At 39.7% G+C, this 1118573-nt stretch overlaps 14 protein-coding genes and 3 long non-coding RNA genes across 57 annotated transcripts; 8 read left to right on the forward strand and 9 right to left on the reverse strand.

The window, feature by feature from the left end:
• The first annotated feature begins 7315 nt into the window (after window positions 1-7315).
• On the forward strand, window positions 7316-584434 carry LOC122883490 (receptor-type tyrosine-protein phosphatase gamma-like). 4 transcript variants are annotated; one of them, XM_044212251.1, is made up of 28 exons: window positions 7337-8594; window positions 141860-141967; window positions 355755-355937; window positions 373251-373399; window positions 414422-414517; window positions 456860-456926; window positions 477967-478124; window positions 497100-497292; window positions 510289-510473; window positions 523804-523912; window positions 524423-524487; window positions 525547-526312; window positions 534010-534163; window positions 539699-539790; window positions 542850-542941; window positions 546210-546306; window positions 550879-550961; window positions 551194-551328; window positions 563926-564101; window positions 568647-568785; window positions 570225-570371; window positions 572665-572758; window positions 573662-573729; window positions 574927-575055; window positions 576954-577100; window positions 578273-578415; window positions 581436-581565; window positions 582290-584434. In XM_044212251.1, exons 1-28 carry the CDS (start codon window positions 8501-8503, stop codon window positions 582437-582439), a joined length of 4149 nt encoding a protein of 1382 aa, XP_044068186.1. In that variant the 5' UTR covers window positions 7337-8500; the 3' UTR covers window positions 582440-584434. The 4 variants fall into 4 exon arrangements, with proteins under 4 accessions (XP_044068208.1, XP_044068199.1, XP_044068186.1 ...); XM_044212257.1 differs by having other exon boundaries at window positions 524423-524472; XM_044212273.1 differs by lacking the exons at window positions 581436-581565; window positions 582290-584434 and adding an exon at window positions 579060-580767 and having other exon boundaries at window positions 7316-8594.
• On the reverse strand, window positions 394643-395887 carry LOC122883509. Its single transcript, XR_006379651.1, has 4 exons — window positions 395826-395887; window positions 395506-395532; window positions 395296-395390; window positions 394643-394982 (listed from the first exon to the last, which is right to left on the reverse strand). It is a non-coding gene; the product is annotated as an uncharacterized LOC122883509 (long non-coding RNA).
• Window positions 584435-626571: 42137 nt separating the features above from the next.
• Window positions 626572-631995, reverse strand: fezf2 (FEZ family zinc finger 2). Of its 2 annotated transcripts, XM_044212303.1 has the most exons (6): window positions 631854-631995; window positions 631398-631521; window positions 630166-631047; window positions 629766-629900; window positions 629525-629657; window positions 626572-627392 (listed from the first exon to the last, which is right to left on the reverse strand). In XM_044212303.1, the coding sequence occupies exons 3-6, from the start codon at window positions 630931-630933 to the stop codon at window positions 627142-627144; spliced, it is 1287 nt and encodes a 428-aa protein (XP_044068238.1). In that variant the 5' UTR covers window positions 630934-631047; window positions 631398-631521; window positions 631854-631995; the 3' UTR covers window positions 626572-627141. The 2 variants fall into 2 exon arrangements, with proteins under 2 accessions (XP_044068238.1, XP_044068230.1); XM_044212295.1 differs by lacking the exon at window positions 631854-631995 and having other exon boundaries at window positions 631398-631593.
• Window positions 631996-657590: 25595 nt separating this feature from the next.
• LOC122883524 (calcium-dependent secretion activator 1) lies at window positions 657591-873815 on the reverse strand. 25 transcript variants are annotated; one of them, XM_044212353.1, is made up of 33 exons: window positions 873015-873815; window positions 831534-831647; window positions 829318-829650; window positions 799251-799331; window positions 798676-798912; window positions 794883-795004; window positions 786672-786783; window positions 786438-786577; window positions 783140-783206; window positions 765512-765620; window positions 764259-764471; window positions 763516-763527; window positions 753103-753239; window positions 750006-750193; window positions 748812-748982; window positions 744606-744707; window positions 744453-744516; window positions 744027-744150; window positions 737983-738015; window positions 734810-734916; window positions 732545-732553; window positions 727537-727693; window positions 721638-721779; window positions 717103-717258; window positions 711399-711546; window positions 710996-711010; window positions 706274-706348; window positions 705453-705536; window positions 704540-704572; window positions 701962-702069; window positions 668979-669245; window positions 660996-661100; window positions 657591-660551 (listed from the first exon to the last, which is right to left on the reverse strand). In XM_044212353.1, the coding sequence occupies exons 1-33, from the start codon at window positions 873363-873365 to the stop codon at window positions 660378-660380; spliced, it is 4290 nt and encodes a 1429-aa protein (XP_044068288.1). In that variant the 5' UTR covers window positions 873366-873815; the 3' UTR covers window positions 657591-660377. The 25 variants fall into 25 exon arrangements, with proteins under 25 accessions (XP_044068288.1, XP_044068250.1, XP_044068297.1 ...); XM_044212315.1 differs by lacking the exon at window positions 737983-738015 and adding an exon at window positions 738888-738956; XM_044212362.1 differs by lacking the exon at window positions 737983-738015 and having other exon boundaries at window positions 873015-873790.
• On the forward strand, window positions 873785-877483 carry LOC122883603. The gene is made up of 2 exons (XR_006379669.1): window positions 873785-873917; window positions 876413-877483. It is a non-coding gene; the product is annotated as an uncharacterized LOC122883603 (long non-coding RNA).
• Window positions 877484-887203: 9720 nt separating this feature from the next.
• On the forward strand, window positions 887204-916147 carry nampt2 (nicotinamide phosphoribosyltransferase 2). The gene is made up of 11 exons (XM_044212558.1): window positions 887204-887558; window positions 894337-894472; window positions 894902-895005; window positions 895090-895218; window positions 896346-896504; window positions 899267-899397; window positions 899638-899863; window positions 901893-902012; window positions 903716-903856; window positions 904572-904697; window positions 911485-916147. Exons 1-11 carry the CDS (start codon window positions 887511-887513, stop codon window positions 911641-911643), a joined length of 1479 nt encoding a protein of 492 aa, XP_044068493.1. The 5' UTR covers window positions 887204-887510; the 3' UTR covers window positions 911644-916147.
• A 4817-nt stretch (window positions 916148-920964) lies between these two features.
• ldlrad2 (low density lipoprotein receptor class A domain containing 2) lies at window positions 920965-931617 on the forward strand. 2 transcript variants are annotated; one of them, XM_044212582.1, is made up of 5 exons: window positions 920965-921371; window positions 924390-924875; window positions 926638-926787; window positions 927023-927160; window positions 927942-931617. In XM_044212582.1, exons 1-5 carry the CDS (start codon window positions 921275-921277, stop codon window positions 928244-928246), a joined length of 1176 nt encoding a protein of 391 aa, XP_044068517.1. In that variant the 5' UTR covers window positions 920965-921274; the 3' UTR covers window positions 928247-931617. The 2 variants fall into 2 exon arrangements, with proteins under 2 accessions (XP_044068517.1, XP_044068506.1); XM_044212571.1 differs by having other exon boundaries at window positions 920968-921371; window positions 927020-927160.
• A 2458-nt stretch (window positions 931618-934075) lies between these two features.
• Window positions 934076-936178, reverse strand: g0s2 (G0/G1 switch 2). Its single transcript, XM_044212596.1, has 2 exons — window positions 936083-936178; window positions 934076-935554 (listed from the first exon to the last, which is right to left on the reverse strand). The coding sequence occupies exons 1-2, from the start codon at window positions 936128-936130 to the stop codon at window positions 935141-935143; spliced, it is 462 nt and encodes a 153-aa protein (XP_044068531.1). The 5' UTR covers window positions 936131-936178; the 3' UTR covers window positions 934076-935140.
• A 13361-nt stretch (window positions 936179-949539) lies between these two features.
• lamb3 (laminin subunit beta 3) lies at window positions 949540-970307 on the forward strand. Of its 3 annotated transcripts, none has more exons than XM_044212609.1 (23): window positions 949540-949647; window positions 949746-949794; window positions 951425-951579; window positions 958258-958372; window positions 958773-958846; window positions 959092-959283; window positions 959670-959733; window positions 959823-960013; window positions 961183-961303; window positions 961961-962149; window positions 962349-962504; window positions 962933-963126; window positions 964069-964165; window positions 964508-964871; window positions 965113-965264; window positions 965470-965681; window positions 966492-966698; window positions 966879-967023; window positions 967186-967393; window positions 968016-968157; window positions 968266-968442; window positions 968755-968917; window positions 969505-970307. In XM_044212609.1, the coding sequence occupies exons 2-23, from the start codon at window positions 949770-949772 to the stop codon at window positions 969642-969644; spliced, it is 3483 nt and encodes a 1160-aa protein (XP_044068544.1). In that variant the 5' UTR covers window positions 949540-949647; window positions 949746-949769; the 3' UTR covers window positions 969645-970307. The 3 variants fall into 3 exon arrangements, with proteins under 3 accessions (XP_044068544.1, XP_044068551.1, XP_044068558.1); XM_044212616.1 differs by having other exon boundaries at window positions 949549-949647; window positions 949739-949794; XM_044212623.1 differs by lacking the exons at window positions 949540-949647; window positions 949746-949794; window positions 951425-951579 and adding an exon at window positions 954996-955016.
• On the reverse strand, window positions 955025-959162 carry LOC122883701. Its single transcript, XR_006379696.1, has 3 exons — window positions 959038-959162; window positions 958737-958867; window positions 955025-958339 (listed from the first exon to the last, which is right to left on the reverse strand). It is a non-coding gene; the product is annotated as an uncharacterized LOC122883701 (long non-coding RNA).
• A 72-nt stretch (window positions 970308-970379) lies between the features above and the next one.
• Window positions 970380-990688, reverse strand: LOC122883686 (calcium/calmodulin-dependent protein kinase type 1D-like). Of its 2 annotated transcripts, XM_044212732.1 has the most exons (13): window positions 990471-990688; window positions 987410-987521; window positions 982552-982677; window positions 980749-980823; window positions 980159-980297; window positions 978707-978830; window positions 975831-975906; window positions 975241-975353; window positions 973873-973951; window positions 973684-973771; window positions 972567-972919; window positions 971358-971451; window positions 971187-971257 (listed from the first exon to the last, which is right to left on the reverse strand). In XM_044212732.1, the coding sequence occupies exons 2-12, from the start codon at window positions 987493-987495 to the stop codon at window positions 971388-971390; spliced, it is 1323 nt and encodes a 440-aa protein (XP_044068667.1). In that variant the 5' UTR covers window positions 987496-987521; window positions 990471-990688; the 3' UTR covers window positions 971187-971257; window positions 971358-971387. The 2 variants fall into 2 exon arrangements, with proteins under 2 accessions (XP_044068658.1, XP_044068667.1); XM_044212723.1 differs by having other exon boundaries at window positions 970380-971451; window positions 990471-990684.
• A 1601-nt stretch (window positions 990689-992289) lies between these two features.
• usp48 (ubiquitin specific peptidase 48) lies at window positions 992290-1012383 on the forward strand. 5 transcript variants are annotated; one of them, XM_044212653.1, is made up of 28 exons: window positions 992290-992361; window positions 992944-993081; window positions 993622-993742; window positions 993935-994076; window positions 994871-994998; window positions 995511-995635; window positions 996893-997001; window positions 998704-998837; window positions 999088-999173; window positions 999588-999767; window positions 1000077-1000214; window positions 1000463-1000612; window positions 1001091-1001291; window positions 1002903-1003014; window positions 1003796-1003938; window positions 1006142-1006216; window positions 1006355-1006479; window positions 1007059-1007181; window positions 1007545-1007606; window positions 1007898-1008008; window positions 1008507-1008637; window positions 1009088-1009194; window positions 1009337-1009444; window positions 1010161-1010343; window positions 1010641-1010766; window positions 1010903-1010951; window positions 1011050-1011076; window positions 1011642-1012383. In XM_044212653.1, exons 2-28 carry the CDS (start codon window positions 992948-992950, stop codon window positions 1011662-1011664), a joined length of 3153 nt encoding a protein of 1050 aa, XP_044068588.1. In that variant the 5' UTR covers window positions 992290-992361; window positions 992944-992947; the 3' UTR covers window positions 1011665-1012383. The 5 variants fall into 5 exon arrangements, 4 of the variants coding, with proteins under 4 accessions (XP_044068588.1, XP_044068602.1, XP_044068571.1 ...); XM_044212636.1 differs by having other exon boundaries at window positions 992291-992446; XM_044212643.1 differs by having other exon boundaries at window positions 992312-992778.
• Window positions 1012384-1013520: 1137 nt separating this feature from the next.
• zbtb40 (zinc finger and BTB domain containing 40) lies at window positions 1013521-1038402 on the forward strand. Of its 3 annotated transcripts, none has more exons than XM_044212679.1 (12): window positions 1013521-1013811; window positions 1014609-1014800; window positions 1016238-1016662; window positions 1016754-1016947; window positions 1018538-1018751; window positions 1022444-1022842; window positions 1026216-1026422; window positions 1027359-1027523; window positions 1030375-1030589; window positions 1030721-1030877; window positions 1035050-1035288; window positions 1036798-1038402. In XM_044212679.1, the coding sequence occupies exons 1-12, from the start codon at window positions 1013609-1013611 to the stop codon at window positions 1037011-1037013; spliced, it is 2826 nt and encodes a 941-aa protein (XP_044068614.1). In that variant the 5' UTR covers window positions 1013521-1013608; the 3' UTR covers window positions 1037014-1038402. The 3 variants fall into 3 exon arrangements, with proteins under 3 accessions (XP_044068614.1, XP_044068624.1, XP_044068633.1); XM_044212689.1 differs by lacking the exon at window positions 1013521-1013811 and adding an exon at window positions 1013828-1014452; XM_044212698.1 differs by lacking the exon at window positions 1013521-1013811 and adding an exon at window positions 1016048-1016109 and having other exon boundaries at window positions 1014666-1014800.
• On the reverse strand, window positions 1038393-1047285 carry LOC122883690 (probable transmembrane reductase CYB561D1). 2 transcript variants are annotated; one of them, XM_044212755.1, is made up of 3 exons: window positions 1045842-1047285; window positions 1044868-1044905; window positions 1038393-1042609 (listed from the first exon to the last, which is right to left on the reverse strand). In XM_044212755.1, the coding sequence occupies exons 1-3, from the start codon at window positions 1045996-1045998 to the stop codon at window positions 1042208-1042210; spliced, it is 597 nt and encodes a 198-aa protein (XP_044068690.1). In that variant the 5' UTR covers window positions 1045999-1047285; the 3' UTR covers window positions 1038393-1042207. The 2 variants fall into 2 exon arrangements, with proteins under 2 accessions (XP_044068690.1, XP_044068680.1); XM_044212745.1 differs by having other exon boundaries at window positions 1038393-1042714.
• A 131-nt stretch (window positions 1047286-1047416) lies between these two features.
• atxn7l2a (ataxin 7-like 2a) lies at window positions 1047417-1074608 on the reverse strand. Its single transcript, XM_044212711.1, is given in 12 exon segments — window positions 1047417-1047782; window positions 1052536-1053287; window positions 1053290-1053489; window positions 1058238-1058359; window positions 1060028-1060208; window positions 1062576-1062787; window positions 1063530-1063580; window positions 1069802-1069884; window positions 1070813-1071069; window positions 1072125-1072464; window positions 1073341-1073409; window positions 1074453-1074608. Coding segments are annotated over 12 exon segments (2415 nt in total). The 5' UTR covers window positions 1074583-1074608; the 3' UTR covers window positions 1047417-1047764.
• A 7861-nt stretch (window positions 1074609-1082469) lies between these two features.
• Window positions 1082470-1101116, reverse strand: sypl2a (synaptophysin-like 2a). Its single transcript, XM_044212772.1, has 6 exons — window positions 1100896-1101116; window positions 1100605-1100679; window positions 1091135-1091256; window positions 1089461-1089659; window positions 1086356-1086529; window positions 1082470-1084616 (listed from the first exon to the last, which is right to left on the reverse strand). The coding sequence occupies exons 1-6, from the start codon at window positions 1100908-1100910 to the stop codon at window positions 1084491-1084493; spliced, it is 711 nt and encodes a 236-aa protein (XP_044068707.1). The 5' UTR covers window positions 1100911-1101116; the 3' UTR covers window positions 1082470-1084490.
• Window positions 1101117-1102294: 1178 nt separating this feature from the next.
• zc3h11a (zinc finger CCCH-type containing 11A) lies at window positions 1102295-1112581 on the forward strand. 2 transcript variants are annotated; one of them, XM_044212785.1, is made up of 17 exons: window positions 1102295-1102386; window positions 1104019-1104090; window positions 1105010-1105151; window positions 1105266-1105385; window positions 1105589-1105712; window positions 1105830-1106012; window positions 1106116-1106181; window positions 1106303-1106476; window positions 1107180-1107257; window positions 1107364-1107462; window positions 1107690-1107752; window positions 1107852-1108391; window positions 1108575-1108648; window positions 1108741-1109311; window positions 1109687-1109859; window positions 1110375-1110571; window positions 1111201-1112581. In XM_044212785.1, exons 3-17 carry the CDS (start codon window positions 1105098-1105100, stop codon window positions 1111418-1111420), a joined length of 2736 nt encoding a protein of 911 aa, XP_044068720.1. In that variant the 5' UTR covers window positions 1102295-1102386; window positions 1104019-1104090; window positions 1105010-1105097; the 3' UTR covers window positions 1111421-1112581. The 2 variants fall into 2 exon arrangements, with proteins under 2 accessions (XP_044068720.1, XP_044068730.1); XM_044212795.1 differs by having other exon boundaries at window positions 1102295-1104090; window positions 1108578-1108648.
• The last annotated feature ends 5992 nt before the right edge of the window (window positions 1112582-1118573 follow it).

Below are 1118573 nucleotides of genomic sequence, written 5' to 3' on the forward strand. Positions count from 1 at the left end.
CCTTATATACTGTTCATATTCTATACCTTCACAGTATGGTCTGGGTCAGTTTTGACCAAGCCCAAGAATCCCCTCATAACAAGTGTCTATACCAAATTTTTAACCACATATCAATTTAGAATGTATAAATAGCCTATTTGACATTAACAAATGGGTGATTAATCCTTAATTAATGTTTCAGAGAGCAGAGAGAGTGTATTTTTTAGATTTTACTCCACTCGTTTATGGAGAAAAAACATCTACTATCACACAATATCATGTCCTAATTTACCTAAGACATGACAACATAATGACAATAATGATTTACATATATTTTATTGAAAGTGAATATGACAAGAACATTCTGGAACTGTGGGGTTTATTATACAACCATTTATAACCATTACAACTATCAAACACTGTCCTCACTGCTATATCCTAAAAAATACTCAATACTACTAATTCTAACTATTAGCTATTAATTCAACATTAACATTTAACCAACAAACAAAACAAAAAAAAATATTGCTAATGTGATCATGTTGTCCTCCTAAGTCTTGCTGCCATAACCTCAGTCACTGAAATGGCAGCTCAGGTACCTTTATAGTCTTATGACCCCCCAACCCCTCATTTGATCTCAGTTGGTTAGATGGTAATTGATTGTTTTTAATTTGTTGGGGGTTTTTTTGTTTAATTTTGAGGTTATTTTGTAACATTGTAGGTGCTTGTGCTTGTGCTTGCAGGTGCAGATCTTGCGACAGTGTCAAGGCACCCCCTGACCTCTGTAACAGTATCAAGGTCCCCCTTGAACTCTGCCACTACTGTCCCATAAAAAAATATACACATACATGGCATGTGCAGTTTGACAAGATTCCCTAAAACCATGATTTTCCTTGATTTCCACACTGGTGGATCTAAAATCTATTTCTTTAGATACGGAATGGCATTTAAGGTGTTTTTACTGCTGTCAAATGTCACATCCAGAAACATTCTAGAAACACTGTCCCTTTTATTCTAGATAATCCACAGACCTCATTGTGAACTGTTTTCATTATTCTACCAAGAATTAATTCTTATGAAAACAGTTGACAGGGTGGTAATCTGTTATAGCTTCCAGCGCACAGTTAGAGGATTGGTGCTGGGCTTATCTGCCATTGTTCCTGTAATATGGGACTAATTGGGCCAACAGCAATGTTCCTGTGTCTACTGGTGGACTCTCTGCTGCTCAGCGAGTGTGTCTAACAATTCAGGTTCATCATCAGTCCAGGCCATTCTGCCAGCTGGGTGCACATGCACCCAGTGCAAAGGTACTTACTGGATCAGTTGTTCAAAAGCTGTTCACCGCAAGGAGGTTCTCTGCAGTCAGCTTGTACTCCACAACTTTCACCATCCAGACACATGCTTCTGGTGGGGGTATTGGAGCTGTTTCACTGTAAGAGCAGAGAGAAAACCAGACCTGTGGCCTACATAAGCAGAAAGTTTTTTAGTGTTACATTATTCTGCTGTGGAACTTGAATGTCTCATGACAAGGCAGGGAGACTTAAAGGCAGTTTAAAGAGATGTCAATAATGGGCAGCTCAAGACTAAGAATCTACAGCTATGCTAGCAGCTCTGTCAGGCTGTACTTAGGCACAGTGGTGCTTCAAGCTAAACGCTAACATCAGCATGCATGCTAACATGCAGATGATAAGCATATAAAAGTGTGTACCAAATTTCATGGCAGTCCATCTTTTTGAGATATAGACATAAACCTCATGTTGGTGCTAGAGGAAAAGTCAGTAAGGATCACCAAAGTCAGTAAGATTCATCGTCTGGGGAGCTTGAATGTCTGTATTAAACTTCATGGCAATCCATCCTGTAGTTGTTGAGATATATCAGTTTGGGCCAAAGTAGTGGACCCACCAACCTACTGATATTGCCATCCCTAGAGCCATGATGCGTGTACAAATTGGTTTATCTTGCTGTCAAACCACATATCAAGTTTGGTTGTGTCACTCTCTTTTCACTGCAAAAACATTAACATGTATTGATGTTGATATTTCATTTCATTTTTATTACAATTTGAATTGCTTAGTAACATTGTTACCTTATTTTAATTATTAGTTGACAGAACTAGTATTTTTATTTTTTTTAATAAAACAGAAGTTGGATTAAACAAACACTATAACTTCTTAAATGGAGTTGACACAACTAGCTGGCCCTAAAGTTCAAAGCTCAAGAAGACCTTGCAGCTGATAGGCTTGTGTCTTGAGATTTCCCAGCTTCTACATTTTTCAGAATCAGAATCAGAAATACTTTATTGATCCCCGAAGGGAAACTCTTTGTTACAGCAGCTCGCCTTTACGTCAGTGCACACAGGAGAAAGTACTAGCAAAAAATATAATACAATACACTATAAAAACAGGTCAGAAAATAAATTAAGTACCAGGTGGGTATAAGTATAAGATAAAATAAGTGTGAGGTACCAAGTGGGTTTACCGGTTGATGATGATAATACAGTAAAATAATACAATGTAATAATATAAGTAATAAGTAGTGGTGCAAGTACTGTCGAGTTAAGTGTAGCTTATTGAGATTATTAAGATATTGCACAGCAGTAATGGAGGTAATAAACAGAATATTGCACAATTATTCAAGTATGGCAGAGATGTAATGATCAATGTCCAGTTTAGTGACCTAGGGTCATACAGACTAACCCTTAGAGTGAGGAGTTAAAGAGTTTGATGGCCACAGGCAGGAATGACTTCCTGTGGCGCTCTGTGGTGCTTTTTGGTGGGATGAGTCTTCCGCTGAAGGTGCTCCTTTGCTTGACCAGCACATCATGGAGTGGGTGGGAGACACTGTCCAAGATGGCATGTAGTTTGGCCAGCATCCTCCTCTCTGACACCACCGACAGAGAGTCCAGTTCCACCCCCACAATGTCACTGGCCTTACGGATCAGTTTGTTGAGTCTGTTGGCGTCCGCTACCTTCAACCTGCTGCCCCAGCATGCAACAGCATACAGGATAGCACTGGCCACCACAGACTCATAAAACATCTTCAGCATTGTCCGGCAGATGTTGAAGAACCTCAGCCTCCTCAGAAAATAGAGGCGGCTCTGGCCCTTCCTGTAAACAGCTTGCGTGTTCTTGGTCCTGTCCAGTTTATTGTCCATGTGTACTCCCAGGTACTTGTAATCCTCTATAATGTCCACACTGACCCCCTGGATGGAAACCGGGGTCACTGGTGCCTTGGCCCTCCGTAGATCCACAATCAGCTCCTTAGACTTTGTCGCATTGAGCTGCAGATGGTTCTGCTCACACCATGTGACAAAGTTACCCACCACAGCCCTGTACTCAGACTCTTCACCACCTCTGATACATCCCACCACAGCAGAGTCATCAGAAAACTTCTGAAGGTGGCAGGACTCTGTGTGGTAGCTGAAATCCGTGGTGTAGATGGTGAAGAGTAAGGGAGAGAGGACAGTCCCCTGAGGGGCCCCAGTGTTGCTGACCACGCTGTCCGACACAGAGTGCTGCAGGCGCACGTGCTGTGGTCTGCCAGTCAGGTAGTCCACAATCCAGGACACAAGGGGGGCATCCACCTGCATTGCTGCCAGCTTCTCACCCAGCAGGGCAGGCCGGATGGTGTTGAAAGCACTGGAGAAGTCAAAAAACATGATCCTCACCATGCTTGCCGGCTTGTCCAGGTGGGTGTGGATGCGGTTAAGCAGGAAGATGATGGCGTGCTCAACTCCCAGTCAGGGCTGGTAGGCGAACTGAAGGGGGTCCAGGAGGAGTCTGATCATGGGCCGCAGCTGTTCCAGCACTAGTCTCTCTAGGGTCTTCATTATGTGGGTGGTCAGTGCCACCGGTCTGTAGTCCTTGGAGTCACTGGGACGCGGCGTCTTCGGCACAGGAAGGAGGCAAGATGTCTTACAGTGCAAGTTACAGTTTACAGTGCAAGTAGTGGAGTAAAGAATTGTTACTGAAATTAGTTGTCTTTGCTATTTAATGGTTATGATACTGCTGTAATGTAATGACATTCTATGTGTTGACCTTTTACCCATGAAGTAAGACAATTTTGTCACATGTTTCAGTGGAATAAAAGTTACTTTGAGTGAATGTTTGTTGTTGCACGTTAACAATAGTTACATTCCAAACTTCAGTTGTCGCTGAATGGTTCTAAGTTACTGTTTTGAAATGACCTGCCATTTTGACGCCTTCAGAATTCTAATAAAAACATTTTGTAACTGGATTTTTGTAGGTACACCTAATTCTGTACGTATGTCATCCATCATAAATCTTATGTTTCTATTATTTTTCACCACAATTCAATGTTACAGGAAAGTCTTGTTTTATCAAGAATCGGCAGTACCCATGCAGAAGAGATGTTTTTTGAATACGTGTTGCTATGGCAGAGAGATACTCTGTTAATTAGAGAAAAACATTTGGGAAATCTGGTCCAGAGTTGCCTCTGGTGAGCATGATGTGATGGTGCTCACCAGCACCTACATGGCATAAAAAATATCTGTTATATCCTTTACCCTGCAGCTACAAGTGACTCCTACACACGCTCACTCAATGACAGACTGGACTTTGTGATTGGCAGCTGATAACAGCCATAGCCAGTAGTCTTGCGGGGCCTTGGAATTTGGCTCTGTTGTAATGCCCTGTTTTTCTGTCTCTGTTGATGAGTCATAATACAGAACTCCTTTGCCAGGCTACTGACAGGGACTAAGTCCCCAAACTGAGACCATAATACTCTACTTTAGCTTCTAGTTACTAGCTACTAGTTGTTTTAGATTTGATTACATATGAGAGTTTACTGCTTACCTTCAAAGGACCACAGCAGCATTTTAACATGATTGAGCTCCAAGTCTGCATCATCTCCTCCACTGTTGATGATCCTTGGTATTGTTTAGTCATTGTAAGTGTACAACCTTGGGCAGTATTTAAAAATAGACTAACAGTACAATGCGAGCTGCATGTCTGTTACTTCAATAGAAAATGTCAATAGATTCTGCTGTGAGTAAACCAACCCAGTGAGCAGCAGCAAGGTTGTCTGGATCTTATAGCAGGCTTTGTGTTGTATTCACTGCGCTGTTGTCATTTCTATATACTGTTTTGTAAAAGTCTAAAACACTGTGCAGACCACTCACAATGGACACTAGGATTCAGTTTTATTAAAACATAGATGAATCAGTGGATCTGCAGCTGGAGCCATGCAGAGATATTTTCATAGATGACACATTTCATAGATGATGATAAACATTCTAAAATTCTTAAATTCTCATATAAAATGTTAGAAACACATACACATACTGTATAACAACATCACAGTTTGTTCCAGCACTTAATTGAAGATGCTTACACTGACCAAGACTTTCTTATGGCTGCACCACTCCATCATATTGAAATTGTAGATGCTTAATATAAATTTTGTCAAAATCAAGTCAAGTGAAGTCAATTTTATTTATATAGCACAAATATCACAATATCACAAATCACAAATTTGCCTCAAGGGGCTTTACAATCTGTACAACATGCGATACCCTCTATCCTTAGACCCTCGATTCAGATACGAAAAACTCAAAAAATCTTTTAACGAGAAAAAATTTAAGAAACCTCAGGAAGAACAACAGAGGAGTGATCTCTCTCCCAGAACGGAGACATGCAATAGATGTCCAGCCTTAAATATTTGATATGTTTAGAAACTGGGAATATATACACACACACACAGATTATATATATATATATATATATATATATATATATATATATATATATATATATATATATATATATATATATATATATATATATATATATATATATATATATATATATATATATATATATATATATATATATATATATATATATATAGAGAGAGAGAGAGAGAGAGAGAGAGAGAGAGATCAGTTGCACAATTTAAAGATATAATTGCACAGGATAATACATAAAAAACAATTGATGACAGCTCTGAGGCACTGGGCAGCTGAGTCTCTGGGGCGCTGGGCAGTGGTGAGACATGACGTCGGCGGTAGCCACGCTTCCTTCTGTCTCCAAGACAGGAATGGGCTGAGGTACAGGTTGGATGCTAGCTGGCTGACTAGCAGGCCAGAGTGCAGGCTGATGGCTGGTTGGTGGAGGACTGAGGGCCTGGGGCTGAGGCTTGGGGGCACAGAGAAAGTCCATAATGAACCTGGTAACAGAGTCCCTCAGCCAAGGCCAAGAGGACAATTTCCCATGTGCCAGGGCGCAGATTGCGTCTCTATAATAGTCCCCGACCGCCTTCCTCCACATATCCCCAAGGCACTCTAGGTCACTAATTAGCTCAAAAGGTACTCTAACATGGTGTCCGCTGGGTCCATTTTTTGGTCAGATCGTTCTGTTACGTTTAAGTGTCAAGCAGGGAAACAGGGAGAGGACCCAAACGCAGAAGGCAGAGCAGGTTCAGCTCAAAAGTTTTTTTAATGAAAGTAATGTTTTAAATTGCTTTTCTCGGCTCAAGGAAAGTTTTACAAATATAAAACCTCCATGGATCAGAAATTCATAATAGAAAGAGTCATAATTGACCTTGTTTGCAGTTTGAGGTGTCTCTTTTATAATGGTGGCCTATGGGGAAAATGCTTTTTGGACCGCAGGGGAATTTTTCGTTGCAAGTGGCCACTGGAAAAAATTGTCTGCAAGGCTGAGCGGCGGCACAGTATCCACTTCTCATTATATATCCATGGCAGATCTCTGCCACGGCAGAAGTGTAGCAAACATCATGTGTAAAAAGACCAATTGGTGTCTTGTCTGTATTTCCAGCTCCTGGAGCAAAATACTTCTTTTTAGAGTTTTCATCCGTTAATGTCTATTTACGTATTTACAGATTTGTCTACACATTCACAGATCATATGCATTTACAGATTTGTCTATGCATTTACATATTTGTCTACACATTTCCAAATCTCATTACACTTGCAAATCTGAATATAGATTTTGAATTTTTTTTTACACATTTACAAATCTGATTACGCACACACAGAATCTGAATACACATTTGCAGATTCCTGTACACATTAAAAAATCTCAGTACACATTTAGTGACTATTTTACACATTTACAAATCTGATTATGTACACATGGATTGAGATACTGTTACAAAACTCTCCACTCACATTTGTAAATAGTTCTGCTACATTAATAGCCCCATATAACCTGCCATAAAGTGCAGCATTTAGTTAATATAAGAAACTTCCATATAAACACAGCTATGGAACCAGCTACTAATTTTCACTTTTTCAGCTCACCCTCTTTTGTGATTTTCCAAAGAAAAGCCTAATGTCACTGCTCCTTTTCATGGTTATTGTTATGAAATCAAACACAGGTAAAACAGCCAAAGCACGAATATTGGGGGTTGTGGCTAGATCAGATACTAGTTTTGTCGAGACTGCAAATTTGTCAGGAGAGTTTGAGAGACAGCTTGACACTTGCGTCAGCAGTTTACATGAATAAAACATAGAACAATGGCTGTGGGTGTTTTGATGCATTTCATACACCAACATAGAAAGAGGGGGTGAGATGGCCACAAAAGGGCCACCCCTTCTGGGCCACAAAAAGGTTTGTACCAGCCCTGCACCATCTAAACAGACTACATTTCATCATTTTTTCTTTTAACTTTGCTTGCCTTTACAGTGATAGAAAATCACAGCATTATTTAGGTTAAGTTATGTGGAGACTACTACACCTTGCATTGTGTTAAATGGTTGATTCAATAGGCCTAATAAATCCCTAATAGTCCTTCCAAACAGGGCCCCCTCTAGGACAAAATCCTCTGGAATGGTGAAGCCAGGGTGCTTTGTCTGATGTGGATCTATTTTGGGGTCATTAATATGAACTAAAAGCTCGAGGACCCCCTGGAGAGCACAGGTCTATTATTACCTATTATGGGACATGTGCATGCTATTATACTGAGCGACTGGGCGTTCTTTCGCCGGCGCTAGGATCCAGAGGAATAACCTCTCTCTTTCCTCTCTCTCTCCCCCTCTCTATCTCTCCCTCTCTCCCCTCAAGACTGTTTTAAAGTCTCTGCCAGACTTGGGCTAACACGCTACTTCCTGGATGGTCGGAGGAATGGAAAGCTTCCAGCGTCTCTCCACCACCAACACCGACTCTCCCCTCTCTGTGTGACCGACGAGCGTTGCCTCCCCCGCCGTAGCCGCAGGAGCGACGACGCGCTGTGTGGACCGTCGCTGCTAGTCTCTCTTAACCCGCTTCCCCCTGCTGCATATACACGCTCCTCCATAACCATTAGTATCCTAGTGTTATGCTAATATCCGAGAATATCGGGGGGATTTTGGGACGGAAATACTCTTTACTGCACCTCTAAGAAATTCTCCGCCTTCCACCTCCTGCGTGCCCAGTCTCCGTCTCCGCTGGTTCTCCGGTGCTGCTTTTTACGCAGCAAAGGCGTCGCTGGTTTGCCCGCAAAAGGGAGAAACTCAACAGTTGTTGCTGCTTATTGTTTGCATGTCGACGTTCATATTACTACCATGTGGAGGCCACTGCAATCGTGTTGTTGCTGCTGGTGGATTTTCTCTCTCGTTTTGTCAGCATTCATGCTCCTCTGGGCCGAGTGTCATCCTGGTAAGTTTCGTACCCTTACAAACACTAAAGGAATGTGGTTATCATTGTGGCATTGTCAGGACGCAACGCAGCTCTAATAGGCTGACAGAATAAAGTCAAATCACCTCATTAAATATAATGTAACTGGTCACTGGCTGGGAATATTTTGTGCCTTTTGGCTTGACACGCTTCCCCGGCACTGCACGTTGACTGGAAACAATCCTAGATGCAAAAGCAGTTCCTGAAATTATTTTTCTGCAGCTGAGTTACCTGTTTGAATCTCCTCACACTCATTTATCGTATTTTCCCCTGCTTTCTTCCCTCTGGTGAAACTCAGTCCTCCCTCTTTGGCTCTCCAATTCCACCTTCTTTTCTTTTTTTCTTTTTGACCCTTTTTAACAGATACAATGGGCAGGGATGGCATCAAAGGAGCAGTAGGCAGGGTAGGTTGGTAGTTGGGTCAGGAATATGGGTAGATAAAACGAGGCGCGTATGTCAAAGCCATTATCTCACTGACTTCACACACTCAGGCACACAACCCAAAAATTGCAGTTCAGGCTCAAATCTGTGCTGACAGGACAGCAGACCTCATGTCTGTGTTTGGGGTTGTCATGTAGACATGTCAGAGGGTATCCACAAATAATAAGATCTGCCTTTAGATACCCATATGGCTGTGTAACACTGACTACTTTGTGTTTGAATGGTGAAAAAACACTGTCCTAAATGCCTACTTTCTCTAATTGGGCTAATCTCCAGTTATTATATAATATAACTGAAGTATCTCCCACATTCATTTTGCAAAGGGAACACTCAATTATAGCTAAATTAAAGACCCCTGGGCCCTGGACCCCAGTTTGTGAGGTCCAAAGCGTCCAGCGTCAAAACCCTCAGGAGCCAACACCTGAAGAGGAACAACACCTTTTCTGTTGCTTTTACTCTCAGACTGTAAGGAGGAGAAATATGTTGTGTCAAATTGGAAAATAAATCCAACAAATCAAATTTGACCTTGACCAGAGTGTCCATACACTACATTTCTCCTGCTGTGGAAGATCCTAGAAATGTCTCTTAGACAATTTCACAGGCTGTCCAACCCCCTAGAGCTTTATGCATTAAATTCTGTTCATGTTCACCATAACCCATCCAGCCTTAAAAAAAGATTCATATTATATGCTTATGTGATGATATTATACAAAGGAACTCCATCTAGGAGCATCTTGGTCATCTGATATGAATCAATACTAGTACTGTAGAATTCGACAATATTCAATTGAGGTTGGATGATATGGACAAAATGTTTAATATCCCAATATTTCTGACCAAATACCTCTATATCTATATCAGAGGACATCTTAGGCATGAAAACTGGCGCTCAGAAGATATTTACGCAAAAGAAAAAAATAATTAAAAGAGAATGATGCATCTGTAATGTGGATGTAGAGAGGAATTGTTTCACTCAGCCGACAGAGCAGTCAGATGAGCTTAGAAATGTAATTCAGCATGTAAAAAAACTAAATAAATTTGAAATGGATCACTTTTGATAGTATATTGATATATTAACCAGCTCTGCTCTCAAATAGCTTTATAACAGTGGTGTGAACAAAACATACTTCAATAAGTCTTTTTTTATAGAAATCTGGGGAGTGCATTAACGACTCCACTGGATCCTCTATCACATTGTGGACTCTTATTGGCCCCCTAACCCCCAGTCAGACGAGCCACTCTAGTGTTAAAATTCACTGAGCTTGTGTTGGAGCCCTGTAGCTGTCTATAGAAAAGACATGTTATCACAGAGCCAGTTAGTTGGACAGTATTAGCCTACTTTTCACCTCGCCTAGATTAGCTCTTATATTTCTTATGAGTCATAAGAGATGTCATGAAACACACATACACACACACACACACAGAATGAAAGAGAGTCAGAGAGCAAACGATAATGCTGCCCTGTTGACCAATGAACACAGTCACTGTTTTAATAAATCCATACCAGTACTTTTAGGATTGATAGACTGGCATTCAATTTTGGAAATGGGGCTATTGTTAAACATTTAGGGTTTTTATGGCCCCTTCATCCCCTGTGTTTTCTATGTTGCATTCCATGTGATTACAAATCTGGAGAGAAATCAAGTCCAGTGAGCTGAGAAATAAAAGAAAGAGCTGCTGTGAGAGGTGGATGGTACTGATGGCTGGATGGAGGGATAGATAGAAAGATGAAAATAATAGGTTGAGAATTAATTTATTTGTAGTGGTCCATGAAAACATAACATTGTTACCGGCTTTGAGCAAGCCCAAGGTGGCTGGTTCAACATTGTTGAAAATTAAGCCTCTTGTTTTTCAAAGACCAAATTCAAGATGAATAAAATAAAATACATTAATACGTTTGAGTAAAGATGCAGTAGGTACTAATTACAGGCTCATTAGCAGGTAAAACGGACTGGTTTCACTTTATTGAAAGGGAACGTAACACATCCAACATATAAATGTGATACTTTATCAACTTTGTAAAACAGTTAAAAATATTAACGCTGTACAGATTGAAAAAAAAAATATATAAATCACTGCCTGCTATGAGAGGAAATGGGGGTGGGGGGATGGGGCTTCTTGCACAGCGAAATGACACATGTCAAAATTGGCTGCATGTCACTTTGTCTTTTTGAAAGACAACAAATCTATAGAAAAACCTAAAAACATCTTTTTGGGTTGGGGAAAAATCGATTTCAATGAAATATGAGCTACAGTATGAATAGGATAGACAGATATTAGTTGATAGACAGATATTCAGTTGCCAGTTTGTGATGCTTTAGCGACATGACAAATATCTAGGGAAGGGGGTATTGTCACCAAAGGGAAAATTCATGGCTCAGGACGTTGAACATTGATAATCTCTCTCTCTCTCTACTTGACCTTCTCTTTCACTCCTCTCTCTCCCCTCGGCTTGACTGCATGACTTGACTTGTCATGGTACCGGCTTCGAGCAAGCCCAAGGTGGCTGGTTCATGTTAATGGCTAGCAGATGATGTAGAAACAGAGATGAGTGTGCTTCTCTACTGCTGGATATCATCATCCGCAGGCTCTCAGTGCTGCTCTCCTTACCTACAGTCCGCTCCTCTTTTCTATTAATACAGCTCTTAGCCAGGAGATTGATTTGGAAAAGCATGGGGAAAGTCAGGATTGGCTTTCCATAAAAAAGTATGTCACCTGTAGGCCACATGCAAATGTGGATTGCTTTAGTGGCTGTTTATCAGCTAAAATTAAGTGGCATCCGAAGAATTCATTCTTAGCATTTCTGGTTTACTGGCCCTACCTTAATATCGAGTGAAGATGATAGTGGGATAGATGGGGTTTCTGTGAAAATACATCCATGCATCCAAATACATACATGTTTCTCATACATATTGATTCATTATGTAGTCTGGGACAAAAATTCATCTTTGCACTTGTGTCAGGAAATGAATTATGTTACACGTTTATTAAAAAAAATGAATCATTAAAGATAAATGGAATAGACATAACATCTTAAGATGGAATTTGTTGAATGTTGCATGATGTGTTTTTTCCAGTTCTGGTTCACTGAATGTATTTGGTATTAAAAACAGATAGGTGGTTATGATTGGATTCACATTTGTCTCTGATGATGTTGAAGCTCTTGTTCGGTAGTGTTAAAATACAGTATGTCTGTTAAACCACAGTTGTTATTTTCCTCATGCATGTTATTTCCTGCTTTTGTGATGAAGGTATGCACGTAGTCTTTTAAATAACATCCTATGATTTTAAGCATTTTGTTTTGTCCAGTTAATTTGACCAACATGAGTGAAATGTGGTAAAGATTCTCACTCCCTTTAAGATTTACATACCATACGCATTGAAAAAAGGCAAATAGAAGCCGCCTGAGAAAGACACCAGTGATTTATCTCGCTTCATGTATATTTGGTTTTGTATTTGCCTGCTGATTCATAAAGCATACAGCTCATCTTTGAAGCAGCTCCCTGTGATTTCCTCAACTGGGAGGTTATGATGCCTGCAATTACTGCCTTAGCTCCAATCGGCAGTGTTGAGAGCACATGGGCAAGCGCTTTATCGTCTGAGCTTTCGAAGAGTAGAGTGCATTGTTTACTCTGGAGTCCACCTGAAAAATGTCATATCTTGCTGCAGAGGAACACCCACAATGATTCAGCCAAGTGCCATTAGAAATACAGGAAGTTTATGCTGCGCTGTTGTGTCTGCTCAGGTGACCTGACTGCTGCCAACACGCCCCCAGTCACCTACATAATGGCCGGTTTGCAGCCCCACAAACATCTGTTTTTTTTCATCATCTTTTTTTGGGATGGAAAGCACTGAACATCACTGCAGGGCGTCCGCTAGCTGACACAGGGCATCACTTTTCCGTCATGCCCCTGTCACTGCACTACACTTCAGCCCTGGGTTAACCAAACACACAAGAGAGAGAGGGAGAAAGAAAGAAAAGGCAAAAGACAGAAGAGACAGGAAAAGAAAGAGATGTTTGGCCTTCAATCTGTCGCTTTCTGCTGCAAAAAAATGAATGAGCCCTGTCGCTCCTGGCTGGGAGGAAAAACAGAACAGTCATTGTAATCTCACAACAAGCGCCTGAGCTAGCACAGCTTTTCACCCCCCACAAACACACACACCCATCCTTCCATCTATCTCTGTCTCTTTCCTCGCCTATTTTTTTATTCACCCTCCTTTCCTCTGCTGTTAGAGCAGCATATGCGCATACACTGTTTCTTTCAAATCCAGGAACAAATGAGACAAGTGGGTTTGTTAACAATTCTAAGCAGGCCTCAATGTCACAAACCTTTTCTCTGAGCCTTTTTGTTGCAGCAATACGGGGGGAAGGTTGACATTTAGGGAAGGGAATGGATATGCTTCGTGGCCCTCGCTTGCTAACATTATCATCATCATCATCTCAGTGCTCACCAAGCTATTATCTGGCCTCCGCTGTGGCCAGAAAAACGCTTGCACGTCGGCTCATGGGTCACTTTATCAGTCACTGCGGGGCCTGTCAACGCCACCCCGGCTTTCCTAATAGATTGATTAAAAGATACCACATCATGTTTGTGCATGTGTGTGTATGTAAGATGCAGTGGGGGTGGGAGGAGTGGCGTCAGGCAGTTATTCATGTAGGATGCTGCTTAGGTATCTGTTGCTTTTTTCATTAGGAGGTAGCTGCTTGAGAGGGATCGGGAGTCAGATTAAAGGAGAAAAAAGAAAACATCCCTTCTGTTGTGTTATTGATTTTTTAGCAGGAAATGATGCTGTTTTATTGCACAAAGGGAGAAACTAAAGATAAATAGATCTGATAATGACAATAATAACAATAGTAATGATGATATTAAATGCAGAGGCGCTAATGATATCTCAAGAATACGATGAGTGGAGCTGAGTAGGGAGTATTGTTTTTCTTTTTTTGTTGTTTTTCGATCAGTGTTTCTGCTCAGCTGAGCATGCCTGTTAAGTTTTTAATCTGTTTCTCATCTGTTTTTTTCTTTGCACCTCTTAAGCTCGTGGCCCCACAGTGCAGCTTGAAAATGGAGAATACTGGGAAAGACAGAGCAGTCTGGCCTTCTCTTGCTGGGCCGCATTGCTCTCAGATTTAATGGGCTGCTGAAAATAAGGGGCGCTTCAACCACCACCAGGCTTTCACTTCTTTCTCATTCCTCTCCCTCTCCATAGTTCCACTTCATTGTTTTAATCAAGTCCACTACTGGATCATTTGGAGAAGAGGAGGGGGTGTCCCCCTATCATTTTCTGGAAGGTGCCTCCCGAATTTTAGCTCAGTCAGGCCTGTGAGAGCTGCTTTCCAACAGCATCATTGACCCCCCTACTCCCATGTCGCTCCACTTTTCTAACTCTGTTCATTCTGCTTTGCTAAGTCTTGTTTGCTTCTGGCAGGGTTTTGTGTTAGCTGCCACATGTTCTGCTTCCCCCTGCCATTATCACCATCATGCTTCTGATGCAAGCTTTTCATTTATACATCTGACTAATACTCTTGGAAAAAGCCTAGATCTAGCATCAAATATACTTTGACGCAGTCCCTTTCCACAATAGCTCCATTCACATTGTCTTTAATGAAAAACAGTTGTAGAACACACTACTCTGCTTGTGTGAACAATTTGTACCCATCAATGAGTTTAACATTTCTCTCAACTAGGCGACAAGGGGGCTGGGCATCAAACCTCAATGCTTTTTTGGTACCATACCAAAATGTGTTCATAACACTGAGTACTGTAAAACGCCAAGTACTGAATGCTGAAAACGAGAATGTCTGTGTACATTAGTGATCTTGTTTTACTTCTTTCAAAATTTTGTCTATATTTTAGTGAGGCAACGTTGAGAAATTTGGCTTTATTTGTTGAAACTTCGTAACGCATACATATTCAGCAGACATGGAGCAACATTAGCATTCCTTTGGAGTCGTGTTTCTGGCCACCAGAAGAGCCCAATATTCACTCTCCTTTTAGTTCTGTCTCAACACACTTCTGACAATATAGGTCTTTTTAGCTGCTAAATTCTCCACTATGTTAACCAGTTAGTCGCTAACTTTGTCTGTCTGTTTGATGTTGGGCAGGTAGTGTACAGTGGGTTTACCAGGGCTTTCTGACTGAAAACAGCTGTCTGCTACTGCTGGAAATGCTGTTTTTATTTTAAAAATTGTTTCTAATTCTCAGAGTAAACAGTATAGGTTTGGTATTGGTAGCAACACTCTAGTACTGTATTGGTACTTGTATAAAACATTTCAGGCATTACCCAGCTCTACAGGCAACAGCAACAGAGTAAAAGATTAGTTGAATGTACTTTTGGCAAAAAAGCCTGTGCACTTCTCTGTTTTTTGTCTATTCCCTCTTGGTAAACCAATAAATGCTGCAAGACACCCTGGCAGGCTGTGCTTGCATGCAGGCAGAAACACAACACAGAGAGGGGAAAAACAAAGAGAAAAGAGAAAGACATAGAGACAGCACGAGATGCTGATGAGAGTGGAGAGGTGTACACAGCCAAGCCCTTTTTTCTATTTTGCTAAGCGCGATGCCAGGGGAGCTTCTGTGTCACTGTGCAGGGCTGCTGAGTGTTAAAAGGAGCTTAGACTGACAGGCTTTCGGCCATCATGGAGGCTGATGAGCCTAACCAACGGCGACACTAAACAAACACTGGGAGGTGAGGGGAGAAGGAGATAATGTGGGAAAACAAACGGACACTACGAAAGCCAAAGAGAGAGTTCGCACTCCACCTGCCCCCTAGATTAAAACTTGTGACACCGCCAGTAGTTTTGGAAGCTGTGAAATGCAATTCGATGGGTTATTCCTGACAGAGAGGCGACTGACTGTTGCCAGGTGATGCTTCTTTTTGGCCACGGGCCCTCCTCCCACTCCTCCGACAGCTTGGCACATGTCAGGACTTTCAGACACTTGGTGATCTTTTGTCAGGCTCAATAGGTGGCCATTCACTCTGGAGCTGTGACAGCTCTCCGATACACCGGTGAAAGGTGTAGATGGGTGTTCCTGCCATTTCCCAGAACGCTTTCTCATTTTGAATGGTGAAATGTACTTCACTCTACTTCCATCAGTCATCCCTCCTGACAGTGAAATGGAAGCCGCTTTCTCCCTGAGGAAAGGCGAAATAAATGTCACCATCTTACTATGATATTTGGTGTGTCAGTTAGACAACAGTGCTGATGTTTTATTTTTCCTCCCTTTTTATACCTTCTTCCTGCCCTTCTTCTTTTCCCGTTCCCCTGTTTTTCATTTGTTCATTCTTTCTACTCTTGCTACTCTTCCAACAATTATTTTTTTCTCTTTTCCCGTTTCGCTTCTTTCCCTTTTTGTAATCTTTCCTTCCTTTTTTCTTTCACTCTTTCATCTTCTCTTACTTCCTCTCTTTCCTTTTTGGCCTTTTTTCTGTTCCTTGTTTCCCATTCATCCATTACTTTATTTTTTCAGTTGTTATATAGTCAATTTACTCTTTCTACTTTTCCCAAAATTTTTTACTTATTTCGTTGTCTTTCATTCTTCCCGTATTTCCGTATTTCTTTCTTCATCTTATCTCCTTCTATACTTTATTTCTGCTAATTTCTTTCTTCTCTTTTCTCCTTCTTTGGCCTTATTTCTTTCTCGTTATTTTCTTTCTTTCTGTCTGTCTTTCTTTCTTATGCATACAACAGTATTTGATTCTTGTTGCCAGCCCCTTGGGATTCTCCTCTTCTCTCTGGTCACATTAACATGCTTCTGTAACCATGGATTATTTTTCTGAACACAGCCCAAACTAATGGCCATAAAGTTAAATCCCATTTTTCACCAGAATGGTAAAATATGTGTGCATGCACACACACACACTTATTTTACAGTTGCTAAGTGGTCACAAAGTAACATTAGCATTAAAAGTCATTAATTAAGCAATGAAAATTAGGATTCAGGGAATCTCAAAGTCAAAGTGTTGAGGACACATAAGGACACCTTTTAAAATCTCCTCCTTGGCTGTTAATGAGAAAATAAATGAGATATCATTTTATAAAGGTAAACGTCCACCATTAGCTTAGACACAGAGACAGAGAGGAAACCAAACTCTGGATATTTACAGTCTGGATCTTATTTTTGTAGTTTTGGCTAACAATCCACGACATGATGTTATGGTATACAGGGGTTGGACCCAAAAGCACGACTAGGACAGTGGAAGTGAAGTAGTAGGTTCCGTTTATTTAGAGGAAAACACAATGAGGAACCAGGAGTGTGGAGGTAATGCTGGAAGCCGGTAGACTGGAGTCAGACAGCGGGCCGACACAAGGTTCAGGAGAACAGGCAGGCTGGGGCAGGAACAGCGGTCCGAGGCAAGGCAGGTGAGAGATGTGGTGAGGTCCTCCTGGAAAGCCGGTGGGCAACTTGGAGGCAGGTGCCACAAGCAAACCACTGTAATAAACAGACAATCTGGCGAAGAGTGGTGAGAAGAGCTGGGTAGATATACTGTCAGGTGTGATTGTGGATGGAGAACAGGTGAGCAGCAGTGGTTTGGTAGCAGGTGTGTCAGCTGCTGATTAGCAGTTGCTCGGAGGCTGCGCCCCACAGCATACACACACACATACACATAGGAGAAGAACCAACAGGGGACAGATAGACAGAAACACTAGGAGCTGACCATGACAGATGAACTCAATAGCAATAAAACACACTGTTGCTCAATTCGGTAGGCTTACACTCAGTGGCTAACAGTGCTACTTAATCCATACATCATCTTTTTATTTCCGAAACAGGTACAATAACCAGCACCAATAGTAAATATATGAAAACAAGTGTAACAATACACTGAGTGTCCTCATGTCCCCCATCCCTTCCCTGCACCCCTATACGCCCAAGTAAAAAAAAAAAAATATATAAATATATATAACACATATATATAATACTTAAGATACTTAAGTATATTTAATATGATAAAGAGAAACAAGGGTTTAAATCAAATTCCAAGACTGATTAAGTGAAGGAGTGCATCAAATTCCAAAAACTTTTCAACAGATCACATTGCCAGAACAGATGCATAAATGTTCCCTCTTTAGTTTTACATCTAGGACAGTTTGGTGAATTCATCTTTGGAAATTTTATGCATCTTTATAGGGAGTAAGATATAATTAAATCAATAAACAATTTTATTTGCATGTTTTTATGAAACAAATCTTTTGATTGTTTTTATACCCAAATTTGTCCATTTGCATATATGGATTGATGCTAAGTGTTTATTCAGATCAGGATTCTGATGGATAGGAGACAAGATGGAAATACAAGTGGTAATACCAAGTTTCTTAATACAGTCCTTCCAGGCTAAAAGTGTGTTAAAAACAGTAAAACACTGATCCATGGTTTTTATCTTATTGAAGTGTTTTATAAATATAAGAGAGTCCAAAGGCAAGGGATCGAGAAGGTTGGCTTCCATCTTGACCCACAGCAAGTCCAATCTCCCCAATGACCATGACACTAAATTTCATAATTAGGCTGAGCAGAAGTAATACTGGAGACTGGGGAGACCAAGACCCCCATGGGCTCTGGCTTCTTGATGAGGGTCAATAAACTAATCCTTTAATTGCTCCAAATAAATTTAGAAATGTGTTTGTCCAGATATTTAAAAAATGCTGCAGATAAATTACATGGTAACATTTGAAAAAGAAAATTAAATCTTGGAAGAACATTCATTCTTAAAACATTTATTATTCCTAACAGAGATAATGGTAGAGTATACCATTTATACATATCCATTTTGATCTCATCTGTGAGAGGGGTACAGTTCTTTGAACAGATTATCTAAATGTGGTGTAATGTTTATTTCCAAGTATTTAAAACCCCCTTGTGTCAAGTGAAAAGTGTTGGTGTCATATGTAAGAGGCAAGCATTAGATTTGTTAAAATTGATCTTATATCCTGAATATCTTCCAAATTGCTATATTGTGCTATATAAATATGATATAGAATTTTCTGGATCTATTATATATAGAATTATGTCATCTGCATATAGGGATGTTTTATTTTATTTCGTCATTAGTAATCTTCAATCCTTAAATGTTTGTATTGTCTCGTACACATGACGCCAATGGTTCGATCACCATTGCAAAAAGCAAAGGTGACAATGGACACCCCTGTTTTGTCCCTCTGGATAGAGAATGGAAGTCAAAGGAAGCACCATTACTGAGAACTGCTTCTTTAGGAATTATATAAATTGATTTGATTCATTCAATGAAATTAGAGTCCACATTAAATCTGTGTAAAATGAAGAAAATAAAATACCATTCAGCCCTGTCAAAAGCCTTCTCTGCATCTAAAGATAGAAATAGAGAAGGCCTTCAACAGGCGTCCAAATAATTTATTGCGTTCAAGAGTCTCCTTATATTGTTAGCAGAATATCTCCCTTTTATAAAGCCTGACTGGTCTGGGTTAAGTCTTTTTGCTCTTTCTCTTTTGGGGGTTATGTTATTATCTTTGAAACAAATTGCTTTGATAACCCTTTCTGCTTGCTCCTTCTGTAATTGATGGGCATGTAATTTACTTGATTTATTACCAAATTCATAATTCTTTTGTCTGATATGGTTCATTTTTTTGTGATTTCATTTTAAATGTTGAGATTTAGTTTAGCTCTGGATATAATTCCACAATCTTTTATCATGTGCATATATTTTGAGTGGATAAAAAAAAAATTATTTGAGAACATGAATTTTCATGAACATTTGAAAAGAAAGTATAATCTTTGACACCCTGGTTTAATTCACACCAAACGTCAGTTAGGCTACATGCTGCACATAACCCCTGAAGGACCTTTGAAGATTTAGAGCTGTGGTTCTTACTCTGATTAGATTGATCTAAAATAGAATTCAACGTTCTACTGAAATCTCCACCGATCAAAATCCTTTAGTTTTCACTGAAGAGCAGCATCATGTCTGACATGAATGTTGGTTCATCTGTATTGGGAGCATAAACATTTAGAAAGGTGATGAGTGTTCCATTGATAGAACCTGAAATCAAGACAAACCCACCATTTGGGTCTGTAACTGATTTTTCCAATTTTTGGGGTGGTTATATTATTCAAAATAGCTGTTCCTCTACTATGAGTTTTATATGAAGAAAAGTAAACCTGACCCACCAAGTCCCAAGTGTCTGAAAGATATGTTTCTTGTAAGAAGGCAACATCAATGTTGTCTTTTTTGAGAAAAGATTTTTTTTTTCCTTTTGATGGGATTTCACAAACCTTTAATATGCCACAAGTTTATTTTCATATCTGACATGGTGACACATTGGTGGAATTGCCTTTTAATGTGCACAGTGCCCCAAAAAAAGGTTGTAACTGCTTTTATTAAGAGACATAATAACAAAAAAAACAACCCACAGTTTGTCTACCCTGTTCATAGTAGGCCAGAGAAAAACAACAAGAAAAGAATAAAAGAAAATAAAGTCCTCCTTATGGTGCTTTCAACCTGGAGCTTCCATCCTTAGGGCTCCCAATTAAGTAGAAGGGCAAATATAATTTGAATTCTCCCCCAAAAACACAAGAGGGGGTGAGGGTAAATATATATATGGAGTTCCTAGTAGGCTTGTTATTTGACCTGAGCTCACATATACTATTTCGTCGCTAGTAACTATCAGAAGGAAATTTAGGAAATAATGACATAATAAAAGCAGAAAGAAAAAAAAGTAATTAAAATAAAGGAAGGCTAACGATGCCATGCCATCTTGATAGTAGCTTATGGTGGCTAATGTTAGCTGAAGTTTGAAAACTAGATAAATGTTAATGTGTAACTGACATTACAAAGATATTTCACTGACTTTGACTCCTCTCTACTTGTGTAAGTTGTGTAATTTTAAGCATTTACCATTATCTTATAATTTTCACTTGTGGTTACAGTAGCTTCTCTTCACTGAAAGTTACAAAGGCTCACTTTAAGTGCATACTAAATTGCTGTCAAGTTATAACTATGAATTGCTTTCATCTACCTGATGTTTACAGCCAACAGTTTGGTTAATAAAATTTGTTTTACTTCTGGTGAAATTGTTTAGACAACCTTGGTATACTTGTTGTGTAAAATGTTCTCATAACCAAAACCAACATTTTTTGTTTTGTTTTAATGATTGTAAGGGTATGTAGAAAGTTAGGTCTTTGTGTAGAAAGATAGAAAAAGCAGAATGTGTTTTTGCTTACTGTGTGCTTACTCTGGATGATCACCAAGCATTAATTCATAGGGCTTGTTCAGAACCATAGCTGGGAATGATCACACACATCAGCCTCTTCCCCCACGTATAGCACAGACCCCCTTCCCCTCCCCTGCAAGCTCTTCTGCCTCGCACTCCTTAAATTTATTTCTCCTTGCCCAATCTCACATAAGCAGCTCCAAATAAGTCAATGCCTGCACTCCATTCTCATGGCTGCCCATGATTTGTACCTTGATCAAATATTTACAAAGGGAGCACAAACCTTTTCAGATCCGTTTTTCATTTATTGTGTTGTGCATGGCTCCATAGAGCCTTAGCAAAAAACATAGGTTTTTGCTATAAATCTACATGGTTATAATGATCACAATCTGCTTTATTGGACAATATACAGATGATATAAATAGACACAGCTAAAAACAAGGACAACAAAGATGAACAAAGATAAGTAAAACTAGACCTACATAGAACATCATAGAACTATTATGTATATAAGTCATTATAAAAGTCATTGAAAAAAGAGGTTTATATATAAATATATATAAAAAACAACAATGACCAACAATGTACAGTGTCTATATACAAGTCAAGTGTTCTGTAGATAAAAAACAAATACAAGTTGTGCAAAGGAATAAATATAAAGTGGGTGGTTATGCATGTATACATGTCTATATACAGTATATACAGCGTGCAGGATTTATAGATGGATGATACATACAGTACATGTTAAAGCACACTGTATTTTAAACTGTAAATATATCATTTATAATTTGTAGGTGGATGTTTTAGTGTTACAGGATTATTGACTATGAATTACAGACTTTGAGGGAAAATAATAGCTCAAATCAGTTCCAGATTTATATATTTATTTAGGTATTTATTACTTTGAGTTTGATATTCAGAGATCCAGATGTATTTCTGGGGGGAGGGGGGTATTGGTCAATTAATCAGCTTTTTCCTGCTCCAAACTATTGTTGTTATATTGGCCTTTAAAAATCCACTATTGGTCGACCTCTAGTATGCAGACTCATCACTGTCCCGGATGAGGCAGATGACTGTTGTGTCGTCTGCAAACTTCAGGAGATTGGTCTCCTGAGGTGCAGTTGTTGGTGTAAAGGGACAAGAGCGGTGGGGAGAGCACACATCCCTGGAGGGTGCCAATGCTCATTGTCCAGGTGCTGGATGGGATTTTCCCCAGCCTCACCTACTGCCTCCTGTGTGTCAGGAAGTTTCCACTGACATGTGGGGGTTGGCACAGTGAGCTGGGTGAGTTTAGAGTGGAGGACTTCTGGGATGATGGTGTTAAATGCATATGTCCCTGGGGAATCAAGGTGTTGCAGGATGTAATGTAGTCCCATGTTGACTGCACCATCCATTGACCTGTTTGCCTGGTAGCCAAACTGCAGGGGCCCACCTGATGTACTTCAGGTGGGCCAACACCAGTCTGATCCCAAATATATATATATATATCAAGAGCTCTTAAACAGTACAATTTAATGATAGAGAACACACAGCAATGTCAATGTGTAGCAGACATATTGTACTTTAAACTCAGAATCAAGTAGGTGTACAAACAAGCATGGTAAAATGAAAAAAAGAATGATTAGGAAAAAAAACAAAAATCTGTGCTTTCAGCATGACAATCCCCTCAAGCAGCAGACATTGCATCGATAGAATTTAAATCAATTTGAGGAAAGCTGGTTTGCAAACATAAACACACATAAAAGCAATATAATAATACAGAACAGATTAGGCAAAGATAAATAAAATACAAAAAAAAAAAAAAAACATTAAAAGACACAAGAGTTGTCATCTCACAGAGATGTCAAAAAGTTTAGGTGCATTTATCAATCTATACACAGGGTAAACTGACCATGCCTTTGACCTGGGCTGTTCACAAGTATTAAGTTACTTATTTGGTAACACTGAAGAGTAACTGCACCCAGACAGATAACCTTGCTTGCGCTGCCAACTAATGTTGACCACATGCTCTTTCCACACCCCTGTGCGGCAGTGATGTAGCGTTGTACCACAGTGCAGTGCTACATGAGTGGTGGGAATTTTTCACTATTATATATAGTATAACAGCATATTTATATTTCTTCTGATTATATTTAGATTTCAACCCGCAACATACAGCGTAATTCTTCCCAATTTAGACTGCAATTATTTATACTTTACAGTGTACCAGATGTGAAGTTAGGGAATAATGGGGTAACAATGTGAAAACTTAAAAAATTATACTGTAGGTTAACTACTGGGTAGCTATTCTGACATTAAGGGGTACAATATCAAGGTTCAAGGTACATTTATATTTCATTCTACAACACAGGGCTGCACAATGAAATGAAAGTTGTAGCCCCCTTCATGCTACATACACAGAAAATATATACAAATATTTAATTTTTTAATTTAATAAAATAAATAAATATATAAATAAAAGCAATATATAGTTACTTATATACATGTATTATACAAAAGGCACTGGTATGGTAATGTGCAAAACCAGTATTACAGAAAGTTTCATGGTAATATTTATTATTTATTTATTATTACGGTAGAGTAATGAGGATGAGGTGGAGTTGAGGAGTCTCACAGCCCGAGGAAAGAAGTTGCTCTGTAGTCTGGTGGTACGACAGCGACTTCTGTATCACTTGCCAGATGGCAGCAGGGTGAACAGGCTGTGGCTGGGGTGGGTATTGTCTTTTAGTATAAAAGATTGTATAAAGTTAGTATAAAATTGTTTTTTAGTATGAAAGACAATAACAACAAACTTTAAAAAAATACCTCATCAGTTGAATGTATTTTATTCATGTGGCAAATTTCCACATAAAACTATTACATTAATATAGCCATATCTAATCATGTTTGTTTGATGTGATAATTACAATAGAAACAATTTGATTGCAATCACATTGAACCAATGTTATTTTCCTCAAAATCAAACATGGCTATATTACATTGAACTAGTGTAATTTTCCTGAAAGTCAAATTTAGCATAACATTGATCTGTTATGTTGATAGAATGTGAAAATGTGAATGTGAAAATTTCATAAAGTGTGAATGTTTATATTATGCTGACCCAATGTAATTTTCTGGTAGATCTAACATAACTATGTCACATTAATCTAATGTATTTTTCCTTGATTAAAATATACCAAAATTACATTGTTCAAATGCTTTTTTTTCTTTTGTCTGTATTACACTAATATAATATTGTGCTGATCTTAGTTGTTTTCATACATGTCTTTCACATTGTTGCATACCTTCACAAATATGCAGTCACACTATGTACACCAAATAAGTAATCAAATCAAATAGCCTTTGTATTTATTAATTTCATGAATTTAACAAAACTGCACAATGGTAAAAAAAAATTAAAAATTGTACACATGAGACAATGTATATATTAAACAGGAAACAGGGATGTGCTGCAGCTGTGTCACATTAAAAGCTAGCAGAGCTCTGTTAGCCACGTCATTGCAGAATACAAATTGGTCTACACAAAACAATCAGCTGATCACTTTTAAAAATGGCCGGGAGCAATGGAACAAGAATAATCAGCTACCATGAGCTGTTAGATTAAGAGCTGCAGGTGCAAGCGCTACTTTGCGTTTGTATGAACCAGCACAAATTCAACAGTTCATCAAGGCAAACAACACCTTTTACCAAGTCAAGGCCCCTTATGGTTTGGCAAAGATGTTAGGTGTTAATGGTTAGAAAATGTCAGACCCTATGTAAACTTTAACCACTCGCCTCGCAGCACACTACCATCAAAACTTGAGAACTAATTTTGCACTGGCAAATACAGTATAACATTATGGTCTTGACTGACAAAACTGATCAAGTATGGAGCACACAATATAAACTTGAAGGTGCTGATACATTGTACAGAACAGAGGCCCGCTCCAAATTTAGACAGTGGCAGTAGAGGAACACTTTGCTCACCTTCACACCTTACACACATCAAAATTGTACATATTTTGTTACAAGCCCACAGTCTGTGACTCATATTTAACACCTATCTGTAATTGAACAACTGGAACAATATATCAGCTGGTATAAGCTTAATGCAGCTATACTAGTGTCGATGTGTCGGCCACAAGTAACAACAAATGTTGAATCAGAAATGTAATTTTGAAGCTGTCTCCATGTAAAATGTAAAAACAAAAAAATAAAAATGTTAGTTACCAGAGCCATTAACAAATCTACTCACATCTTAAGCTTCAGACTTAGGACTTTGGTCTGACAGCCTCTGCCCATCCAGATTCAGCAACAGTTTTTGAAAGACCTCGAAGGCATTCGGCAGGCTGGATGGGTAGCTCAGATCCAGAGCATAAATGAGGCCCATGAGCATTGTGCAGGCACAGAGCACTACTCCTTCAATCACAATCACCACTTCTTTTGGTGATTGCTGTCTGCCCTCTGCCTGGACCACACAGATGCCCAGGACCCTCTCCTCTTTTGCTTTCACAGTCCTTGAAGTCACAGTGCACAAAAAAAAGAAAAATGTTTGTGTGTGTAATGGTCAAAAGAACAACAAAAACATCCCACTAAACATGCTACATTACAAACATAGAAGCATTGAGGGCTGGGGAAGAGTTATTATACTTTTATAGTTTTTCGTTAATAGTCCTAAATTTAGTCTAGTCTTGAATTAATTTCCAGAAAGATGAGTGTTACAGTACACCAGGATTAAAAAATTACCTAAAGCCCCAGAAATCTTAACCTTAAATATGCAAGACTAAAAATGCAACGAACAAAGTTATGGTAAATGGTAAATGGACTGTACTTATGTAGCGCCTTTGTAGTCTTTTCTGACTACTCAAAGCGCTTCAACTACATATCCATTCTCCCTATTCATACACTGACAGCAGGTGCCATCAATTCAAAGAAAGTAAATCACTCGCACACAGAAGGCACAGCCCTCAGGAGCAATTTGGGGTTCAGTGTCTTGCCCAAGGACACTTCGATATGTGGGCTGGGGGAAGCCGGGATCAAACTGCCAACCTACTGATTGGTGGACGACCTGCTCTACCACTAAGCCACAGTCGCCCTAGGCTAAAGTTTGAAAACATACAAACAACATCCGTAGTTAGTAAGAACTGGGCAGTCAATACTCAGCTAATGACTTTTTTTCAGTCAAAGAGTTCTTATTAAACAGATGCAGAAGCTCCGCAACTTCCATCCCCGGTGAAATGTTCCTCCATTAGTTAACGTTAACGTTAGCTTAACCTTGATGCTGGATTGCATGCTGGACCGCATCAAGGACACTAATGTTATTTAAGTTACAAAAATACACTAGTAAAATGTGAGGAGATGTGTGATGTCCATGACAGGGTCTCTGTGATGCTGATTCCCAGGAACGTAAAACATCAACAATCTGGCCTTTGGGAGGAACTTAAAGATAACTTATACTGTAAGTATTTTTTAACTTCCTGGTACCTATTCTAATATGAGCCTGACATTCCTTGAGAGCAGCACACAGGTCATAAACGAGCACAAGTCATTGATGTTTGCTGGTGAAGTGAGTGGCAGCTGAGACTGTCTTCCATGGAGCTGTTGTTAATGGATGCTATAGAGATGTTTTGTATAGAAAGAGATGTTTGCCTATGGTTTTGGCATTAGGCCTGCTCAGTTTTGGATACAAGTTGAAATTGTTTGAAGTTAGTGTACTGTTAGAAGAGATGAGCTGAGTTTGAATGTTATTAAATAATCCATAGCTTTGTGTAACATGTTTTAATTTTGATATTGTACAATGACTCTCATTAAAGTTCTTCACTGACTGTAGTGTCCATATCCTTAAGTGTTCATGGCAGTTATACTGTGACAAGACATAAAATATTTCATTTTCTACACTCCTGGTTTTAACTTTAGCTGTGTTTACTGTAGAAACCCAAAATAGCTTTTCTACTTACTGTCCTCCAACAACATTGAACACCACACTGTGCAACAACAGTGTCAATCCACATTAACCTGTACCACCTCAGGCTCCTGAAGTCACCTGTAAGTACAATGTTGTACCCCATAAGTAGGTCAACTTTACAACATACAAAGTAACACATAGGAATAAAGGCCTACAGTATGTTCCTGACAATGTTCTTTTCCTTGGACCTCTGTTTGTTTCAAAGTAAAAACACAAATGTACCCCGTAGTTATTCAGGAACTATGTAGTTTGCCTGTCCTATTTTTGTTATTGTTTGTACCCCTCCAGTATAGGTATGTAGTATATAGTAATTTTGAAATAAATCACAGCAGATATATAAAATGTGACTGAACTCATTACCCCATCTTCCCCCAAAACTTTTAGCTTTGTTGCTCATACTGATCATCGTGATGATGATCATACTGTATATCGTAATATTACAATAGGTACCCAGTAGTTAAACAACACCTACAGTATAATTATTTTTAGTTACCAGATTGTTACCACCTTATTCAATAACTTCACATCTTGTTCCCTTATTCCTACATATATGTATCGGTACACCATCAGTAAAATGACACTGTAAATTGGGAAGAATTACAATGTACGTTGCAGGCCGTAATCTAAAGCCTTATCAACTTTTGATTGAGCTTGACTAGCAGTTTTCCCCTGCTTCCAGCCTTTTCCCTAAGCTATGCTAAACGCATCCTGGATCTGTGTCCATGTTGGACACATCCATCCATCTTTTTATCCAACTCTGTCTAAGGTAAACAAAAAATCCCCAAGTATTATTACTTTTAAATGACATCACAATAACAATCCAATAATAAGTGAATATTCATACTTTTGCTTGTGTACAGTTGACTCATGACTGTTATGGCATTTTGTCATGATTAGAGATAGAGAGTTGATAGTGTGTGTTAACACTAGAACGGCCACGACGGTCATTTTGACCGTTTTGAAATTTATATGTGCAATAACTTTGTTGAATAAAAAAATACAATCTTGCTGGTACCTGACTTTTCCTAAAAGTATTTGTATTTTTATTTACAATAGGTATTATATAAATTAAACAAAAGGCAAAGAAAATATGATCATTTTTACCTATTTCGGCCATACGCGGTCATATTGACCGCAGTGACTTTCGCGCTATTCTATTGTTCTATTGTGCTGGCCCCACAGCACACACGGCCTTCTTGTGTGTGTTTGACGATGGGACTGCACTGTGGCTGAGGCACATCAGCATCGTGGTGACAGCTCATGACCTGACAATTTTGGCTAGCTGCGGATGTCAATTCAAAATCCATGCTGAACGGGGAAAAGAGGAGACGCGGAGCAAAGATCAGCTCGTGGGAGAAAGTGTGGAGCTGAAACTGGGGGAGCCATTCCTGGGGAAGGGAAGAAATATTACCAGATAATTTCTTCTCTTCTCTGAAACTAGCCACCGCCTTACAGGCCAAGAAGACCAGCCTGGTTGGCACCCTGGGGAAACTAAGCGTGAGTCGCCCCCCTCCGCAAAAGAGCAAGCGGAGCTGTTCAGCACATCAGTGTGCCATGTATAGATGCGACGTTCACCATCTACCAGGGAAAGCCGAGGAATAATGTATGTTTGCTGAGCTCCGTACACACAAGCGTGGGCATCACCGATGGGCTGAAGGCAAAGCGGGAGTCGGTGACACTGGTGTGAATATAGCGTATGCAGTAATTACGGTTTACTATATGCGATGATATGAATATTGATAAATGTATAATTAAAGTTTTTTAAATGTATATTTTGGTGTTATTTGTTTTTAAAAGATATCCTAACACAATAAATGCGTTAATCTCCCATTTGGGTAATTTATCATTAGAGATTATAGAGTTTGGAATCTAGCGGTCAGAATGTCCGCTTCCGGCAATTCTAGTAAGTTTGGAATTCTGGCACTTCTAGTGTTAAAGTGTGTAATACTCAGTGTCAAGTCAGGGGGGCTTTGCCTCAGGGGTATTTACGATCTGTACAGCATACGGCACCCTCTGTCCTTAGATCCTCAATTCCAAGGTGAAAAACTCCCCAAAAAAGCCCTTTTAATGGGGAAAAAAATGAAAGAAACCTCAGGAAAAGCAACAGGATGGACAAACATGCAATAGATGTGTGAACAAAATAGAGAATGTACAATCATGATGACAAAATTATAGATAGATTGTAAACATAAATGAAGAATATGGATCCAAGAGGACGTTGAGCAACTTCAGGTGTCATCAAACAGATACCTGGAAGAGGACAGACTATGCAAACACACAAGAGGCAGAACACCAAGCACACAGGTAGGAGAAGGAGAGAGAGAGACAAGAGGAAAGACTGAATCTCCTGGAGGACAAAGATCCAGATCCAAAACATCTGGCACTCACAGCCAGGGGAGAGAGAGCGATCCCAGGACGGCAGATGGTCCAGCACAGAGAAGCCTGAGTGAAAAGAGAGAACAAGGAGGAGAAACTAGGGAGAGAGAGAGAGATAGGAACACAGTGGTGCTTATAGGACACAAACAAACAGGGGGTTAGAGAGATGCAGCAGTTTTCAGAAAATTTACAGTATACTCGTCGGCAGGACAAGCATAGACCCTAAGTACTAGGCTTAATAGATTTATTAAGACTGAGACCAACCGGCTGGAAGAACACCAAGATTCTTGGCTGTCAGACTTTGAGAAATCACACAGTTGTTGAGACTTACTGTTATTTAATCAAACTGGTGTCTAGGTAGAGCAGGGCCAATGACCAGCATCTCAGTTTTATCAGAATTTGGGAGCAGGAAATTATGTAACATCCAATTTTTTCACAGCAGACAAGCAGACCTCTAATTTAATAATTTGGGAATAATCATTGCCTTTACAGGCACATACAGCTGAGTATCATCAGTGTAGCAGTGGAAATGAATTCCATGACTGCATCTTGGTGAAATATAAAGAGAGAAGAGCAAAGGGCAAAGAAGAGAGCCTGAGTACTTCAGGGCTCTGTTCTGAAAAGTTCTGATGTAATATTATTAAAGGAAACAGATAGGTAAGACTTTAACCACACAAGAACCAGGCCAGAGACGACAAATTGATCTTCCAGTCGGTGTAGGAGTATACAATGATCAATGGTATATAAAGCTGCACTGAGATGCAGTAATAGAAGTACTGAGGTGGAATCCGAATCAATTAATCGATCAAGATGTGGTTTCTTAAGTAGAGGTTTAACCGCACAAGTCTTTAAGCTAGTGGGGACAAAGCCAGTCGTAAGTGACAAATAAAAAATATTCAGCATTGTAGGTCCCAAAAATGGCCAGAGATCAAGGTAGGGGGTCAAGAAGGCAGGTGGTTGGTTTAGAAGCTAACACCAGCTCAGACAATGTCTTGAGAGATAGTCTCAAAATTTGTAAGAACTCAGACTAACTGGGAATCAGCGTAAGAATGTTGTACGACCGGTTCTGCAGAGGTAGCTGGAGATGAGGAAGTAATTTTGTATCTAATGTCATCTTATTTCCTACAGAAAAAGTTTTGCGGCTTTTGATTAAGAAAAAAAACGAAATCTCTTAAAAGAAATCTCAGATTGTGTTTGTTGTTACTGATTCAGCGAGAGCACACTTGTAATTCAATAGACTCTCATGCCGTGCATGGTAGAAAACTTCCAGTTTTGATTTACACCATTTACCTTCCAATCTCCTACAGGCTTTTAAGAGCATGTATTTCATCTGTAAACCAGTGTGTAGACCTCTTTGACCGTCTAGTTTTCGTAGAAAGAGGTGCAACTGAATCCAGGAGGGTAGAAAGGGCTGAGTTTAAGTCACTAGTACAATTTTCAACAGGCTCTGTCACTGTCGTGAAAGGAGCCAGGACCGCAGGCAATTTTTCACTAAGTGCAGTTAAAGTTGCCGGGCCAATATGGCGAGGAGTAAAAACCTTGGTGCCAGCATTACAAGGACAGGCTAGTGTCGCTTCAAATTTAATTAGAAAGTGGTCCGACACACTGGATGAGACAGAAGAAAAGTATCCATAACTGCCAAAAAGGCTTTATTTAGAGGGTCGATAGCCTTATTCAAGTTAATATTAAAATCACCAATAACTTTTCAGAGTATAAAAATGTCTGAGATAAAATCTCCAAATTCATCTAAAAATTGGGAGCAAGGGCCAGGTGGTCTATAGTACCACAAGGTGGAATCCATTTCCCTGGACAAAGCAATTTATAGTTGATGGAGATGGTTTTAATACTAGAGCCTCAAATTAATTCAATTTAATATCCCTTTTGGAGGTTAGGTTGAAAATAGACTTATAGATAAGGGTAACACCTCCAACTTGTTTAGTAGCCCGAGCAACATGGGCATTGGTATAGTCAGATGAGGAAGCTTCATTTAATGGTAGGAAAACATTTAGTTTCAGCCATGTTTCACATACACCAATCATATCCAGGCTATGCTCAACAATCAAATAATTTATCAGTAAGGCTTTGGTAGACAGTGATCTGATATTTATAAAACTAATTTTGAGGATCTCGTTGGGGCTACTGTTTTCATTAGTAGGCCAATGTGTAGAGCTAGAAGAAGATCACGTATTAATTGGAACAAGATGCCTTATATTATTATAATTGGAAAATGTTTGTGGCCCGCCCACGCCACAGTGTGGGGATACAATTGGGATTACCTTAGATATTTTGTTTTGTAGGACTTTATCAGGTGTTTTATGGGACACTTCACCACTGACAGTGGAAGGGATGATAATTAGATTTTTGTGATTCACACATGCTGAGGGGATGTATGGTATTTTTGCATCCTAACACTGAGGACAGAGAGGGCCTGGACTGGTTTCAATCTTGGATTTCCACTCCATTCCTCCAGTGCAGGCTGTGGGTATAAAGGCAAAGAAGAGAGAAAGCGAGAAAATCACTACATGCCAAGAAGTGTTGTGGCACACTGAGCGGAGAACAGTGCAGAGCCCTCGTCATTAAATTCTTGCAGTGGCGTTGTTTTTTCCACTTCAGTGCTTGGGAGATGCTGGCTTCCTCCTCAGATAGATAGGGACTTGGGGGGCCACCAAGACGTGAGCATAGCCCAATTTGTCTGAGTTCCATGGGAGGTAGTTTAAACAGTAATGCCCTCTCTTCTTTCTTAATCTCTAGTGATCTCTCCCTGTCTCTATCTTAAACCTCTGTTGTGCTTTAAGCTCATTTGTTCTTTGGTCTTCTGTCCTCTTCAAGCTATCTTATTTGACTTCGTGTTTTGTGTTTGTCTCTCAATCTCCAAGCCAATTCTCTCACTTGACCCCATGTGAGATAAGGCTGGTGGAGGATTTTACCACACTGCAACTCAGTTCACTTTCTTCTTTAAATTACTTTAGGTCCTTGTCTTGCCACAAATGAGCATGAAAACATGACAACGGAATCCCTGACAGGCATGCTATCATTTTCAAATCAAGGAAATCAGCTTCTTTTTTAAGTCCAGGGCTCAGTTTTATAGTGGTCCATGGGCTTTATGTCCCTAATTAGGTAAACTGTGTTAAATTCATTAGCTAATGTTGCTGTATGAAGTAGGACTTAAAAGCTGGAAATAGAGCAAAGGGTAAAAAATGTGCGAGTATATCAAAATAACATGAGTAGAAAATTGTTTCTTGTTGGGTTTGTGTTAACTGTGAGCATCCTTGCAAATAATTTAATAGTATCATGAAGTCAAACCACCTAAAATAGCTCAATCAATTGCCCTTAAAATTTGTTATATCACCCAACTCTACACTGAAACACAGAAAATTCCTCTTATCTCACTGTTGTTTTAAAACATCAGGAACATGGGGTGCTGTTGGGCCCCATTGAGCATTGTAACAAAATCAGAGAGTGTATCTTTAACTGATGTCTCCGGCATTCTACTGGCAACATCATCATCATGCTGGAAGAGTCTACAGCCACACTGTTCATTGTGAAGAAAAACAAATTGTTAGATGGATAAAAGCTGAGGTCCAAAGTTTGTTTTAGGTCCTGAGCAGTCGTGGTGTAGTAAATGCAAAAATTGGCTAGAGGGTGGTATCAGAGTAAAGTCTTTAGTAAGTGATATCAAAATGTTTGATAATGTTATGAACATGAGAGTGTTAAGAGATGTTTGTGGTAGATTTACAGAATAATAGATAGTTTTTGGGTGTAAGGTTGTTGGAAGCAGAAAGGACTACAGTATGTGTTATGTGAGATAAAAGTTATTACATTTTATCCAGTTGGGAATAATAATGTCTACCAAATTTCATGGCAATCAAACCAAAGGCTCAAGTCAAGACATTCCACTGAACCAAAAACCTCATGGTGGCGCTAAATGAAAAGTTAGGTGGGTGTCAAAGTCATTAGGATACATTATCTGGGAACCATGAATGTCTGTACAAAATGTTTGCCAAGCCATCAAGTAGATGTTGAGATATTTCACTGAATAATTGAAAGCTTTAACCTAAGAGTGGCACAAGATTAGAAGTCATTAGGGTTCTTCCTCTGTGGAACAGGAATATACATGTGTTGGATGGATTGCAATGAAATTTGATACAGTTGTTGAGATAATTCATTTGAACCAGACCAACCAACAAACCAACACACCTATCTTCACTGCCATCTAGCCACACTGCTAGCCTGGCTAATAAAAACTGGCTGTTCAACAATGAACTGAACATGCAACAATCCCTTTGCCAAAGAAATGGTCAAGTTTCTTGCAAAAATAACTGAGAGAAGAGTTGAGACTGTGACAAATGAGAAAGGCTCCTCCTGCAGAGCGAGCCAGACAGCTGCGGTGAGGTCAGACATGAACCCTGTCAGTTATGGTTGCACTAATGAACAACTTTAAATTTCTAATAGCAACTTTGACATTTCATATAATGCAGTCACATGCCAGTTATTAAGGACTTCTGTAATCACTTCCACCTGTCCTTCCCTCAGATACATATGGACAGAAACAGTAGACTCTGACAAGTAATCCAGCAATTTGTGGATAAAAAAATCATCTTTTAGTAGAGTTCAGGCTATAATTAACCAAAAATATTGCTTTGGGCAATTTGGACATATAGTGTGGTTTACTGGAACAAAGCAATTTGAGAAATTGTCAATGACTGCCGCCACTGAACAATCAGCTAAGATGATTCATTATACTGTTAAGTCAAATTGATTGGTTTGTGCAAGACAATTAAACCTTCAATCTGACTGCGATTAGATTCTTGCAGATAAACCATCTAATGCAACAGTCCAGTTATGTCTGAGCGGTTATAGACTAGTCCAGCTGAACTGTGAAAACAAACATATTAATGAATCGAGGAATGGAGGTTTCAGCAGGGCGGTATACAGCACAAACACTGTGGAGAGCAGTGTAGTGGACTCAATCCAGAGTCCCAAAAATGTAGATAATGAGATAGTTGTCAAACTTGTGACCTTATACAGTTGTATCCAGGACACCTATCACTTGACTGAATTCTGCAATGTGTTTCACAACTGGTTGGAGGGTATTATCCCTCCAACCAAAATCGGAAATTTTAAAATTGTATCCATAGTGGCTTTAAGCAACTGCAATTGATAGCACAGTCATTGATTCAGTCACTTATACAGTTCCAGTCTCCAGTCAGAATGTGAGAAAATCTGTTTCATATCATTGTAGATTTATTTATTTTTTTCCAGACTAACCTTAAAGAGATTACTTTGGGCTCTAGCCTGAGCTTGAGATGGGCATCTGTTGGTATTTTTGACACTGTAAAGGTTAAATGATTGATTGATTAAAATAATAAATAAATTATTAAGTTAATTGTTAAGTGGATGATGAATGGAAAGTTTACCTGGCTGTTGTTTCCATCACTCTCAGCAGGACTGAGGCTTGTCTTGCTCTCTGTGTGGACAAACCGCTCTGCTTCTGAAAAATCACTCCCGGTGGTGTATGAAGCTGCTTGGAGGACGAAACAAAACCGGGTCACAGACACACTTTGCCCGGTGGAATCCCAGCATTACATTTCCTAAGCAGGGCACTACTCTGCGTTTGGCTCCTCGTGCCAGATGTTCAACAGATGGGGTTCGCCCCAGGGTACATAGGTTTCCACTGTAGCTCGCTCAGCCCCAGTCACTCTTTTTTTCTGAGTGTAACTTTCTATCGTGCATTACCATCTATTTTGTGGTCTTCTCAAAAAAGATCCTTCTTTTTAACTGCCCCTCTCCATCTTCCCCTCCCCCATTTTTGTTGGGACTCTCCTGTGTTTTGAGACGTTTGCAGAAAATGGGAGTAAGTACAGAGAGGGACACAGGTTTTCAGTGCTGGATTGGGTGAAGCCTTCCCCCATTTCTCACTGCTAGACAAGCACCCGTGTTCCACCTGAAACGCCTTTGGATTTACGCTGCGAACTGGAGCCATCTTTCTTCCGTTAATCACCTCGGGGCTGGGTACTCTGGCTTGCCACATCCCCAGGCCAATGGATGACCCGCAGGGGAAATCGAATGGAAACCAGCCAAGCCTGACACTACTGAAGTACTTTCTAGGTACCACACTGAGAGAGAGAGAATATGACAGCAAAGTAATTCAGTGTGTGTGTACCAGAGGCCAGAAAACAGCTTTGCTGCAAATTTAATGCATGGTGTAATCTGTTCCTTTTCCAAAGCTAAATTCTCATCTGTTCCTGATATTTTTTAAGCTGGAATTTGTTGGTCAACATTTGTGAATCATTTGAATTTGGCTCTTACAGTATGTCTATGGAGCCAGGACAGTGACTTGAAAACAAAACTGGAATTGAAAAGGAAACATTGGCATTGAAACATTTGTATTGGAAAAAGTTGTATTGGCACTGGAACAAGTATTGGCACTGGAAAAAGTTTCACTGGAAAATAAAACAGACATTAAAATATATTTTATTTTTTTTTAAATTTTTTCAGTGTCTCTGGTTTTCATTTTCAACTTTCTGTCACTGTTTTGGCGTGGAGAGGAGGGGTCTGAGGGGAGGGCCAAGGAGAGCATTATTTACATATAATCTGCATACTAAGGAGAGCACGTCACTCTTCCTGAATCACCCGTGCTCTTGTCCACTCTGAAGCCTCTGGCATCACCCCAAATCTATGGCAATGGCTTCTACGAGTTCACCAGGAACTCTCAAACAGCAAGTAAGTCTGTTTATTTTTGCCGCTGTTTTCTCACATAGAGCTGGGTTAAAGTGAACTATTAACTGACGTTTGTCTGGCAGAGGTCTGCTGGAACAAGTGCTAACGTTAGCTGACAGCTAGCTAACATTAGGCTCTATGTAAACAAACAACAGCAGAGAAAAACAGACTAACTTGCAGTTTGGGAGTTCCAGGTGAACTCATGAAAGCTATTGCCGTAGGTGTGCGGTCATGTCAGAGGATTACTGTGGTTATGTTATGTCAAAGTTATCTCATTGCACTTTTCCTATAGAGCAGGTCTAGACCGTACTCTTTATAATATTATTTACAGAGACCCAACAAATTTCACCATGAGCAAGCACTTGGCGACAGTGGCAAGAAAAAACTTTCTTTTAACAGGCAGTAACCTTGGGCAGAACCAGATTCGATCAGGTTTTGAAAGTGTGGGGAGCACTATGCAAATTCCACCTAGAATTTTAAAATAGCAATAATGTAATGGTAGTGGTAATATTAATATTAATAAAGTAATAATAATAGGAATGATAGTCATAGGAATAATAATGACAATAATAGTAACAAAGCCAATAACAACAACTGTAGTAGAAGTTATTGAGCAGGAACACGAGGGCAGCAGGTGTCCCACAACCTCTGTCTCTGCAGCTCCGGAGGTAGAAATACCTGCTGAAAGTGACAGAAGGAGAGAGGAGAGAGACGAGAAAACACAAAACTACGGGAGAGAGAAGATGACGAGTTAGTAACATGCAGTAATGGGATAAAAATGCAACAGATGAAGAGGGAGAGGAGGAGAGAGGAAAGAGGTGCATCATGGGAAGTCTCCCGGCAGTCTAGGCCTGTTGCAGCATAACTAAGGGATGGTTCAGGACTCACCCAAGCCAGCCCTAAATATAAGCTTTTTAAAAGAGGAAAGGCTTAAGCGTACTCTTAAATGTGGAGATGGTGTCTGCCTCCCGAACCCAAATTGGGACCTGAATCCACAGGAGAGGAGCTTGATAACTGAAGGCTCTGGCTCCCATTCTACTTTTGGAGACTCTAGGAGCCACAAATAACTCTGCATTCTGGGAGCGCAATGTTCTAGTGGGGTAATGAGCTCTTTAAGTTACGATGGTGCCTGACCAGTGAGAGCTTTGTAGGTGAGGAGAAGGATTTTAAATTCTATTCTGGATTTTACAGGAAGCCAGTGCAGAGAAGCTTTTTTCCTAGTTCTTGTCAGTACACGTCTATTCATGTGACGTCGGTGCTTGGAGCGGCTGAAACTCATATTTCTCACATTTTATACCGTATTTTCTCATATGAGTAGTCAATAATAATAATGGCCAGGGGTGTGGTTGCTACGAACAAATCAAGGCCGGTCCCAAATACAAATAAACAACAAAAAACAAGGGTGGATAAACTCCTGGTGCCTGTTCGTGCATGCCAACTAAGCATAATGTACATTTCCATCACTTTCATTTCATAAATTCAACAATATAATTGTCGTACAAAGACAAAAACATACAAGTGCCACAAGATGGCAGCTGCTACATTTGAAACAGTATGGAAACTGTGCCAGTCACTGAATTTTCCACAAATTGGTCCTGCAAATGTTTCACAATAAAAGCCTTGTTAGCAAATGAAGGGATTCTATCCACTGAAATGCTAGAGGTCTTTTAGTTTTAAACAGATTAAGGAAGTGTTAACAGTTTGTTAACAGCAAACTTACATGGCAAACGGGAGTGGATCAGAAAACAAGGAGGCTTCATACTATATGAGGAAATATTCTTATCAAACAGAGGGAATTAGAAAGGCCAGGGCAATCTGTTAATCCCCTGTTACGACAAAATACCGTTTGGCTGAGACATTGACACATATACACCCACAGAGACTGAAATAGGACACTAACACTTTAGATTAGCAAAGTGTTGACAATAGCATGATTATATTGTTAAATTTATTAAAGTGATGGAAATGCAGTGGTGGAATGTAACTAAGTACATTTACTCAAGTACTGTACTTAAGTACAAATTTGAGGTACTTGTACTTGAGTATTTTCTTTTCATGCTACCCTCCACTACATTTCTGAGGGAAATGTTGTACTTTTTACTTCACTACATTTATCTGACAGCTTTAGTTAATAGTTACTTAGTGGTAGAGCAGTTCATCCACCAATCGGAAGGTCGGAGGTTCCATCCCGGCTTCCTACAACCCACATGTCGAAGTGTCCTTGGGCAAGACACTGAACCCCAAATTGCTCCCGTGGGCTGTGCCTTCGGTGTGTGAGTGTGTGAATGGTTAGTTACTTCTTTGAACTGATGAGCAGTTAGCACCTGCCATCAGTGTATGAATGTGTGTGAATGGGGTAAATGTGATATGTCGTGTGAAGCACTTTGAGTAGTCGGAAAGACTAGAAAGGCGCTATACAAGTACAGTCCATTTACATTTGTAAATTAAACTACACAACAGACAGAAAATGGATTGGCAACTATTTTGATAATCGTTTACACTTTTCATACAAAAACATGGTTCCAGCTTCTCAAATGTGAGGATTTGCTGTTTTTCCTTTTAATTATTTTGAATTTATTTTAAAAAAACAAACCAAACAATTAATTGATTAATCGAGAAAATAAAATAATAATAATAAAATAATCAGCACATTAATAATGAAAATAATAATTACTTGTCCTATACAAAACAGTTTGCTCCACCTCAACCTACAACAGTAAAATCCTGCTTTTACATTAATGCATGAGTTATAATAATCTAATGATGTAATATATAGTCACAGGGGGCATTTTCTGCATTGAGTAGACCTACTTTTATTTTTTAAACTTAAAAGTACATTTTCTTGATAATATTTACATACTTTTACTTAAGTAACATTTTCAATGCAGGACTTTTACTTGTAACAGAGTATTTTTATTAGTACTTTTGCTTAAGTAAAAGTACTAATGCCATTAGCAATCAAGTTACATTAATGTAGGTGCAATCTTTGTCCATCGTGAGTCTGACAGTATTATAGGAGTGCTGGAGTACTCTTTTAAAGATGTTGACTCGGAGTCCCTCCACAGTTAATATTGTATTTTAGTGGTGCATATTCAAAAAGTTGGAAAAGAAACTTGCATATGATTCATGTACTACAAACCAACTGACAATCACTGAACTTACGGCATTCAGAAGAAAGGGAGCCCTGGGGCCCTGAGGCAATTCCTTGCTTTGCCTGATAAGTTATCCAGCCTTAGTTCCACCCATCAGTTTGCCAATAATTCAAGAAAACCAGATACCCTGGAATCCAATCATGCAACAATGTAGAAGAATTATATGGTGATAATGCTGACATAAACAGCAAATCCAGTGTTTAGCCTGTTTTTATGTGTTGATGTTGCTGCATGTTTAGAGCCTGTAATGATGTCAGCAGAATCATTACAGGCCGTCTCTCCACTGCCAAGTGCTAATGAATAGTGTTTGGATGAGGAATTATCTGTTGAAGCCATTTGGGTTTGCTTCCACAGCGGAGCATTACCATTTATGTTTGTTTTTTTCAGCTTTCTGGTACTCCATACTTATTCATCATTTCAATGGGAGAAAGAGAGGGTATGTGCTCCTAACAGCCTGTTAGCATGTGGATTAGCTGTGATTCTAAAAGAGAAGTGGATATGAATATACACTGATGATTGTACAAGTAAGTAAAAAAGGGTTTAAGAACGTATAATTCAGTGTTATTGGTGATCAGGAAACCAGTGCCATTTTAACTTCCCACAACATCAGACAACCAGAGTGATGTTTGTCTGTGCTAGCTGAAGAAAACTCTGATGGGGGTGCCCCACTGGCTCAGTCCTGGTTTGAATCCTGCTTCTCTGTTTATGTGGAATTTCTCCTCCTGGCAAACTGGAAATTTTGAATTGCCCATGATAGCGTAAATGTATTTCTCTCTATGTATGTCCTACCTGTCCAAGGTGTACCCTACCTTCATCCCAATGCATCCTGGGAATTGATCTGTGTATGACCCCGTGACATTGATGGTGTGTTTTAGTAGTTCTTTGACATGATCTACTTCACTTCCCCTTGGAATTTTGGAATTTGTTGCACTGCAGTGTCATGAGAATCTTTGCTCACTGGCCCTTTCCCAAACTGGTCTCTCATTAGCAAAATATTATGTGAATAGTCAAAATAATATTTGAAGCTTTTGAAGATTCAAACAGAAATTTGTATGTCGTTTCCTCCATCCTCTTTCTCTGGCGCATGCTGTTTGGTTTAGGGATGGTGGAGTATGGTAAATCAACACTGGCGTAAACTGACATCATTATCATGCACTGCTTTGAAATTGCAGCTCATTAAATCATCAGTGTCAGAATGTTCATTTAATCAGTAACCTACTAACAGCCTGTAATCCAATTGACTGTACTGTGATTTACTAACTAAAGAGTGTCTTAGAGACACCTTTGAATAGGAGCAAGCAGATGGATGGAAAGGAGGAAAACCTTGTAGGAATGACCAAAAAATCTGGAATGACGGCATTAATCAGCATTAGGCTCATACTTCCTGAATTACTACTGCCACATACCACAATTGTAGTATGGTAGAAGGAGCACCTTCAAGACTCAGTATTTTGGTGCTTATACTAATTAACTTAAATTATATGTGATCCAAGAAAAGATTGTCTGTTTTTTTGACATGAGATGAACACAATATTACAGTGTCATTCTGGATGACTATTATCTGCAAACTTCAAAATACGTACATTCTGTAGAAATCTTACACAGACCCAACATGAGACTCAGTTGAGTACGGTCCTCCAATGTTGACCTATCAGGATGCACCATGACCCACAGAGTGAGGGTTGTGTAAGTAACTGTACTCTCTCTAGATATCAAGGAGTGGCAGGTGAATAGTGTCCTCAAGAACTGACCATGCAGTTCCAACTTCTGTTTGGCTTTCTCTCTAATGTGACTGAGGCTAACGCTAGCGCTAGCTATCTTGCTTAGTCAGCTAGGTGCATCTGTAATGGACGTTAACTGTGATATTAGTTGAGATGCTAATTTTGGCTAGTGAAAAACAGACTTAAAACAAAATGTACTTCCTGAACAGTCTCCTCCTTAGATTGTCTTTTAGTACAACCGAATGCTGAACAAAATATTTTTAGGCGAGCAAAATGTTTCAATTAACTTTCATGAACTGAAAACACACTGTGAAAGGGTTAAAGTTCTAAGATGAAAACACGGACAACACCCAAAAACAAGTTCACGGCTTTTTAAATGTACACAGTACATTGCACCATCCCACATGTCGAAGTGTCCTTGGGCAAGACACTGAACCCTAAATTGTTCCCGAAGGCTGTGCCTTCAATGTGTGAGTGTATGTGAATGATTAGTTACTTTGGACTGATGAGTAGTTAGCATGCCATCAGTGTATGAATGTGTGTGAATGGGGTGAAAGTGATATGTAGTGTGTGAAGCGCTTTGAGTGGTCGGAAGACTAGAAAAGTGCTATAGAAGTACAGTCCATTTACCATTTACAGGTCGCTGTGGTAGCGACCTGCCAATCACAAGGCCCTAAAGCATACCTTTTCTTTATCGTCTATTTTACTAAATGAACATCATGCTGTATTGAAGAAGACTTGAAACCAGTGGTTGAGACCATAAACTCATTAGTTCATTAGGAAAACGTTTACTGTGGTAATAAATCAAGTGAGAAGTAGGGCCATTTTCTCACAGACTTCTATACAGTCAGACTTCTTTTTGCAACCAGTGGAGTCGCCCCATGTTGGCCATTAGAAAGAATGCAGGTTTAAGGCACTAAACTTTTCAGATTTAACTTTTCCACATTTATGTAACTAAATGTGTAATCACTGATTTTGTTGAAGCTTCATTATATTCACTTCACTCACGGAAATAAATTAGTTTCCTCTTAGGAGAGACCTTTGTTGGAGCTGTAGTGCTTGTCACTGGGTTTAGTGTACTGATATGAAAGGGAAAATAGATTTGCATTCAAATTAGATAATATAATTAATTTGTAAAAGATAGATAGGGGTGTAGATTGGAAAACCTGTAGATATGTTTTGGAAAACCAATACATCAGTCACAAATAAGGCTGCATTAATTCAACCCAAAGTCTGTCTGAAATTTGTCAAACATCAGATAAAAAATTCTATATTCTCCTTCAGTTCAGTTTCAGTTTATTTACAAACAGTTAAAATGCAAGTACAATCATATAAGACATAGGCTAATGGGGAAATGTGAAATGGGACACCCTGATTAAACATACAGTGTATGTTTACTAACAAATCAAGATTTGAAAGAGTGCATGTATTGTACGGTAACATTTACAACCTACAAAACACCTAAGACTAACCAAATACCATAAGAAACTAAAAACAAAAAAAAAAAACACAAAAAAAAAACTAAACCTAAAAAACTACTAAATGGTCCCAAAACATTTATTTAATCAGTCTAAACATTGGTTAAATAGGTAAGATATAATAAATGGAGAAATATGGCAAATGGAAATAACAATACAATTTAAATGGATTTCAGAGCAGAGTAACTAGTTTAGAAGTCCCCAGCCATTTAGGGTATTCAAACTTTAATATATTTTAGTAGTAACTGCTACTTTAAGGTCTTTTTGAAGACAGACACAGATAATGATATTTGTGTACATTTAAGTTTACATTTTTTACCCTTTATAAGATGCTTTTTTCTAGTCTTATATGTGTGCGAGGGAAAGTAAATTGGAATAAGGTCACAAAGTCTGTCGTTGAGCATATATACAACATTATACAAGCTTCAGAAAACTGTAGCTGCAGAAACGATGGTCAGTGGGAACATTTACTTTAGACCATGTTACGGCGCATGTAACTTTCTTCTATAAAGTGGAAGAAAAGACCTCAGCTTGAAAAATAAGCCAACATATTTGGACAACTTTTTCGTCAGTTAATCAATATGGCCCTTAAAATTTAACAAGTAATCAATATGTACCCCCAGGAATTTGGTGGACTTCACTCTCTCATTAACCCGACTGATGATTTTGATACATGTTCAACATCATTTGGTTTTTTTATTGGAGTGAAATACAATGACGTTTGTCTTGGTTATATTTAAGGATAATTTATTGCATCTAAACCATGTATCTACCTTAATCAGTTCCTCATTTAGATTATGTTGCAGATCATTGAGATTTTTGTTAGATAAGAATACATTTGTATCATCAGTAAATAATACTTTATTTCCATGGTGGAAAACACAGTTAAACTAATACTATCGTTGCAGACAGCAGCCAAATAAGACAATATAGGTGTTCAGGATACTAAAGTTACAAACAGATGCAAGCATGAGTGGAGGATCACAATATAAATTATTTGTTGATCGATTGGAGCTCAATCATGATATAGTGCTCAAGGCACTATATCATGGATCAAGGCACTATATCATGGTATATTATCCTTTGAGACTGGCCAAACCCTAAACCAGTGTTTCACTAAGAAATTGATTATGGTTGCGCTACTGGTGACCACACCTTTACCCTGTACATTTGGATACACCTGACACTAGTTTTCATATTGGTACCAAAACTGAAAAATACCAAGCCCTATTATCAGAATTCTGAATATATTTCATCCTCCACTAACATAACTTGCATTTTAGTTTTGCCCTTCTCCTCACCCTCGCCCTCATGCCCTGTTTTGGGCTCTGCCCAGTGAAAAGAGCCTCTCAGGCGGTGTCACTCACAAGACAACTGCTGTGACATGATGTTGACAGGCGCCGGGTGTGCCAACCAAAAGCAAAATCAGATTACCATTAAAGCAGGGAGCCATGATTTAGCCAGCAACATCATTCCCATTAGCCGAAATTGGCACACACACTCACACACATTAAAAACACATCATTATCTCATCTAGATGGGGTTTTCTTACATCCTTTTTGGTAGCGCTGCCTGAGTTACACATTGAATCCGATATCCCTGTTGGAAGTGATACACAGTTTGTCCATTATTACACGTGTCAGGCTGGGGAAATCAATGCATAGCTCCACTCTACAGGGAAAATACCATTGCAGAAATATGTCCAATAGTGTTTCACAGTCATCATAAATTGCAAAACCTGCCTCATTTTTTAAATTTTAGTGTTTTAGTGTAGCTCATAAACTTAAAAAAAAAAAAATCTATGTGGTCTTTGTATTGTGTCTCCCTCAAGCCAAAACACTGTATATAACATGAAAAACAAAGGCTATAAGAACAAAGAAAACAAAAAAGCAACACAATCATAACAGGACATGGTTATAAAAATTTCGGATATAACAAAAAGGTATTGACACTGTCAAGTGAAAACATTGTATCTCCAGTTTTGGTGATTTCCATGCTTTCAAAAGGATTACATGCTCTTTCATTAGCTGCGACCATTTTCCAATCCTTTTATGTTGATAAAATCCTTTTAAAATAATTTGGATAATGTCAGAAATGCTGAAACAAGAATGTTTTTCATATTTCCTGAAAAGGTTGAGCTGTATTACACAAGAGCATATGCAACATAAACATGACATTTCATGAATATGTACAATATCTCATGTACAAAATGAGCATACTGTATCTCTACAGCTATAGCCTTCGGGCTGTGTTTTTGTTCTTTTTTTAAAAAGATTGTTTTTTGGGCTTTTGCCCTTCTTTGATAGGAACAGCTGAAGAGAGACAGGAAGTTGGGGGGGGGGGGCAATTGACCTGCAGCAAGACTCAGCCTTGTACATGGGTCGCATGCTCTACCAAGTGAGCTACTGGGGTGCCCCACTATGAAAACATTTTGAAAATTGTGCCTAAAGCAGCTTTATTCAGAAGCAGCACCTCTCTCTCTAAGACCCATTTCTTAACTACAGAGACACTGTGTCAAGATTGATCCTGTCAGAGATTCATCCTTTTCCACTCATCCTCCCAGTCACCAGCAGAAACATGCAAACTTGCATCTAATGTACTTCTCAGAGATATGTGAATACATTCATTGTGAAGTTCATTATTTAAATATGGACAGATAATGAACAGATGTAAATGGAATCTGAATTTGTGCTGTAATATGTATTATTATTATTGTTATTATTATTATTATTAGTTTGTTTGTTTCTGTGCTGACCTGTAACCTGATTGACACAATTTGCCCCAAACTCACACCCCTTTTTAACAGACATAACTCAGTCAAATCTAAACACAAAGATACTTCACACACATAGTGCTAGAATCTGCAGGACTCGCTCTTTTCAGTAATAGTGAAAAGAAATGCTTCTTTTAACTTATAATCTTGCCTCATAATTATTAGATTCAGACTTTTTCTTTAGTACCAAAGTAATCCAGTGATTGTTGTCTGTACATCCATGGTTATAGTGCAAACAGGCACTAGCAGCTAATGTAGCATGACTTGACTTTTGATGGTGATTTGATTCGCATTACACCCCTACTGCGTGAGCAACACACCACTGTACGTAAATAATGAAGACAATGGAACACAAGGAGAGATACAGCATAAATATGGTTTTCACATATTTCACTACATACAAAAACAATATTGCTGAATGAATTGTTACTGGCTGCTACTTTTTTTTTTAGGTACTGCCATGTTATTCCTGACAGTTGAATTTCCATTTCATGCATCTTATTTAGAGGATTAAGTGCCAGGATTTTGCTCCCATGTTGTGTTGTAAATACATGCAAACTGCAGGAGAAATTCCAAGGCTCAGATTTTAGGCATTGATAGACACGCTGCCTTTTTTTTTTACTGTTGCTAGGATGATGTGCTTCTTTTATTTCTATTTTTCTCTAATCCTGAGCTACCCCAGCGTAAGCCATCTGGAGCAGTCGACATGCTTATCAACTGAAATACACAAATGTCATCTTTAAGCTGAGTCTCTGTTGAAATGCCTATCCGTTCATCCGTGCAACACATAGGGCCGACTCTTCATTATTGGGGTTCATTTGAAATAGTGTTGGATTTGTGTGTGCCTCAGAGTGCATGTACTTTGCGCTCACATGTGCATCTGTGAAATCATCTATTTGATCTTAGACGGGCAGGATTTGAGCTCCTATCGCAAACAGGAGGTGGGCTATTGCAGCAAATCAAAGGCATGACGTTCTCCACACTCCAGACTCTGCTCAACCAGGGAGTGAGCCTGAATCTCCTTATCAGGTTGACCCAACCTCTGCTTGCCACTGCAGCCTGGTGCTACCGTGTCTTTGGAGGCACTTTGAAAGGGCCCTCTCTGATGTTGGACTGAAGCTAGTCTAAGCTGTTGATGATGGAGCTGACTGGTGACTGCTGATACTCGCTTTCCTTTGCATAAAAAAACCTTCACCTAAGAGAGAGTGAGAGTTAGTGTGATATCTAGACTTCACCCTGAAAACCTCCCACTCTTATACAGTGCAAAAGGCTATTTTTGAATTGACTCAGATTTTTCCTCTCCCACAATATTGCAATCCTAATTAGCAATTAAAAAGCAAAAACTTTGTCAGCAATTGTACAAGCAAAAGACCATTTTATCTAATTTATATCTATATCTTAGTAAAGATGGAAATTGTTTCAGCCCAGCTGAACATCATCTACTATAAGTTGCGCATCACACATTTCATTTCCTGATACTTTTTCCAGACATGTTGTACTATTAATGGTCTTTTCAAAAAGGCTCAGTATGTCATTAATTCAAAATATCAAGCAAAAACAGTTTTCCTCATAATCATGACTTTGATCTCATTTTCAGGCAAATTATTTTTTGTTGTGTTCATAAGACTGTTATTCTGAGAAAATATTTCTATATCTTGTTTAAGATACCAAGTGGCTTGTGATTACAAATGTCATATTGAACTTTTTACCTCTTCTTGCTCTTTTTTTTAATATAAATACTAGTAAAGAGCAATGCAGAAACATTCAGGTGACATTAGCAGGTGTCTCAGTTTTAACAGGTGGCGGTTGACATGAGAAAGATCACTGGGGGCAGATTATGGCCGCTGTACTTAACAAATGTTGATTCTGTGAGTAACAACAAAAGGCCAAAATGAAACTTCATATTGTAATCATATGAAGACAACAAATAAACATTTAAGTGTCGTAATGTACGATCTAGTCGAACCCACAGATGCAGAACACACTACAAGTCTTTTTACAATCAAATCACTCTTTATTTGAATGTCAGCAGAATTAGTGGGGAGGGATGTAGTTTTTCGGAGCAAAGCTTTCAGCGTCATGCTCTGTAACTCAGGGAAAGTAGCGATCCAGAGTGGAGACTGACGAGGCGAAGAGCTGGTGACTCGCGTTAGAGACCACGTGGATCTGGACAGGCAGACTGGTCCGTGAGGCGAGGAGCAGGTGGAGTTGGTGGTGGAGTGTGGAGACTGACTGACAGCAGTACCAAGAGCATGGAGCAGGTCAGATCCAAAGGGTCTGGCTTCGTGGTGGAGACAGGCAAGGTGGAGTGGCTGGAGAGGCAGGTAGGCAGGCTGACAAGAATCCAGACAGAGGCAGAAAAACTGCGATCACCGGCACAGGATAATCCTGAAACAGAGTAAAATAGGATTTAAAAAAACAACAAAAAAAAAACCAACAAGGTAACAAAACACACTAGCAAATGGTACTTAACTTGCAAGTCTTCAGCACCCTGGCATAGTGGTCATACAAGTGTACAGGGACAATCTGACATTGGTGTTGTGGGAGAGCCTGGTATTTAAGTTGTGGAGACTGATGGATGATTGGAGACAGGTGTGCCAGTGACCAGCAGCACGCGGGAAACCATGGAGCCAGACCAGGAGATATACACACACATACACATCCAAAGACGAGTCGGGGACATACAAGACACACCAGGAAAGCAGGGTACAACAGAGAACACAGGGCTGGGGAGGATGAGGTGGCTGACTACCACATTAAGCCTATATTAATAGTTCTAAATCAGGACTACCAGTATTTGGAAGTAGCTTAGGAAAAAATAAGGTGTAGAAAGGTAAGATCAGATACATTTAATCAAGATTTCATATTTTCTGCTGATCATCTCATTTTCAGGTTGTAGCTAGCCTGACACTAAACCAGTGTTCCTGCTTTCTCACCCAACAAAAGGTACATATGTAAAATTAATCTTACATGGATTAATAAATGTAGTTAATAGCAAATGTTAAAGTATAAACCTAATTCATTTGATAAGGTTTTCAAAAGGATTCAAGTTTGATTCAGATTTGATAAATTGAACCCCCAATCCTAGGTAGCAAGCAGCTCTAGCTCTAGCTCTAGTTCTAGTCAGCTCTTGTAATTTGCTAAATTCAAGCACATCCTGTAGTTTTTCCTCTCAAGTTGTATTGCTAATTTGATTGCACTGCTCACTCAAGTGTGTGTTGAAGTATGAAAAATAAGCTGTCAGCTAAATGTGATCACTTAGCTGAAGACATTTTTCAGGCTGCTTAAATCATTCAATCTTATTGGTTTAGTTTGTCCTTGATAAAAGCATGAATTAGATGATACATGAGGCAGAGTGAAAGGTCAGATATTTCACCATACTTACATACAGTCACATCTGCAGCGATGCTCTTCCTCGTCCAAAGATGTGAAGAAAAAAAACAAAACAATGACATTCAGCAGTAAGTGACGGGATGGAGGGTGGGGGGGCAAGCACAAAGAGGCTAAAGATAATGGATGTGAATTGGATTAAATGGGCTGGGTGGAGAACATTAGCAGTTAGGTCAGAGCTGCTATTGTGGTGTGAGTCACTCCCTCCACTTCTAATCTCTCTAATTAGGCCTCATCAGCGTTAGCCAGCACCTCCCCTACTCTCCTCCCCCCTCTCTTCACATCCAGATCCAAGGAGGATGGAGGGAGAATGGACAGCTCGAAAGTGGACAAAAGTTATGTGATTAGTCATTAGAGTTGAGTATGGAACCTCAATACTTTCTGAGTAAAGGTTGTGCAATAAATCCAATATATCAAATAATCAACATTATGAATCTCCCATGGACATTAACCCTCTGAATCTGATCTCATACACACACATACTAAGTGGAATTACCACAATTTGCTCTTTCCAGTAGTAGTGGATGTCTCTTATGACATTAGATTTTTTTTGTTTCTTTTTTGATGGTAATAAGGCTCAGAAAGTCCCATCAACATGGTTCTTATATCCCTGGAACACTGACACTGTTCATTCATATACAAATATTTATGGTGTGTTGAAAACCTGTGGACACACAGGCAAAAAAAAAACAGTACAGTACCATTGACATCTAACCACAAGTTCAACCAGCTGATCAGCCTACAGTCAAGACAGGAAGCCCATAATCTTTAACTGATTAGACTTTAATTAATTGGGACAAACAAATCAGACATTAGGGAAATGGAAATAATATATATAATATCATTATATTTAATCATGGCAAATGTGAAATCAAATTGATCATGATATATATTTTACATCCTACTGTTTATCCCTATTCAGAATATCAATTGAACTGTATCCATGTCACCATTAGTTTAGAAAACAGTACAGCTGCTTGTTCTGTTTTATGTTTTTGTGTGGGCAGTTTTTCTTAAGAAACAGCTGTAAGAATCAGTGGTAATTTAGAAAATTAGTACATGATTAAGTCATGCATTAAGTAAAATACCATACTTCTGGTTGTAGCTTTTCAAATCTGATAATTGCTGATTTTCTGTCTTTCATATTGTTTTTTGGACTAATCACACAAAGACCTCACTTTAGAAATTAATCATTCAAATTAATTAATTATTTTCAGAAAAGTAGACCTGCAAGTATATCCAGCCCTTGTAGAGTAGATTATTGTCCATTTACAGCTACGATTGAACAGCAAATTAACACAACTGAATACTGGGTTAGAGACTTTTAATAGCCTAAATTTGTTATGTTACATTATGCGTCAACACATTAATATTTATGGAACAAGTTTGGAAATTCTGACTCCAAACTTAGCAGAGCCATTTGTAATGTACTGTATGTATACATCTTGTATATAGTAAAGCAGTCAGTGGGGAATCTACAGATGAGGTGAAGAGAGGCAAGTGAAAGCATCAAGGTGTTTGTTGTTGGCTCTGTATATAAAGGCTGAGAGTGTGTTTAGGTTGACAAGCCTGGTGATGTCACTGCTGTCAGCCATACTTGTGTATGTGTGTGTTTGTGTGCATGTGTGAGGAATGCTAATGCAGATGCCTGTGATCCCATGTGAACCAAACAGGCAGTATTTATTATACAACTGCCAAGCAGCAAGTCTGAGCTTTGCTTACAGAGCAGGAACGACAGACAGAGAGATGGATGGATGGATAAAGAGTGAGGAAGACACTTTGTTGCTTGCGTGTGTGCAGTTAGGTTTACACAGTATGCAACTATTTGTATTAGCAAAATGTGTTTTTGGGGACATATGCTGTCTGGATTCTGTTTTTTCAACATATCAAACAGAACCTTTATATGAATCTGCAAAATGTTCACTGCCAGCATTTTTCAATCAAGTATGTATACATGTGGCAACTAAACTGTGAAGTATGGTTAAGTTAGTCAGCGTTACACTATGATTAAAATGATACACGGTACTATAGCTCCATGAACAAACACACACTGTGAACACAGACTGAACACACTGTAAGAGCTAAGAATGAAAACAAAAACAAAACATCACCATTCCTTTTAGCCATTAACCTTATAATCTTCCAATATTAGACCACAGTCCTAAAATCTTTATTTTCTCCTCTTAATATTATAAAACTCAGAAAATGAATTACTATTTATTTACAATCATGAATTACCACTTTTTAAACCTTTTTAACTTGATGACATTATCTGATAGAGTGCTACATATTTAACTTAAAATGAAATATTTAGTCACTATTTTAGCTAAAATTAACATAAAACATAGGAAATAGTCAGCTCAAAATTGCACACGAATTGCTTTTTTAATCTACTTCATTCAAGCATGCTTCACCTTATATCCTGCCGTTACAGCAAAACTACATTTCTTTAGACTAGCAAGCCAAGTTTAACCCAGGAATGTTAATTGCTTGTTGAGCAGGACATAATTGTGGTGCATTGGGCTAATATACCAATATATTGCTAGCTTACACACACTCACAAACAAAAAGTACAACATTTTCCTTCGTTTCAAAGACACACTTTTCTCGTGATGACAGTCTGGCATGCTATTGTGTATTTTTTTTCCCTTGACCGGCATTACTCCTTCAAAATAAAGCTCAAGCCTTTATAATATAACTAAATAATAACACAGCCTTAAGAAAATACTTGAAATGCATAAACATGAAAAACAACATATTATTTAAGTATGCTGGACCATACTAAAGGTCATTTACAATGCCTCCAGCAGAGTTCCACACACTGGAATCTATTGCTGCCTTCACATCATGTGGGATGTATGGTAGCATTGACAGTATAGAACTAAATCCATCCAATTTGGGTTTAATTACCTTGAATGATGGACTTTCATTTACTATGTCATCCATCTGTGTGTAAAGAAAAGTTGAGGTGGAGGAGATGAGAGCCAAAAAACGCAAAGTGGTTTCACCTTTGCTATGGCCAAGTCAATTATTTTCTATATCAGAACACCTTGTAATCCATTATCACTCTTATCCCATGGTGTTTGAATTGGAATTCATGTTTTAAAATTAGTTAGTTAGTTTTAATAATTGTTAGGTAACTTTAACCAGTCAGTTAAACTGGACTGAAGCATTAGTGTCATTGCTATGGTTATCTGAGGTTTAGGCACCCAAAGTACCTGAAACACCTATTTAGAACTGTGATAAAGCTATGCTTGAGGTGTCCTGATATGTCTACCAGCCAATTGTGAAATAAATGTGTATCGTCTCTCCATGTAGTATTATGATAAAATTCTCATGTTGATTTATTTGTATTCACAGTTCAAATGTCTCAATACATGATAAGTTCAATCTGTCACAGTATCATACATGAGAGAGCATGATTTTAGGATTTTTTTTGTAAGATATTCAATATTGATATCAAGATAAAGCTCAGTAATTATAGTATAAATAACTGACCTTGAGTTAATGCAGTGACACTAATAGACTTTCATACATGTATCTTGAGTTACTGTAATGGCACTATTAGACATCCACACATGGATTTTGAGTTACTGCAATAATACTGCACTAATAGACATCCAGGGGATGTATGTGTATGCAAAACATTTGAATTTAACTAAATTCAAAGGGCTTTATTGGCATGAAAGTTTCAAAAACAATGTTGCCAAAGCATCAAAATATAATTTTTCCAAATATTTGGAAAGCACTCAATAACAGTAATGTGAACATCAACACAACATTAAGATTTATATATAGAAATTATATATATACAGTATATCCTAAGCACGTATTTGTGTGTGTGTGTGTGTGTGTGTGTGTGTGTGTGTGTGTGTGTGTGTGTGTGCGTGTGTGTGTGCGTTCACACGCGCACACACACATACATACACACACACACACACACACAATAAGTGTCTAGGTCACTTATTGTCCCTTTGGTTGTGGCATGAAGTGCATCTCTGTCTCAGTCTCACCTGTCAAACAGTGACCACATATTCTGTTTTCTTTTGGTTGCCATGATTTATTGTGTCTTCCTTTTTTGATTGCCAATTTCTGGGCACTGAGCCTGTACTTTGTTAGGACCTGTCTCTGATTTCTATCTCTGACAGTAGAGAGATATTCTGCCAATTCATAATCTCTTTTTCCAGCCAGATAACATTTCTAATCTACTTTGGCTTTTAGTTTTTATCTTTCCAATGTTCCAAATAGGTTTCTTTACATTGTGTTCTAATTTGGTTTACTCTGATTATTGTTTGGAAAGCAGTGTTGTTGTTGTGTGTCTGAGAGGAGGCAGTTAGTCTCGGCACCAGCTGATATAGGGGACTCTTTTCTGGGCTCAGCTCTTGGGTTTGGGGGGCTTTGGAATGGAGGTGTCTAGGGGGCTGGATTTAAGGTGGTTAACAAATTTGTGCTCTCTTTTGAATGTTAACTTTCTGCGCCATTTGCAAATAAAGATTTGTTCACAAACCTCCCACCCACTGATATATGGATTTTAAGCTGTAGGAAGGACACTTGCAGAAATTTGGATTTTGATACATTAATGATTGATAAGTGAAATATGAATGATGGTAGTATAAACTAAAACAGGAACTAACTGAGCCAGAGTGGCAGCGTGCAGATCTGCAGCAGGATCTGACCTGCTGGAGCTGTATATTTGACAAGATGTTTTTATTTTTGCCAATAACAGATAGTGTCAGTGTGGGACAGAGTTAGAGCTTGTAGAACGGGTGAAATGGGATTTGGGGCCAGTGCCAGCTGATGATAAGCCAGTTCAAATGGATTGGTAATGGCTATTCATTGGGGTGGTGAGCAGCTCGGCTGCTTTGACACTAATATGAATGCAGATTGAAATGTGGCCGTGGGACTTTGGCTTGAGGTAATAGCATGAAGGAGTGTGTGTGTCTGTGTGCATTAGGAAATATGTGTTCTTGTAAGTACATGCATGTTGGGCTTCAGCTAATGAGGGGTTGCAAAGGCTGATACTGCCTCTGATGTGTTTGTTTTGCAGTTGCTGATAAACAACATTTTGCAGATTTTTCAAATGAATAATCGAACAGAATGGAAACATTAAATGAATAAAGGAGGAACTCTCCATCATAACAGCTGAACAACATGACCAGATGATGACCGCATTATATCAAAAATACAGTAAATATTGTAAAAAGTTATACATTTATTGTTTTTAATAATGATTACATGTGCAGTTTTAGTGTAGTAATGTATGTTTAATTATTCACCACATGGGTATTTTGATAAATTCAACTGCTTTTATTGTTTACAGCTTTCATCTCTAACCCTTCAAATGCCAGTTCAGCTGTTTTCATTTCAAGACAAGTCAAGTCAGAGTTTATTATAGCCCAATATCACAAAGCATGCCTAAAGGGCTGTACATATAATAAAAACAGCAATGAGAAACATTAGCAAAACACACAAAAAGGTAAAGAAATTAGATAAATACAATACATACAATAAAAATGAAAAAGTGAGCAGCGTTAGTAAAATATACAAAAATGTACAGATGTGAGACAACACATATGAAAACGTAAACACATACAGTACAGCATCTATGCGAACATAGATTGAGTATAAATTGGTCTTACTTGTTAACTGACATTTCAACTGCTTTAACTGGTTACTATTCAAAGAACATTTCAGTTGCTTTTATGGCTTAGACATCGATGGACATTTAAGCTGATGTCATCTCAACGGTTCAGCAGCTTTCAGTCTTTACTCTTCAACTGTTTAACTATTGCTTACATACATATGGACAACTCCACTGTCTACAGGGCTTTCAGCGATTTTAGCTTTCAGCTCTAACACTTTAACACCTTAACTCCTTAACGCATTCAACTGACACTTTTAACTTCAGTGCATCAAATTCAACTGACTCTCCAATTCCTTTAAAAGCTTAAACCTTAACTCCCTTACAATATTTCACATGCAAGTAAATATCATTTTAATACATTTAAAACCATTTATAGTCTTAATGATTACATTTTCTATTTTATTTGTAATAACATGTACATATCGTTAACCACAAAGTTATTTTGATAATGTATAGGTCACAGTAATTAAATAATATTTAAAGGACAATACCAGCAGTGTGCATGGTTGATATATATAATCTATATCTGGATGTTTGCAAATTGATTCTATATCTGTGAATATTCATATTTATGCATGCACACCCTGTGCCTGTAGGTGTAACCAAGCTAAATGTACAGTCTATAAACCCACAGTGTGAAAACACACTCCACCTTAGGATTCATCTGCTTGTTAACACCCTGAATTTATTTTCCATAGTTGAAGTGGCCTGAGGAAAACAGAGATGCAATGCTTCCTCATATGTCATCGCTTGACAAAATCTGGTTCAAGCTTCCCTCCCTCCCTGCAGTAGCATGAGAGTGGCTTCCAGAACATATTGATCCCAAAATAACATCAAAGAGGCCGGCTGACTGACTTAAGATGTGCTGGGAGGGGAAGGCAAAGGCTGAAGGAGTAAGAAGGGGAGGAGGAAACCAGATCCAGCTAGAGGGAGGATTGTACCTGGACAACAGAAAGGTGCCAGAGCTCGTACTTTTTGTTGTCAGTGTTTTGGATGTTACTGATAAGAGATTTGGGATGTTGTACTGCTGACTTTGAAATGTACCCAAAAGGTAGAAAGTCATCTTTCTTTTTTTGACTATTCAGCAGTATTAGGTTTTAGATGTTGGACTGATAGATTATTCGTGATCAGATTTTTCTTTTTATTATTATTTATTTATTTTTTTTTCATACTAAACTCAAATGTGGCCTAAAGAAGCATATGGGATTGCAACAGAAAGGTCAATGGTTTGATCCCCGAACCAACAGTTTAGTAATTTAGAGGGGCGGAGGGAACCTCACAGCCATGATTTTGGATACACTACAGGCCCAGGCCAAGAGTAATCCTTGCCCATCCACCACTTAGAGGGCTGACCATACTAACAGCAGCACATCTACTGCCAGCACTACAGCTGTACCTGTCAATACCTGAGACCCAAACAGGGCTGGAAAATCCAACAGCTACCACTGGCCTAACCATAACACCAGAGCCGACACCCCAGACTCCCCATCAGAAGAAAAACACTTCTGCAGTGTCAGTCAATGACAATCAGGTTCAGAAGATGATTGAGCAGTAATTTAGTAATTTAGGCATGGGCATAAAAGAATAGCTCTTTCCCCTCTTTTGTTTTTATTATTGAGGTACCCTCAAGCAAGGCACTTTGGCTATTCGGTGGCCTGACGGATCAGACTGTGGTTGAACAGGACATCTTATAGTTTGATTGTGGAGAAGGGCAGAGCAGTTAAAGAGAGTTCATGCTCAGCAAAGCTTTCCCGAACAAAGAACAGGATGACAATACCCTGTACCTGGCTGTGGCTTGGTGGTAGAGCAGGTTGTCCACCAATCAGAAGGATGGCAGTTTGATCCCAGCCCCAGCCCACATGTTGAAGTGTCCTTGGGCAAGACACTGAACCATAAATTGTGTGTGAGTGTGTATGAATGATTAGTGAGTGTGTATGAATGATTAGTTAGTTTCTTTGGACTGATGAGCAGTTAGCATCTGCCATCAGTGGGTGAATGTGATATGTAGTGTGAACAGAAGACTAGAAAGGTGCTATACAAGTACAGTCCATTTACCAATACCACAAGCTTTCCCTATCCATTACCAAGTAGTTTTATTTAACGAAACTTAACCAAATAAAAACTATAGAGGTAGCAGGTCAAAAACTGATTGTATAAATTGTTTTGGAATGGAATGAGAAACAACCATGATGTACCTTGAAAGGTACAATTAATGTGTCCTAAAATTGCAATGTGCTACTTTTCCCTCTGTTTGGAGTGTGCAGTTACATGGAACTCCCACTCTGAGCCTGGGCAGGTTCTAGACAGATGGAGACAGGCTACATAGATCAACCAGTTGGAGTCACTAGTTCTGCAACAAGGACATGATCCGTCACTGGCTTCTCACCTGTCAGCTTTGCCAGCTATGTTCAATGGGACTAAGTCAGAAACAAACACTGCCTGGGATGGTGATTTTCCCTGCACCATCCAGGCTGCTCAATCCATGTAGTAACTGTACTTTTAATTCAGATGTGATAACATAAGATACAAATTTATCCCTGAAACTATCAGAAATACTTTTTATCTTCATGGCGGATCAAAAGCTAGATAGTGCTCTCATGAGGGCCCCTTTTTGTGCCTCTGTGAAAAATTTACTTTTCAGAACAAAAATTTACTTATCCTGTGCTTCTAGTTTAGAGTGTGCATCATCATCCTCTGTTTGATTTAGCTTTCCATTCCCTGTGCTCATAACAATAATGTTGCATGTCATTCCTGTACTCAAGCATAATTTTATCGTTTTTCATCGCAGTAAAAAAATGACCGTTACAATCCTTAAAAATAACACTAAGAATATTGATTCTGGAATCAATATGATGATATAAAACCTCTAATATGTAACTGATTTGTAAATGAATCAATATTTCCCCTCATTCCTATTCTTGGGTTTGTAGGCCAAATTCCATACTTTTATTCTACTATTCCTCTCAATGTGTGAAACAGCTATGAATCATCAGAATGTTGACACATCAGGCAAGACTGTAGACTGCTGATATGATGATACAAAATGAGTATGGATTATAAACTTATGACAACAATGATAATAGTGAATAAAGCTATGAGCAGCAATGTACTGGTTTCCAAAGCATGGAGGGGGAAAAAAGCTGCACATCTCAAGGTCAAGAGACATCCCAAATGGCGGCCAAATTTCAATTGGTTTAAATTCCCTCATCAATACCAAATGGGTATAGGTAAGAAACAAAAAGTATGTGCCATTTACCACATGGTTGATTTAGTGAGAGTTAAGGTCATGTGATGCTAAAAATCTAAATTTAAATAAGATTGTAGACATTTAATCTATTGTTTTTCATTTCATGCATTTCTAACTCAGTATTAGACTGCAACACACAGACATTAGCTCATATTAAGAGTAGATGTAAGAAATCGTATTGAGCATCATGTACGGTGTACTGTGGAGATTAAGTTACAGCCACTACTATAAGAAGTGAACTTAAATGTGGAATATGCCTTTAGTTAGACAGCACTTAGGGGGCATATTGATCCAACATTGAAAAGCAAGTGGGAGAAGATGGGTGTCAGAGCCTGAAGAGGAGGAGAGGGAAGATAAATGAGAGAAGAAACGAGGGTCACCCACTGGAGGCAAAACAAAAAGCTAATCCGTGCCAGCACTGAACAACAATATTTACTGGATTTGCCTCATTACTCTGTTGTTTTTCTCTCTTACTAGTACAGCCCATTCTTGCTAAAATACTGCTACTACTGAGCTACTGAAACTGAGGAAAACACAATGTGATAGGGTCCTGAATTTGGCTATGCAAATTACAAACACTAAAGTTATAGGAGTAAAACATTGCCTTTGCCTCACAAGAAGTAGGGCAGATAATGGTGACATTTACTCCATTTGTTCAAAGCTTTGATTCAGATTGCCATGAAATTGTGCAAGGATATTAATAGTTCCCAGAGGATCATTCCTAATGATTTCGTGGGCTCCCTGACCCTCATGTTACAGTCATATTGAACAGTTAAAGATTTTAGTTGAAAAATGTCAAAATCAAGTGATAGATTGCTGTAACATTTATCCCCACAGGATGAACTCTTTCCTTTCTGGACACTCAATGAGCCTTTCTCAAGTGCCGTCCTCAGGCCAAAATGAGATTTGCCCAGAAGATATTTCATAATAGAAAGGGCAGATTGCCATGACATTTACTGAACACACCCAATATTCCCAGAGGATGAAACCATTTGATTTAAATGACCCTATAATCTTTCCTATAGCACCACCTTCAGGACAAAATTTACATATTTGATTACGTCAAGCCTGTAAGAATGTATATTATATTTAGTTTGTTCTGTCCAACACTTTAATATTGTGGGATTAATGCTAGCAGAACTTTATGCTTAAGTAAAAGTGGACAATTTCACATATATGTCTTTTATACATTTTGGACCATCGCAAAAAGACCGTCACATTTCTTATGATGTGTAAAGCATTTGAGTTTAAGTATTGCAAATGTAAGCCATGGAGATCGTTATTGTAAAAGTAGTACAATATTTTGTGCACAGTTGTTCAATTCTGAAATTGTCCATTTATTATTTGTTAAATTGGTCAAAGTATAATTTCAGGGAGCATTGTTTAAAAACTTTATAAAAAGTGACATTTGGAGACCTAAAAAAAACCCCTGAATTAACTGTACATCGTCATCTCTCTTGTCCTGTGGGTGGAGCGACTGATTTAGCAGTAATGCTGTTCATTTTTTCTTTCCACCATGTACCTCCACCACCATTTTATTTAACTCTGCTTCCTCACTCTCCGTCTCTGTGCTCCTTTCCTGTTCTTATCTTGTCAGGCTGCTATTATTCATCACAGCCGTCAACCTTGCCGTCACCTCCACCCCATCCATGAAATACACTTTGCCAGAAAATGATCCAGAATCAATAACTGAGACTGAATGAGAGTTTGTTTTCAAGCCATAACTCCTTTTAATAGCTTGTGGTGGGCTTTAGATTTGAGTAGCACTCCCTTTTCTTCCGCACCTTTCCCCTGGTCCCCAAAAAATATAAATCACTGATACATCCACTTAATGTGTGCTCTTTTGAATTCCCCGCCATCTCACTCGCTGGCACTGAGCTATAAATAAAGGCCTTAACGCTCATGGCCTCAAATGCTATGCAGGTGTTCTGCGTGTGGCAGGGCATTTTAGCTGAAAGGCAGCAGCAAGGGCTAATCAAAGATGGCGTGCTGAATGCAGACCACTGGCCTTTCCTCGCATGCTTATGAGTAATTGATCCGAGAGGTGGGGTGTGTGTCATTAGGGGGAAAGTGTATGGACGATTGTTTGCACCTTCTCCAGCTTTAGTTGTCTTATCACCTCATATACCTCATGCCGCGGTCAGCCAGCCAGCCAACTAGTAAATCAGTTTTCTGGTCAGAGGCTGTGCAGCAGTAATGGCTGTAGGACCCTCCCCCATGGCCAATGCAAAACCTAATAGGCCAATTAGTGTATGGGGATTGTTATTATGGCTGCATGAGATAGAGACCCTGGCAACATAATGAGATTTGTGTGTTTGTATGTGTGTGTTAGATTTGACTGATAAGAATTTTTAAAGGCCATACAGGTGATTCAGTACTGCAGCAGCAAAGACCCAGTGTCTCTAAATGTAAAAAAAAACAAAAAAAAAACAACGAAATAAAAATAAAATCTGGAGCTCAACCCCTCCAGCTCCATGGTTGTCTGACTCAGTGCATGCTGACAGAACCACCCTACGGTCAGCTGAAAGAAAATGGCGGAAATCCAAGCACTCTCCTTGCCTTACAATCTGTTCTCTCGTCTTTCTCCACCTCCTTATCTGCAACTAAAAGCTCTTTCTTTCAATCTAAAATTCAATCTTCCTTCTCCAACCCCCCAAAAAATCTTTTCTATCTTCTCTACTCTCCTTGATCCCCCCACTCCCTCCTCACTTCTACCAAGCGACTTTGTTACCACTTTTAAAAAAAGATAGATGATATACGGTCCTCATTTCCCCACCAATCAGCTGACACCACCTGTCCTATATCCACCTCTTTATCTCCTATTCTAACTTCCTTTTCACCCCTCGCTCCCAATGACAAACCTCCACCGCCCCACCCCCTGCCCTCTTGACCCTATCCCCTCTCACCTTCTTTAGTCTATTGCTCCTGACCACCTTCCTCTCCTCACCCACCTCATCAACACCTCTTTGACAACTGGTTGTTTCCCTAACACTTTAAAAGCAGCTAGAGTGAAAACTGTGGCCGTTAAGGCATAATGACCAGGAAGCAGCATTATATTAAAAATACAAATCTTTATTATTCAAAAAGCACAAGGAGACAGGTTGGTTGACATTCAGCAGCAAAGGGTACACACACCACCTGACCACAGCAGCCTTCCTCTACTCTGTCGCTCTGAGCTTGACATGGTGAACCAACAGATCCTGCTCTCCATTCTCCAAAAGCTGAGAGTCTCAGGCTCTGTAATCTTCCTGTTCACATCCTACCTCAAGCACCGTACTTACAGGGGAACTTGTAGAGAATCTGTGTCTGATCCTTGTAGCCTCACTACTGGGGTCCCTCAGGGTTCTGTTCTGGGCCCCCTCCTCTTTTCTCTTTACACAAGTAACTTGGCTATTATTCACTCACATGGCTTTTCATGGTTCAAGGTTAATTTATTTGTCATTTTACAACACAGGATTGTTTCTGGGTATTTTAATCACCCACTGCAAAGCCCTCATGTCCTGGGCCTGCACATCCCATGCCAGTTTGTAATGTTTCCAGTCAGGATGCTTTCTATTGCTCCTTTGTAAAAGTTAACTTGGCTTAGGAATTTTGCCTTAGGAAATACAGCCGTTTCTGAGCTTTCTTTACCAGGTTGGATATGTGTGATGACCATGACAGGTTCTCTGTGATGCTCTGTGATTCCCACAAACCTTAAACTGTTCACCTGCTCCACCTCAGCTCCACTGATGTAGACAGTGGTGTGTGTCTTTGCCTCCTTTTTCCTAAAATCAACAATCAGCTCCTTGGTTTTGCTGACGTTGATTAGTAGGTTGTTCTCTGTACACCACCTTGCAAGATTGTTAATTTCTGCACGATATGAAGTCTTATCATTGTTTGAAATCTAATCAATGATGGTAGTGTCATCCGCAAACATCAGAACAGAGTTCTCTCCATGTCGGGGGTTGCAGTCGTGGGTGTACAGTGTGAACAAGAGGGGCTGAGCATATAGCCCTCAGAGGCTCCAGTGTTCAGCACTAGAGTGGAAGAGGTGTGACCACCAATCCGAACTGACTGAGGTTTGTTTGTGAGAAAGTCCAATATCCATTTGCAGAGTGTAGTACTCAAGCCCAGAGTGCTAATTTTGCCAATCAGTTTCAAAGGGGTGACTGTGTTGAATTCTGAGCTGAAATCAACAAACCTCATTTTGATGTAGGTGTTGTTATTTTCCTAGGTGTGTGAGTGAGGTGACTAAGTGGAGGGCAGTGGGGATGGCATCCTCTGTGAATCTGTTGACTCTGAATGCAAACTGGTGAGGGTCCAGGCTGGCTAGGATGTTGTCTTTGAACCTATTTCTCAAAGTACTTCATCAGAATGGGGGTGAGTGCTAAAGGGCAGTAGTCATTTAGACTAAAGCTGCAGACTTTTTAGGTACATAGAAGATGATGGCTGTCTTGAAGCAGGTGGGAACACTCTCTTGTGACAGTGATATGTTGAAAATTACATCAACTAACTGGTAAGCACGTGTTCTTAGTACACAGCCAGGGATGTTATCAGGCACAGCAGGTTTACTCACATTCACTCTCAGCAGGGTTCTTTTCACATCCGCTGTGGATACTGACAGTGGTCAGTCGTCTGGAGGCTGACATCGAGAGTAGACTTGGCAGCTGACTCTTTGTTGAGGGGATCAAAGCAAGCATTAAAGGTGTTAAGCTGATCTGGCAACATGGCCTCACACATGATGGGGGCTCTCCTGCTTTTGTAGCTTGTGATGGTCTGGATAGCCTGCCACATGTCCTTGGTGTTGAGGTCTCCCTCCACTCTCTCCTGATGCCTCTGCTTTGCCTCCTTGATGCCAACTTTCAGTCTTGCTTTGGCAGTGCTGTATGCTTCCTTGCCACTTGACCAAAAGACTTGATTTTTTTGGCTCTGGATAGGGCCTTCACCTCTCCATTAATCAAGGCTTTCTGGCTGGGGAATGATTTTATTGTCTTTGTGATCACCACATCAACAACAGATTTGCTGATGTGTGATGTCTAATGATGAATATTCCTCAAGATTGATGTGGTTCTCTTGGGTGGTGGCATTCGTCTGTGCACTCAAAACCATCCTGTATAGCTGCTGTAGCTTCATCTGTCCAAACCCTAACTATTTTTCTGATGTTTGGTCTACTTGTCCAAAGTGGGGGCTGGGGAGAGTTATGTAGCTGCCAGGAATGTTCATGTAAACATGGTCCAATGTATTTTTTCTCTCGGTGGGGGTGTGGACATGCTGGTGGAGTTTAGGTAAAACAGTTCTGAGGTCTGATTGATTAAAATGACCAGCTACAATAAAAATACCATTTGGTTGTTTTATTACATGACTGCTGATGCCCTCATACAGTTCCTGTTGTGCATTTTTAAAAATTGCGGCTGGGGGGATGTAAACAACAGCAACAAAAACATTGGTAAATTCTCTGGGCAGATAATATGGTCGGCATCTTAACATAAAAAATTCGACATCTGGGGAATATTGTCCATCAACTTTCACTACGTTTGATCACCATGCATCATTGATGTAAACACAGAGTCCGCCTTCTCTCGGCTTACCGGAGTCTGCAGTCTGTTGATGTGGAACATGGTTCTCCCGTCGAGTCCAATAGTTTGATCTGGGATGTGTGGGAGCCAGGTCTATGTAAAGATGTGGGCACAACAGTCTCTGATTTCCTGTTGCCGGGTTAGCCTTATGTTGTCCATTTTATTTTCCTGTGGCTGGACATTAGCCAGGAGTAGACTTGGTAGTGGAGTAGCCTTAGGTCCAATCTGGGTTATCTTAGCTCTTATCTCAGCCCTCTTCTCCCTCTACCTGGAGTGGTCGCACCGCTTGCGGTGGCCTTTGGTCGGGCAGATCTGGCTGGGTGGTCAGAAGTGGGTAGTGATCGTCTCACGGTCTGCTGAGACCTACCACAGCTATGCAGATGACACTCAGATGACACAGCTATGCAGATGACAATCAAACTAATTCTTTTCCCTGGTCTGAAACCCAGGTGGCAGCATGAATCTCTGTTTGTCTGGCTGACATCTCTCAGTGGATGTCTGCCCACCACCAAAAGCTCAACCTCAAGAAGACTGAACTGCTCCTCCTTCCAGGTAAGGCTTCCCCCATCCACAGCCTCTCCATTACTATTGAGAACTTTGTGGTGTCCTCGGCTCTGACTGCAAGCAACCTGGGCGTGACACTGGATGACCAGCTGTCCTTCACTGCCAACATTGCTGTGAAAACCCACTCCAGTAGATTCATTCGCTACAGCATCAGCAGGATACGTCCATTCCTTACCCAGGAGCAGCAGCTCGGCCAGTCTCCCACACTGCACGGCAGCGGTGGATGACTGCCCACCATTGAGTCTGGTTCTGTTCAAGGCTTCTGCCTCTTAAAGGAAGTTTTTTCTCTTTCTGCTCTTTCACTTCCCCTTCAGATTTTTCCTGCCAGTCCGGGGATCGAACCGGTGGTCTTTCAATCACAATTGTGAATGACACCCTGCAAAATAATAATCCCTTAACTAATATAACTATTTGGTTATAACTTAATACTTTAAAATGTAAAAAAGACACTAAAAGGTCCTTTTGACTATTTTATGTATAAAAGTCTAACTGACGTAATAACATTTTAAGTATATTGATGTCACACTGCATCAGTTCCAGTAGTCATCTACAAGTACACCCGTTCCTCCTCCCCCAGGTTACACAGGCAGATCAGTTTCCTCAGGGCTGGAGTCAAATAAAGCTGTGAGCTATGTATCTTCTGCTACTACATTTCCATTTTCTGATAAACTGTAACTGTATTCTACTGCATTGGATTCACTTTCACTTGCTCACATGTAAAGTGTAACTACTTTTAGTTTCCTGTAAGTATATGGCTTAAACCCTAATGGGAAATTGGATTTTTATGCTGCTTTTGAGCAATGTAACAGTACAACAGTAATCTTACTTGTTTTAAGGATAATTTAAAGACATTTTTTTCATTTATTTAAAAGGAAAGAGTGGCAGACAAAAGAAAAAAGGAAAATCATGCCACAAATGCTGTAATTATACATCTGTGTCATGGTGTACAGCAGTCCCCCTGTAGATGCCTCTGGTGGAGGAACTGATTCATAGCTCAGCACTGTGTTTTACTTATATACAGTACACCACAGTAACTGTGAACAAAGAAAATTATGGTGGGAATATCCAACTGCTGAAAACTAACAAGGTGTTCTTGTTTACATTGTTTTGTTCACTTTGTGATCATGATAATACTGGTATAAATCCTAATGTGATAAATATCTTAACCATATTGTTGATGTATCTACAATGTGCTGCAGCAATTCAGTTCATGGCTGAAAGAGAAATATTTATTTTGGCTCTGCTGTGGAGGGCTCAGTTCCAGACAATAAAAGTGTTTAAGCAGTTTGATAACAGTAACCTACAGAGAATAAGAGAAGAGGCATCACGCTATAAAGGCCACATACACCATCATCTACGAACTAACGTTATCACAAGATGAGTCAGGATCTGACTCAGATTAGGTGACAATGATTGAGCAATAATATTATGGCATATTGCTACAGATTACTAAACCTGCTTCATGTTGTCTTCACTATCAACAATCTCCAATGGCATCAGAGGCTTGTAGGAAAAAACAAAACCTGTCCAACTTTAACCAATTCTAGGTCTCATGTGGTGTCTGGCTCAGCTATGGCTTAGACTACAATGTAGCAATGGAGCCTATGCAAGTAGCTCGGAGCACAGTTCCCTTACTGGAATCAAGCTGTTACAAATTGCATGTATCCTAGATGACTGGAAACCAGAATTTTACATTTTACTTTTACATTTGATACTTAATAACCTTTTACAACTAATCAAATATGAATACCTGATTTTCACTTGTAGTATTAGTGTTTTTTTCCATGGTGGTATTGCTACTTTGTGGTATTACTCCTTAAGGGATTTGAGTCCTTTTTCTACCACTGTCTGTAAATGTGGTATCTGATTACTGACCAGCCGCATGTAAAGTGGGATTTTAGAGAAGTCTAAGGGGTCGTTCAGATGTTGCATCTTTTGCGCACACAAATTCATTATTTTCAATGGCGATGCACGACAATGGCGCTCAAAACCGAAAGTGACTCCGTCGAGGCACACATTCATGGCGACGCACCAGTTATTTTTGGTGTGTCCACGGCGCATGGAAAAATCTCTACTTTTTCAAATGCAGCTAGCTCACCATGGATCATGTGACAAGAATTAACCAATCAGCTCCATAGGACTTTCTTCACCCTATACAATCTGTATAGGTCCAAAGTTGTTTCCATAATATACTGTTTGTTAATGTATGGCCAGCCAGCAGCAAGGATTTCTGGCACCATTTTAATTACAGTCCCACGGGTTCCCGCTGTCGACTCCCTCCTACCTCCTGCCGTCTGGTGCCACAGCGGAGCAGAAAAGGGAACTATTCCCAAGGAAATGCTGCTCTTGTCTCATCTGATCAGAACTGCAGCCATCTTCTCAAATCTCTTCCAGCCAAGGATACTTAACCCTTAAAGGCTTAAACACATGGAAATATATAACGGTGGGATTATCAGTAGATTATATGTGTGTGGGGTGTTTGTGTTGTTTATGTACTCCCCCATCTGCAGTTCTCAGCGCTAATTGCTGTGGTGTTTTTGCTCTGCACCTCCCTGAGATCATTGGTCAATCAAAAAGATCAGCAATTCCAAGAGAAATTCCGGTGATGAAGTTTCTGTATGGGAGTCTCTTTGTTCAGTCATGTAGACTGCTGCTTGTGCTAAATATTCAGCTCTTTTTATCACAGTAGAAAATTATTCATCCATTATCTATACCTGCTTATCCTGACAAGAGGCCTGTTTCTCAAAACCACTTCTTACATGCATATCACAAATAGTTGCAGCACCACGTTTCACAAATGACTGAATTGCAGATACATTTGTGAGACCTATAGAGCTCATGCATGGGTCAAGTATACCATTTGTTTTCATTAGTGAAATATGTCAAAATGAGCTAAATGAAATTACATTGTTGAAAATCACAGCTTACATGTTGCAAATTTGTTGAATGGGTTTCAGGTCACAGTGGGTTGGATCATTTCCCAGCATGCGCTGGGCAAGAGGCACAGAGGGCACACCCTGGACAGGTCACCAGTCTGTCACAGGGCTGACACATAGTATAGACAGACAACACATTCACACCTATGAGCAATTCAGAGTCTACAGTTTGTATGTCTTTAGACATAATATTAGAATTAAAAAAGGAACATACAATCAGGTTCTGTTCAGGTAGAAATAAAACCGCATTCACATCACACTGACATTTGTAAACAAGCCCAAGACGGTCAGTTAAATGTTACTGCTTGACAGTGAGGCCAGTCAAGTGGTGAGCTATGAGAATGGACAATAAGGGACGAACAACATATGTGTTTTATACACAGCAAATAAAAGCTAGAAAGATGATGAAAGATGACTGTAAATGACCATTTAATCCCCAATCACTGAAGTAGGCCGTCATCTTTATCTCCAACCATAGAGGGCAGTGTTGCCATAGAACTCCTGAGAAAGGCTTTCACAAGAAAGGACTTTATTATTGAACTTGTGCCAAATGTTACTTTGTTTGTTTTGGTTGACTAATAATTCTTGCTGCATACTTAATGTGGACATTGTATTTTTATTTGTTTTATTAAGGGTAAATATTTTACTTCACATGCTTTTATTTTGAAGTCTGGAAAAGGAAGTGCAGCAGTGTAGATTGGCGCACTTTTTACGTGAAGCGCCATTCTGATTTAACGTTACGAGAGAAAGGATAAACCCTTGGGTACTCACTGTACAAATGTTTGTTTAAAAAGGTTTCTTTCTATATCTTAGCTCCTGGCTGAAGGGCACAAGTTACCGTTTTAGTTTTATGTTGTGTGGAAAGACTTTGTTTTAGCTATATCATTCTTTAGCTAATGTTGTTATTGCCTCGTCAGTGTTTCTCTTGATTTGCACTCCAGATAGATTGTTTACAGTAAATCAGCACTTCATTTGGTAATTTTATATGATTAATTTACGTTTTTCTCTCTAAATTGAGATCGTCCGTTTTACCAGAATTAATTAATTGTTAACTCGGGTGTTTCATGTAACGTAGTTAACATTGCACTCTAAAAGGAGATTGTTGTAATTAAAACAATTCATATAGGTTATTACATTAGCCAGTTTGCTAAAATGTGATTTATTTACACATTATTTATGATGTAAGCCAATCAATTGCAAATGTGTATTAATTTATATATTTATGGATATTTGTATACAATTTGCAGGCAGATGTCTAATGATTGTTTGTTTTTATTCAGCTCTTACGGTGTTTTTGGAAATTAAATTCTTTATAAACATCAGTTTCTGAGAGTAAAATGCATCTGTTATGCCCAGAATGCTACAATGACATTAGTGTAGATGTTAAGGATAAGGGATATATAATACATGCATTACTGCAATGGTAAACATTTCATGGAAGGTGTAGTTTTTTTTCTCTCTTCTTTAAATGCTAACAAATGAACATTGTTTAACTATTAATATCATGAAGTGTTTATATGGAAGCCTATATTGGACTATATTCAAATGATAATGTAAACTTGAAAATGTAATTCCACAATAGCATTATTATTTTCCACATATGTATGTATTATTTATGTAAAAATTAAAATGCAATAATACAATTTTCATTTTCACATACTTGTATGGGCAATCTATGACTATATTAAAATGAAAGTGGAAAATCGGTTTGACATTTAATTTAAGTTGTAACCATGCTGTACATTTTCATGTTGACCCAAAAAGAGCATGGTGATATGTAAATGTTATTGCAATGGACTGGGGGCGCTGTTTTGCTAAGTGCATTTGAATATTGTCCACTCTATAGCAAGTTAAGTCTTTGAAAATGAAATGTCAAATGCAGTTTCCATTTTCAAACTGTTACAAAATTTCATTTTCATTTTGACTTAAATATTTCTTGCATAAATGGAAAATCAGGTAATATTGTTTATATTCCATTTTCAAATTTGAACTAACATTTGAATATTGTCCACTGTACAGCGGGTTGACAAATTAAATGTCAAACAGATTTTCAATTTTCATTATAATTGTCACAGAATGCCTATGCAAGTATGTGAAAATTAAAACTGGATTATTGCATTCTCATTCTCATTTTCAAGTTTACATTATCATTTGAATATAGTCCAGTATAGGCTTCCACAGTTTCAGATAGCAAGTGCTGTAGTAGATACTTCGATAATGAACACCAGGAACAAGTTTGACTTACACAAAGACTGATAAAAGAAACCCACAATGAGATATTGCACTGAGTTACAAAAGCTAGTAGAACAGAGGCTAGACCGTGTCAGGACTTCAGCTGTCTACGCAAGGGTGTGATAGAGGTCTTCCTGGGCCCAATCAGTTTGTAGTATCCCAGACCCGACAAGTGAACCAAGACGAGCCGGGTCCAAATTATATTCAGTCTTATCAAGTCGGATAGAGTCATGTTGTAATTGGTATTTTTATTGATATATATAATACTCATTAATAACTGAATGGAGAATTAAGACAATGTGTTTAACAATTAGTATTATATATATATATATATATATATATATATATATAAAAAAAACTTTGTCCTTCACCCTCCGCGGGTGGTCTCATCCTTGGAACTCGGGTCCTCTACCAGAGGCCTGGGAGCTTGAGGGTTCTGCGCAGTATCTTTGCTGTTCCTAGTACTGCACTTTTCTGGACTGAGATGTCTGGTGTTCTTCCAGGGATCTGCTGTAGCCACTCCTCCAGTTTGGGTTTCACTGCCCCGAGTTCTCCGATGACCACGGGCACCACTGTAGCCTTCACCTTCCAAGCCTTCTCCAGCTCTTCTCTGAGCCCTTGGTATTTCTCTAGTTTCTAATGTTCCTTTTTCCTGATGTTGCCATCACTTGGTATTGCCACGTCCACCACAACGGCTTTCCTCTGTTGTTTGTCCACCACCACGATGTCTGGTTGGTTCGCCATTACCATTCTGTCAGTCTGTATCTGGTAGTCCCACAGGATCTTGGCTCGGTCATTCTCTACCGCCTTTGGAGGTGTTTCCCACTTTGACCTTGGGGTTTCCAGTCCAGACTCCATGCAGATAGTCCTGTACACTATGCCAGCCACTTGGTTATGGCGTTCCATGTATGCTTTCCCTGCCAGCATCTTACACCCTGCAGTTATGTACTGGATTGTCTCAGGGGCCTCTTTGCACAGCTTACACCTTGGGTCTTGTCTGGTGTGGTAGATCTGTGCCTCTATTGCTCTGGTGCTCAGGGCCTGCTCCTGTGCAGCTATGATGAGTGCCTCTGTGCTGTCCTTCAGTCCGGCCCGCTCTAGCCATTGGTAGGAGGTAGGATTGGTAGGATTTCTTGATATCAGCCACTTCAGTTATGTTCCAGTGGTACATCCCATGTAGGGGTTTGTCCACCCATGATGGTCCCTCCTCCAGCACCTCTTCCTGTTCCCCATTGACTGAGACATTCACTGAGCACGTCATCTGTTGGGGCCTTATCTTTGATGTACTTGTGGATCTTGGATGTTTCATCCTGGATAGTGGCTCAAACACTCACTAGTCCACGGCCGCCTTCCTTACGGCTAGCGTACAGTCTCAGAGTGCTGGATTTGAGATGGAACCCTCCATGCATGGTGAGGAGCTTCCGTGTCTTAACGTCTGTGGTCTGTATCTCTTCCTTTGGCCACCTTATTATTCCTGCAGGGTATCTGATCACTGGCAGGGCGTAGCTGTTTATTGCCTGGGACTTGTTCGTGTCATTGAGCTGACTTCTTAGGACTTGCCTTACTCGTTGGAGGTATTTGGCAGTTGCTGTTTTCCTTGTTACCTCTTCGAGGTTGCCATTTGCCTGTGGTATTCCAAGGTACTATTGTTATTGTTATTGTTCCTTCTGGGAGTGAGACCCCTTCTGTGTGGACTACCTTCCCTCTCTTTGTCACCATTCGACTACACTTCTCAAGCCCGAATGACATCCCAATGTCAGTGTAGATCCTGGTGGTGTGGATCAGTGAGTCGATGTCCCGCTCGCTCTTAGCGTATAGCTTGATGTCATCCATGTAGAGGAGGTGACTGATAGTGGCCCCATTGCTGAGTCGGTATCCATAGCCAGTCTTGTTGATTATTTGGCTGAGGGGGTTCAGACCTATGCAGAACAGCAGTGGGGACAGAGCATATCCTTGGTATATGCCACATTTGATGGACACTTGTGCAAGTGGCTTGCCATTGGCCTCAAGGGTGGTTTTCCACAACCTCATCGAGTTTGCAATGAAGGCTCTTAGAGTCCTGTTGATGTTGTACATCTCCAAGCATTCAGTGATCCATGTGTGTGGCATTGAGTCATGCTTTCTTGTAATCAATCCAGGCAGTGCACAGGTTGGTGTGTCGGGTTCTGCAGTCTTGGGCGACTGTTCTGTCAACCAGGAGTTGGTGTTTGGCTCCTCTGGTTTGCCAATGCCCTTCTGTGCTTTGCTCATGTATTGATCCATGTGCCCACTTAGCCACGATGATGCATGACATGAGCTTCCATGTTGTGGAGAGACAGGTTATTGGCCGATAGTTGGATGGGACTGTACCCTTTGAGGGATCCTTCGGGATCCTTCGGGATCCTTCGGGATCAGGATTGTACGCCCTTCAGTGAGCCATTCAGGGTGCGTCCCATCCCTTAGCAGCTGGTTCATTTGTGCTGCTAGGCGCTGGTGGAGTGCAGTGAGCTTCTTTAGCCAGTAGGTGTGGCCCGGTGCTGTCCAGTTTTTCATACCTCAGACTCTTTCTTGGATGATGGTCATTGCTCAATGCGCCCCGAGGTGGAAATTTAATAATACTAGTTTATATTGGTTTTATTAAATTTATTAGTATTATTAAATTTCAATGTGATTTTAATAATGCAAGACAAAAAAAACAATACATATTTCTACTGATTAAGTAATAAAATAGAGATCTTTAAAAATAAATGAATAAAAAATAGAAGTAAAGTTTAAAAAAAGAGATGTGGCAGAGATGGTAAGTACAAGTATATTTATTTTTTCTGTCTATATATCTCTGTCCAAACCCAAGAGCTGAGCCCAGAAAAGAGTCCCCTATGTCAGTTGATGATGAGACTAAGTGCCCCCTCTCAGACTGTTATGGCGTTGGAAAGCAGGGAACAGGGAAAGGACCCAAACGCAGGCAGAGGAATCAGTACGATGACTTGAGTGGTTTATTGAGAGTTTACTGGCAGATACAGGAAGGCAGACGACAAACAGGTAGGCAGACATAAGTCCCAAAGGAAGACAGGACAGCGCCAACATAGCAACAGGGACAAACTGACAAAGAACAAAGAAGGACACAGACTTAAATACACTTAGGTGAGGGAGACAACGAGACACAGGTGAAACTGATCAAGACACAGGTGAAAACAATCAAAGCAAGACAAGAAGCAAGGAGACTATTTCAAAATAAAATGGGAAATAACAGAACACAAACCCGAAACCATGACACATACACACTCTGACCAGTCTCACAACAACACTGCTTTCCAAACACCAATCAGAGTAAACCAAATTATAATGCAAAGTGAAGAAACTTATTTGGAACACTGGAAAGAAGAAATTAAAAGCCAAAGTAGATCAGAATGTTATCTTGCCCTAAAAAGAGATTATGAATTGGCAGAATATCTCTCTACTGTCAGAGATAGAGGGCAAAGAAAGATCCTAACCAAGTACAGGCTCAATGACCACAAACTGGCAAGCGAAAAAGGAAGACACAAAAAATCCTGGCAACCAAAAGAAAACAGAATATGTGGTCACTGTTCGAGGTTGAGACAGAGATGCACTTCCTCCTACAATGTACAACATTCAATTCATTTACTTTAACAAGTTAAATTCTGTAATCTCGGATTTCAAAGAGCTAAATTACCTCTCAAAATTACAAATACTCCTAGGAGAAGGAGACTACATATCTTGATGCCCAATATGTATCAACATGCCAGACACACACACACACACACACACACACTCACACATTCATAAAAAATTACATAAACTTATGTAGTTTGCTTATGTAGTTTAAATTGTGTAACTGCCCTGAGGCTGGCTGGGGTTTGTGATTCATTTGTCATTTGCTGCTAGTGTTGATGTTCTTTCTTAGCTTTGGGTCTTTTTGGGTTGACCGCATTTGGATCAGGTCTAATTTTCCTCAGCTCTATTCTGACCGGGTTTGACTTTCTTCAGGTCCCTGTAAGATTGGGTCTCTTTTCCGAAAATCTATTTATGGGGTTCAGGTAGGTTTTTCATGGATCAGTTAGTTAGTTAGTAGAGTCCAGAATTTTGGTCCCTGTGAAGACCTCTAGTGGGAGTGTAACACTGTGATCTTTTAACACAAATTTGACAGCTTCACAGTCTACTATGTTTTTCATAATACACTCAGAAAAACATTATAGTGTCTCCTTTAGAGGGGGCATGTGATTGAGGAGTGTAGATCTGAGGCATTCACAAACCACATTTTTACTTCACAATGGGATAGTGGTACAGCAGGACTACTGATGGCCTAATTAACCATCTCCATAGCGACTACTCCTTTAGCCCAATGCCTCACTGTACCAACTACCAGCTTAGATGAAACACTGTGCCTTTACACCTTATTTGCACACACATTTTAACACTTTTTTTCTTTTTACAGTTACACATCTGAATGTGTAAAGGTACGAGCCTGGTGCTTGTTACATTTTTTTTTCCTTTGCCAGATAATTATCTGCTCTTCAGGTTCCCTCTGATTTTAAAAGGACTCAAGTGATTTCCAATTTATTCCTTTTGGTGAGGTTAGCATATTTGCAGTCCAGACTCTCACTTAAGTAACAGGATCTCTCATTTCCTTTGCTTGCCTCGTCTTCGCCTTGCTGTCAGCAAATACAGTACATAGAAAAAAGAAATTCTAAATAGCATTTAAGGAAAAATAAGGTCTGAGATCTTTATGAAAAATGCTCATACAAACAGACAAAACCAAGCAGTGGGGGTGGGGGTGGGGTGGGCATTATCTCGGAAGGGAAATGACTGAAGATTTTTATCACTTTGAGAGTGTGGGGGCATGGGGTAACTGGTTGTTTTTTTTGGTGATGGTGTTGGATTTGGGGCCATCTTGAAGGCATCTACAGTATACAGATCTGACACCTCCCATGCCTCCCATCCCAGTCCGAGGATAGCATAGAGTCATTGAAATAGTACAAGTGTGTCGACAATGCAGTTTCTACTCAAACATGCCAATGTAATTTGTGGGGTGAATGTGTGAAGTGACTAAATGCAGTTATCTGCATATATAAGCGGCCTAAATAAATCAGAATATTTGTTAGTTCAGAGGCAGCCAGCCTGTACAGACAACAAAGTGCTCAGATCTGCTTCCTTTTTTAAATGTGCATCATCGAATAATGTTGTGACCTATGGAGGACCGAAACTGCAAAAATACATAAATAAATAAATAAATGGCTCAATAAATACATTTATATTGCATTAAATGCATCAAAAATAATATTAAAATTTATTTAGGCATTAAATAATTTATAAAAATGTGACACAAATTGATATTTCTGTTTTAATTTGCTTCTGTATTTATTTGCTTTTGTATTAATTCCCATATTTATTTACTTTGCCATTTAATTTTCCATTTTATTTATTAATTTGTTCATTTATTTATTTATTCATTCATTCTTTAATTTATTCATTCCTTTATTTATTTCTTTATACATTTATGTATGCATTCTTTTCCCTTTGCATTTCCCCCCATTTATTTCCCCAAACTTATTTATTTTTGTCTTTTCTTTTTACATTTCGGTATGCATTTCTGCTTCATTATGCAAATGAGGGGGCTGTGTGTCATGGGCTTAACTTTTCACCTATTGGTTGATAGTGTATAGATCGACTATGCATGCCTTGCTGTGACATCAGAGGGAAGACCAGAAAATATTCCCTCCATAACATATGATCCAGTTTGATCAAAATCTGTGAAGAAAGTTATAAAAGTTACGTGCTTTTGTACAGTAAACAGTGAGGCCCAGTCCTCAGAAACACGTACATCGTTTTTCCAACCAAATTTTTGTCTTATTTGTGGTCTGATAAACAGTAAATTCATCATATTCAGTGCCCTATATCGCTATTTTCCAAGCTACTGTACTTTTGTCATATTTCGTGGGACCTATGTGAGCGCGGAGTAAGTTGGAAAAATGATAGATGCATGACAGAAGACAGAAATAAATAGAAATAAATAGTTTGGGGAAATAAATGGGGGAAAATGCAAAGGGAAAATAATACATATATAAATAAATACATAAAAAATAGATGAACAAAAAAAATAATGAATAAATAAATAAATACATTAATGAATATTTAAATAAATGAACAAATTAATAAATACAATTTAAAATTAAATGGCAAAGTAAATAAATATGGGAATTAATACAAACATAAATAAATACAGAAGCAAATTAAAACAGAAATATCAATTTGTGTCACATTTCATAAATTATTTAATGCCTAAATGAATTTTAATATTATTTTTGGTGCATAGTGGCAGCGGCTGCGCACTGCACTTTATCAGAGGTGGGGAAGTTAACCAGATGTGCATTTGCCAAAACAACCACTTAGTCCTCATCCTTGAAGTCTTTCCTCTTGTAAAACCGCAACATACTGTCTCAAACCATGATAAAGCATAAAGTTCACCTTTGTGTGACTTGTTGTTTTTAAGAATGACATCTTCTTAGCTTCTTCCTGGTGCACCAAGCTGGAGTCGATTTCCTGTCCATCCCACTGCAAGTACAGTTGGTGAGTACCACAGTTGTTGTGGGTGTTTTTTTCCCTGTTCTGCCACTAGGGCCATTAATAAGACCATTATAGATACACTCAAGAACAAACTTAGACAAGCCACTCAGGTGCGACTTATTCCTGTGTCACCAGGGATGATTTGACACTTATCTTCCAAAAAGTGGATAGGCAGGATCTGAAAATGTTTGTCAAAATCTGTCTTTCAAATAGTCTGTAATAATTTATCATAGATCTGTAATCTTATATTAAATCTACAGTATATCACACTGGTTTTCTTTGGGAAGCCAATTAACTGAACTGACTCTGTTACACCATTTTCATCAGGTTCCATACAAGTACCTGTACATGCCAGGGCTCAACACTACTTTAAAAGTAGTTACCAGGCTGGCAACCAGGCATCAGCTTTTGGTTGCCGAAACTGAAAATATGGTTGCCATTTTTAGTCACCTTATATTTTGAGTTTTATTACAGTAACCGAACAAAATTCTTTGTTTGTTTTATCTGATACTTTACAGAATTTGAATTTTAAGTGTAATCAGTGTCCACCCTTAATTCCTGTTTGTTTGTTTGTGATGTTGACAGGTTAGTCGAACTTCTCACTCCACAGTCAAACAACTTAATTTGCTTTGCCATTGTCTCTAAAACAGATGCCTGTGTGAGCGCGAGTAAACTTTGAGGTGCACATTTTGCTGTTTGCTGTCCCTATTTTTTTCCCACTAGGGATGGGAATTGATAGATTTTATTGATACCACTTCTGGAGGAGAGAGGAGAGAGGTGCATCATGGGAAGTCTCCCAGGAGGCTTTATCAAAGAGGAAAGTCTTAAGCCTAGTCTTAAATGTGGAGATGGTGTGTGCCTCCCGAACCTAAACCACGAGAGAGGAGCTTGATAACTGAAGGCTTTGGCTCCCATTCTAGGAAACACAAGTAACTATACTCGCTGGGAGTGCAATCTTCTAGTCGGGTAATAAAGTATTATGAGCTCTTTAAGATTCAATGGTGCCTGACCATTAAGAGCTTTGTCGGTGAGGAGAAGGATTTTAAACTCTATTCTGGATTTTACAGAAAATTTTGTACATCTAGGAGAAACGTACCATGCAGGCTAATTTTTAAAATTTTTGTAGGGGGCACTTTTGAGCCATTTTGCCACACCCATGCCCAAGATGTACATTTTTGCAAAGTTTCGTGAGTTTTTGAGCACCTTTAGCCCCTCATTTGGAAGAATAATAATAATTCTTTGAAATACAATAGGGTTCCAGCAGGGAGCTTTGCTGCTTGGACCCCTAATTAACATGATACACCCCCTCCTCTTCCACTGGAGCTGGATGATGGATTAAAGTGCAAGATTCAAACTAGGTCTGAGCACCACTCTTGTTCCATGAGATTCTATTGCAGTTTTTTCCCCTTATCAGACGTGTTGAATCAGTGATGGGTGCTCATGCTCCACAGATTTTCATTTCAAACAAATGCCACAGAGACTTATTTCACTGATTACTTTTACCTCCTCTCTGGTTGGAAGGTAATCAGTGAAATCAGCTGGTGTGACACATGGCTGTGTCACACATTGTTGCCTATCTCTGATCTAAATTATGTTTCACAGCCTTTTGAAACACTAAATCCTTTTGCTCTGTGTGAAAATGGATAAAAAAGGTTATTGATTATTGTCTTCTTTATATTTAAATGATATTCAAACATGCATATCAATCCAACTAGGGATTAACCAATCACATGTTCTCCCATGATGTAGATTATGTTACCAATTCTGGTACAGCACATAGGTGCATCACTAAATCCAAATTTGTTATGCCCATTTTTTTTTTAAATTAACTCTTCCAAATCTAGTTGGAACCAGGAAGTGTTAAAAGCTACATCTCTCTCCTCCTCTTTCCTTTGCTTTTTCCTCCCCCTTTCCTGCCATCTGTCCTCCTTCACTGACTATTGTCCTCCTTCCATCCCTCCCTCCATGCTCTGTCCTATTCCTCCCTGTGAGAGATCAGAGGGGATCTTTCACCCCACTGACCTCATTTCACAACACCAGGCCAAGAGGGAAACAAGTACAGCTTCACTCAGGTCAAATGGAAATGTAGTGAATGTGTGTATGTATGTGTGTGTGTGTGTGTGTGTGTGTGTGCGTGTGTGCGTGTGTGCGTGTGGGCGGGCGTGTGTGTTGTTACTACTTCAGATGTATCCAACGTCATTATAAAACACAAACAAGCTTCACATCCTGTCAAATATTATTTATTTATAATATTCATTTGATATCTACATGACCATTCACTTATCTCATGACTGACTGTTTAATTTGTCTGTTTGCCCCATCAACCTCATCCAACACCTTTGGTATGAACTGTAACACTGACTGTGAGCCAGGCCTTGTCACCCAACATCAGTGTTAAGCCTGGATTCCACCGGGCATGGCTGCATCGCGTCCCAGCAGCAACGTGGCCACCAGAGCTGATCGCGGCCAAATCATTGTACAGACCTGTACAATAAAGTGAAACCCATATCCCAACAAATTTGTAATAGATTATTTCACAAAATAACTGACAGACAATGAATAAGGGTCCCAGATGCTCAGAGGCCCCAGGGCAGTTGCCTGCTTTTCCCAGTTGTTAATAGTTAATAGAGTCTTGCAGGAGACAGACCTGACTGGCCTCATCAGCCCATTGCTGTTTTACATTATTGGCTACTATGGCTCATATTTGAAAAATCAGAGCTTCACTTAGTTACAGTAGGGGTGTCATGGCTGTACAACTGCACAGTGAAATCAATAGGGCTGGACTAGCTTCGCTCACACATACTACACACTCCACACCACTCCAATCAGAGTCGACTTGTTCTCCTTCATTACTCTCAGCCAGGCAGCTGCTTCTCTTCCTCTCTTTTCCATCATCTCATTTGTCTCTTGCTGTCTTTCTTCCTCACTCCCAGCTCTTTCTTATGTTTCATATGCATAATCTCTGCGAGTTGGCTCAATCTAGTGAAATTGAGTTTTGGTACTGCTGGTGGTGGAAGGTTTGCTGGAAGGAAGCTGTAATCAATACAGGGGAGCCATGGTACAATTATGGAAATCATGTGGCATTAAAAGGTGCAGTGCTGGGTAAATGTGGCTGATTGTTCAGCAAAAACCCTTTAAGTCATGTGACTTATTTACCTTGTTAGCCAATTTCTTACATCAGCATGTACACTTGTTTAATAACAGGTCAAGTTTTCATCAAATTATTGTATTTTCCTCACCTATTTAACAGTACAAACAAGGACTGAAAACAATTTGTTGATCGACAGAAAATGTATCAAGAACAATTTTGATAAATTGATTAATTATTATGGTCATTTATCAAGCAGAAATGACAAACAGCTCATTTTAGCTTTGAGGATCTCAGTTTTATATTGTTGTAAACTGAAGAGCTTTGGGTTTTGGACTGTTGATCAGACAAAAATAATCTGAAGACATCCACCCTTAAGATGGATAACCGACTGGGCAAAGTAGACAACTGCTCCAGGGCCCCAGACCCCAAAAACCCTAGCTTCACCCTGTGTCTGAGTTTATATTGTGCTTGTGTTATCTATAATCCTAAATTAATTTGTGTATGGGGATGGGTGTGGTTTCAAAAGGTGCCCAACAGCATATTTCTGCCTGGACAGATTAATCTGTCGATGATGCCAGCTTGGTCTCTGGGATCTTGTGATGGGCATTTTTCAATTTAGACTAAATGATTAATCAATTAATCAAAAAAGATAAAAAATAAATCAATATAGACAACAATTGTTAGTTGCAGCCTGAATTCAAATGCTGAAATAAGAAAAATCCTGTTGGCAGTGATGCCATGCGGCACTCACAAGCCATTCAAGGAATTGTTTTACCATGTTTTTGCTCTCCATATTATTCATTTAGTTATTTTCTTTTCCCAGCATTAATTGGGACACTGCAGACAGGTTGGCACTACATTTTTCCTCTGCTGACCAGCTGAGCTCAGAGCTCGCAGGCCCTCCAGGACTTGAGTGCTTGTTGGGATTTACACTGCTAAGAATGAGCAAACACTGATCCATGCATGTACACACAGAGAGCTCCAATCCCTACGCACACTCTACAAACTGTGGTCATAATGCACAGCACAAGGTAAATAACAAAAGGGAAGGAGATGATAGGAAAATAACCTGCTGCTGCTAGAAAATAACACTGAAATGATTATCTCATCCTGATAGTAAGTTTATGATACCAGTATCAGAAACTAGTATCAATCCATAGGGGTGTTGTGTGCATTGTAGCAGCAGCTTTGTAGCACTTAAAGGAGGTGATGATGTATGTACTGTGATACTGTGCACGAGTTATATCAGCCATAAAAGTGTGACAAATAGTTATTCCACCCTCCTGGGTTTTCATGGAGCTGTATATAGCTGCACAAACATCAGCCAAAACTATGGTAACACACACAGAAAGAAGTGAACAGACTTTCCTCCTTTTGACAAAACAAATCACAGGACTGAGTGTCTGGTTAGGCTGCACAGTATGCATCAGCACTCAGCTGCTTAAACTAAACTGCAGTAAAATGTGGACAATTACCCCTCACCCTGCTTTTAAATGATATACCAACTGTTGCAAATGCCGCTGTGTGTGTGTGTGTGTGTGTGTGTGTGTTGTGCATCTTTGTACCTCTTTGTACCTCTTTCCTTGTCAGATTCCCTTTTTTATTGTGTTTTTTTAACTTCAGACTGAGGACATTTAGCACGATGAGTTCATTCTGATCAGTCCTGGATTAATTTAAATTAAACTAAAATAATAATTATCACTTGCAGATGCACATTTTATATACATTTTTGATCATACTGTGTAATACTTAGTGCTGGTTAACTCAGGGCACATTACGATGTAGGCTGTTATCTATTAAAGTCTCATCAGGCCACAAACCATTTAACGGTTCTTTATGTAACTTTCAGAAAACCCTTGTTAATAATGACACTTTTGGCCATTAAGTGAACTGCAGTCAGCATCCTGTTGCTTGCGCTCGCACTCTGTAGGCATAACCGAACATCATCCTAGGCATCAGCCAAATGTGACATACACGAAACTGAACACTGATATGAACACTGAATGCTGGAAAATAAATTAGTCATATTTAGAATAACATTGCTATCTGTAATGTTCCTATATTTTATTTGGACCATTGGCTCCATGATACTAACTAGCTTGCCTATTGCAAATCACCCAATCAGCCAACACCACGAAGCAACCAACACCAGACCCACACTGCGCAGCCAAGCTAATACCTCATTTACCTCCCTTGCAAGGGGGGTGGTTATTTTTATAAGGAAAGGCTTTCTCTTCCAAGCAGAATAAGTTGAGAACGATAGAGGGCGCAGATATGTTTTAGACAGGGGGTACATTGGAGACTGCCTGGTTACTATGCTTAACATCTATGGACCAAACCAAGACCCTGTGAACCTCTTTCTCTTAAAAAAAAATAATAACATGGTTTAGACAATTGACATGTCTTCCCTCTGGCTGTTTGAAGAAACAATAGCTCTTAAGATTTTATGAAGTACAACTTTAAGTCCTTATATAATAACTATTACAAATTATATACTCGGGGTCTGGAATGTTAATTGAAAGACATTTTATGGCTCTTACAAATTATTGTAACTTAAAAAATGCAACCGATGTATTCTTTGCAGCCCTCAATATCTCCAAAACCATTGCACACTAGTCATTGGTTAAATACAACCAGAAATCCAGAAAAGTCGACTGATAGATATAATTCAACAAACAAACCACATCAATTCACAATCAGTGGTGTGTTTGCCCTAGACTTAAGTTATAATTGTCCAATTTCTTGCGTTAGAGATTCCAGACCAAAAAGAACCATATATTATTGTAAAGAGAGACTTTAAACATTTTGTTGAGCAGGCTTTTCTATCACAAGATTATGTCCTATTCCTGACCCTGAATTAGCCCTAAGTCATTTCACAGATGTGTTTAACTCTTTAGCAAATAAGCATACTCCCTTTAAGAAATGCAGAGGAAAAAAATAGATCTAATCCTTGGTTCTCACCTGAAACCTCAGAGATGTTAAGGGATGTAGCATGGGCAAAAGCACAAGGCTCAAAGTCTTCTATGGATTGGCAGATCTTGGCGGTTGAGAAACAAATGTGTCAGGGCAATTATAGCTTATCCTTTAACAAACATTTGACAAAGCTTTGTCTAATTTAAAGTCACATTTTTTGGCTATTCAAAAATTTTGTGCTCTTCACCAAAGATCCCAAAGAAAAATCCTATAAATTTTGCTATTAGTACAATAATTGGGGCTCAAATTAAAAAAGTCCCATGTTATGAGTACCTGGGTATCAGGTTAGATGAAAAATTAGCTTTTAAAACTCATGTTGAGGAACTGACTGAGAAGCTTAAATTTAAATTAGGTTTATTTTTAGAAATAAGCAGTGCCTCTCTTTTAGCAATAGGTTGCAGATTGTACTGGCAACATTTTTATCAGTGCTTGACTATGCAGATGTAATTCAAATGTATGCTGCTGCCCATACCCTCAAGCATCTTGATGCTGTGTACAGTTCTCATAAATTGCTTACAGGTGACAATTTTATAACCCATCATTGTATCCTCGACGAGAAGGTAGGGTGGTCATCACTTACCACTTTTTTTTATTTACACTGCCATCCTTAATAAGCTGCCAGTTTATTTATCATCACTTTTAATACTTAGTAATATGGGATACCGTACTCGTTCACAAGAATGCATTACCTTAGATATCCCATTTATGAATACGGACTTGGGAAAAACTCCATTCATCTTTTATGCTCCTCATAGGTGGAATAAGCTTCAGGACTCCCTTAAGTTAGACACATTTTTAACCTTACAACATTTTAAGCATCTGTTGAATGATGTTTTATATAATGAATGCTCCTGTTTTTCTTGATGAGTCTGCTTTGTCCCTGTGTAATATACTTGTTTTACTGTCTTTTTCTTTGTGTTTTATTTAGTAAGTCTTGTGTTTGTGTTGAATGTATGTTTTGTATAAGAATGTTGTTGTTTTTTGTATAACTTATTTTGATTATGTATTTGCAGGGCACCATTGTGAATGAAAGCTTTGCTCTCAGTTGGCTTTCCCCTGATTAAATAAAGGATATCTATCTATCTATCTATCTATCTATCTATCTATCTATCTATCTATCTATCTATCTATCTATCTATCTATCTATCTATCTATCTATCTATCTATCTATCTATCTATCTATCTATCTATCTATCTATCTATCTATCTATCTATCTATCTATCTATCTATCTATCTATCTATCTATCTACTTTGTCAGCTGTTGAGGACAACTTCTTGGTTGACATTAGTTGATATGTTGACAAAGACCTATGTGGGATGGTTATTGCTGGTCGACACACTACTGAGGTGCAAGAACACTAAAAATATCAAATATGGAGGAAGGAGGTCTCTGCACTCATGGGTCCAATGCAAGTATGCAATAACAAAGTTAAAGTTTCAGTAATTGGACTTCATCAGGACAAATGTTTGACATAAGGGAATCCTCAAGCTATTAATGACATTAAATAAAGTGCACCTGTGCTTTTTAATGACAGCACACATGGGAAAACACCGGAAACCCCACAGATACAATATATCACAAAACTCTAAAATATATAAATACAGTTTAAAAACAGTGTATCACCCCTGCTTCCATCCCTGTGTGTGCTTCTTCCTTTAGACTGAGTTTAGTGCTACCACATGCATCAGAGTGCCGATGGCGAGGTGTTGCTTCCTCCTGTGCTTCTCCTTTTAGCTGTTTGTAATGCTACAGAGCTGCCAGCTATACAGTACATACAAAAAGACTACTATTTTCACCCCAAGCTGCCACCATACTGTTCTGACACCACAATCACTGTCGAGGCCCAAGTCTAAAGGGAAGTCTGTTCAAAATTAAAGCTTACATAGCAAGGCTGTACATAAAATATAGAATATAGACTATAGAAAACCATGGCTATAGTGTTTAAGGGGATGGTTTCAATCCTCAAGTTTTGGTTTACTGCTCACTGTTATCTTACTGTTGACAGAAAATCAAAATTTGGTCAAATGGAAGAAGCCTGGAAGGAGGTTAGGAACATATATCTCTTTGAATGGCATTGGAAGTTTTCTGTAGAATTTGGAGGCCAAACACTTGCCGCCCACCACTGCAGACACTACAGCCAGTTTTCATGAGTCTGTTGCCCTTCTGTCCTAAACTTCAAACTAACCAAGTTGTCCAGGCTGTCGGTGGAAGAGAAGCAGCTGGTGACTCCATGTGTTTTTGAGGACACACATGGCGGCCTTCACCTAGTCTTCTCAGGCCAGCAGAGGGAGTTGGCAGAGACAAGGACTGTGGGAGTCATTGGGAATTAACAAATAAAGCAAATTTGGAGGAAAATGGGGAAATTAATCTCAACTAGTTTATTTTCTTTTTCTGCCCACTTGAGCTGAAATCCCATTGGCTGTTGCTGTGACTTCTATCCAGATTGACTCGCCCAGTGGTTCTCATACTGTTTTTGTTATGCCTCCCTTTGTGAGACAAAACAATCCATCTCCCCACCACACCCTTTGTAAACCGACAAACTTTATTCAACCGTTACCGTATTTTGGGTTTTAGTTCGTAGTTGACAGCCTAAACAATAGAACACTCATTAAATTCATGGCATTTGCTGTGAAGGCTTTGGGTTATAAAACCCTGATTAACTTTGCAAACAGTTTTTTGACACAAAAGAGAAGAGGCTCTCTCACTACACTGACAGCGAACTCAAGAGCAAGATAGAGTTCATGATATTTTGGACATGCTTTTTTATTTCCCTGTCAAAAATGTGCCTATCTTGAGAATCTTGATAGCCTTGCATCATAGCATTCTTGTTGGTTTATTGTTCCCACATTTTAGTTCCATTCCACATTTTTACTACAGGTTATATGCGCCCCCACTGCAATGGTTCTAGATATCCCCCATGAGGGTCCATCTCACAGTTTGAGTACCACTGGACGAGCCCCTTGTTGCCTCACCTAGCCAGCTAGCTAGCTAGATGTATACACGTAGATACAGCCGGCTTATGAGATGCGTCTCTAAAGCCGCCATCTTGCAGTGGGGTTCTGGCCAGTTCAAATATTAGAAAATGCCAGACTTTTGTGCTGCATTTGAATGTTCTAAGGAAAGAAATGCCAAAATCACAGGTGCAAAGTTATTTTACAATATTTTACTAACTGTTGAATTTGACATATCACAATAAGTAATCCTTATTTTAAACTAACATAAAGTTATGTGATAGTTTTCAATTGTGATTGAAAAAGAACATACTTAGAAACTAATTACGTTGGGTAAGTTTATCTCAAATATTACTATAGAAATATTACTGTTATTATCTACAGATAGATAGTAAGATAGTATTTTGGTGTGAAAAAACATTCTGTATCATGAATACATGTCTGACATTTGTTACAAACCCAACTGTTGGAAAAGCTGTAGAAAATTCAGCAAGTTATGATGATTTTAATTGTGTATAGACCTCCTGCCTTGATAGACTTACATGCATTAGGAGACGCGGCTTCCCCGTACCAGTATGGCAGCAACCTTGACTGTAAAGAACAGCAGCGGCCAATGCAGTATCTACGTATATATATCCATGCAGCTAGCCAAGACTGACTAGGAAATGCTCCGACAAATGCCATAATGTCTAGGGCTGGGTTGCACCTCTGTACTTTTTTGTATTGATGGAAATGTGTCTGTAGCACAGAGTACAGAACATTGTCAGGTAGTGAAAGTTGACATTGAGTGTCTGGTTGGATTCATAGTTGTGTTTACTTATTCTTGATTTAAATCAAAACTTTGCCCATTTTAGATAATTGTATTCAGAGCTCTTTTACTTATTCTTGTTCTTGTGCTTGTGTTTAGTCATTTGACAACTTTGCCTTTTTCTTTTGTTTCTCAAAGTAAGGATATTGAAAAAAGTATAATTTTGGTATCACTACTGAAACTCTAGTGCAGTATCATAACAGAACTAGTACTGCAAAATTCCAAACGATACCAAGCAAATAGGTGTTTTGTTTTTAAGTAAAGAGTAGGTGTCAGTGTGTCCTAACCTGGTATCACGGCAAAGCGTGTAATACACATGCCGGTCCACCATGGCAGTGTCCCATTTGTCACGTTTTCAACACGATCTCATTCCACGGTCAAGTGAGCAATAATAAATACTGTATATCCGATTAGACTATCAAAATAAAGCTTGCTGATAAACATTTCAGGTGACGGTCGCAGTTTGGTTAGGTTCAGGCACCACAACTACTTGGTTAGGTTTAGGAATAGATCATGGTTTGGGTTAAAACAACTACTTCCTTCCACTTTCGCATGATACTGGGCAAAATGTCCACATGACATTCAGGGGCATCAGCCACTGTCATCTTTGTCCCAAAGTGCCACTGAGTGAGGTTCTGAAGTCAAGAAATAATACAGTGCTTGTACTCTCACTTCTGTGTACACATATGTTATTTGTGTGTGTGTTGGTGTGCCGATGCTCTTCTGTGTCACACACTCCAACTAACAGCCTGTATAATTTCTCTTTTTCTTTGAAGCAAGCTCTCAGTTGTTTTTATTATGGAAGAAAAAGAGTCCCATAATTGGGATAGATATAAGATTATATTGTGTTTCAGAAGAGGCCTTTGATAACACTGATAGTAACTTGGCTTTTTTCGTCTTTGATTAGACATGAAAGCCCCATCGGCACAATGTGGCACAGCAGTGAGCTCAGGCTCACTCTGCTGTTTTAATGACCATTTGCTTTCCATTTGCATAATATGTGGCAGTAAATAGAAGCCTTTGCTTTAGATCAAAATAATATTCATGCATTTATGTATATCTATCACTGACTAGACAGAAATGAGCTGACATGAAAGCCAAATTAAAGTTTCATTACAATGCTTGTCAAATCTTTCTGAGAGTTTGTACCTTATCAAGGTTTGGCTTTGATTGAGTTGGTGGTCACATTGAAAGTAAATTGTGTTGTTCGTGTTTGGCTTTGACTCATATTGCCTTTTTAAATGTATCTGACCTTGTAAATCCACACAGGCTTTTGAAAATGACTGAATCTGAAGCTGAGGAACAGTTCCTGAAGATGAACGGGATAATCTCTTTTCAGACTGATGCAGGAAGAGGACTGTTTTGTTTCTGCCAATTCTCCTTTCTGTCTTTCCCACAAACCACTTTCCTCTCTCAGACTCAGAGTTTGTCATTGAGAATAAAGGGAATATGTAAATAATACTTTAAAACACACTGAGTTTTTGCCCTCCTTCCTGCAGCTAGAAATGACTGAGGTGAGGCTGTTGAACCTGAGAGAACATGGAGAAACTACAGCCAGGCTTGCTGTGATTTGTTTATGGCTTTGAGGGTGTCTGTCTATCTGTTTGTCTGAGCACCTTTTTATTTAGTACATTCGATTAACCACAGCATGCCCATTTAATACGAGGGTCTGTGATGGATAGACTTTATTATCAGTTGGGGAATCGGGAGTCAAGTTTGCAAACTATAACTGCTGCTGTGTTGGAGTGTTTGTTCTCTGGTTTGTCTCATGCTATGTTAGAATATGAGCTCTTGCGATTTTCTGTTTTTTCATTGTGATTCTTTTTTACGTCATAGTTTTTGCCTCCTATCGCCCATATATGTATGTATATGAGTGTGTAGTATGATTCACTGCCAATGTTCTTTATATTCTGGATTCTGCTTGAGTGTCAGTGTTTATCTATACATAGAAGAACTGCATCCTTTTCTATGTCATTCTCTTTAAGAGCTCAAAGATCTTCAAATCTGGCTGAGGAAAAAAATGAACCTATAGGGAGTGTATTTCGTAATTTGATTTCTGTATGATGTGGTTATGGAAATCTATCTGCTATGAACATAAGAGATATTATCATTGGAAGGAGAAAGTCTTGCTGATTCCAGCAGTATATGGACATTGGTTAATCTGTGAAAAAAAACGTTTTTCTAAGATGGAAGTCTCTCTAGAGAAGACATTTTAACTATCAGAGGGCTGGTAAAAACCACCATGGTAACCTATTTCAAATCATAGTTTACCTGTATTCTGTATTTATTTTTCAATTAAATAAATATTGTAGATTTTCTTTTGCCCTAGGCTATTTTCTCTATATTTGCTTGATAATCTCCCAAAAGTGTCTTTCTTGAATGTCGACAGGTGAAACTCTTAAAAGGTGTTATTATTTTTTAACTTGGTCTAACTGTAGCCAGTGCAGCCCTTGTTTTTGTCAACATAACTACTCCTCCTTGGCTCTACCTGAACTGCAGCTCACCTTAACACTAAATGGAGTAATTAGCCTGTGGAGACCACCTCCACCTCCACCAGGCTACAAATAGATCCTAACCCACAGAGAACGTCTGGCATCACACACTGGTGTAAGCCACAGGTAGACAGGCCTAATGAATGGAGCCTGTGTGTGTGTGTGTGTGTGTGTGTGTGTGTGTGTGGGGGAGAGACAAAGAGAGAAAAGTAGTGCTGGGAATGGAACTCTGAGTAGTGAGGTTCTGTCAAATAACTGTCAAATACTGAAAGTTGGAACTGAATTCTTGGCCTGACCATTAAGTTGCTTTATATGCATCAATTTATTCACTGGTGTGTTTTTACAGTCCGTAGTCATTTTTCACAAACAAACAATATACCAACTGTATAGATGTCCGTTGTGGCTAGCTACCAGTGTTCATACCGTTCACGTGTGCCTGTAGATGTGTGACAGCTCTGACATTGACTGATCTTAAAACTTCTTTCGGTTATTATCACATATCTTTTCTCTTTGTTCTTTTTTCCTCAGTCTGTGACGAGATCAACCAGCTAGGGGACATTACAGCAGAAATAAGTTGAGGGCCCCAGTTGAGCCCGTTAGTGTACACAAGTACCCATTAAGTACAATGCACAAAGTAGAACACACATGGCATTGTAAGTATATTTTAAACCCCAGAGACCCAACAGTACTCATATCTTGGAGTATTACCAGGCCACATGTTTGCCATGTGTCACTTAGTTTGTGGTAATTTGATTAAATGCAAATTAATTTGGAAATATGCACCATATAAGCGTTTTATGCAACTGTATTTTTGCCCCTCTACAAGAAAGGCAAATAAGTGGAATAAGTACGTTATTTAAAAAACACAATCACAAACAACAGTGATACTATCCCTAATAAATATAGTGGATGGGCAGATCTTGATATTTCATCATTTGAAATCATTTCAATCACTCCAGGAGAACAGGAGAGAGAGGGGCAGATAAATCAAAAGTGTTGGCAAGCATGGGATATTATTTATCAGAATCAGATCAATTATATTATATATAATATTAATTTATATTGTTTATAATAGATTATCATTGTAAGACGGTGTAGTCCCTCATTTATCCAGGAGTGTTTCATCGTAGAAAAGGTTTCAGTCGTAGTCATCTGGACACTGTTTTAAGTTTTAAGAGTTGGTTTGAAAGAGGAATCAAAGAAGCCATTTTGTGAAAAAAGAAAACCCCTCTTTAAACAGAAATGGTGGTCTGAGATTCAACTTGCCAACTGTTTACCACAGTGTATTAACACCATGGTCAAGCCAATCATATGCTAATCAGGTACTTAATAGTGATGAGGGAGGTGCAGCCAGAAAACAATAGGCCTGATTACTGGGCCATCATGGAAACAAAAGAAGGTCAGTTTCAGGTGAAACTTGGCAGGATAAACAGCAGACACTCAGGAAGACTCCTCCCTGAGGGCAGGGCTTAAGCAACACTGAGTAGCTTAAATTTCTGAGATCTCAGACCATGTTCACAATTGAGAATGACTTCCGGATGAGAGCCGAAACATCTTGATTCTGAAAACAGTGTCCAGATGACTACGACTGAAACCTTTTCTAAGATTATCTTTGTGTTTTTTTGCTAGATTCGCTCACGGCACATGGAAAAAATAGACCAGTGCATCACAGGGCTTTCGCATCCTGTGCGTCCCTGGCATTAAGGTTCCTATCAATTCAGCTGATATTATGCTTTTGTGATGCATATTCCTAAATCGTCCCAAATGACAGTGAACGTGGGACTTCTGGGGTTCTTGGGGGTCTGAGGCCCTGTGATGTTGCCCACTTTTCTCTCTTGGTAATCCAGCCTTGCCTACTGTGAATCGGCTTCACACCCATTGCAATTGCTTTGCCTCTACAATTGGCTTCATGTTCAGTCTGAACAAAACTTTGGACTTATAAACTTTTTTTCCTGATTTGAATCAGATTTTTTTATGTTATACTATTTTATTTAACACTATTGGGAGACCTTTAGGTTAATAAGTAAATACTAGCATTTCTACATATGTGTCTCAGGAATCTGCTGCTTGGCTTATGTGTTTATTGTGTGTCATTATCATTTTCAAAGCTATTTCCATTAACATTTTTATTAGATAACATTATACTTGTGATATTGCTTAATGTTGTCCTGCTTGGCTATTGTGTGCTAAATCTGGTTTTTCACAGCATTGCTGTCTTTAGTTGCTTCATTTGGCTTGGCTACAATAATTGGTGTTATTAGCCTGTTATGTTATTGCAACTGTGTTTTGCTGCTTCCTGTTGCTCTGCATGGCTTGCACATCTTGAGAATGCTGATTATGCTGTTACTATTGTCGCTATGGTATCTTACTGTCCTATGAATAAATTAGTTGAAGGGAAATTTAGGCATTTTTCAACCTGGACCCTATTTCCCCATGTTCTTGTGTGACAATGGGGACAACATTTTTTTAAATTTATCCAGTATTGAGCAAGAGCGCTGCAGCTGGCAGCCACGAATCATAGCTACAATGTAATCATTACAGGCAATTGCGCAGGTAAAATTATTGTATTTGTCAATGGAGTCTGGTGGCTTTGACAAGAGCGATATAATGGTGGTTTCTGGTTAAAGAAAAAGTATCTTACTCTTTAACAAAAAGGGCTGTCTCTGTAGGGTCCTTTCCATAATGTTGTCAAATACTTATAACATCTGAGCCTGTCAGTGGCAAAAACAAGCACTTTTAGTGGACGTACATGGCGTACTGGCGGCTGCCAGCTGCAGCACTGTCCCTCAATCCTGGACAAATTAAAAAAAATTGTTGTCCCCATTAGTCACTCAAAAATATGGGAAAATAGGGTCCAGGTTGAATAATACCGAACTTTCCCTTTAAGTAATTTTTTTTTACTCAGCAAAGTATCAGTACTGAACCTCAAGTATCAGACACAGCTGATTAACATTTTTAAATGATGCTCAACTTTATTGGGAAGTAGTGATTATATGTATGAGGGTAATGGATGTCTTGTGTTCTATTACAGCTTATCAAGTACACACATGTACAAACACTTATGTATGACACTGACCCTAAAAACTCAGCTCTAATTGGACAGTTTTGTGGGCCTGGTGACCTGTGTTCCTGTTGGGCGTCCAACTTCTATACAGCAATTCTAATAATAGCAAAACCAATAACAATGATAGCAATGCAAAGGCAACAACTACCACAATCACCACTACTGCTACTGAAGCCTAATTTTTTAAGCCTAATTTTCCCTAATAGCAGCTAAGATAACTGTGCAGATGAGTTTTGACCCAATGGCTCTCTGTACAAATGCATTGACCTGCTTTGGTCTGTTTGCAGCAGCTAACATCCAGTTGGAGATGTGAAAGGGCCTTCTGACTTTATATCTAGCCAATCAAACTTTCTCCTCTTCTCTTTGTTTGTCTGATCTCTCATGTGGCACCTGAGCTGGCCAGCCGACTACTCTAGAAGATTTACTTTTCATTGTAGCTGACCCCAGATTGGCTCTGTGTGGGCTGAAGGTTGGGGGTCAGAGGTCAGGAGGAGAGGGATTTGCTTTAACTACCCCTTTAGCTGCTTGTTTGTTGGCTTGTTGTTTGTCTCCTCCACTTGCTCCAAAGCTAAAGGCTTTCTGTGCCCTTGAAGTTCAACTCTTTTTTTCTCTCTGCTCTTGACTCGTTGCTGTTTTGCATAGCGAGATTGAAGAATGTGTGTATATGTACCTGTTTGTGTTTGTGTATATTTATATTTATGTGTTGCGTTGTTGGGTTGCAGTAACAGAAGCCCCAGAATCATGGATTTGTTATGAGTGTGTGTTTCCATCTTGTTAACCAGTCATAGTTGTTACAGTTTACACCTCTGTCAACACTCAAGCACACACACACACACACACACACACACACACACACACAGATAAACACACAAACTCCTGCATAAACACCACAACAAATATCTGGTCACATCGGCTGATTTATCGGCTCAATTAGTGTGAGCTGTGTGTGTGTGTGCGTGCGTGCATTCGAGCACAGGCATGAGAGTGTGAGACAGCAACCTGATGTGTTCATCAATCATGCTGTAACCAGTCTTTGTTTATTTGCATTTAGCAGACTCAAATGGAAGATGGGTTTTATGTACTTGGCAGTGTCACCGCAACCTCTCTCTCCCTCTCTCTTTCTCTCTCTCTCTCTCTCTCTCTCTCCATTTAACTTCTCCTTTTCTATCTATCTTTCTTCACTTTTTTCTCTCTCCCACTGGAAAACATTTTTCAATTTACTTAGCATTTTTTGCCTCTTGAGTAATCTTAATAGTTTACATTTTTCCTTGATATATAAAAATTCTGAAAAGGGTTATTGATTAGGCTAAATTTAATAATTAGTTTGACTTTTTGCTGTTTAGTTTTACTTTCCTGTTGTATAATATTACTGCACTTGTACTTGGTATAATGTAAATGCATTAAATGCATTGATTCTTTTCCACTTGGTATTAACATGTAATATCTATCTGGATATTTTATTAGGTTCAGGAAAAAACACATTAATGCAGGTGTAAATACTGCAGAACACATTGCAAACTGAATGCAATCTGATCACCCAGACTACATCTGGAGGCGGTCTGGCTCACACTGTGATCTGATCTCAAGTAAGTGTAAATGACATCTGTACAGCTTGGCCACATTCTGAAGAAAAAAATCTACCCAACATGTTGAAAGCCTCTTTCTGCTATCTGAAGCTGGCAGTCAAAAAGTTACATACGAGCCCTCCCTCTGCAAAGGAAAAATAATTAGAGCCCAGACGGCATCACTTCGAGACATCGAGACTGCATCACAAACGCTAGCAAAACTGAGATAACAAGAATGCTTATACTTGGAGCGGCTGAACCCCAAAATGCTCATGATGATCAGGACAGCACCTTGCATGGTAACTCACAGTGTGTGTGTGTGTGTATGTGTGTGAATGGAAGAATGAGAGGCAAATTGTAAAGCACTTTGGATGGAAGTGTTACATACAAATGCAGCCATTTATTAATTCCAGGTGTAAATGCAAAGGCTCATTATCAGATGTTATAAACCAGATAACGTATTCACATACGGGCGGCTGTGACTTCGGTGTGTGAGTGTCTGTGAATGATTAGGTTATTTCCTTGAACTGATGAGCAGTTAGCATCTGCCATCAGTGTATGAATGTGTGTGAATGGAGTGAATGTGATATGTAGTGTGTGAAGCGCTTTGAGTGGTCGTAAGACTAGAAAGCCAGTCAGTCAGTACAGTCCATTTACCATTCCTTTTACATAAAGATACAGATGTTGATACCAGTTGAAAATAGGGTCTTAGATTAACAAAGAAAAGGGTTAATACAATGTGCCATCATGTGTTCTTTTTTGGACGGCTTATACTATATGTACTGTATATAAAGCTTTAATTTGCTTAATTGGGCTGGAAATAAGATGTTTGTATGTGTTCTGTTTCATTCCTTGGTTTTTAAATTAGGTTTTTCAAACTCAGTTATGGTTATCATTAGAAAGGATTTAATTGGGCTTTCCTAAGTGATTCCAGAATTTGCCTTGTAGTTTACATAATAAAAAGCATTAAGGACCAATACAAATCACCACAAATATATTTGGAACCCAGCTTTTACAAACAAAATACATCCTGTTCAAATAAATGCAGTTATAAAGCAAATTGAGAAAAAAATAGGACAGCTATTCCCTCTTAAGTGTACAATTTGTTGATGTATTAATTCATCACACTGACCAAATGATAATATGTTGTCAGCTGTAAAAGAGGGCTTGGGATGGTTTTATCGATGTAAATGTGTGTATTGCAGAAAGCATTTCTCAGCACTAGTCAATAGACTGGAGCTGTTTTGAATATATCTGTCTTTCCGCCACTGCCTTTGTAAGTGCCACTATTAACCTTTCTCTCTCCTGACTGATGCTAATGGCTATTTACATTTGCTTCGGCAGCACTCCGACGAAACAGAGTTTGATTACATGTTTGGATGGAAGAAGAATTTCCCTTGGCGTACGCTGTCAGAACGCGGCGATAAACCTTAATAATCCCAGAGCCCGTTGGGAAAAATAAAACCAGTTCACTGCTAATGCCTCTCACTAGAATCATATTTATATCTCAAATCTGTTCTTTTGTTTCTTGTCTTTTCTTTTAGTGTCAAAGGGATGAGTGGATGAGGTTAAGTCTATGATTTACTCCCCAAGTCATTCATCCTGCGCTTATTGATTCCATCTCAAATTTAACTTTCAGATTGGCACAGACTCCATTAGAAAGTAATAACTGGCTGGGTCAATAAGTGGGAGCTGTACCAGTAATGTGAATGTAGGTTTATTGGAATGCCCCATTAAGCACTGGCAGGATTGTGGAACGAGGGTGGAGGGTTGAGGAGGGGTTGAACATCTATCATCCTGTCCCGTGTTCAGTCAACAGTGATGGGAACAGAATAGGGGACAAAGCATTCTTCCAGTAAATTCATCATCTCCTCATTTTTATCTCTCCTTTAACAGCAAGTCTCAAGGAGGAGAGGGGTCAGGGTGTATGCACGTCTATGTTTGTGTGTGTGTGTGTGTGTGTGTGTGTGTGTGTGTGTGTGTGTGTGTGTGGAGGGTACCTATAGTGAAATATGGCCATCCTGTCAGTCTGACCAAATCAGGAATGAGACATCATTCTCCTTTCTCCATGCACAGCAGACAGAAAGATTGAGATATGGCTGCTGATTGGTGTTTGGGAGTGAGCCATTTTTAAATGTATATAGATGAGGGGGTAAAAAATGCAAGGAGCTAAATGAAGATAGAAAATAGAGGTGAGCCCAATGGTAATCAAATGAAGCCAAAGTCAGCCTTTCATAAAATATTTGGCCTCCTCCTTCACAGCCATATTGGACTTTATGCAAATGATTGGAGTCTTTTGTTCAGTAATTGTTGTTTTGTCATGGTAGATTGCAGACCTGAGAAAAGCAGCCTGGGATGTAATTTCTCCCTCACATAAAAAAAAACTATTACTGATGGTAAATTAATACTTGAATGTTGAATAAGCAAGTACTTTGAGAAGGTTTTTGAAATTTGGTGAAATAGGCCAAGTTTGTTAATGCTAGACGAAAGGCCATTAGATAATTTAAATCTAAAGGGTTTCTCCTTTGGACAGCATAAATTTGCTACATAAATTATTTTGCAGTTGACTTTTACATTTAGACTTAAAGGTTGTTCTTGTGTACAAGTAGAATTTTCGGCTTGATTGTTGCGCTTCAGAAAAGGTCCAAAGGTTGTTTAACAAAAGAAAAAAAAACATTATACAGTAGATCAAGGTCCACTTACTAGCTTTTTCTGACCTTGTAACTGTTTTGTTTTTTTGGCTCAGTTTGCTTGCTGAGCAAACTCCATCCACAAATGAAGACCATGAAATGTGATTGAAAGCTTCATAAAAAGCTAGTACGTGGATCTTGACTTACAATTTTCTTTCAAAAAATCTACTACTATTTACGAGATCATGAATTAACTGTCATGCACGACTAAACAGGTAATTTGTCGTTTTCTTCCCAAACAGCCCATGGGAGTTTTTTTCTGGTCTGGCCACTATCAGAAGTTGTTGCTGTTTTCCGATATGCTGCCTGGTTTGGTTGACTTTAGGAAACTACAATTACTTGGTTAAGGTTAGGGAAAGATTATGGTCATTGTTAAAAGACACCAATGTTGACTGCAGAAAATGGGATGCAAATCCCAATCAGACACTTTGTATGTCCAAACATCCATCTCCTCCCTAAAGATACAGTCACAGTAGCATTCTGTTCAACGAAACTTCCCCACACTCAGCCCTGAAAAAGGATGCAATATCATGGTTCCATTGTGGGTAATAAGTATTGAGCAGAGCGATCTTGAACTGTTAACAGTTTGTAAGAGGGATGATAAGGTTTGTAGTCTGGTAGTGTGATATTGTACTAAACAGGGTGATGGCATACGTTATGTCATGGTTTACTGATTTCCAAACACAGAGTATCAGTGTATCTACTGACCCACAGTGCACATCTGCACAGTCAAAGTTGAACAAAGGTTAACTCTGACCTGCGAGTTGGCTGTAGGTTGCACCGAAACAGGAAATGTGCTTGAAACAAAGTCCTTTGGGCTTCAACTGAAGTGAATGGGTGATGGAGCGATGGAAGTGTTATGTAATGTCATGTAATGTAATGAGGCAGCTGTGGCTCAGGAAGTGGAGCGGATCGCCCACTGATCACAGATGGTTGATGGTTCAATCCCCACCTCCTCCTGTCCGCATGTTGAAGTGTCCTTGGGCAAGACACTGAACCCCAAATTGCTCCTGACGGTTAGCTCGCTGCCAATGGTGTGTGAGTATGTGAGCTTTCCACTGTATCACACAGTCTTCATGCCCAATTGTCATCGAATTGTATGAATGATCAAACTTCCATCATAGAGCACTTTCTCGTCCATGTTGCCTTAGAATTTGGAGAACAGCATTGGACCAAATGACCAAAGCTGTGGTTTTTCTGGGGAGGTCAGGGGGGTCACCAAACCATACCATATTAGTGAGATTTCATACTCTGTACCAAAGTGTAGGATGGACAGACATGTTTGCCTTGGGTGCATCAGTTGAAAATAGAACAAGGAATTAGGAGTAAAGCAACCCCACAGCAAGTGGTCAGGACAAAAATAGCCTCATAAGTCAGCCCATATGTTGCCAGTGACTGTGTGTATGTGACTTCTTTGGCCATTAATGTTAAATTCTTTTATTTGGTAGCTGGTGCCAACAAATGTTCTCAGGGGCTAAAGAGGTGACATTAAAGAGCTTAGTTTGAGTCCCGGAGACTGTAACATATAGAGAAATGAGAGCCAGTCTGCCATTGTAGAATTAGCGTGACCTTTTCTGTTCCCAGCAGGACCAAATGCTGGAAGAAAGCTTCATTTCAACTCCTCCTCAATGTGATCAGCAGACTTTCATGTGGTATAACTTACCCAATTATGAACCACACAGAGATGTAAATTTCAAAACTTTTCTAACAAACAAATTCATACAAAAAAGGTTTTTCTATATGAATTAGACATGCTTTTTGAGATTTGTGCCACAACTCCTCTTGTTATTGACAAGGTACAGCCCTTCTTTTTCCACTGAGGGCTTTCAATGTGATTAAAAGAGTTTGCCTCCCTTCCTCTCAGGGATATTAACATGTTATTTGGAATATTAAGTCATCACAGGGCTGTCTGTGTATCTGTGTAGTCACAATCGTGTGAACACAACACAAGATCAACCTGTGATAAAAATGCGCATTTCTTTATAGATTTGCATATAGACTGAATGAGGACCAATACTTTTTTTTTACTTTTATAACACCTGAATCCTTTACAATGCAAAAGTCATATACATTCAACCAGGAATAACTTCTTAATAATTGCATTAATTACCTTTGTCAATGAACTACTTTACTACTAATACTTTGTATAGTATATGCATTAGGCTCATACTATATATAGTATAGCCCACACAGAGCCATATATATTTTGTGTATTTTTTATCAACCTTTTTCCTGTACGTGTTGAATCTTGAGCTGCTGTAACAAGCAAATTGTTGGCCTTTCCAACAATGTATCTGGTTTAGCTCCAATATTTAAAATTAAGCTTTTTTGTTAAAAAAACAAAACAAAACAAAAAAAAACTTTATTTATTGATGGCCATAACATTGACCTATCATATTGCTTAATTATCTAGGACACTTGTATTTTTGTGTGGGAAATGTTGATTAATTGAAAGAAAACCTTAACATGGGAATTAACGGTGAGGAAAATACTTCAGTTCTCCAATAAGACTGATGCTCACAGTGGCTTATAGCACCGCGGTCAGGTTAATATTGGAGTGAATGGATGGCCGGAGCACTTCCTCTGAGCGTCTAAAATTGCTGCAGATGGTTTTACATTGGAGTTATTGGAAAACTATTGAAAGCCCGGTGCATCTCATACAGACTCTAAAGGGTACCTTGTGCATCTGTATGAAAAGCCAAGGGGCGTGACAAAATGTCGGTATTTGACGACCTGGGAATGAGAATGGTAAATGGACTGTACTTATACAGCGCCTTTGTAGTCTTTCTGACTAGTCAAAGTGCTGCAACTACATATCACATTCACCCCATTGCTCATCAAAGTAACTAATCATTTACACACATTCACACACCGAAGGCACATCCCTCGGGAGCAATTTGGGGTTCAGTGTCTTGCCCAAGGACACTTCGACATGTGGGCTGGGTGAAGCCGGGATCGAACTGCCGACCTTCCAATTGGTGTCGTGTGCTGTGTAGTGGTATGTGGACCCAACTGCAGCTGACCAGGAAGCGGTATGAGGGTGAAATAGCCAGATGGCTACAGTGTTTATTGAGGGTGATGTGGTTTACAGGCAAGTACAGGCAGACAGACAGGTAACAAACAGGCAACAAGAAAATGGGTTAGCAGCTGGCAGTGGTGGAAACAGGGAAGTGAGTCCAATGTGGCTAAACAGTCCAATAGGGAGCAGGCAAAGTTAAAAATCCAACCAAGGTCCACGGGAGACAAAGAATCCAAAACAGAACTCATGGTAAGAATGCCAGGGAACTGGGCACAGGAACCAGGTACAACAAAAAGTGCACCAAATGGCAACACACACAAATGTCAGGGCCACTCACAAGACAGACACAACACCAGACAGGTGTGGAAAGGTGATGGAAAGATGTTACGATTCTGAAACACTCTTACTATAGCTCAGTTTCCAAATCCATTAGCTACAAGTACTGTGGGCCACACAAAGTTCCAAAAATCACAAATTGGGTATTTAATGGTTTATTTTGAGATGGAAACATGAAACTGTCTACAGATTTTTACTTAAAGGAAACTAAGCTCAAAGAGAACTCACTTTGAGGTTCTAGGACTCAGAATACTGTTTTGACTTCAAAAAATGAAATGTTTCAATGTAGGGCTAAACAAACATTAAATTGTGCTAATTTGTCTTAAATTAATAAATTGTGGTCGCAATAGCTGGATTTGTTTAGTGAAATGTCAAAACAAGCTTAATTGTCAAATTTTTCCATATCGTATTTTCTCCACTTCAGTGTTTTCAGTGTTGGTGTTGTGGGGACAGTGGAATTTAAAGCTCCATCAGTTCTTCCTTCATGCAGACGTGTGTGTGTGTGTGTGATAGCTGCCGCTAATCAGTCTCTTCACTGCTCTGGCATTGAGTGTGAGGTGTTTAATTCTATCAGACAGGATTACATGAACACACAGCAGAGGAGCAGCTCACTTGGTGGGCTAACTGATCGGTGGGATTTCATCACTGACAAAACAGTTCTATCTTCAAACTGGAAACCCCAAACTCCAGTTGCTCATATCATGACAGGCGAGGCAGCTTTGATCTCATCTCCTTTTTTAAACTACAGTTTTCATCCATTACCTGAATTCAGTAAAGCCACTCTGTTATTCTGTGGAGCTACCTGTCTAGACTTTACCGAACAATGCCTTTCAGGCTGAATTGTTTCAGCGTTCAAAATGTAGTGAAAACTAACTAGTCCTACATTTGCTCACTTGTAACCATGATAACTTTGCCTCACTTAAATGACAGCCTCACTTTGTTTGACTTTTGACCTGTAGTTTGTTTGTATTGATGGGAGTAATTACATATTGTATATACCGGATAACCAATTTGTGGATCTGAAAATGTGCCTCAGGAATCTGAAAAATGCTACGACAACTATTATACACTCTTTACCTGGCGAACAAGAGTCTTTTCAGACAATTTGGGAAGTTATACGACTTATACTTGCTTGCTCATGGTGGGATTTGTTGGGTCTCTGTAAATAGTATAAAGAGTATGGTCTAGACCTGCTCTATAGTGCAATGAGAACTTCTGTTATGAATTGGCGCTATATAAATAAAATTGAATTAAATATTTCTACTCCTAGTGACAGAACATGAACAATGACATGAACAACATGATTAGTAATCCATCTTTGCTAGATATCTGTGCTTCTCAAAGGATGAACCCTCTCAATTTTGGACATGCTCTGAAGTTTCCTCTTGGTCACCTGCAGGCCAAAATGTGAACTTGGCACACAAGGTTTCTTATAACCTAACAGACAGATTGCTGTGAAATCTGCTGGGCATATTCATGTTTCCAAGAGGATGAGCCCGTTTGAGTTGAATGACTCATAAACCTTTCCTTTACCCCAACCCTAAGAACACATTTTCAAATCAAGTAAACATCTTAGAATAGCCAAATCACCACTATGCCACTAGCATGGCTTTGGGCTTTTATCTTGCTATTCCCTTAAGTAGGGCGGTTAGACTACAATTCTGAGGAAGAGACACTTTATCAGATATTGGGCCTGTGATTCACAAACTGTAGCACAGGATTGCTAGTGCTGGTTCACACACACACATTGTCCCACCTCCCAAGCCCATCCCTTGCCACCTCCACCCCTCATCTCCCTCCATAATTAGATTGGGCTGCTCCCAAGAGAAATACATTTGCCAGGTAGCTTTTTTTTATCTGTCGTTCCAAGGAGTGGCTCCAGCGATTCTAAGTCATTTATTAGCTGGATTCACCTCACCACTCCCACACCTTATCGCAAATTGCTGTGAGCAGGTTAACACTAAATGTCTAATCGACAGAATATTTATGCATTTCCACCAGTCAGTCAGTCTGGCTGTGAGGGGCTGCTGACTTGTCCAAGAGCCGTGTCATGGAGAGACGCATCGCCGGGGGGAAGAAAAGACAAATTTGTTTTTCATGCTACAGTGCCTTACTTGCCAAGGATGTCTCCCCTCCCAACATCAAATGTGTTTTCAAAGTGTCTTGGAAAGATATTTTGGATGGTCCAGAAAATCATTGGGGTTATTACTTGTATATTAATGGTAATTAGTTTGGGCCAGAAAAGCACACAAATCTTTACAGAGCATGTTTAAATCTGGTATTAATATTTATTTCCTCCCATATTTCACCTAAATAAAGGGTTTCTTTGTGTGGTGTGACAACTAGCCTGCAACTGATGATCAATAAGTTTCTTAGTAATAACTGGGGCTAAGTGCCTGCAATTGTGTGTATTAGGGCATCTGTGCCTAAGACCAACCAATAATAAGGTCCTCTTAATGTTTTAGGACAAGCAAATTCAATTCAATTTATATAGCGCCAATTCATAACAGAAGTTGTCTCATTGCACTTTTCCTATAGAGCAGGTCTAGACCGTACTCTTTATAATATTATTTACAGAGACCCAACAAATCCCACCACGAGCAAGCATTTGGTGACAGTGGCAAGAAAAAAACTTCCTTTAAGAGGCAGAAACCTTGGACAGGACCAGACTCAATGGTGGGCGGCCATCCGCCGCTGCCATGTTACGTTTTGAGTGAGAGTGAGAGAGGTTTAGAGAGAGAGAGAGAGGTTTTGGGGGAGGGAGGCACAATGCAAATACCACCTAGAATTTTTAAAATAGTAATAATGTAATTGTAGTGGTAACATTGATATTAATAAATTAAAAATAGGAATGACAGCTATAGGAATAATAATGACAGTATTAGTAACCAATAACAACAACTGTAGTAGCAGTTGTCGAGCAGGAACACGGGGGCAGCAAGTGGCCCACAACCAGAGATCAGTCTCTGCAGCTCCGGAGGCAGAAATACCTGCTGAAAGCGACAGAAGGAGAGAAACGAGATAGAGTGAGTAACATGCAGTAATAGGATAAAAATGCATACATAGGGAGAGAAGGAGAGAGGAAAGAGGTGCATCATGGGAAGTCTCCCGGCAGTCTAGGCCTATAGCAGCATAACTAAGGGATGGTTCAGGACTCACCCAAGCCAGCACTAACTATGAACTTTATCAAAGAGGAAAGTCTTAAACCTACTCTTAAATGTGGAGCTGGTGTCAGCCTCCTGAACCCAATCTGGGATCTGATTCCATGGGACAGGAGCTTGATAACTGAAGGCTCTGGCTCCCAATCTACTTTTGCAGACTCTAGGAACCAATAATAAGGTATTATGAGATCTTTAAGATATGATGGTGCCTGACCGTTAAGAGCTTTGTAGGTGAGGAGAATGATTTTAAATTCTATTCTGGATTTTACAGGGAGCCAGTGCAGAGAAGCTAATATTGGAGAAATATGATCTCTTGTCCTAGTTCTTGTCAGTACATGTGCTGCAGCATTCTGGATCAACTGGAGAGTCTCAAGGGACTTATTCGGGCAGCCCGATAATAAGGAATTGCAATAGTCCAACCTAGAAGTAACAAATGCATGTACTAGTTTTTCGGCATCATTTTGAGACAGGATGTGCCTGATTTTTGCAATGTTGCGTAGGTGAAAGAAGGCAGTCCTTGAAGTTTGAAGATTCCTTACAGTGGTGCTAGAGGCCAGGGCAATGCTATCTAGAGTAACTATATATTTAGATAATGTGTCTCAGAGGTGTTTGGGGCCAAGTACAATAACTTCAGTTTTATCAGAGCTTAAAATCAGAAAATTGCAGGTCATCCAGGTTTTTATGTCTTTAAGGCATGCTTGAAGTTTAGCTGACTGGTTAGTTTCATCTGGCTTGATCAATAGATATAATTTGGCATCATCCGCATGACAATGAAAGTTTATGGAGTGTTTCCTAATAATATTGCCTAGAGGAAGCATATATAAGGTGAATAGAATCGGTCTAAGAACCTTGTGGAACTCCGTAACTAACTTAACATGTACAAACTGAGATCGATCTGATAGATAGGATTTAAACCAGCTAAGTGTGGTTCCTGTAATGCCATTACATGTTCCAGTCTCTGTAATAGGATGTGATGGTCAATGGTTTTGAACACAGTACTAAGATCTAACAAGACAAGTACAGAGACAAGTCCATTGTCTGAAGCAATTAAAAGGTCATTTGTAATTTTCACCAGTGCTGTCTATGTGCTATGATGCACTCTAAATCCTGACTGAAAATCCTCAAATAAATTATTGTTATTTAGAAAGTCACACAACTGATTAGCGACTGCTTTCTCAAGGATCTTAGAAAGAAAGGGAAGGTTAGATTTAGGTCTATAGACCCCTGGATCAAGAGTGGGCTTTTTAAGAAGCGGTTTAATTACAGCAACTTTAAAGGATTGTGGTACATAGCCTGTTAATAAAGATAGATTGATCATATCCAGTAACAAAGTGCTAACTAAGGGTAAAACATCTTTAAGCAGCCTAGTTGGAATGGGGTCTAAGAGACAGGTTGATGGCTTAGATGAATTAATCGTTGAAGTTTGTTGAAGAAGGTCGATAGGAGCAAAACAGTCAAAATATATATCTATATATATATATTTATTATTGAAGAAACTCATAAAGTTGTTACTAATGAAGGCTATAGGAATACATGGTTCAATAGAGCTATGACTCTCTGTCAGCCTGGCTGCAATGCTGAAAAGAATCCTGGGTTGTTTTTATTTTCCTATATTAATGATTAGTGAGCTGCTCTGGCATTACGGAGGGCCTTCCTATATGTTTTAAGACTATGTTGCCAGACTAAACGAGATGCTTCCAGGTTGTTGGAATGCCATTTCCTTTCAAGTTTTAGTGATTTTTTTTTTTTTATGTCTACCCTGTTCAATGCAACTGCTTTTATGCAGAGATGGATTTTGCGGAGACTACACATCTTTTTTTCAGTACTAGTTATTTAGATTCACACTGGGACTCGGTCAGAACAACCAGCTAGTGTTTTGTTTTTGTTTTGTTTTCTGAAAGACACAAGAGTATTCAGGTTTCTGTTTGCATATTTTAGTTCAGATATTCACATGGTGTAAGTAGGGCTTGTGTTGTATTTATTCCTGAAATAAATATAAATACACAATCTGATCCTTTTTAAACTCAACACATGTTTTCCCCTGACATTGCCCTTAAAGTAAAAGCATTTGTCCACACCATATTATGCTATATATTCTGTTGTCTTCTGCTTCTTCCAACATGTAATTGAAATATGTAATACTAAGGACTTGGTTAGCTTGGAATTAGATTAGTTCATTTCAGTGGAATTGTACCAGTGGATTTGATAGCAGTATATTTGCACTTTGTGTATAAATTTTTGCTACTGACCAATTTGAAACTGTAATGACAGTGCTGACCATTGAGGGATGAGCCTATATAGGCTGTGTTGCACCATCCAATTGTCAACCCTTTCTCCTAAAAATCATGTTTATGCCCACTCGTAATTTGCACCAACAAATACGTTTTGACAGAAACGTAATGCCACCTGGATTACGTTTTTAATCATTTTTAAACATTTTGAACATTTTTAATGTTTTTATGAAACATATGTGCAAATGCGCAACATGTTCATACTGAACAAATCCCCAAAATCTTCACTGACAACTTATTTTCTTTGTTTTTCTACAATATCTGCTCATGGTTAGTAAAGCATGATTGACATTTTTATGGTTTTTAGGCAATCAAAAGCACTTGGTTAAGGCTGGGAAAAGATAGTCATCTTGGTTAAATACTGAAAAAGTCAACAGTGACAAGAGAGAGGACGTGTCCAGTCCTGTGCTTTGCACACCAACCATCTACCCCATCTTTCTTACAATTTAAGAACTAGTGATGCGTGAGTCATGAGTGAATCGTTCAAATCGAATGACTCTTTTTACTGACTTGGGTGTCACAAGTCCTCATTTCCAGTAACTCGTTAACTGACTCGCCCCTCGTGCCTGCTACTAGCTAGTGCAAACTGCGAAGATGAGGCGAGACCATGTGTTACTCACACTATTGTGCAACTCTTATATTAACTATATTTGTTGAAATGTATCAAGTTCAGAATCAGAATCAGCTTTATTGGCCAGGTATGTGTACACATACAAGGAATTTGATCCCATTTTTTTTGTTGCTCTCAATGTGCATACAGAAATTTGACATGACATGAATACAGCTAAAAATAAGGACAACAAGCTCAACGAGGTAAACAAACATTAAACTACTATGTGCATATAATTTTTTTAAGTACAAAAAAACAACTAACATATTTAACAGTAAGATAATTTATTGCAGTGGTGCAGAATGCAAATGGTGCTGAAATAAAAAGGATTAATGTAACAAGTTGCTTTATATACATGAGGTAAGGATCAAGGTGAAAAGTTGAAAAGTAGAAGTTGAAGAGGTAAACCAGTAAGATGTGAAGTTAGTGTCTGAGCTGTCTGCTGCTTTGCACAAGCCCTGGCTGGATTAATGCGTAAAAGTTAATTTGTGTTTGTGTATCTCAGAGAGCACTGGAGCATTCACACTCTGGTGGTAAAGCGTGTCTCTACTCACCTCCAAAAAGTGGTTTGATTGATCCTCTCTTTCATGCATCTCGCTTGCATTTACACCTTAAATTAATGCATTTTTATTTTCCACTGCCTGAATGCAGTCTGATTACCCAGGACACATGTTATTGTCAGGTGTAAAGAGGGTCAAAAACACACATTTGTGAACACACACAAACATATATACCCACAGCAATCAGCCAGCCAGCCTGTCAGCCATCTTTGCCAACATGGTGTTTGCTTTAAAAGCCTTGTCACCAGCAATTTGTTTTCCAGCCAGGGAACAGCAGCTTTGTCATTAGCCAGTAGCAGGTGACTAGGTCCATATCCAGAGATGTGGGGGACAGGGCTGGGGGGGAAGAGGAAGACCCCAGAGGGGGCATTAATCGAATTTCTCACTGTCCAGCACTCCAGCGCATCCCCACTATACGAGATTAGGCCCTGCAAACTCTCATTGCCTGCCAAAAACTCTGTTTATCAGCTCACTGAGGCCATTTCAAATACACCTCGAAAAGCCCCAGCATTGGCGGCAGCATCAGCGACAGCTTGGCATGATGCATCTTATCCATTGAGGTGTCTTAGTCTTGTCAGGAGGTGGGCACCCCAGGTCAGTCAAATCTCTATTTTTTACGCCTCCTTCCTCCACAGTCATATACTGTATGTCAGGGTCAGGTGGAGTCAAGGAAGTGAGAGAGGGGAGGGAGGGAGGTGAGAAACAAAGATGAGTGAAACAAGGATACTTGAAGGAAGAAAAACAGGTGGAGTCAAGACAAAGTGAGACAGAGCTTCACAGTGTCAATGAGGCATCACACCTGCTGATCTGCCAAATCCAATAGCAGGGCAATAAGCGGGAGAAACAAATGCTAAAGTTTAGCAGATAGTGGTCTTAGATTTGGTAGTCAGTGTCTCCCACCTCTGACAATGGATGGATGTTTCTGCATGTCTGTCCCAACTACCCCCACCACACCAGAGAACTCACTGTGAAACCTGAAACCTGGCTTAAATGGATTATTACAACATGGGGTAATTTTTGTATGTTTGTCCATTGTTTCTTTTGGTTGCATTTTTGTGAGTAATTTCTGGAAACACTGTGTCATCACTACAACAAAGTCCGAAAGGGCAGAAACACGAGCAGTCAGACGATCAACAACAGTTTAGATGCATTATCTCAGCCACTTTATTTGGAGTTGAAAATAATTTTATTGTTAGCTTTTGTTTTGTCTTTCTAATATGTCTAACCTTTTTGTTTCCAACCTGTCTAATAATCTGCTGGCTATCTTGACACATCAAACATTTTTTGTGATGGAATGAAGGCCAAAATACAAAAATAATACATAAGTTGCTATATATATATTATTGGGCAGAGAGGATCGGAGTGGACAAAGTCGTCTTGTCATTTGCGCTCTGATGTAGGATTTCCCAAACTCCTGTATTTTCAGCAGTCTTTTGTCTTGCTGCCTGCAGCCTTTTCTCAAACAAAGATTGTCTCCTTGTTATAGGCTAATAAACAACCACATATGTGCATAGCGAGTGTGTGGTTGAGTACAAGTAAGAGAGAGTGAGGAGTGAGAGAAAGAGAGCGAGCAGCAGAAAGTGATGGTGAATAGAGCAGAACAGAGGAAAAGGTTAGAAGTAAGTTGTTTAATGTATAGTGTAGGTTACAGTGTGTCAGTTAATAAATGCTGCAGCTTCTCAAATCCAAGAAATGTCTCGTTTGTTTCCCAACCGCTGGAAAAGTTAAGGGAGTTAGCCCCGAAGCCCCAGTAACAACCCCACCTACATTTTAAGAGTACTGTCTGCGGTGTAAACATAAAACTGATCTAGGGTCTAGGTACGTGTAGGTACAAGTTAGGTACGGGTTTCAAGGGTACTATACCGAAAGTGTTTGGTGGAAATGCAGCTATAGAAAAGCAAGAGGGCCTGTATTAGTATTGGTGTGTTGTTTCAGGTCCCAGTGAATGAAGTACCATCCAGGAAGGCCAGTTTGATGGAGCCATGACTTTGAAGGCTTATCAGACACCTAAACACTGCACAGCAGTTTTATGATAGTAAACTTTTTGTCACATTTTGTCACAACGAATATGAGGTAAACAGTAGAATGACCTCATTCATGTTACATTGTAATGTACTAGGAACATAACCTTGCGCAGTGTGATTCCAGATGACGTTGCAATGTGGCAAAAATTTAACCATTTTCAACTTTTTTGCCAGGCAAATATATATATATATATATATATATATATATATATATATATATATATATATATATATATATACATACACATATTTGTTGCTGGCCCCCACTCCATTGGGACCTCCACTGTGCCAACACTGTGGTCTTATTGCAATTAATTAAGGGTGCTACACTATTTCACACACAATATTGGTCTTAACATAGCGTTTGTGCTAAGCTAGAGGTCAAACACATCTTGGGCCTATTCCTATGTTCTTGACACAGAGAGATGCAATTGAACTTGATCTTTTTGTTTTGACCCAGAGTAAGACAGCAAATAAGCAATTCAGGTTTTCTTGACATTTAATTTTTTTTACTCATCATTGTGAACATGGTTTAATGTGTAATTATACCAAAATTTTACTATAAATTTTACTTTTAAAGATTTGAATTAGTGGCTCACAATGTCTGTTCCTGTTCTGTGCCATTTCTAGAACCCATGTTGGTCACTTTCAGTGAATGGGTTGATTATTTATTTATTTTAAATACTTTAATTTTTTAAAAACATTTGAGATATATCATTTCGATATAATCCATTAAAAACTGATTCTTTGATCCTGACCACATGGCACATTGAGATCTGTAATTGCAGGGGTCATGAGGTTTAGGGTCTAAAAAAGGGGGGGCCACAGGCCAGAAAAGAAAATGTTGAGAAATACTCAACTTTAACAGCTTAAATGGAACATAAAATGCCTTCAGCCTTTAAATACCCACTGGTTGAACCGTGCTGGACTGTTTTTACTCTCTAAAACAAAAAACAATCCTTAGTCCCTTATCTCAGCAGTTGAAATGCATAATGGGAAGGGCAGGAGATCGGGAAATCCAGGTGTGTGTATGTGTAGGATTAAAGGAAAACACTGCATGGAGCCTAATGTGGAGACTAGAAGCAATGATTCACTAATCCTGGGCTGTTAATGAACGGGTTTGTGTGCCTCTGGGCTCAAAGGTATATTGGTAGAGGAGGCTAGGTATTGAATCAGCTGACACGCAAGGTTAACTCTTTGGCGAGGGAGAGGAGAGAATTCACAATCACTCATCTGCTTGGCCTTCCTTATCTTCCACTCTGACACCAATATGTATTTGATTTTTCTTTGCCTCATTTTCTCTTTTTTCCTCTTGTGTTTTCAGCTCTAGGCACAGTTTTACGCAGCATTGCATTTTTTTTAGGCATTTAATAACCCAGTCAATTTGGACGTTCAGATAAGGGCAGTTCTGTTCTTCATCACATTTTATGATAATGCCTCTCTTTAGTGCTACATGGCTCCCGTCTTTCTCTTCGTCCAGCCTGACAATTCCTTTTGTTCAGCTGGGAAAAAGTAAGCCGCTTAACTTCATATTCAGTCCTACCCTTCAATTGAATGGGCGATAATTGCTGGGTGGAAGGTGTCTCGGCTTGATGCAATAGGTGTTAATCTGTTCACCATCCCAGATGATGCAAAGACAAAGTAATGTGTGTGGGGTTTGATGTATAGCTCTTTGTTCAATACTTCAATGCCAACAACACACACACACACACACACACACACACACACACACACACACACACACACACACAGGTTTGGCTTCAGTAACATGTTTTTATGTATATAATAATCTGATGCATTATACCAGTTACGTTGTTATATTTTACATTTACATTTTGTCCTGGAGCTGCGATAGATCTGCCTGCTTACCACCCTCTTAAAGTCACTTTTAGTTGCCAGTACTGAAGCGATTAGTTGATTAATCGATTAATTAACTGACAGAAAATTAACCAAACCAGTTATTAAGTTTATGGTGAGATGTGAAACAAATTGGTTGGAGGAAGAGCGTCATCACTCAACAATAGTGTGCCTGTGTGTTGCCAAAAATGCCAGAAGTGGCTTACAAACCAAAAGTTCCTATAATGGCAGACCTACCTCCAGCAGACTGATAGACCTGTTTCAGACTATACAAGTTACCCTTGTGGTCTACTGGAGTGGACTGTTTGGACCATTCTTACAATAGGTCTCAGAGATAGGTGATTATATTCAAATGTTTAAAGCAGTTATAATCAATATTTTTATAATAACAATGTATCAAATGACAATGTGACAATGTGAAAGGGGTTACTTGTAGTGCTACACCTACAGATAATTATAACCCCTTTGATTTACGGAGCTTCAGCTTGTTGTTTAGCTCTCCAGACCACACCACTTTACTTTATTGGCTCACTCTCGGAGCTCTTACAGTGTCGTTTTCAGTCGCAGCAACAATCAGCAGATAGACACAGTTAGCTACTAGCTGGTGAACATAATGCAGCATTTAGCAGATAAAGAGCCAGATATTTCCTTTAGGAGTTCGTAGAGATAAAAAGAGAGTAAATATTGGACTTATATTTGCCAAACAGCAGATGTGAATGACATGTTATGAATGAATGATATGATAATGTTTCTGCACTTCACTTCACACTGCACTTCATTCATTAAGTGAATAACTTGCATTCACTTTTATCAAGCATTTCCAGTGTCAAGGGTGCTGCTCTTTTCCTTCACAAGTGTATCTTAACTCAGTCACGGCTGTCTTTTAAATTCTTTTCCATACCTGGCTTTTACTATTTTGTTTTATTTATACATTCTATGTCCTTTATATAGTATATTATATATATGAGTGCTGAGCAACTGTATTTAAACCAATTAGAGACTTTATTTAGAAGTGCATAGCTGCTCTTCTGGCTGTCTCCTGACTGTTGTGCTCTTTAATAGATAGATTTTATCAATTCAATTCCATTTAATTTTGCCATCATCACTCCACTTGCAGCTTTTCTCATTGGTGGGAGAAAATCAAGACCTACAGCCCTAAATATAATACTTCTTTGCTATACAATCAGCTGCAGCGCTACGACCAAGCCAAAACAAACCAAAACAGCCTCGTAGATCAAGCGGGTGTCAAGCTGAGACATTACAAACACAAGTATAGGCTGCTCAGAGCAGATTGCCCTTTCAAAGGCATAATGATTAGATTTGAAAACCAGTTACACTTTTAACTCCCAATTAAGCCACATTTGTACTGAGTGCAAGGCTTAACCGAGTTGTTTGACTTAACAGTGTCTACCGAATGACTGCACAATAATGTTTGCCTAATTAAAGCAGCCACTTAACCACAGGAGCTCTGAAAAAATCACAACCACTACTCCTAATAGGGCACATTCACTAGTCTGAAAAGCCCAGGCTTTGTGTAACATCCGCTATATTGTCACTTTCTTGAATGCAGTGTGCATTAGCTCATGCAGCTTTTATGTGCCTAAACTGCTCCATTGAGAGATCTTTCTGAAGTAGAGACACCTGTCCAAGGCTGCAGAGTACAGCAGACATCAGACAATGGACACATGGTGCCATGGCTGTTTCTAACCGTTTCTGTGCCCGGGGCCAGACACCCACTGTCCCCCGGCCCCAACCCCCAAAACATAATGCACATTTGGCATTATGCTTCAGTTTAAATGCCAACTACCCAGGGCCATAGCTGGGTTGAGGACACTGAGGTCATGTTTGCAGTATTTTGTCTGGAAATTTGGGGCTTTTACCAACCTTCTTACATTCTAGAGTTACATTCTACATTAATATACTAGTTTTAGTGTCAATATACTTTTAGGCTGACAAAAAGTAAAAAAATCTGTCAGAGCTGTTAGGGGGGTGGGAGTGTCAGTGGTTGTGGTAACCTCAGGGGCAGGGATGCATTTTTTTAATATGAGATACATGTTTAAGCTAAAATGGGGGAATTGCTCTTTAACTTTGACTATCCCAACCATGGCTTTTTAAAATGAGACTTTCACAAAAACATGAAATAGCACTCATTTAAAACGTACATCAGACACCATTTTGGCATCTTTGGTGGTTCTCTGTGTGATCTTCGTTCGTCTACTCCTAAAAACCATCCTGTGTGCATACAATATCCACATGATGCATCAAAAAAGAGGGCAAAGCAGCGCTATGGGCTACATGAGCGTTAGGGTGCAGCCCTGACAACATGTCAGTGCGCCAAATGCATTGACATTTTGCACGGGCTGTTGCTGGACAATAAAAAGCCTGCAGGATGAGCATGTATCTGTGAATATTGAAATGTCACATCAGAACTCGGTGAGTTGGTATTAAGAGAAAAGGGCCATTTCAGAGAGAGCACAACAGAGCAGCAGGTGCCTTTTGTCTCCTCTCAGATTCTGCAAAGCGACATCTGTTATGGACTGTTTCATACGCAGTGACCTTCAAGCCTACTTAGAAAAGAGAAGGAAAGAGATAAAGAAGAATACATCTATCTCTCCTTCCTCGCCCCTCATCCTTGGTAAATGCACAAGATGGGCTTGGAGATTTTTTCCTTTCCCTTTTTCGTGGGAAGGCGATGCCAACAAATCACCCCTGCCATCCTACACCAATCCAATCAGCTGGAACATTATTAAAGATCACCCACAGTTCCCTGCTCTGAATACTTATGGGAAGGACTGGTGACCTATAGGTTAAGTTCAGCAGGCACGCGCTCTCCATCAGGCTTTCATTTAAGTTGCATCTGAAGCTAGAATCCTTTTCAGTGGCACTCAGTGGAGCATCATGTACAGAAAGCAGAGATGGGTGAAAAACATTTCACTGAATGCACACTACATCATTTACTGCCTGTATCACTGCTTTTAAACTGCAGTGTGGGCAAGTCCAACACTGCACTTTTGCTTTTAGATTTACTGAGACTCATATAATATGCAAGTCTGTAGACATTTGTATGATTAATTGACAGATTTGTATGTTTAGTATAGATGCTTGAACATTATGGCTGGGCCACACTGCTTATCTGATCAGCGCATGTGCGTTGCAGTGTTCATTTTGGCACCCATGTTTACAGATTAGAGCAGCCACTGCAGTGACACTTCATCTAGAGAAAAGAGGTCCCACCTATTTTTTCCGGTTTTCTCTTTAAAAATACAGTCTGTTCATAGTCCTATCGACATCATACCAGCAAAACATGTACCTTTCACTACAGTTTCAATGTCTATATCTATAGAATATTCCAAGGTGGAATTATATCTCCTCTTTTGTTCAATGTGTATATGGATGACCTATCGAAACAATTGAATGGGTGTAACAATGGCTGTCTTGATGGAAACTCTGTTATCAATCATCTTATGTATGCTGATGACCTGGTGATTTTTAGTCCATATACTGCTGGGCTGCAGCAATTACTGAAGGTGTGCTCACAGTACAGCAAAGACTATGACATGAAATTTAATGCCAAAAAGAGTAATGTCATGATAGTCAGAACTAGAAAGGACAGGAAATTAGTTTTTCCTGTGTTTCACTTGAGTGATCTTCCTCTCACGACATGCAAGGAATTAAAATACCTTGGCCATTTTCTCACTGATGATTTAACCAATGACAGAGATATTTATCAACAGTGTTGTAAACTTTTTGCTCAGGCTAATAAGTTGCTTCACAAGTTTAGTATGTGCTCTGTCAATGTAAAATGTTCATTATTTAGCGCTTTCTGCACATATATGTACATAGCTCATCTTTGGTGCAGCAGAAAAGTAGTATGCAGAGGCTTATAGTGGCTTACAATGATGCAAGGAGGTTGCTGCTTCAGGTTCCTAGATGGCATAGTGCCAATCAACCATTTGTGTTATGTGGTGTCCCTTCATGTGAGGCACTTCTGAGACATCTGTATGACAATTTTATGTGTCGCTTGGATGAGTCGGAGAACAGAATCATAGAGGCTTTAACCAGCCCTAGGAAGAGCTGCTCTCAGTACTCATCCAGGCTCAGAAAACATTGTCGAGACAGCCTACATATGAACTCTTTCTTAAATTGATGAACTGTTGTGGTTTTATCTTGTATATTAAAATTTTCTTGCTATGGACCCTCTCACCCTTTTGAGTCAGAAATAAAGTTTGAATTGAAAAAAAAATGTCACAGACATGAACTCACCTACACCTCCTGTATCAGTTTCAGATTAAAGCCCTCTGACGTTTCTGTGGACAGAATCCCTTCATGTGTTAACAAGGCTTTTATTGTATTAGAAAAACTCAATGTAAACCACATGTGTGCGAGCTGCAGCAGTTCAGCAATGCAGCCGCCATGCAGATAGTTTCGGAAGGTTTAAGACCCTTTTGATCAACGTAAACACAGTCCCCAGTTTTGTTCGACCCGCAGAAGAATGATCCCCATCTTCTGCTAACCACCTGATTTTCATTGCCTATCTTTAATCATACTTTAAAGTGAGACTTTGTAACTTCTAATAACTTCTAAATAACACATTATTCCTGTTACAAATAAAAAGTTGAATTCATACGCAATAAAATGAACTGATTTAAATTTTGAAATTTTAAATCATATGAAAAAAAGAGAACAAACTACAATGTTAAATAAAGACACATAAAATAAGAAATATATATACACAAAATGACACTAAATACGGTATCCCATATATCCCCCAACTATGAAGGATGTTAAATAAAATAAAACAAAATAATAGTCTTCCTCCTGTTACATGTTATAGGCACCTCTTTTATAAAATTCAAAAAATAATCCCAGACCTGGTAAAATTTCCCTTTGTTATCATTTAGGCTAGCTATCATCAACTCATACGAAGCATTATCCGTCATCCGTCAGTAAATTCTGGTTGAGTCTGACTCTTCCAGTGGCGAAGAATAATTCTAGTGACAGTGATGAAGCCTGTCAGTGCTAAACCAAACTGCTTTCCCACAGTCAGTGTAAGAAGGTACCTGTCTCTATGTTACATTTCCAACACAAGCTGTTCTGTATCAAGCCCATCTTATGAAGTTGTAGTGGTGTATAATAGTACCTGTGAATGATCTTATAGTGTGTAAATGTAACGCGGACATCCCGAATGGACCATCCTGTGTTTGTTACTATGTCTTTCCATGCATCTTCCTCAATGTTACAATTTAGATCTTTTTGCAGAATTTGTCTTAAATTTGCGTACTTCCCACACAGAGCATCTGCAACCATATTGTAAAGGACTGAGGCTGAGTGAGTAGATCTAGGTAACTCAAAAAATAATATGACTATATTTTCCCACTTGCCTGGTTTGATGCCTGTGACTCTGATGCTACTTCTTAACTGGAGGTACCTCCAAAAATCCCCCTTCTCTTTCAGTCCAAAATGTTCACTATTTTCTTGAAATGACCAACACACCCTATCTTTATACAGATACATATAATATATATACATATAATTCCACTTCCAGGATTTCCACAGACAAGGTTTCTTTCCTGTTTTAATAGATAGATTATTCCAAATAGAGGAGTACTCTTGTCTGTATTGGTATAACCCAAATAACTTTGCCCACACTTCTCTGGAGTGCTGCAAGATTGGATTACTCTCCCCACCGATCAGACCACTCACAGCATTCAGTGACAAGGTCTCAATTGGTTTGAATGGGGCTGTGATTTTCTTTTCTATTTGTGTCCATCCAAGGTGTGAACCATAGCTGGCCCAGTGTTAGCAGGCTAGCTTTGCCATGGAATGCGATATTATAAAGTTCTACATTGGGCAAGGCTAGGCCTCCTTTACCTCTTGGATCATAAACCTTTTGCATACTAATTCTAGTTTTTTTTTTTCCATTCCATAAACAGCCCTTAATTATCTGGTTATACTGTTTCTAAAATTCCTGTAGAAATTGTCATTGGTATTATCATTGATATGTAGTTAAAGTTAGGAGCAACTACCATTTTAATATATTTAATGGTAATTTTTCCCCAAAGGGTAAGACTGATTGATTTCCATTTATTTAGGTTATTCATTATTTTCTGAAGCAGTGGAGACATATTGAGTTGTATTATACTGTTGATGTCTGCACTCAGTCTTATACCAGAATACTTCATCCCTGATGGTATCCATTTGAAATGGAATGCACTAACTGCTGCTGGATGACCCACCTTGGGCACTGACATAACCTTAGACTTGCTCCAATTAATTTTATAGCCAGATAACTGTGAGAACTTTTCAATTGTGTCCAAAAGAATGGGGGATGACGAAGCTGAGTCTGAGGACAGCCAATGTCATCCGCATACAAAAATAACTAATGCTAAGATTAAAATTTTCTAAGCTTCTCAGTGCTTTCTCTTTTCTTTTTAGTAGAGTATGATATGATCTTCTCTCTTATAAACGCGTTAGATGCCTCCCAAACTGTACCTATCTTCTCTGTGTATCCGACAAGGATTACTCCTTTAAACCTCCCCACTCCTTCTCTGCTGAAATCCTACATTTTAAACTACATGTTGTAGTTTTGCCCTCCTTTTGTGACTAATTATTCTCCGCCAAATCACTCCGGCACTGCTTTTTTTGTAAGTTCCATGGCTTTGCGGTGATCCTCGAAACTCACCTGAATTGTGAAATCAAAAAGTGAATCACTGCAGGCTAGACCAGCGTGAATCGGACATCCATCTCATGGAGCTTCTTCCTGACATTGTAAAGATTTCATCTTGTCTCCACCACTTCCTTGGTCATGTCAGGAAAAAACGAAATATTGCTGCCCTGCCACTTTATTGCTCTCTTCTCCCGGTATCTCTTGCTCACCGCATTCAGCACTCGACCCCGCTCCAGATAGCTGTGAAAGCGCATGATAATAGGTCTTGGTGGGTTACCCTCATCGGGCATTGGTCCAAGAGAGTGATACACTTGCTGGAGCTCATTTTCAGCCAAGTGTATTCCCCAGGGTTTCAGAGATGATTAGTCTCACATATTACCGTGGTGCACCACTCTCCAGCTTCTCTTTAAAGCCAACCAGGCAAAGGTTGAGATGTCTGTCCCTGCTCTCTGCAGGTCTTCATGTTGTTTGGCTGTTGGTTTTAGCTCTTTGGATAGCCGCTCATTCTCCGTCTCCAGATCCTGATTCACGATTCAGTTTTCTTGTGCCTCTCATAAATGGCAGTGACATCGGTCTTCATTTTAGCCTGAGATGACTAAACTGATGAACTATCAGACTGCAGGTCCTTCAGGATACCACTAACTTGAGACATTTCCTGCATGGCCTTTTGGAGAGTTGCTCGAAGCTGCCATCTCTGTGGTTTAATCCCACAATTTTAAAAGTGGGCTAAGTTACTTACACAATGTTTCCCCCAAAATGCTTTCATTCATTACATTTTTCTTTTTCCATGTGCATTATAGTTTCTAAATCCGCCTTGACAAAACATCACCAAATGTAATGCTATCATTACATAACATGACAAGACATAGACTGTAAGAGTATAGTGGTTTATATTAAGGCCCTTCACAAAAAGACTTTTACAGAACTTTGCATACAAATAGGAACATACAGATACTGAAAAAAACCCTATAACATGTAGGCAGCAGATGGTTACACCCACTTGGCCACCCACTATGACCTTCACTGCATGAGAAAAACAATCACCAACTGTTATCACAGAGGAAGTTAGTACACTGAAAAAAAAACAAAAAACAAAAAACAAAAAAAAACCTGGGGGGAGGGGTCAGCTTCGACTGGGACAGGACACTGGAGGAGTGCATTAACAGCTTCTGTCTTGTGTCTCGCAGAGGTGTCAGCTTCGTGGCATTGTGTTTAGCCCCTTGGCAGCGTGACCTTGTCTCACTGAACAGTGGCTATTAATTAGCCAAGCATGTGTTTTGTGTGTGTGTGTGTGTGTGTGTGTGTGTGTGGAGGGGGGGTAATAGGTGGGTGGCTGGAGGGGAAGAGAGTGTGAGTGGCATCCGTTTGCAGCCAGCCTGCCTGCCTGGCTGGCTGTCTATATACAATCAATGAGCTGGAGGAAGGTGAGGAGGAAGGGCGCATGGTACTTTGGAGGTGAGACGCGTCTGCAAGGGCATTTTCCGTGACATTAAAGAGCTCTTGAGCGGTATGTTGTGGCCACGCTTCCTTTTTCTCCCCTATCCTCCTCACACAGCATTTTCTGCTTCATAGATGATGATGTGCCTTCCTCTGTGTGTCTTTCTCTGCCCTTGGCCGAGGCTCCAGAAAACATTAAGTCATGCTGGGCAGATTCCATGAGCGAGTGATTTCTCTCTGCTTTGCTCTGATCGACATCCAGCCAGCCACAAAAGCCTCCTCCTCCTCCTTCTCCTTGTTCTTTCACTCCCTCCTCACCCTCACTAAAAACTCTTCTTGCTTTCACCTTCCTTTCTCCTGCTTCATAATCCATAACCCCTTCTTCTTCTAGTTGTTTTAGTCTTACTGTTCCTCGGTTCATCCAAAACTTTAGTCCAGAACAAGATTTTGATCAAAAACTCATCATCAAAATCATTTAAATTTAATTTCAATTTATTTATTTATATAGTGCCAATTCATAACAGTAAATAATAATATTAATAACACTAATAATATTAATTGTAGTAGCGAGTGTCGAGCAGGAACATGGGAGCAGTAGGAGGCCCGCAATCATAGATCCAGATTCTGCAGCTCCGGAGGCAGAAATACCTGCTGAAAGCGACAGAAGGAGGGAGGAGAGAGACGAGAAAGCACAAAACTACGGGAGAAAGAAGATGTCGAGTTAGTAACATACATTAATGGGATAGGAATGCATACAGATGGAGAGGGAGAGGAGGAGAGAGGAAAGAGATGCATCATGGGAAGTCTCCTGGCAGTCTAGGCCTATAGCAGCATAACTAAGGGATGGTTCAGGACTCACCCAAGCCAGCCCTAACTAAAAGCTTTATCAAAGAGGAAAGTCTTACGCCTAGTGTTTCCAGAACTCAAATTGGGATCTGATACCACAGGAGTGGAGCTTGATAGCTGAAGGCTCTGGATCCATATTCTACTTTTGGAGACTCTTGGAACCACAAGTAACCCTGCATTCTAAGAACACAGTGTTCTAGTGTGGTAATAAGGTACTATGTGCTCTTTAACACTAGAATGGCCACGACGGTCATTTTGACCGTTTTGAAATTTATATGTGCAATAACTTTGTTGAATAAAAAAATACAATCTTGCTGTTACCTGACTTTTCCTAAAAGTATTTGTATTTTTATTTACAATAGGTTTTATATAAATTAAACAAAAGGCAAAGAAAATATGATCATTTTTACCTATTTCGGCCATACGCGGTCATATTGACCGCAATGACTTTCGCGCTATTCTATTGTTCTATTGTACTGGCCCCACAGCACACACAGCTCACGGCCTTCTTGTGTGTGTTTGACGATGGCATGCTGAAACACATCAGGGACTGCACTGTGGCTGAGGCACATCAGCACCATAGTGACAACTCATGACCTGACAATTTTGGCTAGCTGCGGATGTCAATTCAAAATCCATGCTGAACGGGGCTCCGTTTCTGGGAAAAGAGGAGACGCGGAGCAAAGATCAGCTCGTGGGAGAAAGTGTGGAGCTGAAACTGGGGGAGCCATTCCTGGGGAAGGGAAGAAATATTACCAGATAATTTCTTCTCTTCTCTGAAACTAGCCACCGCCTTACAGGCCAAGAAGACCAGCCTGGTTGGCACCCTGGGGAAAACTAAGCGTGAGTCGCCCCCCTCCGCAAAAGAGCAAGCGGAGCTGTTCAGCACATCAGTGTGCCATGTATAGATGCGACGTTCACCATCTACCAGGGAAAGCCGAGGAATAATGTATGTTTGCTGAGCTCTGTACACACAAGCGTGGGCATCACCGATGGGCTGAAGGCAAAGCGGGAGTCGGTGACACTGGTGTGAATATAGCGTATGCAATAATTACGGTTTACTATATGCGATGATATGAATATTGATAAATGTATAATTAAAGTTTTTTAAATGTATAGTTTGGTGTTATTTGTTTTTTAAAAGATATCCTAACACAATAAATGCGTTAATCTCCCATTTGGGTAATTTATCATTAGAGATTATAGAGTTTGGAATCTAGCGGTCAAAATGACCGCTTCCGGCAATTCTAGTAAGTTTGGAATTCTGGCACTTCTAGTGTTAAGATACGATGGTGCCTGACCATTAAGGGCTTTGTGAGGAGAAGGATTTTAAATTACATTCTGGATTTTACAGGGAGCCAGTGCAGAGAAGCTAATATTGGAGAAATATGATCTCTTTCCCTAGTTCTTGTCAGTACATGTGCCACAGCATTCTGGATCAACTGGAGAGTCTTAAGGAACGTATTCGGGCAGCCTGATAATAAGGAATTGCAATAATCCAGTCTAGAAGTAACAAATGCATGGACTAGTTTTTCTGCGTCATTATGAGACAGGATGTGCCTGATTTTTGCAATGTTATGCAAGTGAAAAAAGGCAGTCCTTAGTTAAAGGACAAGTCCTAATCAAAGATAATTACGAGGTTCCTTACAGTGGCGCTGGAGACCAGGGCAGTGCAATCTAGAGTAACTATATATTTAGATAATGTGTCTTGGAGGTGTTTGGGGCCAAATACAATAACTTCAGTTTTGTCAGAGTTTAACATAAAAAAATTACAGGTCATCCATGGCCTTAAGGCATGTTTGAAGTTTAGCTAATTGATTAGTTTCATCTGTCTTGATCGATAAATATAATTGGGTATCATTTGTATAACAATGAACGTTTATGGAGTGTTTTCTAATAATATTGCCTAGGGGAAGCATATATAAGGTGAATAGAATTGGTCCAAGCACAGAACTCTGTGACTAATTTGTAATTTTCACCAGTGCTGCCTCTATGCTATCATGCACTCTAAATCCTGACCAAAAATCCTCAAATAAACTGTTGTTATGTAGAAATTAACACAACTGATTGGCGACTGCTTTCTCAAGGATATTAGAGAAAAAGCGGAGGTTAGATATAGGTCTATAATTGACTAAAACCCCTGGATCAAGAGTGGGCTGTTTAAGAACAGGTTTAATTACAGCTACTTTAAAGGACTGTGGTACATAGCCTGTTAATAAAGACAGATTGATCATATCTAGTAAAGAAGTGCTAACTAAGAATAAAACTTATTTAAGCAGCCTAGTTGGGATGGGGTCTAAGAGACAGGTTGATGGCTTTGAAGAAGACATTGTTAAGGTTAGTTGAAGAAGGTCAATAGGAGAAAATCAGTCTAAATATATATCAGGTTTTACAGCTGTTTCTAAGGTTCCTATGTTTGAAGTTAAATTGGTACATTTGATTTCAATGAAATTAGAAATGGATATTCATGATCCACAGAAGATGATCCCTAATATGTTTGGTGACCCCCTTTCCCACTTGTTACAGAATCATTCTAAATTTCTTGTACCGTAAGAAATATCCAATTATTACAATGGGATTGAAATGAAACTGAACAAATTTTTGCTCCCCACAGAATTAACCTTTTTGCTTTTATTGACCTCTGTGTCCTTTTGTCTTGTGCCAAACTAAGAGGAAAGTTTACATTTGCATACATTACTAAAGAATAGAAAAACCTTCCATATGCATTTTTTGATGTTCACACTTTCTACAGAGACAAGCAGGTATTGGGAGGAATTTATTTATTTATTTTAATTTGTGTGCACGTAATTTGTGCTCTCAAATTAATTAATTAATGCCAAGGTACTGTAACTGAAGTTCTATGTTTTTGTGGCCACCTCAGTCAGTTAGGAATGAGCAGTGAATGTATTCTATTCATTTATTGTTCTTAAGTACAGCTATATTTGTAACTTTACTTGAGTATTTCCATTGTATGCTACTTTACACACTTTACTACACTACACTGTTCTTACAGCTATAATTACTAGTTACTTTGTCTATTACAATATTACACACAAAATGCACTGTATGATTAGATTCTAAAATATGATGCATAGTTATCAAGTAAAGTTTTGTAGCACTGTTAAAATCAGCTCCAACTCAACCAGCTACAACATCAAAATGATCAGCAATGACAATCATAGTACTTATGATTTTGATAGTTGTTGCTTGTAATACTTCTATACTTTTATTTAAGTAACATTCTGATTGCAGGACTTCTACTTGTAAGAAAGTATTTTCACATTGTTGTATTACTAATTTTACTTTCACATTTTCCGCAAGTTTCGCAGCCATTGTAGTTTCTCTTACATGCTTGGAAAGGGAGGGTGAGGTAAGCAGTATTCAAATGGTTGCAAACTGCAATTTCACAGCTAGATGCAAGTTAAGTAATATATCAGATATACTTCTGATTTTACCTGTTAAACAACACATTAAACATGTGATAAAATGTTAACATTATTGTTTGTTTAATGTTCTGTTTATTTCTAACCACACATTTTTAATTTGAGAGCATGAATTAAAGGTCCAGTGTTTAACATTCATATCATAGATTTTCTTGTACCGTAAGAAATATCCAATTATTACAATGGGATTGCAATGAAACTGAACAAAGTTTTGCTCCCCACAGAATTTACCTTTTTGCTTTTATTGACCTCCATGTCCTTTTGTCTTGTGCCAAACTAAGAGGAAAGTTTACATTTGTCAGTCCTGCATATTAAAATTGTTAGGTTCTTGCAGTCATTACATTTATTCTCTCAACCCTGCAATCAGATCACATATACCACTTTGTAGCCTAATGCAGGGTAAAATAAACAGTTACAGTAATAGTATATAATCTAAATGTATTACTTGAATTTAATTCAGATTTTGGACAGAGATACCTGGATATCTATAACTTTTATTTAACCTGGAGACTTTATTTAACCAGGAGAGGTTAAGTAATATATCAGATATACTTCAGATTTTACCTGTTAAACAACACATTAAATATGTGATAAAATGTTAACATTATTGTTTGTTTAATGTTCTGTTTATTTCTAACCACAATTTTTTAATTTGAAAGCATGAATTAAAGGTCCATTGTTTAACATTCATATCATATATCTACTTGTACCGTAAGAAATATCCAATTATTACAATGGGATTGAAATGAAGGAGGAACTACTGACAGAAATGGAATATGATATTATAAGTATGTTTTCAGTAGTGTACCTGAAAATAAGTAATATTGTTTTCATTACCTTAGAATAAGCCATTTTTATTTACATAGGGAGCGGATCCCCTTCCACTGAGGTCGCCATGTCACACTGCCATGTTTCTACAGTAGCCCAGAACAGACAAACACTGGCTCTAGGGTCCTTCACATTTTTTCGCAAGTTTTGCAGCCACCGTAGTATCTCCTACACGCTTGGAAGGGGGAGGGTGATGCGAGTGGTCAAATGGTTTCAAACTGCAATTTCACCGCTAGATGCCACTAATTCCTACACACTGGACCATGACTTAAGTCATGTGAGAGCCCAAAGGACTGAATTACTCATTTGTTTGTTTGTTTTTTTTGTTCTGTTTGTTTGTTTACCCCAGAGACTTACTGTGCTCTGTACTTCCCCATTGGGCTGGGCTTTCAATATAATCATCCTCTGACTTTCAGTGGAATCGTACTTTGGTTATACAGTATGATCATATCGTGTTATTGTTTTATAAAATTCTGTTGTCCAAGTGATGACTCGAACTGTAATCAAAAACATTGCAGTGAGGGAGCTGCTAGAGCTTTAGACTTTTAGTTTTGTTCCATTCCAGACCCTAGCCCTTACTCTCACCCCATCATCCCCACACCCTCACACATGGACACACACCCTCTCCTCTCAGTTTCCAGTGCCAGGGTATCTGGTCAGCCCCCAGCAGGCTGCAGGACGACCATTACCCCCCGCCCACCTCCCTGCCAGCCGGCTGTAGAACGACAGCTGCTACGATAAAGCAGCACACTAGAGTTAAGGCTAGCTTTGCATCAGTGTGTGTGTATGTGTTTGGTGGATGTCCTTCAGCACTAAGAGCATTGGAGGGAGATGTAAAGAATGCTAATGAAGTGAATCACCAAAGTAAGGACTGACTTGGCCAGCCCTGACATATATACACTGTGTCTGTTTGTGTGTGTGTGTGTGTGTGTGTGTGCTTTTCCATGCATTTGAACACCCTGATGTTTGCTTTCTCTGAAGTCAAGTGAAGAGAGAGCAAGTGAGAAGTGGGTTAGCCAAGGTTATGCACAGGAACATAGTGATGGGTTGTGTATTTTAATTGAGGATTGAGCAAACACTCTGCAATTCCCCTAAATGGCCCCCTGTGATGGATGAGTCCAAAATATACAAATCTCAAAATATACAAACCATAATACAAAAGGCAGCCTCCCCTGCTTTAGAGTTAGTACGAGGGATGACTAAAAAAACCCTGCCTGTGGACCTGAGAGTTCTTGCTGGTTTGTATGTAATGAACATGTGCAAGTTTTTTACAGTTATTTATTAGACACTGTCACTAAAGTATTTATTTATTATTATATTATTTATTTATGTAGCATACACCATGATTCCATTACAACAAAAATAAGGTTACTTCTTTATTGCATTAATTATGTTACTTTACACTATACGTCACAGAAATGAATCAGAAATGCAGCAATATGCTAGCCTGGGAACCAAACAAATCTGCGAGCTCATGTTTTATTTGCTCTGGCAGATGCGTCTGGCCCCCCTCCCATTCAGACAGATTTTCACCCGTCCCGGATCTGGTCGGGCCATTCACAACCGTTTATCTAATATGGGGCAGGTTTGATACGATGACTGTATAGAGGAGCGCAACCGTATTGGCTTTTGAGGAATTTTCATAAACAACCAAGATGGCTGCCGCTAATGTGGAACTGTTTCTGTTGAATCCGCTATCACATCAGTATTAAACAAACTGAATGGTATATTTTCTCTAAAAGAAGAACAAACACATGCACTTAAAATTTTTGTTGATAAGAAAGATGTGTTTGCCGTACTTCTGACAGGATTTGGTAAGTTTAATATACCAACTATGCTACATCACACATTTCGTTGCTCTGATTGGTTGTAGGTCTATCCAATTGTGTCCAGAGGCATTTTGGTCTGCGCCCATTGATAAAGCCCCTTAAAAATCGAGAGGTTCCATTAGTCTGGCAATGCCAGGCTACCAATATGTTTCAGTAGGCTTTTCCCCCATTTTTGCCTAGGGTAATTCCAAGTACACAAAATGAAATTAAAGTAATTCCAGTAATGCAATACAAAACTATACATTCACTATACATACATGTATACAGTAGGACAGCTACATATATAGAAATAAAACACTCCTAGTCCACCCAGTCTTCTGCATTTGTCCAGAAGTTCTCATCCACATCACACCTTATGTCTTCTCTTGCAATACACCTGGGAAAGAATCTTTTTGCATGCCTGATCCATCCCTGGCAATCTTCTGCAGATAGCATTCATTACGTCCAAGAGGGACATCTGCTCATGTGGCTGGTTGTCATAAACTTTCCACCTCCATGAGGAAAATAATTCCTCTGTGGGGTTGAGGAATGGAGAGTAAGGTGGAAAGAAAAGTGACACCATCCTGCAATGGGCTGTAAACCACCCTCTGACTGGAAGAGAATGGTGAAAAACCACATCGTTCCATAAAATTATTCTGCCTCACCTGCCCCCTTTCGTCACCTGACACGACAAACAAGTCTTTCATAGAGGTCATCAAGGAATGGAAATTGGCGCTTAGTGTCCCAATTAGGAGTTTATGCATTTTGAATTTTTTTAATTTCTTTTTAGTTCTGTTTTGACAATAGTATGTACACATGTGGTAAATTGACTGTAAATACACAGAGTTTTGGTGGTGGTTGAGTTTGAGTGAGAAAACTGTTTATGGAATTTGAAAGATGCGGTCATTGAATGCATTTTGGGTGAAAGCAATGAAAAGCGATCCACACTTTAGTTCACATTGACTTCTGTTGTGCTGACTGCGTGTGCATTTGTGCAGATGTGTGTTTACACTGTGTGTCAGAAGAATCTGTCCTCCAAAACTCACCACTATACACCTGCACAGGCAAGATTTCACATTTCAACAATATTGTTGTAAACTCAGCTGGAAAATATGATGTCTTAGCATTGAATATTTCACTCAGGCTGCGTCTGAAATCAGAACAGAAAAACCCTCTGTCATTCTGACTCAGGAGCATTCATGCATGTTTCCAACATGGTTACCCCCCTTGAAGTCACACCATCGCCTAAATTAGCTGTTTGTGCTGTGTTATATATCTGTAGCAGTTTATTAACAAGTGAAACCAGATACCAACTGTTCCTTTTTAATCCGTTGAATCAACTGAATCAGAGTCACTATCGAACTTTACTTTGATATGACTACTAGCCATGGTGGCTTGCAGTCACAGAACCGTAGCTGATAGAAATTTACAATACTTCAGGCTTGGAATTATGATTAGTAGACTGATGTGAATGGTTTTTAGCACTTTCCTGCTTATAATTACAGTCTGAACTACATAACATGAATATAGCAAAAGACATTATATTTGTCACTATTTAGTGAAGGGGTATAGGGAATTTTTTAGGGCACTAGAGTACATACATTTTACACTTAGAATGTATACACTCAAATTAAATGGTGGATTGTACCTAAGCGTCCAAAGTAAAAGTGCTCAGTATGCAGCAGAATGGCCTCTTTCAAAGTTATATTAAATGTTGGATTTATTTTTTGGTACATTTATGTGTAAGCAGTATTTTAACGTTGTAGCTGGTCAGATGGAGCTAATTTTATGACTAATTTTTTATGACTTTATATTCTCTTGGGTAGTTTAATTTATAACAATGCATCATCTTTTATCAACTGGTCAAATGTTATGTATGTAAAGTCTTAATCTACAAGTAACTGTAAAATGTAACAGATTAAAAAGGAGAGACTAGTGAATGAAGATAGTGTTTATTGAAACAGATGATGTGAGATGTGAGATGTTAATCTTGACAGTCTTTGGGCAGTTAGACTCCGTGGGGAGATTTAGGTAATGGAAGTGTCTACCCTGAGCAGCAGAATGAATCCCCCAAGGAAGGGGCAAAAGCCCTCTCTCCAAAAATATATAGCCTAATATTTCCCCCATAGAAAGTTTACTTACCAAGCAGGAGTGAAACAGGTCACGGTTAATCAAACGAGATGGCATAAACTGCTAAGAGATAAAGCATAATATGAACATGATAGAGAACATTTTAAGGTTACAATATTAGAATCAGCAGTGTATCAATATTAAATAGTTTGTTTGGGTTTTTTTTTTCAATGTATAGCTTTGGCCAGCAATGGCAATTGGATTGGAGCAGTGACCTTAATTGATGGGCATAGAAAACAGAAATTCAGCAATGAATGGAATTAGCCAGCAGTGACCTGAGAATTAGTAATTAGGAGTGCAGTAAAAGGAAGGTGAGACAACACAAAACCACCAACCACCAATGGCTTACCATAGCTGTTAAGGCCTTAGAGATCTTTGAGCTTCAATGATTGCAGTGGCATCAGGGGGCACATAGGCGGGATAAACAGAGGATGACCAGCGGCCAAGTTGTTGAAGGGAAGCTGTTGATAGACTTTGCATGGCTGCAGAGGTTGCAGCACCTTTTCTAAAAGAATGACCTAAATAATGCTTTGGGGGTATGTTACATCTCAGAAGCGTCTGCTCTAAATGATGGCTAAACCGAGATTTGGACATGGGATTATTATCAGGGGTTAGAAAGAGAGGGGCGCAAGGGTTGGAGACAGATCTGTTTTTTACAGATTTACAGTTATTTACACATGGATTTAAAAGGACGGAAATGAGAATCAGTGTGAGCAATGATAACAGCACAAGCACCTCCAGCTTTAGAGTGTTTGAGGAAAAGACTAATGAAATCTGGATGAAAAGTTAGATCCAAGAAGGTAACATATTTAGCTGGATTGAAAAAATTTGAAGAGGTGGTAAATTCACTGCTTCTTAAAAACCCATAAAAGGCTAATGGGAAGGAACAATCCAAGAGTGAGTCAGTGTAGGGAAAAAAACAACCATGTCTCAGGACTGAAAGCATTTTAAGCAAGATAGAAAGTGTAATGGGGAGTCTATTTCAATGTTAGGGGGGTAAACTTTGCAATTTGATGGCTGGATTGGAAAATAGGCTGGGGAAAGATGGATCATTTAGCATTGAACTGGATACCAGCAACTAGACCTCTTATATACTGTGTGCCGCACATCCATGCAATGACAAATAAATGCGCAAACACCATTGATTGTAATGGGTTTTAGTGGAAAATTTTCCTTTGTTAAGCAAAATCACAGGATTTCAGGGTAGATGCAGCTAGACCCTTTCTCATATAAAACGTGGCAGATTATAAATATGACTGGAGGGAAAGCTGATTTAATACAGGGCTAATGATTCTAGAGGGGGAATTGCTATGGGTGTTGGGCTGGCTTCTGGGCTCTACCTGGTAGTTGAAACGGGATAAAAAATCGGCAATGACATTGGTGTGATCTGTCAAGTTATTATGCTTTTACAGCCGAACGTGAGGCGCACTGCAAAATACATTTTGGATTCCCATTTTAAACCGAAAAGATGCCACTGTGAAGGATGTACGCACAACAGCATGAACGTACTGAAGGCAGAGAGAGAATCATATTTAAACTGATAGTAATAAGATGATAGGTTAACAATGAAGGGGTGTCGCTGTGCTGTTGGTTTAGATGAGACCAATATCAGTTGTTCCAGATGGAACAACTTTGAGATTTGAGAGCCCTGTATAATGAAAGCAGGAAATATGAATGAGCATGTGTGAGAGGAGTGAATGGCAGGATGGTATGAGAATGAACTACAACCTAACCATGCAGAAGTATAGTCTTCTTGACTGAACTTTCGCTAGAGCTTCATATCTCTGAAATGTACTGGAGTTGAAGAAGAAGCATTTTTGTTGTAAAGATCATTGATTTCTTTGTTCTATGAGCAGATAGCTTGAGGGAAAAAGTGTCAACTCTCTCTTTCTCTCTGCCTTTATAAGGGCATTTTCCTTTAATGTGGGTACAAGGGGAACACTCCATAGTGCATAGTGCTGGGCGACAGCCTTGACTTCACAGGGGGACTTGTAGTGGGAACAATAACCCCACAACATGTACACACAAACTATTCTCATTCCCAGGTCATCAAATACCTATGTTTGCTCACACCCCTTGGTGTGTCATACAGGCGCACAAGGTAAAGTCTGTGGACCCACCGCCCAGAACTATTTTCCTCACTGTTAATTCCCATGTTAAGGTTTTCTTTCAATGATATCCTCAACATTTCTCCACACAAAAACACAAAAGTGTCCTTGATAATTTAGCAATAAAATATGTTAATGTTACGGCTATCAGTTTAGATTATTTCTCCTTCGATTCTGATAAATAAAGTTTTTTGTTGTCAGTTTCGGATAATGGAGTGCTAGGCTACATTACCCATGATCCTTAGCCACCACTGCAAGAGGAATCCAGCTCATCATTAAATCTGAAGTCTGGTGGAAAATCTTTAAATTACTTCATAAAGTAGTTATTGTACAATGAGTTCACAGTCAAATAATCAGCCATATATAATGTGCCACATAGGTTTTTACATAGGCATTTAAAAAAAAATGACAATGACAATGACAATTACCAATATAAACCACCATGCTCTGAACACACACATTAAAAACACTAACAAAAAGGCAGTGCATGCTGGGAAATGTGGGCTGTCGTTATCGCTGCAATACTCTCAGCACCACACAGCATATGTAGTAAAGTGCTGTGTGCACAGCTGAGCAGACATTGTGGAGTCAAAGTGGTGTGTTCACGGTAAGTTGCTAACTTGTTGAAATACATTGCTGGAAAGTTAATAAACAATGAACCCATTATTTTCCCCTTTCAATATAACTCTAATATAACCCTGTCCCTGACAACCGTCACGTCACTCATGCTTATTACAACTGTTTGTTGTGTTAGCGCGGTAGCTAGCCAGCTACAGTTTGTCAGTCAGTAGCAGATTCAAAGGTAAGCATCAGTGCATCTCTTCATCATTCTGCAGCTCAGCAGACGGCAGTGCTGTGGTGGTTTGAGTCTGTTGAGTGTTGACTTCATGCTACGTTGTTACCTAGTTGGTGAGAAAGTAAATAAATAACATCAGGAGCCTGTTTTTTCACTGGATACGTTGAACATTTCCCCTGAATGTTTATAGCAGTGGCGTTGTTTCTCTCTTGACTCGGCAGCAGAGAACCATGAGTTAATGTTTGTGACCATTACATTAACAGCGAAATATTACTACAGATGACGTGTTTTGATAAGCAAAAAAAGTGTTTCTGATTGGAGTTCAATCCATTGAAATAATTCAGAATTAGAACCAAGCTGTAGTATGAATCTCAGAGCTTGATGGAGTAAGTTAGAGAATATGTCTGTGCAAGTTCTGTGCAATTATCCATCACAAATATCTCTATAAATGACAGGTATATATAGTGTTTATAGCTCTTGTTTTCTATTCTCTATTTCTATTTCATTTCTATTGTATGTGTATTTTTTATCTAATAACCTTGTTCCTGTACGTGTTGAATCTTGAGCTGCTTTAACAAGCAAATTTCCCCGGTGTGGGATCAATGAAATTTATCTTATTTGACGGCACCCCCAGTTGTTGAACTATTCTCACATGATAGCTGAAGTCAAGAGCTCTCTATAACAGTTGGTCACATGTCTGCAGCCTCTTTTGTTGCTGGATTAAAAGCCTTCAAACATGCACCAAGGTCAAGGTTCAAAGGTCAGTATCTCAAAGCAGGAGCCATGAAGAATCTTCATACTGACATATCTTACTCTCCAGGTTGCGGCCTTTCCAACGCTGTATCTGGTTTAGCTCCAATATATGTTTGTTTTTTCTTTGTTAGTGGAACTTGTGACTAAAATGAAACTTCACATTTTTCAATCACAGGCTATATTATGCCTTTTTTTTTTACAGAGATAGTGGCGTTGGGATCCACGTTACGGCCGACCGGCAGAAATTTGAAATGGAATGAAGCCCATTGGCGGCAGACAGCCCAAAACAGGAGTCAAACGTGTCAAGACCACCCACACTTTTCTCGCTAGAAACGCATAGAAACTATCTTAAAATACTGCATTTTCCACTGAGAATAAAATAAATGTCCACCATTTTGGTTTTCACAAAAGAAACTTGGCAGTCACGTGACATGGATGCAGGCCAATAGAAAAGAATAGGACAAAAAAACTTTCTCAGAATCGAAGAAGAAATCATTTAAACTGATGGCCTAACATTGACCTATCATAGGCCTATTATTGAATTATTATTGAATCAAGGACACTTTAATTTTTTGGGTGGAGAAATGTTGAGGATGTCATTGAAAGAAAACCTTATCATGGGAAATAACAATAAGGGAAAAACATCCGGGTGGCGGGTCCTCAGTTCTCCAATGGGACGCTCAGGTTAATACTGGAGTGAATGGACGGCCGGAGCAGTTCCTCTGAGCATCTAATATTGCCATGGATGGTTTTACATTGGAGTTAATTGAAATGCTGGTGGCACTAAAGGGTACCTTGTGCGTCTGCATGAGATGCCAAGGTGCGTGACAAAACATCAAAATTTGACGACTTGGGAATGAGAACGGGTTGGTACACTGCACTGGGATGCTGCACAGCTCAATGAGCCTCTGTGGTGGTGTAAGAGGAAGAGCGTTTTAATATGTCTGATGAAAGAAAATAAAACATGGGCACTGTGTGTGAGTGTGTGTGGTTGTGTGTGTGAATGCTTAGGCTGGGTATGGAACCTCATATATTTTTACTACTGACTGAATAGTTTCCATAACAGTGAGCATTAAAAAATGTCAGGTACTGAAAGTTGGCACTGAATGCTTGGTAACAAATCTTGTTAACTTGTTCTTTAATCAGAGATTCAAACGTTTGGTCACTTTATGCTGTATTGTATTTAACTAAATTGCTTGTTTCTGTCAAAACCATCAAACACTGGTGCATTTGAGAAATTTATCTTGTTGAAGATGTAGCCCCTGATTTTGTGATTGTGTCCAGTAGTGCCCCCTAATCCTCAACGTGTCCTACCAGCTCAGAGCTGATGTTTAGAGATTCAACTTTGAGGTTGTGTAGAGTTTCAAAACATCAACAGTAAAGTAATGTAAGACAAAAGTATAATTCTGATATTGGCACTGAACATTGTATGTTGCATTGGTTGAGGTATTGAAAACATTTCAAAGATAGTCAGCTCTATGTATACATGTGTGTTTCAATGACTGTTTAAAACACAAATTGCTGCAAACCTTGATCAGCCTCTGTATGGCATTTTAGCATGCAGGTATATATATTTCCATATAATGTTCTATATCTTCCTTTCTCTCTGTGCTGTGTGGTGATGCAGATGAGCTCTGACAGAGAGGGGGGCTAGTAACCATAGCAACGATGCTGCTGCTTCCCGTCACATTACCACAAGCTAACCCAACCATGGGTTAAACTGACAACTACAGATAGTTGACAAAAACATTCACATCACAAGGTCGACTCAGTAGCTGTTCTGGAGCTTTCAATTGTATCACGCAATCTTTCTCAGCAGATGGAGTTTCCCAGTTGTCAGGAAATGTACCTTTCCATTTTTTCTGGGAACCTTAAGGACTTCTCATTCATGTTAACTACAAATAATCTTAAAAATGTATGATCCATAATGCACTCCCAGTTTTCTTTCTTTACCTGTGTACCTTCACCTCATGTTCATTATTTTCTTATATCAGGACACCTGGTCATGAAATATCACTTACATAAATATGTTATTTTAATAAACTCTTGCTATAATCAAAATGTTTTACTTGTTTAAAAGAGAAAAGTTCAAAGTAGTTAAAATTAGTATTATCACATACTGCTGGAAAAAAAATATTGATTTTGCTGTTGTGAAGCATTATGGGTGGAATTGTCATTAGTATGTGGACACTAAGTTGGATTTTTGTCTACTCTGAAGCTCTGTCAGAGAGAATTCTGTGTTTTGGTTCGACAAAATAATGATGAAAACTTGTCCTTATCATAAGTAAGCTTTCTTCTTTTGACAACATAGACCCTGTAGTTAAAACATTCAAACATCCCTGTCATAACAGCAGTTCTGTCTTCCTCTAGTTCTCTTCTTTTTAGAGCTCAAAATTTAGTGAGACTGACACAGCAATGTGAAAATCCTGAAAACCAAACTTCCAGCACTCTCCTCAGTGCTTGTTCTGTTTCTTTTACCAGAGCTTATTCAGTCTTTGTGCGGAAGTATATCAGCTAAATGTCTATAATGTTAATATTTATACATACATACAGAACAGAACATTGTATTTTTGTGACGAAAATGTTCCCCTTGACACCATCACAGCTTCCCTCCCTCCCTCCCTTCCTCTTCTCCTATTCTTCCCCCTCAGCTTAACAGTAGGCCTCTGTTCATCTCTCCTCCTCTTATCCTCTGCTGCTGACTGGTTGCCATGCAGCGGGTTGTCCATCGGGTTGCTAGGAGAGGAGTGAAATTTTATCATTGGTCCTTAATTCCTCTCCTATTTATGCGCTCTCCTCACTCCATATTCTTTTTCTTCCAGCTTCTCCTTCACCCCTTCTCTGGCTCTCTTTAAGCCCATCGCTTTTATCCCCATCTTATCCTCCTCCTCCCGTTCTCATCTGTCATTCCTCTCCTTCCTCATCTCCTTCAGTGTCCTTCACCTCTGTTTTCAATCTGCCCGCCGTCTCTTTTCGCTGTCACTGACTTAAACATTGTTATTCTTGTGGTAGAAGCCCATAGGAGAGCCCCCTCCCTGAAATAGATTCAGTTTCAGTCTGTCTATTCGCCTTAATGGGGCATCAGCTCTGGATAAATAAAGCCTGTTAAATGGCCGGACACATCTGAACGACCACAACCAAGATGTGATGGAGATGGGAGGGGGGTTGGAGATTGGGGTGTGGGCTCCCCGGGGTACAGAGAGGAATAAAAACAGAGTAAGAAGACATGGGGAAGGAGAGAAGGAGGCAAAACACTGAAAATAAATCTCCAATCTCCAAGTCATTTTTGTCATCTATCTTTTTTTTTTTAACAAAATGAAAAATCTGCTTGTGGACCAATTTTCAAATGGTCAACAAAAGAAAATCTCACTTACCTCTAGTGGTATCTAGTCATGCAAATAACCTGTGTGTGCCTGGAGTTGAACTGAGCTGATATCTCATAATGTATATATTTAATATGAATTTTGTAATTCGGATGGCCACCCACCCTGAGTCTGGTTCTGTCTGAGGTTTCTGCCTCTTAAAAGAAGTTTTTCCTTGCCACTGTCACCAAGTGCTTGCTCATGGTGGGATTTGTTGGGTCTCTGTAAATAACAGAGTATGGTCTAGACCTGCTCTATAGGAAAAGTGCAGTGAGATAACTTCTGTTATGAATTGGTGCAACAATAAATAAAATTGAATTGAATTGAATCAAGCCCTTAATAATTTTCTAGAGATGATAAATATCTATTCATGCAAGGTGATTATTTTCTCTCTCAATGAAGTCTGCAAAGAGTCTGCCCCCCTATTAACGATTCGAGTGATCAGTTGAGAAGACCCTGAGTCGACTAGCATTTTGTCAGTCAATTCAAGAGCAACAGCACGGCAGACTGTAAACTTTACAAACCGAATCTTGTCTAAAAATGACTCAAAACCAATGGAAATGGAGGGCAGCGCGGGGCCAGACAGTGCAGGGCCCAGACAGCGTGGGGCCGGGTAGCGTAACTATTGGTTGTTAGCTGCTCAAATGCTCTCAGCTCTGGCGCTGACTCTAAGTGATACCAGCTATATAGGCTGATATAAGTGTGGGACGGCTGCTCTGCAGGTACACTGAGCTGACACTACCTGGGCAGGGGAGTGAATAATATATGTCTCATATGTGTAGGTTAGGCATATGAAAGAAAATACATCAGTAATAATGTGTTTATAAAAATGAAAAATATCTATAGAAAAAGAAAAGCATTAACCAATGAACCACAAGCATGTGACAAATGAATATACCGAAGACAATTATTGACAGTTTCTTAATGGACTTTGACACTATTACTGGTCTTTTCTGCCCATTTTCAGTCTAGAAAAACATGCCGATTGTTCTTGAAACATCAAATGCACGCTAAATTATCAACCAAAATCAGGTTATGAACAAATCTGAGGTGAGAAACAGGCCATGCAGTTTTAGAATCATACACTATTCTATCTTCTTCAGCTACAATTTGAAGGGGCAACAAATCATGTTTGCATGTAAATGTCAGATTGGTTTAGTGCATATGTGACCAGCCAGAAATTGATTCTCACTGGGTGTTTCCCAGACTTTGATTGATTGTTTCACTTTTTAAAAGATAACATAAGATAAAACTCTAATTTTTAGGACTTTATAACACACTAAACGACTTGCTAAGATGGAGAGTTTTTTACAGTCTGGGACTGCTGATGCTGCTGCAGAGCAATTCGGGGAAAGCTGTGGCCATCATGACATGATTGAAGGACAACGCACAAGGCTTTATAGAGGTCAGGTGATGGTGTGGGGGGGGGCATGTTACTGAAGGCAGAAGCGAAAGACAAATGGATGTAAAGCCACAGAGTGAAGGACAAGAAAGAGAAAGAGGGAAGGGAAAGAAGAAGATGTATTTGGCAAGGATGAAGGGGGTTAAGGCGGGGTCTGTGCATAATTACATTTTCTGTTCTGAGCAGTATTGGGAATCAATAATGTAATTCATAGAAAAGCCATAGAGCTGCCTCCCATTGGCATTCACAGACATGAGCCACACTTACATCCCAAAGAATTAAAACACGAAGAGGGGGGCGAGAGGAGGAGGAAGAGGAGGCGGGGGCAGGGGGTGGATGTGTCTGTCATTGAAATGAAGACTCACCCTTTGTTCATCCTGAGCCTTTAAATCTCCTCCACAATGCCTTGCAAAAAGCTGGAGACTTTGAGTTTCCATTACGACATGATTGACGATTTCAGGTTTGCCTGGTGTCCATATGGAGACAGCTTGGTCTGTCAAGTCAAGTCAGTTTTATTTATATCGCCCAATATCACAAATCATAAATTTTCCTCAAGGGGCTTTACAATCTGAAGGGAGAAGAGAGAGGAAAAGAAGAGCGCACACAGCTTGGAAACTTGTGTGCTTGTGGGACACAAATAAACAGAGTTAGAGAGATGCAGTGTTTTTCAGTATTCTCATCAGCAGGACAAACATGGACTATAAGTACTTTTTAACTCTGGGGACAGACAGGAGCCCTGTATTCTGAGAGCATGGGATGGAGTATAAGGAATATAGTTTAAGGTGATTAGACAGGTATGAATAGGCATGCCCATTTACAATTTTGTAAGTCATTAGAAGCACCTTAAAGTCCGAGTTGATATGGATAGATATGGATAGGGAGCCAATGAAGGGAAGCGGAATTGGTGTAATGTGGTCAAATTTTCTAGTTTTAGTTAAAATTCGAGATGCATCATTCTAAACCATTCCACCAACATCCAGTTTTTCACAGTACACAAGCAGGCATGACTGCATGTAATTTGGCCAAGAGGTGAAATATAAAGAGAAAAAAGGAGAGGGCCAAGAAAAGAGCCCTGAGGAACTCTAAATTTTACATAAAAAAATTTTGATGTAGTATTATGACAGGAAAAACACTGTGTTTTTTCAAATAGCTGAGACTTTAACCACACAAGAGCCAGGCCAGAGACGCCAAACTCAGTGGCGGCTCGTGGAAAATGTTCTAGGTAGGGCTGTGTCACATCCAATCAATTTCAGCAAACATCTCTGTATGATTTAATGCAAAAAAGTGAAGGTATCAAATAGGAATTCCTACTTTGCAATTAAATATTTAACAATTATTTTATTCGTAACAATAAATTAAGTAAGTAAGTAACACCTTGACAAACACAACTGTGACAAACTGCACATAGAACAAAAACACACAGGGGCTGAACATGAACAAATGTACACTACAAGTCAAAGTTTGACTACAACTTGTCTTGTCTGCTTGAATGGTTAGAAAATCAGTGCTCCTTACTTCCTCCAGAATGTAATCCTTTAGCACTGACAGCATGCAGACCAACAGCTTGTTTTGTACCATCTTTGACGCCTTTACAAACAGTAAGTTAGCTGTCTTAGGGGCTCCTCCAGCACACTGTCTAGGGAGGCAACAAAATACACCAATCCCCTGAAAATGCCAGGGTTGTCAAAGGAGTCAGTCTCATCATTCCCATGCAAGGCCAACTCAGAAGCCCCACAAAACACAATTATTTTGGATAAAATGTGCCTGTTTTCAGCCATCTCCTCATTGTGTTTCCTCACTGCGATCCTGTTGCCGCTGTCCAGCTGCGTAGCAGTGTTCACTCTGCCTAATGTGGCTAATGTTAGCTTGACAGAATTATCATATGTGCCCTGGTGTTCTCATGTTTCCTTACTTTCTCAGACAGGTGCATCATATCCCTCACTCCTGTAACTGTCCATGCTGAATCTGTCCCCATTGTTTTAAAAAGCAAGCACGGAAAGCATAATAAGGCATTAGCATGACTGCATCCAGCTAGCCAGGCCTTTCTGGTGTACCAGCCACAAGAGAAGCCTCGCATACACTGCTTCCCTTTTTTTCTAACCTGCTGTCTGATTGCGAGTTCATGTTGATCTGGGCGATAAAATAATCCCCCTTTTTGCATTAGATTTGAGAACGATGACTGGCTAAATTTTATGTCATACGTTCATATCTTTGGCTAAAGTGGTACACAGACCCGCCTCCTGTGGGCGATTTCTCCATCGCCCCAGAGCTGCTGAGACATGCAGACAGGCGGAGGGAACGTGTTGGAAAAGCATATATGTTGCTCAGATGATTTTCTATCATATTTTACACATATTACTGGGTGCACTCCATATTTCAAAAACACAAATATTGACAATTTGTTTAATTTATTATCATTATTGTAGAAAAGGTTTCAGTCGTAGTCATCTGGACACTGTTTTGCCTATGTACCGTTCTTTGCAGTTTTCCTCACTGCACTGAATGGAGTAGACAACATTGCTCTGTTTTTGTGTGGGTAACTTGTCCTTACTTGTCCCTGGTTTAAAGAAACCAGGCAACACTTTAAGACAGAAACTCGTTGCCTGGTTTCTTTAAACCAGGCAACACTTTAAGACAGAAACTCGTTCACCCTAAGGACAAGTTACCCACACAAAAACAGAGCAATGTTGTCTACTCCATTCAGTGCAGTGAGGAAAACTGCAAAGAACGGTACATAGGCGAAACCAAACAGCCACTTCACAAAAGACTTTATCAGCACAGACGACACGCTAACTCAGGATTACAGAGCGCCGTGCATTTGCATTTAAAAGCTACAAACCACACATTTGAAGACAGCGAGGTGAAGATTCTTAGTAGAGAGAAGAGTTGGTTTGAACGGGGTGTCAAGGAAGCCATTTTTGTGAAGAAAGAGAACCCCTCTTTGAACAGAAATGGTGGTCTGAGATTTAATCTGCCCAAAGTCTATCAGAGTGTATTATCACCTTGGTCACGCCTATCACATGCTAATCAGGCACTTAACAGTGATGAAGTAGATGCAGCCAGAGAACAATAGGCCTGATTACTGATCACTGGGCCTTCTTGAAACTATTAGGTCAGTTTCAGGTGAAACTAGCTATTAACAGATACTCAGGCAGATTCCCTCCTGAGGGCAGGGCTTATGTAACTCAGATTAGCTTAAATTTCCAGTTCCCGTCCAATTTTCTCACAATTGAGAATGACTTCCGGATGGGAGCCGAAACGTCTTGATTCTGAAAACAGTGTCCAGATGACTACGACTGAAACCTTTTCTACGATAGAACACTCCTGGACGAATGAGGGACTACACCGTCCTATTATCATTATTATTATTAGTAATGGGTTTTTTTGTGGCTCAAGGGGGGCAGCACCCTAGCGCCCTCTATTGGCCAGCTACCACTGGCCAAACTGATTTTCCAGTCGGTCTAGGAGTATAAAATGATCAATGGTGTCAAAAGTAATTTAGAAAGCATTGAGATCCAGTGATAGAAGCAGTGTGCAATCTGAATACATAGTAAGCAGAGAATAACTGACCACTTTAGTAAGTGCAATTTCAGTGGAGTGACAGAACTTGAAAACAGAACAAAAGGTTCAAGAGGTTACTGTTAAATATACAGACATACAAGGACACACATCCCGTGTGACACACTTGGCAGTTGTCCACTTTGATGGATAAAGTTAGTATGTGAATGTCCCTTTAACAGTGAATAACATTCAAATCCTGGTTTTATTGAACTTGGGTCTTGTCAGTTTTTTTTTTCCCTAATTCCGATGTTTTTTCTTCCAAACGTATTTGGAAGAGAAAACAAAGATGATTTTCATGTGCAATGAGGGATTATTAGAGACATTTCTGGTGCACTCACTTACAGTTTAACTGCAGTACTGGATAAACTTTTGGCATGTTTAATTCAGTTCAATTCAATTCAATTTTATTTATATAGCTCCAATTCATAACAGAAGTTATCTCATTGCACTTTTCCTACAGAGCATGTCTAGACAGTACTCTTTATAATATTAATTACAGAGATCCAACAAATCCCACCATGAGAAAGCATTTGGCGACAGTGGCAAGAAAAAACTTCCTTTAAGAGTCACAAACCTTTAGACAGAACCAGACTTAATGGTGGGCGGCCATCTGCCACTGCCGTGTTAGGTTTTGAGAGAGAGAGAGAGAGAGAGAGAGAGAGAGAGAGAGAGAGAGGTTTTGGGGGAGGGAGGCACAATGCAAATACCACCTAGAATTTTTAAAATAGTAATAATGTAATTGTAGTGATATTAATAAATTAAAAATAAGAATGACAGCTATAGGAATAATAATGACAGTAATAGTAACCAATAACAACAACTGTAGAAGCAGTTTGTTTTAAGGACTAAACTTGATAAAAACTCAGAATAAGGACCAGGAGCGCGGTGCACTATAACAAATAGAATTGGCTGTCGTGTTTTCCAGGTTGGGTGTGAAAGACTAAGAACAAGGCTTTCGAATGAGTTATACAGTAATTTAGTTTAGGTTTAGGGTTGATTAATAGGCTTGAGTCGAAGATGGCTGCAACTCCACCTCCTCGGCCAGTGCCTCGAGGAATGTGAGTATTAATATGACTGGGTGGAGTGGATTCATTTAGGCTAACGTATTCTTCATGACCCAGCCAGGTTTCAGTAAGACAAAATAAGTCAATATGATATTAAATCGTTCACCAGTACAGCTTTAGATGACAGAGATCTGATGTTTAAGAGTCCTCATTTAATTCTCCTATTTTGTTGTGCTTTTTCAGCGTTTTTGTTTAGGTTTTTATGTAGAACTCCTCTTCTGCTAACTTTAGATTTTATTAATTTAAGTGGTCGGGGGGCAGACACCGTCACTAAGGAGTTTTAGGTGTGTAACTGCTCTGGAAGCGCAGAGAAGCGTGTAGGACTGCAACTCTGCTTCCTGGTCTCAACTGTGAGTTGTCATGGTTTTGGTTCACTAATAAACTCGGCCAGATTTCTGGATATGAGAGCTGCTCCATCCAAAGTGGGATGAATGCTAATCTCTCCTACATTTACTCAAGTACTGTACTTAAGTGCAATGCTGTACTTTACTTGAGTATTTCCACTTTGTTACTTTATACTTCTATTCCACTAGATTTTGGTGGCAAATATTGTACAAGAAAATCTAATTGAATATAAATTAAAATAAATAGTGTGAACTTGCTTGATTATTCAGAATAATACCCAAAACCTCCTCAATGAAGTTAAATGTTAAAACAAAACAACACGTACTGTATTCTGGCTGAGGCTTGTAAGACATGTATTAAATGGAAAGTTAAAGGTGGCCTTCAGCAGGTCTAAAAGGTCTTTAAAAGTCCAAATCATAGAGCACAGTAGAGCCATTAGGAGAGAAGCTCTCAGAAATCCTGTCCTCCACTTTAAAGAAGCCAAGAGTTCCATCACTGCCTTTTCTTTAGTAGGAATGAAGAAGGTCTCTCAGCCCGAGAAGAGGTGATTTAAAGTTTCACACATGAAACTGGCAGAAGGATTCTTGATTTTTCCATTTGAACATTCTTCTCCCAAATGAAATGCATGAGAAATTAAATTCCAAGAAATGCTGTAATGTGTCTGACTGTGAGAAGGGATTTTATGTTTTGAAAAGGCATGAACCTTAAGATATTTACTAATATCTTACTGGTCTATGCACTAGCTAAGATTTTTATGTTTGATACCAATGAAAATATTTTTGAACTATTAGTGCCATGAGCAGCTTTTTATTTTGGAATATTTTAATATAAAAGGGACATGATGTGGTAGCATCCAGTCCCAGCTTTTATTGCATCAACTTGTTACCCAAATCAATTTGTTATCTTTCTACTAATCATAGTTCCCCAGGACAGGAATGGCCTGTACTGTAACTGCTTATCTTGATCATTCGCAGGCGGTCTGAAACAACAAAAGCAGAGATGCATTAAACCACAAAGAAAGAAATATGAGTATATGAGTAGAATGGTCAAAATGGACAGAGAGAATATTACAATAGTACACCACACCATTATGGCAGTGTTGATGTTGTGATATATTTTCAAGTTATACGTTTTTTATGAATATTTGTCTGAGGACATCCTCAGACCATGGCCAGATTAACCTGTTGGGGCCTCAGGGGAAAGATTTTCTGTTGGGCCCCTATTGACCCCCATTTCTACCCCCCACCCTTTGTGAATTAAGTATGTTCCCTTTGGCCTTCAAGTTCCCAGCTCACAGCAGACTGTACACGGCAGCTTCATTGTATGCCCAGAGACCCAGATAAGAACCAGCAATTCTGTGCTGGAATAAAATGAACTGGCCCCAGGTTTTCTGAATAATAAAGGTCTTGAGTCAGGATCAAAAAATAACTAAAATTCTGGACCTGCCTCCGCTGATATAGTACTTTAGTGGTGCAGAATCCCTTACAAATTTGCAATTAATCAAATTACAAAAACTGATTGGCATGCTGTGAACCTGGGACTTTTGGGGCCTCTAGAGGTCTGGGGTCTTGGGACCCTGTTGATAATCCAGGCTTACCTCAAACATCAGGTACAGTTTTCAGCATCATTCTTTATTCCAAAGGGCCTCAGGCCACAAGAAAAACGAATTTAATCGTCACACTCGCTAAATGGATGCTCTAATTAATACATAATGTGAAGACATTATGAAAACCCCATCTTTTTACGGCAGAGGATGTATCTAAATTTAGCTACTCAGAGAACTGTCTAAATTAGACACTGTTCAAGCCATATTTCATTGTTATTGCACTAGATATACTGTATCAGAACACTTCGAGCCCATTCTTTAGAATCACACAATATTTTGACCCTATATAATAAAGCCAGAGCAGCCAAAGCTGACATTTCTCTGTTTATTTCGTTCTGATGTTTTTGTCTCTACTCTCTATTATTTGTATGTATTTTTCTGATTCTGCAAAATCCTTTTGGTCTCACTTGTGATGCTGTTTTGCATGAGCAGGTGCTGAGGACTGAGGGTGTCCTTAAATGTTTTCTAGACAGTTAAGTTCCACATCGTAGATATTCTTTGCTGTTGACCTTTGTTCCACTGTGAATGTTATTATGAGGCAGCTTGCGTGGTAAGGCAGCTAAGGACACAGTTGGCTGTCATCCTGCCCAGCAGGTATCCAGGCAGGGCAGCAGAGTGCTGCGAAGCTCTGCTGCTGTTTATGCTAACCCACATGACCACATGTTCTCCTCCCTTGCAGCACTGACAGGAAGCCAGTCCCAAGCCCCTATCCTAGGCCTTCGCAAAGCCACACCACGGACACGACACCGGAGAGCCGCCACCGAGGAGACCTACTGGGCCTACTCAGGTCTGTGTACTTCTTTCTCTGTGAGAACCAGTCTTTCCAGTAAATTTGTGGTGAGCCTTCAATTGTTCAAGCAGGGGATCCACACGCCATGGGAACCTTGAAAAGCCTGAAACTTTTCAGTATTAGAAAAAAGCTGGAAAATTACAAGAAAAGTTACGTATCTGGAGAAATTATTCCATTTTCGTATTTGCCACAACACTGTCAGAAATACCAAAACAGCTAGCAGCTGAAAGGGCTGTGTTTAGCATCAGATTAGATGGTTAATGGGTAAAGTATTTCCACTGATTAGTGAATCTGTTTAGTAGTAACAAAAGACATAGTAGAGATGTGATGACAGGCCTCTTGAAAATGCCTGGCAACAGAACATTTTGTGGTTGTTTTTGTCCACATATTGTTAAGGGCAGAAAATCAAATAAATGACACTAGATGGCATGTATGGGATAATCTGTCTTTATGGTAAACCTGTCAAGGGGTTAAATTCTTGTAAATTCTCAAATTGTGGCCTTAATTTGCCCCAACTGCAGAGAAAATTAGGTGTCTATTTTAAATAGGCCTATATTAGAGACATTTGCTGTTAATGCAAACTTAACACTTCCTCCATGTTTACCTGTTGTCTTGATAAAGCACATTTCTACAGCACTAATTCAATTAGTACTACAACAAACATATCATACTCACCACTCTGCTGCTCTGCTCTTTCTCTTTTTAACACAAATACTGTTCCTACTAGTGTAGTTGCTTCTACTTTGCAGTTTTTTGGATCTCTGCTAGCGAAGCTACCGTCAGTGAAATTCATCACTTCCTGCATCACATTAAAAACCTTCCTACAGTTTAAAGTGCATCTTCTTGGAGGCTTTTAATGTGAAACATCTGCAGGAAGTGTAGTTTCATTGAAAGTAGCTTACTGTAACAGCAAACGACAGAACAGAAAAGTAAAAGTAATTGGAAGAAATTAGTGACCAGCCTTTATTGCATTGCCCCCAGCTATTATAAAAGACTCAGCCATTATTGAATACTGGATTTTGTTTTAGTATATACAGTAGGTTTAATGCTTCCTGATTTAGGTTTAGGGTTAGATGTTAGGTTCACAAGTACAGTAAGACAAAGTTGTGTGATTTAGAGCATGCTGTGTAAGTTTTAGAGTAAAATCAGTAATGTGCCACTCTCTTTTTCTTCATCTCTTAGCCGCTTTCCTCCTCATCTCTCCTTTGTGCTCCTTTTTTTATTTTACCAGTGCTTCAGAGGAGAAAAAAGCCACTTCCGCTGTCCCTTTAGAGCCTTTAGTTTTTCAGAGGGGCAGCATTAATCTTCACCATGCAAGTGACGCAAGCCCCGGGCCACAAATTATCTTTTAGTTTATTTATTTCAATATTTCTGCTGGCTCGTCTAACTCTCAGTGGTTTCCTGTCATGCCTGCAAGAGCGCAGGAGCTTGTGGATAAAAAACAGAGCTGGTGACAGTTTAACTTAGTGTTGCTGCTGCTGATACTAAAATCTACCGATGCTCTCCTGCTGTCCCCCCGCACATGTTTGATCGCAGCTCTTACATAAGATGCTGATGTAATGGTGGGCAGGATCCAGGCAAGAGAGGAAAACAATAGAGAGACAGCAGGCTGACATACTGGTGGATATTTTATTTTTATGTCATTGTAAGAGCCACAAAGAGTCGAAGTTACGGGAAAATTCTGTTTTTTTTCCAACGTGGGTCTTATTGGCCAGTATTATGTAAGGTTAGCACATTACTGTAGTCATCTCTGTCATTGTGGAGAGTGGACAAAAACATGCATGTTAAAAAAGTTTTACAACAGAATTCTCAATTCAACCTAAACTTAACAATGAAAAGCAGTTATTAAGAGGCAAACAATAAGTTTTGTTGACATGGACTGTTACCTTTGTCACTAATGCTTTGGTATTTTCTTAGGTTTCTAGAGTCATTTAACAGAAAGAGCAAAGTGAATTCAAATTAAGCGTCTTTTCGTTGTTACTAAAAACTAGTTCATGTATGATTATTAAATGAAAAGTCCTTTACATTGCTACACTCTCTTCCATTGCAGACAATTTTGAGTGATATCATATTTTCTGACACACACACACACACTCACTCTCTCTCTCTCTCCATCTTATTTGATGACTTCTCCAAAGTTTCCTAAACTTCCATCTCTCCTAATTAGCTTGTTCTAATCGCGTCCTCCAGAGGTCTGTCCAATCAAGACTGCAGCAGGCCCTTGCTGTTCTGCCCTCTGCCTGATCAGAATGGCAGATTAAAACCGGGCACAATGCTGACAAATCAAGTTATCTGGGGACGGCCCTATACCTCCAGAATGAGATACAGAGACAAAGAGACAGAAAAAGACAAATATTCACACAGTCACCCTGTGCATGTGCTTCACTATCACTACAGGCTCACAATTAAAATGTGATGTATGTGTGCCTTGTGTACCAAGGCAGTTTAGTTTTTCAGGGATATTATTATATGACAATTTGAGAAAATAAAAAACGTGTGAATATTTTGTAAAATGGCAGCATATGACATAAGAAAATTACCATGTTAAAAGGAGAATTGTGCTTTCATGTCATTGTTTTGGTAAATATGTCAGCTATGACTCCCTGAACATTTCAGGGAGAAACATCCAATCACTGAGCTTAAAAGTGATAAAACATTCAGCAGTTTAAATTAACTCACTTTTGGATTCTGGGTCAATTTTGCATGAATTCGTCAACTATGGCATGATGGGGGAATAATACTTCCATAACCAGTGGCACTTTCCATTTTGCATGTGTATTATCCCACAGTGCTACATGAAAAATATGGAACTAACCAAGCACCAATTACAATCATGCACTGTAGATGACCTAAATAGTGTCCAATACTGATTTTTTGACAACTGGCAACAAAGCACTGTGTTGTGTTCTACATAGAATTGACTGTAGAGAAAATAGCGAAGGACTTGATTGTACGTTAAAAAAAGATTTATCTTCTATAGGTCATTGTGAGCATTAAATACCAGAAACTCTAGGCTTGGCCTGTTGAGCAAATCTGGACAGTCAGTACCAAAAAGCTAATTACACAAATTGCTAATTCATATTCTGGTATATATAGTTTTCTCATATAGAAATTATAATACGAATGAAGATTAATTGGTGCACTATCTATACTGTCATTTACTAATTATTGATATGACGTTATGGTGCAATCAAATGACATTGTAATGAGATGAATCAAAGTTATTATTATGAGAATATAACTTCAATTATATTAACTGGAAGTCATTATGAGGCTGAGTCTCAAAGTTTAACTGCTCACGATAACTTCACAGGACCATAGAATTGTGATATATGTTCCCCATTCAACATAATTACAAGTGCTTTGCTTTTAAGAGGCTGTCTTTTGCAATGGGCTGACTGTAACACTTGGAGGTCAAATTGATTGGCTCTTCCTCCCTGGCTGCTGGACCACTGAAATACCAGAGTGCTTGTTTTGAGAGACTTTCTTTAATTTTTCCATTCACAATATGACCCACATGTTGGTATTAACTCCCTGCTCCCTGTCTTATACCACTGATACACACACACACACACACACATTTGACTGGAAATTAATTTTCTGACCTGCACAATGTCAAGGCTTCCTATCATCGGAAGAGGCTAACCTAATTTGTGTGCTCTTTGTCGAGACGTTTTACCATTCAACACTAGTCACCATCAGAGTGCTCTCAGGCCTTTGTGCTGCAGCCTTGAAGTGGGTGAATGAAGATGGAAATTGATGATATGTTGTACAGTCATTTTAATGAAGAGGGAAAGCAATTTTATTAGCCTGACAGTAAGTGGTGTTGTCTGTCTTTTTTTCACATCTGAAAATTTAAAGGCCGACAAAATAGAGTATTAAATCTGCAAATTGGAAAAGAAAGACCAAAGGAGTTTGTTCAATAATAACATGTTTTGAAGCACAAGTCAGTGTCTAAAATATTTGTGAGACTTGTCTTCTTGTCAAAGTATTTTTAGATACAAAAAATTATTTACGTACATATTTGAATATTCATAGGGCTCTGCATTTTTCTCAACCAATCAAAATCGTAGGCTTAAATTAATTCCATTTACAAACATTATATTAAATCAACAAACTTTAAACTACTATTTAATTTACATATACAGATCTTGGATTGTACCTTTAACAAAATTAAGATATGGCAGACTTCACTCTTTATTTTTCTTGCCAAAAAAGACCATTTAATGCCTAAATACCAACAATGAATGTATCCAACTAACAAGTATTTTGTGTGTATCTGATAGATCCTGTTCCGGCAGGATCTGGCACAAATTAAGCCCTGCATGAACCCCTGTGGTACAGTACCATAAGCCCATGTGGGCTGACTGTAAGAGCTTCTCCTGGCCTTTCGGTAGTCACTGCTTGTTAGTAACTTAATTTAAAAACAAAAACCTTTTTATCAGATCCTTCTAACAGATTTAGCAGATGTGTATGGAACTACACTGTAGACTGTAGTCTCAGTAATTAACTTGTGACAGTGATCTAAGGAATGGGTTCAACATGGGTTAATCCTGTGTTCAGTAAACCTGTGTCCATGTATAAAAGGGGTATATGGCAGGCAAGGGAAATTTCTCGAATACACACTCATTTAACAGCCTTTCAAGAGCTGTCCTAGCAGCAACAATCAGTAAATACCAACCTGTTCTCATTCCCAGGTCGTCAAATACCGACTTCTTGTCACGTCCCTTGGCATCTCATACAGACTCACAAGGTATCCTTTAGTGTCTTTATGAGATGCACCAGGCTTTCAATTAATTCCAATGTAAAACCATCCACAGCAATATTACACTGCTGTCGTGTCTAGATAGTAACGCTGGATTTGCGAAACTCTCACGAGATTTGTACATGTTGTTTCTTCATTGTGCGCGTTCTTAAACATAACCAAGTAGTTTTGTTGCCTAAACCTAAATCTCACGAGTTTCCGTAAATCCAGGGTTTCTATCTAGACAGGACCACTGCTCAGAGGAACTGCTCCGGCCGTCCATTCACTCCAATATTAACCTGACCGTGGTGCTGTAAGACGCTGTGATCATCAGTCCCATTATAGAACCAAGGATCTGCTGCCCCGAAGTATTTTCCTCACTGTTCCCATGTTAAGGTTTTCTTTCAATGATGTCCTTGATAATTCAGCAATACGATAGGTCAGTGTTACAGCTATCAGTTTAGATTATTTCTCCTTCGATTCTGAGAAATAAAGCTTTTTTGTCCTATTCTTTTCTATTGGCCTGTGTCCACATCACTTGACTGCCAAGTTTCTTTTGTGAAAACCAAAATGGTGGACATTTATTTTATTCTCAGTGGAAAATGCAGTATTTTAACATAGTTTAAATGTGTTTTGATAACATTTCTAGTGAGAAATGTGTGTTTTATTCTCATAATCTTCGTTCAGAGAATGTATATGATCCTTAGTTTTGTTAGATATTACAAAGATTCTCTCAGGTCTTGCACGAGGGAGATTCGCTTGTTACAGCAGCTCAAGATTCAACACGTACAGGAAAAAGGTTGATGGATACAAAATACACAAAAAATAGAAATGGAGAATAGAAAATATGAGCTATAAACACTATATACACCTGTCATTTATAAAGATATATGTGATGGCTAATTGCACAGAATACTTGCACAGATATTGTAATACACAGATGGTGTGTAGCACTATACTACTATGAGAGATACAGCAGGAGGTAGTTGCACAGTATAAATAAATTATAAATAATTGTACAGGAAATATTTTAAGTATAATTGAAATGATATATACATATACAGTGGGTACGGAAAGTATTCAGACCCCTTTAAATGTTTCACTCTTTGTTTCAGTGCAGCCATTTGCTGAAATCAAAAAAGTTTATTTTATTTCTCATTAATGTACACTCAGCACCCCATCTTGACAGAAAAAAACAGAAATGTAGAAAGTTTTGCAAATTTATTAAAAAAGAAAAACTGACCAAAATTTTGCTTTCCCTTGGTCCTTGCTCAGAATTCAGACTCATACTTATGTTCACTCACTCAAACTGCTAACAAACCAGATAAATTGAATCCGCTTCTGAATCGGTTGTACATTTTCATGTTACTGGTTCAACCATGGGTTCAGGGGCATGCATGGGTTCAGTGATTAATTAAGTAAATTACATTTGTTTGAATATATCTTTGTTTCTATAGAATGTATCTGGAGCTGCCTACATATTCTAGAAACTGTGTTTGCTGTTCAAATTGACATGACAAAGTCATGGCTAAACCAGGAATGCAAAAACAACATGCCAACTGTAACCAAGGCCTTATGACCTGTGGCTGAATTAGATCAAATAACTGCAGCCTGGTTCCTACATCTGGTGGAAAGCTGAAACCAGAAGAGTAGAGGCTGTCATAGCAGCAGATTAATGCCCATGGTTTTGGAATGACATGTTCAACTATCACAAATAGGTGTAATGTTTGGTTGTCTACATACTTTTGGGTGTGTAGTTGAAAGTATATGTCAATTATATCCATTGCCATTGTTTTCTATAGTCTGTCTACTAATCAATCAAACCAGCTATGAAATGCAGGAACAACAGTTCTGCCAAGATCTTCAACATATTCAGAGTACACATGTGGACAAGAAACCTGCTCTCAATCAACCTTGTTACATCTATACTGCTGCTGTCATCACATAAATGCCCACAGTATGCGTGTGCACACAGTCCTATGTTTGTGTGTGTGCATATTTATTAAATGAATGGCAGCAACCAATTTAGCTGTCCGTGTGAGGTGTGAGGTTTGATGTATTATACGAGTACTCTGTGTGATTGCGTCAGTGGCTGCATGTCTAATGCAGGATCAAACTGACTCACTCTCTGGGAAAAACGCATCGATTTGATGCCCTCACAGCCATCATAATATTTCTACACCTCTCAGGTAGTCCTTGAGTAGCCTTGGACACTATTGAGGACTCAGAGGATAATGTCCATCAAGTGAATATATCAAGTAAGCCAGCTCTGCAGTCATGAAGCACCTAAAAATAGGCCTGTCATTCTGCTGGAAGCACTAGTTGAGTCAGTTCATTTCAACAATACTGTAACAACCTCCTTTTGAACATCAAGTCATTGTCCACAGTAGTTTGCAGTTCCCTGCAAGGAGACACAAAGCTTTTTGGCACACTTTTAAATTTTGGAACCGCCTGAGTCTTGTCAGACCTATGTAGAATCATTACACTTCATTATATTGTCATCACATATGGTATGCAATCAGCAAGCAGTAGAAGATATTCAGCTGTATCGCTTTATATGGTGTGTTACTAATGTAGGAAATGTACGTGTTTGGGAAACAGCAGTAGTTTCAAGAATTCTCCACCATAATATGTAATTAAAGTTTAGCTCAGTTACAGAGTTAATCAGAATTATTAAGCGGAACTACTTTAACTATTCGTCCAGCGATATAATTTCAGTGTCCACACAACAAGCACTGATCAAAGTTTCTCTTGGTGATCAGTCAAAAGTGTCTACAACACACAAATTAGCTTTGGGAATTAACCTGAACTCAGGTAGCAAGAGGTAAAACAAGGAACGGATATGTAAAGTGACTGAATGTAAGTTATAGAAAACCAAGGCAACAGCTATGTATTCAAAACATTTATTACTAACTCTACTAACAAAGAAAGACACAACAATGTCTCAATACAATGCTAACTACACATACAATGACGCTACAGTGAAGGAATATATGGTTTGGTAACGCAGAGAAGGAATGAGACACCTTGCACCAGTAACAAAGAAAATCCACTGTTACATTCCAGTGAGGGTCTTTTATAGAGAAATTTTGGTAATGAAGTTCAAAGAAGCATCTGACCAATCAGTGGACGTACTGACCACTCAGGGCAGTGTCAAACTTCAACCCCACGTGGGATGCTGTCCACTAGAGGTCAGAGGCCAAGTGATTTTTACTTACTTACTTTACTTACTTTCAAGACAATTTCTGAAATAACCATACCTTGTTACTAAATAACTACTATGAATTAAGATCTGGTGTTGTGATGCCCATGGAAGGCCACCCCCTTTAAGCTGTCTGTTCTGATCAGAGATATCCTACACAAAAGACTGTGTTTTTGCCTTTCTAGTTCAGTCATGAATTCATCATATGAATTTGAATAGTACATAGTTTTATGTCATGTCTGTAAAAACAGATATATTTCAAACCAATGTCTTCTATTTCCTGCATCACCAACCTCACTTTGGGCCCCAAACCCAAGGCTGAGAAACTCTGACTTGCATGTAAATTTGCAGCCAATTCAGCATACTATATGAAGTAGATGGTGGTTTATGGGGCCATTATTGTAGCAAAACTGTGTGCATAATCAGATTTATAAATGTGTAAAAGAATATCTCAATGCGTACTGAGATTTGTGAATGTGTACAGGAAACTGCAAATGTGTATTCAGAATCTGTGTGTGCGTAATCAGATTTGTAAATGTGTAAAAAAGATCTGCAAATCTGTATTCAGACAAATCTGTAAATGTGTACATAGATATTAATGGCTGAAAAGTCTGTTGCTCCAAGAGGTGGAAATACAGCTATAAGTTACAACTCAGACGGGGCTCTCAGTTGACTGACAACTGAAACAACTGAAACAATGGAAACTTACCGCTGATCCTGGAGGATCAGCGGTAAGGGGGAATCTGTCGTGTCGCCAGCCTCTGTGGAGATGGGAACAGAAGGATGAAACGGTTTGAGTAGTGAGAAATGGAAGGTAGGGTGTATCCTATACTGTGCAGGTAATTGTAGCTTGTACATGACTGGATTTATTTGTTCTAGTATGGTAAAGGGACCAATGAATCTGGGACTTAGCTTTCTGCAAGGCAGGTACATCCTGATGTCGTGGGTGGATAGCCAGACCTTTTGGCCGGGTAGGTACTCAGGAGTGGTGGTTCTCCTACGGTTGCCTGCAGAGTGCTCTTCTGAGTTGACGGTGAGCCGCGTCCCAGACCCTCTCGCTCTCTCGGAACCAGTAGTCCACGGCGGGAACCTCCAAGGGCTCCCCAGACCATGGAAAGAGAGGGTCTGGTAACCGAGTACGCACTGGAAGGGAGTGAGTCCAGTAGTTGATTGACGTAGAGAGTTCTGGGCGTACTCGGCCCAGCCCAGGAACTGGTTCCAAGAGTCCTGATGGCCATGGCAGAAGGTACATGAAAAGCGCCCAATCTCCTGAATCTTCCACTCCGTCTGGCCGTTATTTTGGGGATGGTAACCAGAGGAGAGGCTGACGGTCACACCCAGGAGTGAGAAGAAGGCTTTCCATACCCGGGAGATGAATTGTGGACCTCTGTCGGAAACGATGTCCTCCGGGATTCCATAATGCCTGAAGACATGATTAAAGAGGCATTCAGCGGTCTCCATGGCCGTGGGTAGTCCTTGGAGTGGAATAAGACGACAAGATTTTGAGAACCGGTTCATGACCACGAAGATGCAGGTGTTGTTGTCAGATGGAGGGAGATCCGTGATGAAGTCTACTCCTAGGTGTGACCAGGGTCTGTTGGGCGTCGGAAGGGGAAATAGTTTGCCTGTGGGAAGATGACGTGGAGACTTAGACATGGCACATTCTTGACAACGTTGTACGTAGCTTCTCACATCCATAGCCATATTTGGCCACCAGAAGCGTTCTCGTAGCAGCGAGAGGGTTTCATTGGCCCCACGGTGACCAGTGCCCAGAGAGGTGTGAGAAGTGTGGACGAGTTTGTTGCGCTGGGTTCTAGGAACATACTGAAGACCAGGGGGACAGCCCGGCGGAGTGTTGGTGGAGGCATTGGAGGAGGGAACTGAATCCTCCGACCATTGAATGGGATTAATGAACACATGCTGGGGAAGAATGGGTTCTGGCTTTTCAGTGGTGACTTCGTGAGCGTGTAGACGGGATAACGCATCTGCTTTGGAGTTCTTGGAACCGGGACAATATGAGATATTGAATTGGAATCTTGTGAAAAACAGGGCCCAGCGTGCCTGCCGAGGATTGAGACGTTTGGCTTTCTTGAGATACTCTAGGTTTTTATGATCTGTCAACACTGTGAAGGGGTGCTGGGCGCCCTCCAGCCAATGCCTCCATTCCTCCAATGCCAACTTAACAGCCAGCAATTCTCGGTCGCCGATGTCGTAGTTTCTCTCCGCCGGGCTAAGCTTCCGGAAAAAGAAAGCACATGGGTGGAGTTTGGCCGGGGTTCCCTGCAGTTGTGACAGCACCGCTCCTACCCCAGTAGTAGAGGCATCCACCTCTACCGTAAAAGGTTTCTCGGGATCTGGATGGGGTAGGAGCGGTGCGCTGGTGAAGGTCCTTTTGAGGAGGTCGAAAGCTTCTTGTGCGGCTGGTGGCCAGGACAGAGACTTGGGCTTGTTGTGGAGAAGGCTTGTCAGGGGATGGACTATATGCTATAGTTTTGTATGAAGCGATGGTAGAAGTTAGCAAACCCCAGGAATCGTTGCAGTTCCTTAATTGTTGTAGGTGTGGGCCAACTCCGGATGGCCTCCGCTTTCCCCTCATCCATCCGGATGCCACTGCCACTGATGATATAGCCAAGGAACTGCACTGAGGACTGATGGAATTCACACTTTTCGGCCTTGAGGAAGAGGTGATAGTCTCTCAGGCGTTCTAGGACCTCCGCAACGTGTTGCCGATGGTCTGCCATGTTCTGGGAGTAAATCAGGATGTCATCAATGTACACGATCACAAATTTGTGAAGGAACTCCCGGAGCACCTCATGAATGAAGTCCTGGAAGACAGAGGGGGCGTTGGCCAGACCATAGGGCATCACAAGGTACTCATAGTGACCGGTGGGTGTTACGAAGGCTGTTTTCCATTCATTCCCCTCACGTATCTGAATAAGATTGTACGCACTGCGGAGGTCCAACTTGGTGTAGACAGTGGCACTGCAAAGTTGTTCCAGCGCAGCAGGGACGAGGGGAAGTGGATACCGGAACTTGACTGTGATCCGATTGAGTCCTCTGTAGTCCACACAGGGCCGCATGCCTCCGTCCTTTTTGGCCACGAAAAAGAAGCTGGAGGCTGCTGGTGAAGTGGATGGTCTGATATACCCTTGGGCTAGGGCCTCTTCAATATACTCCCCCATGGCTTTCTGTTCCGGAATGGATAGTGGGTAGATTTTTCCACGGGGCACTGGTTCACCCGGTATGAGGTCTATTGCGCAGTCCCATGGCCTGGTGCGGGGGTAACTGGGAGGCTCTCTTAGGGCAGAATACATCCTGGTAGGCGGCATAGCAAGGCAGAATTTCCACTGACTGCTTATCTCTTGGACTTTCAATGGACGTTGTGCAAACAGGGAGTCTCTGGGGGCCGGACGAAGATGGTCTTAGTCGACAAGGGAAACAGCCAGGAAAACAGGAATTACCCCATTTCAATACCTCACCTGTAGACCAGGATATGATGGGGTCATGTTGCTCTAACCAGGGTCGCCCTAAGATCACCTCTGCAGTCGAGCCCTCCAGAACCAGCAAGTGCTGTTGTTCCTCATGCAGTAGACCAACTCGGAGGGTAACAGGACCAGCCACTCTCTGAACGCCGCTGCGGTTGATTGATTTCCCGGTTATGGCGTGAATTTGGTAACTGGTTAGTGTGAATGAGGTCTTGATGCGGAGCTGGCGGCAGAGGGAGCCAGAGATGAAGTTGCCGGCTGACCCAGAGTCGATAAGGGCTTGTACTGGAAGGGACAGGTTAGGATTGACCAGGATTATTTCAGTTGCCAGGGGTTTACTACAAGGGATACTGGGAAGTATAGCACTCACCATAGGATGTGGTGATCTTACTGGGAAGGTAGCTCTATTATGTACGGATGTTCCACAGTACAAACACAACCCCTGGGTCAGCCGTCTCTGCCGCTCAGCCGGGGGTAGGAATCTAGCTGCATGCGTTCGTGTTCTGGTTCTGGAGAGCGGCGCCTCTCTGGCTGACGGATGGTATGTGTAGGCGGATACTGGTCCTGGTGTTCCAATAAACACGTCTGCATATGAGTGGCCATTCGAATGGCTAGTTGTATAAACCTCTCGAGGCCGATGGTATCCTCGTATGCAGCAAGATGCAATCTTACCCTGGGCTCCAATCCCTGACGGAAGGTGGTGATAAGGGATTGTTCGTTCCATCCACTGGCCGCCGCAAGGGTTCGGAACTCCAAGGCGTAGTCCTGGACTGAACGCTGATCTTGCTTGAGCTGATATAGTTTCTCGCCGGCAGAGGAGTCTCCGGCTGGCCTTCCGAAGTGATCCAGGAAGCTCTCCAGGGATTGGGTGACGGGTCCGTTTTGTGACCAGATGGATTCAGCCCACTGTGAGATCAAAGGCTACCTTAGAGGGTTCAGTGGGGTACAGGGAAGATTGCATCTCCAGGACCAAGGAACATTGCAGGATGAAACCATTGCAGTTCTCTGCCGAGCCAGAGAAGGGCGCTGGTTTGGCCATGGGACTGGTACAGGGCGGAACTGTTGGTGTGACCGGAGCGGAAGCGGAAGTGGCGGAGGTGGATGTGGTTGATGGCGGAGCGATGAGGCCACGGCGCAGGATGTCCACCAGCTCCTGGAATGGATCCGTGGCACTCATGCTGGATCTGGAGCGACACACACGGGAAACTGGAGATGGTTGGAACCGGGATCGGGGCTCTGGAGACGAGTAGGCGTTTTGCTGAGACGTAGATTAGTCCGTTGCATAGTGGAGGCAGGATAAAGAGTTCTGTCCTTAATCCAAACGAGACCGGACACTGACTGTGATGAGGGATTGTGTTTTATAGGGGAGTGGAGTGAATGATTAGGTGCAGGTGTGTGATAGGTGACAGGTGATGGGAATTAGTACTCGGGTGAGGGAGTGCGGTGTGTGTGTGGTGTAGTGGAGCCTTGCATGTCTGTGACAGTAGCATTTATCTTTTCATTATTATGAACAATTCTTCTGTAGAGACCAAAATCAACAATGATAGCTTTTGCCTCCATGCTATAGAACTCCGCTGTTAACTATTAAAATCAGATATACGAGCAATACGGGGCTCATATTGCTGCATTGGGTGATATATTTCTTCATTATGATTACCACCCAGAAGTTAATTTTTTGGTTGAACTAGATGAGTTGTGTAAGCAGGGAACTGTGTTGCTGAGTATGACATCTGCCCAACACATAGCTATTTTCCATAGATCGAAAATTCAGTCGCAGAGTTGTTTTGGAATAAACTACACTAACCAAGACTCCAGCCTCAGCAGTGGAATCAAGTTCCAACTTCAGCCACAATTGATCCAGAATCCAAAAGCAAAATGATTCAAATTGCTGTATTTATCAAGCAAGAACTACAAAGCTCAACCTTTTTGTTCTATATAACATTCGAAAGATTAGGACTTATCTGACTGAGTATGCAGCTCAACTCCTTGTACAGGTACTGGTCATGTCACAACTGAAACGGCTTTCTGGTAGTGCTGCCAGCATGCACAGTAAAACCTCTACAAATGGTCCAAAATGCAGCAGCACGTCTGGTCTTCAACCAGCCAAAGACAGCTCATGTCATTTCCCTTTTCATTACTTTCTACTGGCTCCTTTGGTATAGCTCAGGCCCCTTTACTACCATGTAGTTGTTACTATACTATAATTGTTTGGAGTCTCCCTCCTAATTAGGAGGCCACACAGACTACAGAAAGTAGAGAGGTACTGTAAAATGTTTCCAGTTTCCAGAGGCCTATATGGCTTACAGATGCAGCCGTCTAGAATTGCTGGCTGGTCCGTGACTGTGCCCATGCAGATCTGTAGCAGATACCTGCTGGGTCCCGGCTGGGTCCCTGTTGGGTCCTTGGCTGTAATGAGATCCCCCCTCGTTGACGTAGTGAACACATCCCCACCTCGTAGTTGCAATGCTTTATTTATCCACCAGGAGGAGCGATGATTATGGAAGCTGAAACGGTTTACTGCCATCAGACTGCTGTGACCATTTTACTTCTTGTTATTATCATACCATAAGGCCATGAAAATATAATGCTGAAGCGTTTTGTAAAACAGTGATATTTGTTTTTAGCTAACCTAAAATATAGGTTACTGTTCAAATTTAGACAGTGAGCAAGTGAGATGGCTCAAAGTGACATGCCTCTTGTTACTGATTATGCCTTCTATTCTGTGCCATGAAAGTGCCAAAAGATGCGTTGTTGAACAGAACTACATGAAAAAAGAAAGAAATAGGGGTGGAAAATGAATGATATACAGTGGGTGAAAAATATCTGTATGTGTGAAGGTGTGCGCTGCACTCATCTGTGCAGCTGACCTTATCGTTAACAAGGCATATAATTTATCGAGACATAGATTAGCCTACATGCCGGTACAGCATCACGCTGTGACAAACTGACAAAATGTTTTTTACACAATGAAAGAAATAACTTAATGTTTTACATTTGCCGAATTTACTAGAGGGGACAAGTAATTAAGAATTTGACAGTGTTTCAGAAAGTTCAAATCTTCACCTAACTTAACAAGTCATAAACCTCTGTAATTTTTTTATTGAGTGTGGGGACTTTCTCCACGGGCAACAACACAGTACATTGCGATTACTGTTTTACTGAATTTGTAAAATTTGACGCGAGAGGAGATTACAGCACATTTTTGACTATGATGTTGGCTGCTGGGGGCTGTCCTGTCCAGCCTCCACGGCATTCAGTTTTCATTTTATGTCACTGAGACAGTAGGTTTGAGTTGGTAGACACAGAAACTCTTAATTACTTGTTACTTTTTATTAAGTACAAGAAAAGAAAAACAGAATGAATAAAGTAGCAAACCGAACAGAATTAATTGCCCAGAGCTGCAAGCATTCAAGTACAATGGTGGCTGTACCAGCTCATAAAATCACAGCAATCTCTTTTACTCAAAGGCACAGGGGGGAAATGCTGCTTTAGCTATTGAATATTGGGAAATATATAAAAAGGAGATGGATAAAATATTGTAAAAAGCTATGGTTTTAGTGGTGCCTCATGGAAGGTCTTTAGCTGCTACAATAAAGCCTTTTAAGGCTTTTTCGTAAGATGAATACCTAGAATTTATTGAAAGTTAAGCTTTTCTGCCAACTCACTTCTTGTTCTCATACACTTAAAAACTCCATGCTCGTCAGTAGAGCACAGGGATCTTTTAAGTGTAGAGACATCATTTGTGACAGTAATGTTCCATAATGTACTCTTCAGTGTGTTTGCCTGCTTTGCGCCTCCAGGCATCTCCAGGATGTTATTTGCAAGATGTTATTTGACTTTTCAGCCTGTGTGAAGTATTTTGACTCACGTTGTTTTCCTTGATGGGAGACATAATTCAGCAGTGATGGGAACACCACGGTTGGAAATGAAGTGCAGAAATGTGTTTCGGATTGGAGGGAGAGGGATAGGAAATAAAAAATGTAGATGAAATGTGACAAAGGTCTGGAAAATAGGCTTCTATAAACAGAGATAAAACAAGGCAGCATATTAAGATGCGTGGTATGAGAAAAATAAATGGCATAGAGACCCCCCGTAGGTGTGAGGAGAGGAACAGTTTACTTAAGTGGATGCTGTGATCACACGAGTGACTAAGAGAATGATGAACAAATTTAACTGTTGACTTTTGAAGACATCATCATCCAAAAACTGTGTGTGGTGGTGGGGTGGTAAATAGTCATCATAAAATATTGTCCAGCAACAAGTTAGTTCAGCAAGAGAAGTGCAATTACATTTTATTTAATGATTTTCACTTGGATAACTTTACATTATCATATATTGGGAGTGAAATATAACTTAATCTTGTTGAGAACCGACTGCAGAGGTAACGTTACAAACGGCAAACACGTGTTCTGAAAAAATAACATTTGTATTGGTTAAACTATTTAGTAGCTGTCCTGGAGCTTTTGATCATATGACATAATTTTCAAAGTTTATTCTTGACCTTGGAAACAGCAAATATCATCGAGAACAAGTTTCATTGGGGAATCTGAACAATCTACAAGTGGGCAAACATATTAAAGTTATAAAATTCATCCCAAGCGACAGCAGTGCTGTCATAGAGTATTAGAAATATTGCATTGGAGTTATAGTAGATTTTAACAGAGAAGCAGACTGCAAACAGAGGCTCAAGTTAAGAAAAGCTTGAAAAGAAAGCTTGAATTGACACCAGTGTCCCGGGTCCATGTTCCATTTCATACTGTTAGCACTGTTATTGTGTGAACTTAACCATACATAATTTATTTGAGAACTTGTTAGGTAGGTAGGTTGTACCAGTTCAAAATACTGATCGCTTTTGTAGTTTAAATTACACCAAAAAACGAATGATTTTTATTAAGGTACTATTACATTTACCTTAAATACATTTTACATATTTGCATATGAATGTAATTTGGAGAGATATTGCAGTTCAACCCTTGTTGGTGACTCCAGCTCTGTCTGGTCTCTGCCACTATCACGTTCTGTGAAGCCCTGCTGCTCACCAGAACCCTTTGGATTTCACTTAATTTTCACTTCCTCGGTGGAGAAGAATTCCGGCCACAGACCTAATACTACTTACAAGTTCAGTTAGGCAAATTACCATGAATCTACATTGTCTAACTTCATGTGACCTTCATACCTCCTGTTTTGTGAGTTAGACATATACCATGGATGCATTTGTAGATAAACATCATCTCTATTGTTGATATAAATTACCTTCATTCTAACTTTATTCTTCTCTCTCTTGATCCCACCTGTCTCTTCTTTGTCTCCATTTGTGCTAATAAATTCGCTGGCAGCGGGCCAGAGTGAAGCATTAGGTGAGAACATGGGGAAGGAAGGCTGACAGGGGGTGAACACCAGTGAGACAATGTAAAAATGAGAATGAAAGGGGTGAAAAAATGTTGATGACAAGTGAGGATCTTTTAATTGATTGTTATTTGTTTAATTGTGACTGACTTTTAACTCTGACCTATTTCTGTCACAGAAATAGCTTACAGTCAAAAGTTTACTAACTCAGAAGTATGCTAAAAGACTTAGAAATGCCTTTATTACTGGTATATTACTGGCTTAGATTAGAATTCCCTTTTCACTGATTACAATAGAAAACCAAAGCAAACTCAAAATGTTCTGTCAAGGTTTTGAACTCTTAGATCACTGCTTGCAACACTCTACTGGCAACCTTTAACTTTTAGAATTGATTTTGTTTTAGAATTGAAGTTCTTGTCCTTCTTTACAAATATTTAAATGACTGAGCACCTTGTTATATCAAAGGTTAAGTTTTCATTTTAAGCTCCCCCACTACTCTTTTGAAAATGTTCCCATAAAAGCACTGGCAATCACAGAGTTTGCTGCTGTACTGTAACAGAACAGCCTCCATGCAACTGATGCTGACTTTCCATTTCTGCCATGTCACTGCAGTTTTTTTTTTTTTTTTTCTCGACTAACATCTTAGTCATTGTAGGCTAAAGTTGTATCACACTGAATAGCTGTTTAGGGCCCTCCAGCCAACAGGGACCCACAAATGAGAAAATGAGCTGTATATTTACAGCTGTAAATTGCACTATTCATTTTTTGTTAAGGACATCAGAAGGTCAGGGTAAATGGATGGGTCAAGAAAGTGTATGATTTGTAACCATGATCGCAATCATTCCTTAACCTTGACCAAGAACTCATTTTAACGATGATGATTGCTTAAACCTAACCATACCTGTTGCAGATCAGAAAACTGTCAAATTAATCATCTTTGTCACAGTTTTGGAAGTCACTGACAAACAGTGTTGTCCTGCTGATAGGAGTGTCAGATCAAAAAATGCTCAAATGGGTGGTTTTAGTGGGCAATGACAAATTATGTATTTGTAAGACGTGTTGTTAATGTCATGATTTAAGAATTTATTTAAGTATCTCATGTTTGTGGTGTTGCTATGCTATGCTTGAATGCTAAGCCTGACAGGGACAGAGTGAATATAAACTCAAAAGCAACAGATGACACCTTCTGTTTGACTTGATTTAAAGTCTCCACATGGTCTTTCTAACTCTGACATGTTGTTCTTTTGCCTTTGTTAGAAAATTAAATGCAGTGTTTGTGTGAGAGCACTATAAAGAAACCCACAGAGGAAGAAGGAGCAAAACTGAAAAAGAGACAAAATAAAATGATCTAATGAAGTTATCTTTTCATAGACAAATAAAGGAAACATAAATATATATAAACACGTGTGACGTGCACAACAAACCAAAGGGTCTGAAATTTCTCCAATAAGTCAAGATGAATTACTCTTAGAAATAACATAGTTTTAAAAACCTCCATTAGTACCTTCATGGATTATGGGTTCATTCATGGAGACTCTAGTAATTAAAGCATTTTCTTCTGCCTTGTGTGTGTGGCTTACAGGGTGTTAAACAGGTTGCTAACGTGAAAAGACCCATCACATTAATCCTACGTCCATTAAATGACCCCTCACTGATTACTGCAGTTGAAGTCAATTTGACAAGTAAAAGTAAAAGTACTTCTGTTACTCGTTTGGTAAAGTAAATTAATAAATCCAATTAAAGTGACTGCTACTTTCTTTTTTCTTTACATACCCTTAAAGTGAGAAATTAGAGATTTTGACACATAGGCAGTTTTTAATGGCAGGCCTGAATGTTTCATTATGTTAGAAGTATGGTGCTAAACTAATGTATTCTATGTAATCAATGTATTCTTCTCCCCCATTAATAACTCTTTTGAGTCACTTTAATAGGGATGAACATTAATTAAAGGGGACATAATGTAAATAGAACATGTGGTGATAGAGATGGTTAGATAAATATCCGTGCTGCATTTTCTTTTTCTATCACTGTCTTCCAGCTCTTGACTGTGTGTTGTGTGTGTGTGTATGTAGTTTAATAAGTATGCTGCAACGGCCTCCCTCCCTGTCTGCAGCTGTAATGGAATGACCTGGCACTGCTGACAGCACACTCCACTAAAATGGGGCCACATGCACATCTGCCTCTGTAGCCCTGCCACATAATTGTTCAATTTACTGTACAGCCAATATCCCTGTGCTGTAATTGAATATGACTTTGTCCTGTTTGAGTAATCTCTTTGTTTCATGACGCGACCCCTTACTGGAGAGAGAGAGAGAGAGAGAGAAAGAGACAGAGAGCGAAATAAAGAGATAGGTGAGTAAAAGGCATCTTGTGTAGATAAAGCATGTAGGTCACAATGAGCTGGGCTTCTGGCAATGAGATCTTTGCTGTTGACATCAACGCTCGGCTACACAACCATCAGAGTGAGAGAGAAAGACTATATAGAGAGGCCATTATAAAATGTTAATAGGTTCAATGGCTTTTGCTGAAAAACGCTGCCTTAAATTGTATCAAAAATGGGGTTTAATAATCTTAAAGATTAGCTTTAAAAGAAAATGGGACAAAGGGGGGAAAACAAATGGACAAAAACAATAAAAATAAAACACAAACAAAGCAACAAACAGCCATTTCTGTTGCTGACAGTAAAAGATTATTATCCATCCACTGTAATCAAATATGGACACACATCGAACATATCTGTCCTGTCTAACGGATCTCTTTGTTTTATGCAATGAACCCTTGCTGAAGAAAGAAAGATGAAGAGAGATTAAAAGAAAGAAAGAGAGGGAACAAATTCCTCCCCACAAACTGAAGTTAAATCATTTGGTCAAAAAATAGAAAGTTAAACACTAAACACAAATTAAAAACAACATAGAAATAACTAATCATCTCAACTTTAAAGCTGTATTAATTGATTTTTTTTGTCCACTTGAGGGCTGTAAACATAACATTGACATATTATCACCTTATAATGGTGATATAGGAAACGTGTTAGCAAACTGTTGCCTATTTACACATTTAGTCCAGACACAGAGCAACACTAACATTAGTTGTTAGGAGTTTGTAAGTGCCATATTCACTATCTACATATTTGTGTCTTTAATATAGATTTTAGTCTTGTCTTTCATTTAGTATTTTTCTCCTCTTTTCCCTCCTCTTCTTGTTCAGTTCTAGTTTTTTCTCTTTCTAAGAAGACACTGACCTTTGGGACAGCAAGAAAGACAGACAGGAGGGCAGAGGGAATTGGATTTCTCCCTCCTTGATTGCTCTGCACAATTTTCCCCTTTTTTTGTTTTGCTAGCCTCCTTCACACACACACACACACACACACACACACACACACACACACATTTTGATGAAGTAAATAAATAGCACTGTAATGCCCTGGGCTGTATTTAAAACAATTATGTAACTGCTGTCCATTGAAAAGTGAATTATTTCACACCTTTATTATTTCAGATAAACATTGTCAGAAATCATGCAATACAAAAATCATGTTCTTTTGTGTGTGACTTTTATGAACTTGTAAAATTAGACAAAAATCATGTGAGGAACTTGTATTTACCAGGTGTTTAGTGTTTTGGGGTCTGTGTTCAGTCTATGGTAAATATGTCACAACTTGGACCAATGAAAAAGCCACAGCATGTGTGTGTGTGTGTGTGTGTGTTTGCTGCACTTCCTCCTCAGTGTTTCTGACCAGTAAAAAGGTCAGCATTAATAAATCATTAGCACATTAATTTTCACACGTTAGTATAATTAGTGAGAACAAAAGAGGCCACTGATGTGAAGACTGGCAGCTTCTGCTAGTTCTCTATACTGCTGCGTCTTACACTGGCTGCGATTTGTTGAGAAAAGGAATCAGGAAGCGTGTTAGCAATACAGTTGCTTTTCAAAGCAACATGAGACAAGTTTGCGATTTCAAAGCTTTATTTACCCCTTTCTGCAGTGCCCCCTGGTGTGTGGACAACAGCGTTTTTACTTTGTTTACATGTGAAACAAGTTGCTCATTAACCAAAACCAAGGTCTATATCATACAAAAGCGGGTCTCATAATTAACAAATTGTAAGCCTCAAATATGTGAATGTATAAGTTTATAAGTGCTGTGTTGTTGTTCACTCTACAGTATACCATGGTATTTGTCATGGTATTGGATTTCTCCAGAATCGCATACCCCACCTTTAAAATAATAGAATAAATGTGCAATCCTACCGTAAATTGAAAGCCAAAAGTGTCCAAAAAATGATTCTGTGGCTATTTTACTCCTAGTTATCCAGTTTTCCGGCATGCACCGTCCCAAAACAGCAGCTGCACAAAAGTAGCCAATCACAATGCACATAGATAACTTGCTGCACTCTAACCTAAATTACTTGACAACTTTTTCATCCAATAGGGCTCATTGTCATTAAGCCTTACAACTATATATGGCATGCCTGATAGCTTGGTTTGTTTACTACCCTGGATGTGTGCGCAATGGTTACGCACAGTGAGAGTTGAGATATTAGTGATTTTGAGCAATTCCGCCGATAATGATAGTTTGCAAAACATCCGATCGGTGCTGATGAATCAGTCCACCTCTATTGTAAAGCACAGTTTAACCTTTTTGGAGAGGGTTTGTATTGGTTTGGCAAACAAAAGTACGCCTAGGTACCCTGCCTACTAATTGCCCTGTAAAACCTTGATACTGGTGGTGGTGGATGAGTTAGCCCTAGGTGAAACAGGAAATCACCACATGGGCTAGAGAGAGAGTGAGGTGGTCTTTGACCTGATTGAACTGTTGCTCAGCTCCATCGGTACAGGATTATATTTTGACCCCTCGTACATTCCTGTGGCTCGCGAGGAGGGTGCAATCAAGCCAGTCGGATGCTCAGCTAGCACACCCCCCTGCCCCAGTCCCCCCTACCTTCATCCCTACCAACAGCTGCACCTCCCTGCTGCAGGCTGAGGTGGATGGATTAGCTGAAAAGGCCAGTGTTTTTGAAACTGATTATGGTTTACTTAGAGCAAACAGCGTCTACTCCGGGACAATTCTTCCTCACTATGCACTGATAATATCCAGCCACCACACACAGCGATACTCTGTGTGTGTGTGTTGTACTTTATCTAATGCCTCCACACGCTGCGTGTGTACATGTCGGCCAGTACTGCTGTGTATTGGGAATGAGAGTCGTTCCCTCCCGTTTGTGAATTAATTTTCTATGAGCTGAGAGTCGGATTTGAACTTAATAGGGGCTTAGATGTACACTCCTTCTCCCAGTCTTTTTTTATTCCAAATCCGTACTGCCGCACATCAATCACAAACGTGTGTGTGACTGTGAACGCTCATTCCTCGCTCTTTTACTAATAGTACGCCAGGCTACGCCTTAGGCCTCCTTTCTCATCCATTAGAGTGTGTGTCTATGTGTACAAATGTGTGTGTTTGTGTGAGATGGTGGGCTGGGGCAGGACGTTCTGTCTCATTTATCTGCTGTTGATGTTGAGTGTGATTTCCTCGACTGAGGGGAAGTGACGCTCCTGCTTATTAATTATGCCTGAAATATTAAAAAGACTCCATCAAATATGCATTATTAATTCATTTGGACCAGATCATATCAAGATTTACAAGATTTGTCATACATCATCTGACAAGGTCGTGACAACATTGCAGTAGTGAGACGCAGGATGTTGTATCTCTGTAAACACAAGGTGCATGTGTGTTTGACAGAGAGTGAGAAATTGCTTCTGTGTGTGTGTGTGTGTAATACCGACTGCTATGCTTTTGATTCACTCTTGGCTGTATTTTGATTAGCAAATGTTTCATTTTGACCTTGAGGAAAATGCGTCTAAAATACTGTCGCCTAGCCTACTTGAGGATCCTTCAAATGATTTCCAAAACACATTATCTGATTTTGGGTAGCACGGCGGTGCAGTGGTTAGCACTAATGCCTCACAGCAATAAGGTTTGAAACCACCTTCCTGTGTGGAATTTTGCAGGTTCCCTCTGTGGCAGCGTGGGTTTCCTCCCACAGTTCAAAGACATGCAGGTTAGGTTAACTGGCCACTGTAAATTGCCTGTAGGTGTGAATGTGAGCATGAATGATTGACCGTCTCTATGTGTCAGCCATGTGATTGACTGGTCACCTGTCCAGGTTGTACCCCGCATCTCACCCAATGTCATCTGGGATCGCCCCCACTAATGAATGGGTGGATGATCTGATTTCAAGGTGTTAAAGGAATAGTTCGAAATATCTAATTTTCCATCTAACCTGAAGTGCGATGAGAAGATTGATATAACTTTCATCTCTGAGTGTCCAGTACAGAGATAGGTCCAGGTCGTGTTTAGTCTAGCTTAGCACAAAGACTGGAAGCGGAGGAGAAACTGCTAGTCTAGTTTGGTCAAAAGAGAAAAAATAGGCCTACACCTTACAAAAACTCAGTCAAACATTTTGACTGTCCCTACAATTTAAGATTTATTTTGAGTGCATTATCACACAAACGTGTCTCCACACACATTACAAAAGACAATGGCCTTAATGCAAGAACCACTTGTACGAATAGATTTGGTCTTATGTGGCACATATAAGTGATTTAAAAGAATTTGTGGCAGTCACCAATTTTTTCTTATTTAGAATTTTCTACGATTACGAGGTACAAATGAAATTCACAAGTAGTCCAGACGTCGTACCAGTCATGTACAGACAGTCTGCCTTTTGTCACAGGGGGAAAAACACTTGTTTGACTTAAGAGTCTGCATGAATTTGGAGTTTTCACACTTGAGAATAGAAGGAATAGAAGTACTAAGCAAATCAAAATATAATACATTATAATACAGGTAAGATAAATTAAGTACAAAATAATACAGGTAAGATAAATTAAGTATAAATACAAACAAGATATCACATCAGCTGCTTTATTCATGCTTCACAATTAGTGGCTCATTCATCAGTTATTTGGCTACCAGCTGATTAGTAACATCCAATCATATTCATACAGTTTTACACTGCAGCCTTTATAACCTGACACTTCTCACTACTAATCTGTTTCTCATTATTACGCTCCCTTCACCACCCCAACCTCATCCTTGTGCTAAGCTTTTAGTATTGTTGGCTTTGCGAAAATATAATGTTAATTTATGTTTGTTAACATAATTCCCAGCAGAATCCTTTAAAAGTACCTTCAAAGAGCATATCTTTTTCCACCAAATCTAACTAAATAACTATTTTCCGTAAATGGCCATCACTATTGTGTACGTGTTTGTGACTGAAACTGAAAACAATATCAAGATGTTTGTTCCATAAATGCCTTGAATTCAGTTATGTCAACATTCTCACAAATCTTATTCCATGCAATTACTAATGGCTTTGAGCTATATGTCAACTCCATACAGACCAGATACAGGTGTGGTCAGACCAAAATTTCAGTGATGAAGGGAATGAGAAGTATTTACTTCCCATCACTACTTGAATTATATTGAATATTGAATATTTTGTGCTAGTAACTATTAATCAGAAATAGGTCATCTCAGATAGAAGGCCAGTCCAAGCTTTTTTGATGATGATGATCTTAATACACAACCTAGTTCCTCCTGAGGCTTCACTGGCTATAGGTACAAACGGAAACACCTCGTCTTTCTCCTTGACGTGCTCAATGCTGTAGATTTTCTTAAAGCATACATGGTTTCAAGATACAGAAATTGATTGTGTCATCTTTATTACTGATACATTTGAGCTAATTTTGTCTGTTCATAAATAAGAAAAGCTTCTGGATCACTTCCATTGCACATGAATCCTGTAAAAATGGAAATTCACAGTATCAGAAACTTCATGATTTGCTTTGCTTAATTTTCTAAATTTGTAATCTTAATGAATGATTAATGAATAAATACAGTACAGCATATTGCTCTTTCATGATGTCACTGCTTCCTCCTCTGAAAGAAACCGATATGTAGCTAAATTAATTATTTTATAATGCACCTTATAACTGACAATAACTGTCACAACTTACTGTACAGTACAAGTGTAGTATGATTGGTAGTGTAGTAGTAGTACAAGTAGTACAAGTACAGTAGTAATTGGGTAATGTGTGTGTGTGTGTGTGTGTACGTGTGTGTGTCTGTGTGTACATGTGTGTATAGCATACACCTTAAAGTGAAGACAGCCATGCAGAGCATTCTCCATGTATGGTTATTTGTTAGGAGATATGCCAGAGATCACAAGAGGTCCTGCCAGAGTGAAACTACATTTTCCATACAGAGGATGAATGATCTAGTTGCAGAGCCACATAGTCACCATTGTTCATGCTCTACAAGGCCTTGATGACAGAGGACAGATTGCACTATATAGATGGAAATGGAAAATGTTCTTGTCCCCACAGAATAGTGGGGACAAGAACCTTGTCAGAACCTTAAGTTTTAGGGCTCACACAGACAAGAATAGAAATCCAGTGTTTTTATCACAAATCCATTTTGAAATATCTTACCTTCCCAAAGTTATTGTTGTAGATATACTGTAAAATGAGAATTGAATCTACAAATGCATGGCCTATTTCTCATCTCAAATTTATTCAGAAACTGATGATGGATAGCTTTTGGAGAAATCTAAGGTTTCCAGCTGCTGTTACTCCAAAGTAAAAATACTGCCCCGACATTCACTATATTTCAAAGTAAAGTTTTTTGTTTTGTTTTTTTGGAGAAAATTCAACCACATGCTCGCGACCCAAAAATGCACCAAAAGTATAATCAGACATGGCTGAAAATAGTCCCCTACAAACTGTCCGTCTTTGGGCAGTGGTGTGTATCCCCCAGCGAATAACAAAGCACAGGCTGTGAGGTCTGGCCTCTGTAAAAATGTAGCGAGCAGGTTACATCGCTGTCTCCGTCTCTCTCCTCTGCTCTCTGTCTGTGTCAGTGTTAAGTTTGGCAGCTATTTTAGATTTAGTCTTAGTCTTTAGATGAAAATGCTTACTAGTTTTAGTCACATTTTAGTCATTTTTATCAGAATCAGAAATACTTTATAGATCCCCGAGGGGAAACTCTTTTGTTACAGCAGCTCACTATCACGTCAGTGCACACAGAAATAGAAGTACTAAGCAAAAAATATTATACACTATAATACAGGTCAGAAAATATATTAGTACCAAGTGGGTATAAGTATAAAATAAGTGTGAAGTACAAAATGGGTTTACCGGATGATGATAATAATACGGCATAAAGTAATAGTGCATGAACTGTCAAGTTAAGTGTAGCTGTTAAGATTATAATGAAACGGAGGATATTGCACAGCAGTAATAGAGGTATGAATAAATATCAATATCAATAAATGTGGAATCCTTCTTAGTTGTCCTTCATAGTTTTAGTCTAGTTTTAGTCGACGACAACTCATAGAGTAATGAGTAATACAATCTATTTTCATGTGCTAATTTAAAATGCCGTAATTAATAAAAAAATTTCTTTTTGTGGTTTTGTGGTCACTTGACATTTTCATGTGCATTCAGTTTTACCTTTTCAGTTCAATTCGATTTTATTTATATAGTGCCAATTCATAACAGAAGTCTAATTGCACTTCAATATAATATCTATATCTATATCTATATATATATATATATATATATATATATATATACAGAGACCCAACAAACCCCACCATGAGCAAGTAATAGGACTAATAATAACAATTGTAGTAGCAGTTGTCGAGCAGGAACACAGGAGCAGCAGGTGGCCCACAACCACAGATCCAGTCTCAGCAGCTACGGAGGTAGAAAAACCTGCTGAAAGTGACAGAAGGAGAGAGGAGAGAGATGAGAAAACACAAAACTACAGGAGAGAGAAGATGTCGAGTTAGTAACATAAAAAATGGTGCAAATGTCATTTCAAATTACACAAACCAACATAAATACAAAATGTACATTTTAACAAACCTAATGCGCGCTTTTAAAACACGGCATCTCTTCCCTTCCAATCCTTCACACCTGCTTATGGACACGATGCCACCTCTGCCTTCGGCAGTCCACTACTGCAGCAGTTGAAGGTGCCTCTCACTATAAATTTAATTAATTAAATTCCTGGAAAGGAACTGCCATCTTGGATACTGGTTCTTTGTACACATTAGTTAATGAGCAACAACATCAGATGCCAAATTTTACCCGTGGACAGACATCACTTTATACCTGGCAAATGGGAAACTGGAGCACCCTCTTGGATGGACTGAGGGTGACTGAGATATGCCTGCCTGTTTCAAGTGATTGTTAATGTAATATTTAAGCAAGACCACAATCTTTGTTGTTAACACGCCATCGGTCTCGGAGGCTGTGTTCGGTCCAGTCCCGTGTTCAATGGGAAGCTGCTAAGCCCATTTCTGTTGCCTGCTCACCCGGCTCCAGTTCTGGTGCTCATTCCGCACCTGCTCCCCGGCAGCATCCCCCATTAGGTCCCCCGCCCTGAGCTGAAAACTTCCTCCTGCCAGTGGTCTAAAGCTCCTGTGCTAGCGTTGTAAACAAACAAGACTCCCCGAGTACTCTGAGCTTCCAGCCCAGACAGAGTCAACTAATAGGACTGCTAACTTAGCTAACTAGCTAATGATAGCTAGTACAGTACCACTAAGTGATTTCCTGTGTTACAAGAGAAAATGTCTGTGTTGCAACAATCCTCTGATACGTTTGTCTCAGTGACAAGGCGCAGCCACCAAATGCAGTTTGAGGTTTGTTTTTTTTCAGTGACTACCCGACTAATGAAAACTTGGTCGACTATTAGGGGGAGGCCCTAATAAATAGTCTATAATTTCTGAGAGTAAGGGCTGTTACATAAGAACTATCAAAATCTGAATCAGTTTCAACTCTGCCCTTATTCGTGTCAATGTGCAACCAATGAAATTACAGCTGTCTGCAATTGCAACCTGAAAGACCTTTAATGGCCGATGCCCAAGCCCTTCATGATGGTAAGGTTCTAACCCATCTTCTTCTCTTTTCAGAGTAATTGCCAGTTTCTTATTTTGTGTTAAACTGAAATTCATATTCCTCAAGGGTCTTTGCGAGGTTTGTGGTGTTTTTCAAGAACAGCAAGATTGTCAATAGGTAGTTCCTGTATTGTGTTGTGGAATGAACATTGCAATTTCTATAGAAGCTTTAGATTGTACATGTTTATTCTTTTAGGTTTCAGAGCAGGAGGAGCTTGTGATCATAGTGTGTGGAGAATTTCAGGCTTCAGACTCAGAATGAGCACTCTCTCTCCACCATCTGAGCCCTACTGGCCTGCACTAGATATCATTTATCCTCTGTCTCTGTGTCTGACATGACAGCCATGATGATGAGACAAGTGCCCCATCACTCATCGTTTAGTGCTATGGAAAAACCGAGGGCGTGTGTGCCTGAGCATGCGTGTGTGTGTGTGTGTGTGTTAGGGCAACCTGAATCAGGCTAAGGTCAATGATAGTTTGAAGCCGTGCTCTCCATCTCTTCCCCATTCTTTCCATCCAATTCCTTCTTCTGTCCACATCCTAATCTATTTGCTCTGTGTGTTTGTCTGTGTGTGTGTGTGTGTTGCCATGGCACCATCAAACCAACCCATTTCCCCTCTCTTTTCATTGCCACAGACACAAACATACACACACCGCAATCACCTTTTAATTCTCTTTGATGTATTACTCTGGCAGAAACCAATTTTAGTGGCCAGAATTGGACCCTAAATCACCAAATCACCTCCTTCCACCCATCCAGCCATCTATCAACCTGCTAAAGCTAAAAGAAAAAACACATCAATATATTAGCAATGTAAATAAATTAGTATATGCTGCAATGGCTAAGATAAATATTGTATCGACAGGGATTGAGGGATTTGTTTTAGCATTGATTGATGACAGATGTGTTGCTGCCAAAACATGAAGCTTTTTTTGCTGCCAGCTGGCTTTGAAGAGTGTGTGTGTGTGTGTGTGTTTGATAATGCATGCATATCTATGTACATCTTTTAAGATACTCATTTCTCCTTATGTGTGTGACTGGGTTTAGATTTTCTCAAAGGACTTTAGTACAACAGGGTCATCACATTTCCTTGATAAGCCCGGAAATCTGTAATTGTTTAATGCAGCTTTCCAGACCTCATGAAGTCCTAGAAAACTATAAACTAGAATGAAATGCTTTTAATATAAAAGTTTTAGGCAGTACAATCATGTTGATCTCATATGAGTTGTTTCAAACTGCCAAAATGCAGTTTTTGTCTTATGTACTGACATTGGCTGCCAACTGAAATCTCTCACATACATACATTCTCCTTTCACATGAAAATAAATTAATGTGAGAGTGAAAATATATTTATGTGAAAGGAGAATGTATGTATGTGAGAGGGCCAGAATGTATTATGGCTTGTATAGCCTCTCATATACAAAAGTAGCTATTACCGAATTCTGTGAGGGCCCAGTCTGCAAGTCCAGAGGGCGGACTTTTGGAGTCAGCCAAAGTATCTGTCTCTGCATTTCTTGAAATAAGAACAAAGACCTCCCTTCCCCCCATATCATACCACTGCCACACACAAACACACACAGGTATAACGCTTGGGTATTTATGTTCCTAATTACAGTTTGCTTGTTTCTAGGTTCAGATGTGTCCTGCTTCAGTGATTAGTGCTGACAACCACTGTTTGCTGAATAACTGGCTACTGTTTTATCTGGAAGGATTTGTTGTGGAGGTTTATTAGTGAAGAGTCCTTCAGCACAGATTAAACTAATTCAAAATAGATGTGTAAGTCAACATTTGAGAGTATGTAGGGAAAGATTCTAAGGAGCAAAATCAGTTTACGTGTAAAATCATGATTTTGGGAAATCATGAAAGTATTACTTTTTCGCCAGATTTAGAGCATTGGAGAGAATATGTGACAATAGGACACAGCCATATTTAGCTGTAATGCTTATATATTTTCACACTCAGTCTTTTCTACAAATGCGAAAACTATCTAGATTAACATGCTTATACACCTCCTTTTTTCCCTGCTTCAGTAATGGAGTCTGTGAGCTCTAGCGGGAGTGGCTGTGGCTTAGTGGTAGAGCGGGTCGTCCACCAATCGGAAGGTCGGCAGCTTGATCCCGGCTTCCCCCTGCCCACATGTCTTAGTGTCCTTGGGCAAGACACTGAACCCCAAATTGCTCCCGAGGTCTGTGCCTTCATTGAGTTCAATTTTATTTATTCATATAGCGCCAATTCATAACAGAAGTTATCTCATTGCACTTTTCCTACAGAGCAGGTCTAGAACGTACTCTTTATAATATTATTAGACCCAACAAATCCCACCATGAGCCAGCTTTTGGCGACAGTGGCATGAAAAACTTCTTTTAAGAGGCAGAAACCTTGGACAGAACCAGACTCAATGTTGGACGGCCATCCGCCGCTGCCGTGTTAGGTTTTGAGAGAGAGAGAGGTTTAGAGCGAGAGAGGTTTTGAGGGAGGGGGGTTTGGGGTCGGGGATAGGGAGCCACAATGCAAATACCACCTAGAATTTATTTTTTTAAATAGTAAAATTGTAATTGTAATATTAATATTAATAAATAAATTAATAATAATAGGAATGACAGCTATAGGAATAGCAATGACAGTATTAGTAACAGAGCCAATAACAACTGTAGTAGCAGTTGTCGAGCAGGCACCCTGGGGCAACAAGTAGCCCACAACCACAGATCCAGTCTCTGCAGCTCCGGAAGCAGAAATACCTGCTGAAAGCGACAGAAGCAGAGCAGCACAGAACTACAGGAGAGAGAAGATGTTGAGTTAGTAACATGCAGTAATGGGATAAAAATGCATACAGATAGAGAAGGAGAGAGGAAAGAGGTGCGTCATGGGAAGTCTCCCGGCAGTCTTGGCCTATAGCAGCATAACTAAGGGATGGTTCAGGGCTCACCCAAGCCACCCCTAACTATATGCTTTATCAAAGAGGAAAGTCTTAAGCCTACTCTTAAATGTGGAGACCGTGTCTGCCTTCCACAGGAGAGGAGCTTGATAACTGAAAGCTCTGGCTCCCATTCTACTTTTGGAGATTCTAGGAGCCACAAGTAACCCTGCATTCTGGGAGCGCAGTGTTCCAGTCGGATAATAAGGTATTATGAGATCTTTAAAATACGATGGTGCCTGACCATTAAGAGCTTTGTAGGTGAGGAGAAGGATTTTAAGTTCTATTCTGGATTTTACAGGGAGCCAGTGCAGAAAAGCTAATATTGTAGAAACATGATCTCTTTTCCTAGTTCTTGTCAGTACACATGCCGCAGCATTCTGGTTCAACTGGAGAGTCTTAAGGGACTTATTTGGGCAGCCTGATGATAAGGAATTGCAGTAGTCCAACATAGAAGTAACAAATGCATGCACTAATTTTTCAGCATCATTTTGAGACAGGATGTGCCTGATTTTTGCAATGTTGTGTAGGTGAAAAAAGACAGTCCTTGAAGTTTGTTTCATGTGGGAGTTAAAGGATAAATCCTGATCAAAGATAACTCTGAAGTTCCTTACAGTGCTGCTGGAGGCCAGGGCAATGCCATCTAGAGTAACTATGTCTTCACGTAATGTGTCTCGGAGATGTTTGGGGCCAAGTACAATAACTTCAGTTTTGTCTTAGTTTAACATCAGAAAGTTGCAGGTCATCCAGGTCTTTATGTTTATGCATGTTAAGACATGCTTGAAGTTTAGTTAATTGGTTAGTTTCATCTGGCTTGATCGATAGATATAATTGGGTATCATCTGCACGATGAAAGTTTATGGAGTGTTTCCTAATAACATTGCCTAGAGGAAGCATATATAAGGTGAATAGAATCGGTCCAAGCACAGAACCTTGTAGAACTCCGTGACTAACTTTGGCGTGCACGGAGGACTAACCGTTAACATGTACAAACTGAGATCAATCTGATAGATAGGATTTAAACCAGCTTAGTGCGGCTCCTGTAATGCCAATTACATGTTCCAGTCTCTGTAATAGGATGTGATGGTCAATGGTGTCAAACGCAGCACTAAGATCTAACAAGACAAGTACAGAGACAAGTTCATTGTCTGATGCAATTAAAAGGTCATTTGTAATTTTCACCAGTGCTGTCTCTGTGCTATGATGCACTTTAAATCCTGTCTGAAAATCCTCAAATAAACTATTGTTATTTAGAAAGTCACACAACTAATTAGCGACTGCTTTCTCAAGGATCTTAGAAAGAAAGGGAAGGTTAGATATAGGTCTATATTTGGCTAAAACCCCTGGACCAAGAGTGGGCTTTTTAGGAAGTGGTTTAATTACAGCTACTTTAAAGGTTTGGGGTACATAGCCTGTTAATAAAGACAGATTGATCATATCCAGTAAAGAGGTGCTAATTAAGGGTAAAACGTCTTTAAGCAGCCTAGTTGGAATGGGGTTAGATGAATTAATCGTCAAAGTTAGCTGAAGAAGATTGACAGGAGCAGCCAAAACATACGTCAGGCTCTACAGCTGTTTTCAAGGTTCCTATGTTTGAAGATAAATCAGTACCGGTTGAAGGCAGCACTTGATGAATTTTTTTCTCTAATAGTTAAAATTTTATCATTAAAGAAATTCATGAAGTCATTACTACTGAGGGCTATAGGAATACATGGCTCAATAGACTCTCTGTCAGCCTGGCTACAGTGCTGAAAAGAAACCTGGGGTTGTTTTTATTTTCCTCTATTAATGATGAGCAGTAAGCTGTTCTGGCATTACGGAGGGCCTTCCTATATGTTTTAAGACAATGATGTTTTAATCTTGCCAGACAAAATGAGATTCTTCCAGGTTGTTGGAACACCATTTCCTTTCAAGTTTTCATGATGTTTGCTTTAATTTGCGGGTTTGGGGGTTATACCATGGAGCTAACCTTCTTTGTTTTATTATCTTGTAATATTCAATTTCAATTCAATTCAATTTTATTTATATAGCGCCAGAGGGAGGCACAATGCATAACATCAACATTGAGACATAACATTGAATTAAATGCATGGGATGAAGGGATTGCTTCCTTGCATCTAACCACAGCAATATCAGATAGACATCTAGAGTAGGAGTTTTTGCCTAATGGCGTGTAATCCAGTAATAGCAGTTCAAAAGTTATTAAATAATGGTCCCTTGTATGGTATTCGGGTTAAATTGACCCGTTTCAAATTTTTACAAGAATAAAAATGTTACAAGTATACATTTGTTCTACCTGAAACTCCATGGCCTTAGCTTATTTTCTGTGATAAATATGTACAAACAAAAAAAATAAATAATTGAGCACACTTGCTACTATACCCCACACATTTACATCCTTCATATGGTATTCGGGTCACTTTGACCCGCATACATAGATGTACCCATACTAAGCACATCTAAGCACAGAGAAGCTGTCTTATCTCATTTTCCCGCTCTATTGACACTGTGTCATGTGTCCACTTGTTTAGAGCATTATTCCGTAACATTCTGCACATCAACTATATGCCTTGCACCTGCTCATCAAGGGGAGGGGACAAAAAATATTAATAGCTCTACTTCACAGTACAGAATCTTCCACTCTCAATATGACCAAAAGATTCAGCTGTCAGACGGCTTTAGAGCTCATATTTGGAGAGAGCCAAGCACACAGAGATGTGGAAGAGGAAAATGTCTCAGAATATGAAGACAATTTAGAGATAAATTATGATTCTGAGAGTGAATTTGAAGATGACCAGGAACATGCACCACAAAAAGCTCCAGATGAAGCACTACAAGGAGCTGCTGGAGCAGCCCAAGACACAAGACAAGCCCCACAGACATCTTTGTCAAAAAATGGAAAGATTGAATGGTCTTCATCCCCAGTAGGAGAACCCCCTCGCTCAGCTGCTAACATAATACGGATGGTACCAGGGCCCACATGATTTGCAGTGATGCATGTTCAGGATATACAGTCATCCTTTGAGCTGCTGATTCCTCACTCAATTCAGAAAATTGTTCTGGATATGACCAATCTTGAGGGGAGACGTGTTTTTGGTGAGCAGTGGAATGCGGTGGATATCATGCATCTGCATGCCTACTTTGGCATCCTCATCCTTGCTGGTGTCTACAGGACAAGAGGAGAGTCGACTGAAAGTCTGTGTGATGCTGAGACAGGGAGAGCAATTTTTAGAGCCACAATGTCTCTCAAGAGCTTCCATGTATTTTCAAGAATCATCAGATTTGACAACCGGGAATCAAGACCTGTAAGACAGTATGGGGACAAGTTGGCAGCAATCCGCACTGTGTGGGACCTGTGGGTGGACCAGCTTCCCAGCCTTTACAACCCTGGGCCCAATGTAACAGTGGATGAACGACTTGTGGGGATTAGAGGCCGCTGCCCTTTCAGGCAATATATGCCCTCAAAACCTGCTGTTTCATCTTATGCATGGAACATGCAAATTTATACAGGGAAGCCAGAAGGAGGAGCTGCTGAAAGAAACCAGGGAACACGAGTGGTGCTAGATATGTCACAAGGCCTAAGTGGTCACAACATTACCTGTGACAACTTTTTCACATCGTACAACCTGGGACAGAAGCTTTTCAAAAGAAAGCTGACAATAGGACAAAAAATAGGATGGAGCTCCCACCTGAGGTTCTAACTGTGAAGAAAAGACCTGTGCATTCCTCCAACATGTTCACAGCCAACACTGCTCTGGTATCTTACATACCAAAAAAAGGAAGAATGTGTTGCTGATGAGCACTCTACACTGGGATGGAAAAATAAGTAGCCGAGAGGATCATAAGCCAGAGGTCATACTTGACTACAATGCCACCAAAGGAGGAGTAGACAACCTCGACAAGCTGCTGGCCTGCTACAGCTGTCAAAGAAGAACACTGTGATGGCCACTTGTGATCTTTTATAACATGCTTGATGTCTCAGCCTATAATGCATTCACAATATGGATGGCAATCAACCCGGACTGGAACCAAAGAAAGCTCCAAAGAAGACGGCTTTTCCTTGAGGAGATCGGCAAGGCACTGGTGACACCGCACATGCAAAGGAGACAACATGTGCCCAGGACCCCAGCTTCTCTAGCCACAGTGACAAGAGTGACAGAGGCTACAGCTGTCCCACCTGCACCCCTCGCATGACCACAACCTCAAGCAAGTGTCCTGTTGCAGTTTTGTGGTGTGTGTGTGTGTGTGTGTGTGAGAATTTAGAAATAAAAAAATTTTATCATATATTATAATATATATATATTGTTTTACCAAGCAACACCCTTTGTTGCAGGGATAATGCCTCAGTTGTTCATTTGCATTTTATGAGTTAAAAGTGATGATTGAAATTCAAGTTTATGAACGTTTTCATAAAAAAAAAATGTTAATGAAAATATTGTCTCTTTTCATTTCTTCAGAGTTATGCATGATTTGACAGTGACAGTGGATATTAAAATTACAAAAAACAAATCAAACTTCCATTTTTAATTGTGTTCTAGTAGGGGTGATTGCAATAATTAAACATATATGTTGTCTCTGTTGTTAGAAATTGAGATAAAGGTCATATATGTTAATGGCTTATGAAGTTAAATTTTGATTTTTAATTGCTTTTAACACCCCAAATATGTCCCGGGTCAATTTGACCCAAGGGATACCAGAGGGTCCCAAACGTGACAATACAAGGGTTAAATGTTAAATTTCAATGACAGATACCAGAACAAGGTCGAGGGTGTGGTTAAAACAGTGAGTGGCTTCATGTACACTCTGACAAAAGCCAATCGAATCTAATAATGAGAAAAATGCAGTACTAATTTTCAACGTCCACATGAATATTGAAATCATCTACAATAATTACTTTATCTGTTTTAAGAACTAAAATTGATAAATACTCTGAGAATTCACATAAAATGTCATAATAAGGACCAGGAGCGCGGTACACTATAACAAATCGAATTGGCTGTCGTGTTTTCCAGGTTGGGTGTGAAAAGACTAAGAACAAGGCTTTTGAATGAGTTATAATTTAGCTTAGGTTAATAGGCTTGAGTCGAAAATGGCTGCAACTCCACCTCCTCGGCCGGTGCCTCGCGGAATGTGGGTATTAATATGACTGGGCGGAGTGGATTCATTTAGGCTAACATATTCTTCATGACCCAGCCAGGTTTCAGTAAGACAAAATAAGTCAATATGATACTCTGATATTAAATCGTTCACTAGTACAGCTTTAGATGACAGAGATCTGATGTTTAAGAGTCCACATTTAATTCTCCTATTTTGTTGTGCTATTTCAGCGTTTTTGTTTAGGTTTTTTTGTGCAGCACCTCTTCTGTTAACTTTTGGTTTTATTAATTTAAGGAGTTTTGGTTGGGTAACTGCTCTAGAAGCGCAGAGAAGCGCGTAGGACTGCAACTTGGCCTCCTAGTCTCAACTCAACACTAACTTTAGTGACCTCCACTTGGCGTAATCGGGAGTCATTACTGCTGACGTGAATAACAATTTATCTGTATTTACATTTATCCTTAGCCAGCAGTTTTAAATAGGATTCAACGTCGCCCGCTCTGGCCCCAGGAATACATTTGACTATGGTCGCTGGTGTTGCTAACTTCACGTTTAAAAACACAAAACACAAAAAACACAAACACTGGTGACTTGAAATTACACAATATGCTTACCGCAGCACGTCAGCACTTCGGAGGGTATCCTGCCATAATAGTGAGTGTGTGTGAATGAGTAATTAGTTTCTTTGTACTGAAAATGGGGTGTATGTGAGATGTAGTGTGTGTGTGAAGCACTTTAAATGTGGTCAGAAGACTAGAAAGGCACTATACAAGTACAGTCCTTTTACCATAGCAGTGATGGTATGATGATATTTTGCTTTTCATGCTTCTCAAAGACGGTGTTGAATTGCCACAAGAGGATGGCCTCACTGACTGGCAGTGTGTTTGAGAAGGATCAAGTTTGTTTCTTCACAGGGATACTAAATCTTTGTTGTATATGACAGGACTGTTTCCTGTTCATATCATTCACCTTTATCTAATTCACTAAATGAGATGTAGACTCGGTAGGTTGAGAAACAATGACATACTGCTATTGTCTCACTTCGATCTTGCAACATCATTAAATTGACGTGATTTTATCAGTCAAAGACTTATTTCTGACCGTGCATCTTCGGAAGAAACAAAACATTGTTTGACATCACACAAAATTATGTCTTTTATACTTTTATACTACCTGCTTGTTTTCACGGAATAACTCACACATGAATTCTGACTTTTACAGAATTCAATTTGCTTAATTTACCTGTTGAATTCTTTAACTTTTTCTTTCTTTTTTCACATTTCATTTTACATTGCAGTAGTTACCTTAATTTTCTTTTCCAGTCTTTAAACAAGAAGAGTATTTGTGTGTGAGGTACAATGTTATGTAGGCCTAGTTATTGTGTGGGTAATTGGGGCAAAAGGGATGGGAATGAGGAAAGATTAGGTCACTATTGTATGGTTTTATTTTGTGTTTTTGTGGTTTTACCAGTGTTCAGGATGATTTCTGAAAAATTATGTTAAGAAATTGTGGCAAAAATGGTCACATACCAATATTGTCTGTTAACTCTATATTACTCAATAAAAGTCAAAGCTGAGCTCACTGGAAGTACCCTGGTGTTATTTCTAAGGTGCAGTCTAACAGGAATCAAAGGAGTTGGTGCTAATTGAGTGTCTAATGAGCATAACTGAAGGGCTATTGATAAGCCCTAAGTCATGACTCATAGTGTGTGTGTGTGTGTGTGTGTGTGTGTGTGTGTGTGTGTGTGTGTGTGTGTGAGAGAGAGAGAGAGGGTGTGCACTGGGTGATTCTCTTTGATAAAAAGAAAGCAGTCCAAGCTTTAAAAGGCCTTATGTAGCAGAGCCTTTGGTTCAAGAATTCCATCTACAGTTATTCATTTAAAAACATTAACAGCGATGAAAAGTAACTTATTAGATTTATTCAGTACTCTACTTATAGGATGAGGTTGGTGATGAACATGTCAATCCCATATACAGCGTCCTGCTACTGAGTACATACTCACTAGAGCACCAAATATATAATAATCCACAGCTGAAAATAGTTACACTATTTAATCCTGTTTGAGTAACATTTGCTAAAAACTACAGTGGCCATCTGTTTAAGGAAATTACTGAGCCTTTTTTTATGAAACTGCTTTTACTGCACTATATGTGAGCAGGAAATACTGTGTTTTCAACTCTACTGCATTTATTTGGCAGCTGTTATATATACATAGACTGTCATCATTTTTATAGGACAGTAGGTAACTCATGTCCTCGACTAACAAAATAATTTAACAGACTGCACCTTGTATGTTTTAGATATACGGACTGCTGAACATCAGATAATGATTTTTACCTCCCGAAAATGGATGTATTGCGTTCTGGAAATGTACCAACTGCTTGCTTTCCTTTCCCTCTCTTCCCCCCTGTGTGTTGTCTATTGATTAATTAATAGTGAGTGATCCTTCATCTTTAAGGGCTGTAATTACACTCAGGAGCAATGCAAGGACAGGGGGGTCGCTATTATACACATGCACATCTTCAAACACACCTCAGGGAGTGGATGTGTGTTAGTGTGTTTGTGTTTTCCTACTCAGCCTATCGACAGAGCCCTTTTACTCCTGCAGATGACCTAACCATAGTTACCATATGCCGTAATAGGAGAGTGAATGGGATCCTGGATCATCCCTTGAGCTCACAGAAGCTCCTCTGCATGCAGAGCAAATTAACTTCATCCCTACATAGCTAATCCACCATGGAATTAGGATTTTAGCCCTGTCATCTCCAGGGGCATCCCTGCGATGCTGCTATTGGCTAACACCAGGTTACACTGCATGCATGTTCAGTCGTATAAATTGTAATTCAAACCGCAAGTGTCAATTAACACTTTGGTCCATGCCTGTTTCTGTTTAGAATTGTTTGACGTATTGATTTAAATACTTTTTCATTAATTTCATATTTATACTCTCATTATACAACATACACAGGTACTGGTGGAATTTTGTTCATTTACAAGAAAAAATAATGTACAAGTAGAATCAGTACAAGAAAAGTAAAAAACTTAATCATTTCATTAGTCATCAGCTAAATGTAGACTACAAGTACATTTTTTGGAATGATAAAGAAGCATACATTGCTTTTATTTCTCTATACCAGCACCTCTTGTTAGTATGCACTGCCCTCTTGTGGCCTAAAAGCTGCTGAATGCCTTACACTTGAAAACCCTGTAAAACAAAAAGTTGGATACCTTTAGCGGTCCAGACTCGGAACATGAGGTGAGGAAATTAACACTCACTGTATCCTTTAATGGCTGATAGTGAAGTTTTGGACTTTAAAGTAAGGCTATTCAACTTTGGTTGAACAGGCCACCTGCTGTAATTACAGGATAATGGTAAATGCATAACCATAGTGTAACTGTAGCATCAGTAGAGTCACAAAGTCATCTCCTCCATACATACATGAACATTTGATCTCAGTAAAGTCAACAATACCAAAAACATAATATGGTTGGATGTTGCCAGTCAGCTGGTAGCCTATTGGCGGATGAATGAACCACTGAGGGTGAATCATGAATGAAGCAGGTGATACTAATTGGCTGATGCAATCACAACTTCAGTGTTTCTATCTAAGCTTCTGGTCATACTAGACCAAGGACGGCTGAAGCAAAACCCCTGAGTGTATTGAATTGAACAAGGGTGTGTTTTATTGCTAATTAATACAACTTGCATTTGTGTGAGGAAAATGGATCGTTTTATTTCAAAAGATACATATTCTCCTTTTAAACCTAGACTTTCTTTTTTTCTACTAAGCCTCAACCTGCTTTAAATCAGAGCAGAGAAACCAAGTGTGCTCTAGAGTCTATGTCACACCCCACTCCAGTGGATTTGATTTCATTGCATCAACAGATGGAGTGGATTGGTTTTGCTTTGGGCTAATGGTTTCTTATGATCAAAGTAGATCTAAAGCGCTTTGCTGGTGTCTGTCTTCAATTGATCCTGCCTGCCACAATCAGTTAAGTTGAAATATCATAAAAACATCACACTGCTGCTCACCGTTTGTATAGTATAGAGTTTAAAGTTAAGGTAAATAATGGAAAGGTTGCTGTTTGACAAAACAAATGACTTCAAAAAGTGAAATGGAGAAACAGGCTATTATGATTGCAGAGCTAATGATGACTTTTACTCTCATTATCTGATGCAAACACAGGACATATGGGTAAATAATATTCTAGTGAAGGCTACAAAATGTGTTTGCTTGCTCTGACTGTAAGCTATGGAAGCCCAGAGAGGCAAGTAAGAGAAAAAAAAATCTGGTGATCCAGGTGTGATACAATTCAAACGTCAACATTAGACCAAATCACCATCAACAAATTGCTATCTCCACAGCACCAGCTGGCTTGGTAGGCAGTGTCACAACTACATAAAAAAATGTCTGTCTGGTTTTCCATTTTCAAGTCTGATCTAAATAGTTTTCTCCCCTGTGTTTATGAACTAAGAACAGGTGATAAAAAAGTTTTGCCAGGATAATCTTTCTAAGTTCCTTACATTTTTTTTCATGTGTGAAACAGGTGGAAAGTGTTTGTTGTTGTAATACTCATTCCGGCCACAAGAGGCTGAAGTGCACCACTACCCCATGTTCTAAATAGGACTAAAAGCTTTCATGTTAAATGAAAAATAAAAACTTATATAGTAAAATGATCCTGGCAAAAAGTTCCCCCCCCACCTGTTTCACAGATGAAAAAAAAATTAGAGGGTCAGGGGCCATGGGGGACTGACTGACTGCTCAGTTTAGCATGGACAGCGATGAAGAGCCGGTAGTCCGAGCTAACCAGCCAAGCTATTCTAAGACTCTCTGTGTTTCTGCTGGCAAGAGTCTGGTGGTCACTTGAAACACATATTGCCCTTTGAGATAGGGTACCTGTGTTGTAGAAAAGCTAGCAGCTCTCTCTCTATAAGAAGTTCTGTCTGTGTGTCTGTGGGGGAGAGTCAGTACATAGCTGTTTGAGGTTAGCGTTGCTGTTCATCCACCCTAAATATCTTGTTAAGCTCTGTATACAGCACAGTTATTTGTGGGCTCATGTGTTGTGATCGCTGCCACTGTAGAGGATTAAATCTCATTCATGTAAGATGTTTTTTTGCTTGCTAATGCTAATGCAACTAGCAGCTCTGTGTGAGAGGCACAACCAGTACTACCACAGTCGGGGGGGGGGGTCGTCAACATATGTAATAGACCTCAGAGTCCTCTATGAGAGAGGAGGAGCAAGATAATATGATAATTTTGAACTTTCAAATCCAAGAAGACACCTACAAGCTAATTTTGAGCAGAAAAAGCTAAAATGTTTTTACACACAATGTGTGTTTTGTAGCACAAAATAAAATAAAATTGTGTATTCCTCTTTAAAGGCAGTGTTGCATTCAATTTTAAACTCCATTTGGATATTGGTAATTGTGGGTGACGCCAGCCTCCCTGGAGTGCTTGCTTGATGCTGTTTAGAAATCTTTTTTGGATTTCACTCTTTAAAATTCATCACTTTCTATGAGAAGAAAAATTGCCACCACTGATCGTAAAAACTCCTCTATTAAATTTGGTAAAATCAGATAAATCCAAAGCAGCCCGGTTGCAATAGCATGCTCTTCTCTAGTGATTTAGTTTAGTAAGACAGCTAGAGTTTTTAAAAATCCTGCCCGCTGTGGCTGTAAATGAAGCTTGGTTAAACCAGCAGACACCTGAAACCATCACTCATCACCCCAAGCCTGCATACATTACAGTGGCAGTGGCATAAAGTGGCAGATTAGCTCAAGGAACTCCACAATATCAATTTCACAGGAAAGAGAATATACACAGATACAAACACATATAGGCAGAGAAACCAAAACAGACAGTAAATCTCTTACAAAGGCTCAAGGCAGATTATTGTGGTTTCTAAAATTCACACCGGTTGGCTTTATTGGCTCGCAGCCTGTTTAATATGCCCGACACAGCTTCCACGTGACGGCATGGAGTGTATACCCTGAGACAAGCGGCTTAGCACTGACATGGACAAACAGTGCCTGAGGACACACAGCAGAGGTAGAGTGGGTAAGAAGTGGGCTAGAAGTAAGAGACCGAGAGATGCAGTGTGTGTTTACATAATAAATGAACCTAGTGGATCATGACTAGAGGAAGAGAGAGTGAAAGTGACAGATGGAGAGCACAGAGAAAAGAGAGTGATGCCTTTAAAGAGCAGGAGATGAAGAGATGAAAAAGAAGGTGAAAGGAGAGGAACGAAGGGAGGAAGAGAGAGAACATGATGGTTGATATATCTTATTTTTGTAATTTTGGTCACCATTCCTATAGGTAATAACAATAATGTAGTAACCAAGTTGGTCGCTGAGGTCTGGGAACATGGTGACTGTTGTAGAGACTATCAAAGGTAACGATTAGCTACTGTGAGCGCGAATGTAGAGAAGTCTGTCCAGCCCGCTGTGTCCAAATAAAGAGCACGACTCCGTATCTGCATTCTGGTAGTTTATTGTAGACACAAAAAAACTTTTTCATTACAAGATGCTCTGCGATATTGCAGCAAAACTTGACCAAAAGGAATAACAGAAAATAAGGCCTCCCTACTCAACCTCTCTCTGTTACAAACAAAACTGATAACAAGCAGGTGCACAGGCGGTATTAATTTCCCTCTACTGCTACGCCCCGGTGACACACACACACACACACACAATTACCATCAGTGACTGAGTGACAGCAATCCAAATACATCACTTGCTTATACAGTGACAATACAATAAAGAAGTTCAATGGGGCCAGAAACAGTAGTCAGAAACAAACACAGACGTTAGTCAAACTTAGTTAAAAGACAAAACGAAGGCAAGCAGTGCAACAATTGAAAAAAGTCTGCCAGTTCAGTAAATAGAAGTCAACCTGTTTTCAGTAGAAATCAGTTTTCAAGAAATTAGAGTCAGTATCTTGACTTTTTTTGTTTTAGGATTATAAGGTTTTTACAACTCAAGTATCGACAGAAATAACTTGATAGTTAACTTGAGTAGGACTCATTAACAAACAAAATCATGTAAGATGGAGATGTGCAGATTTTCTCAGATGGATCGATTGAGAGGGAGGCAGGGTGAGGATGAGAGAGACAATGAAACTGAGACAATTGATCACCATGCAGGTAAAAATGATCCGTCCAGACAGTGGAAACATTGATTGTCCCAGAACAGTGGTGTTGAGCTGGAAGAAGAAATTGTTAGAAAAAGATCTCAATCTCTCTCGCTCTCTGAAGATACGCGTTGCACGGCTTCCTCTGAAGATCCAACAGAATTGCTGAAGATATACAGCAATTGATTCAGTTTGGCATTAAGTGGAAGGGCATCCTCTGCCTCTGAAATACAGAAAGAAAGGTTAAATCTTAGTTCTTGCGTAACCCTGGACTGAGCATGTCTGAAGTGTGCACTGTAATTGTGTGCGCTTCAAATCTAATGGTGCTGTTGTGGTGAAGAACCTGCCAAAAGACATTGAAAATATACAAGCCTTATTTTGACCTCAAATGTGCAGCAGACATGGGCACTTGAATTTGTGACTCACAGTCCAGGGCTTTTGATACCAGTGCAAATTCAACAACTGAGTACCATAACCAAAAACAATACTTTTATTGATGCAGTTCTTTGTTGATAAATATGCTTTTCTACAATTGTTCCATTTACCAAAATAAACAAAACTTTTCCAGTGTATCAAATTACAAAAAAAACACATATTTTCTCACTTACAGATGTGACAAATTAAAGAAAAAACATGAATAAATGAGTCCAGAAACATAATACATGCAGGCACTTCCATACAATACACGAGGCCTCCTTAAATGGTTTTGTGAATGATACGTCATGGTCACCAGATCTCAACCTCTCTCACCACCTTCTTCAAAACACCAAATGAGGGAAAATCTTTTAGAAGAATGCACACACACTTGGAGATTCTATGACAAGGAGCTCTTCTCAGGCTGTTCTGGTGGCTCATGATGGACCAATAATAATAATGATTATAAAAATTTAGAATAATTAATAATAAACTTTATTTCTTCAGGTAGGGAGTTCTACAGTTGCAGGGCTCTAACTGAAAACTTGCGGTTTAATTTTGTTGTGAGGCGGGCTGTGGAGCGCAGGCAGCAGCTAGGCTCATAAGGCATGAGTAAATCTATAATGTAGGTAGGAACAAGATCATGTGGGGCTTTAAAAGTAAATAATAACAGTTTAAAATCAATAATGTACTACTTCACAGGTAGCCAGTGTAACATTGCAAGGATGGGTGTGATAGCTTGTCTCTTAGTTTGTTAGAAGTCTGACAGCCGAGTTCTTTATGAGCTGGAGTCGGGAGATGGCCTTTTGGCTGAGCCCTGAATAGAGGGAATTACAATAATCTAGATGTGACGAGATGAAAGCATGGATTACTTTTGCAATGTTCCTAAATTTCAGGAAGCATGATTGTGTTGCCTTGGTGATTTGTGTGTCATAACTGAGCTCAGAGTCCAAGATCACACCCAGGTTGCAAGCAGAATGTTTGACATAGGAGGACAGGTTCCCAAGATTCTTTTTCAAGTTACTAGACAGATTTGGGGGGCTGAATAAAAGGACCTCAGATTTGGACTAATTGAGCTGGGGGAAGTTTTGTCACATCCAGCATTTAATGTCAGAGAGACAAGCCCTGACATGAGAAAGGTTCTTCATGTCACTACCGGTTAGCGGAACATGAAGTTGTGTATTGTCTGCATAACAGTGGAAATTAATTATGAATTATTTGACCCAAAAATAATACACTTAATGTTGGGATTTACTGTCATTTGTCAGTAAATTTGTCACCCAGTTCTAGTTCAGAAATGTGCTTTCCAGTTAAATACAAATGTAACTCAATTTAGAACAGAGTTCTATTCAGTCCAATTCAGTCCAGTATGCCCCCACACTCTTAGCCCTCTATCTGCTTGCCATGGAGCACTGGCAAAGCCCTGATGAGGCTTGACCCGTAAATGTCCTCTTCTCATTGGTCAGAGACTCATTAATCCCCCTTCCTACCTCCTAGTTATCTGCCGCAAAGTGAATTACATGAATGCCTATTGATTTTTGGCCATATGTCAGGCACGTTTAAAGAGTAAACCTATTGCTTTTCTCCCCAAGCGTTTCCATTGTGAAGCTCAGTCTGAGTGGGGGGGGGGCTAATTGGCCTCAGTCGACATCATGCTGTCTAGGCTAAGCTGCTTCATATCAGCAAGATGAAAGGAAAGGCAGATATAGAGAGAAAGAAATCAGAAGAAAATGATGCAGGAAGTGATGGAGGGAATGAAAAGATGTTTTCATTGTTTAACTGAAGCTTAAGTGTGTCCATTAAAATGTAATACCAGGGCTGGGACCTCAGGAATATGCCATGCGTCTCATCTGCATCTGCTGAATATGTGTGGTGACTGCTAACACATTCTAATAGCAGGGGAAAGTAGGGGCAGGAGACAGTAATTATTGTTCTGTATCAGGTAGGTGTGTGTGTGTGTGTGTGTGTGTGTGTGTGTGCTGAATGAGTTTCATGCTTCATTACTGAGGGGTGTTAAGGTAATAAGGTCCCTGACTGTCCATTGAGGGAACTCATCCTTTCTTCTGGCAGTGAAATTAGCCCCACGTTGTTTTAGGGTTGCTCCTTTTCTCATTGACTTGGTATGGAAGATTAAAGCCTCCCCAAGATGGCTATTAAGTGGAGACAAGTGAACCTTCATAATCCCATAACAGTCCCTGTTTAATCAAATTTTAACCAACACTTGATCCTTTGTTCACATTTTACCTTAGTGAACTAAGTGCTAAGGTTGGACCACCTCCATGCTGCAGGGAAACTTTAATTACCATTAGAAAAATAAATATTATGGTATTGTTACAGTCTTTCTATGAATATATGTGAAGTCAAAAATCATTTAATATATTTATATATTCTCAATTACTCCCTATCTAACTGCTGTATGTGTGTATATACAACTTGATAAATAAAAGCAATAAAAAAGATCTGTCTCCACGAGGGCTTTCAAGTGATATGTCCTCCATCTTCTGAGGTACTTATCCTCTACAGTCATAGAAGTATTGGATGGAATCATTTTAATTCTGTCGTAACACTCAGTTGGCCTTCGTACAACAAGCCATCTCTGGATGACTTTACTATCACTGGGGGAGGTTGAATGATTGTAATTATTACCTGAGCACCTCCATGAATTTTATCCTATCCGAAACAGCAGTGTCACTGGAATTCCCCAACCACCAGCCCCAATTACCTAATGATCTTTAGAGAAGTGTAAGGTCATTTTGTATGCCTCCACAGTGCCATCTCAGTAATATGCAACAGTACATGGAAATTGCTTTCAGTTTAAACTGAAATAATTTTGCCGCTTGAGCTCTGGTTTGATTTTTAGGACTAGTCAGTCTATGTTGTTACCCTCAAACTGAGGAAGGAACGTTCCAAATGTAAAATCTTTTCATTTTGAAACTGGACCCTACTTTCCTACCATTTTTTTCTTACTGATTGATTCCACCTAAACTTTTGTCTTGTAAAGCTTAGCCTATAACTTGCTTTCGAGGATGTGCAGCCCCCTAAATAAACTTTATGGCTAATGAAAATTAAGAATGAACAGCTATTACAATTACACTGAAACAGTCCTGACTTTCAAGCATGTGCCCCAGCCTGACAAAGACACTCCTGGTCCATATGACTTGAACTGAATGCATCATTTGATTTTCCAAAAATAAATGTTAAAAGTGATATTTTGTTTAAATATTTTGCCAAGGCAGGATTAGCTGTATAAATACTTTCTTTCACAGAAACAACAGAAATCACAGATGTGTCATTGGGTATATGGTAGATTCTAATGTTCGGTTTGTTTGCGTTTGTGTAATTAATACATGTTAATGCTCACAGCATTTTCAATTGTATATAGAACTTTACAGGTAGTGGCATGTTGAAAGGCTTCAGTACTAATGTATGTTAGCTGACTCCCCATTACTCTAACTAGCTTTAACTAAATTGATGCTAATTGGCCATTACTTTAGCACTTTCTTGTAAGAGTTTTATGATAACCTTGTGTAGCGCGCTTTAGCACAGTTTTTGCCTGATGCTGCAGCCTGTGTACATGCACCACTTGAATGCATAGAGAAAGCAATATCATAGGTAAGCTATGAATTTAGCGTACACATACAGTATGTGACAAAGACTAGCTTTGAGTGCTTATGGGGTTGATTTGAAATGTCTCATTTTGACAGTATTGCGCAATGTCTAGAGAAGAAATAAAGTGATGGACCTCATGACATTTTAGCCATAATTGATTGGTATTATTGTAAGATAACATCCAGGTTAACAATGGCTAGAGTTCTTCTTTAAGCCAGTAGAAGAAGACACAGTTTGAGTATCTCTGTATGGCACAACAGTAGCCTATATAGGTAATGGAAGTAAATGCCACATAAAGGAGAATTCCACAAGCCTCATCCTCAAATGGTCAGGCTCCATGACATTTGGAATATGGGATGACTTCTGCATTATGAATGAGTCTATCCTACTATGTAAAAAGGTGAGGTTAGATCTGTGAACTCCTGAGATTACCATTTGACAGACAAGAATCAATTTAAATAGTTCAATTGAAACTGTTAAAATGTATTCCCATTCTCTAGAAACATCCTTTGTCTCAAATAAATAACTGTTGATTGGCTGTTTTACTGAAAATGTCATATGGTTTGGCATAATGTTACACTAGTGCATTCCTCAATTGTCACACATGACAGAATGATCAAAGTAAAGGACAAAACTGATGACGTTATGAAGTTAAAATTGTCTCTTGATTTCGGTTGATAGTGTCTAGTCATACAACAATCAAGTTTCCAAAGCAGCTATAAAAACTACTTACATATTCATGCAGTCTACAATTGTAACATTTAGAAATTATTCAGTCAGTTCTCAGCATGTGAATAGGGCAAAATAGCTTTGATACAGTGTATAATTACACTCTTAATTAGTCAAGGAAAATACAGGTAAATTAATGACATTTTAGCAATTGCTACATATCTGGAGGGAAAGTGTTTCTTGATGTTATCTCATTAAGCGTGACCACTGATAGTCACTGATCTGTGGGCATATATCATCAATCTAAATTCTCCTTCCTCCGACAATCCCTTCTTCTGAACGCATGCAAAGGTTAATGCTGCCTATGCTTTCAGACACTGACTGTCATGCTTTCCATCTGCCTCACTTGATCACTGTGCCCGGCAAACGCAGCCTTGTCCTTCCTCTCATTTGCTAATGAGGTAATTAATAAGGCTGGAGTTAGCCAAGTAGTGCGGAACGGGGCCACAGTAGCCGGGGTCAATGCAACACATCAGACATGGGAGCTAAAACGGAAAATAAATTATTTTGTTTGTTTGTGTGATTATTTGGTTTTGGAAGGGGTCCTGTGAAGTGGTTTGCTCAGATAATCTTTCTTGTACATTTTTATTATAAAGATCCATCTCCAGATGATATATGTGGTGATTATTACTTCTGCTATTCATTTCCTTCATGCGGCCTGCAGTCCCCCTCCCACATTGATTTGTCAGAGTGGAATGTGCTGCTGAAACTAAATGAGGAGATTGCAAGAGGTAATGCCCAACCCGTTCTTATTCCCAGATCGCCAAATACCGACGTTTTGTCACGCCCCTTAGTGTCTCACAAGGTACCCTATAGAGTTTGAATCCGACCATCCATTCACTCAAATATTAACCTTACTGCGGCGCTATAAGATGCTGTGAGCATCAGTCCCGAGTCCTGAGAACCCGCTGCCCAGAAGAATTTTCCTCACTGTAATTGCCATGTCAATGATATCCTCAACATTCCTCAAAACTAAAACACGAAAGTGTTTATATTATTTCTCCTTCGATTCTGAGGAATAAAGTTTTTTGTTGTTTTGGATAGCGGAAGGCATCAACTACATTACCCATGATCCTTAGCCACTGCTGCAAGAGGAATCTCTAGGGCAATGTTGTTTTTAGGAAATATTAGTGATTTGGAAGTTGTAAATACTGAATTGAGAGTACACTGGCGAGTTTAAGGGGATGTTAAACACATTTGTGTAATCAGATTTATTGTTAAATTGGTGAAAATAAGTTTTATCCATATTTATTTATTATCCTGTGCAATTATTTATATCTATATTTAAGTTGTGCAACTATCCTTCATATACTTCATCCTTCACCCTCCGCGGGTGATCTCATCCTTCGAACTCGGGTCCTCTACCAAACGCCTGGGAGCTTGAGGGGAGCTTTGCTGTTCCTAGTACTGCACTTTTCTGGACTGAGATGTCTGGTGTTCTTCCACCACTGTTGCCTTTACCTTCCAAGCCTTCTCCAGCTCTTCTCTGAGCCCTTGGTATTTCTCTAGTTTCTCATGTTCCTTTTTCCTGATGTTGCCATCACTTGGTATTGCCACGTCAACCACAATGGCTTTCCTCTGCTGTTTGTCCACCACCACGATGTCTGGTTGGTTCGCCATTACCATTCTGTCAGTCTGAATCTGGAAGTCCCACAGGATCTTGGCTCGGTCATTCTCTACCACCTTTGGAGGTGTTTCCCACTTTGACCTTGGGGTTTCCAGTCCATACTCCGTACAGATGTTCCTGTACACTATGCCAGCCACTTGGTTATGACGCTCCATGTATGCTTTCCCTGCCAGCATCTTACACCCTGCAGTTATGTGCTGGATTGTCTCAGGTGCCTCTTTGCACAGCCTACACCTTGGGTCTTGTCTAGTGTGGTAGATCTGGGCCTCTATTACTCTGGTGCTCAGGGCCTGCTCCTGTGCAGCCATGATGAGTGTCTCTGTGCTGTCCTTCAGTCCTGCTCTAGCCATTGGTAGGATTTCTTGATATCAGCCACTTCAGTTTTGTTCCGGTGATACATCCCATGTAGGGGTTTGTCCTCCCATCATGGTCCCTCCTCCAGCACCTCTTCCTCTGTTCCCCATTGCTTGAGACATTCACTGAGCACGTCATCTGTTGGGGCCTAATCTTTGATGTACTTGTGGATCTTGGATGTTTCATCCTGGATAGTGGCTCTCACACTCACTAGTCCACGGCCGCCTTCCTTATGGCTAGCATACAGTCTCAGGGTGCTGGATTTGGGATGGAACCCTCCATGCATGGTTAGGAGCTTTCGTGTCTTAATGTCTGTGGTCTGTATCTCTTCCTTTGGCCATCTTATTATTCCTGCAGGGTATCTGATCACTGGCAGGGCGTAGCTGTTTATTGCCTGGGCCTTGTTCTTACTGACTTCTTAGGACTTGCCTTACTCGTTGGAGGTATTTGGCAGTTGCTGTTTTCCTTGTTACCTCTTCGAGGTTGCCATTTGCCTGTGGTATTCCAAGGTGCTTGTAACCATCCTCAATGTCTGCTATTGTTCCTTCTGGGAGTGAGACCCTTTCTGTGTGGACTATCTTCCCTCTCTTTGTCACCATTCGACTACACTTCTCAAGCCCGAATGACATCCCAGTGTCAGAGCTGTAGATCCTAGTGGTGTGGATCAGTGAGTCGATGTCCCACTCGCTCTTAGCGTATAGCATGATGTCATCCATGTAGAGGAGGTGACTGATGGTGGCCCCATTCCTGAGTCGGTATCCATAGCCAGTCTTGTTGATTATTTGGCTGAGGGGGTTCAGACCTATGCAGAACAGCAGTGGGGACAGAGCATCTCCTTGGTATATACCACATTTGATGGACACTTGTGCAAGTGGCTTGCCATTGGCCTCAACGGTGGTTTTCCACAGCCTCATCGAGTTTGCAATGAAGTCTCTCAGAGTCCTGTTGATGTTGTACATCTCCAAGCATTCAGTGATCCATTTGTGTGGCATTGAGTCATATGCTTTCTTGTAATCAATCCAGGCAGTGCACAGGTTGATGTGTTGGGTTCTGCAGTCTTGGGTGACTGTTCTGTCAACCAGGAGCTGGTGTTTGGCTCCTCTGGTTTCTTTGCTGATGCCCTTCTGTGCTTTGCTCATGTATTGATCCATGTGCCCACTTATCTTAGCCGCAATGATATTTGACATGAGCTTCCATGTTGTGGAGAGACAGGTTATTGGCCGATAGTTGGATGGGACTGTACCCTTTGAGGGATCCTTCAGGATCAGGATTGTATGCCCTTCGGTAAGCCATTCAGGGTGCGTCCCTCCCTTAGCAGCTGGTTCATTTGTGCTGCTAGGCGCTCGTCGAGTGCAGTGAGCTTCTTTAGCCAGTAGGTGTGGATCCTGTGGCCCGGTGCTGTCCAGTTTTTCATACCTAAGACTCTTTCTTGGATGTCTGCCACTGTGATGGTAACTGGATTCTGTTCAGGGAGGTTGCTGTGGTTCTCTCTCAGAGCTGCCAGCCACTGTGCATCACTGTTGTGTGATGCCTCCCTCTCCCATATACTTTTCCAGTACTTTTCAGTTTCCAGCCTTTGTGAGTCTGCTCTGCTGTTATTACCCTGCCGTTGAGCATACAGCCGTACGTTGCGAACAGCCAGTTTATTCTTCTGGTTTCATTATCTCTCGTGTACCTCTTTAGGCGGCTGGCCAAGGCTTGGAGCCTTTGTTTGGCAGTTTCGAGTGCTTCAGGTATGGGCGTCAGGTACTGGGGAACCAGAGCACCGTGATGAAAATGGGCTACTGGAACAAGACGGAGATAGCAAGATGCAATATATATATATATATATATATATATATATATATATAGTGGTGTGAAAAAGTGTTTGCCCTCCACAGAATGGAATAGTAATAGTTTTGAAATGGGATGTCATACTTGAAATAAAATATTGACTGTACAAAGGAAAATAAGTGTATGAAATATATGAAGGTGACAAGCGCAAACATTAAATGTGACATAAATGTTTGCATACATAATTAAATTATGTTTCAGTTGAGGTTGAATACAATGCACAATATAAAGTCCAGTTTGACGATTAGATATACAGTACATGAACTGACAAGTGCAGGGATTAAATGAGGGATGTGACAGGAGTCCAGTTTGATAACTCCTTCTTAAGAAAAGTGATATCATAATTAAATATCCTCAGCCACATATTCGTGGAAATATAAAATTAAATGAGCAGCTTCACATTTTACAATCACAGGCTATAAAACGCTTTTTCTCAACAGATACAGTGGATATAGTTTGGATTCAGGTTACGGCCGACCGGCAGCTAATTGAAATGGAATGAAGTCCACTGATGGCAGACAGCCCAAAACAGGAGTCGAACGCGCCAAGTCCACCTACAATTCCCTATGTAGGCTACGTGTAGCAGCATCCATAGCAACCACCATGGCAACAATCTGAGACCTGAGAGAATCTTCATAATAACTAACAAAACAAAGGATCATATACATTCACTGAATTAAGATTAGGAAAATAAAATGCTCATTTCTCACTAGAAATTTTATCAAAACACATTTTAATGCAGAAACTTAAAAAGAATCTTAAAATACTGCATTCAGCTTGGCAATCACGTGCCATGGATGCAGGCCAATAGAAAATAATAGTACAAAAAAAACAAAACAGTATTTCTCAGAATTGAAGGAGAAATCATTCAATCTTATAGCCATAACATTAACTTATGGTATTGTTGAATTATCAAGAACACTTTCGTGTTTAAGCTTTGAGAAATGTTGAGGATATCATTGAAAGAAAACTTTAACATGGGAATTATGAGGAAAATACTTCCGGGCGGCTGGTCCTTGGTTCTCCAATGGACTGACAGACGCTAAAGACGCTTTGTGCGTCTGTATGAGTCAAGGGCTTTTTAATAGTCTCCTGATATGAAGGATCCTTGAAGAGCATTAGCAACCTGGTGAGTGACATGCTCTCGGAAACAAGAGGATGAGACAGAAGGAGACTGCAAAAGAGAAGAGAGGTGGAAAAAGAGATCATAGAAATGTAAGGGTTTAATAATTTAACCAAACAGTGGTGCAGATTTATAGTTAGGTACATGAATCTACACCTCTGAATTGATGATTCTACAAGGCAAACAGTATTATCAAAAATAAATTGTGTTTTCGTAGGTACACCAGGCAGATGGATAGATTGATCATTGTCCTTCATGGAGGAAAATCTTTTTCTAACCCAGCCATCAAGACCAAGAGTCTAAAGCCTGGCAAGTGGCCTCTGAAGGCTGCCATATTCATTACACCCCAAAGCACCAAAGTGTTGTCTTGGTTGTTTCTCTGGGGCAGTAAGTCTGAGTAAGTCTAGCCTTTCTATGATCATCTGTGGACATGCATGTGGCTCTGGCTGACATGTGATCGCAGATGGGGCATGGGATACAATACAAGTTTTTTAATCAATTTGCATCAGCATTCAAGGAAAAGTGTTTGCCACAATCATCTGCTTCATTATGATCTGTCAGCATCAACCTCCTCGATGTGATGAGGTGGAAGGTCTTGAACCCCTTCTTTGATTGAGGCTGCCTTGTACCCCAAAGACCAGTTGCTGGCTCTGCAATAGAATTTTGCACATTACTTTTCAAGATACTGTTTCATGAAAGATTTATCCTTGATCAAAGTCTAGGTCTTGTTCAAGGATAAATCTCGACCTGACGGTGGCACTAGACAAAAGGTCAGGGGGTCACCAAAGTCATTAAGAATCATCCTCTAAGGATGATGAATCAGAGGTCCTTGCAGATCTGATCTGAGCTGTGGAAAACCTACTCACACTTGACATGCATAAATTAATTTTCAAAAAATCTCAATCTCATCTAAGGACAGTGGCGTAAATATCGATGGTGCAACCAGGTCAACTGCATCAGGGCACAGAAACTGTCAGGGGCCCGTGCAGGAAGGCGATTTTTTGCTGTTTTACTATTGTGGGCCCTCTCGCACATTGACCATTTCACGCAACAAGAAAGACTCAGTGGAAAAAAAAATATTTGCACTGGAGCCAATCACAATTATGTTACGCTGCAGGCTGAGGATAATTAGTCCTGATCCAAAATGCGGTCGACCAGAACAGACCCAAACACCAACACTGGCAGTCCCATGATGAAGCACCAATTAGATTGAATATAATTTGGACTTTGGACATTCCATAGCAGTCTGACCAGTAGTTGTGGAATATCTCTCTGGACCAAAGTGTGGGACGAACAAAATGACTGACAGACGACCGGCAGACGTTGCTCTCCTTAGACCTCACCACTAGGTCAAAATGTACAATAAGCCATAAGATGTACCACCTCAATACAGAGATGAGGATCACATAACACAAGACAAATGTGCAAGTAGTACATTTGGAAACATATTCTTTGTAAGAGCTTGACAGATTGTAACAGCAACACCAAATCAGATCTGAAATGATCTAGGCAAATACTCAAATGACAATCACATTCACACAACTTTATATGATGTACTTTAAGAATTGAGGCAATAAAGATTTATTTTAGTCCATACAAACTATTTTCCACAAATAGAAAGGTGAATGAACTGAGTTTAGGCAGGTTTACCCTCTACTACATCCCTGAATGTAAAGAAGGAAATGAGTGACTGGAAGAAAATAATAAGGAACTGCAGATGGAGATGGGGTTGCAGGGTGGGGTGGGTTGGAATGAGGGAGAGGTGCATGGGAAAATGAGTGTTATTTTGGCTCGTGTTGCAAAGACCTCTGGGAAAATAGGGCCTGCCTGACAGTGCTGCAAGAGCCATAAATCACCACAAGAGAACTCCTCCTCCTCGCCGTAACCTAGTGGTGACCCCAGTGTCGCACATGTTTTCCAACACTGAGCACACACACATTGCAAAACATTGAGGTGAAAGCACACACACAAACGCACAACAGGAGAACGCTCTGTGGGAGCCTGGTTGTCACTTTCCTAGCCTCAGCCATGCAGCAGAAACCACAGGCACTGCACTATTACTCACACAGTCCAAGACACTAATTTACTCTGTGTCTATCTATCTATTAACTGTGCCATTCACGTATATTTGCACTTATTCATATTGAACAGAGTATAATGCACTGGACATATTTCCAGTCACAAAGCAGGTCAATGTTTTCTTATCATTGAAAATCTGGAATTCCTTATTGCAGCTTTCTGGTCATGGAAATGTCATGGAAAACATTTCCCTGGAAAACTTTATCTGCAACAAAATTCTGATCAGCTTTATATATGAAATGTCACACACATGGCAGTCAGCTGTTTCAGCTGAAATTACAGCTCTAGAAATTAATCAGGCTAAGATCAAATTTGTGCATTTTTAGCATTTGAATGTTACAGAATATTAAAGTCAGGATTTGCCACATCTGGCTAACTGAAGTCAGACTTCAAGTTTCAGTTTAGAATTAGAGTAATGTTGTGATGTTATTGTTATCATTAATTAACTTAACTTTTACTCTTTAATACAATTAAAAAAGAACATAGAAAATTCTATCAAATATATATAGTAAAGTAGTAGGCTACAGAAAAAAATGTCCAGGGAAATAATTGATTTCTAAGAAAGATATTGTGCTTGTAACTGTGTTAGACCTATGTAGTTATTTGTCTGTCTGTGGGCTGATTTTCAAACTATACTGAAATACATAAAAAAATCAAAAAACTATGGTATGCTTTGAAAAATGGGTAGCTGTAATGAAAAGTAGATATGATCTGTAGTAGGCTAAGCGGGCAAAAACATATGAAAACACCAGGATTTTCCTTCAAAGTAGCTGGTTTCATATTACCTGGGTCTTATTTTCATCGTTTCAGTCATTATTCCTAATAATGTCGCACTTACTAAAGTAAGATCTGGGAATTTGGTGACATTGTTAAAAAAATGTCCAATGGGGTAAGAAACATAAAAGTAAGAGATAGATTACCAACATTGGACTTAGATGTGGCTGTGCGCCCAGATCTCAGATCTCAATTACTTTATTTGGTACAGTGTTATTATCACTGATTGAAATGATGACCAAAACTAATAAATAAAGTTTTAATAAACCAGAATTTGCTCAACTATGCTTAACAGGTTAAGCCTACTAAAACCACAATGGGGTTAGCCTTAATTCTTTTCATATGAAGTTAAGAATAATACAGCAAAATATTGGAGATTTTTTTTCAGACCGACTTGATTTTCTCCCATTGCTTGTGTAGTGTAGGTCTGTAAGTCTAGTTTGTGGTTTTGCACTGTGAATGAGTTTGTGTGTGTAAGGGTGGAAGGGAGGCCAGTGAAACCTCAGGCAAACCTCAGAGACCTTGTTACAGGAGGAGGGGGAGCAGAGAAGAGGGAGGAAAAGAGGAAAGAGGGGGAAGGAGTTCTGAGAGGAAGATATTTGGGAGGAGGAGGAGGAGGTGAAGGAAGGTGAGAGAGCTGTATTAAGAGGCAAAACAAGACCATAATTTAACAGAGAGATGGAATGGAGAGCCATGGCACCAGTTGGTCTCTAAAGCTCTTCATAAAATAAATTATGTAGATTTAAAAGAATTAAACAGCAACTTAATAGCAATATTTTCTTACTTCCTCCATGCAATGACAGATTTGTTTGTTGGTCTATTTGTACAACATGCATTTTGTCTGCTTTTCTAAGCACACTGTAATTACACTTAATGTTCCTTAACAAGAATCTCTTTTCTTATACTGCCCATTTATACTTTCTCAGCTTTCACTGGCTGTGTTCATTTGCAAAGCTTTTGCCAGCTTCATGTTTCTTTATTTTAGTTGTTAATTAGGTCTAAAGGTTACTTCCAGGTGTCAATAAAAAGGCCTTAGTCTTAGAGGTTTTTGAATGGATAGAAAGGTGGTGCAAGTAAAGTATTACTGAGATAGGGGGAAGAAGAGGATTGAGAGGTAAGAAAAAATAGGAATGACAAAGGTGATGGAAAAATTGAGAAGAAACAGTAAATGATGGTGTTGGGATTCAGGTAGGACACGTTTGGTTATTTGCAAAATATAAAGATATTTATGAACATTAATAAAATTATTAGTACTATCCAAATTATTAATATGGATTAATAATTAAAGGGCACCACCCTGGGATCAGGGACCAATAACCAAACACGAGTTTCAAAAAGGTGGCTGTCCACCTAGAAATGCTGATTTTTAAAGCACTATCTTACTTAAATATCGTGCCCAGGTTAACGTCTCAAGAAGATTTGGCACTGTTTCTATGAGTTTAGGCTTTTTGTTTAACATGCAGGCCTCTGTTCCACACTTGGTGAGGCCCAACAAAGCACAGAGATAGATAGTTGTAAAAGAAGGCTGGAAAAGAATAGAAAGTCAACAAAGACTGAGGAAGGAAGAAGGGAAGAGGCGTACAAAAAGGTCAGGTGAGGAGACCAGGGAGAGAAGTCCATTTCAGCTTCCAGCTCTTGGGTCAGCAAATAGCCTGACAAATTAATTAAGATAATGATCCATATAAAAAAGTCTGGCAAAGTCAGCTGTGACCCCTGTGTGTGTGAGTGTGTGTGTGTGAGCCCAGCCTTCTTTCCATTTGTAGGACTTTTATGAGGTGGGCAGTGGAATGCATTGATTTCATAAAGGGCATGAAGGGGTTTGGCCATTTGAACAGCCAAATGTGAGATCAATGCAGGGGGAGATGAAAATGGTGACATTTACTCTGGTTTGTGCCCCAGGGAAGGAAGGACCTCTCCGGAAAGTCACACTGTCAGCTTTCTCTCTCTGCAAGCGTACACTGCTTTCTTCACATGGGAGAAATGGACCACCTTTCATCACTGAAACTGCTCAATGACACATATACTCTGACAGAAGTGGTAGAACATAAATCTGCGTTCTCTCACACTCCAGAATCAGCCCTTTTTAAAATGGAATTCAAGCAAACTTTTTTTTATCCAGTTGTTTTTGTACAGTGAATTCTATATACATACTTGCAATGTTGAAGGTTAAAATCAAAATCTGCAACAGATTTTAATTATACATCACAACCAAACAGAAATGTTACACCAAATACACATATACTGTTCCTCTTTACATTTACACTGGCTGCATGAAAAAAACAGAACATTGTTAAAGTGCAATATTCCAAACATAGCTCCTCAAGTACAGTATATGAATGAACACCAATAGGCCTTAGAAGAAGGGAAGAATGAGACAAAAAAGCGACAAATACATAAATAAGTTTTAAAAAACTATGAAATGGAAAATAATATAACATCAATTGATTATTGAGGAGACTGAGAAGTCTGGCATGTGTGTAGTTAAATATAAATAAATAGATAGCCATGGTATTAGGGGATTCAGGTACCACTATAATTAAGCTGCTCCACATTACAGGAAAATTCTTTAATAAACCGATGATGAATTCCATCCAGTTGCATTTAAATGATGCATTAAATAAATCAGTAAAAAAAACAACATTTAAAAAAATTTAATTATACAATTATGAATTTTAAAAAAGAATTGCTAGATTATTTTTTATTTTTGAAATGTTACTTGTTTGTTACCCCATGCACTAATGTGTCTCACAAGTCATTTATGTCCTCCTTTAACATTTAGAATTAAAATTTTTATTTAAAGATGTTTCACCTAAAAATTAAAAGAGGTCCCACCCACACAGGAGCAACAAAAACTGTGAATTCCAAGTTCCTATGTGCTGCATAGCACTACTGGCTTCTATTATATGCAGTAACAGGAGGTGGGAATAGGGTAGTGTGCAAATTCAATGCAACAACTGGCCAATCAGAGCTCCTGTTGTTGCTCTGTGGATTGAACCGAAGTGTCACACTGCTTACAAACCCTTCAAGTCTGTAAATATTCTGGTGACACGCTACATATGCCATGCTCTAAGACATACATCAGGTCTGACATCAGGTCTTTGCTCAAAAGTGGCTGTGGCAAAAGAGTATAACATCAAACAACACTATGAGACCCACACAGAACAATATTACAAGTACATAAGACAACTCTGAACCGAAAAGGTTGAATGAGCTAGCATCATCTCTAAAAAAACACCAATCTGTGTTTTCCAAATGTTGAGACATAACGAAGCAGTTAAGGCCAGCTATATCATTGCCAGTGAAATCGCTGCAGCATCCAAGTCGTTCTCGACGGGGGAATTTGTCAAGACCTGCATGCTAAAGGCAGCTGAGCTGGCAACAAGCTTTAGCTAACATTAGCTTGTCGAGAAATACCGTGGTGGAGAGAAGTGGGGAACTTGCTGGAGTTCAACTAAAAGACAAGTTAAGTACTTTATTGCCTTCTCTATTGCTATTGATGAAAGCACCGACGTGACTGATGTAGCCCAATTGGGAATATTTATTTGCTGTGTGGATGCATCTTTGACTGTCACTCGGGAGTTTGTAGAACTGGTAACAGTGAAGTGCGCATTAGCCTCGTCGGAGCCATGGACAGACTGGAGGTGGACTGGAGTTGTGCAGACAGAACCTGAAAATGGACCACGTCATGCATGTTGTTATCAACTGTGAATTTTATCAGAGCCAAAAGACTTACCATCAGCAATTTGAGGCTCTTTTATCCAAACACAATAGTATGCACAGCCTGCCCTATCACACTAAGGTCCGCTGGCTGAGCCAAGAAGCAGTGCGCAAACGCTTCTTCGAATTACATATGGAGATTGCTCAATTCATGGAGCAGAAAGGAAATCCAGTGACAGTTGGATGAGTCAGACTGGCTTACAGATCTTGCATTTTTAGTGGTCATTGAATAAGTATTTCTGATTCTGATTTCTGAATGTGTTGAATGTTAACATGCAGGGCCGCAACAAACTTGTCACAGAGTACTATGATAGCATTTGTGCTTTCCAAATTAAAGTGGCTATGTGGGAGATGCAGCTATCTAAGGTTGTCAAAAGTATCGATACTTTGATACTTTTTCGATACCACGTGTTTAAAACAATACGATTGCCATTACTTATACATTCGATAGTATCGAAAGTACAGAAGCTGTGAAAAAAACAATCAGACCTAATCTCAGATGGCGGTCAGCACGCCCCCAGTTTTGAGAAGCAGACAAGACCAGCAAGGGTAAGCAATGCAATGCTGTGGGCGGGGGGCAGCAACAAAATGTATTTTAGCCAACTAAAAAAAGGCCCACCTAAAAAAATCAATATCAGTTTAAGTGTATGCTATATTTAGAATATTTTTGCCGCTTTACCTTGCTGTCAGACAGCCCTTTAAAACACAATATGTAATTATTGTAGAGTCGTAGGAAATCACACAGCTCAGTCTAATTTTTTCCTGAATATTTTTGAATGTGCCAACCTCACTTTTGTTTAATAAGCATTTATACTGTATGACCATAATTTTGGTTTTGACAGGACATTTTCAAACCATTTTTTCTTCAAACTTGAATAAAAGTTTTCTATAATGTTCAAATTGTTCAGTCTTATTTCCATATGTTTTTATCGCACAATTTCTGTTTTGTTCTTTTTTGCGTTTATGTTAACTTTTGCAACTGTGTGTGTAAAGACAGTATCAAAAATGAATGAAAAAATTTTGAAAAATGTTTTACATTAATTTATAAGTAAGGTGCTGAAAAATTATGTAAGAATGGTGCAGTAGATTGAGCTCTAGTTGCGTGTGCATGCATGTGTGTGTATTTAGAGGATATGTACACCACAGCGATCCAGTGTGGATCCACTGAAGGCCAGCTACCTCCGTCTGTGAACTAAATTGGTGTTTGTGTCTGGAAGCTAACAAACCTATTCTCTACTGACACTTCGGTAGCCCTCTGTACTGCTGACATTACAAACACACTCATGGGAACCTTGCAATATACAGTATACATATTGTTTATATGCAAACAGACAAGAAAGAGTGAGATCCCTTTGTAATGTAGGCTTCCATACACTCATACAATTAGACAAACATACAAGACCTACTCGGCAGTTAAATGGTCTGGGGCCTGTTAAAAGGAAGTTTTTTCTTGCCACTGTCGTCAAATGCTTGCTCATGGTGGGATTTGTTGGGTCTCTGTAAATAATATAAAGAGTACGTTCTAGACCTGCTCTAAAGGAAAAGTGCAATGAGATAACTTCTGTTATGAATTGGTGCTATATAAATAAAAAAAACAAACAAACAAAAACCTTAAAAGTCCAGTATGTAATATTTAGAGGGATATTTTGGCAGAAATTGAATATAATATTCATAAGTATGTTTCACCTGAAAATAAAAATGGTTGTGTTTCCATTACCTTATCCATTACCTTAGAATAAGCTCTTTATATCTACATGGAGCAGGTCCTCTTCTATGGAAGGTGCCATGTTGCATTGCGATGTTTTCTACAGTAGCCCAGAATGGACAAACCATGCACTGGCTCTATAGATGGCATTTCCTGTTTTTACGTTAAGTGGCAGCTTGGTGGTTATGGATAGGGCCAAGCACGTTTTACGCAAGTTTCATGGCCACCGTAGTTTCTCTCACACACTTGGAACGAGAGGGTGAGCGAGTGGTATTCAAATGGTTGCAATCTGCAAGTTCACTGCTAGATGCCACTAAATCCTACATACTGCTCCTTTAAGAAATCCTAACTATAACTGTAAAGTCGATTCTTCAATTGGCACTCATCCTGTCATGCATGTATCTGTGTTCAGAATGTATACGAGACTACTTGTATCCTTGATTAGAATGTAATGTCAACGGCTGTTTCACGTCACTTGTCACTGGCTAGCTAGCTTGCTATAATGGACAAGGAAAGACAATTAATGCTCATCGAAGCTAAAATTGAATGCCTGTGTCGGTGGAGGAGATGATAAAGATTTGAAATGGTAATAGGTGGCGGATGCCGTCACAACAGTAAGCAGAGATTTAAGGACTGCGGATGCAGTAAACGAAAAATGGTCCACCATCGCTAGCAAAGCCAATAAGAGGGGAGCTTTATTAAAAAAGGGGACCAAGGGAAGACAGCCAGAGGCCAGCCAGAGATGAAGCCCCTGACTGCCCAGGAAGAAAGGATCCTTGATGGGAATGGTCTACACGGAAGGTAAGGTAACATGGAAATTCACATTAGCTTGAGAATGCTAAGTCAAGCAAGCTATCTAGTTAGGTTACTGCAGATAGCTAACAGCTAACAAACATTAGCTGATAAAGCTGCTAGCTAGCTGATGTGAACGGATGTCCATTATTGATACATTGTAGCTAGCTAAAAACCAAAAACAATGTAGCTAGCTGTGAGTTGTAACTGTCACTTATGTATCACAAGGGATCTCCAGTGGCTCAGAGGTTGGACTGCCAGAGCCAACTTTGCTAGCATCAACTGAGTCTAAGTTGTTCGAATAGTACTTTCATCACCTGGTTTTTACAAAAATAACTAACTCTATATTCTTTGACGACGTGTTGTTCATACAGTGTTTTGGGTGTAGGCTTTCTACTCTACTCTACTGTAGGCTAACTGCATTTCATTACCCCCATAGCCTAATGTTGCTTTTTTCTCTTCTCTATAGCCAAAAAGAAAAGGACTACCCAAGAGCTGCACAATAAGACTGCCGAGGAGGAAACTTGGGAAGGTAGAAAGTGCAACTGGTAATAGAAAAGGAAAGGTTGAAATTGGACAGTTCGAAATTTGAATTCATGAAGGAGCATTGTAAAAGACAGGAAGCTAGAGGGTGTGACAATTTTGATTTATCAGAAATGTAGGATAAAAAATATATTTTGTTGTAGACATTGTATTGTATTGGTTAATTAATATATTTACTTATTGAATTAAATGTTTTACATCAAATCAAAGGTCATTGTCTGTCCAGTTTTTTAGTCTAATTCACTAGTTAATTATCCTATCTAGGGAAATATGTTTCTATTAAGTTGTTTCTATATGTTTCTATTAAGTTGTTTCTGACGTTCCTGCCAGTCTGTGCATAATTATTGTCTTCCTCCTCATCTTCAACCAGGGGAGGGATGTTATCTGGTTCTGCAACATTTGCCATCCAAGGAATTATTTTTAGGGCCCAAGCAACAATTGCTGCAAGGACCCTATTGAAATGCAAGGAATTATTATTTTTAATTTTTCTTTGTCCAAATGAATCACTTTTCGGACATTTTTCGACATTTACTGGCTCCGTACTTTAACGAACTCCTAGAGAATTAATCAGATCAACCTCAAATTTTCACAGAGCAAATCTAAAGACCTTTGCGATGAAAAGTTATCAAAAGCTTGAGTTTTCGTTGAAAGGTGTGTCTGTGGCGTGGCATCGAAGTTTGATGTTTTGCCATGAAAAAGGAAGTTGTTATAAACTGAGTGTACATGGTCACATCTGCCCCAAACTTCACATTTGATAAGAGTCCTGCCCTGTAGACATCTACATGCCAAAATTCTCTCTTAGTCATAGCGCCACCTACTGGCAACAGGAAATTACATGTTTTACATGTTTTTCCGGTTGACCAGATCCACCTCACATTTTGGCAGAAAAGCCTAAAGACCTTGATGATGCTATATTGTGAAGCTTGTGAGTTTTTGTTGAACGTTGTGTCCGTGGTGTGGTGTCGAAGTTCGATGATTCGCCACGACACAGGAAGTAGTTTTAACTTGAGTGTACATGGTCAAATCTGCCCCAAACTTGACATGTTTGATAAGAGTCCCGGCCTGAAGACATCTGCATGCCAATATTCAGTCATAGTCATAGCGCCGACGTGTGGACAGGTGCGAGGGCCCATTCATCGCTGCTTGCAGCTTTAATTATTATTATATTACCTGTAGTAGTAATAGTGGTAGGGTTAGTATTTTTAGTATTATCATCATCATCATTGCAATAATTTCAGGGCATGTTTTATCAGAAATTATTTGTGTAATCTTGGGGGTATACTGGGTATAAAGAGCATACTCCTTTTTCTGGGCCTTATACTGACTTATTAGCTTAATCACTATTGAAATGTATAGGGCACTATACCCTCTTCTTTAGAGACAGTATGCTCACCTCCTCAGAAGTCCCCTCTTCTACAATTAAGATGTGATGTTAAAGACCTGCAACCTCAGTCTGGGAGTCACCCTTAGCAAAAAAAGTGTATTTGTGATCTGTACGGCCATTGGCAGAGCCCCTTGCCTCCTTGTAGGCCGGACGTAGAATGTCGATCAAATTTAAAATGAATTGTCTTGGCAGATATATACCCATTAATACATGGTCTGGGAAATTTAAAGCGTCATCATAGAGTTTGAGTAGCCTTTCAATCATAATATTTCGGTGTTCATGTTGTTCCACTTCTTTATTGCCATTGCCATACAGACCTAACAACAGTGGTGCTGCCATTTTTGGCAGTTATTTTGAATTTAGGACAGTGTCTATGCCATCCTAACAAAATTATTCTGTTAGGACGGTTCTGTAATAGCTAAATTCCTATCCTAAGATAAGATAGGATTTTTTCCTAAATGCAGTTAGGAAATATAATTCTGTAATACCAAAAATCCTGAATGTCATCCTAAACTGAGATAAGATAGGATTTTATACTTATTAAGTTTTTGTAATGAATAAACACTGTTGCAATGGAATGGGGGGGTGCTATCAAATTAGAGCTTGGTCTGTCTCAGCACAATGTATTTATACGTACATACAGTATATGTACATTATACAGTACATGCAAATGATGGCACCTCATTAACATTCATTTTTTCAGCATATTCACTTAATATTCTCAGACCTCCATTCCACATCCTCAAGTTTTATTCCTCATTCCAAATTTTCCATTCAGTTAGCTCCTAAATAGACCCCTAACTGATCCAGTGCTGATCCTTGCTCAAGGGCACAGTGGTAGTACATGCTGAGAACGGGAAAACTAATCAAAAGAAAGAAACCTTTTTTGGAGAATGTATATGTACAAACTGTTCTCTGGGAATCTCTCCACCCTCCCCACCAGTCAAACTCTAGATGTACTGTATCCCAGTAGAAGACACTATTCACACTACATACTAAACCTCCCCCCACTACCCCACTAGATAGATCAATTCATAGGTGCTCATTATCACCATTCCAGCCCCTGAAATAATCTGCTTAATGCTTGACTCAGCACTAATGTTGCTTGTCAGGAACAAGTTTTCCTGGATGACAATATTACATGAAAACTATGATGTCAGTTATGACAACCAGTTTCTTAATCTGCAAGGAGTGTTCTGTTTCCCTGGCCATGTAAAGCTCTTAGGATGTTCTGAGATAACCAAAGGGCTTGATTGAGAGCTTTTATGCACTTTATGTCCAGCAATGTATCACCTTACAAATGGATCCCACTGGGACAGTTCCTTAGGAAGGCCGCTAATTTCAGTAATTGCCAGAGCAGCTCTGATGGCACCCAGCCTAACCATTTCTTTGTAAGGGGGCTCAAAATGGCAACTAGCAGCTGTCTCCTGACCTGCCTATTCTTACCGGAAAATCTGCTCTAAAAGTATAGAAAGAATAAATTATGTAATACTCTGACAACCTGTGATGTTCAGTGACTTTGCGGTCCATTGTTGTACTCTTTCTTCTGATGCACTTCATTTCAATGCCAAGTCAATGCTTTTCTATACATTTTCCAGAAGGACTTTTGACAAGTTCACAATCCTGATGGCTTGGGCGAAGAAGCTCTACATAGTCTTTTTGATTTTGAGGAAGTGATACCAAAATCTGGCATATGCTTTGGAAGTTTCAGAAGTCAGAAAAATTTTGTTACTGAAGTCAATACTGCACTCAAAATACATAGATATGAGTCGAGCATAATCCACCATCACATAACAAAATTGTCACAGAATTGCAAGCTACATTGGCAATAGCTGTTCACATGTTAAAATTATTTGGGTGGATTATGCTCCACTAGTGGCACTTTGTCACTTTGTTTCAGATCAAGAAACCATTGGTTATAATGCAATTAAATTTGGTACATATGGTATATTGGTGGTCCCCAAAGGATGATGGCTAATGTTTAAGTGACCCTCCTGACCTTAGCACCACTGTGAGGTCATTTTTCTTGAAAAACACCACTTACAAACAAGGTATATCAAAAATTACTGGAATGAAATCTGTGGTTTTCAAATGGGAATGTTTTTTGTGACCACTTTACTTTTCCCGGGGCACAACAATTAAGTAAAAAATTCTGCTTCTACTTAAAAATATCCAAATCTAATGAGTAGATTGCCATACAGTTTACTAAACACATTCATGCTCATGAACTTTTTTTTTTTTGACCCACCATGAATATTTACATTATTCACATATGGTTTGTGTTTTGACCCTGAATAATGTATAAAGTATATAGTATGCATAAAGCAAAACAGAACTAACATGTGGCAAATGGAAAACACAAGTGCAATTTGTTGTTGCCTGATGACGTGTGGTTTGTGTGGGGTCTGGTGTGTTTTCTTCACCTCTCTGTGTGTATCTGTACTGATTTGGATTCAGTCTCTTTCTTTTGGGGTCAAGCTGCACTTAGCAGGCAGGAAGTCTGTGATCACTGAAGCAAGCCGCTGTGTTCTCTCTCTTTTTCTGAGACCCAGCTAGCATCAAGGTGTGGGAAGTGATTAGGCTTTATGATGGTTCTGGTGTCAAAGTGTCCCAGAGCAGCAGGGTTAACAGACTAGGGGCTAGGCACCAAGGTCCCGGGAAGGTAAAGAGAGATGCCAGCTGAGGGCTGCCAGAGTATAGTGACCTGTCGGCCATGTTTTGACTGGAGGAGTAGATAACATTTTTATTCACCGGACATTTGTTTTACATCAACTTCAAGGCAGATAGAAAGTTGATGGATAACTGTTTTCCCTCCCTTGCCATCAGTTCTGGCAATTCACAGATTCAAGAAGGGGACTTTTTGACAACAACATAAATACTGGGCATCAGTTCTGTTTGCTGATAGCTGCTGCTAGTTCTTATGAAAACAAAATCTGTATGACCCGTGTAACAAAAAAAGTGTCATTACATACTGTTCCCAAAGGTCAAGAATGAAATTCTGAGCTGTCAGGTAAATGCAGTGTAATAAAATGTACAATATTTCCCACTGAAATGTAGTAGAGTAGAAGTCTGAAGTAGCATTAAGAAGAAAGACTAAAGTAAATACAAGTACCCAAAAATTGTACTTCAGTACAACAGTACTTCAGTAAATGTATGTTACTTTCCACATCTGAAAAAGGATGCTCAACATTTAAGCAGCAGAGGCTGAGATAGCTGAGTTTAGAGTTTATTGATTGAGTTATTTTCTCAGATGTGACAAAGCTCCTCAGATAAAATTCTACAACTGTTTCTACAGGTACTCCTCGTACCTGACATTTATGTGTAAAATCGATGAACTGCCCCTTTAATTGATTTGATTAAATATTTGTCAAATTGTATCTGTAAAATTATCATCCTTTTGCAGATGAATGCAGCCATGCAGAAGCAAAGTTTATTCTTGAAGTCTTCCTGTAAGCTGCTGACATTGTTGCCTTAAGTGGAAACATGTTCTTGGAGGAAAGGGGGATAAAAGTCATTGAAGTAAAACTGCCCAAAAAGTTGGATGTTAACTTCTTTCTACCAAACTCTGTTAGTAATTGTCACATTTAAGAACAAAAAAAATCTTGGTAACAGCACAAATTGTGGCTGTAGTAGCATACAATTTATATAAAATTTTAGATAATTTGATATATGACGACAACAATATGTGGGTGCAGGATGCTGATGCGCCTCGTTCTTTTTTCATGTTCACGTTTTGTATTTGTGTCTCCACAGAGATGTTCTCACTCACACATTAGTACCTTCTAATGGTCTCTTTGTTTTCTTCTGACACCCTCTTTTGGACATCTTCTCACAATAATTAATTTAATCTAATACTGACTACTTGTCATGTACATAAAAAAGTAGTGAATGAATCCCCAGTACTAGATCAAAGAACCATTATTTGAGTTCTATTGTCAGAATAATTAGGCTAAACCATATATAATGAATAATGAAAACAATTCTAGATGTATCCATGGTGAGAGGAGACAAGTTTTTTAAACATTTTTAAAAAGTCCGTGAACTACTACCAGTGTGTAACGTACAGACCAGAGGGAAGGAAAGACCTGAATAGAGTTGCGAAGTGGGAAGACATCCAGGGTTTTGGAAGTAAAAGTTCTTTTCATTTTCTGCATATTCATTATTGCATGACTGACAGCTGGCGCCCTTCTAAGGCTTGGATGAGCATAATGATTAACAGCTGTGTTAGAAAATATCTGGTACGAGGCTACAAATCTGTGGACATAAAGACTTAAGAGGAGAGGTTCACTTCCAAGGTGCATTTAGGTAAAAAACATCATCTTGCTTAAAATTCTGTTGCCTGCACAGCTAACAGGGAGCAGAAACTAAAGTAGAAAGCCAAAAATACATTTAGCAGTTAATATTGATTTACATTTCTGTTTTTGGTTAAATTTTTGGGCACAGTGTTTGGTTTGTATTGCAACAATAGAAACTGGCTGACTGACTTCTTACTCATAGCAAAGGCGGCTAAGGCTCAAGGGTAATGTATTTACTGTTGATACCCCGATTTTCATGCTATCACGAAACAAATGAAGAGCAATGGCTTCAATTGATATTAAAGCAATAGTGTGCATGGAAAAAAAACAGTCTTAAGATTGGTAACAACACTACTTCCAAAAACGACCAAACTACTATTTACAAAGAGCTTTAAAGTTTTAAAATGGTACCAAACTCTTAAAAGAAATTTAAAAAAATAAAAAAATGTTTACATGAAAAAATCGGAAATGAAATGAGAGAAAGCCTAAATGCCTTTGTATGTTTAAGGGCCCTGTCACATCTAAGTTGTTTGGTGCGGACATTTGATCTTTTCAGTTTGATATGAAGCAAAATTACAGGTATGAAACCTTGTGCTTTAAGTTGGTGCTGCTGGTAGTAATGCCATAAAATTATTATAGTGGGTATATTTCTCCATTAATTTAAACTGTGGTAGAAAGCTACCCGCAGAACTGACAACACATCGATGTCAGATGCATATCTGTCTTCAAACCAATCAATTGCAAGTATAGGGAGACACAGTTCACGTAGGTGATGATGACAGGACATAGGTATATCGTGTAGTTCTTTAGTGCGCTCACATAATACATAGTAATACTTTGTGTAATTTTTTAGGGCTGATATATAATTTGTTTTGAAAAAATAGTCAGCAGCTGTGTTAAATACTTTCTGTTACAACATGTAGAAACACGAGTATGGGTCTTACAAGAGCTGTTAACTCATCTTAAAGTTTTATTACTATGGCTATGAATCTATCATGTTGTACATGCTCTTTCAGAGGCTTTTTCAAGTATAAAATTCTGAATTCTGAAATTACAACACACTATATGGCCAAAAGAATATATCCTTTGGTGTGCTTTTGGTCTGGGGCTTTTTCTCATGACTTGGGCTCTGGGAAACCTTGATGCTGCAGCATGCAATGATATTTTAGACAATAGTGTGCGTGCAACATTGTGACAACAGCTTGCAAAAGCCCTTTTTTGTTTCAAAGTGACAATGCTCCCATGGACAAAGCCAAGTCCATAAAGATATCGTTTTCCCAGTTTGCTGTGGAAGCACTTGCACAAAGTCCTAACCTTAACCCCATCCAACACATTTGGGATGATCTGGAACACCGACTGCATGCCAGGCCTAATTGCCCAACATCAGTAGCCGACCCCACAAATGCTCTTGTGGCTGAATAGGAGAAAATCACAAGTGTCAGCTGTTGCATCAGTCCACATCATCAGTCAGTCAGGTTTCCTCTATTAAAACCTCCTTGCCCTGTTTGAAAGCTTGTGTAAATCTCAGAGTCAGTGGAGCTCTTTGCTGACGCAGCTTGAAGCTGGGCTAACGTTTTCATCTGAGTGTGGTAGGTCGAGGGGCCATTAGTGGTAGCAATGAGAGGAATGCCAGCAGTGAAAGGTGAGGAAAAGACATTTCCTGAATCCAGGGTACGCTTGGTGAGTCAAGGGGGGTAAGGCGAGTGAGAGAGACAGCTGGGAGGAGAGAGGGATTAAGCTAGAGTTGTAGGAGGGGTGACAGCGTTTGCATGAGGCATGATTAATGGCCTTTCTGATTGGCTGCGACAGGGCCAGGTGACGCTGCTAGGGTAGGGTGGTAGGGGTTAGGACGCACTCTCTGAGGACACCTTTTAAACAGCTGGCCAACGGCTTCTTGGGAGTTACCTGTGTGTGTCAGTGTGAGTGAGTAATTGTGCTTGCATCCTGTGCTGTAATGTCTTTTTTTCTGTCTTGTGACATTATTTTCTCTTTCCTGCCATCACTGGCCTCCTTTCCCGCCCCAGCCACTCACACACTCTCTCTATCTCTACTGTAAGAGCATTTCTTGATGATGCAATCCCCAAAATGTACAAGTGTCAGAATACGTTTCACCCAATTACTGATGGCTGAATCAATACGGATATTTTCAAATAAAATCTGTTGATATTTTGTGCTGATTTTATCTTAAAAGTGCATGTTTTTTTCTGCTACAGCATACAGATCTATTTTGTAAATTAAATGTCCTGTGATCTCTTGTGAGAAATCAGTACTCAAAAGAAATTAACATTTTATATTTTTTGGTTTAATTTCTTCAATCAAAACATTACATTTTTTAACAGTATTTGTGTAAAGCCATTTATGTCACCACTCTATAGGCTGATGGTGACACTGACTAACAGCCAGAGAGCGGTCGTGACACAACACAAAAAGAACCACAGACTTTGAACAACAACCCACATTAGCATTTAGCTCATGTCTCCTTCTTACATACAAGCATGGATGTGTCTTTTGTTGAAGCTTAGCCTGTTGATTGAGCTATAAAGCAAAAATACGCCAGAGGAAATGTGCACACTAAAGTCAGTTTCCAGGCTTGGTAGCTTATTAGCTTATTATCTGTAGCTGGTTGAACAGCTTCGAATCTTACCTTCCTATGACATCAGTCAGTTTAGATGCTAAGTGGTGTCATCCTTATTCTTGATTACCACTACTAGTAAAATGTTGTCTATCTAGGCTTGTAAACTACAGTTATCAGAACAAGTTTGTTTACATTGTGCCTCAGTGCCCCCACCAGCACAGCTGTCAGTCAATCACGCACACCGGGCTGTTCTTTAGGTTCTTCAGAGACCATTTGTTCTTCTTTTCAGTAATGAAAAATAATAATATTAATACAATTTGTAAATCATTTTTGACAGCAGAAAGGGATGATTTTAGTTGGGCTATAATCACAAGCATTTATATTCCAAATGTTTTTCTCACTTTTGCTCTTCTTATAATTTCAACCTAAACTCTTCCTTGTCAGTCAGCCAGCCAGCTGAAGGATGACTGTCCAATTTATTTTTTCTCTTTCAGGCTTCCATTTCTTATTTCCTAAAATCACAGCTTCTCTTTCCCATTCTCTCATTACAACCTAACTTTCCCTCTATTTCTGTCTTTACTGCTCTACTCTCCCCTATCTTATTTTCTATTGCTCTTTGTTGAGTTCCTGTGCTTCCTTCCCCCCTTTAATTTTTCCCTTTTTTTGAGTCTTCTTTCTCTCCTTGAATTCTTTGCTACAGTGAGACGTGTAGATATTTATCTCGCAGAGGCCTCCCATGCATGGATTCCCTCCATTCAAATGCAAATGACGCAGGCCAATTATGGCTCAGCATGCGGTTATGTCTGTGTTTGCAAGAACACTTTCAAAGGCACATTGTGTTGGTCGAGATTTGAGTTAGCCACCGTAAAATTCCCTCTGGAACTGCCAGTGGCAGATAAATTAGGACCTCATGCTCACAAAAGCAAAATAAATCATAATATTGGAGTGCTGCTGACCCATATTTGTTAATGTGGGTGCTCGTTGCCACCTATATTACTGCGATTGTGAAAGCGCTTGTATCGGGAACTGGGACTGCTTCATGGCTGATTGCACCAACAGACAGCATTCCTGCTTTCATTCACATAGATGACAGTGGAATCAGTGTTGTGGCTTTGTTAGGGCTTTACACATATCAGCTATCACACCAACTTGGTGTATTCATTCAACGCTTATTTAGAGTAGAGTCTGCAAATATACATACAGTATTCTGCTGCATTTGTAACATATGCCTCTTGCATGTTATATTAAATACATAATTTGGGCTTTAAATGGTTACTATGTCTGATAGCAAAATCTTGTGATGTAGAATTTCATTTTACCTTTATTTGATAGTTGTAAGGTGTACATGTTTGTTATTTTTGTATTTGTATGCATTATTTTATATTTCATATTTAATACTAGGCTACACAGTATCCAAGGTGACAATGCAGCTATAAAGCCCATCACTAGGGGAACAAGTCAGACCAGGCTTGTATCCCCCAGGTGAGTGTGTGACTGTTAAATGAAAACCTGTAAATATTAATGTATAGCCTATCTGAGAGTGACATTAACTATCCAGAGTGATGATCTATGTGTACTTGTGTTATTTATAATAGAAGACTTTGATCCTGGTCAAGGTTAGAATGTTGGCCCTATAACTTGTCAGTTAATGGTTAGAGTTAAAAAATCATTTATTAGTATTGTAAGTTTCCTTTGACTGTGATTTTCTTTTATACTGAAGAGTTTTACTGTGACTGGGCTTGTATCCCCCAGATCTCGAAGTGCTTGTAAGCAAAAAACAAATTATCATGAGTCAACATCGGAGCCGTCTGTGTCTCTTTGATGGAGTCAACTAGCTAACTGTCAGCCGTTAGTCCACCACTATCATCAAAACACAATGCAGAGACTGCTGACTGTCACCACTATCAGTGATATAAAGATATTCCACGAGGATGTTATAAACTGTATAGTCAAGACAAGAATGGCCCCTTTTACGCATTCTAAGACTAACTCAAGAAACAGTGTGTCTTATATGGATTCATTTATGGTGAAGGGCAGAAATTTAAATAACCTAATCTTTGCTCTGTGACCTTTGTGACTCTTTCCCTTCTCTCTTTCCTGAGTGGTAGAACAAGTCCTCTAACCTAAATGACAAAGGCATTCTGAAATGACCCATATGAGCCTTTTCTGGTCTGGTACCCCTACCGTTAGGATGACATTGTTGTCAGTTCCAAAACATACATGACCATAACAAAAATGATTTGTATGCACATTTTCTAATCTGCCACCCCTGTGGTTGGTTAAATGTAGGTGCAAAAATTACTTGGTTAAGGTAAAGGATACATTGTGGTTATGCTTAAAAGAAACCAGTGTTGAATGCTGGTAGGAGAAGGGATGAGAACAGGGGTCTCTATCCACCCTGACACCCTCCCATGAGGTTTTGCAGCACTATAACTTTGTCACACTACTTTCTTATCAGATAGTATTTATTTGTATGACCACAAGAGTTCACAATCATAGGTTGTTTTAGCTTTTTGACCTAATGACTAATGTTGTGGGTTTTTTGGTGAGAACAGTTTCTGGTTGATGGACCCTCTCCTTTCAGACATCTTGTACAGTAATATTATTGGAAATAATAATCTTTTTTTGTGTTAAAAATGAAAGGGACATTTGACCCATATTAGAAAAAGCATATTTTCTCTCATACATTTAGTGGTTTCTAGCAAGGCAGTGTTTAGGTTTTATTTGCCCAGATTTCCAAATATCTCCATCTGTGATTTATGCCTCCACACTGATACAATGGAGGTGAATGGAATTTTTGTATTTTGACTTAGTAGTACACACTGTCAACTCACAGCTAGAAGGTCCTCAGTTTTAACCCACCGACTGGCTGGGACTCTTATCTGAGGAGTTTGCATGTTTTCCTTGTGTCTACATTGGGTTTCCTCCAGGTGCTCAGGATGGATGGATTGATGACCCTTTGAACATATTATTCTTGTTTATTGTACAAAGAGGTGACTGTGAATAAACATGACAGCTAAAAGTAAAAATACTCTCAAAACTTAAGAGTTATATATATATATATAACTAACAGTGCAAAAACATGTTTTCTTTTTATTGGGGAGGTGGGATGTTGGGCTTACCCTGTAAGCAAAGGGAAAAGTGCGGTGTCACCATCAGTGTTCCAGGAAGATGATTTATGGGGTGTTCCCCTCTGTCCCACCCCATGATGGATGGCTGGAATGTCACACCATGTCCGGGCCTTTTCCTTTTCACTGCCGAGGGCCATGTCACCGCCTGCTATTTTTCATCTTCCACTTACTCTGATCTGGCCCAGGAACCTGCATCACCATATGTGAGGCACTTCAGGGGCCAGTCTAAAACCATTAACCCTCATGCTCACTCCATGTTAACTTTATCCCAAGAGATCAAGCATTGCATTAGCTGAGTTAATAGCCAATGAATCCTAATGACCTGAGGGTAGTTTCCACAGGTACTTTCAGTACCTTTGAGTGCAGGTGCTCAAAATCCAGTTTTCATCTCAAATACACTTTTGGTGACATCATGCAAATGCATGTTATACCACAGCCATCAGAATGTGGATGAGATTGCTGTAAGTTAATAAGATACAGATTTACTTTTTGTTCACACCAAAACCTTGATGAGGAATATTTTGCCCGTAATTGCGCCTTTCATATAGTATTTCCTCTTAGGCCTTAAAACAGCTCGGATTGGTTGACCCTAAACCCAACAATGGCTCAGAACTATCAGTACACTCTCACTGAATGCAACAAGACCCCACAGACACCTCCCAGAATACCCTGCCACTTGTGAGCAGGTACATTATCTTGCCAATCCAAATGCAGTTCACAGCTTGCTTCCATGACTACAACTAGGTTTCAATATACATGTATTTACAATAAATGCATGGAGGGTCCTGGGTGTGGTTGGTTGCCTTGCTTTCAAACCTTCCAGGTCACGGCTCACTGATTTGAACTCTCCCCTCTCTAACACTTGCCTGTCCCTGGCTGCCTATAATCCTGCCTTGAGTGATTTACCACTCCTCACAGAAAATTAATTTGCAGTGGTTGCTTCACCTTGCTCAACACATTCAATGTTTTCTACCTAGGCCAAAAGAGTGGTTGGATTCCTTGTTGGTGGCTGTACTCAGTCTACAAGGACGCTCTGCAGCCAGACGCAGTAATGTAGCACTAGAAAGACACTAGAACTTTACATAAAAGCTTAGACAATAGATAAATAACATAAATTTCAGTCCAAAATCAGGAGCTACTGCTGCTGGGCTGTTACTTACTGAATGTATTTACATCTAGTGTTGTGGATGATTTATAATCCTGGTTAAGGTCTTATTTGGAATGCGCTTTATATGCATCTCTGTACCTCAGTACTGAGGGTGCTACCATGGAAACAGGCCACAAAAATAAGAGTAAACACAATAAGGTGTATACATGACTCAGTGTCTGAGTAGTATCAGCAGATTCCATCAAATTTATCATATTCAGGGTTTTTACAAAACAGTGTAGGATGGTGTAGTTCTAGGATGTCAGGAGGACAATATGTTTACATGCACCAAATCCAGAACAGTATACTTGTGTGCATTTACTGTATAGGCAAGCTGCAATGACTTTAATACACCTAGAGCAACACATATTAGTTTTGCTAGTATTAACTTATTTGACCTTGATGTTTATCATTAAACACCCCAAACACAAGCCCTTAACCGAGAATAATCTTTCCAAATACATTGAGACCTTTTTCTGCTGGTTTCTTAACTAAAGGAATGTGTGCATGATTTGATAGGCCTGTGGCACAGGAATCACTAACTTTACTAATTTTCGGTGCCCGGGTAATGAAAAGTAACATGACTTAAGAACTTTTAGTGAGTGCGTGTATCATCCGCAGTGACGACAGTAATAGAAGAACCTGATCCAAAATCCGCGAACCCCATGTCATGCATTTCCCAGAAATACCTAACCCTTTTAACTTTCATTTACACAGGGCGTCCGCTCAGCTCCATTTTAGCAGCAACAACAACTTGATGCTAGTTGTTCAGGCAGCGGCATTCTCCATTTACCCCTCTCTTATTCAGTTGTGGATGATTAAAGTGGTAAACTCTTAAAAATCTTGGTCCTGTAACATCCAGGCCTCTGCCTCTCAAAGTATTTGTCAGTACATTTGAAGCATCAATAGATGTTGTCTTCTTCTTCCTCAGTCTTCTCAGGTTTTGAGGCTGTATTAAAAAAAAAAACATATTTAAGTGACAGAAGTGTCAGTCCTGTTACGTTTAATCAAGAAGGAAACCAGGGAACAGAAGGGATTGAACCCAAACGCAGACACTGAGGCGGAGCAGATGCAATTCAGTGATTTTAATGGTGAAGAAAACTTAAATGGATTACTGGCAAACAGAGGTCAAAGGGAATAAATCCAACAAAAGCAAACAGATAAAACAGGGAGCAGGCAGAATCCAAAGAAATCAGACAGATAATCCAAACCATGAAGTAAATCCACAAACACTAGAAAGCGCTGGAACGCTTGACACAACTTGATACAACTATCAAACAAAGGAAACACACTGACTAAAATACACTCAGGTAAGGAGAGACAACGAGACACAGGTGAAACCAATCAAAGCAAGAAAAGCAATCAAAGACAGGAAGCAAAACTACAAGACACATGAGGGAAGGAGAGTATTTCAAAATTAAACAGGAAACATCGATAGAAAACATGAAACTAAGGAAAACCAAAACTAAGAAGCAGAGCAGGACATGACAAGTCCTAACTTTCTAAGAGCTCTAAGTGTACATGACAGTGGATTTTAGTGCTAAAACCAGCTCCTTAACCAATGAAAGGTTAGGGGATAGTCCAGAGGACTTTAAAGGGCAACACACGCCTGCCATGTCATGGAGCATCATGGCATTTCACGTCCGTATATTAGACGCCCATCAAAAGTGCCATACAGAAGCTCTGAGGAGCGAAGAGAATAAAATTATCACTTTTCTGGAGTGTTGATGCATGTCACCAGTGAGAAAAAGAACCGTAACCTATCCTGACATGTTGACAAGTGTCTCAATGCCTCTGGTGTCGACTTACAACACATAGAAAACAATAGGCCGGGGGAGTTTTGATACATGTCACACACTGTTAGTGTGTGTTGACCTTACAGGATCAAATCACAAACAGTCGCTGCAGGGAGTTTTCTTTAAAACTCGGCAAATGTCTTTGAAAGATATTAATTTATATATTTTTTTGCTTCTAATCTAGTCTGAACCCACCTCACTAACCAAGAGAACCAAATCAGAGGTCTTTGGAACTATCCCCATAACGTGGAATAATCTGATTCTGTGGGTACATTCATTTGAGATTGTAGAATTTAATTGGACATGGTGGCTTTTGGTGGTATTAAGTATATTGTAACTTTTTGATAAAAGTTGAATAAAGCTTGAACATTTAGTTAATATTCAACATATAGTAATATATAAGCTCACACAGTGTTGGTTATTGTTATATTGTTGTCCGTTAGACTCTGTTTGCTCTCATAAAGTGCAATGTCATCTAGAGCAGAAAGGTCCAACCTGACTTTTAACTTTATTATTATATTTATTAGTATTTATCTTAGCCTAAAAATGACCTCCATTGCTGCAAAAAGAGAGCTTTGAAACGTTTAATTTGTTTACACTGGAACTGACTTCTTCATTGGTGGCAGCCGTTTTTCATTTAGCAACCCGACCTGAAATCTATGATGCTGAAGCAGTCTTCCTCCAAGGACACACAGGAGGCGGAAGCGCCTTGGGATGCTACCTTCCCTCCTCTACCTGCCTGCCAGGAGCAGCAATCAGCTGATATTATCTCACTGTCACACTTTAAAGACAAGTTGAGTTTCACACCTTGCCTGCTTTAGGATTGTCATTGTCATGAACAGCATCTTGTGTGATTAGACAATTTAAAGATCAGGCTAGAATCAGACACATAGTGTTATGACAGTCTTTGTCTCACTTTCTCTCTGTGTGACTATTTTGTCTTCCCTGACAGGCCATGGACTTTATAGTGATAGTACGAACTTTATGACGACTAAGAACAAAGAGAGATGTGGTAAAAGTGGGTTCTAGGTGGACTCTAAGTGGGTTCTAGGCGGAAGCGCCTCGGTGCGCCTCTCCATGCGTTTCTGGCAAGAAAACACACAGATAATCTATTATAAACTATATAAATGATCTGATTCTGATAAATGATGAACCATGCATCCCATGCTTGCCAACCCTTTTGATTTTCTTGCCCCACTCCCCGCTGTTCTCCTGGTGTTTTTTTGTGCCCTGGATGATAAGTCTTCATAAGGGTAAAATAAAATAACTGTCAGAGAGTATTACCACCCCGCATGTGGAGGCTTGACAGCCCGCACTTTGTGCTGGACCATTGAGATGATGAAAGGTAGGTAGGTGTTAGCCAGCAGCTGTGGATGTCCCAGGGTGGAGACTGTGTTGTGGAAGTCTTTATTCATTATTAATCTCACCTCTTACACCTCTCACATCTTCCTGTCTTGTTTCCTTTCCTTTACCTTTGTAACTATGTTTCAATGTGTGTGGTGCTCACCATGGGGGTCATCCAGGAAACAGCTTCCTTTTCCTTTCACCCCAGCATCATTGTGATACCCGTCGATACCGGGTAGAAAGAGATGTCTTTGGCATTACAGTAAACTGCTGGCTGTTGCAATATTCATGGACTTGAGCATGGAGTGTAACAGGAAAGCCATCGTTGTAAACAGTAACCAGAGACCAAAGGGAGTCAGGCTTGACTGGATTTTGATTTCACAAGTCCACTGTTTCCTTTTTTCTCCCTTCTTTTTTCTCTCCCTCGTCCTTTGTTCATTCTGAACACTAGTGGCATGCTACCTTCCCTCCTCTGCCTGCCTGCCAGGAGCAGCAATCAGCTGATATTATCTCACTTTCACACTTTAAAGACAAGTTGAGTTTCACACCTTGCCTGCTTTAGGATTGTCATTGTCATGAACAGCATCTTGTGTGATTAGACAATTCAAATGCGATCAGATCAGGCTAGAATCAGACACGTAGAGTTATGACAGTCTTTGTCTCACTTTCTCTCTGTGTGACTATTTTGTCTTCCTTGACAGGCCATGGACTTTATAGTGATAGCACGGACTTTATGACAACTAAGAACAAAGGGAGATGTGGTAAAAGTGGGTTTTAGGTAGGCAGGTGGTGTGTGGGGTGGAGGGGGAGAAATGGTTCTTTGTAGCATGACTTCAGCCTTATTACCTTACAGTCAGACATATATGGTTGAAACATACTGCAAACCACAAGTAAAAAGTGTTCAACCCTCACTGAATTTCACCTGAATTTCAAAACTTGTTTTCATTGGCTAGCTGCATTAGAGCAAGAAATTTAAAAATAGGATATGGTTTAAGTCAAGAAGGCTGAGCATATAAGGCAAAGTTAGGAAACAAGGTGTGTGTTCTTTGATTTCAAATGGGAGTCAATGACAACAGATGCTTTGACTTGCTGTTGGCAGTGCATTTCAATCACAGATGTCTGCATGTAGGGTTATTCTTCCTTCTCTATGGGTAAGGTCAATCAAGGGCCAAGTGAGGACAGACAGAGCTTCATGTATTCAGAATTTAATTTCTGATAATCAATACCTTTGCTCATGTAGTACACTATATTCCTCCCTGTTATTTCTTCAAGAATTGTGCTTAATTTCACACATCTTAAAGAGAGAAAAAGCAGCAAAGAAAATAAGGATGAAGAATTTAAGAAAATCTAAGAAAAATCTTACATATGTGAAAATTACTGTCAAATACTGTAAGAATTTTTAGAACATGAAATTGAGAAATCTTTTTCTTCTGTCAAAACAAGCACTTTTGTTTTACACATAAATATGCGTGTGGGGAACAAAACAAACAAACATCTACAGTACTAGTGTGTCTTGGATCAGCTGTGTTCATTAAGGGGGTTACATGCAGGTAAATCATTGGCAGATGTTGAATATTGTATATATATATATATATATATATATATATATATAAAAACTTTGTCCTTCACCCTTCCGCGGGTGGTCTCATCCTTCGAGCTCGGGTCCTCTACCAGAGGCCTGCGAGCTTGAGGGTTCTGCGCAGTATCTTTGCTGTTCCCAGTACTGCACTCTTCTGGACCGAGATGTCTGGTGTTCTTCCAGGGATCTGCTGTAGCCACTCCTCCAGTTTGGGGGTCACTGCCCCGAGTGCTCCGATGACCACGGGCACCACTGTTGCCTTCACCTTCCAGGCCTTCTCCAGCTCTTCTCTGAGCCCTTGGTACTTCTCTAGTTTCTCATGTTCCTTTTTCCTGATGTTGCCATCGCTTGGAATCGCCACGTCAACCACAACGGCTTTCCTCTGCTGTTTGTCCACCACCACGATGTCAGGCTGGTTCGCCATTACCATTCTGTCAGTCTGGTTTTGGAAGTCCCGCAGGATCTTGGCTCGGTCATTCTCTATCACCTTTGGAGGTGTTTCCCACTTTGACCTCGGGGTTTCCAGTCCATACTCAGTGCAGATGTTCCTGTACACTATGCCAGCTACTTGGTTATGGCGCGCCATGTATGCTTTTCCTGCCAGCATCTTACACCCTGCAGTTATGTGCTGGATTGTCTCAGGGGCCTCTTTGCACAGCCTACACCTTGGGTCTTGTCTGGTGTGGTAGATCTGGGCCTCTATTGCTCTGGTGCTCAGGGCCTGCTCATGCAGCCATGATGAGTGCCTCTGTGCTGTCCTTCAATCCAGCCCGCTCTAGCCATTGGTAGGACTTCTTGATATCAGCCACTTCAGTTATGTTCCGGTGGTACATCCCGTGTAGGGGTTTGTCCTCCCATGATGGTCCTTCCTCCAGCACGTCTTCCTCTGTTCCCCATTGCCTGAGACATTCACTGAGCACGTCATCTGTTGGGGCCTTATCTTGGATGTACTTGTGGATCTTGGATGTTTCATCCTGGATAGTGGCACTCACACTCACTAGTCCACGGCCGCCTTCCTTACGGCTAGCGTACAGTCTCAGGGTGCTGGATTTGGGATGGAACCCTCCATGCATGGTGAGGAGCTTTCGCGTCTTAACGTCTGTGGTCTGTATCTCTTCCTTTGGCCACCTTATTATTCCCACAGGGTATCTGATCACTGCCAGGGCGTAGCTGTTTATTGCCTGGGCCTTGTTCTTGCCATTGAGCTGACTTCTTAGGACTTGCCTTACTCGTTGGAGGTATTTGGCCGTCTTCCTTGTTGCCTCTTCGAGGTTGCCATTTGCCTGCGGTATTCCAAGGTACTTGTAACCATCCTCAATGTCTGCTATTGTTCCTTCTGGGAGTGAGACCCCTTCTGTGTGGACTACCTTCCCTCTCTTTGTCACCATTCGACTGCACTTCTCAAGCCCGAATGACATCCCACTGTCAGAGCTGTAGATCCTGGTGGTGTGGATCAGTGAGTCGATGTCCCGCTCGCTCTTAGCGTATAGCTTGATGTCATCCATGTAGAGGAGGTGACTGATGGTGGCCCCGTTCCTGAGTCGGTATCCATAGCCAGTCTTGTTGATTATTTGGCTGAGGGGTTCAGTCCTATGCAGAACAGCAGTGGGGACAGAGCATCTCCTTGGTATATGCCACATTTGATGGACACTTGTGCAAGTGGCTTGCCATTGGCCTCAAGGGTGGTTTTCCACAGCCTCATCGAGTTTGCAATGAAGTGTCTTAGAGTCCTGTTGATGTTGTACATCTCTAAGCATTCAGTGATCCATGTTTATGCATTGAGTCATATGCTTTCTTGTAATCAATCCAGGCAGTGCACAGGTTGGTGTGTCGGGCTCTGCAGTCTTGGGTGACTGTTCTGTCAACCAGGAGTTGGTGTTTGGCTCCTCTGGTTCCTCTGCCAATGCTCTTCTGCGCTTTGCTCATGTATTGATCCATGTGTCCACTTATCTTAGCCGCGATGATGCCTGACATGAGCTTCCATGTTGTGGAGAGACAGGTTATTGGCCGATAGTTGGATGGGACTGTACCCTTTGAGGGATCCTTCAGGATCAGGATTGTGCGCCCTTCGGTAAGCCATTCAGGGTGCGTCCCATCTCTTAGCAGCTGGTTCATTTGTGCTGCTAGGCGCTCATGGAGTGCAGTGAGCTTCTTTAACCAGTAGGTGTGGATCCTGTCAGGGCCCGGTGCTGTCCAGTTCTTCATACCTTAGACTCTTTCTTGTATGTCTGCCGCTGTGATGGTGACTGGATTCTGTTCAGGGAGGTTGCTGTGGTCCTTTCTCAGGGCGGCCAGCCACTGTGCATCGCTGTTGTGTGATGCCTCCCTTTCCCATATACTTTTCCAGTACTGTTCCGTTTCCAGCCTTGGTGGGTCTGCTCTGCTGTTATTACCCTGCCATTGAGCGTACACTTTCGCAGGTTGAGTTGCGAACAGCCGGTTTATTCTTCTTCTAAGTGAACATTGCAGAGATTATTATGACAGAACAAAGGGGGCAGTTCACTTGAAAACATAAAAGTTTAAAGTTAAAATGCACAAACATTGAACAATGCTTTTATTGTGATTGAATAGAGTTACATGTGTAACACTGTATAGTGTCTTGCCAGCAATGTACTGTAGCGCTGAAACATAGATCACAATATCAAATAAATCTCAGCAATGATGCAGGTTTAAAGTCTGTGTTGTTTTCAAAAACTCAATTTACATCGTAAAATCTCTTGTCACTAAAGTTACATTTCTCATCTGCTTTTTCTCACTCGCTTTCCTCTGAGCTCCACTAGTTGTTGCCACTTGCTTACCCTCCTTGCTCAACCATCTGCTTCTTGCTAGCTCCCGCCCCACAGCCAATCAAGGTACAAGAAACCGACACGCTGTTGCATGTCATAGACAGGTCCTTGCAGATATGTAGCCTGTATTTGCGATAATACAGGGTTAACGCATTTAGAAACCAATAAGCAGAACCAAAATTCTAATTTTTTTATGGGTAACCGATTCTTGGCATTTTGGAATCCTTTCTAATTTGGAACAGAATTTCGGATCCCAACCCTAGAAAAGTAGAATTATTGTTTTGGAAAAATCCACTCAAAACCTTGAACCTAAAAGGTATTATTGGTACAAAGTTGTTTTTCTGTTTGTTACATTTGTGATATTACATATTAAATATCACAAACCACATCTCACATGCCCATTATGTTCAAAGTAGCCATTATTCTCTGGCTGCATATCACATAAAAGTAAACTGCTAAAGAAAAATTGTTCACACTGAGTCAGAGTTCAGTACTGATAAATTTATGGGTTATTTATTGGCATAAGAAATACATTCTGCAAACTCCTAGTAGCCTAAGTACAGAGGGATCTAACAGGATGTAAATATGTTGGTGACTTCCCATAGATACTTTGAAGGCTGGTGGAAACTGTCTGACTTGACTGCAGCTTTTTGTCAACCTGCTGCTGTCGCCTGATTTTGTCCATTTTCCAGTTGAGGTGCAGTTCATCTCAGTTCATCCTTCAGATGAGGCTGCAAGGTCATGACTTTATATAATACCACTAGTGGGCTATGTGCCCTTTTTTTTCATGAGGGATGTCTATTAGCATGTGAGGCTAACTTTGACTTTCAAAGTATTACCCTCTAATCGTCACACACATACACATGCATGTGTGCACGTGTATGTGCTGCCCTTAAGGAGAGAAGTCCCAGAGCTCCCAGGTTTCTGTGCCATGCCTTGAGGATATGTACCTGAGCGTTGAAGCTGCAAATCATGGGCACTGAGGATTTCTGCAAAATCACTGCAGCTGTTCACATATATTGCTTTGATATTACAGTTCCTTTGATGCAACACCCTCAGGGCTTGGATTGCATTTTGCCTTCAAGACGGCTGAAAAATCTCAAGCTCTACTTTGAAGCAGAGACAGTGGCCTGGAACAGCGTGATCTCTATCTCCAGGGCAAACACAAGAACGTGAAGCTGCCAAAGGCTCACAGCAAAATAAAAATCTATTAGGCACTTACACTTTACAGGCTGTAAATAAAACAGACTTATGATTCTACTTGGTTTTTGAAAAACATTCAATTTGGCAAAATTGACCACACTGTATGTCTTTTATTCCCTCCAGGAAGTAATGTTGAAAAAGTCAGAACCCAGACAATGATCAACCAAAAATATACTTTTTAAAGGAATTAAAAGCTCCATAGCTCTTTCAAGACATCTTCTTTAGCAAACAGTCTGAATGGCCAACATTTCCCTTGAGGTAAAAGGTGTTATATCTACAGCTTGAAAGGTTGCTTCCTTTGTGTGCATGCAACACTTTTCGTACCTTGATTTTGATTTCAGCAACGGGTCAATTATGCGTATTAATGCTGGTGTTTTTGCCAAGTCATTAGGTGCCAGCGTTTGTCTTTTACAAGGCACTCCATATGGATTTTATTGATCGTGAGTGGTCTTAACAGAACACTTTAAGACCCACATAAACATTTACTGTAACAATGTACCCATTTGGACTCGGGAGCATTCATAATGCACTGCTGTAAATCTAAATTAGTCTAAGTGTCTCTGTAGATATTTCTGCCTATGCAGCTCATCTTGATGTTATTTGTTTTGGAAGCATTTCAGCCGCTATGGTTACTCTTCGTATGTTGTAACTTACTTCTAATGTCTCCTAACTTATGTCCCACTGCAAGCAAAGAGTGATGGGTATGGATGTCCATTCCTGCCAGGAAATAGATGCAAAGTGAAGAAGAATACAAAACATAACTCTCACGAGTATAATTATAACTTCATGAAATAATTATCAAATTACAACCATGCTTCACTAAAGTGTCTTACAGTTGAGCTGATTGGCTCTTAGTTTTGTCCACAAACAACACATTTTGTAGAAAATCTGTGTAATTGTAATATTTAACACTAGACTGTAGGATATTTGTCTCATGTTGTGCAATGAAGGTTTAATCTGTTAACAAACATATCTTGTGCAGTTGATAATAATAATAAAGGTTATTTATATAGCATTTATCAGAACGAGCAATTACAAAGTGCTTTACAAGGCAGACATAAAAAGAACAAAGAATAGAACACAATTACATGTCAGGATATGAAAAGTACTACTGTGAAAAGTAGAATTATTGTTTTGGAAAAATCCACTCAAAACCTAAAAAGTATCTTCAATTCATTGGTACAAAGTTGTTTTTGTGTTTGTTACATTTGTGAGATTACATATTAAATATCAAACCACATCTCACATGCCCATTAAGATAATTAATACAGTGGAATTTATGTGCAAAGTAGCCATTATTCTCTGGCTGCATATCACATAAAAGTAAACTGCTAAAGAAAAATTATTCACAGAGTCAAAGTTCAGTACTGATAAATGTATGGGTTATTTATTGGACAATTCCAGTAAAACATAAAACATTCATTCTGCAAACTACTGTTAGCCTAAGTACAGATGGATCTAACAGGATGTAAATATGTTGGTGACTTCCCGTGTATACTTTGAAGGCTGGTGGAAACTGTCTGACTTGACTGCAGCTTTTTGTCAACCTGCTGCTGTCACCTGATTTTGTCCATTTTCCAGTTGAGGTGCAGTTCATCTCAAACAAGCCTTTTGACTCTCATCCTTCAGATGAGGCTGCAAGGTCAAAGGTTTTGTTCCTGCAGGGAGTCTTAGCCTGTGGCTTTGAGGTGCTCTGGACCGAATCCTATTCTACTGTTTCTCTCTTTACCACATGGGTCTCATCAAGAGCACCCTGTTAAAGCCTGGAGAGGCATTGCTTTTTTATTGAAGTCTGTGTGTGTGTGTGTGTGTGTGGGTGTGTGCAAAGCAGAGATCGAGAAAAATCTGAGCAAATAGCACCCAGTTGGTTTGGGTTGCTTGTCTTTTTCTGTTGTGGACAGAGGACAGAGGCCATTAGGATGATATTATAAATCTATAGATATAAATCCATAACCTTCACTTTTGCATTGCTATCACTGTTTAAATCATCTGGATTTCAATTTTATCAGGGATTTTCTTTGTCAAGTAAGCAGCTTAGTTTATACATCGCCTGCATATTTTTGAAAATGGGCATAATCTGTTTAACTGGATTTATTTCCGGCTTGGTTGAACAAAACTAGGGCAAAAACAGGACTTGCCTTAAAAATGTAGGCAACTGTTTGCTAACAGGTTTGGCATAACAACTTAGCTAAAGATAGAGTATGCAGTGTAAAAATGACTCTCATTGGTCTCCCTGAGAGACAAATGATTCTGTTTGACCTGAAAAATTTAACCAACAGGCTGTTATGTTATGTATGTTACATGCTGTAAACTACAGAGATATTGATGCGTCAGGGCTTTACAGAGCTTACAGGACATCTGCTTTCAACACAGTAAGTTTCTCTTTGTCTGCTGCACAATAACTCTAAGTTCTGTGCTGTTACATAAATGTAAAGATCCATGGCTATAAACCAGCATGGTAAAGATGAGAGCGACATTGGGATTCAGAAAGAAAATGCAACATGCATTAAAAAAATCATTACTGATAATAATAATAATAATAACTTGACATCTCTTTCACAAGACAGCGTGGCTTCATAATTGTCAAGTATACACTGCACTTAACCCTGTAGCCTTGTGGACTAAGGAGATGAAACTAGGTCCTTAAACAGAACAAGATGGATTTCCTTGGTGAACTGTGCCTCTAGCATTTCATTCCACACAATGGAATCCCCACACCAATCCCCAAAATGGGATACGTGAAAATGCTTGCATCCAGTCATTGGCGGAAAACTTTCTTGCTCTGGAACAGTGACCTTCTGCTTATTATTGTAGACCAACAAGGAAGACTTGCTATTGACTCCTCCCTTAAAACAAGAAAAGGTCACATGTGTCTCAGACTGAATGAGAACAATATACTATTTGCTCTTTTATGTGATGCAGCCCTGGGTTTGTTTTTCCTCCCCCAGCTTCTGGGCTTAATGTGATGTTGGACAAATTACAGTGGTTCTCCACACCTTTCTCCTATAGTGTGTGTTAATGCATCTTTCACAAACCCTGTTTGTATATGCACTTGAGTAAAGTGACGGAGAAAGATGGCAAACGTGCTGCTGAAAGGCCGAGTGTGTGAAAGTTTAACTGACCAATGTGCTGGCAGTTGGGTATGGTCGTAAATGTCATATTATATCAAATTCACACAAGTCATAAACAAAGTCAACCTCATCTGCTTATTTGCTCTCATTATCATTATTAGCAGTGAGAGTTTTGTTGTTGTTTGTTTTGTGTTAATTATTACTGTGAACTACTGTAACCCCACCATACTAAGAGTGCCTGTTGTAATTATGCATGCCACATCTGGGCTGTAATTTGAACTGTGCTATATGGAGTTTTTACAGCATTAAAAATACAGTAGCACCTCACTAATCTGAAGCCTGCAGGCATGCAGGTTGTTTGGAATAGTGAAATGCTTGGATTTTTATAAGGCATTCAAATAGTTGGCCCAAGCTTAAGATGAAGGCACACTTCAGGGTGCACTCACTGCATTTCTTAAACTACTTAAAACCTTCCACAGGTGGCAGCCAATTTCTTCCCAAGCCCTATGAGAACACGTATAATATTTATACTCTGGTCTTCTGGATTTTCCAACACTGTGACATGGTTGAACTTTGATTGTCTAAACTGGTCTTTAATTATCTTACACACGTCTTTTCATGGTCTAAACTGGTCTTTTCATAGTCCATGCTGGACTTTTGATGTCTAAAATGGTTTTAAATGCTCTTAAAATGGTATTTAATGATCTCAAACTGGTATTTTGATGGTCTAAACTGGTCTTTTATGAACTTGTCTTTTCACTTAATTTCCCTTCATTTTAATGACCACATGACCAGTGGTCAGTGTCAGTGAAATTTGTTTCCGGTACAGCATGGAAAACAACTCTATTGTTGGTCCAAACAGGTCTTTTGATTCTCTAAGATGGTCTTTTTATGGTCAAAATTAGTCTTTAATGATAATATACTGGTATCTTTTTAGTTAAGATGGTTAAAATGTAGGTGCTTAATTTGACTTAATATTATCAGTATATTATGACTTGACTTGACAGCTAGTACTTATTATCTTTCTCCTCCTACCACAGTACTACCACTAGTGCTACCACTCTCACAAATCCAACACAAAATGGACAGAGATGTAAACACTTACACACCCATGCACCTGACTGACACCTCGACATTAAAACCACAAGTCATACAACCCCAGCAGGAGCAGAGAGTCACTCTGCAGTAACATCTCTCACCCCACATCTCTTCCCATCTCTTTCTCTGCTGGACAAGGAGTTGATGATTTTATCGCCTCACAGACTAGAGAGTGTGCAGTGATCATCATGTGTGTGATGTATGTGTTTGTATATGTCTATCTCTGTGAAGACCAGTGAGCTTGAGAGTGAAGACATCTTCACTTATCTTTTCAAGTGGTAATTTAGGTTTGGGGCTTTGATTTAAAATTAACGTTAGAATTAGGATTAGATGACAGTTAGGGCAAGAGTGGAGATTACGCATGCAGTGCATATAGTTAATGTTTTCTAACAAGTTCACACTTTTAATTCTCATATTTTCCAGAAACCCAGCAGTAAAGAGTTGTCAAGTTGTTACGTGAATTTGGAGCCTAATCTGATGGTAAATTTGTACATTTTGTATAAAATAATTTCAATATTTTCACGATTGTATTTATTCAAAAAGTCGACAGTTTATGGTCTGAGATAGTTTTACAGAAAGGAAGCCCTGACCTAGGTCTTTACCTAATCCTTGTTAAACCTTACCTTCACTCCCAAAATATTAAGCCAAACCTGAACTAAATAGGTCTGGCAGCAATTGCATTGCTATTTAACAAAAACCAAAATATATCCTAAAAAATATGACCAACACTTCCATTTGGAAAGGACATAAAAAATGTGCGCTTTTTGAAGAAGGAGTTAATGGTTGTTTGCATTTGAGTATGACATATTGTAAAATTAAGTATAAATGAATAATGACTTATGAATAATAATGAATCTTTATCTAAAAAATAACAAAGATATATCAATAATCAGTTTCAGTACTGTGGCCTGAGGATCAAAACACAACAACATTTCAGAAAGCACAGTGACATTTCACAAAACATAACATTTCAGAAAACACAATGACATTTCACAAAACACAACATTTCACAAAACAACATTTCACAAAACACAAAAACATTTCACAAAACAAAACATTTCAGAAAACACAACATTTCGCAAAACTCAACATTTCAGAAAACAAAACGACATTTCACAAAACACATTTCACAAAACACATTTCACAAAACACATTTCAGAAAGCAAAATGACATTCAGAAACCAAAACGACATTTCCCAAAACACCTGTTTTTGTAGCCTAGCCTAGCATAGCCTACTACTCTCAGCAGTATCTTTTTTGTTGTTTCATGAAATGTTGTTTTGTTTTCTGAAATGTTTTGTGTTTTGTGAAATGTGTTTTTGTTTTGTGAATGTAGTTGTGTTTTGTGAAATGTTGTTTTGTTTTCTGAAATGCCGTTATGTTTTGTGAAATGCCGTTGTGTTTTGTGAAATGTCGTTGTGTTTTGTTCCTCAGGGCCACCACAGTCTCAAACATTGTGTCCATATCAAACAAGTTGAGAAACTCGGACTGGCAATGAATACATTTAGTGAGGTAAAGTCCTCACAAGCATAGAAATGCATAAGTGTGTACAGTATGTGCATGTGTATGTGTTCTATAGATCCATACCAGCGTCTCTGCATTGACTGCATTACCATTAGCAGGTCTGCACAGTGATGGAGTGAGGAATCCCATTACACCCAGCCACTACACCCATTTCTAATGCCATCTTCATGTTGGACACGCTATGTGGATTGCATTATATCACACACATGGACCATGGTGTTGGTAACCTGCTGTGAATGCAAAAAATAATATTGAAAATCAGAATTTTGAACATAATACTGTAGCTACATATTGGAAAAAGCGATATGTTTGATATTCTGTCAAGCCCCCATAAGGTTTTGTGTGTTTACTGACAGTTTGCACTGCATGCTGAGCTGCCTGTATTGCACTGAATTATTCACTGAAAGTCACTGTTGCATGTGCCCCTGCTGCCTTATAGGATTCACCAGATAAAAAACTGCTCCTCTAAGCTCTTTTAAGGAAACAACAAGGAAATATGGCATTGTATAGTATAGTAAATAGTATATATATATATATATATATATATATATATATATATATATATATATATATATATATATATATATATATATATAGTACCAGAGGTAATTGTAAGTTGTGTAGTAGTGTAGTAGTTGTAGTAAAAGTACTGGTACATTAGTAGTAGTGTAAATTGTATGGCTAACAGTGGTAGTGTTAGTGTTAATAGCAGTAGGAGCAGTATTAGCACCTGTAGTAGTGAGAATAGTAGTTAGTATAGTATATAGTGGTAGTAGTGGTAATTCAACAATGTGAGGCCAACATGGTAACTCAGAATAATAATAATTTATGAATTAATAATCAATTTATTCTGCCTCGGTAGCTCATCTGGTAGAGTGCATAGCATATATCAAGGCTGAGTCCTTACCGCAGCGGCCTGGGTTCGAATCCAGCTCGGGCCCTTTGCTGCATGTCATCCCCTCTCTCCCCCGTGCCTTTCCTGTCTCTCTCGACTATCACTATCAAATAAAAAGCAGAAACGCTCCCCCCCAAAAAATCTCACAATAAAAAAATATATATTTAAAATCGATGTATGTAATGAGATAACATATCGTAAATCCCAGCTCTGGGTCAAACATGTTACATGTAATAACAGAGTTATGGTGCAGGTGGGTTTATGTACATGAGTTGATGGAGAACAGGTTGTGAATCCTGACACTGACTCAGTCCATTTCCCGAATGCTCCTGGTAGTAATGTTTAAGAAGAGGGGGAGTGTTGTGGAATACTTAAAGACAATGATATGATCATCATACATGGTGTACATATACAGTATACAATATTTGACAGGGACATGACTAGTCTATATGTGACCTTGGGAAAAGAGAAAAGGGAACAAACTGGTTAAATGATTTTGTATGGATACGAATTTCAACATAACAGATGGTCATCCAGCTGAGATATAGTAGGCCAGAAAAAAAATATTTTTGCTGATTGGGTAAGAATTTTGGGAGTAAGCAAGAGACTGGTTAAGGAATAACTGAGGGAAGATGTCAAATAAATTGCTTGATGGACCACTGCATTTTGTGAGGAGTGCCTGCGCAAGGTGGCCTTCCTGGGTGAAGTGTAGATTCATTATTAGTAGTACAACAACAGTAGCAACACATTTCCGTTGTCTAAATGTATGATTGAGAGCAAGCTGTTTTTAAAACTTGCTAAGGTTTTTGCTTTGAATGCTTTGAATATTTAAGTGTATTGTCTCTCACTCCAATAGATACATCTCGTGGATTCAGCCAGTTTAATGAATTCAGTAAGTAACAGACTACAATAAAATACATTAAAGTTATGCTGCAAAGATGCAAAGTAAGTATTAACTTCCCGCCCATAATGATACTATTCAATAATTGTAATATTAGGTCATATGATCCCATATATAGTATTCATCATATAAGAATGTATCACAGTTTGAAAAATCAAGCAGGTTGTCCATCTTTGTTCCAGCCAATCTCCCCACAGCAGGTTGTGCTGCTGCAGTCCCCCACCCTGCCATCCTGGCTAGATAAACTGACTGCTGGATGAGGATTGCCTCGATATCCTTCCCAGCCCCAAAAAGTAGTGGTTTGTGTATCACAGATGATGGGTTGCCACAGCTGAGTGTGAGAGATAGTGCTACTTGACAACATTGCTTCCAGAGCATAAATTGCGTTGGTGTCGCTGTCCTGTGATGCTCTGATGCGGTGTGATGTGGTTTTTCAGGTGCAACTGTACGACTGCATTTGTAATCATCTGATGCAAGACAACTTCTTTTTATGATCTTGTTTTTTACCAAATGGGGGTATTAAATGCAGCGACCGCTTATAATTATTAGACTTGATAGAGTATGATGCCATGTCTGCTGTCTTTTTGTCAGAGAAAATAGCTTATTCTTCAATAATTGAAAGGTATTCTGCTTTTATCACATGTCCATTCTGATATTAAACTAGGATGGTACTTCAGCTGAATGCTTTTCATGTCCTCTGAACATCAGCCTCCAACAGTCATGTCAAGTTTCCCACTGCCGGCTGAGTTTGCATACCTCATTTTTTACTCTCTCCTACACAATTCAACCCAAACCCCAAATATTTGGGTGTCTATTTAATTAGAGCAGCGGTAGTCAGCAGAAACAACAGCTGTGGTGTGCACTTTTAAAGCCTTCTGTAGCAGCAATGGGCGAAAAACGTAAGATCTCCCTTAAGATAGGCAATCAAACATGCTGATGAGCCGCAGGGCCTGACAGGGAAGTGAATTCATGGGGACAGGGGGCTCAAGGCCACATCAGATAGACAGGAGCCCTGAATCTCTGATCACACAACCCTGTCTCCTTAGGCACTTTGACTATGAGCAAAGCACTATGAGAAAAGCACTTTGTCAGATTTCACATCACAGAAAGTGGCAAGGAAACAGAGCCACTGAAGTACTGATTTAAATGCTGTGAAATGCAGGGTGGGCCACACAGGTGATGGTTGATTCATGAGATGTTGCTGCGAGGGCAGGAGGTTGAATTAATGGATGTTGCTTTATGTGCTACTGTGGATTGCTGTCTGTGTGTTGAGGAGAGGATGTTTGGTCTCAGCTAACTCTGAAGTGTGTGAGTGAGGCTCTACTACATTGCGTAAGCAGGCAGAAGTGGAAGCCCCTAATCAGGCCTGGGCACTGCTTATGTAACCAGGGTGCCCTAAAGTACAGTACATTGGGGCCGAGTCATTAGAAAGCTCCATTTACAGGAGTTCAGAGACACAGAGAGAGCCACAGAGACTGACAAAAGAGAACCAGAGTATCACTTCATGTGGTAAAGAAGTGACTGCTTTTCCTTTTACCAGTGTACCTCCTCAGTCTGCCACTTTCTCTGACACTTTCTTGTAAACCTCTGAAGCTTTTCCATTTTCAAGTGCAGTTGTTCAACACCACTGTTGGATGGATGCGTTCATCATGTGCAGAGCCCTACCCAGTGGCGTCACCAGGCCATTTTACCAGGGTTTATGCCCCTAACGTTTTGAGAGTAGCCCCGAATGTAATTTTAAGCCTATGTGAAGCTCGGCAAAAAACATAATGTGTGTGAATGTGCAGTGCACAGCGGAGCAGCGCTGAATTCACACACACACATTTAAGTTGATTTCACGGTTTTGCAGAGGGAGAGGGTAGCAGCAGCAAAGATGATCTACAAACTCAGCCAACAGCAGCAGCTGAGTCAGAAGAAGCAGGCGTGGAAAATGGTAACAGCTATGTTTGTGCAATTTTGATTAGCTAAAATACTAATGCTACTCATGCCTATACACTGGAATGGATCCAAAGTCCCGCCCCCATTAGTTACTTTTGCTAGGTTGACAAGTTTGACAAAAAGACACACAGCGACAAATCAGCAGTCTGTCTCTAAAAAGCTGCTCTGTTTCAACATTGTTAGTACGATACAACGTGCGTGCAGGCTGAAATTCATCTTTACTAACCCTCTCCAGCAGCGAGTAAGAAAAAGAATAAATAATACAGGTCATTTGTTAAGCTATGAGTAGACGGAAAAGTCCGCTAGCTGCTGGGCTAATTTATGTCATGTAAAATGCCATAGGCTTAAGCTAATAACATTAGCATGTTGGATATGTGGGGAAAACATGACTAGCAAGAGACAATTGTTTTGTCTGTCAATCTTGCGAGTTATTATTGAGCCGAATTTTGTACTTTTGTTAAATGCTGTTGCTGTTAAGCCATGTTTTGTGTGTGTTAGTGGGGTCAATTTAAAGTTAACTTACTGCACTTTATGGGTTAGCGATCTATCAGGTGTTTTGCCAGCCTTCTAACTGGGCTTTCCTTAAAGTAGCAGCAAATTCCAATAGAGACAGATCACAATGAAGTCCCATTAACAATCACATCGGAGGGCAAAATTTAGGTTTCTTTTCAACATAAATGAGCCTTGCACATAGGCGTTACTAAAAAGCTAACAGGAAAGGGGAAAGTTAACCAAGGTTCTTCCAGGTAGCAAGCTTGGTCAACTGTATCACAAGGCTCGACATTAACTTTTTGAAGCACTTGTCCTTTGGATAAGTAAATTTACCTTTCACTTGTCCAGGCACAAAAGTCAATTGTCCAGGTAAAAATTACAATAATTTACTTTTTTCATTTTGTTTTTGAATGCAAAATTCAGACGAACAAACAGTTGAAAGCATCCAAACAGTGTGAACACAAATGATTCAATTTATGAATTTTATTATGGCTATATGTAACGTTTTCACCTCAACTAATCATTTCCATATTTATTTAGATTGTATATAACAATAGACAATGCAGATGTTATAGTGCACAGTTTAAGGACCCAAATGCAGAACACAAGGAAGTGGTATTTGGATGAGATAGCAATCGTTTTTATTGTATACTGCAAGTAAACACTGGGGGATGTGAGCTCTTCCAGAGCGGCGAGGCTCCTGGGACGGAGACAGGGAGTGTAGGTACTGGCTCGGTCAAAACCAGGGAGCAAGTCCAAACAAAGCAAACAAATCCAACAGGGAGAAGGTAAATATACAAAAGTCCACTGTACAGGCAAGGTCCAAGGAACAAAGAATCAATACAATTGAACTCACTGTAAGAAATGCCGGGAGAAAACGAAAAATGCACATGACCGGGACAACGACCCGTGAATGAACAAAGGAAAAACCCTAGACTAAATGCACTAAGGTAAGGGAGACAACGAGACACAGGTGCAAACAATCAAGGTGGGGCCAACACTGGAGGGAAAGCAAACAGGAAACAAGACAGGAAGTAAACCCACAAGACACACGAGGAGAGGAGCACGCTACCAAATAAAACAGGAAACAGGACAAAAACTCAAACTATGACAGCAGATCAATTAATGTTCAGATAAGTCCCTAGGTGACCTGCTTTCGCTATTTTATTTTTCTCATAACAAACCAGTATTCGAAATGCAATTTGGCTATTATAGTTTTTATTTGAGCCATTTTGATGTTCTATAATAATAATTTTTACTCCACTGCATTTGTCTGATAGCTTTAGTTACTTTTCAGATTAGAATTTTTCATCCCCTTCCTGTCCAACGAAAACCAAATATCTCCAGATGTGGTGATTTTAAATGTTTCTGATAAACTGAAGAATGAAGTGTTCCTTTATTTGTTGAGAAAAGTCTCATGCATCATCACAAAGCTGAAAACAGGCTGTTTTTCTAAGCTCATAAAAAGTACACTTACTGGTCCTCAGAGGACAGTGAGGCTACAAACATATGATGATCTCATAGAGTATGATGCATAGTTGTAGATTAAACTACCCAACAGTATATAGTTCAAATTAGCACAACGCAACATACACATTAATGGAGCAGTAATATTAATCCAGAAACATCATATGCAATAGTAGAACACTGACAGAGACCATTTTACTGCACAATGAGTACTATAATACTTACATACTTTTACCTTGTAAGGTTTAGAATGCAGAACGTTTACTCGTAGTGGAGTATTTTAAAAATGGGGTATTAGTACTTTTGCTTTAGTAATGGACCTGAATACTTCTTCTACTGTAGCTCTGGTTAGCACACCCACAGCCTAACTGCACCTGCTTGTTATCGGCCAAGCCTTCCCCTTTAAGGAGGCCTTGTAGGTTAACCTGTGTGTGTGACGGAGTCGGTTTGTTGTGAGAGACGTAACGTCACGTTTGCTGCAGCCACAGAAAAGTATATGCTATTAGGGGTAGTTACATTACTTAAGTCAGCCATAAAGTGTGTAGATAAGCTCAAGTTGCAGTATAAGAGTTACTGAAAGGCCGTGTGTTGTGTTTGCTGCCACAGAAAAGAAATAAAAAGTCCCTGTTTATGTAACATTACTATGGCTTCTTCTTGTACTCTATTTTGTTGTTTTTGTGTTTATTATGATTGTACAATTTGTGTTAAAATGCTTTGGCATTTTATTTGCCAATGAAGCACTTGAATTGAATTGAGATCATCCAAAATGATGGACAGGTTAACAGTGCAGTGCACTACACTGTATGAACTGCTATTCACATCAGCAACAAACTGTGTAATCTGGCAATACAGCCTACTCAAAGCAGTCAGCAGTTTCTTGTCTGTGTCTGTTGTGGGACTGGCTGAACGGGGTCGATCACAAGGCAGTCCTTTGCGCAGAGGTGTTTCTTGGGAGTTGAAGGCGAGATGCCCTTCAACTCCTGTCTGTAGCCTATATATAGGTGTATATATATACCTTAATTGGATAGTAATAAAATCAATTATTGAAATAAATTGTACTGTTTTGTGTATCATAACATTATTGACCATTGCTAGTGGCATACAAGGTAATTAATTATAGCATACTTATTTACATAAGGAAAATCTATTCTAGCTATAATTTATGAGTCTATAATTATACTAAGCCTGATCTATTTATACCAGAGATTTTCTTAAAATGGAGTTAGTACCTTTTAGAAGAAGGAGTAACCTCTGCACCACTATCCTGATTTGCATTTGTATAACTCACAGCATTGTCATTTGCATGTGAAAGCCTCGCCTAGACCTAGGGGCTTGGGGGGTCATCCGTCAAGCTTCTCAGGCTTGTAAAACTGCCAGAAATTGAAATCCCATGTCAATTCCTGGCAATCGTGATTGGTAATTTCTGGACTTAATCTTGTGGTATAAACAGAGCTCACAAGATATTTTCTATTATCATTCTCCTGCCCTTCGCAGTGTTGCTCAACACTACATGATATAAACCACTGAGACCTTGCTGTGCTTCATATCCCCTCTGTGCGCTAAAGTGAATAACTGCATCTGGGGACAAAGTTTATGTGTTCCTGTGTTTCTGAGTTCCATCGGAAGAGAGCAGGTAGTGATAGTTGAGATGATAGGCCTACTCTTTCCTCCAAATGGATGGAAAACAAGCCTGAAGAGTGTGTGCACACACAGCAGTGTTATTAGGATGCGGCAAGGTTCATCTGCCAGATGCCTTTCCAGTCAGTAATTGTGGTGGATTTAAAAAATGATTCATAACAAAACAGCCATGCAGTCTTTGCAAGGCAGAAATTGCATTCTTGCATCTTGCTGTATCAATGTGAATTGAATTTATTTGTTCAGCCCCTATTGAGTCTCTCTCTCACTCAGTCTCTCACTCAGTCACTCACTGACACTGCCCGCCTCAAACACAACCATGTTCCCCAAACTATGTTTTTGCTATATTTGTGAGGACTGCAAATAAGGTCAATTATTAGTCTTTGTATAATGAATTTTTAATCCATGATTTTATATTTTTCTAGATTATAGAAAATTTCAGTTTCATAGTGCATGACGTCATCCTAATGATGGTGTATATGGATGGAAAAACAGGCATTTCTTTAGGGTGATATATGAAATTGAAAAAGGGCTTTAGCATAGCCAATGTCTTTACTGCCTCAGCAAATTCAGAACAAAACAGAGAAAGATGTGCACGGTTCCGATGCTTAAATTCACTGTCCATAAATGTACTGTAAAATATACCAGAAGGCCCAATTTTCTACTTGCACAATGTAGTGTGACATATATCCGTTTTATGAACTGCACGTCTGTTTATTTCCTGTCAACTCTACAGTAACGTTACTTTCGCCTCCAACCTGATCACCTTACAATGCTTTTCATCCTTAATTTAGTTACTTTGCTTTTCACAGTTAGCTTCGCACATGTTTACCGTTCGTTTTTGTATATAGTGTTTTTGATCATTTTGATTATTACCTCAGTGTCTTAGATAACCATTAGCAACGTTAGCTAGTCGCTCAGTGTAGCACCAACCTGATTTTCATAGCTTAGCTAACGTTAGGTCGCTATGGCTCTTTTTTACACTTCGTGCCTGGAAGAGCTGCCAAAACTGAATGTGACTGACGTACACTGTCTTGTGAATGCGAGCAGTAAAGTGCCGACGTCATTGCTTGCATTTAAGTAACCAGCTAGGCTAGCTGACAGGCTAACATTGCTATTTAAAGACACTGAAAATGATCAAAAATGCTAAAAAAACACTATATACAAAAACAAATGTGGAATACTATTAATAATATGTATAAAGCTAACTGTGAAAAGTGAAGTAACTAATTTAAGGATAAAAAGCACTGCAAGGTGATCACTAAGGTTGGAGGCGAAGGTAAAATTACTGTAGAGTTAACAGGAAGTGCAGTTCGTAAAACATATAGCCTATACGTCACATTACATTGTGCAAGTAGAGAAACATTGTGATTACTTTAACCATAATAATAAAGTGCATCAGTTAGCATGCCAAACACATTGAATCAACAGCACGGTGATATTTTAAACTTGTGTTTTTCTGCACCATGAAATCCTACCACTACCTAGCAAAATCTTCTTCTTCTTTTGTGTTCATTGGTGGTTGGCAAACCAGCTTAGAGGTGCATTATCGCCACCAACTGAACTGGAGTGTCCTAGCTACATCTCGCGAGCTCAGTTTGAAACTAGGCGTGAGGTGGGTAGGAAGTGTAGAACGGTGCTGATTTTCAGTTTATAAGGATTTAACCCCTCAGACAAGTTTGCTAAGTCTAACAGTAGAGGGCTAAACATGATTTCAGAAAATAATTATAATTAATAATAATAATAATTATTATTATTATTTTAAGAGTGCTGAGATGAAATTTTGGTGTGCTTGAGCACCCCTAAAAAGAGTCTAAAAATGCCCATGCTCACAACCCTGAAGTGGATTGAAGCAGACCAGGATGAGAGAACTTTTTTGGCTCATGTGCTGGGTGAGCAACTTTCATTGGAATTAATGGAAGCCATCTTGGGTCCATATCCGGTTCTCATGTTACGTCTATGATTGCCATGGAGTCAGTGAGTGAGCTTCGGGCCACACCTGAGCCGAATTTTTGGAGCCTTTATTTTTTACAATTTGGTAATTTTCCACCTTGAAAAGTTATTCTACATTAGCTACTAGCGGCTCCTGTCTGCACTGTAAACGACTGTCACTGGAGTCCTGTTGAAACAGAAGGAAAATTGTTTATTTGATGATCATGCTGCAAAATCTGAAGATAAATCTAGTATGCTCTGATTTCTAAACTAATTTCTGGATGTTTAACTTTGATGGACAAAGCAGATATAGCTATCACTGGATACTAAGTCACCCAGATTCTTGCGGTATGTGTGCAATGTTTGTGCTTTGACTGCTTTATGACTAAAATGGAGTTAGTACCTTTTAGAAGAAGGTGTAACCTCTGCACCACTATCCTGATTTGCATTTGTATAGCTCACGGCCTTTTCATTTACATGCGAAAGCCTCCCCTATTGAAATAAATTGTACTGTTTTGTGTATCATAACATTATTGACCATTGCTAGTGGCATACAAGGTAATTAATTATAGCATACTTATTTACATAAGAAAAATCTATTCAAGCTATAATTTATGAGTCTATAATTATACTAAGCCTGATCTATTTATAGAAGTTATAGGAGTTAGTACCTTTTAGAACAAGGAGTAACCTCTGCACCACTATCCTGATTTGCATTTGTATAACTCACAGCATTGTCATTTGCATGTGAAAGCCTCGCCTAGACCTAGGGGTCATCCGTCAAGCTTCTCAGGCTTATAAAACTGCCAGAAATTGAAACCTCATGTCAATTCCTGGCAATCGTGATTGGTAATTTCTGGACTTAATCTTGTGGTATAAACAGAGCTCACAAGATATTTTCTGGACTTGTCTCTGTGCTGGACATATGGAGTTTATCATCAGTAGGATGAGCGAGTACACCATGTCTGTATCTGTATCTGTTCAGCAAACAAAATGATCTGTATGTGTATCTGTACTTGGAATGCCCGGGGCTTGAACCAGACGTGGGTCGTGCTTAACCTGGAAGTGGGTGCGACTAACCGGAAGTTGTTCATTTAAGCCTGAAATTGATATGGGAAGATCACATGTGAAGTTGCTATACTTATTCAATTCAATTTTATTTATATAGCGCCAATTCACAGAAGTGGATTAGAAAACTATTTACAGAATAGCCTCAATTGAGCTTCACAGCAATGTTTGTGATCACAAGCGTAAGAACTATTTATAGAACAAGTTTTTTTTATAGAAGTTGCTACAGATATTGACACATTTTACTCTGATGATACTCGTATTCATAAAAAGTCCATTATCTGTGCCTGATACTCATTTCAGTTGAGTACTCACTCAACCCTAATCATCAGATTATTTTCTTACTAGTAAGATGGCAAACAAGCATGTTTCCCAGCAAATGGTGGTGTGACACTTTAAGGATAATCTTTATCTTGGTTTAAATTCAGTCCTGAATCGATTCGAGAAAATTTTGGTACAACCTCTGAAACAAGCTGCTTGTAAAAGAGAGTATGACCAAAATGTTTTTACTCTGAAGATCTGAAACTGAGTGAATCTCTTTAGGATACAAGTAGAAGAACACACTCTTTCCATGTGTCCCTATCGGCTCTGTTGCTCCTGATTTCTTGGAAACTTTGCCTCCCTTTTGTCTTCCTAGAAACCTTTGGTACATGAAAGAAAAATGAACACAACATCTCCCACCTCCTCTTCATCCTCCTCCTACTCGCCTTCACTTTCCTTGTTTTCCTTCTGGGAGCAAAAGGAAGAGAAAGAGTAAGAAAGACATGCGTGAGAGAGAGGGAGAAGGGGCTTGGTGTATAGATTAGCGAGCGAGAGCAAGGGACAAGAAGGGCCAGATAGAGAGAGTTGCATGGGGAGAAATAAGAGATGTGGTGAAGGAAAGGATGGCAAAGAAGGCAGGAAAAATAGCCAGGGGCTCTCTTTCCCTCTCCCATTCTCTCTGTCTCTCCCTCTGTCTTTCTATCTCCACATGCCAAGTGCGGGGTAGCAGGGCTGATTAGGTTAGCACCCTGCTAAAATGAAATGTCTTAATCCTGACGCTACTTACGGTATCTCCAACCCAACAACCACCCCCCTCCTCTCCCTCTTCTTCGTCCTGTGAGTGCAGTCAGGCTCGATCCAAACTAAGCTAACCTGAGTGATGGGCAGTAGCTGAAGGACAGAGCAGGGCCGACTGGAAAACGTGGCTGACATCCTGGACCGACAGCAGGAGGGACGAGTAGGCCTGTCACAATAATTACTTTATTCACTTATCAAGGCCAGCAAAAATGATCAGGGTTATGTCTGTATATTGTACGATATTGCCCGTTGTGTTTACATGCGTGTTTATTTGAATATGAATGTCACCAACATTTTAACCAACAAGATGCCAGAATAAACAGCAGGGTGGTACCTACACACAAGACTAGGGCACAACGCCTGAGTGTTTCTTTTTCACAGAGCACAAGTCGAATGTTACAGAAAGAAACTATGTTGAGTCTGAAACATCTGTGTCTGAGTTTCACCATGGGCGGGGCTCAGACAGCTTAAAAGTTCATTGCTCTTTGAAAGGGTGTACTTGCATTATTATGCTATTATATTATCATTATATCAGTGGCGTTAAAGGGTCTTAAAATGACAATGATATAGTTTATTGTAATTTTTTCTGGTACAATAATTTTTTTTCTGGGTGCATCAAAAGTAGCTATCGTGACAGGCCTAGGGATGAGCCAGCCTCAGATGGCCCTAATTAGCCCGCTGACCTTTCTAGCAGACTTAGAGCGGAAGGAGGAGAGAAGGAGGAATGTGAGCAGCTCTTCATGTGATAGCATGCAGGGGCTCTGTGCTGTAATAATAAGTGGGATGGAGTAACCACTTCGAAGTGTCAAATACCAAACAGCTTCAACGAGACTGTCTTCACAAGAAAATCAACAGCATTAGTTGTTTGTTCAAATGACTCAAATGACCTTTGTTTATATTTACCTAACAAGGACCTGCCTACCCTATAGCTGTCATTCCTATTATTACTAATTTAATAATATTAACACTACAATTATTGGACGGTGTAGTCCCTCATTCGTCCAGGAGTGTTCTATCTATTAAACCTTTTCTACGATACTACAATTATTATTCTACTATTTAAAAAAAAATAATAATAAAATTCTACGTGGTATTTGCATTGTGCCACCCCCCCTCCCCCCAAAACCTAACACAGCAGCATGACTGCCAACCACTGAGTCTGGTTCTGTCCAAGGTTTCTGCCTCTTAAAGGAAGTTTTTCCTTGCCACTGTCGCCAAATGCTTGCTCATGGTGGGATTTGTTGGGTCTCTGTAATTAATATTATAAAGAGTACGGTCTAAACCTGCTCTATAGGAAAAGTGCAATGAGATAACTTCTGTTATGAATTGGCGCTAAATAAATAAAATTTTATTGAAATGAATTGACCTCTACTGGCTCTTGTCTGTCAAGAGCAAAAGGAACGAGTAAAAGGAAAAATAAGGAAAACCTGGTACTGAGGACTTTGGGGTGAAAGGCTGGTCAACAAAGCACGTGACTTTGACCATGCTGTTTTTCCTACCAGCTGTCAACATTGTTTTTTTCATCAAACTTTCATCAGCGCAAGACTGGATGTATCAGGTAATGCTATGTATAGTTTTAACTTAAGCTAAGCTATAAAGAAAAAACAGTTGTACCGGCAAAGATACAGTAGTGCACAGAAGCCATTTCCATGGTTGCCATGCACTGAAAATCAGTGAATAAAGTTATAAAAGTTTTGTGTTTTTGTACAGTAATTTGTGAGGCTCGGCCCCTAGAAACACTGCGGCATCTATCGTTTTTCAAATCTAATTCTTGTCTCTCATTTGTGGTCTGATGAATAGTAAATTCATCAAATTCAGTGCACCATATCGCTAGTTATAGTTACAGTTATAAAGTTGTGTTTTTGTACAGTAATCCAGTAGTCAGTGAGGCCCGGCTGTCGTCTTGCCTTTCTGCCACAAGTGGACCACGCACATGAGCAAAGCAGCAGATGTTTAAACAAGTGATGCCCTAACAGAAGATCCGCCTTGATGAGAGCACTGACAGATTACATTTTCATTTTGACCCTAAAAGAGCATGGTGACATGTAAATGTAAATGCAATAGACTAGGGGTGCTGTTTTGCTTATTGCATATTAATATTGTCCACTCTATAGCAGGTTAAGTCTTTGAAAATGAAATGTCAAATGCAGTTTTCATTTTCATTTTCAAATTGTTAGAAAATATTATTTTCATTTTGTCTTAAATATTGCTTGCATAAATGGAAAATCAGGTTACATTTTCAAATTTGAATTAACATTTGAATATTGTCCACTATTGTCCAGCAGGTTACAACTTTGAAAATTAAATGTCAGCTTCATTTTAATAAAGTCATAAAACGCCCATACAAGTATCTGAAAATGAAAATGAAAATTGGATTATTGCATATTGGAATATATTCCCATATACGCTTTCATAATCACACAATAAAAAGTATGTTTTTAAATTTTAAAAGTAATATAGTAATAATAAGATTTAGTAGTAGCATGTTGTATTTATCTTTTGTTAGAATTTACATTTAAAGATTTTGTTAAGTCCATTGCTCAATGTAGGGACTGTAGCTGCTTCACTTTAAATGTTTGCATTCAATTTTTGTATGCACAAATTCAAGATGTGCATCAAATCAGGTAGATTGAATTGTTGACAAGTGTGGTTATGTTAAGTGACATTTTTCTGGCTTTCGCTGTTGTGGGTGCAACCACACAGTCCCCACTGAGTTATGTAAAGCTCTTTCATGTATAAGTTTACATACACATCAAGAATAGATTTTGAATGGTGACTGCTGTTTTCATCATGCACCACTGATTCACATTTTGAAAAATCGTGTTTTGCTCAAGAATGCGTAAGCAGTGTGGTTGAGGGACGGTCTCTTCAACTCTAACCAACTGAATGATCTCTCTGTATTCTTGTCTCTCATTGTCTCTGTCTGAGGCCAACATATCCGAGTGAGATGCTCATTGTGTGTGTGTGACATGTATTTCATTGCCAATCTTACATGACCTACACACAGCACCTGTGGACATGGCCTCACTAAAGAGAAGATAAAATGGAGGAAAGGCTGAGGAGATGTAAGTCACATATGCTAAGTGCAGATTAATTAAAAAACATGTAGCCTAAATGACCTCTCCTCCAACCCAACTATGTGCGTACGTGCGTGTGTCTCTCTGTGTGTGCTATTGTCAGTTCTCAGATCAGTTCCTTATGGCAAGACATTGCACTTGCTCACCAAAGTCAGTTAAACTTTGATCTTTTACTTTACTTTGTTACTGTATGAAAGTGAGTAGCGATCAAGCAAAAATGATCACAAATGTATTTGAAAGCCTTTGTGAGTTGGAAGATTATGTGAGGTGATAATATGTTAATGTTGCGTTGAAAGTTGTTCTGCTGTCTCTAAGTGGGCAAAAAAAAAGTTATTGCTGCTTTAAAGGCCCAGTGTATAACATTTAGGAGGGGCTATTGGCAGAAATGGAATATAATATTTATACTATAATTAGTGTATAATCACCTGAAAATAAAAATCGCGTTTTCATTACCTTAGAATGAGCCATTTAGGGAGCAGGTCCCCTTCCACGGAGGTCGCCATGTTGCACCACCATGTTTCTACAGTAGCCCAGTATGGACAAACTGAACACTGGCTTTAGATAGGGCCGTTCACGTTTTTTGCGAGTTTCACGGCCACTGTAGTTTCTTCTACACGCTTGGAAGGGGAGGGTGATGTGAGCAGTATTCAGATTGGTTGCAAACTGCAATTTTACTGCTAGATGCCACTAAATCCTACACACTGGACCTATTAAGGAGTTGGATTGGGATCAGGAGCACATAAATGTGATCGGGACATCCCTTTTCTTTAATGATCCCTTTGACTTCCCAACATGAAATGTTTAAAACAGTCATTTAAAACCTGCACCCTGGCTCAGTCATGTCAATCGAAGCATCAATTCCACCTTCACGTCCTATTGATAAACATCCCCAATAGACTAGGTTGTGATTTGATTAAGCTAATTACACTCACTTAAAATTTGATTACAATCACCTCTCATTTAATTAAGATTAAATTTGGATGCCCTTTCTTTTTTCAGTGTGGTATGAATGTCTTCTTATGAGCATCTTTCTCTCCACCTCCCTTAGCCTCCAGCTCTTTTTTCTCTTATTTTCTCAAACCAGTTTCTTCCAATTAGCAGTAGAAAGGACACACTCCATTAAATGAGTACATATTTGATCTTATAGCCGCCACCCGCCCACCATCTATCATTGTCACTATAGGACACCCCCTTTTGTTGTTGTTGCATAAGCGTACAAACTGTCAGTTGTGTAACAACACTTTGTAAAGGTGGAAGGAGATTATATTAACGTATGTAGATGCTGCAATGTTATCTTTTCTTATTCTCTTCTTTTTTGTCATCACCACTTTTAATTACCCATAATCTGTTGGAAGCACTGTTTGTGTGTGTGTGTGTGTGTGTCTTGTACAGTAGAGAATTTAATTTTTTTAAAACTGAGGTACATCTTGGTTTTAATGCAGGGGATTTTTGCAAGGCGCTGGTGAAGCCAGAGACATATGCATTGTGGGTGGGTGGCAGCAGGGAGAACGGGGCTGGGGGTCCCTGGGATAGAGCCCTGAGGCCCCTGGAGATAAGAGGCGGGGAACCCCGTGCAACTAATTAATGTAGACCCTGGTTAAAGAAAAGCTCTCCTCCACCCAGCACAATGGAGTTACAGCTAGTCAGACCTGCATGTGTGTGTGTTTGTGTGTGTGTGTGTATGTGTATGTTCTGTATACTGTATGTGTGTGTATGTGTGCACGTACTGTGTTCTCAGCAGCAGTAGTGCTTCAGAGAATAAATTACAGCTTCTCCTTGAGGGTCTGAAGGGGACTGCATGAATTTCACAGCTGAACAATCATCAGTTCCCCCTCGACACACATCCACACATTTACTTGCACATTATACGCTTATAGACACACCAACAGCCCACCGCCATGCTTTTTGATGTGTCAGGAATGGTGTAAACTGTAAACACCCAGGCTACAACAATCCACGAGAAGTTAGAATTTTTTTTAATTGCACCAGAAAACTAATGTGGCTGATTTGTTTTTGTTGTTTTTTTTTTTTGTTGTTTTTTCAGCTCAACTTAAACACACCTATACACTTGAGCCTAGCATCTTATGCAACATTGTAACTCAAGTGTCAGAGAGGTAATAAATTGTTTTGTAGGGTATGTGTGTTTGTGTCAAGGAGAATGAGAAAGAAGAGACTGTATAAACAAGTATATAAATCTCTTTTCTGCTCTCACAGTTGGGTGTGTACATGTTTACATGCAAGTTACTTCCAACATTTAGGAAATATCCTTGTTTTCAATTATACCCCAGGTCACATTGCTGTCAGTTTAATTTCTGTATATCCAGAACAGATATGGGTCAAGGATATGTTTGGCCTAGCTTAACACAAAAAAATGGAAGCAATGGGAACCAGCTACCTCAGCTCTGTCAAAAGATAGGCGCAGAGGGAGACTGCTAGCCTAGGTCTGTCAAAATAAAACTCCATAAAACAGGTAGTTAATAGCATTACCATAAAATGTAGGTTAGCTGCATTAACAAAAAGAAAATATTTAAGTAGTCCAAGCGACAGATATTAATTTAGCTTCATTATTTTATGTCATCTTTGCTTTCATGTTTGAGATGAGTAACTATTGGAGAGTAGAAGAATTAAAGGGAGACTCATAGATGATCTGATGAAAAAAATGATAATCATCATTCTCATCAGTAATGGCATCGTAAGCGTTAGGTTAAACAGGATAAATGATAGAGATGATAGTGATTGGTAAGAGGAGAGAATGAAAGCTCTTTCACTTTATCAAATATAGGATTTTTCTCTTCAAACAAAGTGGAGAAAAAAGCCATGCCTCCATATGCATGTACCCAAGTTGTAATTGCGACCTGAAAGCTCCAGTATATCTGATCTGATGAAGTGCATGAATCCCTTACATCTGCCAAAGTCTGTAATACCTTTAATTAAATACAAATTTAATGGATACAGTGTTATATTTCCAATGCACAGTATTTGTAACCAACTCTGGTATGCAACCATTTTGAGTTAATGAGATTATGAGTCAGTTTTAAATAATAAAGCTAGTATGGCACAGTGTTCTGTTCACAATTGCAATGATGAAGCTACAGCTCTAATTCACACCTTCTGGCTTCTGAACCAGCTGAGGCTCAGGAGTTCCTTAGTATTTGGAGCCATCTGCCATAACAAAATGAGAGACAAATGTGATTTATTTCTGTAACAAAGTTGAAATAATTAAAATGGAAAGCCATAACATAAACGGATATGACTAAATAAAAAAATTAGAATGCATTTGAAAATTTAATTTTACAGTGGACAAAAAATCCAGAAAAATGTCTCGGACATCTAGTAGCTATCAGAGGAACTGCAGCTTAAAGCATTTCAGCAGTGGCTTCACTCTTCAGCCATAGTGGTTACTACATAATTTAGAACAGCAAGTGTAAAGCCTTTCGTGAATCACTTTAATGAGAGTTTGAGAGTTTCTGTTAATATGAGATTAGGAAAAACTTTTTCACGTCTGTAATATCAGCCAGTTAGATCACTGTAATGCCCTCTTAGCTGGAGTGAACTATCTGTTGTTGTCGCAGCAGAGCTGAGAGGAGAAACTACATCACAGTCATTTAACAATAAATAAATTTGACATTGGTAAGTTTGACATTGGTATGAGAAACGTGTGGACAATTTAGTGGCCCAGAAGTCTCCCTAAATTTTCATGCTATCTAAAAAGCCAAATAAAAACAATAAAAATGTGGCTCATTCTTTATTATAATGATTACCATAATTGTTATCACTGTTCATGATTTAACAATAACATTAGTGCAGAGAAAGCTTTATGTGTCTTATGGATTTTATGCTTTTTCAACATACCTAAAACTTCAGTCCTCACGTGTGGCTGCAGTATGACAGTACACAAAGAGATGAGTTGTTTTTTCCTCTATAAATACACAATGGAACACATAAACACACATTAAAGTACAGGGGCATGCAGAAACACATACACACACAAATATTTTAACACACGCTTTGTTCCTCCTCAGACACCCTGCTGTCTCCAGGCCGTCCTCCATGCCCTCGGGTCCGGATGCTGCCCTACTTTCCCTGTTGACACACCCACACAAACACACGCACACATCCTCAGCCCTGTCCCCAAAGCGCAGGCCTTCAATTGGCAGGTGCACACAGCGTGAAATAACAAGAGGGGGGCAAAAGACAGCCACAACATTGCACTGTATGTATGTGTGTGAATGTCTGTTTTAGTATATGTGCTGTGTGTGTAAATGGGCAGAGGTGAAGGGACAGAAAGGAGACGGGGGTGAGGCAGTCAAACAGAAAGGCCCAGTGTGATTAATACAGTATTTACACCCAGGGTGCCAGCATCACCCGTCCTGTTAATCCCACTGACGATTTGCAGAGCCTATGTGGAATGAGGCATGGAGCCGAGTCGTTTATCATCTGGGCTGATGAGAGAGGCCAGGCAGACGGGAGCATCAGCCAATAGGACGCCATTCAGGCACTACAGCAAATTACTGGGCATCCACAGGAACTCATAAAGTCTGAAAAATGTAAACCCATAGAGTGCATTAAATAACATAACTGGAGGTTTTATTTTTCCATTTAATGTCAATAATTAGCACACCCTTTTGAAATCATATCTCACTCTTGGCAGAATGCTTATGTGTATATTTAGAAAAATGCATGCAGGTTTAATAAACAGCAGGACAGGTTAGAGGAACATTCCTGTGTTTTTGTGTGTTTTAGCCCATTTTATACAAGTCAGATATACATTACTGTTTACCATCGCTGAGCAAAGAAGATCATAGGGGCATAGACTGTTGAATTTGTTTTCCTGGATTCCATTAGTTTCAGTTTATTTACATATTATATGAAAGTCGTGAACAACGTGTTATTTTATAATATCCTCATGGAACAGTTTTAAGTTCACATCTTTTTGCAGTGCTTGACATGTTTTATAACACAATAGTATAACTCATCCAGGTGAGGTTTATTACATAATAAAATAAATGGAAACCAATGCCTGGAAATAAATAAAAATACAAAATATTAAATCCAAAATCTAATATCTTGTCAAATGTAGCAAATTGCAATTTGTTAGATAATTTTTACCACTAAAGCAGGTTCTGTATTACCTGATGCTATGGCCTTGTCTTGTCATGGGGTCCTGTGTCAAAATGTAGTTTTATGAACTTTATTATTTTAGTTTATAGTGCTCATATGCTCCATATTCCTACAAAAGCTTATCAGAATTACCACAAACTGACTGACTCTCAAAAAACCTTAAGCATTTCATTCTAACATCGGTGTGTCTTTGGACAAATAATGAAACTGCCACGTATACTCCACTGTGTAAACTGCCATGGCCATTAACCATGCCAGCCATGATCCGCTTATCCTTAGAGGGTCACGGGGGGGCTGGAGCACATCCAAGATGACATTGGGGCAGGTCGCAAGTCAATCACAGGAGACAAACAACCATTTGCGCTCACACTTACGGGTAATTTAGAGCCGCGAGTGTCGTCTGTCTTTGGACTATGGGAGGAGAAAACTCAAGCCTGTAGGTTTGAACCCAGAACCCTCTAGCACCAACGGCCCAACAGCAAATGTTTGCCCCGGGGCCCACAAACACATTAATCTGTCCATTATGATAAAATAATCCAGTAATATAAAAGTGTACGCAATTTTTAATAAATGATCTAACACATACAAAACCGCATAGTCCTTTACACCAGCGCCGTGGCGGGTTCCTGCCCACCTCTCTGACCACCTTCCTCCACCATCCACGCTCATTGTTGAAGAATCAATCGTGAGGAATGTTAAGAAAAAATTTGCTGCGACTTTTTGCTTTCCAGGCGTTAAGTTAACTGATATTATAGAAAAGATTCCCAGCATCCTGGCCAATCATCCACTCGATGTTGTCCTTCATGTTGGTTGTAATAATATTCCCAGTAAACATGACTTCACCAAACTCCTCGATTTTCTCACGGTCCACAATAAACAGATCTTTGTCTCTGGTGCCCTCCCCCCAGTTCAATTCAATTCAATGCAAAGACCACATATAATTTTTTTTCTTTCTTCCATCATAATGGCATTCACCCCAATGGCCTGGGCTCACGCACTCTAACTGATAATTTATTTTACACAGTCTCCCTCTCCCTGCCATGCATGCCCACTCCTGGTCACGTCTGGGCTACACCAGCAAACCCCTCCCTCGGCAAACCACACTAGCTCCCCCCGTGGTTAGGACTGCTTACTACAGGGGAGAGAACAACTGCCTTCTTAAATACAACAGCCACAGGTGTCCTGACAAAGATTAAATAAGTGGGTCACAGTAAAATCCTACAAATCTAATTCACATTTCCTGTAAACCAAGTATCTCAGCAAACCTCAAAATACCCCTATTAAATATTAGGTCCCTGTGTAGAAAATCACTTTTAATAAATGATTTTATAAGTTTTTACAAGCTTTGTTTTATGTTTTTAACAGAGATGTGGTTTAAACGCTAATACTGGGAATGCGGCCCTTATTGAATCCATCCCACCAAACTTCATGTTCGAGTCTGACGGCAACACAAAAAGGAGGGGGTGTTTGTGCCTTTTTTAGGATATGTATGTATGTGTTAATGAGAATACCAGGACAGTGCTTATTGAAGCCATGAAATCTGAAACTGTCCCAGCTTCAAATCATGTTGATGATCTACTGTATACCATTAACTCTAAAATATCAAATGTACTTGATGCCATTGCTCCTGCTAAAATTAAACTGATCGCTAGTAAGCAAAAGGCACCTTGGAGAAACTCTCATTCTATAAGGGCCCAGATAAGGGAGTGCTGGAAAGCAGAGCGAAAATGGCATGAATCAAACCTTCAGATCAACTTTGAAATCCAGAAAGAAAAATTACATATTTACAGCCTGGACTTGGAAAGTGCTACCGTTGACAGGTTAACCAACCCTCCGGTTCCAATATTCTCGAAACTAGTTTCTACGAGCAAGTGCAGTGAGATTGCATCCTTTTGAAACGACAGGATTCAAGGCATCAGATACACTATAAATTCCACAATGCCAAGCAAAAAAGCATCATCACTGCAGCCTTCCAGAAGTAACGACATTACACTTGAAGAGATTATCTCCAATCTCAGTCCATCCACCAGTTGCTTTGATGTTTTACCCACTACCTTTCTCAAAACAGTTTTGAGTAGCCTGATGAAAGTAATTAACAACTCTCTCCATTCTGGCATTTTTCCAAAGGCTTTCAAAACTACAGTCATTAAGCCTCTACTAAAGAAGAACAGTCTTGATGCAACAGTACTGAATAACTATTGGCCTATATCAAACCTACTGTTTTTAGGTAAAGTCATTGAAGTTGTTCACCAACAACTTATAAATTTTTTAACGTTGAACAATTGCTACAATAACTTTCAATCAGAATTTCGCCCCATCATAGCACCGAGACTGTACTCATAAGGGTGCTAAATGACATTCACCTGAACCATGACTCTATTTTAGTATTGTTGGACCTTAGTGCCATTTTTGACACTGTCGACCATGCAATTCTATTGCAAAGGCTAGAAAATTGGGTGGGACTCTCTGGGACTGTCCTTAAGTGGTTCATGTCTTTCCTTTTAAGACAGAAAGTATTTTGTCTCAATTGGAAACTGTGTGTTCGAGCAGAAGGCCATGACCTGTGGGGAGGCACAATGCAAATACCACCTTGGCCTTTTTAAAATAGTAACAATATAATTGTAGTGGTAACATTAATATTCATAAATTAATAATAATAGGAATGACAGCTATAGGAATAATAATGACAGTAATAGTCACAGAGCCAATAACAACAACAATAGCTAACTGGTTAGTTTCATCTGGCTTTATCTATAGATATAATTGGGTATCATCAGCATAACAATGAAAGTTTGTGGAGTGTTTCCTAATAATATTGCCTAGAGGAAGCATATATAAGGTGAATAGAATCGGTCCAAGCACAGAACCTTGTGGAACTCCCTGACTAACTTTGGTGTGCACGGAGGACTCACCGTTAACATGTACAAACTGAGATTGATCTGATAGATAGGATTCAAACCAGCTTAGTGTGGTTCCTGTAATGCCAATTACATGTTCCAGTCTCTGTAATAGGATGTGATGGTCAATGGTGTCAAATGCAGCACTAAGATCTAACAAGACAAGTACAGAGACAAGTTTTAAGTTTTAGTTCTAGGTTTTTATGTAGAACTCCTCTTCTGTTAACTTTTGGTTTTATTAATTTAAGTGGTCGGTGGGCAGACACCGTCACTAAGGAGTTTTGGGTGGGTAACTGCTCTGGAAGCACAGAGAAGTGTGTAGGACTGCAACTCTGCCTCCTGGTCTCAACTCTGGGTTGTCATGGTTTAGGTCCACTAATAAAATCAGTCAGCTGCTCCATCCAAAGTGGGATGAATCCCGTCTCTCCTAATCAGTCCAGGTCTTCCCCAGAAAGTCCGATTTCAATTATTATTAGAACTTGTTAGAAACGTGAACAGGTTGGTGGTGAACCGTGGGCTTCTGCTTAGGGCTATGCTTCCTTTGTCACCCAGCCTCCCTGGTTTGATGGAGATAGCTAACAGGAGCTATCTACCTGGTTGGTCCCCACCGGCTACTGGGGGCTGGCTAACTACAGCAGCTAATGATTGGGTTCCCATGGTGCGGAGCCGCGTTTCCAATTCACTAAGCCTCGCCTCCAATGCTACAATTAAACTATATTTATTACATGTACCATTATCACTAAAGGAGGCAGAGGAATAGCTAAACATTTGACACACTGAGCAGGAGAGAGCTGGAGAGTGAGAGGGAGAAAGAGAAGCCATTGCTAGCTGCTAAGATAAAGAATAGCTAGCATAGCGTGTAAACTGTGAGATTAGCAAGAAAGTTGTTAAAAGAAGGAGAGAGCTATGAGTGCTTAAGCTGAACTGGTGTACATTTAAATGTATAGCAGATAGTTAGTCACTATAATGAAGAATCAAACGAAATTAACTGTGAAGAGCTAGAGCAGCAAATATACGCTGCTAGTAAAACACAAACACCGGTGACCGGAAATGAGACAATACCCTTACCGCAGCATGTCTATCTTGGACTCAGATTTAAATTTCAGTAGGCACATCAAATTGGTCACTTCATCTCCTTACTACCATCTAAAAAATATCTCTAGAATCAGAGGAGTAATCTCCAAGCAAGACACAGAAAAGCTTACCCACACCTTTATTTCTAGCAGACTGGATTACTGCAATGGTCTGTTCACAGGGCTTTAAAAAAAAAACTCTTCAGCAACTCCATCAAATTCAGAATGCCACAGCTAGTGTCCTCATGAAAACTAGGAAATATGACCATATTGCACCAGTTCTAAAATCCTGCTCCAGAGCAGGTTATGTTGGAGATAAATGTGTATAAAAGCACTGCCTATATTGACTACTGACCAATCAATTCTCTTGGAAAATGACATCACCGTTCATAGCAGATCCTGTGAAACTTGGTGGCAGAATAAGAAATAAAACTTGGTGCATGGATTGTGAGAGGATCTCTTAGGAGGGCAAGAATGTTCAGAGATGACAAAACCCTTGTGCTTTAGTAAACTGATGTCATCCTACAACAGAAAGCACTACAGCCTTGTACTTATTGTACTCATAAAATGTGAAAGTAAGCCTACTTACTGCTTTGAATTATGTTTTTATATTTATCTTTTCCAAGTCCGAGCTACAACTGCTTGGGTTGTAGCTCAAAGAATAAGATTAAAATGATCATACACACCATAAGAATACATCTAAGCAAAACATTAATTTAATGGAATACACAAATCTGCCTACCTTTCTATATTTTCTTATTACAATGTTTAGGTTTATTTTAATTCTTAACTATTGAGTTGCATTATTATTTATTCTTGGCACTGTACTTAAGTCTTGCACTGCTCTATTTTTTATCCTTGGTGTTTTATTTTGTGGTTTTTAATCATACATTTTATTGTTGTGTTTTATGTGTAAAGCACTTTGTAACACTGATTTTGATAAGTGCTATACAAATAAACTTTATTATTATTCTTATAAATGTAATTATAGTCAGATCTCATGCCCTGATGATGGGGCAGTGATATTGTAAGCCTATTAATTAATTTACACATTCACAGCAATTCTTTTGCTAGCTGTCCTTCCTGCATTTGAAGATGATATTAGACAAGCCCTGACCCTAACTTTTAAGTCAAAGTTAAAAACCATTCTCTTTTACACAGCCTACTCTGTAATGGCTTCTTAGCTTAGGTTTTAAATAGCCTTCATTTTATTTGTTTTTAATGTAACTGTGCTTCTACATGTGGAAGTATTTGCTGTGCTCTTTTATGTTTTTATTTTTACTTGATTTAAAATGCACTAGTTTACTTTAAAGTATCCCTTGTATCACGTCTGTACTTTCGTTCTTTTTCAAATTGTAAATCTTCTTACCTTTGCTGTGTTTTTAGTACACTGTAAAGCACATTGAATTGCCCTGGTGTATGAAATGTGCTATACAAATAAAGTTGCGTTGCCTTTATATGTGAAAAATACTCTGCTGTCATTTCACCTGCTTTACTTTGCACACTTAGGCATAATTTCTACAAAGAACTGAGTGTCCATCTTCTGATTATGCCTATGTCGTATTAAACCATTCTCAGACCTCCATGCAAAATAGCTTAAAAGAAATGTTTAAGAGACAGTTTAGATGTCAAATATATGACTAGTTTTAGAACATGAAAGTTAAAAAGATTGCTTTTGTTTTTATTTTGTTAACAGGATGGATATTACATATTATAACAAATTCAAGGAATTGTTTCAAGAAATATCCAAGCATTTGTGAACACAAAACCAAATGCATTTACAAGATAAAGCTGAGGTGATGGATGAGATGGATAAAACTGGTGTGTATTTTAGGCTAAAGTTAAAACAAAATCATCAAGCTTCAACGTACAGTACAAGTTTTGAACTACTATAATTTGGGGCTTCAAGATGATTACAACAATAGCTTGGTTGGATAGATTATGTTTTATTGGAAATGCTGATTTTATAAGATTATTTCTTTAATTTGTTTTTTCTATGGTATTTACTTCAACCCCATAAAGTAGATATAAATCAGCAAATTTATATTAATATCTAGCTACAAAATTGCCTGTGGTATTAATCAGCCTGGAAGTTATCCCCTTGTTATAAGCGCAAATTTTTGCATTCATTGTATTACATATGACAGGTAAAGGGAGAATTCAGTCTGAGTTGTGATGTGAGACGTGAGACGTGAGTGTGACGGATCAGAGTATGTGAACAGCATGTCAACAAAGCTGTGGTGTTGGAGAGACAAATGTTGCAAATGGTATTTTTAGCCTAGAGTTTCTGATGTATATTCCATGCAGTCTGGCCTGTCACTTCACTCTGCTGAATCTCAGCACTTCCCAGCAGAGCCGGGGTGGAAACAAGCTAAATGGATTATAGCGAGGATACGGCTACACTGATTTGGTACACAATACACTGTACTCTGTCTGTTCAACACCCTGCAGACTTGGCACCTATACTGCAAAGGAGCTAACTTAAGTGTATGCATTTTGTTGTTTCTCTGTGTTTTGGATGCACGTGTGTGCAAACATAAAAGAAAAAAAAACCTCACTGCTGTTAAAAACACCTTTTAGCAATGTACCTCACATTACTGGTTCCATTGTGAGGTTTGCTGGTGTAATCAATGTTTTTCTTCACTATAAATCGGTATGTCACATCATGTTGCCCTACAGTATGTCCTGTTCATCTACAATAGAGTTTGAGAGCAAAGTGTTCATTGATCCTAAATGTCAACTGTCAACAGAAAAGGAGGTAAAGCTTATACACCTGTTATCATTTAATAACTCTTTGAATACATGGATAATGGCAGACTGATGCCATGAAGAAAATCCAAAGATGGAATTTATCTTAAGAACGAGAGCAAGTCTTGTTCTATCACTTGATTGATAGAATAATGACTTGTGGGAGTGAAAAAGCATCAAACAACTTCCACAAATTTCTTTCTAGTGACTAGAAGGTTTGATTAGCATGAAATTCTTCCCAGGGCACTATTGTAATCACAAGATGCTTTGTCATGAGCACAATATATTTTCTAGTGCACAAAATTTTAGTGTGCATAGTATAGTTTATGTTAGAGTACACAAAAAAATGGTGCATACTATAAAGTGCACTGTTGTGCACACTAACTTGTGCACAACAGAAATTATTTGTGTAAATTAGTTTTTATTGAGTAAAACAAACTTTCTAGTGTACCTTAGATGGTTTTTAATGTGCTTCAGATAGTTTGTAGTGGTTGTTGTTTTAGAGTTTGTTGAGCACATTTGAATGTTCGTTGAAGGGACACACCACTTAATTTCTAGACATGTTTGTTATTCTTCTGGCTAGGTTGGATACATCTATATTTGTGAAAGGTAACAACCCTCTCCTACAAGCCATGAAAGGCAAACTTCCACTCTGTGGTGCCACTGTGATGAACAACCTGGATGTGCTCCAATAATGAATAATGAATGGAAGACCGTCTTTGTGGACTCATTTGCTGCCATTTTTACACCCAAACGAGCTTCATTTAATTACAAGTCATATTCAGTCTGAGCTGTGAAATGTACTCATATTTTTAGACAGTTCACCTTGGTGTTCTCATAGATCCATAATCACTTCTTTTCAAGTTCACTCTGAGTGGGAATGTACACCGTGTGGTTGGGTTATCACAGGTTTGAGGGCAAGATTGATTTATCACACATCTTTCTTTGCAAATGTTTACTCATACAAAACAAACAGTCCTATGGCTTCAGAGAAAAACAGATTTGTGTGCTGCAATTCAGCTGTAACCCTGTCTTAACATAATAAGACAGTGATGTTGTGTATAATCCACTGTGTAAATGCACAAAAATGCATAGATGATCCTAATGCAGTGATAGAATGTGTGGCCTGATGAGTGTGAGTGTGAATAAGCAGATACAGCAGAGAAATGGATAAAGATGAGTGAGTCTGTAGGTTGGGAGGGGGGGGCTACAGTACATTACTTTATACTGTATGTGTTCTGCTATATATGCCAACATCTAACTCCCCCTGTGTTCAGACTGTGTTTTCATCATACCACATTTTGATGTTTTTTTATTATATCTCATCATATTTGCTTAACTCCTTCCGGTTCATAGTGCCTTTCAAAACCATAGTTACACGGTGCTTCACAGGTGCACAGACCTGTATCTCTTCCGAAACAGAACAATGAAATGGAACCTGCCGAAGTTTCTGATAAAACACAGATTCATCTCTATTTAAAAATGGTGGAATCCAGGCCAGTTAGTTGCATCTGTAGCCATCATTGGTCAGTTTCTAAAATGAAGGTTTCTTTCGTATTATTTTATTATTATTATTATATTATTATTATTCGTATTAATTTTCCATTTACCTGAGTTAAGTAATCTATCTGGCTTAAATGATTTATCTATGATTTGAGAATTTCAGTCAGATAGAATTTCAATCAGAAGATCAAATAGACAAAATGGTATGCCATATATCTTACTCATGATGTGAGATGTGACAACAGACATGATCAGGTACAATTGTACATATGTAGGCTACAATTGTTTCATATGAGTTAATTTTGTTTGCTTTAGATCAGTGCTTTTTGTAACTGCATTAAACAAATTATATTCTATTACTTTTATTTAGCATTTCAACGCTGTCCTGTGAAAACTACGTATTTCCAAAATGTTAACTTTTCATGAGTTCATAAAAACATACTTGTTTTCAGCTTTGTGACAATTCATTTTTCAGATAATCCAATGTTTTTTTTTAATGGTTCATTAATTAATCATGGTTTTCACTGGACAGTGACAATGCACTCTGTTTTATAAAAATCAAACACCAAAAGAACTTGTTATTTCTCAATAGCTGTTTTCGTCTGAAAAAAAAAAAAGAACAACTTTGCTGTAAGAATAAGAACGAGTGATTCATATATAAAAATGACACAAATGGGACAAACTGAAAAGAGTAGATCATGATCCAGCTATATTAACTGCCTGAAACTGGCTCGTGTTCGTGCATGGATCCATGCGTGGTTATATTGTCCTCTGTCAGTCACAGCCTTCTGCTGATGTGTCAAAATGTCGATTGCCTCCTCTGTCGATATTATTTGCTGCTCTGAGCCGGGAAAGGAGAGCGCAATAACTGTGACTGAGGGAAGCAATAACTCTGTTGGCTCCCTCATCAAATCAGAGCCGACTGATGCGGAATAATCAGCAATTGAAATCAGAGGGAGGAAAAAAGCTGTACTGACAAAATGGGAAATGTCATCATGAGAAGGGCAATAATAAAGGAATCAATGTGATGCAGTTGCTTTTGCACTTCTTGGAGGCAATAAGACAATTGGGGCAGAGCTCTTCTTTTACACTGTTTTCAGAGTCATGAAGGAAGACAAGTGACAGTATTAGAATTTAGAAATCATTGGAGTGGCTGTCCTGTGTGTGGTCGGTATGAAACCATGAAGTTACACACCCTGGACAACTGTGAGGAATGTTTCAATACAAAACTTTAGTTTAAAAGAATAAGCCATCATTTTCCATATGTTGTAATTGAATTGATGTTTTGCAGTTACTACTGAATCTACATGCAGTTCATGAAAATATTTACATTTTCAACTTTTAACAACAAATTTTCAACTTAAAGAATGGAAGAAAATCCTCTTTAGCACAAGAAGTGATGTATGTTTTGTTTACAGAAGCAATACGAGTCAGTATGTTTATATGCACACTAGAATTTACTTTATTTATTTATACTGGACCATGCATATTAATTCACATTAATGTGATGTAAATTTGACAGATTTTGCCAAATTTACATCTGTGGTGAGTTGATGTTAAGATTTAAAATAAACAAACAAAAGACAAAAAGCTGAAAATCACACATGGCTTGCACATACATTTTTCAACTGCATTCAGCAGGTCCTGACCATACAACACTCTAGTAGATTAACTACTGATACGGGGAAAACCTTTCTGAGAACCTGAGTGAATTTACTCTCTCTGCACTTAACCAAGAAAGAAGACTGTGAAGTATAAACCTGAGCCTCAGTGTACATTCCTTTTTATAAATACAGCATGGCAAATACTAAATTGTGTGCAAAGCAACTGTAGTGGCATAAATCTCTTTTTTTAAACACCTGGCCACCCACATGTTAATACTTTATTCAAACTCCAATAATTACATTATAAGTTTACAGTATTCAAATAGTTCAGAAGTTCAGTAATTATTTTTTACACTTATGTGTGGAAAAACACCAATTGTGCCACACAGCCAGCATACCTGTTACAAGTGAGATGGATCAACATTTTAATTCAATTCAATTCAATTCAATTTTATTTATATGGCGCCAATTCATAACAGAAGTTATCTCATTGCACTTTTCCTATAGAGCAGGTCTAGACCGTACTCTTTATAATATTATTTACAGAGACCCAACAAATCCCACCATGAGCAAGCATTTGGCGACAGTGGCAAGAAAAAAACTTCCTTTTAAGAGGCAGAAACCTTGAGCAGATCCAGACTCAATGGTGGGCGGCCATCCGCTGCTGCCGTGTTAGGTTTTGAGAGAGAGAAGGGGTGAGGGGAGAGCAAAGCACAATGCAAATACCACCTACAATTTTTAAATAGTAATAATGTAATGGTAGTGGTAATATTAATATGAATAAATTAATAATAATATGAATGCCAGTCATAATATAATAATAATAATGACAATAATAGTAACAAAGCCAATAACAACAACTGTAGTAGCTAGAAGTTGTCGAGCAGGAACACGGGGGCAGCAGGTGGCCCACAACCACAGATCCACACTCTGCACCTCCAGGGGTAGAAATATCTGCTGAAAGCGACAGAAGGAGAGAGTAGAGAAACGAGAAAGCACAAAACTACGGGAAAGAGAAGATGTTGAGTTAGTAACATGCAGTAATGGGACAAAAATGCATACAGATGGAGAGGGAGAGAAGGAGAGAGGAAAGAGGTACATCATGGGAAGTCTCCCGGCAGTCTAGGCCTGTAGCAGCATAACTAAGGGATGGTTCAGGACACACCCAAGCCAGCCCTAACTATAAGCTTTATCAAAGAGGAAAGTCATACGCCTACTCTTAAATGTGGAGATGGTGTCTGCCTCCCAACCCAAACTGGGATCTGATTCCACAGGAGAGGAGCTTGATTTTACCAGCTGTCTTGCCCTCTTTTTTGGTTAGCCTGCTAACTGTATCCTACTAAAAGTCAGATTGTGAACATGGCCAAGGCTTCCAAATATCTAGCTAATCATAGTGGTGTTTTGGAGAATTCTGTTTTATTGTATGTATGCTCACTTCACTAAATGAAGACTGTGAGATGAGGTTGGAGGCTCTAAATCATCAAGTGGACCAGTTTCTTGTTTGTGAGAAACTTGGACATGCAAGCTGGTTACTCTGGAAGGAAGCAGGAAACTGTGACATGTAAATATTTGATCCAGGTTTCTTATCACTGAAAGTCTGCACAGGAATGTCTGTCAAACAACTCACACAATGTGAGCAGTAAAAGCTTTTAAAGTGATTAGACTGAAAATTGAATGGATGAGCTGAATGTCTTTGGGCAAGTAATTTAACATTACCTAACACACATCATGGCTGAAATGGCTGGAAAAGTGTTGTGTGGTTCGGTGAAAGCCAGTTTGTTTGTTTCCCATTTACAGAGCCAGGGCTGTGTACAAACACCATATCTTTTTCAGCGCACACACTGAATGGACAGCTAGCGAACCATGGGGAGATATTTGCTGGATTTGACAAAAAGACATGCTTTGGATTAGAATCGCATACCCCACCTTTAAGGTTGTCTGGAAATAGATAAAAGCAAATGTGGATAAGCTGAAAAAACATATATTTCTCTCTTGTTAGCTATATTTTCAAACCCTGATTTTGTTATAATAGCCTCTTGAAATCATGAATTTGAAAACTCCAACAATCACATAGACAGGGATTTTAAAAATGCTAGATGTATGATTGTCAACCTTCCACAGACTCAGTTGAGCACTTCAGAGTGGAGCAATCTTCTGTTGCCTCCAAGTCTCTTTGTCATTGATGTGAATATAGCTGATCTTTTATACTGGTGCAGTCATCTGACAACAGAGACACAATGAAATGTCAATGACAACACCTGTGTTACACAGTCACAGACAGTCAGAGGAGACAGAACACAGCTACATCCTGCTGAGACCAAGTTGAGTAGCCAGTTATATTTGTCAAAACACTTTATCCATCTAACCATCCTCCTTAGCAGTTAGTGGAGGTAAAGTTTTTCTTTTGACTTGGCATTTCACTTTGGTGGCTCAGGAGGTCCTCGAGCAAGACGTTGCTCCCAATAGTTAGGTGTCTCATACCATAGCTCTGTGTGTGAGTGTGTTTGTGTGTGGTGGTGACTGAGAAGCACACTGAAGCACAAAATGCTATAAAATATTCTAGGGCTGACCCGAAAGCTTTGAAGCTTCTACCGTTGCCATGGTAATCAAAGTCCAAATCAGTATTTGAATGCTGCGTTCTGTTTTTATTATTATTTATGCATTACCCCAAAAATCCCAAATAACCCAATAAGAAACCAATAATAAGTAATCCAATATTATTAACATTAAACAGCATCTTATAGCGCAAGAGGAATGCAGGAGCAATGCAGTTTCCCCTAGGTTGACTGCTTTTAGGGGGCAGATAGACCGCTGGGGGGGAGGCGTGTGTGTGGGCACACATTGAGTGGAGCAGAGTAAATGGACTGTACTTGAATGTATGTGAACCCCATTCATATACTTTCCTACATTGACATGCCCCACCAGGAGAGGACGAAACGGCCTGAAGTGCTGTGCACACCCTGACGGCGACGCCTGCACCGAGCCACCTTAAATCTTATGTTGAACTGCCTTAAAGCCACCATTCGACACGCCCTGCCAGGACAGGACGAAACAGCACTCGTTAAAAAAAACACTCCACGAGATGAGCTGGCGCGGATGTCAGACCAAGAGTTCAGTGGTCCGAACAGCCTGATGCCAGATGCAATGGAAGCGTTTGTCCGGGATCACCTCATCATCTCAAAAGCTGTGATCCGTATCGAAATGCTTTTTTCCACAGTGAGCGACACAAGGCTTCACCATAGAAATTTTCGATATACAGTACGATGTCGATAAAAACAAAGCAAACCCTTTTTGGAATTATGTGTAATTCATTGATAAAATGTGGTCCAATCTCCAATAAGGTTTAACGAGTTACTAAAACCAAGGGTTCGCTTTCTTTTTCCAACCTGACTTTGAAAGTTCAAGCAAATAATGCAACACACGTACACCAAACAATCAATCAGGAAGACTGATTATCTCATGCTCAACCTTATTTACATTCTCTCACGCCCTCGCTCTCTCTCTCACACTCTGTTTTCCCGCTTCCAACTCATCAGTTGACTTATTTTGGAAAAACGAGATCTACACGCCATAAATTCCAAAAATTATTGTAGAACTTGTAATAATGAGTAGGAATTAAGTCAGTCGAAAGATGTTGCACATCATCTGGTGATAATTTATGCTGATGAACAGTTAAAAAAAGCCTTGCTAGTTTTGTCAGAGAACACCATAATAAGCAGTACAGGTGATAGTATGTGTGGCACTCATCAGTGAAAATACTCTCTCAGCTCAAAGTCGTATCAAAACCCTTTTTAAACTATGAGCAGCATGAGGCTTCACTGAAAACGCTTATATATAATAAGTTTATGTTTAAAATGTAGGAGCTGTCGCTGTTAAAAAAACTCCTATCATCTCTGTAGAACTTCTTACAGACTTCTGAACAAACACACACACACACACACACACTACTGGTTGCTATAGCAACTGCCCCACTTGAGCAAACAGCACCCTGAGTGAGAGGAGGGGGGAGAAGAGGAGCTCAGACAGTTCATTTAATAGGAAAACAACCTCTTAAACTCCTGCTTAGGGTTCAAATATCATAAGTCCAGTCGCTGAAACAAACTTATTATCAGAACCCAAAGAGTCTGCTGAACGCGTTGATGTAGATTTTATGCTTGTGGTGTTAAAAATGTGAGAACTGGAGCAGGGCAGATCTAGAGAAATATTCATGTGGTGGCAAGAGGATGGCATGGAGACTTTAAGGGGTATTACAAATCAATAAATTGTTTTATTTCCAAATCTTCAGACATTTTTCCAAATAGCCTAAAATGTGGCCATAACAGATCATTAAATTATATGCATTAATTAATGTTTTTATGCGTTCTTCTTAAAATTAATGATGTAAATTAATGCGCTAAATTTGACAGTCCTAATATATATACAAGTACAATATACAGTTTAAACCTCTTGCATGACCCTCAATGTTTCCCAACAGATTTCTGAAATAAGATTCAAAGTGATACTTAATTATGTCAATGCAAGCTTTCTTTAAGAGTGTAAATTGGCTTCTAGGTAGTGACCTAAATATAAAGGCGATATTCACCAACTGTGCTGCATTCACTTGAACTTGAACATCGGAGTTTGTAAATTCACTCTTGTAAATGTCCGACCAGCCACAACTTTTCATATATATATTTTTGAATTAGATTGTCCAAAACTTTTTTTGCACATTCATTTGTAATTTTCGTGAAAACGGTTGGGCGGTTCTCTAAGAAAAGTCATAGCAAACCGATTCTGATCGATCTGCACGATTTAATGTATTTATTTTTTGCGTATCTGGGACTAGTAGTGGGACAAAAATCCATATGGAAGATGAAGAATAAGAATAAGTCAGAGAAATAGCACTAGAATGCCTAGTGCGCCGCACTTCAGGCACACCAATAATTAGTAATGTGTGCTTGAAGTGCGAAGCACAAGGCACACAATAGGAAATAACCCTGAGTCCAGTAAGCCCCTGTGAGGTCGAATACCCTGTTAAACTTCTTGAACAAGCTGTTTTAAACTCAAATTATAGAAATCCAAATAGACTTATTTAAGACTTGTGAGGGTAGTGCTAGGTAAAAAGTACAGTCAGCACCAATTAGAGCATACAAGAGACATAGAGCATACAAAAGATTGCATTTAACCAGGTTTTACTGTACTGCTGGGGACTCTGAGAGTCCAAACAGAAGTAATGTGTCATTTTCTGTAGCAGACGTCTGAAGCATGTCATCAGCTCAAAACCATTTATAATCATTTCTCCTGAAATTAGTAAAAGTCATAAGATATCAAGGTGTTAAAACACTGTTAAGTACTGTATGTTTTTTGAGCTGTTAAAGAACAGAACATTAGGGTTAGATGCAATGATTTTGCTGTATAGTCAATAGGCATTAAGTACAGGGTCCCACTCAGCAAAAAATCTTCACATTTACTAAAGAGCATGAAGCACAGTGTTTTCATCCAGTCTTCATCAGTGTTTGTTGACTCATTCTCAATTTAAAGCATTGCTGAATATTTATCACTGCAACCTTTATACTTGTGAAATTATTAACCTCTGTTCTGGTGGCATAAAGCAGTTCTGCCCCCTGCAGTGAGTCATCATTAATCCCATCTCTTTTGGCAGTTTGTTTTGGGATTGTTTTTTCAGTCCGTTTTTTTTTTTCAGTGGAGTTTTTTAAAAGCACAACCATGTATTTTCCTCAACTGTCACAGTCATATTGATTGTTTTCTTCTCTAAATTGTTATTGTTCCACCCATGACCCATTTTCTCTCAGCCAGCTACCCCACCACACACCTACACACACGTATACGCACACACGCACACACACCATACAAAAAACAAATCTCTGAATACACACATCACAGGGGACGGAAGCACATTAATTGTGAGACCAAAAACCCAGAGCTGCAGTCACATGCTGGTACACCCACATGCACACGAGCAGGAATATGTGACATACGAACACAACAGGGGACAAAAACAGTCTTTTTATAGGCACTTTTTATTTAAGTCTTTTGTACAATAAACATGTGTCAAGTAGCAACAAAACACTCCTCACACGAAAAAGAATAAGACACGACTAAGCAACAGTAAAATTAAGGATGAGAAATATGTAATAGGAGCACAAAAGGTTGAAAATAAATAAAGATAAAAAACATTTCATTAAGTGTTGAGTATTGGCATAAAAACTACAGACTAAAAACTGAAACTAAGCTACATGCAAACAGGGTGTGAAGCAGATAAATTAAAGCACAATATGGGTCACGTATATACAATTTAATAATGCTATAATCACATGAAGACATGGACATTTGGATATTAATACAAACAGACAAAGACAAGATGGACCTATCAGTCTCTACATACATATCTATCTTTAAAAACTATCTCAAATTAAACATGATCTATATAGTCTTTATTATAGATATTAGTGTTTGGAAAATAACAAAACTGACTTAAAATGACGATGAAAGCAGAAGTAACAATCTTCCTCATACAAATGAAAAGTTGAATTCATAAACAATAAAACACAAACTTGCTCAATTCAATGCACTCAGGGGGTTTTCTGCTAAACTAAAGCTGTTAGCTATTGTCCGCTAACTTAAGATAGAGATTTCTGTGTAACTGACATTAATGAGTCAGTTTGATACTCTTCTTTACTTGTGCTACTGTTCCACTAAAGTTTAGCATATCACAGGTACAAATTTCAATGGTTTTATCACAAATGGAAAAACAAAAAAGTAAACTGAGACATTGTTTTCTACATGTGGTCTAATTCCAAGCTTTAGGTTGCCTGATCCAGATGTCTTTAAAGCACCAGACACAAGAGAATTCTCAACTCATCATGACAAAAGTATCCTACAGTTACAAACATTACTGATGTAAAAAACCCTTCATCAGCATCGGAAACATTAATAGTTTTCAAACATAGTTGTTGTTTGTGTTAGTCTCTGTATTGAAATCAGTCATTTTGGGAGTTGCAGCATGTTCCAATCCTGTGTTTTGAATTTTGTCTGTGGGTCTACCCTTTTGGCTTACATTCTGTGCCTTTAAAACAACTTTTACCAGAACAGTAATTCGAAAAGCCCTCCCCTTAAAAAAATGCTAGTGCATACACTGTAGCAGTACTTGCACCTTGTCTACACTGGCTGTAGTGAAAACAGCAACAACTTCAGTCTTCCATCTACACTGGATGCAGTCAGCCACAATATTGCTGTATGAGCGGGAGCATTTTGACAGTGGTCACAGCCCAGTACACAATCAATGATGTTACAAGCATAAGTTAGAAGAAAATAGACTTGAAGCCTAAAGAGATGCATTTGGTTGCAGTTATTTGCCTAAATTGAAACACAACATATTGCATAGCTGTACCAATGAAAATGTAAGTGCATCTGTTCTGTAAGCCATGTGTAAGGCTGAAAAACATTTGATTTAAACAGGGTGTTGAACTGGCATTGTCTTTATTACAGCAATTGTGTTGCTTCCTGTGGGAATATAAAAATTATGAAGTTGACATTAAAGCAAACTTAAACTCTCAGGTTACATTTAAACAGCAACAAGCAATTAAAACAACATTGATAACAAAAATCTTCAGCAAAACGTAAGACCTAGTAGCTGATTCTTTTATTTGACAGATTATTATTTGATGCAGCACATTTCAGATAATGTTTCCACCCCTCTCAACTCAGATTCATCTGTCTGCCCCATGGAATTGGCTCCATCCAATGATTGCGTACTAGCTTCAGCGTGGAGGTTTTTTTTGTGTTTATTTATGCCAGCACAAGTGGGTGGTGGATTATGGTTCACAGGATACTAATGGTTTCAGTGCTCACCTGAGGATATACTGTTCCAGTAGAGATCAAAATGAGCGATCCTAGTATTTGCAGGAGAAATGGTTAGAAAGAACACAGTTTATGTGTACTAAAGTTGTTAATGTGTAAACGCTCAGAGGGAGCTGTGTAAACACAATTTTAGAATTTGAAAGGTGGGTAAACAGTATTTACGTGTGCCCTGAAGGTAAGATACAGAAAAATCAAGATAGTGGCTGCTTGATAATCACATGAGGATCATGTGCAACATGTCTTCATACCTAAACGACAGCATAGGCTGATTGCCAATGACTCCCAAAATGATATATATGACCGTTCCCCATGATAATATGTATGACCGTTCCCCAAAACAGCAACAGGCATGAGATTAAACACGTGGTTAACGTTGTGAAACATTTGGAGTTTGGTTAGGATTAGGCAACAAAACTACTTTGTTAGGTTTAGGAAAAGATCATGTTTTGGGTTAAAATAAGTATGTTAGGTTACATAAGTGACGTGACATGACGTGACATGACGTGACGTGACATGATGTGACGTGATGTGACATAAGTCACATACTTTTGGTTTCCTGCGGAACACAAACCCCGGTCTCCTGGGTGAAAGTTCTATGTTTGTTTGACCCATCCATCCACCCAAACCGCCTCCGACTGCTTTAGTCATAATTACTATGGCCACTAGAGTACGCCACCTAACAATAAATGTAACTATGGGTTGTAATAAGCTGTTTGCATAGATGACTTATTCGGCCATTTTTCTGGTTAGGACGGGCTGCCATATGGAGCTTTAATACAATTAGACAAGGAGAATCACAACGCATAATCCTACACTGCAATGCCTTTAGGCAGCCATTTATGTCCTTTCCACAATCTTTGTATCAAACAAACGCACCTCCATAGATCCTGCAACACAGTGAGTGGTGAATTCACAAAAGGATTGCATGGCTTTTGCGGCCACAAAACCTGCATAAATACGACAAGAAGAAACCGTGCAATACTCAAAGCACCCACAAAGGATGAACTGCACCCCTTACTGCGCTGCCAAACAAATAGCGTCTTGGTGCTCTAGTGCTATTTGCAGGTATGTAAATTAGGTAATATGCATACATTTGGCGCGAAATTAGCCCATTTCTTAGTAAATGAGCCTCATTGAAAAACAAGGTCAAATTCACAAACACCAGTGCTAATAGCCACATGCAGTTAGAGTGAAATTATTAGCGTCTTCGGAGAGTTTGTGGTAACTAAAGCACATTTATAAGAGACATCACACCCGGACTTTCCAGTGATCATGGCAGAAGTGATTGTAGCCAGGCGAATGAAACTGTAAAACAACATAAAACCTGCTGCTATGAGAAACGGAGATGGTGGTTACGCACTGTAACAGTCCAGCATAGAGCAGAGTAAGAGAGAAAACAGCTCTCCCAGAGGCAAGAGTGAGAGCGCACAGTCAAGCACCCCAAATAACTATCACTCCATACAGAGTGAGCTATAGAAAAATGAGAGACATCCTGCAGATAGAATGAAGATGAACATTTAACAGATGCAAAATATCCTAATATGCCAAAATCTGCACTCCTCTTGGTCAGGAGAGGATAAGAATATAATAATAAATAAAATTAGAATAGAATAAAAATTAAAAAGAATAAAAATAAAAACAATGTATACATTTTCTTATATACATATATTACAGGTAGTGGTATGGCAATGTGCAAAACCAGCATAAGAGAAATTTGAAACATGAAAACTGACCTAAAAAAACAAGGACAAATCCTCATATATATATATATATATATATATATATATATATATATATATATATATATATATATATATATATGAGGATTTGTCCTTGTTTTTTTATATATATTCCTCTGGTCTCTTTATCCCCTCCCTGCTGCTTCCTGCTGTTATTACCCAATTTAAAAAATAATTATGACATCCATTATGAGAGGGTACAAACATGACATGGAAATAATTAGCACCACCACAGAGCATTGAAATGCTCTACAGTGGTGTTGGTGGACATTTTCTCATCCATTTCCCTTACACCTGAGAGAGAGCGAGGGAGAGAGGTTGAGTGCTGTAGTAGAGGCTAAGCTGTGTGTTAAGGTGCTCAGAAAGTCATTATGTTGGTCCAGGTAATGGGAAGGCCTGGGGAAAGTGTGCAATAAGAGGGACTCGGCTTATCTCCCACCTAGACTGGCCTGAATGCCATTAATTACCTGTTCCCTGCGCCTGCCTCATCTCGCTCTGTGTCTCTATGTAGAGGCCTTTCCTCCCCACTCTGAATGGAAATTAATTTTTCTTTTTCAACCTACCCCTCCGCAACACCACATCCATCACTATCACACTGTCCTTCCTCTACCCTACACTTATCTAAGCTCATTTGCTTCAATGAGGCTTTGGATTCATACTGATAATGGACAATGTTCCACTCCAATGATTTGTGTGGATTTTTAACCAGATATGAGAAGGGCCTAGCATAGAAATACTGGTCAGTTGTTCAGTCAGTCAGATGAACAACAAGTACTTATACCTAAATACCAAAATAGGTTGATGTCACTACCTTTCAGAATGGCCCATATGACTGTTACAGAAACAGTTCATATAAACTTTCTCTTATCTGCCACCTCTATTGTTAAGATTTCGTTAAAACTACTTGGTTAAGATTAGGGAAATGTCATGGTCATGGTTAAAAGAAACCACGACATTGGTAGGTGATGGGATGTGAATAGCAGATATCAAATCAAACACTTTGTATTGCTGTAGAGGTGGAAAATGAGAAAATCCTCATAGAAATAAATAACCATATTGCGGTTACAAATTGTGCTTAAATAAAAAGGCGGAAGTTAATTTCAGGTCTGCGACAGGACAAGATCTCAAGTCTCTCATGTGCTGCTCGCCCATCCACCACCACGACCTTCACACTTTTCACCTTGCTACTTACAGGGCACACTACTTCTTACACTGGCACTGAACGTTGGCACGGGACATAAATCATGAAACAAGGAATTGGCATGATCAAGAGCATAATTTCTAGGCGTACTGGGCTGGAAAAGTACTTGGTTAAAGATAGGGGAAGATGTGGTCATAGTTAAAAGAAACCGGTGTTGACTGTTGGTAGGATATGAGATGCCAACAGAAGTCTCTAGTGTCAAAGTCAGACCACTTGAACACCCAGCCATCCACCCACTACACAGCAATTGGGATGCCTCACGATGTCCTGGAAAAAAAGACTAGCATGTCAGAACATGGCGAGGCGAAGATGAATGATGTTGTTGGTGCTGTCAGTTGGAGGAGTAAAGTTGATCCCTGGCACCTCCTTCGCAATCACCTCAGTACGTTACACAGGTGGCAAAGATGGCAAGCTATGATTTGTTTGGTTCCAATGTGTAGTCCGCATGTCTCTTGGACAAGGCACAGCAATAATTTTTAACTCTATAATTGCCTAATCTGACTCAGTGACCATACTGAAAGACAAAAATATTGTGTAGTCTGATCCTGGCATAAGAGGTAGTGTTAGTGCTATAACACAATTACACTACTTCTTTCTTTGCTTCTGAGAGAAGGCTTTCATTATTCACACCACCATAAGACTTCTCTTGTCAGAAAACCATGAACATACACATATTTTAAGTCTTGAACAAATGGCCGATGCTGTGTATCTGATGGGTACTTCGTCCTCATCAGATACTTCTTCAGGTATTTCTTGACTTGTACCCAGGAAATACTGCATTAAAATATAATTTGTGGATTTTAATTACTCTTTTACCTTTCTTTTAGTGCAAGCCAGGGAGTAAACATTTTAGCCACATACTGGCAAGGCTCGAAAAGCAAAATCATCATGTTGATCATTCTGAGACATTTCCAAGACATTTGTATTTTGATGTGTAATGAACATTGTAGCCTCTATGGGATGCCAGCAGGGCCATAGATTAAAAGTATCTATTATCTTACTGTCAATACCACACCTTTCTTCTTCTTAAAGAATTGTTTTACAAGGTAGGTCTTGTCTCTTACTCCTAAATATTGTAGCTTGTGTTAGCCTCTGAATACTGTGGCATCAGAGGAAGGCTTCCACATCGCCTGCATATTTCAAGACAGCAGAGAGTGGGCTATGGGCTAACTGCTGCCTGTATCACAGAGTGCATATCCTCTTCTCAGCAGGAGTTTTGATGCCCTTCAGTCAACCACTTCTGCTTCAGCTCCATGCCTGTCAAAGCCCATATGCAAACATTTATTATTATTATGCCTCTGATAGAAAAAGGACCCGCTGTGGGTTAAACTTATGGTGCAGTTAATGTATGTGAATATCATTACTCTCCTGTTTTGTACCATCCAGTAGATTTCTTGCCAGTGGCAATGTAAAATATGAAATGCAGTGTGGAGGCCAGCAGGGCTGCCAATCTTCCTGTTGCCACATAGTATTATCCTCTAAAACATACCTGGCTTTAATATAGAGACAGTTTTTGAATGTATTTGTAATGTAACATAACATTAATGATCCCATGTTTATCATACATTTTTAAATAATAGTGATAGTAATCCTTTGAAATGATGAAGTCATCAAAAAGTGCACCCGTTTTCTCATTCATAATTAAGTCAGATCAAAACACACGGTGATTATACAAACTCCTGGAAGTGCTTTACTCTGCAAAATGCTAACGCTCAACATGCTCACAATGACAATGCTACCATGGAAATGTTTAGCGGGTATAATGTTTGCCATGGTCACCATCTTAGTTTAACATTTGCCAATTAGCATTACACACAACATGCAGCTGAGTTGTCATTAGTTTTGCAGGCTGTTGGTCATAAAAACTATTTGGACAAATTTGGACAAATTGGAATTTTGATTTGATGATGGAACTAGAGGAAAAGTCACCAATGTCACTGGGATCCTAGGGGGATCATGAATGTCTGTACCAAATTACATGGCAATCCATCCAATATTTGTCAAAATATTTCAGTCTTGACAAGTCTTGGTGAACCGAAAGACCAACTGTCCGACTGACATCGTCATTACTAGAAAAAATGCAATGTTTTTCATAAAATGACATTGACTTATTTTTGTGATTTTTTTCGTGCTTTGTCAGTGATTTAATAAAATCATTTTCTAACTAATATTTTAGGGGAACATCCTGTCAAAACAGCTGATAAATGTGTCCCATCTATTTTCATATCCATTTTGTATGGCCAATACCAACACTTTTACACCACATCTCTGTCTTTGTGACTTTTAAAATAAAAACTGTAACTATCTATTCTTTTCAACTCATAGTTTCCTTGAACCCAAAACTGTAAATTCAGTAAGAAATTCAAGCTGCAGGTTATTAAGAGTAGAGTAGCTCTTTGGATACTCCTGTTACAAACACACATTTGCTCAAAATAATTACACTGGCTTTTTCCTGGATTCTGGTGGCTGTCACTGCACTAATTTCTGGAACACACGTCATTCTTTTTCCTGTTTTAGCTTTGTATTTATGGGACACTTGCCTCTAAAATGAGCCGATCAAATCTCGTGTCAGAAATGTTGTTGTCAATATGCTGTTGCCAATTACCTGAAATTATAGTTCAAATCAATCTCTCTATCCTCTGCTCTTGTATATGAACAAATAGCAAACTCATTTAGCATTTCTACAGAATGCGTGCATGTTTTGACATAGTTTCTGTGCAAAAGTAAATTGTGAAAATCTTCTAATTCCTTTTCTCCGTTCTTTTTTCTTGCATGTGCTGTGATGCTGTCTTCACAACAGGTAATACGCATTTTTATATATTTATGTATGACTGAATGTGTTAAGTTGAATAGTAAACAGCCAGTTGCTGGCTGTATTTTAAGGCTCACATTTAATACTGTAATTTAACATGACTGTTTGGTGTGGCAGGCTGGGAATATTCTAAATTTTTTTTAACAAATCCCAACAATGAATGCACCAACTAGTGTATATATATATATATATATATATATATATATATATATATATATATATATATATATATATATATATATACACTTATATATACTATAAAAACAATAGTTTTAATCAATTACCATGAGCACACATACTAATATATTTTGACTGGAGTTGGAAATACTCACTACCAGTACCAAATGTGGATTAATCTGCTGCTGAAAATAGTCCCCAACAAATGCACTACTTTGTCCTGTTTGAGTAACGTTTGTTAAACTACAGATCCCAGTTTTTTTAGGAAAGACTTTTAAAAAAATCTAACTGTAATTATTTATTCTATTTTTAATTATCTGTGAGCCATTGTTAAGAACAAGCCAAAAAGACAACAATGACATACTACTTGATCAGCTAGAAAAATGGGTTGGGACATCTGGTGTAGCACTAAACTGGTTTCCCTCTTATTTATCCAAATTTGTATTTTGTATCTACTGATGACAAGGTGTCCACCTGTGCTCTTTTGACTTGTAGGGTGCCTCAGGGGTCAATTCTAGGACCCATTTTATTTTCACTATATATGCTCCCCTCAGGGCACTTGATCCGTCAATTCAGCTGTGTTTTATCAGTGCTATGCTGATGATACACAAGTCTACTTATCTGTTAGGCCCAGTGATCTCTCAAATTTAACTACTCTGCACAAGTGTCAAGATTAGTAACTGGATGTCTCCTAATTTTCTTCAACTAAATCACAATAAAACTGAAGTTCTGGTTTTTGCTCTAGATCAGGTCTCTTTTTAACATCCTCCAACACCTTGTTTCATTGGCTACTAATAGAAAACCTTTCACTAAAAACCTAGGTGTCATTTTTGAGTCACAATTGAAGAGACCCATCTCTTTTTGTGTTTTTGTGCTTGAGTCATTTACACTATTCTGTTTTTTTATTTGTTTTAACAACATCAAAAAGACACTAAAACACTTTATAGTGCTTAGTGGAGCTGCATATCTGCGTGATAATTCTCTGTGGATTTGTCCAATGAGCAACAACTTTCAAATTAGTGCAGTTTTAAATATTTAAAAATCGGAGGAAAAAATGGGATTTGTTGAAAATAAGAAAAATACAGAAAATGACAGCTTTATTCTTTAATATGGGTTAAACGTGTACCAGTGTGTTCTGTACATAGCAGTTGGTGCTTTATGGAAATATTTGTGATGATGTTGACTTAAGTTAAAAGTTGTAGTAATTTTTTTGGTTTAAAACTAGATCAGCAGGGAAAATATAGATGGGCAGGGTTGACGAGTGCTCTGGAGCAAGACTCTTAGCTCCCCAAACTCTACAAGTAGAAGAATGTAGACAGTAGAGTCCAACCAATACTGAAAGTTGCAATGGAAACACAGTTTCTAAACTACCTCAACTATATCTTTATATTTTTTTTACTGCAATTTCCTGAAACTTGTTAGCCAAAATATTAATTTATACCACTGTATCTTTGATCATCTAAAATTGGCCAATAATATCAACCATGCAGATGTATGGCTCCACTGGATAGGTATGAATATGAAGCTAGCTTTAATGGGCCACTCTAAACTCCAAAACACTACACTTTGTTATCCACATTCTTCTGGATTTAATTTCTTAAATCAGCCTCAGCAAAAATGTTTACTCGTACTCATAGTTTTACAAAGCCCCATTAGTCCAAGTGACATAAGCCAGATTGTTCAGATTTGCAGTGAAAGCACCAGTGCAATGCATGTAGAGTTATACACCCATAGGAAATTGGGCCAAAAGTGGTAGCGATCAGCCATGATGTTCATTGTTTTTTATGCCTTTACTATATCTGCTGTTTGATTAGGATAAGACTGAAATAATAATTTCTTTATCTACGTTTACGTACTTCCAGAGATAATTGTTCTGATTCTGATCGGATTACAGACTTTCAATGTGGTAGCCTTTTGAGGGTTTTGTTTGTGTCTCATTCATTATGTTAGTGGATTAAATTGAGAAGTGATAACTCAAAATAAAATAGTAATGAAAGTGGTGTTCATGTCACACAGAATAATGCACAAGTGTTTGGCATCTGGAGAGCAGCAGTCTACATTGCTAAACACATCTTTCATTGGATTTTGTACTGTATTTTGTCAAAAAAAAAGCCTGTCACTGACTCAAATGCCACCTCTGCTTAGTGGTGCTCACAAGCAAGGCTGCCCATGACAAGGCTGACAGAACTTAACAAGACTTTTAGTTCCTTTTTCAAAGGGCCCTGACATAATAACTTAGTTTCCCAAGGTTAAATCTCTATTTGTATCTAATTTGATGAAGTGTAGACCTGCACTGTTCTAAAACAGAATAAATTATATTCTAGCCCCCACACACAGCTGCTCTTTGCTATTATAATTATTTTTTTCTTTGTATATTTCAATGAAGCACCTTTCACAAACACACTCACACTAATACACACCAAGTTGCTGTCGGCTGGTTATTGTTTTTTTTCTGTGTATGTTTTAATTAAAAAGAATATGTTTCTATTTCTGTGCCTCATTATCTTGACTCTCAGTTCTGGTTTGCCTCTCTGGACCTCACCATACCTTCTAGACTTAAACATTCATAACTACAGCACCTGAGCAGCCAATTAGCCTTTAATTTCACCTACCTGTAAGTGCTTTTGTCAGCCTGAGTGATATTTCACTCTGACTTTCACTGAATATAGCACAACCCCCCATTTCCTTTCTCCAGCATTTCTTGGGAGCAGACTGCCGAGAACATTAAGGACCATAACCATATTATGACATGTTTGAGCTCTTTTGCTACAAATTACATGTACATGAATGCCAACCAGGTGCAAATCTGGGTGAGGGAAACCTTGAATGATTCAGTGGTGGAAAGGGGACTTGAATGCCAGCGATTAGATATTTACTGGGTTGAGTTGTTTTCTATGGCACCCCTAAGGGGACATGGGCAAAAAAATTAATCTTTACATTTCTGATGTGCATGAGAAACTATCTGGTGCAGTTTCCCATGCTTGCAAGAAAGTTTCCCGTGTGCGATTTTCCAACATACTTTTGATGAAACCATGCCCACCTAGTATGACTAAAACCTCTACAGCATATAACAGCTACAGTAGTTTGTAAAATAGTGATATGGGGCGCTGAATTTGATGAATTTACTGTTTATCAGAGTGTCTGAATAATGGGAAACGTTAATTCTTAAGGACTATGAGTTAACAGTTTCCCTGGTAAACACGCCAAACTGCGGACCCAGCTCCAGACCGGACCAGGATTGATACCTGCCGGCGACAGTGAGCTGGCTGGAGCTCTGTCAAGTGACCAGTCTCATAGAAAACAGGCTTTTATTTCCCTGTTGACAAATGGTTTAGATAGGCTTAGATGTATGTTTGTGTATATATATATATCTATATATATATAGATATATATATACGCCAAGAACACAAACTGAACACTATTGCTAATAACAGGTGCATTGTGCTGTCATCTTTGTAACACAGTCTTCAAATGTGCCAAAACCCAAAGGTTGTGCACTGTAAACTGTAAGATGAAGAAACTTTCCCACACCAGCTAACTACAACACTAAGAACTACTTGAGACGATCACTGCTCACGGCATCTCCCATCCTGACAGCCAGACCAGCTGGGCCAAACGTCACTACAAGCGGTGTGACCGAAACAGGAAGAGAGGAAAGAGAGGCGGCATACAAACTAAGCTTACCCAGGTCCGATCTAAGGCTATTCCACAACCCAGTCTACTCCTGTCTAATGTCCGGTCGCAGGAAAATAAAATGGATGACATAAGACTCAGGCTAACACAACAACGGAAATCAGAGGCTGCTGTGCCCTCATCTTTACTGGGCCTGGCTGCATCACAACATCCTGAATGAAGCTAATTGCACTCAATGGGCGGAGCTTGTTCATGCTGACAGAACACAAGACTCTGGTAAGACGAGAGGTGGTGGTCTCTGTGTTTACATCAATAATGCTTGGTGCTCAAACGCAGTTAAAGTGGATGGACATTGTTCTCCAGATGTGGAATTTTTATTGTTAAGATGTTGACCATATTATCTGCCCAGAGAATTCACCAGTGTTTTTGTTGCTACTGTTTACATTCCTCCAAAAAACGCACTTCAGGAACTATATGAGCAGTCACATGACAAAACAACCAGATGGTGTTTTTTATTGCAACAGACCTCAGAACTATTTTACCTAAATTCCACCAGCATGTCCACATCCCCACCAGGGGAACACATACACTGGACCATGTGTACACGAACATTTCTGGCAGCGACAAAGCCCTCCCTCGCCCCCATTATGGTCAATCAGACAATATTTCCCTGCTTCTCCCGCCTACTTAAACCCAGCTGATAAAAAGGGTCAAACCATCAGTAAAAACAGTGTGGACAGATGAAGCTGCAGCAGCACTACAGGACCGTTTTGAGCACACAGACTGGTTCAGAGATGCCACCACCCAGGAGAACCACATCAACCTTGAGCAATATCTTTCATCAGTGACATCATACATGCAGCAGCAAATGTGTTGATGATGTGGTGATCACAAAGAGAATAAAAACATTCCCCAATCAGAAAGCCTGGATGAATGGAGAGGTGAGGGGTCTATTCAGAGCTAAAAAAGCTGCTTTTCAGTCAGGAGACAAGGAAGCATACAACACTGCCAGAGCAAGACTGAAACCTGGCATAAAGGAGGCAAAGCTGAGAAATCAGGAGAAACTGGAGAGAGACCTCAACACTAACAACACCAAAGATATGTGGCAGGCGATCAAAAACATCAGGCTACAAAAGCATGAGCGCCCCCATCATGTGTGAGGCCATGTTAACTGGATGAGCTAAAACATTTCATGCTCGTTTTGATCTCCCCAACAAAGAGTCAGCTGTAAAGCCTACTCTGCCTCTAGAAGACCAGCCATTGTCAGTATCTACAGTGGATATGAGAAGAATCCTGCTGAGAGTGAATATGAGTAAAGCTGCTGGGCCTGATAACATCCCTGGCCGTGTACTAAGAACATGTGCCAATCAGCTAGTTGATGTTATTACATGTCACTGTCACAGGCGATTGTTCCCGCGCTTTAAGACAGCCACCATTGTCCCTGTACCTAAAAAGTTCTGTAGTCCCTCATTCGTCCAGGAGTGTTCTATCGTAGAAAAGGTTTCAGTGATAGTCATCTGGACACTGTTTTCAGAATCAAGACGTTTCGGCTCCCATCCGGAAGTCATTCTCAATTGTGAAAAAATGGGACGGGAACTAGAAATTAAAGCTACTCTGTGTTACATAAGCCCTGCCCTCAGGAAGGAGTCTACCTGAGTATCTGTTAATAGCTAGTTTCACCTGAATCTGACCTAATTGTTTCCAAGATGGCCCAGTAATCAGTAATCAGGCCTATTGTTTTCTGGCTGCAACTACCTCATCACTGTTAAGTACCTGATTAGCATGTGATTGGCATGACCAAGGTGTTAATACACTGTGATAGACTTTGGGCAGATTGAATCTCAAACCACCATTTCTGTTCAAAGAGGGGTTTTCTTTTTTCACAAAAATGGCTTCCTTGATACCCCGTTCAAACCAACTCTTCTCTCTGCTTAGAATCTTCACCTCGCTGTCTTCAAATGTGTGGTTTGTAGCTTTTAGATGCAAATGCACGGCGATCTGTAATCCTGAGTTAGCGTGTCGTCTTGATTCTGAAAACAGTGTCCAGATGACTACGACTGAAACCTTTTCTACATATTGTGTTTTTGCTTTGTGTATCTTTTAATAAATGCTTGTGTATAATTATGCTGGCTTCTTTAATGTTACACAAGAGTGAGTAATTTGCCAACCTTCTATGTTGAACTCCAAATTCTTCAACCTACTAGCTATTAATGGTCATTTTGGTTATAGTTATTCATTTAGAGACTTTGAGTTAAAAATTGATAATTTTGTGTATTTTATGAGACTGAATCAAATCATTTGTCTATCCTTTCCCTTGTTTAAGTGGTGCCCCCAAGGATTAATTAAAGTTATTCATTATTATTTATTTTTATTAATGTAAGCTGAAGCACTGAGTTTGTGTTACCCTATCACGCAATTGTTGTTACCATGGTTACAGCTTACCTGTTTACCCTGATTGCACCTTGTAAATTACCGTCAAAAGGCACTGTTTTATATAGGTTATAGGTAGATTGTTTTAACACACGCACACACACACACACATTACACAATGTCATCAGCAGTTATAAATATGTCAAGTAGGCTAGCCAAGCCAACATGACTGAACCCGACCCGAACCCGAACATCATTTCTAAAATGTTTCCCGAACCCGGCTGTACCCACCCTCTAATGCACACACCACATGTTAGAATCTTTACATAATGTGTGAATGCACCTTTACATATTACTTGTAAACTGCGAAAGCTGTACTTCAGGCGTGACCAATTCTGCATCAGCTCTTTACCAGTACCAGTTTGAGAAAGCCTTTCAGTGTTTGTAACACTTGCTCCGTGCTTGTGCACGTGTGAATTTTCTCATTATTAGCATGTGCCAGGCGGTGATAGCCAGCCCTGCTGGGAGGGCCACACTGGGAGTCTTGGCCTTCTTCGTGATCACTCTCTTGCTCACCTCATTAAGTTTCCACCTCCAGCTCAATTATTCACACCATTTAGCACTTCAGTCAGTCCTCCATTCTGTCTCTCTCTCTTTCTCTCCATCTCTTTCCTTCTGTCTCTCTTTCTTACCTTTTTCTCACCTTGCTCTTCATTTTACCCTGCTTTCGTATTCATTTTTAGTCATCATTTCAGTGGTACTGGAAGTTATTTTAAATAGTTATTTAACTTACCGCTGAATTATATAAATCTTGCATTTTCAGACAGAACATGTTTTTCTGATGTCATTAGCCCTTATAAGTATTTTCAAGTAATACCTGATTGTAACTGCAGAAAGTGGCCTGCAGCGGCCTTGCTATTTTTGGTGCAGGCATGTTGCTGCAGGGCACTGGTAAAACAAAAAAAGAAAAACAAAACAGCAAGTCCAGTTTGAGGACCTGAGACTCTGCAGATTTCTGTCCTTCCACTCATTTGAGGATCTCAGGTGACATTACAACTCTGATGTTTTTCATCATAGTATCAATTTTTCCTCCTTCTTGATCTGGTTATGTATAAAGCAAATTAGCACAATGCTATAAGCTGGAGCTACAAGCTATCTACTCTTTACACAATTCAATGAGGTAGTATAGTGCGTTGCTGGGTGACGTGGCATTGCACAAAGTACAGCGACTTTTCTTGCTGCACAATACCGTGATTCTTTTTGATGTTTTTTGGTTTGGTTTTTACTGCAAAGTTCTTGCACACTACAAAGTCCAACATGTCCTCATACCTAAACAACAGAATAGGTGGTTTGCCGTTGGAGAGCACCAGCGACAGGTCTTTATCGTGGTAACAATAATAAATATGTGGTTAATGTTGTGAAACGGTCGAAGTTTGGTTAGGTTTAGGCACCAAAACTACTAGGTTAGGTTAGGAAAAGATCATGGCTTGGGTTAAAATAAGTACTTTAGTTACGTAAGTGAAGTTACATATGTTAGTTATGTCACATTACTTATTAACGTGATTCACTAACGTAACTTAACTTACCTAAGTTAAAATAAGTCAACGATGACTTTTGATTTCACACGGGATACAAACAGTGGTCTCCTGGGTGAAAGTCCTGTGCTTGACCTATTCATCCTCCTCATGCAGACTTTGTCGCGCTTAATACTACTTTACCTGACTTCTAACAATAAACGTAAATATGGTCGTAATAGGCTGCTTGCACAGACGACCTATACGGCCATATTTTTGGGAAGACGGTCTGACAATGTCCTATAGACAGCTGTATCGGATTAATTTCCGTATAGACTGTGACAGAACCAAAAAATCCCACACATCACACATCAAAAGCCCATCACTTGTACTCACTTTATTAATGACACATCAATCCTCCGACCCTCATCAGCTAAATCATTTTACCTACACACTGATGAAGGTTTGAAGATCTAAAGAGGGGTCTTTTGGTTCCTCTATCTGCTGGAGTCCTTTGCAACAGGACCAAAAACTGTACCAGTGCAGTACTCTTATTGAAATGAAGGACACCTGTATGTTTTTGCCATAGCACTGTTGTCAGTCTGAATGAATACATGATATAGCTGATTTACTGGGTTGTGGCAGTCATCTGGATGATGTTGTAGTGTGTCAGGGTTCAGGACTTTAAGATCTTACCTGAGCATCATTATTTCACACATGTTCACACAGTATTCAGAGGCTGACTTCTGATAAAGTTATTTTTCTTTTATTCATTACAGTTTCAAGTGGTTTTACCATTTCAGCAAATCAATTTCTTGCATTTTTACAGACTTTTGAAAGAAAGTCAATTCAATTCAATTAAATTCAATTTTATTTATGTAGCGCCAATTCATAACAGAAGTTATCGCATTGCAATTTTCCTATAGAGCAGGTCTAGACCGTACTCTTTATAATATTAATTACAGAGACCCAACAAATCCCACCATGAGCAAGCATTTGGCAACAGTGGCAAGAAAAAAACTTCCTTTAAGAGGCAGAAACCTTGGACAGAACCAGACTCAATGGTTAGCTGTGTTAGGTTTTGAGAGAGAGAGAGAGAGAGAGAGAGATTTTTTTTTGAATTTTTAATACACCTTTATTAAAACAAATAAAATTACACAAAATTACCAAAACCACAAAACAAAAAAAAAGTAATTAATAAATTAATCAAAAAGCAAGCATTAATTCTTCAACATCATCAACTGTACAAAGGACCTCATTCATCCCCCAAATGTACATAAAAGACTTCACACATTTAATCATTTTATAATAGGCATGCTCTATTCTAAGCCGAGCTGCGACCAAGCCTTTAAAAATCTTCAACACATCCAGAGAACCCTGTCCAGACAACTTATTTTTTCGTGATTTCCAGATAGCAAGTTTTGCTGTACCAGACAAAAAATTCAATAAAATCAACTGACTTTTCCTTTTTTCTGTATATTTTGGACCATATATAAACATTTCAAAAGAGAAAGCTTCACCAATTTCAATAAACCATTGGGATAAAAGTGAAAACAATTCATTTAGCCGAGTACACTGTACAAATAAATGGAAAACTGTTTCAACATCTGTACAGAAAGGACAACCCACTCCAACAGAAGGATCAATGTGCACCACATATCTGTTTGTGGCTATCGCCCCATGTACAATCCTCCACTGAAGGTCACCTGTTCTTTTATCAATTGGGCGTTTGTATAAGGACCGCCAGCAGCCTCTAGGGGAAGAAACAACTCCAAAAAATTCAGTCCATTTTGTTGAATTCAGTCCACTCAAAAGATCAGCATTAGATGCTTTTACACAGGAGATATATAGGGCTTTTTTCCCTACTTCTTCAAAAGTTCCAAGCTGAGGGGTTTTAAAAGACAAAAGACTCTTTCCATCATCTTGCCAATCTCCCACAGCAATATTTAAATTAAGAGAGGGGAAAACATAAGGAATCCCCTTTCTCCATTGATCAACTGCTATGGAGTCATTTGCCAAAGTCTTATGATCCCCATGCAAAGACGTTAAAATTTCCGTAGTAGCTTGTTCCAGCAGGCGCAAGGATCTCACCCCAGTCCTTTCACTCAGTTCCTCTATGCTTATAGTCAAAATATGCCCCAACTTTGTACATCCAGCAGCCGTTAAACATGCACGCAGACTGATACCAGACATAAGTCTTGAAGGTAGAAAACTGTTCAGAAAAAGTGGCTCTTCAAAAAGCCATAATCCATAATTTGTTCCTGACAAACGTGAAATGGTAAAAACCTTCCATGCCTCCATGACTGATTTATAGAACAACATAAGACTCGCCCGATCTTCATTCTGAAGCTCCATTAAAAACAAATGTTTGTCCAGTCCCATACCTCTGACCCGCCTGAGAAGAGCAGAAGCTGTCTTTAGCCATGATACATCTGTATGATACAACAATCTTTGAGCTGCTTGTAGCCGGAAAACCATAATTCGGGCTCTGTTGTCTATCAATCCTTGACCTCCTTCTTGAACAGGAAGGTATAAAACAGCAGCACGCATCCAATGTTGTCCAGACCAAAAAAAAGTCACAAGTTTCCTTTGAATTTCTTCAATCATTCCAGCAGGTGGTTGTAACACACTTACTTTGTGCCACAATGTAGAAGCAACTAAATTATTAGTCACTAAAATCCTCCCCCTATAGGACAACTGAGGTAGGAACCATTTCCATTTAGACAACTTGCTGCACACTTTCTCCACTATACCCTCCCAATTTTTCTTTTGAAAATCATTTGACCCCAAAAAAACTCCTAACAATTTAAGTCCCTCCTTACCCCACTTAAGGCCCCCAGGTAGTTTTGGGAGATTCTCAGATTCCCCTTTACCAGCCCAAAAAGCTTCACTCTTAGCCCAGTTCACTTTAGCTGATGAAGCTTTCTCATAGAGATCGAGTACCTCAGATAAACACTTAATGTCTTGAGTATGATTCACAAAGACTGTAATGTCATCAGCATAAGCAGAGAGAAAAATTTTTGAGTCTAAAGAAAAACCATGCACTTTAAAACCTGACAGTCCTTCTCTAAGTTTAATAAGCAATGGCTCAATTGCTAAACTATATAGCTGACCAGACAATGGACAGCCTTGTCTAATACCCCTTAAAATAGGAATTGGCCGACTCAAAGTGCCCCCTATCTTAACCATACATGATGCACCGTTATATAATAACTGTATCAAATTTACAAAAGTTTCACCAAAACCAAAAACCTTCAATACATTAAAAAGATAATTGTGATCAACACGATCAAAAGCCTTCTCTTGATCCAAAGCAATTAGTCCAACATCCATATTAAACCCATTGCAAATGTCTATAATGTCTCGCACTAAAAACAAATTGTCCATAATAAACCTCTTTGGAATACAATATGATTGATCCTTATGTACAACCAGACCCAAATAATTTTTTAATCTATTTGCCAGACATTTTGAAAACGTTTTATATTCTGTTGTAAGAAGAGCCACAGGATGCCAATTCTTCAATAAGGCTAAATCTCCTTTTTTTGGCAATAATGATAAAACAGCATACTGACAGGTAGTAGGTAAAACACCCTCTTTTATAGATTCACATAAAACATCAAAATAATCATGTCCAATGCAATTCCAAAACTTTTTATAAAAGTCTGCTGGCAGTCCATCTATTCCAGGGGATGTTCCAGAACTGAGTTGTCCCACAGCAGCAGTAATTTCCTTAAATGTTATACTAGCATCCAAGACCTTGAAGAAATTGTATCATCAATTCGTCATTTTCACAGTTTTCTGCAGCATAAAGACTTGAATAAAAATCCACAGCATGGTTTCTCATTTCTATAGTCTTATATGTTATCCTCCCATCAGGGAGTTTAAGACATGGCATTTGTTTTTGTTGCGCCACCTTATATTCCAAGTTAAAAAAGAAAGAAGTTGGTGCATCCATCTCTGCTAAAGACATGAAACGGGACCTTATCAAAGCTCCCTTTACTTTTTCATTTAGGACTAGACTTAGCTCTCTTTTTTTCTTTTGTAAATCTTCATATAGTACAGAATTATGTGCATCAACAAGCTGCAATTCCATCAATTGAATTGCTTTTCAAGTGATTCAATCACATTCTTTATTCTACTACTACAGTTGGCTGAATACTGCTGACAAAAGGTTTTAATCTGAGTCTTACCTACATCCCACCACTGTTTCAAGTTTTCAAAGGAACTTTTTTCTTTTTTCCAATTTTCCCAAAAGAAAACAAAATTGTCACAAAAAACAGCATCCTGAAGCCATTTAACATTAAAATGCCAATAAACAGATTTTCTAGGAACATTTGACATTGTCATTGTCATAATAATTAGATGATGATCAGAAAAACCTACAGGACAAATGCAACATTCAATTACTCTACTACTGAAATATTTAGACACATAAAATCTATCTAGTCTGGCGGCACTAACTCTATTATTAAAAGTCTTAATCCATGTATACTGTCTATCATCAGGATGTTTTATTCTCCACATATCCAATAATTGGAATTCTTTTATAAGTTTTGTCAATGCACTTGAAGACTGTATATGAGGTTCTTCAGTATTACGATCTATAGTAAAATTTATTGTGCAGTTCCAGTCTCCACCAATAATAACACATCCTTCACTGGAATACTTTTTTAGACTCTCATTGAGGATACCTAGGGCATGTCAGCGTTCCTGTCCCACTGTTGGCGCATAAATATTAATTAGAAAAACTTTACTGGTTCCTCTGTACTTATAATATCTACCCTTATAATTAGAGAGAAAAGGATTCCTACCCCTCTACTTAAATTTGTACCATGACTAAGTATTTGATGTCCCTTCCACCACAAATTCCACTCAAATTCATTCTTTATATCACTATGAGTTTCTTGCAGGAAGACAATATCAAGTTTTTTTTGTTCAATTGCTTCATAGACTACAGCACGTTTTACACTATCCCTCCCACCATTGATATTTAAAGAGCCTATCCTCAAAACCGCCATGCTCAAAATTAAGATGGAAAGTAAAGAGTAAAGCATGATATGAAAGCAAGGAAAAGACACCATGTGGTACATGATTGTTTTAGATTTTTGATTTGTTCTTTTTCTAGTCATTGCTTTGCCTTTTCTTATAGTGGTAAGATGCTTTTTCAGCCGAAAAGCGCTTCTTCTCACTAAGTTCCTCAACTCCAACAGTCCTCTGATAAAACATAACAGATTGAACAAATCTGTCTACATCAGAAAAGAAATCGTTTATGTTAATTTGTTTACCATACGTCTCATCCAGGAAACTATTGATTTCTTCAAGACTATACAAAGAATCTTTCTTGAAACCTCCTGAAAAAGCTGCCTGAGACACATTAAGTGCAAGTTCCTGTGAACCACCCTCATTTCCACACATAGAAAACTGTGACTCTGTATCATCCGATTGCTCGTCCTCCACATCCTCATCATTCAAGACGCCTAAATAAGATTTTTTTTTTCCAATTCCATCATTTACAATTTCCAACTGTTTAGTACCACTAGTACTAGCTACGTCATCAGTAACATTAGGAATTAAATCCATTACGCAATTCTTTGGGCCTACATTAACTACATCACCGTCTTTTTCAGTGTCAACAACCAGTAATGCATCATCTGAATTAACAGCACTCACCTCAACAGGTGGAACAACCTCGTCTTTGGACACCGCAACCAGATCAACGTTATTATTTGCGACCCCATTCTCTGATCCAGCCGCGCTCTCCTCACCTGTGTTCTTGTGTGGACACGTAAGGCGTTTGTGTCCGATTTCTCCACACTCAAAACATCTTATGCTACCAGTAGTTGCATACACCGTATACAACCTTCCCTCATGTTTCACACGGAAATTAATATCCAGTGTTTTCTCAGGTGATTCTAGCACCATGTAGACGTACCGTCTGAAAGACGCAACGTGCTTCAGAGCCGGATGTTTACATCCAAGCGTAACAGTTTGAAAGGGACTAACAACTTTTCCAAAACGCACTAACTCACGTTGCAAAACATCATTAGATATGAAAGGCGGGATATTTGAAACTGTAACCTTTGTTGTCACAGTATACAGCGGAGAAAGTTGCACGAACGCCTCATTAACAGTAAGACCAGTTACTATTAAACGATTAACTAGATTTTGTTCCTTCAAGAAAACAACAACAGCCTGATTCATACGTGATGCCGATACAATATTCTCATGACCAGTCTGATCACCAACTGCAATTAAAACATCCTCCACAGTAGAATTATCCTCAGGAACGCACCTGAAACCATTACGGAGTGATAATGGCGCGTCTCATCAAGAGACGCCATTCTATAAACACTCACCAGTATTCAACTATTTTACAGTTTCCTTTCTAAATCATGTATTTTCTGTATGGAAAAGAAAAGAAAAAAACTAGATTTAGAAACTCTCACCACCACCACCACTCTCACCAACTCCCAGCATGCAACAGACAGAGAGAGAGAGAGAGAGAGAGAGAGAGAGAAGTGGGTTTGGGGGGAGGGAGTGGGGGAGAGGGAGGCACAATGCAAATACCACCTGGAATATATATATATATATATATATATATTTTTTTTTTTTTTAATTGTAGAATAGTAATTGTAGTGATAATATTAATAAATTAGTAATAATAGGAATGACAGCTATAGGAAAAATAATGTCAGTATTAGTAACAGAGCCAATAACAACAACTGTAGTAGCAGTTGTCGCGCAGGAACACAGGGACTGCAGGTGGCCCACAACCACAGATCCAGTCTCTGCAGCTCCGGAGGCAGAAAAACCTGCTGAAAGCGACAGAAGGAGAGAGGAGAGAAACAAGAAAGCACACAATTACGGGAGATAGAAGATGTTGAGTTAGTAACATGTAGTAACGGGATAAAAATGCATACAGATGGAGAGGGAGAGAAGGAGAGAGGAAAGAGGTGCATCATGGGAAGTCTCCCGGCAGTCTAGACCTATAGCAGCATAACTAAGGGATGGTTCAGGACTCACCCAAGCCAGCCCTAACTATAAGCTTTATCAAAGAGGAAAGTCTTAAGCGTACTCTTAAATGTGGAGATGGTGTCTGCCTCCCAACCCAAACTGGGATCTGATTCCACAGGAGAGGAGCTTGATAACTGAAGGCTCTGGCTCCCATTCTACTTTTGGAGACTCTAGGAACCACAAGTAACCCTGCATTCTGGGAGCGCAGTGTTCTAGTCGGATGATAAGGTATTACGAGATCTTTAAGATATGATGGTGCCAGACTATTACTATCTTTGTAGGTGAGGAGAAGAATTTTAAATTCTATTCTGGATTTTAAATGAAGCCAGTGCAAAGAAGCTAATATTAGAGAAATGTGATCTCTTTTCCTTGTTCTTGTCAGTACACGTGCTGCAGCATTCTGGATCAACTGGAGAGTCTTAAGGGACTTAGTCGGGCATCCGGATAATAAGTAATTGCAGTAGTCCAGCCTAGAAGTAACAAATGCATGCACTAATTTCATCATTTACAAAAGGCAAGTCATACAAAAATACACTGAGCTCTTTTTGGGTGAGGCCAAATCTGTGTGTGGCGTAATGCAATTGATTAATGGTGTGCTTCACGAGTGCAAATGGTCATGGATTCCCCAAACTAATTTTGTCAGAATGGGGTTTATGTCATTGTTGCCAAATTTGTGTTACCTTAATGACCCAACCTAATAAAGAATACCCATCAGGTACTTTGTGATGTCCAGGTTAATATAAGAAAACTGAGAACAGAATTTTCTCTCCAAACAGAGCACAATAGATGGCAGCTCAGAGATTTCTGTGTGCCATCACCATCAGCCCTGGCCTTAGCAATTGTCAGAAGTCGGCCGATCAAGCATGGTGCATGGTGGACACACTGACACGGATGTTGACCAAGCTCATTACGTAAATGGGCCTATAATTGATTTCAGTCAATACCCTATCCTTAGCGAGGGTGTGCATCTACAGATCGGAAGCAGGCGCCAGGGGACTGGGGCTAACAGCTTGAATAAATGCAATGTGTGGGGTTTCAGATAATGCCAGTCTTTGCAAATGTTTATGGGGCTTAGTTTGACTTGAGTTTAGCTATTTAGGGAATAATGCCGATTCCCAGCAGAGGGTTACCTCCAGATGAAAACAATTGATTAGATGTAGACAGTAGGCGATTTGAGGGGGGACAAGAGGGGATGCCATCCCACTTGTTAGCAAAATGACCAAAATCTGTCCCCCTTGTTAACCTGCTCAAAAGATGCTCTGTGCTTTGTCTCGTAGTGGAGCTTCACTTAATAATCGCCACAGCCTCAGAACATATGAGACATACTGGTTTTGAACTGCCTGTGGAAAGATTGAACATGTAAGAGTCTGACCATTCTTGATTAAAAGCTCTATTTTCACTGTCTACTTTTATCTTTTTAGAGCACGCCATGTGGAATTATTTCTCCTACTCATCTCTACCTCTCCTGTATGTGTGTGTGTGTGTGTGTATCTCACTCAGTGACTTGAGTCGCAGTGTTTATCGCAGGCCTGGAATTAAGTAATTTTTAGGGCAAGGCCATTTTGGCATTTGATAAATACAAATTTATTGGGGCATTGTGGCCAAAATGTAGGGCATCAAGGCCAAAACCAATGATGCAATAACAATAAGTAAAAATTACATTGAACATTGACAAGACAACAGGATACAATCAGTAAGTAGGAGTCAGAATATTGAAACACGGTACTGAGTTTATTGATTTTTTAAAATGTGAACAATTGTTAATTGTTATTATTGTATTTTAATAATAAAGGCTATAAATAGGCTAAGGGTGATCAAAATTAATCTGAACAAGTTTCAACACCTATGCAACTATTAGCATTTGAGTCTGAGATCATAAGAGCAGTCACAAAAATGACTCAACTAACTACCAGCCTCCGTTGGTTAGCTGCACTTTTTTAGTGGGAGAAGAAGACCGTGGGAACTAACAAATCGCCTACTGGATGTAGACGGCTGGCTGCCACAGATGCCAACATCTACCAGGTTACTCTGTATGTCTGCTGTCCCTATATCTCTGTGTAGTTCTTTCCATTCAGCATAATCTCTATACAGTCAAGCATTGCACTTAGTATACCTTAGTGGCAAGAAAAAACTTCCTTTAAGAGGAAGAAACCTTGGACAGAACCAGACTCAATGGTGGGCTGCCAGGTTAGGTTGTGTGTGTGTGTGAGAGAGAGAGAGAGAGAGAGAGAGAGAGAGAGAGAGAGAGGTTTTGGGAAAGGGGTGGTGGGGGTGGGAGAGAGGGAGGTACAATGCAAATATCACCTAGAATTTTTTAAATAGTAGAAATGTAATTGTAGTGTTAATATTAATACATTAATAATAATAGGAATGACAGCTATAGGAAAAATAATGTCAGTATTAGTAACAGAGCCAATAACAACAACTGTAGTAGCAGTTGTCGAGCAGGAACACGGGGGCAGCAAGTGGCCCACAACCACAGATCCAGTCTCTGCAGCTCTGGAGGCAGAAATACCTGCTGAAATTGATAGAAGGAGAGATGAGAGAAACGAGAAAGCACAAAACTACAGGAGAGAGAAGATGTCGAGTTAGTAACACGCAGTGTGAGCTACAATGCATTTCCATCAAAATTAAAACACATCGCACAACTCTTCTCCAGTACACCATGCTTTATTGACTGTACTGGAGAAGAGTTGTGCGATGTGTTTTAATTTTGATGATATGAATATGTAGGCAACATACAGTTGGTTGGTTTTGTAAGTATTGATAGTAAATAATGCCCCTTTCCTTTCCTCTGTTTTGCTCTGCTCCTTTTGCTCTCCAGTCCAGCAGAGCTCCTTAGAGCACCAATGTAATGATTAATTAAGTCACGTTATCAGCTGGCCTAATTGGCCATGATACGTTCTGATTTCTTTTTGTAGTTCAAGCAGTATTGACCAATGACGTTTGAGTGGGCTTTGGTTGCATCTCGGAACCCACTGGCTATCGTCTGACGAGGATTTAGATTTTTATCAATCTCAGAACCCTTGAGATTAGCTTTTTATTAGCATTTTATTGAAATTAATCTGCATTCAAATCGACATCAGGTGGTAGCCGATAGGTATATATGTATGAATATATATATAAATAAATAATATATATATATATGATATGTTAAGGTTAAGGTAATATCATGGTTATGGTAAAACAAAAAGAGAACATTCGTTGTTGGATTCAGATGGGAAACAAACTCCAGTCTCCTGTATGAAAATTGGATGTGTTACATGATTATCCACCACTGCGACCGTCACACCCGTACTTTCCACTTCGCTACATATACTGAGCGTTTGCACTGGACGTAGATTGTGCATTGCGGAATTGTCCAATATGAACATAATTCCAAGGGATGCAGGGGCTGAAGACTGGTGCTAAAGAAAAAAGCCACAGGATCACTAAAATCAAAAATTGTTCTTACTCTGGGGAACATGAACATGTGCAGTGAATGCCACAAGAACTGGACCATTGGTTATATTGTGCGCAAAACTGAACATTTGACCTAATTATGGCTTAAGCAAAGCTCAGGTAATGACCAAAATTGACAGAGATCCTCTGAGGAGAATGACTGTTCTTTTGCAAGTTTAATGGTAATCTACCAATTACATTTTGATATTTCATGTGTATAAAAGTGGAAGACTTTGCCTGATGGTGCAGCTGCAAGAAAGGTCAGGAGGTCACTAAAAGTCATTAGGATTCATGCTGTAGAGATAATGAATATCTACAACTAATTACATAGAAATCTTGCCATTAGTCTGGCTATTATATCACCGCTATGAGTCCCTTTCCTACTAGCCCCATCCCTAACACAATGTCTCTACAGAGAGTTGTACTGCACTTGCTCTGGGATGCTCCTGACAGTTCTGCTATCAGCAGATGGTTCCCCTTTGCAAGTTGAATCTGAAGTAGGCATAGTAGAAAGAGATGAGTAGCATGTGGAAACACTGCTACATGGTCAGATTGAAGCAGCTGTTATGGGTGGGCAGCGTGTCACAATAAACCTCCCTCTATACATTACATGTTTCCTAGGGGACATTTGTGCAGGGTTCTGGCAGTAAACACAGTACATTACAAGATCTTTTATTTTCAGGCGGCAGAGACGCATCCAAATCAATTCCTGCTTGCCCTTTGATCTTGTGTGTCAGAGCTTGTATGCTGCACAAGCGCTGTACATTTTAACAGAGGCACTGGTGTAAGGCCCTTGTGAAATGAAGATGACTGTTACAAAGATGACAGTACAATGCGCCTGTTATTATCAGTAGAGTCTCAGTTTGTGTTCTTGCAATAACACAGAAATGCCTTTGCATTACTTTTTTGTGTAATCTTTCCTGTGAAGATACAGTGTCTTTTATATATTTAGATAACCTTCCCAGAAAACTGAGGGGAAAAAGACCAGAAGGATGATAGGCAGGGGGTAAAAAGAAAAGAAATACTAGAATTTGTTAAAAAAAAAAATATTTTGGCTCTGTAAAATGTACTTTCTTGAAAAAAATCCCAGACTTTTATTTCATAATGCCAAATTTATTTATTTCATAATGCACATTTATTTCGCAGCTCTTTTTATTTCCATATTATATTCAAATGAATATGCGTGGTTATCTCACAGAGCAGCAAGACCGAACACAGCCTCAGAGAGGACGGAGGGCAGTTTTTAGTTTGATAACATAACAGGGAATACAGTACCAGGTGGTTTTCTTGCCAGGTTTGGATCCTGCTCTACCTCAGCTCTCTGATTTATGGAGTTTCCTGATGGACAGATAGCTTTACTTGTTGCTAGTTAGCTTAGTTAGCCGTGCTGCTGAGCCCGCCCCTGGTGTGCAAAGCAGTGCAAAGCTCCTATTGTAGAGTGTAAACACCAACACTCCCCCGGTGCTCCGAGCTCCCAGTCCAGGCAGAATCAGCTAATAGGACAGCTAGCATCATGGCTAACTAGCTAATTGCAACTACCATTAGCAGCTAGCGGAAATAAAAGTTCCCTGAAATAAATAAAAGTAGTCCTCTGAAAATGTCCTTTTTAAAACAGAGGCCTATTTATTTATTGAACTATATTGACTCATTTATTTTGGGATTTATTTCATATGCATATATTTTTTTTTTAATATTGAATAAAATGGCATTTCATAAACTGCAGCCTTTCTTATATGTTTTATAAGAAGGGGCTATGTACTACTCAGATTCAAGACCACTAAACTGGGTTACCTCCCATGAGGGGGTTAGGAGTCCCTGAAGAGAATGTACAAACCTTCCCATGAAGTTGATTAGAGTACTGTGTGTACTGAACATAGTAGTGTTGCTACTACTGTCTTTCTGCCAATTAGCATGGGTACAGGCTCTGTAAGAGGTATCATTTGGCATTTCCCAGAGAAGCCGAGAATCTTGATCGATGCCTTTTTTCCCAATACTGTAGTAAGTTGCAACCGTGTCCACCATGATATGGTGGGTTCTTGTTTGGGATGTGTGGAGATGACAGGTAAGATCCCTTCCCCCTCTGGCTTCTCTGGGCATCCTTATGGCTGCCAATCGGCTGCTGGACCAGTCCAGGGGTTAGTTGGGCAGTCCCTTCTTCTGTGACTAGCTTGGTTGCAACCCCAACACATATTATCAGGTTGTCCGGGTTGTCCCTGTGGTGGTTGCCCACTCCATGACTGTGGTCGACCTTTCCATCCCCCTCTCTGGCCTTGGTCGTCCACGTCCCTGCTGAAGTCCGTAGTTACCTCCTGGTTGATTGACGTGCACATGGATGGGTGGAACTTGTGGGGCTTGTGGCTGCTGTTCTGGTGGTTTTGGTGGACCTTGTGGGGGTGTCCCTGTTGCTACCACTGGTTCACGCACCTGTGTTTGAGGCTGGGAAGTGACCACTGGAGCTTGCACCTTGTATTTCTGGTCTTTATTCGTCTTTGTCAGCTCTGACTCCTTTTTTGTGGTGCTGGGGACCATGTGCTCCGAGAACATGGGCCACTTCAGCTTCATCAGACCCACTACATCATCCAGGCATTTCTGCACTGGGAGAGGCATGCTCTTTTTTGCCATTAATTTGAATAGGCTTGCTGTTGTGTCGTTGGCATTCCATGCACTGCCTGTTTCTTCCTTCCACTTGCGCTGGAAGGCATGCAAGAATTTTGTGGGACACTAATCATCCTTCAGTTGCTTACTCTCCAGTTTGGAGTTTGGAGTTCTTCATTGTTCCAAGCCAACATCATCCAGCTGATTGTTGATTGTTCATTGGCCTTGTCAGGACTGCATCACTGAAGATAATCTGTAGTCACTTCCTGCCACATGTATAAGTAGTGTCTTAATATCTCCCAAGGCAAGTCTCTTTCCTCCAGTGCTTTCTTCTGGTGCAGTGATGCACTAATTGGCTCCTTCTGTGATCTCAGGGAGTCTGCCTGCCAGCCCAATCATGTCCATAAATGATCATGGAACAAGTATTTCTGTTCTTTATCACAAGGAACGCTAATATATCAGCCTGCTCAAATGGGTTTGATCATCATGCAGCTATGGTGGGGCTATTCAGCTTTGTCTCATGCCCATAGTTCTTTCCATTTCTCAGACTGTGCCCACTCTTCTCCTCTCTTTGATCATTTTCTTTTATCCATCTGTGCCTTTCTTCCCTCTATTGCTCTACTTCCGGGTCTCCGTGGAGAGCCCACTCACTTACACAACGTTGCTTTGCTTCACTGTCGGAAGCAAGGCAACGTTGGAGGTCCCACTAATTTCTGTATCACTGCTTTATTTTATTGACTTCACGTCTGGATCGTTCCATGGTTCGCGGTGACCTATCCAGTGAGTGCTGTAATGATACTAAGGCGTCTCTTTCCCTTTGCTTAGCTTTCTTGTATGGTTCTATGTGTAGCTTTCCACACACCATCCTTTCTGGGTATGTCATCCCTTCCTGGTCTTCACCTTCACTTTTTTCATCAGTGAGTTCCGCCTCTTTCTTAGTGTATGGTGTTGATTGACATGGGGACGTTGTTTTGTTTGCCACCTCCCAGCTCCCACCTCCTATCTCATCGCTCCCATCGCCCATCTCCCACATCCCACCTCTCAGCTACCAGTTCCAACCTCCCACCTTGCTGCTCCCACCTCCCAACTCCCAGCCCCCAGCTCCCAACTCCCAGCTTCCACCTCCAACCTCTCAACTCTCAACTCCCACCTACCAGCTCTCAGCTCCCATCTCGTTGCTCCCATCTCCCACCTCTCAGCTACCACCTCCCACCTCTCAGCTCTCACCTCATTGCTCCCAGCTCCCACCTCTAAGCTCCCACCTCCCAGTTCTCACCTCTGAGCTCCCACCTTGCTGCCCCCATCTCCCACCTCTCAGCTCCCACCTAATAACGTTTGAAAAGTTTGTCATGGAGAGTTGTGGATGGCCTAGTTGCACTCACACTGGGTCCTCTGGCTATCACAACAGAGACTGATACTTCCGGGTATAAAATGCTACTAGTGTAGGCTATTTAAAAACAAAATAAAGTGAGTTAAAAGAGGTAAGGAAATGCGGTTAAATCAAATATATTAGTGTTATTCAACTTTATTAATGTTCAAAGATGTGTTTTAATAATTAAAATGTGACATTATTTAGTTTTTATTACTATTATATTACTCCCTACACCATTGAGTCTACTTATCCACAGCATTATCTTTAGCTAATGGTAATGACAAACTCACTACAAGCTCACTACAACTGCGTCTGTGACAGACATAGGCAAGAGGAGAGAGTTCACGGGCTCGCAGGCCACTTTATTTGCATCACAACAAACATTCAGCCAGAATTAGCAATCATTGTTACACGCACCCAGGCACACACACACATGTGTCTGTGCATATGACACATACATGAACATCCTGGCAGGGGAGGGAGGTATAGTTTTGAAGGGAAAGGGCCCTTAGCGACTTTTTGGCTTGTCGTCCTAAAGGCTCCTTAACAAACCTGTAAACCTAATTATTGCCAGTAGTCACTAAGTGACTATTTGTGGGCTGCATTCCGGAAGGCTGCTTAGCAAGCCCTAACAACTACCTGCCTATACAGACTTCTTTGAAACACTTGCTCAGCACAAAGAGCGGTATTCACAGGAGTTTCTTTTTTTTTTTTGCCTGCCCATTCAGACCTCATTCTAAAGTTTTTCCTTTTCTTTTAGTGAGTGGTATCCACAGGACTTACTCATAACTCATAGTTTATCTATATCCTCATAACTCTTAGTTAGTATTCATCATCACTCATTCATCAATGCATGCTTTTCACACATTCACATTAAAATCACATTGAACTCTTTTTATACTTTAGATTCTTTAGAGGAGGGGCTACGTACTGTGTGTGACCCAGGCGAATGCACACTGCACTTAGATCCAACCAGTATTTTACAGATTTGAATAAAAAGTCTCTGCTTACCTTTGTTTTGGTGGCCACCGTTGTTGCAGCCACTTTATCCAAGCCGCAGGCCTCGCGGCCCCCCTGGCTACAGCTCACCCATAAACGAAGAAGAAAACCTTCCTCAGGGCCACATAGAGTGGCATGGAGTTAATCTCATTGTTAAATTACCTTTTAAAGCAATACCAACAAACCGTAGAGTTCAATATGATAAAGGTTTAATGTAACTTCAAACAGAGTACATGTCTAAACCAAGCTGGGCCTTAAGTAAGGGATTAGGTTTTTAAAAATAGCTGCAGATAGCTGCAATTTCCTATAGCTTACCTTAGCTATAGATACTTCATAAAATAGCCGTTTTATTATAATGCTGTGTGATTTAATCAGAAAACACATTTCTTGTAGTCAGAAAGCAAGCTTATTCATGTACTAAGATTATAAAGAGGGGGAAGCCATCTTGCCATTGTGTGCATCCATGTGTAATTACAGGAGTAGCACAGGCTGTCAGATACCTTCACCCTACAACACAACATAATTTATTGCTAAACTTAATTGCTCAATGTATTAGCAGTAGAATATTTTCCACATCTTCAAATTCATTTATCAGATAGAGATATATATTTTCTGATTTAGCATTTCATCCAAGTCACTGTAGTGCCCAAGCATTTAAATATAGAGTTGCTTGCTCTGTAACTGTGGCTTACACAGATTGTCTGATACATCATTCATATAACTGGTGGTGGCTTTCATAGCTATCTTGCTGGTCACTGCCCCCTTTTTGATTTGATTTTATCTGGTGTTCCGGTCACGGCTGACCTGGCATTACATTTACATTATCCTGGTCATATTAAATCATTCAAATTATTGCCGGCAATATTACTAATATATTAATATTACTGGTCATTGCAGGCAAGTGGGCATATTATGTTGCCAGTAATTGCTACATAATCATTGCATTCTGCTTATTGCTACATTTTCATTGCATTCTGCTAATTGCTAAATATCATTGCGTTCTGCTAATTGCTACATTTTCATTGCATTCTGCTAATTGCTACATATCATTGCATTCTGCTAATTGCTGAATATTATTGCATTCTGCTAATTTCTACATGTTCATAGCTTTCTGGTAAGTGTTGTCATGTCTATTGCTTTCTGGTGAGTGCTGTCATATCCATGGCTTTCTGGTAAGAAATCAGATCGATGCAACCCTCCTCCACCCCATTCACCTCTGGTCTTCATCACAGCCAGTCTTCCCAGTTTGTCCTTCCAGTGAGCCCATCATAAGTCCCGCTCGACATCCCCATCCAGATCTTCTGCCATTGCTCTTACCCCCTTCACCACCACCACCATCAGTGTCTAGACTCCATCGGGGGATATTGTGGAACAGTTCACAGCATCACGACCCCTTAAAATATGACTTCGCAATGGGGTCTAATTGACAAACACTCTTCACTTTCTTCAACCTTCCTATTGTGCACTATGTCAATAAAGCATTGTATTATTCTTTAAGCATCTCTGCAATTATGTCTCTCCTGATTGAACTGCCTTTGGTAATGTCACTCACCGCATCTTGGGCCATGCGAGAACACCTAAGTGTTGGGCTAAACCATTGGCAGCCTCAGTGGTGGACGAGCTGCCCACCATCGGTGCCGAGACCCCAAATGCCACATCTATAATCTGCCTGCCAATTCTCATCAGACTCACCTCTGCCGCCACTGGAACTCCCTCCCCCCTTTAATTTCCACATAACCAACACATAGCCTGACAACTCTCTCACCCAGCATGATGTTGACGAGACAAGCTCAGGCTGTTGCAGTTTGTAGAAATTATAGAGCTCAAATTCCTCTGCCTTTCCAGGTGACGGCAGCAGAAACAGAGGTTAACCCATCATTAGCCAGCTCACCTCTTTCTTCCACATTGTTGGATTATTTTGAATATGGCTTTTTTTCCCCCTGCTGCTCTTGAGAATTGTGTGAAATCGTAACTAAAAAGACCACAAATACAAGAAAAGTGATGGCTGGAAGACCCCTTTTTTTATGTTTAACGTGGTTGCAGCTCTAAAATGTGCGTAGGTGTTCACCTGAAAATTCAACACATTAATTTGTACCACAAGTGTGGGAGACAATGAAGGCCTGAAATCTCATTTTCTCAAAAAAAACTAAAAGAATTTAGCAGTGTGGTGAGATTATTTTGTTTACAATACAAATAAAAGTATTTTAGGAAATTCTTCAATCTAGTGCCAATCTAGTCTATTGTCGGATCTCTGCAGTAATCTGATTTCTTCAGTGTAAGCAAGAAACTTTTTACATGGGCACATCTGCATGACAAAGACTTCAGACAGCAACTTTCTTTTAAAAATGTTATTTATATATGGCTAAATAGTTTTACCAAATTCATTTTGGAGAGAACGTAGTTGCTGCCTATGTTCACTGGCAACATTGTTTTTCAGTTCAGTAACTGTTAAACCAGTGGTTTCCAAATTATGGTTGGGACTCCCATATGGGGCTGAAAAATACAACTGAGGGGTTGCAATATGAAAGCTGTACAGATACATGATTCGTGTAAAGTGTTTCTTCGTTATGTAAAATATAAATTAATAATATAAAAAAAATTAATTAGGGCAGCATTGTAATTGAGAATGACTTCCGGATGGGAACCGAAACGTCTTGATTCTGAAAACAGTGTCCAGATGACTACGACTGAAAACTTTTCTACGATAGAACACTCCTAGAGGAATGATGGACTACACCGTCTTATTTTGAAGAATTCAGGGCAGCATTCCATTTCTTTCAAAAATGTATTTGCTGTTAAAAATTTGTAATATATATAAACGTAATTTTACAAAGACAGGGGTGCGGACAAGAAAAGTATCACAGTGATAGCAGTGCAGTGTGATCAGTTCACGTAGTGATGCATCCAAAATGGTTGAACATAAAGTCCAAATAAAACTAAAACTGACCTAAAGTACCCATTGTAGTATTGACCTGCTGAATATAAAGGCATTGTGCGATTACCTGGGTAAACTAATTGCTCCGTCTTATCGTCTTACTTTTTCCAACTTTTAGCTTTCCTTTTTCTTCAAACTTGAGTAACTTGTGTGTAAGTATAATTTAAACTACGCTCTTTACGAAAGTGAGAAAGTGTTTTGGTACTTTTTTTGCTATGAAACTTCTTCTCCTGCTACTCGGTCAGGGCTCCGCTGCAGATGAGCTGTTCCCTGGTGTAAATAATGCGGCCAAACAGCTGATGAAGCCGAGCGGCATGGCGCCCAGGACAACTGATGTCCCCACTGAGATCTGGAGGAGGACACACCGAATATGCAGCGCTGGAACGAAGCGGCGAGGGAAGAGAGAGGGGTCCAGACAAAAGAGACTTAAGGACAAGAGATTTAAGCCGTGTCTGCCTTCTCTCGTCATGGGCAACGTGAGACTGGCAAATAAAATTGATGAGTTCCGTGAGTGTAATTTGATGTGCTTCTCAGAGACATGGTTACACCAGGATATTCCGAACCACAACGTTTCCATTGACGGCTTTCAGACTGTTCGGGCCGACAGGGATCACACCGGGAGCGGTAAGTGGAAAGGCGGCAGGCTTGCTGTGCTGGTCAACAACAGATGGTGTAACCCTGGTCACATTACTATCAAGCAGAGTATCTGTAGCCCAGACACTGACTCTGGCCATATTATCTGCCACGTGAATTCTCACATGTCATTGTTGTCGCTGTTTACATCCCCCCCTCTGCTAACCCGGCACCGGCGTGCAACGCCATTCACACTGCCATAGCACAACTCCAGACTCAACACCCAAGTGCACTCATATTAATCTCGGGTGACTTCAACTATGTCAGTGTTTCAACAACACTGACTAATTTCACCCAGTATGTGAGTTGTCCTACTAGAGAGAAGAGGACACTGGACCTGCTGTATGCTAACGCTAAGGACGCATACAGCCAAAGCCAACAAGTGCAATCACGCTGAACGAGGCAGTGAAAGATAAGATCATGGCGAGAATGAATGCAAGGCAACCCCGACGCCAATTACAACGGCTAAGTGAAGTACCATCAGAAAGTCTCCTAGAAGATGTGAATGCAGCATTGAGTGCGATCCCTACCACAACCATCACCAAAATCAATGAGCTGATATACACTTCAGCAGCAGTGATCCTCGAGATGCTTGGCTATAAGAGCAACCATGGGAGCCATGAGAAAAAATACCCGCCATGAGAAAAAATACCCACCATGGAAACGAAGGCTGGAGGCTAAAATCAAGGAGGCACCGAGAGAACTGGCTGTTTATTTTACTGTTTACTTTATTGCTTTTGTGTATTTTATGTGTTTTATTTCTTTATATTTCGTCATTCACTGTGGTATTTTATTTTTCTTGTTGTGAAGCACTTTGTACTTTGCTTTGATAAGTGCTCTATAAATAAAGTTTTATTATTATTATTATTATAGAAGTGAGCCAACTGACAGAGGCTGAGAGAGGTGCAATGAAAAAAGAACTACCCAAGAGGTACAACCAGATGCCCATACCTGAAGCACTCGAAACTGCCAAACAAAGGCTCCAAGCCTTGGCCAGCTGCCTAAAGAGGTACACGAGAGATAATGAAGCCAGAAGAATAAACCGGCTGTTCATAACCCAACCTGCGAAAGTGTACGCTCAATGGCAGGGTAATAACAGCAGAGCAGACCCACCAAGGCTGGAAACTGAACAGTACTGGAAAGGAGGAGAGGGAGGCATCACACGATACACAGTGATGCACAGTGGCTCTGAGAGAGGACCACAGCAACCTCCCTGAACAGAATCCAGTTGCCATCACAGTGGCAGACATCCAAGAAAGAGTCTCAGGTATGAAAAACTGGACTGCACCGGGCCCTGACAGGATCCACACCTACTGGCTAAAGAAGCTCACTGCACTCCACGAGCACCTAGCAGCACAAATGAACCAGCTGCTAAGGGATGGGACGCACCCTGAATGGCTTACCGAAGGGCGTACAATCCTGATCCTGAAGGATCCCGCAAAGGGTACAGTCCCATCCAGCTATCGGCCAATAACCTGTCTCTCCACAACATGGAAGCTCATGTCAGGCATCATCGCGGCTAAGATAAGTGGGCACATGGATCAATACATGAGCAAAGCACAGAAGGGCATCGGCAAAGAAACCAGAGGAGCTAAACACCAGCTCCTGGTTGACAGAACAGTCACCCAAGACTGCAGAACCCGACACACCAACCTGTGCACTGCCTGGATTGATTACAAGAAAGCATATGACTCAATGCCACACACATGGATCACTGAATGCTTGGAGATGTACAACATCAACAGGACTCTAAGAGACTTCATTGCAAACTCAATGAGGTTGTGGAAAACCACCATTGAGGCCAATGGCAAGCCACTTGCACAAGTGTCCATCAAATGTGGCATATACCAAGGAGATGCTCTGTCCCCACTGCTGTTCTGCATAGGTCTGAACCCCCTCAGCCAAATAATCAACAAGTAAAACACCAACTGCCAAATACCTCCAACAAGTAAGGCATGTCCTAAGAAGTCAACTCAATGGCAAAAACAAGTCCCAGCCATTAAACAGCTGCGCCCTGCCAGTGATCAGATACCCTGCAGGAATAATAAGGTGGCCAAAGGAAGAGATACAGACCACAGATGTTAAGACACGAAAGCTCCTCACCATGCATGGAGGGTTCCATCCCAAATCCAGCACCCTGAGACTGTACGCTAGCCGTAAGGAAGGCAGCCGTGGACTAGTGAGTGTGAGAGCCACTATCCAGGATGAAACATCCAAGAACCAGGCGGCGAACCAGCCTGACATCGTGGTGGTGGACAAACAGCAGAGGAAAGCCGTTGTGGTTGACGTGGCAATACCAAGCGATGGCAACATCAGGAAAAAGGAACATGAGAAACTAGAGAAGTACCAAGGGCTCAGAGAAGAGCTGGAGAAGACCTGGAGGAGTGGCTACAGCAGATCCCTGGAAGAACACCAGACATCTCGGTCCAGAAGAGTGCAGTACTAGGAACAGCAAAGATACTGCGCAGAACCCACAAGCTCCCAGGCCTCTGGTAGAGGACCTGAGCTCGAAGGATGAGACCACCCGCGGAGGGTGAAGGACAAAGTTTTATATATATATATATATATATATATTTATACAGTGTTGTGAAAAAGTGTTTGCCCCCTTCCTGATTTCTTATGTTTTTTGCATGTTTGCCACACTTAAATGTTTTTAAATGAAGGTTGTTATTATTAAGGGAAAACAAAATCCAAACCTACATGACCCTGTGTGAAATAGTGATTGCCCCCTAAACCTAATAACTGGTTGGGCCACCCTTAGCAGCAACAACTGCAATCAAGCATTTGTGATAACTTACAATGAGTCTTTTACAGAGCTGTGGAGGAATTTTGGCCCACTCATCTTTGAAGAATTGTTGTAATTCAGCCATGGGTAATGTAGCCTAGCCTTCCGCTATCCATAACTGACAACAAAAAACTTTATTTTTCAGAATCGTAAGAGAGTTTTAATTTTGAGAAATCTTGAGGAAATCATTGAAAGAAAACCTTAACATGGGAATTAACAGTGAGGAAATAATTCCGGGCTAGAATATCTGTTTTTGTGTGTGTGTGTGTGTGTGTGTGTGTGTGTACTTGTACCTCCTACATAGTGAGGACTGGAAAACATGTTTTTAACAGACAGAGTGAGGACATTTTTGGAAACTGAGCACATTTTGGATGGTCCTCACAACTTCAAAGGGTTGTTTGAAGGTTAAGACTTGGTTTTAAGGGTTAGGGTAGAATTAGGTTTAGGTTAGGGGTAGGGTAAGGGGCTAGGAAATGCATTATGTCAATGAGGGCCCTCACAAGTATAGCACTACAAGGATGTCTGTGTGCGTGCGTGCATGTGTGTGTGACCAGCTGAGGCTGTCCCAAGCCTGTGTGCTCCTGACAGCAGCATAATGAAGGTGTCTGCTGTTCAGTTAGCTGAGTCGGACTGTTTCTATGGGATCTCCAGCCAGCGTCACACAGACACAGTGAACAGTCCTTTTAACACATGCTTCAGTCAGGGTCAGAGAGACCATGTTAAAAGAACACTCCAATATTTTTGGAAATACTTGTTGTCTGCCTAACTTTGAAACAGAGGAGATGATCAATATTAGTTTCATATTTCTGTGTCCAGTACAGAGATGTGTTTAGCCTAGCTTAGCACAAAGAGTGTAAGCAGGGGTAAACTGCTAGCTCTTTCAAAAGTGAAAAAAAGCATCTTCCAACAACTCTAAAGTTGTTGTTTCTTGACCAACAACAGCTGGATGTATACTGCACGAAGCCTCTCAAAAGTCTGGTCCTCTTAGTAAGTCAAGTATGTCAAGATTGAGCACATAGATGTGTTATTAGAACCAGATACTGTGTTCAAGATGGCGCCTCATTTATATCAATGACAGTGGCATCATTACATTACACAAAGTCATATTTTTTCTATTTGATCTAATGACTCAAATGGTAATAATACACATTTCTTAATGTGTTTGATGCTCAGTAAATCTTCTTTATTGTTTCTTATGTAATGGTTGTGTATTAGAAAAAGGTCTTCACCTGACAATTTTGACTGTGGCAAATACACCAAGATTGCCAAACAGCCTGGTGCTGCTCCCCAGTCTTTGTGCTCAGGTAGGATAAGCATGTTCTGGACCTGTACTGAACACAAAGACCTGACTGATATCTATCCTCCATCTTCAAGTCTGCAAACAAGAGAGTGTTTCTTTAAAATTATGTTCTGTTTGAATTCAGTTATTGCACACAACTGCATTATATTCTGATACTCTACACTTATATTTTATATTAGTTAACCTGAGCAAATACCTCAAACCCATTCATAATTACGCTGGTTAAAAGATTCTGTCCACAAACCACTTTGAGGGAAAAATTGAGCTATTTGGATAATGATATGATAATAATAATAATAATGCTTTTCTTCATTTGGATTATGCTTTTCTTCATTGTATCCAACAAAACATTAAAGAATGTTTATTCACAACATTCAGTGTTTTAAATTGCATAATGCTTCAATATTCACTTGATACAACTTATTCAGGTTAAATAAAGTTTATGGTGCATTGCAGAAGTACAATAAAGAAAGCGTGTTAAAGGTCTAGTGTGTAGAATTTAGTGGCATCTAGCAGTGAAATTGCAGTTTTCAACCATTTGAATACCGCTCGCATGTAGGAGATACTACGGTGGCCGTGAAACTCGCGAAAAACAAGAATGGCCCTATCTAGATCCAGCATTTGGTTTGTCCATTCTGGGCCACTGTAGAAACATGGTGGTGCAACATGGCGACCTCCATGGAAGGGGACCCGCTCCCTCTGTAGATAAAAACGGATTATTCTAAGGTGATGAAAACACAACGATTGTCAGGTGATTATACACTAATTAAAACATACTCATAGATATTATATTCCATTTCTGCCAATAGCTCCTTCTAAATGTTACACACCGAACCTTTAAATACATGTTTCAAGCCTGAATAAAATGTAATTATGGGTCCAAGCAGCCGCTGCTGGAGCCCTATTGTTTTTGTTCTTATCACTTCTTTTTCTCTGTTAAAAGTGTAACCGTAAGACCAAAAGTCACCAAAATTGGCAGGTGTGTTGCAAATTCCACCCACTACTCAGGCACATAAAATGACACTCATTGACCTCAAGGTGGAGTTTTCGCAATTATCTCTTGGCTTAGAGTCAAAATTAATTCATTCAATCATTTTAATCTCTCAAGTCATCTGTATCTGGTCTGCTCTAAAAATGTCAAATTTTGCGTTTTTTTCCTCAATTTTCTCAAAATCATATTTTCGACATCTTGTCAGAACGTGCTGGGCCAATCATCCCAAAACTTAGTCAGGATAATCTAAAGAGGTCACTGATCTTAAGGTAATGTATTTCAGAAATTCTCTTTACATCCCGACAGCATCAATAAATCAAATGCTCTGGGGAAAAAAATAAAAATCTGGTATCTGTGGCTTTTGCAGGCCTTTAATAAGCCCATCCAATAATTTCATTCAGCCCAGATGAAATTATTGGCTGGCCTACCTGCCTGTCTACCTAACTATTTGTCTACCTGCGTGCACTCTGTCCGTGCACTCATTGTGCATGGAAATGTGTTTTGGGGGAGTGGCTTTTGAGGAAGGCCTGAAGACGGAGGGTGAGATTTTTTCTGTTGGATACTTTCAAAATCTAGCTCTCTCTTGTTAGTTACTACAATGTTACTTACCCTAGCTTTAAGTTGTTAAAGAAATTTTGATACGTCAATCCGTTTCAACTATACAAGCCAATCAGTTTTTATCAAAATAGCAACAAATGTAGTCATGTGAAACAAATCTTCACTGAAGGACATAAGCTACATCAAATGTTTCTGAAAGTAGATTTATATACCTCAACAGAACATCAGCATATAGTGATGACCACAATGAATTATTTTAAAGAAAATCAAGAGTTTTGCTTCTTGTCAATTAAATAAGAAACAAGCATCCAAATGCTCGCAATCTGCTTTGACCTGTATTTAGATTTGAAATAGTCATGGTGTATAATCTTAGAGGCAGCAGATCAGAAACTATACTGGGAATACAATGGAATATATAGAGCAATAAACTGTGCATAAAATAAAATATAAATTATATATATATATATATAAATTTTCCTTTATTTAAACTTTTGCACTGTTTATGTCTTATGTCTTAGATTCTCATTTTTACTTGCGTGATGTTCTTTTCATAGCACTGTTGGAGGGAGCCTGAGAACTAAGATTTCAGTTCCAATGACTGTTTCACTGTAATTGTTGTGCATATGACACGAAATAACTTGAACTTGAAAAACGGTCAAGGACAAGGATTTAAAGAGTAATTCTAAAGCTCGACTTTTCCTTGAGTATGTCCCCGTCTTTAATGCCAAGTGCATATGCTGCCTGACCAAACTGTCTGTAAACATAAAATAATTATTTATTTACTTCCAGACATCCAGACACTGTGTGATCGGAAATGTATGGATGAAAATGTTATATTAACATATTATTAACACAGACCATTAATACAGACCATATGAACAGAAACAAATGTAGTCACATAAAAATGTCTGATTTAAGACCGTTTGCCTCTGCAGTATTATTAGAATTTAATTTAGTCATCATTTTTCGCAGTACAACATACATCACCTATATACAGTGTTACACAACATACTGTGTGTGTATATACAGTATAAGTGTGTGTTGTGCTTGGGCCAGGTATATATTAGGATCTGGTCTGCATGTGTGAAGACTGTGACATTTTTAAGACAGGACAAGACGTGCTAAAAGCCAAAGCATTCCCTGAACACATTGCACATGTGTATGAAAAGTGTGCATTACCAGCAAGTCCTGCTAACAGCCTGGATGCCGACATTAGCATCTCTATGGAATCTGTCTGCATCCAATATGAAATGTGATTTTAAAATATGAGTTTGTTCTCAGCGTGAAAAAAAGAAAATGACCAGGCTTGGCAAACAAAGACAATGGAACAGATAATTAGTGTGAAAGACTATTTAACATGCAACACACATTCTATACCAGCAGGGACTCACTGAATATCACCCCATGTCTCAACACATAATCACACAATCACTGATTCTTCATATATCCTCATTCCCACTAAAGATTTTGCCTACTGGGGCTCCATAACCTTGGGTAGGCCAGTTTGTCAGAAAAATGTGTCCAGGAGGAGCTGTTTGTAAGTTACATTTATGGAGCCAGTGCCAGACATGTTGGAATAAGGGGTGCCCTACTGTTTCAATGTACATGTTTTCTTTAATGTGGAATTAAGATGAAGTAGCAGACAATACCAGCTGTTGTAAATGTGTGTTTGACCCTCTGCAGTTGTGTACAAAACATTTTACAATACAATTGACGATTATACAGGACATGTTAGGTCCACTCACTTTCTGTTAAAACAGATTGCTCACCCTAATGGACTCATTCTAGTCACTGCATGCATTCTAGTCACTGCATGTCGTTATGTTAGATATGAAACTGGTGAGTAAATTATCTAACAGATGGAATTGATGGCCACGCATCGGGTTGTAGAAAACAATAATATATTCAGATTTTACACGTCACAAATGTGACATGGGAAATATCAGAGAAACCTACGCACATGTATGTCAGATTTTCACATGTTAAACTTCCCAAAAAGAGGTATTTATATGTGATATGTGATTTCCCATGTGATACTACATGTAAATTGATGTTTTCACATGTGATGTCTTACATTTAAATATCAGAAAAAAATGGCATGTGCCTAAATAATGTAAATTTATCTCATGTAAAATATCAGAAAATTCATATGCCAGTGTGAATTTTTCACACATACATTGTCTTTCACCTGCAAAATGTGTTTCAACTGTGATAAAATCCAATGTGTTGTATTTATAAGTGTATTGCAAGCCATGTTGCAATTTTATTGTTACAGATAGATTACTGAGTTAATGTCATAAATAGGACATTCCAGCTGACATTGCTATCTTTTTAAAAAAATATTTAATCCTAGAAGAAGTTTCATTCAATTAAAGATACACTCCTTTTTTCCCCCACAAAATTCGACATAGATTCTGGTGGGAGACTTTAACCCTTACCTTTTTGAGCATTTCCAGAATATAGGAAAGATGTACAGCATATTTTAATTAAAATAGAATCACTACAAGGTTTTCTCTTCGTCATCCAGTGGTGAATATTGATCTGGAAGAAACAACATGCAGCCTCATTAACTGGGGAGAGGCAGGGTGAAAAGACAGACCCACTTTAATGCACTACTGCAGTTAGATGAAAGAGGGGTGTATGAGTGGCGACACCCCTACTTAACCCCCCACTGAGCGCTGGTAGCCCCTGCTACTTCCAGCTCACTAAATCATAGCCCTTTAAAGACTTAATTTGAACTAGTGACCTGCTGGCTGTATTTATATTTTTATTTTACTTTCATTTAACCTTTACTTAAACTGCATTGAGATGAACATATCTTTTTTTAAAACCAGCTGCATATGAAAGGTTACACATTAAACAGTAAAGAACAACACACACATGAATAATTTAAGATGATAAAAGCTGTACAAAATGCATAAAGGAGCATGAGGGAGCCAGAGCCCTAACGAGCTGAGGCTATAAACATCAGGCACTCTGCGGCTAATAGCTTTGCAATTTGAGATGTGAGCCGTGCACGCGGCTCCGTGTACATCACTGAAACAACCACCAGTACGCTTTAAAGTGCTCTGCTGGAAAACTGGTTTACTGCAAGCATCAAATGCAAACAGCAGGGAAATAATGTCAGCAATGTAAACTCAGTGATTGGTGTTAAAATGTGTTAAACACATACAGTTTGTATGCACCAAGGTCACAGAATGTGACTCATATTCTAGTGACTATATATCAGGGGAAAAGTTGCATCTCATCTGTTGGTGACGTTTCCCATTATATTAAATGGGTGCATGCAATGGCTTTTGTCTTCTGCATCAAGGAAGACTTTGCCAGTAAAAATGAAAACTGCTATAAAGAAAGCCCATTACAGAATATAAATACATTCACTAATAAATACAATCAAAAATGGGTGTGGATGGATTATAACGCTATAAAGCTGCACAAATAAATATTTCATATAAACAGTGGATCAGATCAGGGTCACTTGTAGCTATACCCAAAAATAATTCTCACCAACTCTGTAGTTCCTTCAGCTCTACAGAGCTTTTTAGCCTCTTTTAGCTCAGTGTTTTGATTTAATCACCAACATTGTTTACAGCAAAAGCATGCAGCTGTTTTCAGTGAAAAAGCTCTGATAATATCACTGTATACTACCTGCCCAGCACCAAACAGACAGACAAAGTTAGTGACTGGTAAGCAAGCTAGAACATCTAACAGCTAAAGATATATTTTTCTTCAGGAACTGGTGGAAACCAAAACAGAGCTAAAAGAGAGTGAATATAGATCTTATATAAATCAGGTGGACACAAACACTACTACAAATAAATGCTAATGTTGCGTGTCTGATGGAGCTGTTTGCTAAAGTTGTTCACCATGACAACACTAACTCTTCCTAAAATTGATTCGATGAATACACCACATGCTTGACTGTCATTGGTATTTTCCAGTTTTGTACAAACGTGAGGATGATTGGGAAATATTTCCAAAATTATTATTAGTTTCAGTACTATGCTTCTTAATTCATTGTTTCCACAACACCAACTTTTAATAGTTGTTCATGATTTTTACGACATAAGAGAGGCAGCAAGTTACTGCTCATCATTCATTTATTGGTGTGTCATGTACCTGCCAAGATTGCTATGCTGTGCGATTTTCTTCAGACTGAAATCTGAGTGAAAACTGAGCTTGTTAGATTTGAAGTGGCTTTGTGAGGTCAGAAGGTAGATAGGGTGAATGTTGGCCTTGAAAGTGGCCAGCTGAATGTCAGCCTGCTTGTCTTGTAGATAATAGATAGATGTAGTGTCCATGTTCTGCCTCATCCATCCCCACATGCCCTCTACTAGGACCTGCTGCCCTTGGCCTTAATACCTGTCAGACATACCATGCTCAAACACTCTTCACTCTTCTACTGTATCTTTATATTTTCTCAGTCTGTCTGTGCACTCTCTGCTCTTTCTCTTTCCTTCTAACTCTCTTTTCAGTCCATTTATCTCATTATGGTCTGGCTATCTCCAGTGGCGTTAAAAATGAAGTGTTAATCTCTCTTCTCATCAATCTCCCTAGCCCAGAAGTGCCCGAGTCCCTCCCTTCATCGCAAAATGATGACTGGCACTTTTACTTGTTTGGAGAAATAAGTGTGGGGGCTAAATTGAATTTTAATGGATCGCGCATACCCCCAGTGAAAGGTGCAATCCATTACTGAATGATTGTAATGTTATTTGTTGCCAGTGTTGATTTATGGTACGTATAGTGCGGAGGGCCAAAGGTGGGCACGCTAGGGAAAGAAGCTGCGTGGTGTGTTGATGGGTTTTTAACTACGGCATAGTGGAAAGAAAGAGGAAGTTCAAGACCATATTAGCTGTTTATTCGCCTCCTTTTGAAGGCAACAGGAACCTGTGTACAGACTTGGGTCAAATATAGTTACAGTGGAAGGAACAACGGAAAACTGTTTCTTTCATTACATAATTTTGAGCTTGTTTGGCACCGGCTCCAGGAGGAATTTGATTGGGTGCTCCCCCTACTGAATCTGGCAGGTGATACGTTATGAGATTGTAAATCACAACATGTAGCTGTTGAGGGTCTCATGGTATTGGCCAATGAATGAGCACCAATGTCAAGTCTGAATATCTCTTTAACACTATTAATTCAAAGATTTAAAGCTCTGTGTAGAACTTGAAAATTTTAGACTTTGTGTTGTTTTCAGCAAGTGTATGATGACTGCATCAATTTTCACCGGCATTGTCTTATGTTACATCAAGGAAAAACGTATTCCATTTGAATTATCATATAGTGATTATCATACAGTGGCTTTACGTTTTCTGTATTTAGTATTTGAAACCATCACTACTAATCCATTTGTCAGTCTGGTACAAAGACTTCCACTCCCACATCAGTGGATTGCTGTTTTTAGTCTGAACACCCAGTAAGACTTCAAATACCTTCCACAGATGTACACAACTGTACATAAATTGTTATGGTCACATCTCTGCACAATAAAGACACCAGAGTAGTTCGTCAGTTTTCATCAGATTTGAAAACTAAATAAAGTACCTTCAGTTTTTCAATAGATTTAGAACTCCTGGATTTCCTGCAGTCCTAAAGATTTCTTCACAGCACCATGCTGTAATGTTCATGGCTGACCTTACAATATCCCCTTGTGTAACACTGTGAGAGCAGCTAACCGTGTTATCCTGAGATTTCTTCGTCAGATGGAGGCTGACACTCAGTTTAGCTAATCTGGCACCAGCAGCTGGTGTGCCAGGGGGAAAACAAATCAATTAGAAATCTCTGCTAGCATGCAAACTTTGTTAGTGGAGTCTCCGGTGTGTTAACCAGCTGGTGGATCCTATTGTCTTTGCATCTTTACCCAGCTCAGGTTAGCCGTCGTGTAAGTCATTTCCTCTCTGAGGATCCGCCATCTGCCGGTGATAAAACATTCAGTCTGCGGAGTGGAGGCACCCTGGGATGGAGTTAGCCAGATTGTCTAGATGGTAATATGTTCCACGCAGTCATTTTCATCACATATATGAAGACGTCCCTCCAGAGAGACACTTCCTGCTACTCAAGGAAGTTTAGTCTCCAAGGCATGAATCTAAAACTTTTTTTCTTTCCATTTATGCTTTTGATTGAGCACCAGCAGGACTCCCAAACTAGAACAACCTATCTGAGGAACTGAAGCTGTTATTCACTAATATCTTTTAAATCACTCCTTAAAAGACATTTTTATGCACTTGCTGTTGGTTGTCCCCACTTTTAATTCTGAATTTTACATATTTCATAATTTTTGTATTCCATATTTCCATGTTCCCTTTTTACCTTCCCACACAGCAATATTTTATCTCTGATTTTAATTGATTTGGTTTTAAATGCTATATATCACATTTTACTAGGAATTTACGCCCATTTTGGCTAAAACCCAATAATCTTTTAGCGTCTTCTTCATTTTCCCAAATGATGTGTACCTCAGAGGCTATAAGTCCTATCAAATTTGGCAAAAAGTAGAAGTCTCCAGGAAAGAGAAATAACACAGATTAGCAAACTGATATATCAGCACAAGAGTTTAATAGAATTCCCTCAGCCTCAGAGGAGCATTTCTTTCTTCAACATATTTGAGAGCATGAACATCACCAAACCTGGATACAATGGCTGTGTCAGAAATCATTTACTAATTCACTCTTCACTACTCACCAACCAAAACAAAAAAACAAAAAAACATGCTGGATTAATTGTGAATGTTCCATCCTGATGTTTAGCTTATTTTTTCTCTCTACAATATTCCTGCATGTCTACTACTCATTTGTGAAGGTATACCATACTCTATAGGCAGCCAAAACACTTAGTTAATGTTAGGGAACGAACACATGGTAACTGGGATGTCATCAACACTAGTCTTCATCAGGAACACGCAAATCCACCATCCATTGTGTACTGCAGAATTGTCCGATATTAGTAATCCCCAGGAACATTGGGCTGCATTATGCAAACCTAACAATACTCACATCAAACAGCATTTTGTTCATTGTCTGAACTCAACACTTGTTGATATTAGAATCAAAATGAATAAAAACAATTAGACGGTCAGGTGTCATGTTGGCATGTTTTATCATGGCATCATTATAAGAAATAAGAATGAATCAAATTGTTTTCTTGCCGTCAAACTCAGTAATAAGATCTGTGTAATCCAGCTGTGAAGCAACATCCTTTTTAATGGATATGGTGAATCAGCACATTATGTTCTGTGGCACTGATGTACGCAAATAGTTAAAATAAATTAACTATTGGATAGATTTTTTCCAGATGACTTTGATTATGCATAATAATTTTTAGAAGCTTGAATGTATTTGTTGTATGGTGGGTTAAAAAAAATCTACAAGATTGTTAGGACCCTTAAAGGTGGTTCACTCACCCCTTGGGTTGTCTCTGATGGTAGAGACACTCATGGTAGTGTCAAGATATTTGCTCCATAGGTTTGAACCTAACACTTTTCATATATTAATTATTCATAAATATTTCAACATTTTCTGATATTTTGCCTAAACATCAACTGTATGCTTGGATTTATGCTATGGTATTTATATCATTTTTGACTATTATGACCATGGATTTTATGAAGATTTTTTTGTCTCCATAATATCAAGCACACTAAGGTATACATCTTTTAAAATCTTTCATATTTCTGTATTTTTCAACTCTTGAGTGCTCAGGCTCTTCTTCTCTCTAACCAGGGACTCTTTTTTAAGTGTTTTTGTTCCTGCACAAGAGGTTGACTGTTACAATATCAGTCAGCTCACACGTGTAGCCCACTCCATGTGCACTAGGGTGAGTGTGTTTTTGAGGGCGTGCGTTTTGGATGGAAGTACATCAGGCGCTGTAAGCGATAGCTGTCTTTTCACAAGAGATTGTTCGCGAGGAACCAAAAATCAATGCAGGCAGTTTACGGGCCATTTGAAGGGCATGACTCCCTTCTCTCATTCATCACCTAACAATCTGCCACCTTACTCAAGAACAAATCCTCACAGGGACCTCTCAGCACAGCTATGGTGTCCTGTGTGTGAGTGTGTGTGTGTGTGGTACATGGTCGATCTCACTGCTCCATAACTCCCAACTCCTTTGTGTCTGTCAGTGTGTGTGGGTAAGCCAAATCAGTCATACAACATCTCTCACGCACACAGTCTCTCTCTACCACTCAACATGGTAAAGTGTTAGCATGCAGCACCACAACTGCTGATTAACAGGGAAACAAGGTAATTTAGTTCCTTATTTTCATATTATTTATAATGCCTATACTACTCAGGACTAAATTTAATTTTAGAGTATTTGTTGTCTATTTCAGTATAGTTTTAAGTCAAGGTGGCCTAACTACCTTTTATAACAATTTTTTTTTTTACATAATCTGGTAAATATTCCCAACCCGTTCTCATTCCTAGGTCGTCAAATACCGACGCTTTGTCACGCCCCTCTGAGTCTCATACAGACGCACAAGGTACCCTTTAGTATCTGTATGAGACACACTAGACTTTCAACTAACTCCAGTGTAAACCCATCTGCAATAGTTGAAGGCTAGGCTGCATTACCTATGATCGTCAGCCACCATTGCTATGGAGACGAAGCCAGTCTGCTTTGCTACCTGTTACAAAACCGTAATTTATTTCAAACTGATTAAGATTTTGTGGTGGTTCATGGAGTTGCCCCCTTCAAACACACACACACACACACACACATATAATGTTGGGATGCTTTATTGGATGATGTGGCTCAATATTGATTTTGTTTCTTCATGTTTTAAGAAAGATGATTTCATATTAAATATCCTCAGCCACATTCTTGGAAAAGTAAAATTATATGAGCAATTTCCCATTTTACAATCACAGGCTATAAAACACCTTTTATTATTGGTAAAACATCCAACGACCTCATTTTGATTTAAAAAAAAAATTGTATAATGACATTTCTTCTTAAATCAAATGAAGATAATTGAAAATGAATTGCTTTCACATGGAAATAATGATAATAGCCAATTAAAACCAACAATAATGACAATAATAATGTTTAGTATGTAAGCACACAATAACCAAACCTTTTCTGGTTATGTCAGGATAGTGCATGCTTGGAAGCCCTTTTGACTCTCCATATGCAATTAAGATACAAATGTACTTCTTACATCTTGTTTCCTAAGCAACATAATACATTTATCTTTAATCTTGTCTTTTTGCAGTATGAATGAATGACTTGTGCAAGAACTTTACTTTTATTATGGCCAGTAGTCAACAAAATGCCGTAGGCTATGTTATCAAATTAGAAACATCAGTATCAGCGTAAGGCATTATGATCACTTAAATTTTCATTAAGGGAAGAAACCAGGCTGCAAATATGCTTAGGGATACTAGTAGGCTACATCCGGTAGACTTCTGACAGGAATGCGTACTATTTACACAACCCTGGAGATTTTTTTGCATCTTTATGATTCTTGTGTTTTGGGATTATATGTCAGCATGACATACAGAGAAACAATAAAAATAGACAAGTACGGTAATAATAATAATGAAATAAAGTAATATCAAAATTTCATTTAAATTTTAAAATCTAATACAGAATGGAATAGTAATAGTTTTGAAATGGGAAAACAAAAAAAATAATATTGACTGTACAAAGGAAATGGTGGAGGATGAATACAATGCACAATGAAATATATGAAAATGACAAGTGCAGGGATTAAACGAGGGATGTGAAAAGTCCAGTTTAATAACCCCATTTTGATCCCATTTATGGGGCCATAGTACAAGATTTGATGCAATTTAGTGCAAAGGCTGGTTAGGGTTAAGGACTGGCATTGTGTTGTGGGTAAACTCTTTCGACTCCTGTTTCAAGTTATCTGCTTTGTTCTTTTTCAAATTGCCGCTGGTTCGCCCGCAACCCGAATTCAAACACCACTGTCTCTGTTAACAAAAGGCATTTTACAGCCTGTGATTGTAAAATGGAAAGTTGCTTATTTCATTTTACATTGTTGAGTGTGGCTGAGGATATTTAATATAAAATCATCTTTTTTAACATAGAATGATACAGTGCTCCAAAGTTGTGTGTGTGCATGTGTGTTTGTGCGTGTGAAGGGGGTGACTCCATGAGTACAAACAAAATCTTAATCAGTTTGAAATAAATTACAGTTTTGTAAAAGGTAATGCAAAGCAGACTGGCTTCGTCTACATAGCAACGGTGGGTGAGGATCATCGGTAATGCAGCCTAGTCTTCCGCTATCAAAAAAACTTAATTTCTCAGAATCGAAGGAGAAATATTATAGCGCCGCGGTCAGGTTAATATTGGAGTGAATGGATGGTAAGAGCAGTTGCTCTGAGCGTCTAATATTGCCACGGTTTACAATGGAGTTAATTGAAAACCCGGGTTGGTATTCCTGATTCAAACGACCTAATCTCAGATGAATTCTGTCCATATGTGACACATATGTGAAGTAGCAAAATAATTGTTACTTTTTCAGTTGGATATTCCTATAATACCCATGTCTGGCAACTAAACTATATTGAAAGCAAAACATCACACATGATGGTAATACTTTAGAAAGCTTGAAAACTTGTCTCAGGAGATATGGCTGAGAATGGAGACTTGGGAGGAATCACAGTGGTAATAGGCAGAAAGGCTTAAGGATCTCTTATCCTGGGCCAGTCGCACAGAGTACAAGCAGGGGGGTCAACGGATCTACTTCAGCTGCTGAGCTCAAGCTGGGAGAGGCTATGTGTGTGTAGGTGTGTGTGTGTGTTTGTGTAACCGGGTTAGGAAGTGAGGGCTTTGCATGCTTGATTACTTTGCAGTATCACGACTACAGTGGTACAGATAAAAATGGAGAACAGGGGGAATAAAAGGTTGGGTGATCATGGACTGGGTAGAGCCCATAAAGACTCTGACATAGGTGCAGCAGCCCAAGAATACTGTGGGGGTTTGGAGTAAGAGGGGGGTGGGAGGTGGGAAACAGAGTGGAAGATATATTGACAGAAAAAGCCAGACTACTTGAATCTTAACCAACTCTCTATTAAGATCACTTGCACAATGGTACTGAACACATAACAGGGCTTGTGTAGAAGATGCCCACACCTGCTGTGGCTTCAGGAAAATATATGACAACACCAATCCCACACATTTTTGCATGCAGCTAATATTGTGGTATACACAAAATAAACAATGAACAATAAACATGGCTCTGTCTAAGTTGACACCCACATACAGATTTGAGATTTGTTCACTGTTATTTCAGACCAACAGCAGCCATTTTCACAAAAAAAAAAGAAATGTTGGGCTCTTTCCACTCTTTCCACAATGAGTTGATTGACTAGAAGTGCACATGAACATAAAAAATTATAAATGCATTAATCTTCTTCTTATACTTCTTGTTCATATTCTCTTTATTTTTCTTAGTAGTGGTAGAAGTAGCAGTAGTACAGTAATGGTGTTCTAAGCTTGAACATTTTTAAACAAGTCTGCATTTACACATAGACTTGAATGAATATTTTTCCCCATTCCATTCTACACACTAATTTTGCAGGTTTTGAGTCTGTAGTGAGTTTGCACTGCAAAAGTATATTCAATACTATCTTATTTAAATGTGTTATTGTGCTGCTGATGTACACTATTTTCCCACAATGTAATGCACAAAGACAATGGAGAAGCTGCTTACACCTAAACAAATAAAAATACATTGGAAATGAGTGAAGTGATGAGACGTAACATCACTGGAAAAAAACATTTTCCTTTGTCTTTGTGAAGGTATTCTAAAGTTGCAGAATGATCATCATTTGCATCGTTTCCGGTCTGAGTAAAACATTAAAGTATGTTTATTTCTTGTAAGCTAACTGCAAAAACAACATTTTATATAGATTAATTTGAGACCAATCTATGTACAATTAGTATCTACAGTAGTATGGAATTTGATCACAGCTTGTCTTCTTCCTCCTCTTCTTCTTCTTCTTGTCTTGTTTTTCAAATTCTTTTCTCCTTTTTCTTCTCTTTTTAGTAGTCCAGTAGTCTTGGGCTCAACCGAGTTAATGTTCTATGATTTCAATGCTGTTTAAAAAGCTTTTTACTGTAATCTAGTCAAGAATCAATTCTGAGTAGAAATCACAAGTAAAACAAAACAAAAAAAAAAATTAAAGCTGTAAGCAGCGTTGAAAGGGCCCTTGTATCCACGCTCATCTCGTGGGGAGCGAAAGCCAAGGTCTTGCCACCGGATGGTGGTTGACCCAGCTCCCAATCTTCATGACTATCGGGGCACTGCGCATAGGAGTTAAATATCGCTTCCTCAGTCAATATGTGGTGCTAGAGCAACAAGCAACAATTATACATGATGTTGCTGTATATCAAGTATAGACTGCACGTGTGAATGAGAATCGAATGTTTGTCACATGTGGCTTGCTTCCTGTTGCCTATAGGTGGTCAGGAGTGGTCCACCAATAACTATATGAAGTTTAGGGCTGATAGGCCAAGGTATTGCTGAATTATTCCCACTTCATGTTTGCCATGACAACACACGTCTGCTATGACCCGACGACCCCGTTCAACACATCAACTATACCCTTTCAATTTAGTGTCAGGCATGCTTATGGGTTTTGGTGACCAAATCTAACTAAAATGGAAAGAGTCTCTGACTGTCTATATGAACGTCTGGCCTTCGATTTTCTCGACAACCGTTCATCCGATCGACTTCACACTTGGTGGGTGTATTGCTGAGGACCCAAGGAAGTGCAGTGTCGAGCGTGAGCTCTTGAGATCTACGGGACATATTTATTAATAGTGCATTACTACCGCCAGAAGTGCACACTGTGTGGTGTATTGAGAGGGGACCTCTATTAACTGTTACACTGCTGAACGGCATGCTCGCTCTCCATCGCTCTCTACAGCATTGCATGGGGACTATGTCATGCTCAGGACCCAAGGAACCGCAGTGTTGAGTGTAAAGTTGTTTGGATAAGCGGTTCTCGAGAAAGCTGCAAGCAGCAATACCGGAGGCCAAGCAATCGGCCCGTTCCGAACAAGCACGTTTTGAATGGGCACTGCACTGGTTTGAAGTAAATAGGAAAAAACCCTTGAGAAGAAGTTTAGACTGTACTATACCCCTTTAAATATAGGTGGTGCTATAACTATGAATAATAAATGCCTGATTGGCTGATTGGCCAAAACATTTTCGAGTTATTCCCACTTCCTATGTGACATGGCGTGAAGTGCCTGCCATGGCGACTCCATTTGACACTTCAAATGTACTTTATCAGTTTAGTGTTGGGCATGCTTACAAGTTGAGATCAAATTTTAATTCAATCGGATAATACCTGAGGAGTAGTTAAAAGTGCAGTTTACCTCTTTAAATGTACGTGGCACTATAACTATGACTCATGAATGTCACATGGGTGTGATCAGGATTGGTCCATCAATAACCATATGATGTTTGAGGCTATGCCCAAGCCCAATTGTGACATCAAATCGAAATATTTACCAGTTCGACTATTGGTGCAAAGTGTCATGAGTTTTTGAGTATCCCAAAGGCCTCAAACGTAATGAAATTAACGCAGGAAATCCAAAATGGCGGACTTCCTGTTGGGCAACCTCTCTTAAAAGAAAGTGAAATATGTTCTTGATGATGAGAGCAACGACCCCTCCAAATCTTGTGAACATCAAAGCAATGTTATCCCAACCCTGGCATGTGTTTCAGGGCGCTATGGACCAACCCCCACCTGGCCACGCCTGATCCCAATCACTGCAGAGCTTTTGCAATTTTCTAATGTGTGTGCCAAATTTCGTTAATTTCTGAGCATCCCAAGCCCCTCAAAAATACATTAATAAAGGTTCAGGTTTTGGTTCAGTTCTTCTTTTGTTACTTCTTTTGTTTCTTACTTACCCGCTTAGGTCTTACCATGCCACTGGTGCATTTAATAATTAATATCTATATACTAATAAACATGTCCCTTTCTTAGCTAACTGCTTTCAACCCTGCAATCAGCTCAAGAAGTAATACATTTAGCACATCAAACATCTTCAATCCACATCTCATAATTATGTTTTAGCATCTTGTAATTATGAGAAATCCATCACACAATTATGATTTAGCACTTCTAATGAGATCTGTATGTCGGGTTTATGAGAAAACAATCTCGGAAATAAGAGAAAATGATCCCAATTCAATGGCAAACTGATGTTGACACCAAACAGTGGGACAGCAAATGAAAATATTGTCCATTTATTATGTTCATATTGTATCTGAGAGTGTGAAATGGTCTGTGGGAGCTGAGACTGCAGAACCTCCAAAATAACACAGTCTGCATTGTGTGATGGCTTATGACTATTGTCATAATGCATTTTGACAGCTTACAGCAGGTCCTATAACACATTGTGCATAATATATTATGTGTTATGTAAGTATTTATAACACATTGACATATTATACTGCAGGTATGTGCTGCAGAGAAAGTCTTACCAGAGTTTAAACGAGTATGTTAATGAGTTATGACAATGATTGTGTTTATTATGTTCGTTCACAATATTAACAGGGTATTTTGGAATATTATGTGACCATTTTGATGTATACGTGCGTGTGTGTGTGTGTGTGTGTGTGCGTGTGTGTGTAGTATATTATGCCACAGGATCCAGATGATCTGATTAGATTTCTGAGCACCTTGCTGCATAAATTAGCATAGTAATGAGTTCAACAGATTTTCTTCAAATTACTAAAAGTTCTTATTGCTTCAAGATCCAGATGAGATCTTATTGGTTCAAAATATTAATTAACATTCCCCTATGAGGAGCTTCAAAGGTACAACAATCAACTCAACCTGTATGCACAACCAATTCGATGTATTTACTGAGATCAATAAATACATTGTTAGCCCTGCAATCTGTTCCTGTTGTTTCCCTCCCCTCCCAGTGCATTATAGGACAGGCTACAGCCTCATGATGACACTCTTTAATGAATAAATAGGCAAATAAATGAATACATGTGCAGGAAATTCTCTTTGTAAACATGTGCAGCCAGCATATACAATTTCACAGTAAATTCTGTGGTCTTAAAAAGAAAGAAAAAAGAATATGCCTTCATGGCATAAAAATGTAAATGAAAACCCTTTAATAAATAATGGCTAGTACATTACAGAAATATACCAGCACATATTGGCACTTATGCCTTCCTCAGGGTGTTCCTCAAGAATTCTGTTCCAAGAAGCAGGATTACTGAGTTGAATTTACTGTATTGGAAATACTGGAGTTTTGAAGATGTGCAATAAAAGGATATTTATGCTATGGTTATATGTAGAGATTGGAGTGATGGTGAAATGTTTATGTGCCGTGAGGATTTACTGCACATAAACATGTGCAATGTTGATATAATTTCAATAGTGACATAACTGACATTGACAGCTACACAGTATGTCACCACAGAATGTAAAATGCAATCTGCTGTGGTATTCGTGCAGTGTTGGTGTGTGGATGTTGTTTAGGTGCAGCTGCTCTGCATGTGTGCACCTGTGAGATTGTAACTACAAGGAACTTTCATTTTGTGTTGATTTTGGCGGCCCCTGTAGACAAAAGTGGTAGTGTTTCTACCGCCTTGTGTCGTAAAGATCTTGATCTGGCTAGTGCGTGCATTTGTTTTGGATGCGAGTGATTGAAAGACGCAACTTATTTTTAATACTACATAGACTGTAACGTTATGCTTTCTGCTGAGATGCTGAAGCATAGACGTTGTGCTATTGTTTTAGGATAGATTTACTATCGACACATTATACAGAGTTTTCGTGGACACTTTCTGTCTCTTTGCGCCCCTCGCTATTTTCTTTCTTTCTCTGCGCTGTCAAGTCACACCAAAGACGCTCTGAACTGTCTCTGATCAGCGTAAGCGCGTTGTTCGACAGTAATAATAATGCATAAGAAGGCACCGTAGTCAGTGTATGCACTGTTGCATATAACAATTAATTATTGAAGTTCTAGACATTGACCCTCGTTCAACAAGTAATGTGGTAACTAAAGGAACAACAGTAAAACATTTAGGAACCACAAAACGCATGAACTACAAAAGTTCATGTTTGCTTTCCCAACAAACCTCAAGAACTGTGAAGATGAGGCAAATTAAGAGGAGGTGACAGGAAAAGTGTGAAAGGTCTGTGAGGCACTACAGTTACTGTGGTCTGTCACAGTGTTTAGTTGCTACAGTCTCCAAAGGAGTAGTGTATTCCTTGTTCTGGTAAACCTGAAGTCTATTGATAGATGTTTTCGTTTGAGGTCACCCTCTAAAATTCTGAATATATATATATATATATATATATATATATATATATATATATATATATATATATATATATATATATATATATATATATATATATATATTTATCAGCAGCCTAAACTGCCCCTGTGTACTGAAGGAGAGCTTTCTGGTGAATTAGCCCCTCACTTAGCTATTTCCCCATATTGCCTTTGAAACCTAATAAAGGACATTCTGTGTTATTTTGGATTTCACTCAAAGTGTCCTTATGAGCTGGATGATGGAATAATATTGAAATTCTATATGTAGGAGCTTTTCATTAGATTTGGCCTTTCACAAATTGACTAAATTGTTATGACCCATTTCCAAAATTTCTCCCTATGCTTGCCTCCTCTCTTTCACCTTATGGAGAATGGCTTAGATCATCTCAAAAATTGACTCGCAGTGTCACTTTATTTTTACAAAAACAATATGGTAACATAATTGATTTTCATTTTGTTTATAGAGCCATTCATTCTTTTCTCTTTTTTCTGCGACTCCATCACAGTCAGACTATCTCTCTATCTGACACACACACACAAAAGTACACAAAAAGTAAATCTCAGGTAAATCTCTGTTAGAATTAAATGCTACCCTCTTTCGCCCAAGGGACTTCCATTATCTTTTATTTATAAGCAGAAAAAGAAAAGGTAAGAACAAAAACAATAATAATAGTGTGACAATCCAGGAACAGTGCAACCGAGGAGGACTTGAACAAAGCAAGGTCAAAGGGATATAGGGCCATGAAAATGAAATGTTTTTATTTCCACAATCCGGATCAGTGCTGTTTGTCTCGGCTTATAAAACCCCCATCACACTGACACAAACAATGGTAAAGCAGGGCCAGCATACAGATTAGGGCTTTGTGATGGTCGATGTGGATGTTTTTGCAGTGCAGCTTTTATACCAAAATTTTGAAGACTCACTATTCAAACAGAGTATTTGACAGTTCCCTTGCCAAAAAATTATACCTATACAGGTAAATCACTATAATGTCACTTTTATTATGCATCATTAAGCAAGTCATGGCACACAAAAACTTTCAATCAGAATAAACTTAAACTTACTTTTTTACTTTTATGCAACTTCTAGTGTTAAAATAGACTAATTATACATTTTGTTCCAAAGCTACTTTCTTTACATATTCTATGGCTGTATTTGAAATCCAAAGAAATGTTTGTACAGGATTTCTGAGAATTTCTTCACAACGTATGTTTATGTTTTGCTGACAAGTGACTCGTAACATACTCGACTGTTCCCATTGCACTTTAGGAGGAAGTAGTATGATGTTGTTAAAGCATCCATAAATTTGTTAGCAAGGAGGTCAGGGTGGTCAACAGAGTGTCTAACTTTGACATGAGAGACTGCGATTCAGTGTTGTATTATTTTAACCACGACCACCATCATTCCCTAACTCTAACCAAGCAGTTTTGTGTCTAAACCTAACCTAGTCAGGAAACGCCCATATGCGTCATATATAATGGTTATGAAGGGCACTTACAAATGATGTCGTTCTGCCAATAGGAGCAGGATGATCATTTTGGAGGGCTAGATTGTCTTTTAATTTGGAGGTCTTGTTTAGATTTTTAGGGAGGAGTATGCAAGGTTCAAGTTAATCTGGGTTAAGGGGAGCTTGTTTTTAAAGTGTTCTGTTCTGGATGATTTTTAGGGAAGCATAGTAGTAGGACATTTCACAATATAATAATATAATAGTGAAAATGAAACTTCCCAAACACCAGGTTAAATTGATGGTTACTTTGAGAAAATGTTTTCCAAAATGAATCTTCACCAATAAAAATAATAAGTAGGCTTACCCAGCTGTCTTAAGTTGGTATTGCTGTTTAATGGCTTCCTGAATTCTTCACAGGTGCTGGGGCTGGCCACTGCTGATTAGGATTTTCATCAGTTTATAAGCAGAGCTGAAACTGTAATGTGCACAGAAAATATGTGGTTTTACTGCTAGAAAAAGACAACAACTGTATCTTACTGACTTTCCAAAGGGAGGATGTATTGTACACAAAAACAGGTTCCAGTACTGTTTAAGGATAAGAAGTCAGTGGGTCAAAGGTTTCAGCTTTTGACAGCATTCTCTAAAGGTTCTATCTGCAGTCTGGCTGTACTAGACTTCTCTAGCCCACATACATGATCTACTACATACATGATATGTAATGACATAGCAAAAGTAGAATGTAATTTCTCAAAGGTTTGTGTTGTGAAAATTGTCAGTTTGAAGGGCTGTTGATAAGACTGAAATGACACCGTCATAACCATGACATGACACCTGTCATGAACATTTAGGAGTCTTAATGAAGGTTTATGACATTATTTGAGATGTCTTTGTTATGACAACTTGACATTAACAAGACAAAAATGTCTTTGTTATGACAACTTGATATTAACCAATGAAACATAACCTGTCATCAACATGCCATAGCTGGCCTAATTATCACACTTAAAGAAACTATTTAGCTTTATCTGTTAAAGCAGTTCTATTATGCTCATTTTCAGATTCATAATTAGGTGTCCAAGCCCGAGAGGGCTGGGAACCACGAAGGCAAGGCATTGTAGTACCCAGTACCAGTGGTGCTGGGAACCCCATAGAAATCGCTCAGATTTGTATTATTATTATTATTTATTTATATTTTTTTTCCGTTGGTAAAAGTGGTACTGCAGCCTACACTGTAAGAATTATGCAAGTGAAATTCACAAGGGAGGTATACACTAGTGCACACACCTCAGACACAGGAGCAGTTAGTAAAACATGAATGTCATCTGGATTATTAGACATTCTTGCTAACAATCTGCATGATAAAAAGTTAATAAAAACATTTTGATACTCCAAAAAATGTGCAAGTTATAAAGGAACAACTTCCTGAATGTTGCAGTAAAACAGGAACTGATGTCATATCTCCACGCTGCTCTGTCTGATTAATACAAAAGTTGGGCCAGTAGTTTCCCTTGCCACACTGAAGGCTCTGTGCAAAATTTGGCTCCAATCAGCCACTAGGTGATTCTCAGGTCACTGGTGTGTCCTTGGTCTGGAAAAGGACTCTCCGTGGAAGTGTGTTGCCATCCGGGTCACGTTTAGTGTTTAGGCAGTATGTAAATAATAGTGATCAAAGGGTAAGGGAAGGAAGTGATCAGACATAATGCAATTAAATGACAGTACAGGACATACAGTTGGCATATGACAAGATCAAGATATGACAAGATCAAGGGGCTAAACCAGGCAGGAAGTTGCTTTCAGACATCACTTGATTACCAGACGTCACATGATTAGCAAGTCTGATCAATGTATAGCTTTTTCATCGCAGCTTATATGTTGTCTGAGAGGCAAAGTCTAGGCAAAAAACTCATCAAATCACTGGCTACTGCTTGTAAAGCTTAAATGCTGTGAGCACATGATAATAACTGAAGGCAACTCAGATGAGGATTTTGATCAACAGAGCTTCTCTCATGTGGACTTTGGTAGTTGGACAGTAAGAGGACACAACTGAAACTGTAAAAGTGTGTGTGTGTGTGTGTGTGTTATATTTTCATTCTGGTTTTGTTCAGCTGCATTCTTTTCGCTTCATTTAAGTCTCTTAATTGGTCCACACTTGGGTGACCCATGGGTAAATTGAGCAAATAAGTGGCATTCCCCCTCCCCCCCAAAATACATATATAGTAAGTATATGTCTATGGATGTCTATATGTCTATACAAAATATTTAAAAAGAGAGAGAAAACAATTTATCTCAGCACTCTGAGGTCCCCCTGTCCGATTTCTCGTACATTGTTGTTTATCATCACTAAGACACGGGGAGGAGGGGGGTTCTTCTTACGCCACTCTCCCCTAATCTGAATTTAAATTGATACTAAGGGACTGATATCTCCAAAGAGATGTAACAGTTCACAGTTTATATATTTAGATATAATATTAAAGCGAAATATGAAACCTCTGTAAATAAATAAAAAACTGCAGTAGAGATATCTCCAGTCCCCAGCAGTCAGGCTATTATGAACGCATACTGGTTTCCACACTAGATGAATTCATGGCTGCTGAGGAGCTGCTGAGGAGCTGCACCCACGCTGGCATACGCTTCCCTCTCGTTGCCTCTCACTTTGACACATCACACAGCAAATGAGTGCAGGATGAGTTTTGTTGGAAAAGTTTGTGATAAACGGCAGCGTGGGAAGAGTTGGAGGCGCTTTAAGTTGAACAATCATCCTCCGAGTACATGTGTTTCTCTGACTGACAGAAGCCAGCCTGTTTCTGGCTTTAGGCTCTCCACTCCAAACTGTTTGTCCACAGTTCCTTCTTAAGGTGAAAAAGCAAACTTGAGATAAAGGCAGCACAGTATCAGAGCTTTGCCAAGTGATATGATTCACACTAAAAGAGATCTTAACCTGGTCTTCTGCTCTTCTGCTTCAAATCACAACCACATAGAGATGTGCATGAATCTACAGGTTAGCCTGTTTAAGTACAGTTTTATGGCCTGTTGTTTTGTCTTTTTAGATATATCTTTTTATGTAGTTTGTTTCTGTTTGATTTTGATAGATTTTTCTAATTGATTAATTCCCTGGAAGTAGTACCAGTACCAGCAGGGAGTGAAATTGACAGGAGCAAATGACAAACGTATTGTAAAGAGCGGCAAAGTCCACATATGGAGGAGGTTGGGGTGGACGCAGGGTGCAAACTACATGCTTTTCTATTTTTCTATATATTCAAAATCATGGCTCATATGTAAAATAAGGCTGTTGATGTATGATTCATGGATGAGGGTGATTGGTCACTAATTAACTCTATAAAAATACCGTCATGCATGCTATCCTTGTCATCAGCATTGAAAGCGTGGCGGCGCAATATCATAAACTTCACTAACTTTAACTGTAAGATCAGGAAAAGAAAAAACCCAGGCCTCTGTGGTCGCTTCTGTTTTAAGGTAAGGGCTATTTTCCACTGCATTTACTGTATTATGCACTGTAGCCTATTGTATGTGATGAGACTTTCCATGGTGCACATTTAGCAAAATGTAAAGAAATATAGATAAACCGCAAACTGTCCATAGTGTAGTGTATGTGCACACTACTTTCTGCTAAAAATCCTACAATGCAAAATTTTACGACTCTACAGCTGTCATTGATGATGCAAAATGATGACGATGATAAGTGCCTGACATTTCAAGTTAAATGGTAAATAGACTGTACTTGCATAGTGACTTTTAAGTCTTCTGACCACTCAAAGCGCTTCACACTATATATCACACTCACCTCATTCAAACACTGGGGCTCAATATCTTGCCCACGGACACTTCGACATGTGGGCTGGGGGAAGCCGGGACCAAACCGCAACCTTCCGATTAGTGGACGACCCACTCTACCACTAAGCCATCATTTCTTAAAGATATCATAATACCATATTATCCGACTAGAACCCTGCGCTCCCAGAATGCAGGGTTACTTGTGGTTCCTAGAGTCTCCAAAAGTAGAATAGGAGCCAGAGCCTTCAGTTATCAAGCTCCTCTCCTGTGGAATCAGATCCCAGTTTGGGTTCGGGAGGCAGACACCATCTCTACATTTAAGAGTAGGCTAAAGACTTTCCTCTTTGATAAAGCTTATAGTTAGGGCTGGCTTGGGTGAGTCCTGAACCATCCCTTAGTTATGCTGCTGTAGGCCTAGACTACCTGGAGATGATGCACCTCTTTCCTCTCTCCTTCTCTCCCTCTCCATCTGTATGCATTTTTATTCCATTACTGCATGTTACTAACTCGACATCTTCTCTCTCCCATAGTTTTGTGCTTTCTCGTTTCTCTCCTCTCTCCTTGTGGCGCTTTCAGCAGGTATTTCTGCCTCCGGAGCTGCAGAGTCTGGATCTGTGGTTGTGGGACACCTGCTGCCCCCGTGTTCCTGCACGACAACTGCTACTACAGTTGTTGTTATTGGCTCTGTTACTAATACTGACATTATCTTTCCTATAGCTGTCATTCCTATTATTACTAATTTATTAATATTAACACTACAATTACTATTCTACTATTTAAAAAAAAATCTATGTGGTATTGGCATTGTGCCTCCCTCTCCCCCACCCCCAAAACTCCTCTCTCGCTCTCACTCTCTCTCAAAACCTAACACGGCAGCGGCAGATGGCCACCCACCACTGAGTCTGGTTCTGTCCAAGGTTTGCCTCTTAAAAGAAGTTTTTTCTTGCCACTGTCGCCAAATGCTTGCTCATGGTGGGATTTGTTGGGTCTCTGTAATTAATATTATAACGAGTATGGTCCAGACTTGCTCTATAGGAAAAGTGCAATGCGATAACTTATGTTATGAATTGGCGCTATATAAGTAAAATTGAATTGAATTGAGTGGAGTTGTTCTGGGGACCGGGCATCACTGATTACTGTACAAAAGCAATTTTTATACCTTCATTCACTGATTTTACTCCTGTAGTACAGGTTCTTTGGACAGCTGTTGCTCCGAGCTCCCATTCCAGGGAGAGTCAGGTAATCAGACCACAGCTGCATGGCTAACTAGTTGAGGGCAACTAACGTTACAGTTAGCAGCAAGTGAAGCTATCTGTTTATCAGTAAACTCCGTAAATCACAGAGTTGAGGCAGAGCAGGGAAATCATAAAATATTTTCCCCATAAAATAGGATCCAGATCACAGTCCTGGTCAGAGACAGTTGTAAGTCTCCTCAGTATGATAGTGGCAAGAAGCCACCGTTGTGGCAGCAAGGCATGTATAGTGGATCTATACACTCTGATGTCGATCAACCAACAGGTGAAAAGTTAAGCCCATGACACACAGCCCCCCTCATTTGCATAATGAAGCAGAAATGCATACAGAAATGTAAAAAGAAAAGACAGAAATAAATGAATTAATAAATTGGAGTTCAGCATAGTAGAGGTTGGCAAATTACTCACTCTTATGAAACATTAAAGAAACCAGCTGAATTATACACAAGCATTTCTTTAAAAGGTAAACACACAAAAAAACACACAAAAAACACAAAGTCTAACTCTAAATACTAAACTACAGAACAAAGGGATGTGTGTGTGTGTGTGTCAGTACGCGTGTGTGTCCAAGATTGCTGCTTGGATCTAAGATGGCGTCAAGCAAAATAATGTGTGTATATTTCTTTGTTCTGACTCAGTATGTCTCGCTTGCATGAGTGCACATGGTCAGAACAAGAAGGCATGTGCCGCGGGAGCTTTAAAGTTTCTCTCTGCTGGGTGTCGTTGTTTAAAGGGCCAAACTAGAGGTGTATGTGTATGATCTGTTTAGGACAAGTCAAAAGCTAAGAGCTATTTAGCATGCAAAGACTCTGTCTGTGGGGCGACTGTGGCTTAGTGATAAAGCGGGTCGTCCACCAATCGGAAGGCCGGCGGTTCAATCTCGGCTTCCCCCAGCCCACATGTCGAAGTGTCAGCTCCCGAGGTCTGTGCCTTCGGTGTGTAAGTCTGTGTGTAAATGGGGTGAATGTGATATGTAGCTTTGAGTAGACTAAAAAAGAAAGACTAAAAAGACTAGAAAGATGCTATATAAGTACAGTCCATTTACCATAACATAAACTAACATCAACTTAGCAGGGGCTGAGAACTAAGTTACGGTTACAATAATAACCTCACGTTAACTATGGAGAATAACCTATAACAATAAAACCTCAATGAAAACACATCAGTAACGTCACATGTACAAAAGTTAAACAGTCCTTTGCTTAGCTATATACACTATTACAGTATGCACAGTTACATGTTCGGTGAGTACGTTAGCAGTCCGTGCTTTGGACGTGTTGCTCCGTTAGCCGGCTGTCTATTGCTTGTGTATGGGCCAGACGAGGAAGACTTGCGGTCCCATGCAGTCTTTTGCTGTGCAGTGTCCGTTTATGCAGATGGGTATAACCCAGTCTGTTGCCTGTTGTCCTCCTTACGGCGCTAACTTCCTTAGTTGCTTTTAAAGTTTAGCTGGCAGGCTTTGTGTAATTGGCCGTTGGTGCTAAACTCGAGTGCAATATAATTCCATTATATTCTAAAAAGGCAGACATCTCTACGGCCGATATCTCCAAAACTTGGCAACTCACACCAAAACAATCTAGGTGGATAAATAGCCACTACAGGTAAGTGGAAAAATACGTTTTTTTGATTTTGGGGTGAACTGTCCCTTTATGCTAGTACTGTTACAGAGGAACATTGGACTTGTATATGGTTACCTATTAAGTCAATTCAATTCAATTTTATTTATATAGCACCAATTCATAACCTAAGTTATCTCATTGCACTTTTCCTGTAATGCAGGTCTAGACCGTACTCATTATAATATTATTTACAGAGACCCAAAAAATCCCACCATGAGCAAGCATTTGGCGACAGTGGCAAGAAAAAACTTCCTTTAAGAGGCAGAAATCTTGGACAGAACCAGACTCAATGGTAGGCAACCATCCATTTCTGCCGTGTTAGGTTTTGAGAGAGAGAGAGAGAGAGAGAGAGAGAGAGAGAGAGGTTTTTGGGGAGGGGGGGTGAGGGAGAGGGAGGCACAATGCAAATACCACCTAGAATTTATTATTTTAAATAGTAGAATAGTAATTGAAGTGTTAATATGAATAAATTAATAATAATAGGAATGACAGCTATAGGAAAGATAATGTCAGTATTAGTAACAGAGCCAATAACAACAACTGTAGTAGCAGTTGTCGAGCAGGAACATGGGGGCAGCAGGTGTCCTACAACCACAGATCCAGACTCTGCAGCAGAAATACCTGCTGAAAGCGACACAAGGAGAGAGGAGAGAAACGAGAAAGCACAAAACTATGGGAGAGAGAAGATGTCGAGTTAGTAACATGTAATAATGGGATAAAAATGCATACAGATGGAGAGGGAGAGAAGGAGAGAGGAAAGAGGTGCATCATCTCCAGGTAGTCTAGGCCTACAGCAGCATAACTAAGGGATGGTTCAGGACTTACCCAAGCCAGCCCTAACTATAAGCTTTATCAAAGAGGAAGGTCTTAAGCGTACTCTTAAATGTGGAGATGGTGTCTGCCTCCCGAACCCAAACTGGGATCTGATTCCACAGGAGAGGAGCTTGATAACTGAAGGCTCCCATTCTACTTTTGGAGACTCTAGGAACCACAAGTAACCCTGCATCCTGGGAGTGCAGGGTTCTAGTCAGATAATATGGTATTATGAGATCTTTAAGATACAATATTACTCGCCATCAATACACCACCTATACTATAGGTGCTAAATTTGTGCAAATTTTGTGCAAATTAGACCTGTTTATTGCTTAAACAAAATGAGAGAGGTGGCAAAAATGGGCAGCTGTGTGAAGTACAAAATGTGTCCAAGTTCATAGAGAAAGCTGCTGGATAAGAGCTTAGATTTATTTGGTCTTTACAGCCAACATGGTGAAGTTATTTTACTCTTAGTATTTTATGCCCTCAAATTACCCATCCGTGTGCCCCCAAATTGCTGCTGCTGTAGAGTACTCACACCTTCTCAGTGCATTCCACCACTTGAATCATCCTCTGAAGACCATTACTATTCTTAGCGATTGTATAGGTTCTGGCAGCTAGCTGTCATCACCATCCTGATAAGTGAAATTATTCAACAAAGTACAGTAAAAGTAACCTGAGTAATTCACCACTTCAACCCTTGAAGTCATATTGTAATTGAGTAAGTCATACATAGCCTATAGACCGAGTTTTATTTCATGAGTTCCATCAACATGGAACCCAGAACAACTTTTATGACTCTTTCCTTTGACTGAGAGTAAAGAGAACAACAACTTGTTTTTGTTTTTACCTTAAACTTAAGACAAAGTTAAAGTGAAGAAACTAGTAAAAACATGAAGTTATTGTTATTCATGCTTTGATCAGTGTTTGTCCTCTTTGTCCTTCACAACAAATCATGTGGAGAGATGATAGAGGTGGGAGGTGCTGAGGGTGTGGTGGAAATGACATTATCTGGGTCGAAGTTTGAGTTTATTTTTTTACTTGTTTTTGCTTGTGCGTGTGTAATAGTGGGCGGGAGGTGAACGCTGTTGTTATGTGTGGAAGAAGCATTTTGTTTTTCAATCTCTTTACGCTCAGTTGGACAGTCAGATGGGATTAATGGTTGGCAGTGTGCAGAGTGATGGGGTCAGTGGGACACGGGACGAGGTGTGAAATAACTTCTCTGAGGCCCAGTGACAAAGAGCTGAGAGGGCTGGCTTCTGGTATACGTTCCATAATTATAATTATTCATCAATTTACTTTTTTCTTTATTTTTCAGTCAACTTTTTATTGCAACTTAGTTTTACTAAGTCTTTAGGACACATTTACAGTTTTTATTTACTGCTAATTACTGTTTTTATTGTAGTTTTGATGTAAGATAGCAGTGCTTCCATGCATCCTGGAAAACCTGGAATACCCAGGAAAATGAAAAAAAAAACATCGATACAAACATACAGTAGGCGCCTCAATGGTGTGCGGCCATCTGCCGTTCCCGTGTTAGGTTTTGAGAGAGAGAGAGGTTTTGAGAGAGAGAAAGAAAGAGAGAGAGGTTTAGAGAGAGAGAAGGGGGATGGGGGAGAGGGAAGGGGGCCAGGGAAACAATGCAAATACAACATACAATTTTAAAACATTGTATGGTGTATGTATGGTGGAGGGTCTGGTGGTTCACCATGTCAAATGCTGCTGAGGAGGGTAACCAGGGATAGCACCTCAATGGGAGAGAGGGGTGAAAAGGAAGTTAGAATGGATATAGGACAGGTAAATGAGGAGCGCATGTCATCAACCTTTTTTTTTACAGCTGACAAGGTCGCTCTGTGGAAGGTAGGAGGGAGGGTGAGGAGTGAGGGGATCAAGGAGGGTAGAGAAGATTGAATAGAGATTTTGAGGTTGGAGAAGGAAAATTTAATTTTGGATTGAAAGAATGAGCGTATAGCTGTAGATAAGGAGGCAGAGAAAGACGAGAGAAGAGATTGATAGACAAGGAGGTCTTCAGAGTGCTTGGATTTTCACCACTTTTTTTCAGCTGCTCGTGAGGTGGTTCTGTCAGCACGCACTGAGTCAACAACCACAGAACTGGAGTTGTTGGGTAAGTCTAGTCCAGAGAAGAGGACAAAGTAGAGAGAAGAGTGTGCATGGCAGATTGAGAAGGAGTCAGATGAGGGGAGAGCTAATAGGACAGATGAGGAAAGAGAGAAGGGAGACAAGGAGCGAAGGTTGCTGCGGATAGGGACAGTATGTGTAGAAGAGAGAGGTTGGTGAGTTTGAGAGAGGGGGAGAGAGTAGGATATTGTGGCGTTAATACCGCTAAATAAAGGCAGCACCAAATATATGTACCATAGGCCTAACTACAAATTGGTACAAAGATGAAGTAGGGAGATGACACTCAACGTCAGCTATCAGAAATAATCCGTATTTTTAGTAAGAAACATAATTTCAGTTGTAATAAATTCACCTCAGGGCACCGCCCTTTGAAAAGGCAAAATGATAGCCCATTTATTAATTCAGTCTCACTTCTGGAGTCTGCTGATAAGTTCTTGACTCGTAAACTGTATTTCATACAGACAAACCACATAATCAAGTTCTTTATAAATGAAAGGTTTATTGAACTACTCACTACACAGACAACTAACACTAACTACTAGACATACAAATGGATAAATAAATACAATGATGAATGAATGCAATGAACACAGCAACAGACATTAATTAATGAATTAATGAAGCAATGAATGATACCTTGGCAAGATGGCTTAATTTGTGTAAACAAAGGAGACCACAATGTGGATGAAAACTTTAGTGTTAACCTGTGAAATTAGCACAACCCTAGGTGCAGGTAACAATAGTCCAAAACAGACTATAATGTATATACCAAAAATAAAAGAATAGACTAACTCATAGTTACCTGACACAGCACAGTTTACGAATATCAATGTTAAAATTCAATAAAACCGAAAAAGGTGAACTAGATTATAGTCAACTGACACCACAAGAACAGCCTGCAATCAAACTGAAGTCTAATGACACCACAAGAACAGTCTACAATCCAATTCAAATCTACTAACACCACAAGAACAGCTAATTAGACTAAATTACTTGTTAACCAACACAGCAGACAGAACACAGTCAAGCATTTCTTTTTTCTTGCCAGCTTGCCTTTTTTGTGATTTTCATTGTAATTAATTTATTTTCAGTTGAACATGTGTTTTGGTCTAACTGTGTGTGACATGCTTGAGATCCCGTCTCAGATTAATACTGAATAAAGAGTGGGATATGGACATTTTTTGCTGCAGCATGTTTAAGCATGTGTATAGCATCCTTATAGTGTGTGTATGTGTGTACTTGTACTTGCTACATAGTGAGGACTGAAACACATTTTTTACCTACAGAGTGATGAAATTTTTGGAAAGTGATGACAGTTTGGCTGGTCCTCACAACTTCAAAGGGCTGTTTGAAGGTTAAGACTTGGTTTTAAGGGTTAGGTTAGAATTAGGTCATGGTTAGGGTGATGGTAAGGGTTAGGCATTTAGGTGTGATGGTTAAGGTTAGGGAATGCATTGTGTCAATGATGGTCCTCACAAAGATAGAAGTACAAGCATGCGTGTGTGTGTGTGTGTGTTTGTGTGTGTGTGTGTGACGTTGGACAGCTGTGAAATGGACTGTGACAGTGGCTTCAACCAGATTTACTGACTGTCCATGGCAAGCCAGGAGCCCCAGTGGCCTTCTGTCAACACACTCTCTCTTCCTCCCTTTCTGTCTCTGTCATGTCTCTCTCAGCCCACACACACACATACACACACCAACACACACACACGTACAGAGTTTTACTTTATCTCATTAAGGCTGAGTGCCATTTCAGCTTCTACAGACTGCATTTTTCCACCCACGTGTGTGCTCACTCTGGCCGGCTTCTTTCCATTGGTCACAAACTGAACAAAGCTTGTGTTCAAGGTGACAGTAGTCAGCACCCGTGGGAGCCTATATCTAGCACCACATTCACAGGAGGCTATGTTTGCTCCCTCAATTTAATAAATCAAACATTTTCTGTACTTTCTTGTTTTCCATATTCATAAATTTGATAAATTTTCTTTGTTTCATTTTGCCTTATTTCATAATATTTTCACACCTGCCATTCATTTGTTTCTGCTTTTTGGTCAGAATTATTACAACTATTAGTTATGCTTTATTTATTCTTTTTAAATAAAATTTGTATTCAGGTTTTCTTTCCTTTTTTAGTTGTTTCAAACCACAGGGGGAAACAGAATTGTTTCTGTTTCCCCCTGGGATTAACCCCCCCAAAAAATAAAATAAAAAACCCAAATAATTGAAATCCCAGTGATTGCATACTTTCCAATTAGGATTTTTTTCACTGTTCGTCATTATATTTAATGGGGCTCTAGTTGTGAAAATAGTGCAGCTCTGATTGGTTCATGAATAATTTCCGATCACCAATGATGATCAACCAATTCCTTGTGATTTTTTAGCCTTATAGGGGTGCATTGTTACTTTTCTGACATTCTTGTGGCACTGATCATGCCTTATTATGGCCAGCAGGCACATTTTCCCAGCTCCTTTCATGTGTTGATGATGGACCGCAGTAATTGGCCATGTTGAGTGACAACCAACGTCTCAGGGGAGATAATGAGGCAGCCATTTTGAGCGTAATGCTTACAGACACTTCAAAGAGTTAACAATTAACTGCTGCACCAGGCAGATCACTGGGTACATTTCTTAGCAGGCTGAGTTCAGATTACATATTCATGAATATTAATCACCAACTGATTACTGATTGAAAACTAAGAACATGGAATGAATTTTGGTAAATTTTGTTGACTAATCTTGTTTATTTACTGATCTAGTTTTTGTGGATTCGGTTGGTGTTCCAGAGCTGAACACTGAGGCATCACAAAGATAAAGAGATATAGAAGAAAACAAATCCTTTAAAAAAAATAAAAAAAATGGTGTCAGATTGTTATGATGTACGCTCACACGATGCTGGGGCTTAATGGATTCAGGAACAAAGCATTCAGACATATGTCCTGTAATAATGTAAAGTAATGGGATGACTCTGGGTAACCTTGTTCAGAGAGCTTAATGCACCTGCACATCCACACAGTACATCCTATGCTACTTTGCTCTCCATTTGGCAGATCTGCCTCTGTCTTCCTCCCTCCTCTATGATACATGTCTTCAATTCTCAGTGTAACTGGTTTTTCAGTTATTTATTTCAGTCTTGTGCAGATCCTTATTTGTGATTATTGCAGATTATACATCCCCATGGGGCCACCAGTTACCAGAAAGATAAGATCCCACTGCTCTTGTCAAGTTTGAGCACTGCCTGGTTCAACTGCATATGATACATAAATCACTGCTGTTAGGTGACAAATCTTGACAACATTACCATTCACTTGGAGTTGTCTTTGTGTTCACCTGATGAATATAAGTCCAATATCTACTCTACTTTAACTCTGTTTTGGTCTCCACCAGCTCCTGAAAAAAATATGTGAATATTTAGCTGCTAAATGTGCTAGACAGGTAGCATACCGTGGGATTTTAGAGCTTTTTTGCTGAAAACAGGGCAGATGACAGTGCTGAGACTGAGCCAAACAGAACTGTGGGCAATTTAAACCAAAACAATGAGCTGAAAGACACTAAAAAGCTGCATGATTCTTTGTTGGTTCATCAATAAGAGCTACACCTTTCACAATACACATGGTAATTTGACCCGTTGTTCATTTAAATACTGATTAGTGCAGCTTTAAGTAAACTATAGCAATGAAAAATGTAATACATAATAATGTGTGGATCATTCATTAAAAAACATTAATACACCATGTATTAAATTCAACTATTAACAATGGGCAGCAGTTCTTATACTCCTGGTTTCACTTTTTTTTGTTAAATTGCACTGTGACGTCTACTATGTTATCCAGTTCTTTTATTCATTTTCGCACCAACCACAAATGTCAAACCTGCTTCTCCCTGTGCTTCAGTAACAAACTGATAACAAGTTTGGAGAAAAATGGTAAAGCTTTAATGAACAGGCTGAATGACTCATGTGGTATCAGTCAGTGATGGAGCAGCAAAATAAACATTTATCTTAATGAAAATGTCAAAGATCTTCACTCTAAGACCTTTTCTATGGGTTAATATTAAAGGTAACAACACCAACCAAATCTCTGCTTAGTCATCTCCCATTGAGTCTCGGAGACATTTTTGATAGGAACATAAGGCCAGCCTGCAGCCACCCTGTGTGACACATCAACATCTCTCCCCTTCCTGACCCTGTAGGTCTGGAAGAAGAGGGATCAATATCCACCTTGTTTTTCCTGTTTCACTTAAGGAAACTGTCAGCTCCACAGCGTGTGTCGCACACACCACCTGATTTTCCACAACACAGCTGAGTGTAAAGTGGTGGTGTGTGATACAGTCAGGAACAATGGTTTAACCAAATATGAGGTTCAATTTGTGATATATTATACTGAAGATTTGTACTGCAAATAATAATTTTATAATTTGACTTTCACTGGGACTTTTCTTTTTCCCTTCTAATTTTGACCTAGATTTTGATTAACAAAAATCAGGAGCCCTATCTATGGTGTAGCAATTTTCAGTCATAATTGCACTAGCCATCCAGGATTCAGATTGATAATGTCAAACAAACCACATGAAATCTGACACACTTCAATGTTTAAATATGTATTTATCAAAAACTGGTGTTTCGGCTTGTGCCTTTTTTAAAGTGACAGTGTGACATAGAAACATAATAAGTATAAGCATAAAAAGTAAATTGGTAATTCTCAAAAACTGCATAAGATATCAAAAAGCGAACTTTAGCCCAAAACATTTAATATGTCTCTAATTCTAATGATGTTTGTATGTTGAAGTATGACAAAAGGGGACCTTTGCAAGGGACCTTTGCAATCCTATAGACTTTATCTTGGGATATGTAGGGTCTCTGTAATTAATATTATAAAGAGTACGGTCTAGACCTGCTCTATAGGAAAAGCGCAATGAGATAACTTCTGTTATGAATCGACGCTATATAAATAAAATTGAATTGAATCCTAGGATAGTAAGCACATATAGTAATAATAATATCAAGCCTTTGACAGGACTGATTGCTCTCTACTGACCACTCCAAATGGAGGGATGGCAGTCAGGCTGAACATAATGTGATAAAGGAAGTGCTGCCACAGAGAGGAAAGTTAACATTAGCCAAGATTAACTGTCCATTCAGGTAAACAAAGAGACAAAGGAGGGGAGGGGGAGACATTGTTCTCTCATCTGAGATTCCTGTTGCTTTTGTGCAAGTTCCATCGCAGATTGTCAGCAACTCTCGGGAGAGAGAGCCCACTCTTCATCTCCATCAATTATTTACTTTGTAAATACACCTGGCTACTGCTTCTGACCTTTGAGACAGTTTGAGGCTTTTCAGTCAATTAAGAGCCATTTTTGAAGCAGATGCTGTGCCGGTGAACTTGCTCACTTCTCACTGAAAAGCCTGCCACGATTCCAGTTTGCAGCATAAACAAACCCAAGACTATATGGAAAAAGCTGTCTAGAGATCACAATTATGGACTGCAAGCCTCTAAAGACAAAAGCATTTTTTTTACACAAAGGCAAATAACACCTTTGGGAGAAATTTGCTGTCAGAAGAAATCTGAAAAACTCAAGAATAACAATGAAATCAAGGGGTGCCTAATGAGATGAACGACAGGTGGGAGGCTGGGGGAAGAAGCAATCTTTCATGGTGATTCGTGTTCTGTCCAGGAAAATGAGACACGTTCTTGCCATATGTCCATCTACTACAATTAACCGCTCACATCAGAAAAGGTCTCCTCAAGCGTGGAAATAATGAGAAAGAGAGAGACGAAGAGCTGTGTGGTGTGTTTCTTCTCTCCATGCACTGATTCCATCAGGATTAGTGGGGAAATGGCAGAAATCAATGCACTGAGGAGGTGGCCTGTATGTCGAGGACGCCTGGATTCAGAGGTGAACCAATCCAGTGAGACGTATGAGGTGTATTTTCTGGACACAGTCAGCGCCAGACTTCCTGACACTTCTCTGCTTTCACATTCTCACCTGGAGTGAAAACGCACAACCGTGTCTTCCACTAGCTGCCAGACACATACTGTAGATGAGCACAAGTTAATCCGGAGGGAAGTTATTGATACAAGATATGTATTTGATGGAACCGTCAGACCTCTGTGTTCTGTGAAATGCATTCGACACAAGAAAATTACATTTGTGAGAATCAGCAATGACAGATATAACTGAGTGAGGCCAAGAATTCCAATTTGCATTAAAGCCTTTCTCTATACATTCCATTATTGCTTCCTTTTTTCATAACAGAATGAAGGTAGAAATGGTGCATGTACGTAAGTGGCTACAACTATTTATGGCTGAAATCAGCACAGTTTAATGTAGGATTAGTATCAATAGCAATTTAGAAAATCATTGTAGTCTCACAGTTCTGTTATTAACACATTTAGAGATAGAAAATAAGATGTTGTGGTTTTAGGAGCGGTTGAGGCTGGAGAAGGTTGACCAACCTGTTCTTTATATGCTAAATTTTAGCCTTTTAACAAATAATATCCTGGCATTACAAGCATATTTACATCTTCATACACAACAAAAGAACAAAATCTTCTGACCCCACGTAAGTCCCTGGAAACCTGCTTATATTGGTTTTGAACACACTAAGATGTTTCAAATTAACATGTATTCAAATTTGTATTTGTGTGTATGTAAAAACTCCAATTTTGGACAACTTAACACTTCAAGATGTACGTCCACTGCCAATGCAGGAAGTAGTGTTTACTTTATGTACTTACTTAACTGACCCTCTTCATCTTCTGTGGGACAGAAAAGTCCACAATCAGAAATACTTGAAATGAGCTCCGTCCATTGTTCCTTATGTCCTTGGCAACATTTTGAGCCTCAACCCAAGTCTGATTAATCTTGGCTACCTCTTTTGCCACTGTTCTGTGAAAGATGATGCTCTTGCTTTTGGTTTTTCTGTACAAATCCAAGGTTGTGATCTTGTTGTGCAAGAAGATGCCACATAGTCTTCTCAGGCATCCAATGTGGAATAAAATCCAATTTCATATCAGCTTCAGACTCGTTCAGCATTCAGAACTGTAAAATAGGATGGACTTGATGTTGCTGTTATACAAACAGATCTTTGTTTTTAGGCTGTATTGCTTGGACTTCCAGATGCTGCATAGTTGGGAAAACACACCTTGAATATTCCCCAATCTTGCCTTTAAAGGAGCTATTTGTAAGAAATTTAGTTTAAAACATTCAAAAACTATCTAAAATTATCAACAGAATGTGAAGAAATAAGAGTTTTGACATTATGTCAAAGATGTCTTTGTATTGTGTTACAGAGCTGAAGTTAGCATGCTCACCAGCTAGCTCCGGCCCAGCCCACCCTATCTTGTAAAACCACTATGTACCTCTAGATGCAATATTGGGGGGTGGTGAGGCCAGCTCTATTCAAATGGTTGCAAACTGCAATTTCACTGCTAGATGTCACTAAATCCTACACACTGTACCTTTAAATATTCAAATGACATTTTACCAGACTGCATCAGTGCATACTCTGGTTTTCAATAAGAAACGACAAATTACATAGCATAAATTTGCAATATTTCTATAGTCTTTATGTATAGTATATTTGAAAAATGCTGGCATTGGTCTTACAAAAATGTCACTGAATGTAATCCAAGATTTGACAAGATTGTCCAATATCAACATGCTCAATACTCAATGCGCTATCCATTGCAGTATTCTCTAAAATGCCAGGGGGCGAACAAACAAAACATTCTGTGAAGAAGCAAGAAGTCAACGAGTATTATCAGAAGAACGCCATAGACAAAAATGGCTGCACACTCTGCTATACAGCTCCTCAATGCTGAGGAAGAATTGATATTATTGTAACTCATATCTATTCATGGACATACTTTATGGCTGTTATACAATCCCTGTAAAGATTGATTTGGAACAACAAATGTATTCTAATGAAACAATGGTTGAATATTCTGTAAACAATTTGAATCTGCTTGCAAAATATTATTTACTAAAATTTAGATTTTTAAGATCTCCTCTTTTTGAAGCATTTAAAAACTAATTGGCCAGCTTTTTACAATCCCAGGGACATATTAATAGTAACAATTAATTCATTACTTTATTTCTTAATTTAAGTTATTTGCTTTTATCAGTATTTGTGGCAGTCATGTTCTCAATTGTATTGTTATGAACTAATGGCATGTTCTAAGGGATGCCTGTTTGAACTTTTTTATTCAACAAAGTGAGAAAAAAAACAATCCTTTGAACTCGTCCATCTTGAAATGAAAAGCCCAGTGCGCGCAGTGGATGCCTAGTCTCAAAAATTGGGATGTGCATGACCACACGGCTTGTTAGCATTGTTAGACTTGTGGAGCCTACACGCTCGGTGCAAGAGGCATGATGACATCACTTTTGGTGTGCCCACCCTCACACCGGTGACACTGTATCAAGCATAAACAGTTATAAAAGTTTTACAGGGAGGAACGGACAGTCTTCAATTATGTCCTCAGGAGCACATTGACCATAAACGGTTCAGCCATGTACTAGGTTTCGACCTAGTCTTTTTTTTTTTTTCAAACTTGCTGCCTGAGTCCTAGCAGGGCTGGCCTTTCAAGTGCCCTAAGCAGAATTTGATAATTCATGACCTTGCCAGACTACACTGCACAAAGCATTGTGGGGTCTTTGTTGGGCCAAAGATAAACCACAATTACAGAGCAGCTCATTAACTGCATCATCCATGCCTGTCATTGATTTGATTCCTATAACAGACTTTAGATCCTGTACCATGTCAATGAAAAATTATTGAACATTATGTAACTATTATAAATTATATAGTACAAGCTCTTTTATATTGCACTTGGTCAGTCTCAACAACCTAACACATGCAGCCAATGCAGGAGCATAATGGAAACTTAAAGAAGGAAGTAGATTTCTAGGTCTTTGTGAGTCTGTCTATTCAGCACACAGCTTCTTAGCCATTAGCCAGGTGTGTGATTGAGGTTAGCACTCTACCAGTCATGCTAGTCTCCTCTGTTCTTTCCTCCTTTACCTTTGCAGTACCCCATGCTGCTGCTTTCAGCAGAAATTAACTGTATTAAGACAGTGACTAATCACTTCATGTTTTCCTTTCCGCTGCATTTGCTGGCTGGGCCATGGCTGTCTGGATCCATAGGTAATGCTAGCCTTATATGAAAGCCAGACCACCTCAATCAATAGCCACCCCCGGGCAAGGACGGAGATGGAGAGAGGAAGGAGAACAGGATGCCGCCTAATTCAATGAAATAGACATTACCTGGTGCTCACAACGCGCCGGGGCATGAGTAATCATAGACAAATTCATTTTAGAGCCCAGGAGCCTAGTATTGCTTTCAATTAAGGGTAGAGTTTAGAGCGAGTGGGGTGCATATAGTGAAAGCTAGTGTGAGCGGGCAGGAGAAGGAGAGATTCAGACAGAGCTTGGATTAGTTTTTGTGGACATTGCCAATTTGTAGTCAAGGTCTTCTTCAGGCATTTAGTATAGCTGCAGTAGTCAGTGTAATGCTTGACTAACTTTGAAATACAGACAATGAACCCTCCGCAAGACGTTATTTTCCAACTATTGGAAAATAAGTTATGCTGCTGATGAAGAACTAAAAACACATGTTGAAATTAAATACATTTATTGTAGGAAGTGAATCGAAACTGGTAACAGTGTTGCTCAAAAAGAGATTAATAAAAAAGAGACAAAGAAAGACAAAGACTGGGACACTCATGAAAGGTGACTATAGTCATAATGATTCACCATAGATACATTACATTACTTTAGGAAATATGTTTATGTAATCACTGGCATCATAGTCCTAAAGCCAAACTGATAAAACTGACCTACTCTACATCTACAGATAAATTAGTTCCAATAACACCTTGTGTTTATTTGGAAATGTTGGAGTTTGTACTTCAAACAGAAGACAAACATTTCCTGAAGAAAATGTGTGTGACTGCTGTGAGTTGTTGACCTGACTAAAGCTTGCTTGATGTTTTTTTCTGAAACTCTTAAATTAAATTAGTTTAACACTGCAAGTCAATGAAAATTGACTTCAATGTATTTTCTAACTGAAAGGTTATGAAAGTTCTTATTATAAACTAAAGCATATTTGAAATTAAAACTGAAAGGAGTCTGACCTATACTTAATTGCTATGTTACAGATGTAATGGAAGTCAATGATTTAGCTGTGTTTTCTTACCTCATGCAGTATAAAAGTAATTATTTTGAGCTTATGAATGCATGTGCCTTACTGGGTGTTTTGAAACTGAGCTACAGTATAAATATAATGGAATTGTCACTAAAGTGTTGCTAAAATTCAAGTGTGCATTCTACCATCATGACCTTATTGTCAATCAGTTTCTAAATACCTTAAACTCTCAAATAACAGCCGGGACCAAAATTATTATTATTATTATTATTATTGTTATTATTATATAAACTGTGGTGTAAAGTAAATATGTACATTTACCCAAGCACTGTAAGTAAGTACAACTTGTGTATGTATGTATGTTATGTATACTTCTGCTCCACTACATTTCAGAGGCAAATATTGTACTTTTTACGTTTTTATTTGACAGCTATATTTACTAGTTGTATTTAATATCAGGATTTTACATACAAAATATATACCTATAATATACATCAGTATATCAACCTATAAAATTTGATGGATTATTACAGATTAAACTACCCAACGGAATGGAAAGCAGTTATAAATAGCTCAACTTTGTCCAGTTACAATATTAAAATGGTGCTTATGAGTTCATTAATAATAACTTTATTTATATAGCATATAAAAAACAAAGTTACAAAGTGCTTTACAAAAAAACATATAATAAAAGCAAATAAGATCCAGAACTTATATATAAAGATGAAAAAATAATTTAAACATTTGCAACGAATACCATCAGATTAAGAAAAACACCATACAATAAAAGTGAGTATTAAGAAGAGATTTAAAGGAGGATACTGTGTTTGCCTGCTTGAGATCTCCAGACAAGGAGTTCCACAGCTGAGGGGCCCAGACAGCAAAAGCCAGGTCACCTTGATTTTGGAACCATTAGTAGGCCCCTGCCAGAGGATCTCAAGCAGCGATCAGTTAGCAGGACTTAACAAATCACAGATATAGGCAGGAGCCTGACCATTAAAGGCTTTCTAAAACTCATAGGTAACCAGTGAAAGGCTGCAATGATTGGTGTGATGTGGTCGCTTCTCTTACTACGTGTTAGAAGCCTAGCAGCAGCGTTTTGTATCAGCTGCAGTCTTTGGATGTTTCGCCTGCTGATACCAGAATAAAATGCATTGCAATAGTCCTGCACAGGAAAGGAAAGACCTGATCTTGGTTAGCAGTCTCAGTGGAGCAAAAAAAAGACTGCATCACTTTAGTCAGCTGAGCATCGAAGGACAATTCAGAATGAAAAATAACACCTTGGTTGCAGGCCTCTTTTCGAACATTTTTAGATAAGGCATCCATACTAGAGGAGAGATTATTAATGGTGCAAGTACTGGGGCCACAGGGGGTGGTTATAATTATCTCTGATTTGGAGTCATTCAATTGCAGAACATTTTTGGACAGCCAATTTTTAATCTTGGCGAGGCAGGACATAATACAGGATGCATTCGTGTTACTAAGCTTTATCGGGACATACAATTGTCATCTGCGTAGCAATGGAAATCGATGTCATGACTACGCATGATTTGGCCCATGGGTAGCATGTATATGGTAAATAGGAGGGGACCCAAAATAGATCCTTGGGGGACCCCACAAAATAGAAGTGCATGAGAGGAAGTGGCATCAACAATCTCCATCTCCTGTTCGACAGATAGGAGATTAACCAATCCAGAGCCACATCACTGATGCTAACATAGGTGTTCAGACAGTTGATTGAAATATCATTGTCCACTGTGTCAAAGGCTGAGCTGAGATCAAGGAGAATTAAAATGGAGTACAAGCCAGTGTCAGCTGCAAGCAGTAGTTCATTGTTGACCTTGACCAGAGCAGTCTCAGTGCAGTGTTAGGAGCGGAAACCAGATTGAAATTTTCAAGGATTTGATTGTTATTCATAAAACAAATCAGTTGAGTGGAGACAACATTTTCTAAAATCTTTGATAAAATGGCAGCTTGAAGATGGGTCTAAAATTATTTTAAACTGAGGGATCTAGAAAGGGCTTCTTTAAAAGGGGGTAAACAGTGGCATGTTTAAAATTTGAGGGAGAAAATGCCAGGAAACAGACAGCAGTTAACAATGGCTGAAATATCTGGGCCAACCGTCTGAAATACAGCTTTTAAAAACCAAGTGGGAATGCAGTCTGAAGGGCAGGTGGATGTTTTTGAAAGTGCAACAGTGTGTTCCAGGGTTGACAGAGAGATTTAACTGAAGTGGGTTAATGTTGAAGGTGGGCATGAGTCAACATCAAGCTCTCTGAGTTCAGTGTTAAATTATAAAAGTAATTAAGAAGTTCTTCACATCTCTCTGGAGTGGATTCAACTGGCTCGGGACCAATGACAGAATTATAGTTTTAAAAAGGATTCTGGGATTGTGACCCTGTCTAGTGATCAGGTCTGAAAAATGTTTCTTGCTTCTTTGATTTTACACTGGTATTGATTTTACAGGTATTACTGCTTTCACTTAAGTGAAGGATCTCAGTACTTGTTCCACCACTGGGCATATGCCATAGGTAATTTAACCAAATATCCACACTATAATGGCTCTGGCTCGCAGGGAAAATCTAGCATAATCTACTGTACATTTCCACAGTATTGCTGTTTATCCACAGTATTGCTGTGTATTTACAGAAAAATGTACGTCTAAAATGAGGATGCTGGTTGTTACATGTCAAAGACACACTATGTAACATAAGCTTCACATGTATGTGTAAAATGAAAAGCTTAACAAGCTTTAAAAGCTTAAAAAGCTTATCTGGGAAGTTGATTAGATTTCAGTGATCTGTAGATGCATTAACATGTTTAAATATACTTATCAAACATAGAAAATTAAAGACAAAATGTCTGTCTCAAATAAAGGCCTGGATCTCTCTTCAGTTGAGGTGAATAAAGGCCACACATTTGTGCTTAAAACTGCTTGTCTAACATGAGGATACATTTCAAAAACCCACTATGTAAAATTAACATTAACTGCACAAATGTTGTGGGGTTTTTTAACAAACGATATAATTATGATGTATTTCTCATTTTAATAAAAGTATATCTTGCAGCTGTCAGCATGCTAGGTACGGGGTGTTTTAGGTGCTGGGGGGTTCTGCCAAAGATACTCATTTACATGCACCCACGTACACATGACTCATAGAGAAAAATGTTTTCTGTCACTGTTTCCATGGCATTGACCTTATCCGCCCTTTTTTCCATATCCCTGTATGTATCTATCCAGCTCTCCTTTAACGTGTTTCCGTTTTATCATTTTCCTCCTTCGCCCTCAAAGATTTAGTGATTTTTTATAGTTTCCATGTTTCATCGTTCCACATCCTGTACATCCAAAAAGTGTTAAGGTTTCATAAAAATCTCCAGGAATGTAGTCATTCAATTGTCATCAGACATACATATTTATGGATATTGTACACTTGGACTGATATTCATGATGTTTCAATGAGAGAATAAAAGTGAGTGGGATGTAAGATTCATGAATGCATTCCTATAAAAAATGCAATATAAACAAGAGCACACTCAGAGGCACAAACCTACACCAACGCTGGACAATCCTCCAGCAGTGGGTTTGTTTATCAGTAAATTTTAATCAGTTATGGAGGCTGCATCTTTTCAAGTGTCTTTTGTATCTGATTTCCTGACAAAATGGCATTAGATTTTCTAGCAAAATAGCAATTGACTGCATTTCTGCTCAACTGTCAATATGGAGATCTCAAATGCCAACTCTCCCACCACCTCTGGAATGCAGTTTTAGAGCCATGTTGTTGTATCTACAGATCACTGGAATCTAATCAACTGATCATTTAACCTCCTTCCAATTCAGAAAGAGTAAGTCTTTCTGAGGTTGAGAATTCCCATACATGTAATTTAGCAGTTGTTGTGACCTGTGATGTATGAAATATGGTCTTGAGTGGTCAAGATGACGAATCAAAATCACTGTTTTTACATTTTTTTAGTATAAGAATATTCTTAAATGTTTTCATGTTAGTCTCATCATGTGTTTAAACATACAAATCAAATCAATTAGACACTGTTTAAAGCCCCTGAAAACATTATTTAAAAATGTGTTAAAATTAAAAGCTTCTCAAGCTACTTAAAAGCTTTTCCAGCTTTTAATTTTACACATACAGGTGATGCTTATGTTACATACTGTGTCCCTGACATGTAACAACCAAGCATCCTCATTTTAGACGTGTAGTTTTAAGCACAAATGTTTGCCTTTATTTACCTCAAATGAAGATAAATACAGGATTTTATTTCAGACAGACTTTTTACCTGAAATTGTCAATGTTTTATAAGTATATTTGCTCATGTGTCAGTAAGGTAATTTACCGAGCATCAGTGATATTGGTGAGGTTGTGCTCACCCCCCTCAACCCAACCAGCGCTCCAGCCTCTTTGCCCAAATTAGAAAATTAAAATTTTTAATTAAAAATTAGGTTATTTCTGGCTCGAGACAGCAAAATATAAATATAGCTGTATATGATCAGTTCTATCTTAACTACAGAAAATCCAGGGAACCCATGACTATACTTACATACACTCAGTGTTACTGATAAATGGCTGACCCCTCCTTTATTCAGTCTCATTGGCAGATTCAAGGGCTAATGGAGTGTAGCATCAGGGTTAGAACACTCACACTTGCATGACTGCTCTCTAAAATAGACTTGCTTCAAGTCATTTTAGTGACAATGCCACAGCACTAAGAAAAGCTTGATTTTTTAAACTGATGTGATACAAGAGCTATCTATCATCAGTGGTGGAATGTAAGTAAGTACATTTACTCAAGCATTGTATTTAAGTACAAATTCGATCTCTCTTAACTTTTAAAGATGCAGAGACCATTTTAAACACCTGCATCTCATCAAGCCTGGATTACTGCAACAGCCTTTTTACTTGCCTGAACCAAAATCTATTGATCAACTCCAGACTGTACAGAACTCAGCTGCTAGGCTTTTAACCAGAACCAAGAAATGTGATCACATCACTCCTGTTTTAGCCTCTTTACACTGGCACCTAGTATGTTTTAGAATAGATTTTAAGATTTTACTGATTACTTTTAAGGCTCTTCACGGCCTCTCTCCCTGCTATTTCTCTGACCTCTTAGTACCGTATGCTCCGGCATGCACTTTGAGATCCGGAGGTCTTTTGTCTGTTCCAGAGGCCCTGGTGAAAACTAAAGGGGATAGAGTAGTCAGGGCCCCAAGGCTCTGGAACAGCCTGCCCGAAGAAATCAGGTCGGCTGAGTCAGTGATCTCCTTTAAGTCCCTTCTTAAAACATACTTTAATCGGAGAACCTTTCCTGATTTTATTTGAGTTTTAATGACTTGTGTATTTTATTTTGCTGCCTTTGTGAAGCACCTTGTAACATAGATTTTGAAAAGTGCTCTATAAATAAAGATTATTATTATATTATATCTCTATGACATCATCAGGGGTTATTTTGTCAGTCTCAACAAAGCTCCTCTAGAACTGTTTTCACAGGCAGAGTAGCACTCTTCATGACTAGTGAACTGACCTATACAGTATGTGTAAAATCAGTGGAGTGCCCCTTTAAACAAACTTAACAACCATCATAGTTACAATAGCAGCGTTAAACGACATAACCAACAACCACATTTGGACAGAAACAAAATCACAGTTGTCCGCAGTTCAAAGTAACACACAATAAATAGTAGTAGTTACCTGCTACCATTTCGTCGGCCTTTACACAGTTCAAAAACCACTAAAGCAGTATTTCAGAGGAAAGATGACTGCTTTTTTTAAGACTTGTATTGATGCATCATCTTGAGCTATTTTTCTATGTATTCCAGTGAATGCCAAAGCAATACACCTTGCCTGATTTTTAGTGATGTCTCAGTAAAAACAACTTTTAATGGCTCACGTCTCATCTTCCACATTGTAGAGATCAACTAGTTCCCACTGACAGGATAATTATAGGTCTGTGATCCTCATGCTGCTTGAATGGGAAATGGCACTGAAGCAAAGCAGCTCTGTGCCTAATACAAAGGAGATTATCTGAATGTAGGGCTGAATGTAGCACAATTAATTAGGGTGGCCTATTATATAGGTTTTCCATCTCATGATACAAGTCTGAGACAGGTATGAGTATGCAGTCACATGAGAAACATATTAGTATTAGTACACCATTTTGTAGTAAAACAAAATCAAATGAACATCTCATTTTAGCTGACAGCAAGAGGAAGTGATGCACAGACCAGTCCGGATTGTTGGAAGAGAGAAAAACAATCTAGAGCCATAAACACCATGAGATACAATCTTTAACAGCAATTTCAACCTTCATTATTATGGAAATTATATCAACATCAAATGTTCCATGTGTTTTAAAAGTAAATAATTTATTCTAATATACCCAATAATGGCTGTGAAATGCCATTTTTCTGTTTATAGTCAGGTTTAGACAATTTTTAACCTTTCCTACAACACCCAGTATTTATTGTTGCATTATAAGACAGACACCCCTACAAGGCCATTCAGCTACTGACCCCCATTCAGTCTAAGAGAAGTGGCTCTGTGTGGCTCATGATTTAGCATGCTAATATTTGTGTTGCAGATGTGTGGACTGGAGCAAACTTTACAGAAACTACAGAGTTTTAGGTCACTAAAAACTGAGAAATTAAAAAAAAAACTCTGGTTTCTGTGTATCAGTGTGGACATGTAAAATGGAGTGTTTGGGGTACTATGATGTCATCACCTCAATTTGCGCATGCCCATTGTTGTTTTGTGTAGTGAGCATGCGCCTGAAACAACAACAACAACAATGGCGGACTACCGATTTGTTTATGTTTGGTTAGCACTGCTAGGTCTAACTATCTGTGTACATGTGGACAAGGCCTAAGTTAAATTGAAAAGTTATCCTGCCATTAGGAAGGGTTAGTTGAAATAAAGAGGAATTATATTAGTTCTGCTAACTAGCTACTGTACCTTTGCAGCTTCAGGTGGTTACTTTTCACCAAAGTCCTGACGCCACTTCCTGGCTAGCTACTGTTCCATCATAATCTCAAATTTTTTCTTTCTTTCATTGGTCTTTCTGAGAAAGTCAAACATGTTCCTGGACTTTAATATGCATATTCTAAAATAAGTTATTGGAATTTGTGATCTTAACACAAAAAATGATTTATTTGTTAGCAAACTAAAAACTACAGCTCCTGTGAAAAGGTTATCAGCATGGGAGCGTGTGTTATATCTCACCATAACTTAGTTTTTTCCAAATCAATGTTATGCTCCAATATTCTCTTCTATTGTAATTGTTCCTGATTTTTTAGCTGCAATCTCTGCTGTCTAAAAATGTCTACACCGTTCATTCCTCTCTGTCCTACTGGTATTACAGCCGTGTCTGAACTAGCCGCATGTTTAAAGGTGCTATTGTTAACGTTGATAACATCCGATTCTATTCCAGTGGTTGCCAATTTGTTGCACGACCTGCAACATGGTCGAGTGGAGTAAGATTCAGACTCAGTCATATCAAGTGATGAATATTTCATGATAGAGTAATGAATTCATTTTGCAACATATAGCTATACATTAGCTACAGATTTTGGTTACTTTGTAACGTTGTCTATGGTAATCTTAGGAGCTGGGTAGTTTTAGGTAACAACCCATATATTGCAACACTTACTGTAAAATGACATTTCAATCATTCTTACTCTATAAAACATATTAGGTATAAGGTAAATATTTCTATTTTAATCCAATCAAAGAGTACAGTACAGTACATTGTAGGGATGCTATTAAAACCTACAGCGCTCAACATTAGACAGACAGCTATTACAGTGAAAGTTGACCTTAGCTAGTGTTAGTGTTAGCGTAGTGTTGACCTAACATTAGTCGAAGTGTTTTCTTGCTGAAAAGAAATCTCCTAGCGGAATTATAAAAAACACCTGAGCGCCACACAGCAACAATGTCTACAGGGAGAAAGGACGTCTGTATGATCATGTCAGTATTTTCAGGTTTTTATATTAATGTGAGTACCTTAGATGTTGAGCGCAACACAGCTGGCTACACAGCTAGCTAGCCACAAGTACCCTCAGCAAAGTGTTTCATAATAGGGCTAACGTTAGGTTGCTATATGAGATGACACCCCATTGGTTATGTTGGACCCTGGCCCACTTCTAAATTCCCTCTGATCTGCATCTTGTTAAAATTTTACATTGTTTGAGGGAACTATGAAGTTAGGTATCTGGACGCAACCGTCACTAATGCTAGCGTAGCTCCTCAGGGATTAAAGCTGTTATTTTTCAAATTTTGACAATCTAACCAGTGACAACACATTAATTAACGTTTTAAGGACTATGACTGTTGGTAGTTGTTGTTTGTTTTGTTTAAATATGCAGAACTGTAATTTTATGGGTTATTGTTGTTCGGACGACTAAGCTAAGTTAGCTAATATGTGCTAATGTCAGTGTCCGTTTTTTCCACACTAACTGGCAACTATACCATGTGATACCAACGTCGTTATACTAATGGCTCACAAGCCTTGTTAGATGCAGGAACCAAACATCAGGAATCTGTCAAATCTTTTAAAATGATTAATTCACAATCCTATTTTTTTATTTTTTTGGGAAAAAAAGCTCTGTGGCTGTATTATTATTTTTTTAAATATTCGTCTACATAAAATATAGTTATGTTATCAATATAACCTTTAACCCTTGATTGTCTAGGTTTTATGAGAAATTGTAAAAAACCTCCAAAAACAGAAATATTAAATTAACAACAATATTACTAACTAATACTATCCCTGTCTAGACAAATTGAATGAACTTCACAACATACTGTTGAGTATTTATGTTCCAAGGCTGGATTTTTAATAATGTTTGTCAACATAAATGTTCGTATGATTTTGAATGAGGTTTTCTAACTTCTGGAACAGAATGTAGAAGTTCCAGTTTTATTTCAACTTTCTATAGCCACCAAAAAAAGATGTGTAATTACACTGCCATTCACAAACACATACAACATTGAGTAAAAAATAAATTTTACATTTATATTTCTGCTGCTTTCCTGTTCTTGTTAGCGTTGATTTCATTGTGTCCAGGGGTGGGGTTGGGGGGTCTCAAGCAACATCCTGCTCCCAGTGTACCCAGTAGCTACAGCCCTGTTCTTTGAGTAAACACTCAGGTGTTAAAGCAGGGCCCTGTGACATTTCAGTCATGGCCTTCCCTCTGACTATCTTTCTCTCACAGCCTCTGTGACTCCAATGCTCCTCTGGCCTCAGGCTTTCACTCTGTGGACATTTACTGTCAAAGGATGCCTCTCCACACAAACACAAACACACAGAGAGACACATACACGCACACATCGCACAAATATGGGTTTTCTCAATGATTTCTCTGATTTACTGTGCAATCTTGTGCTTAAATTTGATAGGGCCATTATAGTTGGTGACTTTACTATTCATATTGATCATCCTTCGAACTCATTTGCCACAAATTTTTAAACATCTCTGTCTTGGCAGCATGTCTTTGGCCCAACACATAACCACGGACACACCCTTGACTTGTTTACTCTAGACATGTCTTTTAACTCCCCAAACAAGATTGATTTGAACTCTGACCATAAATGTAATACCTTTGATGCACCCTTACTACCCGTTACATTAATCCGGAAACATACATCCATTCTCGCATCTTTAATGAGCAGTCTGCAGCCACTTTTTCCAGCTACTTTTCTGGTCTGGCCAATTGCACTCCTCACTTTGCTAATGTAAATGACCAAGTTAGTTGGTTTAATGATTTGTGTTCATCTGTCCTTGACTTTTCCACTCCATTCACCTCCAGGGCTGTCTCAGTTATTAATACAACCCCTTGGATCAATGATAACATCAGACAACAAAGAAGGGAATATAGAAAAGCCAAACGTAGAAGGAAAAAATCCAAACTCAAAGTTCACTACCTCCATATGAAGGAGCTTTTGTTGAACTGAACCAGATTATTAAAGATGCGCAAGCTGCCTACTTCTCTGACTTGATTACAAGCAACTAACACAATCCAAGATTGTTTAGTACTATTAACCAGCTTCTCTTCCTGTCATTCTTGCCTTATCGTCTATGGACTGTGAAAACTTATATTTTTTTGTTGGCAAGATTGATGGTCTGAGGTCCAATTTTGCCCAGACTGTTTTACCCTCCGCACCATTCAGCCGTCCTATTTTACTGTCTGAATTTACCCCTATCTCCCTGCAGATCCTTTTTGGCACTGTAGCTCATATGCATCATATTGACTTGATTTTCACTGGGTTAGCATTTCTGGTACAGCTCTAAACTGGTTTAATTCTTATTTGACTAATAGATATTTTAATGTTTGTATCAATAATCATGTGTCCTCCTCAGCTCCCCCGCTCCACATTTGTGTGGAGTCCCTCAGGGGTCGGTCCTTGGACCAATCCTCTTCTCACTGTACATGCTTTCTCTGGGTCATTTGTTCAGCTGCTTTCATGACATGAAAAATCACTGTTATGCCGATGATACACAGATCTTCCTCTGCCAAACCCATTAACCTGAATCAACTGTCCTCCCTCCATGATTGCTTAGCCGCTACCAAAGATTGGCTGTCTCATAATTTCCTCCACCTAAACCCTGACAAAATAGAAGTTCTTTTAATTGGACCCACTGCAGTTGATCAATTTATTGGACTGATCAACTGCAGTGACTCTAATATCAAATCTACCGCTATGAATCTAGGAATCATCTTTGACCAGTATATGACTTTTGACCATCATGTTACCAAGCTTTTCTTCTGCTAAGAAATATCGCTAAAATCAGATGTATCTTGTCTTCTACAGATCTGGAACTGTTAATTCACACTTTCATTTTCTCCTGTCTAGATTATTGTAATTCCCTCTACACGTGCCTCAGTCAAGCTGCTCTAACTGCTCTTGCAGTTGGTCCAAAACACAGCTGCGTGGCAACTGACTATTACTAGCCGTCGGTCCCACATTACCCATGTTCTTGCATCCCTCCATTGTCTTCCTGTAAAATTCAGAATAAACTACAAGATTTTGTTGATTACATATAAGTCTCTGCATGACCTTGTCCCCAGTTACATTTCTGATCTCCTCATTCCTCATTTCACTTCTCGACCACTCAGATCCTCAAATCTCTGCCTTTTATCCATCGCCCTCTCCAACCTCAAAACAAAAGGTGATCGTGCCTTCGCTGTTTTAGCCTCAACCCTTTGGAATCATCTTTCACAAACAAATCACATTTGCTGAATCTTTGAACTGCTTCAAGCTATTCATTTATTTTTTCTGTGTGTGTGTGTGTGTGTGTGTGTGTGTGTGTGTGTGTGTGTGAGGCACTTTGTAACTGTGCGTTTTAAAAAGTGCTATACAAATAAAGCTTTACTTACTTACATCGGCTTCTTCACAATTTGTCTAAGGTTGTTTTAGGGTTCCCTGTCAGCTCAGTAATGCTGTGATTGGCGGTTATTTGCAGAGGGGGATGTCTGAGGTCAGCAATGCAAAACCAAATATAGAATTTATTTAAGTGTAAGATGTCGCAAAAAGCAGCATGGGACACATCCTGGCCTCATAATAATGATATTTTAAAATTTTCTATTTGCCACATGAATGAAAATGTATAGCTTGTTCAGCAGCTGCCTCTGTTTGGGGTTCATAATGTCTATTCTGTGTGCAATGTTTAATTGCTATTCAGATGACTTGGCAGTGCACACTGTCAGCTGTTTTCAGAGGACATGAGATGGTTCTGAAATGTCATTTTTCTCTTATATATCCTTCTAAAGCCAACTCAGTTTCACATCAAATTGTATCTTTCTAATGATGAAACCCTGTTGCATTTCTTGTCTTCCTCAGGTATATATGGGCCAGACGAGGGCTGGGCATCAGCCTACACAGAATGCAGAGAGAGAAACCAGTCACCAATCAACATTCTGGACCAGGATACCAAAGTATCCACAGAGTATCAGGAACTGACACTGGAGGGCTTTGATACTGAATCCTCTAATAAGACATCTATGAAGAACACGGGCAAAACAGGTAAAGACAACACCATAGACTGTATAAAAAAATGCATGTAGTGTCCATGATGTCAAGGTTTCTGAAGAACCGTTATGAAGCTCAAAGTGGGTGGCTCCAGGAACTTGCTTTTGGATCCAAGTGGCCATTCGAGGAACTGCAGTTTTTGGCACACAACCCCGGAGTTTGCCACTTGGACAACACAAGCTCCTGTTGCAGATATGATTTCTCCTGGTTTATAGCTTCTTGATTTGTGTGGGATAAGCTTTTTTCTACACTGATTGAAATATTTGAAGTTGTAAAATGGAAGAGTCAGCTTAATATTGAAAAGGAAAAAGTAAGCACATGGACAGTTTAGGGAAGTCCGAGAAGAAAATAGGTGCTGATATGATTTGTTAAGCATTTGAAACACCTTTAAGGTCCCCAGGACTTCCAGTGTTTCACATTTAGTCTATATCTTTCTCCACTAGCCCCAACGATTGTGATGATTGCCAGTTAACCTAAACTGTTAATCTGTTTGTCCAACACTTGGATCCAGAGCAAGATATTTTGACATCTACTGGTTACTGGATATTCATGGTCTCCACATAAACTATTTGATAAGCTAACTGGCAGATTGCCATGAAATTTGCTTAGTCATTTCATTCCAAGGGGAAGAACCTGTAGGTTTGTATCAATCCCATTGGCTTTTATCTCGCACCCATTAGGACAAACTTTACCCTTGTCAGCTGTGAGAATAAAGAGCACAAGTGTTTATCAGTGTAATGTAAGAAACATTTACTGGGTACTACACAACTAACACTCATGCCTGCACAATATAGTGTACGGAAGTATTTTGGGTGTGTTTTAGTCTTTAAGAATAGCACAATTATTAGTTATTTTTGTGTAACACTTTCGTATTATGGGATGTAATGAACATCAGATCTTTTATCAGCTGTTGTCAGGAGCACCTGGTTAAGGTGGTGGTGGTGTTGGGGAAATATTGAAAAGATTAACATGCGTGACCATGATCTTTCACTAAGCTTAACTGAAGTGTTTTTTTAGCGTAAACTAACCACAAGCAGGATGCGGGTTGCTGTATGTGAACTCTGGTCTCCATTATCACAGTCCTGTGCTTTGTACACAAAACCAATCACCCAGACCACATACAGCGCCTGTGTAGTATAACAATGTAACACATCCTGGACTGTAGAAGACGTTACCAGTGAACATTATCCATGCAGCAATTACATTTCCTCCAAAACACATTTATCAAAATATTTAGTAGTCTATAAAATTTACTTTTTGCATGGTTGTTTGCTGAGATCTGGTAACATGGCAGCATTACTAAAAAGTACTAGCAGGTTCAATTTTTCTACTGTTTTTACTATAGTTGTGTGTTCCCAGTTTTCTTCTGCAATGAGGGATTATGGCTAATATCTATGTACTCACGTTCTCTGTTGCCTCCAAATAAAGTGTTAACGGTAAACGATAAACAGTTGTCTTGATTACAATCTGTCTTATTGTTGCACTGCTCATTTTTCTTGCCCCGTCATTGTAACAATGTCATTATGTTCCCAGATTTCAGCAATTACACATTGCTGCTCACAGTAGTCTTTTCTTTGTCTCATCAGAAATCAGCTTCTTATTTTAAGATTACTGAATTCTGAGAGGTGCTGATATAACTGTATGGTCATTTTGGAGGATGTAGTTTGTGGTGCTGTTGAACAGAGTTATACCAAGAGGTGTATAATTTTTGTTAATATTTGGTCAACCCTCTGATATAAATTGGTTGGACAAAATATTGGAAACACGTCTCTAAACAGTAGCAACAAAAACACTATAATCTTCCTTTTAAAAAAAAGGTAAAATTTGAAAGTGTCCATTGTGAAAACACTATGTACTGGGTTAAAAGTCACTGCTCCATCCACACAAATGCGTAGGATAGAAATCTTACACTTAATGATCAAATAGTATTTTTCTCTGCTGTTTCAAAGCTTTACACTTTGTACAGTGGAAAAACCCAACCTGTGTGAGATAACAGATAAACTTCAGGATATATGCATGATTTTCAGTCTTTTCAAACTCACTCGCACCAGCAGCTTGTTTGTCAGGAATTGTCCCTTTGACGACATCCTCTGTCCATCCAGATTGTGGAAAATGTTCTGCAGGACTTCATATGTGCATTTGAGGTCTGATGAGTAGCATAACAGTCCAAATAAATCAAGAGTCCAAAGAAAGCAAGCACAATGCTCCCTATTCCACTGAAGACCTCCATTTTTTTTCATCAGGACACAGGTGTCATTCAGAAAATGGATATCTGGGTAAAGACCTCTTTACCAAAGTTAAGACTGTAATATGTAGTCAAACTCCAAAATAGCAGTCAGTCATACTCTAAGAAATTTAGCCATTTGTTTGACAGAATGGTTGTAACCATATAATGATGTGACAGACCATAGTGCAAAGAGTGAAAAGCTGAAGTGTAACACCTCTAATAATCTCAGCTCATATTGGCAGGTGTTCCCTGCACATGATTATAAAACAAGACAGGTGCAATATGCAGCAAGTCATTTATGATGAAGATTACGCATCTCATTTTCAGTTAGACATGCTACATCCATATTAGTACAAGTGCTACGGCAGGTGTCACTGTCTATAGGATTCAGCACTGGGCCATCTGCATTCGGCTCTCTTGGCATCTCGAGGACCCTTCTTGTCAGCCACAGGTATTTTTCACAATTCTAGGTTGTCACTAAGATGGATGATCCTTTACCCTCAGTGGAGAAATGGAGTTTAAAGGCTTTTGAGAGGCAGAGGCTTCAGGTGGCTGGCATCGCTGTTGACAGCACTCTGACTGCTGCCCAGAGCACAGCAGTGTGTTTAGCACAATAATGTTTTACATCCCATCATTTGCTCAATTAAGAATGTGTCGGTCGTATGTGAGGACACATTTGAATGAATTGCCAATTTGTCTATAGGTTTCCTGTAGTTGCACTAAGTAGATTTTGTTGTGTGAAAATAAAACATATCGTATTAGCCTTAATGTAATGTGGCCCTGAGAGCTCACTGCACTGCAACTTAACACATGCACATAGACAAAACACAAGCAAATTAAGAAGACATCCACCAATTTGACAACACATGCAGTGTTTCGAAAACATGCTACAAATACAGAAATGCACTGCAAATACAGAACACAACCACAGAAACAAGAAAAGTGTCAATAATTTATCACAAAAGTTTTATTTAATGTTGTTATAAATTCATCATTTACCAGACTTACATTTCTATAATGGAGTGGTGGAATCTGACTGTATTGGGCTGTAGCCTACATTACATTTAATTTGTTCAGTTTTAATCTGACAAAACATAGGGGCCAGCAACTGAAGATGAAAAATATAGTTAAAGATTTAAGAAATATATAAATAAAAGACAGACATGATTGATGCTGTGTAGTATTTGAATGTGAGGGTAAAAACCGCTGTCGACAGCGCACAAAAAGCGGTAACTTTAGACAACCCTGATTAACAAACTAACAAAAATCAGCCTAAAAACATCTCTAAAGCTCACTAATTAACACATCTAAACAACTAAGTATAAAAACAACCAATGCGTTAATTTACAGGGGCTAATTTTTATGGGCTGGACTGTTTCTTTGTCGGGAGCCGTTGCAAGTAAAGTAGCAGAGACTCTAAGATTTTACTATGCCCAGCCAAGAAATACTATAATAGTAATAACCCCCTATACAATGGCACTTTGTCATTTTCACGCTGTGGCTTTTGTACAGATTATCATGTTGAGTCAAGCAGGGTAGCAGGTGAAAATAAAGGATTGGACCCAAACACAGACAATGGAGGCAGGCTGGTACTGTTCAGTGATTTAATGAAGAATAATTAAATTTAGTTTATTTATATAGTGCCACTTCATAACAGAAGTTATCTCATTGCACTTTTCTTATAGAGCAGGTCTAGACCATACTCTTTATAATAGGCCCTTTATAATAATAAAGGATTACCAGATCCAAACCAGGGAAGCAGTCCACAAAGGCAAACAAGTCTAAAGGAGCAAACAATAAACAAGAGTTAAAAAATCCAGGCAAGGCCCAAGTGAACCAGAGACATAGTCCAGGAAACCCCTTTTGCTGCTGTCAGAAACTTCATTAATGATCCTGAGAGATAAGAAAGAGATATAGTAGCCTATATGATACTTATTATAGTAGTCAATTCAAAATGGTTTCACACTAGAATTATAATCCCTCAAGTTCAGCTTTTAAATGTTCTCCTTGGACATAGCTTTCATTATTCATAGCTTTTATAGCATTCATAGCTTAGCACGGACATAGCTTTCATCAGTTAACATACAGAAAAAACTGTTTCCTGTTTTTTTGCCTCCAAATCACTCCATTGCCCATAAGGTCTACTCTAGGAATGGCAGAGACATTGTTAATATTGGTAGCACTGCCCATTGTTGAATGGCTGTGTGAAGTTTAAATACTGTAGCTTATTCGCTGTCTTTCAGCCTGCTAGCTAGCAAGTTAGTTGAGTGCAGCACTCAACTCGAACACGGCCATCTAGCTAGGTTAACTTACAAAAAACGTGAAAGAATAAACACCATTTGTCTAACACTACCTGAAGTTATTCAAGTGTGACAGCCAGCGGAGCTGACCACACTCCAGGCTGGAGTCTCCAGCTCTGCTAGCTAGGTTAACTAACTAAAAAACACCATTAGTCTAGTTGAAGTGATTCAAGTGTCTTTCCCATAGTTAAGGCTAAAATTAGACTAAATAACAATATTCAGACAGTTATTTACTGTTATACAACTTAATTGTCAATCTGCCACGTTTACTGCGGTTGCCACATTTTGAGACACTGCTGTGGAGTAAAGTTTGTTAGCCCTCGGGGGTCCCCTAACGGCCTGGGGCCTCAAGCAGTTGCCTGGCTTGCCTGTTCACAAGCTGCAGCTCTGGCAAACTGGTAAACTTATTTCAGGGGATTGATTTGATATTCAAAATATCTAATTGAAATATCTACATACAGTATGTCATTGTATTCTTGCATGTTATTGGATCAAACATACATTAAATACATGAAAAATCTTGTTTGTCTTCACCAGCGTAATGCAGAAGAAAGAAACAGTGTGACATCGTCAGATAAAATAAGCTGCATTACAGCACATTCTGTCAACGTAAAGATTAAATCTGCTCTCATGACAGGACAGATAACTCTGTTGTCAGAAGAGTATAGTGTATTGGTAGGGTTTATGATGACGAAATCAACAGATGAGTAGTATATATTTACAATATAATAATAATAATAATAATAAAAACAACAACATAATATTATGTATCTTTTTTTATTGCTGCTTGTGTTTAAACAGCATTTAACATTTGAGAACAATGGTTTATTTGCAATGAGGGTTTTGTGAAAAAAAAAAATATATAAAATGTATATTTCCCTCTGTAAGGCACTGAAAACAAATTTTTGGTAGCTGTACCAAAATTCTGGTATCAGATTGGTTAATTAGGTTGTGGCAACAAAACTACTTGGTTTGATAGTAGGAAGTCACGTGACGTAAGTCACATGACTTGTAAGTCACGCGACTTGTAACGTAACTTAAACTTTAAATAACTCAATGTTAACTTTGGGTTTCCCACGGGACACAGTCTCCTCTGCGAAAATCCTGTGTTGTTTGACCCATCCTTCCACCCCACCACCTCCACAGGTGGATTTTCTCGCTCTTGCTTGTTATACTACATCACCTGACTTCCTTTAGGCTTTCTGGCAGCTCTGTGCGTCCCATACAAACGCTACTGCCCTGTGTAGAGACTGAGCACTTTAACCCAGTTAGAAAACTGTATGGCATCTATGGCTGGAGCTGTTGGAAGGTGCTGTGTGAGTCCACAGAAGATGCTGAGGCAAGTAGGCTGATTGAGGAGACACAATGGCTGGCTTTGGATGCTGAATCACTTAAAGTCCTGATGCTGAAAGGGAGGCTGGCTGCACCAAACTGGCAGTGGCTGGTGCCCTATGTGTAGCATACTCGACATGCATACCTGGTGAGCACCTGCAGCACTATTGTGTGGAGTGTGTTCCTTGCTCCCTGCTGTTCTGGAGTAGCAGTGGAGGATAACAACAGAGGGGGTAATGTAATTTGGTAATCCAGCAGGCATGTGGGGAGATGCCTTTTCCTTCTCGGTCTTGATGCTGTCAGAAGAGGCTCCCGCTCTCTGCTCTTCCATGCTGCCACTGTGGATGAACGGATCCGACTCGAAGGACCAAAATTGGAATAATGAAACCTATTGTGGCTCTGGAACTTCATCCACAGTGGGACTCTGATAAAGGAGTTGACAAAGAGTCAGGGAAGTAGATTTGCAACCTTCACAATTTAACCTCCAACTAGATCATCTTGTTGCCGGCAGCTGTACGTTGGATGGTCTATGTCTTTTGATTTCCAAGGTCTGCCTCCGTCTTCCCCGGTTTGTTTTGACTCTGAGTTTTAATTGTTTTATCGCCATAGAGAGTTACTTATTTTAACCAGTTTTAATATTATTTGAAACTGAAGACCAGAACGTTTAAGATCTGTGCAAATTTAGCTCCTCAGTGGACATATATCCATCCACCGTGCAGGAGGACAAGCTGTTGCTGCTCCTCAGGACCTTTTCCTAAGAAATGGAGGGTCCAACTACAGCCGAGAGCAAGAGGGCCCAAAAATGCAAACTCTGTGACACGTTTTTAATCATCAACACGGAGGACTTTACAGAAACTTTTAGCTGCACCAAATGCGATAAAATAAGAACTACAGGAGAAGCTGATTGATTTGCACATGAAACTCTGCCAAATGACTGAGCTAAACACTGTCTTAAAAGACACATCGAAACTTCAGGCCACTTTTAACTCCACAGTTTTTATCGGATCAGCTGGCATGGGAGCACGAAGCTTGGCGGTCCTTGCATCAACTCTCCCGGTTCAAGAGCCATGCTCGTCCACTGGCCAAGGAGCACTTTCCACCACTGACCACTGACATGGCAGCTCCAGCTGTGGGACACTCCTACTCCACACCATGCCGGAGGGAACATCAGTGGAATCGGGTGGGTGACAGAGGCAGGCGGGGAAGACAGAGCGAAATCCTCAGCCCTCTGCCATCTTGTCCAGAGCTGAGGCTGCAAAATTGTTTTGCAGTGCTGAGCCTGGACTCGTCTTCTGACCGCCATCCCTCCACTGCACCCGCCCCTCCACCATTGCTTGCTTCCACCGTTGTCATCTGTGATTCCATCGTTTGGGGTCTCTGGCTCCCCTTCCACAGAACCACTGCAGCGGTACACTGTGTACGTGTGTTGGACCTGAACACACAGCTTCCAGCAGTGCTTGGAAAACACGCTAACGTGAGTACTGTGGTGTCACACTTTGGCAGCAACGACACTTCACATTGTGAGTCCGAAACTTAGAAGGAACATTTTAAAATGTTTCTCACCACCCTTAAAGCAACTGGAAAAAACATTACAATTTCAGGTCCCCTACCGACTTAGAAAGGGGCATAGAAAAATTAATCTGTTCTGCTTAAATTCATGGCTAAAAACTGCATGTGACAAATTTAAGGTTAATTTTAACTTTGATCTTTTCTGGGGCCGTCCTGCCTTCTTCAAGCGCAGTGGACTGCACCCCAACCAGAGGGGCTCTCAGATGCTCGCCCACAACATAGTGCAGTGAATTTCACCCTGACTACCTACCCCACTTACTTAAAGCTGATTATGATTCTGATTTGCCAAAGATAGATTTCCCATGACATCATCCCGGTTGTTTACATTGCTCCCTTGGTCAACGCATCCCTCACGATTGACTTCACAAACTCAGTCATTGCAAGACTGCAGACGTAGCAGCCGAATGCCTTTGTTGCAATATCTGGGGAGTTCAACCATGTCAACCTGGCTGCGACTCCGCTCACATTCAAGCAGTTTGTGGACTGTTCAATCAGGGGAAATAAGACACTGGACCAGTTATATGACAATGTTAAGAAGGCGCCATAGCCCTCCCTCCCCTCAGAAAAGTAGAACAGAACCTGATCCACCTACTGCCCCTCTTTAAGCCTCTAGTCTAGCAGCAGCCTCTGATTACTAGGACTGCGAGGAGATGGTCACAGGAGACTAATGTTTGCTGTCTATCACATATCAGTTTAAAGGTGCTATTGATAACATTGATAACATTCAGCCACTAGATGACATGCTCCCCATCCCCCTTCCATTCCATTCCAGTGGTTGCGCAACCTGCTTATTTCATGGTCGAGTGCAGTGAGACTCAGACAGACTCAGTCATGTCAACCGATGAATCTTTCGTGATAGAGTAATGAATTAATTTTGCAATATATAATATAGCTATACATTAGCTATAGATTTAGATTACTTTGTGCAGTGGTGTTTCATGTAGCATTATCTACAGTAATCTTAGAATATGGCTAGTTTCTTTTAGGTAACCCTTTTTTCCCCATCATTTAATAATTACAGGGGCCCTATATTGCAACACATAGCATAAAATGACATTTCAATCATCCTTACACTGTAAGACATTAGGTAAGTATTTACATTTGAATCCAATCAAAGAGTACAGTGCAGTACATTGTAGGGATTAAAACTCACAGTGCTCGACATTTGACTGACAGCTGCAGTAAAAGTTGACGTTAGCTAGCGTTGGTGGTAGCGTAGTGTTTGAACTTTAATTTACCTTCGACATGCCACATTGGTTATATATTGGGATTTCGTGTATACTCCGTTCTTAATGAAAAGCGACCATCTTTTCATAAGCAGACCGGTCTGCCATTGGTCCGGACGGACCAGTGACTGGCCAATCAACTTGCCCTGCGGCTTGTACTGGCCCCAGGCCATTGGTTATGTCAGACCCTGGCCAACTTCTAAATCCCCTCTGATACGCACATTACATTGTTTGAGGGAACTATAATGTTAGGTAACTGGATGCAGCCGTCACTAATGCTAACATAGCTCCTCAGGAATTGAAGCTGTTATTTTTCTAGGTTTGACAATCTAACAGATGAAAACACATTAGTTAAGGTTTTCAGGACTATGACTGTCGGTAATGGTTGATTTTGTTTAAATATGCAGAATTGTAATTTTATGGGTTATTGTTCAGACGATTAAGCTAAGATAGCGAATATGTCCGTTAGCATACATTAGCTGTTTAGTGTCCATTTTCTCCACACTAACTGGCAATTATACCAAATTATACCAACGCCGTTATACTATTGGCTCACAAGCCTTGTTAGAAGCAGGAACCAAATGTCAGACATCTCACACAGAGATAAACAAAACATTAATTTTGGACCAGTCAAAATTTTTTAAATGATTAATTCACAATCAATATTTTTTTTTGAAAAGTGATACTTTTATTCCACACCTTTCTAAAAGTTCTGTGGATGTATTTTTTTAAGTATTTGTCTACATAAAAATGTTATCAATATACCCTTTAATATCTATGTGTCTACTACAGTGATTAGCCTAAACATGGGGAAACTGCTCCACTCTGTCAGAAGTGAAAAAGTACAGTGTGTAACTACTCCAAAGAAGTTGGAATAAATGTATCAGTTTTATTTTCAAAAGATAGCGAAAAGTGACATATTTGGGTTCAACATCCTAAAACCTTTAAAACATTATGTAAAGTAACAATATGGCAAATATGGTTCAAAATGGCTATATGGCCTTAGTGATAATCCTAATCAAAGTGTGATGAAGCACAAAGTATCCATTTGTGCCTGGAAATTCCCTCAGCAGTCTTGTTGCTGCACCCATTTTTGTTCCCAATTTTCAGTGAGTCATTAAGGTCACAGAGAGTGAGTAAACGTCCTGTCCACCTCCCAGTCACTGCATCATGAGCGGGTGGCAGTATGTCGCTTAGATGTGAGACATCCGTTTGTCTGAGTGCAGGTAGCTCAATCAGGCGAGGTGAGCACATTGTGTGTTGTCATCCCCTGTGGGAGTGGACCGACCAGCTGACCTTCTGGTAGAGGATCACCAGTGCTAACACCCGCTAGCACAAGCAGCAAGATGAGAGTAAGAGACACAGACAGAGAGAGAGAAGACCTCATCATTAAAAAATTCCCTGACACCTTTGATGCAGAGTGTCCCCAGGCCTTCAGCGACTCAAACCCCTTGAGGCCACCCAGGCTGCTCAGAGAGAAAAAAAGAGGTGATGATGCCACCTGCAAAATACGAAACACAGCAGAGCATAATTTAAATGGATTTGGGGTGCCACAACGTGTAGAGAGCCATGTAAAAATGCTAACACAAACAACAGCTGCAAAACAAAATGGTGCACAGCTTCTGCTCTCCCCCTGCTACATAATGCATGGCTAACAAGACAAATGTCCCCTACATTTTTGCCACAAATTATGCATGGGTTCTGCACTGTTTCTAAACGACAGATGAATTGTGGAGAGATCACCTTGTGGAGATGCTGCCGAATGCTGTGATGGAGCTGTGAAGGAAGACAGGGAGGGACTGGATAACCCCTCACCTCCTGCAGAACAAACTCAGTTCAGAGACATCACTGTAGTTTTCTTCAGACCTTAACTTTACCTACTTGACTTTGAATGTGAAGTCAACAACACATCATGGTTGCAAAGAAAAAGTTTTAAAAATAGTTTATTAATTTCTGAGCAGCTCTTAGCAAAAATGCTTTATAATTTATGTAGACTATGCAATCCTGGCATATTGTACATACCTTACACCAATTACAGCAGCTTCAAGTACTCAAATATGACTATACCAACCAGCCTGTAAAGAAGAATATCTGCAGCTCCATCAATCTAAAATAAAATGATTCAAAGACATGATTTGGTTATAGACCTTTAAGAGCAGTCTGTCTGATGTGGTGACAAAGACAGAAGGAAGAAAATCCAGGAATATAGGAAGATAAATTGCAGAAATAAGTCACAGGTTGGCAGTTCATGGTCAGAAGACAAATCAAAACTAATAAATTAATGAAAAACTGCTTAGATAAAAACCTGAGTGATAATATTAAACATTTGACATTTTGGGGAAAATGTACTTCATTTTTACATTACTTTTGTCTTGTTAAGCAAAGGGGAAAATTACCCGAACAATAAAGATCTGACATAATCTGGTAGAGAAACCACTGAAAGTAGATATACATTGGTGGAAAAGAGATCAGCAATTCCATGTTATCAAGGTCAGCTCAGCTTGGATTTATTTAAGTGCCATACAAATGTATGTGTCATAAATGTCCTTATATAAGCAACTTTTTTTTTTTTACACTCCCAAGGTATAACATTTTCTCAAAAGTATTATCGGTGTACTCAAAATAAAACTTCAAAGTAAATTTTTATAACTTTTTAATCATTTATACCCATATTAGTATTTTATTTGTGTGGATTAGGAGTTTAGGTTTCTATTATGCAAAACGTATTAATGTTACGGACAGAACAACCGGAGACAATGGTAAGGAGACAGAGAGTTTATTGCAACACAGAAGTAATATAGAATGGTATTGATACTGTCCTTGTTTCACTGCTGTTGGAAGAGTGTGGGCACTGGGGCGACACACTCAGGAGACTGGAGACAGACGGGAGCCGGGGTTCGGGGTTCCAAGAGGTAGTTTTTTTCTCAACGTTGCGTTGTAGGTAAGTCTGTGTAACATTCGTAGGAAGACTGCAATGCTCTGTCCTTCGTATGAACGAGACCGGACACTGACTGAGGTGAGGAGCTGGGTTATATAGGGAGTAGAGTGGCTGATTATGTGCAGGTGTGCGATGGGTGACAGGTGCTGGGAATTAATACTCAGGTGAGGGAGTGTAGAGTGACTGTGATGTGGTGGAGAGAACATGACAGACTGTGACAGTACCCCCTCCACGGCCAGCTCCTGAGGGCCGAAAGACCCCCCCTTCCCCCGACCTGACCCTAGGGGCCAAGCCAATCCGGGGAGCCCATAGGGATCCGGTGTGTCGGGCGGTCGACCAGGAGCTTGGGCCGGGCTGGAGACCGGAGCGGCCTCTGGCGGTCGACCAGGGGCCTGGAGACGGCGTGAGGCCTCTCTCGGACGACCAGGGGCTTGGAGACTGCTGGAGAGGAGACCTCCGGGCTGGAAGGCCGGGGCTGAGCCTGGAGACTCTGGCCGGCTGCTGGACCTCCGGGCTGGAGGCCGGGGCTGAGCCTGGGGACGCTGGCGGACCGGCGGCGAAGGCCGGGACCCTCTGGAGACGGACGGCGGCGGCTGCGCCTCAGGGCTGGAGGCAGGCAGGCGGCGGCTGCGCCTCAGGGCTGGAGGCAGGCAGGCGGCGGCTGCGCCTCAGGGCTGGAGGCAGGCAGGCGGCGGCTGACAGACAGGTTGGGGATTCGTGGATGACCATAGGTTCGGCGGGCCAAACTCCTGGCAGAATCTCGCCAAGAAGAGGTCCAGAGAATGGAGAACTGCCTCTTCCTTAACCGCCAGGGATCCAGCCCAGTGCAGTGCCGGACCGGCCAGCCGAAGCACCACGAAGGCTACCTGTGTAGGCTCAGATGGGAACTGATCAGGGTGTAACAGGAACGCGAGGCAGCACTTCGTGAGGAACTCTTCGCAATTTTCTACTATACCGGAGAAAATCCCCGGCTGTAGAAGCTCGTCCACCGCAATAAAGGGACTAGGGAGGCTGAGGATATAACGTTTGGCCAACCCACTCAGGTGAAGTAGGGGATTCTTGGCCGTCATCCTTGTTGTGGTCCGGTCTTCTGTTACGGACAGAACAACCGGAGACAATGGTAAGGAGACTGAGAGAGTTTATTGCAACACAGAAGTAATATAGAATGGTATTGATACTGTCCTTGTTTCACTGCTGTTGGAAGAGTGTGGGCACTGGGGCGACACACTCAGGAGACTGGAGACACACAGGAGCCGGAGGTTAGAGCGACACACTCAGGAGACTGGAGACAGACGGGAGCCGGGAGCTGGGAGCTGGAGCGACACACTCAGGAGACTGGAGACAGACGGGAGTCGGGGTTCGGGGTTCCAAGAGGTAGTTTTTTCTCAACGTTGCGTTGTAGGTAAGTCCGTGTAACATTCGTAGGAAGACTGCGATGCTCTGTCCTTCGTATGAACGAGACCGGACACTGACTGAGGTGAGGAGCTGGGTTATATAGGGAGTAGAGTGGCTGATTATGTGCAGGTGTGCGATGGGTGACAGGTGCTGGGAATTAATACTCAGGTGAGGGAGTGTAGAGTGACTGTGATGTGGTGGAGAGAACATGACAGACTGTGACAATTAACAGGGATTGTTTGTATTTTTTTTATAGTAACATTTTCAATAAAAACTATACTATATATATATATATATATATATATATATATATATATATATATATATACAGTATATATATAAAAACTTTGTCCTTCACCCTTTGTCCTTCATCTCTGGACTGAGATGTCTGGTGTTCTTCCAGGGATCTGCTGTAGCCACTTCTCCAGTTCGGGGGTCACTGCCCCGAGTGCTCCGATGACCATGGGCACCACTGTTGCCTTTACCTTCCAAGCCTTCTCCAGCTCTTCTCTGAGACTTTGGTATTTCTCTGGTTTCTCATGTTCCTTTTTCCTGATGTTGCCATCACTTGGTATTGCCACGTCAACCACAACGGCTTTCCTCTGCTGTTTGTCCACCACCATGATGTCTGGTTGGTTCGCCATTACCATTCTGTCAGTCTCAATCTGGAAGTCCCACAGGATCTTGGCTTGGTCATTCTCTACCACCTTTGGAGGTGTTTCCCACTTTGACCTTGGGGTTTCCAGTCCATACTCCGTGCAGATGTTCCTGTACACTATGCCAGCCACTTGGTTATGGCGCTCCATGTATGCTTTCCCTGCCAGCATCTTACACCCTGCAGTTATGTGCTGGATTGTCTCAGGGGCCTCTTTGCACAGCCTACACCTTGGGTCTTGTCTAGTGTGGTAGATCTGGGCCTCTATTGCTCTGGTGCCGAATGACATCCCAGTGTCATGTGATATATAAATATAAATTCACAAAGCATAAAAAGATTAAAAACTGCTTACTGTGAATTCCTCATGTTTTGGGTTTTTGGGAGACAGCCTAAATACTTGGGGTGCACACAAAATTCATGGTTCGGTATATACCTCGGTTTTAGGGTCACAGTTTGGTATGTTTTCAGTATAACAGGGAAAACAAAACAAAAAATTGTAATTTATTCTAAAAAATGTCATTAAACAGTGGCTCATTGGCCATGATTCAGTTAACACACTCAAATACTGTCATATTGTCAGTAAAAAAAAATAAATCAAAATGAACACAAATGTCAGTAATGCTCCATTGTAAGACTCTGACCTGTTGATAATTCCTGAACGACTGCAGCTTGCGCTGGTTTATACAGACCAGCACAACGGCCTAACTAAAATGCACACGTGAAGGCACTTTGTAGCGGTGCTCAAGCACTTTGACCATATACTTAAATTCTGTATTCTCTACGACCGAGTATGGTCGCTCATCTGCAGCGATAAATACTCCTATAGCATTATTATTCGGAATGAATACATGTAAGGCTTACACCCCTACTAAACACACAGTGACTGTACGAGATGATGAGTTCATGGCACAGAAAACTAAAATGAGGTGACTTCTACAGAGTTGTATAGGTCCAGGGTCAACAACTACATTTACTGCACTATGGGACACTAAAAATTCCCTCACTAAAAATGTGCACACACCTCTTCCATTGCACTTTAACGAAGAGTGTATATACAGCAACTGTAATCGAACAGCTGAATGAATAATAGAAGTAAGCAGCAAATTTCAGAAATGATGACTTTTTTTTCTTTAGCTGTACTCACACACTAACCTCCATCAGTTTGTATCACAGGTGGACCAAATTAACTATCTGACATCTAATAAAAAGTTAATATATTGCAAATGGTATTTTTAGTGGTTCTCACAAAACTGCATGTGACAACCAAAGTATGGTTAAAGTTTATTACAACTATGTCTTCTTTTTGTAGTTTTGGTCAGGGCCACTAAAGGATGTTGAGATCCTTGAAAGGAAATTTGAGGGTTTTAATGACCTGAAGAGGAGTTTATGTTCTACAATTACACAGAAATTACACATGGTACACTATTTAACACTCATACTGATGTTTTAGAGTCAATATTCTTACATTTGACTGTTTTTAGAAAAAAAATGGGATTAAGTGAATTAAGTTATATTAGCAGAATTATATTCTAGCATTGTGGCTTTGTGACAGCATTTAGACTATGGGGATATGAAATTTACAGAAAACATAATTTAACAGTTAAATTAATACATATAATGTGAAGAAAGGAATTGGGTAAAATGTGTACAGACGTTTTTGGTGGCAAGTCACATTTCTTTGGTGGATGGGGTTGTGCTGGGGGAATTTGGACTGATGAACTCAGTTATTCTAAAAAATTCTTGCTATGTCTCTGGTTTTTGCCAACATTTCTATCAATAACTGTACTCACCAAGTTAACTACTGAGATCTGGGAAGGTCAAATATGAGCGGTCCAACAATCAGACATGTTATAAACAAACCCCCAGGTTAGCCAAACTCATTTGGTAAAAAAAATTAAAGCAAACAGTTCATAAAATGTTTAAATTATCACCCAACTGTCCGTTGTAAACATTCGTCACAGTTCAAAAACCGGCTTCCCCCAGCCCACATGTCAAAGTGTCCTTGGGCAAGACACTGAACCCCAAATTGATCCAGAGGACTGTGTGTGAGTGTGTGTGAATGAGTTAGTTTCTTTGAACTGATGAGCAGTTGGCACCTGCCATCAGTGTGTAAATGGTTGTGATTGTTGATGATTTGTAGTTGAAGCGCTTTGAGTAGTCGGAAAAGACTAGAAAGGCGCTATATAAGTACAGTCCATTAATATTTACATATTACTTTACCTGTGCATTTTCATTTTCTGTGCTAGCAACATTTCATAAGCACAGAGTATGTAAAGTGGGCCTGTTTGTGTGTTATCAGGTGTATGCAGGGCCGGACGGGGATAATAATTCAGACCAATCTCCACATTCACTCTATTCACAACAGACCATGTATACTGTAAGCGTTTTGTTGAAATAATTTTACTGTTTACTGTTTATAGCAGTAACATATCGTTTACTTTTAGTTAAAAAAAGCATCCAAAATAGTTAAAAACAGCCAAGTGTCTTCAGTTTCAATAGTTAGTTAATTGCACCTTCATAATTAAGGCAACAGGAATAAATATTCATATATATAATTTTTGTGCACTTTTGGAGTGTTTGTTTTGCACCTGGCATTTCCTCAGAGCTCTGACTGGACTTATGTTTATTATCATGAAGCTCTGGTAGCTCTGAGTAACTGGAGATACTTCCACCTGACAGAAAATAATATACAGGTCTTTATTTTCCAGAATATTTCCATAAATACGCATCTCCTGCATTCCTACACAGCATGATTAAGTTTTTTAAAACATAGAATCAACTCGGGAAAGGTAGTTGTGATATTATGTGCTGAGGGTGGCCCTTCTTTTGCTTTTTTTAAACACCAACCACGTCCCTTGCTTGCTTGAGGGTCTACAGTTCTGAGGGACTGTAGCTGCCCTGTGTTGTTTTCTTTGATTTACCCATTTCATTTAGTATTTTTAACACTGCCCTGACATTCCAGGCCAATCAGAATTCTCCTGGTGCTCCCGATGGTCAGTCCGGGTCTGGGTGTATGTGACTCGCGGTCTTGATGAAATGATGAACCAGGTCACCCTCTTCACTGAAGTGCTTCCTCTATGAATGAGACAGAACTGTGTGATGAGATATGGGAAGGAGGCGGATGCATTGGTTAATGGAACACAGGAATCCTTTCAGAGAGATTTGTGAATGTGAAATTAAGGTCCCCTCTTAATTCTCACTATATTTCAGCAAGATGTGATGGAATAACAAAGGACCCTGCAAGGGCAGTGTGCACTGGCTGAAGAGAACGATTTTGTTTGGCAAATTAGCCCTTCATTTGAGAACTTGCCTTAGAGGCTGATGGAAAATGACAGAAATGGTTTTGTTTGAGCATGTATTCTCAGAGCAAATCTAAAAGATAAACACATATCTACCTTTAGCATGTCCTCAGAATACATTCTTGTGTCTGTCTCTTCAGATCTTAAAGTGGTTTCACGCTTTGTATGTGTCCTCACTCACGTTTTGATTGTGTTTTCGAGCATTCTTTGAAATTTGCCTTCACATCAACATCAGACACCAATTTTCTGTCGTATGTTTCTTTGAGATGACTGATTACTATGTATGTTGAAAAAGATGATCAGTATGACCACTTGCTCTTTCTCACTCTGTCTCTGTTTTTTTCCGTCCTTCTGTCTTTCTTCCAGTGGCCATTATGTTGAAGGATGATTACTTTGTTCGAGGAGCAGGCCTACCAGGGAGGTTTAAGGCAGAAAAAGTGGAGTTTCATTGGGGTCCGAGCAATGGATCTGAAGGCTCTGAACACAGCATCAACGGCCGGCGTTACCCTGTGGAGGTAAGCACAATCTACCAAGCCTCGACATACAAAGGAATGAACCATATCTGAAAGCGAGTAGTTACATTTCTTTGATATGGGTGTATATATAGTGGAGATTTTGACACCTCATGAATAGGCTTATGAAGGAAGCTCTGAAAGCCTGAAAATTCAAATGTGCACACAGGGGGATGAGTGTGCGTAGAGCTGTCATTGGATGAGCGACCATGGCTGAGTGTAAAAGGTTGAGACACCTGTTTATCTAGGCAAACACACCCCAAATATACCCATTTTTAGAGTTTAATAACTTCTTACTGGACAATATTCTTCAAAATTGTCAAGAAGGCATAAACATTATACAAGTAGTTAAGTTATTTGAGACTCTTAAATTATTGTGGAAAAAAATATGACTGTATTTCAAGAAAGAATTTGACTTCAATACAGTCAGAGTTTTCTCTAGAGCCAGCATCTAGTGGTCATTAGAGGAACTGCATCTTAGAACAGTTCCACATTGGCTTCAACCATCACTGTGGTGTTTATCACTTGGCTATATATGCAGTAGCAGTAGCATAGCCAGAAATATTCTGATGGGTGGCCCTTGCACATAATTGGGTTGTATAAGGATAACATAAGTCTATAAGTCTGAAATAAGCTTGGAAGACTCAAGTTGAAATAAGCTTGGAAGACTCAAGTCCTCAGTCCTGTCTTACTAAATCATATAGGACAGGTGTTATTGTATGCAAACGCTTCATACCAGTTACACTGAACCTGATTTGAGCATGCACATACACAACAGAAAAAAATTACTTTCAGAGAATTTTCATTTTGTAAGTCACTATTGAAAATAGACATATACATAATACAACACAGTCTAGCAGGCAACATTAGTTCTAAACAAAGTGCTTCTTAAACAGTAACCACCACCACCAAAATGGGCCTAAACTTCAAATGCCAAACAGGTACAGTAGCTATGTTAACTTACAGTAGCTTAATAATTAAACAAGGACAGCAACCAATGGCTATTGACAAAATATAAAACCATACATGTCTTTCCTTATTAATCTCTGATTGTGTAGTAGGGAATCACTTTAGTTTGGGCTGACAGGCTGGCTTATCTACTGCCGAGAGGTTGCTTATCACGCTGTCTATCACCTGGACCCCATCCTGCCTCAGAGGCAACGGGGAGTTTGTGAACAGGTGAGCCGGTCTCAGCGCTCTGTGAGCGGGGCTTGGGAGAGGCATCTTCTGCGATGTAGCCTGGCTGTCAGTTTGGAGATTGGGGGCACGTCTAAGACCTGCCTTTGTGAATGCAAATTTTCTTTGTGGGATGGTCTCTTAAAAAAAATTAACTAAGAGCGCTGTTTCTCCATGTATATACAGGGAGCTTTTGGACTGTTTCGCCTTTACACAAGTTTGCTAATCACATCTGTTTTCCCGTATAAGTCTGACTTGATGATGACCTGTTGTTGCCTGCTGGTTGAGCGCACCCTCTGAGCTGAAGACTTTATTTCATTCATACATTTTATTAATTCATCCATCTTTCAAATGGGTGGCACCTACACAAAATTGGACAGCACAGGCCCACCCAGGCCCACTCTGTCTCTCATGTTTATGTAAACCTTTTCTGTATTAGCAATTTTTATTCTGTAGCAATGTCAATTAATTTATCAAACACACTTAATAGCACATTAGACGGACCACATTATATACTCTGTGCTAATGAAGATGGAACTTGAAAATGTGCTGGTGAAATAATAACTCTGTCTCCTATGAACTAGGTTCGTATGCAGCTGTGTCACCAATTATGTTTTGGGCAAAGAGCATTGAAGGCAATGCAGCTCAGTACTGTGGGATTGTTATTGTACAGTCTGTCTGTCTGTGGAAGTCAGAGTGGGAAATGGGTGTGGAAGTGTTTGTCTTTACAAGCTTCCTGTCTCATGCTAGTAGTCAGTGTTGACATTATTATTATTCAACCATGACCACCACCTTTTCTTGACCTTAATCAAGCGGGTTTACATGCCTGAATTTAACTGTTCTTAAATCACAGGGGCAACAAAATTATAATCAGGTTATCTCGAGCTTTACTTAAATCATATAAGATCATGTTTTTTGTTGGAGTGATTCTCTAAAATCGATTTTTTAAAGGTCACTGTGACTGCTCACAATGTTCTTTCACTGAGAAATCTGGATTTGCTACACTTCATTAGCTGAGGTGAGGTTAAGTTGGTTAAGCTCAGGATATTTTGATCCACTTCTCTGGAATAGTCCCGTGGACTCATCATTAGCATAGACTAACCTATCTATAAATGAGATAAACTCACAATAAACATATTAATATGTATGCTAGTCTCATATACACATATTTGTCTTCAGTCTTAAAATTAGTTTTTGTGGATGGCTAATAAACTGTAATTATGTTGGTATAGAACACTTAGAAGATACTTTCAGTATTAGTGTTCTGTGGATATGTTCAAGAAAAAACATACAGGTGGCATTACCCAAAAGCAAGCGAATGATCTTGGCTGTGAAGACCAGGCCCCACCTTTCAAATTTGATTTTTGGCATTATGAGATGCTCTTTTAGCATCCATCTTAAATGTAAATATGAGTGGGTATGGGTGTTTTTGAAAGTGTGTGTGTTGTTTATGTGTAGCTGTCAGTCTCTTGAATGCTGAAATGTCAGCCATCTCTGTTTGGACTTCTCCTAGAGTACTGCCTCTTTGCTGTAGCTGGCCAAACAGATGAATATGTATTGTCTGACATTTGGTGGATCAGCACGCTGACAGTTCAGCTTGATATTGTAATCTTCTCCTTCCTCTCCAAAATCTTTTTTTCCTCCCAAACCATTCCACAAAGTTGCATAAAGGTGCCTTTGTATCAGTGGTTAAGATAGCCCAGTATGGAAATGATGCATTTGTCTTCACTACTCTGTTTAGAAATATTGCTTACCTTGTCCGCCAGAGAAGAATTCAAAGATTCTGCTGAAAACACAAAACCTCCTATATGAATGCATGATGAAGCTTTCTGGGGCTGCTGTTTTAAAAATTGCTAGATTTATTATATGCTGTCACAATTGATTTAGCAGTGAGACCTCAGCGAGGACAAGTTTACACTTGTGTGAAGTTCCAGTGAAAATCAAGCATGTTTTCTGATATTGATTGAGCCTCTCAGTCAACTATACTATTTCACCAGAGACGCACACACACCTCTGCTTCCTGCCAGATTCAATATTGGCAGTATGGCTCAGCTGAGATGAGTCCTTTAAGGCCACAACTGATACTGATTTTTCTTCAGTAAAGCTGCTGAGAGACTAGATTATGTGCTGAATTTTGGCCACATTGGGTAATTTAATTTCCAAATAACAGACATGGTTATGTTTTGAAGCCCGGGGTGTGCAAATAGAATAATTGTAGACTTTTACAGAGTTTAATTATAACACAAGGTTTTTTAAAATGTCCTTGCAAAAGCTGGCACTCAAAGTCATGTTTGACTCAGTGAATATCAAAATGTAATGTTGAATGTAAATTAACTGTTGAAAAATAGAGGCAGAATGCCTGGGTTAACACGTTACTTTATGGTCCCCATAGTTTAATAATAATAATATTAATGATAATAATAATAATTTCCTAGCTAGGAACTTTACAGTAGCTCATTTCTTGGGATAGTTCCTAGAAAGGACTATGTTATTTGATGCTAATTATATGGAAAATGGAGACAGTTTTTAATTGGTACACTTACAATTTATTAACTAATTGCTAGCAAAACCTACAGTAGAGAGTCTGTTCTGTGCACAGCTGACCTGATGTTAAAGTTTATTTTCTGTATGGTTGAAAATTACAGGCAAGCATACATTTAAACAAATATGGTGACTAAAATGTACAATACAAGATGAATGTTCACTTGGGTTACATGAATCTCTATCACGTCCGTTTTCTCTATAACTGATGACTAAAAATACTCTTTGGTCAGTCTCCATTGTCTTTAATGAATGTATTTATTTACTCTTACACATGTAATATGTGTGTCTTTTGAAGTAAGAAAGTAAAAGCAGTCCTATATACAATAAAGCAGTAAAAGTCACAATGTTGGGGAAGTGGATTTCTTAGAAAGTTTTGACTACGGTGACCTCTGGACATAATCATAAAGTTGGAGCCAGTTCTCTTCAACTTTGTCTTCTCTATCTAGAAACACAACAATCTGTTACCCTACCTAGTGACACAGACAGAATTACCAAGATTCAATTCTACCACAGTAACTACTGTTTAATTTCTTACAAACTCATATAAATGAGTAGGTACTGACAATGTGTACTGTCTCAGAATATTGTCTCTATTTTCCCACTAATGAGTACCAAATTACATAGTTCTTTCCAGGAAAATGACAAGGAAATTATGAGGAAATTACTGGACTTGTGAGAAAGTTTATTGTACTTTGAAACAGTTTAGATTAACATTTATTAGGGCACATATTTTTTGCTGTGCATTATTTTTACTGATGTTCTTATGTAATTAGAATTTGTATTGTTTTTGTTGTCATTATTCTCTCTTATTTTTCTCCACTAAAAAAGTGTTCATGCAGCAAAAAACCTGAGACCAAAAGTGTGAGCATGTTTGATATTAGAGAGAAGAAAATCTATTAAGTTTCTTCTTTATTGTGTGATGTAACCTGATTTCAAAATTGTTTAGGATTTTAAAACTCCTGTAGTGTGAGCCCAGCCTTCAAAAGTCTTTCATCATTTTAATCTCTCAATTCATCTGCATATTTGCTTCAATAGTCTTCTACTCTAAAAATGTAAAATTTTGCAACTTTTTCTCAATTTTATCAAAATCCTATTTTCGATTACTCGTCAGAAACCGCTGGGCCAATCGTCTCGAAACTTTGGCAGGATCATCTCTCAGACTTATGGATACGTCAGTCCGTTTGGAAATTCAAAATTTTTAGATCTGTATCTGTAAGTTCAAGTGTACATGAACACTCCTAAATCAAAATTGGCTTAAGCTATTGTAACCAAACTTGCTGCACATGTTCAGATGCAAAGTCCGAGCTTTGCTGAGCAGTCCTGGGATATTCTGCAACTAGGGGGCACCACAAATGTGAAAAGTTTATATCTCGTAATCAGCTGCATAGATTCATACAAAATTTTGTTTGCACCATCTAGGGTCATGACTCAGTTGATGCATAAAATTTGGAAATGATTTATTAAAGTGGGCGTGGCTTATTACAACAAATCTAAATTTCTTGACATTTCACATTCCAAACTTCAAATTATTGAAAAAAATCAAATAAAAATCACATGGGCATTCTACAGAGCTGAAGTTGATCATTTTAATCTCTCAAGTCGTCTGCTCTTCTGCTCCAAAAAAAATCTATTTTTGTGATTTTTTCCCTCAAAATCCTGTTTTTGATCTCTTGTCAGAAACCACTGGGTCAATTGTCCCAAAACTTTGTTAAGATCAGTGAAGTCCCTAGATGATACTAAGTTGCTAAAGAAATTTTGATAGTCAATCCTTTAATTATACAAGCCAATCAAATTTTTATCAAAATAGCAACAAATGGAGTTATGTGAAACACGTCACTAAAGGCAATAAGCTATATCAAATATTGCTGAATGTAGATTTACATACCACAACAGAGCATCAGCATATAGTGATGACCACAATGAATTATTTTAAAGAAAATCAAGAGTTTTGCTTCTTGTCAATTAAATAACAAGAAACAAGAAAATAAGAAACAAGCATCCAAATGCTCTTTATCTGCTTGGACCCCAATCATTGCCGCTTGCGGCTATGTTTTGAGTTGTTTTTTGTCCTTAGTGATGAAACTTAGTGCAAATCAATCTAAAATGCATGCAAAAACGCAGAGCAGAATTCCTAATTCAGCCGAATGTTATTCATTTTTTTCTGGTTTTATCATATATTTTCAATGAGACTTTCAGCAAATTAGTCTCTGAGTCACTGAAAATGTCTTGGAAAATATTTTGTGATAATCTGTTTCTCACTGAATTTGATTGTTGTAGACAAACATCTGAAACTGAAAAAAAAATCCTGTTTTTTTAATTTAATCTGAAACACATATGAGACACTATTACTCTCATGTATTGACAGTGGAACATTAAATTATGTTTACATGAAGGATAAAATGTAAAACTAATTAAATTCCATGTGAGTTTTTTTCAGGTTGTTTTGTGTATCTGTGGTCAGAGAGAAAGTTCTGTGACTGGAGTATCAGACTGTAAAGCTCTCAACTCTCTCTGATGCTGGTTTATACAGCCACAGCGTCAGCAGAAAGATAGGAGCACGGTTTAATTGCTGTCTAGTCCCTGGTTCAACTTTATTGCCAGCCTGCTACATTGCTATCTCTCCAGGGAGAGAATAAAAAAAAAAACCCACTGTAGGTAGTAGGTAGAGTTAGCACATAATCTACAAGGGTGTCCCATCTCATGAATAATCACAACAGAACATATTTTTCTACTTACAGCGGTGGTATTCAGACATGCAGACAGCTTCAGCTTTATTTTTAGACATTTTGCTGAGATGGATTATTTTGAGTAACCAGGACACTGTCTGGAATGTCATTTTCAAGTGTTTTGAGCATGAAATTCCATTCACCTCCATTATATTTGAGTAGAAATCTCAGCAGCACATTTAAATAAATCTGTAAATAAACCCAAAACCATCAGCATGGTGAGCTACAACCAGACGTAGGTGGAAAAATATGTTTTAAGGGATTCAGATGAACTTACCTTTTTGAGTCGAGAGCAGTTAAGCAGTTAACATGTTAAGATTCACTATTCATTCGATTCATCTACTGACTCTTTCGATATATCTTGATAATTGTTTTAAATCATGAAGTGTCAGAAATAGCGACAAAAATGGTCATTACAGGTTAGTAGAGCCAACATTGCTATATTTAATCAAATCAACAGTCCCCAGAAAAACTTCTCAATTAACAATGATATAACAATGTAGAGATGCAAGCAAACCTCACATTTGAAAAGCTGGTAGTGTTATGGTGTGTCAAGCAGGAGTAGTCAATGGAATAGGACCGAAACGCAGACTAGCAGGTAGAACTGGTGCAGATGAATAATTTATTAACAAAAAGGGTTACACTGAATTGGTGGGCAAAAGCAACTTTCAGCAGGTTTAGCAGTCAAAAACAGAAAAACAAGTCCAACGGTGAGCGGGCAAAACCCAAAATCCACAGACAGGCAAGGTACAAGAAACCAGGGTGCTGACAGAGATTCAACGACAAACTGACAACTGAACAAAGGAAGGACACAGACTTAAATACACTCAGGTGAGGGGAGATAACGAGACACAGGAGCAACTAATTAGGGTCAGGGCAAACAATCAAAACTGGAGGGAAAAGCAAACAGACAGGAAGTGAAACAAGAAGACATGAGGGAAGGAGGCTATTTCAAAATAAAACAGGAAATAACCAAACACAAACCCAAAACCTTGACAGGAAGCAGAACATTTTTGCCATACCATTGCCATCATCAATAAAATCACTCCAAGTTAAACGCCCTAATAAAATTGTGGTGGTTACTTTTGTAATGTTCACAGGAAACTGATTTGAATGCCTAGTGCCACAGAACCTAAATAGACATGTACCCATGTTGGTATGAAACCTTGGAAAGCACAAATCAGCAACAGTAGCCCTAGTTTTGTGGGCATGAGTAACTCCAACCCCACAATAGTGTATTGGGATGTGAGTGCTGTAAAAACACTTCTGATTTCACAGCAGTACAATGACTGCACAGAGCCCATATAGACACTGACTGCAGCTGACTTGATGTTTTTTTCTACATGGCCAGTGTAGACAAGGTGTTACATTTCACCTTTAAGGCCTGTAAATTACATTTAATGAAAACATTTGATTTTATTGTATAAATGTATATGGTACTTCAAAATATGATGCGTACACAAAGTGAAATATGTCAGCTATGTTTTTTATAGCTGCCCCATTCCATCAACTTGAAATACTCTACATGTATTGTGCATCATTTTATACATATTTCCCCAAATTTATCCTGACAGATTTGGTATTTGTGTAAACTTTGGAATCTCCACTAGAATTGCTGTGTTTAACATGCTTTTGCAGCATGATGATTCACCCATGAGTGGATCCTGCGGGGTTAAATTGGTTAAGCGGAAACTGGACTTATTCTACAATGATTATATAGAATCTGCTTGTGCAATAAGTCTATTCAAAAGTGCAAAAAAGGTACAAACACATACTCCTCTCCAATTAAGCATGTTTCTTCATTATGGGGTGCTGGTGTTACAGTCAGCAATATTGCAGACAGTGATTCAAAACCTGAGCCCAGTTGGGTTAAATCAGTTGTGGTACAATGTCTCTGTCCCTTTTCAACTGACCTGAATTCAGTGATGGTGTGATGTGTGATGTGGTTTTCCCAGCTGATTTGAAAGCAGAAGTTGACATTCTTTTTGTTAATGAAATCATGGCACACGAAAACACAGACATACATCCAGACTTAACACACAGTTCAGCTGAAGCCTTTACAATAAGTTTAGACACTAAACATTTTTTGTCACATTTGTTTTGTTGCTAAAACTTCATGTTTCTCCTCATTCATGTCCTGTAGACCTATGGCATTGTTGTGTGGATGTTAACATGGATTGTAGAGACATCTACTTGAACATTAAGGGCAATATGTAGGGCACATATTTAATTTTCAAGTTATCACTTTTTACACTGTGTGAAGAACATTTCCTACTAGTTACCATATACTAATTTATGTATTATTTTTACATATTTAGCCACGCTAGCGACTTGGCTCTAGGGATGCCAATGTCACTTAGTCGGTTGGTCCGCCGCTTTGGTGCAGACCAAAATATCATGACAAAGATTGCATTGAAATTACAGAGATTCTGGTCCCCAGAGGATGAATCCTAATGACTATAGTGATACCCTGTCTTTTCCTCCATGACATTAGCATGTTGCCATGCTGCCATTAGCATTCAGCTCAAAGCACCACTGTGACTAAGTATGGTCTCACAGACCTGTTATCTGTTATATTTGTCTTGTTTTTAAGACAATGCAGAATATGAGGACAGACTGCAAGAATGAACAAGATGATGGTATTGCTTTCAAACCAAATCAGAAGAAATGTAAATAAGATAATAATAATAATAATACCTTTATTTTTATAGCACATTTAAAAACAGAGTACAAAGTGCATTGACAGACAAGACAAAGCAGAAACAGGAGACCCAGAAGGAATTATAACAGCAGAAAGCTAAACAGAAATGCCAACCAAAGCAAGACAAAATTAAGGTAAAATTAAAACAAGAGACAACTTAAGAATAATGGAAATAAAAACAAATGGAAAAAATAAAAGCAATAAAGAGATGAATCAGTGCTTTGAGCTGAAAACCAGTAAGAAGCCACGCTGCTGTATTCTGAACTAGTTGGAGGCGAGCGAGTGACTTTTGGTTTATGCCAGAAAGGAGGGAGTTACAGTTGTCAAGTCGAGAGAAGATAAATGCGTGAATTATTTGAAGATTAGTTCATCTTCTTAGGAGCACAAATGTTTTTAGACAGTTTAATTGCATTCTGTTTTTTCAGCCATGAGGTAGATGTCTTGTGTAGTTCACATTTTGTCTTGAGGGTGGCACTAGATGAAACCTCACGCAAAATGGACAAGGTTCATTTTCTGGGAAGCCCAATTAAATCTCAGTTAATTTTTTGACAATTTGCCCTCTGCTCTTTCTTTCCCTTCCCTTTCCTCTCCATTTCATTTCCTTTCCTTTCCTCTCCACTCAGTACCTCTTAGCAGCTCACAGTGTTGCAGTGGGCGCTGGTAAAGAGGAGTGTTCTTGTGCTTTCTCCGAGTGATACACATGAATGATGTATGATTTACAAGCCTTGCCATTTAGTAATTGTAGCCTAATAGGGCCCTTGAATAGCATGATGAAGTAGGGACCCACTGCTCCCCTACCTGCTGTTTTAAACACTAATGCTCTGGTTAATATGCCAAGCACAGCATTGCCAGGCAGCACAGCACACGTCTTCAGCTAGAGTGTGTCACTCATCCTGTGTGTGTATGCACACACCTGTGTCCTGTGCATTCTCATTCCACTATTGTGTGCTTTGCATCGAAAGTCAAACATGTATGAATTCACCCACAGGTATTCTCAACCAGGAGTTTGTGTGGTCTGAATTGTCAAGCCAAGTCCAAGGTCAACTGACAGTGGAAAAATAAACTTACACACCCACTCAGGGCTTTATTTGTTTGGAGGCTCGTGGAAAACATTTTTTTTATTCAGTCTGTCTTAAGAGCAAATACTCTACATACAATATATACTGCAGGTTGTTTTCTAAGTGCACGCTTGTTATATATTGTACTACTATATTGTTATATATTGTACTACTAAGTGTGTTGTGCATTCACGCTTACACAGTGAGGTGCACTTAAAAATACTAGCATGCACAGACTGTGCACAGTCACTTTTTAGTTTTAATGCTCGTTGATGGCGTTGTTTTCCTACAGAAATCGAGGTGATACTCAAAGCTGGAAAAAATTAAAACAAATTATGGACAGTAATGTAACAGCACTGAAGCACAGTTGGGTAACTGACCAGACAAAGCAGGTAACTGCCCCAGAGCCCCTGGGGAGAATCTGATTTCAGGCTTATTATGTGTCAACTAGTTTGTCCAAATTTGCTTGGAAATATGTTTGGAAATATGTTCAGATTGAACTGCCATCTTGTTTCAGCATTTATTCAGCCTGTTGTTCTTGGGGGGGTATATTCCTTTCTTGTTATCAGCCAGGCCAATCACAATTAGACGTAACATAACATAATGTCAGTAGCGAATGAAAACAGTGAAATGCACTGTACAGTTGATACCAAAATGAAATTATTACTAGGAAAACAGGCTGTCGTGCTATAGAAGAGGAGTCGTAATAGCAAGGCCAAAATATGGTGTTGGACTACCATAACAGATGAAAACATTAGTGATGGCAGACCTTGACACAGATGAAAACATAATCGATGACAGCACACCTTGACAAACATGAAGACATTATTGGTGACAGAGCACAATGTCACAGGTGAGTCATTTGGTGACGGCGCAACTTGACAAATATGAAAACATTAGCCTATTGGTAACGGCACACCCGCACACTGACACCATTATTCTGGTGTGCACATGGACATTATAAACACAAAACACAAGTGTGTAGGTTGATTATTAAATAAATAATAAATAAGTTCTACTTACATCATATTCGCACATTTGCATGACCCCTTAGACACAATATAACGTTTGACATTTGCGTCTACTCAGAATTGTCCCCTGTCCGTGGCATACTCATGCAGATATGCGATGCAATTGGCTGCTGCTCCAATGTCCTCTTGCACCTCATTCTCACCATCTTCAGTGGTGTTGGATGGCGTGCTGGTGCTAGCATTAGCAGGTGTCTTTTTCGGCTCAGTGGAACAACTAATGCTTGCTATCTCGTCTTTCTTTTTAAAGGAACTGCCTATTTTTGGAGGCTTTTCTCTTTCTTTCTCGGCTACTTCTTCCAATTTTTGCTTCTGAAAATCACTTTTGTGTTTGTACTCCATTGCTCATCTCTTACTTACTTGCTGTCTTGAAACTTTGCTCACTAGCTAACTCTTCTGTGTGGATTTTGCCATGCAGTAGTACGCATGTCCATAATCACCATAACCCAGAATTCCGCAGGCACACTTTGTAACTTTTTCAACATCAAATCTCCCATTAATCCTTATTTAAACTTAATTTAGAAATGTAACTTGGAGGTATGAGTCAATAAACTATATGCCTGTATATGTATGTTTTATGTTATTGTGTTGTTTTTTATTTGGTGAATGGCATCAAATATGAGACACCATCAAGCAGATGATTTGGCTCAATGAGTACTATAATTACTTACTGCTTACCATTAAAGCTTAGTAGTCGTGTGCATACTGCAGACTCATTGCTTGAGATTTTTTGATACGATAGTAGCGAGATAAAGGGGGCCCCAATGCAGCTGCATTACCTGTGTATATGTTAATTTTGCTGCTGGCCAATAAATAGTCCCTTGTGAAACCACAATCATTGTTTTTACACTTCGTTTTTTGTACAGATTATACAAACAAGATATAACTTAATTAGTGGACTTTAGAGGTGCTGATAGGTGGATTTTGTTACCTTCGGACAGAGCCAGGCTAGCTGTGTTTCCCCGTTTCCAGTCTTTGTGCTAAGCTAAGCTAATTGGCTGCTGGCAGTAGCTTCATAGCATGCAGATATAACACTGGTACAGTATCAATGTTCTCATCTAACTCTCGGCAAGAAAGCAAATTGGCGTATTTCCCAAAATGTCAAACTGTTCTTTTAATGGTGGCCCAGCAGCTAACTTTTGCCCCTGTGCAGGTAAATCAAGTTCCATGCTCTGGAGACAGTTGGTAAAACTGAACAAAGCAAAACAAAGCAAACATTTTTAGCCCCTATTTGTTTTATGACATTGGCTGTAGTGTCTCTGTCGCAGTTTGATTTATGATAGTTGGTGCATGCCTTGAATTATTTCCTGTTAGTACAAAACTGAAATTATAATTATATTTCTTTTCTTGACACCATGTTGTTTTCTGACTCCTCATTGTTTCATTTATTTTTTGTGCCAACAAGAGGAACTTCTCACACTCTAGTATCCACTGTTTAAAATACCTCAGTAGTTCGGTTACCTTGTAAAAAGTCCATGAAACTATAAAGCAGCAGTAATTTCTCACCAGAACCTTCTGACATCTGGCAACAAAAACAATAATACTACACTGATAGCCCATTATTAGATTAAGGCAATTTCAGTCTGATTGGTAGAGGAAGTAATTTATTAGATTTTGAGGTCAGTAATTGATTTAACCTGAGAAGTATGCAGATGGTTTTGTACAATCTTTCAATGGTTAACTTAATAGCTGGATCACAGCATGAACAGTGGATGAGGGTTAGGATTGTTATTGGTGGGAGGAATTCAGTGCTCAGTTGTTTTCAAGCTAGTTTGAAAAAAAAATCAGCACACTGTCACTCATTGGAAATTTTGTATAGCTTTCACCTACATCAGCATATATTTCATACTTAGGTCACATGATAAGAACTGAACCATCTCCATGACAACTGAGCAAATTTCATCTGCTTATAAATGCCATGAAAAATCCAGAAAAATTCCACTGACTGGACCACTTTTTGTCAAATCCACTATTGTTGATCAGACTGTGATCAGTGATATACCAATATACCAGACCTGCTATCAGAAACAGATATTTTTTCTGTGGGCATTGTATAATGTGTGCCTTAATCTCAGTTTGTATTTATTTATTTTTTATATACTTTATATTTATATATACATACAAACATTTTTGAATCTAACACATTTTTGTAGCAATTTATACAGCCACATTCTTCAGTTCAGATTCTGAACGACTACTAAATTAGTCAATGAAGAAAAAATGGGACATAATTAAACAACCTTGATTTATACTTTTCTTATTATGGTAACAACTACATGGAACTCCATCAGTGGGAATCTCATCAAAATCCCACTTTAAAATGGTGTTCACTTCAAGGATTTTGGAAAGTCAACCAGAGTGAGTATACATCCATTCCACCACAAATATGAAATCAATAATGAAATCTGGAACTATTCACCTGCATTATATCAGAGACTGACTACAATGATATTTATTAAAATGCTAGCCCCAATTTATTGGCAAACCAGTATATCTGCTACCTCCCACTATGCCCCCAAGCAGGTGAGAATGCTATCAGGGCTAGCTGCCCGAGGCGCTAAGCTATCCATTCTGTCTGACTGCCTCTTGCTAAGGCTCGTTTTTATCTCCAACTCCTCCCAAGCCTCCCAGACGTGATAAACGAGAAGCAAAGGATGAAAAGATGGAGGGGGAAGGGACGGGTGTGTGTGTGGCTCCAGAACTTGCTCTGCCAGCTTTTACCCACCTGTCTAGATAAGAGAGGCACTGTAAATTAACACACGATAGGGGGGCTGAGAGCATAAGCAGTGTGTGTGTGTGTGTGTGTGTGTGTGTGTGTGTGTGGATTCGGTGGGGTTTGTGCACTCATTCACACGCATATACACACACACTTCCTCTCTGTGCTTTGCCGCAGGTATCACAGATAAAGATGTGTCATTGATGAATGGGATTTTATTTCCCATCAACCTTTGCTGCATGGGAAATGGAAAGCGCATCCCGGCCCCTTAATCATCAGATGAATAATGATAACACTGGGTAACAGTTTTCATTTCTTTGCACTATTTGTCTGCAAAGCGCTGTATGCAAACTGTTTGTTTCTATCAGCGCCTGTAGTGTGTTTTTTCCCCCTCAGATCGCAGCTAAAAATGAATGCTGAGCCTCCACAAAATGTAGTGCAGATGTTTAAACTCATGTTTGTACCTTGTTTAATCACACCGGAGGGCAGTAAGCCCCCACCAGCAGCATGGAGGCAGAATTACAAGAAGGAATTATAGCCGCTGCGCAGCTGGGGTTAGGGGCGGACATTTTGATGAGGAGGAAGACGAAGAAGAAGGAGGAAGATGAAAAAAAGAAGACAAATGCAGTCCATCCCAGATCAAAGTTATTTGGCACAATGGCTAAGTAGACATTACCATGTTTATTCTGCATCACCCAGGACTCAAACTCACAACCTTAGACACCAAAGGTAAGTCATGAACTTGCTGAGCTACCTGCCAAGCAAGAAACCATTTGTTAGTTTGGTGTCAACTGAGCAAAATGTGAGAGGAAGCAAGACGCTTGTCAAGGGCTGAATAATGAGCTAATAATTAGAATCTGATGTGTTAGAGTGGGGAGAACTATCGAGAACCAGGGTTGATGACTATTGATATGAGATGTTCATTGTGCATTTCTCAGGTCTTGAACTCACAACCTTTGTCACCAATAGCACATCATGATGATGTTGAGCTACTTATTATTATTAACATCGTCAATAATAGTAATAATAATAATAATAATTGCCTTGCTGCCCAGCCTCTAATTCCAAAATTCAAAGATACATCCCTTTCTTTTACTTAGGATATGAGAAATACAACACCTTTCTGACAGATAATACAACTCAATTCATACTCTATTTTTGGTACCACTTGTTCCTCTGGCAGACATTCCTGACTGTGAGTTCCAGGATAAACAGCATTGGAATCAATGTGCTCAGCATGAACCCCATCATTCATTTGAACTAGTAAACTGACACCATAAACTTTTATTTGGCATATATCAAAATACAATAAAAAACACCTCAGTGAGCTGGCATTCTGAGGTTTTTACAACCGCCATGACTGTGCAACACATGGTCGGTCATTACATCAGCTCAAATTCCATCAACAGTGATGTGGGACGGTCCATGAAGATATAAATACATGTCAACAGACTTAGTTAAGAGGCTGGAAGTAAAATACACAGATATTATTTCCTCGCTGGCATGGCAGCCAAAAGTGGACTACATTTTACACATTGAAAGTTGCAATCTATGAAACATAGTCATGCCAGATTAACTTGATAGGAGGCAAAAGAAGCCTTGGTCCGCTATTAACCAGATATTGATATATTATTGATGTGATATTGATTGCTGGAAAATGACCTGGTCCCAGGTGTGCTGTGTGTCATTTAATCTGTTGCAGTTTTGTTATCAGAATCAGAATCAGAAATACTTTATTGATCACTGAGAGGAAACTCTTTCGTTACAGCTGCTCACTATCATGTCAATACACACAGGAATAGAAGTACTTAAAGCAGCACTAAGTATTTTTATATGAACAACGGATCAAATGACTATGTGTAATGTACTGTAGAAGGCGTCATTCGTAGTGCTGAGCCCACAAAGAATAATCACCTGACTTTGTAATTCAGCTCTCTGGCCGTTTTAATGTCTTTTAGTTCATTGTTTCTGTTGTACGGCCCACAACTGTACTGTTTTGGTTTACTCTCACTGCTCTTATCAACCTGGTTTCCAGCGGTATAGGCAACTGTTTCCATTGAAAAAGCTCTCATGAACCCACTGTACACTACCTGCTCAGCACCAAACAGCAGACAGACAAAGTTAGCATTTAGCTGATGAACATTAGGTAGACACAAATGTGCTAATGTTGCTCTGTGTCTGCTGGATGTGTAGATAGGCAACAGATTCCTTACACGTTCAACATAGCAATTTTACAAGGTGATACTATGTCAGTGTGCTTACAACTTGTTGCACTGCTAACAATTGGCCAAAAAATCTATTAATGCAGGTAAATAGGAAAATGTACCCTGTACGAATGATATTAACTGAAATTATTAAGTTCTTGAACTGAGATTTTGACATAGGGCCCATCTACAAGACACAGCAATAGAAAGCCCTTATCATTTTAGGTGACTGTGCTTTAATGGTGCGTAGTGATACAGAAAACAAAGACAATATTGTATTATTGTGAACATTTCCCACATTTCCCTGCCAACATTTTCCAAAGCATTGAGCACAAATTGTTGAATATGTTCCACCTATCTTCTGTTGGTTTCAGTCCTTGAATTTGAAACTTTCTCTAGCTCATAAATCCATCACAGAAAATATATCTCGTTTTATTTTTGTCAAAGCAAACTTGCATTGCATGGTAACTCAGCTGAAAATAAATTTAAAAGTTGGTGTGCTGATGAGAGTCTAAAATGAGCGATATGAGCTGGCTGTTGAACAGCGTACCATCAATGAGTTCTGGTGTAAGAAACTAAAATCCAGGAGACAAACCAGCAAACATTAGACACTTCACGGATGAATGCAGGAATTGAATTTGTGCTGTTGGTGTCTTTCATGATCAGTGACACACATTTTATTTTATTTTTTTACATTCAGTGCCAACATTGAACACTGAAGTTATTTATTTCTACAATATCCATGCATGACAATAAGGTATGTATAAAGCAAACCTATGAAACTTTTGCTGAAAAGTGGTGACTATGGGCACAAGATACAATTACAGGACAATGGTAAATGCTAAAATATATTGAAATACTAGCACAAATAAAGAGGAGTAATAAGTCAGCAAACTGACTCAGTAATGTCAGTAACACAACAATATCTTGCTAAGTTTGCCACCATAAGCTACTGGTCATACCAGACCAAGTAATGCTGTAGCAGCAAAACCCCTGAGTATGTTGAACTGAGCAAGTGTGCATTTTATTGCTTGTGAATTCAACTTTTCATTGGAAAATGAAGATTGCGTTTTTTTTTTTCCTTTCACATGTCTTGCTTTAGGGTGTGTCAAGGTAAGTAAGAGATCATGGTTAGAAAACCCCCTACGTACTTCCCTCCTGGGACACCTCTATCACCTCAGGATGGAAATCTGAAGCAAGAAGTATTTGGGGGGCTGGGGGGACTGCCTCGACCCCACTCAGAGTGTTCTGAGACTGGACACAGTGACCTGTGATCTACCCTGAGGCACTGACAGATCTGAGGCAACGTAAGCAAGGTTTTATGTAAAAACAGACAACAGAAAACACTGTATGGAGTGTACAGTGAAGTCAAGTTTTAAAATGTTTCCAAAGGAGCGTCTGTATTTACTGACTCACATAAAGATGGCAACTGGAAATGATGACAGTTGGCATTTTTGTTTGGGTCAATGAAAGGGGAATTCAATTTGTGAAACAGGTTAAAGTTGTGATTCAATGACAGTGAAAGGAATCATTTTTGTAACAGCTCATTTATCAGTGCCTTCCAGAACATATAACCATTACCAAAATGATTTGGTAGCGTTATGATGTTTTCTGATCTGCCACCATTGGGTTAAACTAAACTAAAACTACTTTGTTGAGGTTAGGAAAAGATTGTGGTCATGGTTTGACAAAACAATCCCAAAGCAGCATGTTAGCAGTACTGCACCAGCATCAGTTCTTAATTATTGTCTCTACACTTGATACATTCAGCTACAGTCCTGCTGTCCAGTGTTTTTGTGGCGTTCATAGCTCAATACAAATTTCTTCTGATGTACATGTGTAAATCAGAAGAAAAAAGACTTGATGCATATTGAGATGCTTCAGGTCACAGGTATGCATGTAAAGCATTTCACGTCTAGTGTAGGCAGCTGTGCTGATTAAATACCTCTCAGCCAACATATACACTGATATCAATGTATCTGTGATAAATTAATAATACCGGCCCAACTGATGCATTGGTTGGGCTCTCATTTTCAGTGTCTAATCAAACCAATGATGTTGTATATCTGGTTTGGAGAGTTTGATTTTAATTGTATATATTTATGAATGGAGTTCCTTTAGGCAATGAGTGTGTAGGCAGAATACATTTGTATATGAAAGGAAAGGTGAGCAGTCAGCTGTCTGAAGTGATGCAGCAGCACATCAGTGACAGGAGAGAAGAAATATTGAATGGATGGATGCATAGGGACTATGCCGTTACACTGACAGACAGACAAAGCTGATGAAATACTGCATTTGTTCTCTTCTCCTGTAGCACAACACAAGTAAGTAAATCAGTGTAACTGGATGTTACAGGCAAACACATGGAGGGGCTCTGTTATAACTACATTATGGTAATGGGGGTTGTTTTCTGTGCTGTTGGTTTTATTAGTAATGGTATCCTTGGAGTTTTTCTTGTCTTGTTGTTTTATTCAGCCTCTCTTACGCTGTTTGTACGCTTCTTTTCTTTCTTATTCTCCCTCTCCTTTTTGTTCTTTGTCTTTCTCTCTCTCAGCCAGCTACATTCCATTAAACCTTCAAAGATAACAAATGACTGCCAGGCCACATTCCCTTGTTTTTTATATTTATTTCTCTTTTATTTATGATTGGCCTTCCCTCCGGATAGGGAACACATGCCATTCCTAACATAATGTTATATTTCCCGGTGCCTGTCCTCAATGACACCAAAAGAACACAGTCATTCTTTAAAAGCCCAATGCTACCTAGAGGGCAAATAGATGCTGTCCCAGTTGACAAGCCTGTTCCATACCATTTTTAATGCTGACAGGGACGGCCCCCACCACCTTTTTTTTTTTTCCTTTTTTGGGGAAAAGCAATATTTTGCCCCTCCCCCTTGCTTTTATGAAAAAGTAACACTCATGAAATTGAAAAAGCCACAGCTGACTCTCAGAGCCATTTCTCACATAATGCATTTCAATTGCATTTTTTAAGATAGATTGAGGAAAGTCGCAACGTGCTCTAAACATGTCTCATAACCCAGATTTTATAGCCCGGCATCTCCGCTCTAATTTGTAAAGCTGTTGCAGATAGGTAGATGAAAAGCAGTGAGCATGTTGCATCAATGGCGGGAAACTATATCATATGACCTTCTTTGATGGACACCCTTTCTCCAGTTGCAAAAAGGCCTGGGGAATTCAAAACCCCATAGCGTGGCTCAGATCAGCAGAGAGACTGCATTAAACCTTCTTGATGTCCTCGCTCTCTCCTCTCAGCAAGGACATGCACTCCGTGCGGCGCATTCTGTTGTCTGTTTTCACACAAAGCCTTGCTTATGTCGCCTCAGATCTGTCAGCCCCTCAGGGGATAATAGCCATGCCCGGTCTCACAGCACTCTCAGCGTGGTCGTGGCAGCATCGCCAGCCCTTGCATACCTCCTGCTTTACATTTCCATCCTGAGGCAACAGAGCTGTCCCATGAGACACTTGAAGGTGGATGAAAAGAATGAAGGGTGTTCTCAGAGGTTTCTGGCAGGACACATGTTTTTGAATCATTGTCTTATGGTTGGAAACAGAGGAGAGATTCGTATGACATTTCCTGTGGGCAGAGGTCTGCCTCAAAAATGTTCAGAAATCTTTTGTTATACTACTGTGTTGTCTGTGACTGCTGAGCCTGTGACATATTTCAGTCTAATATCACAATCATGACTGGTTTTACTTATTCAATTCAATTCAATTTTATTTATATAGCGCCAATTCATAACAGAAGTTATCTCATTGCACTTTTCCTATAGAGCAGGTCTAGACCGTACTCTTTATAATATTAATTACAGAGACCCAACAAATCCCACCATGAGCAAGCATTTGGCGACAGTGGCAAAGAAAAACTTCCTTTAAGAGGGCAGAAACCTTGGACAGAACCAGACTCAATGGTGGGCGGCCATCTGCTGCCATCGTGTTAGGTTTTGAGAGAGAGAGAGAGAGAGAGAGAGAGAGAGAGAGAGAGAGAGAGAGAGAGAGAGAGAATGTGTATATAAATGTGTATATTTGAAGAGTGTCCTGTACTTAATTATCTGGCTGGGATTTGCAGCCTTAGAAATCCTTCTATACATGGATTAGTGCAAAACAGTGTTATTAGATATTTTGGTTGTACACAAATACAAAATTGGCTATAGTGGGAGATATGGGATGGGAACCATGTGAGAAGAGGAAAAAAGCCCTTTACATGATGAACTTAGGTTTGTAGTTTTTCTTTTGTCTCTTGTTTTACTTGGTGCATAATTAGCTAACATGTTAGCTGAAATTAGGTTAATGTACATGCATTGTTACCATGTGCTCACACCAGAAGCTTCATGAGCTACAAAAGCAGCCGGCAGTCATTCATTTTTAACGGGAGCTGGCAACGAGAGAGCGATGACTTGAAGTTGAGTGGAGCTGAACTTCATGCAAATTAGCAGCGACACACTGAAGCAGCAACCAATTGCAGATCTGGATTTGATTTTCTTCCCCCTGTAAACGTCTCCCTATGTACTGAAGTTCTTAGCAAATATCAGTTCCATACTGACAATGGAGGAGAAACTGATCGTTGCAGTCCCCGGTTTCCCAGAGCTTCCCACCCCCTTGCAAGGTCTGGCAGCGTGCAGCCAGTGACCAGAGCATCCAGCAGTGCTCATAAAGCTTCTGGTGCGAGCGCACTATTACGATTGATGTTTTTTCTTTTGGTTTTGCATATGTGTTGTTGTATTTTTGATGTTTGATTTAAAATGGTGTCTTGTAATCCCATGTGGGATGGCCCAAATGTTTGGCATGATCAGCCTTGAGCTGGTTCCAGCTTCTGCAATGCAAGAATTTTTCTTGTTTTCTGTTTCATATCATTATAAACTTAATCCTATCCTTAGACAGGATACACATTACTTTTTGACAATTCACAGTTTAGACATACAGTAATATCTAGCCCTGCAGTGTTAGCAAGAATTAATGACAGCTGATGTGCCCTGACAACAGAAAAAATGCCATCACTCCACCTGTGCATTGTTTTCTTATGAGTCCATTATTTTCTATACCCCAACACCAGAGGTTGGCAGTAACAGGTTACATTTACTACATGTACATTCATCAAGCTACTTTTATTCTTTTATTAATTTATTATTTCATGCATTCGTGCACATTCCTCTAAGAGGCTGGTGGTCTGCTGACCCCAGGTCTGCTGGCCCTTTGCTATCCTAATAACGGCCTCCCACCCAGCAAAATGTAGTTGAAAAGATGTAAAAAAAAACAAAAAAAACGGCTTTTCCAGTCATCTAAGATACATTTGGTTTTGGTTGAAAGTGAAAGGTGAAAAGACGTCATTTAGTACAATTGTTTCAGCTTTAAATGGTCAGCAATAGATTGCCCTCTCTAATGGTCCGTGGCTTGCTGTCCCACTTCTTAACTGCAGCTGCAACAACACAAACATGTAGGCTATGGATGGCTGTAGGATTGATAGAAATAAAGCATCTACAGAGGAAGCATGTATCACTTTGAAAACTCAAGTTAAAATATATTCAACCATGTACATACAATGCTGTTATATTTCATTTCTGGGTGAACCATTCTTTGAAATCAGGTTTACTTGTGTTCAAACTGTACCAATTTCTATTTCACAATATAATAACCACTCCTTAACTATAAAGGAACAGACAAGCAACAGACAATAAATATATTCAATAACTAACAAGCATACTAAAGAAAAATACCACATTAGTATTTACCACTCAAAATGGAGTACAATGCACTGGTTTTGAAGGCTGTCTTGGCGCGGTAGCCCTTCATGTTGAACTTGGACATGAGACTGTTGGTAAAGAGCCTGAAAGACACATACAGGATCATCTTTACTGTTCAATAGAACACTGCTATGGAAATGATTTTAAAATCCTTGTTACAAAGCCTTTGCATTACTACTGTGTCAACATATGGCATACCTGTCCATGATCCTGGCTGGATAGTCCCTTACATTTATGAAAAATCAATATCAAAAATAGCAAATATCAGAGCATTTATCAACACATAGAATATGATATTACTATCCTTTGTGCCATAATCCAAGGTAAGCATACATGTAGAGGGCCAGATCTAGGTTCATCGGAATGATATACTACCATGCAAAGTACCATAGAAAACAGGCTATAGCATCATAAATCTATAGCACCATAAGACCAGCAGCAGCATTCATCAGCTCCAGTGTCACGGTGAGTGAGTATAGGCAAATCATTTGGGTTATCAAGTGTGCAGCTTCCTTTACCATTAGATTTCTTTACTCAGCAATTTTGAGCTGTTCCTCCAAGCGATGAAATTCATCCATCCTCACCATTCTGTTGACTTGATAATTCCAGAGTTCCTTGGCAATGTCTCCACCAGTTTCTTTAGAATGTACTTCTGAAATTCTAAAATGCTGTAAACACAGGAACATTCATACCAATAGGCCTGTCGCGATAATTACGTTATCAACTTATTGTACGATATATGGACATGACCTCGATCATTTTTGCTGACCTCGATATTGCCCATTGTGTTTACATACATGTTTGTTTACATAAGAATGTCACCAACATTTTAGCCAACACGATGCCAGAATGAACAGCAGGGTTTTCCCTACCATTATAAGTCTTGTGGTGCAGTGCTTTAGCCAAATGAACAGACACATACCAATATATAAGCCATTTACAAAAATTAACTTAAGGCTCCAATTTTGTTCACACTGCAAAACTTAAAAGTAAAATCCTGTAATATATTTAGTAATCGTAATACATTCAGTTCATTGACTCTAAAAAGCCAACGCCACAGTTGAATGTCAAGAAATTCACTTTGTGACTTTGTAATGTTGTCTGTATCATGCTACCCACACATATTGTGAATTGTACCATTGCAGTGGTTAGCAAGGAATATAACTGATGATTGCACTTGTGAGGGTGTTTGCACTTGTGGCCTGAAAATGTCACCTAACAAGATCTTGACAGACAAGAGATAGTCTGAAGGAAAATACATAAACATGAGACTGGGGTTTTTCCTGTATGGAGACATTTTTGCCACCCCCAAAGAGGTTTCAGCCAGCGCCAAATTAATAGCACCAGTGCCAAAATAATAAGAACTGATAAAAAAAAAACAGCAATTCAAATCCTCTCCGAATGTATTTGATAAGCAATTCATCAAACAACTGTTGAACATTCAGAACATTAACTTATAACTTAATATGACATCTTTGACTTCCAGCAGTCAACTCCCCTCTCATCCACAGAGCCACTATATTTTATCACACATGTGGCTGGCGCTGGAAGCCAGCTAAACTGCATTGTTTAGACTGGGCCAGAACAATCTACTGTGAAGCTAGCACTACAGCGTCTTCTTCTCTTCACAGCACAGTTGTCCAGATGGTGTAAAGCTAACTTGGCTAGTTAGCAGCTGAGCTAACATTACAAGACACGCAGGTTACGTTTAGTAGTGCAACATTTTCCTCTACTTAGATTTCTCTGTTGTCGTCTGCTGTCACAAAGGAAAAATCAAGGTTCACTGTGTTGTTCTTTTCACTTCACAGAGCTTAGCCTTAAACTGTTAGTCATTTGTGCTCCTCATTCATATCAATACAATCATCTTACTCCAAATATTGCATGTACTGTATGTCCATTTTTATTTTAACTATGAATGTGTTGAGAAAATGGTCTAAAGGCTTCCAGCAAATTTTGAGTTCAGCCTATTCATGTCAGTGTCCTCAGGTCAGATCCTGTCTACCAAAGAGTTTTTTATACTACTGCTGGATGCCGCCAAAACAAGAACTACATACAGTGGTTTTAAACCGTAGTTTTACAGAGAAAAATATTTTATTATAAACAACTCCCCTTAAATAGCCAAAAGTCAACCCAAATTAACACCCGAGGTTGGACATTTGTTTGAATGTACATGCATACTCGCAACATGTAGCTGAATACAAGATGCTACTACTGTGTAGAACTTTCATGGACTGCTAGTACTATGAAAAGTTACATGAAGACCAATGTAATGTATTGATTGATTAGACTCTCGTCTTTTCAGTCACTGCAGTCACTGTGGTCAAGAATGCCCTGTTATAATAATCCAGGTTCTATGCACAGCAGGATACAAAACTGAATGTGACTGTGGAGGAAAAGACTGAACAAAGCTCAGAAAAGCTGGTAATTGGACTTTTGAGCTTAGATTATTTTGTTACACATACTGTTCCTAAAGATCAAGAATCCATGCTCTAATTTTGCAGTCTGGCAGTCCACCAATGTTATAAACCTTTGAAAACTTAATGTCCAAATTCATCATAAGGGTAACTATTCAGTTAAGGACCAACCTTGCTGCCGGTGCAAGGGGGAATTAACTGACTGCTGCATGATCAAAGGTAGTGAGGCCACACCAGTAAACTGGGATTTTGAGGGCACTGCTGAGCATTCCAAAACAATCATTGGACTGTATCTTTAAAGTTAGTGTTTGCTTACTGAGTCTACACAGTCCTATTCGTTTTGTACATGAACTTGAAGAAAAGTAGGTTTTTGGCGTGTGTGTTTAATAGTCAGGCTACCTATTACAGTCAGTTGTGGTGGTTGCAACTTGCTTTTCAAACCTCAGCTCCATCCAGGCTTTCATCCTCAGTGCCCAAATTAGCATTTCCTTCCTCCAGTAACTGCCAAAATGGAAACAAGTCGTGTACCCAAATCTAGGCTTCGAAATGCCAGAACCTGTGTGTGATGTGCATTTTTTTCTACAGCATTGTTCACCACTTGCAAAAATGAATCTATATGCATTGGCTTTTCCTTCATTGATTTCACTGCTACACCTATTTATGTGGACCTTCTCAATTTCCTAGCCACTATCTTGGCCTAGACAGGCAGTTTGTAAACAGGGTGTACCTTAAGTGCCTGATCATCACCTTCAGTCTCGCCATCTGAAACCTCAGGGGTCGTATTGTTGAAGTGAGGACTGGAGTTAGTAGTGTGAAATTAAGTCAGGCCACTGTGCATCCTTCCCTGTCCCGCTTCTTGTGATGGCACTTGACCAATTTCTGGCTCACAGGAATTCATTTATATGTAAAACACAAAACCCCCAACTAAAGCACTGCCAAACACTAAACAGCGCCGAAAGTCCCACAGGTTTTTTGCAATTGATCAGTGTATTGAAAACTTTGAACTTGGCAACATGAGAGACAGCCTGTGATGTGATAGGAGTTAAAGCAGCACTGTGCTCCCCTCTGGGTTCACTCATCATGCTAGCTTTATGAGCTTCAAAACAAGCTTTTTAGTGTGTGATTTTTACAATAAACTGTACACAAAATGAGAGCCAGGACTTTATTTTATTAAAAGTCACATTTCTTTATTCACAAATAAACTGTTTAGACTTCTACAGACCACCTTTAAGTTCATTGTGAGAATTTGAGGACTACCTTTGTATTGCCTCGCAATACTTTTCTTCTTCCATTCCTTCTGTGTTGATTGATTCACAATGTCACACCTTAAAAGTTGCTAGTAGCTGCCAGTAGCCTTTAAGAGGCAGTGAATTAAGTTTTTTTAAACAAATAGCAATACACCTCTGCTCACCAGCCACTTTTTTGGGCACACCTTCCTAGTACTGGTTGAACCCCCTCTTGCCTTCAGAACTGCTTTAATTCTTAGTGGCATAGATTCAGTAAGGTGCTGAAACATTCCTCAGAGATTCTGGTCCATATTGACATGATAGCATCATGCAGTTGTTGCAGATTTGAAAATCCAGAATCCAAGGTCCAAGGGAGACAAAGAATCTAAAACAGAACTCATGGTAAGAATGCCGGGGAACTGGGCACAGGAACCAGGTACAACAAAAAGTGCACCAAATGACGCCACACACAAGACAGGAATCACAATGATAGGACACTGAACAAAGAAAGAGACCCAGACTAAATACTCTAGGGGAGGTGAGCCAACAAGACACAGGTGCAAACAATCAAGGAAGTGCCAACAATCAAAACTGGAAGGAACGCAAACAAAGACAGGAAGTAAAACCACAAGACACACAAGGGAAGGAGAATACTACAAAATAAAACAGGAAATGAAAAACCCTCAAACTACAACACTATTGGAGATCTTGTGAATGTGGAGGCCATTTAAGTACAGTGAATCCTACTGGAAGTAACCATTAGAAGATGGGTACACTGTGGATGGACATGGTCAGCAACAAGACTCAGGTAGGCTGTGGCGTTTAAACAATGCTCAATTGGTACTAAGGGGCCCAAAGTGTGCCAAGAAAATATCCCCCACACCATTACACAACCACCACTGGCCTGAACTGTTGATACAAGGCAGGATGGATCCATGCTTTCATGTTGTTTACTGACCCTACCATCTGAATGTCACAGCAGAAATTGACACCCATCCCACCAGGTAACGTTTTTCCAATCATCTATTGTCCAATTTTGGTCCAATTGTAGCCTCAGTTTCCTGTTCTTTGCTGACAGGAGTGGCACCCGGTGTGGTCCAAATACCCACAGCTGAATGCAAAAACTTCCTGATCCTGACACCCTTTGCCAAATGCTAAAAACCATTAGATAAATCTAGATCCAGACTCACATAACAAAATCCTGACAGTCTTTGCTGAATTGGTAGACTGGTAATTGAATGAACTTTAGTAAAGTTTGAACTTGCCAACCAGATCAGAAAAAAATACACACGGACACCCTTGACTTAATCACAGCCTTAGCTGTACATGGTAACCTTATTTCCTATGCATTATGTACATTTCACACCCAATGCCAACATTCAGAGCTAATGCAGTTAGGAGTGTTAAGAGTAATTAAGAGAGTTAAGAGTAATTAAATACAAAAAAATTGTTTTAGAGCTGTTAACACATTCATATGTACTGTATATAAAGGATTCCTTTAATATCATTCCATTTTCCAGCAGTTCCAATAAAAACTCTTAATGCTGTTTTTGAGGATAAAAACTGAGTTAGACACCCTCTCCTGCTTTGGTAATTTGATGATGTCATATGGTCAAGTGGCCAAAAAATGATTACAACAAATGCTAAACAACAAAATTTGTTTGTCATTGCCTTCCAAAATGACCCTTTTATATCAGATCTGATGCCCTATTGGGAGCACTGCATCACCCATCAGTGCCATCCAAAACCGTTACAAATGACTACAAAAATGACTCATATGACCATTGATCACTGATTTGCCATCTCTGTGGTTAAGGCTTGGTGAAGTTTAGGCACAAAATTTACATAAAGGGTGATAGTGGTCATAGTCAAAAGGGAACAGTGTTGACTGTCAGTAGGAAACAGCAACAACAGTAATGAACAGTATCCCATATCCAAGTCACAACATTTTTTGCACTGTCCATCTACCCCAACCTCCTCCCTAACAGGTTTTTTGACACTATTAATATTACGTTACTTCCGCCTTTGTTCGTGGCAGACAAGAGTCATAATTCAGACAGCTAGGTAAACAAGTTGTGTTTTGGCAAACAAATGACAAATACCATTGTTATTCTCATGAGGACAGTTTCATTATATGTCTCTTTAAAACAGGGCATTGTCATCTTGCGACCCTTCGCTGCAAGTTGCATATAGGAATGATTTACGTTACACCAGTGTCCAAGGTTCACATCCCGTCTCCTACTTAAGTGACATTTTTATGTTTTAAGCATGACAACCATTTCTAACCTTCTCTAAGTTAATGTGTTGGCTATTAAGAGAATAATTAATTGAAAAACACTGACTGTGAAAATGATGTGACTAGATGCTCGATATTAATGTTCTTAAGTTAAAGAAAAGTGCATTGTGTCCTTTGCATCCTGTGTATTTTGCTTACACTAAGTTACATATGAATATAATTTGTAGGACAGATGGTTGAACGCATGTTGTCTTTGATAAGACATTTTATATTTAACTTCCAAAATATATTTAAAATTCACATTCTCTTCCTAACAGACAAGAAGGCACATTTTAAAGAGTGTGTGTGGATTTAGCCAGTTTTCAGAGACATGACTGATGCAGGCTTTGTTCTCTGAGTTCCAGCTTGAGGAGAGTTGTTCGCAGCAATAGGTAATAAAATCTTGTAACATCATAGAATGAATGCATGTACATTTAGTTTTCAGGTGGGTTGTTAGCTTTAAATCAGCTCATCCTGCCCTCCCTCAGAAACCACTTAGAACATCTATAATAATGATGCATTAAGGTGTCAGCAGTGCAGACTGCGTGATTCATCACTGCACCCTGCTCATGGTGAGAGTCTGTCTCCTGTGCTTACCTTCCCACATATTAATGTTTCATTGAGTACATTACACTACATCACATCAGTGTTTGATGATGATCACACACATACACACCAGTCTTAGTGCCACACAAACCCACTAGCAGGGCTGTACACTTTTGGTCTTTTTTCCTCAGAATTCAGCCTCTCAGAGAGCACTGACCCGAAGCTCAGCTGATTAAAGTCTCTGAATCATCAGCAGTTTTTAAACATTACCACAACTTATCACAAAATAACAGAAAGGTTACTGAAGTTTATTTATACTGGGATGCAATGATCACAGCTACATTCCCCAGCATCATGTTTGGACTGTGACAGAAATAGAGGACACATCATTTATGTTGTTACATCATTTATTGTAAAAGAAGGGGGAAAAAATATCTCAACATTGACATTAAAGGAGATTCCTTTGTGATATGGTGTATGCCTTCCTCTTCTTCCCACCTCTCTAAATGTATAGTGACACTGATTGGTTCTAATGAGCTGGCCGGCTCACTTCCTTTTCACTTTTACAGATGTTGTTCTAGACATGACGCCCATAGTGTTCCTGTTCACTCTGGGCATAGAGGAGGTATTTTTAACCAAGGCCTTGACCCAGCCATCAGCCTTCCTCCAGCTCTGATGACAGGTTGCAGCTTAGTCTACAGCAGGCATCAAACCGGATGGGTGATGTCTTTTGGCCTGATGTGAACATGTAAAAGTAGGAAAGTGGACCCTGCTTGCCCTGGGAGCGACAGGGGGTTCCCCTCTACAAAGTGTTTTCTGAGCAGAAAATAAATATGTTGTTTGGTGTTGAGATGGCTTGCCTCTGGGCTCAACAGCGTCTCTACCTCCCACTCAGGCTTTTGAACTCTAGGAAGAGAGAGGTGCTGTTACAGGCCCCCTAAGGCTGATTGCCGAGAGGGAGGCAGGTTTCCTCTTCCTCCTCTCCCTCTCTACTCCTCCCAGTGCACCATTTACCTAACTCTTTCTCTATCTCTTTGTCTTTGTTTCCCCTCACTCCATTGCTACAAATTATAGCTTTTCCTGCCTCCTGTTATTGATAAGGGTTTTTTCAATATCCTGGTAGATCATAGGAATCACAATAAGGTGAGAGCAGAGAGGCATTTGACAGTCTTTATATGTTGCCAGTGGGGAATATTGAGATGCACGGAAACTCAGTTCAAAGACATTCCAAAGACAAACATGAGCACAAAGTAGTTACTGGATTAATGAGCAGCACAGCAGAGTGACTGAAGACTGTTAAATTTTTGATGACACATTTATCCAGAGCAACTTAAGTCCTTCCTCTTTAATTTCGCTGTGGCTCTGTATGTCATCAGAGCTGAACAGAGTGCTTTGGAACTGTCATCTTTTTAGTCTCCGTCATGTTGTATTTGTAAGACATTTATAAAATGGGGCTTGATAGAAAGGTGTTATGTAAAGGTCTACATTAGTGAATTTATTGTACCTATTATTTGCATGGGTGTTATACACAGCTACTGTAGTGTTGTAATGTTTATCTTATAACCTATCTATGTAACGACCCTGGTAGACATATGTCTTTGCCCAGCAGTCTCCCAAATGTGGCATGCTTGGCTCTCAGCTAAAGGTGGAGTCACACATTATGATTATGAGTTGGGCCTCATGACTAATTGGACCAAGTGGGAGTTAGTCCATTTCAGTCTGGGCCAGTTGTTGTTTAATGATGCTAATCAGGACCTTGGACATCACATCACATCACAGGAGAAAAAAAAGAATCTGTGCACAGTTGGTACCACAGCTAGCCATCATCAAGCAGCTACTAACCGATCGACAACAGTGTGATGATGTTGTTGCTGGTGGCCTGAATCCTCCGCCTGCACTGCCTGTCCTCAAGTCTTGGCAGATGCTCCTGTAGTTGTGTTTGCATGCTGGAAGCCTCCCTCTGTATAAATATGGAGAAAGTGGTGCAGTGGGCCAAATGCTAAATGAGCAGACGCACATAGGTTTGTGTTGGCAGGGTGAAGGCTCAGGGCAGGCCGCAACGCAACGACTGCTTCACAAGAAATATCTACAACACTGCCTCAATCCAGAGAGAGCAGGGGGGTTAAAGCTTGATTTAGAAAGAAAACAAGTGAGTGAATGAGAAAATTATGTCTTTGGTGTATGAACACTTATGGTTGTGCTTGTGACTTTTTGCTACCAACATGAAGCGACAGTTTGTCTTAGATTACTGAACATTCTGAAAGGCTTACAGTTTTAATTTAGAAAATAATAATTTCCACCCTGTTTGGCTGTATAGTATCTGTTTGTTCCAACACTACCTTGAAGGTGTCTAGGGCATAATTTCTATTCATTTCACCACAATTCAGTCTGACATATTTGGTATCTTTGCAAACTTTGGCATGTCCACTAGAAAGTCAAATTAAGTTTAGTGGGTTTGAGTCACCACGCTATATGAATTTGTTGAGATGGAACCATCAGTAGGTAGGGCAGAGTTAAAGAGGTTGATGAGGCATGAAGAAAAAAGTATTTAACTTAAAAATATTCCTATATGCATGGCTGGAATGATGTGCTTGGGGGTTGGTTTTTATGGCCTGTAAGTTTCCTATTTTCGTTTACCCTCACAGCTCTCATCAGCCTCAGTTCCAACAGTAAAAGGCAACTGTTTTCAGTTAAAAAAAAGCTGAAAAAACAGCTCTTCACTACTTGCCCAACACCAGCAGATAGACAAAGATAGTGAGTAGCTGGTGAACATTGGAGCATTTAGCAGCTAAAGATTGGATTTACATTCATCAGGTGGCCAGAAACATGATTCCAAATGAACTCTAATCTCTATGTGTCTGTTGGATGTGTAATTAGGCAACTGTAAATCACGATGATATGGCATCCCATTAGCACGTTATGTGGACATAATATGTCAAAGGTGTGTGTGACATGGCCAGAAAAACTGATCATTGTTGCGATGAATATATTAAAACTAGAGTTTGACCCAGGTCCCCTCTATAAGATAAGGCCACCGGATAAGGTAAAAATGCAGGAGCCACTTTAAGGCTCTTTGTGCTTTTGGGTGCTTTTTACCAACCAAATCTGTAATTAATCAAAATACCTCAAACTAATTGCTACACAGTAGACCTGGAGTGACCTGGTCCCTTGAGCATCTGGAGCATCAGGGCAGCTGCCCACTTTGCCCAAATGGTAATCTAGCCTTGCCCCGTTTTTTTTTCAATCCAAGAAATGATTCTAATAATTAAGGCATATTTCTGCCAAAAACAAAATCATAATTTTTACTAATGTAAAATAAAAGTTATATCATATTTATTTTTCTTTATACTATTCCAAAGTGCTATCATGATCTTCATGGGGGAACTGTTCCATTAAAGTTCACTTTATTTTAACTACAGTTAACTTCAATAGACAGTCCAACTGAAATCATCCTGAGCGACTTGGGATTTGAAAGCAAATCATGACAAGCAGAAGAGTTACAAATGATTAAACATATAAAACGGGTCTTATCCTGCTGGCTATTCTCAGCTCTGTGTCCTGGAAACGCTCCATAGTAAACTTTACCAGCTTAATACTGAAACCCTCAGTCTGCTGCTGATCTCCCACTTAACCAGAGATGTAAGGACATTTATGTGGCTGTTAGTCAACTACATGTCATCTCACAGCACATATCACTGTTGTCCAGTGAAAACCTTGCTTCTTTGCAATATCAACAATTCAGGAATGGACTAAAAGAGTCACATTTCCATATCAGATTTTTTTGTAATTGTTCATTCAGCCAAAGGGTTGTGTAATTTTCTGCACCGATATAGGAGCTTGGATTCCTTATTACTTCCTTACTTTAATATGAAAATCTCTAAATTTGAAATGCAGTTGAAGTCAGTCAGTCAGTCAGTCACACACTCTCTCTCTCTCTCTCTCTCTCTCTCTCTCTCTCTCTCTCTCAATTCAATTCATTTGGTCTTGGCACGGGAAACAGATGTTAACATTGCCAAAGCATGTGTAAAATAAAACATACATAAACAGAAGAATTGTGATATTAAAATGTATACAGATAATTAAGATAGGATAATAATAATAATAATAATAATAATAATAATAATAATAATAATAATAAGGAAGATATGCCCTGTCTCCTTCTCCTAGGAGTATTTTTAATTTTGAGAGATAATTTAGCTCCTTGAAATCTAAGATTACAGAGTTTAACTTGTTAAATTAAATGTTCCTTATTTCATTGAATGTTTTACATTGTAGGAGTAAGTGCATCTCTGTCTCAACCTCACCTGTCGAACAGTGACCACATATTCTGTTTTCTTTTGGTTGCCATGATTTTTTGTGTCTTCCTTTTTTGATTGCCAGTTTGTGGTCACAGAGAGATATTCTGCCAATTCATAATCTCTTTTTAGGGCCAAATAACATTCTGATCTACTTTGGCTTTTAGTTTCTTCTTTCCAATGTTCCAAATAGGTTTCTTTACATTGCTTTATAATTTGGTTTACTCTGATTGATGTTTGGAAAGCAGTGCTGTACTCTGATTGGTGTTTGGAAAGCAGTGCTGTTGTGAGACTGGTCAGAGTGTTTCTGGGGGGGTAGTTAGTCTCAGTACCAACTGACATAGGGGACTCTTTTCTGGGCTCAGCTCTTGGGTTTGGAGGGCTTTGGAATGGAGGGTGTCTAGGGGGCTGGATTTAAGGTGATAAAACAATTTGAGTGCTCTCTTTAGAATGTTAATTATCAGTGGGTATCTGCCTAATTCTGCTCTACATGCATTTGTTGGTGTTTTTCTGTATATGTGTAAAATGTATCAGCAGAATTCTGCATGTAAAGATTCTGTTGGATGTTTGTCCCAACGGGTATAGCCATGATGACTGAGTGGACCCCATACTTCACTACCATATAGCGCAATGGGCTGGATAAAAATATTTTAAGCCAAATTTTAATTGCAATTTGAAAATTATACAAATTTCTCTTTATTGCATTTAGAGCTCTTCGAACTTTTTCTTTTAGTGCATTCACTGCAATGTTGAAACTCCCTGATGCTTGGTTATACCAAGGTAGGTATAAGTCATACTATGTTCAATGATATGATTATTCAACCATGAGACTTTATATTGGAGGAAATCAATCAATCAATCTTGCAGAGTGGTGCACAGAGAACAAGCTACTGCTCAACGTCAGCATAACCAAGGAGCTGATCATTAATTTTAGGAAAAAGGAGGCAAAGACCCACACCCCAACATCAGTGGAGCTGAAGTGGAGCAGGTGAATAGTTTTAGGTTCCTGGGAATCAGCATCACAGAGAACCTGACATGGTCCTCTCACATCTCCACCCTGGTCGAGAAAGCTCAGAAACGGCTGTATTTCTTAAGGAAATTTAACAAGGTAAAATTCCCTTGCCAAGCTGTTATTAACTTTTACAGAGAAGCAATAGAAAGCATCTGACTGGAAACATCACAAACTGGCATGCAATGTGCACGGCCCAGGACTAGCCAGGTCTGCAGCTGGTGATTAAAACCGCTCAGAAGATCATTGATACCAACCTACCGAGCATCAGTGATATCGGTGAGGTGCCTGCACAGAGCCCAAAGGTTAATAAAGGATAGTACCCACCCCAGCCACAGCTTGTTCACCCTGCTGCCATGTGGCAAGAGATGCAGAAGTATCCGCTATCGGACTACAGAGCAGCTTCTCCCTCAGGCTGCGAGACTACTAAATTCATCCTCAGCACTCCACCATGTAAAATAATTTTCATTTCTATGACTTATTTATTCAATGATATACTGTAAATAATTTTTTGAGAAGCATAAAGGGAACTACAAAACAAAATCTCATTATACAACCCTGTGTTGTAAAATGATCAGTAAATCTTGTATCTAGATGACATCAAGCTGTATAGTGGATGTGATCACAAAAAGTAATAGATGTAACTACAACCTTTCTCTCAGCCTAGACCTAAACAGTATTGATTTCTAAGGGTTCAGTGCAGATGAATTCTTAAGCCAGTGCAGAAATGTCTTAAGCTGCAGTTCTTCAAAAGGCCACTAGATGGTAGCTCCCAAAAACCTCAGATGAAAATAATAAAAGTTTACTTTTCAATCTTCAAACAGTAGTTTCTTCCTCAATCATTTATGGTCTAAATATTTTCACTTCTTCTAATGCAGAGGTTTGAGAAAATACTGTTTCATTAAAAAGACATGCATGCTCAAATGGGGTCATATTTGGGACAAAGAGACCCAGCTAGGCTCAGCCTTTGAAAACAGATGCATAATGTTTTATGTGGCTCTGCCTGAGAATATAACCCTGCAGTACAAATTGGGGAATGTGGGATGAGGTATTTTGAATGACATCAAAATGAATTAATTAGTAAGTTACTTAGTAACGCGTTACTGTAATTTGATTTCTTTTTTAGTAATGGAGTAATTTAACGCGTTATAATTTTGAAAATAGTAATTAGAGTACAGTTACAGGCCCATGTCAATTTGCGTTACAGCTGTGTTATATCATTGCCGACAGAATGCAGCGTTTTATCATCTAGATAGTAAAAAGAAAAATAGCTTTTTTTCCCCAAAGTAAGCGTCAGGCGTCATCCCTGCCTGTCGCCCACGTGACGTCATTTACCTGAGCTCTACTGACTGGTAAGCGCCTGAGTGGTGATTACTATCAAAACAATCTAAGCATGGAGAGTGAAAAGTTTGCGTTCTGTAGCTGAAAATAGTCATTATTTTGAGTTTATTTCGGTCAAAGGCAAGAACATTATTGTGCATTGTGAATTATGTGGGGGAAAACCTTTTCAACCGCGAAAAACTCCACATCTAATTTATTAAAACACCTGAAAGGGCAGCACAGCACGGTAAAACTTATCAAGAAAGCACCGAGTGATGAGACCAATGCATCAACTTGTACTGTCGAGTCCAGTGCCAATGGATGTCCTTCTCCAGCTAAACAACATAAGTTGGATTTCTCCCGTCCAACACCAACCGTAAGTGGAGAAGAACTGAACAAACTTGTTTGTTTATCGGGTTTATCGTGGATGATATGCTACCTATTTCCACTGTGGACTCCGCATCATTGAGAAGATACCCACACTCATGAGCGAACCAAAAAGGTTATTCTGTCGTTTTTTTGGGGTGGGGCAAGTAATGTAACTAGTAATGTAACTAATTACTTTTGAAAAAAAAAAAACTAATCAGAAAAGTAACTTGATTACTTTCAAAAGGAGTAATCAGTAATCTAATTAAATTTCCAGAGTAACGTGCATAACACTGTTCATCAATAGCCAGCATTGTTAATTTAACATTGTAATGAATTTCTAATTAATTAAATGACACTGAAATAAAAGCATTTACATTTTGCTGGGGGACTCATCTTTTGTCCACTTTTTCATCACTGTCCCATTTCATTATGTGAGTAAGCACACATCACCATCATTAGGGCAAATACAGCTGTGTTTAAACTGATTATAATTGTTGAGCTGCTGTCTCCCTTCTACCTTTAAAAGCACAATCCCCCACATTGACTTTAATTAATACCCTTTTGGATAATATGTTGTTCCAGTTGAGCTGTCCCTGCTATAAATTCACCAGACTCTATATCAGGGTGCTTAACAAATATTTGCTTCACAAGTAGATAAAAAAAAGCAATGCACAAGACTCTATGTAGAGATTAACAAACTGGAGAAAATGGCAAGGAAAAAGCTCCCAAAATTGCTTTTGGCATGCAGGAATGTGTTCCCCAACCCTACAAATTATGTAAACATGTGCATATGAACACAGTTTCTATGTACATACAATGTGTTCCCGCTACAAATACACTCGGTGCACACATCTGCTGTGTGCCTTTATGAGTCATACCTCCATAATCACCATGACAACGAATAGCGCTGGACTGTTTGACCAATTTTGTGTGTGTGTGTGTGTGTGTGTGTGAGCTCATGAAAGGCCATTTCACAGTATGATTGACTCCTGGCGGCAGTCTGGTTCTCTCTTCAATACAAATAGCAGACTGACAATTTACTTTTTAATCACATTTACTATAGACTTCTGTGTATCAACTCACTAAATATGGAAGTAGTCTAATTAATGGATTAGGTTTAATAAAAAAAATAAACAGTCATCTGATGCTAACAAATATTGTATGTCTGATATATATTATGCCGTTGTGCCACCAAACTCCATTGTTGTCCAAACACACTAATGAACTAACAATGCGTCTGACCGCGGAGATGTCGGCAGATTAAAAAAAACGGCATCTGCTTTACTCCCGATTTATGATAGTAATGTAATTAGGTCTGAAGTAGTAAAACTAGGTTAATATTAGCAGGGAATGAATCTCCGATCAGGTGCGACAACAAAAGAGTTTGTTAAAACAGATTAAGAAACAGCTGATCAATTAACAAAGAAACTATTACTACGAAATTAAGACTTCAATCATAGTTTAAAGCCGACAGAGACGGACGAGTCAAAGAAAATAGAATAATATTATATATAGATAGATAGATAGATAGATAGATTTAACACAATTGGACAGAGTTGGAGAAATGCAGGAACAACAAAATATTCCGACAGAAAAAAAAAAAAATACTTCAGACGGCATGGGCAAAGAATGACTGAATAGAATGCGATTCTTCGACCATGATTTTACAGCTATAATGAAACAACATAGAGCCATGTACAAACCGATGAGAGACCAGCTGAGGAAGAAGAATATTAAATCATGTTATTGCTCCAGCAAAGTTGAAAATCTTTAATGTATCTTCAAAAAAAAAAAAAAAAGTATGACAACCTGGAGGCAGCATCTAAGGCCCTAAAGAGCTGGGTATCACATGCGACAGATCGAGTCATCAAATGAGTCCACAGATGGATGGAATATTGTATAATGTCGACAGAGGAGGGGGAGCAGAGCATATAATATGCAGGCCCAGGTGACACTGAGCCACCCCAGGACATCGAGAACAGATAATGTAAAGATGCATGAGTGACATTTCGAATGGACTGAAACATGAGTGATATATGGCTATGTAAAGAATGAGATGAAGTCTATAGTGGGTAAATAAAAAAATAAATAAAACACATCTCTCACTTCTTTATTGGCATGAAAGTTTTGAAAGACACTTGCCAAAGCATCCAACTACAAATTGATCAAATATTTGGTTAATACACAAACCAGTAATAAAAATGTAGATTAAAACAAATACAGAAAGTGTCACTAGCAATAACACAACATAGATAAAATACAGTATGTAACATCTAAACCACATATACAACCAAAATGTATGTGTATATGTAACTGTGCGTGCTGATGAAGGGCTGATGTTTCTCTATTATCTCATTCTTTCCCCTTTAGCTCCTCCCTAATTTTTTATATTTGCGTTATGCTCAGATAGATAGATTAGAGTGTCCATTGATATAACAACAGGTAGCCGGAGTGAAAGTAAGAGGGTTGGTAGGCTACAAAGAAGGAGAGGAAGTTAATATTGAAATGCTAAAAACAAATTAGGCTGTGAAATCATGATTTCATCCCAGTTATATCTACTGAATTATTTTTTTTATTCTCAATGGACCATTTAGCTTATTTTATTGGTGCTTACCTAACCATCAGTATAACATTTTTATGTTTTGTTGAGAAATGAGAATCTCAAGTTTGTTTGTTTTTTTAACTTCTTCCTTAAATAAAACAATAAACAAAACAGAAAATGTCACATATCGCCAGGTAACAAAAACACAAGGGGATTGAACCCAAACGCAAACACACTGGCAGAGCAGGTGTAGTTCAGTAATTTAATGACAGAAAAAAACACATGGGCTTACATGGATTGTCAGGCAGGCAGAGATCAAACCAGGAAAAGCAGTCCATGAGGGCAAACAATTCTGACAGGGGTAGGCAAAATCCACAATACACACAAGGTCCAAAATAAGCCAGGTAGAAAATCCTGCAAACACAGGGGGAAAAAAAGCATTAAACCAGCTGATATCAGGGACAAAGACTATCTGACACAGAACAAAGGAAGAACACAAACTAAATACACTCAGGTAGGGGGAGGCGAGGAGACACAGGTGAAATTAATAAGGGCAAGCAATCAGAGACAGGAAGCAAAACTACAAGACACAAGAGGGAGGGAGAATATTTCAAAATAAAACAGGAAACATCGATAGAAAACATGAAACTGAGGAAACTGAGGATCTTACTAGCCTGCTTCTTTATTTTTCATCCCTTCTTTTTATTTTTATTTTACTTTATTATAATTATTATTATATCTTTATTTTTTGTTTCACTATAGAATATATAAATATTGTAAGAATGAAAGTGTGAACATCATCATATGTAAGCAAATGTAAATTTACGTAAACTCCTGCACTCTTGCAATGAAGTATACAAAATAAAAAACAAGTCATTATGGACCCCGGAACAACATCAGCATTAGGCTAGATTCCACAGTAGTTTTGATGGATCATAGTACTCACTGACCAGTGGTCATAGTTCACTATTTACCACTGCATCACCAGTAGCATATAATTCATGGATTCCAGTTTTTCTTCATTCCTGCAACTACACACCAAATAAGCAGTGAATTGCAGATTTTCAGCTGAGTCATTCCTCCACTATAAAGCCCAGAGCTGTTGATTCCAGATGTTGCCAGCTTGTTTAGCTCACATTACTTTGAGAAAATCTCACAGAAAAAAAATGTAATGTGGGGTTTTTCCTTCTGTTGGGCATTTTCATCAGTTTCAATTCTTATTAAAACAGAGCAGTACCTCACATAAAGGTGCTGCTCCAAGCAGTAGAATATTTGAATTCAGCATGTCTCTAGGCAGCGCTGTGGAAATCCAAACAGCAGAGGGAAAAAGGTCATGGGTAATGTTTATGTCTCAATGACAAGCGAGAAGAATATGAATATATTCTAACTATGTAAAACTGGGCAGCAAGGATTATTGGGCCAGTTCACACTTGAGGCAACACTTCCCTTTCTGTCTTTTTTTTTCAAGTTGGGACTGCTTTTAGTTAAGTTACATATGTTGCAGTGAATGTGTAGTAAAAGTGTTTTGAACACCTGTGGAACCACAGCCTAAGGTAGGGAGGATTGTAGGCCCAGGACTGTAACCATTTATACAGTAAATACTGAGGTCAAGACTCCAAGCAACCCCTAACAAGAGACCCCACTGAACTCACTAGATATTTTTAATCTCACTACAATAATATTCTTGCTATGGCAACAGTTGCACATGTAGATGCAGCAGCTGGTAGCGCCTTCAAACTTTTTTTTTTCAGTTTTATTGTTGAAACATAATTGAATGATGTCTGACTGGATTTGATTTAAAAGGGCTAAGCCAAAATTGTTCTAATCGACTGGATCAGGAGATGCAGCCTGTAGGCTAGCTCCTTCAAACTCCCCTACATTTTTGTTTTTATCTGTTATCTTATTTTTTCTGGCTTTATTGCTGAAACACGTATTACCTATTCATCTGAAAAGGAAGCCAGGGTTTGGATTAAAGACCAGCAGACCATGAGATGATCCACCAAGCCAGATCAGCCGGACCAGACACCACAGCGTGTGCTCTGTGATCAGGAAGAAAGGAGCACAGGAATTTGGCGGGATGAGGGGAGGTCGACTACATCCATGGTGCTTGGTGCTCAAATGCAGTCAAAGTGGCTGGACACTGTTTCCAGATGTCAAACATTTTATGTGAAGATAATAACCATCTTATTATTCACTATATTGTTGCTGCTGTCTTGCATTCCTCCAGACGCAAATAAAAAAATGCATTGAATTATTTCCTGGGTGTATACGTGTATGTATATATGTAAATAACTGTAGCATATATATATTGTACGTGTGTAGCATGAAGCGACTAACTTAATTTCGTTGTACAACCTTGTGTTGTATAATGATAAATAAATTACCTTGTATTCTGCAGGTTTGTAACTTTCTTTCCCATATGATTTTCTATTAATACCAGAGGATGTGATAAAGGCCTGAAAAACAGTTTCCACATTTTTAGCAGAGATAAACGGTCTAATCTAAGAGATGTTCCTGGTCTGATGGAAACCAGACTGAACTAATATATTTATTGAAGCTGAAATTATACTCAAAGAACCCGAAATTGTTGCTTTGCATAGGATAGTGGGCTAAGTCTATGTGAAATATGGGTATTCACATTATCAGGAGCAATTAGAATCTCTGTTTTGCTTGTATTTAACTGCAGAAAGTTTTGAGAAGTCTACTTAAATGTATACAATTCAAGAGTGCCATTTTTTAAGGCTATTTGGGGGATGGCAACTTAGATTTATCTGTCACTTGCTAAAGGTGGAAAATGACATTATGTATAAGATGTCATAATGGTGTCATACACTTTATACAATAGTAAATTATTAGTAAATAATTATATTTAATTAATTAAATATATATATATATATATATATATATAATATAACACATTCATTCATTTAATTATTTTCTTTCTACAAATGCCCACATTTTGCTACAGATACATATTCCAAGAGAGATTGTGCACAGTTTTTATTTGTGAGGGAGATATAAATAGTTAGCTCAATTTGTTGTAGTGTATTGATTTTGATGTGAAGATTTAATCTTCTATGTGTCCCCCAACATAACTCAGTGTTTCTTTCTCTCACAGATGCAGATCTACATGTACAACTCAGATGACTTCGACAGTCTCAGTGCAGCGCTTAGGGAGAAGAGGATCATTGCAGCTATGGCTGTGTTTTTTCAGGTAGGAACCTTTTTCTAATAAGCTACACTTAACTTTACAGTACTCATTATTGCACTATTACTTATTACTTATATTATTACATTGTATTATACCATACATACTTATCAACCTCTAAATCCACTTTGTACTTACACTTATTTTAGCTTTTATACTTTATATCCACTTTATATCCTTTGTTTAATTTATCTTACCTGTATTATAGTGTAATATATTTTGATTTGCTTAGTACTTCTATTCCTTCTATTCTCAAGTTTGCATTGATGTAATAGTGAGCAGCTGTAATGAAAGAGTTTCCACTCAGGGATCAATATATCAAGTATTTCTGATTCTGACTTTTTCCGCCAAGCCTGTTTCTGTTTGTGCATGTGTACGCTTATAAAACGATGAGGAAGAGGTCAGTTTCATTTGGTCTTTCCTTGTAGGATTTGGACTTCATGCTTCATGATTTCAGAGTGAAACTTCTGTCATTATTTGAGTTTTTTCAGATAACTAGGCCTTGCAGACTCACAGTGCAGCTTTGGGGCTTAGTATTTTGATGTTCTTTTTTGAAAACCTCATTTAGCTATGGTTTATCAGATGGATGTGAACTCACTGCATAAAGTCTATGGAGGCTCCACCGACAATGAGTGAAGAAATAATGACATATTCTCCATTTAGGGATGAGTTGTTCCTGAAATTGCGAGTTGAGTTCTCTGGGTTTGACTGAGCACAAATACAGTGATCAAAATTCAGTATGTATATTACATACAGTACATACTTACCTGTTTGTGTGAGTGGTGAGAAATGTGTGTATGAGTGTGAAACACAAAGTAAAAACAAGTTACAATATCGGTCTACAGGCCAGGGGAAGAGAGTGAGAGGATCTTGCAGGTCTGATTTATAGCCTCCTGAGCCCTCCCTGCTCAGGTGTGTTGCATCTCTGACAAGGTCTCAGCTCCACCCATCAACTTCCTGAAACAAAGGAAAAAAACCACAGCCAACAAGGAAGAACAACATAGGGCCAACCTTGAGGCTATTGTTTTTGAAGGCATGTCCCCAAATAAGGATGGATAACTCTTTATAAGTTTAGCCAAATCAGTACACTTTGTAACAGTCAAGTGAGCCAATAAAACATCTAATTTTTTTTTCAAAACAAAACATTTTGAAACAATTGAGTTCTTCAAGCAACAGTAGTAGCAGTAAAGAATCATGAGGCTCTGCTTCATCCTGGCCTGAGATTTTACCGTTTTTTTGTTGTTTTTTTGCCAATTGACCAGCCATGTAAAGCCTGTGTTGGAAACCATTTACATAATCTATCAAGTTCGGAGGAGGTTCATCTGCAATCCACTCATCCCGAAGCACTGCCAAAGGTCCACATACCTTGTGACCAAAGACAAGGTCATTAGGACTTAACCCAGTAGTCTCTTGACACACCTCCCTGGCAGCTAAAAGCAACCATGGTAAACTTTCCTCCCAGTCCCTGTCCATTTCTGTGCCATATGCTCGCAACAAAGACTTGAGAGTTTGGTGAAATTGTTCTCAAGCACCTTGGCTTTGGGCATGATAAGCAAATGCTTGGTTATGCTTGATGGTTAGCTGCTTAAGAACTCAACACAAATGTGATGAAAAGCTTGATCCTTGGTCGCTCTGAATGATCTTTAATAGTCCAAATATGGAAATAAACTGAGTTAACTACAGGGATTGGAAAAAGTGGGGGAGGCTTAAAATACTGATTTGTCTTGGATGGCAAATCTTACGACCCTATTTAACCGATCCGAATCACTTGGTCTAAAGTGCATGGCGCAAGTGCATTTAGGGTGTGTCCAACTCCTACTGCTAGTTAAACGGGACATAATCTAGGTGCAAATTAAGGCGCAAGGTGCAAAGGGGTTGTATTTAGTCTCTTAAGTAACCATAGGTGTGTTTCGGCAGTAACATTTTTTTAACCAATCAGAGTGCCTGCACCTGGTGCATTGCTATCTAAAGGTTATTGTTATTTAAATAAAAAAAAAATCAATTGATAAAAAAGTGTGATGCAGACTCGCAGCAGAGAGAGAAAGAGAGAGAGAGCTCATGTGGACGAGAGAGAGGAAGCGTGCGAATACAGACAGAAGTTTGGACGTGATATAAAAACTTTCTTTTATTATGAAGCCTAATGTTATTCTACAATTCTGTGGTTTGAACTACATCTCTGTTAACAGTAACAAACAGACAGATAGATCCACATTATATATGCTCGTCTGTAAAGAAACGTGTGTATCCTCACTGCGCTGCATTAATAATGCACTATGATAAACTGGTTGTGGGTCACATCTCTCGCCACCAGGTGCTGTCTCTCCCTCTCATCTCCTCGCAGTTCTAATTTGTATAGGCTTCGCCCTCTAAAAGCTGTCGCTGTCAGTTTATCCCAACGCATTGCGCTGTCGTGAAGTTTTTCTTTCTCACCCCTGTGCGCTGCATGGGCCCCCTTCAGGTCAGCTCCAGCAGTATATATCAACTGCGTGACCTGAGCTCTGCTCCCATTTTTTCTTCAGTGTACAAGCTGTCAACAAGTGAAGAACAATTAAGTCTAGTGGTGTTTGCCTGTGTACTGGCTGCCGGATCAGCTACATCCTCCCCTCAGATCTTCACCCCCGCTGCCAGGCTTGCCTCAGCGCTGTCCACGCCGGACTAGAGCTTACTCCTCAGGCTGTTCTGTGCTCGTTTGACTACAGAGGATATGCAGTGGCGAGCGGATGCTTTCACGGCGGTCTATGTCGAGGAAGTGTGGATCTCTCACCGGAGGCAGAGCTGGACCTCTTCAACTTCGAGTTTCAAGACATCCTGGAGGACGACCCTGATGGTGAGCAGATGGCTTGGTTCCCTCCAGCTTAGGTTCTCCCCCCGGCTCTCCCACCTCCCCGTTGGGAGCCCTGGAGTTTGATGGCAGGGAATCCGGAGCTCCACGATTGTGGCTCTCTCCGTCACCACCGCGGCCAGGAGCCCCGCAGCAGTGCGGAGAAGGAGAGATCCTTCTACTAGAGCAAGGCCTAGCTAGCATCTTGCTTCAGAAATCCACTTTTTTCGGCGGACGCAAGACCACTTGCACCACTGTGTCGCTCAGGTGGCTGCAGCACAAAATAACATCTCTCTGCTGTCTCCATCATGGCCACCAAACCCTAACTAGCCATGGATATCGGAAAGGCTATGACAGCCATCCTGACTCTCACCACGGCCTGAACGGTGGCTTCATCCAGAATAATAGCATGGCAGACAACGATGCAGCGTAACATCTGGCTTTCCCCTCAAATCAGACGGGAGCTGCTGGATGTTCCCATATCCCCTGATGGGTTGTTTGCACCGCTATTCCAGACTGCCATGGCTCATTTGCACGAAGCAACCGAGGAAGTGGAGAGTGTGAGGAAACACACCTTTATGGAGCAAAACCACATCTCAGCCGCAAAAACGGTGAGATGTTCTCTTCAGGAGGAAGTGCCCTGCAGCTGCTGCTTGCCCCAGCATGCACCCGCTCTGGTGCCACCTCCTCCTCTGCCGCAATATCCTCCTCTAGCGGCTGCAGCCCAACAAGCTCCGTGCTGTCATGGTAAAAGCCAGCAGCCAGTGTCCTCTTGGGCCAACCCACTCACCAGGCCACCTCACAAACAGTGCCATCAGTGGCAATGACGGGATGCGGGGAACACATGTCTCAGCCCAGCTTATCAAAGGAAACACGGGGCTCTTTTCCAGTCCACCCACTTTCCTCTAAAGAGCAGTTTAATTAGCAGTCAATCCACTTTTGTCCTCGCTGAGCATTTTGCGGCACAAGCCACACACAGAGGCTTGCTGCCGCACACACACACACACACACACACACACACTCACACACACACAGTGCGGCAGGCGCAGCCCTGTCAGTTCCTCACAGTTTCAGGAACAAATGTACATTGCTGACTATAAACAAGTATCACCCACCTCCCAACTCTCAGGGCGAGTTAGTGGGGATGTCTCATTATAGCCTGACTCAGACTCAAGTTCTGAACACACAGAGCTGCATACTGAATCTGTCATGCACTTTTAACACCACGACCATTCTGCCCTTCCTAGGCCTGTGACAAAAAAGACGGAGATAACGGCCTTATTGTCAGAGCTAGCGGAGCTTCTGGAGAAGGAAGCTATATCCCGGGTCCTCCAGACAAGGAGAATGAAGGGTTTTATTCCAGCTATTTTCTTGTACCAAAGAAGACAGGCAGAATGAAGCCAACTTTGGTCCTGTCTCTATTCAACAGGTGCATAATGAAATGGCCATTTCACATGCTGACCATCAGACATGTGCTGGAATGCTTACATCCCGGTGATTGGTTCACATGCATTATGCTTATTTTTACGTGCCAGACGCTTCTCCTTCCAAGGTGTACAGTACCAGTACAACCGGTTACCATTCAGTTATTCTCTGGCTTCGCGCACCTTCTCCAAGTGGTGGAAATGACAATGTAGTCACTACGCAGAAAAGGTGCTTTTTTACCTGGACAACCTGATCATTATGGCCCCGTCCCAGGAAGAGCTGCACTCCACACAATGGCATGGTGGCCATAAATTGGCAGAAGAGCTCTCCGCTTCCCACCCAGTCGATAATTTACCTGGGTGTGCACATGGACTCTTCCACCATGGGAGTAAACCTGTCTCCAGCCAGGCTGGATTCCCTAAACTCAAGAGTGGCGCTATCTGTGATGCATTTGCTGGGCATGATGTCTGCAAGTCACATGGTTGTCCCCTTGGGACTCCTCCACATGAGAGAAATTCAGAGAGGCTCAGAGGCCTGTGCCTCGACTCAATACGGCACAAAAGACACATGCTGACTATTCCTCCCTCACTGCAGTCAGACCTGGCGTACTGGAAAACCCCCCAAGTTCTGTCACCTAGGGTTCCCCTCGGGAAAGCTACATTACACATATCAGTGTACACGGATGCATCTCTTTCCAGCTGGGGGGGAATGTGTCAATCTCAGGTGGTTGGAGGAAAGTGGACGAAGCATCCATCTCTCCACATAAACTGTCTGGAGCTGTCCACAGTCCTGAAAGTGTTAAAGCACTTTGCTGCTCTACTGACAAACAGACATCTCGTAGTATGGACAGACAACAGGACAGCGGCAGCATCCTTTAACAGTCAGGGTGGCGTGCGCTTAGCCCAGCTGCTGGAAATAGCCAGGAGCCTCCTGCTGTGGTCACACAGACACCTGCTCTCCATCAGAGCACTGTACATCTGGGGGCTTCAGAACCACGCTGCGGACTTGATGTCTCACGGGGATCCCTCTCACAACGAATGGAAACTGAGTCCCACACTCGTTCAAATGTTGTAGGACAGGTTTAGGAAGGCAAAGATGGATCTGTTCGCCTCATGAGAGAATGCGCAATGCACACTGGTTCTCCATGAACGCACGAGACGACCCTCCACTGAGAGTGGATGCCTTCTCTCACCATGGCCCAGAGCTCTCCTTTGCGTGTTTCCCCCAGATCCCCTGATTCGAGAGAGATTCTGATTAGAGGGGCAGAAGAAGCGTCTCACCGACTCTGCCCGTAGCGTGCCTTGTTTCAGTATGTTTTGCGCACAGCAAACATCAGACAGACGCAGCAGCTGTTCGTTCATTACAGAGAGCACTCACAAGGCATGACTCTGTCAAAACAGAATCTGTCTCACTGGCTGAGTGATGCCATCACAATGCCCAGTTTTTTTTTCACAGGGCTGACATGGTGCTAACCACGGCACATGCCTCCCTGCCATATTACACTTTTATGGGGTGGTGAACTGGTGTATGCTATCAGCGTGTGGGCCTTGGTGTCACAGTGGACATTGATTACATCAGCTTCACCCTTAACCCAATAGTGACAGCTCTTAGAGGTCGAAGCCTATATGAAATACAACGTTAGTTACGTATCGTAACTCTAGATTCTAAGAGTATAGATGTAGGCCTGTAAGTCCCAGGTCACCTGCTCCACCGGTATTGGCTGAAGTAAATGCTGGTTTTTGGGAGCAGAGCTCAGGTCACGCAGTTGATATATACTGCAGGAGTGGACCTGAGGGGGGCCCGTGCAGGGCACAGGGGCACAAAAGAAAATCTTCTTGACTGCGCATGCACATGGTTAAGGCTGGGACGATTCATCAACGTAATTGGCGTCATCGGTTACGGACATATGTCGATTTGCATATTGTGTGTTGCTGCGTCGCAATGAAGCATGGCTGCTCCCGGTCAAAGCATAGATTCCCTCGGAGAACAAGCTGCAGCATTAAAACCTCGTCCACAATCTCCCCTCGCTCTACCCCTCCCGTGCGGTCTAATGACAGTCACACATGCTCTGCAGAGAAACACATACAGAGAGAGTCTCCTGTTCATGTAGGCCTACTTATGCCATTGTTTTGTAAAAGCTTGTAAGTGCACCTGTTGGTGCCGAAGTCATTCAGTTGGTTTCGATCGATTCGATAGGCGATGTCATTAACAACAAGCCTCCTCCACACGCAGCTCACCTGCTGATGTCAAAACGGAATCGCGGGTGAAAAAATCCAGACCAGGAGTTGTGTTTTTTGGCGACTTTTTTGTGACTTTATAAAGCATAATGCTGACGAAAAGAAGTCAACAGTGCAGACACATACAATTCCCTAGAATCACATCTACCCCATCTATAGGCAAGGCAGGCCGAAGCCCAATGTGAACATCACCATCCAAAAGGCCACAAAGACCAAATGGCTTTGTGCAAAGGAATGCACAGAGTGGTTAAACCCATTCCCTATACCAGCACACAATCACCAGTATGCGAGTCGTGAGAAAAGGGCAGCACAGAAACTAGAATAAATTAATCCTTTGCTCCTGTATCTGGTAGAATTTTCACAGGCACTTTAATATCACTACCAGTAAGAGATACAAACCCATCTGACTCGAAAGCTTAAAATCCAGAATATTTCTCAGTTTCAGACAACTGGAACTTTCCTAACTGGGGCACTGAGAGTAGCTGGTTTAACATGTTTACCACCTGTGCAATTGACCTTATTTTTCAGTACAGACACTTTGCTTTCCAAGGTCCCCTTTCGTAACAATTATAAACTTGACCAAAACCAACCGAACATGGACCACAATTCATCTTTAAAGACTCAGACCAAAACATTTTAGCAGAGTGACCAACAGCTTAGCATTATCTGAAACAGTTTTTCCCAAATTTTCCTTCATGTGCCAGCACATATTCATCTGCCAGAGTAGCAACTTCAGAGGCAGTTCCTACTACATGCTCAGCAATATGAGTGGCAATGCAAGGGGGAATGCAATCTTTACACTGCTTTGTCACCATCAGATCAGACAGAACTTTTAAAGTAGTAACGTCCAATGCAGAACACCACCTATTGAAATGTTTAGTTAAGTTCCTTGCAAACTCAACATGTGACTGCTTATCAGACTTATGAGTACCAACTCATAAGCATTAACAGTAGAATATTTCTGGCTGTCAACTGCACGTAACTACAAGTGCTGAATAAGCTTCTTGGGCCTCTCCGTTTGTCGATTTGCATATTGTGTGTTGCTGCGTCGCAATGAAGCATGGCTGCTCCCGGTCAAAGCATGGATTCCCTCGGAGAACAAGCTGCAGCATTAAAACCTCGTTCACAATCTCCCCTTGCTCTAGTGTAATTGGGAGCAGGTGTGGGTGATTAGTGGATGGTGGAGCCTAGCGTATCTGTGACAGTACTCCCCCCTCCACGGCCAGCTCCCGAGGGCCGAAAAAACCCCACCGACGTGGTGGTCGTCCTCCACCATGGGGAGCGGGCTGATCCGGGTAACCGGCCAGAGCCTGGGCAGGTGTGGAGCTGGGAGGCCTCGGATGGACGACCAGGAGCTTGGATCGGTGTAGATCGGGGAGTCTCGGGCTGATGATCAGGAGCTTGGACCGGTGTGGGGCTGAGGACCTCCGGCGGACGGCCCGGGGACTGGCGTGGCGCGGGGCTGAGGACCTCGGGCGGATGGCCCGGGGGCTGGACAGGCGAGGAGTTGGGGTCCCCGGGCAGACGGCCCGGGGGCTTGATAGGGTCAGAGCTGAAATCATGTGTCTTGTGATTAAGTTCAACCCCATCTGGAGGCCTGGTGGAATGCTTGTGGTACAGGTGGGAGGTCACTGGAGGCCAGCGGCGAAGACGAAAGCTGGGACCCTCTGGAGGCCGGCGGCGAAGATGAAGGCTGGGACCGGGCAGCGAAGGCGGAGACCCCCAGGGACCTGGCGGCGAAGCCGGGGACCCCCTGGAGGCTTGTCGACCATACAGCAGGGCTGGAAACCGGCGTCTGGGCCTCAGGACTAGTCGGCAGGACTGGGAGCTGCTGCGACCCAGCAGGGACTGGAGGAGGCTGCCACGACCATGGCGCTGGGACTGGAGGCGCCCGTGGCGCTGGGACTGGAGGCGGCAGCGACGGAGCAGGCGAGCAGCTGGGAGGCAGAGCAGGTGAGCAGCTGGGAGGCGGAGCTTTGGTGTGGGCAGGTAGTGGGTTGGTAGACGGGAGATTGGTCGGTAGAGGTGTGGGCTGAGGAATGGCTGAGGACTTGACGTTTGACGGGCCAAACTCCTTCCTGAGGAGCGATATGAAGTGGCAAAAAGATTGGGTGACAGCCTCACCCCTCAACCAGATGTCTGCTGCCCAGCGGAGCGCCGGTCCGTCGAGCCAGGACACTACGAAGGCCACCCTGGATTGCTTGGTGCGGTACTGGTGTGGGTATAGGCTGATGACCAGGGAACACCTCAACAAAAATCCCTCGCAGTCGTCTGCTTAGCTGGAGAAGGTCTGCAATTGATCAATCATACTGAGAGCCAGAGGGGTTGCAGGAGTGTCTGAGGAGGCACTGGTAGGAATGACTGGTAGTGTATGGGTGAGGAGATGTCGCCGGATAACATCCTCCAGGTCCGGGAAGGGGTCATCAGGATATCTGGCTGTCATCCTTACGGTATGGTCCGACCTTCTGTTACAGTACAAACAGGCAAGGGACACCGAGATGGACAAGAAGGTTCTTTATTGAATGACAGCCAGATATAGTGGGTATGGAGAGAGGGATAGTCTGTAGGAGGGAGATCACTGGAGGCAGGGAGATCACTGGAGACAGGCAGGGAGATCACTGGAGACTGGAGAAACACTGGAGACTGGAGACAGGAGAAATGAAATGTTATGCCGAGTGGCACGAAGAGTCCTAAGTTTGAACGAGGTCAGACACATACTGAGGTGAGTGTAGGTATTTTATACTGGCTGTGATTGGAACTAATGGGGAGCAGGAGTGTAATTGGGAGCAGGTGTGGGTGATTAGTGGATGGTGGAGCCTGGCGTATCTGTGACACACCGTCACTTTGTCACTCTGCAATGTAGCTAGCAAAACACCATTTTCCATTAAAGCAGCCCTCAGCGCCCCTTTAATTTCCTCCTTGAACTATTCAAAAGTTCCTCAAATGGAGACAGCCAGGACAGTATTGATGCCTGAGGTGCAATACAAATTAGAGCTCTCCCACTAACTACCTACCCATAAACGTATTAATTTCAACCATAGTCATGGTTGCTTACAGTGGCTATTTATGCACTATAAACCACCAGAGCGAGGAAGGTAACTGCACAAACAGCGACCCCCTCAAGTCCAGGAATGTACCCTCGATACAACTGCTCTAATCTTGTTCACTGCAACACTACCAAGATTTTGTGAACAAATCCCACCAGGAAAAGCTTCTACCAGGGAAAAGCTCCAATTCTAACATATGCACACCAATCAATCAACATTCTCACCATGGCCCTGCATTTCCAAAACTGTCTCCAGCGCTACACAAGACAGCACTAAAGATCTAACCCTAACAATATGCATAACTGACCAAAACAAAGCAATTCCTGCAGGAATCTCTACCAAACTAACCAAACCTATGTATACACAGACAAACTGATATCAATCACAACCAATAGCCAAAACTCTAGACTAAGAAGCCTCTCAAAACTGGTACTTAGCAGCTTTAATACCCAGACTACCTTGTCATACATAGCTAAAACTGAGACTAGTTCACTCTTTATCCTCTAAAGGCAAGCACCAAACCTTTACTAGTGCAGATTAGTGTATGATAGAGTTGACACAATTAGTACTAGTTCCAACCTAACAGCAGAATACAAACAAGCTTCTAACACAGCATTAGAAAACTTACCAGACAAAGAAAATCATCCTGAAGGAGCCCCCATTTTGTCACAACCTGACTCAAAAGACAAAAGAGGGAAACCACATATAGTCTGTAAATAATGCATAATGTTTTAATTAAGTAAAGGATGTAAGCAATACAATAGAGCGTGTCTGTCAGCAGGTCAGTATGTATGCAATGCCTGTATGAGTGGTGAGGAGTGTGTGTATGAGTGTGAAACACAAAGTACAAATAAATTACAATATCAGTCAGCAAGCCAGGGCCAGCAAGATAGGGCCAACCCTGAGGCTGTCAGATTTGTATTATTATTAACTATATAATTAATTCTTAAATTTATTTTATTTTATTGAAATAAATTAAAACCAATGCAGTAACTCACTCAGCAAGTCAGTTTCTTTTAAGTTATGCTTAATATGTCTTTTGAGGAACATCTGATAATATTTATGTGAATAGGAGCCTACGGATTCTAGAACATCTTTATCTTATACTAATAAGTTTGGTAGGATAACAAAAAAAATGGTAAAGTCAGAATTAGGATTTAGGTTGGTTTAGTTTGAGGTAGGATGAGGAGTGAGTTTTAGGTCAGAGTTCAGTGTGTGTGGTTGTCTACTCCACTTTACAACGTGTAGCCTATGTCTCATCCCTCTCCACAGTTTGCTTTTTGCTGTTGGTTTTTCCAGAAGCTAAAACCCATGAACTTCTGTGTTGGAGTGTTGTTATGGCATGATTTATGGCATGAGTATGACATGTAAAACCTGTAGATCAAGATCAAAGTCCAGCCACCAGTAAAACCTCTCTGGGCTGTTGAGTCAAGCTGTGAGTGGATTGGGATCATTGTCAATTCCATCAGTCTCAATTGGCAGGAACAAAAAGTTTATTTTGAGGCCATCGATTATCTAAGTGGGCTTTTACTTGGACCATTAACTCCCAGTTAATATTTCCTCCTCTCACTTCAGTCTCTCTTGCTCTGTCTTTGTCTATAGTCTCTCTTTCACTCCCTTGCTCTCAGGCTCTGTGTATGTCTTGTTCAGACAAACATATGTACACTTGCAAACATTTAAATTTATGTCAACTTAATCATAAAGTCACCTCTTTCTCTCTTTTTCTCTCTCTCTCTAACTGTGTAATACATGTAGTAAGTATGTGCTGAAATTAAGTTATAACAGGTCACAATAAAGTTAATACAAGCACATCACTTATGCATGTATTTGCCAGCACAAATATACAGATATTTCTTTAAACTGACACATCTATGACTGGAGATTGTCATGTACTTCTCATCATTACACACTGCATAAAAGGAAACCTTTGTAAGTTTATGCTCTTTTGTTATTAATAATTACATGTGTTAACATGATTTGTTTTACTCATTACATCCTATCCATGGTACTTTTCACGCCATAGTAATGCTATATTCCATACTTTTTCCCCACACAACCAATTCATAAAGTCTAAAATATGCTATAATAGTCATCAATAGTGAACAGAATGAGCAACATGTAAATATATAGCATATTTCTGTATATACATTTTTTTTTTTTTGGGGGTAAAATGTAAAGTGTTTCCTGAGGATGGCCCTGAAGGAAAGGTCATGTGATCACACGGTTCATCTCGTTGGGAGCATGAATATACACTTCTGGATATACCATGAACTGGATGACTGACGATATTCACAGACATGGTTATCAGAAATGGTTTCTACCATAGAAACGGAAGGGATTCATTTCTGGAATATAAACTATTTCTTTACCAAGGTTAATAAATAATGTTAAACTGACTTAATTTGTCTTAATTGGATTAAACGACATTGTCATTATTGTGTTAAAGGCCCAGTGAGCAGGCCCAAGTGAGCATTTAGAGCATCTTAAGCTTCCGTAATATGACATATCTCAGAGTAAAACAGAATGTATGCTTGGGATATCATTTTGAGAAGGATTTGATCAAATCTTCGAGGGATTTGATCGGGTTGCACAAAACTGGGTTTGGCTTAGCAAGCATCAGTCTCTGGAGAACCACAGAGATTTGGAGCTCCAAACACACCTCCCTCTCTGCATTGTTAGATCAGGAGGAGGACAAGTGACCAATAAATTAAATAAATTAAACCTCAATCACGCTCTTTGGAAATGTAAACAAAGTTTTTTCCAACTGATGTGCAAACACACACCTCTGACCATGAAGCTCTGTTAGCTACTGTCATCCACGAGCTAATGGTTAATATGATAGGCACGGTTAGCTGTTCACCCCAAATCACATTTGATTGAATAAAGGTATGTATACACCCCTGAGTTCACAATGAGTCTTAAAAAATGTTTACATTTAAAGGAAGATAAAAGATAGGGATTTTTATAAATAAATAATCAAAAAATTGGTGCCTAAGTATATAGATTAATGCAATTGCATGGACTCAGGATAAGAACTTTTTTTTCTTTCACAGTTAAAAAATTTGTTTTAAAAAATTTGAGATAAAGATATCTTTTGTCTAGAGCTCACGTCTCAAAATTTTAACCTGAGTGTGGTGTTAGAGGAAAGGTCAGTGTTGTCACCTAAAGGAATAATTCTCTGGAGGATCATGTGTCACCAAAAAAATTAGTAAGCAGTTGGTAGGAATGGACAAATTTGCAGTTATGACAAAATAGAGGAGATGAGGAGGCAGATGGTGAAATTATTTACCTCGAAGCACCAAGATGAAATGGCATTACTTTATTTTGAAAAGCAGCCAAAACTGCTACCTTTACTGACAGGTTAATGCCAGCTGTCTTCCTGTAGGGGAGTCATTCTATGTGTTCTTTTAGTTCTCTTTCCCTCCACCACCCTTCTGATTTATGATATATACACATTTCCTCTGAACCTGATGATATTGTGCAGTAGCAGCTCGCAACCTCAAAGATTGATTTGAACCCGTGCCCTCAATAACTTGGCTCTTGCAGATAGATCTCGAGAGGTTGTGCTCATGTGTTTGTACCTATGCAAAGAGGAGTGTGTGTGTGTTTGTGCCGGCCACAGAAGTCATCCAGGTGCCACTCGCTCTCATGCCCCACTCACAAGCTTCAGTTTGTCTTTAGTAACCTGAGAAGGCTCAAACTGTGTATATAGGTGTGTATCTATACAGAGAGGAGGCACATCTGGCGACTGGCTTAGTGGTAGAGCGGGTTGTCCACCAATTGGAAGGTCAGCGGTTCCTTGGGCAAGACGCTGAACCCCAAATTGCTGCCAAGGGCTGCGTGTGAGTGTGTGAATGATTAGTCTTCCAACTGATGAGCTGCCATCAGTGTGTGAATTTGTGTGAATGGGGTGAATGTGATATGTAGTTGAAGCGCTTTGAGTAGTCAGGAAGACTAGAAAGGTGCTATATAAGTACAGTCCGTTTACATCCATCCATTACATCTTTTTTCGCTTTGTAAGGAAAAAACACAGATTGTATGATGCAGTCCATACATGTACAATTCAAACTCACGTACAGCACACACATGTACACCCATCTCTGAAGTTCTCTGTGTGTAATTCAAGTGTTTGCATTGATGCATTTTTTCACTCATATAGTTTTTGCTTTGTGAGTTACTGTAAATGTAGTTTGTGAGCCTGTATGTGATTTTGTCAATGTGTGTAGATAAAGTGTGTGTTTGTATGTTGCAGTTTCATCAATCAAATAGTTTTTTGTTTATAATAAAACTACATTTTAACTTTGTGAGCCAATATCTTTCTGTGTGTGTGTGTGTGTGTGTGTGTGTGTGTGTGTGCGTGGATCGGGGCTTGGAGAGTCTCCTGGGCCTGCTTGTGTTGACGCTGATGAGTCCTGTTGAGAGAGAAGCTCTCATCCTGGACTGATGAGCTCAAATGTGTCCTCTGCCAGGCTGTACCACAGCAGCCTCCCACACAACACTCCATAGAGACAATAAAAACTTCCACGTGTGTTTTCATCCACTTTCATTAAAATTGCTGAAATCTAAAAAAAAATTTAACAAATTAGAATTGTATTTCCACAAAAACTACCAACATTGAACTGCATTTCTTGATATCAGCAAATTAATATTTTATATTAAAAAATTCCAAGCTGGGACAAGGTTCTATTTTTGTAAACCCTGTGCAGTCAAGTGTGCCCTACCACATGTGCCGCATTTTTGGTAATGACTGTTGAATGTTTTACATACTGACTATCTGGGAGCGAAAACTAAATGCCTGCTTATTGCAACATAAACGTGATCCTGGTAATGATCCACAACTAAATTAGGATTTTTAAAATAACTAACTAAAAATAACTCTTATTTCTGGGAGCACCACTATAAAATCTAATCTGAACAATCTCTATCACATCATGTTAGTCATTACAGCATACACGTCTTCCTGTATTGTATAAAAAAAACAGAAGATGACCTGCACAGTAGCTGAGAGAGAAGTTTTAATTGATATACGATTTTTAATCAACTGTGTGAACTGTTTTCAGTGTGTCAGTATCCTACGCACCTGTTGATTTGCAGTAGAAACTGTGTAGAGTAATTAATTATAATGACAAGTTTGATATGCACATGACTGAGAAAGGATGTTTATGTGGTTACAGTCTGGTGTTGGTTGCAAAGAATTTAACCAGCAGATCTTTCATCCGCATCTGTGATTTGAGAATGTTCAACTTCACACCAATTAGAAATCTGAGTGCAGATAGAACACATTCTGTACCTCAGATGCCTGTAAAGAGAGTCACCAGAGTAAAGGAAAGGCTGTCACTATAGTTTACTAACTGTTGTGGATTCATTTTATTCTGTCAATCTGGCATTAATGCCATAACCGGAATAAAACTTTTTATTCTCCATCAACCTGCTCCGAACAGGTGTGCAGGGGACCGCTCAAGAAGAACTCATTCTTGGCACCAATGTTGGGATTCACAATGATTAAATGGAGGCACCCACTTGTGTAGGTGCGATAAATTAACTATGGCTATCAGAATTATCAAAGATAATCATAAATAACTATAATGAATAAAGTCCTCTGGGGCACCACTCTTCTTAAAAAAAAGAAAAATTATAGCCAATTAATTGATTGAATCCTTTGTTCTTCGTCAGAGGGGATCTGCGTAACGCAGACCTCCTGAGGTCCGGGTCGTAGAGCGAGGAAGAAAGAGACAGAACAAATGATCGCTGACCTTTTTATTGACCTGGTGACATCCTGGCCAATGCTGCGTTCAATGGATCTCAGGATTGTGGGACAAAAGAGAATGCAGTCTCCTAACAAAAGTTCAGTTAACAATCACCCAAAAGAATGAATTCATCTGTGCCAGGGCTCATCATAGCTTCTTTTCTAACTTTCTTTTTAGCAAAAGTAGCATCTCATGTTTTATTCTTGAAACACTATTGAGAAAGTTTCTCATTATTTTAAGATATTAAGTCAATATTTTGAGAAAGTTTCCCATTATTTTAAAATACTAACTCATTATTTTGAGATACTAAGTGATTATTTTGAGAAAGTTTCTCATTACAATGACTTACAGGATCTTTTTTTTCCCATCACAATGGGCTTCCATAAAATCATCCACCCCTATTGCCTGCTATTTCTATCAAAGTGATTGACAAGCATTTTTTTATACAGTGATTAACAATAACAACTACATATTAATGAATTAATTAATATTTTCTGAAGCAGTTAAAAGTTTGTTTATGTCTGTAACATTTTCAAGCATAGTGGTGATACAGGCTCATATTTCATTTTCAAAGAAAATGCATAATTTAACTCAATCAAAATCAGTTGTATGTGAATATACGCCGCATACTTCACTTTATGTGGTCAGAAAAATCATGGATTGGGTTTCGCTGATGAAAACAATGGTTCCCATACATGTGTATGTATTGAAAAAGAGTATCAGAAAACACAGACTGACAGACCAACCTAACATATGTTACCATCTTCACATGTGAAACTTGATCACACTTAGAAATGTGACTCTTTTCATGGTGTAACTGATCTGTTTTCACACTGAAAGAATTACCCTCAGTGACCATAACTCAAATGTATAACTGCAATTTTGAAATTTGACAATTTTTCTATGCAGACATATATGACAACAAGGGCACTGTAACAGAATTATGTCCATATCTGTAACTTTATAATGCTTTGAGGGAGAAACAGAGGTGTTTTGAATGGCTTGTAGTTTTGTCCACCCTTATATGCTTGAAAATCAAAAGAAAGATACATAAAAACATGTTCAGAAGAAAAGGACTATGGCTAAAACAATGAGCAACAACTGGGTTAAATAGTTTGGCATGGGTATCATTACAGTATACCAAGGAACCCATATATTGGAACAAGAAGAAATGCACCATCATTTTATTTAAGTGTGTCTGTAGAAATACATAACTCTTACAAGTGGTTTAAAACCCTAATATCTCAAGGTTGCACATTATGGTGCTTGGACATAAAAGCATGATTCCCAAGCTCAGCCAAGCTGATGGGGCCAAATTTTCCTGTTATACAAGTGTGATAATTAATTAATAAATTAATAGATGACACAGAAGCAACAACTAAGTCGTTGCAGAAAAACACTGATGGAAGGGGAGGGAAAAGCTTACAAATGAATGGAGGAACACTTAGAAGGGAAAGAATACAAGACAACCAAGGCACTTGCCAAGTTTACATAGAATAAGAGATGAAATGACGATGAGATTAATGAGGCAGGGCCCAGATAAACAGTAATAAATGAAAATTCAAGGCATACTACTAAGAGTCACAGAAGAGTTGTTTTTAACCGGGGTGTTGTATTGGACTGCATCACATTGTACAGGGGTTAGGAAGTGGAAAGCAAAGGAAGCTGTTCTGCTGCTTCTGAGTCGCGGCTCCATCACAACAGGCTGTTGGGAGTGGTGATGGCAGAGCTGGACTTGGCTCTTTCCCAAACCCCCACACTGACATTACCATCAGGGAAGGAGAAGCAACACCTAATCCAGGAGGACAGCAACAGCCATGTCTGTTTTACGTCCCATTCAAATTGAATAATTTAATAAAAGTCAAGCTGCTTATACTTTTCATCTTTAAAACCATCAAAACCAACAACTTTAAAAGCAACAATTCTCTCTCACACAATGAGTGAGTCATTAACTAGCAGATGAAAGTTGCTCATGTGAACACACATGCTGTTTAATGTCGGTGTCCCAAGGGGATCACTGGCATTCTACCAACCACCCATAGGCACAAAATATAATCACTTAGAAAGTCACAAAGAAAGTCATGCTCCGGGAGTTGACAGTACCGTGAGAGGACCGCCTGGAAGAGGCATTTGAGAGGAAGCTCACCAAGTATGACAGTCTGCTCAGAGAATGTCGGCAAGGTGGCTGGAGAGCAAGATGCTTTCCAATAGAGGTTGGGTGCAGGGGCTTTGTAGCCAGTGGCTCAAAAGAGGAGAGCCATGGGGGGCAGAGTAACTAGTTTGCCATCTGGACACAAGCTTGGGTCTGATCAGCCTAAGCTGGGTCACCTGGAGGAGGGTGTATGATGTTGAACAACCCATGACACCCGATGATTCCAGGAACATCACTGAAGATGTGTCCAGAAGTATCAGTAAAATATATTTGCAGTTATACATTTGAGTTATGGTCACTGAGGGTAATTCTTTCAGTGTGAAAACAGATCAGTTACACCATGAAAAGAGTCACATTTCTAAGTGTGATCAAGTTTCACATGTGAAGATGGTAACATATGTTAGGTTGGTCTGTCACTCTGTGTTTTCTGATACTCTTTTTCAATACATACACATGTATGGGAACCATTGTTTTCATCAGCAAAACCCAATCCATGATTTTTCTGACCACATAAAGTGAAGTATGCGGCGTATATTCACATACAACTGATTTTGATTGAGTTAAATTATGCATTTTCTTTGAAAATGAAATATGAGCCTGGGTGGCTGGCTCCTACTTACACCTACTCATCCTCAGCAACCCCGGTACCTGAGAAGCAAATTAAGAAAACAGACACAGCAAGAGCAGGTCAAAAAGGCAGTGTGAAATGGCATTAAAATGGCATTACAGTAGGCTCATGGATCATAATAGAAAGAACTCAAAAGGACACACGATAACGCAAGTGCTATAACAGTGTCTGTTCCTTCAATATGTCTAATGTCAAAGCCATAGGCCTGCAAAAACAAAGACCATGTCATTAGTCTCTGATTTGGACATCTAAGAGACTGTAAAAACAGCCGAGGGTTGTGATCCGTATAAACCACTAGTGGTGCTTATCCTGTTCCTACATTCACTTCAAACCGTTGCAAGGCCAACATAAATGCCAAGGCTTCTTTCTCTATAACAGAGTAATTAAACTGGTATCTACCTGGAGCACAAATGCCTGACAAAAATGCGGAGCTGCTAGAACAGGAGAGGGCACAACAGAGACTTTACATTATTAAAGGCTTGCTGATATTCAGATGACCAACCAAATTTTGCCTTGGCCTTCAGCAGTTCAGTCAGAGCAAACACAATAGTAGAGAAGTTTTTAAATAAGCTCCAATAGTACCCCACTAAACCCAAAAAACAGTGCTGAAATGTTGATCGAGCATTTCTTAAACCAAATAGAATTACTGTATAAGAATAAGAGACCAGACAGCGTAACAAACATAGATATTTCCTGTGCGTGCTTAAGGTGCCTCTCAATATCACTTGAGCAAATGAAATTTACTAACAAATTTGACAAACCCCACCTGATCTGTACAGTCATCCATTCACAACAAAGGAAAAGAGTCTGGTTTTGTGAGAGCATTTACTTTTCTCAAATCTGTACTGAACCTAGGCGTATTGTCTGGCTTCGACATCAAAATGCAAGGGGAGGCCCAACTAGATGATGACGGCACGGCAATGTTGTTTTGTATCAAGTAAGCCATTTCTGACTCTAAATGTTTGCGATTATCTGGTGACTTGCAATGAAACTGCTGTTTATTCATCTTCAACATCAATGTCATGCTCTAACCAATCAGTGCCAGAAGGAATGTCACCAAACAAACAGGGATACCTCTGTCCAAGTTAAGACCGTTTACTACGTTTTGAAACAAATGAAACAACAGCTTGTCCAAGTTACAGAGCGAATCAGAAATGTTCAAACGACCATATAACAAGCTGTCATCAGGCTCCTGCATGTGCAAAAGACGCTGAACTGAAAAGAGCCGGGCGCACACCGTCGTTAACAGCCTGACCTAAATCAGTATCAGGTTCACATTTTTTCCATCCTGGTTGCAATTAAATAATTCAAATCCAAAATCTTCTCGGTGACAGTGTAAGGCCTAGTCTACTTAGCCTGAAACAGTGAGCCCACAACATGCATCAGACCAAGGACTAAACTCCTGGCATTCTCTGCGAAGATCATATTTCTTTTTCATTTTATTTTCAGATACTTTCAACTTTTTCCTTTCATTACCACCTGCTACTAACAAATGTCTAAATCCATTTACATAATCAATCAAGTTTTTAGGAAGCTCTGCATCCACCCAGTTATCTTCTAACACTGCCAAGGGGTCACACACAGTATGTCCAAAGACGAGTTCGCTCGGACTAAAACCCGTACTCTCTTGTACAGCTTCCCTCACAGCCAGCATCAGCCATGGAAGACCCTCTTCCCAGTCTCTATCCAGCTTGATGCAATACGAACGCAGGCGAGACTTCAAAGGCTGATGAAACCTTTCCAAAACGCTTTGACTTTGCGCATGATAGGCCGATGACCATGATTATGCTTTATACACAGTCCACAATGGACTGTGATGATCAGATGATCAGACTGTGATAGGGATAGTGGAGCAGGCTTAATGCACTTGTTCAGCTTTCCCGTTAACTGGCACACGTGACAGGTTTTTATAAACAGTATATGAGGAGATGTCTCTTTCTACGCACGAAAAAAAATGTCTTAGTGCATGAACTGTCAAGGTAAGTGTAGCTTATTAAGATTATAATGAGATGGAGGATATTGCATAGCAGTAATAGAAGTATGAATAATTATCAATAAATAGGGAATTTTAAACTGAAAACAGAGTATATTGCACAGCAGTATTAACACAGAATATTGCACAATTATGTCAAGTATTGCAGAGATGTTAATGATCAATGTCCAGTTTAGTGACTTAGTGACTTAATTAGTCATATAGACTGACACTTAGAGGAAGGAGTTAAAGAGTTTGATGGCCACAGGCAGGAATAACTTCTTGTGGCGTTCTGTGGTGCATTTTGGGGGGATGAGTCTTCCGCTGAAGCTACTCCTTTGTTTGACCAGCACGTCATGGAGTGGGTGGGAGACACTGTCCAAGATCGCATGTAGTTTGGCCAGCATCCTCCTCTCTGACACCACCGACAGAGAGTCCAGCTCCACCCCCACAATGTCACTGGCCTTACGGATCAGTTTGTTGAGCCTGTTAGTGTCCGCTACCCTCAACCTGCTGCCCCAGCATGCAACAGCATATAGGATAGCACTGGCCACCACAGACTCATAAAACATCTTCAGCATTGTCCGGCAGATGTTGAAGGACCTATACCCACTTGGTACTTAATATACCTGACCTGTATTATAGTGTATTATATTTTTTGCTTAGTACTTCTATTCGTGTGTGCACTGATGTGATAGTGAACTGCTGTAACAAAAGAGTTTCCCCTCGGGGATCAATAAAGTATTTCTGATTCTGATTCTGAACTGGAAAATGACATTTCCCACAAAGACATTACCCAGAAAAACCCATTCCCTCACTGACAGGTGCAACAAATGTAGCAGGCTTAACGTTAAGTTTTATTCCCTTATTAAGTCATTACGCGCAACAATGCACTCTCTGCCCTTATGGAGCAGCACATATTAATTTGCTGACACAGCAGCATCAGCAGCAGTGACATCAGTGGACTTAAATTTGTTGGTTTTTTTATGTTAGTGTATGTCGCAATTTGGCCTGGGCAACAAACGCATTAAACTGTGGCAACAAACACAAATTATTAACATTGAAGGGATGCCCACCAGACCTAGGCACTTGCCTGCCCTGATCCTCACTGGACAACTTGTCATCTTTACCCAGAGATATCTCTCCAGCTCTAACTTACCTTTTTCTGTTTACTGGCGAATCCTCTCTACCTCAATCTGTTTCTGACTTTCAATTAGTGTTTGTTTCTCGTGTTCCATTTGCAATAAGAGGAGCTCTTTACGTTGCTCAAAAGTTAATCCATGTATCTGCACCAATGCTATTCTTGGTCTGCTGTCATGATTCCTATTTCAATTAGTTTTGATTTCAAAGCCACTTTAATATTTTCTTTGACACTTATCTCCCATGACCACTGAATAGCACTCAGCAATTTTAAGCAAATGCTCTTTTGTGTACATTTCTAAAGCCTCCTCAGATGGAGCAGCAAAAATGCCTCACTTTCAACCAGTTCAACTTCAAACTCCTACAATTACAAACAGTTAAGCAAACAATCAACTTCACACTCAAACAGGACCAGCAAGACACAGCAGAGTTTCTCTGTGTGTACTAAGAGGCGTAAACCTCAACCAATTTGGAGTTTTCCCGCTACCTAAACGCTCAGCCCCACTACCTAAGCTCCCCTCTAGTCTCCATCTACTTGTGGTGGGTTCTTATGCACTACGGCCAGATGGGTCAGGGGGGCAATGCCTTGTTTCCTTTGGCCTAGCTCCAGCAATGATCGGATGAACCAATGACTAAGATCTAAGAATGACCAGAAGGCCCAGTCTCCTGTAGCTTAGATCAAGAAAGAATGGCAAGAAAACCCAGTACCCTTTAGTCCAGTTCTAAGAATGACAAGAAGGTTGATTTCTGGTAACCTTGAAATAGTAATGACCTGAAAGCCCAATCTCCTTTAGTCTAGTCCTACTGTAGGAGTGACCAGAGGGCCCATTTGTCTTTACAGTGTGTCTACACAGCCCGCATAGCGAAAGCAACACATTGGAAGAGCAGAAACAACTGTTTCAGTGCTCCATCTGCATCTACAGCAATTCATTTTTTTATTTATATAGCGCCAATTCATAACAGAAGTTATCTCATTACACTTGTCCTGTAGAGCAGCTATAGACTGTAGTCTTTATAATATTATTTACAGAGACCCAATGAGAAGAAACTTTCTTTTAAGAGGCAGAAACCTCGAGCAGTCCCAGACTCAGGGTGGGCGGCCATCTGCCACTGCCAGTTGGGTTAAGAGAGAGAGAGAGAGACAGACAGAGACAACAGGAGGTAAGAGAGCATACAGTAGCTGTAGGTGATAATGATAATGAACAATTTAACTATTTCACAGAAAACTGATGCCTTCTCCTAAACAGCCTGCCTCTGACTCATAAACAAGCTCTGTGAGAATTCAAAGATCCCAAACATCCTGTCTTACTTTCCTTTTGGGTCATAAAACGACCCCTGCCAGGACTCAGAGAGGACGGCAATAAAAGTTAAGTGACAGTATGCCAATCTATGACCCTTACAAATCCCACCTCGGGATAATATCTGGACTTCATCAATAAAAGGAACAAGGAACAAAAGAAACCAACTTTGCATCAAATATACATTAATTGATATACCATGTTTAATTAATATTATATGAAGAATGTAAAGTTTATTTGAACATACTGATTTTGATACAGGAACTGAAATAATCCAGAAAGGAGATGTAAATTAGAATGTTGAATGTCACTCCTCATGTGTGCTTGCTAGGTGGTTGATTCTTCCCCTTTCTTCTGCATGGCTCTCAAAGACAAACAAAAGACATTCCTGTGAAGAATATGGCCATAACACTGACTCTGCAGTCTACGCTTCTCTTCAGACCCCAGGCTGGCCCATGAGAATCAACTGAATCCCAAGCCACACAGCACATTTTGAAGGCAAGTTTATAAAACTCTGAAAGCCATCACGGCTACAGAACACCAGCCAAGTGGGTACACAAGATGTGATCTGCTTTCCCGAGAGAGACCGATTCAAGCCGAGTCGCACTGCAGTGGCAATGCCCGAAGAAGCCCGAGCTCCACAAAAGGTATCACTGGTCGAACTGCACATGGGTCGCATCCAAACATGGTGAGCTGCACACAGTAGAATCGACTGTGCCTCCCTCCTCCCTTCCAGCGCAACTTGTCCCCTGGCTATCTGAATCACCAGGTGAAAACATTACTTTACCTGTGTTATATTTGGGTTGATGCTAATAGGTTACTAACAAGTAATTTAGTGTGAGGTCAGGAATAGAACCCCTTCAATAAAGTCATGACATGGAAGTGCTTCCCAAAACTTTTCTCAGTTGCTGAACGGCACATACAGGGTGATTTTCACTGGTCAATGTTACGATGTGTTGGCAAGCAGGGAACAGGGAAAGGACCCAAACGCAGACTGAGGAAGCAGATCGATGACTTGAGTGATTTATTGAGAGCTTACTGGCAGATACAGGAAGGCAGACCGGTAGACAGGCAGACAGGTAGGCTGGCAGGCAGACAGGTGACAAACAGGTAACAGGCATGCAGACATAAGTCCCAAAGGCAGACAAGACAGAGCCAACACAGCAACGGGGACGAACTGATGAAGAACAAAGGAAGGACACAGACTTAATTACACTTAGGTGAGGGCGACAACGATACACAGGTGAAACTGATCAAGACGCAGTTGAATCAAATCAAAACAATCAAAGCAATCAAAGGGACGGCCTCCAGACATCCCTACAAAAAAAAAGTCAAAAAAAATCATAGGACGGCTCAAGTTCAAGGTGGAGGGATTCAGGGTGGGTAGAAGACCTCAGGCAGACGGCCCAAGGGCTGGACAGGTGAGCAGATCTGGTCAAGAGAGTGACCAGGAGGCAGGGCTGAAGGGCTGAGCGGGTCCGGGGAATGACCAGATGTACTGAGCAACTCAGGAGGTTGGCAATGACGGCAAGACCTCTCTGGAGGTCGAACAATATGCCGGTGACGAAGACGGAACCCTTCCATAGGCCGAACAGTATCCCGCGACGAAGACGGAAGGTGGTGCAGCAATCCAGCAGAGGCAGGAGTGTGCTGCGGCACAGAGAGTTCAGGGGCTGCTGCGGCCCAACAGGGAGTTCAGGGGGCTGTTGTGGCCCAACAGGGCGTACAGGGGGCTGTTGTGGCCCAACAGGGAGTACAGGGGGCTATTGCGGTTGGAGAAGGCGGGTGCACAGGGACTGATGAATGCCGCGGCGCAGGAACTTGTGTCAACCGGTCCGCCGACTGGGGACCAGGCAGGACCGATGATGACTATGAGGCACTGGGCAGCTGAGTCTCTGGACTGCTGGGCAACAGTGAGGACTAGCAGCTGGGCACAACATCGGTGGGAGTCATGCCTTCTTCTGGGGGGCTTTCCAGAAGGTTGCTCCAAGACAGGAACAGGCTGAAGTGTAAGCTGTTTAGCAGGCGGCGGTGCAGACTGGAGACGTAAAGACTGAATGTTGGCAGACTGTGGTGCAGACTGGAGGCTAGCATAGAGGAGGTAGGCATGGAGGGATATCAGCTGGGAACTAGCAGGCTAGGATTCAAGCTAAAGACTAGGAGAGAGGAGCGAGATGAGAAAGCACAAAACTACAGGAGAGAGATGTCAAGTTAATAACATGCATTAATGGGATAAGAATGGATACAGGTGGAGAAGGAGAGGAGGAGTGAGGAGCTCAGTGCATCATGGGAAGTCTCTTGGCAGTCTAGGCCTATAGCAACATAACTAAGGGATGGTACAGAACTCATCTGAGCCAGCCCTAACTATAAGTTTTATCAAAGAGGAATGTCTTCAGCCTTCTATTAAATGTGGAGATAGTGTTTGCCCCCTGAACCCAAACTGGAATCTGATTCCACGGGAGAGGAGCTTGATAGCTGAAGGCTCTGGCTCCCATTCTACTTTTGGAGACTCTAGGAACCACAAGTAACCCTACATTCTGGGAGCGCAGTGTTCTAGTCGGGTAATAAGGTACTATGAGCTAAGATACAATGGTGCCTGACCATTAAGAGCTTTGTAGGTGAGGAGAAGGATTTTAAATTCTATTCTGGATTTTACAGGGAGCCAGTGCAGAGAAGCTAATACTGGAGAAATATGATCTCTTTTTCTAGTTCTTGTAAGTACACATGCCGCAGCATTCTGGATCAACTGGGACTTATTTGGGCAGCCTGATAATAAAGAATTGCAACAATCCAGCCTAGGAGTAACAAATGCATGGACTAATTTTTCTGCATCATTTTGAGACAGAGTGTGCTTGATTTTTGCAATGTTACATAGGTGAAAAAAAACATTCATTGAAGTTTGTTTTATGTGGGAGTTAAAGAACAAACCCTGATCAAAGATAACGCTGAGGTAGGCCAGGGAAAAGCCATCTAGAGTAACTATATCTTTAGATAACGTGTCTCAGAGGTGTTATGGGCCAAGTATAAGTATAGTTTGTTGGATCGTAGAAAAGGTTTCAGTCGTAGTCATCTGGACACTGTTTTCAGAATCAAGACGTTTCGGCTCCCATCCGGAAGTCATTCTCAATTGTGAAAAAATTGGACGGGAACTGGAAATTTAAGCTAATCTGAGTTGCATAAGCCCTGCCCTCAGGAAGGAATCTGCCTGAGTATCTGTTAATAGCTAGTTTCACCTGAAACTGACCTAATAGTTTCAAGATGGCCCAGTGATCAGTAATCAAGCCTATTGTTCTCTGGCTGCATCTACTTCATCACTGTTAAGTGCCTGATTAGCATGTGATAGGCGTGACCAAGGTGATAATACACTCTGATAGACTTTGGGCAGATTAAATCTCAGACCACCATTTCTGTTCAAAGAGGGGTTCTCTTTCTTCACAAAAATGGCTTCCTTGACGCCCCGTTCAAACCAACTCTTCTCTCTACTAAGAATCTTCACCTCGCTGTCTTCAAATGTGTGGTTTGTAGCTTTTAAATGCAAATGCACGGCGCTCTGTAATCCTGAGTTAGCGTGTTGTCTGTGCTGATAAAGTCTTTTGTGAAGTGGCTGTTTGGTTTCGCCTATATACCGTTCTTTGCAGTTTTCCTCACTGCACTGAATGGAGTAGACAACATTGCTCTGTTTTTGTGTGGGTAACTTGTCCTTAGGGTGAACGAGTTTTTGTCTTAAAGTGTTGCCTGGTTTAAAGAAGACAGGAACATCGTGCTGTCTAAAGATCCTTTGTAGTTTTTCAGACAGTCCAGATACATAAGGAATGGAGACACCGTTCCTTCTCGGTTCAGTTACACTTTTGTCCTGTTTTTTGGCTCTTTTAACTTTGTTGATAGCCCAAGTAGGATAACCACAGGCTGAGAGTGCATTCTGGACATGCCTTTCCTCTTTCTTCTTACCCTCTGAGCCTGTGGGCACTTCTTTGGCTCTGTGTTGTAATGTCCGGATTACACCCAGCTTGTGCTGTAGTGGATGGTGTGAGTCGAAGAGCAGGTATTGATCCGTATGTGTTGGTTTCCTGTACACTTCTATCTGGAGCTTTCCATCCTCTCCTCTGAGAGTAGAACAATCAAGAAAGGCCAAGCGTTTCTCTTTTGCATCCTCACGCGTGAACTTGATGTTGGGGTCCACCGTATTGATATGCTCTGAGAACGCTTCCAAGTCTTGTTTCTTGATTTTCACAAAGGTGTCATCCACATAACGGTACCAATGACTTGGTGGTGTGCCCGGGAACGAGGATAATGCCTTCTTCTCAAACTGTTCCATGTACAGGTTGGCCACAATGGGAGAGACCGGAGAGCCCATAGCACAGCCGTGAATCTGTCTGTAGAAGTGTCCCCGGAATTGGAAGTAGGTTGTGTTGAGACAGATGTCTAATAGTTTACATATGTGTTCCGGTGTAAGCTTGGTCCTTTGCTGCAAGGTGGAGTCCTCCTGCAGTCTTCTCATCACCGCTGTCACTGCTTCTGAGGTTGGGATGCAAGTGAACAAGGACACTACATCATAAGAAACCATAACGTCATCTGGGTCCAACTGGAGATGTTTCACTTTGTCCCCAAATTTCTGTGTGTTTTCCACATGATGTACTGTGTTCCCCACCAACGGAGCCAAGATTGTAGTCAAATGTTGTATGTGATGGAATCTGTGCTGCACACGATGGGTCTGAGTGGAACATTCTCTTTGTGAATTTTGGGAAGGCCATAGATGCAGGGAATGGCTTCCCCAGGGTATAGTCTGTAGTACAGAGGCCTGTCTATCACCTCCTCCTTCTCAAGCTTCTGTAGACAGTCTATAACCTTCTTCTTGTAGCCATTGGTTGGATCTCTTTTAAGTTTTTGATATGTGGTTGTGTCTTCAAGAAGGTTGTTGACCTTGGTTTCATAATCGGCTGTGTTCAGAATCACAGTGCAGCGACCCTTGTCTGCTGGTAGAATGTTTATGCTGTGATCCTTCTGCAGTGCTGAGAGTGCCCTCCTCTCTTCGGATGTAATGTTGGAAGGAGGTGGTTTGGCACTCTTTAATGTTACAGTGACACGTAGCCTCAGGTCTGCAGCCTCTGCTTCAGTCATGTTGTTCTTCCTAATGGCTGTTTCTGTGGCTGTGATGTAGTCCACTGTAGGGATGTGGTTGGATGTAACTGAAAAGTTGAGCCCTTTGGAGAGCACATCTTTTTCTGCCTGTGTCAGGATGCAGCCAGAGAACAATAGGCTTGATTACTGATCACTGGGCCATCTTGAAACTATTAGGTCAGTTTCAGGTGAAACTAGCTATTAACAGATACTCAGGCAGATTCCTTCCTGAGGGCAGGGCTTATGCAACTCAGATTAGCTTAAATTTCCAGTTCCCGTCCAATTTTTTCACAATTGAGAATGACTTCCGGATGGGAGCCGAAACGTCTTGATTCTGAAAAGTGTCCAGATGACTACGACTGAAACCTTTTCTACGATAGAACACTCCTGGACGAATGAGGGACTACACTGTCTTATAGTTTGTTGGAGTTTAACATCAGAAAATTACAAGTCATCCAGGTTTTTCTGTCCTTAAGGCATGCTTGAGGTTGAGGTAACTGATTCGTTTCATCTGGCTTGATCGATAGATATAAGTAGGTATACATCCACATAACAATGAGCGTTTATGGAGTGTTTCCTGATAATATTGCCTAAAGGAAGCATATATGAGGTGAATAGAACTGGTCCTAGCACAGAGCCTTGCGGAACTCCCTGACTAACTTCGTGACAAACTTCATTAACATGTACAAACTGAGATTGATCTGATAGATAGGATTTAAACCAGCTTATGTGTTCCAGTCTCTGTAATAGGATGTGATGGTCAATGGTGTCGAATACAGCACTAAGAGTCTCTAACAAGACAATTACAGAAACAAGTTCATTGTCCATTGTTTTGGCAGTGCTCAGAGCCCAATACACAGTCACTGTAGTTAACCCACATAAACCAGAAGACTATAGAAATACACAAAAGGCCCACAATCCTTTTGTCTTAATCTAAAAAGATCAAGAAAGGCCATGTCTTCTTTTTTCAGTTCTAAAACTAACAGGTAAAGAAAAGCTTCTTGTCCACCTTTCTCCCCGTGTTCCACCACATATTGACAAATTGGTCACTGATGTAATTAGTAGTGCGTCCAGTGCGTCTTCTTTGATAGAGGTACAACCATTACATCCATTATGCCATTGATTCATCAGCAGTTAGTGCTGCCAAAGGCAAGAGGAGGAGATGAGTCTCTGTAAGGCACAGAAGGAGGTGAAGGAAGTCAAGAGAAAGAGGATACATAGTGAGAGATCTTGGATGGATGACAGTGAGAGGAAGGGACAGGCGATGAGAAAAAGAAAAGTGGTGGAGGAGAGAAATATCAGGACATGTCACATTGTACCACAGTTTCTCTTTTTTTTTATTTGTCACTGTAGTGGCCAGTTCCTGGAGCGAAAGAGGGGGATGGAGCTGTGAAGAGGAGTGAAGAGAAAGAGTGAGAGATTCAGGATTTGAAGAGGGAGAAAGGGGTAGAGAGAGAGAGAGAGTAGGACATTGTGATGTGACTGAGGATCTCAGGGGACAAGCCTGTGGGCTTTCAGAGACAAACATTAATAATGAAACGCTAATTCCCTCTGTCCTCCTTTCTTTCTCTCCTCCTCAGTGTCTCTCTGTCTGTCATTTTCTTTCTGTGTCTCCATGGCCGCCTTTATTTCTGTTAATCTCCTCTCCCTTACACAGACACTTTTTTACTCACCCACTTTCTGGCTTGCCTTGTACCAAAAACAAGCTCTTTATTGCAGTTCCAGTTATTAACTTCTTTTGCTATTTTAAACATTCATACAATGTGTGTGTGTGTGTGTGTGTGTTTGTGTTTGTGTTTGTGTGTGTGTGTGTGTGTGTGTGTGTGCATGGGTGGTGGTAAGTTAGAAACTGTGTCAAACATTGCCACAATAAAAAAATTTCTACTTCCCTTAAGTTACTTTCTCGTTCAGTGTTTTGCTTTCTTTATCAGCTATACAAACCCATGTTGTTCATAAGGGGGCGATCACACAGAGACTAACAGATAGAGAATTCCTGTCACACAATCTCCTTGTGACTTTTAGCTGTGCATAAAAGTTTAAATGTTTTCAACTTTTTTGGCTCAAGGAGTCACACCACTCTTCATAGTAAGACAGCCTCAGACAAAGACTCCATTTCCAACTGGTATTAACATGTGATATGTATCTGGATTGCTTAGCTGGATAGGGAAAAACGCATGTTAATGTGGCTGTAAATGTATGCAGAGCATTTTGCAATCAGGATACTGACAGATTGGCCAGACAGTATCTGGAGGTTGAGAGATAAAATAAAAAAGCCTATATAGCAGCATCACTGCTAAACTCTTGAAGGCCAGCTATGACTTTCAAGATTAGGGTCACTTTACTATTGGGGGTAGCTGAGCTAGCACTAGTTATAGCAAGCTTCGCCACTAGATCTGATTACTGATTACATAAGCAGCAACTATTAGCATAGTTAAGAAGGCTTCTGAAAAGTAGACTACAGATGCGTGTTTCTTTTCCTCCCCTCGCACTTTGTTGCTGTCCCTTGAGAGTATCCAGCATCACTTACTTTGATGTGGGGTATAGCCTACCACATTTGTTGACACGTCTGCCAGCTCTGATGACCTATTTTGCATATTTACATCCAATCACATTGTCAACTGATTTGAGAAAATGAGACCCCTAGGCCCATGATCAGAATAATCAGACTTGTTATAACAAGTCAATGTTGTAATACTTGAGATCAGACTTTTTGAAGGTCCCGGTCTCATCTTGGAATCGACCGCATTTTTACTCCGTCTTGTCTCTGTCTCAGAGAAAGAGGACTCAGGATTTTATTTCAAGACCAGTCAAGACCACAACTGCAGGAATATCACTAAATTGCCTATGCATTGTCTAAATAATTTGTTAACATCATTACTGTAATTGGATGTAAAACTTCCTGCTTCAAATAATAACTTGACTCATTTCAAAATTGAAATTTGTGTTACCCCTCCCCGTCCCCCTTCACACACACTCCCAAGAAAGTGAATGTGGGAGACAGGAGAAGAAGCTGTGGCTGATTGGGAGGAGATGTCAGCCAAATCTTATGTAATAAAATTTGGCTAGCGGTACCTAAACCACAAAGAGTTCATTTGCAAAGCAGCGTCCAAAAGAAAACACACAGCAGTATGTAAATTCTGCAATGCAATGCTTACTGAGACAGCTGGGACCACATCAAACTTTTTCAGCACTTAGAAAGGAAGCATAGTGAAAGGTAAGCTAAGTGTAAGTGACACCAGCAAAGCTAGCTAGCTAATGTTAGCAATCTGCCTCTGCACCAAAACTCTTCAGAAATCTCTTCACCCCTCACCCAAAGCGATTTAACGAATATTAGCTATATATATTAACTACCTACCATAAAACTTCAATTAAAAGCCGGGCCCCAATTAGACACCAAACCATTTTACTTGCCGGGTGTGGCTACACATTTTGACACTACGATATGATAACTATGGTTACTTTTGGCTTTCATCATTTCTAATGTAGGCTACTGGTATTTTGATAGGGTCTCTCTCTCTCTCGCTCTCTCTGTGCATCAGAGCTAGATCAAATGAATGATTCGTAATTAATATGTTATTCAGTAGCCTAATTTTTATACAAGTAATATTCATACTGGTTTAAATAAACAATTTGATAGTAATTCCCATTTTTGCTGAGCAAGAGTTTTGTGCAAAAGGAATTAAAGGCCTGTCCCAAATATAGCTCTAATATAGCTCTACCACTAAGCCACAGTCGCCCCCGGGATGTAACGCTAGCTAATGCAATGTTAACTTCATGAGAAATTGAGGGAATAGGGCATGTGGTGACAACTTGTTGTTCCTAAGTTAGTTTTTGCTTGGTCTTCATCTTAACTTGGTCTCAACCGCTCAAAGTCTCGGTCTTGGTCATGACTTGGTCTCAGGTTAGGTGGTCTTGACTACAACACTGTAACAAGTCATTTATCATTTATACTTGTGCTTTAGTGGTGGTATACAGTATACCCTAAATTTCACATTGAAGTGTGTATAGCACTATTTCATACAAATGCAGTTCAAAAGGTCAGCTAACCTGATCAGTCAACTGACAACAACAAACTCACTCATTTTGCATTCAGAGCCAACAACTTGTGTGGGTCTAAACAAAGATTTAGATGCAAAAGCTGGGAGGAGCCTGCCATACAGGATGATTGCACATAACCAAAACCACCATGATTACATCACTTTCAGCAAATGTTCTTTTGTCCTGCTGCAGATGCATCACTTATTTGGTAAAAAAAGGCTAAAAAAAAAAGGGCCGTGCACATGGTGCTAGTCTACAGGGTGTGGCAAAACACTTTCGACACTTTTGTTGAGAGGCACATGCAATGTACCTGAAATACAGTTGGAAAGAGGGTGTTATTAGGAGAAATACAATAGTACTGTAAGTGTGGTGGTACATGCTCTTAATCAGGCCAGTAGTACATTTAAAAGCAGCCACAACACTCTCTTTTGTGATGGCAATAACAATCTGGAGCAGGTCACAAAACCTTCCCCCATGAAGGTTACATGGGTGTTGTTATTACAGTTGTTGTTATTGGCTCTGTTACTGATGCTGACATCATTCTTCCTATAGCTGTCATTCCTATTATTACTAATTTATTAATATTAATGACACTATAATTACTATTCTACTATTAAAAAAAAATCTATGTGGTCTTTGCATTGTGCCACCATTGAGTCTGGTTCTATCCAAGGTTTCTGCCTTTTAAAAGGAAGTTTTTTCTTGTCACTGTCGCCAAATGCTTGCTCATGGTGGGATTTGTTGGGCCTCTGTAATTAATATTATAAAGAATACAGTCTAGACCTGCTCTATAGGAAAAGCGCAATGAGATAACTTATGTTGTGAATTGGCGCTATATAAGTAAAATTGAATTGAATTGAATGAAGAAGCTGATATCCTCATGTGTGAGCTGCAGAGTCACCAAGAGTGGATGGGCAAGAAGCCACAAATGGGAGATTGTATTAAAGCTGCTCTGAAGGAGATAATGCATGTGGTTACATTTGGTTAACATGTTAACTGTATAGGATGTAGCTGCCTCCATAATCAGCTCATACATCATGGCACACAGTAACATTTGTCTCACATGATCATTCACCACAACTATGTCAGTAAATAGAATGAAAAATATATGTTTTTCCCCACCGATTAAAGGAATTATATCAAATTGTTAAACATTGCATTTGCTTTAGAATATGATTTGTTCATGTGCTTCATAAAAGTGCAGAAATTGAACAGACTGTGTTTTGTTCTATGTGCATTTGCAGTGGTCCAAGCAGGCAGGCAGTGTAAGCACAAATCCCAGTAATCCCTCACACCAAACTTGACAATTAAGTCCAACTAGCCAACAAGTGTGTGTTTCAAAATCCAACTGGACATCATGCGTGTGTGTTAAACCCCTAGGTCAACAAGTGTATGTTTCCAAATCCAGGAGAGAAGATGTTGTGGAGAGTCTAGGGAAAAGAGGGAGGCATGACAGCAGGCTTGGCAGTCTCTTAGCAGTTGGATATGGATGTCGGCAGTGGCTTTGTGGTAGTTTGGGTTAGTTTGGATTGTACACAAGAAAAAAGTTTCTCGCTGTCTGAAACATAACACATCTACACTGACAACAAATAAAAAACTGAATGCTCTCCACCTTTTGTTACCTTTTTTAGATATACTGCCATTTGATTAATGATTGCATATTTATTAGTAGTCACAGTGGTAGTATTGCAGTAGAAGTAGCTATCAGGCCAAGTAGTTTTAGCAGTAGTCACAGTGGTAGTATTGCAGTAAAAGTAGCTAGCAGGCCAAGTAGCAATAGTCACAGTGGTACAGCTACAGTAACAGTTACACAGTTTGTCATAAAACTGTTGAAGTATAAGACTGGGAAAATACGAAATTAGAAAGACTACACACCCAAAAGTTGCGTAATTAGCGTCATGACTTTCTCACTCCAAAAGCTACTCAGAGCCGTTGAAGCTACAATGCCTGTGTGTTTTGTACCAGGATGTAGTCATACAAGCTTCCCGTTTTTTCGCTTTCTGGCTGATAAAAGGACCAGGAGTCGCTTGATAATGTTGGTGATGATGACTTATATTGTGTGAGACGAGAAAAGTAGTTCACTGAGTGGTTTCACACAAACTAAATACTATGACTGGTACTACGACAAACTTCTACTTTCTTGACTTGCAAAATTAACTTTTAAATTAACAAACATCATATGTGTAATTTATGGCACAATTCAAATGTGATCAAAAAATAAGGTCCCATGGGGCACACAGTAATGGGTCAGAGATCTGCCCACACAGTTGCAAGCTTGCGAGTCACATAATTTCTGGCAGGGTTTTCTCACGGCTCTGGTCTGAAACTCTGTAATAGATGGTCTAAAAACAATAAAAAGCCGGGATCCTGGAGGCATCTATAATTTTTCCAACCTACTTTAGATGAAACCACAGCCACTTCCATATGATGAAAGCCTTGATGGCTTATTACAGCTACAGTAGGTCCGCTACATTTCAGTGTGCCAGTGCACTGGCGAGGTCTGGGAAAACTGTTGAAATAGAGTGTAATCTGTTACCCAGCGGCAGCAACTACGTAATTGTCAGCTGACAAAACAAAAAACGTCGGCCTATGGAGCAAAAGCCATGGTAGCTTTCCTAGTTGACAAAAAATTGCCAGCATGGACAGTAATATTCACAATGTGATTTTATGTAAGCCTGAATGACATTCATCTGTTCTCTGTCTTATCAATCTTGACTTGTTTGTGTTTGTGTGGGCTATGTGGTCGTGGTGACATAAATGTCGCTTTCTCTCTGCCGCATCTGCCAGCTATGATAACTGTCAAATGCAGACAGTAGTTTGTAAAGTAGCAATATAAGGGAACTGAATTTGATGAATTTACTGTTTTTCAGACCACAAATGAGACAAGAATTAGGTCAGAAAAACGATAAATGAGTGTTTCTGGGGGCCAGGCATCACTGATTACTGTACAAAAACACAACTTTATAACTTTATTCACTAGTTTTGGTGAAACTGAATCATATTTTATGGAGAAAATATTTTCTGGTTTTCCCTCTGATGTCCTCCGGGCCAGTTCCGTTGCCCTCTCGCCTGGCTCCGTTTCTGGTGCCCATTCCGACGCTGCTTCCTGCCAGCTTTCCCCGCTGGGTCCCCTCCTCCCCAGGCCTGAAAACCCAATAAAATCTGCAGTAAGTTAACTGGTTATCTATTGCAGCTTTTGTTCGACGTCTATGCCTGCCACAGGCACTGCTCCGGGACAGCCAGACAGCACAGAGAACCATGCATCCTGTTTGTGTATCCTGTGCACATCAATCACTGGCAGAGCAGTCTGTCCATCCCACCTCAGCAGAGAGCAAACAATAGATCATGAGCAAATGCCCCTGCCTCCAGGATCCTGGCTTCTGTTTTGGAGTTTCAGATCAGAGCTCTGAGACAACGCTGCCAGAAATCACATGACTTGCAAGCATGCAACTATGTGGGTAGATCTAGGAGTACTTTAGATAAAAGACAATTACTCCCCTGGAACACACTGGACTTTTAATATCTTACCTCTCTGTGCACTTTATCACTTTTACCATTTTGTATTATGTTTAGTATTCCTGTTTTGAATTATATTGAATTATTTATGCTGTGTTTTTGTAAAACTTTGTATTTAACTTGTTGAAACTTAATAAAAATTTATTTATAAAGAAAAGGCGGCAACAAGACCGGAAGTCTGTGAAATCACCTTTTGGCGGTTGTTTGTATCGTTTCTCTTTTGTAATGAACTGAACTTGTTTAAACTTAAATAAAATGAAAAGTGTGTGTTGTAAACTCCAGCCTGCAATACAAGTGCAAATGTACATCCGCAAAAGGTTCAAAATAAAGATTTGCCATTTCAAACATTTCAAAACTTTTTTTCCCAACATATGCGCACCTGTTTTTAGATCACCATTCACTTGGTTTCAAACCCTGAAAAAAAAACGAATACACCGGGAGAACAGTGACAAATCTGAAACTCTGAAAACGTGTTGGAGAAACATTGTAAAAAGAGTGCTGCAGTTGTGAAGAAGGAAAACTCAAATACAAAATAATGTTTGCAGACATTTTAATTTTTGAATGCATTTTTTTCATTTAACATGTAAAGAGCAAGCTGACTACAATAATGCGCCCTGCTGTCTCTGCTAGCTGTCCATCTTAATTGTCATCCTACAACGTGCTTAATGAGTGATTTTCTGCCATTTTAACAGAATGCCATTCAAACATATCTTATATCAAACATATCTTATCCAGCTGAGTTTCCAAAGCCCTTGTCCAAGGGGATGTTTCTTACAACTAACTTCGACGATTAATTCATCTAAGTCATCAACCTGTCTCTTAGACCCTATTCCAACTAGGCTACTTAAAGACGTTTTACCCTTAGTTAGCACCTCTTTACTCTATGATCAATCTGTCTTTATTAACAGGCTATGTACCACAATCCTTTAAAGTAGCTGTAATTAAACCGCTTCTTAAAAAGCCCACTCTTGTTCCGGGGGTTTTAGACAACTGTACACCTATATCTAACCTTCCTTTTCTTTCTAAGATCCTTGAGAAAGCAGTCGCCAATCAGTTGCGAGACTTTCTAAATAACAATAGTTTATTTAAGGATTTTCAGTCAGGGTTTAGAGTGCATCATAGCACAGAGACAGCACTGGTGCAAATTACAAATGAACTTTTAATTGCATCACACAATGGACTTGTTAGATCTTAGTGCTGCGTTTGACACCATTGACTCTCACATCCTATTACAGAGACTGGAACATGTAATTGACATTAAAGAAGCCGCACTAAGCTGGTTTAAATCCTATCAGATCGATCTCAGGTTGTACATGTTAATGGTGAGTCCTCCGTGCACGCCACAGTTAGTCACGGAGTTCCACAAGGTTCTGTGCTTGGACCGATTCTATTCACCTTATATATGGTTCCTCTAGGCAATATTATTAGGAAACACTCCATAAACTTTCATTGCTGTGCAGATTATAGCCAATTATATCTATCGATCAAGCCAGATGAAGCTAACCAGTTAACTAAACTTCAAGCATGCCTTAAGGACATAAAGACCTGGATGACCTGCAATTTTTTTATGTTAAACTCTGACAAAACTGAAGTTATTGTATTTGGCCCCAAACACCTCTGAGACACATTATCTAAAGATATAGTTACTCTAGATTGCACTGCCCTGGTCTCCAGTGCCACTGTAAGGAACCTCGGAATTATCTTTGATCAGGACTTTTTTTTCAGGACGCAGAAAAACTAATCCATGCATTTGTTACTCCTTGGCTGGATTATTGCAATTCCTTGTTATCAGGCTGCCCGAATAAGTCCCTTAATACTCTCCAGTTGATCCAGAATGCTGCGGCACGTGTACTTACATGAACTAGGAAAAGAGATCATATCTCTCCAATATTAGCTTCTCAGCACTGGGTCCCTGTAAAATCCAGAATAGAATTTAAAGTCCTGCTCTGGCACCATGGTATCTTAAAGATCTCATAATACCTTACGACTAGAACACTGCGCTCCCAGAATGCAGGGTTACTTGTGGTTCCTAGAGTCTGCAAAAGTAGATTGGGAGCCAGAGCCTTCAGTTATCAAGTTCCTCTCCTGTGGAATCAGATCCCAATTTGGGATCGGGAGGCAGACACCATCTCCAAAGGAAGAATATGTCTTAAGACTTTCCTCTTTGATAAAGATTATAGTTAGGGCTGGCTTGCGTGAGCCCTGAACCATCCTTTAGTTATACTGCTATAGGCCTAGACTGCCGGGAGACTTCCCATGATGCACCTCTTTCCTCTCTCCTTCTCTCCATCTGTATGCATTTTTATCCCGTTATTGCATGTTACTAACTCGACATCTTCTCCCTCCCGTAGTTCTGTGCTTTCTCGTTTCTCTCCTCTCTCCTTCTGTCGCTTTCAGCAGGTATTTCTGCCTCCGGAGCTGCAGAGTCTGGATCTGTGGTTGTGGGCAACTTGCTGCCCTTGTGTTCCTGCTCGACAACTGCTACTACTTCTTCTTCTTTTCCTTTCGGCTGTTCCCTTTCAGGGGTCGCCACAGCGAATCATGTGCCTCCATCTAACCCTGTCCTCTGCATCCTCTTCACTCACACCAATTAACTTCATGTCCTCTCTCACTATATCCATAAATCTCCTATTTGGTCTTCCTCTAGACCTCCTGCCTGGCAGCTCCAACCTCAGCACCCTTCTACCAATATATTCACCTCAATCTGGTCTCTCTGACTTTATCTCTGAAACATTTAACATGAGCTGTCCCTCTGATGTACTCATTCCTGATCCTGTCCATCCTCGTCACTCCCAAAGAGAACCTCAACATCTTAAGCTCTGCTACCTCCAGCTCTGCCTCTTGTCTTTTCTTCAGTGCCACTGTCTCTAAGCTGTACAACATCACTGGTCTCACCACCGTCTTGAACACCTTTCCTTTCATTCTTGCTGATACTCTTATCACACAACACATATGTTGCACTCGCCTCTTCACCTCTTTTCCACAGTCTCCATTGCTCTGAACCGTTGACCCTAAGTACTTAAAGTCCTGCACCTTCTTCACCTCTGCTCCCTGTAACCTCACCGTTCCACCTGGGTCCCTCTCATTGACACACATGTATTCTGTCTTACTGCTACCTAAGCTTCATTCCTCTGTTTTCCAGAGCAGACCTCCATCTCTCTAGATTTTCCTCCACCTGCTCCCTGCTCTCACTACAAATCACAGTGTCATCCGCAACCATCATAGTCCATGGAGATTCCTGTATAACTTTATCTGTCAGCCTGTCCATCACCAGAGCAAACAAGAAGGGGCTCAGAGCCGATCCTTGATGCAAACCCACCTCCACCTTGAACTCCTCTGTCACACCTACAGCACACCTCACCACGGTCTTACAGCTCTCATACATGTCCTGCACCACTCTAACATACTTCTCTGCCACTCCAGACTTCCTCATACAATACCACAGCTCCTCTCTCGGCACCCTGTCATACGCTTTCTCTAAATCTACGAAGACACAATACAACTCCCTATGACCTTCTCTGTACTTCTCCATCAGCATCCTCAAAGCAAATACTGCATCTGTTGTACTCTTTTTAGGCATGAAACCATATTGCTGCTCACAAATGCTCACCTCTGCCCTTAGCCTAGCTTCCACTACTCTTTCCCACAACTTCATTGTATGGCTCATCAGCTTTACTCCTCTGTAGTTGCCACAGCTCTGCACATCTCCCTTGTTCTTAAAAATTGGCACCAGTACACTTCTCCTCCATTCCTCAGGCATCCTCTCACTCTCCAAGATCTTGTTAAACAAACTAGTCAGAAACTCTACTGCCACCTCTCCTAGACATTTCCATACCTCCACAGGTATGTCATCAGGACCAACTGCCTTTCCACTCTTCATCCTCTTCAACGTCCTCCTCACTTCACTCTTGCTAATCTTTGCTACTTCCTGCTCCACACCAGTCACTTCTTCTACTCTTCGTTCCCTTTCATTTTCCTCATTCATCAACTCTTCAAAGTACTCCTTCCATCTTCCCATCACACTCCTGGCACCTGGCAATACATTTCCATCCTTATCTTTAATCACCCTAACCTGCTGCACATCCTTCCCATCTCTATTTCTTTGTCTGGCCAACTTGTACAAATCCACCTCTCCCTCTTTAGTGTCCAACCTAGCATACAAGTCCTCATATGCTCTTTGTTTGGCCTTTGCCACCTCTACCTTCACCTTCCGCTGCATCTCCCTGTACTCCTGTCTACTCTCTTCAGTCCACTCAGTGTCCCACTTCTTCTTAGCTAACCTCTTTCTCTGTATACACTCCTGCACTTCTTCGTTCCACCACCAAGTCTCCTTGTCCACTTTCCTCTTTCCACATGACACACCGAGTACCCTCCTACCTGTCTCCCTGATCACATTAGCTGTAGTAGTCCAGTCATCTGGGAGCACTTCCTGACCACCCAGAGTCTGTCTCAGCTCCTCCCTGAAAACTACACGACATTCTTCCTTTTTCAACTTCCACCACTACGTCCCCTGCTCTGCCTTTGTCCTCTTCATCTTCCTCACCACACACTACCATCCTGTGTTGTCTGGCTACACTCTCCCCTACCACTACTTTACAGTCACTGGTCTCTTTCAGATTACAACGTCTACACAAGATGTAGTCCACCTGAGTGCTTCCACCTCCGCTCTTATATGTCACCCTATGTTCCTGCCTCTTCTGGAAGAAAGTGTTCACTACAGCCATTTCCATCCTCTTTGCAAAGTCTACCACCATCTGTCCTTCTGTGTTCCTGTCCTGAAGACCAAACCTGCCCATCACATTCTCATCACCTCTGTTCCCTTCACCTACATGCCCATTGAAATCTGCACCAATCACCACTCTCTCACCTCTGGGGATGGTCTGCATCACTTCATCTAACTCACTCCAGAATTTCTCCATCTCTTCTAACTCACATCCTACCTGTGGGGCATAACCACTCACAACATTAAACATCAACCCTTCAATTTCCAGCTTCAGACTCATCAACCTGTCTAATACTCTTTTCACCTCTAGAACATTCCTCACAAACTCCTCTTTCAGGATAACTCCTACTCCGTTTCTCTTCCTATCTGACCCATGGTAGAACAACTTGAACCCTGCTCCTAAGCTTCTAGCCTTGCTACCTTTCCACCTGGTCTCCTGGACACACAGTATGTCCTTCCTTCTCTGCATCATGTCAATCAACTCTCTAGCCTTCCCTGTAATAGTCCCAACAATCAAGTCCCTACTGTCAGTCCTACATTCTTAGCTTTCCTCTTCTCTCTCTGCCTACGGACACACCTTCCTCCTCTCCTTCTTCGTCTTTGACCAACAGTAGTTCAATTTCCACCGGGACCCTGCAGGTCAACAGCACCGGTGGCGGTCGTTGTTAACCCGGGCCCCGACCGATCCGGTATGGAAGTCATTTTCACGATTGGCATTTTTAATTTGGCATGTGTTTTACGTCGGATGCCCTTCCTGACACAACCCTCTGCATTTATCCAGACTTGGGACTGGCACAAGAAGACACTGGCTTGTGCCCCCTTGCGGCTGCTACTACAGTTGTTGTTATTGGCTCTGTTACTAATACTGACAGTTTTCCTATAGCTGTCATTCCTATTATTATTAATGTATTAATATTAACACTACAATTACATTTCTACTATTTTTAAAAATTCTAGGTGGTATTTGCATTGTGCCTCCCTCCCCCCCCCCACCCCCACCCGTCTTCCCCCAAAACCCCTCTCTCTAAACCTCTCCATCTCTCTCTCTCTACAAACGTCTCTCTCTCTTTCTCTCTCAAAACCTAATACGGCAACATGAAGGCTACATGGGTGTTGTTATTACAGTTGTTTTTATTGGCTCTGTTACTGATGCTGACATCATTCTTCCTATAGCTGTCATTCCTATTATAACAAATTTATTAATATTAACACTATAATTACTATTCTACTATTAAAGAAAAAAAAAATTCCACGTGATCTTTGCATTGTGCCTACCTAACCCTATCCCCTTCCCCCACATCCCTCCTCTCTCTCTCTCTCTCTCTCTCTCTCTCTCAAAACGTAACACGGCAGCGGCGGATGGCCACCTACCATTGAGTCTGGTTCTGTCCAAGGTTTCTGCCTCATAAAGGAGGTTTTTTCTTGCCACTGTCGCCAAATGCTTGCTCATGGTGGGATTTGTTGGGTCTCTGTAAATAATATTATAAAGAGTACGGTCTTGACCTGCATTATAGGAAAAGCGCAATGAGATAACTTCTGTTATGTATTGGCGCTATATAAATAAATAAAATAAATAGAATTTGAATACAAACTATTCTCATGTAAAAACAGGCACGCTTGTCCACAAAACAGGTCCACCTTTATCAGTCTGAAAGATTTCTTTCTACAGAACAAACATTTTGACTTGAATCAGAGTAACATGTCTTCATACCTAAGCAACAAAACAGATTTACAACACGTTTTTCTTACACTTAACCATAGAGGTGACAGATCAGAAAACACGCATATAGGTCATATGGTGTTTTGGAAGCATTTAATGCTTTGGTTTTATTGATTTCCAGCCTCCATGACAACAATGACGCACTAATTGAAGACAGTGAAAATGCATGTGTTACTATGCACTGCACTTGTTTTCTCAGCATCTCTATGCTTTGACTGTTTTTCCCACCACCTCTGTCTTGCCCATTTCTTTCTCTTGATATAGCACCAATCTGTTTTTCTCTCTCTTGTTATATGTTATTCCAGTTAAATGGACACATTAGCAGATACCTACACATTGATGTGTGCATTATGTAAGCCTAGATTAGTGGACACATCATATCTGCAATGACTCACTGCAGCAGCAGAGAGTACAAGTGGGTAGTACAACAAACACAAAGATACAATAATGAATAAAGGGAAATGAAACACTGTCAATTACCTTACCATATTTTGAGAAAGACACAAATGCCAATACAATTTGTGGCTGCAAGGAAAGATAAGTAATATCTGGAGGCTGTGACTAGAGAAACAACAAAAATGACAACGAAAAAGTATCTTCCTGATTTATATGTTACAGATCGTATAAGCAGTGTGTGCACACACTCACCAGGATTAAATAAATAGAAATAATTGAAAAGATATTTTCCCAAACCTTAAATGTATGCAGTAATGTTTATGAATAATAATGCTATGTGATGATCACTATATCTTTTTGTATTCCTCAGGTGGGAGGGAAGGACAATCCTGCTGTCGACCCCATAATCCACGGCCTGAAGGGTGTGGTCCATCATGGTGAGTGGCAGTCCCAGCACCCAGACATACAGGGAATGATAGTTATTAACCCTTTTTACACAAAGATCCCGCAATACTGTCGTAAAGAAGAGCCGTCATTATGCTGGCTTTGCTTTTGTACACTGAACCTAACAACGCTGGCATAATGCTGCCCCAGTGTGGGATTTTACATAGCATGCCGGCGTTCCAGAAGCAAAAGAGGCGTGACATGTATCACAACAGTGTCGGCGTATTTCCACTGTATGGTACGGCTCAATCCGACTCTGCTCACTTTTGGTACCTCTACTTAGTTTTCCACTGCAGATAGTACCCCCTCAACGTAGGTGGAGCTGATCATCATAGTGACACTATTCTAGCAGTTGGGTAACAACACACGGGAGCATTAATTTGGTCTTGAGAAACTGCAGCTTTCATTCACTGACCTGAAACTGTAACCTACACTGTACATTTACTGCCACATTGACAACTTCACTGCTCACCTTTTTCGCTGCACCGCTCACATTCACCGTCACTCTCTGCCGCTCTCTCTCGCTTAACCACACACTCACTACACACCGTCCTGTCGGCTCACCCTTTGTGCACCTTGAACGGGCTGTGTAAAAGGGGCAAATGATTCATAAGAGAGCTAGGATTTTAAGAGTTTAGATTCTCTGAATGTATATACATTAATCAGGCATTACCACCCAAGCTTTTAGCTTCTTTTAGCTCATTGTTTTAGTTCTCCAGTCCACATGTACTATATGGTTAAGTTCAGCCCTGGTCCTTGATCATCATACTGGAATGGGATGACCCTTCACTTTGATTGTTCAGTCACAGAGCTGCTCATAAAATGTTCACAGGAATAATAATGAAAATATAAACTCACTGGATGTTAGGCAACATTTTTATCAACTTATAATGATGGACAAATGACGTCAGGTGGGTGTAAAGTAACAAAATAGCATGATATATCCACAGCATGAAAGGTCTCTTCCAGTAAAGTCAATACTAGTTCTGCCACTAGGTGCCAGAAGATATATATAGGGGACTACTGTTTTCAGTAGTATTGTTGTACTATAGCTTCTGTCATTAGCCATCTGCCTTTGGTAAATTGTCCTTGACTACCTGCTATTACGCATTCTGTGTTGAAATGTGGACTTGAGTACCTCAGTCCAAAATTCTATTCACTGTATTCCCTGGGATACACACACAGTGATTTTGTCCAGTCAGGTCAGTTTACAGCAGTTGAACTGGAAAGCCTTGATTCAGAATGTTTACTTCATTTACTGTACATCTCAGGAACTGCTGCTGTTGGCTTATCAGGTTCCAGTATTGTGAGGACTTCAGATTCATTCAGTTTAACTAATTCAATTCAGTTTGCAGCTGCATTTATCTGCAAACTATTACAGTAGACAGAATCAGAATCAAGGCTTTCCAAGATGGTGTGACAGGATGGTGTGTAGTGAGTGTTATCAAGACAAAAAAAAATGAAGGACAAAACTACAAAAATGAGACCAAAGTTGTAAAATAAATCTAATCATCTGCTGAGCAGCTTTACATAGGACATCAATCTGCTCATCTGGACTGGTGACTATCAGTTGCAGGAGGCAAAGTGAGGGCCAGGTCCACAACATGGGCAGGGCTTTGGAGTAAGTAAATCAGGACAGTATATGATGCATATGGAGAAAAGTGACACGTGTTATTTTAATTCACAAGGTCACTAGTTGAGGTTATAACATGGATTTGATGTTGTACTCTGCACTATAGAAAAGAAAGATACAAAGATAACTCAAGTGTAAGTGGGACCTTAGTGGGATAAACATCTGATATATAATATGTTATCAAACTTTAAATGCAGGGTACTCTAGCTTTGATTGTACTCCTCATCAAAAAGTCTTAGCCTTTTGCATCATTTAGTGCCTTACATGCAGTATATTCCCACAATAAATCAGGATCTCAGGGAGATTCAGTGCTTTTTTCTTCCTCACATAACAAATTACAAAGATTTAACATTGTTTTTTGTTAGCACTGTATGCCCTCTGTCAAACACAGTTGTCTCCTGCACACAGCCCTGAAGTGCATCCCTGTCATGATCAAAACATTTATCCTAAAGCAATGTTCTGTCTCCCCCCCCCCAAAGGGCCCTGCACGCCTTGCAACAGCAGAACGGCTTCTGAGTGAATTTTGAGAGCTTCGGCATACACAAATAAAACTTTGATAAAAAAAACACCACATGATACTTGCACTTTATCTCCTGCTCAGCTGTCTTGGAAAAACTACTCCGTCTCTATAATTCATCTAACACAAAGACCACTCAAGTTCAATCAAGGTCATGCTCCCATCTTTCCCACTGGGAAAGTGGTTGGCAAATTTGCTCTGTCTTCACCAGTGCTACTCTATGGAGCAGCGGGTGGTTGAATTTTTCACAGTGCTCTCTTGTCTTGTTGCCAGGCTTGTCTGGCGGACACGTACCACAGGTCTGACTCCTCTGTCTTTGTACCTCATGCCTTGTTGCATTTTACATGAAACCTTGCTGGAACAAATGGCCTCTGACTAACTAGCCAGAAAACGGCTCGATCCCTGTGAAATCAGCCCAGTAAAAAGGCTGAGTCTGATTTACATAGCGGACTCATGAAAGGCTTTGGCGGCGAAGAGAGGAGCCCATTGTCTACACAGGTTTTGCAGGAGCTTTGGAGGCAGATGCAAAGACTTATAATGATGTGATGGGATGATGGGAAAGACGAGAGGTGGCGAAGGAGGAGCACAGTGATAGCGCTCTCTTGCTTTCATGCTTTTCATTTTAATGTTGGTTATAGTGAATACTGTAAATTATCTAGCGACTTCTTCATCACTATTGCAGAGATCATCGTCATTACAGTGAAAAAGTTCAAACACACACATCTGGAATACTCACAGGTGTTAGAAAAGAAAGAGTAGATAAAAATCCTCTCACTGTATACAGATGTGGAACGGAACTGCCAAAATCAAACATGAATAAAGAAATAAATATATTACTCAATAAATAAATTAATATTCCATTAAAAATAAAAGACTAAAAATAATATTAAAATTAAAGTAGGCATTCAGTAATTTATAAAATGTGAGACAAACTGATATTTCTGTATTTATTTACATTTGTATTAATTCCCTTATTTATCTACTTTCCCATTTAATTTTCCATTGTATTTATTGTTTCATTTATTTATTCATTTATTTATTTAATATTTTAAATGTATTTATTTATGTATTCATGTATGTATTATTTTCCCTTTGCATTTCCCCCTCATTTCTTTCCCCAAACTTATTTATTTATGTCTTTTCTTTTTACATTTCTTTATGCATTTCTGCTTCATTATGCAAATGAGGGGGGCTGTGTGTCATGGGGTTAACTTTTCACCTATTGGTTGATCGTATAGATTGACTATACATGCTTTGCTGCCAATGGTGGCCACTGAGGGACAGTCGGCTCACAACTATCATACCGAGGAGATGTATAGCTGGCTCCGACCAGGACTCTGATCTGTATCATATTTTATGGAGAAAATATTTCCTGATTTTCCCTCTGATGTCCTCCAGCTGCTCTGCCTCAACTCTCTGTGATTTACGGACTTAACTGATGAACAGAGAGCTTCACTTGCTGCTAATTGTAACGTTAGCTGCCCTCAACTAGTTAGCCCTACAGCTGCGGTCTGATTAACTGACTCTCCCTGGAGTGGGAGCACAGAGCAACAGAAAACCAAAGCACCTGTACTAACGGAATAAACAATGACACTCCCCTGGTGCTCCCAGCTCTGAACTCCCAATCCGGGCAGTCAGCTAATGGGACAGCTAGCAGCACAGCTAAAGTAGCTAACTGATAACAACAAGTAGTTAAAGCCATCTATCCATCAGCAAGCTCCTTTAATCACTGAAAGTTGAAAGCTTTTATTTCCCTGATGGTTTAAGTATCACAACACAAATGTCCATTATTAAAAAAACTCGCCCAACGAGTCCCAGGCTAACTATGGGTCTTCAGCTAATAAGCTAGCTCGCTATTCTCAGTACAAGTCTATCTTGTTTCCAACTTACTCTGAGATCACGTGGGTCCCACAAAATATGACAACTATAGTAGCTTGGAAAATAGTGATATGAGACACAGAATATGAAATTGATACTGTTTATCAGACCACAAATGAGACAAGAACTAGGTTGAAAAAACGATGCACGCTGCCGCAGCGGAGTGTTTCTGGGGACCGGGCCTCACTGATTACTGTACAAAAAGCACACAACTTTTAGAACTTTATTCACTGATTTTGGTGAAACTGGATCATCAGTATGATAGTTGTGAGCCGAATGTCCCTCAATCTCAGTGGTCAGAAGCCACCGTTGTTGCAGAAAGTATCGATTTATACACTCTGATACCGCTCAACCAATAGGTGAAAAGTGAACCCCATGACATCCCGGAGTACACTTCTACATCACTGCAGCAAGGTCACAAGTTAAACCACTGGAGGTCAGCAAAAACAAGAAGGGTGTTAAGTTACTCTTAAGGTTCCGGAAAGATTGTGATGATGGTTTGAGGAAGCCAACAGGAAAATGTTAACATATTTTTTTCTTATGAGGACTTGTTTGGTTTACTAATTAGGCCAAAAAGAGGAGTGCCACCTTACCTTTACAAGTATGACTGTGCTCTTGCGGTTTGCCGGTGTCAGAGACTTCGCTTGTGAATTAGCAGATCTTGCACTCAGCAACTGCAAAACTGTTCATGAGCTTCTAGGGATTTTTCAATTTTACTCTGAGTAGGGTCTCTTTTCTTTCTCTTTTCCCTTCTCCATCAGATTTGACCGATTTAATCAACTTTTTAGCCAAACAAAACAAAAGGTAAGCAGGTAACTGTTAACCACCATAGCAGCCACAGGTAACAAACCGCGTAACGCATTCCTCACAAGATGGCGCCGCCGTCCCAACATGCAACACGGCGTGATGTACCTTCACATTCCTTTAGTATTTAGCTATCATAGTAAAAAGTATGGGCACTGTTATATGTAATAACTGTCCTTTTATTCCAAAAGTTGTAAAGAAAGCAAGGGAAGTATATATAATAAAGACGGGAGGAGGGCGGGAGTGGATGAACCCAGTTAAAGAGTAACCGCCCATATGGGATGCTATAAGAAGAAAAGGGAACGCACCCGTAATGAGGCCGGGATCATTACAATGGTCAACACTACACCTGGCATTCTATTGGTTGGGGGATTTTGACAGGGTTATTGCACAAAAAATCCAAGAACAGAGGAGAAATCTGAGAGCAGACGTTTCACAAGCACACAGAAGCAGTCTGAGCGCAAGGAGAAGAGCTGAAGCTGGAGTGCAGGAAATCTGTGCAAGCTACAATATATCTGAGTGCAAGCACAGTGTGAGCAGATGCAGAGCAAATCTAAGTGAAAGCATTACAAACTCTGAACGAAAATCAATGCCATGCTCTCAAATTAAAAGAACACACTCTTGAATAAAGATAGGAAAATAATCCCATACGTCCATAGCAACTGCCATAGCAACGATCAGAGAATCTTCGTAATAACTAACAAAACTAAGGATCATATTCATTCACTGAACGAAGATTATGAAAATAAAATACACATTTCTAGAAATGTTATCAAATCAGAAACCATAAAATACTGCATTTTCCACTGAGAATAAAAGAAACGTCCACTATTTTGGTTTTCACAAAAAAACATGGCAGTCATGTGACGTGGACACAGACCAATCGAAAAAGAATAGGACAAAAAAACGTTATATTTCAGAATTGAAGGAAAAATAATCAAAACAAAAATTATCCTCACATTGACATAATGCACAGCACAGCTGGAGATTTTTAAGATGCAGTGCAGTGCACGAGAAAGTCTGAAGGAAAGGTGTGCTGACCAAACCACAAACTGTAAATTAATGCTAACTTTGAAAGCCTATCTGTCAGTCCAAAATGATGGTCTTAAAAAATCTTGGCATAACTAACTACCATCATGCCAAAACTGCTCAAATATCCACTAAATTCAAGATAGAGGCTGTGAATAAAATCCTCAAAAATACACCATAAGAAAAGAAAGAGGACAGAGAAATAGATGTGTCTGCCCCAAATTTCTGGAAATCCTATTGAGTAGAGGATGAAAAAGAAGCTTAACATGTGAGCACTGTGCAGTGGCACCACATCAGATCTGATGTGAAAGAGAGAGCTTTGGGATTAAACCCCCACCAGAAAAAGAATGGTAGACATAGACACACTGGTACAGTAGTACATGCAGAGAGAAAAAGAGGGAAATTAACACAGAATTTTTCTTCTTCGAATTCCTATAGAAGTGCCACAGGGTCGACATGGTACCTCAAATCAGAGGAAACCACCATAAGCCATGTACACCCTTTAAAAATGAATTGCCAATCAGGGTCGCAGAGTGCTGAGTCAGTGGAGACTTCGTGCAGTGAGTGAGATAGTGAATTAATGGACTTGTAATTTGTTAAGACAAGGAGGAATGGCTTAATTTCAGCATTGTAACATTAGATCAGCAGGAACACAGACGCTTGAGTAGATAAACAGAGGAAATGACACTGTGCTGACACTGTGGGGTGTGTAAATATACAGTTATATGCAGCACCTAAACAATGGCAACATACCAAAGGCTTCACTCTCTGTCCCTCTATGCACTGTTCTTGTCACATTTCTGTTTCAAGGAAATCTGAACCCAAACAACCATACTCAGAGAAGGAGAGAGGTTAGCAGAAAGCACACTGTTTATTCAATTTAGGGAGTTGAAGGGAAGGGATCCAGTTAATCTGGTGAGGCGTTGTGGTGGTGAGGTCAGAGGGAATGGGTTCATGAGTGGAGGAAGAGACTGACAAGGTGAGGAGGAGCACACAATGGCGATTAGCTTGGCAGGTAATTGGTGATGCGTGTTGTCATACCCAGATGGACACACAGACACACATACAGAGAGGCAGGGAAAAACACAGATAAAACAGGAGAGACATGCCAGATCATGACAGTTCTGTACTGGACATTCTCCAAACACAGACTTCTTAGGCTATAATCCTCTAAAATCTGTCGACATGCAGTGTTGTACTTTGCATGCTCATGTCCCTCTTCTCCCGTTCACTGAACTGCATGTCAGACAGAATCACAGACATGCAGTTTCTTACTAAAACAGATGAAGTCTGTGATGCCGTTGACTTCTGTAGTGGCAATTTCTTTGGAATAAAGAAACACTCAAGGCAATCACTTTTCTTTCTGTAGGTTTACTTCAAGCATGTGCAGACGGAAAAAAGAGCATCAGTTATTTATCCAGTCTTCAGGGTCAGGCTCATCAACCAGGGGAGAAGAGTGTCCCTGAAGTCTGGACATAACAGTCACTAGGATGTTTTGTAGTTCCATGTCATCATTATCAGTGTACTGTTCTCATCACACAGTCCAAACAATCATACACAGATCAAGTATTGACGCCAAACAATTATGTATAGCATCAGTATGTTATTATATCAGAGAGTCCATTTGTTCTTTCCATTACACTTCCTCCCTTTTTAGCATAAAAATCATTTTAAAAAATGCTAATTGAAATAATTAAGGACAAACGTTAAAAGTAGGAAAGGACAAATCAAACAACCAGACAAGTGGAGAAAACCTTTAGTGTCAGAGGAAGAAAAACCCCACATGTACTTATCATTAGCAGTCATTATCATTATAACTGGACGCAAATAGAAATTAACAAAAAAAATGTATCAGACTAAACCAAAGAACTAAGTTATAAAGAATAAGCATGCGTGAATCAACAGAACAACACAACTATTATTATAATTATTATTATTATAACTGTAACCATTAGATAAATAGCTCTAGCAGTAATATGATTTCTTGAGCATTTTATTCTATATTCGCATCATACTTCAAAATCCAGTGTGATTACATGCAATTTTATTTTCCTCAAATCATATCATTGTCAAACGGTGGAATCCATTCAACAGAGCGGGATGTTTCTATTGGCATATTCATATACTGACCCATAGATTAACCCATAGATTGTCATTCTTCCATCCTCCCATAGTCAGCCTTGACCACATGCCCCATCTTCCCACACTCTGGGAGTCTAGGCTTTTCTCCTCATGCAGTAGGTTGTTCAGGTGGGAAACAACATGAGTCATATTGTTTGTGATGTCTGGAATATAGGTGCAGCAATCAGTCCCAATAATATGATAAACTCCTCCTTGACTAGCCAGCATCGAGTCTGGGATGTTGGATTGGTAGTCATGATGGGCCGATGAATCCCTTGCTGGGTTATTTGGCTCATGTTCAAAAACCTTGCTGTGGAGCCGTCGTAGTTGGTGATGCTGATGTTACATAGCTTGAGTGCAGGACCCATGTCTTTCACTGTTCTGTCCTGCAGAGTAACCCCCCGGGTGAATGCCACCATGACTCCTAGGGTCTCTGAGACATTTAATGGCCTGGGTTTCACTGGGATGGAATCCCCCACCCCATGGGGGAGCTGCACACAGGCGTAGCAGCTCTGGTTAGTCACTTTTCTGGCAGTAGTCATGCAGTTTCCTCTCTGCACCCCTTGGAATGGCTTCCTTCAGCTGTTTGTGAATATTAGAAAGCACAGAGGATAAGTTTGCACAATAGCGTAGCATCTCATCCTCACATGGCTAGTATCAGGAAGTTGTCTTTTCACTGGCCCAATACTCAATTTTGCAAGGTGATTGAGCAGAGCTAGTGTGTCTTTTACACAAGCCTCTCTTGTTTTTGAGCAGATCATAAGGTCATCTACACATTGTAGGAGCGCACTTCCTTCTGTCAATTCTAACATTTCCAAATAGTTTTTTAACGCATCGTTAAAGATTCCAGGACTCTGAATACCCTTGGACGAGTCTGGTGAATGTAAAACCTTACCTTCAAAAGAGAACGCAAACCAATACTGGCTGTCAGGATCCACTGGGATGCCGAAAAAGCATTACCCAGGTCAACAACTGAAAACCACTTACTCCCAGGTGGCACCTGTGAGAGTATTGTGTGTGGGTTGGGAACATTGGGTGCTTGTGCATGTACTGCTGCATTTACCGCCTGCAAGTCCTGCACAAATCGCCAATGTTGTGGCTCTCTGGCATCCCGGAGTTTTCGTACGGGGAAAATAGGTGTCCAGACTGGAGATTTTGCACATGGAATAATCACTCCTGCTTTCAAAAGAGAATCAAACACCTGTTTAATACTGTCAACAGCTTCCTTCTTCAAAGGATATTGATTCTGACTGTTCCTGTATGAAAATTTGGTGTGATTACTACAAGCTCAGCATCTTTGATTAATCCTACATCATACTTGTGTTGTGCCCACAAGCAGGATGGTACCTGATTTAGCTCAATTTCTGTGACGTCTTTCACAAAATTATTATTGTCATGACTTATTTCATCATCTGATGTTACCAAACTGACCATTAAAAACTCTGAATCTGGAATGAGCTCAATGCTTCTTACCCCTGTTGCTATAGCTGAAAATCTTTTCCGGAATAAGTTGGTTGTGAAAATCCACACCTGAGTCTGATGTATTTACCAAACCAGCAGCTTCCTCACAACGTATGGTCCAAGGGCCCAAGCATTCCCATGTATCCTGTTTTGCTTTGACCAGGGGGATGTGAAGATATGTGTTAGGGACCTGAAACAAAGCTTTACACAGTGGATCATTGAAAGCTACTGAGACAGTGCATCTTTTATCATTGCAGTACAACCAGGTCAGCTTTAGTATGTTTCTCTCTTTGTCTTGCCTGTACCATGTGTCCTCAAAATGTTTATCAACCCCAAGATGTACATGTGATGTGCAGTGTAACTCTTGTGGTGACTTGATGTATATTCGTGTATAGTTTTCTGGAAAGAGCTTTGACCTCGGTAATCAGAGTGTTATTTACAGAGCCAGCAGTTGTGTGAGGCAGCTTCCATTGATAAGAGTACATCAGCTCCCTGCTACTGTGTTTCACATGTTGTGATGCAGTGTCAGAAATTCCGGCTACAATGATGCCTTCGGGAGTGGAAATCAGGATAATTCCTAATCTTATCATCATATCTCTTCCGATAATATTGATTGGGCATCGTTTAGATAACAAGAATGAATGTTTAAAGTGTTTCTCAATTTCTTCACTGCATGACAACGGTGTGGTATACCTTTCCACCAGGGGTGTTCCTGAAACTCCTACTGTCCTCACATATCTGCCGCTCATCTTTGGAAGGACTGCAAACTCTGACTCTCTGATGACAGAATCAGTCGCACCGGAATCCACAAGAAAAACAATATCTTTTCCAGCAACATTGATTGGGTGTTCAGGCATGCGTTTTTATGCATCATGTCTATATGTCTACACCCCGTCTAGTCAGTCAGCCTGCTCGTGATTCTTGGGGCAATCTTTTGCCCAATGTCCCATTTTGCCACATTTGAAACAAGTCTCACTCCTTCCTCGTCCTCTTCCCCTTCCTCCACGTACTCGTTGGCCTTGGCCCGGCCTCTGTTCTGATTATCATACGCCCTCAGCTGCGCCATCTGTAATTTGTCCGTCAGCTGCGTACTTTTCTTCCTTTGCTCATCATTGAGGAATTTTTCTGCATGGATAGTGTGTCTCTCTATGGTCTCCAGGTTACCATACTCCCAGGTCACACAGTCGCGTTTCACCATGTCTGCAATCTCAGGGTGGATGCCATTGATGAAACGGTCAAGTAGACGTACTTCCCAGGGGGTGATTGTATTATTACCCCCCATAGCTTCAGGCTTTTTCAGTCCGGTGTGTGTATTATGGATCTCTGTGAGCCTGGCCAAATACTCTACTACAGTCTCACCATCTTTTTGTTTGCAGGCTGTTATCTTTCCCAAATCCATTCTCAGGGGAAAGAGAGTCTTTATTTTGTCTGGGTATATTGAGGTCGCACTTGGTGGCTGTGCCTCTGCTGGTGCTGCTGCTGTAGCTGCTGCTGTTTGTTGTTGAGGCTGACTTCCTCTGACGGGGGCCGAGTCCAGGTCCAGATCCAGCTTGACACACTGTGGGACATACTGAGACACAGGTGTTTGGTGGATATTTATTTTTTTATCCCTGATATGTGCTTCTTGTTGCCAACAAGCATAAGCCTTCCAGTCTGCTTTAAATTGCGTATTTCTTTTCTTTTGAGTGACTTGTTCTTTCTCTTCTAATTTGCCTCTTAATATCTCTATCTGTCTGAGTGTTACAGAACAGATAGGTAGGGGACACCGAGATGGATACAGAAAGTTCTTTATTTAGATGACAGCCCAAGAGTATTAGTTTATAGTAATGGAAGTCCGTAGGAGGGAAGATTCACTGGAGACAGGAGAAACGTTGGAGACGGGGAGATCGCTGGAGACAAGGAGATCCCTGGAGACAGGGACAGGTGAGAAGTTGGGGACCTCGGGCGAATGGCCCGGGGGCTTGACAGGTTCGGAGCTGAACTCATGCGGTCTGTGATGAAGTTCAACCCCATCTGGAGGCCTGGTGGAATGCCTGTGGTACAGGTGGAAGGTCACCGGAGACCGGCGGTACCCTCTGGAGGTTGTCGGTGAAGACGGAGAATCACAGGAGACCGGTGGCGAAGACGAAGCCCGGGAGCCTCTGGAGGCCTGAGGTGGCGGCAGAAATCTTCTGGAGGTCTGCGGCAAAGGCGTGAACCCTCTGGAGGCCTGCGGGGACCCTCAGGGACCTGGCGGGGGCGAGGAGCCCCTGCAGTTCGGCAGAGAGTCTGGGGGCGAGGAGCTGCTGCCCTCCTGCAGTGGGTGCTGACATTGGGACTGGTGGCGGCTGCGGCGCTGGGAATGCAGGCGGAGGCAGCCGTGGCGCTTGGACTGGAGGTGGCCGTGGCACTGGGACGGAAGGCGGTGGCAGCGGTGGAGCTGAGGCTGGAGGTGGTGGCAGAGCTAAGGCTGGAGGCGTCGACGGGGCGGCGGAGCACCAGTGCAGGCAAATCGTGAATTAGCAGGGTTGAAATTAGCTGGTAGAGGTGCAGGCTGAGGACTGGCTGACAAATCCAGGACTGGGGTGCCAAACGCTTTCCTGAGGTGTGCTGCGAAATGGTGAAAAGATTGAGTGACAGCCTCATCTCGCAACCAGATGTCTGCTGCCAGTCCGTCAAGCCAGGAAACCAAGTAGGCCACCTTGGATCGCTCGGTGGGGTACTGGTTTGGATTCAAGCTGAAGACCAGGGCACACCGCAACAGAAATCCCTCGCAGTCCTCTGTTGGCCCTGAGAAGGTCTGTAGTTGGTTTATCAAGCTGATAGCCAGAGGGGTTGAAGGAGTGTCTGAGGAAGTGCTGGTGGGAATGACTGGTGGTGGATGGGTGAGGAGATATCGCCGGATAACATCCTCCAGGTCTGGGAAGGGGTCATCGGAGCTCAGGGCTGTCATCCTTTAGGTAACGGTCCAACCTTAGTAGGGGAAACCCAGGACACCAAGATGGATACAGATTCATACACATTCTTTATTTAGATGACAGCCCGAGAGTATTAGTTTATAGTAATGGAAGTCCATAGGAGGGAAGATTCACTGGAGACAGGAGAAACGCTGGAGACAGGGAGATTACTGGAGATAGGGAGATCGCTGGAGACAGGGAGATCACTGGAGACAGGGAGAATAAGTGTTATGCCGAGCAACATGTAGTGTCCTAGTCAATAACGAGGTCAGACATACAGTGGTGTGAAAAAGTGTTTGCCCCCTTCCTGATTTCTTATTTTTTTTGCAAGTTTGTCACCCTTAAATGTTTCAGATCATCAAACAAATTTAAATATCAGTCAAAGATAACACAAGTAAACACAAAATGCAGTTTTTAAATGAAGGTTGTTATTATTAAGGGAAAACAAAATCCAAACCTACATGGCGGTGGTGTGAAAAAGTGATTGCCCCCTAAACCTAATAACTGGTTGGGCCACCCTTAGCAGCAACAACTGCAATCAAGCTTGCAATGAGTCTTTTACAGCGCTGTGAAGGAATTTTGGCCCACGCATCTTTGCAGAATTGTTGTAATTCAGCCACATTGGAGGGTTTTCGAGCATGAACTGCCTTTTTAAGGTCATGCCACAGCATCTCAATAGGATTCAGGTCAGGCCTTTAACTGGGCCACTCCAAAGTCTTCATTTTGTTCTTTTTCAGCCATTCAGAGGTGGACTTGCTGGTGTGTTTTGGATCATTGTCCTACTGCAGAACTGAAGTTTGCTTCAGCTTGAGGTCACGAACAGATGGCCAGACATTGTCCTTCAGGAGTTTTTGGTAGACCGCAGAATTCATGGTTCCATTTATCACAGCAAGTCTTCCAGAACCTGGAAGCTAATACGCCAATGCTGGGAGTATCGTTTATGACCATAAAGCACTCAAATTAATTCAAACATTATTGTCTAAGGCTTTACAATAGGAACACACAATAAAGGAACAATAAAAACACCACATAAAATCCTAATAAATCTACACAATCAATCTCAACATTTATCATCTATTGATAAGACTGGATAGGAAGTCACTAGCTCAGTGTCTTGCAGTAAAAATCCACTTATCAAAATACAAAGCTCTCATCCAGGCATGAAATGCCACCTCATTTCATGTGCAAATGATGCAATCAAATTACAGTGCAGATAAATGAGTCCCTGGTTCTTTTAATCTTTAAACTGCCCTCGACCACTCCAGTGCGTCACTGTCCCTGTATGACTTTTCTGAGACCCATTTCTCCACAAAGCAGCACTGTTCATGGTAACCCAGAGGCAAACAAAAACCTGATTCATTCTGACACCAGCGCTTATTTTAGGCTGCTATCAGGGACTGTTTGATATAGGATATTGATCATTTTCAGCCATGCATGAAAATGTGATGCCCTCCCAAAAAGGTCAAATTGAAAAACTATATATTGTTTTAATAATAATTTTCACGCTATTTGTATTTAGTATGTGTTATCATCAAACTGTTATCAACAGATTGTGTTCCCAAAGTCTTTTCACTGACTTACTCTTTTGCTTGAAATTGTGAACACAATATGAAAGCTTTCTAAGGATGCAGGCGTGTTTTAATTACTGATCTTTAATGTAGAATGGTAATTGTAATTATTCTAATATTAATGACATGGTTATAATTGATTAAGAAGGGCCCACATTCCCTTCCTTCCTTATGATGATGATAGCCAACAGCCCATCTTATGCTGATCATTCTTTCAATATTATAAGTCAATCAAGAGAAACTTGTATTCGGAAGAAGAAACAATCAATGAGGAGATTTGATTCTTCCAGCAAGTTGATGAGAATGAAACTGAACAACTAAAACACTTGGTTTAAGTTGGGGAATGATTGTGGTCACAGTTAAAAAAAATATTTAGAGTCAATAACCATGCTAGCGTCTCTTTCAGGCTGTACTTAGACACAGCACAAATTTTAACTGAATTTCGAGAAAACCGGCAAAAGAAAATGCAAATGAATGTGTTTCTATCCACCGTTATGCGATCATTTGGTTCGTCAAGCTAAACAGCTGGTGGCGCTAATTTTCGGGTGCCATTAAACCATTGCAGATGAGAGGGTGCAACAAGATGATTGTAGCAGAATCGTGCTACCGTGAGTTTCCTTGGCCCTGAGACACACGCTGAGACCACGTTTTCCGGCAATAGTCTTTATTTATTTCTTTTTCTCCACACACAATTTTTCCTTCATGCATCAGCTGTTACTCCGACCGCCTCTGCTTCTTCTTCTTTGTCCAGAAAAGCCAGCCTCCCTGGCTGGCTGTTGTCTCCCTCAGGTCCAGCATGCTACTGTATTTAGGGAGAGCATAGTTAATTCACTGGTTTCAGCTATGCCAATTACCTCTCCCTGATGCTGCTCACCTGAGCCACTCCACCACCTCTCCCTCTGCAGCTGCCAGCTACCCATACCCACCACAATGATGAAATTAAATGAGCACCAGGCAAACCTCAAATGGTGAAAACAATGTAGAAAACATGATGGAAATATGGCATTTATGTTTGTTTCATGTATTAATTTGAGGAATCTTACAGTCTCCACATCACTCCACACATCTGATTTTTTTCATTTGCCTCTATTTTTCATCTTTTCAGTGGAGCAGAAACTTCAGAAACTACATTACATTTTGCTTTTATTGATAAACCAACTTTTCTACCTCAGCCAAACGTGAAAACTTAGCAATAGTTTGAGATTTTTTCCAGTTTTGGATGGAAACCCACTTAATGCTATCATGATGTGTAGTAAAAAGTTTAAAAAGTTTACCATGTTTTATCATCTTACTGAGCTGTACAATTGGTTCTGGTACTGATGTCAGATTTAGGTCTGAGATCATAAATCACATAGGTCATAATTGTTTGTGTGAAATGGTTCTTAGATGAAAAATATTTTGGTCTTATTAAACATTTTAAAACAATATTTTAAACAAAATTCAGAAATGGCTGGCTAACACTGGTTAGAGTTTTTCAGTATTTCAGGGCAAGTCTCCAGCCCTGTTGGTAACCTCAGTGGTTATTTTGCTTTATCTCAAGCTGTCAAACCAGGCGTGGGCACAATATTTAAAAACAGATTCAATAAAACTGTGATTTAAAAAGTCATCATGTTACCAGACATGTTAATGACGTTCATTTTCTGCAAGAAAAGCAAACCCTCAGGTTGGCTGCATACTGGCTGCATCTGTATTTGCCTTCAAACAACAATCTGCTCTTCTTCAACTGTCTGCCAATTCAATTTCCTTCCCTTGTATTAAAGGGACTTTGGAAACCCATTGTAATCTTTAAACTGCCATGTCTTTAAGCTCCTTAAAGAAGAACACAAAGATATTAACAACATATGCACTCATTTTCCCATTCTGGCTATGAACCTGCTCCACTCAGATACACTAAATACACTGATGCAAATACTACACAGACCAGTCTCCACCCTGGCCTGTATGCCAGCTGGCTTAGCTGTAACACATTATCAACTTGTTTCAGAATACATGTTTTTATCAACATTTTCATCTGGAGGGAAGTGGATGCCACCAGCATGAACTCATTTCCCTCCCTGGGGATGCTCTCTGTGGGGATGGGAACAACATTTTTGTGTTTCCAGAAGCTAAGCACTCTGTGTGATGCCTTCCATCAGGCTATATGTTATGCTGGGTTTCTCAGTATCACATGGAAATGTTTACACTAGTGAAGGAGAAACAAGACTTTCTGAACCAGCGATCACTTCTGGAGATCACTATTTCATCACTAATGTGAAATAAAATCTTGAAACAATGTTTTCTCTCTACATCTGCTGGTCAAATGAGTGTAAAAGCAACAGGAACACCAAAATGAATAACCAAAGTTAGAGGTATAAGACATATTGTATTTGTATGCTTCTGCCTCACTCAGTTTGTAAATGAAACATTTTTGTATTAAAGTTGTGTTATAAATTGATGAGTAGTACTTCTGTGATTAAAGGATTAGATTAAAGAGTGTTTCATAGGATTTATTGTTGAAGAAGAAAATTGTGTTTTGGAATTCAAAGGGTTTCATTTTTGCTGAGAACATTTCTTGGTGCACAAACAAACACTGATCATCATTGATGAGATGTTATTGCAGTGGGACAGAGGCTACCCACAAGTGCTATATTTTGCAAGATTGTACTGAACAACCTGAAAATGCTAACAGACCTCGCTCTTTTGTTGCTCCCTTCTTTTCTTTAAATTATAATCTAACACTCTCGGAATATCACAAAACTCCACCTGTCTCTTTCCTGCTTGACAACTGCCACAGATTTGACCTTTTTCATTCACTTTGACCATAGATGGAACATGAAATGGTTGATTGAAGACCAGTCCACACCCATCCAATCAATCTCTTAGTATGAACCTAAAGGTGCGGTCACATTACACTTCGGTCCTGTGAATATTCACTCTCCCATGCATTTCACTACAAACCACAGCATCACTTTCACACACTGTTTACAGTTTGTGATGGCTCTGCTCAATATTAATTTGTGACACACATCAAAACAGTGACATCATGTAGTTATTCTGGCCTGAGTGAGGAGCAATTGTGGCTAATATGAGTGTGCATTAAGTTATGGCAACTGTTTTGAGATGAGTAGTTGCTGTATGTTTGATATAGACTCATTTGGGAGATTGTCCTCACCCGATCTCCTACATTGGGGTATTTTAACCATGACCAAGAGTTTTTCCTAACCTTAACCAAGTAGACTGTGAAAGTTCACTCTTGACCTCAACTCAAGGGTGACTTGCTAGCTTGTTCCAGAGATTTCAGTTGCATCTTGAAGTCTTTCTCAGTGGATGGAATTTGGTCAGTTGCCATGGAGATACTTTAGGTGTCATTAGGTAACCTAAGTATGGAACTTCGGTCATGTGTGTCAGGAATGAACTTTCACACTCTACTGTTGAAAGGAGACTGGTTGCAAAATGTGATCTCAGATGTGGTTGAAAGCTCCAGAAAAAGCTAGCGAATCGAACTTGAGTTAATGTTGTTTGTTTGTTGTTGTTGCATTTTGGAAGGCAGTGACAAGCTGTGCTGTCATGCAGATTGGGCTGCTGGATCAGAAATCTCTCATATGGGTCATTTAGATACCTGTTTTGTCATTTAGGTTGGAGGACAAGTTGCACTACAGTCAAACCAAAAGTGGCATTAAATAACCAAAACTGCAATAATCTTCCAAACACTACAATGTAATGAAGCTTTGCCTCTGAAACCATGTGATTTGGCCACTTAGATATGCAACTTGAATCTCTAAAGTTTTTGCCACAAATGTTCCAAAGTGCTAACAAGCTGGACCAAGACATGTCACAAGTGTAGATCAATATCGGCACCAAATATCAGTCACACACATTGACCGTCCTTGAGTGCCTCCAATATGTGACTTTGTGCTAAGTTTGTGTGCTTTTCCCTTGCTGTGCAAGGAAATATTAAGACTTGAGTGAGTAAATGAGGAAGCTAATGGACGATTAGATGACTGGACAGCTGTTCTGAGGCCTCACAGGAGGATTGGAGCTTAAAATACTCGCCATGTGATTGCAGCCTCATGCTGCTCTTACTAATGTTAGACTTTTCTGGGCCCTTCTCCATCGTTGCTACTGCTGGTCTTGGTGGAACTCACAGGCCGTCACTGCACGAGCTGCCTCGCCATGCTAAATCTTCATCCTTTTCCTCTTTCAAGCGCTGTATCCTTGCATGCGGCGCAGAATGTATGCAACAGCGAGAGAGTTTGTGTCTTCTGTGTTTAGATGTTTCCTGAGTTTTGTGTTTTAAGCAAGACATGCCATGCGTGTGTTCGGTTTTTGAGAATACTAATGCAAATGCATAAATCTTGAAGAAGGCCTGTCTCGTCATCCTCCATTCCCCAAGTATACCCCACCAACCCCCACCCTATCGTTATCAACACCCCCTCTTCTGTCTCCAACTCTTCCTCCTTCCCTGGCTCACTCTGTCACACAGATTCGACGGAGCTGAAAATACATCTCTGAATTTGGCATTGGGGAGGCAGTGGGAGAGAAGGCTTGTCAGCAGGAGGGTGAAGAGGAAGAGGTGGGGGTAGGGGAGAGGGTGCTTGCGGTTTTATCTGTCGGCGATAAAGCCCTATGCCCCAGACACTCGAACACATTGCCTCACCCTTTGATTCCATTCCTGTCACCCTGTTTCCTCATATGTTTTCATTGGAACAGTGGATTGAATTCCTTCTCCTCCACCCCTTCCTCTCATCTCTTATCATAATTCCCCTCTGTTGCCGGTTTCTTATTTGTCTTTTTTAAACCCCTCCTTCTCCACCTTTCCCTTTATTTCACTTCCTCCTCCTCCTCCTCCTCCTCCTTCTTCTTCTTCTTCTTCTTCTTCTTCTTCTTCTTCTTCTTCTTCTTCTTCTTCTTCTTCTTCTTCTTCTTTTTTCCCCACAAGTGTTCTGAGGCAGATGAGGCAGATGAGTGATAAGGTGATGATGAAAATGATGAATGTACTTTTTATTCATTTTCATTGTCATTTCATTGTCATTGTCAGAATTTTGAAGAATTACTGCACTACCCATATTCTGAACTCTGCCAATAGCTGATATTCATTCTTGTGTGACCACCTTATGAAAAGTTGCATTAGGTAATGCAAATGGTTACCTCAAAAGGCAGTAAGATCTAATGTTTAGAATTTTTAGGATGTCATTATTAAGACATAATGTAAGACGCAATCAGGAAATATTACCAAGTCAGTTAGTGTTTTCCTCTGGTGAGTCCATCTTTCTCTGAATAGAACCCTCACTTGTTGCTCTTCAGGAGACACTTTGTAATCTAGTTTTAACTTTAATTCATCATTTAAAGATGCACTAATCAATATTTTTTTTACTATTTAATGTGAAAAGGGTTGCTTTTCAGCTAAAAACCTTGGATAAACCCACTGTACACTACCTGCTCAGCACCAGACAGCAAACAGATAAAGTTAGCAACACAGTGGAACATTTAGCACATAAAGAGCCATAATGAGGGACTACACCGTCTTATAAAGAGCCAGATATTTTTTTCAGGAAAAAACCCTAAAACGAGATTGAATATTGGTCTTAATTTGTCAGTTGGACAGAAACACGCCTCCAAATGAATGCTAATGTTGCTTCGTGTCTTCTGGATATGTAAATAGGCAACTATTTGCTGACATATTTGCTTAACATGTTTTCAGCTTGTTCCACTGCCCTCAAGAGGACAAAAATATCAATTAATGCAGGTTTAAAGATGATGTCCCAGCACAATCCAAATAGGATTAATCTTGCATCTCAGCAAGGATAGTGAGGAATAGTAAGGATAATTGGTAGTTGGTTAGTAGAAGTGGTCGGCGTGTTGGTCCATGCAACACTTTGGTACATGACACTGTAGCTAAAAACAAATGGCCATACTTTCATTAAATTTGCTGTGGATGTTGGTGATCACCAGAAGATTAATTAATTCATGATTTCCTGGTGAAAGCATCAGGCCAAATTGGCTAATTGTAAAGAAATATTGAAATCTTGTGGTCCTCCCCCAAGAAAATAAATTTGACTAAAAACTATGCATTTTCCAATAATTTTAGACTATTATCATTACAATATTTATAAATTAAAAAAACCACAGGTTGTGTTCACATTAAACTCTGACATTTGCAAGAAAAAAAGTGAAACAAATATGCTCACTGATGAAGTAAGTGCAATGTCCTGAAGTTATCTTTCACATTTTTGTGAGTGATCGCACTGTGTGCCATAACAAATAATAATCACAAAATAACATTGTATGTAACAATTAGCTATTAGCTTAACAAGTGTGCTGTGGTTCTAATAACAACTGCGGACAAAGGAAGTGAAAAAATCGCTTTTCGACTTTTTTTACTCTTTAAAACATTAACCTCACTTCCCTGGTCCACCTCGGCCTCTCTGCTGTCCATTGTGTGTGCCCCGCCCTTGGTCAAACGGGGTCAAACATGCAGAGGAGAGGACAGAGAAGCTAGTGCAACCATAAAATACTTTTTAATGTCCGCTGTAGAGCAGTGTTGATCTCCTCTGAGGTCAGTGGTAGCTCAAGGTCAGCCACTCAGAGAAAAGAAATTGAAAACAGTTATAATGTAAATTTGTTTGTCAGATTATTTTAATTGTATTGTTTGAAATTACTATTTCTGGGTGGTCTGGATTGCTCTCACTAAAATTGTAATTTAAAAAGTAAACTTTCTTGCCTCCTTTATCATTTCATTAACAGTCTTATTTTGTTCCTCCCCACAGACCACAGTGTGTTTCATATCATATTTTAGTTTGGAGCACACATTGTTAGTCAGTGAATAATTACACTATGTCAACATTTGGGCTTGGAGATGTGATGGAGAGTTGATTGTATTGCGTATGCCATCCAACACCAAGAGAAGTATAATTATAGGTGTTTAGTGCAATTATGTCTGTCAATAGGGGGACATTGAACAAAGCAGGCACAATGCAAATGAAATCAATGGCATAAAGACTGTGAAACAGTAGCACTTGGTTCACTGTAGTTTGTAGTGAAATGAGGAGTGTTGTGTAAATCATGTTGTATTGATCTGAACACTTTGTCCTGCCCTCTCTCATATAGAAAAAGAGACTGTCCTGGAGCCATTTGTGCTGAAGGACCTGCTGCCGTCCTCGCTGGGAAGTTACTATCGCTACACCGGTTCTCTGACCACTCCGCCCTGCAGTAAGGTGGTGGAGTGGATAATCTTCAGCAGACCTATCTATGTGTCCTACAAACAGGTGAGAAACACCTTAACATTTACAACACAAAAACAGGATGAGAACAGGCTGTTTTGGTAGAAAAGTATGAAACGTAAGTGCAGCCCTATTTAGGCCTGGTATCTCAAGATCAAAACTGAAACATTGTTACTAGAAATATAAAACCATTATCATTATCTAGAGATTTAAGTCCATTATCCTGAAATATCGATTGTCTAGAAGTCACTCTTGCCTATGCAACAAATTCCTCTGTGTCCCAGAAACATAATTTTACAGTTTACATTAGTATAATTTGATAATTAAATCATGATCTGGAAACAGTGAGATAAAACTGACTAATGACAATAAATGGTCACTGCTTCTGTAGAAAAGTTCACTGTGTTGCCTTTTTGTATTTAGGTTCACACTGACTAGTTAGAAACAAATAAAAAATTAAATAGAATCCCCTTAGACCCAACCCTCAAAATGTGAACTGTACCCCAAATCAACTTCACTGGGAGGTTTTAAAAAATGGGATCATAAAAAAACATGAAAAATTTTAAGATGAAAGTCAAAGCCTCACAACATCAATCAATCAATCAATCAAACTTTATTTCTATAGCACCTTCCAAAAACCGAAACTGAACCAAAGTGCTGTACAGCATTAAAAACAAGATAAAAAAAATAATAATGATAATAACAAATAATAATAAAAGTACAAATAGGTCAAACATGTTAAGCAGCTTCTCTACCAGTCCCTCCAACAAATCCCAGGGACCCCTGCGTTTGTAAGAAATTACAATTTTATCCAGTTTTTGCAATATTTATGTAAAGGAAGAGTACAGGTACTTGCATATTTTACCAATTACCACACACACTAAAAATTATCCAGTCCATAACTGCAGTTTTGCTCTCACACTTGTTATTATTGCAAACTTTTCAGCCTTTCTTGTATTGCATAAAAGTTTCAACTATCTGTTTAAAATGAGGAGATCCTTTCTTATTTGTGTACACTAAACACAAGACAATGGAGGGAAGCCCGATTTCCCTACAATGTTTATGGGATGCCATCCAAAAGAAGTTCAGATGTTGGAGACTTAACGACGGTACTCAAATCTTCGCTTTGTGTGGGTTACTGAGCCTGTGGAGGGCTGCGATGTTCTTGGCTTTATGTTCCAATTGATCCCGGAGCTCCTGGGGTGAGATAATTTCCTCGATCCACCAGTCATTGAAAGGGCTTACCGCAGTCCTGCCACTTGGCGAGATGACAGTGCCAGTCCTCGGCCCATCTCGGTTAAATACCTTAACTTCCAGGATAAAATGTAAATCCTGTCTTGCCAGAGAGAAGAAGGAATTGCTGCACAAAATAACTCAACTCACATTTATATGTATCCACACTTCAGTGCTGAACTGATGAAAAGGCACCAGTGCTTTGACCCAGTCAAGAAAAGCTTTGTGAACTCAACTTTTAAGTTCTCCCTCCATCATGTACGTTTTTGATGTCACAAAGATGCTGAAGCTGCCTTCGTGTCCTCCATGAACTCTCCATCTTTTATGAATGTGCCATCATAACATGGACCTGCTGTGCGGGGGAGCTGCTTTCTAAATTTTCTTCTAACGTTATTCTTTCCATTCTTTCCCAGCTGGTAATGATAATGTCCAGACGATAAATGATGCTGATAAAACGCAATAAAATCAGATTTCACATTTCATTTGTGGTTTAGTTTATTAATTTTTATTCTACCTTACTTTATAAATATTGTACACACACACATATATATATATATATATATATATATATATATATATATATATATATATAAATAAAAAAATAAAAAAACTTCGTCCTTCACCCTCCGCAGGTGGTCTCTCATCCTTCGAGCTCGGGTCCTCTACCAGAGGCCTGGGAGCTTGAGGGTTCTGCGCAGTATCTTTGCTGTTCCTAGTACTGCACTTTTCTGGACCGAGATGTCTGGTGCTCTGCCAGGGATCTGCTGTAGCCACTCTTCCAGTTTGGGAGTCACTGCCCCGAGTGCTCCGATGTCCACGGGCACCACTGTCGCCTTCACCTTCCAGGCCTTCTCCAGCTCTTCTCTGAGCCCTTGGTATTTCTCTAGTTTCTCATATTCCTTTCTCCTGATGTTGCCATCACTTGGTATTGCCACGTCAACCACAACGGCTTTCCTCTGCTGTTTGTCCACCACCACAATGTCTGGTTGGTTCGCCATTACCATTCTGTCAGTCTGAATCTGGAAGTCCCACAGGATCTTGGCTCGGTCATTCTCTACCACCTTTGGAGGTGTTTCTCACTTTGACCTTGGGGTTTCCAGTCCATACTCCATGCAGATGTTCCTGTACACTATGCCAGCCACTTGGTTATGGTGCTCCATGTATGCTTTTCCTGCCAGCATCTTACACCCTGCAGTTATGTGCTGGATTGTCTCAGGGGCCTCTTTGCACAGCCTACACCTTGGGTCTTGTCTGGTGTGGTAGATCTGGGCCTCTATTGCTCTGGTGCTCAGGGCCTGCTCCTGTGCAGCCATGATGAGTGCCTCTGTGCTGTCCTTCAGTCCGGCCCGCTCTAGCCATTGGTAGGATTTCTTGATATCAGCCACTTCGGTTATGTTCCGGTGGTACATCCCATGTAGGGGTTTGTCCTCCCATGATGGTCCCTCCTCCAGCACCTCTTACTCTGTTCCCCATTGCCTGAGACATTCACTGAGCACGTCATCTGTTGGGGCCTTATCTTTGATGTGCTTGTGGATGTTGAACGTTTCATCCTGGATAGTGGCTCTCACACTCACTAGTCCACGGTCGCCTTCCTTACGGCTAGCGTACAGTCTCAGGGTGCTGGATTTGGGATGGAATCCTCCATGCATGGTGAGGAGCTTTCATGTCAAAACGTCTGTGGTCTGTATCTCTTCCTTTGGCCACCTTATTATTCCCGCAGGGTGTCTGATCACTGGCAGGGCGTAGCTGTTTATTGCCTGGGCCTTGTTCTTGCCATTGAGCTGACTTCTTAGGACTTGCCTTATTCATTGGAGGTATTTGGCAGTTGCTGTTTTCTTTGTTACCTCTTCGAGGTTTCCATTTGCCTGTATATATATATATATATATATATATATATATATATATATATATATATATAAAACCCTGTGGTACATGTCTGACTCTTGAATTAAATACAAAAACTACATTATCTGATTGCAAAGAACATGTTTTCATTTTGTAAGGATGATTGTCATTTTGATGCATATACAAACTGTTTTTGTATAAGAACATGCAAGAGTGTGTGTTGTTGCACAGTCCTGGGGGTTGTCCACAATGCAATACATCATAGTGTACCAGTCATCCAGTGTGTTGTTCTCAGTCCTTCAGTATGTACTTCTTTCTGGCTGCCAAGACTCAAATTTCAGTGTATGTCAGTGGAAATAGTCGTTAGATGTTGGGTGTCTTGACTTTGTAGGTTTTAATAATCTTAAGGTCTGCTCCCAACTTAAGTGTTATAGTGCTAGCAACCAAAACAGCAAGGCAGGAATTATACCACAGCCAAATGGCCAGTGTTAACTTAAACATTACCAGCTAACCTGCCAGCTAACATTAGCTAACAATTAACATTATGTGAAGCACAAACAGCTAAACACTGTACAGTATAAGTATTAATACACATGTTTTAAAGTTTACCAGGATATCGCTGCATAGTGTTGGCTATAACTAAAACGTACATAGAGTTTATAACTTGTTATAAGATCTGACAGGTTGCTACTTTTTCAGTGCAATGCCACAAAAGGAGCGCAGATGTGGTATTTTCCCCTTGTTAATGCTAACATTACATTGTGAACAACAAATCTGTGTTGAAATCATAGCAATAAACAAAAGAAACCTTACTGTCAGAAAACCTTTTTCTAACCATCTGCTCATATATCTTTCCAGCACCAAACGGGAAGCAGCAAACCCGTCACACACACACACACAATAGACGGTGAATTAACAGTGTTACGTGTCAGTGTTTAATTCGGTGTGTATCTGATCCACCAACCAGCATGTATTTTAGTGAGAAATCTTAATTTCTGAAAGGGTCGCCTCTCATTCCCACAGTATTCTCCCACTAAAATAGCGCGGTTGACCAACAGAGGGTGGCAGCAAGTGGAGTCATTTGTGTGACTGCTCCTGTGATCTCAGACGCAAATGCTAATAGTTGCATGGGTGTTGAAAGTTGTTCAGATTAATTTTGATCACCCTTAGCCCATTAATAGATTTTATTTTATCATTAAAATATAACCATAACAATTAATACAATGAATTGTTCACATTTTTTAAAAATCAATCAGACAGCATTTTGTGGAAAAGACAAACATCCTGTGTACAGTTTAAATAAACTCAGTACTGTGTTCCAATACACTGACTCCTAATTGCTGATACATCAAAATGTGCCTACACAAGCACCATTGACATCAACCCTCAACTGCACACTGTTGAAGAAATATAACTTTTTTCTGACCCTCAGAGCTATCAGTAAAAAAAATGTCCATCCCTGGTTGCCAGACATATAAGTGTAAGACACATCTCAAGGATAATCAGACAGACAGAATGCAGCTAACAGAAGGCAGCTAAACTCAATTTGGAGAATATCTTGAATTCATATGTAAATTAAGTAGTTTGGATTTGCTGTAGTGTTTTTTTTTTGCAACAAAGGAATATTCAATAGATAAATGCAACCAGTAAAGATGAATACAGCGATGAATAATTAAAAAATTTATAATGACCAGTGTACCAGATAAAGCAGTGAATGAAATTAAGATGTCTTAATTTGTGGAAACACGGGAGACTGAGAGAAGTTTTGGGAAGCACATACTACAAATATTTTACGATTCCATATCATGATTAGGCTATAATGAAGGGAGATTCTATTCCTGTATACTTTTATACTTCCTGAAGTATTTGTTGGCAATATAATGCTTCCATATTTAAAAGCGTGAATAGTTGTTGAATGATACCAAACACATATATGAACAACTGGATATTATCCACTTATATGTGAATAACAGTGTTAATTAAATGTCATAAATGGCAATCATGTTACCTCTGTTATTATGGCAGTGCACATACATATGTCTTCACTTCAGGGTTCACTAACTTTTTCCACTGCCATTTTGAATGATGAATGACTGTGTTCAGTAAAGACATGAAATATCTGAATTTTTTTGTGTAATTATTTTTAGACACATTATGTTTGTCAATACCCTTGACTTAGATGAAGATCAGATCACATTTTATGACAAATTTATTCAGAAAACCATGAAATTCCAAAAGATTCACATACTTTTCCTTGCCACTGTATTTCCTGCACACGGTACCACTACCTTACCGCCCAGCAGGGGACGGAGCGATATCTTCCTTATGTGCATGTTGGGTGTGTCTACGGTACATGTAATATGATGAAAAACTGAGATTTCTCACTTGATTTGAACAATTGCTCCATATGCTGTTGAGGGCGTGTAGTCAGTAACTCAGCAGACTGCCATATTGTGGAAATTCCCAGAGGGATTTTTGGATCACTCAGGGGAATGTTGTCAGCTTCTTCTCTTCCTGGTCAGGGTTTTGGCTCATCCCACTGGTTGTCCGCAGTTTCCTGCCGTGGTTATGTGGCTGGTGGGCAGTTGTCGGGAGATCTTTTAATGTATCTACATGTCTTGTTCCGCTACCGTCACTGCCAAGGCTGTCATCAGCAGACTCTGGAATGGTCCTGTCGACCGAGGTGCCCTCCAGCCTTTCCTTCTGGAGTCCTTCCCCACAATGTAGTCTCCTGGGCTCAGGTTCAATTCAATTAAATTTTATTTATATAGCACCAATTCATAACAGAACTTATTTCATTGCACTTTTCCTATAGTGCAGGTCTAGACCATACTCTTTATAATATTATTTACAGAGACCCAACAAATCCTGGTTATGGAGTTTCCCTTTGGCCTCTTGTCTTTCACCTGTTTTTGGATTCCACAAAGCACAGAGGAGAGGTTTGCACAATAACGAAACATTTCATCATCATATTCTTCAGTAGTGTGGAGTTGTCTCCGCTGAGGCCCAATCCCTGTAATATGCTGTGCACAGACTAGGCACTTTTTACAAAAAAATTAATTTTTTTGGAGTAATTTGAGAACCCCTTCGTTTACCAACATCTGTTTACTTCTAACACGTTTACTTCTAACAGCATTCCTCCCTTTGACACATGGTCTTTTCCATGTGTCATTAGCACAAAAACAGATATTTAGGCAGACATGGTTTATCATTAGAGCCATACCAAACCCCGTTTTTGTAGTAAGTGTGTGCCTTTTTCCTTTTTTCTTTTTTTCTTCTGGTGTTGCTCGGCTTTGCAGGTCTTACAGGTCTGCCTCTGGTGTTATTTCCTGTGAAACACTTGTGAGCTGTGGGGTAGATATTAATTTTGCTGCGCATTTTGCTGCTGCGTCCACTTTTGCGTACCATGAGAAATAGGATCATTATTTTTAGTATGCGTATCACATTTGCATATGGCTACTTGTTTGGGAAGTAGCACAGCCTACTTCTGCATTAAGCAGGGGTGTGTTTTGCAGATCAGGCCTAGGAGAGCAAACTTCAGTTATTACTGCAACACAGTCATGTGTTTTTCCTCCTTCAGCAGTTGGGTAGAGAGTAGCTAGGTTAAGCACAGTACATCTTTTCAGTTATATTTGGCATTTCCAGCAGTATTGTATGATATCCTAGCCACCTAGCTGCTGACAGATGAGCTGTCAGAATACATGAGGAACCAGAAATTTAGTTTTCAATATTCCACTAATTCTCTTTCTAAGTTTTTTCCCCCAATGTTCCAAACTAATCATAACAAAACTAATCATATAAAACCATTTTCCTCACATACAGTTTACATATGAATGGTTGTGTTGGGTTGGGTAGCCCCAGTGTAGGAGCTCTAGTCAAAGCTTGTTTAAGTTTGATAAAGCTTCTCAGTCCTTTGTCAGTCTAAACCAAGGAGTCAGTTGGATGACATTTGGAACTGTATAATACACAATTGTGTTGTTTCCGTCAATCATACAAATATGATAATTATAATGTTAAACTCACCTGTGGCTGCCTTGTAATATACAACAAAAACAGATCTCATTATGGACACACCATGATTAAAACATAATGCTTAATAAATTAGTGAAAACTATTGTGAGTAATTCACTTTTCATGGCATCAGTTGACATGAGTTTGCCTCATGACAATCTAAACTAATAACTCTGAGGGCTCCAGAAGCTGCTGACAAGCATTTGGACCGTGGACTGTATAAAAAATAGACGTAGTCACAGAGACTACCTCTATAGGTTTCTGAAGAGCCAGTGTAAAGCTCAGTGTGGTGGCTCCGGCCGACGCTATCTTGGCAGTGCCTGACTCTGCTGGGGTCGTGTCTAGATGGAAACCATTGATTTGTGAAACTCTCACAAGATTTGTACATGTTGTTTCTTCTTTGTGCACGTTCAGTCCATGGTCATATGTCATTATTTGCAGAGGCTTGTGCTATTTCAGCATATTCAGGTATCTGCTGTTTACAGTAGCCGGTCTTCCTGAGGAAAAGCCATCATTTGTTTTTTTGTGAGGGGTTTTGGAATTTTCAAGATGGCTTAAATTTTTTAACGGGTGAGCTACTTCCCAATTTTTTTATTATTGTTATTATTTTTTTAGATTCAATGGCCTAAAAACATTATTTCCTCTCAAACCATTGTAATTTGTTTAAGCTAGCTCTGCGGCCTTGTGCTGCTAAATATTGAAGCAGTGCCAGTGTCTCTTTCGCACAGGCCTGTTTGTTTATTTATTTTTCTCTTTTGAACACAGTGTACTGAAAAATGCATTCGCTAGATCTAAAACAGAAAAGTACTTGATTTGTACTCACAGAGTTGTTGTAATTCAGGTGAGTCAGTTGTAAGCTCAGTCTTAGCCATGATGTTCATGTGTGTTTGTTTTGCTTGTTCTGATACTAATTGAATTCCTCTTTTTTCATAAGAGGTTATGCATTGTTGTTTTGTGTGTGTTTTTTTTTTTTTTTTGGTAGGAGCCTTAAGGCGTTATAATACACAGTTGGTGACTGTGTTTCTTCCATACAAGTTTTAACCCACAGCCCCACATCCTCCCATGTTGAATCAGCTGTTTCTAGCTAGTGAAATGTGTGGTACAGTAATACATTTGAAACAGTTTTTCTTTCAAATCTTTATTCAACTGCACTCATCATCATTTCAATACATCCAATCCAAGCATGTCACTTTCGTCCCTTCTCTGAACCATTTTAGCTCATATTCTGTATCCAGCCCTAGTGAAACGTGTTGTGCAATGTATATGTATATGTAAGGTATATGTGGATCACACTATCATTTGCTAAACAGTTTTTTCCTGCCTAACAACCACTATCCCTGTTTTGCTACATAGCAAATGTATGCCTAAGACACACATAAGATAACAGGTTTATTGGACAGCAATTTGACAATATGAATAACTGTTTGAAATTTCCAGTTACTTTACCATGAACTTTAAGTGGAACAATGCATTTTTATTTATTGAACTGCCTGTTGCTCCAACTGTTTATAATGTTCTACTGCTCAATATTTGGGGTTGAATCTGATATTTTAATAACTGACTCTGCTGCCCCTGAGTCTACTAAAAAGGTGACTGCTTGGCCTATGTGTGAGCATAGCATGTTTGATGTTTTCTTTAATCTGTTTTTCCCCTTCTAAATATGTAATAGGATTTTGACCTGACTGCTGAGCATTCTGTGTTTCTCTGTTTGTGTGTTTGTCTGGGTGTTCTTGGGTCTGGGTGTTGCTCATCTAGACCCCGACCTATCTCCAGCTCCTCACACCATCAGTCTGCCTCTGCTTTTCCACTTCTGTGATTCTTTGGACATTCCCTGGTACAGTGGTTAGTGGTTCCGCAGTTAAAACAGAGCCTTCTGAGTACTTTCCGGTCTGACATAGGCCCTTCCACCCCGTCTGCTGGAGCTTGGGCGATCCAAACCACTGTTGGCTTTCAAGTCTTAGTTAATCGGATGAGATAATCTGTCACAGTCTTCTTTAGTCTGTTTGCCGGCAGTTATCTTTTTCAGATCCCATCCCATCCTTGTCGCCAAATTGTTGTGAAAATTTTGCAATAAACTGGCTTTTCTGGGTTTTATTCTTACACTTGCAAGTGATACCAAAGAACAACACAAAGCTGTCTCAGGTAAAAGGTAAAGCTTCATTCATAGCAGTCAATCTTTATACACTAAGAAGTCAGATACCCCATACATTGGAACAATCTCATTGGTTATGACAAGCTGTACCAATAGAAAGAAAAACATATTACATGACTTTACAGAGAAAACCATCCCATTCACATTGCTCAGAAGTTCATGTGCTGAAACACAACACTGTCTTATCTGTTTACTATCCTGTACCTTTGCACAATGTCAGTATGCTCTGACACGTCATTGTGTCTTTTGTGTCAGGTGTATTTTCCCACTACAAAAATATTGTAAGTAGTCCCCAGGGCTCTTACATTCCAAAAGTTTTTGAGACATTTTGGCCATGTGAGGGCAAATTCCTGCACCACAGGAAAAACAGACAGAAAAAACAGAAAAACACCACAGATGACATGAAAGCTATGCCGTATACCACTACACCTCTGCTGTCAGAGGATATATTTTGGCTCTGCAGATTATAGCCATTATGAATAATTCTATGTGATATGGAGGCTACCATGTGACCCATTTCATAGTTGTTTTAATCCAACAATTTGACAATTTTTTCAGTGTATTTCACTTAACTATTGTAAAAAGCAAAGGATAAAGACTAAAAAGGAGTCAACAAGGAAGCAAGCAAGCGACAGAGGCATTATTCATCCTTCCTGTTCTCTGGCTGTTCCTGACCATTAGCCAGTTTTTCTCAACATGTTTAACATGAGAAAACGTTATGGAGAAAGATAAAAGGAGGAGGTTTGAAAGAGAATTAACATTAATGGTAACTCTAGTTATTGTCTCTCTCTGCCTCTTTGTATTTTATTTCTCTCCCCTCTTGCTGCTAGTCTTTTGTTTTGGATGATAGTTGAAGTAGGTCAGCTGGAGTGACAGCGGTTGCTTTGGGCCTGCTTTTAGAGTGGATCGATGCTCGGGCTCTTACACAACAACTAACCTAAAATGCCTTCCTTTCAAATCAGACATGTGGACTTGCCACACTTGTGTGTGTGTGTGTGTGTGTGTGTGTGTAAGTGTGGGAGAGAAGAAAACTGTCTCTCAGATGTTACCAACCTAAGATGGCTTGTGCCACGCAGATCTCACATCACATTTACCGTAAATTTGAGCTGCCAACTGGGAAGTACTGTTGAGATCAGCCTCCTAGTAGCAATTCCAAGTGGGATTTTTTTAATTATTTCCCTTCTGGCATTGTGTTCAAGTGTGCCAACATTTCCAGAAAGTATCTAAGATGTAGCCACATGGGTTTCTTTTTCTCCTTGAGATCGTTCATACAATTTAGTATTGTTTGATTCTAAAATACCTCAGTAAGCACTGATTTGGTGACTGATTTGCATGTTTATATACATTTACACATCTAGATTAAATCTGGGCAAAATATGATAGAAAAAAGGTATTTTTAGACATCTAGTATACATATAACTGTTTGTTGAAGAGCATATTAATGATTAGATTTTATTGTGAAGCAGGTCATAATTACACATTGATCTAGTAATTGAAATGATATTAAAATATCATTAACCTAATAGGGGTGTAGCTGTACACAAAATCATAACGTACCATTCAGTACATGGTTTTGGGGGTTTGGTATGTTTTTGACTCAGTAGGGAAAACAAAGGAAACTAAAGATAACTGTTTTTGTCTTTTATTTTGAAAAATGTGAACATTAAAATGTGGCCACAATTCTTTTTGTAAAGATTACAGCACACAAATGCTGGCATATGGTCAGCAAGACTCTCTTTCTCTTTCAAAGAATAGTCTGTGACTCAAGTTTACCACAGATCATAAACAGATTTAATATTGTATATAATTTATATGCAGACAATATCCAACTGCACTTCTCGTTCAAACCCAGTGAGGCTTTCAGATTATCTAGGCTCCTAGACTGTATAAATGCCACAAGGGACTGGACAGCAGTAAATTCTTTACAGCTCAATGCTTATAAGACGTAAGGTTCTTGTTGTTGCTCCAGAAAAAGTTGCCCCCATGATTATGCCCCCTCTTTCCGCTGCTGCCCACTCCAACCTGTGTAATTTAGGGGTAATGTTTGATTAGTCCTCATAGTTCGACACCCATGTTAAGCAGCTGACCAGATCTTGTTTACAACAGGTTAAAAGAACATCACTTGATTAGCCTTAATGCAAAACACTTCAAAAAATCCTGTGTGACTAGACATCAAGGGAATTGGAGTCCTGGGTATGATGGACTACAATTTAAAGACACAGTGTCTATGGTGACTGTAAAAAACACAATTAGCACATAGAAAGTACAAAATTCATAATATACACAACCAGATAGAATATGCAACAATAGAGATAAATGCTATGTAATCATCAGGCTTCAGCCGTCCTAAAATGCGAACGAGCATGAATCTATAGTAGTTTATTCATAATGAAACATTCATGTCGAAATCCTCATTGAGACCCAGTAGTTGCAATGTTCCTAAGGAATTAATCCAAAAAAGCTCTATTTGGCATAACCTCCAATCAACATCACCACCATGAAGAGCAATCTGCTCTATGCCCTGGAACCTAAGGGAAGAAATGGGATGTCAGTGCTTATTAAAGTGACAGTCTACAGGAGAGTTATATCTTTGTGTCTTATGGAACATTTGTGTTCACTAATTCTTTGCTTAAGAGGGTGGGTAGTTTTACCAACATATATTTTATCACATGGGAATTTCAACAGATAGACAACATTTTTGTATTGCATGTGATAACTCCCCTTACTCGAATATTTTTCCCCATCCTAGTATGTCTGAAGTCATTGGTTCTCCAAGTATTATGGCATTGGGCACAGTTACCACAGGGGTAATTTCCTTGTTTAAGGGGAGTCAGGAGAGTCTGTTTAGAATTAGGCAATGTGTGTTATGTTAGCGCTATCCAATTTATTTTGCAGGTTAGGTCCTCTTTTATAAACAAAGAGAGGTGGGTCCTTAAAATGTTGAGTGAGGACTGGATCTGTGGTCAAGATATGCCAATATTTCAGGATAGTGTTCTTAACCACGTGAGCCTGAGGAGTGTAAGTAGTAATACAAGACGTAATTCTTTTTTGACACTTTTTTACAATAGGTCAGATCTAGACTTAGATAAAGCAATATGGTAAGCCTCATCTATACATTGAGTTGAATAGCACCTTTCTAAGAAGCATTGTTTCATCTCCAGGGCCTTCTCTATTAAGTTTTCATCAGAATGGCAGAGGCGTCTTAGTCTGTAGAACTGTCTTACAACCATTTAGATACAAAACAATTGTCAACACCTCCTCATTTTTTCCTTGAAAAAGGCCAAACACATCCAAATATCTGTACCATTTGAGGATTTGTTTGACAAAAAGGATTATTATCAGGATTGAAAACAAATTTGTGCTAAAAGAAACCCATATAGAGGCTGGCATAATCTGGAGCAGATGTAGAACCCATAGATGTGCCTTTAAGTTGTAAGCAGAAATCTCCTATAAAAGGAAATATAATTGAGCTTGAGGACCAGGGAGGCTAATTTACAGTGCAACCGTCTGAAAGTCTTGAAGAGCTGTATCAGAAACTCTTTTTGTTCCATTCATGTGTACAGGGAATCAGCAGGAATTGAGCCTTCACAGCCAGAACGACTTTGATGTGCATGCACCATGGGCCCAAAAAACAGAAGCCTAAAGCGACCTGAAAAACGTTTTTGGTGTATGTGTCCAATGAGCTACTTTTTTTGGAAAGATTGGGGCATCATCTTGGAACACAGTATCCAGTTTGCTTTATGCATCAATGTTTTAGCTGCATTGGAACCACAGGAAGTTAGGCCCTGGAACCAAAACTGAACCTTGGTCAATGGACCCCCCCCAAACCAAAACACAAATCAGCAGTGAACAACAAAGCTACTCCTAGAAAACACTGAAACCTAACACAAAGGAGTAGGCTAAAGAGCTGTGCACGGATCTGTGTTTATTCATCATGCACCTCCATCTTCAGTCTTTGTCCTGCCTACACCCTGAGGGTTTACAACGACTCGGTAAACAGTGGAGTCAGACTGGGGTTGTTTCTTATTAATCCTTTGCTTTGATGCTCAGATTTGACTTTCATCATCTCAGAAAGTCACCCCTAAAACTGGTCACCAACACTGGCAGGCTGATGTTTTATGGCCGTTTTACATTTGTTTTGCAGGAGCTTGGGGAGTTTGGGATTTGGTTTTGCTGCAATCACATTCTGCTCATGAAAAAACACTGGCTGACTTCCTCATCTGCTGTTATTTTTTCCATGCAAAAAGTGGGGCCTAAGGATGGAGATGATTGTCAGTTTATCCATGCATCAGACTTTGTTCCAGAGCAAGATAACTCAACACCTACAGTCCACATGGCCATAACATTTGGTATGGATGTCAATGGTCCCCAGAGGATTCTAAAGAGTCATTTCAGTGTCATTTCAATCTAAATTAATAAATGCTCTGTCTAGTGCCACCTCCAGAAAAACATGCCATTATATACACAATAAATATTAAAATCTAATGGACAGAATGTCATAAAACTTTGACAAAATTAGCTTTCTTCTAGTGCCACCCTTAGGTTCTCAAGATGCATCCGGATCAAAATCGAAGCAAATTTATTTCTTGCAAAATTGACCACTGGAGGGTTTGTGCACTCTATTTTTTTTCCTAAAAAATACCCAATTTACCAACTGCTCAGATGTTATCTGTTGCCAGATAGCAATATATGCACCAACCATGTATGTGGAGTAAGTGAACCACAGGACTAGCACAACATTTTTGCTGCTGTAAAGTGTGTCTACACCTGTACTAGAATGAATTCAGGTGTTCAAACCCACTTGCCTTTCTGTTGACTTATGCAATCACGTTGCCTCAAAAGTTCACTTGATAGTTTATAGGGTTTAGTTCACCTTTAGAGTAGCATTTCATCTGTATATTTTTTTATCCAACACTTGTATATTGTAAGGTGAGCATTTTCTCTAAAGACTATTAGCATTCTTTTTACTTTAATCAGTGATCTTAGTTTGTTTACATTCTCTGGTTTGGTCTTTGGTGTTTCATTCTTTGTTGGGAAGTTGTTTGGTTAACTGGTGGAGGAGCTTTTTCCACAAGAATGGTTACAGTAGGTTGGCAGAGAGGATACAGAGTAATTTCTTAAGTCCAATTTACAATAATAAGTCAAGGACAATCCCTTCAAAATTCATACCCAGGCTCCAGATAGATACTTTATTTTGCTGTTAAGTTTCAGTTTTCTATTTCAGAGCACCTGATTGTTGTACAGCACACAGAGACTCACAGGAAGAATTTGCTGTCCTCAGACATCACCTCACTGAGACATTTACCTTCATTAAACTAAATGTGCCCCTCAGCACCCCCTTCCCTTTGCAACATTCCTTTGCACACAAGCTGTTTGTCTGTGTGCCTTGCTTCCAAACACATTGTACAGAGTATCCATCTGCCAACACAGACAGAAAGATGACACTTCAATCACACAGTGCAAATCTGTGTCTGATCGCACGTCTTGCCACCCAGCACACGTTTGACAAATGGCAACATGCAGGAAGAGGCCAACTTCAACATCAACCCAAAGCAGTACAAAATGTTCACAGCTTGCTAGCATTAAAGCTAAATTCAGATTAAAACTGCTTTGGGAACAGTTTCACTGTGTTAAATACTAACTTTCAACAATGACAGCACATCAAGAAAGGATACTTGTTGCAGGTCATGCTCAAGAGCGAATTTTAATTCAGGATTACAACCCTTTAGATATAAAACAAATGTCAACACATCCTCACTTTTTCCCTGAAAAAGGCCAAACACATCCAAATATCTGTACCATTTGAGGATTTGTTTGACAAAAAGGATTATTATCAGGACTGAAAACAAATTTGAGCTCAAAGAAATTCATATAGAGGTTGGCATAATCTGGAGTAGATGTAGAACCCATAGATGTGCCTTTAAGTTGTAAGTAGAAATCCCCTATAAAAGGAATTATAATTGAGCTAAGGGAATCAGCAGGAATTGAGCCAGCACAGCCAGAGAATGACTTTGATGTGCATGCGCCATGGGCCGAAAATGTTTGTGATGTATGTGTCCAATGAGCTACTTTTTTTGGAAAGATTGGGGCATCATCTTGGAACACAGTATCCAGTTTGCTTTATGCATCAATGTTTTAGCTGCATTGGAACCACAGGAACTTAGGCCCTGGAACCAAAACCGAACCTTGGTCAATGCCCCCCCCCCCTTCATTACAAAAGCCACAACAAATCCCTGCCTGTTTACAAAGCTTTACACAGTCATAATGGGAGAGAGAGAGGAGGGTAATGGGCTAAACCAAAACACAAATCAGTAGTGCACAACAAAGCTACTCATAGAAAGCTCTGAAACCTAACACAAAGGAGTAGGCTAAAGAGCTGTGCATGGATCTGTGTTTATTCATTGTGCAGTGTTACCTCCACCCTCAGTTTTTGTCCTGCCTACACCCTGAGGATTTATTACAACTTGGTAAACAGTGGAGTCAGACTGTAATATCAGTATCTATTGAGTGTTAAATTTGCTTCTTGGAGCCACGTCTGTCCTTCCAGAGGTACTTCCTATTTTCACAAACCCAACCAAGTATTCAGCTAAATCCAGGTGTGACTTAGTGTTCTTTTCCCAGAAGACTGAATGTGAGCCAGCTTTGGCCCATATATGTTGCTAGATTTGGCCAGGTTTTGGGGGATGGCGGAGTTGGGCCAGTTGTGTCTGTGAACCAGCCCCTTTTAGCAGCACTTGTAGTATCTTTGTGCCACAGATGGCCCCCATCAGACCAATGTACTTTTGATATTTCCAATTCATTATTCATCACGTGCCTGGCATGAGTTTGCAAGTAGATTTACCAGATCTAGACTGCTGATGGGCTGAGCTTTTTTGGCAACCATGGCACAGGCGCATTCAGATATATTTGGATCGAAACCCCGAGGTCTGGATCAGGAAGTTTATTTTTCCTCTTTCCTGTGATTTAATTGTCTGGTTCAAAACCTGTATATGTGACTTTTGAAGAATTTCTGAATTATATGAATATGTAAAGATTATTTTGATTGTTAGATTGTTGTATTCTTATTGTCTTTCAAGACCAGTTGAATATGATTGCCCTCTTCTGTCTGTATCTTTATTATATCTATATAACATTTCATCATGCTTGTATTGAACTTCCTGCAATGACATGTATTGTATCAGAATCAGAACCAGGTTAATTGCTAAGTAGGTTTTCAACATTCAAGGAATTGCCTTGTTTTTTGATGCATAATGGTCACAATAAACATAGTAAGAGAAGAAAAGAAACAAGTACTGCAAGTCAAGAATCTTAAATATAAAATGTACTATAAATTACAATTTTTACAATACAAAAAAATCTGTCAAATATATCTGTTCTAAACTGAAAAGAGCAATACAGAGGATTGAAAGTGCAAAATATTGACCAAGGAGTGTGCAAATGTTCACAGTATAAAGAATATAAAGAATATGTGTGTAATGACCCAGCTTAAAATAAAGTTACTTATTGCAAGAAACTTAGATTTACAAATGACAAAAAAACAAAAGAGGCAAACTACAAAGGAAGAGGGCCTGTAGGTACTGCTCAAATCAAATAAATAAATATAACCGAAAGAGAACTCCTAAACCAGAGCATTTGCAAATACAAACTCTAACTACAAGTATAATAAAACCTCAACTAATTAACCAAACAATCAAAACAGCACCCTTGCTCCTAGTATCTCTATACAATAGGTTATCTATATGCATGTGTACTTTCACTGAACAAAACTATACCTGGCCCAGTCCCCAGGTAGTTAAGTCAGTGCCTCAGTTCTAACACACAACAAAAGTCTGCACAGTTCATCTATCAAATACTGGTCAGGGAGTCTGAGATGTGTTTCCCCAGGTTTACGTGCTGCCTCCTGTCAGTGAGGAAGTCTGTGATCCACCTGCAGGTGGGGTAAGGCACACTCAGCTGGGAGAGCTTGTCCTGCAGCAGAGCCAGGATGATGGTGAAAGTGAATCATACCTGCTTACTGCCCATAGGTGTGGAGTATATCAATAGAGAAGAAGAGGGAGAGGAAAGATGCCACCCAAAAGGAAGCTAGAGTGTAGTGTTAAATGGAAATGCGTAATATTGTCAGTTATTTTACTGATGCAGTATGTGATTTAGTTTTAGATCCCCAATAATTTGCTTCATGAATTAGACAAACGTGTTTTTGTCTTATGGAGCAGGTAGAGGAACCAGAAAGTGCAACAACAGAACCATGCAGGTCCACAGCAGACCAAGACACGTCCACAGAGCCAGACAGGGCAACAGTAGACCCAGAGCCAGAGCTATGCAGATTAAAGAACATTGTCTCTACATCAGTAGCAATCGCTCCTCGCTGTTGGAGGAGTATTTTCCAGAAGCAATGAAGAGTAAGACTCTTCACTCATCTTACACCTGCTTGGGTGTGTGCTCTGCCCTTTCATATACTGAGGAGTCCAGAATTAAGGAAGGAAGGGGCAAGGCCAGCTTCAAACATGGTTGGCTCACTAAAAGGGATATTTCTTATTCAGAGGGGACACATCTTTTGTGGTTGGTCTACATTGAAGGAAAGGGAATGTTCTGCTTGCTGTGCAGAATACACAATGCTTCCAATAAGTTATAAACAGAATAAACAGAGCACTTTCAACCTCTCAGCCTCCACAAATTTCAAACAGAGTGCAATAAAAGTTCATGCTACATCTACATAATCTCTTTGGGCCAGTTTATGTTATAGCTTATCACATTTTGACAGATGCACGAGAAGATAGATACCACTCTTATGTCTGTGCATATGGAGCTAGAGGCATGAGGCATTAGCTTAGCTTAGCATAAAGACTGGAAGCAGGAAAAAAATAGCTTCATATAGTTCAAAGTTCAAAAATATGCCTACCAGCACCTGTAACGCTCACTAATCAACACATATCTAATTTGTTTGAGCTGTATACAAACAGAAATGTAAAAACTATTTCTTGGCAAACAACAACAGGGAGCAGTTACTTACACTGAGTTCTTTGTCAGGAAATAGTTACACTACATAACTCCCGCTGAAACCACTAATGTCATTTTTACATTTCTGTTTGTTTACAGATAGCTTTGGAGAGCAGGCTAGCTGTGTCCCCCTTCTTCCATTCTCCATGCTAAACTAAGCTTGTCATCTCCTGGCTCTAATTCCACACATAACCTACAGATATGAGATTGGTATCAATCTTTTCATTTAAGTTATTATTATTCCCTTAGGAAAATTAAATACTAAACCACATTATGAACATTTTGAACCCTCGATGCTGCTGGAGAACTAGTATTTTGTTTACAGCTTGGTATTTTAATGCTGTCTATACTATTTGAAAAGTGTCCAAGTGATATTTTTCCTGTATTTAGTAATTATTCATCTTCTGCACTGATGCATAGATACATTGTTAATTGAGTTCTTCATTATTAGTCATGTATTTCCAATATTCTCCATTGAATTCTATGTTTTTATGTAAAGCCTTTGCTTTGCTGCAGCAGTGACCCAGTTTCCTCATGGGGATCATTACAATTTAATCTTACCTCATCATGTATTTCAATTAGATGTATGTGTTGCATTCTCATATTGTGTATTTTTTTGGATTGAGTGAAAGTGGCTCTTACTGCTGTATGATGGATGCAAAAATCACCAATTCAAAATCACCACAGGATGTGAGTTCTGCCTCGCACTAACTCTTTTTGACTGTACTCCTCTGTTTCCATTCCTGTGTCTCTGCCATGCTCGCTCTCCCCGCCGGCACCAGTTGGAGGCTTTCTACTCGATCTTCACCACGGAGCAGCAGGACCATGTTAAATCTGTGGAGTATCTGCGCAGCAACTTCAGGCCCATTCAGAGCTTGGACAACCGGCAGGTCTTCAAGTCAGCAGTCAAAGACGCCTGGCTGCCCGACCTGACTAACAGCGGCAGCGTGCCATATGGCACGGAGGCTTCCAAAGGTAGGGGTGCTGAGACTTTAAGTTTCAGATGTACGTGTTGACTTTTTCCCCAGTGTCCTTACCGCAGTGGGTTCAAAATCCTATTTTATTCACAATTGTACTTGGGTAGTTGTTTTTCATGTCAAAGTATTTTTAGCTCATATTTTTAAAGTTTTAAATCTTTAAACTACACAGAAAGTAAAAGTCTTGAAAACCAGAAATATTGCTGCTTCTAGCCATTTAAAAAAATGTATTATATAATATTTATATTATATTTAGTTCTTGAATTAATCATTTAATTATTTTATAATAATGAACAGCATGATCATGATGATAATGTTTAAGTAGGTAAGTAGTAAGTAAGAAGGAAATATAAGATAAATTATATGTTCTTAATCTGAAATGTAGATTTATTTCATTTGATTTTGAGCTCAAAAGAAGGAACATACGCATCAAGGTTAATTATTTACAAAAAAAGTCCAAGTGGCATATGTTGTACTCTTGCATATTACATCAACTACATTAATGATTTTAACACTACAAACACTTTCACTTTATTCCTATTACATGAAAATATGTTTAACTTCATCCACTAAGACACTCTGTTAGTGCTCAGTGCCATACTCTTTTTAAATAGCATCATTAAAATTTACCCTCTTTTCTCCCTAAACTGGTCAAGTATTCTCACATTATTCCTGCATGGTGACATTTCTTAATGGTAATAAATGAGGGATATTCAGTGTTGCTCATATGCCCAGAGGAAATTGATTGTCTTCTATTTGTGTGTGTGTGTGTGTGTGGTCTGGGGTAGCTCTGTGTCATTTCACCAGGGAGCTGCGCAACTCCCCTAGCATAAGGCAGTGGGAGGCACACCAGCCATCCTCCCACTCCTGCCTCATTACTACTCAAACAACACTGCATGTTGTGCAGTGTGTCTGTGTGTATGCATGCATGTGTGTGAATGTGCATGTGTTTCTCTGTGCATTTGTGTGTGGCCTAGCACCTGTGCTGTGTCAACTGTCCTACCAGGATTTGTCCCCTCCCTTCCTCCATACACACTTCCATATGGTCAACTAAGAGAGAAGTGCATTACACACATACACAAACCCACTCACACGCTCACACTATATATATATATATATATATATGTGTGTGTGTGTGTGTGTGTGTGTGTGTGTTGTCCTGGCACAGTGTGCTGTATGCTCGTGCAGTATGTCCTTTAGTGCTGCAGTGGCACAGCTGTAAGCAGATCTATAAGACTGGCAGAGGAAATGCAGTAGAGGTGGAGGAGGAGGAAGGATGGCTGCGGAGAAAGGCAAAGAGGAGAATAAGAACTGAAAAAACAACAGACGCTGCATGTCTGTAGCTACCATAGCTATAGATACAGCTGAGTGGGCTAAGGATTGAAATCTGTTCATGTATGTGAGTGTTCACCTGGCCTATAACCCCTCTCCACTGATTCACCTGACAACATACAAACACACATCTTACAGCTGGTATTGAAGAGTGAAAACCTGTACAAAATCCATATAGCAGCAGCTTAATTACATGAGTCATTTTCTTTCCAGTCCCCCCTCCCTGTGCTAATTTATTCCATTTTACTGTGGCTCAGCCTGAACACCTTGCTCCTGCTAGTGAATATTTCCCATCAGCCATGATGCTTCATTTACTTTGGGTCCCTGAATGACTGGCAGCACACACATTCAGCCTCACATTTAGTGACGGATATAGGCTATGTACTATGAATACACAAAACAGAGAGGAATAGTGTTTGGGTGTTGTTAAAGCTATACCCAGTACAGTCTTTCCAGTACAGAGAAATGTCTGTTATGTGGTTAACAGAAAAAAAGGCAAAGGTACAAGACTGTATAAACAATTATTTTAAGAGTGAAGGAACTTCACATCCCATAAACCATTGCAAATGGTACCTTTCCAACATCTTCCAACCTAACGTTAGTAGCGCGCTTCTTCTTGAATTTAACCTTTGTCATTATTATAGCGTTGTAGTGATTCTCTAAAGAAACGCAGTATGTCAGAAAGGGAAATTATGGTTGCTCTGTAATGTAAATAATCGTAGAGTTCAGTGGTAGTAGTAACTCACTAGCTAAACCTGTTGTAAGTTGTAAGTGTGTAAATAATGTAAAAAAAAGCTCACTCGCTGTTCACAGGTTCGCATTTGTGCGTGCGGTAAACATTTCCATGGTAACAGCTAGCTTCACCAATAAGAGATGTCGCTTGGCTAACCGGGCAACTATGAGTGTCAAACTGTATGCCAACATTGTTCAACTGAAGATGGGTAATGTTATGTCTGTGGAAACACTTCAAACATGTCATTTATGACGGCATCACCCGAATGTGTTGATTAGTGGAATGAGACAAAACCATACTGGAAGGTGAGTCCTTCTCCCCACAGCGTTCAGGCAGCCTCTCCCTGCAGATTCAGGCCGTGCCAAATCAATAACTAATGCTATAAGACTGTTTATCGCTGTAGATGTGTGTCCATACTCGATCATAGAGAACACAGAAATTAAGCATATGGTCAAAGTGCTTGAGCACCACAACAATGTGCCTTCATGTGTGTATTTCAGTCTGTCCGTTGTGCCTGCCCTGTATAAACCAGTGCAAGCTGAAATTGTTCAGGAATTATCAACAGGTCAGAGTCTTACAATGGAGCATTACTGACATTTGTGTTATTTATTTGTTATTTTGTTATTTTTCTTATTGACAATATGACAGTATTTCAGTGTATTAACTGTTACAGTAAGAATCATGGCCAATGAGCTACTGTTTAATGTTACATAACATTTAATACAATTCTTCAAAATAAATTAATTTATAAACAACTTTTTTTGTTTTCCATGCCGTACTGAAAACATACCGAACCTTGACCCTAAAACATTCCAATAATATAATATATATTATTCTGAAATTGGCCATTCTGCTTAATGAGTACTTTTACTTTTGGTACTTTAAGTATATTTTGATGCTAATACTTTTGTACTTTTACTTAAGTAAAAGATCTAAGTACTTCTTCCACCACTGTTCAACACTGATCTGTGGGTACAAAAGTGGCCAAAAGACTATTTCATTTGCAGAATCTTATTTATATATTTTTTTATTCAAGCAAATCTACAGTGCACATTAATGTCAGATATATGTCAGCTGCAGACAGAAAGAAATTGTTTTTGTGGCATGAGGTTTTGGTCCTGATGGACTGCAGCCTGCTGCTGGAGGGGAGTGTCTGAAGCAGTTTGTGTCCAGGGTAGGAGGGGTCAGCCACAATCTTTCCTGCATGCCTCAGGGCCCTGGAGGCGCACAGGTCCTGAAGGGAAGGTAGTTTGCAGCCAATCACCTTCTCTGCAGAGCGAATGATACGCTGCAGTCTGCCCTTCTCCTTGGCAGTGGCAGCAGCGTACCAGATGGTGATGTAGGACGTGAGGATGGACTTGATGATGGCAGTGTAGAAGTGCACCATCATTGTCTTTGGCAGGTTGAATTTCTTCAGCTGCCGCAGGAAGTACATCAAGGAAGTCATACAGGGTGATGGGAGTGGGTGGGGCTTTCTGTGATCCACAACCATCGCCACTGTCTTAACAGCATTAAGGTTGTTCTGACAGCACCAGGTCACCAGGTGGTCAATCTCCCACCTGTAGGTGGACTCATCCCCATCAGAGATGAGCCCAATGAGGGTGGTGTCTCCCGCAAACCTCAGAAGCTTGACGGACTGGTGACTGGAGGTGCGGCTGTTGGTGTACAGGGAGAAGAGCAGAGGGGAAAGACTGCAGCCTCGAGGGGAACTGGTGATGATGGTCCAGGTGTTATAGACATATTTTCAATTTATTCAGTGATAAATAAGTGAAATATTCATATATAAATTTTATTAGTACTGTATCAAGTATTTTGAGCAATGCAAGTGCCAGTCTAAGTGCCACTCAATTTACAGTCCCTCATGTTATTGAGTGGTTGCCTGTTATAAAACAATGACACACAGTGTCGTATATGCACAGCACCCAGATGAGCTGTACTACAGAGAGTTGGACAGAGAATAAATATAAACTTCACACATAATACATTTTTCACATCAGAAGTTTTTTTCCAGCCGCATAAAAGCAACAGTTAATGTGCACCAAAATTCATTCCATTATCATGCATTTTGATGATGTTACTACTCAGGAAAGTTGACATGTCAACTAAATGTCATCAGTAATCAGGGCTGGACTGGTAAAGAAGAATGGCCCTGGATTCATCATCGCATCAATCGACTTTATAAAAAGTTTCAACAAAATGCACATGATATAGCTAAATAGCCAGCTAGCCAAATCCCAAACATATATCTTATCTTATCCCTAATGTCTTCTGTCTTACCGCATCAGGTGGAGAACCTTGACCAACTGTTCAACTGGTATTGCTGGGCTCACTGGGCTGTTCTCTCTGCTCTCTCTCCTCTCTGCTGCCAGTGCCTTTAGACTTACTAGGCTGAAATGACTGACTGGTAATGGCGCCAAATGAATAATTAGTTATTTTAAAACATTTGGCTGCATCAGCCTCAAGGGACTTCAACCTTTTCTCTCAGCTTTTCAGCACCATCCTTAAGTTTTTTTTTTCTCTTTTTATTTGTCCATCTTACTCCACTCCATGTAATGTCACCACAGATGGGAAAGGGGTGGGGCCCAGGTAAGTTAGAATGAAATGGACCAACAGTAATTGGCTGGGGGAAAGAGGCTGACAGATATAATACCCAACCACAGCCACACTGTTGCGTAATCAAAGACACATCTCTCTCGCTCTTGTTTTGTATAGTTTTGGCACTCTGTTTTTGCAGATGTGCTGTTAATGAAGGCACTGAGCCCTAAGGCCAGGGGAGGGGTTTAAAGATGTTATTGGGCCATCCCAGCATCAAGAAAAAACCAATGGGGTGATCTACCAGTTTTATGGGCCAACAGTTGTGTCAGCCCACTGGGAAAGTGCCCGGTCTGCCAGATGGCAAGTCCAGCCCTGTCAGTAATGTACTGTAAATGTCTTGTTTAATGTGTACAGCCATCATTGCTGACTGAAGTTTCCCTGGACAGAGGTCATTGTTAAAAGATAAATCTTTTTTTTTTCTACAACCTGATTATTATTTTTATAGCTTTGGCTATTGGTCCCATTGTTTGTTATGACATTGTAAGACATGTTAAGTGTTGATACCTGCCAATGCAAAATTATTACACACAGTTTGAAGCAATGTAGACTATCTTCCCTCCCTTCTTCACGTCCCTCCCATTTTCTTCATTGGATGACTGCCCTGCACAGTGCTTAATAATAGCAGTTAAAACTGGAGTTTGTGTGTCCTGCTCAGAGCATCTAAGTTGGTACTGATGGATGAAAAAAAAAATCCTTCCCAACTATGCTTTAACACTACAAAGGTAGGAAAAATATGAACACCAGCACTAAGGGTTTTGGCTGCTCAGGAATAATAACGCAAAGGAGGATTTGGCACCAGCCCTTTTACTATTGGTACATGTCCAACAGCAGCGCGGCCTCTATATGTTACGGACAGAGCAGACCGGAGACACTGAGATGAGACTGATATAGTTTATTGCACACAAAGGGAATTTGGAAATGTGAAGAGGATTATGCTACCATCCTTTAACTGGTAGAAGAGGAGCTCTGGGGTTGAGTAGACACACACTGGAGAGTGGAGACACACGGAACCGGGATCGGGAGCGACACACACTGGAGACTGGAGATGGTCGGGACCGGGGCTCTGGAGACAAGTAGACGTTTTGCTGAGACGTAGGTGAGTCCGTGGCTTTGTGGAGGCAGGATATGGAGATCTGTCCTTATTCCAAACGAGACCGGACACTGACTGAGGTGAGGGATGGTGTTTTATAGGGGAGTGGAGTGATGATTAGGTGCAGGTGTGTGATAGGTGACAGGTGACTGGAATTAGTACTCGGGTGAGGGAGTGCGGTGTGTGTGTGGTGTAGTGGAGCCTGGCGTGTCTGTGACACTATAGTACTATAACTAAGTTCTCACCCAATCCCTACCAATGCAAAAACCCGCAGACCGACCCACAATCAAGACCCGGTCATCGATCAACTGTGGTCAACATGCTGCAAGGCCAGAGAGCGAGAGAACGAGAGAGCGAGAGAGGGTTTTACCTGTGTCAGATACCCTCTACCCATGTTCTCTTCTGTGTGATTGGGCCCTAGTCTCCATCACTTACTGCCATCCAGACCTCTCCCCTGTGTGTGTGTATGTGTGTGTGCGTGTGTGTGTGAGAGCCCGCTTATCTTTGATGAAATCTGTAAGAGGGTCTCTTCAATACCCTGCCAGACACACAGGGCTACAATACCTTTTCAATTGTGTCACACACAGGGAAAATCAGTTGTAACAATTCTAAGGTAGTGCATGCAGAAAAACACACACACATACATACAAAATATAGCCTACCCCTGACAAGGAGGTGAAAGGACCATGTGAATGACAATAGCTTTATCCGAGGATTTGTTCAGATTGAGGAAAATATCACAATTCAGCCTATAGGTATGTTGATTTAGGCACAAGCAATTAGATAGATTACTGATATTACAGTATTATATTACAGTATTAAATGAAAATATTAAATGAAACCTCAGCATTTTGGGAAATATCCTTCTTTGACCGTTTGCAGATGAAATATCCCTGTTCCATGTTTCAGGCTGCGCTGTCGGTCCCATGGGGCGACTCAGGCCTGAGTCAGATCTCTTCCTCCATATGCGTCCATATGCAGACTGATGAAGTTGTGATGGTAATGCGGTATGAGCGTCTGCCAGCTTTTGGCTTAGTTTAAAGTTTGTTACAGTCCTTGTTAAGACTTCGGTGCTGCAACTGGATGTAGCAACTTCTGTAATCTGGTATCAGTAAGTATCATTAGTTTGCTAATAGAGTTTCTTTTTTAAGAGTTAAGTCTTTGAGTCTCTTTCACTCCTTATCTCCATCTTTCTCTATTTCTCCTTCTCTGCACTGACTAGTGCGTAAGGCCCATGATTTCTTCTTTTCTAACCTTGTTAGATCTCAGAAATGGCATAGGTCTTCTTTTAGCAGGCTTCTTTTTTTCAGACATGGATATCAGCATTTTTCATGTTCTGTGTGCTTTTGGTCCCACGGGCTAAGTTGAGGCCTGTTGGGCCTCTGGTCTGGTGTTGTCGCATCCGGGGAGGGGGTGGAGATCCACTGTTAATCGGTGGTCATGGGGAGCAGCGTAAGTATACAGTGCAGAGGATAAGAGGTTTCCTCTTGGTTTCACTCCACTCCCACCATATCTTATCATGATTCTTTCTGATTGATTAATAAAGTTTTAAGTTTAATTGTCCCATGTTAAAGCTTTGTCTTATCAGTTGTTGGAAGGCACCACATACGTTTATCGATAAAACAGGATATTGTCCAATTATAATGGACTATTACTAAGTAAAAGTAATTAACAGACAGCGTTAATTAAATGTCATACATGGTAAGCCTAATATATGTTACGACATCTACTATAATGATGACACACCATATATAGGTATACACATATATCTGCAACAGTAAATGAAATAGTAAAATAACATGACACAAGTTAGATGTACATATATTTCAATAATCTTTGTATTTCATGAATGTCTTGTGTCTGCCTGCTTGCCTCTTCTCTCAGAGGGGTGAGAGGTCAGCAGACACACACACGCGCATTGAGGGTGTGTGGGATGCCTGTCATTGATTGCTTCTAGTGTTTTCACCTGTGTCAGTTGGTTTCACCTGTGTCTCGTTGTCTCCGCTACCTGAGTGTTTTTAGTCTGTGTTCTTCCTTTGTTCTGTGTTAGATCGTCGTTGTACCTTGTGCCATTGTTTCCTGTGGGTGTATATCATTGTACTGTGTTTGTTCACCTGGATCTCACCTGCTCTTCTAGTTATTGGACTTCTGCGTACTGTCATGTCCTGCTCTGCCTCTTAGTTGTAGTTTTCCTCAGTTTCATGTTTTCTATCGACGTTTCCTGTTTTATTTTGAAATATTCTCCCTCCCTCATGTGTCTTGTAGTTTTGCTTCTTGTCTTTGATTGTGTGCCCTTGGTTTCACCTGTGTCTCGTTGTCTCCCCTACCTGAGTGTTTTTAGTTAAAGAGCATGTGTGTCAAAGACTTTTGTTTGGGATAAGATAATTTAAGTTCACCCCAAAATCAAAAATACATATTTTCCCTCTTACCTGTAGTGCCATTTATCCATCTAGATTGTTTTGGTGTGAGTTGCTGAGTTAGATATTGGCCGTAGAGATGCCTGCCTTTCTTGAATATAATGGAACTATATGGTAGTTGCTTATGGTGCTCAAAGTGCCAAACATACATTTGAAAAACTCAACAGCAATGTCTCTTTCCAGAAATCATGACCTGGTTCCTCAAGATAATCCACAGATTGAGCAGTTTCATGTTCATGTCTACATGAAACTGCTCAATCTGTGGATTATCTTGAGGAACCAGGTCATGATTTCTGGAAAGAGACATTGCTGTTGAGTTTTTCAAATGTGTTTTGTTTTTGTTTGTTCTTTTTTTTTGTTTTTTGTTTTTTGGTTATCAAGAAGTTTTACTGTGTAGGCTGCTCCTCTAACTCTAGTTATAGTGGTATTAATGTTCTAACTTGTGACACACACACACACACACAGGGCATGGTTGACTGGGCCCAAATTGATATAATCTGTTAAATACATTTTCCCTGCAAAGAGGTCATTCACTGATTGACTTCCAAATGATGTCTGTGTATGTGTGTTCTACTTTGGGAATGTGTGTGCTTTGTGTTTATGTGACTAATGGTTTTAGTAATGCTAAGCCACATGGGGCTCGACTGCAGGTTATGAATAGAAAAACTCCACTGCAGCTCTATGAGCAAGCTAATCAATTTGGTTCCACCAGGCACGTGAGCGCTATTCTCAATCAACCTATGTTCATCATCAAATTATCTTACACATTTGCATAATATGATACAGTGTTTGGAATAATCATTATGTGCATCATTCGATGGTAATACGCTACTCCCTCTTTTCCAACAGTGAATAGTGTAACAAATTGCTGCTTAACATACACTAGAAATGCTAAGACTAAAGAATGTGTACACCCGAACATTCCACCCATATGTGATTGTTAAACGCATCATTCCATTATTAATCTGCTACTATACTAGCCTCCACTCCCATTTGAAAGCTTTTCACCAGATTTTGGAACTTGGCTGCAGGGATTTGCACCCCTTCAGCCACAAGAGCATTAGTGAGGCCCAACACTGATGTTGGGTGATGAAGCTGTCGTATGATGTGTAGTGGTATGTGGACCCAAATGCAGATGACCAGGAAGCGGTATAAAGTGAAGTAGCCAGATGGCTACAGTGTTTATTGGGGTTGATGGTTTACAGGCAGGTAGACAGTGCAACAAACTGACAAAAGGCAGATAGGTTACCGGCTGGCAGTGGTGAACAATCAAAACTGGAGTGAAAACAAAGCCAGGAAGTAAAACCACAAGACACACAAGGGAAGGAGAATACTACAAAATAAAACAGGAAATGAAAAACCTTAAACTACCACAAAGGCCTGGTCGCAGTTGGCGTTCCAGTTCATCCTAAAGGTGTTGGATGGGGTTGAAGTCATGGCTCTGTGCATGCCAATCAAGTTCTTCCATAGCAAACTGGGAAAACAATTTCTTTCTGGACCTGACGGGGCATTGTCAAATTGAAACAAGAGAATCTTCCCCAAATTGTTGCCAAAAAGAACACTATTGTTTGAATTATCATTGTATACTATAACATCAATATTTCCCTTCAGTGGAGTTAAGGGGCCTAGCCCAAACCATGGAAAAACAACACCAGACCAAAAGTACACAAAGGGATGTACTTAAAATTAGAATTACAATCAGGTTTATTGCCAAGTAGGTTTTCACATACAAGGAATTTGCCTTTTTTGTGCATAACAACAACAAACATAGTTAGAGTGAATTAGAGTTTGCACTCATTTTGTCTTTATTGCTGATTAAAAATGTTTCACATTTTAGTCTGACTTACCTGCACACTGAGTAGTTATAAAACGCCCCAGGAGGTATCAATTATTTGTGACATTGCAAACTCTGAGAAGGCCATCCTCAGGCAAATACACAAGTATTATGAGGCTTATATAGTGAGGCAAAAAGAAACATAATCATCTAAACAAATAGGTGCATTTTCTGAGTGAATGTTCCACATGTGCCTTAAAGAAATATCCAAACAAAACCAACACATAACATTATCTTCTTTTTTTAACTTTCTGCTAAGATCTGTGCAAAATGTTAAAAACCTATAAATACCATCTTAATATTTTCATTTGTAACTATTTTGTTAAAAGTTTAGATCACCACTATATTTCCAATGAACATAGGAAACTGATGAATGACAACTTATAAGAATGTGCTTTTACTTTAAAGTATATTTAGTCTGATCGCCGTGATATACAGTGGTTTGAAAAAGTATTTGCCCCCTTCCTGATTTCTATTTTTTTTGCATCTTTGTCACACTTAAATGTTTCAGGTCATCAAACAAATTTAAATATTAGTCAGAGATAACACAACTAAACACAAAATGCAGTTTTTAAATAAATGTTGTTATTATTAAGGGAAAACAAACTTTAAACCTACATGGCCCTGTGTGAAGTAGTGATTGCCACCTAAACCTAATAACTGGTTGGGCCACCCTTAGCAGCAACAACTGCAATCAAGCATTTGCAATAACTTGCAATGAGTTTTTTTTACAGTGCTGTGGAGGAATTCTTGCAGAATTGTTGTAATTCAGCCACATCGGAGGGTCTTCGAGCATGAACTGTCTTTTTAAGGTCATGCCACAGCATCTCTATAGAATTCAGGTCAGGACTTTGACTAGGCCACTCCAAAGTCTTCTTTTTGTTCTTCAGCCATTCAGAGGTGGACTTGCTGGTGTAACAGCAATATTAAAGGTTGTAACTTTACAAGTTGTTTTGTATGACTTAAGTACACTTGAAATAATTGAAAATATGTATAACAGTAATTATAATGATAGAACCTATTGATAATAACCCAGTGTCATAATTTGTCAAAATCAAGTGATGCCTTCAACCTCTTTACTGTGGAGTACACATCACATTAGCCTAGACATTGTAACTTTACTGAAGTGTCTGTCATAACCCGGTCCATAGGCCATGACAAAACCAGTAAAAGACACAAAATGCCAATAAATACAAGTTATTTATTGTAATAAAGAAAATAAGTTGAATTGTAACTTTGGATATGAGGTGTGTCAAATAAATCTGTAGTGTTCACGTGGATGTGTGTGGATGTGTAGGAGAAGGTGTTGTGGGATAAAAGTAAAACAAAATGCTAAGCAAAGCAATAGAGTGCAGGCGTTGACAGGGAAGAGAGCGAGCCACGCTGGAAAGCTGGGACTTTTATATCCTGTAGAGTACTGCACCCAGGTGCTCCAGATCTGGCTGGATACTGCAATCAGCTCTCTGGCACTTAAAAGACAACATGGGTAGACATAGTTATTGACAAAGCAGACACACAAGTTGACTAAGCAGGGGCCGTCACACGTCCTAATACTACTAATCTAACCTTACCTAACTCAGGAACCTTGCCCCACAGCCCAGCTACCTTACCCGCCAGCAGCCCTAACTGGCATACGAACGGCACCCACCCCAAGCAACGAGTGCTCTGCTAGACTTGGGCGTCCACACCAAGTGCAGTGAACATTATACCCACCTCAACTCTCTCCTTTTCAACGCTTCGCAGTCCGTCCCTCCAGTCCTCATTAGGCACAGGCGCAGCCACTTATTCTAACCAGTATCCGCAGAAACTCCACATTTACAAAGCATATACGACATATACAGAGGAAATGAGAAAAGGCCTATGTCTTCTTTAAACCTGTTACAGATAAAGGTCTGGTCCCCAGCCAATATTTGAGAATTGACAGTAATAATTCTAAAATATTCAATATCTTAAATGAAATAGTCCATCTATAGTATTTCCCAGCTGTGCAGAAAATCTCACTGGTCAAACAGAGACGTCTAGTGGTCAGTAGCAGGCATAGTAGGGCTGGTCCTATCAGAATGAAAGGAGGTTTAGTATGCAAGAGTGTGTATTGTTAAATTCATAATAAAACATACAATGTTTATGTGTTTGCCTTCATATCTACCACTGCCAGATATTTGAAGGCTGCATTTTGCCTGAAGGTGACTATATATGAACTCATGTGTTATTGAACCTTTTAGACAAAACCTGTGTGTGTGTTTCTGTGTGTCCGTGTGTTTTTGTGTGTCTGGATCACAGTCTCACAGCAATATTAATAACACATCATGAATACAAGTCACGCTCACATGACACTCACACACTCTCTCTCTCTTCTTGTCTGAGTGTATTTGAAAGATAAGCTGAGCCGATGTATTCTGTCATTAAATTGTCTCTCTTTGTCTCTTTCTCCCTTCTCATTATTTCCTTCATTCTCCCTTCACATCCATCCTTCTTTCCATATCTTCACTTCCTTTCTTTCTTCATTTCCTATAAATTGTGCTTCTCCCTTTCTCATCCCTCCTTTCTTCATCTGACTTTACTTCTTTCTCCGCTCTTTCCTTCTCCACCCTTCCCTTTCTTTCCTTCCTTTTCCTACTTCTTCTTATCTCCTACCAATTCTCCCTCCTTCCCTCCATCTCCTCTATTTCCTTTTTTCTGTCTATTTACCCTTTAACTCCTCTCTTTGTCTTCTTTCCTATCTCTACTTCCCCCTCCATCCTCTATCCTTATCCACTATTTTGTTTTTTCCTTCCTTTCATGCTCATCCTTTCATCTTTGCTCTTCTACCTGCCTCATTGCCACCTTTTCTATCTGACCCATCTCACCCTCATATTTCTCCTCCATCCTTCCATTTCACATTTTTTTCCTCTGTCTTACCTCCTTCCCTTCCTCTCATCTCTTTCCTTTTTCTGTACATTTCCCTCTCCATTCCTTCTTTCTTTAATTTGTTCCTGCCTCCATCCTCCTCCCAGTATGCAGCAGCGCTCCCATCAACATGAAGGTGCAGCATGTGAATGGCAGCGCTCTGGTGGTACGTTGGGCTCGTCCGGAGGTCACCTACCACCCACCCATCCTCCACTTTCTGGTGTCCTACAGCTGGACGGCCCACGACGACAGCTATGAGGAGACGCACCTCACTGACGGCAAACACAAACTGGTGAGACTGGAGCCTGTAGTGGGAGGGTTAGCCTGATACAATGGGTTGATACTGAATCTTGTGATTATTCGGCAACAAGTACTGAACCAAACACCACATATAACATACAGTAGGTCCCAATATTGGGATTAAAGCAGGTCGGATGTAGCTTTGAGATGAGATTGCTGCTCACATTGCTGGACTGCATTGATAACATAGAAAATACGTGTGTGAATATGTCTTTTGTAGTAGTATTTCTGAGTTACCTTATTGTTGCATGGTAAAGCAGCTGAAAAGTGCAGACTTTTTTGAAAAGGCCAACGCTGACTTATGGTGCATTCAGGGGGAGAGGCTCTGAAATGTGAGATATATATGAGAGTTTGCTGCTGAACAGTAATGACATGCTCTGTTGTGGGAGAATCAAATAATTTTAATAATTAAAAAAAGCAAACATGAATGCTATCCAAATGATGCACACATTAAAATGCTGTATGCTTATACTGTAATATTCTCTGATTATTATCATAGCTCATTGGCGAACAATGACTTTAATGCATTAGTATCGGGAAGGAATTATTTAAGAACAATAGAAACTTTAAAGGATGGATGTGATTAGGTCAACTGTAGACGGACTTAGTTAGGGTTATCCATAAATACTCAGTGATGGAAGAAATTTGAGTAAACTGTGTTTTTGGAAAATGGGTTTAAAAATTAAGAGAGTAGAATTTGCTGCTTTGTATTGAAAAATTGAGTTTGAAACTTTTTTCACATTGCTGGATTAAGCTGAATCATTTGAAAAAATTCAAGAGGTTGGTTGAAATGTCAGCATATTTATTTTTCTCGTACATTTCTGGAGCCACTATGAATAAATATTGTATTTTAAAAACATATGACAATGTTGTTTTGTACATTTAATATCTATGGTGATCTATAAGTCACATCACTGATCGATGGATTGTATATAAATGAAACCACAAACAACCTCCCACACCTCCCTTATGAAGGCAAGATAGCCAAAAACATTTGAATAAATTGTGGTGCGCTGGAGAAGAGTTGTGCGACTAGTTGTAACTACTGGCCTTAATAACACATGGGACGAAGGATGTCAAAGTCCTGCGCTTTGTACATCCAACCATATACCCTTACATCCTCCCTATGGCTTCTGTGAAGTACAACAACATCACACTTTGTAGACTGTAAAAATCTAATTATTTTGAGCAAATCAAATTAGTAGGCTAAACTAGGAGACAGGGTTGCAATCACAGATCAGATACAATTAACATCTGTGAATCTCAAGGATCTCTCATGGTTGCGGTGATTCACAATTTTAGAAAAATGTATTTTATCAACTGAACCTATCTTAAAGCTGACTTTCGTCTATTCAGCAGTATTCGCCATTTTACGCTATCAGAATCAGAAATACTTTATTGATCCCTGAGGGGAAACTCTTTTGTTACAGCTGCTCACTATCATGTCGATGCACACTTGAGAATAGAAGGAATAGAAGTACTAAGCAAATCAAAATATAATACACTGTAATACAGGTACAGTACAAAGTGGATATAAGTATAAAAGCTAAAACAAGTCTAAGTACCAAGTGGATTTAGAGGTTGATAAGTATGTATGGTATAATACAATGTAATAATATAAGTAATAAGTAATAGTGCAGTAATGAGTACTGTCAAGTTAAGTGTAGCTTATTAAGATGATAATGAGACGGTGGATATTGCACAGCAGTAATAAATAGGGAATTTTAAACTGAAAACATAGTATATTGTGCAATTATTTAAAGTAATGCAGTGATGTTAATGATCCAATGTCCAATTAAGTGACTTAGGGTCATATAGACTGACACTTAGAGGGAGGAGTTAAAGACTTTGATGGCCACAGGCAGGAATGACTTCCTGTGGCGCTCTGTGGTGCTTTTTGGAGGGATGAGTCTTCCGCTGAAGGTACTCCTTTGTTTGACCAGCACCTCATGGAGTGGGTGGGAGACACTGTCCAAGATGGCATGTAGTTTGGCCTGCATCCACCTCTCTGACACCACTGACAGTCCAGCTCCACCCCCACAATGTCACTGGCCTTACAGATCAGTTTGTTGAACCTGTTAGCGTCCACTACCCTCAACCTGCTGCCCCATCATGCAACAGCATACAGGATAGCACTGGCCATCACAGACTCATAAAACATCCTCAGCATTGTCCGGCAGATGTTGAAGGAACTCAGCCTCCTCAGAAAATAGAGGCGGCTCTGGCCCTTCCTGTACAGAGCTTGAGTGTTCTTAGCAAAGTCCAGTTTATTGTCCATGTGTACTCCCAGGTACTTGTAATCCTGTACAATGTCCACACTGATCCCCTGGATGGAAACCGGGGTCACTGGTGCCTTGGCCCTTCGTAGATCTACAACCAGCTCCTTAGACTTTGTCGTATTGAGCTGCATATGGTTCTGCTCACACCATGAGACAAAGTTACCCACCACAGCCCTGTACTCAGTCTCATCACCATGATACCTGATACATCCCACCACAGCAGAGTCATCAGAAAACTTCTGAAGGTGGCAGGACTCTGTGTGGTAGCTGAAGTCTGTGGTGTAGATGGTGATGAGGAAGGGAGAGAGGACGGTCTCCTGAGCGGCCCCAGTGTTGCTGACTTGTGCACACTGTCCGACACACAGTGCTGGAGATGCACATGCTGTGGTCTGTCAGTCAGGTAGTCAACAATCCAGGATATGAGGGAGGCATCCACCTGCATCGATGTCAGTTTCTCACCCAGCAGGGCTGGCCGGATGGAGTTGAAAGCACTGGAGAAGTCAAAAAACATGATCGTCACCGTACTTGCTGGCTTGTCCCGGGGGGTGTAGATGTGGTTCAGCAGGAAGATGATGGCGTCCTCAACTGCCAGCCGGGGCTGGTAGGTGAACTGAGGAGGGTCCAGGAGGGGTCTAACCATGGGCCGCAGCTGTTCCAGCACCACTCTCTCCAGGGTCTTCGTTATGTGGGAGGTCAGTGCTGCCGGTCCGTAGTCCTTGGAGCCACTGGGACGTGGCGTCTTTGGCACAGGAACGAGGCAAGATGTCTTCTACAGAACAGGGACCCTAGACTTAGGCTCAGGTTGAAGACATGTTGAAGGACTCCACATAGCTAGGGGGCACAGGCTTTTAGCACCCCAGGGCAAATGCCATTGGGGCCTGCAGCCTTGTTTGAGTGGAGTTTCATCAGCTGTCCTCTCACCTGGTCCACCCAAGCCAGTCTGATGGCTAGGAGTCTGATGGCAGACAGCAGCTGAGTTAGAGGGGAGATGAGCAGGAGCTGGTGTGTCGAATCTGTTAAAGAACTGATTTAGTTCATTGGCTCTGCCCAAGCTGCCTTCAACTCCACTGCTGCCAGTCGGTCTGAAGCCAGTGATGCTCTTCATGCTGCTCCAGACCTCTCTCATGTTGTTCTGCTGGAGTTTCCACTCCAGCTTCCTCCTGTACTTCTCCTTGGCCTCCCTGATCTTCACCTTCAGGTCAGCCTTGATTGCCCTCTCCTCCTCACTATTACCATCACTAAAGGCCCTCCTCTTGGCATTCAGGATGTCTTTGATGTCCTTTGTTACCCACGGTTTGTTATTTGGATAACAATGGACCATCTTAGTTGGGACATTGCAGTCCGCACAGAAGTTAATGTAGCCATTGATGCACTCAGTAAACCCGTCAATGTCCTCTCCATGAGGCTCACAGAGTGCATCCCAGTTTGTCACCTCAAAACATCCCTGAAGTGTCTTAAGGCCTCCTCTGACCATCTCCTCACTGTCCTTGTGGTCGCTGCCTTTTAACCAGAGGCACATGGCAGGGTTTGATATGTGCTACAACATAGCAAAAGGCATTTCCAGCAATCAGCTAGGCTAAAAATAAGGCTTATGTCTGTTGCAGGCCAAATTTTGGCCTTTGTCGTGGCTCAAAAACTGACATCTGCAGATTAATTCCATACCGATATGTTATGATCCACTACAGTTAGGCACGATACGAGATTAATAAATCTCTGTTCTTTCTGTGGTGTGTTACAACAAAATGTTCTAGATAAATAAGGATTAATTTCAGAAGTTCGGACTTATCTTCCCCTTTATTTATTGTTACCTTATTATGTTTATACAGTGAGATAAATCTAGGATGCTTGGTTACAATACCATTACACTATTCTATGCATCTTAAAGAAACTATACTATACAAAAACACTTTATTAAAAACTTTGTATACATCTATATAAGAAAACTTAAACTATACTATACAAAAAAACTTTCTCCCCTTCATTCCACTACTCTCATGCATATGCTCTGAACACACAGCCAGCCCTACACTCCCTGTTCCCCACCCACATGCCCCCAGACACACCTGGCATAGATCTGCACTCTGCTGAGTGCACTCCTCTAGTCTTTGGTACAAAACCAATTTAATCATATTTGTAAAATATATCAATATATTTTATATGGGGAGACATTAATATGTACATCAACAGAAGTGAAATGTCAAATGTAAAAAAATCTATGCATTTAAATGCACATGCACATTCATGACATTTCTTTTTACACCTGGCAGTATTGTATAGTATAACATTAGGAAATCACCAGTATGGACTAAGATTTGCTTAACATCAAATATTTGTGCATATATAATGAGCTCAGTACATCAAATACTGTGCTTTTTACACATACTTATCTCTCCTCTCATTCCACACACACATTTGCAGCCTTTCTATGATGCGCTTCCTCGGGATGGTTTGTGTGAGAAAAAAAAGGAAAAGCTCTTTTCAGGATTTTCTGACTCTTAGCTTTCGTTAGCCATGTCTGTACTGCCATGCTTTCAGTTCTTCCTCACACACAGCTCAGGTTTCATGTCCACAGCTGTGCCTCATCACACCACTGTGTTTTAGGCTTTGTGAGGAAGTCCATGTGTGAAGTTAGTTTCAGCTTCCAACCATGTCAGTCCATGGCCTTTCTAACACTGAAATCAAGCAGCATCCACCATGGCTGAATATTGAATGAATTTTGAATAATTAATATTGAAGCCAGTGCTGGTATGTTTCATATTGCAGTTCCTATAACAGCTAGAAATTGAAATTAATTGGGGGGGGGGGGACACACACAGATTGTTCCTTGAAATCCATTGATTTTGTAAAAATGAAAGCTAGTATTTAGCAATGGCTAGTCTCAAATAAAGGCCAGCAGGAAAAAGAGGAATCACAAAATTCCCTATTACCTGTCATTACAGAGTCATGTCATACTACCCACACTCTTGCTTTCTCTTTTTAACAAGAATACTGTGCTCCCCGAGTGTTTTAATTCTTAAGATTTTAGTCCTTGTTGATTTAGTGATGTCTGTGGTTACGGGTGGTAACAGAAAATGCATTTCAATAATACAGCTGCCAGAGTTATTGCTGCTGTTATTAAAGGAGATCATTATTTTAAGTATCTTAATATGACACTCACATGCCATGTACACTGAAAGAGTTTTTGATTGCTCTAAATAGAGGTGGGTAATATATCCTAGAATGGTATTTCATTTTACATTGCAATATCCATATACATTATGATAGTACATTTTCTGTAAAATAAAAAAAAATAAAAAATCTTTGGGGATTTACAAATCTGTATAGTCTCACAGTACTATCATATTGAGCAACCATAGCTGTAATAATTCCTCCACTCCATACTGGCTAAACAGAGATACCTTTGTAGAGCCACTACTTTACAAAATCCACAGTCCTTGTTCTGTGTAAAAATGCATTCTGCAGTTTGAAAGAAGCTAAAGTGAGGCACTTCAATTGTGAATCTTCTAAAATAACAGTTGTGTTAGTACAAGGGAGAGGAGGAGAGAGAGAATGGGGGGAGGGAAGCATAATGCAAATTCCACCTAGAATTTCAAAATAACAATAATGTAATGGTAGTAGTAATATTAATAATAATAAAGTAATAATAATAATAATAGGAATGACAGTGATATGAATAATAATGATAATAACATAGTAATAAGACTAATAATAACAATTGTGGTAGCAATTCAATTTTATTCATATATCACCAATTCATAACAGAAGTTATCTCATTGCACTTTTCCTATAGAGCAGGTCTAGACCGTACTCTTTATAATATTATTTACAGAGACCCAACAAATCCCATAGAAGTTGTCGAGCAGGAACACAGCGGCAGCAGGTGGCCCACATTCACAGATCCAGGAGAAGAGAGGAGAGACGAGAAAGCACAAAACTTTGGGAGAGAGAAGATGTCAAGTTAGTAACATGCATTAATGGGAAAAAAATGCATACAGGTGGAGAGGGAGAAGAGGAGAGGAGCTCAGTGCATCATGGGTAGTCTCCCAGCAGTCTAGGCATATTGCAGCATATCTAAGGGATGGTTCAGGACTCACCCAAGCCAGTCTTAACTATAAGCTCTATCAAAGAGGAAAGTCTTAAGCCTACTCTTAAATGTGGAGATGGTGTCTGCCTTCCGAACGCAAACTGGGACCTGATTCCACAGGAGAGGAGCTTGATAACTGAAGGCTCTGGCTCCCATTCTACTTTTGGAGAATCTAATAAATAAATAATAAAATATGCTTACAAACCAGGGGAATTAGAAATAAATCTGTCTGTAATAGCCTGTCTCAATTAAAGGTCTGGTTCTGTCTTCAGCTGAGATAACAAAAACAGCCCCTTACTTATGATTTTGTATTAATGATGATTTTTATAATTGGCTTAAAACAATTATGCCCAATAGTGCCTCCTAATCTCTCACTATGGCTGTTTTTCATGTTAATATTTGGCAGCTTTGATAGCTTTGAAAGTACAGGCCTTGAAAAACCCAAATGGGTCACATCAAAGTCCAGATTCCAGATCAGCCAACCATCAACTACTGATCATCAGCCAATAATCAAATGATTTCCCTGAGCACCACTACACACCCTCTCACATAACAAAGTGCTCCATATTACTACTTACTTTTGACCCCCTTTGTCCTCTTTTGCTTCTTTCCTCTTTCACTTTCTTCCTTTTTTTCTTCTGTCCTTTACTCCCTTCTCCTTTCCATTCTTTTGTTTTTCATGCACCATACTTTCCTTTTTTTCCTTCTTCATCCCCTCCCTGCTGATACATTGCAAGATGAAAAGATCAGCTATATGTTATTTGGTTAACTTTCTTAATGAACAGTTATTTAACCTTATCACTATGATACACTGCACTTTTAAACAGATTTTAATCATCTAGTATATTTCCATGTGTACAGATATCACTGTTCAGATGAATTTCTGATGTGACAGTGAAACTGCTTTGAACAGAGCTAAAGTCAACTTTATTTGCTGTAATTGTAAATTATGACAGGAATATTTCGGACTAACAAATAGTCAAATGCAGTTGCACTGGGAGGAAGCACAGTGTGTGTGTGTGTGTGTGTGTGTGTGTGTTTGTTTGTGTGCGTGTTATTACAGAAAAACAGAGGATTTTACATCATCAAAAATTTGAATGCGAGGGCCTTGAAAAATCTAATAACATTTTTTAGAACAAAACAACTCACAAAATAAGCAATGATTGCATCATTAAAACTATGAATTTTTTGTTTAACAAAGGTACAAACACGTGCAGCTTTGGCAAAATACAACTTATAATGAGAAAATAAGTCAGCAGAGGTTTTAATAAAATAGTTATTAATTTGTCGGGGGACAAAAGCTTTTTACAAACACACACACATGCCAACACACACAAACCAAGCAACATCCTTCATCAGTTCCATTACAAATAAATGGTCTCATAAGGAGCAAAAATGAGCTATGAGAGAAGGATGTGGAGCAGACAGGAGGTTTCATTCCCTTACATTGTGGTCTGCTGTTCGGCTAGCAGAATACTAATGCTAAGCTGGAGGGGATCCAGGGCTGTCAGCCTGTGCAAAAAGCATGACCTTGGGCCAGTGAAAACAGGAACGGCTGCAAAAAAGGATCAGAATGCCCCCCTGGCTATGGAAGCAACATTGGCTTTAGAACTGGGAATCTGCCATAATGAGAGATAGAGGGAGAGAGGTGGGAAGTGTTTTATCCTCCCATTATTAACTCAAGAGACTATCCTTCCCTCTGAAATCTACTTCACTCTCCCTCACCCTTCCTCCTCTTCCTCCCTGTGCCGTCTACTCCCAACCCCCCTTCCCACACACAATTTTTTTTCTCCCTCTTCCTGTCAACCCTTTGATTCTGCTCTTATTCCTCATATCCTCCCTTGATGCCTCTATCTAGGTCACCACAGGGACTTACATGGCTTTGGGACCCCCAAATCCCACACACACGTCCCCCTTGTCACAATCAATGGAGAATCCCCATGTAATAAAACACTCGACTATTTTATAAGAGGGAGCAAATGAGGGAAACAGGTTCCTAACGAGATTCAACATGACAGAAGTGGCGTGAGTAAGGGAGTGCGGGGGGGGGGGGGTATCGATAGATGGAGCACAATAATGTGCCATATGAATAAATGAATAAAGATATTAGTTTAATGTGATAATGAAGTTAATTGGTGTGAGTGAAGAGGATGCAGCGAAAGGACAGCCGAAAGGAAAAGAAGAAAGAAGATTAGTTTAATGTGATAAAAGCCATCTTGAGTCAATGGAAATTTGATTCAGTCCCTCATAGAGAAATATGCACTTTTAGGATGTCATAGATCCCCTGAATGAATGCTATAGAGCCTGTAGAAAAGGGATCTCTAACATTACCCGTAGAAGGCAAGTGAGTGTGTCTTGTGTGTTAACACATGTAGAAATAGATAATAAGCTGGATGCAGTGACCGTATGCTGCATCTCAAAAGTCCTGTCCTGATAGTGGAGTTGATAGTTTTGAAAACTGTTCAATAACGTGATGATCAGAAAAACTCATTTGACTTTTGGCTTGTGGGTCTATATCATTCTGGACACCCACCTTCTCTTTTGTCTCTGGGCAATACAGCAAATAAGACGGTTTACCAATCTTTGGAATGTTCCTTTAAAGTTGGGCAAATATTGTGTTAACACTCCAAGACAGAATGTGTGTGACGTACATGGCAAGATGTCCATATCTAAAGTTCTTACATACAATACAATGTACACTCAGCTTCCAGTTTATTAGTTACACCTAGATAAAACTAATGCAGTCTAATACAACAGTCCGACAATAAATTCTCCCTTCGTGAAATGACGTTTATAATGTTCAATTTTTGTTGAAACTGTTTTAGAGTGGTGGCGATTCCACTGTATGATCATTTAAGAACATATAGTTTGTGGTGCTGTTGAATTGTATTGGGATATAATGAGAGGTGTTTTGTAATATTTAGTCTACACTTATTGACATAAACATGGACAAATATTAGAAACACTTCTCAGTATAATGCAATACAACTCAACAGCACCACAAACTACAGCCTCCAATTTAACCATAAAATTGAATCAACACCTCTCTGAAGGTATTTATTGCAAGGCTGTTTAATTAAACTGAGTTAATTTTATCTAGGTGTACCTAATAAATTGGCAACTGAGGGTAGATTTCCATTTCCATTTTATATTTAGCAGAGTCTACAGCTAGCAGCTGTGTGTGGCTGTACTTAGGCAAATTGGTGCTTTGAGCTAAATGCTAGCGTCAGCATGCTAACATGTTCACAATGACAATGTTAACATGCTGATGTTTAACAGGTATAATGTTCACCATCTTAGTTTAGCATGCTAATATCATGCAAATTAGCACTAAACACAAAGTACTTAGGCTGATAGGGATGTCATTAGTTTTGCAAGTATTTGGTCAGAAACCAAAGTATTAGTAGTATTTATAAAGTAAAACGTTAGGCTTAGCAAAATGTCAGAGAAAAGCACCTTTTAAAGTTTATTGATGCATGCAGGCACCATCACTGCAATATTATTACATTTATTCATCTTTGGTGTTTCATTTTAACATTTCCTCATCTAAATTTATAGAATGTCCTACCTTTCTATACTACTGTCTGTGGTCTTTCCAGAGTGGTGTGATTCCAGACTCCTCAGACATTCTGTTTGCTGTCAGCTGCTGTTGATGCCACTGTACAATGAAGCCCTGAGATGTTTACATGAAACCTTTTAATTTACTCAATCTTTGCCACCCATCTGCGTTCTCCACAGCATTAGTGTGAACAGCAACACCCATGTCTGTCAGAGCATTACCTTCTCATGAAATCTATCATTTGCAGGTCAGATTTTCTGTACAGTCCCACGGTGCATTTGTGGTGATGATATCTATTTCCCTCTGAATACATGACAGAGATTAATGGAGTTGTGTGGCAATTCACAGCTTAGTGAAAACTTAGTTGAATTTTCAAGACTGTTCCATTACAAAGGCTCCAAGAGATGAGGGCGAAAAATACAGTATTGAACTCCTGATCTCTGTTAGGCTTCGGGTGGGAATTGGAAACAATGTTGAATCCTCGGTAGATCATCTCATTTGGGAGGAGGTGCAGTTTCAGCCTACTAGCCTTTAGTCCTCTGAAGGACGCGCATTTCTAGGCTGATCATGCTTCGAAGGAAGCCTGAACTGGACACAACTACTATGGTACTATAGAGATTGTCTCATGGCATAAATGAGGGATACGGAGCGGCTGTGCCAGCATGGTAATGGAAGAATGTTTGAAGTGGCTACTATATGAGTAGATTTCTATGTGTTTTGGCATGTTTCAAATTCACCAGACAAACGGCCATATAAGTCGATTGTGAAAGCAACTTATTACGACCCATATTTACATTTATTGTTAGGCCGGGAACTCTAGTGGCCTTAGTAATTATGAAGGGAGCAAAGAAGGAAGCCAGGTGACGTTGTATGAAGAGCAACAAAGTCTGCGTTGGGAGGTGGATGGGTCAAACAAACACATCCAGGATTCTCATCCAGGATTTGTGTCCCGTGTGAAACCAAGTCAACGGCTTTCTGCTGCTGCTAGAAACAGGTTGATGACAGACTGAATCAAAATGGTAAAGTTGTTGGCAGTAAAACCAAAACAATGAGCTAAAAGAGGCTAAAACACTCTAGAGCTAAGCGGAATTGTAAAGTTGATTCTCTGTAGGTTTGTCACTACGAGCCACCCCTTTCACATTACACACAGTAATTTGATCCATTGTTCATAGAAACTTATTTATTAGTGTGAGTAAAAAGAGTAAGAGTAAAAAATAATTTCCTTCATGTATGTTTTCTACATGGAGGGGGATGGGAACAGGAAGGAATGTATAGGATTATTAAAAATGTGTGTTGAAAATGATTTGTCAATTGTTAAAATGGGATAATAAATAGTATTATAATCCCATTTAAAATACAAAGTTTGGTTGTGAGCAGTATAGTTTAATAATGTGCACATATAGACGGGTGAAGTGATGTGATGGTGTAGCTGACATACTGTGTATAGGGATGGTTAAGTGTCTCCGCCTGACTGACTGGCAGACTGAACTGATTTTACCTCTTGAAACCATAAAACATAGCCGAGTATGATATTTTCCAGTGGCCTACTGTATCCTTGCACTTTGTAACTCTGTGATTCTGATTAACTGCAGTGATAAAACAGCGTATGAAATGTCTTGCAGATAAATTTGTCAGACTTGATTAAAAAATGAGATTTTAGTAATATAATGAAATTGTCAAAAGACAATGACACAGTAGAGGAGTCAAGTCAGCGAGTCTAATATACCATTATAACAGGGCTCTACTGGAATTGATCTGTTACTGGTCTTAAGATTAGTCTTATATTTTTACCTCCTTATGTGATAGAGATGGATGGAGATGACTGCATGTACATGATATCTTTTATTATTCTGCTGATCCAAAGCAGTATGACTTCTTTCTATTAACTGGTTTTGAAAGCTTGGCGAGGGGTTTTACACAATGAGAGGACACTTTATTAGACCGAATAATTTGGCGAATACCGCAGTGCTGGCTTCAATATTTTCTATTTAACTGAGTGACGGTGAGTTTATGAAGGTGAGCTGATGGGCTTGAGGAGGACATGCTGTGACCCCCCATACTAAGCCAGTCACGATCCTGGATGCTAGTGCTGTTAATGGGGAGGAGGAGGAGGAGTCTTGTGGTTTTGATACGATGATGAGCATGCATAAAGGCTCTTTTCTTGAGAAAGAGAATCTTACCTCAAATGTCTACTCTCTAGCTTTCTGAGCTTTCAACAGAAACAGGGGTTACCATCTCCCCACATCATACAATCATCTTGTTTTCATATGACTAAAGAGCCACATTAGGGAATGTGATTTTACCTGAGCCAGCTCCATCTGCTGAAGAAGACAGTAAGATGTGGTTGAAAGCTAAAAAGTGGACCTTTGAGCTCATGTTCTCTTGTGTATTTGACAGGGAGATTATGATGTGGGAGTGACCATGGGGAAATGAGGAGCTTGGATGAAAGGTTTAGGATGAGAGTAGTATATTGTCTGGTTTGGGATAGCTGCAGTAATAATGTGAAGTAAACTGACTGTATTAAAGGCTGTAGAGAAATAATACTGTGTGGGGACGAGATGGCCTTTCTGGTTGACCTTCACTTTAGCTTCATTAGGAGAACACCAGACTACACTAGCCTACCTGCATACCACAACACTGCAGTCTGTTTTTTCTTGTTCTGCACTCTTGGTGCTGTTGCTTTTTTGACTCTTCCTTTTAATTTAGAACTGTTTAAGTTGTGTTATGCATACCTTTTGATATATAATTAAAGCCGGCACATTGGACACCACTTTGAAGGACATTTAAAAGTAGATGGAATAATTAATCCCAAACCATTATTTTCTCCCTCCTTTTGGTGTTCCTCCAGGCAACCAGTAAGTTGACCTATGCCTAAAAGTCAGCCACTGTGAAGTGGACTATTTTTGTTTATGTTTGTGTCATGTGTGTGTGTGTTATTCACTCTCCCCTCAGATGTGGATGTACCTGTCTGGAGTCTACACCTGACAGAAAACTAATAAGGATAATATAATTTTATTATTTTAAATTTAATTTCCACAGGAAATGCATATAGACCACTTATAGAAAGGTCAGGTTGTAATACAAAAACTTTTTTCCTAAAAAGTAAAAATGCTAAACAAAGAAAACAACGGCGGTGGGGCCCCTCAGGAGGGGGGTCAAAACAAAAGGTGAAATATTTGTGTTGCAAAAGAAATTGTTAATTGTTGACCCACCTGTGCATCTAAGGGTTAAGAATCAAATTCCATTGTTCTATCCCTTAAAGTTACTTATGTATGCATATTTCATATAAGTCTTCATTTCAAAAGGTAAATATTGGTTTTCACATCCTTTAAAAAGCTTAAAAATGTATGATACAAACTTAGAAGACCATGCTGATTTTGGTTGTGTGTATGTTGTCCAGGAGGCCATCATTTCTCCCGTCTCCCCTGATGTGCTGTACCTGTTTAGAGTCCAGGCCGTCTGCATGAATGACATGCGCAGTGACTTCAGTCAGAGCATGCTCTTCAGAGGTAACACAGTAACACACAGACACACACCTCTTAGACCTCAAGTGCTCATGATTGCCGCCACATTATCTCTAATGTCATCACAAATGTCAATATGAGCATCAGAACGTATCTCTTTCATGTACACAGCCCTCTCTCAACATGCCGTACATATTGTCTTACATTGGGCAAACAGTATTATTTGACAGGATTCTTTTGATCATAATATCACAAAATCTTTCATATTCAGGTTATTTATTTGAGCTCAGGCTAAATGAAAAATAACAAAGGGAAAGGAAAGAAAAAAGTAAGAGCAAGCAGCTGAAATGCAGTGAGATGCATTCATTTAATCTAACTACATTCAGAATATTGGCTGGCTCATTAAGTTTCCAGCGCCTTGCATTTACATTCTGTCATGTTGTGATAAATGTGTTTTCAGTGCACTCATGGATGTCTTATCATCCCTTCAAGTGATGTGTTGCCTGGTTGTTTCTCCTGTGGATTGTTCCATTTTTTTCCTTTCCTGTGTTTCAGCAAACACCACCAGGATTTTTGAGGGGACGAGGATTGTGAAAACTGGAATGGTAAGGGAAGCAGAGGTGAATCACTACTATTGTCTTTTCACTTTTTATCCACCAGAGAGCAGTGTCTGTAATAGCATCATTCTTCTCTGTGTTGATGTCTCAAAGGGAATTAAAGTCATGAGAAAGTAGTGTTCACATGTAACAGGATACCATAATTATGTCTAAATCTATGCACACACAACTTCAATAAATTCTGGATATTTTATTTTGCTTAATTTTATGCCTTAATCTTCCTTCACTTTGGCAAAAGGCTGCATAAATATACCTAAAATTAAGTTATAATACTACAAAAACACTTAAATCAATTTGAGAGAAATGTTCAAACCTGCCTATGTTTACATCTCCACACACCTGGCCAATCACTGTGTAAAGTGGGCAAGTTTGTTGCATTGTCGATTTCAAAAAGTTAAAAAATGGATGCAGTTCCCCATATTCCGACATCATAAAGGTGGAGAAAGCAGTTTCAGATTCTGTTTGACAATCCGACAACCACTTTGATGGAAGCATACTGATATTACTTCATGACAATAAAGTAACGTCTACTTATGAACCCTCATCACAGTTTATGGCCTTAGTGTAGATATAAATTTCAAGCAATTTAACCAAAGTGAGTTATCCTTCTCAGATTGTTTGTGTGTTTGGAGGTCAGCAAAGAGCAAGAGGTAAAATCATCCAGTATTTCATGAGATAAAAGCTCAACTTAATTGTATTTAAATGTCTTTTTATATGTTGCTTTTATGTTTTATGTAAAGCACTTTGAATTGCCTTGTTGTTGAAATGTGCTATACAAATAAACCTGCCTTGCCTTGCCTAAACTCAGACAAGTCAGAGAAAATAAACACAATTGTGTGTAACAGAAATGTATTGTTTTCTTTCTTAACACCTTTAATGACCCCTCAGGTTTATTTTGTATATATTACCCCTATATACCCCTTAAGGTATTCTTATATACCTTAAGGTATTCTTATATGCCTCACGGGGTTAAACTCTTTAAGTCAATAATGTCAAAGTTGACTAAGGAGGAAAAACAACAATTGATTTCAAATTTTAATCAATAAATTGTTTCTTTCTCAGCCGACGGTGTCTCCAGCCTCCTCAGCCGACATGGCTCCCATCTCCTCTGGTTCATCTACTTGGACCTCTTCGGGCATCCCCTTCTCCTTCGTCTCCATGGCGACAGGAATCGGCCCGTCCTCCAGCGGTAGTCAGGCAACAGTGGCATCTGTGGTGACCAGTACTTTACTGGCTGGCCTGGGCTTCAGCGGCGGTGTCATCTCCTCCTTCCCAAGCTCCGTTTGGCCAAGCAGAGCACCAACTCATAATCCCACCTTTACACGCCAGACCAACGAACCCACCGAGCCCGCCAAAGATGCCACCACCTCTACCTCTGTTGTCGCAGAAAAAGACAACAGTGAAGGTGGTGGTGAGGACAGCGAGAAGAGCAAGGGTCAAGGAGAAGACGGAGAGAGAGAAGGAGAGGATAAGGATGAAGAGGAGGAAAAAGAAGAGAAAGACGAGAAGGAGAGGAAGGGATCAAGAGGGGTGGGTAAGGGAGTGAGGAATGACAACAGCACAGCAGTGAATGCGGTGCCCAGCGAGACACCAGACGCCACTGCAAAGGAGAAAGAACAGACTGAACCAGATCCAACTAACATACCTAATGTAGAAGACCAACGCAAGGTGTATACCCATAATCCACTTGACTCCAACCCCACTACCACCACAAAGGCAGCCAATGCATGTGTTGCGGCAGCATTCCCTGCCCCCAAGTACCCAGCAGCGTCACTCAGGCCCAGCACAGGGGGGAACAAGAAGTACTGGCCTTTCTCCATCCATACTGGTGAGGCAACTAATGTCTTCAAGCCTCATGTTAACAAGCAGTTAGCTTTGATATTTTGTACAGCAATAACAAGAAAAGTGGAATTTGGTGACTTTGCAGAACTGCAGAATTATCAGCTTTCACTCTCTTGTACTAATGTGATCACTTGTCAAGAAAAATGTTCCAACACATTTGGTGACATTAGCTGCAGTTACATGAGCCAAGTTTTTTTTTTTCTTCCAAATGTCCACAATCTTTTTGAGGAATCACAACTAACTTCTTAAATGATCATAAAATGAAAATCTGAATAAGGTCCACAGTAAGCATTCGGAAAGTCGTCAGAAGTACTTGTCTCTCCAAAAGGCGTTTCCTTTATCAAGTGCTCTCCAGTCAAGGATCCAACGATGCAGACTATTTGAAGGAATCCTTTGAAATGAAATCCAAATGTTTAATATTTATGTCTGAAGAACCGCTTAACATGAGGTTAAACTGACAAAGTGTTGAATGAATTGAAATCGTTTATGCTCCTTTATGGATTTTATGCATCTCAACGTGGTAAGGCAGTGATACCTTGAGTCTTTTTAGTGCAAATAAATAAGGTAATAATACCACTGATGTGACAGAGAATAACAAACTCTTTTTCTATCGACACCGCAATGTTTTCAAATGTTCCCAAAAGTAAGATAATAATCAAATGTCACTATTGCTGCTATCTCATTTCAGTGGAAAGTAATGAAGATGTTGAAGAGTGGCTGCTTTGATCACAGTTACATTCTCTCCACTTTCTCTCTCTCTCTCTCTCTCTCTCTCTCTCTCTCTCTCTCTCTCTAAGATTAAGATAAAGAAGGATGTGGAAAAAATCTACTGCATCAGCTGGTTCTGGCAATGTATATGTCATGATAGCCTCAACGGGTCCAAATTGAGAATCAAGATTAAGTAAACATACAGTATTTACCCCAGCCAAAGGACCAACACCACAACTAAATAATACTTTTATTATTTATTTACTTTTAATACTTTTTCTATTTTTCAGTTACAACTCCATGTTGTACTTTTCTTAAGTATTTAATGGGTTTTGGATGTTTGTCTACAAAATGATAAAAAAATTAGGGGACTGGCTATAACTCAGAGTTAAGTGAAAGTACCATGACCAACACATTTATCAAATAAAGGTCAACGACTTATAGTTTATCTGTCAAAGAGTTGTTGTGAAAAAGTTTAGGAGCATAAACAAAATAGAGTTGGATAGTAGAGAGTTGAGTGTGTTGTATGCAAGAAGTGGAATTATCCCCTCCCCAGCCAAGACTATTAGCTCTGCATTAGCCAAGCCAACACCATGGGACAACAATTAAATTCCAAGTGTTTTGAAACAAGTCTAAGCACAAGACCAGACATTATTATGAACAAAGCAATCTTCTGATATTTCCCAAAAATGTCTTTCTTAATCTCTTTGTTAAAACACATTTGGCACATTTTATTCATTGTGAGCTGGTGGGACTCCAGGGCAAAAGCTTAAAAGTTGTTGCACAACTTTGTAAAAGTATTAACTGTATACATTCTGCTCAGAGCTTTTGTAGTAGGAAGTGTTTTTATGCAGAGTGCATGCTTTCAGTTCTTCAGAAAGCATAAATCTTTAGCCAAGCTACAAACAACTACAAATTCAAGCCAGAGAAACGTAAAACAAAAAAAAGCTCCATTTCGGACGTCTATTCTTTGGAAGTCTATCTGAATATGAGTAGCTACTAACTAAATGTAACTCATAAAATTTTATGGTGGATAGGCCCTGTCATGTTGATTAAATTATGTGGTACACTTGTTTCAAAATGTAGACAATTTTGATTCAATAACCTTTAACTTAATCTTAATCGCTACTCTGAAACACTGAGCTGTAGTTTGAGAAGAGTCAGCTCTGTTAACGTGAACAAACTGTTAGCCAGATAGCAAAGATGTTTACTGTTAGCCTTCAGGCTAACCACCAAAAACATGTGACTGCTTATTACAATTAATGCTATCTTACAGTATCAAATACATTAACCAGATGTGTTAAGATAACATTATTTTTTTACTTTTTAAAACCTGGATCAGGTTTCAGGATTTTGGCCATCATTCCTATTGGTTAGAAGAACATTTTACATTTTTACTATCATAGCTGACATCTGGAGACAAAGTGAATCTGCCAGATCCAGCTTTAACTTACAACTTACAATGAGCAGTTAAATGACTAGACAGTTTTAAAAAAGTACCAGTTTAATGTAAATGATCTAAACCACTTATTTGGATGTGAGAATGAAAATGAATGCACCCAAAATGTCCGTTATAATCTTATGTTTTATTGTACAACTGCATGTGCTGAAAATTTTGGTAAATTAGGTCAAAGCCAGCAGGTAGTAGCACAGGGTCTCATACAGTTACAACAGATAGTTAGTAGTTAGTTTTGTGGTACTTATACTTTATTCCACTACATTTCAGAGAGAAGTATTGTACTTTTTATTCCACTACATTCATTTGACGGTTGGAGTTAGTAGTTACTTTTTAGATTAAGATTTTACATACAAAATAATATGTTTATAAATGCAATGCTAGACCAGACTACCCCTACAATGTAGTCATAATTAGTTCTACTTCACACAGAAAAAACATTGAAATGCTGATTACATGAATGCATCTGTAATAATATTTCAACAATAACAGTCTGAAGGGGGAGATTCTGTATAATGAGTGTTTTTACTTTGGATACTTAAATACATTTTGTTGATAATAATTTTTCCACCACTGTGAATCTTCAGTCCACCTAAGTAATATTGTAGAAGTGTGCGATAGTGGAAAGTCAGAAGAAGACACACAGTTTTACTAGGGCCACACAGTGGGGGATCCTGAGTCAGCAGCCTGTGGAACAGACTGCCCCCCTCTCTTTCTCTCACTCCTCCAGCGCTCCCTCATCCTGTCTCGCCTCTCCCTGTCTTCTTTCTCTGATCTGAGTTCTGGCCTACTTTCAGACATGGTGAGAGGAGATGAAACTTGCAGGCTAGACTCAGCTGCAGGGGAGAAATAAAGTCTCTGCTCGATTTATAGTTACATGTATATGTATGGAGTGTGTTGCATGTGTTAATGCTTGTACAGTATGGGTCTCACTGCACATTAGTGACTGGCTGGGTGTGTGTTTTGTGTTTGTGTGCTGCTGGCAAGGGCAAATACAGTTTTTAATTTATTTTGTCAGACCGTCATAATCGTAAGAGAAAAGCAGAAGGAAAATAGAGGAGAACAGAGGGAGGCAGCATCTCTGGGTTTTCTGTGTGCATTGTGCATTTCTGTGTGTGTGTGTGTGTGTGTGTGTGTGTGTGTGTGTGTGTGTGTGTGTATGTGTGTGTAGATGTAAGGAAGGAGATGCAGAGTTAGTGGAAATGCGAGCCAGCTGTGGTGCAGTGCAGGAGCCTGGCCTGATGTAGCGTTTCACTCCAGGCAAAGCTGCAGATTGAAGGCCATGGGAGCCGGCATCAGGTCCAGCAACGTCATGGCTGCAGAAGCTGAACTGGGTAGGGGTAGTGATGGTTGTGATTAAGGGACCAAAAAGCAAATTGGATTTAACAAATAACTCAATTTTTTCAGAGCTCTGTGTTGTTTTGATGCAGTTATTTGGCTGCACTTCCTCAAAGAGTGTGCAGAGTATGCTGGGCTCAGGGCAGGGAGAAAGTCAGCTGGGAACTGGCCTGGCAGTCTGTACTGATCTGTATTAATTTGGATTTATTTAATGGTTTGTATTTGCCGCAGCACCCTCAGTTTTTCTGTTAGATGTAGTTCAAGGAACTACCTCATGTTTTCAGAAATATGCTTGTTTGCAGTCTTACGCAGCATGAGATATTGATCTGTTTCATCTCTGTGTGTCGTGTACAGAGATGCCGTAGGTCCAAGACATGTTGATCCTAGCTTAGCAAATAAGCTGCATCCCAATTCCCCAGTATAAACAAATTCTCAAACAAAGTACACCCCAGGGCACAAGACTAATGACGTCCCCGTCCCGGGGACGAAAGAAAATGTGTTTGGGACAATTTTGTTGAGTTTGAGATCTTCCCCGGGACGCCACCAAAACGAAAGGGATTTTTGCATGTGTGTATGTATGTATAACTATCGCTTAGCAAATGACAAACTGAACCAAGCCCTGCCTACGGCAGAGTGCGTCTTCTCATGCTGATACTATAGTTACTATCACTGGCTGACTACTCAGCACGAGATCCATGAAAAATATGAAGATTCTGAAATGTTCCTGCAGTACTGGTCCATCTGTCCCCTAAGTCACAAAGGGCTTGCTGGCAGGACCTCGGAAATATGTTGCGCTGGTTATAGATTGAGCATATCATTTGATTGACAGTCGAGCCAGCTGCTTGCTAGTAGCTAGCTAACTTTAGCCAGGCGCTACCATGGCTGTGTGTGAGTATTAGTCATGTTTTTTTCTCTTTTTTTTGATAAAATAGTCAGTAGCAATCTATAACAAAATGATATGCTTATTCTACATGAACTATAAAAACTATAACTAAAGTATAAAAAAATTTTAATTAAATGAATAATTCTTTGGAAATTTTTTCATATACAGATATGCAATAATGATTGCTGGGCAATATGTATGTTGATGTTGTCCAATGTCAAGTCTATTTGATCATTTGATGAGACAATATGATATACAGAAGCTAGTTTAGGCGCTATCCATGGTTATGATAGCTTTCTCTGACCTCTCTACTTTCCCAATACAATAGCCTAAGTAACTCATTTAACTGTAAAATCCAACATATCACTGGTAAAACATATATACGCCTAATGGTGTGTGTGTGTGTGCTTTACACTAGTAACTAGTGTGTACTAGGGCCCATCATAATAACATGCATTTGTTTAATATGTGCTTTGGGTTTTCTGCCAAATGAATGCTGTTGAGATGCCCAATCCTACCCCTTGTCTAACTCTGAGAATGAATCACATTACATTTTCTAATTAATACAGTGGTTTTCTAATTAATCTACATTATGGTGCAGGCCACTCGTCCCAAAACACATGTAGACCTAATACCTCATTTGCATTTCTATTTGGAGACAATAAACACATCCATTTAAAAAAAAAAAAAGTTCTCTTAAGATATGTTCCCTTTGATTACCAATAGAGTGAAATGAGGTACAAACACGTTTTGAGTGGAGTATCCCTTTTATTCTTGTAATTCCATGTAGGGCTGCACCGCTTGTTTTTTCGATTAGTCGTTTAATCTAACGACTAATTTATCAATAATTCTAAAGATTATTTTGTTATTTTTATTACTCGATTAATATAATGATGTAGCCTATCGAAGTGATCGGAACCAACGTACTGAATGAGATCGGCACCAACAGGTGCACTTACAAGCTTTCCCTAAACAACAGCATAATTAGGCCTACATTAAACAGGAGAGTGTTCTTTCTGTGTGTTTCTCTGCAGAGCATGTGCGACTGTCAGTAGCCCGCCTGGGAGAGGTAGAGCGAGGGGAGACTGTCCACTAGTTAATTCATCAGGGTGCTAAAATGGATTGCCAAATTACTTGTGTGAGCCGCCCTGGTATATTAACGGCCACCAAAGTATAAGTGTATGTGTGGGAAACACTGCTTTAGATTATCGTGGACGAGATTTTTCAGCTGCTCCAGGGTGTTGGTATTTACAATGGTTAAAGGGGGGCACCCATTTGTGTAGGTGCTGTCAATTAATTATGGCTATCAGAGTTATCAAAGATAATCATAAATAACTTAAAGTCCTTGGGGGGCACCACTCTTCTTACAGAAGAGAAATGATAGCCAATTAATTGATTGAGTCTCATAAAATACACTAAACTATCAATTTGGAACTCAGATTAATAATTAAATTAATAACTATAACCAGAATTACCACCGATAGCTAGTAGGTTGAAGGATTTGGAGTTCGACATAAAAGAGGTTGGCAAATTACTCACTCTTGTGCAACACTAAACTGACTGGGCGCAGCCATACTTCATTATGATGTGCCCGCACACCTTATGCAAATCGACGTATTTCCAAAATCAATGACTTGATTATGTCTGAATCACACCAACCCTAATACCTTGATATAATACTGTCACCGTAAAAAAAAATAAAAATAAATGCCAGGTTATAAATTTTTAGGTCATATCGCCCACCCCTACTGGGTACTTATATTCCCCTCACTATTATGCCCCTGGCAGCAAAATGGCAATTCAGTCTGATTTTCAGGCTAATGTGAGCACACCAGACACTCAAAACTTGGTTTGATGTGTATTAAGTATGGAGTTGGGACGCAGCTAAACTGTAATGTGCAATCTTGCATGTTTTAAGGACTACATTTGCCAGAAATTCTGCACATTGACATGCTGTAAACGCAGCTTGTGTGACCACATCAACCTCACATTGCATGAAGAACTTTGTGCTCTTGTAAACAATGTTGTGCTCTAGTAAACAATCAGAAACACATTCAGGGTTTTCCCTAGGTTTCTGGAGGGCTTAGGTGCTGTGGTTGCGGTGTCAATAATATCTCACTGGAAACAAATCTAAAATGTCAGTAATATAATAATATTCCTGACATCACAATACTGAGTGAAGTTTAGTAAGAATGCAGAACAGACAGCCTGTATCAGTCCTTGCTCATGTCCTCTGTCCTCCTCCCTCTGCTGCTGTGATCAGTGCTTGTAGAGAGAGGAGTAGAGAGAGAAGGGGCTGGTTTGTTTCAGCCAGCAGCTACAGTAAGTTTACAACAGTTGCCACATTTCAAGATTTGTGGCAAACTAAGATAAACAGTTAGTCTACATACAGACAGCTTTCATTTTAGCTTGTTTGTAACACTTCACTATTAGCTTAACAAGCGTGCTGTGGTTGTAACAACAACTCAGGACAAAGCAGGAGGAAATATTGCTTTTCTACTTTTTCCTCGAGTTGTCGCCAACTCGAGTAAAGCATTACCTTCACTTAACCTGAGGTCTCCACCGTGGCCTCTCTGCTCTGCCATCCATTGTGTTTGTGGGTGAGAGTGTGCGCGTGTACAGCGGGGGGAGAGGGGCTGACTGGGAGTGAGAGATGCTTTGCTGAAGCAATGGCGCAAAACACAACGTTAAAGATCTTTTATGTTAATATGAGAAGTGTAAAATATTTTCGGTTCATTATGAAACTGTGGCAGGACAAATTAGACCATGGCGGGTCACCACAGTCTAGGTAATTAATAGGAAACACTGTTTCAGTTGCTTCCAACACTTGATCAGTGGCGTACAATGATAAAAAGAGGAAATTATGTCAACCTTTCTTTCAACTTTTATTTCCCTTTTCAATATAACTGGTTCAACAACTAACGATAAGTAGTAGAGGCTTTCATATGTTTGTCTTGTAATATGAAGGCACATAATGAAAGCCTGAACCACTGATCATGTATGATCCAAGACAAAGGTGTTATTATTCACATTAACTCAATCATTCCTGTTCGCTTTCTTCCATTTTCTTCTTTCTTACAACTTCTTTATTACTTTCACTCTTATCCAATCCCGATTTCCTCATATGGTAAGAATCGGCCATCCTACTCGATTTTACTCCTTCATCCTTCTCTACTAAATGGCATCCATCTCTTCCACCTTCTTCTCAGTAAAATCCTTATTCTACCTCTCCCCCTATGGCCTCTGCCTGTGGACTTCATTTCTTTCCCTCATTCATTTCTCAATATTTTTCTTCCAGACCGTCCCAGTGCTGTGACCAACCTGACCCATCAGGCAAGGCCTGGGTCTGGGGCGAGGCTGGGCTGTGTGGAGTGGCTGGTACCTTTGGTGGTGGTTTCAGCTCTGACTTTCCTCTGCCTCGTTCTCCTGTTGGCTGTTCTCGTCTACTGGAGGTGGGTACAACAACACCATCACTTATCAATTACTTTAGTGTTGGTGGTAGCCTAGATGTTGAAAGGTGGATGGATGACTGGAAGATTGCATATCTGAAGTGGTTAGCACTGTCGCCTCACAGTGAGTTTGCATGTTCTCCCTGTGTTTGCGTGGGTTTCCTCCAGTTGCTCCAATTTCCCCCAAGATCAAAAACATGTATGTTAGGTTAATTCTCCTGTCAGTGCCCTTGACCAAGGTGCTGGTGTTTGTCACTGGGCTGCATAGTGGCTGCCCACTGCTCCTAATACTTAGGATGGGTTAAATGCAGAGAACAAATTTTATTAGACGTTGTACTGTGTATGATTGTGTATGTGACAATTAGCTTGATTTAATTTTAATCAAATAGAGAGGCAAATACTTTATGTACACAGGGTTGGACTGCGTCGTGTTCCGGCTCTGTCACAGTTTGCGGACGATCCTCTGACATTCTAGCTGGTGCGTGTGTGTACACAGGGTCCGTGTCCAGAGACGTCTAACGCCTAGCAATTTTCCGACTCCTCTATCTTTACTCGGCAAGTATATATAAGACTGCCTGTATTAATTGGCAGTATATATAAGACTGCCTGTATTAATTGGCAAGTGACCTAAAATAAATTTTTAATGACACATTTCATTTGTTTCTGACTTTTCCTTGATATATACACAGCAAAACTAGTTTTGTGTTTTTATAATTAGTATTGAGTATCTCGATATTGCCAAAATAAACAAGTACAGGTTAATGACAACAGTTGTGCTGTGAGATCTGCTTTATCGAGATTTAAAATGAGTTAAGTCAGAGAAAGTTTGAAGCAACAAAAGATTTTCATATTCAAGTATAGCCAAAAAGCATATGTTACCACATCTACTGTGTATGACCTGCAAATGAGTATTTATGCTTTTAAAACAAGAAAAATGTTGGCAAAACAACTCAAAATGATATTATAAATGTGGCTACTGAAAAAAAGACGCTCCTTCTGAAACATTTCCAGTAAATGAAAGTCATTCAAAACACAAATTACTTGTGTTATTGATTAATGCCACACTAATTACAACCTACTACATCCATAGTATAATCTAATACTACTAGCTAGGTGTTTGGCTGACTGCCGCGTAATATTCTCAACATGATTAAACTATTCATGAAGTCAGTCTAACAATTGATTGTGTGGTCAGTTATAGTTGACTAATGTATGTATACTTGCCACCGTAGGAACAGTGGTTACATAACCTTCTAAACGAGCCACAACTTCATCGCTCTGGTACTTGAAAAAATTGCATTGCACCTACTGTGTGTGTGTGTGTGTGTGTGTGTGTGTGTGTGTGTATGAGAGAGAGAGAGAGAGAGCAGGAGAGTTTTGAGTATCTCTGTCTGGAGCTGGTTTGCTGACTTGGGGAAACGTCTCATTCTCTCTGGCTGTTAGCAGCAGAAACTGTAAGGACATTTTGCTAACCCATAACCTAGCTAAGCTAACCCACAAGCTAGCTAACGTTAGTTACATTACCTGCTGTGTCGTTGTTCGCTCTATATCATGCAATTTGTCATGGTATTGGATTTCTCCAGAATCGCATACCCCACCTTTAGAAGTTTAAATATTTACCTTATGAAATAAAGTAGCCTATTGCTTGAATATTGTAGATCTTGTTTTATTATTTTTCACCTGCAGTTACACACTGGCTTTGTTATGACGATTTATGCTGCCTTGTCGAAAAACTACCTTATGTGTTTCCATTTCAAGTTATCCCATAAAGGTATAGCTCTCACAGTATTATGACGGTATATGTTTTTTTTATTACAAACAGGGGTAAGTGTACTGTAAGAATATGAGAACATATTTTGATACTCTATTATAATTATAATATCTTTATCTATAATATCTTTATTTAAGATTTCAGGGTTAGGGTATTTTTATAGACCAATATCCCCTATCAAATAATGCTCCCACTACAGAATCATTTTATATTACACCATTAGTGATTCCGTGTATACTGTAAGAATATGGAGAGCATGTTGAAAAACTATATTATAATATCTCTAGTCTTTCTATAAGATTTCATGGAGACTGTGGTTCATGCAAATGTGCAGAACAGCTAAGCAACACATCTCAGTAGATAGCACATATCGACAGAACACCAGTTAAGAAAGTGGCTGGTAAAAAAATTGAGTGGCTAGTAGATTTTGGTGGCAGGTGGACAAAAAAGTTAATTTCCAACACTGGGCAGGACTGTTCTCTATATCATAGAGGTGTAGGTTGATTGATTTAAATCTAACTTGGAGGCATTCTAAAATTTTGCAATCAGAAGTAATTTTCATTTATCTACAGTTGACTGTGTGGGGTTAGGATTAGCCATTTTCATTTTACATGCTGTTGGCAACTGGAGGTTGACAAAACATAATGGGCATCCTGTGTTTTCCCCAACTTCTATTACATTACATTTAGCAAACGTTTTTGATCGTTTTTGCCTTACAATAAGTGTATTAGATTTAAAAGTTTTTTTATTTTTCCAAGCCGAACATACAGATTCTGAGTTCTGGCATATCAAAGTGAGAGGACTGGCTGAAAAGGTGGCATGGCCACCTTCAACTGGAAGAAATTAGTTGTTCTTTGTGTGACCAATTATGTCCTCCACTGCTGGAATCCATACTGTAGCTAGTGGTGCTGTGCAAGACACATGCAAGTTTGAACAAGTAGTATGTGCTTGTTCCAACACTTCATTGAAGGAAAGGATCCAAACCTGACATGCCACGTCACTCCATCAAATGAATATATTCCAGGTGCATTGTGCATCATTTTATAACCAAAATTCAGCCTGACAGATTTTGTTTATTGGCATCTCCACTAGAATATAAAATAAATGTCTGTAGATTTGAACAATGCTTGGCTGCACAACATGGGTTTGTAATCAGGCAGTGTTAAAACATTACAACATAGAGAAATGGTGTACAAAGTATACCCTCATGTTTGGTAGTTTCTGTTTTTTGAAGGATGAGCTGAGGGCTAATAGTTTAGAAACCACCTCACTGGTGACATCAGGGTACATCACCAAACTTGTTCCCAACTTGTAAACGGGGGATGTGTGACTCCAACATTATTCTTACACTGTACATACAGGAGGTGGGGATCTATACTAATGCATAAATTAGGGCCTCCTCCCTTTAAATAAGTTGATTGATTCCATTCTTAATTTTTTCCAGCACTGTATACACTTACTGCACAGCTTCAATGCAGGCTGAGAGTCACTGGAAGTCATTTAGTGTCAATTGGTCTTTTTAGTTATGGTGTCGGGGGATTTGTTATGTTAATTAAAGCTCAATAAAATGATTACCTGAAACCTCCAGGGTGGCCTATTATGGGGAGAGAACACATTTACAAGATAATATTTAGCACAGTTAATAAGCTTTTTAGGCATTCAAATGACACCCAAGAATTAGCTTAATTTATCTTTTCAGAAATAATTTCCAATAAAGTCAGAGACAAAACCAAGTCCAGATATGATATGAATAGCTCACAGACTAGTTTTCTATGAAAGTTATTAATCTAGCTTTTTAGGATTGATTCATATTTTCTGGAAAATTCTGGCAACGAAACCAGTGAGGAATTACACGTGTGTGTGTAGCAACTACACACACTTACAACATAAATTACCTAAACAAAGGTTTACCGTTTTCATTCGTTAGCACAGCGGAGGTGGTGATTTTTAGGGCATTGTGATTTCAAACTCAGAGCCAGTCACACTATAGCCTCTAGCTTCATAACATCTTGTCCAACGTTTCTGACATGAAATCCATAGGCTCCCCTGAGCTCCAGATAGAGATGCAGCAACATGACATCTGATGTCTGACATGCAACAAAACCATTACAGCCACCCTTAACTATGCTAAAAACTCTCTATATAAATGAGACTGGCCTCACCAGAAAAACTACAGTATCAGTTGTTTTTTCAAACACTTAAAACAACCTGTGTTTACATTTTCCTGATATGAAACTTGTTGTAGCTATGCAAATAATAATGGGAGAAGCGAAGACAGAAATCGCATGACATTATTATTATGTTGCACAACCTCTTATGCAGGAGGTCGGGCTTGATGTTTAGGTGTACAAAGTGTCTGACAAAGAGTCTCCTACCAACAGTCAACATTGGTTTCTTTTAACCACGATCTACCCCTAACCTTAACCAAGTAGTTTTAGTTGCCTACCCTTAACCATAGAGGTGGAGGATCAGTTGATTTTGTCAATGATGATAGGTTGTTGATTAGGTATGAGGACTTGTTGGACATGTCATCCTGCTGATTGGGCACCACATCACTTTCGAAACAAATGTCAAATGACCTTTTTTGTTATTCAGGTTGGAGGTCTTGCTGCTATGTCGATACAACACAAATACTGTGCAAAGAGTAAATATATCAAGATGTATGTAATGGAAAACTATTACCAAGAGCATATTTACAGGCCTATATTTAGAGTACATTTCACAACTGTAGGATTATGATGATGATGAACAATTGAACTATTCCACAGAAAACTGATGCCCTCTTCTAAACAGCATGCCTCTGACTAATAAACAAGCTCTGTGAGAATTCCATGATAAACTTCCCCCAAACATCCTGTCTTACTCTCTTTTTGGGTCATAAAATGACCAATGAAAGTGAAGTGACAGTGAGCCAATTTATGACCCTCACTAATCCCCACTCGGGATGATGTCTGGATTTAATCAATAAAGGGAACAAGGAACAAAAGAAATCAACTTTGCAATTCAGAGTCAAATGTACATTAATTGATATACCATGTTTAATTAATGTTATTTATTATATATATATATATATATATAATCTAGGGTGGGAGTGAAGTGTTGCGCCGATGACATCACATCACCACGCCCTGGACAACTACTAATATAAGATAAAGCCCAAACTCACTAGTCTATTCTTTTCTGCCCTTCAATGCGCTTTTCTCTTCAATACTTTGCAGACCCTTATTAATGACATACGATGATTTTCTGGTCTGCCATCTCTATGGTTAAGATGTGGTTAAGTTAAGGTTGGGGAAATATGACGGACATTGTTAAAAAAAATGCACATTGACCATGTTGACGATAGGATGTGAACAGTGGTCTCTAGTGTCAAAGTCAGAAACTTTGTATACCCAACAGACCATTTAAACATATGACCAATGCCATTGTTTTTCTGTTAAGGTTCTTAATCAAAGTTTAAAAAAAAGCATTAACCACAAGGAGGTTGCCCTCACAAAGGTTGACCAAGTGGCCAATAGGGGCAAATTCAAAAACACATGAGTTCACAAGTTGAGACATTTCACATGTACTGTACCAAGACATAATGGACAATTGGCAGCGTAGCAGGTTAATGGTAAATACATGTATGTCCATATGACTTCCATTTATCTGTAGTGACAAACGTGTCCGGGCTGCTAACAAGATCAAACAGTGGAGTGTTTGTAAAACTCTCTACCTATGGAAATGAAAGACATTGTTAAAGTGTAATCTCTCTTTATTTCTGTCAGGCGCTGTTTCCAGACAGCTCATTTCTATGTGGAAGACAGCAATTCACCCAAGGTGGTACCCAACGAGACGATCCCTGTCATCCCCATCCCAGGTAACAATCAACCACAGCACTTCTCACATTTATTATCCTCCTGCAAAACTGCTGGTTTGATATACTGGTATACCTTGCCAGGGTAAGAGATTTCAATCCTACTTGTTTGTTTATTTGTTTGTCCACTGTTGCTGAATGAATAACACTTTGCTGCTTTTGCTTACAGTTACCGGCTTGTGACAGAATTTAAAACTTGGTTAAAATCACTGGGTGCTACCACCCACTAGTGGTATGTAGGCTGTATAGCTACTGAGGCACACAGACAAATCTCCACACACATTTGCAAATTGCCACATGCATTTTCAGATCTTTGCCATGGCAGAAGTGTAGCAAAAGTCACATGTAAAAAGATAACTGATGACGTGTCTGTATTTCCAGCTCTTGGAGCAAAATACAATAGAAAATACTTATAATGCCATTAATATCTACAGTATGTACACATTACAGATACATATTTATTGACTGTGTAAAATCTGATAAATGTTCTCAAGTGATGTCACTTGAGTCAGCGTTGGTTGGGGCTGAAGACTACAAGTTTGAAAATGAAAAAAATCTGGGGGTGTGGAGTTAGAAAGAAGTGAGCTTACCAGACCTCTGTAACCTGTACCTCATCTCTGTTACTAGCGCAACACACCTGAATCTATGTCTTAACTGTCAGCACTTAGAGTTGGATTGGATTGTGGGTAATGTAGGCTCCCATTTTGACAAGGGAAAACATGGATGCATGGAATAAAAAAGATATATGGTTCTGCTGCATCAGTTTTGATCCTTTTTTAAACTGTCCATAGTGAGTTCGACAGTGTTATAGGAGTGCAATGCTAAATTGGTGGAGTACTCTAGCATTACAGGGTTATGGTTTAATGCACTCACTCAAATATTTTTTTACAAAGTTTTACTGAAAACAAACTATGAATAGATTCTGCATTTGTCCTTTTTTACCATCTTAGTTTTCTGATTGATATAAATACATTGAATCGTGTACATGTTTTAGAGAAGATCCTGATAAAAAAATATTGTGTAAGTGTCTTGGCTAGCATTCTCCAAAACACATGAGTTAGCCACAAATCCAATTATCGAAGCAAATGTGGTGAATGAGGCTGATCAGTTGTATTGTACAGCATGAAGTGATATGTAGAGGTGGCATCAATACAAAGTGGAAAGACAAAATATATGCAAATGGATTCACGTAGCTTGAATTGAAGACATGTTCACTCAAGTTGGAAAAGTTTCACCTTGAGTGAAAGTTTGTGTTGTGTGAGTTATCTGACTCCATGAATGAGAGAGAAGCCAGACTGAGAGTCTCTGGAGGAAAATGCATTTGGAAATCAGTCAGTCTTAGTTTTCCATGCTTGTTATCATAGAAAACATCTGTATTGTCAATTGGGGAACATGTCTGTTTGTAGCCAAAAGACTAAAAGAACGCTCCACCTGTCAAAATTAGACAAAATTTCCCTTCAGTCATGCATCACGTAGACATCTTGTTTGAGAGGCAAATGACAAGATGTACTTGATTTTCAGCTGACTGATATATTGTTAATATATATTGTTGTGTTTTAGTGTTGTGAAATATATTGATAGAGCCCTAACTGATAATGGAAATAATAATTTACTTGAAGCTGTAATTTTTGTGACTGGTATTGTACCCAAAGTGATACATATAGATAAGTATTAAGTTTATTATAAATCAATCATACGTTTATTGAGGGTATTAGGTTTACTGATGATTTTTATTTTTGAGGAAACCAGGTTATTTTACCAAACTGGTGTTTTAGTGCTGTTTACTGCATGTATTCTGGGACAAAAGAACAAATATATTAGATACAATACTATACATGTAAGTGATTGCACTCTACTGTCTGTTTTATATGTCAAAGCAATAAAACAGATTGGATCAGTTCTCCGTGTAGCTAATTGGCTTTTCCAGACCTCTCTGGTTAACACTCAGCAGCCTGCTGTGTTTACTGACACACAAATAATTTTGACATATTTGCATACCTAAATGAGCGTCTAGCAAGACACAAAGTGAGAGCAAGCTAGTGTATGCTCTTGTTAATATTTGATGAAGACTAAACTGAAGGGAGCTGTGAGAGAGTTTTAGCTGTTGTGTAATGTTTTTGCATACTTTTAACTGAGCAGGCTCCAGTCATCTAGGTCAAGTTCAGCTCTTTATGCTGTCAGTGTCTGAAGATCAACTACCACTTTGCAACTCTTTGTATGCAAGTGTTTGCCATCTAATGAAACATGCACTCCAGTCCTGTGCAACCCGCTAAATTGCTTGCTACTCTTTGGTAAAGCAGTTGAACTGAAACTTTACTGAGTTTGTATTATTCTTGGCAGAGACCATTCAAGGGAATGGATTTACTCAAAGCACCACTTAGTACCATGAGTGCATATGTTAGGATTTGCCCCTAACCCTGGCATTTTGATTCATTAATTTTTTATCAATCTATTTCTATATTGTATCTAGGGTAATTAAATAGAAAACACTGAATGCAAATTAATACTAAATTGGCCTGTCTCCATCAGCATTTATCATCACAACACAAGCACACAATTTTCTCTTTTTGCGGTTTAGTAAGGCTTATTAGGCATTTGTTGCAGGCAGAGGTAATTTCCAGTAGACCGTACAATACATTAATGACAAGGAGATTGAAAGTAGTTCATTTGCTGAGGAAGATTGTGTGATACAACTGAAATCTCCAAAATAGCTGCTTGTGGTGAGATTGTTTTGTCAACATTATTGACAGTTTTCTCCTTCAGTCAGGCATCACCATCCCAACCCTTCTTACATCTGACATACTCGCTGGGCTGTCATTGGCTTTTGCATTCAATTATCAAACTGGAAGAACATGGTGTTGTTCTGGCAATATTACATTTCTCCTAAACCACCAAAATAATTTCCTCAATCAATTTGAGGTGAGAAATAGGGCATGCAGTTGTCGCTATCTCTAACACTTGTTTTAAATAATTGCTGACAAGGGGGGGTTCATGCCTTGCTCCAAGGCAAGTTACTGTTCCTGTGAAGCTGGTTTAACCCTGGTTTTGTCTTTTCTCTGCAGATGACATGGAAGCCATTCCAGTCAAGCAGTTCATCAAGCACATCTCTGAACACTGCTCAAATAACCAGCATGGATTCTCTGAAGATTTTGAGGTGAGCAGGAAACTCTTGTATGTACGCAAACCAAACAGGATAATGCAACCATGCAGAAAATTGTGGGGTTTTTTTTTTGGTCACTTGTGGTCAGCAGAAACAAAGCAAAATGTCTCTTTAGCTGCTACATGCTCCCCTTCAATCACCAGTTATTCACTAACTATTTCTGCTGTTTAGTGCTGAGCAGGTAGTCTACAGTGGGTTTTTAGAGCTATTTCTCTAAAAATGACTTCCGGATGGGAGCCGAAACGTCTTGATTCTGAAAACAGTGTCCAGATGACTACGACTGAAACCTTTTCTACGATAGAACACTCCTGGACGAATGAGGGACTACACCGTCTTGTTATGAGAGTGAACTAAACTAGTTAAGTTGTGGGCTGGACGGCTAAACAATAAGCTTTAACTCACTATAAAGTGCCGTAAAACAGAGGGGAGCTGCAGATTCAGATACTTGGTATAATGTAAAAATATCGCCTATAGCCACTAAATTTTCATTGTCATTTTTCCAATGTGAAGCTAATTGAGGCAGGTGTGAATTGACATCCCTTGTAGTCACATGACGTTACTAAAGCCCAGCCAATAGCAGACAGCTCAGTATAATGCCTAAGCTCTTCATCACCTGCTCTGTCCTGTTTCATATTACACCAGTCCTTCAGTACATTTTGGGAACACACCTGCACATGAACACACTCTCTTTCAGACACTGAGGGCCATGCTATGATAAACTAATCAATGATTGTGTGAGAGCAGGTTACCACCACAGATCCTTGCACAGCTCGTTGTGTCAGATCAGAAGTAGGTCTTATCTTATTCTATTGTATGTTTAAAGCTCTAGTTAGCATATTATTCACAGTACATCAGTATGTACTCAGAAAACTCAAATGTAGCTGGTTACTTACAGATATTGTTAAGTCATATTTGTGTTCCCCTATGTTTAATCTTGAAGGGGAAGAAATATGGGCTCTCTACAGTCTAAATACCCTCCCACACCAAATAAATGCTGAAAGCAGAGATGGTAAGAGATAATGAAGACAAAAAAGGCTGCATACTGAATGATTATGGTTATCACAGAGAAAACGAAGGGGAAGTTTCAGTGATGGGCAATTTAGTTTAGTTATAACCCTTGCATGCTTCATCACACCAGCCAAAGCTCCCTCTGCAATTGTGGTCTGTGAAAATATCTAGCGCTTTAGTTTTGTTTGTTTTTTGTTCATCATCCTTATTCGTCGCTTTGTTTCCTGCTTTCGCTTCAATCGCTCTGCATCCCTGGTTCATGCTCTTCCTAGAAAGAGAAAGGGGGGATGCACTGAGCTGGACCCCCTGAATGAGTAACTTAATTGGTAAAACAGAGCCCCTCACACACTATTAATGTGTCCGTCCTCCCCTATGTCCCCATTTAAGCTTGATGGACACTGGAAAGTGCTTTAGGAAGGGAGCACACTCTCAAATGAAATTATCCTCCTCCCATGTCCTTGCCATCCCTGGTGTCCCATTTTCTCCTCTTGTGACAGAGTGGAGTTAAGGAGGCATAAAACATTACTATTTAGTCTCATCTACATTGTGATGACATTGTCACCCAGCCAAAGAAACAAAAGTAGCAGTAAATGCTCCAGAGATTGAAGGAAATACTTTAAACATGCTTGGTGTAAATGTGCCCATCCTATAGTTATCATAGATGAAGATGGGGGACAAATGAAAGGAAATCCTGAATTAAAAAAAAAAAGTAATCTGGCCATCCCACTCAGCAGATATCAACCCAGTTGAACACCTATTAAGTGTCTGGAGCAACATGCTACAGTGTCTACACAGGATGCATCGAGTAAGCAGGACCAGGATCTTGTGTGACATGTACATGACCTTTCTGTCAGCTTCTACACAGTGACGTTTTTCAGATGCATTGTTTGTTTTGAGAGTACTCAGTATCCAAGAACACAGTCCAAAACACCAAAAACTATGAAAATATACTGTAATTTGTCAGTAGATTTGTCAGTAGATTTGTAAGTACCTGAGGAGATGCACATCGATAGCCCATTAGCTGGTAAAAGTGTCATAATAATAACATGGCAAATAAAATATGGATAATATGGAAATAATGACTGCATTTTGAAATAATGACTACAAATCCAGCGCCTGCCTTCACTGCTGGCCATGCTGAGATAGCAGCCAACAGCTGTTTTCTTGGCAGGAGCTGGACATTAAACACTGACATGTATTCACAGGCTGCTAAACCCAGAATTGCTCTCTGTAATTTAAGCAACAGCCATAAATCAGTATCCATATAGGAGAATAATTATGAAATATATGAAGTAAACAAGAGCTCCAGGGTAAATCCTGTAATTGATTTTTGGTCATAACGAAAGCATAATTTCTCTGTAGCTGTTAATACCAACATGCTGTACTGTGCCCTCAAGTCAAAAAAATGTATGATTATGCCAAGCTAGGGATATAGCTTATTTAAGCACAAGCTAGGAAGAGGGACATTTGCTATAGCCAAAGAGGAAAAATGAATGAGGGAGTTGGAATCAGCCCAAACAGGTAGAACTAGGAGAACAGCTTTTGTGCAAGAGATGTAGATTTTTAAGTTATAACAGCAGTGCGTGGTGGATGTGAGACACCCAAAACATACAGTATACATTAACAACAAAAATCACTATGGTGATTTATGAGAAGAAGTCACATACATTTAAACAGAAAACAAGGCAATGTGTATCAAGAAATGTAGAACCAATTTTTTTTCAAGAACTATTGTACACTTATTTGCTTTTTTCCATCTCTCATTGATGTGTCAAATGCAGCATTCATACATGTCAAAACAATTATGAGCCAACAACTGGGAAACAAGGCTTTAAGTCTAAAGGTAGTAGCCCCTAGAGGCTCCAGTGTTCAGTGCACCACACAATACAAATGTGTCACTAGAGGAAAAAAAAGGTGTAACCCCTACAGAGCATGAATATGTTCAGTAAATTTCATTGGAAATTTTGTCTAGAGTGTGATGCTACAACAGAGCTCATAGCATCCAAAATGGAAAGGGTTCAACCTTTGAGGAGCATGGTGTGTAAAGTAAATTTCATAGTAATTTGTCCATTAGATTTAGACACTTCTTGCATACATTCAAATTTTGATGTGATGGTGATACTAGATGAAAGGTTAGGGGCTATGTCACCCAAAAAAATTAGGATTCACCCCCTTGGGACATCCAATTTTAACCATTCATTTGTACAGACATATCAGAATGATTATAGGGGTGTGTCTGTGTATTCTTATCTAGGAGGTTCAACGGTCTACTGCTGATATGAAGACCACGTCAGAGCACTCCAACCACCCTGACAACAAGCACAAGAACAGATACATCAACATAGTGGCCTGTGAGTATACACTTCATAGCACACTATAGTGCATACCCTGCACTTTATTCTTTATGTAGTACACACAGTCTTAAATTCTATCGTAAATTCCAGATGATCCCATTTTTTTTATTGGTCGGTACCTTTGATACATATTGTTTAGAAACTTATTGCATATGTCCAAACCATTGCTAATTCCACACTGTGTTTTGTGTGGCAGTTTTTATTTAACGTCCAGTTAGCAAAAATGTTTCTCTTTGGCCAATTTCTATACATCTCTTTCTAGGAGCTGAATATAATCAGAATAACAACTTGATTAAACTAACGTAGGTTTAGTTGAAACACTAAACTAATCAAATGTTTTCCAGTTACAAGCTTAGTCATGATTTGATTACTTAAACCAGCCGATAGGTAAGGCTAATTGTTCTCAGTTTTTACCAATTTTCACTGAAACACCTGAATTTTTTTATTTTATTTTTTATTTTTTGAAAAGAGCAGATTGGTTTAAACTTATTTTGGTGTTAAGTTGTGTTTCCCCTTCCAAAAAGACACTTTTCACCACACTACCATATATACGTCTACTATGAAAGAGGTTGTATCGCAGCAAGGACTGCTCGGGAAAATGTTTCTAGGGGTAAAATGTGAAGCGACACTAAGCCGTGCAAGTGGAAATATTGGTGTAAGGGTGGTTCTAGAGGAAAAGGCAGCTGGATCATCCAAATCGGTAGGGTTCATCCTCTGGGGACCATGAATATCAAATGCAAATTGCCCATCTCATCATCAGTTGCCTTGTTGATTCGTCCAAATGGTGGTGTGAAAATCTAATGGGTACATGACCATTCCTTTAACATATGTACAGATGTACACTTGTTTAAATTGACGTGATTACCGCTCTAATGCTGCGGCGGCAGTGAAGGGGGTTGATATAATTTATCCAGGAGTAGCTGCAGTGCACACCAACAACCACCAGGTGGCACATGTGAGCAGTCCAGATGCAGTCTCTGTCCCTCTACTGTAGGGTAGTCATAGTGACCGTGCTTGGCAAGCAGATGACAGGGGAATGAAACTCTTTAGGAATGAGCACTCATTTTCTGCTGTATTCAGCCTATACAGTATACTTACATGTTAGGGTACAGTCTTCATTTCATAATGGACATTTTTATTTTGCTATTTAAACAAACCATCCGTCAACAGTTTAGACTTGTCTATCAGACAGTTTTAAACAATTCAATAATAATATTATTCGTCTGCATTTTTGTGTACCAGCCAGAAGCTTCGTCTTAAACCATCACAAATTGACATTTTATCGAGTTTTTAAGCCAAGTTTTCTATGCTACACTGTTTCCCTGGACATTGTTTTACCTATATGTTTTAACTTGGTAAAAGTTTTCAGGCATCGGACGTATGGATCTTAAGTGATTTTAAGCTGGCTGCAACTCAATGTGGTTTACCGGACTGCCTCTGCTTAGCTAGGTTTGTTTTTAGCCCGGCGACTAGGCTAACCGGATACTTTTATTAAGGTTTAAGCTTTGAAGCACTCTCGCAGACTAACTGCAAGCCTGATGGCTGAGTGTGGATCTTATTACCTTACCAAAGTTACTTAAAGTTGAAGTAAAGTATCGCCTGCCTGTTCTCCACTGTCGCCTCGGCCCAGGCAAAACACCTTGCAGTCCTCAACTCCTCTGGCTGCGGCAACCAGAATGCGACCATCCCCTCACTCCCCTGGCTTATCCATCCCAGAACTGGACAACGAGCCACTCTTCTTCTCCTCATGAGTGCAAAGCCCAATGCAATTGCCATTTCTACTCCTTGCCGAGCCCCAGTGGATGCACGGTCACTCGTCAGCAGGGGTGGTGAGAAGGCTCCGTTGAGTTCGACTCCACGTCAACCGGAGCACTGGGCTGTAGCCTGTAAGGACAGACATGGTGCAAAGCGGCAGAGAACACATCTGCAAAGAAGGATGCCGCCCCCTCGCCGCAACAGTCCCCAGCCACAACTACCCCAGGCACAGCTGATGGAACTCAGCGGTCTCCACGATCATCGACTCTGCCTCCTCACATCCCCCCAACTACGCTGCTAGTTGGAGATTCCAAGTAGGGAATATCCGCTTTGTTAATGTGGTCACACACATATCAATATAATTTAAACCGGTGAGTTTAATTCACCCCCCTCACAGCTGTCATGAAGGGGTAAATTAGCTATAAACCAAAATCGTTTTTTGTACCAGGCTGTAAACATGTTTATTTCTGCTGTGAAGATGGGCATTTTAACATGGGGATCTATGGGGATTTACTTGTGTTTGAAGCCAGCCTCAAGTGGCCATTTGAGGAACTGCAGTTTTTGGCACTACGTTGGCTTGGGTTTTCAGGCCCGGAGGTTGCCCCTTGGGACCTTATTAATTATAGAAATCAATCGCAGACCGTGCCAATTAGGAGTTAGTTATTGTGCCACCTACCGGCAACAGGAAGTATGACTTGTCACAATTTTCATTTGATTTACATAACATTTTCATGGTGTGGTGTACACTTGATATATTGGAACATGGCATATAATTAGTGGGTGTTATATAGCGCCACACAGTGGACACAGGAAGTGACATTTAACTCCTTCATGCAGTGTCCAAAACACCTGAGAATTTAGAGCCGTTGATGAGTATACAAAGTAAATACAGACATGACAAAGTCTGGCTGGTTGTAGTCCTATCAGTGCTAGGGGCTGAGGCAGCAGTCTGACCAGAGGATGTATGGAGGTGAATTTATGTGAAATATTATCACACAAGTGCAAACCACTCCAATGCCACTATGGATTCATCTGTGAAGAGCACATCATCAATCTTTTCACCAGCCGCTTTCTATTCATGTGCTTGCTTCACACACAGCTCCCTGTTCTTCACACTTCTTACTCTAATCACCCTATATACATATATTATGTACATCGAAGGGGCGGCTGTGGCTTAGTGGTAGAGCGGGTCGTCCGTCAATCGGAAAGTTGGCGGCTCGATCCGGCTTCCCCCAGCCCACATGTCGAGTTGTCCTTGGGCAAGAATCAGAATCAGAAATACTTTATTGGTCCCCAAGGGGAAACTCAGTGCACACAGGAATAGAAGTACTAAGCAAAACATATAATACACTATAATACAGGTCAGATAAATTAAGTACCAAGTGGGTATAAGTATAAAATTAAAATAAGTGTAAGGTACAAAGTGGATTACCGCTTGATAAGTATGTATGGTATAATAATACAATGTAATAATATAAGTAATAAGTAGTAGTCCATGTACTGTCAAGTTAAGTGTAGCTTATTAAGATTATTATGAGACGGTGGATATTGCACAAGACACTGAACCCCATATTGCTCCCTTCGGTGTTTGTTAGTGTGTGAATTTGATATGTGATAAGCGCTTTGAGTTGTCAGAAGACTAGAATGGCTATACAAGCACAATCCATTTACTTGAGATAGTTTTTGTGTGTTTTATGTGTTGTTAAATGTGTCCGGCACCCTGTGGACCACAATGCAGGGGATCATTTGTCTCAGCTGCTATCCCAGAGAAGAAAGGAACTTGACGCAGCGAAAGATCAAGCAGAGGCACTGCGTCCAGCTGAGGAACAGCGGTTTGAGACTGACTTGTCAGCATCGAAGGCTGACATGGCAGCCTTGAGAGAGGAGAGCCAGAGGACAAACTGGTATCAGAACTGCAGGCGGCTCTGGACACGCAGACAATGAAGCAAGATTTCTCCGTAAACTCACCAGAGAGACCAAAATTAACCCACAGACTCATCTCAACATCAACATCGTCAGTTTGCCCTGGGACTCATTCGTTAGGCTATAGGCCTGCTGAATTTGTGAATGTGTCCAGTATGGTTTGCCTATCATTTGTTAGTCAATTTTTTTGTGAAGTGTTTTCTTTTAATTTTATAATAAACACCTTTTTTGTGAAGGGCCTTCTTGTGAATACACACGTACACATTGTCTCTTCTTACTTCTCTTGGCCAGTAATTGACCAGATATTTCTCTGACGAAGCAATGTGAAAATACACTTCTTTCTTCTTCAGGTGCTGAGTCCAAAAATTGTACAGTGATCTCTGCTGTGTTTTGAGCCCAAGTTGGCTGAATTTGGGCTTAAACCGCTGTACTTTTTCTAAATGTAATACAGCACAAATCACAGATCTTTGTGTAAGTGTTAATGGTTAAACAGACAAATTTACCATAAACCCTTTAGTGCTGAAGCAGCACACACAGGCTTGGTGCTTGCTACATCAATCTGTAATAAATATTTTACATGTCTCATACATTGGCTGTGGCTAACAACAGCTTAGTCTTGTGTTCATTAGAGTATGCTGAAAGCAAAGGGCAGGTGCCATGATGTTTATGGCTGCATGTTTAGCTGTTGGTACAAAGCTACACAACCCAGTTTGACCATTGTTTTAACCACAAATATTACTGTGCTTCTTAGTTGGGAGCAAGTGATTTGGCAGGTCACCAAGATAAGAACATTATCATGCACCGTGCTAGGGTTAGCGTTAAGGTATCTTCATGCCATGGTTTCAGTCACACAAACAAACTCACTGTTTTACTGTTCTGTTTCCTCCTCAGATGACCACAGGAGGGTGAAGCTGAGGCCGCTGGCTGGGAAGAACTCCAAACACACCGACTACATCAATGTCAACTATGTGAATGTGAGCATGTTCTCTGGGACAACTCATACTGAACTGTGGCTATGTGTTTGTATGATAAGTAAAATGACTTTGGAGATGATGACGGCAAGAACAAATAGAAAACAACAATAAAGAATCCAGAAATCTATCTTAGATATATTCTCAAGTTTTGGAAGGACTTTTACAATCAATTATATAATTTCTATATGCTACGTATTGCTAATAATCTGTCTCTTTGTCATTCATACATTAGGGTTATAAGAAGCCTAAAGCTTACATTGCAGCCCAGGGACCTCTCAAGTCCACTTTTGAAGACTTTTGGCAGATGGTGTGGGAGCAACATACTGGCATCATCTTCATGATCACCAACTTAGTGGAGAAAGGCCTGGTATGTTCTGACATACACACAAACACAATGTAGATTTTTGGATGTTTAAGGCAAGGTTCTAAAATGTTTCATAACTTTGAAGGACTATCAACTACTTTAATCAAAATATTTACACTCTAATACTCTTGTTGGGGCACCACCTGGTAAACCGGGAAAACAAAACCGAACTAATTAAAATTGATCATTAAATTGACAAGTCTCTAAGAAGGATTGAATTCTTTTCAAAAGATTAACCTTGTCTTCTGCTTCAAAGAAAACACAGACAACTTATTACTGATTAAATGAGCCTAATGATGTGTAATAACTGAATAAATGAAGGATTATTAAGGTATATAACAAAGACAGACAGATGAGTACAGATATGGAATGAGGTAAACCTTGATGTGTTATTGGCAATAGTAAAGTATGTGATTTGACAAAACGATCAGACGCTATGGTAACGCTAAGGCAGGTGACTTATCTAAAGAGGAATTCATTTCTTATTTGACATCAACTCTATCACAGTGAAACCGTGATTCAACCTACTGTTTTTGAAGCGTTGGCATAGATGAGGCGTTTCTGCCGGCTTTCTGGTATCTTGTGCATGGTTGAATCTGCTGTGCAGCGGAAGGTGCCGGGTTGTCTACCTGAAGCTCAGACTCAGATTTAGGATCCCAGCAGGCCGCACCCAGGTGACTCTGTGAAAGCAGTTGGTTACCAAGCTGATGAGGTCACCTGGCTGGTCTGGTGGTCTCGTTTCAGGGCCGACAGCAAAGGTCCGAGCCAAGTTGCTGCTGACACAGTTCTCTGGGAGATGCAGGATTCAAAGTTTCTTCGTTTCTAACCTTTGCTGTGTTTAGAACACAGATGTTGTGCAGGCTTCTTTCAGAAGGGCTTTGCTTTTAAAGTTGGCTGGCTTCAGTGACTAGGAGCGGCTTCCGTCGAGTCTGTGATGTTGTGACTTGTCGAATAAAATATATCTGGCTACACTAACTACTTCAGCTAGGTTTCAGTAACTAAAAATATATATTTTTGCAAAGTTAATACTAAGCCTTGCGATTTTTAAAACAATATATATAAGTCAAAAGAAACAACTCTTTAGTTTAATACTTAGGCATTAAAAAACACTTGCTTAGAAAAAGTGTGAAGGGACTTTAGGCAAGGAAAAGAGAACTTATTTTATTTTACCTTTAATAGTTTAATACGTATAACCGTTGAGCTCAAAGTCCATCCTCTAAGAGAAGCGGTAAGGGGGCATCTGTCGTTTCGCCAGGCTCTGTGGAGACAGGAACAGAAGGATAAAATGGTTTCAGTAATGAGACATGGAAAGTAGGATGGATCTTGTACTGGGCTGGTAACTGGAGTTTATATGTGACAGGGTTGATCTGTTCGATTATGGTAAAGGGGCCAATGAATCTGGGACTTAGCTTTCTGCAGGGCAGGCGCATCCTGATGTCGCGAGTGGATAACCAGACCTTCTGGCCGGGTAGGTATCTTGGAGTGGTGGATCTCCTAAGATCGGCCGTCAGCCTGCGCCTGCAGAGTGCTCTCCGTAGTTGATGATGAGCTGCGTCCCAGACCCTCTCTCGGAACCAGTGATCCACAGCTGGAACTTCTGAGGGTTCCCCAGACCATGGGAAGAGAGGGGGCTGGTAACCGAGTACGCACTGGAAGGGAGTGAGTCCAGTAGATGGTTGACGTAGGGAGTTCTGGGCGTACTCGGCCCAGCCCAGGTACTGGTTCCAAGAGTCCTGGTGGTCATGGCAGAAGGTACGTAAGAAACGCCCAATGTCCTGAATCTTCCTCTCCGTCTGACCGTTGCTCTGAGGATGGTAGCCAGAGGAGAGGCTGACGGTCACACCTAGGAGGGAAAAGAAGGCTTTCCAGAACCGGGAGATGAATTGTGGCCCTCGATCAGAAACTATATCCTCCGGTAACCCGTAGTACCGAAAGACATGGTTAAATATGCATTCGGCAGTCTCCATAGCCGTGGGCAGTCCTCGAAGTGGGATGAGGCGGCAGGACTTCGAGAACCGGTCCACGACTACAAGGACACAGGTGTGATTGTCTGAAGGAGGGAGATCTGTGATGAAGTCCACCCCCAGGTGTGACCAGGGTCTGTTGGGCGTCGCCAGGTGACAGAGTTTGCCTGCGGGAAGATGACGTGGAGATTTAGATATGGCACATTCTGTACAACCCTGGACGTACCTTCTCACATCCCTCGCCATGCTTGGCCACCAGAAGCGTTCCCGTAGCAGCGAGAGGGTTCCATTGGCCCCTGGGTGACCAGTGCCCAACGAGGTATGAGAAGTATGGATGAGTTGATTACGCTGGAGTCTCGAACGCACTGTAGACCGGGGACAGCCCGGCGGAGTACTGGTGGAGACATTGGAGGAGGGAACTGAATTCTCGGACCATAGTATGGGATTGACGAACACGTGCTGAGGTATAATGGGTTCAGGGTCATCTGTAGTGATCTCGGGAGCGTGTAGCCGGGACAAAGCATCTGCCTTGATGTTCTTAGAACCGGGACGGTAAGAGATCTGGAAATGGAATCTGGTAAAAAACAAAGCCCAACGTGCCTGGCGGGGGTTAAGACGTTTGGCCTGTTTAATATACTCCAGATTTTTATGATCAGTTAGAACCGTAAAGGGGTGCTGGGCGCCCTCCAACCAATGCCTCCATTCCTCTAAGGCCAACTTCACGGCCAGCAGTTCTCGGTCACCGATGTCGTAGTTCATCTCCGCCGGGCTGAGTTTCCGGGAAAAGAAAGCACATGGGTGGAGTTTAGCTGGGTTACCATGAGGTTGGGATAGCACCGCTCCTACCCCAGTCGTAGAGGCGTCTACTTCGACTGTAAATGGTTTTTCTGGATCTGGATGAGTAAGGAGCGGTGCGCTGGAGAAGGTCCTCTTGAGGAGGTCAAAAGCTTCTTGAGCAGCTGGTGGCCAGGACAGAGACTTGGGCTTATTACGAAGGAGGTTGGTTAAGGGGTTGACTATCTTGCTGTAATTGCGGATGAAGCGACGGTAAAAGTTTGCGAACCCCAGAAATCGTTGCAGTTCCTTTACCGTAGTTGGTGTGGGCCAATTCCGGATGGAATCCACCTTCCCCTCGTCCATCTGGATGCCACTACCACTGATGGTATAACCAAGGAACTGCACTGTAGTCTGATGGAATTCACACTTCTCCGCTTTGAGAAAGAGGTGATGACTTCTCAGGCGTTCTAGGACCTCCGCAACATGTAGGAGATGATCCTCTGGGCTCCGGGAGTAGATCAGTATGTCGTCTATGTACACGATTACGAATTTGTGAAGGAACTCCCGGAGTACCTCGTGAATAAAGTCCTGGAAGACAGAGGGGGCGTTGGCCAGACCGTAGGGCATTACCAGGTACTCATAATGGCCCGTAGGTGTTATGAATGCCGTCTTCCATTCGTCCCCCTCACGTATTCGGATCAGGTTGTAGGCGCTGCGGAGGTCCAACTTGGTGTAGATAGTGGCACCGCGTAGTTGTTCCAGCGCAGCAGGGACGAGGAAGTGGATGCGGAACTTGACTGTGATCTTGTTGAGGGCTCGATAATCCACACAGGGCCGCAAGCCTCCATCCTTTTTGGCCACGAAGAAGAAGCTTGAGGCTGCTGGAGAAGTGGGACGGTCGGATGTAACCCTGAGCGAGGGCTTCCTCGATGTACTCCCCATGGCTTTCTGTTCCGGAATAGACAACGGATAGATCTTTCCATGGGGCACTGGTTCACCCGGGATGAGGTCTATTGCGCAGTCCCATGGCCGGTGCGGTGGCAACTGAGAGGCTCTCTTAGGGCAGAAGACATCCTTATAGGCGGAATAACATGGCGGAATCTCCACTGACTGCTTCTCTCTGGGACTTTCGACGGATGTGGTGCACAAGTGGAGACTCTGAAGGCGGGATGTCGATGGTTTGGGTCGGCGAGGAAGCAGCCAGGAAACAGGACTGACCCCATTTCAGGACTTCTCCAGTAGCCCAAGAAACGATGGGGTCGTGGTGTTCCAACCATGGGCGCCCTAAGATTACCTCTACAGTTGAACCCTCCAGAACCATTAAACGTTGTTGTTCCTCATGCAGCAGGCCTACCCGGATGGTGACAGGATGGGTAGCCCTCTGTATGCCACGGCGACTGATGGATTTACCAGTTATGGCTCGGACTTGGTAACTGGTGGGAGTGATGGACGTCTTGATGCCAAGCTGACGGCAGAGGGAACCGGAGATGAAATTGCCGGCTGACCCGGAATCAATGAGGGCTTGTACTGGAACGGACACATTATGGGTCACCAGAGTTATTTCAGTAGACAGGGGTTTACTGCAAGGGAGACTAGGAAGAATCACACTCACCATAGGACGTGGTGGTCTCACTGGACAGGTGGCCCTACTATGTCCAGAAGCTCCACAGTACAGGCAAAGTCCTCGGGTCAGCCGTCTCTGCCGCTCCGTAGGGGTTAGATGATAGGAGTCCACCTGCATGGGTTCGGATTCAGGTTCTGGAGGGCGGAGTTTCTCTGGCGGACGGAGGTTGCGTGTGAGTGATGGCTGGTCCTGGTGTTCTGGGTAACACGTCTGCATACGAGTAGCCACCCGAATGGCTAACTGGATAAACCGTTCGAGGCCGATGGTGTCCTCGTATGCAGCGAGATGCAATCTGACCCGGGGTTCCAATCCCTGACGGAAGGTGGTAATAAGGGACTGCTCGTTCCATCCACTAGCTGCCGCGAGGGTTCGGAATTCCAGGGCGTAGTCCTGGATCGACCGCTGACCTTGTTTCAACTGATATAATTTCTCTCCGGCCGAGGAATCTCCAGCTGGTCCTCCGAACACCTCGCGGAAGTGCTCCAGGAAACTCGTCAGGGATTGAGTGACTGAACTGTTCTGAGACCAGATAGATTCGGCCCACTGCAACGCTCTCCCCTGTAGCTGAGAGATGACGAAAGCCACTTTTGAGCGTTCAGTGGGGTACAGGGAGGATTGCATCTCCAGGACCAGGGAACACTGTAGGATGAATCCGTTGCAGTCCTCCGCCAGGCCAGAGAATGGCGCTGGTTTGGCCATGGGACTGGGACATGGCGGAACTGCTGGAGTGACCGAAGCGGAAGCGGAAGCATCGGAGGTGGAGGAAGATGGCGATGAAGCGATGAGACCCCGGCGTAGAATCTCCAGTAACTCCTGTACTGGATCGGTGGTACTCATGCTGAGTATAGTTGTCTTCTTAGGTCCGGTCTTCTGTTACGGACAGAGTAACCGGAGACGATGGTAAGGATACAGAGAAAGTTTATTGCAACACAGAAGTATAAAGGAGTGAAATAGATACTGTCCTTTATCTTACGGATGGCGGAATCGTGTGTGCACTGGGGCGACACACACGGAAGACAGGAAACACACAGGAGCTCGGGATACAGGAGACAGACGGGAGCCAGGAGTAGGAGCAACACACTCAGGAGATTAGTGTCAGACAGGAGCCGGGGTTCGGAGTTCCAAGGGGTAGGTTTCCAATGAATCGTAGTGGTGAGTCCGTGAAGTATACGTAGGAAGACTGCTATAATCTGTCCTTAGTATTAACGAGACCGGACACTGACTGAGGTGCGGAGCTGGGTTTTATAGGGAGTAGGGTGGTTGATTAAGTGCAGGTGTGTAATGGTTGACAGGTGTTGGGAATTAGTACTCCGGTGAGGGAGTGCGGTGTGGCTGTGATGAGGTGGAGCCTGGCGTGTCTGTAACACAAAGGTCCAGCCTGTAGCTGATATGTCAGTGAAACTGGTTTTGTCAGCTTGCCAAAAGAGGGGTTTTGGGTGTGGAGGAAGGCTTTCGTGCCGAAAAACAATTTCTCTGTTTGAAACTTTTAACATGACTCTTTTTCTGACTAGTGAATTTAATTTAAAGGTGCAACTGATAACATTCAGCCAGTAGATGATGCACTACCCCTCCCCCCTATTCCATTCCATTCCAGTGGTTGCCAGTTTGTTGGGCAACCTGCATATTTCATGGTCGGGTGGAGTGAGACCCAGACAGACTCAGTCATGTCAAGTGATAAATCTTTGGTGATAGAGTAATGAATTCATTTTGCAATATATAGCTATACATTAGCTGTAGATTTAGATTACTTTGTGCAGTGGTGTTTCATGTAATGTTATTTATGGTATCTTAGGATATGGCTAGCTAGCTTTAGGTAACGTTTAGCTTGTCATCTAAGTGTCCACTCTGTGTCCAACATAACATTTTTTCACCACTGGCTCACTTGGCCAGTAGATCGGTTTTACTGGCCCCTTGTAAATTTTCACTGGCCCAGAAGCCAAAAAATGAAAATAGCCCTTTTTTTTCCCCCATCATTTAATAATTATAGGGGCCCTATGTTGCAACAATTACTGTAAAAGGAAATTTCAATCATCCTTACACACATTAGGTAAATATTTACATTTTAATCCAATCATACAGTACATTGTAGGGATGCTATTAAAACCCACAGTGCTCGACATTAGACAGACAGCTACAGTAAAAGTTGACATTAGCTAGTGTTAGCATAGTGTTGACCTAACATTAGTTGTATGTGTGTTCTTGCTGAAAACAACAGCTATATGAGATGACACCCTCAATAACAGTCACATTTTGAGTCTAAACAGTATATTGAGCAGATTTACAGTAGTTCTGAACCTTAACTGACCTTCGGCATGCTACTCCGTTCCTAAAGAAGAGTGACAGTGTTTTCATAAATGGACCAGTCCGACCCTGGCCCCCTTCTGAATCCCCTCTGATACACATCTTTGTTATAACGTTACGTTGTTTGAGGGAACTATAACATTAGGTAACTGGACGTAACCATCACTACCGCTAATGTAGCTCCTCAGGGATTTACGCTGTTATTTTTTTTATTTTTGACAATCTAACTGGTGACAACACATTAGTTAAGGTTTTAAGGACTATGGCTGTTGGTGGTTGTTGTTGTTGTTGTTGAATTTGTTTAAATACGCAGAATTGTAATTTTATGGGTTATTGTTGTTCGGACGACTAAGCTAAGATAGCGAATGTGCTAATGTTGTTTTTTTCCACAATAACCGGCAACTAAACCACGCGATACCAATGTTGTTATACTACCCTTGTTAGAAGCAGGACCCAAACTTCAGACGTCTCACACAGAGAAACAAAACATTCATTTTGGACCCGTCAAAATTTATAAAATGATTAATTCACAATCAATATTTATTTTGAAAGGGATACTTTTATTCCTCACCTTTCTAAAAGCTCTGTAGATGTATAATTTTTATAAAATATTCGTCTACGTAAAAATGTTATCAATAAAAGTTTTACACGCAAAATATCACATACTCAAACTTCACTGTGGCCATACAATCATGATTTGAGACATAAAAATGTCATAGTTGTTATAAAACATTAAGAGGTAAATAACTCCACCAACAACATTTTCACCTACCTACCTGAGACTTACTGTCACAACACAGATTTTTAACACTACTAAAAGGTGGCATAAGATTAAGCAATACAGTTTGCTTTACATAATACAGTATAATAGCTACAATATTACACAGATTCATAATGGTGATGGTTGCAGAGACTGTCTATTAGTCAGTAAGTGGCAATGCTGTCACCTAGTAAACAAGAGGTTAACTCCCTGAATTAATAACTTGTAGAACTCATGTCCTACAAAAAAAAGTTGGGTTACACATCAAGGAAACATGGGCTAATTAATGTTAGCTGGAGTACTGATAGATTATATGGCTAATTCCCATTAATTCAGACTTGGGTTACAGAGCAAGAATATGGTTGAAGCTTTTAATCACAATTTCCTCTGGTCTTCTATTTGTCTGCTGATTCAATATTCTTCTAATCTGGTAGTCAGTGCAGATGTCTACAAAGCTCTGGTTAGATCTCTGTTAGATCTCCGATCTCAACAATTACAAACCAATAACTTCCCTTCTTAGAAAAAATCCTAGAATCATTGGTCAGTTTACAACTATGTGCCTTTATTGAATCACTAAACTTTAGCCACAGCAGTCAGTCTCCCGGGTCACTCCACAAACGACAGTCTATAGGTTTAGATGAAGCCACACTTAATTGGTTTAAGTTGTAGTTGCTGATGGTACTCAGTCAAGCCGTCTTACCATCAAAAATGGGTTGCCACAGGGGTCCTTGGTACTTTGCTGTTTACATTATACATAAATAACATAATTCTTCCAAATCAATACTTCAGTGTCCCTTTTTTATTGCTGATGATACTATTTTATATGCCCCAGGCACTACCCCAGCCCAGGCCCTGGCTTGTCTTCAGTCTGCCTTTTGATACTTTCTAAGTATCACTCTTTAATCACAGACCAGTTTTAAATGCAGAAAAGACCAAGTACATGGTATTCTCCACCTCAATCAGTGACTCTGATTACATGGCACCCATATTACACTTGCTGAGTCCTACAAATATGTAAGAATTTGGCTTGACAGCAGACTCTCATTCAAGATTCATATTAACATTTGGCTCAAAAATTAAAAATCAAACTAGGTTTCTTGTACCCACCAGCACTTCACCAGTTAAATCCTGTGTATCACAGTGTATAACACTTGATCACAAATGACAAATTTCGGTTCATGATGGACTTCCTTACAGTCAAGAAGAAATAGCCATCTTATTCATCTATTAAGCTCTACTGTAGAAGCTTCCAAACTACCTCACATCTCCTCTCTTGTTTAAATCTAGTAACAACAGTACATGATCCAATAACTACCTAACCTTAGATATCCCTCACGTACGCACTAATGTTGGCAGAGATGGTTTCAGGTTTCAATACACCTTTTTAAATGGAATGAACTGCAAACTGCCCAAACTACAGTCTTACATTCCCCTTGAAGATTTTAAAGCTTAATTATCTGATGTTTTCTTTGATTCTTGTAACTGTCTTTTACAAATTCTTTATTTACTGTGTAGTCGTATTGATTCTTTGTGTTCTTGTGAATTTTTCTTGTTCTCAGGTCTCTTCTTAATCTCTCTTGAGATCTTAATGTCAATGAGACAATGAGCCTGATTAAATAAAAAAATAATTCAACATGAAACACCCTCTACAGACTCCTGATCGTATTCAAATAAACACACTGGTAGAAGTACAAAAATCAAGGGAAATGATCAATTCTTCAAAATTGGGCAGGCAAAACGCTTTGCTTCTGAAATGCTCCCAAAACTGGGTTGCAGACGCAACGTTATAGAGCGGTGCCCAGTGGAATCAAGGCGTTACACCCTCCACAATTTGTTGACAGTAATTTTATCTGATTTGTGTATGTGTGTTCTACAGAGAAAATGTGACCAGTACTAGCCAACAGAAAACAATGAAGAGTATGTCAACATGGTAGCCACACTGAAAAGCACTACAGTTCATGCTTGCTATACTGTTTGCCACTTCACATTGCACAACACTCAAGTCAAAATGGTGAGAATGAGAGGAGGGAAGTGGGACTTCCTTTCTGGACAAAAAGTATTTCTGAAAAGGATTTTATGTTTTTCAAAAATCTGATTTCCAGTTTCATAATGAGCGTCAATTAGGTATGGCAAGGTGTGGCACTCTCCAGATCAAGGTTTAGGGCATCGTTGGGGGGGTTTGTTGAACCGAGCCATGTTGTGAATAGCCGTGAGCAGTCAAGCCACGCTGGCACGGTGCCGCGCTGGCATGGTACGAGTTTTTTTCTGCACCACACAGCAAGGTTAAGTTGTTTACCTTGATGACATGTTGCTGTTGCTCACAGCCCTTTTCAGCTCACTGTGGCTGCTATTATTTGAACTATTTCCCTGCAATATTAAAAACTGATCAGCTGACCAAAAGCACAGAATATGTATATCTTGTTGATTAGACCTGTTTCTTTCTTGAAGAATAGACCACTAATGAAAGTCTGTTAACTTGGTGACAAAAACATTACATTTCCTATACCTTCTTCACAATAAAAGCATCCTTCTGGTTCGCCAGTGGAAGGCTTTTGAATGTGAAACAGCAGGAAAGGTTCGGTTTGCATCAGCAGTAACTTAAAGGGAAAATTCTGCACTTTTTATGTGGATGTCCAGTCAGCGTTGATGGAAGATGAAGTCCATTGAAGCAATCAATTCCTCAGTGCATGTTACATTGACCGAGAAAGCCGAGTTCACCACATAGTTCTTCTTCCATCCAGCGGCATCATTTGACTTGACAGTGACATAGTTGGAGGCACAGAAGAACTACAACATCCCTGGGATGTGCATCGCAATGAGAGACAACATGCACATGCTGCTCCATGATAGCAGACTATGGGAGAGAGAGAGAAGGGGAAGAGAGTGTGTCACTCCCCGTTTGTTTATGTGCGTAAATACACATGCATTGTTGCTGCGCACCAGAACATGGTGTTCCGACAGCAGACCCATATCGTATAAAAATGTCAGAAACACAGTATATAGCTCCAGCCGATTGACATGCCATGCCCTGTCCTTGTCTGACTAGGTCCCATTCACATGAGCATTTCTGAAGATGCTTCCCCAGCCCCATCTGGATGTCTGTGGTGACTAGAATGTGCAAGACGATCCGGCCCATATGGGCACCCCCTTGTCTCTTTGATGTGAGGAGAAAACCAGGCATGTACCCAGCGCTGGAATTTCCTCATCATCAGCAAGTCCAGAGGCACCGCTGGAATCATGGAGGCCATAAATCCCAGTGATCTGGCTGAAACAGCAATAGACATTGTCTGAAGGCGGCTATCCTCCGGGACGATAACCGGACCCGATGATTTTCTATGGAATCCAACTCCAGACCCAGAAAACAATCTTTCTGAATAGGAGTGAGACAGCTCTTCTCCCGGTTTATGACAAATCCCAGAGACTGCAGGTGAGCTATCAACCTGGATGTGTGGGTATCGGCCTGATGAGCCGCGTTCGCCATAATCAACAAATTGTCCAGATAGTCGAGCGATCCTATTGCCTGACTTCTCATATCTGATATCTGCCTGATCACAGCAGGTCTGAATTCACTCCAAGGCCTGTCTGAACAGTCCAGTGGGTTCGACTGCTTGGTAGACAAATTCAGATGCACTGCGTCTCGTTAGTCACAGATGATGCTGGAAGACCACTGCTTCAGCCATGCCTTTCCCCAGGGCTACGGCCGCTGTGCTGGAGAGCCGGAGAATGAAATCAGCCATTCTGTGTACCCCATCCAACAACCCAGCAGGATTCTCCTTCTTCGACAGGGTCTCATGTAGAGCCCGCAACTTCTCCACCTGGTAAGCTTGCAGCATCAAGGCCATATTCATGACACAAGTGGTCAGCCCCTGCGAGCGGTATATTTTCTCAAGCTGAAAGGCAGAGAATGTAATCTGCTTGCTGGGTAGAATGGATTTGCACTCTATGTTGAGTTGTTTTGGTGCCAGGTGGATAGCCAGCATCTCATCCATCAGACGGTTGGTTAGCCCAGCGTACTCTATACCTTCCAAGTCCAAGAATTGAGTAGTAGTAAACAGCAGTGAGAGTGGAGCCTTGGGGAATGCTCAGGACCATGAGAGCTCCAGTGTGGGGAAACTGGCAGTTTATGTCTTACTGTCGCTAGCTGCTGGGGGGAGAAAATAGTTTTGCTGTTGTTGGGGAGGTGGAGGTGGCCATGGCACTTTGAGGCGCTCGCTCGGCTGCTCAGCAGCACAAGTTTATTAAGGCCGGGGTGGTACCATCCATCTTGGTCGGAAGATCTCCAGCACCGAGGACGTGGTTAGGCTCCTCTCCATCCTCCTCCCCTCAAGTTCCACCTCTGCAGAGGACTCAACGGCTTCGGACAACAGAAGGTCTCCATGAGCGGCTGAGCTTCCCAGGACCTTTGACACCACACATCTCTCCAGGGTTGTCTTTCGGTCTACCTAGCAGGATCACAGCAGCACGGCTTGGCACGGCTATCCCGCGCTGTGAGGCTGTAGTTTAAATGCATGTAATCATGCCTTGACTTGGCACGGCCAGGCTGAAGCGGACTGACCAGGGTCCATGGAAAAACCCTTTTGGATTTTGTATTTGTAATCATTATGATAAAGACTAAGAATTAAAAGCCATAGTCAAGACAATCATATCAATTCAGGATCCATGTTTCCTTTAATCTTCTACTACAGGAATCTGAAACGATTGCTTAAGTACATTGACCAGATGATGATATCTCCATCATAAGCTATTACTTCATTTTATTTCCTTTCATAAGTTGGTTTTAAAGGTTTGTGGGTAAATGCAAGAACCTAATCATATAATAGAGGTTAGTAAGTTACTGTAAATTGTGCTTGCTTTCTCTGGATGCCCACCATTGAGTCTGGTTCTGCCCAAGGTTTCTGTTTTTTTTTAAAGGAAATTTTTCCTTGCCACTGTCGCCAAGTGCTTGCACATGGTGGGATTTGTTGGGTCTCAGTAAATATTGAGTACGGTCTAGACCTAACCTATAGGAAAAGTGCAATGAGATAACTTCTGATATGAATTGGTGCGATATAAATAAAATTTAATTGAATTTGTACCCCTCACTTGATGCTTTCAAAATCATCTTGTATTTTAATTTTTCTCCAACCTAACAAACATCTTCTCCTTCTCTCCTTTCCTTCTTCTCTTCCATCCAGGGTGGGAAGGAGAACCCTAAGGCACGGGCCCAGAGTCAACGGACAGTGCTCCAGTATCATTACACCCAGTGGCCAGACATGGGTGTTCCTGAGTACACCCTGCCCATCCTTACCTTTGTCGGCAGGTCCTCAGCCGCCCAGATGTCTGACATGGGACCCATGCTTGTCCCCTGCAGGTAATGTCTCTACACTGCTTTTACTTCAGTGTAACTAGATTAATTAGACTGTGTTGTCATTGTACACATTAAAACAGTTTGGCCTTTACACACTTATGCCACTGACACTTGCATTACTTAAACCTTATAGAATAACCAGTAAACACTTGGTGACCAGGTGGTGGATAATATGTGTAACGTCTGTGATTACAAATCCCTGTTCATAGTGAAAGCAGAACATTTGTGGTCAGTCTGTGCCTTTATTTTGTGCACTGTTGTAGATGGTAAAAGGTGTTTTTGGATTATTGCGAAACAAAGGAATCAGTTTCATCCTTCATATGTTTGTGAAGAATGCACTTTTTATACTGCCCCAACTTATAACTGTTAACATTTGTGCTTTTCTACACCTACAGCTGCATATTTCAGTAGCATCACTGAACCTGCAGTCACAGATTCCAGCTTGTATTTAAGGGCATTTTACAGTAAGACAGGCAGGAAAAGTACTGGTAATTGTCTGCTGACTGTGGACCGGGGGGAATTAGTATGAAGCTCTGTATCATCTGCACTGAGATTGTCAATAATAACTTGTCACACTGCCTCACCATTGTAGCTGCACACACTCATTACTACCATTTTGTACTGGGACACACACACACACACACACACACACACACACACACACACACTCCCCCCTCATTATGCAAGAAGCAGAGCAGACAGAGACACACTTCACATTCACCCTGATGCCCTGCTGCTATAAAGCAACAGGAAATTTAGTCCTGTATTTGAAGTATAGTATAGGTGTTAATTGTATCGGTGGCCATGCTGTCAACTTGTAGAAATCAGGAAACAACACTTTTGCTGTTCTTTATATGCTCTTCTTTTCCTAGTGAGGAGCATGGCTGGCAGGCAGGCAAACAGTGATCCTAAGGCACAATACACAGGTTAGCAGATTGCAGGAAGCAGAAACAAACAAAAGGTTACGTTTAGTAGAATTTGGCCAACTAGTTACTACCGCGGAGATTGAAACAACAACAAGCTGGCGATTAGTGGATGAAGCGCTGGAGTAGATATACTGCAGGAGATGAACTGATAGGAGGCAGGTGAGTAGACTGGGTGGGGTGATTGGCAGATGGATGGCAGGTGAGTGAGAGCAGTGGAGCTGAAAGCCACTAGAGAGCGAAGGGAAGGGCAGCCACGCCAACAGACACATACACAGAGACACAAACGGGGAAAAAAACAAGAGAGACAGGGAAGGGGAAAAACAACTGGAAACACTGTCACAGCTGTAACACTGAAGAACACTACCCACACCCAAGAGTCAATGAACTGTTTACAGTCTTTTCAGTCCAGTTTAACCACAGGCTTTCTGGTCCACTCTGACCTGCACAGTTGAACAGGACACTGTTCTCTCTCTCTCTCAAAACCTAACACGGCAGCGGCGGATGGCCGCCCACCATTGAGTCTAGTTCTCTCCAAGGTTTCTTCCTCTTAAAGGAAGTTTTTCCTTGCCACTGTTGCCAAATGCTTGCTCATGGTGGGATTTGTTGGGTCTCTGTAATTAATATAATAAGGAGTACAGTCTAGACCTGCTCTATAGGAAAAGTGCAATGAGATAACTTCTGTTATGAATTGGCGCTATATAAATAAAATTGAATTGAATTGAACCACCTTGGATGTGTCCATTACGGTCATGTCAGCACCACACAGGACCACTGTCACATTATCACTTTTGTGTCCTTTGTCACTTTGCACCATTGCTCTTGTTTCATCACTGTCTGCTCTCCATTATCAGATCCTCCTCTCTGTCTACCTGTGGTTGCAATGACTCCGTGGTTTTCAATAGATGCTTCCTGTTTCTGCAAAAGACATCGCCAGTCTCTGTTATGACACTGTATGACCTGGGAGCAACATGTTGCACAACGATGGCTCTTTTAGAACATGACCTAGGCCTGCTGTAGAGGCACAATAGCCGTGGCTGTACGATCATGACACGTCTTTTGTTTCTGCTGTAGTCTTTTGGCTTTGTCTGCCGTGTACTGACTGGGCACTCGAGTACAGATCTTGCCACCCAGCAATAGCTTGGCTGGAGACTTGCCACTTCCCAGCAGGGCTGCCCTGTATGACATCAGGGCCAGGTACGGGTCAGTGTTGCTATGTGCTGCTTTCTTTAATAATTTTTTCACAATCTGTATCCCCGTCTCTGCTTTTCCGTTGGCCTGAGGATAAAGAGGACTGGAGGTTACTCCTACTCTGAAGCAAATGCCTGGAACTCACAATTGACATAGGGAGAGCCATTATCAGAAACCAGAGTTAGAGGGATGCCCTGCCTCGAAACAACTGACTTCAACTGCATTATCACAGCTCTTGATGTGGTTCTACACTAAATTAATGGATACAAAATTAATGGATACTCAAGGCTCCTTTCAGGGTTCCTCAGTTTGCAACACTGGTGGAAAACTTTTGGGAGCTTGCAGGAAGGCATTTAAATACATCAGTTCTCTGAGGAACTTGGGGTAGTTTCTGGTTCCTTGAGGAACAATTTTTCCAGCATTGTCTGGAACCACTTAGGAAATGGTGCTTTGAATCACCCAAACAGTCTGAGGTTCCTCAAGGAACTTCAGCTTATTTGGGGGTTTAAGGTCTATTATTGCTCCTGCTGCAACTACTACTAAACCAAAAGATTACAATACCAAATCAAATTTAACGGATCGGATCATTTGATTTATTTTTTCCTGTAATACCTTAAGAATTTAGAGAATACAATAATGAGGTGTCAAATTAATAACACATTACTGAACAATTGACGAGGGAGACAGGCAGGCAGTGATCCTGAGCATAAAGAGAGCAAGGTTAGCACAATCCAAAAAATACAAGTGAGGCAAAATACTAGAACATATATTCTTCGACGTTGATATACTGCAGTGCTTGATTAGTGGATGAGTTGCAGGTGTGTGGCTTGGGGCAGGTGTGTTTGGATGATGAATCAGTAAAGGTCCACAATGATTTGAGAGCTAGGATTTCCCACTAAGTGAATACACAGTTATGATCCACCAATGACTGTTAACTACTGTCTCAGTCCTGGGTCAGTTCATTTGATAGTGTAAGCTCAGAGGCACCACTAAACTCCAGGTCATTAGGGTGTAATTCCTATCACCTAGTAAATATGTTCACAACAATGTTTTATGAAATATGTGGAACATTTACAAAAATGCAAACTTCAAAGAAAGTTTACTATTTTAAAATGTTTTAATGGGATTTAACATTGAATAATACCCAAAATGTATGAAAGATGTGGAACATTTTAAGATTTAAATGGAGTTTCTAGCTGAGAGTATGAATGGGTAGATAAGACTTGAAAAAATGTGTGCATGTGCCTGCTTGGACACATGTATGAATACATGACAGAGCGAGAAGCTTCCCCCCTACTGAGATATAAAAAAATCACTAACCATTTATTGAGCTTATTATTTTATTTTGTTTATTTCCTTTCAAATCCAAGGAAACACCCGCAGTAGACCAACACAGTCATGAATATAGTTCACAGAAACCTCAGTTCTTCCAGAAGCTTTCTTGGGTAAAAGGGGTTATTGGGTAACACTATAAAAGAACCCTTTTAGGCACTTGGTTCTTCTAAACCTCCTCCAAGGTTCTCGAGGACTCATTCAAATTAAAAAGAGTTCCTCCAGAAGCTGTGAGCTGAAGAAAAGTGCTTGTTGGAACCCATTGTGGTGGTCAGAGGTTCCTGCAGGAGCTTATAGGTTGTCGAGAGTTCTTCCAGGAACCTCATCCTATGGAAAGGTTACTTGAAGCAACTCAGATATATTTATAAGTTCCTTGGGTACCCTATTGGATATTCGAGGCACTTTTAGTTTTTACGGTGTAGACAAGATACATTTCCAGACAATTGGAATAGTAATGTAAAACCAAATAATTTGACCTCATGGTGAAATATATCAGTTCCTAACTTTACCCAAGGCTGTATATCAGAGTTCATGTTTAGCCAGTAGAGAGCCTCACATACTTTTCTTTTTTACTTTTCTTAACTCAGGTGCCCTTCATGTATCCTGGTGAGCATTTCTTGTCGCATAGATGTGGGCACCACAATCCTGTCACATTTAAGCCAGAAATCCGTCCACCACATGTGATAATATTGTTTACATGACACCCCCCCCCCCACCTCGCCAGATTCTTGCGTTCCTTCAGCTCAGAACACGGTCAGCCCGTTGAGTGGTTGATTCAGGATGTTGGTGGAGCAGGTCTCTGCAAATATGTGGGTCTCAGATTTCCCGTTGCTTGGCCAGCCTGAGTCCCATTTCGACCAGACTGGACATTAGCCAGGAAAATGAGAAAAGGCATGGTGCTAACCATGTAATTGCAATATCTCTGGTTGAAGTCTGAATCCCTCATTTACTGACAGCTTTCTGCTGTCACCTCTGTAATAAAGGCATAACAATTATGTTATATTCATTTGAATGCTAATCTCCCATATATAAACCATTTCTCTCATGTTTCATCTGTTTGGATTTTCCTGCTGTTCCTCAATGTTACTGTATTGTGTTGCAGTGCTGGAGTGGGTCGGACGGGGACGTACATCATCATAGACTGCAGGCTGCAGCAGATCAAAGACAAGAGCACAGTTAATGTAAAACTTGGCTTCCGCAAACACATACACACCCAGCGCAACGACCTAGTCCAGACTGAGGTTTGTATATCTGTCTCTGTGAAACAAAGTTTGTGAGACTCTTGTTAGGCAGTATAGCTCACACCTTCATAGCACACATTCATGTACATCATTGTTTCCTCTGGTGGATTTAGCATTAATAGTCTTTGCTAAACATAGACAAACACAGTGATGCCCATTATGGAATTACCAAATCCCAACAGTTTCACATTTGCTGAGGAAAAAATTTACTCAAATATTACCATGACTATCAGAAGACTACATTATGCAACATCTTGTGTTTAAGTGGAAGTTTTGGTGTAATGAGGAAATGCCACGCTATCACGATTATAATTCATTTTGTAGGGACCATGAATATACATACGAAATTCATGGCAACTTCATGCCCTGAAAAAGTTGTCTTGGTTACAAAGTTAATAACTTGACTAAGGCACTAAGCATGAAAGTGTTCAGTAAATTTTGTGTTCCTGAGGATTAATTAAAGGTAAAAGGGTCATTAAATGTATAAGTGGAAATTTTGTCCTGAGGATGGAAATAGAGTAAAGGTCACAGGGTCACTAAAAACATTAGAATTCATCCTCCAGGGACCATGAATACCCAATGTGAATTTCATAAAAATGTGGTCAGTAGTCGGATGAACCATGAATATCCAGTACAAAGAGTTGTTAATTTTCAAGGTATCTTGTTATGAACCACATTGTAATGGGGAAACTTTGACGTGATAGGACTGATCAACCAGTGTAATAATTTTTTCACAAAAAAGTTATGATGTCACTAAACATAGTGTATGCTAAAGCTAACATAGAGAACCAATCAAACAATCTATCATGGATGATTTTACTGCACAATTTAAATTTAAAAGAACTACATCTCCACTGTAAGGCTTATGAGTTCAACATGTGTGCTGAATTCTGTTCAGTCTTTTTTTGGTAAATGGCTACATTTATATATCCAAAGAGCTTTAAGGCTCATTCACCCATTCATGCACATACTCACACAACCATCAGGAGCAATTTGGGGTTCAGTGTCTTTCCCAAGGACACTTCAACACATGGACAGGATGAGGTGCAGATCGAACAGCCAACTCTGTGATCAGTGGACGACCCACTCTACCTCCTCAGCCACAGCTGCCCCAACCAAACTGCATATTTAGAAGGGTGTATGTTCAGAATGTGTGTGTGTGTGTGGTGTTAGACCACTACATCATTTTACTTGGCCTTTTTAAAACCCTTTGCACGTGGAGGATAGTCAATTTATCCTATGCTGCACACTATGTTTCAAGTCTTAAGAAAAATGTGGTTATAACTGATCCTCTTATTGTAGAATTGCAGCTGCAATGCAAATCTATGTTTCAGGCATGCCAAACACAAAATTATACATTTGTATTTGTGTGTATGTTAAGTCAACCTACCAGCTGCTAAACAACCTTTTTGTCTTTTGTCACCTTTTGGCTGATTCAGGAGCCGTACATCTTCATTCATGATGCCTTGATGGAAGTCATTTTGGGGAAAGAGACGGAGGTGGCGGCCAGCCTGCTTCACAGCTACTTCGACAGCATCATGACATCAGGACACAGCTGCCGGACACATCTGGAGAAACAGTTCAAGGTGAAAGGACTGAGATTTATAATTAACTGCTTATTTTGCACATTTAGCATAAATGTTTTACATTGTCTCACAAAACAACAATGAGTCAGGTCATGAGTCATATCTGGTTAGATTACAAGCTAATTTTATTTTAACTGTTATCTTACTAGCTGTATTAGCTTACTATTAGCTTTTTGTATTGGATTACCAGATGATACAGTTTTTAATATATTAAAACATATTATTTAATTACATGTTATGAATTTAGATAAAAATCGGATCAGGATCAAAAGATGCTTAATATCAATGGTCTCAGATTAAGTGCATCCCTAGATTGTATAGGAAACTCCTCTAACAAAAGAATATTGTTTGTGTGAGATTTCATCAAGATTAATACTATGTTGCTCCTCTATGGCACAAATGAAAATCAGGGTATCAATTAAAATAATAATAACATATTTATTGATAATTTAGTCCTGAAATAAATATTCTCCTAATCAATTTCTCAGATTTTCTTATCATCCAGCTCTGGTTAGTATTGGTTGTGGATATGATTAGGGTTGGTTGGAAGTCTTGACAACAGGAAGATAATTCCTGCTATTTCATCACAATTGCCACAGTTGAGTCCGAGGTCTAGACTACATGGAGTGTGTGTGCAAAACAATAGCTTTCATTGTTATGGTAATTCATGTATGCCTTCATTACAGGATTAGAATCAAGTCATTGTTTACTGCTGAATTTAGTTATTGTTAGTAGCTCTTTTTTTCCTCTGGTCTTTATGGTTGTTTCCCAACTTCTTTGAGCCAGTTTGGTTTGGTGTGTTTTTCTGCCCTCAGCTGGGGATTTTCTATTGTAAGCTCCTTTCTGTTTTACCTTCAGGTTTCATTACAGAACTCTTCTGACATTGTTGAAGTCTTTTGAAGAATCTGATGCTAGTATGTTTACTGATACTGTTCAGTGAAAGGGTTAATGATACACAGCCATACCACACGTTATTCTCAAAAACAGTAGTATGGGAGTAGTACATTTTTGTACTGACAAGTACATTTTTGAGTACATTTTACCATAAAAGACACATAATAGGCCCTTGCAAAAACAGATACATACTTTTTGATCCATAATAAAAGGTGCAAAGGTACAATTACTACCATTTACTAAAGAGTACAACATTTTGGAAAGTACGCTTGTTTGCTTAACAGGAGTTCACCTAGATAGGGAAAACTGATATCAGTTTAATTTATGTATGGACCACGCAGAGGAAGTTCCAGACATGTTTAGTCTAGTTTAGCACAAACACTAGAAGTATAGGGGAACAGTTAGCATAACTTTGTTAAAGCAAGGTGTCCTCAACAACTACAAAACTGTCTTTTCTGAATTTTGTATATGTGTTTAACATGTAGAAATAGACAATAAAACATTGTAGCTTGAGCAGTTAGCTTATGCATCAAAGCTATTTTACTGAAAACAACACTTCTGTAACTCTGAACACAAAACCTTTATGATTATTTTATGTATTAGTGACTATCTTTCTAGCTTCAAATATACAACATATAAACAAGACTTTTTTGAAATTGTTGCAAGGTATATTTTTCCTTATTTGGTGGGGAACAGAATTCAACAAGATCTGGACATGTTTAGCCTATATTAGAACAAACATTAGCAGCAGTGGGAAACTATTTGCCCTTTGAATACTTTTTTCTGTAGTTGGAGTCAGGCTTAGGTTAGGTTATGGTAAGCCGTTATAGAGATGACTGTTGGGTTCAGGTTAAGGTAAGGAGCAAGATAAATCAAGATCAAATACAAAACACCGGGACACATAGATCAAATCGATAACAACCTTAGCTGCTGATTCTGTTTAATGGAAACATAGCAGTGTTTGTGTGAAATGAAACAACTTTAGTTGGTCTGCCATTTGAAAGTTTGACAAACTAAACTTTATTTATATAGCACTTTTCAAAACAACAGTTTCAAAGTGCTTCACAGTTAATAAAAATGCATAATAGTACACAGCATGAAAACAGCAAGTAAAATACAATTTGTAAAACAAATACTCAACATCTCAAGCAATATAACAAGCAAAGCAATGTATAATAATACTCAGAAATGCATAATAGTAATCAGCATAAAACAGCAAGTGAAAACTACAATTTTTATAAAATGGAAACATACTCAACAATAAAAGCAATATAAAAAACAAAATGAAATTAAAAGACAAATGAAACCAATAGGAATTGCAAGCAGCAAACTTATAAAAACACCAGCATATACAAGTATAACGCACCCACCCACTCTCTCTTCTTCTTTTGTGTTTTAGTTGGTAACACAGTGTAATGCCAGATTTGTGGAACGCTTCAACGCTCAGAAGGAGTGCAACAAAGAGAAAAATCGAAATTCCTCCGTGGTGCCATGTAAGTGTTACACTTATACAAAGACGTATCAAATTTTAAATGAAACTTCAACCAGCAGCAATAACCAAACAGCTGAAAATAAAGCTCCCAGTAAAAACAAAATTGCAATTAGAAACCACTGACATTATTCAATGAATAGATTGCCTATTCATTTAGAGCATCTACATTATAGAAAAATGGTACATACTGTAGAGAACCATAGAGAGTATTTCTGTACTGTTCCACACTTGATTTTTGAAATCATGAATGAAATTTTTATGAGTTGCAGATGCTTGGCACAGAGCATTTGATAGTAACTCTGAATAGGCTTGGAAAATGGGTGCATTACAGTGAGAGATGATGTTTCTGTTGATGTTGTTTGACCAATATTCAAATTTGACCACATGCTGTAAGTTCATATTTTTGGATGAAGAAACATGGCTGCCATCAGCTAATTGCCAATTAATTTCCAGCATCTCTTTAATTCTTGTATATATGGTCAGTCCTCTTGAAACTATGCAGCTGCTAGAATTGAACCAGCACCAACCTTTAAAATTCCATATGTAACAGTAACAAAGCACTCCAACCATTAGGGGTAGAATAAAAATCCTACATACATCCTACATGTCAAGTTCTGTTAGCTTTCTATGATTTGCTTTTCCTGCCATTTGGAATTTTCAGGAAAACCTATTTTTGCTAACTCCTCTTAGACTGATCATCAGGTCATCCTCAATTTAGCACTTCGTGACAACCATGACTATCTTTATTTAGCTATTTGATAGTCACTTGCTGTTCCATCTGAATCACCACCCAAGAATGACCAAGAACTGCACACACTCAACAGCAAAAGGATGAATGAACAAATGGTCTGTTCTAATAAACTGGTAAATGTCTATTCCCCCCCTTCTGTCTGTCTGTGAGCAGCGGAGCAAGTGAGGGTCGGCCTAGCAGCTTTGCCCGGCATCAAAGGCACCGATTACATTAACATCATGGTTAGCACTTTCACTTCTTCTGTCAATTATTGATCTTTCCACTCTCTCCTTAATGTTTTGACTCAGGGCAGGTTACATCAAGTCAAAATGCACTCAGTCAATGTCACTGGCTGTATGTTTTATTATACACTCCCTGATTTTGTTATAGTGATGCCCAAATTTTCTCCCAGCTCATGTTGATATTTTCACTCAACACTGCTCATAGTTAAGTTTCAGAACATCAAGTAAAGTGGGAGGAATTTGGAGACTTAGGGTTGCTGTAACAAAATCAGGTTTAGTGCTGCACGTCCATAAAGTTAGCCAATTTGCAAAAGACAGAATCGTCAAAATCAAAGCAGCAGAGGTCGAGATACAAGTGACCCACAGACTCTCCGGTTTGAATAGACCTGATGATACTTAGTCCCAAATACTATATGTGGTTGATCTAAACGTATATAAATTGAAAACAATGCACTTCAAATTCCACACTCTCTCCTCCTGTGGTGAGTCACCACATTATTTTAGCTGACTGGGAGTCCACTGAGAACCACTTAGTATTAGACATATTGACATACAGATCTGAGACCCACAGCAATAAAATGGGACTCTTCCCAAACCCAAATAAAATTAATATAATTTTCAGTAACCATGAAGACCGCTACTCCATGCCCCAGTTTGTAACACAAGCTTTCCATTAAAAAATTGTATTTTTTCAGAGTTGAACAAAACCTCCTCCAGAACCACAAAAGACAGTATACAGCAGGCTGAGTAGTACTCTCCATGACTAGTAAACTGACCTTGATGTGTAACATTGTGGAGTGTCCCTTTTAAAGAGTAACTAAGAAGTTAAGAGTAACCCTTAACCCAAAAGCCTGGTAAAAGCAGTTAAGTTGCCATGTGCAGTTGTCAGGTGAGGTCACTGTAGAGTGTGAAGTCATAGCTCAGCTAACAGCAGTTCAGTATTTTCCATTCACCAACAGATGTCAGATTTGACACAGATTTGATTTAACCCCTCAAAGCTCTGTTTAGTCCTTTAAAATTAAACCAAATCCCAACTGTATAGATGAATCTCTGATGATGAGCAGGTGATTTACTCAGTAATGTTAACAGTATGTGTTTACACTGTTTTAAGTGGAACCTAAATCCAAATAAATGTGGCATAAACGGTGCGGAAAAACTCCCACTGACCAATTGTTGTTTTTATTTTACTTTTTACAGGGTTACTACTGGAGTAATGAGTTCATCATTACCCAGCATCCTCTGCCCCACACTATAAAAGACTTCTGGAGAATGATCTGGGACCACAATGCACAAATTACTGTTGAGCTGCCTGCCAACTATGGACTGGTAGGAAATACACGTGTGTGTGTGTGAAAATAAAAAATAAAACTAAAAGCCACTTTTCACAAATTGCAAGATCACAACTGATGGGAATGCAGAAGTAACTTGTAATTATGTAGCCCTTTAAAGGGAAAGTGCACTGATTTTCCAAACCAAAGTCTGTTTACAGTTGTGGGGGAGTACTACTGCATTTGTTGAAAAGGTTTTATGAAGCTTTTTGTGTCTCCAGAGGGAGCTGTGTGAAATCTGGGGACATATTCACAAAGGATCTTATCTTACCTAAAAGTTCCTAGCTAAGAGTTTCGTCTTGAGACCTATTCACAAAGCTACTGAGAACATTTTTTACCAGGGACTGAGAGAACTCTTAAGATAAGAGAGAGGTCAGGGTTGACCCTGTTGCTACATCAAGTTTCATGAATTTAACTTCCTGTGTCCACATGATTGGTTGACAGGTGACTGGTCTGTGTCAATGAATTTGTATTCATGAATACACAGGAGTGTAACAAACAAATTGTATTAGGCAGGCACAGGCAGGCAGACAGGCAGGTGTTGATATTTATTTTCAGTACAAATCATCATTCTTGATTAGGGTAGTTCTACATATAACACCAATTTTACCTGGAAATCCAGAGATGGCCATGAAACTAGCTTTATCCATTTGATTAAATTTGTGTTGTTGTGCACTTAATATACTGTCAAACTAATTGGAATCTGAGAGTAACAATTCTGATAGACAGATGAGCCCCAAGTTCATTAGTGCTGCAAACTGATTTTTTTCCAGAGTCACAGTAGTGCAGAGTTGTGCAAACGATCATCTCCTGTTATTGGATTGTTTTGACTTTGTGGTGAGCTAATTGGATTTTTAATTCCCCACCATCAAAATATGTTTTCAAAAGTTATTTATCGTTGTATTGTTCCAAAACATTTGCTCGATGAGGCACATTACCTGCAACAGCTGCCTGGCTGTGAGCAGGTTTTAGTGATTCAGGAGTCCTTTGGATGGCCTCTCAGACAGAGGAGCTACTTTTCTAGTTAAAATGCTTTGTGAATTACTCATAGACCAAAAACTTGGAGTCCCAAAGTTAGGATTGACACAACCCTTTTTTTTAGGAGTTTCGCCTAACTCAGCCAGTTAGGTACTACGTTTAGTCTTAGAATGTTATATGAATACGGCCCCTGATAAATTGCCTCAAGTGATGTCACTTGAGTCAATGTTGGTTTGGGCTGAAGACTACAAGTTTGAAAATAAAAATATCTGGGGTGTGGAGTTAGAAAGAGCTTACCAGACCTCTGTAGCCTGCTCTTCATCTCTGCTTGAGGCAACATTGTGCGCTACTATTATAACACACGCGAATCACCAACCAAACTGTCAGCAGTCAAGTTGCATTTTGGGTGGCCTACATTTTAGGTAATGTAGGCACCAGGTTTTTGACGAGGAAGGTTTCATTGCAAGAAGCTTTCATTAGGTTTAGATCAGCAATAGAGTCTGTGCAATGTGGCTTTGCAAATTGCCAGTTATATGGTAAGTCAATAGGTGCACTTTAACTAACTGGAACATTGCCTAATTGGGTCACCTTTAACATGCCTGTATTTGAACACTTGGGTCACAGCTACGCTCGACATTTTCCATTCCATCCTGTAACTCTTGAACATGGGATTTCCTCGATTGCAACATCAGGGAATAGAAATTCTGCAGGAATGGAAGAACATCCAATTACTGCAGATTCAGAGACTCATAGGTTTTATGCACTAGAGGTGGGAAGCAGCAGTATATATTTAATAATAATAATTTTAATTTAAAGGGTTTTAAAATACACTGCAGTAATACTGTATCCTGTTATAGATTGTTAAACAAAGTGAATGGATAAACACAGTAATGAAACAGTCTCTGTACTCTTCTGAAGGCGGAGGATGAGTTTGTGTACTGGCCTAGTCTGGAGAAGGCCATGGACTGTGAGGCATTCACTGTCACCCTCATCAGTAAAGACCGACTCTGTTTGTCCAATGAGGAGCAGATCAGCATACACGACTTCATCCTGGAAGCAACACAGGTTAGTCAGAGTGTGTGAGTGTGAGAGAGATAGACCGAGAGAGAGGGAGATCTAAAACATTGTCAAATTGACTGAACTGTACTTACCGAATACAGTATGAGCAGTGTTACAATCATGTAGTAGAACAATAGAGGGACATCATGTATACAGTATTTATAAAGTCATGTGCTTCACCATGTTGTACTAATGTGAACTGTAATAATGTGTGCACAGACAGAAGAAATACATGCAGAACCTTTTTTAAAGCAAGCAAGTAAGTTTGAAGAACAGGAAGAATAACACACTTAACCTCCTCTCCGTCCACTGCCCACTAACACAGTGACAATTATGGTTGGGATAGTAGATCGACAACAGAGACCAAAGCAAATTTAAACAAAGAATGAGTCTGCAACTCCAGATTTGAGAGCAAGCATGCAGGGAGAGATTCCTAAATGCAGTACAAGTTTTGAGAGTGGTTGAGGATGTGAGCGATGTTTTTAGCCTCCAGAGGAACTGCGTCTGTAGATTTGAACAAGAAACAAGACTTTCCCTGCCCACCATCTTTAAAGCTGCTCGCCCTCAGGTTTTGCATCCCTTGTGTGAAAATTTCACTTGAGAGCAAATCAAACTCATTGACCTGAATGTAACACCTTCTAAGTAACATCCATGAGACTAACTGTGAAATTGAATTAAGCCCAGACAGACTAAAATGTTAGAAGACATGTATCAACAATTTCTGGCTGTCATTCTCCAGTGCTTATCATCTGGTCATGCACAAAATTTGAATTTTCTCCTTCGCAGATTGATTACAATTTCAAGTTTTTGGCTTGTACAGTCAATTTGTCTTTATTGGACTTCTATATTTCATATTCTGCCATTTTTGATCAGGTATATAAGCCTCAATATACACTCTGAAAGCAAAAAAAGTATATTTGGCTTGTCAACCTTTTTAGCCCATTAATGAGTTAAAAGTGAAGATGCAGTACAGTCCATTATTTACTAAAGTATCAATACCTTAGTAATTAATGGACTGTACTGGTTCCAGTAGAATATCTCAATCTCATTGTTTTGGTCAAAGCTCAAGTAACATGGATGAGTTGAATTTAACTGTTCTAAACCAAACATCCTTCATCTAACATTTGTCTCTCTCTCTTTTGTCTTTCTGCCTGTCTCGCCCTCTGTCTGTCTACCAGGATGACTATGTATTAGAAGTTCGTCACTTTCAGTGCCCTAAGTGGCCGAAACCCGACACACCCATCAGTAGCACGTTCGAGCTCATCAACGTCATTAAAGAGGAGGCGGCCACCTGCAATGGACCAACCATCATCCACGATGAGTCAGTTTGATATTTTATTTTATGTCACCACATCACTAGATGGGTTGATTTCTAAGTAGGTACTGCAAATTATGATGTGTCAAATTATAAAAGCTAAGTGAAAATACAATATTACAGTGGATAACACTGTACTTCATTGGGCTCAGTTGCATATTTAATTGTAGTTGGAAATAACAGAATGAGAGGAACTACAGTACTTGCTGTCGCTTTTATGCATTGTGTCATGATATATTGATAAGCCTTTGGCAGTCATTCAATAAAATTTCAAATGACCTGTTCTTGTACATTTTAAGTCAATTTTATTTATATAGCTCAATATCACAAATTTGCCTTAAGGGACTTTACAATCTGTACAGCATACGGCACCCTCTGTCCTTAAACCCGCGATTCGGATAAGGAAAAACTCCACAAAAAAAAACCTTTTTAATGGGGAAAAATGGAAGAAACCTCAGGGAGAGGAATGAGGGAGGGATCCTTCTCCCAGGACGGACAGACATGCAATAGATGTTGTGTGACTAGAAGAAGAATAGACATAATAAATTTACAGTATGCACAATTATGATGACAAAATTATGAATAGTCTGTAACATATGTGAAGAATGGATCCGGGAGCACGTTGAGCAACTTCAGGTGTCTCCAAACAGATAGGACCTAAGCCACACGACCTCCTCTCCACCATGGAAACCTGGAAGAGGACAGACTACACAAACACACGAGGCAAAACTCAAGCAAACCATTCCCACAGATAGGAGAAAGAAACAGACACACAGAGGGAGAGAGACAAGAGGAGAGGCTGAATCTCCTGGAGGACGAAGATCCAGATCCAAAACATCTGGAGAGGTATTGTGCCATGGAGAGTGAGAAAAGTAGTTTTGATTTGTGCCATTTACGTTCCATTCTCCAGCAGGCCTGCTTAAGAGCACATGTTTCTTCGGTAAACCAGGGTATAGACCTCTTTCACTGTCTTGCTTTGGAAGTAAGAGGTACAGCTGAATCCAGGAGCCTAGAGAGGACTGAGTTTAGGTTACTAGGACAATATTCAGCAGGTCCTGTTGCTGCAGTGAAAGGAGCCAGGACCACAGGTAATTGCTCACCAAATGCAGCTAAGGTTGACGGACCGATGTGGCGAATACATCAGCACCAACATTACGACAGGCTAGTGTCGCTTCAAATTTATTTTGAAAGTGGTCGGACATCACGGATGTGATAGGAGAGACAGAAAGCTTTGACGGAAAAGAAATTCATCCAAGGCTGTAAAGCCATGAAAGATCATTTATAAGTACAATTCTATAAATGGAAGCTATACCATAAATCTAACAAGCTGGGCAGTCCTCAGGCCGGTTAATTTCCATCACGTCCGACAGTTTACCACCACAGTACTCACAGCTGATTCCCAGCGATCTGGAAGCGGACTCCCTGAGTCCTCTACGTTCTTGTATGCTGCTATGTCATCTGAACACACACAAATACAGACATGCAAATGCCACCAATAGTGATTTTATTTTTAAAACATTTGATGAACTGCAACAGGTGATGCAACGACATGACATTCCCCATCTTTTTTTCTTCACAGTATCCCAAATCAGGTATTTTGAGAATCCACTGAGATTTTCCTGCAGCCAATTTAATCAAATCAGATTTCGATATAGAAACAGACAGTTTCTTTGTGAAAGATCATTTATAAGGAGTACAATTCTGCAAATGGTAGCTATACCATAAATCTAACAAGCCGGGAACAGGGCCATGACCTGGGTAGTGGAGGCAAAGTGGCATATGTTGCAATGATGACAAATAGACATAACAGAATCTGCTTTTAGTAACCCTCAGCTTGCTGTGAACCCAATGACTTTTTTGGATAATAAATGAGACACAGACCCGACATGATGAGAAAATTGTCTTTCTCCTTAAACGTATGCTAACACCTTTATGAACAGTGTTAGGGGTTGATGAAACACATAATAATAACATATAGTGTACATACTGCTGCTGTCAAAATATTTAATGATCGGTGGGGCGGCTAGTCTCAAATATAACTCATGTGGTATTATAATAATGCTAATCATAATCATCATAATCATAATCTTTTTTTCTGTAATAACACCCTCAAGCCAAAATGTCGATAGATTTAATTTTGATAATTTGTCAAGCCCCAGAATCTTTCTATGGGGCCATTATTGAACCAGAACTATTTACAAGGGTGAGTGGAGAGTTGTGTAACTATCTAAATCTGTGTGTGCGTAATCAGATTTGTAAATGTGTAAAAGAATCTCTAAATCCGTAGTGAGATTTGTGAATGTGTACAGAAATATGCAAATGTGTATTCATAATTCTTAAACGTGTAAAAAAAATAAAATAAATAAATTTAAAAAAATCTCCAAATCTGTATTCAGATTTGCATTTGTATTAAGATTTGTAAATGTGTAGACAAATCCATAAATGCATACATAGATCTGTAAATGTGTACATAGATATTAATGGCTGAAAAGTATTTTGCTCCAAGAGTTGCCGTGGCAGATCATCAAATGCATGTGGCAACTTGCAAAAGTGTGCAGATCTTTGTCACAGCAGAAATGTAGCAAAAATCACTTGTAAAAAGACAGCCAACTGAGTTGTAACTGATGACTGATTGGAGCAAACTACTTAGATATTAATAACTGAAAAGTCTATGTACACATTTACAGATTTGTCTACACATTTACAGATTTGTCTACATGTTTACAAATCTCAATACACTTGTAAATCTGAATACAGATTTAGAGATTATTTTACGTTTACTGATTATGCACACACTGATTGAGATACAGCTACACAACTCTCCACTCACATTTGTAAATAGTTCTGCTACAATAATAGCTTTCCTCATGTGTCATCTTCAAGACAAACATCAAGTTTTCAGCATTACTGATACACCTGTAAAAACAGGAAAATCAGCAGGAGAAACATTTTGTAAGAGCTTTTCTGATATTATTGTGGAGATGCATGCTAACCCCGGATCCTGACTGTGTGTGTTTGTCTGTCAGGTTGGGAGCAGTGTCAGCCGGCATGATTTGTGCCCTCACCACCCTGTTTCAGCAGCTGGAGAGCGAGGTTGACATCTATCACATGGCCAAGATGATCAACCTCATGAGGCCAGGAGTCTTCACAGACATTGTGAGTCTGAAAACTGTAACTAAAATGATACCCAGCCATCTCAGAGATATACTGTATTCATGAACAATCCCTAGTTATAGGATAATGCTTCTTGTTCAAAAGGAGTGTAAGTTAATATCATTCATTTAGTGAACTTAACAGGGATTTGGCAACTTCTGTCAAGCACAAAACAGTTATATGAAAAAAGATGTACATGGTGAAAAGACTAGTGTAAGCGCTTTGAGTAGTTGGAAGACTGGAAAGGCGCTATACACGTACAGTCAATTTACCATTTAGTGTAATTTTTCATAACCTCACAGGTCAGATTAGATTGTCCTGCTTATACCTGGCTACTTGCCAGTGATAAAAATGAGACATAAGCATCAAACTGAGAGCAAATTTGCTGATACAGTGATGCCACAGTTTCTTGCCTTTTAGGCTATGTACTGGCTGCTACTGAATGGTTAGTTGAAGTGCACATGCCAATTTGCTAGAATTGTGCTAAGAGTTTAAGAAGAAAATAGCATTTAAATCCATTTCGATATGGTGAAGTAATGGTTGGTAAGACAGTATCAAGGCACCTGGTAGCTTTACATCCACATTCAGCAAACAAACCTATTAAGCTACAGGATAACTACAGCATATAGCTTGAGGAGGAAAAAGAATGGTGTTAATACAGTGTATTGTTCTTACGTGTTCTCCTCTCTGTCTTTGTTTTCTCTGTCTGTCACTGATGGGTCCACAGTACCAGTACCTATACCTATACAAAGCTCTGCTCAGCCATGTCAGCACCAAGGAGAACGGCTCAGGTCATCTGGCCAGAGACATTAACAGGATGGTGGCGTCTATGTCTGATCAGTCCGACCAGGCAGAGAGCATGGAGTCGCAGGTCTGAGAGAGGCCCTTCAGGGGGCAGTAGCTGAGCTGAGGGCATCCCGTGGGTCCAAACTCCCTGCGAGGTCCCTGAGCCCACAAAGGAGGCACTAAACTTTGTAAAACATCAACTATTGGTGGACAAGACTTTTTGAGGCCTTTTTGCCAGACTCTTGGTTAAAATGAATACCCTGATTACTTTTTTACACTGATAAAGTTTTTGATATTTATTTTTTTCGCCATTTTATGTCTTAATGTTCTCCTACTGAAGGGTTTGCACCTGCGTTTTTAAGTTTCACGCCAGCGTTGGTAGGCAACGAGGAACACTTTTCTGTCTTTTCTTGTTTGCACTATATAATGTCAGTATTACTGCCTATACTAAAGCTGACTCACTTGGCTTTTCTCCACTCAAGCTCTGATTTTGTTTTTTATTTTATTTTATTTTTTTGACATTCCACAGCTTTGGCCCTTATTAAACCAACTGCTTCTGTGAGAAGAACATTGTTCTGCCTGCCACCTACCAGTTGATTTATGACAGTGGACGGAGGAAGGCACGAACTCTCTGCCTCAGTAACAAAATGCTGTTAGACTGCAGCGCAGCACAGCGCAGCTTCCTCCACCCTGCTAATCTCTAGTACTTGTATTACCACTCATTTATCTTGAGAACCAAGATCTTGGAAACTATTGCCACAGACAAGTAGTGCTCGTTTTCTAAAATTAATTTCCTCTTCACCTTTTTTTGTTTTTGTTTTTTGACTTGTTTTCTTGTCACACTCCCTCTTATTAGCAAGTCACACCCATGTTAGAATACCTAAGGTGGTGTAACAACTGCTACTGTGAAATGTTAATATTATTTCTTTGTATAATTCATATTATGTTTATATGGAAATATTGTATGTATACATATATAAATATATCCTTATAATAACTTTGTGATTTTTGTACATGTCCTTTTGTGGCCTACAGCCTCAGGCCGGTTAATTTCCACCACGTCCAATAGTTTACCACTCCAGTACTCACAGCTGATTCCCAGCCATCTGGAAGTTGACTCCCTCAGTCCTCTATGTTCTTGTATCTTGTATGCTGCTATGTCATCTGAACTCACACATACACAAATACAGACATACAAACGCCACCAGTAGTGATTTTACATTTAAAACATTTGATAAACTACAACAGATGATACAACAACATGACATTCCCCATGTTTTTGAAAATCAAGTTTTTAAATGTTTTTTTTTCAGTCATAAATTCATTCTGACGGACAAGCATGGATTAAGAACACAGAAGCCTGTATGTGGAGCCCCCATTTACTCACATGCACCTGTGTGTGTCATTACAGGGTTGAATCAGTATGATCTGCAGTGGAACAGCAGACTCAAACAAGCTCTATGCAACAAGTGAGTTAGGTTTTAGAAATCTGACACAGGGTTTAAAACAGTCTTTGGGTTCTCAGTGTTAGCCAGTGCTTTGACTACCACATCTGTTTGTAATTTATTTTCTGATGAATCGCAACAAGCTGCTGCATTTTCCATCTGTCTGTGACCTCTGTAGGGTTATATATGAAGAGCTAGAGTTTAAGAAACATGCTTTTTGATTCTACTTATCGATTCCTGACTTCTTGACTTGAAATTTGGAACTGCTCATCCACACAACATGTATGAACTCCCATGTATACTGTTTACAATATGGTGGATGAGAGTTGATGCTCAAAGGTGTGGCAAAATTTCATAAGACAGTAGTGTCAACATGTCAAAGCATTTCCTGTTGCATGGAGTAGCATTGTTAATGTCCCCAGTCATTGTCATAATGTCCCAGAATCAGTGAATGCTAATGAGTCTAGCACAAGTTAATAAAAGTGGAAAACACTCAGTATTCAACATTCAAGTTGTGCTTTGCAAGAATATTTACATTTCTTTATTTGAATTCAAAAGAACCACAGAATGCCTGATCATTGATGATACATTGTTAATGGCTGCTTAAATGTGTTGAAAGTAAAGGTTGTATTTGCTCTCAGCATATTTTGTTTTCTTTTTTTACTCAAATAATATGACAAGCACCTGAAAATGGATTTGATAAGAAATGGAATCGATAAGCAGATCATTAATTTAACTTCCAGCAGTACCCAACCTTTCCCCTGTCAAACTTGAAGGATAAGTCTGACGTGTTTCTACATTTGTCTTATTGTTGACAGATTCTATGAAAAGACCAAAACCAATGTTAGTTCATCTCTCAATACTTTCAGATTTCCCTACCGTGTCTGTGGCACTCAGTCCAAAGTCCATTGGTTTCTAATCAAGACAATAACTTGAAAAAAGCCAATGCTTGAAACTTGTTTATAGTTCTTTTACTTGCTATCTGCGTGGGGAAGCTTCAGTAGGGAATCCTGCATAGCACCTGGGCATGACGGAACCCCCTCAGGACCCGAAGGAGAGGAGAGGAGGAGAGGGTAAGGTGGGTATCCTGAGTAATGGAGGGAGAAATGCCAGACAAGGAGAGAGTATGTGGCGGAAGTGAATTGAGTAGCCACTTGTCTGGACTCGGAGATGAAGAGAGGATCTTTCATTGTTATGCTCTGGGATTTCCTGAATTGCAAGTAGTTTGAAAGGGTCTCAAGGATTCAGCAGTGATTGGACTTTGAAGTAATAGCATTACAACTTTACAGTCAGTAAGTAAGCTGACCGGATTTATTGGTTTTAGTTCACTTTAAGTAGAATACCATAGTGTTGTCTGAGAAATAAGACAAGTCTGAAATGCAGGTGTGATGGCATGTGACAAACTGTAGGGCAGAGGCGATGAATTCAGAGAATCTGAGGAAACCGAAAAAGTAAGCAAGAACATGGCTTCTAAAGTTCAAGCAACATGAGGAATGCTGTATCCAGAACGGATGGTGTGGAGGCAAGTCTGCAGTAAAAGGAAGGCGGCGAGGGTTTTGAGCTGGCTCTTGGCATAGAAGTCCTCTAAAAAGTCAGTTTCCAGCCTGTGGATGGCTGGAGGCCAGGCCCAGACTGCCAGTTGAGAGTTTAGAGAAGAAGCTAATGTAAATGGACTGTACTTGTATAGCACCTTTCTAGTCTTTCCGACTACTCAAAGCGCTTCACTCGACATTTATCCCTTTCATACACTGATGGCAGGTGCTAACTGCTCATCAGTTCAAAGAAGTAACTAACCATTCACACACACTCACACACTGAAGGCACAGCCCTCTGGAGCAATTTGGGGTTCAGCGTCTTGCCCAAGGACACTTCGACTGGGGGAACCTGAGATCGAATCGCCGACCTTCCGATTGGTGGACGCCACTAAGCCACAGCCGGTTGGTAAACTTAAATGGTATGTGTTTTAATGTTCATCACGGAATGGGCATGGGTAACGAAACTTTCAACTAAAGAGAAGAGAATGGAGGAAGCGACCTGGCATTCACTTGCGAGCTCTGCGGCCATTCTGCTGCAAACAATCTTCCATTGGAGAAACCCCTACAAATGGCGATCAGAAGGCTGATTCTGTTGAGCTTTTCAATTGGGAGTGAAGCCTGAAACAGATTTGTGTCGAGCGATTCTGAGGAACTCAAGGAATGTGGAGGGACCCTCTGTTTTCGCTGCAGACAGTGGAAACCCGAGGTCAGAGAAAACTGAGTTCAAAGTGACCAGACCGGAAGCGGGTGGCAATGAGGGACGGGATATGATGAGGAAATCGTCCAAGAGATGGACAAAGAATGGATTCTTATTGTTAGACAGGCTCCAGTGGAGACATTCAGCAACTTGGGTGTGCACTTCCCACAAACAGCATCCCAGCACTTCAGGCATTTACAGAATGTTTTATTGTGTTTGCATTGCGCCTTCACCATACAGGTAATTTTCTCCTGCGCTCTTCTGCACCTGTGAAGGGCACGTCCATGAGCAGTGGCTCTTTTGATGCCATCCACTTGGCGCTGTTGTAGATGTCTAAATTTAAATACAGCATACAATTAAGAAAAAACTATTGACTATTGCAGTGTTTTTATAGGCCTACATCATAATAATAATAAGAATAATAATAATGCAGAATAAGAATCTAAGGTGTTCTTCCTGCTTGTTTGTTTCGGACTGGTGTGATCCAAACAATTATGCATATATATTAAAAAGAATTCAAAGTACCCAACAAAAATAATGATCACTTTTGCTAAACAATAGGCCTACACTGCGGTCGAAAACTCCTACTCTCCTCAGGTCAAAAAACACATAAAAAGGGAGCCTCACACCACCTGAAGGGACTGCAAACCCACCTGTGTCAGAGGGAAAGACTACTTTAGACTGAGTCTATTTCATAAATGTTTATAGGCTACAGTTGATAATATTAGTATAATAGTTTTGCCTCACTTTTCGCAGAGGCTCTGGATCGCTGTCAGATGATGACCCGTCAGAATCAACCCAGGACGCGTTGCACAGTCCTGAAACCTCCCCACCATCAAACGCTCCTTCACTCAGTTCACTGAGCAAGTCTAATCCCTGTTTTGCATTCATAACTCTCTTTCTCTCATCCAAATTGAAGGTTAGCCTATGACTTGACACAGCTGTATCACATATGGTATTAGACAAAAGGTGCCAATAGAATGTTTATCTAAATGCGTGGAATTAATCGGGCGAAAATGACTGCGTTCTATATTGGGGTAAATTTTACCCTCTGGCGCTTATAAGTATAAATGCCCATTTTTTAAAATCTTTTTATGTTGACAATTTTCAACAATAGGAGGTGCTATATAACACATTTTTAGGAAAAATCGAAGACTGGGGGACTTGAATATTGTACTGAAACAAAGTTACATATAAATGGAAAACAGCCGTTAGATAAATTTTACCTGTTGGTGGTTCTAGTGTTAAATCCCTTGATGAAGAACTGAACGAAAGGTTGCTGGTGTTGAAAAACCTGATGGGAGGTGGAGGGCCCCGGAATTCTGGTGTTGGGTGCTCTGTCTGAAGTAGGTAATTGTGTTAAATATTGACGAGAGGTGGTTGCTGAAGACCTAGTGTCTTTTGTTCTGGCGGATGACCCTTGTCTTTGCTTTTGTTGCTGGCCTTTCTGCTTTCTTTGAGCTGGAGGATATAGGTGAACTGCTGTCCCTTTAACATGGGTGCTGACGTCATGGCATGTTGTTGGGGTGTGTGTGATGACATCACCCGGAAGAGAGCTGGTGTTGACGGAACAATGAGCATGACAGGCTGACATGTGAGCGTTGAAAAGCTTTGCTTTGTTGTCTGTTCTGTGAAAAGAAATTCCTTTGTTTTAGAATTTTGTGCAGTGGCTACAGTCCAGTGAGACATTTTTCATGAAGGCTGCTCATCAGGGGAACTTGATGCAGTGTGGTAATGCTACGAACAGCCACGTGTTGTGAGGCCAGAGTGGTCTGGATGATGGCGGGAGGCTGGAGTTCTCCTTGGAGGCGATGGAGATGGATAACTGCAGCAATGGACTGTCCTTTGAATTGCCTCCTCCTCTCTTTCCTGATGAGGGAGGTGGGCTGGGAGACGTAGAGGATTCATCAGGTGAATTGTAGTAGTCTTGTATGTTGAGGAGGGCTGAACCGGGCGGGATATGGTCCATGGAAGAGACTGTGTTGAGGCTTGCGGGACTCACTTGCTTTCTGGACAGCTTCTGGATTACGGAAAGCAGGGTCTCAGGCATGTAGGTGGAGAAGTTTTCTGCTTCTGTTGCTGGGTCTACTGGGGTGGGTTGATGGAAACTTTGAATATGGTCATCCTGATTTCATCCGAATAAATGATCGTCCGATGGGGATAGTGAGATGAAGTCCATACTCAAGATGAGATGAGTGGATGGATGAAGTTGCTCGTAGGATGAAGTAGAAGCTCACTTTTCAGAGTGTGCTTGAGGCGATGTTGCATGATCTTGGTTCTGGTGCAGTATACAAGAGCGAAAGAGGAGGAGAGGGTTAGGTGGGTATTTATAGGAAGTGGCGCAGTAGATGTGTGGTCCTGTTCCTTAAACTCTGCTAGATAGCTTCAATAAACACACAGAAACAGATACCTAAACTGTATTACCTTACACAGGTGTTTCTATCACCAATTTCTAGACAAAACCTTCTACCATGTCATTAAAATCGAGGGCTTTGACCAGATCCGATTTAGCTGCCATAGTACATGGTAAAGAAAGTAGGCACTCTCTTTAACAATTTGTGTCCACTGTGTATTATTAAAGTGACTGACTAGCAACAACTGCATTCTGGAGAAAACAGAACAGGTGGAGGCCCGTTTGAGATCCGTGCTTGCTGACAGAGGTGTGATCACTTACTCCAACCTCCTAAGGCCTTGTGTACATAGTTTCCGTTCCTCACTCCCTTTTCTCCAGAGATGTATTTTTTTACTGACATTGTGGCCTAAGAGCAAAGAGTAGAGTCTGAAATGTTTCCTGCTTTAGCTGCAGTAATCCTTTACACACACACATACATATACACACATACAGTGGTGTAAAAAAAGGGTTGCCCCCTTCCTGATTTCTTATTTTTTTGCATGTTTGTCACACTTAAATGTTTCAGATCATCAAACAAATTTAAATATTTGTCAAAGATAACATAAGTGAACACAAAATGCAGTTTTTAAATGAAGGTTGTTATTAAGGGAAAACAAAATCCAAACCTACATGGCCCTGTGTGAAATAGTGATTTCCCCCTAAACCTAATAACTGGTTGGGCCACCCTTAGCAGCAACAACTGCAATCAAGCGTTTGCGATAACTTGCAATGAGTCTTTTACAGCGCTGTGGAGGAATTTTGGCCCACTCATCTTTCCAGAATTGTTGTAATTCAGCCACATTGGAGGGTTTTTGAGCATGAACTGCCTTTTTAAGGTCATGCCACAGCATCTCAATAGGATTCAGGTCAGGCCACTCTAAAGTCTTCATTATGTTCTTCTTCAGCCATTCAGTGTTGGACTTGCTGGTGTGTTTTGGATCATTGTCCTACTGCAGAACCCAAGTTTGCTTCAGCTTGAGGTCACAAACAGCTGGCCGGATATTCTCCTTCAGGAGTTTTTGGTAGACCGCAGAATTCTTGGTTCCATTTATCACAGCAAGTCTTCCAGGTCCTGAAGCAGCAAAACAGCCCCAGACCATCACACTACCACCACCATATTTTACTGTTGGTATGATGTTCTTTTTCTGAAATGCCGTGTTACTTTTACACCAGATGTAATGGGACACACACCTTCCAAGAAGTTCAGCTTTTGTCTCGTCAGTCCACAGAGTATTTTCCCAAAAGTCTTGGGAATCATCAAGATGTTTTCTGGCAAAAATGAGACGAGTCTTAATGTTCTTTTTGTTCAGCAGTGGTTTTTGTCTTGGAACTCTGCCATGTAGGACATTTTTGCCTAGTCTCTGTCATATTGTGGAATCATGAACACTGACCTTAACTGAGGCCTGCAGTTCTTTGGATGTTGTTGTGGGGTCTTTTGTGACCTCTTGGATGAGTCGTCACTGCGCTCTTGGGGTAATTTTGGTCGGCCGGCCACTCCTGTGAAGGTTCACCACTGTTCCATGTTTTTGCCATTTGTGGATAATGGCTCTCACTGTGGTTTGCTGGAGTCCCAAAGCTTTAGAAATGGCTTTATTTCCAGACTGATAGATCTCAACTACTTTCTTTCTAATTTGTCTAATTTGGATCTTGGCATGATGTCCAGATCTTTTGGTCTACTTTGTCAGGCAGGTCCTATTTAAGTGATTTCTTGATTGAGAACAGGTGTGGCAGTAATCAGGCCTGGGTGTGGCTAGAGAAATTGAACTCAGGTGTGATAAACCACAGTTGTGTTTTAACGGGTGGGGCAATCACTATTTCACACAGGGCCATGTAGGTTTGGATTTTGTTTTCCTTTAATAATAACAACCTTCATTTAAAAACTGCATTTTGTGTTTACTTGTGTTATCTTTGACAGATATTTAAATTGTTATTGTTTGATGATCTGAAATATGTGTGTGACAAACATGCAAAAAAATAAGAAATCAAGATGGGGGCAAACACTTTTTCACACCACTGTATTGCCACACGTACACATTTCTTTGACATGCTTCTAATTTAGCTGCTGATTTTGATGATATTCTGTACCTCTGTGATAAATAGCATGAAATGAACACTTGTTGTGAAACTTTTGAATGAAAATGTGAAAGTTGGGACAAATGTATTTTGAATTTTTTTAAACTTTTACCAAAGACATGAATCCCTTCTTAGCAGAAAAAAATGTTGGGCGAGCTTTTCTCTCTCTTTTGCCAGTTTCCTTACGAAGGTTTGCTTTAGAGTCTCACTTCAGTATCAGTTTGCTTTAACTTCAGCATCAAAGTCCTTACTTGCAGTTATTGTTATACACCATCATTTGGGATAAAGATGCATCGAAAGATAACAGCAGATAGAAGAGCATTAAAGATACAAAACATTTTTATTTCTGTTGCACTTGCAGTGTTATCTCTTTTTAAAATGGGGGCCATATGAGCTAAAATCTTCAACTTTTAGGGAGACATCTACAAAACATTTTCTGTTAATATGACAATTGAAATTTCTTTAATTTTTTTGTAAAAAAAACTAGAATGTGGCACAGCGAAATTAATTTGCGCATCCTCAAAAAATTGGTGTGCTATTACCACTTTTGAGCTGACTTTTAACATGCTAGCTTGCCGAACATGCTAGTCCTAGTCAGTCAGCGTAGCTTGCCATACTAGTTGGCTTGCTACCAGTCGCTAACAGGTTAAAATGGTTAATTCAAAGAAAAACTATCCACTATCTACATGTGTATCCCGACTGATTGCAAACCATGCTGCATCTCTTTTGTGGAACAATTTATTCTCTGACAGAGCAGGGTGATATCAAATTGTGTGTCACTGTTGATATGATAGCTGCTTTCATTTTGAACTCTCTGGAGCTCCAATCCCACAAAGTTTAGTACTGTCAAGACAGTATGCAGTTGCTTAACAGCTTGGATTTGCACATCGAATGTACTGATAGAGTAAAATGAACTTATTTCTGAAATTTTGATGCTGTAAATGCTGGTGTGATCGGGCCCTTAAGATGGTCACTACCATTTTTCCTGTCCCCATTCCAAGAGATTCTGATCCTTGTGATCATTCAGAATGAAAAGTGTTTTGTGTTGCCTTTGAAGAGCACACACAGCTGTACTGTCAATAAGAAATGTGCATATATTCTCTGGAAACTGTTTGTATTGACTATGTCACAGGAACAAGACGGTGTAGTCCCTCATTCGTCCAGGAGTGTTCCATCGTAGAAAAGGTTTCAGTCGTAGTCATCTGGACGCTGTTTTCAGAATCACGTCACAGGAAATGTTTCATCAGATGTTTCATCAGATTTTGAAATTCCATCTTTCCATTTTTCAGTATTTCTCTTTTGTCCTAAGATGATTTTGTAACCCAAATTGAATTCTTTTACCTTTTCTTGACTTTACATGTACCACAAATCTCTCACAAGGTTTCCAATCTGACACACGTGTCTGGTCTATAACCACAAATATTTTCAATCTGTTCTCTCTCATTTGAACTGTTGTTTGTTGTGTATCATGTGGAAGCCAGGTGTCGGTGCATCCAGCTTGTGGTCATCACCACATTCCAGGTTCCGGCTTCACGCCCTCAATTAACATTCAGGCAGTAATTGTGATATTGCAATGTTATCCCCTCTTTTTTTGATTTTTTTGGCTTCTGGTTTTCATCCTCTGGAGGCTATGATTCTGGTGTCAGACGTGAGCAGACCAGAATAGCACTCTTGTAAGTAATTAGATAATTTTGTCTCCATTGACCCATTTTGGAAAGTAGGCTGTTCCTCTTTTGTAACATGAAATAAGACAAAAAGACGGATTTCTTTTTTTCATTGAAAGGTATATCAAAGCATTCTACTATAGTGTTATTTGAAATGGTATTGGTATACATAAAATAAAATATGGGTTTGATGTAATTTTCTGAAATCATTTGTACGATAATATTTGTGCTTTTTGTGTATTGTAGTTTTTTCTACAGGCTTACTCTCTTTAGCTACCAGCTACTTGTTTCTAATTTCATTGACTGTGCATTACAGAGTCTTTTTAATGACATTTTTTCTACTATATGACCAAAGACAGAAGACAAATATGTGTGAGCCTCCATTACTGTTCGAACAAAATCATTAATACTTTTGTAATGGGATGCATATTATGAATCTGCCCCTGTTTATCAAACTGCTAAAAGGGACTTAAATGAAAGATAAACACAAAAATAGTTCTTCTCACAAACATATGAATAAAAGCAAATTTTGTTTTATTTGAAATGCTCTTAAATTTCTGAGAGCAGCATTTTAAATAACTCCAGAGGTCTGTGGGAAGAGCCTAGATGGCTGAAGTACAGAGACAGAACCTTATGAGTCATGTTTTGGAATAACTGTACAGTATATTATCGGTAATTATAAACAAAATGTTATCTGTAGATATGTGTAATTCATAATAGGGTAGTTATCATTGACTGTTTGCAGCTGCTGCTGCATTGTAAACTATTGTTTCAAAATGCACATTTGATATCATGGTCAACTAATTTTTTTTTCGTTGATTTAGTTTGGAATCACTTTCCATGCATCTTCATTGTCTGCACTTGTCATTGTGGTGCTAAATTCCTCTTATCTGTTTTTTCACATACCTCCTCTACCAGCATTTTTATCCATGCTCCAGTTTGATTTTCTTGTTGTTGGAATTTCAGCCAATTTCTTATAATTTCATCCCTTCATTAGATTGTTGTTTCTTTCACATGTTCATTGCAAATGAAGATACATTTACTTATCATATAGGCTTTTCCAGTATAACATAGAAAAACAATTTTTTTTTTTAAAGAACGAACAATGGGGCAGATGAGTACCGTAAATCTTTGTGTCTGATTGGCTGTTCCTGAGCCTGAACTTTTTACTCCTAAGTTGGCTCTTGAATATATTTCTTAGAAGTTTAATAAATAGGTTGTTCCATATTTGTACAAGGGAGGGAATCCCTCAGAAAAACATCCTTACATCCTTCACACTTGTCCATGCACCTGTATAGTGTTAACAATATGGTGGTAGAATATTAAGAATAAGTACAACACATAAACTGCCTTAAGTGTAAGTCTCTCTGTCTCATCTGAGCTCCCAGTTCCGGAGGTCTCCTCAGTCAGTTAGGAGTGACCAGCAAAGGCAGCAGCTGTAGAATAAAAATAAAAATGTATTATAATGACTTCATAAACAATTCAAGGTCTGTCCTAGGTGCCTGAGTCCAGGATATAGAATCCAAAGTCCCACAGCTGCTGGATCAAAACCCATCTGCCTCAAGCATTGTCATCCATGTGGAAATTAACAACCTCAGGAATAAATAATTGGAGACACTTAAGGAACCTTATTGACATCCTTCTGCAATCAGACTGCCAGTTCATCATCTCTGGCCCGCTTCCCAGTCCCAGCTTTTTGAGACATCAAATTCAGCTGTGTCCGTCAACTTCATAAATGGCTCAAGGGATACTGCTGCTCGCTCAGCATACTGTTTGTAGACAACTTTGTTACTTTCTTGAACTGCCCATACCTCTTCAGACACGATGTAGTACATCCAAATTTTCACATGGAACTTGCGTTAAAGTCCTCTAACGTGTTGCAAAACTGATGTTTGGTGAGTCCGATTCATTGGTAGACTAAGATGGCAGCTAGACTAAGCAGGGAAGGTGCTGTAGGTATAGGAGCTGCTAACCTCAAGTCAAAAGTTGACAAACTAATTTTTTCGCCAAACAAAGGCAAATGATCACTGACCCACACACAGAATGCCATTGAACCTAGTTACATTGTTAACCTCCTGATTATATCAGTGCATTGCTGTTGGGATACAAACACACTGTTGGGCAACAAACACAGCAGCGGCGGCAAACAACGTTACTACCTTTGAATCATGGAGCCAGTTTACCTCCTTCTCCATGAATACCGGAAAATCGACTTCTCTGACAAAGCAACTGCTATCCACAGAGATATATACTGACAAAAAAGTAAAAATGTGTCAAACATCATACCAAATAGATAGATTTGAATGACATTTAAACAACTAACCTGGAGAGAGATCTTGTCCACAGACTTTCTTCTTCTTCTTCTTCTTCTTCTTCTGTTGAGTTTTATGGCGGTTGGCATCCATAATTGTGCATTACCGCCACCTACTGGATTGTAACAGCTTCACAGTGTAAAGTATTTACAGTTTCCACCCAAAGTGATCCCATTACATAGTCCATTCTATAACCCAGACCCAATTGTCTGAGTTGGTGCAACTCCTTCCCTCAATGTAACATCTAGATCCTCACCGGATATGTCGACAACATTCAAGAGCCTTCTTGCAGCGTCTTGCACCATATTAATATTTTCCGACTTCCCCTTTATTTCAGCCGCACAATTTATAACCATGGCAATAAATGCCAGAAATTTCTGTTTCTTGTCCATACTGATGCTCTGATCTTCTCCATTCCCTTTCATCTCCTTTCCTTTTGCACTGCCACCATTTCACCGTTTCTCTCCATTCTCTTAGCAGCTTCAGCGTATGACAATCCCTTTTCTGCTCTGATCTTATTCATATTTACTTCCTTAAATCTTTTTGGGCACTGTACTGATCCTGTATGGTGATTTCCTTTGCAGTGCAGGCACTTTGCTTCCTCTTTCTCCACTTTGCACTCCTCTACATTACAGTCGTCCTTCCCACATCTTCTGCCTCCTCTACATACTGCAGCAACATGTCCATATTCCTGACAGTAGAAACATCTGAGAGGAACTGTCTAATATGGCCTCACCCTGTAACACACAACAACAACAACTCTAGATAAACTCTTTCTGGCAACTCCCCCTCAAACGTCAAACACACCGAATTACTGTCCTCCTTCTCTTCTGAATCTTGTCAGCCTTCTTGCCTCACACACATCTTTAACCTCCTGAAATGACTCTGCCTCTACTGTCAATGGCACGCCGCTTACTACTCCCTTCTTCTTCTCTGCTCCAAGTGGGAAGCAATTCACACTGCTATAATCTCTAAATGCATGAATCTTCAGGGCTTTATCTCTCTGACGCTTTGATACACAGTCAATGATAACCATCCCACTTCGTTATCCTCACTGATCTTACATCTCCAAGCTTTCCTCCTACAAACTTTCCGACCTCAAGTGGATCCTTGAAAATGCCGTCTGTTTGTGTCACCGCTACCATCCCGACAAGATACTTCTCCTCTTTCTTCATTGTCTGACTGGATTCACTTGAACTGTTCTTCTTCCATTTCTTTTTATTTTCAAATCCTCTCGAGTCCTCGTTTCCAATTTCGCGCTCCGATTCCTCCTCTGACTCCATTTCCCCTCCTTCATGTTGCATTTGCATCTTCTTCTTCTTCTTGTCCACAGACTTTCTAAAGGCTGCTTCAAAGTGCTTAATGACCACATTTAATAAGGTTAAAGGAGAATTCAGTAAAAATGTTACACATTCCGAAAATAAGCAGATTAATTGTTAAATTAACAACTATGGAATTTAATGAACGGAGGGACCACGTCTTGAAGACCACACTTAAGTCAGGGTTAGCCCATGATAGGAGGACTTTTCAGCATCTACATAATAAAGTTTTAAATTAATTGAGAAAGGCAAAATCAAATGTCTTTATTAATCTTATAAATGATGCTAAAGGGAATAGCAGGCAAACTTGGGAAAACAACAGAGTTTTAGAGAAAGATAGCAAAAAATTAGGTAAAGGGTTTGAACTACAAGTTTTTACCAAAATTTTAACTCAAGACAAAGACTACATTTCTTTCATGTTTAATAATTATTTTATAGATTCTGTTCAAGATCTGGCGTGATATTTTGTCTTAAGAAGTAAGGTAGTTTATACCATCAAATCATAATCTCCTGTTTTTAACATCTCTTAAGTGTCAGAGTCCTCTGTAGCATTATAACTACTTAAATTTGAATATTTGCACTCGTGTGAACTTTCGGGGGCACCACTTCCAATTGGAAGAAAAATTAAAAAAATCAGATTAATCAGTCTTATACCTGAATTATGAATTCTCAATAAATTGATCTTCATCTCTGCTTTGAAGAAATATTCACAAAAACTTGATAAGTGAAACATTTATTTATAGCTAAATATCTATAACAAGTGAATAAAGTGAATAAATGAGGTATTAATGATGGTTATAAGGCATAAAATCACAATCAAATAAATGCAGTAAATGGGTAATTTAAATGTCAGTTTAGGTTATTATTCAGTTTGGCAATAGTTCAATTCAATTCAATTTTATTTATATAGCGCCAATTCATAACAGAAGTTATCTCATTGTACTTTTCCCATGGAGCAGGTCTAGACCGTATTCTTTATAATATTAGTTACAGAGACACAACAAATCCCACCATTTTTTTTAAATAGTAGAATAGTATTTGTAGTGTAAATATTAATAAATTAGTAATAATAGGAATGACAGCTATAGGAAAAATAATATCAGTATTAGTAACAGCGCCAATAACAACAACTGTAGTAGCAGTTGTCGAGCAGGAACACGGGGGCAGCAGGTGGCCCACAACCACAGATCCAGTCTCTGCAGCTCTGGAGGCAGAAATATCTGCTGAAAGCGACAGAAGGAGAGAGGAGAGAAACAAGAAAGCACAAAACTACGGGAGAGAGAAGATGAGTTAGTAACATGCAGTAATGGGATAAAAATGCATACAGATGGAGAGGGAGAGAAGGAGAGAGGAAAGAGGTGCATCATGGGAAGTCTCCCGGCATAACTAAGGGATGGTTCAGGACTCACCCAAGCCAGCCCTAACTACAAGCTTTATCAAAGAGGAAAGTCTTAAGCCTACTCTTAAATGTGGAGATGGTGTCTGCCTCCCAAACCCAAACTGGGATCTGATCCCATAGGAGAGGTGCTTGATAACTGAAGGCTCTGGCTCCCATTCTACTTTTGGAGACTCTAGGAACCACAAGTAACCCTGCATTCTGGGAGCGCAGTGTTGTAGTTGGATAATAAGGTATCATGAAATCTTTAAGATATGATGGTGCCAGACCATTACGAGCTTTGTAGGTGAGGAGAAGGATTTTAAATTCTATTCTGGATTTTACAGGGAGCCAGTGCAGAGAAGCTAATATTGGAGAAATATGATCTCTTTTTCTAGTTCTTGTCAGTAAACCTGACGCAGCATTCTGGATCAACTGGAGAGTCTTAAGGGACTTATTTGGGCAGCCGGGTAATAAGGAATTGCAGTAGTCCAGCCTAGAAGTAATAAATGCATGCACTAATTTTTCAACATCATTTTGAGACAGGATGTGCCTGATTTTTGCAATGTTACATAGGTGAAAAAAGTCCATTGTCTGATGCAATTAAAAGGTCATTTGTAATTTTCACCAGTGCTGTCTCTGTGCTATGATGCACTCTAAACCGTCACTGAAAATCTTCAAATAAACTATTGTTATTTAGAAAGTCACACAATTGACTGGCGACTTGTGATTGGCTTTCTCCAGGATCTTAGAGAGAAAGGGAAGGTTAGATATAGGTCTATAGTTAGCTAAAACCCCTGGATCAAGAGTGGGCTTTTTAAGAATCAGTTTAAATACAAGTACTTTAAAGGATTGTTGTACATAGCCTGTTAATGAAGACAGATTGATCATATCCAGTAAAGAGGTGCCAACTAAGGGTAAAACGTCTTTAAGCAGCCTAGTTGGAATGGAGTCCAAGAGACAGGTTGATGGCTTAGATGAATTAATCATCAAAGTCAGCTGAAGAAGATCGACAGGAGCAAAGTAGCCAAAACAGCTGTTTCCAAGGTTCCTGTGTTTGAAGACAAGTCGGCACCGGATGAAGGCAGGACTTGATGATTTTTTTCTATAATAGTTAAAATTTTATTATTAAAGAAGCTCATGAAGTCGTTACTACTGAGAGCTATAGGAAAACATGGCTCAATAGAGCTGTGATTCTCTGTCAGCCTGGCTACAGTGCTGAAAAAAAACCTGGGGTTGTTTTTATTTTCTTCTATTAATGATGAGTAGTAAGCTGCTCTGACATTACGGAGGGCCTACCTATATGTTTTAAGACTATCTTGCCAGACTAAACAAGATTCTTCCAGGTTATTGGAACGCCATTTCCTTTCAGGTTTTTGTGATGTTTGCTTTCATTTGCAGGTTTGGGGGTTACACCATGGAGCTAACCTTCTTTGTTTTATTATCTTCTTTTTTAGAGGAGCGATAGAATAGAGTGTCGCTTGCAGTGAGCCTACAGTGCTAGACTAGATAAACTAGACAACTAGATGGTCAATTTGGGAGGGGCTGCGATTTGGAGTCCTCTGTTATATTGAGACATAACATTGAATTAAATGCAGATGGAAGTGCTTGCTTAAATTTAGCTACAGCAATATCAGATAGACATCTAGTGTAAGAATTTTTGCCTAATGGCGTATAGTCCAGCAATAGCAGTTCAAAAGTTATTAAATAATGGTCAGATAAAGAAGGATTCCGTGGAAAGATTATTAAATGTTCAATTTCAATGCCATATACCAGAACAAGGTCATGGGTGTGATTAAAACAGAGTGGCTTCATGTACACAAAAGCCAATCAAATCTAATAATGAGATAAATGCAGTACTAAGGCTGTACTAATCATTTTCAACGTCCACATGACTATTGAAATCACCTACAATAATTACTTTATCTGTTTTAAGGACTAAACTTGATAAAAACTCATACAAATAGAATTGGCTGTCGTGTTTTCAAGGTCGGGTGTGAAAGACTAAGAACAAGGCTTTCGAATTAGTTATAATTTAGTTTAGGTTTAGGGTTGATTAATAGGCTTGAGTCGAAGATGGCTGCAACTCCACTTCCTCGGCCCGGTGCCTCGAGGAATATGAGCATTAATATGACTGGGCGGAGCGGATTCATTTAGGCTAACATATTCTTCATGACCCAGCCAGTTTTCAGTAAGACAAAATAAGTCAATATGATACTCTGATACTAAATCTTCTGTTAACTTTAGATTTAATTAATTTAAGTGGTCGGGGGGCAGACAACGTCAATAAGGAGATTTGGGTGGGTAACTGCTCTGGAAGCGCAGAGAAGCGGGTAGGACTGCAACTCTGTCTCCTGGTCTCAACTCTGAATTTTGGTCCACTAATAAACTCAGCCAAATTTCTGGCTATGACAGCTGCTCCATCCAAAGTGGAATGAATGCCGTCTCTCCTAATAAGACCAGGTCTTCCTCAAAAAGTCTGCCAATTATCTACAAAGTCCACATAGTTTGCTGGACAGCACCTCGACAGCCAGCGGCGGAATGAATACATGCAGCTAAACATGTCATCACTGGTCAGGTTTGGCAGGGGCCCAGAGAAAACTACGGAGTCCGACGGTAGTGAAAAGGAGTATATGATTTCAGATATCAGAGGGAACGAATGATCGCTATATTATCAATTCAACTTCTCTAAGACGTAAATTTTGTTCTATCCGACATGAAACTCTTATCACACTTTTGCAGTGTAGTTTCAGGCGAAGATCTTTCAGGAGGGACCCCAAACTGTCATTCGGGCTCCGGTTTACTTCACAGCCTCCTAGCGAGATTATGCTCACTGGAACGCTGTGGTAGCAGAGCAGGTCAGGTCAGACATAGGTGTTTCTTTGGTGGTCCTCGGATGCCCACTGTCGTGGGATGCAAAAGTCTTTGATGCAACTCAGGATGCCGTAAGAATTAGGGCAGCTGGCAGGCCGGTGCTGGCGGCTGACAGAAGCTCTGCTAAACTTCCTTTCTATACTTGTTTAGATAAACTTGAAAATAATTTTGTTGGCCGATCGACACTACTTTCAAAGTTATTATCAAAGCGAGATTGCTGGAATACAAAAAGGCTTAACAAAAAGAAATTAGGTTTGATTTCACTAATTAAAATACACATAACTCAGACAAGAAAGGAAAACAAAGGAAAAGGAAATCTCCGCAGAAAAACGAAGATTGTATAATTTTTTTTAACCCAGTTACAGTGTATTAAAATCTCCATGTACTTATTTGGATATGTTATTTAGCATCCTCTGTTAAACTAAACTAAATTCTAACTTAAATTTTAAGAAACATATAAAAAAGTTTTCCAGAAGTGTCAGAGCTAACCTAATGAATTTTAGACATATTAGACATCGACTGCCTCTAGCCATTGCTAAGCTCTTTATGCACTCTATTGTTTCCTTACAGGTGTAAAAATTAGTTAACTCAGGATTACAGAGCGCCGTGCATTTACATTTAAAAGCTACAAACCACACATTTGAAGACAGCAAGGTGAAGATTCTTAGTAGAGAGAAGAGTTGGTTTGAACGGGGTGTCAAGGAAGCCATTTTTGTGAAGAAAGAGAACCCCTCTTTGAACAGAAATGGTGGTCTGAGATTTAATCTGCCCAAAGTCTATCAGAGTGTATTATCACCTTGGTCACGCCTATCACATGCTAATCAGGCACTTAACAGTGATGAAGTAGATGCAGCCAGAGAACAATAGGCCTGATTACTGATTACTGGGCCATCTTGAAACTATTAGGTCAGTTTCAGGTGAAACTAGCTATTAACAGATACTCAGGCAGATTCCCTCCTGAGGGCAGGGCTTATGTAACTCAGAGTAGCTTAAATTTCCAGTTCCCGTCCAATTTTTTCACAATTGAGAATGACTTCCGGATGGGAGCCGAAACGTCTTGATTCTGAAAACAGTGTCCAGATGACTATGACTGAAACCTTTTCTACGACTAACCTGTATTGTTTTTTTTTTATATTTTCCTGCCCAGGGACCGCAGATGTAAATTAGCTATATAGCTAACTCTGGCTCAATGGTTGTATTGTGTATGGCCCCTGTTAAATAAACAAATTGAACTAAAAACTAAACTAATTCTACTAACATTAATGACTGTCACTCTGCTATACAAATTTCTATAACTATAAACCATAGACCCTGATCCCATAATTGACCTGTAACATACAGTAATCTGTAATGACTCTGGTTAGAATAAGGACTCAGAAGCAGAGAGAAGCACAGGACACAAGTCTTTACTGAAGAGCCATGCAGTCATACACAAGAAGTCAGTCTAAGGCAAACAAACAAACCAGACAGGGAGCAGGCAAAATCCAATAATCCAAAGAACCAAGCAAAGTCCAAAACCAAAGACACATACACTAGGAAATGCAGGAGAACGATGAACACACGGTTTAGAACAAAGATAAAGGCAAAGAGCAGTGAACACAGTATATATGGGGTTGAGTGAGGAAGAACCCAGGGGCAGGTAATAGGGTGTAGGTGTGGGTGATTAGGGGCAGGAGAGACACAAGGGCAGGAACTGAAACGACAGGAGAGGTTAGTGTAAAAATAAAACAGGAAACAGTAGACAAGACTAACAGGATGTTACAGTACCCCCTGCCCTCTCCAGATGGCCCAGGTTGGTCTGGGTGGTGTTAGTGGAAAGCCCTGATAAGAGACTGGTCCAAAATGGTTTTAGAAGAAATCCAAGACCTCTCCTCCGGCGCATATCCTTCCCCGTCAACCAGGTATTGGCGACCCCGGTCTCTACGGCGGACTGCCAACAGATGCAAGTTCAGGTAAAATCAGGATATGCTTTCTGATAAAAATGTGTTTTGAGAAGAGACTTAAAAAACAGTGACTCAGACAACCTAATTTCTTGAGGCAAGTTGTTCCAGAGCCTCGGGGCCCTGATAGCAATAGCTCTGTCCCCTTTAGTTTTCATCCTGGACTCAGGAACAGACAGAAGATCCCTGCCCGAAGATCTCAAACTACGTGGAGGTTCATGTAAAGGCCAATGTAAAGAGGCTAAAACAGGTGTGATGTGATCGTACCTGGTCGTTTCAAAGTTTTTTGAATAAGACAAGTGAACAGGCTGTTAGAATAATCAAAGCATGAGGAGATAAAAATTTGTCATCTAACAGAACATTAGTGCCTCAAGATCTAGAAAGAAACCTAACCTCCAGTTCTCCAGGAATATTACTGGTGGCATGTCTCATTTTGACCCTCTAGACCTAAAAAAAAATAAAAACAAAATTGTTAAGCAGCTCAGGTCCTCCACCTGCTTCTTGGACCCTCTCCCTACCACATATTTTAAAACGATTTTTAATTGCTTAACACATGAGTTATTAGAAATTATTAAATGCTTCAGTAACGTATATTTCCTGCAGCACTTAAAACAGCTGTCATAAAAGGTCCAGTATGTAGGATTTAGTGGCATCTAGCGGTGAAATTGCAGTTTGCAACCATTTGAATACGACTCGTTTCACCGTCCCATTCCAAGCGTGTAGGAGAAGCTACGGTGGCTGCGAAACTTGCAAAAAAATGTGAAAGGCCCAATCTAGAGCCAGTGATTGGTTTGTCCATTCTGGGCTACTGTAGAAACATGGAGGTGAAAGGGGACCCGCTCCCTCTGTAGATAAAAATGGTTTATTCTAAGGTAACAAAAACACAACGGTTCTTATTTTCAGGTGATTATACACAAATGAAAACATATTTATGAATATTATATTTAATTTCTGCCAATAGCTCCTCCTAAATGTTACATACTGGACCTTTAACACTAGAATGACCACAACGGTCATTTTGATCGTTTTGAAATTTATATGTGCAATAACCTTGTTGAATAAAAAAATACATTATATTATATTACATTATCACTTGCCTCAGGCAGTTCTTTGTGTCCATTGGATACTTTGCCTCAGACAAAGTAGGTATTATGTGTGGAGTATCTCAAGGTTTGATTCTTGGAACATTACTATTTAATATCTATACAGTATCTATTTATATTCTCCCACTCACATGTTATACAGAAACATTAAATAAATTACCATAATTATGCAGACGATTCACAACTGCACATATCCCTGTCTTCTGATGACATAGTTCCCATACACTCCCTAACTCAGTATATTGATGATATTAATCTATGGATGTCATAGAACTTTTTACAAGTAAACTAAGACAAATCAGAAATACACATCTTTGAGCAAAGGCTCAGAGACAGAAAATTGTAGGTCATCTCAGTTCTTTGTCTCTGGAGAGCAAAAGTGAAGTCAGAAATCTGGATGTAATCATAGATGTGATTTTAAATTTTAAGAGCCATATCATCTCACAAGATCAGCTTTGTACCATCTAAGAAACATTTCAAAACTAAGGGACTTTCTATCAAAATAGAAAATGTCTGTCCTTCCGATCGACTTCATACTTGGTGGGTGTATTGCTGAGGACCCAAGGAAGTGCAGTGTTGAGTGTGAAGTAGTTTGGATGAGCAGTTCTCGAGATTCAATCTTCAATTAAATTTTATGTATATAGCGCTAATTCTTAACAGAATTTATCTCATTGCACTTTTGTTATAGAACAAGTCTAGACTGTACTCTAGATTCTACTCTCTTTATAATATTTAAAGAGACCCAACAATTCCCACCAAGAGCAAGCACTTGGCAACAGTGGCAAGGAAAAACTTCCTTTTAAGAAGCAGAAACCTTCATGACAACTGTGAGGTGGATGATTTTTTTTATAACTCACCTCACCTGTTTAAATAATATTTAGGCTTAAAGTTCTGCATAATTAAGGGCATGGCTGCTTTGAGTGACAGGTGGGGGGTGCTGGTGCCATCTCCGCTAACAGTCTGCTGTCTGCTAGCCGCCCATCACCTCAGCGAGTCACCGAACTTGACCTCTCGGCCGTGTTTGTGCCTTTTGAAGGCTTTTTCATGAAAATATCTGAAGAATAATATGGCTTGCTGTGCAGTTAATTGTACCAACAGACCATCCAAGTAGTCTGTGCTCCAGTTTGGGTGAGTGAAATTCTAGTATTTTATATATGTTAGCAATAACTAGCAGGTATTGTGTCTGCACTCACCATCTGACAAGTAGACAAGTGAAGGAAGCACACAGACTGAATACACTCAGGTGAAGGGCGATAAAGAGACACAGATGAAACTAATCAGGGTGGAGCAAACAATCAAAACTGTCAGAAAAAGCAAACAAAGACAGAAAGTAAAACTACCAGACACATGAGGGGAAAAGAGCACAAAATAAAACAGGAAATACTATACATAAACCCTCAAACCATGACAATTTGTATATTCTGCACTGATTCTTTGTATAATTGCAATTGCAATTATTTTCTGCACTTGCACTTGTATGATTGTATTGCGATTGTATTGTATTGTTATGTAAAGGACATTGTGTTGGCCGACCTCACACAATTTTTGAAAGCTTAGGCGGATTGAATATTTGCCTACATCTGTCTGTTGTCAGCAGTCATGTGGACTTCTATGCATATATAGTTATATGTGTAAATAAATGCAAATTCAATGTGTGCAATTCCATTGTGATAAAGCAAACTGAATACACACTTACACTTCTTCAGACCTGGGTTCAACCACCATGATCCTTTCTGGTGGAATAAACAGCTCAGTCAGTCAACCCAGCATAAAAAGGATGAATCATCATAACCTTTTCAGAGACTCACATTCTGTTCAGCTTCACTAATATCTGCAATTACCATCAATACCAGAGAAAGTATCACACTATGAGTTTTTGTTGTCTCTCAAAACCTTAGAGTGCCCAGTCTCCATTGTGGATTGCCCAGTCCAGCATAGAGCAGCCTTACTCCTGAGTTTCCTGGATGATTGTAGCTCAGGTCCTACTCTCTCATATGGGAAGGTTTGGAACTCAGAGTTGAGGCCCGGGTAGCATAGACTTCCTCTGTGATCAGATAGCCCGATACCCTGCTCACACGCATGCACACACACACATACACACAAACATTATTCTAGAGGAAAATAATCCACAGCGGCCATTTTATCATTATTATTATTATTATTGTTATTATTACTATTATTATTATTAGTAGTAAAATGCTAACACAATGTTTTTGAAAATCATACTTGCAAGAACATCCAACAGATGTAATACCATTTACATTAACCTGTATGTAGAGCATTAAGATAACATTTGAATTTTTTCCAACTGTTGAACAAATCCTTACCTGACTTTTTCCAGTCACAGTGTGGACTCTAGGCCATTAAAGAGCTGCTTCACTTCTGAATCCTGCAGATCATTGTTACTCAGGTCCAGCTCTCTCAGACTAGAGGTCTGGGAGCTGAGAACTGAGGACAGAGCTTCACAGCCACTCGACCAGAAGTAGAAAAATAATTATGACATAACATCTTTGTAGAAAATGTGAAATTTCATATATTCTGTTCAGTTATCTGTGCGCCTACAGAGCAAGTTTGGTGGTTTTGAATACTGGCAGGAGCCTCAGAAGACCCTCATCTGAAGCAGAGTATATTTTCAGGTCAATCATGTCCATGTTTGTTTCTGGTAACAACAACATGAAGACCAGAGCTGACCACTGAGCAGGAGATAGTTTTGGAGACTTCCTGATCTCAGTTACTGCTGAGTCTCCTCCTCCAGGGAACTGTCCTTCAACTCAGACAGTGGAAGAGATAGATGCTTCTTTCTGGGGAGGAGGCCTTCCTGATCTTTCCCTTGATGTACTGAAAAACATTCTGACTGGTCTGTGAGATACTTGTAACTGTCTGTGTTAGCAGGCCTTGTAGAAAAAAAAAAGAAGAAGTGAAAGGCCGAGGAGTAATCGGACGAGCAAATCCAGGTGTCCATTTGAACTCTGAAATGCCTTGTCCACAACAATTTGGTAAAGATCTGTTAGTCTAGAATGTCTTCTGAGCTGTTTACAGCAAAGGATGTTGATTGTGCTTTTGACAGGTGATTGACACTGGAGTTGATGAATGTCAGAAAGACAAAAGTAGCAGCCAGAAACTCCTGAATGCTCCGATGGATAAAGCAAAACACCTTGTCCTGGTATAGTCCACTCTCCTCTTTAAAGACCTGTGTGAACACTCCTGAATACACTGAGGCTGCTCTGATATTGATGCAACACTCTGTCAAGTCGGATTCATAAAAGATCAGGTTGCCTCTCACTATATGCTTGAAGTCAAGTTTCCCCACCCAGTACAACACCATACACGCTGTCTGCCGTCTGCCCAGTACAGTGAAAACCGGGATTCATCATTTCTCCAAAGTACCAGATGCCATCGAAGGTGAGCATTTGCCCACTCAAGTCGGTTACAACAACGAACTGCAGTCAGGTCAAGATGAGCAGATGAGCTTCCCTGAGATGGTTTCTGACAGTTTTTGCAGAAATTCTTTGGTTGCAAACCAACTGTTGCATCAGCTATCTTGGCTGGTCTCAGACGATCTTGCAGGTGAAGAAGCCGGATGTGGAGGTCCTGTGCTGTTGTGGTTACCCATGTTCTGCGGTTGTGAGGCTGGTTGGATGCACTGCCAAATTCTCAGAAACGACATTGTAGACAACTTATTCAATTCAACGTCAACAACTCTGGTGGACATTCCTGCATGCCGATTGCATGCTCCCTCAAAACGTGCGACATCTGTGGCATTATGTTGTGTGATAAAATTGCACATTTTAGAGTGGCTTTTTATTGTAACCAGTCCAAGGCACACCTGTGTAATAATCATGTTGTTTAATCATCATATGCTGTGGATTATCTTGGCAAAGGAGAAGTGGTCATTAACAAGGATTTAAATGTAGCAGATTAAAGGTTTAAATGCATTAAACATTATACTGAATTACCTTAATTTTGGTAAGAGGAAGGAGCAGGTTTACACTCACTTTCGGCTATCAGAATCAAATCTGCATTCATATTAAATAATAGTGTTGAACTCAGTAAATTCATTTTAAAACGGGGCACCACTCCTTTACAAGGAGAACATCTTGATAGTCATTTATAATAATTCATTAATTCATTAATTATCAATTTAGTTTTGATCTGAAGTTGCTACAGAGTTTTTGTCTCGTGACAGTGACAGGAATACTTCATACACACAAACACATAAACAACATTTTATAAATGTTTATTTAACTACTAACTACACACACAGGACTATAACTACTAGACTAGACTAACTATACTACTATACACACAAATGAGCGGATAAATGCAACCATGAATGAATGATATGAACACAGTGATGAATAATTAATAAGTGAATGAATGACCATTTGACACCAGAAGATGCAGTAAATTATTATTTTGGTTAGCGTTATTAACTTGTGTAAACACAGGAAACCACTATGTGGAGAACTTTAATAGTTATCAATTAAATAAACTATAGGCACCATTCAGCAACTGAAAAGTTTTGGAAAGTCGAGGGAGATTATTATTAGGAACTATTAATCAACTGAAGTAATTTAGCTGTCATACCTATGTTGATGGAAGATCCTAATCCTACAGCATCTAATTGTTCCTATTAAGCTAAAGCATCAAACCCCAATATCACAGAAAAGTATCTCTTGTTTCACCTAAGCTTGGTTGTGCAGGGCAGGTGTTGGCCTTCAGGGAAGAGGAAAGGAGAAGCAGTGCCGTTTCTCTGGGGCACTTGGTGGCGATTGGTTCCGGATGAAACTCCCCTGAGTTCCATGTTTCAGGCCGTGCGACTCTGGCCTGAGTCAGATCTCTTCCTCCATAAGCAGGCTGATGAAGTTCGGTTGTGATGACAACGCGGTGTGGGTGTCTTCCAGCTGTTGGCTGAGTTTAAAGTCTGTTATGGTCCTTGTTAGGACTCCGGTGCTGCAACTGGATGTAGCAAGTTCTTTAATCTGGTATCAGCAATTTAAGTTTGCTAATGGAGTTTCTCTCTTAAGAGTTATTGGTCATACTGATAAAAAAATAAAATTGTAGATGCAATTGTACACAAGTGAGTGCCCCCCTTTAAACATTGTAAATCACAACAGTGTCAAAATGATCTGCTCACTAACTGTCCTCCAGGATATAATGAAGTCATGGTGCACTCTGTAAAATTAAAAAACATATGCAAGGGCAGAACATCGGGGGGATCTTGGTGTGGTATAAATCTTTGCTATCAGATCTCACCAGTTAAACAGGGTAAATCACACATTTGTTTAAGATTAGATCAAAGCCTGGGCATAACTGATAGAGAACTATATCTCTGCGCTATTTATATACACCCAGTAGATTCTCCTTATGTTGAAGAAGACATTTTTGAAACTCTCCACTCAGAAATCGCCTATTTCCAGGCCCAGGGAAAGGTGCTTAATATTATAAAGAGTAAGGTCTAGACCTGCTCTATAGGAAAAGTGCAATAAGAAAACTTCTATTATGAATTGGCGCTATAGAAATACAATTGATTTGAATTGCTTCTAACTGGAGATCTGAATGGACGAACAAGAATGAAACCTGATGTCATCGACCCACAGGACAACAACCATGTGTTTGGTCAGTCTCACCCATCGGAACAACCTTGACTCTGAAATAAACCAAACTGGCAGGGAGGTAGTGCATCTCTGTCGGGCCTTAGGCCTGTACATAGTTAACGGTAGGTTCAGAGTGGACTCTTTAGGGAGAGTCACATACTCCTCAGCTCTTGGGTGTAGTGTAGTAGACTATGTAATCACTGACATGGACCCCTCCACTATCAGTACAAATATAAACGTACAATTAGGAACAAATAACTAAATTATACCCACAAGAAACTTGAAGAAATAAAGAAGAAGAAACCACCATTAATCAAAATCAATTCTGGGATATGTGGAACAATTTGAACACAAAGCAACCACAAGCACTACCCATCCTAAATGGTGACATCTGGAGAGCACATTTTGAAAATCTTTACAAAACATACCAATAAATCTAATTAATTCAGATCAATGTATTATAAAAGAAAAGCACCAAAAATTAAAGGAAACAAAGACAACCAAAACCCCCTTGATCTCCCAATTACTTGGGAAGAATTGACCACACAGACAGTCTCTCCAGCCAAGAAAAGCTTGTGGTCCGGACAGCATTAAAAACAAAATGCTCAAATGCAGCACCCCAGATATAATCCTTGACTGCAGGCATGATGATAGGTCGTGGATGTATTATCAGAACTGGACCACCAGACCAGATGCAGGGTGCAGTGTTGAAGTTGTTCAATATCGTTCTACAGTCAGGATGTTTTCCAGACATCTGGTTTAAAGGGCTAATTTCCATCATTCATAAGAGTGGGGACAAATAAGACCCTATTAACTACCATGGTATCTATGTTAGCAGTTGTCTTGTTGTAGTTTGAGGTTTTGTCATTTCTTGCTTTATTTTGTAGTGTGTTCCTTCCCTTGTGTGTCTTGTGGCTTTACTTCCTGTCTTTGTTTGCTTTCCCTCCAGTTTGGCAGATTGTTGGCCCTTCCCTGATTGTTTGCACCCATGTCTCGTTGTCTCACATCCCCTAGGATATTTAGTCCTGGTCTCTTTCTTTGTTCAGTGTTGGATCGTTGACATTTGTGTGTGTCCCGCCGTTTGGTGCACTTTTTGTTGTACCTGGTTCCTGTGCCCAGTTCCCTGGCATTCTTACCGTGAGTTCTGTTTTGGATTCTTTGTCTCCCTTGGACCTTGGCTGTATTATGGATTTTGAATTTTGCCTGCTCCATATTGGACTGTTTAGCCACATTGGACTCATTTCCCTGTTTCCACCACTGCCAGCCGGTAACCTATTTCCCCGTACCTGGACCTATCTGCCTATTTTCCTGTTACCTGTTTGTTACCTGTCTGCCTACTGGTCTGTTTACCTGTAAACCACATCACTCCCAATAAACACTGTAGCAATCCGGCTACTTCACCCTCATACCGATTCCTGGTCATCTGCATTTGGGTCCACATACCACTACACAGCACATGACATGTCTAGGTAAACTATTCTGTAGTGTTCTAAATTAAAGAATACTAGATTTCCTTGAAGAAAAATCCATCTTGAGTAAAAATCAAATTGGCTTTCTCCCAAAACACTGCACCACAGATCTTTAATTAACAAACATGTTAATCTATTTGGCATAAAGGGCTTTATTGCATGCTTCTACATTGTGGTATAGTGGGCAAAATGTATGATCTGGTTAAATCAATGTATTTGGAAAATAGGTGTGCTGTTAAAATTTAAGACAAACTGAATTCTTCACCCAGAGAAGAGACGTTCGTCAGGGCTGCAATTTAAGTCTGATTTTATTTAATGTATATATAAATGAACTTGCTGTACAGTTGGATCAATGTCCTGTTCCTGGCCTCTCTCTCCTAAATAGGAAATGTTTTACACTGATGACCTTGCTCCATTGTCTCCTACTGAACAAGAACTACAGCAACAGCTGGACATAGTAGAAAAGTACTGTCAGAACTGGGAAAACCATCTAACAGAATCGTTACATCTTACACGTACACAGAAAAACACCAACAAATGCATGTAGAGCAGAATTAGGCAAACAACCGCTGATAATAAACATTCAAAAGAGAGTACTCAAATTTTTTAATCACCTTAAACCCAACCCCCTAGACATCCTCCATTCCAAAGCCCTCCAAACGTAAGAGCTGAGCCCAGAAAAGAGTGCCTTATGTCAGCTGGTGCTGAGACTAACTGCTCCCTCTCAGACACACTCTGACCAGTCTCACAACAACACTGCTTTCCAAACACCAATCAACGTAAACCAAATTAGAAAGAAATCTATTTGGAACACTGAAAAGAAGAAACTAAAAGCCAAAGTACATCAGAATGTTATCTGGCCCTAAAAAGAGATTATGAATTGGCAGAATATCTCTACTGTCAGAGACAGAAGCAGATACAGATACTAACCAAATACAGGCTCAGTGACCACAAACTGGCAATTGAAAAAGGAAGACACAAAAAATCATGGCAACCAAAAGAAAACAGAATATGTGGTCATTGTTCAACACGTGAGGTTGAGACAGAGATGCACTTCCTCCTACAATGTACAACATTCAATGAACATTTACTTTAACAAGTTAACTCACAGATTTCAAAGAGGTAAATGACTTCTCAAAACTAAAAATACTCCTAGGAGAAGGAGACAGGGCAGATCTTGCTGCCCAATATGTATCAACATGCCACACACAAGGACCCACACTCATTCATAAAAATAAAAAAACTTGCAGTGTTTATGTAGTTTTCACTTATCTGTATTTGTATTTTAACTGCAAGTCTACAGTTTTTATTATTATTTTTCTTACTTATCTGTATATTTTACTACTGGGTACTACTGTTTTTGTTTATTTGTTTTTATTTGTATTACTGGTTTGTGTATTGTCTAAATATTTGACCAATTTGTACTTGGATGCTTTGGCAAAATTGTTTTTCAAAACTTTCATACCAATACAGCCACTTTGAAAAGTTCAACTTTGTAAATGTATTTCTATTTTTTAACTGCAGAGCACTAGTAAAAAAACTTGCAACATCTTCTCCGTTGCCTCTCGCCTCCAAAAAATAAAGTTTGGACTTGGAAAAAGGATCAGATGAACATATATTATGGTTGAAGTACTTCAAATTCAGCAAGAGCACATCTACTTCCTAGTGTGGAGTCTTCCTGTTTCCTTCAGATGACAGGAAGGCCTTCCTTTTTAACTGTAATGCTAGTATTCTGTAGAGGATATTTTTGGTCTTAATTCAAATTAAAGTGCAAATAGAAAATTTAAAGAGATAAAATTAAAAAGATTATTATTTTGCTACACTACTAGGAATAATGAGGCCATAGTAAAACTTAAAAAGAAAATTGAAAAAGCAAGTTTAAAATGTAAAATGATAATTTGAAAATGTAAAGTGACAATGAAAAAAGTGAAATTTTAAATGCAAAAGCTTAAATGGAAATGCTCAAACTGAAAGCTTAAATTGTAAAGATGAAATTGAAAATGGCAATGGAAATAAGAAAAGAGAAACATCAAATATGAAACTCAAAATGGGAAATGGAAAAGCTTAACTGAAAATACTTAAATTAAAAGCTTTTAAATGTCATCTTTTCCATTTCCATTAAGTGTTTGCCAATTTGTATTTGACATTTGGATTTTCAAGCTGTATGTAAATGAGGAGGTGTGGCTCAAAGGCTGGAGGGAGGGTTTGAAACAGCTGGGGAGCAGAGGAAACTTATGGACAGCAGGGGGAGCTCTGGCTGTTTAATGAGCACACTGAAATGAAAACAGAGCAAGTACAGTGAGCAGGATTGGAGCATGGGGGTCAGAGGGAGGACTAGACACATGCATGTCTAAGGTTATGTTGATACCATGGCCACTTGCAAATAATAGGAGATGCTGGCTAACAGTGAAGACCAGCTGATTGGGCTAATGTAACTTAACCGGTTTACAGACATCTGCATTACCAGTGCAAGATTTACAGCATAGACTACTGCAGGTTATTATTTAGCCAGACTATTAGTTGTCCCTAATGTGTAAAGGAGTTTTCTAATTCACTGAAGTGACCATTAATATGTTTATGTTTGATGCTAGCATCACCGGCCATGGTGACTTGGCTGCTGTCAGCTGATCTTCTGCTAGGCCTGCGGCATTGGGTCACTAACATATCAGAATCAGAATCAGAAATACTTTATTGATTCCCGAAGGGAAACTCTTTGTTACAGTAGCTCGCCTTCACGTCAGTGCACACAGGAGAAAGTACTAGCAAAAAATATAATTCACTATAAAACACTATAAAAACAGGTCAGAAAATAAATTAAGTAGCAGGTGGGCATAAGTATAAGATAAAATAAGTGTGAAGTACAACATGGGTTTACCGGTTGATGATGATAATACAGTATAATAATACAATGTAATAAAATAAGTAATAAGTAGTGGTGCACGTACTTTCGAGTTAAGTGTAGCTTATTGAGATTATTAAGATATTGCACAGCAGTAATGGAGGTATATAATATCAATATCAATAAATAGGAAAAACTAACATGGAAAAACTAAATATTGCACAGGAGTAGTACACAGAATATTGCACAAATATTCAAGTATGGCAGAGATGTAATGATCAATGTCCAGTTTAGTGACCTAGGGTCATACAGACTAACCCTTAGAGGGAGGAGTTAAAGAGTTTGATGGCCACAGGCAGGAATGACTTCCTGTGGCGCTCTGTGGTGCTTTTTGGTGGGATAAGTCTTCCGCTGAAGGTGCTCCTTTGCTTGACCAGCACGTCATGGAGTGGGTGGGAGACACTGTCCAAGATGGCATGTAGTTTGGCCAGCATCCTCCTCTCCCACAATGTCACTGGCCTTACGGATCAGTTTGTTGAGTCTGTTGGTGTCCGCTATCTTCAATCTGCTGCCCCTGCATGCAACAGCATATAGGATAGCACTGGCCACCACATACTCATAAAACATCTTCAGCATTGTCCGGTAGATATTGAAGGACCTCAGCCTCCTCAGAAAATAGAGGCGGCTCTGGCCCTTCCTGTAAACAGCTTGAGTGTTCTTGGCCCAGTCCAGTTTATTATCCAAGTGTACTCCCAGGTACTTGTAATCCCATGTATGTGTAGTATGTGTGAAAACTTTTCAATAGTTTTCATGAGAGCACTACAGCTGTGTAGTTGAGTGTATCATTTATCAGTTGTGCATGAAAAAGCATTCCACTTGTATGTGTGTGTGGTTTTCATTATAGTATGCAAATAGGTTTGGTTTCATATGTGTATGTGAGAGGTACATTTTCAGTTGTGTATAAGCACATTTTACTGGTATGTGTGAAGGCTTTTCAGTAGCTTATGTAAAAGGTTTTCACAGTACCATATGAGAGCATGTAAGCATTTTAATAGTTTATATAAAAGCTTTTCACAATACTATATGAGAGCATTTTAACTGTATATGAGCCCACTTTACTGTTTTTTTTTAGAATATCACTTAACGACCATATAAATATTCTTTCATGTTTTAGCCCATTTATTACAAAACATGTATACTTAATAATTTATGTGACTGCTGACTATTTTCTAAAGCAATTTGTTTTAGATTTGTATCTGTATTTTTCCCTACCTTCGAGGCAGTTTAATTTCAGTTCAGTTTAATTTTGTCAGTTACATTTTTGTTCTGTGATGACCATCACATGATACTGATGATCAAAGGCCTTGTGATTGAAATACCCATTCAGATCTCCCAACCAGGGTTGGAGACTTTGGTGAACAGGTGTTTCTTTCAGGGATGGAAAATTGATTCAGTGATACCAACATTTAAATGCTATTTAACCGACTCACCAAAAAGTGAGAGAGAGCAAGAGAAGGAGAGAAAGGAAAAACAAGACAGAGAAAGGCAGAGAGAAGTAAAGCGTGCATGGGTGAGCAAGAGAGAGGTAGATTGCAATTTGGACAGACAGAGAGGTGAAACTTAACATTTCTTTGGTAATTCTTTTATGTAATTCATTGTAATTCTGTGGTTGATCAGTCAAGTGTATAAAATACACTGCAGACTGGCATCTCTGCTGTGAGAACCAGACTGACAGCTGTCTCATAAGAATGGGTCCATTGTGTCTCCTGTATGAAAGGGGTATCAGAAGGACATGCACATTCTATGCAAAGGTGTCAGTCCACTAAATCCACTCTTATCTAATATTTGATATCAGAACTTGGGTTCTGCAGCAGGATAATAATCCAAAACACACCAGCAAGTCCACCTCTGAATGGCTGAAGAAGAACAAAATGAAGACTTGGGAGTGGCCTAGTCAAAGTCCTAACCTGAATCTTATTAAGATGCTGTGGCATGACCTTAAAAAAGGCAGTTCATGCTCGAAAACCCTCCAATGTTGCTGAATTACAACAATTCTGCAAAGATGAGTGGGCCAAAATTCCTCCACAGCGCTATAAAAGACTCATTGCAAGTTATCGCAAACGCTTGATTGCAGTTGTTGCTGTTAAGGGTGGCCCAACCAGTTATTAGGTTTAGGGGGCAATCACTATTTCACACAGGGCCATGTAGTTTTGGATTTTGTTTTTCCTTATTAACAACCTTCATTTAAAAACTGCATTTTGTGTTTACTTGTGTTATCTTTGACTAATATTTATATTTGTTTGATGATCTGAAATATTTAAGTGTGACAAACATGCAAAAAAATAAGAAATCAGGAAGGGGGCAAACACTTTTTCACACCACTGTACATTTCAATGCACAAAAAAGAGCAATGACTAACAAGCTTGCAAATATGATCAGTTTAGAATACCACTAGAGTAAAAAAAAACATGTTGTTGATGCTTCTAATGATCAGTTATTCACTTAAATGTCACTGTTTAAATTTAATGTATTGTTCTTTAAGTGTTCTAAAATTATTATCATAGCATATCATAATTCCTTGTGTTCAGTTCAATTTTATTTATATAGCACCAAATCATAACAGAAGTTATCTAAGGGCACAAGTCTAGACCATACTCTTTATAATATAATTTTCAGAGACCCAACAATGCCATGCTCATTTCTTTAGTTTAATTTTTCACTGTTCTTATTTTTCTTCACTTTTTTAATTAAATGAAGATCATGACTGAAAAAATAAATTGTTGAAATTCATGACATGGTTTTTGTATTGAAACCAAAATGTTGATATTGTGACACCAGTGTTGTGGAAGCTGTAACATCATGCAGAATAACCTCATACTCTGTTCATCCTGACAGTAAGTTGGGCCTGCTGTCTTGGTCTGCTGACCTTCAGTGCTACTGAAAAGTATCTTTTACTGAGTCCTTGAGTAGATCTGTGCTTATGTTGGCAGTGTTGTGTCAAAACCACTAGAGGGAGCCAGTTTCATAGATAAGAAAATAACCTTTGGTGTAGGAAATGTCCACACAGTCTGTTTGTAACAAGCATGATTTATATTCATATTTATAGATTACATGCTACCTTTGACTCTCAATATGACTGGCAGTATCATGTTTGGTTCAAGTTACTTTTAACAATACTGAAATAATCTAAAAAATGTCAACATGTTGCTATGAGTTGACTATTAAATTTGTCAAAGAAGGCTTTTCATCGTAGTAATTATATATAATAATATAAAATAATAAAACTGATGTTTAAGTGAAATCTGTATTCGCTCAGTTAATTTGGACAATAGAATTTTAACAATATGATCATATCATCATGATATGATTCTACTGAAAGACAGTTTCGGAGTCAGACTTTCCGTCTACTCTCTCTATATATAAATTTGTTACACTGTTAATGTTAATCTTGTACAGTTGAAATAAAAGTTTTTTTACATGTAAATATATCTTGATACTAAAAAAAAATAAGGGCTTGAAATAAATATTACTTTGGTATGAAGATCAAAATCTATCTTTGTGAGCACTGGTAAATTCTTCAACATCTGTGGCTCTCCAGCTGTATGAGCTGCACTCTGAAGTGTTTTTGGAGGCCTCAGCTTTGTCAGCTGCCATTTACAAAATGAGCCTACGCAGTAGGACTGCTTCCATTCATGGGGTTACAGGGGTCACAACAACAACACATCCCACATTTTATCTGGTTTATATAATTGAAGTCGTGTGTGGATGTATGGAACAGAGACATGGACTGCAGCAACAGAGGAATAATGAGAAGAACATCCCACCAATGTGTCACCAAATGCAAAAAACATGGCACCTGCTTCTTCACTGCTAGGGTGGATGAAGACCCTCCCACCCCCTCATTTTTTACCTTCTTTCTCTACACCACCAGAGATAGCACCCCCTCCTTCTCTTTAACCCCTAATTGTCTGTGATCAGACCCGCGCTGGGCTGACGCGGAGTGGCGGCTTGACAAACGCAATCATCCGGACAGCCGGGGTTGAAGTGGCCGGTGGTTGGCAGCTGCCGCGGCTCCTCAGCTGGGGCCTCAGTGCTGCAGGCCCTCAGGGTGTCAGCTAGCCACCGGCCACCACTGACTGACTGACTGGACCATTCTGGACTGATAGGGGCTGGGTGGTGGGGTGCTGATTCAGTGAAGGTTGCAGGATAGGGGGCAAGTGCTTTGAGGTCAAGGCCAGGATTCAAGGAAAGTAGGGGTGGGGGAGGTATTAGGGCCATGTGTCCAATCATGGATGACATGATTGGTTGTTGGGAGGGTGAGAGGGAGGATGATGCGATGTTGCAAATTATCTAAAAGGGTTTTGAAGAGCACGATCTGGAGCCCTTCCAAATGACTGGCCCTGCATTATTCTAATGGCCAAAGCCCCAGGGTGCTGGATCCCAAGTCGCTGCTGTTGTCAGTGACCAGACCTCGTTTCACCCTGTCAGCCACCGACGACAACAATGACCCCTCAGACAGCAGTCCGGCTTTCCTCCAGCCCTCCTCCATCTCTGGTGGCGTGTCATGAAACTAGAGCCAGATGATTATGCAATGCGTTTCGGCTATTGAGAGCCCACTGATAGCCCTGACCGATAATTGGCTGAGCCCAAAGCCGTGCAAATGGTTAAGTGTCGACTCCAGTTGATTGGATAATGGGTAATTGCACGCTGCATTTCATTCAGTGACATGCTGCTGGTGTAGCAGGGGCGAGTGAAGGGGAGGGAAAGAATGGAGGAGGGAAAATATTTTGGCGTGCTGCGTTTTTACAGCCTGTTATTTCACACTTTGAGTCTGTTGCATTTGTTTGGATCTCGAGCCTGGAGAGATCACAGATTTGTATCAACTGCTGATGCTATTCAAATTGCAAATTACATAATTTTGTTGTTGAAGAGTTACATTTTTTCTCTCAGTTTCTGAATTCAGATTTCACAGATCAGAGCGGCTGCTGAACGTTGTGCCTGGTGGCTGTTTGAGGCTTCCCTCTGACCCTGTGCGAGCTTGTAAGTCCTGAGTCTCTCCTTTGATCATGGCATGTCACCTCTACTTAAGAGCCCGGGCTGCCAGCTCTTTTTCTTTTCCTTCACAGAGGCCTTGACTGTTGCCATGTTGTCTCACATTAAATAGAAGGCTTCATGTTGTACACTAAGAGGAAGCAACACTGGCCTTAAGGTGGCCTGGCCCCACTACACGTCAACTGCACAGGCACAAGTGTAACATTTCCTCTTTAAGAGCCCCTAACTTCACTTATTTCACTGTAATCACATACCTCTTAGCTCTCCTATAGCTCCTTCCAACAGACAAAGCTGTTTTTATTTTTCAAATTTTGTGTACTTAAGCAGAACCTAGCTTTCTGGAGCTACTGTGAAAATTCTTCCCCAGCTGGACTTGAATATACTTGAGTTGCATTATTCCTCTTAGAGAAGCCCAGTGGGGGGATTGTGCTTGCTGAATTCCACTTCAGTCACTGTATCGATTGTGTTTCCACGGATGTCTTTCTGGCGTTGCCTGGTAAAGTCAGAATGTGCGGTGCTATTCATATCGACGGATGGATTAAGTGGGCAGCTGAAAGGACACGTATGAATTTTGTGTTTGTTTTGCGCCTTTTGTTGATATTGATTCTGGCTTGGCACATGGCACCAGCATGTTGTGTTGTGTTTGATTCTTAATGAAGTCCTTTATCATGCTCTAATCAGTTTACTATCTCTCACACACAAAGCAAACACTTAAATGGGTTTCTTAGTTAAGAAAGAGCTCACAGGTGATCACTCTCTGTCTGTTTGGGTTTTATGCTGCAGTGCACTGTAAAAAAATCTTTAACTTTTAGGCCAGGGAGGGACATCTTCTCACACTTGTGCCTGTTTGGTCTAATATATCACACACAGTTTGGACACAAGCTAAATGGTAGAGAACATGCTTGCGTGACCAGTTGAGTTTGTGTCCTGTCACAGACCTGCAGTTAACATTTGATTTTTATCACTTATTTCCCATAACGATGATATTTCCCTTATCTTAACCATACCATAGTTGCCCTGTACAGATATTATAGAAAAAACATTTTTAGATCTTGGCATTGAACATAAAAAACATTGTCACTGAACGCAATATGGGGTTATGCAGTATCATCCAATGTCAACATTATGTCTGTCGATAGGGTTGATCAACACACAAACTTTAGCAGATATATACATTAATTTTTCTCATTTTAAAACGGTTGTACTTAATTGATTTTGATTGACAGAACAAGTAATCCATAACTATTGGATAAAAACAAGCTTAAATGTGGGGATTTACAGCTTTTTTACATAATTGTAAACCTGTTTGCTCTCTGGGAATTTGAGAAGGGCATTTGTCCTAACTTATCATGTTTTTATAGTGGAAATAATTAATAAGCAATAGATGATCTGATTAAGAAAATCATAATTAACTAATTAATTAATTAGCTGCATTAGCTGCAATTAACTGCAGATCTAGTTTCATGTGTTGTCTTGCCCTGCAAGTATTGATACATGTTTCCCTAGGATGCCTTATGTGCTATTGATAGCTAGACTTACTAGCTTTGCCATATATATAAACACAGCTGTCCTCTTCTCATACATTTGCAAAATAGAGCATATAATTAATCAGTTAGCTTTATTGGCCAAGGAATTTGACTCTGGTTTTCAGTTGCTCTCAATGTACTTACACACAGTTCCAAGAACAAGAAATTATATTAAATAACCAAGATTAATTAAATTAAACATACAGGTACTTATGTTTCAAGACATAAGTACCTGTACAATGTTTTCTCATTTAAGGTTAAAAGTGATCCTGCCAACCTTAGTGTGATCTAGATCTAGAGTGGTCTGTCTCATTAAGTGAGTTCATATTAGTCAGGCTCCTGTTGGCTTAACCTGGCTAAACTAAACCTAACATCAGTGATCCTGGATAATCAGTTTCACAGAGATGGTTAATTCCTGGGTTTTTACAAGACAGCTAAGAACTTGTGCTCAGAAAAAAGGTGGGATTTGTAACAAACTGCCAATCACATACGAAAATTACCAAGAGGTAAATTTATTAAGAGATGAGACTAAACTGTTAAGTCCCGTGGGACAATTTTGTCATTGTACTAGTAAAAAGTAGAAATCAGCAAGGTAAAAGATGCTAAATATATCTACAAAACCTCAAAACTACACTTCGATTAAACCTTAGAACCACAAGCCCACAGGTTTAATTGTCTTAAGTTTAACAAATGAGTTATATGACTTCAGTCACTGACCTCGGTCCTCCTTTGGTATTCAGCATTATTTAAGCATGCACTTTCAATGAAAAACACGATAACATGTTTTTACTGTTGTTGTTTGTTGTTGTTTTTTTTTTTACAGTGAATGCTCATCCTGTAGTGACCTCAGCTTGCTGTCTAGCATCATGTAGAGTTTCATTAGGTCTGAGGGGGTCTTTTAATTGTGTAAGCTAGAAGAGTGGTTCATCATTAACACGGTGGCCTAAAGTGACGAAGGAGAGGACGTTTCCCAGCAGGGCCAGGTCAGGTCAAAAGGATTAGCCGTGGCACCGGACATCCCCAAATCAACTGATCCTTCCTAACAATGACACACTGCTTTAATGCCACTAGAAAAGGGCTGAGTGCAGCCAGAGCGTGATGGGGAAAATGGCTCATTGGTTTGCAGCAGGAGAGGATCAAATTAATTTACTTGTAATTAGCTGTACAAAGAGATACATATTTGAATAGATTGTGTTATGTGTTTTTTACACAGCAGTTGTTTTTTACCATTAAATGTAACTGTAAATGTAAATATTTTTTAATAGAACCCAGTACACCTACTATTGTCTCCCAATCTGAAAATGACTCACCTAGCCAGTATCATCAGTCTCTGACATGGTGAATATGATTGCATATCTAATACACTTGTATTATTCTCTGGGACAGTGTGTGCCAGCTGTCTTCAGTTAGGCAGTAAGTTCAGTCTGCTGCTGGTTCAACTTGTTAATGTTTAATTCAGTACTAAACTAGGCCTATACAAGCACTGTACATAAGATCAATAGCTCAGCAGCCAATTATTTGCTATAGTTGCTATAGTTATCGCATCATGAGTCTTTCTGTGGCTTTTAATAAGCTTTAAACCAAACAGTAAGATACTGTGAATCACAGCTGAGCTGACAACGGCTCTCAGTCAACAGTGAGGAGGTCCAATGCTAAAAGCCACTGATTCAGTCAGTGACAATGATGATTCAGTATAGTTAGTTCAGTTTGTAGATTTTGTGTTAGATTCATTTGTACATGTACTGCACACCTCTAGCAAATGATGTGATATTTTTGCACATGGTTAGCCATAAAGGCCTTCTTTGTGTAAATCTGCAGACGTTTTACTTGACAGAAGTAGAATTCCCTCAACTGTCTGTGGAGTCTCTCAATATGCATATATGGTTTGTAAATTTCTAGGGCTGCTATATTAATATTATATATATATATATATATAAGCTTACTGTGATTAAAAAAAACACAGTAAGCTGGGACAGAATTATATCATAAATGTGCAATCAGAAAGCCCAAATTTAAGAATACAATTTGTTATGTTCAGTAATGCACTGTACATTTTCAAAGTATTTATCCTCATACTTTTAAAGGTGGCATACTTGTACGTGATTGAAACGACATGAAATTTCTGTCGTGGGTGCAAGAAAATGTGTCACACTGCAACTTATGATTCTTTTCATTATAGTTCAAACTGTCACTTGTTTTTATCAATTAATCATTTAATTATTTAGTCTATAAAATGCCAAAAAATGGTGAAAATGGCCATAGCAAATTTCACAAAGTCCAAGGATAAGTCTTCGAATCTGCTTGTTGTGTTCGACCTGTCCGAAACCCATAGATACTCAAGAGAAGACTAGCGAATCTTTAGCATTTGTGCTTAATCAATGACTGAAACAATTAATCGGAAAAGGATCTTACACTGTGATAAGAATGAATGTGCCAGTAAAGCAGTGAATACTTGCAAGTTTTGGGATGTTTTTTGGTCATGAAATGGGTTAGACATCATTAAAAATAATGGTATGAGCCTTCATTGTCAGCCCTCTTTAGTTTGTTTAGAAACAGCAAAACCTGGGGAGGTCAGGCCTGCATCACCCTCCTCCTCCTCCACCTAAGTGAGATGGAGTTTCCCCTCAGTTCCTCACCCTGGAACTACAGACCAGATGGACAGAGGGATGGACGGATGGTTGGCTGGATGGATGGAGGTCAGAGAGTGGAGTCTGACAACAGATCAGCGATGAGAGCTCCCTCCCTGCTCAGTTCCCAGCAGCCCACCACTTCCCCTCCCAGCCACAAAGCACCTTCTCCCGGCCCGCTGTGCCCTTGACATGCCAAGGCAGGCAGGCAGGCACATCCCAGGGACAAGCTGCTCGCCACCGTCTTTAAGACATTCTGATGAGGTTTTGGTGGAGAAAGGCTTGGGGTTGACTTTGTAAAAGAATCTAAATGAGGTGCGAGTGAATGCCGTGGCTGTTCCATTTTAATCTGTGTGTTCGGCTGCTTCTTGAGTGGCTCATTTCCATGCATCACAACCTGGATTCCTCAATGCTGGTACATTCAGGGCTTTCTGGTTATGTTTTTAAGCCAGGGTCAATGCCAGAATTTTCTTCAATAAAGATAATGTCAAACTTGCTCTTCATAAGAAATGTAACAGATATGTGTTTTGAAACATAACATCTCAACATTTTTAAATCCCATTGTGGCCCGTCCCATCCTCAATCCTTTCAACGGCTTCTCATTTAAAACAGGAATAGAGCCAAAGAGTGAAGAGAAGCCACTGCTCATTAACCCCTCAGTACTTTACAAAGAATCCTGGAGACTCATTGTGCCAAAGGGCCAGTGCTTCTCTAACGAGGGGGCAAGTCTTCTCTAACATCAGGGCCAGTCCAAGCCTTTTAGGTTCCTAAGCAGAATTTTTTTTTTATCTCAATATTAAGAACCAGACAACAATCAAATACAATGAAAACTACTGAAAAAAAAGAGTGAAACTTAATATCCATTTGCCTTTGCCAAGTGCAAATATAAAAATGGATGGAGATTATGTATGAAGACGGTCATTGAACATTCTTAAAACATGCTAAAATTGCAATTAGAAAAAATTCCAACTCACCATTCTTGACATATTTTAACTTTTGCAGGGAGATTTTGTAAATCTGTGCTTTGGATACATCCTCAAAACATTCTCACAATTTTACTGTCAGAACATTCCACCACAAACAAGGATGATCTGTTCAATGTTTTCCCTGATGAAATCCTGACAACATTTCCAGAAAACTATTACACTCAGAATATTCAGATATTATTATGTAACAAATGAAAAATCTATATGTAAAGATGTAAGAACATTCTGTAAAAATGCCTCTCAAAAACATTAACAGAATGTTAAAGGCAGACCGTTACACCTGTAAAAATATACAAATGCAGGAGTACTGTAGTTATAAACATCCACAAAACATCCTATGAACATTGAAATTCAAACCTTTACCCTCTGACGTTGTCACCAGTACCCAAAAACTACTTTTTTATGTTTTATTTATTTCCTTAAACAGCTTGATGTTTGTATGCTGATTGCAGATTCAGAAGCTGAATGGACAGACTTTTCTCTTTGTTTTTTCTTTGCTTTGCTTTATCGCATGACCCACATTTTATATGAAACTGTAAAAGTTCTTATTTTGTTGCCTTTACATCTCATTTTATTGATATTTATTTTCAAATTAAGTTGGGCTGACCAGTTTGTGTCATGTGATTTTTTTTGTTTTTAGATTCAGACTGACTGCACTGCAGGCTATCAATTCAATTACCCTTATCCCACTGTCAATATCTATATAGGATGCTAGTATTATTGTTAGGCTACACAAAATGTTTGTACTGCTATCCAAATGGCCCGTCACAGAGCCTGTAGGTAATGTTATCAGATGTTGTGGGAACGTTGTCTGCTGGCTGTAGACACAAACTGTCACCCCTCCACCCTCTTCTAAAGAATAAAAAGCTGCTAGTGCGGGGACGCTTTAATTGGAATTTCATGTGGGCTAAACTGAGGGGAAACTGATGTAAGTTAACATTTGGTAGACTTAATTGGTCCCTTTTTCTCCCTCCTCCTCGATCGGCCACTTACGGGCCGCTGCTGAAGCTTCCCCGCTAATCTCCCATTTACAATCAATTCAATCGGCCAGACAAAAAGTCCGCCTCTCTCTTTTCTTCTCTTCCTGTCTCAAACGAGCTCCTTTGTGGCCCGTAAATTGCCTGAATCCCCGGTGATCCCTCGGCGGCGGAGGGAGCACAAGAAAGATGTCCTCATGTTGTTGACAGCCGATTAGAGCGCGCTCCCGCTCTCGCGCTCCCTCCAGGACCCTGGCTCTAATCTCCTCCGCGCGGGCGCGCCTTAATTAAAGCTCCGTCAATTAACGTGTTTGTGGATGTTGAGGCGGTTGCTCAGATGTTGGAGAGGTGCAGAAAAAGATTGCAGAGAAAAGGGCAACCTGCCTGCCTTTAGGTTGTTTACTGCTCCGACATTGTTGTTCATGTCCCGTAGTCTGCAGGCTCTGGACTCATGTGCACACACGCACACTACTGCTGTGTGTGTGTGTGTGTGTGTGTGTGTGTGTGTGTGTTTTCTGTTTCTCACCACACATATAGCTTTGAATAGAAGTGAAACCTGCGTCTTATACTGATGTAGGTCAAATTGCTCCCTCCATGTCATGTGGATAGCACTAAACATCATCATCAGACATAAACGCTGTTTGAATGACAATATGCACACAGACACAACAAAATGCAGATTTATGGATTATCTGCTCCAGAGGAATGTGTGAAGATGGACAGGGCGTGCACCAAGGTTATGTCTTTGGTATTGTTTCTGTGAATCTGGTGGTTTTGCCGACTTGGGGGGGTGGATATATTCTACACATATCTTTCATGTTGATTTTTAAAAGCAGATAATGATGTTTTGGGGGTCAGTATTTTATTTAATTGTGGAGACGGCTTTGAAACAGCATAAACCATTGTGTAAGGAGATAACGTGACAAAATTATTATTTTTAGATTGTGTTTTGGCATTTTGCATTTCGTTTTCTTTTGATAGTAACAATGAGACAGGACACATGAGGAGAAAGAAGGGGGTATGACATGACAAGGTTATCAGATGTAAAATAAAACGAATTGAGACAATTGTATCTCAGAAATTGTTGAATTGAACAGCCTTGTTGCAGCTTCATCCTTTCAGAAGATAATATAATTTGAATTGTAATGTTATTGGAGCTAAAGTAACGTGTGCTGATACCTCCAGGAAAAAGTCGGTTTTCACGTTTCCGTAGGCCTACCCAACTTATTTTCTTTATTTTAACAGACGAGCCCTTTAGTCTGTTTTATTAAAGTTTACAGTTTGGTGGATTTTGCTGCAGATGTCTGTGTCTGTGTCTCTGGTGCAGACTGATGAAATAGGTGAGCAGGGCATTCATCTGGCAATATTAGCCCTGCCAGGCTTCTGCAGGCCTGGCCGGCCCGGCTGAGCGCTAATTGGCTGTTAATAGAAAGAGCACCATTTGGGAGCACGGATCTGCCTCTCGACAGAATGTGTGCAGGGATAATATTGTTCCAGGAGCCGTGAGGAGAATAACTTGTGGTCTATTAACACGGAGGCCCAGATGAGGAGCTGCGGCCTGAGTGCTCCATTATCTCCTGCTCTGATGAGCGGCTCCGGATGCGACAGTAGCCCTACCCCCTTTCCACAATCAAGCCTCCCCAAGCCGTTTAGCTGGTTAATGTAATTCGCTTTCAAGGACCCATGTTATCTCTGATCATTTGCGCCATTACGCCGCAGTCAAGTGTAAATGCTGTATTATTAAGATCGTGTCTGTCAATAAATGGTGAGGCAAAGTGGCTGCAGAGCATACAGTAGCACCAGACTGAGTCTATATGTGGGTTTCTAACAACACTTCAAAATAAAACACCCACAACGTTTAGCAGACAGATGCCTCCACAGTAATAGATACGATGTAGTCCTATGCCTTAATACTGTCACACTGAGGGCATCATATTTAGAATTCATTCTGTTACTGATACTGTCTTTCACCTAGAAATTAACCTAAGTTTTTTAAAATATGTATTTAAATAAAACATCTGGCATGTTGACATATGGTAGATTATTGGTCCTGAGGTTTAGAACACAGCAACAAATCTAAAAAAATAAAACAAAACCCAACAAAATGAAACAACATGCTAAAACAATTCAGAAGAAAACAAATTACATCAACCAAATCAACGGAACAAATTAGAAAACAATTCACAAAACAGCTCAGCTCAACTTTGTTTTTGAAATGTTTTCTTTCATTGATTTGTTTTGTTAATTGCCATTGTGCATTGTCCCTGCTCCATGTTTATTCTCTTATTTTTTTCTAAAAATGTTTCTAAAAGTGTTTTTGAATTTGTCCATGTGTTTTCTAAAATGTTGTCATGTCTTCCACCAGTCATCAAAAAACCCACACCTAATTTTGTTTTCTTAAACTTAGTCAATACAACTGTCTTCGTATTATTCAGTTTTATTTTCAAATGCCTTCAAAAAACAGAAACAACATGGCTCAAACATTCAGTTTTCATTATAAGTTATAACTTTTTAATTCACATAAACATTTTTTTTCTGTGAAATACACAACATGGCAATGATTAACATTTTAAATAACATTCTTTATTTCCATAACCTATTATTTACAGTTCCATCATCGATGATTTCTCCCCTGTTTGATGCTTGTAACTGGCAATGCAGGAAGAAATTCTATCTGGGCAGGAAAAAAAAATCACTATAATATTCCCACAGTATGGGACCCAGTGCTAAGTGTACGATGTTGTTCTGGTCTGTTCTGTATACCCTACAGTATCACTGCTGGGACATTTAGGCAGGATCCTAACACTTATAGGATTACCGCAGTTCTTTTTAAGGGAACATGTCCAATTTTATTGGACTACCCAACCTTCTCTCTGGACGTTCAGAAACTGTTCAACTTGGCTACAAATGCAGGACATGAGCCAGTCTTTTTGAGGCCTCACAGTCCGAGGTGGAATATAACATGGAGTTATGGGGAATAAGCAGTATGCCTCAGCTCTGCAGGTCTCTGGAGGCCTCTGTGGCCGCGGAGAAGACGTTGTCGTGCAGCTTCCTGATGTGCTTCTTCAGGTCAAAGTTGCGGCAGAAGCCCTTGCCGCAGGTGGCACAGGTGAAGGGCTTCTTATCGTTGTGTGTGTGCATGTGGAAGGTCAGGTTATAGATCTGGTGGAAGGCCTTGTTGCAGATGGAGCACTTGTACTGCTTCTCCCCGCTGTGCGTCAGCTTGTGGTTCTTGTAGTTTCCTGGGAAATTAAAAAAGGCATAATGAACACATGCATTAGAGGAATTGGATGATTACACAGAAACATAGCTATTATTTTCATTATTATGTATTGATTATATTTGTATTGTTTAATCTATAAAACATCAAAAAATAATGACAAAATCTCATCTCATCATGAGTTCCCAGAGCCTAAAGTCATGTCTTCACATTTAGTCTGGCCAGTGATTCAAAAAAGGATTAAATGGAGAAAAAAGCAGCAAATCCTCAGATTAAATAAATTACAACCAGCTGTTTGGTATTTTTTTTTTTTTACAGCTATCAAAACTGTAACTCATCCTTTTAGCAATAAATGTAACATGAACTTTCTTGCAAATGCGTGTGAATAACATCACATCAAACTGCCGCAACTTCCTATGACTTCAAGTGTAAATGACATTTCATGACATACATTTTCCTGTGTGAAAACAGCCCAAAATTAAGATGTTAGTTGACCGAACATAACCTTAATTTTCTTTTCTCTGTAAGATAATGCATGGAATCAAAATTGGACATGTCTTTATGTGAATTAATAAAAAATAAGCACGGCATACTAAACAGAACAGCAGCATGGAATAAAAAAGAGGACAAAAAATAAAACACATCATTCCTCAGAAACTATCAGTGGAAAAGATAAAGCCAATATGCATTATAAGAAGCCAGTCTTGTTTTTCTTGAAATCATTGAAAGCATCTGAATTTTTTAAGGTTAATTCCAGCTGTATGCATTGTAGTTTCGTGACTTTTTCTAAAACCGAAATATAGTAAATGACACTACTTGAAGGAAACTGCACAAAATTTGAATGGAGTGATTTCTCCCATTGGCAGATTTTTTCCTGTGAGATCACAGTTGAAATCACTAGAAAAGAGAAACAATTTTTAAAGGTGGGTTAAAGAAAATCAGGAGGTTAAAGTGAGTCACTGTGCTGTTTACGGTATCTTCTGAGACAGGATGAACGAGGACTATTTTTCTTCTCTTTTCTTTTCCCCGCCAAGGTCAACAGTTCATTGTGAAGTTAGAGCTTCCTCAGTCCCTCTGCTCTGCCCAGCCTTCATTAATCAGGGTTTTGTGTGTCGAAGTCAAGAAGTTGTCAAACGTTGTCAAAATCAAACGCAGCGACAACTCAACAAAAAAGCCCGGATTCCTAACTTTTCTGGGGTCTAGCAGCTGACCCAGAGCAAATGCTGCTGTCTTGAAGGGAGAATTAGTCTGTATAAAGTGACATGTCCTATTTCCACTGATCGTTTCATGCTCGCCTACAATTATTTCTCCTTTCATTACTCTCAGATAAGTAAGAGCAGCAAATATTGATTTCCCTGCAGTTTTACTGGAATTTGTCCACACAGAGAGTTTAATTGAAACCATAGCATGGCTGCACCCTCAAAGGAATAAGTGTAGAGTATAAACTGTCATTGTTTAGAAAACAATCCTGTTTCCTCATGCCAAATTAAATGCAATGAAATTACTGCACTTAATAACCCATTTTTTTCTCTAAGTCTCAAGTACAACTATGCAGGAAAAGAATGAATGAATGAAAACATGAAAATGAATACACAGGACTACTACATCAACAAAATACTACCCAACAGCAACATTATAGGAGTAGAGTAGGCTATTATAACATTAGGGGGGAAAAGTATCTTTCTTAGTCCTGAAAATCATATTGCATTAAAAGAAGTGAGATTATTTCACCTGTTCACAGTGCAGGAATTTTCTAGAAACTGTCACTATCTTAAAACAGGAAGATGATTAATTGATGTCAAGAAAAATGACACTTGATCCTTGAAAGTTAATTAATATGGGAAATGAAATAATTGCAGCAAACGCGGAGATTATTTTCTCGTTTTGAGAATACATTTAAGACGCAACAAAACACACAATAAAGATTCGATTTTTTTGCTTCGTATAAACACACTTCGGAGCGCAGGCACCACCGAAATATTAATGGAATATTATAACCACTGTGGGGCCTAAGGACTAAGAACAACAATAAAAGCTAAAAAAAACAACAACAACAACAACTAGGAAAATCTGCCGAAAGTGTTTGGAATAATAATGCTCATTCTAATTCGGCTCATGTAGAAATTAAAGATGACATCAGGGTGGATTATTTACCTTTCTGGTGGAAACCTTTCCCGCAGAACTCACAGACGAAAGGTTTGTACCCGGCGTGGATCCGTACGTGAGTGTTGAGTGTCGAGCTTCTGTTAAACGCCTTCCCACACTGGTTGCATTTATGAGGCTTTTCCTGAACAGGAATAACGAAAGAGAAAAATCAGTTAAAAATCAAAGGTGGGATTTTAAAAGCCAGATAATGATAAGGAAAACAAATGTCTTTGTGTGCTCCACGTCTCACCTGTGTGTGGATGATCTTGTGTCTGCACAGCGTGCTGGCCTGCCGGAATCCTTTCCCGCAAACTTTACATACGAAGGGCCGTGCCCCGGTGTGTACCGGCATGTGTCTGGTCAGATTGTAATGCGCGTTAAAAACCTGCGGAGAATACAAAAACATCCAGGACATTATTAAGAATTTGATATCAACACCAGCGATTTAGAGTGTGAGTGCGTCAGAAATCTGCTTGCTTAAAATGATCTAATATATATAATCTGGAATTTAATCTGACTGCTAATGAAAAAAATCCTTTTCTAGTTTTTTTTTTGTTTTTGAGGGAAGTTTTTTGTAGATCCTTTTACTTAAAAATATTGAATCTAAATTCTATATCTAAAAAAATATATATATATCAAAATAAACCGACCTTTCCACACACTTCACACGTGAAGTTTTTGGGTTTTCCGTCTGCAGCGCTGCTGCCGCTGCTGCTGCTGAGTTTGCTATGCGTCTTGATGCCGTTCTTTTCGGCGCTCAGGCCGTTGTTCTCCTTCACTATCTGGTCCAGCTGCCCCGGCAGATGTTCCTTGTGCGGGTACTGTGGTGTGGGCAGCTTGTCGGCCCCCACCCCGGCCAGCTTGGCGTTCTCCAGCAGCAAGAGTCTGTGGTGCGCCGACAGAGAGGCCTGGGCCTGCGGACTGGAGAACCAGTGTCCGGCCAGCAGCTCCGACTGCTGGTACGCAGAGTCCAGGTAGTTGAGATAGTAGAGCGAGCCGCCGCTGGGCACTGCCACGGCCTGGTGGATGACCTGTGGTTTCACCACCCTGCTCCCCGACGTCAGCAGCGGCTGCTTCAAGCCCGGCTCCGCTTTGGCGCACATGTCGCAGTTCCCTTTGCAGGGAGCGGTTGCGGAACCGCAAAAAGTCCCCCTGAAACTGGCTCTCCACAGCTCCGAGTAGTTCATCAGCGCCTTGGCTTGGAGGTCGTAGCTGAAGGGCTGCAGCGGGATCATGCAGGGGATTGGGGAGCAGAGCCCCAACAGCTTCTTCGACTCTGAACGCTCCTCCACGCTTCCCTTCGGCTCCGAGCTCTTGGACATGATCCGGTCTATGGAGAAGGCCAGGGTCTTAGGAGCCACGGACGGTCCGGTCCTACCGCAGGACATCACCGTTTCCAGAGAGGCAGAACTTGCCATTTTGTTGTTGTTGTTTTTGTTTTTGTTTTGCTTGCAGCAGAGCAGGACTTGGTGTGAGCAACTCCCGGTATAGTCCGACCAGCTCCTCCAGCTGCCCCGCGTCTTTTCACTCTCCTGAGCTCCCAGCAGAAAAGACAGGAGGACACATCAGTTTAATAAGCACCTTGCTGTCACAGTGTCACTCACGCATTTGCATTCAAATTGCGACCCCTGCAACAATAGCATCCAGGGGTGATGGATTAATGCTCATTAACTAGTGCACACAAAATGACCAGGACACTACAGAGCTAACGTTAGTTAGGGAGAAGAGGATGAAGAAGAAGAAGAAGAAGAAGAAGAAGAAGAAGAAGAAGAAGAAGAAGAAGAAGAAGAAGAAGGTAGAGAAGGAATAAAGACGAAAAATGTCCTAGTCGAAGCTCCTGGGGAATGCGAGAGCATGAAGTTTAATCAGTGTTGGAGTTTACCTCTTTAATGGTCAGATGGGTGTGGAGAAACCAGCCGACTGCTCTCTGTCACATGTTGGCAGCTCCCGCCCCTGCTCAGCGCGGATCACTGTCTCCTGACATCAGCGGGCACCCAAACTCTTAACTAGGTGACAGGAAGACGCCCTCATCAATCTGCATGCCCTCAGAAAACAAAATCTATAGAGGGGGTGGCACGGGTTACATACCATATGTCATCAGCGACATAAATATGAAACCATTTCCCTCAAGAAAATGGGTGAAAATATTAGCCTATCATAATTGTGTTTTCATCATTAAACACGCTTTGGAAGAGTTATATAAATCCCTGCTTTCATTTGTTTAACAACACAGTAATCTTTTTCTTTTTTCAGTGTCAGAATTTTTTTCAGGAGAAAGCTGCTAATCCTTGGGGATGTGATCCCTCCTTTTCCACACCAGGCTTATATACTTACTTACTATTTGTATAAATTCGAGAACGTCCAATGTCCACCTGTTTATGAGCAGAGACTCCCTTTGGATCCTATTAAACGTTGTTCCTCCTTCCCTCTATTCAACAGAAGCAATTTTCCAGAGCGATTCATGGCTCAAACTCAGCGCAGGGAGGAAAAAAGAAAGAAAAAACACAAGCTCTTTCACTTTTAGCCACTAAAGCACTGCGTGAACCTGGTTTTGTGTTTTTTTTTTCTTCCTGAAATAGAGGGACGGATTAAGAGGGAGAGAGGAAAAAGAAAAGATTTAGCTTGGACAGAGGTACACAAGGACAAATGAAAAGAGAGGCTTTTTTTTTCTCCAAAGAGGCATACAAGAAGTTTGCTGGAATCCACAGTGTTGTGTGGGAGTTACAATGCGCAGCACCCGCTCTTCTATTCGCCACACGGGCCATGTTGAATTCATGTGTTTGCAGGGCCATTTTACCTGAGAGACTCCCAACAAGTTAGAGGGAGAGAAGAGAGTTCATGCCACACGTCCGCTGAGGACGAGGAAGGGCAGGGAATAAATGGGCAATATGAAGAAAATTTATATATAATTATCATAGCCTTACCTCCATGCAGCTCTGCCATGATATAACATATTTAATTTCACAACTTTCTTTTTGTTAAGGCACCCTATACAAAATACCCTATAAACCCTATGAAGGAGGGTTACTTATAGTTACCTTATAAATCCTATGAGGATTTATAAGTGGTAACTAATGGTATAATTAATGGTTAATAAGGAATTTCCTGTATTTTACAGACCAGTTATGAGCCTGAACTATGAACTGCTTTCTGGATGGTGTTTATCCTGCTCCAGCAGGACATTTGCTTTGTCTTTTTAGCTGGCCCTTTATTTAATCAGGAATGTGTTGCAAAGCAAAGCAAAATCCATCTATTTTTAACATTTTTACAATCACAGACTGGATGTCTCATTTAAAAAAGTATCAACATCTATGACTGCATTATTGCCAAATACAAAGGCTCAACACCTGCCAAAGGGATTTTTCCCATTTTGGCAACCCAAAACTTGTTTTTCTTAATGGCTTCTACTGATCTACAAAACATTAGTGAATGATTTATATTGATAATGCCATTATACACTACATATAACCCTTAAAGGTATTGGAAAGTGGTACCAAAAAGTAATTCTTCAAAAGCAATATCCATGACACTTTTTTGAAGTTAGATGAATGTGCATCGTTGTCAACGTTGTAATTGCCCATGTAGGGAAGTTTTATGTTGCTGTTTGGTAAAAGATGTAGATTCTCCAACAATCTATTGACACTTTTAGAACCTTGATGAAACGTTCTAACATCTAAGACAAATATAGGCCTATACACATATATGAGGTACTGTGAAGTGGTCTTGCTAGCCCAAGGATACCCTCATGTTTGAGCATCCACACACAGTCAATTTACATGAGGAGACATAAAACTCTATCTGAGGTGATTTTGGCCACAATGACTGTTTATTCTTTGTGGGGTTTTCTAACCTTTTGAACTCTCATTCCCACGTAAATTGTCCCTTAAATAATCTCTAACTGCTTGTTCCACTGCTTGTTTTTTGTGACTGTTTTATCTCATCAAATTGAAATATTCTATTCTATTCTATTATTGTGCATCATTTTACTCTATACACATTTACCCATATTTCAGCCTGACATGCCTGGTATCTTAAAATGTTGCAGTCGCCACCAGAATTTTACATAATGGTCTGAAGTCTGTGTCTGTTTTTCAAGAGAGATATTGAAAAAAAGTGACATTTTTTCCACTGAAACTCAGGTTTTATGTTGGTGACATCACAAAGTTTTGACTGAAATCTAGCCCTGTTCAACTGAATTGATCCGCCACTGTTTTTAATCACTGATGGTCTATGTTATACTGTAGGTGGAGGAAGATGATGATTAACCTCAAGCCCTATAGACTTAGTGCCATACTTAGCCCAGCATGTTGCCATCCTATAACACTAGTTTTCCTGTTAATAACCTTAAAAAACATCACTATTCTGTTTTGTTTTACACCTGCATCTCAGCATGGAAGGATTAATGCCTGTTGTCTTGGTGCTACTCATATGTAAATAGGGCAAAAATACTTTAATTTGAGTTTATTCAGGCACAATTGCCAGCTCATCCACACAATAAACATTGATCCTATTGCTAACCCAGGCCCCTCTTATCAGCTCTAACAGCAATTAGCTCAAGCACTGATTTAAGGGACTCATCTTCTCACTTCTTGCCTGCAGGCATGCAAGGGTCACAAATACTGGCTGGATGTGGCAAACCTTTCCCCCACAATGTTGTGGTTATGTCATTTTCAGTGCTCCATGTTTTTTCAAACAATTATCCAATACCATGTTTAGATACCACATTTGGAGCCAATGACATATTTTTATAAGCTTATAGGTTGAATAAAGAGTCTTCATTGATCCATTCACAGTATCCAGTCTCTGGGGTGAGCTTCTTCCACTCAGTTTCAGTCCTCCTTTTATCCATCCATCAATTTCTTAAAACTTCTTGTCCTTATCGGGGTTTGCAGGAAGACCCAGTCAGGTTATAAAATACTGCAATCAGCATTACTAAACCAGTTTTAAATATGAATCTAAATATGGTCTTATTGTGAAAATCCTGACTTCAGTTAACCTAAACAATGAACTTAGTTTAAGCCATTCCACAAACTTAATCTATGTCTGAAATCACTCCCTCATTCACTACTTCCTACATAATAAACACTCAGTAGTTCACTCTATATAATGAGTATATGATGAGGGCTTCCATTACTGTAATTTACATATATCAAGGACCACAATGGAAATAAGTCTTGGATTTATTGTGTCATCCTTGACATTTTTAGATGTGTGAAATTGAATTCATCCCTTCTCAAAATGTAAAAATAAACTAAACTAGCATGACAAAAATAATTCTCATCACAATGTCCCTCTTACTTTTTTTGAAGCAGCAACCACATCTCATGGCCTTCCATGAGATGGCCAACTGGAGTTGCTCAATTGTCATCAAAATGGTTAATTTGTTATCAAGTGACCTAATTATGGAATTTTGGTCATGTGATAACATGTTGTATATGGGGACAGAGAGCAATATCCCTGTCTCTGTTCTAGTTTTTGTCAAGCTGCCATTTCCAAGGTCATGAATGAGCATTGCTTAACTCAACTCTGATTAAATCATAAGACACTGTAAGACTGTCTGGTGTGACTGGATGCAGAAATAGATATATACCCACACAATGTTTCCGCTTGTAAATGTTTCAGTGAATCATGAAGACATTTCAGCATGTCACAGTAGGAAAAGCACACATGTAAATGACAAAATTAGTAATGTCTGAATTCCATTTAGCTGCTTTCAGGGTCCTGGTATTGTGTATGCTAGCTCACTGTCAGACTGTTATGGCTTAAAGGAACACTTGGCTTGAACAGGATGGAACCATCATTAAAGTTATCAACACATGTTTTTTCTATTACGTTAAGTCAAAATGTCTGCTGTGAAGAAGGCCTATTACTGGCCTTTATGCGACAGAAATATTTAAAGGCCCCTCACACTCACATTTGTTTTGACTTGCTTGGTAAGACCTCCTCACAGGACTGTGTGGGTATGTACAGATGTGTAATTATTAACATTAATGATGTCTGTGTTCCATTTAGGTATCCCAATTCCAGCTTTGGTATTGTGCAAATTGACTAACTGGCATGGCTTACTGGCACCTAGATACCTACACTATGTCACATCTAAAAGGTGAGGACATCCTTGTATTATCATTTGGTTTATTGCTGACTGCAAACAACCCTTGTTCAGTGATGTTGTGTCCACTGTAGACTACTTAAAAGTTGTGTTTAAGTTCAGTGTGTATTATTATTATTATTATTATTATTATTATTATTAACAAATAACATCAGCAACAAACAAAGCCAGGGGTTGAGACAGAAATAATAGATCACAATGACATCACAGTGGACAAAAATATTACATAAAAATATTAAATAAAGTACATAACATTAGCATTTTACAAGCTGGTTTGTACTCCACCGTTTGGATCTACTGCTTGCAATGTATTTCAAATATTAAGAAAGATGGTCTATGATTGGAGAACTTAGATATATTTATGTGTGTTTTTGCCAACAATAAAGTCAAACTAACAGTATAGAACTCATTGGCTTGAGTTGGAAAGTGTGTCTTTTGTGAACTGACGTGTTTGTCACGCTTACTGCTGTGGTATCCCTGTTTTCTTTTCTTCCTGCTCTCCTCACACGTGTGCACAGAGACACTTAGCGTTATCTGACTCTCTTGCCCACTGAAAATGAAGGTTTGGAGGATCAGACTGCCATCTTATCGTCAACTAAACTAATCTTACATGTATAGTTATCTATTTTGTCTTCTCTGCTCTCTTGCTAACTTGTTAATATCTCAATTGTAACAAGTTCTTGCTCAGGTGTTATAGCCAACTCAGGTGGGAAACTGAGGCATGCTGGTAGTTTATGGGTGATTTTGACAATAAATATACTAAAGATAAGCCTCACACAATTTGTAATCCTATTTCTGTTTATATTTCTCCTAAACACAAATATGTGGATGTCAGATTTGTAGTCTTGTTTATTTCTTTAATGAGATTTTTACTGATTTAAAAGATAATTTTGCCAGTTATAGACTGTATTTTATTTAGTCCAAGTTCTTGTATGGCTACTTGTGTTAGGACAACATTTGACAATTAAGAACTTTAACTTATTTTGTTAAATGAAAAAGGGCTTTGCGAAAACATTTTTACATTTCACAAAGTATGGGTATTGGAAAAAAAGTATTGTTTTGGTATCAGTATCAAAGTACTGAGTAGCTACTGAAAAAAGATTCCCAGCCCTAGTATAGCCTACTCTAAATCTTTGACATAGCAAAGTGTTAGTTCTGTTTGGAACAGTTGTAGCCGGACACAAACCCCTGTCTCCAGTGTCAAACTCACCTCAAAACATTAAGTCTCTCCATATATTCCCCAGTAAGTACAACAGGTCTCCAAACAGGTTTCCATGTCAACCTACTGCTGATGAAATAACATGTTGATAATGTGCCCAACTGTAGCCTCACACATCTCAGTACAGGAAATCACAGACAGTTGTCCTCACACTCTCCACCCGTGGTGACAACTTTCACTGACGTTAAACCTGAGGAAATGAGACAGGAACGTGTGACTAGGGAGGGAATTCTCCCACGGAAAGTGTTCATTTCATCTTGCTACTGTTACATATGATTTCACTTAAACATTCAGGCACAGACTGTTTTTGAGGGAAATTGTAAAAAAACAATTTGGGTTACATGTTATATTGCATCTGCTTTATATTCTGGGAAAAATTACTATAAGTCACTATATAGTCACTTTAGATACAATAATAATTGCCCCAAACAATTGTCTATCCTTTCTGGGGGGTTTTTCTTCAGTTTAGTATCTGATGTTTTCATACAATGATGAAAATCATCATCTTATGAATGTATGAAGCAAGTTGGAAATTTTAGTACATTCTGCTGTATTCCCATCAAATGGCCAATTTAGATATCTCTGATATTCCCTGACTCACCTACAGAATCTATCAGACTTCTGCATTTGAAATATACTGGTCCAAATTCCATGATATTCCAGGAAGTCCACAATTCATCAAAAATCTCATTCATTCTAAGTGAAACTGCTGTGTGTTCATTCTTAGAACCAGCACTTTCAAAATCTTTAATGAGCACACAGTGGAAATGGTGGCACTTGATTTCAGTATGGGCTGTCCACAGAACAGTCAAAAAACAGTTCAGACCTACATTATTTACAGTTAACACAGGGCATTTTGCATTGCATTACATTGCCAAAGTAATACATGGAGGACATCATGGGCATTGTGCAGGATGTAAACATGTGTTGGGCCTCACCACGTGTGGGGAAACAAAAAGCGGCCTGTATGTAAAAGGTAAAGGCTGAAAAGGAGGCCTGAAGGTGAAAACTAATGCCTGAACTACGAAACAGTGCCAAATCCCCTCAGGTTTGTTAATTCACACCTGAGTGTGAGATTTAAGTTGAATCCAAACCCTGGATTCCTACTGGACAAGCTGCCAGTAGGAAGTTGCCTGTGGTTATTTTGTGTATGTGTTGCAATAACAGCTAGTTGTGACGGTCAGTGCTCGGATTCACCCTTCACTGTCTGCTTTATTAATGTAAAACAGTACTTAAAATATTGACATTTTTTAAATGGATAGCCACTTTTTGAGACTGCTTTCCATGTTAATAAATATCTTCAATATTTGCCAAACCTGCCATACCAGATCCCAACATATGGCATTAGCTGGTGAGAAAGGAACTACCTAGAGACTTTTGTGCCCATTGCACTTGACGGGCAGTCCGTGTTCCACCTCGACAGAACACAAGACTCTGTTAAGACGAGGGGAGGCGGACTCTGTGTTTACATCAATGATGCTTGGTGCTCAAACGTGGTCAATGTTGATGGACAATGTTTCCCAGATGTCGAGTTTTTAATGTTAAGATGTCAACCATATTATCTGCCCAGAGAGTTCGCCAGTGTTTTTGTTGCTGCTGTTTACATTCTCCCAGACGCAAATTCAAAAAATGCACTACAGGAACTGTATGAGGTCATCGGTAGTCACAAGAATAAACAACCAGATGGTATTTTTATTGTAGCTTGTGATTTTAATCAAACAGACCTCAGTCCACACCTCCACCAGGGAAAGTAAGACCATGTTTATACAAACATTTTTTGGCAGCGACAAAGCCCTCTCTCACCCCCATTTTGATCAATCAGACCATATTTCCCTGCCTCTCCTGCCTACTTATACCCAGCTGAGTAAAAGGGTCAAACCATCAGAAACAAACAGTTAAAGTGTGGACAGATGAAGCTTCAGCAGCTCTACAGGTCTGTTTTGAGTGCACAGACAGGCAAATGCTGCCACCCAGGAGAACCACATCAATCTTGAGGAATATACATCATCAGTGCCATCATACATCAGCAAATGTGTTGATGATGTGGTGAACACAAAGACAATAAAATAATTCCCCAACCAGAAATCCTGGATGAATGGAGAGGTGAGTGCCCTATCCAGAACCAAAAAAGCTGCCTTTCGGTCAGGTGACAAGGAAGCTGACAGCACTGCCAGAGCGAGACTGAAAACTGGCATCAAGGAGGCAAAGCGGAGGCATCAAGAGAAACTGAAGAGAGACCTGAACACCAACAACACCAAAGATATATGGCAGGCGATCAAAAACATCACAGGCAAAAAAGCATCATCATCATGTGTGAGGCCACATTGCCAAATGAGCTTAACACATTTATGCTCGCGTTGATCTCCTCAACAAAGAGTCAGCTGCAAAGTCTACTCTGCCTCCAGAGGACCGGTCACTGTCAGTATCCTGCTGAGAGTGAATATGAGAAAATCTGCTGGGCCTGATAACATCCCTTGCCATGTACTAAGAACATGTGCCAACCAGCCAGTTGATGTCATAACTGACATTTTCAACATATCACTGTCACAGGAGAGTGTTTCCACCTGCTTCAAGACAGCCACCATCGTCCCTATACTGTCTGCATAAGTCTGCAATGCCTAGTCTAAATGACTACAGCCTTGTGGCACTCACCCCCATTCTGATGAAGTGCTTTGAGAAACTGGTTCTCCAGCACATCAAAGACAACATCCCAGCCAGCTTGGACCTTCACCAGTTTGGTTTCAAAACCAACAAATCCAAATAGGATGCCATCTCCACTGCCCTCCACTCAGCCCTCACTTGAAAATAACTACACCTACCTGCCTACACCTGATTTCAGCTCAGCATTCAACACAATCTCCCCCATGAAACTGATTGGCAAACTTTGGGCTTAAGTACTGCACTCTGCAACTGGATATTGGAGTTCCTCACAAACAGACCCTAGACAGTTCAGATTGGTGGCCACACCTCGTCTACTCTAGTGCTCAACACCGGAGCCCCACAGGGCTGTGTGCTCAGCCCCCTCCTGTTTACGCTGTACACCCACAACTGCAATCCCCAACATGGAGAGAACTCTGTTGTGAAGTTTGCAGATGACACTACCATCATCTGCTGGATTACAAACAACGATGAGAATTGCGCGAAATCAACAATCTTGCAGAGTGGTGCACATAGAACAACCTACTACTCAACATCAAAACCATAGAGCTGATCACTGATTTTAGAAAAAAGGAGACAAAGACATACACCCCTGTCTACATCAGTGGAGCTGAGGTGGGGCAGGTGAACAGTTTTAGGTTCCAGGGACTCAGCATCACAGAGAACCTATTATGGACATCACACATCTCCACCCTAAAGAAAGCTCAGAAACGGCTGTATTTCATAAGGAAACTTACAAAGGCAAAATTCCCATGCCAAGGTCTAAACTTTTACAGAGGAGCAATAAAAAACATCCTGAGTGGAAACATTACAAACTGGCATGGGATGTACACGGCCGGGGACAGGAGGGCTCTGCAATGGGTGAATAAAACCACCCAGAACATCATTGGTACCCAGCTACAGAGCAGCAGTAATATTGGTGAGTTGAGGTGTCTGCACAGAGCCCAAAGGATACTAAAAGACAATACCCACCCCAGCCTCTGCCTTTTTACCCGACTGCCATCTGATACGCTATCCAGAAGTATCAGTGATAGATACGTGATTTTTTTATATTTAAATTTTTTATTCTGAACAAAGAGCAGGAGTCTAGGATTTAGTATTTTTGGTGTTTTCATGGAGAGCTGATCAGCAGTTCTTCTGTAACAGTTCTTAATTCAAATTATCTAAAAGTGTCCCTTTTACTGTGTTATAGGTTGAGACGTTGTCTGTGGTGGTCTAAGCTCCACATTCAACATTCATTCACAAGCTAACTTCTGACTAGAGATTTTTCCGGTCTATATACACATAAACCCATCGTGTTGGCAGACTTTTCTTTCATTCTGCATTTTTAACTGCAAATCCATAAAGACTTCATCTGTTTGGAAAATCTAATTCAGTGGGCCTGATATTTAGCTTCATTAATTAAGCATGACTTGTAACATTTTACAGAAAAACAATGAATTGATTCATCTTATTTAGCACGCTGGTATTAATAAAATCACAGCTGTGGTTTTGTGGCAGCACAAACTAAGTGCTGACCATGGACGTATAATAAGACCTTGATACGGTGCTGCTGCTCAGCCTTGCTTCCAATTTTTTCCAGTGCCCACTCGCTGTATTGCAGCGAAAATTTCCCCTGCAGCCCAAAAAGCATTTTCCTCATAGGCCACCATTATACAAGAGACGTCTGTAAAATGGTTGACAGGACACCTCAAACTGCAAACAAGGCCAATTATGACTCTGTAAAACTTTCCTCGAGCCAAGAAAAGCGATTTAAAAATGCCTGATGTCATCACAATGTAAAATCTATGGGCCGAGCGGGAACTCGCTGGCAGGGCCAGCAGGAGAAACACTACTGCGCATGTTCAGTGGGCTGCATACATACACATACGGAAGCTTTTTTGACGTATGCGCCAGGCAAGAAATTCTCATCTCTCATTCTTGGACTGAATAGGCACCATCTTTGGGTCCGGTATCCAATTCTAATAATACATCCATGGTGCTGACTTGATGTCCAGCACTCAATGTCTGCTTACTTCCTTCTGCTGTTCTGAAAGAAAAGTTTTTGGCAAGGGGTGCCAACAAAGAGGAAAACCTGGTGTGTCAAGGTGATGTGGCGTGTTTGTGCTGGGAACAGCAGAACTGACTGTTTGACTGGATTCTTGCTTGAGTCTTTTTGTCAGCCTGAGTTTCCGTCCTGAAGCGCTGTGGAGGTTTTTTTCAGCCTGTCATGTCTTCACCTGGCCTCCTGAACACCATCCCCACCCCCCATCCCCCAGCTGCCATGTGGCCTGTCACACTGTCTTGCCTTTGCCACCACACACATACACGTATTCGTTTTACTATATTTGTGAAGAACTTTCACTGCCAGCTTCCATTCACGGTTTCCTCACTCTAATCTTAACCATATCACAGTAAATTAATCCAAAATGTTTCTTTTGTAATTGTATTTTAAAGGAATGGGAAGTTTTTTCGCCCCAGTCCGAGTCCTTTAATATTGGGTATCTGCTGATACAGACTCTTATATTTGCTTAAATAACAAAGCTGCACACTCAAGCTATAACCTGAAAATTAGATAAGATAGAACTAAATTCATCCCGTAAAAAAATGTTTGTGCCAAAGATGCTCTATAAACAGAGTAAAATTATTTAAATTCATAGCAGCGGAAGAAATGCAAAGTTGACTGAACATATCTGGCACATTGAAATAACAGAAAAAAAGATTGACGCAATCTACTAGATCTTTTTACTAGAGAAGATGCATCACTCTGTTGTACAATTCTTTGTAATTTCTTTAGCAACCCTTTAGACTATGTCTGAAGTTTTCATTGTTTATTGATGCTGTTAAATGCTTATTTATATAAATGATGTTTGTAAACATAGCAGTTAAATAGGCTTATAATTTCATTTATAGATAGTTCCAGCAGAACAAACTCTTTAATGCTTGTGAATATACGGTGCCTCATAATTATATGGTAAAAAAATTACTGTTTGAACCTTTCACTTAATTGTAAGTCTAATCTTAATCGTGGAGCCTAATGTTGCTGAGCCCTCTCCCTGTTGAAGAAAGCGGCAACAATGACCTTACTTCACAAAAATGTCCTACAACACATGTGCATAGTCCACACACACACACACGCACATACTTGTGACATACTGCGGAAGTGTATGCAGAATCTTTTTCTTTTGCTCTGTGTGAGAGAGTGGAGATAACAGACGTTGGTTCAATAAACCAACCACTTGAGCAACCTGCCCCTCAGTTCATTTCAGTCTTCTATTTCCTCAGCAGATTGTCAGCACACATTTCCAAAACCCCCAACACCGCCTTCAACATTCACCCCTGGGCCACTTTTACACTCCAGCCCTTTTTTATTCTCCCCAATCATCTATTTTTGTGACCCCTTCTGGCCCACGGCTCAGTAAGGTGTGTGTGTGTGCCCCCCGCCTCCTTGAGTACTGATGTTGAGATGAATGCAGCCCAGAGACAAAGAACTGAACATCCAAAGCTGCCCTGACAACTTTACAATGTGGCACACAGAATGATATGTCAAACTTATAAGATGAGTATTTAGTTAGACTGCTTTCACTAGGGTTCCTGTGGCTGAGGAGTTTGTTACTACTGGATTAGTATTTAACAGAGAAGGTGAATCACATACAAGAATTCCATTTTAGCTTTTGATTTATTCAGTGTAGGCAGACAGAATTGTTCTAGCACCAAGACCTCCAATAGTGTCTGTAAATGTTCCACATGTGCCATAAATAAGCAAATGAGTACGGGTGTAATCAGTACATATAACTCAAATACAATACAACCCTGCATCTCAGGATCATTATATTGATATATTAGTTAAAGCTTAACATATTTTTAAGGATGGATAATTGACTGTATTTCAGCAGGATAAATTATGCAGTATCATTACTGCTTTCTATGGGATCCTGTGTACATATAAAAACATTATAGATGAAAATTAACAAATTTACAGTCTGTCCTTTAGAAAGATTGGAGTTTACATCTGAAAATGTGTAGTTGGTTTGTTCCCTTGAACAGCTGATTTCACATAGCAGCACAATAATGGAGGTTGCAGTTTTGGCTGTATAGAGATTTCCAGGGGATGCTGATCCCGCTTATCATAAGCTTTAACTGCTGACTTTTCTTTTACTTTTGTTAAGTATAGGTGGGCACTATGAGACACAGAAATGACTTCATTTCTGTACACAGTGGTATCACTAAAACATAACTTTATCAGTATTTACGTATATGTTAGTAAGTCTGGTCTATCATGGGACATGCAACTCTGTCGATCTCTAAATCTGGTTTAACCCTGTTTCGTTACACTGCAGCAGTGCTGGGAGCCATGGTGAAAGAATTGTTTGTGCCAAAGATGCTCAGTATACATAGTAAAAATATTTATATATATATGCAATGTTGATTAAATATGTATCTGGCACATTGAAATAACAGCTGCAGCTGAAATAAATTTGGCACAACTTATTTTTCTCAAGCTACTTAATCCAAATATTGAAGGTCCTGATTCAAAACTATAACGATCAGCTTAAATTATAGATACACTATGAATGAAAGTTTTAACTGAAGAATGCTACTCCTGTAATTGAAGTGATGTGATCAGCTGATCGTTTTACTAGAGAAGATGTATCACTCTGTTGGAGTTGATAGAACTACAGTCCACTTGCAATTGTACAGTGGTGGATTTTCTTCCCTCACAAACGGTCTTTGGTTGAGTATACACACCTTCTGAAGATAGTACACAAACCTGATATCAGCCAAATTTAAGCCTGTCATCAGGTTACTCAATATTAATTAGTGACAGGTGAGATGACCTGCCGCTGGTGACATTTGTGATTTTAACTGGCGAAAATGACTGTCAGCACTGGCTAAAAATGAGAAACTGCTATCTGAATGTTTAGCACACTGCTCTTTGCTAATAAGAGAGGAGTGATAACAAATTCGGTAACAGATTTGTTAACGTCAGAATTTAGTTAATCTGGGTATTTTGACAATAAAACTGTCAGAACTCGGAGTCACTCACCAACACGACAAAATCATTTTTCATATTCAACACTCTGATTTTCACTCACTGTGGAGCCCACCTGGCTGTCATAAACGAGAGCAGCTTTGCAACACTTGCTAGCTGAGGTGGACAAAACACAGTAAAGTACAGTCAAGAAATGATTAGCATTTAATTGGATGTATTTTAGCCGATACCAATCCATCAAAATATGCCTGGATTGACTTCAGTACAGATCCCGTAGAATCAGCTCTAATATTGATGGTGAGCTTTGTGTTTAAAATGCCTTTTCTCTACCAAATGCACTAAAACGAGTTACTTTTGATGACCTTAGTCTTGCACAGTCTGTCGTCTGCACGATCTTCGAACCCCAAAAAAATGCAGAATACCGAGAAGTCTCTGTAATCCAAAACACACTTTATTCGTAATAAAGTCGAATGGTGAACGAGCAGTGTAGATAGATGACGACAGGCAAGGTGAAGCTGGCTGGAGAAGCAGGCAGACAGGAATCCAGGAAACCACAGGAGCGGCGATCACCAGCACCGGGTAATGCCTTAGGCAGAGCAAAAACACGAAGGAAAAACCACACTTGCAAAAAGTACTTAGCTTTAGCAAGAGCCTAGACGTAGTTGTCGTACAATGTACGGGGACGATCTGGCGTCGGAGTAGTGGAAAAGCCTGGTATATAAGCTGTGAAGACTGATGAGTAGATAGGAGACAGGTGTGCTGGTAATCAGCCGCAGGTGGGAGGTTCCTAGAGCCAGGCAGGTAACATACACACACATACACACACACATATCCAAAGACAAGTAGGGGACCCACAAGACACACCAGGAAGGGGAACACAACAGAGAACACAGGGCTGGAGAGGAAAAGGTGGCAGACTACCACACAGTCCCACTGTAGATAACTCCAATGTCACCCCTCAATATGTAAAGAAAACCTTACGTATTGACCATGTCTCTGATAGTCAAAGAAAGGATGTTGAGGGCGCTCTGCTCATGCCACTTCCCCCAGAACCACCAGAGAAGACTTTATGATGGAAGAGAAAGTTAGTGATTGCTCTGTTGGTCTTGAGGAAGACAGTGACTGGAAAAACTGGGCAGATGAAGCTTGTTTCAGAGAGTCCTTGTTGTGAGCAGCTCCACATCTAAAGCTACAATTTAAACATATTATCTAATCCACTGATTTGGAAACAAAGGTGAACATTACCAGTCCAAGGCAATTTAGTTTTCACCACTTCCTGGCTCAAGTTTGAACTACCAACACTGTGGATGTTTGTAAATGCACCTTTACAAAGTAGTACAGTGAACAGTACAATGCACAATGCTTCTGATTATGTTAACTGTGAACAAACAAACAAACATCTTGACATTAACTTGTCAAACATAATGGTTTCTGATAGATGCAAAATGGGAGTGTTTGGCCATTTGAGAATTTTGTGCCAGAGGGCATTTTGTTGAATGTTTATGATTGTGACCCATTTTTTTCATTTCTGCATCAGTTGAGGATTGAAGCAGCTCTGCATGATTCCTTCAGCTTTATACAATTGTGTGTGTGTGTGTGTGTGTGTGGCCTCTGGCTCTGTAGTGAGTCAGGTGAAGACAAGCCTTGCTCGAGAGTCCTTGGGCAGTCATGAGGGACAGAGACAATCCTCAGAGCATCAGTGAGTAAAGGGCCGTAGTCAGAGCTTTTGAACTCACTAAAATGAATTCTGGAGGATTTGAGTCCAAAGGCTCTGGCTGCAAAGAAATAACTGGTACAGGGATCAGGGCCTTGTTGCATTTGGCAGAAAATATGCAGATGATGCATGCTTGTCCAAATTCATGCGAATCTCTCAAAACTTTAAGGTTCATTGACAGGACCGGCCGTGGCTATTGGAGCCCTTAAGCTGCTTCAATTCAATTCAATTCATTTCAATTTTATTTATATAGTGCCAATTCATTACAGAAGTTATCTCATTGCACTTTTCCTATAAAGCAGGTCTAGACCGTACTCTTTATAATATTATTTACAGAGACCCACCCACAACAAATCCCACCATGAGCAAGCACATGTCGACAGTGGCAAGGATAAACTTCCTTTAAGAGGCAGAAACCTCAGGCAGAACCAGACTCAAAGGTGGGCGGCCATTCGCCGCAGCCGGTTAGGTTGAGAGAGAGAGTGAGTGAGAGAGAGAGATGGGGGAGTGGGGGAGGGGGAAGCACAATACAAATTCCAGCTAGAATTTTTAAATAATAATAATGTAATGGTAGTGGTAATATTAATATTTATAAAGTAATAATAATAGGAATGACAGTGATAGGAATAATCATGATAATAATAGTATTAAGACTAATAATAACAATTGTAGTAGCAGTTGTTGAGCAGGAACATGGGGGCAGCAGGTGGCCCACAATCACGATCCAGACTCTGCAGCTCCGGAGTCAGAAATACCAGCTGAAAGCGACAGAAGGAGAGAGGAGAGAGATGAGAAAGCACAAAACTATGTGAGAGAGAAGATGTCGAGTTAGTAACGTATTAATTGGATAAAATTCAAACAGGAGAGAGGAGCTCAGTGCATCATGGGAAGTCTTTCAGCAGTCTAGGCCTATAGCAGCATAACTAAAGGATGTTTCATACAGTGTTTGTACAAAGCATTCTAGTCATTTGGAGTGGTGCCAGTCCTCTTAGCTAATGTCACAATATTAAGAAGAATAAGCCTTATGATAAGACTATGTATAATGACATTACTTGATTTTAGGCTGTGTTTCAGTACATTCAGTTTCCTTCATTTGTTGTTATGTAAATGATTCAGCTTACCTGGATAGTACTGTATTATTAAACAAGGAAGAGCTATCAATCTGTCAATCCTTTCTGTGTCTGGGCCGGGTGAATTAAGCAAACTGAAGTGACTTTGCTCTGCTTTGAGAAGCCCTAAACCTGCTCATTGCTCATTGCTTCCTGCAGCTTTAATTTAGCCGATCTAGACGAACCCAAAAGAAACGTTCAGTAAGGCCAAGCCTTCAAATTCCTGGTAAAATACTATCCCTGCAACAATGGCACTGCCTCCCAAATTTCACACATCTAGGTGAAACGTACTGCGGGGCTGCTTCGTTGAAAGTTTGTAGGGTATCGAGCTATTTTAAATCATCAGGTTCAGGCTATTGGAATTCCCTAGTTAGTAAACTTATAGCAGAATTAAAGTTACATGTGTGTTTGATGAAAGCTCAAAATAAAAACAAAATCAAAATGCATGACTAAAATTATAGTAAATTGTAAATATAATTGACAATCACTGACAAAATAAAAATGTTCTTATATTAGTCAGTTAAGTCTACACTATAGTCAGCTAAGTCTACACTATAACTGAAGATTATTAAATAACTAAAATTTGACAAACTCATTCATGTGTCAAAAGACTTAGACTGAATCAAACTCCAGTGCTACAATCAACACTGGACATTTCTTCAATATTTGTGTGTGGCAGTATGGTTAAAAAGTTTCTGCAGCTAAAACCACTTGGTTAAAGTTAGGGGACAGAGGTCATGGCTAAATACATCTCTGAATCCTAGTATGATGGTACATGACCCCAGGGCACCAGTAAAGGTTAAAACTTACAGTATACACCAATTCACCCCTTTGAAAACCACAGCTGACACTACACTGCTCTATATAAACTTCATACTATTGAAAGTTGACAATGACTTTAAATTGCCAATGCAGAGTTGCACATGAACCTAATTTTTGTATGAGATTTGTTGGGTTTGTACATGCAAGCAGGTTAAAAAAGACACTTTTTTTCAGTTACTCGTTTATATTTTGTGAACTCTTTTTTTCATGCAAACCTTGGTGCTGCGATTGGCAGTCACACAAAATGTAACAAAAAAATTATAATGGGATCATGATGACTTCAGGTATACAGTACTATATGTATACTGTATAACAATACAGTGTTGTGACGGTGCAACAATCACTAGGTTTCCCAAATTGAACAATAGATTGCATGGTACATGGTGGAACCACTGTCTCACCTTGACTGTGAAGAATAAAGCCAAATTTATGCTTGAAGCAAGGGGTTAACAGGAGTCCCAGTATAGATATCTATGGCGTTCACATTCACGTTGTGTTATACGAGTGACAGTGGGAAGGTCCGCCTCATTTCATTGCTGAATTTGAGTCTATTCCATGCAATTGCCATGATTACTGTGGTAGTTTTGGTGTTGACACTTCCTGTTGTATTTTGTAGTAGTCTCCTTCCCTTGTGTGTCTTGTGTTTTTCCTTCCTGTCTGTGTTTTCCCTCCAGTTTTGATTGTTGGTCCTCCCTTGATTGTTTGCACCTGTGTCTCGTTGTCTCACCTCCCCTTGGGTATTTAGTCTGGGTCTTTTCTTTGTTCTGTGTCGGATCATTGTTGTACACATGGTGTTGTTCCTTGCCAAGCCCTGTGATTGTGTTATCTTGGATTCTTTGTTCTCCTGTCGACCTTGTTTGGATTTTGGATTTGGATTCTGGATTCTGGATTTTGGATTTTGCCTGTTCCCTTGTGTACTGTCTTTCTTCCTTGGACTCACGCCACTGCATTCCACCCAACAATAAACACGGTAGTTATTCGGCTACTTCACCCTGAGACCGCTTCTTTGTCATCTGCTTTTGGGTCCACATACCTCCATACAGCACCTCGCCTCACGACAATTACATTGTTTTACTGTGATAGTGAGTGGGGGTGGCAGTAAGCAGATGGTTTGCAGTAGAAATGCCAGTAATGCTTTAGATTACGACGAATTGACTTCATGCTCATTCAAAGGATATTTTGTTTGTACGCCCCCTGACGTGTTGGAGAATACTTCAATGAACAACGCCTGTGTGCATGCTCGCAGCTTTGTGGAGGCCCTCCCCACGGAGTCTCGCGCAAGTATAAACAAAGCTTAAAAACTTCCTGATGACATAATTCAGGACTGTTTGCGCCTATTCATTTTGAAAGAGCAACGGCCAATGGGGAAATTCCATCACTCGACCGACCAATGGCGCAACTTCATCACTCACTCACTCAGTAGGTCAGGGACGGAGTTTATAGGGTTGGCCCCACTTTGCTGTGGTCCAGCCAAAAACAGAATACATTCTTTGGATGTTTGATTGTTAAGATTATAAATCAAGATTGTTCCCCCTTTTTCCCTGACTTCACAACTGGTTCCCTTGTACTTACATGTATGTAACGATATGTACTGTACTAGTACACCATTAGTATAATTTATATGGGAAGAATTACGCCGTACATTGCGGTCTGTAATCTAAAGCGTTAGTAAAATGTCTTTGCTAGGTGTGTGTTACTGAAAGAGAGAACTTGCTTCATGTTCTCCACTCTCAACAATCTCTACCAGTATCAAAAACACCAGCAGCTCATGCTGATCAATCTCTGACCAATCTCCGTTGCCTTGATGTGTAGTAACATTTTTTAGGAGGTGCACATCAACTACAGCCTAGTGTATGCTGTAGCTTCGGAGAAAACACATGTTGCTGTCGTAGGTACAGCCTAACCGCTTAATCCAGAAGCATAAATAAATTCAGTTTAATTCAACCTTTAGGAGAATGCCGACCTTTAGTGGAGTGGGGGCCAGTACAGTGTCAGACTTTGAAAACCCCTGCCATACAGTGTTCTTTATATCGTATGTTACCATTGGGCTGCAACAATTATTTCCTCTATCGATTATTATTTTTCTCAATTTAATGGTTATTGTTTAGTCTATGAAATATTAAAAAATAGTGAAAAAATGGCATTCACAGTTTCTCAGTGGCCAATTTACTGTCATTTACAACAAAGAAAAACAGCAAATCATCACATTGGAGAGGGTGGAACCAGAAAACATTTGGTCTTTTTGCTTGACAAATTACTGAAACAATTGATCGATTATCAAAATTTCAATATCAAAAAATGCACTTTGCAATGTTCAAAGATGTAGGACCACAATGTATTACAGAACTAGACAGAACTGTTTAACTGAGTAATTAAAAAAAATATATGTCTGATCAGAATAGCCTCAACAAAAGTGCAAAACGAAATCATAAGACTTAAATAAATACCTGAAAGACTGTGATGCTGTTTATCCCCATATGGGCTTTAACTGTATACGACCACGAAACAGGTCAAACAGTCCTGTGTAATATTTATCCCTGAGTTATAACACAATCTGCCCTCATGTCTTGTCTGACCATTGAGTGAGATTGCTTTAAACTGTAAGCTACTGTTTTCATGGAAAAGATCTAAAATTAATCAGCGGGCTTGTTGTCCCCTCTTAAGGCCATGATAAGAAGGTTTTGGTGCATGGGGAGGGAAACATAAGAGGCTTTGGGGGCCGCTTTTATTAAAAGGATCTGACATCTACCTGCCCTCTCAAATGGCAGGCAATTTTAACACTTCTGGCACGCAAAGCAGCCGTATAAAAATAACCACGTCTCCTGGGCTGTAGGCCTACTCTGTTTTGATGTTGTTTACCTTAAAGGACACTGTGAAAAGCATAGTAAATGAAATGCCTCTTCATAACAAATCACAGACCAATTTATTTGGCAGCTTGAATGTCTACACATGGGCTGATTTCTCTCTTCATCTTTTCATTTTCCTGTTGTCATTATCCACACGTATCATGTCGGAGACGGCTTGATGGACTCAATGTGTCGGAACGGCTTGTTCTCACATCCGTATCACTGCAGGACTCCCCACAGTACAGCAGCGGCCTGTCAGCCCTAAGACTTGGGGCCAGTTCTCACCGTGATGGTCAGTTGGAGATTCTTTTTATTTTGATACAGTTATTGTTTCCCATTTCCCCACTTGATTGGAGCTTAAAAGCCAAAGCAGCCCAGATCGTGCCGGCATAAATCTCCAGGCCCATTAATCCGTCCTGGTGTCGTGTCTCACACAGAACTGTCCAATCGTCTCTGGATATTCATGGGGAAATTAAATGAATGATATTCTGAGGCAGCTCAGCGACACTGCAGATTGGATATTAAAATAGGGCTGCTTTTCGCGTTTGCTGTTGATTATTCTCATATGTATAGGATATGAAGGAATAGCCTCTGTGGACACCGTTAAGAGCATGTGAAGTCTCTGTTACATTAACTCAAACGGCCCTTTGCCTTTTCTATTCTACTTCACATCCTCCAACAATGTTGGCAGCCTTCATTTCTGAGGATGAATTACTGGGTATGAGAAACATGATGTTAATAGTTTAACAGGGTACTGACTAAATAATAACGAACAAAATATGGAGCACCAACCTTTGAAATATAAGTTTAATTTTAAATATATTTTAATTAACTATAGGATACCTCCTTCCCAAATAAAATCATGAAAAATGTCTAAAATGTGAATGCACACTCACTGTAATGATATCTGGTATAGAAGAATATAACTGAGTGTTTTTAATGTTTGCATTACCAAAAAGCAAGTCCCACATTAACATTATTTTACACTACAATTTATACAGAGTTGTGAATCTGTCAGTGAAATCCATATTGGCATATTGTTACACTTTCCCTATAAATCCAGTTTGTATTGTCTTCACTGTAAAGGTCCTATGAAATGGGGCAACCGTGCCAACCCTTCCTCAAACAAGTCTTAATGAAATCCCTTTCTTTTCCAGTGTTAAGGCATCACTTGATCTGGGTAATTCTCTTGTTACCTGTTTTTGAGTCGATTCTGATGAGAAGATTAATATCAGTTATAACTCATCCAGTTTAGTGAAGTCTGGAACAGGCTTAGCATAGCACAAAAACAGTTGGTCAAGAAATAGCTCCAGTACTACGTACCGAAACTACAGATTCTATGAGTATAGGCGCAGCCCTCCAAGCTATGGGTCCCACTGGTTCCTTTAACTTGCTGAAGAAAAAGCTGTGTTGGGGAGCAGATTGTCTGGTCTCAGCTCAACTTATACACGAGGTGAGACTGAGGTGGGGCCCATGTAGTAAGTGGGCATAGACTAAAAGTCTTCAGTGCTGCGCGAGCGAGGGATGAACCCACTAGCAATAGCTGTGCCTATACTCATAGAATCTGGCATATAGTACATAGTAGTATATGCACTAGTGTGCTATTTTGTAGTCTTCCCCCTCTAAGGCTATCGCAAGTGGGATATGGGCAAAGTAAGATGTGGTCCATACGCCACTGAGTCTGTCCGGTACCCACAAGCACAAACACATACCCACTTCACAAGAAATCAACAACCAGTCCATACCTCGTGAATGCATCACAGCTCAACGGTGCATCACAGTATCATATGTGCATAGATGTCACAGAGATGGTACAATACCTGATATTCACCATGAGGAAATGAAACTGGAAAACAGCATAAAACCTACTGCTGTGAGAAGCAGAGACGATGGTTACTGTTGGGATTTACAATGGTTAAAGGGGGGGCACCCCCTGTGTAGGTGCGATTAATTAATTATGGCTATCAGAATTATTAAGGATAATCATAAATAACTTTAATGAATAAAGTCCTCGGGTACACCACTATTCTTAAAGATAGCCAATTAACTAACTGAGTCTCATAAAATATACTAAACTATCAATTTGGAACTCAACTTAATAATTAAATTAATAACTATAACCAGAATTACCACCAATAGCTAGTAGGTTGAAGGATTTGGGGTTCAACATAGAAGAGGTTGGCAAATTATTCACTCTTGTGAAACATTAAAGAAGTTATAGAAATTATACACAGGCCTTTATTAAACATAATAAAGCAAAAACACACAATGTGAAGTCTAACTCTAAATACTAAACTACAGAACAAAGGGATGAGCATGTGTGTATGTGCGTCCAAGATAGCTGCTTGGATCTAAGATGGCTTCAAGCAAAAGAATGTGCGGAAGTTTCTTTGTTCTGCCTCCATATGTCTCGCGTAAACAAGCACCTGTGGTCAGCGACAGGAGGTGTGAGCAGGAGCTTTAAAGTTTCTCTCCACCGTGTGTGGTTGTGTTTAAGTCAAATTAGAGGTGTATGTGTATGTGTATGCCAAGTTAAAAGGATTTAGTTAGCATGCAAGGACTGTCTGTGTGGAGAATAACATAACTAACATCAACTTAGCATGTGGCTACCAAATTAACCTAACAGATACACACGTCACAACAACAAAACGTCAGAAAAACACATCAGTACATGTACATCATTAACTAAACAGTCCTGTGCTTAGCCAAGTACATTCTATGCTATACCCAGTTGTTATGTTACCCGTCCATGAGAGGGAAAGCGAGGTGGGTTTGGTGCTGCTGTTAACAGGCAGTCAGTCTGTTGTAGGCAAGCCAAGCTGGGAAGAATTGTGGTTCCGCTGTGGCAGCATCTTTTTCTGCACAGTGTCCGCTTATAGAGATCAAAGGAAGCCAGTCACTCCGTCTTTGGTTGTCCTTACAGAGTTAACAGCTCGCCGTTAACTTGTTTCGTGCTCCCGTTAGCATGTGAAGTAAGCTAGCAGGCTTTGTGCGTGGCAATCATTGGCGCTAAACTTTGTTGCAGAGATCTAGCAGGCTCTCGTATTGCTGCAGTAAGATCAAAGACTTTGGTTCTGCTGCGTGTTTCTGCTCCAAGCAGATTACACTGCAGTGGTGGCAAACAACCATCTGCTGCATGCTGGAGGCGAAGCCAGGAGGAAAGATTTCAGGTGGGTGTCTGCTGGTGAGCAAGACACACTGAGAGGGAGACAACCATGGCTGTCTGCCACAGTGAAAGATTCCAGGAGACAGAGCATTCTTCTTCTTCTTTTTCTGATGTTTTATGAGAGTTGGCAAACAACTTTTGGTGCATTACCGCCACCTTCTGAAATGGGGTGTGGATCAGAATGGTTTCATGCCTAACCTATATTCTTCTTTTAAGTCCTGTCTTTTCCAAAAACCTAAATATTGCCCTGTAGCCCACATGCCCTGAGTTCAATTGGAGTAACTCCTTTAGCCTGACCTTAATGCGATAGGACCTTTTTATTGACCTGGTAACATCCGGGTCACAGGTCAGACTTGCCAATGCAGCGTTTAATGGCTCTCAGGATTGTGGGACAAAAGAGAATGCAGTCTCCTAACAAAAGTTCCACAATCAACAACCAAATGAATGAATTCATCTGTGGAGTCCCAACAGTTACACACTGTAACAGTCCAGCATTGAGCAGAGTAGGAGAGAAAACAGCTCTCCATGTGCAGCGAGGCATGAGGGAGAGCGAACAGTTAAAGCACCCCAAATAACAATCACTCTGACAAAACACTCAATACACAGTGGGTCATAGAAAAATTAATGAAAGAGACGGGGGAACTAATAGATTATAACAGTTAATTATAACTATAATAGTTAAAATTAGAACCAGAATAAGTTATCTTTCATATCAAACATCTTGAGATATGAGTGGAAAATATTGTTCTTGCAACTACATTTATACAGTTTTTTGACTCAAACGTAGCTTAACCATGTCATCTGAAATTCTACTTCAGTACACTTTAAGAACAAATATTACTGGGACCACTACAGAAATTGCAGATGAACATTTAATATCCAGGAATTCACATTATAAACACTACCACTGACTAGCTGTGTAACAATTTGGCCACAATATAGCACAATGGCCATCATGATCCAGTTATGAAAACATACATACATTTTTGTCCTTGAGTGTTGTCCTTGGCAATCTAGACAGTAAGCTGAGTAAGTAATAGAGAATGCTGCGGCACGTGTACTGACAAGAACTAGGAAAAGACATCATATTTCTCCAATATTAGCTTCAATGCACTGGCTCCCTGTAAAATCCAGAAGAGAATTTAAAATCCTTCTCCTCACCTACAAAACTCTTAATGGTCAGGCACCATCGTATCTTAAAGAGCCCATAATATCTTATTACCTTATTAGTAGAACACTGCGCCCCCAGAATTCAGGGTTACTTGTGGTTCCTATAGTCTCCAAAAGTAGAATGGGAGCCAGAGCCTTCAGTTATCAAGCTCCTCTCCTGTGGAATCAGGTCCCAGTTTGGGTTCGGGAGGCAGACACCATCTCTACATTTAAGAGTAGGCTCAGGGAGGTGGACTATGTAGAGGGTCATCAGTTGGCAGATGAAGATCTCTTCATTGGAGCAGAGACAAATGCATTCATCAGAAATGCAAAGCGCCCTGTTTCAACAAAGAAAAATATCTTTCAGTGAGTGTATTACTCTGTAGTTTAATATAATTATGATTTCATCTTTTGTCAGCCTGAGAGAAGTCTTATAGTGTGCCTGAAATGTTTGCCACTATCTAATGCATATTGGGTTTTTTTTACTATTACTCTGTTGTAGAACTGTGAGAACCTTCTATGAAGCAGTTCTGTGAAAGATGTTCACCTCTTTTCCACTCGACCTCCAACTCCTGAAGGACCTGAGAGTGCTGGACCCTGCATCTCGGCTTGACATCACTCCAGAGACAGGTAGAGATTAAGGACAGTTTCCAATTGACAATAACAAAAACAATTGGCAAGATATACTTTGAGTGTTATGAAGTATTGAATGGTTTAGATAAATCAACAATGTTCAGTTAGCAATGTTGTTGTTGTATTTTACAGTGACAAGGCTAGGGGCCCTGTTCCCTCACTTGAATGAGGATAGGCTGAGAGAGGAACTCATTGACTGCCAGGTGACAGATAGCAAGCAACTTCCTCAAGAAGACAGAATTGACAGATTCTGGGGCGTTGTAGACAAGGACTTGAGGTTCAGTGAGCTGACAAGGCCTATGAAGGCTTTATTATGCATTCCACATAGCAATGCAAATTATGAAAGGGTATGGTAGTATGGTGCAAAAGATTGTTACAGAAAATAGAATGTCATTGAACAACAGTACTGTTTGTGCTTTACTGTCATATACAATCAACCACACTGGTCAAGTTCACAAACACACTCCTTCTCAGAAGGTGTTGAGGAATGCGAAGTCTGTGACCTATGTATACAACAAGTCCCTTCCATCCATTTTTTGTAAACACCCAGTTTTCTAATTTACCAGTAGCCTTTCTCAAAATCACAATTGAAGCATAATGTGTAAGTATATATCCTCATTCAAGTAATACATGAATAAACTTGTGCTAAATTCATGTGCCCTTTTGTGTTTTCATTTATATAAAGCAGGGATGTTCACAGAATTTCACTTTTAACCAGGTATCTGATTCTGACCACCTAATTGTAGTCACTTACTTAATGTAGGAACTACCCAATGCTTGTTCCACTGATATTTTTTACAGCAAGTGGTTGCCTAGTTGTGTGTTTAGGATTCACTGTGTGTATCCTTGTCTAAATGTAAGGGGTATGTGGACAGTGGTTGTTTTCAAATTGCCTCTTTTCTGCCTCTTTTGCCTCTGATGCACACATGCATGCGGAGTATCTTCTTCTTTTGTTTCTTTTGTGGTACACCACTACACTTAGTACAATGGGGGGGATAAGTCCCCCGGTCCCCTGTGGCAATTACACACATGAGAATTAGTATTATCCAGGGAGAAAGTAAAATTTTACTAGTAGTTTTATTTATCTCATTTCCTCCAAAATCTTCTTTTTTTCTATTCTTCTAAGAAGGATTTGTTTCTCCCCTTCTATAACATAATTAAAAAATATCCTGTCTTCTTTTAATTTGGGACTATATTATATATATAATCCTCCCGATTTTAGTCTTAGCTTCAATCTTGGGCTCTTGATTTGATTTTGGTCATTGCCTATTTGATCTCTGGCAATTCTTTCAATCTCCTTCTCAACGGTAATATCAACTCTCAAGATGACTGATGCTTTAATCCACAGCATTAATCTTAAGACTCTCTTTCTTAAGAAAATGCTGCCGTCGGGGAGGGAAGGAGGTCAGGGCCATGGATGAAAAATATATATATTTCTTGCAGTCTGCTGACACAACATCGCTGTCCACTCTAAGTGGTTAGCTCTTTGTCCAAAATAGTACAAGTAATAGTCAAGTGTTGAAACTAAATGTATTACTTATTAAAACCTTTCTTTAACAAATACAAAGATTTTAGAATTGTTTTTGAACAAATCATCAGGATGGTTTCAGCTGAATTCTCTCCTGAATTCACATTAAATCAGTCAATTCACAACAACAACAATGAATGAGGCGATAAGTTCTTTCCACTTTTTAAATGTTCTTCACACAGTACTTATGTCTTACTAACAGGGCAACACACATCTTTAGGAGTACATTATAGAAAACAGTTGACAGTGGGAAAATACAAGCAGATTTCACTTCCCATCATCCATTATAAAAATGTGGATTCCCCCTATCATACATCCTGGAATGAAGTGCAGGGCACATACAAGAACGTACATAATAGATGGCAAATAAACTCTAATATTTAAAAGATTTACTAAAAATAGAACATGTGCTTTAAAATTGAAAATGTGAAAAATGTTGAAAACAGGTATAGACCTGTTTGGTTTTATGTGTATTGCCTTACTAACTTATCTATTAACCAAAAAAGAAAGGAAAGCGTCAGAAGTGTTATGAAGAAGGGTTGATGTGGAAATCAAAGTTCCAATGTTTGAAGAAGAGAGACCACAGGCAGTTAATGTTTATTTCAACAACAAGATACAGCTTGTGTTGTCACTGATAGATTTATATGTTGGCAGCTTGACACAGATTCTTAAATTAGTAACATGGTATCACTTTCTTTGTAAATGATAAATGCAGTGCTCTCACTCTCTAATGGAAGAACTTGTGGTGGTAGAAGAGTAAAATGTTTTCAAGGCCATAAGTGATCATAGTGAAGCCTTTAAATTGTAAAAGAGACTAACCTCCCATCCTCTTTGACTCAAAATCCTCTCTTTCATTTCATTTAACTGCACAAAATACAAACCATTTCCCATACATATTTTATATTTTTTTCCTTTTTGATGAATGTGTGCCTTCACTTTATTTTGTGTGCACAGTTTCATATATGCAAATAATCGATCTGCTTAAAGATTAATAACATTAGTGCATGTTTCATTTAGCTCCTTGTGTAAGTTTCAACAGATTTCTTACTTGTCACAATTGCAAATTAGAGTGATGTTATTGACATATTTAGGTTAATTGCGGTAATGTTTTGTTAAATGAAGATGACATTTTGCCTGACCTAATGCCAGTCCTAGGGATGACAATGTCAGATCATAGCAGGATATTTTAACAACTATTTGCTGTGGGTATTCCTGCTCTCCAGAGGATGATTCATTTTTTATTTTAATGACTTCATGGCCTTTTCATCAGCACCACACTCATTCAAAATGTTTAGACTACTACTGGTAAGGTTCTAACAATTGCTAAATTGTCATTATGTTGTTTGTTATGTCTTTGTTTTATAAGATGTAATGAACATTGCAGCGTCTATGCGCTGCTGTCAGGGCTTTGATCATTTTGTACTGTATTGTATTATCATATTGTTAATTAAAAGCCATGTACTAAAGTGAACATTTGTGCCAAACGGTTCGGCGAGATGGAATTGATAATATTGATAATCTCCTCATATGACACCAGGTAAGAGGGCAAACAATGGGTTTTCTCAAAATGACAGAATGCACCCTTGAGATGTAAACGTTTGAAGGCTGAATGATGTTCTTACTAAATTTTTTGCACCCATCAACTTTGGTGTTGACAATGCCTTGGATTCCATTTGCTGTGTGATAGTTGTTGCAACCGTTAGAGAAACATCAGGCATGTTTTGAAAAGCTGGCAGAGAACAGACAGAAACCATTACTATCACATCATATCACAGCACATCATTTTAAACATTTTGTTAAGTTTTAATGGTTGAGCTATGATGCAGACTCATTACCGAAAAAAAGTCATATGAGACACAACATTAACAACAATGCAACATGCAGTAGCTGCTCTCACTGCACATTTTTTTAGCATAACACAAATAAACTCATAACCTTGTTCATAAACTTAGGAACAAAATGGTCATCCATATTGCTTGAGAACATTCAGGAGTAATTTTAGAAATATCTTATGAATGTTTTAGTTTTAGTTTTATTTTGGACTGGTCAGTCTGACCTTAAACCAACTAGTAACCATAATTTCTAGTGCATTTTGGATCAATTGCAATATGACTTCAACAGTGAATGCATTTGTTGGCAGGCAAACAAAAAAAAAACAACAACAACAACATATGTATCCATTTCACTATTTCACTTGGAACCAGAGTATAGTGGCCTGGATCACTTGAGTGTTTCATAAGTTATTTTCCACCAGAACTGCCTAAAGTAAAAAGAGCACTCTATACTATATGTACTTTTCCAAATGTGAAAGAGAAATCTTAGCAACAAGCAACAGGAAAGCTCCCGTACAAAGACTGTAGACATTTGCACAACATGAAGGTACAACATAATATTTTTCATGTCTTCAAAAGATGAACTCAGTATAGATGCAATCACCTGTCTTTCTTTATCATCTTATTTATAAGGCCGCTTTGCATGGTGTGTATTCGCAGTCATATTTGTGCTTGTGTCACACTCCTGTCACATGTTGGCCTCTTTCGTATATTCTGGACAATCATTTGTTAACATTTCAGGAGAAATCAACTATTGATTGATTTAAGGTACTAACCTAAAGTACTTGGCTCTTATGAATTTTAGTTTTGAGGAATTAAAGCTTGATGAGCCTACAAGGGGAATTTCAAAATCAAGAGCACTGATAGGACAGACTTGTGTCATGCAAGTGTTTGTAGACACAAAATGCATTTTCTTCTAATCAATTCAGACAGAAATGTGGAACTATTACAGGAATGAAAAACTGACAAAGCAAATAATGGAGGGAACAAGTTTGATTTTAGGCTAATCTGTTTTGACCTCACGGAAGGGCTGCATGGATTCTTAGGCAGTATTCTGCTCACCCTCTGAAAAGCTTTGATATTTGGGTAGTTTTCAGGCCCTTTTTTAGTTATCATTGTCCTCTTCATCGCTGTCCTTCATGGAAATGCCTTGCATCCCTCCTTCCCTCACTGAGGCAGTGGCTTCTTCCAAAGTCAGCCGGTTTCTCACGGTTTCATACATCTTACTGTTTAATGTGGAGTCCAGCACTCCTTGAAGGCGGAAGTCACGGTACTTTTTCTATCACAAGCAAACAAAAGAACTATAAACAGTTGGCATACATACATGTTTTGTTTTTTTTTTCAAATAAAAAAATATATAATAATGACACTGCAAAACCTGCTTCCACCTACTCTATTTGTTTTATTTCAGGTAGTATACAATGTAGTGAAAGATACAACATCAGTGTACTGCTGCCACTCACTATTAAAAGCCTCGACCAGAAAGACCATATAAAATAGTGCAACTGACAAAAACACCACACTGTGTGAAGAGAGGACACAAATCCATTTTAAACATAATAAATATCAAATTACAAAGTAGCAGTGAAATGTTATAATGTATCAGAGTTATAAAAAAGTCACTTAATTTTATAACTTCATCATTGATTCTTATATTCTATTATTCTAATAGTTGATGCATTTAGATATGAGGTTTAGAAATGTAAAAGGAAGCCATTCTCACCTTGACAATCCTGATGAGAATCTTCAGCTGATAAACATGGAGCTGCAGGTCCATACGGTCAGTCAGCCATGTTCCTACAAGGTTCATAGTGCTGGTGTACCATTGCTGTAACAGACACACAAGCACACGGTATATCATCATCTGATACGCCATGAAATAAATGCACTCAGTTTGTTTCAGAAAACACACATCAAAAAGCAACAGTTTAACACAAATAATGAATCCCTGGGAATCTGTAAACCATTTACTTTGCTCATGGTTCGTTTGGCAGAAAAACCATGTGATGTCATCCTTGCAGTGTATCATCATGACAGAGTTTCCTTGTGGATCACTGAGAGGCCGGAGGGACAAAGCTGACAAACACATCCTCAACAGAAAGACGTCTCTAATCTGAAAATGTTCATGTCATGTCGGTCACACAGCCTCATCAAGCCATTAGAAAATGACACATGGCACAAAGCAGGCACTTCTATATAGCAGGGGGTTGTTCTGCTGCAGTTCAGCGATGCCCATGCAGTCATCCCTGGGACCCAAGCTTAGGAAACAGTTTCTACTCTTGTCATGCAGGTCACCATTAGATAGTAACGTAGGCTTAGGATCTATTTAAATCTGGAGCATGGATTCAGGGTCCAGCAGCCAATGAGGCATCAGTTAATGGGGACCCTAATAAAGAGTAAGGCTTATGATGCTCTTGGTGCACTTGTCAAAGTCCATGAAACAAATCTTTCAGGTGTCAGTTTAGCAGTATGTTCAAAGCTGCCTTTGACAATTGAGATTTCTCTTTATTGATGAAAACATGTCTCTTGAGTGTTTTAATGACAGAAAGGTAAGTGATTCTGAGGAAAGAGGGCATCAGTACACAACACATTTATTCAGGTATTCTGGTATTTTCTCATTACAGAGTAAGCCTGGTTGGTGAAAGTGTATTGCCAAGTGCCTGACTGTCAAGTCTATTGAAGGGAGGCCAGGTGAAACTGGTATTAAATAGTAGGTAGGCAACCAATTAGATGGGGTCACTGTCAACTGTTAAACTGTGAATTGTTGAAATGAAACAATAGTTAACTGGTTTCCCAGAAATGCTAGTGGTATCCTTGGTAAGACAGAGCAATGGATTAGATTCAACTTTATTGTCATTACACATGTACAAGTACAAGGCAATGAAATGCAGTTTAGGACTAACCAGAAGTGCAATAAGCAAGTGCAGGATATAAAGAGTGTGCATAAATGCAGGATAGAGCAGTATTATGAAAATATTTTACAAGTGGTACTAGTGACATTACATACAGATGACAGAAGTATATAAACAGAAGTATACTGATTTATATGTACAACAATGAATTGGACTGGGCAGAACAGTAGTGCAATGCAAAAGTAGAGAACTAAGGTAGAGATCTTGAGTTTTGTTGAAAACAACTTACCATCACAGCAACAAGTGAAGTGATAAATTATTTCATGACCTGGTTATTAAGCACTTCATCAACATAAAGGACAGAACAACAACATCCCTCTTCAAACAGCACTTACAATTTTTGATGACATGAACGCACTTATTATAGGTCACTTTGGACTTCAATCAAATCGATGTTATGTAATGTAGTCAAATGCTCTGGTCACCCAGTGATTTTACTGATGCCATATAGTCAGGCCTATACACGCATGTAGTCAAGTGACTGATTTAGCCATGTGTAATTCATTAATGTTTGTAGTGTGTTTCAGAAAGCCTGGTACTGTAGTATTTGCTGTATACGAAGTAATTAACTTTAATAAGTAACTAGGAAGGAAAACTGTGTTTAGCATGCCAAACATAGACAAAAGGAGTTTGTATGTGTTTTTGATACATAATGAGAAACATAAACGTTTAAATGTCATCTGTTTGTGTTTGAATGCTGAGTGGTTTACTATATTCAACTATTGATCTCCAGGTTGTATCTGATTGGTAATACATTTTGCAGTACTGTATTTTTGCTGGAGAGCTAGAGGGTTGTATGTTATTAATCTGTATGACGTGCACTTTTACATTAGATGTCTGTCTTTACACAAGCAACAGTGCAAGAACTTTGCTTAAATAAAATAGTTAAAAATTGGCAAAATATTTATTTAAATCAGTAAATATCTGATTAAAAATAAGTATGACTACAAATCTGACCAGGCATTTAATGCCAACTTTCAGTTGCCTTAGTTCTATCTTCTCAAATTTGAATTTGAATTTTAAGCTCCTGCGAGGGCACTGAGCTGGTGTAATAAACACACATACGTCGAAATAGGACGTGGACTCCAAGTCCAGATCTTCAAGCTGATATATGAGTAGAAATCAGTTACACAGCAATATCAAGCTAAAGTTAGCTAACATTAACCATTGTTTGTGATGATTAGTGTTTATTATTTATTTATTATTTGTAAAATCAACATTATAACCTTGTATAAGAAATAATGTGCCAATTCATCATTAAAAAGTTACACAGACTGATTTTATATCAGCTAATATATGATGAAAGAGTTACTATCCTAAACAAGACTAAGAATATCACAAAGTACCCAGTGCTGAGTGTCAGTACTAGTCAGTTTTTGCTTTGCGATGCAACGGACACAATTAAGTCAGTGTTCATTAAGTAGGTTCCATAGCCAGCCCTAGTCCTGTTAATACCATTTACACAGGTGTTACAAGCTTCAACCATGAAAATTCTCCCACTGCTCTATTTAGACAAGCCTTCTCTAAACAGTGACCTCTGCAAGGCACAGCAAGCTCAGAGCATGGCAACCATGCAAAAAACAGAGCCGAAAGGCTGCAGATGTTTCTCTGTGGGCCCTGGCTGTTGCCAGTCTAATTGATGGATAATGATGAGCGTGGGCTGATACTAATAGAAGCCGACTGACTTTCAACAGTCAGGGTCACAGCGGAAAGGATGGGGGGCTGAAGAAAAATGGGAAGAGAAATGAAGAGGAAGGGGCTTGCAGTGTGTATGTGTGTGTGTGTATGTGTAGGAGGGATGAGATGCCAAGGGGTAATTTCTAAATTGTACTATTATGAGCTCTATTGTCCATCAAATTTGACAAAGTAGAAAGTCAAAGGCATGTCCTGCTAATTGCAAAATATTAGCTGAACAGTTTTTCAACCAGAGGAATAATTTATTTACAATAGTAACAGGCTTGTAAATGTATATAAATATTAAGGAAATAAAGACACAGAATAATAAGCAATGTCATATCTGTGCTTCATAGCTGGTGCTGAATAATATCTTCATTTCAAAAATACTTTTTAAAGATGAAGTCTGTCTGTCCAATCTAATTACCTGAGAACAGGAGGTTTTATGTTGTTTCCCTCAGCCCTAGACTTCTCTGGTACGTAACATAAAACCAGTGTTCTCAGGTAATTATCACCATTTATTGTAAAGTGATCAACTTTAACAAGGTACAACACAAGCTACTTAGGCGGGCAAGTACAGGAGAAAAAGGGCAGCTGGGTGACTCTAAATAATCCGGTAAAGTTCGGACTGAGTTCGGTAAAGGTACTGTAACTTATTTAGGAAAACAAGTTGGACAGGGTCAGGTGTGCCCCATTGATGCAAAAGTCACTGCTATCACCAAGTTTCCTGTGCCCACCCCTAGGGGGTCACTTGGACGATTCCTTGGTATGGCTATTACCGCAATTTCTGTAGGAATCTTTCCACAGTTGTTCACCCTCTAACTCACCTCATTAGTTCTCAATTTCAACCACCCCTTCAAACTGGAGGTTGACACGAGTGCAGTGGGAGCCAGAGCAGTATTAATCCAAGACAGAGATAAAGTAGATCACCCCATCAGCTACTTCTCCCGTAACTTTAATAAGCACCAAAGTAGGTATTCTACTATTGAAAAAAGAGACTATAGCTTTGCTGTTGTCTCTACAGCATTTTGAAGTGTACATTGGATCCCGCTGTCTGCCACTCGTACTGTAAATGGACCACAACCCCCTTGTCTTCCTTTAACGCATGTACAACCATAACCAAAGGCATGCGTTGGTCACTGTTGGCACAGGAGTTTAATCTAAACATAAACCATAAGAGGGGATGAGTGGGTTACACACAGGACCTTCCCCTTGGGAAATAGAGGTTTGAATCCTGTGTGAGGCTCATTATACTTACTTTCAAATTAGAAATTTGGATGTGTTTTTTTAGTTACGCTCCAAAGTGACGATAAGCTATATTTGCACAAAAGTGAATCCTATAGTGAATCCTTTAGCCATTATTTTATTAGAGGTATATATGTAATCGTTCAATAGCTGTCTAATTGATAGCTAGGCTACACTTGTGCTATGGTTAGATGTCTAATAAACTTTTACTGACAGCACAAATTTAACCGTGTTTTAGCCTAGATGTAAGGTCTACGCATAGTCAGCTATTAGACGTCTTTTAAACATTGTTGAAGTTGATCACTTTACAATAAATGACGCTAATTACCTGAGAACATTGGTTTTATGTTGCTTCCCTTATTCCTAGACTCCTCTGGGATGTAACAGAGTGAAAGGAAGTTCCTGTCATCCATCTTTGTCTGTCGGCTTTTGTTATCACAGTGACCTCAGCCTTTGGTGAATACTTATAATTATTATTATAATTCACCAAATAAGGACTAGGTGTAGTATGTAGGTTTTAGAAACAATGACAAGCTCATGCTGTAGCCTTGCACTCAATCTCATAATGTCATTAAACAGACAGATTTCATTGGTCAAAAGCTCATTTATGACAGTGAAATTTTGAGAAGAAACAACACTTTTTGGTGTGTAAGAGGCAATAGAAACACACACATTGCTTTTGTGCAAATATCTTGCATGTAAGTTCACTTGGTTTGGAAATACTAGACTGACAGTCACAATAACAGCCAAAATAAAATCAGACTGAGAGTTTTTGCAGAGCTATAGATAAACTTATGGAATGTATCTTTGACATCTTACTTAACCAGAGTATTAAGTTATTGGTCTGCACTAACAATGAATCATCATAGTGCAACAAAATAATTTAGAATTTTTGTCCAATTTTGAATTGCCAGACCAAACACAAAAGACCAAAAGCTGCTCAGTGGACACCAAGATCACCGCTATTTCAGACCCGCTGAGGCTTTAAGAAGTGGTAGAGAGCAGGTCTACATGTAGGTCAAGCTCAGTCAGTGGAACATGGGTGAAAGAGAAGATGGCTGTGCCGAGGCAGTGCTGGGGTGAATCAGTGAAGCGACCTGGTGCCAGCAGCTTCCTATCTGTCGCTGTGTGCCTGTGAAGGCTTCGGAGTGGCAGCAGGCCTGTGATCTCGCCCCAAGCATAACCCCCTGCCGAGAGGCCAGGCCTGGAGTGACTGATCCACTGACTGGCTGCTCTCCTTCTTTCCATCATCCACTCCTCCTTCACTTCTTTTTCTTTAGACTTTACACCGTGCCACACAGCTCCCATCTGCAGCCATTTTTGCAGCAGCCATTTTGTGTCCTGTTCTGCTTTACTCCTTTTCATTTTATATAAAAAGTCTTCTTGCTGCCATGACTGGCATTTTGGAGGTCTGTCAGGGACATCTTGTCTACACATAATGGCTGCAATTTTCCTTTTTCATAACTTGCCAGTTTGAATGTAATACCAGTTTCATCATTTGAAAAAAAAAATGAAAGTGACTTTTGATCCATCAGAAGATATCTGCATGACTAAATTATCACCAGGATACCAAAACTAGATTGAAAATAAAAATAGAATGGCTGCATGTCAATTCAGTGACTAAAATTCAGTAATGCAATTAAAAGTAGACAGTCTGGAGTTTAGGATACTATCACAGCTAACTTGTCTCCAGCAAGTCCTCCAAACTACAGTAAACAACAAAATAGAACGTTGGTCATTGCTTTCCATATCAACCCATATGAGCATTTTCTTCAGTTTAGGCGACTAAAACTACTTGGTTATGGTTAGGAAATGTGGTCATTGGTGAAGAAATCCAACATGACTGCTGATAGAACACAGGATGCAAACAGTGGTCGCCAATTTTAAAGTCATACACTTAGTACACCCAACCATCTAACCCCTAGTCAGGTTGGTTTCAAAAGTGAGTCACATAGTGTGAAGGCAAATGAAGCAGTTTACCATACCTTTAACACTGGTTTAGAAAAGTGGTTAAACTACTGACTGAAACTACAGTATATTTGATATGATTATATAGTATTTTCCAACTGTCATGGTATAAACTGTCAATACTGTATATAAACTCAAAATCCATCAGATGTCCAAAATGAAATGGTCCTGAAAAGTCCAGAAATCAACCACATCAATGGAATTATGTCACAAGACCACACTCTCTGATGTAATCAAGGGTGATAATCCAATCCATGCATACAAGGCTGATACTTTCGTCCTTGTGGAGAGCATAATTCTCAAGTTGTCTTGGAGAGAGTTATCTTCTTAGGAAAGTAATCATAGAGATGCTTCCATGCAGATGGGCTATGTGCTTAACATTGCATGCACAAACAGGTACACAGCTGTTCATTTTCCCAGATGTTTCAACTTGCCATGTCCTGTAGACTACAGCTTATGTGATGCATCAGCCCTGCTCTGAATCTTAAGGATTCCCTGAAGTCTCCCTATGGTTTCCGTGTATAAAGTTGCAAAATGGGAGGAGCCATTGGTTTCAGAAGTGTTTTTTCCCATTCTGTATTCCCTTTTCAAATTTGTCTTTCTCCTGAACAATGTTACGATCCTATAGGTTTATGTTATGACCAACAGTTTCAATTATTTCAACTTAGTTTCTGAGAAATCATGTTTTGTCCATCATTTTGGTATGGCGGATGGCTCTAAATACTACAATACCCATGAGCCTCGGCTGCTACGGAGAAGTCTGGCAGAGGCATTAATCAGAGCTGTAGCAAATTAAAAATGCATTACAGTTGTAAACAAAACAGTAAAAGTAAATTGATTTGTTGTAGAATGTAAAAACACCATAATCTTTAGCTCCCACCCATCATTAGCAGTGAACATGACATAATTTGAAGCCCTGTAATTGGATTTTTCTTGCCGAAATGCACATTGGGAGTCGTAGTTAACTTCTCCCCCGACATCCATAGGCTTGTACATTCAACTTTTTATCAAGGACCAGATATTTTCTAATACTGTTGTTAGTCTTTTGGATTAATATTTCAACCAAGTTTCATAGCAATCCAAGCCATAGAAGTGCTCCAACTGTATGTCACGTAACACACACACTGTCTATGGGAAAATTAGTAGGATTTATACTTCTGGAACCAGGGGCGCTGAATTAGACTATAGTAAAGCCTGGAAGTGAACATTGTGAATGCATGTCTGAAAATTAAAAGTAATAGTCTCTACATTATAAAGCATTATAGGCTCTACAGAGGTAGCAGATAGTTTGAAATCATTAAATTTTTTTAAGCCTTCAACCTGTCCCATTGTGCAACACACCAACACACACATAAACACAAAGCTGACTTAGATGAGCTTGCTGTCAACAAACAACAATGGCTAGATTGCTAACTTATAGCTCAAAAACTATGTTGATCATCACAGAAAGAAGGAGGGTTTGGCCATGTGTCATGTTATTGAAATGTTTGCTTGCAAAGTGCCAATAAAGGACACTTTGGAATCTTTAGTCAACTAACCACAGTTTCTATGACTATGAGGAAATTTTTCATTACATAAATTTTGCTGATGCTTTTATCCAAAGCGAATTACAATAAGTGCATTCAACCAAGTACATCAACTTCATCAAATATACTGAACTGCTTCAAGTGTTACATTTAGAAACAATAAGCAATAGAGAGTGTTTTTTTATGAGCTAAGGTGCAATGTGGTGCCAGGAACACAAATAGTTGTGATTTTGTTGAGCGGTAGCTGGGCCCCCCTCGTAGTGAGTGAGTAGCAAGCTGATTGGCAGTAGCAGAGTGTAGTGGATGTGCTGGCGTGTATGGTTTGACCATGTCCTGGATGTAGCATGGGTCTGAGGCATTCACAGCACGGTAGGCAAGTACCAGTGTCTTGAATCGGAGGAGCTGCCAGTAGACAGTGCAGGGTGCAGGGTACGGAGGAGCGGTGTGTGGGATAACTTGAGTAGGTTGAAGACCAGCCGAGCTGCTGCATTCTAGATGAGCTGCAGAGGTCAGATGGCACATGCAGGTACACCAGCCAGGAGCGAGTTGCAGTAGTCTAGGCACAAGATGACAAGAGCCTGGACCAGAACTTGCACCGCCTCTTGGGTGAGGAATGGACGTATCCTCCTGATGTTGTAGTGAATTAATCTGCAGGAGTGGGTTGTCAGTGGTTGGTTTTCTCTCATAGTTTCATCCTTCTCCTAACAATGATGTTCAATTCTAGCATCTTTGTATGAGTATATTATAATTACACACTGTCACCTCTAAATAAAAGCATAATGATGATGATGATGATGACATGTCGATGATAAAGGTGGGCAGCCTGTATGCAGCCCGAGTTGAAGAGGTTAGAGTTAGAAGCAAGAATAAAGATTCTGGAGGAATTAGAAATTGAGGGGCAAAAAAGTTCCCAAAGCACCTGCTGCTGCTCATGAAGCCTTTTGCCATGAGGGCAACAGTTGAAGGTGGCTTGGATGATTGTATCTGCTTACATCCATTCTCTCAAATGGATTATAAACTCTTGGCAGACAGAAAAAACAAATTGTAGAACAGACAAGTATTTGTAGCTGTTTTTTAAACGTTTTCTGCTTGAATCATTCTGCGAAGGCATTCCTAGTGTTGCACTCATTTGTAGATACAAAGAGTGACAATAGTTGTGTGAAGTATGACAGAAGAGAGCTTGAATGAATTTAAATCCTGCCTACTTTCTCTTACCTCAACACACCTGGCCAATCACTGCTGCGTCAACCTTTATTATTTATAATTATAATTAAATTATTAACCTTAAATTATTAAATTAAACCTTTTCATTTTTTGTTTACTTGTCTTTTGCCTTTCTATGAAACAACTGACTGCATCAATTCATTCTCAAATCTTTCACTTTGGTTGTCTCAACATTGATCTTTCACTTGACATTGTTTCATCTTTGTATGTTTTTCCCTCCTTTTACCTCAACATGTGTAGTTTTTACATGGATATTTATTGGGTTTTCTTCTCATTTTATCAAGTTACCACGTTTCTTATCCTGATCTGCTTTCATTCCAAACAGAATGGTTAATTGTTTTTTTGCTCTAACTTTATCCCTTTTCCCCTTCAAATGGTATTCTTTACACCATTTCTGGAGCAATCTTTTCACTTTCTCTGACAGGCAACTATCTGTGCCCTTCAAACCAACTCTGTCTACTTCAAAATAGCCACATGTAAAAGCCACAGTTTCACTTAAAACCCCTGGACAAGGTGACTGTCCTTCAGGGCAGAATTAAGGCATTATAGCATCCACATGTTGATAAAGTTGAAAGCCACTTTGTTTAGCTTGTCAAATGAACAGTGATGGTCCCTCTTGCTTTGTTCCTCTTGGCAGGAACTAACACAAGAAAATCTTCAGAACAGACAAATTCACACAAGCTCTCTTTTTTAGACTGCATGGGGATCAGCAGGGGGCTAGCACTTGCTGACAGCCAAAACAAGCGTAATATGGCTCTGAATACATAATGCCATAACCCGACAGGGATCAAATCTGTGACATTCTAGCGAGTTCCATCTGAAGGAAGGGCTTCTATTCCTTCAACTGGGTTATCTGTGTGTGTTTTGTCACCTCATGACGTGCTGACAAACCCCTACCTATACACAGGCGACATGCACGCCCCGCACAACACCACACACACACTCCCACATACACACGTATACATCTGCCGGTCCATCCCCCTTCGAGCGTGAGCTGGGAGACAGTACGACCTCCTGCCCCCATCTGACACCAACCCACCGAAAACCCCCACCCACCACCATACACATGCACAAACCTCGCCTTGAAGCCAGCGTTCACACCCAAGTCTTCACATGGCGCTTGGCAGGGGGGGCCTGCCACCAACAGGATTTGATGCAAAAAATGGCACACCTCTCCTTCTCCCCCTCCCCATCCACTACTCACCTTTTTCATGACCCTTTTACATATACTTGCTGTGTAGTGCAATCAGAGGGAACTGGCCTTTTTACATTTGAACAACACATAAGACTTGTGGCTTTAAGTTTCACCAGAGTTGCAATGTGCCCATGTCAGAAGACAACTTTCCCTTCACTCTGAGAGCACTGTGAAGAACGACAAGTGAATCAAAATAGAAAAATGTACCTTATTTTTAACTAAAATAATGACGTGACCTAGATGTGGGTAGAATATAGCCAAGCCCTACATGCATACTATGTATTAATAACCCTTTTTTACAGTTAGTTCCAGGTACTACGGAGCCACAGGAACTAAAGCCAGAACTAAATCAAGAACTAAAAGTCCTTTTCGTGCATTCCTGTTAGCATTTCCACTGCATCTAACAAACCATGAATATGAGGCACATTAGTTTGGTAATGGATTGAAAAAATAACATTGCACTGCATTTGAGGCCCAGTTTTTACTCATAAGGAAACAACAACACAGTTGTATTGTTCATGTGTTCTTTGTTATTACTGTGGTACAACGCTGTTGTTGATGGTTATTTATTTCTGCATTAGAACATAACCACAATGGAATCATTTGCAAATTTCTCTTGTTCACTTGCTTTGTTCTGTTAATGCCGCTCCCTCTCTCTGTCACTCTGTCACTTGCTAGCTCCCTCGACCAAGTTTAGTTTATTTTTGAATTTATGACTATGTCTTTTCTAGTAATTACATTTAAAAAAGTGTCCAGGTCATGTTGTATTTGAGCCAACACTCTACATCAAGTTTTGTATACTTACTAGCAAATTGGTGCACTGTCATGCGCATAATTGCCATAGGGGACCGGGAGACACGTCCCCCCCCAATGTACAACAGAGGGAAATTTGACCTCCCCCTAAAATTGTCATGCACCGATACAAGTGTTTAATTACACTCGGTTGGGTGGAGGCAGCATTCATTGTACTAAGCGTAGTGGCGTACTACAAAAGAAACAGAAGAAGAAGATACTCCGCATGTGTGTGTGTGTGTGTGTGTGTGTGTGTGTGTGTGTGTGTGTGTGTGTGTGTGTGTGTGTGTGTGTGCGCACATGCCTTCCAGTAAAAAGAGACAAAAGAGGCAGACAGAAAGCAGACTGATAAGATGCGGGTTCAAGGTGAGCACCAATACATTGTATTACTCAAACAACTCTTGCATAATAATATTGTTGGCAGCAAGTGTGTTGTATTGAAGTTCATAATTTCAGAGTTTGTCCAGGGTAAGAAAAAAAAGTTTGTAGAACTTGGCTAGCAGTCAACCTCCATATCGCTAGCAGTTGTCCTGATGTCTCTATCTCTCTTTGGGTTACCTGCTTCACTAAAACCAACATTGGTGATCCTGGGTAACACACACACACACACACACACACACACACACTCTCTCTCACTCACACCCCACTTGGACCACCCAAAATCTGAGTGAGGATTTCTCCCTTGTGCACTGTCAACATTAGTATACAATTTATACTTGAAATATATAGCAAAGATGTAACTTAAGATACACGGCTCTGCCATTTTAAAAGGACATTTAAAGGTGTCGGTTAGTGTCGTTGTGCACTTTGAGCTGTCAGGGAATTTTCACTTCCGAAGTTGTCAACACCACAACAGTGCATAAGTCATACAACTCCTCTGGTAAACCTACATTACCTATTACCTATAACGTTGGCTGACTTCAGCACTACAAACCAAATTGTTTGGTGACATACAGACACTACAACATCAAAATAATGCACTTACTTTGTGGCCTTTACTTTGGAGTTCCAGCTTGTTAAAACAGCTCCAGTCCTCTGTTGAGGCACTGTACAAAGGTAACCTTTTAAAAAATAAAAATAATAATAATATTCTTCTAGTGCACTGATTATGTGTGGTTGGGGTACTGCTGTCACAAAAAGGTTGCTAGGATGTGGTTAATAGTGCAAAAATTCTGCAAATTCAAATCACAAATGAAAGTGGAGTACATTGAAATAACTTTCTGGAGGGTGGGTGGACATACCCAATTAAAGGAAGGGCAACCACCCGTAAGGAGTGCACTGAGGTCAAAAACAAGCGCCCCTCAGTAGTTACACAAAAATTCAACAGCTGAAGTTTAGCGAGCGTGCAGAATCAGCTCAAAAGTAAGGAAAGGGGTTCAAGGAGGAGTATAGAAAATCTGACTGCTATACAGTTTTGATCAAATCTGCGGGAGAGCAGGGTATGTTTGAGTGTTAGAGCAGAGTTTTGAAGGGGAGCATTAAACATTTTATATTAATAAACTCATGGGTACTATGCTCTAAAATTAAAAGACCATGCTTTTGATTAGGATAAAGACACCATTAAAGTGCATTTGAGTGAAAGGGGATAATAAAACAAGCATAATTACACACACACACACACAAAACCCCAAAAAAGCCAACTGATTTGTTAGGTCAGAGGCCCTCTTTTGTGGGGCCGCTCAGGAGCCTTTGTGTTGCTGAGAGCCAGGAATGTTGGAGCTGAGGAGGGGCCTTACCACAGGGGGTACACAGGGATTACAAGCAACCTGGGACTCTGCCTCTTTCTGCCTCTGCTGCTGCTCCTATGTGTGTGTGTGTGTGTATGAGTGTGTGTGTTTTTAAAATTTAGGACTGAGTAAGAAACCACAATACTTGTTGAGTACTGACTGGAGTATGTCAGGAGTATTGAAAACTGTCAAGTACTAAAAGATGACATTGAATGCTCGGTCAGATTATAGTCTTGTTTACATATTGTTTGTTCAGATAGTTACTGATTTACATTATAACTTTATAATTTTGTTGTGTATTTTACTTGGTTGTGTTTGAATTAAGACAACATTAATCACTTGAGAATTTAGTTTATTTTCTAGATTAAAATGTTAAAGTGTAAGTATTTGTAAGTTTTTATAGTTAACACTGTAAGGCAATGAAAGAAAGCACTGATTACCAGTATTGAAAAGCCCCTTTTATGAGAAAAATAGTCCCTACAATGAAAACACATGATAACATTGTGCTACTCCACACTTCTTTAAGTGCTTATTTGCAGTTTGGGATTCATATTTGTGGTGTAAAATCAAATTAGGATCATGGTTTTGGTTTGTGAAGGGTTAATGTTTGGCATGTAGTTGAAAGGGTTAAATTACAGTTTGATGTTAAGTGAATATAGTAAATGAAAGTCTTCACACATTCAGACATATAGAAGTGGAAGCACAGGTTGTTGATTCTTTGGTGACTAAAATACTTTCCGCACTCAGAAAGTAGCAGTAGCTAATGAACTACCCTATTAGTATGCTAATGACTTTGGATCTACAGTAGACCCAAGCTAATCCTTAATTTTACTGTGAGTGGAGGAGTCAGCCAAGATTCAGGCTATGCCCTCAATGATGAGGATAAAATGCAAACACCTGTTTTTCTACTCACACTCAAGAGTTTTCAAACTGATAAATGCCCAACTACGGCTGGGTGTTGAACCTCAGTACTGTTTGAGTACCAACAGAAATGTGTCCAGCGCGAGTATCAAAAAGTGTCAAGTATTGGAAATTGGAACTGGCATGAGGTGAATTGGAGTCAAAAATCGCACCCCTTCTCGGAGACATAACTCACTGACATGAAACACATATTGATATCAATCCATGTAACTTACACTTCCCGAGGATATCATTATGTCCAATGTCTATCGCAACAAAATAGGACTTGCCTGAGAATCTTCAGGTTCTTTAGTTTCAAAGTAATCCAGTGTCTGTATGTCCACGGTCCATGGGTACATTGCAAACAGGAACTGCTAAAAGCTAATTCAGCATACTTTTAACAGTACCACAATGACAAAATGTAAACAAACATAGGCTAAAAAAATGCAAGCCATTACTGCAGATAGATCTGCATATCTATTCAGACTTTACACACAACCTTCGATAATTTTTTCACGTCTGGAGTGTCATATATGCAGATTTCAAGACAAGGAGTAAACTATTTTTTGTCTCCTCTTGCTTTAGTCACAGTGACTTGGTCTGCCCTTTTAGACATAATCTTCATTCAAACTTGACCAGAGCTTGAGTGAGATGCACCATTCACGACTAAAACTCACAAAGACAGAAACATGCATATGCAGTCTTTTAGCAGATTTATAAAACTGTGCGTGGTTCAGTTTTATAAACCTCAATCATTGTGGAAATGCACACACATGCACTAGCCTGATTTCCATTATCAATACTTCTGCCTGCTCCCCCACTTTTTAGACCTGTCAATATAAAGAGCAGCAAAGAAGTGACATTTTACCAACTGTGCCACATCGGTGAGGTTCTCCAGCAATGCCAGAGCAGCTGTCGTTTCACACGACCATTACGCAAAGCTGTGGCTACTTATAGTACTTGTACCATTAATTCATTACACACACACCTGTAAACCATCATTGATAAATGATCACTGGCAATGATATACTGTTATATATAGTATGTAGTTTATAGCACTCATATCTAAACAGATTTTACGAAGTGCTCCACAATAAATTATCAAATGAAAAGAACATTAACGGCAGAATGAAATGAAATAAAACAAATGAAACAATTGGTCGCAAAATAGTAATTAATCATGTAATTATGAATTTACCTGTGATTGTCAGTTTACAAATTGCTGCAGACTCCAAAAAATCACTCAATCAATGAAAACAAATATCACCCTCAGATAGCTCTAGAAAACCATGGGTACGCCTCGTCTTAAGTATACGTAAGGTGCGCACATTGTTACTCCATTCTCTGTCTTTATTAATACCAGTTTACATGTGGGAGATGGCGTATGCATGTTTTTTGTGCATAAGCGTCATTCAAACATCTGGACCCTGGTCTTGAAATTGACTGTACAGTCCTGTACAAAGTCAGTGGAGGTTTGTATATATTTTTTGTTGTTGTTGAAAGATATGTAAGACAAGAAACCGATACCTCATCACTTCCATGTATGACCTACTCCCACCAGAGAGCACTTAAACACCAAATTCAATTAAATTCAAATGAATGCAAAACGAATGAAAGTAAAACCCATATTCCAAATAAATTCATTATCTCATTCACAGTTGAATTACTGGTGACTACAAACAAATAATCAGAAGTAATGGCTATTGATTGGGATCCCCTTTTCCATGGTCATGCGACCATTTAGCTGACCACTTGGTGCAGACATCTGAGCTTCTACTTTAAAGATTGAAAGTCTGTATTGCCATTGCTACAGTAAGGCCATGTATGTAAGCTGTGTGTGTGTGTGTGTGTGTGTGTGTGAGAGAGAGAGAGAGAGAGAGAGAGAGAGAGAGAGAGAGAGAGAGAGAGAGCATGTCCTGCTGAGACCCTGCAATTAGCAGGAGGCATGGAATGATGATGATTGCTGGTGCGGCAACACTAATGCCAAGTGACAGGCTTCCTTGTGAAGGAGAGGAAGGCCGCTGAGTGCCATAAAGCAACACTACATTTTCTTTGAAACACACATGCTTACACTAGTTTACACACATAGCCCACATATGCACACACACACACAGACAAGGAAACAAATACGGATAAGGTTGGTGTGGGTGGGGGGGCTTTAAATCTGACTGCAAGACATTATGCACTTTGGACAAAGGGCTTGTCTAATCCTACCTGCTCTGCCTTTCAGAGTCCACCGCTGGCCTATTCTAGTTCTACTCACCAGCACAGCAGAGAGGGCCCATTGACGACTATACTCAATTACCATAGTAACTCACACAATAGATCAGGAGCCCCTCTCCCAACCCCAATCTCTACCAACACCAACAAGCCCCATTCCTCGAAGCTCCATGCTCACCTTGTCATCCAACAGCAGGACTAAGCTTGACCCTCTGAGAACAAATGGAGCTTTTCACAGGAGGCTAATAGGGCTCACCATCTTGCAGTGGATGATGTCATCCCTGAAGCCAGTTCCACACTAATGTAGACAAAGTTGGAAATGCATCTTTCCTCCCTGACCTTCTATCCATACTAAGCTGGCATTTCAACCCCCTTTCACAAATATCAGTTCATGGTGGATACATTTAAAAACTCAGGTCTGGTGTTGAAGTGTGGATGCTAATGTATAGCTGTCAGTCTAAACAGACATGATTGGGCAGGCACACTTTCGCGTAGCAGCACCATTAAGGAGCCAACTTTCTGTCACCTCAGTGATTGTTCATTTTAAATGTCAGTATAGCATGTCACACACTACAGGTGTTGTCACTGACATGTCCGACCTCTCTTTTCAGACATGAAACCATCAATATTGCTAGCTTTATTATCCATCTAATCAACACTGTAAATTCCCTAATACATTTTCTTATCAGTGTCATCATTTATTAGATTGAATATAGAATTCTTCCTATTTTACAGCCTACAATCTGACAGCGCCCAAGTAGAGTTAAAAATGACAAGACGTTAGGCTTAAAGGGATTGTTCGGTACTTTGAAGTGAGGTTGTATGAGGTACTTATCCATAATCAGTGTATTACCTACTGTAGAAGGCGGTCAGCTCGTCCCCAGTTTGGAGAAGCAGGCAGGAGTGCAGGGCACTGAAGCAGAGCAATGCACTGCTGTGGACAGGTACTCCTGTCTGCTTATCCAAACTGGGGGCGAGCTGACTGCCATCTGTAATACACTGACTATGGATAAGTACCTCATACAACCTCACTTCAAAATACCCGAATTATCTCTTTAAGCAAAAAAGATGAAAATTTAGGGAGACTGGTGGTCTGATTATAGTGTTTTTTTCCCTCTTTTGTTGTGCACCAAGAGGGGTAAACTATGAATGAAAACCCATTCTGGGCTGTGGTCTGACTTTTTCTCTGTGCATAAAAATTTGTATTTTATTACAAATTTATTACAGTGCTCTTAAAAGTAAGACAACAAACATTTATTAATTCCTTTAACCCCACACAAGACATGCAGGATTAAAAGCCCCTCACATTTAACCTTGTGTGGGGCTTCATGGTGGTCTAGGATTTTAAGATGTTGACTATGTAATTACAATGTTGCCTCTTTCGGCCGGGACCTTGCTGCAAGTCATCCTGCAAGGTAGTGGATAGCATTTATGATCCCTAGTCAAATCACTGTTTTACTTGTGCAGTTCTCTGACAACAGAAACAGAAAGATATCAGAGAACAGATCGGACCATTGTTTTGCTGAGACCATTCAGGCACATTCTATAACAAATGATAGCTCTAGAGCACAATTGCGTTTGCCACATGAAGTGGCAGTCCCCTCCTTCGATTCCGCCATCGCAAAGGAGGTTTCAGACATTGTTAGATGATTCAACAAGCACTTTGTTTGAACTGTGGCCTTCAGGAAGGGATCATAATATACCCAGTATGGAAAGGAGGTTACGTACTATGTTGGGAGGATCATGCAAAAATTTGTGCCTTCTCTTTAACCATTTTCCTATTATAAGATCGTGTGAAAATGCAAGTACGAAGGGAACTCTGTGTGACACATAAACATGTTTTCAAACGTATTTGCCCCAGTGTGGACAAGACAGGTTTTTCACAGAAGCTCAGTGGGCCTCAGCATCTGACTCTTTCTCCTTCTCTCTCTGTCACTCTTTTCATTCAAGGTAGTGGGTATGTTAGAGGAGGAGGAAGGAGCAGAGGGGCTCTGAAAGTACGACTAAAGTAAAGTTTTGGGCTCAACGAGCTCACAGGTCTCAAACTGTTTTGATTGTGCTGGTGACACAAAAAGCGAACCACAGCTGACCATTGACCACAGTCTGAGCACAGCTGGCACAGCAACAAAATGATCTCAGTGGGCATTTCAGCCAGGCAGCTAGTTAAGAAAGGATTGCTGAGGAACAGGATGGCAGTCAACCCCGGGCGTAGCATCACAGGAGAAAGGTAAATGTTTATCTCAGGTCTGGGTTTCTTTTCAGGCAAGCAATCTGGGTCTCTTACAAAACACCTGTCTCCTTCTTCCCGCAAGTGTCAGTTCAACAGACAAGAGAGACTAAATAAGGAGAAACTTTATAAAAACACAGTGGTTTGGAGAGGAGATGGGTGTATATTTGGGGCAGTGGGTGGAGGGGGTTGGGGGCCATGTTGTGAGGAACTAAACAGTTGGAATTACGGTCAGCGACCAGTCATTGAGTAAACATACAATGAGCGACAGAAAAGCTCTGTGGTGGACAATAAAAAAAGAAAAAAAGCCGCCAGCTTCAGGCCCTGAGAAAAGTGAGCCATTCTACTTACAAAGAGCCGCTTAGGGGTGGATTGAGGGAAGGAAAAGAGGACTAAAACACTTGTGGGCTCAGGGAACTCTATAGGGGGAGTGAAAATGGAATAAGCCAGCAAGCACTTGAGGTTCCCGCAGAGCACCTGAATGGGATAGAGGGGTGGAGCACCAGAGGGGGGTCTGGGGAAGGTGAATGGCCTTCTTTTTGGGTCCAATTTGTCTCTTTTCACCCTGCTCGCCCTGCTCCGGCTCTGACAGATGTACAAAGATGGAGCGGCGCTGGGCCACTCATCCACATACGCCCGTGAGCAGCTGTCACTTTTGTCAGACAAGTTAATCAAACAAATGCCACCGTACCTCCCTTTTTAACAAGGCGCATGGAAAGAGGGATGGAAGGGGGCTGCAAAAGGGTGATAGAGACCCGAGAGATGACATGTGTGTCCTTAATCAATTCACCCTGTCGGCCCTCATCAATAAACCAGCGGGACCTGACAAAGGAGAAGTCTCCATTAAACTTGTATTTCCCTCCTCTCGGGATGATCGGGGCTTTAGTGTCCTTAGCTGTTTCCTCCTGGCAACACTGCACTGAGAATGCTCACAGAGGATTTAGACCCGAAGGGAAACAAAATGCTCTGTCTCAGTAATTATTAAGGACTCTAAGCTGCTTACAGACTTCATTAAACGGAAGTGAAACCTTTTCAGAGCATGTTTTGAACAGTCAAACACAGTAAATCTAACCTATCCTTCTTGTCTGGCCTTTTTTTTTATTATTGTGACCTAGGACTATGACCATTATTTTCCTCCCTTTTGGTTGTGTAATCCTTTTACCGTTATTTTACTTCAACCTAAAAGAGATTACTGACTGCCATGAAAAACAACAAGAGGACATCAATGCAGTATTGCAGTCATATTGTTGTTGAGGAAGGGTAAAGGACATCTGCTCATTGTCTCTCAGACACAGCAAACTGATCTAGAAAAGCCAATCCTAAAGCAAAACATTGCAGAGATAAACAGCAGCTATAATGTTGGTTGATGTAATGGGTTATGATTTTCTTAATGGGCATCAGTAAGAAAAACAGTATCAGAAAATTATCAGATCAGATGTTGCAGGGTAATATATCAATTCATTATTAATTGTCTATGAATGTGATATATCGACCTTCTGTCAATGGAAATGTATCGTTATAATATGATAATGTCATGTTTTATGTCATTTTACAAAATTCTGTTGTCTATATTCATGATTCAAAGCAAATTTTAAAAAATTGCTGAAGGTTTTGTGAAGACTTTTGTCTCACATCCGTGAGGTACAGGTAGTTGTACATTTGCTATCTTGTTACTGGTCGATCGATCAATTAACCAAGTAATCTTTTGAGCTTTAATTAAAACATATACATCAATATCAGACTCTATTTCAGATTCTTATAAACATCCTCATACTGATCTCAACAGTATCAACCAGCCCTAAAAAACAATTAAACAATTAATCTTTTGATAAAAACAGGTGATGGGCACATTCCTTGAGGCACCGGCCGAGAAGGTGGAGTTCCAGCCATCTTCGACTCAAGCCTATTAATCAACCCTAAACCTAAACTAAATTATAACTCATTCAAAAGCCTTGTTGTTAGTCTTTCACACCCAACCTGGAACTATTTGTTATAGTATGCCGCACTCCTGGTCCTAAATTTGAATTTTTATCTGAATTTTCAGAGTTTTTATCAAATTTAGTCCTTAAAACAGATAAAGTAATTACTGTAGGTGGTTTTAATATTCATGTTGACATTGAAAATGATGCCTTAGTACTGCGTTTATCTCATTATTTGATTCGATTGGCTTTTGTCAGAGTGTACATAAACCCACTCACTATTTTAACCACACCTTTGACCTTGTTCTGGTATATGGCATTGAAATTGAACATTTAATAGTCTTTCCACAGAATCCTTCATTATTGGACCATTATTTAATAACTTTTAAACTCATATTACTGGACTACATGCCAATAGGGAGGCATACTCTAGATGTCTATCTGATAGTACTGTAGCTAAATTTAAAAAAGCGATTCCATCTGCATTTAATTCAATGCTATGTCTCAATATAACAGAGGACTCCTATGCTAATTTCAGCCCCTCCCAAATTGACCATCTTGTTGAAAGTGCTGCAAGCTCACTGTGGACGACACTTGATTCTATCGTCCCTCGAAAAAAGAAGATAATAAAACAAAGAAGGTTAGCTCCATGGTATAACCCCCAAACTCGCAAATTAAAGCAAACATCGCGAATACTTGATAGGAAATGGCCATCCCAACAATCTGGAAGTAGCTTAAATTAGCTTAAAAAAGCTTAAGTTCCCGTTCCATTTTTTCACAATTGAGAATGACTTCCGGATGGGAGCCGAAACGTCTTGATTCTGAAAACAGTGTCCAGATGACTACGACTGAAACCTTTTCTACGATAGAACACTCCTGGACGAATGAGGGACTACACCGTCAATCTGGAAGAATCTCGTTCAACCTGGCAAGATAGTCTTAAAACATATAGGAAGGCCCTTCGTAATGCCAGTGCAGCCTATTACTCATCATTTGTTACGGACAGAGAGGCAGGAGACACCAATAGGGAGACAGATGTAGGTTTATTAGGATTATTGCCAGAACAGACAGGTGAGCAGGTAAGGAAATGGGGAAGTCCATTAGAGTGAAGACTCGCTGACGTGAAGATCGCTGGAGAGGAAGGTCGCTGGAGAGGGAGATCGCTGGAGAGGAATGTAGGGGTGATAAAGAATAACATGTGGAGTCCTTCGATTAATGAGGTCAGACAAGTGGCTGAGGTGAGTGCTAAGCCTTTTATGCTGGCTGTGATTAGGTGCTGATGGGGAGCAGGAGTGTGATAGGGACCAGGTGTGGGTGATTAACAGACGGTGGAGCCGAAAAACCGAAAAACCCTGCCGATGTGGTGGTCGTCCTCTTCCACGGGAGCAGATGATCCGGGCAGATGGCCCGGGGGTTGGGCATGTGTGGAGCTGGGAACTTCGGGTGGATGACCTGGGGCCTGGACAGGTGGGGAGCTGGGAGCCTCGGGTGGACGACCCGGGGCCTGGACAGGTGTGGAGCTGGGAGCCTCGGACGGATGACCCGGGGCCTGGACAGGTGTAGAGTTGGAAGCCTCGGATGGACGATCCGGGGCCTGGGCAGGTGTTGAGCTGGGAGCTTTGGACGGTTGTCCCAGGGGCTGGACCTGGGTGTAGCAGGGAACCTCGGGCGGATGACCCAGGGGCTGGACTTGGGTGGAGCTGAGGATCTCTGGTGGACAACCCAAAGGCTGGCCTAGTGTATGCAGCATGACGTCCGTGAAAAAGTTCAAAGCCATCTACAGGCCTGACAGAATGCCGGTGGCGAAGCTGGGACCCTTTGGAGGCCTTAGGCGAAGGCGGGGACCCTATGGAGGCTGGAGGCGAAGGCGGGGACCCTCTGGAGGCCAGCTAACGAGATCAGGAGTCGGCAGAGAGACAGCCAGACAGGGAGCCGGCAACAGGAAGATTGGTAGAGGAACGGGCTGGACCAGTGGTGTCTGGGAATCTGAAGCCTGCCACTCCGGCAGAGAAGGAGGGAACTGCTGCTGCTGCGAACCAACCAATGGTTCAGCGGCGTGCTGCGACCCAGCTGATGGCTCCGCAGCATGCTGTGATCCAACCGGGGCAGGAGGTGGCTGTGATCCAGTGGTGACTAGAGATGGTTGCTGCTGTGATCCGGCGGCGACAAGTGATTGGTGCTGCTGCAATCCAACTGGAAAAGGACGTGGTTTCGATCCAGCGGCAGCAAGGGATTGGTGCCGCTGCGATCCAGCCGGAAAAGGAGTCGACTGCGGTCCAGCAGGGAGTCCGGGAACGGGGAGCTGCTGCCGGCAGGGAGTGATGGCTGCTGCGATCCAGCAGGGAGTGATGATCACCGCGGCGCTGGAACTGGAGACGGCAGTGGAGCTGGCGGGTGCTGGGCTGTGGAGCAGGCGAGCTGCTGGGTGGCGGTGCAGGCAAGCTGCTGGGCGGCGGTGCAGGCAAGCAACTGGGCAGCGGTGCAGGTGAGTCGCTGGTTTGAAGACTGGCAGGTCGGGGTGCAGGTCGGGGTGCAGGCTGATGACTGGCAGGTCAGAGTCTAGGCTGATGATTGGCAGGCCGAGGTGTCAACTGAGGACTGGCAGACCGGAGTGCAATCTGGTGACTGTGTGGACCATCTCGAGCCAGGCGTGTGCCCCGGTATGGATTTGGCCCTGTGGGCTGCTTGTCTAGCGCCAATGGATAAAGCCACAGGACGCCGTTGCTATCCACCTCCGAACCAAAGAAGGGCGCCGGTCTGGCCCTGGGCATGGCATAACGGGAGGTGACGGAGCGACTAAGGGAGTGCTGGTTATAATCCTTCGGTATGGGTCAGAGCTTCTGTTACGGACAGAGAGGCAGGAGAAACCAATAGGGAGACAGATGTAGATTTATTAGGATTATTGCCAGAACAGACAGGTGAGCAGGTATGGAGATGGGGAGGTCCGTTGGAGTGAAGACTCGCTGATGTGAAGATCGCTGGAGAGGGAGATCGCTGGAGAGGAATATAGGAGTGATAAAGAATAACGTGGAGTCCTTCGATTAACGAGGTCAGACAACTGGCTGAGGTGAGGGCTGGGCCTTTTATGCTGGCCGTGATTAGGTGCTGATGGGGAGCAGGAGTGTGATAGGGAGCAGGTGTGGGTAATTAACAGACGGTGGAGCCTGGCGTGATATTATTACATAATATAAGAAAATAAAAACAACCCCTGGTTTCTTTTCAGCACTGTAGCCAGGCTGACAGAGAGTCACAGTTCTATTGAGCCATTTATTCCTATAGCCCTCAGTAGTAATGACTTCATGAGCTTCTTTAATGATAAAAAAATTAAACTATTAAGAAAAAAATTCAGCACATCCTGCCCTAAAGAAGTTTTACTCTTAGTTGGCACTTCTTTACTGGATATGATCAATCTGTCTTTATTAACAGGCTATGTCCCACAGTCTTTTAAAATAGCTGTAATTAAACCTCTTCTTAAAAAGTCCTCTCTCTCTCTCTCTCTCTCTCTCTCTCTCTCTCTCTATGTCAACCCAATCTGTAACGGTGGATGGCCGCCCACCCTGAGTCTGGTTCTCCCCGAGGTTTCTGCCTCTTAAAATAAATTTTTCTTAGCCACTTCCACCAAGTGCTTGCTCATGGTGGGATTTGTTGGGTCTCTGTAAATAATATTATAAAGAGTACGGTCTAGACCTGCTCTATAGGAAAAGTGCATTGAGATAACTTCTCATTATGAATTGGCACAATATAACTAAAATTTAACTGAATGATATCTTAAAGAGCTCATGGTACCCTATTACCCCACTAGAGCGCAGTGGTTTCTAGAGTCTCCTAGAGGCACCCTCTCCACATTTAAGAGTAGGCTTAAGACCTTCCTCTTTGATAAAGCTTATAGGGCTGGCTCAGGTGAGCCCTTCCCTTAGTTATGCTGCTATAGGCCTAGAGCCTAGAGCTCCTCTTGCCTCCTCTCCCTCTCCATCTGTATGCATTCTTATCCCATTAATGCATGTTACTAACTTGACATCTTCTCTCTCCCATAGTTTTGTGCTTTCTTGTCTCACTACTCTCTCCTCCTTTTGCTTTCTGCATGTATTTCTGCCTCCGGAGCTGTAGAATCTGGATCTATGATTTTAAGCCACCTACTGCCTCCATATAATTATTATTATTAGTCTTATTATTACTACTATTTTTATTAACATTAATATTATCACCCCTACCATTATCATTACTATACTTTACATCTCTCTAACTTTCACTGTGCTACTGTATGTTTCCTCCTACTCTGTCTCTGTCTCTCTCTCCCCTCTTCCCCTCTCTCTTTCTCTCTCAACCCAACCAGTTGAGGCAGATGGCCACCCACCTAGAGCCTGGTTCTGCTCGAGGTTTCTGCCTGTTAAAAGGGAGTTTTTCCTTGCCACTGTAGCCAAGTGCTTGCTCATGGTGGAAATTTTTGTCTCTCTGTAAATAATATTAGTAGAGTATGGTCTAGACCTGCTCTATATGAAAAGTATGTTATGATTTGGCACTAAAATTGAATTGAATTGAATCATAAAGAATAACATTTCCTAAAATGAAATAAGGCACAATTTTTTTGTAAACTTTTCCAACTTTCTATTGGTATACATATGTTTACTTATTACTTTCTAGTCATGAAGTTGTGTCAATTATGATTCAATGCTCTGTTATTTCTGAAATTGTTGAATAATAGTTTCACTTTTTCCATGATCGTACTAAAAAAAGAAACTTGTTCTTTTTCTTCCTCACATAAATGAATCATTTGAGCAGAATAAGACTTCTAAGTTAAGTTTGTGTGTTGCCTGAGCTCAGTGTTGATTAAACTGTTCACTTGGCGTGACTGTAGGGCCAGCAGTTCATGACCAGAGCCGGCAAAGTGGTGAAGCGTCCCCGGACAGCCAAGTGGTATGACGACAGCTCCATCACTCGCTAGTCTGCTGGCATTCTGTCACACCCCCATCCCCACCCCCACTCGTCCACAAACCCACCCGCCGTCACCAAAGTACAGTGGCAGCGATGACAATTTCAAATTCCCCAATCTGCAGCTCAATCAGACCCCTGCCCTCGCTCCGCTCTGTCACAGCCGTCCAGCATTTGGTAAGCTGAACAAGAAGGGAGGAGCAGCAGTGATTAAAAACTTAACTTGCCACGCTTGAGAATCTGATAACTACCCAAGGTCAACAGAAATACTTCAAATCAATCAATGAGCCATGCTCCTAATCCCTTTCGGGCAAAGGCAGATTAAGTGTATAATTGACCTGTGTAATCCCAGTATCTGCAACTCCAGACCCCCGGGGGGGGGGGGGGCTCCAAGACTCACTGCCTCTACAGCACAATCTCTGTCTTCCTCTTTCTTCCTGCTCTCCTTTCTCCCCAACCTGCCTGGCAGGGGGAGTGTCATGGGGTAGGAAGCTGTGGTATATCAGTGCAGGGCTGGATTTGGCTCAGGCTAAAGACATGACTTTTTTTAATCAATGATCCCCAGGCTTTGCTGTACTAAGTCCCCCTCTTCAGTATCATTTAAGCACATCTGTCTCAATCTGGGCCTCTTCAGCCACTCTTTCAAGGACTAAACCCTGGTGGGGAGGGGGGAAGTGTGCATGGGACCAAATTAATTTCTCACTGTTCCCCTAACTCACACACACAAACACACAGATCTCATCATACCTAACAAAATGTCAAACTACAGTAAAAGTTTCAGGCCATTTTTAACTCATTTGAATGTTAGCCAAGAGATTTCAATGCTCTGACTAAATAATAAATAAAAAATAATAAAAGCACTTGCAAACAGACAAAACAAGCAAATAAAGAAACCATCTTTACCAATTTGACAACATACTGTATATGCAGCATAAATAAATGCAGCACAAATAAAGAAAACACAAGTAATATAGAAAGCTGCAAGTTGTACCAAACAGGTTTTTAAGACTGATAACCCCACTAGTACTTGTGTTAAATGTTAGTAAATTGTTTGTCTGAACTTACTCATCAGTTGATCAAAACAAGAAAACTGTGGATAGCAATCATCAGGTAAGATATGAGGTTAACAGTTGTCTGGTAAACAAGTCATTTCTTAAATCTTAAAAATCGAATGCGTGCCTGTAGATATTAAGCTATCTAATTTTCAAATCTAAAGGTAACAGTAAGAGGCATGAAGTTAACTTGTGCTCTAGATGTAATCGCAACACATTTTCTTTAAGAGGTCAGAGAGTTCAGAGATAGCTCTCCTTAAAGTGACTAATGACCTTCTTTTAAATGCAGATGCAGAGCTCTGTTCTATTTTAGTTCTTCCTGATATCAGTGCGGCCTTCGATACAAGAGATGGTGAATTTATTATAAACCGTTTGAGGGATTGGATCAGTTTCTCAGGTTCTGCTTTTAACTGGTTTAAATCATATCTGTCTAATAGAACCTTCTCAGTACTGCTTGGTAGCCTCTTATCCTCATTGGCTCACATCACGTGTGCTGTGCCACAAGGTTCTATATAACATAATTGTTTAACCGAAATCAAAGAGTGGATGCATCAAAACTACCTGCAGCTAAACAATAACAAAACAGATTATATTATATATTACTAATCGGTCCACTGAAGTGCTCAAACACCAGCTGAGTTCCTTAGCTCCCTATTCCCAACCCGTTCTCATTCCCAGGTTGTCAAATACCAATGTTTTGTCACGTACCCTTTATGGTCTGTATGAGATGCACCAGGCTTTAAATGAACTCCAATGTAAACCCATCCACAGCAATATTAGACGCTCAGAGGATCTGCTTCAGCTGTCCATTCACTCCAATATTAACCTGACCACAGCACTATAAGACGCTGAGAGCATCAGTCCTATTGGAGAACCGAGGACCTGGCACCCAAAAGTATTTTCCTCATGTTAAGGTTTTCTTTCAAAAATATCTTCAACATTTCTCAACAAAAAAAAAACTGGAAGGTGTCCTTGACAATTCAACAATACGATTACAGCCATCAGTTTTAATTATTTCTCCTTCGATTCTGAGAAATAAAGTTTTGGTTGTCTTATTCTTTTTTATTGGCCTGCGTCCACGTCATGTGACTGCCAAGTTTCTTTTGTGAAAACCAAAATGGCGGACATTCCTTTTATTCTCAGTGGAAATTAAAATGTGTTTTGATAACATTTCTAGCGAGAAATGTGCATTTTATTTTCATATTTATTATTATTATCATTATAAAGAGTACGGTCTAGACCTGCTCTATAGGAAAAGTGCAATGAGATAACTTCTGTTATGAATTGGAGCAATATAAATAAAATTAAATTTAATTGAATAATTCAGTGAATGTATATGATCCTTAGTTTGGTTAGTTATTACAAAGATTCTCTCAGGTCTCAGATCGTTGCTATGGTTGTTGCTATGGACGCTGCTACATGTACGTAGGCCATTGTGGGTGGACTTGCCGCGTTTGACACCTGTTTTGGGCTGTCTGCTATCAGTGGGCTTCGTTTTTTGTATGCTTGCCTTGGCTAATAAAACAGATTCTGATTGAATGGGCTATGTCATACTGACATAAAATCTCAAAACCAAGAATCATAAAGATACAAAAAATCTACAGCGTAGTAGCCTATGTATGCCTCGGTATTTGATGACCTGTCAGTGAGAACGAGTTGGTCTTTTCGGCCATAACCCAAGCACTTCAGGCCTTCCTCCAAACCTGTAGTAATGCCCTAGATTGTCAGCAATATTGTACAATCTCTGAAGGTGACATTTCATTTTATATTGGGCCTTCAAAGTGCTTTCTGAAATTATGCCTGGGATGGCCTGTGTCCATGAAATGAGAAAATTTTAAATTTTGGCATAGAGCTAAACCAAATACATAATTGGAAACCTTGACCATGAAGCATGTTTGAAGGCTTAAAATCCAGCAACAACAGAGGCTACAGACATACAGACACCTGTTATAGAGAGCTCTTGACTTCAGCTATCATGTGAGTATAATCAACAACTGGGGGTGCTGTCAAATAAGATGAGATAAACTTTATTGATCCCACACCGGGGAAATTCGCTTGTTACAGCAGCTCAAGATTCAACATGTACAGGAATAAGGTTGATAGATAAAAAATGCACATGAAATAAAAATAAAATAGAAAAAGAGAATATAAAATACGAGCTATATAAACTATACACCTGTCATTTATACTGATGGATAATTGCACAGAATAATTGTACAGATAGGGTGAGGAGGGCTTCCTTGTGTCTTTTTTTCAGAAGATTGCCTATTTTTAGCCCCTTGAACTGAACTTTTTGAGGGCATTTACTAAACTCTGAAACAATGTATAATAATAACCACCCAATTTGCGGCACAAAGATGAGAACAAGTGAGAAAAAAAGAAGTTCATGAGCACTCAAAGGCACTTTTGGTCCAAGCTCTGTCAATTTCTGACCTGGCCTCTGTCATGCTGCTGCCACACTTTCTCCTTTTAATGGGCATTAACAAAAGGGAGCACATTTTAAAGCACAACTTGGACTGGCCCCAGAGTATCTAATAGATCTTTTAACATCCTATGAGTCTGAACGTGGTCTTAGAGCATCTAATCAGCTTCTTCTTGCTGTTCCCAGGTCCCGGTCCAGGTTCGTGACCAGAGGGGATCAGGCTTTTGCTGCCAGGGCCCCAAATCTCTGGAATGCATTAGATTAAATCATCATCTGTATCCACTTTTAAAAAACATTTAAAAATTTCCCAATGATGATATCCCAATGTTATATGTATGTACATATCCATTTATGTATTTACATATTTTTTTTTATGACTTTGTTTTACCACTTTACTATTGTATTAGTATTTTTGTTATTGATCTTTCTTTCTAGGCTACTCTATTTGGCCTCAGGAGCTTAAAGCTTGTGTAATTTGTTATTTAGTGTTTTACATAAAAGGTGTTGTAATTGACAAGTCTGTCTGTTGTCAGCTGACTGCAGTATAGAGTATAAATTAATTGTAATTAATTAATTAATAATTAATCTGACTGAAACCCACAAATGCTACCTTTTCACCAAAGCCAATACAAACTGCTGGACAGCTGCATTGAGACCTTCCATCAAACAATCCATCCATTTTCTGCCAATTATCTGGGTTGTGGTGGCATGAGGCTAAGCATGGTAGCACATATGACCTCCTAACCACATACATCCTCCAGCTCTTCTTGGGGAATCCCAAGGCATTCCCAGGTCAGATGGGATATGTAATCCCTTCAGTGTGTCCCGGGTCTGCCCCAGGGTTTCCACCCAGTTGGATGTGACCATAACTCCAAAGGGGGCGTTCAGGAGGCAGCCTTACAAATTGCCTAAACTACCTCAATCTGGCTTCTTTCAAAGTAGATGAGTAGATTTCCAGATGCCTTTACTCACCCTGTCTTTAACCCCTAAGGATGAGCCCAGACACCCTGCAAAAGACAACTCATATTGGCCAATATAACAATAGACCAACCCACCAACCTAACTGTCTTGTGTTCCATCTTACTCTCACTCATGAACAAGACACCAAGATTCTTGAACTCCTTCACTTGGGGTAGTAACTCAGCAAACCACTGTTTTCTGGTAGAGAACAATTGTGTCACACTCCCTTAACTCTCATCCCAACTGCTTCACACTCAGTTGCAAATTGACCCAGTGTGCACATGGTCTGATGAAGGCAATAGAACCACATCATCCACAAAATGCATATGCAATCTTGAAGCTAACTTTCTGGACACTCTGCCCACTTTGGCTGTGCCAAGAGATTTTGTCCATGAAAATCACAAACGGAACTGGTAACGAGGCACAACCCTGCATGGTGGAGCCCAATACCCACTGAGAACGCGTATCGAGAATGCGGACAAAATCACTCTCACATAGCTTTATGAGGACCAAATGACTCGTAGTAACAGCCTTGGTACTCCCTACTCCCGCAGTACCCCCGACGAGATACATCAGGGGACACGGTAACAAAACACATGTAGACTGAATGGGCAAACTTCAATGACACGCTACTGAATAGTAGCAAGGATAAAGTGCTGTTTATCTGTTCCACAACCTGAATGGAATCCTCTTTGCTCCTCCTGAATCCGAGGTTTGACAACTGACCAGAGTATCCTTTCCAGCACCTTGGTATAAGGTGTCCCAAAGACACTGAGCAGCATGATACCTTGATAGTAAGAGCACATGGTCTGGTCCCCTTTTTTAAAAATGGGATCCACCACCCTGGTCTACCAGTCCACAGGCACTGCCTCCAACCTCCACGTGACACCACTGTTTTATATCTACATAATAACGTGAGAGAAAGATCAATGACAACACACTTCAATGCAAAGGTAGAATTTTATAAATGTACCCACTCCGGAGAATGCTTTTGAAGAATCTCTGTTTCTGATGGGGAGAATGCTGTCTTAGTGTGGATGCAAAATGTTTTCAAATGTATCTTAATATGGACTTGACCTGAGGCAGCAAGGTCAGAAAATAAAAGCAACTTCACAATAGCCACCTTTCTGCAGGGGATTTGCATGAAAGTTTAATCATGATGCCTGCCTTCAGAGCAATTTTCACAACAACAGAAAATATAATATTAAAACAATTCTATGATTGGATTGCTTGTCAGGATTTGGTTAGTAAAATAGCATGAAGTAAATCTGATTTAAACACCAAAACGTAACACATTCATGTTATGAATGAACAAAAATAACAAGTGGAAAGGTTTTTTTCCCTCAAGATTGGTCAGAGAAGTGGGTCACATATCAATTAAAAATGTCCTGCTCCTCAAGCCCCCCTACTCGCCAATCTATGTCAGAGCACTTCTAATATGTCTCAGATTATGATTCATTTCTTAAGACCCTGTTGTTTGTTTAACATTATCAGCACTAGACCACATATGGGCCTGTCTGCTGTCACTCTAGGCATCAAATTGTGTGTTGACACATATTTAGAAATTATGAGGCCATAGTGAAATAATCTGCTTACTCTGGTTGATATTAGAAGTCATCTTGAGATAAATGCATGTCAGAACCCCAACTGAAATGAGATATAACCTTAGGCTTACTGTCTCTGGTGGAGACAGCTAAACATGTTTAAGAATCCTAAATTCCTTGCAGCGCATACCGTTAACCTTCAGTTTTGTAAAGGCAGGATCATATTCTATTCTATTCAGCAGGCTGTAGCCAGACCAAACACACTTTGCTGTTTATCTTCAGATTTGGCAGGGATGTGTAAAATGAAACATGCACAAATTACTTGATGTGTTGATGTGATTTGAAATGTAATCTCTTCACAGTCAACTTTTATGGCATTGATCAAGTTCTTTTATTCTACATTATGGCCCATTGAAAGATTTAAAGACTTTAATCTTGTCAACGGGCATAAAAAATGTACTGTGGCTGGCGACCAAAACATCATAAAATGTCTTTCTAGTCTTGAAAAAGCAATTTGAATATATATACTGGGGTGATTTTTTCCCCCCAAACACTTTGTTGTCGTTGCAGCTTTTTATTTTTGGTCTTCTTTCTTTGTTGTTTACTTTTTCATTGTCATTTTATTTTAATTTTTTTAAATCATTTTTAAATCAATTCTAGAAAGTTCTTGAAACAGGTGAAAGAGGTTATCTCACCCCAATGACAAACCTTTGTAGGATTGTTAAGATTAGATAATAGACAAAGTGCCTTGCTAAGATGGAGACAGTGTGACCCTTGTTTCAAAATTGCAAACTTACCAACAGTATGTCTAAAACAAATTTATGGTGGAATGCCATTTTAGGAAAGGACCTAAATAAAACCAATAAGCCATAAGACAATAATTCTATGTAACGAGCTGCCTTATTGTGTGCAGGTATGGGACACAGGTTGTAATCCTAACCAGGGGAAACGGACAAAACAGATAAATAAATGAAGTCAGCAGCCCACCAAGGGAGGGGAAGGGACGCCTAACAAAGCAAAGATTAAGGGGAGTCCTTCCTGACCTTATTTTAAGAGGACAACACCCCCCAAACGCAACGCATATACACACACACACACACACACACACACACACACACATACTGAGGTTTTAGTGGCCTGTAACACTCTAATTTGTGAGGGTTCCTGAACATTTGCTTTGCATTTGAAACCTTAGGGTAAAAATCAAACAACTGTGTAATATCAACCCCTAACCCTTAATGACCATACATACAAAGCTTATTACCCAACAGGAGTTTTTAAAGGGTTTCACTAACCCCTAATGTCTTGAGAGAATCCTAAGTCAGATGAGATTTTTTTTTTCTTTGTTTGACAACAAAAGATAAAAAGCATCATGTTTGTAAAATATTTGTATGTTACACTTCTATTCATTTTAAAGGATAATTATGAAATGCTCAAGTTATTTCCATTATACATATTTCAACACTGACATTTGTAAGCCGGAATTCATCATTTCGCGCATTAAGTCAACGCTGCCCTTGCTGCATCAAGATGCCTTTACAAGAGAGATGAACAGCATTTTCTGGATGTACTTTTCTTACTAAACCATGTCATCATATTCACAGAACAACCATTACTAATATGACTTACAGGTTAGCTAGTCATACTGTGTAGGACTACATTAAAAATGCATACAAACAAGCATGGATTAAAAACACAAAGTCCAACACACTCTCAAGGCCCCACTGCCAACAGCCAGTATGAAAGTCCTGATGCTCGCCAGCAAAAACATAAGTAAAATAAAGTTTCAGTTGTAAGTACCTTTACATGTCAAAGCAGGATTGACTGATACTGATAAATCATCTAATTACAAAGTAAATGGTAAATGGTAAATGGTAAATGGCGGCATTTATTTTTATCCAAAGCACTTTACAATGTGCCTCTCATTCAACCATTCACACACACACACACACACACACACACACACACACCAGGTAGTGGACTCATCAACATGCTCTATCATCACAAGTGAATTGCTTATTATCATACATGTGAAAAACTTTGCCAATGTGCCAACTAAAATTGCAACTTATACCCCTTTCACACTGGGCAAAAACCCTGCTAACACGGCTTTTGTCTTCAGTGTGAAAGGGTAAAATCGGCATTCACTCCCGTGTCAAATGACTCTGCAGAAGGCACGGGTAATTATAGGCTCCAGCTCCGACCAGCAGTGATGTAAATATGACACCCAGGTGAACACATTAATTTTGACCCCTTTTCCGGAGGACTCAACTGTTTCTATCTGCGGATGTCTATAAATGATTTATCCATATGTTTATGTAGTATTAACATGCTAGGCTAACAGTATGTCAGCTATGACTTTATAGCTGCACTGTGACGTCTTTTAGAGCACACAAACACCATGAACACACCTGTCACCTGCCCAGCATGATGTTGTTAACCAGAACTGCAGTTGCACCTTATTTTTCTACACTCTATATGGGCTACACACAGCAACCACCGTAACATTGTCACTGGCCTCCATGCTGCTTTCTGTTGTTTACTAACCTTGTTTTCCAGGCGCGGTCGACATCATGAAACATCAGAAAAAAAAACAGAAAAGGCTAACTCGTCTACTGGCAATGTGAAAGTAGTCAATCCCCTATTTTTAGTAAGTTTACCCGTGTTTAAAAAAACCTGCATATACACGCTAATTTTGGTGTAAAAAGGGTATAAATGGAAGCTTCATTTGCTGCATTGAAGCTCTTAACATCATACACAGCCTGATATGCTTTTGATCAGTTTATCATTGATTCAATTTATTTATTTTTTATCTATATAGCGCCACTTCATAACAGAAGTTATCTCATTGCACTTTTCCTATAGAGCACGTCTAGACTGTACTCTTTATAATATTGATTACAGAGACCCAACAAATGATCATAGAACATAGAGTGACAGTGCTTGTCAGTAAACCAGCCATGAATATCAACTGCCTTATCTTAAATTAGGCTAGGTGTTTTTGCCTAAACTTTGTCTTGGCAAAATCATCTGTCTTGATCTTTAGATATTTTGTATCACAGCACTATGAGATTCATATCAGAGAAGCTTTAGAACTCTTCTACAGTTTAAGCAACCTCACTGCTTTTTTAGATCTCAGGAGTGTCCCATTCTGGAGGTAACTCAGTAAAACGCATCTAATATTGCTGCGGATGGTTTTACATTGGAGATAATTGAAAGCCCAGTGTGTCTCATACAGACACTAAAGGGTACCTTGTGCGTCTGTATGAGACACCAAGGGGCATGACAAAACTATGGTATTTGACGACCTGGGAATGAGAAAAGGTTGGGAATAGGGAACATGGTTCCAATGAAATAGAGTGAACTGCTTTCACTGGACCACGCTGTATATGTATAAATGCAATACTTAATGCAGTACTATAAATCCCCCTTTAGAGAGAGATTGTGCCCTACTTCCCAGTATTTAGGTTTATGTGTATATGAGAGAGACTAATTTGATAATAATGATAATGATAAGATGTTGTCGACCTGGGGCCAGTTTATGGTCAGCATTTTTGGGCCCTAGTAGTAGTCTACTTTCATTGTAAAGTCTTCCTTAAGTGTGAAATATGTTTTTTTATTGTATAGTAAGCTCCATAATGGTGTGGTGTTAACATTAGCACATAATGTATCCACTCTAGTTTGGTTTAATAAAAAAACAATAAATATAATAAATAATAAAAACATCAGACACAAAAACAGCTCTGCTTTTAAGCCTAGAGTCAAGCACTAATGTTCCATCTTGTGTGTTGCCATCTTTAACCAGATAAAAAAGACAAGAAAGAGAGAGGAGTAGATAAAAAAGGGTGGAGTGACAAGAAAAGCGCAACAGAGCTGCAGAGAGCAGCCAGAGACACCTTCATCGGCCTTGGTGATGCCGCAGGGAGAACTGATACGGAATGACAACAAAGAGAAGCTAGGATGAGACAAATCCCGGCAGAAATGCTCTTGCGGAGGAAAAGAGGATATATGGCAAAGCAACAGGTCAAGGTGCAGCAACAAACAGCAAAGATCCAGCACTATGCACCTCTCTGTCACCTGAACAGCAAGGAAGAGGATAGGAGACGGATTACACCTCAAGGCCTCGATTCAACACAATGGCACAGGCAGATAGATGCAACTGCATACATGCCTACACTGTTCAGTCTGTAGAGAGTCAACCATGAACACACTCACACAGTTAGAGCGACAGTTATATCAGTTGCAGAGGAATACACAACCTGAATGATGTCCCTGTCCCTGTCAGTTTTCTCAAATTTTTGTTCTTCACATTTTTACCTGTATGTGTTTCAGGTCATCAATCCTTCAGCCCTCATCAAAATAATTAAAGTTGCAGCTAATCGATAAAGCAATCTATTATTTAATCAGTTATCATATTAATCATAAAGGACAATTCTGTGCAGTGTTCCCAGATATAAGTAATTAACTTAGTGAGTATATTATCACAACCGGGCGATCCAATAGCCAACTCTCAAAATAAGATCCAATGGGAATTATCTTTTAATTAATGTTTATAAAATAAAATTAGAATAGAAGTACATTAAGAAACAAAATAATGAAAACACAGCACTGCAACTGAGAAGTGTTTTGGATTAGCTAAAAAGAGGAGACTGCCTTTTGTCTGAGCCCTGGATAAAGCAAATTCCAAAAGTCCAACAAGAAGAGGTAACAGTATAGATAGTTGGTAGTTAGAGCAGCATTAACATTTTTAAACTTGCCAGACTCACCTGCAGGTCCATCATAACAAACCCAGTTTTATTTTGCAATGTAGTAGAGATTCCCAAGATACCAAATATATCAGAATTCACTTTTGGTTAATATGATCCAGCCAAAAAACATTTTTTTGGACTATTTAATTTTACTGTTACTAGTTACTGTTATGTAACTTGAAGTGTTGGAAATGGCCAAGTCCTCCAAACTAAACAACAAAAAAGTGAATTTGTCATTGCCCTCCAAAACAACCCAAATGTGTGTTTTCTGATCTGCCACCTCTATGGTTAATGTCTGTGTAAATTAAGACAACTGAATCTACTTGGTTAAGGTTACGAAAAGATGGTGGTCTTGGTAAACAGAAACTAATACTGAAAATATAAACATAGAAGGTTTTAGGTATTTGCACAAACAACCAATGCAGTATTTTTTTTCTGGTGAGGACAGTCTAAAAGACACAGATACACATGACTTTTTCAAGAATTGTCAAGTTTGAAAATGACTTGATTTTGGATTTTAGATTCTGCATGGAAGAAAATATGTTTGTTCAATCCTGTTCACAGTAGGAAATCTGGGACCTGTAAAGTATTTCTGAGATATTTCTGAGATAGTGATAGGCCTGACAAGAGAATGAAGCAGTGATCAGTGTGTTGTGGATTGTTACAAGATCTGATTGCATATTTAAAAGTTTAGTTTTATGTTCTGTGTGCTGTGGCTCTGTTTGGTCTGACCAGCTGCGGGCTGGCTGGAAACCTAAACACAGGACTTTCAGCCAAAATAAATATTCAATATGTCAATGAGAATCTTCTATGTCAATGAAAAGCTTCCGAAAAAGCAGCAATTTCAACACATTTGCTCCCTGGATTGACACATTCTAGCTAATCTACCATGACTGCTTCTTCTGTCTGTATGATATATCCAATGTGTGCTATGGCCGGTGTGATGCACCTTTACCGCCATATGACATAAAGATTGAGCTATCCCGCAAATGTACCGGTTCTGTCTTTTCACAGAGTAATCCACAAGTCACTAACCTCAATGTTTTAGTGCTTCTTTTAAAAGTACAGTAACCGGTGAGACAACCTGTTTGTAAGTCCTGGAAAAGAAAATCTGTACAGAATCTGTGGTGGATAGCTAAGCCATCTTACAAAGTGATCTTTTGTGCTCCTTTTTCAATTGAGTAACTGTTGTTTGCTGATTCAGAAAGAGAGCGCCGCTTAGGATAATCCCTCCTCAAGATCAACACAAACTGCACACAAACACCATGACACAAAGGAGTAAACAGCAATGTAGAAATATGTCTGACTTTGGAAAGAGACGCAGAGAGCTGTGGCTCAACATGCAACTCATCCCACTGCAAGGATTGTTTTAGAACATTTTGGGGAGAAATCCTCCAGTTTGACCTAAGAGGAGGCTCAGCAGCAAGGCTTAGAGATTTACTGATTGTTTTGGTGTTACTTGACCTCATCTCACGTAATGGAGGCAAACAGTGTCATGGGACTGTTTTGCAAGTTAATTACAGCTTGAGTTGATTACAGTTTGTCAGCTATGAAGACTGATGTGGCAGTACAGTCAGCTTCACAAAGTGACTCGCAAGGCCCCAAAAAGACATGACTCTGCATGATATGACACACAAAAAATACAGAAGTAATGTACCAATTAGTTTGGTAGTTAAAGCAGCATTAAAACAGATAAAGTAATTATTGTAGGTGATTTCAATATTCATGTGGACGTTGATTCGATTGGCTTTTGTCAGAGTGTACATGAAGCCACTCACTGTTTTAACCACACCCTCGACTTTGTTCTGGTATACGGTATTGAATTTGAGCATTTAATAGTCTCTCCACAGAATTCTTCATTATCAGACCATTATTTAATAACTTTTGAACTGCTATTACTAGACTACACGCTATTAGGCAAAAACGCCTACTCTAGATGTCTATCTGATAGTGCTGTGGCTAAATTCAAGGAAGCGATCCCATCTGCCTTTAATTTAATGTTATGTCTCAATATAACAGAGGATAATAAAACAAAGAAGGTTAGCTCCATGGTATAACCCCCAAACCTGCAAATTAAAGCAAACATCACGAAAACTTGAACGGAAATGGTGTTCCAACAACCTGGTTGAATCTCGTTTAGCCTGGCACGATAGTCTTAAAACATACAGGAAGGCCCCCCGTAATGCCAGAGCAGCTCATTAATAGAGGAAAATAAAAACAACCCCAGGTTTCTTTTCAGCGCTGTAGCCAGGCTAACAGAGAGTCATAGCTCTATTGAACCATGTATTCCTATATCCCTCAGTAGTAACAACTTCATGAGTTTCTTTAATAATAAAATTTTAACTATTTGAGAAAAAATTCATCACGTCCTGCCCTCAACCGGTACTGATTTATCTTCAAACACAGGAACCTCTAAACAACTGTAAAACCTGATATATATTTTGACTGCTTTGCTCCTATCGACCTTCTTCATCTAACTTTGATGATTAATTCATCTAAGCCATCATCCTGTCTCTTAGACTCCATTCCAACTAGGCTGCTTAAAAATGTTTTACCATTAGTTAGCACTTCTTTACTGGATATGATCAATCTGTCTTTATGAACAGGCTATGTACCACAATCCTTTAAAATAGCTGTAATTAAACCGCTTCTTAAAAAGCCCACTCTTGATCCAGGGGTTTTAGATGTTAGTGCTGCGTTCGACACCATTGACCATCACATCCTATTGGCGCTATATAAATAAAATTGAATTGAATTGAATTAACAAACCCGATTTTATTTTGCATTGTAGCAGAGATCCCAGAGAAACCAACTATATCAGAATTCACTTATAAAATATGCACACAACATCTAAAATATTTCCATTTAGTTAATATGATCCAGCCAAAAAAAATCATGGAAGCTTTTTTTGGAATATTTAATTTTACTGTTACTACTGTTGCTAGTTACTGTAAATGTAACTTACATGAAGTGGCCAAGTCCTCCAAACTAAACAGCAAAAAAGTGAATTTGTCATTGCGCTCCAAAACATCCCAGACAACTGAATCTACTTGGTTAAGGTTAGGAAAAGAGAGTGGTCTTGGTAAAAAGAAACCAACACTGAAAATTTAAACATAGAAGATTAGGAGATTTAGGTATTTGCACAACCATTCAATCATTGCAGTTTTTTGTTTGTTTGTTTTTTTTTGGTGAGGACAGTCTAAAAGAAGCAGATGCACAATATACTATATATATATATATATATATATATATATATATATATATATATATATATATATATATATATATATATATATATATATACATATATATAATGCCATTCAATGTGGAATAAATGCCTAAAATTGTGGGATTTAATTTGAAAATCAGGGTCCAAAACATTTCATAGTGACTCTTTGTATTTTCTCGACAATTTCATAGTGACTCTTGGCTTTTATGCCCTTTTACATCACTTTAGACCATACTATAGCATCACTACAAGTAGAACATCTTTTGATTTGTTTTCTACGCGGCTTGAAAATGAAAGTTACAAATATCAATCATGTTACATGCATTTGGAAAATAAATTATTATTAAGGAGTGAAAAATGTAAAAGCATTCATAAATATCCATAATGCAAATATTATTATTATTATTATTATTAAATAGTCCTTTCAGAGCTGTCTGAAAATGAAAAAGTGTCACAATCTGCTCCTCCCCAGTTCGCCTTGCCCTTGCTCACTTCTTCAGACCATGTATTTTCCTGCTCAGACCTTCTCCCCAGCTGTCCACCAGGTGTCCATCCCCCTTTCCTCATTTTCCTAATCAGCCTTTCACTACTTATTCCAGTTCACCTCCTTTGTTCCCTACCAGATCGTTGTTACCATGTGCTTCATGTCTCTCATGCTCTCTAGCCTCTGTATCCTGTTCATCTGTTGAACCTGAGACCTTGTACCTGCCTGTTTTGTACCTTGCCTGCTCCTTGTCGGATTTGTTTGCCTGTTTGGACTGCCTTCTCTCGTTTTGACCCTTGCCTGCCTCACCATCCTCTAAGCATTTGTACCTACATTTTTGTGCATTAAATCATTAAACTGCATCATCTCTGCCTCAGTCATCTGCATTCGGGTCCTATCCCCTGTGTTCCTGTTACCCTGCTAAACGACAGCCGTGACAGTACGATCTGGCCAGCCATGGACCCAGCAGATGCCTTATTTGAAGATGAACTGCATGAATTGTCTTATACCTTCTTGTGCTTCACAGGTTGTTGGAATAGGGCACCTAGTAGGGAGTACAGAGAAGTGTCATCTAAGCCTTGGCTGAGGAATTCGTTACCTGAGTGGGCTAAGGACTTCCTCAACACCCATGATGCAGAAAAACTAGTCCATGCATTTGTTACTTCTAGCCTGGATTATTGCAATTCCTTATTATCAGGCTGCCCAAATAAGTGTCCCTTAAGACTCTCCGTTGATCCAGAATGCTGCGGCATGTGTACTGATAAGAACTAGGAAAAGAGAAATGAATAAAATCCAGAATAGAATTTAAAATCCTTCTCCTCACCTACAAAGCTCTCAATTGTCAGTTACCATCATATCTTAAAGAGCTCATGGTACCTTATTACCCCACTAGAACACGGTGCTCCCAGAATGCAGTGTTACTTGTGGTTCCTAGAGTCTCCAAAAGTAGAATGGGAGCCAGAGCCTTCAGCTATCAAGCTCCTCTCCTGTGGAATCAGATCCCAGTTTGGGTTTGTGAGGCAGACACCATCTCCACATTTAAGATTAGGCTCAAGACTTTCCTCTTCGATGAAGCTTATAGTTAGGGCTGGCTTGGGAATTGTTGGGTCTCTGTAAATATTATAAAAAGTACGGACCTCCAGTCAGCCACCTCTGCCAACCCACAGCCAGACCTCCAAGATCATCAGTCGGCCATCTTTTCCGATGCCCAGTCAGACCTCCTGCTGCCCGCCTCCTGCTCTGCACTCCAGCGATCTGCCTGCCATGCACTTGGCCGCCGATCTGGCTCCCCAGCCGCCAGCCTCAAGTCCTGCACTCTCCTTCTCTGCCCCTGTCCAGCCCCCAAGCTGTCCACCTAAGATCCCCTGCTCCATTCTTCAGCTCCCAGGCCACTTGCCCCTGAAGACCTTTTACCTGGCTGTTTTGGACCTTGCCTGTTTATTGCACTTTTGATTCTTGCCTTCTCCTTATAAGATTTGTTTGCCTGTTTTGGACTGCTTTCTCTGGGTTTGCCTCACCATCCCGTAAGCATTTGTACCTCCATTTTTGTGTATTAAATCTTTGAACTGCATCAGCTCTGCATTTGGGTGCTATCCCCTGTGTTCCTGTTATCCTGCTAAGCACCAGCCATGACAAAAAGTACAAAGAACTCTGGCTGTGTTGCACTCCATTCAGATTAAAGCTCAGCTTTGGATGACTCTACTGAAAAGATCAACTTGGATTTTTTATTTTTTTTATCTCTCAAATGATCACAGGTGGAGTGAATGAAATGGAGGTGCTATGGCTTACTTACATCAAATAATCTCTCTATGTACACCTCCTCGTTGACCTTCTCCCGCAGCATGTCTTGGGAATGGCGAACAAACGTCACATAACCGTCAGCAACGTCCATCCCTGGCTTCTGCAAGGGACAGGGAAAAGAGAGAGTGAGCAAAAATTGTAATTTAATGGATTTTCAACATTAAGCTGTTTTTTAGCAATGCATGGCTCAAGTGATGGCAATGGCGGTCTGTCGGTACCTCCATCTCTTATCTCTCTGGTCCAGACTAAACTATAAACTACTGAAAGGCTTGCCATGGAATTTGGTTCAGACGTCCATGTTCCCCTCAGGATGAATTGCAATAACTTTGGTGATCCTCTGACTTTTCATCTATATATACTTATATATATAATTTTATCAGCTGTTTATTTGTTCTTTTATCAAATACCTGCAAAACAAATGGCAACCTATCAGCTGTAGTTCGTGTTTAGTGCTAATTAGCAAATGTTAGTATGCCAACACGCTAAAGTAAAATGGTGACAATGATTAACATTATACCTGCTTAGCATCACTATGTTTGCATTGTCAGTGTGAGCATTTTAGCATGCTGATGTTAGCAAAAAGCTAAAAGCACTGCTGTGCCTAAGGACAGCCTCATAGAGCTGCCAGCATGGCTGTAGACTCTTACTCTTGTTATAAGGTACATTAGGTGACAAATGTGTTTCACATAATTTAAGTGGAGGCCAATTATATTAACATTCAAATTAAGATGTTTTCTGATGGTAATTTCCAGTTATCAATTGGAGAAAAGGAAAGTTTGCATCTCCAAAGAAGTGTTTCATTTACAAGGATGCAGACTGTGGATTACAGGACAGTCATGTTCTTTAGTCAGCTCTTGTCAGAGTTGAGCTTGGCTAGAAACCAACTTTCACAGTCTGGGCATGTGCAAAGTGAACAGGGGCACTGGAGACACTCAGTTGGGTTTGATGGGGAGAGCAGATTGTTAGGAGGCCTGCCATTTTGACATCTAATAAAATATTCACTGAGGACAATGCATTTGTAAACGGCACCTTAGTTCTCTTTCTTACATCAACATATCTTACCATTTTCAAGATAACACACTCTTTAAACCTTTTGGTCTCAGTTTCTCTATCTTCTCTCCAACTCATACAGATTCCAAAAGTTATGCAAAGAACTCATCTGCTACTAAACTCAGTTAACACATCTGCAATGACGCTAACAATGTGTAAATGAGTGTCTTTTTTACCAGTGAAACTCTAATTTAGTACATTAAGGACACAATTAGCGTGCTGGGCTGGAAACTGTGACCCCTGCCAGCGTACACAGTGCCTCGTCACATTCACTGACAAGGCATTAATTTGAAATTTGGCATGTTGCTATGGTCAAAGTGTTGGCAGCTAATACAGATCTGATGCGCGTGCGCACACACACATATACAAACACACACCACCACCACCGCCACCCTGACAGCAGAATGGTCATGTGTTGTACAACATGGACTCACAATGTGTACTGCACGGAGAGAGGCACGAGGCATGGCTGCCTGTGAGTGTCTGGCCACATGCATATGAATGGACATTTGGGGGAGGAAACACAGGGATATTCGATGTGGAAATATGACACCCAATACCATCTGGATTATGATTCTACATGTGAAAGCATGGTCAAATATTTGTACATGCACAAGAAACACACACAAACACACACACATCACTAGGGAACAAAATGCTATTGTTGTTTATGGTTGTCATTCTACTTTCCTCTGAATAATTAACAGGTTTGACCACTGAGTGAATTTAAATTATATTTAGTTTGCACAATAGGACTAAATTGAGCCATTAAATTCACCTATTTACAGGACCAATTGTTTATATTACTGCAACTGTCTCTCCTCAAAATTATCTTCACATACAACTAATTTGCATGAGCAAATACATTTTGTATCTATCTGTATCTTCATTGCTAGTATTCCGTTTTTTATCAACATAATGAGCAAACATTTATATAGAAGAGGTCTTTAAACTGTTGACTGCCCACACAAAATATTCTTTTTGAATGGATCTGTGAACATTCATACCCCATTTACACCTAGTATTAAAGGTACCATGTAAAAATAAACAAACACAATGATTACATTACCGATATATTTTCCAATATTAGCTTATCCCAGATATATTGGGACGGGTGTCAGTTAATAAGCAATAAGAATGTGCAGTATAGAAAATTAAAAAAATATGTTTGAAGTCTACATTACAAAGTTTGTCCACTAGAGAGCACTGACAAGTTTATTTTTCAACTGTAAAATGTCCCACTAAGTACATATCTTGGTCATAGTTCTTCAATACCAAAAATTAAGGTATTCTTATTAAACATGTCTATGTTTAAAAAAAATTAATATTGGCTGAAAAATCATCATTTGATTTTTTTTTTTAACTCTCAAATATTGATATTGGTATTAAACTTAAAAATCCAGCATTGATCGGATCACAGTTCTGCCAGACTACAGTTCCAGTTGATTAGTGAAATAATGTGATGCCACTTTCAGGAATTTATGACATCACCTTAATAAAAATAAATAAGTCTTACTTACAGGTACATCCACATACTTTGAGGCAGCTTTCACCTTGACATAAAGGAGAGAGAAGTAGGTGAAAAAACAGTCAGGACTCCAGCTGTTGCACCACTTTTCAGAACACAGGTTGCCGTGGTGAGACTGTACAGCCTGTAGTTCAGAACTGCACTGCAACAGGGACTCATGTGGTGATTTCAACTGCAAAAGTGCACTCACAAATTCAATAACCTGGCTTTTGTAATACTGTGGGAAACCAGCTGAGGTGTTAAGTTATTTGGTGCTCAGGAAGAATTCAGAAAAGGTCAAACTGTATGAAAATTAGCATTAAAATTAACATGAAAAAAATAGATTTTAAAATACAGCATGATTGGGTTATGATTGCATTTAAAAGCACTTTTGTAATGATGGTGATTCAACAAACAAGATCCTGCTTCTAAATTCATTGTGAATTGATCAAATAGCAAGGCTGAAGGTCATATTAAAACAGCATGGTATCCCAAGAAAATGCCACTGAAATTAAATAGCATCACTGCATATACACATTTATTTAAAAAAGAAACCCAGAAGTGAAAACATTCAGTCTATTGTAATTGTTCACTACACTGTAAAACTTAATTTTACATTAACAACTCTTACAAGTATGGTAGGTCAAAGTTAAACCTGGAAGTGAATCAGCTAAATGTAATGTTTATAACAAACTAATGTTTTACAAATTCTAATATTGCATTGTTTTCATTTCCAAATTAGTGATTAAGATAACAGGGTTACACTGTGGACTTGTTTCAAAGGAGTCTGATCACTCATGGTCACCCGGTGCACTGCACTGGAAAGTTGTCATATCTCCAACAATGAAACTGGTGAGTAATCTGCTGGAAGGTGTTTTAGGAAGAAAAGGACAATGGTGATGGAAGCACGTATATGTGCTACTTACTGTGAAAGATAGGAAGGAAGAGAAGAGTGTTCCCTCATCATATCTGGAGAGCTTGGCTAACACGCTCTCTAGAATGACCACAAACTGAGAAAGATGAGAGAGAAAGAGAAAAAAAAAACAGCAGTGGCATTACTTTACTTATGGAGATGCAGCAGTACCACAAAGTTTAAGGAGGTCAGGAGGTATTAGCGGTAAACATACTTTAGTATCAAAAGTAAAGGTACTGATAGCAAAAAACTATTCATTACAGTTGTGAACAGTGTTAAATTAGTGTGTTAAATTATGAATGCATTAACCTGTAAGCAGTAGACTATTTCGTGATCATTTTGAGTGTCTTTGTAGTTGTTTTGAGTCTTTTTGTAGTTGTTTTGTGTCTCTTTGTCATTGTTTTGAGTATCTTTGAAGTTGTTTTGTGTCTCTGTGGTAATTTTGAGTCTCTGTCATTGTTGAGTATCTTTGTAGTTGTTTTGTGCCTTTTTGTCATTGTATTGAAGATGTTTGTAGTCATTTTGTATCTCTTTGTGGTCATTTTGTATTTCATCACGGCCATGTCAAGTCTCTTCGAGTCTCTCTGTAGTAGTTGTCTTTGTGGTTATTTTGTGTCTCTTTGTAGTTGTTTTGTGTCTCTTTGTGGTCATTTTGAAACTCTGAGTGGTTGTTTTGAGTCTCGAGTCTCTTTTTAGTTGTTTTTGTAGTCACTTTGGTCTCTTTGTGGTCGCTTTGTGTCTCTTTGTGGTCATTTGATTGACTTTCCAACAAGTAACCTTTGCATGTGCCTGTAATCCATCCATGGTGTAAATTTATACTGTACTATTTTGTACCTTAGCTACCAGCAGAGTTATCATCTCCTTCACCGTCTCTTCAATTAGATTGTCAATTTGGGAATGGTATTGTCTCTACAGAGGAAGAAAAAAAGACACATTACACCTCTCATTCATACTTCATACCCCACCATGAAGTGACATTAAAAGGAAACACTGGACATTTTTATATTAATTTATATCATATTTGTATTTATACTGAATTAATGTTTTGCCATAGGACAATTATACACTTTCTTCTGTAAGAGCACTGATGTGGCAAATTTGGCTATCATGGTTATGACATCACAACAACATGTTACTGATTCAGAGATTTTTAAGACAGGGTCCCCACTAATCACATCTTTACCACAAGTCTATCAGGACAAGCAGCACTAGCCTCATACAGGATTCTTAAAAAATCTTAGCAAAAACTTAACTAATTGTGTTGGAGTCAAAGCAAAAGCTGATGTTCAAAGTTGTCAACTGGAAATCCCACTCCAACGTTTTGTGGAATAGGCTTGTTTTTCTGTCTTACCCAGGCTCAGATGAGAAGCTCAGTCTTATCTGTGTGCCCAGTGCATGGCCCAGTAGATGCAGGATGAAAACCTATCTCAGCACAAAGCCTGTAAGCAGGGGTAAAGTGCTAGTCTGGACAGTTCTGGATTTGCTTCCTGTCTTTATGTTAAGCTAGGCTAAACACATTCCAGATCTACTGAATGCACAATAAATTGATATCAATCTTCTCATCTGACTCTGGATTGTGTAAGCGTATACAGGACTATATTCAAATGATAATGTAAACTTGAAAATGAAAATGTAATTCCACAATAGCATTATAATTTTTTCATATATTTTTTCATGTCTGTGTTATTTGAGTAAAAATAAAAATAAAAATGAAATAATTCAATTTCATTTTCACGTACTTACAGTATATGGGTGTTCTATGACCATATTAAAATGAAAATGAAAACGGCATTTGACATTTCATTTTCAAAGATTTAACCTGCTGTACAGTGGACAATATTCAAATGCAATAAGCAAAACAGTGCCCCCAGTCTTTGCATTTGCATTTACATGTCACCATGCTCTGTCAGTGCTCTCATCAAGGTGGGTCTTCAGTTAGTCACTTGCTTGAACATCTGCTGCTTTGCTCATGTGCGTAGTCCTCTTGAGAAGATGGCCGGGCCTCAATGACTACTGGGTTACTGTACAAAAACACACATTTATTCACTGATTTTGGTGAAACTGGAGATATGGGGCATTACATTTGATGAATTTACTGTTTATCAGACCACAAATGAGACAAGAATTAGGTTTGAAGAATGATAGACACCGCAACGTTTCTGGGGGAAGTTGTGTGTTTTTGTACAGTAATCTGTGAGGCTCGGCCACCAGAAACGCTGCAGTGTCAATCGTTTTTCAAACATAATTCTTGCCTCATTTGTGGTCTGATAAACAGTAAATTTAGCAAATTCAGAGCCCCATATCGCTAGTTTCACCAAAATCAGTAAATACAGTTATAAAGTTGTGTTTTTGTACAGTAACCCAGTAGTCAGTGAGGCCTGGCATCCTTCTCGCTTTTCTGCCACAAGTGGACTACGCACATGAGCAAAGCAGCATACGTTCAAGCAAGTGAAGTCCTAACTGAAGACCCACCTTGATGAGAGCACTGACAGTTGTCATTTTCATGTTGACTCCAAAACGTGTAAATGTGAATGCAAAGACTGGAGGCGCTATTTCGCTTATTGCATTTGAATACTGTCCACTGTACAGCAGGTTAAGTCTTTGAAAATGAAATGTCAGATGCAGTTTTCATTTCATTTTCAAATTGTTAGAAAATTGCATTTTCATTCTCATTTTGACTTAAATATTGCTTGCATAAATGAACAAATCAGGTTACATTGTTTATATTTCATTTTCAAATTTGAATTAGCATTTGAATATTGTCCACTGTACAGCAGGTTACAACTTTGAAAATTAAATGTCATACAGCGTTTCCATTTTCATTTTAATATGGTCATAGAACGCCCATATAAGCATGTGAAAATAAAATTATTATTTTTATTTTTACTCAACACATACATTTTTAAGTTTACATTATCATTTGCATATCATGAGTATTTCAACATTATTTCATTTGAAGCTGATATTCACAGGTGAAGATCTAAACCAATTGAAAGAGTGTAATCAGACACAGAAAGCAACATGCAGAATGTCCATCATGATTTGAGCAGACCAATGGTTTTCTTGTGACCATCACGTGCAGACGCATCACAGGAGGAGAGCCTGAGCTGAAAAAATTAAACAACCCAGCTAATGCAAGACAGAATTCATACAGGATTGAATAAGGGCTTTATTTTGTTGTAGAAAGGACAGAGTTAAGGCTTGTATTGCTTGCCCAAATGGATGCCATTCCCTGTGTTTGAAATCTTTGAGCAGCTAGTAACATGTTATAATAGCTGATTGTCATAACTATGAAAATTACTGAATAGTTGAAAACAGTTGAAAATGTCCTATGTTCCCTTTAAAGTAGAGATGTCCCAAACCAATCCCGAGGATCAGTATTGGGGTCGATCTGTCCATATTTTAATGGATCGGTATCGGCTAAAATACTTCCAATCAAATGCTGATCCTTTCTTTACTGTACTTTATTGTGTGTTGTCCACCTCAGCCTGCTAGTGCTGCAAAGCTTCTTTATGATAGCCAGGCTCTATAGTGCAGCATTATGCTACATATAAAACTGAAAATTGGTGTGCACGAATGTGAAAAATTATTTGTTCTGACACCCTGATTGGCAAATCTGATATCTATCCTCTCTCTTTCTTATTAGCAAAGCTCAGTGTAGAAAAAAGTCAGGTTGCAGCTTCTCATTTTTTCCAGCACTGACCGTTACTTTCACTGGTTAAAATGACAAATGTTGCTGGTGGGAGGTCATATCAGCTGTCACTAATTAACATTAATTACATGAGTAACTTGTTACATGTTCTTGTCTGTTGTCGGGTTTGGGAGCTCTCTGCAGCCAGTGTCTGTACTCAGCCATAGTTGATTTATCAGGGAAGAAACTCCACTCTGTGACATCACAGTACAGTACAATCACAAGTATTTTTGTATTTCCAACAAAGTGATAAATCTTTTCTTGGAAAATGATCAGCTTATCACGTCACATCAGTTTCACGACACACATTCTCCCAGTTAAATTGTTTCATTCATATCAATAATTTATACTGATCAACTTAAAAGCTTTGAACCAGGACCTTCAGTATTTGGATCAAGTAGCTCGTGAAAAAAATAAAGGCTGCCAAATTTAGTACCTACAGTTGTTACTTCAATGTGTCAGGTACATATTTAATCAACATTGGGAATGAATGGTGATGTGGTCTTAATTTTGTTAAACATTAGCACTAACACTACCACATCGCGGTCTGGTTTATTTACAGTAATTTTATTTGGTAGTAAATAAGAAAAAACAGGTATTGTAGTTAATTTGACAGCAGCATACTGATTATTAAGAATGATAAACAGTATGCAGCTTCTCCAACAAGGATTTGACTAATATGTGATTTCTGCACACCAATACTGAATCACAAAGAGCACCCAAAGTTTGTTTTAATGTAAGGGATCGTGGTGCCCAGTACTAGCGGTGCTGGGAACCCTGTTGAAATCGCTCAGATTTTTTTTTCACCCCGCTGGTAAAAATGGTACTACAGCCTACACCGTAAGAGTTATGCAGGTGAAATTCACAGTGGAGGTATAGACTGGTGCACACACCTCAGACACCAAAAATGACACATGTCCACCAGCAGGTGGCGCTAAAATCAAGGTAAATGTGTTCTGGTCAATAACTTCCACATAGTACACTGTACATTTGAAAACCTTACATGCACATGTTCCCCGAATTGAGCTGCATCTTGTGATATAGGCCACTCCCATTTCCACCTATAATTTTTTTCCGCAGTATTGCGAAATATGCAAAAACTACTTTTTCAAATTATTTAATCAGAATCAGAATCAGAAATACTTTATTGATCCCCTTGTAACGAAAGAGTATCCCCTCAGGGATCAATAAAGTATTTCTGATTCTGATTCTGATTAAATAATCTATTTCACATTTCACATTAAATAATCAATTTCACATTTCACATTAAATTATGTATTTCATATTTCACATTAAATATTCTATTTCACATTTCACATTAAATAATCTATTTCACCTTTCAAATTAAATAAGATATTAATCTATATTATTTATTTATCATTTTCCTATTGATGAATTATATTATTAATTTATTAATTTTTTTTTGTTTTGTTTTGTTTTTTTTTTTAGTTACATGTAAATTAATGAAGTGCTTTATAACCATTTTCAAGACCCCCAAGGTTTTCCTATAAAGCAGAGCCCAGTGAAGGACCTTGGAATGATTAGTTCTGCTAAAGAACTGCTGTCATGGAAACTCAGAGGCAGTATCACTGCAAGTAATCCTTTTGTTTAGCCTTGTAGTACCAACAGAACAGCGAAGGACTTAGCAATAATGAATTCATTGTCAGTAATTGGTATCAGTCTTGAGATTCTGCGAAATATGAGATCTCTCACTTCTACCCCATGTATATTCAATACTATCTACACATATGCTAATGAAATCCAAACAATTCAAGTGGAGGAAGACAGACAGGGAAAACTGATGACTAATTATACATTTGGGAACCGGATGGTGAGATTTCAATTGAATTCATAGCCACACTTACCCAGTCTCTAACAAACTTTCACAAGATAGAGAGGAGAGAAAAAAAAGCAGCAGAAAAGGAGAAAGATAGAGGTGACATGGCACATGTAAAATTATGTGAATACTGTAAAAGAAGTAAGAGACAAAGAAAAAAAGAAAGCTGTATTCAAGTAACAGAGAGAAAAAATAACTAAAAAAGATACCTGTATCTGCCAAGGCCATTCACACACACAAATTATTTTTTTTCATTTAACTCCAAAACTTAGTGACCTTTAAATGATATGAGGTTTAACAGGGAAACTGTATGATGTCCATGAGGAGTCAATGACTTTTAAACTTTTAAGTAAGTTTAAATGATTTTCCCAAATACAAGGGTCCTACTCAATAAAAAAAAGAGTTCCCAGGACACATTGGGTGTCTCCTACCTCCTGCCCTAGGTCCATGGCACACAGCTTGGCTGACTGGGCTTTGGCATCCACCATGACGTTGAACATAGTGCAGATGGACTGTGGCACACGGAAGTCTGTGGCCCGGCTGCTCTTCTGAAGCTTGGCCTCAAATGCTGCCCGTGTCCTTTAGAGAAGGAAAGAAATGTACAGGGCTGTAGCCAGGATTTTAGAATTACTGAGATCATGAGTACTATAGTCACCCAACCCACCCACCCCTCTAAATAAATAAAATGTTAATTCATACTTTCTCTAAATCCTATTTCCACACGTGAAGCTCTAAATGCTGTTTCAAAGCATACTCCACACTGTCAGGAACACAATTTTGGTGGAGAAATACTGAACCCCTTGTTTGTTTAATTAAATTAGTAAAGTGTAAATATATATAGTCTATTGAATACCCACCATGCATTTGGGTTTTTTTCATTGCAGAATATAAACCCCACCCAGGCTGTTATAATCCCCAAATTCCCCAAAATCCCAAAAACAATGACTGACCTTATTGTCATCAATGGTAGGTATGGCCAGTGGTGGAAAGTAATGTGCATTTCCTCAAGTACAGTACTTTTGAGGTATATGTATTTTACTTGAATATTTCCATTTATGCTACTTCAACTTCATTACATTTCAGAGGGAGATGTTGTACTTTTTACTGCACTACATTTATTTAACAGCTGTACAGTTGTGGACAAACGTTTTGAGAATGACACAAGTATTGGTTTTCACAAAGTTTGCTGCTTCAGTGTTTAGATATTTTTGTCAGATGTTACGATGGTATACTGAACAATACTGGAGGAGCTAACGGCGTTAGCCCAGAGTCAGACGGAGTTCTGTGAGTGTAGTTTGATGTGCTTCTCAGAGACATGGCTACACCAGGATACCAGGACACCAGGACCATAACGTTTCCATCGACGGCTTTCAGACTGTTCGGGCTGACAGGGATCACACCGGAAGCGATAAGCGGAAAGGCGGCGGGCTTGCTGTTCTGGTTAACAACAGATGGTGTAACCCTGGTCACGCTACTATCAAGCAGAGTATCTGTAGCCCGGACATTGAATTGTTAGCTGTGGGACTCCGGCCATATTATCTGTCACATGCCATTGTTATGGCTGTTTACATCCCCCCCTCTGCTAACCCGGCATCGGCGTGCAACGCCATTCACACACGCCATAGCACAACTCCAGACTCAACACCCGAGTGCACTCATATTAATCTCGGGTGACTTCAACCATGTGTTTCAACAACACTAATTTCACTCAGTATGTGAATTATAGAGAGGAGAGGACACTGGACCTGCAGTATGCTAACGTTAAGGACGCATACAGCTCTCCCCCCCCCACCTGGATAGGTCAGACCACAACCTGGTTCACCTCAAACCCTGCTATGTGCCTCTGGTTAAAAGGCAGCCTGCGACCACAAGGATAGTGAAGAGATGGTCAGAGGAGGCCTATGAGACACTGCAGGAATGTTTTGAGGTGACAAACTGGGATGCACTCTCTGAGCCTCATGGAGAGGACATTGACGGGCTTACTGAGTGCATCACTGGCTACATTAACTTCTGTGTGGACTGCAATGTCCAAACTAAGATGATCTACTGTTATCCAAATAACAAACCGTGGGTAACAAAGGACATCGAAGACATCCTGAATGCCAAGAGGAGGGCCTTTAGTGATGGTAATAGTGAGGAGGTGAGGGCAATCCAGGCCGACCTGAAGATGAAGATCAGGGAGGCCAAGGAGAAGTACAGGAGGAAGCTGGAGCGGAAACTCCAGCAGAACAACATGAAGAGCATCACTGGCTTCAGACCGACTGGCACCAGAGGAGTTGAAGGCAGCTTGGACAGGGCCAGCGAACTTAATATGTTCTTTAACAGATTCAACACACCGGCTCCTGCTCATCCCCCCTCTAACTCAGCTGCTGTCGGCCCTCAAGCTCCTCTGAGTACTCTGCTCCCCCTCCCCATCTTCCTGGGAGTGTCCTACTCCCCCTCAACTGGCTATCAGGCTAACGGCCCTCTTCACACTAATAACTCCCCCCCACCTGTAAACCTCTGCTGTGTGCCTGACTGCTGACCAGGTGAGAGGACAGCTGATGAAACTCCACTCAAACAAGGCTGCAGGCCCTGATGGAGTTAGCCCCGGGGTGCTAAAAGCCTTTGCCCCCCAGCTATGTGGAGTCCTTCAACATGTCTTCAACCTGAGCCTGAGTCTTCAAAGGGTCCCTTTTCTGTGGAAAACATCTTGCCTCGTTCCTGTGCCGAAGATGCCGCGTCCCAATGGCTCCAAGGACTACAGACCGGTGGCACTGACCTCCCACATAATGAAGACCCTGGAGAGACTGGTGCTGGAACAGCTGCGGCCCACGGTCAGACCCCTCCTAGACCCCGTCCAGTTCGCCTTCCAACCCCCGGCTGGGAGTTGAGGATGCCATCATCTTCCTACTGAACCGCATCCACACCCACCTGGACAAGCCGGCAAGCATGGTGAGGATCATGTTTTTTGACTTCTCTAGTGTTTTCAACATCATCCGGCCAGCCCTGCTGGGTGAGAAGCTGGCAGCGATGCAGGTGGATGCCTCCCTTGTGGCCTGAATTGTGGACTACCTGACTGGCAGACCACAGCATGTGCGCCTGCAGCACTGTGTGTCGGACAGCGTGGTCAGCAACACTGGGGCCCCTCAGGGGACTGTCCTCTCTCCCTTTCTCTTCACCATCTACACCACGGACTTCAGCTACCACACAGAGTCCTGCCACCTTCAGAAGTTTTCTGATGACTCTGCTGCAGCAGGATGTATCAGCAGTGGTGATGAGACTGAGTACAGGGCTGTGGTGGGGAACTTTGTTTCATGGTGTGAGCAGAACCATCTGCAGCTCAAGGAGCTGGTTGTGGATCTACGAAAGGCCAAGGCACCAGTGACCCCGGTTTCCATCCAGGGGTCAGTGTGGACATGGTAGAGGATTACAAGTACCTGGGAGTACATATGGACAATAAACTGGACTGGGTTAAGAACACTCAAGCTGTTTACAGGAAGGGCCAGAGCTGCCTCTATTTTCTGAGGAGGCTGAGGTCCTTCAACATCTGCTGGACAATGCTGAAGATGTTTTATGAGTCTGTGGTGGCTAGTGCGATCCTGTATGCTGTTGCATGCTGGGGCAGCAGGTTGAGGGTAGCGGACGCTAACAGACTCAACAAACTGATCCATAAGGCCAGTGACATTGTGGGGGTGGAGCTGGACTCTCTGTTGGTGGTGTCAGAGAGGAGGATGCTGGCCAAACTACATGCCATCTTGGACAGTGTCTCCCACCCACTCCATGACATGCTGGTCAAACAAAGGAGTACCTTCAGCTGAAGACTCATCCCCCCAAAATGCACCACAGAGTGCCACAGGAAGTCATTCCTGCCTGTGGCCATCAAACTCTTTAACTCCTCCTCTAAGTATAGTCTGTATGACCATAATTGTGCAATCTTCTGTTTAATACTCCTGTGCAATATTTTAGTTTATAATTCCCTATTTATTGATATTGTTTGTCCACCCGCCTCTTTAGGATTGACCACACTTTCTCAATGGGATTAAGGTCTGGGGAGTTTCCAAGCCATGGACCCAAAATTTCGATGTTTTCTTCCCCGAGCCACTTAGTGATCACTTTTGCCTCATGCCAATGTGCTCCATCATGCCGGAAAAGGCATTGTTCATCACCAAACTGTTCTTGGATGGTTGGGAGAAGTTGCTCTCAGGATGTTTTGGTACCAGTCTTTATTCGTAGCTGTGTTCTTAGGCAAAATTGTGAGTGAGCCCACTCCCTTGGCTGAGAAGCAACCCCACACATGAATGGTCTCAGGCTGCTTTACTGTTGGCATGACACAGGACTGATGGTATTGCTCACCTTGTCTTCTCCGGACAAGCTTTTTTCCGGATGCCCCAAACAGTCGGAAAGGGGATTCATCAGAGAACATTTTGCTGCCCTTCTTGACACCAGGCCATTCTCCAAAAGTCTTCGCCTCACTGTGCATGCAGATGCACTCACACCTGCCTGCTGCCATTCCTGATCAAGCTCTGCACTGGTGGTGCCCCAAATCCACAGCTGAATCAACTTTAGGAGACAGTCCTGGCGCTTGCTGGACTTTCTTGGACACCCTGAAGCCTTCTTCACAGCAATTGAACCTCTCTCCTTGAAGTTCTTGATGATTTAGGTGCAATTTTACTAGCAGCAATATCCTTGCCTGTGAAGCCCTTTTTGTTCAACGCAATGATGACGGCACATGCTTCCTTGCAGGTAACCTTGGTTAACAGAGGAAGAACAATGATTTCAAGCACCACCCTCCTTTAAAAGCTTCCAGTCTGTTATTCTAACTCAATCAGCATGACAGAGTGATCTCCAGCCTTGTCCTCGTCAACACTCTCACCTGTGTTAACGAGAGAATCACTGACATGATCTCAGCTGGTCCTTTTGTGGCAGGGCTGAAATGCAGTGGAAATGTTTTTTGGGATTAAGTTCATTTTCATGGCAAAGAGGGACTTTGCAATTAATTGCCATTCATCTAATCACTCTTCATAAAATTCTGGAGTATATGCAAATGTAATCATAAAAACTGAAGCAGCAACTTTGTGAAAACCAATACTTGTGACATTCTCAAAACCTTTGACCACGACTGTAGTTACTTCTTGTTACTTTAAAATTTTACATTAAACATACATAATTAACATATGAAAAACTAATAAAATACATCTAATTAAAACAGCTGTATCCAACCATTTTGTCTTGTAACCCCTTACAAAAAAGCAGTGTCTAGTTGTATTATAGTACTTTCACTTTTGAGACTTTAAGTACATTTTTTTCTGATGTAGTGTCCCTATCAGAAGGATGTCATCATTTGTCAGTGCCTTCGAAAACACATTTGACCATTAAAGACAAAGATTAATGATTAATGTTTACAGTTTGGTTAGGTTCAGACACTAAAACATTTAAAAGTTTCGATTTTTGATGCTGATACCAATACCCATGTATTGAGAGACTACAGTATATGGGAGAGTTTAGAAAATCCGATAATGATACATCAGTAGATATTCACTTTTTTACATAAACAAAAATATTTATAAAAGTCCTTTAAATTTGGTTATTAAAATTGTAACCAAGATACACACTGAGTGAAACATTTTACAATATAAAAATAAACTTGTAATGGACAAGCTATGAACAGTAATGGAGACACTGTTTCCACATACCTCAAACATATCTTTGCCATTTCTGTACTTCAGTTTATTGGTACGTATTATATCAGCTGGGTTGATTTATCAGTCTAGCTCTAGGAAACATCATGGTCACGGAAGAAACCAACAAAGAACAACCATCTCAGTGGAAGAAACCAATGTTGACTGTCTATAGGAGGTGGGAGACAAACAGCGGTCTCTGCTTTCAGTCTGAACGCTCGTGAGGTGTGCCATGTTGATGGTCACAGAGATGTGTTCCTTTCTTCCTTTCCCTCTCTTTATAACTCACTATCTTCACATGTTAAAGATACACTCCTCCAATAGTGCCCCAGTATTTCTTCTCAGCTCACTGCTGATGTTTTGAAACCCAGTTTACAACAATTCACATGTTACTACTAGAATATATAGATATTACTAATGACTGCTTTTTGCTTGCAATCAGAACCATATACTGTTTATTTAAACAGTATCTTACCGTTTTACACAGGATTCGATCATGTCACTGGACATAAGCTTCAGCCGGGTCTCGAGGTGTTTGCCAAACTCCTCCTCTGGCCAGTGGAGATCTCTGATGAAGGTCTGCAGCGCATCCAGCTTCCAGAAGAGATCCTCTGATGTCCCTGAGCCATTACTGCAAGGCCACAGGTCAGAATTTAGCATTTTAAAGACAAGAGCTTTGAAAAAGGGAAAACTGATGATGTTGGTTGTAAATCAAATGCTTGAACTGCTTTGAGTTTATTCACAAATCAGGTTATAAAGAGTTTCTGTTAGATTGTCTCATGAATACCTATTTTAATTTTACCTACTGAGACGGCCCAGAGTTTCCTTGTGTTTACTTCAATGATAAAACATGTAATAAAAGTTTTTTGTTAAATACTCTACTCAGATTAACCTTTGTACACTGTGTACCATGTGCAGTGTATAGACTGTATGCACTTCAACATAGTCTGTGCTAAGGGGAAGCAGGATCCATGCTAACACTGTTATACACACTACACTGTGAGTAAAGGGGAAAATTTATGCACGTTCCATCATGTCATTTACACACCAAGCAATATTAGTGCATACACTGCGTGAATGTGTGAGTGCAGGATACACATCTTTGTACTATATGTGTGATGGTACCGAGTATGTGCTCAGACAAAAAAAAGATTGCATTAATTTTGCAATGTATATTTAATTTACAATTAATAAAAACAGAAACAAGAGGAAAGACAAATGATAAATGTCTAGCCTTATTCTTTACTAGATACATAGAATATTATAGAGTAAGAGTACAGTCTAGACGTGCTCTATAGGAAAAGTGCAATGAGATAACTTCTGTTATGAATTGGTGCTATAGTAATAAAATAGAATTGAATTGATAGATTTAGGGTTCCCACTCATTTTAAGAAATCCTTTTTCAGGATATTTTCAAATCCAAGAGGCATATTGGTCAAGGACACTGTAATGTACTACCAAATGTTCCTATCTGCACATAAAAATCCAGTTCATTGTTTTCCAGGACATGTTTAGTTTTTGTGCAATTAGGTCATTTCCCAAGACTTTTTACTGCATTAAAACAACAGGTTTTACAGGATGTGTGGGAACCCTCAGTTTGTTATTGTCATCTGGAAAAAAGGGTTACATGTTTGGACATAGTGGAGGACTGCTAGGACCAGGATTAACATGCTGGTATCTTATTACCACTGACAACATTATTAAAACCATTACTTCCTTTAACAGCTCTAAACTCAACCCATTCCCAGCAGACTGAACAACAATGCAGGAACAAATTCATACACAAGGGGCCTCCTCAAGCATCTACCCCCAGTAAGTAGAGAGAAGCCAGGGCCAGGGCCATCAGGTAACTGGGGGAAAGGCTTTGGAATGGAAAGATGTGAAGAAATGCAAGTTCATAACCAGGACAGTAGTTAACACTGAGGTCATGTCTCTGTATTTTTTGTCAGTATTTACAGTGTTTAAACACTTTTAGTTTTGGTGGAAATTTGGCTGTTGAAACATGCTGCCAAAGTAATTATCATAGAATACATTAATTTAGATTTTGAGATGATTTTGACCTATGTCACATCCTGGGGTGTGTATGGACAGTTATACCATGGAAACTGAGGATTCTCGATTCTGATTGGCTGACAGGTGTGGATTAATGTCTGGCAACCAGACAGGCTAGTTTAAACGGACACCTAATACAATTTTTATTGGCAGTTCTAAATTAATTTACCAGTATTAACAATAGCAACAGCGAGACAGCTGCTTAGTGAGAACAACGCAAATGTATTTTTCAGTTGCTTTTGATGTTTGAGTGAATGTGGACATCCATATCCACTCGCAGTAGGAGAAGGAAAAATTACTTTTGAAATAAAGTTAGCTGCAGTGAAGCTGGTGGCTTGCAGGTCTTTCTGAGATTAGAGAAAAATATGTCATGATTTCCTGAGTAAATTAAAGTTATAATAAGTAACATATAAGTAGTTATATAATACAAAATTGCGTCATCATCAAAATTCAACTTGTCCAATAATTTGGTTTATGACCAAATACCTTCAAAACTAATGACATTCCCATCAGCCTCAGCTGTACGTTGTGTTAAGTGCTAATTAGCAGATGTTGTCACAGTGTAGCTAAATGCTAGCATTGCTGTAGATTCTTGTTAATATCTGGAAAACATTTTTCTACACAGAATAAACAATGTATGTATGATATGAATACAGTGTATTAACAAGCAGGGAAAGCATTATGAATGGAATAAAGATGAAATAAGGAGACAATTACAAAGACAGATATGTGTCTAGAAATGATGAAATAGTAAAACCACACATTTGCTAGTAATTTCTCTAAGGAACACTTCTTATCCATGAAAGCATTCCATGTTAATAATATGTAAGATTTTCTTCTTTTAGTTGCTCTTTAGTTTGTATTTTCTGTCTCATTTGTTATGTTTTTGCATCTTCAGTCATCCAGTCCATATAAAAATACATATGGGAGGAAAAATTTGGGGATTCCCTTTCCAAGTAACTGCCTTCGCATCCATCCACACACACCATGCCGTGACGTTGGCATGAACGTGGCTTTGGGCCTGTATAAAACCTCAACATTGCCAACAGACTACACCTATGTAAGTTCTTTAGTATTCATTTATGCAGTCCTAAACCTGCCTCTATGGATCCTTTTGGATAGCCAGTTTGGGCTTTTCTTACAACTCTTGTGATCTTGGAAAACGCAAATGAAACAAGTCTACCATCTCTATTGGCATCTTTTCTTTGGAGAGTGAATTATTTACTAAATATAAAGTGAAAGCTGAAATGCAGTTCTCATCATTTTTTACAATGAAAACTTCTGGTATTTTTTAATGTGTATCCACAAGATTCCAGATGAGGGAATAGGGATGGATGTGCTGCTGTGACAGCGTCACACTCTGCAGAATGCTGCAGCATATGAAGGAGCTTTTACACCTTTGATCCCTGTTGTTGGTGCAGACAATGTTTTGCTTGAGTGTTCAAAGTGCTATAGATGATGTTTCAAGTGTTTATTGAGATATGCAGAATGCACAAGATTGAAAACCCTCACTTAAATCTTATTTGAAAAACCTCACTGAAATCAGAGGCTATTGCACATTGTTCAAACAAATAAATAATGTTAACTGCTTATACCAATAAAGGGAAAATGTGTATTTAATTATAAATGCTGCCAAAATTCTCAGGGGGTAGTGGCTAATCAACTTTGGAACAGTCCTCCTCAAATCTCAAAAAGGCTAAATCATGAAAAGGTTCTGCTTCTATGCCTCTTCCTTTTGTCTGTCTTTAAAAAAGTATTGTAAGTATTGTTTTGAAAAGTGCTATATAAAGTTTACTTACAGTCTTACCTTACAGTCTTACCTTTAATCAATTAAGTTTCCTGATTTATGAATTTATATTATTACAAAACAACAATAACAAACTTTTCAATCTGGAAACAGCTGACAACAGTTTCTATACCCTTATCATGTGTATGAATCATAATAAAAGTAATTACAAAAAGAGCACATTCAAAATTAATTTGACTGATTTGGAGTACAAACATCCTGTTCATTTGCATAAATAGCTACAAATATGCATAAGACACATAATTAAAACCTTGTGTTCTTTGTCAAATTGTATTATTGATTTCAACTCCTCTAACACACAATGGACAATTTTACAGCATTGTCCAATACACGTATTGTATTATATTATATTTTTTAATAAAAGAAAACAGTTTTGGATATATAAATGTTACAGGTAATCCTGCTGCTTTGGGGTCTTATGACTGAGATGCCACGTTCATGCCAAGGACATGTGCGCATGTCTCAGGCTGTACAAAGCATTCTGTACACATTCTGAGTCATCCAGTTGGGTGGAGAAAAGCATGACATTTGTGGGATGTTAACACTTGGCACTGTCAGATTTTGTACTTTGGGCATTTGGAGGTTTACAATGGGCAAAGTGCTTGTTATACTCCTGTGGAGGGAAATAGAATACAGAGATTCAACGTCAAAGCTGATGCAAATGAGTTGTAAAAATCAACAAACTGAAGATAAGTTAAAGTCACACTTTAAAGATACACTCTTTGATTTTGTTATACACCCGTTAGCACCCCTAGATCCAAAACTTTATCCCAGCTCACTGCAGTTTTGAAATCCCACAATGGGAGTCCCATTTGCATATTATTTACTTATTTTGTATATTCACATGTAATATGTAGCTCACTGGAAAAAATACTAGTAGAAAAAAAGTGAAATTACTGGACCTTTGGGTGTGGTGCTGATGAACACAATGTCCCACAAGGCAACACAGTAGAAATGGAGGAGTGGATAAAATTGTGCAAAGCGTGCAGTTCAATACAGGTGTACTTAATAAAGTGGCCAATGAGAAGTCAAAACCAAAGCTAAATCTGTGCACAGATCTGCAAATCTGAAAATGGCTTAATCATACACAACGCATCCCTAATGTAGGTGAAGAAGATCGGTAAAGGTAAAGGAATTTAAGGCATCCTTACTTGACAGGTTCCCAGGATTCCCTTTCAAAGCCTCTGTAAATGGACTGAGCAATGGAGGACTCCATCAGGTCCACATATCGCACCACCAGCGGGGCATACAGGTCCTGCAGGTGTTTATGGAACTTCCCATTGCACAGGTTATCTGAGGTAGGGCATGGGAAGGAAGAAATAAGACATGGAAGTGACAAAGCAAACCTAAGCACATAGCAGGCAATGCTGAGTTACTGTGGTATCATGACAGTTTTGTGATACATGGCCTGTATATTGATCTGTTTGTAAGTTTTCTGTGAGTGAGTTAAAGGTGCCCTGTGGAGTTTCCTTGTAAACAAACAAGTTATTTTTACGTTCACTGTTACTCACCAAAACACATTGTGTGTTCTTGAGGTCTGACAAATGTGTTGAATGCATTTCCTTCCTCATAAAGCAGATTTTAAATCCTGTATTGTTTATATCCATGTTTATTAGCTGGTAGTCTTCTTCTCCCTGCCTTTGTTGGCGCATTGCTGCATATCTTGGTGTGTTACTGCCTCCTGTTGATTAGTGGAATAGTGTAAAACCATTGACAGGAACAGGAATGTGTACCGCATCTCTTGCGTGAGCGCATGCACATGCATGTTCTACCTCATGTGTGCACTAGATAAACAAAACGAGGACCCACTTATAGAAAAACAGCTCCATAGAACTACTAGAGGTCTAAAACACCACAGCAAACCTTTAAGTCTTCATTTTCAGCTGCAGAGTTTCTTCTTCTGCAGAATTATGGACACATGTTGATATCAACAAAAACACAGAGGGTAAAGGTCTGTCTACAGAGGTGGTGTTTCAGCCACATTTTCCAGTTGTCTTTCTCATGTGCATTTGACTGAACAGACTACTACATTAATCACTTCAGATGTCAGCATAAGCAGTGTAACAGCTCACGTTTCACTTATGCTTCATGCATATAACTGTGACCCAAAATGGCTTTTTACGCACTTATGTGATCATGTGCATGTCAGGTTGCAAGATAAATCTGAAGGGCAGCGAGACAAATACCAGAAAAACCCTGTCCTAGATGGTGATAATGAACAATGGTAGGAGATGTTGGTGTTTGTGGCTAACACTGGCTCTTCATTAGCAGGTATGACACAGCATATCCAGTTTTCAATTTTTCATAACAAAAGGTCAGAGTCCCGGGTATTTCTAAATCCAACCCGTCAAACACATTTCCCCCAGTCTCTGCCGGCTCCCAACTGGTAAAAAGGCAACACTGACAAAGACCACAGGAGATAAAATGGAGGCCAGTGTGTGCTAATGTGATGCCTCACGGCTCCATGCAGAGTGTCTGCTTTTCCTCTCCTTCGCTCTCTCTTTGTTTTTCTCTCCCCCTCTGAGCATGTGTGTGTTTGTGTGTGTTGGCATTGGAGTCAAGGTCGATGATACACAGTAGGTGCAATGTTTGTTGTTTTTTTCCTGATTGCCACTCTCCCAATTAGCCACTTGAGCGGCTGCTGTCCACTTGGATGTGTTGTGTCCAGGAGTGTGTTCGCAGGGCTTGCAGTGGCCTAGCTACCACTGCATTAGACCTCATTAACTCCTCGAATGGCAGTCCAACTTTGACGCCTGTCTAGTGCTAAGGCTATTTACTGCTACATAAGTGCACTGCTGTGGGGCAGCACAGCAGATGACCTTCTGTGGAAAAGTCCCCATGATGATACGCTCTACTAAAGTGTTCACTTGTTACACTTTGAGGGCAGTGGGGGCTTTGCTAGGTCTTATGTTGGTATTGAAGATGGTTTGTTGTCTGTGATGTCCTGCAAGATGGTACACTGGCATGATGAGCTCCAATGTTTGTATTTACACAGTGTCCTTGCATTTATTGCAGATTAAAGGTGAATTCCACTGATTTTACAAATAAGAGCAGTTTACTAGTCCTGGGGAGTACTACTCAGCCTGTGAAAACAGTTGTATAATGTCTTCTGTGGCTCTGGAGGAGCTTTGTCAAGTCTGAGGAAATAACCTTGGCTTGGACTTTTTCAACAGAAAGCCTGCATTACAAACTGGAGGAGTAGAGTATAAAAGACAACAAGATGCCACTTGTGCATTATGGGAAGTGTAGGATCTAGTGGTTTTGAAGATTGACCCATACTATAAGTCAGGATATCTTGACTTCTGCTGCTTTGACTTGACTTCAAAGTCCCCAAACTTTATGGAAGGGCAATAGAAAAGAAGGTCTTGAAAGGAGCATGAATCTTATCAGGGATATTGTAAAAAAAAAAATTATGTTGACTAATATACACTGTATTATTAATTCTTATTAATTCAGCCATTTCAATTTTCTATCTTATTTTAAATTTATTGTTTATACAGTTACACACTGCAAACAGTCTCCATCTTAACAAGCCATGTTGGCTAACATAGTCTTATTTTCTTGAAAAGGTTAAAAAAAATTAACTAAAATTGTGAGATTATTTCTGACTGTTTTAAAAAAAAACTGGATTTTTAGTGAAAAAAAAATTAACATGAGTATGGCGTGCATATATTGTAACAAGTATTGTGTGTATCCAAAGCCTGATATTCCGCCATAGAGCTCCATTGTTGTCCAAAAACTATTAAAAACACATCACTGAGCCACACTGTTGCACTGGGTGACATGTCTGTCATTGCAGATGACAGACTCAATAGTAGGCGGTATAACTCTGTGCTAGTTTTCAATATTTGTGTTTCGCTTCATATGAGTTGTATACTATTCATTCTTCATCTATATATTGATTTTTAATTAGTATTGTATCTAAATGTATGTACAGTATTGACTGGCTTCGAATTGTATATGAATGTAAGTTTTGATGTACTTGTATGTTTATTAATGCAATTAATGTTCATCTTGTAATGTGTTATGTATTGTATGTCAGGTGTGGACCCCGGGAAAATTAGCTGCCATGGCATCAGCTAATGGGGATCTTTTAAATAAACAAATAGACATGTTCCTTCATTATCATGAACACACACACTGTAGTTTATTTTGATTTAATCCCAAATGTATATTAATCCACTGCTTAAAACAAATGCAATATTTCTTCCTGTTTTAGTAAGATGTGCTAACAGTGTTTTGTTTTTTTTTAAATTAAACTATATACTGTATTTGTGAGTTGTCTTTAAAGATTTACATCTTCAGTAGGAACCAATGGGCTTGGGGCTGAGATCCACAGACAGGGTAGGGAAGTCAGAAAGTATTGAGAGACAGACTAACACATTGTTGGTTTTGGTCTTTTCATGGGATTTGATGACAGTAAGAAAAATAGAGAATAACACCGGTCTTATCTCTTAAAATTGCTATAGGGGTTATGGATGAAGACTGGTTTGTAAGAAAGATCAGATGACAAAGAAAATGATGTCATTATGTCTCAATGCATTCTACAATGATACATGAATTACAGGTGGTGGAATTCTGAATAGTTGTTTTTTAGTGAAAGAACTTACAATATAATAAAGACAGCCAGTACTACAAAGATGTTTTTACGTTTTAACCTTTCGCTATGATAGGAAATGCTTCTTTGTCCATATCTTACGTCAAAGATCCCAGCTGAATGAATTATAAACTCAATTTGTAGCACACAAGGAAATTTACACAGTCAAGGGGTCTGTTTTATATAGGCACTGTATTATTGCCTATTTCCTTCCCTCTGTTAACTGCTGGCTGGTGTAGCTATGTCCATTGCTATGTACTTCAATTACCATTTTCACACAATTGACAATATGTAGCAAATGAGAAGGTGGCCAATTTGATGACACTAACAAGTGAGCATAACAAGCTATTTGCAGTCATCTCTGTTCAGCTGAATGAGTGGACAATGCTTTGCCTTCTCCTTGACTCCCGACTGACAAACTGAAAAGGGGAAGCATTCCCCAGGGACAATTAGTGCCACGCAGATTGAGTCTGCATTGTGAACAGTAAAGTGTTTCCTTTACAGGACCACGGATAGCTCCACAGTGTTCCTGCAGGCAAGTGCATGCAGTTCATTAGAGAGATGGCTGGCCTGCAGCAACCTGCATCAAGACCTGACTATTATCTTCAGTCAGACACGCCTGGCTGTGTTCACACACACACGCACACACATTGTTCAGTATGTAAACCGCTACAGGCCAAAAGTACACATCTCACATTGACAGGAGATATTTTAGAGATGTTTCAGGGAGATCAGAGTGCACAGGCAACAGCAGCTGATAACCTTCATTAGAAATTGACTTGATTTACCGCGCACAGTGAAAACATAGCAAACACTGATGAGAAAATTAAAAACTTCAATATAGTGTCGAAAGGGTACATTGCTTGCAGCCAGTCACATCACAAAAAATCTAAATTCTAACCATCATATGGCAGTCCTTTAGAAACATCCCACTTTCCAAAATTGGCAAAGCAGGATTGGATGAGTTAGTGAAGCACATCAAATGATGATGTTTTGGTATCAAAAGTTGGAGAGATGGAAAAGATGAGCACTCCTTCAGCAGAAACTCAGCACAGCAACCTTAAACATAAAGAGCTGCTGTGGATAAACCTTGTTTTAGCATAAACCTTAGTGGTGAGGAGATACTTTGGCAACTTAAAGCCCTATTTGGTCAATGTATTTTATTTATATAGCGCCAATTCATAACAGAAGCTATCTCATTGCACTTTTCCTATAGAGCAGGTCTAGATTGTACTCTTTATAATATTATTTACCAGAGACCCAACAAATCCCACCATGAGCAAGCACTCGGCGACAGTGGCAAGGAAAAATTCCTTTATGGATCGGATGAGAGTGTGCCAAACAATGCTTGGCTACTGACACAAAACAGAAAGCTGATGCATGTTGCTAACTCTGTAGAAAATCACTGCCAACCAAGAAGGGTGCTGTTGTTTGACTGTGCAAGGGCACAGTCAAACAACAGCAATTAGATCCATTCAACACAGAGAAACACCTCCGTAAGAAACCCTAATGCTGATTAAACTTTTTTCAGGGTTGTAACCTACTCCAAAAAGCACATGAAACAAAAACAAATAAAACACAAATATACACATCAAACATTTTGTTGGTTTTTTTAAATGGCAAAACACATGGTGCTGATACGTACGGTTAAAAATTAGGGATTTAAGAGATAAGATATGAGCTCCCTGGCTGTAAAGAAGATATATACTGACAAGATAAAAATAATTTTGGTAAATAGATTATTGGAAAATAGCGCAACAAAAACAAAACAGATTTTGGTTCTGAATCTACTACTAAGGAATTTTGAGCTGAAGGGAATCTTGAAGCTCATCAGAAATATTGACTTAATTCATATTGTGATATATCGATTCTGACTGAATTTTTTTTATTGCTATAGTATTTTTTTTGCAATATTGCCAAACAGTAAATATAATAATCTATGAATAATCTAAAATCTATGCATAATAGTGTAAATATTAGAGTCAGAAACAACTGCATACAAAGTCGATGGAAAGATGCCACTGGATGCAACCAAGCAAATTTGTACAAAGCAGTGTAAACTATAGCAAAAATGCATCTGCAGTTGAAATGTTTAAATTTTGGCAAAAACTTCCTGCTTATTCTGAATCTGTATGACTCCACTTGTCAGGAAAAAGAAGAGAAACTAACAGACAGAACTGGAGTCCTGGTAAGTTTTGAGATCAGTCAGTGTCTGAGCTGTCACACAAACACACACACACTCCGCACATGGTTAGCGTGTATGTTTGCAGCTAGCTAGCTAACAGCTACAGAATGTACAGTCAGTAAATTAGCTGTTTGTGGTAAATAAACACTGACTGTAAAACACTTCTTCACTGATCAACCCTCTAGCGGACCTGCTGGACCAACTGCAAGACACCTACTTCAGTCCCCATGCTGACTGTTGAATATGTTTTTAATAGTTCCTCACTCACAGTCCATTCTCAGGAAGTCATTGAGCAGCTGGAAGAGGGGGAAACTGTCCCAGCTGTCAGGCGGCTGAACTTCAAGAGCAGCGTCCATGTCGGCCGAGTAGAGACACAGGAAGGTCTCTGCATGCTCCACCATCAGGTCTGACCACCACGCAAAGGCCTTCAGATGGAGAAGGAAGGGAGACACAATACAGGGAACAAAAGAAAATCATGAGGTTAAGAGTGACAGGAGACAAATTAGACAAAGAGGGTACTTATGAGTGCTCCCCAATGGGCACGTCTTCAAGATTTTACAGTTTACATTTTGAATCTCATTTACCATAAAGGCTGAAGATGTAATGTAACTCCACTGATCTATTGGAAAGGATCTTGGCTATCTCTTTCACTTTTCACCATATGAGATGAAGTTGTTGCCTCAACGGCTTCACTACATGATCTCGGAGGATTCTTCACAACTCGAAGCAGAAAAAATAGCGCTTGGGCACGGAAAATCACACGCTTTTCTGTTGGCCCACAGAGGAAACAGCAGCAGCTCCTTGACAGGCATGGCAGGGAGCTACTTAAACACTCACCCACAGCTCCTTAAGTGAGTCAATCAGAAGAACGGAGCTAGCGAGCTGCGCTGCGCTCATATCTCCTCATAAAATAAACGCAGTGGAGTGTCTGTTAGGGACTGGGCTACTCTCATGCACATCAAAAACACTTGCTCTCCTCCATGCACCCACACTCTTGCCAGGCCTCTTAAGAGGGGCCCCTGAGGATACATGGTGTTTGCTCATTCACATCAAGCTGTCAACACTGTAATGTGAATGTACCCATGGGCTTAATAGGTGGCAGTGGTAGTGGTAGTGCTGGTGGTGTGGTGTGTGGTGTGTGTGTGTGGGGCGGGGGGTGGGGGTGGGGGGTTGGGGGCATGCACTTGCCATGGGAGCGCTTAGCATTGGATAACTGGTGTGGGATAGTTGGCAAGAAGGGACACCCAGTCAGTGCCACTCATGTAATCATCAATTTTACATTTGAGACTTTTGCAGTAGTGTTAATATTCAAGTCACAGAAATAAACAAAAGTAAAACTTAAAATGCATCAGGATGTTTCTTAAACCTTACCAAGTATCTTAAAAATGTGTCTAGAAAGAACTCTTCTTTCGACACCCATTTGTCACTACAAACCAATTCCCAGCAGTGTACAAATGTTTTGAAATGTTTCATAATGCCGGCCTTAAACCAAACAACTTTTCAAGCGATTTCACTGTCACAGTCAAATTTCCAGTGTCAGAATAAAATCATGAGAGTTTTGCTAGAGTTGTGGCGCACTCCCATCATCTCGATTGTTTGGTGTAAGGTGGTCATAAGTTGCATTTCTATTTATTAACCCAACCAAAGATAGCAACCAGAAATGAAAACTGTTCACACCCCATGAACCTGGTGAGCTGTGCAGCTGTAAAACTGTGAAGACAATTTTGTTAGCACCTGCCAAAGCCATTTCACATAGGGTTTATACCAAAATTCTTATGCAAAAATGAGAAACATTTGTGTGGATAAATTGCCTAGAGAAACACTGCACATCGGATACTAATTTCTACTCTTGTTTGTGTTCCTATTTCACACAACTGGTCAGCAATGGCATCTCTGAGCTCTCGCAGTGATAAAGATATTTTGCTTTTAATGCTTCTTAACAGAAGGAAAAAAAAAGTTCACCCAATCCTGGCAAGGCGACGACCAACTTGAAGCAAGATCATAATGTCTTTATATGTTTTCAAGGCCACAAAGTCTTTGTTGTATTTGAGTAAAAAGACTCTTTGATGTTCCTTTTGTTGTTACAAGTGGCATCTACCTATTCACTAAATAACATGTGGATGAAGTGGGTTGAGAAACGATGACAAACTCATGCTGTTGACTCGACCTCAATCTCATAAAGTCATTAAACAGACACAGAGTTTATTGGTTACACGCTTGTTTCTGACAGTGACATTTCAGAAGAAACAAGACCACACTGCAAGAAGCAGCAGAGACACAAGGATTTTACTCCCTGCTTGGTTTCATGCGACTATCATGTAAATTTGGGCTTTTGTGTACTCTTTGAATTATGTTCATTTCAACCATTATGTCCTACATATATTCAAACGCTACCAAGAGCCAAGATTTTATTCAACATCAACATTTTATTTCCATGTCATTTATGTGTGTGGGTAGTCAGCCTGCTTAGCCAGGAAGACTCAAATGCATTATGGGACAAGACTACTGAAGCCTGACAAACTTTTCTGTAATATTTTTTTGCAATATGCTCCAGCTGGGCAACTTTTAATAAAATTAATAATAATAAAAATAATAAAATGTATTTGTATAGCACCTTTCATACAAGAAATGCAGCTCACGTGCTTTACAACAAAGAAAATACAGTGCTTCACATAAAAACCAACAGAATGAACATAAAAACAGGGATATAATGCCATAGCTAATGTAAAATAAAGTGAAAATAAGATGACAATAGAATACATAAAATAGAAACAGAATGATAGAATTCCATACTTATTGTAAAATAAACAATGAGGAATCCATAACATAAGATGGGAAATAAAACCCACTAAATAATAATAATAATAAAAAATAAATAAATAAATAAAGTTAAAAAGTAGAATACATAAAAAGCATAAAATCTAGTAAAATACAACATTTTAAAAGAAGTGCAGCAGTGCATAAATGTGAAACAAAGAGCAAAAGAGTTCCGTGCCTGTATCAGAAAGTCATATCTAGTTAAAGGCTGAAGTGAAGAGATAAGTTTTTAGCTTTCTTTTAAAAATATTTAGCGAGCTGGATTCACTGAAATCTACAGGTAGTGTGTTCCAGAGCTTTGGGGCGTAACTGGCAAAGGCTGCATCCTCGATTTTCTTTCAGCTATTGCTGGGAACCTCCAGTAAACCACCAGCAGATGATCATATCGCAAGTAGTGAACAAGGGAGTTAGTAATGTAGCTTGGTCCTAGCCCATTAAGGGCTTTGTATATATAAATGTTACAGGAAGCCAGTGCAGAGCAGCTAAACAGGACTAATGTGCTCTCTCCTCCTGGTTCTGGTTAATAGCCGAGCTGCAGAGTTTTGAATGAGCTGAAGTTTTTTTCGGGAGGCCAGTAGAAAGTACATTACAGTCATGGACTCGGCTTGAAATAAAGGCATCTTTATGATTTATAAATGGTCGTACTTTGGCTATGTTTCTAAGATGGAAAAATTATGTTTTCATCACCTTGTTTGAAGCTTAGATCTGAATCTAAGATAACGCCAAGATTTGCAACCTCAGACTTAATCCAGGGAGTTAATATCCGCAGATTATTAAACAGCATTTCTATTTTTGTTTTAGGGCCGACTAGCAGGATTTCAGTTTTGTCCTCATTGAACTTTAAGACATTTTCGCTCATCCATTTATTTATTGCCAATAGGCAGATAGTAATGGAGTTTATAGCTGCAGCATCATTTGGTGGCATGAATGGGGCACCATTTTATGACACTGTATCCAGAACTCAAAATACACCCATGCTGCTTACTTGTCCAGTTGCCATCTTTGTTTAGGCAGCTATCACTTTCCTGTCGCCATTTTGCTTGGAGATGCCCCATATGAAACTCCTTAAATTTTACTTCACTGTACAGCAGGAGGAATATTTTTATAGAGGCAGGACAGAAGAGTCTTAGAGGATTATGAGCATGTCATTAAAGGTGCAAGTTTTGTTAAACAACCTGCTGCAGTTTTACAAATTTTTGACATTTCTATAAATTGAATGTAGCAATCAGCATGAAAGTCTTTAAAGGGACAGTTCACCCCAGAATCAAAAATACATATTTTGCCTCTTACCTGTAGTGCTATTTATCCATCTAGATTGCTTTGGTATAAGTTGCCAAGTTTTGGAGATATTGAAGAGATGTCAAAGCAAAAAAAAAAAAAAACATCTGAAAAACTCATCTATTTTCTTTCTACCGATAGTTCCTACATGAAACTGCTCACAACAAATCTGTGGATTATCTTGAGTAACCGGGTCATGGTTTCTGAAAAGAGACATTGCTGTTGAGTTTTTCAAATTTAGTTTTTTGCCGCTTTGAGCACCATAAGCTGAGTGCCATCTAGCTCCATTACATAACAAAACTATGTATTTTTGATTTTGGGGTGAACTGTCCCTTTAAGTTAAAATTGATAATTACATGAGAGTCACAGAATGGGTCTAGTAAATAGGATGAGCTCTAACCAGCTTTAGAGCCACACAAGTGAAAATTAATAAAATATAATTGCATTGAAATATATTAACTGAATAAATGAATGTATTTTCATTGTGAATTGACCAAAACAAAAATTATCTGCCAGGGTTGGAGTCTAATGCTGGTTAGGCTGGTTCACCAATGTGCTCACATAATTTGAGCAGCGTAATGCATTTCATTGAAATGCAAGAGGCGATGTTATCTCTGATCACACAAAGCATGCCTCACACATCCTCCTTTGTGTGAAGGATCCAATGGAGAGGAATGGGTTTCTTTAAGGGAAGGAAAGGTGACACAACACCTTCCCCAAGCTTACTTACTGGACTTGGTAGTATAAAAGACACATAGCTAAACACAGGAAACAGGTTAGCATTTTCAGGGATGATTTGGGGTAGACTCCTAGAAAACAAGGTACAGAGTTGTACTCTTTGAGACAATAAGTTACACATTCAGCATTAAAAGTCACAACTCTGCGCTTTGTTTTCTCAGAGCGTTGGTTAATGAGTTCAACAAATAAAACACATTGCCTAAGTGCTTGTCTCCGTTCTTCATCATCAAAGGCAAAACTGTTGCTAGCTTAGAAGCTAACAAGCACTGCCACAAGCACTTGATTAGCAGTGATCACAAGCTGAAAGGGGTTCTGGGTCATTGGTGAGACGGCAAACATTAATGATCCTCTACAACAATAGCTGTATCATTAAGTGCATGCACAGGACTTAGAGTAAGGGTAGGGTAGGAGACGGGGTAAATGGCACTAAGACAATCACATACCTCTTTTCCCTGTTCAAACATTTCCCCGCAAACCAAATAAATCATTGAAATAAAAAGCAGAGAGGGAATAAGTCAATTTTGTTTTGGTTACATGACGAAGTGACACAAATAATGTGATTTACAGTAATGTAAATAGCACAGCATTCACAGTAAAGGGGCAGAAAATTTGACTAGATTAAGGAATCTTTACATCAAAACAAACCTTCAAAAATCATGTTTTCATTTCATTAGTGCATCTATTTTTCCTTTGCCTTCATTCCCTTGTTCTTATCCTTTGATATCTTTTCAGCTCAGTGTTTGCCAGATAAACAGAGACTCTGCTGTGATATAAGGATAGACCTGATTGATAACTCTCCATTGCTACCACAAACTTGCCACTTTAAATTGTACTTTGTGTCAGGCATGGCCCACTGTGCAGATTTGATGCAGAATGATGATTCAAAGTAGCATGTGGTCACTGGTGAGGGACTTTGTATTTACCATTTGGAATCTGAAAGGACAGAAAACTTTGAGACCCCCAGTGCGGGGGAATACAAAAGAACTTGCTCAATTTATCTTCTGAAACTAATCTTGAGATCCCCAGTAGGTATTTTGATGATTTTAAAAACTGTACTGGAGACAAAGGTAAACATATTCAATGGAAAGTATACAAATGGGATTTCTGAAGTCAATCAATATCCCAAACATAAACCAAACTCTGTGACTGATAAATCTGATTTAACAAATTGGGAAACAACATCTGAAAACACTCATTATGGCTGACAGAATACTCCACACTAAATGGAATTTGGCAAACACAGGTTTCCAACCAAAATAAAAATGTAGCAAAAGTGCAGTATGAGGCTCTCATTTCAGTGCACAGGCTGGCGAGGAGAACTTCTTGCAGACTTTTCACTGCCCCTCCTACATCACCTCCAACTGGTCAACAAATATCACAAGAGTGGGTGTGGCCCACGTGTTTTTGGTATAATTCCATAGAATTGAACTATTTTTATTTTGAGGAACCATATGGGTGCTATTAAACTAAATTTGGATTTCATTTGGAGTATACTGCCAGCCAAGCCCTATAGAGGGTTTGCAGGTGATGTAATGCACTCTGTGGCCATAGTGGAGGACATCAGCTCTTGTAAAAGGCTGGTTGTATTTCTGAATTAGCGTGATTATCTCAGTAGTTTAAAATGACGATTTCTATGTTGTTATTGACATTGACGGTGATATCGTAGAAAAGGTTTCAGTCGTAGTCATCTGGACACTGTTTTCAGAATCAAGACGGTTCGGCTCCCATCCGGAAGTCATTCTCAATTGTGACGTGAAACGTCTTGATTCTGAAAACAGTGTCCAGATGACTACGACTGAAACCTTTTCTACGATAGAACACTCCTGGACGAATGAGGGACTACACCGTCTTATTGACAGTGATACTTTAGAAAAAAAGCATGTCCACTTGTTGGCTAGCTAGTGAGTCATCCTGTCAACTATACACTAGTCAACATATCTTGAACAGGGCACTGTTAGTTTTCTCCTCTGTCCAGAAGTGTTTAAAGCACTTTGCTGGGTGTACTGAACAGTCATTTTGTGGGGAATATCCAGAATACTGCTAAATGTGGATAAAAGCATGACATATTAATACAATATTTGAGTGAGTATCATAGTAAAATCATATATATATATATATATATATATATATATATATATATATATATATATATATATATATATATATATATCATATATACGAATATTTTACAAGAATTTTGATGTATTATGTTTTATGTTATGTATTATGATCTTCAGAATTACACAGAAGAATGTCAAGGATGTCCTCATAGTCATTAAACATACCAGATATGTAAGATGCTATAGGGATATTATAGTAATATTAGACAAAGCTCGAAATACTATAGTAAGCAAAGTAGTTTTCATTTTTCAAATGATTCTTTACTTTCTGATAGTGTTTCCTACCCACACACACTTTTAATGCTGTCCTGTTCAGTAATGTAATACACTCCATGCCACTTTCATGACAGAAAACAACACATTAATTGTTATTTGTATGCATATGGACATTAAATTGCTTAAATAAGTCACTTAAGAAACTGAACACTAATTTGACTATTTTTTCTTTGTCACATAGAATCACTGCACATACAGTCACTGGTCTTTCAGCCAGCCACCAAACTACTGTGTGTGTGTGTGTGTGTGTGTGTGTGTGTGTGTGTGTGTGTGTGTGAGCACAGATGCATGCATGTATACCGGCACACTGACCTCAGCATGGTGTTCCTCATTCTGCTGAAGCACCTCTATCACCAGCTCGGCCAGGCGAATTGTGTCCTCCAGTTTTTTGGCAGGGGTGACTAACCGCCCTACATTCTCTGGAGCACAAAGGTCAAGGGTAAGTGTGGGCAGCCTCCGAGTCTGAGCAGTATCTATTCTTTCTTAAACAAAGGCTCTTGTTACAAAGTGTATAATAACATCCCTGGTCTGAGATATAAAAGTGTCTTCTTTGATACAGTATTTAGATTGTACAAAAGTAAACAACATGCATGTTATCCTGCCTACTCCAAAACACTGAAGCTAAAAGAAGTCACTCACAAATTTTTGATATAGCTGTTGCCTCAAAAGTGATCCTTAGTCCAGTCTTTAGCCTCATCCTAAACCACTGCGACAATCTCATGGTCATATTAAAAATACAAGCATGAAATATCAACTTGTTGAAATTAGGGCTGGGTATCAGACCTTAATAATTTCAGACAAAAGACTTAATTGTGTTTGTTTAGAAACCTGTCAATTAAGGTCAGATTTTGGCTGCTTTAATTCATAATTGGGTTAATTGTGTACTATATTTTCTTGAGGCAACACGTGTTTTACCCAGCCCTGGTTATACTGTAATTTCAGGATAGCTACATATTGTTAAAGGATTTTTGTTATCAACGCTATTCCCTTGAGTGCTGAAAGCACTGTTGGGTGGCTGTATGTAGCGAATGAGTCACATCTCTGTTACTGTGACAGAACAGTGATGACATCATCCAGAGAAAACATGGACGTGATGAGGGATGTAAACAGCATGTACATTGAACACTCATCATGCAGTAATGTGGTGGTTATGCTGTGCTTATCTCCACAATATCTGACTTAGTTTACAGTTTGCTAGTTTTTGGTGGTGAAGTTGCATCTCACTGTACTTGTGTTAAGAGTACATTTAGACTGCACTGACTGTGATTTTGACTTCTATACTATGCCTTTTAGTATGTTCAATAAGAGGACTGAATTTATACCACAGCCAGAGAACGTGCATATTTCTGATTAGTTGACAGATGCCTGTTGACATTAACTAAACATGGGTTCAAATAACTGGTGGTTTTAACATAGACTAGCTTTCTTTTTCCTTTGGTAAGAGGCCATGGTATAAGAATAATAATGCACTCCAAGGCTTTTTGATATAGAATATCGATGGATTCTGAGGTAGGAACACCACAACATACAGCAGAGTGCCTCCAATTCATCTATTATTCTCATATATCAGAACACCTTGCTGTACTTTATCATTTACTATAGAGGAGTGAAGTCAGCAGGGTTAAATTGGATGTCCAGGGTTCTAAAAGTAAAACTCATATTATTCGAGCATTTCCTGCATTTGGCCTCAACTGTGGCCTAGAGAGCATTGCAGTAAGAACCATCCAATCAGCAAGCTTCAGTCCATTTGCAGTGTCACTAGTACCGGGGTGAAGTTAGAGGTGGAGCTTTGAAGAAGACGGTGGATATATTCAGCACTTTGAATCAATTCACTTTTGGATTTTAAATTAGTTTTAAATCAGTTCAGCTACTATGGTACAGTGCTGTGTTTCTGTCTGCAGTGATGAAGCATTTTAAACATGCTACAATTATGATTTTGCCAGCTCTGTCTGAAGTCTTCTCCATAGTAAAACCTGCTGAGGCTACTGTATTACTCCCAACCCAGACACTGGTTTGCATAAGGTAGAGCATCGAATAAAGCCCATTATGTAAAGCATTACCCATCCTACAAAGCAACCAACAAGAATGCAACAAACTTTATCTATTACCCAGGTCCTGGTAGGATTGCTTTGCGCAATGTTGCATTTGCACATTTAGCATGAAAGCAGGGTTATGCCTTTCCATAAACCAAACTGACCCCCCGAAATGATTTCCCCTGATACAAAGGTGAGACAACCAATGGGCATAACATAATTCTCTAGTATTGTTAAATGTTCCTGGAGACATGTTTCTGTGATGAGGAACAGTGAGATTATCTTTTTAAGTAAACTAGTAAACTTTCTAGCTTTGGAGAATTGATTCATGCTTTTGTGTGTGTGTGTGTGTGTGTGTGTGTGTGTGTGTGTGTGTGTGTGTGTGTGTGTGTGTGTGTGTGTGTGTGTGTGTGTTATAGTCCGGTTTATGCTGTCTCACTCTAATGTCAGTACCAACATCTTGCTGGACAAGAACACATACACATAAACACAGTGCTTTATAGGGGTTGAATTGGAGTCTCAGAGTCTTGACTATGTTCAGTCCACCTGGCAGAGCTCTTGTGGCACAGTGATGTTGTGGAAAACACAGCAGGGTGATGGGTGACTGCCTACTGGAGCTTAAGTCATGCTAACATGGCTGAAAGCTTCCACAGAATGGAACTTTTGTACTGGTTCAAAGGGGGGCTTGTTAGGATCTAGTAATGTCTGTCAAGTCAGAGCTATTATGTCAGAGTTTGGAAGTGTAGTTTTGGAAACTAAGGAGCAATTGTTTTCTATTAGTTAATTATATTTTCTATAACCTTTTGTTTTATAACGGACTCCAGCTTTGTCAGATCTAATCAGGACAGCAAGTTGGCAGCTTCATTATGTCAACCTGAGACAGGACAGCCAGGTTTTGATGGTGATTTCTGACTAATACAGATATTTCACATGTTGGAAGTTTGAAGGTTCTTTTACCAGAGATTGTCTAACTTGTCCAGTTTTCAGTGGAGTGCTTGCTTAACATCCTAGATTTCACCTTTAAGGTGGCAAATATGATACCAGAGTCAGTATATGTTGTTTTGTATTCTTAGTTATGCAGTTTTTTAAAGCCACTTTGTGTAAAGCCCTCAGTGATAGTTTCAAAAAAAGACACTGAGATGAATGGGCACTGAGTTTCCTTTTTCTACAAAAAAAAAAAAACATTTGCCATTAGGAATAATATTCAATAATCACACATTTTACACATACTTTAAACACACATGAAGATTTTTTTTTACGCCCTTCTTAAAGAGAAAGCATCTGGGGTTAAAATACTTTGAATGCCACTTGCATGCAAGCCGCGTTTTGCATGCAAAACACGGGGGGGGGGTGACAGGGTCTTTCGTTTCGTGGTATGGTGTAAGGTAGACTAGGTGTTTTCTGGTCAGGAATGAGCTAACAGCAGAGGTTAGACATACAGTACAACGTCACCTGGATCCTTCAGTTTTTTCTGAGATGTCTCCACTAAGTAAGAAATTTACAAAAACAACAGGTTGCAAGGATGGACAGAAGGTAGACAGAGGTGGGAAAGTGTCAGGGAGAGGGAGAGAGAGAAAAGATCATTCAATATAGGTAGTATAAGCAGAGGTAATGGAAGACAGGAGTCAGAAATACAGGTAAAGATTAGATTGACTATTGAATAGCAACACATTTGACATATATCTGCAGCCTCTGAGCCAAAGATGTATTCTTTAAGCGCATTTTGTGATATAAGAGACTTTAGAGGAAGCAAGAAAAAAGGACACAAAATACAAAGCATCTTCACTTTGACCTAAAATCCAATATAGGACATCTGGAAAAGCATAAAAACCTGTTAACATGATTGTAATATATGCCATCAGTATCAGCATTTAATGGTGGTTTCATTCATGGACAGAAGCATGTTCACAAAAGGCCATGACCTTTCCTTTGACAGCTTGTCTAACCTGGGTCCAAAGATATTTCACTCAAAGGATTGAGAAATGAATAAGATGCCCTTTAAATAACTGCAGGATGTGGGTGTCCTGTTTGAATGTACCGTGATCTTAAACACTTAAGAGGATTTACACACAAGCAAAGTAAAAATGCATTCAAATCGCAGACAGACAAAGAACGGGTGGCTTGGGCAGGACAGAAAACCAGCTCACGGAAATATTAGAATGTGTTTTGAGTGGCTAAGAGACAAACTGAGCTTGAAACATAAAGACAATGTAACAAGATTAAAACCACATATACAAGCAACCCAAAGGACATCAGGGATGACAAAAATGTGAGGTCACTTGTTGAGGTTGGCGTGCATATTGGTTGTAAGAGAAAAATAAAAGGGTACAGAGGTGGGGGGTGAGGAAGGTACTCACGAATGGTTAAATCCATGACTTGAGACGCCAAGCAGAAGACAGGATGCTCATACATCTCTCTCTTTTTCCCTACAGAGAAAGAGGGAGGATACCGAGGCATGCGAGAGGCCAGGGTCAGAGAGGACGAGTACAGAGGTCCCTAGGGTTTGACCAGTATGAGGTTTTCGAGGCCCAGAACTGCATTTTTTGTGCTGCTATTTAGTATCTTACAATTTCACAAATTTCATACCATAAAAGCATATTGGTGTATTAAGTATTCAGTGAATTAAAATCTAAAATGTATTGTAGCAAAAGTGCAATATGTATCATTTTGAAATCTCAACATATTATTAGCAAATTAATCAGAATTATGTGGTATATAATTACAGTAAACAAAGCAACAAAATGATTGTACTGTAGGCTCTGTGTGACACCAGTGGTTTCTTTAGTTTTACTGAAGAGGAAATTATTTTTTTACGGACTTCTCACTGCTCCTGTGATATGACGTTGCCAGAAACTTAAGCTATGTCTGCACTGGGAGAACAGCATCGTCGTCTGATTTATTATCTTGCCATGATGAAAAAACTTTAAATTATATATATTCAATGTCAAATACAAGAGCCTAGTTAGTTTTTTTTTTTTTTTCATTTTAAGCTTTCTACATTTTATGCTAATATTAAAATGTAAATGGAAACTCTCACAAATTACTTTTTTTCATGCTCTACAACACAACTGGTAAAATTAATATAAATGTATTGCTATACTTACAATTGTAATGGTTAATGCCAAACAATTTATGTCATGTTTATGCCACTTATTTCTTTGGATAGTTCAATTAATCTGATCATATATTCCTATATTTGCCTGTTATTATTTTAAAACATTTTCTTAACCTTACTAAGTGTGCCACTCACTTTCAGTTCCTCACTACAACCTTTAACAGAAACACAATGTTTTTTCCTGAAACATGCATATTACTCTCAAATCATATTAACTTTCTTTAATTTTAAAAAAATTTGATACTTTCAGGTAGTAGTTTTGTTTACAAATCATATAGCTCATTTTGAAATTTATCAGAATTATCAATACATCAAAATCAAACTAAATCAAAACAGCATTTTGATTTAAATTATGTCATGGTTGTTATTCCAGGTTGTTCAATAAAGCAATCTCTCTTTGAGCTGTAAATAACCCAGGTTGACATAAAATGCCAGGTAGAAACTGACTACCTTACTAACTTACTAACTGACTAACTAACTAACTGACTAACTTACTTGACAATATTGTTTGTTTACCATAATAATACTGATGTATCAAAATGTAATGAGTAATGCTATAGCAATTAATTAATCAATTAAAAGCACCTTTGAGAGCCTTCCTTAGAAATATGTCCTCAAACTGCATCAAATCCTCATATCTCATATCTAAGTTGGATGACGCTGACTGTCCCATGTCCATGATTTTCATTAATAGGCCAAAGTCAGCAAAACAACATATCAGTCTAACCTTAGAGTTTACAGTTTCCTGGCTATGTTTTTAGCTGGGTGGGCACAGGTAGCCGAGACTTTGCAAGTTGACAGAGTGAGCAAGATGGCATCACCCCTGTTAATGTGAGATAGGTACCAGAGTACAAGTAGACTGTATCTATGTATGGAGATTATGGGCTGTCTACTTTGGATTAACCATTCGTTCCGCCAAGCAGAGGTAAAATCTGAAATATCAGAGTCTTTTCCCATAGGTCAAGAAGCACACCAGTATGAAGGACAGGGGTTTTGGGGATAATCAACAATCACAACTGAGATGCTAAGGTTCATCTTCCTTAGTGTCTTCAGGGAGGTGATGGTTTCTTTACAGACATCGTCTTAAATTGACCATTTAAAGTAGGTCAGCGTTAACTGAACAGCAACATTGTGGGAAATGTGCTTGTTTGCTGTCTTCTGCTCCTTGCAATGTGCGTTATCTGATCTACTTTGGCAACCTCCCCCTGATCTGGCTTGAATGCAGGTCAAACACTACTTGGCTTTGACCAACAAACGTTTCTAATTTAACTGACATTTAAGACCCAAGAAAAGGGACAGCGAGTGCATGGGTGGACAGAAGTCAGAAAGTGGAATTAAACATTAAACACTTATTTTGGTAATTTTATTCTTTGTAATTCTATAACTTTTATGGATTAACCTGTGATAGCAATCTCATATAAATGCAATGCAAGAAATGTTTGCTAGTGTGTCACATGTCTCATGTACCCAGAGATATTACCTCTGTGGTTCTGTACATGTTTAGCCTAGCTTTGCACAGAGCAGTGGTAAAACAGCAAACAGAGCTCTGTCAAATTGATAAAATAACTTCTGAGCTGTCATATTTATATGTTTTATCATGTGTATTTAGGACATGTAGAACTAGACAAGTTTAGGTTTAGGAACAGTTAGCCTTCAAGAAATCTTTTAAACAAATAACCAATCGGTAAAGTTACTATACGTAGCATCTCAAAATTCCGGTCCTCATAATGAGGTTGCCAGGTTTGAGCTCTCTTCTGTGATATCAATGTTATTATCTCACTCTGGCTAAGACAGCAAATAAGCATATTGCCCAAATGTCAGTGTTCCTGTAGAAGTTTAGAGTCACAGATACAGTAGGTTAAGTGAAAGAGAAATTTGAATAAGTATCACATTTATGTAAACAAAAAGAAAATTCTGCACTAAAGTAGTTTCCAGATAAGTGTTCTGACTCAGTTTGGGATAAAATGTTTGCAAAATATGTATGATGCCTACTAAAGAAAACCTGGACCATGCAACAGAAAAATAAAACTGAACTACCACAAGGTGCAGTCCCATCATGTCTTGTTTATTGGCCTTTCTGATTTCGAACGGCAGCTAATGAGAAGCAGCAAAAGCCAATAGACAAGGAAAGGAGAAGAGCAAGTATGGAAATCATCAGAGAGCAAGGAAGAGGAAGGCCGAGAAAAGGAAAAAAAAGGAGTATCACTTCAGCTACCAGGCAGGCCAAAGTGGGAGACAGAGGCAGTTTAGGACTTGCCTGAAAAAGAAGCTGAGGCATGGTGGACGAAATTCATCATTTGAATTGAATGCATTTTTACTTACTGTAGATTTGCTACTAAAATAGGCTGAAAATAAGGCAAAAGGCATTTGTCACTTAAAACTATGGTGGCTGACAAGGGCAAACGCACAGTTAAGAAAACACATGCAAATAGACAAAACACAAGCAAATTAAGAAAACATCTTCATTAATTTGACAGCACATGCGCAGCATTTGGAAAACACGCTGCACATACAGAAACGTCCTGCAAAAACACAAAACACAACCTAATACAGAAACGCGCTGCAAATACACAAAACGACAACATAACTGTTTCCAGAGGACACTAAGAAAGTGCTGAACACAGCTTGGACATGCTTGTTGTTGCCACGGTTTGTGACTCATGAAGTTATTGAAGGCCGGTCCGTTTATCATCCGTTCATGTTTATGTTGTGGGTAGTGTTTATGACAGATATTAACCTTTACTATCCTACCACCAGTGTTGACAGACAACTTGTAGCCTGCATGATAATCATATAGGCATTATTAGATCCAGGGTTATCCAGGGTTGGTCACTATCACTAATAAAGCTGCTTTGACGGCCATGGTCACAAGATGCTGCTGTATGAACTGAGCATGTCAAATCAAGGAGCTTTATTGTCTCCTCATAGTGCATCACAGTCTAAACTCCCATGCTTAAAAACGTACAGTATATGTGAGGATGAAAAAATTTCGCCGGTGGGTTTAATGCAGGAAACTTTGCTCACTGTAGGAAACGCTATTTATGTGCAGTTGATCACTCAACGTTCATAACAGGCTACAGTCATGATGAACCTGGTTATTATCTGTGATTAACAGTAGTTTTCCTTCAAATTCCTTTAGATGTACCTTCATTTTCACTTTCAAAAATGCTTTACACACGTTTTATTTGAATCTGCATGCTGCATATCAGACCGCGCATGCGCAAAGTGGAGAAACAGCACAAAACAAAATAATAGAAAAACAATGAACAGATGATATAGACCAGACTTCATGAGTCACAAACCTTTTTAGTGTCCTATGGAAACACTTCTGTTGTCGTTTTGTATTGCAGCACATTTCTGTATTTGGTTGTGTTGTGTGTCTTTGCAGCGTGTTTCTGTATTTGCAGTTTGTTTTCTAAATGCTGTGCATATGTTGTCAAATTAATGAAGATATTTTCTTAATTTGCTTGTGTTTTGTCTATTTGCATGTGTTTTCTTAAGTTGCAGCGCGTTTGCCCTTGTTTGCCTTGTAAAACAACTATCATGTCATTAAGTATATTATGAAAGACGATATCTGCAGCTGTGAAGAAACATTTTGAAGTTAGACTTTGTTTTGAAATTCACAATTGAAATTCATAAATGCAGTAAAATATACTATATTACTGTATAGTTGCCTCATTCTAATGATCCCCAAATGACAACGCACATCTGTGACAACTAGCTTTACGTACATTAGTTTTAACTTAGAGAAGTCAATCCCAACACAGGAAACCAGTGACTAGAGTAAATGTCCTAACTTATAATTTCATGTGTTTTTCCAAAAGCTTAGTGAAAATGTAAAATGTTTCTAAAATGTCATGCACAATAATGCTGTGAACATCATAATTTGACTGCATGTATGTAACATGAAAGTCCCACATGAGCATGGCTAATTTCAACTGTTCATTCCAATAGTTGGAAGACAATGATGTCTACACACCTTAGTTAAAAAACAAAAAACAGTACTTTCTTCAATTATTCATCAGTGTTTGACAATGTTACCTTTATTTATAATATTCTTGCTTGGTAAAATTTGGAGAACATGTATACTACTTTTGACTGACTACCCCACTATGTTCTTTAAGCTTTCCAAAAATAGCCACATAATATAATCACATTTTGCAAGCTCTGCCACACTGAGTTCAGAAATCCTCTCAACACTGCATTTAGAATCTCTCATGTCTGAATCCTTGTGTGACAGGAAACTCTCACAGTAACTCTAACTAACTCAGCAGGTTAAGAGTTGTTATATTAACAGCCGTATCAAGACAGAATACCCATGCTGTGTTTTAACTGCAATAGTAGTAACACACAAAGGAGCAGTGATGGAGCAGTAACTTACCTTCTAGTTTGGCGTACTCTGACAGGCGTTGATAGTTGACCAGAGCTGCCTGCTCCAGACACTTACGGATAACAGCCTTGACTTCCTCTTGTGGAACCGGAGTAACAATATCTTTCATCAGAACCTAGAAAGGAAAGATCCAGCAACAGTTTTTATTTTCAGTGTAGTGCAAACCTTATTATGACAAGACAAATAATGCCAAATTCCAACATGTTTGCCTACCGGTTGAAGACATCATAAACATACATGTGGATCAATGGCAACGCGTTTATTGTCTGATAGGCAATACTGGCATGAAATTGAGTGATTAGAGAGATGGTGACAGAAAGGTGACATAAAGTTGTATACACACTGCTACACAGAACCCAACTTTTTCTGAGCTAAATATAAAACGTATGCATCTGTCCAGCAGCAAAAGTGACTTACCCTTTCCAGCAAGGACAGAGTTGCTTTCAGCGCTCCCTCTGGCCGTCCAAATGGAAAGCAGTACCTGTGGAGCAACAGATTTGATTTTCATTTGAACTCTCATCAGTCTGGTTTGGCAAGAGTTCAGCACATCGTTGTTGTACACAGTTCTACCTGAAGTGTGTTATCTGGTTTTCCAGAAGCACCCGTAGCCTTTCCTTGATCTCCTCAAAGCGCTCCTTCTCTTCCACAGTGACTGTGCCAATACCATCAGGCCTGAAAGACAACAGCATTTACAAACAATAAAAAGGTTTTGCAGTCTCTCTAGGCAACCTGTTTTTCAGTGCTGGGGAATTGAGTAGAGAACTTCGATCTACTTTAGAAGGTAGATCGACCAGTAAATTCAGAGCTTCACCTTTAAGTTCAGCTCAGCTCAGTCTTCATCACAACAGTCGAGTAAACACATTACTGCTGACACAACACCAATCCGATTGTGTTCCATATTACCCTAACTCATGAACAGCACCCCAGGTTCTCCTTCACTTGGGGGCGGTGACTCACTCCCAACCCTTCATCATTAATAGTGATCAACGCCAATTAAAAGGCGGCTCACTTAATTAGAAGTACAAGTTGAGAAAATAGATACATGGTGGGCACACAGACAAACACATACACTCACACACTGTTTATTCTCTGTCAAAGATATCATCAGTAACTGTAAACTAATTTATTTGAATGAAAAGCCTGCCAAATTTCATATTGGAAAATTAACAGTGGAAATTTTAACGCATGTAATTAAGCCATCCTACACAGCAAATTATGAGGTTCATGGCATTATTGTATCATATTCTTATTATTATTTCAATACATGCATAGTAATTACAGCTTTAAAAGCAAGTATGTGTGTGTATCCAATGTGTTTATCATTTGTGACATGGTTGGGTCTGGGTGGAGTGTGAGCAGAGTGCATGTGACAGAAGAGGTGCTGGACTGGCGGCCATGACAGCATGATGAGAAGCAGAAGACATGACACTCCTCCTCCCCCCTTTGACATGTCATTTCAACAGACAGTGAGAAACTGTCTGTGTGTGTGTGCATGTGTTGGGCGGGGGGGGGGTAATTCTTGCTACACTGCTCCATGAGTGCTGTGTTACATTTCAAAGGGTACCTGTTTGCTTAGCATCAGTGATCATCTCATCCAGACTCCCCTCAGTTTTCACGGACATTTGAACAGACACTGTCAGTGTGTCACAGCCACCTGTAGGCCTCTGCTGCTGAAATGACGCTGAGGAGGAGATGACTGCATAGAGTTCAAGTTTTTGAGTCTGTAGACTGGTTGCTTTGACCTCATCGGCATTTATCAGGCAAAATCATATTTGTTTTTGTTTTTTAATTAGACACAGTGCTAACAGGATGGTATTAAATTGACAGGAGTTACCAAAATGGTAACAAGAGGTGCCTGTTTTAATTTTTTAAAGTTATAGCAAGCTGTAAAGGACAATAAACATTGTAAATACTGATGACAATTTTTTGTACCATAATTAGCAACTTGAGTTTATATGTTTACACTGCGTTTTTTGTTGTACCCTTTGTTTTGTGGCAAGTGATCATATGCATTAGAAATACACATTAGTATATACAAGCCTGACACAAAAATTGGAGGGGAATTGTCATGACAAAAAATCACAGTAAAAAGCCATCTCACCTTTCTCATTGTGACAGAAAATGAAAGAGGAAAATTTCACACTAATTAAGTCCTGCAGGGTTCTCTCTTTTTTTTTTTTCCAACCACGCGTTGTTTCTTGGCAGCTTCCTCATGTTTGCTTGGCCTCATGACCTCACAGCTTCGATGACGACAACAAGCAAATGAGCCATCAGTGACACTTTCACATCTTCTTTTATATACAGCGGACAACCACACCAAGTCCTTAAGGTAGATTACCATTTAACATGTTTGCTTTAGAAATCTCCTGCAATTTCATTTTCAGAATGTATTCTTTATTTGTACACTTATATTTCCAGAATCAATCAGTCTAGAGCTGAAAGGATTAGTTGATTAATCAATTAGTCTATTGACAAAAAAAAAGTATCAACTATTTTTATAACTGATCAGTCATTTAAATCATTTTCTAAGAAGAAATGCCAAACATTCTCTCCGGTTTCTCAAATGTGAATAGCTGGCTGTCTTCATTTTTTCTATGACATTAAACTGAATTTCTTCGGGGTTTGGACTGTGTCAACAAAACAAGACATTTGAATACGTCAACTTGGACTCTGATTGAGATTGAGAAAAAAATGTCAAATTAATTGATAAATTATATAAAATATAGAAAAATATATATAAATATATAACAATAATTGTTAGTTTCTGTATAAAATATTATAATTACTTGAGATGAAAAGTTATTTTCCAAAAATAAAACATTTAAATTTAGCTATATACAGTGACTTTGTGACTATTGCTAGCTTATTGTGGATTTTCTTTCTATCTTTCCAAACCACACTTCATATCATAAATCTATAATAAAAATCTATAAAGCATAATCGGTAGCTGTATAGCTGTAATATAGCTAAACGCTTCAGTTCAATTTTAAATTTACATTAATATTTAACATCAAATGTAATTTCATTATTCTTTATTTTATATCAAATAAAGAGCAGCTGATATTTTATTTGTTTATTTTAAAGCCATTTCCTAACAATCATTCTAAATGGAGTCGACATTTAGCTGGACAGAAGTCAAATCCTGACACTATAGCAGGCGAGCGGGCAATTGAGTCGAACTTGGTGCACCAACACCTCCAGGCCAGCAGGCTATTAGGAGGCAGGGGTGGGGGTGGGGTGTTTGTGTGTGTTTGTGTGTGTTTGTATGGGTGGGTGGGGGGTCGGGGGGGTGGTCTGGAGGTCTGGAGGTGTGTGCACTGGGGCACACGCAGCAGTGTTGGCAGTGGAGACATTCCGCCGTCACACATGACAACCTGTCAACCTGTCATGCCTCGACCTCCAGGCACGACGGTTGGACTGGCAGAACAGGTCTCTTGTTTGATGTGTGTGGATGTGGATGTGTAGATATAGAGGGCTCATTATTTTTCGGACTTTATGAAAAGAAAAATCTACATTTAGACGTGAATTTACATGTATGTGTATTTATTTTGAATATTAATAATAATATGTGCTGAACTCCATCCTCTGGCAGCAGAGAACTTTTTGATGCCCAAGTTTAAACCAAACTACTCCTTGCGTATGCCACCTTTTTTTTTTTGTGAAAAAATGAGTTTGATAAGATTCCAAATTTCTCTCTCCACAGATTTCAATCAAATTCTATTTCTTATCATATTTGTCTTCTACAGTATTTGTCCCTCTCTTTCCTTTTTTCCCTCTGTTTCTCTTGGAGCAAGTGTTGTCCATCTGTCCATGCTGATCAGAAAAGGCCTCAGTCCTCAGTCACTGTTTGTCAGCAGGACAGAGGGTAGGATGGATGGATGGATGGGTGGATAGATGGAATGAGGATGGGGTTAGTTGGAGGGATGGGGGGGGCACTGACAGACAGCCCTCCCTGACCTTTGCCCTCAGCGCCGGAGTGGCCCTCGTCTATCTTTGTTATGCTTTATCCGCAGACGACCGACTGTGATGTTGACAGATTTGATGTCCGAGCACATCACAGCAGATTAGACAAGAGGTAAATACTGCAACGTAGATAACAGGGTACATACTGGAATAAAGGCCAGATGACTCCCTTGTCACTTACCACAGACCAGGAAATTACACCATTTGAACTCTGACTGAAAACTGCTTCTCTAAAACCAAGTTTAAGAATATGCTACTGTATCCAATTTAGTTTTAAAACATTTGCCTTTTTTTACTGCGTCCTTGTACACAGAGCAAAACGAGAAAAAAGGATTGCAGGCTACAACTTTTTTCAAACATAAACTTGTCCTAAAATGACCAAACTACAAACCTAACTCAATGGAAATAAAGAAAGGTGATTGTTTCTTCACCCTTGTTTCTGTTTGCTGCTCCGATGCTCTCAGTTCTGGTGGTGAAAGTTAGCAAAGTCTAAACTACTTGTGAACCAGACACTACCAGACACTAGTAACACTATTTCTCCTTCCGGCTTGTGTCTAGCAACTTGGGCTGACAGCATTGTCACGAGCTATGCAGGAGAGGCGCTCCATAGTGCTTTAGGGCTTTATTACTGAACTCTGACCGGGACGCACCTGATTTGTTTCAAAGCTTGGAAAACTGTGATTAGCAATGTTGCTGCATCTCCAGGGTTTAGCAATGATTTTGGCAAATTAAAAATAGGAATGATGGCTAAAACTTTTTAAAGAAGAGTTCCCCTTAGTTAGACTGTACAACACAGGCTTTGAGATGACTTACCTTCTAATTCCTGAGAAAATTGAGGACCTGGGGTCCTTTTTCTTCATGAACTCAATGATTTTGAGTTCTTTCTTAGCAGTTTGGGCAGGGAGCTCAGGGGTAGAGGGAAACAGCGCTCGTTCGAGTTCGGCCTCAGATACCGGCCAGTTTAACAACTCAGACACACGCTGACTAGGTGTGGTTGTGTGGAAGTGCAGGTTTTGGGAACAGTGGAGGGAAGGTCATTATGTGAACGTGAACAAGGTAAAGGGGTTATACAGGAAAAAAAGACAAAAGAAAGAGGAAAAGTGAGCTTGTATACAACATGCAAAGTGAAAACCAATAGACATGCAAGAGGAGTCAAATTGAAGCATAAAACTCAAATACATAAAAAACTGGGGGGGGGGGGGTTCACACATTGCATCATATATGTGCCTGTATATGTTGCCTGGCCTGTTTGTCATTAATTTGTCATCATTTCCCTTCTCCAACTTCAGTTTTTACAATAAAAAATTATATTTTCAGTTTCAATAATTTCAGCATCCAAGGGTAGAATATGGAAGCGTATACGGGACTATAGTCAAATGATAATGTAAACTTGAAAATAAAAATGTAATTCCACAATAGCATTATAATTTTCCACATATGCATGTGTTATTTGAGTAAAAATTAAAATTAAAATGCAATAATCCAATTTTCATTTTCACATACTAATATGGGCATTCTATGACTATATTAAAATGAAAATAGAAAAGCTGTTTGACATTTAATTTTCAAAGTTGTACAGTGGACAATATTCAAATGTTAATTCAAATTTGAAAATTAAAATGAAATATAAACAATGTAACCTGATTTTCCATTTATGCAAGCAATATTTAAGTCAAAATGAAAATGAAATTTTCTAACAATTTGAAAATGAAAACGACATTGCATTTTCAAAGACTTTACCTGCTGTACAGTGGACAATATTCAAATGCAATAGGCAAAACAGCGCCTCCAGTCTTTGCATTTACATGTATATTAAAATGTAAATTAAAATTGGATTATTGCACTTTCATTAAAATTTTTACTCAAATAACACATAAACGTGTACAATTATGATGCTATTGTGGAATTACATTTTCATTTTCAAGTTTACATTATCATTTGAATATACTGTAGTCCCGTATGCGCTTCTTTAGTAGGACACGGCACAGCCAGCAGTTTGATTTATACCTGTTTCCATGGACATGGGAGGCACAGAAAGCGAAGCTGTAGTGCAACAGGGTGGGGTCGATCATGGCTCCATTCTCGGCCCTCTCCAGTAGATCGCTCAGGTAACATAAATGCCGATGGCAGCCTCGAACACCGTAGCGAGCGCAGTACTCGTCTAAGACAAACACCTGACCAGGACTGAACCAGCCCTGTGAGTAACATACACAAACACTGCTGTTTGTCTCCTCTGATGAGGTAAACAGATGTTAATATACACATACAAATGCCATACAAGACTGCAAGCTAGGCAGCTTGCTTCACAATACTGATATCTTTACCGTAGACACAACATAGATTAGGTGGACATATGGGTCTTTGACCGCCTCTGAATTCGACCTGAGTGACTGTGTCTGCATTCTCAGTTTGTCTTAAGGTGTGTTCAGAACATGAAGTGAGTCTTTGCCACTGGACTGTTTGTGCAGTCTTTGTGTAATCTCCACAAACAGCAGATGTACAGCCTTTACAGACATGAGCTGTGTTGGAGATGTATGTTGGAGAGTGTACCTATGCTGTGTTTGAGTGACAGCTCAGCCTGATCTCAAAACTTACAGGGAACCCTTGTTCTTTTTGTTTTCCTCCATACTGCTCTCCTCTATATGTTCATAATTTGCAGACATAAAGCCTTTGGATAAGCACAATGTTTTAAAACATTAAAACATTTTCAACTCACATGGACCTGGTGTTCACACTAGAGCTAATCAGAGCAAATTTAGACCTACAAATGTGCAAATTTTAAAGCCAAGTTTGAACAGGGCCTTAGGTCTGACACACTAATAAAGCAGGCTGCATCCAACACTGGGGCAGATCTAGAGAATTATTCATGGGTTGGCAAGAGGGCGGCATGGAGACTTTAAGGGGTGGCAGAAATAAATGTGCTGATTCAATCGCAAACAATCACATATATCAATATTTCCTTGGAAAAGCCCCCAAATAATTCAAAAAAATTACATTATTGTGGCACCTGAGTAAAGCATTGAATAGAAATATGTGGCGGCATTAGAAATTGATAAATTGTTTTATTTACAAATCTTTCGACATTTTTCTAAATACATGTCTTTTTGTCTCATTGAACATAAGCCCATCACTTAGCCTAAAATGTGGCCAGAACAGATCATTAAATTATATGCATTAATTTGTGTTTTTAACGGATTATTTTTTTAATTAATAATCTGAATTAATGTGTTAAATTTGACAGCCGTAAAATATTTATATACAGTATTTATACACAATTACAATATACAGTTTCAACCTCCTGCATGCCTCTAAATATTTACCAACACATTTCACATTCACAGTGATCAGTAATTATGTGAATGCAAGCTTTCTTCAAGGGTTTAAATGGGCTCCTAGGTAGAGACCTAAATGTAAACACGATATTCATTTGTGTCACTTATATTCTGTGAAGCTACACATTTAGTGTTGCCAACGATCCAATATATCCAGAGTTAATCCAGTAAAGCTGATTAAATGGCAAACATATTTTACTCTGAGCTTCTATTTGAAAATGTGGTGAAAGCGCTCAGGTACTAAGCTTTGAATGAACTGTCACTGCATTGCTGACTAATGTGGCTTTTTGTTTGGTGCTTGGAGCAAGTGATTTTAGTGCATTTTAAACTGGGTGCACTTGCATGACTGATCTGAAATTTGGACATTTGTCTGTAGAATGAGCAGTTTCAGAGATGTTGGTAGCTGCAGGCAATCCGGAGACACTTGTAAGTACCGGTGAATATTTGGGTTTAGTCAGGTTTAATCTGTCCCTCACACAATCAAACACGAGTTACTATTACTAAACAATCCTACACATATAGTTAGCAGGGAAAAATGCCATTAACAGTCATTGTTTGTGGCTGTCGTGGCCGGGAGAAAATGGAGCTGGAGCAGCCATGGATTAGGTGGGCTGGGTCATAAAAATGAACATTCTGATTAATAGCGGATGGGTTGCGGGTGGGTGAAATAGGGTCAAGCATCTCCCCATTAAGAGAGCGGCTGTGCGCATTTATGCACGAGGCACAGCAGCTAACTTCATTGATTATTTAAATCTACCGAAGCGCCGACAGGATCGATCAGGATCTAATGTTAATTAATGTTCTGTGTTCTTCTACACATCCAAAAGGTCACACACACAGTCTAGGTTCATACAGAGTAAAACAGCCGTCCTCCTGATAAATCCTGAGCTCCATCAGAGCTGTCTAAAAAAAAATTACAGAAGCTAAAAGTTTAATTATGTTTCCTCTGGAGAGTTTCCTCCGACCTGTCAAGTTTATAACTACAGTTTTTAGTTTTGCTGCTTAAATGTCCCACTATATTTGCTGTGACATTACTACATGCATCAAAACATTTAAAATGACTGACAGCAGCCAACTAAATTGTTAAAGAAAACACTCATACATCAATACAACATACAATAAAGAAAACACTGAGCTGTTCGACGTAATTTAAAAGGCAATATAGCCTACATTGAAGGTAGAAATTGAGTGAAATGTGGTTGCGGGTCTCTAAATCAGAGAAAATAATTTGTTCGGATGGGTGGCAGGTGAATGATTTACGCATTGCCTACATGTAGATTCGGATGAAGTCGAAGCCAATCTGCGCATCACTACACCACACTGTGGCAAGGCTGTTTGTTTGTTTCTAATTTTAGGGGGAGGGGTAGAACAAGGGGAGTGTCATCTCTTGCTGCATTTACTTGCACTCAGACATCGGAGTATCATTCCACAATTTTTCATATATGTATATATTTTTTAATTAGATTGTCCAAAACTGGGGTGGCAGCTGGGGTGGCAAGGCATTTTTTAGGGGTGGCAGCTGCCACCCTATGCCACACCAGTAGATCCGCCCCTGATCCAACAATTTTCCATTTCCAAAATGATTATCCAACAATCACGTCTTCTTTATTCAGTGACTGGTCAGATGTGTGTGGTTAGAGAGTAGGCAGGGTTTTAACTTCTCTCTCAAGCACCCTTTTTTATTCTTCACTCAAATAGTCAAATAGTCTATTTTCGTGTGTACAACCAAGTGCAACACCAGGACTGTTAAATGATATAAAGCCCTTCCTTACCAGGCAGGAGTAGGAGTCGTTGAGTCTATGGTCCAGAGTGAGGCGCTGTACCAGCTCAAACAGCGAGCCGTGGTCAAAGTTACAGGGGTTGGCTGAAATAAACTCATCCATGCCGTGCTTCTGGGCTCGATCAGCATCTGTACACACCCATTTACCCGTCCAATGAGTAGACAGACAAAAAGAAAAAAAGATATAAACAGAAGGCATTTGTCTGAGCGTAGCAGAAAAACAAGAATAAAGTTTGCCATGGCACTCACAAAAATGTAATTAAAACAAATGATCTTATGAAGTGGCAACAATAAAGCAATGTTGCACAAATTTTTATAACAAGGGTTAAAGTTAACTGCAAGATTAAGCTAAATAAAGTAATTATATTATAATTTATAGTGGGTACAAGTTTTGTAAAACTGCTCATAAATGTCTGTTTTGATGTAACAGCACTCTATTATCTAAATAAGTGATCACATTTAAAAAAACAAACATGCTAGTCAGTTATGACGTTATGTGTCCAGCACTGACTCCATTTTGGGTCCTTCATGAGGGTTACCAGCTTTGACTCAACAGGCAGGATAAAGTTAAGGTGGACAGGAGAGTTTTCCAGGCAGCTTTCAGGAGGTGACTGCTGATCTGGAGGTTGAAGGTTAGTTCTGAGGTCTGGGGATCATGTTCATGTTGTGTTCCTGCATATTCATGCATTCATGTCTACATGTGCCAATTTGAATCAATGCAGCTCTAAACATCTTTTTAGGTTCAAGTCTATTTTCTTCCGACTTATGAGTGTGACTACATTGATTTTGTAATGGGCTGTGAGTGCTGCTGAAACACTTGTAGTGCGAAGCAGTACACATCCATTGTAGATACTGACGAGTATTTACCATACAGGATGTAGACTACAAGACCAACTTAGAGTTTGTGAGTACCTGGAGGGAGCATTACAAACACTGACAGCTGGCAGTGCAACCACAACATTTTACTGCTGCCAGCTGCATAGGTGCCCTCATGTTCATAAGAGTTAATTGCCTTGATAAGTTTGTGAAGAAGGAGAAAGCATTCTTGGCATTACCTATTTAAGATTTTACCATGCTCAGTTCTTCCACTTTCACGTTATAGGTTAACGCAACAGCCAATCAAAATGCCTGTATAAAATCATGAAACTTTTAGTTCAGTAGTACTATAAATCAGCTGGTAGCATATACAATAACAATGGATGACAAAAATAAAGAAAGCCATCACAATCACCAGAAAGCAACATGTTTGAATTTCTCAAGATGTATGGATTAACACTGTAAACAAATCTTGCTTCTCTTAGAGTAGTGACTACAACAAAAAAAATATTCAAATAAATGGCTATGGATTCTGCAGTGAGAGCTTAACTGAGTTGTTCTTGTGACTGACATTTTAGTAACCAATGAAAGGAACGTAGAAAAGGTTTCAGTGGTAGTCATCTGGAAACTGTTTTCAGAATCAAGACGTTACGGCCCCCAACCCGAAGTCATTCTCAATTGTGAAAAAATGGAACGGGAACTCAGAAATTTAACCTACTCTGTGTTACATAAGCCCTGCCCTCAGGAAGAAGTCTACCTGAGTATCTGTTGATTAGCTAGTTTCACCTAAAACTGACCTAATTGTTTCCATGATGGCCCAGTAATCAGTAATCAGGCCTATTGTTTTCTGGCTGCCCCTCCCTCATCACTGTTAAGTACCTGATTAGCATATGATTGGCGTGACCAAGGTGCTAATACACTGTGGTAGACAGTTAAATTTCTGAGTTCACAATTGAGAATGACTTTCCGGATGGGAGTCGAAACGTCATGATTCTGAAAACAGTTTCCAGATGACTACGACTGAAACCTTTTCTACGATAGAACACTCCTGGACGAATGAGGGACTACACCGTCTTACAATGAAAGGAACGTTGCTGTACAGCTAAATGGACTGTCTTTATAAGACTTATGCTACCACTTCTCTATGCTTTAGACAAGTCTACTGCCTTATAAAACAGGATATTGCATTGACTACTAATTGGCCAGTTACACACACCTTCACCCTACAACTCATGAGTAACCAAGGTCCAGAACTACGTTACCCATAATACCATCCCACAGTCGCCCCACTACACCCATTAACCCTCCCCATTTCTAATGCCATTTCAATGCAGTGTCAGTGGCACCTGCCCCCTGGTGTGGCCCCTAATTAATCGCTGTCCTGAACATCTCAGAAAGAGCTGAGGATGTGATAGCTAAACACACTAATTTGTAATTTGATTGTCTGCAAAATAAGTGGCTTAAATAAAATTTGACAACAAATTTTCACTTGCTTTCCTGATGATGAGCTATACTTACATCAGGGTGCTGTAATGACTATCTTTTTGCAGGGTTGCTGGGGGCTGTAAATTGATGTAAACCTGCAGGCTGGCTCCACCAGGCTTTGCTGGGGTGCGAATGGGAGGGGGGCACCTGCTCTGTTTCCACTTTCTTGAATTTGGGATTTACAAGTCAATACATTAACAAATCCTATTTAATATGTTAATATGCTGTGCCAATGCTGCGCGTTATTGCTCTTGCCCCACAGCTCAAACTGTGTTTTGGAGTAGATGCTAACTAAAGACGAGTTTGATTTGTCATAGCAAAGTAACCTTATACCACCCACTATTCTGCCTGCCAGACACTAGCATTATATTAACTTTCACCGAATTACTAGTACTAAGATAGTAGTACTGATGAGACTCCAGGTACAATGCGTGAATACAACTGAAACTCTAAATATTGGGGGTCTCCAAGGGTATGGGAGTAAAAGGGCTAAATATGGAAATACAATCTACTTTAGGAGAACATTTACAACATATGAATTGATCTATGCCTTCACTCCATTAAGCTTTATATGGTGTCCCTAAGCTTCTATTGCACAAGACCAAAAACATGCATTTAATGTGCAGTAAAAGCACTGATTTGCTGTTGGGCCCCTGTTGTGTCCAAGTTCTCTTCAAGTCCAGTGTACACAGCACACTATAGATATTTTTACATCCAGACACCAACCAATACTCCTGACTACGCCCTATCACAGTATGACAATTGTTTATGGTAATTTGATTAAACCCACCTTTATTTAGGATTATACACCATGTAAGCATAATCTAAAAGTTTTAGAAACACATTTTGACACAAAATAAGGCCACAAGAGTGCGTAATAATGTGAGATCCAGTTGATATTGTGTCTCAATTTACTGCTTACTATAGAGTAAACTATTGAGTGTCTATTATGTAGGGAGTAGTGAATGAGTAAACGAGACAAACTTAATTGGACACAACCATAGTAACAACAGACAGAGTGTGTTTCCCAAAATATAAATAAACAATGTTCATGTTTTGACTGCTGGACAGATTTGGTATAATTTGTGGCTCAACAGCTCATTATAGATTCAATAAAACTTTGACAGTGACAGTGGAGTGTGGACACAGTCTGTCCCATCAGTCAGAACAAACCTGGGACAGATGTGAACGAAGGTTATACCGAACTACATAGCAATCAAGAGATTTGTCAGCCAACGTCCTCTTCACTGCCCAATGAAAGCACCCCAGCTGTCAATCTACAAACAAAACAAAGAGCGGGATGCTGGGAGCTGATTGTGTCCCCTCAACAAGTCCCCTCCACCCTCCCCCAAAAATCTAAAAAGGTGACATTGCAGTGCCCCTTTGGTCTGTAGCTGGTGGCCTGTCAGGTCTGTTTGATGTAAGTGAGCGGGAGTGGAGGCGGGAGGGCTGGACAGTAACATGCAGTGACATTGGTCACCCCCGTCCGTCTGGGCTCGGGAAGGATGGCCCTGACAATGATTGATAGCTGCTATTCATTTATAGATCCAGAGGAGAGGAACCGGGAGGCAGCAGACACACTGCTGGTCCTGGGTTTGATGGTCAAAAGCATTTGGGGCTATTTAGCACGTGGCTTGCTTTTTTATGTGGCCTGACCATGAAACACATCTAGATCTTTCTGTCACTAGTGACACCTAACCATTCCAACCTACACCATTGCATACCTAATCATGAAGATACACTTCCCAATGAAATTGTGGTGTGATTGCTGGCTGCTGAAAAATTGACGCTGAGCTGCATGGATGGACAGCCAGGAGCTAAAGAGCATTGCTGGAAAAGCTGGAAGCTGGGCTGGATTTCCTCATGTACAGCTGGGAGCTGAAAAGCATTGCTTGATAAATGGCTGGAAACGAAACTGCATTGCTTGCTTAACATTGTATGAAGGAGCAGCTGAATGAGTATAAAGAGTTTTTATTTTGAAAATCTGGGCTACAGAGCCGCCTGTAAGGTCCTGTTACCATCTGGGGGGTTTTGCTTTGAAAATCTGTGTCTGTGTGCATGTGTGTGTGTGTGCCCGCTTGGAGACACATGTATGCATACATGACAGAGGGAGAGAAGCTTCCCCTATACTGTATGTGGACACAAAAAGCAGCTGTCACTAACCATTATAAACATGATCTGTGAGAATTGTTCAAAGGTCCATGACTTGCTTTGTCTCTGTGTGTGTGTGTGTGTGTGTGTGTGTGTGTGTGTGTGTGTGTGTGTGTGTGTGTGTGTGTGTGTGTGTGTGTGTGTGTGTGTGTGCGTGTGTGTGTGTGTGTCACGTCAGTTAAGAATCCACCAACATATCACATCACATAATAGAGATTGACATGAGAGGCAGGACTTAAACTCTAGCTCATTACTCAAAGGAATAAAAGATGAAACAATTTGTTTTAGCAAGGAAAGGAGTTACAGTTAAAAATCTTAAAATGTTTCACAGAAATGTCAATCAAGTAGTTGGTAAACGCCATAGAGATGCGCCTCTCAAACTCTGGCTTATTACTCAAAGGCCATAATTCCTATTGGCAAAATTTGTATAACATTAGAGAGAGGGGACTCTGCTGAACACATTGCTGTAGAAAATGTGTTTGTAGTATAACAAATGAGGGAAATAGAGTGAGTTAGAAGAGCATTTTTTTCAGCTTCCCTCCTGAAAATTCTGGTCTCAGTTACATTGGAGTAAATGGGGCAGTTGGATGGTACTCCTGTCACTTTGAGACTCATAGCGAAAATGTGTAGGTTCATTTTAGATAGTGACATTATTTAAAAGAGCACAATTGTTTCTATGTTTTGATGAAAAATAGTTGTATGAAGAGTAAAATTTGTGGGAATTAACTCAAAACGTAAAATATTCCGTAAAGTATGAAAGATACAAACACTAAAAAACACTAAAGAAATTCTGATAATGTCCTCAATGAGCAGAACATTTTGAAGTTTGAATAAAGTTGAATGAATGAAATTTAACAACAGTGAAGAGCAGCAATTTTTTTGTTGCACTACTGAGCTGTTAGATTCATCTTCTTTGTTTATCTACTCATCAAGAGCTGAATAACTGGTGGATTAATGCATTCAAGTGAAAATAGAGAGATCGTCATACAGTAGACTCAAACAGGAAAGGGTTGTTTTCATTTAGTGAGATAAATGTGATACAAATGTCGGTTGCTGTTAGGTGAAAACCTTGTACTGTACAGTAGTCACTTATTTAGGTCTGCCACTTCGCTGCTGCAAGGCAATTGGTGCCATGAACATGTGTGTTAGAAGGGGGGACCCTGGGTAGCAGAGTGTCAGTATCTTGGAATTAACTTGAAGGATTAAATCCCTAGGTTATGACTATTATCTTAACCTCAAAGTGCAACACACATCAGACATGTTGCATCAATGTATATGCATCAATAGATGCCTTAACACACACCGGACACATCATACAGACAGAGGAAGTAGATGTGATACAGTAGCCGAATGTTTGTCATTTTCTCAAGAGTTGACCCATGTCTACGCTGGGAAATAGGTTAGTGGAGTATCCTGAAGAGTTGACGCTACAGGTGCACAAGCTCACAGAGAATCCAATGGGTGCAGTAGTTTTAACATGCTTCATACACTGTCGGTGTCTGTTGACCTTTAGGCTCATAATACTCATCAGATAATGTCATCACCTAAAACAAAGCAGTTTTTTAAGAGACATGAAGAGACTACATTGACCTGATAACAATGATATTCTCCATCAACCCTTGACTAAACTATAAACAAAAGGCTAATGCACTAAACTCCTAGCAATACATGACAGTAATTTCATAACCAGCCCGGTGAAGAATGTAAAGGGGCATTGAGAGAAAGAAGCAGCAGCTGTGATACTCAAACAGTCAAACTGTTAGAAGCTGTGTTAACAGAGTAGTCCATCTGTACACCAACTCCTCTCTGTCCCAACAGCATATTTCCAGTGGAATATCTGCATTAGCCTTTTGAGAATTGAATAAACTACGTGATAGATAATCTCTATGAATCAACACACTTGTCACCACATTTGAACACACCCAACACACATTACCATACCATTACCAATAGCATGTACAGCATCAACATTCACAGTTGAGATAGTGTAATATATCATAGAACAAAATGTGTAATATTTCTAGGCTTTGACCTACAGTAATTCTCTGCATTAAATGAAAAGCAGTTCACATCCTGTGTGGTATTTCAAGCGAGATGTTGATTTTTTCAGTGTTGAACCAAGACTAGCATCTTTCTCTAACCTTAACCAAGGACTTTGAGTTGTCTAAACAGAATCATAAAAACCATGCTTTAATCATGCTTTAGTTGCCAAAAGCATGGTGTAGGAAATCTAATAAAATATGTTAGCCATGTTTTGCAGATACAGTTGTACAATTATTTATTAATTATAGGAGAACCAGGATATCCTTCCCTTGTTAAAATTAGCATTCACATCAGACCATGTGCATATTTGCCAATAAAAAGAAGATAGAAGCAGAGAGATAAAAGAAATTGAAAACTATACTGGACAGAACAAAAAGCCTCTAAAACATTATAATTTCCCTCAAGTATACAGTATAATTATGATCTTGTTTTATGGCACTAAAATATGTCAAAACTAATTAAACTGTCAGTCATCATAACAAGAAAAAGAGTAAATTGTGAAGATCAATTTCACCTCTCAACAGGTGAAAACAAAACTCAACTTAATTCTATCTTTGTTGTTACAATGTTTTACTGTAGTCTATTTTAATTTGGGTAGGGGGGTAACATGATGTTATATTATTCATTGCACTGATCCAGGTGTGAACTGACAAGTAGTTATTTGGTAACAGTGACTGATTGCTGCCTGATTTAATTGTGCAGTTACCACACTGTATTATTCATGGGCTGGCACTTTTAACTTGGTAATTACCAGCTGCTGGGACACAGTGGGACACCAGTGGTTATGTGTCAAAAACAGCCCGCTCAGGAAATTCACTTACACAAACGCACACAGGAAGCAGTCATTTATTTATTGGGTGTATTGGTCTGCACGAATTTCTCTTTGAGTCAATTATGTTGTATTGTGCATTTTGTGTTCTACAGATAGTCTGTTAAAATTTTCTTGAAAACTTTTTTTGGGTAATTTTTTTTATAAAATTAAGGGTTTTTACAGTGTCTTACTAACTAAAGCAAGCCATCTGATAATGCTTCATATATGAGATAATATTTATATGTCATAGGTTGATGTCTGCCTAACATGAAACATGGATACATTCACATACATAAGGCTGCGTTCAGACCGACTACAGCTCAAAAAACCAGGCTCAACTTTTGCTGCAACACAACATCATGCAAGCGCATATTCCTGTTACTTTGTAACATGAAAGTCGTAATTCTGCTTTTTACCTTGATAAAACAGTTGCCGTGATAACTTTCCAGAGTTATACAATCCTGTCTGTGAGTACTACAAACCGTTGTGCAGCATTTTGGCGTCTAATAAGCTTTTAAACACATTAATCCAACTGAACTTCCTGGATTGTGTCTCACCGGTACCATAAACAACATGCCCCCATCAACAAAGTCCCTTGTTGTTTTCTGTCTGAATCCCCACAAATGTATATTCACACTTCCAGGTATTATCACATTTATTTATCTTGCAACAAAGCATATTAAAAATATTTATCAAGCCCTATAAGGACTTGTGGCAGAGCTGGGGAGGGCCTCCAGTGGGGAGTACAAGACAGCAAACTAAATGTGTTTGTATGTTTGCTTGTAAATATGTATATGAGGGGTGTATGTGAGTAAGTGTGATAGAAAGAAGTAATTTTTTTGAACACTTATAAGACTCACAGAACAGGCAGCATACATAAATAGTACTAAGTATTAGTGTACAACTGTACTGATATGTTAGAATTCAAGATTTTCAATGTGTAAGCACAATATGTCGTGCCTGTGCCTTTAATTCCATTGGGGGGCATCCCTTAAATGTACTGTCCACCTGACAGACTGCATGCCCTGTTGTCCTATCAGTAAACTAGGCTATTGTTCTTTCTTCGTTATTGCAAACTGGAGAAAACTAGTGTTCTATGCAAACCATCTGAGAAGTAATGTGAGTAAGCATTTTAGATTTAATACCATAGATGGAAAAATGGTGGATAAAGGTATGGTTGTTTGTTGTAAAATGCAGCTGTGGTAGTCAGCTACCTTATCCTCCCCAGCCCTGTGTTCTCTGTTGTACTCTCCTTCCCTGATGTGTCTTGTATGTCCCCGACTCATCTCTGGATGTGTGTGTGTGTGTGTGTGTGTGTGTGTGTGTGTGTGTGTCTTCTGGTCTGGCTCCGTGGTTTCCCGCCTGCTGCTGATCACCGGCACACCTGTCTCCAATCTAAAATCAGTCTCCACAGCTCAAATACCAGGCTCTCCCACAACACCAATGCCAAATTGTCCCTCTACACATGTATTCCCACTATGTCAAGGTGCCTGAGAGTTACAAGTTAAGTACTGTTTACTACCTGCCTCTCCGGCCACTCCACCAGCAAGACCCTTTGGATCCGACCTGCTCCTTGCTCTTAGTTCCCCTGTCGGTCAGTCTCCACACCCCACCACCAACTCTGCCTCACGGCCAGCCCAGGTCTACACTGCACCACCTGCTCCTCGCCTCACGGACCAGTCTGCCTGTCCAGATCCACGCGGCAGTTAACCCGAGACAGAAGAACTACACCCCTTCCCACTAATCCTGCTGACTTTCAATAGTGTGAACTGGTTGTAAAAAGACTCCTAGTGTGTTCTGCATCTGTGGGTTCGAAACATTGTACATTACGACGGCAGCAGCCTTACAGTAACTTAATTTACCTTACCTGTATTACATTTTGATTTGCTTAGTACTTCTATTCCTTCTATTCTCAAGTGTGCGTTGACGTGATAGTGAGCAGCTGTGACGAAAGAGTTTCCCCTCGGATCAAAGTATTGAGTAACATTTGCTTGTCACTCAGTGAGGCACAGAGAATGAACAGAACAATGTTAATTCTACAACAGCGATGAATGGTGAAGTAAAACAAATTACAACTAACACATAATTCATTTGAGCTTGTTTTTGACAAAGTGACAGGCCGACTGTGTAGTAATGTAGTGTCATTGGAAGACCGGGTTTTTTTTGGCGTTTTTTTTTTCCTTTCCTTCTTTAAACTGAAATTGTCTTCTGTCAACAAAAGTACACAAAACTTTAAACCATATATTCTTGCAACATCCACCAAGAAGCAAGCCCAACAATGGACAATCCCATTTCACAAAATCGCTGTGCACCTTCTTTAGATCTGAAGTTCTTCTGTTGGATATAAAAATGCACACATCAGCCCATAAGCAAAAAGTCTGATTATAACTGCTGCTGCAAACATTTTCCTTTCAAGATATTTTCCTAATCCTCATTAATTTGTACAATTTGTGAGGCAAAGGACTTTTACTAGACAACATGTAACTTCCATCAACTTACATTGGACACGATTCTTCTCAGTTTACAACATTTGTGAAAAGAAAATTAAAATTGTAAAAATAAATTATAATTTGCAGAGGAAGCAATTTCAAAACAACTAAATCCTTCTGCTCCAAATTGGATTTAGTATATCATCCAAAAAAAAAACTTCCCCATGAATAACAATACATACACCACATCTGCAAAATGGTACAGTCTCATCCTAAATGAGGCAAACATGTGAGGATTCCTTTTAATGGCGTTGAGCTAGCCACCATCACAAATCTCGTTCAGAAACAGACATGCTATAGCTCTGCAGCAATCACAAACATGTCGTCCTCATGAAAAAAAAACATTTATGAAACTTAACCCTGATCTACAATGCAGTACTTTTGTAGGCTGATCCACAACACATGAATCTACTCAATCCCTGTCATACAGATGGCAAATATGCAGACAGAAGCACAGCCAAAGCAAATAATTTCTGCATGCATGTTAAATTACAAAGAAGTTAGTATGTCTTGTATTTCTGTCCTCCAACAGAAATAACAGTTATTAAAAGAGGAAGAGTACTGGACAATAAAAGGAGGAAAGTGAAAGAAAGGGGAGGAAAGCACTTACCCTTTAATCCAGCTACAAGATAGCAGGGTCAGGGTTTAGAAGAAGAAGAAAAGGAAGAAGGAACAAACAGAGAAACATAAAGACACACAGCAAAGCCACCCACACTTTAACACTACAGTAGTTCTACAACAAAGAGCGAAGCAGCAAACAGAGAAAGAATAACAGTAACAGTTGACAACATGTAGTACATGGCCAGGAAGAAGACAAACTAAAGACATCATTGGCTGATATGTCAAAAATGTTGTGAGGACAACTGTACAGTAGGAGACAGAGTGAAACACCGAGCACAAGAAGGGAGAACAAGAAGCTGTGAGTTATAAAAACAAGGGCCTAAACTGCTTTTTATTCTACTTTTTGTTCACTATATATATACACTTGACAACATGAATGAAGACTATAAGTGGGCTTCTGAGAATACAATAGGAAAAATCTTCATGTAAAAACATTACATAGGGCTGAGTATCCTAGACAAGAGTTTCCCATTTTCCCACAATGAGTTTAATCAATCAATGTCACTTTAAGGTTGCTTGTGCTGCCAATTTCTGGCATGACAGGCCTTCGAAATAAACTGTTGAAAACACAACAATTAAATAAATGCAGCCTCAAATATTTTTTTCTAAATCATCAAGTTAGTAAATTAAAAAAATTATAGACAATGACATGGTTGAATCCTGTTTGGGGTGACGCATGTATGTGATGTGAGAACTAAAAGTCAAATAAGGATCTGAGACTTGAACACTCACAGAACTGAGATATGGGTGCATCAAGCTGTGGCGCTGTGCCCCCCCTCGAGTTGAGTTTCTGGACCTGGGTGGGAGGAACTGGCTTGTGTGATTGGCCAGTAGCTCTGTACATGGCTTGGACCCATAGGATCCGGTCCTGTTCATCATCACTGGCAAAGATCACAGTGTCACCCTCTTTCACAGCATTGAAGAATGTCCGACCGCCGTCTAGACCTAAAGGATGGACAGAGGAAGAGGAAGCTCTTCATTTATGTGTTAACAGGATCACACATCCCTGTTTGAGAGAAAAAAACAACACTTTAAAAAATAACATGAATAGACAAAAAAAATCCTTTATACGTGTCCGGTCCTCATCATTTCACATAAATTAATTGTACAGTAGAGTCACAGGAAGTCATGAGTTACAGTCACAAGCAGTATCAAACTGTATTTTAGTCACTTGCTCCTACATATACTCACGTATGCAAAGACCTCTCCAAAAAACTCAAGGCAAGATAAACATGATCACATTAATTATAAATAATGAGGCATGGAAAGGCAATTTGTCAGGTTTTAAAAATGGTTAAATATAAGTCTGTTTGAATCTACATTTGGACATGTTTAATCACTTCCTTGTTGGTGGATCACTTTCACACTGTGAACTGCTTACTGTAGACTGAGCTAACTTCAAACCTCCAGCACACATAATCAAGAATCAAAAATAAGAGCATGTTCACACTAAATCTGAAAATGCATCTTTCTCCTTTTTGGCCTTCTGTCCACTCTAAAAACACATGGTTTTGTGTTTTACTGTGGATAGGGACTATGTGACAATAAAGTTAAGACGATACCTAAATCTCTATGATCACTTTCAAACAGAAAGCTATGTAAATAACAACACCTGGATTGTTATTTTTTAAATACTCAGATTAGACCTCTAGTCAGGTTGAAGCTGGCTGAAATTATACTTGGAAGTATTTAATGTCTATCTATCCAATCTATGTACCAATAACAATAATAGCAGGGTAAGTTGCCAAGCTCTAACAGGTGCAACAAAACTAACAGGACATTTAGATGGAGATGATATTCAAGTGCAGTTTGTACACACCCACACAGTCCTGAGAAGAGGTATAATCAGGTAACATAAGTAAAAACACCTATGTGGGTGGACTATGGGGCTTTAACAAATTTGCACTTCAAATTGTGACACTTGTCCTCCCACTGCATTGCTTGTTGTCATGCACTGCACAGCTGTGTAATATGGTTGCTGTTACCTGGTTGAGGGTCAGTGTAGTCCACAGTGTAGCCATCCAGTTGCAGGAGCTCCACAGGCTCTGCCTTCTTCTCTCTGTAGCTGCACATGGCAAAAGTGTACTGACTCACCTGCAGCAATGAGAGGGGAAGGAGGAAATGCATTAATCAGTGCATTAATATAGTTGTAAGTAAGATGTTAACCACACCACCCATTACTTTCTCATTATCTAGCATCTTCTATATTACATCCATTAAACATGAAAACAAGAAAACAAAAAGTAAACAATACCACATGATGAATAACATCAGGATCAGAGGACAGAATTAGCAGTAGGCAATAACAAAAATAAAAATTCTTTAACAGCATTCAAAAAAGTGACCACATTATGAAATGGAAACTTCACTCTCCCTCAGAGGAAAACTTCTTCCAAAAAATGAATCAATAATCAAACACCTCACTAACCCTCTGCTACAATAAACTTGAATCTACAACCTTTCAAAGACATTTTATCATTGCACACTTTTTTTTTTTACAATATTTCCCTCCAAAATGAAATAACAAACGTTTTAAAGAGATAAATATCAAAATACTAAAAATGCACATCTTCCATGGAAATAGTATACGATGAATAATATAACTCCTCCTTGTTATAATATTTTCCAGGATCATAAAGAAAGACAAATTGATGTCACAAATCCATGTCAAGGCACATCTTTTCAACCTCCCTCAGGAGGCAGATACAACATGGCAGGACAAAAAAGATGAAGCATTGACTCAGATTCCAAAGAGCAAAACAACAATCATTTGAATCAGAAACACCTCAAATCTTTAGCATGACTTGCATAACTAAGTTTATTTAAGCAAGGCCATTTGCAAAGACTTGTCTGGAAATATTTAAATGACATAAAATTACATTACATTTCACAAGTCAAATTTTTCATACATATTTTTTCCAACATGCTGAGGATGGTAGAAGTTGCCACTGCATTACCATTTACTTCATCATCTGACACTTTATGTAAACTTTACAAAAAATTTAAATTTGTTATTCCTACATATCTTGTCTTGTTAGATCTTAGTCCTGCGTTCAACACCATTGACCATCACATCCTATTACAGAGACTGGACATGTAATTGGCATTACAGGAACCGCACTAAGCTGGTTTAAATCCTATCTATCAGATCGATCTCAGTTTTTACATGTTAACGGTGAATCCTCCGCGCACGCCAAAGTTAGTCAGGGAGTTCCACAAGGTTCTGAGCTTGGACCGATTCTATTCACCTTATACAGTATATGCTTCCTCTAGGCAATATTATTAGGAAACACTCCACAAACTTTTATTGTTATGCGGATGATACCCAATTATATCTATCGATCAAGCCAGATGAAACTAACCAGTTAGCTAAACTTCATGGATGACCTGCAATTTTCTGATGTTAAACTCTGACAGAACTGAAGTTATTGTACATGCAAAACATTTGCAAACATCAGGCACATCTTGAATCAAAATGATGCCGAAAAACTACATGCATGTATTTGTTACTTCTATATTGGACTATTGCAATTCCTTATTATCAGGCTGCCCGAATAAGTCCCTTAAGACTCTCCAGTTGATCCAGAATATGTACTGACAAGAACTAGGAAAAGAGATCATATCTCTCCAATATTAGCTTCTTTGCACTGGCTCCCTGTAAAATTTAGAATAGAATTTAAAATCCTTCTCCTCACCTACAAAGCTCTTAATGGTCAGGCACCATCGTATCTTAAAGATCTCATAAAGCCATATTACCCGACCAGAACAATGCAGTCCCAGATTGCAGGGTTACCTGTGGTTCCTAGAGTCTCCAAAAGTAGAATGGGAGCCAGAGCCTTCAGTCCTCTCCTGTGGAATCAGATCCCAATTTGGGTTCAGGAGGCAGACACCACCTCCACATTTAAGAGTAGGCTTAAGACTTTCCTCTTTGATAAAGCTTATAGTTAGGGCTGGCTTGGGTGAGCCCTGAACCATCCCTTAGTTATGCTGCTATAGGCCTAGACTGTCGGGAAACTTCACATGATGCACCTCTTTCCTCTCTCTTGCCACTGTTGCCAAGTACTTGCTCATGGTGGGATTTGTTGGGTCTCTGTAAATAATATTATAAAGAGTACAGTCTAGACCTGCTCTATAGGAAAAGTGCAATGAGATAACTTCTGTTATGAATTAGCGCTATATAAATAAAATTGAATTGAATTGAACTGAATATCTGAGCACCTATAAACACACCATGGGACAAAAAACCCTCTCCTACATAGCCCAGGATAACCATATTACAAGGTACAAGGACATTTATTTATCATTTTACAACACAAGGTTGTACAACGAAACGAGTTTGTAGTCCCTTCATGCTTCACACATAGAACATAACAGATAGCATAATTAAATTTATATTACAATATAATAATGATAATAATGAATACCATACAGAAATTAAGCATTACAGTGTCAATTAATTCTTTGCAGCGCATTTAGTTTAGATATTGCAGCGATGAAGACTGCACTAGTTCAAAAGCAGTTTTTTTTTTCATCACAACATCTGTGTCACACTTTTAGAGGGCGCTCTTTAGATCCTTTTATCCCCACACTCCACTGCCTGTTAAGAAACTGTTTCACATTTCTTCTTTCAGGTTTATCATGTGCATAATACATGATAAGTCTGTGACATTTGTAAGTCTAAGAGAAACTGTAAATGCGTTCAACATCAGTGTTAACATGTGTACTGTATCTAGGCAATGTTCATTTGTGTTGCTTATTTATTTATTTAAAAGTGAAATCTACCTGTGAGAAAAATTAAAATATGTGTACTTGTGCTGCTTGGAGTGTGAGGAATATTAAATATGTTCATGTGTTTGTAGTAGTTGTTTGTATAGTTGTGTATGGTTGCTACAGGGTGGTGGGCTGGAGACGTATATAGAGGTTGTTACTGAATTTTAGAAGAATTAGGCATCAACTTAAACATGACGTGCTGTAGGGGTGTAAGACCAGTGTACAGTTAATACTTAAGTGTTTTTCTTACTCATGTAGCAATGTTAATTATGGCTTTTTATTGTATGTTTTCAGTGGACCCCATTCTCCTTTTTTGTTGACATTATTCACCTGTCCATCAAGAATCCAGGCTTTGTTCTTCAGTCACTTTTGAATTATCAAGACTAAGAGTCTACAGCCATGCCAACATCGGTACGCTAACATGCTGATGTTTAGGTATCACTCCATGAGCTTTCCTCTCTCTCATGCTACCCTCAGGACAACCTTGATGTTTTTAACTAAGAAAATGACTAACCCTATATAATTCCTTTGAAGTGAGAAGTATCAGCCAAGTAAAAAAGATTTTAAACAGACACTTGCAAGACACACAGTATAGGAGAGACACACACACACAGAGCGAGAGAGAGGGGAGAGAGAGAGAGATGCCTGAGAAAAAAAGAGGGAGAGAGAGTGAGGCCAGAGAGAAAGACACAGAGAGACACAGAGAAAGGGGAGAGAGAGAGGTGTGGTATAAAGGAGATCTTTGCCGTCATATCTCACCAGTTAAACAGGGTAAATCACACATTTGGTTAAGATTAGATCAAAGCCTGGGCATAACTGATAGAGATATATATCTCTGTGCTATTTATGTAACCCCAGTAGAGTCTCTATTTTAAAGAAGACATTTTTGAAACTCTCCACTCAGAAATCGTCTATTTCCAGGCCCAGGGAAATATGCTTCTAACTGGAGATCTGAATGGACGAACAGGAATTGAACCTGATGTCATAGACCCACAGGGCAACAACCATGTGTTTGGTCAGTCTCCCCTGTTTACCACACCAACCATTACCCATCGGACCAACCTTTAGATACCTGAAATAAACCAAAGTGGCAGAGAGGTACTGTATCTCTGTCGGGCCTTAGGCCTGTTTCATAAGGCAGCTATTAAAGCTAATCTTATAAAACAAAAACGGAAGCCTGTTAAAAAGCAAAACGCAGACAAATGGTTTGATCAGGAATGCAAAACCATCAGAAATGACATAAGCAAATGAAAAATCTCACCAACCAAACAACCCAGCCTTATGCATTAGGTACAATGAAATTTTAAACAAATATAGCTGCACAATGAGGAAAAAACAAACAAAATTATACCCACAAGAAGCTTGAAGATATTAAAAACGGCATTAATCAAAATCAATTCTGGGATGTGTGGAACAACTTCAACACAAAGCAACCACAAGCACTACCCATCCAAAATGGTGACATCTGGAGAGCACATTTTGAAAATCTGTACAAAGACATAACAATAAATCTAATTCATTCAGATCAATGTATTATAAAAGATAAACTTCAAACATTAGAAGAAAAAATTAAAGACAACCAAGACCCCCTTGATTTCCCAATTACTTGGGAAGAATTGACACACAGACAAAGTCTCTCCAGCCAAGGAAAGCTTATGGTCCAGACAGCATTAAAAATGAAATGCTCAAATGAGCACCCCAGAGATGCAGGGTGAAGTGTTTTGTTGTTGTTCAATATCGTATTACAGTCAGGATGTTTTCCCGACATCTGGTGCAAAGGGCTCATTTCCCCCATTCATAAGAGTGGGGACAAATCAGACCCTGGTAACTACCGTGGCATCTGTGTCAGCAGTTGTCTAGGTAAACTATTCTAAGTAGTAGTATTCTAAATAAAAGAATGCTAGATTTCCTTGCCAAACACTCCATCTTGAGTAAAAATCAAATTGGCTTCCTTCCAAAACGCCGCACCACAGACCATGTATACACCCTTCACACTCTAATTAACAAACATGTACACCAAACAAAAAATGGTAAGATATTCGCTTAATTTATTGATTTCAAGAAAGCTTTCAACTCTGTTTGGCATGAAGGGCTCTATTACAGACTTCTACATTGTGGTATAGGGGGCAAAATGTGTGATCTGGTTAAATCAATGCATTTGAAAAATAGAACCAGAACTGGGCCCTGGCAGTAAATAGGAAGAAAACTAATGTCGTGATTTTTCAGAAACACCCCAGATGTCAGGAGAACAAATACCAGTTTACCATAAATAATCAAATCATTGAACACAGTATATAACACACCTACCTTGGTATAACCATAACAGCATCAGGGAGTTTCAACCTGGCAGTGAATTCACTAAAAGAAAAAGCTTGAAGAGCTCTAAATGCAATTAAGAGAAAATTTTATAATTTCCAAATACCAATTAAAATTTGGCCTAAAATATTTGATAGTGTCATCCAGCACATTGTGCTGTATGGTAGTGAAGTATGGGCTCTGCTCAGTCATCATTGCTATACCCATTCGGACAAACATCCAATAGAATCTTTACATGCAGAATTCTGTAGATACATTTTACATGTACACAGAAAAACCCCAACAAATGCATGTAGAGCAGATACCCACTGATAATTAACATTCAAACGAGAGCACTCCAATTTTTTAATCACCTTAAATCCAGCCCCCTAGACACGCTCCATTCCAAAGCCCTCCAAACCTAAGAGCTGAGCCCAGAAAAGAGTCCCCTATGTCAGTTGGCGCTGAGACTAACTGCCCCCTCTCAGACACACTCAGACCAGTCTCACAACAACACTGCTTTCAAAACACCAATCAGAGTAAACCAAATTATAACGCAATGTAAAGAAACCTATTTGGAACATTGGAAAGAAGAAACTAAAAGCCAAAGTAGATCAGAATGTTATCTGGCCCTAAAAAGAGATTATGAATGGGCAGAATATCTCTCTACTGTCAGAGATAGAAAGCAGAGACAGATCCTAACCAAGTACAGGCTCAGTGTCCACAAACTGGCATTCGAAAAAGGAAGACACAGAAAATCCTGGCAACCAAAAGAAAACAGAATATGTGGTCACTGTTTGACACGTGAGGTTGAGACAGAGATGCACTTACTCCTACAATGTAAAACATTCAATAAAATAAGGAACATTTAATTTAACAAGTTCAACTCTGTAATCTCAGATTTCAAAGAATTGAATGACCTTTCATTAAAAATACTCCTAGGAGAAGGCACACAGGGCATATCTTGCTGCCCAATAAGTATCAACATGCCACAATCTGAGGGACAGTGAATGGCTTAGACACAAACACACACACACACACACATTAATTAAAAAAATGTTGCAGTGTTTATATAGTTTTTACTTATTGTTTTTGTATTTTTAACAGCAAGTCTACAATTTTTATTATTATTATTATCTTATCTTAACTATCTGTATATATTTTAATAGCGAGACCAGAAAGAGAAAGACAAGATAAAGAGAGGAGGGGTATGTATGTGACAGCTGTGTTACTTTTAGTGGACCTCTCATTGTGTGTGCATGTGTGTTATGATAATCACATTAAGTGAAGTGACTGAATTAGAAGGTTAGCTTGAAGAGGTGTTGCTGAATATGGCACTGATAATAGAAGTAAAGATGTGTGTTCATGACGAGCAAGAGACATGTGCATGTGTGTGTGAATATGCAGCTACATTTTTTTATACATGCAAATGTGTATTCTAATCTAAATGAAAAATAGAGTTGAAAAGGGGTAAATGACTGTCCTGTGACACTCTCCCACAGAGGCTAATCCCACTTTCATGTCATGTGGGGTAGATATTCGTTAAAATGTGGTTTAATTACCTTGAATGATGGACTTTAGCTGACATGTGGAGTCAATGTTTGTTTGGTTTTCAGGCACTTCCATATTTGTAAATTATAAGAGGTTTAATTACAACCTGGATGTTGACTTGAACTCTAATTAAAGGTCAGGAAAATTCCAGAAGACTCCAGTATGGCATGAATGCAGCATTAAACACCTTGACTCAGCCAGCAGAACTAATGAGGCCTCTTGGATGGGTGGCAAAACATCTTGAAATCTACAACATGGTGCACTTTGTAACCTTGTTTAGATAGGTGCTATATAAATAATGTTATTATTATATTATTATATTTTCATTTTATCCAAGATGAATAAGATCAATATACACAGCCAAAAGAAACATGTGCAAACCATCGCCATTGTTTCTGAATATTCATATTCATATTATTCTGATAAACATCCAGGATTTCAGGATGATTAAATAAAATTGGTTGATTGGTGTGATTGTAACCATTACTGGAAGCTGGCAGGGCTTTAGACTTTCAGTCCTGTTAATAAAAGTCCAGTATTGGCCCACATATCAGTGCAACCCTGGTTTAGGTTAGTGGCTGTAGTCTTGCCATTGCTCCCTGTGTTGGTAACAGGAAGTGTAGTGCTCTGTTGCTAGCTGTAGCTGGCGTGCTGCTACTGTAGCTGCCAGTCATACCAGCCTGTCGTCACAAATCACCAGTCCTGGCCAATCCACTGCTGTCGTCACCTCTGCCGCTGCAAGTGGCAGCTCCCACTCTAGCTGCAGCTGCATTCTGTGTGTGTGTATGTGTGACAAATGAGATTCCCCACAACAACACTGATGAGACCTGAGGGCAAGTAAAGGATGGAGGGAACCGGACCGACTCTCCAGCAGCTCCCTGGCCTCCAGGACACCACAAAGGCAAATCAGAGTCTAAACTACCGACCCCCCTCCATCCATACCCCAAAACACCAGCTTTCTCTCGCTCTCTTTCTCAACTGTCAGTCAGCAGAGAAGAGAGAAAGAGAGGAAGAGACAGTAATGAAGAATGAGAAAAGAAGATGAGTGAAGAGGATTGCTACAGTATTTTATATTGACTCATTACAGGAAACACATGTGCATGAATACTGGAAATGATTTGCTGGATGTGGCATATGTGTTCATAAACAAACTTCAGAAGCCAAAAGGAAAAACATTCTATCCAAACCCTATCATGGGCTCAGAGTTAATAAGCACCAAAAAAATATATATACATACATATCAAACAAAAAATGTATGCAGTCACTATGGTTGTAATGTGAACTGCTATCTTTTAGAAATATTTTTTGGACATTGGTTAATATTATTTCTAATATTAAAGTAACTGAACTGAAATAAATAGAACTGGGTTAAAATTATTTGACCTGAAGAAGATGAAATTGAATGAAACTGACTTAAATTTAACTTAATCGAAGTGAACTGAAGTGAGCTGAAGCTAAATGAACATAATTCAAATTGGTTGAATTAAACTGAATTTAAGTGAAATAAATTGAACTAAGCTGAGATAAAGTAAAATGAAATTAATTAAAGTGAAATGAAGTGAACTGAAATGCATTGAATCAAAATGAACTGCAATACAGTGAACTGAACTGATTTGAATTGAAGTGAATTCAAATGTATTGAACCAAACTGAAATGAAGTGATCTCAAATAAAGCGAACTGAATTCAAGTTCACTGACCTGAATTGAAATGAAATTAACTAAATAAAGAAATAAAGTGGAAGGGAACTGAGCTGAATTGAAGTGAATTCAAATAAATTGAATTGATGTGAACTCAACTAAAGTGCACTGAATTGACATGAACTAAATTGAAGTGAATTAAACTGAAGCAAACTGAAGTGAATTGAAAGAAAGATGTGGACATATGTGCAATTAAATTCGGTCCACCATGAACACACAAGGTTCAGTTGATCTGTAATCTGCCTGGATGCTCTGAGGAGGGGCGACTCAGGCCACAACCACTGTACTGATTATGAACTGATGGAGGAGGAGGAGGGAGGAGGTGATTTAAGGACAAAGAGGAAGAGTGGAGGATGAGGAAGAGATGACAGGCAAGTGATAAATGACAGGGAGAAGAGAGAGAGGAGGATGAGAAAATGAGGTGGAGGAATGAAAAGAGACAGAGGAAGGGAATGGATAAACAGTGGGGAAAAGAAGTGTAGCTGAGATGTAGAAAGTGTCATATATTCCTTTTTCAACTCCTAATTCAGTCCAAACTATGCTGGTTGTACTAATAAGCATTAATTTAATCTCATATACAGTATAGTATGTTGTACGATGACACTGATAGGAACATTTTGAATCTAGGAATATTGTGCACATTCACTTCTAACATGATGCACATTTAAGTATATGATAGAGTCAATATTCTTGCATGAAAGCTACAGTTCTGTTTACTGCAGCTTTGCTGTATAGGGGGCCTGTGTACGGGAATAGATAACAACACAAACAGCTCCACTAAATAAATTTGCTGTTTACATGTTTCAGCCACACTTAGCCTTGAAATGTATGTTTGTCATAAGTGTCAGGCATGACACTTTACTATATATAAAAGGCTATCAAGAACTAGAGATGCCATAATCAAATTTGAAAATATACATTAGACAACTAAACATTCCAACAAGTTGGAAAACAATGAAAGATCAAAATAGTACAAATATATATTTGTACATTTTATTAGCAAGAAACTAAAAATAAAACCAGTACCTCTCAAAGTATCTGTTTGAATTTCCCCAAACAAAATGGAAAAGGATACGGAGATGGACAAATGGACACATGGAAATGGGCCTAAAAGCATATAGTAAAGCATAGTAGATTTATATAGTGAAAAAGCAATCTAAATACAAACTATTATAAGCACATAGCACGATTTATTAGACTTTTTTTTGCTTCATTTGGAAAAGGGCTTCAGGAGGCATTCCTTTCCAAGTAACTGCACCCAGTCTCATAATCCTGCTCTTGCTCTTTGTTCACCCTGTGCTACACTGATGTACAGATGTTACTCCTTTCAATTGATGCACTTACTGCCACGTTAACGCAGTGACGTCGTGGCGGTAAAAGGGGTTAAGTGTGGGCTGCACTTGATAACTGTAGACACAAGGTGGCAGCAGAATGCTTGAAACCACAATGTGGGTTGCAATTTCTGCTCAATGACTCCACGGGAAGTGAAGCAACTGCAGAAACAATGTTTCAAAGTTTATGACATAGTAACTTTGTTGAAAACTTTAGCCAAAATATCGTGTCTTGTTATGTGAATGTAACTCGCAAGACTTTTCTTTGTTTAAGCTGATTTTCATCTGCTGGCCTTCAGTAAGTTTGTTCCTCACATTGATTCAGCTGTTTATCCTCTGTGGAACCGGATGAACGGTAAGAAGAGATAATTTGTATCTGTGTGTACCTGTGTTTATTTATGTTTATTTACACCATGTGTACCTTTGTTTACAGGGACTGCCCAATGTATCTATTTTTAAAGCCTTGACATTTTTAGCCACACTAAAAGCAAGCTTTTTGTTAACGGTATCTTCGTGTTTGCTATACGGCTAATAAACTACTGTATACGACTGAAAAAAGAAAGAAATTACATACTTGTGTCAATGGGAATTCCCAAGTGATGTCATGCGTAATAGGGATCCCCTTGCTCACGGTGGCATTGGAGCAGTTTGCACTTGAGAGTGATCTTTTTTTTTATGTTATTAACCTCCATACATGATTCCTCTAGTCAGACTGCTGTCTCAGCCCCCAGCTCTGACAGGACGACAACCAGCCAGACTTTTTGTTTGCCATGTCTGTATTTACTTTGTGTATTCATCAACAGCATCAACATGTGCATAAGCCAATCATATTAGCTATGTTATATCTGATTTGATCAAATGTATTGAATTATAAGCCCAATAAATGGCTTGAATCTATCTATTGTTTGCCTTGATTAGTTGCGTGAATAACATCCAGTGATCTTCAGTGAAGTTAAGGTTTCTGTGATTTATCTTGTCTTGAGTTTTTGGGAGAGGTCTTTAAGCTTTTAGCTTCCTACTTTAACCAGACAGCAGCAGGAGGGCCATTAACAAAACAAAAGATGTAGCCTAACACATGGCCACACATGGCAGACGGGGGAGGTGTCACATTTTCATTCAACAATTCAACCTAACCCACTCATGAAAAAGGGGAGAGATTGGATTAAATAGTAAATATTTCTCCCACTAATTATCAAGGATTAATGTTTGGATTGATTACAGATGTCAAACTCATGTCACACTTGTTACCAAAAGTTTTATGTAATTACATTCACTTTGCATGTTGTTAACTGGGAATGTTTACTGTAGGACAGGAATTACGTCACTTCAGTTCGTCTTCCCCATTGCTTTTTTACCAGACAATGCATGGCTCCACGAACGAGACAGAATAGCGACCCCATGTGTGTCTTCATTGAAATGTCATCTTCATTCTTAAAAAGTGCCAGTCTATCTTCTGAAAATATTGTAAAATTCACCAGTCTGCCGAATTTTGCATTCACACTGTAACTTTATTTCTGGAGATCTATGAATCAAATTTTCCATTTTAGCTCAACAGTGTGAATTTCATACATTTACAAGACATTCAAAATAGGTTCAAAAGTGAAAGGTTTTTCACCTACTATTTATTTAGATATATTTCACTGGGATTTGCATTAGAGAAATTTTTTATCCTCTAAAATGTGCAAATAATAGCCTATCGTCACTATGGAGTTTAACTAAGAAAGCATATCCAAATTTCTCAGTTGAATGCCAGTATGAATATTAAAACATGCCTCACATGGGACTCAAACTCCAGTCTCCAGAGAGAAGGTCCTGTGTTTAATCCACTCATCCTCCACAACTGAACAAATGATCAAAATAATTAAACAAATTTGTGTTTTGTGATACACTGATGTAACCATATTTTAGCTGGTTGAAAAGAGGGCAAAAAGAGGTCTTAGACGTTCAGAACGAATATCACCCAGTTTTCACCTACAATAGGAATCAAATGGTTTTATGAGCACATACTTATTTGATCGACTTTGACAGAGTGAATTGGACACCCCACATTCATTTTTCCATACTTAAAAACCTCCTTTTAGTATAACTGAAAATCCTAAACACCAAAGAGATCGCCCTAAGAAATATTGAGAGATTAATCAAGGAAACCATGTAAATTTAAGACCAATCTTATCAAGGAAATGCCACTACTACTGAGTCTATAAAACACTGATCTAAACTAGACTTCAGATCATGTATCATCAATGATGAACCTGACAAAGAAGATTAGGCTATTATTAATGATTAGTCTCATATCCTAAGTCTAAACTGTGTTGATGGATAATTTAAATACCATAACACAAATGCCCATTATGAAATTAAGACCAATTAAGACCAATCTTATCAAGGAAATGCCACTACTACTGAGTCTATAAAACACTGATCTAAACTAGACTTCAGATCATGTATCATCAATGATGAACCTGACAAAGAAGATTAGGCTATTATTAATGATTAGTCTCATATCCTAAGTCTAAACTGTGTTGATGGATAATTTAAATACCATAACACAAATGCCCATTATGAAATTAAGAGTGTAGCAGCCTAACGTGTAAGTATACTGCACAGGCCCAGCAGAAAATGTATTTAAATGTTATTTTTGAGTGTTGTGACTCATTCCTAAAGAGTTTCATGGTGTTTCTCTATTCCCCCGTCGTTTGCTTGCCAAGAATGGTCGCCATAACTACCCTACAGTAGAGAGACAGAGCAGAGACTGCATCTGGACTGCTCACATGTTCCACCTGGTGTAGTGTTGGTGAGCACTGCAGCTACTGCAGCTACTGGATAAATTATTTCACCCCCCTTCACTACCCGCTGCAGCATTACCGCAGTAATTATGGTGTTATAGTTTGAGGGTTTTTCATTTCCTGTTTTATTTTGTAGTATTGTCCTTCCCTTGTGAGTCTTGTGGTTTTACTTCCTGTCTTTGTTTGCTTTCCCTCCAGTTTTGATTGTTGGCCCTTCCTTGATTGTTTGCACCTGCGTCTCGTTGTCTCACCTCCCCTAGGGTATTTAGTCCGTGTCTCTGTCTTTGTTCAGGGTTTGTTTGGGTCATTGTTGTTCCTGTCTTTTCCCGCATGCACTGTTTGGTGCATTTTTCGTTGTACCTTGTTCCTGTGCCCAGGTCCCTGGCATTCTTACTATGAGTGAGTTCTGTTTGGATTCTCTGTCTCCCTCTGTGTCTGGATTCTGGACTTTGAACTTTGCCTGCTCCCTATTGGATTTGTTTAGCCTCACTGGACTCTCTTCCTTGTTTCCACCACTGCCAGCCGGTAACCCATATTCTTGTATCTGGACCTGTATCCACTTGTTTTCCTGCCTACCGGTCTGTCCACCTGTACCTGTCTGTAAGCCACATCACCCCAATAAACACTGTAACCATCCGGCTACTTCATCCTCATACAGCTTCCTGGTCATCTGCATTTGGGTCCACATACCACACCACATACGATATATGCATGGAACAACAATTGACACATGGAAGTTTTTATTGGACTTTATTAGTTGTAACCCACAGAAGACAATTCACAAATGTGTACCATGAGCCATATATTTCACTATGCACAAATGTGTATTTTTTTATATCCACAATAAAACAGAGCAATTTGCAAATATGCATAACTTGCTCTGTAAAAAATTATTTTAATTTCACATAAAAACAACAGGTTTTACAAATGCAAATAGTTTCACCACAGCAAATACATATAAAGTGATATTTACACATTTGTGGATCCATTTTTACATGTGAAACGGGTTTTGCACATTTGTAAATTGCTTCCTGTCAGCTTTTGGGCCATGTGACATTTGTGACTTCCCTCCTATTTATTTGTGGCATTTTGTCCAATTTGTACCGCAGCAGATCTGTAAAAAGGAATCCGCAGTTACTAGCTACACCAGCAGGTTGCGAGATTCCCTCACATGAGCTGATGGAACTACAGTCTGTACTGGAAGAAGGGTCATCTGTAGATTCTTTATACAGAGTCTTTATACAACACAAATTAAAAAAAAAAACAAAAAAAATGTTTGTGCATAGTGAAATATTTGTAGGTCCAACTGTGGATTGTCTTCTGTGGGTTACAACTAATAACGGTAATCACGTCAAATGAAACGACACACCACACCTGACACCCAGTTGAGATGTTGGGTGTGGCAATATCTATTGCGGTTACTCCTTAAACAGTTCGGTATCAACCTTTTTCCTAACCCCATGATACCTTGCATGAATAATGGTCATGACTTAATTCAATTCAGTTTTATTTATATAGCGCCAATTCATAACAGAAGTTATCTCATTGCACTTTTCCTATAGAGCAGGTCTAGGTACTCTTTATAATATTATTTACAGAGACCCAACAAATCCCACCATGAGCAAGCATTTGGCGACAGTGGCAAGAAAAAACTTCTAAGAGGCAGAAACCTTGGACAGAACCAGACTCAATGGCCATCCATCGCTGCCGGGTTTTAAGTTTGTTTGTTTTTTGTGGGGGGGGGGCACAATGCAAATGCCACCTAGAATTTTTAAAATAGTAGAAATGTAATTGTAGTGTTAATATTAATAATAATAGAAATGACAGCTATAGGAATAATAATGACAGTATTAGTAACAGAGCCAAAAACAACTGTAGTAGCAGGAACACGGGGCAGCAAGTGGCCCACAACCGCAGATCCAGTCTCTGCAGCTCTACAACTTTACAATACTACTGTTCAGAGATATTGGAACACTGCAGGTAACTATTCCTTATTTCCCAAATATACAAAAACATCCAGATACCTCTTCCAAAAATTACATTGGCTTTACAGTGAGATTTTGACTGTAGACAAACCTTTGTCAAACAGGCATCAAATGAGAGGGTGCAAATGCACTTCTCGTGGCAAATCTTTTTAACTGTTGAAAGAAATCATCTTAAAATAATTATGTGAGGTATAACCTCAGCAAAAGCTGTGACACATGACTTTAGAGGTGTTTCATTAAACAGGAAGTACATTATACTGTAGTTTCAATGCCTCCTTCCTGTGGTATCGATGTAGGATCACCGGATCATTTCTAATAAAAAAATGTAATAGTTTTGTTCTGTTTTTAATCAAGGTATCCTACCCCTTAAATGTTTCTTTAAGTAAGGACTATGTTTCTTGATTAGGACTACAGTACTATAAATGGCAGATAAAAAACGGGACCCAGTTTTAATTAGCTAATTGATTTTATATTTAAGGGTATGGCCTGAAGTGTGACTGAAATGTTAGTACAGTAGAACTTTGTGTGTGGTTACCTTCATGGGACACTGCCATAAACAGCACCTAATTTTTTGGTTTGCATTCACCATATATGTTAATCTTAAAAACAATGATGTGTCCTAAAGAGTTAATACAATTGCACCTCTTTTGATATGTTTCTTACAGTTAGGACCAAAAACATTGTAGCTCAAAGCACCAACCAGTGTGGATACAGTCGTCAATCAGAGATAGACTCTGTAATACTAAGCTGTGTGTAAAGGATAGGTTCACATTTTTTCCAAGTCTGTCTTAAAACAATATTCATATGCCATATGTATACTAAAAGAGTTATTGGTCACTGTAACCATTCCTCCTCTCCATACTGGCAGCGTATCGATACCTTCTTAGGGTGTGTCTGTGTAAGAGATGGGGTAAAAAATTCACAGTCATTGTTAGTAAACTGTGCATCATTGTCAGTATTATCACTGAACTTTAGAATGCATTTTTGTGCATGCTGTGAATTTTGATCCTCATCTCTTACATTCGAGTTGCACTAGGAAGTGATCACTTCACAGCCAATATGGAAAGGAGGAATTATTAGAGTGACCAACGACTTCTTTAACTTACATATGGCATGTGAGTATGTGAGTACTGTATTAAAATATGAACCTGCAACTGCTGTCTTAAAATTCCATTTTAAGACAAAATAAATTAGTAAATTAGTAGGTTTTAATATGATTAACATCAGTCTTTTTTGGCCAAAAGGATGAGCCAAGCTTAATGAACAGTTTTGAAATGGGAAATGGATGCAAATCAAAGTGTGTAGTGGTAAAGACAGACATGGGTAACAAAATGGCAACAGCCAGTATTTACTTACAAGACTTTGCATGAGCAAAATAGACAGTGAGCAAAGAAAAAAATGCAACATCTCTAAAACAGCAACAAAAAGTACATGTGCACTCAAACACACAGCAATAACCAGATAGTGTCTGTGCTACTCAAGACAAACATCCATGCACACCCACAGACAGACATAAAAACAAACACACACACACACACGAGTGCGCAGTCTATTGACCAGTGTTTGTCACTTGCTATATATTTAGCTGGGAGCAATTGAAAGGCTTCAAGTTGGCGGGGCTCAGGCTTTTCTAGCTGCGAGTGTTAGGCCAGCTAGTGTTCACTCGACTTTGTCAATCCGCTGTCAACTTGTAGCTCTAAGACATATCCTCTGACATACTGGTGTGTGTCGCGTCCCCCCCGCCCCTCCTGCTACCCACCTCCCAATGCAGAGGAACACCAGGAAATGGCCGCTACCGTCGCCCACACCCACACCACCCCATCTCCTGACAAAAGCCTGCTTGGCCTCTCCATCATTCCTCTGACAGCCAAGGGAAGACAGCTTGGCTGCATCTCTCTTTCTTGTTGCACACACAACATGTGGCCAGTGAAAATATTATAACCATAAAGCAGAGCTGATGTTGAAGGCTGCTCAGGGTTTTCTCTTGGGTGTGATTAGATTTTTGAGCTCACTATACATTCACTTGAGTCCAAATACCAAAAGTATGATAGAGCGCAAAGATCAAGAAAAGACGTTCATATAATTGTTAGGAAGCTAATTCATGGATAATTAATGGAGCTATGAATATGAATTTATCACCTTAACTAGTCCATCGCTTATGTTGATGAAAACTGTAATATATATTTATTTCTATTGTAGTTTTCAAAAACTTCAATGCTGCTTTGGAATATACTTATATACTTTTGTTAGACATTATAATTCCATAACAGGGTTGTGTAGATTTTGGGAAAATGAAGGATCTGCATGAAAATGTGTCCCTCCATCACCTGCAACAACTTCAACATATCAGGGATTCTCAACTTTTTCTGGTTCCTTAGCCCCAGTTTTAAGTCCCAAATTCATAATAACCTGAGATGTACGTTCAGCCAAAATAATTATGTGTAAATTTACACCTAGGCCTACATAGGGCTGCAATTAAAAATTATTTTCATTATTGATTAATCTGCCGAATATGTTCTTGTAAGAAAAGCATCAAGTATTTTGGCAGGTGGAACCAGAGAATGTTTGACATTTCTTGCTTGAAAAATTACTTAAATGATTAATTGATTATCAGAATAGTTGCAGATTAATTTTCTGTCACTCAACTAATTGATTAATTGACTAATCATCTCTGCAAAATGTATATCTGAACAAAACGTATATCTGAGTTGACAAAGGCAGAGGATGAATGCTATGGCAGTTAGTATTTGGGTCAAGTATGGTTGCGCATGATGTCATGTTAAGTGGGCTCCAGATGGATTACATAGAAACAATGCTACATTTCAAACTATTTCATTTATATATATAAAAATTATATCAAACAAATCTCAAAATATCAGTCTTATAAATCTCCCATCTGCATAGGAAGTGACATCACATGGGATCCAGACCCTCAGATTAAGAGCTAGAGTGCACTAAGGCTTGCAGCTAACACAGTTGTAATGTCTGAAAGTTCATGAGAGATACATTTCCTTTCATGTCAAACTGGCAACCTAAAGACTTTAGTGATGCAACTGCTCATTGCCACTGTATATAGGCCATTGTACCATGTACCATTTTTTGTGGTTATTTTTTTTTTTAGCGTACACAGTTTGACTTGTATCTTGTAGGAACCAAAAAGAATCCAGTAAAAGCATGACTGCATTATCTGTGCTTACCTGAACCAGCACGAAGAATCTCTTCTTCCATCTTTTCCACACGTTTTTGCCAATGGCCCAAAGGTACCTGTGGGATTTAAAAAAAAAAACCCACTAATTTAGAGAAAAGACACTTTACAGAGATTGTTCAGTGTGCCCTTTATGCAGCTGTCGTAAACATTGAAATGTTTTTAGTTTTTTCTGTACTGCCATGACTGATATGACAAGTCTGATGCGCCAGGCCGTATCTACAGAAAGGATGCATATGAGATTGGTAGTGTAGTGCATTGACTGACCTCTCCTGGTAAAATGCCATTACTGCAACCAGACACATGTTTAAAAATCTTTTGTAATTACATCTCATTGTTCTGTTCTGTATTTGGTGTTTTATGTCTAAGCTGACAAACCTTTCTTTGGGCAGATATTTGTCACAGCAGGAAAAGCACACTAATGACACTAATGATGCCACTGTTCCATTTAGATGTGCCTATAAACCGTCTGTGAGGCAGCGTGCACAGTACCAGATACCCGGAACTGGGACATCTAAAATAAACAGCCATCATTAATTTTATTAATAACACCTGTGTTAAGATAGGTAAACATGCCTGCTACAAAGATCTTTGTAGAGTGAACTGGATTTTGGGCTGTTGGGTTACTGACACTAAGGGACACTAATGAATCAATCATGCGTCATTATAATTTTAGGAACAATTCTAAGTGCTTTTAGAAACTATTCGCACTCAAGAATAACTCAAGATGATTATTAATGTGGATATGAGGACTAAACAGGTAAAAACATTCATTCTGTGGTTTTTCAGCAGTTAGATAAGCTTAAAATTAACTTTGATACAGTCTGTGCGAAATCACAAAGTGAAGCTAAATCTTAGAACATAAAACAACCACACAATATGTTAGTATAGTTGTTTTTACTTTGGCACTAAATCATAGGCTGTGTTAATGCAATACAGGGAGATAATAGTGCTAAGATGTAAGACATGAGTCATCATGCTGACACATTTTCTAATTAGGACCAAACGGTTGGTTGGTTTGCTGAAGACTCCATTCCTGAAACTGCCCAACTCAAATCACTTTGCTAATCATGTTTTTATTAAATCTCCCCTTAAAAGTATTTCACTTTTCAATTAAGTATTTTCACTACACTGTACATCTGTCCCTTACAATAAATATCTACATCTGAAACTTGCAGATATGGGAGTTATTTGAATCCAGAACATGATCTTTATGGTGCATCATTGTGCATCAAATGGAAAAATCTTTTTGAAAAATATTTTTTTCTATGAAATTTAGCATTTCATATTTGGTATCTCTGGAAATTGAGATCTAGACTAGACTTTGATGTATAATAAAGGTCACAACTACAATTTAGAATCACAGAATTAAGTAAAAGACTAACATCTGAAAACAAATTAACAAACAAATATATCGAACATAAACAAAGTTCATGCCAACTACAGAGAACTATATCATTCAAATGTTCTAAAATCTTATATTGCGAGCTCAGAGCCTGTTACTTAAAAGAAAATCACCCTAATGATTCTCTCATTATTTAATTCAGAAATATAGCCCAAATAGCAGTCAGCATGCTATATCTAGTCTTTTCTTCATACAAATGTAAGTGTGTATTCTGTAAGTACTAAGGCTTGTTGTGTTGAGTTTTGTTTTAGATTTGACATGAAAACATGATGCAGAAGGAGAAGGACGGGAAAAGGGCTTTTGTTGTAAAAGAACATCTGAGGGTGAGGACCCCAGTTTGATTTGTCTCTGCAGCTCCCAGCCTAGCTGTGAGTCTCCCTGGTTAGCCCGCCTCAGTTTGCCTCAGTGTGCCTTTCCCCCCGGTCCCTCCCAGAGCTGCTTCTGCCTGTCGTCCTAAATAAACTTGCATCCATGAGGTGACACATGAGGGCCCTGCCTGTGTGCTGTGCAGAGTGGGACCAGTAGCATGGTAGGGAGGCAGAGTGGGCATCTTACAGGGCAGCCCAGCAGCCTCCTCCAAGGCTCCCAAAAGAAAGCATATGGAGGGGAGGGAGGGAGGAAGGCGGACAAGCATCTCCTCACAGCTACAAACAGAAGAGCAATGCTTTGAAGCAGGAAGTGTGTGGGCACCAGTGTGTCACATGACTCAGGTTTACATTTATTTTCATTAAACTCACTCATGTCGCATATAGTCAGTACTGTCCATCGTGTGTTTCAATGCAAAATACAGCTGCTGCTTGTTCAATTGTGTCTTTGCATCTTAGACTAGGCACCCCTAGACTTCGTCACACCAAAGTACAGCTCATTTACCCAACCATAGTCTTAAAGTTAGCCAGAGAGACAACACATTTAACTGCTCACACTACAAGAATGCCAATGACACCCCAGATGAGTTTGAGAGTACAGGATAGAAATAAATGGAGGATCGAGCCCCTGTTAGCATAGAGATGATACAGCACCATGATGACCCTGATGACATACTGATACTGAAAACATCATGTTTATGATGGAGCCATTACAAATTTATGACACAACTGCAAAACCTCTATAATCATTAAATATCTTGATGTAATTTTTTTTGTTTCACTGTAAACCTTCATGGAAAGAAAAATAAGGTGACAGCAATGAACACACACACACAGCACTGTAAAATGCAACTTGAATCCCAGGATCTGATGGGAATGTTATGTCCTCTTACTTTCAGTACACTACCTGTGCTTTTCCTGCTTTAACAATGGCTCCATTCCATTAAATGTCGCAGTAAGCCATCTCAGAGAGTGAGCATGCACAATACCAGAGCCCTGGAACTGGCTCACCTAAATGAAATGCAGCCATCATTAATGTTATTAATTCCACCTATGCTTTTCCTGTTGCACAATTTACAACCTTTTCAAATGTGGTCCATGGCCTTATATTGGTCTGCTGTGGGTCCATCCTCAAAAAAATTATTATTAATGTCATCTTTTACTACATTGGAAAATAAAGTATGTGTAGTAACAACTGACAACCACAAGAGGGAAGCAAAACATTATCTTTTGGGCAAAGCACCTCCAGTAAAACACCTATGACATAGTGCACATTGATGATTAAAGAGGCAGTGATAGTGGCGCGCATAGCAAATAAGACACTTTCACATCTGCCTGTAAGGCCTGTATCTGACATACTTCAAGGACGTAAAGGCGTCAATGCATCACAGAACACAAAGTCATGGCCTGGAGTTGGACATTAACCTGAGATTCAGTCCTCACATTCTTCTCTCTCTCAATAAGTATCTAATTTCAGAATCACTGGGGCCACCAGCATGCAGAATCTTCCTGTCACTTACCCACAGTGCTTCATGTTCTGTGGTTTGTCCATGCGAATGGCCAGTTTGATCTTGAGGTCATTGTCTGGGCAGCCTTTAGACACTGTCATCTTGTGAAGCTCAGACTGCTTGGGACTGTTGGGAGTCGGGTGGAGCACAACCTGGGAGCAGTTATATAATAATAATATATGTGAGCTATACAATAGGTTGTACCAATTTAAATGACCAAAATGTAGTAAAATGTTAATTTCTTACCTTCCCCAGCTCCTTATCTTCCAGAGCCAACACTCCTGTGCTCTCAGTAAACAGCTTCACCTTCACAGCAGGTAACGGCTGGGTGGTGGTAAAGTCACCCTGGGTACCCCAACTACACACATACCAACACACACAAACACCCAGGTACAAACACAAGAAAGCCGTGTGTTAGAGATGATGTGCTTTTGTGTTAGAGATGATGTGCTCACCTGTGCTTTTCCTGCTATGACAAGTCAAAATGTCTGCTGTGAATAAGGTGTATTGTCTGACTTCCCTTGGTAAAAAAAAAAAAGCCTAATTTTCATTTTTTACATTTTGCTTCAATAGGCTATGTTAAATCACGAAAAACTGAAATGACATGCAGACCTACGGAGATAATTTTAGACACTTCACTTAAAGGTCCAGTGTGTAGGATTTAGTGGCATCTAGTGGTGAAATTGCAGTATGCAACCATTTGAATGCCGCTCGACTCACCCTCCCTTTCCACGCATGTAAGAGAAAGTACGGTGACCTCGAAACTTGCGAAAAACGCGAAGGGCCCTGTCTAGAGTTTGTCTGTTCTGAGCTACTGTAGAAACATGGCAGTGCAACATGGTGGCCTCCATGGAAGGGGACCCGCTCCCTCTGTAGATAGAAATGGCTTATTCTAAGGTAACGAAAACACAACGATTCTTATTTTCAGGTGATTGTACATTCATGAAAACAGTAAATATACTTAGAAATACTATATTCCATTTCTGCCAATAACTCCTCCTAAATGTTACACACTGGACCTTTAACAAATAGTGAGATGACTAATATTTTATCCTAAATCCTGTCTCCTATTCCCAGTAGCAGAAATCAATATGCTAAAATATTTTAACTTATACTACATCCTATCACAGGTCTTTGTCTGTGCCTTCATCTCCTCTTGCGTTGATTATTGCAATTCCTACTCCTGTGGGAGCTTCTAAATCACATCACTGGTAGGTTTAAGTTAAACCTCAGATACAATGACCTCTGAGGACACAGCAACAGGGTTTAAGAGACCATGTGATTTGGTTACAAACAACACAGGTTTAAACTAATCCTAAAGTTAAAACTGCAGCTAAGCTAATGACAGAGCAACAGCCACCATGCATTTTCAAGTTTGCTTACCTGTTTACAAATCTGTGTTTTTGTGTATGCACATTCAGGGTATTCGCCACATTTAATCAAAACAATGTCATTTTAATATTTCGATCTGTTATGATGTGTTCAAAGAGCCTGAAATGGGACAATGTATATCACCGTGACCCTACAAAGTGCTGCTACTGTATGTGTGAACAAATGAAGAGATGGCAGATTCTTCCTCTGGGACAGTCTGCTGTCACTAAGCCACAGGGTTTTGTCTGGTTTTGATCCAGCAGCAGAAAACAGATCTCTTGCAGTGTTTCAGCTGGATTACTTCCACAGGATTCTACTGGGACACACAGGAGCGCCACGCTAGGTCATTTCTCCTGCAAGCAGTAGCCTGGCTGTTCACACCAGAAGCGCATTTCTCTGCACATAAGATGACTCACAGCTACACTGAGTGTGAAATAAAAGCTCTGCTCATCAAAGTTATTTCATTCTTACTATTTACCTCTGCTGTGTCTGCAGTCAGGGATAGTTTAGAGTCGCCTTTTTTCCTTCTTTTTTTGTTCATCAGAAACGCTGACCACCTTTGGTGTGAAAGTGTGATTCCACAGACCCTCTGTCCTGAGGTCTGCATGAGGTCTTTTCACATGGGGAGCGATTGACACAGCATTTTCACTGAGAGGAGAGGGGAGCGGGCACTCACATTTATATCGCGCTCAGCAGGGATACTTTCGGAGTCTGGTCTATTTTATCCGCGTGCCTGGCAAGAAAACACACTGATAATCTATTATAAACGATATAAATTGATATTATATATCATATAAATGTCAATCGTTCCCCATGTGAACAGACCTCATGCAGATCTCAAGACAGAGGGTCTGTGGAATCACACTTTCACACCAAAGGTGGTCAGCGTTTCTGATGAACAAAAAAAGAAGGAAAAAAGGCGACTCTAAACTATCCCTGACTGCAGACACAGCAGAGGTAAATAGTAAGAATGAAATAACTTTGATGAGCAGAGCTTTTATTTCACACTCAGTGTAGCTGTGAGTCATCTTATGAATCACTCTTTATCTCCATTGTAGTGCTACAAGTCTGCTGTTGTGGTTAAAGGCCCTGTCTCCAAATTATGCAAATGCAAACAGTTCTTTGAGAATAACTGAGGAGCTGTTTTTTTATTTAACGACAGCCTTTAAATACTGCATCCTGAGTTTCTATTATTCTGTCATTACAAGTTAAATAAAAGGTTTCAAATGAATCAGCATGGTGAGAGATCTGACACAGCAGTGGCACTGACAAGCTTACTGCTGCTGATTGTAGCTGTAAGCACTCATTTGTTGTCTCAATCAAACTTGTTATTTTCATTTCATTTCATTCATTGTAGTTAATTTGATTATGCGTACATGTGACTAATATCTAGGTTTCTCTACTAGCAATGGAGAAACAACAAAGGTGCTTGGGTGTCTTTGCAAGGAAAGGTGTAGTTGTATCTCATGCTTTGAAAGGGTCATACTATTTGAACTAGGCTATATTTAGCTTAGTTAAATAAGTAATACGTTATGGTTTGGAATATGGATTCCAGAAAGTTCTAATTCTTAAAGCTGCTCTAATCTAATATTTTATATTAACAAAGGGTCTGGTGACTATATGTAATATGAAAGGTGTCGCTTGTAGTGACTTTCATCAACGATGTTTCCAGCAGTAGCAGTCAGCTGTTTTTAATGAAAAAACTCTGATTAACCCACTGTACACAACCTGCTCAGCACCAAACAGCAGACACAGTTAGTGAGTAGCTGGTGAACATAGTGGAGCATGTAGTAGCTCAAGAGACAGATATTTTTCTCAGGAGTTGGTGGAGACCAAAACAAAGCCAAAAGGAGCGTATTGGGCTGATATGCGTTGGATAGCCAGAAACACGACTCCAAATAAATGCTAAATGCACTGTTTGGTAAGACATTTGCCATATCAAGCATTTTATCACTAAGAACTACTCACAATCAGTTGAATGACACAGACCAGTCACTTGTCAACCAATGAAACAGGATGTCATCCACGGCAACAGGGTCAACCCACCTCTTTTTTAAGCTTAAAAGTTTTCTCCATTCCTTTGTAGAAAGTTGTTCTCAGCCTCTCTTTGTGAATAGATCTCCAGAGGAGTCTCTTAGTTATGAACTTTCAGTGGCACTTGGAGGACTCCTAGTGGTAAGATAATATACTTTGTGAATATGGCCCCTGGTGGCTAAAAGAGAGGAGTTAGGAAACACAGTAGTTGCAGTCAGTGCTGCTGCTACTGTGTCAGTGATTAACCCTATGAAGAGATATCTGCTATGTTACAAATACAGCAACTGGGGCTTTTCATGTACAGCATTGCCACGTTTCTTTGTTGTTTGCAGAGATGTTGATATGAGGTCTGTGGTTATGTAGAGTAATGATGTTTCCACTGGAGAAATCCACTTAACATCCCGCCCACACCTCAGATGTTACTCACATTCTCTACTGAGCAGAGGACATAGAAACTCAAGAAAATGACCAAAGAGACTGTGGGTCAAATAAATATTGTGGATCGAAAAAGCAGTGAAGGAGAGGAGAAAACTATAACATCTATTTCATCTATTACCCTAGCCTGGCATCTCCGAGATCAATTGAGAAAACGTCAATCAACTGTAGAAAAATATGAAAGCAGTGCCTGTGACATTATCCATAGGTTTCTGTGTTATGGTTCAGTATAAAGTATTAAGCTACTTAACTAGCCATCATGCTGAGCAAAATTGAAGTCTGTAGAGGCCATGCCTGTCAGTGTGAGGCTGAACTGCTCTTCCTTTCAGGGAAGGCATCTCCTGTGCATGACCTCTCCATTGAGAACTCTGTGGTGTCCCTAGCTCGGACTGCGAGCAATCTGGGTGTGACACTGGATGACCAACTGTCCTTCTCTGCCAACATCACCGTGACAACCCGCTCCTACAGATTCATCAGGAGGATACGTCCATTCCTCACCCAGCAGGCAGAGTAGTTTCTGGTCCAGAAGTCATCTTGTGCCTAGACTACTGCAACTCACTCCTGGCTGGTGTGCCTGCATGTGCCAGCCGACGTCTGCAGCTCATCCATAATGCAGCAGCTCGGCTCGTATTCAACCTACCCAAGTTCTCCAACACTACACCGCTCCTCCGCACCCTGCACTGTCTACCCGTGGCTGCTTGAATCCAAATCAAGACACTGATACTTGCCTACCTTGCTGCGAATGGCTCAGGCCCATCCTACATCCAGGACATGGTCAAACCATACACCCCAGCCCGTCCACTACGTTCTGCTACTGCCAATTGGCTTGCTACTCCCTCACTACAAGGGGGCCCTAGCTACTGCTCAACAAAATCACGTCTGTTTGCGGTCCTGGCTCCACAATGGTGGAACAAGCTCTCCATTGACATCAGGACAGCAGAAACGCTACAGTCATTGGTTCAGAATGCACCAAAAAGAAAAACTCTCTGTCTCTTATTATTTCTAAATGTAGCACTTGAAGCTGTTCAGCATATTTGATGAAGTTGATGTACTTGTGTGATTCTTGCAATTTTTGGGTTGTATCCACATGGTTGTATGCACTAAGTCGCTTTGGATAAAAGCATCAGCTAAATAAATGGAATGGAATGTTTTTAGTATATATTTTTTGTGAAACACACACAGCTTATTTTGTCATCTCAACATTAACATCCTTTGTCTTCTCATGTGAACTTAAGATAATTCCTAACTGATCTCAACATAATAAGCTTTGTTATCTCATAACTGACATAACCCAACCTGCCCTCTACTGAATATTAGATTTACTGTATATCACACACTGTCTTTTCCTGATCATTATAGGTTCTAATGTGATAATCATTTGTAATTAGCAGACATAAGGCAGTCTCTGCCAGTTATGTTGCCACTCACATTCAACATGAGCAGATAATTATTATATTGTAGTCTTGTGAAACTGTGTTACTGTTACTGAACAAAGCGTCCCTGTAATGTTCCTACAGGGACAGATAATAACAGATGAACAGTTTACAGTAGCCACCAGTGAATTAGACAAAGTCCCTGCAATATTCTTTTAACATCCTTATAGGGACTAATAATGTGCCTGTGGTAGTAAATAGTTTGCTTAATATAGAGACCTTAGATTAGACAAACAGTATACAGCACTAGGTCTGCTGATTACACGATTACCTATCAGGATGATTTTTATCTAATGATCATGAGAAGACTGTCTGGTTTGTATTAAGTTCACAAAATATATATTTGGTTGAGGAAAATTCTTTTGAAATGTACATTTTTGAGGTCCAATTTATGGTCCATGAGGTGCAGAAGAAGAAGAGTAGGGATTTCCAGCACAACTTCGCCTACTTCCAAGGTGCATGGAGAAGGATATAGTATGCCATATAGAACCAGAAGACAGAACCAGTGTTGTAGCTCAGGACAAAATTGTGCGCATATGTTTTAATAAAAGTTTGGGTTTTTTAGCCAACTTATTTCCTTCAGTTACAAAGTGTATTTCTGCACTGACTCAATACAAGACAAGAAAGAATGTCTATTTTGGCACTCTGAGTCCTGAGTAGAATAAAAAGCATTTAATATTGCACAGCTGACACTTACGCGTTTCTCAAAGTCTCCCAATTGTCTCCCTCTGTTTTGAAGATATTCTCTTCTTATTTATCAAACATACCCCACGTAGTTAAAATTAAGTAACCTCTTCCCCTCTATCTGTGATATTGGGGTACCTCAGGATAGCATTCTTGGTCCATTACTCTTTCTCCTGTACAGTAATGATTTACCTACTGTACAGTCTTTAAACATTCTACTTGTCTCATATACAGATGATAAAGTAATTGTAATTGTTTCAGGCACACCATCTGATCATAAATGCAAAAAATAAATAAAACTGAAGGTATGTATTTCCATTCTCCTAGGAAACTTTTGTCTCTGCCTCATTCCATAGTTGCAGCTAACCAGAGCCTCACTGTAAAGAATTTCAAATATCTTGATGTTTATCGCAACACCCACTTTACATTTGAAGTGCATATTCAAAGAGTTGAATAAGAAACTTTATCTTTAAAGTCAGATCAGGTCATATCTTACACTCTCTGTTTCTAATATATATTTTCATGCAGTTATACTTTCAAAAATATCCTACTGTCTTCCAATTTGGTCTCTTAATGCCACAGAATTTATTGAACCAAAAGCTAGACTTTGCAATGGAGCTTAAAAGATTCATCTTATACTTTCTCCTTGGACTCATGACTGTGTAGTGTTTTCACAATCTAAAACACAATTTCCATACCTATACAGCACTTGAAGGTATAATTTGTTTGTACTAACAATAACTTAGTTAACTTCTTCACTTTGTAACATTTTGCCAAGACATTACTTTGCAAGACTTATAACCAGAGCCATCACAAACTAACTTAACCCCACACTTTTTTTAAATTGGTCTGTAGTTTAGCTCCTAAAGAATGTTTTTGTCTAACTTTTTACTTTTTTATTCTTGGTTTGTTTTGTCTTTATGCTATTTTATCACTCTTTGTCCTCACTGTGTGGGACAGTATGTCTGCTGGAAAACAGTTTGTCTGCTGTTTTCCTGCTAAAAAATAAAAATAAAATAAATTAAACAAAAATATAGTGTATTCTCATAAAGTATATTACTATGATATAAAATAAAATAGGCTCTAAAATGATTATTATGAAAATTATATACAGCTGGCATATAAAAATGTCCACAATCATAGACCAGTTCCTTCATGTACAGTCTTAACCTGATAGTGGTCCTGCCTGGCACAGATTCTGCACCCATGCTCAAAATATATTTCTATTTAATATATTTTCTGGTTTTCTAAATACTTCCCTCAACAGTGCTACTTAAATCTTCTCAATTGCAGAACATGGTGTATGAAGATTTTTTAGAAGGCCTGCAAATATATCTTTCCAATTGTGAAATATTTAGCTGAATTTCACCATATCTCAGTATTTAAAGAATTCCAAATTAAAGAACTCCAGTTTCCAAAAAGCTGCAGTGGGTTTTAGGAATGCCCTTTTGAGTTACAATTACCCAGTCCTCATGTCTGCCAGAATACAAAGAACAGGCTAGATTTTTTAGCATCTGCAGTATTAAAGCAGGCCAGGTGACAGAAATAAGCAGTGTTTCCAGCCAGAATCTGGTCTCCCGTGTTGGCCATTTTCCCATCACTTACTCCTACTGTACTAATATAACAACTTGAACTATTAAACAGTAACAAACAAGACTGAATCGAGAGAACAGGAAGTGTAAGTGATGAGACAATGAATGAGATAAGATGTGACCTGTGGTATTACATCTGACACTGAAGCATTTTCACTTTTATTGGTGCTTGATTATGGAAATAATAATGTAAATGATGAAGAGGCAAACTGCGTTGTTAACCTCAGTGAATCATGAAATTAAACGTTCATCCCCCGAGTCTAAACACTCTTACTCACAACACTTGATTGAACAGGAAATTGCCTGAAATTAAACCTAAATGCTAATGCTGGGGTAGTCTGGGGAGGTGGAGGGTGTTAAACTGCAAAGTACCAAGAAGGGCACGAGCGTCAAGGAGTGTTGCATGATGAGCACCACCCTGATTATATGGACTGCAAAGTTGAATCAGATAGGATATGGACATATAAATTACATACAGTATATGGAAGATGTGACCATAAATTGACTTTCACACCTTCCTGAACAACCACAATGCTTCATTTCATGAAAACATATAAGTCGTTGACACAAGAGGCACCAAACTTGGGTCTGCCATCTCAGATGGCAAATTCCTACCAAAGCACTAAATGCACAGCACACTACATACAGCATTCATATTTTATCATGTACACAGAGTAGTCTGCAGGTTTGATACATTTATTTGACCAGCAGATGGCAGTGTGTAATATTTTTGAAGTTCTGATTACTAAACCCATTTTCAACAGTGTGTTAAAAAACTGTAAAACTCCAGAAAGCTTCATTTCACAACATGTGAGGTGAAACAACATTAAGAATAAGCGGATTGTGTGTGTGTGTGTGTGTGTGTGTGTGTGTGTGTGTGTGTGTGTGTGTTTGTGCGCTTTACATACGTGGGTTTCGAGGCCTCAGCCTGGTCCGTCTGCAGTTTATGTCCTCCCTCCACCTCCATGGTGCAGTAAACAATCCTGTTTGGAGCCAACGACTTTAAACCCTGGACCTCCATAATCACCACCTGCAGCGCACACACAGACATATTTTATACACAACAAGAGAGGGGGGATAGGGGGAAGTTTACAAAGTCCAAAATTACAGGTTTGAACAGCAATTTAGAAAAAAAAAGAAAATAAAACCAACATTGTCTCGTCCATTTTGTATGTCGATATAGCTGATCAAACAAGAGATGCAGTTTTTGTCAGTGACAAACTATCTGTATCTTTATGCCGTGAGACGACTACATAAGTGCTGATTACATTTGAGGGTCAGTGTCTAGAAATTACTGTTAGCTGTGATTAGCAGGTAGCATTTATGAGCCTCAATCAAATCACTATTTTACTATTTACCAGATGGTGGCAGTATCGCACAATTTTGTTGTTTCCCAACTGAAACGGGAGGAACAGTAGCGCTATGGAGAAGAGATTTAATCGCTTTTCTGTTTTAGTTTTGGCGTTTCAACATAAACAACAAGCTTTTCAAAATGAAAACACCAGTGATTTTAATTAAGTATCATGGACTTTGCCTAAGGCACCAGGACATCTCTAATTTCTTCATTGACTCTTCCATGAACCACACATCCTAGAAATGCTGTATTTAACAGGCTGTTGTGGGCTGAAATGTCCACTCCGTGCCTTGTGTACAAATCAATCAATCAATCAATCAATCAATCAATCAATCAATCAACAATCAATCAATCAATCAGTTTTTAATTTAAAGCACAGAATCACCATGCAGCATGGTCCCAATACACTTTACAATTAAAAAGAATACATGGGACAACATAAAGCATGCAAACAAAATAGTTAAAATAAAACAGCCACATTAAAACATCAGTTAGTTTGAATATAATAATTAATACAAATTTAAATAAAACACCCACCTTAAAAACATCTGTGTTAAAAGGATGTTTAAAAAGATGATGGACCTGACCAGGCTGTATATGAAGTGAATAAAGTTTTCAGTCTTGATTTAAAGATTTCAAATTAACGTGCACGGTATGCAAATTTTTTGTTAACTGAAGGAAGGACCAGCATCGAGAGAGCAACGACTGCGTGACCGGTATATATGGGATAATTAGCTCAGATAAGTAAGGTGGTGCAAGTCCAGGGCAAGGCCTTATAAGTTAAAAGAAGACCCTTAAAATCAGCTCTAGCTTGTACTGGTAGCCAGTGAAGAGGGGCCCAAATGGGTGTTATATGATCAAACAATTTTGTTTTTGTCAAGATTCTAGCTGCAACCTTCTGACCAAGCTGAAGACCTCTGAAACCCAGAGAAAAGGTCATTACAATAATCAAGTCTGGAAGATAAAAATGTATGGATTACAGTTTCGGAATCACACAATAGAATCGCTAAGATTTTAGCAATATTACGATATGAAAGATATATCGATATATAAAGATGAAAAAATGCTGTCTTGGTAAGCAAATAGCCTTTATATGAGACTGGAATGTCAGACAAGAATCAAATCAATGTTAACACTCAAATTCTCAAACAAATACCCACATTTGGCTGGTCTAACAACTAATAATTCTGTTTTATCAGCATTTAACAGCAGAAAGTTCATACCCATCTATTTTTTAATTTCTGATAGACATGCCTCTAAATTTAGGAGTTCAAAGAGGTCATTTGGCTTTACAGGTACATATAGCAGCATATCATCAGCGTAGCAATGAAAATTAACACTGTATTTGAAAATGATGTCACCAAGGGGAAGCATTTAGACAGAAAAGAGCATTGGGCCAAGGACCGATCCCTGGGGTACACCAAACTTTACTTGAGAAAATTCAGAGATTGTATTATTATAACTTAGCTACACTTCAATTAAATTAAATTTTATTTATGTAGTGCCAATTCATAACAGAAGTTATCTCATTGCACTTTTCCTATTGAGCAGGTCTAGGTACAGAGACCCAACAAATTCCACCATGAGCAAGCAAAAAATTTCCTTTTAACAGGCAGAACCTTGGGCAGAACCAGACTCAATGGTGGGTGGCCATCCACCGCTGCCGTGTTAGGTTTTGAACGTTGAGTTGTATTTGATAAATATGAATGAAACCATGAAAGCACCGTCCCCTGCATACCAATATGCTTCTCCAAGCAGCTAAGAAGTATGCTGTCGGTGTCCGGTCGGTGAGTGTTGATTACATAAGCACAGTACATAAGATGAGATTAAATGTAATCACATAGGCTATATTATGTTTTTACATCTTTTCATTTTTTGTCAGTAAGTAAGGATTAGAGAATGATAATAAAAAAAGTAGCAATAACAATTTCTGGAGTGTTATTTACCTTAAAACATGACACAAAATGTGATAAACAATTTAATTAAACAGTTTAATGTCCACCTCACAGCTTCAGTCTGCTCCTCAAATATGTTGCTGGCCTCTTGTGGATGCTATGTCAGTTTTTTTTATTTGGAATCCTGTGCCTCTAATGCCTGATTCCTTTTTTCTCTGTTTTTATTGGCCCCTCCTTTACTTTTTGACATATTTTTTATCTTGTCCATCCTTCTTGTTTGCCGTCTCACTGCTGCGCGCTACTTTTGCAGGATGTTAACGCTTGTGCACCAGAGAGTTCCGCCGGCCAAGTCGGCTAACTTCAGGTTTAGCCCTATGCTAACTTGAATGGGGATCAAATAATTCAATCGTGCAGCTCTTCTACACTTTCCAAATGTTATCAGATCGAATGGGTCAAATTCTGATTGCAAAACAAGTAAGCCAAGCCTACTTTTAGTAGTAGAGGAAATTAAAGGAACACTCCACAAATTTTACACACGTGGGTCAATTTACTAGACATGGGGAGTACTGTGTGGCCGTGAAGGAGTTTTGTCAGGTCTCAGAAATTAACCTGGATGACATAATAATGTTATCAGGGTTATCTCAGCTTGGGCTTTGAGACTGCAAAATCAGAAACAGAAAGCCTGCATTACAAACTTGCTGGCTTAGAAAGAGCTGTAAGAAATGTAAGATCCATTGTTTTGTGGGCTTGATTCAGTCTAGGGACTAAAAGTCAGGATATTTTGACTTCTGCTGTTTCAATTTTCATCATTACTTATTAAAATTTATTTTTTCGTCACCCAACTTAATGGAAATTCAATACTCAATCTCTGGAGTAGCCCTTTAAAAACAGTATATACTGTATTCCACTAGTACAGGGTCAAACGCACCTACTTTTGGGAATTATTGTAAATTTTGTAAAAAAACAAACAAAAAAACATACTTGTTTAATATGGCTACATTGGGTATACATCTGGATACCACAGAAGCACTTTGATGTTACTCTTTTAAGCTCTCAAGAATGTACATTGTTGGCAAAATGTCAGTCCATGGAGTAAAGTCGGTGCTGCATAGCCATCGTTGCAAAGTGCTCCTACCTGCTATTAAAGTATAAATTCCTAGTATACTTGTCATGTTGTCTCATGCTTCCTTTAAGGGCACTGTGAGGCCCACAAGAAATATTCAAATACATTTTATGCTTCCTACCCTGTCCATTTTGAACAGTGCCAACCCACATCCAAACTGTCAGTGCTGCACACAAGCTGTCACACAATATATTAGGGAGTTACCATTTTCTAACCAGAAAGACCACATGATGATTGTTAATGTCAGCTATCTCTCACACATGGCCTATTTCCTTACACTGTTTAATGTATGGCATTAAAATAAGTAAACCAACATCAAGTCTACCAACCTCCAGGGTGAAGGACAGCACCACGTCAGATTTGGACAGCGTGTTCTCGTCCTCCTGGCCCATGTCCATGATGGAGGTGTTGTGGCCTCGTTTCAGCTTCTGCAGCTTGAACTCTCCTCCCTTGGACACCGGCATGCTCTCCAGGTTGGCCATCAGCAGGTTAACAGAAGATCGCAGTTCCTCAATGTACATGGCCTCCATCTCTCTGGATGCAAACCTGGGAAACCTTCCACCATACTGACAAAAACAGGAAGGCAGCCAATTAATTAATGAGCATGATTCACTGAACGTCCAAAATAACCTTATGAGAGAAAATAGCACCAGTTGTAAATAATGTTGCAACATAAAAAAATCTGTTTTGATCTGAACTCTAACTTGTGTCAAACATCAAAATAAATCAGTTAATCATGTAAAAAAAATCGGAATACTGTAGATCTAAAAATTCAAGGACTTAATTTGAATCAATATTCAATAATTAGTATTCTTTCATATATTCAAAGTTAATCCATGCATCCGTCATTCATTCATCCCTCCCCATCCATGCATTTATTCAGCCATTCATCCTTGTCCCTTACCCGAGCAATCTGGTCTGCCATTTGCAGTCGTCCATCCAGCTCTCTTCTGATCTGGGCTGCCTGCTCATCAGGGTTGTCCAGCTGGGGAAACACAGACAGACACAGTACACTTCACAAACGGAACCACAACAATATATGTTCTTAAATAATAGTGATTAGTAAAATAATAATAATGGTAAATGAAATTAATGAAAAATGGAGGAAAACCTGAACTTAAAAATTACACCAGTTTTCAGGGGTAGTTTATAATTAAATCAGATGGAGGTTAAGTTACTGAACTGAATCAACCATTTCTCTTGAGATATATGTCTTTACAAAGTGCTTGAATTGGAGAACTGGCACTTTAATCTCTGACTAAAAACTTTCCCAAAATCACACTGTAAACAGTACAAAAAATGACCTTCAAAATTGATTCAGAATGACAAAAAGAAAAAATGGAAGACTCCGAACCAGAGGAAACTCCATCATTATCCATCATTCAGCTCCTTCTGTGACCATTGCCCCCATTGCTAACTACAGTTGCTTGCTGCAGAAAAAGATTTCACATGGAGTCATACATAAGATAAAACCCACATTCTGTGCAGCTGATGGAGTATTGGCACCTTTTTAGCTAAATATGTTTTGGAGAAATGAAATGCCCACTAACATTTTTATAACTACTTAACTACTCATAAACTTCACTGTCAACATTTTTTTGAAATACTTACATACTAAACATATGCAAGGTGTGTATGCAGATTTTAACTGTCAGTGTTTTTCATCTGTACTACATCCACTCACAAAAGCATGTTGAATGTATTTGTGGTTGTATTTAAAATGTACCCCATGGAGTTTTTAGTGGCAAGTGGTGCTATTGAGCAATGTTGTTTCGAGTGGGTTTTGTTTTTATCATGCACACGGGCAAGCATGCAGGTGGCACAAAGGGGCAAACTTAAAGGGGATGTTGAAGAAAGCAGCACTGTAGGCCGGATTCCTTCAACAAAAAGGTGCCATTTATAAATGAAAATATTAATGAGGACAGAGGACAAAAAACACCTTTGGAAGTCTCACCTAACTGGAACCTACCATCTGCTCACATACAGGGTGAGTTAGATATAAAACACTTTGAGAATACACACTGACAAAAAAGCATTTTATTTGAGATTTCTTAATTACTGCTGACATCACAACTATGTGCACACATGCACACCAATGAGTGCCCAAACTTTATCAGAATGTAATTTACTGCAGAACAGTTTGACCCTTCCTTCAACTTGACAGTGCCCAGTCGCTCACTGCTGAGAGTACCTAAAGATACACAAAATCATAAAATCCTGCAGAACGCAAATCAAACTACACAACCTAAACAGTCTGGGGCCTGATCCTATACCAACCTTAACCATTACCATTTTATGTTTATTAGACAGGTGTGTTAGAAGCCTTGTGTAGCGCAGTGTTAATTTACGATATTTCTTCTCAAAAGGCTGTGTCCTGCAAGCCCACTTGTACCCATAATCACAGTGAAGAATAGCCTCTGGGGAAGATTATTGCTTCTGTCAATACCTTCCCTTTCCAGTTGGCCAAGAGAAATCTTGCTGCTTACAGAGGCCAGTGTTATAGAGAGCAGGGATCAATCAGATGACCATGTGGAATTCATCAGCTGCTCTCCCCCCAAGCTGCAGGATCAATACTCCCGCTGCAGCCCTGCCTGCTGATTAGGAGGGAGCTGGAGCAGGCTAAGGGTAGTGTTGTCTGTCACACAACTGTCTGTGTGTGTGTGTGTGTGTGTGTGTGTGTGTGTGTGTGTGTGTGTGTGTGTGTGTGTTGTGGTCAGTCAGCAGTATGATGTGGTTCCCTGCCATCTGCAGACAAGCACACAGAGGCCTGTAATACGAAGCAGGATTTGGGGTTAGCGAGATAACTTCAGATTTAACCCTGAGTTTTCAGGGTTATGATGGTGGTTAACTTCTTACCAGGGTATACTGCCATGGTAACTTATGCTGCACACCTAACCTGCTCCGGAGCAGTTTATGTTCAAGATAACAGATCAATGCGTATAAAAGCATTACTATACTGACCAATCAATTCTCTTGGAAAATGGCATCATTATTTGTAGAAGATCCATGGATGTATTAATAAGATCTAAGTTCTAATAATACATCCATGAGAAGATCCTGTGGAGCTTGGTGCGCGGATTGTGAGAGGTCTTAGAGGAACCGGCAAAGCGCTTTACTTTACCTGATGATTTTTTATGAGATATAGATTCTCGTTGGAGGGACTGACTTATCTGTGTCAACTTCTTGAGCCGTATGTGGCCAGTGCAACACATCGAAGTTGTGCGCTTACAGTCCTGTAGACTGCATTGCCTTGCATATACTTTGCTATGTATAGCCTACTTACATGCTGTGGTTGATGCGGAGAATGTGAGCATTGTGCTTTTGTATACTCATATCATCAAACAACAGAGACAGATTGAAGCACTGAAGCCTTGTACTTGTATAAGATATGAAATAAGCCTACTTACTGCTTTGAATTAGGCCTATGTTTTTATATTTATTTTTTATTTGCTCCCAAGTCCGTTTCACACCGCTGGGGTTGCAGCTAAAAGAATAAGGCTAAAATTGTTATACACACCATGAGAATACATCTAAGCAACACATTAATTTAATGGAAAACACAAAAGTAATTATAGTTAGACCTTGTGCCCTAATGATGGGGCAGTGATATTATAAGCCTATTAATTTAAGCATTCACTGTTACGGACAGACAGGCAGGAGACACCAATATGGAAACAGATGGGTATTTATTAGGTTACAGCCAGAAAAGACAGGTGGGCAGGTATGGAGATGGGGAAATCCATTGGAGGGAAGATCGCTGGAGAGGGTGATCGCTGGAGAGGAATGTTGCTGGAGAGGGAGATCGCTGGAGAGGAAGGTCGCTGGAAAGGGAGATCGCTGCAGTGGGAGATAGCTGGAAAGGGCCGTAGGGGTTATGCAGAGTTGCATGGGGAGTCCTTGAATCAAACAAGGTTGGACAACTGGCTGAGGTGAGTGCTGGCCTTTTATGCTGGCTGTAATTGGGTGTTGATGGGGAGCAGGAGTGTGATAGGGAGCATGTGTGCTTGATTAACAGACGGTGGAGCCTGGCGTATCCGTGACATTCACACAGTCAATGATTTTTTGCCAGCTTTTCATTCCTGCATTTGGTAGCTACAGCTGTGTTGCTTTTACCCTGAATTATGTGTTTAACTTCTTGGCATTTGTCTAATATTATAGTTTGATCTTCATTTGTAAAATATGCCACACTGCTGCCAGTAGACCTGTCCATGTTTGCGATTGGTCATATGCTACAAACGCTGCCCCTTTTATGTGAACGTGCTCATGGCTAGATTGGGAAAACTTGGGTGGATTTACTGAGTTGATAACCACCGTTGTGTGACCACTTAGCATGATTGCGGTTATTGGGGTTAAGGCAGCCAGATAACTAAAATATATCCTGGGTATGTTGAACTTGCTTCGTAGAACAGGCATAAGTTAGCAATTGTGAGCAAAATGCTAGTTACATCAACATCGTCAACATCGTCCAATTCTTCTAAACTTAAACCAGCCTTGTTCTCAAGAGACTTCCACAGGACATGGGATGAACATTAATCTTACGAGCATTTTCTGATCTGCCTCCTTTATAATTAAGGTTGTGTTAAGTTTATGCAACTAAAACTATAAGGTTAAACTTAAGGAAAGATTATGGTCATGGTTAAAAGACCAGAGCAAGCTGCAAACACAACACTGACATATTATCACCTTATAAAGTTGTTGTGGTTGATGTGTTGAAAGCTGAAAGTTGCCTATTTACACATTCAGCAGACACATGGTGTAAATTTCCAACTGGTTAATGTAAGTCTAATATTTACTCTCCTTTTAGCTTTGGGGGTTGGTTTTGGTCTCCATCAACCATGATTATCTGGCTCTTTAGCTGCTAAATGCTTCACAACTGTATGTTCACCCGCTAGTCTCATTGAAAACAGCTGCCTGCTGCTGCTGGAAACAAGGTTGATGGGAGTAGAGTCTGTGGGCCAAAAACTGAGCTGCAACGATTTGTCAATTAATCTATTAGTCTATCGACAAAACATTCATCTGCAACTATTTTTATAATCAGTTCATTGTTTAAATTTTTCTTTTAATCTTTTTCAAGCAAAAATGCCAAACATTCACTGGTTCCAGCTTCTCAAATGTGATTTGTTACTTTTCTTTGTCATATATAGTAGTAAACTGAATACCTTTGAGTTTTGGACTGTGGGTGGAATAAAACAAGCAATTTGAATACATCTCCTTGAGCTGTGGGAAATGATAACTTTTCTGACATTTTATAGACAAAACAATTGATTTACTGACAAAATAATCAGCAAATTAATAATAATGACAATAATGGTTAGTTGCAGCCCTAGCCGAAAACCAAAACAAAGAGCTAAAAGATTCGAAAAAGCTCCATAAAGCTGAAGGGAACTGAAGAGTTACATGATAATTCTATGTGGGTTTGTCACTAAGTATGACCACTTTAATAGTAACTATATTCATTGTTTATATAAAATGTTGATTAGTGCAGGTTTAAGGCTGGGGAAAGATTGTGGCCATGGTTAAAAGGAGCCAGCATTTACTGTTGGTAGAAGAAGGGATGCAAATAGAAGTCTCTGGTGTCAAAGTCAGTTTGTACATTTAACCATCCAACCTGTCCTCCTCCCTAAGAGGCTTTGCAGCAGTATGATAATGTCACACTATAATTATTTCCATGTCCACAAGAGGAAAACATAAATACAGGTTGTTTTATGTGTTTGACCAAACAACAAATGCCAAATTTTTCTGATGGGGACAATTTCCAAAATATATGTGATAGTGTCATACAGTTTGTTAAACACGAAAGGGTTAATTTAGGAACAGAATCAGGGATTAGGGGCTTGATAAACTGTTTCTACCAGTTAAGACTGTCTTAATAAAACAAGTACGTATTTTCAGTTTTACATGGTGTAGAATGCTGCTGCAGCTCTTGGAATAAAGGCAATCATAGGACAAATAAACTGTCTTCATACTAAATTAGACTGGAATTGAGTTCCCATTGACCATTGTCAGTGTTATAGGCTGCTGCCCTTCCCCTGTTTTCTATGTAAGCCGTTGTTTCAAGGAATGCCTCATGTCTTCACAGGGGGGCAAATGGTAGAGGAAGAGTGGGCAGACAGGGCCGTTTGGAGCAGGGAGATGAAACAGCCTGCTGCAGGGGGAAGCCAGGAACTGTTTTAACTGACGACCCACCACGAACAATGTGTCTAAAGACAAACTCTGATAACCTCATTTAACCTAGGCAAAAATATTATATTCTGTTCTCTCAAAATATGTGATTTACAGTTTTACCAAAATGATCTAATGATTATAATGTCATCAAATAAATGTATGGTATGTCATTATATTGGAGATACATCACCAGATTTAGTTTTCTTTCCACAAGGTTTCCATAAGCATTGTACCACATTTCTTCTCCTGTGTAGCGAAAGCAGCATGTTAGCAGAGCAGCAGCAGCAGCTTCAGTCCTCCGTCTGTGTCTACAAGGGATGCATTCAGGCACAGTATTTAGTAGGGATGGGGATAATTAATTTTTATTGATAGTGATACCATTTTCGACACTGTTTAACGATCCAAGTCTTTATCGATACCACTATCGATACTTTTCTAACTGAAGACTCTAACTGTAGACTTCAGTAGACTCTGAACTGTGAGTCTATGAACATTTGGGACCCTTTGGAGGCCTGAGGCGACGGCGGAAACCCTCTGGTTCAGCGGTGTGCTGCGACTCAGCAGATGATTCCGCTGCGTGCTGTGATCCAACCGGAAAGGGAGGTGGTTGCGATCGAGCGGCGGCTAGGGATTGGTGCTGCTGTGGTCCGACCGGGGGTCCGGGAACGGAGAGCTGCTGCGATTCGGAAGAGAGTCCGGAAACGAGGAGCTGCTGCAATCTAGCAGGGAGTGATGTCTGCTGTCGACCACTGGAACTGGAGGCCGCCGCGGCGCTGGAACTGGAGACGGCAGTGGAGCTGGTGGGTTGCTGGGTGGTGGAGCAGGCGAGCAGAGGGGTGGCGAAGCCGGCAGGCAGCTGGGCGGCGGTACTGGCGAGCAGCTGGGCAGCGGTACAGGCAAGCAGCTGGGCAGTGGTGCAGGCGAATAGCTGGTTATATTAGTAATTGACCAAATGAGAAATGAAGCGAACAACAAATGAAGCGTGTGAGGCAAGTCAATTCTTTTTCATTTAGTTTAATTGCGGTTAGCAGGTAATTCAATTTAATTCAAAAACTTTATTAGACATCGATGTATGTTTGTGCACCTGTGATTTGATTTAAATGACATGACTCTCGCCTCTCGAGACATAACGTTACATTATAGGACCTAGTGTCGATAGCAGTATCAATAACGTCTGACCTTATTGATTTTCGGGTTTTGAGAAATTTGGAACCGGGTCCTAGTATTCAGTGTAGGTCATCCACATTTGGCAGTGCTCAGAGCCCAACATACAATCACTGTAGTGCAAACGAAACAGAAGATAACTGACTAGAAGCGCAAAAACAGCTTTCGGGCAACGGTTACACACGTATAGCACAAGTGAAACGTGAGCTGTTACACAGCCTGGGTAGACAGCTGTATTGAGACGACTGAAAAAGTTTTTGAGGACAGGCTTTAGTCAAATTTCTAAATGTCCCATATATGTTTCATTTTGACTAACCTTACTGGATTCCTAGACTCATTTGTCATCTTGAAATTTTCATGTATCCTTTCCCTGATTGATACTTTTCTTTGAGGAATCTACTTTTTCCAGCTGTAGTGTAGTGACAGGCAGGAAAAGACAACAGACAGGTACAGAAGGCTGAGTTGATTGCTGTCTCTCATGCTGTCTCTCTCTCTCTCTCTCTCTCTCACCTGTCTGTCCTTGCCATTGATTTTCTCCCACTGTCTGCATTAACATCTTGCCAGAACACCCACCCCTGCTGTTACCACTGACTGAGGAGGATGTTTGAATTACTGCTGTCTCCCAGGCATGCACGACACACACACGCACACACACACACACCTCGATATGCACCACAGAACATACACTTCAAAAAGTGTGCAGTGTAATACTGTGTATGCACTCCCATGTTGTTCATCTCTCCCTCTGACATCCAGAGAGAAAGCAGCATCAAACAGACAGTGAGCCTGGTGTCTCAGATTGAAGGCATGCAAGGTTTTCTTTCTTCTCTTTTGTTCTCACATTAAAGTTACAGAGTTAAAAACAAAATACTGAATTTCACTGCCAATCTCAGTCTCCATTGAACAATCTGAGTCTGGACTTGTCTCTCCAAGAAGCTGCAGGCTGTCCCTTACCTAAAATAACCCCAAAGAAGTCATGCAAACATTTCCTGTATTTCTTTATGTTGTTTATGTTTTGAGTAGCTCACTTTTATCTGATATTAGCATGAGTCCTGGCTCCCTGTAGCAATAGCTCCAGTTTTGTCGTGCACTGTAACAAACACACTTAGCAGTGTTCACATTTGGGTTGGTCGCTACATTTGACTCCTACGTTTAGCACACCTGCACAGATGAGTTGGGAGTTAAGCTTTGTTCATACTTCAATACAGACATATTTCAATATATGCTGCAATAGGGGGTCTGAATACGCAGACACGTTCCACACATGCACACTCAAATGTTTAACGAGAACAAGACCAAGGATGGGGAACAGTCCTACAGTATATACATACAGCACACAAAACAAATCCAAGTTTGTCCAAAGTCCAGTTTGCTTTTCTAGCACATGCGCAATAGGTGCACTTGTCGTGCCTACAGTCTGCACAGTGACACATTTTGGGTGGCATCTGCACAGGGGTGACCCATGCAGACCCTCACAGTCAACTGGATGCAGCAACCCTGAATTGGCCTTTAATGTGATACCGGGAACCACCCATGCATTACGCCCTTCCAGTGATGCTCAACACTGCCAGGTGAGAAAAAAAGACATCATGATGATTCCATGGGGGATATTTACTAAGCCTGTCACAAATTACAGTCAGGGGCACAACATTTGGTATTTACTAAGACTAAAGATGTAAATAAGCCCTGCTGCAGTTCATTTGATGTGTCACTACATAAGATCGGATGCCAAGCTGTTTTGACGTTACTGATGAACTTTGAATACTGGTTGAGGAGAAGACATTTTTTGGAACTACAAGTGTATATTCATCCTGCAAGAGGCTATGAAGCTATACGCTAAGAAGATATATGTGAGAAAATATTTAATACTCTGATGTTGTTAACAGCTTAAGTATTATTGGCTGTTTCAATTAGATTGCACAGGACTGGAGCTGCTGTGAGCCATTAAAAGTCAGGAAAAATAAGCAGGAGGCAACTATGGGAAACAGACAGGTAAAGTTATGTGAAAAATAAGAGGTTGTTGCATTGCAGCTCTTTTTTCTCGTGTTGTGGTGCTAGGATCACTTTTTGATATGATACCTACATCAGAAAGCCTAATCTGGGCATTAGACATGGTGGAAAGGAAATTTATTTAGTTCCTGCAATAGTTCCTGAGACTATTCAATGAAAAAGGGTTAATATATAGCACCTGCTGTATGTTATTTTCCCCAACAAAGACATTGGTTAGGTAGAGAGTAAGAAGCTAACAAAGTACAACTATCTATCTTGAGACAGTCATTTGGGTTTAGTCAGTTGTGTTGAGTTCATAAGCAGTCTGTTAGATGTCTGTCCCAACGACACAACTTTTATAACTTTATTGACTGATTTTGGTGAAACTTGATCATACTTTATGGAGGGAATATTTTCTGGTCTTCCCTCTGATGTCCTCCGGCTGCTCTGCTTCAACTTTCTGTGATTTACGGAGTTTGCTGATGGACAGATGGCTTTAACTACTTGTTCTTAGCGGTTAGCTACTTCAGCTGTGCTGCTAGCTGCCCCCTTAGCTGACTGCCCAGACCGGGAGCTCAGAGCTGGGAGCGTCATTGTTTAATGGACCACAGCTGCACGGCTAAAAAATGTCCACAATAGGATTAAAAATGTGGTGTATTGTGTACACAACTTGCTTCGCCATTTACAGATGCAGAAATTACAGTGATGTGACAGTACACCAGTCAGTGATGATGCAACATGATGATTATTCCCCAAGTTGAGTCGAGTAAACCATTGAGGGTTTATTATGTAAGGAGTAGTGAATGAGTGAATGAGGTAGTGATGACACAGCACATGTATCTACGTATTTATTGCACGGTCTGATATTGATACTGAATTCTAATTCAGAAAATCACTACTACATCAAACATCTCTTTTTTCCTATCATGTATCACATGACATTGCATTGGATGAGAGCTTTCTGTGAGGCCAAAATGACATCTAAACCCACAAATAACAAAGGTGAGTATATTGACTTAAGGTTTAACTAGATTGTTTGCTGGCTAGTTTGGTGGGTGGAAAGGTATGTTAAGCAGGTTGACAGGCAACTGCACCATACCTGGCCCAAACATTTATATTTTAACAAAGAATACTGATAGATCTCCATCATCAGCACCAACATTAGATTAATAACCTCACTGCTTCCTCATCTTTCCTTCCACAGCCCCCCCTTCTTCCTAATCCTCTTCTTTCCTCTCTCCATTGATTTAAGGAGAATCAGCTACTTTAATCAAATAATTCAAATTTAATACTCTCGTTAAGGGGCACCCCCCAGTTAACTGGGGGAAAAAAACTAATTAATTAAAATGTGACCATTAAATTGATCAGTCTCTTAAGAAGGATTGAATTCTTTTCGAATGATTGACCTTGTCTTGTGCTTCAAAGAAACACACAGGCAACATCTTACTGATTAAATGAGGGCATTTATTTATAGCTAAATGCCTAATAACTGAATAAATGAAGGATTAATAAGGTATATGATAAGAAAATAAACACAACAGATGAAATATCAGATATTGAGTGATGAAATAAACCTGATCTTATTGGTAATAGTGATGTGAGGTATGTGATTTGATTATAAAAACAACTGCAAGATGCTAACGTAACGCTAAGGCAATTAACTTCTCTTCTTCTTTATCTTATTCAGTTCAATTCAATTCAGTGTTATTTACTGTATATAGCTCCAATTCATAACAGAAGTTATCTCATTGCACTTTTCCTGATGAGCAGGTCTAGACCATACACTTTATAATATTATTTACAGAGACCCAACAAATCTCACCATGAGCAAGCACTTGGCGACAGTGGCAAGAAAAAACTTCCTTTTAAAAGGCAGAAACCTTGGGCAGAACCAGACTCAATGGTGGACGATTGGGTTTTGGTGGGGGGCACAGTGCAAATTCCACCTAGAATTTTAAAATAGTAATAATGTAATGGTAGTGGTAATATTAATATTAATAAAGTAATAATAATAGGAATGATAGTCATAGGAATAATAATGGCAATAATAGCAACAAAGCCAATAACAACAACTGTAGTAGTTGTCGAGCAGGAACATGGGGGCAGCAGTTGGGCCACAACCAAAGATCCGGTCTCTGCAGCTCCAGAGGTAGAAATACCTGCTGAAAGCGACATCAACTCTTTATCACAGCACAAATGTGGTTTAGCCTACTGTTTTGAAGTGCTGGCAAAGATGAGCCGTTTCTGCTGGCTTTCTGACGTGGTGTACAGGGTTGAATCCGTTGTGCAGAGGAATTTGCGGGTGTGTCTGTTTGTGGCTCAGACTCCTTGATTTAGGAGCCCCACAGGCGGCTTTCAGGTGACTCCGTGAAGCAGTTGGTCACCGAGCTAATGAGGTCTCCTGGTCGGTCTGGCAGTCTCGTTTCAGGGCTGACAGCGAAGGTCCGGGCCCAGTCGCTGCTGGCACAGTTCTCTAGGAGATGCAGGATTTGAAGTTTCTTTAGTTCTAACCTTTGTTGTCCAGGCTTCTTTCAGAAAGGCCTTGCTTACAATGTTGGTTGGCTTCCAGTGGCTCAGGGCAGCTTCTGTAGAGTTTGTGCTGTTTTGGCTTGTCGAATAAAATATCTCTAGCTACACTAACTTCTTCAGCTAGGCTTGAGTAATTTTAAAAGGAAATAACGTTGTAAAAATTTGCAAGGCTTGAGTTACAAAATATACAGTTAAAAGAAACAACTCTTTAGTTTAATACTGAGGCATTAAAAACTTGCTTGGAAAATGGTTAAATTGTGAACAGACTTTAGGTGAGGAAGAGAAAACATTTTAAGAAAGTAAAAGGTAAAATAAAACAACCGTTTGGGACTGCTATATTGGTGAAAGTAATTTTATCCGTTTGCCAAAGGAGGAGGTGTTTTGGGTTCGGAGGACGGCTTTTACGCCGAAAATTCTATTCCTTTGTTTGAAACTTTTAGCAGGGCTCTTCATTTAAGTTTTACGTGCAAATATCACATACTCAAACATCATTATGGCCATAAAATCATGATCTGAGACATAAAAATACCTAACACGGCAGCGGCGGATGGCAGCCTACCATTGTGTCTGGTTCTGTCCAAGGTTTCTGCCTGTTAAAAGGAAGTTTGCTTGCTCATGGTGGTATTTGTTGGGTCTCTGTAATTAATATTATAAAGAGTACGGTCTAGACCTGCTCTAGAGGAAAAGCGTAATGAGATAACTTCTATTATGAATTGGCGCTATATAAATAAAATTGAATTGAATTAAAAATAGCATAGTGGTTATGAAACATTCAGAGAAAAATTATTCAGCCAACACCTTTTTCAGCAGATCATTCAACCTGAGACTTTTCATTAACTTTAACACACATTTTCAACACTACTAATGCAGTTTGCTTAATACAGTATAATAGCTACAATATTATACCGATTCATAATGGTGATGGTTGCAGAGACTTCTGTCTGTTGGTCACTAGATGGCAATATGGTCAACAACGGGTTAACTCCCTGAATTAATAACATGCTCATTTCATGTCCTACAAAAATACAAGTTGGGTTACACATCAAGGACATCACAGTCCTTTCACTTAGGAATGTACTTTCAACTTTTATGATAGGTGTCTGGCAAACCTTATCTCAGACCACCTCAGGGGGTGACAGAAGAAAGAGTGTGTTGGTTTGCGTGTGTGTGTGTGTGTGTGTGTGTGTGTGTGTGTGTGTGTGTGTGTGACATGTGTGTGAGACAGATAAGGGAGGAGGAGATATTGTTTTTAATCTATCCTCCTTTAGTTAAACTAATCCAGAGAGTCAATTATTGTCTTTAAATTTTGCTGTTGTTCCATTAGCATGACAAGACATGTCTTTCCTCCGGGGTAGAAAGCTCTGGTCTTGTCTGGCAAGTATCCAAATTGACACCTTTACTGTTTGAGAGGGGAAGCAGTCAGTTTCAGATCTAGAGGCCTAAGCAGAGTTTATTCAATCCATTGAATTCCACTGGGTCGTAAATGATGTGGCTGTGTGTTGGTGAATGTGGGCAGACATTTCACCCCCCTGTTCTCACTACACTATCTCCTCTGGATAGATTAACAGGCCCAAACCCTAATAGTGATTAAAATAAAAGCAATCACTCGCCCTTAATTCAGATAACGGGACAAAGGTTGGCATGACAAGTGGGGTGGGGGATGAGCGGTTGCCTCTGTGTACAGTTGCCATGACGACCACATACAAGATGATAAAGGGCACTGGGGAGTGTTTGCGTGTGTTTGTGTCTGTCTGTGCAGTGAACAACCATTTAAATGTTTCAGGAATGAGTTTGAGGTATATGTCATCAGTGGTACACATTTTATCTCTCTCTCTCTCTCTCTCTCTCTCTCTCTCTCTCTCTCTCTCTCTCTATCTATCTCTCTGAAGTCAAATGCCGAGCTTAACCATGGAGATGTACTTCAAAGTGTTCAAGGTCTCTGTTTGACCAGGACAGTAGCTGTTCTTTGATGAAGAATAGTTGTGGGTTATTTGGTCTCTCCTCCGTCATTTGTGTTATCAGAGCAAATATGTACAGAGTATACAAGGGTTTCACAGCAATACTGTTCACTTGTACTGGATTATCAACCACAGTACATGTCCTACTCTTGTTTACCTTTCACGAATAGCAAGCTGGGAGGGAATTTACACAGACAGGCACAGAATGAGAAAAGAAACTTGAGCTTACAAAGTGGAGAAAGCAGTGGAAAGTTGCAAGTAATGGAAGGCTCACATGTCTGAAATTGTATATTGTGTCAGACAGATAAATGGGAAATGCCGTTTTAATATTAGACAAAAGGGCAAAACCTTTGCAACTGCATCTTGACTCTAAATTTAATTTACTAAAAGTCCTGTCCCTCCTCAGAACTGTTGCACAGGGTGTGTGAATGGTGTGGCTGCACAGAGCCTAGGACCTTCAGGTGTCTCACAGTTATTTTTTGTTATGACTTGTTTGAACTAAGCTTAGAAAAAAATTATTTCTGGTGTCTAAAGTAGAACTAGAGGTAAACATCAACCTAGGTCATAATTAGGCATTTGAACAGCTGCTCCTGTCATTTTTCTTTGGAGGACAGTCTAGTCAATCCAATTATTCATTGTTTTAAATACTTTGCTGTTAAGTGTTTCCCGGGGGCTTAAAAAATGAGGAAGACCCAACAATATAATGATATAAAACAGAAAAAGCTGCAAATCCTCACATTTGAGAAGCTGGGACCAGGTAATTTTGTCATTTTTGCTTGGAAAATGACAAACGATTAATCGATTATTATCAAAATTGTTGCAGATTAAATAAATAATCGCATTGCTGAGTTTGATGACAAGAAAGCAGGGAAAGTGACTTTCAGGCAATTTGTTTCCTGAATGGTAAGTCCATCTTATTTGTTTCAGTTGTAATATTCCAGCCTTTTTTAAATATGCCAACATGAAAGCTAAGTTCTCATTTTCTTTGGCTTTAACAGCAAGCAATGAGCTGAGACAGAATAGCCTATAAATTATTATGGGAGTGCAAAATGCTGCTTTAGGTCAGAAGTAGTGTTTTTTGCATGCATAAGCAGTGGCGATTTAATGCACAGGCTTTCCTGGGCTGAAGCCCAGGAGCCAAAAATTAGAAAGGTCCTCTTAATGTCTATTAATAATATAATAATATTATAATAAAATAAGAAGAAGAAGAAGAAGAATTTTTTGGGGGGGATGAGGGTAGTTAATGTCATACATCCTGTGTACTGATTGGCCATTTTTCTGGTAGAGGAATTCCTTCGTATCACTCTGGAACTGCGTGCGAGGAGTTTGTGCACATAATAAACGTTTGTATTCTCCACATAAGCATGCAAAGCACAAACTGGACACAACATATGTAGCTGCTGTTCCCTAGAGCTTTCCATAAGGAGGCGGCTGGAAAGCTGCCAAGTCCACTGGCGAGCATGGATTGACTATCTTAGGGATGGAATCAGGATTAGCCTTCAAGGTCACCCCAAAGTTCCATGGGGTCAACCGCATACAAGCTGGATGCACAGACACAGTGTGAATATCACTCACATGCTTAGCTGTGGCTAAAGTCAACAGCAAAGCCACCTTAAGAGATAACACTTTCAGCGTCATGTCCATCTACTGCTCCAACCGGAGATGGCCCTGAGTCTGGCTTTGCTCATGCTTCTGCCTCTTAAAAGTAAATTTTTCCTTGCCACTGTCGCCAAAGTGCTTGCTCTTGTTGGGTCTCTGTAAATAATATTATATATAATATATGTACAGTCTAGACCTGCTCTATAGGCAAAGTGCAACGAGATAACTTCTGTTATGAATTGGCGCTATATAAATAAAATTGAAATGAAAATTGAATTGAATTGAATTTCTATGAGTTCAACCTGAGAGAGGTGGTCTCTGCGCAATGGCAGGGGCCACAAGCGACCACAGAGGAGTTGCTTCACTTCCACCAGCCAATGCATGGACCGCCAGTAAGGAGTGATTTAAATCAGGGACAGACAATTCTCCCGTACCCTGAACAATGTCAGGGGAGTCTTGGCCAGTGGAGGAAATGCATATAGTGGAACGCAAGGCCACCCGTGCGCAAATGCATCCACTTCCAGCGTTGCGCTCCGGTTGTGCAGGGAGAAAAACAGTGGGCGCTGTGAGTTTCCCCCCAGCCAATCTAATCCACTATAGACGGGTCCAGTTGCCATTCTGAGTGGATTCCCCCTGGAGAGATCTGCACCTAAATTCTGAATCCCGGGGCCACCCACAGACAAGAGCATCACTTCACAATATCAGTTTGCGTACCAGAGTGTGCAACTGTTGGGAGCGCAGACCTCCCTGGCGGTTAATATAGGCCTCTGTGGTCGTATTGTCCATCCTCACCAGCAAATGATGCCCTCGGAGAAACAGGAGACAATGTGAGACATTGAGTTAGAAACACTGCTAATGGCTCCAAATAGTTGATATGGGCATTATGGGGATAAGTGCTCCAAACCCCACACACCACCCAAGCCCAATAGGCTGGTGTCCGTCATCACTACTTTCCTGGTTAACGTGACTCGTTTCCCTATGACATTCATGAATGTGCCAGAGTGGACCCGAATGAAGTCTACTTTCTCGGCCGACAGGCGGGCTGTGTAGGTGAGTGAATTCAGCGTTCAAGCAAAAGTCTGCCTTGGGGCGGCTGCGCCGTGGCTTGTGTTCTCCACGGGAGACAGAGCTGTTTTTTGGCCACACACCTCTTTTTGGAAGCAAGAGTGAAGCCCTCAGAATCAACTGGGATGTCCTCCTTATCCGACAAGTTTCAGGTTGAGCCATCTCACCCTCTCCTCCAGAAATAACATTGACATACACTTCCCCATAGCCTGGACAGCGCAGAGCCGGACACGGAGACATCGGTGATTGTGGTTATCTCATCCCACACAAAAGTGTCAGTTATGTCCACCATGTCATCAAAAAGTTCCGCTTGGTATGCTGACAACATGGAGGTGATTTGGAAGGGAGGGTAGAGGTCTATACAACTCAGCTGATAACCGTGGGTGGATGTGGGCTGCCACAAGAGACTCCATGGGCAGCATGCAGACCATGGGTTGCTTATCCATCCCCTCAAAATCCAAGGAAGACGCTCCTTGAATAGGGGTCTTGCTGGAGTATGGATTCTCTTTCCAGGAGACTGTGACTTCTTCCAGTAGCTCAGGGAACACCAGGAGAAGCTGCCTCGCAGCCCGTTTGGCTTGGGGTAATTTCTTCCCTTCATAGCGGGACCGAGGAGCCTCCCCCACTCAGGGCTGGCATAACGGTATAAGTAGATATGTGCGAATATGAAAGAGAACCCAAGGTTTGCAGTGGTATGAAACAGGTAAAAAAGAGCTACTACTTGCACTGAAGTTAAGCTGGAACTGTCTAATGTTTAATACTTTTACTTGACAAATGACATTTAAAGGGTTCATCCCAATTTGAAAAAAATACTGTTTTTCTCCCTTACTGCTACTGGTATTTATCCATGCATATAGCTTTGGTTTTATTTGTCCAGGTTTGGTGATATCTGTCTCTGAGATTTTTGCCTCCACCTCAATATAATAGAGATGAATTGTTTGTGGTGCTCACAGCATTGAAAAATTGCATTTATAAAATTCAACAGCAACATGTCTTTTACTATATCTGTTACTCATAGGGTTTTCATAGGGATTATTCCTTCGGTAGGAAGTAGTTCCAATGAAAATGCTATACTTTGGATCATCAAGAGTAACAGAGAAACTGTTTCTGAAAAAAGATGTTGCTGTTGAAGTAATTTGTAATTTGAGTGAACTGACCCTTTAATCGATTAATGAAATCATCATTGATTATTTTTCAGTCGATTCATGGATGGACTATTTCAGCACTCACCATGCTTTCCAGTGTGTCTCCAGTATATTGTAACCAGTTAGATGCTTTCAGTGGCTTCTGACTCTACCACAGCCCTAATGGCTAAAACCCATCTGATAAAAAGGAAAGAACGCCCACTCTCTTCTTCCCTCACACTACATATCCGCTGTGATGGCCGGCAATTCAATTTGTCCCGGCTCAAGCTATCATTACTGCCAAAGGCACATTCATCAAAAAAGATGTACCTCGCTTTTTGACCCCTGCTCTTTATATGATGTGTACAGTTGTTGGAGAACAATCATCTAATTTGCTGCTCTGGGGCATTCACTGGCCTGTTTGAACTAATGGTACAACTAACATGGATGCAACATGCACGTAGCTTGCTCACACACACAACCACTTAACATACACATGTATGTATGTTATGTACAAATACAATACACTTAATTTTTTTAAATCTTAACTTTTCCTTTTATCTGTTATTGCTACTGTTAATATATTTTCTAAGCTAACTATTTCTTTTCTGAGTTTCCTGAGCTCCCAGTGACCACCAAATGACACAAAGAACAGCAGAATGATTTGTTTTCAGTCATTAGAATAAACTTGGTTTTGAATTTCCCCTGCGAGTCCAAGCAGCTGTCAGGATTCAGGACAAACAAAAAACTGAATGAGCTCCTTGCCTTCCATGTGACTTTATGGTTAAAAGTCTCACTTTGATGATAAAAACATCAGTAGGTATGTTTCCATTCACCTGTATTTATACACATTTTTTTTAAATTACCTTTGGCTGAGGTGGAAAAGTTAGCATATCATAAAAGAGAGGATGTGGAAATAAAGTTTTTGAATAGACCTTGGGTGTTGCAGTACCTGTTTCTTCTTCGTCTGCTGTAGACAAAGCATTCATGTCATTCTACCACTCACTGTTACAGGCCTCCACTGCACCAGAAAGGACAAAGACTAAAGAATAAAAAGAGCTGAGTTGTCAGGGGTGTACGTAACCACAACATACTAGAATATCTTACGTACAAGTACTGTTACTTTAAAGAAACTTGTGTAAAAATGTACTTAGATAAAAGTAAAAAGTAGGTCCATTAAAATGTAATTTGAGTAAACGTTACAGAAACACGGACATGTAAACAATAAAAACTCGACAGATGCTGCAGCCACAAACACACATTTTAAAGCAAAAAGAGAGTTGCAGTTTTTGCACAACTTGTAGTGCACACAAATGTACACAACGCTACGTTGCCTAGCAAGATTGACGTTCTCCATCACAGTGAGTGTGTTGTTTGCCTAGCAAGATTGACGTTCTCCATCACAGTGAGTGTGTTGTTTGCCTAGCAAGATTGACGTTCTCCATCATAGTGAGTGTGTTGTTTGCCTAGCAAGATTGACGTTCTCCATCACAGTGAGTGTGTTGTTGTACTCACCTATCTGAACGACATTCTGTATCTTGAGCCCTGCAAAGTCCTGGCTTTAGGTTCAACTTCTCAGCTCATTCATTCTCAAGGTATAATATAACCAGTCCACTCAACTTCTCTGTTCCACTGCGCTCCTCAAAGTTTTCACACATTTTGAGCTGAAAGACTTTTTCCATGTGACTTTTGTATACTTAAGTAAAAGTAAAATTACAGATTTTTGAAAATACCCCAAAAAGTACAAGTACACAAAAAATACTTTGTTACAGTAACAAGAGTAAATGCAATTTGTTACTTCCACCACAGGAAGTCGGATGATAATTCTCTGTAACCAATTATTCATAGTTACCTAAACTTAACAAAATCTTAACCATACGGATTAAAGATATAAAAACGGAGGCACCCTCGTGGTCTAGGGGTAAGACGCTGACCATGAACTGCAACATCCCTGGTGCAAGTCCAGCTGGGGACTTTTATTGCATCTCTCTCTCACTCATTTCCTATCATATAGCTACTGTATCTAATGAAGTCATATAAAAATATTTAATAGTACTGTTTGGAGGTGAATTTTAACAGTCATATGCATTTTGGAAGGCACTGATAAACAATGTTGTCCTGCTGATAGGGGCACCAGATGACACAGGTCATTCCGAAGTCACTGACAAAGGACATAATTTGTTGTTTAGTGTTGAGGACTGTTGATATATTTGCCAAAAGTAGTAGAAAACATACACGTATTCACATTTTAATTTGCTGACATTTTAGAGATTTGCTTAAAACATAGACTTAAACTTAGAAGGAAATTATAAATCATTTTCTCCTTTGGTTGGAACACAGCTTAAGCCATTGAGTACTCAGTCACTGGCAAAAGGGCTCAATATACAAAAAATGACTTGTTAAGATGTACACTTTTGCAGCTTCTACCTGTTGGAAAGTAAGCTTACACTATGATAGACCATATTTGCATGTCTTTTCGATTGAGTTATAGAGACATTCAGCATCTGGCTCATTGTGCGTGGGCCAGACAGCAGTCACTCTACTAATGAGGGCAGCAACATGTTGCTTTGAAACACGTTGCAAGGGGAGTGCACTGTCTGGCTCTTCAAAAGCATCCGACCCAAGCCACGGGTAGCAAAAGATGACAGCAGGGGACAAATCCCATTCCAGCTGCCATAACCTAGCTGTGCTTAACTGGTTCCAACCAGGGTTATCAGGTTACACACATTCTGCATTAGCCTGCTGCATAGCACCGAAGTCAAGACATACGCTTGTGTGGCAAAGGATGTTTCAACATCTCGTTAAGTGGAGGGATTTCAAAGCTCACAATGTGGATTAAAGGATTATGTCACACAATATGCTGTGGGTTTGGATTTAGAACCTGTTCAAATGATGTGCATGTGTTAGATGCACATTAAAAATATTTGTACAGAAATTACTTAGTATCATCTTTTAACTCGGCAAGCCATCTGTCAGTACTTTCAAAAGGCTTTACGTACTGTGAAATTACTTATTTTTGAGGAAAAGCAGCTCTTCTTGAACTGAAGCCTCAAAAATTGCCATTTCCACTCCCAATGAACAAACTGTTAGAGTAATAGAGTAATCATATGCCTGTGTGAGATTAGTTATTTAACTCTGGCTTGGTACTGTTGGATTTTAATTGGCAGTTATTAGCCACAGAGTGCAGCTCCCACACCAACAAGCCAATATTTACTCTCAACACTGATAACTGGAAAACAAACGGCTCATTTAGTGGAAATTTCTTTGTTTCTTGTAATGCCTGAGCCTCCCTTCCTGTCTTCCTCTTTCTAATCACCACCCCTGTTTAAACGGTTCAACTCTCTCATCCCCCTCTCTTTCCATTTTACACTCCCTTCCACACCCAGTCCTCTTTTCCTGTATCTTTTCTCTTCTCTCTCCCTCTCTCATTCTGCTTTTCTGCAGGGACTTGAGGGGGACTCGACGAGCCTTAACACACCGAAAATACAATTACTCGCCCTTGATTTCACCTCTATGTGACTGATTTCATGAGATATAGTATTTGTTATAAACAGATGATAATTAAAGACCAACTGAAATCAAAATTATTGTTATCGAAGAAAATAATGAATAGCTCCTTTTGTATTTGATTTGACTTATTTGTACTTATTTGTTCAAAACTGTAATAACCAAAAAAGAAGAAATGTAAATTATATTTATATTTGTGGAGTGATAACTCCCCTATGCTGGTGTTCTCCAGCGGTAGTTAATTTTTGGTGATGATGATCCTGTAATTTGACTGGTGCAATTTCATAACTAAAAATAGTTTATTATGTCACTTTAATTACAAAAGCATACCAAGCTGTTTTGCGCACACTACTGTATATGTTTGGACCAGCTGGGTGAAATGATATTGTTACTAGCAGTCACCAAGTCATGTGGTTGATTAAACTTCACACTTCTTGCAGATGTTTCACTAAAATGCATTTCAGGGAAGGCAGTACATTAACTGTGTTCCAACTCCAGACTACATAATTCTAAGGAGGTTTTGCGTATGTAGTGTGTTTACGCAAGTGCACTTCTGATATACTATATCTATAAACTATATACAGTATTAAAGCAAATAGCCGCAACAACAACAGCAAATAAGGGCAGATCAGAAAACATTACTAAATATATGATAAAAATACTTATTAAAGAAACTAGAAATAAAAATAGAAATAGCTTGCCTCCTTTCATGCCAGGTAAATGAGAGCGCCACACAATTTATGGTAGATGAGCACAAATTCTCCCTAACATCATGCTCATATGGCTAATAAGAGCACTGCATGGTTGTTGGATGGATCCAAAGAGCATGAAAACCTTTCACACAGCCATATGTATCAGGACGACTTAATGAAAATAGCATACATTAAAATGATAACTCATTCAGGATTGCAAAGCAGCATCATAAATGCATAGAAACAGCCTCACCATCACCAACAAGTCCTCCTTTTATCCCTTCCCCCATGTCTCCTTTCAGAGCTGTATTGCAACAGACAGCAGCAGATTTATCAGCTTACAGCTTATTAATTCAGAGTGGTTACTCCAGAAATGGCAATTGTCCAGGAAAAAAAGCTTCCATTTTGCGCCTCAGTCTGACATGGAAATTGTTTTTTAGGATATATTAGGATACATACTGAGTGACCAGAAAGCAAAAAAACGCTACTGTACCTTACTTACTTGATTCTATGATCTGTTTTGAAGCTGTAGGTGGAAACTTGTTTCTAATATTTTGTCTACCTCATTTACATATATGGAGAGTAACATTTTTTTTATATAATACAGCCCATTACAACACCACCATAAACTACAATGTAAAAAATTACCGTAGTGGTGAATCAACAACAAAATAGTTCATTTCATAAAGGTAGGATTAAATAAAAATAAGACTGTTCAATTGGATTGATTTAAATTGTACACGTTTCTATTTAAGGTCATGTTCATTAAATATGAATAACCATATGCCCACATTCACATTCACAGACACTGCTCCAACCTAAGATTTGGTTAAGTTCAGGCAAATAAAACTACTTGGTTAAGGTCGACAAACAAACTGCTCACAACAAGGTCTGTGGATTATCTTGAGTGACCGGTTCATGATTTCTGCAAAGAGACATTGCTGTTTAGTTTTTCAAATGTATTTCTTTAGCGCTTTGAGCACCACAAGCCGAGTGCCATATAATTCCATTACATTTAAAAAATGTAGATATCTCTACAGCTGATATCTCCAAAACTCGGCAACTCACACCAAAATAGTCTAGATGGATAAACAGCACTAAAGGTAAGGGAGAAAATATGTATTTTTGATTTTGGGGTGAGGTGTCTCTTTAAGGATCAAAGTTCAATCTTGCCCTTAGAAATAGTTTGACAAAACAATCCTAAATCAAGGTCCCCTTACTAGCTGTTTCCAGAGCTTTCATCCAAGAGGTCCTAAAGTATGACGGATGAGATCATAACAGCTACTGAGCTTGCATGTCAACAGATCCATCTTGATGAAGAAGCTCCAGAAAATGCTAATAGGTGGAATTTGGGTTGGGATCATTTTGTTGATTACTATTTTCAAGGTAAAAAAGAAATGTTGATGCTTTAATTATTAGGGAAAGACTGGGGTCATGGTTGATTGTCCAATGTTGACCATTGGTATGAGACAGGATGACTCCAGTGTCAAAGTCAGAAGCTTGATACGTCGACCGATCCATCCAAACCTCCTCTCAATTTGCAGTTATACAGTCTTATGACCACAAGAGGTTGCTTGTCAGAAAAGAGTAGTGGGTTGATTGAAATGTCTAAACAAACAACCAACCATCTTTTTTTCTCTGGTGAGAACAGTCCCTGTAAAGTCAAACTGGAGTTTTCTAGAAAACATTGGGACCTAGAGGAAATGCTAAATGGTACTTGCCTACCTCAGGCATGAGGGAAACTGCAAAAATAAGAGTCATACCGGCTCATACGTCACACAGGTGATAGGCCAACTAAATCAATGGTGTGCTTGTTTTTTTGGGGAGTTTTAACTATATTTGACCTGCATGCGTACTGGTGCTCATGTGCCTACCATGTGAATGTGCAGCACCAAACAGTTTGATCATGCTATAGGTGGAGAAAGGTCTGGAGTAGGCTACATGTAAGTCTACGTCACCCCACATATAGTAATAACAGTAATCCATACCACATACTGTATATCATGCCTGAAAATAAACATACAACAACTTTGTTGCTTGTTGTTGGAAATGAAAACTATGTTATCACTGTAGCAGGCTAATATATAAACAGAAATGTCTGTTTGTATATTTATACATTTCTGAAATGCGGTGTTACTTTTACGCCAGATGTAATGGGACACACACCTTCCGAAAAGTACAATTTTCAGAAAAAGAACATCATACCAACAGTAAAGTATGGTGGTGGTAGTGTGATGGTCTGGGGATGTTTTGCTGCTTCAGGACCTGGAAGACTTGCTGTGATAAATGGAACCATGAATTCTTCTGTCTACCAAAAACTCCTGAAGGAGAATGTCCGGCCATCTGTTCGTGACGTCAAGCTGAAGCGAACTTGGGTTCTGCAGCAGGACAATGATCCAAAACACACCATGCAGTCCACCTCTGAATGGCTGAAGAAGAACAAAATGAAGACTTTGGAGTGGCCTAGTCCTATTGCTATGCTGTGGCATGACCTTAAAAAGGCAGTTCATGTGGCTGAATTACAACAATTCTGTAAAGATGAGTGGGCCAAAATTCCTCCACCGCACTGTAAAAGACTCATTGCAAGTTATCACAAATGCTTGATTGCTGTTGTTGCTGCTTAAGGTGGCCCAACTAGTTATTAGGTTTAGGGGGCAATCACTATTTCACACAGGGCCTTAATAATAACAACCTTCATTTAAAAACTGCATTTTGTGTTTACTTGTGTTATCTTTGACTAATACTTAAATTTGTATGATGATCTAAAACATTTAAGTGTGACAAACATGCAAAAAATAAGAAATCAGGAAGGGGGCAAACACTTTTTCACACCACTATAAATCAAATATAGGCAATATATGGTTAGCTAGCTAATTGCAAAAGGCAAAGTAGAGACTCAAAAAGGGAAAATTGAGCAGGAGCCGAGAGGTTTTGTTGCAACTGTTTATGTGGGAAAACTGACATGGATTTTCTATGATTGGTTTGCGTAATTAATTGCGTAATTTTCATAATAAATATCAGAGAATAACCATGCCGTATCAGGAATTCTTGGATTGGAACTAATTTCAAATACTTTTTAGATACTTACTATTATATACATAAGACCATAAATTACATTGTTAGAAGGCTATTGTGGATTTGGGTTTCCAGTGGTTTTAAAACAATGTATCTCCAATTTTGGTGATTTTGGGCATTTATATTTCATTTAATGGCTTTCTAATTCAAAAGGTAAACTATGAGGTTTTGTTTTTTAACCTGAGGAAATCCGATAAAGCTGATCAATGTTTTGTTTAATTATTCATGTGATTATATATCCATGCTACTTCAGAGAAACCAATGGTCACTTTTGTAACATAGGCCCTACCCCTTTGGCTGGCAATGCAGTATACACTATATCTAAATTATAAGTTATAAATGCCTTGTGACCAAATCCAAATGAAGTGTAAAGATAGCAAAAACAAACACTATCTGGCACTCTAGGATTTAGAGTGTAACAGTTTGTAGTCCTAAAAGGAAAGCATTTATTTAAGCCTTGGACTCTCTTGCCAGATTTCTAGTTTTTTTTCTTCCTCCCACAAGCTTCTCAGCTTATGCCTACAAACATTTCACAGTTGGTTGTGTCACATTAATTATACAACAAGTTTGAATGTTGAAGCTGTACAATATTAGTTTTCTCTGTCTGTTTTCTATATTTATTGCTTATGTGGCTCAAATATGGTAAGAAACATATGGTAAATGTGTTGATTTTCAGAGATTATCTTCTTCAATCAAATCAAATTTGATTTTAATTCACTACAAAGATTTTTACTTCATGTACCTGTTACCCCTGTACAGATCCCAATATTCTCAGGACCCCAGAAACTAGCAATGTCTAGCTGTCATGTGTATGAATTTGACATACCTTAGTATTCTGTTTTCAATAAAACAACAGATCATTCATTGGAAATTTTTGACAATTTTGATAAACCATTAACCAGTACACATCCCAAACATTAGATGGTCCCATCTTCTCAAATATGAGGATTTACTGCTGCTTTCTGCTTCATATCTTAATGTATTTTAAACATCTTTGCATTTTTGGACTGTCAAAACAAAATAAACAATTTAAAACATCAATTTGGACTCTGGGAACTAGTGGGGGAAAAAATTTAAAATTGTATTGACTAATTGGTTAATCAAAAACTAATCAATATATTAAAAATGTTGAAAATAACCTTTTTCAATTCCAAACCATTTAGATTTTGAGAAACAATTTTCAATATAGCAGTCTTAGAAACTTCCTTCCTTCCTTCCTGTGGCCTTGTCTGTCTATTAAGTCACCCAGTGTGGAGTCCTGATCCCAAGACTGAGACTAATTTTGAAAACATTGTTTACGGGGCGACTGTGGCTTGGTGGTAGAGCGGGTCGTCCCCTAATCGGAAGGGCGACGATTCGATCCCAGCTTTCTCCAGCCCACATGTCAAAGTGTCCTTGGGTAAGACACTGAACCCCAAATTGCTCCAGAGGGCTGTGCCTTCGGTGTGTGAATGATTAGTTACTTTGATAAGCAGTTCTGCCATCGGTGTATGGGGTGAATGTGATATGTAGCTGAAGTGCTTTTAGTAGTCAGAAAGGCGCTATATAAGTACAGTCTATTACCATCTAAAACGATAGGTATGTATGCATTTTTGTAAAGATCTTGGTCAACACTAAAACGCTTGAACGATACAAAAATCTCTTCATCTTTGTTGTCTGTGGTGTTTTCATATCTATCCACATTTGAGAAAGTTTTCAAAAAGCTCTGTTTTTGGGTGTGAAAAATACTCGTTTAGTCTGGGCACAGGGTGAAGAACCAAGAGGATAACATGTGTTTTCATTATGCTCTGCATATATTAATAACTAATTTTCCATCCAGCAACACATTTTCCATTGATGCAATATCTGGCAGTTAAATAGTGGATAATCTATGTATAGAAGCCTGTCTTATTGTTCCGCCCCCGTGCTGAGACTGCTTCTCTGCATTCAGTTTGCCACAAAGCCTGAAAAAGCCTCCACACAGGTCTGATTTAATTTTATTCTACACATGAAGAAATTGGACATGTTTTAAAAATGAAGTTGGCTTCTTTTGCCTCATCAACATTGCCATATTTTTCAAATGCCGAGATGCTGCAGTGGTGAGAATACAGACCTTTCTCAAAAGCAAAGATGGAAATAACGTGACGCAAAGCATCTTGGGGAGGAAGTCGGTGTGGATGGTTTGGTGTCCAAAGTCTCTGACTCTGACACTGAAGACTGCTGTTTGCATCCCATGTCCTACCAATAGTGAATGCTTTTTAACCATGACTGAGGCAAGACAAGGCAGCTTTATCTACATAGCACATTTCAAACACAGAGGCAGTTTAAATTGCTTTACATAAGCATAGAAAAGCATTAGAATGACTTTTAAAATAAGTTTACCAAACTTTGATTCTATAATCAAAGTTTATACGACTTTTCTGTTTATACGACTTTTCTGCTGTCTCCTATAGAGGAGACAGCAGAAAAGTCATATGAGTTGTTTTTCTAAAGGTCATACTTTGTTGTTTAGGTATATGGACTTCAATAGCAGATTCAGTCAATAATCCTTCAGGTAGCATGGTGAAACGCCAATATTTCATGTTAAATTAACTGTTTTTATATACAAACAACACTATGGCCAAGAGGTGAGGTCAGCAGAGGCTGCTAATTGTAATCAATTGTCATGTTTTTAGTAGTAATAAAGATATGATAATAGCAGTGATTGACAGGCTGGTTCTTTTGGCTTTCTTTTATGTGGAACCATTTGCTGAAAATGATTATCCAGACGTTTGGAGTAGTTGCTCTGAATATGAAATTAACAAGTTCCAACGCAGCGTTTAGCGAAAAATTTAAAAGACTTGAACGAAACCAATACCAAAGTCCAGCACATTTAGCTTTCAGGAGCCTTCATGATCTGTTTGTTTCTCTCAATAAAAAATTAAAGCTCTCAAAGCTTCCAAGGCAATGTTTTGGCAAAATATTAAAAGGCCTTACTAATTGGCTACCTCTGAAGAATGTATCACAACTCCAGCTAATTTAGTCGATTAAAAATTTTCACTCTAAAATATATGGTAATCCAGTGCAAGGCCAGAACAGGGATAATATGATCCATTTCCTTGCTACCTGTTACGTCTTGCAACAGTGTTTTGAACCAGCCAGTTACATTAATCTTATTTTTTAGATTATTTTTTCTGGCCTTTATTTGATAGTGACAGCTGTAGAGATAGACAAGAAAGGCAGGAGAGAGAGTGGATGACATGCAGCAAGGAATCGAACCAGGTGAGCTACCAGTGCCCTCCCTAGTTACAGTAATGTAACAGTGAGTATAGCTCTAGTATAGCTAGAAATGATCTGAATGGAGCAGCCTGGTTCCAGACCTCTGGATTACTGTCCATATACTGTCTGTGTGCCGAAGGGCATACTTTTCTCCGCCCAATGGCGGCGTGTGTGATATGCTTGGCTTTAACCAGTGGCCACTGATTGGTTAACACCGCACGCTGAAAATAACTGGATCTGGGACAAATTTGTACGACCAAGAAATTTTGCCAGATTGGGAGATTTTCTGTACAATTTAGGCTTTAGGATGGATTATGTCGGTAAAAATTAGGTTGAGTGGGTTGACAAAATTTTGTCCTGGTTTGTAATAGTGTGGACATTTTTATAATTTTTTTCAATATTCACATTCTTTTCTGGCTAATAATAACGTTTTCGAACCAACCTGGCAACACTGCTCAAGTAGCTCGAAGGCTACTTAACCAGGCTGGTCAACCACCAGAGGCACGCCCGCCGGCTTCTAGCTGCTGGTCAGACTAGCTCATAGATGTATCCATGTACTAGCTAGTAGTAACGATGGCTGATATACCTTAAAATAATAACCCAAGCTTTTATTTGCTTCAATCACTGAACACAGCCTGCCTATATTTGGGACAGGCGTCTATGGGACAGGCCTTTCATTCCTTTCTCACAAAACTCTAAGATGAGAAATACTGCAGGAAGAAGATAAAATATTGTTAATGTCAGAGAAAAGTTAGCAGACATTGAGCTGGCATAAACACTCTATGCGGTTGTTTAGTGCACAGCCATTAAGTGGGGCCACGGATCAGTGAATGGACACATATTCAGACTTTATGACCGCTTCAAAGGTAGGGAGTCACCACTTTTTTTTTCAACTCTCTTGTTTACCATGCCGGTAAATCTGAATGAATTATACTTTGGCGCTCATGGTCTCTGGAAAAAAAAAAAACAACTTTGTTTGTAGTCTACATTCAACCAATTAAATGTTATTTAAGATATCAGTATTAGTAGTAGCTATAATGATGTAGTAAATAATGCATGCTCACGACCAAAATACACAGCGCTACCTCTAGGGCCACAGACCCACCTGAGGAAAAGTCACTGTGTTTGACCACTGTTTCCCTGGGTGAAAAAACATTCAGAGTTTTATAGGCAGGATAAAGAATGGGTACGTCATGTTCCTCTGCCAGAGCCTTACTGTTATTAGTCGACTTACAGAAATAATTCTTAAATCAGCACATTTCTTTGATCGACAAACATTAACTTTTCCTACCACCCCCTACCACAGCTTCTACATCAGCTGAAAATACCTCCCTGCTAACAAGACCTCTGGGTCAAAAAACAGGCCTGCCAATGGAATGCTGAGTGCCAACTGGTGATGAACCTAAGCCAGTTTATTAATTTATGACCTGCTTTCACAGGTCGTGCATGGCACAGACCCAGCACTGACCCTTTTAAGGGCCAATATACGAAAAAGTAACTTTTTCGTATATTGGCCGCTCGGTCTAGATGTGTTCTGTACCAAATATGGTGACCATTGCTAAAATTTTGTAGGAAGAGAAGCGAAAAAACAAGATTTGGACAAAATTCAAAATGGCAGAAAATGTATCTAGACACAAATAGCCGTGGCTTATATGGATAGATTCGTCTGGACCCACAGTTTTCCTGAGACTTACAGTTCAAAAGTTACAGGCAAAAATGTAAAGTTTGTTGTTATAGCGCCACCATCTGGCCAAATTGCACCAAATTCGACACTGCACTCCTTTGGGTGTAATACAACCACCAAGTGTGAGATCGCAGTGCCTGTTCAAAATGTGCCTGTTTGCGGATTGCTTGTCCTATGGTATTGCTGCTTCAACGCATAGAAAAATTAATACTGTTGATTTTAGGTCTGAAGTATATACACCAACAACATGAAAGAAAGAACATTTTATTATACACAGATGTTATGTTTTGTAACAGTGAATCTTTTCTTATTTCAAGTTCAAGTGCAGTACCCTTTCAGAGCGCGTGCCCGTTTGGATCGGGCCGATTGCTTGATCCCCGGAAGTACTGCTTGCAGCGTTGTTGAGAACCGCAGTATGACTGCTCTGATCTCCGGCTGCAGCAGAGCCCGAAGCCCCCGCCCCGATGCTCCGCACTCAGAAACAGAGCAGCTCGCTGCTTGCTTGTTAATTAATATTAAACATGCCGCGTCGTCAAATTGCAAATTCAACACTGCACTCCCTCGGGTCTGAAGTCAATCAGATAAACGGTTCTCGAGAAAATCGAAGCACAGATAGACATGCAGACAGATAGATAGACAGACAGACATTCCTTTATTTCAGGGGTTAATGTTAATTAACCTGAATTTGATCCATACATAAATCAATCCATCTTGCCGAGATATGTTTCACTGCTTTATCTGGTATACTGTGGTCCTCATTCATTTATTAATTGCCTATCTCTGTATTCAATTGGCTATCATTTTCCCTTTTCTGAGGTTGGTGCCCCGAGGGGAATTTAATGCAAGTTAAATTCTGTTACTCTGTATAAATACTGATCATTTCCGATAGCCCGAATTACTCTCAACATATGTTGGAGCCCTTTAGTAACTTATTCATGCTACATATTTTGGTACCCCAGTAGGCTATGTGTTTACGCTACATATAAAACAAATGGCTAGTATGAACACGATGTCAAACTGATTTATGAAATGAAATGACTGTTCCGTCTGATTATCAAGATAATTTTGGAGTTCTTAAATGAAAAAAACATGGTAAAACAGCTCTCTTGATCTGCTCCTCAACATTGCGATTTGAGTCAAGTTCCTGTAAAGATATTAGGCCACTGTACAGTTGAGGACTGACCTGGCAGGCGTTATAGAGGAGCTGGTGCTCAAACTTCTTGACGCCCAGGATCTGCTGGAACATCTCGTACAGCTGGTCCTTGCTGAGGATGAGCTCAGAGGCGGCACTGGCCGTCATTCTCTGCTGGTGCTTCCTGGGATCCTCTTCACCTCGGTAGATGGTGTCAAACTTGGCTATCCAGGAGCTCAGCACGGTCTCTTTGCTCAGGCCATCAATCTCAGGCAGGCTGCGCACCCGCTTCTCTATGTGCTTCTTAAAAACCTCCCGAGAATCGCTGGCCGAGCAGCCACCACTCTGCACCATCCGAGACACACGGTCACTTTTCAGGAAGACCTGCAATCAATTTGTGTATTGACAGATTAGTTTTTTTATCCAAAATATTTCTGATGTATATATATTGTATGTATAACAAACTCATCAGGAGGGCTAACTCCATCTTGGGGATGGTTCTTGAGAGAAGGATGCTGCTAAAGGTACAGCATCATGGACAAATACCTCTCACCCCCTTCATGCCTTTCTGGATGAACACAGGAACACCTTCAGCAACAGACCAAGGTACACCACTGAACAAGTTCCATACCCACAGTGTCCATCGGCCTGCACAACTCCTCACTAACTGGCTGACAATTATTATCATATAGCTAAAATTCATTCTACTGCTATTCCTACTGTTTCTATCCTGCTTGCCACCTACACCTGATTCCATCTCCTCCTACCCCTACGGGGCAATGCACCCCTTAAAACACACTTTTAATTTTCATTTTCTATTCATAATTGACGTAAAATTCAAACATTTACAATTTGTAACATTTGTAATGTAGTAACACTGATGCACCTTACTGCAGTTATTCATTGCTTCTGATATATAAATCAGATGCAATGAATCAGAATCATTTTTTTCCATTCCATGAAGTTCTTGTACTCGATAAAACTCATAGGGAGTAGCCTTAACAAAACCATAAAAATGTTAATTATGCTTTAGTTGCCAGAAGCAAATACTGTACAAAAACAAATGAAATACCTTGACATGTGTACATTTACAAATATGTTCAGAACATTTTCTTATTATGTTGATTAAAAAGAACCTAATCCATGTGGCATTATGTTTCTTTCTAAATGTATTTTCTGTTGCAAATTAGTAAACATCATTTTTAGGAGAGAGGGTTGCATTAAAACAGTTTTAACAAAAACCTGCACCTAGGTAGGACTTATTGCAAGGCTGCCCTACTGTTTTAGCTAGGTTAACCTAATAAACTGGCACATTATCTGTGCAAAAGTTTGTTTATATAAAGAAGAGCTTTTGTTTTTTGTTTTGTGTTTTATATACATGTCTTAGTGTATATCATAGTAGATATTTTGACATTAACAACTTTCTGTTTTAAGTTTAAAATTAAAATTGCAATTATTTTTTATTTTCATTGTGCAGAATGTACAGTATGTGCATTCATATAAAATAGTGAGCCGTGGAGTTGTTTCATATGCCTTTTGGAGTTATTATTACATAAAAAAATGTTTAATAATCTCATGTAATATCAATATCCGTGTTGAATGCATTTAATAACATGGCTTAATAACATTACATTAAGTTAAAATGGGATGAAAATGTAACAACTGAGCAGTATGTCAAAAGTTACTACAGTGGAATGAGTTCAACAAACTAGTTCTATAAAGTGGCTGATATTGATGACTCACCTTTTGTGCCAGAGAGACCTTGTGAGAGAAAGTTGTGAATGAACAGTGCAATCCAGACTGTTTACAAATGTGAAATGCAGAGAAGATTCTGGCTCTTCCTTTCTTACATTTTATTTCCCTCTTCTATTCTGGGTGGATGAAGCCCACTGAATCCTGGCCAACTGGGAGCATATTATTAAGACTACCCTAAGGAGCTCAGTGCACGCTCTTCATCATTTATCAAGACAAGTTATCTCCATTGAGGTTTGGATACTTTTTACTCCATTATTAGTTTTCCTTGGACAGATACATTTTAAACAAGAGGAGGCTCGCAATGGGAACTTAACAGCTTGCAAAACGATGTTTAGTCATCTGAAATGAGTTTGCACACATATCCAATTAATAAATAATCATATAGTTTTAACATATAGTATTTAAGTCAATCAATCAATGATTTATACTAAAAAAGACTACATTAAATATATGTTTTGTTAGTATACTGGTGGTGGAGTGAAATATCCATGTGACAGATAATACAGACTCACATCATAGTAGCTCTGGACAGCGTTGATGAAAGCCTCATCAGCCACGATCTGGGTTTCTCCGTTGAGGAACGCCTGGAAACGCTCTTTGACTGTCTGCAGCTGCTGCTTACTGATCTGAAGGAGACATTAACAGACAATAGGTTATTATAGTTTATGAAAAAAAACTACAACTTAAATATTCCAATTTAATAATTAAAATAAAAGTGAAACTGTACCTGTTTTCAAAACTATACAAAAGTTATACAAGCTCACCAAAAATGTACTGAAATCTGCAATTAAATACATTTTGTTTCTGTTTCTTTTTATTTTCTTTCTTTATTAGTCTTAAATATTGATCCTGATTCCCAGGAACTTTTCAGTGTCCAATCAGTTGGAGGTACAGCTGGCCTACTTACACAACCAACAGGACATTAAACAGTTAGCTAAGGCTGATAGCGCACAGAAAGATGGTATGGATCCAAACCACCAAAATAATGGTCACAAACAAAGAGAGCAATATGGAGGATTGTCTTGAAAACCAGGAATGGGAAGATCTACATGAGAAGTTTTTTGTTTGTTTTTTTGCTTTTAACTGCACCAATCGCAGAAGTAATGGTCGGAGTATATTCTAAAGTTCTGAAGGAGGAAGCTCCTCCGTCGACTCAGAGTGCAGATCTAGCTATTGGCATCTATCAATTTAGTCAGAGCCCTAGATTTTAATCCTGTAGTGGATAGTTTTGCACAGAAATGGGTGAGGAAGAAAGGCCTTTTTAACGTAAGATCATTCACACTGTTACTGTGTGTTTATGGTGGGACTTGGTGACAGTTGATAGCCTACAGATGGACGACTGATGGCTTTAGATGGAAACGTTATGCTTATAATTTTGCCAGTCAAACAGATATGCAGAGTCTCTTTTCATGATCACCTGTAGTTACAATACTTTGTGAATACTGTTTTGACACTAAATCTTATGAGCAAAGTTTTGCCTGTATACAATGCAGACATCAGATTTTATGAGATTTTGCAATAACATAAGACATGGTAACACTTTACTTTAACCCCCTATAAGCACCATATAAATATTTAATGAATGGTTTATAACACACTGTAATGTAATTCTAACTTCTCCTATAAATACATATTTTATATTACTAGAACTGTGTTTTATTATATTGTCATTCATTATCTGTTTATAAAGCAAACCTCTTTGCATTCTGCACCCTTGCACTATGTATTCTTTGTTTACAATTTACAGAAACAGTTTGACTTGCATGAGGACATTGCATGTTTATATACTGGATTAAACTTTTGGGATAAAAAATCCAAAAAGCCTTTCCCTTTTTTTCTCCAGTGTTCAGTGTGTGTTCACTGAACAGGAGCTCCATTAAGAGGAATGATGTAACCAATCCTGTTACAAGACATTTAAATGAAATTCAACGTCACATTACATCTTTATTTTTTTTCTAAGTTTTATAAGTGATTAAGTCCAGCTAAAGAGTTGGTAAGATCAATTTTCTGAGAAAAAAAAGAGAGAATTGTTTTGGAATTTTCCAGAGGGCATAAATAAGGACTTCTTAATAAATGAGTTTTATAGTGGTGTTTTAAGAGTTTTTAAAAATTTTGTCTTCTCTTATGTTTTTTTTTATTTTATCTTAGCTTTTATATTTTTAAGATACTTGCAATGTATATAGATATAACACTAAAGTATGCCATATTAAATAGGCCGTTTTGGGTTACAACCTCCTCTATACAAGCTTGAGTGCCTTCCCTTCAATGCACTTCTCCTGCTTATAGACCAAATATGGTGTCACCTATGTCCATTATTGGGCACACCCCTTGTCTCTCTGCCAGTTTGGGAAAGTGTTTGGCCTGAAGCCACATGACCATATACCCAGCTCATCTATGTATGGGTGCCCCATTGGCTGATATGTATGTGTATGTATATGATTGGTTGTCTTTTATATATTTTTATATGAATGAATTAACTTCATTTATATAGCACCTTTCATGCACAGAATCCAGCTAAAAGTGCTTTACAATTCAGCAGCAAAAATAAAAACAGCAATGATGCAAGTTTAAGGAGAAAGGGATAAAATTTGTGTTACTGTTTATAAAATAGCATTAACACAGTTTCTTTAGAAAGATTCAAACAGACAGCTGCTAGTTATAGGTTATATTAAAAAGATATGTTTTTAGTTGTCATTTAAAACTGTCCACTGAGTCAGCAAGTGTAATATCAAACGGCAGAGTGTTCCATATTTTGGGGTGTAGTGGCTAAAAGTAGCATCCCCAAAGGTTTTTGTGGCGACCTTGGGAATAGTTAAAAGAGCAGCTGTGGAGGATCTTAGCGTACCTGGAGTATCATAAAATGATAGGGAGTCTGTGAAATAAAAGGGGGCGAGGCCATTTAGTTCCTTAAAAAAGAGAAAGACTTTAAAATAAATTTTAAAAGATACAGGGAGCCAGTGTAGGTTGCGTAAAACAGGAGTTATATGATTTTATTTTTTATTAAAACCCTGGCAGCAGCATTCTGAATGGTCTGTAGTTTTGCAATAGCTGCTGTTGGTAGTGTATAGAGCATTAGAGTAGTCAAGACAACTAGAAACAAAAGCACAAACAAGCTTTTCAACAACTTGTTGGCTCAGTAGAGGTCTCACCCTCGCTATATTGTGCAAATGATAAAAGGCAGTTTTGGTCAATGAATTAAAATGGGCTGTAAAATTGAGGTCAGAATCTAAAATGACACAGAGGTTTCTTACTTGTGGTCGTGTCTGCGAGGCCAGATGTCTCAGTTTAGCAAGAACAACATCACTTTAAATTTTTTGGCCAGTTAGATTGGACACAGTATTTGAGTCATATCTATCTATCCAGAGCTAGCATGAACTTGGAAACAGACTGTAGCGTCATGCTTCAATAAAGCTACTGTGGTGAGAGCAGTCAGCAGAGAACAAGAAGAGGCAGCACTGTTGATAGCATCTGCTCAATGAGACACACTACCAGAGTAAAGAATGTAATACTAGTTTAAAGATACACTCTTAGATTTTCTATAAATGCCTAACAGTGCCTAAATTCCCCAAATGACCTCCTAACACACTGCTGAATTTTCAACAAAGTTCAAAATTCAATTTAAAAACAATAACAGTAATGTGAGCCATTTCCTGTCTGTCTCTTCACTGCCAACTGTCCAATAAAAAATGAAAATGCCAAAAAATGTCTAATAAAAAAATGTTAATGTCTCCACATGTAAAGTTAAAACAAATGACAGAAAAATAAGTATAGTCAAAAAGGAGATGGCAGTATCCAGTGTATATATTCATTGTATAGGTCTGTGGAGAGTTTTCACTTTGATGTATAGTTTAACAGCAGTAGTATTAAATATTATTTGCATTGTGACACAGACTGTGGGTTTGGGCAAAGCGGTAACAGACAAAACTATAATTACTGCCCCGCAGTTGTATGTCTCTGCCAACCAGTCAAGTTGCAGTTTACATCCATATCTGTCCAGACTCATATATGTAATGAATACTTGAAAGGAATTGAATAAAAAGGTATAAAGTGTATTTTTTGGCTAAATGAAAGTATATTACTATATTGATGATTCATTTGTATGATTCTAGTGAATATACATTGTTGAACTGATTAATGAAGGATTATCATAGTTAAAGTATTGGCTAAACAGGTACACATGTAATTGATTACTATGTAAAGATGGATACTTATAGAGTATAGCTACACAAAATGTGATGGGAAGCCTCTCTATAAGCTGTTGGTGAAATCTGGAATCGTTCAATTCATTCTTAAATTATGGCTAAAAACCTATTTTGAGGTCACAATGACCTCTGAGTCAAAAGTGTCACCTATTCAGTGTCTGTAAAATCTCCCCTTCTGTTCCTGAGTTACAGTGTTGAATAATGGCCAAAAAAGTGTTTTTCCAGGACATTATGATGTCTGAGTGAAGTTGACCATTTGGGTAAAAAATTTCATCACTTCATTGTTGTATCTCATTAAACATCTGTGTGAAATTTCATCATAATTACCGCATCAATTCTTGAGTTATGGCAAAAAACGTGTTTGTCAAGGTCATTTTGAGGTCACAGTGACCTTGACCTTTGAGTCAAAAGTGCCCCAATTCACTGTGAAATATGAGCATCAATACTTGAGTTATGGCCAAAAATGTGTTTTATGAGGTCACAGTGACCTTGACCTTTGACAACAAAATTACAATCAGTTCATCTATGTGTCCAACTGAACGTTTGTGTCAAATTTGAAGAAATTCCATCAAGGTGGACAACCAAAAAACATAACGCCTCCAGCCACAGCTATCATTGGTGTGGAGGCATACAAATTGTGCAGCATGGGTTATCCATGTATTAGAGGTGAAAATTACAAATCTACTGTATGTAGTTCACTTTTCTTACTACAGTAAGCTAAGCTATCACATTACCAATCAAACACCAGTAAGCGATCACATCGCTGTTCTTAACAGTGTCATGTTAAGGTACTGCTTCTGACTGGCTTTACTTCAGTCTGGGACCTCTAAAACCAAGCAGACATTGCATGGATTAAGCCTGATTTAAACCTTGAATTGGTTGTCCAAGACTAATTTTAGAATTGGGTTGAATTTCTGCCTGATTGGTTATTGTTTGACATGCAGTTTGAGAGGGGTCAAAATGCCTTATTAACCACCTGAACAATCTATGATCTGACTCTCAGATGATCGGTTGTATTGTTGTCAGGTCAGAAACTGGTTGGCTGTCTCTCATGGCAGCTGTCAAAAAATCGATTCTAAACTGTAGTGAGCTAGTTTTAATATTATTGCAGTCAGATTTGGTATTTTGATTTGGTCGGATTTGTTAATTTTTAACAGGGGGGGGTGGCCAAATGGCAGAACCCCACTACTATACGTTGCCTTTTGTCACTTTGATCATGACGGTAGCACTCTATAGCGTATATACATAGCATATGGTTTAGAGAATATTATAGATCAAAACTGACTAAAGGGCGGGACTGAGAGAAAAGGCACATTTACAAATCCATCTGCTACTTCAGCACCACAGACAGCGCCATGGATTTATCAATACACAGCACAGTTAGGCTACTGATATTTCAGAGCTAGGGTTGGAGCCATAGATTCTAACTTGCACAATCCTCCGTAGGGATCAATGAGTCAGGCAGACTAGACTAAGATATTCAACTAAACAACCCCTCTGCCCTGTACTGCTGCTACTAGGAGATGGAGAGGAGGGATGGCAGGTTAACAAGGGGGATTCATTTTGGTCATTTCGCGAACAAGGGGATGGCATCATGGCACATTGTTGAGGACGTGGTCGCCCGGTTTGAATAAACTTTATTGGAATTGTAAATAGACCGGGGTTCCGTATCTAATTTAGTTGTGTGTAGTCAATTGATCCATACAGTGTGAGCACAAAAGTCACAAGTTCTGGCTGTGCAGAAAGGCAAATTAAAACGTGTAGAGTGAGTTAACACAATATACAAGATTATTAAAAAACACAGTGTCTACCCAGCTTAAGTAAGTTTAGTCTTTTGCTGGTTCAAACTGTTCTGTTCAGTTCAGTACAAAATTTGGCTTATATGAACACAGTTTATAAGGTTAATAGCTCAGCAACCACCTAAATAATGTGATAAATTAAGGGATTAAAGGCAAATCTTTAAATAAACTGGCTAAACTTGATAATTAAACTTTATTAAACTGACAGTACAGATTGTGTTTTAGAGGCAAACATTCTGCTGGAGACACTCCTTTTGAAGACACACTTTTAATTAGTACTATAACATTTTATCTATAGTCTTCATTGGCCTACTGGTTTTCTACTGGTGATCTGGATCCCATTGTGTGATGGTCCCCCAGTTACAATTTACAATCTAACCATAGACACAGACACACAGTGAGATTAATATATGTGCATGCTGTGATGTTTTATATACTAAATTACCAAATAATACATTATTATATGTAATACTGAATCATCAAGACAATAGCACTACAATGAAATGACCAATAACAGCCTCTTTCCCTTCTAGAAGACTCCACACCCATTAGCCAGTTCCCGTCTGCAGCCCTGGTAACCGTTACCATGGCCACTGCAACAAAGGATGCAGTATGAGATTCCAGCTTCCTTAATGGGGGTCAGAGTTCACAGTTGAGATTAACTACATCAGAGCCAGCTGTTTTGCTACTGTTTATCCATAATACACCAGTGCATGCGTAATATTGTTAAAGAGTAGGTCAGTTAGAAATATGTGTAGCTGGTGGGTGGACTGTAGGTCAGTGTGTTATTTCATGGTTTAGTTACTCCTTCAGATTTGTCTTTAACTAAAAGAAATAAAATGCCCTAAAAACTCAAGCAGCTTAACCAGCATTCAGATATTCCGTAACATGACTTTAGTTGGTATAGACACACCAACATACTGTAGGACCAGAGTACCAGAATCTTCAAACCTGAGGCATGCTGTTTGTTGTCTATTTGGCATTATTTAAAAATACAGTGAGTTATTGTCAGTATCAGTGTGTGTAAGAGAGAAAGAGTGTGTATGAGAGAAAGAGAGAGAGAAAGAGAGAGAGAGAAGGAAGGAAATGGGAAAACTGTGCACATGCGTTTTTCACACTCTGCTCTGGGTAACATCAGATACCGTTCAGCTATTTCTCTAATGATATATGACTTATGAGAGAATGTCTATGAAATAAAATGCCCTAAAAACGCAAGGCTCCAGTCATGTAGGCACAAGTTACCTACAGTGAGTTATTGTCAGTATCAGTGTGTGTGTAAGAGAGAAAGAGTGTGTATGAGAGAGAGAGAGAGAGAGAGAAAGTAAGGAAATGGGAAACTATGCACATGCGTTTTTCACACTCTGCTGTGGTTAACATCAGATACCATTCAGCTATTTCTCTAATGACATATGACTTATGAGAGAATGTCTATGCAGTGCTTTCACAGGATGCCAAGTGATGTAAACATTCATTTAACATTATACAATGCTCAGCAGTTATACTGTTATTTGTTGAAAAGTTCAATTTGAACAGCCAAAATATGCTTCACTGGAATGAAGATAAACACTTCGCCTAGCAAGTGCAAGTGAAGCTGATAACCGCCTCTCGAACTGTACCTCCAAGGACTGCAGGGTTAAACATTTAACAAACAATGCTTGGTGAAGTTAACAGTAACCACTTATGTCATTGTGCTATGGATTTAAAATTTGTTTTCCACTAAACACTTGAGAATGCTTCTTGTGGGGTTTATTTTTCCCCTGGTAGCAGACAGCCAAAAATCATGGGGTCTGTGGAGCACACTGGTGTTCTGAAAACAACTGGAAGTTAGTTATTCGTGTGAATGCTTTCTCAGTATTCAGACTATTGTTCTTCTATGTTTCTCTTTATTATTATGACTTCTTATTCTTCTACCATATATTTTTCGATCGACTACTAGTTCTGCATACTTTCAGCTACAGAAACCATTCAAATGTTATGTTCAGCTCTTTAAGGACATTCATACTTTATACTATATTTTTCTACCGCTTATACTTAAAATATTAAGCTTTTTTCAACATTTTTAGGGCACGAGCAGCGACCGCTATTGTAATGGGAGGAATTATTATTTATCCAAATGAATCGCATTTATGAAGGGCTAAAGGTGCTCGAAAACTCATGAAACTTTGCACAAAATTCAGAAGTGGCGAAAATGTACATCTGATACAGGTCTTGCACATGGGTGTACAAATGTGGGGACTGCGATACAACTTATAGTTTTGGAGTTTGGACTTTTTTGAGTAGTACCTCGGCAGGGCTCTCTGTCAGTGTCTTTCTACCAAATTAGCTCTGGTTCTTGAACCAGTTCCGTTCGGGATTCTTGGAACCTTGGTACTATCTAGCGAACCAGCCCTTCTTTCCACAAGTTTTGAGCGGAACCATTGCAATCAAGGATGCATCATCAACGGAGTGTGTTGCACAATGCACAACAGAAGTAATCAGTAGTAGCAGGATGGCAGAATACACTGCACACCTGCATCCTTTTGATCTGTAATCACAGATGGCATAATTACATTATGAACTCAGGAGATGACCAAATCGTAACTAATCGTCCAATGATTTCTCACTTCTCCACTGAACCAACTTTTCGAGTTCCAAGCCAATTTAATTTTGGTCGAAATGTTCAGAACAGTTCAAAATTAGGTGTCCGAACCGGAACGGAACCGGTTCCATGTTCGTGGAAAAGGGGTGTGTGTGTTATCACCAGGTATGCGCAACAATCCAATCCAATCTAAAATTTAAAAACATTTAAAAACAGCAACAGTTGACCAAAGTGCTGTTCAATCAAAATATAGCAAAATAACACAGTAAAAACAGAAAGACTAGTATAAAAGACAAAAGGACAATAATAGAAAGGCAACTCTCATAGTGAGTACTTTTGTGAGTAGTTTTGCTTCCTGTCTTTGTTTGCGTTTCCCACCAGTTTTGATTGTTTGCTCTGACCTGATCTCACCTGTGTCTCATTGTCTCCCTTCACCTGGGTGTATTTAGTCTGTGTCATTCCCTTGTCTCTTTGTCAGATCGTCATTGTCCCTGTGTCCCGGCCTTTGTTACATACATACTTTGCCTGCTCCCTGTCGGATTTGGTTAACTTGATGGACTGATTCCCTGATTTTGACCACTGCCTGCCTCTGATGCGTGTAAGCTTTTTCTTATCATTAAAGTCTCTGAACTGCACCTGCTCTGCCTCCATTGTCTGCATTTGGGTTCAAACCCTTAGTTTCCCTCTGCTACCCAGCTTGACACCATCGCAACACTGTGCTTCAGCCTTGATCTTGGGACAACAAGGAGCAACTGCAGCATCAGCAGCATTCAGCAGCATTCTGGACCAACTGCAAGCGTGAAAGGGAGGCCTGGCTAACAACATGAACTGCATTACAGTAGTCAGGTCGAGATTAAAAGAATGTATAACGCTTTCAAAATCACTAAATGATAAAAAAGAACTTCACCTTAGATAATAGCCTCAGCTGGAAAAAGCTAGATATTATCATCTTGTACAATTTTAAAATCAATGTCCATTATCGCATCCAGATTTTTAACAGTAGATTTTACATATGGGACCAGGGAACACAGATTCATATGAGGGGCATCGCAGCCAGTAGGCAATATGAGGTGCCATCCCCCTTGTTTGCAAAATGACTAAAATCCGTCCCCCTTGTTAACCTGCACAACGATGCTCTGTGCTTTGTCTCATTTGTCTCGCGCTTCACATTGCCGCTTTTAATAATCACCACAGTCTCTGAACATATGAGACATACTGGTTTTGAACTGCCTGTGGGAAGACTGAACATGTAAGAGTATGTAAGTTCTTAATTAAAAGCTCTGTTTTCTTTGTCTAATTAAAATTAAAAATTATTTTTAGAGCACACCATCTGAAATAATTTCTGTCTCATCTCTACCCTCCCTGTGTGTGTACCTTATTCATTGACTCAACTCGCAGGCTGCTAAACCAGTGCCATAAAGGCTAGAAAAGCTGCAGTGGTTAAAATAGAAATGTTCCATCAAAATTTAATAATTCTCAGCAATGTATTGATATTCTCTACATGAGATGGGGGAAAGTGTGGCAGCAGCATGCCAGAGGCCAGGTCAGAAATTAAAAAAAGAATTTGGGAGTTTTTTGGCTGTTCTTATGTAACTTTTTATTGGACTAGTATAAAAGACAAAAGGACAATAATAGAAAGGCAACTCTCATAGTGAGTACTTTTGTGAGTAGTTTTGCTTCCTGTCTTTGTTTGCGTTTCCCACCAGTTTTGATTGTTTGCTCTGACCTGATCTCACCTGTGTCTCATTGTCTCCCTTCACCTGGGTGTATTTAGTCTGTGTCATTCCCTTGTCTCTTTGTCAGATCGTCATTGTCCCTGTGTCCCGGCCTTTGTTACATACATACTTTGCCTGCTCCCTGTCGGATTTGGTTAACTTGACTTTATAATTTGTAACCCACAGAAGACAGTCCACAAATGTGTACCATGATACACAAATATCTCACTACCCCACAAATGTATTTTTTGTGTAGTCAAATCCACAAAAATATGGAGCAATTTGCAAATATGCCTAACTTACTCTGTAAAAATGTATTTTAATTTTTCACATAAAAATGATATAGGTTTTACAAATGTAAATAGTTTCACCATAACAAATACATGTAAAGTGATATTTACGCATTTGTGGATCCGTTTTTACACGTGAAACAAGTTATCCACATTTGTAGATTGCTTTCTGTCAGCTTGCAGGCCACGTGACATTTGTGACTTACCTCCTATTTATTTGTGGAATTTTGTCCACTTCATACCATAGCAGATCTGTTAAAAGCAATCTGTAAATTGAGGTGCAGTTACTAGCTACATCAGCAGGTGGTGAGATTCCCTCACATGAGCTGACAGAACTACAGTCTGTAAGCTACTGGAAGAGTCAACGTACAACAGGAGAAAACTAGCTGGCTTCTACCAGGAGGTGAAAGACAAGGTGGAGCATCTTTATTTAACCTAAAGGTCGGGATTCAGGATGGGGTTCATCATTGTCATCTCCTGGTCCATGTGCTGTGCTTACTTACTGGCATTAACTATAGTTTGCTAATGTTAGTGTTAGCTAACTGTGGCAGTGGTGTAGAAGCTAGCCCATGTTAGATCATTTAAGTTCAGGTAACTTACAGAGCAATTTTTTATGTGAGGCATGAACAGCAGCAATATATGCTGACAACTGTAAACGTGCATGGTTAATGTTAGGTAAACATAGGGCTTGGATACAATAATTGTCAATTCACACTCCAACTGGAAGTACCAATCATTTCAATAGCCTACATTTACAGCTGTTAGGTGATCAGTAAATGTTTTTTTCTACAGATGAAACACAAAGAGAGAGTGCTGTTTATAATTATTTGGATGTTTGGTCCAATAGTTTCACTAATCTCTTTAAAAAGGCGAGGGATGACAACATCTGTGGGACAAGCTGAAGGTTTCATATGGCCAATAATTTCCTTTAGAAGAGTAGAGTAAAGACACCGGCTCAAACTGGTTAAAAACAGCAGCACAATGGACAGTGTTGGATGGATGGGTCGTAAGAAGGGGTTGAGATGTGTGCTTTAATGATCACAATCTTGTCAACAAAAAAGTGGAGGAAGAAACATCAAGACAAGCAGATTGGGGGAAGAATAGCATTAATATTAATAAAAAGAACACAAGGTTTGTGACAATAATTTCAAAAAAATATATATATTTTGTCGTAGCTTTGACAATTTTCTGATCTGCACCACCTGTCCTTTAAAATGTCAAAAGACACCTGCAACTTTTTACACTTGGGTTCAGCTCTCCTGCATTCTTGTCTGACAGCATGAGTAGTGTTATTCAACCATGGTTGGGGTTTAGGTTTGGAATGCATGATTTTAAAAGGTGAGACAGTATCTAGGATGTTTTGTCAGATGTAATAAAATAGTGAGGTTAACTACTCACCCAGCAAACATTTCCTCAATCTGCGTCAAGGCTAACAAGTCCAATAGACCCCAAATGTCACAATGGTTTATAGAGGGCAGCAGAGGCGAACTGGTGCAGATCAGAGATTTATTGAGCGTAAGAAATGCTTGCAGGCAGGTAGGTACAGGTCCAGGAAACAAAACAAAAGGCACAAAGCAAAACCCACATAGTAACTGGGACCAAGTGAGACAAAGGAACACCAAATCTAATACACAAGTGAGGGGACGATACCTAGACACAGGTGAAACTAATCAGGACGGGGCAGACAATCAACGATTGGTGTAAACGACGGTGTAAACGAATAAACACTATTTAAAATAACAAGATATAACTTTGTAACATGAGTGTGTGAACGGTAGTGTTTACACATGAATTGTGTTAGTCACAGATACGCCAGGCTCCACCATCAGTTAATCATACACACCTGCTCCCTATCACACTCCTGTTCCCCATCAGCACCTAATCACAGCCAGGATAAAAGGCTCATCCCTCACCGCAGTCAGTTGTCTGACCTCACTGAACTAAGGACTCCACATGGGATTCTTCATGACTCCTACCTTCCACGCCAGCGTGTTCCCCACTCCTTCCTACTCCATCATCTTACCCACTCCATCCTACTCCAACGTGTACCCCACAAGCTCCACGGACCCCGTTCAAGAGCGGGTGGATTGTATCCAGCGATACTCTCCACCAATATACCCACACCCACTCCAGCCGTCACTTCCGCAGACACTCTGTCACCACCGGTTACGCCATGCCCAGGGCCAGACCAGCACCCTTCTTTGGCTCATCGGAGGACTGCAACGGCATCCTTTGGCTGTATTCATTGGCACTGGAAAAGAAGCCCACAGTTTCTAATCCATACCGGTGCACCCTCCTGGCTCGAGGTGGTCCTCGCAGTCATCAGATTGCACTCTGGTCTGCCAGTCATCAGTCGACACCCAGGCCCGCCAGTCATCAACCTACTAACCAGCGACTCGCCTGCACCACAGCCCAGCTGCTCGCCTGTTCAGCCTCCAGTTCCTGCGCCGCGGTGGCCTCCAGTTCCCGGACTCCCTGCTGGAAAGCAGCAGCTCTCAGTTCCTGGACTCCCAGTGATCGACTGTGTTTTTGAACTCATAATTCATGTATATGGACACATGTATTCTCAACATACACAGTGTATGTTTAATAGTATAATGGCACACATGGTAGCATGACAGCACTTATTTTTTTCACAAGAAGCTTTTTCCCCTTAGGGCTACCACTTTTGGGCTCTATGCTCTCTTTCCTGAAAATATCGTTCCACTCCAGTTGTGCATGTTAAAAGGCATCTGTTGTAATGTAACACTCTGTTACCACTGCCACTCCAGGGAGAAGATGACAGAGAGAGGAAAAAGGGGAATGAAAAAAGAAAAGAAGGGAGGAAAACGAAAGACAGGCCCTGGATAAGAGAGGGGGAGAGAGGGACACCAAAAGGAAAACAGAAAGGAATGAAAAACCACATTTTACAAAGTAAAGGAGGAGGGAGTAAGAGAGAATTGAACAGAGGTAAAAATAGAAAGATAAGAGTGAGTGATGCATATTGTAGATATAGAGGGCCAAATTGACCCCCTATAACTATGACAGCAGCGCGTTTAATCAGAACCAGAAATACTAATACTAACGTAAACCAGTTTGCCAGAGGCAGACAGCAGTGCAGTGTGTCAGCAGAGTGTCTGGTGTGACTGAAGGGCAACCAGTCGCTACGACTGCCATCTGGGAGCTAAAAAACTGAGATAAGACTACTGTGTGTGTCTGTGTGTCAAGGTGTGCCTGCGTGTATGTGTGTGTGTCACATGCCTCTCTCAATGAGTGCTAGCTACCTGCCAGTAACTGCTCCAGCCAGTGTGGCTGCTGGAGTGGAGCTGGATCGGGCTTACACGTAGCTGAGCTCACAGCCTGAGACAGTGGGTATTTTAAAAGCAAATTCACTTTGTCAGATAACTTTGACTTAGCCAATATGGCAGTATTTGTCTTTCATTTAAAGTCAGGGCCTCATTTCCCCAGTACATCTTAGGGCTAAGATGATTGTTTCTGAAAGGCATCTTTACTGAGAACACTCTTGGAAATCATTGTAAATTAAAGGACTTGCCTGGGCTACCACTCAGAGGTCTGAGTCAAGTACCTCTTTTAAAGAAACTCTTCAAATACTTGTTGATGACTTGTTGATACTTGAAAATGGGCTTGTCTGCATCCATTGGCTAATAATTCACTGTTTCAGACTTGTTTTACCATGCAACACAGCTCGTTTTAAGGTGTCATAGTTTGGCTCTGCTCAAATAGGACCATAACATCAAGGGTCAACATTAGAAATGTATACTATAACGGCATGGCTCACTCTGTGTGTCATAATGGAAAGGTTATCAACCACCACTTGAGTCCTCACTCCACCTTCTGCTCCTCACTAATTAATCTGAATCTAGATCCTCTTAGCTCTTTTTGTTGGTGAATCAGTTTTGTATATTACAGGAAGGAAGGGGAAGAGGGTAAGCATAAATGTGCTTTGTATATGTGCAATTTAATCACTTCCTTGTGAGGCAATATTAGAACAAGCTCTGTCATTCTCTAGAATCAGAAACCGAGAATTATCAATGTAGAAGAAGTCTTCAAAGGTGCACGTGTCTCCATTTCACTGGGCCTTTCACAGTCTCCACAGATTGGTTCTGCTCTGTGGTTATGTCCTCTCATTAAATCATCAATTCCTGGCTCTCTTATTTTGGCTTTGGGAGCTGCCTGTTCTAGACTGAACTACCCAGGATACAGGACTCTTCACAGTGTTTAATTGTTTTGTCAGACTTTGGACAAGCATCTACGTAAGACAACACATTGAAGTTTTTTCAGTTACATAAAATATTCAAAGTTTATTCACAATCATGCTTAATGTAATTTTTGTCAACTAACCACAATCTACCCTGTGTTTCAAAAAAACATGGCAGACAAAGAGAGCGACCAAGAAATGTTTGTTCCTTTAATATTAAAGTCCAAAGTTTGGTTACATTGTGTCCTCCCAAACAAGTCAGACATGGAATACGCAACATTGCTGTCTTCACCCGTCTGTTAAAGTGATGGCTTTTTGTCATTCAGACACAGGTGACTTTTACATTAATGTTCCTTACGCTTTTATTCAGACATGACAGCACATTTAGGGAAAGTGTCACATGCTTGTGCAATATTTGGCACCTGGTGAGTGAGACGATGTTTGACATGACATGACATGAAGGAAGAAGAGTATTTTCTGTTTTCTCACAGGCTGCAGCGCTGATGAATTTTAAAACCTAATACATTTTCTCATCAATTTTCTCATTTAACATTAGATAGCAAATTCTGCTGCCTATTTTATCATGAAGAAGAATGGAAATTTTGTAGAGCTTTTTGCTGGATATTCACTCATTCATCTGTGCAGCTGGTATGAGTGAGACCGGTGGTCTGATTAACAATTTAACTGTGGCTGTATGGGGTTTTTGTAGACTTTGTTTGCCTTGCACCGCAAGGAGAAAAACTTTTTTTTAACAGATTCAGTGTTTCATAGTTTAATTAACTGATTTTATTTTCTTTGAGCGTAAAAGATGCTGCTTTATACAAGATAATTGTTTTTAATGTCTCTGTGCATTTAATCTTGTGCTGCTGTGACCTTTACGTTTATCTGACAACATTCAATTCACACTTGTCCTGTGTTGAAAGTGTTACAGAAATGTTACTAGGTCCGACCCCGTAGGATTGGTTAATGGTTTTAATAGTTCCTGAAGCAAAGCACAATTTATAATGTGAATTTAACAGAAAATCAATGATCATGCTTAAATTGAATAGCCAACCACCAAACCATGAATTGATTTGAATCACTGTTTAGCCAATTTCAAACTGTGTTTAGTGTTTTTAATCCAATTCCAGTTTTGAAAATTTCTTCTGATTCCTGCTCACATAACACCAGACAACATATGGATCAAAGGAAATCAAACATTTCTGTTTTGGACTAGGCAAAATGTCCACTACATCGTCACAAATGACATGATGCTTTCTGTTATGCTGGATTTGCATGGTACCATACCACTGCCTTGTAATATATGTATGTAAGTAACTGTATATATTGTTTTTATTTTTATTCTATTCATATTTTAAATATTTGTATTTATGTTCTGTGTGTGTAGTGTGAAGGGGGCTACAACTTTAATGTTATTGTGCAGCCCTATGTTATATAATGACAAATAAATGTACCTTGAACAAAAGCATGGGCATCTATAATGACCTACACATTAAGAATCCAATGAAACATGAGCACACACACACTCGTGCTCTCACAGACATACCGTAAAGTCCCTGGTGATGACATAACATCAAATGGATGGGTAATCTCAGATTACACACAGCACATCAGATCAACAAAGGATTGAGAAAGTGTTTATCAGGGAAAGAGATGCTATTCACGCACTCACACACAAGGCTTTCACATGAATACAAGGCAGTGACAAATGCTTACAGCGTGCACACACACACACACACACACACACATACACACAGAACTGTTCTTCCTAAATAAAGACAAACTGCACAACCTAGTATGCTTTTAAATCTTTCATGTGAAACTAAATAGTCACACTTGTCCAAAACCTCTTCTCAGAGCAATGACATTGTGATTGAGAGTGTATGGACGCTGCATTCAGACAGCTTCAAAACATACCACCCACTCATTACTGGCACAGGATCAGCTGCTGGTAAGTCATTATGTTAAAAGTTGAACTGTGGCCAACTTCTCCACACTGGCCAAAAGGCATTTAATGCCAAGATATACAGTGCTTCTCCCATTCAATGGCATTAAATTAACCTTTTGTGATTAGTTTCTTGAGCTGCTAATGTCATACCCAAAGTGTAGAGCTTTTGATTTAGATAGATTCCACTAATCTAGCACTGACAGATCAGGGATTAGTCCAAGAAGTCATCAGTAAATAGAAGCACAGACAGCTTGGAAATCTGTCTCTGTGTCCATTAGTCTTCTGCTTTCTGTGCTCTTGAAACATCCTACTTCATGGTCTTTGGTTCAGTTAATCCAAAGCAGTTTTAAAAGATGTATTACATCATCTACATCTACATCATCATTCTTTCTGAATGCTGTCTTTTTCTCTATAAATGACATGAGAGTGTAGCATGTAATTGTAGATGTCTGAGCAACCTGGACGGCTTGTTGTGTTAAAATCAAACTATGATGCAATGTGATTTCAGTGAAGCCCCTCATCTTTTAACAATGTTTTAGGAACAGATGACAGCCTCTTAAAGGGGCACTTTTACATGTTAAAGTCAGTTTACTAGTCACAGGTAGTACACACAGTTGTTATGAGGGTTATGCAATCAAAAAATAGATTTGAGAGAAAACTATCGACACTGCAATCAAAAACATTTTTATTGCAAGTAAAATTATTGTGTGATTTAAAATGTATTAATGAAAGACCAAACATTTTGCTTTTGAAACCAAAAGTTTTGGTTTTGAAACCGAAAGTTTTGCTCTTGAAACCGATGTATGCTGAAAGATGTAAGACATGTTCCTATTGGCTAGCCTCGATCAGAGCTTGGCAACATCCACTGTTAGTAGACAGGACGGAGCGCAAAACTCTGTCTCCTGTCTACTAACAGTGGATGTTGCCAAGCTGTTGAACAGCGATGACTCTGATGCAGGGGATCTATCGGAGGTGGAAAGTGACAGCAACCTTTCCTTTGTGCAAGAAAACACTTCATCCTCATCAGAGAGTGATTCAGAGTCTATACCGAGGAAAAAGAAGCAGCTACTTTCATCGGAGACTAGGGATCCAGATGTTCCATTCACGGCTGACGTTCCAGGTGAGCTAGGCTGCCCTGCGCTCCGCTATATACTGCTGTCCTGTCTTGTGCTGCCCTGCGCTAGTTATAGCCTGGGCTATTCGCTAGTTATTATTATTATCATTATGCTATTATTATTAGGTTATTATTGTTGTCCTAGGCCTTCCCGAACCAGTACCTGCTCTTGAGCCAACTGGAGTGCTCAGCCCGCCCTTGGAGTCAACGCGGCCAGAGGTCGCTGTGGAAAAGGGGAAGGATGGGACGGTGTGGACGGTCCTTCAGTCAACTTAAAGTCCAGGGAGAAGGCAGAGCTAAAATGTCCTGACTGAAGCTGCTGGCCCCACAGCGCACGTGAAGCGCAACATCAGAGAAGCGCTCACGGCCTTCTTGTGTGTGTTTGATGATGGCATGCTGAAACACATCAGGGACTGCACTGTGGCTGAGGCACATCAGCACCGTGGTGACAGCTCATGGGACCTGACAGTGGCTGAACTGAAGGCCTTCATAGCCCTCCTATATATCCGTGGAGTACAGGGAGCAAAAAACATGGAGTTGGGCAGCCTTTGGTCGGAAAAATGGGGCTTCACGTTTTTCAAGAAAACCATGGCCAGAAATTGTTTCAGGGAGATAATGAAATTCCTGAGGTTTGACAAAAAAAGAGACCCGACGTGTGCATCTGCAGGATGACAAGTTTGCCCTGGTATCGGCCACTTGGAGCAAGTTTGTTCAGAACAGCATAACCTGCTACAAGCCCGGTAACATAACCATTGATGAGCAGCTGTTCCCCACCAAGGCCCGGTGCAGATTTATCCAGTACATGGGAAATAAGCCTGATAAATTTGAAATAAAATTTTGGCTGGCTGCGGATGTCAACTCAAAATACATGCTGAACGGGGCTCCATATCTGGGAAAAGAGGAGACGCGGAGCAGAGGTCAGCTCGTGGGAGCTGTGGTGCTGAGACTGGCGGAGCCATTGGGCAAGAAATATTACTACAGATAATTTCTTCACTTCTCTCAAACTGGCTACCGCCTTACAGGCCAAGAAGACCAACCTTGTTGGCACCTGGGGAAAACGAAGCGTGAGTTGCCCCCCTCTGCAAAAGAGCAAGCAGAGCTGTTCAGCACAAAGGTGCTAAAATGTGCAGATGCGACGCTCACCATCTACCAGGGAAAGCCGAGGAAGAATGTGTGCATTCTGAGCTCCGTGCACACAAGCGTGGGCATTACTGATGGGCCGAAGGCAGAGCCAGAGTATAATAACACCAAATATGGCGTGGACATCCTGGATCAGATGGCAAGGGCGTACTCTGTGAAAGGTGGTACGGAAAGATGGCCAGTGGCTGTCTTCTATAACATCCTCGACCTGGCTGGAATCAATGCCCACATCCTCTTCAAGGAGTGCACCAGCAGCAAGATAGCCCAGAGGAAGTTCATGCAGCAACTGGCAGAGGAGCTGAGAGCAGAGTTCATGGAGGGAAAGGCAGCAGCATGGCAGTTGGCACAAGGTCCCAGTCAGCAGCAGAAGCAACCACCGCAGCAAACACCAAAATGGAGGCAGTACCAGGTTCGGAGAAGCTGCAAACAAAATAAAACACCTGACACCTGCTGCAAATGCCCATGTGTGGAAATTGTGCATGGAGAACAGAGGTCACTTGCGTTGACTGTGAAGCTTAAATAGCCAAGCACACTATTGATGTAATTATTTAAATAGATCATTTTAATTGTTATTATCTTGTTCTGAGTTATGCTGAATAAATACAGAAAAATACTGGTGTGAATTTAGCTTATGCAATAATTACGGTTTACTATATGGGATGATGTGAATATTGATAAATGTATAATTAAACTTTTTTAAATGTACATTTTGGTGTTATTTGGTTTTTTAAAAGATATCCTAACACAATCAAATCAGTATAATCACATCAAATGCATTAATCTCCCATTTAGGTATTTATCACTAGAGAATATAGAGTTTGGAATCTAGCGGTCAAAATGGCCGCTTACGGCAATTCTAGTAGTTGTGGGATTCTGGCATTTCTAGTGTTAACAGCTTGCTGACTGTGGTTTTCTGAATAGAAAAGATCCTTGTACAAGATGCTTTTGATCCTCTAATACTTTAATAAATGCCAAATTAAGGAATAGCTTCCCTCCAGACATTTCTTTTGCAAATAAACGAACGTGCTGACAGTCTTCAAGCACTTTTGAAGACAGAGAGGGATTTTGCTGACTAAATCTAGTTAGGTGACTTGTTCCACCACAGAGTGAGCACACAGGAGAAGAGTTTGGTTTGAAATTTTCTGCCTCGTAGTGATGGTAAGACTAGTCGTCATTCATTGATTGTAGTGAATGAGAAAACGAGAATTAAGTGCGACAGTGGCAAGGAAAAACTTCCTTTAAGAGGGCAGAAACCTTGGACAGAACCAGAACTCAATGGTGGGCACAGAGTAGGTCTAGACCGCACTCTTTATAATATTAATTACAGAGGCATATGAATGACATACATGTTTACATGTGAATATGTACAGAAGGGATTGTATTTATGCAGAATGTAATGTTCTGGTATCCTTCCAGCCCCATTCTAGATGATGTCACTGGTGATGGAAAGTTCTGGTCTGCTGTCTAAAAGGCCATGGACTTGTGATACTAATTGCCCTGTAGCCCTGCAGACAGTGATGATGAGTATCATATTAGAGTCTCAATAGATTAGATTGGTATGATGACTCACCCCCAGCCTAATTATGCCACACTCATTGTTTTCTATAAGTGGATGTGTCAAAGGTCCTCCGTATACTGAAGCAGGTGGTGTACGTTTATGTGTATGTTGTGTGTGTGTAGCTGTGTGGGTGCATGTTTGTACAGTACATGAACACAACAGGCCAACTGATAAAGCTTTTATCATCATTAGCAGCCTACATGCTGTCCTCGTGAATTATGCAGACACTACTGATCTGTTTCTACAACACGCACATGCACACACACACTTACACACGCTGTAAACCTTTAATGACATGTCAAAAAGGTTTTCCTTTCTTTAAGTGCCTGGTTTTGTGATGCCAGACACACTGATACTGAAAGCAGTGAGAACTGGTTCATGGTGGGGGAAAAGTCTATTCACATCTTGAGTTCAGGGCTGATATCTTTATTGTTTAAGGTATGTTTTTATGGCTTGCTCCTTGTCTGTGCCCCTTTCTGCGTGACTGGACAGAGGTGAAAGCCAAGTTCTCTAATAATAACGTGGAAAAGCTCTTTTGTAAATCCAGACCGAGCGGCATGGCACCCAGGACAATCGATGTCCCCGCTGAGATCTGGAGGAGGACACACAGAGGATGCAGAGGTGGAACGAAGCAGCAAGGGAAGAGAGAGGGATCCAGACAAAAGAGACTTAAGAACAAGAGATTTAAGCCGTGTCTGCCTTCTCTCGTCATGGGCAATGTGAGATCACTGGCGAATAAAATGGATGAGCTAACGGCGTTAGCCCGGAGTCAGACGGATTTCCGTGAGTGCAGTTTGATGTGCTTCTCAGAGACATGGCTACACCAGGATATCCCGGACCATAACGTTTCCATCGACGGCTTTCAGACTGTTTGGGCTGATAGGGATCACACCGTAAGCGTTAAGCGGAAAGGCTGCAGGCTTGCTGTTCTGGTCAACAACAGATGGTATAACCCTGGTCATGTTACTATCAAGCAGAGTATCTGTAGCCCGAACATTGAACTGTTAGCTGTGGGACTCCAGCCATATTATCTGCCACATGAAATCTCGCATGCCATTGTTGTGGCTGGTTACATCCCCCCCTCTGCAAAACTCGGCATCGGCGTGCAACGCTATTCACACCGCCATAGCACAACTCCAGAATCAACACCCGAGTGTACTCATATTTATCTCGGGTGACTTCAACCATGTCAGAGTTTCAACAACACTGAATAATTTCACCCAGTATGTGAGTTGTCCTGCTTGAGAGGAGAGGACACTGGACCTGCTGTATGCTAACATTAAGGATGCATATAGCTCTTCCCCTCTCCCCCCCTTGGGCAGGTTAGACCACAACCTGGTTCACCTCAAACCCTGCTATGTGCCTCTGGTTAAAAGGCAGCCTGCAACCACAAGGACAGTGAGAAGGTGGTCAGAGGAGGCCTATGAGACACTGCAGGGATATTTTGAGGTGACAAACTGGGATGCACTCTGTGAGCCTCATGGAGAGGACATTGATGGGCTTACTGAGTGTATCACTGGCTACATTAACTTCTGTGTGGACTGCAATGTCCCAACTAAGATGGTCCGTTATCCAAATAATAAACCATGGGTAACATAAGACATCAAAGACATCCTGAATGCCAAGATTAGGGCCTTTACCGATGGTAATAGGGAGGAGGTGAGGGCAATCCAGGCTGACCTGAAGATGAAGATCAGGGAGGCCAAGGAGAAGTACAGGAGGAAGCTGGAGTGGAAACTCCTGCAAAAGCTATCACTGGCTTCAGACCAACTGGCAGCAGAGGAGTTGAAGGCAGCTTGGACAGGGCCAACGAACTTAATCTATTCTTTAACAGATTCGACACACCGGTTCCTGCTCATCCCCCCTCTAACTCAGCTGCTGTCTGCCCCCAGACTTCTCTGAGTCCACTGCTCCCCCCTCCTCCATCTTCCTGGGAGAGTCCTACTCTCCCCTCAACTGGCTTTCAGGCCAGCGGCCCTCTCCAGACTGATGACTCCCCCCCCACCACCACAACCACCTGTAACCTGTAACCTCTGCTGTGTGCATGACTGCTGACCAGGTGAGAGGACAGCTGATGAAACTCCACTCAAACAAGGCTGCAGTCCCCGATGGTGTTTGCCCCAGGGTGCTAAAAGCCTGTGCCCCCCAGCTATGTGGAGTCCTTCAACATGTCTTCAACCCGAGCCTGAGTCTTCAAAGGGTCCCTTTTCTGTGGAAAACATCTTGCCTCGTTCCTGTGCCGAAGATGCCGCGTCCCAATGGCTCCAAGGACTACAGACTGGTGGCACTGACCTCCCACATAATGAAGACCCTGGAGATAATGGTGCTGGAACAGCTGCAGCCCATGGTCAGACCCCTCCTGAACCCCCTTCAGTTTGCCTACCAGCCCCGGCTGGGAGTTGAGGACGCCATCATCTTCTTGCTGAATCACATCTACAGCCACCTGGACAAGCCGGCAAGCATGGTGAGGATCATGTTTTTTGACTTCTCCAGTGCTTTCAACACCATCCGGCCAGCCCTGCTGGGTGAGAAGCTGGCAGCGATGCAGGTGGATGCCCCCCTTGTGTCCTGGATTGTGGACTACCTGAATGGCAGACCACAGCATATGCATCTGCCGCACTGTGTGTCAGACAGCCTGGTCAGCGACACTGGGGCCCCTCAGGGGACTGTCCTCTCTCTCCTCCTCTGTCCTCTCAACATCTACACCACGGACTTCAACTACCACACAGAGTCCTGCCACCTTCAGAGTACAAGGCTGTTGTGGGTAACTTTGTCTCATGGTGTGAGCAGAACCATCTGCAGCTCAATGCGACAAAGGCAAAGGAGCTAGTTGTAGACTTACATAGGGCCAAGGCACCTGTGACCCCTGTCTCCATCCAGGGGGTCAGTGTGGACATTGTTGAGGACTACAAGTACCTTGGACTGCATATGGACAATAAACTGGACTGGGCTAAGAACACTCAAGCCCTCTATAGGAAGGGCCAGAGCCGCCTCTGGAGGCTGAGGTCCTTCAACATTTGCCGGACAATGCTGAGGATGTTTTATGACTCTCTGTTGGCCAGTGCTATCCTGTATGCTGTTGCATGCTGAGGCAGCAGGTTGAGGGTAGCGGACACCCACAGGCTCAACAAACTGATCAGTAAGGCCATTGACATTGTGGGGGTGGAGCTGGACTTTCTGTCGGTGGTGTCAGAGAGGAGGATGGTGGCCAAACTACATGCCATCTTGGAGAATGTCTCCCACCCACTCCATGACGTGCTGGCTAAACAAAGGAGTACCTTCAGCAGAAGACTCATCCCCCCAAAATGCACCATAGAGCGCCACAGGAAGTCATTCCTGCCTGTGGCCATCAAACTCTTTAACTCTTCCCTCTAAGTGTCAGGGAAACTGGCACTGATATTACTCAACTGGACATTGGATCATTAACATTACTGAAAGACCAGAGATATTGAACAAGATTCTCAATATTCTCTTACTCCTGTGCAATATACTCTGTTCTCAGTTTAATTATTCCATGATTGTTGATATTTATTAAACTATATTACTGCTGTGCAATATCCGCCGCCTAATAAGCTGGTTAAATCTGCTACACTCAACTTGACAGTACACATGATTGCATTACTATTACTTACTTATATTATTACATTGTACTGTACACTTACTTAGCTTATAATTCATACCCACTTATACTTATTTTGATTAGGTGTATTATAGTGTATCATATTTCGATTTGCTTGCAGACCTATTTATTATTATGTCTATTTCTATTCTATTAGAACTTAGTGAGCAGCTGTAACAAAGAGTTTCCCCTCGGGGATCAATAAAGTATTTCTGATTCTGATTCTGATTCTGAAGATGCACCAGATTTTCCTGAGGCATGCAGGCTTGCTCTGATGTCCTTTTGTGCTGCATTGTCTTTACTGACAAGACTTCCAAGCTAAGTAAACTCCTCAACATAGCCGGGAGTGTCCCCATTCACTGTGATTGGTGCATCTAGAGTGGCATTAATGCACATTTCTTGGGTTTTGGAGGGACTGATGTTCACGCCTGTCTGTTTGGCAAACTTGTCTGTCAATTTTCTCCTGCAGATGCATATGCTTTGAGGAGAGAACAGCAAGGTCATCAGCAAAGTGTAGATCTTCAAGTTGGGAGAACAGAGTCCAATGGATGCCACTGGGTCTGTTGGCTGTTGTCGTCCTCATAATCAGTTCGATGGCAATCAGGAAGAGAATGGGAGACATGGTACACCCCTGCCGTACACCAGACTCCATGGTGAACCATTCAGATGGTTTTCCATTAACAATGATGCTGCATTCAAAGTGACGATAGAACAACCCCATCAGTGTGACCATTTTTGGAGGGATTCCATATGCTCTCAAGATCTTCCATATGGTGTCACGATGCAGGCTGTCAAAGGCTTTCCACAGCGGAATTTATTCTGCCAAGTAGAATCCTTCAGATAACTTTGGATGGCACTGACAGCAGCGTGATCCCCTGCCAGTTGTCACAGTTTTGGAGGTTGCCTTTCTTTCTTACTTCCTAAAATGTTTTTGTCTGGAAACCTGTTTCTATCAATAACCAGCTTCACTGTTGAAAATTAATGTTTGACAATTCTGAGACGATCATGGGACTATGGATCATGGATGATCACCTTATGATAAAGTCTACTGACCTTGGTATGTGCATAACAGGACAGCCTTCAGGCAAATTCAGACAAAACAAGTGGTTATTCTGCAATAAAACTGCAATAAAGCAGAAAACACTGGATGTTTTCAGTTGTACAAGGTTTTTACTAACATTGATAATGTAAGCGGGCACAGCTCCAGTTGAGTTTATTTAAATGCACTGCCACAGATTTGGATGTGATGCTTGGCTGTTTCAGACATGTTTTGCACATGGCTGGAAGTTTTCTACTGAACCTAAATAATTGGTTGGAGAAACCAATATTTAAACATATTTTAAAACTACATTACACAGTATACATTCTTCTCACGAGAACAAAGGTAAGAAGTAAAATTTGTTCTTGTGGGAAGTAAATATTAATTACATAATAATGTGAGCTCAACAAAAACGTGATTGAATTAAAAAGTCTGCCTAGAATTACAGAATCTCAATCTGGGAGATTTTGTTGGTATATCATTGGCTGATTCAATCATAATATAATGAATCAGTCCTGCTGTGAACTATAAATTCCCAGGAAAATGAAAAAATTAAGCAGAAGGCAACTAAAGGCTGCGCTTTTGGTTTGCTTTGTGGGTACAACTCTCTCCCTAGGGCGACAGACACACAGAGCTCTGCGCATATTGAAATGGTCTTCACCAGCAATTTTACATGTGTTTTTCCCAGATGTTAAAACACAGTTGTTTCTGCTGCAACAGGTAGCCAGCAATGACAAATCAATCTTTTGTATTTCCTCCTGAGGTCCTAGACAGGAACACCTTACATATGGCATTAACCAAAACATACAATTTTTAGCTGTGCTTTTTTGCCATTTTGACAGCACAATGGTTTGGTGGACCCCATAGTAAATATAGACTAATGCCATCTGACTCATTACCCTTTAAAACTGTCACGGATCCTTATTAAATCAACATTTTAATCTCAATTTCAAATTAAAAAATCACAGTCACACACACACACTAGTTCACTGTAATTTTTATCAACTTGAGAGGAGAGGTTGTAAAGATATGACCAGCAGTTTTAAAGATACTGGAACTGTCTTACAAGACTTTAGTTCATCATGTCTGGATCACTGTAAATACCTGTCTAAAACACAAAGCTTTAGGCTACATCCACACTAATATATTCTCGTTTTAAAACACATAACTTTTGCTATGTTTACATCGAGCACCCACTCTACTCCGGAGTTATCGAACACCTAAAACGGAGACTTTTGAAAACGCTGCTGACCCCGTTTTAGTTTGAAAACTCAGGGATTGCATTTTAGTCTGGATGGGCAGAAGCAGACTTTTGAAAACGATGATGCAGATACACACATTCGCCTCCTGATTGTGTCTTATCAGTCACGACGTGTCTTTCCCTGATTCGTCACACCCATCTCACATGACCCTTTTCCGGAAGAAAACGACATCAGCCTTGACTACCAGCGGTTATTCAACATCACTTACGAATTACAGGTGCTGCTGACCTCGTTGTCTATGCTAGCAGATAAATTCTGCATTTTATAATGCTACTACTGCCTACATGCGCATGAGGCAAGCTATTATTTGAGCGATTTGCAACAATGTTCAGCTGTGTTATCAGCTCTACATGGAGTGCCAGTTTTGTTGAAGCTGGGAAGAACCAGTGCCTGGTGAGATATTTTTATCAATGAAGTTGTGATTCCTGAGATATGGCAAGAAAACTTTTGAATGTCCAGATCGTTTGAAAAATTTGGGCTTTTAGCCAGCATTGTACATAGGGTTTTTTTTGGTAAAAAATCAAGACATACCTTTTGTGATTTCATCCTTCTTGTGTAGGTACTCCTTTCCCATTGCCATGGCTTTCTCCGGCAATGGATAACACAACCGGTACCACTCTAATATATCGCAGTTTTTGCTTTGCGCCAACTTCCAATCTATGGTTTCTGCCACGTTGACCGCCTTATACTCGTATTACTTTCAGTAACAGTCCCACCTCGTCGTTGGTTTCAAGCAAAGAAATTTGCTGTTCTTTGTTCGTAGTATTTTCTGCAACTAAGCAATCAACCGCAGAGTAGACAATCTGCTTCCTGTTTACACTGGCATGCGGAGGGCTGGACTGGCCCTCCCCCAGCCTTTGGCTTTAGTGCCTTCATTAAGAGCGCATCTACAAAAACAGAGTGCCAAAATTATACAAAACAAGTGCGAGAGAGATATGTCTTTGATTATGCACCAGTGTGGCTGACCCAGGCGAGTGGGCTGCTGGGTGCCGGCCCACTGTGGTTGGGTATTATAGTTGTCAGCCTCTCTCTCCCAGCCAATTACTTTTGGTCCAGTTGATTCTAAATTTACCTGGACCCCACCCCTTTCCCATCTCAGTTATGGGGTGACATTACATGGATGGAACTAAGAGTGGAGCAAGATGGACAAACAAAAAGAGAAAAACAAGGTGACAACTGCATATATTTGTTTAACAAATGTGAAAGTGTTTTCATGTGATATGCATTTTCAGGCATATTAGTATGGACGGAGATTATTTCAGAAACAGTGCTAAAACGTATGTACAGAGATTATTTTCATTTTTAAAACGGCATTTTAAAATGAAATGTCCACGTATTAGTGTGGACACAGCCTTACGGCGGGGACACAAAGGACCCGGAAGCGCTGCCCACTTCCTTTTGGCGCCGATGTTAACCAAAGGGACACTCAACTGCGATGGTCTTATTTTTTCTGAGTGCCGCGAGCAAATCAGGAAAGAAAACACACTGATAATCTATAATAAACTATATAAATTGATATTATATATTATATTGATCTGATTCTGATAAATAATATTCCATGCTAGCCAGCCCTTTTGATTTCTCTGTTTCTCTCCCCACTGTTCTCCTGGAGTAATCCCCGATTTGCTCATCCACTATATTTATAGTGTATATAGAAATAGTATCACTGCTGCTTCTGATTGTGTTTTTTAAATTACATACTTATTCCACATATTTGTCAGTTGTCTCTAAACAGAGTGAGAGAGACGAGTAGACAGTAGTATGTTTGTGTGTGTGTGTGTGTGTGTGTGTGTGTGTGTGTGTGTGTGTGTGTGTGTGTGTGCCCCTCCCCACAGATCATCACAGGAGATCCTTTTAACTTGTTGCAGAAGAAGGAACGCCACGCAGAAAATACAAAGTTTTAAGTTATAAATTCATGAGGTTATTATCAAGATCAGCTCTTTATTGTGATTAGAAAAGAACAATGGAGTAGAATCGCTTGTTGACCGGTGCAGAGAAATGCACTTCTGGTCTGAACAGCCAGGCTACTACTTGCAGGAGAAATGGCCTAGAGTAGACGGCTTTAGGCAGTCTGAGCAGAACCCTCTGTTCTGTCAAAACTTAAAGGCACTCAGATACAAAACAACAATACAAAAGTGGACAATAGGAAGTGATATCTTTTTAATATTGCTGTTAGTTGATATCAGATATAAATTACACCCTACAAAAGATCTGAAGAGTCATCCAGGAACATTTGATATGAGCGGCACTTCAGAAAGCCGCATAAACTCCTTCAGTGTAAGCAGAAACCAAATGTCTTTCAACTAATGTCACATATAGCAAAATCTTGTACTTTTGGTGCAAATGGTGATTAAATTAGCACTTTATTTAGTATTGCACTCCTATAAGATTGTGGGACTAACTATGGACAGTTTATAAAATATATCAAAATCGATGCAGCAGAACCAGAGATAGCATCTTTTTTATTCCATGCATTCGTCTTCCTTATCAAAAACCTGCCTCCTACATTAACCACAATGCAACTCAGTCACTGACAGTTCAGTCTTAGATTCGGCCGTGTTATGCTAGTAGCGGCTAATGTAGCTTTGAGCCTCTAGTCAACAGCAGAAATGAGGAGAGGTCTACAGAGGTCTGGTAAGCTCACTTCTTTGTAATGCCACAACTACAATTTTCAAATTTGTAGTCTTCAGCCCCAACTTTTTTCACACTAGTACTCCCCAAGACCTGTAAACAGATTCTGATGTGTAAAATTGCTGACTTTCCCTTTAAGGCCATGCTGATTTGGAAAAATAACAAAATTAGAATGAGAGGCGAGGGAAGACGAGGTGTCGAGCAACAGAGCAGAAGAGGAAAGAGGAGTGGATTCATCAGAGCCCCTATTGTGGTGCAGAAAACAAGCAGACAGATGGCTTGATTGTGTTACTGCGTTGAGTGTCTCACCTGGGCATACTAATCCCCCCTGGCCTGATTAATAGAGAAAAGCAACATAAATAAACAACGAAAGAGAACAAGAAAGCATTAAACTACAAATATTTACTCACTACAGATCTTTACTTGTCCAATTAAGAATTGGTATTACTCCTCTGACTACTGAGAAAGAAAATAGGTAGTGTGGGAAGTGTGATTGTGTGAAAAATCTCATTTTATTCTGTAGTGTACATACTACACTGACACAACTCTAAGGCATTGTGGAAACTACCTATGGACACAAAAAAACTGAAATACATGTCAATGTGATTTTGAGTGGGGTTTTCTAAAACAGAACCTGGAAGTTCTGGTTTAATTTCAGCTCTCTATTTATGGTAAATGCAGTGATTTTGTCCAGAATCTTGTGAAAAGTGAGTTGTTTTCCAAAAAGGTGATTGGTAAGGATGGTTTGTCACACCATTTATAAAATAGCAGTAAAAAATAACAGTAAAATTTTGAGCAGAAATTAATTCATATCGATGGAATTGCCACAATTAGTGGATTGGCTTGTGAAGGCAAAGTTGTACAGAGATTTTGAGTTCAATTTTAGTGAACTGTGACACACAAATTTGCCCTGTTGACCAATTGACATTTAAGGGAACGAAGAGCTGGATAGTCCAAAATGGAGGAAGCTATAATATTAGCTGTCACACATCCAATTATATCCTGCTCTGCCAGAGTTTAAACTGCTCCGCGAAGGAGCAAAGGATTCAGAATGTTGTGCAGTCAGTCGTGAGACATGAGTCGATGGTGCATACTATATGTTTTCTTAAATGAACTGCAACTAAGAGCGCAAGTAGTCATTATGTCATCAAATTTCTGGCACCACCTATTTCATGAGGACACACAAATGAATTTCGCTGTGTCACTTTTTGGTGTGACTGGGCACAACCTGCTCTGGACCATGTTAGTTACCACTGTAGGTAATGATGGTGATCTGTGGATATACTGTAAAGTGAGCAAGGTTTGTCAGACTCAAAAAGCCTTGGTTGAACTCAAAAGTATGTCCTAACTGCAGTGAACTAGTATTAACTGGGGGCCTCTAATGATTTAGGATATGATCATATGATTTACCCTCACATCTGTGTTTCACACAGCAGGATAAACAAAGTCTGGGTTTTACTCAAATCCACTGACCAAATCCAAAGGATTATTTCTGGGTATGATTGAAACATTACTTTATATAACTTTGGCTAGCAGTAGCCTCAGAAAGCTTGTATTGAACCTGTTGAAAGATAAAACATACAGTCCAAAATGGTTCTCCTCATTTTGTAGCTCATGAGCCTCCTGACTTTGCATCCAAAATGCTATCAAAGCTCTCTTTAACTAGAATAGTGCACTAAGTAGAGTACAGATCTCCCCCAGGCCCGGTATCACCAAATGCTGTATAAATATCACGCCAATCTCATAAGTCACTGTGCATGTCATCACAATGCCTTTTTTTCTTTTTGCGTGTCATTTCACACCATTTAGTCTCTACTGATTTATGTTGTGCAGAGACATTTTTTAAAAACGCGCAGTGTAGTTTTTCTGTGTCACTCAGAGAGAGAAATGGTTGCACTTTTGGGATATTTTTAAGGTGATAAAAAGCAGATTTGGTGACAAACTCCATGTGAGCTTCAAAGTTCAGGTCACCACACCAAGATTTTTTACTTGTTGGCTTGTTGGTTTGCGGTAAGTGGTAAAATTTAATTTTGCGACCAGTTTCTCTCTCTGAGCTTTAGAATCTATGAATAAAGTTTCAGTTTTGTCCTGGTTGAGCTGTAAAAAGTTTTGTGACATCCATACATTAATATTTAAAAAGAGAATTGATTGGTCCTGTATCATCAGGAGACACAGAACACATAAAGTTGTGTGTCATCGACATAACAATGGAAAGAAATGCCAAGTCTGCTGATGACATCACAGAGGGGTAAAAAGAAGTGGCCCTAAAATTGATCCTTTGGAGGTTTAGGACATGTTATTATCAATAGCAACAACAAACTCTCTGCCAGACAGATAAGAGGAAAAAAAGTTAATAGTCCCTAACAGTCCAATGTGATTCCTCAGTCTATTTAAAAGAATATTGTGATCAACTGTATCAAAAGCAGCACACTTTTTTGGCATCTTGATGCATCCTGATGTCATTTACTACTTTTACTAGGGCTATCTCAGTGCGAAACCCAGACTGAAACATTTCCAACTTATTGTTTGAATTAATAAAATTGATTAATTGAAATACACACGTTTTGCTAAAAGTTTATATATAAGGAGGTTGGGATTGGGTCAAGGGTGCATGTGGAAGACTTCAGTGTTGTTACCACTTCCCTGAGCATTTCAGCGTCAACCAGTCTAAAACTATCTAGGGCTTCACAGTGTATGGTGGGCGTTGTTTCTTCAGCTATTATGGAATTTTGGAGTTGAAAGATAGTAGACCTGATGTTGGCTGTCTTCTCTTTGAAGTAGTCCCCAAATTCACCACATTCAGAAGCCATAAGATGTTAGTTTATGGTCTGTGACAGGGTTTATGAGGTGATCTATGGTGTTAAAAAGAAGGGTTGATTATATTAGAGTTTATTAGGTTAGAAAAATAAAATTGCCTAGCAATCACTATCTGATTTATCAACATGTAACTTAGTTTTCCACCATTGCACTCTGCAATCCAGTAGTTCCTCTTTAATTTAGTGGTTTGATGATTCTTCTATGGTATGTTCCTCTTTGTAATTATTTTTCTAATTTTGAGTGATGCAACAGCATCAAGGGCTGAGGCCAACTTACTGTTAAAAGCATTAAGGAAACTGTCAGTTGAGGAGGGAGTAGATGTGATTTAGTTTCTGGTAATAATGCGCTAAGAAATTTGAGGTCACTTCAGGAGTAAGACAGCATTTTTTTTTACCACTTAAATAATAATAAAACAGTAGTGGTCTGAGAGAGCCAATTCAACAACGGAAGAAACATTTAAGTTCAGTGAAATGAAATTACCAGGTCCAAGGTGTGACCTAGATTATGAGTTTGCTCATTAACATCTGTTTAAAATCCATACATTCTAATAAATAAGTCCTTCACTTTGTTATTTGTCTTATCATCAACATGTATATTAAAATCACCAATTATAATTGAACTATCATATTTAGCATGAAGGAATGTGAGAAATTCAGAAAACTCAGAAGACAGAGTTTTGGTGGTCTGTAGATTGTTAAGCCTGGATCCCACCGGGCACGGCTGAGTCATGTTCTGGCTGCCATTCTAGACAACGCTTGTGATCCCACCTGGTGCACCGCAGCGCGTCCCAGAAGTATCCCAGAATGCAGTGAATACGCGGCAAGTCTATTTTTGACTGACGCTCCAAGGTCAACTTCTCTACCCTTTAGAGTTTCAGTGAGTATTGCGGTATTTGCGGGATAGGCTTCTTTAAGTGCTGGTGCATCCACACCAAACCAAGTTTCAGTCAGAAATAGACAGTCTAGCTTATTGTCAGCTATCAGGTCATTTACACAAAATTATTTGTTAGATGATGCGCTTACATTACGTTTTGATGTAGACTAGGTTGTTCATGACAGAGCAGTTAGGTCTGTTTTGCAGATGAGGCCAGCGTGCATTTGGTCTAGTGGTAATCATGTTTATACTAGAGTATGCATTACCTGGCTTAAAATGATCAAACTCGTTAAAATAATAAAAGCGCTTAAGAGATGAACAACTAAAATCTATTGAGGCACCACTGTGTCTCTCCATTAAGACTGGTGAGAGACACGATCCATACCTATAGGAGTCAGAGCTCAAGGAGGCTGTGGGTAGAGGGGAAGTGACCACATCCGTGTCCAGAGTGGCACAGATGTTTTCAATGATCTGTCATTTGCATGGAGAAACTGAGACACTGTGGAGAATGTTTACTGTTAACATTCATGAACCCAGGCTGTAGTCCATATTTCCTAAAATACGAGGAGCGTTCCCAAAAGAGATTGTCTATGTAAAAGAGTCTGTGTGTGGAGCAGTGTGAGTGGAGCCATGTGTGCAAACTGGGAAGCCTAGAGAACCGGCCAATCCCACAACCCAATGTAGGAATTCACAGATGATCAGCATCGTTGGAGCCGGGGATTCTGGCGTTTCTGCATGGGAGGGAGAGATTGCAGGTGTAACCTGCTCAGCCCTCCTGGGAGGCAGAGCAGTGGCGGTGGTAACCCGCCGGGAGGGGTGAGGTCCAGGGAAGGCACCCCGGCTGCCAGGTCCAGGGTGCTATGAGCACTGCACTCGTGGTGTAGAGCAACCATCTGAGGAGAGTGTTGCCGGGCCACCCGGCACTCCAGCACCTGGCAGCCGGGGCCAGGAGGGGGCATGCAGTCAGTGGGCACAGCACCATCCCTTTCCTGGTGCTAAGCCAATGGGCATATAAGAGAACCAGAGGCCCACGGGATAGAAGCGGGTCTCCCCTGGAGGATATGGAGCCAGACCATGGCAGCATGTTATCAAAGTCCTGGACCACAGAGGAGACAGCGGGTTGCAAAAAGGTACTTCAGTCAATACAGCTGGATGCACCCAAAGCTGAAAGGTGTTTCGCCTGGGCAGTTACAATGGTAGATAATCCCAAGATAAGTTCATCCTTTCCTTATTTCATTTTCTAAGCGCTGAATGTTCTGTTGTAGCTGTGTGTAGTCATGCTTGCAATTTACACACAGCACCATTGACAGGTAGGCTAGATCAAAAGTCTTAATTTTAAGCAGGTCAGGTTAAAATCAATAAAAAGCAAAGAATAAAGAAAAAGTTGTCATTTTCACACCCACATTGTGTACTTTGTCGCCATGGGTGTGTTGGTCTTAAAATGATGTGTGGTCAGGTGCTTTGTTGGCGCATTACTGGTGCATTGCTATCTTGAGGTAGCAGAGAGAGATTGCGCCACTGACCAACAAAAACCTGGTATAAAGCCAATGTGGCAGTATTTTCCTGCTATTTAAAGGGTGCATTATTCAGATAGTAAGATGTGCCTACATATGCGGGTTCACGCACGTACACCCTGCTTGTTACACATACAGCGACGCACAGCAGTGCTCATCCTCAGTTAAATATCGGTGCATTTGCTCATATGCAGTCAAATGGAGTTGTTGATGGGACAGAGGATTGGGAGACAGAGGAGGCAGAGGGTCATTCCAGCATCCCCGGAGTTCTATTGGAGGCATGTCACAATCTACCATAAGTTCAGCCATACACTCAGTTACATCACTCTGATTGGTTTAATTCATGTTACCCCAAAACACCTATGATTATTTAAGAGACTAAATACTACCCCTTTGTGCCTTGCGACAACTTTGCGCCCAGATTTAACCATCCAGCCGTTAAACTAGCAAAAGTGGAGTTGGACACACCCTAAATGCACTTGTGCCATGCACTTTAGACCATGCGCTATATATCATTTAAATAGGGACCTAAAAGTATTAATATCTGCGAGGTGTGGTGGTTCTTCGGCCCCAGTCTTGAAGGGTTGCTATAAGTTTTACAAGCCACCAGATGTCACTGTGTTTGCTGAGTTTGAAGCCCTGAAGCTTAGAATCTTTTTTGGCACAAATAGAAAGAAAGCCCCAAAGCTTCATACACTTACAGCCCCTACCAGCCGGTTAAGAGGAGTGAGGAGTCAGCAGTCAATGGCAGTGTTCTGTGGCTCCTAGATGTGTAAACAGGGAATAGTTTGCTAACGTGTTCACCATAAGAACTTGATGTGGTGAGCTGGACTCTCTGTCAGTGATGTCAGAGAGGACGATGCTGGCCAAACTACACGCCATCTTGGACAATGTCTCCCACCCACTCCATGACATGCTGGTCAAACAAAGGAGTACCTTCAGCAGAAGACTCATCCCCCCAAAAAGCACCACAGAGCACCACAGGAAGTCATACCTGCCTGTGGCCATCAAACTCTTTAACTCCTCCCTCTAAGAGTTAGCCTATATGACCAATAGTCATTAAACTGGACATTGATCATTAACATCACTGCAATACTTGAAATCATTGTGCAATATTCTGTGTTAATGCTGTGCAATATACTCTTTTCAGTTTAAAATGCCCTATTTATTGATATTTATTCATACTTCTATTACTGCTGTGCAATATCCACCGTCTCATTATAATCTTAATAAGCTACACTTAACTTGACAGTTCATGCACTATTACTTACTACTTGTATTATTACATTATACTATTATACCGTACATACTTATCATCAACCGGTAAATCCACTTTGTACTTTACACTTATTTTAATGTAATACTTATATCCATTTTGTACTTAATTTATCTCACCTGTATTATAGTGTATTATATTCTGATTTGCTTAGAAGTTTTATCCCTGTGTGCACTGACGTGATAGTGAGCTGCTGTAACAAAAGAGTTTCCCCTCAGAGATCAATAAAGTATTTCTGATTCTGATTCTGATGTCAGCGTTATGTTTAAGTTTAACTTGACACTGAGATTATTTCTGCTTTCAAAGAAGCTCTACCCGCAACAAATGTTTGAAGACCTAAAACTGCAATTTGCAAAGTCTTCATAAGACAAGTTCAAACATTAAAGAACCAAGGAACAGCCATCTCTTTTCAGCCCACAGCATCTCAAGCCCGGTGCAGTACCACCCACTTCCCAGCTGACTGGCAAATGTGTTTGAGAAGGCGTATGAACTCTAGTGTTGGATCTAAATACACAATGTCAAATTGGACTTTCATTCTCTGTCTACCTCTACCTCTCGTAACACATAGACTGAGTCTGACATTGTGTCATGCTGACATGTTTTTGAATAGCTTGCATTCAAGAGCCTTTTAAGTGTTCTCTGCACTCATAGCAGTTGTTTGATCCTCACTTTAGAAGGGAAGAGAGATGGAAGGACAAAAACATTTTTGTCAGTTTCCTATTTTGTTAGTGATGAATGAAGCAAAAGCTACTTATATGCAATGTTTGTATCAAAATTTCTATGTGAGCTAGTGAGCTTGCTAGTCAGCTATCAAACTTTTATCATCCGAGCAAGTTCAGTGTGGGAGCAAAATGATTAATTATAATGAAAACAAATCACAGTGGAATTGGACATTGTGTTTAGATCACAAAATGAGGGGGGTGGGGGTGGGTGTGTGTGTGTGTGTGGGGGGCTTAGACAGCTTATATGATTGGGAACTCAAACATCATTACTGAAATTGAAATATTAATTCACTGATGTAACATAAGCAGCAACATAAGCAGCAGTGTGGAGGCAATACAGCTTTGAATGCCCTTTATCTACTTGACATGAGTGTAGACTATACAGGCACGTATGTGGACACATACGTGTGGTCTGCTTTTGCAGCAACGCAATGCGACATCATTCGGCAAAGTACTATATTGGCCAATCAAAGACAAACACGCACACATCCAGAGTTGTAAAATCCTTCCTCAGTATTATAAACAGCTGTGCAGTTTTCAAACTCATGCATGCATTATCACCAGTGGTGGAAAGTACATTTACTCAAGTACTGTACAATTTTGAGGTACTTGTAGTTGAGTCATTCCAGTTTATGTTAATTTATATTTCTATTCCACTACATTTCAGAGAAATAATGTACTTTTTTAGTCCATTACATTAATTTGATACATTTAGTTACTAGTTACTTTACATATTCAATACAAAATATTATCAACAAATAAAATAAGAACGGACAAACCAATCACTGGCTCTAGATAGGGCCATTCGCGAGTTGGCCACGGTAGTTTCTCCTACATGTTTGGAAGCAGTGTTAATTTTGGTTATTATTTGCCTTCACATAGGGAAGTGTCCTCTCAGCCTTAGCTGAGGAGTTTGTTACCTGGGTGGGAAAAAGACTTCCTCGATACCCCTGATCCTCAACCTGTATCCCTGCCTGCTAGCCTCCAGCCTGCTTCATGGCCTGCTAATCGTCAGCCTGCACCGCAGCCAGCTAGCTCCCAGCATGCTAGCCTTCAGCTGTAATCCCTGCCTGCTAGCCAGCCTTCACTCCGGCCTGCTAGCAATCAGCCTTCACCCAAGCCTGCACCCCTGTCTATTAGGCTCGGGATTGTGAGCCTGCAACCTGCTTGCCCAGAGCCAGCTAGCCACCCACCTGCCTGTTCAGGACCTGCCTACCCGGACCCTGCATATCCTGAGCTGGCCCAAGCCTTGAACCCGTACCTGGTCACCCGCCTATCTTTGGGAGGCCCTCGCAGCCATCAGCATATTCCTGTTCTTAAGCCACCCTCCAGAAAGCACCCCACAAGAAAGTGTGGCAACCTCCAGTTCAGAACTCCAGCCATGCTGCCAGCCTCCAGAGGGGTTCCGCATTTGCCACTGGCCTCCTGAGGGGTTTCGCCTTCGCAGCCAGCATCCTCTTTGTCGCCGGCCTCCAGAGAGATTTTGTCTTCACTGCCGGCCTCCAGTCCAACCTCCAGAGAGATTTTGTCTTCGCTGCCGGCCTCCAGTCCGAACTCCAGAGAGGTTTCACCTTCGTCGCCTGTGTTGCTCCGCATGTATGGTCATCTCCCAGACCTGCTCAGCCCTTCAGCTGAGTAGGTAGCTTGCAGTAAGCAAATAATATTGCCTACTGCAGCTTTAAGTCTGTTTCCCCTGTCACATTTGACAACAATACAGCATACAGCACTTGGATGTCTTTCAGTCTAAAACACTGTTCCCTCCATTGCTCCAGATGTGCCAATTTCTTAGAATTGAAAATGTGTTTTTAACCAAGCAAGGGAACAACATAACCAACCAGAACTGTGTGCTGAACTCTGATACACAGCAGAGAGACATAGCAGTTCATTCATGGACAGTCACAGATATACTGTCTATCTTAATGGTTGCTGCCTGTTCTCTCCATTGATGGTAGAATCACAAGTCAGGATGACATCTCAGTTTGTGTGATTTTGTTGTTTCATTCTTTAGAAAGTACAATTTCATTACATGCAATTCCTTGGTGCCATGCCATATTCACTAGCTGGATTATATTATAGTACAAACTAGTCAGTGATGGCTGTGACGATATGACTTGAGAAAAATAGCAAATGAAAAACACCTCCAACCAAATAACCCAGCTTTACGCATTAGGTACAATGACATTTTAAACAAATATAAACGTACAATTAGGGACAGAAAACTAAATTATACCCACAAGAAGCTTGAAGATATTAAAAACAGCATTAATCAAAATCAATTCTGTGATATGTGGAACAACTTCAACACAAAGCAACAATAAGCACTACCGATCCAAAATGGTGTCATCTGGAGAGCACATTTTGAAAATCTGAACAAAGACATACCAATAAATCAAATTAATTCAGATCAATGTATTATAAAACAAAAACTCCAAACATTAGAAGAAACAATTAAAGACAACCAAAATCCCATTGATTTCCCAATTACTTGGGAAGAATTGACCACACAGACAAAGTCTCTCCAGCCAAGACAAGCTTGTGGTCCAGATAGCATTAAAAACGAAATGCTCAAATGCAGCACCCCAGTGTTGAAGTTGTTCAGTATCGTACTACAGTCAGGATGTTTTCGCGACATCTGGTGCAAAGGGCTCATTTCCCCCATTCATAGGAATGGGGACAAATCAGACCCTGGTAACTACCATGGCATCTGTGTCAGCAGTTGTCTAGGTAAACTATTCTGTAGTCTTCTAAATAAAAGAATACTAGAATTCCTTGAAGAACACTCCATCTTGAGGAAAAATCTAATTGGCTTCCTGCCAAAACACCAAACCACCAACCATGTATACAGCCTTCACACTCTAATTAACAAACATGTACACCAAACAAAAAATGGTAAGATATTCGCTTATTTTATTGACTTCAATAAAGCTTTCGACTCTATTTGGCATGAAGGGCTCTATTACAGACTTACATTGTGGTATAGCGGGCAAAATTTATGATCTGGTTAGACTTGGAAAATAGATGTTGTGTAAAAATTAGAGATAAACAAACTGAATCCTTCAACGAGAGAAGAGGTGTTTGTCAGGGCTGCAACTTAAGCCCAACTTTATTTAATGTGTATATAAATTAACCTGCTGAACAGTTGGATCAATGTGCTACTCCTGGCCCCCTAGACACCCTCCATTCCAAAGCCCTCCAAACCCAAGAGTTAAGCCCAGAAAAGAGTCCCCTATGTCAGTTGGCGCTGAGACTAACTGCCCCCCCCCCTTAGACACACTCTGACCAGTCTCACAACAGCACTGCTTTCCAAACACCAATCAGAGTAAACAAAATTATAACACAATGTAAAGAAACCTATTTGGAACATTGGAAAGAAAAAACTAAAAGCCAAAGTAGATCAGAATGTTATCCGGACCCTAAAAAGAGATTATGAATGGGCAGAATATCTCTCTACTGTCAGAGATAGAAAGCAGAGACAGATCCTAACCAATTACAGGCTCAGTGTCCACAAACTGGCATTCGAAAAAGGAAGACACAAAAAATCCTGGCAACCAAAAGAAAACAGAATATGTGGTCACTGTTCGACAGGTGAGGTTGAGACAGAGATGCACTTCCTCATACAATGTAAAACATTCAATGAAATAAGGAACGTTTACTTTAACAAGTTCAACTCTGTAATCTCAGATTTCAAAGAATTTAATGACCTTTCAAAATTAAAAATACTCCTAGGAGAAGGTGACAGGGCATTTCTTGCTGCCCAATATATATCAACATGCCACAACTGAGGGACAGTGAATGACCTACACACACACACACACACACACACACTCATGAAAAAAATGTTGCAGTGTTTAGTTTTCACTTATATATTTCACTTGTATTTGTATTTTACCTGCAAGTCTACAATTTATTATTATTATTATTATTATTATTATTATTATTATTATTATTATTATCCTATCTTACTTATCTATATATATTTTAATACCATAATTCTTCTGTTTATGTATGCTTTTATTTTACACATGCTTTGGCAATGTTAACATCAGTTTCCCATGCCAATAAAGCCCAAATGAATTGAAGTGAAAATTTAATTGAGAAGCAATTTGGTAAAAGTCATATTTGAAGCCCAAGCAAAATTAACAAAATATCACAAAATCTCGTGGCTGAGGTTCAGTCTGCTTGAAGATGCACTACTTGTTTGATGCTTTCAGTTCACACTGGTGCCATGGCGAAGAAGTGATGGAGCCACATTGTAGTCAGAGCTGAATTTAGCTGCATCCATTGGACACAGTGGACACACCGGATGTGTATCACTGGCCTTGTAATGGATCACATTTTGTGCCCAATGTATCTTTTCTTCCGACTTATTTACTACGTAATTACTGTGGCAGCTGACATGTTGCTTTCACTACGCAACTGGTGTAGACAAGGTGTAGGCTCAGAGCCATGCTGTCATTGAATGCCTGTGATTCCAGTATAGGTAGGTCTTCCAGTTCAGAAACAGTGTGAAGGTATCTCAAGCTCTCTTTAATTTAAACTACTTTCATCACTTTTCATGTGTATAGCCGAGTGCAACACTATAACTGCCTGCTAGGAAAGATTGTCTGATTGTCTACGCCGTTATCCCTGTATTTGAATGTTTATTGCATCTCCCCCCTCTCTGTGATGGCTGGCTTTTCACCCGTCCTTTGAGTGTGGCCGTTTCGAACAACAGTTTTTCCTGTGATGTGGTCACACGACACGCCATACAAACTAATATATTTTGAGCATACAGACACATTCAGGGCCATGCTGTAAAGTCCTGCAATACCAGTACAGACCACTAGGGGTTCCCCAGTTGAGAAACAGTGCTACAACAAAGTCATAGAGTGTAGCTTTAAAAATTTTATGTTTTACAACCAAACCAATACATTGGTTTAATATACCTCAGGTTATGTTAGGTACAGTGATAATCTTGGCGATATTTTCTTCATAAGGATCACATCACAGCTGATAAACTGTATAAAGAAACATTTTTTCCCAGATAGAGGATGTCATTCAGTGGCACTGGTGAGTGGTGTAGAGGAGCTATTTCTCCTGTGCAATAGATTGTTCTAATAAGAGCTCAGCTTGAGACTAGCAGGAGGGAGGGACAGCACTGATGCTTCTATGCCCAGAGGCAATTCACATATGCAAGAGCCACTACAATGGGTCGGAATAACATGAATACATATGCTCTGTCTTTCTCTCTCTCTCTCTCTCTCTCAATCATCATTCCAGGATGTTGGGTGGAGGGAGAAAAATATTTTCAATCAAAAAGAGATGTAAAGTCGACATTTGCTCTTGTGGGGTTACTGCCTTGCATCCGGTAGATGCTTTAGCCTATGTGCAGTGAGGTAGTGTAACTATCATCTCAGACTGCACCATCACAGTCAGTCAACTAGCTTTTCTACTAAAACTATTAAAGGTTTGGATCCTCATGTTTTGTACAATAAATTTAATATGTGAAGAAGATCCATCTCAGACTATAGGGTTGAGTAAACTGAGGTATATTTTAGCATTCTTCAATATTCTATCAAAAAGCCTGCAGCGACATGGTGCGACTATGGAAGCAACAGTTGGTGTCATGTATCTAGTGATGCCTTCTAGAAGTGAAAGCTGTATTTAACAGCTTTGAAGTTAGGTCTGGTTTTTGTCAAATTTTTCACTCTGATCTTACCTTCTGCTGCCTCCTGGCCATATCAGTTGGTTGCTTTGCGTTGAACGGATAGGCAATACAGCGCATCACAAACACATACAGCTGGAGTCTCTTTTTCTTCTCCTCCTCCTCTCTCTGCATCTTCTCCAGGTCCTCTTTCTCCTTGTCGCTGCCCACCGACGGGCTGGGGCTGGAGGGCCGGCCACTGCCGCTCCCGCGGCCCCGGGGCTGGAGCCCTCCGCCGCCGTGGCCGTCGGCGGCTCGGCCGGGTGACAGCCGGGCTCCTCCGAGGCTCTTCGGGGCCGCCACCTCTTTACGCTCCACCTCCAGTATCTCATCCCCTTCCTCCTCGCTGGAAGACGGGTCTAACATGCTGCCGAGGCTTGGATGGAGAGTATTGTCTACCTGCAGCAAAGGTAAAACTGCAAAAGTAGAAAAAAGATGTCGATCACCTTCAGTCTCGGCCACAGAGGGAGAGATCCAGGGGAAGCCGCTGTGGAGACGCAAAACCTGATAGATGAGCGCCTCAGACTGTTGCTTTTCAAGAAAAAAAAAACTGCCGTCAGACAAGTCAATCTCAGCTAGAAAAATGAAAGTGTTGTAGAGTCTAGTTGGTTGCGTGATTTCCAAGCCTTTCAAGTCTGCCAGTCAATAGCACATAGGAAGGATTTATCATGAGAGCAGATACAAAGGGGGAGGGGTCGCAGGGAGATAAAACAGGAGGAAACGTTGATGTGTTGATGCTCTGCTGCCTGGAGGAGGAAGGGGCTGGGCTCGGAGCTGACCGCGGTGCTGAAACCCGATCCCCGGCTGCTCTCAGATCAGTTTGATGAGGCTGTGAGCAAAATAGATGAACAGACACCTGATGATCCAGCTGAGTCAAAAGAGGACAGGTTTGGACAGCACCAGACCGGAATCGGAGAGGTTTGGCTTTCACAATAAAAGCTTCACTACTGGTTTAAAAAATATATATATACAAATGAATGAAAACTAAATCATTAATAAAAATAAAATAAAAACAATATATACAGTTACTTATATACATATATTATAGGTCGTGGTATGGTAATGTGCAAAACTACTATAACAGAAAGTTCCATGTAATTTATTTGTGGTGGAGTGCGGAGGATGAGGTGGAGCTGAGGAGTCTCACTGCCTGAGGAAAGAAGCTGCTGTGTAGTCGGGTGGTATGGCAGCAGATAATTCTGTATAGCTTGCCAGATGGCAGCAGGGTGAAAAGGCTGTGGCCTTTACATCTACATACTTTCAGGAAACATGTGTTCATGTGCAACATTTCAGACAATTAATTCATATGGTCTCATGACCTCTTACAAAAAAATGTGTGTGTAGTTGTGTTTCCTTATCGTGTTTCAGATGTCTATGAGTTGTTAGCAGTTCCACCAAAAGGACATTTCCCCTCTAAACTTTTCACATGGTTTAATTTCAGTAACTGCTCAAATGATCCAATATTTCACAAAAAAATCAAAGATTAGAGAAAAGTCCAAAACTACCTTACTGTATATGAAGTAGTTCAAATTAGCTCAACCTCGACCAGCTACAACGGTGAAATGCTGCTTACACATTGATGCATTAGTATAAACAATAATATAATATATTAAATATATTCTAATATATTAATTCATTTTATGCATAATGAGTACTTTTACTTTTGATACTTTAAATACATTCACTGCTAATACATCTATACTTTTACTTTAATAAAGTTAACAATAAAAAATCAAAATCCAAAAACCTCCAACAATGGATACCACATTCAGCTATATACAGCAGTTTCCCCAAATGCTGGATTAACAAAATGTTTAAAACTCTATAAACATTGCTCCCCAACTACAGAAAAATACAATCACATTAGGTATTTGAAATCTTCAACAAAGGACACAAAGCAAACTTCATTGCTATTTAGCTTTATATTTCCTGGCAGACTATTTGACCACTGTGGATGATCAAAAACTGAGAAAATACACATACATTATCAGCAACCACAACACATTAAAAAGTTTATTTACATGAGAATACAGCTGGGGTATACTGTACTTAATTTGGGTTCTTGGCTCTGACCTAATTTCTCCCTGCCGCATATACTTAAGCACAGAGGGGGAGTTCAGGTAGTGATGATAGCAGATATCTCCCCCCATAGATCGGAGTCAGTGCCTGCAGGTGGATGCTCAGGTGGTAGAGGGGGCCTCAATAAAGCCAAGCAGCAGCATTCAATTCAATTCAATTCAATTCAGTTCAATTCAATTTTATTTATATAGTGCCAATTCATAACAGAAGTTATCTCATTGCACTTTTCCTATAGAGCAGGTCTATACCGTACTCTTTATAATATTAATTACAGAGACCCAACAAATCCCACTATGTGCAAGCATTTGGCAACAGTGACAAGGTAACACTTCCTTTAAGAGGGCATCAGTGACTGTTATGGAGGTACTTACTGTCATGGCTGTGCCATGCCGCAGCAGATTCCCCAGTGTTTCTTGTGTTTCCCCTTCCCCTTTCCCTGTGTTGACATGGGCGTGGTTTCCCTTCCACACTCTCCTGGCTCCTGGCTCCCTGATCACCTGCATACCTGCAGTATATCAGCCCCGGATCTTCACCTATTTGCTATTCTGAACCAGTCATTGCCGCTGCTCGCCTTAGTGGACTCCGGAGCTGACAAAAATTTCCAGGACACCAATCTTACCGCACAAGCCGGCATCTCCAGTGAACCACAAGCTGCTTCTCTAAATGCCAATGCTCTTAACGGCAAGCTCCTCACCTGCACCACTCACCGCACTGAACCTCTGCATCTCATCCTCTCTAGTAACCAATATGAGTATATTAAATTCTACCTTATCTCTTCCCCTCATGCTCCTGTTGTCTTGGGCCACCCTTGGCTAAGATCACACCATCCCCACATAGACAGGTCCACTGGCAAAGTTGTTAGCTAGAGTTCTTTCTGTCATTCATTATGTCTGCAGTCAGCCCTCGCCCCAGTGGTGGTCGCTGTCTGCCCACTCACCTCAGAACCCCCTGACCTCTCAGCCCTCCCTTTTGCCTATCATGACTTTGTCATGGTGGGCCACAGAGCCCCCCCGTTCCTTGTATGCTTCGGTGTACATGTCTCTCCTCGTGTTTTCTAGCTGTCCTCTGTCTGTCCTGGTGTGTGCGTGTGTTTGTGACTGTGCTCTGGGCTGGCTTCCCGATCTCTGTGACTGATTACCGGCACACCTGTCTTCAATCATTGCTGATTGGCACGGTTCATATACCAGGCACCTCCACACTACCAACGCCAGATCGTCCTCCGTACATACGTACAAGTCTCACGTAACGGCTCCCGCTGCACTTAAGAGAAGTGAAGTTTCGGTTTTGTTTCTTGCCTCGGTAATAACTCTATTTGTCTTGTCTCGTTGTTACAGACTCTCGCTCTGCCAGTGATCACCGCCTCAGTCTGCCCGTCGGATCATCCGGACCTCAGCTACCACGCCACTCTCGCCATCCGGCCGATCTTCCCCTCCGGACACTGCCGGCTACCCGCACCACACGCCCGGCTTCACGGATCCTCCGCCTGGTCAGCTCAGCCTTACTGTTACGCTCGCCAGTCCAGAGTCAGCCCACCTTGTCTCCCTCCAGAGCGCCATCAGTCACGCCTCCGGGTGACGCCGGATCCTGCATTCATTTGCACTTGCAATAATCTGCACAATAAAAACCGTCCAATTAACCCAGTTCTGTTTCCGTGAGTTCCTGCATTTGGGTCCTGAAAATAGCTCTTACAACAGACTTAGGATAAGTTTTCAGTAAATATCTCGCCCTCTCTCTTCCTCATCACCCATACAACTGCGCCATTGACCTTCTCCCCGGAGACCGCCTGCCTTCCAGCTGTCTGTTTAACCTGTCCCTGTTCCCATCTGGAAAGAGAGACCATGGAGAAATACATTCATGATTCCTTGGCCACAGGAATTATCCAGCCATCTTTTTCCCCTGTTGGTGCAGGACTTTTCTTCGTCTCCAAGAAAGACTGCTCCTTACGCCCCTGTATCGACAACTGAGGTCTCAACGTCATCACCATCAAAAATAAGTGACCTCTGCCTTTGAACTGATCCAGGGAGCCACCATCTTTTCCAAACTGGACGCTTTACATCCGCACCTGTTCTCATCCATCCTGACCCCTCGCGGCAATTTATTGTGGAGGGAGGAAACCTCCAACTCTGGGAGAGGGGCGGTTCTCTCCTAGTGCTCAGCCTCCAACCAGAAGCACCATCCCTGCACCTTCTTCTCCTGCTGTTTGTCTCCTGCCAAGCAAAATTATGATGTTGGGAATCGGCAGCTGCTGGCTATCAAGCTCGCCCTGGAGGAATGCCGGCACTGGCTTGAGGGAGCCTAACATCCGTTCATCATATGGACAGAACACAAGAACTTGGCCTACATTCAGCTTAATGTAGAAAACTTCTGGTCAGTCTTCACTTTGATGAATAAAAGAATAAACTTGATGAACCTCAATTGTTCTTACTTGACTACATAAGCTTATTACAACACAAATCTGTTGACAAAGAATATCTTGGTACCACATGTATGCATGGACACAGTCAGATACCAAATGCTTAAAGTAACATTACGCTCAGCTTTATACAGGCTGTCCTACATCATACAGAATCACGTATCATCACAGCACCAGACAGGAGGCAGACAATATATGTGTGTTACTGTAGGTCAAGACCCTTCCTTTATCAGGGGAATCAGCAACAGCAACAAGTTTGACTTCTTATCATTAACTCCAGGCACCCTGGAGCCTCCCAACATAAACATGCCAAGTGAGAAGGGCTCTGAGACCTCTCTCTGTGGTTGTTGAGCTGGGGAGCCTGGCATGGCATTACCCCCCCCCTCCACGGCCTGCACCTGAGGGCCGCGGACACTGACGTCATGGTGGCCGTCCTCTTCCACAAGGGGCAGGTCATTCTGAATGGTCTGTGTGGAAGGTGTCCAGTAGAGAGGGATCGAGTATGTTGTGTCTGGGGACCCATGATCGTTCTTCGGGACCGTACCCCTCCCAGTCCACTAGGTACTCCAGGATGCCACCATGGCTCCGGGAGTCCAGGATCTCATTTACACGGTAGGCGGCTCCATCTTCCAGGATGAGGGGGGGTTCGGTAATTGCACCAGGCTCTGTGGAGACATGAACAGAAGAGGTTTCAGTGGTGATAAGTGAAAGGTAGGATGGATTTTGTATTGTGCAGATAATTGAAGTTGGTACGTGACCAGGTTTATTCATTTGATGATGGTGAAGGGAACTGGTTCCAAGAGTCCTGGCGGTCATGGCAGGTAGTGCGCGATTTCTTGAATTTTCCTTTCTGTCTGTCCATTTGTTTGTGGGTGGTAACTGGACGAGAGGCTGACGGTCACACCTAGGAGTGAAAAGAATGCCTTCCATACCTGTGAGATACACTGGGGCCCTCTGTCGGACACAATGTCCTCGGGGATACCATAATACCTGAAGACGTGATTAAATAGTAGTTCTGTGGTTTTCATGGCTGTGGGTAGTCCTCTGAGGGGGAGTAGTCAGCAGGACTTCGAAAACCTGTCTACGATTACCAGGATGCATGTGTTGTTATCGGACACAGGTAGGTCGGTGACAAAGTCCACTCCTAGGTGTGACCAAGGTTGGTTGGGAGTGGGCAGTGGACAGAGTTTACCGGATGGGAGATGGTGTGGACTTTTGGCGATGGCGCATTCCTGACATCCCTGTACGTACCTTCTCACATCCCTGGCCATATTTGGCCACCAGAAGCGTTCTCGTAGCAGTGAGAGGGTTTCATTGGCTCCGGGGTGACCAGTGCCCAGAGATGCGTGGGAAGAATGGATTAGGGCGGTGCGTTGAGTTCTGGGGACATACTCTCGGTTTGGGGGACAGCCCAGCGGAGGGTTGGTGGAGGCATTGGAGGAAGGCTGGGACATCTCAGACCACTGGATGGGGTTCACAATGATTTGTTTGGGGAGAATGGTTTCAGGTTCGTCAGGGAGTTCGTCTGGGGCATGTAACCAGGAGAGGGCGTCTGCTCTACCGTTCCGGGAGCCGGGGCGGTAGATGTGAAAGTTAAAATGAGTGAAGAAGAGTTCTTGTGGTCGGTGAGTACTATGAAGGGATGTTTAGCACCCTCCAGCCAATGCCTCCATTCTTCCAGAGCCAGTTTGATGGCTAGGAGTTCTCTGTTACCGATGTCATAGTTTCTTTCTGCCAGGCTAAGTTTCCGGGAAAAGTAGGCATATGGATGGAGTTTGGCCGGGGTGCCCTGGGATTGTGAAAGCACCGCTTCTACTCCGGTAGTAGAGGCGTCCACCTCTACCAGGAATGGTCGTTCCGGATCAGGGTGAACTAGGAGCAGTGCACTGGTGAACGCTTCCTTCAAGTTGGTGAAGGCCTCATGGGGCCAGGACAGAGACTTGGGCTTGTTGCGTAGAAGGTCAGTCAGAGGTTGGAATATACTACTGTATCCTTGAATGAATCCATGATAGAAATTGGCAAAACCCAGGAATCTTTGGAGTTCTTTGATAGAGGTAGGTGTGGGCCAGGTCCGAATGGCTTCGACTTTCCCCTCGTCCATCTGGATGCCACTGCTACTTATGTTGTAGCTGAGGAACTGCACTGAGGTTTGATGGAAGGAGCATTTCTTGCTTTGAGTTGGAAGAGTTGGAATTGCCTCAGGCGTTCCAGGACCTCCGCAACGTGGTGGCGATGTTCAGCCAGGCTCCAGGAGTAGATGTCATCAAGATGTCATCGATGTAGACCAAGACTGACTTGTGGAGAACCTCCCGGAGCACCTCATGGATGAAGTCCTGAAATACGGAGGGGGCGTTGGCCAAACCATATGGCATAACTAAGTATTCATAGTGGCCGGTGGGTGTCATGAAGGCGGTCTTCCACTCGTCCCCCTCATGTATCCGGATGAGGTTGTACGTGCTGCGGAGGTCCAGCTTGGTGTAGACAGTGGCACCACAAAGCTGCTCTAAAGCTGCTGGGACGAGGGGAAGAGGACCTGAATTTGATAGTGATGCGATTGAGTCCCCGGTAATCTACACAAGGCTGCAAGCCTCCATCCTTTTTGCCCACAAAAAAGAAACTGGATGCCGTAGGGGAAGTAGAAGGTCGGTTGTACCCCTGGGCTAAGGCCTCCTCTATGTACTCCTCCATGGCTCTTTGCTCGGGGATAGACAGAGGATAGAGCTTCCCACCAGGCACTGCTTCATCCGGTATAAGGCCGATGGCACAGTCCCAAGGCTGGTGAGGTGGTAATCGGGAGGCTGTCTTAGGGCAGAAATCATCCCTGTAGGCGCTGTAGCAGGCAGGGATGTCCACAGACTGTTTCTACAGACCGGAAGTTCCCTCGGCTGAGGACGTGATGGTGAAGGCAGGCTCTTCATGCAGCACCCCCACTCGGATGGTGACAGGACCAGCAGCCCTATGGACACGGGCGCGGCTGAGGGGTCTTCCATTTACTGTGTGGATTTGGTAAATGGAGGGCGTGGCTGTTGTTTTGAGGTTGAGCTGGCGGCTGAGGGCACCGGAGATGAAATTGCCAGCTGACCCGGAGTCGATGAGGGCTTGTACTGGTAGAGATAATAATATTGGGAGTAATCAAAGTTATGAGAGTAGAAAGTGGCTTTAAATTTTTTATGGTAGGAATTATGGCACTCACCAAGGGTGCCACAGTACAAGCACAAACCCTGGGTCAGCCTTCTGTGCTGTTCAGCTGGAGTTAATCGGCTATTTTCAAGCTGCATGGGCATGTGGTCATTTGGGTATAACTTACCATTAATTTTTCCTATCAAAATTTACCCATTCAAATGTATGAGGGATTGTCCCACTTTCCGCACCGCAATGCTACATGCTAGGGGGTCCAAACAAAGATGGTCGTGACCCATGTTGGCATGGCAACAACATATTAAAAAAAATCAGGGCTCTGATATCTTTAGAAAAATCTTTAGAACTTTCACATGGCCTGTACAACAGGCAATCCTCACACCATCCTCACTTGATTCAAATCAACCAGATTTTTTTTTCTGGATACCACGGATGGGATTTGGTCATGGGGGCTTGTTCTAGGCCCTGCCCACACACAGTGGGCATAACAATCTGAGATCTCTGGGACCTTTCTATGAAAAAATATGCCCATTTGAAATGTGTAAATATGACAATAAAATAACATAAGGAAACCTGGCAACTTTTTGACCTTTGTGCTGGTTTAGCTCAAGGGTCAAGATCGAGTGAAATGACCTTTGGCCTTTCAGCTCCCTTGTGTCTGTGTCATTTGGGAACATTTCTGCCACTGCAGTCAGGACATTTGGCAAACATGACTAGCCCATTCAAAGGTATGCCAAATATCAGAATATTAGAAAATGAAGAAAATCTGACATTTGGAATACTTTTAAATGGGGTGATCATTATTGCCAAATGTCCTGCCTGTAGTGGTAGAAATATTCTCAAGTGTCCTTTCCCTGAATCATTTCTGCCATTTGGAATACTTTTGAATGGGGTGGTCATGTTTGCCAAATGTTCTGCCTGCAGTGGCAGAATTATTCCCAAATGTCCTTGCCCTAAATCAACTCTGACATTTGGCATACGTTTTAATGGGGTGGTCAGGATTCCCAAATGTCATAGACCACATAATGATCACATAATGACTTATCTTTATGAAATATAAATATTTTCAATAATAATGTCTTCAGTACCAGTGTAGGAGCTGTTTCCAAGTGTGACAGAGCTTGTGGTGCCATCATGTCTAGTGTCCTCTCTCTCACCCCAGAATGCGACATTCACAGAGTAGTAAGAAGCCTGCTTCATTTGGATATCTAATTTTTTTTGCAGGGGATCCCACGCCAAATTACACACCCCTGGGACCACCCCCAGGGAGTTATTCAAAAAACATTTGGTGATTACACCCCCTTCCAGTGGGTGTACAAGGTCGGGGGTGGTACAAATCGATCCAGGGGACCCAAAAAAAAAAAAAACTCATAACACTTGGTTTTATTGGTATTATTCAAGAATGACCCACTTTCCAAATGTCAAAGAATTAGACAAATGCCATTTGGGAAACTTTCTGCCACGGCAGGCAGGACATTTGGCAAACATGATCACCCTGTATCACCCAAGGTATTCCAAATAGCAAATTTTCTTCTTTCCCTAATTTTCTGACATTTGGCATACGTTTACGTGATTGTGGTTGCCAAATGTCCCTCCTGTGGGGCAAGAAGTATTCCCATTTCGATTTCCCAATTGTGAGAAGTGCTCCCATTTGACAAGAATATGGCTTTCAATAGGTTGGATACAAGAGTTGAATGTTGGATAGCTTTACTAGAAGATGTCATAAAATGAAAATCAAATTGCATCCCACCAAACGCATATCTTGAATTAGTGTAAATGGTGGCCCTCAACTAAAATACAGGAATGTTAGTGCCTACAACTTAGCTCGTTAAGCAGATGTTCCAGGAGGCAAAGCATGCACCTCCACTACACCTGTTTCGGTAGTGACAGCATAAACTGAAATATATTGGGTGTCAGCTGAATAATCACAAAAAAAATCATCCGAATAGGGAATAGGGGCTGGATTCAAGTCTGGAAGATGTATCTCTACCCACTAGTGTTTCACAATCGTGTGTATTTGTCATCAAAGTCAATCAATGGGAGCAATGTATGTATCTCTCTGTGCTTGAGGGATCTCTTGTGTACCTTTTTAACCCTCTAAGCACATTTCCTGTAAGGTCGCAATCCTGCAGACTCAGTGCTCTCTTTAAGTTCACAATTCTTAAGACTTTGCTTGAGGGACTAAACCATTTCATTCATGCTATGATTAAAACAAATAAACGTAAAAGGAAGTCGCTGGACCTGTAAAGAAGAAAGGTTTGCAGGGTTAACATATGTATATAGCAAGTACTGTGTACAAATGTTTTCTATGTGATGGCATGATGATAACTTGCATAACACAACATTAACAAAAAAAAACTACTCTTTTGCAGGGTGTGGATAACTAAACCCCAATCAATGAATCGTACAAGAAAGCATGAACATTACTTTGCCACAGAAATGTCTCTACCCAAGGTAACATTTGGTGAAACAAAGTGCTGTCCCATCCCCTATCTTACTATTTTGAGTCCTTGCACTTGGCTCGTTTTTGTTTTCTGAGCTGTCGATGGATAAACCGCTGAAAAAAGGTAATTGTTGCACCACCATCAGACCGATTCACTTAAGCACTTAAGCACCATAAGCAGCTGGCTGAAAGTGGATCATCAAGCAGTTTCCAGCTCCTCCTGACCAGTATGTCATTATCAAGAAAAACAAAAGAGGAGAGTGTGTTCAACCTTAAATTCCTGAACTGATGTTTGGGTTTAATCAAAGTCAGAATTTCATACTGGCCCAGTCTCCTCTGAAGGAACTCATTGATCAGAATGAAAGTCAAGCTGCTCTGGACTGCAATGTTGATAGAAACAGAAAAATGTTTCCATCTTTCTTCCAGAAAAGGAATGATTGACATAAATTACTTTATTTTATGTTCACATCACCACCACCACCACCACAGAAAAACTAGAAAAATGACAGCATCGATCATCTGTTCAAATATTTAACAAGCTCTGGTCTGATGACATTTTCCCAATAAGCAACCTCTTGTGGTCCACACAGTAATTACTGTCCTCTGTATGTAGCAAACGTGGAAACAGCGTAAAATTATACTAGCGCAAAACATGTTAGGGAGGAGGTCCCATGGATGTGAACAAAGCATGTGACTTTGACATGGGAGACGGCAATTCACGTCCAGCATAAACAGCATTTATTTGTTTCCAAGTAGTTCTAGTTTCCTAAACCTAACCAAACATTAATACTGTAGGTACCAGACCATGGGTACATCTCAGATTTCTTACTTGATATTTCCTTGCTCCTGATCCCCGCTTGAACCGGAAGTTGTTCTGCTCTGCCATCTTGAAGGCTGTCTCAAACCTCTGAGGAGCAAGGAGGGATCTCTGAGGAGCCATGAGCGAGGATACACAAGAGCAGCCTTCACGGAAGATTTTTACTGGCGGACACACCCCCTTACTGGATATATTATTGATTGGACCATGGAGCTGACAGGACTGATCTGCTACATCACAACATCACTGGAGTGAAGACAGATAACAGATTAAACTCAAGTGTATCACTCCCAAGTTCTATATTTTATTTGTTTTTCTGATTCACCATCTAGTTAAAAATCTTAATTGTAGGTCTGAACAACAAAAGGACCACAAACAACTTTCTTCATTTATTAGAAAGATTTTTCTTTTCATAACCTGGTGTTTGTTAAACAGGTAACACGCTACAGAGAGAACACTGTTGCTCTGGCAGTGATAACTGTGTGCCTTTATTAGTATTAGTACAGTGCATGTGTGCAGACACAAACTCTATCAAAAGTCTCTACAGCTGTTAAAGCCGACTGGCAGATGATCCAGCTGTGATCAGCTACCGCCGTCATAAGAAACGAACATCGCTTCACGTGACACTTCACGTGACGCTTCACGTGACGCTTCAGAGGGAAGGACGTCTCGACGCCCCGGTGGGAGGGACTTAGACGTAAGGAAAAGACTAAGTGAGGGAAACGTGGATGCAATTAAGAGACTTGGTATGGACCCAATGTGTTCATCATTCTCTCCAGGCCACCAGTGGGAGTTACAACATGGGACTACAGTGCAGGGAGAATTGCCTATTCTAAATTTGGAGAGAGTTATTTTTTTCTTTACCAAACTCAGCAATCCAATCCAATTGAACAACAAAAGTATTTACAAAGAGATCAATATTGGTCTGTGCAATGCTTATCAGTTCAATTTTCCATATGAAAAATTAAAAATTTAAAAATGTAATTAAAATTTCTAAAATTGTATTTGTCAGATCAATGTATAATTAAGGTTTTGGAGTTGTTTTTCTAATTTTCTATTTGTGGAATGTTGGATAGAAAAATGGAAAATCTGAAAAAATTTGAGATCCTGATCAGTGAAAGAAAAGTATAGAGTTTTTGATCGATTCTTGGGAGATTTTGTTCAATTATTATGAAACAAATCTAATCCCATAAAATGTTAATCTCTTTTTTTGTTGAACTTTATTTGAGTTTGTTGTTGTTTGTTTGTTTGTTTGTTTATTATTTAGAAGGGACAATGCACAATCCATGTATTGTACAAAATATAGGTAAAAGCAAATTTTCATCCGTAGTCCCTGGGTGGAGGCCACTAGTTATTCACAGGTTACAGAGTTAAGATCAGTTGTAGGAAATCAAAACCTATATGAAAAAAAGACACAAAAACATATGAAAAACTAAAAAACAAAACAAAAAATAACAACCACCCAGAAACAAACAACAGAAGAACTAAATACTAAATTCCCACTAGGGAGCACCCCATCAGCAATCCCAACACCATTAAAAACAGACAGTTCATCAGTAAAAGAAATGACCAACCATCCCTTAATACTGATGCTTACCACATTCAGTGTCTCTTAGCTCAATGACTACAGACCTGATTGTCCTTTCAACATGTTTTCATGATAAATTTAAAATGTTTAAAAAGTACTGCACTCTCTGATACTCAGTGGTAAAGAATTCCACATCCCGGCTGCCTTAACTGCCCAAATGTTGTTGTTGTTTATCCCATTTGAATTGTGCCATGAATTACACATATGATGTTTGTCAATTTAAAAGATAATTTTTCATGTCAAGAAAGTCGCAGTTTGTTGTAGTACCATTTAGTTTTGTGTGAAACAACTCGGCACAATATACGTCACCAACACAACATGGGCGTGATTCAATTCAATTCAATTCAATTTTATTTATATAGCGCCAATTCATAAAAGTTATCTCATTGCACTTTTCTTATAGAGCAGGTCTAGACTGTACTCTGTATATTATTATTTACAGAGACCCAACAAATCCCATGTTTGTGTTTCCCATGAGCAAACATTTGGCGACAGTGGCAAGAAAAAACTTCTTTTAAGAGGCAGAAACTGCAGGACAGAACCAGACTCAATGGTGGGTGGCCATCTGCCGCTGCCGTGTTAGGTTTTTAGTGAGAGAGAGAGTGAGAGAGAGAGAGAGAGAAAAAGAGAGAGAGAGGTTTTGGGAAAGGGGGGGTGGGGTGGGAGAGAGGGAGGCACAATGCAAATACCACCTAGAATTTTTTAAATAGTAGAAATGTAATTGTAGTGTTAATATTAATAAATTAATAATGATATGAATGACAGCTATAGGAAAAATAATGACGGTATTAGTAAGAGAGCCAATAACAACAACTGGAGTAACAGTTGTAGAGCAGGAACACGGGGGTAGCAGGTGGCCCACAACCACAGATCCAGTCTCTGCAGCTCTGGAGGCAGAAATACCTGCTGAAAGCAACAGAAGGAGAGAGGAGAGAAACGAGAAGGCACAGAACTACGGGAGAAAAAAGATGTCGAGTTAGTAACATGCAGTAATGGGATTAAAATGCATACAGATGGAGAGAAGGAGAGAGGAAAGAGGTGCATCATGGGAAGTCTCCCGGCAGTCTAGGCCTATAGCAGCATAACTAAGGGATGGTTCAGGTCTCACCCAAGCCAGCCCTAACTATAAGCTTTATTTAAAGAGGAAAGTCTTAAACCTACTCTTAAATGTGGTGATGGTGTCTGCCTCCCGAACCCAAACTGGGACCTGATCATATCTTATTAATTGAAAAACATCATATGTGTAATTCATGGCACAATTCAAACAGGATAAAAAATTATTTGTCTCTCACCATTGACTACAGTACATATTTTTTCTGAAATAAGGTCCAAAGGGGATGGACTTCGCATCTCTATAGAAATAAAACCTCTCAGATTTTCTATTTTTCTATCCAACATTCCACAAATAGAAAATTAGAAAAAGGACTCCAAAATTTAAACTATACATTGATCTGAAGAACAAAAAATACAATTTTAGAAAATTATATTACATTTTTCAGTTTTCTACGTTTCATTTTTTACATGGAAAATTGATCTGATAAGCCTTACGCAGACCAATATTAGTAAGCAATCTTAAATTAACATGAAATGCAGGAAATGGTGTAAGGAAAAATGAGACAGATTGTTGTTAGATTAAGCATAGGCTACTGTACTGTCCAAAATATCGGAGCATTGCTTTAACTTCGTTCCACAAAACTCCTATTTGTACCTGAATGCAGCATGACGTACCAGGTCAGAAAGGCGGTGAGAGGACGTGCGCGTGGCCATGCGTCCTGAAACTCGCCCCTTTACAACAACCCCCAACATACAAAATTACTGCTTCCTTGGTTATTTCACAAGTGCTGTAACGTCTGAATTTGAGTTCACAGGATAAATACAGGGGTTAAAATCATAATAATTCGACGCTGAGGGCATATTTTTTCTGCTACCTGATAGGGTTCTGGTTCGCTATCTTGCTAAGTTGCTACGAAGAGACGAAGACTGAAGTGACATTTAACGTTACGTTAACGTTAATTCATTCACCCAAAACAACAATGGCAGCGCAGGATTTTAATTTCTTGCTTGCGACGGATTCTTACAAGGTGAGTGGACCCGTTGTTTTTGCCTGTCCCCTTTTCTTCGTTATTTCGTGTTTTTTCCGATTAACTTTAAATAAATTCAGTTTATTTTGGGATACAGTTAGCTACACATTCCGTTCAGTATTTCGCTACATACCATTACACATCACAAATAACGTTAGCCGGTGCATTTTTGGTCAGTTGAATGATTTGACTGTGACGTTGCAGTAGATGACAGTGTGTGAGGCACCAGAAATTAAATACACTCTGTTGTAAGCATGCTGCTGTTATTAGTGCACCCTACAGTTTGTTAAAACCAGGAGCAGGGGTAGAGTCCATAGAGTCCCACCCAGCCGCAGGCATTTAATCAAGTTTAATCCATAAAACCTTATCTGAGAACATTTGACCTAGCAAAGAATGAGTAGTTGTAGGCATTATTACTGTTGGCAATGTAATGCCTGAGTTTCATTATACAAAAACAGTTCTTCATATCTTACTGTACTGGGTATGAACGCATTTTTATTAAAAAGCTTTATGTTAGTGTAAAAAAATATTATTTTTTTAATTAAGTCATATCTACTCAAAGAATTTATAAACAATACTAAGAATTTAACCAAGCATTTGTTGTCAACTTTCAGTACAGTACAGTTTTTGATAGCTTGGTGCTATGGACATGGCCAGACCTACCAGGTGCACACTCAGGGGCTCAGTATGGCAAGGGGCCCTCAAAATAAATTGGGAATTGCTGTGACTGAATGGTGAGAGTATAGTCCACCAGCACAAACTGTATTGTTAAACTCAAATGATCCTTTCTGTGTCAACATAGTCACTGGGGGCCACAATTACATTTTGTCATCTGCCCACATCCATAAATATATGACTGTATGTGTGTACACATATTTATTTATTTATTTATATAGCACCAATTCATAACAGAGGTTATCTCATTGCACTTTCCCTATAGAGCAGGTCTAGACCATACTCTTTATAATATTATTTACAGAGACCCAACAAATCCCACAATGACAGGCAGAAACCTTTTGACCATTTATGATACACGCCATCTGTGTGTGTACATGTCCTTGTACGCAGATACCTGAGGTAGTATAACCAGAACCACATGCATGTCCACTGTCCGCCCTGCTGTCCATGTCTCCTTTGGAATATATTGGGGCCTTACACCTCAGGGCCATTTCAGATTTACCACATAGGGGGCTATGGAAGTTTTAAACTTTATTTAATTTCGCAGAGCTACAAGCATGCACAGTGGCATTTATGCTCAACACGTTGTTCGTTGCAGTATTCTCCGACACGCCAGGGGGCGTACAAACAAAATATCCTGTGAATAAGCAAGAAGTCAACGAGTGTTACCAGAAGAATGTCATTATCCCACATTGACGATCCCTTTCCTCACGACTTTTCCACACTTTCCTACAAAATGACTTATCTTTTGCCAGTGTGGTGGCGATCTCTCTCCATGAATTGAGAGTGATTTGGCTATCCCTGTGGTCTCTCAAAGAAGAGTAGTAGATGTGTTTGTAGAGGCGAACCTGATCGGCCAGCTTCGGCGTCCATGTTGAAATGAAAAGCGCACCGCACCTAGTTACAAAAATTCAGAGGTGCATGCTATGCTCCGCGACAACTTGTGGCCTGATGCGAAAGGCACTATGACGTCATTTTTTGGCCCTTGCGCCGAGGACAAACCGGGCTTTAATCCAGGTGTGGCTATGCATTGGTATTCAGTAGATGCGCTAAATTATCAAAATGCTTTAGACTTGGAAGAGAGAAAGAATAGTAAAGTAACAATAAATCTAGAAGTACTAAGTGAAAGGCAACAGTAGAATGACTTAGTTCTCCTAAATAGATAGAAATCTGGAATGACACAGACTCTTCATAGACATAGAGTTAAAAGTTGAAACAGTCACTGTTAATTTGTGTCAAATTGCTGACCTCAAGGTTAACCTCAAGGGAATAAAATGAGAGAAATAATCTACTATTTCTTTTTTGCTGGATTCCATGGAGTCCAGTTTGATGAACCAAGACACAAGTTCCGAAGTGCAAGTCATGATGTGATTCATTACACTGTAATGCACTGCCAGTAATGCACGTCTTCTTTGTCTACTTTGCAGTGTAGTTGTGTGTATCACAGAGCCCAACCTTTCATTGACTGTTTAGCTTTCAGTTTCATTTCAGTCATTTCGTAACCTAAATCCAGTTGTGAGCCAGTCCACAGCTTAGACAGGCTGTGTTGGTATACAGCAGCATATGCTCAGCTCAGTAGAGTTAAATGTCAGATCTCACTGTTAGATGTCATTCAAAGGCTTGCACTGCAGCCAAATGGCAAAGGTCTGGATGGTGACCAACCAGCCTTTTTATTAGCTCCAATGACCCCTGAAAACAAGTCCAAAGCAGCAGCACAGCCAAGAGGATTCCTCCAATGTGTCTGTCATCACAATCGTATAATAGAAACTGATTTGGTACATTGTGATGAGCTCATCTGAAAGTCCACTGGGATTAACGCCACAGCACAGTGCTACATGATTTTTTTTTAAAAGTAAATACTGAAATACTGTCTTTTACTACCCCAGTGCCATAACATGACATACCTCTAATTTTCCTTGATGCATTTTGCATTGATGATTACATTTTAGTCACAGCAATGAAACACAGTTGTCAACTACAAGGACACATAGTATTGGTATTGGGCATTCAAATTGAAAACAGAGCATGATTGAACAATGAAAGCCTTTCATTAACTCATCTAGAAATATTTATTTAAATGAGCCCAATATTTCAGTCACACCTACAGTACATGTTCCTTGTTCCAGGTTTTAAAGGTAACCAGCCATAAGCTGGTGCTTTGCATCACTGACTGTGTCCTTGCTCATGTCAACCACAACAAAATTGTTTTTGCAGACATTATTAATGCACACAAAACAACAACACTGAGATGCGAACATTCAATGTGATCGATCAGTTTAGTTACGAGTTGACAGTTAAAATAATTGCCTCTCTCATTAAATAACCTATGCTGCCTTTGCTGTCTGATGTAGAGGATCTGCTTGTTGTCCTTCAAGGTTAATATTGTGTTTCATAAAAATGTATTTAAAAAAAGAAAAGTATTCTGACATTAGCAGAGACACTCTTTATGTCAGGCTGGGCTCTGCACCTCCACTATAATAAGCTGCGGGAATGTCTGTCAACAGTGTCTCATTTCATAACTGATTATCACATGGGAGGCAAACTGGCGGTGTGTCAGGTTACGTTACAATCGTAAAATATCCGTTGGGTATTCATAGCATTTTCAGTCAGTAAGTAACAAGAAAGTAACAGTACAGAAATGCCAAACTAGGTTTGAGGTCATTTAGAAACATTAGCTGGATTTACATGGACCCTAATATTCCACTAATAATTGGAATAATAGCCCAATCAGAATAAATATGCCTCATGTAACCACCTCAATCGGAAGGGACTGGCCCAATTGGAAGGAATTTTCAATCAGGTTGAGAGGTGGTGTAAACCTTTGATAGTCCTTCAATTGGAATAAATATATTCTTTCTGTGCATGTTTGCCCCACATTGGGGTAACATTAGGTGATGTGAGCAAGTTTCTGGGAGGGACAAACATGGCGGTAGCAAAACAAAACAGGTCTGTGGCTGATGCAAATTTTTGTTGGAGACCGTGCTGCATTCACACAATTCAGGCGGTAAACAGCAGACAGACACCTTCTGGACGGCACGGAAAAGTCAGACGGAATGCCAGGACGGCAAAACGAAACACACGTGACAATATGTTGCTATGGTGATGTCAGCTACACTAAGTTAATAGCTAGCCAGATAGCTTGCTAAGCTAATATAGCATAACACATTTTCCATATTACCTACCTGGTATTCCACCCAGCTCTGTACTGATCATCTAATTTTACTGTCTCGTCTACTAAAATTATGTCCGGTTTGCCGTATACAGTCTGCCTGAATCCATGTGAATCCAGCAAGGATTGAAACAGAAACAGCAGATCATCTTCTTCTGTTAAATTTCTGTCAGATTAGACTCTTCACAGCGGGCGGAGCCACTTTGTGCATGTCAAAAAACTTATATTCTGATTAAATGCTTTGGGGTATGTAAACACACATCGGATCACTTTATTTAGTGTCCATGAAAAAAGTTAAGTTGGATTCTCTAATCAGAATGATTTCACTTGGGTTGAAGAAATATTGTTCATGTAACCGCAGCTATTGTCACCTATAGTTTGTCCAGGAGAGAGCACTGACAAAATTATTTATACACAGTCCTATCAGTGTGTATCTTGGTCACAGTTCTTAAAAAAATAAAACTAAGGGATCCGTATCAGGAGTGTTTCTAATGTTATGTGTTTGTTTTATAAAATTATCAGCCAATATATATCGTTATCGAATTTTTAAAACAAATATCAATGTCAGTATCACCCTCAAAAATCCAGTATCAGTATCTTGACAATATTGACTTTGGTGATCCCCTTACTTTTCATCTGTGTATATGTGACTTGGCTGTGTGTTTTGTTTTCTGCTGAAATTCTCGGTTGCAGAACTTGTGTAATAATTAACAACTATATAAAGTATGCACCCACAGCAGAGTCTGAGAGCACTGTGAGCTTTAGCTTTCACTACTTAGGTTTCTGAAAAATTCACTGAGGCCTGATATGTCCTCGTGCCTTGCTACATTCAGCTCTTAATACTTTACTACACTGGGCTATTAACACCATGGGAATACCATAATCATGCTGGTGTGTGCACACACCTACTGCTTGCTAATCTTTTATTCTTCAGCAGTGTTTTATCTCTGTGGTGTGTTCAGGGTCCTACCCCCGTCACCCCTCTTTAGTTGCTCCAAAAACACTGACTGAGGATAACTAAAAGGTAAAGCAGTAACAATGCCAACCTAGATGTGGTGATATTAGGACAGATCAGTGCCGTAGTACATTACTGATAACAAAGATCCCAGACGGCTTGAACTAGGTACTTTGTGATTACATGGTCAGTGTCTGAAACCAATAGGTAACCACAATTATTTTAAAACATAAATTTAACAATGAGCAAATGTAACAAACCTAAAAAAAAAAGTAATATTTAATATTTCATTTTTTACTGAACTGTTCTGTTCCCCAGAACACTTTAAAAGGCAGATGGCCTCCTCTTCCTCAGCCTTCCACAGTTGAATTGGTCTCCAGTGATTTACACTGCAGAGCCACATGATACTGATTTATCAAATCCATGTTTGCTCACTGTTTGTTTTGGCTTTGATTTTGTGACAGTGTAGCTGGTGATAACCAACCAGCCAAGATTTTCCGATGTCCAGATCCTACCATCAGCACATGAACACACCACACATAGACACACACAACAGTCTGTATTTTTTTCCTTTTAATTCTGGCAACTCAGACCAGGATCATGAATACTGGGACTATAGCTCTAAGAATTCAAATCTGAGTATGTTATGGTTGGCTCAGTCCTAATATTTACCATCTGAATGTGAATGATATTGTTTATTAGTGTTAGTAAATTGTACGTTCTAGTGGTAGCTAGGGCTGTACCGAATAGTTTGAAGCTTCATTCATTAATTTTTGCATGTCTATTCATTCTGTTTAAACTCGTTATTTCTGCACAGTTACAGATAAATATTAGGCTACACTAATATTATTGGTATTATACTATTTGTAGAATTACATTCCAGTGGTGGTTGCGTAGGATTGTTTCTGACTCGTGTGATCCAAACATTTCCAATAACTCCATAGCCTTGTAAAGTCCAAAAGTCAAAATTTATTGAAAAAAGTTAGAAGTAATCATTTCCAAAATTCACAATATGTTTTTATCTAAGGAAAATATTCTGCCTCAATCCATATTTGTTAGCATTTAGCCTTTCACATTTTCACTGTGATCACTTTTTCTCCCGCTTGCCGCACACAAAGGGTGGTATGCAAATGTATTAAGGGAGCAGTCTAGCAGCAATCTCGCAGCAATCTAACAGCACCATAAATTACATTTATATGACCACAGTAACAAAGAATCTATTTTGGCTAACAGTATTGTAGTAAATTATTTACGTCATTACCTAAAAAGATCATGTTATGTATGCATACGCTTGGCACTCAGCACTCCATCAAGACGTCATCACTTTCATACCAACAATGACTGTAGAAAGATGTCGAAGAAATCACCAGTTTGGAAGCATTTTAAGATTGCTCTTGATGATCCCAAAAAAGTGCAGTGCCAGTTATGCAAAGTGAAACGGGTGCACCATCATACTGCTATGAATTTGGTATTTAGGGTGATGTCATAAATTATGGTGACAGACATTCAAAATGTCATTCGAAAACCTCAAAAGCTTCAAGTGTAAAAGAAATTACATTCGGTACAGCCTTAGTGGTAGACCATCTTTGAGGTTTCTTACAGTGACTGACTGACTGGTTTTTGCTGCTGATTATTCAATTAGTGCTAAAGGAGCACAAAGAGAGACTTTGTTTTAAGCTATCATCATTCCTTAACACATGGATTTAGGGCACATGTTTACTGTACACGCAAGCATCAGGTTGAGCAGACAATCCTCTGGTTATCTTACCCTTAGTTTGCTTACTGGGCTTTTATTTCATGCTATTTGACAGTACAAATCTGTCTGGCATGATAACATTACAAAGTGATGAATTAACATTACCCATACTAAGGGTGATTATTAGAATTACATTGTAACATATTTAAATTAGACTCAGTTTTGGGACTTTGCCTGCTAACTGGTTATGCTTGACTTCTGTCTGTTTCTTGTCTTTCAGATCACACACTACAAACATTATCCTCCAAATGTCAGCAAAATCTACTCCTACTTTGAATGCAGACGCAAGAAAGGCTCCCAGTTCAGTGAAGTGGTGTTCTTTGGTCTTCAATATCTGCTGAAGAAGTACCTCACAGGTACATAAACATCCTCTCCTCTGATCTAAGAAATTAATTAACAGAACCATAGGAGATATTACATGCACCATTAAAATAGCCCCATGAATTAATAAAAACATACAGCATAAGCAAAACATTTGAATGTCCACAGGCAGCAAAATGTCTCATGATTTACTACAAGGCAAAGCAACAAATGCTTCCTTATTCAATGGCAGCCAGTGGCACACTGTTTGGAGAGTTCACGCCTCAAAAGTGTGAGCTGAAATGGTTTTGCAAATCCAACACTATGTGGAAACTAAACAGAAGATTGACTACACTTGTACACTTTCATATAAGGTGACTATTGATTTACTTTTTGATCGTAGCGTATTTTTCTAGATGTGGAATCAATGCTTTGTATTTTCTGCATGTTGCTGAGGTTGTATTAACTTGGTTTGTTCTCTAAAGGCCCAGTGGTCACAGAGGAGAAAATTCAGGAAGCCAAGCTCTTCTACCAGATGCACTTCAAACAGGCTGTGTTCAATGAAGAAGGATGGAGGAAAGTCCTCGAGGTATGCATAGAGATTTTTAACTGTCATTATGGCATTCATTGTTATATATCTAACCTGAAGTAAATGTGTGTATCACTATGTCAGAAACATGATGGTCGTCTTCCTATCCGGATCAAAGCTGTCCCTGAGGGCAGGATCATACCAAGAGGCAACGTGCTCTTCACTGTGGAAAACACAGATCCCAACTTCTACTGGCTCACCAACTACATTGAGGTAAACCTAGAAATGTGTTTTTAGTGTTTGACTTTTTAAATGATAAAGGGTTCAATTAGCAGATTAGTCAAATAACATATTACACTGCATAAATTAGCCTAGCGGACTTTTCCTCTACTCATAGCTTAACAAATTACATATTATTTATACTTTTTCTTACTCCCCATTGGTTTAAGTCAATGCATCTCCCGACAGAACACCAAGGTTGAATTTCAGCACTACGTAACGTAATGAGTTGTCATCAACTCGAGTAATGTTTACTTCACTACTGCTCCGTGTGTGTGCTAAAGCAGCCGCTCCACCTTTTCCACCTCTGCATGTCTCCTTTGCACCCATTCATTACATCCACTTAAACATCAGAGTTGAAACGTTGTTACCTCGTGTCCACTGTCATTTTTTAATCTGTCATTGGTCTAATTTGCCTAATCTTCACAGTTCTTCAGATGCAGTGGAAAGTCAAACAGGAATGCTCAAAAGCTGCTTTTTAGTTCCCAGTTTTGTTTCTGTGTTTCCAAAGTTTCTGAAACTGTTTGGTTGTAAAGGGCTATAAGGTTCTATGAATTCTGGATGACCATATTAGAGGGAACATGACATTGCCTTGTACTTTAGGGGGTGTGAATTACAAGGCAATGTCACTGGCAAAGAACACTGAAGACTGGGACCAAAGTCAATTGACAGTATAATAAATTAACTGTACTCTCTGCATTTGAAAGAGTCTAAGTGTCTTCATGCATCCATTTAATGTTTAGACAGGATTCCTCCAGTGCCTCCATGCTTATGCTCCTTTCACAGAAAATGGCCTGATATTTACCAAGGATGTCAGTTTTGCACAGTACTGCTGTAATCTTCTGCTAATCTTAACATTTTTACATTTAACAGTTTTACTTTATGTAAAACATATCCAAATAGGGATTTAGGGACAGTTATTTCCTCAGGTGAGAGTTTTCACCTGACAGAACATCAATATTGAACCACTGTCATTTAATCTTCACTGTCTTTCTCTTCAACAACTGGCAGCTCCCTCCTCTTCTGCCTCTTTTATTTTTCTCACCAACTGATCACTTACTATCTTTTTTCTTTTCTACCCCCACCCATCCTATTGTTAACCATCCCCCTTCTGGATGTAGACCATGCTGGTCCAGATGTGGTATCCCATCACAGTAGCCACCATATCCAGGGAGTTTAAGAAGATTCTGGCCAAGCACCTGAAAGCCACCTCAGGGAGCCTGGAAGGCCTGGACCTGAAACTGCATGACTTTGGTTATAGAGGAGTCTCCTCACAGGAGGTCAGGAAGACTTTCTGTCCTTGTCTTTATTTGTGAGAAACCAGCATTGAGGATGAGAAAATCTAATGGAGTTTCTAATTTTTCTTCTGTCTCTTGCACCTTGCTGCTCATGAAGTTGTACTGTATGTACAGGCACTATGTTTTCATTATGACAAGAATTTCTACATAATCAGTGTCACTTTAGCTAAGGATAAGAGAATCAGCTAAATTATTTGAAATTCTGTGTCCTGTAACTGGTTTGTATTTTCACAAAAATCCAAATGCACATGGCCTATGCAGCAAATGTTGATCTTGTGATATCTGCTTTGTGCATATGGCTGTGTCATGATATTATCAAGATATTGTACATGATATCGTACTGGTTACATCACTCATTACAGGTTAGATTAGACATTAACTTTAGATTAAGATAATTCAATGACAGACTTACATAATAAGCATAAAGCTGGAATATAAATTCAGTTATCATTCTCTTGTGCAACTGAGCCATTGAGTTGATCAAAGTGTTACATTGAAAGAGGATTCTAAAACAAAATTCTCATAGGTCCGACAATTGAAAGGTTGCAGCAGCAGCGTGTTTATGATAACATGAAGGCAGACTAGTGTCAATGCAGTGTTAACCTAATGTCTGTGTGCATCTTTATAGTAGAGCTGTTCAGTACAAGAAACAGGAACAAATCTTTAACACTCATTTCTCAAGCTCACCTGAGTGTACTGAATCATCAGTGTCACTTACAGAATAGTTTTTGCATTGGAGCTCCTCTCACTGGTAACTGAAGGCACCATTATCAGATCAGCTTAGCCCTGATCGTCATTTGTAAGAATTGTTGAGAAAATGTTTGAGAAAATTTCTGGATGGAAGACAATCATGAGGCATGAAAAATCATATCAGGTGGGTGTAAAGTAACAAAAAACACAGTTTTCTCCAACCTAGTGGTGATGATTCCAAGGAAGATCCTCTGTGACCTGTGATTTTACATTGTCTGTAATGGGAGTCACCCCATCTCTGTCGGAATAAATTGTGTTTTTTGTCACTTTACAGCAATTACATTATTTTTTCCACCTTTTTATAAGACACTGTGATACATAGCATGAAGTTCAGTTGTCATATGCATCAAATTCACAGAAATAATCAGGATGTAATAACCAAATTCAACTTTATATTCATTACCACAATGTGCAGGCACATATGTAAACAAAAGAAGGGCTTCATATATGACATCAAATAAATACAAATAAACCCACAAGAACATCAGCATATGCACAAACTTGTATTGAATGAGGCAGTATAAAAAGAACTGTGCAAGTGGCATAGCAACATATGTATGGTTCAGATTGGTGGTTGCTGAATTAGTAAAGGGATAGTTCAGGTTTTTTGAAGTGGGGTTGTATGAGGTACTTAGTGTATTACCTACAGTAGATGGGGGTCAGCACGCAGCCAGTTTGTAGAAGCAGACAGCTGCTCTGCCACAGACCCTCAGCTCTGTATTGTTGTGAATGGGGATCAACAGTAATACATATTTTAACCACCAAAAAGTTCGACCTAAAAAAATCTATCAGTCTTAAGTGTACACTATAAAAGTAAAATTCTCACAGCTTTACCGTGCTGTCAGACAGCACTACATTTTCTCAACTGCAGGACTTCTGTATTCCTACGCATACGCTAATGACAGTTTGCACTGTCAGCGCATTGTATTACACCGCTCGCTAAATCAGCTGTTTAGGTCGTAGTTCGAGCGGTTTATTGAAGAGACAACAAGAAAATTAAAATGAGCGATTATGACAGCGACAAAGAAATGCCGTTGACTGTATTATGGCAAAGTACACAGGTAAAGTTGTGTACTACAACATCAGGCATTGTAGACTACACATACCACAGTAAACTAATGGCTGTTTGTGATTTCAGCTTAGTTTGCTGATACAAATTTATCTTCGGAAAATTGAAGATGGTCCGGTCCTCAAGACACCGGCAGTCAATAAGGCAGGTAACTCTGGATGGTTGGTGATGCAGACTCTGTGTGAGGCGCTGGCATCCTCTGATTCAGAAAGATCCTCAAGTTGTGTTGTAACCAAGTCCCACTCATGGCAGTAGTAGCTCTCCGGGTCCGTGGGCATGGGCTCACAGTTTTATACATCTGCACCACCAGGTAGCTTGGGCTCTCTCTCGGCCTCCAGCTCAGCCTCTAGTTTCCCCTCTGTCTCTTTCAGCCCATTCAGTCTCCATCTGCAGCAGTTCTTCTTCTGTATACGCCGGTTCATAAAGGTATCCTCTTGTCTCCACAGTGAACAGCATTTCTTTGTTGCTGTTATAATCAATAATTTTTATTTTCTTGTTTTTGTTGTCTCTTCAATAAACCGCTTGAACTACAACCCACTGCGATGTCCCGCGGTTGAGAAAATGTAGTGCCAAAGTAAAGGGCTGTCTGACAGCATGGTAAAGCGGTGATAATTTTACTTTTATAGCGTACACAGAGACTGATATTGATTTTTTTTTAAATTTATTTTTTTTTTAGGTCAAACTTTTCTTGGCGGTTAAAATACTGTTGATCCCCATTCACACCAATACAGAGCTGAGCATCTGTGGCGGAGCAGCTGTCTGCTTCTCCAAACTGACTGTGTACCAACTTCCATCTAAGTACCTCATACCTCATCAAACCCAAACTATCCCTTTTAACCTTTTAAACGGTGTATGGTTTTGAACTGAACTCAAAGAAAATATTTGGAACGAGCGAAGTGATTCATAATTTCCACCTCTACTCCAGTCTGCAGCATTAGGTGGAGCAGCTCATCTGGTTAATTTCTGCAGTACAGACACAGTAGCTGGGCTGCTGATGGCTCAGCGATACTATGGATGTCCTATGGCTGGCTTCTCCATTCCAGCAGCAGAGCACAGGTATAACACACACACACACACACACACACACACACACACACACACACACACAGCTCAAGATCCTGCTTGCAACTTTTTAATTTATTTTGGCTTTTAATTCAGAATAAATGTCACTGATCTGTGCAGTTGAGTTTTCAATTGAACTGTGAGGAAACTGTAAAACCATCAGGGCTTATATCTTCAAATATTCGAACCAGTATTAATATCTTAATAGTTCATTACTCCCTTCCTGTCACCCAGTACCATCATCTCCTGGGGGAGGAGCAGGGAGAAGGAGGCATTTGAGCGAGTCCTGGACCAGTTCTCCTCTGGGCCGGTGTCAGTGGTCAGTGACAGCTACGACATCTTTAACGCCTGTAAACACATCTGGGGAGACAAGCTGAAGGAGCGAGTCATGGAGCGCAGCCAGGACTCATGTCTGGTCATCCGGCCGGACTCAGGAGACCCTGCAGAGACTCTTATTGAGGTAAATAACATAGAGGTAAATAGCTGGATTAGTCAATGTTGGGCAACAAAAACATATCTAAACAAATTTTAAATCTAGGTATATAAATGTGATTTCTGCCTTGAATTTGTACCTTTACAACTTAAATATTTTACAACAAATTCTAATGTTGTGTTTTTGGCTATTTTTAATAGAGAGAAAGAGAGAAATCTTCAAGCTTTTGAAGTCTTCATAATAGGAGCTAGAATCTTCCAACTTTTAAAATAGATCACCACACTTGTTTTCAGTCACTTTTTTTTGCTATCTTTCAGTTTTTTAAAAGTTAAATTTTGTATACTTTTTTCAGACTTTTTCACACTTGATCACTTGACATGATTGGTGTGCATTGCACCTGCAAAGCAGTGACAACAGCACAATGTAGGCACTACTTTAGTTTTACTCTTCTCTGTCCCCCAGGATCCACTCTTCCTACACAAATGATACATCTTAAATGTACATCTTTTAGAACCAACTATTAACCCGAGTCTGCTGTTTTTCAACTGCTGGGTAAAATCACAAAGAGGAGTGATATTTGCCACTCAGAAAACGCCCACTTTTCTATTGTTTCTCATCAAAGTAGTGTTAATGCTTTCAACAAGGGATAGTCAACATTTTTGCTGTTTCACATCTACTTAACTTCAACAGTCAGGAATCAGTGAATACGGATGGAAGGTTCTTTTTGCATGAAGAAAACATCTGAACTTCTCAAAGTCTCATTCAGAGGAAGTGAGTTTTTTTTTATTGTCATACTACTTATTACTGGATAAATAAGTATCCAGTATAATATACTGTATATAAAAGTATTTTTTATGCCTTTGCACCAGCGATAGCCGTGGCAGGAGGAATTATGTTTTCAGATTCAGATTGTCCATCCCATTCTCGTGAACGCGATATCTCAGGAATTCCTTTAAATTTGGCGCAAGTGTCCACTTGGACTCAAGGATGAACTTAGAAATTTGGTGGTCAAAGGTGAAGGTCACTGTGACCTAACGTCCGTCCCATTCTTGTGAACGCTATATCGCAGGAACACCTCGAAGGAATTTCTTCCAATTTGGCACAAAATTGAGTAAACAATAACTACCACAGTACGGGCTTTCCTCCATCTCATCCATTCTGCCTTTCACTGCCTCATTCCGAATTTCGAGCGTCATCGGAATCACGTAACTGCAAACAATGTATTGGAGCACGCCTAGCTACACCTCACCTACAGCTCACAGAGAGGCTTTGCATCTAAAAATTCCAGGGGAAAACAAAATAACTACAATTTGTGTAGCTATACGAATCCACCTTAGTAATCAACTACATGTGTACCTGTTTAGCCAATATGCCTACATCTGTGATAATCCTTCATTAATCAGTTCAACAATGTATATTCACTGGAATCATACATATGTATCATCAGTATAGTGATAACTTCCATTTAGCCAAACAATGCACTTTATACCTTTTTTTTTAATTATTCAATTCCTTCCAAGTATTCACTACATATATAACTCTGGATAGACATGGATTTAAACTGCAACTTGACTGTTTGGCAGAGGCATACAACCGCAGGGTGGCAATTCTAGTTTTGTGTGTCGTTTTTTTGGTTTGTTTGTTTTTTTGTTGACAGCAGGTGGCAGATGGTGAAAGACGAAGCAGTTATTGTTGTTAGACATAAGCTTTTGTCTCACCTGTGCGTTTTTGAATTTTGTCAAGTTTGTACATTAGACATGGCTGTGAAAATTAGAATTGATTAATTAGTCATTGTAGGTAGTTATGGTTTAGTCATTGTATCTTAGACTGTTGGTCCTGGAAATTTCTCTGTTATGAAATTCATAATGAAACTTTTTTAACTTGATTTTTGGAACTTTTCCTTCTTCTTGGCTCCTTTTTGTATTGATAACTCATAAATGATTCAGTGTAGATTAACTGAGGGTGTAAGATGTTCAGACTGTTCCAACTTAACATGGCTGATACTTGCATGTATGACTCAAATTCCAAAATCAAATCATTGAAATGCCACTTGTAGGTCATCAAGATTTTGGAGGACTGTTTTGGCTGTTCGCTGAACTCTGTGGGATACAAGATTCTGCCTTCCTACCTTCGAATTATTCAAGGAGACGGCATTGACCTCAGCTCAGTGGAAGAGGTGAGAAAGTTTGGTTGTTGTACTAGTCTGGTTTAATCTTGACTCTTCTTTATACAGCTTATTTAATATATTGTATTTTTGTATTCTCCAGTTGCAGATTCAGTTTTCCTGTTTTGATCATTACTTCAGCTATTAGAAAGATGCTATAGATGCTAATCGCACAGAAATTCTTCACAAAGGGAATTCATTTTTTGCAACCTGGATCCTATTTTCGTAGTTTCCTGTTTGTTAATATGACATTTTACTCACATGTTTCATTGCTGAGATTTGGCAGTACTATGACACTGGTGGCCACAGTTTCACAGTCAAGAGCAAATTTGTTTTCATTTCCAAGTAAATGGCATAGCGAATTTGAGTGTTTCTGGGGGCCGGGCCTCACTGATTACTGTACAAAAACACACAACTTTTATAACTTTATTCACTGATTTTTTTGGTGAAATTGGATCATGTTTTTATGGAGAAAATATTTTCTGGTTTTCCCTCTGATGTCCTTCAGCTGCTCTGCCTCAACTCTTGGTGATTTACAGAGTTTCCTGATGGACCGATAGCTTTAAAGTAACCGCTTACTGCTGCTAACTGTGCCATTAGCTAATTAACTCAGTTAGCCATGCAGCTAGCTCCACATTTCATTTTAGCACTATGAGCAGAGTGGTCAAATAATTTAGACAGACTGAGCGAACGGGTGCGTCCCTGTACTTCGTGGGCGTGCTGGTGTCTGGAGCAGATCATGAGCAGACGACTGTATAAGGACATCTGTGCCAAGCTGAAAAAAAAAGCATAATAGGTTCCCTTTAAACTGTGAACTTGTTAAAACCTGTCTGCTCACTTAATGTGAAACTGTAACTGACAGATTGTAGAAAAGGTTTCAGTCGTAGTCATCTGGACGTTTTCAAATTCAAGATGTTTCGGCTCCCATCCGGAAGTCATTCTCAATTGTGAAAATGGTTCGAGAACTCAACAATGGAACACTCCTGGACGAATGAGGGACTACACCGTCTTGTGACTGACAATCACTGTATCCCCAGATTTCAGCACATAAGTGTATAGATAAAAGCATCCAACCTACTACTCTCGTTAATTAGTTGGCTTCAAATAAGGCTTAACATTCACATAGTTTCTCTTGACTGTCCCTCAATATTAAAACATTAGTCCAACATCGCCCCAGCCTGTGGGATTAGCCACATAACATAAAACATGGCAAAACTTACAGCTTTCACGTTTGAAGTCAGGTCACGGACTGCAGGTATCGATCCATCATTGAGCTCGAACTGTTACCGGCCCTCGTTAAGAAAGCAGTCCATAGGAAAATGCAGACACACGTTGCCATCAAAAAGAAACTTTGTCCTCTGAGGCTGAGGGTCGATGTAGTGATTTGTGCTGGTTCTTTGACATGGTGTTAATTAGTTTGGAGTTAAGTAAATGTTCAGTAAGTTATTAGGAGTCTCCAGTTGGGCGAGTTCAAAGTTGTGAAAACAAGAGCGTGTTGACCAACCAGTCGACCAACCGACCTGAAGGTGTCAGAGTTTTAAAGGGAGACGAGCAATGCATGCACTGAGGCTTTATAGGGGGAGGGTGCTACCCCCTGATTGGCCAGTGAGTTCAAAGATTCTTTCTCAGGTGCCAATAGCAAAGCCCATAAGAGGGCTACGCACGTACTCATAGAACTGGAGTTACATCCAGGTAACTACCATTTTTTTCCGTAGATTCTTGAGAAGCTGAGTGATGAAGGCTGGAGTGCTGAGAACGTCTTCTTTGGTTGTGGCAGCGCTTTACTTCAGAAACTCAACAGAGATACACTCAGCTGTGCCTTCAAGTGCAGCTATGTGGAAACTAATGGCAAGGGGGTAAGTGAAAGGGTTCTGGCTTGATTTGGATGCTGGATTACCTTGCTTAAGAGATTTTCAAATTTAAATAGCTAATGTAGTTCTTTGAGCGCAGTTGTAGAATGTACTTGCCGTTATTGTGCAAACACGCAAATCTGTAATGCAAGCGATGACAATAGCAGATAGGATATATTACGGAAATTTACCTTTATCCTTACTTCCAAATAAGTGCATAATTGCATTAACTTTGCATTTGTTCAAAACCTGCTTAATTGTACTGTTCATGTTACTCTGTCCCTCAAATGTCTGAAATTAATGAGTCAAATGTTGTCATAGCTGATAGGAATGATGCAAAAAGTACAAAATCAGGGAGCAAAAAAAAAAGCTAACTATTTGTCAACTCTACAGTACTATAAAGCTACTGTACTTACATTTTGCTTGCATGTGTGTGGGTCTGTAATACAGCTCTGTCGGGCTAAAAGACACCCATACCTATTACACCTATCACATCATGAAAACCAAGTCTTTTTCTTTGTATTAACTGTTTGTTTTGTTTTTTTATCTATGAATAAAAAGACCAGAGATGCTTTCTTGTATGCCACAGATACATTAATCCTCACAGGGACTGGTTTTCAGTGTGCTCATGAGCATTTGGAGCAGATCATTTCACTTAGTTTTCTTTTTAGTTTCTTCTTCGTTTTCTTTGAACTGATTTTGCTTGTCTGTGTTCTTCCAGATGGACGTGTACAAGCAGCCCGTGACCGACCCATCCAAGGGGTCAAAGAGGGGTCGATTATCACTGAGGAGAAACTCTGATGGCTTCTTAGAGACAATAGAGAGAGGGGCAGGCAAGCCTGAGGAGGTTAGTGCCAGCATTTCATTGTTAACTCTTACTGAAATTAAATTTGGATTATCACCGTTTTATATCACATACTATTCTTTTTATTCACTTTTATCCTAGAAGATCATTTGTGTGATAGGTAAAAAATTAAAAACAGAAGACAGGCTCCTTAAGAGTCCAGAGTAATTAGCAATTTTTTTCTATAGTGGTCAAACTGTTTACTAACAATAAGTGAATCTTATTGATTGGTTTTTAGAAAATGTGGGTTATTAGATTACACCTAAAACAGAATTCCCTTAGCCTGCACAACTTCAAGTCCTGTTGTCAAAAATGACATTACATTTTTGTCAGAAGCTTTATGGTTAAAGTGTTTTATCCAACCACCCATACATGTACTAGAAATAAAAATAGCACAGATGTTAGACCTTTGTGTGCTCAAGGTGCAAGGACTTGGGGCACACCAGTAGCATGATGGTAGAGGCGCATACCAAATAACAAGTTCAGTTCCATGTTTTGAGCTCACAAGTGGAACTGTGTCTCTATATTTGAGTGAGCAGTAGGGTGTTGCTTTAGGGCTGCAACTAACAATTATTTTCATTATCGCTTAATCATTTAGTCTATGAAATGTCAAAAAATTGTGAAAAGTGCAATTCACAATTTCTTAGAGCCCACGTTGATGCCTTCAATTCGCTTGTTTTGTCTAACCAACAGTCAAGAACCTAAAGAAATTCAATCGACTGTTAGTTATGACAAAGAAAAGTAGCAAATCCTCACATTTGAGAAGCTGTAACCAGAGAATTTTTGGTCTTTTTGCATGTAAAGTGACCTAAACGATTAATCAGTTATCAAAGTTGTTGCCAGTCAGTTGATCAGTCGCCTAATTGTCGCAGCTCTAGTTTGCTCATTATCTTCAAAGCTCCTTGATCTTAATGTTTGCACTTTCTAAAGGATACAAAGTCAGCTGAATTTGACTTAAAAGTGGAGCATCTTGCCCGGCCCCACCTTCTATGTAACATCAGGCTACGTCCAAGAGTTGTCCATTGTCTTTATCAGTGTCTACTGAGATAAATGTAAACTTGATGACAGCAAGATGAGGGCATGTCCTTCTGAAACATGTTAGCTAACTGCCTGGTAAAGGCTCACGCCCTGTAAGTAGTCTACTGGTGGGGTGCTTACAGATGGGAGGGATGTTTAGAGAATGTTCAGTAAGAGCTATAACTTACATATAGGGCTGGGGCATATCGTCAACGTCATCGTTTACAGAAATACACCGATTTGCACAATGTGCGTCTGGCACGTCGCAGTGAAGTATAGCTGCGCCCAGTCAAAGCATGGATTCCCCTGGAGAACAAGTTGCAGATAAAATACCTCGTCCCCAATCATCTAAAGCAGTGTTTCCCGCACATACACTTTACTTGGGCGGGCCGCCCAGGTATATTAATAGTCGAGAAAGTTTATTTGACGACCCATTTTAGCACCGTGATTGATTAACTAGTGGACATTCTCCCCTTGCTTGTCTATGCGGGCTACTGACTCTGCTTTGCAGAGAAACACACAGACAGTCTCCTGTTTAATGTAGGCCTCCTTAAGCCATTGTTTAGTAAAAGCTTTTAAGTCCACCTGTTTGTGCCGATGTCATTCGGTACCATATTGGTTTTGATTGTTTCGATAGGCTACGTCTTTAACAACAATCCTCCTTCACTTGTGGTTCACCTGCTGTTGTGAAAACGGAAGTCTGTGAAACAGTGGTGTAGGTGTGTGCGTGTGGGGACTGAAGGGAACAGCAAGGTGAACAGATTAAAGTAGTTAAGTAGTTAACACTAAAATAAGGTGTAAGCAGAATTAAAATGGTGACATAAGAAATAACCTACTAGAAATAGGGTAATGTATAAATATATTCTTTCAAATATACAGTGGTGTGAAAAAGTGTTTGCCCCCTTCCTGATTTCATTTTTTTTTTTTTTTTTGCATGTTTGTCACACTTAAATGTTTCAGATCATCACACAAATTTAAATATTAGTCAAAGATAACACAAGTAAACACAAAATGCAGTTTTTAAATGAAGGTTGTTATTAATAGGGGAAAACAAAATCCAAACCTAAATGGCCCTGTGTGGAAAAAGTGATTGCCCCCTAAACCTAATAACTGGTTGGGCCACCCTTAACAACAACAACTGCAATCAAGCGTTTGCGATAACTTGCAATGAGTCTTTTACAGCGCTGTGGAGGAATTTTGGCCCACTCATCTTTGCAGAATTGTTGTAATTCAGCCACATTGGAGGGTTTTTGAGCATGAACTGCCTTTTTAAGGTTATGCCACAGCATCTCAATAGGATTCAGGTCAGGACTTTGACTAGGCCATTCCAAAGTCTTCATTTTGTTCTTCTTCAGCCATTCAGAGGTGGACTTGCTGGTGTGTTTTGGATCATTATCCTGCTGCAGAACCCAAGTTCGCTTCAGCTTCCCCAATATATAATATGTCCAATAGACAAATATATTTTTGTTGCAAAATAATCCCCTGCAGTGCATTCTTTGTTTCGTGTTACATTTGTTTGTTTTTGAGAAATTATTGCAATAAATATTGAGGCAAGTTTTTGATATTAATTTTGGGTAAATTAATTGTAATTAAATAATTAATTATCTTTAGAAAAACTGACAAATTAGTTGTTAGATTAATCGACTAATCGAAAAATAATCATTAGATTAATCAATAAAAAATGTATCATTAGGTGCAGCCCTACTTACATATACACCCTCTAGGCTCTTACCATATGCTGCAAACAAATTTTCCAATGGTAAAACAAAACTGCTCACTTTCATTTCTACCCTGCTTAGGCACTGGTTTACTTTTAGTTATTTTTCCTTTGATATTTTATTGATGTTATTATAGGGAACTGTTATACATTATAAAATGCTTAAATTGTGCTTTCACTTAAACTGAAACTGTAAATTTGGTTAAATGGTTAGTGGACTGGATTGGTACCATTTAATAATGTAGCAGGATGGGTTTCAGCAGCATTAAAAAAGCATCCAGAAGACTAAGGGTTTGGCGTTTCCTTTGTTGAGGAGGAAGTGGGCAAAAAGGTGGGTGTATAGAGTTTAGTTTGACTTTGCATGTATCTATTTTCTTTTCTTTTTACTTTTTACTTCAATCTACAAGACATAGAAATGAATGGCTTATATGTGGCAGTGGCCTGGGTTAGATACCCTAACTGGTTTCATTGTATCTTATGCTACCTTATGGGGAAAATAGATAAGGAAAATGACTGTACCAACTGTAGGTATTTGACATGAAACACTAATGGCATCAATGAACTGTCAAAACACAAAAAGGTAATTCATTTTCTGAAAAAAACATAAAATAGACAGCTCTACTACAGGAGACCCATTTAATGGATGCTGAACATGCCAAACTTGTCAATGGCAGGGGCATATCTTTTATTCACCCTTTACATCCGAATCTAGGGGGGTTGCCAGATTGCTAGATAAAAATGTCCGTTTGCATGTAGATTATGTTGAGAAAGACAAACAGGGCAGATACTTGATACTTGAAGACTCCAGAGCAGGTGAATTTATGACACTAGTTAATATTTATGGCTGCCCTCAATTCTTCCAAAGCTGTTTTTCATACTTACATGTCCTTCTAATGAGCTTATTATAGGTGGAGATATGAATTTAGGTTTGGGTCCATCTAAAGATTGGTGATCTTCTAATCCCAAAATTCTAACCCAAGCAGCTAAGGCACTCAGAAAATAAATGGTAGACTTCAAACTTGTAGATGTCTGGAGGGAAAGACATAAATTACTACGTGAGTACTCTTTCTACTCACATGCTTACAAAAGCTATTCAAGAATCGATATATTTGTTTTCATGAAAATATCTGAAGAATAACATGGCTCGCTGTTCGGTTAATTGTACCAACAGACTGTCCAAGAAATCCTGTGCTTATATGTAGGCAATAATTAGCAGGTGTCGGTTTCCGTGCTCACCATACATGGCTTGTTAGCTAATTAGCCAGCTAATGAATTAGCCTTGGGTTAGCCTTCAAGCAAGACACCAAGCTGTTAACTTAACGGGAGCGTATCTTAGCCAGAGTTATTGAACCGGCATGCACCAAACTCAAAACGTAATAGAGTGTTAGAATTTAGGGTGGTAATACTTTTGAACAAATGGCGTCTGTGTGAGGTTGAAAAATAAAGGTCAACCTCGTTAGTTAGCTAACGTTATGCAATGTTAATGTTGAACTTCCCATACGGGCAATGTAATGTTAACATAACATTAATGTTAGACTTGGTTAGGTTACTACTACTACTCTAACTGGTCAGTGGGGAGCTGCAGCGGACACTGTATAGAATAAGTGGCTGCACCTGTGCCTGATGAGGACTCGAGGGACGGACTACGAAGTGTTGAAAAGGAGAGAGTTGACGTGGGTACGCTATTTTGGGGAGCGGCGCTTGGTGCGGATGGCCAAACCTAGCAGAGCACTAGTTGCTTGGGGTGGGTGCCGTTCTCATGCCGGTTAAGCCGGCTAATGCTGAAAGAGCCCACCTTATGTCCTCATGTGAATATCTAGCTATGACTCATTCAGGTCATGCTCCTGATAGCTCAGAAGAACATGCTAGTAGGAATAGATTATGGCGGTCCCCCATACACCTCGTTTCAAACTTTGAAACGACTGCAGACTGCACAGAACTCAGCTGCTAGGCTTTTAACCAGGACCAAGAAGTACGATCACATCACACCTGTTTTAACCTCTTTACATTGGCTCCCTGTTTGTTTTAGGATTGATTTTAAGATCTTATTGATTACTTTTAAGGCTCTTCGTGGCCTGGCTCCAGATTATATTTTAGACCTTTTAATCCCATATGAAATTTCACGTAGTTTGAGATCTTCAGGCAGGAGTCTTCTGTTTGTTCCTGAGTCCAGGATGAAAACTAAGGGGGGCAGAGCTTTTGCCATCAGAGCCCTGAGGCTCTGGAACAACTTGCCCGAAGAAATTATGTTGTCTGAGTCAGTGTCTTTTTTAAGTCTCTTCTCAAAACTTATTTTTATCAGAAAGCATATCCTGATTTTACCTGAGCTGTCTGTTTAATTGTTTTTATGTATTTTTTTTATTTTATATTTTATCATTCACTGTGGTATTTTATTTCTCTCTTTGTGAAGCACTTTGTACTTTGTTTTGATAAGTGCGCTATAAATAAAGTTTTATTATAATTATTTATTACCTGCTCAATGACGCAAATTATGTGAAATTGATCAGAAACAACCTTGACAGTTTTCTTAGCATTAACAAAGGGACTGCCTTGCCAACCACTGTATGGGAATCCTTAAAGGCTTATTTTATAGGTGAGACCATAAGTTATGCATCTTGCAGTATCTATTAAAAACCAAAACATTTGAATCAGAGATTAGGAATCTTAAAATGGAACGTTTTCAAACACTAAACGAGATATCATTTGTCTTGCTAAACAACAAAAGGGTTGAATATGACATGCTAACCACTCGGGAGATTGAGAATGCCATGGCTAGAACTAAACAACAGTACACAGGGATAAGGGTGGTTAATTATTAGCGTGGCAGATCCAAAAAGAGGATAGCTTAAGACGTATCTCCTCAGTTAAGACCAAAGATGTTGCCACTGTAGTCCATAATCCCAAATTTATCAATGAGACCTTTAAGGACTTTTATCTGGACTTTCTATACTCCTCTATACTCGTAAAATTAATAACTTCTTAAAGGGACTTGCCGTTCCGGGGACGACTGCAGAGACATGGGACAATCTAGAGGCTGACATTACTTAACAGGACGTTTTAGATGCAATAGGAAAGCTTTCTGGAGGCTTTCTGGAGCTTTCTGTTTTGTACTTGACCAATGTGGTGGCATCGCTCCCTGCCCTTTGCACCCTATTAGATGAATATAGCTGTATTTCTGGATACAAAATAAATACACATAAAAGTGTGATAATGCCTCTCAATTCATCTGCCCAAGAACTATCAAGAGAAAACATTACCTTTCATTTGGTAAAGTTCTTAATGCAAAGGTTAAATGGGAAATGGACATTGGCTATGCTTTCGAAGACTCTGAATGGAAGCTGATTTGTGATCACTGTCAATCATTCTCCTATAACAGTCATCACAAACTCTTAAAGTTTAACCTTATACACAGGGTTTACTTGACACCTCAATGCCTCCATAAGATAAGTAGTAGCTGCTCAGAATATTGTCCTAGGTGTAAGACTGAAACAGGGACTATTTTACATATGTTCTGGACATGTGAATGTCTGGAGCAACACTGGAGATGTATCTTGGATATCATAAAAACAATTGTGAGGGTGGAGATTCCGACCAGCCTGAGACTGACACTACTGTGGGACGTCTCAGTTTTACCAGTCAGTATGAGAGGCAATGTTCGTTTTATCAGACTAGCCCTAACTGCAGCTAATGAATGTATAGCCTCCGTAAACATATTTTGAAATAAAAAAAGTCTCAAGCCAAGACACTTAAGTGATGTCATTTGATAATTTTTTCACTCTTTTTCTCTCTGATTTAACAAAGCTCCCCCACAGCCACAAAAGACATTATACAGTTACCATTAAACACATTTTCAAGTACAGTAGCTGGAGAGAATTATGAGGTGCATTTTAAACTAGATGCAAAGGCAGGTTTTTTTTCTGTCCCTTTGCGCTCTCAAGCCTTGCCTTTTTAAATTAGATAAAGCTTGAATGCATTTATTAGTTTAGTCTAAAAAAAAACTTCATCTTCATCGTCATGTACTTAATGATTTATCTTTGTGTGCTCTGCGTTCTTCAGGACCTGCTGGTGACTGTTTTTGAGAATGGCAACCTGGTGAAGGACTACTCCCTGGAGGAGATCAGGAAGAACGCTCGGCTAAGGGATGAGGAGGTGAACCCCACCCTGCACAACCACGAACAGGAGCTGCTGCACAATCACATCAACGGAATTCATTAGGTCAAACACAAAGCCTCTCACAACGCATATGATACTTCAGTGTTTAACAGGGTGCACTGGAATGAAGACTGATGTGATTTCGAAAGACACCCATCAAAGTATAAAAACATGTTTAAGGAGAGTGAAAAGCTGTTTCTTATAGCAGTTACTACCAAGCACTACCACCTGCGCTTCATCCTGAGGACACCAGTGGTATTGTTTTCAGGTAGATTTCTCTTCTGGTCAAACACTCCACACAGTTAACTGTGTGGGCAGACAATTATACTGCCCTGTCACGGCCATGACCATAACTGAAGCTCAGGTTCAAATATGATCAGGTAAGTAAATCCATAAATGAAAGGTAAAACTTAGATTTTCTGAGTTTGGGGTTGCTACTGAACACTACAACAAAATTTTAAGATATTTTCATAGCTGATATGCAGTATCTGAGCATTTTCAGGCCAAAAATTACCTAAACTTTTAAATATTCTGAGCTTCCATTAGATTTATTTTTCTTAGTGTTCTTATGAGAGGAAAAATGCCTTTTGTAGCAGCATTTTAGACCACAAGACACTAACATTTACCATAAGAAAATATGAACAGTAACAGTATTAGACAATAGACAGTATTAGTGACAATGAGGGCTTGATATACAATATTTAATTTAAGGTCAGTGTCAGCCTCATATATCAGCAGAACAATATATTGCTCCAGCTCCATGTTCTGACCTTTAGTTTGGTGTACAGTATATAAACGAAGACATCACAACACTGACCAGCAGCGCAAAATAAATAAAGCAGATTGTGCTGCACTGCCACAGATTGGACAAAAAAAACAAAGTCAATGAAGCCATACCTGTTGTTTCTGTTTCATGGTTTTTGATGCCACTGGCCCATAAAGCACACACTATAGAACCCCAGAGTGTTCACTATAAAATAAATAAAAGACATTATGAAATAAATAATCACAAGAATACATTTTGAAAAATATAATAAATGAACCAACAATTATTGAAACTCAACTCATGAAATTTGAATTCATCATTCATTTTCATATTAACTGAATTTTATTGGATATCATTTTTATTTCATTCTAGACATTTTTATTTCAAAATGCCCTTTCTCCAAAGTCTGCTTTTAGTTTATAATGTCGCTTTCCATGACAGTGGTGTTATGGTGTTATCAACAGTCACTGTCCTTTATCTTTCAGCCAGTCACCTACCCCCTGCCTCTCATAAGCTAGCAAGCTCAACAACTGCTACCAAATTTAGCCTGTTAGCTAGAGCAACAACAATTCCAAAGCAATTCTGAATCATACAGCTAGAGTCTGCTACTGTAAATAAACAAGGTACACAGACACAATAACTAAACCTTTTTAGCATTTAAGCCTTTGGCCAAGGGCATTTTTAATGAAAATAAGAATGGTGCAATAACATTTCATATTAATGAGTTGAGAATAGACTGTTGCGCATGCGTTGGCATCTGTGTCTACCTGCCAGAGGCACTGTTTTAAATTGACTTTACTAGTTTCTACCCAGATTTTTATGATACTCCATTTTAGATCTCGGTCGTTTTTAACTATATCTTTTAACCGGAGTATTTTATTCATCGGATGTGGATTTTAAGTTGTTTTGTTCACTTTCCCATCCGAAGCACAACCCGGCTGGTCTTTAGCAATGCATGGGAGCTTACTTTCTAAGAGGACTGCAGTCACTTTCAAGATGCTTTCAACTGCAAGCAAAAACCTCATCTCCGCAGTGGACGCATGCCAGTAAATTTTACTCAGCTGGAGGGAAGATACTCCACGCTTAACCAGATCCAGGAAGCAGAAAAACTCCTGGATACCATCACTTTCGGTCCAGCACAAGCTGACTCAACCTCTGCCCCTGAGCCTGATGCCACTGCTCCCCATCCTGCTGTTGGGGCTGTTGAAGCTGCCTCTCCTCCACAGTCTGGTACTATCGCTCGCTCTCCTGTTGCTGATCCACCTCCTCTGGTCACTGTCCCCAACAACTCACTGTCCTCGACCTGCAGGACTCCCCTCCTGTAGCTGCGGATTCCCGGCCTTTTTCTCCACCTCCCCTGCTGTCCCATAGACCCCTCAGCTCATTGTCGCCTCCGATCCCTCCACCAGCCATGCCTGAGAACACCTCCCTCAGGGCTCGCCACTCCATACCGCTTTCTACACCAGCTCTGTGGCGGGCCCCTTCCCACCTCTCTGTCCATCCACTCTGTCAGAAGGACACGTAGCTCCCCAGGCTGTTCACCTGAGGAATATTGCAAAAATATGCCCTCTGTTATCTTTACAGCATTTGGAAATGGTTATCTATGCTTTTGTGTCCTTTCGCCTAGACTACTGTAATGCTCTGTATTCCTGCCTAAGCCAAGATGCATTTGCCCATTTACAGTTAGTCCAAAACTCTGCAGCAAGATTACTCACCAAGACCTCATATCGCTCTCACATCACCCCAGTTCTGATGTCACTACACTGGCTTCCTTGGATGTTTTAAGTCACAGCTGAAGACCCATCTCTTTTCTAAGTCTTTTTGTGCTTGAGTCATGTACCCTATTCTGTTTTGTGTGTTCTTTTCTTTTAACTTTTTATCCTGTTGCCAAGCACTTTGTAACCTAGGTTTTGAAAGGTGCTATATAAATAAAATTTTACTTACTTGAGTTTGAATCATTTCTATTTATTGTTGTTTATTATTAGTATTATTATTATTATCATCATTGTTGTTGTTTATTTATTTATTTAATATTGAACATTTTGGGGCTCTGTACACTCCTTTTCATCATCAAGTCTTCTAATGAATTCTGCTGGTGTCTAAATTGTTTGTCTGATTCATTGGTTCCCAAGCTTTTTGGCTTGTGACTCTTTAAAGTGAAGCATTATCTACTTGTGATTCCTCATTACAGGTTCTGTGGTCTATGAGCTGTGAGCAATTTATCCAGAGTCCATTTTAATGTCAGATTGAGGCCTGAGGAGGTATTTGGTCTAATTAAATTTCCATAAATATAAGCAAATAGTGACTTTGCAGTATTCTCTTAAAAAATTGATGGAGATAAAGACACATTTTTGTTTTCTTTTTCCATTTAAACACTTAAACTACCAAATTTCTCAATGTTCTCTGTTTGATACAACAGGGCACATGTATTTGTTTTTCCCTGGGGTTATAACAATAACTGATGTACTGATTTGACAAATCTGGTATCCTGAAATGCTGAAAGCTGCAGTGAACATGGCTCCATTAGTCATCACCTGTAGAGACATAAAGGTATCTGTAGACAGTTATTGATAGTAGTAACACACCATCCTGTGTTGTAGGTGCTTTTTTTGACCTTTTGGATTGGTTTCCATTTAAACAGTGGTGCTGCTATGAAGACATACAGTAAAGGCACATTGCACTACTCTCATCTGCTCGCACAGATTTGACACATCCTCACTTGTAATTTCAGTGTGTGTTATAAAAGGTGGCACAATAATTCAGTATAATTGTTTAGCATCTTTCCATGTGATTATGACAAAATTCTGATATGGAGATGTGATGGCTTGCAGTTCAAACATCTAAAAAAGTGACAAGTAAAATTTAACGACAGTCTGTCATGGATTGTGATGATGTTTGGATTTTATGAAAGTTTACCATCACTCAACTCAAACTGAGTCACAATATTAAGATAATTCTATTTCAAAAGTGATTTTTTTATTTGATTTTTTTTTTTTTTGGGGAGTATTCTTCGCTGTTTGATACAATATTGATTTTTGACTAAAATGTTGTACAGATAAACCTTAGAAGACAGACTGGATATTAAACTGCCTTTACTAAATTTAATGTAGGCCTGTTATTGTGCACTGCTAAAATGATGTAGTAAAATGTGGGATATCAGATATGATTTGATATTAGCAAACTGGATATGTGAGACATTCCTAGATGGAATAATACAAATAGATACTGGTAAAAAAAAAAGTAGGTAGGGTAAAACATTTTGTTGAAAATCAGGTTTGAATTGGCAGGTGAACCTTGGATTGACTTGGGGACATTAAATGAAAAATTCACTCTGATATTCTCCTACAGATACAGTCAGTCTCTGATGTCCACTGCATTCCACCAGTTATTTTATGATTAAGTTTTATCATTAAGTCTTTATGTACCAACCTTCCCTCAACCTGCCTTGTCTACATTAGTTAGAAGTTTTTTATTTCCCAGAATGCCTTTCAATAACCTCTACACTATGGACATTATTACTTCAAATCAAATTAGACTGCAGGCCAAAGCCTGTTTGTATTTGATTTATTGCTGATGACCTGTCTATAGGGATTAGTGATGAAGTAGTGACTCAGTTTGCCATCAACACTGAACAATACATGGCTTGACTCTTGTGTAGTACCGACACTAATCATCATATGTAATTATATTTTGTAAATATACTTCTAACTGAGCTGTATCTTTTAAATTTTCTGTATCTTTTTTTTTGTTTGTTTCAAAACCTCACCTTTTGTAAGATTAAAAAAACCTTAAACACTTTCATACTGGGGTGAGTTATTTTACTAAATGGGAAAACTTCCAAAGTTGTCCATAACACTAGAGACAGAGGCTCTTATTATACTGAAACACCAGAAAATAGAACCCACACATTGTAACACAGTGGAGGTCTGCACCTCTACCTCAGTGGCCAAACACTTATTATTTAAAGGGTAACTACACCTTCAAATTCTGCTAGAACCCTCCCTCCCAGCATATTTTAAAAAATGCAACAGAGGACTCTAGTAGGGGTGGCACGGAGATGCATTGGTTAGCACTGTTGCTTCACAACAAGAATGTTCTGGGTTTGTACCTGCCAGCGGGCTGGGGCCTCTCTGTGTGGAGTTTGCATGTTCTCTCCATGCCTGTGTGGGTTTTCGCTGGGTGCTCCCATCCATGAAATGCTGGTTAGGTTAGGTTAACTGCCAACTCTATATTGCCCATAGGTGTAAATTACTCTGTCTCTCTGCTGGAAAAGACGGAGACCAGTCCAGTCATTAGAAGCACATTTATGGCAGGCCCATGTGTTGTGTTTACTTCCACTGAAGAGGAACAAGTCTTGTTCATGTACAACGTCTTTTTTCAGCTGCTAATGCTACCAGCAGCTGTGTGAGGAACACAGACTTAGGCCACGGTCAGTCAGTGTTATACTTGGCACAGGGTCATGATGACATATTATGACATGGAACTCGGAGTCTTGCCTATTACATTACGGCTAGGGAAGGGCCAGATAATTCGGCTGAAGTGAATGATCAAATCCAAGCACACACATACAGGCTAATTATGAGCAGAAAAGCAATTTTTACACTGTGTTTTTCACCAGTATTATCATATACCAACAAGTGTCACTCAACAGCACGGAGGTATACCACTGCCCTTCCTGGTTGAGCATTTCAAGCCTGTCTCAATCAATCAAATTTATTCATCACATGTAATCATATAAGGTACAATCACAGTGAAATGTAATCCAGCCAGTGTCTTCAATTTGTGCATTAAAAAGAGTTTAAATAGAATAGGAATAGAAATAAATATGTGTATGATTTGTAGCCTGAGGGTAGAAGCTGTTCTGGAGCCTCTCAGTGCTGGCCTGGTGTATCCGGTAGCTTCTTCCTGACCGCAGCAGGGAGACAAGGCCCTTATCTGAGTGGTTGGAATACTTAATGATTCTCCTAGCCTTATCCTTGCAGCACCTGGTGTAGATATCCTTTAGGCAGTGTAGCGCAGCGCCTATTGTATGTTCAGCCGAACAAACCACTCTGTGCAGGGCCTTGCGGTCCTGTTTGGTGCTGTTTCCGTACCAGGCAGTGATGTTCCCGGTCAGTACACTCTCTATGGTGCAGGAGTAGAAATTCCTCAGTATTTTAGGGGATACCCGGAATTTCTTAGTCTCCTCAGTCTTGCTGACATTCAGGATTAGGTTGTTGTCCTGACACCAGCGGGTTCCTTTAGTTCCTTCAAGTAGGCCTTTTCATTGTTATGTCATCTAGCCCACCACAGCTGTGTCGTCAGCAGTGGTGAGCTTACAGCTCTGTTACAGTTGCCATGTACAGGCTTTCTGTGGTTAGGAACTGATAGTCTCAATGGTAAAGATCAAAAGCTCCAAGGCCTATATGAGAACCTGAATCTCTCTGGCACAGAAGGAAAGCAGACATGATTAGCAAATTGTATGACTTTAGCTTTACTCACGTTTATTTCATCCTTCAATTTGTAGGCTGAAGCTTCAGCTTATTGCACCTACACTTCTTACAATATATAATTTATTTGGCATTAAAAGTTGCAGTAAACAAAAGATATAGTATCCTTACCATATTAGTGCTAAATTGCTATTTTGACCATACAACTCATTATTTGTTCATTAAATGATCTTTTTAAACTTACAAGGTATGCTACCAATTTTCAGTCCCTTCAACTGTTCCATAAACTCAACAACACTAGTACTTAATTTTACTGTTTTTCAAATCAACCAAGTCTACTTTTAGACCCGTCAGTTTAATGAAGAATTCACAGTTCTTAAGGCTCTGTTGTATTTGTTTTACATGTATTTCCCCATGCCTCTGTTTTCCTTGCTATAGGCATATTATTTACATTTTTTCCCACACCTCCACTCTCTAAGTAATGTGTGTAATTGAAGTGTATAACGTGATGGATAAAAGCAGTGTATTGAGACCAAGGACAACAGTAAATGACAGGTGCACTTTTCTTTTAAGCCACAAGAGGGAAGCAGAGTCAAACAAAGCTTGTGTTTGTGCATGGAGATGAGAATACAAAACATTTGGAAGCTGAGCTTAGTATTACAGGAGCAGCTGAGTTTCATGTAGTCTTGAATTTTGAGAAGAATCTGCAAAGCAAAAACAGCTGAATTTGAAAGGATAGAGTTTTTGCTCTTTGTCTTTAGCCTAGCTCATGTTGGGGTTTGATTTCTACAGTACAAGACCTGACAGTCTTGTCTCAATGTAGGTTTGGATTTTGTTTTCCCTTAATAATAACAACCTTCATTTAAAAACTGCATTTTGTGTTTACTTGTGTTGTCTTTGACTAATATTTAAATTTGTTTGATGATCTGAAACATTTAAGTGTGACAAACATGCAAAAAAAAAAAAAAAGAAATCAGGAAGGGGGCGAACACTTTTTTACACCACTGTATAATATATAATATTTTTAATTTTGTGAACTGACCCTTTAAAGTAAAGCTGTTCACTAAGACCACTGTTTAGTTGCATCAGATAAATGTCAGCATGTGCAAATGTATATGGTGAGCTTCACATGAACAAAAACTAAAACACAGGCAACTGACTTTGATCATCATTTGCAAAGCTGGTTTACCAAGCAGGAAAAGCAGGTAAATGCCCATGGGCCTCGAAAGCTCCATGCTCTGTGTGTCAACTGGTTTGTAGGTGGTCACTGCTGTACATGATTAAGTGGGTCCCTGTGTCAAAATACAGTTTTAAGACCTTCATTATTTCAGTTTGGTGCTTATATGTGGCACATTCCTAAATGAATGTGTTTTCAGATAATGCTCCTCTGTGGGTTGATACAATTCTCCAAAACCACTGTTTAGTTGTTTTTTGTTTTTATAAAACTAACCACTGTCTTGGAGGGTGTCTTTTTGTGCTGGGCTTTTTTTTCTCTAAAGACACAGAAGAAGACAGATGGTCAGATGTGATCTACTGGTCTGCTGGTCCCAGTCTGAACCCTCACTCCTCCTTATCATCACTGTCTGAATTAAAAATAGAGACTCAAGTTTCAAAATTAAACTACATTTTATATAAATGCCCTTGCTTCCTACCTTTGCTTTCATTTCGTGGCATTCTTGCATTTATTGAACATTATATATAAACATGTTTCCATCAGTGTTTCAGTAATCTGTTCACATAAACTTTATTTGTGCTGAAATAACACACCACTTTGTTTTGTGCCAAAAATAATTCAATAGATTTCCCTCTGACTAAAATGCAGCATAGATGCCAGTTGACCGTAGCCTCACAAAGCTAGCTGAAATCTCACAAATGCAGAGATTTTAGTGGATATCAGCTGAGAAGTGACTGAGCCCAACAACTCAGACTTATCAGTTAAAAGGGTAATAATCTATATTTGTCTTATTGTCAACAAATCCCATGTGTAGAGCCAAACCAACAATGAATATATCCAACTTACAAGTATTACTGTGTGTATCCAAAGCCTGATATATCTTATTCCTCTGAGCCATAGAGCTCCATTGGTGTCCAAAAACTATGAAAAACACAATGAGCCACACTGTTGCACTGTTCCTTCATTACCATGAACACACACACTGTAGTTTATTTAACTCAATCCCACGTACACCATTCTGTTGCCAAATAATACTCACTAGTAAATGTGGATTCATCCACTGCTGAAAATAGCCCCAAACAAAATCTTCTCCTGTTTGAGAAACATTAGCTAAAAACTACAGTGACCAGCTGTTTTAGGAAATTACTGAGCTCAAAAATGAAACTATAGATCTGTGAGCCGTTTTTAAAGATTTACATTTTCAGTAGAAACTAATGGGCTTGGGACAGAGAACCACAAACAGGGTAGGGAAATTAGAAAGTGTTGACAGATGGATTGAAACACATTTGGTTTTGGTATTTTCATGGATTTTGTTGACAATTAGAAAAATAGAGACCAGCCTCATTCTTTAAATATGGAAAAATCAAACAACATAGACTAAGAATCTAATATAACATTCAGTGCCTACACACACGTTTGATAGTTTTTGCTACTTGGTGCTACACAGGCTCCAATATTACAGTGAATGATGTAATATGGTCCAATGCAGCACCTTACAGGCTAAAGCTGTGTGCTACTGTGTGTTTGCTTTTTAAATCTTGATGCTTTACAGCAATCATAAAATTCCTTGAAAATTATTCTGTGGGATGTATTCCAAACAGGGAATAAGGACCATTCTCTGGTTAACTGAGGGAATTTATTTCAAATGTGTCACTTTACTGTAAACAGTGTTTTACAACTAGGAGTAGAGCTCACTTACAGACAGAATCCATGTAAGGGTGCCCTTTTGGTTTACATTATCACCTAAAATTAAGTGTACTTGATTGCAACCTACTATCACTCAATTACAAATTGTATTTATCTGAATGTCAAACAGACAAATAAAGTAGGCATATATTTTAAATTATCATCAGTTGAGAATCATTCAAAATGCTTTGATTGTATTAATCTGTAACGCTAGTCCTTCACTAGAGTAGCAACTATAAAAACAAAAATCAGGAAGAAGGAGCATAGTTCATGGAAGCTGACTTAACATAGAAAAGTTGTGGAAGTTTACATCAGGTGGGGAAACTTTTGTTTTTTCTCGCTTGCTTAACAGCTGATTGGTTGGGTGTTGTCATGGAGATGACATGACATGACCGAGAGGAGGTTCAACTGGAATAAAAGCCAGTGTATTTATGATGGAGAGCAGAGCGGCTGGCCTCAAGTCACAGCCAGATATTACACGCTGGAGAGATTCCTCCGGTCCTGTGGTCTCATACACTCCAGCTAAAGCTGCGGCCAGATATGACAAGTTGCTGCGACGTTAGAATGACTCTGATATCTCCTCTGTGAACGGACTGTAGCCTACCGGACTCTGCTTTGCGCACCTGCGTCTCAGCCAGGATGATGGAGTTGAAGGTGGAGAGCTGCTGGCAGCGTCTGCTCAGGCTGCTCCTCCTGCTCTGCTTCATGACTCTCCACAGCTCGGCCATCGAGACCGGTAAGACTTCAACCAGCGGACACACCGACTGGAAACACTTTTCTCTCACTGATTGATAACGTTTTGAAAGTAGCGAAAGTTTGCCTGCTATTTCTGTATCTTGACTAAATGTCTAATAATGTATTATCTGAAAAATTAAGTTAGCCTATATTTTACCTAAATCTGTCACAGTGTGAGTTATTCCGTCAGAAAGCATTTAGGTAAAACGTAATTTTATTGTAAAATACATTTGATACAATGGGATGACTATGAGTTGAATTTTTTTGCCATTTGACACTCAATACTTTAGTGAATATTATAACATTTGGATATTGAGACAATGCTATATGATAATATTATATCACCCACCCCTACATAGTAGTAAAAGTAGAAGTACTACAATTGTGATAGTAAGGAAGGGTAGTAGGCTATAACAGAAATAGTAGTAGTAACTGACTGAAGCATTGTTTATGTGATGCAAAATATATCTCAAAAACAGTTTTTATTCTACACACCATACACATTTTTCTGTAATTATGCACTGCTCATGAGATGTGTAGTTTGACTTCTTTTGTTTAAGTTTAAAGGACCATACCAATGTGTTCAGTAGACATCATATATACTTCACATTTCTGCTGACCATTTTAAATGCAGGCTTTACTTTTATAGATTCTTTGATGTATTTTTCTGCAGTTCTATGCAGCCATTGATTTCCATTCTTTTCTGGATGGTATAAATATAAATTAGCATACTCAAACTTACTTTAGTTGTGTAATCCATCGCATTAAATACTAAGTTTGCATCAACGTTTGTTAAAGTTGCAATATTGTTTTCAATAATGCTGTATAAATGCAGATTGAAAAGTTTTCGCTGCATTCCAATTTCAACAAAAAATGAATGCAAGCTTGGTGTTCACTATGATACACAACTTAAGCAAGTTTGTTCATATATTTTCATATTATACGAAAATTAATACAAACCAAAGGACTCTAGGAACAATAGAAAAAATACATCAGAATTATATTGAGGTAGCTCTCACTTTAATATGTATCTTGTATTAAAACATTGTAGGCAGTGTTGCAAATTAATTAGTGTTAATGTTAGAACTGGATTTTAAAAAATATTCATCAAATTATTATTAAGTATTAAATTTTCTGAATAAGCCAAAGGCAAATATTCCTTTTTGTATATGCAGGTTCTAACATTTTCAGATAAAATATAATATACATATCATGATAGATATTGATATTGTGATATAAAATTGCATATGATGTGATACAAGATATTTTTCCATATGGCTCACCCTTGCTGTAGCCCATTACACCAGTTAATTCACTGTACTGTTAATATACTTTGGCATACAGAAGGACTGAATCAGTTTAAGTGTAAAGTGATATAATGGAAGCCTGTGTTGAGTCACCGGTGTTAGGATAACACACAGTAAGGATGCTGCCCTTTTCCACACAATGCTGTATGGACTCCATTTACAATGATAGTGTTTAAAAAGAGTTGAATTTTTAGCCTGCAAAAATCTTTATTAGGGTCTCGGTGTCCTCTGGTCACCCATGTTTTAGACAATGTTCCCTGAGGCTTTGTATTTACTTGTCTGGTGCAGAGGGGATGAGCTGTTTCCCACCAACAGGGGCTCCCAGGCTTTGGGACATTCCTGGAGGTCAGTGCAGGAGGATCTAGTTGTCTCCCAGGGAAACGGAGCTAATAAACTCCAGGGGTGATCATAAATTTTCTCATTATTTGGCCTGCGGCCCAGAGGCAGGGTGTCTGGGTGGGGGCTGCTGGAGCCGGATCTGCCCACCCATTTGTCCTGGTCCTGCCTGTGGATGAGCAGTGAGCTGCTTCTCAAACAATGACCACGCTGATCATATGGCTAATGCAGACTAGGTTTACACTTTGGATTACATTTTTGCACAAAAAGGGTACTGTGGATTTTGACCTCACTTATATTGGAGCAAATTAGGAAGGGATCTTTTAATGGCTATAAAAGGAGGAATGATTACAGCAAGCAAAACCTGTTTCAATGTTCAAATAGACACCTGACTATTGTTTGTAGACAGACTCGAAAAATAGTCGACCTATCCTTTAACATTAAAATTAAACAGATAAAATAATAAACAGAACACACAATACCAACAAACATTAAAAAGGTCTAGAAAGAAAGTGCGAGACACAAAACTAATGCAGATCACAAGTACATTTCTGTCCTTGACAACAGTCTATGCTCTCTAGTTCCTCTGAGATATAACGCTTGTTTCCCAAGAAGGAATGCCTCAACTGTGGAAGATCAAACATTATTCAGACTTGTTGTCACACATTCCAGATTTCCTATGCTCAGTAATGTTTTTTATCTAAAGCAATTGCACTCAAGATTAATCCAGGATTTTAAGCAGCCACAAAACCATAAAATAACACTCTGATGTATTAACTTAAGATTGATATGAGAATCACCATCAAGGAGACACAGATAATGGTCAGAAATATAGAGAATATTCAGCAAAACTCCCAAAACATATGAAGACGCATTCTTGTACAGTTAAAATTACATAGATGAGAAATGTAGATGGGTTGTAGTTTCATATGGAATCTTCTGTACGGTGCTGCATATGCTCTATGAGTAACTTCAAGTTGGTGCGCAAGGTTTTCAAATGTTATATTATGTTCAACCATATTGCAATCAGCTTCTTGACTGAAATCCTGTAACTCCCTGTTCCATAATGATGTAACGGGAGGAGACTTTTTAGTATGTCCAATAAGCTTATTGTAAATCACAGAACATAGGGAGGTGGATGCTAGCATAATTTCCTGCTGAAGTCCCCTCGAGCAAGGCACCAATGCATAGATGTACCAAGTGTTAATGCAGGTCTTTTGTGTCGCTACAAATTAATAGTTTTACGTATTGACTAACACTTTACAACAGCCCTATGATATGAATGGAGGCTGAGAGTAGTCATGGTTGCTAAAAATATTTTAGCCCGTTGCCCGTTGTCTCTGAGGATTCTGTCACAGGTGTCTTTTCGTTGTCAGTGAATGTGGTGGACTTCTGTGGCCAGACAATCCAGGGTGATGGCATGATCGTCAACTCGCACCAGGAATCTAAGAAGTACTACTTTGTGACCATGGGGACTGACTGCCACCTCACCATGCAGGCCAGCTCTCCTAAAGACAAGGTCCAGTTCCACTTCCGCTTCTTCCTGGTCTACAGTTTGCTACGAGTGGCCCCTCTGAGCCCCGCCCCTCTCTTCCCAGAGTCCCCTCGTGGCTCCGTGCCTCTCAACCCCAGGCTGGAGCCCACCTTTGGTGAAAGCTCAGGGGACCCGTGTCATGCCGGCTCATACGTTCAGTTTTATGATGGACGGGAAAGGAGCTCGCCTCCCCTCGGTCCTCCTCTTTGTGGGAAGAGCCCGCCCCGGCCGGTGCTGTCCACAGGAAACTACCTGACCCTGAGGCTGGTGACCCGGGGGACTCAGCCCAGAGTCGACTTTGTGGGGGACTTCACGTCCTTCAGACTGGGTAAGAAAGACACAAACATCCATTCATTCCACAGATGCTTAGTGTCTCTTACAGGCACTTTTATGAGATATGCATACATAAACTAATGTATGATGATGGTATAATTATCCTGATGTCCTGAAATCAGAAAATAATGGATGAGGTCCATCTTGGAGTGCATTATCACTCTCATACAATAGCCACTTAACTTAAAGGTACGTTCCATCATCATCTATCCAAGTGTGTTTGTAGCCGGATTAACACATGGGTAGGTTTGTTTTACTAGTGAAAGTTAACTGGTAACGTAGCATGAAACTGTATTATTTCTTTGTTTAGAAACAAATAGCTAAAATAGTATACTACATGGTGATTGCACCAGAGAGAAAAAACAACTTTACCATTAATTACACTCATACGCAACCTTATACTCAATATGAGGTTCAGGTGACAAATACATTTTGCATTAACATCCTCCTTCCTCCAAGACATGCACATTGATTTAGCTTTGACAGCATTTAGCACAAATATTCTTCACAAAGGTTTCAATTATTCATTACCTTAAAGGTAGAGCAGAACTATACATATAATGCCATTCATAAAACTATGCAAACTATACAAATCATCTGGGCAGTCTATTAAGAAAACATGCAAGTAGCTATGGTGTAATATTTTCTGTCAAAAACTGGTTATTTTGATTGTTTGATCCCTATAAATGAATTATTCTCTACATTACTGTCCAATATTTTATAATATAAGTGTACAATAATATTGTTCCTGTGTGTTCTATTGGTTTCACTTAATTTAAGTACGCAATGAAAATATACTTGCAGATACTCAGAAACTTACTTTAGCTATGTAATCCATCGCACACGTTACCGTATGGTTGCACGGAAATTGGTTGCTGAAATTTCACAGTAGCATATAGTACACACAACAAACAACACATGCATCTGGATTGCACTGGACTAGTGGCACAACTTGAAAAGCTTACTCATGGTGTGTTCATGTGATGCTTTGAGTTTTCTGCTGAACAGCGTTGCATTGAACAAAATCCACAAGAAACACAATCAGCAAACATGTTACCTCAATGAACGTAAATGTAACTCCAAGCTCAATGCATTAAAATGTAGCTGTTCGATGTTGCACTGTGCTATACTTCATGAGTATAATAGCTGATTGTAGAACAATAGGTTGAATGTATCCCAACATGGTTGTCTCTGGCTTCATACAAATACAAAAGTGCCAATTTTAATTGAAAGTTGGCCGATGACTGGGCATAAAACTAATGCCCAGCCGTGGTATGGCTTGGAATATTTGCATTCTACCACACTGGTAACTATCAAGCCAACAACAGACAGGTCTTATGTTAATCAGCCTGCACAGCATCAGAGATTTCAAATGTTTTGATGACTTTTTGTGCTCTTCACCAAGTGCATGAGGATGTAGGTGAGTTCTGTAATATTCCTAATGGTTTTGTGTATTCCACAAGAAACTTTTGCACCAGCAAAAGGCAAATAAGAAGAACGCTAACAAAACATTTATGTAAACAAATCAGCTTTGAAAATGCTTTATGAGAATGGAAATGCATTCCACATGTTTGTTAGCACTCAAGAATTACAGTTTTTTGTTTATTAGAAAACTCTATAATCGGCCATATTTTCTTTTTGCTTTAAATCTCAATTAATGGGACTCTTTAACTCCACTCACAGCTGTAAAGTTTTCATGACTGACTCACATCCTCCCTGTCTTGCCCTGATCCCTCAATTGTTATCTTCCTCTTCAGGTTTTAACCAATCAGAGTGCAGCAGTGAGCCATATTTCACCTGCAGGAATGGCAAGTGTATCCCTCTTGGTCTGGTGTGTGATGATAAAGGCATTGACAACTGTGGGGATGGAAGTGACCTGGAGGAAAACCTGACTACGGGTTGTAAAGGTCAGTTAGGGGATGAGGTGATGCTGATATTTAAACATACAGTCCCTGTTTTTATTACAGCATGCTGAAAATCTCACAGTTAATGCTTTAAAACTAAGTTTCAGAATCTCAGTGTTGGGAGAAAAATCTTTGATTTTGGCACACTATAACACATTTAAAGGGCTGTCTTTAGAGTACAACAAAATGGCATTTCCTACCATTTAATAGTTTACCTAAATGTGTCTTTCATCAGCAGGTCAGCTTTTACCTCCTGAACCTCCACCGCCAATAGCAACCCCACCCCCACCTTTTGTGAATCCACCCACGGTGCCAATTCGTTCACATATGAACTGTGGCATGCCAGACAGCGCTCCCAGTCATGAGTCAGTAACAGGTGAGTAACCATTGCGGCATAATAGATATTTATTAATTATTTATTAATAAATGGTAGAAACACTCTCCACTGGCAGAAATCAATCAATGTGTAATACACTATGCTTATGTCCTGCAGTCAACAAATTAACTAAGTGACCATTTGGATGCAAAGTGTCCTGATGACTGGGCATAAAACTAATGGAGGTGACCACTGAGTTGTTAATTTCACCTAAAGACTCATAACCCAATAAATGGTGATGGATTCTCTTGGCAGAGAGCAGCCTTTTGAGTGATCTCTCTATTCTAACGTCAGAGGTGCAAACAGAGACTGTCTGGACCAGCCTGTCAGCTTCTGATTGCTTTTAAGACCCAGCCAAGTCTGGCCTAAGAAAACAGCTTTTCTTCTGTTCTGACTCTTCAACTGAGAGTGGGAGAAGGGGATTCACATTCGCCTGCTGTGCAAATTGCCAGCTGTTTATTAACTGAGATACATTTCAATGCACGCTGGTCTGACCACAGTGCCCCAAGCCCATTGGTCACAACTGAAGACATAAATCTAAATGTAGTTTTTGAATGGTGTGCGAGCCTTCCTCAGTCTGTTGCAGCTTGTGGTGGCAGTGTACAGACTGAAGAGCTCACACCCTAAAATTGTCAGAAGTAGTTTTTGAATCCAATTCCATGTAGAAAACGTGGAGCTGCCAGTGGCGTTATATAATTGTTTCCCACCTGTGTAATAACTTAAATTAAATATGGCTGCCATGTGAATAAAGAGAATTGTATTTTGCCCCTCTTATCCCCAGACTCCCCGGCCTCCCTGTCCCTGTTGGTTCTCTACATCATCCTGGGTGTGGTGGCGGGCGGTGTGGTGCTCTGCTGGTGCTGCTGGTCACCCGGCTGGTTCCTGTGGCGCGTCAGCATCTGTCGCTTCTTACCCTGCTGCAACTCAGCCTGTGCCTCCTGCCAGCTCTGCGCCCGCAACTGCACCCACAGCAAGGAGCACCGACTGGCAAAAGTCACCCCACACACACCGGTAAACGGGACCACGACAGGCACGGCGGCCGCCACCAACAGTGCTGATGAAAATGTTACCACAGCGGCTGTTTAGAGCAGAGGGACTGTCCGGTTGATCACTTTTGGCATACATAGGCGTGGGTGCAACATGCTGATGCTGAGCTGTGATCAGTGGTGAAGGTTGGACTGAACATACCTGAACGGTTTTGGTTAAACTGTGGTTTGTGTGCTTTAAATGTGATGATGCAAGTGATGAGACTGCTGTGTTTGTGAAGGTAAAGCAGGGTACAGTATGACTATGGATTGTATGAAAAGTATGAACATATCTAAAAGGATAGGATTACGAAACTTTTTTTGTTCACAGCACATTTCACCTCGCAGCACATTCTGTTTAAGATACTGCTTATGAAGTTTGAGAAGTGCAGCCTTTAATGCTTGGCCAGTTTTCAGAAAAGACAATGAAGAATGTTAAGTTGTTAGTGTGAACAATTTTTAGTCATACATTGGTTTGTTTCTTATAAATGTGCTTTTCTGTCTTTGAAGGAACAATTTAGTCGTGCAGTGAAAATTCACTTCCAGTCCACAGCTTTGACCAAAAGTTTGCCTTGGACACATGCTGAGGAAACTGCCCAAGAACTACAAAGTCACCCACCTGGTGACAACAGCTGTTCTCCCTCAGGGAAATACCTTCAAACTTTCCACTCTCCTCCCAGCAGTCCACTGTTTTTCCACATATAAGCCAATGTGAAGTTTGGACAATGGAACACAAAGTCATCCAGTGTCTAGCAGTTTACATTTTGTAGGGGAAAAAACTGTGGTAATTAAGTATGAACTTCTAACGTGCTGTTGTGTACACAAATAAACATATGACAAATTACCACAGAACTTCTTGCTAATTAACCAACTTAAATCAATCAAGTATTGTCAACATTAGTAGTTGTGGTGGGCAACTGAAAAATTACATGATGAAAATAAAAACCAGTATTGCACCGATAATTTGCAATTACAGTAAAAACAAGGTGAAGAAAGTAGAATTAAATTACATATTAGCCTGAAACAATAAAGATATGAATTATTTAACAAAATATCAATGATTTGACAAACAATCTTCACCATTATTCCATCAGTGTTTGTAGTGGTGTGATTTGTTGTCTTTTAATGTTCACTGGCCAAAGTGTTAATCATAAACAGCCCCTCTACCATCTCCTGAAGTGTTCAAGGCAAACTATGGTTGTCATCTCCTAAACTATTTAAGTCCTGACTGTATTTCAGCCTGCCTGTTTTCCACCAATGTGTAAAGTTTGTCTGATGGTGAAGCTCATCAGGACTGGTAAACATATATACATGGTTTGAGATTTATGTTGTAAATTGTTCATCAAATCAAATCTGTTTTTCTTATGTAGTGGTTATGTCTTTATGCCTGTTTTTTAGAGATTGAAAAGTCAGTTTGTTGATCAGTTGGTCAGTCCACGACTTTGATCCAGACTGAAATATCTCAACAACTTGGACCATGAAATGTGGTACAGATATCTGTGGTGCCCAGAGGAGAAACCCTAATGACTTTCCTCCAGCGCCACCATGAGGTTCACATTTGTCATTTTGAGTGAGATGTCTCTCTGAATGGATTAGCATTACTTTTGGTATACACATTCATGTCACCCTTATGTTGAATTGTAATAACTTTGGAGATCCTCTGACTTTTCATCTTGTGTCAAATGTTTTATGTTTACTTTATGCCCAAATACCTGCAAAACCAATGTCAGCCTCAGCTGTACTTTGTGTTTAGTACTAATTAGCAAATAGTAGCATGCTAACATGCTAAATAAAGATAGTGAACATGGTAAAAGTTATACCTGCCAAACATCATAATGTTAATTGTCATTATGAGCATGTTAGCATGCTTACTTTAGCATTTGGCTCAAAGCATCACTGTACTAAGACAGCCACACAGCAGCTCTGTGTAGTATGGCTATGGACTCTTAGTCTTGTTAGACAACCATTAATGTTGTCTCTAAAAACAAGTTAGAATTCAAGAGTAACTATAATAATATATAATATAATAAGCAATTATACTCTCAAGCCCGTTTTTTTATCATTTAATGTTTGCCAATTCCAACACCCCACATACAATACATGGACACCTGAGGATTACCCATATGTGACTGGTAAACATATCATTCCAAAAGCATGGGCATTAATGTGCTGTTATACCAGTCTCTACTGATGTAGTGTTAGGATTGATTTAACTTCATTGGAACTAAGGGGACCTATTCAAAACCAGGAAAAAAAGAGCCAGACAAAAAGTGCACATAAGTATGTGGAGAGGGGTGTCTACATACTTTTACTTTTAGTGTAATAATTTGTTTGTGTGAATCATAAAAGTTTATACAAAAAAGAAATGGAAATGAGGATGTGAACTAACCAAACCAACAGATAATGTACATCTGTTGCCATGAAGTGAATCAAAATGCGGGGGTTGATATCTTTCTAGCAGAATCCTCTGTTCTCTCTCAGGCTTCATATACAATAAAGAGTATGGTAGAGTCAATCCCCCTGTGTTCTCCTTTTACCCAGATTGATGCTCCATGTGAGGGGCAACCTGTGTTCATGTGTCCACCAGGCAAACTTTCTTTGTGGCATCCTCTAGATGGAGTAGCTCCATAGCCTTTCCTCCCATTGCCATATTGTGTGTTGTTTACACAGAGCCCCCTGTACTGTCTTTAGAGATCTTGACGTGTGTCCTTGGTAAGGCATAAGGCCATATGCTTAAACAAACAATGTGGTTCTGACCTCCAGGTTGCCAGGCTGCAGCACATTGAAGTATGCAGACTTCTTTATCCATCTCACTTTCTGCTGAGACCGTACAGGAATACACGTGCAACTGTACACCCATCAGACAACACACACACACCAAGTACAGTATACATCCACTTAACTCACACACACTCAGACATGCATGTGCGTCACTCTGTGGAAAAGGTCAGCGCTCCAGCTGGATGTTCATGTCAACAAGACTTTTCTCACATTTTACTGTAAGCTTACATTTAATGAGCATTGAACAAAAAGATTTGCTTGAAATATTATAGAAATAACAAAGAATATTTTCTATTCTAAGACATTATAGTGTTGTTTTCAGTTTTTTCAAGTCAGTGCTTACATATTGTGTCAGTCTTTGTTATGTACATACTGTAATGTTTTAATAAATGCTGTAAAAGAGAAATGTACTGCTGTTTCTTAACGCCAAGATTTTCCCCATACAACTGCTTGAAATTTTGGGAGTAAAATAAAAGTTTTCACAATGTATGAATGTATGTATCGCATACAGTAAATTTTGTCACTTGTTTGAAGCTAAACACTGCTTACACTGAGTGAAGTATTCAAACTCAAGATGCTACATCAAACGGGAAATATTCTTCATTTGACTTTACAATAAAGTTCTGTGAGTTTGAACAAATCTTGTCCACACATTAGTTTGTTATGTTTGTCCCACTTGCAGGTCAGTTTCTGTTAAACTGCTGAGAGATACATTTTTAACTGGTTAAAAAACAACTAAAATGACTCTCTGTGCCATACATGGTGCTTTTAAAGCCAAGCACAGAATTCAAACCAGGATGTAATCACATCCTTGTCTGCACCACTGTGCAGTCTGTTCTTTATCTGACAGAGGCTGCTTGGTTGACACTGGGGAGGGCTTGGCAAAGTGTCAGCAGCTGCACACTGTGTGTGTGTTGCCTCTGGTATCCACGGGCAACCTTTCAAGTCAAATCTCTATGAAAGACAGAAAAAAACCTTTCACAACTCTTTTGTCGCTTTGATTTGACTTTCTGTAATTGACCTTTTGACCCCTAGTTAAATTGGTAAGTTGTGCAGCTGAAGGGTTCATAATTAGGTCAAATGTGTTACGACAAGGCAACATTTCTGCAGAGCCGTAATTCTGCAGAGAAAATATTTTTTGATGTTTTTAAGCAGACAGAAAAAGCACTTTAACTCAACTGTTTGCACATCTTTTAATTTGCTGAATAGACTTAAACAGAGTTTACCCACCTGCATAGTCTCATCTATCTATGTGACAAACTTACAGCTGTAAACAGCTATACAGCAGTAAAGAGAAGCCTTAAATTGGATTAAATCCCCCTTAAACAAAAAAAAAACTAATATTGAGGTATAAGATAAGAAACCTTAATGGGCAAAACAACTAAAATTGATCCTTAACATACCACAATGAAGCCCTGCTATCTGTGCTACCCAGTATGCCTTTGACTTTATGATTAAAGGGTTAACCACTTAATTTAAAGTATATTTACATGACCGATCCCCTAAGGGAAAACATGAAAATAAGTGATTAAAGGGACCTTGAGTATATTAAATTGTGTGTGTGCAGGAAGTCTGGAAAAGTTTTCAAATCTTTTCTGGTTTTATGTTGATCAGCTAGAGGTCATAGTTTGACATTATTCACCATTTACATTACATCACTGCCTTGAAGGACGTGCTGATTCACACACAGTTACACCTAACTGTTCAGGGGGGCTCATAGTCAGTTTAGGTCAACTGTGTTCAGAGATTAAGGGTTATCCATTTCAGCCCTCACATAGGCCATCACTCAAACTATTCTTAGATCAAAGTGTATCATGTTGACTTAGGGTTATATTGGCCTTCCACTCATGTGATCACGTGTCAGGTGGCATTGTACCATTGTCGCTGTGCTATCTCTGTGAGCCATGCTGCTGCATCTGTTAGTGACTCAGCTGAACTGTCCTGTGACGCTATAAAACCTGCAGTCAGCCGTCAAAACACCAGGAGCTCAGGGCAAACAGTCAGCACTACAGTGTATCACAGACTCCGAAGGGCCAGCTAACCATACTTAGCCACACCACCTAAACTTGGCGCTCGACTGGAGCTCACTGATTATAGATTTACATTTGGAGTTTTATTTAATGCTCATTCTGTAAAACTTCAGTTCATGGTGTTGATGTAGGTGACTGACTGTGAGGACAATCTAATTTTCAGGATGTACATACGTAGTAGATGCAACTTTGGCAGCAGTTGTATCTGTGTGGATAGTATCTATCAGCTTCAATGAGCTTCACTCGTCACTCAGTTTTTGCAGATTTACAGCTCTTTCAGTTTGATGATTGATACTTGTATCCATCCGCTGACTTGTCCTTTTCAATCAGCCTTTTGCATAGTTGCTTGAGGTGTTCCTTTATCTTTCTGGTGTAGTTTTTGCAGCAACACTGACTCACCAAAAGTTCAGATGCAGGTCTATTTATAATACAATCAGTTGAAACCCCTTTAGCATTAATAATGGCTACATTATATTCAGGTATTGCAGTTCCAGAGCCCTGATCTTATGCATTCTGACTTAATTACATTTAAATGGAAGAAAGCCATTATTAATATTAGGTGCTACACCTGTGCCTTCCTGCTAAGACAAGACAAAACATTTGCTGTGGGAAAAAGTCCATAATGATGCTTAAGTGAGCCCAAAGAAAGAGTAGATGACGTGTTGGTTTAACTGGTTGAACACAAATATTGCATATAAAAATGCACATAACAAACATGCAAACAGATGGACTACTAATACAATCTCATATACTGTTTCTTTAACTTCCCCAATAAGCTTAATGCTCCAGTGATGTAAAATCTCATATCAATCTTTATCATGACAATACGTTTAGCTGCCGCACAACATCAGCAACAACTGACAGCAGCACACATTATCTAACCACCACAACATCAATTAAATAAAACGGAGGGAGCAATATAAATTCTCACACAGACCTTGCGCGTGCTGTGAGTAACGATTCATTAGGAGCAGCGCGCTCAGTGCACCACAAACTTTAATCAAGCATATCAGTGCTTAATCTCAGGATGTGTTGGGTAATAAAGTGTGCAGCAAAGGTTTGAAGGAATCAAGCCACACTTAATAAATAAAATTCACTTTATTGGTGTGAAATAAGATTGTATATTTACAGTGTTTGCATATAGCATAATATTTACAACAAACGTCCCTCTCAGTGAACACAGTATGTGGGTGGATCAGATACATCCACCAGCCAACAGGCGGCGCTACACAACAGTTTACCACAGCCAGGCAGACTCTCAACACCATGCTGCCTTCAGGTACTGAACAAAATGGACCCTGTAGAAAGTAGTTTTGTCTGTCTGCTGTTGTCCTTTTTCTTTTAGAAAGCAAACTTTGTGTTACAGCAGCAGAATGAAAAAAAAAAGAGGTTACACGGAGGACCTTAGAAGCCAAGTAGTTAGAACCGTCGGTTTGATTACGGCTGGTGACCTTTGTTGCTGTCCATCTGTCACTGTCAAATACTGTCCAATAAAGGTGAAAATGCCAAAAAAAAAATCTAGAAAAAAAAGTCTATGGAGCACACATAATGGGCGTTTTACTTATCATTCAGGGGTTTCATATCTTGTAACCCTGACTAAATTCATATTAACCTACAGACTACTGTTTGGTAAGGAGGGATTACTCCAGGGATGAATATGGGAGACATTTTTCAGTTTTACTTCTTAAATGTAGTGCACAAATGCACACAACTGTCTATGATTTGCATTTATCCATTTTCCAACAGGACTGTTTTTCAAGTAAATATACATTATTGTGACATTTAACAAATCCTACGTTTGCTGGGAACCCAGGGGAACTAATTGGAGGATCTCAGGGAACCACAAAAGCATTGCTCTAAATGAATTAATGTCAATTCACTTATATCATAGAATGTATTACTGACATGATTTCCATGCTCTCGTGACCGTAGGTCCTTGTAAGCTGCCACTGGGACCTTTGGGGGTGTCTGTCATTTCCAACAGCACTTGAAGGCATCATTAGTAGGCAGCACAGAATGGCAGGCAGCTCAAACACTTCTGTCTATAAAGCTTAAGAATATGTAGGTGTTGCACAGCTCATTGGTGGGGCAGGAGAAGTTCCCTAATAAATATGTCAAGTCACTTGGGGTTGACCCTTTTGGCTTTAGGAAGCGTGTAGCCGGTTGGCCATGCTCCGTTGGCTGAGTGTGTGAGTCTTGTAGGGGGTAGTGCTCTGGCTTGTGGCCCAATTTTCATGAGCCAGCTCCTCCTTCTCCAGCCCCCCCACACTGTGCTGTATCTCGGCCTCAACAGATCTCTGTTCCCGGGCCAACATGAGGACCATCTCTGTGTCCATCGGCTCAGCAGAGGAGAAAGGGTGACACACGGTCTCGACCAGGCCAATAACTGTCCCCAGCACTGCAAACACCGAGCCCAGCAGGTAGACCTTCAGTAAACCACGGCTAGGTTTCTGACTCAGCATCTCTTTGGCGAAGGGGATAAACTCCTGCATGCTTTCCATTTCCACTGGCTCTGCTTCAGCTGGGACGTAATGGTGGGCTGAAGGTTGTATGTAGACCTATTAAAAATGTGAACAAAAACTGTCTCAATGAAAAAAGAATTTTAAAAAAATTGAGGCATTAATCATGTAAATCTGGCAAACATTCGATGGTTCCAGCTGTTTTCAGATGTGCAGATATACCATTTATAAATGCAATACCTCTGGCTATTTAAACTGTTGGTCAAACTAAAAAAGCTATTTAAGATATCACTTTGGGTTCTGAGAACTTGTTGTTGTTGCAGCCATTAGACCAGGTCACAAATCAACTCTGAGATCTGCAGCAACAATGCAGCAGCATTAGAAACTGACCACTTTCATTGACATTGGAACATATTGAAATTTAGCCTATAGTTTAGTCAAGAATAAATACAAAAAACAAACCAAAAAATTCAACACAAAAAAAACATACATGTGTCAGATGTTGTCCTGGCTATTTGAAAATACACCAATGTAATATCCCAATATCTAATATCCCATTACTACGTTTAACACACATCATATACAGTTTTTTAAAACTGATGTTTCAAAAGAAAAATAATAACTTACTCTGATGTAGTTTGTTGTTTGTTCTAGCCACAGGTTCGCCTTACTCATGAGTTCCAGTTTGTGACAACACACCTTTACTGGATACTGTGGTTATTTATAGCCCCACTCTCTCCACCCACACAGTGACAGCTGCTGAATATTCATGAAGCATGGAGACTAGCCTCTGGAAACCAAAAAAAGCAGGCTTTGAGCCAGAAACTTTGATCCAGTTGTGTGTAGGCTGATTACACAGTTAACACTGCCACTAATGTTCTTACTCATATTCCATTAGGGTGTCTGTAGCATTCAAAAGTGAGTTTATAGTGACTGCTGTACTTTGAGTTAAATTCAATAGTGTATACAGTACCATACCACATGCAGTATTATACAAGAATGTTAGGAATTGTTAAGAAAACACAAGCAAATTGACAAAAAACTCAAGCAAATGAAGAAAGCACTTCCACCACTTAGATAACACATTTTTAAATCACATTCGGAAATACAAAACGCTGAAAAGTAGGGCACTAAAAACTGATGGGATAAGGCCAGTTGTATAGCCAATATCTCCAATAATATTGGTATCCTGCAATTAGGATGTTGAAACTGAAATAAATATACAAAATTAGCTCATTTTCGAACATCTCTGACAACTGGTTGATGTATTTCGTCAGTTTTTTGTTTCTTACAGAAATTTCCATTGTGCCCTGTACAACTTGCAGCACATTTCCGTAAGCTTTATGTGTTGTCAAATTGGTAAATGTCTTAATTTGCTGATATTTTATTTATTTGCAGCATTTTTTTTTGTCTAAATGCTGCCTATGTGTTGTCAAAGTGATAAAGATGTTTTCTTCAATTACTTGTGTTTTGTCTATTTGCATCTGTCTTCTTAAGTTGCAGTGCGTTGAGCAAACTTGGCCTCCATAATTAACTAAATTTATCTACAAAAATGTTTCTTGTTTAACACAATAAGCAGAGCTTAATTTGCCTTAACACAGCTTTACCTAAATATAACTGTGTGAAATCAACAAAATGATAATTTAATCATAAAATCCAGAAAACAAAACAAGCATTCAGTAGTTGACATTGTTGATACTGGTCTATACTCATATAGTAAGTATTAAGGTTCCATAGCGTTATATCCATAGTATTAAAGTTCCTAGCCCAACTAATGATATTATTTCTGCCTCAGAGAAGTGTTCGGCAAACTAATACTATGATAAGTATTCATAATTTACTAAATATGTTTCAAGGATTACTACAACTGATAGCACAGGAAGGAAAAGGAAATTAGAATAATTATTGCACTATTTAGTCAAAGGTCAAGATGATATCAAAAGACCAAAAAAAATAGAAATCAGAAATGACAAGTGATGTTCCTCAGTTGTTTGTTGGCAGGTTGTTGCAGCATGGGAGTAGGTGGGCTAAAAGTCATACACCAGGGGTTTTCCATTTGGCTGATTGAGTCCATGTGACTCTTCCACATCAACAGTCACCAAATCAGGGGAAAGGTTGTGTAAACCCAGTTACCCTGCAGCATTTCTGCTGCTACAAACTGTGGTCAGAGTGGAGCCATACAGTATAGTACACACACAGAGTCAACCACGTACCACACGCACTCATGATGGTGACTAACGTGGAGCAGCGCAGGAAGTGCAGAGATGTTTGTTCTGAATCACAATATCTGGTGTCATCATAGAAACACTATCCTCCAATTCTCTCTGTATGCCAGCTGGCAAAACATGACAGCACGTAGAGGAGCAGACATTACATGATTACATCAAGTGTTTTGTCTTCAATTTTTTCTTAAAAACTAACAAGAAGGTGTAATTTGATTATTGATCTATATTTGATATTTCAACAATAAGACAAACCTGTCCATTTCCGGTCTGAAATTGCAATTGAAAATATACATTATATGTGTGTATATATACTGTATGTATATATAAACATATATATACATATATAAACATATAAAGATAAAAAAAAATTGAGGCACAAAGTTAAAAACTGTTGTATTTAGATAGGAAAGTCCCTTTTCATTTGTCTATATATATATATATATATATATATATATATTTCATTGCAGATTGATACAGGTGTAACTAAAAACATTGATAAATGGCTGCATGGATATTTCAGATTTCACAGCCCTGGTTCTGTGCATGCTGGCTCACTGGGATGGCTTAACGGCACACCTAAATGAAATGGAACCATCACTGTAATCATCAATATTAGTCACACCTGTGCATTTCCTGTTCAAATCAAAGTAACTGTCTTGATCTAACTTATTTGGTGCTTTTGGCCCTCACCATATTTTTTGGTTTACAATATCTTGCCTTAGAAAAAAATTAAAATAAATAAGCTTTTTTTAGCTGTTTTGTTTTCACAAAAGAAAAAGTGATATGGAAATGTTACTAGGTCCGACCTGGTATGATTGCCATTGTGACTTTTAAGTAAAAGTGACCAGGAACATGAGACCAACTCGTTAAATTGCCATAAAGGGGTGCATGTCTGAAAGGGGCTTAACAACAGTTAGCAACTTCTTTTTTCATCTCCATGTGATGGCAGTGCCTGGTTGTTAGGTTAGTAGGCTGTTCTGTTTGCTTTCCACATGCTTGTACCACATCGATACTGTTTTTTCATTTCTGGCGAGAGTTCATTGTTTCTAGCTAGCAGGATAGCTTGTGTGAAAACCTCCTCCTCCCGGCAGCTCCTAGCGGTGTAAACAACACCAACACTCCCCTGGTGTTCTGAGCTCCTAGTTCGGGCCGCTAGCTGCATGGCTAACTGAGCTAACTAGCTAATGGCAGCTACAGTTAGCTGCAGTTAGCGGTTACTTTAGTAACAAGTTTAGCTATCTCTCCATCAGGAAACTCTGTCAATCACCAAGAGTTTAGGCAGAGTAGATGGAGGACATCAGGGAAAACCAGAAAATATTTTATATATATATATATCTATATATAGATATATATATATATATATATATATATATTATAAAATATGATCCAGTTTCACCAAAATCAGTCAATAAAGTTATAAAGTTTATGTTTTCATACAGTAAGGTTAATCAGTGAGGCGCTGCCCCTAGAATTGTTTTTCCAACCTAATTCTTGTCTCATCTGTGGTCTAATAAAAAGTAAATTCATCAAATTCAGTGCCCCATATCGCTAGTTTCACCAAAATCAGTGAATAAAGTTATAAGTTGTGTTTTTGTACAGTAATCAGTGAGGGCCAGCCACCTTCTCGCCTTTTCTGCCATAAGTGGACTGCACACATGCACAATGCAGATGATCATGCAAGTGAAGTCCTAACTGAAGATCCGCCTTGATGAGAAGACTGACAGATTACATTTTCATTTTCATTTAAACACCAAAAGAGCATGATGACATGTAAATTTAAATGCAATAAACTGAGGACACTGTTTTGCTTATTGCATTTGAATATCGTCCACTGTACAGCAGGTTAAGTCTTTTAAAATGAAATGTCAAGTGCCATTTTCATTTTCAAATTGTTAGAAAATTGCATTTTAATTTTTATTATCATTATTATTATTATTATTATTATTATTATTTTATCTTGTTTTTAATGTTGTACAGCACTTTGGTTCAGTTTCGGTTGTTGGAAGGTGCTATAGAAATAAAGTTTGATTGATTGACTGATTGATTAATTGTGACTCAAATAATGCTTGCACAAATGGAAAATTAGGCTACATTGTTTATACTGCATTTTCATTTTCATATTTGATTGAACATTTACATATTGTCCACTGTACTACAGCAGGTTATGTCTTTGAAAATTAAATGTCAAATTCCATTTTCATTTTGGCTTAAATATTGCTTGCATAAATGGAAAATCAGGTTATATTGTTTATATTGCATTTTAATTTTCAAATTTGAATTAACATTTGAATATTGTCCACTGTACAGCGCAGTAATTAAATGTCAAACAGCTTTTCCATTTTCATTTTAATATGGTCATAGAACGCCCATATAAGTATGTGAAAATGAAAATGAAAATTGGATTATTACATTATCATTTTATCTTTTACTCAAATAACACATACATATGTGGAAAATCATAATGCTATTATGGAATTACATTTTCATTTTCAAGTTTTAATCATTTTAATATAGTCCCCTACAGGCTTCCATAGATATCTTTGTCAAATGTTAGCTAGTTTCGTTGTTTGTAGCTAGCAGGGGGGACTGCCCATTGCTCTGATGGCCCATAATTCCGAAACCCCAATAGTCCGAAAGATGTCCCATTGGACCGAAAGCCCATTTGTTCGACAGCCCGCACATTGTCCACAATATGCACATGGGATAAGTTTGTCCTCAGGCCTTTCTGTCAGAAAGTCTTTCTGCCAGTTAACACGTGGTTAACGTTGTGAACCGGTTGCAGTTTGGTTAGGTTTAGGCACCAAAACTACTTGGTTAGGTTTAGGAAAAGATCATGGTTAGGGTTGTCAAAGTTGACTTTTGGTTTCACACGGGACACAAACAACAGTCTCCTGGGTGAAAGTCCTGTGTCGGCGGGGTTTTTGCCCTTAATAGGCTATCTTTCTGGCCGTACACCAAATGACATTTCAAGCGATTTTACTGTCACAGACAAATTTCCAATGTCGCCCCCCTGGGGAAAACCCCCACCGATTCAGCACCATGGACAGGGCCAGCAGTCACTGAACTAACAACTGCAGGGAGAGTGTATTTTCGGAGCAACGGGCATTCGGAGCAATAGGCGTTTGTTTTCGGGATAACAGGCTGTCGGACAAATGGGCTTTCAGTCCAATAGGACATTTATCAGACTATTGGGGTTTCGGAATAATGGGCCGTCGGAACAACAGCAAGGCAACCTAGCAGGGTAGCTTGTGTTAAGGGTGGTACGATTGGAGGCAAATTAATTGCCTCAGTAATGACATCAAAACAGATTATTGTTTTTTTCTAATAACGTCAGAAAAGTGTTTTGTGTTCAGTTTAAATATTTATGTATACGAATGAACTATAGCCTGCTATACTATGTGTATTGTATTATCAATATGCTGATAGTGGCATAGATTTTGCCTCTCAATCTGGGGACCACCCTCCAAGAGCCAATATCTCATGCTTTAAAAATCTTCAATGTCTATGAAGCAGAAGTTGCCTTAAGTTTAAATACTGCTATTATTTTTGGTTTGTAATAGTAGCCTAGTATTGAAACTCAGATTCAAAACCTGGTTGAAACCATTTCATTTTTACACATTTTATAGAGTAGGCCCTATACTCTCTGTTCAGAGCATGCCTAGGTTCAGACCAAGGAAAACAGCAAGGGGAGTGCATTGAACACATTAAACCTATGGTCGGGGGGAGACAGAATACAGAACTTAACCAAAGGGAAGCTTTTTGGCATCAGCATCAACTGAATGCGTTAAAGTATCCTGGTCTCAATGAGAATATGGACTTCACGTTTTCTGTTTTTAAAAAAAGTCCTTTTTTTTTCTCTGTATAGGCGTCACCGTGTTTCTCACAGCTTATATTTAAACCTATATGGCACCTATCATGTATTTATGATGTAGAAACAAAATGTTTCTGTATTATCTGGGTCATGTGATTGCCTCCCATTGGCTGTTGCCACTATATGAGGCCACACCTGTGTTGCTTGTTCGTTTAAACTTTAAAGCCCCGACGAAGACCTACAGTAGTCGAAATATGTTGGCTTTTTTAATGATTTAGCCACTACAGTAAAGTCTTTTTAATATTTCCTTCCATGTTGATATTTTTTGGCTCTCTTTGCAGCTGGAGATGGACCAAGCCATTGGATCAAAGTGCAAGAGAAAGATGAATTTCACTGAATCCAAATCAAACCAAATAAGAAGAAAGTAAATAACAGAAGAGAAGATGATGAAGAAAGTAAAGAGGAGTCATCTAAAGCTGTACCAGTGAACGATTTAATATCAGAGTATCTTATTGACTTATTTTGTCTTACTGAAACCTGGCTGGGTCATGAAGAACATGTTAGCATAAATGAATCAACTCCGCCCAGTCATATTAATACTCATATTCCTCGAGGCATCGGCCGAGGAGGTGGAGTTGCAGCCATCATCGACTCAAGCCTATTAATCAACCCTAAACCTAAACTAAATTATAACTCATTCGAAAGCCTTGTTCTTAATCTTTCACACCCAACCTGGAAAATACAACAGCCAATTCTATTCATTATATGGTCCTTATTCTGAGTTTTTATCTGAATTCTCAGAGTTTTTATCAAGTTTGGTCCTTAAAACAGATAAAGTGGTTATTGTAGGTGATTTCAATATTCATGTGGACGTTGAAAATGATCTTAGTACTGCGTTTATCTCATTATTCAATTGGCTTTTGTCAGAGTGTACATGAAGCCACTCGTGGTTTTAACCACACCCTCGATCTTGTTCTGGTATATGGCATTGAAATTGAACATTTAATAGTCTTTCCACAGATTCCTACCATTATTTAATAATTTTTGAACTGCTATTACTGGACTACACACCAATAGGCAAAAATTCTTACTCTAGATGTCTATCTGATATTGCTGTGGCTAGATTCAAGGAAGCAATCCCATCTGCATTTAATTCAATGTTATGTCTCAATATAACAGAGGACTCCTATATTAATTTCAGCCCCTCCCAAATTGACCATCTAGTTGATAGCGCTGCAGGCTCACTGCGAACGACACTCGATTCTATCGCTCCTCTAAAAAAGAAGATAATGAAACAAAGAAGGTTAGCTCCATGGTAAAACCCCCAAACCCGCAAATAAAACCAAACATCATGGAAACTTGAAAGGAAATGGCGTTCCAACAACCTGGAAGAATCCTGTTTAGTCTGGCAAGATAGTCTTAAAACATATAGGAAGGCCCTCCGTAATGCCAGAGCAGCTTACTACTCATCATTAATAGAGGAAAATAAAAACAACCGCAGGTTTCTTTTCAGCACTGTAGCCAGGCTGACAGAGAATCACAGCACTATTGAACCATGTATTCCTATAACCCTCAGTAGTAAAGACTTCATGAGCTTCTTTAATGATAAAATTTTAACTATTAGAGAAAAAATTCATCAAGTCCTGCCTTTAACCGGTGCCGACTTGTCTTCAAACACAGGAACCTTGGAAACAGCTGTAGAGCCTGATGTGTGTTTTGGCTGCTTTGCGCCAGTGAACTTTCAGCTGACATCGACGATTAATTTATCTAAGCCATCAGCCTGTCTCTTAGACCCCATTCCAACTAGGCTGCTTAAAGACATTTTACCCTTAATTAGCACTTCTTTACTGGATATGATCAATCTGTCTTTATTAACAGGCTATGTACCACAATCCTTTAAAGTAGCTGTAATTAAACTGATTCTTAAAAAGCCCACTCTTGATCCTGGGGTTTTAGCCAACTATAGACCTATATCTAACCTTCCCTTTCTTTCTAAGATCCTTGAGAAAGCAGTCACCAATCAGTTGTGTGACTTTCTAAATAACAATAGTTTATTTGAAGATTTTCAGTCAGGGTTTAGAGTGCATCATAGCACAGACAGCACTGGTGAAAATTACAAATGACCTTTTAATTACATCAGACAATGGACTTCTCTCTGTACTTGTCTTGTTAGATCTTAGTGCTGCGTTCGACACAATTGACCATCACATCCTATTAAAGAGATTGGAACATGTTATTGGCATTAAAGGAACCGCACTAAGCTGGTTTAAATCCTATCTATCAGATCGATCTCAGTTTGTACATGTTAACGGTGAGTCCTCCGTGCACACCAAAGTTAGTCACAGAGTTCCACAAGGTTCTGTGCTTGGACCGATTTTATTCACCTTAGATATGCTTCCTCTAGGCAGTATTATTAAGAAGCACTCCATAAACTTTCATTGCTATGCAGATGATACCCAATTATATCGATCAAGCCACTTATACAAGTTACCTACATACAAATTGTATCCAAATAGTTCAAGAGGCTTTGGAGTAATGACATCAAAACCAAAAAGTGTAAAAAATGCAATTGTTGCTGCTGTTGGAAATGTGCTTGTTTGGGTAATACTATTAATTATGCCTGCATTTGAAATAAATTATGGTCTGTACCACTTTGCTAATGTAAGCTAACAAATGGCAAGGAGTTGCTATCAGCAATTTAGCTACATATTACCTTAATGGTAGTCACATTAGGCTAACATTAGTGTTAGGTAAGGTGTGGAGACGAGAGTGCTAGAACCATCATTCATAAATATGGTGAAGTTAGCTAACCTAGCTGGCTAACATTAATATTAAACACAAAAGACCTATATTTACAGTAAGGGATTTAAATGCTCTCTAATTATTGATAACTATTGTGTTGTGTTTGCTGAGGTTAGTTAAACTAATTCTTGATCTCTGTAAACATATAACTGCATATAAATACAGAATCTGTAGGCAAGGGACGAATTTTTGGTATCAGAAGCATTCTGGTTTCCATTTGTAGTCCGTTTGTAGTCCGAGTAGTCTTGACCAATTTCGTTTGAACAGGCTTTGGTTTGCAGGTAAACAGTCCATGTGGAGAGCAAAAGAGGCAGAACGCATTGGCCAAAATGCAATCTCGGAACCCACACCTTTTCATCAATCTCGCAACCTTAGAGATTAACTTTTTATTAGCTTTTTCAAAAATGTATCTGCATTCAAATCAGCATCAGGGTTAGGGGGTTACGATAGCCGATGAAGTTCCAACATTGCTAATTGTACTGTAAACGATGACCAGCACATGGAAGAGCAAGTCTTAGCTCGGATGTCTGTTGTCTGGAAATACACTGGCTACACCAGAAGCCCCGAAACATTGGCCGTTTTCCCCAGAGGCTAAATCGTCATCAGACGATAGCCGATGGGTTCCAAGATTGACTAACGTTAGCTATCTAGTGCCACCTGTTTTCTTTAAGGTGGCTCTCTTAGCTAGCCCACATCATTAGCTTAAATTCAATTTTCAATTCAGTTCAGTTCAATTTTATTTATATAGCACCAATTCATAACAGAAGTTATCTCATTGCACTTGTCCTATAGAGCAGATTACCTTACTTACATTATAATATTATTTACAGAGACCCAATAATTCCCACCCACCATAAGCAAGCACTTTCCTTTTAAGAGGCAGAGAGAGAGAGAGCAGGAGGTAAGAGAGCATACAGTAGCACAATGCAAATTCCACATAGAATTTTAAAATAATGTAATGGTAGTGGTAATATTAATATTAATAAAATAACAATAGGAATAATAATTATATTGGAATAATAATGATAATAGTAATAAGACTAATAGTAATAATTGTAGAATTGTAGTAGCGGTTGTCAAGCAGGAACAAGGGGGCAGTAGGAGGCTTGCAGTCATAGATCCATACTCTGCAGCTCCAGAGGCAGAAATACCTGCTGAAAGCGACGGAAGGAAAGATAAGAGAGGCGAGAAAGCACAAAACTATGGGGGAGAGAAGATGTCTAGTTAGTAACGTATTAATGGGATAAGAATGCATACAGATGGAGAGGGAGAGGAGGAAAGAGGAGAGAGGTGCATCATGGGAAGTCTCCCAGCAGTCTAGGCCTATAGCAGCATAACTAAGGGATGGTTCAGGACTCACCCAAGCCAGCCCTAACTATAAGCTTTGTCAAAGAGGAAAGTCTTAAGCCTACTCTTAAATATGGTGATGGTGTCTGCATCCCGTACCCAAACTGGGACCTGATTCCACAGGAGAGGAGCTTGATAACTGAAGGCTCTGACTCTCATTCTATTTTGGAGACTCTAGGAACCACATTGCTTAAAGGTCCCACATAATGCTCATTTTCAGGTTCATACTTTTATTTTGGGTGTCTACTATGTGTGTTTACATGCTTTAATGTTCAAAAAACACATTATTTTTATACTTATACTCTCATACTGTCCATTGCTACCGCACCTCAATTCACCCCCTGTCTGAACACTCTGTTTTAGTGCCTGTCTCCTTAAGGCCCCCCACTCTAAAAGCCCACTTTCTTCTAATTGATGCATTGATTGATGCACTTCATTATTTTAGTTAAAGTAGTCACAATGTTTCTTATTCTGATATAATTGGGCCTTACGGTATATTTACAGTACATTTATAGACAGTGAATTGAAGCATTGGAACCGTACACGTCTTTTTCTGTTTTGTTCTGTTTAAGATGCAGCATGAATTTGCCGAGGCAGTAAAGACGTTGGCTATACTAAAGCCCTTTTTCAATTTCATATACCCTAAAGAAATGTCTGTTTTTCCATAGATGGATTTGCACTTTGTTTCCCAGCAAAACAGCAAGGTTCAGGAGAGAGTGACTGCATTGCCCACAGCCCAATATTCAATTAGAATAATGTTATAATTTGATATGTATTCTTCCCCATCTTCCTACCTCCTATTATAGCCTTAACATGGTCAAAAAATAGGGATCACATTACTCTGTTTGCTTACAAAGTATTAAATGGTCTCGCCCCCTCTTACATTACAGAACTCCTGTCCACATATCACACTGTGAGAGAACTGAGATCATCTGACCAAAGACTTCTGTCTGTCCAAAGATTCAGGACTAAGTGTTCTGGGGGCAGGGCCTTCTCTATCGCTGCCACAAAACTTTGGAATTCTCTTCCTCCTACAATCCGATTCTCCCCCATTATTGACATTTTCAAGATGTCATCTAAAAACACATTTTTACTCATTAGCATTTAACTGTGCCTAACTTAACCAGCTCAGGTATTTCCCCTGAAGTCTCTGTAGGTCTGTGTTATCACTATGGGCTCTGTGTGACCATGTGCCTTTACTATTATTATTATTATTATTATTTTTATTATTATTATCATTATTACTGTAATCAGTCAGATTTTTTTACTTATGTTATTTCCTTCTTTTGTCTTCCTCTGTGTTTGCTGTAAAGCACTTTGGATCAACTATGTTGTGTGTAAAGAATGATTTCACATTACTAAATGGTGTATTGATGGTGTGTTATCAAATGTGGATTATCCCCAACCTCCTCTTACATTTATTTAAGTCATAAATACTGCACTGAATTTGATGTATTTGAATTTGATTTGACTGATTTACTGTTTATCAGGCAACAAATGAGACAAGAATTAGGTTGGAAAAACTATAGACGCCGCCAGAGCGGAGTATTTCTGGTGAACGGGCCTCACTGATTACAGTACAAAAAAATCTCCTTTTTAACTTTATTCACTGATTTTGGTGAAACTGGATTATATTTTAAGGAGAAAATATTTTCTGGTTTTCCCTCTGATGGCAGTAAAGCTATCTGTCCATCAGGAAACTCCTTAAATCATAGAGAGTTGAGGCAGAGCAGCCGGAGGACATCAGAGGGAAAACCAGAAAATAATTAACTGAAAAAGCACTTTCTGCGAGACACATACTGAACAACCTCCAGCTCCAGCTGTGCAACAAAATGACTGGTTGGTGTTGTGTAAAGTAAGAGAGGAAACACTAGGCTGTTACTAAGGAATAAATCACAGCTACAGCTACTATCCAGAGCAATTGAGGCGTGACGGTACCTGTCTGAAGTTGTATGTGCACAGTAGCCTATGTGTATGTTAGTTGAGTCAGAAGACACACCCTGTACTTGGACTTAGTCAGTGTGTCTGCGGAGAATGGAGAAAAACATAACGTGTGTGTTCAGCTGGCCCTCAGGCTACTATTCCTTTACACACAGGTGATAATCAGCAGGACTCTAGCACACAGCGGAGTTACAACACAGCTTGGCAAAGCTTAAACACTACCAACAGGACATGTATTGTGTCTGGGGAGGGAGGAGTGAGTTTGTCTGTGTGACAGTGTTTCACCCCCCAGAACTGCGGTCTTTTCTGGATGGAACATTGTTACATAATACATTTTTATAATAAATAAATAATGAAACCATTACAGATCAATACTTGTCTCTGGACATACAGTACATGTATAATATGACATGGTTAGACTTTGTCAGGCAGGCTTGTTTAAAATTGTGGCATTTAAGGAATTTAATTTCTCTCTTGCAGTCTCTGTCAGCCACTGTGGAAAAGAATCTCAACCAAAACATACACTGTGTCCACTTCTGTACATACTGATGCTATGAATTGTACACTACGTACATGTGTTGTCAGTTTGGCAGTTAGTACACAAGAAATGAATATACTTTTTTATTCTGTATGACTGATACAAGATGTGCAAAGGCTGACGTCACATTTTATTAGCCCCTTCCCCCCCATTTTCATGGTGCATTGCATTGTTGGACAACAGCGTCCATCATCCCCACTCTCTTAAACTGAGCCATTTTTGTCTGCATGCTTTGTTTCAGTTTTTTGAGTACATTTTGTCCGTTTGTGTGAACTAGTGTGAAAAATAAACACTCAAAACATGGTTACTAGTATTATTCAATTGGAATTCAAACCTGCATTAATATGTTCTTAAGTGTTTGTGTGATTTTCTATTGCTTTATTATACTTTAGCCTTTTCAGTTTTCATCAGAATTTATGCAAAATACTTAATTTACCATTTTTTCATAATTTTATTTTCTGCGGATTATAACATTGTTTTCAGTGTGGCTTTGTAGGTTAAGTTTGGTCTTTATGTTTTTCAAATATTTTAGCTTAACTTTTATTAAATATTTGATTGTAGTTTTAATGGTTTTGTTAGTGGTGCGACTTTCTTACAGAAACCTTAAGGAAATGTTTACAGGTTTTTAGGCTTTATAGGTTTTTACGCTAATGTATGTATGACTTGTTATACACACAACATAATAAATCATACACTGTATGTGGATAATGCATCTCATACATATGACATAAACTTTGGGCCAAATAGTTTTTATGCCACTCCATATGGCTTCTGTGCTTTTTAAAGGTATAAACAAGAACATATTTTAGCTATTTTATTTGTGTACACAAAAGGTATTTTGTCATGAACACAATCACAAATTATTTTTGAAGTATTTTTATATTTTTTTAAATTGTAGGTAGCATTTAGTATAAACGATCTGTGAGGCTGTACATTGTCACAGTTGTGCTTTGAGCTAAATGCTAACATTAGCATGCTAAAATGTTTACAATGATAATGCTAAGATGCTGATTTTTAGCAAGATGTTGCATGTTAACCATGTTGAACCATCTTAGTTTAGAATGTTAGCATGCTAACATTTGCAAATTAGCACTAAACGTCATTACTTTTGCAGATATTTGGTCATAAACCAAAGCATTGGACAACCTGAAATTTTGACCTGATGATGGAGCTACACATTAGCCTGCACATTAACAATAAACAACTATTTGATGTTGATGAATTTGTTCTACGAGTAGATGAGATCATTTGAACTCAGTTTTAGTTTTTTATTTGAGGTCACAAAAGTGTTTTATTACACCTAGTTTAGTCTTTGTTTAAGTTTGTTTGTGGCTCCTTGCGTTGAGTATGTGTCTATGTCTGCCTGCGTGTTGATTCATGGACTGAAAGGAGTGGTGGTGGAGGGTGTGACTCTGACACACACTGTATCATACCATCCAGGTGAGACAGTGTTTATAAAGCAGCAGCCTGACAGCAACACACACTTTAATACCGCAGATAACAGAGCTGAAAGAGTACTGACTGCCAGGTGAGCCTCACATCAAGAAATACAGTCAACTGGCTTTGATTGTATTTGATTGTTTCTGCTTGCTGACATTTCTTTGTTTTCTCATCGTCAGGTTCCAGACTTTGTCATAGGAGGAACACAACATGAGAACACTTTTACTTCTAGCTGGTAAGATTTCTTTTTTATTTTTTGTCTTTTGCTTTAATATTTCAATTTTTCTCTTAAGTGTCCTCTTTCTGTTACACAAAATTTGTCCTGCAACTTTCACCTTAAACTTTCCAGACCAGATGTTTACATTCATAAAGCATTGAGGGTTGACAGTATGCAGGTTTTCCGTCCAGCAAAACACTGCAGCAGATAATTACACTGTTCACTCCATTTTCTAGCGGAGAGGAGGAACTAAAGCTGCTGCAGTGATTGGTTGGAATAAAAACCTGCATACTCTCTGGTCGTGATGCCACATGTTTAAAGAGTTGTTAACCCTGAAAGGATTTAATTAGTCCGGGTCTGCTTCAGGTTCTATAAAAATGCATAGTTCTAGACACTATGACTTTGTCTAAACCACAACAAAGCATCCCTTTTTGAGTATTGTAGATACTTGTACTACTTGTATTGTAGCCTATGCTTCTTTTGGTGTCAGAATATGGTGAGTCTTTAGTTGGAAATAGGAAACTCCACAAAACCTTTCAGCATCATCTAAGGGATAGACAAAGAGCAAAACTCTTTAACTTGTGCTAAATTAATAGTTGATAGAAATTCAGCTAAATTATGGATCCTACCATGGTGATGGACAGAAGCTCTCATTGGTCCATCAATCTAGAAGGTTGGGTTTAGGCAAAAAAATAAAAACTAGCATGTTTAGGTTTAGAGATGGTTTAGTAAAAGTTTCATGTGATTAAGGTGAGCGTAATAATCTTGGAGGAACTATCCAACATTATTTATAATCTCATCTGTTTTGAGTAAAGCTTGATCATACGATATGTGCTGTATCTACAGTACGTGGTTTCGGTGCAGTCCCTCATTCGTCCAGGATTGTTCCATCGTAGAAAAGGTTACCTTTTCTAAGCTTTTCTACAAAAGTACATGGTTTCATTTTAAAATCAACACGTACATTGTGACAATAGTCACTGTTTTGTGTAACCTTTTGTGAAAAAGCTAATTCCATCCTACTGATGGAGAGAAACATTCATGTCAGTGTACATTATATGACGACACTGTGTTCACATTACTGTATGTATGGAGTTCAGCTGCAGTAGTGAAAAATGACTAGAGATGAATGGGGCTTTAAGTAGCAAGTGATAGGACTCTGAACTTTTCTAACCCTGATATTGCAAATATTTAGAAGGCCGTATTGGTTCGCTGGTCTCATGTGATCATTAACATCTACTTTAATATCTGGGTACTAGCTAGCTAACTATAATTAAGTAAAAAAGCAACTCTACAGATTACACAAGATTTCAAATATATTGTTGTATGTTTATCAGGTTTACAACAATCTTTACAAAAAATAAATCATTTTGCCAGAGAATAAGTGTCATAAATAGTAATTTTATGTTCTCACATCAGAAAAAATGTTTGCATGCTCTGTGGTTCAAGTGCTGTGCGCTGGAAAAATTAGAGCTGAACTTCCCTTTTCCAGACCATCATTATAGGCTTGGCCCTTCTTTCCTGTTTTGGACTGTGCTTGTATGTCATGATAAATATCAGTGTTGATTGTGAACTGGGGTATTGTTTTTAGTAAATACTGACAACGCATTGTAACGTTTAATTTCTTATTGTGCTGCCTTCCTCCCGACAGCCATAGTTGCAGTATCACAGGCCCAGACTGACTGCTCTCAAGGGGCTTGTTACCCACCCATCAATGACCTGCTCCTGGGAAGGGCTCACCAGCTCCATGCCTCCTCCACCTGCGGTCTCACAGGCTCCGAGGTCTACTGTACCCCATACCAACAGGTAGGAGCACAGTCCTGTGTTTAAAGGACATTTCATCTCTGCGGATCAAAGTTGTTTTGAGAGTTTGTGTTGCACTTTCAAACTATATTAGTATCAACCTCTAAAAACCCACTGCGATCAAATCTTAGTAAATCATCTTGATCAAGGGAGACTTCTCTGCAGATGAAGGCTGGTTGAAGATCTATTCAGTTAAGAATGTGGCAAAAGACATACCTGAATTCAAGCTACAGTTCGTGAGGCAGAGAAAGAGCGAAAGGAAAAGCATAAGCAGCAGCTTCAATTCTAAAATACTGATATTGGCCTTATGAACCCATAGCAGTCAAACCAGAGCACGTACACAGTCACTGCCTCAGCCAGCTGTGTTCACCCGGGCCACGCATGGGTCTCTACGTGGGGTTTGCACCGTCAGGAGGCGAGCGATGCACGGGTCATGGTGAACAAACGGATGTGCGGGATGGAGGCTGTGTTGGTTTTGGCCAGACTGCCTGCTGTCCATTTGTGAAACAGTCTGATTTCAGTGCCAGAGCATCATGTTGCAACTGTACTCTTTGACCAACGTCTGGAAAACCACTCACCAGCCCATTACTGGATTTAAATGCTGATTTTGAAATAAGACATTAACTGTCCAGAGCAGAGGACATGTAGTGTGCAAGAGTCAAGCCTGCAATGTTGCAATTTTTTATTTTTGAGATAAAATCTTTGTTTGCAATACAGATCAACTCTTTTTTTAATCAGGTATCATACTGAAGCTTGTTTTTATAAAATCCACTGAAACAAGTTAAACTGTACTGGAACTATGTTGAATAGTCTCAACCAACTGTTGAGTTGTTGGCAATAGTTTGGGACTACCAAATCTTGAAAAATTTGGTATTGTGTATCTGCTGTGCTGTCAGAATTCACCCAGACAGAGAGTTATTAAAAAAAGATATGTAATAGGTGCAGTATTTTAGCTTTGTAATAGTGTAATGATAGGAGGGATGATGCAACACAGGCCATGAGGGCAGCAAAGGTTGGGAGCTGGACTGTAGTCCAGCAGTTCCCAAACTACGGTCCAAGGTACCACAAGTAGTCCTTGAGGTTGAATGTAAAATCATCATCTGCGAAGTAACTAGAAACTCCTGCATTCAGATAAATGCAGTGGAGCATAAAGTACAATATTTCCTCAGAAATGTATTGGAGGAAAAAAAGAAGTCTCCCAAGGTGGAGATAAGTAGATAATTCAGTAAAGTTGAGTATATCATAAGTACTTCCAGCATTTCAAAATAATGACGAAGTACAGTACTTGAGTAAAAGTTACCACATGTAGCATTACTCTGCTGTAGAATAGAAAATTTCCTTTCTAAAAAAAGTTGTATTCCAACTTTCAGTGATTTTCATTATGATCTTCAATAATCTAAACTAAACCTAAAAAATCCAAATCCAACCTAAAAGACAGAGCAGCACTGAAAAACAGACAAGATAATGTTTGTGTCGATGTTGCATAACCTTCATACCTTCCAGTGTGTTGAATCTGCCTCAGGGAATGGATAGCTGTGATAGGCGTGGACTCTCTCCGATTGATCAACACTTTCCCTTTATTTTTTTTTTTACCTGAACCGCACCTCGTCCAGACAGGGAACGGCAGGAACACTCAGCTGTATCTCAGAGCTGACGCATATAATCAAACACACACGCATACATGACTACCAATGAAGACCAACAATGATAAAGATGAAAGCCCTCAAAGCCATCGTAGAAAACTAGTCAGATCTTGTTGGGTATGCTTCATCACACTGCCGCAAGTACCAGATTTCCTGACAAATAATTAAGTGTAAAAATCAAATGAATAAATTAAAATCCAAGCCTCTCTGGCAGACACACTGTAATGTTGATTGGTCTTGTGGCTTAGAGTTACCATGTCCTTATTTTAATAGTAATGTAGATAGTATTTGAAAGTAGTTTTGTAGCTGCTGCAGTATAGACTTAAAGTCCTGACAGATTTGGTGGGGTGGGACACCATCCGAGACTGATTCATTAGGTCTCCCATTTATGTTTTGCATTTTTTTGTAGTAATTTGAGGTTATTTTCATTGGGGTTGCTATGTCATAAATGTATGGAAAATGATCAATAGTTTTGATGTGTCCTATAAAAAGCATACATTTCTGATTTTATCAGAGGAACAAATCACTTTGGTGCAGTGTCAGATTTGCTACACATGAAATTTGTATAATTGAGGGTATTGGAGGGAAACTGGAAAGTCATCCTTGAAATCTATAATATACCCAAGCTAGCAAAGAACCTCAGCTTATTTTAGGCAAATTTTTAATGGGGCCCAAAAAATTTTGTTACCACATAACAATGCCAGCATTACTTATTCCAGCCAGAGGCCTTCTTGTTGACAGTCAAATATACCTGACATATCAAAAACAAATTTGGTTTAGCTAACAAATTTTATCATAATGTCCACTATAGACTTTATACCCTAACTAAAGAATCAAAAACACTTCAGTTGATGCAACAGTCAGCTGGCAACGACTAAATGCAAACAGTGTGTGTTTGCGCATGTGTTGGAGGTGACACACTGTGGTGCCAAAAGCCCCAAACCTTGGAGAAAAAAGCTGCCACATTGAATCACTTTTAACCTACATAAGTTAAGTTAGGCTTTACTGGGGTAACTGAGGTGAAGTAGTAGTAAAACTGACATGGACACACCCAAGTCTTTGAGAGGGTTAAATCTTTATCACCTGAGATTAGATAAGATTCGCCGTTTTGCAATGAGAAAAAAAAGATTTACACATTTAAAGTGGAATGCATTGAGGTTGAAGTGAGTTAGAGAACTATAGCAAAACTGGCATTTATATGAAAGCATTGCATATTATTACTTTAAAGCCATCAATAGCACTACAGAAGTCCTCAGTACTGTGTAATGATTTGCACTTAGTGGTAGATCATATCTCGGTGATAGGGTTTTACACAGCATCAGAAAAATGCTGCTGTGACTTTTTTTAAGCAATTTGCTGGAGATTTGAGGGTATTCGTAGGAGTTGTGGGAACATTGAGGTAAGAGATGTGAAATGTGGACACCAGGTGGGTGAAGGCTTTTTGATTTATTGACCACAATAGAATCTTTAATTCTGAGGTTTATTAGACACAGAGAGGCATGGTCAAGGTCCAAAGTTGGCAGCAGATTGACTTTCTGGCAGAAAGCAAATAATAGATTCACACACACATTCACAGATAGACTGAGGCTGCTTGTTATTAAGAGCAACATTTTCCAGATTTCATTTTTAGAGAGAGACCTGGTTGGTGCAGGTTTAAAAATGTTACCTACAATTCCTGCACCAACAATCACAACTGATAATGTTGGTTGGTGGGAAGCCAGTCGGGGATCATGTCTTTTTTGCTACATTAATGACTTCAGCTGATTGGACATTATTTTTGGACAAGGATGGAATCTGGTGAGATTAGGCTACATGACATTTATGCTTTTCGAGGTGATTACTGTGTCAGATTAGGTGATTGTTGTCCTTTAAATTCCTGCCGTTACTTGTCAACAAGACATATCAGATTACATGTTGAACTCCGACCAATAATAGCTTTTGGTGTTTTACAACCTGCATGGCGAGAAATGGTGATTGTTCAGGAAGGGCCAGACGTCCAGGATCAGGAATGTCAACCAAAGCATCACAGAGCATGTCATAAATGTCTAGACAGAAAGGAGACTTTTCTCTGTCAATGCAGCTTTTCACTCTGTTGGTGATGTTTTCATTTTAAATAACTAAGTATGACCAAAATTTGTTCCCTATACACAGATGGTGAACATCACTTTGTCCAGCTTTCATTCACAAAATCAGTCTATGTTATACCATCTAGGACAGGGCCATATAATAAATGTTTCCATATATTTGTGATAATATTGTTGGAGATGTTAAAGGTCCAGTGTGTAGTATTTAGTGGCAACTAGCAGTGAAATTGCACTTTGCAACCATTTGAATACCGCTCGCCTCACCCTCCCAATCCAAGTGTGTAGGAGAAACTTTGGTGGCCGCGAAACCCGCGAAAAACACAAAAGGTCCTATCTAAAGCTAGTGATTGGTTTATCCAATCTGGGCTACTGTAGAAACACGGCTGTGCAACATGGCGGCCTCATGGACCCACTCTCTATGTAGATAAAAACGGCTCATTCTAAAGTAACGAAAACACAACGATTCTTATTTTCAGGCGATTATACACTAATGAAAACATACTAATAAATATTACATTCCATTTCTGCCAATACCTCCTCCTAAATGTTACACACTGGACCTTTAAATATTGTTGTTGATATCACAGTCTTTTTAGGCACCTTTAATTTCAGATTTATGTACACTATATTTATGCATAGGGGAATGCAAGTTGCCTGAAGATATTGATGTTTTTTCATGATTGATTCACCTAGACAGAAATTTTTCCATGTGATGCTGTGATCCTTGCTGAATTTTCTTCACTTGACCATGCACTTGATGTGCTAAAGATGTGTCCGTCATGGTAGTTAAGGGGGCACCACCAATTTTACACATGAAGACCAGTTTACTCTCAGCCTGTTGAAACAGTTGTATAAGGGCTTCTGGAGGCACTTTGTCTTTTTTTTTCTTCTTTTCTTTTTTCTATAAACTGTATTAACGTCAACACACTAACAAAATGAAATAGAAATTTCACATATTGAGTATGTAAGGTAACTTAAAAAAAGATATAAACAATAATAAGAAAAAGAATAAAGACAAAGAAAAAACTCTGACATATGTGTCAAAATTGCACATAGGTGATTAAAAAGTTTTTTTTTAAATGTCCAGAATTATAGTGTTTATTGTAGAAAGTAGAAGAAAAGTAGAATATTAGTTAGGCATATATCATGTAGTATTTTCAGATTCATTTTTTTCTCTCTTGCCTTTGGAAGAGTTTTGTCAAGTCTGAGAAAATATCCCTGATGATGGGTTATCTCAGTTTAGGCTGGTTTAGAGACTACAAGAACAGAAACAGAAAACCTGGATTACAAACTGGAAGCGTGGTGTTTAAAAAGAGGTGGGCGTTTACTAGACCAAGGGGGTCTAATGAAAGACACAATGGAGTTGAATTATAGATATTATATTGAAATTGTTGGCCTCACCATTACTAGGACTGTCTCTGTGAAGTCCCCCAACTTTATAGAAGTGCAATACTAAATCATTGGAGTACCCCTTTAATGTCACTGTGTTTTGGGAATGAGGAAACATGCACAGAACAATTCTATAAATGTTTGAAAGGAAGCTGGAAAACAATTTCATGTTTAAAGATGGGCTTCACTTTCAGAGTAATATACCCTTTTAGCCAGGACCTGACCGGTGGAGAACAAATCTAAGCAATTTTGATTGTAAATTTGCATCCTAATGTGGGTGAGTGCGTTGAGACACACAGCTGGAGGGGAAACATTATTGAGGCCTTTATGTTTAACAATCAGCAGTCCAGAGGGAACTTTACCCTACAGGGAAAGCAGCCATGGTCAGTGTGCCAGACTGGCAGCCATGCCCCCGTATAAAGGGGGAGCTAATAAACATTGACTGGTGAAAGCAGCTGCCCAGCTGTCAGTGATCTGAGCACTTGTGTGGGGAATTACCCAAGTACATACATTCACAAACATACTGGGTGTCTTCATAAACAGCACACAGCTCATCAGAGGTGGAAAAACAGATCCATTACTGTAAATGTTAAAAGAAAAATTTCACCCAAAAATGGAAATGTGGGCATTATCTGCTCACTTTTATTTAATTCAGTACATTAATAAAAATGTGTGTGTTTGTTTGCAAATGTACATACAGACTTCACACGTGCTTTGACTGACTCAGTGGTCAGTAGACAATAACCTAAAATGTCATTCTTTGTATGAATTATTTCTTTAAAGCTATATTAAACATCTACACTGCCCTGCAAAGGCAAAAAACAGTAACTTCCATTACTGCCTTTTGCCTTTGTACAGAATACCTCACTACATGTGTATTTACACCACTGTATCTGCAGCCCTCTACATGTGTATGAATACCACTACATCTGTATCTCTCTAAATGTGTATAAATATTATACCACTATATCAATACTGCCCTACAAAGGCAAACTATAGTAACTGAAGTTACTGCTTTTTGTCATTGTAGTACAGTTGTTAAATTGAATTGTGTTGGTGGAAAAAGTCTGAATTTTACCAACTTCAAATTCTGTCAGGTGGACAAACTCTGTTTGTGTTTCGCAAATTTCATTTGGTTTCCCTGTGGTCCCAAGTCAAGTTCCACTGGTGTCAAAAAAAAAATGTATACAAAACATAGTCAGATTTAAACAAGGGCAGCACATTTTTCCTTCCTCATCTGTTACTGGGGTAAAGTTTCCCTCCAAGTTGTTGACCAGCTCAATCAAAACGCAATATAAAGCTTGGACTGTTAGTGATTCGGCTTCCCATCTGAGGCATATTGATTTTCTGTCCCTCTGGCAAATGTGTGACCTGCTCAGTAACACATCTTATCTACCTGGCATGGCAGGGAGGCAAAGAGACAAATTTGGAAGTTGTTTTTAGGTCCATGGGTCAGTTTCAAGACAAATACTTCCATACATACATACATCAAATATTACAATGTAACTCTGCAGAAAAGTCCATTGTTACTGATTTGTTTGTGGGGGTTTTTTTTTGTTCCTTAGAGGAGGATGAAGTGTTGTCCATGTGACTCCAGGAACCCAAATGGTCAGCTGGCCCACACTGTCCAGGAGGTCTTGTCCACTTCTGGACCAGATAGATGGTGGCAGTCCAGGAAAGGTGAGCAAAACAAAAAAAGGACAGAGTGAGAGAGAGTGAAAGAGAAAGAATAAAGTGAGAAAGTGAGAAAGAAAGAACTTTTCTATTGGCAGGAGTGAAATGGTACATTTCAAAGTACACCTTGCTATATAGCCATTTAGTTATCCACACTCTTTCCATTTGCTCTTCCACTTTCTGTCAGTAGAAGCATATTCTGAGCTGTCCTCAGCACCAGAGGACCCTGTAAACTGTAAACTGTGCTGAACAGTGTCATCTGACTGCATGAAAGAAAACAACATCAAATCTATCTGAAAACTGATTTAAACCAAATCAAAGTATGTTTTTGTGAACATCTGTTAAAAACTGTTAGTCATATGTAGTGTACCTGATGGAAATGCTCTTCTGCTGGTTTGTCCTGTAGAGTTGAGTCCAGTCACTCTCCAACTGGACCTCAACAATTTGTTCCAGCTTGACAACCTGGTGCTCAGCTTCAAGGTATGACACAGTCTGCAATCGCTGCTGGATCACATGAGAACCATGACTCTGTTCACTTCTATCTTTTCTGATTAAAGTTTGATGAATGTTGTGATGCATCTACATTTGAAAAATATCATTATTTGATAGTAGAATAGAAACACATCTCAGTACAAACACATTGTATTTGTATATTTAGTCCTCATACATACTTTATTCATTTTAAACCTGAAATGTTTTCTTTATTCATCTTTTCTGCTTTGCAGGGTCCTCGTCCAAGTGTCTTTGTTATAGAGAGGACACTGGATAATGGCAGGACGTGGCAGCCTGCTCTCTACTTGGCTACAGACTGTCAAAAAGCTTTTCCTGGCATCCCCACAACAACACCTCTTACCCTGGATCAAACATACTGCTACACACTGCCCCCTACTGGAGTTAACCCATATCAAGATCACACAGTAAGGACAAACAATCTGTTGTCAGAGACTGTTTTACCTCGTTTTCAGTCAAGGCTAATTATTCAAATGTTTTAGTTTAGTCAGATTATAAAGTACTATTTGCAGAACAAACACTATCACTAACATTATATAAGTTTTTATTATAATTACTTTGAAGGACTCTGGCAAACATTCAGCAACTTATTTGCTTTTATATTTTCTCCACTTTTCTCTTCTATTACTGAAGCATATTCTGAGATGTCCTCACAAGAAGACAAACATGGCATACATGTAAAACATACATTACAGTATTGTGCAGGTTTGCAAAATAAGAGCATAACATCCTGTGATGGAGAACAAAATGATGGTATATATGGTATAAATATATGTACATTTCTGTTCTCCAGATCCAGTTTAGTCCTCTGCGTCAGTATGCTTATGTCCCAGCTCCCAACAGCCAAAAAATTGAATGTAAGTCTCTGTCTTTCATAAATTACTGACGCAGTATAGACCTGGTCAAAGGTTGCAGCCCCTCTGATTGACAATTGTCTCATCCATAGATGTGTCTGGGTTAACGGGGCTGAGGGTGAGGCTGACAGAGCTTGGCGATGTGCCACATCTACCAGGCAGAGCTCTCAGTAGGTTTTACGCCCTGAAAGAGATGAGGGTGATGGGCAGCTGTATGTGCCATGGACATGCCAACCAATGCCTGCCAGAAGTCTACAACAACCCACTGTCCAACAGCATACAGGTATGTATGCAGGTGTTTTGGGGTTTGGTGGTTTTAATGGAAAAAGACAACTGTGGAGTAGTTGGTAGACACATTTTTTGCTTTATACGGCTAGCTTTTATCCTAAGCTATGCTAAACATATCCTGGACCTACAGTGTCTCTGTACTGCATGCTCAAATATGAGAGTGATATTGATCTCATCATTGGACTCTCGGTAAGTCAGCAAGCAAGAGTATTTTCCAAAATGCCAGTGTAATTTGAACTCCAGTTGTCAGCAGGTTTCCCTCTCACCAGAAAGTTTCTTGAACAACACTGAGCTGAAAATGATATACTGGTCAGAGGCTGCCCAGCGCATAAATGAAATAAGCAGAAATCATGACCCAGTTACTCAAGATAATCCACAGATTTGTTGTGAGCAGTTTCATGAAGGAACTACTTTCTTTCTACTGATAGTTCCTCCATGAAACTGCTCACAACAAGGGCTGTGGAGGTCTCCAAAACTCAGCATCTCACACCAAAACAATCTAGATGGATGAATAGCACAACAGATAAGAGGAAAACTATGTATTTTTGATTTTGGGGTGAACTGTCCCTTTAAGGTCCCAAAAACTTCTGGCTGCCCCTGACATTGATCCTTATGCATGCTCAAATTTTGCAAAAATTACTGTAAAAGATAAAAGATACTGTAAATTCAGCAGAGAACCTTCACCAGGTTTGCACGAGAGAGATAATACATTTTAAAATTTTCATTTATTCAACATGCATTTTCTTCTGCTGTAATTTATCTACTTTCCTACTTCACTATTCAGTTTTGTTGCCATCACAAGTTCCCAGAAACCAAAGTGGCATCTATTTTAAGTTTACCAATTTAGTTGGAAAAAACCCATAGGTATTTCAATTACAATGATATGAAACAAAAGAAAAACAGCAAATCATGACTAAATCATCATCAATTTGGATTTCATTCCAACTTTCAACTTGGTGAATATTGACAGGTTTTCATTGTTGGTGCAGGCTATAATTGAAATGAATTTCTCTTGAAAATGCTTGCTGGGATAGCTCAGGGATGTGATACCCATGTTTCTGGTATCAGTGGTCTGTAGATCATAGCCTGAGTGAATCATCTGACCTTTATATCTTTAATCTGTAATCTAATTAAACATCTCTTCTTTTTTGTGTCTCTTTGCAGGTGAATCCTCAGTGTGACTGCCAGCATAACACAGCAGGTGTGAACTGTGAACGTTGTGCTGATCTCTACAATGATCTGCCCTGGAGACCTGCAGAGGAGGGCAACACTCATACCTGCAAACGTAAGACTTCACCCATCCATGTTATGCTTCTCTCAAGGGTGATCTGTAACATCACCCAGATTTCTGAAGGCAGCCACCACAGCTGAGTGTGAAAGCCTTAGACAAAATACATACCAAAATACACTTCTCTGTGAGCCAACATATCTAATCAATGCAATAATGCCTCTCAAATTTGCCAATTTACCAAGATCCACATTACAAGAAGTACAAGAAGAACTTTTTCTGGAAAAAAATTAGTGACTATCAAAAAAATTGGTATTTTTTTGGTTTGGTTTGTTTTGTTATTGTCTTATGTTACCTTCCCCCTTCTCAAAATAAGTAACATCAGTGGTCAACCATATGGTCTGCCAGTACTTTCTTTTTTTATAAGACAGCTGTGCACACATCAAATGAAATGAAGGAGTAAAATATACAAAGAAATATCAGATATCCTAGACTGTTCTGGAGCCTTCATCATAACAGAGCTGGACAATATTGAAGGCTAAAACTGACCCATAATGTTGGCAATCCAATATATCAGTCCATTTTTTCTATTTGGTAGTTTTTTGTTTTGAAATTTTTGTATGTAAAGTGTCCTTGGGATGCATGAAAGGCCCTTTTTTAAATATTAACCCATACTGTGTATACTGTACACTAACCCCTTTGCCCTCTCCTCAGGCTGTGAGTGTAACAACCACGCCCAACGCTGTCATTTTGACCAAGCTGTGTATGAGGCCAGTGGGCGGAGGAGTGGAGGTGTGTGTGAGGGTTGTATGCACCACACCACAGGGCCGAAGTGTGACCAGTGTGCCCCAGGTTACCAGCCAAACCCCCGCAGCCGAATGGACCGTCCTGATGCCTGCACACGTAAGTGGTTCATTAGTGAAATGAAAAGCACTCTGAACTTTAAGTTAGGCCCTTCACACACCACTGCGTAGAAAGTGCAACACGTCAAAAATCTGACAGTGACATGCAGGATGAGGCGAAGTTCAAACTTAAACTTCAAGAAAATGCAAAATGTTTTCATGTAGACACAATCATGTTTGTGTTGCTGTGTTGCTGCCAGGCTGTATCTGCAGTGCTGAGGGGACACTGAATGGGGGCCGGTGTGACGACAGCACAGGCTCGTGTCAGTGTAAAGTGAACGTTGAAGGTCCCCGCTGTGACCGCTGTAAGAGAGGCTACTACGGCCTGAGCGCCTCCAACCCTCTGGGCTGCTCCAGTGAGTCATCAAACACCTTCATATCATAACACCACAGTTTTCTTTTTTCAGCTCTGTCTGTTTTCAGTTGGTTGGGGAAACGTATTCACTGCATGCTCCTGAATGTCATATACATAAGTACCCCTAATCCCCAAAGTATGTAGGTCACTGATCCTTACCAGTTTGGTGAAAGTCTATGTGTGTGTGCAAATTTTCTTATTAAAGTTGACCTGTTTATTTGTTAAATCAAATCTGTAAATCAAATTGAACATCATTTCATAATCTTTGGATGTGATGTTTTTCATTCCAAAATTCAAGGTATTAAATGTTTGACTTTTCTGTGGCTTCATATTGAAACCCTCTTTATACTACCAATAATATGCATACTGATCATCTGATCAAAGTGTCCAGTACTTCTTGCTAACACCGATGTTACCCACGCTGTCCAGGATGTTCCTGTTCTCCAGACGGGTCACTGTCAGATCTTTGTGACCCGGTGACCGGCCAGTGTCCCTGTCGTCCCCACTTCCATGGCCTGACCTGTGAAGTGTGTTCACAAGGCTACTGGAACCCATTCCTGTCAGGAAGCTGCGAACCCTGCGGCTGTGACCCCTCCAGGTCATTCAGTGATAATTGTGACCAGGTATGACCGCTACCCACACACACCCCTACAGCCCAGACCAAGGCGACATCTTCATATAGATGTTTTTGTCCGAACAACAGTGTGAAACCAAAAGATATTTCATTTACAATGATATAATGTAAAACAGAGAACAGCAGCAAATTCTTAAAAACAATTGAGAAGCTATAACCAGCGAATATTTGGCATTTTTGTTTAATAAATTACTTGATTGATCGATTATAAAAACTGTTGCTGATTCATTTTCAATTGATCCACTTATCAATAAATTGTTTCAGCTCTAAATTTAATATTCATTTTCTAAACTAACTCTGGGAATGATGGCAAACATTTCCCACAATGTGGGTGTGTTCCATCAACAAAACAGCAGATAAAATGTTCAATAAAATTTCAATGCTCTGTAAATTCTAGTAAATCATACACAGAAATATTTAGTAATCCCATATCAGTGAATATTAACAAAGAATGTGGATAAATGTTTAGGGGGGGCTTTGCAAATTGGTGATGAAATCTGAAAATAAGGACAGAAATAAGAACTTTATAGAATCCTGTATGCTGGGTTGATGTAGCAGCAAACTGTAGTATGGCAAAGCAAAAAGAGTTCTATAGATACAACCCTAGCATCTGTTTTATTATCATTCATGAATTTCTTAATGAAAATTACAGTTTTGTACAACATAACAATACTAGAACTTAATCTATGTACAACAAGAATTCATTAGGACTGTTACTACCACTGCTTCTGCTGCTGCTGCTGCTGCTGCTGGTAGTGCTACTGTAAATGTTTACTACTACTACTACTCTGTCCTCAGAGGTTGCAGATGTTGTGTTGCTAGATCATCAGCAGAGAATAAGTAGAAGGATTTGTAGCCAGAGTTTGTATCGAGTTTGTATTTGTCCTTACTGGTAATTACACTAAAATCAATTCTGTTTCCTTCTTTCCAGGTGACAGGTCAGTGTCATTGCAGACCAAGCTTTGGAGGCCGAACATGTACCGAGTGCCCAGACAAAACATACGGAGACCCTCTCATAGGCTGCCAACGTGAGTCAGCCCTCTTTGATTACTCCATTTATTGTTGAGAAGCCAGTTGTTGGATTCATGAGATGCAGTCATAATTCCATTGTAGTTTAGTTTGCTGTCTGAGTCATGGTAAAAAAATTACAAGTAAATATACATATTCTGCATTTCAATTCTACAACAATGCTATAACTTCATACTAATTGCATCCGCAACCTGGAGGCCCTACTGGGTGCAGCAATGAAGCAACCTTTTAAAAATCAAAATCAACATTTAAGTGTGTGGGTCTCTTAGGCTTTAAGCCCTCCAATCAGTGCTTGAATTTGTATATATTGTCTTCTGATCTTCTTGGCTCTTCCACCACAGCTTGCCGGTGTGATGCTGAAGGAACCCTTCCAGAAGTTTGTGACAAGCAGACAGGGGTCTGTTTGTGTCGGCCGGGCATCACCGGGGCTCGCTGTGACTCCTGCAGTCGAGGACACTGTGACTCCTTCCCTGCCTGCGAGACATGTCCCTCCTGCTTCTTCACCCTGGACGCCCAGAGACAGAACCTGAGCTTGGTTCTGGAGAGACTCTCCTTCAGCTTCCCTTCTACTGGTGATCTTGAAAACGTCTTGCCTAGCATCCGCAACCTGGAGGACCGCCTGAGCCTGATCCGGAACTCCGTCTCTCTTCCACCCAGTACTGCCAGACAGATCGATAATGCTCTGTCCCAACTTTATAAGCTCAGGTGGGGACTGCTGAGATCATCAGAGGAAAACATTGGATTTGGATTTTTTTTTTTTAATGGTTTTAATATGAAAACACTAATCAGCTCTTTATGAAGCTATCCGTCATTGTTCTGGATATGTTTTCAGACATTCATGAATGTCATTTCTTTACCTTATTCTCACTCTTGGATGGAAACTCACTAAGTTAGATTTCTTTTCTCACTGATGCCTAATTGAACAACTCTTGTTTTTGTCTCACAGGGACCAGGTGAACGAGGTTAACAATGACCTTTCACCCCTGGTGAAAACCCCTGGTCTGGACTCAGAGCTGGACAAACTGCAAGCTCTGCTGGTCCGCCTCACTTTGGAGTACAAAATCAAGAAAGATGCAATGGAGAACACCAACAATGCAGGTCAGAGACAAAGACACACCAGTCACTGCTACTCTCAGTTTTTTTTAAGAAACTTAAAATATGGCACAAACATACTTAATGCTGGTTTGAGCAGAATGTCTGACTGAACCATCTCACCATCTCCACCAATTTTTGTTTCTCAAACAGACATTCTGATATGGACAGCATAAAATATACTCATGTTGACTTTTTCTGTCCTATTCAGAAGGATTTTCTGCCATCCAGAAAGCCTATAATGAGTCTACAGATGCGGCTAAGAAAGTGGATGACAGCAGAAACACAGTGAAGGAGTCAGCTAATGCTAGAGAACAGACTGAGGACCTTCAAAACCAAATACAACCAGCCAACACCAGAGATCTTGACAAACTGAACGAGAGCATGGCCTCCCGACCTGACCTCACTCCTGTTGCCAAACAGGTAACAACTACCAGGCCTCGTTTCACCAACATGATGCTGTGACATTTCTTTTAGGAGGGAGATAGATTATGGTGTGTTTTGTGGCATGATGGAAACTACAGCTTTGAAATGTGTTTCAGTAACAAACATCTCCTTGATCTACTGATTACTTGGAAACATCTGCTGATTTGTAGTACTTGAAGAGATCATCAGTTATTTGAAGTGTAATGCTCAAACATTTCCATTTTGAGCCAGCATGTCTTCACCTTCCAATACGTGCCATCTTCTGTTCATGTCATTTATCTATTTATATATCTTTGTATTTATCTGCACCACTTTTAGTTTTCCTAGAAAATGCAAGTTGATAAAATGTCATTTTATCTCCTGGAGGTGGCACTAGAGTAAAAAGACCATATGGGCATAAACGCAAAAAGGGTGTAAGCCTTTCAGAGCATGAATATGATCCGAAAAGTGTATTATAATCTATTCTAAAGGGAAAGGGTTCATCGCCTAGGGAGCATAGATATACTCAGTCATTTTCAGTTAGATTTTTATACTTGTGTGTGTTACACAAGTGGACATTTTGGCCTGATGGTGGCACTAGAGGAAAGCTCAAAGGGCTTTTTCTTTTTATTCACTAAAATATTAGGGATCATTCACTACACATTTTGAGGGAATCTGGCTGGAAGTTGTTGAGATATTATTATATTGACATGCTATTGCAATTCATTGTGAATTGTATAACCCCCAATATCAAATGGCTATTTTGTTAAATGGGACCATAACTCCCAGATTTACCCTTTAAATCAGCATTTATCTGTGACTTTTCAGGTATGTGGCAGTGTTCGCTCAGAGCCCTGCACCCCTCTCCAGTGTGACGGTTTAGAGTTGTGTCCACCGAAGGGAACCCCACCTTGTAAAAAGGGGGAAAAGTGCGTGGGCGCCCTACCTCTGAGCAAGAGGGCTGATGCTGATGCTAAGGACGTGAAAGACCGACTGGACAAGCTCACTGGGAAGATCACAGAGGCTGCAGAGAAGGTGCACACACTCTCTGATGTTTATTTCACTTCTGATAGCTCCACTAGCACATCACTGTAACTCTATTACAAAAGCATGAGCAATTTCAGATTTTGTAAGAATACTATAGATTATTCTCCAATTATTAAAACAGTATACAGATTCTAAAGCATTATTTAAGTTCTTTTCAATTCCTTACAGCTCCAGGAAACACAAGAGACAACCAACCAGGTGAGACAGTCTGCAGAGAAGCTATTCAATACGATGAAGCAGACCAGAGACGAGCTAGAAGAAGACTTAAAAGAGACACGTGACGTTGTGAAAGCGCTCAAAGACTTCCTGTCAGGTAAAAATTGTTTTAGTGCAGAGGGTAGATGGATTAGTGGACTGATATATGGAAGGAACGTTCACTTGGTTTCAGTAATAATGACTTAATCAGAAGGTGATGCCACGGTCAGTCACTCCTTTGCCATTTTGCATCCAACTTTTCCTGTTTCTGCCTGCACAGACCCGTCTTCCAACCTGACCCACGTCCAGGAGGTGAGCGACTGGATCCTGAAAGCCAAACCGCCTCTCAGCCTGGTTGCTCTGAAGAGGAAGCTGGAGGATCTGAAGAATCTGGCAGCTAATCTACCAAATAGCACGGCCGTGTTGGACAAGGCCAAGCCGCAGCTGGACAAGGCCAGGAAACTGCTGCAGGAAGCCCAGGACGCCAGGTGGGCATTCACACTCCAGGGCCAGACTACTATTACTGATACTTAATGCTGTTTTCCAAAACAATTATCAACTTTGAAAATTCATAGCATTTAAAAAGCATTTTTTTGTTAATCACAGGATGGATATTAAAACAATTGATAAGAGCATGATGTACACAAAGTAGAAGATAAACTGTAAACAGTGAATGCTGTTTTAATGAAGATGCTGCCTTTTTCCTTTACTCTTTCTTGGCTATGTATAATGTGGTAAAAAGTATCCTTGTTTTTAGCATCAGAACTATTTTATCTTGACCTTTTTCTGCTTTTTGTAAGGTTTGGTTCAGAATAACAAATCCAAATTCCAAAATGACCAGAATTGTTACATTTAATCCAAAATGCAACAAGACCTCATACACAGACCCTATTGGTACACTCAAAGAGTTAATCTAGAGTTGACCTTACAGTTTTTATCATTGTAGTCTAGCAGAACAGAAATAGATTTTGAGGTCAAATCCAAAAATGTCTCTTTCTGAAGGTCTATAGGGCGCCCCTTCAGCCCTCAGAGTTCTCTGTTATGTCTTTGTAGTGATGATAAATGTCACACTGATGTAAAAAGATTTTTTCTCTGGTTGCATATTCACAGGGACACGGCACTGGGAGTAAAGGCCGACGTGGACGGTTTGCTGGCAGGCTTCGGCTTGGCGGAGGGCTCCCTCTCTGACCTGGAGGACAAGCTGCAGAACAGCATGGATCTCTTAGACAACCTGAACAACAGCCTAACTAAGGTAGGAAGCATGGATACATCAAACAATGGATGACATGGTGGCCCATTTATTCCAATAAAAGCTGCTCGCCAAGCATTACTGAGTTTTAGAGTGGTTCTCTTCATGCAGGCCAAAGACCAACTGAGCCCAGCAGAGAAGGCTCTTGATGATGTATCGACACTGATAAAGCCAATGAAACCTCAACTGGATGAGCTCAAAGACCTGCTGCAGAATGGAGGCCAGCAGGCCCAGGATGCACAGGAAAATGCAGACAAAGCGGAGGATGAAGCAGCTACTGCAAATGAGGTGAGAGACCTGCTGTAGCTGTTCTATTTTGAAATATGAACATTGACTTTTACAAAGGACAGGTTTAGAATAATAAGATTATAGCTATCAGTAGTCTTCAGTGTCTTAAACTGCAATGTTGAGGGGGGCGGGGTTGTTGCCACAAGAACTTGGTCAACCCCCCCCCGTATTAATATACTATAAAGATTAAAATTTACAATAACATTTCAATAACGAGTTATGGTCCTTTGACAGTGCATTTCAGTTGCACATGTCTGCATTTAGCGTGTCATCTTCATAAATGTACTAATACAAATGTGTGTGTGTTTGCAGGACCTGTTGTCTTTGGAGAAGCAGCTGGATCGTCTTAAAGACGAGGCTGCAGCCAGAGAGCCAGGTGAAGAGGCCGGGCCAGTGGGGGAGCGACTGGCGACGCTGCAGCAGGATGCTGGAGCTCTGGCCAACACCACTGAAAACATGATGAAGGCTCTGGAAGGTAATACAGCAAAACCACACCACCACAAGTCTGTATTTAAAAAAAATAAATGCTTGATAAATACAGCTGAACTTAGTAATTTTTTCCTCCTCTGAGTCTGACTTGCCTATTGCCTCTGCCTCAGAGGTTATAAGTAGGCTATTTGGGGTGAGAAGCCCATGAAAAAGAGGAAATTTAGGCAGACAGTAAACTTGCAGAAAAAGACACCGAAAAGTTTTTAATATTTTGGATTTTTTCTTTCTTTTTTTATTCACAGTATCTGTTAAATTCCATTTGCTGTGACTTTTATGACGATCTAAATGATTTTTTCTATTGGCTAAATAAATATTTTTTTAAGTTACTTTTTCTTGGTCTTCAGATAGACAATTTAAAGATATTGTGCCTAAATGACGCAATATGTGTCACATGTAACATCCAGTTGTAGAAAAATTAATTCAAAATTTAAATCTCCCAACTCGCAGAAAAAACACAGAGGAAGTGACCTTTGTGTCATCAGTTGGAGCTCTGGTCCTATAAAGGGATGTTAAGAGATTTTCAGTGTTTGTATTAGATCCCAGGTCAATCCCAGGACTTTTATCTTTTTCCAGGTAAGGCAGATTCCCTCAGGTTTCTGCAGAACGAGATCCTTCAGAAGTCAACAAAGCTTGAAGGACTTGATGCTAAGCTTAAAGACCTTGTGGCAAAACTTCGAAAGAAAGCCAACGACCTCAGCACCTGCCAGGGCTGAAAGTCACCAAGCTGCCCTCTGAGCAGCATCTGCAGCTGCTGTCACTACAACACTTCATACCAGCCTTCAACCTTCTACTGGCCGAAAAAGTCTTCAATTTAGAGAATTCTTGCAATTCCACTGCAATAACTCTTCATTGCACCTCTTCTCTGGCAGTTATCAAAGAACTGTAGGAAATCATTATCTGGGCTTGAATGAGGTTCAGGGAGATGTAAATGACTACTATTCATAAATAACTTGAGAGTTAAAGATTAGTGATAAGTAACAATGGAAATGTAGAGGAGTGAGGGGGTTCCTTTAATGATGATACTGTAGGTTCCATTTACTCATCAGAAATCCACAATGTGGACTGTGTTATACAGGCACATATCAATATTTAGTCAAAAAACACTATGGTATTGTGAGTTTGTCAATATAATTTTCATCATTTAGCATTTTATCTAGAAAAAGGCCACAGCTTCTAACTTTCTGACAGCTCTGCAAAAGCCAACATAAACTTTTATTTGTCAGCAGCAATACACTCCACATTGAACATTGCACCACAATTATTGTATTTGTCAGAACTGGAGAGAGGGTGAATTCTACATTATTTATTTGTCTGTTTTTCATCTGCTGTTTGTACAGAATCCACAGTATTTAATTAAAAGCCTGTTAATACTTTGATTCATGTCTTAAAGCTTCACGGGAAAGGCCAACACAGTACTGCAGCTATTCATTCAACACAAGAAGCAGGAAGACTAGTTACTACATATTTATTGAGAAAATAATACAAAAACCATGTAAGTCACTACATTTGTGAATTCACTAGTGTTGACAGCATCTTCACATCAGCTTGTGGCACTTGATAAATTCAGTTTAACAAGAGAGCAGTTTATATACATATCACAGAAAACACACACTTGCTGTGTGTCAATGACTCCACCTCAAAATAAAGTTTAATCTCATGAATAAAAAGAACATTTTCCATCCATCTCTTTGGGTACAGTGGAAGTTGGACTTGTAATCCATCAATGTAATCCAGCATAAATGGAAAAATAATAATATATACAGGTTCAAAAGGAGTCCAAACACTACAGTACATTCCCAGATTTTGTTATACTGTAAATGGTGAATATAAATTAAGTATCTTAATAAAGATATGAGCTTACAAATGACATGACTCTGAAGTTTCGGAATCTGAAAAAGCTTTTCAGCTTTATAAAAACTTAGAAACCACTGGAATTCAAAGTCATGTCAGTCTCAAAAAAACTAATTAGCTTTCACACTGCATATGTCAGCTAAATATATTCAAAACAAATACATTTTTAATGGTATGTAGTAACATGTTCACAGTAATAGATACAATAGATAATAATAGCTTTGAGAAAATAAATGTGAATTAATTCTAAATGATGAATTCCTGCTTGTGTCTGTTTTAATGGGGTGTTCACTGCATATTCATTCCATGTTATAGTGTTTTTACAATGTAGATAATGGATGTGTCTGTCAATGGAGCATGTTTTCTGCAGCAGAGAACCACATCAGAAATGAAAAAGCTGAGCAGCAGATGTATCAACGTCTTTATACCAAAACGGATGCCACTCAACTCAACTGCTGTTAACTCAAGAGACAAACTAAAAAAAGAGAGATTTTTGAAAATTAGTTATCAATTACAGGCTGGTTTGAGTCAGTAATTTGTGTAGTCGACAAGCAGGTATAGAGATGACTCTCTACCTGCATGAGATTTATCAGGTTAGCAGCCAATCACATGAGAGAACACACTCCTGACTGAAGCTGCTGGTCCTTCCTCTGAGCCACAGCATCCAGGCTGCAACACATCACACAACCAGGATTCATTAGAATAACGCAATGATGAAGACTGAGAAAATGATAACAAATGATACAACAGCTGACTTTCTCTGGGAGGAAGTATTTCTTATCATTTAATCCACATTGAAAAAACAGAGGATGACAATTTTGAAGTCATAGCAGAAACATTTTCACAAATAGAAAATCTTTATCATGTCATTAATAAGTAACAGCTTTTTCAATACTTTTACTTTTCTCTTGCTCTATACTGTTTTCATCCTTGGAAAATATTAATCTTTCAAGAATGGCTTCACCCAGAGAAATGCCAAAAAAACAACTAGTTTCACCAAACCTCAAAGTATAAATAGACTTTTAAAATATTTCAAAAATTATAATATACTTTGTCAATACAATTCTCATAAAAATTACTCAACCTATATGACAATATTACAACTCATAGTGGAGGTAAATTATCCACTGCACTTAATGAAAAAATACTCTTGGAATATTTCTTGAAAAGGTTTCAGAACCAATACCCATTAAATCTTGCTTGTCAATGCATTATCAAAATACCAAAAGATCGTGTTTAGAAATAGTTTATCGATTATTTATATCATACACAATATGTCACTGTTCAAAAGCATACCTCTGGCACAAATAGAGCATAATCCCTTGTGGGGTACCTCAAGGCTCCATGGCTCTTTCTAATTTACATACACGATCTCCCATATGCAAAAGATAAAATATTGCCAATAATTTTGCAGATAATATTAATCTTATAATCTCACCATGATATAAGCATACTTAAACAAAGATCTGAGAAACTATGTAGATTGGTTTAAAATAAGTTTCACTTAAAAAAAATCGAATTTTATATTTTTTGAAGGTCTTGGAATTAATAAAGTTAATTCTACTCAGTTTTTAAGGGTGATGAACTCTCATTGAAGACTTTATATTTAAAATAGCAAAGAGATCTCTTGGCATAATTTGAAAATCACCTTGACTTCTGTCAATTTACAGCTTTATCTATCCATATCTAAAATACTGCAATATTGTATCAACTTTTTTCTTATTTTTCTGGTAAATCTGACATGCCTGATTTCCTAGCAGCTGGAACAGGGCAGCAACTCTTACCTCTTGGATGGCCTGAAAGGAGCGTCGATCTCTGAATGGAAGTTATTGACTTCTCCTGACTCATCAACGGTGAGGGCTTTGCCAGACTCACTGTGACTGGCTCTCAGTGGTGGACAGAGACCTCTGCTCGACTCAGGATTACTGCAGGGTAGATGATTGGTGGCATGAACGGGATTCCCATTTGGGTCGAGGGCGTCAGCCTCATTATGGCAGGGTCCCAGCGCATCCAGGTCATTCTGGGCGGAGGACTGTACTATGATGTGGGGCATGGAGAGGGGAGAGGGAGAGGGCTCACTCTGGGACAACTGCAGTTTCTTCATGTGGTGGATTACTGAGGCTGCATTGAAGGCTTGCTGTTGGAAATGTGCACACAAAGAAAGATATGATACATTTGTCCTGAATTTGTAAGGAAACAGCCAACATGTCATTAACATGTCATGGTCATCTTTATTTAATAAGCTGTTATCACCCTTCCTCCTGTGTCTGTGTCATGAATAATTTACTTGACCTCAAGTAAATTGGTTTGGGAACTTTGTAATGATATCATTAAATGTAAAAGTGTCAAATGCAATAACATTGTTGAGAGCATTTTACAGCGCCAATACAGAGTTTACAGCATTTGACAACACTTAGAGTGCATTACGTGTTTACATTTGACATTGTATTTGAAGTTTGAGCTTCCATATTACGTTACCTTAGGTCACTGTAACTTTTAATGACAGAGTCATCATCTTTTTAGTATAAAGTACTTTCCCCTGTAGGCTTTAAAGGTGGCTAGAAAAAAATCAGGAGTTTTTTCGCCTTATAGAGAACAGCAGCTGTGGTCAGTTTGAATTTATGACAGTTACAATGCTGAATGGAAGGTGACAAGTTGTCATAGTGTAAAAAAATATTAAAATGACCATAAAAACTTCTCAAATCACTCCTGCTGCCTAATCCACTTCGCCACTGTTTGTCAACATGCTCAGTAAAAAATGCTCATATTTTGCTAAAATATAGCTATATAGCCACTGTTGTGTCTTGCGTGGTTAGCTCAGCTCATGTTGGTTGCCTATAACCAACAAAAGCAAATGCAGTTATAATATAAAGTAGTACATGAGCCAACAGTGTCACTTACCTTCCATTTGGATTTGGCAAAGTTTCTCTCCATCTGTTCACAGACAGACTGATAAATGTCGAGGTCTTTAGCTGTGTTTTCAGCTATCCTGCAATCAAGTCGATGACATTAGTTTATTTGGAAAACACAAACAAAAAAACATTGTGTGTGTGTGTGTGTGTGTGTGTGTGACAAAGAGAAAGGACTAACCAGGGGTGTCTGAGTGCCTGTTCGGTGAGGAAGCGTTTTGTGGGGTTTTTCTCCATCATATTCCTGATGAAGTCTTTGGCTGTTGAGACACGGCATGGACAGAAAACACAGAAAGAGGACAAAGACATGATGTAAAGTGCAAAGTAAAGTGCTGTGCAGAATAAAGCCTATTAACAGAAAAATGAATTCCTGTGTGTTTAAGGGTTGAGCCTTGGATAACAGCTGGTATAAAGTAGACTTAATTGCATAATATTCAGTGTTTTATCCTTGACCTTTATGTGGATGACATAACCTTCTGTAGTCAGTAATACTTTTTTCTGACATTTTTCTTCAGTTTAAAGTTCTTACAAAAGCCAAGTCATCTACCACAATACAACGCTCAGATTGACCATCATACTAAGACAACACAAACAAAATCTGTCTGTTACCCCCCCCCCCTTGATACATTACACCATTTGGCATTTACTTTTACTTTTTACGTTTTGGTAATGTTTTTTTTTTCAAAATATCTATTTGCATCAACCTTTTAATATCTCTTCATCAGTATGTTCACTTCTCAAAATAAACAAAAGTTTTTCTATATATAAGCATTTCTCTTTTTCTTTTGTGACATTTGACATGTCTCTTAATGCCAGCTAATTTAATCCCTCAGGCACGAGAGAACTGTCCTTGCAAATTTAGTATCTACGGTAATCATATATGACCTAATCCAAACAGGTACAAACCAATATAGCTGTCCTCAGACAGTATGCTGGTCTATGTTAGGTTAAGCTCTAATGCTCTATATGAACAAATCCTGATCTATACATAGGCTAACACTGAGGTTAACAATAGTAATGGCACTATTTTTGTCACATTTCATGAAATAACCAGAGCTGGATTTCACTCTTTTGAGGCCAATCACAAACCAAGTCTTTAGACTTTATATGAATATTGCAATATAAGTCCAAATGCATGCTGACTTCATCCTGTACAATAACATGACACTTCTTGCTTTCTACACTCCCTTTGAAATAGTGCAACAGTGAAATGCATTTTCTTTCCTACAGAGTAACAGAATAAACAGAAAACTAGTTACTCCAAACATTAAACACATAGGTGTTACAAAGGTGACTACAAGTCTTAAGGCTGTCAAGTAAGTCAAGATACTTGACAGTTAAGTCCAAGTTTTAAATGAAATCCGAAGCAAACAGTTATTTTGTTGTTAGAAAAATATTCATTATATCCGCTTTAAGTCTGGTCATTTGGATTAGCACCAAAGCAATGTATAAAAATTAATAAAACTCCAAAAGAGAAAGTGCAGGGGTCTTAGATGTCTGAACATTTTTGAAAACTAAGATGTAAAATGTTTTTTTGCTGTTTTCATACCTGACTCAGAGATGTTGTCCCAGAAGGGTGAATGAAAGGCGTACTCTGCTCTCATGATCTTTGAAAACAGACGAGTATCATTCTCTTCAAAGAATGGAGGGTAGCCGCAGAGCCTGCAACACAGAGATAACGAGCTCACTCAGCTAATCCCTTTATATCTACATTTTGGATCAATTTTGGATGACTTTAGCAGCTATAGTGCAGTGTTTTGTTCCTGGTTACAGTGATTGAGTGTTCTAAATATGCTATAACTCTGCTTTCACAGATCTGGTGGGAGTTGTTGAGGCTCATGGGCCCTAGTATACTGTAGTTAAATTCAACAAACCAAACTGATGGAAAAATTATGATTTCTCAAAAAAAAAGCTAAGTATTTACTGTGTAACCTCTGCCATAACATAGTATCCACAAATGATCCAGGAGACATGTGCTTCTGACATTTAGGTTATTATTGAAAGTAAACTTTCAAATGTAAGCTTATAGTGGGGAAATATATCCACAATCAATAGATCCTCTCAGTTTTCCAGTCTGTAATGACCATTTCTGAACATATAAAGTGCTATGTTATTGTTAGAGAACAGAAATGTACTCACAGGATGTAAGTGATAACTCCAATGGACCAGCAGTCCACTGCTTTGCTATAGGGTTTCTGGGCCAAAACCTCAGGGGCTGTAGAATGACAAAATAGTGGGTATCATGCAGGTAACCGAGCAAGAAGAAGCACTGTTCAAAATTGATTACTTTTACCATAGATGTCCTCTAATATTTATATTGTTGGGATTTAAAATGTCACCATCAACACCTCTATTAACGACTGCCAGCTGCAAAGCTACTATTATCCCATAAAGTTTGACATTTTCTGGAAACTACTAGATGATTTAGTCTTAAATATGTTTATGTCTTCACTTGTATAAATCACACTAATGGAAAAAAATGTATATCATAGATGATATTATTAATCATTTCAACTGCAAAAACTCCCATAGTACTGTAGGTCTAATAGAGTTTAAATATGACTGACAATGAAAAACTTTCAACGTGTCATTATGACAAGGTGTACTTTTTAGCTGAAAATACATTTAAGCATTTGATACATTTGAACATATAGTATGATATATTCCCTCTGATTATAAACACATGGGCTCTGGCCACCTGAGCCCTGTTCTTCATATGTGGCTTGACTAATTCAGGTTAACATGCTGTTATCAGGATAAAATAATCCTGTATATTCTCATCCAGCTAATTTGGTTCTTTGAAAACAGATTGAGGATTGATTTGTTAATCCTGTTTGAATTTATCTTGAATAACAGTGCTCTCTTATTTTGAAATAAAGGCAAAATGAGTAGAGAGTTGAAACCATGATCATCATTTATATGATTGGCTGCGTGCTGATCATGTGATTGCAGGTACATGAGGTAAAGTAGGTGTGTTGTGAAACCTCTCAGCATGCACTGGGGCAATAGATTCATTCATATGTCTCATTTCATGTGTGTTTCTGCATTTTTATGGGAGTCATTTTGTTCTGCATTGTGATCTACAATGTTTCCGCTGTTTGCAATGAAAGTGGTTAGACTATGAGAGATATTGAGTGCATGATTAGTGAGGGATGCCAAATGACGTGCAAGAAACGTCTGAGTGATAATGATAAGCCGGCTATGAAAATGAAACCTTACTAAAATCTCTTAAAAAGCAGCTTTAATTGAATGAACAATATACAGCAAAGTGAGTTATGCAGTTAATCATTTCATTTAAAGTTTTAGTGTTCAAATGACAAATTCCCATTTTAATGTCAAATGAAATGCCATATGCTCTGGTTTCACTGGTCTTTTAATAGTCAGAATCTTTTAGTTGAGTTTATTTCTTTTTGCTCACAGTTTCTCAAACTAACTTGCTTTGGTTCTTTTTTGTTTACAAACTTTTATTTATTTTTAATTTTAATTTAATTTTGTTTTATGTATAAGTATAGGTAACTCTTCATTATGGAAACTTAATTGTGATAATTACACCAACAGATCATAGTGATTTTACAATAACCTGCATGTTATCTTCTAAAAACATAATTATATCAAAACTCTTTCATAATAAATCTAAGAAAGCAAGCCATTTGTATTCCAAAATTATTTAATGTATGGGGTTCACCCTAAAACCTCTTGGTCATGATCCAGCTAACTGTCAATAAACCCAAGCCTTTTGCAGGTTTGGGTTTAAGGACTTGTTGCTCTGACAACAGTTCCAGATGAATTTTAAACCAGAGGCCTAGGCCCTGTTTTTCAAATGTGCCTTGACTAATTCAGGTTAACATGCTGTTATCAGGATAAAATAATCCTGTTTATTCTCATCCAGCTAATTTGGATCTTTGAAAGCAGTTTGAGGATTGATTTGTTAATTTTGTGTGTGTTCCTTCATTTTGTTTTACATTTTGCTCCACAGTATTTCCACACTTTGATCACTGTTAAACAATAGATATTCCTGGTGAATGTGGTCAGACAACAAGTGATGTTGGTGCATGATTGGTGAGGTCATCCCCGATGGACATGTAGAGATTTTTTAAGTGATAATCATAAGCCTGCTATCTAAATTAAACTTTACTAAAATGTCTTTAAAAAGCAGCTCTAATTGCATTAACAATTTTAAGTAAAGTGAGTTCTGCAATTAATCATTTAATAAGTTTCAGTGTTCAAATGACAAATTTTACTATCAAATTTTTCCATATGTTCTGGCTCCTTTGGCCTTTTAACAGTCAGAATCTTTTAGTTTAGTCTTTTAGTTTATGTCTTTTTGCTCACAGTATTTCAACCTACATTTGGATTGGTTCTTTTTTAATGTACAAACTTTGTTGTATATTTGATCATGTATAAGTATATCTATCAAGTATAACTCTTCATTATGAAAATTAAATTGTGATAACTACATCAACAGATTATAATGATTTCTCAACAACCTGCAGAGAATTGCAGCCATTTGTATTTGAAAATTACTCCATGTAGGCCTATGGAGTTCACCATAAAAGATCATGGTCATGATCTAGCTAACTGTCAATAAGCCTGCACTTTTGCAGGTTTGGGCTTAAAGACTTGTTGCTCTGACAACAGGTCCAGGTGAATTTAAATTTTTTTTGAAGAACCAAAATATCCAGACTCGTGTCAAATTCGTCAACATTCTAATCTGGATAACTCAGTTGACAACGTATGAAGAACGGGGCCCTGGACTGAGCATTTAATTTTTTACTCCATTAACATGCACACTGTATAATGTGACTTTAATGATTCCTCTTAACTTTCACAATTCACTTTCTTTGTGTCATCACCACAGATACACAATTTAAAGAGGTGGATTAAAAGTTACTCTTGAATTATATTGAGAGAGAAAAATATCCTTTTTAGTTATTTCAATGTACAGTTTTATATTAGTTACTGATAGCAAGGGAACATTACCAAATGTATGTGTATGCCCCTCCCCAATAACTCACCAACATATCCTGGTGTACCACAGGCTGTGGACATCACACCATGCTCCAACGTCTTAGACAGACCAAAGTCGCTGACCATGATCTTAGCATTCTCATCTGTGTTATAGTACAGCAGGTTCTCAGGCTGCACAGAGGCAGAGAAAGAAAGGTAGAAAGTAAAAAGAGGGAAAGAATAAAAAGTGTCTGTGTGTGTGTACCATAATTGAATTTATTTCCCATGGCATCCTATGTTGAACTAACATGTACCCTGGATGATCTCAAACCACCTGGTTTAAGAAGGTGTGTGCCAATATATAATTTTATAATAGGGTTATTTTGACAAAGAGTCTCATGATATATGTCATCTTGATAACAATTTAAACCTAAATTGTAATTAAAGCATACAGTACTTGAAGCTAGAGTGCGGGATTTTTTACATATAAATGAACATCCGTTGTAGAAAAGGTTTCAGTCGTAGTCATCTGGACACTGATGTGTCCAGATGACTACGACTGAAACCTTTTCTACGATAGAACACTCCTGGACGAATGAGGGACTACACCGTCTTATATGAACATCCGTTACATTCCAGCCCTTGACAAACGAGTTCACACAGTGCTGATTAAGCCTATCACCACCAGGTAACGTTCTCTGTATTTCGCAGTATACGGAAATTGTAAATCTGATGTCTGTGGCGACATTACCGCGCTGGCGCACTGGAGAATGTTTATTATTGAGCATTGTTTATTGTTTTTTCGTTTATTATGATTGTATAGTTTGTGTTAATATGCTTTGGCAACGTTGTATTTTATGCAGTCATGCCAATAAAGCCACTCGAATTGAAATTGAACAGAGATGACACAATTCTCTCACTACATGGCTCTGGAGCAACCATAGCGATGGAGTAGGCCAAGAAAAGTGTCTGATGCTCCAGATAAAAAAGAAACTCGGCCTTCAGAGGAAGGATTACAGTCAAAAAAAGAAAGCGGTCAACAGCGAGGACAAACAGGTATAACCATTGGCGCAGCTTTAGCTTTTCCTTGTTGGAGAGTGCTGAGAGAAGGGACTGAGGGCAGACACGGATGTCGCGTTACTGCTCTTGGACAGGTTGGTAAAATATTTGGAGAGTAGGCTATGTAGCTATTACATTTACTCTACCTAAATAATGGATTATTGTCTTGGAACTGAACTGGAACTGAACTGGAACTGTGGAAATTTCTCTGTAGGCATACATCATAAGCATATGTCGACAGTGTTTGTGTAATTACTCTCGCTGCCAGAAGGGGAAGACAAAAGTTCCGCACTCCAGCTTTAAAAATATTCACAAAACATCTCTGTTTAAAACTTTTATTGAAAAACATGTGCAGAAATGTGCTTTGGTCATTGTAATAACTAACTTTTCATTTCCTTTCTGGGAGAAATTTTTCTCCAAATGAGTGTGTGTGTGTGTGTGTGTGTGTGTGTGTGTCTTACCTTAAGGTCCCTGTGTACGATGCTGTTTTCGTGCAGGTAGCTGACGGCCTGCAGCACCTGTTTGATGACTGTGCTGGCATCCTTCTCGGTGTAAACCCCCTTGTCTAAGATGCGATCAAACAGCTCCCCGCCTGACACCCTGCACACACACACACACACACACACACACACACACACACACACACACACACACACACACACACAAAGGAAATCATCAGTGTTTCTATCTTTCTAGGGATCTTGTTGCCTTCTAAACCCTGTTGACCTGCCACTTGGACAAAAAGTTCTGTTGATTCAAAAACGTTTTAAACTTTGTTTTAAATTTCAATGAAGATTCCACACACAGTTTAATGGCATTATGGAACAAGCAGCTGCACAATATACAGCTGTATGTGATTCTGTCTGTGATTTTTTGGTGATAATGTTTCTAACTTTACAGTGGCTTAAAGGCATTCATATATAAGAGGCACACCATCTATTGTTGTTGTTACTGTCAGATTTCACTGCACTCAATATGAGACCCATTGTCAATATTTTGTTCTACCAAAGTAATCATTTGTGAAAAATGTGATAACAATGAGTCCACTTACAGTTGCATGACCAGGTAATAGTGTGTTCGACTCTCATAGAAATCCTCCAGTCCCACCACATTCTCATGCTTTATCCTGCAATCATAAGAAAGAGGTTGAGCCATCACTGCTGTCCTCAGTGGCAAATGCTACATGTTCATAGTTACAGCTGTTATCCTGGGCCCTGTTCTTCAAACATGGCTGAACTAATTTATTAAGTATTTCTGATTCTGATTCTGATTCTGATCTGATTTGGGCTAACATGCTTTTATCAAGCTAAAATAGTGCTGTTTATTCGCATCCTGCTAATTTGGCTCTTTCAACAGTTTGAAGGTTAACTTGTTAATCCTGGATGAAGTTATGTTAAACAGCAGTGCACTCAATTTTGAAATAAAGGCAAAATGAGTAGAGATTTGAAACGATTTGAAAAGTGCTGATCATGTGATTGCATAGGGGTTCGGAAGGCAGACATCATCTCCACATTTAAGAGTAGGCTTAAGACTTTCCTCTTTGATAAAGCTAAAAGGGATGGTTCAGGGCTCACCTGAGACTTCCCATGATACATTCTTATCTCATTCTTAATGCATGCTACTAACTCGACATCTTCTCTCTCCCATAGTTTTGTGCTTTCTCGTCTCTCTCCTCTCTCCTCCATGTTCCTGCTCGACATTAGTCTTATTACTATTATTATCATTATCATTCATATCATTATTATTACTATTTTATCAATACTACCACCACAAAAAATATAAGTAAGTATTCTCTCTTCTCTCTCTCTCTCTCAACCCAACCAGCAGCGGCAGATGGCCGCCCACCCTGAGTCTGGTTCTGCTCGAGGTTTCTGCCTCTTAAAAGGAAGTTTTTCCTTGCCATTGTCGCCAAGTGCTTGCTCATGGTGGGAATTGTTGGGTCTCTGTAAATAACATTATAAAGAGTACGTCTAGACCTGTTCTATAGGAAAAGTGTAATGAGATGAACTTTTGTTATGAATATTATGAATATTACCAGTGAATATGGTTAGACATGATAGGTGGGGGTTCCCAGTGGACATGCAAGAGACTTTTAAGTGAAAATCATAATCCTGCCATGAAAATTAAATTTTATTAACTTTCTGCAGTTAATCATTTAATACATTTGAGTTTTCAAATGACAAATTCCCATTTTAATGTCATAATAAATGCCATGTGCTCTAGCTCCATTCTTCTTTTAATAGTCAGAATCTTTTAGTTTCAGTTTATGTCTTTTTGCTCAGTTTCTCAAACTAAATTTGGCTTGGTTCTTTTTTAGTACAAACATTTATTTTGTTATGTATTTTATCATGTATGGGTAACTCATCATTATGAAAACTAAATTGTGGTAATTACACCAACAGATCTTAATGATTTCTCAATAACCTGCATGTTCTCAACTAAAATCATAATTATATCAATAGTCTTTCATTATAAATGTAAGAAAGTGAACCATTTGTATTTGAAAATTATTTCATGTATGTGGTTCACCCTAAAACATCTTGGTCATGATCCTGCAGGTTTGGGCTTATGGACTTGTTGCTCTGACAACAGTTCCAGATGGATTTTAAGCAGCTTCGATAACCAAAAAAAAAAGATTAATTTCAAATCGTCAACATTGTAATCTGGATAACTCCACATATGAAGAATGGGGTCCATTATTGGCAACGGTAAGTCAACATTGACGTCATATCAAGCAGAAAACTGCTGCTGCACTGCTTTCTATTGGTTAAAATATAATGAAAAATCACCTGTATGAATGTGTGTGTGTGTGTGTGTGTGTGTGTGTGTGTGTGTGTGTGTGTGTGTGTTTTACCTTCTCAATACATTGATTTCATTCTCCAGGTTGCTATGAGCGAGGTGTTTTTTCTTCAGACATTTCAAGGCGTACAGTTTTCCTGTTTTCTTTTCTCTCACCATAAAAACCTCTGAAAAAGATCCCCTGCACAAAAACAGTAAAGACAGAGACATAAATTGAAGTGGGGGTTAATAGAGAAATCAGTCTATGGATTATCAAACTATAAATGGCACAACTTTCTATATTTGTTGTTTGTATTTCTTCATTATCATTAAGGTTCAAAGCACTAGTTTTTGTTCTGGCTTAATATTCCTTTACTTCAAGACGGAGCCATGAATGTTTTCAGGATGATAGATTTTATTATATGCAAATACTTCTCAATAAACAATAATCCAGTCACCCTAGATGCGGGTGCTATTAAATTTGAAGCCCTTGAAACAAAGGGGTCCAACTGTGGACCTCACTTATTTGGACCCCAGGTCTGGGAGCCAATGGAAAGAGAGTAGGGTCCCCAGGCTTAAGGTGGGTCACTTCCTTTAGGGACCCAGAAGTGAGATGTATCTCTTCCCTTAGCTGTCTTTTTTATTTTATTTAACCAGATTTGAAAACATTTGCCAAGTGTCTCTGCTCAAGACTTTAGCATTAACGTAATGTTTTTTATCAGGTAAAAAAACTACCTAAATATTCTTTCTTGTGTGTTTGGTGTAAGGAAATATATACTAAATTACCTAAAAAATATAACCTGGTTGATGTTACATAAAGTGCAGGTGTTGTTCGAGAAGCTAACATTTATGTTAACCCAACTAAACCATGTGACAGGTTTGAATATATCCTCTAGAATAAAACTGAAAACATAAACCTCTCTTGTGTTGTTAGTGACAGTGTTTGATTTTAGTGAATTATGTGTGCCTAAACTCATACTGCCTCCTAAACATATACATCAAATATAGAAATAAAAAAACTAATTTTCAGGTATTTTTTAACTCCTTCCCGCTTTGAATAAAAAGTAACTACGGTTACTTCATTGACAAACACAAAATCACTATATACAACAACCTAATCTTTAACAGCTCATTAGCTGACAAATGTTTAATGTTAGCATTAAATTGGACCCTGCTCTTTTTCTCCCCACCTTGTTAATGTTAAAATGCTAATGTTAGTTACAAACATCTTTATAAAAGACTGAAGATAAAGTTATATTTGCCCAGTAATACTTAAAATTTCACTCTTTGTGTAGCTTTCTTGGATTTTTCAGTACTGCCGAACTGTGAACAGTGCTTATGTTTCTGACAGTGTTCCCTTGTTATATTTTGCCTCCTTCTTCAGTGCAAAGTGCTGATTGCTTGATTTTTGTGTGCAAATATATGGTGTGAATATGTGCACCTAGTACTTTCATGACTGTGAAACAACTGCATGATTATTCAAATGTACGTGTATAGAAGACACATAACGCTAACAAGACTTCTGTGGCAGCACTGAGGTATGTTCATAGTATCAATCAACAAGATTGTGGAGTTTTGAAAGACTCCAAATATTCATACCATATACTTGTGTGAACATATTACATGTGTACCAAATGAATTATCTGAGCAGAAAATATAATAATTATTTTGTCTATTGGAACTTAATAGTTCCGAGTTGCTGTAGCTATGTGTGCAGTGCTCCAGCCTGTGTTTCATTGCTCACTTCTACACTCCAGTCACCATTGGTTTAAATTTGCTAAGATCATATTCAGTGGCTTGTCAGTGGTCAGTATGTTCAGCAGCCGCTTTACCTTGTTTGTTAATCTGCTCATTTCTTGGATCCTTTGAATAACTAATCTGCTATCTTTTTTATCTATCTGATTTTGTGAGGTTGATTATACTGTGTGAGTAATTATGCTGCAGCCCCAGCAACTATTTTCTATTTACCAGAAATCACAAATGTCATTTACAATTATTTATGAGTGCTTTTAGTATTTTGTAAAGGACAAGATCTCAGTAATCAGAACCCTGCTATGTGCATGTAAATGTACTTGAATTACCTAAGTGAGTGAGTGTGTTAACTGAGTGTGCTTTGAGTGTGTTGTCAATTAGGTAGAACAGTATAGGTCTGATATCAATGCCTACCAACCGTTAAAACCGATTAAAGACACCACATGACTTGAACCTCCTGAAGCACATCTCAACGCTGCAGTTAAAAATCAGTCTAAATCAGGCTGCCTTGATATGCTGATAGCCAGGCAGGCTGGGTATCAGCATGGCACCTCTTTCTTTAGGCTCACAGTGAGATGGCAGCCAGGGTGTAATCCTACTTTTTGGTCACAGAGTTGAGTATCTGTACTGGTACCTAAAATGTCTCAAACCCAATAAGGGAGACTCCAGACCTCCAGATGCTACTATATTTTGTCATGCACTGTGTTCTGAATTAAGGTGAGACTCATATACTGATACTTGCCATTTATTGAAAGTTACATCAGAGCCTGTATTTTTCAGATTTTTAGAGCAGGAAATTATTCCTTTCTGATCCAAAATTCTCATAATGGAGAATCATTTTATCATCTGTCATAACGTAGGAATGTCATTGTAGCCCATCATACCCTATAACTTGAATTAGCCTTTAATTCATCTTCCATCCTGTGAACATGCTGATTCACAGGTGTTTTCTACCTTGAAACAAGAACATATTTTTGAAAGAAAAAAAAAAACTTTTCACTTGACATAAAAACCATGGAGATATTAAAATGACAAAAAGAATCAGCTTGTTTACTACTTTTATTAAAAACTGAATGCACTTTTGCAAAGAAATGTAAGTCCATCTCTAAAAAGATTTGCAAAGTAACAGATGTGTTGACTCAGACACGTTTCAATCTCGTGTTTGCACAAGCACACACCTGCACCTGCTTATACCACCTCCCTTAATATACATTCAGTACACTCATACACCAATATAGTCAGACTCTTAATCCTATAATGAAGTGGTGCTAGGATGTTCCCGCACTGCTGTTCTGACGTCAGTGCTCAGGAACCTCAGGCACACACACACACACACACACACATACACACAGAAGCCTCACTCATTCACAGCCAGTCGCTTTAAGCAGCTTTGAGACTGCAGGACAGCTCTGAGGAAGCAACACTTCCAACACACTCCGTTAACTTAACAACCATTTGTTACAGGTCATTGTACTGACCAGTGAAGCCAACCTGGTCTCACTAAACTTCTGGAAATGATGCAGATAAAGCAAATAACTCTTTCTACAAATACATTTTGCTTCTTGAACACTAATCACATTTATTAGGACCATACCAGTGCTTTTGCAGGTTTTAGGGTACTTACTACAAATCACATATAACCCGGAATGCTGAACCCCAATATTCGTTTACACCAAATGCTTGTTCAGTCTTTGTTTACTTATTCATATTCTTAATCTTTGATTACATATTTTGTGATATAAAATAATCATTTTGTTAATTTTATACTGTATTTAATTCCTTTAAAGTTGATTCAAAGCTGCTTGTGTTAAGACATAAGTAATGTTTCTCATGACTGGTAAATAGACTTTGACTTGAATTTCCCTTTAAATGGAAAAATAAAAGCTTTCTGTAGAAAAATAGCTTTATACTCAGCAAACTATGGTATTGAAAAAGTATAATTTGGTATTAGTACTGAAACTCAGGTATCACATGGGCACAGGTACCAAAACAGCTGTATGGAGCTATAGCAAAATCAGGTAGTATATCTTAAAATATAAAACAAGCTCTGAGATTTTTCTGGCACACACACAAAATGTCAATACTGTTTAATATTTCACAATATTCAATATTGATCAAGTCTATAATAACTTCAGAATTATGATCTATGTGTACTGTCTTCCAACAGGTTAACAATGAAGTCCTCCACTAGCAGGTTCAGCTGTGAGTAGATTATCCAGACAGTGTAAGAGGATCCATTGATAAAACAAGCTCTCGGGGAGGTGATGAAAAGCATTATCACTAGCCTGTGGGCCAATCAGAGCCTGGTAACTCAGATAAACAGGAGTCCCCCTCTTCCATCCACTTAGTCCAGTAACAGCTCTCTGAACTTAGGCAAATAATTTAATGTTACTGTAAAATGGTAGCTGAAATCAGGCTAGTGGCTGAAACAAAGACATGCGTCCCATCCCTGATCCAAGAGCTGCGTCAAAAGTTAAAGCTGCACAAAGGATGCTGTTGTGAATGCAATTATGCCTGTCGTTTTCAGTTCCGTCCACACTGTGTTTTGGACTGTTTTGAGCCTGCTTTTTTAAGACCACACCCACCGCTTCTGCTGCTTATTGTAGTGCATCAGCCTGCATCTGCAGGATTTCCTGACACAACCATTAATTCCCACAAGTCACTGTGCCAAGCCCATCTGCTGTCTGAAGTCTGTGCCAGTTACCATCACCAAATGGTATTTGAGTTCTGATCAAGACTGATGACTATCCCACCTACACCATGACATGACAGTCAACATGAGTACCCATGCTCATCACAGACAGGAAAAAAAAAACATATCTGCTGTGGGTCTCATTGGCCCCACCTCCATGCTTGCAAATGGAGAAAGTCACCACACTTTCCCTGATGAACGCAAATCCGATCACACATAGCCAAATGAGATTCTCTGCTAATTTGTTCAACAGCCAAGGAACATGTTTGTCCTGAATGCCCATTATTGATGAATTGATGGTCTTCAAAAGTAACTTTTTGCAATTTGCAATGTTCTTAAATGGTCTTACTAACTAACTACAAAACTTGCAAGCTGCAATTAACTGCCAATGAACCTTGACACTTGTATGCAGGACTAGTCCCTCTATTCTTGAAGTACACAGAGCAATCACCATTTCTTTCTCTTGACTGTTTTCAACAGCAGTACTTACGATCCCATTTTCCCCTTGAAGTCAAACACATCCTTGATGTTACTGGTGCTTTTCTTCCAGCTGCAGATGATCTCCTTCCGCCCCATATTGGCTCTGACGTTGGCGTAGACTCCTGAAGCATAGATAACATAAATGATTTACATTTCTTATGGGTTAAAAAACACTGAGACAACATCATGCATCAAGTTATGACTGGAAAGTCTCCAGTGTTGATTTAAAAACCTGGAATGATTTTAATTTGATCAGTATCACATAAATAGGTGTCTCTTTTCAACAAAAATCTTGTACAGAGTACTATGCACCCACTTTAACATATTTTTGTCCCTCACATATGAAAGTACTAAGCTAAAGGTTGTCCCTCAATAAATCTCATTTTGTGAATTGTAGCATCTTGGTGTAAGGCTTATATGAGTTAAACTACTTATAACTGAATCAGTTTAGTTACTTTTATGAACTGTATTTATACGTTTTGGAAGTATCAAAATAAATCAAGCTGAATTTAATTAAATCATGGGCAGAAATATCTGATGCACTGTATCTTTGCAGAAAGAATCTAAACGGAATGGTTGATTAAATGATTACAAGAATTTTTCTTTTATATTAATTTCGCTCTAGCGGGCTTCAACTGCAGGAAAACTGTCATTTGCAGGATAGATAACCACAGTGTACATGTTGAAGGGCAACAATTTTGCTACTTTTATTTAAATCCTATTCTGTGATGCTCTCAGCCTCCGAGTCACATCTGGTCCATGTGCTATTGTCATAATTAAGTATGTGCTGAGTGCCTGTACCCCAATACACCTGCCTGTAGTTTTAACTCTTTTTTTTCATTTTATAAATGAATAAGCATTGTGAGCTCCTCCTTGTAGGAAATGAGCAGTATGAAAAAAAAGTATGTTGTTTCTTTTCCTTTTTGTCTTCATACAGCAGCACTGGTCATATGACATCAACACCTGAGATTGGAATGTGCTTCCCGTGCAATGGGGTGGCAAATCAGAAAACACTCATATGACAAATTACCTTCTTTGTAATTTAGATATGAGGACTTGTTGGAAATTTGTAGTGAAATAATTAACTGATTAGTAGATGAACAAATGATTAAGTTATCTATTAACCATTGATAATTTTAGGTCAGTAAAAATACCAAACATTTGCTTGTTAGCTTCGAGCTTCCTCAAATGTGAGGATTTGCTGCATTACTCCGTTAATATCACTGTAATTGAATATTGAATTGAGTTAGTTGTCTGTTGGTCAGACAATGACCAAGCCATATAAACAAGTATAGATATTACACAGAGTTCTGGTACATTGGGATCTGTATTTGTCTGTATATCTCGCACTTCTTTTTTTTATTAGTTTCAAAAAAGGAATTGATAATGAAAATAATTAAGAGGTGCAACCTGGAGGGAGTTTGTATTCTACATTGATGGACATTTTATTGGAATCCAGTATTTATATATTAAATCTGACCACTTTTAGCTCAATAAATAAACAAGTAAAGTATTAATTATTTCCCCATCATAATATTATTCCTGGCACGTGCAAAGTCAATGTCCAGTGTGTTTATTTATAGGCTAAGAAAATTCTCCTATGTCTCATCTAAATAATCAATTGAAAAACCCATTAGAATATCTGAAAATGCATTTTCACAATGCTGAAAATATTTTTTCTTAGGTCATGAAAAGTTGATGTTTCGAAAATACATGGTTTTTACAGAACAGAGAACCTCATGTTGGGAAACCAAATGTACAGAAAATAAAACTGGAAAAGAATAAATAAAATGTTTTTGAAAATCCAAAATAATAAAAGAAATGGAGGGTTATCCCCTTCCCTGACCCCAACCCTTCCCTCTCTCAGGACCCTTTAAAATGTCACCCCACCTTCCCCTTGTGTTCTGGTTACATAAACTGAGGTCAGTCCTGGCTGGGTAAAGCCCATTTGTACCTATCAGTTACACAAGATTCAAAAAGGCAGAGGATTAGAGAGGTAAATAGCAGTGGTTGGTTAATCTTCCCAGCCATCCCTCCTGCCCTTCCTCCTTCTCATCTCCTGTACTCCTTCCTTGTGTCTGTTGTGGGAACAGATTAGCAGCTGATTCCCTGACAGGACAAAAAACTGGGTTGTTTTATAATCCTGGCCTTGAAAGGCCAATGACCTCTGACCTTCCAAAAATATTTGCTGAAATGTACCATTATTAGGTAGAATATCCTAAAATTGATATGCCAAATAATGAAATTCATTAAAATAACTAAAAATTATAATAAAATGCAAGAAGAACACACTTTGTATATTCACTGAATTCTTCTTACACTATATGCTAAATTTAATTACTACAATTACTACAAGTATATTTGAATTTTGGAAGGAAACTAATTGAAGTACAGACTTACAATTTCAAGTTATATTCATGCTCTTTAGTCAGTGGGGAACAGAATCTCTTGAATCATTTGTTTGTACATTTGTTTCTAAAGTCCTAAATATTACCTATGGGTATTCTGGCTGCTGAGACGTGTATGCGTTTAAGCATTTGTAGGGTAAAACTAAGGCATAAAATTAAGCAATTTAGGGAACTCAGAATTAAAGGGTTAGCTATATATTAAAATATGATAAAGATATACTTCAGATAGCTCTTTTGTCCCTCAGTGATTCCAAAAACCAAACACCAAAACATAGCTACACTGTAGCAAACTGACAGTATACTGAAATGTGCTATTTAGCTAATCCGTCTCCCAACAGATTCATGTGTGTTTTTTATAAAGCGTGTAACGTTAGTTTTGTCCTCCTATTAAAAGATATATAATTTCCATAGATTATTAAATGGAATTTGGCGTGACGAGTGTAGGCCTGTAGAAATTTTTATTTTCAGCGGACAGCACGAGCCAGATCGTGCCCGGAATTAGCTATCTCTGAAAGTTAATTTTTAAACATCTATTATACAATTCATTATGTGAGCATAAGGCATATTTCTGAACAAAGACGGCTTAATTTTATCCATACAGCTTATACATTCCAACAAAATGACATATTCTAGTCGTAAAAGTGTAATAAAGATAGTTTTTACCTGAGGAGCGGAGTAGAGATGGTCGCCTTGAGGTATCCGTGAATGTACCTGACTGTTTCAGTTAGGCTGCCGCGCTTCACGAGCAGGGGGCGGAGCCTCGTCTACTCATCTCCTCAGTCTCAGCAGTCAGACAACATGCTACCTTCAAAGACTCTTGGAAACTGCTAAATGTCAGGTACAAAGTTGTCCCCCGTTGGTAAAACTGAAACATAATCTTTGCTATTCATTTTGGTAATTAGGCTGCAGCTCGTTCTCTTCTACATTTGGAATGATGTTTGATTGGTTCAGAAAATGAATACATATTTCAAGCAATATGCTTTTCTTTCTGTCTGGTCATAGTAGGTGTGAAGGCATATTTTCTATCTACACTATTCACAATGATTTTCATTTTGTTTTTGGACTATTTTCCCATGAATTGGAAATGTCATACTGTATGTCAGCTTTGTGTATTTTTGCACCACCTCAGCTCCACTGATGTAGACATGGCTGTGTGTCTTTGCCTCCTTTTTCCTAAAATCAACGATCTGTTTCTCTGTAGTCAATAGAAATAGTAAAATTTGCACTGCACATGAACACACATGCTGAATACCTGTGAACTTCAGCAGCCACAGCACAACAATGATATTACGTTCGGTTCATCTCATGCACATACAGTCAGCATACCTGCCATAATGATTACATCACCTGACCATATGGCCATTAGCTCTCCAATCTAATAATGCAGTTGTGTAATGATAAACCATTTACATGAGTATGTTTCTTGGTTTCTGCAGTTGTCACAGGTGCTCAGTTGTTTACCATCCTTGCACATATGCTGTCATATCTGCAGTCTGCTCACAAGCTTAAAATATGCACACAGTTCCACTTTTGCATCAACATTTTGTCCTACTACTAGAACCTTGTGACGGACATGATGTGAATTTAAAAAGTTTCAACATTCTATTGGGTCATGCATGACTTCAGCAGTCTGTACAGCCTGAAGATATGCAATGCTGCAGCACGAGACATGTCCCTCAATGGCAGGGTATTGATAGCACAGCTAAGCTGATTATATATATCAACAGCTAATGCAAAGAGATGCCCAGTAGGCCATATAACTGCATCATTAGTCGTCATAATTAGATTAATATTTATACAGACAACACGTGAGAGCAGACCAGTTCATAAACCAAACATTTTCTGAATCCAAACATCAAAGACATGAATTTGCTTTTGTTCAAACATAGAAAATATTGGATCGCATATGTGTACAATGACCATTGAAATTTAGAGAAGAAATAACTGATATGAGTAACAAATATTTCAAACCAACACTTGAATTAAAATCAACCAAGGAACCCCGAGAAATTTCACATTTTAATGTGCTCATATGCAGCCCTGCTTAGGATCAGTTTACTTAAACTTCAGGCTAGATATGTGCGTTCCATCGTAAGTCATTAACATTTAACAACATAGTTAGTCACCAACTTAAAAGGAGCGTCACATGTTGTTTGACTTATCAACTTTTATTATGACCCATCTATCTATCTATCAATTAATTCATATATTTTTTAATTTATTTAAATGTTGAATTTATTTTTCATTCCAAATCAGGTTTGGTCCTCCATACTAAAGACATAGGTAGCATTGACATCACAAGACATGAATACAATTAAAACACACTTTTCATAATGAAAGTAAATGAAAAGAAACAAATTTATTGAATAACTAATTTGACACAATCAAATATTTCATCTAGAGAGAACAAAGGATTGTAGTGCTACTAATGTTAATTCTCAAGGCTCCGCATGTATCTGTTCCTCCCTCCAGTCACAACAAAGAGACGTCGTTTACGTCACTTGATGACGTCGTGTTGATTTTGAGCGGAGAAATAATTTATTTATAAACTGACGTAAGGGCGCTAAATCTAAAATAAACCGTGAATAAAATGTGAAAATACATAAAATATTTTGGTGAAGCAGCTGCACGCATGAAAGGTTCGATAATATTTGACCTTAACACAATACACTCGTTACGTTAGCGTCAGGTAGCGTTAAATGGAAAATGCAGGGAAAATGACTTGCTAACACTGCCGGTTGCGCTAGCTACATTTTAGCTAGCTAGCTAACATTAGCACGAGGGTAGTCCTTACTCCTGACGTTACCCTTCAAATACTGTTTGTCGTGATTTATTGTATTTCAGTTCTCTATGTATTGTTGCGATGTGTGGTGTGATATGCTCACTTTTTAAGTTCAGTAGGGTAACGTTAGTGAGGGAACTACTAAGCGAATACTACCTGGCTAGGTTAAGTAGCACCACATAGCTAACGGTGAGTTGCTTCGGATGAACCAAGCTATGACCTGCAAGAACCTATTTAGCTCCTGTTAGCCGGCTATGTTAGCATTCATGGAAACAGTTTGGCTAACCTTAGGTCATTGCATTGTTGCTTTATTCGACTTATATATTTGACTGAGTGGTTAACGTTACATCGTAGGATTATGGCGCCCCGCTTACAGCTGGAGAAGGCGGCTTGGCGTTGGGTGGAAACGGTGAAACCAGAAGAAATCAGGCAGGAGCATATCGAGCTAGCATATCGCGTCAATCTCTCGGCCTGCAAGAGAGGAACCTGCAGGTACAATATTACCATTTCTGAACATGCCTCTGTTGTGCTTACATGTGCCAGTAAAAGAATACCAGTAGCAGATGTAAAATTAGATTTTAAAGATGAGGGCTTAATGTTCAGCTCCGCAGATGGATGCTTATGTGCATCAAAAGTCTGATTTGTTTCCTTGTTTGTGCACAATCCTTTATAGCACGCAGGGCAGCTCTGTGGACTTTGTATGAAGGGTCATGTAGATCCATTCCACTTTTCAATTCGGCATACCTCAAAATAGCTCTGATATACAGGATGGTAGGCACTGGGCATGACAGTGACCACCAATTTCTACAGTTGAAATGTTACTGAACTTTATATTGCTGCGTGGCTCCTAACTGCATATTAAATTGTAATTTCAAAGGGTGTTTAGCTTTGTATGCAGAACATCATTAAACTGGCAGATTTTTAGATGGAGTTTGACATTACTTTTGTCTCCACATAAAAGAGAGATGCAGATAGATGTTACTTCAAAGGTATTGGAACAGTAAGGTTAATGGTCATGACTTGCTTTTGCAGGAGAAACTGCAAAGGGAATCCCAACTGTCTTGTGGGTATTGGTGAGCAGGCGTGGCTTGGGGAGATTGATGAAAATGCTTTCCACAATATTGATGACCCAAATTCAGAGCGTCGAGACAAGGTATTTCTTTAATTGGCCGGGCATACTGCAAATTGTTTACTCACCTGTGTTTTTTCCTCAGATCACACATCTGTTGTAGATGGACTACTTAAGTCCTGGGAAGTTATCATAAGACCAGAGATGGAAGAATATCTAAAGATACAGTTGATCTTCTCTCTCTCTCTTTCTCTCTCTGTCTCTGCCCTCTTCCAGAACACATTTGTTGGCCTGACCAACCTGGGTGCAACATGTTACGTCAACACATTCCTGCAAGTGTGGTTCCACAACCTGGAGCTGCGTAGGAGCCTCTACCAGTGCCACAATTCACGAGCACAGGAACACAATATTGAGTCTGGTATAACTGAAAACTAAATACTGGGGATGCTTCTTTATGTTTGTTCATTTCCTGGTTTAAGTCAACATGTTTTAGCCAGATTTTGTGAAGTATTTCCACTTCTTTGTGCATACACTTCAAGTAGTGCATGTACCACCAGCTTCCAGTATTTTCCTGGGGTTTCACTGTCACCACCAGTAACATTCAGATTTTCTTACCCTGTGCTCAGTACTGATTAGTGCAAAATGTTTTGCACAAATTAAAGCAGATGGCACTCAGAAAACACAAACCACCTCAAATACAGAATATGTTTCCAGCTGCATGTTATACCCAAAGAAATCTTATGTCAAATTTGTTTATTTTGATTATAACTATTTTATAAACCAATAAATCTTAAATCTGGGCTACTACCAACTTGATTTAGTTGTGCTTTGTGCCAAAGGCCTATCTCTCCACAAGCCTTTTAATCTGTTCATAGGTTCTTGATCAAATTTGCTGACCGAAAGGCAAATTAACAGAGCAATAACTACTGTCTTGTTGGAAGTAATAACTGAACTAAACATCACCATGTTGCTGATCTTTAATTAATTTGTTTGCACATGGAAATTGGCAATCTTGAGTTTTTCTCAAATCATTTCACATGACTGAAATGATTTAGCAGAGGTGAAGGCCCACTTACATATTGGCCCATGTTTGAATGTGACTGAGGCTAGTATGACACTGCAAACCCGTACTTTGATTGTTCTGTTGGTCTTTACCTTTTCATATGAAGACAGCATTTCATTCTCTCAGACAGACGTCTCTGTCTTTTTCAGATTACGAGCCTCAGTCCATCTGTGAGCATCTGCAGTATCTTTTTGCACTCCTGCAGAACAGCAACAGGAAGTACATCGACCCTTCAGGGCTGGTCAAAGCACTAGGCCTGGACACAGGACAGCAGCAGGTAAATCACTACATGAAACCTGGCAAATTATTGTAACTTTAACTTAAAAATACAGGGCTGGTTTCACAGTTTGAAAGATGATTGTGGATGATTATTTCACTAGGGTTCCATTTTCCTGTTTTTCCTCATTGTGAGAATTGTGTTCAGAATTACTTGTCTGTAGAGCTGTACATTATATCGCCTCATTATGTAAATGGTCAAAAGTGACACCCATCAGAACAAGACTAGAAGATGACGACCAGAGCCCAAAGTGATGTCTTGAAATCTGTCAAAAAATGTAATGATTATCAAAAGTTTTGTTGATAACTTTTCTGGAGATCAACTAGACGATTATCAATTACTATTTAACTTACTATTATTATTAACTATTATTAATAGTATTTAACTATTAGTTTCAGGATTACACAGCAGAATTAACTCACAGAATGGGATTGCCAGCATGTTTTTCAGTGGTTAGCTTTTTGAGACTTGGTTTCTTTACAGTGCATTGAATTCAAACCTTTCATTTTCAGGATGCCCAGGAGTTTTCAAAGCTTTTCTTGTCTCTACTGGAGGACACTCTGTCCAAGCAGAAGAACACCAACCTGCAGAATGTCATCCAGCGGCAGTTCTGTGGACAGTTCTCCTACGTTACTGTGTAAGACCACTTAGTACTCAAACCTGACACAAGTTACTTAAGTGAAAAAGTGTCAAATGATAAAGTATTGGACATCAGAACTCCTGAAAATGTCACGATTTGTATTTCATTAACTGTGTGCTATTGCAATCACCAAAGTGAGCTGAATTTTGTTCACATTTCTGAACAAGTCTGTGATATTTTGGTGGATGAGGAAATTTTATATTCGGCTTACTTGCGAGGAAGAATGGCGAGAAGGAGAAGGTGGCCGGTATGTTCTGTTTGCTGTACATAGGAGATAAAAGTATAATACTGACTTGTCAGGCAGGTGAAGGAAATATTTCTCACGACACTCACCACTCCGAAAGGATGTTTCTGAGCATTCTGCCATCACCCTCTGTATTCTTGCCAAGTTTTTTTTTTTAGTGATGTCCCATCTATTGTCTGACAATGTCTGTGACTTTACAGATAATAGTAGGTGTCAACATATGTTGCAGATACACAAAATGTGCTGGCTTTATGTCAAAACTGTGTTCTTTGCATTATGGCCCATGCCTTGTTGCACAATTCTTCTTTGCTGAAGTACAAATTAGGCCTTAGTCTGTCACCTTGGCAGCCTCACAAAAATACAAGCTGAACCTCAATTGTGAGTGAGGTGTCCTTGGCCTTGGCTCACAACTGAGACAGTTGTATAGATTGCCCTTTCTGTTTTTCACTTGGTCATGTCAGAGAATGCCATAATACTGAATACAGGAACAGGTAGGCTTTTGCTGAGGGGAAGTTTTGTTGTTGTTCAGAGTTGTGCTGTTCTTCTTTCTTAAGGACATTTTTTTTAAAGTCACATATCAGTTGTGTAACACTTTTATCAGATGTGGTGACAGTCAGAGGTGAGATTTATTTAATATTGAAAGCCTTGTTCTTGTCATGTTAATGGAGCAAGCTGTATACCAGCTATTTTTATATGGCTTGGTTTTGTGAAGGTAAAGGTTATGTTTTTATTACAGTCATCATTTGGATTGGGACCAGAATCATGCCGAGGCGTACAGCTATTTTTTGGTTAACTTGATTTTTATAAGAGTTGGAATGATTATAAGTATTAAGCCAGGAAAAATGGAAGTTTAGGATTCAAAACATATTGAATTGAATTCATATTGACATTACATTTGAAAACTCATCATTACTGCAAAAATTACTCCATTAACAAAATAATGTTAGACTATACAAAAAGCCATTTTCTGCTGTGTTGGAATCTGTTATCTTGGTTTGGCTGTTCTCCAGCTGTAACCAGTGTGGAAGATCATCTGCACTGCCGTCCCGATTCTACGAGCTGGAGCTGAACATCCAGGGCCACAAGAACCTCACCGAGTGTGTCACAGAGTTTCTGAAGGTAGCTTTCATTCCCTGCCACACTGAATGCCTTGTGAATGTCACTGAGTGTATTGTGTAATGTTGAGTGTATCAACAAATAATAGCACAACAAAGGGGAAGATGGCAGCGTAGGATAAATAAAACATCAATACACAAACACATACATTTAGAACGTGTCAGTGTCTGTGTAGAAAGCTTGCCACAGAACAATGTGTTTTAGATAGATGTGAGAAAATAGTAGATTAACCCCTTTTTCTCCCTAAGCTGCTTCAACAAATAACAAGTGTGCGTTACTCTATGTGACAAATTGTGCACATGAAGAGGGGGGTAGAACACCGGAGTAAAATGCAGTGAAATACGGCTTAATGCTTTGCTAAACAAATGCTACTCAGTGTCCTCCCACAACTGTTCTTCATGTTGTGCTACTTGCTCTAATGTTATAAACATTTGTTAAATGTCAAGCACCAGTCTAGGCAGAAATGCAAAAAATGCATCATTTTGAAACATTTTGAGCAACCAGAGCCTACAGACTGTGAAAAGACTGAAGCAGGCTTGTACCTGCTGGAGTTTGGAGGTAGAAAAAAACATTTGCTTAGCAATGGATCTAACATAAAAACAGGGGCGGCTGTGGCTTAGAGGTAGAGTGGGATGCTCACTAATCGGAAGATTGGTGATTTGAGCCCCGGCTTCTTCCTGCCCCCAGCCCGCATGTCGAAGTGTCCTTGGGCAAGATACTGAACCCCAAATTGGCTGTGCCATCGGTGTGTGAGTGAGTGTGTGTGTGTGTATGATTAGTCTCTCTCTGATGAGCAGTTGGCACCTTGCATGGTAATCTCTGCTGTCAGTGTATGAATGTATGTGAAAGGGGTGAATGTGACATGTAATGTAAAGTGCTATACCGATACAGTCCATTTACCATTTACCACTGTGAAAGCAGTCTTCCATCATAACCGGACACGCACAAGAAAAAAAATTCAAAGATGTTCTGAAGAGGACACAACATACCTAGTTGATTTTTTTTTTTCTTTCCAAAATTTTTATTATGCTTTTCAACACAAATGCAGATCGACAATCCAACAATATCAATAATAAACAGTGGCCACAAGAACTAAACCTCTGACTTAGATCCATGAAATTTGATGTACATAGTACATAGCAAAGAGATAATTGCAAACTTGCATAAATATGTTGTGGAAGTATAAATTGGAAAATATAGCATCTATGTATCTGTGCGTATATGTGTATGTACTGTATATATACATGCATGTCCCATTACAGTTGACAGTGGTGCAACATCTGAAGAGAAAGAAAAAGAAAGAAAGAAAAATAATGATTTTAAGAAAAATATTTTTGAGGAGAAAAAAAAGATAAATTAGTTTATTCTTTAATTTAGCTTTTTTTTTTAAAGCAGTGTGTCCTTTACAGTTATCAATGATCATATTGCTTGTCTGCATGAAGATAATACGGATTGCAATCTAATTTTTTTATAATTTTTTTTGTTAAAAAAATTATGTCCCTAAGAATTCTAGGAGAAAATCATGATCTCAATTCTGAATGAGGGGAAAAAATCGTGATTCTCATTTTCAATTCTTCCGTCCAGTTTGAATTAAAATTAGATTTTAGTGTGTGTGTGTCCCAAAGTTAAATGACTGCGTCTGAAAATGTCTTGACTTGTGAATTTGTGTTTCCTCCATGGTTACCCCTCGCCCTGCACCTTGCAGGAGGAGAAGCTGGACGGGGAGAACCGCTACTTCTGTGAGAGCTGTCAAAGTAAACAGAGTGCCACCCGAAGGATCAGACTGCACAGCCTTCCTCCAACCCTCAACCTACAGCTCATGCGCTTTGTCTTTGATAGGTCTGCCATCACTTTGTACTGCATTGTATAAAAAAGCATAGCATATATAGCATACATAGTGACTATATCACTTTGGCAAGAGAATATATGCTCTCAATAAATTTCTATTTAATGCTGTTTGATAACAAAAATGACAAAAAGAAGACACAGATTTTAGTTCAATTACTGGATTAACTACTGATGCCATTAGTGTCTTACTTTCTACTGGTATGAGAACAAAGGTTTTACTAAACCATGTGGTCTTCTCCAGACAAACAGGCCACAAGAAGAAGCTCAACACCTTTATCAGTTTTCCAGAGCAGCTGGACATGGGGCCTTTTTTGGAAGGAAAACAAGGTATTAGCAGTATAAATCTCTGTGACACACACACACATTCTGCACTTTTGCTTAACAATCAATGCACACTGGCATGTGTCAGCTGTACAGAAGAAACAAATACATACACTACTCTTTCTCTCTCTCATAATTTAAAGGAGTAAGACCAAGTCCTTTGAATTCAGAAAGCAAGAGTGAAATTTTCAATAGTCCTCAAAACATGATCAGCAGTGTCAAAGCAGGGTACCTTCATATGGTTGATGTATTGCTGTCACAACAAGTTCACTGCTTGCTAAATCTGTATTAGTATTTTCTAGGCAATGCAATGCTTGCTCGACTATACTCAACAAGCAACAACAGACATTTTTTGTTGATGACTCTTTGAAAAGTAAGCGCGTTGATATTTTTGCGTGTTTGGACTGACTGTTTCTCCAGACCAGAAGTGTGTTTATGAACTGAGTGCAGTGTTGATCCATCGGGGCATCAGTGCCTACTCAGGCCACTACATTGCCCACGTGAAAGACGCTCGCACTGGCGACTGGTACAAATTCAATGATGAGGAAATTGAAAAGATGGAAGGCAAGAAGCTGCAGCTTGGCAATGAAGAGGACATCGGTGAGTAGTACTAAATGGACACTGTAGTTCCACCTTCCTGAAATTCATAGATGCCTAATGTAGTGCTATGTTCTAGCATTCTTATTGTTATCCAGTATTATTTGTAATGTAGAATAATTCTATAGTTCTTTACTGGTAAAAAACGTCATATTGTAAGCCAGCTGAAATTTTCAAATGCAGTCAAGTTTATTTGTTGAAAATGAATAGTAACAATCATGTGTCGTCATGATGATCGTGACGGTCATGTCTGTAAATGTATGCACTTTCTCAAAGTTGTTGCTCTTCCTTCTTGGTCTTCTTGGTCCCTAGCTGAGACAATGAAGTCCCAGACACGAAAGCCAAAGTGCAGTAAAGGCTACCACTGCTCCAGAAATGCATACATGCTGGTGTATAAGGTCCAGGAAGAGGAGAGCTCCGATCCGTCCAGGACCAGCGTCGAGGTGCCAGGTGAGTAGTAGAATTATAACCAATTTCACATTTTGCATGTTTTTGTGTGGAATGTGTCACTATTCCTTGACTCAAACAAAGATGGCAGCCAGACAAGAAAGCAGCGATCATTTCTGGTTTCTATCTTTGTTTGCGTCAAGGAATTAAAACATCTCTTGAGAAATGTGTTTTAATAGTAAAAATACACCCTTCAGTCTGGTCCATGTCGCTTCTCTGATGGTTTCCTTTATCTCTGTTTTGGCTCCCAGCCTTCCTTCAGAGGTTGGTGGACCAAGATAACCATAAATTTGAGGAGTGGTGCAGTGAGATGGCCGACATGAGAAAACAGAGCGTGGATAAGGGCAAAGCCAAGCATGAGGAGGTGAAGGAGCTCTACGAGCTTTTACCTGCAAGAGACGGTCGGTAAAAACATTCCCTACTCATCCACTTAACAGAAACACTAAAGCGAGTGTACATGTTTGTTGTGACTTAGACGCTAAAAGTACAGACAGTGTAATAACATTTGGGGGATATTGCTTAACTTGTACAACAGGTCCCCTGTCTGTAGTAATGCTGCTGCTAGTACAACACAACACCCTACTGAACCAAGATGAGTTATGATTTTTGCCAAAAGCAAATACTGTGTCTGGATGTTGTGTATTAGAATGATATCAACAGTTTCCAGTGTCCGAGTTACAAAAGGAGTGAAGTGTTAATCGGTAACTAGTAATTGAGTTTGGTTCCATACAATTTCCATACTTACCATGTGTTTTTATATGGATATTAATAATATACAGAGAGCCATTTGTTATCACAGAATACACCTAGATTTATGGAATCAAAATCAGAGGTCCTGTGTCTTTATATTTGATGTGTTTCTCTACTTTCCCTCCTCAGACGAGCCGTATGAGTTTATCCCCCTGGACTGGTTGAAGAAGTGGCTGGAGGACTCCACTGCCACAAAAGAAATCGACAACTCCCTCTTCCTGTGTTCTCACGGCAAACTGCACCCAGATAAGGTGGGAGATTCCAAGAGGGTTTCCTTGCAGGCTGCTCAGCTCCTCTACGAGCGCTACGGCGGAGGACCGAGACTTGACGGTCAGTCAAATAGAGGGTGTGGTCTCTTCTCAAATCAGACTTTTACCCTACGCACCATTCAGCTGTCCCATTTTACTGTCTGAATTTGCCCCTATCTCCCTGCAGATCCATTTTGACACTGTAGCTCATATGCATCCCTCCTCCAGTCTCTGTGATAAACAAAATTTCCCACAAAATTTCTAAAATCTGTCCTTCCTGTCTTAGGTCCCAGCCTGCTCGCTATTATCAACAACTCTCACATCTGAGTCTGTACCTATCTATTTTAAAGTGTCTAGCCACTTCCTAAAAAAACCTTCTCTCGAACCAGCCCAGTTACACCGGGGACACAGAAGGCGGAAGCGCAGCAAAGCGCCACACTAGGTCATTTCTCCTGCAAGCAGGAGCTGCACCAGAAGAGCAATCCTCCGCGCCGGTCAACAAGCAATTCTGCTTCTCTGCTCTTTTCTAATCACAATAAAGAGCTGATCTTTATATTAACCTCATGAATTTATAACATAAAGCTATTTATTTATTCATTTATATTTTCTGTGTGTGTAAAGCACTTTGAAACTGTGTGTTTTTTAAAAAGTGCTATACAAATAAAGCTTTACTTACTTACATCTGCAGCAGAGGGAGGAGGACAGGAGGAAGGACTAATACTGACTGATATCTGCGTTCTTCATTCTTTCTAAACGTCACTCAGTATTTTGATGTCAGGAATATGATTTTTATTTTAATGACATTTTAGATTTGTTTCCAGTGAGGTATTATTGAGTTTACATAGTGACTTTACTGTTGTAAACATTACTGTTGCTGTGTTCTTTTTTAAAAGAATGTGTTTTTTAAAATTGCAATTATTTAGTAATGAAAAAGAACCGATAGGAATATAAATAAATAATAATAAAATAAATAGCTAAATAAAAATCAGTACTGTTCAGTATCAGTCAGTTGCTGAAGTAGCAGAAAATGCCATGGAAATACTCAAGTACAAATACCTAAATTGCACTAAATGTACTTAGTTACATTCCACCACTGCTCTGTACTAAATCACATATTCTATCAAGAGTCATGCTAGAGCTTCGATTCTAAACCAGCATTGCATCTCATCAACTAAGTTACAAGGTAGTGTAAAGTCAACAGACTCAAACCACCGCACGGTCGTCTGCTGAGCTGCAGAATAAAGAAGAGATGGTCTGATGCTGACCTTTCAATCTGCTACTAATTGACAAACTACAGCTGGCTAGCTACCTAAGTGGGCGGTCACTGTTGAGCTCTATATACTGAAAAGAAAACAGTTTTATATCGGCTCATATCGGATAACATATACGCTGATACGGATAACATATACAGCGATACGATACATCTGCGATAGGCCAATATCGACCGATAAATCGGTCGGGCTCTAATCATTAGCATCACTAGTTGGAATATCACAAAGGAAAAAGTGGCTAAATTTGTTTTCCTGTTTTTCTGTCATTTTAAGAAATACTCTTGTTTGCAGTCAGATTAGAAACTTTTTACTCAAAGCACATCTCACTCTCTAGGAAAAAAAAACTTAATCCTGACTGCTCCTAAAACCACAATGTTGGTCTTCTACATTTTTACATATCCCACTTTTGTGTGTTTGTTCAGGCTCCTCTCTTTGTAGAGAGTGTGTTGGCCAGCGATGCAGAGTGCTGCGGCTGAAGAACCAGCTCAATGAAGACTACAAGGAAGTCTCCAACCTGGTCAAACGCACGCTCAGGTAAACACACTCAGGATAAATATGGATTGTAGTGTTGTGCGTCAAGTCAAGTTTAGATCAAATTATATTTTAATAGCCCCTTTCGGTCAGGCACCCCTTTACGTTAATCTGGTGACAATTTAACATTTCAGTCTCATATCTGAAACATTTCCGTATCACTTTCAGCATGGCAGGAGTCTGAATTGAATGCAGTCAGGTTAACCTACAGTAGCACAAGGTGATAAAGAAATTAAAAAAAACCTCTTAAAATAATAATCTGACCAAGTCTCTCCATGTATTTCCAATGTTCATTCGTGCCAACAGTGTGGGTGAACAAATTAATATTTGTTCATCATTCAATGCTCGTGCACTGATGGATATTATAAAACAGGCAGCAGAATTGGCTATCAAAAAACATGAAGTGATGGTCCATGATGGTCCTTAAGGCTTCAATGGCAAAACAGGTTTTAAAATCCATCCATGATGCAGCCTATGAGAGAACAGAAAACACTCCTCTTCCTTGCTATCTGAATGACAAAAAGCCATCTCTTTAACAGATAGATGAAGACAGCAATGTAACATATTCCATGTCTAAAAAGGGCTAAAGATTCCATTCTCTTGTGTTGTTGCAGCTGCCAATAGTGATACATGATTCAGCAGAGAGAAAATTGGTGAATTACGGGTATTTTTAGAACCACTGCAATTCCTCCATAAGAGAATACCTAAGTCTTCAAGGGGGTGTTTATAGAATACTATCTAATGTAATAATGGGTATTCATCACTGTGTGTGTGTGTGTTTCAGTGGTGAGGGCTACTGGGTGGGCAAAGCATCTCTGCGTATCTGGAGGCAGTTGGCTTTGGAACAGCTGGAGGAGGACGAAAATGAAACCAAACACAGCAATGGCCAGACCAATGGACAAGGACCACACACCAACAATAGCAAAGGTAGGAGGAATGGATGCAAAATCTGTCAACCAAATTGGAAAAAGAAAATTGTGTCACATTGTGCACAAGAGATTTGCTGATTTTATTTGTATTATTATAAATTGATTTGGCTTTGGGAAGGTTTGTCAGGAAAAAAAAACAAAAAACTGGTAACTTATAATGGGCATTAGTCACTGTTTTCTGACATTTTACATTAAATTATTAACCTATCAGGGTCCCCGCGGATGTTTAAAAAGTATTAAAACGTCTTAAATTTAGTTCTTAAAATGTCTGGAATTGTAGGAGGGAAAGCATTAAATTTGATCTGAGGCAGAATGACTGAGCGTTTCTGCATGATGTGAACTTTATCACAAAACATTCAAACTTGGGATAATGGTAAGCATGAATCACATGAAATCTCAAAAGCACAAGCGCATTGAATTAGCTGGAAAATGCAGCTGTAAACAGGGCTGTTTTTCTTAACTCATGAAAAGTTGACTTTTTAGAGATACGTGGTTCTCACAGGACAGTGATGCTACAAACACATGCTAATCTTACAGAATATGATGCATTGCTGTAGATTAAACTACCCAACACTATATAAAGTAGTTAAACCTTAGATCAACCTTAAACAACTACAGCAGTAAAATGCAACATACACATTAATGCAGCAGTAATATTAATCTAGAAACATCAGATATAATAGTAAAACACTGACAGGGAACATTTTACTGCACAATGAGTCCTTCTACTTTTGAAACTTTTAAGTATATTTAGCTGATAATACTTACATACTTTAAGTAAGGTTTTGAATGCAGGACTTGTAGTTGAGTGTTTTCACAGTGTAGTATTAGTACTATTTTACTTAAAGGATCTGAACTTCTTCCACCACTGCTGCTCTAGCAAAGCCTTCAGGCCCTGCTACCATTCATCAAACTACCAACATACAGTTTTATTTATTTGATGTAGTGTAGTTTGTTGATTTCTTTTGCTGCGGTAATAGTATTGTTTTTTCCTTTTAGAGGTATTAAAAAGGTCCTAAAAGTCATTAAATTTGTACTTAAAAATGTGCAGATACCCTGCCTATTGTAGTTAATGATAATTGGGGGAAAAAAACATTCATTGATAGGTATAGGCTGGTGTAGCATCTAGAACCAGCGTCATTTCAACTAGATTTTTTTAAGTCAGTATGATAATGTTGATCTGTGCATAAATGTTGTACTTGTCAAAACCTAGTTTATGTGGATTATGGGAGATCACATGACACAATGCTAATTGTAAAAATAAACAGCCATGATAGCCATGCTAGCAGCTGTATCAGGATGTACTATGGTACGGTGGTGCTCTGAGCTAAATACTAACGTCAACATTCTAACATGATCACAGTGACAATGCTAACATGCTGATGTTTAGCAGGTAAAATATTTACCATGTTCACCATCTTTTTAGCATGTTAGCATACTACTATTACTACTATTTGGTAATTAGCACTAACCACAAGTAAAGCTCAGGCTGATGGGAATGTCATTAGTTTTGCTGGTTTTTGGTCCTAATCCTAAGTATTGGTAAAAATGAAACTTTGACTTCATGATGGCGCTAGATGAAAAGTTAAGGGATCACCAAATGATTACAAGTCATCCGGAGGGGTACATCAATGTGTACCAAATGTACCAAATTTCATAGCAATACATTCAATAGATGTTAAGACCTTTAACACGAGACCTCATGGTGGTGCTAGAGGAAAAGTCACAGGATCGCCAAAGTCAGCATGGTTAATCCTCTAGGAAACCATGAATGTCGACCAAATTTCATGACAATCCATCTAGTAGATGTTGAGCTATTTCACTGATTAAGTAAAAACTTTGACCTGCTGGTGGTGCTACAGGAAATGTCATGGGATCATCAAAGTCATTAGGATTCATCCTCCGGGCACCATGAATATTTGTATCAAATTTCATGACAATCCATCCAACAGTTGTTACGATATTTCAGTCTGGACCAAAGTGGTGGACCAACCGACTGACATTGCCATTCCTAGTGCCACGCTGCTAGCATAGCATAGCTAATCTATGTCTGTCATATTATAAAAGGACATTGAGACACTGGCTGATTCACATCCACTGAATCAATCTGTTTGGTGTCCTTTTTATTTTAGTATTAAATTCAACCAACAGCTTCTCTGGATTGTGAGCGTTAACATTCTTTGTGAATTGTTTGATTGTAGAGTTCGGCCCAGAGCTCTCAGAGGGCAACGAGGACGAGATGAAGACTTTCAATGAAGACATTGTCTGCAGTCACGGTACTGTCCCATCATCGGCATCTAGAATAATCTTAGCAAATACTTTTAACAATGACATTCTACAATTTGTAAACAAAAAATCTTTTCATTGCTGTTATATAATCTGATCTTAAGTGTGTATGTTTGTTCATGCTATAGGGGGTCTGAGTATTCTGGAGACTGAACGGAAGCTGGTATCCTCTGAAGTTTGGACCAAGCTGAGGGCATACTTCCCCAAATCCCCAGAATTCACCCAAAACCAAGAGCCCTGTCAGCAATGCCTGGTGGGTAGATATTGACAAACCATCCAGCGTTGCACCACAGTGATCCCTCACGTTCATCTTTCATTGTTTCTGTTCTTTTTTGTTTATACCCCTACACCTGCAATATTTTTCTTAAAGTATTTTCTCTAAGCCTGCATTCAGATTGGATGTGTACAAGCTGGAATTATGCACAGTGTACAGCTGCCCCGCCGTAGGTGCCTGTGGTGTAGTTGATTCACTGTGATAGAGAGCAGAGATCACAGTGAGCAGGTTTGCAGTGGAGGTGGCTTTGCTAGATGTGTGATACTGACAAGGAGAAGATCACTTAGACTTTTTCAACTTGCTTCTCCACTAGCATCAGAAACTTGTAGTAGGAGAAAACAAGCTGACCAATCACAGTTCTTGTGGTATCTCTATCAGCCATGTGTGTGGGCTCTGTTGATACACTGCAACTGTATCGTGAAACTATAAATCAACCCAAATTGATGAAAGCAGGCACTTAGAGTAATGAGTCATGGTATCCACAGTTGGCAGATGTGTCATAATAGAGTGAACCATTGAGTTTGTCGTGGAAAAAACATTTTCTTCTTGTGTGTCCAGACATTGGAGCAGGAAGAAAAGGACAATGAGGCGGTCAGTAAGATGATGGCCCTGGACCAGAAGAACCAGCTGCTCAACCTCTTCCATGAGAAGAACCGGCCAACACTGACCAAGTGGCCTCAGGTAGACACAAAGCAAAGCACCAAACCAACGAGTCATGTAACCTCTTCACACCAATATATAGAAAAAGATGCAAGATGAAAATAATGCCTTTGGGAAAATTGACACTCTGCAGCTGCAAAGTGGAAATGACATACAGTACACTGGAATGAAAGTAACCAGAAAATTACAAAGAAAAGAACATATCGATACAGTGCAACATGAATTATACTGGTGTTAATATCAGAAATCAATTGAGATGAAAACAGTTGTTATGAAATTAATGTTTCAAAATCAACACTAATTGAAATTATACAAATATTGTGATCGATGATAACAAACTATGATTCACGTGAATACAGTAAATCCTCTCGTTTGTTTCTCCAGGGCACGGATGTACTTTACATAGTCCCTCTGTTTTTTGTTGATGAGTGGAGAAAATTCATCAGGTATGTTTGATTCAACTGTTTGTTGTCACATTGTAAAAATAATGTTTGACTGTATGCACTCAAGAACAGGTTCAGCCTTCCATAAAAGGAATTAGTAAAAAGAAGAGTTTGGCATGATTATCAGATGTGTGTCATAAGTAATGACTAAAACCAATTGTAATTTATTTAGTTTGCATTAAAATTGACCCTTTCATTTCTGAATTGGCCAGTCTCTAATGATGATTGGCAGTAAAATTGCATGTCAACCTTTCAAATGGTCATTTTCCTCCCATCTTTGTGTGTATTTTGTAGGAGGCCCACTAAATCATCTCCAGTGTCTAATGTGAGCAACACTCTGCTGCTCTGTCCTCACGGAGGCTTTATGTTCACCTATGACTCCCTGATCAACGGAGATGCACAACAGTGAGTTCTGCTTATTTAACTGACCAATAGTTGCTTTTCACCCACAAAACAATTCCACAAAACATTAAAGATAAATTGTGTTTACATCAGAACTATACTTCTGACCGGATGAAAAAAATAACTGGATTGGACCAGCAATTAAACTTCACTGTCCATTATAACCCTACTAATACTAAACCCTGAACCCAGTGAGGCAGCACTGGTCCTGACACTGTGTTCACGCGTCATGCATGCACTCCGTCCATTCATTTAATTTCCTGAACTAATCTTGCACAGATTTGAACAACCAGGCTAACTCAGCTGTTGTGCGTTCAGCAAATGGTCCTTATACTTCAAAAAATACAATGGTCAAGTAAAATCTAAATTATAAAAGGCTTGCAGCTTTTAATTTGACTGGGCAGGTTGTGTAAATGAAATTAATATTTGAAGAACCCTGAGCTGATGTGTTACTGATTGGACATTGCTGTGGTCTCATGTTGTGCTGTTTTTCCTGCACAGTATAGCTCTGCTCTGGCCCAGCGAATGGGAAGTGATCAGCAGACTCTTCATTGTGGACCAGCCGATCTCCATCCACTGCTTCAAACAGACCACACCAAGTGGTCCCACCATTCAGTACACAACTCAGCCTGGTAAGAGTGCAAAGTCAGGAAAGAAATGTCACCTCACAGTTTTAAAATGTTTATTGTAATGCACTTTTTTCATATACTCAAAATCTATTTTGGAATATCAAACACTCACTGTCTGGTGGCTTTAAAAAGTTTGTATCTTGCTCCTTTGTGCAGGGTAGAGGCTGTAGTCGGCTTGGATTTAAGCTGTTATAAAGGATTCCAAAAGTGACTATGTTTTACAGTGACAAAAAGTGTCAAAATGTCCATAGAACTTGAATGAAGTGAATTATGCAGGAGTAGCTGTTTGATACATTTATATTGGCATTTTGAAGCTAAAAGCTTTTTAATGCCACTTAACACTACAGTTTGATACTCAAAATGTTTTGGGTGGAGTGTTGCTTTGACCTATTTTGGCTTCTCAACATCCTTGATAAATTTGATATTAATGTGGGTGTGTGTTTATGTGTTCAGATCTGTGTTGGGAGTGCAGAGAGAGCTTCCTTTTCCAGCAGCAGAGGGACCTCAGAGAGTATACCCAAGCAACCATCTACATCCGCAAAGTCATTGAAGACAAGAGGGTATGGGGGAAAAAAAGGACATTTTTGGTCATCCAAACAGTGACAATTGTATTTTTTCACATAATATCTAAAATGAGATCCACTGATTTTCCATTGTTGATGCAGTCTTTAACTTTGTGTTTTCATGTTGTCGTCTGCATAGATGATAAAGGAGGCGGCTCCGGAACTGAACGCCAGCAGCTCCGAGGCAGAGGAGGAGAAGGAAGAACATCCAAAGGTGGATGGAGAGAAAGACCCTGACTTCAGTCAGGTAAGTCCATTACCACCAGAAGGATGTCGCCACATACATTGCACACATAATATCAACTGACTGCTACCAGCACTAGAACTACAATAACAGTAGTTAAGGCAGCCAAATATTCCTTGTCTAAAGAAAGTGAAACGTACACACTCAATACTTTACAGCCTTCAGGGATTGTCCACCATGTGACTGACTGTGATTGGTCTAAAATATCACATGACTGGTTGTGTTGCCTTCCAGGAAAGCATCTTTTTCTTTTCTGGTTAATTTCCTTGGTTTACATTATATTTTAGCATTAGACAGAGTAAAACAACTTGCATCATCATTTTTTCACCTGTGTTTGTTGCTCTTTCACTGTAGCCATTGTTTTTTCTCTCTCACCACAATTTCTACTTTCCTTTGGTTATAGTTGTGCACCTGATGTGTGCAGTATGAATAAATGAAGGGGAAAAAACAAACCACAAAAAGTAAAAATAATACTAGTAGGATGTATTAATAGTCTATTAACAGTTGGAGTAATGACTGACAGTAAAAGCAGTAGAACTAGTAAAACTAGCAGTACACACAAATTACCTTCATGATGATCATGTTTGGTTTTATCTAAAACTTCTGTCTTAGGACTGTCTTGACAGTTAAGCTACTCCATGTTGTTAGCAAAGACAAGGAATAGAGGCATCATCTATTGCCAACCCGTAATAGCTAATAATCACATAACTTTCTTTCAGTCACAAGATGGTGCAAAGCGGCTAAAGATGAGTGACAGCAGCGCAGCATCGTTAGCTACTGTTTCTGTGACCAACATGACCAAACTAGGTGGAATAAGGAGAAGCACCAGGCACAGGAAACTCCGAGGAGAGAAAGCACTCATCGTTTCAGCTAATCAGACACTTAAAGAGCTGAAAATACAGGTGAGAGCTCCAAATTACTGGATACAGTGCTGGATTGCTGGATACAAGTCTGAAGCATTTAAAATGAAAAAAGTTGTTTATGACATCTTGAGGATAGATAGAATGAAGTTTGTTCACATAAACTGGTTGTTACAGAATCAGTAATTCTACACAGGTATTTGGAAACCCTTAACCAGAGCTGATACTGTTATAGAATATTGTAATAAAAGTATTGTGAATATTGTGATTACTGTACTCTAAAGGTAATGAGTGGTCTGTATTCACAAAACTAACTTTGCTGTGCTTCTGGCCCTATAGATTATGCACGCCTTCTCCGTGGCTCCGTTTGACCAGAACCTCTCCATTGATGGAAAAAATCTGACAGACGACTCGGCCACACTGGGCAGTCTGGGCGTCATCCCTGAAAGCATCATCTGTCTAAAGGTACTTCCTACTTTGATTTTTACATAGAAATCATAACCACTGGAGTGTTAATCTTGATTCCCATCAGATTATCTTGATGGTGATTACAGACATTATCCTTTTAATCTAAAACATTCATTCCATTGTTTTCTCACAGGCTGATGAGCCAATAGCAGACTTTGCTGCAATGGATGATGTCGATCAGGGTAAGTGGGGTTATCTTCACCTATTTTACCTTGATTTTAAAAAAGCTAAATTATAATAATACTGTTTTCTTATACGGAGTCATCTACTTCTTTTACAGTGAGAATGCCTGAAGAGGGATTTAAAGGTGAGCATACTTTTTCATCATTTGATTTGAAAAGGATTTTCTTTTCTTTCTTTTTTTTCTTCATCCAGTAGGAAGTAAACTTCCCTATTATCTTAACTGATGCATTAAAGCTGAGTGGGGCTACCCTGATAATCAGACTGAATTCATTTCATTATTCTTTCTGGATTGCTGTAAAATGTGAGATGTAGGCAGTGATTTAGAGGTCTGGAACTAGGCTAAAGAGGGAAAAGAATGCAAGAAACTGACAGGCACTACACCTTTAGCATAGTATTGTTATATGGATCTATCCTCATTGTAGAATTTCACACTTGGAAATTTGTTCTAGTGAAGGATTTGACATTTTTAGGGGTTGGTATTGAAGCTTAATACTTTTTGAGTACTGCTCAAACTGTGTCTGTTCAGCCAAGTTTTGATAACTGTCAAGCACTGAAAGTTGACCAAAAGCTTGACCAGATTATTCATTATCAGATTATTTCATAAATTAAATCAGGGTTTTGTTAATTTTATACTGTATTTTTTGGGGGGGGGTCTGATTTGATCTAATAATTTCTGTCCTTCTCTGCAGGCACTGGGCTTCTCGGGCACTGAGGAAAGCTGTGCTGTTGCTATGCTTGAATTGGACCGATGACAGATGGAAATTTTAAAAAAAAGCTTGAATTTGTCAAGTGTCCATATATAAATAAGTGCTTTAATTTTTTTTTTACGTTTTGAGTAGGCTTTCTTTAATAAAACTGTGACTATGTTGCAAAGCCGCTGTTTTTCTCTACATAAGGTTAGCTGGCCTTTGATCTTTAAACTTCCTAATCATTCTGACGGACTTTGTGGTAGTGCTTCTGCCTGACTAATACAAACAGGTTGAGGAAGCTAAGTGGAGCTGTTGTATTCAGAGGCTTGGCTTCACTTAAGTCCTACTGTTACTCAAGAAAATGGGCTTTGTTTTTGACTCTTTTAAATTATGGCAGAAGAAAAATTCAAGACAATGTTCTTTCTTTCCATTATGTGGAAGCTTGTGTTCTCACTGCAGTTTCCAGGTTTGTCAAAAGAATGCACGAGTAACTGTTAAGTATTACAAATATAACTGCTCTTAAATGTTAGAACATTTATTACCTCTACAGCAAATCTATATCTATATACTCCATGTGGCATTTAGAGATACATAGCTACACGGTATGTATAGAGGCTGATTCCTGCATAAGTTTCAGCAGTGCAAACCTCGAGAGTTGGAAGTGAGAAACAGAATGCATCAGTGATATGTCCTGTTCTTTTCACTGTTATTTCTTATGGACAATAAAGTTATTTTCAAAGCACCCTGTCTTCACATACTTGTAAATTACTCATAAGTTTCAACAAACTGCCAAATATAATGTATTGGTGGAACAGTGTTTTATTAGAGTAAATCAGTGGCATTAAGATTATTTCAGTCATACCTTATGCAACATCAACACCTATTGAAAATTATTATTATTAGTTGTTTTTTTAGGTGTAGTCATGAAGTAGTCACTGTGCCAACAGGCTATTTCTTCAATTGTTGAAGTGAATTTCCATGTATTAAGCTGTCCTCTAAATTACTGGTTGAAAAGGTTGGATGTTTTATTACCAAAAAAATGCACAGCCGTTTTCCTATCAAATGCTCTCATTACTTAATGACATCTGCTGTTGATAAGGTACTTACTGTAGATACAGTATAATCGATGTTTACGAAATTCAAACGTGGCATAACATTGTTTATAGATGATATCCTACACAGAGAGCATTAGAGACGACAATCATAAAAAGTTCTCCTTCCTCAAGCATAAGGTTTTCATTTCTTGACGATTATTTGCAAGGCTGGATTCAACGGTTATTATCTAAGTTTATATTGTGATCACACGGTGCATATTCAAAAATGTTTCGGCATTTATTACAGAAGTGTAATAAATGAAATGTAATGCGAAATGTAATGCTTTACAGTTTATAAGGTATTTTTTTATTACTTTTATTCATGTATTATTTTTATTCATGTGGTCTTGTTTCAGGCAAACAAAGCAATCGAAATAGAGTAGTAGCCAACTTTTTAAAAACTTTTTTCGTGAAAGATAATCATAGTTTCCATAGATTTTCTATTCTTTAAATAAAAGACACTTAGCAAACTACTATACACCTAGCATAGCATATTTTATATTAGCTGCTGTATCATTATACTAAACTCTTTCTTTCTGGTTGCGGAAGGTGTCTGTGGAGCTTCATTAACCACCAAGGCTACATGTTGGTTGAACACATTTATGCGCCAATTTCTCTGGACATATTGATATTAAGGCAGCTTGAAAAGTGAACTCCTTGGAATGACAGTAGACTTTTCCATAACCGGTGTTGTAACGTTATCGAAGTCTGTTCCCCGTCAGTGTTTCCCTTCAATTGGACTAGTGTTTCCAGTAGTGCCCCCTTGTGGCTGGGGTTATGGATAAGGTTGGGTTCAGGTTAAAGTAAGGGGAAACACATGTCGACGGGGGAACAGACCGGCATTTTATGCGCCACTGAGCAGCTTTCATGTGAATGAACACAGCCCCGCCTTCAACGCTGTATCCAGTTCTCTTTATACATCCACGGAACAGTCTTCGACACAACACCGGAACCGTCCCCATTTCGTTGCCGTACCGCCGGTCGCCATTTTCAAAACGGCTAAGCTTTATTGCGCACATCAGAGTTGTTCAGCAAAGAAGTTTAAATAAAGAGACGGATCGTTTGAATCATTCAAGGTAAAAACATCCATTGAGTGGAAGCTGCATGTCGGATGGTCGTCAGCTGTTTATTCAGAGTATAACTGCTCCTGTATCCAAAGAGTTTCACTGACCTAATAATATAAGTAACCTTTTCTAGATTACATTAGCATCCTTAGCTAAAGCTAATGACGGATAACTTACTAGAGCTGGCTAGCTTGGACATTATTTTGTACATATTGAACGAAGGCCATGAGAACATCAGTATCCCAAACCTGTAACCTGAGCGAACAGCCGGCTGTTAATAAAATGTTGGACCACTTGCTTTGTAATGATGTGAAGACACAGTACATTACAAAGTAGTATCTGTACATGCCACCTTTTCATTTTGCCAAATTACATTCAGATAGAAAATAAATGCGGGATTGCTAATTGGTATAGATACACAACTCAAAGAACATTAGCTACTTGAGACTTCTTATGAATACTTGTGATCCATTTAACGTTAGTAATTCGGCATACATAATGCACACGTGCACAATAAGTAAGTACATTTCCAACTAATGCACTTTACTCGTTTCCTTCATGTTCCCATAATCGAATATAACGTTAGCATATGGAAGCCGGTCGCATTAATCATCGTAAACCAATTCAAAATGCTGAACTTTCCAATAAATGCAGTAAGTCCTTCTCTGTGTTAAGTGTGTGCCATTCCACCAGTAGATACTCAGTATTCTGGCTGCTTTGAATGCTGTAACTTACACGTTTGCTGATTGCTGAACATGATGAAAACTGTCAATTTCTGAATTGAGTTTGACGTGATCTCTCCATACAAGAGCGAGCGGAACATTCTGCCCCTCCAGACCTTCAAAGAAAATGATGGAGCTACCCAACTACAGCAGCCAGCTGATGCAGCAGCTGTGGGCCCTGAGGAAGGAGGGCCACTTCTGTGACTGCACCATCCTGGTTGGAGACAGCCCTCACCGTGCACATAAACTGGTGCTGGCTGCCTCCAGCATGCTCTTCAGGTAGTGTGAACATGGGATTTGAAAGATGATCTGCAGAGATTGGTTTGGCAAGTGATTTATTAAAGTGAAATATTTAGTGGGTTGGAATTCATATTCAGCAGGTCTTACGTCATTCAAGTTAAGTCCAAGCAAAGTCTCAGGCTATTAGAGGCTTGTTGCAAGATGAGCATGAAGTTATTCTTGACCTTGAAAATAGTAGTTTGACAAAATAATCTTTCACATCTTAAAGTTGTCAGGTTTCATGTCTTAAACAATATCAGGAGTCTGAATAGTCATCAGACCCATTGCAATTACGCATTTTAAAATCATCTGACATAACGACCTATAAAACTACAACATTAAACAGATTATAAGTCCATGCACAGACAACCCTGAACAAAACTCTGACACTAAGGTGTATTGGTAACTAGCTTGCTAGCTTACACAGTAAAATGGATAAATAAGAATTAATTTTTGTACCCTTTTTTAGCTGATTCAGGATAGCTGTTCCCCCCACTAAGCTTGGTTAAACACGTCACAGAGCTATCTCTGTCATGAACGCACAGTAATGAAAGTGGTACTGATCTATTGACAGAAAATAGTTTCTTAAAATATCAGAGTATTCATTTGATATCCAATCAGTTGTTTTTTATAAATATATTTTAATATACAATGCAGTTATCAAAATGTCTTTTTTAATATTCAGTCCTTTGCCTTTAAGTCCAGACTTAAAGAACAGTATAAAGGTTTAAAGTAGCAAATCCATGTTTTTGGGCAAGTCTAAGTCAGGTCTCTAAATTTATAAACGCACGTATCAAGGTTCAACGCCTTGACGGCAATTCTCAAGTCCCTCAGGGCGAGTCTCAAGTCAGTCGAGATAACTCCAAGTCAAGTCTCAAGTTATCTTGTCGAAGCAAGTCTCAAGCCAAGTCTCAACTCCTTGTCAGCAAGGCCAAGTCAAGTTTCAAGTGTCATTAATGCAAATCTCAAATCCCAAGTCTCAAGTCCTTCACGGCAAGTCCAAGACAAGTTTCAAGTCCCAAGTCTTTTCAAAGCAAATCTCAAGTCAAGTCTAATGTCAGTTGAGACAAGTCCAAGTCAAATCTCAAGTCTTGTCAAAGCAAGTCTTCACAGCTATAGTAGTAGACGTCCACATCACCCCTATATCGATGAATTTGATGCACAGCTTTATTCGGCTCTGTGACGGGAAAATCTGAAAGACACTTTCTGTCATGTAGTTCATCTAGTGTTTACCTGATATCTTACAGTATGTGGGCAGAACAACCAGGCCTGTCAGAAGCCAGTCACCCCATCTCTCCATGGTTTTATGGTAATTTAATGAATTCATATTAATCATAGCACTATAAGGACAAATGGGTAAGAAAAGGAAAGATGACTCGTAGTGGGATAATCACTTGGGAACTTGAAAAGAAATAAAAGTATGTTAATCTCTGTCAGGTCTCTCCTGGATGGCTCTGACACTATCTCCATCGACACAGCCATGGTTTCCTCGCAGGAGTTTGGCTGTCTGCTGGACATGGTCTACACCGGCAAGCTGCCTCTAGGCAAACACAACGTCAGCCGCATTGTCGCCGCTGCAGACAGCCTGCAGATGTTCGACGTCGCTGTCGGCTTCAAAAACGTCCTCACCAGTCTAGTGAACCAGCAACCCCCGGTCCCAGGCCTTTCTACACAGGCCGCAAGCCTCACCATGATCAACAAAGCCCAGAGCGTGAACCCTGGAGGTTCAGCTTCACCCAACAAGGGTGACTTGATTTCAGACAAGACAGAGCTACAGGCTGAGCTGAAGAAGGAAGCCTGTCTGGGTGACTGTGACGACACAGAGGAACCAGCATGTAAAAGAACCTGTGTGGAGCTCTCAGGTCAGTTTCAGTTGCTTACCATGTCAAAGGAGTTTGTTACTGTCCTAACACTTTCTGACTGCACTGTATGACTCCAATCCATGTTTCACAGAGCCTGAAGAAGCCAAATCCTCAGAGAGCATAGTGGAAGAAAACAACACAACGGCAGCTAAGGTATCCAATGGGCCTGCCACTGGTCTTCTGGAACATTCCTCTCAGCTTGTGGAGCTCCTCATCAACATGTCATCTGTCCTGGAGCTGCTGAGCCAGGCAGCACACAGCAGCCTGGATGAACAGGAGAGACAGGTAGAACAGGTCGTCCTAGTCCTGAAAAAGTTTTTATACCTACAGTTAAAGGTGCCCTGTGGAGTTTTCTTGTAAACAAACAAAAGTGATGTTTACATTCAGTGTTACTCACCACAGATTCTTGAGGTCTAACCAATGTATGTAAATGCAGATACAGTTGCAGATTTTTAAAGTATTTTAAACCCTACATTGTTTACATCCATGGTTACTAGCTGGCAGTCGTCTTCTTCTCTGTCTTTTCTGGCGCATTGCAGCATATGTTGGCGTGTTACCGCCACCTGAAGATCAGTGGAATAGTGTGAAGCCATTGGCAGGGCTGTGTATCGCGTCAACCACGCACATGCGTTTGCGTGCACGAGATAAATAGAATGTGGACCCACTCATAGAAAAAAAACTCCATAGCGACACTAGAGGTCAGAAACTCCACAGGGAACTTTTAAGGCCTCAAATCTTAAATCTTAGTATATCGTCAACAAATAGTTTTTTGCAAATAATATTTTTTCCTTTTTAACCTTTTCTAGTTTCCTTCAGATTCATTTTTACACTTCCTTTAAACTATTTATGCATTTCTGCAGTTGCCTACTATCCTCCTTTCTGCTTTGTTCTCCACTTTTCTCCATCTTCATTCATGATCAAATCCACTACATCCACTTGTATGTTTTCTGAAAGTAGGATCATTTAACTTTAGGTCCACTAATTACTTAACACAGTAACCATGTTTATTAAGCAATGACAGAGTGTCAGATTCAATTAGTAGATGTATTGTGGCATAAGGTTGGTATTAGGTGTGAAGTGTAAAGCACTGAAATATGAATCAAAGGAAATACTAAAACATAATGGTGGCAATGCATTAATGTTGTAAAGAAAGTATAGAAACAAACAACATTATTGTGAAAAAAAATGGTAGTGGATGCAAAAACTTTTTTAAAGGTATATGACAAAAATAAAATAAAAAATCCTGCTCGGGGGTTTTATTTAAAAAATGTTAGCTATTCCGGTGTGGCTTTTTAAGTACTCCATAATATACATTTCACTTTTATGGATGGAACAGTCGCTGAAAAGAACGATCATGTGAGATGAAATTATCACATATCTGTCTACATTTTTCCCAGGCCAACAGTAGTAGAGTTAAGAGAATGTAATAACTGAGACACAGGCAGTATTATAGTTTTTGAGATACTGGAAGCCTGTTAATTTGAAAAGTCTGTGCAGGAAGTAGGGTGTTTAATTTACAGTAGCTTAACGCTGAAAAGTAGAAGCTATTGGAAATTATTTTTCAATGTAAACAGTATTTCTATTAGAGAAAAGAAACAGCAGAGTGGTGAATATGACATGACTGTTGTACTGATGGAATTAATGCTGTGGAAATGTACATTATACTGAATTTATCAAGACAATAGGTAAAAATGAATCAAGTGTTAGAGTTTGCTTTAACAGCAAAATAAAATCGAGCAGATCAGCAACTAAAATATGATAAAATATTCTTATAAAAGAGGTAAAATTTGTAATAAAAGTCTGTCTCTTTTTCAAATAAAGGCCTGGTTCTCTCTGTAGTTGAGGTAAATAAAGGTACATTTCTGCTCCTGCCAGGTTGTGTGTCAGTGCTGTGACGAGGCAGATCCCAGCTCAGCGTTGGAGAAACTGATGAGCAGAATGAAGGAGGGGCAGTTCAGTGAGGGAGCACTCCTCAGGCTGCTCCGGACTGTTCAACAGAAAGCTCCTTCCTCCTTCCCGACACCACTGCTCTCTCTGGTGGAGGAGGTGGAGGGGAACACACAGGAGCCAGAAGGAAACCAAACTGGAGGTAAAGAAGAACCCTTTGTGACTGTGTGAGTGGATATAATTCAATTCAATTCCAAGGGCTTTATTGGCATGAAAGTTTAAAACAAATGTTGCCAAAGCATCAAAATATAATTTGTCCAAATATTTGGACAGTAAACCTATGTGTGGCAACATAGCGCTTTGCACCGACATCAGCTTCACTTAACCCTGCACTGATACGCCACATTAGACGTGACAGCGCCACATGTGCCTCTACATGAAACTAGAAGCGTTCTATTTTAAGTGTTCTATTAAGTGTTAGATGTAGTGTCAGACGTTGCTCCATAGGGCAGCGCACATGATCATTGTAGCTTCACTCAACACCTGCTTTTACACCTGACTAGGTTAACTAGGTTAGGCGGAGTGCAAGTTAGGCAGACAGGTACACGTTTGAGGTACTGGTGTGCATGTATATTGATTTTTTCCACCCCTAATATCCGTCATCTTTGTGCGCATCCTGCGACTGCACATGCCCACGTGTGACTCTTAACCCAGGGGCGTAATTCAGTAAGTGGGTTTAGTGAAAACTGAGTTTGTTAACCCTGAGATAAGGGGAAACTCTGGGTTTTCAGTTCGAGAAAGAGAGGCAACTTAAACTCTAGGTCAGTTACCATGGTAATTGACTCTTTGAACCTAACCTGCTCGCTGGTAGGTTTTTTTCAATCAACCTTGAGTTTTTCTCTGTCTTGTAGCATGATCAACCCTGATCCTGATGAGCATTTTGGATCTTTATTAATGAAAATAATTAGACTTTTCTGAAAGCTGGCTTCTCAGTCATAAACCAGGCCTGTCCAGATAACTGATAAGCCTTCCCCAGTAACATTGTCTGTCCCATGAACTTTGCCAGACTCAGGTCACTAATTGGAGGTTGAATGACAATTTCTTGATTTACGGCAGGCCTGCAAAAACTCACAAAGCATGAACAACCTAAGCCAGTTTAGTAAATTACAACTTACTGTCCCTGACCAGGTATAACACAACCTGACACCACCCTCTTTCAATTCAATTATTTATATACCGCCAATTCATAACAGAAGTTATCTCATTGCACATCTTTTCCTATAGAGCAGGTCTAGACCGTACTCTTTATAATATTATTTATAGAGACCCAACAAATCCCACCATAAGCAAGCACTTGGCAACAGTGGCAAGGAAAAACTTACTTTAAGAGGCAGAAACCTCGGGCAGAACCAGACTCAAAGGTGGGTGGCCATCTGCAGCTGCCGGTTGGCGATTATTAATAAAGTAATAATAATAGGAATGATAGTGATTGGAATAATAATGATAATAATAGTAGTAAGACTAATAATAATTGTAGTAGCAGTTGTCGAGCAGGAACACGGGGGCAGCAGGTGGCCCACAATCACTGATCCAGACTCTGCAGCTCTGGAGGCAGAAATATCTGCTGAAAGCCAGAGAAGGAGAGAGGAGAGAAACGAGAAAGCACAAAACTATGGGAGAGAGAAGATGTCTAGTTAGTAACATGCATTAATGGGTTAAAAATGCATACAGATGAGGGAGAGGGAGAGGAGGAGAGAGGAGCTCAGTGCATCATGGGAAGTCTCCCGGCAGTCTAGGCCTGTAGTAGCATAACTAAGGGATGTTTCAGGACTCACCTGAGCCAGCCCTAACTAGAAGCTTTATCAAAGAGGAAAGTCTTAAGCCTACTCTTAAATGTGGAGATGGTGTCTGCCTCCCGAACCCAAACTAGGACCTGATTCCACAGGAGAGGAGCTTGATAACTGAAGGCTCTGGCTCCCATTCTACTTTTGGAGACTCTAGGAACCACAAGTAACCCTGCATTCTGGGAGCGCAGTGTTCTAGTCAGGTAATAAGGTATTATGAAATCTTTAAGATACGATGGTGCCTGACCATTAAGAGCTTTGTAGGTGAGGAAAAAGATTTTAAATTAAATCACACACAGACTCACACACGTGGGACACACGAGCGTATGTACGTGCGTCTTGTCCTCCGTGACCCTTTACACTCCCCATAGTCCGTGTGTGCGTGTGAACGCATGCATGTGCTGTGTATGTCATTGTCCCTCAGGTTGTGGCATGTTGATACAGTGCATTCAGAAAGTATTCACAGCGCTTCACTTTTTCCACATTTTTTTTTATGTTACAGCCTTATTCCAAAATGGATTCAATTCATTATTTTCCTCAAAATTCTACAAACAATACCCCATAATGACAATGTGAAAGAAGTTTGTTTGAAATCTTTGCAAATTTATTAAAAATAAAAACCGAAAAAAATCACGTGTACATAAGTATTCACAGCCCCTCACAGACCCTCAAATTGAGCTCACGTGCATTCTGTTTCTACTGATCATACTTGAAATGTTTCTACAACTTGATTGGAGTCCGCCTGTGGTAAATTCAGTTTATTGGACATGATTTGGAAAGGCACACACCTGTCTATATAAGGTCCCACAATTAATAGTGCATGTCAGAGCACAAACCAAGCCATGAAGTCCAAGGAATTGTCTGTAGACCTCCAAGACAGGATTATATCGAGGCACACATCTGGGGAAGAGTACAGAAAAATTTCTGCAGTATTGAAGGTCCCAATGAGTACAGTGGCCTCCATCATCTGTAAATAGAAGAGGTTTGGAACCACCAGGACTCTTCCTAGAGCTGGCCGCCCAGCCAAACTGAGTGATCGGGGGAGAACGCCCTTAATCAGGGAGGTGACCAAGAACCCGATGGTCACTCTGACAGAGCTCCAGCGTTTCTCTGTGAAGAGAGGAGAACCTTCCAGAAGAACAACCACCTCAGTAGCACTCAAGAAAATTCTCTGGTCTGATGAAACAAAGATTGAACTCTTTGGCCTGAATGGCAAGCGTCATGTAAGCGTCATGTCTCTAAGCGTCATGTCTGGAGGAAACCAGGTACCATCACCTGGCCAAAACCATGACTCAATAGTCAATGGCTGTGCACTGACACTGCCCATCCAACCTGATGGAGCTTGAGAGGTCCTGCAAAGAAGAGAAACTGCCCAAAAATAGGTGTGCCAAGCTTGTAGCATCATACTCAAAAAGATTTGAGTCTGTAATTGGTGCCAAAGGTGCTTCAACAAAGTACTGAGCAAATGCTGTGAAACCTTATGTACATGTAGTGTGGATGCACTGTACATTTTGGGCAGCAAGATATGCCCTGTCTCCTTCTCCTAGGAGTATTTTTAAGTTTGAGAGGTCATTTAGCTCTTTGAAATCTGAAATTACAGAGTTGTTGTTAAATTAAATGTTATAATCTTATTTCATTGAATGTTTTACATTGTAGGAGGAAGTGCATCTCTGTCTCAGCCTCACCTTTCAAACAGTGACCACATATTCTGTTAATTTTGGTTGCCAGGATTTTTTGTGTCTTACTTGTTCGATTGCCAGTTTGTGGTCACTGAGCCTGTACTTGGTTAGGATCTGTCTCTGCTTTCTATCTCTGACAATAGAGATATTCTGACAATTCATAATCTTCAATTCACATCTTCTCTGTCAATTAAAAATGCATATCCAAATATCAACTTTTACTAAACTAAAAAAAGCCTGTTTTCAGTTGACCATTCAACTACCGTTAAACCAATTTACATTCAATACACTGGTGTCATATTTATCTCTTGTTGCTGGGATAATGGTAATAGTTCAAATAAGTTTTCTAACCTTTTTTCCATCTTTTACAGTTGACTCAAGAAAGCAGAACAGCACCAGAAGTGAAGAAAAGCTAGATGAAGAGGGAGAGGAAGAAAACAGTAAGGAGGAGACCGAAGAGGACGAGAAAGTCATAAATGCTACGACAGACTCTTCCTCCCCTCCCCCCTCCTCCTCTTCTTCCTCCCCCTCCAAGCCCTACTCCTGTCGCTGGTGTAAGAAGGGTTTTTCCTACAAATGTCGAATGTTGGCCCACGTGAAGCGCTGCCCCATGTCCCAGGAGTGTGAGCAGCAGTGCCCACAGTGCCCCGAGAAGCTTGCCAACCAGCGGGCCCTGCAGCGCCATCGGGCCGAGGCTCACCGCAACACCGCACGAGTGAAGAAGAAGGTGGCCTGTGATCTGTGTGGGCGAACCTTCGCCCACCCATCAGGTGAGAATCGGCTTTTCATTTCAGCACCTATGTTAACAGGTTATAGCAGCCACACAGCCCGTGTGAGCAGCCGCGCGTCATCTGGAGGTTCAGCAGCTCACCTATCTTTGCTGAGAAACGTTCGGTTCTCAGCCAAAATACAGTCAAAATGATCAAATGACAAAATGATCTGTTGATAGTCATATCGACATCATACCAGCAACATACACCTTTCACTACAGTTTCAATGTCTATATCTGTAGAATGTCAGACATAAAAAAAATAATAAAAAACCCTTTTGTCCTCTAGCGTTTCTGTGGACAGAATATCTTCATTTGTTAACAAGGCTTTTATTGTATTGTATTTATCGGTGAGGTGCCTGCGCAGAGCCCAAAGGATACTAAAGGACAGTACCAACCCTAGCCACAGCCTGTTCTGGCAAGAGATACAGAAGTATCCGCTGTTATACCACCAGACTACAGAGCAGCTTCTTCCCTCAGGCTGTGAGACTCCTAAACTCATCTTCAGCACTCTACCATGTAAAATAGTTTTCATTTCTGACTTATTTATTCACTGATCCTACTGTATAATTATTTTTTTTTGAGTAGCATGGAACTACAAAAAAAATCTCATTATACAACCCTGTGTTGTAAAATTATCAATAAATCTATCTTGTATCAAAGGGAAACTCAATGTAAAAAGATAGGGCTGGCAGTAGCAGCGCCGCAGCAGCAACACTGTCTGTGCGGACACCACACGCATGCGAGCCGCAGCACGTCAGTGAGGTAGCCGTCAAGCACAGGTACAGGTAGGGAGTGTGCCCCGGCGTAATTGAACATAGTGTTAGTTCAGGCAGAGCACTGAAGTCACGCTTGCATTATTTATTCATGCTTCACCGTCAGTGGCTGCTTGGCTACCACCTGACTAGTAATATTCAGTCACATTAACATTATAACTGTGATCCGCGCATAGTGCTTTTGCTGTCGGAGCATCAACGTTTAAAAAGAAGAATGTCTCCAAGACACTGTCCTGTGCCGTGACAGGTACGTGGCCAGCAGAACAGCCCCCCTTCCCGCAGCATTTCAGTGCCAGGCAGCAGCAAACCAAAGAAGAGCTGCGTTTTACTAAATTTAAATCCATCAAAAAACATTTATCTGCACCTTTTTATTCTTGTTTACAATCAATAACATGTGTTAAGAAATTACCACTGTGTATGGTAACTGACAAAAAAATGGCGATGCTTAAAATGTATTATTGGGTGCACCTAAATGAAAAAGTTATGTGCACCAGTGCCACCAATGTAAAGAGTTAGTCTGGAGCCCTGGCGAAAATAAATGGTCACCTGGAAGGGGTGGGGGGGAGAAAAAAAAAATCAGCCCATTAACCAATACCACCTGATGTATGTCAGATATTCATTGTATGTAAATGTAATTTTGAGCTTATTCTTTCACAACACTCTGATCAGTTGCAGCTCCCGCACTGACCTGTTTCATTGTGAATAGTAGTAGGCTCAGCAGAAAAGTGTATTTGGATTGACAGCTGAGTGCAGGAAGTGTTGGCGAGTCCTGGCAGCCTCATCCCTTTCTGTGTGATTGGAGGTGGTAATCTATCACCATCAGCTGCTGAACTGAGTTAGATGGATCATGAAGCATCTTGCCTTGTCATCAGTTATGTAACTGTAGAAACAATAGCCTCACTCATTAAATCATTGGCCTTTGCTATGTGATATACAGCAGTGCCTCTGCTCTTTTTCATTGAAGGTTAATGTGAGGTACCGTATTGGCCTAAATATTAAACAACCCCCCTTTTTGGGGAAAAAGACGTGAAGATAACTTTCAGATCAGGCTTATTGAAAATTACTGGGCCAGGATGAGGTTGAAGATCTCAGTAAACACCGGTGCCGTTGGTCAGTGGATGCTCTGAGAACAAGTCCAGATATTCCATTTGGTCTTGCTGCCTTCCCAGTGTTTACTTTCCTGAGGCTCCTCCTCACCACGTGCACCGAGACAGTAACCTCATGCTCCTCTCCAGTGGGCGCTCCCACCTTGGATGTGACGGCTTGTCAACTGCTGTTAGTGTTAGCCTCAAAGTGTGCATAAAATGTGTTGAGCTCTCCGGCCAGAGAGACGTTCACAGTCACCGTGCTGGAGGAGGTTGCTTTGCAGTCTGTTATGCTCCATAGGCTCCAAACGTCTGGAATGAGACTGTTGGAATTATGGATTCCAGTTTCTTCCCATAGCGGCGCTTTACTGCTCTTTATCACATCACATTGTATGACAGCAGTAATTCCTGAGTAGTGATGGTCAGTTTCAGCAATAAAGACATCAGACGATGCTTTGAACTCATTTTCACTTGTTGGAAATTTATTTCCAACAAGTGATTTATTTACAACAAAATACCATGAACATACTACAAAGGTTCTCAAAGTATGTGTGACGATTGGACAGGGGTAGGTTGTGCCAAACAAAATGAGGTGAAAACAATACAACAAAACCAGCCTTAGCTAAACTACCTCTAGAAACAAAAGTACAAACAAAAAGGCTTGACTATCTTATCTACAACAAGAACTAAACAAAACAGAGGTGGCACCAACCACTAATGTAGTTCTGTCTGTTTCTAGACAGACTGAACTACATGAGTGAAAAAATTTATAGGGTACCCCGAACTTACCTAACATCCAACCTCTTTCCATATACCTTGCTTTATAATTTTTCCAAGTTTGCTCATACACAATTCAGTCACATAACCGGCATGTGGCAGGCTTCTTTTTATAGCTGGCTTGGCATAAGGATTGGCCAGCTTCAGAATCGTTTGCCCAGTAAGCAGCAAGGCTGGATGGCACAGATGCAAGCCAATCACCTCGTTAGCACCTGGAGAGGACACAGAAGAAAGCACAAGGGAGGGGAGGGAGAGACAAAGCAGGAAAGAAAACAAACAAGCCTGCTTGGCACGTAACACTACCAACATTAAGGCCACAAATACCCATAATGCAACACTATCTTACTGTAATGTAACATTCAAATGGTACATGAATGGCACTCGCTCCATTCAAAGAGAATATCAGCTGTTGTAAATGCATAAATGTGTAGTTCTTGAATATAATACAACCTCCACTTTTTCATATGTAGTTTACAGGAAAAAACTCTTATATTTGTGCCAGTATGGTAATGGTATATGGTCCTTACTTCATAAAATATTGTCTCATTGTACAAATGGATTTTAAATTTGTAAAATGAAAATTTGGATGTGGTTGTTGCAACAAGTTTACAATGCAGCTGTTTTTCAGTTGCAGCTATTAAATGTCATCCTGTCCCTAAGTTGCTTATTTACTATCATATTGAGCTTCAAGAGATTCAACTGTGTCATGTTTCTGCTCCCTCTTGTCATATTTCAGGCATGATTTACCACAAGCGCACTGAGCACTTTGAAGAGAAACCGTTTGCTTGTGAGGACTGCGGCGCAAAGTTTGGCGCCAACTCGTCTCTGAAGAATCACATGAGGCTGCACACAGGAGAGAAACCTTACCGCTGCAAACACTGTGATATGAGCTTCAGTGTGGCTGCTGCACTCGCATACCACACCAAGAAGAAACACTCCGAGGGTAACGCGCACACACACACACACACACACACTCACTCACACACACAGACACCTGTGTAGTAACAAAGATGTTTTTGTTGTTTACAGACCTGTTGGTGATCCAGGGGTGTATTCTGCTGCTGACAATCTTTTTTTAGTTTTTAATTACTGTTAGCTTAAAATCATTCATTTTAAAGGTCCAGTATGTAAGGAGGAGCTATTGGCAGAAATGGAATATAATATTTTGTATTTAAGTATGTTTTTGTTAGTATATAATCGCTTGAAAATAAGAATCATGTTTTCGTTACCTTAGAATAAGCCGTTTTTATCTACAGAGGGAGCGGGTCCCCTTCCATGGAGGCCGCCATGTTGCACCGCCATGTTTCTACAGTAGCCCAGAACGGACAAACCAATCACTGGCTTTTTATTGGGCCTTTTGCGTTTTTCGCAGCCACCGTAGTTTCTCCTACATGCTTGGAAAGGGAGGGTGAGGCGAGCGGTATCCAAATGGTTGCAAACTGCAATTTCACCGCTAGATGCCACTAAGTCCTACATACTGGACCTTTAACTACAGATTTTTGTTTAACACAAAGATTATATGACCATATAATTATGATATTATTTCACTTGGTAAATGATGATATTGAATTATTGTGTTAGCTTCTGACTGCAATCCACCATCCCCATTAATAAAATTAATATTTATATCTTGAATTGGGCCAATCATGTACTTAACTGAAAAAATAAAATCTAAATGTTTTCAAATCCTGTTGTGTTGTTGAAGCATGTCACTGATGATTAGGCAGCCTGAAAAGTTCATCTTAATGCTCATCCCTTCAGATAAAAATCTAATCTTAGCATTGAGCCATCATGATTTGAGAAATCTCTTCTCAGGGGTGTCTTTGCATGTCCAGTCAGTTCAATCTGTGTAGATTCACTTTGTCTTTTTTGTGTTTAGGGAAGATGTATGTGTGTCAGTATTGTAAGGCCGTCTTTGCCCAGTCCATTGAACTGACGCGTCATGTGCGAACACACACTGGGGATCGGCCTTATGTATGTCGAGAGTGTGGCAAAGGCTACAGCCAGGCCAGTGGACTCACCGTACACCTGCACACCTTCCACAGTAAGAACACACACACTCACATTCATTCAGGTGCTAGCTTTCTGCATTCAAGGGGAAATTTTTGTGTGCACCATTTACTGTTCCATTGATTGAGAAAAAATGAAAAGAAATTATCAACTTTGATAGTTTCCTTAAATTTCCAATATTCCATATTTTTATGCTGCAATAGAAACACATTTGTAGAATAAATAACGTACTGACAACAGGCAATTGGCACAATGCATGGCTGCCTCGGCATGTTGGTGCGCACAGTTTTGGCTTGTTTTGTTTGCTAATTCAGTGTTCTGCTGTAGTACCCGGGGCTCTCTCACCAGAGAAGAGACTATGAACATCAGGGGAACAACTGCAGCGGATTTATTTCCCACATTTCTTGTCTCATCCATGGCTATATTGGACATTCTGGTCAAAGGTGCCCTCACCTTTGTCCATGCAGTGAAGCGCGGGAGCAGAGGGAAACCTGCCAGTGCGCTTGTGCTTCTATATTCTATATTGTGTGTGGAGCGGACAAACCTGGACTCCTTAGTTATTGTCCTCAGTGACTTTAACAAAGGTAATCTCAGCCATGAACTCCCCAAGTACAGCCAGTTTATTAAATTCCCAACGAGAAAGGAGAATAATCTGGATAACTGTTACACTACAATCAACAGTGCCTATCCCCCTGCTCTGCACTGGGACACTCTGACCATGTCATGGTCCACCTGTTTCCTGCATACAGGCAGAAACTAAAGCTCAGTAAACGTGTTGTGAGGAGAACAAAGAAGTGGAACAGTGAAGCTATGGAGGACCAATTACCTTAATGAGTTTTACTGTTGGTTTGAAAGACAATCGGACAGTTTACCCCCCCCCGTGACTCCAGCCACCAGCTCCACCTCTCCAACCACAGCACCTTAAGCCTGGTTTATGCTTGACGCAGTGTCCCTGGGGTGAGGGTCCACGGGCCAAAAATAATGTCATCTCGCCTTTCACGTCGGGCCGCAAGCTGTCGCGTCGCTTGGTCGTGCACCTTTGAATTTATGTACTAGGCGCACGGTGCGCTTTTAATTTCAACATGGACGCCAAAGGTGAGCCGAGGTCCGCGGCATGGCGTCTCGCATGAGTATAAACAAAGCTTTAGAGGCCCTCTCCACCCGACGTTAACGGGCCGTTTCTTGAGACAGAACACCCGCAAAGCCTCCGGACCAGAGTCTCTCTCCTTCCACCCTGAAGCACTGTGCTGATCAGTTGTCTCTCCAGTGTTCACAGATATCTTTGCCTGCTTCAAAACCTCCCCCATCCCTAAAAAAACCAAGGACAGGACACAGGACTTAACGATAACAGACCCGTCGCTCTCAAGCTGGAGAAAGACGTCTCAAACTCCATGACCATTAGCACCAGATTCCCTGAAGGCTGCATCTTTTCCCCTCTGCTCTTCTCCATGTACACAAACAGCTGCATCTCCAGTCAGCTCCGTCAAGCTTCTTGAGTTTGCAGATGACACCACCCTGATTGGACTCATCTCTGGTGGGGATGAGTCTGCCTACAGGTGGGTGACTGAACATCTGGTGACCTGTTGTGGACAGAACAACTTGGAGCTAAATGCTCTAAAGACAGTGGAGATGGTTGTGGATTTCAGAAAGAGTCCAGCCCCACCTGCCTACATCACCCTGTGTGACTTCCCACTGTATCCTTCCACTTCCTGGGCACCATCACCACCCATGACCTCAAGTGACTCACCAAGAAGGTACAGCAGAGGATGTACTTCCTGCGTCAGCTGAAGAAGTTTAGCCAGCCAAAATCAATGATGGTGCACTTCTACACCATCATCATTGAGTCCATGCTCACCTCCTCCATCACCATCTGGTACACTGCTGTCACTGCCAAGGACAAGGCCAGACTGCAGCATATCATTCGCTCTGCTGAGAAGGTGATTGGCTGTAATCTGCCATCCCTCCAGGACCCTATGGCGAGTAGGAAGGATAATAATAATATAATTATTATTATTATTTATTTATACAGCACTTTTCAAAATCAAAGTTATAAAGTGCTTTACATGGTTGAATCAGGGTTAAAACATTTCAGGACTGAGGCAAATACAATCAGGCATTTAAAAATACATTGAGACACCCAATACCCATACACACAATTGAGAATGACTTCCGGATGGGAGCCGAAACGTCTTGATTCTGAAAACAGTGTCCAGACGACTACGACTGAAACCTTTTCTACGATTAAAATACATTCCATGCATACAGATTGTGGCCAACCCCTCCCACCCTGGACATAAACTTTTTGAAACACTCCCCTGGCTGCGGCCCATCAAGACTAAAACCTCACGTCACAAGAACAGTTTCTTCCCATCTGCAGATGACCTCATCAACAAGACCCAGGACCCTAACTGACACTGACTCATCCTGCACCATGGACACTACACATTCCATTAACACAGTGTCTCCATATCTAACTTGACATGTTACATTAACATAAATCTTTATTGCACATATTTTTAATACTGTGAACATTTGCACACGCCTTAGTCAGTATTTTGCATACTGCACAGCTCTTCTCATTTTTAAACAGATATATTTTCCATATTTTTTTATTGTAAATTCTATTTTATATTTAAGACTCTTAATTTGTCAAGTCAATTTTACTTATATAGCCCAGTATCACAAATCACAAATTTGCCTCAAGGGGCTTTAACTGTAACTTGGTACTGCAGTACATTTATTTTTCTTCACTTAATATGTTCATTGTGACCGTTATGCACCAAAATACCAATGCATATTCCTTGTATGTGAAAACCTAATGGCAATAAACCTGATTCTGAACATAATAATGTAATAATTGTGTATTTGCTCCTGCTCACTGTCAGATTTGTCGGAGCCTCATGACTGTCAAAAGTGCTGTCTCAGCTTCTCCTCATTGGAGGAGCATCGCCAGCACATCCAGGAGTTCCATCCAAAGGAGTTTCACAAGTGTCCCACCTGCAACAAGGTGTTTACCAGCGCTGCCCTGCTGGACAAACACAAGGGCACACACACTGGAACCAAGCCCTTCAGCTGTGACCTCTGCAACAAGTCTTACCAGGTAGGACGAGGTTGTTAAGCTTCACAGCTCTGAGGTGATGGTCAGTTTGAGGTGATAGTTTTTAAGTGTTTATGTCCAGTATAGTGTGCTGTGCTGCTATTTTATGTATATGTCTTTCTCTGTTGCCATAGCAACTGTCAGGCCTGTGGTACCATAACAGGACCAACCACCCCGATGTGTTTGCTAACCACACCCGGCAGCTCAAGACCCTGGTCCAGTGTGATTTCTGCTTCAAGTTCTTTCCCAGTGCCGCCAGTGTGGCCAAACACCAGGCTGCTGAGCACCAAGGTGAGGACAACACAGGCCTGGATAGAAGGGTTAATACAGGTTCACATTATAAGGTAGATAGTGGCATATGGGCCAAATGTGGTACTCCACCAGTGTTGGAAATTAACTTATTTGTCCACCTGTCACTGTGGCTGGTGGATTACAAAATCTACCAGCCACTGAATTTTTTTGCCAGCCACTTTCTTAACCAGTGTTCTGTCCATATGTGCTGCCTATTGAGATGTGCTGGTTAGTGGTTCTGCGCATGTGCATGACCCACAACTCCCTGAAATCTTAAATAGAAATATTATAATATAGTATTTCAGCATGCTCCCCATATTCTTACAGTATACATGGAGTGAGTAGTGGTGTAATATAAAATGATTCTGTAGTGGGAGCATTATTTGATAGGGGATATTGGTCTTTCGAAATAAGCTACCCCTGAAATCTAAAATACAGATATAGAGTATCAAAATATGCTCCCCATATTCTTACAGTACACTTACCCCTGTTTGTAATCAAAAAACATAAAGACGTCATAATACTGTGAAAGTTATATCTTTATGGGATATACACATCTGGAAACACATAAGGGTGAATTTTCAGACAAGGCAGCATAAATCGTCAGAACACCGGTAGTGTGTAACTGGATGTGAAAAATAATACATGCACGCTCACCGTTAAGTTGTGGCTCATTTTGAAGGTTATGTAACCGCTGTTCCTACGGTGGCAAGTTTACATACATTAGTCAACTATAAATGACCACACAATCAAATGTTAGACTGACTTTATGAATAGTTTAATCATGTTGAGAATATTATGCGGCAGTCAGCTAAGCAGTATTAGGCAATACCATGGATGTAGTAGGTTGTAATTAGCGAGGCATTAAGCAATAACTTATAGTCAAACACAAGTAGTTTGTGTTTTTTAATGATTTAATTTACTTACTTACTTGCAAATGAAGCTGCTTTGGAAAAACATCCATTCGGAAGAAAGGTTGCAGTGCATGTAGAGGTCATGCTCATCTAATAGGCTAGGCTATGAAAACGGAGCTACCGGTAAGCAAGCTTTGATTTCCTGCAGGCATTATCATGCAGCACAAGCTGACCAAGTAGATTTTTTTGCAAATGCATTACAAATAAACAAATAGACAGAAGAGTGTCATTTCATCTCTATTAGTTAACGTATGCTAGCTACAGAGTGCCGCTCAAAAGCTACCAGCAACTTTTAAGGTGGAATGTTTTCTTGCATGTTACTCAGTGCATGAGTTGATGTCATTAATCAATCAGTGGTGCTGAAATGTCTGAGGAGAGTTGAAGAACAGATGAAAAAATATAGCCGCAACCGGCAATGACGGGGTCCAAGTAGATTGCAAGCATTTGGATGCTTGTTTCTTATTTAATTGACATGAAACTCTTGATTTGCTTGAGATTAAAATTATGAAAGAATTTTGACTCTAGGCCAAGCCATTTTTGAGATAATTGCGAAAACGTAAACTTGATTATTACAGCGTCACCTTGTGGTCAATAAGTGTCATTATATGTGCCTGAGTAGTGGGTGGAATTTTCAACCCACCTGCCCATTTTTGTGTTTCTAGGTCTTATGGTTTTTGCTGCACAAACACTTTTTGGCAGAGAAAAATAAGAAGAAATTTTCACGGGGTCACAATAGGCAACCTTCGACCTCAATGAGCACTTAAAAACAACAAAAGTGGCCAAGTCTTACTTGCCACATTGTTGGCAAGTAGAACTTGACTGGGGATTCATACCCTACTGAATGCGTCACTGGTGAGACATACAGTAGTTTCCACACACCTTTTCACAAGTTGAGGCAATAACATCACTTGCAATTTTTGTCTGTAAAGTAACCTTGACCTTAGTAAAATCACACATCATTCTTCTGGTGTATTGTCCAATGCTTTGTTGAAGTTTGATTAAACATTTGGCGAAATAGAAAATGTTGTGCATACAGTACTAATTACATACAGTACTAATGACACTGAATATCACTGCGGACTCATCGTTTGACATATCTGAACACGATTTGAAACATGTGATATCTAGATTCCAAAGAATGTCTGTGTCAATTTTGGTAGCATTTGAATGAAGTCTTATGGCGATATAAATGTTAGTTGATTTTGCATATTTTTGAAAAATATAGAGTGACGGACTTCTGAATTGACCATAGGTTGCAGTGAGGCAAATTTTGTCACATATCAGTGGATGTGCTGAAAATATTTCAGCTCTTTAGGATCTACTGTAAAGTTTAAATGATTTTTTGGAAGTTTTGACTGCAATATAGATGAAATGTGAGTTTACATGTTTAAACATTTTCACTCATATCTGCGCAGCTAGTTATGAGATATAAACTTTTCGCATTTGTGGCACCCCCTAGTGGTAGAATATCCTAGGACTGCTCAGCGAAGCTTGGACCTAGTATCCGAACCATAGAATGTATACAAAGATGGGCGTAGTATAGGTCATAACGCCCCCTCTATGTTAGCGGATAGGACATGGGCCAAACTAAAAACTCAAAGTACACGTCAAATACATTTTTTCCCAAAGATGGTTTCTGTCATTATAGGTTTAAAAATGTATAATTTCAAAACCGTACGGAGTATCAAAAATCCAAAAAAGTACTTTTTTGGGAATGGATCAAGATATGCTATAAGAAATTTTTGATGCCCATTGCTCAAAATTTGTAGGAAGAGTAGAGAACATTTTTTAAAATGGCAGAAAATATATCCAGGTGCAAATGGGCGTGTCTTATATGGATAGAGAAGTCTGGACCCACACAATTTTGTGACTTACAGTTCAAAAGTTATAGGCCAAAACATAAAATCCGTTGTTATAGCGCCACCATCTGGCCAATCAGTACAATTTTTTTTGTCTGAGTAGTGGGTGAGATTTCCAACCTGTCAGCCTAGTTTGGGAACCGTAACTGTTACGGTTTCTGAGATCCAGATACTTTTAGGGCACAAGAAGAAGAATCCTAACAGATACAATATGATCCCAACAGCTTCACTGTTTGGACCCCTCTGTATTGTGTAGCCAAAAGAAATTAGAGAGGGAGATTAGAGAGAGATTATATTATATAGTTTTCAAACAGCAGGTGTTGGTTTAGACCGTTATCAAGCTTAACAGCAGACTTAATGAATCAAACAAACAGATAATGTCTAGTTATATTTCAGGGACTTTAGGTCTAAACTGGGCTACTGCACTGGCCCTTGGCTGATCTTAATGGCCAACCCTGCCATGATGGACAAAATTGGGCCCTGGCAGGACCTAAATAATATCTACTAAAGAACACCTTTTAATAGATATGCAATCTCAGATCTGTGTGGAAAAAACAGTAAAGAGTTCAGTGTTTATCCCTGTGTTTAAAGGACAATTCCAAAATTTATTTCAACTAGTGCAGTGCCTGTTCGGGGTGTGGCCGTTTGGAAACGGGCCAATTGCTTGACTCCCGGTATTGCTGCTTGCAGCATTCTTGATGAGCTGAACTGCTCATCTGATTAACTTCACACTCGACACTGCACTCCCTTGGGTCCTCAGCAATACACCCGCAAAGTGTGAAGTTGATCGGATGAACGGTTCTCAAGATATTCAAAGGACAGACATACACACGTACAGACAGAGATTACTTCCTTCATAGTTAGAAGATGCTGCTACAGCACCACCTATTGGCCAAATGGCATCAAATTTGTCATGGTCACTCAGACATTATATCTACACGTGTCCACTAAACGTGGTTGCAATAGCACAAAGCATTCAGGAGATATGACAGTTTTTGTACTATAAGCCCTGCTTATAGTTAGCATTTGAGCAAACTTTGAGGGTCAGCTATACCAATACTGTATGGAATATCAAAAATCCGAAAAAGTAACTTTTCCCGGCTTGGTCCGAGATGCTGTGTCCCAGTTGTGGTGATTGTTCAAAATTTGTAGGAGGAGTAGCAAAAAAACAGATCTAGATGTAAATGGGCGTGACTTGTATGGATAGATTCATCTGGACCCGCAGAATCCTGGAAAAAAGAATTTAAAAAATCAAAAACAAATCTATCAAATGACCCCATCCATTGATTTTTAATGCTTTTATTCAAAGCTTTTCTCTATCACAGACACACTCACTCACAGTCATACGAAGATTTATAAACAGTAGCTTCATTTGCTGTCTTGTCTGTCTGTCCTCCAGGCTCAGCGGCCTCGGCAGTGCATTGTCCCTACTGCCCGGCTGTGCTGGGCGGGGAGGAGGAGATGCAGGAGCACATCAGCAGCCAGCACATCAGCCAGAGCAGCGAGGCATTCAGCTGCCCCCTCTGCTCCCTGGTCTGCACCTCCCAGCTGGAGCTGCAGGAGCACCTGCTCTCCTGCCACATGGAGGCACAGGAGGAGCAGGAGGCCGGAGAGGAGCAGGCCTCCACCTCCCACACGGTAAGGAGCTCTACTGCTGCACTCAAGTCAGATGGGAAATATAGTACACACAAGATTTCGAGTCATCTCGGCCTTCAGCTGTTACATACCAGAAAATATTGTTCACCTCAGCTCAGATGGTAAATAGTAGAGCTGAAATTAATGATAATGATAAGTAGATAAATTAATCAAAAGGCAATTTTTATTATTAAGCAATCAGTTAAAGCTGGAGTGCGGAACTTTTGTTTCCCCCTTCTGTCAGTGAGAGTAATTACACAAACACTGTTGATGCGTGCTTATGATGTAGCCTATTTCTACAGTGAGCTCACCCCAGGCTCGGGTTCAGAAATAGTTACAAAAATACAGAGAAATTTCCACAGTTCCAAGACAATAATCCATTATTTCCGTAGAGTAAATGTAATAGCTACATAGCCTACTCTCCAAATATTTAATCAACCTGTCCAAGAGGAGTAACGCGACATCCGTGTCTTCCCTCAGTCCCTTCTCTCAGCGCTCTCCAACAAGGAAAAGCTAAAGCTGCGCCAATGGTTATCCGTCTATCGCTTTCTTGTAATCATTTACATTTGACTGTAATCCTTCCTCTGAACGCAGAGTTTCTTTTTTAGCTGGAGCATCAGAAACATTTCTTGGACGCGCTTAGGTTTTACCCTTAGTTGCTGTAGCCTGCTCTGTCGCTACGGTTGCTCCAGAGCCATGTAGAGAGAGAGTTGCATCAACTCCATTCAGTTTAAATTCAAGTGGCTTCATTGGCTTGACTGCATAAAATACAACATTGCCAAAGCATATTAACATAAACTATACAATCATAATAAACAAAATAAACAATGCTCAATAATAAACATTTTCTCCAATGGACCTTTTTTTTGGCGGATCGCGGAGCTCTCTACATGGCTCTGGGTTGCTCCTCGCTTCTGCTCTGGCAAACCAAAACAAATCAAAACCAAACTAATCATTGCTAGTTGGCGTAAAACGCATCATTACCGATGCACCAGCAGGGGAATGTCGCCACAGACACCAGATTTAAAAACTCTGTATACTGCTAAATACAGAGAGATTTACATGGCGGTGATAGGCTTAATCAGCATTATTTGGCAAGGGCTTGAATGTAACGGACATTAATTTATATGAAAAAGTCCTGCACTCTAGCTTTAAATCACTAAACAGACATTGTCAAACATTTGATGGATTACTTGCTTTTCTGTTTTATATTATTATTTGAATCCTGCATTATGAATACATTATTAGTTGAAATAACTAATAAGTTAAATAAGTTATTTGGCCATAAAATCTAAGCACTTTTATGACAACTTTGGCTTCAGGGAATGTGACATGAATATTTGTTATTATTGTGTACTTTTTATAGACCATAAAGGCATCAGGTGTGTATTGGAGTGTGACCAAAGTGGGAAAAAAAATTGAAAGTTTCAAGCAACAGAGCAGTGCAGTTTTACCTTTTTTTAAAAAAAAATAAATTGAAATATTTAATACACAACTTCTCTGTCCAATCAGGTGATTTCAGCAGATCCAACAGGCAATGAAGGGGCGGAGTCAATCATCTCTGAGGAGCAGGCACAGCTGACAGCTGCCCAGCAGGTGTTTGTGGCTCTGGCAGGTGGAAGAGAGGGCGGATCATCAGCGGAGGTGGTGGAGGTCAACATGTATGACCTGCTGAGCAGCTCAGTCACCTTCATCTGTGAGGACAAACCGTCAGATCCTGACTCTTAAGCAGGAACTTTGACCCTTGGAGGATCACTCTGGACACTGTTATGGTTTTATGGTCTCCTCTGATCATTATTAACACTACAACATAGGCTAACCAGACATAATTCACAAAGGACTCTTTGTGTTGTTGGTTCATGTTTAGTCCACCAAAATATTTTCTATGGTAGACTTTTGCAGTTCTAATAAATGTGGTGAATGTGTGGTTCACTTTAGTTTATGTACAGAAACCCAGGTTGGCTTTTAAGAGTTGTCCCCAAAGAGCACAGAAAGTCAAAACCAAACACAAAAGCAAAAACCAAACATGACCTCGCTCAGGCTGCCTTGTCTGTTTCTACTTCAGTTACTACATTTCCCAGACAACAACCCCTTAGAGACAGAATGTGGACTTGTGGCTTTCAATTAAATGTGAGGATTAGGCCATGAGTAGAGTGTGAAAGTTCTTGTCCTTGGAAAAGTTTTCATGGATAAAAGCTTTTTGTTGAGCTTTCAACTACAACTGAGCAAACTCCATTCATCGACGAAGAGATGTGGCTATTTGAAAATGTGTTCATTGAAGGATAAGGTTTGCTGTATTTTATATTTTTCTTGTCCACAAATCCCATGAAAAGACCAAAACCACTAATAATTAATTTGTCTCTCAATGCTCTCCAACTTCCCTACCCTGTCTGTGGCTCGCAGCCTCAAGCCCATTGGTTCTTACTGAAGATTGAAGAAGACATCTTTAAAAACTGGTCACAAATGTAGTTTAATGTAATTTCCTAAAACAGCTGGACACTGTAGTTTTAGGGAAATGTTACTTAAACAGGAGGAAATGAAATGCATTTAATAGGGACTAGCACACAGCTGCACTGTGCTGCGGCCACATTTGGTGCTCTAGTGAGTATTTGGGGAAGCAGGACGGTGTACGTGGGCTAGAGTCAAAATAGACTACAGTGTGTGTTCATTGTAATGAAGGAACATGTCACCCAGTGCAACAGTGTGGCTCATACACATAATACTTGTTAGTTGGATGCATTCATTGTTAGTTTGTCTGGATTTGTTGACAAGAAAAATAGAATATTGGTAGTCTTATCCTTCAAAATGAAATCTCTGCTACTGTAGGTGTAGAAACTGGCATCGCTCTCATCTACACTGGATTTCTTTCTGTGTGATTGTTAAATGTCAGTGAAAATGAAAGTTATTTCTCCTCTGACATGTACAGTGTTCTGCAGTATGAAACTCTTCACCTGATGTGTCATACTGTCTACATTTGTTTGTCCAGTTAAACAGGAACATTAAATCACCATCATAACAAGTACATAAGTCCAGAAATGGTTTATCACCAGTAGAAATTTGGTGTTTAAGATGGATTTGTCTCATTAGGAATAATAAATCAAATAATAAAAACTCAAATGTATTTATTTGTTTATTACAGAAGGTTCATAGGCAGCAACCTGTTGACAAGAATCAAAAAAATACTAAACCTACAACCTACATTCTGATCGCCTCATAAACACTGAACAGGCTCATACAACAAAGTCCTGAGTAGAAAGTTAACCATAGAAAACGTTCTAGCAGCAAGCTTTGCTCAATAGGATGTAGTAGAATATTCATACCATTTAATGAGGGGGGGCTCTAAAAAAGTAAAAGCCCCACCAGCACAGTTCCACTGTTTCATCAAGGAAATTTGACATTAAAAACGGTTATTTTCCACTTTTGTACAGTTATTGCATTACATGCTTTTCATCCAAGCTGGAGTGAAACTACATTGAAAATTGCTAACAAAAGCTGCAAGGAAGAAGTTAAGGGGGAAAAAATCATCTTTCTAACAGTAGAAACCCTGATTTTAATGGACAGCTAAAATGCTTTTCTTACAATTTCCCAGCATTTAAGTGCATTCTATATCTGATGAATGCTTTTGGAAAACCAAGATATGTTGAATTATCTTTCATTATTTTCTTATATTACAGACACAGTAGATACTACTGCTTGTGGGCTGAAGGCCATGCAATGATTTGTAATGGACTTAGTATTATGTCAAAAAGGAAACACTACTGATTTGTATTTGCATAACCTACCTAGTAGTGAATAAGACAAAGAGGTTGAGGCAACGTGCAGGAGGAACAGTGCATGTACATCAACAGAACCTGCAGCTGCTTTTCTGGAAAACTGCAAAGCAAAGCAACCTGTTTGTGCTAGCTGCTCGAGACTTTTTTTTGCCCTAAATTAAGCCTGTCAGGCAGTACTTGCTCCCATGCTGTGTAGCCTTCCCAACAAGCTTTGTGCACAGTATCAAATGGTTAGTTTGATGGTCTAAATAGTTGGAGCTATAGTAGGTAGAAATATATAAATAGTTTAATGAGATTTGAATTGGTGGTACTTGTTTGAGGCAATACGCTGCACATTATCGTCCGGTCTGCCTAGGAAGACAACTGTGTAATTTATAAGGAAGCTGGTGTGTTGTGACCAAGTTAATTTGACCTTGGCTCGTAACAGCAGTGCTGAATTGGATGGAAAAGTGATTGGTACAATTTTCAAATCTTCTAATTTGACTGTTTTGTAGAGATACTGAGTGGACTGGACAGAACTTAAAGCTACTGCGAGTATGATGGGATTTGTTTAATTTGCGTTAGCTCGGTTTCTGGAGGGACTGACTGATGACATCTTTGCTAGAAGGAAGATTGTGCCTTTGGCCTTGTACGACAAAATAACACAAAAGTGAGCGCACCTTCATTTTTCATATTGATTACAAAAACAAACAAAGCACGGCTAGCAAACAACCTCTCAAAAGACAGAAAGGGGTCACATGTACACACTGACAAAAATTAATAGTTGCTCATGAACCAGAGGTGCTTCCTGTAACTAGTTTCTCACATGCTTCACTGTTATCAATGCTAGCGTTAACTGTAATCAAATGAGGCCTCATCAAGGAAACCATTCCCTGACAGCCGTGATAATGTTAATGCTTTTCAAACACCATTTATCTCATAAACCTTAGTGGTTTCTGTCCTGATAAAAGTTTTAGGAGTGTGTTTTCTATCAGCCCTTTACTCTGAAAGCTTTAACTAACAGTGTTCTCAACCAAGTCCTGAGAAAAATATCTGGCCTTTTAACTGCTGAAATTTCAACTTAACCAGCTAGTCGCTTACTTTGTTTGTCTGTCTGCTGTTAAGTGCGGGGCAGGTAGTGTACAGTGGGTTTATCAGAACTTTTTTTTGCTTGGGTTGATTAGAGTCAAACAGTAACCAAAACAAAAAGCTAAAAGAGGCTTTGTAAAGCTGGGTGATAATCCTCTATTGGTTTGCTACTGCTAAAATGTAGTACCCGTAAGCAGCCAAGACAAACACAACACAAACATATCATAAATGGATAAATAAATAGAATTTACAGGCTGGTACATCGTCTTCCGCAGCACCTTCATCGCTGAAGCTGTCATCACACAAACAGCAGTAGGTGCTTCATATCCCTTCAGAAACCAGTCTACATACACTGTCTTTGAGACTGTTGCTTTCACTGCATATGTAGTGCAAATATTCCTCTAGAGAGGCAACAGATGAAAGAGGTCCACCAGCTCCAACTATGGGATTGTCTCCAGTGGAAGGCAAACCACATATTGTACATAGTGTCATTAGATTCTTTGAAAATTCCTTTGTGTTGCATATTTCAGCAAGAGTCAAAGCCTGAAGACGCCAAATTTAAAATGTTTTAAGCTGCAGTTTTATCGGCCACTAGATGCTGGCTTTAAGAAAACTGTGTATTGAAGTGTGCAGGAGGTATCAAGGGTAGCATTTCTTAAAATGTGTGCACACATCCTAGTAATGCATACCATACAATTACTTAATTGATTTAACAAACAGAATAAATGCGATAACACTCCACACTAAAATACAGCTACTAGCCTGCTGCTAACACTCTGGTTTTTGCACTAGATACAACAAACTGTAGCTTCAGTTCCCACTGCTATAATGACTTCACACATATATTTAAGTGGAGAAATCAAATAATCTGTGTGCACAAATGAATAATTTGGGGCTACAAATTGATCATTAGTGAGCACAAATGATTAAAAAAAACGTGGTGTTTGATATTTGCATATCTAATCTCAGCTTCACCTATACTCTGCCCCTTTGACAAATTAGGATTTTCTGGCTCCAGTAACTGACAGATCTTGGCAAGCAGTAAAACTAAATTCCAGGCTTCAAACTTCCCTTCAGATACATGTGGTGTAAGAAACCCATGTTTTTATGTTTTTCTATATAGAAAGCCAAGTGAACCATAAACATCTCAGAAACGTAGTGGACCATCCAACAGACACGGGTTGATTGTAGCCTTGGCAGGCGTTTTTGTGGTACACTACACTTCTGAGATGTTTATGGTCCACTTGGCTTTCCAAACTTCTACTGTCTATGGGACTACCAGCATGTGAAGGTTTTGCTTTAGTAGGCTTGAGCGGTATCAAGGTATTATGGAATACCAGGGTATTTAGAAATCCCAATCGTGGATCGGTCATATCGGCTCTTCGATCATTTATTTTCTGTGCACTCAGTTCGGATTTGAGTGGGTATGTTTGCTTAGAAGATGCTCTGTGCTTAGTCTCATAATGTTAGTGGCGCTTTTAATAATCGCCACGGTGAAATTACTTCTCTGATTCGCTCATTTCTCCGACTGTCTCATCTCGTTTACCGTCAGGGGCGGCTGTGGCTTAGTGGTAGAGCAGGTCGTCCACCAATCGGAAGGTCGCAGTTCGATCCCGGCCCCAGCCCACATGTCAAAGAGTCCTTGGGCAAGACACCGAACCCCAAATTGCTGCTTTCGGTGTTAGTAAGTTAGTTCCTTTGAATGTGGGTGAATGTGATATGTAGTGTGAAGCACTTTGAGTAGTCGGAAAGGCGATATACAAGTACAGTCCATTAACCATCGTCACGTGAGATGATTCTGGGCCGCTAAACCAGTGCCGTAAATGCTAGACAACCTGCGGCAGTTAAAATAGAAAACTCTGGCATGCTACAATCACCAGAAGCTTTGACTCTGTTTTTGTTTTTTTTAAAAACACAAATACCGGTATGATACCGGCCAAAATAGATACCGCCCAAGCCTATGCTTTAGTTATTGTGCTGCTTTAGCGGAGGACTCTTGCTTCCACCTGATTTTCTGGGCCTCTGAAATCCAATATGGCCACTGAGTGAATAAAGCAAATCTGCCTCATGCTATGTGTCTTCTAGCTGGTGATCTTCTTGCGGGGCAGGTAGGCATTAGTGATCTGGTTCATCACCACCAGGGCAAGGAAGAGGGGCAGCAGGAGGAAGGCCCACCAGGCCACCCCTTTTACCATGGCCTGGAACCAGTATGAGAACATGGCAGACACCACGGTCGCTGTGGCCAGCAGGTAGACCACCAGACCACAGGTGGCGTGGTACAGCTTCAGCCTTGGCGGAGAGGAGGAGGGACGCAGCAGTTTAGGGAAGATCACACAGATACCACAAGCCGCTTGGAGCACAGTAGCGGCCAGGGTGCAGATGCCCAGCAAACTGTGCCAGGTGACGAGGTGGGGGAGCTCTGACACGTTCTTGCTGGCCACCATGAAGCCCAGCCCAGTGGCTGCAGCTATCAGGACCAGAGCCTGAAAGAACCAGCGGAGACAGAATTTATCCTTCCGAGATTTGAAGCAAAAGGGGGATCCTTCATCCGAGAAGAGGAGGATGCCTTCAGTCATACACAGGCAGTACTGCAGAAGGAGTGAAAAGAAAGAAATGCGTTAATAAAGGTGTTTTCATTATTTTTTAGCAAAGCACATAGAGATAGTGCGTGTAAAGAAACACAAAACAAGGATTAGGTGGAGACAAGGAAGTCCATTATTTTCTTATAAAAAGGACACCATGTGGTTGTTATACCATGGTCACTTAAAGGAAAAATCTGTTTAAATCATCATGCCTTTTTTAGACTGTTGGTTTGTGGTCACTTCAGCTCATATTGTACGGGAAAACTATGGTAAGCAAGGTAGGTCAAAGTTGAACCATGAGGTTTACAACGGACGGTTTGCTAATTTTGCCTTTGTTTTCTCTTCCAAATAACTTTGTCTTATCTGGAGGTCTGATTGTCTGACTTCTCATATTTTTTGCCATGTCAGACTTTGTTGCAGCGATGCTGCTGCATTCCCAGATCTGAGCAATTACTTTAGTGAGAACAATGGTAATGTTTTTGATAGTAATCATGGCCAAAATTATGAAAATAAGTAATATGAATGTATCCTACTAACAAGTACTGTGTGTGTATTCAAAGCTATCTTATAGCTCTGTGCCATAGAGCTCCATTGTTGTCCAAAAACTTTTAAAAACACACACATTTTTTATTTTCTATCTATCTATATAATCGAGAGAGAAAGAGATCTTTTATTAAAAGCCTATTCTCTTACTATCGGCATAAAGTCTGGTCCAGATATATATATATATATAAACGCTATACTGCCACGAGCCATGACAGAGAAAACCCCAACATCAACCTGTACGCCATTTCAAAGCTGTTCTCGCTAACATTCTAGCTCACTTTGTAACACAATAGCTGTGATGCAACACAGTCGTATGTGTTACCACTCCCTGCTCCCAACCCCTCCTATATATTATTCACAGTGGAAAGAAGATGGAGACACAAAGGCTAGAGGGTGTGAAGGTAAAGGTATGTTGAGTGCTTACAGGAGAGTTAATATTCAACTGAAGAAATACTAATGAAATCATATACTGTATTCTTTTAGAAGTTTACATTTGATTTGTTTATGTCAAAACAAAGGACCAGATATCACTTGATTACTTTCTAATCAGTTTTATATGCATCCTTATTGAAAGACCTGCCTGTAGTAAAATGTTAATCATTAAAGGTGGGGCATGCGATTCTAATCCAGTAGTTTGTCAAATTTAGTGATCTCCTCACGATCCGCTAGCTGTCCGTTGAGTGTGTGTGCTGAAAAAAAAAAATCTGGTGTTTGTACACAGCAACACAACACTATTCCAGCCATGATTTGTGTGTCAGGTAACGTTAAATTACTTGCCCGCGGACATTCAGCTTGCTTTCTAGTTTGCCAAGATCTGCTGTTGTTGTGATGTTAGCTATAGCAGCAGGAGAGTTGTGAGTATCGCTGTCTGGAGCTGCTGTGCTGGCTCTGGGAAACCGTCTCGTCCTCTCTGGCTGTTAGCTTCGCAGCAGCAACTGTAGGGACAGTTTGCTAACCCACAACCTAGCTAAGCTAACCCACAACCTAGCTAACGTTAGTTATGTTACTGGCTGTGTTGTTGTTGTTCGCTCTATAGCATGGTATTTGTCATGGTATTGGATTTCTCCAGAATCGCATACCCCACCTTTATATATACCCCACCAAATAAAAGCCAATGAACTCATGTCAGGTATTGTCATAATGGTATCTTATTCTTGGATGGCAATGATATTTTCTTCTTGTAATTATGAGAAAAAGAGCTCATAAGTATGAGATAAAACTATTTTTCTTTGGTGAATATCATGCACTGCCTCTAGTATGTACAGTATGATACTTAAATGTTTACTAAGTGCAGCAGGGATATACACACTATCTCACTGATGATTTTCACATGTGAGTATTTTCCACTCTATTTATTAGTAATAATTGACTATCATGATTTTCTCAAGATCATGAAAAAGAAAAATAATCAAACAAATAATAAATAAATAGACAAACTTACATGCACAACAAGTGTTTGGTTAAATGGGAACTGTCAGAGACTGATATCATGACTCAGATGAGACTACTGAAGAGAAAAGAAGACTTTTCAGTGTGTGCTGTGTGAGTGTGTGTGTAACAGAGAGAGAGCGAGAGATGGAGAAGGTGAAGTCATATATGGACTGTAAACTTACTGCAACAGACATACACACTGGATGCCAAGAAAACAGACCTGGAAAAAAAGAGAAACACCAGTAAGCATCTTACAATCCAAAACTATCCAAAAGAAAAGTCATGGAAGTTGGAGAGTCATTAATGACAAAACTGGTGAGTGATCACTAAACTAATGCAGTTTCCAGATTTGAGCAAGTAGTAGGGCTTCAGTAGGGCTCGCCATAACCTTTGTTTCTATTGCTTGCTTGCAAACTGATTACCAAAATGATTATCAAATGATCCATTGTTCAGAATCTAATACCAGAGATGAAGGAAACAGTGGGAGCAGATTAAATCAGACAATATTTTGTGCTCTAATCATCTGAATTAACCGAGAGAAATAAACTTGACGACAGTTTTGCTGATTGTTTGTTGTTTATCTACTACGTATAAAACCATTCACTGGTCCCAGCTTCTCAAATGCCTGGATTTCAGAAGCTGTTTCATCTCATTGCAAATTTCACAGTTGGCATTTATCTTTAGACATTTTAGAGATAGCACAGTTATTCTATTTAAAATCCATAGATTCATTGGCAATGAAAATAATCATTATTTGCCACCCTAATAGAGAGCAATAGAAATAGTACACAAATATAGCAGCACAATTACAAGTATTCAGAGTAATATTAAAGTATTACACCTATAATAAAATTTGTTGAGGTAGGTATTGTATATGTTGATACAAGAGACCGGAACTTTGACAAATAAAACTGCCTTAATTTTAAAAGCCCTTGTTACACATTTTAAAGCTATATGAAGCTCATGGTCTTGACATTAATTATAAAATGTAGTACATTTAATTGGTTTATTCACATTAGTAACCCATTAAACTAAAGGCAATGAATTAGCCTATGCGAACCTCAACACGCAGTTTTAATGAACATTTTAGTCTGTTCTGACAGGATATAATCGTGTTTTGGCTGGCAGTGGCGTATATCCAAGCATATCCACTCACTGGTTCCGGGTCTGGACAGCAGGGAGATGATGAGAGTGAGGCCCAGGCCGGTGACATGAGCCGCTATCACCGCCGCCCTCCGCAGCCACACATAGAGCCAGAAGTCCCGCTGCCCCAGCCCCTCTCCCACCGGGCTGGACTCCACATCAGACCGCATGCCGCTGAACCACCACCTGCCCGGCTACCTGCCGACTCCGGCGGGTGAAAAAGGTGCACTAAAACGAAGAGACGCGGCGCGTGTGCTGCCGGAACACTGCACGAGCTCCATAATCATTTAGTTAAGAAGGTGTAAGAACCGGACAGCCACAGCACGCATAGGCAATCCGATGAACATGACCTTAGTGAAGCTACAAATAATGACAACACATAGTGCTTCCGGTGTGTAGTTTTCCAGACTCTGCGTTCAAGTAGGCGCTCGTGTAACTGCTACAAAAAACCTCAAACTTTCTCTGCTCATGGTTCGTGTTTTGGTTTCACTTCCTAGTTTGAATCTCAGTCGACGCCGAACACTAGATAAGTGAGATGCTTCACATCTATTTCCTGCTTTTCGGTTTAGTCCTCGCTTGGTATTTAGTTAAATGGCGGTCTGGTTCCGTCTTCACAGCTTGCTCGAAACTGCTGATAGGCTTTACCTAAGCGTGTACTGCTCATGTATTATTATTAATGATAATACTTCACGTACTGTCATTATGAGAGACACAAACTAGGGAACCATGTCAACCTGAGGTGGAATGTAACTGTGTACATTTACTTAAATACTGTATTCAAGTAAATTTTTGACTCACGTAAAAACGTAGTCAACATTGTTCTAATACATTGAACTTCATCATAAAAAACACGTCACTTGTATTACTCTCTTCAGACAATATTCCCTTCCTTCTTTAGTAAGGTTATGATTGCATGACTGTTTTGCATTTTTATCATAGACTGTATATATGATCACTAAGGTCACCGTGTATGGCATGAGTTGTTTCATTAACCAGTTATCATTTCTGTAATAAATATCGTGTCTCGGTTGCCTTGTTTAAAAACACCTTATCTTGATGTTCAGCATTTTCCTATAATGGTTTCTTGATTTTGACGCTCCTCATTTTAGCATTGTCAAAGCTGCAATACTCAGAAATAAAGGTTTTATTTTGAGATGCCATGTCCAATTGTTTTTTTTTTTCTCTTAAAAAATAATAACTGTTATTGCAGCTGGTGTCATGCACAATGCCATTGATCACATTGAACAAAGAGGGAACCAGTCCCTGCAGACACCATGACCACATTTTAAATAAATAAATAAAAAGTTTTAAACAACTTCAAATCAAGTTACAAACTCTGAATTTAACTGTAACACCACAGCAGTAATGCTAATAAGCAATCAGTGGCTACATTATTCCATGCTCATGTTGTGTACCCTGGCACTGTCTATTATTATTATTATTATTATTAACCCAAAGTGGACATTTATATTAACTGCTACTGGGGATCCTAAAGTTTCCAAAGATACCAAATATATCAGTTGGGGAGTATAGAGTATCAAGAGCTTAAATATAACATGTATAGCCTTAAAAGAATAAGTCACAGAAACCAAGTGTAAAGGACATTTTAATCCATTTTTATAAACCAACATATTTAATTTAGCAGCATAACCGGATGGTCTTGAGGTATTTCTAAATCCATACTCTGAATTTCATCCCACCCTCCCACTCCTCCCTCAGACATTCATCCAGGCAACAGATTCACACACTAACAGATCCATACTGCACTAACTCTGCACATACAAACAACCTGACACACTCATACTTGAGCATTTGCCCAATAGACAAAAGCCAGGTAGACAGACGCACGCAAACACACACACACACAAGTCCTGTTGCCTCAGTCTTGGACTGAGCAGAGCTGGCTCCCTCATAGTGGCTTGTAAGGCAGGCACACTTAATGGTGCAGTTTTGGCTGTGGGACAAAAGAAAAATGTGAAATTGTTACTTTCATTTTGACAACTGGTTTGCATATTCCCTTCAGAACTGTACAAAATGGGATAGAATAAAACAAACTGACATACACAGTGTCAGAAAAGTCAGAATCAGAAAAAGTGAGAAGAGAAGAAGAACCGTATGGCTGGAAAAGACACTTCCTTTATGTGTGGCTGATATTTAAAACTCGACTCATTTCAATTTTGGGGATTTGGGGGCGCTACTGGGCATTGTACCAAAATCAGCGTAAAAAATAGCGTACCTTTAAATATGACCAAGTCGCTCTGTATTCTGGGTAGCTTTCAATTTAAAAACACATAGCTGATTAGGCTTCAGCTTCAAGCTGCTAACCTGTTAACTCCAATAGAGTAACTGTGGCTAGTGGAGGAACAGTTACAAGGCCTTTTTAAATTGGAAGATATATATCTCAAGACAGGGTTAATATAGTCTCTGTCTTATGTCTATCAGGTGTCAATGGTTGTTGCCACAGCTCTTACCCCTAGGTTCTCAGCTAAGGTGACAAACTTTTTAGATCTAAAGTTGATCCATTTTCATCATCCATCATGTTTTGAAACGGACTTGTGCTAGATTAGTCCAAGAGCAGAACTAATGCTGGCTTAACTATAGACACGATAAATTGTGAAAACCGGCCCACAGAGCACCAACCACATGTTGGACTGTCGCGATCATGAAATTTTTGTTGACGATTAATTGTCATACAAATAATTGCGATTAATAATTTAATTGTCTTTTTCTGTTCATTTTATGCCACTATTATAGTATAAGCCAAATAAAAGTAATAATAATAATAATACACATACACCTTATGAAGAAGAAAGGCCATTTATTGGCAGTGAACATTGGAATGTGTACATTGGAGGGGCGGTATATTGGTCTATTGAAAATAGATTTTTGAAAGAATACATTACCCTATTTGTAGTAGGTTATTTCTTATTTCACCATTTAATTCTACTAAATTCTCCACCTTATTTTAGTGTTTACTCACTAACTACTTTAATCTGCTCACCTTGCTTTTTCCTTCAGTTCTCTTTACTCCCCCCCACACACACCTACACCTCTGGCCTCCTGCACACACCAGCTTGCACCGCTCTGACTCTCGGTTTTTCTCTCCCTCTATGTGTCTGCGCTGTTGACTTTCTTCGTCAGCAGTATGTTTTATAAAGTCGCCAACAAAAAACAAATCACAACTCGCATTTTGGATTTTTTTTTTTACCCACGATTCTGTTTTCACAACAGCAGGTTAACCACTTGCAGAGGAGGCTTGTTGTTAATGACGTAGCTTATCGAAACGATCAAAACCAACATGGTACCGAATGACATCTACACCAACAGGTGCAATTACAAGCTTTTACAAAACAACGGCATAAGTAGGCCTACATTAGACAGACTCTCCCTCTGTGTGTTTCTCTGCAGAGCATGTGCAATTGTCAGTAGATCGGGGGGAGGTAAAGCGAGGGGAGATTGTCCACTAGTTATTGGTTGTGGGTGGTGTCGTTCTCTCAGATTTGAGAAAAAAAAATAATAAAAAAATGTAATGCTAAAATCGGTTGCCAAATATACTTTAAAAAAGGTTTCAAAAAGTCAGTAGTACACAAAACTCATGGTTCCGTATGTACCTCGGTTTTAAGGTCCCGGTTTGGTACGTTTTCAGTACAGCAGGAACAACAAATAAATGTAGAAAATAACATTTGTCATTTATTTTGAAAAATGTAAACATTCAACAGCTCATTGGCCATAATTCTTACTGTAACATTTAAGGCACTCAAACACTGGGATATTGTCAATAAGAACAAATAAAAATAAATAACACAAATGTCAGTAATGCTCAATCGTAAGACTGACCTGTTGATACAACTGCAACTTTCACTCGTTTATACAGGGCAAGTATAACGGACTGACTAAAATGCACACGTGAAGACACATTGTAGCAGGGCTCAAACATTTTGACCGTATGCTTAAATTCCGTATTCTCTACAACAAGTATGGTCCATTGACTATATATAAAGATGGACGACGCTTCTCCACTTTATCCCGCTGTACGCAAATTAAGCCAAAATATCCTAGATAAGGCAGCTGTCATCTTGCACTGGTGACGTCATTTGGAGCCACAGTCTGCGCAGTAGTGATCGGCAGTAGTTATACTGGGCCAGGGCTGTCTGGGGCACATGCGGCCCTATATGCTCCCTACCAAGCTCCCTACAATGGCCCAGCCTCCCCCTCGTGTCTAAGCGGTTGCATGTTTACAACTTCGATGAGAGAGTAGCGGAACTATCCTGCTGGTCACGAAAAGAGAAGAAAAAAAAAAAAAAAACATGAGTGAATGGCGGGAATTCAGCATTCAGGTAAACTCGTGTTCTCTCCAAGTTTGATGTCAGCAAATAACAGTAACGTTAAGTTGATGTGCTTGCGTGCAGTGCACAAAAGTGAGAGTGAAATAATTATTTATTACACCTGATGAACGCCAACGAGCAACAGTGTTTATAAGCTGCAGCTCGGAAAAGATAACCGTGTTGCACGTGAACATGCGCTCATATGCGCATTCACGAAATCAAACTCGAGCTTTCCAGTAGCAACCTCTGTGGAGACCAGTGAGCACACTCTAGGCGCACATTATTTTAAAACAAGACAATGATTATCTAGTCTCTCAGTCAAGGTTTAGTTACAACTCTGGACCAATGCAAGATGGAATGACAGACTATTGATTTAATATTGAATTTAAAATGTTGATTAGCTGCATACTGGACAATATGGATGTACATCTCAGTAAATAACAACCAAGTATTCAGCCAAGCCATAGTATTTTATATTTGAAAATGTATAAAAGGAAATCTGGGGGAGTCACACAGCTGTATAGGTTTTATTTTACTATTTTGAGACACAAAGCTGCAGCCATAGCTTATAGGCTTATGTTTACACTGTATAGTCAAAACTAATTGTTTAATATTGTGAGGACAGGCAGCAGAGCCAAAGCACAGTGTTAAATTATATTATTTTCTACAATTTCTTATGTTAATATTCACTTATATAGAAAAATTTCTATTCAATAAAAAATGTTTGTTTATAGGCCTACCTCATTCTGTTCTGTATAGCTCTACTTATTCTTAGATCGACAGATGCAGCAAACATTTTTAAAGGAGGGAGGACTGTAGTAGCTAACGGGTCAGGTAGGAGGGTCCATTAGCATTTAATAACAGAAGGTAAATTGCTCTGATATTCTGCTTAAACAATGTTTTGATATTTTTAAATATTTGATACAGCTACACAGGAGTTTGTACTTACAGAAAGGTTTTATTGTCATCAGCTGTAGATTTGCACACGGCACTGCCAACAGTATCTAGAATGACTTTGATAAGCGTTTTAGTGTCCAGAGCAGAGGGTTGTCTCCCCTTGTTATATTTAATTTAGTTTGTCAAATGATGTCGGTAAAATTATTTAGTCTATGCACACATTCATGCACCCATGGCAACGCTGAAACCAGAGAGCCCCCCCCCCCACATAAATCCCAATTTAACCCCTGGTGATCGAGGTTGGCGCCGCGGTATCGAGGTCCCGCCCGTACACCCGGCCGACTCAATCGCGAGCAGGGTTCAGCTGTCAATCATGACATGAAATCCCCTTTTTTTATAGCATCAATAACTAATTAAAACAAAACTGATCAGAAAAACGAACACTTGAACATACATCAGCGTGATAAGAACTACCTAAAATGACAGCAACCATCTTTGGGAAAAATTTATTTGACGTGTACTTTTTGTTTTGTTTGGCCCATGTCCCATCCGCTAACATGGAGTTTGGTGGGGCGGGGTTTATGGCCTATACTGCAGCCAGCCACCAGGGGGCAATCAAGATGTTTTGGCTTCACTTTTGGGGAGCTGTCATGTTGTCCATCTTTATATACAGTCTATGGCATGGTCTCACATCTGCTGCGATAAACAGTCCTATAGCATTAGTTATTACTTTGGCACGGTCCAAATCTGCAGTGAGAGGCTGCCTGGGGAGAAGGACTCGCCTTCCAGTCTGCTAATCAACATATTCAGGTGATGACGTCGTAAATTACATGTTTGAAGTGTTTCCACAGACATACCCGACTTCACTTGAACAATGACGCCAACTGGTGCACTGCCAAAACTTTCTGGGTAAAACTCATGCTCTAGAATTTATGTTCCACACGTGTGAGTATTTTGGCTTTCTATGCGACACGAACGCGACATCGAAGACGGAACCGCAACTCGAGACCATGGAAGTTTATATTGCAGATTCGGTCGCGTTTTGAGAACTGTTACACCCCTAATGTTTATTGATGCCTACACCTACGGTTTGCCTGAATTTTATCTGTTTTTGGGAACATATAATAAAAGGTGTGTCATATGGGCATTGAAAGCAGTTAGCTGGTCGTTTCTTTAACAAGGTACTTTAAAGGAAGCAGCCACAGGTCATGTAGTGATGGTCAGAAAAGAAAAACAATCAGGATCAGTGTTGTATTTGTCAGATTGGCAGTGTTCACTGTCTGCTTCTTCAATGCCTGTAGAAGCTTTACAGAGACTGTTACCTCAGCTCTTCAAGTATGTTGGGCTGGGAACTTTTTACCACTCAGGAAGGACACTAACAATACACTCCAGCCTCAAGGAGAAAACCTGCATATACTACCAAATAATTTTTCCTGTCACCCTGTGTGCTGCTGGGTTCCCTGCTTTTCTCTCCTCCAAACTCACCTTCTGTGTGCCCAGTTTCTTCTCTACGCCCCCAGCCAGCCCCCCACCTTTACTGTCCTTCCAGGGGTAGAAGTTAGAGCGCGGAGAGGAGGAGGTGGCAGAGCTGGAAGAGGAGGAGGGCAGGCGGTGCGCTGAGGGTTTGGAGGAGGGCGAGTGCTCTTCCATGCCGCCACCCTTGCGTTTCTTCACCAGGCCCTGGTGCTCAAAGCCCCTCCCGCTGCCCTGCCCGTGCAGTCCTGAGTCCCCCACGCCGCCCCAGCTGTGGGAGTTGTTGGTGGCAGAGGAGGGGTCTGGGGGTGATGAATGGCCCAGAGGAGTGTGTGTCCGTCTGTAGGTCCAGACTGCCTTGGCGGCTGGCGAGTGGGACTCTGACGGGGAGGGGTGGGGGCGGGGTTTGCTGCTGGGGGAAAGCGTGCCATTGGTCTGTCCATGAGGGAGAGGCAAGGGAATGGAGGGTTTAGAGGAGGAAGATGAGGAGGAGGCAGCAGAAGGTGGGCGGCCACGGTCTTGGAGGATGATGCAGTTCCTGTCAGGGCCTGAGTGCTCCCCTTCCTGTGACGGGGCTTTGCGTTTGCGAAGGGCAGCGGCGGCAGCAGCCTCCTCTCGCAGCTTCAGCATCTGCTTGCTGGGACGCCCCACAGGGTTCTTGGGTCGCCCGGGACCCGCCTGACGCATCGCCACAGGCTTAAACGGAGATGCCAGATGGCCACCACCAATGCTGCTGCCACTGCCCCCGGAGTTCTCTGATTGTATGGTTGTCGGAGGTCTCCTGGACCACGACTGGAAGAGGAGGAGGAAGATGCAGTTTTGAGGGAGGAGCTGATATGACTTCCTGTGCGGACCTTAGAATGTAATGAAGAGGAGGAAGTGGCAGATATGGAGGAGGGAGATGAGGACCTGATGGTCTTGGCTGAGGGAGATGATGATTGAAGGTCTGTGGCTTGAGGTATTTTCCTAGATTTAGAGAAAATAAATCCATAAATCAATATATAAAAACAGACATCAGATCTGAATAATACCTTACAGTATTTGACCGAGAAGACATTTATGCAATTCTAACATTAAGCTCTAACCCTTTATTCACAGATGATCCTTGATTTTCAGATCAAGGACACATTTTTTTAAATCGCAGCTTCTGAAATCCAAAATTTTACGGCAATATTTAGCAAGTATGCTTGAAAGCTGACAAATTTCATGTCAACACTGTTATAAAAGGATTAGACAAATTTAAACTTACTCCAGCATTACAATTGAGCATGGCATGCCAATGCCTTTTGACTAACGACTGAATTGTGTCCATAGCAACGAGTACAGTATGGAGGGCGCAGTCTTGTTAGGGTCAAAGCAGCAAAGCTTCGCTGCTGGAATCCTACTGTTTTTGTTCTCATTCTTCTTCTTATCATCCGCTAAAAGTGTTCATGCAGCAAAATCTATAAGGAACACCAAAATTGGCAGGTGGGTTGCAAATTCCACCCACTACTCAGGCACATATAATGACACTCATTGACCTCTCGCTGTATTAATCAAGTTTACATTTTCACAATTATCTCGAAAATGGCTTGGCATCAAAATTCTTTCCTCATTTTAATCTCTCAATTTATCTGCATCTTTGCTCCAATGGTCTTCTGCTCTTAAAATGTCAAATTTTGCAACTATTTCCTCAAAACCCTATTTTCGACATCTCGTCAGAAACCGCAAGGCCAATCGTCCCAAAAGTTAGGCACGATTATCTATGGACTTAAGTTGTTCCATCAAGTAAGAAATTTCAACATGTCAATCCGTTTCGATTATACAAGACAATTTTTTTATCAGAAGCAAAGCTAACGAAAATGGGGATTTATTCATCTTGTATGGTATCTAACTGTAGTGGATCATAACATATTAGATATGGAATTAATCTGCAGATGCTCCTGTTCAAGTTGAGACCAAACGTTTCTATGGATGTCAGTTTTTGAGCCACGACAAAGGCCAAAATGTGGCCTACAACAGACTAGGTAAGACTTGTTTTATCCTAGCAGTTGCTGATGGCTTGCGGCCCCAACCAGCTGGTTAGGAGGAGTGAGGAGTCAGCAGGTGGTATAAAACAGAGCAGTCAAAAGCCAGCTGCTATAAAGATCAATTTCCAGCCATGCTGAATTCAATGTACACTTCCCTGGCATATTTAGTTTTTGGGAATGGGCTCATCAAGGGGAGGAAGAAAGGAGAGGGAGAGCTGGTGACAAGTCAGAGAGGAAGAGGTGACAAGTCAGAATTTCAAAAAATAAAAAGCTGAGCAATTTCTGATTCTGAGCAATTTAACTATAATGACTTGATGAACAAATCTTTGGTCAAATATAAGAGTGTTATGGGGTTAATTTAAATTTCAAGGGCATTAAGCATTTTGTTAAAAAAGGGGGGCAATTTAATGTATTCCTTACTTGATTTTTAAATACTGTTATACCAGCTGCTATAAAACAACAAAAACGATGGCTCATAGATGATTGGCAATCGATACCAGCAGCAAAAAACGTGATCGGGGCATCCCTAGTTGAAATAGAAAGAAACGTGACCTGCTGTGTCTGAGTCGCAGGCATACTGGGTAGGCTCGCCCAGTGAGTCCCAGGCTAACTATGGGTCTTCATCTAAGAAGCTAGCTCGCTATTCTCAGCACGCAGCTATCATGATTCCGACTTACTCCGCGCTCAAGTGGGTCCCACAAAATACATACTATATTAGTTTGGAAAATAGTGATATGGGGCGCTGAATAGGATGAATTTACTGTTTATCAGACAACAAAAAAAACGCCGTTGCTCCGAGCTCCCACTCCGGGCAAAGTCAGTTAATCGGACTTCAGCTGCATGGCTAACTAGTTGAGGGGAGCTAACGTTACAGTTAGCAGCAGTTGGCGGTTAGCTACTTTAGCAACAAGTAAAGCTATCTGTTCATCAGTTCTATCAGTAAACTCCGTAAATCACAGAGAGTTGAGGCAGAGCAGCCGGAGGACATCAGAGGGAAAACCAGAAAATATTTTCTCATTAAATATGATACAGATCAGAATCCTGGTCGGAGCCAGCCCACCTCGGTACGATAGTTGTGAGCCGACTGTCCCTCAGTGGCCAGAAGCCACTGGTGTGGCAGCAAGGCATGTGTAGTCAATCTATGCACTCTTATGTCAATGCACTCTGATGTCAACCAACCAATGGGTGTAAAGTTGACCCTATGATACACAGCCCCCCCTCATTTGCAGAAATGCATAAAGAAATGTGAAAAGACAAATAAATAAATTTGGGGAAATAAATGGGGGAAAAAATGGAAAGGGAAAATACATACATAAATACATTAAAAAATACATGAAAAAATTAATAAATTAAATGGAAAATTAAATAAATGGGGGAATTAATACAAATGTAAATAAATACAGAACCAAATTAAAAAATATAATATTTGTGTCACATTTTATAAATTATTTAATGCCTACATTCATTTTAATATTTTTGGTGCATTTAATAGCAAAATAATTTATTCATTGAATAATTTACAACTGCTCAGGCGCATATAATGACACTCATTGACCTCAACCTGACACTAATAATCAAGTTTACATTTTCGCAATTATCTCAAACGACTTGGCTCAGAGTCAAAATTCTGTCGTTTTAATCTCTCAGTTCATCTGCATCTTTGCACCACTGGTCTGCTGTAAAAATGTCAAATTTTTCAATTCAAAAGATTTATATACCTCAACAGAGCATCTAGTGATGACCACAATGAATTATTTTAAAGAAATTCAAGAGTTTTGCTTCTTGTCAATTAAATAAACAAGCATCCAAATGCTTGCAATCTGCTTGGACCCCGATCATTGCCACTTGCAGCTATATTTAACTTTCTTTGATACTGTATTTACTGAATCAAATTTTAATACTGTTATTTTATCATATGTATTTAAATGTGTTTTTATTTAAAATCTATTAATTATATAAAACACCATTTTCTGATTGGTGGACGAGAAATCTATTGAAATTATACAAACAGGACACATTAAACCTAATTCCTCTTGACATTCTAACCACTGTTCTAAATCAATAATCAATGTATTTTAAGCTGCAAGTAATAACAAAAGTACTTCTGCTTGGTGCTACGTTACCAGTCAACTCTCACTAACAGCTAAACTTACTAAAACATTTAAAAATGTGTTGATTTAAACACAGCTTCTCTTTTTGTACTCCGACAAAGTATAGAATGCCATGAGACAAAGCTGAATGGCAAACGTCACCTTTGAATCGTCCATTTTTTTCCATACATAACACCTTGTTGTTATTGCTTACTGCAAGTTCTTGTACGACTGTTTATATTAAAACATCATTAAACACTGATGCATCAACCCTTGTCAAAGGCTTACCGTGGACATCAAGGGTAGTATGTAATAGTATAAACTGCTAAATAAAATGTGATGATTAGTTTCTCTCTCAGTTTTTTGTGTGCTTTATTATGCTTTTATATTTCATTTGTTTGGTTGTACATCTGTCTCTATTATAGCTGGGTGGGGGGCATACTATTTGTACTTATTCTTTGTTTTCATGTTCTTATGTTCATATCGTTCTTTTGTTGGATTTTAAAAACAATAACACTGACTATGTTCAAATAAGAGCTGCAAGTCTGTTACTGTTCACCCAATATGTAGGATAATTTTAATACATCTAAGATACAGTATGCCAATCTTGGCTCAAAAATACAGTAGTGGGTAGGGCAAAAATCCAGTTACTAACCAGCTACACTGAAGCGCAGATTTGCTAGTAACTACATTACTGCAGGGCTCTGATGATCGGAACCCAATTTCTTCCAATGAGCTTTTTTCTTATGCACATGTAAACGCAGTCAATGTCAGCTAATATTCTGGGAAATCAGTCTCCATCTTTACTGCCAACTTCACAGACTTTTCACCACTGCTATTCTGGGCAGCAGAAAACACCATCTGCTTCATCTGTTAGTGACTAAGCAGTGGGTTACACTTAAGTTTATCTAGTGTTACCAATACACAGGATCTGATGTAACTAGCCCTCATCTATTTACAGTGGGTGAGAATCTACAAAGTAACCTAAATTGGATGGAGGTGGAAAGACAGTGGTACACTTGATCTGGTACAATCCAGCAATTGTCATTCACCAGAAAGCATGTCACTGGGGATTGGTAAATTTCAACTGTGTGATTAACTGTGGTAGAGCATATGTCGTTATAAGTAGCAACCAATTTGCATTAGTGGGCTGAAAATTTGTAGTGTAGGCATGTCACATCTGGCACTGACAGCTCATTTTTATCAGAGATTAGAATCAGTTCAACATATTTGACAAGAGGCAGAGCCAATTCTGCCCTAATGAAAATCTTTGGTAACCTTGTGCCATTACTTTTGGCTTATTTTGTTCAATTGATATATAGGTTTGTGTAGAAAAATCTATTCATATCTAGCAAAGAAAGGTTGGAAAAATGTCCTGTTTTGGTATCAGTAGTGAGACTCAGGGTGTTTTCGGATGGTGTTGACCAATACAAAACTGCCTTATTTTTAGTGACCCGCAATGGAAAATAGAATGAAGTTTTTACTATATAAATGCCACTGATAAAAAGAAAGCAAAGATTTTTTTTTCCTTGCAAAAAAACCTTAAGGATTAGCACAATAAAAGCAGAGCAAAAGCCAAAAAGGCCAAGCAGGAATCTGAGCTCAGGTTTCTTACTTCCAAAGATGGGCGCTGATGTGCTGCTCCAGCATGCTGCTGAGAGCCGACCTCAGGTGATGAAGTCTCCTGTCAAACGTGTAGATGCCATGACCCAACGCATGGCTGCCAAATGAACATACCTAGAGAAAGAAGTCTTGTTGTAAGTCTGTTACAGGCAAGTGTCTAGTTATCAGTATCAGTGATGGTCTGCGGTGGCTTAGAAACAACTCTGACATTCTGCATTATTCTGTGGTCTCAATAGTTAGTTAAAACACATTTAATTGGTGTCTTGGTTCTGTGTTTTGATGTATTTCTGGGTAAAACAGGATCAAAACCATAACCTCTGCAGTGAACAACTTGGAAATGAAACATTTCTGCAAACTGAAATGTAGAATTACCCTCCATTTCCTTATATCAACTTCATAAAACAATACATGCGGTTTGTAAAATTCTTCTAGTTAAGCCACAATTCTTTTACACTTCTATCCTCCGAGCATCTGAAAATAAAGGTACTGAGGAATGGACTGCTGTGAAAACATACAAAGTAGATACCAGTTTGAAATTTCCACTGTCCACACCTTCACAATGATATGGAAGTAATGAGGAAGTACTGAAATTAAGATAAGATCAGGAAGACCAAGATAAATTCCTGATAGAGCTGTCAGTAGTAGTCAGGAGTGGAAAGCTAACTTCCCCTTGTTACTGCTAAGGCCATGAAGGAAAGTTAGCTGGAACTGGAATAGTGGTGCATCGGTCCACTGAGCAGCATTGCTTGCACAAACATGATTTGCCATGATCAGTCCTCACAAAGAAAAGTTACCTGTGATCTCATCACAAGAGACAATGTCTTCAGTGTGCATCACAACACTCATAAGCCAGAGGCTTTTTGGAACAAAAGTGCTGCAGTCTAATGACACAAAATTGGTTTGGAGAAAAAAAAAAAACCCTGCAAACACAACATCTGGCAAAAAACCCCCAAAAGGCCTTGGATCTAGTATGTTTTGTAGTTGTGTTGTATTAATGGATGTTCATATCTAATTTAAATAATGGACAATGATAAAATATGCGTGTAGTAGCTCAGAGTTCAGACCGTTAAAAGGTCCAGTGTGTAACATTTAGGAGGCGCTATTGGCAGAAATGAAATATAATATGTATAAGTATGTTTTCATTAGTGTATAATCGCCTGAAAATAAGAATCGTTGTGTTTTTGTTACCTTAGAATAAGCCATTTATATCTACAGAGGGAGCGGGTCCCCTTCCATGGGGGCCGCCATGTTTCCACAGTAGCTCAGAACAGACAAACCAATCAGTGGCTCTAGATAGGGCCTTTTGCGTTTTTCGAGAGTTTTGCGTAGTTTCTCCAACATCCTTGGAAAGGGAGGGCGAGGCGAGCGGTATTCAAATGGTTGTAAACTGCAATTTCACCGCTAGATGCCACTGAATCCTACACACTGGACCTTTAAGAATGTCATTGCTTATTTTTTTTTTGCACATCAGGTGGACAAACACATAAGTTCAATGGGATGCATGATAGCATGTACTGTTATTAGGGAAACAATTGTTCTCCAACACATAAGATCACTGTATGCCTGGCAATATTTGACATTCTGTCCCCTAGGTCAGAACATGCTTAATGCTTTAAACAAACAAAAAAAAAAATCACGATTAGAAGTCCTCAGGTCTAAATATCATAAATAATCTGGCCATCTTTCAAACATAGTGTCCGTACAAAGAAAACAAGCAATAGTTTTGGCAGAAAATCCCTCGTGCTCTTTTCCCATTGTTAAACCCAAGTACAAACTGCTCACCGCTAGTGGTCTGGGAGGTGCAGCAGAAAATGGGAAGTCAACGGGCTCTTCCGGTCCTTCTGCCTCACTTTCATCACTGGAAATTCGTCCATGGACGAGAGGTGAGGGGACTCGGAGACTTCCCTCATCCTGTCGCTGCTTCTCCTCCTCAGGGGTGCTCTCTGACACAGCTGTAGACCGACTGTAAAAAAAAAACAAAAAAAACAAAACAAATTCTACTTTCAAAGATATTGTATATAGTTATAATATACAATAATATACTAATGCTCACTGTCTCTAACCCTAACCCTCATGGTCTCACAATTATTGGCTGTGCAATGAGACGTCACTTATATCCAGGAACATCTAGTTAGACCCTCTACATGACATTAACTTGCTCCATATCAACACTCATTCCCTATGATTCTATTTGAATTTTCTAGTACCTTCGCATTGTCAGTGTGACTTGTCTAGTTTTATTCTAGTTCCTTTTTTCTTGTCTTTACTTTCTTGTGTAGTTGCCAGGGTTTTGGAATGAGGAATTTGTGCAAAATAATTACGGCATACACTCAGTTGCCTGTTGCTAGCTAAAACCAATGCAGTCTAATCCAAAGGTCCTGCAATAAATCCTACCTTCATGAAGGTTATAACGTTCTTGTTTTTGTTTAAACTGTTTCAGTGTTGATTCAACTGCATAAGGCTGCAGTTTGTGGTGTTGTTTAACTGCTTTGCATTATACAGAGAGTAAAACAAAATAATAAAAAAAACACCTGTCACTATAATGCAATACAATTTGTGAGTGAGTGTGCGAGAACCACAGAGAACTGAAACTGCAAGTAACTATATTTGGTGTTTATGTAATGTAATTCTTTGTACTTCTGTGGTTTAATAGTCTAGTGATTGGAACGTTAGGAGCAGGGGTGGGGGGGTTTACTCTTGTTACTGTAACAAAGTTACACGTTTTTGTGTACTGTATAAAAATGCATCATTTTTTTAAGTGCTTTTTATCACAAGTATTGTACTTCGCTATAGTTCAAGACGCATCCGTAAGAGTAAAATGAAGTCACATGAAAAAGTCCTGATAAACCGTGTGAGAATGGAACAAAAGAAAGGAGCAAAATCAGCAGTTGCAGCGGAGGAGAAGCTGCTGGTGCTGGGAGGTCCATGTCCAGACAGGTGACACTCTGCACTCAGCTGACACGCTGGAAAAAATGTTAAATGTGTACGTTCACTGGCCGAGGGTCAGGGGGTGCAAGGGGTGCGGAACAGCTAGCAGTTTGTGAAGAGTACAAAAAATGCTTAACAATGCAATAAAATTAAGGATGGCACCATTATGGGTTAGCGTTATTGTACTTCGGCATAGTTACAAATGGTTGCATTTACCTTAATTAATCACAGATTTAATGCACCCGTATGCTAAATGACCAAATCAAACACACCCACAATGTTGTGTAAGCAACATGTGCATGCTGGGTCTGGCTAAATGCAACATGCTAAAATACTCATGGGGGATCCTCCAGAGGTGATTTCTCTCTTCACTTAGGAACTTTTACCTTCAGTAAGGTGTGTGAGGCCTTTCTGCTGTTTTTGACAATATTCCTTGATGTTACTGCAGAATGCTGGGACAGAGAGGCTGAGTGGACTGATTATATTATTTTTTGAGGATGAACGAGCAGAGAAGTTGAACCCAGAGCAAATTGTGCAGAACTTCGTGGTGTACAAGGCTCACAGAATGCCATTCAGACAGGTGAGTAGAATAACAAACTCACTGATAATTGTAACTCATTTACCAGAGAGCATCAGCAACCACTGCGTTGCCTAGCAACATAGGGTCGGATGTATGCACGCTACACATTGTGTAAAAACTGTGCAGTCTCTTCTTTGCTTTAATGTGTGTTTGTGGTTGCAAACTGTGGAGTTTATATTGTTTATACAGCCCCATGTTGTCTGCTTTGGTGTTGTTTTATTCTACTGTGGATTCTATCAGTGACAAGTGTCAGGCTGTTTAATTTGTGTGTCTTAATAATACGTGTTGCACCCACCGCGGGTTAATTTATTGTCCATCATTTTTATTCAGTAGTCTGAGTTTTGTCCTCTTTTCTGGTTAATTCTAGTAAGGCTACACACTGAGGAAGGCGGTTGTATATTTATAATTTATAATCAGTTGTATGTGCTGTACATGCTGCAAAGTACCTCTATAGAAATGGAATTTATTGTTGGTTTGGACATAGGGGCTCATGTTGCTGATGTTCTTCCACTAGCGTATTATTTCCCTGCCTAATTTTCAGTAGCTGCATCACTGCTGCAGACCAAATTATTTGTTTGATTTAGTTTGAAGGTCATTTAAAGAAACATCTTACTTACTATGTGTGAGTAGGCAGTAAAAGTGTGGCTGTTTGAAAAACTGAGGAAAAGATTGTTTTAATCAAAACAGAGCAAAATAGTCTTTTTTTCTCTTTTAAATCTAATTAATTTGAAGATAAAGGCTTATAATGTCTAAAAATGCCCTAGCTGCCACCATGCACACTCGTGTATGCATCACTAGCTAGCTTCAGTAAAGATCACTAACCTGAAAGCAGGGAGGCTGGCCAGAGGTCTCCTGCAGTGTGGAGCCCCAGCCTGCTCCCTGGGGGCCTCTGGGCTGGGCGACCGTCCAGTGGAGGACCCTCCCTCCATGGTTAGGGCCCCTTTCTCACGAACCTTGGTCTTGAGTTCTGCAACTAGCTGGTCAAAGTTCTTGCTGCGGCCCACCACCTTCCTCCGTTGGTGGATGGAGTGGATCTGAGGACCAGGACACAGCATACAGGAAGTTAGTCACCATTTCATTTTTATTGATTTCATCTCAAGTAAATGGCTTAAACTTGTCGTATCTGGTGAGTGTCACAAAATTATGTATTGGCTTCCCGAACCAGAAGGCATAAAGTACAATATAATAAGTCTTGAGATGCTTAACTTGAGGTGTAAAGGTGCTTTAAGACAGCACTGCTGTGACTGCTGCCCAACGACATCAGTGTTGCGTACTTTGAACAGGTTGCAGCAGGGTGCAACTCCCCCGCTGCAGCTGCTGGCTACCTGGTCCAACTAACGACCTGCACCATAGGCTACAGGTTCAACTTTCTCGAATCTCATCACATAGCTAATTATAGTGTAGTTATAGTTGTTGGTTAAAATAGAGGAAATAGATAGCAATATGACACAATCAATAAAGCAAGTTTTGCTAACTAATATCATAAACATTGTTTATTGGCCCAAAACAAATAAAACTTTGGGGCTGATGTTGCTCCAAAAACAGTTTCTCTTCATTTATCTGTTTGTTGCTGGTACAAAGGTGTATAATTCAGGGAACTCGGATACCACTAAAATGTGCCCTTACTGGTTTTTTTTTTGTGGTTGTCATTGTTACACCGCAAGCCGTGATGGCAAGCTGAAAACCATCACCAACTCTGACAGCAGCACCAAAACAGCTGTGTGTGTTCAAGAGAGCAGCCGACCTCTCGCTCCTTGTCATTGCCACCGTGTTTACCTTGGAAACAATGGGAGGTGCCAGCAGCAACGTCTCGCTGTCTGAAAGCATCTTTAAGTCAAAAAGGGACATGTTGAGGTTACGATTAGAGAGGGTTGGGTAAAGGTTCAGTGTCATTAAGGCTAAGAGTAAGGGTAACTGTGGTGGGATCCATAAGAAGAACCTGATTCTAATTAGGTAGCGAGCCACTGAGACCCATCAACTGTTTAATTCCAGTGTTTCCGGGCAGCAGCAGTAGGATGGTGGGGATAATTGAGGACTGACGAGTTTGATTTTTCACCCCCAACATATCTTACTTCTGAACTAGTGTAAGCTCAGGAGACAGTGGCAGTGCAAAGCAAGCCCCTTATGGTGCAGGCTTCAGTAATTCTTTCCCCACAGTTTGACACTTATTCTAGGGCGTATGCTGACACAGATTAAAAAGGTACTGGAGTAAACCCTTATTGGGGGGGGCTTTTGCTTTCATCACTGATTTCCACAACCAGGCACAGGGTATTCCAAAAGAATGGAAAATTATGCTGGGCCATCCTAATCATTAAAAAAAGTCCAATGGTATAGTGCTTGAATTAAAGATTTCTGCTATGACTTAAAAATGAATCATATCATTATATTAATTAAAACTGGTGGCTGGTGTTTATTGAGTCAGCTCCATAGTTCACTTGCAGGTCACAGCTCTGTAGGTTAGAAGACGTCCCAGTTTTAACAGAGCACATTGAAGCTGTAACCAGAGCAAACAAACAAAGGAACAGAAATGAATCAGGCTTTACAGTTGATCCTGTGTCATCAAAAAATCCCTGGCTCTGATATGGCTTGGAAAATCCCTGATTATTAATTAACCTATCAATTCTTTTTCAAATAACTGATTAATGATTTATTCTATTAAATGACAAGAGAAATGACATGCCCATCAAACCTTACCAAAGTTGTGACGTGACGTCTTCAAGTTGCCTATTTTTCAAAAACCGAAAGACATTCAATTTGCAATGAAATCAAACAGACAAAAAAAGTAAATTCTAACACTGGAGAAGCTGGAATGTTTACTATTTTTAAAAATGACAAACATTCAATTTTATGTCAAATAAACAAATCCATTAATTGTTCTGGCAAAAGCCTCTAGTCTTTTACAGGGTAAATTTTATTAAATAGGAGCACATTCAAGAGCCTTTATCAAGAAGTACTATTGCTGTTATCATTGAACTTATGCATCAGTGTTGCTTATAAATAACATTTCTAATTCTAAATTAATAGTTAAAATGACTACATGACATATTTCCTTCCTAGTAGCAGGTGGAAGAGAAAATACTTCCGTTCAACTACAGAGCAGGTACAAGATACAGGCTGTTTTCCTGCGTGTCTTTCCCGTCACTCCTGTCATTTCCTGTTAATCAGGTCATCCTGTCTCTATTCGGTTGGATGTGGCCTCTCACACTCACTTCCTCCTTCACACACAACAGCCACCATATATGGACTCTTCCTGTGCTGGGAGCCATTTTCACCGCTCAGTATCAGTGCTGATCAGTAACAAGGAGCAGTGATATGGAAGTTTTTATTGGACTTTATTAGTTGTACCCCACAGAAGACAATCCACAAAAAGGTTTACCATAACTAGAGCCCGACCAATATTATGGATGGATATTTGCCTATTGCAGATATATCTGTATCAGTGTATATGTTAGCCGATATAAAGTAAAAAGAAAGGTTTATGTTAAATTATTGGTGTCACTACAAAGTTTACCCAGCAGAGTGAACTGTCACTATAGTTGCAAGCAGTATAAAATGAGAGAAGAAGCAGCTCTCAAGAACTCAGATCATACTGGTAAAATGAGGCTGGTCTGATGAGATGTAACAGCCACCTCACTAATGGTTAAAACTATAAACCAGCACAAAAAATGACAACTACCACCATAAGCCACCATGTTCTACAGACACATTGCAAACACTAACAAAAACATTTGCATTTTCGAACATAAGGCAGCTAACAAACTGCTTTCAGCACTAGGCAGTGCATGCTGGGAAATGTGGTATCAGCCATGTGCACAGCTGAGCAGACATAGTGGAGGCAAAGCGGTGTGTTCACGGTAAGTTCCTTACTAGTTTGTGGAATGCATTGCTGGAAAGTTAAACAATGAACATCATTTTCCCCTTTCAATATAACTCTGTCCCTGACAACTGTCAAATATTTAACTTATAATATGCTATGCTATAATAAAGTTATTTGTTTAAGAAAGCAGGCTTCCGAGTACCTTTGCATACTCATATCGGTGCAAAATCAATGCACAATCAGTGCACAATCCACATAGAATATGTCTATTTTCATTCCAGCTCAAAAATTCATTATATCGGTAATCTGTCAATGTTTCCCTTCTAAAATCGGTATTAGTATCAGTCTCAAAAATCCGATATCGGTATGGTTGTAACCATGACCCACAAATATTTCACTATGCACAAACATGTTTTTTATTTATTTATTTTTTATTTGTGTTGTGTAAAATCACATCCACAAAAATACAGAGGGATTTGCAAATATGCATAACTTACTCTGTAAAAACATATTTTAATTTCACATAAAAATGACATAGGTTTTACAAATGTAAATAGTTTCACCACAACAAATACATGTAAAGTGATATTTACGCATTTGTGGATCCATTTTTACATGTGAAACAGCTTTTGCACATTTATAGATTGCTTTCTGTCCGCTTGTGGGCCACGTGATATTTGTGACTTCCCTCCTATTTATTTGTGGAACTTTGTTCATACCACGCACAGACTGTATATAAAGATGGACGACATGTCGGTACCCTAAAAGTGAAGCCAAAACATCTTGATCGCTCCCTGGTGGCTGGCTGCAATATAGGGCATAAACCCCGCCCTCTCCATGTTAGCGGATGGGACACGGGCCAAACAAAAAAAAGTACATGTCAAATACATTTTTCCCTAAAGATGGTTTATGTCATTTTAGGTAGGTCTTATCATGCTGATGTATGTTCAAGTGTTCATTTTTCTGATCAGTTTGGTTTTAATTAGTTATTTGATGCTACAGAAAGTAGGGTTGGGCCTATGAACAAACTTTTCTCGGCTGTCCTCCCGTGTCCACACATCCCTGGGCTTCAATTTGTTTTTTTGGTTCTTAAGTCCACACCTCCCACCCTCTGGTTGTCCAACAGACTACCAGGGGCGCATTATTGGTCTTCAAGGGCGGCATTTGAGAAGGAAGAAAGGATTTTGACTTTCTACGTTAGTCATCCTGTGTGTACCTGATTGGCAGCTGCATGAGCTTATTGTGATGGTCTGTCTGTCTTAATTTTTGCTGTTTGATTACAGAAACATTCAAGATTATACTTGCATTGAAATCTGATGGATGGATCATTATGGGATAAAACTCAGACAGATTCAATTTTATGTGCAAACTGGCCTACTGCCACTGCCACAGGCTGCACTGGGAATTGTTTTTAGAACAAGGCAGATAAGCACAGTTCCTGTTAATTTTATAATGGACATTTGTGCTGTGATATTTAAACAAACCATCTGTCAACAGGGAAATAAAAGTCTCTTGTGTCTGAGGCCGGTCACCTGTAAGAGCTCCAGCAGTGGGGACTGTGAGCGTGCCTGGCCTGCTGGCTAGCTAGTAATCCCCGCAGGCGCCAGCTTGCTGTCACGGCAGTTTGTGGAGCTTCTCTCTGCTGCTTTGGTGCTACGAGAACAAAAATGTGAGCTGCGAGCTCAGTCGCTCTCCTCCTGGGCCTGTCTAGTTCGTAGTGCCGGTTAGAATAATAGCTAGGCTGGCGTTACTGTTTAGCAGACACCTGGAACAGCATAGCCAATCAGAGGCAAAATGGGGCGGGTCTACAGAAGACTCTTCTTTCAGTATAGACTATAGTTCCGTGAGCTCATGTGAGGGAATCTCGCAACCTGCCGGTGTAGCTAGTAACTGCACCCCACATTGCAGATTCCTTTTTACAGATCTGCTGCGGTACCAAACAGACAAAATTCCACAAATAAATAGGAGGGAAGTCACAAATGTCATGTGGCCCAAAAGCTGACAGGAAGCAATCGCCAAATGTGCAAAACCTGTTTTACATGTAAAAATGGATCCACAAATGCATAAATATCACTTTACATGTATTTGTTGTGGTGAAACTATTTACATTTGTAAAACCTATGTCATTTCTATGTGAAATTAAAATACGTTATTACAGAGTAAGTTATGCATATTTGCAAATCCCTCTGTATTTTTGTGGATGTGATTTTACACAAACAATATATAATGTATTTTTGTGGATATGACAAATACAAAAATACATATTTGTGCATAGTGAAATATTTGTGGGTCATGGCACACATTTGTGGATTGTCTTCTGTTGGTTGCAACTAATAAAGTCCAATAAAAATGTCCATATAGTGACTGCAGTTTCATTCATTTAAAAACATCTACTCTGATCCTACATTATCACTCTTTCTTCTCCACTTTGCTCTTTCAATGGTGATTTTATTTTCTTCAATGTAGGTCTGTAATCCTATTCAGTCTTGTGATTCGATACATTTGAGTGAGATAATTTAAATAATTGAAAGATATCTAACAATGGGATAACACTTATGTGCAAATTGGTGCACAAGGATCCTGTGATTCACTGATAGATAATCACCTATCAGGCCATCTGATGTGGTATAATAACTTTCACTGAACTTAACCAATTCTTCAACAATGAACTTCCATCCTTCAGCAATTCACATAGTGCATTAAGTACTGTATGACCATACAGAGAAATAAAAACACAGAGGAAGTTGCAGCTCATCAACAAAGGTACTGACTCAACATGTTCCATCACCACATTACATAAAAGCTCCTATTTTATATATATTTATTTGTCAGAAGTCATAAATCTATGTTGCAAGACCAAGAGTGGATTTTAAAGTAAATTGTTGGCATAAGATTTGTTTGTCTGTGAACCTGTGCAAATGTGCAAATATTTGGCTTGGATTGATATACTCCTCGTACTGTCATACTACTTATAGGCAAAATAGAGCTTTAAAAAAAAGTTAATATAGGTAAGTGGTTTTGGTGATAATTTTGACTATACATACAGGTAGATGACCAATTAAAGAAATTAAAAGGGGAAAACGCAGATGCTACCATTCAGGACATGAGGGCTCACTGAAAACTGGTTTGAGGAGTATGAAAATTATGTACAATTATGCTATATATTAAACAGCACTCTCCACCACCAAAAATGCTGTTCATCCCCCTACTAGAGTTCCACTCACTAGGAGAATTGATGAAAAGGAGCACTGAAGCTGGTGGTGCAACAACACCTTACTACCACACTTTGTTGGTTTTTACAGTAATTTGTCACACATTTGTATATCACCTCATACAACTATGACAGTAACAAAAATGTTGCTCTTTTTCTAAAGAAAAAAAAAGATTTATATTAAAAAATGCACATCACTATTGGCCGATATGAGAAAATATTAGATATTGACTTATGGAAAAAATCATCAGTGCATCCCTAGAAGAACTATTGACAGTATTTCCTTGAGACCTAACAAGCATAACTAACAATAAAAATGACATTAGTATGGAAATAAAGGGCAGTCCTTGTTGATTTAAACAGAAAAAAATATTACTACTCTTAGTCCTCATAGTAATATTATAAAGAGTACAGTCTAGACCTGCTCTATAGGAAAAGTGCAATGGGATAACTTCTGTTATGAATTGGCGCTATATAAATAAAATTGAATTGAATAGTCCACCCAAAATCTAACTTCCTCAAGATAAATGACACCCAAAAGCAATAAAAAAAAATCTATTCCAGATTACTGCTGTCTGTCTTACTTGCCATTTAAGTACACTAGTTAGCCATGTAGAATCTGCATTTCATGGATTTTTAAAAAAGCTTTAGAGGTGTCGCTTTGTTATCAACTGGCTGCACATAACCCATTATCCCTTCTCTACCATAGACATATTCTGTTTGCTGTCAACTATCTGATAAAGGCACAATGCCAAACATTATCTGACTACTGAAGAGACCACAAACTCGCAACCTACTTTCCTGCTCTGAAGTGTACTAATTGGGTCAAAAGCAAAGGTGACAGGACCAGATGTTGAAATTAAGCCTCTGAACCTTATACTGAACTACACAGAGAAAATAGAGAAACAAAAATGAAAACAAGAAAAAGAGAAATGAGAAAAAAAATTGCAAATACATGAGAATCTGAGGCACAAAAAGTAGGGCAGTAGTCTGGTGAAGCTGAGTGTGTTTGGAGCTTACATTGCACGTCAGGAGGCGAGTGCAGACTTTCTTCCTGTCAGGGTCAAGGACGCCGCAGTGTTTGTCCAAGTCACACTCCCTCTCTGAGGACACACAGAGAGCATCTCGGCTACAACATCACACAGTCAACAAAAATAAAAACATGTAAACATCTCTATACCCCTACATACTGCTGTCAACAATGCCAACATCCACCCATGGCCACCTGGGTGTGTTTTGACTAGATACCCTGTCTACACAGGAGGCATATCAGCCACGTTTTTCAGTTGTCTTCTATTTGAATCAATACAGCTTGTGTTATAGTCGCACTTTACACCCATGACCCCAACCTGAAGTGTCTTTTTAGGTCTATTTTAAGTCTATTTTAAGTCTATTTCTTTTTATTAAATTATATTTTTTTGAAAAACACCACCTCTCATTTCAATGAGACCAGATGCAGAGGGCTCCACCAGATTGTTGTTTTTTATTTTTTATTTTAACCAGAGTAAAACAAAGGTTCCAGAACTGAAAGAATGGGTTATTGCAATGGTGGAAATAACATCTTACGAATATATGCTTAGTAGAATAAGTGACAATCAGGAGGAAGGGGTGTCCCCCTGGGACCAGTTCTGTGCTTACATTAAAATGGAAGATGGGTCTAAATAGATACAGTATCAGTCTCCTCTGTGACTATGTGATCCTGTAGTATGACATGTTTTTCCTCTGTTGTTGCTTTTTTGTTTTGTTTTTTCCTTCTGGATTTATTCATTTACTTGTTTTTGTACCAGAGTCTTCCTCCATAATATAAAAAAATGTGCCATGTGTTCCTGCATCCTGGGAACAATAATATGTAACATGTACCATGCTTTTAAAAAATTAACACCACCTCTTCAAGACTTTCAGCATGGATCTAAGAAATAGGACTATGATTATTTAGCAGGTAAAATGATCAGTAGAACAGACTACATGATAAGTATCCATGTATTCTTCAACCGCTTACTCTTTCCATAGTATTACCCAAATTGTACTCACTGGAGGCCACTTTGTTGTAGGGTCTGGGGATCCGGTGGCCTGGCACTGTAGAGGCTAGAGAGGAGTCCTTCCTCTGGCTCTGGGTGGGGGGCCTATCACTAGGTGAAGGCCTACCCGGCGGGGTGCCTCCGTGTGGCCAGGGTGGATCTCTGAGTGATGGAGGTGGAGAGCTCATTGGAGGCTCCAGAGGCGGCGGCTGCTTGAATACTGATGACTCTGTGTGGCTGCTGTGGGAGGACTTCTCCAGCGGGGCATGTCTAGGGGATGGAAGAGGAAGGGCAAGACCAAACCTAACTTTTTGGCTTAACTTTTAAAGAAATTTAATTTTAAATTTTTTTTAAATACATATACTTTTTAAAACAAAAGATATCCTAACAGTTTTCCATTGTTTTTTTTTTCTTTTTTGAGAATCACATACTGCATGTTGACAAAAATAGCTACAGTTTTATCTAAAGCTGCAAAAATCACCTGCCTGTTTAGAGTCATTGTTTGGCTTTGATCTGAGGGTCAGGCAACTGAAATGAGAAACAGTAAAATGCCACCCAAATTTGGCAGCTTGATATCACCATTTTGATATTGTGATTATGAAAAATGCAAAATATCATGACATACAATGTAATGGTCCTTAATTGGCTAGGACTATAAAAATAAAAGAAACGACAAGCTGCAGTTTTACGGGGGTTGTGTGTTGGACTATTTATTGGCTGGTGGAGTAAGATCTTTACGTCTCCGCTGGTTGTCTGGCAACCTCACGGTGATGACAAGACGTCAGGAAGTTACTGCTTCCGATCAAGAAATAGTCCAGCACATAATCCCCCGTAAAACCACAACGTGCCATTTTTACACTGTTTTCACAGTTTTTGTGCGGATTAAACAAACGATATATAATGTGTTAATTAATTAGCTTTAGAGATGCTGGTATGCAGATTTTGTTACCTTTGGAAAGAGGTAGGTTAGCTGTTTTCCCCGGTTTCCAGTCTTTATGCTAAGCTAAGCTAACTGGTTAATAAGGCTGTAGCCCTCCATTTACCAGACAGACATAAGAGCAGTATCGATCTGCTCATCTAACTCTTGGCAAGAGAGTGAATAAGCGTCTTTCCCAAAATGTCGAACTATTACTTTAATTAAGCCAAGTTTGTCCCTTTAACTACAGGCTTTTTAAATGTAAGTAGTATTGCATTAGTGCATCAAACAAACACAGGACTAAACTCCATTCTTTAAAGCTTTTGTCTACTTTCTTGTGAAGTTATATTCTGTGACCCCTGAGCTCTGGTTAGAACTTTGTCCCCAACTTGCCCCACTCTGTTCTTACCGTACTCCATCCTTGGAGTTCTTGGAGTGTCTGTACTGGGGTGGGGTGGAAGGCGAAGGTGGGGCTGCCCTTGGCTGCCCGACCCCTTGGCCACGACCCTCCCAGGATGATGCGGAAGCAGCGTTGGTCCCATGGGAAGGAGAGTGGCCGTGGTGGGGCCTCTGCTGGGGCTGCGGTGCAGGGGTGGGAGAGCGCAGTCTGGCGTACAGCTTGGCCAGAGGGCCATGTCTCCGCTCGCAGTGCTTTTCGAATGCCTGCGGCTTCACTACTTGGCCACAATGGCTGCACACCACCAGGTAGAAGTCATCATGGCCAGGGTAGAGGCCAAAGATGGACATGTCTGGGAGGAGAAAGGAGAGGAGTGATGAGGAGAGGAAATACAATGGACACACGCATATCACGCTGCAGAAAAGGTAACATGGCAATGTCATTTTGTGGGGCAGGCAGGGAGGATGCTGCATTATGGAAAGATGGTAGATCTTCTCAATTAAATGTACTGTCAGAGTTGGACAACACTGGTAGAAAAGGCCGGTGAAATCAATTGCCGGTGAGTTTTCAGCTGGTAAATGCAATTTGGTAATTCCAGCCCCCACGCCCCTGAACAGAATAAGTAGGCATGGGTCATGGATGGGCTGGATGGATATTTATCTGGCAATGCTTGGATTTCTGTAAAGCATGAACTGAAACAAATCCCTTAGTGGTAAACTAAGTGAGAAAAAGCAGAAAGAAGATAAAAATTAATTACAAAATTCAAATCAAAGCAAATGTGTGGACCCCAGCTCATTCTTCTTAACTGTCACCTTGTTTTGGCTGTTATGTGACATAGATGCAGCTTACACATACATAACTATCATGGTACTCCTTTTCATTTATCATGTCATGCTCTGACACGCACACACAAAAGGGTGAGCGTCTGTCAGACAGCTGCTGCTACAGACAGCCAGGTTAGGTGCCAGAAGTTGCCTAAGCACAACACTGTCCCAGCTTTAATACTCGCCCTGGTCTCTGTGAACCAATACCTCCATTTTACTTAAATGGTAAGGCTGGAGACCAAAGAAAAGCTGAGGCACAGTTCACTGAGGCTTTACAGGATAATGTACATGCACAGTAATGCAAGCACACACACAAGATTATTAGTTCATGCTTTCTTGTTTTCAGACGTCCCAAATAACAACATACTTTACTATGTCTTGTAGACGATATTGTACAGACTTACCCTCCTTACTGAGTGACATGGCCTCTGCAGCCTTTTTGCCATTCTTGCTGCAGTCGTCCACATCAGGCCCTGAAACATCACACATTACATACATGTTCACGAAGCCCCTTGGGAGGTCAGATGTATTCCAAAGATTGTATGTCAGACTCATCAGCAAGACAAAACCTAACCTTACTCAACAAATTCTTCACATAAACAGGCCCTTAAGCTGTGTTATATAAAGGACTGATTTGCAGGTTAACTGCTTCTCCACTGACTGCTGCTGGTCATTTTTTTCTACTCATTTGTGTCATAGTTTGCTAACAACAATAAGTAGCTAAAGGTATTGTGTGGTGGAGTAGGACTTTATTTGATAGTTATGGACAAAGTAGCACTTGGAGGGATGCCAGACAATGAGTGAGCGCACATACTTAAAGCTGGGAAGGGCAAGATCACTTTTTGGAAGAAGTCATACATATGAGATTTTCTGTCGCATACAGAAATGTTAAAAGCAGTTAAATGGAGGTGGCGACGCTGGCAATCAAAGGGGAACATTAAAATTAAGCGAAAAGAACACAGAGTAACGTTAGCCAATATCAAAGGCTGGGCCAGCATTTACATGGTGGCAACAGCATCAGACTCCTCCTCCGTCCCCGGTGTCTACTCTCAATCCTACTGCTGCTAGCATTAGCATGATAACGCTAACTGCCTCGTCGTCAACGGCTAGTTTGGCTTGCTTGCTAGCTAGCTAGCCTAGCTTTCCACAGCAAGAAGTTGCTCGCCCAACCATCCACACTAGCCTCCTTCCGCTCTGATGCCACCGCTACCCGGCTGGTTTCACTAAAATGAAACGCATCCCTTAAAAGCTGGCAGCTTGTTTCATGGCTACAGCCGTAAAATACACACTATAATGGCTATATCTTAATAACTATCACTTATTTTTTTCTTGAAAACAGCGTATGCAGTGGGACCTGGGAGAGAGCAACATGTTACCCACCCAGCGCTAGGACCCGGCAGGGTCTTTGTTTGGGTAACATGGTTAGCTCTGTCCTCCGTTTCCACGAAAATAAACCCCAGTGCTTTGGTTAAATGGCTTCGTAGCTGCCAGTGTTTGCGTCAGTGTGCTTCCTTACCATCCGCCGCTGTCACACCGGTCCAATCGGCCCAGGCAGTCCAGCTTTGACCCACGAAATCATCGAGGCTAGGCACCCGCCGATCCAGAGCAGCCATTACTTTTACTGCGCGTTCACGCACCGCCATCATCACTGCGCGGCAAGCAACTTACGTCATATTTCGCGCTCTCGACAGGATAGGAACTTCCTGCGTGCGCGTTCTTGGGGTACTCACTCGCAAAGAGATAGAAAGTCTCTAAATGATGTAATTTTTTTCTTTTCTAACCGCTTTAAAACGTACTGTGTGGCTCCTGAGTCTGGAAAAAAAATGCGAAGAAGAAATGACAGGAAGTCAGGATGAGCTAATTTTATTATTTACACATTTAAAAAACAGACAAAAGCAATTCAAAATTCAAACAACAACTTTTTTAAGATACACAAATATCTGTAGAAATGTTAACACCTGTCCATATCAATACATAGCCTATAAGGCAAGGCAAGTTCATTTGTACCGCATCTTTCAAACACAGAGGCAATTCTAAGTGCATTAGAGTGACAATTAAAGACACACTAAAAGGGGGCGACAATAGCAAGTGAGCAAATGCAAGCAAGGTGAACTCCAAAACAGAGGAAACACATAGGCTAAACTAAGGCCAGGGTCCACTTCAATTAATAGAGCTTTTTCATCATTTATGACCAATGGTGGAAGAAGTACTCAAATCTTTTACTTAAGTAAAAGTAGCAATACCACAGTGTAAAAATACTGTGTTACTAGTAAAAGTCCTGCATTTTACTTAAGTAAAAGTATTAGCATCAAAATATACTTAAAGTACCAAAAGTAAAAGTACTCATTATGGAGAGTGGCCTCTTTCAGAATAATAGATATAATATCACTGGATTATAATTTGTGATCATGTATTAATGTGCAAGCATCACTAAGGTTACAGCTGGTAAAGGTGGAGCTAATTTCAGCTACTTTATATACTGCCAGGTAGCTTTATCCATAATAATACATCATAATTTATTAGTTGATCTATATTTTTTATTAATAATCTGGATCTGCAAAGTAACTCTAACGTAGCATAAAATGGAAATACTCAGGTAAAGTACAAGTACCTCAAAATTGTACTTGAGTACAGTACTTGAGAAAATGTACTTAGTTACATTCCACCACTGTTTAAAAATAATGTAAGGATATTAACCTGTTAGAGGCAAAGCAAATTTTTTTTGCAGTGGGGCCCCTATTGACCCTGAACCCCCCACACTTCCTACCTACTGTGCATTGTGTGTGTACCCTGTCAAAGTTCCCATTAAGTACAGTGCACTAGACATTGTGGCTTTATTATATGACCAGACACCCAGAAAACAACCAGTACTATTGTCCTGGAATCCTACCTGGCCCCAGGTTTGCTGTGTGTTAGTTTTGGAAATTTGCTTAAACACAACTTTATTTAGTGTATATGCACCATGTGAGCACAATATGAAATAAAACAGTTAAGTCGTAGAAAAGGTTTCAGTCGTAGTCATCTGGACACTGTTTTCAGAATCAAGACGTTTCGGCTCCCATCCAGAAGTCATTCTCAATTGTGAAAAAATTGGACGGGAACTGGAAATTTAAGCTAATCTGAGTTACATAAGCCCCACCCTCAGGAGGGAATCTGCCTGAGTATCTGTTAATAGTTAGTTTCACCTGAAACTGACCTAATAGTTTCAAGATGGCCCAGTGATCAGTAATCAGGCCTATTGTTCTCTGGCTGCATCTACTTCATCACTGTTAAGTGCCTGATTAGCATGTGATTGGCGTGACCAAGGTGATAATACACTCTGATAGACTTTGGGCAGATTAAATCTCAGACCACCATTTCTGTTCAAAGAGGGGTTCTCTTTCTTCACAAAAATGGCTTCCTTGACGCCCCGTTCAAACCAACTCTTCTCTCTACTAAGTTAAGGTCATTAAACAGTTAAGGTCATTTTTTTTGCCCTTATATTAGACAGGACCTCAACATTAGCTACCAATCAAATAAAACATAAATGAACACACAGTGAAACTGATTTACACACTGATTTACTCACTTTGCCCTGTTGGTAATCCAGCCTTCATAATTGATGTTGAGGCTAGAAAAACACTGCCTCAAAAATGACCATACAGATCAAACACATATATAAAAGTTATGTGATGTGAATACAGATTTCTTCTAACTGCAACCATCCCCAACCCCCAACCACACATATACATACTGTAAGCATAGCTGCATACAGGCCATGGCTATTATAGTCCATACTTAACAATAGTGTAAGTGAACTATTTCTGTCCAAACATTCCTATGTAAACTGCTTTCCTGGTTCAGACAGATTCCTTCTTACTGTCCATTTCTGACGCAGCAGATGTGAGTCACTGGACTGATGTGTAACTCATGTCATCAATCATCAGTGATACAACTGATTAAGTGTTGTATTAAGGCACATTAAGTGTGGTTCAGCCTATATTTGTAAATTCATACCTATGTATGTGTGTTCTGTCCACTGAATAAACACACTACCGTTCACTGGGAGAGTGAAGCACAGGGAGAGCATTTTTGTTAAGGGATCAGAAGTCCCAGGTCCACACACGTGAACACATCTTCACCTTTCATAATCCCTGTAAGTGCTTAAGCCTCACACAGCTAGTCAGAGCCACAAATACGATTCACCATGAAGACGTGAAGTAACTGTATATCACATGTACACTGTGTACGAGTCTGGGGTCTTGTACTGTCAGCATGTAAATCATATCATCAGACATCAAACTCAGGAAAAATGTGTGTGTATCTGTCAGTGGGAATATCACTTTAGTTTGTCTTGTGATGTGTCTCCTAAAAATGCTGATGAACAATATTCAATTTTAATTAGACTATCTGGAAATAGATTGGATTAAATATTTTTGGATTTATTTGACAGTCACTCTAAGCGATTTCTGAGTTTAAACTAAATCCCAGATAAATACAATCTACCATGTAATCAATGTAGGAGACAAATGCAAAGGACCTTGTCTAAATGGTTTGAAATTCCTCGTACCTGGCAGCCCACTTGCATCTATCACTTACAGTAGGAACAATTGTACGCCCCTTTGATCACATTCAGTGGCATATTGCGATATTGTGCTTGAGTACCATTAATACAGTGTATACAGAAATAGGAAATAGCATCATCCAGCTGATATTAATACACAGATGGTATTCAATACAAAACAGTTATATACTGTAATTGGAAATGAATACCAGTGGACCCTTGTTAAAGATGTGAAAGGAGTGGTGCCTCTATTCCACACACTGTATACTTCGGACATGCCAAGCACTTAAAGCTTGGTGAAATGACATCCAACAGATTATTTGGAAGTGCTAAAGAAGCAGTATACATTTTCTGCAAAATTGTCCATTTTGGGCTCAAGTACTGAACTTTTTCATGTCTATTTTAAAATAATGCATGCCCATTTATACATTGAAATGTTGCTGTAACTTTTCCCTGTCCATACTGACTGTGAGGAGACGCCTTCCTAATGTGATTTCAATGTAAGAGAAGGGGGGCATAATCCACGGTCTTCATTCTTTGCAAAAAATGCATTCTTAAATTCAGCTGAAGTTTATATGAAACTTCAGCAGTCTGAGTCCGAATTTGACAAATCAAGTATCTTCCAAAGTAACACTGTTTTTAGGGTTGAATCCCTCTTTCTGTTTTCCTAGACAGTGTTTCCTGGCTGAGCTGCGATGGAGGGATAGTAACACATGGTACAATAGGCTGCTAGCTAGCTACAATAGACTTCTGAGGGGGGCATGTACTGGCCAAAGTATCAGTGGTAGTCAATTTACTCAATTATTGCACTTAAGTAAAATTTTGAGGTACTTGTACTTTCCTTGAGTATATCCATTTTATGTTACTTTATACTTATACTCCACTACAATTCAGAGGGAAATATTGTACCTTTTACATCTATTTGACAGACATAGTTAATAGTTACTTCACAGATTAAGATTTGACATAAAAAGGCATATGATTATCTTATAAAATACAACACATTGTTCAGATTAAACAAGTGGTTCCCAACCATTTGGCTTGTGACCCCTTACAAAAAAACAGTGTCTCTTTGTGGCCCTTAGTCACATTTGAGATAATATTTATATAGCACCATTCAAAAACAAAGTTACAAAGTGCTTTACAATAAAAACATATAATAAAAGCGAATAAGATCCAGAACTTAAGATATAAACACAATAAAATAATTTAAATAATTACAACAAATACAATCAGTTAAGAAAAAGCTATATGATAAAAGTGAGTCTTAAGAAGAAATTTAAAGGAGAATACTGAGTTTGCCTGCCTGAGATCTCCAGGCAGGTAGTTCCACAGCTGAGGGGCCCGGACAGCAAAAGCCCGGTCACCTTTAGTGACAAGTCGCGATTTTGGAACCATTAGTAGGGGCCTGCCACAGGATCTCAGGCAGCGATCAGGCTCATAGGGAGTTAGCAAATCACAGATATAGGCAGGAGCCAGACCATTCAAGGCTTTAAAAACAAGCAGTAAAATCTCAAAATCAATTCTAAAACTCACAGGTAACCAGTGAAGGGCAGCAAGGATTGGTGCGATGTGGTCCTTGGGGGACCCCACAAAATAGAGGAGAGCGAGAGGAGGAGGCATCTAACAGACCAAACCAATCCATCACTGATGCTAACATAGGTGTTCAGACAGTTGATTAAGATATCATGTTGCACTGCGTCAAAGGCTGAGCTGAGGTCAAGGAGTATTAAAATGGAGTACAAGCCAGTGTCGGCTACAAGCAGTAGGTCATTGGTGACCTTGACCAGAGCAGTCTCAGTGCTGTGTCGGGAGCGGAAACCAGATTGAACATTTTCAAAGATTTGATTGTTATTCATAAAAGAAATCAGTTGAGTGGAGACAACTTTTTCTAAAATCTTTGATAAAATGGCAGCTTGGAGATGGGTCTAAAATGACTTAAAACAGAGGGATCCAGAGAGGGCTTCTTTAAAAGGGGGTAAACAATGGCATGTTTAAAATTTGAGGGGAAAATGCCAGTGGATAGAGAGGAGTTAACAATGGCTAAAATATCTGGACCACCCGTCTGAAATACAGCTTTTAAAAACCAAGTGGGAATGCAATCTGAAGGGCAGGTGGATGATTTTCAAAGTGCAACAGTGCGTTCCGGGGTTGACAGAGAGATTTCATTGAAGTGGGTTAGTGTGGAAGGCCGGCAGGAGTCAACATCAAGCTCTCTGAGTTCAGCGTTAAAGTGCTACCAAATCTCCACTATTTTATTATAAAAGTAATTCAGACATTCTTCACATCTCTCTGGAGTGGATTCAACTGGCTGACCAGGCGGGGGACCAATGACAGAATTAATAGTTTTAAAAAGGATTCAGGGATTGTGACCCTGTCTAGCGATCAGGTCTGAAAAATAGGTGTTCCTTGCTTCTTTGATTTTACACTGATATGCGGGCATTAGATCTTTTAGAGAACCAAGGGAGGCACTGTGTTTATCCTTTTTCCATTTCCGCTCTGCCTTCCTGCATTGTCTCTTTAAGCTCCTTAATTCTGCATTCAACCACGGCAGAGAAGAAGGTTTCAGCTTTTTGTATCTGACTGGAGCTACAGAATCTAAAATGTTCGTGCAAGCACTATTAAAAACACTGACAAGCTCCTCTACGGAGAGGCCATGTTGAAAAATGTGTTTGAGGCAGTAAAAGCTTGACAGAAGTGAGGAACAGAGAGTGGGGGGTGGGAGTGAATCAGAGTGGTGGGTTTGGGGTCAGGAGAGAGGAGTGGAACCTGGAAGAGCACTGCATTGTAATCAGAGACAGCAAAATCAATCAAGTTCACATCATCCACACAGAAACCACGGGAGAGCCAAAGGTCAAGTGTGCGCCCTTTGTCATGTCCGGGCTGCTTCACATGTTGGTTCAAATTAAAAGAATCTAAAAGATAAAATCAGAAGTAAACAAGGAGGAAGAAGGGCAACAAACGTGGATATTAAAATAACCAAGAATAAGAACTATGTCATATTGTAACATAATGACTGATAAAAGGTCTGAAAATTCCTGAATAAAACCAGAAGTAAGACTCTCAAAGGCAGAGAAGCAGCCAAGCAAGACCGGGGAACAACTACAATCATTTCTGCGTATTACTGCAAGGCCACCCCCTCGGCCTGTCAGTCTTGGCTGGTGAAAAAATACATTTTCTGTGGGGGGGGGGGGCACACATTCATCAGGATTAATCCAAGACTCTGTGATGATAAAAAAAACAATATTGCTGGTCATGATAAAATCCAGGCAGATAAAAGACTTATTGGCAAGGGATCTCACAATGAGTAAACAGAAAAGAGCTGTTTCAGCAGAAGGGATGGAGTAAGGGGTTTTAACGGTGATGAGATTGTTTCTGTGTGGACTGTGAATAGATTTTTGTAATACACACTGCCTTTCAGTGATCTTAACAGGAATGAATGAATTAGTGAGGGAGTCAGAAACAAAACCAAAACCTGAGATGTCTGTGAGTTGTTAGCAATTCCACCCAAAACAGACAGTTACCCTCTAAACTTCTCAGATGCTTTCATTTAAATAACTGTCCAGGGACAAACAAGGCATAAAACTCAGAACTCAAATACATTTTTTACGTGGCCCTAATCCGCTTCTGCATAAAATGATCTGACTTTTGATACTTTAAGTAAGCTACATTTTGCTGATAATACTTCTGTACTTTCACTTAAGTAGGTTTTGTATTGGTACTTCTACCTTAGTAAAGGATCTGAGTAGGCCTACTTCTTCCACCACTGCAAAGTAGTAATCATCTTATTACATTGTTGCCACCATATTTCTCATTTGCTCACTTAATGACCTGTGTGGTAGGCTAGTCTAACATTGCATATTTCAAACAAAAGATGGTTAAAGTGTGATGTAAAAATTGGGTTTGAGTGAATATTTTTAATTTCATATTCTCATACTTTCATTCTGTTTTCCATTCAGTGTTGTTCCTAAATGGCTCTTCATCAACACACTCTCCTATAGCACTGAAATTGCAGCCAGTAATAATTACCAGCTGCAAAAGCATGGCTGGTATTGTTTTCAGCTTGTGAGTCTGTGTTTGTATCATGGCAAAATGTGGTCCTGGACACACCTACTGTAGGGGGAACTAGGCATATTGAATACATCTGGCACAGTTCACCTGTTTTGCCAAACTCACTTCTCTCATGCCATGTGTTCCATTGCACCATACACACCGATTTGGCGTCGCGTCTGGTGTGATCCCATTGCAAGATGGTATCTAGTTACGTGTAGATTAAAATGAAAGGGGGGTCTGTTAACTGATTCATAATCCAAACAGGGAATTTAAGTCACTATGTATGGAATTGTAGAATTTCTGAATTTGGCACCACCCAGTGTTAGTACAATAAATACACTTTGGTAGACAGTACTTCCTGACTAAACGGATCTCACCCCGAGACTACGAATGCATGGGCTGGGAGCCACACATACAGTGGTGTGCAAAAGTGTTTGCCCCCTTCCTGATTTCTTATTTTTTTGCATGTCTGTCACACTTAAATGTTTCAGATCATCAAACTAATTTAAATATTAGTCAAAGACAGCACAAATAAACACAAAATGCAGTTTTTAAATGAAGGTTGTTATTATTAAGGGAAAACAAAATCCAAACCTACATGGCCCTGTGTGAAATAGTGATATTTAATAGTTTAAAATTTGTTTGATGATCTGAAACATTTAAGTGTGACAAACATGCAAAAATAAAAAACAAGAAATCAGGAAGGGGGCAAACACTGTTTCACACCACTGTATGTAGACTGCATCAATTTTAAGTACGATTGTTTCATTTCTACAAAAAACACATGCTATCAGGCTAATATGACAGATGCTACAATCACATACAAATTCTGCCCATAGTGGTTTTAAATGTCTGTAAACCATGAGGGTGGGTTGTGAACAAGTAAAGATGTACCAACTTATAAACTCATTTTGAAATGTTAAGAAAGGAGACAGAATCCAGCAGTTGCAGCTCTCATGTTTTACACATGTCAATACAGTTAAACCATTGTTTCCTTTTGCACAAACAAGGCATAAAATACATAAAGTCCAATGTCAATAATTCATTACATAAACATCCCACATATCACTGTGCTCTAATTAACTAAGATTTACCTTTTAAAATTGATCTCACTAAATATGTGTCTAATTTCACTATGATGTGGAAAATATATTACTTTACTCATAGTGACTCAAACAGCCCCTCACTTATTCCTTACAGAGGCTACGGCAATGAAATAAAACAGCTGCACAGATGGCCCAATTACGCAAATCAAAACAGTTACTTCATAGAGATCATTAGATCCCTTAGTGCAATGCAAATTGTCAATGTGTTGAGAAATAGTCATCAACAGTGACTCAGAACAATACAATACAATTCAATACAAAACGTTCTAATGTATGGCATTGGCTGTTAAGTTGCATGTAGGGCAGAAGATGAGCAGGAGGCATAAAGAAATACAGCAGGATTCCATCAATCTGGCAACAACATTTAGACCCTTTTGTTACCTGAACTATTTATCATCACAAGATTAAGCCTCAGTGGTAGAACAAATTTAACAGCAAATCTGACATTACAAAATAAAAAAAATAAAAAAATAATAATAAAAAAAAAAAAAAATCAAAGACAAGCTGCACACTGTATTTCCCAATGGGAAAAGTGTCAAACAGAAACCCAACATTGGTTTTAAAAATATGCAATGGACCAATTAAATGTAGATAAAAATACATATGAACTGTATATAAATAATGTCACTGCAAGTCTATCTTTTGCAAAAGATAGTTCAAACAAGGACAAGTCTTAGTGTTATTGAGTAGTGTAAATGTAACCTTTTGAACAAACAGGAACTAAACACAGTTTGGCCTATCAGTCCCTTCCACTGTAAAGTTATGTACAACAGCTAGTGGGTTAAACATGTAGAGAGCTTGCCTTGTTCTGGATACAGGCTGAAAATAAAAATAAAAAGACTGTGGCAAACGCTATCACAACCTGAAACATCACTGAAAATGACACTTGAAGTACAGAGAAGTGCAGTAGATTGTGGTGTTATTTTTTACTTGCAGTGTGTATTCTTTTTGCCATCAACAGTTAGAAAATCAGTGTGTTGAAAGTGCAACATCCATGTGGTTATGAAGTATATTTGAATGTGTGTGGCAGATTAGAACATTGGTGGGGGGGGGGGATGGCATGGCTGTTAATTTAATCATTAGATGGTCTGGTGCCTCAGAGGCAGAGTTCAGGTATCAGCTGGTATCAGTCGTTGCTTTAACTGGAGGAAAAGGAGCATTTAACATATTTTGACCTTCAGGCTACGACTGATCTATTGAAATTGAAGTGACTGACATGTTGAGAATTAAAATACTTGGAATCTGTACTGTAGCACTTCCTCTTACAGATGATGGAAGAAGAGCAGGCCCTTACTAGACTCCTGCTCAAGAGAGAACCCCAGGTGTGCATTTGCTCCCACCTAAAAAGTTTGTTTGTGGATGTTGTTTCTTATGACAGCTTGCTTTCTTTGGTTGTGAGGGCGATTTGATTTCAACTTCTACATCACAACTTCATGTGCTCCCTGAAGGGCAGACATCAAGGGAGGGAAATGGGCTAATGTGGAAGCAAATACACTGCAGGCCTGCTGTTCTGAAGACCAAATACATACAGTTTTAGGTTTTAACTCCTATTGTAGTGTAAGTGTTCGCATTTTTGTTTGTATTTGCACTTAGTGTTTTCAAGGCACACAGGAATTGACAAAAAATAAGAACATAGTGTTGCTCAGTCATTGGGCACTGGGTTAACTTGAGCTAAAGACCTGTAACTAAAAAATAGCTCTGACAAGTTTTGGGGGCTATAGGGGGGTATTTAGGACAATTGCCTTCCTTTTTTTCCATTTCTGCGGGTTAACATCAGAGACCAGTGTTAGGCACAAAGCATTTCTGCTGTGGGTACAGGGCTATATATGCTTGAGGACCCTCAGTGATGTGGCTAGGGCCCAGGGGCCCCTCCTTCCTCCATGGTGGTCGGTGGGTTGGGATCCTTGTGGAAAGGGGTCTCCTTGTAAATGAACCAGACGTTACCTGCCCACAGGATCAAATTCAAAAAACCAAAAATCTGTAGGAAGACAGGAAAACAGATGAGATGATTAGTGACAACAAATAATGTTTATTGTGTACTTTTAAAGCTGACAGTGTTCAGTTTGTGGTGGAGTCATACACTACTCAACACCACTACTCCTGTAAAACACACTATAGTGTTTTGTAGTAAGCACACTGAAATTTGAATATTGGTGACCTTAAAGTAAGGCTATTCATCAACACTTACATTAATGTCAATAAATGTATATACTAGGACATGAAAATTCGAACAATTATTGCATTTACACATATATTTTGACTCAAATAGTGCATCCAAAAATGGAAAATAAAAATGCTACTGCAAGAGTAAATTTTAATATTACAAAGTAACTCTACACTGCTGCAGCAAATAGTGAAGCAATCCCAGCAATGGGAAGGGAAGGGAATGTCCGTTTTATTTTGAACCAGATGGCAATGGCTGTACTGTGCCACTCATCACTGTATGGAGCATGCTGGCTGAAAGGTGGACATCAGAAATGTTTGTTCACAGGGGCAGTTAGTAGTGTAGTGAATATGGAAAAATACCAACATTTGATAATCAGCTCAAAATGCTGTCTGCTATTGGACAAAAATAGTGTTTAGACAGATGTAGTGTATATTCTCTTGGGTATGGGTGAGACATTTATTTATGAAGCATCCTACACACACCATCGTCAAGGAACACAAGTTGACACTATGTTTTAGTGCAACTGTAAAATAACAATAAAATGAAATTAATGATGTCCTTTGGATTTCTTTTAGCTGTTATGCTGTGGATTCTTAAAGACCAAGAGGCGATCTATACAATTCAATGCAGGAGAAATAATACAGAATACAGAAAGTAACATTACTTTCAGGTTTATGTAAAGCTCCATATGCAGAGGTAAAGGCTAAGAATATATTCTTTCCTAAATTGAAACAATTACCTATAAACAAATGTAAATTTCATCTGGTATTTCATCAGGTATAACTGGCGACCCATTTCGGCATTGTTTTTTGTTTTTTATCCGTCAGAGAGAATGACGTCATCTGCGATCGATTAACTAGTGGACAATCTCCCCTTGCTCTACCTCCTCCTGTACGGTCTACTGACAAGTAAAGTATTAAAGTAGCTGTGAGTAAACACTAAAATAAGGTGAAGAATTAAGTAGAATTAAAATGGTGAAATAAGAAATAACCTACTATAAATCGGCTAATGTGTTAATATTTTCAAATACATAAATACCCACCCCCAAATGATGAACTATGATTGATGATATTATATGTGATACAACACAGTCTAAAGCAAGAAAGCTACCAATTTGCATAATATTTTAAGGAAAATTATTGAATATGTATAGCTTTGTGGCTTTGAGGTGGAATAAACAAAGGGAAGTAAATACAATCTCTGTTGTAGCTCAGTGTCCTTGTTTAGAACTGTTGTGTGAATGGAGTGATTCTATCTAGGACAAAATTGGTCCCACAATGTTTGAAACTGATCAATATATATTTGAAGATATGGTTGTTATTTACAATTTAGTGGAATGTGCAAGCATGTGTGCCCTGTTTTTCCACACTAGCTTGAGGACATCTCTGCAGCCTTCCTAAATACTGGAGCAGATAGGATTAGTCTCCTAAGGATATGAACGTTAATTAAAATACTGTTTCCTCCATAGGACCAATATGGCCACATGTTGAGTCTCTTAAAAGGAGGTAAAGAGGTCTGCAGCTGCTGCACTTTTTTTTACCATGACTTACCACAGAGGCATTGAGGCGGCCCATGGAAGGAAACTCTGCTGGGTGACAGATGTCCTTGCATGACTCCACTAGGTGTTCGGGGTTAGTGGCCCATTTGACATCAGTCAGGCCTTTGCCCCAGGCTGAGGAGGACACAAGCCACAGGAAGGCAAAGGCAGCGGTCACCACCAGGTCCTGGCAAGGAGTACACAGTAAACACTGAGCATGTTTACATACACATTATTATCACATGAGTATTCAGAAGGTTCTTAGTTGCTGTTATTTACTATATAAAATGAGGATACGCTCACTCCAAGAACAAAAATCCAGTTCAAAGCTTTAAGAGTTGTTATTTGCTGTGTATTTTTTCATTTTGAATTCAAAAGAGTAACATGCACTGATGTTTTGGCTAGTGCCTTCATCCATGTGCAGGCTCCAATAATAATTCAAAATTAATCATATAATTAATCATTTCACAATCAAACTTCAACTGACCCGAGACCTGTACGGGTTCAGATCCACGTTTTATACGGTCAACTGGGTCCGGGTCTGTTTAACATTACGGGTCTTGACCAACCCCCCCCTCTCTCTGTCTAACATTATGGGTCTTGATCTCCCCCTCAAAGTTTTTCCTTGCCACTGTCGCCAAGTGCATGCTCATGGTGGGGTTTGTTGGGTCGCTGTAAGTAATATTCTAAAGACTACAGTCTAGACCTGCTCTATAGGAAAAGTGCAGATAACTTCTGTTATGAATTGGCATTATGTAAATAAAATTTAATTGAATAGTGCAACAGCAACTGTAAGCAAACTGCAAAGAACATCTGTGGCCACAAGGTGGTACCAAATGACCTGCGCGAGCGAGTGCCCCTGCTCAGGAGGTGAAGGGCCAGAAAGCAGGCCAGACTCGTCTCGGAGAGCACAGATGACAGCAAATTAGCCATGCTAACGTTAGCAGCCGTGGCAACAAACGAGCAGTCGTTTTTATAGTTGAAGTTATCTTTATAATGCTAGATGCAACAAATCTGCAAAGCTGATTCGAAACAAGTCACGTTTGTCATCCATCACCGCGACAGCAGGTGGACTTTTAAACTGATATAACGAGTGGATTAGCCATGCTGTTTCAATCAGCAAGAGAGGAATAACAGAAAACCTGGATGTATTTAACCAAATTTCTTGGCAAGGAGGATGGATTATAAGCACGGCCAGGCACAGGGGAGGAGGCTACTAACGTTACATTAGGTAAGACACAAAGTTTTGTTTTGACATCTTGTAAATTAACGTTAACTTTTTAATAGCAATCAGCTGTGAAATCGGTGCCGATTGGGTCTTTGTGTCTCGGCCAGGTTCGGGTCCGGCATTTCTCAGTTCTGCATGGGTCCGGGCCCCAACTTTCAAATAATAGTCCGGTTCGGTTCCACGTACTTCATTTCCAGGTCTTTTTGGGTTCTGACATGAATTTTTGGACCCGTGAAGACCTCTACCTCTTAAAGCAAATTTGAATTTTTTTTATGGTTTCCTCTAGATTATTTTCTATGCACTGTCACTGTCTTTCTGCATGAGATATAAAGTATGAGATCTCAGTGAAGTAGAGATATTGTAAAATTAAATTAGGGCCATATCAAAGTGAAGAATGACAAAATAGCAGGGATATTTTCCAAAGCACAGCACAAATTTTAAATTGATGACTTTTTGCTTATTTTCCACAAGCAAACCAACACATCATCAAGGAGGAGTCATTAAAATAGTCTCTGCTTCACCCTAATTAAAATGTACTCCACCCTTTTCCCTAATAGTCACCCCTTTGAGGCTCTGCCTCAGCAAAGCCCGTCAGAGGGCTAAGCACATACTCATAGAACAGGAGTTATAGCCATGTAACTTCTATTTACCTCACAACAATATTGTTGTGACAAAAACAAAAAACAAGACATGCTCTTGCCATCACTGTGATAGATTACCCATCTATAAAAAAAGTTAATTTTGAAAAAGAATACAAATCAGTGGCTGCCTGGAAGGTAGAATATTTTTTTTATTAAAAACAACTATAGTTGGCTTTGGAAAGAATTCTGCATATGCTATCTATAACATCCTCAAAGTGCATCCAAACCTTTAAAGTTTTTAAGGAAGTCTTAATGCTCATGTGTTGTCAGCTCAAGTTTTTGAGTTGTTCTGTGGACAATAATGCAAGGAGAATTTAAAAAAAAAAAAAAACATTTGACAAATTGACAAAATGATGATTCACTGGGGCTCTGTGACAGATGATGTGAACCACTGAATGTAAAGGGGGCAGTCCTTGCCGAACTGTTTGAATACTAACAAAATGCTCACATTAAAAGGTGGGGTATTCGATTCTAAACCAATAGACGTCTTTTTGTCAAATTCAGCGAATATCTCTTCACAGTCTGCTAGTTGTCCATTCAGTGTGTGCGCTGAAAAAAATGTAATTAAATAAAAAAAAAAAAAAAACAGTGTTTACACAGCCCTGGCTCTGTAAATGGGAAATAAACAAAGTGGCTTGGACTGAGCCACACAACACTGTTCCAGCCATGATTTGAGTCAGGTAACGTTAAATGACTTGCCCACGGACATTCAGCTTACTTTCTAGTTTGCCAAGATCTGCTGTTGTTGTGATGTTAGCTATAGTAGCAGGAGAGTTGTGAGTATCGCTGTCTGGAGCTGCTGTGCTGGCTCTGGGAAACGTCTCGTCCTCTCTGGCTGTTAGCTTCGCAGCAGCAACTATAAGGACAGTTTGCTAACCCACAACCTAGCTAAGCTTACCCACAACCTGCCTAGCTAGAGAGACAGAGAGAGAGAGACTTGTGTCATGTTACAGAAATTTTACTAGGTCTGACCTTGTGAAGATTGCGGTCTTGACTTTTACATAAAAGTGAGCAGGATGTTTATTCAGACATGAGATCAGCAATTGCCGTCAAATTAACGTAAAAGGGGTGAACCCCAAATGTCCCCATACTCATAAACCGCTGTGCAGAGTTTTGCCATCTGAGAAACCTTAAAATTCATGGATCTGTACCCATCCCAACTGGACTTCTTGGATCGCATTTCACTGAGTGTGAAGGGGGTTAGTAAGTATGAAGACATCTTCTTGCTGACCAGAGGATGTGTACTCACTATGATGGGGCCGCGGGTGGTCTGGCGGTAGACATGCTGGTAGCCCAGATAGAGGATCAGTGTGGCGGTGCAATAAAGGAACCCAAACACACCGACACACACAAAGAACTCTGCCGAGGAGGAGAAGTCGCCCTGCAGGTAGGTCTCATTGGATGGACTGCTGTTACATGACGGTATCTTATATGGGTTCGCTGACAACCTGATGGGAGGTGGAGAGGGAGAAGGCACTTTCAACATTCGCTCTGATGACTCGTTTTTACTCTTCTGTGATTTCAGAGAAAACAAGCACTCACCTGGGTTACGCTTCTATCCAAGGAAGGCAAGAAGAGAAAATATGCAAGGATTAAGCAAGACTTGTAAGATTTTACAATGATAAACTAAATAGAACCTTCAATTCATCTGCATGGTCGTAGATCAACTCCATCATAAAGAAATTTCACAGGGATTGGGATTTGACATTTTCTTCCAATTATTTCTTAAAATTATTAAACTATCACGATAAACAGGAGACCTTTTTCCTGATATCAGAATATCACATCTGTTTAGGTAACAAACATTCCCTTGTGTAATTGTCTAACTATCACACTGCACTACATGATAACGAGAAGTAAAACTCTGGTTTAAAACGGTGCTGAACACAGATCTAATGTACAGTAACATTATAATCAATTTTTTTTTATTTGCTGCTGTCACTGTCAGTATTGGCATTGTCTGAACTATTGTATTAGGTCTTCACCATTTTTCTCTCACTAACTCAGTTTTGACCTCACTCCCTCCATATGTGTCTGATGAACAGCTGAACAGATTCTACACCTGCTTTCCCCAGATGTTCCTGTGCAAAAACTCAACTCCAAATGGCACAGAGCAGTGCCATGCATGTCCTGTTTCTTCACCTTTGTTTCTGCTAACCACTCAGATGCTCTCAGCTCCGTTCACTCTATTCCTGCAGAATGCCCGCCAGCTAAACTTTTGATAAATTTAATGCTGACACCATTTCCTGCTGCCGTCGAGTGCGATCACCGCTTTGACTAACAGTATTCATTGACTTTCAATGGAATTATATGGCAGTGATATGATCATATCATGTTATGATTTCACAAAACTGTGTTGTCCAAATTCATAGCAAGCTGTAAAAAGAGTGACTGAAATATTTTTTCATAAGTAATAATACTTGTCTGATTTAATTCTATTATTGGAACAGAGCACGTAAAACAATGGATATGGTTTTGCATACATTTGCCACATTTATACAGTATATTGCTATTTAAAAGATATTCTGTCCAATTTGAGAGTGGATCTAAATGCGACCAACATTACTTTTTGCACTTGTAACCCGGTAGCATTCAGACCTGCAATCAAATCATTATTTTATGCTTCTGCAGTCATCTGACAACATAAACATGTCAGTGGAACATCATTATTATAACCTGCTGCGACGATGATGGCAGTAACCCACAATTGTCTTGTCTGCCAACTGAAAGAGGAGAAAGATCTAACAAGTTTTTGTCCTAGCGTTTTGGAGTGGGTAGCAAACTTTAAGAAAACTATCTGAAAATCCTGTTTCAAACGTTAACTGCATTTCAAAATGTATTTGCCGTAATGTGGCTATGGCTTCAATAAGAGATAAACAGCAACGGCTATTATGACTGGGAGCTCTCTAGTGTTCTACAGTACCTGAATGGGTAGCCAAACACAGGCTTTACATCCTGCACTTCCTGGGATCCTGTGCATGTGACTGTAAAGTGGGACGTCCCAGAGTAACCTCCAGTGGTGGCAAAGGCAAAAATGGTGAAGACCTGCAGAGGCAGAGAAATATGCGAGGGTAAGAGGTTTTAAAGAGAGGCAAGTTTGTTTGACTGACAGGTGTCTCAAGCTATCTAAATAAATAAAATAAAATCTGTATAAAAGTTTGTCCTCATATTTGTAAAAATTAAATTAAGACACTTTCAAATTGTACTACCTTTTAGGATCAGAGGTAAGCTTCTACATTTACAGTAAGGCAATATAAAATTGATACCATGGACCCCCTACCCTCCCCGTAAGTAACAGATGTGATTTTTTTTCACCTTCTGAACTAACTTCACTTGCCTCCCTGCAGTTGTTACATCCTTTTTCCACACAGGAAACTGCCTCCTTCCCTCCCACTCAGAGAGCTGAAAGCAAAAATGGCCAACCCTTTGACATGAAGCTGACAAACCAAACATTAAGCTTCAACCAGTCCAGCTCTTACAAAAAGCCATCATTTTCACAGTTTACATGTCAAATGTCATATTCTGCAACTAAGAGAAGACTGAGAATACAGCATTTGTGTCTAATGGGCTACTGCATGTTCCCAGGTAGCATTAGACAAATTTATACTGGGCCTTCTATAAAAAAAGACATGTCTCCCATGATGTTGTCAACATCTGATTTGATGGATATCATATAATTTGATTCCATTTTTACTGAAGAATTAATATTATACTGGTAGTCTTATGGAGCTTCTTAAAGGTTAGGGCTAGTGATTTTCTACATTTTTCTTATGCCATGTGCAGACCCAAACCAACAATGAATATTTACTACTAACAAGTATTGTGTGTGTATCCAAAGCCTGATATAACTTCTTCATCTGTGCCATAGAGCTCCATTATTGTCTGCTGGTAGTACCCTGAGTCAGAACCAAACCTATGCTTTTGACTGATTAATTTCCTCTAGTTCAAGTTGTCACTACTGCACCTTTATTAAATGTGCGCCATAACTGCACAAAAACTGTATTGTCAGTTATTTTTTGTGTGTATTTTAATCTACTATAATTAGTCCGCTGCAAGGACCCTATTGTATTTCAAGGGAACTATTATTTTTCTACCGAATGAATCGCATTTTTGAGGGGCTAAAGGTGCTCAAAAACTCACATAACTTTAAAAAAAACAAAAAAAACAACTGCTCCTATGGTACCTTTCACCTAGATGTACAAAATTTGGGTGGTAGATTTATCACCCCAAGACATACAAAAAAGCCTTGAGGAGCCATACCTTAAACACAACAGGAAGTGAATATGAATATGCAATTTCAGGGGATTTTTTTGCCATTTACAGGCTCTGTACTTTAATGAACTTCTCCTAGAAAATTCATCAGGTCGACTTCAGTGCAATCTTAAGACCTTCGCGATGAAAAGTTGTTCAAAGCTTGAATTTTCGTTGAGCGGCGTGTCCATGGTGTGGCGTCGAATTATGATATTTCGCCATGACACAGGAAGTTGTTGTAACTTCAGTGTACATGGTCAAATCTGCCCCAAACTTCACATGTTTGATAAGAGTCCCGGCCTGAAGAAATCTACCTGCCAATATTCAGTCATAGTGCCACCTACTGGCAACAGGAAGTTAGCCTTTAACGAAGTAGCCCTCACTGTTTCACCTAGATGTACGAAATTTGGGAGGCAGATGTATCATCTAGTTAGGAAGCCAGCCATTTTGAATTTACTGTGCAATTGTTGGGCATTTTTCGCTATTATTATCGTACTTTAACAAACTCCTCCTAGAGAATTAATCAGATAGACTTCAAATTTGGACTGTGCAATCTTTTGTTTTTGTTGAACCGCGTGTAAAAAAGTAACTGTGCTACCTCCACTCCACATTGTCAGATCTTTACCAAATTTCACATGTTTGATGATAAGAGTCCCGGCCTGAGGACATCTACATGCGAATTAGGAGTTATAGTCGTAGTGCCACCTACTGGCAACAGGAAGATACAGGCCCAATAAACTTACAAATGACTCCTAGCAGGTTAACTAGATCCACCTCATATGTGGTCAGCAAAGTTGTATGCTAAATAGTGAAGCTTGTGAGTTTTCATCAAACGCTGTTGCCATGATGGCTCATTACTCGCCATGAAATAGGAAAGTGTTGTAACTTGAGTGTAAACTGTCCAATCTGTCCCAAATTTCACATGTTTGATAAGAGTCCCAGCCTGAGGACATCTACATGCCAATTAGGAGTTATAGTCATTGTGCCACCTACTGGCAACAGGAAGTAAGCCTTGTGTGACAATCATCATTTGATTTACATGACATTTTCACAGTGTGGTCTACACTTGACATACTGAAACGTAACATAAAATTAGTGGGTGTTCTCTAGCTCCATGTAGTGGACACAGGAAGTGGTCTTCAACTGCTCCGTGCAGCATCCAAAAAACACATGAAAATTCAGAGCCGCGTCAAGCGACCTCTAGCAACGGCACTGGGGCACACCCCAATGTGCGGGTGGTGCAAGGCCCTGTTCAACGCTTCTTGCAGGTTTAATTTCCTTTTTTCTCTTTGAATTTTTTCGTGTTATTCTAATGCATTCCTTTGCCTTACGTAAAATACTTGGAATTGCCGCTGTGTTCGAAAGGAGCTATACAAATAAACTTGCCTGGCTTAATAAAACGTGCTTAAAGGTTAAGAAACCCACAAACCAAAATTTAAGACGATTCATTTCTGGCAGGAACTTTGCTTTGTCCTATGTGTGTCAGGTGAATGACAAGTATACTGCTGTAAGTGTAACATACCTAAAATGCAGCACTGAGAAGACCACACTAAACTTGGACAAAACAAAACATAAATAAGATTTACATTTTTCTTTATACATTAACTGAATACTGTGAATGGATATTTTACTCTGCAAAAGTTGTTTTTCATATTGCACAAGAATGTCAGAAAAAAAAAATCTTCTCAAGGGAGAAAAACAAGCCGATATCTTCAACTATGCTGACAGAGAGCAGACACCAGCAGGAAGAATGGAAAGCAGAGGGGAACCCAGACCATTTCCTCTAACCTTTAGCATGGACTGACTGTGCAGAAAAACTGATGCCACTCCGGAGTCGCCAGAGAGTCAAGTGCGGTGCAGCACAAAAAGTAGTCAGGAGTATCAATTTACTGGCAAAACAGGTTTGGGTTAAAATACAGCCAGTTTGCAACAGTTTCAATCAAATATCTCAGGTGGGCCATGAATTTAGCAGAAAGGTTTGGACAAGATTTAAACAGCCTCTCTTCACCAGCAGCATGAACGACCTATGCTGCGGACACTCACGTCGGGCTGAATGTTGTTAGCTGTAGTATCTGGACTGGGTTCAGTCCTGAATGAATTGGGCAGGGTTGGGCCAAAAATTTCAGGCCCGCGCAGTACTCCACTGGTCACTGTGTAGAAATTTAGCAATCTCCATTGTACGAAAAGATTTATAAGCCTAAGCCCTGAAAACAATCCTAGTGACACTAGGACCAAGCCCTCCTAAAAACTTTTACACCCTTGGGTAGATCCAGAGGTCCTTTCTGAGCCAGGAAAAACCTTGTTAAAAAGGTACTATATCTGTAAACAGATTACAACTCGACTACAACGTCATTGAGATCCTGACTGCTGCCGTTTCACCATATTTTAAAAAATGGCAAGACATTACGTGCTAAAATACAGACAGAAACTAGGAACAGCAGAGTGGGATTTCATACAGCAGCTCTGTGTCATACAAACACTGGCACACATTATAGACACAAAGGGTGTGGTACGCACATCCAACCCCCCCCCCAAAAAAAAAAAAAAAACCCCAAAACATTTACAGGTGCTGGATCAAAAAGCAAACTAAAAAAGGTAAAAATCAAACAAAAGATCCGTACAGTGAACTAATAGCTCCCGTCAATGTTTATTTATTAACGTTTCAATCTAACAGAGATCTTTGTCAGGCATTGTCAAATTTGACAATGCACAATAAGCATTGATGGGAGCTATTAGTTCAGTGTGCTTTTGTTTGATTCTTATGCATTATAGACATGCCACCCATGTAACTAATGTGTGGAAAGTAGGAAGAAAAATATGTGAAGTGTTTCATTAAGCCTGGATACACAAGGCTACTTTTTGGGGAAATGTAATGGTCTTACAAACTGAGTTTTCTTAACATTGTTATACTGCTTACATAAAATAGTATTAAATGTTATTCAGTTTAATGCTAATTAAATGTAGGCCTACAGTGGCTGTACGATGTCTTATAAATGCCCCTATACACTAGGTGATAACAGTGACCTTGTAGGTTCATTGCTTGTTGTAAGATGGTCTAATAAAATATTAGTTGCAATCTCTGTCAGCCTGTATGATATCAGTTTTGAGGAATGTCAGAATGTGTGATTAAAGCCTGCGGATTCATGTTGTGAGATGCGAGTCGGAGCAGCAGTCCCACTATGAGAATTTCATCCTAAATTTCTGACATTGTCAGAAATTTGACCCAGCCTTGGTAGCCAAAGCTCTAAATCAAGCTAGTATTTAAATAAATAAATAAATAATTTTTACGTCCCATGGTCTGCTGCACTTATTCCCTGCACTTCCTTTTCCGATGTTGATAAGTGTTTTTCTGTCATATGTAGTACATGCTTCGGTAATAAAGGCAAAAATGTAGCGAAGCGTGAGGGAACTACTGGCCCCCGTATCTACACGCACCGCCATCTTGTCAAGGAGTCAATATATCTGTGATACGCTAAATTATGTATTATGCAAAGTGTTTTGAAAGTTTTTGATCAGCCACCAGGGTTGGAAATAGGGATGGACTGATATATTGGCAAATAGGATGACATTCATAGATGGCAGTGGCTGATGTTTATCTGTTGTGTTGCATCAATTTTGCGTTATTTGTATTTGTTGTATAGCTAAAAAAGGCTTTTGAAGCAGTTATTTTTCAACAAAAAAAATTTCCTGTGAAAACTTTATATTAAAGGTTATTTCATAAAGTTGATTGAATTTATGCTCATTCAAAGATGAATAACTTTATAATAAAGATTTCTTTGTTTCCCTGGCACAAAAGGGGGAATAAATCACAAAAAACAAAATAAACAACAACACAAAACCCGGCAACAGGTATCGGCATCGGCCAAATTGTTATTTTAAACATCAGTATTGGCCCAAAATGTCACAGTCGGTACATCCCTAGTTGGAAAATTACCAACTAGGGAGGGCATGTAATCCTTTAACTTAATTACAAGCAACCAAATTGGAGATTGATGGTGTTGTTGCAGTAACTGTCTTCTGTCTTGTAAAGTATGAATGAATAACAACTACAGTACCTAGAAACACTGTTTGACAAAGGGCACCCCCCTCCACACACCTTTCCCCCCTTGCAGGACATCCTTCCTCCAATGAAAAGCTTCCGATTAGGGCATGTGATTCTTGCTTCCGTACTTTTTCCTCAAGAATAATGTCCTTTGTTCACTTACACCCACAACAAAGCACATTGCCAAATCATCAGGGTCCTTTTCAACTACATAACAGTTGTATGTATGGGCCAAAGCACAGGGCCAGGCACTGAGATGAACAGCCCGCAGGCTGCAGTAGTATAGTCAAGACAGCAAGATAAACAACAAACACACACACACACACACACACACACACACACACACACACACACACACACACACACACACACACACACACACACACAGAGAAATGGAGTGCAATATTTAGCAAGCTTCAGACCCACTGAGGATTTTCAGGAATGGGTTTCATCTTTCAGGTGTCAACATTTCTCAACTTTCATCTCAGCCCTGTTTGACCCACCCAGGCCAATCTGCCAGCACCCCAAATAAACCCTGCAGACAGGGCGGGGTTCCCTGTCCAGAGTCCCACACAGCCTCTCACAAACTAGCTATAGCATTCCTCACTACCTCTCCTGATCAGGGAGTGGCAGGACAGATAAGAGAGAGGAGCAGCCAGTCACAAGGTTCTGACAATAGCAATTTAGCATTTTATAGAACAACCTTTATTTATATATAGCACATCATGTGGACATATGGCGATAGTGAACCAAAAACAGACCCAGCAGGTCATATTTACAAAATAGCCAGACCACCCTCCACCTGACACTGTGAGAAACTGCCGTTACTGTCTAATGCTAATGCTGTTTACAGGCTGTGGCATACAAACCAGTTTGACATTCAGTAATATCAATTATCAATAATTAACATCTTCCAAGAGCATTACAGTAGATGAGGGAGGCAAAACATTTCTCCCAGCATTAGAATAATAAGAATGCCTCACACTGGAAAAATTCTATTTCAGCCTTGAGACTGACGCAGACAAACTGAACTTTTGAACTGCCTGGAGAAATATGATATAGCAAGGTTTAAAAACTCTAAATGTCTGCTGCTGTGAATATCAGATTTTTGTTTATATGTGTGTGAATGTTTAATGATTCTATTTTAATGCCCGGTGGTAAGCGTGTTTTTTTTTTTGCTTGTGCCCACAGACGTTTGAATATGCCATAAGATCCACGTGAACTTCATATTCAGACATTGAAGTTTTTGTTAATTGTTTTTTTTTTTCTTTACATGGTTAAACTATTTAATTAGATTAAGAGGAATTCGGAAGTACAGGACTGATCCCCAGGAGTGTGGACCAGTCAGTAGCCGTAGGAAAGTTTCAACACATGGGCGGAGGGGAGCCCGTTGGGCTGGGGTATCAGGAGACAATTATGCCCCCATGTTCCGGGCTTGTTCAGGTTGAGGGACAGGTGAGTTCTTAAATCTCTTCTCTGTGGTATGCTTAAAAGTATAACTGTAAGGATGAGTAACAGATTAAGAAACAATATCACTCTTAAACTGTCTTAAATAGCTAGTTTATGTCTCATAAAGCGGGAGAGGAATGCACAAGATGGAATTGTTGTGGTCTCAACAAAATTACTAAATTAAAGCAGGTGATAAACAGATTAAAACAAATGGGCTCAATAATTTTCCTCCAGGAAAGTCATCTTATGGCTGAAGATATAACTAAGGTTAAGAAAAGGTGGACAGGACAGGTATTATCAACTTCCTTCTCATCTCATGCAAGACGAGTTGTCCTCCTAATTCCAAGATCAATTCCATTTCAAATACATAATTGAAGATAAAGGTGGTAGATGTATTATTGCACAGGATGAAAACAGTGACCAATTTAAAACTCTGAAAATGTGTTGGAGAAACACTGTAAAAGGAGTGCTGCAGTCGTGAAGAAGGAAAACTCAAATACAAAATCATGTTTGCAGAGATTTGAATTTTTTTCAGCCAAACATTATGCAAGCCTCCAGAACGTAGTTTCAATCTTGCAAAACCTTTTTTTATTAGCTTTCAAACACTGAGTTTTAACCTTTCAAAGCTTTTTTTTTTGCCAGTTTCGAGATATGGCGTGATATTCATCCCATATGGAAAGACACTACACCACTTTATCAGAGTTGAAGTTAAAGGATAAATGGAGGGAACTTAAACCTAACTCCAAAGAGTACTCATGCTATTCTAGTACTCATCAGACTTATTCTCAGATCGATTATTTTCTTGTCTCAGCGTCCTTGTCTAAAATTGCGACTGCTACTATGATAACACAGTAATATTTGACCACGCACTGTGTTCAATTCTATATACAGATGTCCGATTGGTGAGTGACCAACCTAGATGGCGGTTTCAACCAAGGTGGCTTCAAGATCCTAATTTCAACTCATTTCTTGGTGAACAAATTGACTTATACTTTGAAGTCAATACCTCTCTATTGTCTGCATGTGTCAGGTGGGAAGCCTTTAAGGCTTATATCAGAGGCCAAATCATAAATTATAATAGCAAACTGACATTTTCCAGAAATGTTCTACAGGAGCACATTAGAAGCTACTTTTACTAAGATCCCAGTATAATGAACTATCTGCTTCCAGGGCAGCTGCAAATTTGCTCAGACTTAAACAATCCTATGACCAGGGAGAAAAACCTGAAGACTGTAGGCCTGGCAAATTAAAAAGCGTCATATACAAAAAGGCGCAGGGCCCTGACGCAGACGTTATGCGTAACCTAAAAATTACTCCCCTCATTGCAAAGAAAAACAGTTTGCCCTCACTTTTACTTTTACCTCCAAATTAAGTGGTTTAGATAATTTGGCTAAACTGTAGACTTATTTACAACCTTTCTGATTGCCTGACTTCTCATGGGTCTTGAAAAAAAAAAAAAAAAACTCCTGCAAAACTACAAAAATAATACACTTCAATCACAATTTGGTTGATATTTAATGTATTGAGGTTTGATACCCAATACTAACAGTGAGCATTGCGCAATACCTGCTGTATGCATATGTTAATTATCAACAGGACATAGATCCACAAGCCCACGCCTTAAAGACACACAGCACTGCCTGCTGTAACAGTGCAGTTAGCACAGTAGTCTGCATCAACCAGAAGTATAGTGACCTTTGTGCATTGGCAGTCACATAAGAGGGTGCAGTCCTGTAAGAGAGGGCATTCCTGAACTGTTTTTTGTATACAGTCCATTCAGATTACTCATTATGAAGTCAATCGCATACTCACAGTGGTGATATTTAGAGCATGTTCTACTGAGCAGCAGCACATATACCCAAGCTATTTGATCCTCAAGATATTTGATTCTCAACAGCTGGCCTTCCTCACAACAGCCACAGAGCTGGTTCACGGGAGCGCCAACTCATATCTCTGCTTTCAATTTTGCCCACTTTAAATAATCATCTGCATTATTTTGAATGGGTTTTTCTGTAACAACACATGGCATCAACAACACTCCTGTTCCGGGTGGCAGTGCTTAACTGCCTGAAATTATGCAATAACTATTATCTTAGCTGGACTATTTCAATACAGGAGTCACAATATCTGGGAATTTCATGGTAATTGTTTCAACTTCCAGTTTGGTCCACTGCTAAACATTATCAAGTTTAATATGGTTAAGAGTGTAAGGGTTTACAGCTCTTGCAGAAGGTTGACATCCCCATTTAGGTTAAAATTTCACTTGGGAAATCAGTAGCTACATGCATTGTAAATCTAATCTAATAATTTCACTCAGTGAACCAGGTCAAAAGCAAAGACTCCAAAATTACAAATGAACTAAGCAGAGACAGAGGAACCTGCAACAGTTTTTTCAAGTTTTTTTTCCAGCCTTTTCACTTTAGTCTATGTACTAGAATATCTTGCAAACAAAACTGCAGACTCTTGCATGGTGCCTGGTACGCTGAATTAGTGGAATGGACTACTAGGAAATATCAACATCACGAGGATCAAATGAGAGGAATGCTGAGTAGGTGGTGGCTGAACACAGATAACGATAACTTGTAACTACCGTTAACGTGGTTAAGTATCTAGTTTAGAGACATTTTTAAGTACTTTTTTACTTTACTTACCCATTCTAGAACACGAATAAATCCTAGAGGTTCTTTCAATGGTCCCAGGTCCAGAGAAAATCCAGACACCAATTTCTGTAGATAGGACGAACAAAGGTACACACACGTAACGTTAGTTAGTTAGCCAAGTGTAAACGAATTAACGTTCACATTAGCACCCACACAACTATTGTTACCTGTTTGTCACCTTGCGGTTAAACTGGCCCTGCCCTTGTTAGCCAAACACTGCTAACGACATGCTAACGCTAACTCATGTCAACCTGGGTAACGTTATTCAGTTAACGCACCTACCTGAACAGTGTCCATTGAGACGCGCAACAACCACAAAGTAGTTTGTATTCCAGTCCTAAAGTTTTCAGTTTGGTTGTAAAGCTGACTTAAAGTTACTCTGTACGCATTAGAACGGTGGCAAGTGATACAACGGCGACTGACTGTCAGCAGGTGGCAGAATAACAGCCAGGCAAGCAACTGATGCGACTACTGTCAAACCCTGCACAACTGAATCGTTTCGAACACCGAAATAAAATATACACCGCTTCCGGTCATTACTTTTCAAAATAATGAACATGCTATTGCAATGCAATGCTATTCAAGTACATACACATGAAACACTTGTTGTATAGTGTATACATATACATATTTCAATCACAGAATATTAGTTCTTGGATTTATGCCATCTGGAAGTAATAGGTCTAATCTGACAATGAACAATAGAACAGTCTGTGCGCTCTGCTGTCCCACATTATGTTTTACTATAACAGCTTCAAAAAATAGGGGGAAAAAAACTCTGCATACCTGAATATGTGATCAGTGCGTCGGAGGTACGACGTATTAACAAATGAATTATTATTATTATCATCATCATCATCATTATTATTATTACTGCCCCACAAATTTGATCAATAAAGGACATTACCTTTAAATTAATGCAGGTTTTATCCCACTAACTTCTTAAAAATATTTCTTAAGACAATAGCGTGTAACTGTTTTCTGTGGAGAATATGCTGAGACTGTCACATTTATATTTTGGGAATTGTCAATGCTGCATAAAAGGTTGGAAGCACTGTTCTGCCTTTGTAATATTCGGAATAAGTTTTAATAAGTTTGCTCTTAGATGGAAAAATACGGTGACATTTCTTTATCACAACCAGATAGATAATAATGCATTTGATCTAATAATCCCCATACTTACTACTTGTGTAAATATAATGTAAATATTTCGGCACCCTTTTTTGCAGTATATATGAAATTGACCTAACCTGACTTGACTCCATCTAGGGAATACTTATAATATATGTATTCATAAATGATACAAATAATTTCAAGCATTGAGGCCTATACAACAAGGCTTCTACTTACAAGTAAACTACACAACAACGTATGAACGTACTTGTATCAAGAGTAAGCTACTCATCATGCAGAAAAGGGGCACGTCGTGGCATATTGAATGTAATATTGTTATTATTATTATTGACGCAATAATGTTTTAGTATAATTTTGTAGTAAAAAGTACAATATTTCCCTCTGAATTGTAGTTGAGTAATCAAGAGAGACACGGCATGGGGCAGAGCACCACTGGGCTCTCTATTTTAATCACAGTAGAGTGGTCGAATTTACAATCTTGACGTTTGACCTGAACGCAGCACACTGGGTGGCCCACCCTCGTATTTTTATCCTGCTGCCGCCATTTTGCTTTAGTCTTAGTGCGGCTGCGGCAGACATCGAACTGGGACGGGGTATCTACACTACACAAAGTTTTTAATCTTTTTAAAACTGAAACTGGTAATTAACATTGCATACTTTGTTTACATAATATCTTTGGCTGTTACATCGTAGTGTTAAATATCAAAATAAATACCACGAGTACCAGGTAATTACCAAATTAACAGCTGTTAGCTAGCTAACGATAAGGTCGCGATAAATTGGTGGTTTAGGTAGGCCGCTGTTATGTAGCATAAGCTAAAATAACCCTTAACTGCACGACCATAATATGTCATGTGTTGAGGCTGTAACATTAACGTTACATGTAACGCTACCGTATTCTGATAATATCCAGCCAGGGTAACTAAAAATCCAAAGTCACTCTATTGTTTATTTACCTAACATTATTCCAATGTTTGCCGATCTCTGTACATTAGTGTTTTCCATCACTGCTGGGAATCGCTCGTAGTTCGTTCCAGCTAGCATTGGGCTGCTTTGTATTATTCAACAATAAGTAATGTTATCTGATTGTTTTCTTGACTGTGTTAGTTTGACCATACATAGGCCTATCCTGAACCAACACTGAAGGTGACTTGTAACGTATGTTATTTGCCAAGAAACGTCAATTTTGGTCAGCTGTCTCAGATATGTTACCTGTAATTTAAGAATAACGACTATTGTGGTTGTGGCCCCAGGAGATGTATTTGTTTTACTTTTAATGCGAGTTAGTAACTATGTGAATCGTTATTTTCATCCCGTTATTTCAATGTAAGTGCTATTTTGTTACTTTAGAGTCCATTGTTCTTCTTCCTTAAGATGGAAGCCAGAGTTGTTCTTCAGGCTCTTCATCAGTCTCGAACTAAGGCCTCCATGTCTAGAGTAACGTTAAATAAACAACCCAGGTTTGGAATCCCGAAAACTGCAAATTTAGTTGTTCTTTATTCTGGATTAGATACTTGAAATATATAAACATGGGTTGATAATGCAGTGTAGTGAAAGTGAGTTTGTCCACTGACCTGGACCCCTGTTATAACCAAATTCCATTTTGCTCTTGAGTCATTATTGTGAGCATAGTTGTCTCATGATGCTGTACATCTGTGTGGAAATGTCCAACTGTCTCCTTTGTATTTGTGCACAACTGTCTGTCTCTTAATAACCCCTTTTCAGTTCCCTGGGCAGTGTTTTTGATTGATTTGTAGGTTTAAAACCATCCTCTTGGCCCTTTTGTGGGAATCGTTGGATATGGATAGCTTGCCCCCCATGAGAATACATTGGCAGAAGATTTTTTTTCTCTTCAGCATTGGTAATCAACAGCTGAAAATCTCTAGAAGCTTGAATATCCTGCCATCACCCAAATATCACCAAGTGTGCAAAATGCCTCCAAGCCCAAGAAGAAGCTGAGGATTTTTTTTTCCACCCACCATCCCACGTTTATCCCCTTTTTTGCCTCATCAATTTAAGCATTTTTGGAATCTACTTTTTTTCTTTTCTGGCTGTTTATGTCCCCCTATTTCTTTCTTTCATTGGTTTCACCAATTAATAAAAAATAATAAAAAAAAAATCCCCAAAGGACTATTGCATCCACCATCAGTAATGTTTAGCTGTCTGGCGGAGATAAAGATGTCTCAGAAAAGGGATGTCGTAGGAAGACAAGTGTCTCTGGGCGACCCATCCCCCCTTTCCTCTTATCTCACGGATCAAGTGTTCCTTCAGGACTCCATACCACCACGGAGACACCCTACCAGCAGTGCACTCAAGAGGGAGACAACTTCTCAGCCACCTCAGGTAAAGGTGGCAAAGGGCTAAAAACAAAATAAAAATTGGCTTGTTAGAACAGATAAAATTACCAGTTTAAAAAATACCTGTGTGAATGCTTACTGGCCAACTTAATTGAAATTTCTTAGATGCTATATTTAATTCCCAAAAAAAACATTGGTCAACAGGTTACATAATTAGTTGCATCGCATGTTTTATTTCTTTGTTTACATCACATTCCATACATATTTTCTTCTTCTCTAATCATTTCTCAGATGAAACAGTCTTAAGTAAGACATTGTAAAGTATAGAAATGCTTTCTCTTTGCATTCAGGGACTTTAAAAACAAAGACTGTCTCTGAAGAAATACTTAACTTAAAGCCATCTAATAAAAAGACAAAATCTAATTCTTTAACCAGTATTTTTGCTCATCCACACATAAATGCAGGCAAATGTTTGTCATAGAACAAAGCATATTTGTGAAAAGTTCCCCAATCTGGTGCTGTGTGTCATCAAACAAACAGACCTCAGGTCACATTAAGGACATGGACATTTGTCCGCAGTGTCATAGTTAATGAGTTCAAATTTGCACAAGGTCTATTTCATCTGAAGAAGTACACTGCTGCCTTAAAATGACAAATGCTTCCCTTCCCTAGCCCCAGTTTTGCATCTCATGTAATCACTTTTGCAATAATGATCGCATTCAGAGCACAAAAATAACTAACATTTATATCAGATAACTACAAGACAAACTTAGAAAGCCCAATAGGTTGTGTAAAACTTATGATATTGTACTTAATTCCAGTAAGAATCCCAAATATACAAGTTGGAACAAGTAGGTTCTTGATGTTAGCGTTACATGTGCAGACGTGTTAGAAAACTCTTAGTAAATTGATGTAATGGAGTAGGGTTTCTGTTTCTGATGTGTTGCTCTGCTCTGTGTTGTCAGGGAGAGTCCTGTTGGCCCTGAAGAGAACCAGCTGCTGGGTTTAAAGGTCGTAACCTCATCACCTCCGTCACTCAAGACGCATACCAGCATGACCAACCATGGAGATGACTGCTACTTCTTTTACTATTCCACCTGCACTAAGGTAAGCAAAGTTTGAGCACAAAGCTGACATATACACACATAGTGTAACCAGTTGGAAAGTGACTGGTGACCAGAAGAAAGAGTAGGGTCTTATTGTGTTTCATTTATCATGCAGGGGGACAGCTGCCCATTCAGACACTGTGAGGCAGCAATGGGCAATGAGACCATCTGCAACCTCTGGCAGGAGGGACGCTGCTTCCGTACCGTCTGCAAGTTTCGCCACATGGAGATCACTGTAAGTGCAATTTAAGCGTTAGTTTTAAACTGAAGAAAGCTCAGAAATATACAGTTGTTTTTTTTTTTACCCTTCTTTGAATTCAGTTGTGCTGTCGAATGTATTAGGGAACATTTTTAATGGACATAGATCCGATTGAGATGTGATCAGCGCATCTCATCCATGCATACTGTTTCATGTTTTTATATCTTTCATCAAAACAGAAAAACCGAAAGGAGATACCTTGTTATTGGGAGAACCAGCCAGCAGGCTGCCAGAAGTCACACTGTGCTTTCTTCCATGAAAAGCCCCGCTACATTGATGGCATGTTTGTCCCACCTGATAAAAGTGAGTGGACGTTGTTTGTTTAAGCAAACACACCAAGAATTGAAATTTAGAGAGTTTAAGACAATTTTACATCCACCAGTGAAAGATACTAATCGAAGATCGATGTAATTCTCCCAGGTCTAAGCAAGAACGAGGAACAGCCGCACGAGGAACCGGCTCCCCCACCAGCCACTCCTCTCCCCACTGCAACCAATCCCCAGCTCAGAGGCGTCATCAAGACAGAAACTCAGGAAGCAGTACCAAGCCCCACCCACCCACCAGTGGTGATTAATCCAGCAGATGATGACGAGGATGAAGATGGTGAGCTGGATTTAATTTCAAAATTACTTCTTTGTCTTTTCTAGTCCTCATTTTGAGACAAGATATTCCTTGTGGTTTTTACCACTCGTGTCTTTGTTTCCAGACCAGTTCTCTGAGGAGGGAGAGGATGGCAAGGTTGGCCCTTCGCCTAGAAAACTGCCCAAATCAGGTACGACTGCAGTCAGAGACTAAACTTTGGAAGCATAATTCATCATAATTTGCGACCACAGCTGTAGTACTCTTAAATCCTGTGTGAGTTTTTTTTATGGGTTAATGTTGTGTCTTGACAGATGACTCGCTGAACTTTGGAGTGAGCACCCTAGAGGAGATCCGGCTGAGGAAGGCCTTGAAGGCCAGCATGAAGAGAGCTGGTTACCCCATCCAGAGTGCTGATACCTCGGCCAATGGAGAGAAAGAAAACATCCAGTCATTTATTCGACCACCCCCCAACGAGGCAAAAGACGGTAAAAAGCAGAAATTCGTGAGATTGTCAGAATTTCAGGGAGTTGGATTCCCAACTCTGCATCATTCCTCCCAGATTCTACTTATTTACTAATTATATAGAGTGCATTTGGAAAGTATTCACAGCGCTTGACTTTTTCCACATTTTCTTATGTTACAGCCTCATTCCAAAATGGATTCAATTCATTATTTTCCTCAAAATTCGACAAACAATACCCCATAATGACAATGTGAAAGAAGTTTCTTTGAAATCTTGACTTGACTGTAATATGTCATCTTTAATAAAAATAAATCCAGAAAACCTTCATGCTAGCTTGACAGTTAGCTAGACCGCTGTTGCTACTGTATATACAGTTGCATTGTCTTGATAAAACAATGACTAGAATATGGATATTGACAGCTAAAATAGACATAATAATTGGTACTGATTTGGTTCAGGTCTAATATACTGCTCATGGTAGGTTTGAAGCAGCATTTTACTTGGCTCTGTCTCTCATCTGATGATGAGATGAAACATGGATTTACCATGCTTAGATATCTGGTCTGGATGTGCCCCACTTGAAAAATAAAAATAATGTCAATGTTGAACTGATTTTAAAGCAATTCAAATGAAGTGATAGTATAGTAACAGTTACTTTCAGTCCTAAAGAGAAGTATAATAATTATTACCCTGTCCACATGCACATGATCCCTCTGTTAACCCAGGCCGACTTACCTTTGAAGAAACTGGGAGATCAAGAGGCAGTGTGGCTGAAAGGCTTGGACGGAAGATGCCCAGCACTGGTAAATTTAGACTCTTGTTACACCTTATCGACAGATTTCATGCCAGTGCTAATAATAATAATCTTAATAGTACAAATTAGAAGCTCATGACTTGTCCTTGCTGTAGATGTAAAAAGTGGAGGTGGTGTCCAACTGAAAAGGAGTCTGGCTGAGCGTCTGGGCAGAGTTGTGGATGAGGAAGAGCCATTAATTCCCCCTCAGAAAAGTGAGTATGAGGACACATCAGGAACAAGCTAATTGGCATTCACTGAACATCACCTGTAGCCTTTTATTCCAAATCATGTGGATGATAGATAATGTATCTTTAGGTGGGAAGAGCAATGCTGTGACTATGAAATGTGTATATAAGCAGGTTGTTATTTTGATGGTGCTCGAATGGAATGAATAATATGTCTATTTATTTAAATATGTTTCTTTCTTCTGCTTCTACAGCTTTGAAGCCTATTAAAGAAAGACTTGGATTACCTGCTGGGTCTGTTGCACCCAGTAAACCAGGTAAGAAGTCTGAAGAATGAGAGATTTTGTCTGGAAAGATATTAATCATGCACATTGATTAAAACATTGTTTATTGTTGTCCCCCAACTTTCCCAACAGCTGAGACCAACATGGAGTCAAAGAAAGCTCCTGAGCAGATCCGCATCAAAACTCTGGAGGAGATCAGGCAGGAGAAGGCTGCAAAGTCTCAGAGCCAGACAAATGGCCCTTCAGTCGTGGTTCCAGAAATCAACATAACCAAAACCATCACTACTGAAACCACCAAGGGTATCAAGCAAGCTATCACCTTCAAAGACAATTCCAGTAGCCACGTCAAAACGTTATCTGATATCCTTCGCTCCAAGAAGAAAAGGCAGGAGGAGCAGCAGAAGCAGAACCCCAGCGCCAAGAAGACCAAGCACACTGCTGAGAAAGCTCCAAGCAAGAGCCAGGGAGAGTCTGACACAGCTGAGCCTCGACCTGAGGCTACAAACGTGGGGGGGGTTAGAGTAAAGACCCTGGAGGAGATCCGCAGGGAGAAGGCAGCCAGGATTCTGGCTCAGCAGGCCATGGAGGTCGAAAATAAGAAGAGCTCTGATACTGAGGATAACGATGCTAAGAAGCCTCGCCTTCTGTGCATGAGGAAACTGGCTTCCCAAAGTAAGACAGCACTTTATTTTTATTTTTTGTTCCGTGTGGGTTGACACAAGGAATGTATGCAGAATTGTTGTTAATTCTACATTTGTAAATGTCTTTCAGATTGAATTACATTTTGAATTTGCAAATTCTCATCTTACATACCATGTTTTTGAATTTCTAACATGAATGTTATGTTGAACTCAGCAGGCAACGTCACAACAGAGAAGAGTGCTGAAGTGACAGAAAAGCCACTGACAACTCATACTGCTGCTTCTGAGGTATAATAAGATATAAGATACTGCAGTATTGGCTGTAGTTGCTTGTTATTCTGTTGACTCAAGGTGATGGTGATTTTCCTGTGTCTTTCTAGACCAGTGCTGCCAGCAGTAACAATGTCAAGGTCAAGACCTTCGAGGAAATCATGCGGGAGAAACGCCTTCGCAAGCAGGAAATGGAGGCGCAGGCCAAAGGCTCGGCTGAAGCAGAGTCTTCTCAGAAACAGACTGCAGAAGGAACCCTGAAGAGGAAGGCTTCTGCTAAAATCAGTGTTACATTGCCAGGCTCTTCATCACCTTCCTCCACCACTCTGGCCCCTGACACTACACTCTCCACCCAAAAGCTCCCTGTTCGTAAAATGATCCCCCTCAGATCCAAGGCTGCTTCACCTCTGAACAGCACTGCTACTCCTGGGACGAGAGGTGCTGCCGTTGCCTCAGTCCCTGTGAAGCAGAGCTCTTCTCCACTGGAGGCTGAGACCGAGTCCCGCTCACAGAGCCCCAGCAGCTCCAGGGAGGTCCCAGACAAAGACACAAAGAAGTCCACCACACTGTCATCAGCCAAGCAGGCCAGAGCAACTCATCAGACTGCAGAGGCTCCTACTGCTGATAAAACACAGAACAACAATCAGAAGAAATCCCCAGAACACACTACAGACACCAAAGGTACCGCACCTTTAACACATACATACTTCATTTTGCAACCCACCTTAGACTTGGATAGGCAGGGGCAATTCTGACCTATTCACAGACTACAGTCTGTGCATTTACATGCACTTGAATGACCTTGTTATTGTTGGTATTCTGCAGACACTTGATTTATTAAATGTCATGTAAACGAGAAACCCAATTTTACTTAGTTGGGGTAAAGGATTTAGAGAAACCTGATTGTTTGGCCATGTCTACACATAACTTGGTTTCAAACAGGGTTTGTATAAAAAAAAAAAAATTAAAAAAAAAAGTACATGTGTGTAACGAAAGATGGAAGAGGAAGTCCTCTGTCTTTCATTATATATCATTAAATTTTTGCCTCCTTTTCAGTGAGGCCCAAACTCAATGTGAAGCCGTCTGTCATGAAGCCTGCAGTGCATGTGAAACCAGGCCAGAAGAGGAGGGGAGCAGAGCGATCTGCTGTAGCTGCTGTTAAACCGCTAAACAGTGCCTCCGCAGTGCTGGAGGAGCCACAGCAGGAGACAACATTCAGAGAAAGACAGGTAGGTTGGCACGCTGAGCCAGTGATAGTGATTTTATGTTTCCTGTCTGTCTGGAGGATGTGACAAGACCTTTTCAAATGTATCTTAAATCAATTTGATGTGGCACCTTTTCATATTTGCTTTTATATTCCCATAGATTTCCTCATTTGTGCATATTGCATTCATCTTTGAAAATTTAACTGTTATAAAAAAAATTCTAATGCTTTCTGCTGCATATATTTTGCACACTTTCTTAGTGTTGTAGTTTTTTTGTATCCATCACATTTTATTTATGCATTTCTACTCAACATGTCCTTAACACACTGATGTTTTGGGTTAAATTGTTTAATACAGCGATTTACACTATCTTAATATTTTCCTCTGATATATCTGGTCCCTTTTTTACATTGTGTATAGTTAATTAAATTCACATCTAATCTTAAGTTGAAAGAAAAAACTGCAGATAAAGTATGATGGTGATTCTAAACAATCCAGTGCTGTTAATGACCTCCAGTGCCTTTTTGTTCCATTGTCAGGTTTTCCCGTCCTCCAGTGCAGAGGCTCAGTTGAGCGCCGCTGTTCCCCATAGTCCCAGCACTCTGTTGGACTCAGGCTGCAGCTCCAGCCCACTAAGAGAGGAGCTCCAGACTGTCCCTGTCTTCAAACAGAGTCAAGAAACCAAGCCGACTGTCAGTGTTACTGCAGCCAGAGAGGCCTGTACAGTCCCCCAAAGGTAAAGGTCCACAGAGAGCCTAAAACTTAAAATTTAAACATGAACACTAACTTCTTGGTAATGCCAGACTTTACCAAGGAAATATCTGTAAACAGGTGTGGGAAGCAGTGATGTTGCTAGGTACGCGTCCTGCGTCTGATGCATTAAAATCCGAAAGGATGCAGTAAACTCACTATCGATGTGTCCAGGGGATGCACTCTATTTTTTCCCCCTGACAACGCTACATTGTGAACAAGCACGCGCACGCACGCACACACACACACACACACACACACACACACACACACACACAGAGCGCAGTCAGAATAGCAGGGAGGCGGTGAAGATTACTTGATTTGACGACAACTAGAAAAGAATGTGAAAAAACTTTGCCAACTTTTCTACACAACTACACCGCCCATCTGTCCATTATTATTTTCTTGGAGCGAGACACCCAAGACTTTTTCAGTTATAAAAATATTGTACAAATCCTTGCCCATTTTTTAAGTGTTTATAGAAAAATGAGACAATCCCAGTGAAAATTGATGGTGGTTGTACGGATTTTTAAACTTTTTTTTTATACATATGACATGAATGCAGCAATGTCAATTACTAAATAAATAAATAACAAGCCTCTCTGTGCATTTCAGCCCAGTACTAAAGACTCCCTCTCAGCCCAAGTCACGGAGACTGAGCATAGCTGCGTCCCGCACCGCTTCCACCTCCAGCACTGCTGCCTCCACCTCTGCTGTGGATGACTTCGAGGAGCTGATCAACGAGTTCACTGACGACCATCTGGAAGAAGACGTGGACCCTGGCATCGGAGAGGAGGACCTGCTGCAGGAACTGTCAGAGATGATTGACAGCTGAGGGCTCCATCGAGCACAATCAACACCCTGCCCCAACTTCTCGCCCACGACCTTGTCTTGTGACTCTATATTTAAAAGAAGTGAAGACCATCACCCACTATCTACCATGGAGTGTTTTAAAAAGATTTCTTCATAAGTTCAACTTATTTTAAGCTTTAGGTTCATATTTGTTGTTCTTTACATTTTAGAGATCTTCTCTCCTTTTTCATGTCCTGCCCATATGATCATCTGATGGCCCAAGGGTTATTCTGCAGGGCTTAGATTCTTTTTTTTATCATGTCTGTCCATGATCATCGTCAAACTTTTCAGGTCCTGAAAAGAGAAAATAAAAAAAAATCTCTGGTGCTGGGAGATGAGAAGAGCATCCTCAGTTTGTCAGGAATTCCTAAAAGATAAATGTTGGGAATGATGAATGTGTCATTTTAGAGAGAAGTCATATCTGTATACTGTGTATGCAAAGGGAAGAGCAAGCTGAATATAGAAATAATGAATACTGCTGCACTTACAGTAGCCTGCCCCCAACTACTTGTGTTTTATTTTATATCTGTGAGCAGACAAGACTGCTGTTGCCCAGCTAATTCCCAGATTATGACAAAAGTATCAGTTTTACTTAAACAATGACCCTGTCAACGAAGCTCAGGTCAAAACCTGAGAGGGAGTTAAAATTATTTTTCTAAACTTCATCAGTCACGTTTCTGTTAGGATCATTTTAGCCATCAGGTATATGTGGTTTATAGATTTTCCACTCAGATCTCAGATCTTGTGGTGTGCACCTTCTACCTGTGCGTGTCCTTCAGTGGTTTTTATAATGTTTGAAAGAAATGTGTGTATTTTTTTTTTAACCAGTTCTTTTATTCAGTGGGCATACTTGGAAACAACTAGTCTGGGATAAGTGCTCTCTGGTCTTTGTTAATGAACACCTCAGGGACTGTTTCTGATGTTTATATATTCTTTATATGATTGACAAACACTGTATTTCAAATTAACAATGCTGTCTTTAGTTGTCTTTCTCTTTTGCGTTAGCATTGGTTTATCAATGTGGTCTGAGAAAAGATCAACTTGTTTTTTTGGTCTTAAACGTGTTTGCTCTGTCCTGAACCTTTCCCACAAACCTACTTTTCAAATGAATTACTGTGTAAATAAAAAATGCTTTTAATGACCAGCTAGATCAATAATTGACTGATGATTTAAAATAGAACTCAACCAATACTTTTTCGATTCATAAAAGAAATGTATAACCTAGCCTTTAACAAACATCACAGTTTATTTATCTATTTCATTCCACATAAAAAATACAATGAGGTAAAGGTATGTAAATTAGATGAAATGAAAATGAAATTACAAACAGGCAACCATGATGTTAATGCAGTGGACAAAATATTAGAAACACCTCTCCTATAATGCAATACAAGTCAACAGCAGCACAAACTACATCCTCCAAAAACAACATCAAAAACTATTATAACCTTCATGAAGGAAGGATTTATTGCAGGGCTAGACTGCATGAGTTTTGTCTAGGTGTACTTAAACTGGCAACTAAGTGTATATTTGTGAGGTAATAACTACCTTTTCCCAGCAAATATTTGAAATAGTTAAAAATAACACAAGAAACGGACACTAGTTCCTGTTGGAATAGTGCACAGATTACTCTGTTCTTTTTGTGCATCTACAATATATCAAACCTATTTTACCAGTTTGTGAGGCAACTAGTTCCAGCAAGGGAGCGTCATTTCAAGTAACATTAACTGCATTCTTGAAAAGCATGGTTGTTCCCGAGGGAAAAGTAAGAAAAAACTCTCACTGTTGAAAAGATGAAACACAAATTAAGGCTGAAATGTGCTCAGGGGTAATTATTCACCCGCCGCCCAAACCCCCACTTACCTCTCCTTGTGCATTGTGGGTGTTTTCCCCCGATGGCAGTATTAGCTGGATCAAAGGAATCTACACATTTCTTAGAAATGAAGAATAGCTTCTAACACTGTAGCAAACTCTGTGGGGGAGAACAGGAGCTATTAAACAAAACACCAGAAACCAACATGCATGCAGGGAAACAGGGGTTTTGTGGGGCTCCTTGGGGTCTGGGTGGCCAAGGAGGGTTGCCTGCTTTGCTGGTTGATAATGAAGCCTTGCCACTAATGAGATATGATTTTCAAACCAGTTCTGGAGAAACAAGAACTTCTTTATAAGTTCTTAACAATTATAACACCCGAGCATAAATGCTTGTGAAAAGCAGAAAGTATAAATGGGATCTTATCAATATTGTAATGACTGGGTAAAGCACATTTTTCAACCATCAGTCTTTGAATCTGCAGCACTGTGTAGTCTCTTGTCCAGCAGGTGACGTTAAACCTCCAACAAAAACTACAAAATCAGCTCGATTTCCTGTTCTTTTTCTAGTGTGCTCTATCAATTATGTTTGCACTGTACTTTTTCAAAATAAAGGTTCTACCTCTTTGCCTTTAGACAGTACAATGTCAACACATGTATGTATATATATATACGCATATATATATACGCATATATATATATATATATATATGCATGGAGAGTTCCATCCCATTTTTTTGCATGTTTGTCACACTTAAATGTTTCAGATCATCAAACAAATTTAAATTAGTCAAAGATAACACAAGTAAACACAAAATGCAGTTTTTAAAATGAAGGTTGTTATTATTAAATGAAAACAAAATCCAAACCTACATGGCCCTGTGTGAAAAAGTGATTGCCCCCTAAACCTAATAACTGGTTGCTCCACCCTTAGCAGCAACAACTGCAATCAAGCGTTTGCGATAACTTGCAATGAGTCTTTTACAGCACTGTGGAGGAATTTTGGCCCACTCATCTTTGCAGAATTGTTGTAATTCAGCCACATTCGAGCATGAACTGCCTTTTTGAGGTCATGCCACAGTATCTCAATAGGATTCAGGTCAGGACTTTGACTAGGCCACTCCAAAGTCTTCATTTTGTTATTCTTCAGCCATTCAGAGGTGGACTTGCTGGTGTGTTTTGGATCGTTGTCTTGCTGCAGAACCCAAGTTCGCTTCAGCTTGAGGTCACGAACAGATGGCCGGACATTCTCCTTCAGGAGTTTTTGGTAGACAGCAGAATTCATGGTTCCATTTATCACAGCAAGTCTTCCAGGTCCTGAAGCAGCAAAACAGCCTCAGACCATCACACTACCACCACCATATTTTACTGTTGGTATGATGTTCTTTTTCTGAAATGCGGTGTTACTTTTACGCCAGATCTAATGGGACACACACCTTCCAAAAAGTTCAACTTTTGTCTTGTCAGTCCACAGAGTATTTTACCAAAAGTCTTGGGGATCATCAAGATGTTTTCTGGCAAAAATGAGACAAGCCTTAATGTTCTTTTTGCTCAGCTGTGGTTTTCGTCTTGGAACTCTGCCATGCAGGCCATTTTTGCCCAGTCTCTTTCTTATGGTGGAGTCATGAACACTGACCTTAACTGAGGCAAGTGAGGCCTGTAGTTCTTTGGGTTTGTTGTGGGGTCTCTGAATGTCTGAAGAACAAAATGAAGACTTTGGAGTGGCCTAGTGGAGATAAGTTGAGCAAATATTTGCGAATGTTTATTCAACATCTGTTGCATAATAGCCGAACCTTATATGGATTCAGATGTGAATTTGATACAGCATTCTAGTGAGGCTGACAGACGAAGAAGAAGAACAAAGAGTTAAGATTTTGGAGTGGCCTAGTCAAAGTCCTGACCTGAATCCTAGCAGTTCATGCTCGAAAACCCTCCAATGTGGCTGAATTACAACAATTCTGCAAAGATGAGTGGGCCAAAATTCCTCCACAGCGCTGTAAAAGACTCATTGCAAGTTATCGCAAACACTTGATTGCAGTTGTTGCTGCTAAGGGTCGCCCAACCAGTTATTAGGTTTAGGGGGCAATCACTATTTCACACAGGGCCATGTAGGTTTGGACTTTGTTTGCCCTTAATAATAACAACCTTCATTTAAAAACTGCATTTTGTGTTTACTTGTGTTTTCTTTGACTAATATTAAATTTGTTTGATGATCTGAAACATTTAAGTGTGACAAACATGCAAAAAAATAAGAAATCAGGAAGGGGGCAAACACTTGCACACCACTGTATTTATAGAGAGACTTCATAACTGGTGTGTGCTCTTGTCCTTGCTCTAATTGAAACTGTAGCAGCAGCATGATTATGTACCACTAGTAACCTTGGAGGACACCTACTTGAAATTACTGCTAAAGAATTTACCATTTAACTGGTTAACCAGAGAAGCGCTAAATTGTAAATCACAGTTTTGATACTGAGTTTTGAGTTGCATCACTTTCAGTACAATTTACTTTATTTGAACAGAATAATCCTCCCAGTATCAATATTGCTTTCCATCGAGTCATGGTCAGTTAACTGAATTAATGTAAAGAGTGAAGACACCTTTTCTGGTTCCAGCTTTTCAGATTTGTTCCTTATTTCTCAATCACAGCACTGTAAATTCATGCCCTCAGGATTTTTTAGACTTTTGGCCCGAGTAAATAAGGAGTTTGACATATGAGAAGGGGTGCTCGATAAAAATAAGAGTAATTGGTCATGGAAAGAGTTGTTAGTTTGAGCCCTATACCAGTCAAAATGAATGCAAATGCATCTCAGCAATTAGAGGGGTAACAATAAGTCTTTTTTAAAACGTTCTTTAGAATGTTCTACTGATCAGGGTCTGAAAATAAAGGGAATAGCATGAATATAGATCACCTAATGTGACCATGCTTTAAACTCTGAGAAGTAATAGCATTTTAACTAAGTAAGCACAGTAGTATTACACCTGTGCTGCAGATACATTGTTGCAGTCAAGAGAGACCTCTTGTGGACATTTGGAGTACTGTTTGTAATACTGTGTAGTGCCACAAACAGCAGCAGTTGTTATGGCATGTCCCTGTCATTTCCCCTGCAGCGGCGGCAGCTGCAACAAACAGCGGCAGATGTGCCACTATTTGAGCCAGCCCTTGCTGAGAAATTTCCTCTGCTGCAGAGAAATTGTTAGGCTTTAAGGGAATGCATCCACAGGAGATGGGAATTTACAAATTCCCAGGACAGTGAAGGACAAAGGACAAATGAGAGGCAGTACCTTGGAATGGATGAGGAAGAAGAAATGATAAGCAGAGATGGAGATTATGAGGATTATTAGCGCCATTTGCATAATGTTGTACATTATGCAATGGAATGCCAGAAGTCTAGTTGCAAATGGGCAAGAATAAAAAATTCCTAGTTTAAAGAAAAGCTAGAAATAATATGCATTGAGGAGACATGGTTAAAACCAAGATTAGGTTTTGTATCAGGGTATACATGTGAAAGAAAAGATAGAGAGAACAAATTAGGAGGGGGGATGTGCCACCTTTATTAGAAATGGAATTCAGTACAGGATTGAAATCCAAACAGAACTGGAGTGTGTAGCAATAGAGGTGTGGACCGATTCAGGGAAAATCTGTATTAGTAATCTGTATAATCCCTGCATTAATCTAGAAGAAAATTACTTTCAGGAAATTATGGATAAGATGAGGGCGCCAGTAGTTTGGGTAGGGGAGTTTAATGCACATAATTATGGAGTAGTAAGAAGAGAGACAGAAATGGAAGGGTTTTGGAAGATTTTATAGATAAGAACAATCTAGTCATATTAAATGATGGTCGACCAACATGGTTCAGAACAATATCATCCTCTATAGATATCACAATTACATCAGCAGAATTGGCATTAATCAGTGGGTAGGAAATAATGGATCAGAATGTGGTGGATGCTTAACTAACAAACCAATCAACTTTTCCTCTAGACTTAATTTTAAAAGGGGGAATTGGACAGAATTTGAGAAAAATGTGAATATGGAAATATAATTGGTAGAAACTGAGAGAGGGGTAGTGCAATTGCTCACTAACTAAGGTAATATGGACAGCTGCATCTAATCTATCCCCAAGAAAAAAAATTCCCCAAAGAAGAATAATGGTCCCATGGTGGAATGAAGAATGTAACTCTGCAGTCAGAGCCAGAAATAGAGCATATAAAAAGTTAAACAGGCATCCACTAGAGAGTTATGCTATTGAATACAAGAGACTTTGAGCTAAAGATAGACGTAATAAAAGAAGCAAAGAAAAACTGTTGGAAAGACATCTGTAATAAATTAGGACCTGAAACACCTGTAAGAAAGAGCTGGAATTTAGTTCATAGAATGACAGGAGTATTTCGGCAGTTCACAATTCCTGTCCTCCACCTCAATGGTGTCGAGGCTGTAAATAATAAAGAAAAAGCAAATATGTTGGCAAAAGAATTCCAAAAAAGTCAGTTCAAACAATGTAAGTGAGGATAATGGGAGGAGGAGAGCGGAAATATTAGACAAACAACAGAACAAATTACAAATTAATTGGGATAATTCTGGTGCTATCAATGTGTTTTTCTCATGAGAGGAATTAAAAAGAGCTATAAATCAGACACCAGTCTGATGCTAGCCCTAATTAATAATGTGTGGGAAATTGGTTGTCTTCCTAAGGAATGGAAACATGCTGTAATAATCCCAATTTTGAAATCCGGAAAGGAGCCAAGTAACCCTAGTTCTTATAGGCCCATTACCCTGACCTCTGTATTACGTAAAATAATGGAACAAATGATAACAGACAGACGAGTACAGATGCTGGAAAAAAGGAGATACTTTGTGCCATTTCAGAGTGGATTAAGGCAGGGACGCTCAACAAAGGAATCTGTCCTGAGTCTAGACATTGATATCAAGAAAGCCAAAGCAAATAAAGAAGCAGGAATGGCAGTCTTCCTTGACAAAAACATACAACGTGCTTTTGTTTCTCAGAATGTGGTTGGATGAAAGGATGACATGGAAAGTACATATAGAGAAAGTAACATTTCCAACAAAATGCTTGATCAACATTGGGAATTTCTGGAAAGCAAGAAAGGCCAAAACAAACTTTGGAAATAAACTAAAATCTAAAGTGGAGGAAATTGGAATTATTAATATTAATGCATGGCCTCCAATCTGTTGGTCAGTAGTACCATCATGGCTTATCCCAGAGCCTGAAGTTGATCTACGCATACTGAATAATATCAAGAGAAAGAAATCAGGGGATATAGTTAAGGAAGTTAACACTCATGTGAGGCTTGGGCATTGTGGG

This window comes from Siniperca chuatsi, linkage group LG2 (genome assembly GCF_020085105.1).
Source record: "Siniperca chuatsi isolate FFG_IHB_CAS linkage group LG2, ASM2008510v1, whole genome shotgun sequence".
Lineage (NCBI taxonomy): Eukaryota > Metazoa > Chordata > Actinopteri > Centrarchiformes > Sinipercidae > Siniperca > Siniperca chuatsi.

What these genes read in the sequence shown, in the direction of transcription:
- LOC122883490 (XM_044212251.1), top strand. Translation starts at nt 8,501, where the DNA reads ATGTGGAGGCCACTGCAATCGTGTTGTTGCTGCTGGTGGATTTTCTCT. An exon ending in GAAGAACACGGGCAAAACAG is followed by an intron (nt 355,938 to 373,250) that starts GTAAAGACAACA and finishes TCTTTCTTCCAG; the next exon opens with TGGCCATTATGTTGAAGGAT. An exon ending in ATCTGGAGAAACAGTTCAAG is followed by an intron (nt 570,372 to 572,664) that starts GTGAAAGGACTG and finishes TTTGTGTTTTAG; the next exon opens with TTGGTAACACAGTGTAATGC.
- fezf2 (XM_044212303.1), bottom strand. Translation starts at nt 630,933, where the DNA reads ATGGCAAGTTCTGCCTCTCTGGAAACGGTGATGTCCTGCGGTAGGACC. An exon ending in CGTGTGAAGTGTGTGGAAAG is followed by an intron (nt 629,901 to 630,165) that starts GTCGGTTTATTT and finishes TATTCTCCGCAG; the next exon opens with GTTTTTAACGCGCATTACAA. An exon ending in GAAAGGTTTCCACCAGAAAG is followed by an intron (nt 627,393 to 629,524) that starts GTAAATAATCCA and finishes TTAATTTCCCAG; the next exon opens with GAAACTACAAGAACCACAAG.
- LOC122883524 (XM_044212315.1), bottom strand. Translation starts at nt 873,365, where the DNA reads ATGTTAGACCCGTCTTCCAGCGAGGAGGAAGGGGATGAGATACTGGAG. An exon ending in ACATAGAGAGATTATTTGAT is followed by an intron (nt 669,246 to 701,961) that starts GTAAGTAAGCCA and finishes CCACTCCTGCAG; the next exon opens with ATTAATTCACTACAACATCA. An exon ending in TCCTCCGATTCAAGACACTG is followed by an intron (nt 661,101 to 668,978) that starts GTACTTGCCTAC and finishes TGTCTGTTACAG; the next exon opens with CAATGGTACACCAGCACTAT.
- nampt2 (XM_044212558.1), top strand. Translation starts at nt 887,511, where the DNA reads ATGGCAGCGCAGGATTTTAATTTCTTGCTTGCGACGGATTCTTACAAG. An exon ending in GATGGAGGAAAGTCCTCGAG is followed by an intron (nt 895,006 to 895,089) that starts GTATGCATAGAG and finishes TCACTATGTCAG; the next exon opens with AAACATGATGGTCGTCTTCC. An exon ending in GGCTCACCAACTACATTGAG is followed by an intron (nt 895,219 to 896,345) that starts GTAAACCTAGAA and finishes TTCTGGATGTAG; the next exon opens with ACCATGCTGGTCCAGATGTG.
- ldlrad2 (XM_044212571.1), top strand. Translation starts at nt 921,275, where the DNA reads ATGATGGAGTTGAAGGTGGAGAGCTGCTGGCAGCGTCTGCTCAGGCTG. An exon ending in CTTCACGTCCTTCAGACTGG is followed by an intron (nt 924,876 to 926,637) that starts GTAAGAAAGACA and finishes CTTCCTCTTCAG; the next exon opens with GTTTTAACCAATCAGAGTGC. An exon ending in CAGTCATGAGTCAGTAACAG is followed by an intron (nt 927,161 to 927,941) that starts GTGAGTAACCAT and finishes TCTTATCCCCAG; the next exon opens with ACTCCCCGGCCTCCCTGTCC.
- g0s2 (XM_044212596.1), bottom strand. Translation starts at nt 936,130, where the DNA reads ATGAGTAAGGCGAACCTGTGGCTAGAACAAACAACAAACTACATCAGA. An exon ending in AAACAACAAACTACATCAGA is followed by an intron (nt 935,555 to 936,082) that starts GTAAGTTATTAT and finishes CATTTTTAATAG; the next exon opens with GTCTACATACAACCTTCAGC.
- lamb3 (XM_044212609.1), top strand. Translation starts at nt 949,770, where the DNA reads ATGAGAACACTTTTACTTCTAGCTG. An exon ending in CCCTCTCATAGGCTGCCAAC is followed by an intron (nt 964,166 to 964,507) that starts GTGAGTCAGCCC and finishes CTTCCACCACAG; the next exon opens with CTTGCCGGTGTGATGCTGAA. An exon ending in TCCCAACTTTATAAGCTCAG is followed by an intron (nt 964,872 to 965,112) that starts GTGGGGACTGCT and finishes TTTGTCTCACAG; the next exon opens with GGACCAGGTGAACGAGGTTA.
- LOC122883686 (XM_044212723.1), bottom strand. Translation starts at nt 987,495, where the DNA reads ATGGGGCGGAAGGAGATCATCTGCAGCTGGAAGAAAAGCACCAGTAAC. An exon ending in GAAATCAATGTATTGAGAAG is followed by an intron (nt 980,824 to 982,551) that starts GTAAAACACACA and finishes TTATGATTGCAG; the next exon opens with GATAAAGCATGAGAATGTGG. An exon ending in TGGTACACCAGGATATGTTG is followed by an intron (nt 975,907 to 978,706) that starts GTGAGTTATTGG and finishes GTCATTCTACAG; the next exon opens with CCCCTGAGGTTTTGGCCCAG.
- usp48 (XM_044212653.1), top strand. Translation starts at nt 992,948, where the DNA reads ATGGCGCCCCGCTTACAGCTGGAGAAGGCGGCTTGGCGTTGGGTGGAA. An exon ending in TGCAAGAGAGGAACCTGCAG is followed by an intron (nt 993,082 to 993,621) that starts GTACAATATTAC and finishes TTGCTTTTGCAG; the next exon opens with GAGAAACTGCAAAGGGAATC. An exon ending in CTGGTCAAACGCACGCTCAG is followed by an intron (nt 1,003,015 to 1,003,795) that starts GTAAACACACTC and finishes TGTGTGTTTCAG; the next exon opens with TGGTGAGGGCTACTGGGTGG.
- zbtb40 (XM_044212679.1), top strand. Translation starts at nt 1,013,609, where the DNA reads ATGAACACAGCCCCGCCTTCAACGCTGTATCCAGTTCTCTTTATACAT. An exon ending in TGGATGAACAGGAGAGACAG is followed by an intron (nt 1,016,948 to 1,018,537) that starts GTAGAACAGGTC and finishes TGCTCCTGCCAG; the next exon opens with GTTGTGTGTCAGTGCTGTGA. An exon ending in ACACCTGCACACCTTCCACA is followed by an intron (nt 1,027,524 to 1,030,374) that starts GTAAGAACACAC and finishes GCTCACTGTCAG; the next exon opens with ATTTGTCGGAGCCTCATGAC.
- LOC122883690 (XM_044212745.1), bottom strand. Translation starts at nt 1,045,998, where the DNA reads ATGCGGTCTGATGTGGAGTCCAGCCCGGTGGGAGAGGGGCTGGGGCAG. An exon ending in GCTGTCCAGACCCGGAACCA is followed by an intron (nt 1,044,906 to 1,045,841) that starts GTGAGTGGATAT and finishes CTTTTTTTCCAG; the next exon opens with GTCTGTTTTCTTGGCATCCA. An exon ending in CAGTGTGTATGTCTGTTGCA is followed by an intron (nt 1,042,715 to 1,044,867) that starts GTAAGTTTACAG and finishes CTCCTTCTGCAG; the next exon opens with TACTGCCTGTGTATGACTGA.
- sypl2a (XM_044212772.1), bottom strand. An exon ending in GTGTTTGGCTACCCATTCAG is followed by an intron (nt 1,089,660 to 1,091,134) that starts GTACTGTAGAAC and finishes ACCTCCCATCAG; the next exon opens with GTTGTCAGCGAACCCATATA. An exon ending in GCCGCCTCAATGCCTCTGTG is followed by an intron (nt 1,084,617 to 1,086,355) that starts GTAAGTCATGGT and finishes GTCTTCCTACAG; the next exon opens with ATTTTTGGTTTTTTGAATTT.
- zc3h11a (XM_044212785.1), top strand. Translation starts at nt 1,105,098, where the DNA reads ATGACCAACCATGGAGATGACTGCTACTTCTTTTACTATTCCACCTGC. An exon ending in GAGGAAACTGGCTTCCCAAA is followed by an intron (nt 1,108,392 to 1,108,574) that starts GTAAGACAGCAC and finishes TGTTGAACTCAG; the next exon opens with CAGGCAACGTCACAACAGAG. An exon ending in CTCATACTGCTGCTTCTGAG is followed by an intron (nt 1,108,649 to 1,108,740) that starts GTATAATAAGAT and finishes GTGTCTTTCTAG; the next exon opens with ACCAGTGCTGCCAGCAGTAA.